General features: G+C 36.1%; 116 protein-coding genes, 5 long non-coding RNA genes and 1 pseudogene across 218 annotated transcripts; 58 read left to right on the top strand and 64 right to left on the bottom strand.

Annotated features, from left to right (window-relative positions):
- Window positions 1-243: 243 nt before the first annotated feature.
- On the bottom strand, window positions 244-7,122 carry LOC149735798 (uncharacterized). The gene is made up of 3 exons (XM_089878258.1): window positions 4,827-7,122; window positions 4,476-4,757; window positions 244-1,725 (listed from the first exon to the last, which is right to left on the bottom strand). The coding sequence occupies exons 2-3, from the start codon at window positions 4,668-4,670 to the stop codon at window positions 682-684; spliced, it is 1,239 nt and encodes a 412-aa protein (XP_089734384.1). The 5' UTR covers window positions 4,671-4,757; window positions 4,827-7,122; the 3' UTR covers window positions 244-681.
- Window positions 7,123-7,259: 137 nt separating this feature from the next.
- LOC149735799 (uncharacterized) lies at window positions 7,260-18,574 on the top strand. Of its 3 annotated transcripts, none has more exons than XM_089878236.1 (18): window positions 7,260-7,948; window positions 8,653-8,827; window positions 9,147-9,273; window positions 9,705-9,862; window positions 11,252-11,418; window positions 12,038-12,194; window positions 12,774-12,919; window positions 13,574-13,709; window positions 13,868-13,985; window positions 14,282-14,478; window positions 14,693-14,898; window positions 15,120-15,288; window positions 15,435-15,746; window positions 16,018-16,264; window positions 16,689-16,861; window positions 17,009-17,306; window positions 17,474-18,131; window positions 18,297-18,574. In XM_089878236.1, exons 1-18 carry the CDS (start codon window positions 7,745-7,747, stop codon window positions 18,471-18,473), a joined length of 3,825 nt encoding a protein of 1,274 aa, XP_089734362.1. In that variant the 5' UTR covers window positions 7,260-7,744; the 3' UTR covers window positions 18,474-18,574. The 3 variants fall into 3 exon arrangements, with proteins under 3 accessions (XP_089734362.1, XP_089734361.1, XP_089734363.1); XM_089878235.1 differs by lacking the exon at window positions 9,705-9,862 and adding an exon at window positions 10,606-10,871; XM_089878237.1 differs by lacking the exons at window positions 7,260-7,948; window positions 8,653-8,827; window positions 9,705-9,862.
- Window positions 18,575-18,700: 126 nt separating this feature from the next.
- On the bottom strand, window positions 18,701-23,225 carry LOC149735800 (CAP-Gly domain-containing linker protein 4-like). The gene is made up of 13 exons (XM_089878250.1): window positions 23,084-23,225; window positions 22,594-22,749; window positions 22,151-22,241; window positions 21,788-22,041; window positions 21,369-21,484; window positions 20,992-21,119; window positions 20,554-20,668; window positions 20,351-20,451; window positions 19,990-20,100; window positions 19,785-19,919; window positions 19,667-19,715; window positions 19,341-19,418; window positions 18,701-19,268 (listed from the first exon to the last, which is right to left on the bottom strand). The coding sequence occupies exons 1-13, from the start codon at window positions 23,219-23,221 to the stop codon at window positions 19,082-19,084; spliced, it is 1,659 nt and encodes a 552-aa protein (XP_089734376.1). The 5' UTR covers window positions 23,222-23,225; the 3' UTR covers window positions 18,701-19,081.
- A 108-nt stretch (window positions 23,226-23,333) lies between these two features.
- Window positions 23,334-26,128, top strand: LOC149735801 (S-phase kinase-associated protein 2-like). Its single transcript, XM_089878255.1, has 8 exons — window positions 23,334-23,470; window positions 23,834-24,195; window positions 24,268-24,382; window positions 24,503-24,646; window positions 24,722-24,886; window positions 24,954-25,107; window positions 25,222-25,457; window positions 25,533-26,128. Exons 2-8 carry the CDS (start codon window positions 23,844-23,846, stop codon window positions 25,726-25,728), a joined length of 1,362 nt encoding a protein of 453 aa, XP_089734381.1. The 5' UTR covers window positions 23,334-23,470; window positions 23,834-23,843; the 3' UTR covers window positions 25,729-26,128.
- A 425-nt stretch (window positions 26,129-26,553) lies between these two features.
- Window positions 26,554-28,572, bottom strand: LOC149735802 (uncharacterized). The gene is made up of 5 exons (XM_089878257.1): window positions 28,273-28,572; window positions 27,674-27,972; window positions 27,522-27,608; window positions 27,233-27,436; window positions 26,554-27,147 (listed from the first exon to the last, which is right to left on the bottom strand). The coding sequence occupies exons 1-5, from the start codon at window positions 28,400-28,402 to the stop codon at window positions 26,605-26,607; spliced, it is 1,263 nt and encodes a 420-aa protein (XP_089734383.1). The 5' UTR covers window positions 28,403-28,572; the 3' UTR covers window positions 26,554-26,604.
- A 183-nt stretch (window positions 28,573-28,755) lies between these two features.
- On the bottom strand, window positions 28,756-32,625 carry LOC149735803 (protein FAM151A-like). Its single transcript, XM_089878243.1, has 11 exons — window positions 32,412-32,625; window positions 31,917-32,108; window positions 31,360-31,567; window positions 31,048-31,209; window positions 30,740-30,898; window positions 30,323-30,462; window positions 30,112-30,249; window positions 29,797-29,936; window positions 29,431-29,668; window positions 29,216-29,378; window positions 28,756-29,045 (listed from the first exon to the last, which is right to left on the bottom strand). Exons 1-11 carry the CDS (start codon window positions 32,623-32,625, stop codon window positions 28,880-28,882), a joined length of 1,920 nt encoding a protein of 639 aa, XP_089734369.1. The 3' UTR covers window positions 28,756-28,879.
- LOC149735804 (uncharacterized) lies at window positions 29,174-32,404 on the top strand. Its single transcript, XR_016385044.1, has 2 exons — window positions 29,174-29,315; window positions 32,006-32,404. It is a non-coding gene; the product is annotated as an uncharacterized LOC149735804 (long non-coding RNA).
- A 270-nt stretch (window positions 32,626-32,895) lies between the features above and the next one.
- Window positions 32,896-41,987, bottom strand: LOC149735805 (G protein-coupled receptor-associated protein LMBRD2-like). 4 transcript variants are annotated; one of them, XM_089878238.1, is made up of 17 exons: window positions 41,865-41,987; window positions 41,130-41,323; window positions 40,926-41,004; window positions 40,520-40,672; window positions 40,006-40,123; window positions 39,418-39,585; window positions 38,958-39,168; window positions 38,473-38,547; window positions 38,004-38,122; window positions 37,588-37,701; window positions 37,235-37,308; window positions 36,738-36,919; window positions 36,113-36,246; window positions 35,630-35,735; window positions 35,096-35,300; window positions 34,542-34,673; window positions 32,896-34,050 (listed from the first exon to the last, which is right to left on the bottom strand). In XM_089878238.1, exons 2-17 carry the CDS (start codon window positions 41,301-41,303, stop codon window positions 33,845-33,847), a joined length of 2,250 nt encoding a protein of 749 aa, XP_089734364.1. In that variant the 5' UTR covers window positions 41,304-41,323; window positions 41,865-41,987; the 3' UTR covers window positions 32,896-33,844. The 4 variants fall into 4 exon arrangements, with proteins under 4 accessions (XP_089734364.1, XP_089734366.1, XP_089734365.1 ...); XM_089878240.1 differs by lacking the exon at window positions 40,520-40,672 and having other exon boundaries at window positions 41,865-41,985; XM_089878239.1 differs by lacking the exon at window positions 41,865-41,987 and having other exon boundaries at window positions 41,130-41,376.
- LOC149735806 (phagosome assembly factor 1-like) lies at window positions 41,754-44,833 on the top strand. 2 transcript variants are annotated; one of them, XM_089878259.1, is made up of 12 exons: window positions 41,754-41,821; window positions 41,883-41,950; window positions 42,254-42,429; window positions 42,513-42,701; window positions 42,888-42,985; window positions 43,096-43,208; window positions 43,361-43,431; window positions 43,528-43,668; window positions 43,816-43,898; window positions 43,960-43,997; window positions 44,117-44,289; window positions 44,483-44,833. In XM_089878259.1, the coding sequence occupies exons 2-12, from the start codon at window positions 41,887-41,889 to the stop codon at window positions 44,540-44,542; spliced, it is 1,206 nt and encodes a 401-aa protein (XP_089734385.1). In that variant the 5' UTR covers window positions 41,754-41,821; window positions 41,883-41,886; the 3' UTR covers window positions 44,543-44,833. The 2 variants fall into 2 exon arrangements, with proteins under 2 accessions (XP_089734385.1, XP_089734386.1); XM_089878260.1 differs by lacking the exon at window positions 44,483-44,833 and adding an exon at window positions 44,365-44,385.
- A 1,079-nt stretch (window positions 44,834-45,912) lies between these two features.
- Window positions 45,913-48,324, bottom strand: LOC149735807 (uncharacterized). 2 transcript variants are annotated; one of them, XM_089878266.1, is made up of 2 exons: window positions 47,838-48,324; window positions 45,913-46,123 (listed from the first exon to the last, which is right to left on the bottom strand). In XM_089878266.1, the coding sequence occupies exons 1-2, from the start codon at window positions 48,322-48,324 to the stop codon at window positions 46,098-46,100; spliced, it is 513 nt and encodes a 170-aa protein (XP_089734392.1). In that variant the 3' UTR covers window positions 45,913-46,097. The 2 variants fall into 2 exon arrangements, with proteins under 2 accessions (XP_089734392.1, XP_089734391.1); XM_089878265.1 differs by lacking the exon at window positions 45,913-46,123 and adding an exon at window positions 46,949-47,766.
- Window positions 45,938-46,954, top strand: LOC149735808 (uncharacterized). 3 transcript variants are annotated; one of them, XM_089878272.1, is made up of 3 exons: window positions 45,938-46,137; window positions 46,259-46,382; window positions 46,468-46,954. In XM_089878272.1, exons 1-3 carry the CDS (start codon window positions 45,938-45,940, stop codon window positions 46,660-46,662), a joined length of 519 nt encoding a protein of 172 aa, XP_089734398.1. In that variant the 3' UTR covers window positions 46,663-46,954. The 3 variants fall into 3 exon arrangements, with proteins under 3 accessions (XP_089734398.1, XP_089734400.1, XP_089734399.1); XM_089878274.1 differs by having other exon boundaries at window positions 46,739-46,954; XM_089878273.1 differs by having other exon boundaries at window positions 46,749-46,954.
- A 471-nt stretch (window positions 48,325-48,795) lies between the features above and the next one.
- Window positions 48,796-51,375, top strand: LOC149735809 (cytoplasmic dynein 1 light intermediate chain 1-like). Its single transcript, XM_089878256.1, has one exon. The coding sequence runs from the start codon at window positions 48,972-48,974 to the stop codon at window positions 50,331-50,333; it is 1,362 nt and encodes a 453-aa protein (XP_089734382.1). The 5' UTR covers window positions 48,796-48,971; the 3' UTR covers window positions 50,334-51,375.
- Window positions 51,376-51,401: 26 nt separating this feature from the next.
- Window positions 51,402-53,459, top strand: LOC149735810 (putative lipid scramblase CLPTM1). Its single transcript, XM_089878244.1, has one exon. It carries the CDS (start codon window positions 51,402-51,404, stop codon window positions 53,244-53,246), a length of 1,845 nt encoding a protein of 614 aa, XP_089734370.1. The 3' UTR covers window positions 53,247-53,459.
- Window positions 53,460-53,509: 50 nt separating this feature from the next.
- LOC149735811 (phosphoglycerate mutase 1-like) lies at window positions 53,510-55,314 on the bottom strand. Its single transcript, XM_089878269.1, has 4 exons — window positions 55,093-55,314; window positions 54,668-54,900; window positions 54,017-54,278; window positions 53,510-53,851 (listed from the first exon to the last, which is right to left on the bottom strand). The coding sequence occupies exons 1-4, from the start codon at window positions 55,190-55,192 to the stop codon at window positions 53,685-53,687; spliced, it is 762 nt and encodes a 253-aa protein (XP_089734395.1). The 5' UTR covers window positions 55,193-55,314; the 3' UTR covers window positions 53,510-53,684.
- A 630-nt stretch (window positions 55,315-55,944) lies between these two features.
- LOC149735812 (CD209 antigen-like protein D) lies at window positions 55,945-57,396 on the bottom strand. The gene is made up of 4 exons (XM_089878270.1): window positions 57,035-57,396; window positions 56,912-56,947; window positions 56,698-56,845; window positions 55,945-56,423 (listed from the first exon to the last, which is right to left on the bottom strand). The coding sequence occupies exons 1-4, from the start codon at window positions 57,330-57,332 to the stop codon at window positions 56,162-56,164; spliced, it is 744 nt and encodes a 247-aa protein (XP_089734396.1). The 5' UTR covers window positions 57,333-57,396; the 3' UTR covers window positions 55,945-56,161.
- A 581-nt stretch (window positions 57,397-57,977) lies between these two features.
- On the top strand, window positions 57,978-62,478 carry LOC149735813 (kelch-like protein 23). 4 transcript variants are annotated; one of them, XM_089878249.1, is made up of 10 exons: window positions 57,980-58,216; window positions 59,017-59,209; window positions 59,424-59,618; window positions 60,047-60,135; window positions 60,184-60,367; window positions 60,443-60,579; window positions 60,974-61,126; window positions 61,265-61,385; window positions 61,551-61,642; window positions 61,928-62,478. In XM_089878249.1, exons 1-10 carry the CDS (start codon window positions 58,138-58,140, stop codon window positions 62,053-62,055), a joined length of 1,371 nt encoding a protein of 456 aa, XP_089734375.1. In that variant the 5' UTR covers window positions 57,980-58,137; the 3' UTR covers window positions 62,056-62,478. The 4 variants fall into 4 exon arrangements, with proteins under 4 accessions (XP_089734374.1, XP_089734372.1, XP_089734375.1 ...); XM_089878247.1 differs by having other exon boundaries at window positions 57,981-58,216; window positions 59,792-60,135; XM_089878248.1 differs by having other exon boundaries at window positions 57,978-58,216; window positions 60,047-60,367.
- Window positions 62,463-63,724, bottom strand: LOC149735814 (pulmonary surfactant-associated protein D-like). Its single transcript, XM_089878268.1, has 3 exons — window positions 63,273-63,724; window positions 63,070-63,217; window positions 62,463-62,948 (listed from the first exon to the last, which is right to left on the bottom strand). The coding sequence occupies exons 1-3, from the start codon at window positions 63,685-63,687 to the stop codon at window positions 62,687-62,689; spliced, it is 825 nt and encodes a 274-aa protein (XP_089734394.1). The 5' UTR covers window positions 63,688-63,724; the 3' UTR covers window positions 62,463-62,686.
- Window positions 63,725-64,230: 506 nt separating this feature from the next.
- On the bottom strand, window positions 64,231-66,328 carry LOC149735815 (C-type lectin domain family 4 member M-like). Its single transcript, XM_089878276.1, has 4 exons — window positions 65,822-66,328; window positions 65,508-65,678; window positions 65,302-65,449; window positions 64,231-64,963 (listed from the first exon to the last, which is right to left on the bottom strand). Exons 1-4 carry the CDS (start codon window positions 65,940-65,942, stop codon window positions 64,708-64,710), a joined length of 696 nt encoding a protein of 231 aa, XP_089734402.1. The 5' UTR covers window positions 65,943-66,328; the 3' UTR covers window positions 64,231-64,707.
- Window positions 66,329-66,448: 120 nt separating this feature from the next.
- Window positions 66,449-68,186, bottom strand: LOC149735816 (uncharacterized). The gene is made up of 3 exons (XM_089878275.1): window positions 67,694-68,186; window positions 67,492-67,639; window positions 66,449-67,022 (listed from the first exon to the last, which is right to left on the bottom strand). The coding sequence occupies exons 1-2, from the start codon at window positions 68,106-68,108 to the stop codon at window positions 67,590-67,592; spliced, it is 465 nt and encodes a 154-aa protein (XP_089734401.1). The 5' UTR covers window positions 68,109-68,186; the 3' UTR covers window positions 66,449-67,022; window positions 67,492-67,589.
- A 460-nt stretch (window positions 68,187-68,646) lies between these two features.
- LOC149735817 (uncharacterized) lies at window positions 68,647-81,077 on the bottom strand. Of its 2 annotated transcripts, none has more exons than XM_089878261.1 (8): window positions 79,671-81,077; window positions 76,152-76,276; window positions 73,475-73,598; window positions 72,802-72,929; window positions 72,283-72,660; window positions 71,755-71,907; window positions 71,059-71,207; window positions 68,647-69,475 (listed from the first exon to the last, which is right to left on the bottom strand). In XM_089878261.1, the coding sequence occupies exons 1-8, from the start codon at window positions 79,682-79,684 to the stop codon at window positions 69,353-69,355; spliced, it is 1,194 nt and encodes a 397-aa protein (XP_089734387.1). In that variant the 5' UTR covers window positions 79,685-81,077; the 3' UTR covers window positions 68,647-69,352. The 2 variants fall into 2 exon arrangements, with proteins under 2 accessions (XP_089734387.1, XP_089734388.1); XM_089878262.1 differs by having other exon boundaries at window positions 72,283-72,402; window positions 79,671-81,073.
- Window positions 81,078-84,028: 2,951 nt separating this feature from the next.
- Window positions 84,029-96,717, bottom strand: LOC149735818 (zinc finger protein GLIS3-like). Of its 3 annotated transcripts, none has more exons than XM_089878314.1 (13): window positions 96,322-96,717; window positions 95,938-96,021; window positions 95,479-95,566; window positions 89,701-91,040; window positions 89,284-89,457; window positions 88,439-88,600; window positions 87,979-88,092; window positions 87,499-87,607; window positions 86,653-87,252; window positions 86,275-86,326; window positions 85,906-86,030; window positions 85,055-85,074; window positions 84,662-84,800 (listed from the first exon to the last, which is right to left on the bottom strand). In XM_089878314.1, exons 1-13 carry the CDS (start codon window positions 96,565-96,567, stop codon window positions 84,795-84,797), a joined length of 3,120 nt encoding a protein of 1,039 aa, XP_089734440.1. In that variant the 5' UTR covers window positions 96,568-96,717; the 3' UTR covers window positions 84,662-84,794. The 3 variants fall into 3 exon arrangements, with proteins under 3 accessions (XP_089734439.1, XP_089734440.1, XP_089734441.1); XM_089878315.1 differs by having other exon boundaries at window positions 85,055-85,078; XM_089878313.1 differs by lacking the exon at window positions 85,055-85,074 and having other exon boundaries at window positions 84,029-84,800.
- A 640-nt stretch (window positions 96,718-97,357) lies between these two features.
- LOC149735819 (oxaloacetate tautomerase fahd2, mitochondrial-like) lies at window positions 97,358-99,791 on the bottom strand. 2 transcript variants are annotated; one of them, XM_089878333.1, is made up of 9 exons: window positions 99,663-99,791; window positions 99,547-99,601; window positions 99,372-99,491; window positions 99,075-99,153; window positions 98,900-99,002; window positions 98,535-98,632; window positions 98,128-98,290; window positions 97,823-98,019; window positions 97,358-97,580 (listed from the first exon to the last, which is right to left on the bottom strand). In XM_089878333.1, the coding sequence occupies exons 2-9, from the start codon at window positions 99,582-99,584 to the stop codon at window positions 97,512-97,514; spliced, it is 867 nt and encodes a 288-aa protein (XP_089734459.1). In that variant the 5' UTR covers window positions 99,585-99,601; window positions 99,663-99,791; the 3' UTR covers window positions 97,358-97,511. The 2 variants fall into 2 exon arrangements, with proteins under 2 accessions (XP_089734459.1, XP_089734458.1); XM_089878332.1 differs by having other exon boundaries at window positions 99,547-99,687.
- LOC149735820 (oxaloacetate tautomerase fahd2, mitochondrial-like) lies at window positions 99,749-103,957 on the bottom strand. Its single transcript, XM_089878331.1, has 8 exons — window positions 102,720-103,957; window positions 102,420-102,539; window positions 102,060-102,138; window positions 101,845-101,947; window positions 101,465-101,562; window positions 101,069-101,231; window positions 100,546-100,742; window positions 99,749-100,173 (listed from the first exon to the last, which is right to left on the bottom strand). Exons 1-8 carry the CDS (start codon window positions 102,836-102,838, stop codon window positions 100,105-100,107), a joined length of 948 nt encoding a protein of 315 aa, XP_089734457.1. The 5' UTR covers window positions 102,839-103,957; the 3' UTR covers window positions 99,749-100,104.
- On the bottom strand, window positions 103,178-106,873 carry LOC149735821 (chloride channel protein 2-like). The gene has a single exon (XM_089878319.1). The coding sequence runs from the start codon at window positions 106,535-106,537 to the stop codon at window positions 104,003-104,005; it is 2,535 nt and encodes an 844-aa protein (XP_089734445.1). The 5' UTR covers window positions 106,538-106,873; the 3' UTR covers window positions 103,178-104,002.
- Window positions 106,874-110,192: 3,319 nt separating this feature from the next.
- LOC149735822 (microprocessor complex subunit DGCR8-like) lies at window positions 110,193-115,773 on the bottom strand. 2 transcript variants are annotated; one of them, XM_089878324.1, is made up of 15 exons: window positions 115,446-115,773; window positions 115,189-115,274; window positions 114,863-114,943; window positions 114,530-114,676; window positions 114,226-114,313; window positions 113,740-113,895; window positions 113,348-113,490; window positions 113,023-113,086; window positions 112,787-112,888; window positions 112,548-112,684; window positions 112,123-112,262; window positions 111,745-111,844; window positions 111,289-111,360; window positions 110,873-111,020; window positions 110,193-110,509 (listed from the first exon to the last, which is right to left on the bottom strand). In XM_089878324.1, the coding sequence occupies exons 1-15, from the start codon at window positions 115,531-115,533 to the stop codon at window positions 110,331-110,333; spliced, it is 1,731 nt and encodes a 576-aa protein (XP_089734450.1). In that variant the 5' UTR covers window positions 115,534-115,773; the 3' UTR covers window positions 110,193-110,330. The 2 variants fall into 2 exon arrangements, with proteins under 2 accessions (XP_089734450.1, XP_089734449.1); XM_089878323.1 differs by having other exon boundaries at window positions 110,193-110,512.
- A 135-nt stretch (window positions 115,774-115,908) lies between these two features.
- LOC149735823 (U5 small nuclear ribonucleoprotein TSSC4-like) lies at window positions 115,909-116,876 on the bottom strand. The gene has a single exon (XM_089878336.1). It carries the CDS (start codon window positions 116,870-116,872, stop codon window positions 116,219-116,221), a length of 654 nt encoding a protein of 217 aa, XP_089734462.1. The 5' UTR covers window positions 116,873-116,876; the 3' UTR covers window positions 115,909-116,218.
- Window positions 116,877-116,939: 63 nt separating this feature from the next.
- On the bottom strand, window positions 116,940-118,277 carry LOC149735824 (MIF4G domain-containing protein-like). 2 transcript variants are annotated; one of them, XM_089878335.1, is made up of 2 exons: window positions 118,190-118,277; window positions 116,940-118,099 (listed from the first exon to the last, which is right to left on the bottom strand). In XM_089878335.1, the coding sequence occupies exon 2, from the start codon at window positions 118,035-118,037 to the stop codon at window positions 117,399-117,401; it is 639 nt and encodes a 212-aa protein (XP_089734461.1). In that variant the 5' UTR covers window positions 118,038-118,099; window positions 118,190-118,277; the 3' UTR covers window positions 116,940-117,398. The 2 variants fall into 2 exon arrangements, with proteins under 2 accessions (XP_089734461.1, XP_089734460.1); XM_089878334.1 differs by having other exon boundaries at window positions 116,940-118,135.
- A 2,150-nt stretch (window positions 118,278-120,427) lies between these two features.
- On the top strand, window positions 120,428-121,362 carry LOC149735825 (uncharacterized). Its single transcript, XM_089878337.1, has 6 exons — window positions 120,428-120,654; window positions 120,731-120,766; window positions 120,882-120,908; window positions 120,967-120,985; window positions 121,042-121,068; window positions 121,128-121,362. The coding sequence occupies exons 1-6, from the start codon at window positions 120,584-120,586 to the stop codon at window positions 121,344-121,346; spliced, it is 399 nt and encodes a 132-aa protein (XP_089734463.1). The 5' UTR covers window positions 120,428-120,583; the 3' UTR covers window positions 121,347-121,362.
- LOC149735826 (uncharacterized) lies at window positions 121,004-127,190 on the bottom strand. Its single transcript, XM_089878312.1, has 6 exons — window positions 127,083-127,190; window positions 126,521-126,667; window positions 125,641-126,331; window positions 125,087-125,328; window positions 124,501-124,676; window positions 121,004-124,297 (listed from the first exon to the last, which is right to left on the bottom strand). Exons 1-6 carry the CDS (start codon window positions 127,182-127,184, stop codon window positions 122,410-122,412), a joined length of 3,246 nt encoding a protein of 1,081 aa, XP_089734438.1. The 5' UTR covers window positions 127,185-127,190; the 3' UTR covers window positions 121,004-122,409.
- Window positions 127,191-131,731: 4,541 nt separating this feature from the next.
- Window positions 131,732-135,067, bottom strand: LOC149735827 (UDP-glucose 4-epimerase-like). The gene is made up of 7 exons (XM_089878330.1): window positions 134,926-135,067; window positions 134,595-134,786; window positions 134,087-134,261; window positions 133,584-133,734; window positions 132,987-133,152; window positions 132,707-132,832; window positions 131,732-132,385 (listed from the first exon to the last, which is right to left on the bottom strand). Exons 2-7 carry the CDS (start codon window positions 134,763-134,765, stop codon window positions 132,095-132,097), a joined length of 1,080 nt encoding a protein of 359 aa, XP_089734456.1. The 5' UTR covers window positions 134,766-134,786; window positions 134,926-135,067; the 3' UTR covers window positions 131,732-132,094.
- Window positions 135,068-135,309: 242 nt separating this feature from the next.
- Window positions 135,310-154,844, top strand: LOC149735828 (terminal uridylyltransferase 4-like). 4 transcript variants are annotated; one of them, XM_089878309.1, is made up of 32 exons: window positions 135,310-135,559; window positions 136,062-136,156; window positions 136,596-136,757; window positions 136,998-137,052; window positions 137,717-137,769; window positions 138,220-138,300; window positions 138,728-138,847; window positions 139,112-139,230; window positions 139,508-139,636; window positions 140,005-140,170; window positions 140,694-140,834; window positions 141,019-141,185; window positions 141,586-141,723; window positions 142,089-142,254; window positions 142,549-142,784; window positions 143,165-143,287; window positions 143,464-143,608; window positions 144,198-144,288; window positions 144,505-144,692; window positions 145,109-145,299; window positions 145,661-145,822; window positions 146,192-146,395; window positions 146,913-146,990; window positions 147,370-147,516; window positions 147,795-147,962; window positions 148,122-148,257; window positions 148,623-148,736; window positions 149,093-149,188; window positions 149,548-149,671; window positions 149,949-150,125; window positions 150,509-150,681; window positions 154,338-154,844. In XM_089878309.1, the coding sequence occupies exons 1-32, from the start codon at window positions 135,465-135,467 to the stop codon at window positions 154,550-154,552; spliced, it is 4,455 nt and encodes a 1,484-aa protein (XP_089734435.1). In that variant the 5' UTR covers window positions 135,310-135,464; the 3' UTR covers window positions 154,553-154,844. The 4 variants fall into 4 exon arrangements, with proteins under 4 accessions (XP_089734435.1, XP_089734434.1, XP_089734433.1 ...); XM_089878308.1 differs by having other exon boundaries at window positions 136,065-136,156; window positions 150,509-150,687; XM_089878307.1 differs by having other exon boundaries at window positions 135,312-135,559; window positions 150,509-150,687.
- Window positions 151,070-153,310, bottom strand: LOC149735829 (uncharacterized). Its single transcript, XM_089878329.1, has 4 exons — window positions 152,420-153,310; window positions 152,127-152,209; window positions 151,693-151,854; window positions 151,070-151,370 (listed from the first exon to the last, which is right to left on the bottom strand). The coding sequence occupies exons 1-4, from the start codon at window positions 153,246-153,248 to the stop codon at window positions 151,236-151,238; spliced, it is 1,209 nt and encodes a 402-aa protein (XP_089734455.1). The 5' UTR covers window positions 153,249-153,310; the 3' UTR covers window positions 151,070-151,235.
- Window positions 154,845-155,607: 763 nt separating the features above from the next.
- Window positions 155,608-165,796, top strand: LOC149735830 (histone-arginine methyltransferase CARM1-like). Its single transcript, XM_089878322.1, has 14 exons — window positions 155,608-155,811; window positions 156,173-156,289; window positions 157,027-157,124; window positions 157,872-157,910; window positions 158,363-158,428; window positions 159,505-159,643; window positions 159,994-160,146; window positions 162,021-162,163; window positions 162,839-163,044; window positions 163,419-163,556; window positions 164,050-164,171; window positions 164,679-164,854; window positions 164,945-165,011; window positions 165,374-165,796. The coding sequence occupies exons 1-14, from the start codon at window positions 155,628-155,630 to the stop codon at window positions 165,496-165,498; spliced, it is 1,773 nt and encodes a 590-aa protein (XP_089734448.1). The 5' UTR covers window positions 155,608-155,627; the 3' UTR covers window positions 165,499-165,796.
- Window positions 165,797-166,363: 567 nt separating this feature from the next.
- Window positions 166,364-200,666, top strand: LOC149735831 (uncharacterized). Of its 3 annotated transcripts, XR_016385054.1 has the most exons (7): window positions 166,364-166,498; window positions 183,273-183,403; window positions 186,044-186,189; window positions 189,986-190,071; window positions 198,236-199,670; window positions 200,163-200,209; window positions 200,539-200,666. It is a non-coding gene; the product is annotated as an uncharacterized LOC149735831 (long non-coding RNA). The 3 variants fall into 3 exon arrangements; XR_016385053.1 differs by lacking the exon at window positions 166,364-166,498 and adding an exon at window positions 181,491-181,630 and having other exon boundaries at window positions 189,986-199,670; XR_016385052.1 differs by lacking the exons at window positions 166,364-166,498; window positions 183,273-183,403; window positions 186,044-186,189; window positions 189,986-190,071 and having other exon boundaries at window positions 199,447-199,670.
- On the bottom strand, window positions 166,859-169,166 carry LOC149735832 (uncharacterized). The gene is made up of 3 exons (XM_089878327.1): window positions 168,044-169,166; window positions 167,762-167,972; window positions 166,859-167,391 (listed from the first exon to the last, which is right to left on the bottom strand). The coding sequence occupies exons 1-3, from the start codon at window positions 169,100-169,102 to the stop codon at window positions 167,216-167,218; spliced, it is 1,446 nt and encodes a 481-aa protein (XP_089734453.1). The 5' UTR covers window positions 169,103-169,166; the 3' UTR covers window positions 166,859-167,215.
- On the bottom strand, window positions 181,604-198,681 carry LOC149735833 (putative ATP-dependent RNA helicase TDRD12). Its single transcript, XM_089878305.1, has 35 exons — window positions 198,550-198,681; window positions 198,222-198,365; window positions 197,884-198,014; window positions 197,545-197,664; window positions 197,149-197,213; window positions 196,870-196,955; window positions 196,425-196,525; window positions 196,016-196,109; window positions 195,645-195,757; window positions 195,267-195,380; window positions 194,773-194,854; window positions 194,191-194,422; window positions 193,754-193,901; window positions 193,344-193,548; window positions 192,842-193,096; window positions 192,405-192,604; window positions 191,708-191,843; window positions 191,306-191,422; window positions 190,606-190,780; window positions 190,016-190,140; window positions 189,447-189,562; window positions 189,016-189,136; window positions 188,533-188,673; window positions 188,015-188,175; window positions 187,615-187,723; window positions 186,940-187,068; window positions 186,534-186,632; window positions 186,016-186,182; window positions 185,108-185,685; window positions 184,631-184,860; window positions 184,169-184,336; window positions 183,230-183,432; window positions 182,737-182,881; window positions 182,471-182,564; window positions 181,604-182,141 (listed from the first exon to the last, which is right to left on the bottom strand). The coding sequence occupies exons 1-35, from the start codon at window positions 198,604-198,606 to the stop codon at window positions 182,080-182,082; spliced, it is 5,223 nt and encodes a 1,740-aa protein (XP_089734431.1). The 5' UTR covers window positions 198,607-198,681; the 3' UTR covers window positions 181,604-182,079.
- Window positions 200,667-202,188: 1,522 nt separating the features above from the next.
- On the top strand, window positions 202,189-214,917 carry LOC149735834 (glycine dehydrogenase (decarboxylating), mitochondrial-like). Its single transcript, XM_089878318.1, has 21 exons — window positions 202,189-202,489; window positions 203,104-203,182; window positions 203,639-203,777; window positions 204,225-204,316; window positions 204,632-204,782; window positions 205,722-205,869; window positions 206,331-206,527; window positions 207,335-207,537; window positions 208,005-208,144; window positions 208,782-208,862; window positions 209,200-209,300; window positions 209,526-209,714; window positions 210,024-210,104; window positions 210,865-211,066; window positions 211,438-211,587; window positions 212,095-212,355; window positions 212,695-212,784; window positions 213,121-213,231; window positions 213,554-213,668; window positions 214,117-214,262; window positions 214,492-214,917. Exons 1-21 carry the CDS (start codon window positions 202,292-202,294, stop codon window positions 214,612-214,614), a joined length of 2,997 nt encoding a protein of 998 aa, XP_089734444.1. The 5' UTR covers window positions 202,189-202,291; the 3' UTR covers window positions 214,615-214,917.
- A 146-nt stretch (window positions 214,918-215,063) lies between these two features.
- LOC149735835 (alpha-mannosidase 2C1-like) lies at window positions 215,064-227,267 on the top strand. 2 transcript variants are annotated; one of them, XM_089878316.1, is made up of 23 exons: window positions 215,064-215,646; window positions 215,948-216,079; window positions 216,710-216,907; window positions 217,240-217,417; window positions 217,682-217,877; window positions 218,371-218,477; window positions 218,909-219,019; window positions 219,394-219,603; window positions 219,876-219,913; window positions 220,316-220,373; window positions 220,644-220,735; window positions 221,024-221,201; window positions 221,682-221,870; window positions 222,245-222,416; window positions 222,771-222,850; window positions 223,208-223,422; window positions 223,741-223,897; window positions 224,407-224,543; window positions 224,941-225,057; window positions 225,451-225,530; window positions 225,825-225,981; window positions 226,318-226,413; window positions 226,768-227,267. In XM_089878316.1, exons 1-23 carry the CDS (start codon window positions 215,537-215,539, stop codon window positions 226,871-226,873), a joined length of 3,114 nt encoding a protein of 1,037 aa, XP_089734442.1. In that variant the 5' UTR covers window positions 215,064-215,536; the 3' UTR covers window positions 226,874-227,267. The 2 variants fall into 2 exon arrangements, with proteins under 2 accessions (XP_089734442.1, XP_089734443.1); XM_089878317.1 differs by having other exon boundaries at window positions 215,064-215,642.
- Window positions 227,268-227,543: 276 nt separating this feature from the next.
- LOC149735836 (creatine kinase, testis isozyme pseudogene) lies at window positions 227,544-229,656 on the top strand (annotated as a pseudogene). The gene has a single exon (XR_016385049.1). The product of XR_016385049.1 is annotated as a creatine kinase, testis isozyme pseudogene (transcript).
- A 39-nt stretch (window positions 229,657-229,695) lies between these two features.
- LOC149735837 (DNA repair and recombination protein RAD54-like) lies at window positions 229,696-238,352 on the top strand. Its single transcript, XM_089878321.1, has 13 exons — window positions 229,696-230,205; window positions 230,653-230,808; window positions 231,005-231,153; window positions 231,558-231,698; window positions 232,116-232,283; window positions 232,569-232,706; window positions 232,971-233,157; window positions 233,667-233,774; window positions 234,178-234,314; window positions 234,795-234,914; window positions 235,125-235,253; window positions 235,700-235,894; window positions 237,846-238,352. Exons 1-13 carry the CDS (start codon window positions 229,696-229,698, stop codon window positions 238,033-238,035), a joined length of 2,328 nt encoding a protein of 775 aa, XP_089734447.1. The 3' UTR covers window positions 238,036-238,352.
- A 152-nt stretch (window positions 238,353-238,504) lies between these two features.
- On the top strand, window positions 238,505-246,050 carry LOC149735838 (cytochrome P450 7A1-like). Its single transcript, XM_089878326.1, has 8 exons — window positions 238,505-240,426; window positions 240,529-240,658; window positions 240,941-241,081; window positions 241,374-241,656; window positions 242,097-242,379; window positions 243,564-243,830; window positions 244,086-244,264; window positions 244,605-246,050. The coding sequence occupies exons 2-8, from the start codon at window positions 240,588-240,590 to the stop codon at window positions 244,929-244,931; spliced, it is 1,551 nt and encodes a 516-aa protein (XP_089734452.1). The 5' UTR covers window positions 238,505-240,426; window positions 240,529-240,587; the 3' UTR covers window positions 244,932-246,050.
- On the bottom strand, window positions 245,261-253,811 carry LOC149735839 (uncharacterized). Its single transcript, XM_089878328.1, has 10 exons — window positions 253,601-253,811; window positions 253,177-253,289; window positions 252,031-252,228; window positions 251,495-251,642; window positions 251,035-251,183; window positions 250,506-250,687; window positions 249,912-250,061; window positions 249,425-249,607; window positions 248,932-249,022; window positions 245,261-246,795 (listed from the first exon to the last, which is right to left on the bottom strand). The coding sequence occupies exons 1-10, from the start codon at window positions 253,632-253,634 to the stop codon at window positions 246,730-246,732; spliced, it is 1,314 nt and encodes a 437-aa protein (XP_089734454.1). The 5' UTR covers window positions 253,635-253,811; the 3' UTR covers window positions 245,261-246,729.
- An 11,619-nt stretch (window positions 253,812-265,430) lies between these two features.
- On the bottom strand, window positions 265,431-272,233 carry LOC149735840 (uncharacterized). The gene is made up of 7 exons (XM_089878325.1): window positions 271,987-272,233; window positions 270,505-271,412; window positions 268,644-268,848; window positions 267,368-267,698; window positions 266,937-267,042; window positions 266,485-266,632; window positions 265,431-266,376 (listed from the first exon to the last, which is right to left on the bottom strand). The coding sequence occupies exons 2-7, from the start codon at window positions 270,820-270,822 to the stop codon at window positions 265,763-265,765; spliced, it is 1,722 nt and encodes a 573-aa protein (XP_089734451.1). The 5' UTR covers window positions 270,823-271,412; window positions 271,987-272,233; the 3' UTR covers window positions 265,431-265,762.
- A 6,693-nt stretch (window positions 272,234-278,926) lies between these two features.
- LOC149735841 (sushi, von Willebrand factor type A, EGF and pentraxin domain-containing protein 1-like) lies at window positions 278,927-291,864 on the bottom strand. The gene is made up of 25 exons (XM_089878431.1): window positions 291,668-291,864; window positions 290,648-290,766; window positions 290,009-290,097; window positions 289,657-289,790; window positions 289,327-289,374; window positions 288,849-289,014; window positions 288,407-288,576; window positions 287,987-288,119; window positions 287,753-287,827; window positions 287,477-287,514; window positions 287,025-287,181; window positions 286,659-286,729; window positions 286,087-286,143; window positions 285,704-285,817; window positions 285,097-285,282; window positions 284,745-284,921; window positions 284,155-284,343; window positions 283,696-283,896; window positions 282,890-283,081; window positions 282,501-282,683; window positions 281,961-282,149; window positions 281,543-281,728; window positions 281,007-281,195; window positions 280,285-280,473; window positions 278,927-280,047 (listed from the first exon to the last, which is right to left on the bottom strand). The coding sequence occupies exons 1-25, from the start codon at window positions 291,726-291,728 to the stop codon at window positions 279,854-279,856; spliced, it is 3,507 nt and encodes a 1,168-aa protein (XP_089734557.1). The 5' UTR covers window positions 291,729-291,864; the 3' UTR covers window positions 278,927-279,853.
- A 1,455-nt stretch (window positions 291,865-293,319) lies between these two features.
- Window positions 293,320-299,192, bottom strand: LOC149735842 (uncharacterized). 2 transcript variants are annotated; one of them, XM_089878437.1, is made up of 9 exons: window positions 298,494-299,192; window positions 297,959-298,056; window positions 296,526-296,837; window positions 295,892-295,998; window positions 295,485-295,555; window positions 294,872-294,979; window positions 294,376-294,721; window positions 293,883-293,977; window positions 293,320-293,436 (listed from the first exon to the last, which is right to left on the bottom strand). In XM_089878437.1, exons 1-9 carry the CDS (start codon window positions 298,519-298,521, stop codon window positions 293,393-293,395), a joined length of 1,209 nt encoding a protein of 402 aa, XP_089734563.1. In that variant the 5' UTR covers window positions 298,522-299,192; the 3' UTR covers window positions 293,320-293,392. The 2 variants fall into 2 exon arrangements, with proteins under 2 accessions (XP_089734563.1, XP_089734564.1); XM_089878438.1 differs by lacking the exon at window positions 297,959-298,056 and having other exon boundaries at window positions 298,494-299,186.
- A 1,057-nt stretch (window positions 299,193-300,249) lies between these two features.
- Window positions 300,250-306,129, top strand: LOC149735843 (N-acetylglucosamine-1-phosphodiester alpha-N-acetylglucosaminidase-like). Of its 3 annotated transcripts, XM_089878433.1 has the most exons (13): window positions 300,256-300,460; window positions 300,803-300,961; window positions 301,226-301,399; window positions 301,806-301,955; window positions 302,024-302,100; window positions 302,361-302,427; window positions 302,792-302,914; window positions 303,219-303,434; window positions 303,729-303,820; window positions 304,102-304,278; window positions 304,651-304,779; window positions 305,007-305,088; window positions 305,271-306,129. In XM_089878433.1, exons 1-13 carry the CDS (start codon window positions 300,387-300,389, stop codon window positions 305,614-305,616), a joined length of 1,866 nt encoding a protein of 621 aa, XP_089734559.1. In that variant the 5' UTR covers window positions 300,256-300,386; the 3' UTR covers window positions 305,617-306,129. The 3 variants fall into 3 exon arrangements, with proteins under 3 accessions (XP_089734560.1, XP_089734561.1, XP_089734559.1); XM_089878434.1 differs by lacking the exon at window positions 301,226-301,399 and having other exon boundaries at window positions 300,250-300,460; XM_089878435.1 differs by lacking the exon at window positions 305,007-305,088 and having other exon boundaries at window positions 300,251-300,460; window positions 305,271-305,490.
- Window positions 306,130-306,626: 497 nt separating this feature from the next.
- Window positions 306,627-309,853, top strand: LOC149735844 (uncharacterized). Of its 3 annotated transcripts, none has more exons than XM_089878443.1 (7): window positions 306,627-306,775; window positions 306,861-307,016; window positions 307,315-307,537; window positions 308,343-308,490; window positions 308,744-308,873; window positions 309,247-309,369; window positions 309,610-309,853. In XM_089878443.1, exons 2-7 carry the CDS (start codon window positions 306,914-306,916, stop codon window positions 309,684-309,686), a joined length of 804 nt encoding a protein of 267 aa, XP_089734569.1. In that variant the 5' UTR covers window positions 306,627-306,775; window positions 306,861-306,913; the 3' UTR covers window positions 309,687-309,853. The 3 variants fall into 3 exon arrangements, with proteins under 3 accessions (XP_089734569.1, XP_089734570.1, XP_089734571.1); XM_089878444.1 differs by having other exon boundaries at window positions 308,343-308,475; XM_089878445.1 differs by having other exon boundaries at window positions 306,628-306,775; window positions 309,247-309,351.
- Window positions 309,854-310,248: 395 nt separating this feature from the next.
- LOC149735845 (regulation of nuclear pre-mRNA domain-containing protein 1B-like) lies at window positions 310,249-311,727 on the top strand. The gene has a single exon (XM_089878441.1). It carries the CDS (start codon window positions 310,439-310,441, stop codon window positions 311,459-311,461), a length of 1,023 nt encoding a protein of 340 aa, XP_089734567.1. The 5' UTR covers window positions 310,249-310,438; the 3' UTR covers window positions 311,462-311,727.
- A 79-nt stretch (window positions 311,728-311,806) lies between these two features.
- Window positions 311,807-338,935, top strand: LOC149735846 (CCR4-NOT transcription complex subunit 1-like). The gene is made up of 54 exons (XM_089878419.1): window positions 311,807-311,943; window positions 312,190-312,297; window positions 312,658-312,880; window positions 313,112-313,188; window positions 313,404-313,521; window positions 314,237-314,414; window positions 315,017-315,146; window positions 315,385-315,486; window positions 316,395-316,574; window positions 317,397-317,524; window positions 317,775-317,901; window positions 318,164-318,277; window positions 318,690-318,809; window positions 319,008-319,188; window positions 319,343-319,436; window positions 319,763-319,937; window positions 320,537-320,816; window positions 322,204-322,377; window positions 322,683-322,850; window positions 323,153-323,302; window positions 323,607-323,734; window positions 324,253-324,360; window positions 324,619-324,694; window positions 324,946-325,127; window positions 325,584-325,796; window positions 326,095-326,238; window positions 326,596-326,775; window positions 327,136-327,252; window positions 327,486-327,674; window positions 328,118-328,234; window positions 328,486-328,574; window positions 328,733-328,943; window positions 329,331-329,525; window positions 329,777-329,881; window positions 330,180-330,329; window positions 330,696-330,800; window positions 331,243-331,362; window positions 331,601-331,672; window positions 332,073-332,240; window positions 332,555-332,761; window positions 333,055-333,224; window positions 333,329-333,428; window positions 333,804-333,935; window positions 334,121-334,219; window positions 334,581-334,733; window positions 334,977-335,140; window positions 335,450-335,567; window positions 335,833-335,934; window positions 336,318-336,491; window positions 336,934-337,083; window positions 337,327-337,507; window positions 337,777-337,909; window positions 338,279-338,413; window positions 338,766-338,935. The coding sequence occupies exons 1-54, from the start codon at window positions 311,842-311,844 to the stop codon at window positions 338,875-338,877; spliced, it is 7,728 nt and encodes a 2,575-aa protein (XP_089734545.1). The 5' UTR covers window positions 311,807-311,841; the 3' UTR covers window positions 338,878-338,935.
- Window positions 338,936-339,247: 312 nt separating this feature from the next.
- Window positions 339,248-352,905, top strand: LOC149735847 (putative phospholipid-transporting ATPase IIA). The gene is made up of 26 exons (XM_089878432.1): window positions 339,248-339,408; window positions 339,925-340,074; window positions 340,395-340,521; window positions 340,867-340,980; window positions 341,235-341,378; window positions 341,845-341,923; window positions 342,168-342,343; window positions 342,764-342,922; window positions 343,317-343,406; window positions 343,649-343,803; window positions 344,119-344,257; window positions 344,809-344,956; window positions 345,293-345,393; window positions 345,703-345,816; window positions 346,250-346,390; window positions 346,877-346,960; window positions 347,344-347,514; window positions 347,894-347,992; window positions 348,180-348,417; window positions 349,221-349,285; window positions 349,977-350,132; window positions 350,407-350,471; window positions 350,661-350,769; window positions 351,077-351,134; window positions 351,731-351,934; window positions 352,326-352,905. Exons 1-26 carry the CDS (start codon window positions 339,347-339,349, stop codon window positions 352,460-352,462), a joined length of 3,285 nt encoding a protein of 1,094 aa, XP_089734558.1. The 5' UTR covers window positions 339,248-339,346; the 3' UTR covers window positions 352,463-352,905.
- A 1,271-nt stretch (window positions 352,906-354,176) lies between these two features.
- On the top strand, window positions 354,177-362,307 carry LOC149735848 (uncharacterized). Its single transcript, XM_089878439.1, has 7 exons — window positions 354,177-354,405; window positions 354,868-354,986; window positions 355,816-355,918; window positions 357,051-357,119; window positions 358,642-358,764; window positions 359,100-359,151; window positions 359,530-362,307. The coding sequence occupies exons 1-7, from the start codon at window positions 354,232-354,234 to the stop codon at window positions 359,925-359,927; spliced, it is 1,038 nt and encodes a 345-aa protein (XP_089734565.1). The 5' UTR covers window positions 354,177-354,231; the 3' UTR covers window positions 359,928-362,307.
- A 2,363-nt stretch (window positions 362,308-364,670) lies between these two features.
- Window positions 364,671-369,494, bottom strand: LOC149735849 (bifunctional peptidase and arginyl-hydroxylase JMJD5-like). Its single transcript, XM_089878436.1, has 8 exons — window positions 369,311-369,494; window positions 368,662-368,866; window positions 367,954-368,108; window positions 367,486-367,655; window positions 366,865-367,016; window positions 366,366-366,521; window positions 365,990-366,231; window positions 364,671-365,286 (listed from the first exon to the last, which is right to left on the bottom strand). The coding sequence occupies exons 1-8, from the start codon at window positions 369,381-369,383 to the stop codon at window positions 365,123-365,125; spliced, it is 1,317 nt and encodes a 438-aa protein (XP_089734562.1). The 5' UTR covers window positions 369,384-369,494; the 3' UTR covers window positions 364,671-365,122.
- A 4,290-nt stretch (window positions 369,495-373,784) lies between these two features.
- On the top strand, window positions 373,785-400,668 carry LOC149735850 (CD109 antigen-like). 9 transcript variants are annotated; one of them, XM_089878420.1, is made up of 36 exons: window positions 373,785-374,435; window positions 375,001-375,158; window positions 375,353-375,381; window positions 375,534-375,705; window positions 376,066-376,262; window positions 376,390-376,514; window positions 376,968-377,106; window positions 377,577-377,807; window positions 378,321-378,403; window positions 378,962-379,121; window positions 379,574-379,750; window positions 380,062-380,262; window positions 380,984-381,136; window positions 382,386-382,499; window positions 383,146-383,197; window positions 385,816-386,020; window positions 389,893-390,007; window positions 390,333-390,446; window positions 390,575-390,793; window positions 391,080-391,224; window positions 391,545-391,740; window positions 392,088-392,313; window positions 392,846-392,926; window positions 393,169-393,337; window positions 393,867-394,081; window positions 394,301-394,456; window positions 394,723-394,898; window positions 395,239-395,392; window positions 395,830-395,935; window positions 396,162-396,275; window positions 397,432-397,602; window positions 398,052-398,174; window positions 398,582-398,762; window positions 398,937-399,005; window positions 399,678-399,868; window positions 400,278-400,668. In XM_089878420.1, the coding sequence occupies exons 1-36, from the start codon at window positions 374,353-374,355 to the stop codon at window positions 400,547-400,549; spliced, it is 5,472 nt and encodes a 1,823-aa protein (XP_089734546.1). In that variant the 5' UTR covers window positions 373,785-374,352; the 3' UTR covers window positions 400,550-400,668. The 9 variants fall into 9 exon arrangements, with proteins under 9 accessions (XP_089734546.1, XP_089734553.1, XP_089734555.1 ...); XM_089878427.1 differs by lacking the exon at window positions 385,816-386,020 and adding an exon at window positions 385,349-385,484 and having other exon boundaries at window positions 373,786-374,435; XM_089878429.1 differs by lacking the exon at window positions 385,816-386,020 and adding an exon at window positions 386,455-386,569 and having other exon boundaries at window positions 373,786-374,435.
- A 298-nt stretch (window positions 400,669-400,966) lies between these two features.
- LOC149735851 (hydroxylysine kinase-like) lies at window positions 400,967-405,676 on the bottom strand. Its single transcript, XM_089878440.1, has 6 exons — window positions 405,165-405,676; window positions 403,686-403,787; window positions 403,180-403,322; window positions 402,645-402,822; window positions 402,295-402,384; window positions 400,967-401,951 (listed from the first exon to the last, which is right to left on the bottom strand). The coding sequence occupies exons 1-6, from the start codon at window positions 405,340-405,342 to the stop codon at window positions 401,620-401,622; spliced, it is 1,023 nt and encodes a 340-aa protein (XP_089734566.1). The 5' UTR covers window positions 405,343-405,676; the 3' UTR covers window positions 400,967-401,619.
- A 1,618-nt stretch (window positions 405,677-407,294) lies between these two features.
- On the top strand, window positions 407,295-433,431 carry LOC149735852 (uncharacterized). Of its 3 annotated transcripts, none has more exons than XM_089878674.1 (50): window positions 407,295-408,087; window positions 409,260-409,559; window positions 409,835-410,031; window positions 410,591-410,738; window positions 411,579-411,617; window positions 411,675-411,974; window positions 412,176-412,384; window positions 412,592-412,733; window positions 412,895-413,146; window positions 413,358-413,396; window positions 413,454-413,753; window positions 414,100-414,308; window positions 414,516-414,657; window positions 414,818-414,904; window positions 415,354-415,407; window positions 415,765-415,977; window positions 416,244-416,513; window positions 416,898-417,110; window positions 417,465-417,690; window positions 418,194-418,407; window positions 418,851-419,021; window positions 419,399-419,603; window positions 419,829-420,152; window positions 420,429-420,671; window positions 421,092-421,211; window positions 421,625-421,836; window positions 422,216-422,300; window positions 422,556-422,651; window positions 423,021-423,089; window positions 423,341-423,484; window positions 423,856-424,134; window positions 424,312-424,491; window positions 424,869-425,062; window positions 425,367-425,526; window positions 425,878-426,094; window positions 426,475-426,627; window positions 427,046-427,171; window positions 427,413-427,566; window positions 427,902-428,016; window positions 428,513-428,607; window positions 429,072-429,249; window positions 429,758-429,944; window positions 430,452-430,570; window positions 430,717-430,827; window positions 431,076-431,243; window positions 431,533-431,808; window positions 432,277-432,346; window positions 432,612-432,652; window positions 432,781-432,909; window positions 433,197-433,431. In XM_089878674.1, the coding sequence occupies exons 1-50, from the start codon at window positions 407,988-407,990 to the stop codon at window positions 433,217-433,219; spliced, it is 8,298 nt and encodes a 2,765-aa protein (XP_089734800.1). In that variant the 5' UTR covers window positions 407,295-407,987; the 3' UTR covers window positions 433,220-433,431. The 3 variants fall into 3 exon arrangements, with proteins under 3 accessions (XP_089734800.1, XP_089734803.1, XP_089734801.1); XM_089878677.1 differs by having other exon boundaries at window positions 412,895-413,053; XM_089878675.1 differs by lacking the exon at window positions 413,358-413,396.
- Window positions 433,432-436,043: 2,612 nt separating this feature from the next.
- LOC149735853 (cytochrome P450 2U1-like) lies at window positions 436,044-442,329 on the top strand. The gene is made up of 9 exons (XM_089878696.1): window positions 436,044-436,894; window positions 437,726-437,871; window positions 438,644-438,746; window positions 438,962-439,065; window positions 439,397-439,518; window positions 439,775-439,890; window positions 440,637-440,781; window positions 441,116-441,279; window positions 441,716-442,329. The coding sequence occupies exons 1-9, from the start codon at window positions 436,628-436,630 to the stop codon at window positions 442,031-442,033; spliced, it is 1,485 nt and encodes a 494-aa protein (XP_089734822.1). The 5' UTR covers window positions 436,044-436,627; the 3' UTR covers window positions 442,034-442,329.
- Window positions 442,330-442,509: 180 nt separating this feature from the next.
- On the bottom strand, window positions 442,510-447,158 carry LOC149735854 (cytochrome P450 2U1-like). Its single transcript, XM_089878695.1, has 9 exons — window positions 446,288-447,158; window positions 445,920-446,065; window positions 445,647-445,749; window positions 445,325-445,434; window positions 444,880-445,001; window positions 444,391-444,506; window positions 444,035-444,179; window positions 443,599-443,759; window positions 442,510-443,294 (listed from the first exon to the last, which is right to left on the bottom strand). Exons 1-9 carry the CDS (start codon window positions 446,549-446,551, stop codon window positions 442,977-442,979), a joined length of 1,485 nt encoding a protein of 494 aa, XP_089734821.1. The 5' UTR covers window positions 446,552-447,158; the 3' UTR covers window positions 442,510-442,976.
- A 231-nt stretch (window positions 447,159-447,389) lies between these two features.
- LOC149735855 (uncharacterized) lies at window positions 447,390-474,901 on the bottom strand. Of its 2 annotated transcripts, none has more exons than XM_089878699.1 (4): window positions 474,669-474,901; window positions 473,546-474,032; window positions 447,973-448,090; window positions 447,390-447,903 (listed from the first exon to the last, which is right to left on the bottom strand). In XM_089878699.1, exons 1-3 carry the CDS (start codon window positions 474,724-474,726, stop codon window positions 447,976-447,978), a joined length of 660 nt encoding a protein of 219 aa, XP_089734825.1. In that variant the 5' UTR covers window positions 474,727-474,901; the 3' UTR covers window positions 447,390-447,903; window positions 447,973-447,975. The 2 variants fall into 2 exon arrangements, with proteins under 2 accessions (XP_089734825.1, XP_089734824.1); XM_089878698.1 differs by lacking the exons at window positions 447,390-447,903; window positions 447,973-448,090 and adding exons at window positions 472,472-472,985; window positions 473,055-473,172 and having other exon boundaries at window positions 474,669-474,887.
- On the top strand, window positions 452,135-471,952 carry LOC149735856 (uncharacterized). Of its 9 annotated transcripts, XM_089878681.1 has the most exons (13): window positions 453,073-454,143; window positions 454,301-454,355; window positions 454,737-454,766; window positions 457,011-457,043; window positions 457,574-457,606; window positions 457,895-457,960; window positions 458,354-458,407; window positions 466,303-466,356; window positions 466,557-466,604; window positions 466,783-466,833; window positions 468,344-468,829; window positions 469,009-469,209; window positions 469,553-471,952. In XM_089878681.1, the coding sequence occupies exons 9-13, from the start codon at window positions 466,577-466,579 to the stop codon at window positions 469,678-469,680; spliced, it is 894 nt and encodes a 297-aa protein (XP_089734807.1). In that variant the 5' UTR covers window positions 453,073-454,143; window positions 454,301-454,355; window positions 454,737-454,766; window positions 457,011-457,043; window positions 457,574-457,606; window positions 457,895-457,960; window positions 458,354-458,407; window positions 466,303-466,356; window positions 466,557-466,576; the 3' UTR covers window positions 469,681-471,952. The 9 variants fall into 9 exon arrangements, with proteins under 9 accessions (XP_089734813.1, XP_089734812.1, XP_089734811.1 ...); XM_089878682.1 differs by lacking the exon at window positions 454,737-454,766; XM_089878683.1 differs by lacking the exon at window positions 466,783-466,833 and having other exon boundaries at window positions 453,074-454,143.
- A 166-nt stretch (window positions 474,902-475,067) lies between the features above and the next one.
- LOC149735857 (uncharacterized) lies at window positions 475,068-484,904 on the bottom strand. 2 transcript variants are annotated; one of them, XM_089878679.1, is made up of 15 exons: window positions 484,773-484,904; window positions 482,718-482,830; window positions 482,247-482,363; window positions 481,758-481,942; window positions 481,253-481,354; window positions 480,568-480,699; window positions 479,844-480,196; window positions 479,346-479,556; window positions 478,626-478,879; window positions 478,152-478,248; window positions 477,829-477,943; window positions 477,223-477,365; window positions 476,877-476,988; window positions 476,458-476,593; window positions 475,068-476,088 (listed from the first exon to the last, which is right to left on the bottom strand). In XM_089878679.1, the coding sequence occupies exons 3-15, from the start codon at window positions 482,341-482,343 to the stop codon at window positions 475,863-475,865; spliced, it is 2,163 nt and encodes a 720-aa protein (XP_089734805.1). In that variant the 5' UTR covers window positions 482,344-482,363; window positions 482,718-482,830; window positions 484,773-484,904; the 3' UTR covers window positions 475,068-475,862. The 2 variants fall into 2 exon arrangements, with proteins under 2 accessions (XP_089734805.1, XP_089734804.1); XM_089878678.1 differs by having other exon boundaries at window positions 482,247-482,378.
- On the top strand, window positions 483,899-486,559 carry LOC149735858 (uncharacterized). Its single transcript, XM_089878697.1, has 7 exons — window positions 483,899-484,325; window positions 484,399-484,448; window positions 484,784-484,885; window positions 485,097-485,288; window positions 485,412-485,549; window positions 485,863-485,963; window positions 486,207-486,559. Exons 1-7 carry the CDS (start codon window positions 484,271-484,273, stop codon window positions 486,343-486,345), a joined length of 777 nt encoding a protein of 258 aa, XP_089734823.1. The 5' UTR covers window positions 483,899-484,270; the 3' UTR covers window positions 486,346-486,559.
- LOC149735859 (uncharacterized) lies at window positions 486,547-493,952 on the bottom strand. 3 transcript variants are annotated; one of them, XM_089878692.1, is made up of 14 exons: window positions 493,344-493,952; window positions 491,869-492,053; window positions 491,413-491,517; window positions 490,880-491,011; window positions 490,475-490,671; window positions 490,164-490,307; window positions 489,729-489,933; window positions 488,999-489,249; window positions 488,699-488,795; window positions 488,351-488,462; window positions 487,939-488,087; window positions 487,571-487,676; window positions 487,049-487,136; window positions 486,547-486,675 (listed from the first exon to the last, which is right to left on the bottom strand). In XM_089878692.1, the coding sequence occupies exons 1-14, from the start codon at window positions 493,450-493,452 to the stop codon at window positions 486,624-486,626; spliced, it is 1,932 nt and encodes a 643-aa protein (XP_089734818.1). In that variant the 5' UTR covers window positions 493,453-493,952; the 3' UTR covers window positions 486,547-486,623. The 3 variants fall into 3 exon arrangements, with proteins under 3 accessions (XP_089734818.1, XP_089734820.1, XP_089734819.1); XM_089878694.1 differs by lacking the exon at window positions 493,344-493,952 and having other exon boundaries at window positions 491,782-491,878; XM_089878693.1 differs by lacking the exons at window positions 491,869-492,053; window positions 493,344-493,952 and adding an exon at window positions 491,729-491,868.
- Window positions 493,953-494,155: 203 nt separating this feature from the next.
- LOC149735860 (uncharacterized) lies at window positions 494,156-502,071 on the bottom strand. 2 transcript variants are annotated; one of them, XM_089878689.1, is made up of 14 exons: window positions 501,868-502,071; window positions 501,347-501,531; window positions 500,677-500,781; window positions 500,108-500,239; window positions 499,575-499,771; window positions 498,774-498,917; window positions 497,728-497,932; window positions 497,144-497,397; window positions 496,791-496,887; window positions 496,158-496,272; window positions 495,751-495,899; window positions 495,345-495,450; window positions 494,893-495,004; window positions 494,156-494,337 (listed from the first exon to the last, which is right to left on the bottom strand). In XM_089878689.1, exons 1-14 carry the CDS (start codon window positions 501,959-501,961, stop codon window positions 494,289-494,291), a joined length of 1,944 nt encoding a protein of 647 aa, XP_089734815.1. In that variant the 5' UTR covers window positions 501,962-502,071; the 3' UTR covers window positions 494,156-494,288. The 2 variants fall into 2 exon arrangements, with proteins under 2 accessions (XP_089734815.1, XP_089734816.1); XM_089878690.1 differs by having other exon boundaries at window positions 494,156-494,416.
- A 1,625-nt stretch (window positions 502,072-503,696) lies between these two features.
- On the bottom strand, window positions 503,697-511,127 carry LOC149735861 (uncharacterized). 2 transcript variants are annotated; one of them, XM_089879224.1, is made up of 13 exons: window positions 510,233-511,127; window positions 509,550-509,734; window positions 509,132-509,236; window positions 508,649-508,780; window positions 508,181-508,377; window positions 507,690-507,830; window positions 507,099-507,303; window positions 506,442-506,692; window positions 506,147-506,243; window positions 505,646-505,760; window positions 505,111-505,259; window positions 504,621-504,726; window positions 503,697-504,379 (listed from the first exon to the last, which is right to left on the bottom strand). In XM_089879224.1, the coding sequence occupies exons 1-13, from the start codon at window positions 510,324-510,326 to the stop codon at window positions 504,264-504,266; spliced, it is 1,893 nt and encodes a 630-aa protein (XP_089735350.1). In that variant the 5' UTR covers window positions 510,327-511,127; the 3' UTR covers window positions 503,697-504,263. The 2 variants fall into 2 exon arrangements, with proteins under 2 accessions (XP_089735350.1, XP_089735351.1); XM_089879225.1 differs by lacking the exon at window positions 504,621-504,726.
- On the top strand, window positions 504,253-508,380 carry LOC149735862 (uncharacterized). Its single transcript, XR_016385111.1, has 5 exons — window positions 504,253-504,391; window positions 504,599-504,702; window positions 505,128-506,245; window positions 506,527-507,158; window positions 507,230-508,380. It is a non-coding gene; the product is annotated as an uncharacterized LOC149735862 (long non-coding RNA).
- A 564-nt stretch (window positions 511,128-511,691) lies between the features above and the next one.
- On the bottom strand, window positions 511,692-522,100 carry LOC149735863 (uncharacterized). 4 transcript variants are annotated; one of them, XM_089879220.1, is made up of 11 exons: window positions 521,188-522,100; window positions 521,020-521,127; window positions 520,825-520,955; window positions 515,328-515,467; window positions 514,407-515,105; window positions 513,958-514,248; window positions 513,626-513,855; window positions 513,362-513,509; window positions 513,070-513,203; window positions 512,566-512,791; window positions 511,692-512,417 (listed from the first exon to the last, which is right to left on the bottom strand). In XM_089879220.1, the coding sequence occupies exons 1-11, from the start codon at window positions 521,391-521,393 to the stop codon at window positions 512,277-512,279; spliced, it is 2,454 nt and encodes an 817-aa protein (XP_089735346.1). In that variant the 5' UTR covers window positions 521,394-522,100; the 3' UTR covers window positions 511,692-512,276. The 4 variants fall into 4 exon arrangements, with proteins under 4 accessions (XP_089735346.1, XP_089735345.1, XP_089735347.1 ...); XM_089879219.1 differs by having other exon boundaries at window positions 515,328-515,470; XM_089879221.1 differs by lacking the exons at window positions 520,825-520,955; window positions 521,020-521,127; window positions 521,188-522,100 and adding an exon at window positions 515,943-516,568 and having other exon boundaries at window positions 515,328-515,470.
- Window positions 522,096-530,452, top strand: LOC149735864 (uncharacterized). Its single transcript, XR_016385110.1, has 2 exons — window positions 522,096-527,712; window positions 528,092-530,452. It is a non-coding gene; the product is annotated as an uncharacterized LOC149735864 (long non-coding RNA).
- Window positions 530,281-538,092, bottom strand: LOC149735865 (nucleolar protein 14-like). Its single transcript, XM_089879205.1, has 17 exons — window positions 537,736-538,092; window positions 537,298-537,461; window positions 536,915-537,027; window positions 536,429-536,562; window positions 535,979-536,087; window positions 535,715-535,808; window positions 535,373-535,522; window positions 534,973-535,066; window positions 534,411-534,648; window positions 533,927-534,137; window positions 533,499-533,622; window positions 533,081-533,202; window positions 532,690-532,826; window positions 532,230-532,383; window positions 531,584-531,856; window positions 530,744-530,905; window positions 530,281-530,460 (listed from the first exon to the last, which is right to left on the bottom strand). The coding sequence occupies exons 1-17, from the start codon at window positions 537,931-537,933 to the stop codon at window positions 530,355-530,357; spliced, it is 2,583 nt and encodes an 860-aa protein (XP_089735331.1). The 5' UTR covers window positions 537,934-538,092; the 3' UTR covers window positions 530,281-530,354.
- A 342-nt stretch (window positions 538,093-538,434) lies between these two features.
- LOC149735866 (spindle assembly abnormal protein 6 homolog) lies at window positions 538,435-546,559 on the top strand. The gene is made up of 15 exons (XM_089879223.1): window positions 538,435-538,646; window positions 538,949-539,089; window positions 539,355-539,472; window positions 539,832-540,002; window positions 540,320-540,517; window positions 540,921-541,037; window positions 541,333-541,485; window positions 543,324-543,440; window positions 543,618-543,707; window positions 543,841-544,005; window positions 544,265-544,361; window positions 544,594-544,769; window positions 545,179-545,393; window positions 545,640-545,775; window positions 546,163-546,559. The coding sequence occupies exons 1-15, from the start codon at window positions 538,582-538,584 to the stop codon at window positions 546,271-546,273; spliced, it is 2,070 nt and encodes a 689-aa protein (XP_089735349.1). The 5' UTR covers window positions 538,435-538,581; the 3' UTR covers window positions 546,274-546,559.
- A 348-nt stretch (window positions 546,560-546,907) lies between these two features.
- Window positions 546,908-557,133, bottom strand: LOC149735867 (uncharacterized). Its single transcript, XR_016385112.1, has 3 exons — window positions 555,346-557,133; window positions 555,164-555,270; window positions 546,908-553,296 (listed from the first exon to the last, which is right to left on the bottom strand). It is a non-coding gene; the product is annotated as an uncharacterized LOC149735867 (long non-coding RNA).
- Window positions 557,134-557,334: 201 nt separating this feature from the next.
- LOC149735868 (protein patched homolog 1-like) lies at window positions 557,335-587,135 on the top strand. Its single transcript, XM_089879197.1, has 28 exons — window positions 557,335-558,733; window positions 563,217-563,409; window positions 568,819-569,005; window positions 569,666-569,744; window positions 570,301-570,401; window positions 571,274-571,397; window positions 571,735-571,827; window positions 572,197-572,318; window positions 573,980-574,121; window positions 574,505-574,636; window positions 575,018-575,173; window positions 575,626-575,724; window positions 576,715-576,840; window positions 578,974-579,092; window positions 579,413-579,584; window positions 579,714-579,968; window positions 580,170-580,454; window positions 580,780-580,954; window positions 581,326-581,460; window positions 581,792-581,973; window positions 582,494-582,713; window positions 582,980-583,212; window positions 583,634-583,797; window positions 584,088-584,204; window positions 584,478-584,717; window positions 585,021-585,351; window positions 585,730-585,909; window positions 586,230-587,135. The coding sequence occupies exons 1-28, from the start codon at window positions 557,477-557,479 to the stop codon at window positions 586,419-586,421; spliced, it is 5,811 nt and encodes a 1,936-aa protein (XP_089735323.1). The 5' UTR covers window positions 557,335-557,476; the 3' UTR covers window positions 586,422-587,135.
- Window positions 587,136-589,313: 2,178 nt separating this feature from the next.
- Window positions 589,314-594,794, top strand: LOC149735869 (ras-related protein Rab-27B-like). The gene is made up of 6 exons (XM_089879259.1): window positions 589,314-589,474; window positions 591,689-591,855; window positions 592,651-592,733; window positions 593,099-593,202; window positions 593,430-593,550; window positions 593,745-594,794. Exons 1-6 carry the CDS (start codon window positions 589,438-589,440, stop codon window positions 593,944-593,946), a joined length of 714 nt encoding a protein of 237 aa, XP_089735385.1. The 5' UTR covers window positions 589,314-589,437; the 3' UTR covers window positions 593,947-594,794.
- Window positions 594,795-595,387: 593 nt separating this feature from the next.
- Window positions 595,388-601,172, top strand: LOC149735870 (uncharacterized). 2 transcript variants are annotated; one of them, XM_089879235.1, is made up of 11 exons: window positions 595,388-595,613; window positions 595,938-596,221; window positions 596,574-596,671; window positions 597,193-597,328; window positions 597,948-598,118; window positions 598,448-598,592; window positions 598,873-598,964; window positions 599,211-599,379; window positions 599,580-599,730; window positions 600,204-600,317; window positions 600,613-601,172. In XM_089879235.1, the coding sequence occupies exons 1-11, from the start codon at window positions 595,536-595,538 to the stop codon at window positions 600,660-600,662; spliced, it is 1,488 nt and encodes a 495-aa protein (XP_089735361.1). In that variant the 5' UTR covers window positions 595,388-595,535; the 3' UTR covers window positions 600,663-601,172. The 2 variants fall into 2 exon arrangements, with proteins under 2 accessions (XP_089735361.1, XP_089735360.1); XM_089879234.1 differs by having other exon boundaries at window positions 595,389-595,613; window positions 597,190-597,328.
- A 146-nt stretch (window positions 601,173-601,318) lies between these two features.
- Window positions 601,319-675,753, top strand: LOC149735871 (sushi, von Willebrand factor type A, EGF and pentraxin domain-containing protein 1-like). 2 transcript variants are annotated; one of them, XM_089879191.1, is made up of 115 exons: window positions 601,319-601,787; window positions 602,032-602,142; window positions 602,385-602,560; window positions 603,202-603,244; window positions 603,973-604,084; window positions 604,474-604,617; window positions 616,685-616,861; window positions 617,962-618,101; window positions 618,409-618,625; window positions 619,406-619,585; window positions 619,974-620,171; window positions 621,145-621,260; window positions 621,530-621,659; window positions 622,040-622,156; window positions 622,497-622,622; window positions 622,963-623,065; window positions 623,426-623,523; window positions 623,918-624,048; window positions 624,529-624,694; window positions 625,009-625,072; window positions 625,405-625,619; window positions 625,899-626,013; window positions 626,370-626,497; window positions 627,013-627,174; window positions 627,550-627,711; window positions 628,050-628,211; window positions 636,059-636,121; window positions 636,409-636,483; window positions 636,797-636,884; window positions 637,268-637,407; window positions 637,675-637,876; window positions 638,211-638,374; window positions 638,665-638,878; window positions 639,120-639,361; window positions 639,450-639,664; window positions 639,862-640,056; window positions 640,298-640,414; window positions 641,019-641,145; window positions 641,311-641,379; window positions 641,517-641,693; window positions 642,018-642,134; window positions 642,603-642,720; window positions 643,030-643,186; window positions 643,390-643,586; window positions 643,886-644,016; window positions 644,340-644,491; window positions 644,792-645,041; window positions 645,287-645,411; window positions 645,686-645,770; window positions 646,039-646,266; window positions 646,552-646,816; window positions 647,095-647,207; window positions 647,388-647,561; window positions 647,894-648,067; window positions 648,295-648,381; window positions 648,609-648,776; window positions 648,930-649,201; window positions 649,472-649,549; window positions 649,824-649,954; window positions 650,237-650,353; window positions 650,623-650,807; window positions 651,090-651,364; window positions 651,492-651,639; window positions 651,919-652,089; window positions 652,345-652,481; window positions 652,927-653,075; window positions 653,404-653,540; window positions 653,763-653,910; window positions 654,318-654,564; window positions 654,794-655,016; window positions 655,227-655,466; window positions 655,805-656,015; window positions 656,201-656,379; window positions 656,663-656,794; window positions 656,988-657,053; window positions 657,108-657,179; window positions 657,286-657,435; window positions 657,733-657,861; window positions 658,300-658,585; window positions 658,880-659,213; window positions 659,434-659,611; window positions 659,804-659,998; window positions 660,183-660,347; window positions 660,568-660,715; window positions 660,914-661,441; window positions 661,838-662,010; window positions 662,319-662,727; window positions 662,939-663,188; window positions 663,466-663,613; window positions 663,823-663,990; window positions 664,308-664,535; window positions 664,807-664,981; window positions 665,260-665,384; window positions 665,819-666,056; window positions 666,253-666,374; window positions 666,582-666,755; window positions 667,042-667,148; window positions 667,493-667,717; window positions 668,153-668,267; window positions 668,574-668,799; window positions 669,028-669,140; window positions 669,410-669,516; window positions 669,914-670,065; window positions 670,325-670,449; window positions 670,749-670,919; window positions 671,305-671,414; window positions 671,815-672,009; window positions 672,374-672,495; window positions 672,700-672,824; window positions 672,998-673,124; window positions 673,475-673,641; window positions 673,974-674,128; window positions 674,461-674,602; window positions 674,962-675,153; window positions 675,534-675,753. In XM_089879191.1, exons 1-115 carry the CDS (start codon window positions 601,608-601,610, stop codon window positions 675,656-675,658), a joined length of 18,744 nt encoding a protein of 6,247 aa, XP_089735317.1. In that variant the 5' UTR covers window positions 601,319-601,607; the 3' UTR covers window positions 675,659-675,753. The 2 variants fall into 2 exon arrangements, with proteins under 2 accessions (XP_089735317.1, XP_089735318.1); XM_089879192.1 differs by having other exon boundaries at window positions 625,414-625,619.
- Window positions 605,606-607,486, bottom strand: LOC149735872 (uncharacterized). Its single transcript, XM_089879255.1, has 3 exons — window positions 607,352-607,486; window positions 606,896-607,284; window positions 605,606-606,339 (listed from the first exon to the last, which is right to left on the bottom strand). The coding sequence occupies exons 1-3, from the start codon at window positions 607,386-607,388 to the stop codon at window positions 605,713-605,715; spliced, it is 1,053 nt and encodes a 350-aa protein (XP_089735381.1). The 5' UTR covers window positions 607,389-607,486; the 3' UTR covers window positions 605,606-605,712.
- Window positions 611,164-613,835, bottom strand: LOC149735873 (uncharacterized). The gene is made up of 4 exons (XM_089879229.1): window positions 613,542-613,835; window positions 612,955-613,154; window positions 612,361-612,630; window positions 611,164-612,097 (listed from the first exon to the last, which is right to left on the bottom strand). Exons 1-4 carry the CDS (start codon window positions 613,798-613,800, stop codon window positions 611,291-611,293), a joined length of 1,536 nt encoding a protein of 511 aa, XP_089735355.1. The 5' UTR covers window positions 613,801-613,835; the 3' UTR covers window positions 611,164-611,290.
- Window positions 628,309-635,780, bottom strand: LOC149735874 (uncharacterized). 2 transcript variants are annotated; one of them, XM_089879201.1, is made up of 11 exons: window positions 635,370-635,780; window positions 635,078-635,282; window positions 633,450-633,657; window positions 632,997-633,120; window positions 632,588-632,763; window positions 632,317-632,515; window positions 631,832-632,244; window positions 631,551-631,606; window positions 631,017-631,161; window positions 630,742-630,795; window positions 628,309-630,677 (listed from the first exon to the last, which is right to left on the bottom strand). In XM_089879201.1, the coding sequence occupies exons 1-11, from the start codon at window positions 635,562-635,564 to the stop codon at window positions 628,517-628,519; spliced, it is 3,936 nt and encodes a 1,311-aa protein (XP_089735327.1). In that variant the 5' UTR covers window positions 635,565-635,780; the 3' UTR covers window positions 628,309-628,516. The 2 variants fall into 2 exon arrangements, with proteins under 2 accessions (XP_089735327.1, XP_089735324.1); XM_089879198.1 differs by having other exon boundaries at window positions 631,017-631,164.
- A 2,256-nt stretch (window positions 675,754-678,009) lies between the features above and the next one.
- On the bottom strand, window positions 678,010-682,474 carry LOC149735875 (large ribosomal subunit protein mL37-like). The gene is made up of 10 exons (XM_089879238.1): window positions 682,169-682,474; window positions 681,771-681,880; window positions 681,194-681,413; window positions 680,726-680,835; window positions 680,261-680,385; window positions 679,734-679,828; window positions 679,280-679,412; window positions 678,948-679,090; window positions 678,573-678,701; window positions 678,010-678,209 (listed from the first exon to the last, which is right to left on the bottom strand). Exons 1-10 carry the CDS (start codon window positions 682,340-682,342, stop codon window positions 678,027-678,029), a joined length of 1,422 nt encoding a protein of 473 aa, XP_089735364.1. The 5' UTR covers window positions 682,343-682,474; the 3' UTR covers window positions 678,010-678,026.
- A 313-nt stretch (window positions 682,475-682,787) lies between these two features.
- LOC149735876 (cyclin-dependent kinase 17-like) lies at window positions 682,788-694,748 on the bottom strand. 2 transcript variants are annotated; one of them, XM_089879240.1, is made up of 12 exons: window positions 694,422-694,747; window positions 693,907-694,151; window positions 692,308-692,364; window positions 690,778-690,892; window positions 689,074-689,168; window positions 687,675-687,737; window positions 687,083-687,144; window positions 686,159-686,341; window positions 685,275-685,424; window positions 684,761-684,857; window positions 684,260-684,350; window positions 682,788-684,029 (listed from the first exon to the last, which is right to left on the bottom strand). In XM_089879240.1, the coding sequence occupies exons 1-12, from the start codon at window positions 694,537-694,539 to the stop codon at window positions 683,923-683,925; spliced, it is 1,383 nt and encodes a 460-aa protein (XP_089735366.1). In that variant the 5' UTR covers window positions 694,540-694,747; the 3' UTR covers window positions 682,788-683,922. The 2 variants fall into 2 exon arrangements, with proteins under 2 accessions (XP_089735366.1, XP_089735367.1); XM_089879241.1 differs by lacking the exon at window positions 686,159-686,341 and having other exon boundaries at window positions 694,422-694,748.
- A 773-nt stretch (window positions 694,749-695,521) lies between these two features.
- LOC149735877 (WD repeat-containing and planar cell polarity effector protein fritz homolog) lies at window positions 695,522-702,883 on the bottom strand. The gene is made up of 14 exons (XM_089879226.1): window positions 702,743-702,883; window positions 702,147-702,370; window positions 701,789-701,903; window positions 701,317-701,421; window positions 700,774-700,918; window positions 700,438-700,513; window positions 700,116-700,261; window positions 699,453-699,687; window positions 698,964-699,125; window positions 698,118-698,241; window positions 697,307-697,397; window positions 696,786-696,982; window positions 696,410-696,505; window positions 695,522-695,881 (listed from the first exon to the last, which is right to left on the bottom strand). Exons 1-14 carry the CDS (start codon window positions 702,798-702,800, stop codon window positions 695,823-695,825), a joined length of 1,833 nt encoding a protein of 610 aa, XP_089735352.1. The 5' UTR covers window positions 702,801-702,883; the 3' UTR covers window positions 695,522-695,822.
- Window positions 702,884-703,275: 392 nt separating this feature from the next.
- LOC149735878 (uncharacterized) lies at window positions 703,276-705,443 on the top strand. The gene is made up of 5 exons (XM_089879261.1): window positions 703,276-703,562; window positions 703,795-703,849; window positions 704,268-704,354; window positions 704,718-704,843; window positions 705,160-705,443. The coding sequence occupies exons 1-5, from the start codon at window positions 703,276-703,278 to the stop codon at window positions 705,244-705,246; spliced, it is 642 nt and encodes a 213-aa protein (XP_089735387.1). The 3' UTR covers window positions 705,247-705,443.
- Window positions 705,444-705,585: 142 nt separating this feature from the next.
- Window positions 705,586-728,173, bottom strand: LOC149735879 (uncharacterized). 2 transcript variants are annotated; one of them, XM_089879196.1, is made up of 49 exons: window positions 727,858-728,173; window positions 726,822-727,003; window positions 726,488-726,606; window positions 726,189-726,301; window positions 725,591-725,679; window positions 725,128-725,351; window positions 724,783-724,906; window positions 724,406-724,482; window positions 723,921-724,176; window positions 723,317-723,488; window positions 722,757-722,864; window positions 722,189-722,347; window positions 721,772-721,914; window positions 721,265-721,376; window positions 720,850-721,145; window positions 720,467-720,540; window positions 719,938-720,132; window positions 719,442-719,626; window positions 719,024-719,137; window positions 718,722-718,782; window positions 718,479-718,569; window positions 717,949-718,086; window positions 717,445-717,571; window positions 716,954-717,107; window positions 716,368-716,546; window positions 715,804-715,989; window positions 715,364-715,601; window positions 714,917-715,076; window positions 714,541-714,669; window positions 714,346-714,430; window positions 713,955-714,065; window positions 713,609-713,773; window positions 713,138-713,278; window positions 712,712-712,876; window positions 712,250-712,412; window positions 711,740-711,897; window positions 711,048-711,268; window positions 710,627-710,781; window positions 710,321-710,442; window positions 709,984-710,167; window positions 709,458-709,591; window positions 709,112-709,220; window positions 708,777-708,914; window positions 708,558-708,631; window positions 708,232-708,417; window positions 707,626-707,862; window positions 707,178-707,368; window positions 706,766-706,874; window positions 705,586-706,392 (listed from the first exon to the last, which is right to left on the bottom strand). In XM_089879196.1, exons 1-49 carry the CDS (start codon window positions 727,981-727,983, stop codon window positions 706,168-706,170), a joined length of 7,404 nt encoding a protein of 2,467 aa, XP_089735322.1. In that variant the 5' UTR covers window positions 727,984-728,173; the 3' UTR covers window positions 705,586-706,167. The 2 variants fall into 2 exon arrangements, with proteins under 2 accessions (XP_089735322.1, XP_089735321.1); XM_089879195.1 differs by having other exon boundaries at window positions 719,938-720,135; window positions 727,858-728,171.
- A 298-nt stretch (window positions 728,174-728,471) lies between these two features.
- LOC149735880 (enolase 4-like) lies at window positions 728,472-733,939 on the top strand. The gene is made up of 12 exons (XM_089879227.1): window positions 728,472-728,684; window positions 729,044-729,172; window positions 729,309-729,381; window positions 729,616-729,736; window positions 729,891-730,083; window positions 730,643-730,835; window positions 731,150-731,271; window positions 731,558-731,722; window positions 732,068-732,237; window positions 732,490-732,709; window positions 733,074-733,192; window positions 733,503-733,939. The coding sequence occupies exons 1-12, from the start codon at window positions 728,553-728,555 to the stop codon at window positions 733,624-733,626; spliced, it is 1,761 nt and encodes a 586-aa protein (XP_089735353.1). The 5' UTR covers window positions 728,472-728,552; the 3' UTR covers window positions 733,627-733,939.
- Window positions 733,940-734,251: 312 nt separating this feature from the next.
- Window positions 734,252-761,628, bottom strand: LOC149735881 (calsenilin-like). Of its 10 annotated transcripts, none has more exons than XM_089879247.1 (7): window positions 761,335-761,628; window positions 740,581-740,705; window positions 739,435-739,504; window positions 738,636-738,706; window positions 737,900-738,007; window positions 737,172-737,339; window positions 734,252-734,799 (listed from the first exon to the last, which is right to left on the bottom strand). In XM_089879247.1, exons 1-7 carry the CDS (start codon window positions 761,546-761,548, stop codon window positions 734,752-734,754), a joined length of 804 nt encoding a protein of 267 aa, XP_089735373.1. In that variant the 5' UTR covers window positions 761,549-761,628; the 3' UTR covers window positions 734,252-734,751. The 10 variants fall into 10 exon arrangements, with proteins under 10 accessions (XP_089735373.1, XP_089735372.1, XP_089735370.1 ...); XM_089879246.1 differs by having other exon boundaries at window positions 740,581-740,708; XM_089879244.1 differs by lacking the exon at window positions 761,335-761,628 and adding an exon at window positions 757,184-757,956 and having other exon boundaries at window positions 740,581-740,708.
- Window positions 761,629-763,801: 2,173 nt separating this feature from the next.
- LOC149735882 (uncharacterized) lies at window positions 763,802-767,560 on the bottom strand. 2 transcript variants are annotated; one of them, XM_089879242.1, is made up of 7 exons: window positions 767,456-767,560; window positions 767,183-767,249; window positions 766,606-766,721; window positions 766,210-766,352; window positions 765,602-765,697; window positions 765,011-765,139; window positions 763,802-764,715 (listed from the first exon to the last, which is right to left on the bottom strand). In XM_089879242.1, the coding sequence occupies exons 2-7, from the start codon at window positions 767,243-767,245 to the stop codon at window positions 764,006-764,008; spliced, it is 1,257 nt and encodes a 418-aa protein (XP_089735368.1). In that variant the 5' UTR covers window positions 767,246-767,249; window positions 767,456-767,560; the 3' UTR covers window positions 763,802-764,005. The 2 variants fall into 2 exon arrangements, with proteins under 2 accessions (XP_089735368.1, XP_089735369.1); XM_089879243.1 differs by lacking the exon at window positions 767,456-767,560 and having other exon boundaries at window positions 763,802-764,712; window positions 767,183-767,324.
- Window positions 767,561-767,645: 85 nt separating this feature from the next.
- On the top strand, window positions 767,646-768,529 carry LOC149735883 (small ribosomal subunit protein uS7m-like). Its single transcript, XM_089879260.1, has one exon. It carries the CDS (start codon window positions 767,646-767,648, stop codon window positions 768,354-768,356), a length of 711 nt encoding a protein of 236 aa, XP_089735386.1. The 3' UTR covers window positions 768,357-768,529.
- On the top strand, window positions 768,530-770,353 carry LOC149735884 (diphthine methyl ester synthase-like). Of its 2 annotated transcripts, none has more exons than XM_089879257.1 (6): window positions 768,530-768,668; window positions 768,920-769,044; window positions 769,141-769,249; window positions 769,418-769,578; window positions 769,844-769,947; window positions 770,146-770,353. In XM_089879257.1, exons 1-6 carry the CDS (start codon window positions 768,531-768,533, stop codon window positions 770,334-770,336), a joined length of 828 nt encoding a protein of 275 aa, XP_089735383.1. In that variant the 5' UTR covers window position 768,530; the 3' UTR covers window positions 770,337-770,353. The 2 variants fall into 2 exon arrangements, with proteins under 2 accessions (XP_089735383.1, XP_089735384.1); XM_089879258.1 differs by having other exon boundaries at window positions 769,844-769,944.
- A 115-nt stretch (window positions 770,354-770,468) lies between these two features.
- On the bottom strand, window positions 770,469-771,568 carry LOC149735885 (cilia- and flagella-associated protein 119-like). The gene has a single exon (XM_089879256.1). The coding sequence runs from the start codon at window positions 771,424-771,426 to the stop codon at window positions 770,569-770,571; it is 858 nt and encodes a 285-aa protein (XP_089735382.1). The 5' UTR covers window positions 771,427-771,568; the 3' UTR covers window positions 770,469-770,568.
- Window positions 771,569-772,000: 432 nt separating this feature from the next.
- LOC149735886 (transcription factor RFX3-like) lies at window positions 772,001-787,538 on the top strand. Of its 12 annotated transcripts, none has more exons than XM_089879206.1 (20): window positions 772,001-772,139; window positions 774,821-774,987; window positions 776,629-776,687; window positions 779,248-779,370; window positions 779,770-779,835; window positions 780,256-780,345; window positions 780,569-780,639; window positions 780,974-781,121; window positions 781,410-781,598; window positions 782,107-782,288; window positions 782,685-782,804; window positions 783,410-783,608; window positions 783,810-783,943; window positions 784,143-784,294; window positions 784,538-784,641; window positions 784,897-785,046; window positions 785,415-785,623; window positions 785,880-786,070; window positions 786,338-786,442; window positions 786,759-787,538. In XM_089879206.1, exons 2-20 carry the CDS (start codon window positions 774,882-774,884, stop codon window positions 786,890-786,892), a joined length of 2,532 nt encoding a protein of 843 aa, XP_089735332.1. In that variant the 5' UTR covers window positions 772,001-772,139; window positions 774,821-774,881; the 3' UTR covers window positions 786,893-787,538. The 12 variants fall into 12 exon arrangements, with proteins under 12 accessions (XP_089735332.1, XP_089735334.1, XP_089735335.1 ...); XM_089879208.1 differs by having other exon boundaries at window positions 781,410-781,568; XM_089879209.1 differs by lacking the exon at window positions 779,248-779,370 and adding an exon at window positions 778,757-778,816 and having other exon boundaries at window positions 772,002-772,139.
- A 4,755-nt stretch (window positions 787,539-792,293) lies between these two features.
- On the top strand, window positions 792,294-813,341 carry LOC149735887 (uncharacterized). Of its 2 annotated transcripts, none has more exons than XM_089879194.1 (18): window positions 792,294-792,502; window positions 797,584-798,921; window positions 799,083-799,240; window positions 800,043-800,160; window positions 800,455-800,533; window positions 802,361-802,571; window positions 802,987-803,206; window positions 803,553-803,700; window positions 804,324-804,494; window positions 805,627-805,787; window positions 806,237-806,471; window positions 807,165-807,238; window positions 807,360-810,553; window positions 810,759-811,012; window positions 811,276-811,731; window positions 811,901-812,164; window positions 812,349-812,571; window positions 812,825-813,341. In XM_089879194.1, the coding sequence occupies exons 1-18, from the start codon at window positions 792,466-792,468 to the stop codon at window positions 812,936-812,938; spliced, it is 7,455 nt and encodes a 2,484-aa protein (XP_089735320.1). In that variant the 5' UTR covers window positions 792,294-792,465; the 3' UTR covers window positions 812,939-813,341. The 2 variants fall into 2 exon arrangements, with proteins under 2 accessions (XP_089735320.1, XP_089735319.1); XM_089879193.1 differs by lacking the exon at window positions 792,294-792,502 and adding an exon at window positions 794,179-796,189.
- Window positions 813,342-813,483: 142 nt separating this feature from the next.
- Window positions 813,484-818,265, bottom strand: LOC149735888 (dimethylaniline monooxygenase [N-oxide-forming] 2-like). Its single transcript, XM_089879231.1, has 10 exons — window positions 817,904-818,265; window positions 817,732-817,850; window positions 817,214-817,352; window positions 816,801-816,986; window positions 816,430-816,557; window positions 816,222-816,364; window positions 815,233-815,447; window positions 814,881-815,011; window positions 814,458-814,580; window positions 813,484-814,009 (listed from the first exon to the last, which is right to left on the bottom strand). Exons 1-10 carry the CDS (start codon window positions 818,016-818,018, stop codon window positions 813,791-813,793), a joined length of 1,518 nt encoding a protein of 505 aa, XP_089735357.1. The 5' UTR covers window positions 818,019-818,265; the 3' UTR covers window positions 813,484-813,790.
- Window positions 818,266-818,700: 435 nt separating this feature from the next.
- Window positions 818,701-823,386, bottom strand: LOC149735889 (flavin-containing monooxygenase 5-like). Of its 2 annotated transcripts, none has more exons than XM_089879233.1 (10): window positions 823,180-823,386; window positions 822,756-822,874; window positions 822,281-822,419; window positions 821,879-822,064; window positions 821,351-821,478; window positions 820,936-821,078; window positions 820,421-820,635; window positions 819,965-820,095; window positions 819,528-819,653; window positions 818,701-819,416 (listed from the first exon to the last, which is right to left on the bottom strand). In XM_089879233.1, the coding sequence occupies exons 2-10, from the start codon at window positions 822,762-822,764 to the stop codon at window positions 819,201-819,203; spliced, it is 1,293 nt and encodes a 430-aa protein (XP_089735359.1). In that variant the 5' UTR covers window positions 822,765-822,874; window positions 823,180-823,386; the 3' UTR covers window positions 818,701-819,200. The 2 variants fall into 2 exon arrangements, with proteins under 2 accessions (XP_089735359.1, XP_089735358.1); XM_089879232.1 differs by lacking the exon at window positions 823,180-823,386 and adding an exon at window positions 822,961-823,169.
- A 155-nt stretch (window positions 823,387-823,541) lies between these two features.
- LOC149735890 (flavin-containing monooxygenase 3-like) lies at window positions 823,542-828,750 on the top strand. Its single transcript, XM_089879230.1, has 10 exons — window positions 823,542-823,726; window positions 824,208-824,326; window positions 824,704-824,842; window positions 825,074-825,259; window positions 826,173-826,300; window positions 826,756-826,901; window positions 827,150-827,364; window positions 827,682-827,809; window positions 828,130-828,255; window positions 828,495-828,750. Exons 1-10 carry the CDS (start codon window positions 823,615-823,617, stop codon window positions 828,711-828,713), a joined length of 1,518 nt encoding a protein of 505 aa, XP_089735356.1. The 5' UTR covers window positions 823,542-823,614; the 3' UTR covers window positions 828,714-828,750.
- Window positions 828,751-828,995: 245 nt separating this feature from the next.
- LOC149735891 (SH3 domain-binding protein 4-like) lies at window positions 828,996-837,792 on the bottom strand. Of its 3 annotated transcripts, none has more exons than XM_089879202.1 (13): window positions 835,953-837,792; window positions 834,626-834,819; window positions 834,428-834,540; window positions 833,512-834,162; window positions 832,530-833,259; window positions 832,296-832,455; window positions 831,826-832,021; window positions 831,198-831,743; window positions 830,812-830,948; window positions 830,454-830,561; window positions 829,808-829,989; window positions 829,480-829,737; window positions 828,996-829,290 (listed from the first exon to the last, which is right to left on the bottom strand). In XM_089879202.1, exons 1-13 carry the CDS (start codon window positions 836,080-836,082, stop codon window positions 829,087-829,089), a joined length of 3,609 nt encoding a protein of 1,202 aa, XP_089735328.1. In that variant the 5' UTR covers window positions 836,083-837,792; the 3' UTR covers window positions 828,996-829,086. The 3 variants fall into 3 exon arrangements, with proteins under 3 accessions (XP_089735328.1, XP_089735329.1, XP_089735330.1); XM_089879203.1 differs by having other exon boundaries at window positions 834,428-834,537; window positions 835,953-837,790; XM_089879204.1 differs by lacking the exons at window positions 834,626-834,819; window positions 835,953-837,792 and having other exon boundaries at window positions 834,331-834,452.
- Window positions 837,793-838,037: 245 nt separating this feature from the next.
- LOC149735892 (phospholipase B1, membrane-associated-like) lies at window positions 838,038-843,328 on the bottom strand. The gene is made up of 12 exons (XM_089879263.1): window positions 843,256-843,328; window positions 842,759-842,896; window positions 842,212-842,270; window positions 841,895-842,006; window positions 841,462-841,567; window positions 840,896-840,947; window positions 840,620-840,766; window positions 839,982-840,161; window positions 839,525-839,629; window positions 839,117-839,212; window positions 838,828-838,890; window positions 838,038-838,764 (listed from the first exon to the last, which is right to left on the bottom strand). Exons 1-12 carry the CDS (start codon window positions 843,326-843,328, stop codon window positions 838,474-838,476), a joined length of 1,422 nt encoding a protein of 473 aa, XP_089735389.1. The 3' UTR covers window positions 838,038-838,473.
- A 221-nt stretch (window positions 843,329-843,549) lies between these two features.
- On the bottom strand, window positions 843,550-849,674 carry LOC149735893 (phospholipase B1, membrane-associated-like). The gene is made up of 12 exons (XM_089879237.1): window positions 849,305-849,674; window positions 848,963-849,100; window positions 848,724-848,782; window positions 848,059-848,170; window positions 847,414-847,519; window positions 847,172-847,223; window positions 846,476-846,622; window positions 845,970-846,149; window positions 845,693-845,797; window positions 845,192-845,287; window positions 844,930-844,992; window positions 843,550-844,682 (listed from the first exon to the last, which is right to left on the bottom strand). The coding sequence occupies exons 1-12, from the start codon at window positions 849,375-849,377 to the stop codon at window positions 844,371-844,373; spliced, it is 1,443 nt and encodes a 480-aa protein (XP_089735363.1). The 5' UTR covers window positions 849,378-849,674; the 3' UTR covers window positions 843,550-844,370.
- Window positions 849,675-849,799: 125 nt separating this feature from the next.
- LOC149735894 (phospholipase B1, membrane-associated-like) lies at window positions 849,800-853,812 on the bottom strand. The gene is made up of 13 exons (XM_089879239.1): window positions 853,626-853,812; window positions 853,495-853,565; window positions 853,373-853,448; window positions 853,262-853,320; window positions 852,963-853,074; window positions 852,582-852,687; window positions 852,311-852,362; window positions 852,110-852,253; window positions 851,505-851,684; window positions 851,179-851,283; window positions 850,718-850,813; window positions 850,448-850,510; window positions 849,800-850,207 (listed from the first exon to the last, which is right to left on the bottom strand). The coding sequence occupies exons 1-13, from the start codon at window positions 853,687-853,689 to the stop codon at window positions 849,920-849,922; spliced, it is 1,416 nt and encodes a 471-aa protein (XP_089735365.1). The 5' UTR covers window positions 853,690-853,812; the 3' UTR covers window positions 849,800-849,919.
- Window positions 853,813-857,398: 3,586 nt separating this feature from the next.
- Window positions 857,399-863,426, top strand: LOC149735895 (C-terminal-binding protein 1-like). Its single transcript, XM_089878030.1, has 7 exons — window positions 857,399-857,600; window positions 857,857-858,001; window positions 859,178-859,384; window positions 859,825-859,949; window positions 860,913-861,116; window positions 861,595-861,739; window positions 862,184-863,426. The coding sequence occupies exons 1-7, from the start codon at window positions 857,472-857,474 to the stop codon at window positions 862,570-862,572; spliced, it is 1,344 nt and encodes a 447-aa protein (XP_089734156.1). The 5' UTR covers window positions 857,399-857,471; the 3' UTR covers window positions 862,573-863,426.
- A 363-nt stretch (window positions 863,427-863,789) lies between these two features.
- LOC149735896 (condensin complex subunit 3-like) lies at window positions 863,790-873,362 on the top strand. 2 transcript variants are annotated; one of them, XM_089878004.1, is made up of 21 exons: window positions 863,790-864,002; window positions 864,113-864,237; window positions 864,508-864,619; window positions 864,726-864,835; window positions 864,923-865,041; window positions 865,341-865,486; window positions 865,703-865,846; window positions 866,046-866,182; window positions 866,543-866,704; window positions 866,839-866,981; window positions 867,371-867,497; window positions 867,779-867,896; window positions 868,316-868,504; window positions 868,788-869,057; window positions 869,380-869,490; window positions 869,801-869,869; window positions 870,038-870,219; window positions 870,555-870,741; window positions 871,080-871,256; window positions 871,526-871,673; window positions 872,270-873,362. In XM_089878004.1, the coding sequence occupies exons 1-21, from the start codon at window positions 863,898-863,900 to the stop codon at window positions 872,455-872,457; spliced, it is 3,069 nt and encodes a 1,022-aa protein (XP_089734130.1). In that variant the 5' UTR covers window positions 863,790-863,897; the 3' UTR covers window positions 872,458-873,362. The 2 variants fall into 2 exon arrangements, with proteins under 2 accessions (XP_089734130.1, XP_089734131.1); XM_089878005.1 differs by having other exon boundaries at window positions 863,791-864,002; window positions 872,279-873,362.
- LOC149735897 (E3 ubiquitin-protein ligase RNF113A-like) lies at window positions 873,024-875,665 on the bottom strand. Its single transcript, XM_089878039.1, has 8 exons — window positions 875,468-875,665; window positions 875,259-875,390; window positions 874,976-875,080; window positions 874,442-874,624; window positions 873,992-874,136; window positions 873,558-873,741; window positions 873,316-873,422; window positions 873,024-873,229 (listed from the first exon to the last, which is right to left on the bottom strand). The coding sequence occupies exons 1-8, from the start codon at window positions 875,525-875,527 to the stop codon at window positions 873,168-873,170; spliced, it is 978 nt and encodes a 325-aa protein (XP_089734165.1). The 5' UTR covers window positions 875,528-875,665; the 3' UTR covers window positions 873,024-873,167.
- Window positions 875,666-875,894: 229 nt separating this feature from the next.
- LOC149735898 (protein SDA1 homolog) lies at window positions 875,895-884,077 on the top strand. The gene is made up of 16 exons (XM_089878011.1): window positions 875,895-876,107; window positions 877,498-877,602; window positions 877,831-877,929; window positions 878,188-878,298; window positions 878,665-878,736; window positions 879,122-879,280; window positions 879,593-879,699; window positions 880,074-880,210; window positions 880,453-880,614; window positions 880,928-881,063; window positions 881,371-881,545; window positions 881,916-882,045; window positions 882,321-882,394; window positions 882,606-882,799; window positions 883,146-883,305; window positions 883,776-884,077. The coding sequence occupies exons 1-16, from the start codon at window positions 876,024-876,026 to the stop codon at window positions 883,905-883,907; spliced, it is 2,037 nt and encodes a 678-aa protein (XP_089734137.1). The 5' UTR covers window positions 875,895-876,023; the 3' UTR covers window positions 883,908-884,077.
- A 4,578-nt stretch (window positions 884,078-888,655) lies between these two features.
- On the top strand, window positions 888,656-894,790 carry LOC149735899 (protein rolling stone-like). The gene is made up of 4 exons (XM_089878042.1): window positions 888,656-888,798; window positions 889,292-889,505; window positions 889,912-891,402; window positions 894,645-894,790. The coding sequence occupies exons 1-3, from the start codon at window positions 888,715-888,717 to the stop codon at window positions 890,472-890,474; spliced, it is 861 nt and encodes a 286-aa protein (XP_089734168.1). The 5' UTR covers window positions 888,656-888,714; the 3' UTR covers window positions 890,475-891,402; window positions 894,645-894,790.
- A 199-nt stretch (window positions 894,791-894,989) lies between these two features.
- On the top strand, window positions 894,990-903,090 carry LOC149735900 (carboxypeptidase Z-like). Its single transcript, XM_089878009.1, has 15 exons — window positions 894,990-895,279; window positions 895,655-895,772; window positions 896,611-896,716; window positions 896,911-897,020; window positions 897,334-897,446; window positions 897,688-897,797; window positions 898,646-898,813; window positions 899,069-899,221; window positions 899,483-899,647; window positions 899,942-900,157; window positions 900,490-900,592; window positions 900,821-900,960; window positions 901,185-901,284; window positions 901,604-901,719; window positions 902,158-903,090. The coding sequence occupies exons 1-15, from the start codon at window positions 895,174-895,176 to the stop codon at window positions 902,878-902,880; spliced, it is 2,547 nt and encodes an 848-aa protein (XP_089734135.1). The 5' UTR covers window positions 894,990-895,173; the 3' UTR covers window positions 902,881-903,090.
- A 152-nt stretch (window positions 903,091-903,242) lies between these two features.
- On the top strand, window positions 903,243-906,098 carry LOC149735901 (uncharacterized). Of its 3 annotated transcripts, none has more exons than XM_089878016.1 (2): window positions 903,243-904,008; window positions 904,066-906,098. In XM_089878016.1, the coding sequence occupies exons 1-2, from the start codon at window positions 903,864-903,866 to the stop codon at window positions 905,643-905,645; spliced, it is 1,725 nt and encodes a 574-aa protein (XP_089734142.1). In that variant the 5' UTR covers window positions 903,243-903,863; the 3' UTR covers window positions 905,646-906,098. The 3 variants fall into 3 exon arrangements, with proteins under 3 accessions (XP_089734142.1, XP_089734143.1, XP_089734140.1); XM_089878017.1 differs by having other exon boundaries at window positions 904,069-906,098; XM_089878014.1 differs by having other exon boundaries at window positions 903,243-906,098.
- LOC149735902 (TBC1 domain family member 24-like) lies at window positions 903,875-908,119 on the top strand. Its single transcript, XM_089878019.1, has 2 exons — window positions 903,875-904,008; window positions 906,100-908,119. Exon 2 carries the CDS (start codon window positions 906,126-906,128, stop codon window positions 907,878-907,880), a length of 1,755 nt encoding a protein of 584 aa, XP_089734145.1. The 5' UTR covers window positions 903,875-904,008; window positions 906,100-906,125; the 3' UTR covers window positions 907,881-908,119.
- LOC149735903 (GPI alpha-1,6-mannosyltransferase 2-like) lies at window positions 907,962-910,762 on the bottom strand. The gene is made up of 5 exons (XM_089878029.1): window positions 910,631-910,762; window positions 910,148-910,299; window positions 909,558-909,709; window positions 909,199-909,342; window positions 907,962-908,953 (listed from the first exon to the last, which is right to left on the bottom strand). The coding sequence occupies exons 1-5, from the start codon at window positions 910,706-910,708 to the stop codon at window positions 908,121-908,123; spliced, it is 1,359 nt and encodes a 452-aa protein (XP_089734155.1). The 5' UTR covers window positions 910,709-910,762; the 3' UTR covers window positions 907,962-908,120.
- On the bottom strand, window positions 910,758-918,401 carry LOC149735904 (cytoplasmic dynein 2 light intermediate chain 1-like). 2 transcript variants are annotated; one of them, XM_089878034.1, is made up of 8 exons: window positions 918,156-918,401; window positions 917,858-917,956; window positions 917,298-917,408; window positions 913,831-914,001; window positions 913,473-913,565; window positions 912,353-912,486; window positions 911,884-912,000; window positions 910,758-911,417 (listed from the first exon to the last, which is right to left on the bottom strand). In XM_089878034.1, the coding sequence occupies exons 1-8, from the start codon at window positions 918,261-918,263 to the stop codon at window positions 911,207-911,209; spliced, it is 1,044 nt and encodes a 347-aa protein (XP_089734160.1). In that variant the 5' UTR covers window positions 918,264-918,401; the 3' UTR covers window positions 910,758-911,206. The 2 variants fall into 2 exon arrangements, with proteins under 2 accessions (XP_089734160.1, XP_089734161.1); XM_089878035.1 differs by lacking the exon at window positions 917,298-917,408.
- LOC149735905 (flavin reductase (NADPH)-like) lies at window positions 914,247-916,904 on the top strand. The gene is made up of 5 exons (XM_089878044.1): window positions 914,247-914,575; window positions 914,671-914,835; window positions 914,997-915,086; window positions 915,959-916,119; window positions 916,457-916,904. The coding sequence occupies exons 1-5, from the start codon at window positions 914,500-914,502 to the stop codon at window positions 916,682-916,684; spliced, it is 720 nt and encodes a 239-aa protein (XP_089734170.1). The 5' UTR covers window positions 914,247-914,499; the 3' UTR covers window positions 916,685-916,904.
- A 248-nt stretch (window positions 918,402-918,649) lies between the features above and the next one.
- On the top strand, window positions 918,650-921,016 carry LOC149735906 (intelectin-1-like). The gene is made up of 4 exons (XM_089878031.1): window positions 918,650-919,129; window positions 919,322-919,603; window positions 919,821-920,407; window positions 920,479-921,016. Exons 1-4 carry the CDS (start codon window positions 919,075-919,077, stop codon window positions 920,707-920,709), a joined length of 1,155 nt encoding a protein of 384 aa, XP_089734157.1. The 5' UTR covers window positions 918,650-919,074; the 3' UTR covers window positions 920,710-921,016.
- A 297-nt stretch (window positions 921,017-921,313) lies between these two features.
- On the top strand, window positions 921,314-925,314 carry LOC149735907 (cytochrome P450 2J4-like). Its single transcript, XM_089878025.1, has 9 exons — window positions 921,314-922,182; window positions 922,458-922,603; window positions 922,823-922,925; window positions 923,181-923,290; window positions 923,465-923,583; window positions 923,655-923,773; window positions 924,017-924,161; window positions 924,500-924,663; window positions 924,860-925,314. The coding sequence occupies exons 1-9, from the start codon at window positions 921,895-921,897 to the stop codon at window positions 925,178-925,180; spliced, it is 1,515 nt and encodes a 504-aa protein (XP_089734151.1). The 5' UTR covers window positions 921,314-921,894; the 3' UTR covers window positions 925,181-925,314.
- Window positions 925,315-925,659: 345 nt separating this feature from the next.
- Window positions 925,660-929,472, bottom strand: LOC149735908 (uridine 5'-monophosphate synthase-like). Its single transcript, XM_089878026.1, has 9 exons — window positions 929,241-929,472; window positions 928,782-929,004; window positions 928,389-928,517; window positions 928,128-928,240; window positions 927,622-927,904; window positions 927,271-927,432; window positions 926,739-926,881; window positions 926,246-926,375; window positions 925,660-925,951 (listed from the first exon to the last, which is right to left on the bottom strand). Exons 1-9 carry the CDS (start codon window positions 929,358-929,360, stop codon window positions 925,758-925,760), a joined length of 1,497 nt encoding a protein of 498 aa, XP_089734152.1. The 5' UTR covers window positions 929,361-929,472; the 3' UTR covers window positions 925,660-925,757.
- A 4,546-nt stretch (window positions 929,473-934,018) lies between these two features.
- LOC149735909 (uncharacterized) lies at window positions 934,019-944,497 on the top strand. Of its 4 annotated transcripts, none has more exons than XM_089877992.1 (22): window positions 934,019-934,206; window positions 935,691-935,832; window positions 936,108-936,193; window positions 936,301-936,517; window positions 936,941-937,177; window positions 937,328-937,468; window positions 937,525-937,648; window positions 937,711-937,882; window positions 937,963-938,091; window positions 938,159-938,275; window positions 938,357-938,494; window positions 938,698-938,863; window positions 939,075-939,208; window positions 939,395-939,551; window positions 939,634-939,803; window positions 940,135-940,278; window positions 940,764-940,874; window positions 941,257-941,391; window positions 941,724-941,966; window positions 942,117-942,500; window positions 942,706-942,811; window positions 943,078-944,497. In XM_089877992.1, exons 1-22 carry the CDS (start codon window positions 934,089-934,091, stop codon window positions 943,196-943,198), a joined length of 3,492 nt encoding a protein of 1,163 aa, XP_089734118.1. In that variant the 5' UTR covers window positions 934,019-934,088; the 3' UTR covers window positions 943,199-944,497. The 4 variants fall into 4 exon arrangements, with proteins under 4 accessions (XP_089734118.1, XP_089734117.1, XP_089734120.1 ...); XM_089877991.1 differs by having other exon boundaries at window positions 934,020-934,206; window positions 943,797-944,497; XM_089877994.1 differs by having other exon boundaries at window positions 934,022-934,206; window positions 942,444-942,500.
- A 183-nt stretch (window positions 944,498-944,680) lies between these two features.
- Window positions 944,681-953,946, top strand: LOC149735910 (low-density lipoprotein receptor-related protein 2-like). Its single transcript, XM_089877997.1, has 22 exons — window positions 944,681-945,782; window positions 945,859-945,988; window positions 946,274-946,359; window positions 946,540-946,756; window positions 946,835-947,068; window positions 947,143-947,283; window positions 947,344-947,476; window positions 947,899-948,076; window positions 948,205-948,333; window positions 948,465-948,575; window positions 948,957-949,097; window positions 949,201-949,375; window positions 949,610-949,743; window positions 949,807-949,948; window positions 950,177-950,343; window positions 950,623-950,769; window positions 951,025-951,141; window positions 951,516-951,653; window positions 951,962-952,171; window positions 952,390-952,527; window positions 952,782-952,914; window positions 952,978-953,946. Exons 1-22 carry the CDS (start codon window positions 945,707-945,709, stop codon window positions 953,069-953,071), a joined length of 3,171 nt encoding a protein of 1,056 aa, XP_089734123.1. The 5' UTR covers window positions 944,681-945,706; the 3' UTR covers window positions 953,072-953,946.
- A 166-nt stretch (window positions 953,947-954,112) lies between these two features.
- On the top strand, window positions 954,113-962,298 carry LOC149735911 (uncharacterized). Its single transcript, XM_089877998.1, has 22 exons — window positions 954,113-954,339; window positions 954,415-954,556; window positions 955,023-955,114; window positions 955,336-955,552; window positions 955,627-955,869; window positions 955,928-956,068; window positions 956,135-956,246; window positions 956,426-956,615; window positions 956,909-957,037; window positions 957,098-957,199; window positions 957,309-957,452; window positions 957,531-957,699; window positions 957,756-957,886; window positions 957,961-958,105; window positions 958,761-958,933; window positions 959,002-959,148; window positions 959,212-959,328; window positions 959,473-959,616; window positions 959,737-959,949; window positions 960,079-960,186; window positions 960,349-960,475; window positions 960,542-962,298. Exons 1-22 carry the CDS (start codon window positions 954,261-954,263, stop codon window positions 960,642-960,644), a joined length of 3,168 nt encoding a protein of 1,055 aa, XP_089734124.1. The 5' UTR covers window positions 954,113-954,260; the 3' UTR covers window positions 960,645-962,298.
- Window positions 962,299-962,402: 104 nt separating this feature from the next.
- LOC149735912 (low-density lipoprotein receptor-related protein 2-like) lies at window positions 962,403-971,945 on the top strand. Its single transcript, XM_089877995.1, has 22 exons — window positions 962,403-962,557; window positions 962,803-962,944; window positions 963,484-963,575; window positions 964,148-964,361; window positions 964,711-964,947; window positions 965,263-965,403; window positions 965,641-965,764; window positions 965,873-966,056; window positions 966,325-966,456; window positions 966,748-966,858; window positions 967,102-967,242; window positions 967,303-967,477; window positions 967,743-967,876; window positions 968,059-968,200; window positions 968,589-968,758; window positions 968,818-968,961; window positions 969,252-969,368; window positions 969,654-969,791; window positions 969,989-970,201; window positions 970,312-970,560; window positions 970,854-970,983; window positions 971,371-971,945. The coding sequence occupies exons 1-22, from the start codon at window positions 962,476-962,478 to the stop codon at window positions 971,486-971,488; spliced, it is 3,330 nt and encodes a 1,109-aa protein (XP_089734121.1). The 5' UTR covers window positions 962,403-962,475; the 3' UTR covers window positions 971,489-971,945.
- Window positions 971,946-973,135: 1,190 nt separating this feature from the next.
- On the top strand, window positions 973,136-979,499 carry LOC149735913 (uncharacterized). The gene is made up of 12 exons (XM_089878023.1): window positions 973,136-973,308; window positions 973,416-973,487; window positions 973,879-973,981; window positions 974,067-974,163; window positions 974,227-974,299; window positions 974,435-974,555; window positions 974,747-974,791; window positions 974,861-974,907; window positions 976,618-976,720; window positions 977,026-977,104; window positions 978,155-978,248; window positions 978,497-979,499. The coding sequence occupies exons 1-12, from the start codon at window positions 973,137-973,139 to the stop codon at window positions 978,994-978,996; spliced, it is 1,506 nt and encodes a 501-aa protein (XP_089734149.1). The 5' UTR covers window position 973,136; the 3' UTR covers window positions 978,997-979,499.
- A 130-nt stretch (window positions 979,500-979,629) lies between these two features.
- On the bottom strand, window positions 979,630-985,037 carry LOC149735914 (uncharacterized). 2 transcript variants are annotated; one of them, XM_089878020.1, is made up of 13 exons: window positions 984,637-985,037; window positions 984,229-984,297; window positions 983,800-983,899; window positions 983,587-983,683; window positions 983,444-983,519; window positions 983,106-983,207; window positions 982,740-982,908; window positions 982,309-982,407; window positions 981,695-981,912; window positions 981,258-981,402; window positions 980,852-980,936; window positions 980,671-980,737; window positions 979,630-980,495 (listed from the first exon to the last, which is right to left on the bottom strand). In XM_089878020.1, exons 1-13 carry the CDS (start codon window positions 984,689-984,691, stop codon window positions 980,113-980,115), a joined length of 1,665 nt encoding a protein of 554 aa, XP_089734146.1. In that variant the 5' UTR covers window positions 984,692-985,037; the 3' UTR covers window positions 979,630-980,112. The 2 variants fall into 2 exon arrangements, with proteins under 2 accessions (XP_089734146.1, XP_089734147.1); XM_089878021.1 differs by lacking the exon at window positions 984,637-985,037 and adding an exon at window positions 984,507-984,594.
- Window positions 985,038-985,134: 97 nt separating this feature from the next.
- Window positions 985,135-990,329, bottom strand: LOC149735915 (uncharacterized). Its single transcript, XM_089878006.1, has 3 exons — window positions 988,398-990,329; window positions 985,922-988,171; window positions 985,135-985,842 (listed from the first exon to the last, which is right to left on the bottom strand). Exons 1-3 carry the CDS (start codon window positions 988,513-988,515, stop codon window positions 985,460-985,462), a joined length of 2,751 nt encoding a protein of 916 aa, XP_089734132.1. The 5' UTR covers window positions 988,516-990,329; the 3' UTR covers window positions 985,135-985,459.
- Window positions 990,330-990,470: 141 nt separating this feature from the next.
- LOC149735916 (uncharacterized) lies at window positions 990,471-995,272 on the bottom strand. Its single transcript, XM_089878007.1, has 4 exons — window positions 994,964-995,272; window positions 994,648-994,737; window positions 991,903-994,146; window positions 990,471-991,610 (listed from the first exon to the last, which is right to left on the bottom strand). Exons 2-4 carry the CDS (start codon window positions 994,733-994,735, stop codon window positions 991,207-991,209), a joined length of 2,736 nt encoding a protein of 911 aa, XP_089734133.1. The 5' UTR covers window positions 994,736-994,737; window positions 994,964-995,272; the 3' UTR covers window positions 990,471-991,206.
- Window positions 995,273-995,422: 150 nt separating this feature from the next.
- LOC149735917 (uncharacterized) lies at window positions 995,423-1,001,013 on the bottom strand. The gene is made up of 12 exons (XM_089878018.1): window positions 1,000,759-1,001,013; window positions 1,000,435-1,000,537; window positions 1,000,007-1,000,086; window positions 999,620-999,722; window positions 999,091-999,263; window positions 998,716-998,823; window positions 998,384-998,444; window positions 997,991-998,118; window positions 997,440-997,542; window positions 996,820-997,010; window positions 996,388-996,520; window positions 995,423-996,263 (listed from the first exon to the last, which is right to left on the bottom strand). The coding sequence occupies exons 1-12, from the start codon at window positions 1,000,874-1,000,876 to the stop codon at window positions 995,795-995,797; spliced, it is 1,770 nt and encodes a 589-aa protein (XP_089734144.1). The 5' UTR covers window positions 1,000,877-1,001,013; the 3' UTR covers window positions 995,423-995,794.
- Window positions 1,001,014-1,001,686: 673 nt separating this feature from the next.
- Window positions 1,001,687-1,008,585, bottom strand: LOC149735918 (uncharacterized). The gene is made up of 14 exons (XM_089878010.1): window positions 1,008,422-1,008,585; window positions 1,007,797-1,007,916; window positions 1,007,298-1,007,373; window positions 1,006,768-1,006,960; window positions 1,006,089-1,006,292; window positions 1,005,645-1,005,815; window positions 1,004,945-1,005,098; window positions 1,004,544-1,004,667; window positions 1,004,155-1,004,267; window positions 1,003,603-1,003,768; window positions 1,003,039-1,003,211; window positions 1,002,629-1,002,795; window positions 1,002,267-1,002,467; window positions 1,001,687-1,001,929 (listed from the first exon to the last, which is right to left on the bottom strand). Exons 1-14 carry the CDS (start codon window positions 1,008,501-1,008,503, stop codon window positions 1,001,795-1,001,797), a joined length of 2,079 nt encoding a protein of 692 aa, XP_089734136.1. The 5' UTR covers window positions 1,008,504-1,008,585; the 3' UTR covers window positions 1,001,687-1,001,794.
- Window positions 1,008,586-1,009,427: 842 nt separating this feature from the next.
- LOC149735919 (uncharacterized) lies at window positions 1,009,428-1,014,420 on the top strand. Of its 2 annotated transcripts, none has more exons than XM_089878052.1 (4): window positions 1,009,428-1,009,574; window positions 1,011,456-1,011,635; window positions 1,013,142-1,013,232; window positions 1,014,231-1,014,420. In XM_089878052.1, the coding sequence occupies exons 2-4, from the start codon at window positions 1,011,557-1,011,559 to the stop codon at window positions 1,014,307-1,014,309; spliced, it is 249 nt and encodes an 82-aa protein (XP_089734178.1). In that variant the 5' UTR covers window positions 1,009,428-1,009,574; window positions 1,011,456-1,011,556; the 3' UTR covers window positions 1,014,310-1,014,420. The 2 variants fall into 2 exon arrangements, with proteins under 2 accessions (XP_089734178.1, XP_089734177.1); XM_089878051.1 differs by lacking the exon at window positions 1,009,428-1,009,574 and adding an exon at window positions 1,009,794-1,010,971.
- The last annotated feature ends 1,092 nt before the right edge of the window (window positions 1,014,421-1,015,512 follow it).

The following is a 1,015,512-nucleotide window of genomic DNA, read 5'->3' on the forward strand; positions in this document are numbered from 1 at the left end:
GCTCCGATTTCGAAATGCAGAAGATAAAGCGGCAAAAATGAGCCTGTTAGGTGCTTCCAAGTCACGACATGTTGAGGTTTTTTAGCACACGTACACCGGTGGTTGCGATACAATATTTTTGGAACAAGGTACAAGATGAGTAATGTTAACACTCCTTCAGAAATCCCACAATGTAATGACATACGGGTATTCTTATTTTAGAGCACAAAGTCGCAGCTGTTACAGGAGAGCACACGTAGACTGTCACAATTCTTTTTAGTTTATTTCGTGTAATATATAAATAATAAGAAAAGATAATTTACAAAAACACGCGTTATAGACGACATACTTGGAACTTTTAATGAAATCACAGCTTCCGTTAGGAACTCATGCGTTATGTGCGCTAAAACTGCAATCGTGGTAATATACGCATATAACATCAAACATGTTATATTTAGGCATTCCACAAAACGACCGGAACCGTGGCAATGAACGCATATAGAGATTAAACATGGTATATTTAGGTGTTTCATGCCTATGGCGTAAAGTTTTTCAGTTTGAGTTATTTTGATAACCTCCAATTTTTGATCCGCGAGGCCGGAATACGCTTGCTTACAAAAGAAATCTCAAAGATTGTAGCATAACATTTTCAAACCACCATATAGAGGCCATTTTCGAATGCACACATGAGAAGGGTAGGGCCTAGATGTCATCGCTTTTTGAAAAGTGACGTTTCATATGGGTTTTCATGTTACACTGTTGGCCGAAACTTCTACTGCAGATCGGGCAGTTGTATTTCTTCTCGCCAAGGTGTATTGTACGAACGTGGACGTTAAGGTTGCCGCCGGTTGAGAGGTATTTGCCACAGAGTCGGCACTGATGTGTTTTTCGTCCCATATGCACGGTTTCAATGTGGACCTTTAAGTAGTTGCGATGACCAAAGCCCTTGCCGCATTGAGTGCAACGGTGAGGGCGAACGTGGCTTACTTTTACATGCCGGTTTAGCTCAAACTTATGCGGATAGGAGGCGGTACATATGGTGCAGTGGTACATCTCGGCATTGCTGCTACTAGCTCGAACTCGGCTTTTCTCTTTCTTGCGCTTCTTCTTATCCAAAGGCATCTCTGGCAGAGAAATCGTTGGAGAGACAGAGCTGTCGAAAGGAGGGGTGTCGAAGTTTTCTTTTATCAAACTTGGAGGAGAATCGCAAATAACTTTCGGGTAACGGTCGCTTATAAGGTTGATTTTAGCCGCTGGTTTTGTGTCAAACTCTTTGCTGGGGGAGTTAGGCGGAGAGGGAATAGTTACGGAGGAGCTTGGGTGCATTGGGTTCGTGAAAACTCTAGGAGAACTGGAACCTCTTAGCGCTAAGTGTGAGGCGTAATTAAGCATGTTGTACGGCAAATAATTAAACTGGTGATTCATGAGATGTTTTACTGCGAAAGGAACAGATTTTGATTTTTCTTCGACTTGTTGTTGGAAAGCTTTTAGTGCCATTTCTTCTTCCCATTTGCGTTTCAAAATCGCTCGGATAAAATCGCTGGACGCCATCATCTGGGCTCGGTACAATAAAACTGCTCTTTCCGCCTCTTCCTGCTGTGCTGAACGTGCAAATAAAGGAGCTGGGTCAGATGCTTGTTTCTTCTCACAATGCGTCCCTGTTGTCCAATCATTGAATGCGAAATCTTTATGGTCCGAGTCAAACTTGATTCGTTTGTTTCTGCAGCTGAGGTTCAGGGGGTGGTCCTATAAAACAAAAGATGGATTTAGAGGCATTGCAAAACAGATTGACATTGTGCATGAGAAATGTTTGGCTTCTGCGTATTGATACAGCTTATCTGTACATGAGATGTGTTTGCACGACAGGCGTATTACTTTTCGTTGCTTATCAACGAAGCGGAGCACGTCGGAATTTAAATGGCGGATTTAAAAGCGGAAAGGTACCAACGAAATGAGAAAAAGTATCAACGCGGAGCAAATCACGAAGCTATGCGCTTGGTGGCCACGAATAGCCTTGAATCGTGTGTGAACGTGACACCCACGCCCAGCACGACGCGTATTGGCCCTGGACGAGCCATGCGGTAATCATTGATAGCTTAAGTTTTGCTCCGTCATTCCGGAGGATACTGGTGGTTTGTTTTGCCCATTGCTTTAAAACCGTAAGCGTGCGATGTTGAATGACATGAAAGTTTCCCTTGAAATAACGCACTGTTTGAAAAATACGTGAATGTGCGTATAAGAAAGTCTTTTCGAGTCGCATGCAACGTCATGCATTGCAGCCGATGTGCGTGCGGATGCTACTTCCGCTCTGGTCGGTTCAATTAGGTTCATGCTCTTGATTAACCAAGTTAATCACTCTTTTTGTTGAGTGAATGTTTTAATTTGCTATGTCACGCAACACGACAGCAGTCTAACATGCATACACCGTGTTTGGTTCATCTCGGTTCAAATCATGCAATAAGAAAGTGATTATTTTTGTTTGGAGATTACAATGCTCTGTTTAAAGATAAAGTTTGCGTCTAACACCATAGGAATTCCCTCTATGCAAAATCTTGGCTATCTGTAAATAAACTTTCGTTCGACGAAAACCGATATAACCACCGTGGATGATGAAACCAGAGATGCGGAAAAATCGCCGAGGAAACTAAATTGGCGCCACCGGATTTTGTTTATCCAGAACTCAAGACGCACAAAGCGAGCTTTTGTTTTAATTAGGAACCGCAGCGCCCGGGGCTTCCAATAAACGTGACTGTGTCATTGCGGCAGGTTGTTATCGTTGAGCGAATAAATGCCAACTGTGGCCGTAATACCTTGCTTTCGTATCAACTCGTGCTTGCAGAAAATCGGCTCGCGAAAGTGATTGCGGGATAAATGTTCGGTTTAATTAGAACCATCGGTGAACGAAGTCAGTGGGAATGGTTTCGAAGATCGCTCCCGCACTTAACACAAACAAAGGCGCTCGTATCTGCCGACCGCGATTTAATGGCGAAATTACTCGGCCGAGAGAAACTTCGCGTCGAAAACGATCACATCGAAACATCAAGGGCAGAGAGAGGTACACGGTAAAATTAAAGTAACTGATTAACGGAGCCACTTAAAGTTACGAAGTCATGACTCGAGTATTAAAATCAATTGGGTTCGGATTTTCTCAGAAGCCAAACGGGTGCGACTATACTCGATAATTCCAGCGTCAAATAAACTTTCGGTATCAGGGTAAACTCAAAGCGGAACTTGACCTTGTACTTTGGGCTTCAGAAACACGAAATTCCCCGGCTAAAAATGGAGCCAAAATAAACGGGCGGCATGACTGAGTAAATCGTGCGTATTTTTTTGTCGTAAAAATAAACAACCCACGCGCCGTCACTTGTTTGCGGTCGCTACCTCTGGAACTTCAACTTCTTCGGTGATTTTTATTTTTTATGGCAGCCGTAGCAGAGCTGTTCAATTTGGGGTTTCAGTGGTTAGTACGCTTTATTGACGAAAAGTTTGGTTTTTAAGAAATTTCGATTTTGACTTTTCAAACGCAAAAGCCAAAATTAAGACTCTTAAATGTCGCCGAAAATTTAATAAATTATGTAGTATAAGCATAACAGAGTAAACGACCATTATTTCCCTTTGGGTTGCAATAAAGGGATTAATATCAGTTTTATAACAGCGAACTTTTGAAAATTATTTGTTTCGTCCATGTATATACGTCGTGTGACGGCGCATATATACATTTTTAAAGAAAATGTAAAAACAAAATCGAATTTTACTTTTTAGGTCTGTGGTTATCGAAAGCCAAAAGCAAAACCATAGCGCTGAATTTTGAGCTTTAATTGTTACCTCATAGGCTGTTTTACATATTTGAGAAATTTAAATAGAAATTGCGTTTATGAGATTGCTCATATAGGACAGTGCCGGTTAATTTATATTTTTCTCACAAGCAAAATATAGAAAAAAACAAAATAGAGTAAAACACATGAAGTATAGTAGGGTGGGGGAAGATGGGACACCTTTAGCACATAATATACAAATATCCTGATCGTGTTTTAAACAATTAACAACGGTCTATGAGAGTCATGATGAGGACATAGTTTCATATTTCTTTGAATGTTCTTATTTACTAATGAATGGGACGAGAAAATGGAGTTAAAAAGTGTTCTATCTACCCCCATCTTACTGTATATTTTGTATCAGTAATTAGCTTTAACCGCACTTTAACTGACGCGAAAACAACAGCTCGATCATATATAACGTTGGGTTATAAGGTGGTGCTGGTTATTATTCTCCTTTATCGCCCGATTTGGTAATAAACAAATAATATTTACAGAATTATATAACCGCTTCATCGCGACTCAATAGAGCATTGTTAATTGTTAAAAACACTTAGAAAAGGTCGGATATTATGTAATAGCGCTATTCATATTTTACCGACACATCAACTTATATGGAGCTTTTATACGTTTTTTTATATTTAAGTTAGTTTTTAAATATATATATTTGAACGTTTTTACCTGGCTCTCCAGTTTTGGTGATTCGTAACCACTGCGGTGATCTTGTTGTTGATCTTCATCATCTCTTGGAGGACTTGATGCAGTCAGTCCTTTCTGGAAGAAGTAATCGTCTCCAGACTCACTGGGAGTTATGCTTCCCCGGAGGTGGAACAGGTCTGCAGCATGGATGAGAGGTGGAGGATGGGATCGCAACATCTTCCAAAGATTTTTCTAGTCGTTGTGAAATCTGGTCGACGCTTGATAAAATGCGCCAGCCGGCGCCGCTCTCTAGGTTTTCTTGGGCTACAAGAAAAAGAAAAAAGGGACGAAATCAGTTCTCTCGCTTTGTTAGAATGAACATGTGACGCTCACCATCGCTCTTCCGTGAAGCTGCCGCTGTTTTGGTTATGGAGATCGGTGGTTCTCTTTAACAGGGTCAAGGCCGGCTGAACGTGACATGAACGGATCATACCCATGACGTCGTAGCTTGTCGTTTCAAATAAACTAGTCATGCTCAAACCGCGAACACTGAATTCTAATATCATCTCGTTAACCGCGATCCGATTAAAAGCTCACCGATTTTGTTTAACAGCAGAAAATACGAACCAATATTTTTAATTTCATTTCCTCTGACGTTGCGGAGTTTGTTTATGTTGTTATTTCGAGCAATTCTAATAAATTCGCGAATAAGTGCCTCAGAAAACTGATGATTAATTTGAAACTTTCCACTGTGAACATAAACACACCCTGCAGAAATAACAATAACAGATAAAACACCTCGCCCGCGGCGTCAAAACACGTACTTGTCAATCATTTTCGTAAGATAGCCACGGACAATTTTCGTCGAGTAGTTTTTATGCTTCGCTTACACTGTCGCCGATGAGGTGTAATTAATAAGCTATTTTGGGCTGTGCTTGGTCACAGTTTGGCATTTTCTCGGGGTTAAAAGCAAAGCTGCGTAAGTGCGTAACGGGAGCACATTCACGTAAGTTGTGTGTGTCGCATTTACATGTACATGGTAAGAAGACGCTTTTAAATTAAGTGTAAAGAGAAAACGACAACTACGGAACCTGTACAACTATAAACAGCTGCTGGACGCTTTGGTTTCAATGCAAATTCAACGCGAGCAATTTAATGCCAAAAAAAGCCAATATAAAATAATCAGCAACTTTATTTATCATATTTTCAGAGTATATACGGAGTTTTACCGAAATCGGCCAAGCGTTTAACAGCTAAATCATAATTCCGAGCGGCCTACGCCCGCCCGTTCGCGTCTAAATATAAACCAATGTATTCGAAATATGGTAGTTAAAATTAATAGCTCTCGCAGTAATAAAGATAATTCCAACAGCACAGTTGCCGCTCCCGAAAATCGGGGTACGCGGTCGCAACATGACTAATTTGCGGCGTCCGTACGCCCAGAAACTTATTAACTTAATTTGTACGAGGCAAAAGTATTACGCCTAACAGGAGGCTTTGGGTATTTTTTACATAATGAACGGATGCGAGATAACGAAAACAATAACTAGTTGTTTAGAAGAGATAAGCAGCGACACGACCGCACTAAATCGCAGAGGACTTGTAACATTTTTTGCATATTCGATGGACTTATTTCAATACCTCCAAACCGACTCAACATATTTCTAAGTCTAGTTACAGGTATTGTTGACAGATTGAAGTGGGACTATTGGGCTTATGGCGGATAACACTCCGGTAAAACTGATACCAAAGCCGACCTCACAATCACGAATTATTCGCTCATTCTTTCGCGAACAATACAGGCTCAATTCTCTGTGCCGACGTCATGACACCAAAGAGCCGATTCCGCGAAACTTAAAAACAGTCTCGCAAAGAATTGCATAAAAGGCCAAAATAAACAAGTCGTAAAAGAAACTAAAATTAAATTTAGAACCTCAAAGCACCTGTATAAAGCAAATTAAACTTATTTTTAAAGTATTTTTTTTTTAAATCTTGAAAGTAAATTGTACTTGTATTAGCACAATGCAAAGTATATTGATAATAACTGTCAATCAAAAATCGTTCGCGCCTGATTTTACACTGTTTTAGAAAATTGAAATAACCTGGGTGCAAACGGGCTAATAAATTTAATTAAAATTAAAAACAAACGAAGGTGTACCATGTCACATGCCATGTTAAAAGTTATTTCTCCAAAGCGAACCCCATTGTTATTTTTACGTAATTTACGCACAAGTGTCACGCTTGTATCGTGCACGCCCTAGCGGCGACATTTTAAACGTGACCCATCCGCACCCATGTTTTAAAATATGATGTAATTTTTCTAAAAGCGTAGTTTTGTACCGGATGGGCCTAACTTCTAAAACCGCGAAAGGAAGTGAATATGCATATTCATAAATTATGTATTTCTCCTTGTTTTTAGAGAACCGGCGTTACCAGGTTCAAATCCACGCAAATGCAAATCTTGGTTAAAAAAGACAACAGCTAATATTACATTAGGGTATATTTTTTGCTTAGTTCACCCCATTTTGGTCATTGCGATGTACTTAATCAAAAAAAGGAAAAAAGCCATCGTCGATCTTTGTTTAAACTAGGGTAGTAATATCACTTGCAATAAAAAAATAAAATAAAATGTTTGTATGGTTCTGTTATTGAATAAGTGGCGTTTATTGTAAAATTAATCGTTTACAGTTTATTGGCACGAAAGGTTATGTAATCGTAGTTCTGGTAAAAACCCGTTTTGAGAACCAGGTTAAATATTAACTCAAGCACTGGCTCATGTATAAGGCTATTAAACCTACGTAGGCACTTGATAGACATAGTTGTACTTATAGTTATGTGGGTTGAAGTTAGATATACCGTTAGCATCTAATACCTATATTTAACAATCGTGATTTTCAACCCCTTTTTAAACGTGAGGGTATACAGTTACATAATTCAGTAAATAGTTTTTGTTTACTATTAAATAGGGCGATAAAATAGAATAAAAACATGTCCCATCTTACTCTAATTCATATTATACAACCGTGCCACTATGGTAAACTTTGAAATATATATCTGTGACAAGTGGGAGACGTTGTGGTGACTGTTCGGAGTAATCAGTGAATTTGACGCGCATGAGCACGCAAGAATTGCCCCTGGCAGAAAGTGCTTACAACTGAACTGACTTATGTAAGCCAAAAGAACAGCAACGTACAAAATACGGGGCAGCATGATTAGCATTTTAAATGTATTCAACTGGTTAAAATGAACACGTTTAACAGTACAGTCGTCTGTAAAGTTACAGGCATATTAGGTTTGATGAGTTTTATGAAATGACGCGACGTACACGTGACGGGAGATTTTTGGTTGTTGTTGTTGCTGTTGTCTTAATATGCGTACTGTTCACCATTGCGAGTTGTGAGGGGGGAAATATAACGATAGAAATGGGAGGCAATGCCGTGTTTACCTGCGTGGTGCAGTTCAATGAAACCACGACACCAGTAGAAGGTCAGATTAAATGGAAATGGAAACCAGAGGTAAGAAACCTTAGTAAAGTAAACTGTGTATTTTAAATTGTTACAGTATTTTAAAACTATAACACTTATAGTGTGTTGTCGCTTTGAACTTGTATTATGATAGATTATATTGGTAGCAGTACCTGGTATGCTATGGTATATGGGACACATTTTGAATCCATTTTATCTTCCCATTTAGTAGTAAACAAAGAACGTTCAAAGAATTACAAAACCGAATCCTTACGATTTCCATAGACCGTTTTTTAATTGTTTAATACACGATCCGGATACTAGGATATTACGTTTTAAAGGTGTCCCATCTTACCCCACGGTACTATACTAGTCACACATTTAAAGAAGACATATTAGTTTTTATAAAACGGTAGGAGTTGAAATCATAGGCGATATAACTTTTAGTACGCATAACTCTAGCAATATTTTAATGCACAAACACTTAGTTATATAGTTTAATAATATACGGGAACATTTAAGACTTTCATATAGATCGGCGAAACAATTGTACCAGCATAGTATAGTGAAGTCACTTTAGGAGTCATGCTGAGGATACGGTTTTGTAATTTCTTGAATGTTCGTTTTTTTACTACCAAATGGGATGAGAAAATAGAATAAAAACCTGTCCCATCTTCCCCCGCCCAACTTTGTATAGACTGAAAATAAATACAGACTCTTTCAAGGAATGTCATTTATAAACATTTTCAATATAGTCGGAAGCAGCGTGGCGAGAAATCGAAGATGGAAAAGGTTCTGTTCAAACTACAAACTCGACCGAGTACATGAGTTCACAACTAACTATACACAATGTAAGCTTAACAGACAGAGGAACATACGGATGCTATTCACAGGAGAATAAAATCAATGAAACAAATTTATTAGTCGGATGTAAGTTTCTTCTGTTGTTTTCTTTTTGTTTTGTTTTACGACAGTATTATAACACGAGATGTAACTTTGTGGCGATTATTTTTATGTATGGCTGACACTTTGGACAGTCGATAAGGGACCACTGGGTTGGAATAATTATCATTAAATTTCCCTTACTCAAGAACACAACGCTCACAATATTAGCAGAGACAAGCCTCGAACCCGTAATCTCTGGATTAGTGGCAGGCGCACCGATAAATTGAAATCATATTTAAATTCCCACATATTTTATATCATGCTTTAAAACCGTGAATAATTAATACTCTAAAACAAATTATAGATCCTCCGGACACGCCACGAGAAATACATTGCGAAACCAACGGAATGCTGTCTATCATGACGTGTTGTTGGGATATAGGAAGAGAGACTTATCTGAACGCAACATACACTGTAACATACACTATTCAGTAAGTGGTAAAAAAACGTCAAGGTTATGAAGCTGTGACCCTGATGATGTCTCGCGTATGGCTGATCAAACGTAGGTAAAACAAAGTTTACGTCATTCACCAGAAGGGCAATTTGGTATTATACATTGTGTATGGTAACTACGGGAGCAAATTTAAAAATACTGTTTCGTAAGGTTGCTTTACATGCGAATATAACTGGTATTTATAAGAGAGTTGACTTTATGTTTATTTTTATATGATTTGACGGGCGTGTGTCATTTGATTCGGTAACATGAGGTTTGTAATTATAACAGGCGACTCTGATAAAATAAAGACCAAGCGTTCTACTTCATAACTTAAAGGCCAGCATGCATTGCTGGATTTGCACGAAAGTAATAATAGATAAATTTAACGTTTCTGGTAAAATGTTTAAAGCAAGTTTGTCCCAGTAGTTACGAAGAAGGAATCGAAAACATTAGCTCAATGTCAAACTGCATCGGTTTGGACGTAACTAGCTATTATAATCGTGAATATGCTATGGACGTCACAGCTGCAAATGATCTTGGTGAATCTGTCTCTGATTTGGTGACATACACACCATGTAAAGCTGGTACGCTGTTTATAGAAGTTACTATTAATCGTTGGAATTCAATTGAAAAATAATTCACTAGCCAACAACGGTTAATTTGTTTAGGCCAATCAGAATGTGGTAATTTGCTGAAATTGTCGTTATCTTTTCTGCTGTGTAATAGGTTGGGGAAAGATGGGACATGTTTTCACTTTCCTTTTTTGGCCCATTTGGTGTTAACCAAAGAATATTTACAGAATTAAATAATGGCATCCTCACGACTCTAAAGCATTGTTAATTGTTAAAAACACAATCAGGAAATACGGGATTTAGGTGCTAACGGTATCCCATCTTACCCCACAGAGCCAAGAAATATGTTTTATTTAAACGATTGCCGAAGCGCTCGGACTTTGTAAATTGAAATGATCTCAAAACGTTTGGGTAAATAGCGGAAGGTACCTCTTTTTAAGTGATTAGCCTACGCAACCGACGTCATCTATACTGTTTTTCAATTTTAAATATTATAAAGCATTTTTAGGCTATGTTATGTGGCAACACTCGTGGGGATCTACCGCTGTAGAAATTCCCGTAACCGAACACTCGTTGCATTGACTCTAAAAAACAACGGTATTTTGCGTTTTCGAAGGACAGCAACTAAAATAGTCCTAAATCTAAATTAATAGAGTAGCAAAAGTTTGCGAAATTGCCTTCCAGAATATAGAAAATAGCACATTACACGGTTTATATATTACTGCAAAGTTATTGCACGTTTCCTTAACTCACAGATCATTAGGATATTGGGATGATAAAACATCTACAGTAATACAAAGTCCCGAATCAGACCCCCGAACCATCGTTTGCAATACGAAGCAAGTCATAACTAAGTACGGCACCACAGCGCGAGTAGGGTGCTGCCCCGTCATCGTAAAAACTCCGCAAAAAGAATCAGACGTTTTTATACATTCAAAGAAATACATTCTGTCGGCTGTTGGTACTAACCAACTTGGAAGTGTGCGTACTAGGAAATACAATGAGCATCCTTTTATGTGGGGTAATTATTTTGGTAGACAAATACACATTGGTGAAATACTAACAACAGTAACAAGTAAATGGGCCTGAAATATAACACGTTTTGAAACGACATAAAAATATATCACAACTTCATTTAACAATATAAAGCTGTTTTAGTTCAAGTATGCTTTAAATGAAAGCCCCAACTTTCTGAACTCTCTTTATAATGAAAAACACTGTTTCTATTGCATGCATCTTTAAAATAAGGCACAACTTTTAAATCAAGCTTCAAATTGTTTTAAAAAGCATCTAATTACACAGGTTTTAACATTTTTTTGCATGTTGTGGCTATTTTGCATGAATAAAAATGCATGCTTACCTTATTTTAAGTCCCGATAACTATGTGTTTTATATCGACAGTGAAAACAGGCCCCCCTTCCAATGTCACAGTCATCTACTGTGAAGGTTCTGGCACTCAATCCTCTAGCCTGTTAGTAAAATGGGCAAAGCCAACAGACACCAGGGGTTATTTGAATCTTGAATATAAAACTCGACACCGCATCGCAAACAGTGAGGACATCTGGCATGTAAATATTATTTTTCTTGGTACAAAATATATGTTATAGAAAATTGGATTGAGTGAGTTTCTATTGATTATTATTCCGACGATGTGTCTATTTGTAGTTAGCCAGTCTGCCTCTAACCCAGTGGTCACTATTGGGTTGTCCAAATCATCAGCCATACATAAATCAAAAATTACCACCCACAAGTAACATTCATGGTATCTCGTAAGTGGGCACGAGGTGTATGAAACAAAACACCTGTGTTATAACAAATTTCATTTTCCCGCCATACAAAGATAAAGCAAGTTACATCATTCATTCAGTAAAAAACAAAAATTCATTCATTAAAAATAAAAACAGAAGCATCCGTGTGAATCATAGCAGTAATTTAAAAACTGTACTGTGTTTAAATTGTATTTCCTAAACACCCAAGTTTTTTTACTAAATATAACTTTTATACAATCTTTGGGCAAGGCACTCAAGAAAAAAAATTGCTCCATTCCTATTACCGGTCATTAACAAATAAAAAAAAAAAACATTAAAAAAGTTTTACATACATATATGACAACTTGTAATGTGCTATATTTCCAATTCTTGTCCCTCTATGCAAGAAGAAATAAATTTTGATTTTATTTCAATACAGAATGACGAAAGAATTCCAGACCTAACAACTCGTATCATAAACCTGCACCCTAACACACAGTATGAGGTACAAGTGGCAGCTAAACCAGCTGATTCATGGTATGGTGGGTTCTGGAGTGACTGGAGTGAAGAAGTGTTACAAACTACAGCGAATACTGGTGTGTACTAATGAAATATAACTTTTTGGTAAAAAGAAGACAAGACGTGTTTTGCTTTTTATGAAATGATAGTGTTTTGCTAAAATTTTATAAAAAATGCACGAATATTATAATTTAAAGATAATTTTTTACCAACATTCAATCAGATTTTAAACTAATGTTATAGAATTTACACTAATACATGTATTGTATATGCTGTTGCTGCTAGGTATAATATACATAGAAAAGAAAAAAACAAACAATTGCCACAAAGTATCTTTCAGACTATCAACAATATTTTACAAACTGATATACTGACTCTTATTTTCAAACATTAAAACACTTTTTCACATGCATTATTATCTTATGAGACAATTTTAATCCAATGTAATCAACCTGATAATCAATATTACAAGACATATTTATACTTTACTAAAATTTATAATATAATTCTCATATTACAATATAAAACTCAAAAAGTGTTGAAACACTATTATTATTACAAGAGGACTAAACAATGCACAAGCAATCTCTTTCTTAATAAAGAAAATACCATTAACATTCAAGTTCAAAACAAGCAAAAGTGAACATTTTTTCCAGCTCCAAGCACTGAATTTGAGTTTCTACACATAGTAGCTACAAATGATGTGACTCAAAATTTGATTGAGTTAAAACTGGATTGGCAACAATATGGTCGCCCTGATGATGCCACATTTTACTACAAGATCAATTGTAACCACGAAGTGGTAATTATTTAAATAATGTTGTATATTAAATACTAGATGTTTGGTATATTAATATATTGTTGGTTTCATTCATATGCGCATAAGTTTTAAAGGATAAAAGTTTGTTATCTTTACTGTATAGTGTTTATTTTAAGACATGTTTGTAAGATATTAAATTGTTTATGCATTTAGACTGGGTACTCTAATATATTTTCATGATTTATACGCATACCCATGTTAGGCGCCTATGGTTTCATTTCATTTTCCCGTTTGGACCCTTTTTTTTCTTTCTACTGTTTAAGTATAATATAATTTAAAACTTGCATTATGTATAGTGGGGTGGGGGAAGATGGGACACCTTTAGCACAAAATATATAAATATCCTGATCGTGTTTTAAGCAATTAACAACGGTCTATGAAAGTCGCGAGGACAAGGTTTTATAATTCTTTGAATGTCCTTTGTTTACTACCAAAATGTACGAGAAAATAGAATGAAAAAGTGTCCCATCTTCCCCCATCCTACTATATATTTACCAGCTTCCATAAAATAACTGTAAGAGTTTAAATAGCTAATTTTTTTTATTTAATAGTTTAACTAGCTTAATATATTTTCTGGGCATATAAATGAACAAACCATGTATTATATAACCAACAAATGCTTCAATTGGCTTTTAGTTAAACTTCCCATCTCATACAACACACTATACCTATGAGTTGACCAACCCAGGATACAACTTCTTCGTCAGTGGGACATATTGCAACTCAATTGGCTGTTCTGGGACTGTAACTGAAACTGTCAATCTAAGTGCTGGTAGGTTAAAATCATTTTAATGTTTATCATATGCGTTTTATAATTCTCATCGACTTGTACTGGTTTCTAATAAGTTAAATTTTAGTTCCATTATCTCACACATACATGTTTACAGAATTCTCCATTACTGTTTTCTCATTCTTTTTTTACCATTTCAGCTCCTTCACCTGTGCAGAAGGTTAACTTATCCTTTCATGCTAATACTGCAGAAACAACCTGGGCGTTTACTGAATCATCCTCTAGCATATGTAATGTGGGAATTTACTCAAATTTAAGGTATTATGTGTTACTTGTGTAACTTTCTTGACGGATTTTTGAAATAAAATACCTTATTTTATAAGAACTGTTATTTATACCCCTTTCACAATAAATAAAATATAGCAAATATAAGACTACCTTTCAAATTAAAACCGCGCTTAACAAGAATAGCGGAGAAAATATTGTAAATCATAATAGATACCATTTACTAATAATTAACTAATATTATACACAGTTTAAAAGGTATAGACATTACTAGTATAAACTAATACTTATGCCCATTGTAAAAGGTGATAATTATCTTGTAAATACAGATCTAATGATGGTGAAAGTAACTTTTTTGAAACTGCGATACAAGAACAAGTACAGGTTCAATGTTCAACTGAAACAGTTACCTTCAATTTTTCCAATCCTTCTCCATGTTATGGATATTTTGGTTTCGTTTCACGAAATATGGTGGATGGAATTCAAGAAATAATTACTATGTCTCTTTCCAGCAATGCAACTCTGTGTAAGTGTTTTGTGTATTGGATTGTTGATACATTATGTAGTATATTATGCAAAAAATATAAATATCATACTAAAATATGGTTTTCGCTAATAAAAAGAAAACAAAGAGATTCTAGATCCCCAAATTTAAACTAAAATTTGTTAAAAAATTAAATTGTTTTTTATTTAAATTAATTTGCATAGTTATTCAAAACATAATTTGCTGTCATTTTCAGATGAACCTACTCTGGAAAAAGTTACAACATTTTCTGCCATCACATCTCAAAACAAATATGAAGTTCAAGTTAATTGGCAACTGGCCGAAAAATTTTGTGAAAATTTGCATTATGGCCTAAGTTTATATGTTTTATACAAACCATTTGCTGGTGCTGAATGCACTAGTAATTACCCCTGTCCACCTGAAACATCTTTTCATCAACAGGTATTAAAAAGAAAGAATAAAACTGATACCACATACCGTTTAGTAGTATTACACTATATATGAGCTATAATACATTTTCAAGTTTATATTTTCTAAGGATCTATTTTAGCTTGTTCAATAGTGCATATTTACAGTAACGTGAAAATATTACAATTTTTCTATACTTACACTGGCATTTATTTGTAGTTTTCACATATGGTTACCTTTAATACATTGTGTAGATAGGAAACTGCACACAAGGCTCAATTTCTTTACAAATTACGGATAATTTGTATGGGTCAACCAGTTATGAGTTTGGCCTGCATGCTTGTTGTAGTTCATCCGCTGGAACACCAACAACTTGTTATCAGCTTTCTGAAGATGTCATTTCTGGTGAAACTATTGCTGGAGGTAAAATTATAAGCGTTGATTTTGTTTAAAATAATTACTGTATAATAAATCTATTCATCAGCAATATAGAAAGATTGTTTTCAGACAGTAGGGCAGGGTGTATGGTGCCAGATATGCACATCTAACAGTTTATTATTAATTTTTAGCACCAAGTAAGCCAGAGAGATTTCAATGGGTAAATCCTCTAACATTGACATGGTCCCAACCAAGACACAAAAATGGAAACATTGGAGGTTACTTTGTTCAATATGGCATCAAAAATGAAGATACAACCAAGACACCACCCCAAGTTCAAACTACCAAAACTTCTATTGACACAGACATTACTTGTTCCGATTCAAATAACCAATCAATTTATTGGGCAGAAGTATCTGCATATAATATAAATGATGACCAAACAAAGCTCTATGGCAATTCAAGCTACATTGAAGGAATGCCATGTGCAATGTATGTTGCAGGTTAGTAAATTGTTTTTCCTTGTACATACAGTATACCAAATACACTAAAAAACTTGGTGTTTTGCACGGTGACACTTCCTAATTCACCAATAATAGTGTATTTTGATATTACATATTTTATCTGTATGCTACATCAAGTGTATTGGTTATATGTGTTTTGCACGGTGACACTTCCTAATTCACCAATAAGTGTATTTTGATATTACAAATTTTATCTGTATGCTATATCAAGTGTATTGGTTATATAATTTGACATTGTACGTAATTTTAGTGCAAGGCCCTATCACACCAATTGATGTTGGCTTGATGATTGGTCTTGCTTTTGGGATTGCAGCTCTGGTTGCAACGTTTGCATTGGCACACTATCACCGGAAGAAAATTAAAAAAGCATTAAGGGAGAAAATATGGCCCCCAGTACCAGAACCAAACATATACATTGGCTTCACCACAGATGTGGCAAGCATTGATTGCGTCAATCCTGCTATTTCAAATCTCAGTTTGCAATCATTTAGTTCAAGGTGAAGGAATGGTATACTATTCAAACTTTGAAGGGACATCTTATTTGGTCCTAATTTGCTTAAAAAAGGACGTCAAATAAAATACATTCTTTTTATTTAAAAAAAAATAAACGTCACTCTGTTCATAGAATAACTGTAATGTCTCTGTATATTACAAAAACATTGGAACTATCTATATGCATGGGTGTTTATAACTGAATGAATAAACCTTGCGGCAGTTTACGAGTTACCAAGTATGTTACTTTGTAGGTGATTATTTTTTTTGTGCTTATAATTTGGACAACCCATTAGTGACCACTGGGTTGAGCAATTGCCTTGCACAAGGACACATACACCCACAGTGGTGGCAGCGACGAGTCTTGAATCCATTACCTCTGGGTTCGAGGCAGGCGATCATCATTTTAACTCCATCTTTTTTTCTCAGAGACAACGATTTAGTTGATGAAGTTGCTGCAGACATTCGTGACATAACATATGTGAATCCATGCCCTGAAAATAAAGCAAATTCTACCAACGCAAACAACAGAACGTCTGTAACTAGTGATCACAATCATAACAACAACAACAACAGCAGCATAACCTCAGATACAAATCAAGGTAAGTTTGTTTTTTTTTATGTGAAAATTAGCGTTTTTTGTCCACAGTGCTTTATCGTGAATTTCTAACTGAAGCATTTCATTAAACACATTTTTTTTTCGAATCTTAATCATTTTTAAGATTTTGATATAAATAAATCATTTTCAGATCCTATTGAAGATCTTGGCCTACAGTCCAATGACAGTGAATCTGGTGGGACTAATGTAGACTCAACCTATACTTACTCCACATTCATGGCATACAGTGTTGTGTCTCCTTTGTTGACGGACAGTAGGGATGTGAGTGGGCAAATATCATCAGGTACAAGCTCTTGGAGATCACTTTTGTATCCACGGGCAACAGCCCAGTTAAACTTGGGGGGTTTGGAACGACCAACAAGAAGGAGAGCTTCTAGTTATTGTGAAAGCGTGACCAGCAGAAGCACAGGACTAGAATCATATGTCAGGTAATAACTTTTGGTAGTTTTATTATGAAAATTTAAAATGTATCACATTAGAGCATTAGTTTTGACTTAGTTTCAGTTTTTACATGATTTTGTAAAATTTTTCTGCTTGTTTTGTTGAATTTTAACATTATAGTCAATTAGAAATACAACTGATGGTGCATTTGTAGATATTGCAGACAACCCAACAGAGTACAAAACAGTGATCACCACACAAATACTTCTGCAAGGGATTCTGATTCTTCTCCAATGATTACGTACACAAGGATAGCGGTTGGAATGGATGGCAGCCCAACATTTGTGCCAGAAGCCAATAGTGATGATGCCACTGCCAATATATTTGTGTTTCCAGACAGCAATACCAGTCAATGTAGATTCACCCATCACAGATTACGAGGGGAGTCGTGGTACGGAAAATACTCAACTGAAGGTGATTCGCTGTTTCAGTCATCAGATTTAAACTACAAGGGGTCTTTGGCTTCATATGTAGCTGAGGTTGACCAGCCTAGTCATCCTGCTGATAGTGGACCAGACTGCAACGAGCATGCCAGAGATAATGGTGAAAATTTGGAACCTATCTTAGAATTTGGTTCAATGGATTCTGTGGATCAATTATACCCTGGAAGAGCGAGAGAAAACAACATTAATCGATCATCTGATGATAATGAAGAGCAGTCGAAATCCACATTTTCTTACGACAGTGAAATGCCACAAACAGATTATGTTACTGTGGGTGAAGCTATGAGCTTGGGCGCCAATGGATCAGAACTTGCAACCACTCTGTCAACAAGTGACTACAGTTTTCACAGAGACATGTTGATTTCTCAGGTATGATATTTATTAATAAAGCCACTTTTGACCAACAGCTGATTTCCAACTTTAAAAACAATGCTTGTACTTAAAAAATTCATTAGCCAAATTTAACACATTTTGTTTAAAAGTGTCTATACATTCAAAATAGCTCAAAACTTAGCTCAAGGTTTTCTCATGCAGTCCTCGTCCATGAAAGATGATCATAATGACTCCCATGACACAACAGATGATTTTTTGCATCAAGACAACGATATGAACCAGGACGAAGAGAATGGAGTATGGACTCTTACATCACAGCAAAACGCAGTCGAAAATGATTACATAACCGCAGTTAGCCCTAACGGCGATTTAAACTGACTTTTATATTTTCTAATATTACAGTTCATTAATTTTTATGTTTTTATTTTATTTTCGCTGAGATATATTGTGAAAATAAAGAAAAGAGTAAGTTAAAGGTACCTCAAAGACTACAGTGTATCAGCAACAACACAGTAAGTGCATAAACATTCTACAGATAGAGTTTGTGACTTAACTTAATTCATATGCATACTTTGTAATCTAAATAAAACTAGAACAAACTACAGTATAATGACTTCTAATGTTTAATGCTGCACCATGTACTACATTGGCCTACTTTGCACAAAGGAGTCTGGTCATATATATATATATATATATATATACATTTATATAAGGTGTTGGTCACTGTGCACTTACATGTTTGACAGACATGTTTCAGTATAGAATCCGGGGAGTTATATGAATGAAAATTATAAATAATGTTGAAAGTGACCTCTTTATCATAAATGCAGGTTTGGACCCTTCCTATTTTGTTTCTTAACACCTCCATCAGTAAATGCATTTCTAATTCCACGAAATTCAAAAACAAATATTAAAGCAGTGCACAGTGACTGTCCATACACCCTTATATATACTAGCACCCCCTCTAACAACTATAGTCATATTTATTACGGCAATAAATGATCTCCGTTTACACCCCTGTACCACACCCTTGATGGTCGCAACATGATACCATGGTTAGGTTGGCACGAAAAGTAACGAGTTCCCTTCACAGAGCCATCGTTACGACCAGTAGCAGCAGAAAGTTCAAGCCCAACCCAAACTCCCGCAGCAAATTTTGTTTCTCCTACAAATCTATGACAAAAAGTTTATTTGGATACAAAAAATATAGAAACAAAAAGTGTTTTTATTAATGCGAATCGTTACCTTATGACAGCTGTTTGTTGCTTTTTATTTCCTTGAATATCGACTGTCAAACCAGGTTGAAGCAACTCTCTCTGCTTACTGTTGGTGAATAATGATAATAAATATAAGGGTAATGGATTGTAGCACACTGGGTGTGAGGTTAATAGAACGAAATCTCAGATTTGAAGTATAGCCTAAATATTAGAGCCCCTGGCATAGCACAGTGTAGGACCTCATTAGCTTAGAATTAAACAGATTATAAACACAGAAAGCATTACGCAGTGTTTTAAAAGATATTATTGCGGTTTGATCCAGGTTTTAGTACAATGAGACTGCTGGTTACAAACCTTGGATGGGAAGAGAGAACATCAGTAGGTCCTGACTCAGTTGGGGTTACTGTAATTAAAAACAGTGTTAAACATAAAAATTGAATTATTCTACTAACAATTTTTTTTCTTCACTTACAATCAAGATTTGTTAACATGGAAGGGAGAGCAAAGATTCCTTTTGATTCTGGACACTTGAAGTATCGGACACCATCGATGCTTCCATCACTTTTACCAGTGTTACCATCATCTAATTCAATTCCACACCATGTACCTGGAAACACTGCTGGTTACATTGGGGAATTTACGAACTCCAGTGTTGCATGAATATTTTTGTAAGAAACCTGAAGCGAATTGGGTTTTCCCAATGAAACGAACGGTTCCTGTTTTCGAATTGGCAACACTGACCCGATCCCCAACACTAAACTCTGGAGATTCAGATTTTTTTCGTCTCCCTATGAACACAAATGATCTTGAAAGGCCATGAACAAAGCATTAAATAAAAGTATGTTGTTCAATTCTTTGGAACATTTTATAAAAATATCTTTATGATTTTATATAGTTGGAATTATCATATAGTAAACTGAGAATACAGCTTATATCAAGCCTCAAAAACTGTTGGTTTTGATTTTTTGGAAAAAGTGTCCAATTTTTAGTGCCTTTGGAATACCAAGTGTTTTTTAAAATTCCTATATAAAACCATACCTTTGCTAGTAGATTTTCGAGAACTACTCTGTCTTACAGTTTCTTTTCCTTGGACGGCTATGTTTGATAATGGAACAAATATTCCATAATCAGGCTTACACCTAATAAGATAAATAAATAATTAGTCCAGAAATTCAAACTTAAAAACAAAATGTGTTAATGTATCTAGACAAAAATAAAAAAATAAAATATTTTGTGATTACCTGAAATAAGTACGTCCTGCAAGAGTTCCATTGTTTTTTCCTTTTGGGGAGTCAAGTTCAATTCCTGCCCATTCTACACTGGACGATGGTAAACTTCCTACATATCTTAGTATTCCTGCATTAGTGAAAAAACAAATTTAAAAAATATGTAGATACAGCTGGTAAATAAATAAATGTCCTCGTGCCGCGGGAAAACGACACTGTTGTTCTGTTTCATACATCCTATGTGCGCTTAAAGCTACCACGTATCTGCTGTATGTAACTTTAAAGGCAATTATTATTTTTTTATATGGCTGACAAATTAGATAACCTATCAGTGACCATAGGGTTATATAACACTACCATGATAATAATTCAAAATAAAGAAATAGTTTAATATTTTGTGAAACTAGTTCCGAAAAATTTAAAAGTTGCAATTAAGTACACCTAGTCGCTTACCAGTCATTTTGTCAAATGAAACAGTCACTCCACCTTCCTTTTTAGGAACGCTAAAACCAACCATTGAACCCAACAAAGCTTTGTACTTTGTCACTTGTTTGGAATACGAAGCAGGAACATAGTTTTCTCTGAAATGTATGTTGTAGTGGTAGTGGAGTAGTTACTAGTTGTAGGATTAAGTTGGCAAAAATCACATGTTCATTAGCTTTCTTTGCAGTGTAACTTCATGTCGTAGAAAAAAAAATTGGACAAAAATGAATATATATCTTCACATGTAAAACCAAATCCTAAAATATTGCTGGTTCAATCAATATATGCACTATGTTCATATTAAACACCACTACACAATATGTCCTACTAAGTATTAAAATATTTACATCAAAGTTTGTATTTTCTCTGCTTTTGTTGCATCCTCTTCATTGGAAGACTGAAGAGGGATGGAAAGAAGAGGAGTAAGTCCTGCATCATTTTGAGCTGTAACTGATGCCCCATTCTAAAAATAAAATTTATTATATCTTAAATTATTTTTTTACCATGTTTAAGATTGGACTCGATGATTTGGTTGAGGCCAAGTTTGAAAACTTTGGGCTGTAACTGATGAATTATTTAAAAAACAAAAATTACTTTTATTTAGTTTCTTTACAATTTGTGTCATGTTTACAATTACTTATGAACATTTTGGTATATAAAATCTTATGTGCATTTCTATTTTATATGTAAATAATGCATATTGCTATTAAATTGTGATTTAAAAACAACATATAAGAAGTAATATAAGACAGGTCTTCTACCTTACCTGTAATAAGACTTGAACCGTTGAGTAACTTAAACAGGATGCAGCAATGTGCAGAGATGTGCCGTAATCAAATGTGTGGCACAAACTTTCAATTTGAACTACTGAATATTTATTATCAAGCAATACAGTAGCAACAGAAGGTAAATCAAAATAAGCAGCAAGATGCAAAGAATTCATTCCAGAGTAAATACCACGTTGATTACTGTCTGCTCCATCTCTTAACAGGCGTTTAACAACACTGAGCGCATGTTTTCCTGGATCAAAACAAAGTCGAAATTTGTAACCTTTTTTTATATTTATACTTTTTTGCAAATAAATTGCGCATTATATAAGCTAAAATTAATATTAATTAATAAAGATTACCAGATAAAGCACATGCTTGGATTGCATAATGAAGCATGGACATGCCGGTAGTTGAGTCAATGCTGTTGATTCCGACACCACGGCGTAACATCTACAGAATGTAACTGTTTATTTGATATAACTCTTCCCCCCCCAAAAAAAGTTTGTACATATGAAAATCTGAACAGGTTTTTGCATGTTTTAATGTTTACTAGAGAATTAGTATAGATTGTTTTTGTACAAAAAAGCACCCAAAAACTGTAATGTACCTTTAATTGCTTAGGTAGAACCAAATATAGTTTAAGTCGATTAAATTAAAATGATCTTTAATCCCAATCAAAGTATAAATGTTCAGGAAAAATGTAAATTTCCCCCTCAAGTACCATTAAGTTACATAGGTAAAAATGTTATAACAACTCGCGCCATCCGAGGATAAAATAAGTTACATCCACTCAAAGCATTACTTCATCAACTATGAGTCCAATATTCTCACAAACTGGTGAAACAAATTGCCTCATCAGAGCAAATAGTTGTGGGATTGTGGTCAATTTATCAGCCAGTAATCTTTTCCCTTCCCCGATGCCTGGTTCAAGAAAAATAACTTCATTCTCTTTTTCTTCCTACACAGAATTGAATTTGTTAGGTAGATCTTGTACCTATAATGATCAACTATGTGCCAAGTACTATGGTTTTAACATTTTTTGGAACCGATAGAGAAGATCATGTCATTGAAACAACAAAGAGAAGTTTTCTTCCTACACAGAATAGAATTTATTAAGTAGATCCGATACCTATAATGTTCAACTACGTACTATGGTTTTTTTTTGTTTAAATTTTTTTTGGAAACGATAGCGAAAATCATATTATTGAAACAACGAAGAGAGTCAAAAGCAAAACGACAGTCATTAAAACATTTACAATAAAATATTCAACATTATGTTGTAATCAACTTACAATGCCATATGGAAGTGCAAGTTCACCAACAGCATACACGTCGAGGTCCTGACTTTCAACCGAATTTACATTCGTTTCTGGACTTTGATTTCCGGACATTTCGTCTTCATTATCTCGCTCCACACGATAGGTTTCCATTCCATAAACAAGATATGTATAAGTTCCTGTAATTTACGATTTGTGTTTATGTTTTACTTTATACAATCTGTAGTCACATTGTATACAAAACACCGACAGATACTTAACGGTTCGCGAGTTTATACGATTTCCGTAGCGTTTATAATACCTCTATGTTGTTTTACCGGTAGCATTTAAATTTTAAAATGCCAATCTCCGTAAAGAATTTAAGATAGTTTCAGTTGAACCAGGTGGGAACGAAGGTGTTTGGTAAGTAGTTTGATATAGTATATCTAAATATTACGATTTAAGTTGCAAGGATATTACCCATCGCTGTCACAATAATGCATATCATATATTAAACTGGTAACCAGTGTAGCTCATGCCCGCGTAGCTGAATTGTAATGCGATTGGCTGGTGACCAAGGGGTACATTATTCAGGGCCCTGAGTGTTCAATAAAAGTTACAGTCAAAATTATACCTCTTCTGCATGTATTTAATTTTGTTGATACACCTATATTACCATGTACAGTGGTTTATTTTAGGCCAAGTAATACAATATTACCAATACTAATTATGCAGCTGATTTTATATGAAATTATATTGAATTTAAAAATCGTAACTTTTTTACAGCTGCAGCATCATGGATACTCGGGTGGCTGCTTACAAACCAAGAACGTCCAAGACAAAAATACACTGGGTAATGGACAAAGATGAGGAAAGGGAATTATTTGACGATTTGGGAATCATAGGAGAAATTCACTCGCCCCAGCAAGAAAAATCAGAAATTCTTTCAAAAAATAAATATTTAAAGTTACAAAGTACGCCGATAATGAGCCATTCAGCAAGCATGGTCAAACATCAAAGGCTAGTTGCTCAAAGAAAACGATCTTTGCTGCAAACTAATGACGGTTCAAAATTTCCGAAAGTTAGATGCTTGACAGATTCATTTAACGGTAGCTGGTGCAGTAACAGCAGTGAGTCATCAAAATTAGGTTGGTAAACAGCATTTTGCATGAATAGTGTTAACAGTGTTGCCTGGGTGTTTAAAATCACCATTTTTTCAGATTTCTCTTTGATTAACCGGATGCCAGATGAGATCTTCATTAAAATCTTTAAATACTGCAATTCAGAAACCAAAGTGATCTGTTCACGTGTGTGTTGGAGATGGTACAAGATAGCGTAAGTAATTTCCAAGCAGCATATGTGTGTGTATCAATAGTATATGTAACAGGCAACCCTGTACCCGAAAGAAAACAATACTTCAACCTAAAGGTTACTAATTACTTTTCTTATTTTCAGGAAAGATGAGACTTTATGGAGACAAGTATCTTTGGCAAAGAGAATTATTTCACTTGTTCAATTACAGAATTTATTAAAACGTGATGTCCAAGCATTATGTTTGAACTCAGCTGAAGTAATACAAAACACTGGAGATGATGCAGGGTAAAAAGCATATTTAAATTTTAAATTTAATTAAATTTAATGTTGTGATGCTATATGTTAACACTGTTTTTATAGCCCACAGGTTAACCCATTCTCACGGGTGTACTACTACACAATTCATTCGCTGGATTTGACCAATGCAAATATATCCAATAACTCACTTTGTATTATTCTTATGAGATGTAACCAACTGCGTAACATTAGCCTTGAGGGGTTAACCATATCACATAATGTACTAAGGTAGGTGCACTGCATGTACAGTAGCATTTTACAAAGTATTTACTAATAACACGTTTTCTATTCACAGTTCATTACAGAGTTGTATACTCCTACAAAAATTAAACCTATGCCTGTGCAAGGGTATGACAGAGAGTGGTATGATACATCTACTTGAAACCTGCTCTCAATTGAGACATTTGAACATGGCATGGACCAACTTGTGCCAGTCAGATCCAACTCAGGTGAGTCATATTGACATCAGGAAATAAAAATGTACCTAATTTTGTTGCAAGCCAAAATTTAAACTCATTTGAAAAGGGTAAGTCAACTAAACAAAATTATCTTTAAATTTACAGATAATCTCGAGCCTTCCACGCAATATCAGACGTTTGAATATGTCAGGTTTTCTTAACACTCTAAAAGATGGACACGTGGCTAGTATTGTTAGACAATGTCCTGAACTACAAGAGCTTGACATCAGCGATTCAAACAAAACAACAGAAGAAAGCATTAACCATATTATGAATGTACAGAACACTCTTGATTCTGTTAATTTAAGTCGCTGCTATGCAATCAGTCCAAACTGTTACCTGTAAGTCTTAATTACTTTTTCCGATGAAGCTGTCTGTTATCCCATACTATGTTTCTTATAATCCTATATTTGCAGCCACTTTTCAAAGTTGAAACAGCTTCGACACCTTGATGTGTTTGGGGTTTTTGACGATGTCTCAACAAATGTACTCGCTTCAGTGTTAACCAATGTGCGTGTTTGTCTCCGGCCATTTAGTGCTATTGCACGCCCATCTCCTAGTTCATTGTACGGCACTCGGAGACGTACCATATGGGGATATTTGGTAGTTTGAAACTTTACACTACTCTATGCTTGCTGCTATCACGTTGTTTGGTGTTTAGCTTTGTTCTGGCTTTTTTATTATAGTATGTAATTTATACTTAATTTTTGAAAATGCTGTTTATTTATTTACCATCACCATAAAGTAAACACCACTGTGTTGCAGTTATTTATTTTTAAATTCTTTTTGTTTGTTTTGGTGTTTCTATTTTTTTATTGAAAATTCAATAGATATATATATATATTTTATTATTTGAACTTAATTGCTTTGTTGTAATATTTTATACAGTTTTTGTTATATCAATTTAAAACCAATGTTTTACTTGGAAAATTAAAAACTGATTTTGACCAACTTGTTCTGAGACCCATTTATCGCTAAAGTCAATAAACATTTACAGATTCTTTTTAAAAAACAGGCGATATTTCTTAACCTTTACCTGGGATGGCATTTTCGGCTACTGACTAACTTCTATGATAGCCCATAAGTCAGCCGACTAAATGTAAAAATACACCAACTAAAATTCGGTTGACTAAAAAACGTGATAATCATACTTAAGTCAGCCGACTAAATGTAAAAATATACACCAACTTAAAGTCGGTTGACTAAAAAACGCGATAATCATTCCTGCTAAGAAACTGCAAGCAATATCTTAAATTTTCAATACTTTAGGCCTAATTCAATCCCGGAAACAAATTAATGTTCTTTGTTCTTGAAGTTTTTCTCCCGGCTATCAGGAAAAGACTCCTAGCAGAAAACTATTCTTAATGCCCTATATACAACCTAGGAATACCCTGAGCAAATAGTAAAATTTTAACAAGCAATAAAATGAAAATAAAATTCATTTAAACATGTTAAATTTTATTTAAATAACAAAAACATAAAATACAATCAACTATTTAAAACATGAAATAGCTGATCATAAACATCATCCCCACATTGGGGAAAACTGGAGAAAAAACTAGCTGGTACGGGCTTGGTAGGAGCAATCAGTCGAAAGCCACTTTTTCTGCTATGTACCATTTGTTTTGAAATGTAGTTATTAGGAGAGTCGCTTTGTCTTGGTAACTGGAGCAAATCTAAGATAATCCCACTGCGTTTGGTCCGCAGTCCTGTTTGGAATTCCCTTTTACAAGGTCGATGTTTATCTTCTTTGACTATGTCACGCAGGTACTTAAGACAGTCTTTATCATCTTTGGAAATATCATTCCTAACCTTTCCTTTTTTGGTTGGAGGATTCAATAGATTCAAATCTTTGTCTGGACAGGATCTTACAGAAACATCAAAATCCCGCGTGGTTTCAATAGTTTTTTTGCTCGAGGTAGTTCTGTTTTTGTTTTTACGATGGATGTTGGATTTCGGAGTTGAACCGGATAAGTTTTCTTTTTTTCTTGCCTTTTTTTCACTATCCTTTGTTACGGCTTTATTTCTTTCCTGTAGTAGGAAAATATGTAAAATTGAGCCATGCAAATATATATATATACATTTCTCATTAACAAGTGGTGACTGAAAGACTAACCGGTTGGTTTGATGATGATGGAGATTGAAATAAATTTAATAGACTTGGTACTTTGCTGGCCTGGACTTCAGATATTACGCTTTTCAATGAATTTTGACAGTTGTTACACTGCCTCCGCTCATCTGTTTTTGTGTTTGAATCAGACAATTTCGTCCTTTTTCTTGGTTGTTCATTACATTCTTCTGTGTTGACATGATTTCGTTTCTGCAAGTTTAAACTTTGTGTAAAATAAACAAAAGAAAATGACTTCTAGTATTAACAATCAAATAAACATGTTTAAAAGATTTACCTGAGGGCAAGTGGTTGAGGTTGGTGACTGAAATAAAGTTAAAAGGCTTGAAACACCGTTCGTTGGGCTTTCATTTCCATGGACCAACTGAAAACAACACCAAGAATTAAACACTGAAGGCATAAATAAACCATTAAGAGTTTTATACATACCTTTGGTGGAGTTTGTTGAAATGTGGGTATGGTGATTTCAGAACTTTCAGTATCATAACTACCATTTAAAGTACCCCTAACCACTTTAGTTTCAGTATTTTCATGACAGTTATTATGCTTAGACCGTCCAAAGTAAAGGTCTAGACATTTTTTAGTGTTCTTTAACTTTGTCTTTGAAACGTCAAGGCTGGAGAGTGCAGACAATGCTTTGGCTTTTCGTACAGAATTTTGACATCTTTTTGTGGAGGAATCAAGATGCTGATGGTGCCCATTTCGCTTGAAGACGTTTGACACAGTTTCTATAAAAGGAAAAACAAGAAAAACACATTGAGTCCTCTTTTTGGAAATGTAAAATTATTAGTTACAACTGTGCACATAATAACTGAAACGCAGATATATTAAAACAAGTGAAACAACAATTTTGTGCATCTATACTGTAACTAATAACATTAAGAAAATAACAGATTGATTAAACATAATTTATTTCCTGTTTCTAACCAAAAGTTCTAATCAAATTTTACCACAACTAACATAGTTATCATAAACACGTTTTTAGTCTATTTCAAAAGGGAAAAACTGTTGTTTCCAAAATAAGTTACCATGTAAATGATTTACATCAACGTCTGAATCGCTTTCGAGTAAAGCGTAACTTTTACTGGGACTATTCTCCAGTATAAAATCTACACCTGAGTAGCTCATTGGCGCAAGCGAATTACTTAGCGGGCCCATATAACTTCTTAGTAATACAATCGAAAACGAGCTAAAGAACTGCGACCGGTACGTAAAAAACTGAAATAACGCAACCGGACTATACAAAGTACGATCTATCTTCCCAGGTACGACAAAATAGCACCCGCAACTTTCTTCTACGTCCTAATATTGAAACGTCCAAACGGAACAACACTTTTAAATTTGTGAAGAAAAAATGGCGCCAGGCCGTTTAGAGACTAAAATTAACATCACGTGATGTCTGATCTGTCATCACGTGATCCAAAACAGCTTGACGTCATTTTATTTTCACGCTTATTGGTAAATCTAGAATCTAGCAATCGGGGAGCAGTTAGAAAAATTCACACAATAAACGCTTACGGACGTGCCATTTATTACAGACACAAAGATGGAATGAATTTGGCATTAAGCACGCGTAAAAGGGTATAAATGATTTAAAAAAATAGAATTAATTCAACAACATATAAAATGTATTAATCATGAATATAAGTTTTTCTGATTTTCAATTGCTTTAATTAACTCGTCCAAAATTTCCTCTGGAAGATCAAAATATACTTTGTCAGTACCAAAGCTGTTGTATATTTCTAATAACTCTTCTGTTGTCACTTTTTCTGAAGTGCTATGCCACACAGTTAAGGAATACCTAAATCCGATTCAACATAAAAGAATGTTAAATTACTTAAAATTTGAAATCCAACAAGTTCGCACATATAATGCTAAACATATGAGTACATTAACTTTCTAAACTTTAAAAATAAAAATAAAATCACACTATAGTGTTTTTAAGCCAAGTAAAAATGAATGCTATTCAACCTGTTTGATTTGGCTAGGAGCCACTGTAAATTTGGTATTGAAGGTCTTGTCAGTGAAGCTCGTACTGGGAAAGTGATAGGAGATCGCACAGATGAACAATGTGAGTACATTTCTTCCACCATAGCTCTAGTATATATCTCATTCTCTCCTATTTGCCTATACGCTGCAAACATGTGAAGGTCAATGAAAAACCAAACCAAAAACAATGTGCTTACTAGTTGTCCATCCTGGTGAGAGCGTAGATTCTGGAAACACACTCTGAGTGAGTCGGAAAAATTCAGTGGCATTGACAGGTCTTGTAATACTATTGGGCCCCATTAGTATATCGGAGTTGAGCCAGATTGGTACAGTCAATTCACTTTTCATTTTGCCTAAGACATCTAGAGAAGCTTTCAGGGCTCCAAGACTTTTAAAATCCAGCTTTAAGCCTTTGGAAACGTTTCTGCTCAAAATCTACAATAATTTTAATAGAATTTAATCACATTTTAACAGAATTACGGAAAGATATTTTAAGTTTATTGAAGGCGTAGTAATGAAATTGTTTTCTGTTACTTCTAAGCACTAAAATATGGTAAAACTACCTCTTGTAGCCAAGCTTCAAGTGTGTAGTCATAGTTAAGCGCGGGAGGGTCATGTGACATTACTGGCAGAGATTCATTAATTTGTGATGTTCCTTCTCCATATAATCGAACATCTGCCTCCAACATCATCAGGTTACTATCTAAAAAACGATAAATTGGCAAATGGGATTTTAACTTGTGGGACTGATAGTTTAATGAATCAGATGAAGTAGCAATATGACTTGTGTTTGAAACAGTTTGATGGTTAAATGACCAATGGTGAATGAACCAGCTAGCAGCAAAAAATGTTTGGAGTTTTATACCGCAGGCGCTTACCATTTAGAGCAGGTTGTAGTATGTCAATTGTATTAGCTCTATGCTCCCAGGTTACTTTTAAAGCTTCTCTGTTAGGAATCTTAAAACAGTCCAACACATTTCCACCAGTGTAAAAATTTTTTGGATAAATATTTGCATCTGTAGGAAAGGAGGTACAGTTGTAAAACAAATCTTTTACTTAACAATGAACTTGTTTACAAATGAGATCTACTTATTGCTTCAATTAAAGGATCTGTCAAGGCATCTTCGGCATCATAGAATATTCTAGAAATGTCAAAATTATCTCGAACAAACACCATGTCTTCCACAGATACAACATCTGTAGTGCTTGACCATATTGTCAGCGTGTAGCTGTAATTAAGTTTAAAGAAAGTGTTTACACATTATTAAACTAACTGGCAAAAAACTAGTGTGACATTACAATTGTCCAATTGTATCTACATTAACAACCTCTGGATAATAAATTATTTCCTCAAAAATTCACATGTTTAATTCATTTAATCATTCACTATATAATTTACCTGTTTAAGTCATCAACACATTCCATCAAACATTCACCAGTTTAAGTCACTGACACATGTCCTCAAAAATTTACCAGTTATAGTCATTGACTTCACTCATTATTCACCTGTTTGATTGCTCCAGTAGCCAAAGGAAGCGATCCCATGACTGACGCAGCAGAGCTGCTCTTGCAGGATATGTTATAAGTTGGTTAAGGGGGCGTGACAAACTTAACATTTTTTCCATTGCATCCCAAGAATATTTTTCATTCGGAGGTCCAACATTTCTAGTAGTAGTTAAGTCAGAATCATTATGAAACTTTAGTTTTGCTGTTAATTCCACTTTCTTACATTTTTTAAACAGTACGATTTTCTCTATTGTTTTTAAAAGTTCAAATAAAAAAATATGTTATTTTACCTATTGACTTATACACACCTGTATCCAGTAGTCCAGCCAAGAGAAAGAGTGACATTAGGGAACTTTGAATTTACTTCTGGAAGAAAAATGTTTGAATCAATTGGATCAGAGTTTGTGTTGGGACCCTTTACCACATCGGCATTAATCCACACTGGTTGGTGCAGCGTTGGCCCATGTAGCCTAAAGATATTGACAATAAAGAAATGAAGTGACACCTGTTTCCATTAGCCAGATAGCTATGGATAAAATAGAAAAACAAAAATCTGAAAGCTCCTGTTTCCGTTAGCTAGATAACTACAGATAAAATAAGAAAAACAAAAATGTATTTACCTCAAAATTTCCAGTGCATAAGGAATAACTTCTGTTATCTTGATATCCAATTTTATGGCTTTGTCAGAAGCAATTGTAACATCAAGCCACTCATCTAATGTGTAGTCGCTTCTCACTGCTGGTGGGTGGGCCATGATAGGGATTTCAGTTTGTTGATGGTTCTCGTCAATTTGTAGAGTAATGTCAGCTTCCAACGCATTTTTGTTGGCTTTAAAACAATTTGCATGTTGTCTTTAAAAGATTAAATAAGATGGTAATTAATGTATTAGTTAGAGTTGCTTAGAAATTGTTTACAGTGCATAAAGATGTGGTTGAAATAGTAAATGAACAAACAGCTAAAGTAAGATCAAGAAAATATATAATACTGTAAGATTTGTTACTTGTGTTATGGAGTAAGATGGGATATCTTTATCACCTAGATGCCCATGTTCCCTGATCTTGTTATTAACAATTAACAAGAGGCCCATGACTATGGTTTTATAGTGTCCCATTTTACCCCACCCTACCATAACATACAAATAACAAAACATGTAATAAATCAATTAAACAATCAGTACCTGCAAAGGCTTCATCTACTTCAGTGTATCCATTAGTTGCATGCGAAAATTTGATGTTTAACCCATCGTTGTTTTTATCTTTAAAATAGTCGAACATTCCTCCACCCGTGATGAGATAGATGCTCTCCATGTCTATACTTGTTGTGGCCGCTGGTGTTGTAGCGTTCGTGAAGGGCACATCGGTGGTGAATCCTGAATTAAAAATACATTAACGATCCTAAGTTGCAATACTGTAATTAATTTGTCAAGTACGCAATTCGTTGGCCATACTTGATTAATTGTTGTTTCTTCCTGGTAATTGTAAATGTCATACCAGACGTAAGCGTGTTTAAACGGTTGTCTTTGACTATCGTCTCTTTGTTGTTTCAAAACTTTGATCCTCGTTTTTGTTTTCAAGAGATATGTGTGTTATGTTTTACGCGCGCTACAATTTTAATCATCAAGATGCACGCAGTATTTTAAAAGCCTAATAAACAACAATAACGTAAGACTTACCTTCAGTCGGCAGCACCTGCGTGGTCGCTACATCTATCATAGTAGTGCTTTCCACTTGCCGGACAGAATTCGGAGTAACGTAGTAATCTATTACGGCATAGAGAATACCGATAACAAATCCGAGCGTTATAAGTAAGCATGCCGCTGCCAACGCGTACCTAATGAGTTTAAAATAGCGTTGCTGTTTCGTATCCGCCGCAATGATGGAGTCCATATCCTATTACACATTTGACAATACAGCAATGATCACAGGTAAAGGATAATGTTTCCTTGGTTAATGCTGTGTACATAATAATGCACGTTGGTTACTCATTTACGTTTCAACTGAATGGTAAACATAGCGATTAAACATTAAAAATCTTTATATTCTAACCTGTATTATCATTGAATGTAGAATATTTTACACATTTTTTAAAGTTGATATTTTGTATACGAACTTTTTAGTTTGTATGCCAAAAAAAGTACAGCCTATAAGAACAGCATATGCGACACAGTAGATAAAGTTTATTACAATAGGAATAGCAAGCACAACATATTAACCACCATTGCACTACACACATATGTACTATGCCACTATGGTATATCTGTAACATTATATCTGCATAAGCATAACGTAATGGTAAATGGACTTACACTTTTGCATTGGAATGGTGTAAATGTTAAGAGAAAGTTTGGGTTTTTTAACACAGGTTTAGGTACCCTATTTCTATATTATACATGTAAACTCAAAAAAAGCAATTTTTAATTAAATTGCACTGGCCAATGGAAACAAATGATATTTAGATAAATACTTGTTGTTTTTAAATTATCAATACAATTTAAAGCGGGGAATGTACATTATACAACAAGAACAAATTGAAGTGCAATGAGCCTATATTCCATACTGTGCAAAATATGGATGAAAAAAATCTGTCCAAAAGATAGCTTCGAATTGCACAACACAGAGGCAGGATTCTTTTCTCTTCTGGTATACTTATACACCAGCTATAACATTAAAATTATCAGACATATATTTTACAAGGCCAGGGACAGCTTTTTAAATGTATATCAAATATCATACTAAAGTTTAAAACGCTTTTGTGTGTGTTTTTTCGAAGCAATGACATAGGCAATAAACGCATACTACTGTATGAGTTAGCTATATATATATAGAGAGAGAGAGAATAAATAATAAATAAATAACAGAAAACCAACTAAAAACAAGACAATTAAATATATATTCTAGGTTAAAACACATGACCCGGAAATTTTCTGTTGGGGTCCAAATAAAATAAATTTATGCATGGTAAAGCAGACCATTTAAAACATAAAAAAAGATAAAACAATAATAACAACATAGGACTTCACATAAATTTGTTACAGTTCAGATATGTACTAACATGTATGCTACATTTTCCCATAAGTTTTATACCAATTACTTCAGTACACAAGTTTCATACATCATCGAATATATTCTTTGGGGGTTGTTTGGCAACATAGTTTGGTTGACTAGATGATCCCCATCTAGATTCAGACATGGGTGGACTTGCCCTAACTCTACTGTTGGAAGTAGAACTATAGTCAATTGGTTCAACATCATTCAGAAGTTCAAGTTTGTCGTTTTTGCGCTTGTTATTACGACCAATAGCAGATGCATCATCTGTGAAAAAAAAAAGTTTAATACTTTAATATGGTAGGTTTAACAACTAAAGAATTAAACATTCACCATTTTGGAGAGTTTTAACTGAATTTTCATGCATTTTTCTCCATAGTCACATTTTAACTAGTATTTGAACTATTTTGGACGTTTTTTTTTTCTAAAGTGTATTTAAAACAGCCATATTGCTGTTAATTTAAGAATCATTGTTTCAATAAAATTATCATTGTTATTGTGACCATCAGGATTAATATTTAAACTGATGATACAAGAACGCAATACATAGATAGAGTTAAATGAGATTTACAAAAGACCCCAAATCAAACAAATTTTTATAATTATTATTTCATTTTTATAAAATATAATGCTCGGATTCTGGTATAGCAGAACCTGTTTACTCCTCCCAACTACTTAAACACTTTATCTAACTATTAAACATCAACAATATATAGAAGACACCTCACAACAGGAGAAAAGTCCGATTATGTTCTTACCACTTTCATTCTCCACATTCTGCATACGTTTTCCATGCCACTGCCTTGTGTTCATGTCCGTATCGTGACCATAAGCACGACTTCTTTCCGATCTTTCCAATGATTTAAACTTGAGTTTCATTTTCCTTTTTTCTGGGAATAAAAGTTGGTAAATGCTGGTGTCTGTCAATATATCAAGGTTAGGTTAAGGCAGAACAGGTTTAAAAAATAATACAATATTTATCTTTATTCAAAAATACCAAATTCCTCGGTTTCAGTTTAAATTTGGAAAAATAAACCAAAACAGTTGCTCTTGGTTTAAGTTAACATGTGAATTAATGAATCAAATGAGTCATTCTTGGACCAGAGGCAGAATTAAGTCTATAATATGCGTAACAGACAAAAATTCAATTGCAATCTGTGGCCTATGGGACATATATAATGTTTAAAATGGCATAATCGGTTTCTAGAAATAACAATAAAATGCTGCAAGCCACACACTGTATTTAAAAACAAAAGTCTTTCTTTACCTCTATTTACAAGCTTGTAAAAAACAAACAAAAGTCTTTCTGTACCTCTATTAACAAGCTGCCTTCCTTCTTCAATAAGATCAGAAGTCAAATCATCATTTCCACCAACAAACCTCTGAAATCCAAGGACTGAGAGACATCTTTGTCCGATATTAAAGTAAGTCCCCACACACAGAACACACACCAGGATTGGAAAGTAAATGTTAAAGCCATCAGATATGAACGAAATAACATCCAAGTGACCCATGATCTGTAAATGCAACAGTTACACAAATTTTAATACAAGTCCATTTCAACAAAATGAAAAAAAGTCAAGTGGGTGGTAAAACATTTTTCATTCCCTTTTTTTAGTTCTATTTGGTAATAAACAAGGTGCATTCGAAGAATTATATAAACATATCTTAATGACTTTAAAAGAATGCTGTTAAATGTTAAACACCTGATGAGGAAATATGGGATAATACGTGCAAACAACGACCCATATTTCCCCACAGTACTATATAGTCATTTTCTAAATATGAAAAAAAAAATTGTTTTTTTAATAAAAAAAAAAATGTTTAGTTTTATGAATGGCTTTACCTGTGTGTATGCTGTTTCTACACCTGTGTCTGCAGTTATATGAGTGTCAAGGTGAATCATACCAAGAAAGTTAAGACAAAGAGGAGCTGTAAGTCGACACAGGGATCTATTAAGTAACAATGCATTGATTATATCTACACGCACAACGTACCTAATTATTGTACAGTAGGATGGAGGAAGATGGGACACCTTATCTTTCTATTTTCTTATTTCATTTGGTAGTAAACAAAGAACAATTAAAGGTATATATTATGTAACCGTATCGTCACGACTCACATAAAAAGTTGTTTATTGTTTAAAACACGATTAAGATATTTGTATATTATGTGCTAAAGGTGTCCCTTCCCCCACCCTACTATACTTAATATTTACACTGTTATTCATAAACAGTATAGACGTATATAGGGTCCACTCTTTATGGATTAGATCCTTTAGGTTAAAGAATATTATCATTGTTTTGTTGATATGTTTGTATATACTCACATTCCTACAAATAGCAAGCTAGTTTCATCAGTCTGGTGATGGCCAGCTATGTAGTAAAAGTTGAAAACCTTAAGCCTGAACACAGTGTAGTACGCACATACACATAAGTAGGAGATGGTTAAACAAGAAGCCAGCTGCAAAAGAAATAAAAATAACGTTTTATTTATATTATAGCAAAAAACAGAACGTCGAAAAAATAGTCATTACAGCAGAGGTACCAAACCTGGGGTGGCAGGAAATGCAAGCCGACAGTGAAATTTTCAACACTGCATTAATCAGTAAAAAAAAATAAGTTAGATTTGTTCTACAGAAAGAGGTGCTTGACCCTTGAATTGTTAGGCTGCCTATATATTACTGTATCTAGTAGACGTTCTGTTACTTCTGCTACCAGGCATAATGTAAATAATCTTTTAACTGCTCATCTGGTATGAAAAACGTAGCATTTTTCCGACATTTAGTCTGCTATCTCAGTCTTGCCAGATGAGCCATTGAAAGATTAGTACATAGTTGTTCTGATGTTTACTGATTAATGCAGTGAAGAAAATTGCAGTTTGTCGCGTGTATATTATTACAGTATACGGTATTAGAACTTTACTTTACAGAACTTTTTTATACCAATACTTGCCTCAATATAATAGTAGTCGTAATTCTTTTTCGCAAGGTTTATAAAAATTGCAAAAAGTGAAAGAACAGGTTTCTCGTTGAAGAACGTACATTCTGACCACACGACCATGATAGAGAGCAAGATTAGACAAACGGCAAGAATTCTTCGAGCTAAAGGTTGTATTTTGCAATACCACCACCACTCTGTATAAATATTAGGGTAAATCTTGTATAGTGGTATGTAGACTACAAGAAATAAAAAAATCTAAAATTGAAGGGGTTTAGATTCAGTAAAGCTTTTTTTTATAATTTACAGAAAAATATTCAACTTTTTATATCTGGTTCTAATTTACAGAAAATGGAATTTACATATTTTCAAGCAATTTATATGTTCTGAAAGGCAGATACAAGGTCTACAATGTTTTTTGATATAACCAACTTTAAAACCCCTATAATCAAATGGCTGGTAAAACAAATTGTATTAAATGGTTAAACACTAATTTATGTTATAATATTTACTTGTGCCAGGTGTGCACATGAACTTTGAAACTGCATTCCTGGGTTCTGTGGTTGGGAATTCCTCTCTCCAATACCTTTATTGTAATTTCAATATAATGTGAATATACTATGCATTTATAAAGCAGCTTGGCCTAAAATAGGTGTAATAAAATGTTTCAATGACTCTACCCCATACCAGGTTTGGAAATAAACTGTATTTTTGCTATATTTCTTTTAAATCCATTTTTTGCTAAATTTCCTCCAGAATTGCAAGCACTTACAAACCTATAAATTTTGTCAAATTTCCAGATAAATTCGAACTTTTTTATTTAAAAATATTCTGCAAATAATATGACAAATGCCAGTTACCCCACCTGTCAATGCTTATTTCATTTTTGGCGATATTTTCCAGATGCAAACCCCGTTCCATTAAAATTCTCCACTGAACTGCTGTACGTTTTTTGGTATGGACCGCACGGATAAGTTTCCTTTAGTAACAGAATAAAATATAAATTGAACTATACTAAAAAAGCAAAGTTTATGGTTTAAATTAAAATAAATATTTTGGAAATTTTATGGGGAATTTTTTATGCGGGGTTAACAATTTAGATAGACATTTAAATAAGGGACTACTGAGTTGGAGCAATTGCAAGTAAGCATCCTGTGAAAGGACACACACCCACAAATAATGGTAGCAGTGTAAAACTTATATCCTTTTGAACAGAGATGGGCGTATTAACCACTGTTGCATGGTGGCATACACATAGAAGCTGAAATATAAGATAGGAACCTGTGTAACTTGACAAGTGAGTTTTCACTTGGTACTTCGTTCCTTGATCTTCCACTGTTCTCATAATCCTCATAATCATCCATTCCTTGGCTCATTTGGGATCGTAAGTCCTCCGGACACTGATTTGGGAGAAAAAGATATTTTTTTGTAGAAAAAAAAGATAATTTTTTAAACAAAAGTTTGAAAATTGTGAACCAAGTTAACATAACAATGCAGTTCTATTCTATTGTACGTGGGTAAGGTCCAGAATATATCATAACACATAATACACCATGAGACTTGAAATTTAGGCCAGAGTTAGCCCATTACCAGATGTTAAAGCATATCAATAAAAAACTACCCATATAAAACTAAAATGGTAAACCTAATATTTTTTATTACAGACGGACTCTTATGCTTAACAATAATATGTAAAAACAAGAACAAAAGATGCGCAGTTAAAGAATTTAAATAATAACATCGACCTTACTTTTAAGATGATCTCACTAACATATTTTCTCACTGGATGATTGTAACGGACAATGCTTGAAACCTTTTTCACTTCCTAAAACACAAATTATTTGCACCATAAAAGTTTAAAATTGAAAGGTATTAAATACCTGGCCAACATTCTAATAGTAGGGCGAAAATAACGATAGAGCCAGAATGAGGTAAACAACATTAAAATTATAAAAAAGCAGCTTTCGAATGGTAAGTGTTTTTAGGGCAAAGTTTGCCAATTTTATTACTCCAAATATATTTATTAGCAGTAATGTTTAATTACAAACTGCTAGTTTGAAATAATAAAAAATAAAAGCAAAAAAGTACAAAATCCAAAAAAGTTTATTAAAAATAAAGATATTTTACAGAAGAAACTGCTTAATATGATTGAATTTCAATCTGATATAGTTACTTAATATGATTGTATTTCAATTTGATATAGTTAAGAACATTTATAAAGTCATGAACTATCACCTCTAAAACATCTTCCAGGTCTTCTAGTGCCTCCTGTTTCTCCGTGCTCAACTTTGAAAGTTTGAAATAGGTCTGTGCCATGGATATGGCATTATCTGCGGCATGCCACAAGCCGCGTGGCACCTCCACCAAGCCATAGCCAAGCAGAAGCACAAGAAGGAACAACCCCCAAGTATTTGACGCCGTGATAAGAATAACTTTTAATTGCTTCCTGAAAATTTAGGAAGTGGTAAGCAGATGTTCCAATAAAATAAATAAGAAAACACTGTTAAAATCAACATTCAAGTTACATAAGAAAGCATATGTATAGTCACATACCTGTGAGGAATTCTATGTAATTTCTATAATGAATTAATTAGTAAACAATAAACATTTCACTATATTAAATGCAATTAGCCTATAACAGATAGCTGCTTAACACACTCATTTCTTAAGTAAGACAATAAATTGTTTTACTTACAAGTCCAAACTTAAATCTGGAGCAGCAGCAACGTAGATAAGCAAGCAACCAAATATGAATAAATAGGATCCATAATAAACAGCATTTTCTATCACAGCTCTCTTCATCTTACCCAGTGTAGAGAAATCTCCAGCACAAACATAGGATTGCATGAATGGCAAAACCAACCTAGATATTTAATAATACAATATATATATATATATACTACAGTAAATAGGCTATAGCATATCAATGAACAATTGTGGGAAGTTATGACAAGTTTACAACTGTACACTATACAGTACTATTACAGTGTACCTGATAAGCAAATTCTATTCTACGTTTAGGAGGTCCTGCTGGTTGACCTGCCATGGGACCTCAGATTTATACTAGAACAGGCCCATTACCCCAACACCAAATGTGCTACCCTATGGGCCTTATCAGATTTTAAAGCCTACCGCGTCCCGAAGGTATATGCTTTATTGGTAATGGATAGAAGATCTATAATGATAAATATAACTTATTTGTATGTTATAACCAAAAAGCATACTGTCCAACAAACAGCTTATAAATGAACATTTTTTAAAACATAAAGTAATATGAACTCACCATGTCAAAAATTGGGAAGTCCAGTAAACAATATGCCACATAGCAGGCAGAGTGTCTTTTTTCACATAACTCCAAGGCTTTTCGCAAGTGTTTGCAACATAGATGATTTTGTTTGAATCTAAGAAAGAAATTTAACGTATAAATAAATAAAACATACGCAGATGGAATGGTATTAAACAACCGCAGACAAAAAGCGATATAAATAGATGCAAGCAAAAAATGTACAGGCAAAAACTGCAAAAACCTAATTAGTAAATCTAAGTTGGTCAGCAAATCTAACATATTGATTTGAGGCTGTTAGGGCCATGGGTATACAAAACATTGGGATATTACAGACTACAGTCAAATATGATTCGCAAATTGCGAATCTCAATTTAAAAATAAGTGACAGTGGCACATGTGGATAAGAAAAAATGATAATAAACTAAAACAGAAATGTTGAGAATGAATACACTGTGGTCAATAAGTGATGTAAAACTCAACAAACATGCAAAAGTTTTGTGAAACACGGTACCATTATTTAAGCTGTGCCGTTGTCTAAACTCGCTGTTGTTTAGGTTTTGGTAAGTGGTGGAGTTGGGTAATAGGGTGGAGGTATTGTCAGTTGTTGTGTGTTGGTAAGCAGACGTTGTTATGGTGGTAACCGCTGCCACAGTCCATGTTGTAACTGCAACAGGGGGGAAAGATTTCAGATTTTAATAAACTGAAAATTGGACAAAATAAAGAAAGGGAAGAAACAACACTGTTTTTGAGGTAGTTAAAACAAAAACACCCATGTTATCATTGTTGTTACACAAATAATGTTCAAAGCACCTTTTTTCCACAAGTACCACTTTCACTATGAAAATATTCAGTTATGAAATGAAAACACCAACGGCCATCATCACCCCACCACAAAACAAGCATAGCATGCTACTCACCATTGTCAGCTATCACGTCAGAGGAATCTGTGACATTTTCGATAACTCTGGATGACTGTAAACATTCTCTGTAGAATGTCTAAAAAATTGACAAATTTTAGTAAAAAGAAAATTAGTTTCATTGGAGAAATGACCAACATTTAACAGTGTATGTAAAAATGGAAGCGTGTGTTTAGTGAAACTGCTTTAATTGTTCTAACTTACCGATGAAACATCAAGGGGTAAAATGAACACAATAATCATGCTGAAATACCATGCCACAAGTGTTGCAACAGTCACTGCTGGATGTTGCTTTGTAATTCGACCATAGTGGTGAAGCAGAAAGACGGCAACGCAGAAAACGACTATTAGTTCAAACACCAAAGGTCCAGCGCTCATTTTAATCGACTATAAGCTACCTATTTTTGAATAAACCTGTTAAAGTATATTGGAAAGCACTGTTGTAAAAAAACTGGCTACAAATGGCACGCAGATAAGCAGAAAATTTGCCGGATCTAACCAACGTCTATACTAACTTTGGATCTAACCATACGTAACATCGTCACGTTACTAATAAGGCAAACAACTGTTTCATATTTTTGATGACGTCACCAGATTATATTTGGCAAATTCACGACTGATTTTGATGACGTCACCAGATTATATTTGGCAAATTCACACGACCGATAAATACGAATTTATGCACTTAATTTAGAAATTTTAAAGACGCCAGTCACATAAAGAAAGCTTTTTGTGTAAAATAATTAGAGACGCCAAATTTTTATAGGATTTTTATTTGATCAGCTGATTAATTCCGAAAGTAATTCAAGCGCGACCTTATTGTTTTTGTTTACAACAAACGAAGTGTATCAAAACATTGAATACTGCACACCCACAGAATCATACCGTATATATATGTAAGTAATATCATGTAATATATATAGGAGAACTTTTCGTTACCTTGAACTATCTTCTTAGAGCGATGTTGGACCTCCAGGTTGTTCCTGAGCGTGCATTAGGAAACGAACAATGGGAATTTACTTTAGGTAAAGCTATTTAAGTCAGTTTAGAACCAGTATAAAACATAATGACTAAATAATAAAGTGGTGCTAGTGAAGAGTCTTCCCCCCACATTATTTGCTAACCACTAACCCCTAACTACTAACCCCTAACTACTAACCCCTAACCCTCTAACTATCAACGCCTAACCCCCTAACCTAGGGGTTAGTGGTTAGCAAATAAGGTGAGGGGGAGGTTCTTCACTAGCACCAATAAAGTTTTTAAATATAACTCATAAATATTTTCCCAATTTGTAAACTTTACAAGCTAACATTACATATTAATTCTAGGCATGCCCATTTACCAAGCTGTACAAATCATACAAAGACAATGTCGAATTATTAAAGAGGTGCATGTTGTGTACAATGAGAAACGACCATTTGACAGCGACATTATTTTGAATCTAATCAATGATGGTATCAGACTTTTGTTTGATTCAGAAAACCAAAGGTTAAAAGTTATTGAGGTAAAAGTTTCATTTAATGAAAAGTCTAAGAAACACGAATCTTTTGCATTAATCGAATAATTCGTTCTTATTTTTTGATCCAGGTGTACGATATGAACAAAATGAAGTTAAAGTATTGTGGTGCATACTTCAGTTCCCCTCAAGTTCATCCCACAGTACAACAGATTGACCAATCGTTTGGTGCCACACACCCAGCCCAATATGATGAGAAACATCACATGTTTGTCCTCTCTTTCAGAGGAATCACTTTTCTCTTCCCAGTAGAACACGAGGTGAAATAAACATCTTACTGCATATGTGTTTTAGTGGATATTAATCAAATGCAGCATTTTTCTGCTGGGTTTATGGGTCCAATCTGGTCCAAATCCTTGGTACTCAAAGACCTCTTCCATATAGAAAAGAAGCATTTTTTAATTAAAGCTATTTCCAATTTTAAAGTGAGATGCACTTGATTACAGGCATTTAATGGACATTCCCTCAGAAGTTTACCAAACACCTCTACACCTGTAGTTGCGAAGATGAGCATTTACACTGGAAACAACTTGAGTGAAACTAGGTATTTTTAAATTTATCTTAAAGGTTATTAACCTTTATAAAACATGGGCTAACCCAGCTAAATATATCTTTGCAATAATTATTTTTTTTAACTGGTGTAAACTATACCAGAGCCCCATCAATGCCACCTTCTTGTTACCATGGCAACTTGTATTCAAAATGCACGGAAATCTTACTTGACAATGGTAAATGCAGTGGGTTACAAATGCAGCTTGTTTCAGGAGGTTGGTTAATGTTTATGTTATCCTACACAGTATATAGAACTACACAACAATATAACTAGAGCTCTGATAAAATTTGTATAAACAACCCAGAACAATATAAAACTTTATGAACAGCCTCGCTGTTTTTATTTATTATTATACTTGTTTCCCAGGAGCAGGGCATGCTATGGAGCTAAACTGTTCAACATTGATTCGACGCGTCAGGTTTGGTGACACAGTTCAGGTAATTTCAAAAGTATATGCAACAAAGACTTACCTACATAGCAAAACGAGTGTTTTATATTTAATTTGTTGTTTACTTGTTTTTTTTGCATTACAGGATGTATTAACTGAAATTGGAAGTCCATGTCAGACGTTCTACAAACTTGAGGATAAAATGCGAATTCACTCAGCAAGTCCACACAAGCTCTCACCTACCCAGCACTCTGATTACTTTTACAATTACTTCACTCTTGGCTTAGTAAGACCGAGCTACATTTGCGTTTTTGCAACTTTTTTTGTATTTTAAACTATCCTAAAATCCAAATGATGAAAGATATACCATCTTTTATAACAGCATAATTTAAAACTTACAATACATTACTTTTATGCAAATTATTCATACTAGGATATCCTTTTTGATGGGAATTCACACCGAGTGAAAAAGTTTGTTTTGCATTCAAACCATCCTGGACACTACAATTTCAACATGTAAGAATCTGTAACTTAACTTTTAAAATTTATAAATTTTTACTCTTTTTATATTTTACAGCTACTACAGATGCGAATTTAAGATTGATCTCTTTAGCGGTGAGTCTAAATAGTATAATAATGTGCTTCTGTGACATATGTAAATTGCCATAAAGATTACTATGTTTATATGTACTATGTATGCTTACACTATATTGAACTTATAATTGTTTTAACAGAAAATGATTCTTTTGCTATTGTGCCATCTACGCGATGGCAGAGTGTAATGAATGCATTGGAGGATCATTTTGTCATAGGTGAACCTGTTGTATTAAATCGTGCCTCATCTACAAACACAACTAATCCATTTGGATCTACATTTTGCTATGGAGTACAAAACCTAATATTTGAGGTAAGTCTGCTTATGTGTATACCTTTTGAATTTGAAAACAAATTTACAAACATGATAATGGTAACTCATAAGCAGGTATGAGGTGTATAAAACAGAACACCTGTGTTATAATGAAAGTCGTTGTCCTACTCCTACACTCCTGCTACATGAGGATAAATAGGTTTCATTCATTCAAATGAATTTCATTCCACAGATAATGGGAAATGATTACATTGCATCTGTAACTATCTACCAACCTAAAAGCGAAACTTAGCTCCTAGAAGTATTATTAGCGCAACTCACACAGCACTTTAGAATGTACACTGGTGTTCTTGTACCTGTTTTCCTCAGCGTTTTAAATGGATTTTGTCTGGCTGAATTGATTGTGTTGTTTCGCTAAAGTGCAATGTTTGTTTTTCTTAAATTTGTTTTAACCATATACCCTACGTTATTGTATCTACTCTTGCTGCAGAAAATTGGAAGTTTCAGAGTGTAAAATATTTTTTTTTGTATGCAGCTCAGTGTTGCCTTTGAGGGAATACATGTTGTGAATTTTTGTTATTAATGCATTGTGGTCTTGTGTGTGACATACATTACTAAATATCTTAAGATTACCAGCTGTATTGAGGTGTCTCTAAGCACATCAGATCATTTACAGTGCAAATATCATACGCCCGATTTCCTAACATCCTTTGTTTGCTGTAACTGGGAACAGAATTAGTGGCGGACGATTAATTAAACGCGGTAACTAGATGCGCAAGTAACATCGATCACGAAAGAATATCGTGTTCCGTAAACGTAACGCTAAATGCGATATTAACGTAATTGTAAAGCTAAGCTAACCTAATGTAAAAGTGATACAGTATATGGTACAGAGACGAGAGTACAGTAGTATAAACGGCAACTCGTTTAATTACGCATAGACACGTAAGTTTCTGAATATATAGACACGGATGAAAAAGAACTCAGGCTTACAGACAAACAATGCGAATCGCAGCCTGCGTCCTGCGGTTTGAATCAAATTAAATGTATACGTAACGTCACCGCTCCCGAGGCTTGATGGTCCCATGTCAATAATAGGAACATATTTACATGTATTGAGTGATATTTGAATGACCATGTTTTACCTGAAAGGAGATCGATAGTATGATACTGTGATTTAAGTATCACCACCAATGGTTATGTATAAAGTACACTGCGGCCCAATTCGTGAGTGTGTATGGGATCATTTGAAACTGTACTGCATTGAAATCTTTGGCGTGCGCCGTGTGAAACTTTACTCATAGATATCTAAACATATAGATAGGAAACTAGCGAAATCGTTCAGACGCGTCACGCTTCGATGGGTCTGGTAAAAAGTTGATTCGCGGCAATCACGTGAATCGAAGTCAACGATGTTAAAACGCGGATAGTAAGTTTAATGTATCTTCTGAAACCGCATTGCAGTTGTGAGGCAGGTAAATGTTTAATTGTTTTAAGATTGTGTTTGGTACCTTATACGTAAAATGTTTTGGCTGCTTAAAACTTCTGTACACTGTATAACTAACACGCACGTGCATACGCCCATTTCGTTAATCGATATTTATTGTAATACCGATATACCTAATCCTACTAATTTACTCTATCAGTGCACCAATATTGAAGTAATAATATTAATATATATATTACAATGAGTCATTGCTGCATTCCTGGCTGTACATATGTGTACAAAAATGCAATTATAAAACGGTCTCTTTTTAAAATATTACGTCCGGAGTTTGCAAAGTCCGAAGAAGAACGGAATCATCGGGAAAGTTTGGTGCAGAGCATCTTGTCTATCCGTGATCCAACTAAGGGTGACAAGATAAAAGACATGCTGCATAGAGAAATGTAGGTTTTAATATAGTTTACGTAATGTTTCTTCTAATTGATAATGAAGAACTCACACATTTTTATATAATACTTACTTTGCTGGTTATGAATTGTTTATTTATATTTATTATTTCTATAGGGCATCTATCTGTGAAGCACATTTTACGGAAAATGATTTCACAGTGCACTCAAAATCTAAAACATTAAAATTAGGATCAATTCCAACACTACACATGCCTGAGAAAAGCTGCACAGTTCCCAAGGTATGAACATGACGCTAAACTTTCGTTTGATTTTTAGCACTTAGCATTGATATTATGAGTCATATTTAGTATTATGATATTTTAGAATATCAGAAAGAAACCAGTTGAGCGACAGCTACCGCCTCCAACAATCAGGCACAGCTCAGTTAGCCAATTAGAAAAGGAGTCAGAAAAATTAGCAAGAAGTTTTTTGGTGAGAAAAAAAGTTGCAGCTTGTAGCATTGTAATACCCAAACATTTGTTTGGGGGGGACTGGGACACCACTTTTTATATTAGATAAAAACCAATTCTAATTCTAGACTTTCCTGTTATAAAAGTATTACTTACTTACATAAAACTTAACAGGATCAATTAAGTATGTTGCAGATCTCTTACTGTAAGGATTCTCATCTAATAATACTTAGCGGTTACCATGTGAAGTGCCCATAAAGAATGAAAAGACAGATGTGGGGGTTCTTTCCTACACTAATCCCTTCTATTGTTTACACTGTTTTCCTACACTTTGAATTTCTTTTTTTCTGGTGCCTTAAGTTTCAATTAGGTTTCTTAAATAAAAATGTCAAAACTTAAAATGAACTGGTGTACAAATTATATTTGCAAAGTTTACAACAAACACATACACAGTGAATATTAACAAGCAACAGCCTTTTAGCTCGGGGTGCTTGAGATACCCGATCTGACCTGCTGCTCTACCCAAATTTATCACTTCTCGAGTTTTTTTTTGTTAAAGCAGGACAGAGGCGCTTTCCCGAGATCCAAATTTAGGTCAAAGAGCACACAAGTATTTATAGAAACAACAGTACATAACAGCAATAAATATAACACATTAACAAAATTTTAGAAACAAAATCTACATGGAGGCACCTTCTGGGACACTATGTATATAAACACACAAAACAGAATTAGGTATTTTTGCACATCTGTTTCAGATCACTCCTAATCCCCTTTGATATACAAGAACGTACAGAGCGCTTGTTTCTAAACATGCATTTAGCCAAGTTGTGACCTAAAAGTTTTAAGAATAAGTGGAGCATGAAGTTTATGACCTGAATAAGGGCATCATAGTCTTGTTCCCATTTATTAAATAAAGAATCCACAAAAGCATGATATTCCTGATCCCTTTTTACAAAATCTATAACACGTGACAAATTGATATTATCTGGTTGCTTGGATGTCTCTACCTCATACAACATAAAAACTTTATTCATGAATGTTTTAAAAATAGAATTAGGACAGTGTAATGCATTTTCCGATTTTCTCATTGCAGAAACAAATTTATAACTTGGCTCATCTTGACAGAATGTTGAAAGAATGATTTGGTGATGGGTTTTGTAATGTTGTATGGCCTTTTTAATTAAGAATCCACTAATATATTCAAGTATTTCTGAAATATAATTATTTATTAAACTCACAGCTCCGAAAACAAATGAAAATTTTAGAGTTTTATATACATACCTAGATCACGTTCGCCTATGTTCTCGATATTGTAACCAGCAGCATTGGTATGTTGTGCATTTTTGTTTTTTTGGTTTGCAATTGCATCCAGAATTTTTATTAAAATTTGAGCAGCCAAGTGTTGTGGCATTCCTAGATTTTCATCTGCATTCATACAAAGCTTGTTATACTCCATGTACAATTTTTCACAATTCTGATGCTGTTTGTAGTTTCCAACTAAATCTTTGATGGTTTTGTATGACTGCTGTGGCATTGAATAATACTTTTCTGGAATTACAATACCTATAGAAGTGGATGCTGTAAGGGCTGCCTGGTATATCAATCCTATTTCGTCGTCTGTAGTATCAACTTTGTTGTGACTCTCTTTGTGAATGGTTAAATCGTATGGATCATAAAATGAAGCACTACAATTTTCACAGGTGAATGTGACACGAACTTGCTCAAGCTCAAGCAACGCTTCTCTGACTTCCTTTAAATTGCTGCACATTATGAAATTTAAATTTCCTGTTATATTCTATGTATCTGTTTGAGAATATTTGCTTAATATTTAATGTAAGCCATTTGACACATTGAAGCAACGTAAATAAATTCCAGTCTGCAATAAATTCCAGGACTGATTTAATGCGTTCGATCTGTTTATACCAGATCCAGTCAAGCGTGAAGCGTCTGAAACTGGTTTTTCGTTGATAATTCAAAGAAAGTACTATATTATAACGTGAAACTTTCAAATATAAAGAAAAATATTGATATTAACGTAAATTGTTTCTTTTTAAATAGTAATATTTCGGAAATTAGCAGTTAAAGTGCAAAAATCACTTGTCACGTGACCTTAGTTTCCTATCTATATGTTTAGATATCTATGCTTTACTATATACGAGTCACGGGAATGCAATTCTAATACAAAGGAGTACAGCAAGGGGTAAGGTATTCTAGGTCTGTACTGCGTATATACATGCTGACTACAGCATGGTAATAATGCTTCCTAACTTGGTATATTTTGCGACATATTAAAACAGACAATGATTGAGAAACGTGGTATATATAACAACTTAATTAAAATTGTTGTTTTTTTAAATAAAGGAAAACAAATATTACTAAAGTAGGTTGGTGTAAGTGTATGTTAAAATAAGTTAAATGGCCCGTGGCTCTGGAAAGATCATTGTTCAATCAAAAATGGACAATCAAAAGGGTGCTGGGAGTGGAAATAATGTTTGGTCTATGTTACTGGATGATGTTTCTTCCAGTTCTTCCCAAAGTGCTCTTTCTGAAAATAAGAGTGCAATTATTCTTGGAGATGATTTGAGTGGCAAATCCACTCTTACTGCAAAGCTGCAGGGATTGGAAGAGACTCATAGAGGTTCCGCCCTTGATTTCCAAGCTATGGAGGTTCAAGAAGATGAAGCAGAAGAAAGTGGAATCTGCAGAATTTGGATTGTTGATGGACATTTAGCATACCGAAGTTTGCTACAGTTTGCACTTCCAAAAACCAGTCTCTCCGATACTATTGCTGTTATTACTTGCGATATGTCACACCCATGGGAAATTCCTGAATCACTTGCAAAATGGACAAAGGTTATTCATGAGCATATTGACAGCCTAAAGTGTAAGCCGGACTTCTTAGAAGACTTGAAACAAAACATTGTGAAAGATTTTCAAAGATATGTTGATCCCACTGAAGCAGATGAGGTAAAAGATACATCCCTGGATGTTTCCAATGATTCGTCAGTCATTAAGCCCCTGGGTGAAATCACGCTTATTGAAAACCTTTGCATACCACTGATAGTAGTTTGCACAAAGTGTGACAGTCTCGAAACACTTGAAACCGAGTTCGGATACAGCGAAGAGCAATTTGATTTCTTGCAGCATTACTTGCGTCTATTCTGTTTGAAGCATGGTGCGTCACTTGTGTATACATCAATGAAAGAAAATAAAAACATCGAGGTTTTGAAGAAATACTTATTACACAGGATGTATGGATTCCCATTTTCCGACTGTGCAAATGTTGTTGATCGGGATGCGGTCTTTGTTCCAGCCGGATGGGACAGTGAGAAAAAACTTTCCATCATCAGCGACAATTTACAGAAGTTCACAGTTAATGACCCATTTGAATCCGTAATACCACGCCCCCCTCTCACCAGGAAACATGTGCAAGATATGAAAGAAGTTGTTGTGGATGATGAGCAAACATTTTTAATGAAAGCTCAAGCAGTGTTAAGCAAAGCTCCAACCGTGACAAAACCATCCAGTGATGCTCCTGCTAAGCGCACATCCTACAGCCCATTAGCTCCAGCTGCTGCTGCAGGCAAAGGTGGCAAGCCAGATGTATCTAAAACTGGAGCAAGCAATGAAAGGATGCTTGCTAACTTCTTCAACTCTTTGCTAAATAAAAAGCCTGGCTCTCAGATAGTTAATGCCGGCGCAAAAGGAGCCAAACCAAACCAGCAAGCAGCTAAACCACGCTCAAGTTTAGGTGGAGGCTCAAGTACCAATGAGTGAAAATCGTGTAAATGACTTTAAACATGCATGATGCTGGTATGATGCAAGTGATAATATGCAGGATACCAAACTCACATTTCCCATAACAGTGTTTCATATATGTGTTAAATGTTTTCAATTGTTAAACTTGTTTTGAAAATGGGATTCGTTCAAAAAGTAACAAGTTTTTTAGTAGCGCAAATTTGCATGTACTGTATTGTACACTGCTTGTTATTACCACCTTTAGTTCAAACAAGTTAATTTCTGTACCCATGTTACCAAGGCCTGTGTGTTTCAGTCCATCGCATAAGCATAGTATACGTTAAAACAAAAAATATTAGCATAATATATGTTTAAACATAAAATATTGGCTACGATAGGAGAAACACTAACAAAGCCTATAATTTCTATTACTAGAGCAATGTAAGAGTTATTATTAAGATATGTTATTATTAAAAAAATATCTTTTGTACTTCAGTAAAAGTTGGTAGAATGAGTTGTGTAATTGACTAATCCTACACAGTAATTTAGTGCCTGTGGAATCATATTTATGTATATTACCTTAGAAACAAATATATATATTTTGTAAGTTCCAATATAGCTAAATCATGCCTTTTAGTTGAAGGTAAATTAACAACTAAATTTTTCGTAAACTACATCTGTGCTTTACCTACAGTTTGTTGTAACCCCTTTTTACTCCAACGCTGGCCTCCTTTCAAAATACTTTATTTTCAAATTGGTTTTAATCCATAAAATATAATATATTAAACTTGTATGGGGTTCATAATAGTGCAGTCTTTAATTGAAACGGTAGTTTAATTTCAATGTTTCTTACTTTCTTTGCTTGGTCAATTATTATAACCTGCTCTTTTAACATTGAATCAACTTTAATTGTTTCAGTGTGCATGCTGTAACTACATATTACTGTAGACATTGATGTAAATGCCCTGTGTAGCTTTTGCCCTTTATTTGTATGTCTGCTATAGGATATAAAATGTGTTATTTTTGTAGCCAGTAACCATCAGCTACTCTAATTGTGTCTTGTATGCACCGTAACGTTCAGGTTTAAGGTTTTAAAGAAAATTTAAAATGGCGGAAACTGCTGCAGTAGCAAACGGAGGAGCTGGGGAAAATACAGGGGCTGCTGAGAATCCACAGCAAGCAGCTCCACAAAGTACATGGAATGTTGTAACTGGTGTCCTCTTCAGGATGCTCATGATGTGGATGTTCATGTCCTGGCTTAGAGGAGGAGGAAATAAAACAGAAACCCCAGCAACTGATAGCACCGGGACTCCAGTTCCCGTTGCCGCTCCATCAGCTAACTTGTTTGGACAAGGTGAAATGTTGTCTCTATGGATGTTTGTTAACGAGAAGGAACGAATGCAACGAGACAAATTATCGCTAAACGAACTGTTCTGGCATTTAGATGAAATAACATATGGGTCGTTCACTGATGGTCCCTTTGGAGATGGAACTTACACTTACAATGGTACAATTGATTTGTCACATAATGTTCAAAATAACAAGTCTCTTTACATTCATACATATTTGACCTTGGCTGGCCATGTCCCGAATTATAAATTTGATGGCGCATATTCAGCACAGCATGTTGTATATGTAAACAAGCAATTAAACAAATACAAAAAACGAACAATTAAACGAACCCAGAATCTTCTGACTGGTAAAACAGAAACTGACCCAGAGTTATTAAAGCATGCTGAAAAGCAAGGTAATGTTGAACTGCTGTCACATTGGCACCCAAATTTAACAATCAATTTGGTTGATGATCATACTCCATGGACCAAAGGAAAAATTCCATCGCCATTAGATAAGATGATACATTTTGATGCAGCAGGCATGACTTACGAACCAATTGTTTACTTGAATGATTACTGGAATCTCCTACGAGACTTCACTCCTATCAATGACACTGTGAAACAAGTGAGCCTGTATGTAACAGTGCAGCCAATGTCTTTATTTAAACTGCAAATGTACATTTCACAAAACATGAGAAGCCAATGGTCCAGTATGCTTGGGGATGACTATATGCAGGACTCGGAGCAAGACCAAGATGCACTAAAAGAAGCAATTCTTGAGACCAACCCGTATATGCTGGGCCTTACTGTTGTGGTCTCTATAGTCCACAGCGTGTTCGAATTTCTTGCATTCAAGAATGACATTCAGTTTTGGAAATCACGAAAATCCCTTGAAGGTCTTTCAGTTCGTTCAGTTCTGGTGTCCGTGGTCCAATCTGTAATTGTTTTTCTTTATGTAATGGACAATGATACCAACTTTGTGATCAAGGTGAGCATCTTTATTGGGTGTCTGATAGATGCCTGGAAAATCACAAAAGTTATGTCCGTGGGCATTAGCATGGAAAGGAAATGGTTGGGTTTTATTCCCAGAATTACTATACATGATAAATCAACCTATGTTGAATCAGAGACCAAAAAGTACGATCAGCTTGCTTTTAAATACCTAGGCATGATCCTTTTTCCCTTTTTAATCGCATATGCTGTTTACTCCCTAATATATGACGAACACAAAGGAGTTTATTCGTATATTCTTAGCATGCTTTATGGCTTTCTCCTCACCTTTGGGTTCATTATGATGACCCCTCAGCTTTTTATAAATTACAAAATGAAGTCTGTAGCACACCTTCCATGGCGAATGTTAACGTACAAAGCACTGAACACTTTTATTGACGATATTTTTGCCTTTGTCATAAAAATGCCAACCCTTTATCGCATTGGCTGTTTCCGTGACGATGTGGTGTTCTTTATTTATCTTTACCAACGCTACACCTATCGCATTGATCCAAAACGAGTCAATGAATTTGGCACTTCAGGGGAAAATCCTGATGCACCTGCCGTCTCTGAACTTCCCACAACCCCCAAAGCACTACCCAGCACAGGGGACAAAAAGAATGACTAGAGTTTTGCAACGTAACTCCTTAATTTTAAAATGTGTCGTCAGTAATTTACATTATACCCCAGAGAGCGTTTAAAAGGATTTTTTGTTGTTATTGTTTTTCTCATTGCTTTGTGTTAAATTTGCGAAACTCTGGTCAAAAACGTGCATTTGTGAACATATTTATTACCAATCACAACCAATCTGTGTGCAAATAAAATTTGAATTTCTATCCAACTGGTGTGATTTTTCTAAAAAAGTAAACACTGCTTAGTCTACCCTCTTGATAACAGAACCTGTTTATTTATTTGAGAAATTGGCAGACACAGCTTTGACACATGCAACATCACAGTACATATTTTAACACTTAAAACTTTTGTGGAACTAGCTAAATAAAAAAACAACAAAACTTTAAAAGATAAAAAGCGCCATCAAAGAGAGAATTTCAATCCAAACGTGCAACTATTTTGATTTTCCTTGTGCAGCTACTGCTGCCATAGCTTTTGCAACGGTTTCTGCATCTCCAAGAAACTGCATAGACACAATGGGTTTCATGTTTTCATCCAGCTTATAATAAAATGGAATTCCAGTTGGCAAATTCAGTTCCATGATATCTTTGTCTGATATTTCTAAAACAGACATAATGTGGGAATTATCTATGGATTTGGAATCCCAGCATATAACTTTAATTGATGCTAAACAATTTCACTCTAATTTAGCTGCATATAAGGTAGTGATACCTGTATTTATTAAAATGATATTTTAAAGTAGTCATAAATTATTACACAAATTACCATCTAAATATTTAACAATCCCTCGAAGACTATTTCCATGAGCTGCGATAATAATCTTCTTTCCTGCTTTGATATTTGGTACAATTTCCTCACTCCAGTATGGCAATGCTCTTTTTATAGTAAGTTCCAAACTTTCACAACTTGGCATATCTTCTGAACTGACATCTTTGTACCTCTCATCTTTGTTTATGATGTCATAATACTCATGGTCACTCCCCATTTGAGGAGGGGGAACGTCAAAACTTCTGCGCCAAGTCAGAACCTGTTTTGAAGCCATTTTTTGGTAAGAAATAATACAAACCCATTATCAATATCCTTTAATTGTGTTGAAAAACAGTTCTACAAAAATCGACCAATTAATTAGAACTGGAGTTGATTTATAAACAAAGTTATTCCACCACCATAGAAACCTTAAAAGGCAACACATAGGGGCTAACTTAACTGATCAATTACCTTAGCATTGGGTACAAATTTTTCTCGGAGTTTAATTGTCGAAGTGAAAAAGTTGTATAGTTTTATATTATGTCTATGATCAAATTAGCCTCATGTGCTTTGTGGTATACTGCTATGTGATTTGTATAAGCAACATAAAATAGCTCTTTGTTTATTTACAAACTCTGATTAGAATTACAAAAATATAATTGCTGTTACCTGAGCGTCTCCATACTTTTTAGCCGTTTCAGCTTTGTTCAACCCAGTTAAACCACCATAATGTCTTTCATTTAACCTCCAGCTTTTCTTAATCGGAATGCTCTTCTGGCCCAATTCGCCCAAAATAGCATCAAGTGTCTCATTGGCTCGAGTTAGTACAGAGGTATAAGCAAGATCAAATGAATACCCACTGTCCTTCAAAGCTTTACCAGCAGCATTGGCCTCTTCTTTTCCTGAAAGAATGCATGTACATTAAATAGTCTAAAATACAATTGCATTTTTGTGTATATTTATTTTCAGTTACAGTTAATGCAAGAGTAAAGAAATATGAAAAAGTAAATATAAAGTTAATTTAAAACTAACAAAAAAGCCTGCTAAATGTATTTAAAATTACGAAAAAACATGCTATATGTATCCCTGCTTACCCTTTGGACTTAAATCAGCGTTGAACCAACCGCAGAACTTATTTGCCTTGTTCCATTCGCTTTCTCCATGACGAACCATTACTACAGTATATTCAGTCATTTTGATTTAAAACTGCTACCAAACGTACAACCTACGGAGCTGAAATGCCTTATGCAACACGCAAACGCTATTACTTGTTGAGTAAGTATCATTTGCACATTACGAGATAATAAGTCCATACTTATATGTAGCGATATCGCGCCGGTAATCTGCGGTGACAGTTCAAGGACGTTGCTGAACAGGTCATTCGAGTTTAACACCGGTGGTTTTCGCTCACGCGAGATGCTACACGCCATGTTTGTGAACTTACAGGCGCATGTTTAGGATCTAAGGAACTTCAAAATGTTAGTTAACTTATTCTACGTTTTTTAGCATTCGGCCACTCTGATTCGACTCGTCTTAGCAGGTAATCCAGTATACTCCCGTTCTTTGCTCACAGAGGCATTTTGCAGCCGAACAACCATCGCATACTTATAACTGCTTCTCCAGCAGGCCACAACACAGATCTCCATTCACCCTTACAATATACCTAAACGTAATACTCGGTTTGTTTTTAGGCCCGAGTACTATGCTCGGATATATCAGTTTGTGGAACTGTCATGGCAACCCAAATTACGAAGAAAGGAATCCTACAAAATATATCCAACAACCAAAGAGGGTAAAACAACTATGGTAAACTTTAGTGCTGTTTAGTGTTCAGAGGAGCCTGTGCTATGCAGAAACACGCGGAAACAATATGCAATTAGCTGCACTCTCGCCCGGTGTTTAATTAATTACTTTCCCAAACTTCCTGACGATCAAAAGGAGTCGAGTTGATTATTGCATGATTTATATCACGGGGTGCGCAATAATAGACGACAGCTACCAGAAGAGGAGAATTTTACTTTTACCTGGTTTTATAAAGCATGCTATTATACTGGTGTCGTCATAACGGTGATCAAGCTACAACCAGTATCAATATCTTACAAGTCGGTTTTGGGGCGATTTAAAATGATTTATACTTTCCCAAATTCATATACTTTTCCAAATTTACGTATCAAAAATTGACATTTCGCAAAGCGGTGTTGCATTGATATCACAAGGTACGTCATTCCATCCGCCTGTGCTAAATGCCACCACACAGTCTTCGCGGCCTTCAGAATTTGTTGGTTCTCCGGAATTCCAGTGTGCATCGCGGCTTAAAAGTCGCTCCCCGTTTTCCCAAACCCAAGTATTCTCCTGTTCAATATCATTAAGACCGATCCAGTTGTGCGATGATACTGTTCTTATGAGTGGATGAGTTGTGATGGTTCTGAAAATTTTGTATATATACGGTTTATGTAAACGGCATATAGTGTAGCAGGGTGGGGAAGATGGGCCACTTTTCTCGTCACATTCGGTAGTAAACAAAGAACATTCAAAAAAATATAAAACCATCTCCTTACGACTTCCAAGTTCCACAGACCTAATTGTTCAATGGTAGCAACGTCGAGCCTTGAACCCATAACCCCTGGGTTACAGGCAGGCGCGCTAACCACTAAACCATGGCGCCGGACCATACCATGGCGCCAAAATGGTATTGCTACCTCATTGTGTGTTCATTTCTTGGTGCAACAACAGCCAGTCTTCCTCCAATTGCCCGACAGGTCGTATTAGCAGCATGATAGTTTCTTGCTGGTATTGTTCGATACAAATAACCATTGCCGACTGACAGCCACGGTCTGCCATTTATCTCTGAAAAACATCATGGCTTTAGTCTTAGTGAGTATAGTTAATTATAAGTTCAAACTTTTAACTTACCTTTAATGCCAGTTTGCGCCATAGTTTCGATCTGACCTGAAACAGTATGAAATCATTTAGTATATATGTTACATTCTACAATATTGGCTGCAAAACATTTAAAACCTCAATAGCCTAACCTACCCCTTAACTTTATCAGTTTGTTGTCAAACTTGTTTTCCAAAGCACGTATGACATCTTCTATATTTGCGCTGTTTTTATCTCCTTTTTGTCCCTTTAAACCGGGATGGCCGCCTACCCCTGGCGAACCTTTTACGCCTTTCAATCCAGGTGGTCCTCTTCTACCTGGAGGACCCGATGGACCTTGCGCTCCCTTCTCAGAATTTCCAACCGAGCTCAAAGTTAACAAAATCTGTCGAGTATCTTGCGCCTCAGCACAAAACACAAGTAACAATGCTAATAATACTTGGATCGCTAACATACTGAAATCTATATTTTAAGACCAAGAAATAAAAGGTAAAAATAATTGGAACTTTTATATTACTAAAGTTCATTGCTTTCTTGTTTCTCGGATAACAGTACGTGCGATCAAAATGTTTCTCTTACACTGTCATAAACTGAACAGCAGCATATATTGTCGTCGGCAATTATGAAGAATGCGTTATATATAGTTATATAATTCGTCCGTTCCACAAGGGAATATACTCCACCGAAAACACTGCGCGTTCTCTGCGACAGCTGTAACATGTTGTGATCTGGGTGTTGGTGTAATAGGCTGACTCTAGCCTAAATACCAGGTCGCATCGTGTGTCGCTGTGTAAAATTCCCATCGCTAGATTTGGGCAACATATTTTACACATTTCTAGCATATCATTCGCATATAAAGTAGTGGGTTAAGTATTTCGACAAGCAGAGTAGGGTTGGGGAAGACAGACACCTTTAGCACATGATATCCAAATATCCTGATCGTGTTTTCAATAACTAACAACGGTCTAAATTGTACTTTACCTATTCTAGCGGAGGTCCATTATTATAATTCTCTTCTTGGAGTGTTCGGTATGCGGCTGTCGATCGTCACGTGACAATATATGCAGAAACCAGATGAATGACGTCAGTAGGGTAAGTACTTTCTTGATGTGTCGTATGATAAAGCTGGTGATAATTAGGATAGAATTGTTATAGTAACGCTTTGGCAGTATCTATAACAGCAGGACAGAATAAAACTGCAGCTTATTGCAGTTTTATAACGTGGGAAATCGTATACCTGCAGTGGTGTATTAAAAACAATGTGCACGAATCAGCTTGCAGTGCATTTGAATTACCTTGGGGATAATGTGTATGACAGCCAGAATAATAATGTCACAGGTATTGTATAAGATATTTGTTGAGACATTTGTGCAATATCTTATAACGCCGCACCAAACGTATAGCTTCATTTTCCGTAAAAATATGCTTCCTTCAATTATGTTATATAGTGTCATGCATTTATATTGCCCCCTTTTAGCATTTATTAGTTTCCTCTATGAGTGGTATACAATATGAACCATGTAGTGCAGCATGGAATAACATAAAGATGCCGTTAGCACATTATATCGCATATTTCCTATAATCGTGTTTTTAATAATTACTACCAAATTTTGGAGTCGTGAGAATACGGTTACATAATTCAGCACCTATATAGATTAGCAAATGGTAATACAAAAGAAAATGAAAACAAGAACCATCCTACATCAACCTATCGTATAGTAGGGTTGGGGAGGATGGGACACCTTTTAACTCCATTTTTTCTTCTTTAGTAGTAAACAAAGAACATTTAAAGAATCCTAAAACTATATTCTCACGACTCCCATAGGTTGTTGTTAATTATTAAAAACACGATCGGGATATTTGTATATTATGTGCTAAAGGTGTCCCATCTTCCACCACCCTATACTATATAGTAGGGTTGGGGAAGACAAGACACCTTTAGCACATAATTCCCAAATATCCTGATCGTGGTTTAAATAAATAAGAACGCTACATAGGTGTCACGGAGGTACGGTTTAAAATTCTTTGAGTGTTTTGTTTACTACTAAATGTGAAAATAACATAAAAAGGTATCCCATCTTCCCCCACGGTACTATATGTTCAATTGTCTGGATTTAAACATAAACTTATTTTTTTAGTCAGGTTTGCAGACGGAAAAACCCTTTCCTGCAACAAATCTGCACTTGCAGACGTGAGTGAATATTTTCGTGCGCTTTTCTTTGGCAATTTTCAAGAGAATGGCAACTCTAATGTTAAACTGCCCGACGTTGACTATGATGTTTTCAACAAAGTATTGGTGGCATGCACAAATGGCGAATCTTCAATAGTCAGGTGAATATATAACATATTTTTCTGCCTTGAACTGTTAAAACGCGCCATTATATTTTAGTATGTCATAAACTTATACTATATAATCACGTCCAACGTAAGGAGAAGCACATAATGCGGATCAGAAAGCGATAAATAAAAATAATGTAAAATTTTCAAAAAAAATGTTTTCTGGTCACAATTATCATTATTTCTAACAGATCTGTTTGTTGTACAGATTAAGTTGCGAAGAAATTTGGGAAGTTATTGAACTTTCGGACATGCTCGCGTTTAAAACTTCGGCGGAGGCTTGTGACAAAATTCTTTCTGCACGTTTAAACGCAGACAACTGTGTTGCAATGTGTGGTCTTGCAGATTCATTCCATCGACTTGATTTGATTAAAGATGCCGTACATTTCATGCTTGATACGTGGTAAGTAACGTAGTATACAAAGTTCACACAGTCGTATTAATAGCATGCGGTTTTCAATTCATTTAAATAAACGCAATAAAATTCACTCTTACAAACACAGACACACTCTATAAAATTCTACATATATTACTATGATTGCTAGATTTAGTAAAAACATTTCATTATTTCATCAGGTTTGGAGAACATATAACCAATCTCAAAAACTTTAAAACATTGAAAACCGACAGCATCTATACTTGTTCTAATTGTGACAAAAACACTGAACACTCACTGCTCATCAAAAGAATTTTTAACACAAATATTTCAAACAAATTTACGAACAACGAAACTTTGGGCCCTGTATTTGAACAATCAGGATCGCTTGAAAACCTTTTAGACTGCTACAAAATTGAGCATCGCTTTTACTTCATCGGTGGGTTTCGGTACAGGACACATTATAAATGTTACAAGATGGAATCAGATCTATTTGTAGGTCAAAAACAAACTGTTGAACGGGAGGAAGAAGATCTTAATTCAGGTGATTGTTTAAGGCATAAATATATTGTTTTGACAATTGTCTTGGCAGGATACTCGAACCTTCCGGAATTTCCTGATAGAAACCTAGAGGACTACCGCACCGTTGCTGTCGGTAGATTTATATACGTTATTGGTGGCTTTAACTACGAGAAAATGCAGTCCACGCGCGCCACCTGGCGGTTATGTACACGAGAAAATAGGTGGTCGCAAGTTGCACCGATGAAGCATGGCCGGTTGGTGATTATTTTATCCGTTATGTAACTATCTGTTGAATTTTTTATTACACTGCGATGCTTTCCACTTAACAGGCTCATGCACTGCGCTACTACTGTTGGCGGGAGGGTTTACGTGTGTGGTGGGTACGATGGGGAAACGGTACACAGCACCGCTGAATGCTACGACACGAGAATCAACAAATGGATTGCTTTACCGAACATGCCTATTGGTACATCAACTAAGCAGTTTCAAAACGATACAGCGTTATGACATTTTTAGCGTAAAATACCCCTATTTCAGCACCATCTATCCAGTAAAACACGGTTACGCTCTATTATTACAATATAAAACTAAAACAATTTCACTATACTGTGGGGTAATATCGGTATTGTTAGCAACCAAAGTCCCTTATTTCAAAATCGTGTTTTAAACATTTAAAACAATTAACAACGCTCGTTTATAGAGTCACGAGGATATACGGTTATATATAATTCTGTAAATATTATTTGTCTAGCATTAAATGAAACTAGAAACAATAATGAAAGTATGCCCCATCTTATCCCAAGCTACTTTTTACTATAATTTATATATCATTAATCCATACTAAACAATTATACACCCAGGCGTTGGGAATGCTGCATGTACATCTCATGACGTCAGTATATACGTCATATGTGGCCAATTCGGGGTAAAGTCGATCCAAACGACAAGTAAGGTCCAACAATTTAATACAACAAGCCGGCAATGGAGTTTACCCACTATATATGATTCGCCAGGTAGATTACATATGAATTATAACAATATTATTCACACTAATTGTCCATCAACATAATGGATTACATAGGAATTATAACACTATTATTCACACTAATTGTCCATCAACATAATGGTTTGTTCTAATTACCTTATGACAGTTTTCTCTCCTTTGAGCGAATATGGAATGTCTGCTGTGGGATTTGAAGATGATATTATTGTCCTTGGTGGGCAAACTACAAGAGTGGATGCTTTTAATACTAAGACACTAAAATGGAAACGGTCAGTAGTTATAGTAACAACACATAATGTACAACAGTTATAGCTAACTTTCAATTCATGGCGTTGATGTACAGTTTTATATTTAACTTTAAACAATTAGTTCGTGTATTTAACAATAGTCCTGAGCAAAACACCCGCCTTGGTAATATTGTTTATCAATTACAGACTAGCTGACATGAACAGCAGGCGAATGGATGTAACTTGCATGAAATACAGAGGTCAAGTTCTTGCCGCTGGTGGCTGGGACTATAGCTCAGGTAAGCTATGTTAGTATCATCTTTATCTAACAATAAAAGCAATAACACTTATGAAAACAACAGTAAAACTGACGCTAATTCCTGTCCTACAAAAACGCCTCACAGTCACAAATACAGTATAGCAGCACACAATACACACTACGAATGGCGTGCTATCACGCTTAAAGTAAGAAATGCGCCAAGTAATGTAGTGGTAATCAAGGAGCTGCAAGCGGCAGCGGGCAATCATTTTTCGTGATGTTTTGACACGGTTGACTCGACATTCGTTGTGTCATGTTTTTTCAGGAGAGTACTTTGGAAGTGTTGAGGTCTACAACTCTGTCCTAAATACATGGAAGGTGCTGCCACATAGTTTACCTGTCGCTGCTAAAAACATAGGATTCTGTTACGTTTATGATGTTGAACGAAAATAGTTTTTATCTTGAATTCATATCTGACGATCTTCCTATTGCTGTAAATTGGTGTTTGATAAATGCGTGTGTGATTGCTTACACTGTGATTACTGCATAAGTAATTTAATAAATATAGTAGGGTGGGGGAAGATGGGACACCTTTTTATTCTATTTTCTCGTCAAAATTTACTAGTAAACAAAGGACAATTAAAGAATTATAAAACTGTATTCTCACGACTTCCATAGAGCTATAAGCAAAATCAGGATATTTGGATATTATGTGCTAAACGTGTCCCGTCTTCGCCCACCCTACTATATTTATTTTATTCTACAAGATTTTACGACATTTATGTTTAATTACTTCCCACCATTAGTGGCTTTTTAAATCTAATCACCATCTTTCACAAAATATCTTGAATAAAAAAGTGTTTTCTTATGTAGAAATTTATTTCATACAAACCATGATTTACGGCTATGATCTATTTTCGCGCAGAAAGTTAGTTGAAAAGAAAATGAAAAAAAAAGAAGCATATCGTAATACGCAAGGTTACAAGCATTGTATTGTGAAAGGTCAAGCAAAGCTAAGAGTATAATATAACTGCTGCTGGTGTACTATTTTCTATGGAGTTGTAATTCAAAGTTCGCGTCCCATTTACGCGTCGAAAACTGACATTTCACAAAGCGTTACTGGGCCAGTGTAACCACAAGATATATCATTCCAACCTTGTGCGTTGTGCATCTCCACACAATCTTCGACACCCGCAGAATTGTCTGGTTGCGAAGGTAACCAATGTGCATCGCTGCTTAAAAGTCGCTCCCCGTTTTCCCAAACCCAAGTGTTCTCCTGCGCAATATCAGTAAGACCGATCCAGTTGCGTTGGGATGAGGTGATACCGAAATGATTTCTAATCATTCTGAAATATTACAAACGTCTTTAAATGTGTACCAAGGCCAAGGCAAGTTTAAAAACACAAGACTATAGTAGACAAAATATATATCCAAAGCAAATATTTCCATAGATAAATGTTATTGCACCTCGTTATGTTCATATTTCTTGGAGCAATAATAGCCAATGTTGCACCGATTGCTGCACACGAACGTTTAGCAGCTTGATAGTTTGATGCTGGTAGGGTTCGATAAATATAACCATTTCCAGCAGAAAACCATTCTCTTCCATTTATCTCTGTAAACATGCTTTTAGTGAAAAAACAATAATGCTTATTAACAGATAACCTTACGTTTAACGCCTGTTTGAAACCTGCTGAACCGGTTTTTCATTTCTTGTATGTTCGAAGTACATTCTCCTTTCTGTCCCTTCGGACCGAGTCTGCCGACATTTCCAGCCGAGCCTTTCAATCCAGGTGGTCCTCTTTCACCTGGGCGTCCCGTAGTACCGAGTCCGCCGACAGGGCCAACCGAGCCTTTTAATCCAGGTGGTCCTCTATCACCTTGACGACCCGTAGTACCGGGTCCGCCGACAGGTCCAGCTGAGCCTCGTAATCCAGGTGGTCCTCTTTTACCTGGAAGACCCGGTGGACCTTGCGCTCCCTTCTCAGAATTTCCAACCGAGCTCAAAGTTAATAAAATCTGTCGAGTATCTTGCGCCTCAGCACAAAACACAAGTAACAATGCTAATACCAACTTAAAAAACATTTTGAAATTCTCTGTATGACAAAACTAAAATTATTAAAAAAATTCTTGTTTTAGGACTTTTTCAATTATAGTAAAACACCTTGCCAATTTCCAACGAGCTAGAAAACAAAAAAATATTTCCATACAGCGTTTAATCAGTGAACTAAAATAATCTGTACAGAACACCTTACTAACTTATAAATGCTGATGAAACTGCCGCCAGTGAATACAACAAATATACGTGTCCGGATCTGGCACTTAATTTCCTTGAAAAATTCTTTGTGGGAATTAATTTCCCTGAAAAATTTCTTAGCCAGAGGTGATTTTATTAGAAAAATTTCACGGATATACCTGCTGTCGTCAACACTGTATAAGCTCATCGACTTATAAATGCTGATGAAACTGCTGCAAGTGTATACAACCAATATACATGTCAGAATTTGGCACCTAATTTCCGTGAAAAATTCTTAGCCAAAGGTGATTTCAGTAGAAAAACTTCACAAACAACCCTGACGTAAACACTGCTGTATGAGTATGACGTACATGGAACAAAAATGGCCAAAATAACTTACAAATACAATTTTTACTTCAAACTAATCTGGTTCAGGTGGCGAGGTTAATGAAAAAATGTTAATTTACAACGCATAAGGTACCGAAAGCAGAATCAAAACAACCAAGGATATACGGAAGGCACAAAATACACGAGTTGGTAAAAGGTTCGATTCTGCAAAGAAATTTACAAGAACAATGAAAAAATGTACCCAGTGACTCGGCAGCAATAAGTCGCTTTGATAGCATTTATTCAAAACGCTGAACTGCTCGTTTTGCAAACTAAACAACACAAGACTGCTCACTACATTATCTATGCTAATAAAGAAGACCGCCGTAGGCGTACCATTGCGGAATCTAGCAGGCAGGGAATCTTTATTTATTTGGTGGGTCGTATCGAGAGAGATCACCAATACCAGTGGTAAACATGGCATGCAGCATATATGTTTGGCTTATTAAAATGGTGTGCCCAATTCAGAATCCATTACGACATTATGCGTCAAAAATTGACATTTCGCAGAGTGGTATCAACCCTCTATTGCAAGGGAAATCATTCCATTTTCCTAATTGATTCAACATCCCACAGTCTTCGATGCCTCCAGAATTTGTTGGTTCCCCAGTGTTCCAATCGGCATCGCTGCTTAAAAGTCGCTCCCCGTTTTCCCAAACCCAAGTATTCTCCCGTTCAATATCATTAAGACCGATCCAGTTGTGTTGTGATGCAATACCGAAACGCTGTCTTATCATTCTGAAATATTGCAAACGTCTTAAATGTGTGCCAACCATAGAAATCATATATATAACCAAGGATATCATATATGTATATTTTTTATAGATTTTTTTATACCAAATTAAAGCCATATGTAGCCCTACTTATTTTTTTCCTCATGTTCGTATCTAAGTTTTTTCAACAAAACTAAAACTAGTTTTATGAGACAAAAACAAACTTAACAAAATATTCAAGTTTTTATTATTTTATTACTGTTTATCATTAAATAGGGGTCCGTATAAGAAAAGTTTGTCCCATCTTTCCCCACCCTAATATATACCCAAAGCCAATATTTCAATAGAAAAATGTTATTGCACCTCATTATGTTTATATTTCTTGGAGCAATAACAGCCAATGTTGCACCGATTGCTGCACACGAACGTACAGCAGCTTGATAGTTTGATGCTGGCAGAGTTCGATAAATATAACCATTTCCAGCAGAAAACCAAGCTGTTCCATTTATCTCTGTAAATATGCTTTTAGTGAAGAAACAATTATGCAAATTAACATATTATATTCTTACGTTTAAAACCAGCATGAAACTCTCTGAGTCGGTTTTTCATCTCCTGTATAGCATTATCAACGTATGCACTGTTCGAAGTACATTCTCCCTTTTGCCCCTTAGGACCGAGTCCGCCGACAGGTCCGGCTGAGCCTCTCAATCCAGGTGGTCCTCTTTCACCTGGACGACCCGTTGTACCGGATCCGCCGACAGGGCCAGCCGAGCCTTTCAATCCAGGCGGTCCTCTATCACCTGGACGTCCCTTCGGACCTAGTCCGCCTACAGGTCCAGCCGAGCCTTTCAATCCAGGTGGTCCTCTTTCACCCGGAGGACCCGTGGACCTTGCGCTCCCTTCTCAGAATTTCCAACCGAGCTCAAAGTTAATAAAATCTGTCGAGTATCTTGCGCCTCAGCACAAAACACAAGTAACAATGCTAATACCAACTTAAACAACATTTTGAAATTCTCTGTATGACAAAACTCAAATTAATAATACAGCGTATACTTAGTGAACTAAAATAATCTGTACAGAACAGCTTACTAACTTATAAATGCTGATGAAACTGCCGCCAGTGAATACAACAAATATACGTGTCCGGATCTGGCACTTAATTTCCTTGAAAAATTCTTTGTGGGAATTAATTTCCCTGAAAAAATTCTTAGCCGGAGGTGGTTTTATTAAAAAATTACGGATATACCTGCTGTCGTCAACACTGTATGAGCTCATCGAATTATAAATGCTGATGAAACTGCTGCAAGTGTATACAACCAATATACATGTCGGGATCTGGCACTTAATTTCCGTGGAAATTTCTTAGCTAGAAGTGGTTTTAATAGAAAAACTTCACGAATATACCTGTCGTCAACACTGCATGAGCTCTTCCCCCACTCTACTATATATGCGAGGAGCACAAAATACACAATAGTAAAAGGTTCGCTTCTGCAAAGAAATTTACAAGATCGAGACTTCATTTTTAACCGGTATATTTCACAAAATTAAAATGGAAAATTGTGTTCCCATAAAGCAATATTACCAGCCAATCTTATTGGCAGCATAGTTTATTCGGCGCAAAGGGGTACATAAGTAAAAAGAAGGAGACACCAGAACTATATACGTATTATAAAGTGTGTAAAGCTAAGTTTTATATTATATAGCAAGAGGAAAAATCTAGCGTGAAAGCACAAGCAAAGCAAACTTTTATTGTTTTAATAATCCTGTTTTATGGTCTATATGTTTGGCTTATTAAAATGGTGTGCGCGATTCAGAATCCATTACGACATTATGCGTCAAAAAGTGACATTTCGCAGAGTGGTATAAACAGCAGTTGGCAACCGACATCATTCCATTTTCCTGTAGAATAAATCATCCCACAATCCTCCTCTGCAATTGAGTTGGGTTCTCCAGGTGTCCAGTGTGCATGGCTGCTTAGAACTCGCTCACCATTTTCCCAAACCCAAGTATTCTCTCGTTCAATATCATTCATACCGATCCAGGTGTGTTGGGATGATGTAATCCCGAAGTGATGTATAATCATTCTGAAATATTACCAACGTCTTTAAACGTGTACCAACGCAAGTTTTACAAAAAAACTATTAGGCACTAAAATCAGCATATATAGTAGAGTGGGGAAGACGGGAAACTTAGGCACATATTGTCACAATATTTCCAAAATCAAAACATATATGACGTTTTTGGGTGATAACACGGATTACTACTACTCTACCTTTGTTAACTGACATCTATTAAAACAATATAGTAGGGTGGGGGGAGATGGGGCACCTTTAGCAAGTAATATTTAAATATCCGAATCGTGTTTTAAACAATTAACAATGATTATGGGAGTCGTGAGAATACGGTTTACAATTCTTTAAATGATCTTTGTTTACCATTAAATGGGATGAAAAAAATAGAATGATAAAACGTCCCATCTTCCCCACCCTACTATATATATTTTAATAAATGTATATCCAAAGCAAATAATTCTATAGAAAAATATTATTGCACCTCGTTATGTTTATATTTCTTGGAGCAATAATAGCCAATGTTGCACCGATTGCTGCACACGAACGTTTAGCAGCATGATAGTTTGATGCTGGCAGAGTTCAATATAAATAACCATTTCCAGCAGAAAACCAAGCTGTTCCATTTATCTCTGTAAACGTGCTTTTAGTGAAAAACAATTATGCAAATAAACAGATAATCTTACGTTTAACGCCTGTTTGAAACCTGCTAAACCGGTTTTTCATTTCTTGTATGTTCGAAGTACATTCTCCTTTCTGTCCCTTCGGACCGAGTCCGCCGACAGTTCCAGCCGAGCCTTTCAATCCAGGTGGTCCTCTTTCACCTGGGCGTCCCGTAGTACCGAGTCCGCCGACAGGGCCAACCGAGCCGTTTAATCCAGGTGGTCCTCTTTCACCTTGACGACCCGTAGTACCGGGTCCGCCGACAGGTCCAGCCGAGCCTCGTAATCCAGATGGTCCTCTTTTACCTGGGCGACCCCGTGGACCTTGTGCTCCCTTCTCAGAATTTCCAACCGAGCTCAAAGTTAACAAAATCTGTCGAGTATCTTGCGCCTCAGCACAAAACACAAGTAACAATGCTAATACCAACTTAAACAACATTTTGAAATTCTCTGTATGACAAAACTAAAATTATTAAAACACTTTCTTGTTTTAGGATTTTTTCAATTATAGTAAAACACCTTGCCAATTTCCAACGAGCCAGAAAACAAAAAAATATTCCTATACAGCGTATACTCAGTGAACTAAAATAATCTGTACAGAACACCTTACTAACTTATAAATGCTGATGAAACTACCGCCACAACAAATATACGTGTCCGGATCTGGCACTTAATTTCCTTGAAAAATTCTTTGTGGGAATTAATTTCCCTGAAAAAATTCTTAGCCAGAGGTGGTTTTATTAGACAAATTTCACGGATATACCTGATGTCGTCAACACTGTATGAGCTCATCGAATTATAAATGCTGACGAAACTGCCGCAAGACTATACAACCAATAAACATGTCAGAATTTGGCACCTAATTTCCGTGGAAAATTCTTAGCCAAAGGTGATTTCAGTAGAAAAACTTCACAAACAACCCTGACGTAAACACTGCTGTATGAGTATGACGTACATAGAGAAAAAAATTGCCAAAATAACTTACAAATACAGTTTTTACTTCAAACTAAACTGGTTCAGGTGGCGAGGTTAATGAAAAAATGTTAATTTACAACGCATAAGGTACCGAAAGCAGAATCAAAACAACCAAGGATATACGGAAGGCACAAAATACACGAGTTGGTAAAAGGTTCGATTCTGCAAAGAAATTTACAAGGACGATGAAAAAATGTACCCAGTGACATTAGATGTTTAAATCTAATCTTCTTTTGTGTCTAATTAGGGGCGCATGTCGTAAGTGTAAACACTGTAATGCGTTGATGATTTTAAGCGAAACCTTTAAAGTATGCGGTATTTCGCAAACTGGAATATATAACGAACTTCATTTCAAATGCAGTATGATCACAGTGATAACGAAGGGCAAAATACGGCAAAAGAAACTGGAAAGTGTGTGTGCTCTAGCGACAACACTTTCCAATTGGAATGCTTAAATGTGCGTGGAAACATATAATACAAAGAGTACGCGCTAGTAGTTGAAAATCGCTATACAGAAGATAAACAATTGATCTCGTATATGTACAAGCCCAAAAACGTGTCAGAATATGAGGGGCAATACATTGAAATAGTGGCATCTTCAGTTTGTTGTGTTCAAACAGTATTGAGATAAAAGTTATTTGTTCCCCACGGGCATTTCCATGGCAGGAACTTGATGCGATCATCAGGATTAAACCGGTTTTAACTAGATTACGAGGAAGTGGTCGTGGATCGAGTAGCTGTCGAGTTTACCGAGCCAGGAACGCTCAGCTCACTTCCACCCGGCGATCTTCTTGCTAAGGAGTTAAAACTCTGGGCTCTTCTTGCGTCTGACTGAAAAATAATTTACACTTTTAAAAACTGGCAATGATAAGGTCGAAATTAACAAGTTGGGACATAACAAAAGTTATAGTAGGATGGGAAAGATGGGACACTTTTGTTTCTATTTTCTCGTCCCATTTGGTAGTAAACAAGAAACAATCAACGGATCATAAAACTGAACATCCTTACGACTCCGATAGACCGTTGTTAATTGTATAGAACACGATCATGATGTTTGAATATTACGTACCCAAGGTGACCCATCTTCTCCCACTCTACTATTTCGTTTATCTCTTCGAAAACGATAGCGAAGATTGTATTATTTAAGAAGGAAGAAGATGTTATAACAGCTAAACGACAGTCAGTAAAACACGCTGTTGATGGAAGGTGGGAAAAGAATGTCAGCATAGCCAACATTGTAGCATTATGTTGAAAGCACTAACTATATTATTATATTGAAAAAATGTAAGGTCTCTAAAGACATGCAAAGTAAAACACGTTTATAATATTGTGGCATATATGGAATGGCGACTTTACAGTGTAACTCTATTTAGCTGATGTCTTACGACGAGGCACGCTAGGGGAGCTAGAGGCACGCTAGCAGACCTGTAGAATTTAGGCTGCTGGGGGTCACAGTAGGTTCATTACACTAACATCCATAGTGTGTAAATGCATTGTCAAATTTTTTTATAGCAAACTGTTCATAGTTCGACTATAAAGCGTTGTGTTAATTGTTTAAAAACGGGCGTATAGGTTCACATAATTGTCCAGATATATTATTTTCAGCGCATGCGCAGTTTGTGTTGAAAAATTGTAGTAGGCTTTAATAGGAGTAATTACACTACTAACAAACAAGCAATTTAGGTATTTTTATTGGGCAGAGGTTAAGTGGATACGCCGATATGCGTAAGAAAGCTAAAGTTCGATTATAATTGGGTAATTTCCGAAGTAAATCAAGTAATCACGACTCTCCTACTCTTAATGGTTGGACATGGAATGTTGAAAGCAACAAGTTACGTAATGAAGTTAATTCAGGAAGAAAAGCTAGGTATTTATTCAGCATTGTACGGGACATATAGTACTGTGGGGTATAAGATGGAATACCGTTAGCATCTGAATCTCATGATATCGTGTTTTTAACAATTAACATCGCACTTTTGAGTCGCCAGGCACCGGTCATATAATTCTGTAAATATTTCTTGTTTACTAACAAATATAGTGCGAGAAAATCGAATGAAAGCATGTCCCATCTTGCACCAACCCTATATGCAGTAGGATGGGGAAAGATGGGACACTCTTTCAATATATTTTCTTGTCCAATTTGGTAGGAAACAAAGAACGTTTAAAGAATTATAAATTACGACTCCCACAGACCGTTGGTCATTGTTTAAACGATCAGAATATTTGGCTGTTATATCATAGTATACTGAAGTGTCACTTCAGTATACTATGGTTATATGCTAAAATTGTCCCGTCCTCCCCCACCCTACTATATACCAAAATATTTAGTATAAAATTTCGTCATTTAAATCCTGACAGGTGTCAATCGTTTCACCGTTTTATTACAGGTAAAAGTAATAAGCCTGTTGAATTACCTTCTTATCCCATCTCTGCCTTTGTTCCCGAACCCTGTACTTCCCTGTGCGTTTTCTATACAGAACATACGTCACCAAAACGGCGGCAAACAGAATCAGGATGATTGAGCCAAGTACTGCGACCACGATCACGTAGACTGGGACTCCAGCTAAATAAATACAACATTAGAAGTAAAAAAAAGATTTTAGTAATGTGGGGTAGGAAGGGATACCGTTAACGCATACATCCCATTTTTTCCTGATGGGGTTTAACAGCGCTCGTTTTTATTAGAGACGCGGGGCTACGGTTATATAGTTCTATTTATATTTTTTCTTTACTGCAAAATGGACCAAGAACAGAGCATGAAAGCATGTTCCATCTTACCCTACTATACAAATTTAAATAAATAAATTTCATAATAATTTTAGCAGTGTTATAAAGTCATGGTTTAATTAAAGTATTGAAAAAAATATAAGTACTTTATTGCTATATTTCATTTAAGGTGCTTACATCGTTCTTGTTCTGGCTGATTTTATTGCTTGAGTAATATACTTAATTAAATATGAGAAATTTGGAAACTATAAAAGTGTTAATGCTATTGTTCTTTTGTGGGGTTATATATTACATTGTACAAGTTCTGTTTTTTTTTTTATTGCTTGAGTAATCGACTTAATTAAATAAGCCGCTTTTTCAATTTAATATTCTGCCACACTTACCAGCTTGCGCCGCTTGCTCACAAAATAGCCCCGAGAAACCTGGTTGACACTGACACCTAGCGACCACCGGTTCGAGCTCGTTATTCTCTTCGTTTTCAGCAACTTCAAACAGTCTGCATTCACCACCGTTTTTGCATGTACGCGGGCAGATGGCTGAAATAGAACATTTTATGTCAGGGTAGAACCAAGTATAAGTTGTTAAGGGTAAATATGTGTTAATTCTGATTAAACAAAATAAACCTTCTACGACTACGAGAACTTAACACACAAAGCACATTGGGTTTCTATTAACTAACGTGTTTGATTAATGTTCTGTGGTTAAGGTTTTTGCAAGTGGGATGTTTGCTCTGTTTAATCAAAAATGGCATTAATGTAATTGTAGTATGCTTATATACAAGTATACTTTAGTTTTTAAAAACCCAATGTAATTTGTTTGATAAGAAAATCACGAAAATGCATGCTAACGGTCTATAACACAAAACAACATCCATACAATATAGTTTACATATTTTCAACAATAATATTTACTTCGAACAGTTTCCGTCGACGGAATATATGAATTCCTCATGGTTCGTGGGCCATGAAACGAGCTGGTTGTTACGACATTGGTAGTCTCTGTAGCTCCGAACGTTGTGGGCTCATCGGTACCTGGCAACAGTGGAACTGTTTGAGACGCACTTATGCTTCTCGGTGCCTCATTCCGCCGCGTAGACGACCGTAGCAGCCTAGGCGAGGTACTAGCCATGCCCCGAGTCGTCTCTAGCGCTTCAATGGCCAGCCCTGCGGAAGTGACGTCTATCTCCGCTGTCGTGACGTCTTCCTCTGTCGACATCGGTGTCGTAGGGGTCATCCGGGGTGAAGTCTCTTCAGAGTCGGTTGTTGTCTCGGGTGCAAACGTCGTCACATCTGTTCACCCACAACACAGTGTTTCGCAACAAGTCACCACATACAGTGGAGACTTCTAATTCTAAAGACTCGCCTACTGCGTCTTATCATATAGTCATGTCTACAATCACCACCATAAAGCGTATACTTGCATGTACTCACCGATTTTTCTTTGGTAGTGAACATAGTGAACAGAAAACTTCAAAGTTGCACGTTCATCGTACTGCGTTATGTTGAGAACAAAACACATGTCTAACTCGACTAGGAAGCTAAAAGACTTGCATTCGAACCTAAAATAAAAATATGCTTATTTATAAACCATTAATAGCATTATATCAGTATCCTAAAGAAATAAAAAAAAAACTGTTTTGAAATGTATGCAAATGTATATATATATATAAATATATATATCTATATAGCAGAGTGGGGGAAGATGGAATACCTTTTCATTCTCTTTTCTCGTCCGATTTAGTGGTAAACAAAGAACAAGAAATATAAAACCGTATCCTCACTACTCCCATATACCGTTATAAATTGTTTAAAAAACAATCAGGTTATTTGGATATTATAAGCTAAAGGTGTCCCATCTTACCGCCCACAGTATATATTCAGGTTAAACGTGGTCAAACAGCCTAACAATATCAAGAATTCATGAAGTCATTAGTGTCAACCAAAACAGCTTCAACAATCAAGCTTATGTTATGGTTCAAAGCGCATCATTGGTGTATATGTTATGCAAAATACAAAGAGTTCGCTATCAAAATGCTGCATCACACAAACTTTTAAGCTTCATCGGCATGCGCCAGTCATGTATTATGCAACTTGCAACTAATACCTTTCTTCTGTGCAACACTTCATCATGCATTGATCAAAAGTGGTTGTATTGTAAGCAATGTAACTGTCCTCTTTTGCTCCTTGTAAGTAATATTTGTCGTAACCTTCAAAAGTCGTGATGCATTCTGAAAAACCAAAAAGGCCTTTAAATATAAGATAACATTACTTTTAGGCCCTTACGGTACTGTTTGTTTGGATTATTAGGAAATCACGCTGATTTATCAGCGCAGTGTATGCCAGGTACCCTTTCTTTAGTTTACGTCATATGTATATGTATAACCCATGTTTTATCATCAGCCGATATGATCTTCGCTTTATTACATAATTGTTTCTACAAAGGGAAAATGTTTACTGACAAATAGTAACTTTAAAACTTGTCAAAAGACAACGGTATCGACCATCGTGACCACGCGAGTTTGGGTGTTTTGAACTTTTTAACCAAGAAGAATTTCTGCTATGTTCGTTTCGACAGGCGTGTCAGATTGCAGTGCAGATTAAAGTTAAAGTTATGAACAATACGGCCATTTAAACTTTCATTAGCGGAGCGCTTATTCGGTGTTTAATATACGGAATTAAACTTAGGTTCATGTTAATTCAGATTAAGTACGCTGATACAGCGTTTTCCATTGGATAGTTCGGTATATGCAAAACATTGGATAAGCTATATCACATAAGATTTAAATTGGGATTTAGACGCAATCTCTCTGCTTAAAAGATATTATGAACCTAAACTACTGGAATGGAATATCAGAAGATAATTGAACGGAATTATAGTCTTGTACCGACACGAACTACGGATTTAGGATAGGGAAAGAAGCAGAAATATTAATTTACATCTGCTTACTTAGAATTTAATACAAAAACAAATTCGTAAAAACCGTTTAAATCTATAGGTTTTTAAGGCATTAAACATATATAAACTTAAAGACTTTATTATATAAAAAAATACGAAAAACCGTCCCAACTTTGGTCTTTAGGGCATTATATATAAACTTGTATTAAAACCTAATCTAAGAGCACCTAAAAAATTTAAGTATATTCTGCATCAATTGAATATCAGATTTGAACCCCTTAAATTTACATTATAAATTCCAAGAAAAAGAAAAAATTAAAAATATTATCGGAGAAATCAAATTTAGTGACAGCTTAAAATGCTTCGGGGTCAAATTTAGTGACAGCTTGAAATTTAAGGTCAGGCTTAAGCCTTATAGCACCGTATTTTATAAAATAGGAAGTGATCGAACTCAGGTGACCATCGCTTTGTTGTTAGGGTGCCCAAAACTGCCTACGTCACGGCTAACATCATTGGCTGCTATTCAAACACAGTTCTAAGAAAATTTAAATTGTTTAAAATTTGTCAAGGTAAATTTAAGTTTTTTTTTGGTGTGGCTTCAAAATGTGGCCGATTTAAGCATTGGGGTCGGCTACTGCACACCTTACTAAGAAAAAAAAGAACATGTTATATGAACCAATAAAATCTAATGAAAACATTTGTGGGTTACGAAAATATAGATAAATTGTTGGTTTATGCCCCTTTAGACACCGGCTAATTTACTATTATAATATTATTAATAATATAATATTAAACCAAGAAACTGATATACACTGCTGTGGGGTAAGATCGGACACCTTTAGCACATAATATCCAAATATCCTGACTCTGTTTTAAACAATTAACAACAGTCTATGGGAGTCGTGAGGATACGGTTTTATAATTTTTTTAAATGTTCTTAGTGTACTACCAAATGAAACGGGAAAATCGAATAAAAAGGTGTCCCATCTTTCTTCACCTAACTATGCCAGATTTATTTTTATTCGTCCTGCTCTTCATAGAAAACGAACATTAGTACAAATTTTGCTTATATAAAAATTGCCGAAAACATGGTACAAAAATAGAACTCGGTCACCCTATTACGTTCGTTGTATGGTGGCAATTACACGGTGGCTTAATTGTGGCGGTTATATGGTTTGTGAACAATTTACAAGATAGTGACACCGCTTTAGGTGGAGCATATAGGTTCAAATGCTAATGGTTCTGTTTTGTATTAACCAATGGCCTCTGTTATGTTATAAATATATAAGCGATATAGACGCGCGCGCTTTACGGAACACGTAGAGGTATTTAAGAGAGCACCTGTGTTTCAAATGTCAAGGTTTTAAAAGTTACAAAACACAAATTGCAATACAACGCTTGTAGCATAATAAAAGGATTGAACATTAAGTTCAAACAGTTTAACACTTCCATATTTATAATGGCAAATGGTTACCACCCTTTCGAAATAAAAAATATATATATAAACTTTTTGAAACCTCATAGAATTTTGTAAAATATATTTGCGCTATGGTTTCTAATGTTTAAAAGATTTTCTAATTTTCGCACATGAAAAAAGCAGTTGCTGTTCGTCATTAAATTTTCGTTTTGGCACGAAACTGTATGAACAACTAGTGTTTCTTTAATAGTTATTCAATTCCCGATGTTGTATTTTTCTAACAGACTCTGGGCCAATATAATACAAACGAGCTTGGTGTAAAATAATATATTTAAATATATATATAGCCTATACTCTAAATACCTTAATTAATATTGTATACAGAAGTACCTATAAGAGCTCGGTGCTAAAATCACCATTGTGCAGAAGTACCTTCGTTTATTCAGATAACTTAACTACAATATTTACCTTGAATTGGATCCACTGTCGTACCGCTTCCTTCATGAGCAGTGAGCAGGTTTAAAGATATGACGTTTCCGTTGACGTGTGGCATAGCCAGTACCAAGCAGAGTATTGAAATAACGGTTGGACAACTGTAAAATAATAGTTTAAAATAGTGCATAGTATTTTAAATTAGGTAGTGATACAGTAGGGTGGGGTAAGATAAGACGTATTTTTACTCTTTTTATTATCATTTGGTTGTAAACAAAGAATATTTACATAATTATATATAACCGCATATATAACCCGGCGACTCTAAATTAGCATTTTAAATTGTTCTAAACAGGAAATTGAATTTTAGTTTGCATCAGCATCCTATCTTACCCCACAGTACTATATCTAGATTTCAAAAAATAGTTATGTGAATATGTAAATATTCCTAAAAATGGTATAACAGAAAAAATGGTATAGGACTTATCAGATGAAGAAGTATGGCAGCAGCAAAGGAAACGGTTAAAAAGGTAAGACTAAAATTGTATTTTTTCGGAAATAAGCCTTCCCCTAACACAAACACACTCAAAGTAGATGAATCACTTATCTTTCGAGGGCGTGAAAAAATCCATTGATATAAACGATAAGACTTAAAAACGAAAAATATCTCCGAAGCCAACGGCCCTTGCGAAAACAATCACGACAATTGGGCGCGAGCAATTTAAAGCTATACAAGTTTAAAATGGTAGATCGTTGGTCAAATAAGTGTGGGCAATTAGGGTGAGAGGTGGACGTCAACGAAAATCACGGAAAAGTTTCCCGGTCAGCGCTCCTGGACACGAACGTTCTGTTTTTAAAGCAATTAGATAACCTTTATATAAGTAGACTTGCGTCAGAGTCATTTTGAACGCGTGGTATAAAGTTGATTGTACTAAATATTCTATAATATTTACATGTTCGTCAAAATAATAGTAAGTGGGCCAGGTATTATTATTGCGTGTGGCAATTGCCGCCAATGGACTTATAGTTAGGTATTGAGAAATTGCGGTGTGTGTGTTTTTCGAAAAAGAATGATGTTTAGAACATGCCAAGTAAAGATGCATCAAACTTACTGAATTATTCTCATGGGAAATTGCAGGGCCAATGAACGTCGCCCGACGACGCGACTTAATAATTTATGAAGTTTGTTGGCCCGCCTTATCAGTTTAATATGATGGGAAATGGCAAAGGGGCGTATTTCTAGAATTACGCTAAGAGGGCACTACGTGTTGTGATCAGAAAATAATGTTCCAAGAAGGAAAATATTCGTATAGCCAAACAAATTAAACAACTTGAGTTTTCGCCACTTAAAATACCAAACGTTGAAACTTTCATTAGCAGCAAAACAGAATGATGGATGTATACATATGGTAGGGCGGGGGGAGATGGGACACCTTTGTATTCTATTTTATTGTCCTATTTAGTAGTAAAAAAAAACATTCAAAGAATTATAAAACCTTATCCTCACGACTTTCATACAGATCGATATTAATTGTTTAAAACACGATTAGAATATTTGGATATTGTGTGCTAAATGTGTCTCGTTTTCCCCACCATACTATGTGAATACTAAAGACCATGGGTTTGTTTTGAAGGGACGTTTGCTCGGTAAGCTACATGACCTTTTTGGCTACGTCAGTCACGGGTGTATTCCGCCATATATCAAGCCACGACTGCAGTAAATTCTCCAAAAGTTCAAAGCAATTGATGAACTTTCCGCCCAGCGTTTCACAACATGGATGCAGCCGCAAGATGACTTACACGACCCGAGTCGGGTGTCAATACATCGGTGCGGGCAATTTTGTTTATTTTGATAAATCTACCATTAGAAGCGGCGAAGCGGGCCAGGGGCGTGGGCGAATTATATTTTATCTTTCAATGCATTAAGCTGTAGAAGTACCTATAGAGGTTTATAATGCGACAAAATTAATATAATAGCGCAAAAATGCCCACGCATGATTAATCCAACATTATATCATCTTTAACGTTTTTATTTTGAGTTTTCAAGAAATTAACATTCTAAAAAACAACAATGGGACCAAATAAAACAAAACAATAATAGGGGAAACTATTCTTGACTAGAAAACAAAATAAATTGTTGCATTTGACTTTAGCCAGAGTTAAACACCTTACAACCCAAAGTGCATTTGAAGATCTAATACTCGAGAAACGCGTCGAAAACCGAAAACCGATTTTAGGCTGATTGGGCTATTAAAATAGTTGTCGAAGTATGGGCCATTTTCAAAGTTTTATTTCAGCTTTGAGTGGATGCGTGCGACCCGATTACTGCCATTAACAACGCGTTCTAAAATTAGACAGAGAACAGCATGACACTGAAATTAGACTGGTGTTTTGTATTTTGGTATCCGTTTTGTGGATAGCCAAAATCACACCAAAATGGCCTATGTGTATAGAACTATGCATAGTAGGGTGGGGGAAGACGGGACACCTTTGTCACATAGTATCCAAACATGTTGATCGTTTTTTTTTAAACAATTAACAACGGTGCATATGGGAGTCGTGAAGATACGGTTTTATAATTCTTTGAATTCTGTTCTTCGTTCGCTATCAAACGGGACGAGAAAATATAATAAAAAGGTGTCCCATTTTCCCACCCTATATGCGGCAACCGCAAAAAATGCAAAACTGCTTACTAAATATGTATGACGTAACACACAACACTCCTATTTACAAAAATAAATCAATTTTAGTTCAGTTTTGACAGAACAACGCGACGAGCGTTCCTTTTGACATCGTATTTACAAAACCGTTGCATTTCTAAGTGGCGAAAACCCACTACAAAACATTTACCAAACAAACGGCGTGATAGCAACATCACGTTCTCGAAAAAACAACCGTTCCAGTGCATGCTCTAACAAAGGGTCAGTATTCCGACGTTTGTAAACAGGCCCCTCATACAAGCGAACTCTCCCGGCGTGAGAATTTTCAGTCAAGTGACGTGGAATCAAGACAGTCAAGGGAACTGCAGCGAGGCATTAATTTTAGAACAGATCCCATTTAAGTGCGGCTGTCATAGTCCGCTAGACATAATTACACGGGTTTTGACAGACGCTATGAACATTCTAATTCTCATTCATATTCCATTGGAATAGGTTCTTATATAATACATGCTGCCCGACAACGTGGAAAACAAAAATATCTCGTTTAATTGTGTCATTAAACCCTGCTATACAATTTGTGTATGAAAGAAACTGTGTTTGGTATAACGGTGAAATTACAATATGATATAACGTATACTTTCAAAGCACAACCAAATAAACACCAAAGCTTAGCAATAATTGTGTAATAATATTCAAATAAATATGCCTAAGTGATCTAATAAATGAAACATATGGTTCAAAGAATTATAAAACAGTCTCCTTACGACTCCCATAGACCGTTGTTAATTGTTTAAAACACTATCAAAATATGTGGATATCACGTGCTATGTTCTATCTTCCCCCACCCTACTATAACATTATAATACTTCAAACTATAATGCATAAGTTAGCTAACCTGTGCATATTCATCGTTGATTTTTGTGTCGACCGTTTGCTGCGTTGAGTTTTGCGAATGATTCCGCTATCCAAAAAATAAAGAAGTGCGCCTTCTGACAAGTTTTACTCTGGTCTTGTACTTGTACGTAGTAGCCCAAAAATGCGCAGAATTCCGGCGTGCCTTTTAACAACTAGACAGCTCCGTACCAGGCCCGCAGTGAATTTCTGAGCTCTTTTAATCACAGGTTCCCAAGTTCGCTTCCAGCCTCGGGGGGATCTTTCGTTTCCTTCGTGAGTTTAGCGGAACTTGTTGCTTCCAATTCCGTGATCGTGGCACAAAGTATCTAAAACACACAGTTGCACTGACTGGTAATTATACACCTCACCCTGCACGAACCAAAACAAAGTTTACGAAAAGATCAAACACTGCAAAGGCGCGCGCATGTAATTAACATATCCAAATCCGAAACAGCGAGAAAAGCAGCTTTTATAATGATAGCTTCCCACGATAATCTGCTGACCTGCACCATTCACCGGACCAACTTACAAAATAATGCACGTTTTCGTTATCCAAATATTTCCCGCGTATTGAAAAGGTCAAAAAATGTCCCACTGTATACAGTACATCGGAACAATATACAAAATTCCAGACTTTCGTTTATTCGGTAAAGTTATATACCCAAGTTGAAGTGCGAAAGGCCTTACACAGGATCATGTATTATTCAAAGCATTTATACCAGAGGCGCATAATGCGCTTAAACTAACGCAACGTGCATATAAGTGTGTATAGTATCGGCCCCTTGAAAATATCCGTTTAGTATAGAACAATGTACGTTTTACGGACACACGTTTCGTCGAACTGCGCCGTTAAAATGGCTTCTATGTGCTTGTAAACGTCAGTGTAGCTCTATATTACCGACGTGGACACGCACGCACGTGGTAATTAAACTACGAACATAGCGAATTGGTGTAACAGTTCACGCCTTTCTGTTTGATTCCATCGCCTACAGTATGTAACTATAGTCTGTAACTCATGTAGTATACATTCCATAGTTTCCTTTAATTTTCTTGTTCCTGCGTGCAGTTTCTTTCTCTTTCTGCTCTATACTCGTGGTAAACAATGCTCCACAACATTCTCCGTTGCACAAGACACGAGGCAAAGATACGCGTACCGTATAATTCGCCAGTAATTGCTTTGCAATTAAACAGCACAACATCGTCCCGTATCATTAAGTGCTGGGCGTTGATGGCGACCTATGCTCGTCAAGAGGTCGAAACCACGAGCTGCCGATTAAATTTATAGCTTATCACCTCTGCTACATCTCTCATATTAAACTATTCTGCTACATGTCATGCAGAGTTAATTATCTTAACTATATGAACAGGCGCTCGAGTCAAAAGCTTACTACAACTGATAAACAACCACCCAAACAAGCAAACCACCGCTCTAAAGCTAGTGCGCTTCTAATGTACTTCAATTTGCGTTTCGGTAGTCATCTCGGTAGCGTACAAGCGCTTGACTTGGACTTTTTCGCGCGGGATGACGTCACACGCCTTTAGGCTGTAGCGTGCAGACACACAGGGAGTCAACATGATTTAAACTTTTAAAGCAAACCCAGGTGTCGGATTAACGAAAACCCCTCGGAAACGACACAGAGAGTATCGAAAACAATTCGATCCATCAAGTCTCCCCAGACAGCCACAGATCGAATTTGTAAATTAAGTTAAATTTCTAAGAACACGTCATTCGGTGCAGCGTTTCAGATCTCACTTTCCACTGACTGACAAGATGTAATTAATCCTGACACGTGCTCATACTGCATTTGATGGCCAGTAGTCGACTTGCCTATAACAAACCACTATAACCAATACCATTACCAAGCCTAACCACCAACCAAATTCCGTACACGAAAAAAATACCGGATTAAACATTCAAGAAATCGCAGCCCTGATTTATATCTACGGTAATACAAAAATTTCTCACACATAAATACTTAACGCTAAGCCGTTTCATAGGAGATTACATGCAGTGTGCCGTACGACGGGTAGTCCATTTAAAAGTGGGCGTTCTGAATTGTCAACTGTTTTATAACGTGTATGGGTGGGCATGTTCGTCATACATATGATACCACTTCAATTCGGCGCCATTGCGGTATTCCATCTCAATTTGAATATGTTGTCTTACAGACAAATTGAGTCAAATTACACCAGCAGCATGTGTGTGGGTGTCAACGCTAAAAACCCGACCGTGCTTTAGCATGTCGTGCTTAGGCTATTAAAACATAAGTGGTGTTATCCGCCAGAGCAATATATCGAAAACGGAACCCGGGAACACGGAACAACTTTAACGAAAAACTTTAACAGCCTTATTTACATATCACCTATCGGTGCGGACGCAGCAATTCTGGTGTATGGTTTTGCCACACAAGAAACGCGGTTTAAAATTTCCAATACGCATATATAGAAACTTGGCAATGAATGCTTTATAAGGTAGCATCTAAACAAACCCAACTGCTCTAAGTACGACACCTACAATTCACTGTATAAGTCCGTAATTACTGTCATTATCCATATACGTCATTACGGAAATCGTGTTGACCAGTACCGCAACTGACGTCATGAGTAGCTAAAATGACCACAAAAGGCTTCTAATCATTCAAGCACACTTTCACCTGTCATCTGCTCTTAGGAATATATTGTAGCGAAATTTAACCAAAAATTGCGTAACTCCTATATAGTACAGTGGGCGTATACGAAGATTTAACTTACATAAAAAAAAACAGGTTTTAACAGAAATACGATAAAAGGGTAGCTTTTTAATCATATATTCATAACAAAATTATACTTTTCAATGTGGGTGAAGGCCCAACAACCGGTTTAATAACACATAACTTTTAAAATGTGTTTTGGGCAAATTCGTGCGTATAAAACACTGATTAGCAACGACACAAAATCGATGTGAATAACCGCAAAACTACGTCCAATCTAATTTAATCTAATTAAATCTTGTTAAAAAAGAATTAAATTAATGCACAAATAGGATTTTAAGAGATAGATCTCATTATTTAGCTGTTGCTGTGTCTGTAGCTTTTTCTGATCACATTAAATTTTGTATTTCAACTAATTTTCAAACTAACAATAACTACCCTATATGAGTAATAAATCTGAAATACATTACTGTATAATCATGACTGTCAGGCACACCTACATGTAGTGTGCTCTCCCTCTTTCAGGGTGTATATGTTTACAAATGAATCTGGTTTGTCTTCTTAGTTTGTTATGGTTAGAAGTTGCCAGGGCGAGTAAGTTAGAGAGCTGTTTGTTTAAAATTCAAAGCAAAACTGATTAAAGTTGAAAAGTAAGAAACATAGGCCTAAAAATAAAAAAAAATAACCGCATATTTTCAGAACTTATATTGTTATAATATATATTGTAATTGGGGGGGGGGGGGGGGGGCGAGATGGGACACTCTTTCATTTTATTTTCTCGTTCCATCTGGTAGCAAACAAAGAATATTTAAGGAATTATACAATCGTATCCTCACGACTTCCATGGACCGTTCTTAATTGTTTAATACACCATCAGCATATTATGTGCTAAAGTTGTCCCGTATTTCCCCACCCTACTATACATATTGACATAAACGGCGTTTTGAAGTTTACGCGTTTTGACTTCGGCGGCGTTTTCAAGGTACATACTATAGAAATGATTCCCAAAAGCAGGATCTTGCGTGGGCAATATTTTGTGTTTAACCGAATTAAAAGACTTGTTAGCAACATCTAGCGGTCTTTAAAATGACATACTGTCTGCGGCTTTCATTGATGAGTCACATCCGCCTGTTCAGTACTGCGGTGATAAACTTGAGTTTTTCCAGGTATATCAATACAATAAATCGAACTATAAAATTAGAAAGCATTGTCGGTGGTTAAATTAAAATCCAAATGAAGTAGCTACGTGCCAAGGTCACGAACAAGAACCATAAATAACTCGAAACGTCAGCGTAATTGGCTTGGCCAAATTCCAAGACACATCTGGTTGAGACACACGTTTCCATTACCGGAACAAACATTGGGATGCCAAAAAAACACATTGGAAAATAAAGGGAATATGTGGAAGATATACGATTTCCAAACAGATATTCGGTTTTAGCACATAAGTTTACGTATTTAGAGATAATTCGTTAAAACTATCTTCATTGAAGCACTCTCGCTGAAGTGGATTGGGGATTCTACACAAAGTCCACTTGTCGACTTGTCCCGACAGAGCCGAGCGAATACAGTGTTACTCATTACAGCTAGGGGGTCCCACTTTTGGTTTCCGGGCACGAAATGAGCGATGTAAATGATTAACTAAAAGTAAGGCGAACTGAAAGTTGACAGTGAAGTTTATTAAAGTGCACAATGATGTAGTGAAACAAAAGCAAATGAGCCAAGAGCTTAGCACATGGAACAGGGTGACCACCCGAACACAATACAATGTCACATTTACTTAAACAAAGGAACATGGTCCAGCAACCAGTGCCAGAAATGAAGAGAAAATTTGTAACATATAGATTCACAATGTAGAATGCGCGAAAACAGAAGAATGTATCTCTATGTACAGAATAATCAATAGAATTGTACAGTATGAAAATGGAACTTGGCACAGGCTATCACAATTAATACGAGTGACATGTAGGCTTATGTCGAAATATATTCCGTCATAATTTGTATGCTGGCAGTGTCGTGCATATCCAGGGTAAGAGACATATGGTTGAGAAACCGGCATACCACGCTTGAAGAATTAGCACTTTAGAATTGAACTTAAAACACTATGTATGATTTGGAAACTATGGGAGAACTCAGAACAGATTTAAATATATAAAAATTTAAAGGAGGCATAAAACATAGTGCCTAAATAAATTACCGTATAATGATGTCTAGTTAAATCTCATGAAAAAAACGAAGCTTTTTCTTCTTCTTCTTAAAAGGTGTTTAATTTATATCGATCGTTTAGTCAAATCACACTGGTCCATCAGCGTAAACCATTGACAGCTGGCTGGGACACCTGTCCACTGCGTTCAATTGTAAGTAGGTTCCCGATTCGTGGCTTCTCATGGACTCGTTGTTGGTTCGCATACTGAACGGTGAACTTGGTGGCACGTCTAAACCTTTGAAATGGAGTTTCTAGTCAGTTGCGAAACAACAAGGAGTCCGAATTTGTATAGTAGGTAAACATTATGTTGAATATTAAATTAAACAATAAGTTCAGGGTCAATTTTTGCTATACCACTATTCAAACTATAGGCAAGATATTTTATGTACATACATGTACGTATACAAACGGCACATAAGCATGAAACTATGCATTGCAATTTGCACATAAATAGTTAAAAATTTAAAGGTGAAATTGAGTATTACAAACCGATTTATTCGTCCAAAAAGCTTGCTTGCAAAAGAAAAAAGGTAACGGTTAATAAAGTTTTTAAACACGCATAACTTTATTATATATAGTGGGGTGGAGGAAGATGAACACCTTTTCATTATATTTTCTTGTCCCATTTGGTATAGTAAGCAAAGACCATTCAAACAATTATAAAACCGCGACTATAGATTGTGTTGTCAACTGTTTAAAACACAATCAGCATATTTGAATATTATGTGTTAAAGATGTCCCATTTTCCCACCCTACTATATATTGTAATTAAGCAAAACAAAGACATTAAACCGCGAAAAGCAATCAATAACAAACCACACTTGCGGCACTTAACTCTTTGCCATATATAATAGGGTGGGGGAAGATGGGACACCTTTTACCTATATTTTCTTGTCCCATTTAGTAGTATAGTAGGGTAGGGGAAGATGGGACACCTTTTCATTCTATTCTCTCGTCCAATTTGGTGGGAAGCATATAAAATTTAAAGAATTATGAAACCTTATCCCTACGACTCCCATATACCGATGCTAAGTATATAAAACACGATCAGGATGTTTGGATATCATGTGCTAAAGGTGTCCCATCTTTCCCCACCCTACTGTATACAAAGGACAATCAAAGAATTACAAAACTATACCCTCACTACTCCCATAGACCGTGGTTAATTGTTTAAAACACGATCAGGATATTTAAATATTATGCGCTAAAGGTGTCCCATCTTCCCCACACTACCATACAAAGTTATACGTTTTTTCCTTCGAGCAGCATATAAATATATATACCAGGTTCATACCATAAGATGACAATGTAATATTCCATAACTGACATAGTGGTCTTACCTCCTCTATCAACGGACATATTACTGCGTGCCGAGATGGCGCGTTGAACAGCGTCGTAAGACATGCCAACTCCTTCCACTAATTGCCTGGGCGATAAGTGATGCGGAGACGCCCCAGCATACACCCTGAGAACAGAGAATATTTTAAAGACACCGCTGAAACCTAACATTGGCAGCCATTGTGGGGTTATAGGCTGGCAAACAGGTTATTATTACATTCCCAAATATCCAAGACTACATGCGCCGAAATACCATTACACATTTTGGAATATTACAAATAGCATTCGAATAATCAATACATTACAGAATATATAACATCTCACAGTATTATGGAAAACGTTATACAGTGAAGGTATAAGTTATTAAAAACCTTAGCTTTTCCATGACAGAATGTTGCTCCTGTTCAGTATCGTCCAAAAAACCTTCATAAAATGGCGGGTATTACAAGATTGCATTACTAACAGACCACATACGCTATATGAAAGATATTTGGTTAAGCTCTGCAGCAATAGCTTATGTACAGTCCCTTACAGTGGTTAGTTGCATACGTGGTAATCGCAAACGGGTTCGAAGTGTGTAAAAGGACATCCGTGTTATAACGACTGTCATTGCCCCACCATACGAATATAATAAGTTGCATTCATTTGTTTAGGCGTCGGTGTATTAGTACATCGTGTATTACCATTCAGATCTATACACATAAAAGGCCTTGTTATTTATCTCTATATCTACCAATACATTTTTATACCTCGTGTCGGTGTTCCATCTAACATGGATCTTCGGGAATGTGGCCTTGACGTTGTAGGTGGGTGAGGTGTCAGGTAGTTATGGCCATTCTGCACAGCATTTCTGCTGTGGCTTCGCTCTCTTGTTTGCGACGCCGCGTAAGAGTTTTGACCGTGTACGTCGGAGTGGCGAGTCTTTAACGGGGGCGCCGGGGGAGGGGGCATTAACTGTGGGTCGCACAGCTGCATTGATTCTGCATGGTGGAAATCAGAGTTCTGCTGATGCTCATGGTCGGCGTATGCGGATCTAGTGTGAGGGTTTCGCTGCTGGTGGGTTGTGACAACAGCCTGCTGCACAAAGTTGGTGAAGTGAGCGCCGTTTTGTGAGCTGGGATGCTGGTTCAGCAGCGGGGGTAAGGCGTGTGGGTGGGGGGAGGCTGGGGCGAAAGGCGGGTGTGGGGTCCTTCGTACATGGGTATGAAGGTGATTTCCTAGATTGTGTTTTATCGGGGTAGAAGCTCCATTCATGGAAGAGACGACGTCGTTTCTCTGGTTTACTTGGAAAGGATGCGAGGAGCTCATAGGAGGATGCATAGATCTTCTGCTACCGTGTCCGTTGATACCTTAGATATAAATATATGTTTTGGTATAGTAGGGTATGGAAAGATGAATAAAGTTAGTTTACTATTTTTTAGTATTTTTAATCGTGTGTTTAACAACCAACAACCCTACTTTGAAGTCGTTAGAATGCGGTTATTTAATTCTGTAAATACTGGTTTACTACCAAATAGGACGAAAGTAAAAATGAAAACAAAGTTCATCTTACCCCACCATTAAATATAATGTCATATTTAATTTAAGAAATATACCCGATTCGTTGCTATAGTTGTCTTCATGTGGCAGTAGATGCAACGGTTGAATCGTAAGGCAACTTCCAAGTTTGTTGTCTCCAGCGCCAGACATCTCCAGGCTTCGCATCTAAATTGTGGGACATATTCTTTATAAAAAGTTAAATATATAGTACTGTGGGGTAAGATGGGACATCTTTAGCACAATATACCCAAACAACCCAATCGTGTTTTAAACAATTAACAACGATCTATAGGAGTTGTGAGGATACAGTTTTATAATTCTTTGAATGTTCTTTGTTTACTATCAAATGGGACAAGAAAATTGAATGAAAAGGTGTCATATCTTCCCCCACCCTATACTGTATAAGCTTTACAAAAAGACTGCCGTTACTGAAAATACTGATCACCTTTATAAAAAAAAGTACTTAATTTCTGTACTGTGCACATATTTATAACAGTGTATACTATGATATATAAATACTTTATGTGTGCAAGTACCTTCTTTCTTTGCTGACTCTCCTTTGCAGCGTGGCCACCTTTCACGTGTTTTCTTAACGAAGATGGGTCAGTATAACGTTTGTTACATCCAGGCACTTGGCACGCATATGGTTTCTGTAAGTCAATAAAAAACGCGTGTTATAAAAGAATATGGTATTGCGGGGTAAGATCGTTAATACATAAAATGCAATATTTCCTAATCGTGTTTTTCCTAATTAACAAATCTGTTTTAGAGCTGTAAAAATAAACAGTCGTTTATTATGTAGATATTTGTTTTTCTACTGAACAGAACGACAAAAAAGAACTAAAACATGGACCATCTTATTCCAAGCCACAACAAACGCGTATTTAAAACTCTAAAGAAAATACAATAGTTTCTTATACTGGGAATATATTGTAACCTATACATTACAAACATGCGTTTAACAATGATCAGTTGGACTTGCCAAACTGTACATACCGTATCTTGGTGGGTACGTTGATGTTTAGCTCTGTCAGACGAATTACTGAACGCTTTGTTGCATCCATCATGTTGACAGACGTACGGTCTTTCACCGGTGTGCGAACGTAAGTGAATTTTAAGATTTTCCAATCGTGAAAACGCCTTGTTGCAACCTTCAAACTGTTAAAATGAAAAGTAAACGTTATTCTTTTGCTTCTACTAAATGGTATACTGTTAAACCGAGCTTTTTCGACTTATCTGATGTATAAAACGATGTATAAAACATAGGTTTTTATTTTAAATTGTGTCGTAAAACGCAAAACGTGCAGGTTATCAATGTGATTTACTCCGCAAACATATTATCAGTTACTGCAATTTACAGCAATGCAAATATTGCAAAGCTTCAAAGGTCAACAGAACACACTTGACAGATAAACAAATTAGTTACTCCACAAAAAGTTAAACTAATTCCCTTATAGAAGTATAAGGTACAAGAATTTGTGGTCAATGGACATGACAAATGTTTCGACATGTTGTTTGTATGTGACCGTATGTGAAAAAGACCCTCACGAGATAATATCACGCACATATACAATCACACTTGGCGAATTTATAGCTATTTCGTTTTGAATTGGGAGACTTTTAAATAAACCTTTTCTTATGTATATATCAGACTGTTGGGCAACTGTTGATTTTTCGTTTTGAATGCTAATTAGAACGCGTAGGTATAATCAATACGCGTGCTCTTTTCAGCAAAAGCTATACATGTCCCCACTCTTAAAATAACACAATGACCCTGCCGTAAAACAAAATACTCCTAAACATTCAAAACAAAATATGGTGGGCTACAATATTTAGTTTACCGTGCATTTGTTAGGCCTTTCACCGGAGTGGACTCTCATATGAATAAGCAGCTTGTATCTTGCATTGAATGGTTTGTACTGACGTGGGCAGTTCATCCAATAACAAGTGAACTCTTCTCCTTTTCTTTGATCAATATGAACTTTCTCGATGTGCTTGACCAGGTCTTCTTGGTCCTGTAAACACAAAAATTGACATTTAATGGCGAACAACTTTTCTTTGATGCGAAGTACATTGGATTTTGTTCTGATAAACCCCAAAGTAAATCGTAATTACCGTACCAATATTTGTTTTAACTGCTTTGAACTTTTGGAAAACCTTTAAACGTTTGGATTATTTTAACTCTTGAACTTTGGTAATGGGTGTTTTAATGTAAGAATATTCACAGATAACAGTTTTCAAAGACAATTTCTAATTACTTGGAAAAACAGGTTACATTCCGCCCACATGCAGGTCCAAGTGCCGGACTCCTTAGCAAGCTTCGCGGCGTCGGTTGTCTTCGTGGGTGAAGGTGTACAAGCTGTGGATCTAGTAGCGCTGTGCAAGTAAGCGTCCATTGTATGTTCCTCCTCCGAGACGTTGAGTTTGATGTGCGAGGTGTACGGTGTGGAGTGGTTGGTGTAATGGTGGGGATTGTGTTGGGAAGTTTGGGTGTTCGGGTCAAAGGTGTGTGGGGCTGTATGCGGGTACGGCGGAGGCCTTGGTTGCTGATGGTCGTTCAGTAAGTTGTCTTGATGTCTTGCTACCATCAGTTGCTGCGTGGGAGGACCGAAGTGGTTGGAACTCACAAAAGAGTTGGGGTGAAAAGTGGTCGCGTGCATTGAGTGAGGGTTCGTGTTTTCGCTCGGGAAAATGTTCGAATATGCGCCGGACATGTATTCTCCCGATGCCGGGGCGTTAATCATGCTTCCCGGGGTGGCTACTAGCAGTTGGCGAGATATTGTTCCGTCCGGCGGAGTGACACTGGCCCGTGCGATCAAGTGTCCATAAGTACCGTTAAATTCAGCTCCGCTTACGTTCGGCCCTATGTTCGGTAACGGAGTATCGCCATACGGCGAAATATGGTTCGTAAATAAAAGCGAGCTCGGGGAGACTCGAATCAAGTTGTTCAGGTCAAATCCGTCCATCGACATTGGAGATAGGGAGTGTGTTCGTTTTCTGTTGTTAGCAGATAATAATCTGTTACCAGATCGCGCGGAATGTCTTGGGCTATGGAAGGTCGATCCAGCTGGAGATAACTGGAACGGGGAGAGTCCACTGAGTCCGCTGATCGTAGACAAGGCACTGCCTGGGGGCATTAGAAAGTCTTCATGAAATAAAGTGTGTGTTGCCCCGACAGTACTGTTAGGGGTGACCGGGGGTAAGACCTTGTAAGGGTTCAAGGAGTTTGGGGTCGAAGGCTTTATTTGTTGATTTCCTTGATGGACTTGTAGAAACGAGTTTTGCAACGGCTTTGATGCTACTACCCGGGGAGCACCATGCAGCACATTTGGCTGGTTAGTATGCAGCCCTTGCCACTCTTTGTAACTGGTCTGGTGCGGAATTTTTGGTTTCTCTTCAACTTTTGGTACAAAGTTAAAGTTTTCTGCCGTGTCCACGTATTCGACCTTTACCGAGACATGATCATTTACGTTCCCGCCCGACTCCATCATGTTCTGTCTACCAAAGTTATCAGGAATGCTGTGAACATGCTGCGGTTCGAACCCATCTATGTACGACTGAGGTGAATGGAAGGCTAGATTGCTCCCCGTTTCAGTTCCTGGTAATGTTTACAGATTAGGAGTTAGAAAAAAATGAAAGTAAAATTAGATGTTTAGACATTTTTTAAAGTTTATGCAGAAAAAAAAATGTAAGCTGAATAAGGGCAAGTTCGAGACTACATTTTCACAATTTTTGAGTTTATGCTAAAGTACAGACGGGTAACAAGTAATTTTGCTAATATTATGAGCGTACGTGTGCCCTTGGAGAGGTAACTTAACGGCAATTGCTCCAACCCGGTGGTCCCGTATAAGTTGTCTATGTTTTTTGCCATTCAATTTTTTAATAAAAAATTATAATAATAAATCAAAAAATTCTAAAGAAAAGAAAAGCACACAAAGTTACATAGTCGATTCTGTAAAAATTAGAAAAAGTGTTTTGTTTTAATTTGCACAACTATATTCAATATGCCCTTGTGGAAAATTCCAATCACATTCTTGTGGAACAGTAAAACAAATATAATGCCTTTAAATTATACAAGCAGTATTGGAACGTCGTTAAAATTCTTAGGAAGTTGTAAAATGCATAAAAGAAAACAGTGTGTACACTGCAATATTTTTCCCCAGGCATAACCTTGCACTTTTTACGACATACCAATCTTCATTCGTGCTTATTACAAACACGAAAGCGCTTTACGACCCTTTACCTTATATGAACGATTAATAAAGATATAGGCTTGCATACAAGAGCAGTGGTGCCACGGGTTCGTCGTGACACTGTGTACAATCTTACATTGAAGTCCGATTTCATTACAACACTTTCGATAACGCGGCAATGTTCCAAAATGGATTGGAGCTATATAGGTGCGTCGAAATCAATCTCAATATTTATCTAGTCAACATTCTTCGCTTAGGGAACACGACAGGGCCGGGAACAAACAAAAAATCGGAGTGCTAGTTGTCGTCGGTAATTTATTTAAAGTGGTGTTAGATTATTCCGATCGAGTTAACGCTTTCAAATGCCGGGCCGGGCTCGATCGCTCATGAAGCAGTCATGAGCAAACAGATAAATAGAAACCCAAATAAAAGGTTTCATTCAAATACGAAGTTTTGACGTATTCAGAGAGAACGTTGATCCCGAACTCGATTGCTCCACAGTACACAATATTTGGTCGCTAGACAAGCCCAGCTGTGCCAGGAATTTCATGTTTTAAGTCCCCACATAGTTTGCCATGTCTTTGCACGCAATCCTACAACGCTTGCAGCATGCAGATTTAGGTCTTTTAATAAGTCAGCCTGTACACACAAACCGATTGATTTTTTATCCAAACAACACTTCGCCTTTTAAGGTGGAATTTCGTATAAAGTTGTTAAAATTTTATTTGAAATTGCCTATTAAAATTCTAAGCGGGTAAAGCGCAACGAGTTAATTGTGGTTTCGTTTTCGCTACACGCGGCAAGCAACATTTGATAACCACTGACGAAATCAATCAGTCTTTCTCATCGTAAATGTCAAAGGAAGAGGAAAAGCGGCAAGTCATGTCCGGCGCATAACGAGAACTACGCCACGGCACTGAAGTGCTGTAATAACTTAGCTCGGAAATTTTATTTTCTAAGCTTGTTTGCCGCTAAGTCTCCTCTCTATTGTGCAGCAACATTGGGGGCTTAAGACAACGTCACATGAGTAAAATCCCAGCCATTTAACGAGGGATTTGGGAGAAAGTGCCCGACGTGCCAACGACATCGCTAAGCGCTTTCAAGAAGTAGATTTATCTATTATTTATCCCCAAATCTCCTTGGTTCTTTGTGCCGAGCGCGGTGGGATCTCATAGACGTACAATGTAAATACATAACCACTGAAAACAGCGCGTTTCGACGAAGAAAGAACGACCAAACACAACTTTTGGAGGACTTTCGTGTTTGGTTAGTGTTTCGTCGCCTTGGAGACAGAACGTTGTTAAAAATCGGCTATTTTGAGAAAACTACGCACGAAAACTGCCTTTATAACAGAAAAATCCAGCTGGTACTTGCTTGGGTTAACGCTCATAAAGATTTAAAGCCACAATAAGCAATTCAAGCTAACTCAATGAAAGAGAAATACTTGTATTGCTTTTGAAGTGGCACTTAAAAACGTCAAAGGGATAAGCGTCGCGTGGCAACCCAGATGATAAATGAAAAGTCAGAAACATGTCACCGAACTTTGATTTATTAATTTTCACTGAACTTAACATTGGACTTATACTATAACTGTGGATTTGTTCCTGTGTGACCTAAGGCCTATATAGGCACTACACCAAAATGTAGGAAAATCCACATGGCGAAGCTATTTAGCACAACATATTAAAAGCTATGAAACATGCTAAACAGAACTATAGCGCCCTGGAAGCAACGTTTATATTAACATAGTTGTTATAATTACCTTTATGGCATGGTTATTGGAAATGTGAGACCAGAAATGTCCCCAATATCTCATACAGAATATCAAATTAAACATAACAAGTTTGAATAGGCGATGTACAACACTTTAACAACTACAACAGGAACTGTGTTTTAGATTCATCTTCAAGAAACATGACCTTCTATGAGAAGAGGTTATAGTGCGTAACCATAACACTACGACATTACATAAATTATAACATGGCTTAATACGGGACAAGCAGGCGTAATCATGTATCTGGTAATCAGTTCCTAAATTACAAGCGAACGTTCCTTATCTGTTATCAGGTAGCGAGCGAGGGTAAGGGAAAGGAAGTGTAAAATGACATATATCGTTGCTATTAAAGGACTCTCGCGTATCAGGTAACATGGTATACATTGGGAACGACACAGCGCACGTGTAAGAGCTAAGGCTACCTTTCTTCAATGAGATCATCCGTTGTAAGATTCCATTGAGTGAAAGGGAGTGTCAATCAAACACAAAGAACGAAAAGTGTGTTACATTGGCCTGGAATAGTGGAAACAGCAATGAATACAGTTGTCTCTCTGCGTCCGAACAACATTTACCTTCGCTAATTGACACCCGGGTTCTTTATACTCAACCAGGGGTTACACTCCATCATAATGGTAATCATATTTAGCAAAGTTTTATATTGGTATCAGTTTACATTGCGCTATGTGTTAAGTTTCCAGTGTTGTGTAAAGCTAAACCCACTTCCATGGCTGTGTAAAGTACATTTTACCACTGTCTGAATGAACTCTTGGTTTTGAACTTCATTATTTTGAGTCGGGGCCAGCGCACTAATGTACCAACAGAGCTACATTAATTACTCTAACATTCCCGACTGTACTTAAATAGAAATACCTTATTAACTGAGGTCCGAAACAGTTACCCGCATATCACGTAACGTATTTGCACTCTCAGTATGGGGTACAACGAATAACTTGTTGTACATACATATGTATGAATCTGTGGCATTCCGCACGCATCTATATGCTGAGAATGCTGTTGGTTCTATATTTTGAGAGTGAAACGTCACTACTAACTTTTATATATATAGTAGGGTGGGGGAAGATGGGACATATTTTCAATCTATTTTCTCGTCCCATTTAGTGGCAAACAAACAAGTACGTTTGAAGATTCCTAAAACCGTATCTTCACGTCGTTAATTGTTTAATACACGATCAGGATACTTAGGTATTACTTGATAAAAGTGTCTTGTCTTTCCTCACCCTACTATAACATCTAAATATTCCATTTTTTTTAATAATATTACATTTTTGGTTAAAGTGAAAAAATAGTATTGATTCTAATTAGGAGAAACAGAACAAGTGCTACTACGACTGTAAATTTTAGGTGTGTGGCCTTAATATGCAGCATGTGACTTATTATAATGTATCTGACATACGACGGATACGTATAAACACAAAGCGTGAGTTCACAACTCACAAAAACACAACTCACTCAAAAATAATAACAATGGTATTTACATCGAAAGGCCGACAACTCTATTTGCACGGGCAGCTGCATTTACACGAATGGCATGTGCAATAGTACCATTCAATAAACAAAATCTGCCTTTACTAATTACATAGCTCAAATCCGCAGCCGCTGCAGCATGCACAATCTTGAATAATTACACACTGTAGATAAATTTAGGTCGATAGTTCATTTTAAAAATATCTCTATAGTTCAAGTTGGAATTAAATTATATTGTGTGACTTCAATGAAAAGGAATGATTTGCCTTTTTATTTGAACTTTTTGAACTTGTGTGTTGGTTCAAACAACTAAACGTGCTAAGTGGATTTTTCCGGTTTTCAGAACTTGCAGTAAAATCGTGATCATGAGATGTCGTTATACTCTTTAATATCGGATATAATGGCGAAAGTAGCTAGTAAAGACGGCGGACAAAGGCTGTTTAGTTTGGAAAAGTAATTCACACAAAACCGTCTCACAAAAGGAACGTATCACAGCGCAGTTTAAACAAAGGCCGAGCAAATAAGCGTCTCATATGCTGGTATGGCCTCGCTTATGAAATACACTCGAGCATCATGGCTCTTACCTTGAAGGTTATGTTGCAAACTGTTGTGATACTCCTGCCCATAGTGGTGCACCGTATCCACCGCTGCTGTTGTCGTGGTTGGGAAATCCTAAAACGAAACAGATTATTGAACACATTCCATTCCAAAGCCGTGTATGAACTCGAAGGCCGATAAGAATGTATTTTCAAAGTTGTTTTATGTTATAATCTACACAATGTAATCGGTCGTATATACACAAAAGACGGCGGCGGACGAGGCAGCGAACGGAAAACGAAATTTATTCCGCGAAAGATTGTTTTGTTAGGAAGCGATGGAAACTGAAGCTCTTGGATAAATCAACAGTTATTACTGCACGACCACGAAACTATTTCGATCGCGCAGAAGTTTCGCAGTGCCTTAAATTCATGCTGTAAAACTCTTTCATTCCTGTGCGACGTTTTTTTTTATGTTTTTGCATCGGTGTAGGAAACACCACTTACTTGAAACGTCAGTGGTGTCCCATTTTGATCCATTCGGAGCTCGGAAAACTTCTCTGGGAGCTGGGTTCTCGGCGACATAACGCCCTGTGATAAGAAAGACATGACGATGACAGCGTGACAGGTTTATAGTCTACCAATCATTATAGCTCTACGTACATAACCAGCCATGAGTTCGCGCCACATGTAAAACTATAGATATTGAACTTCAATAAACACAACATTTTTTATAGAAGTTGAGTGCACATTTGTTAACACGTACATTTAAAAGCATGTTAAGTTACATAATTTGTTAATACACACATATTTATAAACATAAACATTACAAACATACACTTCGAGATATGTAGGGTAGATATAACATGCATAAAGTAAAGGTATACATACATATCCAGGCGGTCCTGGCATTGGAGCTGGAGTTCCCCGATTTGATGGACAAGGAGTTTCCGGGAGGACTTCGATTCTCGGGCAGATCATTTGTCCATTGGGTGAAAGGCTGGAGTCCAAGCCCATAGTACTAAGACTGCTGTCACATAGGGACTGATCAGGACTTCGTTCATTGGAATGCGGCGTCGAGGTGGTGTAAGCGGTTGAATTACCCGCGGCGTGCTGTTGGACAACACGCTGCGCCATGATGTAATCTCAAAGTCTTAACTACCAAAACGTAAGGCGAAAATGCCAACTAGGATTTGTACAAATGGAAAAGTTACAAAATAAATACAAAGAAACATTGCGTAATCAAAATCTTTTACTCTTACTAAACTTGCAGTTATCTTACACCACTTGTCGTAATACACAATTCCTTATAACGTTTCTGTCGGCTGAACCAGCTAATAAAGCTGCAAACTCAACTTTGTCGATGTGGTATAGCTACTTCCGCTAAACGCATGTTTGCGTTACGTTTAATCGGTCGTAACCTGCCATCTTAGTAACGTCATTCATGTAAAAAACTTTCAATTTACGAGTTCGTCTTTCCTCGTATAGTTACATGTTAACTAGAAACTGGGATCTAAAACCTACGCTGCACCAGTAAAGCATTTATGAGGGAGGAATGGTATGTTTCCTATGCCCCTGTACTCTAATACACTTCGACTGTAAAGCAGAAAACGAACGGTGTAACTGCACTGTAAAGGACTGAGACGTCCCTTGGTCACTACCTTTCAACTGCTGACTACACAAAGCGAGAGAGAAGATTTATTGACGTGTTAGCAAATGTGTCTCGCTATTACAACAGCCTCTGTGTTTACTTTTCATATCGGGAACTTAATATCTTACCTTTGTCACTACTGCCACCTCGCGGCCAGGTAAATTTAGACTAAGATCAAACAATACCCATACAAAGCAACCGAACTACTTTTCCAAATTTGAGCAGCCTTTTAGAATTGTGAGCTTTTCAATATTTATTATAATAGTGACTGCCACGCTTTTACCAACTTGTATAGACGTATCGTTTTCAGATTTCATTTTCATTTCTTTTAACAAGCGCAGGATATATACAAGCAAGTTATACGATTCTGCGGACCAGTACGCGATTGAAGCTAACGATAACCAAAATTTTCGACCACTAGCTGATTTCATCATTCCTCGACAACCGGATTTGTGATTTTTCCAATTCCTTCGATCGCACTAACTACAGTATCACCGTCCTGGGAAATAGTTAAACTTATCAATACATTATTTTCCGTATCGTTATGCAGTAAAATAAGACACGTTTTCATTCTCTTTTTTGTCCCATTTGGTAGTAAATACAGAATATTTACAGAATTATACAACCGTTGCCCGCCACTCTAAAATGGCGTTGTTAATTGTTCAAAACACGATCATGATATTTGGATATCATGTGCTAAAGGTGTCCCATCTTACCCTACAGTACTTTATCCCACTTTACCTTTAAAAACACCGGAGGAGACCGCGTTGCCCCTACACCTGGAGGAGTACCTGTCAACAACACATCACCAGGTTTTAAAGTAAAGACTCTTGATATCCAAGCAATGCAAGTCTCAATACTGAACACCAGTTGGTTTGTGTTACTGCTCTGCATAACCTGTCCGTCCACCGTACACGCCAATGGTAAGTCGTGCGGATCTGAAATGATTTGCATTACACACATTAGGGTTGTATATTAGGTAAGAATGATAAGGTACATGTTTTTATTCTATTTTATTGCACAACATAGCCCCAACTGTATTTTACCTGCTATTTCATCTTTTGTAACCAATGTTGGACCCAGGGGACAAAATGTGTCAAAAGTTTTTCCAAGCAGCCACTGCCCAGAGTTTTTCTCCCCAAACCAGTCTCTAGCACTGACATCCAGGGCAACTGTATAACCAGCAACATGTTCCATTGCCTTAGATTCCTAATAAAATAAAAAGTCTTATGTGACTACGTTGTTAATTGCCGTCTGCAGGTGTATTTATAAGTGTATACGAGATCTTTTGGTGTCTGTTTCGTGATTATAAACGACAGACATTTCGGAAACTGCTGCGAAACGTCGCTTTTAAGTTCACAAAACACACGCCAGAACATACATTTCATATTAATAAGATGTCTTGTTATCTTGTATATTATGAAAATAAAAAACAGAACGTTGGCTAATGTACTTCGATGTGTTTTCCTTCTTTCCCCACAACAACGACCAACTCCACCTCCCAATCTACTGAGGAAGACGCCTTAGGAATAACTACGTTCTCTTTATCACCTGAAAAATTACAAAATACTTAGATGTATAAAAAACTTTTTTTTTCAAATACAGTAGGGTGGGGTAAGATAGAACAGACTTTTCATTCTATTTTCTCGTCCAATTCGGTAGTAAACAAATAACATACAAAAGTATAAAAAAAACGCATCCACACGACTCCCATAGACCGTTGTTATGTTTTCAAAACACGATCAGAGTTTTTGGGATTTTGGTGCTAACATGATCCTATATTACCCCATAGTACTATACATTTAGCAATATACAAACCTATTATGGAGGAAGGAAACTTGTTGAAAATAACAGGTTCTGTTGGAATTGGAATATTCAGTTCAGCGCAATGGTCTTTATAGTTCATACCCACACATATTACCTACAAAAGAAAAATGTAGGGCCTACAGGGTTTATATACATATAGTGACAATACGCCGACAGAAAAACTCACCTTTTCGCAATTTGTGACGGGTGACAACACACTTACATCATCATAACTAATAAGAGATTCGCTATTGGTTTCTGTTAACCTGCGTGATAAAATGATGTGATAAATTAGTAACAATATAGTATGGCGGGGAATGACGGGATACATATTCATTTCATTTTCTTGTTTCATCTGGTAGTAAACAAACAACATTCAAAGAATTAATTGTTTGAAACACGACCAGGGAGTTTGGATATTACATGGGAAAGGTGTCTCATCTTACCCCATACAGTACTATAACACTACTGAACGTGGAATTACCTTTTTGCCAAGTTCAATGCGTTTTCACCACGAGCGAGAAAGTCAACAACATTGTTTGGAATTTTCGAACTCGCAGAAGTTAAATCTAAAATACTATTTCCACGTACTTGTGCACCAATACTGTAAACATAACTTTTGAGTTTCACAACAAATCAGATAACTTGCTAAAACTCACCACTGCTTTCCGTGTCGCAGAAATTGCAAAAGCTTCATTTGGAATCCTCAGGGCACTATACATACAACATTGATAGTGGTAATGTGTTTTGCACTGCGCCTAACTTTACTGTTTACCTCTGGTACTTTGTTTGAACAATCATGTCGAGTATATGCTCTATGTACACTGTTGTAGTTCAGCAAAGGATAATATACATTACAGATGTTTGCACATTTCGTTTTAGTAATCAAGTGATCGAAAATAACAACTCGTAGAAAAAACTAATATGCAATGCTAACTCGCCAACAGGCTTTTTGTGTAACAATGCTAATTGCAATTATTACATTGTGTTTAATTTCAATGATAGACGGATTTAGAATTTTAAAGCAAAAGAGAATACATTTTCAAAAAAATGACTTGATAAAAATGCTTTTAGGGTTATTTTTTTGTATGAGAAAAACACTTTCAAAAAAACGGCACACACAGCAAACATCTTTTTAATAACATTTCTGCCATAATTAAATGGCCGTGTAGCTAGCTAGTAATTATTGCACAATTTAGATTGAATTTGATCCTCTTTTACTCAGCCACCATCTTGTTGGTTATTTTCCCAATTCCTTCTATATCACATACTACAGTATCCCCAGCCTGTAGAACAGAAAAGTCAAAAATTTGTAGTATAGCTACTGTAATGTATAATAAAGTTAAGATACACTGTGCTATTTGATATGCAAAGAAAAGGGATAACAATTTTGAAACACTGTAATAAAAATGGATGTAATAAATATATTGATATTTTTTTCAATAACACCAAACTGTGTTATTTTTTTGGCATAGATATATAGACCAAATGCCCCAAAACATATTTTTGAGACAAAGGTGAACAGCCATACAAAAACGGTACTTCTATACAATTCACTCCCAAATAATAAAAAGACCAAATTTTAAAAAAAGTTTGAACCAGGAAAAGTCATGTAAAATTATTTAGTTAGGAAATTAGTTAGAATGTCCTAAACTCACTTTTAAAAAGACTGGAGGATTCCTGAACACCCCTACACCTGGAGGGGTACCTGTCAACACCACATCACCAGGTCTTAAAGTAAAGACTCTTGATATCCAAGCAATGCAAGTCTCAATACTGAACACCAGTTGGTTTGTGTTACTGCTCTGCATGACTTCTCCATTCACCAAACATTTCAGAGATAAATTATGGGGATCTGTGACACAAATTAGGAATTTTAAATAACTTCTGTACAATTTTAAAGAAAATGTTTTGTTACGAGTAAAAAAAGCTAAAGGTGTTTGCTAGTTGTTCTTTTTATTTTACAAACAAAAGCGAGGTAAAATGACCAAATATGCGTTTTTTAAATTGATTATAAAAATGATTTCTTTCAGTTTTAACATTATTAAAAAAATGCATTTCTATAAATTAGGTATAAAAATGTTTATTTTAGTTCAACACTAAAATGAGTACCTCCAAACATTTTATTAAATCCAACTGTTTTATAACAGCCAGTGCATTTAAATATATATTATATTTAACCCTTTATTTCATCCTTTGTGACCATCACTGGTCCAAGCGGACAAAATGTATCAAATGTTTTTCCAAGCAGCCATTGTTTTGAGTTTCTCTTCATTTGCCAATCCCTTGCACTGACATCATGGGCAACTGTGTAACCTGCCACATAATCCAAAGCATTGGATTCCTGTTTAAATGATAAATGCAGAGTAAAAACATTGGATGTACTCTAAATCAAATCAGTGTTTTTCCATATTCATATGATGCTAAACTGTATGTTTTTAACAGTTTTCTGATTACTATATATAGGTTTTTATTAGTCATAATCCAAAGCATCGGATTCCTGTTTAAACAATAAATGCAGAGTAAAATATTGGATTTACTCTAAATCTAATCATTATTTTCCATATATTAATATACCTTTATATGTTTTCCTTCTTTGCCAATAATTACAGCCAATTCTACTTCCCAGTCAACAGAATCTGATATTTTTGGAATTATGATGTCATCACCATCACCTATGTTAAAACTATGGTTTTATATTAAAGTAACCTAAAACATGTTAATGTAAATCACAAAGTAAACTGTTCTAGATGTGTGAGGTCCTATGGTGAGGCACATCAGGGAATCTATAATTTAGACCAAAGTTGGTCTATTATGCTAAAATGTAATTTATAAGGAATTGTTTAACCGTATTGTTTTAAAGGTTATGGAACAAATTCTGTGTAAACAATTATGGACAAATTATAAAAGCTTAAGTGATGAAATTATTAAATAAATAGTGCTATAAGTGTACTAACCGATAATGGAACTTGGAAACTTGCTAAATATAACCGGTTCTGTTGGAATAGGCATGTTTTGTTCTTCGCAGTGGTCTTTGTAGTTCATTCCAACACATATAACCTTAACAAATATATGTTAAGTTGTACAAATACAATAAGACAAATTTCTATGCAATAGCTTTGTTTTCATTGTATAATGTTCAAACTGGCAAAAACTTAAACAAATTGTTCACCTTTTCACAATTGGTAATAGGGGATAAGATCTTTATGTCACTGCGCTGAACAAACTGCTTTGTACTACTTTCTAGTGCTCTGGAAAAATGAACACAAGCGTATTTATTAAGCATTGTAATAACATAGTTACACTAAAAAATAGTATTAAAAAAGAGACTTATAGTAGGGTGGGGAAGATGACACATACTTTTATTCTTTTTTTAGTCTTGCCATTTGGTAGTAAACAAAGAAATATTAACAGAACTAGATATCCACTTTCTCATAACTGTAACCCTATCCATTTTACCCCACAGTATTATATTTGTTTTTACCATATAAATATTTTATACCAAATGATTTAGGTGTGGTGCTGCACTTACTTCTTAGCAAGATTAAAATTGGATTCTCCACTTTCAAGAAATTTGACCAAACTGTTTGGAATCTGAGGATTGGAACTACTCAAGTTCACTATAGATGTATCCTGCAATTCTGCACCAACACTGAAATGCAAACAGATTTACCTTGTTTCATTACAAAAGTTAAATGTAGTTAGTATATAAATATATACTATTAAATGCAAAACAAAAGTTATATATATACATATCATGAAATGCAAAAATAACAGTTGCATTACAATTAAGCCTTTGTTTTTATTTAGAATAATTTATTTAAATTCAAACCTTTGTTTTTCATCTTGCAAGAACTGTAGCAGTCGCATATTTCTTTGCAAAGATAAACTAAAAGCTCTTGTACATGAAGTTGCTGCAATTAAAGGTCGTAGCAAATGCAGTGGAAGCATCTACAACACTTTGTCTGTAATTTCTTGTTTGCACCAGATAAATATTTACTTGATCTCAAACATAAATTAACCAAGTTAAGCCAAATGTAACATTAGACTACACAGTATCTATTCAACTGTTAAAAGTATAAATAATAAAGCAGACTTTACCAAAAACCAAAGAAACATGTCACAGTGTTTTGTTGTTTGACTAGTTTACAGATTAAAAAAATTAAAGGGTTTTATGGAGTCATTAACAACTTCCTTTAATAGGAAAACCTGTCATACCTAACTAGTTTTTTCGAATAGTAACACAGTTTTGCATTTGCATATCTTGCAGCCTCAAACCTTAACTGAAACTTTTACAACTCTTTTTGTGCTTTTATTACATATTTTCATGCACTGCAGAATATACCAGGTTACTACTTAATGCCTATTTATCTAAAAGTGAGAGAAATTAAAAGATTGAGCAAGGTGGAGAAATTAAAAGTGGTGAGCAAAAAAATCAAATCAAAGCTTTAATGTGCGCGGGTGGTATGACTGAGAATGTAACAACCTACATGATAAAATACATAACGCTGAATAAAACTATTTAAAGGGTGGATAGGTGGAAACTTCATGCAAAAATAGACTATAAAATATTATAAATAACTGTACAGTATTACGTAGCATACAATTAGGGGAAATTTTAATCCAACTGAAACACAGTGTTGTTATATTCAAGGCACAACGTTACCCAAACAAATTGGCAGAAGAAAGGAAATAAAACACTGATTTAAATCATTGTTCCATTAATAATAAAAGGCCTGGTTCATGAAAACAATATTGCAGTTCCACTTTTTGTAATAATTATGGGGTGAAATTAGAAAATACATGAAAGCACTAGGTAAAAAAGCAGTGGTTAAATAATTATTTAAAATTATATTTGACGCTGAATAGATCAACTGCTGAATATATAGTAAGTACTTACTACAGAATGACATGAACTGAGTGGTAATGAACAGAGTACTAACAAACTATTGCACTACTTATTTTAAAGAGGCTTTTTTGTTCAATTGATTATAACATTTGGTTCAATTTACAGATACTTTTTAAAAAGATAAACCAAAATATTTTCCCAAAATTTTGAAAAATAAAGAAATATATTTAAGCAGTGTTTAGTTAACAAGGGTTAGGAAAATGTTCCTAATTGTGGTTTTTGTTGCTGTATACTTCATCCTCTTCACTTTCTTCTTCATTATTTTCTTCTAAGTTTAAAGAACTTAATTCCTGTGTGTCGTGGTTGTAACGAATTTGTAAGTGAGCGTTACGCTGTGGTCTTGTGTTGCCTTTATCCTCAGTAACTCCTTGCACTGCCATTCTGAGCTCTTTAAGTGAAACCACACCTACTAGTTTACCAATGCTAGTTACATAAGCATGGCTGAGGCCTAAAAGCGAGAAAAGCGAATGAACTTTATGCAGGGAGGCGCGCTCAACTAGCTGGAAGGGTGAAGGGTCAATTTGACAGTCATCAAAATTGACTTGTTCACTGTAGAAGTTTGTGACTTGCTCTGAAGTAGTTGGGGTGTTTAAAGGGTCAGAGTCTTCAGCAATAACATGTTTTAAATCTGCCCCAGCAGAGTGATTTCTTTCGTGGTTCCGTACGTTTGATTTTGCTGCATCTTCTGTAGCAGCTGCCTCAGCTACAGAAAACCTATGACTTGTTTGTTTTGTTTCAAGGATCTTTTCAAGTGAAGATCTACTTACAGATCCAAGTAAAACCATAGAAGCAGGTGAGTCAACTAATGGTAGGGACTTATGCTTACACCGTTTCAGCAGCTGGTCTAATTCTTTATAAGTAGATGTGTATGATATATACTTCATATTTTTTACCATGAAATCTTGGACAAATATGCTGTACAGCCTACGCTGGCCAGTTCTGAGGTCAGGAAGGTATGGAAGGCCTTTGATTTGTATAATGCTCTCATATATAGAAGGCTGCAGCCACTGAGCTATAGCATTTGATATAAGCACTGATATCATAACAGGTAATATATGGGAGATTTGACCTGTAAGTTCAAATACAATAACTGAGGTGGATATGGTGTGTGTTACTGCACCGGATAAACTAGCTGCACCAACTACTGCATACCCACCAGGCACAATGCGAAATATTTGCGCCCCACTGTAAAATCCATCAGGATATAATGCAGCCATACTTTCTCCAACTAAACGTCCAAATGCAGCTCCAGTTAAAAACACAGGCATGAATACACCAGAGGGCACGGCTATTGTGATCGCAATTGCTGTTGTGAAGAAATGCACAACAACAAATAAGACAAGAGTGACATAAATATTCACTGTTGGATGTTTCCAGCCAGCTTGAGTGTCATTCAGAACACCAGATTCGTCAATATAACCCAACTTTGCCCAAGTTTTGTTGTCAAATAATGTATCTAATGCCTCTTTCAGGGTAAGTTCTCCTGCCATAAATTGGCCAAATCCTCTTGGGTAGGTAAGGGAGCTGATAACAAATGAGACAATCAGAGGGTAAATAAACCGGTTTCGCTGCAAAAATTCTTTAACTTTTTGATGGTTGCGATTTAGGTTTACAATTTGCCTGTGAATGTAAACAAATAACGCCCCTGCCAAACCGCACACGATCCCAATGCCACAGAAAGCGAGGAGTTCTTGCAAATCGTATGGAAACTCAACACGGAAGTTGGTTTTAAATAATGCTGTGATCGTTTCCTCTTCGGAGTTCCAAACTGCAAGTAATCGAAATGCAAGTGCACCGCATACAGCACTGAAGAATCCTCTCCAGTAATTACGGACTGCAAAATATGTGGTAGTGACTTCTATACTAAACAGTACACCTCCTATAGGAGCTGCAAAATTGCATGCAACACCAACTGCACAGGCAGCAGCTAGCATTTCACTTGTCCGTGATTCATTCTCAAATGGAGTTGAGAAATTGATGCCGAATTTATTTAACAGCGTTGCTACAATGCTAGCAATGTGAACAAATGGACCTTCTTTACCAATTGGTAGCCTGCTGCCTAATGAAGTGGTTAAACCTATCATTTTAGCAACCAGAACCCGGAATGTTAGGTACTCATGCAGCACAACTCCTCTCATGATTGTTTTCATTTCAGGAATACCCGACCCAACAGCCTGAGGGGACACTATGTGCACAAAACCGACGGAAAACGTTATAAAAACAATCGGAAAAAGAACCCATGCAAAATACTGCAGTACAATGTAGTCTTTAAGTTCAGTGTAAAGCCAGTAATGTGCCCTCTGACATTTTTGTATTGTGTAATCCATGAGAAAACTCAAAAGGGCCATGATAATGCCAAGAAGAAGTAGAAATATCCACTCTGCTCTTATCTTTTTCAAGCACCACTTTTTGCAAACAACAAAATGCTGTTTCATTTTTCCACATCTCGTATTCGAGTAGGGGGTCAGAGGGGTAGTTTCAAGTTTTTTTAAACTCTTTTCTCGCTTTATTCTGGCAGCTTCATTTCTTGCAAATTCTGATAGTTCCTTACTATATTTTCCATACATAAGAGTTGGTTCATAATCCAGGTGTGTTTCACATTCTCCAGTGCTTTGGGAACGAGTCATTGCTTTCGCAGCAGCAGAAGCCGCCATGATTGTGGGTTCAGCCAAAACTAGCAAAAAATTAACAGTGTTAGCCTTGCATAAAAAGGTAAACATGTTAGAATCATATATATACATCTTCAATTACAATTATACATAATTATGTTTGGTGCTAGTAAAGAATCCTCCCCTCACCTTATTTACTAACCACTAACCCCTAACTGTACTAACCCCTAACTGTACTAACCCCTATAACCACCAACCCTTAACCACCAACACTTTCCACCAGCCTATTCTACTATATGTACCGGAGAATTCTTCACTAAGTGCCATATTTTTAACTAATAATATATTACAACATTAAAACATTGAAGCAATCACGTTTATGTCAAATACTGTCAAATTATAGACCGTTGGTCTAGCCTTTTAAGTACTGTCAAAAGCCACTACAACTATGCCCTAACAAAATGTACACGTACTGTCCTAATGACCTGCGAGCTATTTTGCTCAGTAATCAATGACGTCATTACAGTGTGCGTCATGGAACTTACTACCGCCCACGTGCGGAGAGCTACAAGTAGACTGATTCGCAAAGTTTTATTGCAGAGAATACCAGCGCGTTGTGTAAATGACATTTCAGATTATTTTTGATTAAAAATGAGTAAATTCAACATCAAATACGCAAGAACGTTTTAAAATGGAGAAACTCAAAAACAGGGCAACTATTTTGAACATCATTTGTCAAGTCTTTACGTAGCCTAGCAATTGCCTTCTGCAAAAGAGAAATCGATTAAAATACCTTCATAAAGAGTATGGCTGGCGTTGGTGGAAAGCCACTACGGCACGACAAGCCCCCAGCCAATGGTAGTGGGTTTCTACTTCGGTGAGAAACCCTTGCGGGATATTACTGTCCACGCAGGTTAAAGAAACCGTATAGACAAAAATAGTACAACGACGCACATAATACACCGACAAAAAGACAAAAAGAATACAATAACACTGTACAGAAATAAACAAAATGTGCAAAACAAACGATAACACAACAGCTCAGTCGTACAAAAAATGGGACAGTTACAAAAAAAGTAATTAACGCGGACATAAACATTGAAATATCTACTAAGAAAATATGGTCAAATCCTGAAGGATAAGCATCTGCAGTGTACACCATATTGAATGTCCGACCACAAGGAGTCGAATCCGACAACAGCTCTGTATGTCCCAATCACTCAGTAAAAACGACATGTTGGTACCGCGATACTCTCGTATATTTAGCATATTATAATAACGTCCGGATGTTACGCACCGCATCGACCGTCACGAAAGACTACATTGGTTGTTACGTACCGCGCTATCAGTGGCCTAAATATCCAGGCGTAGCACCACTGCAGCACAATGCGGTGACGTCCACGTAACAAACCCGCAGCTGTATAACGTAACTTTGCCAAACGGTCGTAACCGCACCGGACGCAAGGTCCTAACGACCCATCGATGTAGCGTAATTGCAACGTGGCCAGCGTCACAATCAGGCTTTGGGGGGGGGGAGGGCTAACAGTTTTAACACGGAGGGGGTTATTACTACGTTAAGGTAAAAATAAATACATGGGAAATGTTCGAATTGTATGGGTGTATATTATAATGCGCGTTGATAGTACTGGAGTATTTGTGTACCAACACAGCGTTCTCACCCGGTAAATTGAGACAATACGGAATCGCTGAACGATTCGATCTTGGCAGGCGAAATACTCAATAGAGTGTACAACAACAAATCTGATCCAGCAAGATGTTCGCCATAGTTTCATTGTATATATTACAGTGATATGCAAAATGCACTAAGTAGTGACTGACTAAAAAAGCTGGCAACGCTAGGTCCAGCGAAAATTGAGAGCTCACCAACAAATACACACACACGTGCCAACCCACAATTTTTACTCTATAGTGAAACCTCAAACCATTATCCTTATTGGCGTCTTCGTCTTTGTTCTTCGTCTGTAAATCAAAAGTGATAGTAACGTTATACATACCTTAAGTATTTAGTTGGTTGGGGTAAGACGGGCTAAATTTTCAGTTTATTTTATCGTCCCATTTGGTAGTAAACAAAGAATGTTTACAGAATTATATAACCCTATCCTCACGACCTTGATAATTGTTAAAAAAACGTTTAGAAACTATGGGATATTATGTGTAAACGGTATCAGTCTTTATTTTCATTAGTTATTGTGTAATAATTGCAAAAATATCGTACACTACCTTGTGCTTTTCTTCTGCAGCCTAATTCGCTGACTTTTCTGCAACAACGTAGTCGTTAAAATTTAGTTTATATAATGTTACGTCACAGTTACCTTCATTCCAGTTTCAAGCTTGACGGTTCGCTGGATCCTGTGACGTCACATACCATTTTCTAATAATATGGAAAATTTTAAAACTCCCATTTCACTGGATTAGGTTTTTGATATTCAATAACTTACGAAGTGGGTTCTTCTGTTGCGTCATCACCACTTCGTGACGTCACATCGAGATGTTTCACCTAGAAAATATCAAGTTTACGTAACATTGCCAAATGTGATTTAACTTACCAGTTCTTTGATCTTCTTGCTTCATTCGCGCTTTAGCGCAAATCAAGATTAATTAAAGTTAGATTAAGCAATGTGCCTTGCGTTCACGCAAAACACGCATGGGGCCCCATAATAAAAAAACACGCCGCGGGACGTCCGCATTTTTAAAATCGCAGAGGAGCGTACGCGTATTGTGTCGCAAATGGGCGTTGACGAACTAACTATGACGTAATAATCGCGAGCGGTAGCGAATGCGACGCTTATATGACACGTTGTCATTCAAAATTACGGTTACGTAACCTACGCTGCGATTGTGACGTAACGAACGCGTAAATTGTGTAACCAATAAAACGGCGCGAGTGACGTGTATAATAACGTAATAAAAACGCAGCGTAATTTCTGAAATAAAATGGGTTAAAGTATTAATTACTTCTAAATTAAAATAAGTTTTAAACACAAGGCACATTGCTAGTAAAATATTAGTAGTGCATTAGTATTATTATAACAATATAAACGATAATTTAATGTTCTGTAACTAAATATTAACTAAACAGTACTATTATATATATAACAATATAATTACAGAATACAAAATATCAATCTAGTTATAGTTGTTAAAAGTAACACTCAACTTCAATCTTGTAGCAAATATAATCCCATTCTGTTGCAGAGCCAATCCCATTCAAGCTCACTGCTGCGAAGGCGGCGTGTTGTAAGGACGATGTTTGAGAACGGCGGGTTAACACAAGAGGCGGGGAAGGCAATAAACGCTGATTGCAACTGCATTGGAATTTAACGTGTTTCCGGTGCATTTTTTGCTCTACGGAGTTTTATCCTCCCCAAAAATTCTCCACCGAAAACCTCTCGAAGACACTATTTCAATGACCGCCTTTATTTGGGCATCGGGTACGATGCTATTTGTTGCAGGTTGGGGTAAGATGAGACATGATCCCATTTGGTAGTAAACAAAGACTATTTATTGAGCAGCTGCGTCATACTTCTGTCAGATACCCATCGTGATAATAATAATTCAGTCGTAAACGTTGCCAGCGATTTTCGCACTTATACACGTAACTGATTATATCCAGTGCTTACGGTTCTTGCACACAATAGTACCTTGGCAGCAATAAAAGCTGCATAAAGCCACTACACATGGTGCGGAGTACAACACCTATCATATACCTCTTGAGTGGTCCAGTTAATCATGGTTCCCAAAAAAACGAAAATAAACATGCGACACGTTGCATTTTGAGTTGTTTATTGCAATTTGATTGTTTAAACGATACGGAACACTCAGACACGATTACAAAAATAATGCACGCATCTAAAACGACATTTCATCCATACGAACATTGCTGGCGTATTTTGCAAGTTTCCTATTAGACATCAATCAATAGAAGTTTGTTTCTTTTTTTACTTGGTTGGTCAGTATCTGGCTCTCCAGGCCGTTTTTTTGAGCTCGACTCTTGCTCCAATGCCATCATCATATCTCGAAGTTTATTGAGCAGTTCGGGATTTGGTGCGAGCGCGTTTTTCTTTTCCTGAGAATCGCCGTCTGCTTCTGGGGAAATAGGAACGTGCCAGCTATGTTACATGTCTTTATAACCAAAAAAACATGTATCAAATATTTACAATTTTCCTAAACTTTACTAATATAGTAGGGTGAGAGAAGATACCTTTTCATTCTATTTTCTTGTCCAATTTGGTAGTAAACAAAGAACATTTAAAAAAGTATAAAACCATATCCTCACGACTTTCATATAGAGTTATAGACCATTGCTAATTGTTTAAAACACGATCAGGTAGTTTGGATATTATGTGCTAAATGTGTCCCGTCGCACTCCACAATTGAATTGGCAATTACTCGCAATAATTTATTCATTTTCATAAATAAAAAAGCCAATATAAAATATCTTTCTACCTTCATCTTTATTTGAAGATTTCTGGCTAGAATCTAAATTCCGTCTTTGTTTGAGTTCAAATATTTCTTGTTCAATATTTTTCTTCCGTGCCCGTTTCTCTGCTACTGATGTTCCATAAGCGTGGATTAATTCACCCCAAGTTTGCATCTGGAAATTAGATATTAGAATTTGTAACATGCCAAATTATGGGTATGTGCAAAAGCCTGTAAGCATAGGTCATTTAATGGCAAAGCCTGGACTTTGACTTAGATCCATAGCATGCCATAGTGAAAGACATAACCATTGTAAAATAGAAAACATACACCATCTATCGCATCTAACTAACTTTCTATACTTTTTATTTCAAGATTTAGAATGGTTTATATAAAAACCCAATAATTTTAGGATTTTATTTTGAAATGTTGGCCATACTTACATTTGGATGCAGAAGTTTCAATATCTGCTGTGAGGCCAGTTGTTTTCCGACCTTTTTATTCTTTGCTGTACCCTGTAATAATGCTTTATATTTATTATGAGTAAACTACAATAGGCTACCAACCTTACGGAAAAACACACTGGTTGGTTGATTTTTCTTCTAAAACAAATTTATACAGATAAATATATAACACTAACAGACCCATAAATGGATTTTCTAAACAGTTTTAAAATAAACATTACAGCCCATATGTATAATAGGATTGCCTTTATTTTAAATGTTTCGCTTTAATTTTTTTTTTTTCGGTGATGTAAAAAGTCAAATACAGCAGATTTTAAAATAGAACAAATCTAAAAAAATTGGACATACATATATAAAATCCACTTTAACACAAAATAATTGAAATATATTCAATATTATTTGTTATATAGTTTCTAGTTTGCTTACAACACTTACTGTAACAACATGCTTGCCACAAGTCATCTTGTATTCAATCATTTTCGATTTGCCAACTTGAACATCAAACTGAACAGCAGTGTCAGCTATACCTTGATTCCTGAAAGCAATATTATTGAATGAAATAAAATAAACAAATGAAGCACAACTAACTAACCACAATTACAAGAATGATAGAATAAAATATTGTATGGTTACACTGAGAAAGACAAAAACCTCGTGTCACCTTACGAGTTACTCCGTATATAACTTTGAGATTGATTTTTTTTGTATGGCTGACAATTTGTACAACTCATTTGCGGCCACTGGGTTGGAGCAAATGCCGTTATGCTCGTAATAATAACATTAGCCTAATGTTGCAGATGTTAAAACACGAACCGTTTCAAACACTCAGTAAGAAGTTGATGTGGAAGAAAGTTACCAGCGTGGACACAAAGTTCATGAACTCGTGGGTCGGTGATGGAAACTTCATCAAAATATTCCAAGGACTGCTCGTTTGATAAAGACTCAACTTGTTCCTGAAGATAGAGAAAGTTTTATAGTGGTACTTTTAACTTTACTATTTCAGGACAAGTTTAAAGAATTTGTTTGACTTAAGACACTGGGTTTAATACTCAGAACACTTGACACTAATGTGGTCAATGACGTGACCTTAATTTAGGTTTAATTTTCAAATTGAAAGGAGTCAAAAGAGTTTACAAGGCGCAGTGGTCCGGTGGGTAGTAGCACAACATAGAACATAAACAACTTAGAAATGACCAAAGATGTGATGTATTTTATTATAAGCAACATGAACAACTTACTTTAAACCCAGGCACTAGCATTTCCATTGTAAGTAGAGCTGCTTTGTTTTTAGCACTTTTCTTATTAATTCCTGAGGCAGTTCCGTAGTTTTTTTCATTCAGAACGATCGTAGCTTGGAATGGGTCACTTGCATCCTCTGTGAAATAAAATTTATATTATAACCTCCCTTACGTAGACCCAGTATATTGTGAAAATTTAAATTTTTTTTCCTAAAACAGTAAGTAATGAGTATACTTACCATTAGTTGCAAATATATAATGTGGTTTGGTACGCAATACACTTTGTGCATATTCATGTAGAATGCATATCATTGGCTTCACGCTTGTAGAAAATGTAAGTTCTGTATAAAATATACATAATTCTTATTTTTCATAAATAAAACTATGTAACAGGATAAAAGCTATGTAAACTACATTAAACCAGTGGAAAACATTCTGGTATGTATTTATAATTTACAACAATAGTTGAACTTACTGTGTGGTTTATCTGAATCTCCATCCCTTGGTATGCTTAGTGTTATAACCTTAGCTGGCCCCAACTGTAGAATAATATACATATATTAAGTTATCTCTTTTCTACATATCAATTGTGATGCCTTTACATGATGACATAAATGTACACCAGATTCTATGTTTCTAAACATTTTAAGTTTAAAATTAGATGTTGTTTTAGGATAATAACAGGTTTTGGGTAATCATAATTGTAAGATAATAACTTGTTTTTTTTTTAAGATAATAACTTTTAATATAACTTTAAAATTTTAACCCATGAAGGTTAAATAATTATTTGAAGAGTTTACCTTTTTAGGAGCTCCTTCATTCTCTATTGCTTCTTTTTGTTTTTTCACAAACTTCCTCTTATCTGCCCACTTCTCAAAATGAGGGATTTGTGTTGTTTCAAACATAAAACGCTTGTTTAGATATTCTTCCAATTCTGTGTCATCTAAAGAAGTGTATGAATGAATGAATGAAGTTTCGAGTTACCACAAATTAACTTTGTGAGTGATTGTTTTTTTGACGTCTTTATATTTTTTTATGTATGCCTGATAATGTAGATAAATTGCATAAGCTACTTTTAAAACATAATGGGTATTTGTAATTTATATATTCACCAAACATAATGATTTACAGGACCAGCACTTTTATGTTCTAAATTTATACCTAAAGAGTAAAAAAGAGATTTTTTTCAAACCTATGTGTTCTGTTGTTGGTGTTTTAATTAAAACTGGAGCAGTGTTTCCAACTTCAATATTTGGTGCAGGGACAGCACTGGCATTTTGAGCTGTGTTGTTTTCAGTGCAAGCCTGATCTTCATTAATTTGACCAATTTTGATTTCAGATGAGGTGCCTATAATAGCTTTACTGTAAATGTCAGCAGTACTATAAAATCTATAATTGTAATATTGCTATGTGGCTGGACAAATGAATGTAAGTTATCTATTCTCGCTTGGTTTGGCAACGACAGTCCCTATGACACTTGTGGTCTATTTCACACACCACGTGTCTTCTTACAAGGTCACAAACACACACGGATACAGCATTAACAAGCCCCAAACCTGAAAATTCTGGGCTAGCAGGTGTGTTAACCACTTTTCCACGGCAGTGACAGCACGTAGAGTATTTTTATACCAAATATTTCATTTTGCATAAATAATATATATTCAAATAAATACCCTACTTTCATTGGATGTCTTTACTTGGTTGAATCTATCCACAGTTTTCAAATAATCAAGACATGGAATACTACTGATGGGAATATTGTGTTTCTGTCAAAATAAATGGTAAAATCATATTGCACAGTATAATGTCTTTAAAAACAAAACAGTATTAAAGTTTGAACAAAAATATATCACACATATATGAATTATAGTTTGTAAATACATATACTACACATACATAAACTATAGTTTGCATAAACATATCTGTAAAAAAGCCAAAAATAACTACCTATTGATGCAGTTAATATATACGTTTCCACATACCTTCACATTGCCAGCAGCGACTACGTAAGGACGGGACAGCGTTACAACTTTGGTTTTCTTATTAAGGTACACAGGAATACCACTTTTATGTGAAACCATCATCCAATCTTCGGGTAAAGGTTCCAAAGACGAAATGGGACATTGGTACTTTAAAAAACACAATTTTTTTATAAAATAATAAAAGTAACAGTATTAATAAATGCCTCTTATTTTTCCTCTTATGGTGAGGCAAGGACAGTCGTATAAAAGGTATGTTCTCTTTTTTACCTCTGTGCCCACTAATGAGTTACCACATATTAGGTAATAATTCTTTTATTCTTAAATAGAACTCACTTTCAATGTTCTTTTCGTGATGTATCTTACCGGACTCACTGTTGTTTCAGAGGTGGAATTGACAACTAAATGCTCATCTTTCTAAAAATTAACCAGAAGCAACTTTATAACTAGATTTTATGCACGAAAGAATAGATCAAGTTAAAATCATCAAATTGTTAACGCACCTTGTATATATTAGAGGCTAGACCTAAATTCCTATATCCAAAACAGCTTTTCTTGTAATGTATTATGGTACCCAATTTTACCTCATATTCAAATACCCGTATAAGCTGCCAAAAGAGACGTTTACAAATTACCAAATGATTGGCATACTTTTAACTTACCTGATCTGGTTCTGCAGGTAAAGAATTTGCATCTTCAAGTACAATAGAATCTCCATTAACTTCATCATTTGGCAACAATGTCGAAACTTAACATTTTAAATTTATGTAAGAAGAAGAATAGTTAACTGGCATAAATTATTAACATTTTCTAAATATTCATATTGTCACTATTTAATGACTTTAAATAACATGCATTATTTTTAAATTAAATTAACTTTTAGCATGCATAATCTTTTAAATGTATTAATACTACCAACCAAAATCATTGTCAACATTTATCTTGTCTGTTCCCTCATCATCTGAAGGAGGAAAGTTTCCCATATCTAGCATTTCAAGGATGTCCATGTTTTGTAAACTTATGCCAGATAAGTGGGGAGAATAAAAGCTATGCAAATTAAAGATAAAATAAAGCCAATTTGGTGTAAGAAAAGCTTCTGCTTAGGTAAATTTATTATTTTGAGATATATATTTCCGTCAGTTGCTTTGTGTAATTTCTGGTATAATGGTAAATTGCATACACTATTTCAAAAATTCCACAAAGGGTGTGAAATATATCGTTCTGCTCTATAAGCTTTCTTGAATGCAGAATAAAACACTTGAATATGAACTGATATTACAAATGATTAGAATTATTATTTTTTTTGTCAGAATGTGGATTAACCATGCTATCAAGTCCACATCCACGTTATGCTTTTGCAATACATAATTGGTGAGGAAATGAGCATGTCAACCCTGTTGGTTAAACAGAATTCACAGTGATACAATACAATCAAAGGTTTCAAACGAGAAAGAGAATTAAAAAATCAAATTATTATCATTACGCAATTGAACAAAACTTGCAGCAAAAGAATTTTCACTGATAGAATACCTTAAGTATTAAAATTTTAGGCAATACTACTTTACAGTTTATACAAACCAAAAATGAAACAGCATGGAAGCAATTTTCACAATTTACCGCTATTAATTCGAGTTAGCACCAACTGTTATTAAGTGCTAAATTAACACAGAAATAGTGTTAATACTTTTAAATTCAGTCGCTATCAGAAGCACGTCTCACCCTGGCTCTAATATTTTTCCCTTTACGATTCGATTTTTGCGGATTTTTAAAAACTGCAGACCCAGATTCTAAAATTGTGGAGTCAGTTTTATTTTTATCTTCCCATTTTGCTAGAATAGCTGCTTGGTATTCCTCCGCCGAAACATTTTCTTCTAAATGATCCAGCTCCACTTTGCTGCTTTCAGCACAGTCCGTTTTCATGGCTTCACCATGTCTTCTTCCTTTGGGCTGCATTGGCTTTTTAAACTTTATCCCATTGTCCTCAACAGTTTCGATGCTCATTGGCTCTGCTGAGTTATCAACTGTGGAATTGTCCTCAGTTTTGGCTCGCTTCTTTAAATCATGCAGAAACGAAAACGCCGCCAAAGTATTTTGCCGGTCGCTGGATACATTTGTTTCTTTTAAATCGTACTTGGTCCATTTCTCTGGTTGTTTTTTGTAATTCGGTAATGTATTTGCTGCCACAGTGCCCACAGATGCAGCAGAAGGTTTCTTTCGTTTTACAGCTTTTTCAATATCAAGATTGGACGATAAATTATTCTTAATTTTATCCAGTTGTGCAAAAACAGAATTTTTCCTTTCTGCAAATTCTTCTTCTTCCTTCCCAGTTTCCATAGTGATCCCCATAGATTAAAATAGAAAACCTATTTTAGTTAAACTTGATATATATATAGGGTATGTGTAATGTTTCCCACTGTAATGCACCAACCCAGTAGATTGAACACATATACCAAGTTATATAGTAAATAACAAAGAAAAACAACTTTAAAAACAAATTCAGAGACCCATACTTACATAATGGATAAGAAACATAAACCATAAGTAAGTATCAAAGGCAAACATCTTTAAGGAAAAATGCAGCGACACATACTCACATAATGGACAAGAAGAGTAGAAACCCATAAAGTATGTATCAGCATGTGACAATTTAGTATTAACACTTTAAACATTTCATTCGGACAAAAACTTTTGTTTATTTATTTAAAAAATTTGACGGAAAATAAAAGTGTGTGTAGAAAGTAGAAGTCAATAAGCCATTAATATTTGTTGTTAAATTTATCATGCTCAACAAAAGCATCAAAATGAAAACAAATTAGAAACGGTTATTGCAGTTGCAGATATATATATATAAATATATATACTTTTAATGTAGTTAAGTCTTTACCACCTCTTCATAATAATAAGCATAAGCATCACGTGATAGCTTCCATCCACCACATTGTAATTCAATGATTTCAAGCAGCATAAGACGGGACAACTGTGAAGTTTTATCGCTTAAAAACATTTTGTTAAGTTGTTTTACAAGGTCCTTCATTTTTGCTTTGTTGTGTTTTTCTATTTCTTCCCCTATGAACTGTAGCTGAGTTACAAGACACTGTATTGCAATTTCCTTTTCAATAAAACGGTCTTCAGTTAAGATATTCAGCACCTCATACACTGGTGATATTAAAACCATTAGCGGCATATTGTTGATTTGTAAAACATCAAACACAGAGCAGAGAAAATTGACAAAACCCACCCAAGTGTCAACATTCCTATACTGGTTTTCCTTATGTCGAGTGTACACGCTTTGAAGTTGGTTTAACAAAGTTTTTCGAAATACCTTTTCCTTTCCAGTAGTTTCAGCCAATCGCTGTTCAGTTTGAGCAATGTCATTACATATTTTGGCAGCTGCACGGCCATGACTCAAGTTTTGGGTTGCTTTTATTGTTACAGATTCAACCAATTTTACCCAGGCATGTTCATTTAATTTGTTTGGATTTAGAACAGCATCATATATTAAGGTTTGCATTTCCGGAGTGCATTCGATCTTGTTGATGTTTTGTTTTAGAGAATCCGTGAGCACACGTGTATCTGGCATTTTTGTATACGTTTATTTAAAAAGTTCACCTTAAAAGATACAGTAATTTTAGTACGACATTATTTCCCCAAACTAATACTTGCCGTGATCGCGTGATGTTTTCTCAACTCTTCGCTATACATACTGCAGGTAATCTACTAAGTCCAAACAAAATCACATACTACTTCCCGCGGTTAATGCTTTAACGCTCAGGCTGGAAGCTTTCCGAAAATCCCCTTAGTATGACGTAGTTAGATATTTCTATGAGGTCGACGAGCGTGTCAATGTTATTGCGCAATTTTAAAGCAGCATGTGGTTTAGCAATATTTAGTTTTTTGAGCATATTTGTTGTTTAGTGTTGTTTTAAGTGAAATTCGACATAGCCCTGGAGCATATATTTTTAAAATTTGACACAGCCCTGGAGCATATTTGTTGTTTAGTGTTATTTTAAGTAAAATTCGACATAGCCCTGGAGCATATATTTTTAAAATTTGACACAGCCCTGGAGCATATTTGTTGTTTGGTGTTATTTTGAGTAAAATTTGACTTAGCCCTGGAGCATATTTGTTGTTTAGTGTTATTTTGAGTAAAATTTGACTTAGCCCTGGAGCATATATTTTTAAAATTTGACATAGCCCTGGAGTATATTTGTTGTTTAGTGTTATTTTAAGTAAAATTTGACATAGCCCTGGAGCATATATTTTTAAAATTTGACACAGCCCTGGAGCATATTTGTTGTTAAGTGTTATTTTAAGTAAAATTCGACATAGCCCTGGAGCATATATTTTTAAAATTTGACACAGCCCTGGAGCATATTTGTTGTTTGGTGTTATTTTAAATAAAATTCGACATAGCCCTGGAGGATATATTTTTAAAATTTGACACAGCCCTGGAGCATATTTGTTGTTTGGTGTTATTTTGAGTAAAATTTGACTTAGCCCTGGAGCATATTTGTTGTTTAGTGTTATTTTGAGTAAAATTTGACTTAGCCCTGGAGCATATATTTTTAAAATTTGACATAGCCCTGGAGCATATTTGTTGTTTAGTGTTATTTTAAGTAAAATTTGACATAGCCCTGGAGCATATATTTTTAAAATTTGACACAGCCCTGGAGCATATTTGTTGTTTAGTGTTATTTTAAGTAAAATTCGACATAGCCCTGGAGCATATATTTTTAAAATTTGACACAGCCCTGGAGCATATTTGTTGTTTAGTGTTTTTTTGAGTAAAATTTGACTTAGCCCTGGAGCATATTTGTTGTTTAGTGTTATTTTGAGTAAAATTTGACTTAGCCCTGGAGCATATTTGTTGTTTAGTGTTATTTTAAGTAAGATTCGACATAGCCCTGGAGCATATATTTTTAAAATTTGACACAGCCCTGGAGCATATTTGTTGTTTAGTGTTTTTTTGAGTAAAATTTGACTTAGCCCTGGAGCATATTTGTTGTTTAGTGTTATTTTGAGTAAAATTTGACATAGCCCTGGAGCATATTTGTTGTTTAGTGTTATTTTGAGTAAAATTTGACATAGCCCTGGAGCATATTTGTTGTTTAGTATTATTTTAAGTAAGATTCGCCATAGCCCTAGAGCATATATTTTTAACATTTGACATAGCCCTGGAGCATATTTGTTGTTTAGTATTATTTTAAGTAAAATTCGACATAACCCTGGAGCATATTTGTTGTTTAATGTTATTTTAATAGAACTAAAGTTTTGGTTGTCTGCTTTTATATTGTTTTGTGTAATAGGCTAACTGATTAAGATGAATAAAGATACATGAAATTTTTAAAAACAATTAATATTTTAAAAGCTGGTAATGTTACTGCTAATTTCAAATATTTATATATATATATTACTTAATTATTTCACAATCAAAATTGTTGTCCTTTGTTGACACAGCAAGTACGGTTAACTGGTATAAGTTTACAATTCATCACTCATTGCTGGAGTTATATACAAAGCGTGTTATTCTTTAACAATCATTCAACCCTCACATTTTAAATCCTTTACCTCTAACATTAAATCCTAATTTTTATTTATGGTATATAGGGAAAAAATTAACAATAAATGGGTAAAATTAACATAAGCCTGCACAACGGTGCAACTATGTATGTTGTCAGGCAAGTACCAAGTTTATTATTAGATTGGAATAATTTTTATTCACATATTTCTTTATAATCACAGTGAAGAGATGACCCAGCGGGGCGTTGGCAGAGGGGGTAGAGGAAGAGGGGTTAGAGGAAGAGGGGGTAGAGGAAGAGGGGGTAGAGGAAGAGGGGGTGGCAGATGGAGGGGCGGTGAAGGAGCAAGTGGCGGAAGAGGGGGTGATGGGGAAAGTATGTTTTCACTAGATTATAGTTTTAAAGCTATGAAAGATTTAGAAAAGATATTTATTATGTATTTGTCCCATAAACATGAAGCTAGGGATAAAAGATTAGTGACTAATTTTGCAAATGGAATGTTTTATCCAAGGCACATTTTTTGTGTATAAGCAGATGCATGTATATACATAAAAAGGTACTAATAATGATCATTTTGTTTTTAGATGAAGAAACAGGCGGTGAAAGGGGGTAAGCTTGACTCTTGACTTTTATTGTTAGTTTAACTCAATAAATAAAAACCATAAAAAAAATATTTTTTTTACAGATTTATCCCCTTTCACCGGTTTAAATTTTTGCAAAGGTGAGAGATAATTTATTATAACCAGTTCAATTTAAAAACTAAAGCAAGAATGTAAAAGTAAATTCTAATCGAAGTAAGTGTTTTAGGTTTGTTACAATACCTTTATGTTTTACAGAAAAAAGAGGATAGCCCCCTACAGAAGGTGTGTTGTGATAGGCTATATTTTATTTACCATGACTTATTATCACTTTACTTTGCAGATGGCTGCCATTTGAAGATGTAGGTTCCATACATTCATTATCCAGATTCATTTTTTATTTGTACATTTTTTTCAGTTTATAAAGCGCAGGAGGGCAGCAGAGGTATGTATTTATTAGTATTTATATATTGTTCCAGTTTTACTCCTTTTTCACACATTTAGGGAAGAGGAGAGGAGGCGATCGTTCCGGCGGCCGAGGTCGTCGCGGTGGCCGAGGTTGTTCCGGCGGCCGAGGTCGTCGCGGTGGCCGAGGTTGTTCCGGCGGCCGAGGTCGTCGCGGTGGCCGAGGTTGTTCCGGCGGCCGAGGTTGTCGCGGCGGCCGAGGTTGTTCCGGCGGCCGAGGTTGTCGCGGCGGCCGAAGTTGTTCCGGCGGCCGAATAATAAATTTTATATAACATTTTTGCATTCATTTTTATGTTGTAGAAAACTAGAACAGTATATTTAAATGTTAGTTTAAAAATCAAATTGTCAGCTGTTCCACCACGCACCCATGAGGTCGCTTTGTATGCGTGATCGTTAGGTTTTCACCGGAGAACCTTCGCAATGCCATGGTGTGAAAACAATGGAGATGTTAACCAACCTCGGCAATGCCATATTGTACCGATATGTAATATATTGAGAATTGGCAGGGTCTTACAAGACACACAGTGTATGTTGCTGTTATAGCATATGCTTGAATAATAAGCATTGGCCGGGTCATACACGAAACAGTGTATGTTGCTGTTATAGCATATGCTTGAATAATAAGCATTGGCCGGGTCACACACGAAACAGTGTATGTTGCTGTTATAGCATATGCTTGAATAATAAGCATTGGCCGGGTCATACACGAAACAGTGTATGTTGCTGTTATAGCATATGCTTGAATAATAAGCATTGGCCGGGTCATACACGAAACAGTGTATGTTGCTGTTATAGCATATGCTTGAATAATAAGCATTGGCCGGGTCATACACGAAACAGTGTATGTTGCTGTTATAGCATATGCTTGAATAATAAGCATTGGCCGGGTCATACACGAAACAGTGTATGTTGCTGTTATAGCATATGCTTGAATAATAAGCATTGGCCGGGTCATACACGAAACAGTGTATGTTGCTGTTATAGCATATGCTTGAATAATAAGCATTGGCCGGGTCATACACGAAACAGTGTATGTTGCTGTTATAGCATATGCTTGAATAATAAGCATTGGCCGGGTCATACACGAAACATAGTGTATGTTGCTGTTATAGCATATGCTTGAATAATAAGCATTGGCCGGGTCATACACGAAACATAGTGTATGTTGCTGTTATAGCATATGCTTGAATAATAAGCATTGGCCGGGTCATACACGAAACATAGTGTAAGTTGCTGTAAGCATTGTATCAAATAAGGTTTCTCTAACAGAAGTAATGTTAAGGTGATTTTGATACCACATTTTCAGGTATAGATACTTTATTTATGGGCAACAGAATGTTGTATCCATTTTTGCTTGCATCATGTTCATTCCAACACATTTGGTATGAAACCACTGTGGGCATTTCGTACATTGAACCCAACTATTGGTTCTGTCATTGTCTCTTCTGCATGAACCACATATATTAATACAAAGTGGTGTGTTTTTGGTAATTATACGAAGAATGAGTTCTCTGGATCCCTTTGATCCAGTAATTGGCTTCAGCAATGATTTTCCTTCGCAAAGCCACTTTGCATACATGCAGATCAGTGGTCCACAGCTCATGTAGTCACTCTGATACTTCCGCTTTGTTGTCATTGTGTCGACTGATGTGATTTGGATACCAAATTTATCATTCAGTACGTTATTTAGAAACAGCTTTGCTTTGTCGATATTTACTGTCAGTTGTGATGAATCTTTTTCCAGTGGATCTAAGTACAACAATTGTCTGTTTTTGATGTCTACTGCCAGCAACACCCAATGACACCCACTTGGGTTCCACGGAATAAAGATAAATTTCTTCTTGCTTAGATTTACATTTGTCCACAAACGTCTTAATGACGAGTTCCCACGTTCCATCATTTGTGCCACCGCAGAGTCAGCATACATGACATGCTCATTATCTCTGCACAAGCAACTGAGAAAACTGTTGATTATTTCATCATACAGCCAACCAACCCGAAATTGTTTGTCATAGACATGTATTTTTTGTATTTGTTCAGGCATTAATTCCAATTCTAGGGATAACAGTTGAAGATATGTTACAGAATACGGGCCATGTTGTAATGCTTTGTCTGTGATGGATTTTTGAACAACTTTGCATGGCAGAATTTTTTCGTTTGTGATGGATTTTTGAACAACTTTGCATGGCAGACTTTTTTCGTTTGTGATGGATTTTTTAATAACTTTGCATGGCAGACTTTTTTCGTTTGTGATGGATTTTTTAATAACTTTGCATGGCAGACTTTTTTCAGCATGACTATTTCCTGCTGCAACCCGCTTTGTTTTTTTACGAAATACACCAACGTCACTTGGAGGTTCCAACTGGGTAACTGCATGCAAAGCTGACATGACCTCAGCCACAGTACCATGCCTGGATTTAAACTTGTTCGTTTTTGGAAATTTTCTTGGTAGTTCATCATACACAAATGTTGAAGGCATATTTCTCTTTTTTTTTAACTTAATAGGAATTTGAGGTTTTAGTACTCTTACACCTTCTTCATGTTTACAAAACTTGTCCAAATTTTGATGAACAGCATTAAGGGCTTCTTTTGCATGAACCAATGCTTCATGGGAGTGCACGTCGTACAGTTTATCTTTTAGAGTATTTATGCTGTCCAATATTTCAATAATAATTTTTTTGGAAGGTTCGTCACATTTGGATTGTTCTTTTTCCGCATTACTTTTAACTTCAGTAACCGCTGTGATAGGTTCATTTGGTATCCTCTCTTGGTTATCTTGATAATCAATATCCGATTGTTTCAGTGAGTTATAATCACTCGTTTTTATAACATAATTGTCAAGAGTGATATAAACAGAGTCTGAATACCATTTTGGAAGTGAATTCCAAGAAACATCGTCATATTTATTGAATACAGCAAACATATGTTTGCATGGTAAAAACCACTTCTTAAAGTCAGGGCAAGAACATTTTGGAAATTCTGATTCAGATCCAAAATAAACCTCATATTCTAGCGAACTCTCACTGCTGCGCACTTTGAACACAGTACAACCAACTCGAGTGACATCATCAGTGGGAATTGAGGAAGCATTATTTAATCTTTTCATACAATGCTTTACAACTTTAGGTGGGCGATTGTGTAGATATGGTGGAACATAATTGAGATAAGATCTGTAAGAGTCCGATGCGAGTGCGTTTTCATCAATGTATCTGTAAAGATATGGGAATAGCGTAAATAATACATACGTTTTTCAACGACGACAAGGTGTAAGTTCACAAGTCAACACATGGTGCAGGAGTTGTACAAAGTCCATTTACACATATTCTCGCTGTACTACAAACCATATTCTTTAAAAATGATTCTAATTTTCAAAACAAGTTTAATTTAAAAAAAATAATCACATGGTATTTACTTTTTATAACCCGCAGGTAAAAAGTCTTTGTGTAAAACTTTGATGAGCCCGGACAAGGATTTGTCGACCTGAAACTTTATGTGACATTCTTTCAACATGCGGTTCTGTCGCTCAACCCCATTATTTGTCCCAACCGGCACACGCATTTTTCCCACTCGATACATCGAAACCCATCTCTGTAAAATAAATATTTAGTTATTAAGACATTTATGTGAGCATAGTGTCCAGGACCAAGGCTTAGGCGCCTGCATCGTAACCAAAATGTCCCCGGTACGATGCTCAACGGCGATGCTTGGGCAAGACACCTAACGAACATTGTTCCAACCCAGTGGTCACTAATGGGTTGTCCAAATCATAAGCCGTATTAAAGCAAAAATCACACATAAAGTTAAAAAGTGTGGTAACTCGTAAGCAAACAAGGATAAGAAATGGTGCCAAAAATACGTGTCTGACTGAGATGTCGCGGCACCGGTCGCATGAAAGACTTAATGGGCTTTCCGGGTGTTTGGGTAACGGGCCAAATCTGGCCTTGACCAGGACCTCACCCACAAAGAATAAAAACAAATATGTGTGCATAATCATTGACCTCTTTTTCTTTCAACCAGACATTTTTAAAGTACTTCTGAAGCTTTGGATTTTCCATGTATGCTTCACTCTGCTCAAGTGTGTCTACTGCACTTAACATTTCTTCATTGGTTTCAGCTTTTGCCACTGACCGTAAATTATACAAAACTGCATCTTTTTTCTGTCCAACACCATTGTCTGACTTTCTGAGCCAACGTAGCCATGCCTGCTCCCGGTGAAAATCACAAAGGAGCACTTTACATCCTGTGAAAAAGTTAAAACTAAGCAAACATTATGCCTAAATAAAAATAAAGAATAAATCAAATTGAAACTAAAGATAAAACTCATTATAAAACAAGTTTGTTTTTTTCCCCAAATCAGCATACACGATTAATTTCCTTTTTACTTTTAATTCAATAATTTATATCTCATGGGTTATTTAAATATAAGATACTGATATAATACCAAGATAATATATGAAAAATATATTCGAAATTTAGTCATTTGTGCTTGGAGATAATTTATGAGAAGGGGCTTGTTTTTCTGGCTGCGCCACTGTCCCCGACACTACTATACCTTTAAAGGTGGCTTCAATGCTGAGAATTTCGGCTTCACAGTTGTCAGTCATAAAAAATGTGGGATTCCATCCGGGTGTCCAAGTCTTTATCATTTCAAGAGCTTCTGTGATGTCAGATTGACGCTCATTTTGTGTCACAAAACATGCAACAACTTGATAATTGACATTGGTCTTTATGCACAGGAAGAACAATGGCAATGCGTACTTTGATGTCTTATAAGTTGCATCCAGAAGACAGATATCTTGGCCATACCGTACTAAGAGTCTTCGTTGCCAAGCTGTTTGATATACAAATAGCATTGTTTGTTTTGAATAAATGACAGGAATGCTATCATCATTATCATCACAGATAATTTTTTTCTCAACGTTTGCAACATATGAACGAAAGAACATATTGTCTTCCAGAGAATTGTTACTCCATTCATTAATCAGTAAATGTACGTTTTCTTGATCAATATGTGATAACTTTCGTTTTGCAAATGCCGCATTGTAGTGATTTCTTAGGTCCTTTTTAGTAGGAAAGAATCTTCTGTTTGTCAGTGATGGAGGTGTTTCATTCTTAAATAGCTCGAGCATGACATACAATTTTAAATGGCGTTTTATTTCCATGATAGAGCTTACACCTTCATCCAGTAGCTGTCCGGTTTTAGTTATCAGACGTTTGTCAACTCGCTGCAGTATACCTGCAGCCTAAGCATAGAAATATTTTTATGTATGATGGAACATAAGTAAGGGTCAGGTACAACTTAGGCATACTGCTTTTGATTAATCAGTAAAGTAATCAGAAATTACCTGTTAATTAGGCTGTTTTAAATGTGACCATTTATTTTTAAAATAATGGATATAATGATTTGGTTTTAGTCTAGATATACAACTTACTTCACCAATAGGATGTCCAGAGTGATCAGTGTCCAACGGAAATTGCACAGTGAAACGCCTATTTTTTTCACATATTACATTAGACAAACCAGCTGATCGCAACTTCCTTGATACTTTGTCTTTTTCACTTTTTTTTCCAGTGGTCAACTTTAAAATCGATATAAGACGTTATCAACCTTATATATATATATATATATAAATAACAAACAGAAGCATTCATTATACCAAATTCATGTTTCTTAATTTTTGTTTAGTATTCTACAAAGAGTCAAAGTTGAGTGAGACTTTTTCTTATGGAAAATCCTATGCATTGTTACATGAGTCATGACCGTTAAATTTTCTGTTTCGACACACATTTGTTTCAGAATTTGTTTCTTTGTTTGAAACCTTTTGTGGTACGCTAGAACCTTTTTTAGATAACACTTTAATATTTCCATCAATAACAACATTTTTTCTTTGGTATGATTATTTTACTTACTTAATTTTTTTAAGTTATTGTATACACAATACACATAAGTACATAACACAGTAGGCCTTATCATTACTAAATCACACAGATTACCTTATGCTTTGGAAATTCAATGATTTCTCGAAGGCCTATGTGAGCTGGGCAATTTCTTTTTTTGGAACCCTGGACACACATATATCTTTTTTCTTCATACATATGATCGCCAATCTAATGAAAAACAGGTAATAGTTACTATAATAGACACTCAAAAGTCAAAATGATTTTGAAGAACACTAAATATTATATATCATTTAGATTATTTATGCAGCCCTGGAGACTCGTATAAAACTACAGTTGCCGACGGTTTTCAAAATACGTCGGCAATATGCCATTTGCACGTCTCGAATTACAGTCGGTATCGTATAACACGAGCGCCCAATGTTTCGTATCTGATTAGACTGATTTTTAATAAAAAAACATAAATTCCTAAACTTTTTTATATTAAAATAACTGCAAATTTTTTTTTTGAGTTTTTTCTACATCGTTGGCAATAAACTGCAGACGGTTTGTCCAAATGCGTCGGCAAAACCGTCAGCAATTGCCGATTGCCGACATGAGTCTCCAGGGCTGTTCATGTAAGGATCTTCTTTTTTACTATAGTCTGAAATATTATTTTCTGTTACTTTTCCTGCCAAACGGTTCAGTCTTTTCTTTTCGTTTCTAACTTTATTTCTGTCCCTCCCATGCTGACACTCTAGCCTGGTATACGCAGCCACAAGATAAGGTGTGTTGTCTTGTGCATTAAAATGTACACAGCTTTTACTAGGATCTGTAAAACAGATTATTCCTGTATTGTTTATTAATATATTCTATAAAAAGGTAAAATAAAATAACAGTACATATCTGCTTATACTACTGGGTACTAACACTCCAACCTGGCATAGGGGGCCACAACGTAAGGTGCGTAAGGTGTGCATTAAAATGTATAAAGCCTGTGATACAGAATAATTTTGTCTTTTTATAACTTTATTTTACAAATTACAATTAAAACCCAATCAGCCTTATGATTACCATGTTTTTTCTTGTTAAAATGAATAAACTTTGTCAGCGTTTTGCACTCAAATGCCTGTATGGCTTGTTGAGCATTTTCTAAAGTTTCAAACTTTATCTGTTCTCCAGTTGCATTTGACTCTGTTTTTTTTTCAGGTGGTTGAAGCTTGGAGAAGTTATCACAACTGTTTAAAACTGGAACTTCTGGTTTTAACTGGGCTGAACTGGCAGAATTTGAAAATACTTTGACTTCTTGCCTGCAATAAAGAGACCCAGACATTTTCATTTTTAACTCATTATGTTATGAAGTAGTAGAAACACCATTAGTGAAAGTAAAGATTTATGTGTTCGTATATCACAGTAAGTAAATAAACACTTCTTGATAATTATCCTGAATCATAAAAACTTTTTACCAATCCCATTTAATACAGAAAGCATACACTATGAGTCTAGTCTAGATTTTAAACGTAAGGAGTTTAAAATAAAACACCATGGCCAGTATGCAGAAAGTATATCTAAGTTTCTGCTTGATCATTGATTCCCAAGCAGGAAAGAGAATTTCTCTCATAAATTATTTCCAAAAAGGAAAGGTAAAATAGCATAAAATGTTGAGTACAAAGCCAAATCCGTATTGTTTAGGCAAGTTGGTGTTTTTATACGTTCACAGTTCAATAGAATAATAATCAATATGAACAGTATAAATAGTAAGGAAAGTGTAGCCCAATTTGCAGAAATCGATATCGCCTTACCAACTATGAAAAATACCAATTTGCCACGCCGCCAGACACTTAAACAGCCGATATCGCTGTTTAAGTTTTTGAGGATAATCAAAAATCGATAATCAACTTTGATTATACTTTCTGCATACCGTTTAAATCGTTGCTATGCAGACAAAAAAAAATCATCAACATCAACGCTGATTATACTTTATGCAAACCACCCTATAAATACTAAACAAATATCAAGTGAAACTTTTTACTTACATTGTCTTGAACTTGATCAACAATTTCAGATTCGATTGTGAAACAAGTAAAATATATTTATTTAAATTAGCAGTAACATTAACAGCTTTTAAAATATTAATTGTTAATGCTCCAGGGCTATGTCGAATTTTACTTAAAATAACACTAAACAACAAATATTCTTCAGGGCTAAGTCAAATTTTAAAAATATATGCTCCAGGGCTATGTCGAATCTTACTTAAAATAACACTAAACAACAAATATGCTCCAGGGCTAAGTCAAATTTTACTTAAAATAATACTAAACAACAAATATGCTCCAGGGCTATTTCAAATTTTAAAAATATATGCTCCAGGGCTAAGTCAAATTTTAAAAATATATGCTCTAGGGCTATGTCGAATTTTACTTAAAATAATACTAAACAACAAATATGCTCCAGGGCTAAGTCAAATTTTACTCAAAATAACACTAAACAACAAATATGCTCCAGGGCTATGTCAAATTTTAAAAATATATGCTCCAGGGCTAAGTCAAATTTTACTCAAAATAACACTAAACAACAAATATGCTCCAGGGCTATGTCACTTTTTAAAAATATATGCTCCAGGGCTAAGTCAAATTTTACTTAAAATAACACTAAACAACAAATATGCTCCAGGGCTATGTCAAATTTTAAAAATATATGCTCCAGGGCTAAGTCAAATTTTACTCAAAATAACACTAAACAACAAATATGCTCCAGGGCTATGTCACTTTTTAAAAATATATGCTCCAGGGCTAAGTCAAATTTTACTCAAAATAACACTAAACAACAAATATGCTCCAGGGCTAAGTCAAATTTTACTCAAAATAACACTAAACAACAAATATGCTCCAGGGCTATGTCACTTTTTAAAAATATATGCTCCAGGGCTAAGTCAAATTTTACTTAAAATAACACTAAACAACAAATATGCTCCAGGGCTAAGTCAAATTTTACTCAAAATAACATAACAAATATGCTCCAGGGCTGTGTCAAATTTTAAAAATATATGCTCCAGGGCTATGTCAAATTTCACTTAAAATAACACTAAACAACAAATATGCTCCAGGGCTAAGTCAAATTTTACTCAAAATAACACTAAACAACAAATATGCTCCAGGGCTAAGTCAAATTTTACTCAAAATAACACCAAACAACAAATATGCTCCAGGGCTGTGTCAAATTTTAAAAATATATGCTCCAGGGCTATGTCGAATTTTACTTAAAATAACACTAAACAACAAATATACTCCAGGGCTGTGTCAAATTTTAAAAATATATGCTCCAGGGCTATGTCGAATTTCACTTAAAACAACACTAAACAACAAATATGCTCAAAAAACTAAATATTGCTAAACCACATGCTGCTTTAAAATTGCGCAATAACATTGACACGCTCGTCGACCTCATAGAAATATCTAACTACGTCATACTAAGGGGATTTTCGGAAAGCTTCCAGCCTGAGCGTTAAAGCATTAACCACTTCCCGCACGCGCCTAACCATATATACAAAAACGTCATTAAACTCGCTCTCGATGTTTTTGTCCCCGCTGTGTTTTTTGCTCGGTGAAGCTGACATTGTAAATCTAAAGACAAATGTTCCAACTCTGTGTTAAAGCTGCCAAAAAACTTAATGATAATCTGGGAATTGAGTAAAATTACTGATGTTGCTGTTTCTTCCTCATGTAACAGAGCATGGCATTACCACGTTAGGAGAAAGGTTTTGTAGTTGATTTTAGAATGTAGCGTATACTTTTTTAAATGTTGTTTGAAGCAGTAAACAAAGAATATTTACAGAGTTATATACCCGTTGGCGCGCTACTCTAAAAAAAACGTTGTTAATTGTTTAAAACACAATCAAGACACACGGGATATAGGTGCTAACGATATCCCATCTTACCCCGGCGTCGTGGCTCAGTGGTTTAGGGTTAGGCGTCTGCATCGAGAACCGAAGGGCCCCGGTTCGATGCTCGACGGCGGTACTAATACTGATCGGCGTATGTGTCCTTGGGCAAGACACTTAACGGACATTGCTCCAACCCAGCGGTCACTTATGGGTTGTCCAAATTACAGTCATACACAGGAAAAAAACAAACAATTACCCACAAAGTTGCATATATATGGTGACTCGCTGCCCAGACGAGGATAAACCTTCTGTGGAAGTGCGTCCGGTTGTGACGTTGTGAGTACGAGTGTGGTTCTCGAATGATGTTCGCGAATCGTGTGAGAACGAGTTCGCAGAAATAGTCCGCAGATGGAGTCCTATATATACGGGTCAAGAATCGGGACAAAAAACGGAACTTGGTCGGACCGGAGAACGAGTTCGCAGAAATAGTCTGCAGATGGAGTCCTACGGGTCAAGAATCGGGACAAAAAACGGGACTTGGTCGGAACGGAGAACGAGTTCGCAGAAATAGTCTGCAGGTGGAGTCCTATATATACGGGTCAAGAATCGGGACAAAAAACGGGACTTGATCGGAACACTGGAGTCGGAACATGATAACAAGAACTTCACTACCGCGAGCACGTCACTTCCGGACGTACAAGGGTGTTGGGGTAATGGGCCAAGTCTGGCCTAAATCCCAGGTCCTCACAGACCTCACCCATACAGAATAGAATAAATAGAAAAATCCCATCTTACCCCACAACACTATGCAATAAAAGAACAAGAACAACAGTTCAAAAACGTTCTATTAGGCCACTAACCTGTCCAATAAGTACATCAGTAATCAAATGAAAATACTTAGTTTATTAATACAAGTGCATTTATTAATATAAAGAATTAAATGGCATACTACAACTATCTTGATGATATTGCAATGTGCTTATGTTCCATTAACTAAAGAGTGAGAAAAAGCATATTTTAAGAGTACGTTACTACTATAAGTTTATCAGGTACATAGGTTTAATAAAAACTGCTTGAAGAACGTAAATATTGACTAAAAGGTACTAATAACATTGGCATATATTGTAGATTTTTTGTCAACTTCTCTTACTTTTAGATTTGAGGCAAAGGATTAGAAATTTCACAGATGATGTAGAATTGCTGAAGAATTAGTTACGCATGTTGACACATAGGATATTCTTTACTTCTAATTAGATTCACCAGAGGGATGTAAACCGTTTGGATTTTGATTTTGAAACCTCCACAGATCTTCACACATTTCATCCACAGTCTTTTCAGTTTTCCAGCCAAGTTCTTCAAACGCAAGTGTTGGCTGGCAATACATCGAAGCCACATCGCCTGGCCTTCTATCTTGCATTACTGTCTTGATAACAACACCTGATGCCCTTTCAAAAGCTTGAACCATTTCCAACACTGAAGTTCCAACCCCTGAGCCTAAGTTTATTGGTTGGAAACCTTGTTTCATATTTGGTAATGCCTAAAACAACATGGAAGAAATACAGTGTATTAAGCAACAAAGTTTATTTCCGACAAAGGCTATTAGCTTTAGCAATGTATGTAATACAATCATATATATTACCCATTACATGTGTGTTTTTATGATTGTGGGATCAAACTTCTTTACCTAATATATGTATTAGCCTACTGCTTTTGTTTAAATAATAGTGGTGATACAAATATTAGGCAAAGTTATCAAACCTTCAAACCGGAAAATACTGTGAGCATAAACTTGTCATCTTATCTGAATGATGCGAACTTCAGTTACGCTCTTGTAAAAATAACAAGGTAAAAAACTAACCTTAAGAGCAGCAACATGACCCTTAGCTATGTCAACAACATGAACATAATCTCTTACTCCTGTTCCATCAGGAGTAGGATAGTCGGAACCAAACACATTAAGAGCTTTCCTGCGGCCCACTGCAACCTATATGTATATAATACAAAAGGTATATATAACATACATATTTGATATTTTAATATATACATTCGAAATTTAAAATAAAAAACTTTTAGACTGGAGGCTATGCCCCTGTTAGTAGCAAAGGCAGCAAAACACATCCTATAATTAAAGTTGATACCTGTGCAATGAAAGGCATTAGGTTGTTAGGAATTCCTTTAGGATCTTCTCCTATCATTCCAGAGTGGTGTGCTCCAACTGGGTTGAAATACCTCAGTGACATCACCTTCCATTGGCCATCAGATACCGTCACATCACGCAAGATGTTTTCAATGAAAAGTTTTGTGCTAAAGGATAAAGCTCAATAAGTAAACTCTTATCAGTTAATTATATGAAAGATTACTTATATATTGCTTAATGTAGTATTTGTATCATTTATACACAGTAGATGACCTGAGAAACCCGGCATTTTTTTATACACAGTATCATATTGCCTGGTGCTCTAACCTGAAGGTTAGGGGTACAAGCCTTCATTGTGGGCGTATATGTCCCTGGACCTGGATAAGACACTTATCAAAAGTTGCTTCAACCTAGTGCATTAATGGGTTGTCTAATTTGGGTTGTCTAATTTGTCAGCCATTGTGAAAAAACTTACGTGGTAACTTGCTGTGGGCGGGTATTAGGTGCATAAAACAGAACACCTGTGTTAAAATGACTGCCGCTTCCCCAACGCACAAAGATAAAGCTGTTACACTCATTCATAGTATTACCTACGTACCTAGCATATGGGCAGCTACAGTTACCAACAGGGCTTTCCTCTGTTAGTGGAAGTTTCTCAGGTGGTACTTCAGCATACACAGTTGCTGAGCTACTGAATATAATGTTCTTCACATCGTGGTCATTCATTGCTTTCACAAGCGTTAAAGCCTCTGTTTGGTGGTAAAACAATGTATAGTAAGTGGGGAGAAATGAAACATGTTTTTATTCTATAATCCTAGCCCTGCGACCTAATGAGATGAAGGTGCTATCAGTATCCCATCTTACCCCACAGACCACAGTACTATAATTTAAACCTGATTTTAAAAAAAGAGAAAACATCGCTTACATGAATGAAACAATAAGTGCCCGGCCCAAAGACACACACCCATAATGGTACTGCAACTCATAACCTCTGGGTTAGACGCAGATGTCCCACCACTGTGTCACTGCGACCGATTTTACATAAGATAATTCTCACTATATTTTAATAAACTAGTTATTATAACGCAAAACTAAATTCACCTTTAACATTGTTCTTGTAATATTTCATTGGCAGCTCTTTGGATTCTCCAACAGCTTTAAATCCCCCTGCATGGATCACAGCTTTGATTTTAAACTCATTGAAAATTGAATCCATTATATTTCTATCGCCATAACTCCCTTTCCTGAAGTAAAGCCTCTTTCTTTGAGAAGCATTCTAAAATAATATTGTTCACAAGTTAGAAAAATGATTAGTATATTGTGAGCCACTTTAGATTTTCTCATTGGTTTATTAAGGGAAATGAAAGTTTCTTATTTATTGGTTATTGTTTTATGTTCATGTGGCTTTTTATATGTTACAGTTTTACATATTTATATACTTGTTTATGTACAACTACATATTATTGTTTTCACTTCACCTACTACTACACACACACATATATATATATACAGTATGTACTTATTTTTACTATTGTAGTTGCTTCTTTATCTTTGGTATTTATTTAAATGCATGTCCCACTTAATTAAGATTTATCTATGAAAAACATACCACAATATTTTGAATTCTTTTTATCGCAGGTGGTAGATTGTCTTTATCCGATGCTGCATTTGAAAGATTATCTATCACCACAACACTCTCCCCTGCTTCAAGTAGTTCCACCACAACATGGCTTCCAACAAAACCAGCCCCACCAGTTATCAAAACACACGTTTCAGTCATACTACTACCTTAACTCTTAACCTTTAAACAAATGAGGAAATTTGAGTGTTTGAAATGAAAAATGCAAGTGAATAATCAGAACTAGTGAAGAATCCTCCGGTTTTTTACAGAGGAGGTTTCGGCACACATTTATAACAAGTAAATATACAGACACACTTACACGTTTTCAGCGAGAGTTGTCCCGAAATCCAATACGGCGGCATCAGCTGCAAACTAACCTACTACGTTACATCTCTTTTCTCCTAACGAACCCATATGTTAGCCGAACAAGAGATACAACTTAAAACCAGCAGAGTTCATGCAAGGTTAAATATTTGGTAAATGACTTTTAAACAAAATGAAAAAACAACATCATTTTTTATTTTATTGTAGACAAACTTTCACTTTGCATCTGTTTTAATTTACGGATTTTAATGCTAATACAAAACTTTGAATTTGTCATATCTTGGCAGCTTGTCACGTAACTGCAACAATCCTTATTACGAAATTTGGCAAAGTTTTTAGTTCAATTTCATACAGGTTTTCGCTGTTTGCGGTTTTTGGTAAATATGTATGTGGAAGAATAGACATGAATGTTGTTTTATCGTTATTGTTAAACAGGACTTAATACTGTGTAGTCTGCTAAATACTATTGTATGCATGTGGAAATTATAGTAGTATAATTTGCACTAAACATGCTACGGGAAGGACGCGGTAAAAATGCAACCATCACAAGTCAACAGTGAACACAGTTCTCTAAATTCGGGTGCTCCTCGTGGGAAACTAACCCAAGCAGCAAAATTCCAAACCAAAAGGTGAGCCAAACCACTGTGTTCCTTGTACTGTTTCCTGCAATGTTTTAGAAAATTATTGAGCTATGCTAAATTACAATTATGGGTGCTAGTGAAGAGCCTTCCCCCCACCTTATAGGCTGGTGGAAAGTGTTAGTGGTTGGTGCGGTTAGGGGGTTAGTGGTTATAGGTGTTAGTAGTTAGTAGTTAGTGGTTATAGGGCTTAGGGGTTAGCAAATAAGGTAGGGTGGAAGACTCTTCACTAGCACCCAATTGTGTACTTTAGTAGTTTTGTGCAATATGTACCAAACATGTCATTTCAATCATTTTGCAAATATTCATTCACGGAACATAAAAAATGTCCTCATGGCACACATTTACAAACGTGGCAACTCTTAAGCACCCGTGAGGTGTATGAAATAGAACACCCGTGTTATGACGACTGTCAGTGCCCCATCATGCAAGGATGAATAAGGTATATTCATTCCCTTATTTGGATTAACTAATTCATCCATGTTTACTACAGTAGTTCACCATCTTCTACCAAGCAAACTACTCCGAAATGCTCAAACGGGGGAAAAAACAAATCAATGGAGACTTCTGGTAGTGGAAAGAAAGCGGGTATATATGTATATATATTTATATGTTTGGTTAAATAATAATAACTGGTTATATTTGTAAAATGATCTGTAGGATGTTTGTCTAGATAATTCGACTTTGTTTTGTGCTATGGCTCAGGTGTAAACACATTACATTTTTTGTGTCTTAACATCTAAATACTAAAGTGGTGCCTCTACTGCCTAAAAAAAGTGGTACATATCTCATAAACACAGTTTCATTTCATGAAATTTATCTTGCATCACCATGACAGCAGAATTGTCATGGGAGCTCAACCTACGATAGTATTAAACATTTTTGAATACAATTTTTCTGCAAATAACACTTCGACAATTGCTTATTGCTGTGGTAAATTTAATAGTCTTTAGTTTGTGATGTATACTATATTACTATTAGTTGTGAAATTAATGCTTGATTACTAATAAACTGTCGATGCTTTTAGATAGTATGAATGGTAAATGGCATGTCCCTAAACCTGGGGTTGGCAGTGTGACTTGTAACTTGGAAGAACATCTAGAAGCAACGAGTAATGGCAGGGTATATGATAAACCTAATGTGGCTCATGAAGAAGCTAATAGAAATGGAAAGATGAATGCAGCATATGGTGAATGATATTTAATACTCCTCTGAATGATTTATGTCTAAAAAACTTATAAAAAAGCATAGACATTCATCTCTTGGATAAGCATTGTTCTCTTTGGGCCATATTTCATTGTTATTACCCTTAATTGTTGCATTATCACCAAATAACCTGCTACTATGGTTTCATAATCGAATTTTCTGTTCAAGTTTTCCATAGTTGTAAATGGAATATTAAGTTTTTAAGTGTCCTGTTTTTCCGCAGACAATGTTAAAATGAATCAACAAAATCAAAATCCAGTAAATGGGAAAAACAAAATGTAAGTAAAAACATGTTTACAAATATTGGTTTAACTTTCTAAATGTCCGGCTTTATAATATAACCCTGTATTGCGCAATAATATATATCTCTCTTATTTCTGTTTTGTTGATTTGATTCAGTTGCATTAAGCCTTTGCTTTTGAACTGATCAGTTGAGGTTATGCAAACATAAAGTTTGTATGCTTATGGGAATAACTACATTGTGCAATTATATTGACTCACTATGTAAACAAAAGGTCCAATATCACCTGATGTGTTATGTTTTAGAAATAGAACTTGTACCTTGATGACATGTTTAAACAGAATTTTAACATTTGTTTTACAACCGTTTTGTAGAATCAATACATCAAGAGTTAAGACCAATTATTATAGTCAACAGTTTATAACTCTTTATACTGCACTAGTTTCGAAGAAACTATTATTGTAGGCACCTTATTTAAATTTCAACCAATAAAAGTAGTTGTAAAAGTGCAGCCTAGAGTGGTATAAACTTTTTATTTGTACATTTTAGAAGCCAATAGCTTTATAAACTAAGCAAAGATATATTATATATATATATATAATATATTTATTGCAGTGTTTCACTAAACACTTAAGATTTAAAGATATATTTTAAATCAATGATATTTGCCTATCTACATTAGTTGTATATTTTATTGTTAGGATTCAGCATAATGAAACTACTAAGACAGTGAACACAGTACACAAAGAAGCAGGTATTTCATGAGATTACTTACAAAGCTTTATGTAAACGAAACTTTTCTCTCACTTTCAATAACAACTCTCTGTTCTCTGTCTGGGCATTCAATTCTATGTAAGTGAGTTCTTATGGCATTCAATGTCATGGGAATTACGGTAGAGTTAGCCCAATTCCTTAACACCCGATTGTCATATATGAAAACAAAAGTCCCACTACCTTGCCAAAATCCAATGTCATACAATCAACCATAGTCTAATTTTAATGTGTACAATATTAATTAAATTTATTCTTTATGTACTAAGAAAAGAAAAGATTTGTATAAGATTTGGCAATTTGTTAAATACTGTTTATTTATACAAACTTTTACTTTCTTTTGTTTTAAAAACTACTGTAATGTAAAATAAATGATTGACACAATGTTTATTAAAGATATTTGCTATATGTTGTGCGTATTCAAATATTTCAGATGATGCTAAACCAACAGAACTGGGTATCAGTGCCAAAATCAAGAAAAAAAGAAATAAGAAAAAGCGTGACAAGCTACCAGGTAAGGCTTAACTAATTATTGCTGTTTAACACCATTTAAATACGTGTTAGACTCTTTGGTTTATGTTACATTACAATGTCTGAAGGTGGCCTTTGCCGTAGAAAAGGTCACATAAGTGGCATGCAAAATTAAATAAATGAATCAATGTAACTTATTTATTCTCGCTTGGTCGGGCAACGACAGTCTTACAACACGGTGTCCTGTTTCATACACCTTGTGCCTGCTCACGAGTTACCAAGTATGTAACTTTGTGTGTTATTTTATTGATTTGAATTTAATGTTTTATACAATTTAATGTTCTATTTGGCTTTACCAACACCTAAAATCCACACAGAATAAAATTAACTGCTTCACATAACCTGAGATTTAATAAAGGTAACCACAGTTATAAAACATACTCGGTATTGATCATAAATTGTTTCCCTAGCTACAAGTCCAGACCCGCTAATTCAAGCAGGTAATGAGATTCTGAAACTAGTGAACAGTGGTGTAAATAAGAACCAAAACACTCCACCAACTCCAAGTGTGGATTGCTCTGAAACACCAAGTAGGCTATTTACATAGTTGCTGTGTCTTTATATTGCTTCTAGTTCTGTATATGTAAATTTAGAGTGTCTAGTTCTCTGTATGTAATAGTGATATATAATATTATATATATATATTAAAGTTTTATTTGTTAAGTTTGAGAGTATCATTACAGTTGATCAGTGTACTACAATAAAGCTTGTGAAACCCTGTTTTAAATCCTGAATCATCTTAACACATATTTCCATGTATATCAGAACACTTCAGATATGTTTTTGCCTTACAGAAATCCATCAGAAGAAAGTGGTTCCATCTACACCCACCATTTCCCCTGGTATGGAAAAACTTGGTTTGAAACAAGCAGAAGCTCGGCTTAGTAGAGATTATATATTTACACTGGAAAAGGTTTGTACTTTTGAACTATTATTAAACTTGACTTTTCAGGTTTTCTAATAAGAATTTTATTGGTTGTGTTGCAGTAAAAACAACCCTTTCCCATTTTATGGCAGTGAGCACTAATATAATAATTAAACAATAATATCCCAGACCCAGTACACTTCTAAACTTGTAGCTGTCATAAAATAAGTTTTTTTAGATACAACTGTTATAGAATTTTTAGATACAAAGTAAACACCATTAAATACCTTGATTTATTATAGGCAAAATTGTTTATTATCTGTAGAAATCTGAAGACTTTCCCCATGCAAAGTTTGTATGTAAACTGTGCAACTATCACCTTGATAATGTACCTCTTGCACACAAGCACATTAAGGAGAAAAGGCATCAGAAGGCACTGAAGGAAAGACAGCAGGTGGGTTGTAAGCTATTCTATTCTATACTATGAGAATGAGGTGCCATGACTTGGAATTTAGGCCAGACTGGCCATTACCCCAACACCCAGTGAGCCAGTTGTAGGCTATATAAAGATGTGGTAAAGCTGAGGTACAAGTAACCTGAAGTAGGCCCACTGTTGTTATGTGAACTGGGTAATAGGCCGCAATTTTTATCATGTGTCTTACTACTTCTCCAGCCACCAGGTAATGGGCCAACTGTGGCCTAAATTTAAAGTCCTAGAACATGCCTCACTTTAAGATCTCACCCACATAAAAAAGCACCTCATCTAAACAAAAGAACGTCATCCACATAAAAAAAATCCAAATTCAAAATTTATTTCTCTAGGACAACATATTACGTGAGCTCTCCCTTCCTTCCCCCCCTGCCATCAACAACCTACAGAAGGTCTTACTTACTGAGGTAGTAGCTGAAGTAATGAGTGAAAGTGACGTACAACTACGCACTAACACAGTGCAAGACCTTGAACAACTTATCAGCACTCATATACCAAGTATGTGGAAATTTTCAATATGTTAATTGCAATATGTTAGTTTTAATATATAATATATATATATATATGTTACTTTCAGAATAAATTTTTAATATACTTTTTTCAATAGCAATGTTACTATGTTATTTTCAATACAAGATTTTAATATGCTGTTTTAAAGAACATTAGAGTCTATATATACATGATGCGATTTTCAAAGAAGTGACACAAGGTTATTGTTCTATCATGCACAAGCACGATAACATATAACAAGAGCAATAACAATTTGTCACTGCATATTCTTAGTAACAGCACTGAATCAATTATTCTGTTATGTCTTTCTAGTTAAAGCAACATTCTTATACCTACAGTGTATAATTTGCATAAATGCAAGACTTACCATAATAACATTTTTACAGCGTAAGTATAAGAAATAAACGTTTCATCAAGTAGGCTATACAATGTTAAAAGTTTACTTTTTTACAGTTTCGTAATGGAATATTTTTCAAAAATTTAAATCAAATGGTTATTAATTTTCACACAGAGTCACGTGTTGTGTTATATGGTTCATCATGCAGTGGGTTTGGTTTTACATCAAGTGATGTGAATGTTGATCTACAATACCCATCCACCATGCGTGCTCCTGCTGCCTTGCTTAAAGTTCTTTCACTTCTTCAAGATTCAGGTAAAAAAATCACATAAAAACAGTTTAGGTAAAACAGAAAAAAACAGCAATTAATGCATTCTATACTATAGGTAAGGTCCTGTAGTATAAAACTCTGACATACCATGGGACCTGAGATTAGGCAATAGCCCCATTATGCACGAGCCTATATATGTGTTAATTTATTCTTCATTTTCCACCATAGAGACTTACCAAGATGTGAATGCGGATTTTCTCGGAAAGAATCCTCGGATTAATTTCACGGATCAAAAATCATCACTTAACATCTCTTTAAGCACGGGGAACGAATCGAGCATCCTGACAAGTCGTCTGCTACGTTTCTACTCCCTGCTTGACCCCAGAGTAATTCAGGTGAATTTACCAGTAATTTTCCGTCATATATGACTTCATCAATTAGACATGATATTGATGAGAATATGGATGAATGTAACTTATTTTATCCTTCTGGAAAGCAACAGTCGTTATAACACAGGTATTTCGTTTCATACAACTCCTGCCAGCTTACGAGTTACCTCCTATATATACTTTGTGGGTGTTTTTTTCTGTATAGCTGGAAATTTAGAAAGCCCAATAGGGACCACTTGGTAAGAGCAATTGTCTAAAAGTTTTTTTTTTAAACAGGTATGCTCACAGACTACAGTGGTAGTAGCGACAAGCTTTGAACCCCAAACCTTCGGGTTAGAGGAAGAAACATATTCACCATGTATATAGCTGTTCCCACATGTCTAATACTTGTTCTTACCCCCCACAGTTAAGCATGGTGTTTCGTAAATGGGCAAAAATGTGTCGACTTGATCTACAAAGTGAGGGTTCCCTACCATCCCATGCATTCATCATTATGACCATCTTCTTCATGCAAAGGCACAAATATATACCAGCTCTACATGAGGTATGGCTAAATCTGTATACTATGTTGTATATATTTGAGGTAGTGGGGTTTAGAGTCTAAGCAAAATCGAGTTGAATGACAAAAAAAGGCATTACAAACCTTATAAAAGTAACATGTAACCAAGCTTTTAAAATACGGGTGACATCCTTTGTTTTAGCACTCCAGTTTTAGGCTTAAAATAGCTTTTATTTTGCTGATACAAGTACATAATAGAGGAAGAGGCAAAAGTATAATTGTGTTACTTTTAACCAACAAGGCACCGCAGGTTTGACGACCATGAGTGTGTGACTGCATTTTACCAATGTCACTCCTGAATTTGCGAAAACAAAAAAAAACCTATATGTAAATATTAAATCCTGTCCCAGATAATTGCTGACCACGACATGACATCCATATTGAACCATTCTTCCATTTCTAAATGTGAGTTGCTGGACTTTACAAGTGGTTCATGTCATTACACGGCAACTTTACCACCTAAACAACCAAGCAGTCCTGTAAAGAAGCCAACCCCTACTGAAGAGGATGAAACTGGTATGTCATTTGTTGTTATTATTATAAACCATATGCCTTGATAGGTTTGTAAACATTGAATGAATAAATGAATGTGTGTAACTTATTTATTTCTATATGGCTGGGTAACAACTGTCGTTATAACTTGATAGTTTTTTTCAAAAAGGTTTTTAAATTTTTACAACGACTGTTGTTATAACACTGATGTTCTTTTTCCTAAAAAAATGGTTTTCAATTGTGGCAAAGTCTGCCTTTTAACATTGGTGTTCATTTCGTACTAAAATAGGAAAACAATTATTTCAAAATTTCAAACAGACTCGGACGCTGAAACAAACACGACACTCGAGAATTGCATATCTGAATCTCCAGATAGCAATATTGAGCTTGATTCGCCACTATCAGGCGCTCAAGAGCCCGTCAAGCCGTCCCCCATACAACCCAACAACCCTGTTAACCTTATGGGAGGGTTAGAGGGAAAACAATTGCTTGTTGCTGATTTGTGGTTGGCCATGATAAAGTTCTTTGCATTGGAGTATCCTATGGAAGACCAGGTTAGTTGAGATCGGGGCTGAATTCGAGGTTTAAAGGGGCATACCAATGAAAAGTTAAATTTGTTTAGGCCTGTTGATGGAAAAATAAACAACAGTTTGTTAGTTTATACATAGGTGTCAGCTGTTTCAATATTTAGTTAAATATTTAATTCTGGTAAAAATTTTAGACTCAGATTTGTCCATAGAAATATAGGGAATTTTATTAATAAATGTGGTGAGTGCAATATACTTCAGCTATGTATTAACAACACCCTGGGGCCTTAACATTACGCCCAAAATGTAATTTTATAACGGACATAACCCCATACCTGCACACTCAAAATCATTTCTTTGTTATAAGACCACCTGTATAATGTGTATATAAGCATATCAATTTTCAGATCATATGCATCTGCACAAGTCGAACCCTGCTTAGATCAGATAAGAATTGGAGCAGAAAAAGGGTTGCAATTGTTGATCCTTTCTCTTCCAAGAGAAATCTATGTCGTTCTATGACTCAACAGGTAACATTATGTCGATTATGACATCATAACTCAATGTAATAAATCCCTGAATTTTACCCTGATATGGTGCTCATATAATCTGTTTTTGTTCAAGCCACACAGCAGTTAGCCGTTAACCCTACCACCCCAGGTTTGCTGCCTATTTTTATAGTATATAAAATGTAAAAAACTTGCAGGCAGTGTTTGGGTACATGATGTCCCGGTTAAAAGCAGCCGTGACTTACTTCTATGCTTCACGTGCACAAAATGATACACCGCAAGTATCATGTGGCAATCATGATGTGAATGATAACACTCCATCTACTAGTAATGGTGGTACAGGTTTGTCTCAGTTGTATACGTTTGTTTATATATATAGTAGGGTGGGGGAGGATGAGACACCTTTCGCATATAATATCTAAATATTCTGATCGTGTCTTAAACAATTAACAACGCTCCATGCTAGTTGTAAGGATAAGGTTTTATATTTATATGAATGTTCTTGGTTTACTACCAAATGACCAGAAAATAGAATGAAAGGTGTCCCATCTTTCCCCACCCAATAAATATGTTATGCTGATTCTATATGGCTGTGAACCTATGGCAAGGCAGCGGAATTTAAGCCAGAGTTGGCCTATTAATATTACCCCAAATTCCAGATTCTGGACTCTTTACTGTTTTTTTTAAAATATGTTCTAAAACTATTGGTAGTTATTACTGGGTTTCATTAGCGGCAACACAGAGTCTTAACATGTGTTTGAAAATAGAATCCAAATTAAAGTCATACGAATAACACATGCAGTTTAACGTGATCATGCGTTAAAACAACTAGAGATAGCATCACCAATTCAATGGTAATAATACACAACAACATTAGCCTATAACAATAATGTTATTATTATATCTTAACCAAACTTCCCACCATCGGCAGGTATAGAGGAACAACTGGATGAAGTTGTTCCAAAAATTTGTGACATGGCAATCCACTCTGTGCTTGACGAAGTTGCTGAGGATACTACAAGGTTGTTACTTGTAATATATATATATTAGTTAAGTAGTATATAATATAAAGTATTCTCTACAAAGTTACATATGTAGTAACTTGTGAGACACGAGGTGTATGAAACAGACCACCTGTGATTTAATGACTATCGTTTCCCATGCCCGCTAGAATAAAGTAAGTTATATTCATTATCATTCACCTTCCATGTTAACTATATATATATTACTTATTGCAGGTATGAGTTTACTAATAAAGTGATAACTGGTGGACACTACCCCGTCAAAGTTTGTGTCCTGTGCAAGAATGAGGGGCATGTTCGCAAGGATTGTCCCGATGAAGCTAAAGTTATGGACCTTGTGGAACTACCACCTATAACCAAGTCTCTACTAAATGCACTGGATCGTGTATGCAACTATATGTATGGTAAGTTAATTGAATGTTATTTAAATATATGGTATGTTATCTGCCAATGCAGTCTATTTTGGGGCGGTTAGGTGTTTTGGTATTTTTATTGTTGTATAAAATTTATCTGCAAATGGGGCGTTATCTTCTATATGGGTTAGGTCCTATAGTAAGTTCATTGTTATTTGTATCTTATAAGTAATATTATCTACTAATGCTGTTTTAAGGAATGTTATGAGACCTAAAATTTATACCAGAATTTTCCCATTACTTTTTAGCTGATTGTGCGATAAACAGTTTATTAAACCAGTAAAACTTGCAAAACAGTCAAAGGGTCATATTAATGACGATTCAAATTAATGTCTGCTCATTTTTGGATTGCAACCAAACGGTTGATAAGCACTGATATAAATTCTGTGATAATACAATTTACACAGAAAACTTCGCATTGAGGCAGAAGGAAGTCCAGGAAAGAAACAAAATATGTGAAGCACTTATGAATTACATACAACGCAAATACAACTTCAAATGTCAGATGAATTTATTCGGTTCTTCAAGAAATGGTTTTGGTTTTCGTCGTAGTGACCTTGATATTTGTATGACTTTCTATGGGAATGCTACAGGAGAGGTAGGGCTGTTCATTTATATATAATCTTTTATAAATAAAAGCGGCACATATGGTATAAAATGTAGTGTATTTTGGAAAATCGGAGGCAAAGCACAGTTGGTTAGCGTGTCTGCCTCTGACCCAGAGGTTATGGGTTCAAGGTTTGTCGCTGCTACCATTGTAACCTATGTGTTGATCCAACCCAATGGTCACTAATGGATTGTCAAAGTTGTCAGCCAAACTGAAAGAAAAAACAGTCACCCACAAAGTTACATACCTAGTAACTCAAAAGCTGCTACAGGGGGTATAAAACAGAACACCCGTGTTGTAACTACTGACGTTTTTTACATTCATATACATTCATTACTTTTTGTTTCTCCAGGATTTAGACTTCGTGTCCATCATCACTGATGTTGCGAAGTGTCTTCGTAGGAATTCCGATCTTTGCAACATCCTCCCAATCACCACAGCTAAAGTCCCGATCGTAAAGTTCGAGCACAAGATGAGTGGCTTGGAGGGAGACATAAGTTTATACAACTTACTGGTAATTTGGTATTATTTGGGGTAATGGCAAAATCTGGCCTAAATCCCAGCGTCTTAAGGACTCTCCCATACAGAATAGAATAACGATCTATTTGTCGTAACCAAGCTGGTATAATATAGGCAAGAAAAAAAATAAAAGAAATCATATTTGTAAAGTATGAATGAGTGAATGAATATAACTTATTTATCCTCGCGTGGCAGTGTAAGAACAGTCCTATTAACACGGGTGTTTTGTTTCATACAGCCCACTTACAAGTTAGTAAATAACTTTGTAGGTGGTTATTTATGGCTTTTTGCCCATATCCTTATGCTTATATTTCATTGTACAAACATAACTGTACAATGTAGCTTAAACTGCACATAACATCAGGCACAAAAGAACACAGCCATGTTATCCTGTTATTCTTCCATTGATTGTCGATGCAAGGTGCTCGGGTATGCCATGAAAGTTTTCGTGAAGCGGTGTCAGATTGGTGATGCTTCACGAGGCTCATTATCATCATATGCATACACACTCATGGTCATATTCTATCTGCAACAGAGGAAACCTCCAGTGCTGCCAGTTTTACAACAGGTTGGTTGAATGCATTTAAACGTTTAATTGATTGGTCAACACTGGAACACTAGTTCTAGAATATTTTGATGCAGAACCCACTTCTTGTCTTTCTGTTCTATGTGAGTGAGGTCCCACAGTGTGGCACGCCATGGGCCCTAGGATTTGGGCCAGAATTGGCTCATTATCCCCCTTTTTGGCCTATGTAATTTCAGCTATCAAAACCAGTACTACAAGTCGGAAGTATTTGGTAACTGAACGATACCAGGTTCAATGCTCAATACTGGTAGATATATGTGTATTCTAGCAGTTGTTATTTTACTAATGAGTAGTAGCACCCTGGTTGGTGGGGTAATGGGCCAACTCTGCCATAGATTTGAGATCCCATGTCATTTCAGGCCCAAGGACACAAACACAGTCAATGATATCAGTATTTAGCATTAAACACTGTATCCTTGGATTACAATGCAATTACCTAACCACTAAGCCAAGGCATCAAACAAAAAAGTCACATATATTCACTTCTAAATATCCACAGTTATACGAAGGTAGTGAACAACCTGTAGATACAATAGATGGTTGGAATGCCTGGTTCAACAGTGATGTCAAAGCTTTGGTAAGTATTCATATTATGTACATACATCAGGCTTATGAAATATATATGTTGTTTATGTCAGGCATATTAATCCTTTTTAAATTACTATGTTTTTTATTTTTATTTTTCTGTAAAAGGACCTGAATTATATGTGGAAAATATTGCATGGAGAATTGTTTTAGATTTATTGGGGCTTGATTTTTGTCTATTTCGTAGGGTTTTTGTATCACCATATTCTTACTGTATTTCTTTACACAAGAATCGTTGAACTCTATGAGCACCAGATCTGGGTCAGATTCGCGGAATTTATCACAATCAAACACACATACCTTTAATAGCCTCTACAGCTATGGTGTGTGAACTTTACATGTGTATTGCAAAGTATTGTAAATATTCACAGAAAGATATCTGGCCCGAGTTTGGCAAGAACAAGGAATCCATCGGCGAGCTGTGGCACAATATGCTTCGCTTCTATACAGAGGAGTTTGACTTCAGACACCATGTTGTGTGTATAAGAAAGCATGAACCATTGACTGTGTTTGAAAAGGTAAGTTATACAATACAGTGATATGGGGTAAGACACCTTTAGCACATAATATCTAAATATCGTGTTTTAAACAATTAACGCTGGTCTATGGAAGTCTTAAGAATATGGTTTTATAATTCTTTGTGTGTTCTTTGTTTACTACCAAATGGGACGAGAAAATCAAATGGGATATCAATGGGCCAAATCTGGCCTAAACCCCTGGGTGTTGGGCTAAGTCCAGCCTAAATCTCAGTTCCTCGAGAAAGTCTTCCACCCATATAAAATACTTTCTAATATAGGAATGGACTTCCAAGTTTATTTCAATTGAAGATCCGTTTGATTTGAACCATAACCTTGGTGCTGGTGTATCGCGCAAGATGAGCAACTTTATCATGCGTGTGTTTGTGAAAGCAAGGCAACACTTTGCCAACTTACCACCGAAAAATATGGATCCTATTCATGAACCTGTAAGTTGTGTTAAACATGATTATGTTAAAAAGTTATAGTTAAAATGATTACAGTAAAAAGATTGTTAAAAGTTATGTTAAAATAATTATGTTTGGAAATAAAAATTAGGATAATTTTTATCGATACCACACCGTTTCACATAGACATCATATATTCAGGAATATTTCTTCGATGCCAACATCCTCATGGATGGAGAGGAAGCTCCCAATGACCGATGTTGCAGAGTTTGTGGGAAGATCGGACACTTTGTACGAGACTGTCCCAGGAAGAAAAGAAGAAGAGGACAAGATAATGGTGATTGTGAATGTTTAATTATCATTGTGTGGTTGACAGGGATATTAAAAAATTTTGACAGATAAGTTTTTGACAGACAGTTTTTACAAAGAGATTTTACGGACAAGTTATTGACAAGACAGTTTTACTGTATAACAGACATTCTTAAGGTTTATGTGAAAATATTCGAAAAAATAGCCAATGATTTATAATGGTATATAACAGTGGTTCCCAAACTTTTCTTCACCCGGCGTCACTTGAGCTGTTAAAAATGTTTGCAGTGCACTGCGCACTTATAGCCAACTACGTTAAGCGTAACATTCATGTTATATTCGCTATCGCAGTGGTATAAAACTACAATTTATATGGAAATAAAATATTAATAGAAATCAATTTTCTCGACCATGCTGGATTGAGAGCGCTTCTGCAAACTTTAAAGTCGCACTCGACAAGTTGCGGCAGCGCACCAGTGTGCGCGGCGCCCACTTTGGAAACCAAGGGTATATAATATAAAACTGCTGGAAGAAGAAATTACAAAACTGTTATGATCTATTTATTTAATCAGTGAATAAATCTAATTATACCTGTAATCATGAATGAATGTCACTAATTTTCCTAATAACAGTCCTTATAACATGGGTGTTCTGTTTCATACACCTCGTGCCCGCTTATGAGTTACCAATTATGTAACTTTGTTGGTAAATAATTCACTTGATTTAAATTGAACTTTATATTATTTAATGTTCTATTTGCCTTTGCTAACATGCAAAAAGCCTCAGAATACAATTACCTGTTTTACATACTTGGAGATAATAAACCACGCACACAAAACTAACGTAAGCTTATATTTAAACAGGGCAACAAGAAGTAAAGGATATGAATGAATACAGATGTTTCTTATGTGGAGAATTTGGACATATTAAGAAAGATTGCCCAGAGTATAACAATGATAGTACGTATTGTATAATTCAACTACATAATGTATGATATTTTTCATTAAAATAAAAAACAGTTTTTACGTTCATTTTTTTGTTTTTAACTCTGGCCTAAGTCCAACTGTGGCCTAAATCTCAGGTTCCATGGTGTGCCATGCCATAGGACCTCACCAACATAGAATAGAATAGAATACAATCTAATAGTTTGGCTTACTTTAAAAATAGTGCGTATATGTGAAATTAAATGTGTAAAATATGACTATTTTATGAGTACAACATAGGTCCTAGGATTTAATGCAGGATTCTCCCACCATCCCCAAAAATGAATACATATACATAATATATAGCTTATACTAACCATGTACAAACCACGCAGGTAACTTCACAGGACAAAACAAATTTTTCCGTGGTTCTTCACCAAGAAACTCTGACTTTCAACAAAGGAACTTTCAATCTCCCAAATACAAGATGTCTCCTCACCAGAATAATAAGAGGAACAAGTATGTAGCTTCTTTTTGTTTATAAAGTGTTTTTATGATGGTAGGGTATCTGGGTATGGTTTTAAACACATGTGGTATATTTATTAATTCTTTTTATTTTATTTTTTATATATTTTTATATGATGTTTTTTATAGCCCCACACCCAGATACATAGTATATCCATAAACCTCATGCTCACTGTCGAGTTATAACATAAATGTCTTCCTATGCACAAAGCACATTATATTATTACAGTAACACTCATTACGCCTAATATATAATCCATTAACATCACAGTTCCCATACACCTGGTAGCAGAGACACAAGAAGAAGTAGCCCCCCACCCCACCCCAGCCATCGATCAAATGAAACTCGTGCAAAGATGAATCTATTTCCACCTCCTGCTCAGGAAAGATCGATCGAGAGCAGTCCACGTTTCGTGCAATCATCACCAAAGCAAATTCCTGATAAGAGGTATTTATTCTAACACATTGAAGGTAATCGGCCAATCCTGGCATAAATCCTAGGAGCCATGGCCACGCTGCGAGATCTCACCAACATAGAATAGGTGTTTCTCTAGAGAAATACTATACACAAGTTGTAACACCGAATTCTGACTGTTGTTTTACCAAGTCAACCAGATTGGTTCAAGGCTCTTTGCTCTTACTATTGCAGGCGTACGTGTCTTTGAGCAAGACACTTAGTGGCTTTCCCCCTAGAAAAACTTTTACCACCAAAGTTGCATACAATCGCAATTTGGCAGGAAGTGCATGAACAGAATACCCATGTAATACAGACTGTCGTTTACCGGCCACGCGAGTATTAAGCAAGCTAGGTTCATTCATCTCTAATTCCAGGCGGACACCAAACAAACAGTGGCCTTCCTCCCCCCACACCCAGCAATCTCCTGTATACCACCAACCACCATCTGCATCTACACAAGGTTACCATGGATCTCCATACAATGTGATTCCTTATAATAATGGAGTGTATGGTGGATCGCCATACAATACTGGGATGCCTGATCATGGTAAAGGTAGGACTGTATGGAGTGTTTGGACTGTAGAATTCAGGTCTTAGGATATTTAGAGATCTTAAGATTTGTAAAGATTTATTGTGTTACTGTATAGGAAACATTCCCTGATAAAGTCTTGTATGACAGACATAACTTTAGAAATACACAATGTTTTTTTATACTAGATAAGCTGTTAAAATATTATTTAGTGAATATGGTTTTACTTTTTAAACCAAGTCTATAAAATGCAGTTGTGTCATATATAGGCTGGAGTGTTTGTATTAAATAAGATACTTAAACAGCAAACGCTATGGCAGACGAAACATCGGTTCTTTAACATCACAAAACAAAGGTCAGGAAATATCTTTCACACTTACAATATATACTCCTGACAACAACAATATATATAATAAAGAAGTTTATTAAAACAATATTCATAATAATACACATATAATTATAAAATCCACCTATAACCAGCACTGTACATAAACTGGGTATTCCTTTTACTAAAAAAGCAAGACTAATTTTTTGAAATGCAGAGATAATTTCAGACCATATTTCTTTTCCTATTACTCCACAAAACTCGGGTCAAATGAAGTCATTCTAATTTCATCTCCAGCTACTAACTTCAACACCCCGTAGCATCTTTCTTCCGACGTTATGTCCATTAGTTTGTTTTGTACGTCACGTTTCTTTGGATGAAACTGCATAAAAATATCAACTCTAAATGAGTCACATGCTACTAATTTATTTTTTTTACTCTATGGTTTTTATAGCAAAAAAACACGAACCATTTTTTAAACATATTTAATTATACAAAAATGTCCCACAGTTACACAAACTAAAATAAAATTACCCCTATAATTCTCAGACATAAAAACTCAATTGGTAAATATAGCAAACACAGTCTACTGTGGCTCTGCTCGTTTGTACGAACCCCTAACATCAAGTTAAACACATTTCAGGGTCAAAAGTGTTAAAACATAACGTCACCTATATTCCAAAAATTAAACCTTGAAAACTCACCTGTATAAGATAGCCAGGTCTTTTCATGACTTTGTCATCATAAAACATTGCCACTACATCTTGTGTGTCAATTAAACCAGATCCAAACGTTAATTTCTTTAGTTCTTCAAATGAAATGCGGAATTTTGAAGCTCGTATTATGATTATGTCTTGTGCATTACTCTGGAACAAAAAAACATTTGTTTGTATCGCCACCATGGCATAGTTAGTTAGCGTACATGCCCCTAATCAAGAGTTTATGGGTTCAAGGCTCTTTACTGCTACTATTGTGGGAGTATGTGTCTTTAGGCAAGATACTCAACGACAATTCTTCATACCCAACATTGTATATGTACATTCTATTCTACATGGGTGAGGTCCTATAGCTTTACACACCAACTGACCTAGGATTCGGACCCCAGTTACCCCATTACCCACACTTTGAAAGCAACTACCTTGTATAGTTCCATAAGTTGTCCTTCATTTACTTCAGTAAGATTTACAGAGGTTTGTCCAGTATTCCCATTTCCCATAAAACCTGAAAAATATAATGTGTCAAAATACTTGCAATGTAACTCAATGTATAATAGGGTGGGGTCGGTGGGGCAAGATGGACACCGTTAAAACACTATGTCCCTAATCGTGTTTTTAACAATTATCCACGCTTTTCGGGAGGATACGCACATATATTTTTTGTAAATATTTTTCAATTACTACCAAATGTTATGGTAATGTGAATTCTCTTCACCTTGACTTGGTAAATCGCATTCATTGTAAGATTCAAATGTCTCCATACACTCCTGGTCGTCGTTGGTTTGGTCTGCGTGTCTTTGATCATCACACCCTTCGTGTATAGGACTCAATGTTCGCTTGTTAAGGGTATAGCTTGTGTGTTCTGTTGTATCCGTTACACCTTCCGTATCATTCGATGTCGAAGCATTTTCCGTCGTTCCTGTCTCATTTTGTAACCTGTTTGATTCTTTATGTGTATTGGTGACATTTTTGTTGCTTAATTTCTCGCAGTAATTATCATCGGTAGCAACACTGTCCAGCGACGACACAGAAAACACTGATTCCCAGTCACTGTCCGCTTCAATAGTGCTACAATCGTCCTGACTCATGATTCTCGCGTGCTCTATGGTCACGTGATGCTGTGTCATGCGTTCGTCATCTTCCACGCTTGCCCTTGATAACTTGACCACACCTCCACACCATTGACCACTGTTTATAGCAGTCGCTCTATCCAACTTCGTATGCAACCCTACACGCTTAGCAAGCACCACAGTATGTGTCGATTGAAAGGACTTGGGTTGCGCTGCTTCATTTCTATTTTTATTTAGAGCATTTTCAGAATCCTTCCTTTTTGCACAATCGTTCTCCTGAACTCTGTGACTTGTATTGAAGTGTCCATCCGCTACGTTCAAAGCTTGTACTTCTCTGGAGAACTGATCCTCGTATATCCATTCTAAAGTTAATTTTAACCGACCTGGCTTAACATCAACGTTATATTCCAAACTTTTCTCTTTAAATTTAAAACTTGAAAGAAATTGAAGCAAATTTTCCGGCAGATTCAGCATCTCGACTTTTACCAGCAACCAAATCTAAACCTACAATACAAAACACGTATCAAAATTTCACAATTTTTCTGAATCTTATATTAATTCTTAAAACCAGAATCTATAAAACTGGTGCTTAGAAAAATCGGATCTAACTATTCTTGTCACCACTTTTCTGGTATATAACATTAACAACAAATATAGTACTGTGGGGAAGATGGGACACCTTTTCACGTCCCATTTGGCAGTAAAAAAAACATTTAAAGAATTATAAATCTATATCTTCACGACTCCCGTAGATCGTTGTTAAATGTTTGAAACGCAATCAGGATATTTGGATATTATGTTCCAAAGATGACCCATCTCCCCTCCACCCTACAATACGATGCGCAATTTACCATATCCCAATAAAGACTCGTCGTGTGGCGTACTGAAGGTTTACAACAAATCTCTCTTTGCTACACAATACGTAATACAACATAATAACATGCCCGTTAAAAACACTAGCAAATTTAACCATTCTAAAATTAGAGAAAAATTAACATACGTTACATAAAGTACCCTACACGATACGTTACAACATAAAACTACATACACGCAAACCAAACATAACACTCTCACACGTCCTACTAACGCAGCTGCTTCACCACTTTTACTGCAGACCCGATACTGCAACTGTCGTTTTACTGATAAGGCCACTCAAAACGATAGCTTAACTTCTAAAGAATTTTATATTTGCCTTCATTCATTAGAAATTTAATAGTCGCTTTATTTAAATGCAATTACGTAACCTAAATGTAAAATTGGTTACTAGAAGCGGACACTAGGTGTAGGAAACGGAACATTTGTATTTTAACGACTGTCGTTGCCCCGCCATGCGAAGATAAAACAAGTTACATTTTTACGAATATAAAAATAATTGACTAAATGAATGTAACTTCAACTTGTTTTATTCTTGCGTGACGGAGCAACATCATTTGTTACAACACGTGTGTTCTGTTTCATACACCTTATGTCCGCTTACGAGTTACCACGTATGTGACTTTGTGAGTGATAATTTAAGGTGATTTTTGAAGTATGTAATGAGTAATGTATCCATATATTTTACAGATCCTCACCGTGACCAGATGGGCAATGGAACACAATATCTCAACAACCCGGCAATGGTGCAGGGCAGAAACCGTAACATGGCATACAGTCCTATGCACCCTCTACTATCGCCGATGATGAACGACGGTCAGCAGATGTCGCCCGGCAGCCGTACCCCAATGGGGAGCTCTCCCCACAAGCAGCAAAGGCACCATAACCGTCGCAACCAGAAATAAGACCCACGACAAGCGTCCTTTATCGTCTCGTAAAGTTTTATCCCCGCTTACATTAGTGTTGTTTGGTGATTATTTTTTCATCACTTTTTAGGATGCAATTTAGCGCGCAACATTTTCTTCGAACACCTTTGGTTTTATGTTTTCTTGTGGTTCTAGCTATCGTCTGCCACTTGTTTTGCTTCCAAGACGTTTTATTCTTTTAAACTTTTAGCGCCGCACCCTGAGACGGGTAAGCTTGAAATCTGAAAACAGATTTCTGTATTTTGTTTTAAAATAAATTGATTTAGACCAATGTGGTTGCTGTTTATCAGCTGCAATAGGTTTCCATCCGGTTTTGTAAGCCAATATGATTTTTTTGCAATATAAAACTGTGGTTGGCAAATTTGTAGGTGTATCAATTTGTTGGTCGGTATATGTTTGCCTATCTTAGAAAGAAATACACTAGGTTGGCTTTTTTCAATGGGCCATCTCACACTTTTATTAAGAAGGATTTAAACATGGTAAATGCTCCTAAGAATTAAGTGTATTTTTTAATATTGACTTTGCTCTTTGCCGATGGAAGTGCAAAAATGTCGGTTATTTAAAGTTATATACTATCTCTATGGCGAGCGAACAGACAATGTTTTTTATCACGTGGGTGTTTTTTTGCATATCAGAAAAATTGACAAGTTCAATACAAAAGGAATGTTTTGCCAAGTTTTAGTTATGTTTGGGCTGTAGCAGTGCAGCATGGATGTTTTCATTTTATAATATCATAAGAAAAGTATGTCCGGTTTTAGTTATATACATGCTTTTTATTTTTACCTGCATTGCGAAATGGCGCGAATTTAGTTTTGCACCTTTTTCGTTAATGAATTCCTTTTTGCGTTTTATATTCCAAATAAACTGTGGCATAAATAGGTATAAAAATTTGGTAATAGTAAAGAATATACTTTTGGTAACCAATTAAACCGAAATATAAATGATGTTTCTTTTAACATAATAACGTATTACCTAATCTATAACGTTTTTTCTTCACTATAGTACCTGTTAACTGTTTATGTCGTTTTAATTAACCCTACTTATCTATATTCTCATGCTAGGCAGTGCCAGTGTTTTCCTTTATATTAGTATGGCATGCACAATTGTTTTATTTGATGAAGTAAAAGTGAAATATTTGAAACAAAAAGAAGAAAATAAAGATGGACAGATTTGTAAAGTTGAAGTTCGAAGAGTTTCGGAAGAAGCACAATTAACAATTCTACAGCAGAATTGCATAGGTTGGTTATTTGCTATGCCTTTTGTAGTTTTCAAATATGTATTTGACTCACTACGAATTATCATGTCTGCCGTTTTTGGGTGTAAAATGTTTTTTTAGTTTGTTATTCAATTGAATGAGGTCAAAACTGCTGTTGTAGCAGTAAATTGTTTGTGCTACAGAAAAAAAGCACATCCACAAAGTTACATAGATGGTATAACTCCTAAGCTGGCATGAGGTGTATGAAACAGAAATGAAGTTATAGGTTCAAGGCTCATCGCTCCTACCATTGTGGGCGTATGTGTCCTTTGCCAAGACATATAACATAAATTCTGCTTCACAATTCACATGTATGGTATTTAACGCAAGGTTTTGTTTTCCAGTGTTCTGTAAATGTACCATTAGTTCGGAGAGCGAACATTGTAGAGCTGGCGAATGCATCTACCTCATTAATGTACATGGAGATAACAGTGTTCTTTTAACATTTTCAGCCATAGATGGTAAGTCAACATAGACAAGTTAAAAACAAATATATTTCCACTTGTTTTATTATATTCCTATAATTTAATGGTAAGATGAGGCAAAATACCTATGTGCTATGTCCTATATTTATACATATTTATACATGTCCTGTTTAGACTGGTTATATTGTTTCTCTGTTATTTATCCAAAGTACATTTACCACATTAAATCAGTGAGGTTCCATATGTTTGACAATTTTTTCTAAGTTAGTAGCTTTTAAAGTTGAACGATTTTACAGACTGTTGTTTTGCTGCTAATATCTCCATTTGTTGTTTTAATTAATTTGATAGCCTATTCTCCACTATATTCAATTAGGTAAATAAAATTTATATTATGTTATGTGGCATACAAAATGGTTAAACATTTTATAAACTTTAATTTATCTGTATTTACTTTTTTTTGATGTTCGATATTTTATGAGAAACTGAATAGAACAGATGTTGTTGTTTATACAATGTATTTAAACAAGGTTTGCTACATTGCTATAACATGTATATATCTGTGAATGATATACACATACAACATTGACAGTTTTGGCATCACATATTTTAACACCCATTTCAGTTTTAATTCAATACAATATACAAACAAGTCAAATAACCTAGTTTTTAACTGAAGCATTTTAGATGAAAATCATATCATATGCGCTGCCATGTTTGTATTGAAACTGACCAAAAATGCAGATGTGTTTGGTTAATAGAAGTTGTTTTAACAGAACTGAAAAGGTTTCAAAGCACCATCAACTTTAGGCCAAATGTTAAATCAGTTTTTGACAAACGAACTGAAGAATCTTCTGCAGCTCAATATTTCCAGGTGAAAATATTTTAAAATATATATTTTTTCATTAGGCGATTGGAAAGTTTTTATTTTTTTTTAATGATTGTTTTATGTTTTAATGATTATGTTGTCTGGCAATATACAGGGCACGCGCATTGTAACTGAAGTGTACTGAGTTTGATACTCAACCTGGTTCTAACTTCTAATATATATACTAACGTTCATTTTAAAAAATGGTTAATAAGAATTCCAAGTAAAATAGAGTAAAAAGATAAGTTAAAATTTTCAGTAAAATGTATATTCCAGGTAAAATAAAAGTACATTGTTAGACATTATTTAACTAACACATACATATGTACACACCTAGTTTGAAAAGCGCAATGTGGCATGTATAATTGTTTGAGTGATGGTCTAGCTGAGGTACTTTATGTATTGATGCACTATCCAAACTCAGACTATTATGTCTTGTGTTACCTTATGAAAATTTAATCACTTAACTGTTTAAGCTTTTATTTATTTATAATCCAACAGAACTAAATGAATAAAATAGTGTACAAATTTTTATATTTAGGTCGATGTATTCATAATTGTGTTGATGTAAAATTGAACATCTGTTTCTTAAAATCTTACTACTTTGCGCCAATTAAATCTCTTTTTGTTGCCATTCGAAATAAGTTAATCACATTATAATTATGTATACAAAAATAAACATTCCTTAACAATTTTTAAAATACTCCTTTTTTTAATCAAACCTTCAAATGTAATTTTTAATTTCTGTTTCAGTTTTATGGATATTTATCACAGCAACAAAATATGATGCAGGTGAATTATTGCTTTTGTAAAATCTATATCTTCTGTACATCATAACGCACCTAATTAACTGTTGTGCTGTTTAATTGATGTTTGAACGGTAGTTTCTAACTTGATTTTAAATTGAACCCCTGCGATGTGGCTTGCTGTATTAAAGGTTTGGCCGAAATATAAATTATAAAAGCAATTGTGAGACAGCGCACATAGGCGTAACATTAACTTTTGAAATAAGGGTGACATCATCATATGTTTTATAAACCTAGTTTTACCCAAAATAGCATTTACTCCGATGTTAGGTGAGCTGAGTCAAGTATATTACATTCACCACAATAACCAATCAGTTTGCTCATGTTTGACGACTATGAGTCAGAGGGTAACTGTACTGAGAAAGAATTGTTGAAGTCTATATATATATATATGTAATATATGAACAATATTTAGTTAAACTTTTGTTTTGTTTACAGGATTACATACGAACTGGTACCTACCAGAAAGCAATGCTTCAAAACTATATCAACTTTCGTGATAAGGTAATGTATACAACAGAATATAATGTATACCCAAACGTATATACCAATTATGTTATATATATATTTACGGTATCGGTATGTATAATATTCTATTTTCTCATTAAAATTGCTCTTGGAATTTCAATTTGCTTTAAACTATTGATTTTAGTTTAGCTTAACAATAACACAGTCCGGCCTTCAATTTTCAGTCCATTTTATTTATGCATTTTCAGTCTTAAATTTGTTATCGCACATAATTTGTGGCCTACATGGAAGCCTGTATTCAGTGACGGAGCCAAATAAATAAAGTGTTTCAAACTAACAAGAAAATATTTGGATGATTAAAAATTAGGGGTTAGTTTTCAAAAAAAAAAAAAATTTAAAGGGGTAAGTTGGGATTCCTAAAATCCCCCTGATTGCGCCACTGCCTGTATTAAATATTGATAAACACGTCAATACACTGTTTACAATGCATATGCAAAACTGTAAAGCCCCATGATCTGTGGCATTTATCCATATTATAAAACCACAATCATTATCTGCATGGTGCATGCACTCTGTAATTTAAGTTAAGTACATCGTACTGCACTGTAATTTTAGACCAATTTATCAGGCATGATATAAGTGCATAAGTATGGGCATATTTAAATTCTTTTAATGTTAGTTTTAAATCTCACAGCATTTTGCATTGAATGATTGGCTTGAAAAAGAAACTTCTTATTTTGAATTTTTATATTATTTTTATTTGAAAGCATGACATTACAAACATACATATATATATATACATTTTAGGAATAACATGAAAAGGTTTTATTTTTTAAAGTCATTTTTATTTTGACTTTTTTCCCGCTCATCTGGTATAAAAAAGTAACAGACAGTATTGTTGTGTACATTGCCTGATGAAGTCTTGTGAGATGGCAGATGAAACATTGGAAATAAACTTTGTTTGTATACCAGATAAGCCACTAAACGATTATATGCATTATGCCTGTTGGCCAAAGTAACAGAATTGTTAATTTTGCCCTTGTTATAAAAAAATATGGGTTACAACTTACATGTTTTCTGTTGCCTATTTTAAACGTTAACCTACCACGCAGGTTGTACTGGATGTAGGAGCAGGTTCTGGTATCTTGTCCTTCTTCGCCATGCAGGCAGGTGCTAGGAAGGTATATGCTGTAGAAGCAAGTACCATGGCTGAGCACACAAAGAAATTAGTTTCATGCAGTCAGTATGCCGGTACGTTGCTTATATTTTATTGTATTTGGGCAAGGACTGAGGTCCTACACCATGGCTTGCTATGTGACCTTAAATTTTGGCCATGGTTGGCCCATTCCCTTACACACATAGTGCTACAATTCATTAGTGACTGCTGGGTTGAAACAAGTGTCCTGTGAATAGTATCATTATCAAACATTGAACGTTGCATCCTTTGATTACAATTACAATGCTTTTAACATTATGTCATGCTCTGTTTTAACCAAGTTTAAAATCACCAAACTTTACGTATGTGTGGTAGTAGCTGCAAAATAACTGTTGTTATTATTTTTGCCTTTAACTAACATTATATTATACACTGAACGCTGCAGGTCGAATTGTTGTAATTCCTGGTAAAATAGAAGAGATTACTCTGCCGGAAAAAGTTGACGTTATAATATCAGAACCCATGGGTTACATGCTGTTTAATGAAAGAATGTTGGAAACTTTTCTGCACGCTAAGAAGTTTCTTAACCAACCTAATGGTAAGTAACTGAAGGTGTTCATATTTTTTTTGATCGTGATTCGTGAACCAACTCTGGCCTAATTCTTAATAGAGGCAATGGCCAACTCAGACCTAGTTCCCATGAAGTGTCATGCTGTAGGACCTAAACCTTGTAGAATAGAATACTTAAGTTAAATATGCACCCCCCCTTCCCCCCATATCGATCCACAGTCAAGTTGCCAAAGGTATGGCTGTGCGAAAACTGATAAGCAGACATGACTTTTGGTTGGTTTGGTCATTTATATCCTCGTGGGTGGAAATCTGAGTGACTCTTCCTAATTGCCACTCCCATGTCCCCAGTTGAGTTGCTAAATCTGTTTAAGTGTGTGGATAAGCAGACATGACTTTTGGTTGGTTTGGTCATTTATATTCTCATGGGTGGGAACTGGAGTGCCTCTTCAATGATTGCCACTCCCATGCCCACAGTCGAGTTGCTGAAGCTATTTTAGTGTGTGGTTAAACAGATGACTTTTGGTTTATTTGGTTATTTATATCCTAGTGAGAACATAAGGTATAGCCTACCTTACTAAGTGTGTGGTTACCCCAATAGCTGTAATATACAACATTTTAAATTTAAATATATAGTAAATACTATATATATTGTAAATAATTTAGGTTTGAGCTACTTACTTATATAATTAATAATAACCATCATGCCCGTAGTCGAGTTGCCAAAGTTATTACAATATTTTTAAAATGGTCTTGACTTAATGCTAAGAACCAATTAGTGACCACAGTACAGGCTTAAGTGTCCATTCTCCACTGAGTAACTTGCCAAGCACTCTTATACTTCTTATAGTTACTTCAACAATACTTAGCAAGTGGTTTCTTAAACCATAAAGTAAAACACCAGTCTTTTAGGGAAACTCTTTAATAGCTACAACTGTAAGAACATTAATTTAGGATTTGTTTTGCAAAAATTTTTCCTGGCAAATATTTTCGTATGAACCTTTCAGCGTCCTGTAAAGTAGGCACATAAATATCAAAAGAGCTGTTTTTTAAAACAAGTATAACATGTACAAATATTTATTTATGATTTTCCCAAAACATTGTTTCTGTACTACTGAAAACCCATGCAAATTTGATTAAAGGTTTTGTCAAATAAATTATTTATATTTCCCCAACATGGAGTGCCTAAACCTATAATCTTTAATCTATCTGTTCTATGCGTCAGTTACTTGTATTCCATGTTTTAAGTTTTAAATATAAATAATAAACCAACATTATTGTCTTTGAGAATTAAACAGCTTCTTACATTTAAATGAATGCGGTTTATTTATCCTGGATTTGTGGGGCAATGAATGATTTAACAAGCAGTTACCCTTATAAAGTTAATTGGTTGTTAAGGCTTCAGTGTTATGTTTTTTTATGAGATTCCGTTTTGAAAGTGTTTTATAAGATTTAAATTAAAGTTCCTGGTGTTGTGCTTGGTCCTGAGCGGCAGTTTTTATTCCTTTTTTTATAGTTTTACTCTGAAAAGAATAAAGTATTTTAAAATGGGTACCCATTATCCCATACGTTTTAATATTATAAATTAAAAGTTTACACAGGTTATGACTAAATTCTATTAAATTATATATAGTATGGTGGGGAAATATGCAACACCTTTTTATTCTATTTTCTCGTCCAATTTAGTTGTGAACACAAAACATTCAATGAATTATAAAACCATATTCTCACGACTCCCATAGACTGTTGTTAATTGTTTAAAACACTATCAGGATATCTGGATATTATGTGCTAAAGGTGTCCCGTCCCCCCCCCCCCACCCTACTATATATATATATAAATGTGTTATGAGTGTCCAAATATGGTGTACATTTTTCCAATTCTGATTGACTGATTTACCCCCAGGTTTAATGTTCCCCACCATGGGAGATTTGCACGTCGCTCCTTTCTCAGATGAACTACTTTATATGGAGCAGTTTACAAAAGCTAACTTCTGGTACCAACAGTCGTTTCATGGGGTTGATTTAAGTCCATTACGAGATGATGCTGTAAGTACTTTTTTGCGTCGTTCTATTTTCTCCTCCCATTTGGTAGTAAACAAAGAACATTCAAAGAGATATAAAACTGTTGTTAATCCATAGACTGATTGCAATACGTTTGATCATTGTTAATCCATAGACTGATTGCAATACGTTTGTAAACACTATCATTATATTTAGATATTTTGTCTCGTCTTCCCCACCCTACTATACTTTACAATATAACAAAGCAATAAATTTTATTGCAATCTGGGTTAAAATGTTTCGCAAAACCGCTGTTTAGATGACTTGTATTTATCAAGCTTCTGGAACTTCGTTCCGGCTGAAATCCAGCGGTGATTTGTCATGAATCTATTACACATTACTTACAATACACATATAATGTTTTGTTTTGGTCACTGATGTTATATAAATGTTTGAGCTTGTTGTATAAACATTAAGTCAAGCAAAGTCATTTTTTAAGACTTTATTTAAGTTCTGGTATAAAGTTGACATTCCTTTTTATTCAATGCTAACCAAACAGAACAAAATAAACGAAAAATAAAAAAACACGTTTACAGAAATAACGCTTTATAAAATACGACGCTTCATTTTTGCAGTTTATATTACTTTTTTAATAAAGGTTTTAATGCCAATGCCTGCTACATTTAACATTATACTCATTAAATAAGTTTTATTTACCAGGTTGAAGAATATTTCAAACAGCCAATAGTTGACACATTTGACGTTCGTATCTTGATGGCGAAGAGCGTGAAACACACGGTTAACTTCCTATCGGCTCATGAAGAGGATTTACATAGGATTGAGATACCACTAAGATATACAGCACACACATCAGGAACTGTGCATGGATTGGCTTTCTGGTTCGACATTGCATTCATTGGAACAATGTAAGTACTTTTTTTGAAGATCTATTCTTCTGACTGAAAATTTTAAAATAGTAACATTTCTGGCGCTGTAGGTTTTGGGTTTAAGGCTTGTCGCTGTTACCATTGTGGGTGTATGTGTTTTTGGACAAGACAATTATTGGCAATTGGTCCAACCCAGTGGTCACTAATGGGTAGTCTAAATTGTCAGCCATAAAATACACTAATTTAAGCCTTAAAAAAATAAAAACACACTCACAAATTTACATATGCGGTAAATCGTAAGCTGGCACGAGGTCTATGAAACAAAACACTTGTGTTATAACAGCTTACATATTTAATTATAGCACTTAAAAAATGGCTTGCCCCCACCTTTAATGTAACTGTTTTTATCACAGCAACACTGTGTGGCTGTCCACCTCACCAACAGAATCCTTAACACACTGGTACCAGGTCCGATGTTTATTTAGATCTCCTCTCTTTATTAAAGCTGGGGAGGTTTTGTTGGGAAAAGTTGTGCTAAGGTCAAATAAAAGGTGAGGGCTCATATAAAGAATATAAAATAGTAATATACAAATAAATGTGTTACAATCTGGGTTTAAAGTGTCTCACAACTTAAAAATACTTTTTGGAACAGTTTTTTGCTTGGTTTCTAGCTAAAATGCTGCTCCTTTTCTGGGACCTGGGATACAGACTGGATTTGTCCCATCACCCCAACACCCAGGCTGCATATACATGTCATTCATGTTCCCAGTTTGAATCCGCCCAAGAGTTTGAATTCGTCTCACCACATATGTGGGAAAATGACCCAAATCTGAACTAAATCTTAGATCCCTAAAGACCTCACTCACCAATATAAAATAATCTCACCACTTTTAAGGCTATTTTTTAACATTGTTTTCAGGAAACTTTTTTTAATATTTATTTTTAAAAAAAAACACTTTTTTAATCCCTATCCGTATTTTTTAAAACTCTTTTTTAATATTTTTCCTGAAAACCTTCTTTTTTAATCATTATCTCCAACCGTAGACAAAGTTACGACGTGGATATTGAAGCCATGGTGGAATCAACTGGTTGTAAAGCAGAGAACAGTTTAGATTTAAAGAATCCATTTTTCCATTACACTGGACAACCCCCTGCACCCCCAGCGGGTAAGATTACATTCAAATTTAAGATTTAAATATTTTTTTAACCCAGCTAGGGTTTCATCAGGGGTTGAAAAGCGCTGCTATGGTTCTTTCTTTATTGGTAGGAGTCATAGGCACGAAAATGGGGCCACACTTGGCCTATTAGCTCATGTTATAGTACTTTCTATGTGGGTAAGGTCCTATGGCAAAGCCTGCTGAAGGACCCTAGATTTATACCAGAGTTGACCCAATACCCTAATCACTGCCAGAGTGTTTTACAATATGACTGAGGTTCTGCGGCAAGCCATAGCATGCGACCTTGGATTTAGCTGGCCCATTACCTCATTTAGTGCCATCGTGCTTTTTAAGTGTTGGGGTCAAGCGTCAAGAGATTTATGCGACCTTGGATTTAGACACAATTTTCCAGTTAGTGCAATCACCACACTATTATTAAACCTTCCCTGCAAACTAGAAACTTGGTGCCTATGTCCTTATGCAATAATTATAATATAAACCCTTTATACACCACAGGTGCACAGAATACTTCACCATCTGACCCGTATTGTGCTGGTGTAGGAACCCATGAAGCCAACCAACAAAATGCAGGTTTCATGTCGAACACAAACAGCATGTACCCATCATCTGTGGCTCCTTATAATGAGTCAACACAAGCTCATGCACAGAACACACCGTCCAATCACTACCAGGTAACCTAGGGACGCAGCGAAATAATAAATAAAATGGGTTTCGAAAAAAGACTTTTAATTTTTAATTTAAATTTTTTTTTTACTGTACAGAATCGTGAAGGAGGAAGGGCAAACATGCAGAACGGTCTGAACGCACATTGCAACACTGTTCCTCTGTGTAAGTTGTGTTTTTCATAAAAAATTTGATAAGCTTGATAAAAATGAAGTGACACAATAGTGACTACGGTAAGCCCTAAATATACGGGTTCAAGGCTCCACACTGCTACCATTGTGGTTATATTTTATGAGCAAGACATTTACGAACAATTTCTTCAATCTAGTGGTTTCCTATGGGTTGTTTGAATTGTAAGCCATAGAGATAGACGAAAACAAAATTTACCCACAAAATTACATAGGTGGTAACTCACAAGCAGCAAAAGGTGTATGAAATAGTGTTATAACAACTGTCATTACCTACCCACAAGAAAATAAACAAGTTACATTCATTCACTCAAACTTAAAATAAACATTTCTTTTCAGTGTCAGGTGGAATACCGTACCCGGGAACCGTCAGCAATTCTAAATCTTCGCTTCCCCACAACGATTGTCACGTGCAACAAGACCATCCAACACCCGCACAAAACGGGCCAAACCTTTACTACTAAACCTACTTAACAATTAACTCTCTCGCCCCATTCAGCGACGTCGTTCTCGCATATTGCGCGGACGCTATTCGGCGCTAATGTGCTCTGTACATCACTACTAACTTCTAACGTATACCGCTAACTTTTTTTTACTTTCTGTTCATCCAAGTTCTTTTCTTACAATTAACAGTTTCACGATTTCTGTCACCACATTATGACGTAATACTGCCATTGTTTACAAGATATGACGTCATTTTCCGAAAAGTCCTTCAATTTTTTCTCTATGTCTCACAATGCTAATTACAAGAGAATCACAACATGTGTGCTTGTGTGTGCCAGCTTATAAGCAAAACTTAAAATGTGTAGTTTTAATATAGCTATCATTTGGGTGTAGGTCAGGGCTACAATATGAGACATGAAATTTAGGTTGACAAGTAGCCTTTTAAAATTCATCAAATACAGCAACGAATACCAAATTAATTAAGACAGCGAGAAGAGAGAAAAGCGCAAGAAAACGACAGTCGTTAAAATGCTGTATAGGGGTAAAAATTACTAGGAAAAGTGCCAGGTAAAGCGTGGCTCGCCATATCCGCGATATAGTACCCTCCGTAACCCGGCATACTTAAAAATGTTACCGCTTTAATTCCGATTGACCGAACACTTTCCCGACAACTGGATTGGACAAATTGTCGCCATTGTGGGGGCTCGCACCCGGAATCTCTGGGCTATAAGCAGGCACGCTGGCCAGTATTCCACTACGACGTATGCATCGTATTATGCACATAATACTTTGCTGGTTGCATAGCCTTGCGTAACCGTCGCCCAATTACTCGAGGCGTACACGCTAATTGCCTTAATCCTACGCCGCCTGTGCTCCAGCAGTGTTCCAAGCAGTACCAGTACAACTAGTATACAACTGTGTAGCTTTGCGTAGCTAAGACGGTTTTAGTGGATTTAAAAAATCGAAATCGATGGAACAGAGTTGAAGAAATGACCAAGTATATGTTGCGCACATTAAAAGGTATGTAGAATATGCTCATTTGATCTAATTTATTGTGAATATATATGAAAGTTTTGTTTAATAGCTTTTTAATGACTGCGTCCTTTTTCGGCTAACTTTTCTTCGGAGTTTCAATTAATCAAATCTTTGCTATTGTATTCGAAGAAATTTATTTTATAGTAGAGTGGGGGAAGATGGGACACCTTTTTACTGTTTTCTCGTCCCATTTGGTGGTAAAAAATAGAGAACTCTATCAGGGTATTTAAATACTATGTGCTAAATGTGTCCCGTTTTCCCCTATTTTACTATATGTTATACAACTAACTAAGCGATGTAACGAGGTCCTATACATACCTATGACCATAGATTATTACATAGCGATTTAACATTGTGTTTCAAATATATTTTGTACTTCATTTGGTGTCGAAAACGGCAGTGCTCGGCCAGAAACGCGTACACGACAAAAAAGCGATAAATTTGTGACGATAATCACCTCACAATTGAAACTTATTACATCACAATGACTTTCAAATATCGGGCACGAAATGTGGATTGTGCAATTTCGAAATGTCACAAGTACGTCTTAATAATAAGGCTGTTTAGTTTATAATGTACCATCATATCACAGCGCATATAAAAGTTGTGTGAACTCGATGATCCTTAACGATAAGAAACGAAATTTGTCCGCCCGGGACTTCTCCTTTAAAGTACGGCTCGCTTACGCCGTCTAGCAGGTTCTTACATGTGTCTTTTCATGTGCAACGCTAAATGGTCGGATCGACTAAACGCTCGCTCACACATGTTGCATTTGAACGGTCGGTGCCCAGTGTGTTTCCGATAATGTCTTGTCAGTTCATCAGAACGAGCGAATCTCCAACCGCAGCCCGCCCATGTGCAGTGATATGGCTTCTCACCTATGTAAAGTAATGTCTTGATTATGACTCGTAGATTTAATCAGAAAAAAAAATACTTTATATATTTTGACACATTGTAGACTGTATATTTTTGGACACGTTAGTGTTACGCCTATACGTGCAGTAATAATTTGATTACTTTATGCTCCCGGGTTTAATCAGAAAAAAAAAACACTTTAATTATATCTTGACACAATGTGGACTATATATATTTTGGACTCTTTTGTGGCGTTAATGTTTTCGTCTACGTGCAGTTATGATTTGGTTGCTTTGCTCGCCGGTTCAATTAGTTGAGTCACTTTATATATATCTAGACACATTGTAGACTTTGCATTGAATCAGGCAAACATAGAAACCGCAAAGTTCATACCTGTATGCGTTCGCATGTGAGCTTTGAGGTGTGAGCTCTTGGTGTAAGTTTTTCCACATCCAATATACTCGCAAGTGTGTAAGGTGGCTTTCCTTCTGGTCCAGTATCGTCGACCGCGTTTCGTCTTTTCTACAGCGGTATTATCGTCTACGACGGCTTGTTTGACTGGGTAGTGCGGGAGAATCGAAAAAGCCGCGTCTTCTGGCTTAAACTGCAGGAATAAGATTAGTTAACCACACGATCACACTGGTGTTGTACAAAGTATAAAAGTCGTAAGCTTACCGAAGGATGGGTAAACATTGTTGCGCTGTGTGGGTTAAAGACAAGTTCGCAATTGCCGTTGGGTTGCTGGTGTGGCCAACTATTACTGCGTGCGGTGTGCGCAAACGGTGGTTTATTCGTTTGCTGCAGAGTCTGTATGTCTTCCGAATACATCGGTTTCGGATATTTTGGTAAATGCTGTTGGACCCCTACACCACCTATACCGGTTGTGGTGGAATTTAAAGAGTTGTATGCCCCTGTCGTATACTGCGCGCATGAGGTTTGGTAATTCGTCTCACACAAGCGCTCACAACCATTGTATATATTCGGGTGTTCGGTTTTAATGCAGTGTTCCGGTAAAGGAGTAAAACTGCTATGTGTGTGTTGGGGTGGTGTCGATCTTCGTCTTTCTTCTTCAGGGCTTACCGGTGGAGTAACTAAACCATTGGGCAACGATATCGAATGTTCAAGTTGTTGATGGTAAAATTCTGTAGCGGGGTGCCATTGACCGTTGTTAATAGTTTGAGTTGACTTGTATGCAGCGCTGGAGTGAAGTTTTTCGTGCAAAGTTTCGAAGCTTCTGCATTTTTGTTCAAAATTTTGGTAAGATTCAATCTCTTGGCTTGTGGAACCTAACCTTTCGTACATGAACGGCGAAGTGTGCTGCTCTCTCTTCATTCCAGAATCGGTAGAATTTGAATAGTTAGTAAAAAACTCCGATCCCAACCCAGAGGTAGCTGGTTCAGTTAGCGAGTTGCATGTCGTGAACCCACTGCAGTAGTAACCATTATCGGCAATTTCACAGCCTTGGTTTTGCCTACTAAAGGTCTCTCCTATTGAGGCCAATTTCTCTGTCGACCCTACACCTCCTAACCCTACAATATCACTCCCGCATTCGCTGTTCGAAGTGTTCAGTATTGATTCCAAGCAGTCCGGGTTTTCCTCCCAAAGATTCTCAAGGTCCGTCAGTAACACATCTCCCGTGGAAGCTTGAGACAATATACCTTCACGACCGCTCGGCATCCCTATTTGCGGGAAACCTGGCAATTCGTCTGAGTTTCCCATATCAATTTTAATCATTTCAAACCAATTACCATTCGTCTAACATACAACTGGTATCTGAAATAAACTAAACAGTTTAGAATTTCGCTCGTAACATAACATGTTTCAAGCACCTTAGAATTTTGCTTGTCACATAAGTTTCAAGCACCTGTAGACTAACTGTCTTCAAGACAGTCGTTGCTATATATCCTAATGGTGGCTGCTAATAGCGCTGCAAAAAAACTTCGTCTTTCCTTTTTTCTTTAGTCGCTGATTACTCTGCGCACACACGGAGAGAATGCCCGCACACCTGTAGAGAGAATATAACCTGAATGCGTAACTACGTTTTATGCGCATATTTCTCTCGCTTGTGTAAGAGTGGGCAAGTTATATAAAAAGCAAATTGCTGACACTTTACCGTAATTTCTGCCCATTTTCACACCGCGATGTGTTTTGTTTTTAAAGTTAAATTTACCTTATTCACGCATTTGATTTTAGGCATTTTAAAACAGGTTTTAAATGTATTTTGTGAATTTAAAAGCGCATTGCGGCACGTCTTATGAAAATTTGTTAAAGCCGATTTCCTAATTTAGCCGTGTTTGTACTTTGTTGTACAAGATAAAATCAAACCGTCTTCTGTTTGCAAGTATTCTTGCTCGGGCGAATCTGCCTTACAAGACACCGCCGTTTCAAGCGAAGCTTCTTGTGTGCTCTGTCAATATTAGCAGAATCCAGAAAATAAACTTTAACTCATAAACGTATCTTGGCGGGTAGCAAAGTATTGGAAGATAGATTACGGAACGGCTTTGTCAGGTCGCTGGTACGACGTTTGCACGCTCTGGGGTTACCTGGCGAAGAGAAGCCACCTTTGATTAACGCTGTTTCGCTTATGCGCAAATGTTTGGGGAGAGACGGCGGAATACTATTATTTTACGATAGCGGAACAGCTCTGTCATTTACCAAGCCCCATGCGATGTATGTTTATGCCATATTACTTCTATACGAACATAATAGACCTTGGTCGCTTAAGGAACGGCTTTGCTCTAAACTTCATGGAGGTTTTAGAACATCCATAGCACCGGTATAGCGTCGGAATTCTTTTGTCATAAGAATGACAACAGCACGTTCGGTTATCAATTTTCAACCTTAAAATGGTAGCACATCACACAAAGAGAGAAAATTCTTATTTTTTATCGCCGTGGCATATTTATCATGCCTTGAAAACGTCGGAACCACTTACTAGTTTACTCACAAATTACCGCAAAACACTTTCTGGTTTTTGTCCCACGGCGTGTGCGAAATATATGACATGATATATATTGTAGCAATATCACACACCACTTAAATCCTATTCCAAGCGCCACTTTGGCGGGCGGGTGGCTCGCTTTGTTTATTGCTACGTTCGTCGCTACGTCGTGTTTCTTCGATTTGCTACATAGCTGGCCAAATAAACAGCCACGAACGTTGCGATTCGTTACATTCGCGTCGATTAAGACAAAGGACCGAAGGGACGCGTGCGTATTTTCGCCGACAGCGAAAAAATCGCGTTCTCTGTTACGTCACAGCTGGTCGACATGTTGCAGTCTGAGCGGAGTCACGCGTATTGTTTGTTTACGTCATAACCGCAACGCCAGGATTGTTTATGGTAATATTCGAGAGTAATATATGCAATTGCCGCGCGCCGCCAAGGGTCCCTTGGAACACGTGGACGCACAGAACCTGTTTACGGTCAGATTAATCAATCTAAAAAAAGGAAAGGAATTTCATAACGTTCTCATAACATGCCCGCTATCTGGCCTAGATCGGCGCAATGTTTCCGTAAAAAGTTAATCCATTTATAAATCAGCAAGCGTATACAGCCTATAGAGATACGGCGCCTCAAAACCATTAGGTCGAGTTTTTAATGCATTTTCTTGATGCCGGATACCGCACTTTTGAGAAACTTCGTAGCAATGAGCGCTCTTTCACCAATTTCGGCGACGCCTGGGTTTCTGAGGCCATGTCAGTTCACTATCTTGGTTCAAGTTTCTGAGAATTGCTAAGCTCCCAAGAGTTTGCAGCGGTTTGACCATAACCCGGTTTTGCTAAACATTTGAAACACAATAAAGAGCGATTGTTTAAACCTTCAAACCAGAATCTTCTCTTGGCCGCCGAGATATGTATAATCAAAGACGTCACCTTTTAATAACTTGCATTTAAAATGGAATTAATGTTATTTTTTGGTATTACTTTTTGGCATTTTTTAATTTTTTCAGTCATAAGTTTTTGGAAAATGTTTTTTTTTGCAATATTTTGCCGAAAAATACACAGTATTTTTATTGATAACTGCTTAATTACAAGTTTTTAATGTACATGTTTGAACTTTATTTGAAATTAAAATTCAACATTAAAAATCTCAGAAATATTTTTTACTACAAAATGTTTGAAAAAAATTTCACCTTTCACGGAAACATTTCCTTGCCTTCTAATTCGCTGCTCGTTATAAACAATAGAAATCAAGAAGACGCGTGGCTATTTGGTAATAAAGACCCTAATTAAGCGACTTACGCGATTCGCAGCTGGTAATAAAGTAACGAAAACGCAAAACACGCTTCGTTCCAAAAAGATAATCGGTAGTTTTATTGTCGGCGCGAAACGGTTTAGTTTCCAAGTCCACACAAATAATGAATTTCTCCTTCAGTTGAAACGTAAATACTGTTGCGTTAATTGACCGATGTACCACCAGGTACAATACACACGAGGCGTATATGCTTATATGTTTATTGCTAGAAGATTATTATTAAGGCTTTATTACTGGTGCTATGTCTTCGTATACAGCAGATGCATTGTGTATTGGTATGTAGTGTATTTATATATTTCTAGTTGAATTTGGAATTTTTGATTAGAGTTCTCGATCTTGAGTAGAATGCCCATCCATGTTGTATCCCTTGTCCACTGTCGTTTATAACGTACATTTTTACCGTAAAACTATAACGTGGGTGTTTTCTTATACACCAGACACACATGATGTATCATATGCCCACTGTCAAGTTATAACATGGGGTCTTTTTAAAGGGAATATAACATACGACACACAAAACATTTTATCATTTAAAACCCAAAGGGACTCGATAACAATAAAATTACGACATCGTTCATAACACATACTTTTTGAAATATATTTTGTGGCGAAATTCCCCTTCCTAAAACTAGTTATCGCTATGAACCCTCGGTAAACAAATTAAGTCAAATCAAAGACGAGTATTATTAGAAACCTACACCTTACGCTAGTTATCGTTAAACCGGTTTGTGGTATTAGACTGTGTATTGGCAAACGAACGGAGTTGTTTAGTGTTCCGGCTTTTTACAAGAAGTTGTTTTAACATAAATTTAAATTTTGTAGAGTATTTTTTACCCCAAGCCTGTTTTTAACGCCTGTCGCTTTTCTGCTTTAATTTCATTCTCTTCGCTGTTTTGATAAATTTGATCTTCTATTGTATTCGAAGAGATAAAAAAATGTTTACCAAATATAGTTTGGTTTTGTTAATTATTTTGTGTAACTGTTGTAAAAATATTTGTTCTCCCATACACCGTACAGTAACGCGTCTGCCATTATATAATATGGGCTCTTCTTCTAACTCGGGTTCGTTTAATTAATATCGATTACACGTGTTGTATATTTTGTAATCCGTTTTCTGGGAACAGTAGAGATTATATCATTAGGAACTCGACAGTGGATATGCACTCTGTTACACTTTCTACTCGATATGGGTGAGGTCCTACAGTGAGACACGCCATTGAACTTGGTACTTAGAGTTCATACACAACCCTACGTAATTATACCACTACCCTAACACTGTGTATGCACATTCTATTCTATATGGGTGAGGTCTTACGCACGTCAAAGAATTTGGAATTTAGCCCAGATTTGACCCTTTCTTTTCCCATGACCTTTTTATTTTCAATATTGACAAAGTTCTTAAGATTTTTTTCTCAAATGCCGTTGTAGGTAATTACATTTAGGAGAATTACGTAGGAAGGCATTAATAATCAACCATTGTCTGCGTAACGACGTCGCGCTCAATTCCCCTTTATCTTGTCCCGGCGCCGTTTGTGTGCAAGTTGTAGCAACGTGAGGAAAACTAATCTCAATTTAATACGACAGAGTAAGCGACGGTAGTTTACATTGCCCGATGGAGATTAAGCAGCGCTGATGGATCGTTATGTGAAGACTTGACCTTTACATAAGCAATAGCGGCTTGGAAATCAAATGCAGCTCCCGCCGCGGTTGCTACGAATAAACTTGCGTTGTACCTCGGGTACTGCGTTAACAAGCCTGTTATCTCGGGTTGACTGGAATCATAGCGACCACACGCTTGCGGTGAATAGAATAAGTGATTAATGTCCATATAACGGTGTAGAGACATGCAAGATCGCAGCTTTTTAGGTTAAAGTTAGAAAAGAACTTTGAACTTCGACTAAGAAAGCTGTTTTCAGATTCCATTGTCGGCGCAAACATTTATTATAGTATATAGACATATAGTAGGGTGGGGGAAGAAGAGATACTCTTTCATTCGATTTTCTTGTCGCATTTGGTAGTCAACAAAGGACATCCGAAGAATTATAAAACTGTATCCTCACGACTCCCGTCGACCGATGTTAACTGTTTACAAAAGGAGAATATTTGAATAATATATGCTAAAGGTGTCCCATCTTACCCCATCCTACTACACAGGGTCATTCCTACAAATATAAAACTTGGAATACTGAACTGTGTTCTACACATTTTTTTCGCAAACGTTTTTTTTATAAAAAAATTACGACATTTTTTTTAAGTAATCAGACTTTGTTAAGTATAGTAGGTTGGGGTAAGATGGTTCCCTAGTTAGTGGTAAATAAAGAATATCTACAGAATTATATAACCGCATGGTCCCGCGACTCAAAAAATCGTTGTTAATTGTTTAAAACCCCATTAGAAAAATATTGGGATATTATGTGAAAACGGTATATATGTTGTACTCCACAGTAGGCTACTATATATATATATATATATAAGTCTACTGCAAGCGACGTAAAATCAGGCATACCAACATAATGCATAGCAAGACACGCGCCCCTAATTGCTCACGCGTCGGCCTTTTTCTCGAGCACGATAATATAAACATACGGGTCTCAGTTAAGAGAAACGAAAACAGAGCTTTTGTCTAAACTCTACTATATTTGTGGACACGCGTATCGCCTAAACATAAAACAAGCATCAGGTATTCTAAATACTTGCGCCCGTTATGCTGTGTTGTAATGCTTTATGTTTTCGATCATGTTTTCTAATCATATATAGTGGGGTGGGGGGAGACGGGACACTTTTTCGTTATATTTTCTCGTCCAATTTGGTAGTAAACAAAGAACATTCAAAGAAATATAAACCGTATCCTCGTGACTCCTATATCGACCGTTGTTAATTGTGTATATAGTAGGATGGGGGAAGACGGGACAAATTTGGCACATAATATCCAAATATCCTGATCGTGTTTTAAACAACTATAACTAATGAATTTTTATTTCGCTTTTAAAGAGTGTTAAACTGTTTGCATAGCAGCGTATTGCGCGGTGTATAATATTCTAATCAGCAATATTGTACACCAACTCAGCTAAACCGTTAAAATCTTGTATGTTGTAAAGATTAACCTTTCGTTCTTGAGTTTTTGATTTACCAGCCCAGCAGAAAATCTGATGACTCTCGTAAAACGTTCCAAGGTACATAGCTACGTCGGAAGTTATAAAATGTAGCGCAAGTGTTGTAGCCTACGTCGTGTACACACATGATCCTATATAGTTAACCTATGATAATGGCGGTACTGGTAAACCAAGTGTGTTTTGTACGCATGTTAATATGCACTAATGATATACCGATACACATGGAAAATGTTTCAATTTAGCAGCTAAAATATTGCAGACGAAAACAAATGTATTAACCTAAAATGGCGGCACACTTATTAAACTTAAAAATAATGTGAGTTTCTGTACGAAAAAGTGTGTAATTTTTATTATTTAAAACCCGGCATTTATACTTTTTAAATAAACATTAAAATTAAAAATTACATAATTGGGTTTAAACACTGTCCAATTTCTATATCCGACTTAGTCCAACTTTGGCCAATATTAAGTAGAGCATCAACAGCTTGCAATATAAGGCAATTACTGCCAAACTTGCATTCTTAGATTACGTTGATACCGCCCTTCAATGTTTTGATGTTTAAACCTAGAAATCCATTGCCCGAAATGTTTTGACCACTGTTTACCTAGAAACTGAGAATTTTCGAAATACGTTGGCGACCGCAGCAGCCCAGAGATATCGCACAGTATTGAGCAATTACGTTGGGATTAGATAAATTGTTTGTTGCGTAACAGAAAATACATCAATCAAGGACCGACACCCGAATCCGCATAGCGGGTTTTCTGTGTTATTATTTCTTCTTCTTTAATCCGGTTGCATTTTCTAATCGCGTCGCTCTGGATTTAAAAGCAATCAAACGACGCTTTACTGAGAATTCGTAAATTAGTAGCCTGGCACTTTGAGTCGAGAATAAACCACTGAAAAGCGACTTACGGCTACGATAGCCACCGCATCGGGTAAACTCTTTGCTAAGAAGGAATTAGAAACCTCAACATATGTATCTTGTGTTTAGTTCACCCAAGTTCGTCTTGCATTCCGTACGTAATCTGCTCTGTTTGCTAGGGGGTATACGGGTGTTTAAATCGACGCGAGATACCGTTCTCTTATCGCTTAACTATCTGCATAATGACGTCATAATCGTCTGATAATGAAACGGACTTATCGCGGGAATCGAAGACGATAAATAGGAATTCCACAGAAGTTTCTAGAAAACAAACACAATATTGATCGCTCCTTATCAATATATGAACTTGCGACTAAACAACATGTTTATTCATTGACCCCGCGTCAGGGAAGTAACCCAAAAATATTTTACGTTGGGGTTAATATGGTCCATTTTCATTGTATTACCCCATTTGGTGGTAAGCAAAGGATATTTACGGAATTATATAACAGTATCTCTATAAGAAAAAAGTTTTTGTTTGTTAAAACACGCTTACTTTTGATTTAGGTGCCAACGGTACCCCATCTTTACCCACAGTACTATTACCCCAGAAGCTTTAAACCTAACAAAATAACCCATTAACTAAACTACATAACTAAACACGTTACGGTACCCCTAAATTTACTTTTTACCAAAAATGACAAAAAACATACCCTTTTATTATTTTTGTAAAAAAATTATTATGGTGTTTTCGGATTTGAAGTATTTTTTATTTTGAATTGTTTTTCAAAGAAGTTAAACCGGTGTCGCATGATTTGGATTTTCTTTTGTGCAACTGTGTGTGTGACGGATTAACATTAAAGACCGCATGAACCACATGTGGACTGTATGAAAGAGAATTCCATAAAGTTTCTATACACTGTAAGTTTAAGGTGCTTCCGTTGACTTTATAGACGAAACGTCAAATTAGACTTTGTACCTGCCCATTAAACTAAACATTATTCTCCCCATTTACCCCTTGATTGAAGAGCAAAGTCTCAATGCTACGCAAACGGTTGACGTATTCGACGCATTGTCCTAATCACGTACGTTCAAATTTAGAATAAGCGGCATTGTTACGAAATATATGCTCACCTGCGTCAGAGATTCGAGATTTAATAAAAAGTTTCAGAACACCGATTGAACGTTTGCGTCGCGTTGTCATGGCAAACGTGAAGAGAAAGTCCCCGCTCGCCAAAAAAACTTTAAGCCAGATTTCATTACATGTCGTAACGTGTATGCGACAGGGTGCAAGTATACGAAGTGTAAATACCACCAACAGCGTCAACCGTTTATGATGTTTTGCCGAGCAAACAAGAGCTAACTGCGTCAGGCGCCTTTTGTCATCTTCTTAGATCGTATGAAGCAAAATCTCTGACGTAGCTCCGTGATAAATCGCAATTTAAATTTCGTTTTCATTTCTCCCTTTTTAAAGAGTAAAACATTTCTCCTCGTCTCCAAATATACCATATTTGTTTCTTTCTTTCTCCTAAGTTTGCACACTCTTTCTCTGCCGCATACCGTTCATTCTTATTGTCCCCAAATAACTATTAACGGCATATGCAACGTCACAGTTGTAAAGATTTCATAATTTCCGCACCTTAACTTTAAACTTCTTTTCACCCCGGCTATAATTCTATACACCTCCATTGTTGCAACATGCCCACGCATATGGGCACGCCGTCATTCAAAAATTTGAGAATCGTTTCTTCCGTTATAAATTCCAATACTTTGACAAAATATGTCGAAATATAGAACTGTGGAGTGTTATGGATTTCATCAATAATATCCAATATTTTAATCGTGTTTTTAACATCTAACAACGCTCGTTTTGAATGGCGAGGTCATGGTTATTTAATTTTGTAAATATTGTTAAATGGGACGATAAAAGAGCGTAAAAACATTGGCCATCTTACCCCAACCTAATTATACACCATTTAAAAATTCAACAATTTTTTAAAGGTGTGAAAATAGCAAACGCTTGAAGGAAATTCTTTACTTCTGCTCTACTAAGCCCTTGAGGGTTAAAACAAGACATCTCACGACCTTTCGTTTATATAAAAATTCCCGATTTTACAGATAATGTTGAAAATAGCAAGTGCCAGTAAGGGACTTTTATTTTTACTGTATAGCAAGCGCTAATACATTATGGTCGTAATAACCTTCTGTAAAGCGTTTAATCATAGTATACTGAAGTCACTTTAGTATATAGTATGGTTTAACCCTATTAAAGTTTAAAATTATATACACTTGAAGAGGCAACAAAAATGGTTCATTAAATGTTCAGATTCGATGCTATACACTTATATTTAGCATGCTTATACCCGATAAATTACAAAAATTTTTTATATAAAAGTCACCTTAAAAAAGAACCTAAGAAACGAACTTTTTTATTTCTTTAAATACAGTAACGAAAATTAGATAAAAAAAACAACGAAAAGAAGGGAATTATAAGTAAAATGACAGACGTTAAAAACAGGCTACGGGTAAAAACTACTTGAGTAAAAAAAGTCCTAATATTTACAGTTCAAACATTCTTTGTTTTGGTTTAATTGCGACAATAATTAATTGCGACAATAATTGTTTATTGTCAAATATAGGAAAAATGTGTCAGTTGATTAAAATATTGTATTCATATTTAAATTCAGGATGACATATTTTCAGGGATTACGGATTTTGTTTTTCCGGATTTTAAATAGAGAGATTCTGTCAGTTTAATTATAAAATCTTAATCACCGAATCGTCTTGATTACGCTTTGCTGGAATTTAAGTGACGTAAGAAAATAGAAACCGCATACTTAATCCGATTTCATACGATTTCTATAGCCCGGAACGCGATTTTATGATTTGGACGTTTTTATGGCAAATCGCGTTAACGGCGGATGCGAGTGTGACGTCATAGTAGAGAATGTTACGTCACACTGAATGTACAAAGCCGCGAGTTCGCTCCCGCGTACACGTACCCGCGGCACGCAGTAAAAGCGCAATTAAGCGACGATCGCGGCTCATTAGAGTTACGTATGATTCTAATACACGAAGCAACAATGGACAAGGCGTGCCCACAAATGCATCGCAAATCGCCGCTGCTTCCCACGCGCTCTACGCGCTATAAATCCGACATAATTACAGCGAAATAAGCGCGTGTCAATGCAAGTCTTTGTTCAATGCATATTTACAGCTACAAGATACAGGACAAAGATTCCAAGCGTAGCATCGTAAAGTCGCGGTATGAGGGGTCACACTAAGTAGGCTTTATGTAAATTTAGTATATAGTAGAATGGGGTAAGATGGGACACCTTTACCACATAATATTCAAATATCCTGATCGTGTTTTAAACAATTAACAACGGTCTATGGAAGTCGTGAGGATACTATTTTATAATTCCCTTAATGTTATTTGTTTACTACCAAATGGGGTGAGAAATAGATTTAAAAGATGTCCCACCTTCTTCCACCCTACTGTATATATATTTTTTATAATACTATGGGATAAGATGAGTTAAATCATAATATCCCAAATTTGTTATTCGTGCATTAACAATTACCAACAGGTATACAATTCTGTAAAAAATGTTTTATTACTAACGGTTACATAATTATGTTAATGTTCTTGTTTAATTCCAGTAGTAAAAATATCCCGTATCTGTAAAGTGTGGAAAACGAAGTAGCAACGTAAAGTGTAAAACTTGTTTACCAGACAAAACAGTTTAATTTATTCTCTGGTTTCCACCCCCGAATTTGACATTAGCTTTGTAGGTGGACATTAGCTGTTGTTTACCAGAAGTTTGCCGCTCGTATCTGTAGCGTGGGTGGTAGGTCGTATAAGATTCATCAGAATAACTAGTGACGGCAAACAAGCCTTCCGCGTGGCATTTGCATGGCGGGCCGGGTTGTCTCGTTAGCTGAGGCGTCAGGACGCTTATGTTCCTGCAGGTGACATGACTCGCGTAAATTACTTGTTCATTTTTTGCCGAATCTTCCAAGGCGTTGAAAAGGCGAATCCACCTGGTCAAATAACGCTGATGATTTCCGAAACACGCCGCAGCGATATCCATCAAGTTTCGACGCTGATAATCACGTCCTTGTATTTGTCAAAAGCACAACCGCAGAACTGGCATTTTAAACAAGCACGGCTAACCTTTCGGTCTCCGATAGCGCTTTTTGTTTATTCCGAGAGATAAAATTTACCACACTTATGAGCCTCCAAGTAACCCCGTAGATAACACGCATACGTAAATTGTTGAATCTTACAGAGATGTCGCGGCAATGGAAGCATTTCTGTCACTTTTCGACTTGATGACATTAAATTGGCTTCGCAATTGTGTAGGCCCTATACATCTGGCAACACTCTGGCCCAATTTGCGTCGGTTAAAATCAAAGCGAAGTTTTGACTCTGATAAATATGATTGGTTCGATTGCTAAGTTGTATGACAGCACGCTATAATAACAAGCAACTCTAACGGTCGCTTAACCTAGCTAAACCTAACCACGCGCATCTCATATATTTTCCCCTACAAGCAGTCTCAGGTTTCGTGTAATTGAAACGTAAACATCAATTTTCAATTACTGGCAGTTAGTACGGCCTATCATAGCTTCCGTAATCGCCACTTCCACATACTGTGTCATTACTTTACAGTAAGCACAAATATATTACGAACATCGTCATTTCTTCAAAGGTTCTTGAAAAACAAGCTTACGTTTTATTCAAACAACCGTTTGTCGCACATAGTAAATAGTATTTTAATCTTATTTTTGCCCTATGTTTAGATACAGCAGCAATAATGTTAAAGTTAGGCTGGTGTAAGATGGTCTTTGGGTTCCAAGTTGTTATGTCTCTCGACTCTAAAAAGCGTTGTTAAATGTTAAAACACGATCAGACAATTTGGTATATTTCGAATAAATGTAACTTGCTTTATCCTCGCGTGGCCGGACAACAGTCGTTATAAAACACGAATGTTCTGCTATATATATACACCTTGTGCCAGCTTACGAGTTACCACTTATGTAACTTTGTGAGTGATTTTTTATATCAAAGGTACCCCATCTTACCGAACTCAGCAATACCAGTTAAAATGTTTTGCTACTGTGCAGGTTATAGGTCAAGCCAAGCTATATGGACCAGTCGCGTGCTATCAGATCATGTTGCAGCCGAAAATTGCGTGTAATATTTCATAAATAATAAAGCTATTATATGACTATCAAATTTAACCGCGGTTGTTAGTATAACATTACGTTTGCCATGCCTTTATATGATTATGATGAGGGAGAATTTAAATTTTAGGATTACCAATTGCTTGGAATTTCCGCATTGAACTTAAAGCTTGTGTGTCGTTAAGGTTAAAACGGGAGCATTTCTGTTTAAAGTCTATTGGTTAACCTATATTGTGTTTAAAACTATTATAAATGAACATTAGGCCAGTAAGAAAAACACTCACAAAGTAACATAGGTGGTAACTCCGAAGCTGGCACAAGGTGTATGAAACAGAACACACATATTACAACGAATGTCGTTTTCGGCCTTGCGAGGATAAAGTTACATTCATCCCAACGTAAAATGTTCGTCTGGGTATTTAGCGTGAGAGAGGTACCCTCTCTAATTCTACATGTAGGCTATTAACATAGCATTACATATTATAAGCATTCTGCATGGAAATGTAGTTATAAATATGAAATCCTACAAACGCGGACCTCGCTAATCTAGAATCAACTCTTGATCCGTAAAAGTAATAACAGCTCTACAGTGTCGTCTAGCGGTAACATAAACTAAGAACACGTAACTCTTAAAGCGCTTTACAAACGTTTACGATAGTAGCAGGGTCACACTATGGAAAATCACGTTTATTACTTTGTGGGTGGTTATCTTTTATGTTTTAAAGTATGGCTGAAAATTTAGACGACCCATAGGTGACAAATGGGTTGGAGCAACTGCCGTTGTGTTTTTTCCGCTATTAAAAACAACACGAAATTGGAAAAGAAGTTGTATTTAAATAAGGTGTGTTAAAATAAAAAAAAATAAAACTTAGAACTGTTGTACTTAAACGGAACTATGGCAATAGTAAGAAAAGAATGTGAATATTAACATAATTGTTCTGTTTTTAACATAGGTTGGGATAAGATGGGACAATTTTTCATTCTCTTTTATCGTCTTATTTGGTAGTAAACAAAGAACATTTATAGAATTATATAACAGTATACTCACGACTCTAAATGAGCTTTGGTAATTGTTGGAAACATGATTAGGAAACATTGGATTTGGGTGCTACCTTGATAAATATCTAAAGTAACATGGTTGTGTAACTTTTGACACCAGGGATAAATAAGTGATCATCATTCTATTATTGCAAAAAATTTGATTGTTTTGCCTGGATTCGAACCCGGTACATTTGAATGACCAATTACAAACTAGATCCCATGCTAATTTATAACCATCTTGATCAGTTACTAACATCCAGGTAACACTTCAACTGTGTCGGTTTCGCTGTCTGTTGATTCATTGTCTGTATCTAAAATAAATGGTTTTGTTAGTTTGATTAATAGAACTAACAGTATTCATACTTAATGTCAAGTTATAAGTTAATCATGGGTGTCTTCTTATACACCAGACACTGGATGTCTTCTTATACACCAGACACTGGATGTCTTCTTATACACCAGACACACATGTTGCATTATACACCTTATGCTCACTGTCGTGTTATAACATTAGGATCTTCTTATACACCAGACATACATGTTTTATTCATACTCACGCCTACTGTCAAGTTATAACATATGTGTCTTACTTTATTAAGATAAACACGAGATTAATACATCCCTATATCATTATTCTCACCAAACTTTGCGTAGACAGGTGTGTAAGGTCTGCATGTTGTGACTGAATCAGTGTCAATGCTGTTGAATCGATCGTAATTTAAACAATCATACGCCTAAAAAAATTGTTAAACTCATTAAGAAATCAAATATTTAAACAACAAAATGAGTCTCTAAAACTTGGTACAGGTAAAAAACTTTTAGGAAAGTGTTAAAAAACGTGACTGCTAGACCAAAGTATTCTATATATATATATATAATATATGTATAGACGTTATAGTCTGGGACCTGTTTCTGATTTGTTGTAACCAAATCTGGTAACTCTGGTTCTTGTGGTGTTGCGTGTATATCATCATCTGTGTTGTCGTATTCACATGTAAACAACTTCATAAACAGCTTTTTTCGAACTTCAGTTGTGTCAGTTGATTTAATTCTAAAAGATATATGAACATAGCCTACATGAATGTAACTTGCTTTATCCTCGTGTGGCGGGAAAACGACAGTCGTTAGGACTCGTTATAAAACATATGTTCTGTTTCATACACCTCGTGCCCGCTTACATGTAACTTTGTGAATGGTTGTTTTTCTCCAAAACTAACACTTTAGACAACCCATTAGTAGCCACTAGGGAGGATCAGTTGCTGTTAAGTGTCTTGACCAAGAACACATATGGTTGCAGCAACAACCCTTGAACCCATAATCTTTGGGTGAGAGGCAGGGAAACTACTTAAAGAAGCTACGGCGCCGGCTTAATAAGTTCTAACAGTTTAATTACACAAACCTTATGAGAATCTCAATAAGTCCCATATTTTTCACTTCAACAGTTGCAACATTGGAGATAGAACACACCATGTTAATAACATGGACAAGTTTTGATGTTAATTTGGATGAACCAGTTGTTTCTGTTGATGTTGTAACAAGATCCAAATACTTTACCAACAAACAAGCAACTTGGGTGAGGTTTTCTTGCTGTTTTTCTGGCAACTGTCAATTTAAATTGATAATGTTATAATGCTATAATGAGAAGATTTTAACAACCAATACTATGTGCAAGGTTAATCTGTATCAGCATAATCTGAGATGATTATTTTATTTTTATTTTTTTGTCTTTATGTATGGCTGACAATTTAGACAACCCATTAGTGACCACTGGGTTGGAGCAATTTTTGTTAAGTGTCTTGCCCAAGACACATATGCCCACAATGGTAGCAGCGACAAGCCTTGAACCCGTAACCTCTAAATTAGAGGCAGGAGAGCTAACCACTTTGCCACGGCACTACAAATACTTATAATATACATAAGTAACATAACTTAGGTGTAATAAAATGCCTAATATATAGATGCACCAAAAACAATGGGAAAAATGTAATAGATAAATATGTATTTTTGAAATTAAATAAAGCCTTTAACACATCACACATGCAAAATATTCGAAACAACTTCATGAAAAAACACTACACATTAAATTAAAATATGAAAAGCAGTTATATATCTGTATTTGAATATATAGTAGGTTTAAGGTAGACAGGACACCTTTCCACATGATATCCAAATATTCTGATCGTGTTTCAAACAATTAAGAACGATCTACGAGAGTCGTGAGGATACAGTTTTTATAATTCTTTGAATGTTCTTTGTTTACAATCAAATGGGACGAGAAAATAGAATGAAAAGGTGTCCCATCTTTCCTCACCCTACTGTATGGATAAAAATAAGTTACCTTTTTATGCTCAACAAGTAGCAAGCTTAGAAGTGTAAGAACAATTATTTGAAGTTCATTTTTCCCATTTAATGATTCGTCACACACAATTGTTGTTAGCAACTTTATATCAATGAATTCTTCAATAGGAACAAATGAATGGGCCAGTGACAACAGGGAACCACAGATCTAAATATGGGAATGTGAAATTTTAAGAAATGATTAGTAAATAAATTTTCTATGTGGGTGAGGTCCTACCGCATGGCATAAGACCTGAAAATTTGGTTGGCCATTTAGGAATATAGTGTTACTACACAAATTATATAAATACTAAATAGTGATAAAATAGTACTCAAGAGTTCACAAAGTTACATACATGGTAAGTGGTAGGTAGGTGTATGGAAACAGAAAACTTATGTTATAACAATTGTCAATACCCCGCCATGCAAGGATAAATAAGTTACATTCAATCAAACAACTTACATGCATTTTCTCTTCACGAGATTTTGTAGCTCCCAAACATCTCATAAGGTAAACCAAATCACGTTCAGTAATTTCCTCAGGTAGTTCGGAACATATAATGTAAATATGTTCACCAAGTTGATTTCGTTTTTTTGCACAACTTTGGTCCAAATACTCCACACAGAGAGGGTACACGATCCCACTACAATCCTCTAATGATGTTTTTGGTGGATTTTGAAGTGTTTCTTTTACTATGAATATGAATTGATGAATGAATAAATGTAATTTGTTTTATCCCAGCATGGTAGTAAAACGATAGTTGTTATAACATTGGTGTTCTGCTTCATACACCTCTAGCCCGCTCACAAGTTACTCTGTATGTAACTTTGTGCAATATACAAGAAATTTGCTATGTCATAACAACAAACAAACAAACTGTACTTCTATAAACTACATATACATGATTTTTATATCTTTATATGGTTATAACCAACTTACCAGTTTTACTTCCGTGAAGTCTTTTTTCACGATCACTTTCATGACCTTCAACATTCACGGGAGTTACGGTCACATTTTCCCCTTTTTTCATATGAGAATTAATCCCATTCACAAAACGGGGCATCTCTTGCTTAGCAACTCTCAAAGTATTTCCCATATCTCTATTGTGTTGGTTTGGTGATTTATTTTGCTCTAATGCCGACCGTACTTCCATTTTATCAACCTTTTTAAACTTTTCTGAATCGGCCTTTTCTTCTTTCTTTCCCATTTCAATTTCTTTATGAGGAGAACCACCACATTTCACAGCAGAATCTGGTACTTGTGCCCTTAATTGTGAAACAACATCTCTGGAAACAGATTTATCTTCTAATTCTGCATGGCTTGGACTTGGACTCGCATATTTTATTTCTTCGGGTTTTGACGCATTTTCTTTTCGACCATCAAGATTTTTTTTCAAATTTTCATTTTCAAAAACTTCTAATTCCTCAAAATTGGTTTCATTTTCAGTTTTCAAACCAGCCGTGTTGGAAGCATTTTCTGTTATTTCTATGATTTTGTTCGAGCTAGCCTCCAGTAAACTGTAACAAAAACATACTAGTGATGAATGTAACTTATTTATCTCTGTATGGCAAGGCAACCACAGTTGTTATACCAGGGGTGTTCTGTTGCATACACCTTGTGCCTGCTTACCAGTTACCACATAGGTAACTTTGTAACCGTTTCCTTTATTTTTGTTTTTTTTTATATATGGTTGACTATTTCGACAACTCATAAGTGACCAATGGGTTGGAGTAACTTCTGTTAAGAGTCGTTCCCAATGGTAGCAGCATCGAGCTTCAAACCTGTATCCCAGGGCTCATGGCAGACACGCTAACTTTAGTAATAAAATAATTAAAAATCAAACTTACCATTTAACATGATCTGTATTCTTCACAGCCAATCCTGATGAAACAAGCTCCTCTATGATGTCACAGTCAGTAACAACAACACCAGTTTTGGGCAGTTTAGACCGGATCACAACCGGTTTCAACCAAATAGTATGGCCAAGTGCAAGCACAATGTTGCCTTCAATCTCCTATAAGGTGAATTATTAAAACATTGATTTTTAGCTTTAAAACAAACTATTTAATGATCTGCTGCTGTTGCTACAAGGCATGATGTGCTTTTAGGGGACTTGGTTTTGTTTTGCAACTTATTTTAAGTAGGTTTATTAAAAAATTAGAAGTTGGAAATTACGAAACATAAAATGGCTCTTTTATTTGTCAGCTATTTCTCTTCCAATTAAATGTAAATATGTTTTTAACCATAAGTCTGTTTAACAATTGTTGTTTTTTCGCTATATATCCTATCTTTTCGTTGAATATTTCTAAATTTTTGCTACCATAATCGAAGAGACAAATACAGCAGCGTGTTGGCCAAAACTCACCTTTTCAAATATAAGATTATGCACAAGTTCATTTGCTTGCATCAGCCATTCAATATCATTGTCAAGTGGTTTAACACAACATGCACGAACTTCTATTGCCTGCATAGGGTTGGTTATAAATTAAATTCACTTCTATGACAAATTATACTAATAAGGTGACTGCATTGGGAAAAGTATAACTCTCAAAAAAATCACCAACAAAGTTACATAAGCGGGCATAAGGTGTATGAAACGCAAACTGCTGTTATAACAACTGTAGTTGCTCTGCAACGCGAGAATAAATACCTTATGACAATTTCTATGTTTAAAAAATATACCACCAGACACAAAACAAAGCGCCTTTCTTTAAAAAATATACCTATATATTTTATACAAATCCAGAAAAGTCTAATTATAATAAACATACCTGATATGGGATGTCAACCAAATGTTGAGGTAATTCAAACAGATTCTCCACATTAACTACAGCTTGTGTTCCAACATCAACAAGTCGTACGCGAGCCTTATACACTCCAATCACTGTTTGCCATTTAACCTGTTGATATATATGGGAATATATACAAGTATATATATATATATATATATATATATATATATGTTATAAAACTTATAAATGTAGTCAGTGGCGCCCCCAGGAGGGTCTTAGGTGCAGCAGTCAGATTTAAAAAGTAAAAAAAAAAACAATTTTTAATTAAAAAAAATTTTTTTTAAACTCTTTCTTATTTCTTCTGGGGCTTTTGCATGTTAGGAGTAGCATGGGTGTTCTTTGGACATGTTACCCGAAATTTTAAAACAGGGGTGACATTATACTTTAGCACCCCCACTTTTAGACCTAAAACAGGTTTTCCTCTGCTGTTGGGTGTTTATACAAACAAGCAGAGCCAAAGAATATTACATTCAACACAGCAGGTTTCCTATATTTGACAACTATGAATGTAACTGCATTTTACCAATGTCACCCCAGGTTTCCTAAAATATTATAAAAGAAAAGCAGTGAAAAGTTGCTAAACTCTTTGTGCTAGATACTATATGACATTGTTAAAATGCAGATACTATATGACCATGATAATATAATACTGACATCATCACAGCTTTCTTGTTGCAATGGAACAACCCTGTAAAACATGTTGTCCAACTTAACACAAATAAGTTTTCCTCTTTTGATTTCCAAGCATGGTGCACGTGGTGTGCTGTGACATAAAATGAAATATTAATATTAAATTTGTTTGTCTCTTTAATTATGGTAGCGAAGATTGAAAAATATGTTAAACGAAAAGATAAGATATAGCGACAAAACAATACTTGTTAAAACACACTTACAATTAAAAACTATATTTTTCAAAAACTATATATATTTTTTTTCTACTGTACAGCTGATAATTTAGACATCACATAACGATACATAGGCTTACAATAGTAGCAGTCCCTAGCCTTGAAACGGTATGTGGCATTAAAAAAATGAAAGAATAACTAAACCTTACCTGAAGTGTTGGATCAAATCTTTTGATATTTCTTGAAACGATCCTTCTATGTTACGTACAACGCCTGATATGGTGTCTCTATGTTTCATGAGACGAGCATAATATCGTGTAGCATTTACTATACATGTCACTTTAACACGCACGTGGCCAGAGGTGGGAACCTAAGATGGAAATATATGTAACTTGTATTTATCTTCACACGGGGGGCAAGACAGCCATTATAACACGAGTGTTCTAATTCTTCACCTCGCACCAGTTTACCGAATTATCATACATGTTACTTTAGAATTTTGTACTTTTATTATGTATGGCTGACCATTTGGAAAAATTCATTAGTGACCACTAGGTTGGAGCAATTGCTCCTAAGTGTCTTGCCCAAGGACACATACGCCCACAATAGTAGCAGCGAAAAGTCTTGAACCCGTAACCTCTAGATTAGAGGCAGGTGCCTAAACATTGTGCTCCAACACAAGACACATATATCCATACAAACAAACCTATAAATAAAGTTTAACAACCTGGCTGTATTTGGTTCCAACATTAGGCTTGTCCAATGATGAAATAACATGTCTGTACCCGCATACATTTATATCTCTGCATGCCCCATAAGCTTGAAAGAAGGGGCATAATAACAGATCCTGTTTTGAGCTTTCATGAACCTGTAATACAAAGTTATGGTGTATTTTTATGTAAGGAAAAATATTTTCAACCTCAAAGTTAAATATTTGGTAACTTTTAAGCGGGCACAAGGTGTATGAAACAGAGCACCCGTGTTATAATGACTGTTGTAGCCCCATCAAGCAAGGATAAATAAGTTACAATCAGTAGTTCGTACATACCATGTTAACATATTGTAAGGGCAAGCCTGTCACCCAACTTTTAAAACAGAGGTAATCTTATATGTTTAAGCATCTCAGCTTTAAAAAACAGCTAACCCCTTGCTGTTGGTAATGCAAGATGTTTTAACACAATAAAAATAGAAACATTAAACATCATACAACCTCAATAGATTGAACAGCAAGTTTCTTTAGTATAACGGGTATAGGTTGTTTGATTCTGTTAAGAAATTTAACAAAACCAACAGAACGCGCCGCATTATCCTCAGAGAAGAACATGTAGGAGCTAGAATATTAAATATACGCAGTATTAGTTAACCATGCATACATGCTTTTGTTTCCATTAGAAGTTTAACTTGTAAATGATGATTGACATAAATGGCTTGTTTGTCTGCTAGGTGTAGAGACCACGCTTGTTTTCTTCCAATTAAATGTTAATGTTTTTACTGTGATCTTGTTTAAATTACTGTTGTTTTGTCGCTATATCCTGTATTTCCGTTTTAAATACTTTTCAATCTTCGCTTCTACAATAAAAAGACCACAAAGTTTCATTCCAGTATTATTATTATAGAAAATAAAAGGTCCACAAAACATACCAACATTCAGCATTCTTCTTATCCTTGTCTACAGTAGAATGGTAGAATGAAGACATAAGTGACAAACGTAACCCAAAGTCATGTTTATTTGGTGGAAAGTTGTAATGAATTGTGATCTAAGAATAAAAAAGAATTTAATATTTTTTATTAAATTAAACAATGTTCCTAAACAAACATAAACTTATAAATAACAACTTTATCAGTATTCAGGTTTTGCATTAAATTTTTGTTTTTAAACCCTTTAATAATAGGTTAACAAATAAGTAAAAAGGGATTCTATTTTGATAAGAGACTGATGATGCCATTTTAGGCGAAATATTTATTTTTTAAACAAAGTACTCTATGCGCTGGACTTGATTTTTGTTTGTTACATATTTTGAAGCACTTGATCCAGACTTTTATTTGTTACAAGAATTGTCCAACTGCATTAAATCCAATCCACAGAATCCATCACAGTTAATTTGGTTAAATGACATAAAGTCTACTTTCTATAGAGAATAATTAATTTTGGTAATGGCATAAAATTCATTTTTTTACAGAGATGAAAAGCAAGTTAAAAGTGGAATCACCTGAATTGAGTCAATGTCCAAATAAGGAATGACATCGTCAGTTAGCACGAGGACAGGTGAGTTAGAAGCGTCCGTAAAAAGTTCATGTATTTGTTGTATTTCCGCATCTTCCATACAGGCATGTGCTGTAGTAAGATATATAGGAGTATTGTAAAGGGTGTCTAATCTATTTAATATGGGCGAGGTCCTTGAGGACTTAGGCCAATTTTACTAGGTTGGTGTAATGTTAGTGAAGCCTATACTGACATTTTTAAAACAGAGCAGAGCCAAATATACTCAAGCGCTGTGACCAATGGTTAGCATGTCTGCCTCAATCTAGAGGGTTCAAGGATTGATGCTCCTACCATTGTGGGAGTATGTATCCTTGTGCAGGATATACTTAAAGGACAATTGCTCCAACCTTGCAGTCGTGTTATCAATGCGGTTTACTATGTTTAAAAAATATGGGTGTAAATACACTAAATTATAGCAATATTATTCCATATTTGATAAAAACCATAGCCCTATAACCAGATCCATGGTAAAACAATGAAAACTCCTTCTAAATTGTTGTATTATGATTATTTTGAAATGTAAGTGAATAGTCATACCTGTAATACAATGTATACTGGATGCAGTTAATGCTTGAGCAAGTGATGTTAAAGTGCTGATGTCTTTAACATAAACAGCTACCCCTCCAGCTCTGACATCCTCATAGTGTTGTATGAGTGATAGTAGGCTGTTATAACTTGATGTGTTGGAAGTTATAATGGTATGATGCTGTACCTGTGGGTTGATTTACTGTTATATATCTGACCCATGCATGGCAATCCTGGGTATGAGGCATACCAAGTTTCTGACGCTTAGGCCTAAGCCATTTAGCCCCTCATTCTTATTGCCAAATCAAAAGCGTTTCTACGCGTACCAAGTATTGATTGCAAACGTATCAATACTTTATTTATCGCATTCGTAAAAAGGCAAACATTAAACATGTTTTTAAAAACCTGTAGGCTAAATAATCAACAAGTCAATCGCTATTATGACGCAAGCAATCGGCATGTGAATTTCTATTATGTCGTAATTAGTTACAAGGTCCAACAGTCGCTATTATGATGCAATGAATTCATAGGTGATTCCCTATTATTTTGTAACAAACATTTTGCTTGGTTGAGGAAAACATCTTAAATATAAAGTTATATGCATATTATTGCAAGTACACCTTCCAGAAATGAATACATAAGTTACATTCATCCATTTATTCATTCAAGAAGATATAAGTTTTAGTTTCAACAAGTCTATGATCATCCTTACCTTTCCAAAAACAGATGCTTCCAATGGATGGCTTATATAAAGCAATGATTGATTATTCATGAACGTTTTCATGAAAGATTTCACACCAGTAGTCCACTGTATTCCAAATCCCAGCACCTAAGCAGAATGTATTACTTTCATATTTTAAAAGCATGTCTTATGCTCAATATACTGTACAAAAAGCATGTTATAGTAGAAGCATTTTTACTTAACTTGAGGGCCACGACCCTACCCCCCTTAAAAATACATTTGTTGGGGGAAAAACAAAAAAATCCCATTCGGTTCTGGCCACTATCCAAGACTATGCTTCATATGCGCTCCAGAAGAGCTTTCACTTTCACAACTTATCTTCTTTACCAGCTCATACATATTCACGTATAGACCACACAAACCAATAAATACCTGTGGTTTGAATCCTTGTATGTTCGGTCTATCAGGGTCACGTAAAACTTCCATCCACATTCTCATGATGGTTCCTACTTGCTCAGTAAATGCTTCAACCAGTGTGTGAATATCATCAATCACTAATTGCTCAAGTCTGATGACAATCAAATCATAAAGAAAGAAATTTGGGATAGTGGTGTTGGATTTAGGTCAGGATTACTATAGACACATCATTAGGCCTAAATCCAAGAATCTATGGCATGGCACGCTGCGAGACCTTTCCCACATAGAATATAAAAAGAGTGGTTAGGCGTTTGCAAGCATAAGTAAAGAATCCAAAGTTTGATGCTCGATACTGACAGATGTATGTGTCATTTAGCAAGACAATTGGCAGACATTGCTCCTACCCAGTGGTATAATGGGTGCCAGAGTAATAAGCAATCTCTACCCCATATCTCAAGTCCCATGGAGTGCCACATTGTAGGACCTTAGCCATGTAGAATAAAATTATGGGAAACTTTTTAGAATGCAGGAGAGGCAAAGATAGTTATACCAACATTCTTATAGAACTAATTTGGTTCCAATGTGTAATATTTAATATAGCTCAGAAAATGTCGGGTTAGGCCTGTCTACCTTTCCACCCCAGGTTAGACGCCTATGAATAGAATAAATATATAAGATACCACCTACATTCATTGTTTATATGCTGTTCTACCTGGTCAAGTCCACTGACTTGTTTCTACAAATCCTGATCAAAGTATAAGGGGAGCAAACTAGGACGCTACATCCAAGGATCAGATCAACAGATCTCTCATTTTCCACTTCTGGTCCTCCTGTTATCCCTATCACACGATGGGGCTGTTGACCCTCCTTGTCACGATCGGACATAAACATGTCAAACATGTCAGTCACGCTCTGTTGGTTTTACAATTGGGTTTAGGTTATTTGATAATATACATTATGTGTGTCTGGTGTATGAGAAGACATTTATATGTATTGACACTAAGAAGACACCTGTATTTTAAAAGGTATTTTTGCATTTTTCTTATTGGGCTACAAAATATCGAAATAATTTAAATGATCCACCAGGCAAATTTTTAAGAAAAGTTTGGTAACCGCTGATATAAAGCAATATATCAGAAGTTCCCTTACTTGTACTTTCCTCCATGTAGAACATAGGACCACAACACTAGGACTTCTCTGTGTTATGAATGTTGCTTGGATTGGGTTCAATTTACAACTCTTGGGAGCTACGCTGCGCCGTTGTAACATGGTAACGATTGGTGCCACGTAAGCGAGGGTTTTCCCACCACTAGTGGGGGACAGAGCAACCAAACTACGTTTATCCAGTATAGCGGGCCATGCATAGGATTGGATGGATCTGGGACCACGGTATCTTAAACTTGACTGAATAGAAGTAAAGGGGTTACATATGTTTAAAGTTCTATACAAATAAGTGGTCTGGTGTTTGGGTTGTTGGGGTAATCAGTTGTGGGTTTTCTAAATTGTCAGCCATACATTAAAAAAGAAAAGTTAATCAATTTAAAACTTACATACGTGGTAATTCATAAGTAAGCACGAGGTGTATGAAACAGAACGCCCGCGTTATATTTTCCCACTATGCAAGGTTAAATAAGTTAAATTCCTTCATTACCTCCAACTTTGTGACCATACTTTCTGGAAATGGGGCTCTACAGAATAGTGGGATAGGGTTTGGTGGTTCCACACCATGTACTAACATGGCGTTGTTCTTTTCTCTTTGGTTTTTCAGCAACTTTTTAACAAATAATTCCTTTGGTTTGTTTTTCAAGTTTATTTTCTGAGGTTTAACAGGAGGGCCTTTTTCTTGCGTTGGTGGGCTGAATATAAAGAAATAAAAATTAAAAAAAAAAAACGGAATTAAAAACAGGTGATTTAGAAAGAATATACCAGTACCTAGAAAAACATAAAAAATAATTTTTGCTAAATTAAACTCTTGCCCAAATTGGGGGTTAGGGTAATGGGCCAGCATCTTTACAGGACCTCGCCAACATAAAAAAGAACATTACTTTGCGATTGGCATACCTTTGAGTTATAACTTCAGATTCCTCCTCACACAATGTTACTGGTCGCAATTTGGCGACTAATTTTGGCTCGCCTCGTAACTCTGCCTTTTCTTCCTCCAGAAATTTCTCGAGCTTTAAAAGTCTTAACTCAGAAAGCGACATTCCACCTATGTTGGTGTACATGAATGCGCCAATGGAACTTATTTATCATTGCATGGTGGAAAACAGCAGTCGTTATAAGTTATAACACAGGTGTTCTGTTTCAACCATCATGTGCTTGTTTACAAGTTACCAAATGTAAATAAATGTAAGTTATTTATCCTTGCTTGGTGGGGCAAACATCAGAAATACACTACGTTTTTATACCAGATGAGTCATTAAAAATTATTTACATGTCTGGTAGCAGAAAAAAAGGAAAATATATTTTACAGAAAAAACAAGTTACACGTCACCTACCTGGGAGTTTGTTTTTTGAAACAGTATTTGTCGCTTGAATAACTCTAACCAACCGCTCAGTAAACCGTGCATCACCCGTTAAGTCTTCGGTTAATTTGCTAAGATCAGACTTTACATTTATGGTTAACGGCTTGGGTGTTTTTATATGAGACAATAAAGGTTCGACTCCATTCATACAACGCTGAACTTGAGGAGGGCTGAGATTTAACTGCTGTTTTGGCGACAGTGAAAGCTGGCAGATAAAAAATGTATATAGAAAAGGATATATAATAGTAATTAGTAAAGCACAAAAAGAGACATAAACTATCTGAAACGACAACACGGATATTCTGTTTCATACACCCCTGTGAGTGAAGTTTTTCTGTATTGCAGACACATTTTTGGACAACCTATTAGTGACTACTAGGTTGAAGCAATTGCCGATAAGTGTCTTGTCCTGGGACACGTATGCCTACAAAACTTAGCAGCAGCGGAACTTGAACTCATAACCTCTGGCTTAGAGGCAAGTCCACTAACCACTGAGCTCCAGCCTTAGGCATTACTAATGGTAAAGTCTTCAATTTATTTACACACGCAACTTACACGAAGCAAGGATTTTCCTCTTCCAATAGAAACCACACTGTTTGGTGATGTAGATGATGACGGGGTAGCAACTGGTGAACTACTGTAAATATTAACAGAGTTTACTGGTTTACATTTCAAAGCTGAAAAGCTAACAAATCATTAATGCTAACTTCTAACTCACGAACAGTACCTAGACCCTATACTTTCTAACCCTAAATTAATGATTTAATGTAACTTATTTATTCTCCTGTGGCGAAGAAATAGCAGTTGTTAAAATTTTGTTTAAAAATTTCCATTTTACTCTTTTAGAGAGAAAAAAAAGGCAGTTGTTCGAATGCGCCAACGCGGTGTTCTGTTTTATACACCTCATGCCCACTTACCAGTTACCGTGTATGTAACTAACTTTGTGGGTCGTTATTTTTAGGGAAAAACTTCCAATTTAATTGTGACGTAATATTCAGAAATTCCAACTGCTTTAATGACATAAACATAAAATGTATAAAGAAGCTTACTTTACACAAGATTGTGGCGCTTGTGGGTGTGGAATAGTTGACAAATCAACATTTTTTTCATAATTAAGATCTTCAGGTATATCCAGTCTTTGTCCAATTAAAGTTGAATTTTCTCTATGAAAAATTTATACAAATATTAAAATTTTGTTGTTGTTTTGTTGATACGGTACATTTTTTTTATTTATCTCTTAAATTTCAAAAAACAAAGGTAATATTTAATTAACACAGCTAAGAGATGGGAAACACAGAAAACAACAGTTGTTAAAACATGATAAAAATAAAATTAATAAAAAGGGCACTGTTGAAAAGGGGTGGCTGTTAAACCCTATAAGGAGCAGCTCACAGTGTTATATAGTATGTAAATAAATCATACCACACCTTTTTGGAATGTGATTTACACCATTTATTGAGTTCAACATAGGCAGTTCATTGATATGATTTACTGTTGGTTTGTTAACCTGACCTTTATTGCTCAATGTTGGTGTTCTTTCCTGTTTTGCAAGAAACATTTGTATAGTGTATTGATTGAATAAATGAATGGAACTTATCTATCTTTGTGTGGCCGGGCAACAAAATATTGTTATAAACTTATAACATGGGTATTCTCCTTTTCATACCTCATGTCCGTCCACAAATTATATTTTTAACCTATAATTACTTTGGGAGGAGAGGGTTTGTTTTATTATTTTATGCTATTTACAAACATACTTAACTTTTATTAACGTTGTGTTCTTTGTGTATAAACTTACTTTCAACACATTTTGATTCTTAACTTCCTCAGAATGTATGATGGCTTTGTTCAAGTGACCGTTCTGTGTCACACACTTGGTTTTCATTGTATTTCTGAATAATAAATTTAAATTATAAGTGCTGAAGGCTTAAAAAACTAAGACACAGTGCATATTAGAAGAGCTGTTGTTTTAATGTGAATATTTCTGTGGTCATAGACGCTAAACCTGGAAGGGTAGGCTGCCATGAAATTTCCCATACTATATTAAATAGTAAACATTACAACCGATAAGTTTGTTTTATATTAGGAACGTGTGTCTAGTCTAGCTATTCCTGCCTTTTTTTCTTGGTGTATTTAGCAATTTTGACCCATGTGCCATGTTTTATTCTATTTTTCCAAGTCTACAGAGCATACATGAACTTTTTTACCTTGTTTGTGTTTCTCCTTGTACATTCTTTACCAAACAGTCTATCGTATTAACAGCAAATTTGTTTTTAACCAAAATCTCATTAAGACAAATTTGTGATCCCTGAAAAAATATAAAACTTAGACAAATATCACCACGCCACAGTGGAAGGAGAAGGCCTTTAGCCCAGAGGTTATGAGTTCAAGGCTTCTCTCTGGTACCAGTGTGAGCATACGTGTTCTTGGGAAACACACTTAACAGCAATTGCTTCAGCCTATTGGTCACAAATGGGCTGTCTAAATTGTCGACCATACAGAAAAGAAAAATAATCACCCTCAAAGTTACATATATACTAACTAGTCAGCAGGCACAATGCGTAAGAAGTCAAACAACCACATTAAAGGAACTGTCGTTTTCCTGCCACGCAAGGATCAAGCAAGTTACATTCACATTAGTAAGAAACTTACTGTTATATTGTCCACCATGAAAAGTTTAACAAAGTGAATATTCTCTTCATTTATTTCCATCACTTTAACTTCAACTTTTCCTTGTGCTTTCAATTAAAACAGTTGTTAAAAAATAAAGCGTATGGACTGTAAACCTTATTGTGTAAATGTATATACAGTTTATATTTTAGAGTTAACAGTGTTTGGTGTAATTACTATTAACCATATTAATACCTACATGCATGAAGACTACTACACACATTAATACATACACAGTAGCCTATCATAAAAAACACTTACATTTTGCAACATAATTTTTAAACCATTTAATTGCTGAAGCACTCCAGCACATTGTGTTTTCACTCCTATACAAAAAAACTACATTTATTACTTCCAAACAACTCTTTTATAAAATTCCAGAGGTTGCGACAATAAAAGGTGTTAACTGTAACAGGCTGTAAGAGAAGGTTAGTATTTTGAAGAACAATTAAATGACCAATTCCAAATTTATATTACAATTGGAAAATCAAAGGTTGCGTACCCCACAATATAAAATGACGCCATTGCCAAAAGTGCTATGTCTATGTTTTCTTTAGCTAACATACCTATCACAGTGATTCTCATTCGTTAGTTTAATACAATAAATAAGCTTTACACTGATGTTGAAATAGGTTTACACCTTATTATCTTGCTTACCCAAATAACACTTCATCTTTTACATAATCAGTTACAAGTCTCATAGGACGAACTCCATGCAATGCAAAGTGAATTACCTGGGCAGGTACCTCCCACACCCATTCTGGAGTAACAAAAACTCTGTGGAAGTGTTAAGCAAGATAGTAGGCTAATGAGAATAAAGAATGTAATTTGCTTTATCCCTATGTGACCGGGAAATGACAGTCGTTATATTATGGGTGTTCAGTTTCATACACCTCATTGTCAGTTACCAGTTACCACATATGTAACTTCACCTTTAAGAGGTAAAGTTAACTTCTTCTAAAAAAGAACCTCATTTTTTAATATTTTCCAACTAACCTGTTAGCTGAGACCACAACTGTGGACATTTCATCCACCAGCGAACATCGAACTTGGAATCCATTGGTTGAAACTAAAACTGTGTCAACTTTTGCTCGATGCCATAGTGGTGGGATGGACACAATACATCGCTGTTAATGTATTTGTTAAGATGTATTGATTCGCATGATTTTGTTTACAACATTTTAGTGATAACATAACAGAATTTTTATTTATCACTTTGAAAATGATAGCAAAGATCATGTTATTTAACGAACGAAGTGAAGAAATGCTTTCCATAATTTGTCACTTCTATAATCTGTAAACTAGAGCATGTGCATACCCATTCAAAATCTTACCATTCCTTCTTTAGGGTTTGAGACAATTGCTTTAAACATCTGGGAATCATTGTAATAGTCGTTCACTTCTTTCAATAAAGCTACAAATGATACGTCAGCTGATGCATTGACTTTAACACCAACAAAAGAAGAAGGGTCTTTGATCTAGAGAAATTGGGTAAATAGGTAAATTAATTTGCAATGTGACTATGTACCTTAGCTGTCTTAGCCTGTACATAAACATATACAATGCTTAAGTTATGTTAATATGTATATTGGCGCATTCGGCATTCAAACAACATGTTAACGAAATTGAACAAACATCATACCAAAATTTTAACGTACGTACCGTTTTGATAAGTACGTCCATAGACATTTTTCCTGGAACAGGAGCACCAGATTTCATACATCAACAAACAATAACGAACAGTTTTTTTTTAAATCGCACAAACGCATGCAAACTTGCAAACGTAAAGACAACTTTTGCGGGAAAATACAATGAGCATAAAAAGCACAATGTACTTCTAATCAATGGGGAGTATGCGTGAATAAACTCTTAAAATTGCTATATAGTTGATAAAGTAAATATTAAAAGGGTACAGTAGGGTGAGGAAAGATGGGACACGTTTTCATTGTATTTTCTCCTCCAATTTGGTAGTAAACCAAAAACCCCCGACTCCTATAGACCGTTGTTAATTGTTCAAAACACGATCAGGTAGTTTAAATATTATGTGCGGAAGGTGTTTCGTTATCATATTTAAAGATATACAAAGTGTTATTATTCTGGTGTTGTTCCACAGTGACTGGAGCGCTCGCATCCTACACAAAAAAAAACGGATTCGAGGGTTAATTCTACAAATGTCATCATTCCGACTGTTGTGGTCGTCTGTATCTCCCATTGCGCTTTTTTGGTAAAGTTCTATAAGAGTTGCATGTAACAGAACACCTTTCTAATAACGACTGTCGCTGCCCCGCCATGCAAGAATAAACCGGTTAGATTCATTCCAATCTGTTTAGTTTAAACAAAAGAATTATTCGTCCATATGCCAACTTAATAAACCTAAAGTGGTATGCTTACAATTTTAGTGGTATTCGAAACATTTTTGGCATATGGTACGACCGCGTAGCGCAATTAGTTTTTGTCTTTCGCATGCTTATATTCGAGTTCCGCTCGAGGCCGATGAGGCATTCTCCGATGTACAGTATGGAGCATTGGCAAGTCACGATCGGATGTTAGATTATTTCCTCTTGCCTATCTATCCCTGTTGGCAATTATTACAGACACTTTATAAAAGAGCTCCACCAGAACGTTTAATTATTTCGTAGTTGCATAAAACTGATATCGAAGAAAATGAACTGCAAACTTGTACTTTTCATCTGTCTAGTTCTCTCTGCAGTGAATCTATCTGAATGTGGCCGAAGACGAAGACGCTGGACTTTTGATTGGGACCAGAAGCTATCTGATAACGAGTAAATATTAAATGCTATCTATATATGGTAGGGTGGGGGAAAACGGGACGTCTTAATATCCAAATATTCCGATCGTGTTTTAAACAATTAACAACGGTCTATCGGAGTCGTGAGGATACGGTTTTATTATTCTATAAACGTTCTTTCTTTACCACCACATTGGACAATAAAACGAAAAGGTGTCCTATCTTCTTCTACCATTTCTTTAAAACAGGTAATTTTAACACGTAACCTAAGTAATTTTAACACGTAACAAAACTACGAATGAAACATTACGAAGAATGTATTCACAAAAATCAAATTCGATAATACGCAGTTTGTGGCACCTTTTTCTGAATGTTATTTCGTTATGAAAAGTTTTATCTTCATAAGCACTATAAAACCAGCGTCAGGTTCACGAAATTTCCACAGTTATATGGGCAACATCGCGTTTACGAATTTGCAACCATCAAACCTAAGCTTTCAAATAGTTTAAATGCCGTTGTATTTCAGGAAGTCCCTTGAACAAGCTGATGATTTTTCCAACAAAGACGGAGCTGGTATGCGATAATTGTAATTTGCTTTATCCTCGCGTGGCCGGAAAATGTGGCACATATAGATGCGCCGTGCCGCAGTTGGTTAGGGCGCATGCCTCCAATCCAGAGGTGATGAATTGAAGGCTTGTTGCTGCTACCATTGTGGACGTATGTGTTGCTGGGCAAGACACACAACGGCAATTGCTCTAACTCAGTGATCATTAATGGGTTGTCTAAATTGTCAGCCACATATACACAGAACACCCGCCTTTTGCCTGCTAGCTGTCGTTTTCCGGCGCGAGATAAATGTTCCTTTGCGTTTAACATCATTATTACTACATTTATGTTTACAGAGTTGTTGCAGCACTTGAACATGCAGAACTAGATTTCTACAGAAATACAACACAGCAAATTCTTGAAAGAAAAAATTGCTGCGAAAAGGCAAATGGCATTGCCAGGAAATAAAGTGCAAAAAAATAAATTTTATTATCTTTTTACATACGATAATGAAGATCAAAAGAAATAAAATAACTAAAAGAATTTACAAAACGACAATATTTAAATATAAATCAGCTTTCGGTAAAAAACAACGTTAATTATATTAACTATGATTAAAACTAATTTGGAAAAGTGTTTAAAGTTGGTTGATTAAACACACTTTTAATAAAATGTTTGTAAAAGGGCACCGGTTAAAATCTGAGCTGCTGTTGAACCCATTTTACCTTGAACTCAAATTAAATTGTAAATATTTAATTAAGAATTACTCTATAAGTGGAGTACTGCGATCACGCCACAAACACGCTGCAGCAGACACATATTTCAAATGTTCTGGTGTAATCGCGACAGTGCGTCACCTATGTCGACTACCGTGTACCTATGTCGACTCCAAGAGTCATAAAGTAGGTTAAACTACTCGGCATTTTTGTGTTTCTGGATTAAGGCAGTGGCCTCAGCAAGTAGTCATATGAGGGTAGCCAACATGTTGGTTTTGCGTGATATGTCGGTTACAAGACAGAGTGTATACTAAACACGTACACAATTTAAATGTTAACTAAATACCCATTTAAATATGCCACTATTGAAGTATGGTTCCTATAAGCTGAATGTGGAAAAACTGTGTTATTGCTGACTCCCCAAATAAGTTTATCTATACGTATTTTGAAATTCGAACAAATTGTATTCAATCTGGGAATTTACCCATAATTACGTCATAAACAAAAAGAGGAAAATTCAAAGATTATGCATGAATAGACTCCAGGTTAGAAATGTAGTTTATAGAAGTTAAATTACTGATTGAACTATAATTTAGGATTTAAACTTTGCCTAGATATGTATAAAAGCGTATTTTTTATCGCGACCAAAGAATATACATAGCACAGCCTATTTTTCGCTGCGAACAGCGAAAAACACCCGCAGGGTATCATCGCCCATCGGCAAAATGATAAACATTTTCGAGAAATTTGAACCGATTTAGGAGTTTAATGCATACCAAAGGTATCAGTATATTAACTCGATATGTGGTAAACACTTAACTGTTATTGAAGTTTCCCTTTATTGACGTCATCGTTGATGTACGTCACGCCGCTCACGAACAACAAAAATCGTGTGTGCGGCAGACGTATGTAAACACAAACATTAAAAGTTGTTTGTCGCGAGAGCGCGGTAACACAAAGCAAATTTCAAAACAGGATATAGTTGTTATGGTTGATTGAAAGATGTTTGGTAGAAATTAATTGTGATTTTTCTGCATTTCTTGTTGTGTTATTCAGTCAATGTAAAACTTAACATTTTGTTTATTGCATAGCCTATATATAAGTTATAAAGGTTTTCCAAATGGGGCAAAAGTTTATGGTCAATATTTAATATAACTTGGTAGTCGGTTAAGTCAGATAAATGCCTATAAAACTACCAACCAATGCTTTAACAGATCATCAGTGTTATAACAACTGTCATTGCTATGCCATGCGAGGATAAAAAAGTTACATTCATTAATTTAGGTTTTTAATTTACAAACCACTGTTTTACAGATCTTTTATAATGTTCATCTGTGCTGTATAAAATGTTCTAACACCAAAGTCGCAGAACTTATTATCTCAAGTCCTAAACATGCATGGTTTAAAACATGGAAAGATTTTACTTGGCTACCAGAAGCTAATTCGGTCAAGTATTGGTCGTAATATCTTATGCTCGAGGTGCATTTCAACTCTTCATTCTATTTTCCCAAAGCACGAAAACTTTGCTATAAGACACAATGGACCTAGCAAAGAGCAGCAAGAACAAATGCTTAAAGCCATTGGTGTCAAGGTATTTATATAGTTCACCAAATGTTGGGTGCAACAACCACGCTTTATATTTTGCATTCTTTCCCACACTTTTCATCCATAGCGTGTTTTAACAACTGTTGTTTTGCTATTGAGTACCATTTCCCAAAGAGATAAATAAAAATTATGTTATATAATGATAATAACTTCTAATTGTCTCTTTAATTAAGGTAGCGATGATTAAAGAGAAACTTAAACAGGCACTGAAATACAGAATTTACTTTTATAGACTAGGCCAGTGCTCTTCAACCGCATCAAAATATGCCAGGGGTGCACCAGTACAAAAGTGTATACAAGGGTGCATCACAAACTTCAACAATTTTCAGCAATAATACTCAGTTTTGAACATTTTTAACAAATTTAGCCTTTTTTTACAGTTTTTTTTATATGAATTCTATATCTTGCATCACAGGGAATTGCGAAACGTTATTAGTTTTACGTTAAAGCAATCAGGGGTGCATGAGTTTGTTGCAACAACTTTAGGGGTCCACCAACCCAAAAAAGGTTGAAGAGCACTGGACTAGGCTATAAAAATTACCTTCTACTTGTCTCTTCGTATGGCCTAGCTTTTAAAATTTAAACAAATGTTTTACACAGGACACCGAAGACATGATAAATCAAACCATACCAAAACAAATAAGATTAGGGAAGGATCTGGATCTAGAGGACACTGTTTGTAAGTCATTAAATTATGTTTTATAATGTATCTAGTGTAAAGGCGAAAATTTTAATGACATGACACATATAATAATAATGATGTCTGTAATTCGTAGCCAATATGAAAACATGTGATTTATTTGTAAAACTTGTATCAAAGTTTAAGTTGGCTTTATGTATATGTATGTGTTTTGTACTAACAGTAAGTTTTATAACCATAATGATTGTGTAAACTTACTAGATATGAAAATGAAATTATACACAGTGATTATATATTTCAATTGGTGGCTATATTATATGTTTTTTAGTTTGTTGTGTAATGCCGAAACAGGTTATAAGAAATGATTCTTATCTATGTCACAGGAAATACATATAACAACAAACAATCATCACAACATGACTGCGTTTGTTTTGTTTCTACTACTTTTGTAAAATGCGTAACTTTTATTCACGTTATTTTGATTTTTTTTCTTAGGTGAAAATGAAATTCTTGATCGTTTGAATTTGATAGCAAAGCAAAACAGATGTGATTGGAGATCCTTTATTGGAATGGGTTATTATAATTGCTCTGTTCCACGAACTATTGTTCGAAACATGCTGGAAAACCCTGGATGGTAAAATGTTAGATGATAGATATTCCATTTTTACCATGGTTGGTTTTAATGGCATCACTTAACAACTGATCCAACCCAGTGGTCACTATTGGGTTGTCCAAATTGCCAGCCATACATAAAATCATTCTTCTAAAAAATAATCTACCACAAAGTTACTTTTTCAGACATTTTAAAGATTATTGAAATTTATTTATATGTACATTACTTTCTGACAGTAATACAACAAGTTGTGTGGTGTATAGCACAGTAACAACTAACAACATTCCATGGCCTTACTTCTGTGCCATACACTCTAGTTAACAGTCGTGGCACAGAGGTACTGTCAGACCGAATGTAAAATGCCACTGGCCTCTGTTGTTTTATAGACAAGATCCTGTGGCTATGCAAGTGTATTTTACTTTAATATTCCCCATGTGTTATATATAGTGCTTATAACATACATTTCAGGTCCACACCTTACACACCTTACCAACCTGAATTAGCCCAAGGAAGACTTGAAAGTTTAATTAACTATCAGACAATGGTTGTGGATATGACAGGTAAAGAACTTATTATAACACCATGCAATTTACCAAAAAAAGCTGATATTACTTTTATTTAGGGTGGCATTACCTATGTCCCCTATAGGTCCCCTGTTGTTGCTATTTCTGTGTTTTTTACAATTATAAGTATATACTTAGAAATTAAAAAACACTTGAGAAAATCTCTTCACTTTTTTAATTTACACAAAAAAAAATTACATAGGTGAGGTCCTAGTCCCATCCAAACACTTCTACTGCGTAAATTTTTACAAAAAAAATCTTTTTGCAATATATTTGTATTACTTTAAATTTTTCAACACATTTTTTCACAAGGGCTTGACATTGCCAATGCGTCTTTACTTGATGAAGCAACTGCGGCAGCCGAAGCAGTTTCGCTTTGTTTCCGTCACAACAACAGACGAAAGTTTTATGTGGACGAGAAAATTAATCCTCAGGCTTTAGAAGTAGTTCGAACTCGCGCACAGTAAGAATTCAATAGGCCCATTGTATGTATTCTATATTGTAATTTGCCACCAAGGCATGCTTGTGGGTAGTCTGGTGCACATGCTCTAATCCAAAAGTGAATCTTAATCACATATTAAGTTATAATTTTGAAATACATTTTTAATGTCAAATATTTTTTAACTTTTATAAAATGTGAAACTCTTGCCGAAATTTAATGTTAAATCTTATGTAAATTATTATTTTACTATCTTTTTAATGTAAGATTTTTGACAACTCTATGTAATGTGTATATAAATAATGTGTGCTAAAATTCTAGTTTACAAACCTTATCTAAAATACAATGTATGACTCATTTAAGTAATTACCATAAAACTTCCTGCATATGTGAAAGTGTCCATACTGTATTTCAGACCTCTGTATGGTATGTTTTCTAACAGGCTTGCTCTTTTTGTTACATTATTCATGTCCCACAGCCCCCTAAATTCACATACTACAGTATTATTGGCCCTAACCAATCTCTTCCAGAGTATTTTGGCCCAAGTATCTTAAATAATAACTTCCCATAATAATATACACCTCTCTTTCTACAGCAGCTTAAATTATTAATCCTACCAAATATTTTTCCCACTCTCCCCACTATTTTACCCTGTTACCTTTATATTCCATAGGTGCATATTTTTTAGGTGTTAAAACACATTATGTCACCCTTATTTTAGACATTAAGGTTACACCCCCCCAGGCACTCATTATTATTTATCAGTTGTTCCCTGTGGTATCATATATCTACAGATTCTATAACATAGATTTCGTATACTTTGACTGCCAACAATAGTTACTTTGAAAAGCACCGTTTTTCGTTTAGCGCTATGTAATAAAATAATGTATAAATTTTCTGTTCTAACACCAAACCCTGCCTCAAAATCCGCCACTGCTTTAACATAGCACACTATCTTAATAGGTTAATTGGGGTTGAGATCTTTGTTGAGAACATTGAGAGGATGGATTTCAGTTGTCGTGACTTCAGTGGTGTGCTGATACAATACCCCAACACTGAGGGAAGAGTGTTTGACTTCTCCCATGTGATTGAAGATGCACATACACATGGGGTGAGTCAGATTATTATGGTATTGATGAATTTTATGCATAGGTGCTTCGTGCTTGCATATGAAGATTGTGGTATTAAGGATTGGCATTTCACGCATAGGTGCTTATTTGCTTGCTATTTATGCATAGGCTTTGTTCTGTTTGTTGTGTAGTCCTGTTATATATGATGTCATGTTGTATGGCAGACATTGTGTCAGCTCTTTAAGATCGAAAAAAATAACAATTTCCAGAAGATTTAATTTTTTCCTACTCATAGGCGGATTTATAATATTTCAGCGAGTCATCTAGTATGGCAAACTTGGTCTATTTTCAACAAAGTGTCAGAAACACACTATGTTTTTCATATTAGATGAGCAGTTCAAATATTTCTTACAATATGCATGGTTGCAGAAGTGATATAAAAATAAACGAAGAAAGACCGAACATAAGCAAGTTACTTACACCATGTTTCAAACCTTTCCAGTCTCTGGTGGCTTGTTCCACGGACCTGCTTGCACTTGCACTTCTAAAATCACCTGGTGAATTAGGTTGTGATGTGGCATTGGGAAGCAGCCAGAGGTTCGGTGTCCCACTTAACTATGGTGGACCTCACGCTGCTTTCTTTGCTGTAAGAAATGACCTCAAAAGACTAATGCCCGGCCGCGTGGTAGGGGTCACAAGGTAAGCTGCTAAGTTTCTAAGTAATATAACATCTTGTAATTTATTTAACTAGATTCCGCCTGACAGTAGGCATTATACATCATCATACTCATAGATAGTGATTACAATAATACATCGTAGAGTAGACCATAATGCAATCCTCTATTAAATTAACTAGAATCTATTTTTATTAACTAAAATAAAAAATAACTGGAATCTACAGGGAACTGATGACTATATTATATAACATATTTATGGCGCAATGCGTTTCAATCTTTTTAAGCAATTTTAAACACTGTACTACAGTATACAGATAGTTTCATGAATGATTTAAAACACAATAAAGGAAAGCGACTTGGTTGTTTTGTTTATAATTAAATGCATGCAATAAAGAAGCAACATTTTTATATATAGTAGAGTGGGGGAAGATGGGACATATTTAACGCATTATATCCAAATAGCCTGATTATGTTTTAAACAATGAACAACGGTCTGTGAAAGTCGTGAAGATACGGTTTTATAATTCATTGAATGTTCTTTGTTTACAACCAAATGAAAAGGGAAAACTAAACGAAAAAATGTCCCATCTTCCCCCACCCTACTATACATATTGGTAAAGTTTACATATATTACTAACGCCATGGTAAAGTAGTTGCTTATGGGTTGTCTAAATTGTTCACCATATGTTATAAAAATTATAAAAGTAAGTACAAACAAGTTACATACATGGTAACTCATAGGCAGGCTTGAGGTTTATGAAACAATCCATCTGTGTTATAGTAATCATTGCTCCGCCACACAAGGGTAAAAAATAAATCTTTCCTACAGAGATGCCCATGGTAAAAAAGTGTATCGCCTCGCATTACAAACAAGAGAGCAGCACATTCGTCGAGCAAAAGCGACATCTAACATATGCACAGCTCAAGCACTACTTGCTAATATGTCCGCCATGTTTGCTGTGTATCATGGACCTAAAGGAATCAAACATCTGGCAAACAGAGTCCATAACGCTGCATTACTACTTGCACATGGTGGGTATTAGTTATTGAAATAATCAGTAAAATAGTATTTTTTGTGAAATTCAATTTTTTATAAATACTTTTTTGTTGACACTGTAGTTAGCGTTTTGTTATTTCTTTTTTTTATTAAAGGAAACAGAATTATTTTTGTGGCAGTTTCTTTTCATTTAGGAGGTTGTACTCATGTTTAAAGTTATTTGTTTGGAAAGTAAAACCTCATTCATACTAGTCACTAGTCAGCATTACTTTTACACACTGGTTACGACTTACCGCATATGTGACTTAGTGGGTCATTTTTTTAAACCCAAGATTTGGACAACCCATTACGCCATTAGTTGTCAATTAATGTCTTGCCTATAGACACATGCACCGACAATGGTAGCAGGAACGAGCTTTGAACCTGTAACCTCTAGGTTAGAAGCAGGCATGCTAACCATTGTGCTACACATATATTTACCTGCTACCCACCATTACACCAGGTATACACAAAGCTGGCCACTACCTTGTGCATTCTGACTTCTTTGATACAATCATGGTACACATGACATCAGGGGTGCATGATATTTACCGAAGGTCTGGAGAGAAGAAAATTAACCTTAGAATTTACAATGGTGGTAAGGTAAGTGACAAGGGTGGGAGTTGAACCTTGTATTGTGATATCGCATTGAATTTAAATCACAAAAATTTTGATTGAGTGTAGTAGAGTTTATGTATAGTTTACCATGCAGTATATTCATTGAATTTTTATCTTGTTCAAATTACATTGTTTTACATTACAGTGTAGCAAAAACAGAGTTTATGTATACTTTTGTACACTGCAGTTTATGTTTACAAAATATGCTTTGAATTCAAATTACATTGTTTACATTACAATGTAGGGAGAGAATATATGTATAGTTTACACTGCAGTATTGTATATATTAAATTTATGTTGGTGTCAAATTACTTTAATTTACATAATATTGCAGCATAATCAAGATATTGTTGTTTGCATTATGCATACAACATTTATTTAAATTTTTTAACTTTACTGTAAATACTTTTAGTTGCTTAATCGGAAAATGAAATAAACTATATATAGATATATTTCTAGTTGTTTAAACTCATAGCATTAAGCTGGTGTTTTAATTAATAATTAAAAATTACCACATATATTGTGTATTACTGTAACATTGCTAAATAGTCTAACAACACTTGTCAATCAAATTCTTACCCATCAGCATTAGAATTCCACATAACATCTACTTTACCTTTAGATTGGTGTAGCGTTGGATGAGACCGTAGTGGAACATGATTTGGACGATTTACTTTATGTGTTTGGTTGTGAACAAACTGCAGTAAGTTGATATTTTGTTTATGAAAGTGTTTTGTTATGATACTTGTGAATTGAGTTGGCTCAATCTTGTTTATGTTTTTCAGCATTCTTATGCATAATCAATGCTAGTATCATACAAACCAGTGTTATATATACTTTACATTTTACTGGTAAATGTAAAATCAGAAATTTACCAGAAAAAATATATTGTTATTCCATATACGACAGTAGTTATTGCTACCCAATGAAATATTGATTAAAAGTAATAAAGTATGGAAATTTTCCAAATTCTCAATATTTTATTACAGGGGAAACCCATGTTAATAAATATGTAAAAAACTTGTAACATTTTGATGTAGGCTGAATTAGCTGCAGAACTTGGTGGGAAACTTGAAGGCCATCTCAGTGAATCTCCACTTAGAAGGAAAACCGACTTTTTGACGCACCCCATATTTCATAAGTAAGTCTAATGGGCCAGATTTGGCCTATTACCCTTGACTTCTAATGTACTGAATTAGTTCTTATGCTGCCAGGCCTAATATAAATGAAAAACAAAAGCTGCCATGCCTAATAAATGTAACATTATTTTAAATATAAAAAATGAAAAATCAAATATTGAATTTTGAATATTATGTTTATAACTTTTCCTACCAGGCCTTTTAAAAATATCATTGTTTTAAACCAGATATCGCTCTGAGACAAACATTGTTCGATATATGAAGAAATTGGAGAACAAAGATGTCTCTCTTGTTCATTCTATGATACCACTTGGTTCATGCACCATGAAACTGAATGCTACAGCAGAGATGGAACCAATATCTTGGAGGGAGTTTGCTAATATTCATCCTTTTGTTCCTATTGACCAAGCAAGGGGGTAAGATGTGCACATATATGTATATATAGTAAGGTGGAAGAAGATGGGACAACTGTGGTACATAATATTTAAATGTTCTGTGTGTTAAATGATTAACAACGGTCTATGGGGGTCGTGAGGATACAGTTTAAAAATTCTTTTAATGGTTTACTATCAAATGGGACGAGAAATAGAATGAAGTAGTGTCCCATCTACCACGCTCTACTTAATCTTATATAACTTACAAATAACAAAAAATAGAAAAATTATAATGCAGAAAAATATACGAAAACCCAGGATCTCACATTGATAGTCACATATATTACACAGATACCAGGAGCTATTTAAGGAGCTTGAACGAGACTTATGTGAAATCACTGGGTACGATAGTATCTGCTTCCAACCGAACAGGTAATTAAATGAATTCTTGTGATAATAATTTACAGTTAGTTTCCTTAAATTACAAGTGAGGTATTTTTGACTTTTTGAATTTTTTTTGTAAATTTCATATTTATTTTTTTAAGTTTTAACACAAACGCTATTTAAAACTAGTTCTATTAAACAAAAAGTCAAATGAAGTAAATTTTTTTAACTTCTTGACAATTACACAAAATTAAGTTACAGTTTTTAGGTAAAAATTTTACTATATTTAAAAAGTGTAACACAATACAAGTTTAATTACTTGTCATACAAATTAACACTAAAATTGAATTAATAATAATCTTAAATGATAGCCTACAAAACCATTTTAATAGCTTTAAAATGTTAGTCTGATCACTGTGACATTTCCCTTTACCCCCAAAGGGCATCTATATGTGTATTTTTTCCTATGTACAGATTAAACCATAAAATGATTATGTAATCTTTGACCTTAATTAAGTCAATACTTGCAGTTTAAACTAAATACCATGTACCTTGTTGAAGTGCTACACAGGTTAATAGCTGGTTGTAAATGTATTACCGGTCAATTGCATTATATTGCTGAGGTTTATGCTATGATGTAATAATGAGTGTATTGTTTTGGTTCATGACAACAAACATCTATTTGTTTGGTAACAATGCTATTTTCATATGAATCATGAAAACATTAGATTTCGCAGAATTGGCCCATAACCCCAAAGCCATGGCTTATAAGAAGATTAATAATAATACTTAAATCTTTTGTTTACAGTGGAGCACAGGGTGAATTCACTGGACTTGCAGCAATTAGGGCTTACCACAAATCTATTGGAGAAAACCAGAGGTCAGTTTGTCTCATCCCTACCTCTGCACACGGCACCAACCCAGCCTCCGCACAGATGTGTGGCATGAAAGTGGTGCCAGTGAAAGTGGACAAGTCCGGTTCAGTGGATTTATTGGACCTACAAAAGCTGGTGAGATTAAATTGTCTTTATTAGTATTATGAATAAATATAACTTGCTTTATCCTCGCGTGGTCAGAAAAGTGTTATAATACACCTTATGCCAGCTTATGCGAGGATAAAGCAAGTTACATTCATTTATTATGATACACAAGCAAAATACCAATACATCGAAAGATGACTAAATTTTTTAATTAAAAAAAAAGATGACTTAAATTAAAAAAAAGAATTATGATAAACAAATATGGAAGTTATGTTAAAGATTAGTTTCAAACGCCATAATTGTAACCTCCAGGCTTATAAGTACACTATAAATTATGATATCAGTATCTTATTGATGACCATAAATTGAAAAATGAAGTTAAATTTCAATTTAACCTCCAGGCACACAAGTATGCTGCTAACCTGTCAGCCATCATGCTAACCTACCCCTCCACTAATGGTGTATTTGAAGAAGGGATTCGAGAAACATGTGATATGATTCATGAACTTGGCGGGCAGGTGTATGTGGATGGAGCTAATATGAATGCACAGGTATGTAACTGCATACTTTTGCTGCCAAGCATATTATACTGATACTTGTATTTTGACTCTTCTGGCACAGGTTTTGGGTTTTACTGACTATTGTATTCTATGTGGGTGGGGTTCTACAGCAAACATATCATTGGACCTGAACTTTAGGACAGAGTTGGCTTTTAGTGTTAAATACTCTTTCTATTACTTTAATGTTTTTTCACTGATAAAAACATGCACATTTACTGGCAATTGCTTTTACTGGCAACCCAGTGGTCACAAAATCATCCATAAAGTTATTTACATAGTAACTTGTAAGTGGCACGAGGTGTTAGAAACAGAACACTTGTGTTATAACGACTGTCGTTTAGGGCCACGCGATGATCAGACAAGTTACATTTATTTACATTGGTAACTTGTAGGCAAGTAGGAGGTGTATAAAACAACACCCGCGTTGTCACAAACTGTTTTTTTCCAGCCATGCAAGGATAAAGCAAGTTACATTTCATTTACATTCTATCTTTATAGGTTGGTCTATGCAGACCTGGTGACTATGGTAGTGATGTATCCCATCTCAACTTACACAAGACCTTCTGTATACCCCATGGGGGTGGGGGGCCTGGTATGGGACCTATAGGGGTCAAAAAGCACCTGGTACCCTTCCTACCCACTCACCCTGTGGTGCCACCACCTGGATCCTTAGTTTCAGATGCTCGGCCACTAGGTGTAGTAAGCGCTGCACCGTGGGGCTCTGCTTGTATTCTTCCTATCTCGTGGACTTATATTAAGGTATAATGTGTTAGTATGCAAATTTCCTCAGCCAATAATTTAAAAAAATTAATAATAAAAATTTGTCTTGGAAAATAAGTAGCTATTATAAAAAAGTTTTATAAAATAAGATTTATAACAGGAAAAAGTCTTAAATCAGAAAAAAAATCTTATAAAGTAACAAAAAATGGTATTTGTTTGGCAGTGCTGCTGTCTGTATTACTGTTTGCGCTAAGTTATGTGGTAAACTGGTATAGTATTGTGGCATTTTTATAATAAAAACTTTCTTAAAGCATTTTTCATATTGTGAAATAGTGTATTTTCGAGGCCTGACTTATGTAATACATGTTTCCTTCTTAGTTAATGGGAGCTAAAGGATTACGAGAAGCATCGGAGATCGCGATATTAAACGCAAACTACATGGCCAAGAGGCTGGAAGGACATTACAACGTGAGTTTGTACTTTGTAATATAGTTTTTTATAATTCTAGTTTTACTGTCATATAGCATTACCATTTCTAAGTATGACGGCGTTATTCAGTGGATCCTCTTGTATAAAAAAACGTAATGTACAGTTATTGAGTCATGCCAGGTAGCAACAGTAACAAAATATTTTTTTTCATTCAAATTGCTTTAAAATGTTAAACAGTAAACTATAATCTATTTTTTGCATCCTTACCACATTTCTGTACTACTATAATCTAATCTCAATGTGTGTAGTTTTTAAATGATATTGAAATGTGATATAAGTTTTAAAGATCGTTTGTAAATACCGCATTTATTGCAGATTCTATACACTGGTACAAATGGTTTTGTAGCTCATGAGTTCATTATTGATGTTCGTGGATTCAAAGCAACAAGTAATGTAGAAGCTGTTGATATCGCTAAGAGGTTGCAGGTGAGTTTTGTCAACTATTTGATCAGAATTTATGTTCCGAACAATTTGTTTGATCATGAGCATGAGGTGTATAAGTTGGTGTATAAGGAGCCACCTCTATTATAACTGAACAGTGAGCATAAGATGTGGAAATACATTATGTATGTTCCTTAAATGAGAATACTCTTAACACAAACATTGCATTAGCATACTTTAGTTTTTTTTTTAATTTAAAAAGAAAAAAAGACAAAGCGTAACCTAAGCATTCTCTATTTATAAAATTACATCTCTATTTTTGCCACCATTTAAACATAGTGATGATGTGTAATATTTCTCCACACAGGATTATGGGTTCCACGCCCCTACAATGTCATGGCCAGTCACCAACACACTAATGATTGAACCAACTGAAAGTGAAGATAAAGAGGAGTTAGATAGATTCTGTGACGCCCTAATTTGTAAGTTGTCACTTGTATATTATGTTATGTGCTTTTGGACTAATGGACTTTCATTGATTTTTATTTTTCACATAAACAAAAAATACTTTATTTTATAACTGTATCCTCATGACTCTTAAATAGAGTTGTTAATGGATAAAAACTTTAAGGATATATGGGATGATTTAATTGTATCCATGTTAGTTTTATCTCTTTTTTACTGGATACTCTGACAAAATGGCTAGCGCGCATGCCTCTAACCTATAGGTTACTGGTTTAATTTTTGCTGCTGTTACCATTGTGGGCATATGTGTCCTTGGGCAAGATACTTAACGACAATTGCTCCAACCGAGTAGTCACTGATGGGTTGTCTAAATCGTCAGCCATACAACCTGTGTTATAATTGCAGTGACTGTTTTTGCCGGGCCATGCAAGGGCAAATAAGTTACATTAATTCTTTAATTTTTAGCAATAAGAAAAGAAATCAAAGACATCGAAGATGGAAAGGTAGATAAAGAAATCAACATGTTAAAGATGGCACCTCATACGTTGGAAAGTGTATCCGCAGATAACTGGCAACAACCATATACTCGTAAACAAGCTGCTTTCCCATTGGTAGGCATGGATGGGGTGTTTGTATTTAGAATTAGTTTTTTTTTTAGAAATATTACATGTTTTTTGAAAATGATCGTATTTTTTACAAAATGGGAAAAAATATATAGGTGTTTTTGATAGAATTTTGGTCAAACAGAAGATAAAGAAAACTGAAATTCTATAATACTAAAAATGATTTTTACTTTAAAAGCTAAATTACCAAAATAGCATTAACTTGACTTTTGTTTAGCCGTATCTCAAACCTGATGACAAAATGTGGCCATCTACTGGTAGAATTGATGATATTTATGGCGACAAAAACTTATTTTGCACCTGTCCTCCCATGGAGGCCTATGAAGAGGAAGAAGAATAAATCCTTCAAGATTTGGATTTACGTATCCTGACGTCTGCGTTAGATTGTTGCACAGTCAGCGTTGTACAAAGCATTGGTTTATTTATTGTTTGAGTTTGTTATTTTTTCATTCTCAGCTCTACATAAGGAATTGTCTGAGTGGTTACTGTGCCTTGTTATTTACACCACTACAATTTTACCTTGTATGTACCAAGTCATCACCTTTGGTGACCTTTATACAAAGCATGCACTAATCCTAGTTATTTTGCGCTGCCTCGAGTTCGGTGTTTCAAGTTAACTGAAAACAAAATAACACAGTAAGAAGTCTCGTCCTTATTTATTACAAAGTAAAAAAATAAATAGGGACAGGTGTATTCATTTATTATTAAATGAGAAATATATTTTCTCACATAGTTCGTTGGAGTGGATTTTTTCGATTAGGTATTTTGTAGCACTTGACCTATAATGTTATTCGGTATTGTAAAGCTTATGCGCATTAGATCGGACCCAGATTCAAGGAATTTATCACAGTTTAAAGCGGCCGGGGTTTTGTATGTCATTTTGCTTACGTTGTATGTGTTGATAATTAGGAAACTAGTTCAAGTTTGATTCCGCGAAAAAACAGGCTGCGTCATATTAGGATTCCCCTAAAGCGAAAAACATACAAATTGTTGTTTTCGGTCAGGACGTTTTACTGAAAATACGTAACCAAATATCATGCGTATGTATGGTATGACATCTTTATATTACTTAAATATAAGGGTCGGTGGTACGTAAACTTAGGCTAAGAAACGGTAAACGTATAATGTTTAAAGAAGGGATAAATTTGCGACGCTTTTTGTCAGCAGTCAGCACGAGTAAATTGTCCAAGTTATTTATGTAAATTTAACGCATTGACTGTTTGCTTAAGAGAGCACTTGTTCACTAATTTTTGTATAAAAGTATGGCTGACATTTCGTCAACCGTTGTGCCAAAAAATCGAAGATGTACGTTAGAGAGAATAGAAAAGTTCATTTCAAATCATTATTTTACCGATGTCAATATATTTGGTAGGTAAGAAAACTATATAAATGGGTTTGGTAAAGTAAAACATATCTGCTCTTTGGTAATAATTGGCTGTTACTGACTTTTCACCTTTATTTTAATATGTTCATTTATGAAGCAGTTTATTTTGAACTATTGGTAGACTTTTTTGGGGCTTTTTTCAACCATGATAGTACATAATTTTTATCCATAGTTAATGTGCTTTCTTCATTCTTTAAATAACATAATCCTCGCTATTGCTAAGAAGAGATAAATTAAAAGTTATGTTTCGTCAACCCAAATTTGAACTATTTTGTTGTTGTCTTTTTAGGTTAAATCGCTCAAGTGAAAACGTTGAAAACATTCTACATTATGGACCAACTGACAGAATACCAATATCAGCAGCTATTCAAGATTTATCAGCTTTCAAACCTGTTAAAACTGGAGATTCTTTTGGACCTACGTAATATGTTTATTGTTATATTTGCTGTATGGATATTGAATAAACATTGTTAAAATACAGTTTAACCCCAAAGACCACTTTGTTTAATGCATCAAATATTGTATAGTTTGGCTCTGCTTGTTTGCATAGACACCTGATACCCAGGATAAACTTGGTTTAAAGTATAGACACATAGCAAAAATGACATGCCAACTCAAATACTCAATCATTACGCATTTTATCCTGCACCACACAAGTCACCAAGCATGCAACAGTGTTTATCTTTTAATATTATTATTGTAAATAAAAAAGTTACATATGTGGTAGTTGGTAAGCCGACATGAGGTGTATGAAACAGAACGTCTGTGTTATAATGACTGTCATTGTCCTTGCCATGCAAGGATGAAACGTATTACATTTATTTATCTAGATTAATATATGAATCTTTATCGAATTATCCTGCTACAGAAAGAGGAATAGGTTCCATTTATTTGGTCCCTTTAAATAGTGCATGCCCGCTATGTCCACTATGTCCGCTATATCCACTATAACCACTCTGTCTACTATGTCCACTATGGACATAGTGGACATAGCGGACATGCACTAATTTTAGGGACCCCCATTTAGCCATTCATTCATATCCTTTTCCAGTTTCAGCACCCATTGGTTCATCCTTTCTTTTGAGGTCCTGTCATCCTGGAAAGATGAAGATGTTGAGCTGGAGTGGGACTCTGGATGCGAGGCAATGCTGTGGAGAGATGAGGTCCCTGTCTTCAGTTTCACTCCTCGGGAGGATGAAGGATGTAGGAAGAGTTATAGATTATCAAAAGAAGAGAAAGAACAAAAAAGGTAAGTCATTTTGTAAAATCATTGTGAAAATGATATGCAACTACAGAGGTTATGGGTTCAAGACTCATCATGTAAAACCATTGTAAATGACTGTGTCCCTGGGTAAGCCACTTATCTGCAATTGTTCCAACCCAGTGGTTACTTCTGGGTTGTCGTAATTGTCAGTCCTGCTTCTGCATTGAACAACCCTTAAAATTACCAACAAAGTTACATATGTGGTAACTTGTAAGCGAGCACAATGTGTATAAATCACAACACGCGTATAGTCGTATTATAACCACTGTCATTGCCCTGCCACGCGTGAATAAAGCAAGTAACATTTATTCACACAGGTTACAATATGTGGTGGAAATGGCTTGCAATCGTGAACTTGGGGAAGGCAGTCCCACCATGATAAGCCCCCCTGATATGAACAAGAAGTTTTCTCTCAATAAAGTGAGAATCAACGTGAAAAATAAAGACTTAGAAGCAATTTTTCTTGACCTGCAAGTACTCTATGATATTACTAAGGTATGGGGTTTGTATATGTGCCTAACCTTAGTACGCCTGCTTCTAACCAAGTGGTAATGGGTTCAAGGCTTGTTGCTGCTATGATTTTTGGCAATTGTGTCCTTCGGCAATACACTTAACGACAATTACTCCAACCCAGTGGACACTAATGAGTGATTGAAAATAAAATCCCCCTCCCAAAAATGTATTTACATATGCTTGGTAGCAGAAGTTACAGAATATTTGGTGATATTGATATACATGTGACAACCTATTCAATTTTAGACACTTGGTGAGAACAACCAGCGAGGTATTGAAGCGATGTTTGTTGGAAACCAAATCATAAACACCCTAGTGACGCAGGATTGGTCAGATCATGCTGTGAAGGAATCACATGATTTATCAAAATCATATTTTAGTGAAAGGAATCATAAACTTCAACATCACGTGCACGCCATGGGACATTGCCATATTGACTGTGGTATGTGGGTAGTTGGCAGTGGTTTAAAGTTTATGTTATTGTTTCACTATTGTATTCTATGTGGGTGAGATCCTGCAGTGCGGCCGACTATGGGTCATAGGATATACCCCATTACCCCAACACCCATGGCTCTAGACCAGGAATGGCCCATTACCTCAACACCCCTATGTTAATGAAATGGCAAGCTTCACGATGCTGCATAAAATGCATTCTTTTCTATATATAAAATGCAATTAAAAAGAGTTAAAATACTACACACTGGAATTGTGGCTTTGAGAAAGACCCTCCTCCTGGCTGTTACTCCAACCCTGTGGTCACCAATGGGTTGTCTAAATTGTCAGCAATACATAAATCACCACAAAGTTACATGCGTGATAGGTTGTAAGATGGCACGAGGTGTATGAAACAAAACATCTGTGTCATTACTGTCATTTTCCACACGCGGATAAAGTAAATTACTTTCATTTATTCATTCATAAATGAATATTTTTAGCATGGTTATGGCCATACAGTGAAACAAGAAGAAAATGTGCCAGAAGTTGGGTGTCTGTGTTGAATATAATGAAGAGATATCCTGATTTTACCTTTGTGTGTTCCCAGGTTAGTCTTTTTTGTTTATACATGTTTTTCTAATACATAAAAACAAATAATACACCTAAAAAATAATCATTCAAAAAGTTACGTATGTGGTAACTCATAAGCGGGCACGAGGTGTATTAAACAGAACATCTGTGTTATAAGAACTGTTCTTGCCCTGCCATGTGAGGGTAAAAAGTTTTATTTAATCTGTGTGAGTGGCCAAACAGATATGACAATGAATGCAACTTCTATATCTTAATGTGACGGGCAATGTGTGCCTGGTATATAATTGGAAAGTGAATTTTCTGCCTTGCATTAATGTTAGTAAATGTTAGAACTAGTAAATTAGATTTGTTTTATAGGAATGTGTGTCTAGTTATCCCTGCCTCCCCTGTGGTTTAATAAGTTTGGTGCCCATGATTGCAGTTATGATTATGTATTTGTGATAACAGGCACAGCAATTTGCTTGGGTTAAATCAGATTACCCACAACTGTTTGAAGAAATTAAGTCCCAAGTTAAGAATGGGAGGTTTATTCCTGTTGGCGGAACGTGGGTGGAAATGGTGAGTTGTTTAAATAAACATAATTTATGTATATTGTTGCTACCAAGCATCCGGTATGTTATGCTTAGTCAGGGAAGAATTTTAAAAGAAAACTCCAAGAGCTTGCAACAATTGGCTAGAAGAGTAGAAAACTAAAAATCAACAAAAAGTCAAGATTGCCAGTCAAAGGGCCAGTAACAATTACAGATATAAAATATATGGTAAATGTTCATTTTTTTAGAATAATAAAAGCCCATACCGAATCCAGTGATTCCATTTATTGCGATTTTTACAGACGCTGTTTATTTTAACTTTCGTGTCACCATTAGATCAATTTTCATTTTTTGTTCAATACGAAAACACCAAAACCCACTACTTTAATTATCACCACACAGGATGGTAACCTTCCAAGTGGTGAGTCAATGATGATGCAGTTCTTCTACGGACAAAAGTTTTTCCGAGAAGAATTTGGGATAACGTGTGACGAGTTTTGGTTGCCCGACACTTTTGGTTATTCCGGAAATTTTCCGCAAATCATGAAAGAAAGTGGAATCGATTGTTTCTTAACGCAAAAGTTGTCGTGGAATTTGGTTAACAAGTTCCCTGTGAGTGGCTGTTCGGATTATTTCTGCTTTTGCTATTTGTTGCATATTTTATTCTATGTGGGTGAGGTCCTTGTCAAGGACCTGAGATTTGGGCCAGATTTGGCCCGTTAGCGCAAAAATTTGTTACATGTTACAAAACATTTTTTTGTTACAAAACATTTCAACTCCATATAAAACAAGTTTCCTGAGAGTAGCTGTTCTGTTTGTATCTACTTTTGTAATTAAATGTATTATATATTTTAACTTTTTATGACAAATGTTTTTTTTTCCAGCATCACACTTTCTATTGGCAAGGAATTGATGGAAGCAGGTAAGATGTCAGGAGTCAGTATGTTAAAATATGGCATAACTGCAACAAATCTATACTATGTTACTTCTGCTATCAGGCATAATGCAAATAATCTTTCAAGGATGGTATGAAAAACGTAGTGTATTTCCGACGTTGGTCTGCTATCTGGCAAAACTTAGGTCTTTTATTTAAATCTATACATGTGTTATATGGTAAAAGGGCATGCTTGTCATTATAATGTTCTGCATCCAAATAGCAAAATATAAAAACTATAATAATATAATAACTTTTATTTGTCTCTTTGATTACTGTAGCGATGATTTAAAAATAAAATGAGAGATAACGATAAAACATCATATCTGTTACATATAAATTATTTGATATAATAATGTGACTTGTTACATAGTGTTAATATATTTGCAGACAACTGACCCATTTTCCACCCGGGGAATCATATGGGATGTCTATGAAAGCTGAAGAGGTGACATATTTTATAAATTTAGTGTTTTATAAATCAAAACTAAAAAAAATTAAAAAGCACACAAAAGTAATTACCCGCAAAGTTATATGTTGTAACTCGTAAATAGCTAAAAAACTCACAAAAAAATAATTACCCACAAAGTTACATATGTGGTAACTCGGAGCACTAGTTACCACACATCTAACTTTGTATGAAACAGAACACCTGTGGTATAACGGCAAATCGATTCAATTAAGATATATCTTTCTGCTAAACACAACTTGTTTGCAGTTAATGAAAACATTAACCAACCATAAAGACAAGGGGAGATCAAATTCATCAATATTTCTGTTTGGGTTTGGTGATGGTGGTGGTGGACCAAAGTATGTTAAGTGAATTGTAGTGGGACCATTATGCACAAAAGTGGGACCGTGCTAATCAGTGGAATTACTTTTTGTAGAAACATTGGATTTTAGTTCATATCGGTTTTGTGAAAAATTTTTTGCATGAATCTTGCTATCTATTTGATTTTTATAGCAGTTTATGATGATTTTTATAGCAGTTTAAGCAGTTTATATTTACCTTTTAAATATCAATAATATTCTTTGAAAATACATTTTTGTCGCTGTGATTTCTTGTTATATAATATCTATTAAAACTCTATGCAACAGTGACTTCATGCTTGAACGATTTGAACGAATGAGAGACACAGCTGGTTTGCCTCGAGTTGAAATGTCAACCCCGAAGAAATTCTTTCAAGAAGTTAAGACAAAAAGCTCTAATCTTTGCTCATGGGTTGGAGAATTATTTCTGGAGCTTCATAATGGAAGTTACACAAGTCAAGCTATGGTAAGGTTTGAATGAATGTAACTTACTCGTGTGGCGGGCAAGGACAGTTCTTATAACATAGGGGTTCTGTATACACCTCAGGCGCGCTTACAGGTTACCATGTATGTAACTTTGTGACTGACTATTTTTGAGATTTTTTTATACTTTTGTATACAAGCCAGACTTGTTTTGATTACTTCACCATTAGATCAGTTATTGGCAAGCTCTTTTGGTGTCTGGTTCCATATTAGGTGTTAAGATACTGGGTTTGATGCTTGATACTGATACCATGTGGTATTGGGCCTTGGGTAAGACATCTAACATACTTCACTTATGAGTTGTACCACCCTGTGTGTTCGGCCAACTTTTACCTTCGTCTGAGGCCTTATGATGTGCCACACTAAACGGTCTCACCTACATAGAATAGACAAGGTTGTATTCTGTAACAGAAATACTCTGTGATTTTTTCTCTTATTTATGATGCATTTTAATTTTTTCCAGATAAAGAAACAGAATCGCAAGTGTGAGGTGTTGCTTCATGATTTACAACTATTGTGTACAATGGCTTGGTGCTGTAGTAGGTACAATGGAAATAAATACGATTACCCACACAAAGAAATTGATGAAATTTGGAAAAAGTTTCTTCTAAACCAGTTTCATGATGTGCTGCCCGGAACGTCCATAGAAATGGTATAATATTTGTAAAAAAGATTTCATTCTTTTTAGTAGCGTTAAAAATGATAAAGCTGATAAAGATAAGCTCTGTCATGGCTGTTTCCTAAAGGCATGTAAAGTTAAAGGGGCAAATTTCTGTTATATTATTGAATCTAACTTATTTATCCTTCCCTGGCGGGGCAACGACAATCGTTATGTTACAGGTATTCTGTTTTATATACCTCATGCTCGCTTAAACTAAAACCTTCTGTAATTTAAGAATTTTAACTTTGATTTTAACTTTTTTAAATTTCTGATGTTTTTTTTTTTTGTCATCCAGCAAGACTTGCATTTTTATACCAGATAAACCACAAAAAGATTACTTTTGATCGATTAATTTTTATATTTAGGTAACTACAGATGCTTTGAAGTTGTATGATGAAGTAATTGCAACTGCGGCAATGCTAATGAAAAAAGCTAAGGGTAGTTTAGGATTTGGAGATCCTGGTGGTGTGTGCCCTGTGGTCATCAACACATTGCCATGGAAACGAAAGGAGGTCATAAGTGTTAAGGGAGAACTTGGTAAATTTGTGTAGATTTGGTTAATTTTTATAAAAGTACTTTAAAATGTAGATTTTTATTATTTTTATGTTTTTTGGCATTTTTTGCATTTATCATTGTGCCTTTCTGCTTGTTTAAAAAGAAACTTTGTAAATTGTTGTGGATTTAGTCAATGTTGTTAAGGTACTCCAAATATTGGACTTTTCATTATTTTTATGTCTTTTATTTGAATGTTTTTCAAACATTTAATAATATTTGTCATTGGGCTATTTAAAGACATGCCTGTTTATTCATTAGCTTAACATCAGTTTCATTTTTTATTAAATTGCGTGTGTTTTGGTCTTTTCTTAATACTTTTCTTTGTATTTTCCGCAGCTTATATTGAGTGTCAAGCTACTGGGTATCAGGAGATCACTAATTGTAATTATACATCACCTGTGGTTGCACTGGAAATGGTAACTAAAAATAAATCCGAACATGCATACTATAATGAGTAAAAAAGCATGATGCTTAGTTATTGAAATAGTTTTATCACAAGAAAAACTAAAAATACCCGAGATTTAGATACTTGTATGTTTTTTTTGATGGGGAAAAGGCTTTTCTAAAAGTGTGTTGGTAATTGTTAAAAATAAGATTAGGAAATATGGGATATTATTTGCTAACAATATCCATCTTACCCCACACTATGATATAACAATTTATCATAATCACTCAAAAAATGTTTTAAATTTTTTTTGTTTTTAAATGTTTAAAAAGTTTTTTTATTTGTGTAAAGCACATACACATAACACATGCACTAAATAATTTTACAGGAAAATGGTGATATGGTGTTGAGCAATGGTTTGATTGAATGTAGGTTTGATAAGTGTGGAAGGATGGCCAGTTTATGCATTATGACATCACAAAATGGTGTTATATGTAAACAATGTGTGGCTAAGGATAAATATGCAAATCAGTTTGTTATTTTTGACGATGTCCCGCTATACTGGGATGCATGGGATGTTATGGATTATCATTTACAAACAGGGTAAGTTGGGATATTTTGTTCTAGGTTTGGTATTGTGGCTTAGTGGTTTAGGCGCTATCAGCGTAACTGAAAAGTAGCAGGTTTATGCGATGCTGATAAGCAAATGTGTGGTGTAAAAAAAATAAATTGGAATTTACCAAAAAAAACACAAAATTAATTATAATTTACAAAAACTGCAAACACATGATTGAATCTTAAGACAATTAACAAACATTCCTCTAAGAGTCATTATTCTAATAAAATTATAAATTACCTGTCACAGAAAAACATTCACAAAATGCATTACTATTTTTTACACAACTTTTCTGTGTTATTTAGGAAATATGTTACAAAACTGGTTGAACCTCTATGTATAAGTGGACAGTCCCAGTTACAAGCTTCATGCAAGTTTTCTTTGTTGGTTGGAAAGAAAAGTAAAATAACTCAAACCATTTCACTTGATGTTGGGTCACCACTGATTAAGTTTAAAACTGAGGTTGGAAATTTTATTTTATAAAGCTTTCATTTTCAAATTAAATGAATGAATGAAACTTGTCTATCCTCGCATGTCGGAGCAACGACAGTCATTATAACGTTAGTGTTCTCTTTTGCACACCTTGTGCCAGCTTACCAGTTACCACATATGTAACTTTGTGGGTGATTATTGTAAGTTGTTTTTATTCCTTAAATGTATAGCTAACGATTACTCATAAAAATGTGTAGCGATTACTTATAAAGACTACTGGGTTAAGGCAATAGCTAGCAGTTTTTTTAACAAGTTAGTTTCAATACCAAACGGCGATTGCTTAAACCCTGTGGTCACTAATGGGTTGGCTAAATTGTTAGCCATACAGATAAGAACCCACTCACAAAGTTACATACATGGTATAAGCTGGCACAAGCTGTATGAAACATCCAGGTTATAAGGTTGTTTTTCGGCCACATGCGGGGATAGAGCTAGTTGCATTCATTCATTTCACCTTGTATAATTTTTTATTTGCATAGGTATCATGGCACGAAGATCACAAATTCTTGAAGGTTGAATTTCCATTGAATATCCACACTAATCGTGCAACTTATGAAATACAATATGGCCATATTGAACGACCAAACCATCAAAACACATCATGGGACTCTGCCAAGTATTAGCTATTCGATACCTATCAAAATACCTAGTTTTACACACAGCGTGTGTATACAGACTGTTTTTTTGTTGCCAATTCCTTTCTTTCCGTTGTGTTAATTAACCTGATTTAATGTATTCGATAAAAAGATAAATAATGTATTATTTAGATAAATACTGTATTCGTTACTGTATTCGAAAAGATATTTAAAATTATGTTATTGTATAGCACTATAACATATATTTTACAAAAAAGCAGAGCTCCAGTAAATGGGCACATTCTATTCTGTATGGGTGAGGTCCGTGAGAACCTAGGATTGAGGCCAGACTTGGCCCATTACCCCCCAAAAATGGGCACATACATTGATGTGTTAAACATACCAAGCAAGGGTAAAATACAAATATTTTTATCACAGGTTTGAGGTATGGGCGCACAAGTGGGCTGATCTATCTCAACATAATCTTGGAGTTTCTATTCTAAATGATTCAAAATATGGATATTCATGTTTTGGGAATATGATGCGATTATCATTGTAAGTTATTTTGCATACTATATTTTGCAGATTCTACTTGAAGAACTTGGTTAATAAAAAGTTCATTTTTTGTTCATAAAAAAGCCAAATTTTTTAACTTCATATTTTTTTTGTTTATGAATTTTTCTGGTTTATGGACTTTTTTGTTTATTTGCTTCTCAACCTTTACGCCATGATTCCAAAGTAAGTCTGGATTAGTATTGATTGGGTTGTCTACCACTGAGGTTTACATACTCTATATAAAACTTTGTAATGGCTTACTTTTTACCACCAAGTAAATATTTTAATTGAGTACTTTGAATTTAATGTAACTTGATTTAGGTATCTTGATTTAAGACACAAATGCCCACAATGATAGCAGCGAAAAAAATTAACATGGGTCATTGTTTTTAGACTTCGTTCACCAAAATCTCCAGATGCGAATACAGATATGGGCGATCATGTGTTCACATATGCAGTCATGCCACATAAAGGTACAATTTGATTGAGCAGAAACTTTTTCTCATGTGAAATGTATAACTAGTGTGAAAAAGATCTTTTGAGAATTTTTTAATCTGTTATATTAAATGTTAGTTTAAGCTGAATAAATGTAACTTGTTTTATCTTTGCATAGCGGGGCAATTAAAGTCATTATTACACAGGTGTTCTGTTTCATACACCTCATTTTAACTTATTTGATGTTGTTAAACAGATGTATGAAATTTAGGCAATCCATAAGGTACCATTGGGTTGGAGCAACTTTGTATTTACCTTAATATAATTGACAGGTACATTCCAAGAAAGTGAAGTTATTCAGCAAGCATATCAGCTTAACTACCCCATGCTTGTTGATTATACCAGCAGTGGAACACTTGGTTATAGTTTTGCTAAAGTCTCAAGGAAGGAAATCATATTAGAAAGTTGCATGAAAAGTCAAATACATTCGTATGTTGTTTTTAAGTTTTAAAATAAGGCATTTGCTTATTCTTACATGACAAGGAAATGACAGTCATTATAACACGTTTGTTCATATTTTATACACCTCCTGCCACTTACAAGTTAATAATTATGTAACTTGTTGGGTGATTGTTTTTGTTTGTTTTTTTGTATGTCTGACAATTTGGACAACCTATTAGTGACTACTGGGTTTAGGGGAAATACTGTTTATTTGTCTTGCCCAAAATCACGCACACACTCACAATAGTAGCATCGAACTGTGCATTTATTGTATTAGTAGCTGTATGTTTACAATCCTATTTATCTACTTTTGTTTTTTTGCAGGAATGCTATTCTTGTAAGGTTGTATGAAAGTTATGGAAGTTCAGTTGAAGATGTTACAATATCCTTCCCAAGTCTTAAAATTGAAAAAGTTCATAGGTTTGTATGTTGGGTGCAAACATTTAACCTAAAATAATTTTACAATGTCAGTTAATTGGAATTAATATAAATGTAAAAGAGAACTTCTGGCAGTTGTTTGTTGTATAATCTTAAAAAGGCATACCACTAAAAAATTAAAAGATTTGTATATGAATAGATAAAATGCTCAAATGTGATCCAAATGTATGTATGGCAGACAAAATGTCAGTCCTTCAAGATCACAAATCAAACAATTGCCAGAAGATCTCTTTTACACTTACAATGAACCTGTCGGCAAAACTATATAGCTATATATTGAATGTTTGCTAAAGTTAAATACAGATATGTAACTCTTCTCTTATTATTTTACTACAGGTGCAATACTTTAGAAGATCTTAAGGGGGGGGTTAAAGTTAAAGGAAATTCATTCACTGCTAATTTTACTCCTTTCCAAATAAAATCCTTTATTGTGCATGTTTAATTATATCTGTAATTGAAAAAATGCTTTTTTTTTAATATTAATTTATCTGCCCAAGTGCTACGGCATTTAAACTAAATTCTGTATTGAATGAATGAATAAATGTGACTTACTTTATCCTCGCGTAACCGGTTTTGTGTATATTTTTACCTTTAGGCATAATTGGTCCTCTTGGCGCGAGTGCGCCTTTTTCTTCTGTTTCACTTGCATTGCATAAGATCAGCAGTTCTCGTTGGGTGTATGGTGTAGTAGCGTTGCGTTGGTGTATTGGATTACCGTGGTTAGAACGTTGTTGTATTTGGTTACTGTGGTCAAGACTTTATAGTGTGTTCGAGCGTTATTCTTACCGTTTTATTATAGTAGTTTTTATATGCCATTAAACTGTTTAGAAATCCTACACCAGTCTGGTCAATCGTGGTAGGCCATTTGAGCAGCGTCCCGGACCACACTTTACGTAACAACTTTTGGCGATTCTGCCAGGACGCTGTTACCGTTTGACTGATGTAGGTGTTTCAGCACGACGATGAGCACGATGATAAGCACAATGACGAGCACGTTGATAAGCACAATGACGAGCACAATGATAAGCACAATGACGAGCACGATGATGAGCACAATGACAATGTAGACGCCGGGGGAGCTATCCTTCGTGCTGATGGGACCTGTTCCGAAAGCACAGCGGTACGCGTGAAACGCAAATCAACACGCTACCCGGATGATGTTTTTTTATTTATAATTATTTGTTGTTGTTGTATTGCTTAAAAATCCTCCAGGAGTAGGATCATTATGAGCGAGGGAGTGTGACGTATTGTGTCTTTTAGCGTTAAACGGTTTGGGCTTTTGTGTGTAGTTTGCTGTGGCGTTCTTCGTATTGTTTCCTAGTTTATCTTCCGTTTTATATTTGGCTTTTGTGTTGGGTTGATACGTCTCGCGATTGTTTCACCTTTAAGCATATAGGTGCTTTCGGAACAGGTGACGTATTTGCTGATACCTTTCGGTACAATGAATTTCGAACGCGACAGTTAATGGTAGCTGTAGCTTAGTCAAATGTCCCACGTAAAGGCAGTAGAGATTTCAACACAGCTGGCGGTAAACAAAACGCGGTAAAATGATTCTAATTGAATAAGGTCTGTCATTTCTAGCAAGCGCTGACAGGCCTGTCGTTCATTCAACAAGGTTCAACAACGTCGACAGCCGGTCGGGTATATAAGCCACACTCCAACACTGATTCTCTACCAGTAGATCGACTACCTTCCAGCAGCAAGAGCATCTCTAGCAGCAAGCTTCTTCCTCGCATAGCAAGTCAGCTTTTCCAGTGTTTATTATCTCTACGAGCAAGTACAACGACAAGGAACAGCATGCCGAACACCAACACTGCCCGCTACACCGCTAGTGAAGAATTCCCTGACCTATCCAAGCACAACAACCACATGTCCAGATGTCTCACCGAAGAAATCTACAAGAAAATGCGAGCAGTCCAGACTCCCAATGGTTACACCATTGACTCTGCAATCCAAACTGGCGTTGACAATCCAGGGCATCCTTTCATCATGACTGTTGGTTGCGTCGCCGGAGATGAAGAATCATACGAAGTCTTCGCCGACCTGTTTGACCCAGTTATCGAGGCTCGACACAACGGTTACAAGAAAACCGACATGCACAAGACCGATATCGATCCAACCCACTTGAAAGGAGGCACCAACATGGACCCAAAATACGTGCTTTCATCTCGAGTCCGCACTGGACGCAGCATCCGTGGCTTGTGTCTTCCACCTCACTGCAGCCGTGCTGAGCGCCGCAAGGTCGAGCAGATTTCGTGCGAGGCCCTGGCTAAGTTGGATGGCGACCTTAAAGGCAAGTATTACCCACTAAAGGGAATGAGTGAGGAACACCAGGATCAACTCATCAATGATCATTTCCTCTTCGACAAGCCCGTCTCTCCTCTTCTGCTCGCATCCAACATGGCACGTGACTGGCCCGACGCACGGGGAATCTGGCACAATGACAAAAAGAACTTCTTGGTTTGGGTGAATGAAGAAGATCATCTTCGAGTCATCTCCATGGAAAAGGGTGGCAACATCAACGAAGTATTCAAGAGATGGTGCACCGGTCTTCAACTTGTTGAGAAGTACATGAAGGAGAGTGGTTACGAATACATGTGGAACTCACATCTTGGATACGTCCTTACTTGCCCAAGCAACCTCGGCACAGGTGTGCGAGCTGGTGTGCACTTGAAGATCCCATTGATGTCCAAGTGTCCGCAGTTTGACGAAGTGCTTGGTAAACTTCGCCTGCAAAAGCGTGGAACTGGTGGAGTAGACACTGCTTCAGAGGGCGGTACATTTGACATCTCTAACGCTGATCGTATCGGTTTCTCCGAAGTTGAGCTTGTGCAGATGGTCATCGATGGTGTTGAGTTTCTCATCGAATGCGAGAAGAAACTTGAGAAGGGCGAGAGCCTCGAAAGCGACATTAAGGGCCTTAAGCAAAAATAGACCAGTGTCGGATACCCTATACGTGTATTTGGTTGTTGTGACATATATTTTGTGTGTGTAAAAAACATTATTTGTCTAGTAATGAGCTGTAACTTCATTTTAACATATTTGTTTAACCAATGTATATAACTAGTTATATATAACTAGTAGTTATATATACATTGGTTTAACTGTTAAAATCGAAGTCCATAGAAATCACATGGTGTTTCGTTTACTACTTCAATAAATTTCATGGTTGTTAAAAAGAACGCGGTAAATATGAAATTCCTCAATACAATAAATTAAGGTGTAGTGCTTTATTTATACCAGTTTTATAAGGATTGCTTTATTATGAGGAGAAGTCTTGCCCCAAGCCAGTTGTGTAAGTCGCAAAAACCAAGCGATACAAACGAAATCAACGATGACGACGACGAATTTAAGTTCAAAACTACAAGCAAGACCAAAAATGAAAACCATTCGCCTCAAATGTACATTTCGCCCTACAGAAAACCGTTACAACTTTTAAATAGGAAAAAGAAAGACGAAAAGGGCTTTCCAAAGAAATTAAACAGACCTAAAAAGCCACAGCGGCCGCAAAATCAAAGCCACTCTGAACATGAAAGTTTCATCAAATCTATTTTATCTAAACCTTTTAAAATCCCCATTGTAAACTATAAGGGGTCATGTTTATCCCGTGGGTTAGGGGTAAGACGGCAGTTACTACGACAGCCACTTCATGATCCATTTGAAGAAGATGCTCTTGTCTTATACCATCCTCCAGAGCTGTCGACCCATGAAGTAATGAAAATGGATAAATCAAAGATACCAGTTCATGTTGTTGTTGACCCAAGGCTATCGAAAGTAAGTGTTTTTTTGTAAAACTTATATATGTTGCTTATAAAAGAGTGAATATTAATGATAACCCAATGAAATAATTACCTATGTGATAACCCAAGCAGGCAAAAGGTGTTTTGTACGGCGCCGTAGCACAGTTGCTAACTGAGAGGTAATGGGTCGAAGGGTCGTCGATGCTACCATTGTAGGTGTACAAGGCTTTGGACAAGACACTTAATAACAATTGCTCAAACCCAGTGATCACTAATGGGTTGTCCTAATTATCAGCCATACAATGTATATAAAAAATGTTACCCAAAATGTTAAATGCATTGGAACTCCTAAGCTGGCACGAGGTATTTGAAACAGCTATAATGAAAGTGTTATAACAACTGTCATTTCAAGTTACATTCATTTAAACAGACCACCTGTGTATTGCGATGATAAATAGGTTACATTCATTCATTCAAATAGGTCTTACGCCCCCATCAAAGAGAAGGAGTTAAGTTTTTATTTGATTGTGTCACTGGTGTAAGGGTGAAGGAACAACATGGATGTATTATGGCTGATGAGATGGGACTTGGTAAAACACTGCAGTGTATAACTCTAATGTGGACACTGCTTAAACAGGTTAGTGGCTTCATTTTATTTCAACTGTATAGTGTTTATTTTAAGATGGGCTCGTAGGATAGGCTTTTAAATTGTTTATGCATTTATACTAGGTACTCGTGGGTGCTCTGATTTATTTCAGAGTATATACACATACCTTGCATACCCATCTTAGGCGCCTATGCCTCTTTAATGTTGTAAATACCACCATTTTCAGGGACCTGACATGACCCCAATAATAGAGAAAGCAGTTGTTGTTTCACCTTCTAGTTTGGTTAAGAATTGGGAGAAGGAGGTTAACAAGTGGTTGGGTGGTCAGGTACAAACCCTTGCCATTGATTCAGGATCTAAACAAGAAATTGATCGGTATGTAACGGGCTTGTTTTATATTCTATAATAATATGGTCTTATATTTTGGCTCTTTCCACATTAATTTTTACTTTTTTCAACTTCGGTGCAATTCAGGTTGTCTTCATCAGGGTAAAATGACACTTAACTTTTGAATGTATAAATATGTTGCCAGCAACTGTTATTAATACTGTCTTATCTGTTATTTCAAATGATAAATGAAATGTTTTTGATGAAAAATAAAAAGTCTACAAGTTTGAATATGAAATATGTACAACGCATAGATTATAGACTTTGTATATAAGCATATAATCCCTATGCTGATAGGCAGATATAAATTGTAAATTCCTACACAGCAACATAATCATTTTTCTCCAACTTGTCCCCGGTAAACCATGCAAACTTTGTGTCAATTAAACCAGGAACCTGGATCAATTTATGAGCCAGCATGGGCGGCGTGTTGGTCTACCCATCTTGCTCATTTCCTATGAAACTTTTCGACTCCATGCGAAGGTTCTGCATAAAGGAAAGATTGGATTAGTCATCTGTGATGAAGGACACAGGTATTCAATATTGTGAAAATTTTGGTTCTTGTTCTTGGTTGGTTGCTTGCTCATGTGTTGTGTATATATGAAAATTAAAACAACACTTTTTTGAGATTCCATGTCATTTCTGATAAGAATTTAGACAACCCTTAACGGAACATTAGATTGGAGCAATGTCCGTTAAGCATCTTGGCCAAGGGCACATACACCTATCACTCTATCAGTATCAGTATTGTGCATTAAACTCGTAACTCAGTATCCTTTAATTGCGATTTAAGTGCCGAACCACTGAGCCATGGCAGTAGTTTACTAATTATATTCTTATTTATTTTAAATGGCATATTATATCAGTGCTGAATGTTAGGATAATGTTATGAAAAAGGACCTTAACCATATAGGCTAGAAATAAAAGTTGTCTCCCCATTTTTATTTCAGACTAAAGAATTGTGAGAATCAGACATACAGCGCACTTGCTAAAGTCAACTGTAAAAGGAGAGTGCTTTTATCAGGGACTCCTATACAGAATGATCTTCTTGAATATTTCAGTCTTGTGCATTTTGTTAATGAAGGATTACTTGGTACTGCAAATGAATTCAAGAAAAAGTGAGTTATGTTGATTGTGTATGTTGGACTACTTTGTTCTTTTGTTTTTGTATTTTTGTTTAATTTTTATTTTGTAAAAGTGCCAAAATTTTGTAAAAGGTTGTTTTGTAAAATTCTCTAAATTTTTGTATTAGGTTTATTTTGTAAAAACAATGAAAAAAGATTTGGTAGACTTTTGGTAAAACCATCCTAAATTGAAAAAAATGTCTGAGTTTTACAGGGGAGTTATTCTGGTAAAATGGCCAAAATTTGGTAAAATGCTCAATTTTTTTTGTTATTTATCAGATTTGAATTCCCCATACTCCGGGGTCGCGATTCTTCTGCATGTGATGATCATAAAAAACTTGGTGAAACAAAATTAAAGGAACTTGTTGATCTTGTTAACTTGTGTATTATAAGAAGGACTTCTGATATACTTTCAAAGTAAGAGGTTTGAATGAATGAACTTGCTTTATCCTCGTGTGGCCGGAAAGACATTCGTTATAACACAGGTGTTCTGTTTCATACATCTCGTGCCAGCTTATGAGTTACTACGAATGTAACTTTGTGGGTGGTTTAAATTATCTTTTATTTTTGTCTGTTACATGTTTTGTAGCATATTTGCACCAGATCAGGATTAGATTCGCAGAATTTATTTTAGTTGAAGAAATGTTTCAAAACTTTTAACGATTGCGTTTCAAATTCCAGGTACCTGCCTGTAAAAATCGAGCTCATTATATGCTGCCCACTTACAACTCTACAGTTTGAGTTATATAATAGCTTTGCTAATAAACAAGAGTTTATATGCGACTCAAATCAACCTACAAAGAAACGAAAGAAAAACTCGGAAGGTGTTACAAGTGGAGGGCTTACAGCTATCACACAACTTAAAAAGGTAATTTCTAATTTGTTTTAAAACCACTGTGTTTTATAATCATAGGCAACTTTCTTTTGGAAAACCAGGGTGGTCTTTAAGACTTTAACCATATGTTATTATTACCTGTGGTTGCAAATATAACCTGTTTATGTTACTGTGTGTACAACTGTATGCAACATACATCTTCAAATTATACCCTATTTCAAGGCATACAAGCATAACACATTGGCAATGTTAGGCACCTATGTTGTTATAATTCTGCAGGCTTGACCCTGCACTATAGAGCAATTTTCAACCAACGTCAAAATATACCATAATTAATAAATCAAAGCAATTGTATTCTATTCTATGTAGATGAGTTCCTTGTCAAGGGCTTTTTAGGTGGACTTACATCACATTTGGCCCATTACCCCAACACCCAGGGATTTAGGCGAGATTTGCCCAATTACTGGAAACCCAATAACATGCTGGAACACCTAAGAATGCAGCTTCTAAAGACACCTAGTTAACATATCTTGTATTTACAGCTTTGCAACCATCCTGCACTTATATATGAAAAATGTTTGCAACAAGAATCAGGTTGCGAAGACATGAGAAAAATCTTTCCATCAAATTTTAATCCGAAACTTGTTCAGGTATATCTGTGTTTCATGTCATTGTTGTCTTAAATTATATTGAAGGGCTTTTAAGTATATATGTGTAAGGGCTAATGGGTTCAAGGCTCAATTCTGCTATCATTGTGTGGCAAGACAATCTGCAGATATTGCTCCAATACATTGGTGTCTTGATATGTGGTAACTCACAAGCGGAGGTGTATGAAACAGGACATCTGTGTTATAACGACTGTCATTTCCCCACCACGCGAGGATCATAAAGTTGCATTAGTTCTGTTACAACTACAAAAATAAGGCCACTGCGACAAAATACAGGTCTAGACAAATGCTACCTTAAGACATATAACTGTAAGTCCAAATAAATGATCACTATTTCTATTTATACTATGAACTAGTTTATGGTATCAATACTTTCTCATTGCAGCCTGAATTATCTGGCAAGATGAAGTTAGTTGATTATCTGTTAGCCGTCACACGTACATCTACGTCAGATAAGTTTGTTCTTGTATCGAACTATACGCAAACCTTGGATTTGTGTGAACAACTGTGTAGATCGAGAAGGTAGGGAACTATATAGATTTTCTTATTTTATAAATATATTATGCTTTTGTGAATATATTTTGTAACGTATAGAAATTTTTGTAAAATGTAAAATATGTTTGTGGATGGCGTTTACTTTGCTTTAAAAGAAGTTTATTAGTGTTTTGCTAAAATACTATTTTTTTAAACAATTTTTTGATGTAATATTTGGCTTAAAGCCTAAGAATGTCCATTAATTCCAAACTATCCATGTTTTACCAACCTGTAATAAAAGTTATTTCTAAATGTCTATTTGGTTTTTGTATAGGAAGTAATTGGCGTTGGCATAGGACCTCACTAATATAGAATAAAATATAGATACCATACGTAAAACACCTTATGGAATGTATGGACATATTACTCCTTGTATGGACACAATGTATACGTATAGAAGAAAAGTTATGACCTACTAGAAATACCGTAATATTACACATGAAGCATCTTACATAATGTAGTACACAGATACATGTTTGTACGCTTGGATGGGAGCATGACGATCAAGAAACGAGCAAAAGTAGTTGAGAAGTTTAACAATCCATCGTCACCGGAGTTTGTGTTTATGTTGAGCAGTAAAGCTGGAGGGTGGGTTGTTGTTTTATAACTGTAGATTTTTGAATGTATATTATTTATATATAGTATGTAACTTGCTTTATCCTCTTGTGGCCTGAAGACAACAGTGATTATAACACGGGTGTTCTGTTTTATACAATCTCATGCCCGCTTACAAGTTACCACGAATGTAACTTTGTGGGTGATAATATTTTATTTAAACAACCCATATGTTACTTGCAGTTGTGGCTTGAACCTGATTGGTGCAAACAGACTTGTGATGTTTGATCCAGATTGGAATCCAGCCAATGACGAACAAGCGATGGCTCGTGTGTGGAGGGATGGGCAGAAGAAACCTTGTTTTATTTACAGGTAATGTGGAGATCATTTCTTCTCTTAGTTTTAATTAATTTTGTTTTTTCGAATATATACAAGTTAAAGTACACTCATTCTCCTCGGTAAGTCTAGAACCGTGGCACTTAGGTTAGCCAGCCTGCCTCTAACCCGAGGTTACAAGTTCAAGGCTGGCCACTGCTACCATTATAGACATATGTGACCTTGTCAAGTCACTTAACAGCAATGACTCAAACCCAGTGTTCACTGATGGGTTGTTCAAATTATCAGCAATGCACAAAAACAAAAAATGAAAAATTTCCAGAAAACAATCAGCCGCAAAGTTACATACGTGGTATTTCATAAGCAGGCATGAGGTGTGTTAACAGAACAGCTGTGTTATAACGACTGCCGTTGCTCCTCCTCACGAGGGCAAAACAGTTACATTTACTCATTTTTAAAACCAATTAATTGTGTTATTTCAGGTTATTAGGCACTGGAACAATAGAAGAGAAGATTTTTCAACGGCAAGCTCACAAGAAAGCTCTCTCGTCATGCGTGGTTGACCAAGAGGAAGATGTAGCACGTCACTTCTCACGTGACCAACTACGTGACCTTTTCTCCCCACTGCGTCAGGATGGGACACAAAGCGATACACACGACAGTTTACGTTGCACAAGGTAAAATGAATGAAATAATGAATGTAACCTATTTATCCTCGCGTCGAGGGGCAACGGCGGTAGTAATAACACGGATGGTCATTCACCTTGTGCCAGCTTACGAGTTAAGTATGTAACTTTGTGGGTGAATGATTTTTGGGATTTTTTGTGTGGCTGATATTTTGGACAACCCAATAGTTACCGCTGGGTTGAAGCAATTGTCGGTAAGTGTCTTGTCCAAGCACAAATACGCCCACAACGAGCCTAGGTTAGAGTCGGGCCTACCAACTATCGTGCCACAGCGCCAGACATAGTGAAGGGAATGAGTAAACATGATGCATGTTGTATTGCTGTACATTCATTTATTTGTCATAGAAATGTCATATGTCTCCTGGCCTTGACTTGACAGAGGACCTCACTCATAATCAAAATAAATACCTTTGTATGTCTGTCTAGTCTGAAAAAAAATATTATTTTAAGATGTCTGCATTTGACAGGGCATTTGCGTCTGTGCTATCGGTGTGTATTATTAGACACGCGTGTTGCAAACCACCGACGTAAGAAGTCACGTTTTCAAGTTGACTCCGGTTGTGAATGATTAGTTCATACTATGACGTAACAACGTCGGTACTTAACAGACAAACCAAATTCTCAAAATAGAAAAAAAATGCACGTCATGCTAAATCGCTTAATTATAAGCATTTTAACGACACTAATGCATGTTAACTTTGTAGTTAGTTTAAATATATCCAAAATGACGGTACTTAAATACCAATATGCACGTAAATAATGTTATATTTGGGACTTTTTCCTAACGGTCGGCGTCAAATAGAATATACGAACGTGGTGTACAGGAATATTTCCTTAGCCGAATATGTGCGTACAGTAGGGCGGGGGAAGACCACTTTTGGCGCATAATATCTAAATATCCTGACCGTGTTTCTAAGGATACGGTTTTATAATCCTTTGAATTTTCTTTGTTTATAACCAAATGGGACAAGAAAATAGAATGAAAAGGTGTCCCATCTTCCTCACCATATCATAAGCTTAGCGTTATATAACAAGCGATTTTGTGACATTTTGGAAATATATAACACGTGTTTGCACGTGGTATTACATGCCAACATGAGATGACTTGACATTATTAAATATCACATGACTAAGCAAAAACATCATGCCTATATAGTGCAAGTGTAATATCACGCTGTTTTCAAACAATTAAATCTAAATATGTCTTTACCCGCTAGCGCGTTTAACGACTGTCGTTTTATACTAAAGTTGAATCGGTTACTGCACAGTGGGTGGTGGCTAACATGGGTTTCGTGGTTACTTTTTACGTGGTGAAACAAATGCTATAAAATGACGAAATATTTGCAAACAAAAAAACCCTATCTGCTTACATATGTAGCAGAGTTCCTAAAATTCCTAAATTAATCTTACAAAAAAATCCAAAATTATTATTTCTATTATTTCGTTAAGTGTCTTACCCAAGCATAAATACGCCTACGTTCGGTAGCAACGGCGAGCCTTGAATCCGTAACCTCTAGGTTAGAGTCGGGCGTACCAACTATCGTGCCACAGCGCCAGACATAGTGAAGGGAATGAGTAAACATGATGCATGTTGTATTGCTGTACATTCATTTATTTGTCATAGAAATGTCATATGTATCCTGGCCTTGACTTGACGGAGCACCTCACTCATAACGAGTAACGACTGTCGTTTTATACTAAAGTTAAATCGGTTACTACACAGATGGTAAAGTGAATAAATCTGGGATATTCGTGGTCACATTTTACGCGGTGAAACTAATGCTGAAATGACGAAATATTGCAAACAACAAAAACCACACCATCTCCTCACATATGTATCAGAGTTCGTAAAATTCCTAAATTAATCTTACAAAAATGCGAATGAAATTAGTTTTTCCACCCCTATTAAAATCCGACTATTAAAATACCCCTCGTACCCCAGGTGTGTTAACCGAATCCAAGTACGCCCCCCGCCCCCCGATGCAGATTGCAACTCCGATTTAACGAACTGGAAACACTGCTACCAATCCAAGGATATATCGGATCTTGTGTTGCGGCAAATATGGAAGCAAACCGGAGCTACTTTCGCCTTCACGCAAGTGTCGCATGAAGAACAAAGAATTACGGTTTGATGACGTCATTCTTGACGTCATACTAGCCGACGACGTCATCCTCGACGCTATATTGTCTCGGTACAATATTCAAACAGTTATTTCATAATACCTCAGTGACGCCATCAAACAGTGACGTCATATCGTAGAATAAATAAGCAAGAAATAGGACAAGAGTAATTTTTATCAAGGTCAGTTTGTTATTGCATTTTTTCCCACTTAGCACTGAAAAAATTGGTTATTTTACGTTTATTTCACTTTATATTCCTGCACATTCAATTTATTTTCCCTGTTTTACTCTGCGTGCATTATTATTAAATACTAAACGCTTTTGTGTATTTGAAATGCTTCTGTCTTATAAGAAACTTTAGGGACAAAAAACGGTTTGACTTTTAACTTTTACCGGTCACTGTGATTCGTCGTTTAAATTCTACGTAACTTACAATCGCGACGAACACACGCGCCCCTTTTTGAACTTTTTTAACCGAAACCGTTTCTGTCTTTTGCACGTCAAAGCAGAAAATCAAAAGCGGTCACACATTCGACACACGAATAGTAATCGTTCGATCTTGCAATTCGTTCCGTCCGCAAAATACGTGTCTATTACTAATTCGCTCGTGTAGTGATATGGCATTAGATCATGCATATATTAACTCGTGGTGGTGTGATCGCTTACTTCTGTTTACCATCTCGGTTTTCTAAGAAGTGGTAGAGATACCTAGTAAAAATGAATGTTGCAATTATGGGATGCAAGACATTTGTACTTTGATCTTTTTGATGCCTTTCCATTTAATCTGTCGCACATAATTAAGCAGTTGCTGGTTGGAGTAAAACGGTCTATGTTTTATACTCTTTTATCGGCCCATTTGGTACTTAACCAAGAATATATCGTTGGTTGCGTGCAATAACTGTCTATGTCCAATTTTGACGAATATGAAATTTTTGCATATTCGGAATCAGAACATCATTCTACGTACTCTCATAAAATTTAATTAAAAAATAACTTTTAATTATTAATTTATTTAATATTTCCATAAATGTGTATGTCCGTTCGAACAATTTTTTTGCCAATTGTTGCCTATGTCCATTGTTATCTATAACTGCCGCGCATAGTATCTGTGCATTGAAAAGGTATACTATAATCACATTTTTAGTTCAGAGTGTGTATTAGACATGGAAGAAGCTGTTCGATGCTTGGTTTAATGGTAAATTCAGTCAAAGTTTTTATGGTACATTTGATTGTGACATGATATTCAACTAGAGTTTATGCTAGAGAGTTTAAAGATAACAGTTTGGTGTAAAAAAAACAATACCAAACTAACGAATGACTAGAATCACTACTAAAGGAATTTTATATATAAGCAACGATTTACACGACGACACAACAGCAAAGCTTGACTAAATAAGTATCGAGGTTGCAACGTACTGGTTGAACAGTGTACAGCATGTAACATTGAATGTTAATTACGGCGTATGGGTTGTAATAGTAAGAACGTATATTCCGTATTGCGAAACCAGATTTTGCCCAAATTGAACTTTGCCCCTTAGGCGTGCTGGTCAGGTTACTTATAGATTTTACGTGAAAACCTTTTGCGTCAACGTAGCACTTACGTCACGGTGCGTTTCTCCACACACGTGGTAGCGCGTCATCCAATACGTGCTGAGTTATAATTCGTGCGGAAGTTTCTTTTCTGTTCTTAGAAAAACGCTGACTAATGCAGAACGACAGGCTTCCGTTAAAAACGTTTCTTTCATTAAATATCCACTCTCACGCAAGTTTTAAATTTACATGTTCATGTTTGCACCGAATATTTTCGTTTTTTTCTCATTTCTTTGTTTCTTTATTATCTTGCATTCCTCCGGTGAAAGGAAGTGTTACGAAATCTTGCCAAAGCTTCGTCTTACAAACCTGCGTGCCCTAATTAACTTCCAAGTACAACAACAACAACGCTAGCCATCGTTCGTATAGTAAATTTTATTCATTGTTTGCTGAAATACTGAGGGCTACATTTAAATAGGTACCGATTGTACTTTATTTCACGCAATACTGAGGTAAATAAAACGTTTATTCTATAGTTATTGCAACTTAACCGGTTTGTATAGTATGTTGGGGTAAGGCGTGTGTTAATTGTTAAAAATATGAAATATTGGATAATGTGTGCTAACGGTATCCATCTTACCCCACATTATTATTGTAATATGTGATAAATTGAAAAATAGCGCAAAAACGAGCTAATATTTTAAGCTGCTTCATTGCATTCATTTTACTGTTTATTCCAGTTCAAATTACAGGTCAAAATCTTGGTTAATGTGGTTACTCTTGGTTGCCAGTGTTGAGCAATATCTTTCAAAACATACATCCTGTCGAGTAAGAAATACTTCCGTTGCCGTAACCCCCACTTGCGTCAAAGCGTGAGTTAATCTATCTTTGTAACTTGCCTTCATGTTTTGCTCTTCCGTCATTTATAGTATTGCGTAGGATCATTCGTCACGTTTAGTCCTCTATTTAAGCAGACACCGGTATTCGAATTTCAACTATTTACTTTGATCTGATTCGACACACGAGCTGAAAGATGTTCTGGACCCTGGCACTCGTTATTTTAAATGTGGTCTGTTACTCAATTTACAGAAACCGCCGTCGGAGGTTAGTTGTTTAAACAAATTTTAGTGTTCTTACTCTTTAAACTATTTTATCCATACGCAAGTTTTAGTAGAACCCTCGATTTTGGCGAATTTGTTGATAGATTTTTTTACTTTATGAATGAACGTAACTCATTTATCCTCGCGTGGCGGGGTAACGGGAATCGTTATAACACGAGTGTTTTGGTTCATAAACACCTCGTGCTCCCTTATGAGTTACCGCGTTTGTAAGTTTTTGCATTTTCTATTTATTTTTTTAATCTAATTTCGACCTTGTAAAATACAGACGTGCAGGAGAACCTCCTTTGGTTTCACATTGGATTCCATTTATTGGATCTGCTCTTGATTTTGGAAAAGCACCTTTGGAATACCTGCAATCGTTACAGAAGCGTTTGGGAGATGTATTTACCATAAAGCTGGCTGGATGGTAAGTAATAAAGATTGCTGTGTAGTTCAAATGTTGTTAGATGTTTGCATGCAAAAATATTTTTACTGAAAATAATCGTTTTCTTTTTGATTTTTTATTTCAAGAGAGACTAGTTTTTGGTTTCCAAAAAATAACGAGATTTTATCTTAATGAAAAAGTTAATTATGCTCTAAAAAAATATTTTTATATTTTTGGTGGGTAAATCTGGAAAGTTCAAAATTGCTATTATCATTACCACAGACCACAGTTAATTTATTTCAGCCATTTCTAATTTAACCATATTTTTTCCCAGGAACGTCCACGTATTTATGAACCCGCATGACGTGCCCAACCTTGAGAGAGCAAAAAACATCGACCATAAAAACGTGATTGGTGATTTCGTGTCGCGTATGGTAGGAGACGAGCATATGATTCATAACCCTGCTCGGCATTCTGATGCAGTTCCTAAAATATTGGAATCGACGCTACGTAGCACCATGCACCTCATGACACTTTGTGATTCGTGCACCAATGTTTTGCCCAAGACGATTAAAAGAGCTTTAAAAAGCGAGTTTAATTGTAAACGTGAAACGAAGGTATGTATAGGACAGACGTTTTGTATATATATTTATATATTTATGTTTATAAGTATATATTTATAATGGTAGTTTTTATACGTGGTAACTCGTATAAAGCGGGTACGAGGTGTATATGTATAAAACAGAACACCCGTATTATAACAATTATACATGCAATCATGGTCTACTTAATTCCGATGCCATGTATTGAGTATAGGTCATGATACAACTCATGTCCGCCTTCGGATACATTTCAAAATGCAACAAACAAAAAACTACTTACGAACAACATAAATTGTAGAACTTATAAAATAATTCTAAAATAGCTTCGGTAACTTTTCAAAACATTATCTTTTTGAAAAACATTGGGCAATATGATATTTGCCTACCGTCGATTATTTTGATTTTGAGTAATTATTAATTTGAGTTATATACCTAAATTTTCTCTCGTTATGCAGATCGGACTTTACGAATTGTGCAAGAAATTGGTGTCTGACATGACACTTAACCTTTTCTTTGGATCCCTCGCTTCGGACGAGAAATGCAACGAAGAAACCAAACAAATTTGCGAAGAATTCTTCGTTTACTTTAAATCGTCAGCACTTCTAGTTGATCGAATACCCATCCACTTATTGCCAGCAACTAAAAAGTCAAGGGGTCGCCTGTTTGAGTTACTTTCACGTTTCGATTTTGAGAACCGAGATAACGTGTCGGAACTTATAAAGAAAGTCGCCGCTGTCGGTACGTATACTTTTATTTATTCATTTATTGATTATAATCAACCGTAAAGTTACATACGTGGAAACTTGTACAAGGCGGGGACAAAAGGTTTATGTATGAAACAGAACACATGTTTGACCTGTTTCATCCATGCCGAGTAACATTTTACGAGCTAGTATGCGTAATTTGGAGTTACCACGTATATAGTAGGGTGGGGGAGATGGGACACCTTTTTATTCTATTAAATTGTCACATTATGAAACCGTATTCTCACTTCCATAGAACAGTGTTAATTGTTTAAAACACGATCAGGATATTTAGGTTTTATATGATAAAGGTGTTCCATCTCCCCCCATCATATACAACTTTGTGCTATTTATTTTTTATGTATGTTTTTTGTGTATGGTTGACGAATCACACAAACCTATATAATGGACACGGTATGCAATATACCAAGCAAAGGAATTGTCGGGTAGTTTCCTGGAAATAGCAGGCAACGTTAAAGATGTAACTTACGTTATTAATTACTGTAACGTGCACACGTGATACCCAATGTCCATGCTAACAACTGTTAACACGTTTTATCACCATGTTTCAAACCGCCGACTCTTTCACGAATTAAAGCCTTGTCTAAACTTTTAAGAGAAAGGATAATTAATTTTCAGTAATACTTAGGGATACACAACGCTCGCATGCGACGTACACAACGTTTTTTAATTTTTGACATTTTTGCGACCTATTATATGCGGCGATTTTTTTAAATTTTATTACATTTTTTTACTGAGTTCAAGTTTGGTACTATTTGCTTTCGCGGTTTGCTTACAATAAGGCCTATGTTTTTCTAAAATGTAAGCCGCAGACTCTTTTGGATTTGAAAACATTTGCATGTGCAGGCAGTCATTCGGCATTTAGTACGTGCACAAAATAAACTAATTTCGTGCACCTGGTAATATTACATATAATGGGGTGAGGTAAGATGGAACACCTTTTCATTCTTTATTCCCGTCCCATTTGGTAGTAAGCAAAGAACATTCAAAGAATTATGAAACCGTACCTCGCAACTCCCATATAAGATCGCTGTTAAATGTATAAAACACGATCAGGATATTGGATATAACGTGCTCAAGATGTCCCATCTTCCCCCACAGTGCTATATTAGGAAGTAGTTTACAATTAGAATTGACGTTGTATTTTTTACGTTGCAGGCTCAAGTGAAGAAAAAGTTCGCCATCTTTTAATCATTCTATGGTCTGCACAAGCAAACACCCTCCCCGCTCTATTCTGGACTTTATTTTACATCCTTAACGATAAAACGGCGAGGATTGACGTTTTGGAAGAATTCGAAAAACATTTAAGAAAAACAGTTCCCGCTTGTGACGTCATAGGAACGGTGACTGACGACCTGAAGTGGCCGAACTTGAGCGACATCCAGCGGATGAGAAAAGGCGACGTTGATAAATTGGTCTTGTTAGGTGAGATATTGTAATATAGTAAATAGACTTAAGTTTTACAACGTTGTTAGCAATGAATATTTTCTACCGCATATCACATAGAAAAAAATTATCATGGAGATAAATTTCCAAATAGAAACAAAAAACCTCAACCCTGATTTCAAGTTCAACAGAATCCCCGTGTTATACTGACTGTCATTTTCCGGCCACGCAAGGATAAACTTAAATATATTCATTAATTCATTCACGATAACAAACTTCTCATCATTTTTTTAGACTCTTGCACAAAAGAAACCATGCGAATGACTGGATCTAGCTTAGCGGCTCGCAGAGCACATGCCGACACTACGGTAACATTAGCCAGTGGTCAGGAATACAAGATACGTAAAGGCGACTACACGTCATATTTTGCACCCGTCACTCACCAGGATGCTGATATATACGATAAGCCAGAGGTAAGAACACGCAGGGTGTATTCTATTTCTTGGCATAGTGGAATGCAGTATACGTGTATATTATTGTTAAGATGGGAAACCGTTGGCATGTAACATCCCATATTTCCTGGTCGTGGTTTTAACAATAACCAACGCACTTTTAATGCCGCCGGGATACAGTTTTATAGTTTTATAAATGTTCCTTGTTTACTACCAAATAGGACGTTAAGAGAAAATGAAAACATTGATCATCTCCCCCAACCTACTATATATATATAAAGGTGTTCTATTTCACACCTCGTGCCCGCTTACGAGATTTTATTTTTTACTTACGACAAGTAAAATCAATTTCGTATCACAGGAATACAGACATAAACGATTTTTACAACACGATGATAAAGACCCGTCCATGTTAAAATCTCGAACCCAATTCTCGAAGAACGGGAAAAGAATCAGTCCCTCGACGTCAATTATGACGTTTGGCTACGGCGCCGTTAGATGCCCAGGTCGTCATATTGCTTTGATGGAAATTAAATTTCTGACCTTGGTTCTATTGAGACATTTCGACATCAAACTGGTTAAAAACTACTCGAGGAAAAGTGAAGATTATCCACAATTTGATCTCACTCATTTGGGGTTTGGTGTCATGCCGCCCAGCCGTGACGTGGACGTCACATTGTCCATATAAGGAGATCCGAAAAGCGGCGATCGTAAGGAGAAATGCTTGGAAGTGTTACAACTGTAACTACATGTTCCGCTCAAGCGTTAAATGGCAGAGCGGGGAATGTTTCTCTGCCGTGCATAATGTTGCGAGCACGGGTTAAGCCATGTATTAGCACGTCACGCTGAAAGGATGCAGTGAGCTACAAACGAGAAATGCCAAATTAAAATGTCGCCTGCATCGAACGTTACTTACATTATGCTGTGGGATGATCTAGCAGGGCCAATTCTGGCCTGCAAATGACTGGCACTTGAATTGAAATGCGTGCTATATACCTGCAACTTAATAAACTGATACTCTGTACAACGTTTTTTATTCAAAAAATCAAAAACTTACGATTGTAAAAAAACAAAACTTTTTACATTAAAAATATATCCACCGATTAAAAATTGTTCTTGCTTTAAAAAAACGCGATTTTGGTAACATTAAAATAATAAAATGCGATTGGGTAAATTATATGACAAACAAATGCGATACATACGCTGTACCTTAAATTGCCATGCACCTTAGGCTTCTGTTTAGAAAAGGTAAAATGAAAAATTATTGTTTGCAAACTTACAATGATAGTGATTAACGAGAGAAAATATAAAATTAGGCAATGATAGTCAGACATATGTCGCAGTTTAAACGTTGTGCAATATACAGGATTGTAAAAATATTGATCATGTAATGTAGTAGGGTGGGGGGAAGACGGGACACTTTTGGCACATAATATCCGAGTATCCTGATCGCGTTTTAAACAATTAACAATGGTCTATAGAATTCGTGATGATACGGTTTTATAATTCTTTGAATATTCTTTGTTTACTACCAACTGGGTTGATAAAATAGAATGAAAAGGTTTCCCATCTTCCCCACCCTACTATATACAACCATATTGATAACACACACAATGAAAAATGTGTTTACATTACAGCGCATAGTTCGGTGCAGTATTTATGTAAAAAGAACAAACAAAGAAATAATTTGGAATATTTCTCGTTTTTAAATATTTCCGATACAGTCTAAACACTGTAGTGAAAACAAAAAAATTACATAAAAAAAAACAGTTTTATATGAACTGAAATATACAAACGTAATTTTATATAAATTATTGTTAAAATTATCTGTTAATACTAATCTGAAAATAGTTAAATTTTGTATTTTTGACCATGACCAAAATACTTTGTTCTATATGTGTAATATATAAACCCAAAATTGTAATGTTAAAGTCAAAACTAAAGGTACATGTTACCCACCAGAAAAATGGAAAAATATGAACTGCATTCTGACAAAAAATAGGAGTGATTTGTTTGTAGCAGTGTTTCCAGATAATGAAACGTGAAACAGCAAAAAACAGCAACGTAATAGGCACAGAAAAAAGCGCGGCAACACAATAGAGCTGATATACAGTATAAGATGCATATCTAATAAAAAGGCACCATTTAGTTGGAAAAATAGTAAAAATAGACTTAAAAATACAGCTTTCACTAATGTTCCATAACTGACGTAAAAAAGAAATAAAAACAGAACCGAAAAAATTGGCAAATATTTTTTATATGTTGTATGACATCACAAACTGATATTGATATTGTTTTATAAAGCCATAAAACATATTTTTGTTCTACAATACATCAATACACAGACGAGGTGAAAAAAATAATGAATATCGCAAACCAAACCAAAAATACAAGTTCATGATTTCTTTATAGATTTGAGTGGTGGATCTGAACATGTGATTTGATATCATATCATGAGAGATTTATTCATATCATGAGAGGTATGATCACACCATTAGAGAAGCAACAGGGGGTAATGGGTCCTTGTTGTCACCAGTTGGTATTTCCACCATCTAAGATTATATAAAAAGCATTTATATGGATGTAAACAGCGACATAGCCCCCCCCCCTCTCCAAAAAAATGGGTGAGTTATAATTTTATTTGTTTTAACAAGGGGGGAAGGTTACGACTGTATGAGTGCCTAAAGTGCTGACAGTTTTCATACAAAGTTGAAGTACTGTACATGAATTAGGCAAAAATTTAAATACATATATATATATATGTTAAAAATGTAAGCTGTTTTTCAGAGTTTTGACAGAATAATGCTTGTTAAGGCAGTTTTTGAAAATTTCAGGTAAACAGGTGTTTTGTGCAAACTTTACAAAAACGTTGGATATTTTTAGAAATTCTGGCTTGTTTTGCGCTAAATGTTGTTTTCTTAACATTTGTTATTCTGTAACTAAATATTGCAAGTTTGCAGGATAGGGTTGGTTAAATGACTAATGACACGTGTCAAGGTTGAATAGGAATTATGACGACAACATGGACAGCAAACAAAGTGAACTTTCTAACCAACAACACCCCTTTTCATGTAAGTCGAATGTTCCTTTAACATAAATTCCTAATATACATAGTTTATGAATGATACAACATGTTTAATATGTTTAGTATTGGCCTACAAGAGAAAGAAATTTTACAGTTGACGTAATACACATGATTTTAACGCATGATTGTATGATGTAACCTACAGTTTGTGTGTCACGTAAATTTAATACGACGGGTGATATTAAGATAATGCGTGTTGTGTACTTCATATTAAAGCATTAATCTTTAGGGCCGTACTATACACGATTCATAAGTTTTCCAATAACGCATGGTGAAATGATATCGCACAGTACTAATCGTAAGCGGAAATTTGTCGGATAACCATAATATGTCAGCAGACATCATTCGCTGAAAGAAACGACATTTAATCAAAGATTGGTCGTGCAGAACAAGTAACGTGTTTCTGTCGTTATCTGACAGGAATTAGGCATGAGTAATTAGCGACAGGGTGATCAAAGGGCAGACCAGGCGCTGCGGCAAACACACTTAACGGCAGTTGTTCCAACCCAGTGGTCTTTTATGGGTTGTTCAAAATTTATCAATACATTACAAAAAAGTTATTCTCAAGCTGACACAGGGTGCATGAAACCAAACACCCGTGTTATAACGACGGTTGTTGCCTCGCCACTAAAGAATAAATAAGTTACATTCATTTAAGAAACTTAGGTTATAACGCGTGTTGTGCGATTGAAATTCGAGACTTTAAAATGTGGGTCGCGTCTTGTGATTATGATGTCATATAGGGAACATTTAACGTAACAATGGCCTCTGTTACGACTTGTGTTGTCACAAACACTTGAAGTGATTGGAGAAATTTACATTGCTTGTTCTAATGGGTTTAACCAGACAAACCTAGCCAGTTAAAACCAGTTTATTCTGGATTGTTACAAATTTGCGCAAGCAAGATAATATTGGTTTAAGCGCCCACTCTGTAACCTAATCTTGGTTTACTTTTATAATTTAGATCACCCCTTTTTAACAATTAATTATTTCTTCAAAAAAATAAAACTTTTTATATTGCACCCTTTTAAACTATTAATTATTTCTATTGAAAAAAAACCTAATTGAAGAATTATAATTGGAAGTAGAAGAAGCTAAAGTAACCACTTGAATAGGTGCCTATTAATCTATGCCCCAAGGCTCTATTATGATAAAGTATGTATAAATATAAACCACTACATGCATGGAGTCTACCATAGTATGCAGTATTACTTCACAATTGACATTCACAAATAAACAACGAGATTTTGATGATGCAAGTTGGGAGAAAATGAATAAACCGTGACCATTGAAAACACATTAATCTTTTGAATAGATAAACATGCTATTATGCTAAGTTAAATACTGCAATGGATAAATCTTAATTTAAACTTAATGTGGTTGCAATTAATGAGTAACACTCATTATATAGACTGTATATTTAAAATTTAACTACATTTTAACAGTGAATTATATGGATTTACATTTTGAGATATCTATTACCTATACCCATAGGGTAATAATTGGTAAAAATGATTAGATTTTTTTAAACATTTAAACCTACAAACTTGTAAAGGTATTTACTAAATAAAAATTCTGCAAAAAAACAAAACAGCTAACATACCAGACTTCCTTCTTCTGCGATATCACTATGTTTCTTATTTCTTTCACTTCTGCGTTTTCCCGACCTTGATTCGGATCCAGATCGATGAGATCTGTTGTTTTAATGCTTATGTAAGAGGCAACAAGTGTATTCTATATGGGTGAGGACTGAGGTACTATGGTAACTTTCCAGAGAAGGTATAGTCGAAGTCATTACCCCGAAAACAACAATTACTGATAGTGGCACAGCCAGAAAAAAATAAGAGTGAGTTTTAATAGCTCATGCCTGTGTAGTGTAAGATTGTAAGGAGACAAGTCAACAGTCAGGTTTAATTTACTTCATTTCTAATGTAAAGCTTTTGTCAATTTGTCATACATTAGTTGTTCTATGTGGTTGAGGTTTTTTAGTTGGGAACAGATTCATAGAACACCTTATTGTTATTGTGTAATACCATACTCTACTGTCTGTCCCTGGACCTTTTATTGAAAACACCTCGAATCATATATTATATTACCTCTCATCTGAATGCCTCTCACTTCTTCTATCACTTGTTGATCCATGATGACTTGATCCTCCTGTTCGACTACTCCTCCCATCTTTATGGCTCCGAGGATTAGAAGAGGAGCGAGATCTTCTTTCACTACTCGACCCTCTGTGATGGGAGGACCTGGATTTGTGTCCGCTGCTCCTTGACGAGCTGTAAATATGATTAGTATAGACTTCACTTTTTTAAATTCTTGGGTAACAGCTTTGGAGTAATTGTTCAAATCTGGCATAAATCATAAGGGACCTCACCCATATGGAATAGAATTATATTTATAGGCATAATTTTCTTGAATTTTGCATAGAATGTGGCGCGGCATTGAAACAATGCAGTTACACTGATGGTTGTAAAAGAAAGAAAATGAAAATATTTTCGACTTAAAATTTTTGTTATTAAATTTTTTTTTAAAGGATATAAAAACATCTAATTTAAGTTAATACAAACTAAAGATATTCACCTTGCATATTCTGACTTCTTTACCACACTACTTCTATCAGACATTGGAGCATCAAATGTTTTCTCTGAAACTGGATATTCATCAAACTCAATGTTGTTGCCCTCATTGTTGTCTTCTGTGGCCTCGTTACGATTGAAAAGCTTCGAAACTCTTGGTCAAAAAAGTTAATTTAGACGGGTGCCTAAAATGGTTAGTGTGTTTGGCTCTAGCCTACGGTTTACATGTTCCAGGCTTATAGCAATTTCTCAAACTAAGTGGTTCTCTCTAGGTTGTCTAAATTGTCAGTTATACAATATCAAAATTTCTATTGCATGTTATGTTTACAGATTAAAGTAAATTGAATGGTAGGACTGTCCACCCTGCCACCTCGTGTTTGGTGCCTAATGCCTTGCTATATTATATAGCAGTGGGGAAAAATAGAACAACTATTTTATCGTTCCATTTGGTAGTAAAAAAAAAATTCAAAGAATTATAAAATGTATCCTCAAGACTTCCCTAGGCAGTTATTAATTGTTTAAAATGAGGATATTTGGATATTATGTGCTAAAGATGTCCTGTCTTACCCCACAGTACCATAAAGAAAACATCTCCTACCTCTCCGTAATCTGTGATGACTTTGGCATCTTGATTTCAGAAATCCGAAACTTAAATCTGTCCCACGATGTAGGTTTAGGAAGTTCACCTTCCCGTACCATGTCGCGTACAAACACCCTCCATGTGCGGAAGGCAAAGTAGGTGGAAACAAGGTAACAAATCAGCAACATGAACAGGAGAACCTGGTACAAACGTATGGGTCATGACTCATGAATATATGGCCCAAACCTGGGGTGACAGGCCGTGGCACAGCAAGAGGAGGGTTTTCAGGGGCAGCAAACCCCCTTTTAAAAACTTTTTTACAACAATTTTTAAAAACTAAAACCCTATCTTGTTTTGTATACAAACGACACAGACAACCACTTGCGTATATATTGAACATTTTTGACAAGGAAAACTATAAGAATTTTCTGAAAAATATCTTTTTTTGGTAGATTTTGTATGACAGGGTAACTATCCTTAAATGCCCTTCTTAGTTCGGACAATGTATGTGATCTACTGCTTAGTTAAAAAACAACCAAGTACTTACTGTAGCAAAGATATGGTTGCCCAAATATGAGTTATGTCCAGTTAAGAGTCCAAAATAATCCGTACAATCTCGAGGGTACCTCACACAGTAAGAGTTGAAGTTTATGGATTGAGTCATTGACATTCCTTGTCGGTAGCCATATCCACTTACTGGTAATATATATAATAAGATGTTGGGGTAAGATGGTCCATGTTTTTTTAGGTTAGGATAAGAATAAGGTCCATGTTTTGGGTTTGAGGTAAGATAGTGCATGTTTTTTAAGTTAATAACATATATGTTTGGGTAGGATGGTCCCTGTTTCTTTTAGGTTGGGGTAAGATGGTTCATGTTTTTTCAAGTTCATTGGTGCTGGGTTATTTACAAGCCTAAAAATTACTGAGTTTCAGCATAAAGAGAAATGAAAATGACATGTGTCTTAAATGAAAATGTTACATAAACAATTTATATATACATCACATACATTGACTGTTTAAACCACCAGTCCCTCCAAAACCACCAGCCATCCCTCCAACAATCCCCTGTGACATATCCCATCTCCATACATTGGCTGCTTCCAATATAGCAGTGAATAAAATGACAGCGGCCATCCCAAGGTTGAATAGGAATTCCTAATGTAAATATTGTCGTCAAATATTTGCTTTAACTTAAATTTACACAGTCGTTATATGTGAGTTTAGAAAATGATAATAAAACAACTGAACAAACTAGTATTAGGACAATACATACATATTATATTACATACTATAGATAATGATGGGCAAAGGTTCAGAAATTGTTTAATATGAAAAACAAGGGGATAAAAACAGATAATTCAAGGGAACAAACTTAATCTCTAATCTAACCTAACCTGTTATGCCAAAAAAACTTTTATGTAAAATTCAACAATTTTTAATCCACAAAAACTTTAAACCTAAAGGCTACTTTTAAATTAAAAACACAGAGATATACCTAAATACATAAGAATTAAATTAAGGTATATCTTGCAAGACATCTTACCACTTTGGGCCATGCAACATGGGGATAACTGAGATGATGTCCACTCATAAACAAGCCATACACGAATGCAGTTGCCATCCACACAGCAATAGTGAACAACATAACAACATGGAATGGCCAGGTCACGCCACCCATTACAAAGATGGTGCGGAAATATGGGGATGCTCCAATGATAATAAAAGTCAAGGCACCCAAGATCTAAAATGATGATGATATATATGTTTGTTATTGTTTTTGTCCATTGCTTTCGTTTGTTATGCATTTTGTAGCACTTGTCAGTGACATTGTTTGTGGTTTACGAGTGGTGTTGGTCATAGGTCATAAGACTTATTTTTAACATAGTGACAATGATAGCATGACCAAATAAAAAGGCCCAAAATAACACATTATGACAAAAACAAAGCAGTGTCAGTAAATAACAAATTTACTAACCAACAAAGCATTAAAACAGTGTTTTCATAAACTGCATGCACATTGTGAATAAATTTTTTTATCTTGTTTTATCTTATAAAACCTGTGTATAACATAGGTTTTATTTTATATACCAGTCACATATGATGTATTCATGCACTTAAAGCCCAGTAGGTAGGAAATCTTAGCATTCCCTCTGCCTCTATATATCCACAAATACGACAATGTTGGCAAAATTAGTTCTGGGTAGGGATGCACATTACAGAATAATTAGGTATTCTAGGATATCCTAGAATACTTTAATTCGAATCTAGAATTCCGAATCTAGAATTTCGAATCTTTTTATATTTATAGGAAAAAAAAATTTTACCCACAAAAGTCAGTTTATTGACCCTTTCATAACAGCCTTGTTGGATCTTGAGTTGTAAAATGATAAAAAATTATACTATTGAGTAGTTTTTGCGTCATGAAACGTATAGCAGGCTATGAAAAGACGTTACGAAACGTTTACTTTCGAAAGTCCCACAAACACAAAAATATTTTTTTTCAAAATTAATAAGTTTCAAAAATTGTTAATATAGTATATGAGATGACGTGTAACGACGTCATTAAACAGAATACCGAATCCCGTAATTAGATTCAAATACAAAAGGATTCGAATCTCATGGATTCGAAATTCTGTAATGTGCATCCCTAGTTCTGGGGTTTGAGATGTTTGAGTTAAAGAAAACTTACAAGAGCAATAACTTTACAGATTCCTTGCAATGATTTGGCATAATTAGTGTCACAGTCTCCACAACACGCTGATCCTTTCTTTCTTCGTCTACGATACTGTACAGGGTAAGACCCTATAATATAAAACAACAATAAAATGAATGAATGTAACTTGCTTATTCTAACGTAGTGGGGTAACGACAGAGGTGTTCTGTTGTACACACCTCGTGCCACTTACAATTTACCACCTATGTAACTTAACTTTGTGGGTAATAGCTTTTTTGGATTTTTTAAATTGACAAACCATTTGTACTTTAAGGGATAAAACTAACATAAAACATGCGTTTGTGTAAATATTTAACCGAAACGTGACTTTTCTTGATTTTTGTCTTGTTTGTCATAATACTTTCAATAAAAAAAAAAAAAAACTATTAATTTTTCTTACCGTTTCTAGGGTAATCTACGGTAGGCTTGCTCATATTTCTCTGTTATATCTCGTTATAACCTTCCCATTAGTAACAACAGTGCGCTAGGTAAACGTTTCTTGTGCAAAATACCCTTGAAAACACGTTTTCGACTAAAACACGACGAAAGTTATAACCTCTAAAATTTAGACTTCAGCATTTAAATCGTCTGCTTAGTTTCTATGACGTAATGTCTAAACAATAAAGATCAAATTTCGGATGATTTCGGATTCATAGAAAGAGTATTAAATAAACCAAACATTGGGGTACGTATTGAACTCACAGACAGTTTATAAGAAATATAGTAGTGTGGGGAAGGATGCGACACCTGTAGCACTCAATATCCAATTATTCCGAACAATTAAAATAGGTCTATGGATTTTCAGTGTACGGTTTTATAATTCTTTTTTTCTTTGTTTACTACCAAATGGGCCGGGAAAACAGAACGAAAAGGTGTTCTTTAACTTATTTTATATAAAAATGAACTTTAACGGTATAGAATAGATGGCCTATGTATCTTTGTCTCAATCGATAAAAAAAAATTATTTTTGAAATTGACTCATGTATAAAGTTGTTTCCCATTATATGTTAGCCTACATGTAAGACGTATATGATAAAGTTAGACGTATTAAAACCAGAGTCGTATAAACACCGAGTAGTCCAACTGCCGTCTATGTGTGTCCAAAATAGAGCAAAAGTGGTGACTTTGACAAAGGGTTTAAACGAACTTGTTAAGTTTTGTTTGTGTTTTCCTATTGTGGGAAGGTATAAAACAGCTTCTATTTACCTTACCAAACATTTTTTAGAAAAAATGTATAAATTTAGCCGCATTAAATGACTAAAATGTCGCAAATCAACCGCTTCTAATTCTAATTTTTGACTTTTTTTGAAACAAAAAACAAATAACACATGTTTTTTACATTTTTCAACCTTTAAATTTGTTTTTAGGCCCAAGTTTTTCTGTAATTTACCGAAAAACATACATTTTCCCTATACCTACTGTGTTATTTTGGACCCAAATTGCCGTTCAATTTGTGTTTTACGTAACAATGGGTTGGACTACTCGGTATTTCTATGGCTCTGATTAAAACCATAGTAAGCTTTCCTTGTTTTTAATAGTACTATGATTAAAACTTTGAAGGTTCTCCCGGAGTAAAAAAAAAGTTTCGTTTATTATCCCGCAGCTAAACCGCCGTTGAGTCAGAGAAAAAACTGAAATCAAATTCCGGTATTCCATAAATCAAATTTTTGTTAAGTGACTACAATAGTCAACTCCGCTTAGCATGGCACGTTATCCACTTTACGGTCAAATTGACTTGAATGATGTACAAGACGAAGCGGTCCTGATTTATTCCACTTTCGTTTCAGCACTCGTCTTGTTTTTGAAAACGTACAAGATTCTGTTTACTGAACTATATAACCAAGCTTTGGTTCCTATGTTAGGTCCTTAAGACGCCTTTCATAGTTCATTACGTCTGTCTCAATACATCAGTTAGCGGATACTTATAACTGTGACGGTTAAAGCATAAATGTCATCACTTTAGACCATACACCGTTACTAAAGGAAACAGTGCATTAGTTAAGTCTAGTTTTTGTTGTGAATTTTGAGACTTTATTGTCAAGTTTGTCGATTTATCATTCAGGAACATAATACTCCCGGGAATGAGACCATGTATTAGTACCCTCGATAGGCAGATTTTTATAAAATCGTGAAAATTAAACCGTTAGATGGCGCAAAAGACTAACAAAAAATGCTGCAGGGAATAGCAAAGTAGTAAACTGGTGGATTATATTTATTAGAAAATTTAAAATTTCTCGGTCTTAAAAAGCAATATTTACAAAGCGTTTGTAATCTTTAAATATAAAAACATCATTAAGTCATTTTGTAATGAGAACAAATTACCGGACAAACCAGTGTGTATCTTGCTATACCTGTCAGGTCGTCTTATGTTTATTTTCTCAGTGTAATTGGTACAGCATGTATGCTTTGGTGCCGACATGATGTCTGCATTAGAGTGCACGGTTTGAATAGTTAATCGCTTCAACTAAAGGTATATAGTAGGTTGTAGTGTTAATCTAGGTCGAAGCAGCATCGAAAGTGAGCCATGCTGGTAACAAATGTAACAACAATACTTTGCCGTGACAACACAATCCCATGGATTGTTTCGCTTAAAGCTACATACAACTTAATGGACTAATTTTGGCGTCTCTTTTATGCAAACACCACTTTTCGGTGATTCCCTAAAAAGGTGTTTTGGAAATGTACAGTTTAATTATTCTTTTTTTTTCATTTATTTTGAATATAGAGGTTTAATGTATATAAATATCTGTAAAATTTATACGAGTTAGGAATTTTTTGTTTTGTTTTGAATGATAAACCTTGAAAATATTATCTTGAGACTATTATACAAAACTGATTTATAAATAGGCCCGTTTTATTTTTTTGTATACTATTTTGATAAAATGTGTTCAGTGCAGAATAATATTATACGATTGTCGTACAAAGATCATGTTTATGAGACCGTTCAAATTAAATGTACACACTAAAACGTTAAAAGCATATATATTTTTTTATTTTTTTATTTTAACCACATGTAAGGAATCGAAATGAACGTCAGCCAGCAGTGGAAAGAGAAAATGGGGTTATCGTAATCTGAACCAATGTCGCCCGAGGTGACTTTTTATGTCATTTTATTGGTATTGAAATGTTAGACACCCATTTTATAATATCCCAAGGCTCTAGCGATTACAATATACAATTTTGGGTGCAATTATAATTATTGACGATTTTGTTACTTTTTGAACATAACTGTTCGTTTCGAATACGATAATGAATATAAATTAATTCAGGTAAAAGAAATTATAGTAACAAAACGGCAGTTGTCAAAATCACGCTACTAATAATAATATTTCGGATAAGTTAAATTTTAGACGCATATTTTACCGTTTGAAACATTCGCGAACATGAGTTTCGAATTTGCCAAAGTTGTCCCATTAAGCACGCACGAAGGTTTATATTTACTTGTGGAAGGGTGTTGACATTTTGACCTAGTGAAGCGCAATGGGGGAGTCTTGCCTTGATCCGGAACACTTCAGTGTCTGACGACAGCTCAGCGTATGATCCAAGGTTGTTTATCAAGGGTCTGCAACACTAACTTAAAACCCCGTGGTCAGTGGTCTACCCGTGTCGGGCGAAATCTCAAAAAAAGATCTCCGCCCAAAAAAACTCTAAGTCGGGTAACAGGCTCTTGCTCATGTGTTGTTCGTCTTCGTATTCTCCAAGTTCAAAGTTCGGGAACCAGAGCGTCGAGATGTCAAATAAGATAGGCGGGCTCTCCATTTTTCTCCATTTGTCTCGCAAAGACATCAATTTTAATAGAAACTCGGAGCTGTGAAGCTGCATTAACGGGTCTGGTTTACCGCTAATAGCACTGGGCAAACTTAACATAATGTTACTTTGCTGTTACTGTCAGCAAATTATTCGGTCGACCAGAACAGCGTTGTAATATCGAATCCTTGCCGAGTTTATAATGGGTGCATAAGTATTTTAAAATTGTTTTAACGTGTCAGTTATACTCCTATGATGTATGACCATATTCATAAATCCGAATATTATTGAATCACGGTTTAGAAAAATGTATACGATATCTCTTGGTGTGCGTAAAAGCGCTGAGAATTCTCGTTAAAATGATAAATTTAAATCTAACTGAAATTTCCCAAAAGTCGCAACATACTGTACCTAAAACAGCAGCGTTGGATAAATTTCTTTTATTGCAAAATAAACTTTGTCAAGCAACAGTAATTGTGTGGGGTTGTAACAATAGCAGCCAATAAATAGAACTGACCAGGAGGTCCTAGTAAACAATGTTGTTATTTTCTTGTCTATCGACCGTTGACACATTTCGGTTGGACTGATGCCTCTTATAATAACAAGGCAAGATTATCGATTATGTTATTAACCGTGTTATACAAGTGTCGTGGAGGACAGATTGATTTAAGACAGATTTTGTTGTCCGCCATTTTTCACAATGTCATAATATAACATATTTTCTATTTAACTCTTCAAAAACAATACAGCAATCATTTTATTAGAATATCGACTAAAAGGGAATTAACATAAAAAATGACAGTTGTTAAAACACACTATATGGAAAAAAAGTGTGGCCAAAAGGGCCAGTTAAAAGGCGTGGCTGTTGAAACCCAAAAATATCCTTAACTTTTATGTTGATTACCTAATATAAATATTAAGAAACGCCCCGAAGAATGGGCGCCATGTAAAACCATACAAATACAGTCACACTTGGTTGGCTAGGCGCTATTCCCATTAAAACCCTGTTTTGGATGTTGTGGGTTATAATGGTCCAAGTGAGACACTGTAAAACTGATCCTTTCTTTGTGTGGAGGGAAGCTGGGGCATCCGGAGGATAAAACAAACAATTTTACATTGACGGTTCGAATCATTTGAATCAATCTTGTCTCGCTTCGCCACACATGACTATGGCTGCTGTTTTGCGCAGATGCTTATGCCCACACTGATTCATACTGTTTCTACAGTGTCATACAACACCCTTACATCAGTGGGTGTGGGGTTATTAACCGCGGATAAACGGTTTTGGTTTGCGGACGTAAGGAATATCCGAAACGTGATATTTTAAATACCGGCCACGCCCTATTGTTTACGCTTTGATTTATGTATTGCAGCGTATAACCCAATAATCGCTAAGAATATGCCGGTTCGGAATAAACATAAATATACAATTCAAGATTATGGGCATAACACTCGTAGAAATAATATTAAAATATAAATAACATTCGTACACCAGAACATAGGATTTAAGTTTCGTTTTAAATGCGGCTGCCAAGTGTACGTCCAATTGCTGATTATAAGTTTATCCTTGCGGTTCCCAGCCCACGTTTTAAGCGGCGTGTTGGTAATTATTACAACTCGTCTCCCGTGTTTTCTGATAATGTATAACTTGGACAACCATTACAGATGTGTAGCTTGTACAGTAAAGGAGTTTCGAAGTTGCAATCGTTTATATTTATATTTATTGTTGTTGTTGTACCAGCAAAGTTATGTACACAGGTTTACGGACACAGCATCTGGTAAGTGTATACACTTGTTATATTTGCCTACCGCATATAAGACCTACCATTAAGATAATGTCGTTTATCTGTCTCGAGCACATGACAACTTATCATTAAATCGGCATGAAAGTGTAGCTTTGCAGAAAATGGTGTGTCTATGTTTGCTTATACTATCTCTATATCACGACGTCACATCGGCGCTTTCATGTGGCTTTCCTAATGTCATTTCTCCTCGAAACCTTTTAAACAGGACACTGATAATGGTAGCTAACTTAGCACTGGCTAGTTTTAACGCAAATCATATTACGAATCTACGTACATTATTTCAATTGTATACCAACCGATACATGTTTACCCAGATAGCCCAGTTTACACGAGTGTGTGTAATTATTGCGCACGGTTTAAACTTAATGTGTTACTTTTTAAGAGCAATATTCACGACTGCGGGTACCATCAGTAGCTAAAGTTGTAAAAGATTAGGAAAACACGTCAATTTGTTGCGCCCGTACGTGGTACACATATTTGTGAATGAAGATATAGCACTACTTCGATTGTGCGCGTGTTTGAATTCGGCCGGGCTTCGTTTTTAGAAACCTCTTTGTTTTGCTTCTGCAAAATGGAGCTTCCCATTTATTTATGCTTGTCGAAAATATGCGTACGGTTGGTGTATACGCGCATTTCAGTGATGAGATTTTTTCGCTGTGTTGTATGATAGGCGTATTTATACCTGTTTTTACTTAGTTATTTAATCTGTATAAATATTTCGTATCCTTAAGTTTAAATAAAGCTATCCGTATACGGTAAGCGATTACGTCATTTTACCGACGATCTTTCTCGCATTTTTGTTTTTCTAGCTAGGATTCGAACCTATATGTTCTTAACCACGCTTATAGTATACGTATTTGTTGCCACGTGGTGTATCTGGTTTGTTATATATCGTTCCCACGCAGTCTGTTATATTTTTAGTTTTCTAATATTTTTTTTTTTCGTGAGACACAAACTTGTGGTACGCTTTAGCGGCGTAAGTCCAGTATACGAGTCGTATATAGAAAGATATGTTACATTTAAACAGGCTTCGAATATGTACATTTTTTCGGGTAAAAATTATTTTAGGATCTCTTTCTCAATAAACCGGTTTCCACCCTTTGATATTCGCAACTCAAGCACACCCCTCCGCTTCCAACGCCCTTGACACTGACCCCTTGAAAGCGTAACAATTAATTGTTCAGAAAAATACACGTCGATCTTTACTTTGTTGCCAAGCGTGGAGCAACTATTTTAATCACAGCCGAAGCCGCGAGAGGGCAATAACTGGAAGGAGTGTCTTGTCCTCAAAGCCTGAAGATTACACGAGACTAGATGGAGCTTGTTGTATGGTAGAAGGACCCTCCACTTGAGAATAAACTTATCTTGTCTTACCCAGAACAAAGCGTCGCGCCGACTTCCCTTTGTAAGGGTCAAACATTGTATCGATGACGTGTGAAACGAGGCGTCATCACTTTATAACGTCATAGAGTAGACGGATAATTACGCGATGTTACTCTTTTTGCGGGAGGGGGAAAATAATTCGAAAAGATGCAAAAAAAAAAACGTCAAAAAAATTTCGAAAAGTAATATAAATATTTCCATTAAACAATAAATGTACAGCAGCTGGGGGGGAAGATGGTTCATGTTTTTATTCGTTTATCGTACCACCATTCGGTAAAATTAAGCCAAAAAAATATTTTGGTATATTATTAATGAAAAAGCGATTGGGAAATATGGGATGGGCTATTATATGTGCTAACGGGGTAACCATCTTACTCCACCGCTACAATAGAAATGGTTTACATATATACCGTATACGCCCCATGTCCAATATATATGTCTAATACAAAGGAAAATAACGCATGATATTTAGAGATATTCAGATCGTAAATGAACATTCAATTTTACCCATCTTGACATTTTATTAAAGTGACTTTTAATCTATTTTTCTGCCCCGGCACGTCATGTATAGGTTATTAACTTTCTATAACGAGCTCTTTATATTTCAAAGGCGTTAGGCCTAAATAAATCAGCAATATGGGCAAGTTTTAACTTGTTCTTTCGGCTGAGTATTAAACAGACGATGTCCTCAAAACGCAGAAGTATATAAGAAGCAAATGAGTAAACAAGAGACGTTAATAACAACCCACTCTAAGCATTCGAGGGCGTCTAACTATCATATTAAGATGACATAATATGTACATTTGATGTAGCTGGTATTATAAAGCTTCAAGACTTTTAGCTGAAAAGGCATGGGGACGCACTTATGGGGCAAAAAAAAGAAAAAAAGTACAAAAAATAATACGTGCTGCTAACGGTATCCATCTTACCCCACAGTACTATTTTGTGGTCCTTTATAATTACATACAATAAACAAGGTGCAATACGTTGATTTTTTAAAAATATTGAATTAACACGTGTTTATTTGTTCTATTCTGACGATTTACAATATTGCAGTGTGACGTAACAGACCGAATTCGCGTGTTTTGGCAAGCCTATATTTCCGCTCTTTACGCTGAGCTTACGGAATTCGTGTCACGACTCAGGTCTGTTGTTTATTTGGGATTATTCCGTGATACAAATTAGTACCGTTTATGTCCGCCATCTTGGATTACGTCACGAAGTTTAAAGTATCGAAATAGGCAAGGTCACGTGGGCTGGTATATGGGTGGTCATAGGCATGGCTAATTGGATTAAATACGAGCTATGTTCTCTGCATTTGCATAAGCGGATGAGAAAGCAGGCGAAAACAAATGATGTTTTTTTCTGCGTAAATCCGATAAAAATATTAGCGGTTGACAAAATAGCGATTAACTTTCGCCGACGAGGTGTTAAGATTTTAGGGCAACAGGGGTGTTTGTAAATTGTATGGCTTGTGTAACGCGATTTCAACTGTTGCAACGGCGGGTACTTCTACGTGAAAACGTCGCAGCGTCACCAGTCCAAATACGCACGTTGCCCTGACGTGTAAAAAGTACAAGGTTTTGAGAACAGATTATATCGCTATGGAATTTATACCGTTATTGAATCGGGTCTTTAATCCCGATTATTTAACGTTTAATTAGTGAGTGCGTGCTTTAAGCCAGGCAATCGGTGGATTAACCGCCTTGCCACAGCTCACCTCTGCTGTCCTAAACATTAGCCAACTTATTGAGAATGTTTATACGAATTTGTCAGCTTTTCATAGCTTCGTCCTAACCGAGTTTTAATCCGATACAAAATCGACAGTTAAGCTAATCCGACAGCTCCTGGGATTAAATTAAATGTTCCATCTTAAAGCGGATCGTTAATATTACAAATACCGGTGGCCAAATACAGTGCGTGTGGTCATCTCTCCTTGAGAATCGATATATTATTAACCACAGCGTTGCTTTTCTCGGGCCCCGGGTATAGTTTCATGGTAATTTAATATCACCGATTCTGTAGCGGATTTTATGAGATCTTTGGCGGAATTTAAACGATTAATGATCGAATTTCATCTTTGTGTAAATTCGTTTTAATATTCTATTTGTTTTTGTTTCGTTAAATGTGGCTATCCAGTGCTGTGTTCCTTTAAAATAGCGTACACTACACAGTAGTGCTGCTTATTCGTATATAAATTATATGATAAATCTACATATGACCAGCACAGTTTAAATCACAAACATATACACAAAAACAGATTTTTACATGCTCACTCACACAGTTACATATATACGTGGTAACTTGTAAGCGGAAACGAGGTGTATAAAACCCTGTTGTAACTGTCATTGCTCAGCCACGCGAACTAAGTTACATTCCTTTATTCATTATATTCAGGATAGATCTCACCAATAGATAAAATGTGACGCTTCATGATATACACTGTATCTGTATAAATATGTGGCCCAGTCGCTTGTTTATGCTTACGCAGGTGCAACTGTTGTTCATATATATCCCGTAGCTTTAGTTAATAACATTACAATAATTCCTTTGACCTGTTTTTTGAGTGTACAACGTTTGCAATGAACATTAAATCGCGTTTGTGGCGAGCTCTGATTATTTTGGGTTTAGAATAAATCAACCGTGAAAATAAATCCAACTGTAGGGGCATTGGGCAGCACGTGTGTTGGCACTCTCGTGTTAATATTAATTGAGCGCCAATGACTTGTAATATACGGTGCCGATATTAATGGGTTGTTGGTGGAGTGATGTTTAATGGTAAAGCGTGTGTGGTCGAATTGTTATGTTATTTGGACTATATCCGCGTGTTACGAAAACAACAAACTTTGGCTGTGTTTTTCGTAATACAAAACCAGCTACAGTAAACATATAAGGTTTAGTAGTTGGGTTAAGGTAAAAAGTCATTTATTTTCGTAAACACGCTTATATTGGCATTTGTAATGCGCCTAAGATGTCTATAACGCTTTACCCTATTGTCAAACACCGTTGGCCGCAGTAAGAGGGCATAAACAGGTTAGTTATTGTGTAAGACAGAGGACCACACGCACGCTTTATAATCCTTGACTTAGGTGGCACAATTGTGGATGATAAGAGCCAAGATGGCGGACATGTCACTGAAAAATAGGAAAAGAAATAATCGAAAAGAAATGTCACTTTAAAAAAAAAAAATAGAAAAGACATGTCACTGATGATCTTATACATCTTACTAATTTCGGATGAGTTAACGCAGTGACGCAACCCTCTGAGCGAGCTCGACTAAATAGCGAGCTGAGTGACATGCGGTTTAAAAAACAACACAGCGGTGAAACTTATTCCGATGAATTTACGAGCCAACTGGTTACAGGTGCGCGGACCTTTCGCCCTGTCAACGCTTCCACGATACATGGCCACGCTCGGCTGTTTAAATTTATAGTTTAGGGAAATCAAGCGAAATATTTCCGCAATGTTTTAGAGATGTGACGATTTTTGTAATTTTTTAAAAAATTTTTAAGGCATAATGAAATTCGTAAAGGTTTTCGTTAGTTACATGTAAATCTTTAAAATCCTACCACAAAGTTAAAGAGTTAAACGTTTTACTGTATCTTTCTAAAGACACGTGTCTAAATCTTGATTTTATTTTGAGGTATTTGCTGGAGGAGCGTTATATGCGTGTAATCGCATTTTAAGCTTAAAAAATAGAAAAAAGATAAAAATAGTTATGTCAATTATCGTCCATATGAATTCCACCCCGTGACAAATTCTTCCGCATACGTCACAGTAATCACACGTCAGCACGTCACGCTTGAGTGCGGATGGAAAGTGACATTCGGCTGAGACATCATTGTGCTTCCGCCCTTAAACCAACCCATGGTTTTTATCTGTTTCAAGCAACCCCTCCCCCCACTGACCACATTGAGCCCCTAGTCCAAACAACGTAACCCCCTCTGAGTTCCATTAGCGCGAAACGACGAAAGAAAACACACCAACTCAGTCATCTTTATAAGCGCAGTTTGTCATTACCACAAATGTTCCAGTTTCGACAGCGCTCAGAATACGCCCGGGTTAAATTAACTAAATTCTCGCCAAAATTTATGCCCAATGGTCGAGCTACCACCCAGAATGGCAAATCATGATTTTCGGCGACAAAAAGAGATGAATCAGTTCCAGTCGTCCGTCTCTCTGTCTTTATTGCTTCATTCGTGTTCGTTACCGTAACGGGCAGTTGATTTAGTAACAGAGGGAATGCAAACGCTTTCACTATAACACGCCTTTGCTTGTACAACTGAACGACATATCCCGCTTGTTTCAACATCGCTGCCGCATCAAGCCATTATAGTGGGATGTGTTGGGATTAAAACAGTGTGGAAAAATCACATCCACAATTCCTATTCAATCGATCACAGTCGTCATTAAATGACTGAACTGTAAAGCAGATAAGACACTTTCACCCGCAATATCGGAACATAAATAGCGTTCACAGATTACCAGTGCCCAAGGCAACAAGCTGTAACACTGATACCAAAGTTTAGGTGTCAATTTTGAGATTCCTATCTCGGTAATGGCGAAATTATTCGTATATTCTATCCCAGAGTGACTGTCTGTCGTACATCAGACGGTAAGATGAGGCGAAGAACACAAAATTGCCAATTCGCTTAATCTCAAAAATCTTAGACGCGTAAAAGCGTTTAGTGTCGATTATTTTATCTCCAAAGCCTTGTATTTTACCTCCGAGTGCAGTAAGAGATTGTAGCCCGCCAGTAATAATAATAATTAAATAAACATCATCGTATTTTTAAAAGAAACAAGAGTGATGTGCAGGCAAGATGCCTTGATGGCGAGGCCACGATCAAAGCCAACTTTGCCCTGAATTTTCATATTTTCACTGCGGTTAATGCGGTCAACTTCCGCGAAATACAGTTAGTTTTAACAAAGTCTTCAATTTTCTTATCCGAAATTCCCTTATCGAGTAGGGAGAGCGATCTTTGAAGAAGCATTGTCATGTAATCCATGTTTTGCGCGGCGTCGTTACGGCGGGCAAGCCTCGCACCAATATTATGTTATGTACTGTCTAATATACAGATTGCTAATTAGCCGCACACGATACGCACAACGGCGATCGTTTTCCACCGATGCAGATTACTGATAACGCTGACTTTGCCAAGCTTGTAAAACGTAGCACGTTATGTAAACATAATAGATCTCTATCTTTTAATGTCCGTTTTACAAATCTTGTAAAATCCTAATTTGCTAGATTAATTTACTGCCTATGTTTAGAAGCAGAACATCAGCAACAAATTTTGAAGTGTTTTGTTTATTTTAGTACATATATACTAAGAAAAAACTCACGGCGTGCAAAATGAATGTAATGACAGTTATACATAAATAAAATGAAAAAATGTGGTTGGTACAAATCAACGTTATGTTTAACCTACAAATTCGTCATGTTAAAACGTCAGGTTCTACTATAGTAGGCAGTTTGAATGCATTGGCTCTGTTAAAAAATAATCAATTTGTAAAAGCAGCTTCGCCATTCAAATGAGATGTATACAATTCAAACTAAATACAGGAGCTCCAATTGGCAAACAGTTTTTTTAGCAAACAGTTTGTTAGTTTATGTTTAAAACTTTCTACTTGTCACTTGAGCATGATGAGGCCTCTGAAGCGGACGAATCGAATCTATAACTGCTCGGGACTCCATTGCTGTAACGTAGCTTATCTTTGTTGTAAGCCATGGCACTCATGCCACGCATAAAGCCACTGAATGTGTAGTCCTTTGCAAGGCCTTGTACGACGGGATGGCTTCGAAACCCGGCCGCGGCGGCGGCCGCAAGGCTTGGCATAAAACTAGACGCCACGTAGGGCGACATCCCAAATGCAGCCATGCCACGAGTTGCAGGATGCTGGCTCTGCGTATTGTACGCTGCGAATGGGTTAAGGTTGAAGTTGTTAACAGGGAAATGCCCAGCAGGCGAGGGCTGAGCAGCGGACATGTTGTGTACGTTTCGGGGTCTTGAAGCGACGTTGAAGGCGCCGGTAAAGTTAGCGGCAGCTAGAGCGCTTTGGGTGCTTGTAGCGTGTACGACTTCGCTTGACATCGGATGGAAGGCCGATTTAAAAGGGTGGCTCGGGGTGGACGATTGAAAGTGGAAAGGGGCAGGTCCGGTTTGGGATGTAGTTCCTGGTGTAGGGGGTGTTGAGCTGTCGCAACCAACGCTTGATGATGGGCTGTCCGACCTATTGCCTGGAGAATAAAGGGAAAAGTTGAAACATTGGTCAGAACACTCGTGTTATAATGACCGCCGTTGGTTTGTCAGGCTACGATATAAATTACATTTATTCATTTATTTACCTGGTGGAGTGTATTGAAGAAGTCGTGAAACTGGGAGACTCGGTGGACTTGCAGAAGATACGGAAGTGTAGACTTCGATCGGGGACGAACTCATGCGAGATCTCTTGCGTTGTCTAGGTTTTGTTTGATTCTCTTCGTTGTTGAGAGTCTGTAAAAAATTTAAATGTTAAAGTCTCGAATCTAATGATGTCTATATAATAGTGTTTATGTATAGCTTTCACAGCATTTCCTGGTTTATAATTGTTTTCATGCACCGGAAAGGTCTAGTGTAATCCATTATTTGTATATCTCATTTCCACCGTCGAGGATTAACATGATTTTCTTCTAAATATTATATGCAATCTGTATACTGCTGCCCTGTCTTATATCCTATGGTAGATACGTCAGACACACCAGATGCTTCATACACCTGCTCCTGCCATATTACATCAAGCTTATATTTAAATTCTCACCTTTTCAATTGCTTTTACAACATCTCCATTACAAAGGCGGAGAATCGTTTCCAGCTCGGATGGATTCTTTTGCGGGAACACTCGGCACAACATTACTAAGTTGGATCTGGAAAATAAGAACATGTTTAATATTAGACAAGGACAATTCTATTCTGTATAAATGAAGTATTTTGGTACGGACTTAACACCATAACTACAGCAATTATCAAAGATACATGGAATATATTTTATTGTATTCTATGTAGGTGAGGTGATACCGCGTGGCACACCATTGGGTTAAGATTTTGGCCAGAATTGTCCCATTACCAAACACCCAGGGTGCTACCGCATGGAACCCATCATATACGTTGAAACCTGTTGCTTTCTCGAGGGCTTTACTGGTAATGGATAAGCCGCCCTGCTATATTATTTTGATATGATAGAGCATTTACCTTGTTAAATGGCCTTCTGGTTTCATCGGTTCTGTTGTTGCTTGGTTTAACAAGTTCTCATCAGACGAATCTGGTTTTGTTTGCGGAATTTCAGCATTCCGGGTTTCGGCTTTTGGCGAATCGCTGCCGGAAACGGTTTCGGAGCGATTTTCCAACGAAGCAGGCGAGATTAACTTTCCGTCATTGGATTCTGTAATTTGTGCGGTGCATTCTAACGGAGATGAACTGTTGGATGGCCGAAACTCAACTGGAGAAGACGCCATGTCCTGAGCAGGGGAGTGCTGCTCGCCGGTGTTCGGATTATACAACTCTAGCCGCGCGCGTTTTGCACCTGCAACATTATGACGCATGAATTTAAACATATACGTAAAATAAAGCAATCGATTGTATTATCTTGTAGACTGATTGAACATAACAATCGATACAACTAACATAACAATATATGATGTATGGTACAGTGCATTGGTAATTAGTTGATCGTCATTTTCATTGACGTCATACCTGCAGATTTTAAATACGAATTTACGTCAGCAAAAAATGACCAGCTGCATTCAAACATCCTGTTACGGTTTAAACTGTAGCCTACATTTTGTAAATCTAGTGACAAAAATGCGAAGCTACGTGTGGGGATCCTGGTTATAAGGATAATCCCTACAACGGTGCCAAAAGCTGGCGTTTAACGATTCTATCGTAATCGGCGATAATCCTCACAGAAAGCAGTTTAAGTCGCCATAAAATTACCGAGGCCACACACGCGACATTATAACAATGATCAACCGTTCTTCGTTTTATCTCACGACCCAGCATTGTTCAACAGTGGTAATAGTAAGCCTAAGTGACACCCATCGTACACTTTACATATCAAATGCTTGAAACTAGAACAATTTCGTTCTTTAATTGAGCGGTTCCTATAAGCTGACGACACGCGTGTTACCGACACTTTTTGCTCTAAGTTGGGTCGTGGGGCAATGGTCAGAACGGAATGTTAATGTGCAAGTTAAAAGAGCGGGTTTGCTTGCGTACGAAGCCCATTGATCAGCCGGTAACGTACTTAAGTGACCAAAGCAAGATTTTTGCTAAAACAACTCAAAGTTTAAAGGCTTTTCTTATACATAAAATCAGTCAAAAAAGATTTTTGGTTACCCACATTTTAAACAGTAAATAAATAAAAAAAATGAACATTTGCAAATTGTATGCAAACTAACGTCTTAACCCGCTAAGGTTAAAAAAGACACAACATACTGGGTTCAAATCCCAGGTGTGTAACTCAATTTACCTGTCGGCGATGTCTTTTCGTTGCTAATGTATGTTGTCGATGGTGGCGACTGTCGGTTATTTGGCGAATTATCTCTCGAGTTAGAAACCACCATCTGAGACATATGTTGTTGCTCCATCTGTGCAAGACCTTGTGTAGCACCGTACAACAGCCTTAATTCACGGGTTTCGTTTTCCTCTTGTGCTTGTTGTCGTCGAAGGGCAACCTGTTAATATGGATATCCTTTAATACGAGTAATTTTACTGAATACAATTCAATGAATGTATGTACTTCGCGTAGCCGGAAAACGACAGTCGTTTTTAACACGGGTGCTGTCCATACCTTTTACGCGGGTTGAATGTAAATTAATTTAACTTCTAAAATCAGCAAACGTTTTATTTTTTAAACCGAAACGTTTAAGGTAAAAATCGTATCATGCATGTATGCTGTCGCGTTTGTATTAAAACATTAATCGTAATTCTTACATTTACGAACACGGCGCATTTTACAAGTTGCAAAAAAAATCTAAACTATACGACAATATTTAAAATATGTTTATCTATACTTGTATACTGCGTTTAAAACGGTTTGCATAGTTTTCAGATAAGCAACCGAGTTTAATTCTTCAAGTTACTTACTATACTACTACGACTCTAAGGGCTCTGCACTCATAACGGCCATTTTGTTTTTCCGACCCAAATAGATACAGAGACGATCCGTAGTTATTGGTCAACATTTCCGTAATGCGCAACACTAATGTACTGTATTTATATCGAAACTTTAAAAGGGTAAAATAGGTGTTTCGTTTGGGTGATGTCTTTTAGTTAGTTCTTGTGCAATGTAGTTGGGCATTTTGTTTTTGCATTTTAAGATTAACAGTTAAGACAGTCATAACCAGCAACATAGTGTTAAACGTTTTAAATTTCTCCTGAAACGAAAAACCGTCTTATAAGATTTAAACAAACACCCCCAGTCCGTCTAATAAACCACAGTAAGAAATTACACCGTAATTTTACGATCACTTTTCTCACGCCGGTGACAAAAGACGGCACTATGTATTATAAACTGTCGACCAGCAAAGCCTGCGGGGGTGACGCGTGTGTAGGGAGACGTGCATGTTAACATTTCCTTTGCACCTCGACATTGTTTTCAAGCCGTGGATTCCTCGCTCGAAACGCAAATAACGATTATCGGTAAACAAAGAGGGCCCTCGTGAATACAAATTGACCTGATGCGTTAATACGGATAATCTTTATCGTGTTTGACGCCTTTTTAAACGTATTCAATGCGACGAAAATCGCGACCGTGACAAAGGGTTTTATTGACCAATTAATTTGTCTTTTGAACTTGAAAATTACATTATATTTTGTTAAAAATTACGTTAATAATTTGTTTATTTATTTGATTTAATATTTAATTTATGTAAAACATATTTTATAAATTTTGTTCTATGGAAAATCTGAAAGAGTTATATAAGACAATGTATATACGCTTTTTTACACATTAGCTTGACGTTTGCCGCAGTTTTAACGCCTTTATTGACTTTATTTTACATCAGCATGTTTTCACTAGTTTTTTATATTTTAACTTAATGATAATAAATGTTTTAAAAGGAAAAAAGGCTATTTTTCATCGATTCTGTTTGAATAAGAGACTGATTATGCCATTTTAGACGAATTATAGTAGGGTGGGGGAAGACGGGACACCAACATTAGCACATAAAGTCCAAATATCCTGATCATGTTTTAAGCAATTACCAACGGTCTATAGGAGTCGTGATGATACGGTTATATAGTTGTTTTTTTTATAATTCGTTAACTTTTTTGTCGATTTCGTAGCGCTTAACCATAATATTTCGTATTAACCAAATTCATATTCTCACCTGGGCTGCCATGACTCGTTGTCGTTCAGCGATCAGAGTACATTTCGGGCACAAGCAATCTTTCCATCGGCAGTATCTCTTATGTCCTTTCAACGCACTCACAACTCCATGGTTGCGGCATCTTGCGCACTTAGGCGTTCTTGGGTATTTGTCGGAGGCCCGAAGAAATAAAGCCGCCGCTGCGGGGTTTGAGACCGCCTGGGCCAGGCCGGGGTAATTATTATGCCCGGTCGAGTTTGCCATCATAGCTGTACTGTAAGCAGGTCCTCTCATGTGTCGAGCTGTTTCATTCATTTCAATTCCTCTGTCGGTTGCCATGCCAGTTAAACGAACTGTTTGCTATAATTTCTGTAACTCTTTGGTTTAACACTCTAAAGCTTTTAATACGATTTATATGTATTCACTGTTCTAAGCAAGGTATCAAGGCAATATGATTGTACCTAATAAAGACGCGAGGTATTTAAACCGCTCGATTTCGTAAGAAAAAATGCCTCGAATTTACGTCACAATCGTGTACAATTAATATCCCGTTCTCGTTTTCGCTTTTTTTTCTTTCCTCGCTTTTGTGTTGGTCAATTAGTCAGCGCTGTGTGTCTTCGATCGCGCGGTGCACAGGCGATGTTTTTGTTTACATTCTGGCGTGCGACAATTCCCTGTGATCGCTTCGTATTGTCCGCTTATCAGTGACTTCCCGAAGTACTTGGCAAAGTCAGTTTGCTTAATGTGTTTGCCCTCTGAGAGGTTTGTGGAAGTTACAATGTACATTACCACAACAACCAACGTAAACATTATTGTTATTCATTAAGCAACATAACAGCTTATCTAAAACAAGTATTATTAAGCAAAACAACTTCCTGTGACTCTGCGGCGGAAATCCGATAATTGTCGACGGGTTTTAAATTGAGATTCTGTAAAACAATGTGTCATGAAGGTGTATGTGTTTTGGCGGCATTTTAAAGTGCTTCAGTGGCAATTTCTAATCACATGCTCGCTTAAGTAACTTCCCTAGTTCTGTTGCAGTTCTCGCATTATTTATTTATGAAGAATATCGTTAATTACTGATCGTCGGGTTAACGCCAAGAAATGAAACGGAATAACTTTATAACTATGCCACAAGTCGTATAGTAGGGTAGGGGAAGATTAGACACCTTTTGACTACATTTTGTCGTCCAATTTAGTAGCAAACAAAGAACATGCAAATAATTATAAAACGGAATTCCTACGACTCCCATATACCGCAGTTAATTGTGTAAAACGCGGTCAGGATATTCGGATATTATGTGCCAAAGGTGTCCCATCTTCCTCCACCCTACTATAATGATGATTTTAACTCTCCGGCGAAGCATAACCGAAGTTAGATTTTTAGATTAGCTTTTACTGTGGCGGTATATGGGTTTCTATAATGCTTGGTGCTGGTGACGGTTACTGTATCCACTCTCGGGTTGGTTTGTCAACAAAATAGTAAAAGAATCCAAGGGTCACCTGTTAACACCTGCTATGATGAAAGAGCCGACTTTTCTGACCCCTTGACCCCTAGACACCCCTCCGTTTGAGAATGGTAACAATATAGGTCGGCCACGATTTCCTTTTCACTTTTGACTCGAATCAAAGCCGGCGATAATTTCGTTCTAATTTCTCTCACTTTGTTGCTAGCGACCGTCGTCTCAGCTTTGATCATGTAGCGCCTCGTTCTGACATAAACGAAAACACCTTTGCACAGAAACACCTAACTAGATCGTTTTAAACGATAACGCATTGCTGCAAAACACATACAGTAGGTTGGGGGAGGATGGGACATCTTTTCATTCTATTTTCTCCTCTCATTTGGTAGTAAACAATATTCAAAGAATTGAAAAACCGTATCACGACTTTCAAAGACCGTTGGTAGTTGTTTAAAACACAATCAGGATATTTGGATATCATGGGCTAAAGGTCTCCCATCTCCGAGCAATGATACATTTGCTACCGAAATACTAAACAGTTCAAATGTTTATATAAGTTCATTTAGGTTGATACATATGACAGACTAATACCAGACCTGACTATCGCATAATCCCTTTTCAAATATATGTTTATCTCCTCGTTTTGCTGATAATTTCCACCTTTTCGCCATATGTTAATTAAACATGACCTTTCGTACTGTAACCGATGGCATAAATAATTAATAACATTAAACTTATGTCTTTACTTTATAATAAAAGTAAAGCAAATCTGATATATTAAGCCCCTACCCTTCTAATGTATCGAGTTACTAAGTTTGACACAGACCACCCAGCAACCGCATGATGAGTATTCTCGTGTAAAACCCCTGTGACTCAAAAGTGGGTGACCAGTGACCACACACATATGGGTTTTCGTATTCATAGCCCAATGACTGGGCATCACTATTTCAAAATCTGTGTAAATCCGAATCAGCTGTAAATGAAGCATTTCTCTTATACAGTAAACGTTATATTTGGGCTTGGCACTTTCAATAAATATTGTCGCTCAATTAGGTTTCATCCATAGCATGTTATGAGAGCTGGCTTTGCTGTTATTTTATTTCCCTTCGTTGCTTTAGTTTGAATAATTAGATTTTCGTTACCTCTCCAGCATTTTCCTTACGCGAAATACCATTGAGCTTAATAGCCAAGTTTTAATTAAAATAGTATACGTTAGAATACGATGGTACACGTTTTCATTCTCGTTTTTTGTCCCATTTGGTCGTAAACAAAGAATATTCACAGGATTATATACCCGTATCGCCGTGACACTAAAAGGGCGCTGATGTAAAAAGCACGATCAGAGAATATGATATATTATGTGTTAAACGTGTCCATTTTCCCCCACAGTACTATATAACGATTGTCGTTTTGCTACTTCTTTGTTAGTTTGATTAATTGGGATCTTCGGTACTGTGTTTGAAGACATAAATAAAACATAAATTTATAGGTATAAAATAAATAAAGTATAAGTGTTATTCATATCTATATGTATTGTACCAACAAAGCAGTTTTAAAATATTCTTTGTTTACAATTTTATTACGTGTTGGTCGTGTCTTGTTGTATAAACTAACAAACGCTTTGTAATATTTTGTGTACAGTGTTTGGTACCCTAATCTGACGTAGCGGTCTTATAATAAGCGGTTTGAAAACCACTACAGACGGACGGTGGTACTTAATAACAGTAAAACCTATGACGTTATTTCTACTATGCCTGATTCGACACGCGGCGCGTGGCATTGTTACGAAGGTAGTTTCTAATTGTCCAATTTGCGAAGAATTAACGGCCAAGTACGACAGTGGGCGATTGACGTCACATACTTTGTCTCTAACTGACGCGTCTGCATCTGCCGTTCCACCAACGCAAGTTCTATTTAAACGTTTACTATACGAAGAATTCAAGTAGAGGAAACTATTTTCAGACTTCTTATGCTACGTATTACATATAATGAGGTCACGACCTTAAGATTGAGCTTGAATTAATACTTCGTGGTTACTGTATCGCACTGATTACATTGTAAGAAACAGGTTTATTCAATGAAACATCAGGTTCAATTTTATTTTATTTCATTTTTGTAACAATTGTGGGTCATAGTTTATAACTATAATCAAAACGCTTTGTTAGTAGATCTAAGTTGTTTAGTCATATTATCAACTAAAAGTATAAATCCGCCTTTTTCAACACCTTATGTCGCTCTAACCTAACAACCTATGAATGTTGGTTGTATATGATATAGTAGGGTGGGGGAAGATGGGACACCTTTAACACATAATATCCAAATAGCCGGATCGTGTTTAAACAATTAACAACGGTCTTTGGAAGTCGTAAAGATATGATTTTATAATTTATTGAATGTTTTTTGTTTAACCAAATAGAAAGGGAAAACTAAACGAAAAGGTGCCCCATCTCCCCCCACCCCACTATATGTTACATATATTTGTGCTAAAGCAGTGGCTCTAAAATGTTGTAAGTGGCAAACTTGGCATTGAAGATTACAACTCAACGCTTGTACTTATTTTACCGCATTTAAAAAAAGGAATTAAAATTAATCAATTTTACAATCAGCACATCGCGCCACCAGCATAACGATATCTTTATTCCAACTCGAGTTGACATCGTTTTACTAGGAATTCGTAAATAGGAAGGTTTCCCACCTTCTCATATTAAGTTTACCGTAGACAGTATGTATACAGTGGGATTGGGAAGATGGGACACCTTATTATTCCATTTTCTCGTCCCGTTTGGTAGTAAACGCAAAGAAAAATTAAAGAATTTTATAACTGTATCCTCACAACTCCCATAGACCGTTGTTAATTGTTTAAAACACGATCAGGATATTTGAATATTATGTGCTAAAGGTGTCCCATCTTACCCTACAATACTATATATACGTTTTGTCTACCATACATCTATAGACAATATAGGCTAGAGCACGTTTATTTTATGTAATTTTGGTGACTCCAAGCACAAGGTTAGAAGGTTATGGGTTCAAATCCGGAAGCGGGGATTTGTTTATTTGAATATGTCGGTTGAGTTAATACCCTTGAACCTCGGTCAGCTAATATATCACACACAATAGAAGTGTCGCTATTTCATAACATTGCTATATATAGAACAGTTTTCATTTTTTTTAGTTTTGGTATTTAAATGATAAATGTGTTTTGTACATGGGCTGTATTAACTTCGGCTGTATTTGTCGCGCTTTGTTTCTGATTAATTTTGCTTAAATAAGGTATCTTCCCGTTTTGTAGTAAAGAACATGTTCGAAAATAATCGTATCATCACGACTATAAAAAGGGTGTTATTTGTTACTTTTTAAAACACGATTACGAAATCTTGGATAATATGTGCTAACGGTATCCATCTCACCCCATACTACTATAAGTTCTCCATTATCGTACTATAGAAGAGAAAATACATGTTGTGTTTTTGTGAAGTAACATCGGTCACGGCTCAGTGAATGAAAAGCGCTTTCGGAAACTCGGATTTTGATGAATGGGCGAAATCTCGTGGACTTGATTCGTTTGTATCCCCATACTGCACACCTGGGGCGTGTTTGTCTCCCTTGTCACGTGACTGGCATTCCTAACGCGTCAAATCGAGCGTGACGGGGTGAAAAGTTGAATTGGTGAAACTGACACGACGATTTATAATACGCGAGACATAACGTCGAGGGGTCGCTCGAAATAAATGGATTGAGGCGCCAATGCATCATGCTCCTATAAAGATGAAACGGTTACCACATTGTCGCGTTTTCCCTCGAAAATGGTGAACAAATATAGTAGTGTGGGGTAAGATGGGATATCTTTAGCACCTAAATCCGATATTTCCTGGCCGTGATTTAGACAATTAAAGACGCTATTTTAGAGTTGTGAGAATATTGTTTTATAGTTGTACAAATACTCTACAAATATGTTTGCTAGCAAATGGGATGATAAAAGAGCATGAAAACAGGGAATAAAAACACTCATCTCAACTCAAACTACTGCATATGACATTGCATAAACAAATGATGAATATACAAGTAAATATGCCCTTGTAAAAAAGGAATTAATTCGCTTTGTATTTACACAGCCGGAACCGCTGCGATAAAATTCCCGGTCCGATGTATTCATTTCGCTTATCCACACATTGGGTGTCCGTGTGGGTTATTTAGAGCTTTTAGCGGTGATAGGACAACGGTGCAAGGACAATTATCTAGATTTGACGCGCGAAAAGTGGATAGGGGTCGGAGAGAAGTAGAATAAACGTGAATCCGCATGTCACTCCTGGCCTTATTCATCGCAGGCACTTGGCATATGATCATTAATTATTGACCGGTCTCTCTATGGGCGCCGTGTTGTAAGGGCTAACAAAATATATTTTCAAAACAGGTCTCTTACATTGTGGGGGCAACGGGTCTCGGAAAGATTTTATCTTATCTCGCTCGAATGAAAATTTTAATTGAACCGGCGCGAGCGGCTAGGCACACGCAAAATGATAGCATACAATTAATATTAAGCCTTGAATAGCCAGATCAATTATGCAAGAGCTATTTAATATTTCGTGTAGTCGGGAAACTGTATAGAGCTTGTTATAATGCGGTACCTTCCAGGTTTATTTAAAATTCAGATGTAAAATAGCGAATCCAATCGATAATTTTTAATCATTCAGAATTTGCTGTGACCTCACGTATAATTATATAACCTAATATAGTGTGTATCTAATTTTTCAAAAACTCTTTTATTATCGGTGTAATAGATAACAGTACTGCTTTGACTGTCTAACTTTCAAAGTGTTTCTTATGATAGTATACATGTGAAATACTGTTTTAATAGGAAGGGGAAATATGGGACACCTTTTTTATTCTATTTTCTTGTCCAATTTGATAGTAAACAAATAACATTTAAAGAATTATAAACCGTACGCTTACAACTCCCATAGACCGTTTTTATTTGTTTAAAACGCGATCAGGATATTTGGACGTTTATTATATTTTGGACCTACTATACATATATCTCTCTCATTTTTGCAATGCAGTGCGCCTATGTAGTGGCTTTTAGTTTTAGATGCGTTAATTATTTGTTACCGTGCTGGTCGCACATGAAACTTGACTTTAAAATACGTATTTTGACTTACCAGTCGCAAAATGTTCCACACGCCGAGTGCCCGTTTACAAGTTAACACTTTTATCGTCGCGTGGCGGGCAAAAACAGTCGTTATTACACGAGTGTTTCATTTTTATACACCTCGTTCCCGATAACGAGTGATCGCATATGTAACTTTGTGGGTATATAGATTTTCCTATGGTTGACAATTTGAACAACCCATTAGTATTTTCGAACAATATAAGTCGTTTTCTCGGTAATGCAAAGTATATGACAGCGCCTGCTATTTCACGCTCAAGTACAAAGACGCCCGACGTTGCGTTTAGGCAAAAACAACAAACTAAAAAACGATATCTGGACATCGGTGAAATTTCCAAGTGATTGATTAAACAGTTAGGGCCTCGGTTCAAATATAGCTGCCTATATACAGCCGCCTTTTGCACGAAGCACGTGCCAGATGCCATAGTGATATCACATAGAAATACGATATGTTATAGGCATGTAATATTATTTTTATGGCCGTAAATAATTAATGTGCATAGGAAGAAAAAATGATATACCGAATGCAACATATTCCAAGGTGTATTCCAAAAACAACTTTGATCTGTTTATGACGGCAAGCCACGACACACGGATATACCACACGAAAGTTTCACAATATCATTAAATAGAGTCAGGTGGCCGAAGATACGAGAATTTTTTATTAAATTTTCTTGTTCCATTTGGTAGTAAACAAAGAACATTTAAGATTTTATTTTTTTTTAAATGTTCTTTGTTTACTACCCAACGGAACGATAAAGTAGAATAAAAAGTTTTCCTATCTTCTCCTACCCTACTCTATGGAAATTTAATACTCTATGGAAATTTAATTTTAGTTTATACGCTACAAAACCTGGGCTGCATAAATATATACAGTTTAAATAGGGCTCTGAGCAAACAATATTGACAAAGGAATTTTAGGAAAAATAATTTTATTTGTTTCTTAAACACCATTTATTTTGGAGATAAAAATTCTGTATTGCATTATTACTTGCATACTAATGTTCAAGTATTTCTAAAAAAAAAATATGCCAAGCCAGTGATTTAATCTCTAACGACGTCTGTAACCAGTTTCATACAGTAGGTAATGCGTGGCAACTGTTACATTAGCGTTCAATGTCGTATCTGTAAACATGAAAACTCCGTTTGCCCATAAACAGAACGAATCAAGTGAATCCGTGATAAGAATCTAAACGATTAAACCAAATTACTCGACTGCCACATGCCTGTTGTGTCAGACATCTAATGCAATACATACACGCCACATTATCAAATTTATTTATTACTGTTTAGGGTTCAATTGGTAAAGATTGCATAGCAGAAATGTGTAATAAAATCTTCATTAATCAGTCATGAGGGAACACCGTATAACAGACTGCATGCTCAATCATTTAAACGTAAATTCACTGAACGACAGTTGATTTTGGCGCTTGCAAACCGGCGATCTACACAATTACCTTGTGTAGTAAGTGCTAGTTACGAAATCGCTCTAGAACCTAATTGTTTCAACCATTGCGGTTATAAAATTAACACGAACCCCTACATTTATATGACACATCATTTACTATTCAAGAAAAAAACTAATAAACTGGTAAAGCTGGATAAAAAAAAGGCGCTTATGTGAATTCAGAAATTGAATTTACGCGTATGTAAACTGTCGGTTATTTTGTGCTCCGTCGCACCACCTAACGACAAAATTTTCCCGTAATACCCCATTTAGGTGGCGGTACAATACCTAAAAAGAACATAAGAGGTCTTTGGCTTATATTACTTCTTAACCTACGACTGAATTGCAGCTGTAACCTAAAACAAATTTACACTTTTAATTTATTTATTGACATTTTTTAAGAAAAACAAAAATGTTAAAAATCAGAAAATAAAGCATTGGAATGGTTTATAATGCATAAACAAGCATTTACTCAAGTTAGATTTGAAACCAGGCTTCCAGTTTCTCTTTCATGGCTGACAATTTAGACAACCCATGGGTGAACATTAGGTTGTACCAATTGCCTTTAAGCGGAAGAACACATACACCCACAACCTTGCATTATACACAGGCTATCTTACTTACACAATTAAATTGTTAGACATTAAAAGTATGAGCATTAAATTATGAATGAAAATATATATACCGTATAAATTTGCTAAAAATAACAATAAATGTAAAAGTTAACGCACTGTTAAACTAATTGCAACTTAACAATAAAAATAGGTTAGCTTAAATATAATGTTTAGGTAAACATGTACATTACTTGGGAGCTTAAACAAACAATTTTAAATCGGTTTTATTTAAATTTAGACACTACAAAAAGAATTAATTCTTGGTTTACAACTATTGTTATGTGTGCCTTCAATATGAATTTCGCAACATTTACAAATTTTGAATTGGTTTAATAATGGTTTGTGCCTTCCCATGTGCTGTGATGTACATTATGTTAAAAAAAACTTTATACACTACTGAGCCTGTCAATAGTATTGTGGGGTAAGATGGGATTTAATATTTCATAATCTTGCTTTAAACAATTAACCACACCCTTTTAGAATCGCAAAGCCACGGTTATATGAGTCTGTAAATATTGTTTGTTTTCTAGTAAACGGGACGAAAAAAAAGAAAATGGGTATACTACTAAATGGGACAATAAAAGTGAATGAGAAGATGTCTCATCTTACTATACTCGAGAGTAGACCCATGCATCATGTTCCTTACTATATAACTTAAACAATAAATGGAATATATGTATTACATGGGCACTATACACGAAGGAGAGGGGTTTTGCCAATTTCCATTACTTTGGCAGCTGTTAGTTGCTGAGAATGTTGAAAGCACAGCTGTAGGTGCTGTACAACTGTATGTAACTGTATCTCCAGCCAGATATAATGCTTTCATAACAGTAAATGTAACTCCACTATTTGTTGGAGGTTGCGCGCTGCACCCTGTGGAAACAATCATTTTATTTTGTATGGTTGTTTTAAATCATAAATGTTTTTCTCTCAAAGAAAAGAACTTTTATTTTTAAATTACCATACTATGTACTGGCATTTAAAGTTACTTTTTTTGTACGCAAGGTGTTTAAAACAGAATTTTCGTGTTACAATGACTGTCATTGCCCAGCCACGCAAAAATAAACAAATTACACTCTATCATTCAAATAATAAAAAAGTCCAACCTACCCGCAACACATGTAGGTGCAGCAGGCCATCTCCATAGACCAGTACTGTCACATATATTTATTGTTGTGCCCTGGATCACATAACCTGCGTTACAAACGTAGTTAACTAGGTGTCCAGTGTTGTATAATGCTGGTGTCAGAAGATTGTTCGTTTGTCCATTGCTTGCTATTCGTGGCGGGTCGCTACATTCTGTATAGAAAATTTTGTTAAACATATTTTAACTAATACATTTTGTTTGTAGAAAAAAATAGTATTTATACAGTGTTGGGGTATGAGTGTGGCCGATCAACACTTTTATGTTTGCTTTTTGTTTTGTAAAGTTCAATTGTTTAACTATGATGTGACTAAGATAAAGAATTGTATTTATTACATCATACACCAACGTTATAGAACATTGGTATTTTTTTTCAATCTTGAAAAAAATCCTTTGATATGTAGCCAGTTTAATATCTGTTTTGTAGCTACCTCTTTAATAACCTATTTTAAAGTTAAGTGACTACCTGCCCTTATTATTTTAATTAATTTTATCTTCGCTACCATATCCGAAGAATTAAATATCATGTTTGTGTTACAATATTTAAATACACTTCGGTTTTGAAAAAGACATTTTTTTGCATTTTTTGTTTGCGAAGTACTAGCTTTTATTAGCAACAAAAAATGCCAAATTATTCTTTACAGACCTTTAATAATATACCTGGCAGCAACAGAATATTTAAACTTACGTTTGTTGCAGACTGGGGCCCCAAAGTTCCAAGTAAGAGAGGAAACACATCGAACAACTGATTCCGCGCCATCAGCAAACACATATCCAGTGCTGCATGTATAAGTGACCTGCTCATTTAGATCATAGGCTACTTTGACAGGAGTGAATGTGCCCACACCATTTGTAATGCTGGCTGGAGCATTACAACCTAAAAAGGTAAGGTTCTGTTTTATAATCTTGTTTGTGTTAATGATCAGGTATTGGGGATTTAGTTAAGCAGATTTAGAAGTCTGTGCTTTTAATATGGGTGAAAATTAAATTCAAAACTAATCTATTCCTCATGTGTTTTTTGCACAACTCGTCAGAGTATATACGCCGTTCAGGCAAACCATGTGACTAGTGACTAGTGTGACTTTCCCCTTTTTCATATGCTAAAGTAAAGCCACAACTTTGGCACCAAAAACCAAGGTTCAGGACAAGTGTAAACACAATTAAGCGTATAGGACCACTAAAGCAATAAAACTAAAAAAACAAAAAAAAAACTTCAAAACAAACCATTATTACAACTTGGTGATAAGTTTTGCCACAATCCTGTGTTTAAGCATGTGTTTATGGAGTTGCCAAACAGAACGAATGGTGTAGCACAAGTATACATCACTGTTTCACCAATAGTAAAAGAGGTTTTAGGTGTTGCTGGTCCAGACAGAATAGCACTTGAACTGACAGGTGGTGGCCCACAACCTTAAACGCAAATGGAAAAAATTAAAAATAGGCTGGGGAAATTTTAGGAAATTTGGCGCAGAAAAGATAAGGTTTACTAAATGAAATTGCTTCTAAAACTAAAAATGATTTTGTTGTATATTGAACATGAACACAACTTCTGGTACTCCACTTGGTATACTACAGTAATTATATCATGGAAACTTTGTCTATATAATAGTATAGCATTCTTGAGTATAGTCAAATTACGTACCTGTTGCTGTACATGTAGCTGCTGCATTAGCCCATGCTCCAGTAGATAAGCATCTGTTAGTAGTTGGCCCGGATATGGCAAAGTTGGCATTGCATGCGTATGTTACTGTGTAACCAATGGCATACCTTCCTGATGCAACAGGAACGAAGAAGTCACCATTAGTTGGTCGGGGTGGTAAACTGCAGGTGACTAGAGAATGTAGTTTATTAATAATATCACGCCAAGGTGATGTGGTTAGTGCAAGACACATATTGGTAATTGCTACATCCCAAAGGTTAAAGTAACTAAATTGTGAGCAACATAGAAAAACGATGTACAAAGTTTTATGCGCGGTAACTCGTGAGCGGGCACATGGTGTTTAAAACAGAACACCTGTGTTATAATGACTCCCATTGTCTGCCACGCAATTTAGTGTCAGAAAATAAGGCTGTGGTGTTAAAAGGTTGAGAATTACTGTTTATTTTATAAACTTAATCGGGATATTACATCATTATATTCGACATAAATCATTTTATTAATCAAACTATTATTACAACATACCTGCAAAACAAGTAGGGGTGTTACTACCCCATCCTGCTGAACCACACATAAGCATGGTGGTAGCTCCAAGTTCAAATGTGAAGCCAGTATTGCAAGTATAGGTTACCACACTCATTAACATGTAATTGGTTTGTACTGGTGAGTAAGATCCAGTTGAAATAGAAGGAGGGGCTGTACAACCACCTGAAACATGAATAGAAACAGATTTGTGATAGATATTATTCTATTCTATGTGGGTAAGGTTCTGTAGCGTGGCACGTCATGGGTCCTAGGATTTAGGCCAGGATTGGCTCATTACTTTAACACCCTGGGTGCTACCGCATGAACCTCACCATTTTTTCAGAGTTGGCCCATCACATTACATCTGGTTCTATATTTTCTGTACTTACTTCCACAAGTTGGAGAGGCGTTTACCCATGCACCAGCATTACATAAATTTGAAGAAAAACCAAACAGCAAGAGTGGGGAAGAGCATGTGTACGCTACAACTGAACCAGATGGAAATATTGTTGGATTTATGCCGCTGCTGGGAACTAGAGCATAGGTGAGACCAACGCTGGTGGCAGGTGGTTGGCCACATGCTGAAAATGAACAAAATTAAATGAATGAATGTAACTTATTTATCCTTGCGTGGCAGGGCAACATTAGTCGTTATAACAAAATTCATTTAGTTAAAATCTTGACCGGACATGGAGACTCAATCATGTTCTGTAGTTTCTTTTGTAAAATATTTGTGAAGTAATATTACTGTAAAAAAATTACATTGCATATAAATCATGCTTGGTTATTGTTATAACAACTTGAACCCATTACTGACCACTGTTGTAGCAATTACTATTATGTTTTGCCCCAGCACATGCTGAATTTGGTGGCAGTGTCAAATCTTGAACCCATATCGCTGGGCTAGAGACAAGAGTGCTTACCACTTATGTCACGAAGCCAACATATTCCCAAGCCAGACGAAACACTGACCACTGTGTTGTAGCAATTACTATCTTGCCCGACATTTTAAAAAAGTTTCAAACCTTTTAACTTATATCCCCTGGACTATAGACAGACGTGCTAGCCAATGTTCCACAGTGCCGGTAAACCTTTTAACCGCAGTGCCAGACACATCTCTAAATAATGGGCCATGGTGCCGAGGAAATCTCTTAGAAATCTTTAACAAAGTGCCACGGTGCTGGACTTCCCCTACCTGCAATACAAGCAGGTGCTCCACCTGACCAAACCCCACAAGCACCACATACGATTGTGCTGCTAGTGCCACTTGTAAATGTAAAGCCAGGGAGGCACGAATATGTGATTACTTGTCCTATAGGGTTCAATCCACCAGGAATTGAAGGGATGCCTGGTCGTCCATTAGCAGAGGTGGGCTGAGGTGCCGCTAGACAGAACTCTAAAAAAAGGAAATTAAATAGCAATTATAGAGATCTAGAAGTATAAGAAAAAGTAGATAATATCAGAAATTGCCCCAGTTTAAAAAAAAGAGTATGCACTGATCACTGATCAGCATAGGTTATTATGTAAAACTGTACCTCTGGTTTATGTTTAATATCCTGTATTTATTTAAAAACAAAACGTATGAAAGGTTGGAGCGCGTTTTATGTTGGAAAAAGTTATAATATTCATTCGTCAACTAGAAGAAAAAACTTACGCGGGCAGTTATGGTTGGTTGGGCAAGTTGCAGCTGTTTTTAACCAAGCATTATTTATACAAAGGTTGTCTTCTGATCCAACAATTCCAACACCATTGGTGCAAATGTATGAAATGGTCTCCATGTTAGTGTAAGATGTTTTTACTGGAGTGTAACCAACATTTGCTGTAACAGGTGGAACACCACACCCTAAGTAAAAAAATAAAATAACATTAATTACATATGATGTCCAGTGCTATCTTACAGTGGTTAATGTGTTTATCTTTAGCTCAGTGGTAATGGGTTCCAGGCTCGACGCTGCTACCTCCTTGGACATGTGTTGGAGCATACTGGATAGTGATTGCTACAAACAGTGGTCAGTAATGAGTTTAAACTGGCAGTCATATAGAAAACATTATCTGGCATGTCTTAACCAAAGGCAAGACGTTTACATGCAACGGTTCACTAAAAATAAAAAATCTTACAGGTGCTGCATATGTCCTGGCAAAGGGGCACAAGGGTAATGCGCCAAACCTGGCTTAATCCAAAGACCTCAGTCACATAGCATTCTACATTAAATTGATATTGATAAAAAGTGCTTGTGAAATTACCTGTACAAGTGGGGGATTGGTTTACCCAAACAGCTCCTAAACAACGGTTTGTTTGTGACCCAGATAGTGGGGAAGCATTTGAACAACTGTACGTTATGGTGGTGGTGACTGGGTATGTAGTTTGTATTGGTGTGTATGTAACATTAAGGGAAGTTGGGGGAATCCCGCAAAATGATACTGTAAATAGAAATAAGATACAAATAAATAGCTCCTATGATAAAAAACATCAAGGAAAAATATCAATTTTGAACATGTTATGGCTAAATAATTTCTTTCAAAATAATGACATCTTATCCCTTTGCCACACTGCCATATTTATGTAGGTTGGTTAGTTTAGTTTTAAATAACCGACTCGTTGGGGCGCAAGATGGGGCAGGTTGGCTCCATGTACCACCGACACAGGTGTTGATAGTTGCCCCAATCAAACTGTTAGGAGGAAAACAACTATACATGACATCTTCTCCAACACTGTACAAAGTCTTCACTGGTAAATGGATTCCATTTCCAGTAATAATTGGTGGGGTTCCACAAACTAAATCTGGAATTAAAAAGAGTAACTTGTTGAGTTGAAAAGGGAAAATGTAACTTTTTTGTGGAAATAATTTATGAAACAGAGTTAGAAAGTGGGAATCTACTTTACTTTTATTCCATCTGACATAAAATATTTGTATTTATTTTTTTGATAACTGATATTGTGTAGCAAGACTTTATCAGGGTTATGAATAAATTGTTGGTTTTTATTTGTAAATATATCATGTAAAGAAATAACAGCTTAATTTAAATAGTACTCATAAGCAGGCGCCAGGTGTATAAACAAAATATTCGTGTTATAAATAACTACTGCCAATGCCTTGTCACACAAAAATAAAACCAGTTATATTTATTCACACGTTGGTGTTACTGCAGTTATCTTGATTGGCATTTTTAAAAACATATTTTCAATTCCAAAATGAACTCACTTGTTTGGCAGTTAGATCCAACTGTATTTGGTGGACATTGGCATCTGTAACTGTTTACTCCATTTATGCAGGTAGCTCCATTTTTGCAAGGGTTAGAGAGGCATTCGTTAATATCTGTGTCAAATTGTTATTAACTGAAACAGGAAGTTATTTCTATACAACAAAACAGTTCAGAGCACACACACAAATATTCACTTTAGCTGTGAAACGAAGCATAAGGTGTATGAAATTAAGTACTTTAAATATGAAGTAAAACACTTGTGTATAAAGTATCAAATAAGACATCAGTACTTATAAAACAGGACATTAGTATTTTAAGTATGATATAGGATTATTAAAGTTGCCCTGCCACACAGGGATAAATGTTTAACATTTACCCATACCTCTGCATGTGGGCGGGTTTGTAGATCCTGCTGGGCAATCATCTCGTACTCGGATAACTAGAAAAAGAGACATTGTTGAATGTAACTTACTTTATCTTCGCATGGCCGGAAAACGACAGTCGTTATAACACGGGTGATCATACACCTTGCGCCAACTTACGAGTTACCAAGTATGTTACCTTGTGAGTGATTATTTTTTTCACACGGCACCGCCAACGTTATTTACTAAATATTGACTGTCAATGTTTGTATGAAAATATCTAGAAAAGCATTTATCGCAAAGACAGCATTGTGATTAAATAAGGTAATACTGCAAGTAAGCCATGGAACCTCGGATTTAAGCCAAGTCTTTTAACAGCCAGTGCATGTGTTATTTCATATACAGATTGTGTTAGAATTTATAATCAACAACAAAGTTACATACATGGTAACTTGTGAGCAGCAGGAGGTGTGTGAAACAGACCACTTACGTTATAACAACTGCTGTTGACCCGACACACGAGGATAAAAAAGATACATTTATCTATTCACCTAGGTCTAAGATGTATATTATATACTCTAACTGTTCTTACTTTGAAATCGAGCCCGATAACAAACTCTAAGAGAAGGCTCCCAACAGCAAGCAAGCATCTGGCAAACACCACTGCATAGATATATTTAAGGTTTAAAATAATTTGCTAATGAGTCAGGTTTTGTAGTTTGTTAAAACATATAATGGTACACTCTTGAAGCGTGAAAACATTGCGAATTTTAATAATCCGATAAAAATGTTACAGGTTTTATCAATGTTTTAAAACATAGTGAGAATTTTTTTGCCAATGGGCCAGATTTTATGTAAGTTAAACCATAGTGCGCATGTATCAATATATACTCATAGAAAATCAGACAGTAAAGGTAACATTTTATTATAGGACAGACCATTAAGTTTTATTTTTTACCCATTTGTAACAATGTTCTTTGTGCATGGCAATGCAGAGAATCGTGAATCGCATATCAGATTAAAGTTTGAGCCAGGTGAGCCAGTTTCACCCCCAACATTGTGGTTTGGGCGTACAGTGGGTTGAAAGGTGCCGTCAAATATGTTCGTTGTTGATGCTGGTTTGAAAATAGAGTTATTTCTGTTATGTTGGAAATATACTATAGTTACCCAGAGATATTAGGTACAGAAGTTGTAAAGTACAAGTAAAAATGTAACCAAAGATATTAGATGCAGAGGTTCTAAGCAATTTAGTTTTAAAGAAAAGGAAATAGGTTGTGTATGGAATTTAAAACACATTGCAGGGCAAATGTGTTCATATTTATGTTAATTGTTGTTGGTGAAAAAAAAAGAGTTTAGAAAAACAGTAGCACAAAGTTAAGTATTAGAAGCCTAATAGATAAATCTTTAAACCTGCTCTGTAGCATGAGTTTCTGTCAAAGCAGCAACCCCTGTAAGATTAAACAGTTAATATTGTGCAGTGTATTATTGTGGCTACAGTTGTGGGACATAGTCAAATCTATATTTGTATCTACCCATAGCAGTTGCTACAGTAAGACTTCAACCAGGGGTCTTCTTATTGTAAAATATTGGGATTATTAATACTACACCATAAGGATAATAAACCTACGGCCTTATACAAATGTGATAGTGCAGTTGTATTGGAAATTAGCTTAACATTTAACTTACAAAGCAACGCATGCGCTTCTTCCGATTCCAATCGCCCCACATCGTGACCGGGAGGCCGTGGATAAGCTGCAACCCCTGGAATTAACTATTTGTTACATATGCGTCACCAATAAAGGTAGATGAGTGGTAACTCATAAGCAGGTACGAGGTGTAAAACAGAAAAGTCGTGTTATAACAACTGTGGTTGCCCCGCCTCGAGAGGAAAAATAAGTTACATTCATTCGCACAACTCACGGGCATGGCTTAGTGTTACAATTTCGTGTTTCTTCGCTTATACAGTCTGTTACAGTACTCGGGCATTCCCGACTCCTTGTGCTTGTACCACCGCCGCAGGTCACGCCGCAATCTGTCCACGAAGTCCATGCCGCTAAATAAAGTAAGTTCGGTTAAACGCTGAAGCTATATGTAGCGAAAATTCATAATATAAGCACTTTCTCCGGCCTAAATCACACGACCATGACGTAGAATAGAACAGAACATAGCGCAAGTTTCAGCTACATTACCGAGTACAAAAGGGCATTTAACGGAAATCAACATTCACTTAAGAACTAAAGACAAGCTCTAATCGTTACTGGCGACGGTGTAGGTCCCTTGTAAAGCAGTCGCGAATAGGTTCTGTAGCAGACCAAAAACTACGACAGAATTCCGTCTTACCCGCTGTGTCTGCTAAAGGAAAAACTATTTTGTTGCAAGAAACAACCGAGTCTAGCGGGGAAGTATCTGGTTTTAGTAAAGCTTCCATTCTATATGGCCACCTTGATACTGTAGGATCGCCCAATGATAAAGTTTCTGTCTGTTGATTGCTGCAGTGAACGAATTCGACCCTGGGAATTCAGACAAGTTATGTCAGTGCAATACTAAGTCATAGGAATTCAATTTGTGAAGATTTGCAGGAATTAATTACTCGACAAGGAGCATAAGGTGTATGAATATAAGATGTCGCGCCTATTATAACTCGACAATAAGCATGTTTTTTATTAATACACCAGGTTGTGTGTGGTGTGTAAAAATTCACAAATATTATAACTTGTGTGTCCGGGAGACTTGGTAGTTCTACAGTTAGGTAACGATTAGAAAAAAAAGTTTTCATACGAACCCGCAAGTTGTGTGTGCTTCAAAGAATTGAAACACCGAAGGATAATGCAGGGGGATGCGACCCCGGGGTGTTGTGGTTCTTTGAGTGTTGCACGATGTGTATTGTCTTATGGTGGCCGAGTTGGGGAAATATTGAGCTTGGCTTGGATTTACATTTGAGCAAATTCCTGAAGCGGAAACACTGTTTATTTAAATACTTGTTGCGTGAAAGAGCTTGTATGGCAGATCTACCAAAATAATAATAATCAGCCACAACATCAGCCAGTTTTTATACGCAATGCGGTGCCGTGCCACAGCAGCTAGACCGCCCACCTTATAGTAAGCGTCGTTTTTCTTGAAATGAAATATAATCATCCTATATTTAAAACAACAACAACATATTCACCCACAAGTTACGTATACAGTGGCTGGCATTGTCCCGCTACGCGAGGTTAAACTCGCAAGAGAAAGGAGCCGTATAGCTTATCATTAAATCTTACCGTTTTCAGCAATGCTGTTGGAGCTTGTAGCAGGAAATAAATAAAATCCTGAAAAATATTTAAATAAACTTTAGTTTAAATATTATTTTAACAATGTAAAACTGATAACAGATTATATAAGATGGTGGAAGATGGGACACCTTTTCATTCTATTTTCCCGTCCCAGTTGGTAGTTAACAAAGAACATTAAAAAAATAAAAAACCGTATCCTCACGACTTACATATAGACTGGCCATTGTTAAAAATTTAAAACCGATCAGGATACTTGAATATTTTGTGCTCAAAGTGTCCCGTCTCGCCCCACCTTACTATAATTTAACTTGATCTTACTTCGTCCATTACTGGTGTCAGTAGTAAACATATCAATACATTCTTCTATAGGTGGAATTAAGTTGGAACTATTACGAAGATAAACGTTCACTCTTGCTTTCCAACATGGTGCAGTGTCTCGATCAGCGGCGCGGCTGGGAATCAAAAAAAGGTTAGTAAAATATGACATATGACATATAGTTCTGAGGGGTAAGTTGGGACACCGTTTTTTTTAACCATAAAAAATGTCTTTTGGAGTGGTAAAATGCAATTGTATAATTATGTTAATACAGAATATACGTAAAAACATACATAAACAAAATCTTTAGTTAATTCCTGACCACAAGACCGATATCTATCATCGTATATTTACCTGCAGTTTGACTGATCAGAGTTTTCGTACCACTGCGTATCAAGTATTGACACGTCCACAACGCTGTTCCAATCCCATACATCTCCTACCTAGTATAACATGTTTTATCACACAACCTCTGACAAACTATATATAGTACTGTGGGGTAAAGTGAGACACTTTTAGCACATGGTATCCAATTATCCTGATCGTGTTTTAAACAATTAACAACTGTCTTTCGTAAGGATTCGGTTTTATGATTCTCTAAACTTTTTTTGTTTACTACCAAATAGGACGAGTAATAGAATTTATAATACGCCTAACTAAAGAATAGTTACAATATAACTTTATTTATTATTATAAATTTTATAATTTTAGGAAACGCATTATCGAAAAATTGTAAGAGTTAATTATTATTTATCTAGGGCCTTATACGCATTTATTATACGCATATACTATAGTGAGAATAGATAATGTAAATTTAAACGTTTTATTTCGCTATGTAATTATAGCAGTTACAGTCTGTATCAAGTTGTTTAGTACAGTACAGGTGTTTAAGTGTCTTTCCTTGTACGAGTAATGTAAATTATGAGTGTGTGTGATATTAGAACGCCACTTTCGGATATTGCTAATTATTATTAACTGGAATTATCTGACCACCTTGTCTCGTAAGCATCTTGAGAAGTAAGCTCGAACATCTCTTGTTATTTCGATCTGACTATCAGAACTGCTGATAATTTGACGTCTTTTCCTTGTGTTGTGTTCAGCTACGTGACACGCTGCAATATAAATGCATAAATTAGTTAATCAAAAATTTTATAGCGCTGTGGGGTAATATGGGACACTATTATCCAAGTAGTCTGATCGTGTTTTAAACAATTAACAACGGCCTATGGCAGCTGTGAAGATACGGTTTTATTATTCTTTGAATGTTCTTTGTTTACTACCAAAGAGAACAATAAAATTGAATATAAAGATGTCTCATCTGCTCCGACCCTACTATATTTCATTTCCCCATGCACTTTCTGTTGCTTATACAGTTCGGCCTTTTAACCTTTTTTTATATCAGAGTAATACGTTTTATTATGTCTATGGAAATAAAATATTAAGTTTACATAATCGAATAAAATATTTTTATCTTGGTTGTCAGACTTTTGCGTTATTAAAATAAACATCATTTTTAAAAATCTGCCTTCAAATCCCAAGCGTTCAGAAACTTAAATAAGGAACAAACTATTTCAGTTTAATGATCTATTTTAAGCTTTTAGATTGTAGGTTTATGTTCTCTCTAGTCCAAATCTGGTCTTACCGACGCTTATAGTTTGCAGTTTACACAACATTGTCGGTATGTTTATATTATGGAGCGTGGTATTTAACCTTCAAGGCATGTGACGTAACCACACCTTCCGTTTGAGAAAATTCGACCGTTTATATCCCGTAACACTAAACACACAAAAGTATGCTTTAACAGAGCTACATAAACATGAAAAACTAGCAATGTAAATTATATCACCCACAAAGTAACATATATATGGTAACTCGTAAGCTGCTGGCACGAGATGTATCACCCCCCTGTTATAACTACTGTCATTTTTCGGCCACGCGGGGATAAAGCAAGTTATATTCATAGCTATATAAACTGTACAATACTCATATATACAATATACAACGTTTTCTTACCTTCGTATATTTCAATACATCCCAATATACAGCATATGATGTGTAGAAACTTACGCCTCATATCCACGCTGTACAACCTCACTCTGATACTTTCTACTGTGGTTACGGAAAACAGCGTGCATGATACGATCGGTGCCAGTATCGGGTTTTCCCGCGCGAGGACCTATAGGCCCCCAAGGCGAGTCGGTTTGAAATATTGCGAAGAACCTTTCAGTCTTCTTGCACTTGTTGGTATCAGTCACAACAACAACACGTATAGTGTTTATTTATAAAGTACATTATTTAAATTTCTTTCTTCTTATTCAAAACAAAGTATACTCATATTACTTTTATATAGTAGGGTGGGGAAGATGAGACAGCTTTTTATTCAATTTTCTAGTCCCACTTTGTAGTAAACAAAGAACTTTTAGGGGAATTATAAAACCATCTCCCCACAATCACCAATGGACCGTTGTTAATTCTTAAAAACATGATCATAGCTTTTGGATATGTGCTAAAGGTGTCCCATCTTACCCCACAGTACTTTATGACTCTATAAAGAGAGTCCATAGTAATGTAATAGAGTAACATATTATAGAATTTATATTGTAACTTCTATAACAGTTGCAGCTGTATGCATCCCGAGAATATATAGACATGAACACGTTATAGCACATGCTATTTTGTATAGCGTGTTCTGGTAATGAATTAATCCTATTAGTGCTTATGTATAACCAAACATTGCAACAAGCGCTACCTTACACCTCAAAACTAAATGCTTAGCCCATAAAATCACAGAAAAATAACCTTACAGAAACAAAAAAATTGCAGTCGTTTTTTAATACCCAAACTTGTTATATTTATGGCTAAAAATCTTTGTATGCTAATCCTGCATATCTAAATATACAGCGAGAGTATGGATACGCCTGAATTCACCGAATCTCAGCAACCCAATTTTTCTAGCGAGATAAGTAACTATAGCGCCTAAGGGTGTGTTATGCTTTACGAATGTAAATTTTAGGGTATATTATGAAATTGTGTATAAATTGTTTATGCAAATACCTGGCTGTATATATACGGTTTGAATGCAAACAAATGCGGATGGTCATAGCCCCTATAATATTACACAGGCTCGATTATTTAAACTATAAAATCGCCAAATTTTCAAAAATATTTCCAAGAGTGCAGTATATGTAAATAATTTGTATTTTTTTACTTTTTAGGTCGTACACTGAACTAGTAATTGTTGATACACTAATCTATAGTAAAATACTTTTGTGTTTTGTTTTTTTTTTATTTAAACAGTGGCAAAGCATCGGTGAAGTACAATGTAATTCACAAATATAGTTAAACAGCGCATTTAAATCAATGAACATGTGGTAAGCAGTTAGCTTAGAATGTGCAGCGATTTTTAGTTACTTGGCAAAAATAAGATACGGCAATATAAGCCACTATAAAAGTTGTGTTTCATATTGCCTAAAATTTCCCTTTCAAATAAAAGTTAATATTTTGTAAATGGTACTATATGAAGTTAGATATAGATACCGTAAGAATAATATCTCCTATATTTACCAATCGTGTTTTCGAAAAAAAATAAAAACGCTCTTAGGTTAATCGTGGAGATACAGTTATATAATTCTGTAAAATTGTGTGTTTATTACCAGATGGGACGATAAAAATGAATGAAATTTTATTCTGATATAGTGTAATTAGAAACGCGCTTGTAGTAGTAGTACAAAAACTCATTCACTGTTGGTTGGTTGGTGTCGAAATATTCGATTCTTCTTCAGCTGTAGTATATAATGAATGAATTAATGCAACTTGCCTTTTCCTGGCGTGGCCGTAAAACGACAGTCGCTATAACATGGATGTTCTGTTTCATACACCTCATGCCAGCTTTCAAGTTAGCACAAATGTAGCTTTGTGAGTGATTGTTTTCATGTTGGTTTTAAATGCTTAAGTTACGTGAGTGTTTTTACCGCCGAGTATTAATATTAATCAAAATATCTTATAGCAAATAATGTTGCAATGACAGCTCTTTTAGTGACATAGCGAACTACTGAATTACGTTTTAAGAACTACTGAATTACGTTTTAGTGTGGTATTTTGTTTTGTAAAACATTATTTGTACTTTTATGTAGCCAAAGCGACAGGGGAAAATGGGCCTCACGATTATTAATGTAAATCTGCTGTTACAGATATGGGCTAAAAGTTTATTGTGTTAGAGAAAACAAACCATATTCAAATGTGTTTTCTCTTCCCATCATAGTTTCATCTCTTGTTGATAGACTTTCTAATGAAGTTGTCATTTTTTTAAGATCAATACGAGACCTATATGGTGGTATGTAAAAATTTTAATCAATGTTTGTTTAGAAGTAATTTGAATGAATGAACGAATGTAACCTATTTATCCTCGCGTGGCGGGGCAACGACAGTTGTTATAACACGGGTGTTATGTTTCATTCACCTCGTGTCCGCTTACGAGTTACCCTATGACCCTATGTGATAGCTTTGTGGGTCATTGTTTTTTGTATGGCTGACAATATAAACAACCTGTAGTCCAAAATAGTTAACTCGGTTGGGGCAAATGGGGTGTCTCATCTAGACACATACATACGCACATAATGGTAACAGCGTCGAACCTTTTGAACCCATATAAACTGTGATGGGGTACAGATAAATAGGGGCGCTATAACCGCGGCCCTGGTTATCGTAAAGTCTAAACATACCTGAAAGAAATTGTTCTAGCCGCTCGTTGCTCCAACTTTTGTATTTTTCTCCTCACTTCCCATTCTCTGTTTCTTAAAACTTTTCGATGTTTCGTCGTTAATATCGAATCCTTTGACATAACTTCATTTCCCCGATGTTTCTTTTTGCGCTGATTTCTATTCGCGTTAAGCTCTGGAACCAGTTCTGTTCTAGAACTATTGTTATTGTTACTGTTACTGTTTAAGTTTGGTGACGTAGAAGAGGTAGACATTTCATCTCCTGCGTCTTCTTGTGTGTCTATGGATTTAGTTTGTAATTCTGGGCTTCCGACCTCAGTGTGCGTTTCGTCGTATGTTGTTTGCGGTTCTGTGAATAATATAATTACCCACATTGTAACTCGTAAGCGGGCACGATATGTAAATGAAATAGAACACGCGAATTATAACGACTGTCGTTTACCGCCAGGAGGTTGCATTCATTCGAAAGATATTTAGTTGGAATAAAGCCATAACTTACCCACGAATACGTCTGGCTCATGGTTCTTTGCATTTAATTCTGGCGTCGTTTCGCTTTGTTCCTTACTGCTGTGTGGAATATCTCCGTAGGTTTGCGGGGGGAGCCTATCTGCATCATGATCACATATTAATGATGATAATATGATATAGTGTAATACTCATTATAGTAGGGTGGGGGAAGATGGGATACCTTTATCACATAATGTCCAAGTATATACTAACAGTATTATAAACAATTATAACAACGGTTTGAAGGAGTCGTGAGGATACAGTTTTATAATACTTTGAATGTTCTTTGTTTACTACCAAATGGGACGAGAAAATAAAATTAAAATGTGTCCCATCTACCCCTACCCTACTATACATTTGAATGTGTCTCAAAATCTGCAATGCGACTAACTATAGAGTTTCTACCGTAAAACCAGCTCAGGTCCTATATTTCACCGACAGGAACTTTTAACCCTTTGTCTGTAATACGAAAAGAATTCTTCAGAAAGTCTATATGGTCGTTTATGAAATTCATTTTGAATTAGCACAAGCTTAGTTTTTTTTAATTTGATAGGCCATAATCGGTACAATTAAACGCTAAAGCAAATCCACATTATCAAACTAACCATAGTTATGATGGTGGTGTTGTTCATCATATGTTGAAAATGATGAAATTGCTTCTTCATGCCTTAACCACCTAACGCATAGATCACACGTATTATGTTCACATTAACAAATATATAATTTATATATGAATGAGGCCTAACGACGGGTTAGCCCTGGATCCTATAACTGAGATTGAGGCGAGAGATGGCTCATTGCTCTAAAAGTGAGGTGCTGCAGTGAAGGTATACCATGGTATCAGAGATGTACAGGTCAAAGTCGGCACATTACCCCAACATTGTATGTGCCCTTTACTTTAACATTGTATATATATATGCAAGTTTTTTTTTATAAATTTGAAGCACGCCGTGTGGCTTTTGATTTAGCCTATTACCCTTTTAATACATTATCGTTTACTGCATATACATACCTGCATATATCGCAATCAGATTGTCCGTGATAAACAAGTTCAGTTATTCCCCGTTGTAATACGGGGTCGGTTGGAAAATCTCTTATGTCGGTATGATAAAATTTCATCTGAAAAAAATATTAAATTCAGAACATTTTAGTTAAACATACCAGCTTTGTAAATGCGCTGCCATGTCCACAGTCGAGCAGCAGTTTTTATGACGTTACGTTACGTTAACGAAGTGTAGATAATTGCTAGAGGATATATATAGTACGGTGGGGTAAAGTGGGACACTTTTTCATTCTATTTGGTAGTAAACAAAGAACATTTAAAGAATTATAAAACTGTATCTTCACGACTTCTATAGACCGCCGTTGTTAATTGTTTAAAACACGATCAGAATATTTGGATACTATAAATGTGTCCTGTCTTTCCTGAACCGATTATATAGTAGGTTAGAGGTGGAATTGTTCATATTTTCTTTCTATTTTAACGTCCTATTTAGTAATATATAAAGAAAGAATATTTAACGAATCGCGTTACAAAACAAGATTGGATATTGTGTGCTAACAGAAAATAAGTTGTTAAATAGAATATTTTAACTTTACAAAGTTAGTAATATTGTTCTTATGTTAAATGAGAATACTTAACTAACTTGGAAAGCATCGTCACGCAAAGCTGAACTTGAGCTTTTTTTTCTTTGAAACTTAACATAACGCGAAAGAACCAACCCCAGAATTGCGAAGAAAAAACCAACCCCGACCAAAGACCATCCCACTACTGTTGACTGTGTTAAAGCAACTGCCAAGCCAGCAGTTAGGATTACTAGAACTAGAATAGCCCAAAACACCGGCAAGAGGCGTCGGCATGTTTCACTATTGTCGGAGTTGGTTTGTTTGAAGCTGTTTTTCTTTTTTCTTGAGTAAGCGGTTCTAGTTCTTTGTTGGGGTTGGTGGTCAGTCTTTTTCTGTGACAAAAAAAAGCAAACAAGAAAATAGTTTAAATTGTATGTAGAAAATACGGTCCCATGGCGAGGCATACGCCGGGGGACTTGGGATTTAAGCCAGAGTTTGGGGCCTTATATAAGAAGCCAACGTTGTAGTCGACTTTTATAAAAAGTACTTTGGCAATTTGAATACTAGCACACTTTTAATTGCTACAGTCAGTGTGTGTAAATGACATTGAAATAAAAAAAAACTTATATAGTGCACAACTAAAGCTAAAATGAACATCAAAAAAAAATTAACTAAAATACCATGTTTAAACCATGTACAATAAAACAGCAATAAGGCAAGTTGGCAAAAATATTAGGAAAAACTCAAACTTAACCACATAACCTTTTTGTATTTTATCCAGTTATTATACAACTAAAACAACATGCAGTCGACATACGTGTGGTCTAGCTATATGACATAAGCGAAACAGAAACATATTGTTGTTGTCTAAAAACCTATCATGTGGGTTTATGTTTATTCGGATCATTTTAGGCACTTTACTCATATTTTTTATAATTGATAAATGTAACTTGCTTTAGCCTATTTATGCGTGCGCGGGAAAACGACAACAGTCGTCATAACACATGTGTTTCATACGCCTCGTGTTTATACCAGCATGCGATCATCTGCATGCTATATAGATTTACAAACCTAACACTGAACAAATAAAGATACACTGCTTTAATTGCGTGTTTTCAACAAAACTGGCTTCTGCTAATATGTTTCACAATACGGATACCACATACCGTTGCTGTATATACAGTATAGGGTGGGGGAAGATGGGACCCCTATTATAACTCTATTTTCTCGCCCCATTTAGCATTAAACAAAGAACATATACAGAGAAATATAAAACTATATGCCCACGACTTCGATTGGTCGTTGTTAATTGTTTAAAACACGGTCAGGATATTCGGACATTATGTGCTAAAGGTGTCCCATCTTCCCCCACCCCACTCTACGTTTTAAATTACGTCATCGCCAAAAATAAATAAATAACTAAAATTAAACATATTAAAATTAAAGGAATAAAATAATGAACCAAAATTGAAATCAAAATAAAATCACTCGCATTTGTCGTGCCTGTATATACCTTAACACTCAACTGAGCTATCATTCCAATTTTTCGTGGCATGCTAGGATAAGTATTTGTAACATCTTCTTCAATCGTATCTATCCTATCACGACGCCCTGTCATCCAGTTTAATTAGTTGGCAATAAGCCATTTTATCAAACGCTGCTGACTGTGATCAAATAGTCAATTACCTAACGTTCATTATTAGATGCAACACAGTCAATAAAACTGCACCCAAGTTGAAATGTAATTAAACGAGCCTATTTAAACGAAGTCAGTCTGCTATAACGCTCATTTAAAACACCCTTATATGCATAGTATGCTGTTTCCGTTGCATGTGCATTTCGCTGACGTGACGCAGAAACGTATACGTCATTATGCCTGCAATTTATCATAGAGTGGGAAAAGCATTAGGAAGTAAAATTTACGACGCACGATACGTTGTTGCATATGTATACCTGCACTACCTTCGATATTACATACATGTATGTGATCATTTGTATTTAACTTATAATGCATTTTTGCAATACATCATATCTAACATTGTACTCACGTTTTTGTCCTGATATGTCATGTTCCATGGCACAAACTTGTTAGTGATCCGCATCCACACAAAGCAACTAAATGCTGCTGAATCTTTTCGTGCACTTTATTTATATCTCTACGAAAACATGCGCAGAGTAGTTACCATCCGGTACACCGGTACACGTAATCAAAACAACTATACAGCGCAATAAAAAAAAAAAAAAACACTACGCCAAGTTATAGTGCTGTTTTTCGCTCCTGCAAACCGAATACAGTATCCAGACAGCACTTAGCGACCGAAACGAACTCCATAGAGAAAGTTGACGCAATTAGCTTTACCTTTACGCTCACTTAAACTTGAAATGCGCAACAAATTCCACCACGACGCAGAAACTTATTGTGTGTGGTAGCTACAGGTACAACATACACACACGTTCGTAATTGCGTGACTAGTTACCTCGTTACTAATTTTACAAGAATTATACGAACGTATATAATGACGTCGGCGAATAAATTTAGTGTATATCTGACTGTGGTGTAAATTTAAAATGCCACACCTGTCATACACATTACTAATTCAAGTTAATTTGTTAAATCTTTTTACTTCTACACATATTTATACTGTTCTGTTTCTTCGCTAAGTTTTAACGCATAAAGTCCAACATGAACTTGACCATTTGGTAACTCTGTGACAAACCCAGCTCATTTTATACGGGCTCAATCCAAGAGATAAAGTCAGCGTCTGCAACGAAAGTCGATAAAATGATTAATTCTTTAACGACCCCGGGCAAGTGGGTCGGGAGAAGGCAATTACAACCGAGATTCTATTTTCCTAATGCTGTGAGTGCTATGTGATACCGGATTAGATTTAAAACGGCTACCGTGTGTAATTAGCATACCTGTGACCGTTTGTTTGCTATTATTTTTTCCTATTTTGAAGTCGCTTTTGGATATTAACAATTTAATATTGACGTAGGCCGTGGTAAGATTTTCATGTTTTCATTCTCCGTCATTGTCCCTGTAGGTAGTTACATTAAGAAAAAAATAAAATAGTATATAACCGTATCATCACGCCTCTAAAATAACGTTGTTGATTATTATTATCCAATTAGGAAATAAACGATGTTCTGTGTTAATGGTATATCCTATCTTATCCACATTGGTGTGATACGCCTGGTGTAATAAAACGAAATAAATTGTTTTTTTTGGAATCAGGTACGCATCGTGTGACGTACAGCAGGCCCTCATACGTCAATGTAACCAATAGTTACGCAGAACAAAAGCAATGTGCGTAACATAAACCAATAACTCGCGTTTTCGATCTTTGTGAACAATAGTGAAATATAAAATCATGCCTATCCTGGGTATCAGTTAAATTTTGCGGAAATCCTTTTTTCGTATGGTTTATTACGCCGCTTCACGGCCAACAAAAAGTTTTCCAGTCTCGATGAAAACGTTGATAATATAAGTAAAGGGCAATTTTTATATTTATTTTTGTATGGTTCGGCATTGCGGTCAAGATGACGGATTGACTGATATGAACTATTTGTTCATGGCTTAGTCATAGTGGATGTATACGTCTGCTTTTATAGATTGTAAGTTCAGAAGCACAGTTTTAACGATCGACTGGCTCCAGTTAAAAGTCAAGCAAATTATTACGGAAGTTTATATATTTATTGCCTAGATAGTTCCGTTATATTTACACATCAATCCTTATTTTTCTTTTTTTTTATTTGGATGCACATTTTTTAAATAAGCAATCCCCGTTTAATTTAATCTGTATGACATTTCTATGCTTCATTTCCATGATGTTTTTGCTCATGATATCGTTCGGGTATTCCCCTTTGCAAAAATGGAAAAATTAAAACTGTAAAAAAATAATTGAAAAGTGAGATTATAAAATAGAACTGGTGTATAATGTATGATGAGAGCCTTTTTAATTTGTCTTCTACCTTACATTCTGGCTAATGGTTTAGCTTCAGCAATGGAATACGAGTAAGTGTTGGAATTTTGTTGGAAACATTGTAAAATTTGAAAATACATTTACATTACATTTACTCTTGCCATTTTTTTAAAAGATTATAAAAATTGAAAAATTTACCTACAAAGTAACATACACGGTAACTTGTAAGCTGACACAAGGTGTATGAACACCCGTGTTATAACGACTGTCGTTTTTCGGCCACGCGAAAATACAGCAAGTTACATTTATTCATTACATTTAAAATTATGTTAACAGTTGTTTTGCTGTCTATCCCCTCTTGTCTTTCTTTAAATAACATCATCTCCGTTATCGTTTTCGAAAAGTCAAATGAAAATTATGTTATGTTAATCCAGATCATTGAACGATGATCTCCTTTCTCCTTACCCTGCTCACCATTCACCCGTTCAATCATCACGAACCACCCGAGATATACACCCATTGTTACATAACAATACATACCTCACATACAATGCTCATTCTTCAGAAAATTTATTTCCAGTTACTAATACCAGGTATCTATATGTATGTTGTTTGTTTGCAATTGTAATTTAGGTTAGTGTATTTTCCAACTCTGATTTAAAGTTGGTTTATTTTTATAATCTCTTGACTTAAAATTAGTGTATTTCTTTAACTTCTAATCATTGAAATTGGTTTTATTTTTAAACAAAAACGTTTAAAAAAATTGTAACATACATTTAGACTTTTATATTTGTGTTGAAACTGACCAGAAAATTCATACATAAACTTATCACTATATTTCAATTCCTTGTGTTTAGATACTTTGTATCAGACATTGCTTTAAACCAATGGAGTACATACAACAAAAACCATGTGTATGGCCATGTCACCACAATATACAATCCATCTAAGACCTTTAGTGTGTTGGAAGCCACTTATGGTGGTTGTCAGGATAATCAACTTGATACTTCAGTGAACGCAGCAAGGAGGGGGTAGGTCAAGACTCAAGGGTACTTGTGTTGGTCAAGGGTACTTGTGTTGGCAATGGCACAGCCATGGGGGTTTTGGGCTAAATACCCCCTTTTTTTAAAAAAAAGTAAAAATAATACCTTCTCTTTAAAATTTTTTTCTGGCTGCGCCACTGAGTGTAATAGAAAATTTTTGTTTTCTGGTTGTACATATTCCAAAGAAATTTAGGTAAATTTTCTAATTGAATTAATGAATATGCTGATCAAAGGTTACTAGGAACAATAATAAATGTCAATAATGATTCTAGACACCAGATATTAAAACTAGATTATATAGTATACTGTATAAATATTCAAACATTTGTTATCCAAGTATAAGATGCAAAAAGCAACTTTAAAACTTTAAAACAAAATCATATCTACATTGCAGGCAGTGCTTTGTCGCTCAAAACGGTGGTTATTTTAACACAAAAACACAATCCTGTCTTGGTAATGTTATATCTAGAGGTAGAACGTTGCACACCACAGATGCTACTAATGCACATTTCGGTATTTTATCCAATGGTTCTATAGTAGTGGGGTAAGGAAATTCTGATTTTGAAATTTTGTTTTTAGGTATGTATTTTAATGAAAGAATTTGTTCTTTAGGTATATATCTGATGCTGATTTGAGACGATTGAATTTTACAAATTTGGTTGGTGGGGTGATATGGCTTGTTAGAAATGGTAAGTATATAGATGTACTCTAGCGTGTAGTGACCACGCTCATTTTCTTCCAGTTAAATATAAATATGTTTTTAACTGTAAGCCTGTTTTAACAACTGTTGTTTTGTCGCTATAGTCTCTTTTTTTTCATTTAAATATTTCTAGATGTTCACTAATGTTATCGAAGAGAGTAAGAGACAATTTAATAAAGTTATTATTATATTATTATATATACTATAGTATGTATTCTCTATTTGTGCCAATCAAGTTGCGATTTTCAGGAACTTCATTTGTTGAAGAATCAGTTTCAATGGAGAGTTCTGATACAGAAGAAACTGGAACTTTGAGGTTGGAAGTTATTTAGGTTTTTAACCTAGTTTTTTTATAATAGTTCTGGAGCTGTGGTAGTGGTTAGCGTGTCTGCCTCTATCCCAGGAGTTATAGGTTCAAAGCTCGCTGCTCCTATTGTGGCTCTCCTTGGGCAAGATCTTTACTAGCATGGGATGTCTAAATTGTCAAAAAGTATGAAATGCCAAGAAAAATGATCATCTACGCATCTGGCACATGTTACATACATGGTAACTTGTAGGCAGGCACTAGGTGTATAAAACTAGACACCCATGTTATAATGACTATCCCTGCCCTGCCACTCGATAAACAAATTACATTCATTCATTAATAACCTGGCATACATGAAAACATATTACCACAGATACTTCAGTGATGTTCAGTCAGCACGTACAGCTATTGGTCACGATAAACATGGACGGGTTGTTCTTGTGCAAGTAGATGGACAAACTGGAGCAAGAGGAGTTAACTTAAATTCATTCTCAAAGTGGGTGTTTGTGTTTTATAAATGGTTGTTTTTGTTAGAAAGTTTTATTTGTGTTTGCATAAGAAACATCGTAATAAACAAAAAGTCATTTTCAATTTTGCTTAAAATTTTGGATTAAAACAAATAAGATGTTTATACACACAATTTGAATCCTTGTAAAGTGTGATAATTTAACTCTTGAACATAAAACTGAAAAGGATGCTTTGGTATATAAAATTTAGAAAGTAAATGCCTTATTTTTTTCAAGTTTAAGGTTTCTACACTTTCTAGACTAAAGATTTATGTACCCAGTGTTTCCCATCAGGTTTTTGATAGAAGATCTTCACCTTGTCAATGCGATCAATCTTGATGGTGGAGGGTCGGCAACACTGGTGATAAATGGCACTTTAGCTAACACACCATCTGACCATTGTAAGGGAAATCCGCAATGGAGATGTGCGAGAGCAATATCAACCATTGTGTGCGCACATTCACCTATATGTGACCAACACTGTGAGAATGGAGAGTGTATTCATGGAAGGTATAAGACAATTTGTTACCATTTTGTATTTATTTAATAACTGGCACTACCACGCTTCACTGGCACTTTTTTCAATATCTTTTAGCTATTACATTAACGCTCGTCATTTGGCTGTTATTCCCTTTTTTTTGATTTTTACATATTAGGATGTTTACTATTGTTTGAAGAGTTTCAAACTAGAGATTTAATGTAAGTTGCTTATCCTCGCATGGCTGGAAATGACTGTCATAAAAACAGCTTTTTGCAAATAGAGTAAGTGTTATAATTATATATAATTATAATTTCTATATTCAGATGTCAGTGTCATGAAAATTATGTTGGATCATCATGTAATGAGTTATCATGTGGAAAACATAACTGCTCTGATCATGGACACTGCACTGCAAGTATGAGATATCGCACAATTTTATAATTTTTCAGTGCTAGTTTTTAGATCAAGGGATTTGAGTGTTGGGTTGTAATATTTTTTTGTCATAGAACATCATGTTTACGTTTGTATTACTGCTTATTATTTACATTTGTTTAACTTTATGTAAATATAAGCATTAGTATATTTTTATTATAGTGGTATAATTCTAATTTCTTATATATATGAGATCTATTATGCTACATATAATATAACATATAGTATAATTGATAGTATATATAAGCAGTTTTCATTATATAGGTGGTTGTGTGTGTAATGCTGGGTGGAGTTCCACAGCTTGTGACATCCCATGTAATGGCACAATGTATGGAAGAAATTGCACTCAGGAATGTAAATGTTCTGAACATGGGGTTTGTGATCCAGTGAATGGAGATTGTGAGTGTGAAGCTGGTTTTCATGGAGATAGGTGTAGTACAGGTTGGTAGAATGACAAAGTATGCTGTATAGGCATTTTGGCAACATTGAATGAATCAATAAATATAACTTAATTTATTTCTCGTGGCCAGAAAACGAGAGTCAATATAACATGGGCACTTCGTGCCAGCTTAAGAGACATCAAATATGTAATGTACTATACCATTCATTAGTATACATATACTTTAACATGCAATAGTATTCTTAGCGATGTATGTTTGCGTTTAACTCATTTTGTGTTATATTTTACATAACCGTTATATTTACAGTTTTATACCATAAAAAACAAAAGTGTCTGCTTTTTAATTGTGGATAGTTACTTAATTTAATTCATTATATGTGTTTTATCTTTAAATATTTTTACAAAATTAACAGTTTGTCTACCTTGGAAATATGGTAAGAATTGTCAATTTCAATGTCATTGTGGGGAATCCTGTTTTTGTGATGCAGTCACTGGTAAATGTGGAAATTACAATAATAGTAGAACCCAAGAGATTGCAGAAGGTTTGTAATGTAGTTTAAGATTGCTATTATTGGTGCATAAACTTAAAGAAATGAATGTAACATAGTTTTTCTGGAGTGACGGTGCAAAGGACACACACTCACAATTGTAATACCATCAAGCACCGAATCGGTAAAGCTAAAGACAGATGACTAACCAGTTTGCCATGGCTCCAGAAGCAGCATACTAGATACTTTAGTAATTAATACATTCAGTGTGTAATTTTCAGTTTCTTCATGTATTGAGTCAATGGGTAACAGGAACAAGCAACAAGTTGTATATGAGGGTTTATCTAATGAAGAACTTTACGCGTAAGTTTAATGTCAGTCATCCTATTATTTTGTTTAAAACCTTAGTATTTATTCAGATTGTAATACATCTTAAGTTTTATAAAAAAATAGCAAAAAAATGACTAAATGTACATAAGAAAAAAAGCCATATCTTGTATATGTTATAGCTTGTCTTTACTAAAAACATAACTTTGTTGTTGCAGCCGCCTTCTTAGTTTGATTTGCACAATATCGTTGTTGCTTGTAATAAGCATGTGTGTCAACTTTATACTTCTATGGCAACGACATATCTCTAACAAAGTAGAGCAAGAGGTTGAAGAATACGAGATTGTAACGGATGATACTGAACATACAGCTTCATCTACAAGTCTACCTTCCCCACAACGTGTTGCTTCTTTAAAGTCCAGAAGCGAAGAAGTAAAAGCTAAGTTTCGTGAAATGGTGAAACTAAAAATGAAGCACTTCTGGTCGAACGGATATGAAAGGGTTGCTGCTGATAACTCTGATAGTGGAGAATATCATGAATTAAGTTTGCTGTCTCCTACTTAATGATAAGCCTTGCTCGTTTTAATATATTGATCATACAAACATATTAGTTTTACTTTACATTACACCTTATGCCCTTGTATTCATTTTAATAAGCGGATTCCATTTGTTGCCTTTTCTTTGGTTTTTATTTAGAATTAAGCTAGCTGCGAATATAAATAATGTCAAATGTATTGTTTGTAACCTTATGCAAAAATGACAATAATTTACCGCAACACACATGCAGTGCTGCGCTATGACAATCTTTCCTTAGCCCAAGTTTCACTGAGTGTACAGTATGCATTTTTTGATGTACTTGAGTTTCAGATACAAAAATATTTTATGTATTATATTTTTGTTAACATGGTAGTGATACTGTTTTCCAATGTACTTCCTTTTGGTGCAATAGATTTTGGTGACTTTATTTTGATGTATTTTCATGCCTTAACACCTGTTTAACTTTTCTTATATTGTACCTTGCTCTAACTGTAATTGCAAACTTCAACAACACTATAACAAACTTGTAAAATTCTTTAATTGCATTTCATTGCCTCCAGCAGTAGTTCAGTATTATTATAGCCATCAAGGGAATAGTTTATTGTTTTTCTTTAATAGCTACTTAACAAATTAATGTTTTCTCACCAGTAAAACGAACACCAATACCATAGCTTCCAACTATGGATTGTCTAATTAATCCAAAAATGGTTTGGAGAATTTGGTACTGGTGAGCAGATGGTGATACTTTGATAAGTGTTATGGTAGTGACATTTTGTAATATACATAATGGATTGTGTCAGTTAAACACTTTAAATAATCCAATTAAGTAACAAACTGAAATTTTAAATGTCCTGATATTGTATGTAAAAGTTCATAACTTAAATTAGCAGATAAGTTAGATTAAGCAGTTTTTTTTAAGATAAGTTAGTTTGGCCAATTGTTTTATTGTGTAAATCTACTTGGATCTCATTTAAAATTTTGAAGGTAAGTAGTTTTTTGCTGCTTAATTTGTACTTTGAAATCAAAAGGAAACACTGCAAACAGATTTGTAATAGAGATCATCTATAATGTAATGTCTTGATCGGGGAGACGGTCAAGAAACGGAAACTGGGAAGTACCGCTGTGAAAAACTTTGTGTTCTGTTATGAGACACAACACAAACAGAAAACTACGCAACTAATTTAAGGTATTGGTTAGTTGTAGTTTGATTTTGACACGAACTTGTTTGAAGTCGATGCGTTATTGGTTATTACTCAACGTTGTTTTTTTAGAGGCTTAAGTCTGAGTTTCTGACAACTATCAATCATAAATTGTGTCTGACAAGATGGATTCAAATTTAATGTTTTCTAACGATGGGACAGTTCATACAATTGAAATGGGAAATACATTTCGTAAAAAGAAGAGAACTGCCTTTCATACTGTTAGATGTAAGTTGTTTTGTCAGGAAGTATCAACATAAACCTATTTTGGTCTTTACGAAACAATGTATAAATAATATGAAACATGTTTCTTCTTTCGGAAAGTGACCACTGGACTATTGTAGCGTAACTTCTGTTATACTGGCCCAGTTTTCTGTTTACGCATTACAGTTTTTTAAGCAAATATTGTACAGGCCAGGCCTAATGGTCCACTTGTCCTTTTTTATGTTTCTCTAAAAGTCTATATATTAATCTCAATCTGTATTTAACTACAGGTTATGTTTAATTTATTAATATTGTTACACAGATGACTTTAAACCTGCCTCTGTTGATTTAAACCAAGAAGGTCAAATGGATGTTGGCGAAAATAATGATGTTACAGTTACTTTGCCTCATTCACAAGGATCACAAAGTGTTTATAAAGGTTCAAAGAAACCAGTCCAAAAGGAATGTGTTTTAATATATGATCCTACAAGTGGGAGTTTTACTTTAGAAAGAATAACATCACAAATACAAGTGAAAAAGACAAGGTTAGTATATTTGATAATCTATAAAAGAACTGTTTGTGCATAGTTGTTTACATTTGTGGGCGTCAAGTGATAAGACGTTAGCCCACAGTCCGACTCCATAACATGTCCAGGTTCAAAACTCAGTTTATTCAACAAAACAGTTCGGGTTACAACGACAAAACAACAACGACGTCACGATACTCTCCGGCCTCCAACTGGCTGGTCCAGGCTCACACTGCCTAGCTGTACAGTACAGGTCCAGGCTCACACTGCCTAGCTGTACAGTACAGGGCAGGGCTTATAAAGGAGATAACTCAAAGGCGAGAACTCCCAAGGCGAGAGGAAGCGTTATACACGAGAAAACATTATACACATTATACAGCAAGGCAAAGTCTCTCAGCACTGTCACAGGGCAAAGTCTCCCAGCATTGTATATAAAGAAGCATTGTTATACATGGGTTACAGGAAACAATCCAGGCGCATACACATTATGCCAGCTGGCCAGCTGTTAAAGTTACACAACGCAAAATTCAATCTTTATGCATTAAGTTAAATTTAGATAATTATATATATTAAATATTTGTGCTCGGAGCACCCTCAACCGCTACACATTCAATCAAATATTTTTTTAACATTTAAAAATATGTTTTTCTTTACAAATTTAAAATGTTGCACATTGTAAAATACTAATGTTGATCTTTTAGAAGAATAACTGTGACCTATAAAATATACAAAACTACTATATAGATTCAATGCATCCATGATGCCTATAAGTATGAAAATCATTTAATCAGTCAAACCAACTATACATACACTTTTATTACAGACAAGCTGGAAACATTAAGCCACAACAAACCAGCACTTTACCTCCAGCAAATCCTTTGAAAATGCCCAAGAAAAAGGCCACGAAAAAGAGTGCGATTCAAAAACTGGTGAAACAAGCCCATGTTCTTCCTGAAGTTAAGAAATGCGATGTAAGGATTACATTTTATGCAGTTTATAAAATTTGTTACAAATTGCTGTGATAAGTTGAGCTGCCATGGCAGTTATGTTGCTGTGGTAAAGCAAGAGGAATTTTAAAGACTGGTAATCTGATATTGTGTTTTTTTTATACCAGATGCTTGAACAGCCTAATCTAAACAGACAAATTTAAATGAAGTAACCTATAAATTTTAAGTAACATATATATATATATATTAGTAACTTATATATAATGCCATGCTATAGGATAATGATGATGAAGCTTATGGAATACCAAGAGTGATAAACAATCAACCATCAGAATATGACATACGGAACCCACCACCTCAAGAGGTACACGAACCTGTTGTCCAGAAACATGAAACAACCGGTAATGGTAAGTTCGCATGGTGTGTTTAAAGTGTTGTTATCTCTATACTAACTGTAATGCATTTGATTAGTCAGTGTCTTTTTATTAAAATCATTACACTCTTTACTCACGGTGTCAAACTGTGGCCCAAACAAGCTATCTTATGAATTGCTGGGAAAAAGCATCTGTGTCTTTTCAATAAACTTACCAACAGTTTTACAAATCTTGTCTAGAAACACAGTATTGTGGTAAACAAGTTTAAAAAATGAAAAAAATCAACTTTCAGGCGTAAAAAATATTTTGTCTGTTTGAGAGTTTGTAGTTGATGATGATTTGAAAATTTTAATATGGTAATAAAACTCTTCAAAGGATTTGAAATGTTTTTTTATATATATTGTAGCAGGAACACTGAGTAGTTCGGATGATGATGATTCGAGCAGTTCGGGAAGTTCAAGTTCAGATGATTCAACCAGTAGTTTGGAATGCTCAAAAAAGCTTGATGATGGTAAAATATACATAAAAGGTTATTCAATGCTTTTAATTTAAAGGAGTATGATGAATTATTTGCATCATAAAACAACATGCTGTATTCCTTATAATTCAAATATAATACTAACCAATGAAGCTTGGGTTAAAATAATATTCTTGCTTTCTCAATAAAATTAAACTGTTTGTAAAAAGAATTTAGACAAGAGGTGAAAACTGTGTGTACTGTGTAGGGTATTCATTAGTAAGTTACAACTTGTTTTTTTGTTTTATTTAGCATTAAATTCTGACTTCAAAAGTCTTCATGACGATCTACGACTTAGTGACTCAGATTCGGAATCGGACTCAGATTGAAGGATTGTGTTTTAGTTGCATCTAATTGCAAGCTGTGGTAAAATGTATGCGCCAAGAGTGAAGGTTCAAGATGTTGGCAATGGTTCGCTATCTTGTTGGTTATTCTGGTGTGTTGTTCAAGGAGATATAACGTTTGTCGTTGTGTAAAATAAATTATTTGTTCCTTGTTTTTGTTGTTGTTGTGTTAGAGAAAAGAAGCCAGCAATAACATTAAGTTTTAAAAAGGGTACCAAATGGCTAGCATATGGTATTAATACACTTTTAGGCAAAGAATTTAAAACCAAAAAGTTGGTTTTATTTACTTTGCTTATAATGAAATGAAAATATTCAGCAGGAATTGTAATTTTTTTAGCATAATATTATTTTATTTTAGTTCTAATTTGTTTAGGAATTTGTCTAATTTGTTTAAGAATTCTAATTTGTTTAAGAAAGTTTATTGTGAGTGGTATTTTATTAAAAATAGAAACTTTTGTAAAAATGCTCGATGGTGTCAAGTGGCATTAACCACCTGTCACGAATGGCCAGTAATGTTACAACTCCTAGCTGTTTTTCTTTATCTTTTCCAAACCTCGTTTTCCAATTCAGCTGCAGGAACGTCGCTTGTTCGCGTGTCGTGTCATGTTTGTTTATGTTATTGTTTAAAATATTTTACACTATTTATCTTAGCTACTTATTAACTAGTCGTGCTCTTTTAGCAGCGTTACTGTATATTTCGTGTAATGCGGGGAATTGAAGCGTAAAGAAAAGCGGAGATGTCTAGTTTTTCTGAAAGTGCCCTAACCAAGAAATTGGGAGAACTCAATAATTCCCAACAAAGCATACAGACATTGTCTTTGTGGGTGATTCACCATCGAAAGCACGCAAGAACAATTGTACAAGTATGGCAGACAGAGTTAATTAAAGCGAAAATTGATAAAAAGCTTACGTTCCTGTATTTAGCAAACGATGTCATACAAAATAGTCGCAAAAAGAGCACAGAGTTTACAAAAGCATTTGGAGGAGTTTTAATAACGGCCTTCACACATGTTGCAAAGCATGCTGATGGTAAAACTAAGTCAGCAATTGAAAGAATGCTCAGTATATGGGTTGAAAGAAGTGTATATGAAGCTGATTACATAAAACAAATCAGTCAATCTGTGAATAAAGTATTGAGAACAAAAAATTCAAAAGACTTGGTGGTAGTTGGTGAAAAAGCAAAAGAAAACGCAAAAATAAAACAGGAAGAAAAAGATTTTGAACCCTTGTTAAAAAAAAGTCGGTTAGATGAACTGATACATCAAACAGAAGATGATGATTATCTTACATTGTCTCCTCGCGATCCTCCTGATGCAGATGAGCTTGCTAAAGTCCTCATGGAGCTGGAAAACTCCGCATCCAGTGATGCAGTTGTAAGAGAGAAGATAGCTAGCCTTCCTCCTGAGGTGCAGGATGTTTCTCGCCTTGAAAGAATCACGGATCGAGAAACTGCTGACCGCCTTTCTACCACTGTAGATGAGGCTTGCTTGCTGCTAGCAGAGTACAACGGACGTTTAGTTGCCGAGATTGATGACCGTAGACAAGTTGCAAGAATGCTGGCTGATTTTGTTCGACAACAGAAAAGTCTTCTGCAAGAATCTGAACAAAAACTCGCTAATTATCGAGAAAAACTGGCAAAGGTGTCTGAAGTCCGAAAAGAGCTAAAATCTCACATTCAAAACTTACCAGATTTGACAATGCTACCGAGTGTCACTGGTGGACTTGCCCCTCTTCCTTCTGCTGGTGACTTGTTTAATTAAACAAGTTTTTAAGATTTTATGCTTCCTAACATACCTGTCTCTGCCATTTTGTATATCATGTCAACCAAACTCAACTACCGCAATTTACAGTGCTGCTTTTTCCAAGCAGTGTAAAAGTAAAAAAAAATGAATTTCATTCCAAATTAGAAATTCCGCAGACCATTTGTAGAATACTTTCATTTTTTTAAAAACCAATGTTTAATTTCTTTTTCCTCCAACATGAACATGGTTTTCAATTAAACTTAATTGTACCATATTGTTTCAGATTGTATATACGTTAATAATTGTTACCATATATCCTGTGTATCAAGTTCCATCATACAGAGGCCTCTTAATTTGCATCACACACTGGTTTGGGGATATGTTGCCCCTTGGTTGCGATGAATTTTGACTCACTGTCTCTAGCCTTGTCTCAAATAAGCTACCTTGTGGCTAATTTGACTAAGAAAAACTATAAGCAAAGTTCAATTGAAATATCTAATGTAAGTATAACATTTTAGCTTTAACCACAAAGCTTACTAGTTTTTATAGCCTACTTAACCATAATCAGTTATAGTAAAACAGTAATATCTGACTCCACACTAGAACAACCACACGAAGAGTATAAAACAAAAAAACTTCCTCCAGCATTGAAAAATATGTTTCATATCTGCATAACTATTGCAACGAGACATAACTTTTCAATGTCACTGAAACTATTTCTGTTAACTTTAACTTTGTTTCTTTAGCTTGTTGATCGACACTACAGTGAAGCAGAACAACATTTATTCCGCTGTCTGTTTTCTTGGATTGATTTCAGTGGTGATGGTAAATCTAGTGGAAAAGATAATTACCAGGTTAACATTCATTTTATTTGTGAACTGGCTGTATTCATGTCATACAGAACTCTTTAAACATGTCATAAACCTATAAAGCTGGTTCTAAATAAGTTGTTCAACAAGAATGTCTTAAATTTTTACTTGTTTTTCTCCAATGTCATGTTTATAATTGTTAATCCTATATATCTTCATACATTAATAATATAGCAGTGCCTTAAAGGTTACATGCTGTACTTCTGTTCAGTGTTTGATAATTGGACTAGTCTAGCAATAAAAAAGTGAATTATTACTATTATTAGTGAATAGGAATTGTGTAACAACTTTGTCAATAAACTACTGCATATACCATAGTTTATATTTGAAGTTTTTTCTTTACAGATACAACTGCTGACGCAAGAGTTCAACTCTCTCATATCTCGTCCAAGTTTTTTCACTGCGGTAATAAACGCAGTAGAGAACCCTCTGTCTCACCAGAAGACATTATATCCTTCTGCAACGCTCATTCCAGATGTAAGCAGGGTCTTACACTTCACCAAACTCAAAGAAGTTATATTAGCCATCGCATTACAACATTCAACCAACCCAGAATTACGAAAACAAGGTAATTATCTTGAAGTTGCCTATTCTAAACTGATCCATGCTACAACCAACTGTTCCCATACAAGTTGTCTTAGCCACAATGAGCCACTAAGTTACATTAGTAAGCCAAGTAATTATGGGCACAAGGTGTGTGAAACAGAACACTTGCATTTTAATGACTGTCCTTGTTCTTCCATGCTAGGATAAATAAATCAGATTCATCTGTTCATTTCTTATTGAATTGTTTTTCTAGCTTCCAAATTCTTGTCAACAAAAGTACCTGAGCTCGTAAGATATCGCATTGAAAGCAACGATCGGAAATTATCAGCAGTAAGTTGACCTTGTCATTTAATTATAGGTATCCAATATCCATAAATATTTTTTTTTATTAACTGGCATAAAGTAAGTATATTTATATATATATATTTTCCTTTCTCTTTGGGTTTGAAAATAAGACTAACTCAACATGACAATGAAACTAGTCCCAGTTTGGTTGAGTGTTATTAGGTTCCAAATTCTTATTAAGTTTTTTTTGTGTGTTGCAGGAATTAGGAATAGAAGATACAAGCGTAGAAGTATTGCATCTACTTCTAGCTCATATCTCAGAATCCGAAGCTGTTTCAAACGAAGAAAAGGAAAATTTCTTTACTGTCACCCGTAAAGGTAGATCTACATCTATTATATATATATAATATTTATTCTGTTAAGAATGTTAGTGCTTTTTGGCATGTTTGAATAGGCTCTTCTTAAATACTGCAATTGTAACTACACTTAAAACTGCATCGGTTTTACAGTTATTTTAACAGAAATATGTTCTTATAGATATGCAGAAGCAGCATTTATTATACATTGTGTTGCATATGGCTATTGAAATGTTTGCTTCTGGATGAACAATTGCATTCATACCAGGAACTTATTAAACTAACAGTAAAATATTGAAACTGGGTCATGAATGTGTATTGTGTGTTAAATAATGATAGACCCATATGCCAGAAATACTGTTGCAGTAATTGTGTTTCTGTTGCAGATTAGGTTATCATACTATTTGGCAATCCAGTTTTAGTCTTTAAGTTGGGGTTTACCCTGACTAACTGCATTGTAGAAATCCCCCAGATTTCACTAAAAATTAAAAAAATATGACATTTGTGTGTAACACTGTATTATTCAACAAAACTTTCTCTCTCTCTGTAAAGATCTGGTGCTACGAAAACGTAACAGACAAATTCAAGTCCAGCAAACTGTATAATATTATACAATTGGTTGGACTTAAAAGAATCGTCTAACTCTGAGCACCAGATCAGGGTCAGATTTCCTGAATTTCCTAAAGTTTAACACGCTATATATATATATATTATTTAACAAGTACATCCCCCCACAGAGTTCTCAGAAGAGCAGTGTCCAGTTATCCTTCTTCCCTTATTATATTGCAAGGAAGAGGATTATCACATGGAACGTCTACTTAGTGACACATCAACAGACATTGGTCAACGCGCAACCAGTAAACCCAGTTATCTTGCTGAAACTTTACACGATCTTGGCTGTGCATCATGCTCAAGGTGATTGCATACAAAGTTCATTGGTATCTGGTTAATATGCATTCTCATTTTTAAATTTTTTTAGAATGGAAAATTTTAAATAGTGAATTTGGAAATTTTTTGGGTTTAATTTTTCATGCCCTGTCAAAATTGCTTGTTATCTTTTTTTATCATTTTACATAAAGGATGGTATAAATAAAGCCCTACAATTATTGTGTTATGTGGGGTCTTTACATACAATAGCGATTTATTGGTTAACAGCTGAAGGCAGATTAAGCAGGTTTGGACCCCAAACTGTATAATGACTGTTGATATTATATAGTTCCTAATGTCAGTAGCTTTTTTAAGAAAATAAATCTTAATAAATAAATAATGAAAGAAATCCACCCCATTCTTACTCATAGTTTAAAATAATCGAATTTTCCCACTCATTTGTTTTCAAATTTTCACAATGTAAGCCTAAATATAAATTTACGACTGACTCTATTCTCTACATTCAAATGTGATTTATAAATTCAAGCAGTTTTTATTATTTTTTACTGTTGGAAAATTCCTTTATAATTAATAATGTATGGAGCCTTCAAGTTACACCATTACTTTTCCTATCATGGTTGTCATTACAGCAAGGAGCAATGTTTGAAAACATTAGAAATGTTGAAAGTTTTCAACCTGCCTGCTTCACAAGTGGCAAGGGTGGTGAACATGATGGCACAGTCGGCTTCAGATCTGATTGAAAATATAACACCAATACAGGTGGGTGACATAAGAGAAGTTTTTAGGATTCTGGCCTTATGGGGGTCATAAGTTTATTAAGTTTCTAAGAAACTTTTTAACTGGTTTTATTAACAAAAAAATGAAATTTAAAATTTGGCCAAAAAGTATATGTGCCAACGAAACTGTATTTAAAGCCAACAAAATTAAAAATTCTGCTGCTAATACCACCAATATGTGTTGCTTATAAATATATATATATATTACTTTTTATTTGCAGTCTCTGAGTGGTGGTAGTTACTGGTCAGACCAGAAAGATAAATCTGAAGAAGTTTCCTCCTCATGGAATGTTGATGCCTTTCTACAAGTTGCTAAGGAAAAGGTGTGAAATATAGAAATAAATGTTTTTATATTTTTGCACACAAGTATTCCTAATGTATTTCAGTTGAGTTTAGATTTATTGTTTTGTGCTGTTAGCAAGTGTTTGGCACTCTAGTATTTGGTCCAGCAGTGTGCATTTAAAAGAAACTAAATAGTCTCCAAATGTTAACAAGTGTATACTGTAGTATTCATGCAATGTTTTTTCAGTTAAGTTTAGAACCTATGTTTAGTTTGTGAAGTTAGGTTTCTAAACTACAAACATGCTTTCTGTGGTGTATGGAATTCCCACTTAATTATGTACTGTGTCAGAAATGTCAGAAAAGTTGATGTTTTTTTTACAAACTACCTAGGTGATTTTATCAGAATATAAATTTAATTAAAAAAGTATGAAGCAGTTTCAAAGCATATAAATGCCATATTTTTTCTGTCTTTTTCTAATTGGGAGTTCTGAAATTGAGATATAACTTTTGTATAAATACACTACCTTGTGCATTTGTGCTCTGCCATTCTAGAGCACTAGGTTAAACTTCTTGAACCTAAACATGGTTAATCAATAATAATATTGCACACAGGCAAAATAATGGCCTATATACCCCTTACCCATAAAGAATAAAATAGTTCTCGTAATTGGCGTGGCATTAAACCTGATTTTCTTGCTATGTAAGTATATAGGTAAACATAATAACACGACTCATGTATGTAGAATTGCGCTTAAATAGGGGTTCACATTTAGTAATAAAAAGGAACATGCGATTTCACATGTGAAGTGTTTACACATGTGATGTTTAGGAGTTTCCTTCTATTTACCATAAAATGTCATCTTAATCCAATTTCACAATTCTATATTACTCATATATGTATAATTGGTTTTCCACTAACAAGTCTAACACTGAAGGACATTTTTAACAGAACTCCTCATTGAATGCACGAGACGTTTGCAGCGAGTTTGACTTCCCAGGTTTCCTTGTGAAAGACACTCCAGGCTTCCATCTTCTGACACGAGCCATTATCATCCTTTTGAACGGGAATTCACAGGAAAAATTCCCGATTTCTGTTTTTTACAGAACTTGGAAAAACACCCATGGACAGGTCAGTCAGTCAAGCTATTACTATTCTTATTTGCCAGTAATAAAGACAAGATTGGTGTCTAATTATTCCTGCTTTGCCTGTAATTTAAAAGTTTGATGGTTATCGGCCAATCATGGCCCAATCCCCAGGACTAATGAAAATCCTAGGCCCGTAATATGTTTTGCTATAAGACCCCACTCATATAGAATAGATTTAAAAAAATTATATTGATTTTGTAATCTTTTAACATCTTGCCTTGACAGTTGCCACATAGGAAAGTTGCTTATGTTTGCTTGGCAATAATATTGGCTTTGCCCTGAAACTGTTTACTCGTCATATATGAACTGTTGATATGTCAATTTATTGACTTGTACTGTCAAGGGGTATTGTTCAATAAGGATATAAGGCCCTTGGACACCAATGCAGTTTGTAGCAACCTTAATCCATAGTCATGTCAATGCAATAAACCAATGGCCGTCAATACAGATTCAAGGATAAGAACTTGCGCAGATTATAAAATACCACACAGACACAGCCATGCATTTTGCTGTTGATTTTCCTTCCTTCCTTGTTTTAATAATACGATTTGCGCTATCGTTTTTAAACAGCTATATATAAAATTTTGTATATATATAATATATTTATATATATAACTTATATTATTGGTAATCGGCCCACAAAAAGGTCACAAAACAATTGCCAGAAGGTTGCTTTTACACTTAAAATACGTACAATAAAAAAATACAAAACACACATAGATAAATGCACTAGACACCTTGCTGCAACAATATGTACATGCTGTATTAAATTATATATAAAATAAGAACCCATATTTTTCTCCAGTTATCATGGATCCAGCATGCGTTGGCCAAACCCTCCATATTATGTTTAGCTGACTACATAACAAGACCTACTAATGTAGAAATGCTTAAACAACCAATTGATGAAGAAAATAAAGAAGTTATGACCTGGTATGAACTATGAAGTAATTTAATATGAACACCGTCTTTACTGAATGATAATTTGTTAATGTAGTTTAAAAACTCCCAATTACCATTTCTACTTTAAAAATCTTTTTTTTATGACCAAAACAAAACTCAAAAGTAACTTAATAAATAAATCGTCAATGTTTTATCCTCAATTGGTTTAGTTTGTTTTCAATATTTAAATGTTTAATAACTTTTTAGCATTGTGTGTTTGTGACATCATAATTATTCCTAGGAAATCTTTGGATTTAGTTGAAGCTTTATTTTCATTGTCCGACTACGGCCATCATGATGAAATAAAATCAATTTTCCAAAACCCTGCAAAGTTATGCCCTGACCTTCTTACACTGTCCATTCTACAAGTAAGTAAATCTTATGCAATACTTAGATTATGTAATGGTTGTACTGAATAGTGTGTATGACACTGTGGCATAAGACATTGTCTCTAGACTAGAGGTTATTCCTTTAAAACATTTTGTTATTTACTATTTTTACAGCTATTTCCTGCTATTTAATCGGTGTGAATCTACCAAAAAAATGTTTACAATACTAAAAAATGATGTTCCTGTAATAATGTTGTGCTTTAGCTGTATGATATGCTAATATGTTTGTTTCACAATACAGTCTGGTAATACATGGCCACCATTGAGACAAGAGATGCTTCTGATTATGATTCCCATCTTCCTCGGCAGCCATCCTAACTCAGCTATGGTTCTTAACTTTGTGTGGAATGGACAGGTAAGCTTTGAAGTACAAGCATAGGCGCCAAACCAGGGGTGGCTGGGTGGGTAGGCCTACCCTGGATTTACATTAATTACTAAATATTACAACCGATAGGTTAGAAAAACCGACCGTTGCCTGTATTGTATATATGGCTAGCTTATCATGCCTAAATATACTGGTATGTTCATTATAGCACTTTTATTTAAAACTGAGATCATTTTATTTAAAACTGAGATCATTTAACAACTGAGATCCCCAATAAGCGGAGTTTTGGGGCGAAAACAAGAAATATGAAAAATGGTTAAAGGCCCAAAAAGTTTAGGATATCCTGATTTAGGAGTTTGTAAAAAAGATTTTTTTTTTGTAAAAATTGCCTGCCTCCTCCATTTTTTCTAGACGTGACACTGGTTATGATTTCATTATACAGGGACAGTCTCCCATGTCCAAGCAAATGTTGATGCATTGCATGGCTGAATGGTATATGAGGAATGAACAATATGACCAACAGAAACTATCCAGGATATTGGATGTAGCTCAAGATTTAAAGGTAATATTAACAAAATTGTTTTGTTTCTTTTTTTAGTAGCTTATCTGGTATAAAAAATATAGTATGTTTCCGATGTTTAATCCCTGATAAAGTCTAGTCAGATGGCAGATGAAACGATAAAAATACGCTATGCTTAATTTTTACCAAATGAGACGGTAAAAAGTTGTTTACCTTAATAACCATCCTATTCAATTCCAGGCGCTGTCAATGCTCCTGAATCACAAACCGTTCACGTTCGTGATAGACCTTGCAGCACTTGCATCACGACGTGAATATCTTAAGTTGGATAAATGGTTAAGTGACAAGATCAAGGAACATAAGGAAGAATTTATTGAAGCTTGTATCAGCTTTCTTAAGAGGAGATGCCCGGCAATTGCAGGTCAGTTTTATGATTATCATCAATATAGATTCAAAACAAATTTAATTCATTTAGCAAGTCGTTTTTTCATTAAATTGTTTTTTGTTTTTTTCACTTAGCCTACACAAGTATTTGTAAACTGATAAACAAGATTTTAATGATAAATTCTCATCAGGTGGTCCTCAGTATAAAGAAGATCACTCCAGCACCTCCAACCTTCCACCTGAAACACTCACCACTATGCTTGCATGTTTACAATCATTTGTTGGGTAAGTATTGTATATATGATGCAAATTCACTGTAAATTCAATGCAGAGAATTCAAATTTGACAATTTGTAACATCTAACTCTTTTTTATCAGCTTCGAATTTCAATTTTGAATTCCCGTTTAAATGCTTAATTTCCCCTACAAAAAACAAGTTATAAATCTTATTAATATTTTAAATGTCTTATACCACAGTATCCTATCACATGAATTCATACAACTGTTATAGAGCATCCAATTATTATTTACGTATCAACATACAGTCTGTAATAAATACATTTTTGATTATACATAAATCAGTACCTTATTTTACCGTGTCTTTTATCACAGCAATGTATCTCAAGATCTATCTGAGAGCATACTAACAATGGTAGCCACCTCAAGTAATCTACTCAATAAATCTCGTCACCCCCCACCTGGGGTAATGGTGAAGCCACGCCCACAAACCACCCCCCAACCACCATCCAGTCTCCCCCCACCAGCATCTACAGCACCTAATATAAAGGTAATTAGCATTTGTAATACATGTGATATATTTTGTAATACATTCATACATAAATGTACTATATTTTTCAATATTAAGGTTTGTAACCGGCATTTTTATACAGTGTATTGGTACTATATTTTTTATGTGTACTATATTATGTACATGTACCATGGTTTTTATGTGTACCATATAGTGTACCAAATAACTATTTGGATGTCATTTTGCTAAACTTAAATAATAACTGAGCAACATTGTACTAGATTTTTGTTATCACTGTATTTAGATACAGTATGTAGAACTAGGTTTGCTGCCTTCTACTTACTAAGTATACATTCATATGATTCAAAGTATTCCTAAATGACAGCTGGATTTTAGTCCAAATAAAATCCAGCTAAATAATCTGTATCTAAATACAGATTATACATACTGTACCTGTTATATTTAGATACAATATGTACAGTGGCGCAGCTAGAAAAAAAATAAGGAGGGGGTTTTAATCAACAAATTTTCAAAATTTTTATTTTTTTTAAATCTTCGGTTTAAAAGGGGGGTGTCGTGACCCCTAACCCCCCTAGCTGTGCCACTGAGTATGTATATCTATATTTGCCCTTTTCCAGATGGACCAAGTATCTAGCATTGGTGGGTTCAGTAGCACACTCATGCCTGCACCAAACCAACATGGCCACACAGCATTTGGGTCATCTACTGAATACCCAAGCAACAGCGCCCCTGGCAGCAATCGCATGACTGGTGCCATAGGTGGTGGTGCCGCGGCACCTGGCAACATGCCAAGCCCTGGAGCCGGAGGATTGCTTGCCACCAATACAGGGTTACCTGAAGTTGGAGGTTTCAACTCTGGTCTTGGTTCAAACTCAGTAGGAGGGTCAGGAACATCAGGTACACAGTTTTTAGGTGTTTTGTTTTATGTGAGTAAGGTCCTTGTCGAGAACCTCTGATTTGGGCCAGTTTTGGCTTATTATCCCATAAGGGTAAACAGTTTTTCAGTGTATTTTTTTAATTTAGCAAAATCTAGGATGATCTTGTTAAAAAGCAGTTAAATTGCTTAGTGAAACACAAAACAAAGCGACCTTTTGTAATTAATGTGTTGAACATTGAATAATTTGACCCTGCTTGTTTGCATAACAGCAATGTAAACATAACAGCTTAACAGCAAGGTAAAAGCTGTATTATGACTTAAAACTAGGATGCTAAAGCCCATTATATACAAAAATTGGGGAGACATGCATAGGCGTAAAGTTTTACTAAACGTTAGGGTTGCAAAAACCAGAAAAAAAGGAAGTCCTCGCGCCGGTAGGCGCGAAAAAAAAAACGGTTTGCAACCCTTTGTTTTCGGTTTGCAACCCTTTAAATATGTGCTTTGTAAAAGCTCATACAAACGTAAACGTATTCAGAATTACGTAGGGATGAGACAAATTAAAATTACGCGCGTTCGGCGAGTCCGTGTAATGAGAAACGGTCGAATCCGATTGCCTGGCGAGTGACGTCACAGTAGCGATGTCGCATGCGCCTTTCGTCAAGCCCGCACGAGTGTGTGGTTATCTTACAAACGAAGACCCGTCTGTCGGAAATAGTAGGTTTCCAGAACGAAATACCGCTGAAATAAACTGCCTAAATCGTTTCCAACACTGCTTTATATTTATATGCAATGTTTTCCTCAGGCAAGCAGCATATTTATTACGAAATAGTAGGGATTCACACGTGGATTCATTGCATCATAATAGCGGTTGTTTGAACCTGGCAATTGATTACGACATAATAGCGATTCACACGTTGATTACTGACGTCACAATAGCGATTCACACGTGAATTATTTAGCAAACAGGAGTTTAAATACCAGTTGAATGCATTTGTGTCGTGAATGACGCATCGGTATTGACATATTTTAACGAACGTAAACGAAGTTTGTTCGCAGTAATAATGGCGTCTTCGTTTGGTCGAACGTAATTCCTTACGCATTATTAGTATTGAGAAAATCAAAGGGTTGCCAGGCAACCCTGCAACCCCGTAACTTTACGCCAGTGGAGACATGTTTTCCAAGGTTCATATAACATTACAACTATGGTAAACCTCATCATTTTGTGCAGTTGCTTATTATTTAATACTGTTATTAATACAATACTGCCTTTATCATGTAAGCACATTAGTACAGTAAGAACTAGTTTAGAGATAGATTTCTAGCAGTTTTAGACGGTATTGAAACTTAATTAATAGTTCGCGTGTGTTGAACATCACGTCTGTGCCCTAATGTGACGTCTATACCTAGGAATCCAACCTGGAGGTAGTTTTTCGACCAGCATCGGCCAAAGACTTGGCTCTCAACTTGGTGGAAGCACTTCTAACAGCTTGGGTTTGTCAGTTGCCCAACCATCAGTTACAAGCAGTTTTTCATCATCGCAGTTTGGTCTTGGTGGAGGCTCCCAGTCCCAGTTTATGCAAGGTAAGTAATGAGTATTAAACCTGTTTTAAAATAATGCATAAAATAATCCTATCATAAAATAATTTGAAATTAAATTTTTTCCTACAAATTTTTTTTTTATTACGAAAGATGATGCAAAAATGCAATGGCTTGTTTAAATGTGTTCTTCTGAAAATGCAGTGGCTAGTTTAATAAAAATGAAATGGCTAGATAAAAATGCACTAGCTAGTTTAAATGTGTATCTCTGTATTGCTTATGTAATATGTATAAAAAACAACACTAGATACTTTTATAAAAACCATACTAGATACTTTACTTTATTACAGGGTTTTCAAATCAACTGCTTGGTAACTTGGGTGGCGTGGGTAGTAGTATGGGATCTACTGATCATTTCAGTGGAAATAAGTTTGACTCTTACGCTAACCAGAAAGATATCTTCAAAAATAAGATGCCTGATATATTCTCGCAGAATAAACCAGGTTTAGGAGCACCAGGTATGGCGGTATATTGCTTGCTTTATTTTATATTATTATTCTTAAACACTGACAACAGATGCTCGAACCCAGTTGGCCCTTTTGGGTTGTTCAAATTGACAGTTCTACATTAATACATTAAATAAAATCAAACTTACTAATCATCTACAAAGTTACACATTTTGTAACTCCTAAGTGGGCAAGAGGTGTATGGAATCGAACACCCGTGTTATAACCACTGTCATTGTCCCGCCATGCAAGGATAAATAGGATAAAATATTTACATTCATTTTTCATTTAAACTTCTCCAACTATCTTCCCAGGAGGAGGCATCGGACTTGGATCTTCCCTAAACAGCGGGATTGGATCGGGACTAGATGTATTTGGGAGCAAAAAACCTGCAGTTGGAGGGTTGGGGTCAGCCGCCCAACAAGCTTTTCAACAAGCTGCTGCTAAAACAACTAAACAACCAAGTAATGTCATATATTGTTGTTACCAAACTTAGAGCTCCAGCCATAGGCAAAAAATCTAGGGTAACATTCTGCAGCTGGAAAATTTCCTTTCCAAAAAAATTTTCGACCAAAAAAGAACTGCGTCACTGGTAACATTGCTAAAAAGCAGGCGTAACATTATACTTGGTAAAGCGTAAGCTGGTTTGAGGTGTATGATATAAACACCCGTGTTATAACAACTTACATTTTCCGACCACACTAGGAAAAAGAAAGCTATATTCATTCCAGCATATTGTAAACTATAACGATACGCTTTATCCCACAGTGTCGGACCAATCCCAAGTATGGCCTGAAATGAACCAACAATTCAACAAAGAAATTGAAGATGAAGCAAACGGATATTTCCAACGTATTTACAACCAACCACCACACCCAACATTATCTGTAGATGATGTAAGTCTATTATGTATGCATATTACATAATGCTTTTGTTCACTAACACTTTTTTTACACTTTCTTGCAAAAAGGGCAACTACCCACAAATAACTGGGTATTCAACCCATTAGACCCTTACTAATAGGTTGTCCAAATTTGCAGCTATGCAAAAGAGACAATTACCATTTACCCACAAAGGTTCTTATCTTTGTTTACTCACAATATATATTTTAAAACTACAGTTGAAATAGCATTAAACCAAAGGATCATTTGCAGTTTGTGAGCCTTAGATGTATAAAACCATTTTCTTTAACCTAATTTACCAATTGGCTGTTAAAATTGGTACCCATACAAAAAAAAAATCCATAATCAGCCAAAATTTAACTTAGTGGTAACTCTTAAGCAGCCATGGCGTGTATGAAACAGAATGTTCATGTTAAACTTACCAACCTTGCCCCACTTAACGAGCACTGCACGATGCATATACTTATTAAGTTATTAATCATTACCAAGTTTTTCAACCATCACTTCCATAGATTTTGGATCTTCTGCAAAACTTCAAAGATTCAAACAACAAGAAAGAAAGAGAAGTGTTTAACTGTATGATGAGGAACTTGTTTGAGGAATATCGATTTTTCCCTCAGGTTTGTGCTTCTAATGTTACAATTATAATATATGTAATGTTTATAAAAGTATATGTTATATTTATTCAAGTACAAAATTTATTGTCTGGTATGTATATATTTTCTCTATAGTTTAAAAATAGTTTTCCAAAAGATATTAAATTGTCATTGTGAAATCAGAAAATAATAAAATATAAAATTACTGTAACAGTATTTATTTCATGTTTTTTTTTTTGCTTTGATTTTTAAATAATTTGAAACTTTGTTTTTTTATACCAGTATCCAGACAAGGAGCTTCACATAACAGCTTGTCTGTTTGGTGGAATCATTGAAAAGAACTTGGTTACTTATATGGGTATGTTTATTGTATTGTTTACTACATGGTGTAATACAGTAAATTGGTGCTTAAATTGTAACCAAAGGATACTGGGTTCAAAGCTCAATGCTGGTAGCATTATTGGTGAATGTGTCTTTGAAAATTAGCATAAATGAACAAAAATTAGGTTCAATGTGTACTCTATGATATATATATATATTACCCCTGAAATATACCTTTTTCAACTATAATTAATGTAAAGTTAATAGTAATATACCACCTATTTACAGCTCTAGGCATTGCATTACGATACGTACTTGAAGCCTTGCGAAAACCCCACAACAGTAAGATGTATTACTTTGGCATTGCTGCGTTGGACAGATTCAAAGGAAAACTAAAGGATTATCCTCAGTATTGCTGCCATATATCTGCTATCGCTCATTTCAATGACTTTCCAAACCATTTAGTTGAAGTAAGTGTAGTATACTTATATGTTACTTGTTTATTACTTGTATTTTAGGCACTTGACAGTAAAATAGGTTGCAATATATTATGCATTGGCAAGGAGTAAATCTTTTCATAGTTTTATTTTATCTTTGCATTGTTTGACACTTTGTTTTTCTGTTTGTAAAATGTCAGTCATGAAAATGCTATTCTGTTAAAAAAATAGAGTATGGGACTATGTTTTGGATTTCATTTCAACCAAATAAGTATTCGCCTATAAGACATTCATGTACCTTGAGTTGTATCTTGTTGTTTGTGAGTTACATTGATTTTTAGTACTGCTCCTTACTGTATTTCTTTACACAAGAATCGTTCAACTGTATGTGCATCAGATCAGGGAATTTATTACACTTAAATGCAACCATGTTTTTTTTTAATAGACTAATATTATAGTTTGTAAATACATGATTTCAACCTCTTTTAGTATGTGGAATATGGGAAGAGATCCGAGGAGCCCCCTGTTAAAGTCCAATGCAGTGTTACCACCCCTGGAAGTATTGCATTTGCTGCTCAACAACAAACTACAGGGGAAGGATTGTCTGATGCTACTATGTCACAATCAACCACTGTGACATCACAAACTATAACAGCACCTACTAGAATCAACTTGCCAGTTTCAATTGGAAAAGATATGCAGGTGTTTTTATGTTTTTCACTCTTTCATTTTATAAATATATGCTACTTGGCTAAACTAAAATATCTCCTAAATTTAAACAAGCCTTTCTAAATGATTTTAATTCCCGATATAAATTAAAATTAATATAAAGTCCTGTTATTTTTTTCTGCTCTTTGAACCTAAAAATGACCCAAATACTAAAGTTTTGCTGCATAAATTATCTTCAAACATATTTATGATATTTTCTTCACCTTTTATAAAAATGTTATTTTCAAAATTTCTCCAAAAAATCTCAAGTTTTTTACTCCTAATTTACCAGCCATCCATCGCCAAGGCAACCAACATCGACACGCTCCTTGGAGCACAAGTTCCTGAAGAGAAGATACCTGAACCTCCTGAAAGTCTTCAGGATAAGATTGCCTTCATATTTAACAACTTATCAGTGTCAAACATGGGCCCTAAGGTGAATTACTTGATTTGATTGGTTATATACAAGAGTTACTTGATTTTGGTTATTTATATAAAAATATATTGGTAAGGGATGCAATTGCTTTAACTTCCACGTGAGAATGTACAAAATGCTTTAACTTCCACGTGAGAATGTAACTTCCACGTGAGAATGTACAAGCTTTATGCATTTATTTAACATTAAATGACCACCAGGCTGATGAAAATCAATTACCCACAAAGTTAAGTTTTGAAAACAGGAATGAGGTGTATGAAATGAAACACCTGTGTTTTGCGACTTTAATTGCCCCTCCATGCGGGAATAAACAAACTTTAATTATTCATTTATTTAACATTCATTGTTGACCACCAGGCTGATGAGATGCGGGATGCGATAAAGGAGGAACATACACCATGGTTATCCCAATACCTTGTAATGAAGAGAGTTAGCATCGAACCAAACTTCCATCTACTTTATTCGAACTTTCTTGATTGCTTGAAGATACCTGTTCTCAATAATCTTGTAAAAGAGGAAGTTTTTAGGAACATTACTGTAAGTTTTTTCCCAAAATATTTTTTTTACTTAAAAACTGAAAGATTTTCATTTTATATCTTAGGTTTTTAGTAAACATGTAAAAAATGTTTGGTTAAAAAGTTTTTTTTTGAATATTAGTTTCGGTATAAGATCCTTGACCTTAAATTATGTTTGTGTGATATTATAGGTGTCTGACATCTATTTCTTAAGATTACGTCTTAGATCTGTGTTTAAAATTATGCTATTGCTTTACTTCCATGCCTCATTTCCATTGCAAGTATGTGTACAGTATCTACCCAAGTGTAGATATTTATATATTGCATGTATTGTAGATGGGTATTTATATATCTAATATTATATTAAAATATTTTTTTCCAGGTTCTCCTGAAATCAGACAAAACAGTTGCGAATTTCTCTGATAGATCTCTGCTTAAAAATCTTGGACACTTTCTTGGTATTATCACTCTTTCAAAGAATGTACCTATTTTATTTGAGGTATATATAAGCTTTCTATAAGTTGTTTTAGTTAGTTCAATATAATGTATTGATGTATAAATGTAAATTTTTTTAAGTATAGTATGTAGTTGTCAATGTAATATGTCTAAAAAAACAGTGTTTTTGAATAAAAATTTTTTAAATAAAAAATGGAACTAACAATATAGATATAGCATAGTTTTAGTTTTTTAGTTAAAATGATTCCCATTTAAAATTTATCTATTTCTTTTCAGGACATTGATTTAAAATCGCTTCTGTATGAAGCTTACACTAAGGGTGCACAAGAACTTCTCTATGTCGTTCCGTTTGTTGCCAAAGTATTAGAATCTGTTGGGAAAAGTAAAGTGTTTAAACTTCCCAACCCTTGGACTGAAGCCATTATGAGTGTGTTGGTTGAACTTCATATGGAACCTGATCTAAAGGTTTGTTCTTATAATTGTGGGGGTGAATGCATTAATTTTTGGCTAGTGGGTTAAAACTATGCCATGTACAATGTGTAATATGTGTGTTTTTATACACCAGACCCACATTGTGCAATCATGCCCTTATTTTCAAAGTTATATTTTGGCAATGAGTAAAAGGTATATAAATACATCAGGTGTGTCTGGTGTGAAAAAATACATCGATGTTATAACTAAACAGTGAGCAGGAGGTGTATGAATACACTCATGTTTTTTTTTGTATAAAAAGGCACACAAGGTATAACTCGACATTGAACATAAGGTGTAGGTAAACCTAAATAAAGTCTATAATTTTGCACTGTATACCTCCATACTTACTTACACATCATTTTCTATATAGACCTAAGCATACAGATACAGCCTTATATAACATGCAAGTATTTATATACCCAATGTCATTACAGTTGAACCTGAAATTTGAAGTTGAAGTTCTTTGCAAGAACCTCAACATAGACATCAATGATATTAAAGCTGTCAACTATCTCAGGGATCCTGAGATCAAATTTACCATTGATTGTCAGGTAATATTTCTTAATGTATGTGTTATTTGCACAAGGTGCAGGCATTATAAGTTTGGCAGTGCATTTCTGGTTTTAGCATCCTATTAGTGTATTATAAGTGATATATTAGGATATAAATAGGAGTTTTTAACTGTAAGTGTGTTTTAACAACTGTTGTTTTGTCGCTACATGTTTACTTTTGGTTTTAAATATTTTTTAATCTTCGCTACTATAATCAAAAACTTATACTCCAACCTTTATTACCCATCCAGCTTTCCACATCTAAGAAAGAGCCCGGTACATCAAGTAAGCCTTCCACACCTTCAGAACAACCTCAGTCAGAATTTAAAGTACTACCAAGGTATGTAGAAAAAAAACAAATTGGACCCCAACATTACGCCTATTACGTTTGGCATTCTTATATGATACAAAAAAATTAGCATTGTAATTTAAAACAGCAATCAGTGTTGTTATATAATACAAATAATACCTATCCCCCAATTTCCCACTTTTACCCAGGTCCACCAGCAGTGCAGTGATGGGTCTCGGAGCACCCTCCATATCTAGTGGGTTCCCACCCCCATCTATAGCCCCACCTCCCTCATTATCGCAACCCCCCCAACTACCCACCCACCAACCCCTACCAGCGATGACCCCTCGTTTCTCATTCCATGATATCAATGTTTACTCGATTGCAACCCTACAATCCCACCTTACTATTAAGATGGAGGTATGTGGTGTGAATTTAAGACTATAAATCACCATTTTTTTTGTATTTTTTTATCTTACTCTATTAAAACAAAGTTTAAGACGCCCTTAGGATAAGAAAGTCTTATACATACATGATCTATCTATACAAGTGTGGTTCTTGGATTTACGCCAGATTAGGTCCATCACCCTTACACTCAAACTGTTTTAGTATGTACAAAACAAATGTTTTCCACAGCATTAATGCAATGTCTCTAATGAATGATAGATAATTATATATCCTCTTACAGCGGGGCAGCAAACATGCCCCCTTTATGAGTTACAACTTTGTGTGTGATTGTACTACATACAGAAGTAGCACATACTAACTATCAAACAGCATGTAATAAATTGAACACCAACCTCTCAGCTTCCACTCCTGCAAGCCCAACCACAGTTGAAAGCTTGCGTACGACCCGCTGTAGAACGAGGCGTGCAGGATCTACTGCAGCCTATTGTGGAGAGAGCTATCAAAATTGCTCTTACTACGTGTGAACAAATTGTGAGGAAAGATTTTGCTCTCGATCCTGAAGAGTTTCGAATGAGGACAGCAGCTCATCATATGGTAGGTTTTGTTTGAATACGTTTGTTATGGATTTTGGGGTCTGTCTATTGTATATAGGTGTGGTCTATGTCCCTGCTTTTGGTATAGGATCTGGTCATCTGGAGCTCATTTCTCATTGATTAATATGTATATATACTTTAGCTATGCTTATTTTTATAGACACCGAAAACAACAATGTTTGAAAAAGTAAATCTGTTACCTTGTGTTTAATTTACTCCAACATTCACAATGCTATGTTCTCCTTTCAACAGGTTCGCAACTTAACAGCAGGTATGGCACTAATCACATGTCGCGAACAATTGTTGCAAAGTATTGCTAATCATCTAAAGCAGAACTTTGGACAAGCTCTGACCAGGGTGAGATGATTTGATGTGGTAGTTTGTCTGTTTTATAGGAGGGAGATGTTAAATCACGAGTTCATCATGTGTTTGGTTTATAAGAAGACACACGTGTTATAACTTGACAATGGTGTTAACTCAACATTTGGTGTATTAATGTACAGTTTATGTCTGATGTATAAGACAACACCCATGTTATAACTTTGCATTGAGCATGAGGTTTATGAATACGCCATGTTTGTGTTGGTCCATAAGAATACACCCATGTTGTATCATATACAGTAACCACGGAACTAATTTACCTTATATTGGCCAGCATCCGCAGTCAGTTCCACCACAACAGAAAGAGATGATTGAACAAACAGCGAACATGATCGCTGCAGATAATGTAGAGTTGGCTTGCTGCTTCATACAGAAGACAGCAGTGGAAAAAGCAATCATGGATATGGATAAACGGATGGCAACGGTAAGCTTTGGATTCTAACTACTTTATATAATAATACACAGATAGGTGTAATAAATTTCTGTATGTCACTTCAATTTAAAAGACCAAGACATTTTGGCGGTGTATTAATCTTTACAAGTAAATATGAATATAGGTGAAATTTTATACAATTTTAAATTATTCCTTTGCACTTTTAGCTGCGGTAGAATGGTATTGTTTAATTTAATTGTTCATTATCACATAATTCTAAATCAGCTTGAATGTTAATTATCAACAAACTTTAAAGTATTTTAATTATGTTAAAACATCATGCACCACTAAATCAGCTTTTTACATATAATAACTTCCGTTAAATAAAAAAATACATATCCATATTGTTGAACACAGGAGTTTGAATTGAGAAAACACGCAAGGCAGGAAGGAAGAAGGTATTGTGATCCTGGTGTGCTTACTTATCAAGCTGAGAGGATGCCAGAACAAATAAGATTGAAGGTAATTTAAAACCTAACGCAACCCTATCCCCTAAATATGCATATTCTGCCATTCTATATCTCAAATATACCTTTAATATAAGTGTGAAAAAGATCTTTCTTTGTTCTGTAAACTGTTTCTGCTATTTGGAGAGACATTGTCAGGGTTTGCACTTTGCTTTTAAATGTCTGGTACAAAGTGTACGCCAACAATTTTACAACATAAAGCCTAAAACTTTTTCACTTTCTGCCTATAATACATGAACCTGGCTGCAACCAGCCAGAGGAGGGTTTGTAAAACAAGAATTTTATATGTATTATATAAACAAAAAAAATATTTTTTTTAACCTTTTATTCATGTTTTTTTTCTCATAGCCTCACTGACCCTATAATTTTCTTTTTTAAATGTATTTTTAAAACCCCATTCTTTTTCTGGCCGCAAAAATCATGCATATCTTGTATAGGTTGGAGGAGTAACTCCACAACAAACAGCTGTCTATGAGGAGTTTGCAAGGTGTGTGCCTGGCTTCCTACCAAGCAATGATTCATCCCAACCATCGGGCTTCCTTGCTAAACCCATGCAGGTAAGTTTGTCTATAGTACTGTAAACTTAATTCCGAAAACCTAAAGGTATACACTTTCACTTTCCATGCTTAAGAATTTACTTTAAACAAATGCAACATAGAAAATATTTACTCTTTGGAAACTTTGTAGCAGATTTAGCTTTAAACTTTAGTTAGAAAGCTTAGTGATATCAATTTCATTTCTAAAATTGACATTAATAATATAAGTTGATATTTATTTCCCTTTTTTCCCCCACAGGCTTGGGGGGCAGTTGATGACATCACACAAGTATATGATCGTTGCATTGCAGAGTTAGAACAACATTTACAGGTTGGTAAAGTCACTATATTGTATTTTACCCTCATACAAATAGTGGCCATCCTGGTAAGCTAATAACATAACAAAAATTGAATATGGTTTTTCTGTTCTATATGGGTGAGGTTATATTTTAGGGATAATTCAGGCTATAGGATTAAAGCCAGGTTTAGCCCATTACCCGAACAACCAATCTGGTTAGGTTTAGGTGTACGTTGGGATGAACTATGGATTATTTTACTGATTAATGCGATGCAAAAATTTTCTGGCAGGCCTTCCCTGCCAGGCCAGGTTTGACGCCCATGGGCAATATATGACTATACACAGTGGGCAAAATACATTTTACTACCAGCACAAGTTATTTTATATTTCATATTTATATGCATGCAAAACAATAACAATTGTTACATCACAGTTATTCGGAGTATCTCCCACCAGTGTCCAGTTCTCTCAACTACAAACACTGCATGAAGCCATCATGTTAGCTAGGAATTCAAGGGAGATTGTCACAGCTCTTGCTTTGCTACAGAAAGCAGTTGAAGGTTTACTTGATGCTTCAACACACACAACTACTGATCAAGAGGTGGGGGATTTGTTGCTAATGTTTCTATTCTTACATGAATTCGTGTGAAAATGGTTTACATATTGTATGGGTGAGGTTTTGGCACACACAGTAAAGCAGTATAGAAAACCTGGAACTTAGGCTTGATTCACCTTCATTTCCTATGTAAATGGCTGTTACAGCACTATGAAAAAATGATTTTTTTCATTCAGATTTTTTGTAATTTAAAAAAAATGAGACTGTTTTAAATATATAAAAAAACAGTTGTAAATTAACCCCCCACCCCTAATTTTTCCCTGCCGGTGCCGTTTATCATAACATATTTTATCACACAGACATTGGCAAGGTACCGTGAATGCCACGTGCTTGTTTTAAAAGCCCTTCAAGACCAAAGAGCTTACGGACCACAATGGACAAATAAACAAGTCACTCAATGCCTCATTAACCATAGAGATGAATATAAATATAATGTGGAAGCTGTGGAGTTGTTAATACGAGCACACCTGGTTAATATGCAGCAGTATGACCAACACCTTGCGCAGGTTAGTGGGAAGTTACCATTTTATTCTGTATGGTATTAGGCCCTTGTCGAAAACCTGGGATTTAAGCCACATTTGGCACATTTTCAATTGAGTGCTGTACTTTTGTACTGGTACATCGTACATGTAACCAGGATTTGGAAAAGCTCAAAAGTTTTTGGTTTATAAAACATAGATTTGCCCTGACACACAGGGTGCTACAACCCGATGTTAGCGTCTTTGCTACAGCACCAGGCAATATATGTTTCTATGCTTATTACTGTAACATATCCAGTTACAATAATCTATTCTTACAGTCCATGGAGAATGGCTTGAACTACATGGCTGTTGTGTTTGCGATGCAACTTGTTAAGTTGTTCCTCGTGGACGAGAAACAGAATTCACTTGTTGTGGAATCGGATATTTACAACACTGTGGATGTGCTGAATAAGATCAACACTATTTCAAGGGGGGCTGCTCCAGAGGGGTAGGTTAAAGTGTTTGTTGTACCACCAGAGTGGTAGGTTACACATTGCATACTTTATATTTATATCATATGGAATTATACTAATCACTTTTAAACACACCCAGACTCTCCCAACTAATGGAAATGGTGAGATCCAACTATGATTCAATCCTTGATAAAGTACCAGGAGGTCCAACACACATGATGCATTCGGGCATTTCCCAGGTTAGTATTGAACAATAATATATTGGTTTTAATTTTATTGTCTGTGCGATTATGGTAGTGAGGATAAAAAAACTAATGAAAGCAAAAAGACAGGATATAGCGACAAAACACGTTTACGCTTATACATTTAATTGAAGAAGCGTGGTCGCTACAAAGTATTTTATAATTTACATGCAGAATAACCAAGTATTTAGGGAGGTTATTCCATTACAAGAATATATATTTTTTTTTTACTTAGTAAAACATTTCTCATTATTATGTTATCATATAGGCTGTATCGTAACAGTTCATACTTGAAATAATGCACTAACGATGCACCAGTGAAATATGTTTTAAGTTAAAATACTTGTTTTACTATATAACCAACCACCCCAGGCAAGGGAATATGATGATCCACCGGGTCTACATGAGAAGACGGAATATTTATTGAGGGAATGGGTCAATATCTATCATAGTCCAACATCTGGACGCGATTCTACTCGTGGTTTCTCTGCATTTGTACAACAGGTGTGTGTCTTAATGTGCATGTGTTTGTGTGTATGTCAGTGTAATATGTGGAAATCTAAATTACCTTTTTATACAGTAGGTATGTATAATTTCTACACCTTTATGTGTGTTTGGTTTTTATGTATGTGACTTAATAATCTACATATTGCACACAATTTTCCATATTATAAACCCCTTATATTTAGATGCACCACCAAGGCATATTACGCACAGATGATTTGATCACTCGATTCTTCAGACTTTGCACTGAGATGTGCGTGGACCTCACTTACAGGCTGCTACAGGTAAGACTTGGAATCCTTGTTATGATACATAGTTGATTGCCTGGAGTAGCTAGTTGCCTGGATTACCTGATTAACCTGAATTTTTAGTGAAAACACAGATTTTTGATCAGTTTCAATATTTCTGTTGTATTTACATAGCCGATTGTTTAAGTATTGGAAAAACTCTGGCTTAGTTTTTTGGGTGTTGCGGTAATGAGCCAACTCTGGTTGAATCCCTTGGTGTTGGGGAAATGGACAAGCTCTTACTTAAATTTTTGGGTGTTGGGGTAATAGGCCAAGTGTGGTCCAAGTCCTAGATCCCCCGGACCTCACCAATGTATAATAGAAAAATCCCCTATTAAATAAACCCACTAAACCACAGGAATCCAATGTGAGTCCATCCCTATTGAACCCAACTCTGGTCCGAGCTAAATGCTTCCACACACTTGATGCGTTTGTAAGGTTGATTACATTGCTAGTGAAGCATTCAGGGGATGCTGTAAACTCGGTTACCAAGATAAACCTGCTAAACAAGGTATGTTTTTGGTGGAAATTGTAACAAATTTTACAAATTATTACAATTATAGCTATTATATTTTTAGCTAAAAATGTATTAAAGTTTATATATTTAAGTGAAAATGTAGAAAAAATTTTTTTTTTTAAAAGGAAAAAAATACTGTTTATTTTTAGATTTTTACATAGAATAAATGTAAATATTGCATGTTGTTTTTTTTCTATTATGACATCACAATTTTCCTTCTTACCCCACAACCCCCAGGTTCTTGGTATAGTGGTTGGTGTACTACTTCAAGACCATGATACAAGGCAAACAGAATACCATCAAATGCCCTACCATAGAATATTCATTATGTTGTTCTATGAGCTTAATGCACCAGAACATGTACTGGAGTCGATCAACTTCCAAACACTGACTGCATTTACGTGAGTTGCCAATACCAACTGTAGTATTAAAGTAATGAATGGTTTGTTTTTGTCGTTATATTGTATTTGGGTAAGGTTTTTCACAGGGCCTTGGAATTCAGGCCAGATTTGACCCATCACTCCAACACTCAGGGATTTAGGCCAGATTTTGCCCATTACCCCAACATGATTTTTTGTTACTTATCTCTTAAAAAACGTTAGCAAAGGTCCTGTTATTTAAAAATCAAAAATACTAGAATAGAAGTGTTCTTTTATTTTTCCATGCATTAGATTCAAACCACCACATTACCCATATATTAATCTTCACAGGAACACATACCATATTCTGCGTCCAAGTAAAGCTCCAGGGTTTGCATTTGCGTGGCTTGAAGTTATATCATACAGGTCTTTCATATCACGAATGTTGCTTCATACGCCTCAGCAAAAGGTAAAATACAGGAAATGAATAAATGTAACTTTTTTACGACAGTCACTATAACACTGGTGTTTTATTTCATACACCTTGTGCCCACTTACGAGTTACCACGTATGTAACATTATTAGGAATTTACCAAAAACTAATTTTTTTCATTTTTCTTCCGAAAATTTATACAGTGCTTTATGGTATTATTTTTTCGTAATTTATTTAACCCATGTCTATATATATCCAATGCACCAATACATATATTAATCTTAACCATCTTCTACCACAGGGGTGGCCAATGTATGCTCAACTTCTAATTGATCTGTTCAAGTTCTTGGCTCCGTTTTTACGAAACGTGGAACTCACCAAGTCAATCCAGATATTATACAGGGTAAGTTGCATGCAACTTCACGTATAATAGCAGAATGTATTCTATGGTTACTGATTTTATACCCATAGCTGTAAAAGTTAATTTTGAAATAAACTTTATTCAAAACAAGTGACTCTATACCTATAGCTGTAAAAAGGTAATTTTTAGCTTAATATTTAAATTGACAAGCTTTATACTTATAGCTGTAAAAGTTTTTTTTGAAACTTATTATTTAAAACAACTGGCTCTGTACTTTTAGCTGTAAAAACATAATTTTAAAACATTTAAAACAACTGGCATTGTAGTTGTAACTGTAAAAGGTTTATTATTAATCTAATGTTTATAACAACTGGCTTTATGCTTACATCTGTAAAAATGTAATTTTAAAAAATTTAAAACAACAGGGCACCCTGCGGTTACTTCTCGTACTTCTCCATGATTTCCCCGAGTTCCTATGTGATTATCACTATGGCTTCTGTGATGTCATACCTGCAAACTGCATTCAGTTGCGAAACTTGATCCTGAGTGCTTTCCCTCGTAATATGAGGTTACCCGATCCATTTACACCAAACCTTAAGGTAAAATTTTGTTTATATATTTTGTTTTTATTTATATATTTTATAAAGATTTATTTATAACTTGAATAGGCGACTGATGATGTCATTTTAAGCGCAATGTTTATTACATATACAGTAAAAGTGATGTCCCGACCCAATCTATCTAATTATTAAGACCTATATTTTAAAAGTAAATTTTCAGGAGTGGTGCAACCCCTGCAAAAAATATAAATGAATTTTGACAAAAAACTGCAAAACATGATTGAACCTCAAATTATAAAGAAACATTTTAACTACATGCCTAAATTCAGAGCGTTTTTTTTTTATCTAAATCCGGAACGTTTTAACTAAAAAAAGAAATGTGTCTAAACTTACATTAATTTTGTTAAAGATTAACTTTCCTACCCTTCATCATATAAACCCTATTTATTTATATTCACACATCATGTATATGCTCCCACAGGTTGACATGCTGCAGGAGATCAACGTAGCACCTCGTATACTAACAAACTTCATTGCTGTCATGCCAGCACAGTTCCAGAAGGATCTGGATAGTTATTTGAAGACAAGAGCTCCCGTTACCTTCTTATCTGACCTGCGTACCAATCTACAGGTAACATGAATGAAGATATCTTATTTATCGTCACCTAACGGTGCAACGACAGTCGATATAATACAGCTCTGTTTCAAACACCTCGTGCCTGCTTACGAGTTACCGTGTATGTGTTTTTTTTTTGAAATTTTTTCTGTATTTTTAATGTATTTTTTTATGTATTTTTAATGTATGGCTGACAACTCATCAGCGACGCTGTATAACATTTCATTGATCACCTTATTTGTTATTAAATTACTTTAGATAAGCAATGAGCGTGGCATCAAGTACAACGTACCTCTTATTAATTCACTCGTTCTCCACGTTGGTACTCAAGCCATTGCTTACATTCATAACAAGGGAGGTTCTCCATCCATGGCAACAATCACACACTCCTCGCACATGGATATCTTCCAAAACCTGGCTGTGGACTTGGATACTGAAGGTATGATGTCATGAATAGGAATGTAACTTGCTTTATCCTCACGTAGGTGGAAAACGATGTCATTATTACACAGGTGTTCAGTTTTATACACCTTGTGCCAGCTTACGAGTTACCACGAATGTAACTTTGTGGATGATTATGTATGAGTGATAATTTAGACAACTCTTTAGTGACCGCTGGGTTGGAGCAGTTGCCGTTGGAATGGTTGAACTATTATGTCCATTTTTCCATGCAAAAATGATTCAGTCCTATTTTAACTTTGTTTTCAGGTCGCTACTTGTTTTTGAATGCTATCGCAAACCAGCTGCGTTATCCAAACAGCCACACTCACTACTTTAGTTGCACCTTGCTATATCTGTTTGCTGAGACAAATCAAGAGTCAATTCAAGAACAGATCACAAGGTGAGTTAATCTTTATATAAAAGGAAACATTAATTTAATTTCCTAAAAAAAAAAATTTATTATAATTTAAATAATGGGCCAACTCCAGTCTAAATTCCAAGTCACACCAAAGGACTTTACTGTACCCACATAGAATGGAACGTTTTGAAATGACTAGGTCCTGATATCTATTTTCAATGACAGTCAACTTTTTCTTATAAAAAAATATATTATGTGTTATCATACATTAAAGTATGGTTTTCCTTTAGATTATACCTTAAAGAAAAACTTGTAATACATGATGCTGCTGTACTTTCAGCAACTTACAGTGTTACCAAATCTAAACAATAAACCTACACAGTGTTGCCAAACCTTTTAACTTTTTAACAGAGTTTTGCTTGAGAGGTTGATTGTAAATCGTCCCCACCCATGGGGATTGCTCATCACTTTTATCGAGCTCATTAAGAATCCAAACTTTAAGTTTTGGAATCATGAGTTTGTGCATTGTGCACCAGAGATATCTAAGTGAGTATTATATATATGTATTTTATTTTATTAATACTTTATTTTATAAACAGTTGTTCGCTTATTAAACCTTTCCTATTGAAGTTCATATTTTTACTAGGTTTTAGTGCTTTAATGTCTCTATTTTAGAAACATTTATTGTTGTGGCATTGTCCTATACACTCTGCCAAATTGTAATCAATTTAGGTGTATAACTTTAACCTAAGCTGATATATTGATTATGACCAATAGGTTAAAGCAAAATTTAAAAAATTTGGTAAAAGAGCAGAACGTTAGTTGTCTGCCAAATTTAGACCGTGAGAAGTACTTTTTGTTTTACCCTAAATTCACAAATTCCAAATTATTTTTACAGACTGTTTGAGTCAGTAGCCCGTAGTTGTATGGGAAAACAGTTCACTCAGCAGGGAGTGACAGACACTGCTACTACAGTGATTAGTACACCTGCCACTGCTGTGCAAGCTTGATTTACGGACTGTTTTGTTGTGCTGCTTTTTAATTGTGTAAATAAATTTGGAGATGCAATTGTGATGTTTTTCTTTATTATATAATTGTTCATCAATAGGTGTTTAAATCCTTTTGAGAGCAATGTTAGTATATAATGTCCATAGACTGGTAACGAGGCAAAAACTAATTACTGAAGCTGAAAAACGTTTATATACAGACTCTCGGTTATAGTAGATTTGTTAATAATGTGTGATAATCATGGAATTGACGATCTGACTTCCACTTTAGCGGGTAAAATTTGCATTATACCTTTACATATACATTTTAAGTAGTTTTATTTTGCCTGGGGACGAAGAATAGTCGAAGATCTCTTGGCGGGAAAACAGTTATATAACATTTTTATGTTAAATGTGACGCGAATTTGTTTTGAAGCAAAAATCAACCTAAACTGTGTAAGGAATGTAAGTGTAAATTTTATCGTTCCATTGAATGGCGTCTGCTCGAAACCCTTTACTTGGGTCTCCCCACGTTAAATATTCCAAGCTTAGCAGGTAAATATGTGTTTAAGTTATAATATCGTATGTTTTTGTATACAAGGGATTTTTAAAAAGCCAAATATTTAATAAAGTGGTTCAATTTTATAAAAAACTATCATGTTTTACAGACTAAAACCACTGTCTTATTTGAATACCAGTATATTTTATAGGGTGCTAGTGAAGAGTCTCCCCCCCCCCTTATTTGCTGACCACTAACTAGTAACTACTAACCCCTATAACCACTAACCCCATAACCATCAACACTTAACCCCCTGACCTAGGGGTTAGTGGTTAGCAAATAAGCTGGGGGGGGGGGAGATTCTTCACTCCCCCCTTTTATTGAACCACCTCACTAAAATTGCTTGTACCATAATAACTGTATTCATACTATGGTTGTCTGATTGCCAGTCATTTTGTAAAAACAGAACACCTGTGTTATAAATACTGTCGTTGCCTCGTCACGCTAAAACATACAATTTAAATCCATTCATTTATATGCAAGTTTAACCTACATATGTAAATTGTTGATAGAAGTCCAAATCTTCAAGAAGACTCCATCCCATTAATGTCAATGGGCACGTCAGTGAGTGTATCGGAGTACAGTGAGTTTGAAGTGTCTGTTCCACCTTCTAGAAAAGGTTTCTGTTCATGTTGTTCAGCATTTTGGAAATGTTTTAAAAGGTAAAGTTGTGTGAATGTAAAGTTTATTTGTTTGTGCTTTTTAATACAATTGCTCCAATCCACTGGTCACTACTGGGTTGTCCAAATTATCAGCCAGACAAAACAATTCAAAAAATGAATCACTCACAAAGTAACATACTTGGTAACTCGTGAGCTGGCATAAAGTGTATGAAACAGAACACTTGTGTTATAACGACTGTTGTTTCGGGGGATGCGAAGATATAGGTAGTAACATTCAATCATTCAATCCAGTAACTGTAAACATACATACATATACAATGTAAAAAGATAAATATTTATATACAATCGAATTATTCCAGTTGTTTTGTACGAAAAGTTGTTCTAAAATCACGGACCATTCTGATTGGCCGTATTGACCTTGAAGAGAAATATCCGGCCAACAAAATATGCAATCAGAAATACAATATTCTAACTTTCATACCAGGGGTGAGTCGTAAGTGGGATTGGTTTTAAAAACCAAAAAATAGAAATATAGTTCTCTTAAGTAAAATGGAGTCTAACTTATCCCTGCCTCTATTGAATTTTAAAAAGTTTGATCATGTTTAAACCCATACACTGTGCCCACAATATATAAATGTCCTAACTTTCCCACACCACACTAACAGCTTTCATTTTGTAAACATGTTTTATCTTGTACTTAAAACATTTTGTATATTCTTTAAATATTCTTAATGAAACTATTACCAATTACCAATTGACTTTTTATCTCTAAAGTTGCTTACTGTTGAATAATGACATTTAACTTTAAATTATGTTCATGTTTTATTACAGGTCTTATACAACCAGTTCAAATTCTTTCTAAATTTATATTTCCTTATAATGGCATGTTCACAATTTATTCCATCATTGAAGATAGGATTCCTATACACGTATTGGGCTCCATTGGTATGTACGACGTGCTTTATTTAACTTTGTAATCTATAACATTTAAAATATTAAAAGAAAAACTCTGTACATAATAATATTTTATAGGCTATTGAAGTTATATAAATATACTGTTTTGATGCTAATGTAAAAATGTATACTGTCTGTTATTTTGATCATTATCCATAAATATATGTCTCCCAAAAGTATTATAATATAAAAACCTAAATTTTGTTACTGAAACAATACCCTATCGTTTCTGTTTGTATTTTCAGGGTTTTGTATTAAGCGTAACTTTAATACGTGAAGCATTTGATGAACTGAAGCGATACTACAGAGATAAAGAGATTAATTCGACTCAGTATAAAAAAGTACTACCTGATGGTAGCACAACTTTTGTTGCAAGCTCCCATATTAAAGTAAGTAATAATTTGAATAAATGAATGTAACTATCCTAGTCGGCTGGAAAACGAAAGTTGTTCGCCCACAATAGCAGCAGGTTACCAGCGATGAGCCTTGAACCCATTACCTCTAATTTCCTACACCTACCATCCTATAGTTCCAAACCTGGCATGGTAGGTTAGGTAGGAAGACTTTAGTTTTCTACATTGCATTAATCAGTATTACTACTTTCTATTATCAACCACTGAGTTGGGGATATGTCCATTTCTAGCATGGGGCCATGGAGAATTTTAAAAATCCAATTTTATTATATTAATGTAATGTAGAAAATCAAGTATGTATATACAGACACTTTTTATATGGTGTCAAGTATCCTTAGACATATAGAATAAAATCATGGTTCTAAAGCAGTATAATACTTTAATCCTACAGTTTACATTGGTATAAATTTCCATAATTAGTAATAGTAAGTCTGTACTGCAGGTATCTGATGTGTTAATCTTAGAGAAAGATCAAAGGGTTCCTGCTGATCTTATTTTACTCAAATCCTCGGAAAAAAATGGTGAGCTTTGTTATAAAGCCAAATTTTTCATTTTTTATGAATGTTGTTTTGATTTTTATTTCTGTTTTTTCATTGTTTTAATTATCATTAAACTTGTAGATACACATAAATAGGTTGATATATAGTTTGCATGTTTTGATAACCTGTCATTTTTGTGTTAATTTTGTTATGGTATTCAGCTGCGTTGATAAAACCCGTATTTTTTAAACCTTTGTGTTTTTATTTATTTTATCTGTTTATCCAGGCACTTGTTTTATCCGTACGGACCAACTTGATGGGGAAACTGATTGGAAACTTAAACTTGCGATACCCAGCACACAAGCCATGGATAATTACGCCTCTGTGATCAACTGTGGTGCTCATGTGTATGCAGATAAACCACACAACGATATACACAGCTTTATTGGTTCTTTTACCATGGTAGGTTGCTCCAACCCAGTGGTCACTAATGGGTTGTTTAAACTGTCAGCCATACACAAAAAATGAAAAAAAACAAAAAAAACAATTACCCACAATGTTCCATTCGTGGTAACTTGTAAGCTGGCACAAGTTGTTTGATACAGAACACTCGTGTTATAACAAGGTTGCTCTTGAAAACATTTTTTATTGCTCTGCAAATGGTATTTTTGCCCCAAAGTCAGGGATATAAAAAACAGTACAAAATTTTGAATAAAAAAATAATCATAGAAAACCTATACTCACTCATTTCTAGGCGTCAATGCATGCAAAATATTGTTCCTCCAGACTAAAAATAATTAATGAATTACTTTGATAGAAAATTGAAAGTTTTTATTTTCCGTTTTCATTACTCCACTTGTTTATACTTCATTATATTTGTAGAATGACCCAACCAAATCAGGTCTCGTGGAAGAGTCACTGAGTATTGAAAATGCACTGTGGGCCAACACTGTGGTAGCATCTGGTACAGCACTTGGTTTGGTTGTTTACACTGGGAAACATACAAGAAGTGTAATGAATACCTCTAACCCATCCACTAAAGTAAGATATTCTGTTACTTCTGCTACCAGTACCATGCAAAATAGTTGACTTTTTGCTTCTCTGTAAATATAAAACCTTTATTTTATTCTGGCGCCGGGGCAAAGTGGTTAGCGCGCCTGCCTCTAACCAAGAAGTAATGGGTTCAATGCTCGTTGCTGTTGTCACTGTGGGCAAGACACTTAACGGCCAAATTATTAGCCATACATATTAAAAATCCCTCAAAAATAACCCACAAAGTAACATACTTGGTAACTCGTAAGCTGGCATGTTGTGTATGAAACAGAACGCACGACTGTCGTTTTCCATCTATGCCAGTATAAAGCAATTTGCATTCATTTAAAATGATACTGCAGCAACCCTCCTACTCATTTCTCATTACTTTACTTCATTACAGATAGGCTTGGTGGACAAGGAAATCAACTTTCTCACTAAGATATTATTTGCTGCTGTGATTATTCTTTCATTTGCACTTATTGCAGTTAAGGTAAACCATAGGTTAACTTATATTTAATAAAGTTGTATTAAAGCTGTTATGGGCGCCAAGCTCTTTAAAATCATCTCTGAAATTTTAAAATATGTTTGTTGAAATAACAGTTTGGGGTATTGATCCAAATCTGGCCTAATTTTTTTAAGTTTCTGACAAGGACCACACCCACATAAAATAGAACTAACAGCCTAACACCTATGTTTCTGTATATAATTAATACTTTAACTTGTTTTTCTAAGGGTTTCAATGGTCCATGGTACCGCTACATGTTCAGGTTCATCATACTTTTCTCATATATCATTCCTATAAGTTTACGTGTCAACTTAGACATGGGAAAGGCCGTGTATAGTTGGTTTATACAGAGGGATTCATCTATACCAGGCACCACTGTGAGGTAATTACAATGTTGGATTAGTTTGTTAATGTATTCTGCATTATGTGTTTAAAAGTGTTTTTAATACAAAGGACTGAACAGACTTTTTTTACTGAAAAATGTTGTATGATTGTATAATCAGTTAATCACTATTCTGTTACTTCTGCTACCATGCATAATGTAAACAAAATATAACCACTGTTTTACATTGCATTCGGTTTTCTATAATGACCATTTTCCTGTTACCCTTGAGGTATATAACTCGAGGTGTATGAACACACCATGTAAAATATGTACTACAAAAGTCTAATCCTTTAACCCAACTACACACAACAGGTGTAGCACTATACCAGAGGAACTGGGGCGGATAGATTATGTGTTGAGTGATAAGACCGGAACACTCACACAGAATGAAATGATATTTAAAAGACTTCACATTGGAACAGTTGCTTATGGCAGTGACTCCATGGATGAGGTAAGACATAAAAATCCTAATTCTGTCCCGCATTCCATCTACCCTGGCTTGGCCCCCATAGGGCGAAATCCTCATTTTTAGAAGTTTTCTAGAAATTATAGAAGCATTAGCTAGTTTATTTTTATTAATATACCCACTGGCATTACCTTTCAAAACAATAAAAATTACATAAATGTGGGTTAATAAATCATAGAGGCAGATGTCAGCAATTCTCTTCAATGTAATGAAAGAAAAAAAATAACACTGTAAATTTGACCTACATTATATCATATGTACCCTGGCATCAGTGGCATGGCCCTCATAGAACCGAACCCTTATATTCAAAAGTTATAAAAAAATAAAGATGCATTGGAAAATGAAAATGGATTAGGTAGTTTATTATATTTATTTAATATAACCGCTGGCATTACCTTTCAAAGCAATAACAGTTAAAGAAATATGGGTTAATTAATCATAAAGGCAGAGCTAATCTTTATTTAAGACTTTAAATGCCTGTTAAACAAAACCAGGGATTGGCAAATGAGTATAACAGTGGATATAAATAAATGCAGGTGAAAAAACATTTGCGACAATTTTATTCGGAACCGAAAGATGATTTAATTGACGTTGGTTCAACTCCAAACCATAAGATGAAGAAGTTAACGACAACTCCAAAGATAAGGAAAAGTTCCCACACTAAAACTGTAGAGGCTGTTAAAGGTATGTGTGTGTTAACTGTAATAAATTCCATGAATCTGACCCTGACCTGGTGCGATTCTTGTGTAAAGATATACAGTAAGGCTATAGTGCTTTGAAATAGCAACAGACACAAACAAGTCCAACCAATTGTTTAACGAAAGAGATATATATGTCGCCCAAAACGCATCACTCAACAGTGAGCATGAGGTGTATAAATACACCACGTGTGTCTGGTGAATAAAAAGAAATCCGTGTTATAACTCTACATTCAGAATTTACTAAGTATGCTTTGTGTGTGGTGTGTAAAACATGCTTATAATAATAGTCATACTGTATATAACATTATATTCCCTCAAGCATTAGCAATATGCCATAATGTGACACCTGTGTATGAGAATGAAAGTGATGAAATACCACAACTTGAAAGTAAAGTCTACCAAGCTTCAAGTCCTGATGAGGTAAAGTTGGTTGATACAAACAGATTCTTAAATTCACCTTGGCTTTAGTATAAACAAACTCTAAGTCTAAGTAATATTAACAACCTTTGAAGTTCACATTATGACAAGTTCATGAATGGATAGTAGGGTGGGGTAGGATGGTCCATCTCATGTTTCATTTTCTTTTATCATCCCATTTCGTAGTAAACAAAGAATATATGCAGAAACCTTATCCTCACGACTCTAAAGGAGCTGTTGACTGTTTACTTAAAAACATTAATAAAATTCGTAAAGTTCAATGATTACTGGTTTAATTTTTTACCATCTCAGATTGCTCTTGTCAAATGGACAGAACTAGTTGGCCTCACACTTTACAAGCGAGATTTGAATTCCATGCATTTAATGCAACCCAACCACGAAGTTGCCATCTATAAAATACTACAGGTATAAAATACTACCTTTATATTGTAATGTGTTTAGCAATAATAATTAAAAAATTAAAATTTTTGGGCTTGATGACCACATTGGTATCTAAAATGTTAAATTTTTTCCAAATGTTTGTCTGCCATTCAGCAAGATTTCATCAGGATTTTACATATATAGTAGGGTGGGGGAAGATGGGACACCTTTAGCACATAATATCCAGATATCCTGATCGTGTTTTAAACAATTAACAACGGTCTATAAGAGTCATGAGGACATAGTTTCATATTTCTTTAAATGTTCTTTGTTTACTACTAAATGGGACCAGAAAATAGAGTTTAAAAGTGTCCCATCTTTCCCCATCCTACTGTATATATATATATATATATATATATGATATAACAGTATCTATATGTTTTAAAAACAACAAAATATCACATTTATTTGCAAACAGATCTTCCCATTCACCTCTGAAAGCAAAAGGATGGGGATTATTGTACAAGATGATAGGACGGGTGAAATAATATTTTATATGAAGGGGGCTGACGCTGTTATGGCAGGAATTGTTGAGTTTAATGATTGGCTTAATGAAGAGGTATGTTTATGGATACTTGATTAGTTGTACACATATATATATATACATTGGATTTTTTTTCAAAAGTTATAAATTTAAATATTGCACTGCTTTGAAAATGGCTACTGTTCATGTCTGTTGTATTGCATTAATGCTCAATTTTTTTTAGTATTTTTTTATTGATAAACTTTATCCCTCTTATAATACCAAGCAGATGACCCAACAAAAACATTTTTCCATCTGTTTTTACTAATTTTATAAATATATAATAAGAGCTCTTCAATTTCTGGTTTATTTTAACCATTCTACCATAATTCTGTTACTTCTGTTACCAGGTATATTTGTAAATATTCTTTTAACGTATAAAATGTCTAGTGTAAAACTTAGTATTAAAGTAGTGTATTTCTGACGCTGTATTTAACATTCAGCAACACTTTATAAGGAAATGTGTGTCATTTTTTTACCACCAGTTTGATGTTTGACCAACATTTATAAATTATAATACAGTGTGACAACATGGCGCGTGAGGGTTTACGAACTTTAGTGGTTGGGAAACGAACGCTCACACAAGATGTTTATTATGATTTTGAGGTAATTGCTGTTATATTCACTATTTATAAATTTTTTAAATAAAACTGAATTTAGGGAACAAGTATTTAGGCCAGACTTTTTAATTTTACCTACTGAAAGAGATTTTCTAACTGATACTATGTGATAATTTACCTTTTAAATAAAGCTGAATTTAAGGCCCTAGGCCTATGATTTAGGCCAGATTTGGGCCATTACCCCAACAGCCAGGCTACTAAAGTGTATCGTTCAAGCAAACAGGGTTACTTTGAATCTCTTTATTTTTAGTAAACTAAAATTAAAATTAGCTTTTTTTTATTAAACTTTAGACGTAAAATTAAAAGGTTTTTTTTTTCTTGATTTCTTTTTTCTTAAATAAACTTTGAACTTGAATTTTTATTCCACAGAGAAGATACCAACAAGCTAAACTTAGCGTGACGGATCGAGCTTTGAAAGTAACTGCTGTTATCGAGACACTAGAGCGCGATATGGAGCTGTTGTGTGTAACAGGGGTGGAAGATCAACTACAAGTGGATGTGAGACCAACATTAGAAATGTTGGGAAACGCAGGGATTCGTGTGAGTTGGTTATCTGTATCATGAATATAATTGTTTTTTCTCACGTGGCAGAAAACAACAGTCCGTGTGTTCTGTTTTAATACACCTCGTGCCCGCTTAAGAGTTACCATGTATGTTACTTTGTGGGTGACATTTTTTCTTTTTTATGTATGGCTGATAATTTAGACGTTCCATTAGTGACCACTGGGTTGGGGCAAGTGTCTTGCACATATGCCCACAATGATAGCAGCAAGGACACATTTGCCCATAATAATAGCAGGGACGAGCCTTGAACCCATTACCTCTGTGTTAAAGGCAGGCACGTTAACCACTCGGCCACGGCCAGACCATATAACTTCCCAATCTCCTATACATGATACTCCATGGTCCATACACCCAGGTTTGGATGTTGACTGGAGATAAACTTGAAACAGCAATTTGCATCGCTAAAAGTTCATGTTTGGTGTCCAGAGATCAAGACATCCATGTTTTTCAACAGGTTTGGTGTTTTTACCGCTTTTTCTAAAAATAGCAGACAAGTTTTTTAATCAAATGAAAATTACAAAATTAATTTTTCACAATATTTTTTTCCTAAAAAACTTCTTAAATTATGTAATACCTTAGCAGTGTAAGAATTCAGAAAAAAAAAAAATTCTTTAGGATTTTTGACTTTTTTCTCCCAACAGGTTTTCTCCCGTACAGAAACTCACCTTGAGTTAAATGCCTTCCGTAGACGAGCACCCGACACAGCGCTTGTTATACGAGGATCATCACTTGATATTTGTCTCAGATATTACGCCATTGAGTTTGTGGAGTTAGCTTGTCAATGTCCAGCAGTAGTTGTATGCAGGTGCTCACCTACCCAAAAGGCACAGATTGTAACACTGCTGAGAAACCATACCGCAAAACGAATTTGTTCAGTTGGTAAGTCAATTTTAACCTTCCATAAGTGATTAACAGGAAAAATAACAATACAATATATATTTAAAAAAAATATTTTATTTGGGTGAGGCCCCGCAGCATAACATGCCCATGGGACCTCACTCACATAAAATATTTTTTTATATGTTTCATATAACTCTCTGGTATGTTTAATTTAAATATTATGAGATAACATGACATCAAACTGTAACACTTTACAATCAAATTACTTGTGTAAATAATTTAACACTTTGTCAATTTAATCTAATTTTATTTCACTGACTTCAATCGTAAAAAAATACAGTTTTTTTATTGTAGTCTAACTCCCGTTATAATTGAAAAGAATTTTAGAAAATAAATCTGTGCTAGTGATTTTTAGCCTTTAATAATATCACCGCTTCAGTTTCACCACTCCTTTTTGTTTGCCATATTACATATTTTCCGTCATATAGTATGTATATGATATCATTTTTGATTTTTGAACATACATTTCATTATGTATTACCACATAAATGTAATTAATTTTTTGACATATCTCCTATCATGCATTAACACACATATGTCATATGTGTATCATATTTTTTGCTCATATTTTCTAATTTCTACCATCATTTTTTTTGGCTCTTTTTTTTTGCTCTTTTATTTTGGATCTTTGGAATTTGCATTTTGACGTCCTATTCAGGTCGCCAGGGTAGAAAATGACACTCATTAATTTATACAATTATAATATGATTAGCAGCAACAGTAAATATATATATTATATACCTTCTGGTTTTGATCATATATTAACCACCATACATACACAGGTGATGGTGGAAATGATGTTAGCATGATACAAGCTTCTGATTGTGGTTTAGGAATTGTTGGAAAAGTAAGTTTTTTATTAAACTAGACCATGGGTGCCAAACCTGGGGTGGCAGGGTGACAATTTTTGTTCTGTGGCATTTTTGTTTTATTATAAAGTATGCAAACTATCAGAAATCAGAGTAGAGCGGTAAAACAAATTAAATAAGATCTCCCGTTCTTTACATATTTGCTTCCCAATTATTCAATCTTATTATTGTAACCAAATGCCATAATAAGCTATAAATGTAAAGTACTTGTTTCCTTACGTAGGTTATCTGCGTCACTTCAGTAATTTGTCTCATTTGTTTGGTATAAATATTTATTAGCAATTTAACTGTTCGGACTTAAAAAAATTCCCACCCGTGTAGAGTAGAATTCGAATTACATTGGAACGCTGTTAAAGATAATTACAGCATCTCAGAAATTCCATATTAGACCACTTATCTGGTCTTGCATTGAAAGCGGGAGTTAAATTAAAACTGCATTCATTGTATTTTAGCTGTATGACTAATTGGATTATACAAGCTTATGTATTCTGTCATAAAAACCTGTAACTACTGCCCAAAACTTGTGTATATTTTAGTTAAATATAGGAAGTGCTTTTTTTCCACATGTTTTTTTGCGTTTTAAGGAAATTTTAAAAATGGGATAATTTTATCCATATTAATTCTTAAGAATATTTTTTTTAATATAAAATTTGAATCCAATTTTTTTAGGAAGGCAAGCAGGCTTCACTGGCAGCTGACTTTTCTGTCACTCAGTTTTGCCATATTGGTCCCTTGCTTATGGTGCATGGTAGGAACAGTTACAAGCGTTCTTCTTCACTCAGTCAGTTCATTATACATCGAGGTCTGATTATATCAGTTATGCAGGTATACCAATTGCTTTTATTCTTTATGGATGAGGTCTTTGTCAAGGACCTGGGATTTAGGCAAGCTTTGACCCCGTAACCCCAACACCCATGTCTGGTTGAGTTTAGCATAAAAATAGCCAAAGTTCAAAGCCTACAGTTTCGAGTACTAATTTAGGAGATGAGATAACAATATACTAACAGTTTAAAAATTTGACTTTATTGTTTAGCTTTGAATCATCTTGATAACATTTAACATTCTGTGTTGTGTTTCTAAACACTATTTTTAATTCCAGGCTGTTTTTTCATCTATATTTTACTTCTCGTCTGTTCCTCTTTACCAAGGATACCTTATGGTTGGGTAAGTTTTTATTATTTTATTGTTTAATTAATCAACACACACAAGCAATGGTGCAGCCTGAAAAAAACATAGCATTTTTTTTAGTTTAGTTTTTATTAAAAAAGGGAGTGTCGCGTCTCCAGAAACTCCGCTTAGCTACGCCACTGCACACAAGTTATCTAAGAGTAACCCTTGTATAACTACATGCAGCTACACCACAGTGTTCACCATGTTCCCTGTATTTTCGCTCGTTCTTGACCAAGATGTCAACTCCAGTGTTGCTTTAAGATTTCCAGAGCTGTACCATGAACTACATAAGGTAAAATATTGTAATTACTCACAAACCTACATATATCGCAACTCATAAGCGGGCATGTGGTGTATGAAACAAGGATCCCCATGTTATAACGACTGTCATTGCCCTGTCATGCGAGGAAAAATAAGTTACATTCATTCAGAATTATTATTTTATGTATTCAGCTCTTTGCTATTGCCTGGTTTTTTATGCTATAAACCAGGTTAGTATGTTAATTTTTTTGCTTTTTAATAAATTATAATACTTTTATTCCTTTTAATACATTAAAATACATAAGGTACATGGTATGTAAGTTGTACTTTATATTCAGGGGAGATCATTATCTTTGAAGACCTTCCTGTTATGGGTTCTAATAAGTGTTTATCAAGGTAATAATAAGTTTTATATTTATCCAATTGTGTTGTGTGGATAAATTACTGGTTCATATACAATGAGATGTAATCGTAGCATGTATTTATTTATATTAAAGTGCGTCACTACTTCCCACCCCACCCTAACAGAAATAAATGTTAAATATAATCAATGGTTGGATTTTATTTGAATATGTCACTGACAATGTCTGTCTACCTATCCGACTGGAGTTGTTAAAAAATGTTTTTATAGTAGGGTGTGGGAAGACATTTTTATTCATTTTCACGTTCCATTTTGTAATAAACAAAGAGTATTCAAAGAATCATTAATCCGTATCCTCACAACTCCCATAGACCAATATTAAATGTTTAAAACATGTTCAGGATGTTGGGATATTATGTGCCAAAGTTGTCCCGTCTTACCCCACCTTACTATACAACTGAACTAGATATCACAAACAAAGTAACATACATGTTAACTCGTAAGCAGGCATGAGGAGTAAGAAACAGTACACCCGTCTTATAACGACTGTCATTTTCCAGCCGCGCGAGAACAAATAAGTTACATTCATTTAATGTTTCTAACAAACTGAAACAAAAACATACTTTTACAGGAGGTGCAATAATGTACGGTGCATTGTTGCTTTTTGATACCGAGTTTATTCACGCTGTTAGCATTTCATTTACTTCACTCATATTTACGGAACTCTTAATGGTTGCTCTTACCATAAGAACTTGGCATTGGCTCATGTTTGTATGTGAAGGAATCAGCTTGGCAATCTACTTTGCTGCCCTCGCTGTGCTTAAGGAATACTTTGGTGAGTTTAGTATTCCTACTTTTTATTCTACAGTATTTGTTTACTTGGAAAAAAGATACCCCCACCCAAAAAAAACTGTAGATTGCATTTGTAGCCTTTGTATAAAAATGCTCGTATCTTTTATTTTAATATATTGCCTTTTCATAGACATATTAGTATTTCACACAAAGTATTATTCAAGAAATACTTGACACATGTATATATTATATATTTTTATTAGTACATATGCATAATCCAACAGGTATTTTAATATTATTTTTTATGAGTAAGACACCAAATCGAGGCTTAGTAGGATTTTGACCATAGTTTGCCTATTGCCCCAGAACCATAGCATTAAACAATTATATATACTAGTTTACAGGACCATTTATACCAATTATTGTATTACTAGATCCAGAATTCCTGATGTCTCTTGATTTTGTATGGAGAGTTGTCGTCATAACCAGCATTAGTTGTCTACCACTGGCTATTATTAAATATTTAAAGAAACGTTTGTCTCCACCAATGTACTCAAAGCTGGATGAATAACACATTTTCCGTTTTAAAAGCTTTCAACTACGCTGCATTTAAAGCACACATAGAAATAGTATATGTTTTTGTAGAAGTAGTCCCTTTTTTAAGTGGGTGAGGTCCTTGTCGAGGACCTGGAATTCAGACCAGATTTGGCTCAAGAAATCAGTAGTTAGGTAAATTTTTCTAAACCAAAATTTAGCATTTCTACTCTAGTACAAAAATTACAAAATATTCCAGTTCTTTTATGCGTGTTAATACTGGAAATATTTAAAGCATTTATGTCCAGTTATGGTTGTGTATTGTAACTGTTAAGTGAGAAGTTAAAATTTAAACAATATAATCCGAATCATTGCACAATATATTTTATACATTTGTTTTCTTATTGTTTGTTTATATGTATGCAAAAAGTTTTAATAGTTTAACTGGCTTCAATTTGTCAAATAAAACAATATACTCAAGTTTGTAATTAGTTTCTTAAATCTTTTGGCCTCCATCTAGTACTTACAAAGTTAAACGAATCTTATAACAAAATACCGGTTGTTAGTTACGTATTCTGTAGGACTTGAATGCTTTACTGAGGTGTCCATTTTGGTTTGCCTGCAGTACAGTTTATTTGTTTGCCACAGTTTATGCTTTACAGCACTCATCTTCAAATAGTTGTAAAAACTTAAACAACAATCCGAATGAATGTGTTTTTTGGTGCATCTTTTTAACGGGGGTTATTTTTCGCTCGTTTTGAGGCGCAGGGGGTTCCCTCCTTAACAGACCTCAATTGCATAATGTATGTCTGTCTATTTGTGTTAGACACTACTAATACGAAAATTGAATACGAGATTTTAGTTACGTATATTGCAAAAAATCTTTCTGGTCTATGCGTTTATATATACTGTGTAATTTACCTTCCGTGGTCGGATTGCTATGTTGTTTTAAATTGCATGGGTACTCTGGCTTGCGGTATTCCTTGTTACAGCGACTCAAAACTAATCGTGAAAATTATCTGATATTTCAACAGCACGTACGCATGAAAAATTCATGAGAAAAAAGGAGAATTCGTGTCAGACGGAGTTGAAATATGGACAGCTATTTCTTATAACACACGTTTGTTTATGTTCGTATAGAAAACAGCGTCTGTATAGTGTTATTATGGCAGTTTATTAATGTTGCAGGTTTAGATTCAGAGTTGGCCCAGCCGCCCAGGTTCTCTCTCTTTTTTAATACTGATCTTTTATGTTATACTTTTTCCTAGATGTATTATGTTAGAATTAGATTTTACATAAATTACAATAGTTTTTTTTCAGATAAGACAAATGAGAAGACATAATAGTTATTGCCTGTTAAGGAATTGAAAAACAGACTTATATAATTTTGTCTTAGATAATACAACAACGTTGAAGATAGCGATTTTTAGACATAAACATAATATGATTTTTGTTATTAAAAGAATTTACTGAAATAATTCATTTAAATAGGATGCAGTTAATGCGTTGAACTAAATATTGTTATTATGATAATAGAGATAATATGCCAGCTCTAATTTTGTCTCAGTTTCAGGCTAAATAACAGTTCTCAATGTAGGACCTGACCCTTATAGAATAGAACAGAAACATCTAAAGTATGCAATATAAATATATAAGTTTCTTTCCAAATAATTGTTGTTAAATAATAAGAATAAAAACAACTTAAATAATAATAACTATCCATTTGTAAATGATAATCTAAAACAGGAATAACTACAAAACGCAATATCAATAACTTTCCTTTCTAGATAATTGTTGTTAAATAATATGAATAATAACAACTTAAATAATGATGACTTTCCTTTCGTAAATAACAATCGCAGAAGTGTTGGCCCACCCAAGCTTATACCAATTGGATATCTTCCTAATCCAACGTCATTTGGTTCTTTTCCACGATTTCCAAATCCATTAGCCACAAATGAACGACAAAACCATAGACAAGTAGGTATCGCATGCAAAAAAATACTGAAAAGTGTTTTTAAAGCATATGTTTCTTTTTTTACGGAATTTTTTATACAAAATAACATTTGTGCCAAATTTCTCATAGTTTAGATGATATTATATTTTGAGTACAAATGGGTGCTGCACACATATTATTTTAATTGGGTATTTTCCCAGTCGGCATGTGGGTAATATAATGTCTGGGTTAGAACATCATATTAAATTAGCATCAATGTGTGGTTTCGTTTTTTTGATGTGTCTAAATAACAAGTTGCTGATCTGATATACATATATTTTTACTTTTTCTTTTCCTAACCTCAACAATTTTCCAACTCAAAGGTATTGTTGTGACCTCATTATTTTATTGGTATTCATGAACATAAAAATTGTAACAAAATAATTTTAACACCTTATCATTACATGGGTGTGTATAATGCATTAACAAGCAAATAATATTTGTAGATGCAATTGCCAGTACGGGCAAGCACGGGGAGTCGCAGAAGTCGACATTTTGTTCCAAACGAATGCAAAGATGAATATTACTGGAGGAAACGAAAGAAGAATAACGAAGCAGCAAGAAAGTAAGTTGAAATTTTATCAATATGTGAATGTTGTTGCTGCTAGGTGATTTATAATTGTGAAAGTGATCTTCTGGCAATAGGCAGATGAAATGTCGGTCCAACAAAAAATTAAAACAAAACAAAATATCTCTTTCACACTATTAAATCCTGATTTAATTTTGGGGATTTGACTAACAATCATTATAACAGCCATATATACATATATAATTTTTCTATAGGGCCTATATATGGACAGACTAACAACAATCGGGGCGAATCGGCCCATTACCCCTAAACTCACTTTTCATATTACCAATGCTTTAAACAAAATATTTGTTGTTGAGAACCCATTAGTTTCAAACTCAATGTTGTAGATTAGATGTGGTTATGTTTTGTTGTCAAGGGGTTAAATACATCATCATATACAGATAGTTTGGGAGATTTAACAATTCTCCACACACCTTTTTAGGCACAGGTCGTAAAATTCAGGATTTGCTAGGATAATGTCTGTGGTTTCAATTTATCTATGAAAATATCTATAAGCCTTAATTTTGCATAATCTTGCATTGAACGTGACATTTGGGTTGTAAGTTAAACACATTACGCTGTGATAATAGTCTTATAAATTATTCTTTGTATTTATACCGAATACATGCATATATTCTAAACTAAACAGTACTGCCACAATAGTTGTAGATTTAATTTAGGGATGTATTTTTTGTCCCTTATCTTTAAATACGAAAGTGACCATTGTTATCTCCAAATAATTTTTTGTTAGTTTGTAATTTTACTAAAAAATAGTGCGAGAAAAAATATCACTAATTTGTTAAAATACTAATTTTGGTTGCAGGTCCCGAGAAAAGAGAAAAACAATTGATTCTGTGTTAGAAGACAAGGTCCTATTTCTAAGCCAAGAAAACTTATGTTTAAGAAATGAATTGTACGCTTTGAAGGTAAATTTTACTGTTTCAAAAATTTGTGATCAAACAGATCTGCTATGTGGAGTTGCTGACAGACAGTTTTTTTCAATGCCTTTAACTTTATCGTTAAGCATATTATTACTGTGATAGTTGTTTTATCATTTCCAAAAAATTGTAAAAGCGTAATTTAATAACCCATTTGCTAAGTTGCTGAAAGACAGTTTTTTTCATTGCTTAAAACTTCAACTTTATAAGAAGAAAAAATTGCCCACGGGTCCTGGCATATAGTATGGTAGTTGCTTTTTATTCCAACAATTTTTTGATCAAATGTAATTTAATGAACCACAAGTTGCTGAAGGACATTTTTTATTGCTTTAATATTTACCTTTCAGAAAAGAAAAATGTGCATTGGTCTCGACATATTAGTGTAGTAGTGGTTTTTATTTTACTAGGGCCTACTTCATTTTCTACGTTGGATCACGCAATTGCCTCTGGCTATTAATATTGCTTTTTAGACACAGACTAAACCTCACTTATATTATGTTAAGGGCTGAATAACAAACATAGTAGATTGAGGATGCTTATCAGTTATCACACATGATATTTTAGCGGGACAATGACAATGCACTTATTATTTCAATAAACAGAACTGTAAACAATAACATTTTTTCATTGATAAAAATTAAAATATTTAATTAATTTGCTGGTGTATATGAATAAAAGTGTTTTAATTCTTTACCACATATAATATATTATATAAATAACATTAACTTTATTCTTCTCTTTAAATTTAAATGGTAAATCAAATTAACCAAGGGAATTTGCAGCATAACTACACCGGTTAAAACTTGTTTTGCACAGGAATGTAAATATGTAGTTCAACAAAAAAGTTGTTAATTAAGTCAGCCCACCAAAATTATTTAATCCGATTTGGTTTAATTACAGCTTAGTTCGTAGAAGTTCCGATACATTCAAAAAGCTTGAATAGGCAACCATCATGATTGACATTTATTTCTCTTTTGTTCAAAAACTAATTTCCAGACACACTGGCATAAACAAAGTTGTTGTGTTTAATATCCATAGCTGAAAAACACAATAACTTTTACAAGTTCTTTATTTGCTCATTAAATTTCTACACAGATAATTGTTTTTGTTTTCGTTCCAGGTTAAATATGGAGAAATTGATGGAACAGAGGCAGGTGCAAATAATCTTTTGTCAGACAAAGACCACACAGTATGTATTAACCTAGAAACACTCTATTCATTAACACCTGCCCTTTTGCATGCAATCCTATTTCTGATTAAAAATTATAGAAAAATGAGAAAATCTCCAGCAGGTGCAATGATTTTGTTGCTTTTCATTCCCTTGTTTAGACTTGTTTTGCCGCAGCCCACAAATCTTATTCCAAAAACAATGATTTTCCCTTTACCTAAAGTTTGGTTTGGCAGCTACAATTTTTATATATTCTTTTCTTCAAGTAGTTTTATGACTGTTTTTTTGTTTTTCTGACTGCTCTCTTATCTTCACTGATTTTTTGGGAAATTTGATCTTCGCAATGAGCAAGCTATTACAATTTATGTTTATCAGTAGCCTATCACACATAGCCCCTTAACTTTTAAAAAGTAAAGGTAACCAATAACCATAAGTTTTAAAAGAAAAAAAATTATGCTAGCAAAATCATGAACATTTTTTCATGTCACATTATTAGGTTTTATTTAGGAAATAGACTAATCATTGCACTATCACCGCTGTATAGTGTTTATTTTAGGACATGTTTGTAAGATAGGCTATTAAATTGATAATGCATGTATACTAGGTACTCAGAAGTACAAGTAGTCTGGTTTATTTTGAAGGTATATGCGCATACATTGCATACCCATGTTAGGCGCCTCCACTATCACATATCAATTAGCCTATCTGTTTTTATTTTTAAAATTATAAGTATGTAAATTCCCCCCCAAATTAATGCTGTCTATTTAAATACATTAAATGAGGTAATAATGTATTGGGATTCTGCAAGAGCAATTGTAATTGTGGTGAATATTTCCTGCCACAGCAGGATGTTTAATTCGCTTCTACAACATCTGGTATTACATTGTACTATTGCTCAGTAATGTATATTAAATTAGATTGTTTCATACATCTCTGTTTAATTGTATTATACAACTATACACTGGTAATTTAAAATGACATAACTTTTTTTATATCACATTCCAAATTATCGAGATATATATAAATATATATATATTAAAAATATTTTTTTTTTAACTCCCTAGAAAATTTTTGTCATTTTTTTCTCCATTCTTTAATATGAAGCTGTGCATTTTCTTCTGTGCACATAATATGATTGTTATGAAACAATAGGTATTCCTATGTCATTTTAAACAATAGAAATGATTTATTCATCCTTAATTGCAGATTGTGTAGCAATGATATCATGTGTTTGCCAGCTTTGCAGCTTGTATAATATTATATTATAAACAAAGTGTATAAGAATTTACTTTCTGTGCAATAACATAAAATGAATAAATAAAGAAATATCAATATCTACATTATAAAAAAATTGAAATGAATAAAATAAACATATTCACTGCACAAAATGGATAAACCAAACGTATATTATATCAAATAAATATAAATGCCCCCTTATATAAAACAAAATCAATAAACCAAACCTATTTTTTATCAAATGAATAAATATGCCCACTTGAATAAAACAAAGTTGATAAACTAAAATATTACTTTTTATCACCAGGATGATCTATCTATGTATTCCATGCTCCCATCCCCATCTAACAGCCTCAGTGAAGTAGAATGCAAAAGTTCTTCAAACATGTGTCAACGAGAATCCACAACACCACCAGTCATTTACCCAGAGGTATGTGTCTTTTATTGCATAGTTATGTTCTTTATGGGTGAGGTAACACATGTCACATTGTAGGAGTTCACCCAAGTAAAATAGAAGATTAAATTCTCAGCCATACAGTGTATATATAAAAGGGAAAATCACCCACAAAGTTTAAGCTGGCATGGGGTGTATGAAACCTGTGCTATAATAACTATGTCTTTTTCCAGCCACGCGAGGATTCAGCAAGTTACATTTATTTATTCATTTGCACTGGATTTTTGCAATAAAGTTGTGTATTAAGTTTCCTTGCACTTGACAATAATTTCACTGCACTAAAATTATCATTAATAAAGAACATTTTACAGGGGCCCAACGAAAAGGATGAATTAGCGATGCATAATTTGCACAAAATCTCAGGTAACTTAATATTTATTTTATATATATTTTCTATTTAATGTAGGGTTTTTATATATATATTTATATAATATTTCATTTTTTCCGAGGTACTAATGTGTTAAAAATAAAATTAATTCAAACAGAACATTTATAGGAATCTTTCTTTTAAATATACACCAGATATACATTCTTAATGTTGACTTAAGGTATTTCATGTAATGTCAAATGCTACATGTATCCAATACCCTAACAATCTTTTGAATTCTCCTATGTAAAAACAGTGTTGGAGCTACAGCAAAAATAAGCAAAAGCAAACACAGTAAAAGGCAGTAAAAATGTACCTTTGTAGCTACCACAAGTCATAAAACCTGTTTACAATTTAAATATTGATTATTATAGAGCTTCACACCAAAACAGCAGATGGCAAATTTAAAGATGATGATTTTGAACCCACGCGTGAAGTAATCTGCCAAACAAGGGAACCTCATTCTATTCTATCAAACTTAGCTGCTGGCAAGTTTGTCCTCACGTCAATTGATTTACCTGAAAAAAGTCCAACTCAAGGGGTTGATTTGACAATAAAATCTGCTGCAAGAGACTCTCAAGCTATAGCTCAAAACTCTGTTCCAGGCTCAGACTGTGTGACTTATGAAGCTGCGAGCGTTCTGGTTGACCTGTTAAAAATGTCGCAGAATCCACAAACGCCAGAGAAAAAACTAGAGGATGAAAGTGGCAGCAAATATAATTCTAGTCTTCCCCACAAGTTGCGATTTAAGGGAAGAAACTTAGATGTTTAGGATTTGGTGGCTATAAGGAATTACACGCACACTATACACAGTAATCTTCACATGGCTGTAATAGCCACAGCTTACATGGGAAATTAAACCATATGTTATAAGCAAAACTGCAGATACAATATTGCATAAGTTCCTTTGCTGTTGTTTAATTTTAAGCGAGTGTTTTTAGTGATTTTAAACACCCTGTCACAAATGAGTAAATGTACATTAGTTTTACGGGTTGAAACCTTTTATTACTTTACCCTTAAGACCACTATAATCGATGTTTCATCTGCCCTAATTTTGTTTCATAGTCTTAGCCAGAGACATAACGGTAACATCGCGTACATGAATTGACCCGTACATGATCACACTTGTACATGGAATATGTTGTGAGCATTTGTGCATGAGCCTCTGTTACAGAACCCTCTGTGGCAGAGAACGCAATTTGTAAATTCTATCTTTTAGTATCCATCCTTTTGTAACTTTGCCTCCATTTAGAAGTGCTACATGTTCCAGGATCCATCGTATTAGTTCATTCAGTTTGTTATAAAATGCATTTCTGTAAATTTTTCAAAGTTTTCATGGCAAATGTCACACTTGCTCCTTGGGTTTCTGACTGGGGTAATGGGTCCAACCTGCCTAAATCCCAGTTTTCCGACAAGGACCTTACCCATATAAAATAAAATACTAAAATCCAAGGAAAAACTTATTAAACATGGTGCTTTTATTTTGAAGCTACCAGAAATTAATAAACAGTTGGAAAAGTTAACTTATAGTACTGTGGGGAAAGATGGGACACCTCTAGCACATAATATTCAAATATCCTGATCGTGTTTTAAACGATTAACAACGGTCTATTGTAGTGGCGAGGTTGCGGTTTTAAAATTATTTGAATTTTCTTTGTTTACTACCAAATGCAACAAGAAAATAGAATGGAAAGGTGTCCCATCTTTCCCCATCCCACTATACCTTCGTGCAGTAATTGTTGATTCTGTTTAGTTTCGCCGCCATTTACCTATGACCAGCTACATGTTAGAACTAGCTTGCATACAATGCACCTTTATTTCATTTTGTGTTACTTTGTACAGATATCCACAACCGTTGGTGTATTGTGTATTTTCACTCGTTTTTTGCTTTGCCACCTCTTTTTAAGTCACTTTAAATTCATTAATAGTAGGCTGGAGCTTAAACGCAGTATAACTTTTTTTCGTAATGTCTCTCAAACAGATATACTTTTAACTATATGATAAAATGTGCAAATTCACTAATTACCTTTAGCTTTTTGGTGGCCATTTTACAGGGATTCTGTTTAACAAAACACTCATGTTAGTTACTGCTCTATTTGGCATAAAAATGGTCTTACAATAATGAGTTATTTTATAATTTACACACTTTTAAAAATCTAAATACACTCCATTTTTTTGCCATACAATCTACTTTAATTCTCAATGTGGTGCATTTGTCTTTGAATTCCCGCATTTAATGTTCCACAATTGTGTGTTTATTTCGCAGTTATCATTTTTTGCTCATTTCTTGTTTTTTTGCTGTTAACTTTTTTGCTTAATTAGTTTGTCATATCTAGACCAACGACTCATGTACAACATAATTTTAACTCTCACACAGACTAACCTACTGTAACCTGTTTCTAGTTACTCCACATAAATCTTTCATTTTTTGGATCTAAAACATTATTTTCTTCTGTGAACACGTTTTTTCAAACTTTGTTTTTTTTCCAAGAAAAATACAGTTTTGCTCATTTTTTTCATTCAGAAATTAAAACTTCGCTTCCTTTTTTCCAGAACTTTGAATCTTGCTAATTTTTTTTTCCCAGAAATTAAAACTTTTCTTGTTTATTACACAAATAAAAACCTGGCTTTTTTCAGAAAATAAAAACTAGCTCATTTTTTTCTGAAAAATAAAACTTTGCCGTTTCCGGATTTTTTTGTTACTTTGTTGATGCTTGTATAGTTCTTATACATCAACCTTGTCTTTCCCAGCCACACAAACCTTAATTCCTCCATCCACTGAATTGTCACCACCGCCAGCACCAACTTGCCGCTCAATTTCTGCCTCTCGAGATTTATCCCATGCTTGATTTTCATATTTTTTTGTTTTAATCAAATTTTAATCATTGAGAAGGAAAGGATGCCACTTTCATTCGCTTATTTTGCTTTTATGTTCACCTCTGTCTTGTTGCTTTAACAAAGTTTATTAAAATGGCGATGTCTTGAACAATATCGGAAAAAAACTTGTGTCTTTTAAATGATATTTTTTTTTTTTTTATAACAGTGAGGTCCTGCAGCATAAACTAAAAACAAAAACAACCTGGGTGATGAGGTAATGGACCAAATCTGGCCTAAATCCCAGGTCCTTGACAAGGACCTCACCCATGCAGAATGTAATGTGAATAGAGGTCCTGCTACAAATATTTCTTAGGGTACCAATGTAGTTTTAATTGTGTTATTAGTTCATTTTAATAACCACCAGCAGTCGGATTATTACAGTGTGTTAACAAGAATTGATTTTTGTGTTGTTAAATTTGGAGCCAGGTTGTTAAATTTACGCCGACTGGCTAAGCTACCGAGCTAGAGATGTAAATTTACAAAAGCGGAAGTCTTGCATTTAAATTAAATACACAAATAGCATACAGTTGATGTAATTGGAAAAATTGTTACGCTGCAGTGAAAGTAGTACGATTAATTTACAACCTTGAAAATTAGAGTTTTACCAAACTCGATTTCTCTGTTATGCAGCAGTTACCCGAAAAATCCTAGATTTAATGCTTAATACTGATAGACGTATACCTCCTTGGACAGGACACTTAACAGACATTGTCCCAACCCAGCAGTTGCTATTAAATGTAGCACCCTCGTTGTTGGGATATTGAGCCAAATTGGGCCTAAATCTAAGGTGTAAACTGGCCAGTCTCGTCCTCTATTTGCGAAAAGACATGCCACCAGTGAAGCATAAAGTAATTTGAAATCGAAACCGTAATGATATAGCAGGGAGGGGTAAGATGGGACACCTTTTCCTTTTGTTTTCTCTTCCCATTTGGTAGTAAACAAAGAACATTCAGAGAATTATGAAACCGTATCCTTTAAAGAATTTTAATGTTATGCTTGCTAGATCGTGGTGATTTTTAAAAATATTTTAACTTTAACTTATTTCAGCAAATGCGTTGTAAATAAACATGTCAAAGAAATTCCAGAGCCCACAGCGCGTCTCATCGTAGTACCAGTATCTTAGAATATTCTACAAACAAAGACTGGATGTTAAGGACAAAATGACACGCGTTAATGGATGGAACGGTTCATCAAAGTATATCGTTTATAAAACGAGTTATTAAGACACGCTATGAATAAAATGCCTATTTGTTAGCGTATTAGTTAAATAGCATGGTACTATAGTATATATAGTACTGTGGGGAAAGATAGGACACCTTTAGGACATGATATCGAAATATCCTGATCCGGTTTTAAAAAAATACGAACGGTCTATGGAAGTCGTGGGTAGGTTTAATATTTCTTTGAATGTCCTCGGTTTATTATCAAGTTGGACGAGAGAATATAGTACAAATTGTTATAAGACCTCACACTCATACCGAATAAAAATATTCGCGTTTCCTGCAAAGTGGAAAATAAATAAATTACAGGCAAGGAAGCGTCGAACAAACGCAGTGTAATCAACATCACACTCCGTCTTTGCGCTGATAACCAATTAAAAGATTCTCGCTTTTGCCTTTAGTAACACGGGTTGGCTGATTAGCTAATAGCTCGAAACTGTTTCAAACACTGTGCTACACTAGAGTTAAAGGACGTACTGTAGTTAGAGTTATATCTGTACTGATACAAAAAGCAATTTGTAATGGCCGTTTAAAGGTTATAGAATACTAAACAGTGTGTTTCAGTACAGGTATAACAGGTGCCATATAGTTATACTAGTCTGTAATGATGAGAGCGTTTTTGATATCTCATTTAAATGTTATGGTAGTGTGGGGTAAGATGGGATACCTTTATCACGAAATGTCCCAATACCCGAAAAGTGTTTTAAACAATTAACAACAGTCTATATGAGAGTCCTGAGGATACGGTTTATATTTCTTTAAATGTACTTCTAAATGGAAAGAGATAAAATAAAAAGATGTTGATATTTCCCACCCTACTATACATCTTACTATAAAAGACGATAGTAATGTCATGTCAGAATATATAGTGTAGAAGTTAAACAATATCATGGCAACACGAAGTTAAATTGGAATCTTCATTCGGTGAGTCTTAACCTTACTAACCAACGTAATATATATAGCCTACATCTGGCAGCAAAAATCGATACTTTATTGTGTCAGCTGGTCACGCTGGTGTATTACGTTATAATGCAACGGTTCGTCTAAAAATACCAAGGCTATTTCATGACTAGATGTGCCAATGGTGTAACAATTATATAGGCCCATATATGTTATTTAATCATGAAAATCAATATAAACATTTTGCTCGAGTTAGTTATATTGTACAGCTGTTATATTAAGAATGATAATCTACTGATCTATGTCCTATAACATTCGAGTGTTATTGAAGCTTATTTTAAAGATTTGGTTTTGTTTAACTGGTATAAATTATATATACTGTAGGCTGTACCAGCGTGCACATCGCCTTAAACCGAAACAGTCATGGTTACCTAACAAGCTTACATATGTGTATAAAGTCTTGTACCATGTACTTACTGTAGAAAAGTCAAGTCTACAATGTGATGTACAATAAACAGTTTTGTAATTTAAGATTCAGAAAATATCATTTTATTTATTTAGCGAAACCACGTAAAGGAATGCCATTTAAGGGTAAAGTACTTCTAAAAATATAAGCAAACACATATATGTGTATATTTCTAACCGCATCTCTTTAATATATATATACATACATTGTACAGTTTACAGCTTTTTGCATTATTTTGTCACAGATTGCACAAAAAAGTCTTTCCGCGTTTCCAAAGTAAATACAAATACATATAAAGTACTGTGGGGTAAAGTGGGATATCGTTAGCACCTAAATCCCATATTTTCCAATCGTGTTGTGAAAATAAACAACGCCCAAAAAGTCGCAGGGCTACAGTTAATTCTGTAAATATTTTTTTACTTCCAAATGGGACAAAAAAAGAATGAAACAAGTTCCATATTACCCCACTTAACCAACTGATATCTATGCTTTGTACATTTCAATTTAAAGTTCGTTCCGCAAATACTTGAGTTTCTTGGCCGATAATATATCTTTCCCCGCATTCCAACCGCCACCATAATTACCACCCCCATTGCCACCACCGTCTTGGAGTGTCTCGTACTTAAAATAATGATCTCCCAGTGATCCAATCAAACGAATGAATAAATCTGTAACAAATCAATTTAGGTTATTAATTAGAAAATAGGTAACAATAGACTGTAGATTTCGCTCAAAGTAGAACCACATGATCTTATACAGCATACATACGTTTTTGTATATGGGTACCCCAAACGTGTATTTTCAAAGCGTTCGCTGATTAAAACGTGTTTAATTCACTAAATACTTGTGTGCCTAAAGTGCGACTCTATAAGTAAACCCCGAGATTGGAGTTGCGTGTACATAAATATAGATGGTGTTTTTGTATGTTATGTATGTATATTTATATATATATAGCTTGTATATTTCTTCATAAACGCCTTTGTCCAGGATAAATATTAATAAATGAAACATATTTGTCTTCGCGTGGCAGGAAAAATGTCAGTCGTCATACCACTGGTTTTTTGTTTCATTCACATCGTGCCCGCTGACAGTAGTTAACACAACTTTGTGTTTGCAGTTGTAATTAAACAGTTACGGCTTCTCTATTAAGACTTATAGTAGGGTGGGGAAGATGGAACACCTTTTCATTCTACTTCTCGTCCCATTTGGTAGTAAACAAAGTATACATTCAAAGAAATACAAAACTGTATTCTTACGACTTCCATGGACCTTTGTTGTTTAAAGCACAATCAGGATATTTAGATATTATTATATGCTAAAGATCCATCTTCCCCCACCCTACTACATACACCACGAGCACTGTTTACTTACTAAGATCAGCTTCGTAAACTTCATCAATAGACAAATATTTGTCTTGGTTTGTGTCTATCTTCTCGAATATTTTATCAAGAGCGTTCGCCTTATGATCTTTTAGCCAAGTTTTGGTGATCTGTCCCCTTCGTCCCAATGTCAGCTCCGAATTTTCTTCTGCCGTGTCGTTTAAAGCAAAGAATTTACGAAAAGTTTCTAAAGACATTTTTTCATCTTGGAAAAATAATTCCAGAACCTCAACCCTGTGACGTCACAGAGGTTAATTTTTTCTTCGTTTACTATAGGCGTTTCAGAAAAGTTACATATTTTAAGCAGCTGTGGAATGGGTCTCAGCAGGTCCCATGGCGTACCACACTGTTTCACATAGCCAGCTTACCTTGAACTTTCTTGGTTGTTCGATGTTTTAACATCAAAAAGCGTTGTCTTTCTTTTCTCGGGGTATTGGCAATCATCTGTATATCTAAACTGATGGGTTAGCCAGAAACTGACCGCCATGTTTCGTGTGTTTGATGAGTTAGCGAAGTGGTACCACCTGTGTTAAATGAAGGTAATTTATGTAACGTGGCGGGGTAAAAACAACAGTCGTTATAACACGGGTGTTCTGTTCACCTCGAGACCACTTACGAGTTACCACGTAATTTACCTTGTGTGTAGTTGTATTTTTATCGAACTGACCATCTGTACAACCCAATATTAACTGCTAGTGTATACAAAAAATCGTTAGGTCACCCACAATGGTAGCCTCACCAATACAAACACACTTTCTTTAACTTTAACACCATGTGCTAACGGTATCCATTTTACCGGCAGTGACATTTGTATAATTATGGCAAGTTTTTGAAATATCTCATATAGTTTCAATAGTTTATGCTTACTTGTAAGGAATAAAGAAACAGTCTCCAGGTTCAACGTGTAGTTTGTGCCATGTGATATTTTGTAAGGCTGGAAACTTGTACATATCAACCCTGTCAACGTCTAACTCCGAATATTCGTACTGGTTGTCCATAAACGACGTTTGTCCTGTAACCTAAAAGAAAAAAGTGACTCAAATTTAAAATATCAAATTAAAATATCCAAGTTTTATCTAAAAAATGACCTTTGTCAAAAGATTTAACCGGGTACCTAAAGACCTATACGGTATTTTAACAATTAGAACTATAAAAAACAGCTGGTGTGCCGAAATTCCTGTTTATTACGGCACGCCTGCTTTTTAAAGTATCATACAGTATATATACCACGCGTGGCGCAGTGATGTGTCACTGAAAGAGGTACCAGTATAATAAAAACGTTGCTTGATTGCTAAAGTGTTACAAACATGAACCGTTTTAATATTTTCAGCAAAAGCATAAAGCTAAATGTTGTTATAGTTATGCCGGAAATATGCATATAGTGCTAAAAGTGTCCCATCGTACCCCACAGAACTGTATTCAAATATGTATGCGATATCCATTTCTAGACTATATCACTAATAATACACTAGCCGTACATAACCCCACCTTGTCGATTAGAATATATTCCTTCCACCCTGAAAACATGCATTCAAAGTTATCGACTTGCTCAGGGTGAAATCTTGACTTTGTACCACCGGATGAGAACCACATGATAGCTGTCTCTATACTGTTTTGAAAACCTCCGCATTGCAGACATCTAGGTATCGGTATTTCCTCTGTTTATAAGAATTGAGAGATTAATATTATTATGATGATGTTGTTTATACATAGGGTGGGGGTGGAACGCCTTTTCACTCTATTTTCTCCGTTATGTAGTAAACCAAGAACATTCAAAAAAAAATACTCTATGGTCATGAAACTGTAGCTTCATGACCATGGAATAATAGACGGTTGTTAATTGTTTAAAACACAATCAGGATATTTAGAGACTATGTGCTAAAGGTGTCCCATCGTACCCCTTACATTATGTACCTAACACCCGGTAGAAAGTTCTAATGTATAAGTTAGACGTACTTGTCATAGGGTTAGGAGGTACGATATCTTGTACAAGATATGTGTCGTTTCCAATATATCCGTTCAGCCAAGTGTTTAACGACATCTGGTATGTAGGTCGACTCATGTCTTCCTTTTTCCCGTCTTCAACGACCACTTTCCAATCTCCATATTTTCTGTATTTTTTAGCAGTTACATACTTTTGTTATTTAAACCAGTGGTTCCCTAAACCATGTTTGCGTGGTGTTGAGTAATTGTCCTTTCTGGCTTAAATGTCAGGTCCGCTAGCGTGACACTGTGACGTATTTTTACGCGAACTACGAATATACCAACCACAAGTGGGTGCTATGGGTTCGACATTGATCGCCAGACTGTGTATCTTATATTTCTAATCAACGCTTTAGTAATATCCTGTATAACACCATTGTCCATTACCTATCGTTGTAGACTAAGCACGTAAGAGTATGTGTACTCCCATATTAATATATCTTTAAGTGTTGTATACTTTTCACATCCAGTGGTGAACTATATATTGTCCAGATTGGCAGACATACATTAACAAAAAAATGACCTCAAAATAATTACACATGGTCACATACGTGGTAACACGAGTTGTATGAAACATAACACCCGTGTTATAACGACTGTGGTTGCCCCGCCACACGATGATAAATAATTTACATCTATATTCAAATACATACTCCTTGCTTGATGTAAATTCAAAACTACCTTAAATAATCGTCCGTCCATTTCTGAAACGCTGGGAACGTAACAGCTGCTCCCTTAAACACAACCGGGACGCTTTTAGATGTATAGCGTGTATAAAACTCTTCAGGTGAAGGGACATGTAGTCGGGTTTCTACATGTATTGGGTGTGTGTGCCAACCCAGGGGCATAAGGTGGCCAGGCGGAGGATTGAGTGAATCGAATCGTCCTGGTAACGCAAATGACATCAGTTGTTGTTTCTGATGACATTATATAGTAGGGTAGGGGGAGATCGGTCACTTTTAGGATATATAATACCTAAATATAACGATCCTGTTTTAAACAAAACGTCTATGGAAGTTGTGGAGATCCTTCTATAAAACTCTTTGACAGTTTTCTTTTTACTACAAAATGGGACTATAAAACAGAATGAAAAGGTGTCCCATACCCCCCACTCTACTATACGAACCTAATAATAGGCTATACCTACTCAGTAGTCTATATAGGGGCATAGCGATGCGTTGCAATTTTGTAATACTGTCAGAAAACAGGTTGCCAAGCCCATTAGGCTTGTACGCTGCGTCAATATGTATGACGAGTATTAACACCGTCAGCTATTAACTTTTAACACCGTCAGATAAAAGCGCTATTTTTTATAAAAGTTAAGTCTTACCTTCGTATTCATAACCGTAAACTGCACACCCATACAGTGCCACAAGTAATACTAAAACTGTAACCCAACTCATTTCTAAACTGTATTCTTGCTTACTGAGTTTGGGTTCCTACGGCTAAGGTTGAAGATTTCCCTCTGCAAAGAGTTGTAAAACTTTATAGCTGCTGATCTGCGTTGCAAAGGGAAGTGCCCCGTATGGAACATAATCCTTTAGTCGTGTGTGCCTAACAGGAAATAAGACTGTTTCCTTTTCGCTTGAAGAGCCGTATTATATTGTTGTATAGCACTGGTTAATTCTAAAGACACGAGACAAGCTTGAAATTTAAGCGGGTAACTACTTAAGCTAATAAAAACTGATAAAAATGTTTACTGAGTATGTAAAGTAAAGTATACTGTTCGAAACAAAGTGTATTTATTCACTCACAAAACGGAAAAGATCGAAAAGTTTAAAAAAGAACTTAATTTAATAAAAACACATTACATACATGTGCCTATAAAGTTACAAGGCAGATTTATGTATTTTTAAATTCGACGAAATCTATGTTGGCATTTGGTTCAATTAGAGGTCATATTACAAACGGTTCAAACAGGTTGTACAACCAAACATATTTGGCCAATTTTTCATGTTTAATTAATAAATATCGACACCTGTTGTAAAACATAAACCATATACACAATGAAGGTATGGTTTTAGTCTGCACCATTGCAGTTTCTATTCCAGTAAGTCAACTATTAAAAGATCTATAGTATGCGTATAGTCACGATATATGCATGAAGCATTATGTTTATCGTTGAGCAATATGCGACGTATAAAATAGAGAGGTGTAAGATGGGATACCGTTAGCACTTATACCTCATATTTTCTAATCGTGCTTCAAACAATTTACAGCACTTCAGAGTCGTGAGCGATATGGTTCTGTAAATATTCAATGTTTGCTGTACCAAATAAAAGAGAATATAAAATCATGTCTGGAACGGGAAAAGCAATTTTGAAAAATACATTTCTCATCTTCCCCACCCTACCATATTATTATAAATTAAGTTGTGTATTGGTGCATGCAGTAGCTTTTTGTTTCATTTGATTTCCGTAAATGTAATCATACGTTTACATTTTATTAAATAAAAGAAACGCAGTCGACTGTCGTTAAAGTTTAGGAAAAAACTTCTTCTAAAGTAAAAAGAGATTAAAAGCGTGTAGGGCGAGATCACGTACGCAGCGCACGACTCTAGTCCTGATTAGCCTGTTTCCTTGTTGTGGCTACAATGACCATCTCTTACAGTTTGAAATGCTTCGTTTGGCTGGGATTATTTTGTTACATATTTTGTTGATACGATAAAAACACTACATCGTCGTTTTCTTAACAACAATGGCGATCAACAATTGCGGTTGTGAATTGTTAAAAACACAATTTGGAAATATGTAATACTATACCTGCTAACGGTGTTCATCTTTCCCCGCACCCTTTTTACCAGTTACATGCCATCATGCTCTAAACCTGTTCGCTGAGCTACGCGGTTAAAACCTTGATGAAAAGGAATAAAATAAACAGTATACTCCTTCTCGAGAAAATCAATCAGTTATAATAAATATATTTTCCCATTTGTCAAAATCTATTAGGTGAACACACAAAACTACTCATAGCACGAATAAACTTTCCAGAAGGTGAATCAATTATAGGCTTACTTAGAATTAGTCATATGAGTTCACGGCTGTTTCACTGAACATTGGGTTGTGTAAACCTTCTTTATGGGCGGTGTTTGGAATAAATACAGATTTTATAATTACTCTAGAAACGCTTACGAGCGAAAAATTATATAAAAAAATGATTCAGCAAGTTTACAAGAGCATAAGAGTTACATATAAATCATCCTTACACAGGTGTTTAAATAAAGCTTACGGAAAACACACTATTACCAACTCCGCAATTCTCAATTGGAATTTCCGTATCGTATTGTTTTGATCGTTGAAAAAAAATTCGGAGCGAGATAATAACAATACCTGTTAATTAAAAGGCGTTAGTAATCAATTTTATCGAGTGTAATAAATGCTTTGTCATTACTTAGCAGTTTATACGCCGGTGAAGTTTAATTATGTTAAATTATCGCAATCAACGCGTAAGCTGGCGGAGATCACGCCGGCAGGAGTTCGAAATGCTTCTGGCTATATTCCGTCAAGCTGTACTTACAAATGTCAAACCAAAACACGCCGCATTATTCTCGTGCCGCAAAACCTATGGGAATTTACAATTAGTGGATAAGCACGCCTATTCTACCTCCCGGTAAAGTTTAGCTAATATAAATTATATTCAGGCGGTAAAACCCGGTTTTAGTTCTTGCTCCTGTTATACGTTTTATTGAAACCGCACAAATGTACAATATCAAGGCTAATCAGTCCTTGGAACCGACAATTGATTCTTGCTGCTGGGAAATCTCCAGTGGGCAATGGCTGCCAAAGGCCATGCCCTGTATGTTAAATCTCAATTGGCTTTATTTTCCCTTAAGACGAACATAGAAACAATAGAACTTGATTCGTAATGTTTGTAAGTAGAAAAATGATGAACTCACGTCATCACTTTGCAAAAACACTTTTCATGCCTTTTTATAAATATCTTCTGATTGGCTACAACACACTTAAAACTATAAACCTGAAAAGTGAGGTAGGTGAAGACGGGACACCCTCAGCACATAATATCCAAACATCCTGTTCGTATTTTAAACAATTAAAAGCGGTTCATGGAAGTCGTGAGTACATCGTTTTTAATTCTTGAAATACTCTTTGTTTACTACCAAATGGGACGAAAAAATAGAATGAAACGATGTGTCCTATCTTCCCCCACCCTAATGAGCGTATTGCATAACTGAAAACAACACAATGCGGCCTTATGTGTGCAAGTTATTTTTAGATTTCTAAATTGATTCCTTCACCCTTCCCTCCTTTTAAAAGTATTTAGGAAGTTTTTGTTTAGCTAACCTCAATTTAGTGTTAATAATATCGTTTCCTTGTTTTAATTTTCTTTAATTTCCAACACGTTTCGTTGCTTCGTGAGTGCGACGTCCTATACAGTAGATTTAGAAGGCTTGGTAAAGTGTATGTTCAGACTTGTTAGTATATGCCTACCATACGATTTATTGCCGTGTTAATTACCTCTTTAGTCCTTATCTGTGTGTTCCTGTGAGAACTCTCATGCGAATGGGAACTTGACGGATGTCATTGGTTTATTACGTCACTTCCCACTTACGTGTGGAAAATATATTTGGTCCGACTGTTTATAAAGCTTGCTGGCTTGTAGGAATGCCAATTGTGTTGCTAAGGAAAAATAAGCCGTTTTAAATTGACAGCGGTTTATTGGTGCTTAATTTTGCCTGTTGTTCGTGATAGGCGTTTTGGTATGTTGTGTATTTCTGTGGACGTTTTTGTAATCAGTGTCATTTTCATGTAATTCGCCATTATGAGTACGTCATTGCTTGTATATTAGCTAATAATAACCAATAAGGTAAAACGTGATGAAACTGATCACTGTCTGTGAATCTGTGACGTAAACATTACCGGCATACGAACACAATTATACCCATCGCGCTGTAGCTTAGATTTTAAAGATATAATTTGGTTCTATAGTTTATGTTATGGGTAGATTTTTAAATGGTGTAGAATGTTTTTGCAGATAATTTGGAAGACAATACTTTTTGTGCAGAAATGCACAGTGCTGCAATGGTACCATATAGTCTATTGGCATGTGTTGTCGCTGTAACCAAAGAGAGCTTTATGATAATAGGATTAAAACAATACTGCCTATTATTTTGTTCCGTAATTTAATTCATAGCGTATAAGTTGCTAATTTTGCGATTTGCAATGGCGTGCCTTCAGGTCAGATCGGCGGTAAAAAAGTGTTTGATCAAGCTTGTTAAACTTGAGAGTAATATTTAACTGTTTCAAACTCGACTGTGCACGCAAATGTGGGTCGTTATTTTTGCAGCAGGCTTACTAAATATTGCTGCATTTGTAAGGTGCTTGTTATTCTTGCAATGATTATGAAAATATAGTGAGATTTGATTTTAAATTTCAAGAGGTCTGTTAAAATATTATGATCACTTCAACTTAAAGGCGATGAGGTTATGTGTTTACAACGTGGTTTTATCTTACGTGCCACTTATACTTAAAAGCCTCAATTATAAAGAAAAGTTAAATAACCTTGGAAAGAGATATTTACCGGCTCGGTGTTTCTACCGCCTGACCACTTAAGTTCCAGCTCCTCGACCTCTTGAGGATTTTTCGTTCCCTTGGGCATTCTACCTTTTTCATTATCGCGTATTAGAAGTACTTGCCAGTTTCGAGTGTTGACGACTGAGGAGAAAGGAAATCCCACTTTTATTTGGCAGATTGTTTACGGCCGGCGTCCGCAGACCCTCTTCGTATCTATATAAGCGCCGACAGTTCTTGATCAGTTAGATACAGATGTAACTGCTCGACTGTAGAGTAGTACTGGCGCAGTTACGATATTTTTTCGCTTAGCGAGGAAATTTAAAGTGTTTTACAGAGCCGAAACTATATAGTGGTATTTATTTAAAAGCAATAGTTTTAGTTATGAACATTTAGCAATAAATGTATCGGCAATCGGCGTTTTATCTGCATTTCATAACGCTTTATTATATAGTAGGGTGGGGAAGACGGGACACCTTTAGCACATAATATCCGAATATCCTGATAGCATGGCTTTAAACAATTAACAACGGTCTACAGGAGTCGTTAGGATACGCTTTCATAATTATTTGATGGTTCTTTGTTTACTACTAAATGGGACGAGAACATAGATTGAAACGGTGTCCCATCTCCCCCACCCCTCTATAAATTTGTGGAATAGAATTTTTACACTATATCTGTGCTATACTGTAAATCAGACCATCCGGTACTTCCCCTTTTTATTTTAACTCTCAAAATAAAATAAAATGCGTCGCCCGTTTATGTGAGCCAATTGCTTCGATTAAATTAGTTTTTTTACAGTCTGATTGCAGTGTAAAACTTGCAAATAAAAGTTATAACAAGTATGAACCTACGTTGGGGGCCAGCGTGCTCGCTGGGAACAATTCACCTTCTTGCTACGTTGTCGTCTCTTGCAACAGCCAGCAAGTAAGTTTACCATTTTGCGCTGATAAAAATTATAACAAAAATGCAATATTATTTTTTTGTGCGGCAAGATATTGTAAATTAATGGAAAAATATTTTATTTCTTTGTCCTACTATGGCCTGTTATGGGACCTGAGATTTAGCCCAGAGCTGCCTGATTACCTCACAATTTTCAAAAACCTATTTACATTAACCTTCTTGACAAAAAATAAAGAAACAAATGATTTTACTTTCTGGCCTAGTAGGCCCCTGGGGTAATATAACCTCAAATTTGATTCAATCCAATAAAAATTCTTCGATCCCCAATGTATATAAACACAATTCTGGCCTTAATCCCAGGTCCTTGACAAAGACCTTACCCACATAAATTAAAAAAGACTCTGCCTGCTTACAATATATAATATGGTTGCTGTCAGGCATATTATGCTTGTATTTTTGCTGTTCGGACATACACACATGGCCTGGGTGTTGGGTAATCGGTCAAATCTTTTCTAAATCGCAGGTCCTTGAAAAAGACCTCATCCACACGGAATAGAACTGTTAAATAAATTTATCCTTTTTTTTCCAGTGTCTACAACATTTACTTTCCCAAACACATCAGACCTGGATTCAACATCTCATTTACGGCTGCAATCATTGATAATCCAAATACCGTCCAAATCTACACTGCGTTTAGATCTATGGACAATTCTTTCAATGTTGATTCCACTGATAACGTCAACAGTGGTGAGTTCTGTTCACTGCAAGCATTTAAGTTGTTTTCCTGTGACTAAAAATTGAAAAAAAAGCTAAAAACAAATCAAAAACTTTTTTATTTAAAAAAAAAACAAAAACAATTTTTTTGTTGTTTTATTGACAAAACCCTATTAACTAATAACTTTTATTCCATGAATGTAATATTTTCATCTGTTTATTTGCAGGTTCTAGCGCAAGAATTTCAATGAATGGGGTAAGTTTCGTTTAAAAATGTTTTTTAAATAACTTTTTACATATAACTTTTGTTACTTTGTAATTTTTAGAATTTACTTTGTTCGATATATAATTTGTGTTACTTTGTTACATTTCGAATTTACTTTGTTCTAAATATAACTTTTGTTCCAGTTGCCAATACAATACAGTGGAAGTCACAGGTTTGAGTTGAACATAACTGGCACAGACCTGGTTACAGGAGCCCAGTTGTTTTTCAACTCATCAACAGACTTCCAGTTTGAAGCTAAATCAATCTCAATTCTAATTCAAACTGATAAAGCTATATACCAACCAGGACACACAGGTAATAAAGCATTTTTTTTAAATGCATTGGAAATAAATAAAACTATGCATTTTTTTGGATTTTTATGGCTCATGCCATTCATTTTAGTGATGCCTACAAAATTACAAAACCAACTTTTTTCTAAAAAAAGTTTACACAGTAAAAAGCCATTAAAAAGTTTTATTTCTTGTTTTTTAGTCCTACACCTTTCCAAAAGAGATGCAACGTAGTAGAACATCTGCTTAAATAAAAGCATTTGTTGCAAATTTTGCCGTATTTTTTTTGATTATTGCCATATTTTTTGATAACCCTATACCTTTACTTTTTAGTGAGTAAAATAAGAAAAGAGACTTTTTTAATGCTGAAAAATTTATTTTCCAGTTAAATTCCGTGCCATTGCATTGAAACCGGACCTCAAGCCACTTCAGGGAAATGTCTCGTATACATTTAAAGATCCAAGAAATAATGTTGTGATGCTTGAACCAGAGGTTCCACTTAATCATGGTGTGGCTGGTGGACAGTTCTCACTCACTAAGGACGCAGTTGCTGGGATGTGGAAAGTGGAATTCATAGCAGAGGTGACACTTTATAAACAAATAATACTCTTTTCTATATTTTTATCCATAGCCTGTTTGAACAGCTGCCATGGCATAATTCTAGATTTGTTAAAAAAAAATTGTGATTTAAACAAATGTTAACACTCAGGGTTTCAAAGAAAGTTTATCAGTTGAAGTAAAGCGTTACAAGCTACCCAAGTTTAAAGTTGAAGTCAAAGTACCTTCATACATCCACTCACGATCTACAGGTCTCACTATCAAACTTGATGCAAAGTAAGTTTACCATTAGTATGAATATGTGGACTTAACATCACACCAGCGAAAAAATAAAAGATGCTAAAATGTGATCAAATCCCCCCAACAAATTTTTTTTTAGAAACTAAAAACTGTCTAAGTTGACTTTTTATATGTGAAATTTTTTGCATTGAAGCACAACCAATTTTTATTTATATATATACTTCTTTTTTTAAAAGCTGTTACTTTTTGCAAATTTTGCTGGTGCTGTTCGATCATTTTATGCATCTGTATTTTGTATCTATATAAAATTGTCATTTTTTTTATAGACTTACCTATGTAGAAAAATCCTATAGGCTATCCATCAGAGCCCTGAATACTAACACTCATTCAGTTAATTTAAATGTATGTTCATTTGTTAACTAATTTATATAGATACACAGTAACACAGGTAGACATTTTGTACATTCATTATTTCATTAATGTATGCAGATATACATTCGGCAAAGGTGTTCAAGGCACAGGGCTTCTTGAAGTAGTAGGAGGATACCAATTCCCTGTGTATTATGGCTTTGGTGGTAGATTTGCACCACAACAACCAACACGGAATAAAATGATAAGGCGTTACCCAGTATGTATTCATATAATTATCTTTTGTCTTTGTTTTAATGTAATCAGCCTAAAAATAAGTATTTTTTATTTTGATTAAGTATGTTTTATATTGTATAGGACTAGGCTATATATGTGTTGTACACAGTTGGAAAAAAGTAGGTGTTTGAAAAAATAATTTAACTCTTTTATTGTAATAAGGCCTTATGTAAAAGCCTAGGTTTTTTCACGTTTATATTTAATGTGTTATGATCAATAAAGCATAAGTTTTGGGCATTTAAATAAAAATATTTGTAACTGTAACTCATAAAAATGTGTTCGTATTCTCTCATTTACCAAGAAAAAACTAAAAGAATTTAAATTTGTGTGAATTTGCAATATTACTATAATGTTATTGTAGGGGTAGTCGAACTGAACAGAAGTTTTTAGAAAACTTTCTACAATATTTTGAAGTAAATTTTCTCAGAATTCTAACCAGTAAATTTTTCACAGAACTTTGATGGATCTGTTGAATTGTTCATCAGTACTGATGAGATAAATGAAGAACTTGGGTGGAATGGTGCAAGTGAATCTATTATCACAGTAACTGGGTCTGTTACTGAGGCCCTAACCCGAGAAACATTCAACGACACACAGAGAATTGATGCAAAAACAACAAACATTAAAGTTGAAACACTCGTGAAGCCATTAACCATTAAACCTGGACTTAAATACTCTGCCTATGTAAGTTATATTTCAAATATTGTAAATATCCTAACTTTTAAGTGCATAAACACAGATTTTCTGGTCAGTTCAGTACAAACATTGCAGCCTGTATTCGTGATACGATTTTCACTTCAAGTGTTTTGGTTTATAAACTGAAAACCATATTTATTGATGTCAGAAGTTAAACTTGACCTAACTTTTTATTGGTTTAAATCTAAAACATGTATTTAGCATGTCCCATTTTTGTTATAACATTTTTATTTTATGTTTTTATCAGGGTAGCATCTCACCTGTTTTAGGCTTATAATATGCTCGAGTGTGGTGCAATACTGTTTATTGATTGTACTTATTTTTCGCATTGGATTTTTTATCTATTTTTGTTTCTTAAACATAGTTTTTACTTATTTTTTGCATTGGATTTGTATATATTTTTGTTTCTTAAACATAGTTTTTACTTTTTTTTGCATTGGATTTTTATCTATTTTTGTTTGTTAAACTAAATAGCACTAAATAGCATATGCCAATTTATAGATCCAAGTTACTGAAGTGGATGGGAAACCATTGCCAGAAGATGATCGTTTGGCAAATAATCTGCTACTTAATATAGAATACAGGTGTTTATATATTATTACAGTGTTAAAGTTATAGCAGATATTTATATTAGTACAGGTATTTATATTGCTAATATATATTTGTGGCGGTCTTAATATAAAAATAGCAGATGAAATGTTGGTTTGATAATTAATTGTATATTACATTTGAAATGAGTAATTTTCACTTTTATATGCTAAATTTAAAAAAAAAATAATTTTCAAAAATAATCGCCCACAAAGAAACAGAACACTCAGGTTATAACGACTTTCGTTTCCCGGCCACGCGAGGATAATGTAGTTACATTCATTTAAATTGTGCTCACATCTTATGTATTTTGGACAGCAGCATTGTATGAATTAATTCATGTAAAATTAAACAGTTAATGTTAAAGTGTCCCGTGTACTTAATTGTACTGTTGTTATATAAACATTTAGGTAATTACCAATTACTAAATCTGCATGAAGTAGAAAGTACCTGTATGCTCTACTGTAATATGAAAGTTGTATGGAGATTTGAGTAATTATAAAATTATATAAATAATTACTTTGGCAGTTTGTATAAACTACTTTGACCTGCAGATACCCACGTGGAGTGCCAGCGCCAGGTACTAATACGACAGTATCTGCATGGTATGCGTACAGAAGGGAAGAAACACGAGTATTTGTCATCCCACCTTCGGGGATTGTTAAAGTGACGATCGATGCTCCTTCTGATAACTTTGTTTCAATTAGTTTCAGAGTAAGTTTGAGTTTGTTTTTAAATTTCTTGTCTAAATTTGTTGCCTACATGGTCACTAAGCATTTGGTGGTAAGGCAAGTAGGCCTACTCTTGAATCAAATTTAGAGAGGTTTATGGTTATAATCAAATTTTCTGCTTATCACATATACTTGGCTGACAATTCAGTAGGCTAGTTTAAATATAAGAGTCAAATTGGGATAATTGGAAAAATCTGGGGTAAATCTCAGGTCTTGACAAGGACCTTACCAACATAGAGTAGAAATAGTCCAATGTGATATAGTTTCTATAATACATAGGAACCAAAGCCTGGGGTGGCATGCCTACTATGGAATTTTCTACAGTGCATTAATCAGTAAACATTAGACATAATTAAATGAATGAGTGTCTAAATATCCATGCCTCCCCTGCATTTAAAAACGTATGTAGTTAAATATATGCATTTTATGTTTCAGCCTTACACAAATTCAACGATGTCACAGCGTTGGGCACAACAATGGACGGCAGAGAGAGCAGATTCACCCTCAAACTCATATTTACAAATCACCACTGATGAGAACAGTGTTGTGCCAGGCAATATGGCCACTGTGACCATTAGAACAACTGAAGCTGTTTCTGAATTCACTATACTGGTAAGAAATATTTTTCATCACATTTTTTTTATTTATTTTTGCTTTATTCTTGCGTGGCTGGAAAACGACAGTCGTTATAATACAGGTGTTATACACATCGTGCCAGCCTACGAGTTACCATGTATGTTACTTAGTGGGTGATTATTTTTCTTCTGTTTGCTGCATAATTTTTCAAGACAAGATTTTCTGCCATTTAAATATTATGTCCCAAAACTGACTCCAAAAGCACTTTCATAAATAATAGAATTCATATGTATATAGAATATGCTGAAATATCAGTTCTTAAAATACAAACAACCTTTTTACACCAGATTATATCTCGAGGAGAAATTCTTTCCGAGCGAAAATACCAAACTCTCTCCGGTCTACCAGAGAATTCCCATTTCTTTGAGTTCAGTGTGGAATATGACATGATTCCTGGGGTTCAGGTGCTTGCTTCTTATGTAAGGGATGATGGGGAAATTGTGGCCGATTATTTAAAGTTGACAGTTACGGCTGAACTGGAAAATCAGGTTTGTGAACTTTGAAATGTGATATGAATCATGTGATATTGTGATGTAAATATGACTCATGTGATATGACTCATGTAGATTGGATTCATGTGAATATGGGCTAAAGTTCATGCAAATATATTATTGATAGTTTATATTAAAATTGGGTCGCATTTGATTTTGATTGTTGAAATGACCTATTATTATTATTATTATGTGTTGTGATATTGCAATCTATATGGATGAGATCCTACGCCAAACACATGGAAATTAGGCTGTAGTTTTTATCTCTTACCTCAAAACAAATGACATTTTAAATGATTGTAAATTTTTACTAGTAAGGTCCCATGGCTTGTCATGTTACAGGACCTCATCCATTTAAAATAAGATAAAATAGGAATGTGACTTGTTTAGGAAAGCCCTACTCAGCATAGTCTTGCAGTTTAACACTGGTTTAATTCTTTGGTTAAATTTTGTAAATAAGTTGGTTGTATTACTTCAAAAATATTATAATTTTTAATTACCAATGCATTGGATTAGGCTAAGAAAGTAGTAGAAAAGTCTAGTTTTGAGGTTAAATACTTCATTAATTATTTGGCTAAATTTGGACCAGAGCTGGTCCTATTACCTTAAAATAAATTTAAACGGATTTTTAAACTTTTTTGCATCTAACCAGTCTAATAGAATCCTAGACCAGTTTTTGCAAATGAACACTTGGGTTAATTTCTTTGTTATATTTCAGGTCTCCATTACAAGTTCCAGCACCAGTGTTGATGCAGGAGAAGACGTGAGCATTCGTGTACAGACTTCATCATCTGGTGCTTATGTTGGAGCACGTGCCATTGATCAGAGTGTCTTGCTGCTTAAATCTGGCAATGATATTTCACAAGAAAGGGTGAGTCAGAGCAGTATGTGTCCATTTGGTTAGGAATATTTTATAGGGCGATCGGCGATGTCCTATAGTATTATTTGTCTGAAAGCTACCCATTTTTTCATAAGTTATGGCTAGACCCACTGAATCAAGTATACTTATTCGCATGGTATAGGTTATTTTTTCAATGGTTCTATTCTATATGGGTGAGGCCCTATAGTATTATTTGTCAGAGAAACATGCCAGAATTGGCTTAATATCCCATATTTTTGATATATTAATCAGTTTTACTGAATTAAGTATATTTATATTTATGTACTTTTTATTTCTTGTAATAAGATTTACGCATAGAATCTAGTTAGAAATAAATGTTCAAAATTAGAATTAGGCGTAGCAATTTAATCCTGTCGTAATACAAAATTTTGGTTTAAATATATTTTGTCGGCTATTCATGTCCTATCAATCGTGAAATGTGACGTCAGTTGCTTTTGTTAATAACTCATTCATATCGCCCACAGAATGGATCCTTACGTTAATAGATTGTGATTGTGACATCATAAATCTATTTTTGTAATTGAATTGTTTTCGTAAATTTGAAAATATCGATTTTCTGTATTTGCGTTTTAGTTTGATATTTACATTAGCTTAATCAGTTTATTAAATCGATTGTTTTCTTGTCCATTTTCACTTTTGTTTGTGAAAATTGTGATTCATATTCAATAAATTCTTTTATTTAGTAAACATTGATGGTTAAAACTGACAATATACATAAAATAGCCTTCGGCATTTTGCGAACCTGGATCACTGTGGTAAAACTCTATAACTTCAATTAATAAGCTAGACCATTCAATAATATACAACAATATTTGGAAAGCTGGCTTTGGTTTTTAAATTCTAATTTATAAGTGCTGTTTTGTGTGTTGACGAATATTCAAACTCAACATTGTCCTATAAAAATATGAATTATTAAATACACTAAGAAATGTGTGTTTGAACATATCATGTTATGTCACTCTGTCTGTTTTATACATTACAAAAAGCATTACCTACCAAAATGTTTGTATATTGTTTAAATTGGTGGGAAAAACAAGTGTTAAAATTTCGTCTTATTATTATTTTTAATTTCTAATGTTTTTTTTATGCCCATTATTAAACTTTTAGCTTTATTATTTATTTTCAACTTTTAATATCAATGCCCTATTATCATTTTTTATGATATTTATTTATTTTCTATTCTTAATATCAATATTAACATTGTCCCTTACTGTTTCAGATTGTCACTGACCTGAATCAATACAGTGTTGGCCAACAATTCAACTACATGTGGAGGTGGTGGTGGTGGTACCCGACCCCATCTGGTGCCAGTGATGCCAGTGATGTTTTCAAGGTATGTATTACTGTTATCTTTGTGTTATGAACAAAAATGTTAAATAATATATGGAAATGTTAAATTTATCTGTGTATTTTATTGTAGTGTGAATGAATTTAGTTTCATTAAAAAAAAATTAAAAAAACTAAATAACTTTATTTAATAAAAACGTTTTTTTTTTGCTGTAACCCCACATCCTAATACTTATATTAAAGTATATAAATCTGGGACATTTGCTTCTGCAAGTGTCAAAAGTACTCCAGTATAGAATAAACCTAGAAGCCTTTGATTTCCCCACAGTATATTTATATCATCGGCCAACATATAATTAAGCCAATTTGCATATATATATATATTTATATATATATATATAACATTTGCCAATATATATGCCAATATGTATTTTTTCAGCATAGCCCCATACAATTTATGTTATGTACTAGGTTGAGGTAAGATGGGACAGCGTTTTATTATATTTTCTCGTCCAATTTGTTAGTAAACAAAGAATATTAAAAAAAAATTATAAAACTGTATCCTGACTTAAGCGATAGTTGTTTAAAACACGATCAGGATATTTTTGAATATTGTGTGCTAAGAGTGTCCCATCTTACCCCACACGCCCACAGTACTGTATAATATATACTAAATTCATTTTGTTTTGCAGAAAGCTGGAATTCTAGTATTCACTGATGCTCTTGTTTATCAGAAGCCAGACGGTGAGTTGCGTTTAATTTAATTAGCTTCTAATATATTCTAATTATACAGTACAGCTCAGGGTATTTATAGTTGCTGTTTTGAGGTTATAGGTCTTTAGGGAATTTTGTTTCAAGTTTAAATAGATGAGCAGACGTTGCGGTAATGTCAATGCTGTGGCAAAATTTAGAACAGGGGAATTTATTTTGTAATTTTAAACTGTTTACATGCGGAATTATCTGTTCATCACGCACTTAAAATCGCGCTTAGTTTAAACACATAGTTATAAATCATGATGAATAAACAGTTAAAACTTTCCGCTCATTCATAACGATTACTGTTTTGACGCACTTAACCACAAGACTTGAGGTAAAACATATCACCTTAATCTGTTTAAACTAGTTTTAATACTGCGTTTGGATTTCCCAGGTTGACAGTTTAAATTTGTAATATATCGAAAATCGCCACCTAATTCCTAAACGTATGTGGTGTGGTTACTTCACTATTTCCAACAATGTCTAGCTCAGTGGTTGGCGCGCCTGCCTGTTACCCATGAGTTATGGGTTCAAGGCTGGTCACTGCTACCATTGTGGGTGTATGTGTCCTTGGGCAAGACACTTATCGGCATATTAAACAGTTGTTATAGTGTATTCAATATGAATTTGATGGGATTTTATTTAAATAAGAGACTGATGATGCTCTTTTAGGTAAAAAATATATATCTTATAGTACACCTTACGTTTGGCTTTATTTTTGTCTGATGTTATGTGTTTTGTAGCACTTGTTCCTAAATCTTAATAAAGTAACATAATATGACATATTTACAGCTACTACGAATCTATTTAAATGAGAGATTGGTTATGCCATTTCGGGCGAAATATATGTATCTTATAATGCACTAGTCAGTGTACCATATTATAACATGCTTACAGCTAATAAGATTTATTTAAAAAAGGAGACTGATGATGCCTTATAGGTGAAGCATATATATATATATATATTCGATATCTTTTAAAACTATTCGTTGTAACGTATGGGTTGCTTACAGCTAATATTTCCCCTTATCGGCCTATTGCGTTGGCCCGGCCATTTGGGGGGTTTGCTGAGCGTAATATAGCAACTGCCGCAGTGGATACCTCAACCCCTGCCACCCCTACTCGCACAAGGACATTATTCCCTGAAACTTGGTTATGGGATGAACGAATTTCTGGGTTTGTTAAATATATGGTTTAATCGCATGCGGTGATTTGGTTGGGTGGCAGTTTAAGTCTTCTCATTTGGAAAGTGATTTTTAAGAAATCAGGTTACTCATTTGCTACAAATGGCAAATTGATTTAATATTAACCATGTAAGAATTCTTTTAGGGTAAACTAAACTTTCTTTGTTAAACTAATAGCAAAACAATGACTACCAATATGTGTATGTCTTGTCTGCAGCGGAATATCTGTCTTCAAATTGTTTCTGTTTTTGTGGTTGTTATACTTTATATTGTAGTAAGGTATATTCAGAAGTCTTTTGTTGGTATGGGTTTATTTTAATTTGAATTGCAAATATTTTAAACCAGTATTGTTATATGATTTTAAAGATTAGTCTTTGAATTGTGTTCAGTTTTCTTTCTTTAATTTAGAAATGTTTCGTGTTAAAGTTTGTTCCGGGTTAAACACAATTTAGTTTAAAATATGTGTGTGTGTGTGTGTGTTAGCAAACATAACTTGGCTTATATAAAGGTGATTTTTAATGTTTAACTTAAAAAGAAATAGATTAAAATTCGTTTGAGAAACTTTCGACAGGGTTAGAAGTAAGAACACATTTTCTACTATTTTCTACTTTGTAGATTGACTGTTAGATGTTTTTTTAATGTTTACTTTTTTATAACTTGATTAGAAAAGCTATTAGTTTAGTGTGTTGTTGTTCAGAGTCAGGTTTTTTGAAATTTTATGATAAATTTATGGTAAAATAGCAAGAAAGTAATAAGAATAACTTTATTTGTCTTTTCAATTACGGTAGCAAAGATTAAAATAAGCTTAAACCAAAAAACAGGATATATAGACAAAATAACAGTAGTAAAACATGCTCATGGTTAAAACATATTTACATTTAATTGAAAGAAAAATGGCATGGTCACTACACCTAATGTTAAAGTGTGTATCCAATTTCTTGTTGTAATTGATTAGATTTTCCAATATACTACTCCTTGCAAAGAATGCTCGGGGCTCCTGACGACCCTCAAATGTTTGCATCAGTCTCCCACGTCACACAAACCAGGACTTTCTTTCCTGAAACTTGGTTATGGGATGAACAGATAACTGGGTTCGTGTAGCACATAATGTGCGCGGTGGGCTTACGCGGTGCACTAACAAATGCTGCTCTGTGTAGTTTGTTAGGCATCTGAAGTTAGACATGTTTTTTTTTTGGTATTTGCCTAAAAAACAGCAAACTCCTTTTTAATCATACCATCCAAATGGGTAACTTTGAATTATAATACATAAAATTTAATCAAACCAGTAATGCAGTTCTATTCTGTTAGGAACTAATGGCTAATGCATGTATTAATCAGTTTAATATGGAAACATACAACCCAGACCCCAGTAGTATAGTTAATCTAACGAAACTTTAAAAATATCTAACGAAAAAATTGCAGAGGTTTATCTTGCCTATCGGAAGTCTGTTTTTGACCCTCGGTTCGGAAGTAGTCAAGCTTTCGGTAAAATGCGGCCCCTGCCTCCAGACTTTGGTCGAAGTGCTTATGGTTATAACCCTTCTGTCACAATGAATGATGGCCCGCCTAAACCAACCGTTCGCGATTATTTCCCCGAAACTTTGCTATGGGATCATACAATAACAGGGTATTGCTTTTTATCACTCCATTTCATCAGGGTGGTGTTTCATCATCAAAACATAAGACAGCAATTTAAGTTCTATCGTTGAAAGTAAAGCAGAGACAAGACTAGCTTAGCAGTTTTTATTTTCTTACTTTATTTTCAGCTCTCAAATTTATGTTGCAAATACTTTTTGACATCCTATTCAGCTTAGACATTAAAATGTCTCTTTGCAAAATAATTAAAGCTGTATTCTCATGCAACCTCATGGTCCTTCCGCATGAATTACATTCATAAGCAAAATGGGTGTTGGGGTAATGAGCTAACTTAGGCTTAACCCCAGGTCCTCAACAAGGACCTCACCCATATGGTTACATGAATAGAATTGCGCCTGTAAACAAAAGCTTGTACGTTTTTCAAGCTTAGTTTTATTTTATTACCGTTACTATTTTTGTTCAAAGAAATTGCTGACATCTATTATTCTGATTTCAATGAGGTGTCCATGGTTGCCCCTGCGGAACCTACGACTCGTATTTACTTTCCTGAAACTTGGCTGTGGGATCATACAATAACAGGGTATTAATTTGCATCACTCCATTTCATTTGGGTGGTGTACCCTAAAAAGGAAAGTCATTTTAACAAAACAGTTAGGTTGGTCAGGACAGTACAATGAATGAGTGAGCATTTTTTTTTTCTTTCATGATAGGGCAGTGACAGTTAATACACAGTTAACCATGTATATAAGTTTTTGGGTTGGTAATTTTTAGCGATTGTGTTTTTTAATGTATGGTTGTTTGGCAGAACAGTATGTTCATTTCATGGGATATTATTAATTTATACTGTTCGCAAAGACCTATAGAAGCAGCCTGGGTATTAGAGTAATGGGCTAGATCTGCATATAAAATTCCAGATCCTCACCCACATAGAACATTGGTCATTTATCCCATCATAATTATTACAAATTACTACAGATACTTGGATATACAGAACCTATGAACCACAAGATGATTTTGTTGAGGGTTATGTTTATGGTGCGCCTAGTGTACGCACTTATTTTCCTGAAACTTGGTTATGGGATCATACAATAACGGGGTATGACTTTATCATCACTTCATTTCATTTGGGTGGTGTTTCTTTTACAAAACAACCGGGTTTGGTAAAATTGAAGAGTTGATTACTGCGTCGCAAAAGTTAATTTTATAACATAGATAACTTTTTATTACTTTGAATACAGTAACGAAGATCAGATTTGTAAAGAACTTAATTAAAACATTTAGGAAAAGAAAATTAGCAGCAAAGTGATTGTTGGTTTTGCATTGAAACTCTTTTAAGGTTTTGTTCATTGGTTGACTTTTTGCAAACAAAGTGGAAATTTGGTAAATTATTTACCTTTTTTCCTAAGTTTTTGACTCTTTGGACGATTTGACCCACTCTGATTGGGCTGTTGATTCATCTGTCTTTGCTATGGAGACACAGACTGAACTTTGCTCAGTAAGCACAAACAACCCACCTTCCCCCAGTGTTCGTAGTTATTTCCCAGAAACATGGTTATGGGCAGACTTCATTACTGGGTAATGAATGCACATGCTCTTGGTAGAGGAATTTAACTGCATGAATATGAATTTTTAGTTAATGAGGTTTACCCCTGTTATTACTATGCAGACACCTGATTAGTTTAGAAACACTTTCAGAATACTGCACTACACATCACAGATGTAATATCAAGATTAACTTAGTCGCCAAGAACAGCTTTTCAATTTAGGTTTTTTTTCCCTTTGCATCTAAAACAAGATTTTTTTAAAGTGGTTAAGACTTTTCATTGGATTTAAAATTAGTGGATTTTTTTAGTTGTATTTACTTCACCGAGTTTTTCCACCACCGCTAACCTGTTTTAATGAGAGCTGACATAACTTTATTTGCAATTAAGAGAAAGAAATAGGCACCAAAGAAACAGTCTTTTTATTGCATTGAATCTCTTTCATTGTTTTGTCCATTGGTTGACTTTTTGCAAACAAAGTTGAAAATTTTTTAAAACTGTTTGCCTTTTTTCTAAAGTTTTTGACTACTATGAGTACGCTGATGAATCACCTGTCTTTGCTATGGAGGCTGACCTTAGCGCAGTGAGCACAAACAACCCACCCTCCCCCAGTGTTCGTAGTTATTTCCCCGAAACATGGTTATGGGCAGACTTAATTACTGGGTAATAAATGCACATGCTCTTGGTAGAGTAATTTAACTGCATGAGTTTAATTTTCTTAGTTGATGAGATTTACCCTTTCCTGATTACTTTTCTTTAGAAACACTTTCACAATACTGCATTACACAGCACTTAAACACATTATAACTCAGTAACATAGAAAAAGACAGAAACTTAGTCGCCAAGAACAGCTTTTCAATTTAGGTTTTTTTTCCCTTTGCATCTAAAACAAGATTTTTTAAAGTAGTTTGGATTTTTCATTGAATTTAAAAATTAGTGTTTTTTTAGTTGTATTTACTTCACAGAGTTTTTCTACCATCGCTGACCTTTTTTAATGAGAGTTGACATAACTTTATTTATAATTAGGAGAAAGAAATAAGCATCAAAGAAACTGTCAGTTCTTATTACAGTCAAACTCTTATCGTTGTCTATTTGTTAAGGTTTTGCAATCAAAAAAATTTAAAAATTATTTCCATTTTTTCTTAAGTTCTTGATTACTACCAACCTGAGAGAGTTGATTCACCTGTCTTTGCTATGGAGAGTGATATTAGGTTCAAAGAGACTAGCGCAGTGAGCACAAACAACCCACCTGGCCCCAGTGTTCGTAGTTATTTCCCCGAAACATGGTTATGGGCAGATTTAATTACTGGGTAATGAATAAACTCTCTCTCGGTTGAGTAATTTAACTGCATGAATTGAATTTTTGGCTTCTGTTTTTTTGGTTGATGAGGTTTACCCTTACCTAACTACTTGCTTTACGGCACTTTTACAATACTGCATCACACAGACAATTTCACAATTCTGCCCAAAACAGCTTTTCATTACAATTTTTTATCTTTGTATCAAAAACAGATTTTTTAAGTATTTTGGACTTTTTGTTAAATTTTAAAACATATTGGATTTTTTAGTTGTTTTTACTTCACAGTGTTTTTCTATCGCCGCCGACCTGTTTTAATGAGCGCCGACATAAGATTATTTTCGGCAAAAGGAGGGGCTGTTGCCCAGGCTCCCCCTACAACAGTTCGTTCCTTTTTCCCTGAAACATGGTTATGGGATGCAGCAGTTACAGGGTACCCCTCACAAATAGCTCTCAAAATGTCAAAAACGTAGAAATAAATCCCATATACTAATACAGTAATATATCTATGTGCCATGTAGGGTAAAAATGGGCCAATTCAGGCCTGAATCTCAGGTCCCACACCATGTCTCGCTGTAGGACTTCACCCACATAGAATAGAATTCAGTAATATCTTCTTTACCTGGGGCTTGAACTTTGGGTCCTTTGTTTTAGCAGCAAAAACTATGTTTCAAGCACTTACTACTCAGTAGATCTGTAGAAAACTACAGAATATAATAAACACACACTTAGAAATCACCCATACACTTTCCATATAGATACACCACCCTTTCCCATCACCACACACTCATTGCATGTGCATGCTTATGTTGCTGTTGATTTTATATTTAACAGTTATACTAGTTTTCAATACATTGTGTTTTTTAATAAAAAACCTTTTTTTTATTTCAATTTTTCATTAACTTTTTATAATCAATAGAGTTTTCATTCTACTTTATATAATTTTAGATAGAGTTTGTCCTATTTTCCCCTTAATTAAGTGAACCTAAATTAATATTTCATTAATTTCCACCAAAAACTTCCCATCCATCAAAGTTGATATTTTAACAAAGTTTATACAAACAGTGCTGATGGATCAGCCACGTTCAACACAACTGCACCAGACACAATCACTTCTTGGATCTTCAGTGCTTTCTCTGTATCTGACCAACATGGACTTGGTGTCAGTGAGCAACACAAGGTTGGACAAAATTTGTCTTTTATACTTGAAACTTTTTGTACAACATCACATAACATACTTTAATTTTTAAAGTTTTGCTGAAACCTTTTTTACAATCATACAAAATTAAGACAAAGCGTCCTAAAATAATCACTAAGCAGGTTAAATATGTAATAACTCATAAGTGGGCACGAGGTGTATGAAAGAGAACTCCTATGTTGTAGTTACTGTCTTTGCCATGCCACACAAGGATAAATAAGTTACATTCATTCAGACTCCCTATTGTAATTTTTTTATATTGAAACTTTTTTCTATATTACATCATAGTTCAACTATTACATCACAGGTCACAGTATTCCGGAACTTCTTCATCACATTGAACCTTCCAGTTAAAGTAATTCGAGGTGAACTGATCATTGTACAAGCAATCGTGTTCAACTATCTCAGTACTGAAGTTGAGGTGAGTGGAAACTTTGTCCTTCGTATCTTGACCAAGGAAACAAAATAAATTTCATTCATTCATTGATTCATTTGCCTTCTGGTATATTTCAAGTAAAATTCATTCAATTAACCAATATTTTTCTTCAGGCTGTGCTCACTTTGACCGAATCAAACAAGTTCGTCCTTCTCCGTCCTGGCAACAACAGTGCTGCCGTTGGTTTTTCACGTCGCATCACTGTCCCTGCATCTGGATCAGTGTCTGTTAAATTTCCCGTCCGAATGGAAACACTGGGTGAAATCCCAATCACTATGACTGCAATATCGGAAATTGCATCTGACGCTCTGACACGAAAAGTCTTTGTTCAGGTATTGCTTTGTTCTTAAATGCATAGCTAGTTCTAACTAAGTAATTGTAATGTTAAATTCATTCATTCATTCGTTCATCCATACATATAAATATATATTAGAGTCGGGGTAATGGGCCAATTCTGTCCCAAAACTGTTTAAACATGTTATAATATAATAAATTTGCAACTTCCAAAAACTATATTTTATAAGGATAATGTCTAATGGCATGGCAGGGGCCAAATTCCAAGGCCAAAATTTGTCTATCTTTTTAAAGACATTAATTATAAATATTTTTTCCACCTAGCCTGAAGGTATCGCCCAGTGTACATCTGGCTCGGTTTTATTCCAACGCATGGACGCTTCTGTCCCCCCTGATATGGAAAGCTTAAACATTCAAATTCCAACTGGAATCGTACCGGGTTCAGAAAAAGTGAAACTCTTTGTATACGGTGGGTTTACTTATCGATAAAGTGATTTTGGGTTATAGAAATGTTGCTGAAAAGTAATATCTTAAAATTTCCCAAAATTAATTTAAAACTGCTTGTTTTAAACAGCAGTTTTTTCAGCATTTTTTACATTTAAACTTTTTTTCTCAATATGGCCAAGACCACATAGGCTTTTTACCTCTATATATTTCTTTATATTTTTTATGTCATTCTGACTTTACCTAAATACAGTGTAAATTTCTATAAATTTCCTTTTGTATGCCATTTAATCCTTTTAAACTGTTTTTGTTTACCTTTTATAAGTTTCCCATCCTTAACCACAGGCGATATCCTTGGAAGTACTATGAACAACCTTGGTAGCTTACTGAGGACCCCTAGTGGGTGCGGGGAGCAGAATATGCTCGGATTTGCGCCAGATGTGTTTGTGACTCTCTACCTCCACTCAGCGGGCAAGCTCGACGCCACAGTAAGAGCAAAAGCTTTCAAACATTTCCAGACTGGTTACTCCAATGAGCTAAAGTAAGTGTTGAAAGTACAGTTGTTTAATATTTTTTAATATTTGCCAAAAAGTAAATAACCTTGATAAGGTACATAGTTTGGTTTCTCTTTGATTAAGTGGAAATGGACGATAATACTGTTGAATGTGAATTTATAACTACAAATGGTACATTTTCTCCAATATTTAAATAGAAAAATGGTACAGATAGAGATAATTATATACATAGTTATGTTTTATGGCTTTTTGGGTTAAAACAACCCACTGAAAAAACAACTGCTTAAAAGTAGGACTTCACTCTAAGTCTATATCCCTGCCATTCCTAAACAACTTCAAAATAAAATTAACACACATATTTCTCTTTACTTAGCTACAAGCACAGTGATGGATCATTCAGTGCGTTCGGTGAACGTGACGCCTCAGGCAGCACGTGGCTCACTGCGTTTGTTGCCAAATGTTTCATGTTCGCTCGTGAATTACGACCCACCCTTGTCAGTACAAGTGTTATTGACCAAGCTCTCACTTTCCTGATCAACCAACAAAACACAAGCGGAACTTTCAGAGAACCGGGTCGTGTTTCCCACAAAGCTATGCAGGTGAGTTTTTAGGTGGTTGGCGCGGCTGCCTATAGAGTTTGATGGGACTTGGCGTTGCATTGTGGGCACATGTGTCCTTATAGAAGATAATTGTCGGCCATGTAAGAGATTTTGTTCAGCGCCTAACCACAGTTGGTTAGCACGCCTGCCTCTAACCCAGAGGTTATGGGTTCAAGGCTCGTCGTTGCCACCATTATGGGTGTATGTGTCCTTGGGCAAGTCACTTAACAGCAATTGCTTCAACCCGATACAGAACATATAAAACTATAGATAAATGTTTAAATGATGATGACATGATATTTCAAAACTACACCCAGCAGTTGAATAATTGAACAAATGAATGTAACTTATATAACCTGCATGGCAGGACTATGACAGTTGTTATACCATGACTTTTTGTTTCATAAAAGTTCCGCTTTTGTTTTGAGTTACTAGAATGTAACTTTGTGGGTAAGGGTTAACGAAATTTTTCATTTTAGGTATTTTTAGATTTCTGCTATTTAAAAAAAAATTTACTTTGCTTTATTTGTAGGGTGGAGTGGACAGCCCTATCACAATGACTGCGTATGTTCTTATTACTTTGAAGGAGACAAACTATGCTGTGAAGAACAGGGTATGTTATTTATATATATAAGCATTTAAAAAGTAACCATTAGCATTAAAATTAAAATAATTAAATACTGTATTTGCACAATTTATTTTTGGTAATTTAAAAATTGAACTTGAAAAATATTGAAATATTTTTATTAAATGTTGTGTTATATCACATACTCTATGTATGTATATACACAATTTTTCATTACTGTCAAAAATTCTTTTTTTTTCCCTATCATATATACACATATACTTAACCAGGCTGTGCAAGAAGCTGCAGAAAATGCACGAATTTATCTTGAGAATCACCTATCATCAATTAGTGAGAACAAATACGCGCTTGCTATCGTTACTTACGCTCTGCATGTCGCTGGTAGTTCCAGGGCCAATGAAGCTTTACAGGCTCTTGAGGCACTTGCAACTGTACAAGGTTTGTGGGAATGCATATTTGTTTATTTCAATTTGGTTTGATTAGCACACTGGGGTAAATCTGGACTAAGTTCTAGAACCTTTAATAGGTCCTCACCCATAGAGAATAAGATGAAATGGTTATAACCTATTTTCACTTAGATAATTAAGGAGCTAATTGTGCAAGAACTTGAGTTCTGGGTTGTTTATTACCGGTCTTATAACTTGTAAGGAAGCATGAGGTGTGAATACATCATGTGTAAAAAAAACACTTGTGTGATAATTGAACAGTTAGCATATGGTGTATGAATGAATCATGTATGTCTGGTGTATAAGAAGATACTCCTGTTATAACTGTAAGAATATGCCTGTATGGTCTTATAGAATCTTTTTTGGGGGCCTAATGGACCTATTCTGGCCTTTTTGGGGGTAATGGACCTAATCTGGCCAAAATCCCAAGTTCTCAAGGACCTCACCTATATAGCATGAGATATTTTGGCAGCATATATAGGAATATAATTTCTCTCACTATACCACAAACTTAACTTCAGGTGGATTCAAGTTCTGGCACGATGACTCAGAATTACCCGACTCTTACTCTTCAAGATGGCGCCCGTATTATTACAACCCACCCACTAATGATATAGAGATGTCAGCTTATGCGTTGCTTACATATGTGAGGAGAAATGATCTGAATGCTGGGATACCTGTTATGAAGTGGTTGGCATCTAAGAGAAGCAGTCTTGGTGGATACTCTGGTACACAGGTTAGTGTTATGTGTATCGTGTATGTACTAAAAGTAAATATCTTAGAGAAAAACATACACACAAGTTGATATTATGTGTACGTTCTAACAGTGAATAAGTTATAAAACATACACATAAGTCAGTGACTCAGTATTATGTGTATGTGTTATCTCACTGGAAACCTCGTTTTAATTATAACCCCATTTTACCTATTGTCTCTAAGTTTTATTGCATTGCAGGACACAGTTATTGCCATCCAGGCTTTATCAAAGGTTGCTGGGTTACTTGTGGGAAATACACAGAACCTTCAAATCAGTGCCAGCCATTCAAATAATCCGTTTACTGCAAGTTATAACATTAACAGGGAAAATTCAATCGTGTTTAACTCTGTTAACGTAAGTTGGTAAAATGAATAAGTGTAACTTATTTATCCTCGTGTGGCAATAGTAGTCGCTATAAAACTGTGAAAAAATCCATATATTATACATAGTTTTGTTTCCTAATCTTTTAAACTTTAATTGTCTTTGAAAAATCAGCTTAAAAAATCTTTTTTTATATAAAGTGAAATATAAATTTATTTTACATGTATTTCCTTTACTACAAAGATAAAAAAAATTGTCTTTGTGTTTCTGAATAATAACTGGACAGTGTATATGCACAGGTGCCTGCTGTAGACGGTACTGTACAAGTCACAGCAACAGGTGTAGGAGTTGCAGTAGCACAGATATCTGTATGTTACAACACACCTAGCCAACCTTATGCAATCGAGCCATTCCAATGCACTAACACTGTTGTTTCCACTGCTTCAAAGAAAGCCAAAGTCAACTGGTGTTGCAGGTGAACTATATATAAAAAACAATATGTTATTAAGTCAACGGCAATATTTTTAAAATTATAAGCCTTAACCAGTAGACTGAAGACTGTAATTTCTGTAACTTTAGTATCAATTTCTTTAATTTGCTTTTTCGTGTCATACCTTATTTGTCAGTAACGTATATTCCTCTGCTGTACATTGAATGAATTAATTTAATTATTAAATATATGTAACTTGTTTATTTTCGCATGGCACGGAACCACATGCATTATAACCAACCTGTTCTGCTTGACACTCCTTAATCCCATTTTCAAGTTACCATGCATATATCCACTGTAATCAAAATGTGAATATATTCTACAGTTTGAGGCCCGGGGACAACGCAACAGGCATGTTCTTAATGGAAGTTAACCTACCAAGTGGATATACTGTGGATATTGATAACGAACGTACGAGAAACCCATCAGCTAAGCTTGTGGAGATTGATGGAAATGGAGTAAATGTTTATTATGATGAGGTGAGGTTTTTTTTCGTGTGGAAAATCTGGTTAGCGCGCCCGCATTTATTTCACTGGTTACCTGTTCAAGGCTCAAAGCTACTAACATTGTGGTATGTGTCTTGCTGTTGCTTCTACATGAATAATGTATTCATGTATCTCATGCTTACTGTCAATATACAGCAGGAGTGTGTCCTGGTCGCAAAAGAAGAATGGTTACCAGTTATTAACATTAAATAGCCATGCAGTCCTACTAACCAAGAGTTTACAGGTTCTAGATTTGCCGGTGCTACCATTGTTGGCATGTGTATCCATGAGATACACACTCAACAAGACATTTAACAACAGTTGCTTCAACCTAACAGTTCCTTATGGGCTGTTTAAATTGTCAGCAACGCAGTAAAAAAAAAAAAGTTTTTTTAAATGACTAAATTTAAATAATTTATTTCCCCACACAGCTTGCACCTGGAAGAGGTGTATGTGCTGATATTGAGTTGCTTAGTCTTGGAAATGTTGGTGGGAGTAAAGCAAGAAAAGTAGCTGCATCAGATTACTACCGACCAAGTTAGTACCTAGTAATAGTAACACAAGAAGGTAACTCAACACAAGGTGTGTGAAACAGAACACTTGTGTTAATTATAAGGATTGTCGTTTCCCCGCCATGCGAAGATGAATAAGTTTCATTCAATCATTCATACTTAACTGTCTAATGAATCTGATTTTCGATACTGTATGGTAATAAACTTTATTACCATTCATTCATTCAAGAACTGACATGTATTATTTACAGAGGAAAGAGTTGAGGCGTTGTACCAAGTAGATGAAGCACCAGTTGTTTGCGATTCTTGTTCCACCGACGATATTGCTGTCTGTTCAGTCTGCGCTGATTGCGCTGGTTGCCCAGGTAGAAGGGGTGATGCTGCAAAGACAGTTGCCTTGATCACTCATGTGTTCCTGGCATGCATGCTTGCTATGTGGGCTTTTAACTTATAAATGGTGGAAACATGAACTTTCGAGTTTTGATCAAACTACAATTTTAAGCAAAACGCTAGAATTGACACAACATACATACATTCTCTGCATGCATGAAAGCACTTAACAAACTTTAAACCATATTTTGGTCACTTTCATTACAAGCATAACAACATATATGTATTAAACAACTTGGACTTTTGGTACGTTTTGAACTTTCCAGAAAATCCATGTTTTATGCATCTAAAACATATTTTTTACAACAAACAAATTTTGTATCTTTAACCTGCTGGTATAAAGTCCTGTTATAACACTTAAGCTGCACAATTTCTGTAAGCAGTATCAGTATATTTGTTATTCTTTTTTTACTTTTTTTTTAATGATATTACGCAACGCTCTAGCAAGCAAAATAAGTCCTGGAGATATTTTCGATGTTCTTGTTTTAATATCCCCATTCTGTCCTCTGTTTATACAAAATTTTAAGATTCATTTATTTATAATATTGTTGCTACTTTACAAATCTGACGCCATTTTTGTGCTTTGACAATCAACCAGTTTGTATATTTTGTTCATTACCTCAGCGCGATAAATGTTTGTATAGAATTTGCTTGTGATTTGCTCGTTTCAACAACGCACATTTCAAGCTTGTTTCGCAACAGACTATTTGACCATGCATGGTGTTTCGGTGACTTCATTACTATTGACAAATGCATGACTGGTGCAGTGCGTTCTGCACTGACAGTCGATGACCAAAACCATCTGATTTGGTATCGCCGTGGCAAAATTGTTGGCCCTACTACCTCTACCTCTAGCCTCTAGCCTAGAGTTGAAGGTTCGAGGCTTGACGCTGCTACCGTTGTGGGCGCGTGTGTCATTGGGCAAGACACTTGATAGCAATTGCTCACCCATGGTTTCTTATGGGTTCTTTATATTGCTAGCCGTACATTACACAAAAAATTCCCACGAAGTTACATACATGTGGTAAATCATAAGCGGGCACGAAGTGTGTAAAACAGATCACCCTTGTTATAACGACTGTCATTACCCCGCCATGACAGGGTTAAAAAATTCTTTATTCAATCATTTAGGTCCAGCCTTCACCCAGTGGTCTGAATGGTCCGACTGTGCCTTCTGCGGTCATTCCACCTCGTCCAGAACCAGAGACTGCCGAAGTCCGTTCTCAGACAATCTAGCCAGCCATGTATGTGGAGGTGTTGGCTATGAATCAAGGGTTTGTGCCTCAGTGTTTCCATGTCCAGGTTGGTTATTTCTTTATAACGTATATATTATAGTAGAGTGGGGAAAGATAAGATACCTTTTTGTTTAATTTTCTTGTCGCATTTGGTAGTAACAATGAACTTTCAAAGAATTATAAAACCTTATTCTTTCGACTCCCATAGACCGTTGTTGATTGTTTAAATCACGATTTGGAAATTCTGCGCTAAAGGTGTCGCATCTTATCCCACTGTTATATTTTATGTTTAACTTTTGGGCACAGACGGTCGCGGTCGCATTTTGTATTATTTTTATCAAATGTTATTGATCGTGTCGCAGTGTTGTGACGACTGTTCCTGACAACCGCATCGAGGATAAATACGTTTTGTTCCATTCCATATGACACTGAAACAAAGGATTTAATTTATTTCCAACTGTTCCAAACGTTCAAGTGTCGGCATGCACGCAACTTACTATAAGACTTTATTTACAGATACCTTTGATGGTCTGTGGTTCAATATGCCGAGAAATTTTCCATCCTCTATCAGCGTCCCTTTTTACGCACACCGGTGTAGGGTGGTAAGAGGTTCGAGGCAGATCACAGAACAGATTCCAGGTATAGCCAAAGATAAGCGAAACCATATAAACTCATATCCAATATTGTGTAATGTCTATTTACCGTTCCAAGAGACCAAAACTGTTGAGTGTTTGTCGTGGCATTCAGAACAAGTTGCATTCATTCAATATGTATGTTATATAGTAAGGTGGGAAAGATGGGACACCTTTGTGTCCTATTTTCTCTTCCTATTTGGTAGTAAACACATAATGTTCAAAGAATTATAAAAACGTATCCTCACGACTCGCATAGACCATTGCTATTTGTTTAAAACACGATCAGAATATTGTGATATTATGTGCTAAAGGTGTCCCATCTTTCCCAACGCTACTATATAACTCTTATTGTCTGATGAATCATAATTCAGGGTCAGATTCACGGATTTTTTTACAGTTACATTAACGCAGGCATCGCACTATCTGGCACGCAACACCTGACCTGCAATAACTACGACATCAATCCAAATAATAACTACACTTTCTCAATTCTGGTGAAGCCGAATGCATTCCGTTCATCTGGACCAACCACTATATTTTCTTATGGAATGGAACACAATTACGCAAGAGCACATTTGGAAAAAGTTTGGTGGTGAGCACACTCATGTTTTTCAATTTATAAATACGCCCATAGTTTATACAGTGTCTTGAATGTTTGAATCGAAATGCTTTAACTTAATATTCGTAACAAATTTAAAATCGGTTTTACTATTTTTTTTCGGTGTTTTAAAATGCATTGTATAGAGTTCATACTTTATATCCTCAGGCGCAGTGAACTTCGCTTTAAAGTAAGATCGGATACTGGAATGAGAGAAGTTCGTGGAGTAAGCTCGAAGTGAGTTAATTAGTTGGTTGTTTTATTTATAATTTACTTATGCTGGTATCTCGTGCACGGCTGTGTTGGTCGCATGTAGCCTAAAGGGCACAGGCTATTCGTCGTTATTTATTCAATATAGATCTGCGCACTACAATTTGTAACTTAATTATCTTCGCGTGGCGGGCAACGGGTGTTTTTCTTTTTCAAAACTGACGTAATCCTTATATGTGACAACACTGTCCAATTCTCAGGTCTTCAGTTGTCATGATTTAGTTATATGAGCTCACCCATACAGGTTAAGAAACCCTTTCTAATTTATTGTATAAGAGTAGTTCCTAACCTGACACGCCATTATTAATCAAGTTACATACGTGGTAGCTCATAAGCGAAAATAAGAGATGTGTGAAACAGAATAGCCGTGTTATAACGTCTGTGGTTGCCCCGCCTCGCAAGGATAGAACATTTACATATATTCACTCATATTAAAAAATACCACAAAGTAATTACCCACGAATTACTAATATGGTAACTCATAATCGGGCACGAGATAAGTGAAACAGAACACTCGTGTTATAACGTCTGCCTTTGGCCGTCACGCGAGGATAAAACAGGTTTCATTCATTCACTTATTTATACACGTGTGTATCACTAAAACGTAAGCTACTAACATAAACAAAATCTCTTCCACAGTCTCTTAATAACAGACCAATGGAACCATATAGTAGTGGCCGTGCCTTCCGGAGATAAAGAGAACATTCGTATGTTTGTTAATGGCAACGCAGTCGGAAGCACCCGATCTTTTACGACCCGGTTTTTCGGTAAACGCGGAAGAAACCAGTTCTTCTTAGGACAGAACACACGAGGAAATGCTTGGGCTAGAGGTAAGTGCATTTTATTTGACAATAATCGTTTAGAATCGGTACAGCGGAAAGTTATAGTATAGGGTAGGGAGAGAAAATGTTAAAATCATATAAAAATATTCTGATCGTGTTTAAACAATTAACAACAGTATATGGGAGTCGTGAGTTACGGTTTTAAAACTCTTTGAATGTTCTTTACTTACTACCAAATGGGACGGGAGAATAGAATGTAAACGTGTCTCATCTTCTTCACTATACTATAATATAATATGGGAAAAGATAGATACCTCAGTACATAACATGTTTCCTAGAGTTGTGAATTCCGTTATATAATTCATTGAATACTCTTTGTGTGCTACCAAATTGGAAGATAAAAGAAAATCTAATAAGGCTTACAAATAGAGAGTAAAACAAAACTGTTTTCCGCCAGGTTACTTCCAAGGTGGTTTGGCTGCTGTTGGGACTTGGCGTTCATTGTTAACTGACCAACAAATCACTGCTTTGTACGAAGCCTACCGGCCCGCCATTGAATCCAGTGATCCACTTTCTGTGAAACTTCTCCGCCATTTTGCGACCCAGCAGTTCAAGCAATGCTTTCAATCGCCGGCCACCATTGAAGCTCTTTACAGGAGATCAGCTGCGCCTGTTTCATGCCCAACAGCTACCATTACCCCACTGATGCCTTTCCTGCCGACTTTATGAGGCTAAAGCAACATAATAAAATAACGGTGCTACTGATATACTCTTTTTGCGCCCTATACGCTTGCTATTACAAACCGCATGAACTTGTAAAATTTGATTTAAATACATGATGCAATTGATATTATTCGTGATGGGAATGGCTAGATAGCTTTATAACGATAGAAACATGGCTTTTAGACTCTGAGTGTCGTTGATTTGGAGGTCTTGTAGGTGTGACCAGCTACACAAGCGGTACGCAGAACTTATGTAAAACAAGCCAGTAGAAAAGTAAATAAGTATAATTTATTTTTCCGCGCGTGATCGGGCAAGGGGGTCTGCAAAACTTTAATCAAAATAAGAAGCTTCTTTTTGAACAGCAGCGTTTGAAATGCTTCAAATGCGTGTGTTGTGCTAGACAGTTACAAGAACTGCACCAAGTGAAGCAGAAGACAGTTTATTTATACAGCAAATATTTTTTATACCACTGAGGAATGCATAGAACAAAACACAAAGATATTATTAGGCTGAATAATATACATAACGATTTGCTAGATTGTTGAGATATATTCACAACAGGTATTTAAATTAACAAAGTAAGCACATAAGATAGTTTTGCAAGAGTAGCAGCTATATGGAATGTCACGTACAATTAAAATAATACATTTTCACTACATGTTTTGTCATTATACAAATGTTTCCATTAGAACAGCAAGTATAATACATTTTTTCTAATGTACAAAACAACTGAAGATACGATGTGGTAAAGAATTGTGTGATACAAAAAAAGGTAGTTTTGGTAAGATGTAAATCTTATGGGATTTGGCATACTTTTGAAATATAGGTTGCTGAACATCAGGTAGTATGTAAGGTTAATGTTTGTGGTTTACAATAAAATACTATGGGACTCCCAATCCCTTAGCATAAAAGCAATCTTAGCATGCATATCCGTAAGTGTATTCTATACATGACTGTTGTTTTAATATTTAACACAAGTGTACCACATATACTTATGTCATTTAATACAAGTGAATGCATATATATATTTATATGTGCTTTAGATTAATTGAATACATGAAATAGCAAGGTACAATTTAAATCAGTTTGATCCTGTCTTTCACATTTAACAAAACAGTTTTTACAGCAGAGAAATCCATCATTATGTAGTCAGTGTTTTCTGGTTGGTCACATATTTCTTTTGAAGCACCGCTTAAAGATTGAACACATCTTTGTGCAATTACAATGTATAAAATATCTTTTTCTATGTCACCTAAAGGTAAAACTGTTTGGTAACCTTTCAGCCCATAGTCAGCAACAGTGAACATATCACAGTTACATTTGACAGCTTTTGCCATTAGGTATGTAAGCATAATTGCAACTTCAAACACACAGTAACTGCAATGCGAATCCCCAAAGTCAATGACCCCTGTAAATAAAGCAATTTTAAGTCCAGATAGTTGTAGGTATAATGGTAGCAGCAATATAACAGATCTTAGATTTTCAGTTTTATTTATAAATTTTCTTATTAAGCACAGACCACAGTAATGTTTATTTCATTTATAATATACCATAACTCTTTTTTGATATTTTGGAAAACAGTACAAGGATCAGATTAATTAAACAAAGAAAAGAAGGAAAATGGCAACAAAAGCCATCATTAAAACACTTTAGGGTACCAATTACTTAAATTAAACTTATATAAACACAGGTCTGCTAAACCCATTTATATGTTTGAAAATGGTATGTAATTGAGCTGTTCCACCACTTACCACATACTCCCCAACATTGGTCCATTCCATCCCCACCTAACAGCTGTTGCATTATAATGTTACTTGTATTTGCATCACCATGTATCAAACCTATGCATTAGCATTATATTAGTATGTATTTAAATAACAAATGTATTTGACTGGTTCATGTTTACAGTTAAAACCCAAAAAGTTTAAACAGTTTAGGTATATTTTTACACACACATTTAGCAAAATTTGACATTTGGGATAAATTTGCAATTATAACGTGCTTGCAGCATAAACACAAAGAAAATAACAGTGTAAAAAAAAATCACTAAAAACATATATCCTATTTAATGTATATAAATTATAAGTATTAAAAACAACACCTTTCCGTAGCGAAGACAGTTTAGTTAAAACTTCTTCTTCAAATTTTGCCATCACATCTTTGCAAAGTTTCTGTAGGTCTTTATCCTCAATAAATGGGATATTTTTGTGAGTAGCTGAAGTGTTTAACAAATTCCATGACAACTCTAGTCTGGTGTGACTGTCATTAACAGGGTAGGTCTAAAAGTAGTATCAATATTTATTTGTCTACATGATAACGGTAGCGAATATTCAAAAATTGTTGTATTTCTCCAAGTCTTACCCATTTTATGGCTTGGTGTTATATCCGTTAACAAATCTGGCCGATTTTGGAACACACATCAATGTAGATTATATGCATGTATATTTTATACATAACATAAGTGAATGAATAAATATAACTTGAATTATCCTAGCCTGGCCAGAAAAGGTCAATCGTTACAACACAGGTATTCTGTTTCATGCACCTTGTGCCAGCCTATGAATTACCACATATGTAACTTTGTGGGTAGCTGTCTTTTATATACATTTATTTTAGCAAAAACTTATAATAATTACGATCAGTATTTGATTAATTTGGCCAAACAGCTTTCCACATTCAAATGCGATATCATTCAGTTGGTTTTGTTTGACTGGAATGTTTTCAAGCAGTTTGCCAGAAAGATATTTTAATAAAATAACGTTGATGTTTTCCTGTTCATCTGAAAAGTAAAAGAAATGGATGAAAAGAAAAACAAAGGTGAACTTCTACGTGCCTATATATCTAACAGTTTAATGGTATACTAGAATCACAAGGTTATCTATACACCTCATGCTCACTGCTGAGTTATAACATGGATTCCTTCTTACAAACTAGATAAACGTGGTGTATACATATACCTCATGGTTATTGTATTATTATGCAGTACACTCACTGTGTACATTTTCATGAAATATTATTGGGCACATGCTGTCTTTTTACATACCCAATTACAATTACCATTTCCACAGCAAATACATTTAGCTCAAATAAATCAAATTATGTTCAAAAGCCATTTATGCATTATGCACCATTCGTAGCTTACCAGTTTGAATTATATTTCCTGTCTTTGTTGGGACAGGTTCAGAAACTTTTATTCCATTCTTTACCAACAAATTTAAAACGTCGATTATTGTCGTTAAACTTTCTGCGTAAAAATATTAAAAAGTTTTACCAAAAGCAATATAATGTGTTTACAGGTTTTAGGCGCACGTGGTTTTGTCTGTTTTGATTTGAAGCCGCTGATGCGTAGCGAACATTCGGTTATGTTTGGGGAGATTTTCGAAAAAGAAAAAAAGGGTCGTATCAAATGAAGGCCGTAATAGTAAGTATTCTGTTGCAATATATTGTTAACTTTCTCGGCAAAAATTGTTTACAGCAAAGACACAATTTAGGAAACACGACGAAACATGACATATAGAAGGGTGGGGGAAGATGGGACACCTTTTCAATCTATTTTCTTCTCCACTTTGGTAGTAAACAAACATTCAACGATTTTTTATAAAACTTTATTCTCACGACTCCCATAGATCGTTGTTAATTATTTAAAACACGATCAGGATATTTGGGTATTATGTGTAAAAAGTGTCCAATCTTCCCTCACCCCACTATATTATAGTACGGTGGGGGAAGACGGGACATCTTTAGCACACACTATCCAAATACCATGATCGCATTTTAAACAAATAATAATGGTCTTTATTAGTTCGGAGGATACAGTTTTAGAATTCTTTGAATGTTTTTTTGTTTACTACCAAATAGAACAAGAAAATAAAATGAAAAAGTGTCCCATCCGGCATCCCCCACAATTTACATATACATGGTAACTTGTAAGCTGGTACGGGGTGTATAAAATAGAATACTCGTGTTATAACGACTGTCGTTTTCCGGTCATGCGAGGATATAGCAAATTACATTCAATGTTAAAGAATCCAAGCTGCGTAGGCTATCTATGACATATTGCTCGGTCGTTGCATCTGCCTATAAGCACGACCAAGATACAATTAGTCGAAGTATTTCCTTTCCACGAACTGACTGAACTTTGTCCTTTTATAAGCATTTGTTCATCTTGTATTGTACAGTAGGATGGGGAGAAATTTGTTCATTCTGATTTCTCGTCGCTTTTTGGTATTAAACAAAGAACATTTAAACAGAAACTGTATCCTCATGACAGAAAATATAAAACTGTATCCTCATGACTTCCATAGACTGTTGTTAATTGTTTAAAACACGATCAGTATTTTTAAATATTATGTATGCTTCCCCATAACTACTATATAATTATTCTCCGCCACCGATGAGACAAATGAAAGTTACAATATGCAACAAAAAAAGAAAATTTTAAAGAATACAGTTTGTGTCACGAACATCTATTTAAAGCTCAATTAAATGTAGATGCCAAAACGCCTGGTGTTTACGTGAATCGTGTAGGCAACTCGTGATATCAAAATAGTGAACAGACAATGATCGAGAAATTTCAAGGCTTTGCCTTACATTTCGTAGTAACATAGCGACAACGACCTACCTAGTTGTCCTGCAGAATTACTTGTAACTTTTAAAGTAAACTTATTTCCATCTTCAGTTGAAATTAGAAAGTTAAGATCATTGTAACTGTTGAGTTTACTAACGCTTGCTACCTTAAATCCGTATAGTGTCTCAACAGTTTCCCGAGCCCTCTCTGATGTCATTTTCGGGTATTCCATAATGATAACTTGCAATCAGGTCTATTCAGTCTATCGCTTTCTTTCTATAGTGTATACAAACTGTATTGTATGGTGTCTTGTTGATGTTTCACTCCGTTATCATCATTTCCGATATTTCCGTTATCATCATTTCCGATAAAAGCGTACTGTTACTACGCGCACCCTTACGCAATGTGTTTAGTAGGTCGCGGATTTTAAGCGCTGTCCCAACTTACCCCACGATAATATATTTCTATATAAATTAACCTATTAAGATTATCCCCATATACAAATTAACCTATTATAACGACAACTGACTTTTGCTACAAAAATAACTTACACAGAATTAGTGCACGCGAGCTGAAGAGAACATAATAAACTAAACAGTCAATCATGCGTTGCAAGACGCATCCTGTTGATTCAAGCCTCAAAAGAGCGTCAGTTTTAAGCAATAAATTACTGGGCTGTGATAAGCGGACATACGAGCTTAAAACATTGCACCTCGGGGCTATTTATTTAATGGCTGCAGGCTGAATATATTATGCGTTCTAACCTAAATGACATGAAATGAATGCGACATTTTTTATCCTCTCGTGGCTGGGTAGTAATTTTAATTCGGACATTTTGTTTCATACAGCTTCAGTCCGCTTGCGAGTTACGAAGTGTAATATTTTGAATGATTTTTTTTAAGTGTATGGTTGACAATTTAAATAGACAATAACACTAATTCATAAGGGACTATTGGGGCCGCTCATGTTATACCGACTGTTGTTGCTTCGTCATGAGAGGATAAATAAGGTGTATTTATTTGTTCATCCATGTGAGACATTCCAAATGTAATGGGGCTCACCGTGCTCGCTCATGTGGCAAAATACGCATTACACGAACGTGGTATTTCATTGCAATATACAAACCTTGGGGTAAAATGGATGTCGTTGGCACATGTTATCCCATATTTCCTAATCTTATTTTTAACAATTAACAACGCTCTTTTAGAGTCGTGAGGCTACGGTTATGTATTTTTATAAATATAGGACGACAAAAGAAACGACCATCTTTCTTCAACTTCAATTGCTCCAATCTAGTAGTCACTAATGGGTTGCCCAAATTATAAGCCATCCATAAAAATGAAAAAAAAATCAAAAAATTAATCACCCACAAAAGTAACATACATCCTAACTCGTAAGCTGGCACGAGGTGTATGAACAGCCGTGTTATAACGACTGTAGCCACGCGAGGATAAATAAGTTGAATTAAATGTAACTTACTTTATCCTCGCGTGGCCGAAAAACGATAGTTGTTATAACACGGGTGTTTAGTTTCATGTACACCTCGTACCAGCTTACGAGTTACCAAGTATGTTACTTGAACGTGGGTGATTATTTTGCGATTTATATTTATTTATTTTTATGTGTGGCTGATAATTAGGACAACCCATTAGTAACCACTGGGTTGAAGCAATTATGGTTAAGTGTCTTGCCCAAGAACATATACGCCCACAATGGTAGCAGCCTTCAACCCATTACTTCTGGGTAAGAGGCAGGCGCGCTAACCAACTGTGCTACGGCGCCGAAAGTTACTTTTATTGGTTTTTTTATTCATTCATTTAACGTCTGGTAGCGATAGTTTTGTAACAGGTATAACAATTAAATGGTTTGTGTATGGTATGTAACTTATAACATACAACGAGGATACGGTTATTTTTTGTACAAATAAATTGCTTTTTTAGGATTTTATTTAGGATTTTAAATAAATGAAGAATTCAATGTAGAATCTTTAGCCTATTCATGCGAACATAGCATCTTAAAAAGAAAATACTAAAACATTCTTGTTAAAGTAATACGATATATTCCGTTGCCCCTTTTGTGTCAAAATTGTATTGTTCTGAGACATAAGAGAACTGGACTATATAACAATACGTCAGTTTTAATCAAACACACACAGGTCGTTAAACAATACTGTTTACCGCTCATTCCATATTAAGTGTCGCAAGTGTGAAATCCCCTATCGCCGAATGAAAGCCTCATACCTACTGGTTTCCATAAACAACTATATGTTAACGTTCCAACATGGCAACGAGGTTATTGGGGCAGGTTATGTTACAAACGTTTATATATCTGAAAGCGAATACACAGAAGGAATGCCGTGCAAATGAATTCATATTGGACAGCAGACTCGTAACAGAAGCAGAAAGCCTAAACCTGTTTGTATGCGCACATGTTAATGAATGTGAGCCTATACGCTTATAAATACTTTGTAGCTTTTTCAAACCGTTTACAGTAACTTATATAGGTTTGAATTTTGTTTTGTGAAAATTGTTTTATGGTAACGTGAAGCTGTGCCCTAATTGCAAAGATTATAAAATTGCGATTTTTAGGTACTAACGCAGCAACAGCATACAATTTTACTCACGAATAGAGTAAATTTATAAGTTTTAGTTTAGAAAATTTCCAGAATGGGTATTTTATGTGGTGACATTTAAAATCATTCATTTTTTTATATATAAGCTTATATGCTGTTGCAAATATATATTGAAAAACAAACAATTGCCTGAAGTTTTCTTTTATACTTGTATTCTTTATTTATTGTAAATCACTGCTCTTTTCCAAGTTTCTTTTTTAGGAGATTTGTTAAACCTTTATCTAATTGAAGTCCATTCAGCAAACATGGCGATTAACCTTGCTGTGTGGATGATTCTGCTTGGTTTAGCAGCTTCACCATCGGTTTCTGGAAACGACCAAGGTTCGCAGACTATCAGCGTTCCAGGTGAGAATACTTGTTTAAATTTATGGATAAAATAAATGCAATTTATTTTTTCTCGCGTGGCGGGGCAACGACAGTGGTTATAACACGGTTGTTCCATTGATTAAATGTGTTTTATACTACCCGCTTACGAGTTACTACGTATATCCATAAGTTAGCACGTTAAGATTAGTTATTCTATATGTCTTTAATGTGTAGGAAGGTAACCTGGTAGCATGCGCGACATTCGTATAGTTTTAAAACCAAATGCCGTTCACGGCAAAAGTTTATGATAAATTGTATTTATCTCTACGGAAGCAGTAAAAACCAAGATCAAATAAATTAAACAACCAAGAGAATGGAATAGCAGTAAACGACAGTCACCCAAAAAATGAGTAAAAATGCCCTATAGTAGGCTACTGTAGGGGTAGATGGGTCACCTTTAGCACATAATATTAAAATATCCTGATGGTGTTTTAAATAATTAACAACGGTCTATATGTACGTTCTAAGGTTACGGTTTAATAATTCTTGGAATGTTTTTGTTTACTATCAAATGAGACGAAAAAATACAACGAAAAGTGTCATCTTCCCCCACACTATATATATATAAAAGCGTGGTTGCTACTAAAAAGGCCTGGGGTGACAAATCATAAAAAGAATGACGCAAATAAAACCAGAAAGTGTTGAACTACCTCATTATACCTGGCTCCATGGTTCGCTTCTAATATTTCACCCACGTGATGTACGGTCACGTGATATCGATATCACATGATTGTGGGGTGGCGTGATTTCGCAATCACGTAAAGAATGTACGACACAATCCCTTGAATGTGATTCAATTTATGTTCGCTAAAGGCAGGCACGCGAACAAACGTGTTACTTATCAATTTAGCATGATTCCGTTTGCGCAACTATATTTTATAAGTCCTTAGAGTAAATGTTGCCCTTGAAAATCTAATACGATTCTGTTATATACGAGACACTTTTACCACATAACATCCGAATACCCCGATTGTGTTTTAAACAATTAACAACGGTCTATGGTAGTCGAGGATATGGTTTTATATACTTCTTTCAATGTTCTTTGTTTATTAACCCATCAGACGAGAAAGTAGAATAAAAAAGTGTCCCATCTTCCCCACCCTACTATATTTCAATTTTTGAATGTTCATTTTACTACTTTGTTATTATAGGTTACGGAAATTATGAGTTTCAAACCACTACATGGATTAACACCAATACTGCCGAGCATCGGCCGGCCATCAGCGTAACCGTTTATCCTTCGTATGACAACAACAATAGTAGTGGCAATAACTTCACTTTTTCCGGAAACATAACTAGCGGCGGAGTCGTTTGGGCAATCTATTCGGAGAACGTCTACAGTCTGTATTACTACTCACCAAAGGCAGAATTCAATACATCGTATAATGTGATTGTTGAAGTGATGGTTTCTAGTGCCAGCATTGTCACATACACGGCGAACATAACAACATGTATGTATGTATGAATGAATGTAACTTGTTAATCCCCGCGTGGCGGGGCAATGAGAGTTGTTATAACTCGGGTGTAATGTTTCATACTCATGTTTGCTTGCGCGTTTCTACATATGTGTAACTTTGTGAGTGTTTTTTCATTTTTTAATGTATGGCTTACAATTTAGACCCCCCCTGTTAGCACCACTGGGTCGGAGCAATTATCATTAAGTGTCTTGTCCACAATAAGCATTAGGAATTTATTCATTCTTTTATCACTTAAATTTTTCCTGTAGTTGGCTTGTGCAAGTTTTCCGATAATAATCTTACCGACACCCCAAAAGAAGTAACTACCCCAGGGTGGCCTGACAGTTACCCCACCAACATATATTGTATCTGGAATTTGACTGCCGATGCTGGAAAAGTGGTCGAAGTCACTGTAGAGGAGGGTCAAAGTGACTATTCAGATTACCTAATGGCATTGAGCTACCAGGTTATTATAAACTTATATATAAGTATATACTGTACTCCACATAGAAGTACTTTAGTCAGTATAAACACAATTTTGCCCTTTTTCCATATTGTAAAGTAGGTTGGGGTAAGATGGTCCATGTTCTCATTCTTTTTTATCGATCCATTTGGTAGTAAACAAACAATATTTATAGATTTATATAACTGTATTCCGCCGCTCTAAAAGTGTGCCCTTAATTGTTAAAAACACAATCGGCAAATAAGGGACATTATGTAATAATAGTACCATGCATATCTTACCCCACAGTACCATATTTCAGTCTTTTAAATGTTCTTTAAAAGCATTATCCATCTTACCCACAGTACTATAATACATTTGTCTTAACATACATAGTAACTCGAAAGTCGGCATGAGGTGTATGGAACAAAACACTCGTGTTATAATGATTAACATTTTCCGGCCAGGATAAAGCAAGTTACATTCATTCATTCTTTTAAAAATCTTTTTAGAAACCGTATTAATCTTGTCCCGGACTACTGTATACCTGTTTTAATTTTAACACATTTATGTTTCTATGCAGACTTACTCTCTTCTAACCCTGTTTTCGTCAAGTGGCAACATAACATCATCACAACCACACACCTCTGTGACTCCTAACGTTATTGTGGGGTTTTATTCTGACCAGTCCATTACGGGGAAAGGGTTCAGGTTCTCCTACAGGCAAATAGGTATGTTCGTTGGGTACCAGTCAAAAATACTTCTAATGTCACCGCACCGTAGCACAGTTGTTAGCACACCTGCCTCTAACTCAGAGGTAATGAGTTCAAGGCTCTTAGCTGCTACTATTGCGGGTGTATGTGTCCTTGGGCAAGACTGCTCCAACCTAGTGGTTACTAATGGATTGTCTAAGTTATAAGCCACACATAAAAGAATTCCCCCTACTCCACAAAAAATAATTATCCACAAAGTAACAAACTTAAAACTCGTAAGCTGGCACAAGGTTTATAAAACAGAATGGGTGAGTTATAACCAATGTCGTATTGAGGCCATGAGAGTATAAAGTATTTTACATTCATTCTTTCATTCATTCAGTGTTACAGATTGGACAAATTAATCAAAAAAAATTATAATACTGAACAGTTGCAACAACATGGTATGGATAGGGTTTGAGTTAAGAAGTTAGGTTTTAGGGGTTAAAAGAGGATTTTTCAACAGCATGTTTATTTTCTCATATTTCACAATGTAATTCTAAGCTTATGCACTTACCACCTACTGTAATGGTAATCATATAGAAGTAAAGGACACAAATTCATAGTTTAGCTAGCATGTGCTTTTAAACACCCTTTATAGCCTGTTTTAACAGCAGCCTTATTGCTGCGAGTTTTTACTTTTTAGTTCCTTAAATAATGCAAGAAATTTTTCTTTGTTGCAATAGATAAAAATTTATGTTAGGATATAAACCTTAAAACATTAAGTTTTTAGTTCAATATTATAAATTTTCTAATAGTTACACCAATGCAAATAAAAAAACTTAGTAAGTTCTTTAACCTATTTTTCATTTGTTCCAGATGCACCAAACGACACTTTAATTACCTACCCAGTATATAGTAAGTAATGATGTTAAAATACGATTCAACAAATTAATTTTATGTTTCTATTCACAGCTTCCAGTGGTTTCTCATTTTGGGCATATACACATATAGACGTTTTTTATAACTTTGGAGTTAGCATTAGCCTGAATGTATATCCGAACTTTATGTACGAATACAACTCAACTGGGAATTACTCATTTTCTGGAAACATATCATCAGATAGTGAAGTTCGACATATATCAGCAGACAACGCCAATTATTTTTACTACCATGCCACAAACTTTACCCAAAACACAACATATACTTTGTATATTGCAGTTTCAGATAGTACAAACACTACTATTGCAAATTATACGACAACTTTGGTAACAGGTAATTAATCTTGTACCTACAGTGCTGCTTATATGCTTTTAATATCCAGTGCCATGGCACAGTGGTTAGCAGGCCTGCATCTAACCCAGGCTATGGGTTCAAGGCTTCTCGCTGCTACCATTGTGGGCAATAAAAACTCCTGCGTTCCGGCCACCCAAGCATATAGCAAGTCACATTCATCATAATACTCCATTTCCACAGCTACTGTGCACATGTTTGATGATGCTGACTTATCTGGGACCCCAAAAGAAGTAACTACTCTTGGTTGGCCAGGAAATTACCCGGAAAATACAGCCAGTGTTTGGATTTTAAATGCAGACCCTGGAATGGTGGTTCAGATCACTGTACATGAGGGTGGTGATTATACTTATTTTGATACCTTGATTGGACAAGACCATGCTCCAAATAGTGTAAGTAAACAATTTTTGTAGTCCGTTTTTGTATCAATGCTTTTGGCTTTGCTCTACTTAAATGAGTGTGACTCATTTATTAACACAGGTGTTCTGTTTCATACATTTCGTAACCTTTGACGATTTATCACATATGTAACTTTATATGTTTTTTTTAAATAAATTTTTATAAGTAATTGCATTATTTGTATTCTTATTTTCTTTTAGACCTTCTCCATGGGTTTCATGTACGTTTATGGAAACGTAACAACAGATCAAATTTACACTTCTAAAACCGCAACGGTTTATATTAGTTTTATATCGCACGTATTCTCACCAAAAGGATTTAGATTTTCTTACATCCAAACAGGTTTGTGAGGTCACAGAGGTAACTATGTGGCAATAACCCACCTTATGTAGCCTTTATCCTAATGTTTTCCATTCAAAATGTACTACTGTTAAACAATATCTAGTAAATTGTATGATATTTGTGCAATTTCAGGCAGAAATAAACTTTTTAATATCTTACAGAACCTTCAAATGACACTTATTCAACCATGCCAACATATGGTAACTCAACCATGCCAACTTATGGTAACTCAACCATGCCAACTTATGGTAACCCAACCATGCCAACTTATGGTAACTCAACCATGCCAACTTATGGTAATTCAACCATGCCAACTTATGGTAACTCAACCATGCCAACTTATGGTGACTCAACTATGCCAACTTATGGTAATTCAACCATGCCAACTTATAATTCAACAATGCCAACTTATGGTAAGTTCCTTAAATAATACAAGAAATACTTCTTTGTTGCAATAGATAAAAATTTATGTTAGGATAAAAACCTTAAAACATTAAGTTTTTAGTTCAATCTTATAAATTTTCTAGTAGTTACACCAATGCAAATAACCCTAGTTGTGTACTGTGTAATTGGTTTTAAAAAAAAACATAATAAGTTCTTAAACTTATTTTTCATTTGTTCCAGATGCAACAAACGACACTTTAATTACCTACCCAGTATATTGTAAGTAATGATGTTAAAATACGATTCAACAAATTAATTTTATGTTTCTATTCACAGCTTCCAGTGGTTTCTCATTTTGGGCATATACACATATAGACGTTTTTTATAACTTTGGAGTTAGCATTAGCCTGAATGTATATCCGAACTTTATGTACGAATACAACTCAACTGGAAATTACTCATTTTCTGGAAACATATCATCAGATAGTGAAGTTCGACATATATCAGCAGACAACGCCAATTATTTTTACTACCATGCCACAAACTTTACCCAAAACACAACATATACTTTGTATATTGCAGTTTCAGATAGTACAAACACTACTATTGCAAATTATACGACAACTTTGGTAACAGGTAATTAATCTTGTACCTACAGTGCTGCTTATATGCTTTTAATATCCAGTGCCATGGCACAGTGGTTAGCAGGCCTGCATCTAACCCAGGCTATGGGTTCAAGGCTTCTCGCTGCTACCATTGTGGGCATAAATGTCCTTGGGCAAGATACTTAATGGCAGTTGCTCCAACCCAGTGGTCAATAATGGGTTGTATAAATTGTCAACTGTACAATATAAAAAAACAAACAAAATCTCATATGTGGTAACTCACACAAGGTGTATGAAACAGAGTTATAACGACTGTTGCGTTCCGGCCACCCAAGCATATAGCAAGTCACATTCATCATAATATTCCATTTCCACAGCTACTGTGCACATGTTTGATGATGCTGACTTATCTGGGACCCCAAAAGAAGTAACTACTCTTGGTTGGCCAGGAAATTACCCGGAAAATACAGCCAGTGTTTGGATTTTAAATGCAGACCCTGGAATGGTGGTTCAGATCACTGTACATGAGGGTGGTGATTATGCTTCTTTTGCTACCTTGATTGGACAAGACCATGCTCCAAATAGTGTAAGTAAACAATTTTTGTAGTCCGTTTTTGTATCAATACTTTTGGCTTTGCTCTACTTAAATGAGTGTGACTCATTTATTAACACAGGTGTTCTGTTTCATACATTTCGTAACCTTTGACGATTTACCACATATGTAACTTTGTATGTTTTTTTCAAATAAATTTTTATAAGTAATTGCATTATTTGTATTCTTATTTTCTTTTAGACCTTCTCCATTGGTTTCATGTACGTTTATGGAAACGTAACAACAGATCAAATTTACACTTCTAAAACCGCAACGGTTTATATTAGTTTTACATCGCACGCATTCTCACCAAAAGGATTTAGATTTTCTTACATTCAAACAGGTTTGTGAGGTCACAGAGGTAACTATGTGGCAATACCCCCCTCATGTAGCTTTTATCCTAATGTTTTCCATTCAAAATGTACTACTCTTAAACAATATCTAGTAGCTTGTATGATATTTGTGCAATTTCAGGCAGAAATAAACTTTTTAATATCTTACAGAACCTTCAAATGACACATATTCAACCATGCCAACTTATGGTAACTCAACCATGCCAACGTATGGTAACTCAACCATGCCAACACACGGTATGTATTTATAATTCTAGTAAATCTAGTGCATTGTTTCAATATTTATTTTTGAAAGTAACTGTCATTAGGCCGTTATACTAACGGGTTTAAACGTCATACTCTGTAAACTGATTAAGAAATTCATTAAGGCTATAGTTAGTTGCTGGACTCTCCCTTACTTATATAATCTAGTATTTTTTAAACTGTTATCGTCACTTTATAAAATTCCAGATGTTAGTGCAACCCCTGCAAAATTATCAGGATAGGCTTACATACCCTGCGCTATAAAAATTGATTCCATACCCGACTCTATTCTTTTACAAAGTTACTATATGTAGCTCTCTGCTCAATCAATAGAATTACTTTGTTTTTAGGTGAACATATTTTAATTTTATTTGAACATAGGCAGAGTTCCACTTTTAAATGCCCGTTGGTACCCTGACTAACTCTATTATTTTTTTTATCAGCAATCACCACTACAGCTTCTGCTCCAACTGTTCCTGTGTTGCCACCAGTGCAAGGTAAACTCCAAAACTTTGTTACAAAAACTACCCACAAATTTAAATAACTCATGGCAAGGTCCACAAAACATTACTCCCATTTTATAAGACTGTCATTTCACAGCCATCCAAGGACTTTGATTCCTTCACCCACAAAGTTATGTATGTAGTAACTCATAAGCAGCACAAATTCTATGAAACAAAACCGCAATGTTATGACAACTGTCATTCTCTTCTACACGTGGTTAAATAAGTTACATTCATTGATTCAAATGTCCAAAACAATGACATATGTTGTAAGCCATAAGCAGCAGAAGGTGTATGAAACTGAACACCTATGTTATACCTTTCACCATTTTACACAACTATTTCCGACAGTTACAGCAACAGGAGGTAATGGGATCATCTACGTGGACCTTGGTTCATCTCGATACAACTACACCATTACTTTTGATGCCCAGAACATTCAAGTCTCAAATGTGGATTCTTACATTATTGAAGGCCTTGGTGCAGATCTAGAATTTGAGTTTGAAGTTGAAGCATATTTTGATGGTGAACTTCTCTCCACTTTGACACTTACTGCTGAAACAAGTGAGAGAGTTTATTATCTTTTGCGTTAGTTTGCTTCTTTTGCAGAGACTGATGATGCCATGTTAGAAATATATAACTCATATAATACAATTTGTTGGACTTGATTTTTGTCACTTACATTTTTCATAGCACTTGATTCTAAGGATTTATTTTCTTTATAGCTTTATAGATTTTCAATCTGGAAAAGGATTTGTTATACCTTTATGAAATAGATCGTTAAAGCTATAAACCAACCTTTCATATAATTTTGTAAATGTTTTCCGCAGAATCTTGCACTGAAACTTGTACCAACGCTGTCTGTGTTGTGGCAACTGGTAACGTGCAAACCTGTAAATGTAGGCCAGGATATACTGAAGAAGAAACAAATACAGTTGCTCTCAATATACAGAACTTGCAGCAACCAAGCTGTGTAGATGTTAATGAATGTGGAATGCCATGGATCACTTGCCCAGCAAACTCTGTCTGTTCCAACACTGTTGGATCTTTTGTATGTCGCTGTGGATCTGGATTTACAATGCAGAATGGAGTGTGTACACGTAAGAAATCATTATATTTTGTATGGTTATTTAATGCGAATATGTCCTTTATCTTGTGCAAAAGAAAAAATTAGGCGTAATTTTAAGAGACATGCTTCAAAGGCTAATAGATCAGTTTAATTTTTGTGATGAAAACAGAAACAAACATTTGTGTAATTGGTAACTATCTTTTGTGCCAATTTATTTAAAACGATATAATATTAAACAGTTAAACACACAAACACACTGATCCTCATTAGGCCAACATTTATATACATCGCAGAAGATGGTTTTTGTTCTGAAACCAAAATGTTTCAGATTAAGATATTTTCATAGAATATCATATTCAAATGACAGTTGTGAGTGTAAATGTGAAGCATGAACAAAAGGCTCTTTGTATTTCAGTTATCAACTTGTGTGAAAAGAGCACACTTTGTGAAAATGGTGGAACCTGCACTCCATTGCCTGGAGACTTTAGGTGCGAGTGTCCACAATATTATAGTGGGAAGTCATGCAAAGATTACACATCACCATGTATAGGTGGACCCTGTGCAAACCTTGGTACTTGTAATGATCTCGGTGGTTCATACTCCTGCTCTTGCACTCAAGCATATTCAGGTAATATGGCATCAAAGCTGAGAAACTAATAATGTTTGTATTTAGTGAATACATCTTAGTCTTATTGGATTTTCTTAAATTGGGCCAAAATGGATATTACTTGCATACTGTGTGTTTTTCCATTTTTTGTGCAGTGATATAATTTAGACCATAATGCAAGGAATGAAAACACACCTGTAACAGAAGATCAGAGCCAGAAAAGCATACACTGTGTTTAACAGTGTGAATTTATTTGAAAGTCAAGTTATACAAATTTTTAACTCAAACATTTTGCTTAAATTAAAACAGGGGCCACAAACTAGTGTTCACAATCAATGAATAAACTATGGTTTAAACATTTATTTTTATGTGTAGGTCCAACATGCCAAACAGATGTAAATGAATGTACAGCTGGCATTAGTACTTGTGTTGCGAATGCATTCTGTACCAACACAGTAGGAAGTTATAGATGTACATGCAATGAAGGCTACTCAGGTGATGGGTTTGTCAAATGTAATGTTGATGTATTGTTGCCATATGGAGAAAATGCAATGGATGAATTGTTGACTATTGGTGATGATGTAGCTTCACCAAAACTAATGTAAGTCGGATTTATCATTACTTATTTATGTAGTAGGTTTAGCAGACTCACTTTTATTTGAAACTTTTACAAAAAAAGTTTTTACTTGTGCCTTGTTTTCAACGACTGTTGTTTTTTTTCTGTTATTTTTCTTCTTTTCTCTGTTTTAAATATCTGACTATTGTTAGTGCATTCAAAAAGATAAATACCATTCGTGTTTATGTTGTATAGTGGGAACTATCATTTTGTCCACTAATCATAGTGGGTTCAATGTTTATTACTTTGTGCATGCTTGGAAGTTGCTATGTATGAAACATTGCGGGAAACTGGGAGATTTATGTGTACTGCTAACTTAACATCCTTTAAAGATCATTCAGTTGTCAATTGGATGGGTTTATAAAAAGTAATTGCTTATTTGGCGATTTTGACAACCTTGGTTAAAGCAACTAACTCCAACCAATAGTCTACAACATTGCATACATCAATATATTTTCCGATTACTTAGATAATGATTACCATTCCAGCATTCCATTTCCAATGGCATTTGGACAGAGAACATTCACCACTTGCCGTGTAACTTCTAATGGTATAATTACCTTTGGTCCTGAGTCTTGGCATGTGCGATACTTGTACCAACCTCGCCAGAACGGGTTCGGTTCTTATAGAGTAGCAATGCTGGCTCCATTCTGGGATGATTTCCATCCAAGCAGGTTCAATGACGGCCGTGTTTATTATCAGGTATATTACGCATTTAATAGTTGTTTATGCTGGCTTATAATTAGCATTGGATAATCAGGCTTCTAATTAGGTATCATGAAGATCTTTTGGTAACATTTAACTTTGCTGGTAATAAATATGAAGTGACTTTAATAGGAGGTCAAAACAATGGTAAACAAAGTAATATGCCACCAGAAGAGCTCTATCAAACCTAACTCTGTATTATTATATGGTTGCTATTTAGCTCTACCAGAAAATGGTACCAATGCTTTAAAAATATAGTTTTCACGTATGTATGTATAAAAACAAGTTTAAACGAAGGAAAGTGAATACAGTGCTGTGGTATCTTTTCTTCTTTTTCTATTTGCCATATATTACCAAGATTTCAATGCCTGTATTACAGTTGTATTTTTTTATCTGGACATAATGATCTTATAAAATAAAATTAAAATTACTTTAATCAGGTTTACAACAAACAATCCACAACTCTGTCTGTCTCTGCCTCTGCCGTGGTTGCAGAAGTGGACAAAAGGATCGGAGAATTTGTAGGAAACACAAATTTCAAGTCAAGTTATGTTTTGAAAGCAACCTGGCATAATGTGGTCATGTATTATGAGTATTACAACAGAGATTATGTGAGTTTAAGCTATACTTTGATTGAATAATTTTATCAAAATGAAAATTAATCAACTGTAGCAATCTACCTACTGTACCACTTAAATGTCTTACTAGATAGCATTACATGATATAATGTTTATTTGTTCTTGAAAATTTTGAAAACACACTGATCATCATTTGGCCAGTCATAAAACACATTAACAATTTGAAAACTAGGCTTGTCTACAATTGTAATAGGTCTGTGTAGGATTGAATAGATAAATGTAATTTATTCGTACTAGTTTTGTCAGGCTATTACAGTTGCTATACCCTGGGTGTGGACTGTTGTCCACTTGCAGTATGTCATACAGTGAACATTTTAAGTTTTAATTTCTTACTCTATATATCGGAACAGCCCAGCACCTTCCAAGCCATTTTAGCCTCAAATGGAGAGGAGACATACGTAATATACAACTACAAGGAGGATGCAATGTTATGGAATGTAGACAAGAGATACTATGATAACAACAGAGCTTTGATTGGATATACAAATGCACAAGACCTTGAGTTTATTGAAGTACAAGGAGAATACAGGCCTGACAAACGACCGCAAACCGGTGGTAATTATTAAAGCCTGAAAAATGAATGTAACTTGCTTTATAATTACGAGAAGGGGCAACAACAGGCCTAATAGGTTTTAATGGTGTGTTCTGTTAGGCAACTATTTATATTTTTTGGTCAAACAACATTTAGTTAAAGATAATTAAATTTAATTTTTACTTAGTCTTCATATGCTATTTAGATAATCTTAATGACAAAATAAAACTACTGCTCATCTGTTACAGGAACTAGAAACGGGCAGTATTTCTACCATTTGACACCAAGCTCCTCTAAAACTTCCAAGTCAAGTGCAAAGGCTGCATGTATGGCTTGGTACAATGAAGATAAGGATGATAAAACAGATGGATGGCTGGAGTCAAATACAACACAGCCATGTCCGTGCACTGCTGCACAAGCCATACTTGATCCACGCTTTGCACTTAGTGTTGAGGTTCATCTGAACTGGATTAAGTTATTTACCGACTGGTACTCGCAATACTCATGGTGGTCAGATTATAATTACGTCAATGGAAGCAGCATTGAAACTGATGAATGGAATTATGAAGAAAGTAAGTTCTATGTCAAGTTATGTTTGATTTTTAATTTTTAAAGATGCAAGTTATAGTTTATAACATTTTACAGCTTATATAAACATATGTTGTATTAGGTTTTATTACAGGATTCGCATAATTTAGTTTCCTTTCCATAACACATAATGTAGTATTGGGTTATTTGTGTATCATAGTTGTCTAATAACACAATTCTCGGTCCATGCGCCTGACCTTTGCTTATCTGGCCATGAACCCTTACCATTTTTAATGTCATAAACTTGATATTATGTTTAGCTCTTTACCACCGGTGTTACCAACTACGTAGCAACACTGGGCCACGTTGTTGCTATGGTAGCAGAGAAACCGAATTCAATATCTTTTGGGGTTGGTGGATTGGTGGACCCCTTCTACAAGGCCCAATGAGTAGCAGATATGAGAGATACCAGATTCCATTGGTGGAAGACAGTACTGATTGGTGGGATTGGATTTATTACAGAGACCAAGCAAGATTTAATGAGCAACTCAGGCTTGCTTTAGGTTTGTAAAAACTGGTTGAAAAGTAGTGTCATAATCAAGTTACATTTTTCCACACCTTGGAATTGATTATCATTTAGGCATGTGGTTTAAATTTCACTAATTTTCAATTAAAAATTGCAATGGTACTTTTTTTTAAGTCTAGATAACAGCAGAAGTTAAAGGTACCCTTAAACATGGTGACTTTGAATTGATTACCAATTCAAAGTTTCGGACATGATCTTTAAGTAAGCACCTGAATGCATCGCATTTTTTCAACCTTTAGCAAAATACGGGAAGCCCCAGCCCCCAACACCAAAACTGCTTGCATACACCTGTATGAAATATTATCCACATTGGACTAGTGTGATCTGGTGTGATCCATGCGCCCGATAGCATTGCAGTAAGGTGTATTTCAGCATGCTTGTAATATCATTTCTGCAGAAAAAGATCTGATTCCACGAAGGCAATGTTGTATTGAGAGTGAATCTGACTACTACTGTGATTTGTACAAGCAGAGAAGACCAGCAGCCACATGCGATGGATATGAACAAGTCTTTCCTAGTAATTATTTTTAAAATTCAAACAAAATGGCAGTAGTGCAAGAGCTTAAAAACTTGTGGGTTACTTTAAATACTCTTACATTGTTTGGATCTGTTTGCATTATTTCAAATATTTTTTTGTATTTATTACTTAATCATTTTGAATCAAGTGCTACAAAATACTGAATGATAAAAATCCAGTTTAACGGGTATGTATTGTGCCTGAAACAGCATCATCAGTCTCTTATTTAAATAGAATTCTGTTTGTTACTGTATTCATAGGGGAAAATAAAATTTATGCTATGTTGAATAAAAATTTAAACTATTTTAGAATGGACAGTTGGTGACCATCAAATAAAAGTTAAAATAAAAAACTATTTTAGGTTGAAAAATTTGGTGGCCCTATATAAAAAACTAAATAAAAAACTTTTCCAGGCTGGACATTTGGTGACCCCCATATTACCACTATTGATAGCAACCAATATACTTTCAATGGAGTAGGAGAATTCCATTACTTGTATGCACCCGGTGTTTTTAGTATTCAAGCTCGTATTAAAAAAGCAACTACAGCCGATGGTGGTGAAGCTGGTGGAACCATCTTTGTTGCTTTTGCTGTGAAGGATCATGAATACAGTAACTCAGGCACTGTGAGTAGATTTATTTAGTTAATTTATATAAAAGGAATATAGTATGCAGATATTAGGAGTAAAGTAAACTAGAGTACCAACCTAGAAATAGGATATCTTTAAACGACTGCATTAGAAATGTCAGAAAATTTGTTTTCTTGTGCTGGTTTATCCCTTTGTTCCAGTTTTAAATTAAACAGTTATGTCTTGAATGGATGATTGTAACCTATTTATCATGATGTGTTGTTGGGCAACCACAGTAGTTATAACAGAAGTGTTCTGTTTCTTACACCTCATAACAACTGTGCATAAAACCATTGCTCTAACGACTACAACTGTCTGGCCCCTAAATTCTCAACACAATGATATTTTCAAACCTACTCTAGTGTTTTTTATTCAGGTTCAATTTGACATTGACTCCTCTCATGTTAATGGCACAGGAGTCCTTGTATCGGTCAACGGTGTTTCACAAACACTAACAACAGGTAAAATATAACATTTTGGACTAGATTTGTTTTAATTTATGACTCTCATGTTTTTACGGAATTGTGTTTTCTATTGTTAGTATTTTTTTGTTGTTGTTAAACTCTTGTTGCTGTTTCTATGTTATTTTACTTGTAGCATAATTTAATAACTAGTTTCTTTCCCTTTTTTTCCTTTTTTGACTGCGTTTAAAGGAAAAAAATGCGTTATGTAATTGCTGCTACCATCATGTTAACCTCTAAACTTTTGTATTTCAGTTGAGACATCTATTAACCAAGTAAGTTTATCAATAAAAGATGGATCCTACCAAGCTAAATTTCCTTCTGGTTCATCAGTTGTTGTGTCTGCTGCAGGTAAGAAAATAAAAGCAAGCGCTTAAACTCGCTTCATTAACATTCATGTGTTATCTCGTATAATTATTCCCACTGGTTTAGGTCTTACTGTTGTGTGTTACTCTTCTCTATGTGATCTACTGATACGTTCATTTTAAGTTGAATAAAGTCTATGATTAGTTTTACTCGTCAAGTAGGCTTTCGACAAACTTCTTTTTTTATTATGACCCAAACTTTTAATGAAACTTGTTTATAGCCGAATCTCTATTGAACGAATTGTTTTCTGCATATTTAGGTTCCATTTAGTCTTACTTGGTTCTAATTAAATATAAATGGCTTTGGTGTATTAACCGCACTTTTTCAACCAAGTAAATGTAAATATGATTTCAGAATACATGCTAAGTATGCAGTTTACTGGAGATACTGGAAGTTTAAGGAATGTGTCAAAGGGATTACTTGGTGAGGTGTATTGAACACAAACTTGTTATATATAAATAATTGTCTTCATATGTTTAGCTTTGAAAATTATGAAACCATCTTTGGCCAACGTTCTGCTGTGGCAGTAAACATTAATTGACAACTTGGAGCTTAAGATTTTTAAATATAACAGTTTTTATGTAACAGTTATTTTTTAAGAATTTAAAGGCAAAACATAGGCTTTGGTAAAAAATGGAGGTTTAATATAATTTAATTTGTTTGTGTTTACACAGGGAAATGGAATGGAGTGAAAGAAGATGATTTTGAGTTAAGGAATGGAACTATTCTTACTTGGGAAGACTTACAACCAACAGATAACTTGGATATTTTGAATGGAACTTTGCTGGAGCAGAAACTTTACACCTTCGGTCTTTCTTGTAAGTTTTTACATATCTGTTTACATATACTCTTTTTAGGGCAATGTGCCAACCGTGGCCTAAATCCTCTGATGTGGATTGGATGGGTAATTGGTAAATGTCATTTTTTTTATTATGCTCATGCCAAATACAAATGTAAGAGTACTTTGTTGAAGACGCATTGTAATTTTGTATCTGTGTATGTATTCGCCAGTTAAGGAATGCACATTGTTGTATTATTACTACTTATAATAAACAACTGAGATTACCCTCGCATACCATATTGTTGCCTCGTACAACTCATGCTCAACCCAAGCTCTGGCAAGTTAAAATGATGGAAATGTTAAATTAAAACTTTCAAAAACAACTTTTTGAAATGTTAACTGTTCCAGGGCAAATAACAGAGAGTGAGAGTGTTTTCAACTACAGTGGGGGTGGTGACACCTTTGCCTTGCATAATCCGACACCAACATCTGAGCCTCCATTCCTGGAGGTGCTTGTTGCCCAGCAGGCCACAGAAAGCCATTTCCAATCTGTTAAGGAGAACTGCACAACAAATGGGGTTGTATCAACCACTTGTTTATATGATGTGCTGGTCACGAACAGGACTGCCATAGGGCAGGCAACTTTAACAAATTCTGATTCTTCAACAGCTGCTGCTGCGGCTAACTGTAAGTTTTTGGTAAATTCCTGATAAGTATATTATAAAAATGTTCTTCCGAAATGGCCATGTTTCTAAAATTGAGTGTGCAATGTCCAACCTGTTTTAAAACAATGTTGCATACTAGTTTTTAACTGAATAATTGAATATTTTGTATACATTGTTTAAAAACTCTCATTTTTTCCAGCAAACAACCCACCTAATATAACAGTGGTAGATGGAGCTAATATTGAAAATGGAAACACTTTCTTGGCCCAACTGACCATACTTTCAACATTCAGTGTTTCCGCTGTTGATCCAGATGGTGACAGTGTTACCTTTTCAATTTTTGCCAACAATTCTGTATCTGGCATCACTATTGACTCAAGTAAGTTGGAACATCAATTATTTTACTATAGAATGTTAGGTATTTATATTTTAGTTTTTGGAAACATATGTCTTTAATACACCTACTTTAATTTGACCAACTTTTAACACTCAGTTAAGTAACTGATAATTAAAATGCTATATTGCTTTGTTCTACAGTATAACGTCTGCGTATGTTTTGTGGCATACCATAAAATAATATACATATATATAATATAAGTTTCGTAGTGTATTTCAAATTGAAAGTCTTTTAATTAAAGCATTAGTGTTGTGTTGCTATTTGAAATTGATTTATAAAGAATTAGTCTTGATGTTTTAATTTAAAAATCTTCTATAAAGCATTATTGTAAAAAGTTTAACACACCACAATTTTTCTAGGCACTGGAGTTGTATCATGGACACCAAATGATGCAAACAAGATTACAGGAAATACGAACCAAACCCTTGTCATACAAGCCTTGGATGGGAAGGGTGGTGAAGCTGTGTTGAACATCAATATTAAACTGTGTGTTTGTGCTAATGGTGGAAGTTGTCTAAATGATGAAATAGTAATCGGAAGAGAAAATTATGCTGTAAGTTCAGTTTAAAAGAATGATTGTAACTTATATATTCTTGTGTGGTTGGGAAGGCAGTCACTATAACATGAGTGCATACTTACCAAGTTACAATGTATGTAACTTTGGGTCATTATTTTTGGTGGAGATTTTAAATTTTAATATTGTTTGGCTGACTTTTTAGATAGCCCATAAGGAACTTTTGGTAATTGCTGATAAGTAACTTGCTTGAGGACACACCTGCAATGGTAGCAAGATTGAACCTCAAACTTATATCTTCTGCTCCACCAGGTTTATATTTCATAAAAAATAATTATTTCAGATTGTTGGTTGTAATTGTACTGATGCTTACTCTGGTGATGATTGTTCAGAAGATAGGAATGGATGTCTCTTGTCAGCTTGTTTTGCTGGTGTAACATGCACTGATAACCCTGCACCTGCTACAGGGGAAACTTGTGGAGATTGTCCAGCAGGAACCACAGGTATGTGGCTATCTTTCTTTGTTACATTGTTGACCTTTTTTATGGGTCTGAGATTCAGGCCAGATTTAGCTTTAAGTGCGTTAATCTTGTAACAATCATCTATTTCGCAATGGTTTCTGAGGTAATAGGTGGACTCTAGCTTCCATTCTATAGAACAAAATACAGAATGAAAGCGTGTCAATGAAATAGCAAATGAAGTTTGTTTTTTTAATACTACACACTGCCCAGACGTTCTAACATGATATTTCATATGACACTTTTATTGAATTAGTTTCAAAGCCTTATTCTTCTCTTCTCTGTTTTAATAATTCTTCACCACTGTATTCAAAGAAATATTTTTCAATATACCAGGTGATGGTAGAAACTGCACCAACATCAACCATTGTGAATCGAACCCATGTGCTCACCTTTGTGAACCACTTTATAATGCTTACCAATGCACTTGTAATGATGGATATCAATTAAATGCAAACAATCGCACTTGTGATGACATAAATGAATGCACAGAAGGCACACCTTGTAATGTGAAGCCTAACTCACTTTGCAACAACACAATTGGAAATTACACGTATGTAAATATAACATGAATTACCTTTGGAGACAATGTTTTGGCATCTTTTGTGAGTAGGATCGAAAGAAAAAAATATTGGTTAATTTGATAAGTCTATATGCGCCTTTTTCTATTTTGTTCCATCCTAGTAAGGTCATGCGGTGTGACACGCCATGGAACTTGAGATTTTGACCATCTGCGCATTTATCCTTGGCTTGTAAATTTACAGCATCCATAATTTTACGTCAGCACGCTTCTAATAGTGTACTTATAAAACATTTAAATTTTTAATAAGTAGTTAAATATACTTTGAACATTATTTTTGTTACCAAATGAAAATTATATTATTGGTAATACGTTGATATAACATCTTCTTTGATAAAATCAAATTATTTTAGTTGCTATTGTCCTTCTGGATTCAGTGAAGGCAACAACAGATGTGATGATGTAAATGAATGTACAGCAAATACATTCACCTGCCCATCCACTGCTACCAGTTGCTTCAATAAACTGGGGACATATGGATGTTCCTGCAACTCTGGATACTCCAGGTGAATTAAAAATAAATGTAACTTATTTATCCTTATGTAATGGGCAATGACAGTTACTGTAACATGAGTCATGGATATTCTATTTTCAGCACCTTATGCCTGCTTACGAGTTACCACTTATTTAAACTTGTGGGTCAATTTTTGGGGGATATTTTTTGTAATGTTTGGCTAACAATTTAGACAACTGATAAGGGACAGTGAGCATCAGTTGTATGAATGCACATTCTTTCTGGTTGGTGTATAACAAGACACCTATGTTATAACTCGACAATGAGCATAAGTTTATAAACCTACATAACCCCACTCACATTTAATGCCAGATTTCAGTCTCAAAATACAGTTTGCACTTTTTCTAATACAGTTAGCCATTACTACAAAATACAAACATGGTATAAATTTATATACATTATGTTTGCAGAGCTGCAGGTGCAGATGAGCAATCAGCTTGTACTGACACTGATGAATGTGCATTGAACCAACACACATGTGATAGTGTAACGCAAGTGTGTAGGAACATTGAACCTGGTTTTCAATGTGATTGCAAGTAAGTGTTTTATTCTTTGTGGTGTTTAAATAATATGATCTTTGGCTTATTGTTTGTTATAAAAACGATACCCATCATGCCATTTTAACATGTGAATAATGTGGTGTAATGGGCCAATCCTGGCTAATCCTAGGACCCATGGCATGCTATGCTGAGGGACCTTACTCACATACAATAAAATGTAAACAATTATTTGGTTAAGTAGGTTACATTAATTATATCAGATCCTTTTATAAAACAGGACAGGATTCCAACTTGTGAATGGTGTATGTGATGACATAAGAGAATGTCAAAACTCCCTACTAAACAACTGTACATCACCAAACATGCAATGTGTTGAACAAGAACCAGGCTTCTCATGTGCTTGTTTGCCAGGATACCAACTTAATGGGCAGGTGAGTGTCATCATATTGGAATATTTAGTGTGCGCTGATTTACAAGTTTTTGGGCCTAAAAAAGATCTAAATGATACAATTTTCGGTATGCAGGTTTTTGTCTATGACACTTAACAGTAGTTGTTCTGACCTAGTGGTTACTTATAAGTTGTCATACATTAAAAAGTATAAATACTAATTTAATCAGTCACACTAAGTTAGCTATGTGGCAATTCGTAAACAGGCACAAGCTGTATAGAACACCCAATTTATAGATACTGCCATTGTTCTGTCATGTGAGAATGAATAAGTAAGTTACATTCATGACATAAAAATTTATTTATTTATTCATTAAGTTATGTGAGGACATCAATGAATGCTTGACAAGTGGAATCTGTCCAGTGAATAGCAACTGTGTGAATAGAGATGGGGGATACACATGCATATGCGACCCTAACTATGTCTGCCCTGGTAAGTACGATCTTAGTCTGTTATTTATACTGTTTTACCAAGTAGGGCATAAAGCTCATTAAAAAAATCCTTTGTCTTTTTGTGGTATGACTTTTTGGTAAAGTATTTTGAGCTATTTTTTGTCCATTGAAATGTGTTTTCTTAAAGCTCTTGTAAAATGGGATGAGATATTGTTACTTAAATGTTAGGCATGCATTATTTTTGCCTGGAAAAGGAATTTTAGGCTTCTGATTTTATGATTTCTTGTTGGTGATATATTTATTGGACCATTTTTATAGTTATTTAATTTTCTTGCTCTTAGTTCAAACCCAGTGGTCACTAATGGGTTGTCTAAATTAACATGCATACAAAATATATATGTAAAAAAAATACCAGTCACATATGTGGAAACTTGTAAGCTGGCATGAGGTGTATGAAACAGAACACCTGTGTATCATGATTATCGTTTTCCGGCCGCGCAAGGATAAAGCAAAGTACATTAATTCATTCATTTTAGTGAATCCATTTGTCAACCCTGTCACTGTACTGAGTAAATCCAAGAGTTGTATGACAATTATAATTGATGATGGTTCACTTTATGGTCTCTATGAGGTAGGTTGTAGTGTGTAAATAAGGAATGAGGATACATATGTTAAACCTGGGCAGTGAGCATAAGGTGTAAAAACACACCGTAATATGTATAAATAGCACCTATGTTGTAACTGGACAGTAAGTATGAAGTGTAAGAATACACCATGTGTGACTGGTTTATAGGAAAACACCTATGACACCTATGTTATAACTCATTAGAAGTTAGAATATGTGTTTGCCCCAAGGATTAATGTTTAGTTGCCAGTAGCAATAATATATATAGGCCTAAAGGAGATCTTTTAAAAAAAATTTTTTGATACGCCTTTGGACAAAAGAACGACAAACCCTAATGATGTCTTGGAAATAAAACACAAAACCATCATTTGTCACATGATTTCTTTTATTATACATCTGGCCGCAAGACCACAATATTATATATGTATATATATATATATCATACAATAAGTTTTTAATCTTAACTCCAGGTTAAAGCTGTTTCTGACCAAAACAACTTCTTGATCAACTCCACATCAATTAAAACAAGATTATGTGGTTTGTCTCCAAACACCAATTACAATATCAGTGTGAGGGTTCTTGCATTGAAGGATTCAAATGAATTTTACACAACCACTGAATTCAGTCAAGTCACTGTCGCTACAACAGGTTAACTTATATATACTGTTCGTGCTAGGCATGTTTTTACTTGTATCTGCTCTTCCAGCAAAAAATAATTGACACATTTTTTATTTTTTATTTATTTTTTATGTAAGCCAGTAAGTAGTAACTATAGCATATTTATGCTGATTAATTGGTTTCCATGCTAATGTTTTACCAAGTTCATTCTGCTATAACAGCATAATGCCTACTGCCTTACTAGTATCATGACAATAACACAATTTTTAATTTCCATGCACTAAAATATCTTAAAATCAGTAAACTATAAAATTTGTCCAAACTTAATGGACCACTGGTCAGGTTTTATTACTTACAGGATTGCGGGTTGGTGTATTTTTAGTGCAAGTTTTAAGCAATATCATTTTGCTGTTGATTCGCTTCCACTCGTTTTTAAAATAATAAGATAAACTGATGTTATAGTATTTACAATACCTATGGAGGCTTTTAAAATGAATGCATAAAAATTAGATTATCTTAACCTTCCCTATTTACACAGATGCTACAAAGATCCGTTTCTCCTTACGCATCACATCTGAAACATACACAGCAGAGATGGCAGATATTAATTCCGCTGCATCACTTGCGCTGAGGAGTCGTCATGAGAGCACACTGAACTCTGGATTGACCTTCAACGTTGGAGGAAATTCTGTGACATCATCGGCTGTTCTCTTCATCAGATTAACGTGAGTTAAACTTAACATAGAAGTGCTTTTAATAACGTAACCGATATTTTGTAGAATATATATTTTGCATAAAATGGTGTTTTATTTAATTTAATGGATTTTTATGGGTGTTGTCTTCATCAGATTAACAGGAGTAAAACTTGATTTGGGATAAGTCTTATGAAATAGGTGCCTGACAAAAATCAAGTCCAACGAGTCTGGAGGAAATATATTTCCCATAAAATAGAAAAATCAGTCTCTGCCAAAGAGACAAGAAAGAACAAGATTGAAAAAAATGCCTTGGATAAATCAAATGTTCAAAATTATAGAGTTTCCAAAATCTGCTAAAGTTTTACTAATTAGAAAGACCACTTAAACACAGGTCATTTGTAACTAATACTGCCATACTAAACTTTAATAACTTAGCAAAAAAATCAGGGGGAATCAATATTTTTCGAAAATCTGTGTGAAAAAAAAAAGATAAATCTTGATGCATTGATTTATGTCCAACTTTAAACCCACCCGCAGATCAGGAAGTGTTCGTGCAGATTCTGAGGCTTCTCTTACTTCTCGTAGTCTTGCTGACTCAACAGCAACTGCAGATGGTTCAAATCTTAACTCAGCAAACTATGCGAGTCTTGAAACAAGTATGTTATTATAACATTTGATGATATGTAAAACTTTATGTTATTAAAAAACTGGTAAAATTTGCTTTTTAACCTGAAACCTGAAATATTTGTGATACTAAAAATCATGAAAAATTACTTATATATATGTTTAAATGTTTTTTCAGTCACGAATGTTCCCAACCCACCTGCCAATCTCATAATTAGTGAAGTTACTGATTCTATGATTACTTTAAGATATGATGCTGTTGCTGGAGCTATTCAGTATGAAGTGCAGTGTAAGTTTTACTTGTTTGAGAACACACTGTGCAAGTTTTATCCCTCGCACGTTTTAATAACTGTCGTTATGTTGAATTTTTTTTTCCTGTCTTGATTAATTGGATCCATGCTAGTATATTAAATTATTCATTTTACTATATTACTAAAAAAATTAAAGTTTGTGTTGTTTTGTGTTTTATAATTTTTTTTTTGACTTGTATTATTTTTTCATCAATATCCTTTTTTTCTAAAATCATTTTTTTTACAGTAACACATGGACAAAACATTAGCAGCTACATGACCACAGCCACAACGTACACCATAAGCAATGTTCCATCTAACACCATATGTTCAATTCAAGTCCGTGTCATTGCGACTGTTGGAACAACTGCAGCTGCACGATCTGACTTTTCCGACTCAATTGAAACAACCACTCGTAAGTATTTGGGTTTCTTCTGTAGCATATTTTTTCATGGCCTGGACTAAGTCTTCGCCACATATGTCCAAAACTCTTGCCACAGATTTTTTGTCCTTATCATTTTACCCGAATATATTCTGCCAAATGTTTTGTTCCGAAACTTTTTCCCAGCTGTTTTTGTTTCGTCTAGGCATTTGTTGTCAAATAATAATTATTGCCTCTTTGTATATTTATGACATATTGTAACATAATAATTTTTCTATATATAGATACCGGCCATATTGTAACATGTTATTTATCCCTATAGGCCCTGTTGTTCTTGGTCTCCTAGTTTCCTCTATCACTGAGACAAGTGCAGTGATCACCTTCAGCTCAGTAACAAGGGGCGTGTACTACACAGTTCAATTAGATTCCAGCTCCAACAACCTCACCCAATCAAGTGTCGTTTCTGGAAGTTTAAGTTTGAGTGTAGGGGGGTTGGTCAAAAGTAACACTTATACATACACTGTGGTAGCAGTTGCTTTAGATGTAGATGGTAATCATCATTCAAGCGCACCAGCAACTGTTACTTTTACTACAAGTGGTAGGTTATCCAAGCTTTTGTTTTGTCCATGAATTCATAACAATTTAAAATCAAATAAAAACAAAAGATTTGGGAAGTTTTGTAAAGAAGTTCTGTTTGAAAGTATTGGCTGTTGCAAAATTGTAGGTGATTTGTTAGTGTTAAGACATAACAAATCGTATATTTATTTGAACTGGGTTGTTGTTTTATTTGTGAAAATTATTAAGTACTTCAATATCTAGCATTAACGTTATGTATTGGCACAGTTAACCAAAAAAACAACAAAAAAATGGTAGAAACTTTTTTACCTTTATTGATTGTTTAAATTATTTGAAGTTACTGTTTTATCTATCTTTAATAAATGTTTGTCATAAACATTGCTATTTTCATAAATTTTTATTTGCAGTATTATAATTTTTCTCAAATTGTAAAAATCAAAATTGTATAACCTGCTAGAAAAGTTAATAGTTTTTTTTTTCCACTTAAAAGGTTTGTGTGGAAACAATCCTTGTTATAATGGAGGTCTGTGCTCGGAGATTGGAACTATTGTTGGTTGCACGTAAGTTTAGTGTTCTTACAAAAGCTATATAAAAGTCACACAACAGTTTTTATGGAAAAGATTCAGATTCTTTGTATTTTTTCTGATTTTTGTCAAAGTTTTGCATATTTCCTATACATCAATACTGCCCTGTGATAACAACTGCATCCAAATTCAAACATTTTACCGCAATTTCTAATATTGCAAACCTCCGAAAGTTGTCTGTATAAATGAGTTCAGAAATGAGACTGTTTAGAAAATAATGGCCTACATTATTTATTTACAGATGCCCATCAGGCTTTACAGGACTGCTTTGTGAAAGCCAGGGTACGTATAAGTTATTTATAAAAATAAATCTCATCAAAATTTGTCAATAAACAGTTACTTAAATTTATAACAAAAGTGCATTGATACACACTGCTTAATTAAAACCTATAATATAAATTTTCTTTTAGACAATTCTGATGCATTGAAGATTGGACTTGGAGTTACCGGTGGTCTTATTGGTGGAGCTCTGATTGTTCTTTTCTTGTTTTGGTTTGTTAAGAAGAGACCAGCAGCATATACACTTCATCCAGAAGAAAGTAAATGAAAAGAATATTTTTTAAAGATATATATTTTTAAATTCCACAATATAACATTTAGTTAAAAACTCTGATAACTGCAAAACAAAATTTTCTGTTTTGTCTGGATTTGTTATATGTACTTCATTGTTGAATAACTACTCTGCTATTTTTACTTTCTTTTTTTAGAAAATTACCTATAATTATGATGGTGTTTTATAGTTATACTAATAATTTTTGAAGGTGCGCAAGAAAAATTGAAAGTATTTTTGCTTTTCAAAATAAATTTAATGCATTTTCTTTCGCAGAACCAACAAGATTTGAAGAATAAGAATAAAAAAACGAATTTCTGTGTTAGTTTTGTAAAAATTGTGTCAAAAAGACTTTAATAAGAAGATTAAATATGGTCAAGCACCAGAATGTCAGTCTTATTTCAAATCGTGAATTGGTTTCTAAACTGTTGTATCTTACCTACATTAAGTATTTAAAATGTTATACGTATACAATTGTTGGTTGTAAATAAAGTATTTTTGTATAATTGTGTTTAATGCGTATGGTGTATAAGAAGTTTAGGCTTGTTCGAAGGTAAAAGTTATTCACAGGACATTAATGTCTAAAAATTTTGTAAATATATGCTCAATTGAAAAAAATCCTAACGAAAAAATATTTTGGACAAAATAGGGGTGAAATCTCACATTTTAAAATTTAAAAAATAATCAATATTTTTTTATAACAATTTTTATATTTTTTTTATAAGTTTTATTATAAACACATGATATCGGTTATAAACACATGACCGATATCATGTGTTGGGGTAGAATCATACATTTTTGACCTTAGCAAAAAATGAGATTGTTTCGATTTATGGTACAAACACGTGATACAGGTTATGCGTTTGGGTAGAATCTCACATTTTCGACTTTAGGAAAAAATTAATTTTTTTATTTTTCGTACAAACACATGATACTGGTATCATGCGTTGGGGTAGAATCTCACATTTTCAATTTTGGCAAAAATCAGATTTTTTTAGTTTTGGTACAAACACATGATACCAGTATCATGCGTTGGGGTGGAATTTTACATTTTTGACTTTGGCAAAAAATTAAGTTTTTTAGTTTTGGTACAAACACATGATACTGGTAATCATACGTTGGAGTAGAATCACAGATTTTCAACTTTAGCAAAAAGTCTGATATTTTAAGTTTTGGTCCAAACACATGATACCGGTATTATGCGTAAATTTTCCACTTTGGCAAAAAATTAGATTTTTTCGAGTTTTGGTACAAACACATGATACTGATATCATATGCGTTGGGGTAGAATCTCACATTTTCGACTTTAGCAAAATATTGGATATTTTTTCGAGTTTTGGTACAAACACATGTTTTTGGTACAAACACTTTTGCAAAAAAATTGATTTTTTTTAGTTTTGGTACAAACACATGATATTGGTATCATGCGTTGGGGTAGAATCTCACATTTTCGACTTTGGCAAAAAATTGGATTCTTTTAGTTTTGATACAAACACATGATACCGGTATTATGCGTTGGGGTAGAATCCAACATTTTCAACTTTAAAAAAAAAAAAATTGTTTTTAAATTGTGGTACAAACGCATGATACTGATATCATGCATTGGGGGAGAATCTTACATTTTCAACATAGGCAAAAAATCGTTTTTTTTTAGTTTTGGTATAAACACATGATACCGGATTATGCGTTGGGGTAGAATTTCACATTTTCGACTTTCAAAAAAAAATCTGATTGTTTTAAGCTTTGGTACAAAAACACATGATACAGGTATCATATGATGGGGTAGAATCCTCCATTTTTTCTTTGACAAAAAATTAAGTTTCTGAGTTTTGGTACAAACACTCTGATAGTTTTGGTACAAACACATCATACGTTGGGGCAAAATATATTTTTAAAAAATATGCAAAATAATTTAAAAATTGGTCAAAACAGGGACAAAACACAGACAAAGCATAGACAAACATGGCTAAGAAACTTACAACTTATAAACACACAAAACATGGACAATATGTAGATAAAAAAAATTGGCCAACATATATAAAAAATGGACAAATCATGGCCAAAACTTACAAAACGTGGGCAAAACATGGCCAACATATATAAAAAATGGACAAATCATGGCCAAAACTTACAAAACGTGGGCAAAACATGGCCAACATATATAAAAAATGGACAAATCATGGCCAAAACTTACAAAACTTGGGCAAAACTTGGCCAACATATATAAAAAAATGGACGAATCATGGCCAAAACTTACAAAACGTGGGCAAAACATGGCCAACATATATAACAAAATGGACAAATCATGGCCAAAACTTACAAAAGGTGGGCAAAACATGGCCAACATATATAAAAAATGGACCAATCATGGCCAAAACTTACAAAAGGTGGGGAAAACATGGCCAACAGATATAAAAAAATGGACAAATCATGGCCAAAACTTACAAAACGTGGGCAAAACCTGGCCAACATATATAAAAAATGGACAAATCATGACCAAAATCTACAAAAGGTGGGCAAAACCTGGCCAACATATATAAAAAATGGACAAATCATGGCCAAAACTTACAAAACGTGGGCAAAACATGGCCAACATATATAAAAAATGGACAAATCATGGCCAAAACTTACAAAACGTGGGCAAAACATGGCCAACATATATAAAAAATGAACAAATCATGGCCAAAACTTACAAAACGTGGGCAAAACTTGGCCAACATATATAAAAAATGGACAAATCATGGCCAAAACTTACAAAAGGTGGGCAAAACATGGCCAACATATATAAAAATGGACAAATCATGGCCAAAACTTACAAAAGGTGGGCAAAACATGGCCAACATATATAAAAATTAGACGAATCATGGCCAAAACTTACAAAAGGTGGGCAAAACATGGCCAACATATAAAAAAATAGACGAATCATGGCCAAAACTTACAAAACGTGGGCAAAACATAGCCAAAATCCTTAGAAATGAAACGCCTTTAGTTACCGAGTTACGTGATATGAGCCAGTAAGCGTTGAGGCGTGAAGAAAATATAAAAGAAACATGAAGCGCGGCAGCGGATGGCGTCTTTCACAACATTATGACGTTTTCAGTGTTTGTATCACAGGCCGCGCTGTGTTTTAACCGTTACAAGAAGCGTGCAATCTCTTAACAAGCAGTATGTTCACGATACGAAGTTACTACAGGGTTGTGGTTTATTTAGATTTAGCAGCCAAAACATTTTATGTACTGTTTAGATAATATTTCACTGGTACGTTTTGCGCGTATAGTATGACGTTACCACAAGCATATAATTTAACCGCGAGCAGTCATGCAGCAATCGTGCGCGCTGTAAGATGATATTATATCGTGGGAGGTGGCGTTTACCATTAAGGGATTTGTTATTTTGAAAGGATTCATTGAATGGATACAGGTTAGGCTACAGTAACAACGAAATTTCGTGCTAGTTTGCCGTTTAAGCAACTGTATTTAATTCCGCAAATGTGACTCGTCTGGTCTATTTCTCATGTCGTATAGGACGATTCTCATAACGAAATACCATTCAGGATCAACCGCTAATAATTCGAATCAAACAGTATATCAATAAGAGGTTAAAGGTGTCGGTTTAGGAAAAGAATATTTCGGAATACAAATCATAGGACTTGATTTTTGTCGGTTCTGCATTTTCTAGCAAGTCGTGAATTGGGTATTTGTATCAGAATGATAGAAAAGTTTTTACCGGAATGGAGTAACACGGGTGCAGTTTTAGTGTTGGTATGCACATTGTTATTTTACTACTGGCACCAAAGACCCATTCATTTTCCGCCTGGACCAAGGGGTTTTCCTCTCATCGGGGTTTTACCCTACCTGGGAAAGTACCCGGAACGCACTATGCAAATTTGGAGTCGAAAATATGGTCCGGTAATGTCGGTACGGGTTGGTAGTGAAGACTGGGTGGTAATGGGGAATCAAGAATCCATTTACCAGGTGACTGAATGGGTGTATGGAACTTATTTAACCTCGCGTGGCGGGTGAATGGTAGAATGTAATTTGTTTTATCTTTGCCAGAGGGGCAACGACAGTCGTTATTTAACACGGGTGTTCTGTTTCATAAACCTCATGCCCGCTTACTAGTTTCCACGTATGTGACTTTTTAGGTCGTTATATTTTTATCAAAAGACTTTTTTCATTGTTTTATATTAAGAGCCTAACAATTTAGACAGACTATATAGCATTTGCTAACCATTTCGCCGCGGCACTGAACAAATTTGTAACTATATTGAGTGAAAGAACAGGAATACATTGAATATATATACTGGATACAGTCATTTGTCGTTATTATTAGTCAATATACAACTCATGGTGTGACTAACATTTAAACTATAAGTCCGTGCATAACATTTAGGCGACCAAAACTGGTAAAGGTGAGCTGTCTTTTGGTGTATGTATTGTAAACAGATCCGAAGCTACAAATATAAATCTTCGTGTTTAAACATGAGACAGGGGTAATGGCCTAGAACCGCGTGACTTACGTGGCTATTAGACCATTTTTATGTACTCAATATTATTTTTAGTATTTGTGGGTTAGGTTCTACAGCGTGGTACGGTGGGATACCTTTAGCACATATTATCTAAATATCCGGATCGTGTTTTAAACAATTAACAACGGTCTATGGGAGTCGTGAGGAAAGGGTTTTTATAATTATTTGAATGTTTTTGTTAACTACCAAATGGGACGCGAAAATTAAATAAAAACGTGTCCCATTTTGCTCCACACCCTACAATAGTACGTTTTTAATGAATGAAACGCCTTAACAGAGCTTTGTCAAAGGAGGCAATGTATTTTCTGGTCGTCCTTTTGTGAAAGTAGCAAACGAAGTTACTGAAAGTAAAGGACTGGCTATGATTGATTTTAACCCAACGTGGAAAACACAGAGAAAATTTGGTAACGTCACTCTCAGAGGGTAAGCTTGTACTATATAATATTGCTATGGTATACTAATGGTATACCACGATAGTTATTATATACGTTTATTTTTGTGTTGTATTTATCATTGTGATATAGTAGAGTGGGGGAAATTTGGACACCTTTTTATTGTGTTTTCTCGTCCCACTTGGTAGTAAACAAATATCACTCAAGAAATTATAAAAACCGTATCCTTACGACTTCCATAGACCGTTGTTATTTCCTTAAAATCATCAGGATATTTGGATATGATATGCTTAAGGTGTCCCACCCCCCCGTAGCATACATCAATACATCAAAAAATGTAAATATACATTTTGAAGAAAACATATGTTATGTGAGTTATAGGTAAATCATGGTAGTTATTAGGCACGAAACTTGGCTTAATAATAACATTCACTGAACGGTCATTCTTTTCTTGTACTTACATTTCTAGCGTCTTTTTTAATTAAGTTACATTTAACGTGCACATTCATAACGTTGTTTTATTTTTATTATTTCGTGATGTGGCGCGCATGAGAATAATTCACCCGAAATAAATGGATATTTCGTTATATTCAATATTAGTGCACGCAACCTCGATTTGAACCTATTTCGTGACAACAAAAACACTTAAACAATTAAAACAATTCAAAAAATATTCACCCACAAAATGATATACGTAGTAACTCATAGGCAGGCGTAAAGTGTATGAAACAGAACACCCGCGTTGTAAGGACTGTCGTTGCCCAGCCACACGAAAATAGACAAGTGTTATTCATTTTGTTCAGATTCGGGGTTGGTAAGAAAAGTTTAGAAGAACGAATTATTGAAGAGGTTGAAGCTGTTAAAATGAATATTCTTTCCAAAGAAGGGAAACCATTTGATATTACGGTATATTTTATGGTGTATTTATACTGTATCTAAACAGCATAATGTGTCGCGTTTAGCTTATTCTCGGCTTATCAAAGGCACGCGTGGTAAGGTGGTACAAAATACACACACCTTTCAATACCTAATATCACACGTTTACAAACGGTTAAACGCATAAATGTTACGATGCCCTACTTTATGTACGTGTGTATGAAGTTTTTTACCGCTTTTAACAGGATATTTTGAGCAATGCCATAATGAACGTTATCTGCAACATTACGGCTGGACAACGGTTTGAATACGACGATCAATTCTTTATACAAATTCGACGACATTTATGGTTAGCATTGCCGTTACATTTAAAGAATTACCCATTAATACATATTGTATAGTATATGATTACGCACATAGAGGTAACTCGTGAGCGGGCACCATGTGTGAAAAAAAAACTTTTGATGTGCATTGTAACGACTGTCGTTGCCCCGCCACGCGAGGATATATAAGACATATACATCTATTTATTTTTATCATTCATATTTAATTCATATTTCTATTTATCTAATCTTATAACGAATGATTTCAAAATTGTTTTACAGTTTGGTATGGTGTTCGCGTACCAGCTATGTCATAAAATAATGTGTATATATAAAACTAGCCGAATTCGTATATAGGTTTATGGATCCGGACCGAACCGCTGCGTTTTCTGCTATGGTGTTTGTCCCGTTACTGTGTCACATTTCACCTTACCGTAAAAAGTACGAGCAGATAAAGCAAGATACGAAAGAAATAATGGGTATATATACTATTCATTATAAGTATAGTACTGTGCGGTAAGATGAGACACCTTTAGCACATTACCCAAATATCCCGATCGGTTTTAAACAATTACCAACGGTATATGGAAGTTGTGAGAATATGGTTTTATCATTCTTTGAATGTTCTTTGTTTACCACCAAATGATACGATAAATAGAATGAAAAGTTGTCCCATCTTCCCCACCCTACTATAGTAGCTAAAAACATATCGATTATTTGGTTGTTATTATTCAGGCCTGTTTCAGCAACTGGTCGACCAGCATAGGAAAACCTTCGACAAAAATAATCTACGGGATTTCATCGACGCTTTTATTCTGGAGAATGAAAATGGGAATGACGAAGGTTTTACGGTAGTTTAAATTTTTTTATTATTTTTATTAGTGCAATTCGGATTCTAATCTATATAGGCGGTTTTCTACAGCGCGACGTGTCAAGAAGATACGTTGGTTGGGGTGGGGGGCAACGATATTTATTACGTGGTTGATCTGTATTTTGCATTTCCGGAAAGTTACAGTCGTTATTACACGGTTACATGGGTGTTCTGTTCCATACACCTCGTGCCCGCTTTACAGTTACCACGTATGTAACTTTGTAGGTTTCAATACGAGCGGTAGTTACTTAGCCACGGTGCTGGACAAATGCTCCTTGCGCCTGGATACTTCATTACGTTTATATAGTACTGCGAGATAAGATGGAACACCTGTAGGCTGTGGGGTATAATATCACTGATCGTGTTTTGAACAATTAACAATGGTCTATATTGGAGTCGTGAGGACACGGTTTTATAACTCTTTAAATGTTCTTTGTTTACTACCAATTGAGACGAGAAAATAGAATGAAAAGATGGCCCATTTCTCTCACCATACTATATATAGTAGGATGGGGAAGATGGGACACCTTTTCATTCTATTTTCTCGTCCCAATAGGCAGTAAACAAGAAATAAAATATTATAAAATCGTATCTTCACGATTCCCATAGACCGTTGTTAATTGTTTAAAACACGATCAGTACATTTGGATATTACGTGCTAACGGTGTCCCATCTTCCCCACCCTACTATATAGCCTAAAGAAACTAAAATTCACTTATCTTTAAGGACCGACAGCTTGTACATTACGTACGTGAACTCTTCAAAGCTGGTACTGAAACTTCTACGGGAACTCTTAGATGGGCGATGTTGTGTCTCATCCACTATCCTGGAGAACAGGAGAAAATGAGAAAGGAAATATTTGACGTCTTAGGTAAGTGTAGTTGCAGAACGTAGTTTTGTAGTTGCAGCTAAAAACAATAAAAAGTAGAATAAAATAATAATACTGCTTGAAAAAGAATGTATTAAAAAAGTGAAAATCGTAAACCCTAAATATACTTGACATAGCAAATATTGTGCATTAATAGATAAAAATATTACACTCTGTTTTTTAATATTTTTAGTAATATGTTCAGAGTGAATTAGCTAGATTAAATAAAAAAAAATTATTTAGCGAAGTATTTAATTTACGTATTCTAAAAATGATGCAACGTGTTTTTATCTTCAGCGTGTTTTAACCACTGACGACTTTATGTATTTGTTCACAGGCAATAGCACTTTTCCCAGCATGAGTGATCGTAACGCGATGCCATACACTTCCGCGTTCATACAAGAAGTGTTTCGGTTTCGAACGTTAGCTCCGTTAGGGGTTCCACACAAGACAACAGACACTGTCAACTTTGCTAACTATATTATTCCAAAAGGAACCACGGTAAATTATAAGCAACGACGGTTTGGTTCGTTTTTTTTACGAACAGGAATATTTAGACAGCGTTTTGTTTATAAGTTTTTCCCTTACATGGCGTGTTTTAACGACTTAAACGGTATGTTTTAACGATTATCGTTTTGCTAATTTCTACTCTTCCCCCCAAAAGGAGGAAATGTAAATAAGACAGGGCGTCGAAATATATCGAGTATGCACGTCTATCTTTAGAATTTTCCTGTAGTTGCAGCAGCCCACTTAGTTTATAAAATCAACTTATCAATAAAATTGTCTTAAAAATACATATTCACGGTTACAGTTAACATGTTTTATTATCGCAACCTATTTTTATAAAATCGATGCAACTTAAATAAAAGGAAACAACTTTTTTATCCCTATCTATAATATACCGATCAGTTGACTAACGCATTTCTTTTTCTCATAGATTTTATCAAACTTATGGGCAGTGCACAACGATCCTACTGTATGGAACAACCCACGTCAATTTAAACCTGAGCGCCACATTGACGATAAAGGAAAATATATTCAATCGAATCACGTAATACCTTTCTCGGTGGGTCCACGTCATTGCTTGGGAGAACAACTAGCTAGAATGGAAATTTTCATCTTTCTGGTTTCAATGGTTCAGAAGTTTGAGTTTCTTCCCGATCCGAACAAAACAGATCTTCCAGAATTGGATGATGGGGTTAATGGTGTAGCGTTTGTGCCTTATCCGTTTAAATTGGTCGCTAAAGAAATTTAGCGAAATTTCTTGTTCTTCAAATGGCATAGCAACGAAAAATCAAAATTTTTATCTTTTTGAAGTATTTTGTTTTTTGAAACTTAGGTGGTAGTTTTTACCACATTTGAGCATCTCTACACATTTACAAATTTTGGATTTTCGTTGGTATACCCCTTTAAGTCGCATATTTCTAAATGCAATACGTTCTATTCTATATAAGTGTTACTGTCTTTTTCTATTACCGTGTTTCGCTGTGAATCTAATAAATATATACAAGTCGCATGTTTTTAAATACAACACATTAGAATTCTGAAAGAGATCTTCTGGTTCGATTTGTGACAAATTTTGTTCTTAGCCAGACATGAAGTCTAATGTAATCCTTCCACTCTTAAACATGCTGTTGCTCGTTCTGCAGTTTGACTGGACTGGTGTCAAAAGTGCAAAACAACTTTGGGCAAAAGACGAGGAAAAAATGTTTTTTATCTTTCTATTTAGACCTAAACCACACAGCGGGCAAAATTTCTAAACACATTTATATGGTAAACACAAATATTTTGATTCATAACTTTATTGCAGAATTCGCAAAACTTTATACACTGCTATACTATAAGAACAAAATACTTAATTTTGATTTAAACATAACATATAGTAGGATGGGAAAATATGGGACACCTTTAACACGTAATATTCAAATACCCTGATCGTTTTTTAAACAATTAACAACGGTCTATGGAAGTCGTGAGAATACGGTTTTATAATTCTTTGAATCTTCTTTGTTTACTACCAAATACGACGAGGAAATATAATGAAAAAGTGTCCCATCTTTCCCCACCCTACTATACATTTTATTTATCTCTTTGAAAATAGTAACGAAGGTTAATTAAAAAAGAAGGAAATTAAAATCAAAACAACAGGAAGAAATTTAATCGTTTTTTTTTGCAAAAAGAAATCGTAAACATCATTATCAAATTACTTTAGCAACAATATCAAACATCTGGGGTACGAATGCTGGTCCATTTGAACCTTTTTCAATATCAGGTAACTCATTAGCATTTCGGTCGGGAAGAAACTCAAACTTTTGTACCATCGAAACTAGGTAAATAAACACTTCCATTCGAGCTAGTTGTTCTCCAACGCAGTGTCTAGGCCCCACGGAAAACGGGATGACGTGTTTCGATTGAACAAAATGCCCGCTTTCGTCCAGATGACGCTCAGGTTTAAACATGCTCGGTTCTTCCCATGTATTAGGATCGTTATGCACAGCCCATAGGTTAACAGAAACCTAAACAGAGAAAAAAATTGAAAATTTTGATTTCATTTAGTTTAATAGTTTCTTTTTTGTTTTTATATAGTGATGTGTGGAGAAAAAGATACCTCTAGCACACAGTATCCCATATTTCCTTTATCGCCCTTTAAACAATTACAACGCACTTTTAGAGTCACGAGAATACGGTTATACAATTCTGTGGTTATTCTTTTTTTACTATTGAATGTGACGAGAAGAAAAAAAAAAAAACAAAACAAAAGCGGCAAAATAAAGTTATTTAATGCTATAATAAGTCTACCTATAATACAGTTAGACTTACTATAGTTGACTTGGGTATTGTGTATTCTCCCAGCATTGCTTTCTCGTTTGTCTTATGGGTAAGACTCAACGGCAGTAATGTTCTGTATCTGTAAAGTTCTTGTATGAAAGCACATGTGTATGGCATGTCAACCTTGCAACTGTAACTAACTTTTCCGTCGCCTGCGAACAAAACATGAATGAATGAATGAATGAATGAATGAATCTAACTTATCGCATGGCGTGGCTTATTTATTGTCGCAAAGACAATCGTTATAACACGATGTTCTGTTTTAAACACATCGTGTTCGTATGCAACTTTGAGTTTTTTTATGTATAGCCGACAACTTAGATTAGACAATTCATAACCACATGATGGTTGGAGTGATTGCAGTTAAATATATTTCCTAAGAAAACGCTTATAATGACAACAGTACCCTTAACTATAAGATGCTTACCTATGACTTCATTTATTTCCTCTCTTAGTTTTGTTTGAGTTTGTGGATAATGCAGAAGAAACAGAAGAGCCCATCTTAACGTACTTGTTGTTGTTTCAGTTCCACCAAGAAACAGATCGTGTAGGTAATGGAGAAGCTGTGTGTCCTATAACGTATGTATTATAATTGTTGGAGCTTAAAACAAAGGCTGGGTAAGATGGTCTGTGTATTGATTGATTTTTTTCGTCTTATCATTAGAAACAAAAAAAACTATTTTTTCAGTTAAAAAAAAGCAAAAAACACACCAACTATTAAAATGGAAAACTGAATGGCAAATAAGTTTGTCATGGTATAACCTATAGAGTTTCACAGCTTACGTTAAATGAAGGCTTTTTGCTAAGTTCTTCCTCTTTCAAGAAAGCATCAATAAAGTCCCTTACGTCTTCTCGATCAAATGTCGCTTTATGTTCCTTCACATATTTCAGCAGCATTTCTAAATAAGATGGTTATAAGTTATGCAAGGTTACACTGTTTCATGTAGCAAAGACCGACAGCAAAACCTAATGTATATTCGCAGAATATGTGACTATAATCTAACATTATAGCAGCGTGTATGCCACAAGCTATAGAGTGTTGGAGTAAGATGAAATAAGTTTCATTATTTTTTATTGTTCCATTTAGTAGTAAACAAAGAATATTTACAGAATTATAAAACTGTATCAGCACGACTCTAAAAGAGCGTTGTTAGTTGTTATAAACAAGATTAAGAAATATGTTATTTACTGACCGTATCGAACCTGCCCCACAGCATTATATCATTAAAACACGTGTTGTATTCGACATATCTATATAAAAATATCACTTACCTCTTACTACCATCGCGTCGTTGACTCGCTGATTAGTGTTTTGTGCAAACGGTGGGAAATTGTCCAACACAGGAGCAAACACGGATGCGTTGGTGAGTGCTGTTGATTTTGGGTCGGTGAAACTGTGACATATAGTAGGGTGGGGTAAGATGGATAGGGCCTACCGATAGAACATATTATTTTATAATTTCATAGCCTGTTTTTTGAACAATTACCAACGCTTTTTTAGAGACGTGGAAATACGGTTAGAATATTCTGTAAAAATATTTTGCTACCTGATAGGACGAGAAAAGAGAATGAAAACATGGACCGTTCTATCCCTATCCCAACTTGGTATATGTAATAAAGATTTAAATATCCCAGTTTGAACAACTTAAAGCAACATTGGAACTTTACCCCAAGTTAGGCCTACTACATGATAATTGTTAAGATATGTAAAACTTACTCTCTCGTCATTTTGTGCACGATATCTTGAAAATCTTTATCATTGTAATCGAATCTTCTGCCAAGGATGACGCTGGATATGTTGTTGGAAACAGCATTCGATAAAATGGCCTACAAAAGAGATGTCTACAGTAAGAATCAGGAGTGACAGATATACATAAGACTAAAGATTGAGAATGTAATGAATGCAACTTATTTTTATAAAGGTGACGACAGTTGTTATAACGACAGTTGTTATAACACTGTTGTTGTTTTATACACCCCGTGCCCTACGCATTACCAAATACATATATACATATAGCCTATGTAACATTTGCGTTTACCAAAATATTGAAAGGTTTCCCTTCATGTTGACGGATAGCATCATTCAAGTAATGCACTTCTTCAACAATCTTATCTTCAATGTCTTTTTTACCGACACCAAAGCTGTGGAAAAAAAAAATTAACTGAAGACCGCCAAAACGTTTTGTTAAAAAAATAAAGTTTAATAATCGTCGGGGTATTTCAAAATTTGCATCAAAAGTTTCTTTTAAAAATAAGTCAGGGTAAAAAAGGCAGAGAACATTTTTAAGTTGTAGATTGCCAAAACTTCTCACCCTCGCAAAGTAACTGCCCCGAATTTGCGCTGTGCTTTCCAAGCGGGTCCATGATCTACGAATGCTAATCCACGACCTTGTGTTATTCGGTGCAGGGTGGGCACGTGTGGACGACCTGAAAACGTGTGACTTTGCTTCACAAGTGCCTGAAACAGAAAAACAGTTTTTCGCAGACAAAAACTAGGATGTATACGAAGCACTAATTCGTTAAAATACACTAAGAATATCGAATAAATGAATACAACTTATTGATCATCGCTCGGCGGGCAACGACAGTCGTTATAACTCAGGTGCCCTGTTCCGTGCACCCTTGCCCGCTTATGAGTTACATACTTCTGAAACTTTGTGGATAATAGCACAATATATACCTGGTGTATCGTATCTTGGTCGCCAAGAACCAACCAGTCTTGCCTCCCCATTCTCACAGACATAACTGGACCATATTTCTTGCTCCATTCATGCAAAGTCCTCTCTGGGTATCTTCCCAATAAAGGCAGAACCCCTAACAGCGGGATACCTCGCGGGCCCGGGGGCGAGTTTTTGGGCCTACGATACCAGTAAAACAGACAAACCAAAACCAACACTGTGGCCACGATAGGGAACTCAAAGAATATAAGGTAACTAGGTATCATTTTTATCTCCTTCGGTTCGACTTTTATACAATATCCACTTTTTCTATGTAGTTCCACTCACTGTTAATGGTAAAGTATATATATAATGTATCTACAAATCATTACCACTTATATAGCAACCAAAATGTAAGTTTTTTTCCTAAAACCGTTCCACGTGGCCAAAAATGATCAGGCCGTGAGACTAAAATGAGAATAGTGACGTAATAAGCGCGTCAAAACCGCCACCACCGCTACATATATTGTGACGTGACAAGACAACATTCGTTTAACTGACCGCGTGAGTAAATTATGTTATGACTCATAAGGGCAAAGTCCGGGTCGTTTTGAAAATTATGTGTTCTGTTCAGCTGATGCAATCTTGCAGGGGTTTAGCTATCACCCACAAAGTAACATACACGAACTCGTAAGCTGGATCGAGGTGTATGAAACAGAACGCCTGTGTTATAACGTCTGCTGCTGGCGTTTTCCGATAACGCGGGGATAAAGAAAGTTACATTCATTCAACATTAGTATAGTGTATTGGTATTAAGAAGTTAGCATAGAAATTTGATCAGCAGTAATATAATAACGAGTGGATACAACTTTTTTGTTGATATAACACGAACGTTTCGTTTCACTTCAGTATACTATGGTTTCACACACCTCGTGTTCCATCAGTTACCACATATACGTAAACTTATGGGTATTGGCTTTTAAAACATGGCTACTACCAGACTGATTGGTTTGATGTTTACGCTAGTAACTACAAAATGTGCCGTTTGACTGGCTCAATGTGTCGAAATGTAATTTTTCCAGAAACTGTTATATTCTGTATTACCAAGGTTTCCTAAAAAATATGTTTTCATTATATGGAAACTTAGTTGGTATTTATTTTCTTTGCGAACATCGAATGTTTACAATGTTTAATGAAAAAAATGTATATATATCACAGACCATGTTTATAGTAGATGGACATTTTTAACTGAATGGATCATTTCAACTAATCGTGTGTTTAACGATTAACAACGCGCTTTTCAAGCCGTAAGGATACATCTTTGTGACTGTTTTTTTTGTTTACTACCAAATGGAGGCCTACTATATGTTATTTATGTAAAATCGGGATGACTGAAAAACGTATAAAAAAACAAGAGAATTAAAAACAACAATAGTTACTAAAATAGAACGGAAATGGTTCTTTTTATACACCAGTCAATAGGCTGTTCAGTTTGGAAAATTTTAAAAATTACAGAAGGTGTAAATGAAAAAATACGAAGATAATAGGTTAGTATGTTTGAGGAAAGAAACATATAATGACAATCACTTTGTACACAATGCTGTTTTGCAACAAAACTGAAGAACATTTGTCCAGTAGCCTAAAAAACACATAAAAATATGAGTTTTTCTAAACGCATTTTTGTGTTAAAAATTGCCTAGCTTCTTACCGTTTACATGTAGTTGTCCAACGATCTGTATCTATTCCTTCGTCTCCGCAATAAATAAATCCCTATTCCACCTCCGATCACTAAAACACCTGCGATTACAGCGATAGCTATTCCAGCGCTGCAAAGGAAATATTTTGTTACTTCTGCCATAATAGGCACGATGCGAAGAGGTTTTTATAGCCCTCCAGTTCTTGCAGGGGTTTAGCTATCACCCACAAAGTAACATACACGAACTCGTAAGCTGGATCGAGGTGTATGAAACAGAACGCCTGTGTTATAACGTCTGCTGCTGGCGTTTTCCGATAACGCGGGGATAAAGAAAGTTACATTCATTCAACATTAGTATAGTGTATTGGTATTAAGAAGTTAGCATAGAAATTTGATCAGCAGTAATATAATAACGAGTGGATACAACTTTTTTGTTGATATAACACGAACGTTTCGTTTCACTTCAGTATACTATGGGTATGGTATAGCCTATCTAAGTCAATGCATTTCTGAAATTTTGTTTCTAAATTTGTTTCTCCGAAACGAAATATGTTTCTAATTGCACTATTTTGTTTCCAGAAACAAAATTTTAGAAACGTTTTTTTTCAAAAGAAACAAACAACTTTGTTTATGTTGTAAAAATTAAAATTTGTTTCTGAACAATTTATTTCGTTTCGCACACTGGATGGCAACAAAGAGTAGTATTTACTGTAAATCCGCACTGGTCTTCCTAATATGATATTATTATTACCAGAAACATAAAAAAGTGTTTCTGAAACAAAATAATATGTTTCTATGGAAACAAAATAACCTGTTTCTATGGAAACAAACTAACGTGTTTCTGAAACAAAATAAACTGTTTCTACGGAAACAAAATAAACTGTTTCTACGAAACAAAATAAACTGTTTCTACGGAAACAAAATAAACTGTTTCTACGGAAACAAAATAAACTGTTTCTACGGAAACAAAATAAACTGTTTCTACGAAAACAAAATAAACTGTTTCTACGAAAAAAAAATAAACTGTTTCTACGGAAACAAAATAAAGTGTTTCTACGGAAACAAAATAAACTGTTTCTACGGAAACAAAATAAACTGTTTCTACGAAAAAAAATAAACTGTTTCTACGGAAACAAAATAACAGGTTTCTAAGGAAACAAAATAAACTGTTTCTACGGAAACAAAATAACATGTTTCTACGGAAACAAAATAAACTGATTCTACGGAAACAAAATAAACTGTTTCTACGAAAAAAAATAAACTGTTTCTAAGGAAACAAAATAAAGTGTTTCTACGGAAACAAAATAAACTGTTTCTACGGAAACAAAATAACATGTTTCTACGAAAAAAAATAAACTGTTTCTACGGAAACAAAATAACAGGTTTCTAAGGAAACAAAATAAACTGTTTCTACGGAAACAAAATAACATGTTTCTACGGAAACAAAATAACATGTTTCTACGAAAAAAAATAAACTGTTTCTACGGAAACAAAATAAAGTGTTTCTACGGAAACAAAATAAACTGTTTCTACGGAAACAAAATAACATGTTTCTACGAAAAAAAAAACTGTTTCTACGGGCACAAAAAATAACATGTTTCTACGAAAAAAAAAACTGTTTCTACGGAAACAAAATAAATTGTTTCTAGGAACAAATAAATTGTTTCTAGAAACAGTATAATGCGTCTTTACAAACTGAAACCAAGTTTTTTGTTTCTGTGTATATCAATATGCTTCTTCAGAAACGGATTATTTTGATTTAGAATATAGTACATCTCTAATTCACTCAATTAATCCGCGATATATAGTACAATGGGGGGAGATGGGACACTTATAAGCACTCTGTATATACCTTTTAGGTTGAAATGTAAACATGAATTATGAAATTAACGTCCGTGTTTTTGTAAACATGGACCATTTTCATGTGTATTATATGGGTAAAAATAGCCATATATGGAAACACGAAATTTAACATCGTATACTTCCTTTAAGCAACTCTATGTCGATTATATATAATATTGTTTTGCGTCTATTGCAATTTTTTGTTTTCGTTTCTACAGAAACAAAATGTTTCGTTTTGAGAAACAAAAATGTTGCTAAATTCGTTTCTGTGACAATAATTCGTTTCTACAGAAACGTAATATTTTGTTTGTAGAAACGAAAATACCGATTTAGTCTAATGTTTATTAAATGAATTGTAGTATTAAACAAAATATTTATATAGCATGAAATTTAAGGTGCTACCGTCTTGATTTATAATAAACCTGCTGTGGTGTAAAAGTGGTAAAATTTATGATTAGCCTAAGTTATCACGTGTCACCCACTTTTAATATTTAAACCTCTATCAGTAAATGAAAAACCTCAATTTAATTTACATTTCAAGATTTAAACATTTTATAAGAAATGTATGCAGTTTGCTAAATGAAATATTTGCAAGAAGTATATAGGTCATTTAAATATTTCAATTATATCACGATTACAAGTTTTAAAAAAGAAATGATATTATTAGTTATTAAAACGCTGGCATCCACGATGGTATGTTCATTCTTTATCGGTATAATTACTATAGCGTAGTTAATGAACATGTTAAAACGTCATAAATAGGTTTCCATAATCACGCTTAATTATTGTTTAAGATTTAATAATCGTATTGATTTGTTGCCAACTTGTGAAACGTGCTGCTACGTCGCTTACGCCACAATTTTGAATTGTCGCATCTATTTATATTATTAGAACTTTCATCGTGTAAAAAAATAATTCTGTATATACCATTTAATTTAAAATGTAAATATGAATTATAAAATTAACGTTCGTGTTTTTGTAAACATGGACCATTTTCATGTGTATTATATGGGTAAAAATAGCCATATATGGAAACACGAAAGTTAACATCGTATACTTCTTTTAAGTAAATTTATGTCGATTATATTGTAGCGGTTGAGTGTGCTTCAAGCACAGATTTTTAATATTTTAATTTATCCAAAATTTAATTAATGCTTAAAGATAGAATATAAAACAGTTGTGTTGCGTAACTATTACATCTGGGGTAACTGTGTTTATGATTAAGCGGCACATCTTGCGTTTTTAGAAACTGTATGCCCAGTCCGCTCGTTTGTCGAACTGACGCCACTTTTCAGTGTAAAACGTTCTTTCCTGTTACTGCTTTCGCACACATGTTTTATGCTATAAAAGCCCTCGTATATTCTGTGTTGACAGGGCAGTGGGAGCTTTCTTATACTCTTGCTGTCCCCACGTTTGTCTCTAGCCTAATGCCGCTCGTTTGTCACCTAATAAACTGAGTTGTCGACCTTGTGTTATACAGTCGTTACGTTAAGATGGACGCGACAATTGGACTTGTTCCTGCACCGTCAACAATATGTAATACTGTTTTGCGTCTATTGCATTTTGTTGTTGTTTTCGTTTCTACAGAAACAAAATATTTCGTTTTGAGAAACAAAACTGTTGCTAAATTCGTTTCTGTGACAATAATTCGTTTCTACAGAAGCGTAATATTTTGTTTGTAGAAACGAAAATACCGATTTAGTCTAATGTTTATTAAATGAATTGTAGCATTAAACAAAATATTTATATAGCATGAAATTTCAGGTGCTACCGTCTTGATTATAATAAACCTGCTGTGGTGTAAAAATGGTAAAATTTATGATTAGCCTAAGTTATCACGTGTCACCCACTTTTAATATTTAAACCTCTATCAGTAAATGAAAAACCTCAATTTAATTTACATTTCAAGATTTAAACATTTTATAAGAAATGTATGCAGTTTGCTAAATGAAATATTTTCAAGAAGTATATAGGTCATTTAAATATTTCAATTACATCACGATTACAAGTTTTAAAAAATAATCGATATTTTTAATTATTAAAACGCTGGCATCCACGATGATATGTTAATTCTTTATCGGTATAATTACTATAGCGTAGTTAATGAACATGTTAAAACGTCATAAATAGGTTTCCATAATCACGCTTAATTATTGTTTAAGATTTAATAATCGTATTGATTTGTTGCCAACTTGTGAAACGTGCTGCTACGTCGCTTACGCCACAATTTTGAATTGTCGCATCTATTTATATTATTCAAACTTTCATCGTGAAAAAAATAATTCTGTATATACCATTTAATTTAAAATGTAAACATGAATTATAAAATTAACGTTCGTGTTTTTGTAAACATGGACCATTTTCATGTGTATTATATGGGTAAAAATAGCCATATATGGAAACACGAAATTTAACATCGTATGCTTCCTTTAAGCAACTTTATGTCGATTATATATAATATTGTTTTGCGTCTATTGCAATTTTTTGTTTTCGTTTCTACAGAAACAAAATATTTCGTTTTGAGAAACAAAAATGTTGCTAAATTCGTTTCTGTGACAATAATTCGTTTCTACAGAAACGTAATATTTTGTTTGTAGAAACAAAAATACCGATTTAGTCTAATGTTTATTAAATGAATTGTAGTATTACACAAAATATTTATATAGCATGAAATTTCAGGTGTTACCGTCTTGATTTATAATAAACCTGCTGTGGTGTAAAAGTGGTAAAATTTATGATTAGCCTAAGTTATCACGTGTCACCCACTTTTAATATTTAAACCTCTATCAGTAAATGAAAAACCTCAATTTAATTTACATTTCAAGATTTAAACATTTTATATAAGAAATGTATGCAGTTTGCTAAATGAAATATTTGCAAGAAGTATATAGGTCATTTAAATATTTCAATTACATCACGATTACAAGTTTTAAAAAATAATCGATATTTTTAATTATTAAAACGCTGGCATCCACGATGATATGTTAATTCTTTATCGGTATAATTACTAATAGCATAGTTAATGAAGAATGAACATATAAAAACGTCATAAATAGGTTTACGTAATCACGCTTAATTATTGTTTAAGATTTAATAATCGTATTGATTTGTCGCCAACTTGTGAAACGTGCTGCTACGTCGCTTACGCCACAATTTTGAATTGTCGCATCTATTTATATTATTAGAACTTTCATCGTGTAAAAAAATAATTCTGTATATACCATTTAATTTAAAATGTAAATATGAATTATAAAATTAACGTTCGTGTTTTTGTAAACATGGACCATTTTCATGTGTATTATATGGGTAAAAATAGCCATATATGGAAACACGAAATTTAACATCGTATACTTTGTAACTTTATGTCGATTATATATAATATTGTTTTGTCAGACGAATCGACGTGATAAATGGCGATAACGAGGTTATAATGAATGAGGTTACAATTGGGAGCATCGGCGCTAACTCGGTTAACCGCAGGGTGCATCCGCCGCGTTAACGGAAAGTTAGCGCGCGACGTCAAACATTGAGGTCAATATTGGGGACAACAGAATTTGTGTGACGTAATACTACGACGGGCCGCTACATTTCCATGCTAATAATGTATTTTTGTTTAAAACAACGTGTGATATAAAAATATTACAACCTATTCAGTAAATGCATTTTATTCGTGTTGTATTTTCTCCAGGTTAGACTGCCACAAAATCTCGCTTAAGAAAAAATTTCAAACAATGAACCAAGTTGTGTTGTTCAAATATTTCTTCGATTAAATCGAAACATGGTTTCAATTTAAAAAGAATTACATTGAATATCAATTGCGCTTACTAGAGGCGATCATATATGTGTCAATTAATTGTTACTGCTGCAGTTTTAGTTGTGTTTTAATAACCAAAATCTCTTATCAGACTGGATCGTGGTGGTAGTCATTAAAAAACACTATACAACTTGTATCCTGTTCCCACTTCTCTTTTGCTCTTTTTCTCAAAGAGCAAAAGAGAAATCTTTCCCGTATCTTTCATTTTATCGGTCACGCTTTATCGATCTTGTTCGTGGCTTTAATTAAGTCCCATAAAAAGAAAAGAATAGAAGAGAAACGTAACTGTCAGGTTCCTTCTGCCTTCTTCTCTAATTGGTTGAGCTTTTTGCCCGCCATTTTACTGTAAACATTTAACCAATCATACCGCACGTTCACAGTCACGTGATATTTTCTCTGAGCTGTTAATGTTAAAAATTAATTAGTTCTTACAGACCACGTTTTAGAATTTTAAAAACAAGAATTAATTTTTCAGCATATCTGAAGTGATCGTATTTTAGTGGAAAAATTACAATACTTGGCGGAAGGTAAATTCAGTATATATATATATATATATATGTGTTATTCACGTGTGCGTGTTTTGAAATTATATATTTAACAGTGCTTGTATATAGGGACGAGGCTTGAATTATTACATTAGTTTACGTTTTTCCTGTTCTTAACCACTAAATTTCTACTTTACAGTGCAGATATAATTCAATTTAGGATCATTGATAGACCATCTTCATCAGAATATTATGTAAGTTTAATACATTTACAATGCTTTTTAAAATTTGGGGAATTATGTTAGTCGTGTGGACCAATCTGTTCCTATAGCAAACTTGTGATGGCAAGCATGATTTTTCCAGTTCAAACGGCTTTTTCAACATGAAATATAGAATCGATTTGTTAAAATTTTTACTGTGTTTATAAAACAGCCTCCTTAATGTAAAGGAAAAAAAACACTTAAAATAGTTTATATATTTATATGTTTTTAATATTCTTATCCGATATTAATATTATAAACATGACACTAAATCATAAACAACTATGCTACAGATACAATAAACTATGTACATATATATAATTGCTAATTAATATCCAGTACAACGATGCATATAATGACATTATTTAATATTAGGGAGATTGTCAGCAGTGAGAGTAGTGATAGGTGAGTTTTTTATGTTAATCTATATAATAAAAAAGAAACATTGATTCTTCTCTATTGGTATTTGATGGGGATGTGCCGAGCTGAGCCCAAACTAAAAAGCTCGTGCCCGAGCGTATCATTTTTTGGCACTATGTTGAAAATTGGGCCGAGTGCCGAGCCTTATGCTGTTGATATAATGTTGCATGCGAGAGCGGAAAATAACAATCGTGTAAATTGTAATTATGTTGAAAACAATTGATTTATAATTGAACTGCTATTGTGTTGCAAATAATCGGCATGTCATTCCCTTCTATGTAGAAATAAACTAAACTTGATAAAAACCATTGCGACAGATGGGCGGGCATATTTTTGGATCGATACTCTGTGCCACAAAAGATTTTTTTCTGCGTACACTTTTAGAAATTTCAACGTCAAAATAATACGTATCGCTAGCAGACACTGGCACATTTTAAGAAGAAACAGAGTGTTTCTTTTTTGACAATCGGGCGCGGACTGGGTAGTGAATAAGAGGTAACATTGACATTGTAAAAAAATTATAAAATTGAACATTCACTGTGTATGTGGTATGCTCGCTCGCGGTCAACGAGACGCGGTAAGCGGTAATTACCTTTTTAGCTTACGTATACATATAATAAGTATTTTCAAGTGTAATAAAAACAGAAAACATTCGATTCTCTCCCCAAGTAATAAACAAAAGTAATGTTTAGTCTGGAGGAACAATATTTATCATACCTTGATCAATGATGTCCAGAAAAGATTGTAGGATTTCTATGATTATTTAAAAAAACATTTGCGGGGCAATAAAAAACAATGGTTTCAAAGGCAACTTAACTTAATTAAAAGAAAAAATATTTACAGTGGAAGTACAGGGCAATAATACAAATAGAAGTCTTACAACTTATGCATTATGTAGTCTATATTTTCTCAAAAACATCAACTTTTCCTCTTTTTTCCACAAAAGCAAAATATCTCCTACACACATTTAACAGCCTTGTTTTAATGCTTTTCTTTTATAATTTATAACTACTTCCTTTAATCATAAGCTTACCCACAAATACCATTTTTTTTAGACTGAAAACAAAGTTCATAATTTAACTAAGATTTATTTATTTAAGATTTAAGTGAAAAAGTTTGATTTAACTAAGTGAAAAAGTTTTTGGGAGAATCTGAATGACTTCTCGACATAATCTCAACTAAATCCTGCAACACAATCATAAAAATTACCTGAAACTGTAACTGAACAGTCTCAATCTAAAACGTAAACTACATCATCAGAAAATGTAGACAAAGCTGTAAAATATTTGTTTTTTGATACTTAATTATCTTTAATTAAATGAAAACAATCTGCATACATAACTTTAAAATCAATTTTATCACAAAGTTAATATTGGTTGGGGTAAAAAAAAACAAAAAAAAAAACAGTTTTTTCCCCTTTCCATAAGACAATTTTGAGGTAAAAAAAAACAAGAAAAAAAGTATAAAAAGTTCGAAAAATTTAAAATTAAAATATACCAGCAGCAAGGTACTTAAATATGTTACAAATAACTGCATTCATAATATAAGGTTTATCACGAAAGGCCTTCTCACAAAAAAAGTTTAGCAAACCCCATAAAAAGTTTTTATCAAATTTCTCGTCTAATCTGCTTGCCGGTGTCAAAATACCCAATAAAATATCAAATTAATGTATGCCCGTTTGTAAATTTTGTCGCATTTCCTTTGTCGATTTACCGTTCCTGTGACTAGGGAGACGAGTGATCTTTTCGTCAGCATGTATATATGATAATATAGATAACGATTGAAATAACTTGCGCAATCTGTCACATATATTAAAAGCAGTCGTATTGTAGTTGATTTTAAGTCACAGAATTTTAAATCAACTTCAAACGATCGTTACTTTGACGCACGCAGTTATTCGTTTAGAGCTGCGTAAACGAAAATATGTATAATATTTCTGAGGCGGGTGTTCAAACACCAAACAGCCCCTCTAAATCCGGCACTGATGTGACGTATTATGACGTCAGAATGATTAAGTGTCTCGCCAGAATTTGGATGTCGAAATTTGCGCCCGGCGACACCTGGCAACGAATCGCAGCACTGTATATATATATTTAATTAGTTTGTTGGAGTGCTGGACTATATCAAACATTATTGGCTGTTCATGATTTGAACATTAAGCTAATTGTAGGATTAATAAAATGTTTACCATTATACACCTCTTCTATTTTTAATTTGTTTTATTTTTAGTGATACGGACTCGTTTTTATCACCTTTTGATTGGTAAGAACTTAAATTGTTTTAAATATTTTCATTCATTGAGTACCATTTACTACATTAATCAATAAATAATTAGTTTGTCTATTTGATATTGGGTGCTATTTAAAGTTCTGGGCTTTTGTTAACTGTTAATGTAGTATTGTTTTCTTTCTATGGAGGAAAAACAAACTAAACATTGATAGGATGTATGTTTAGATTCATTCGTTTAGAGCTGCGTAAACGAAAATATGTATAATATTTCTGAGGCGGGTGTTCAAACACCAAACAGCCCCTCTAAATCCGGCACTGATGTGACGTATTATGACGTCAGAATGATTAAGTGTCTCGCCAGAATTTGGATGTCGAAATTTGCGCCCGGCGACACCTGGCAACGAATCGCAGCACTGTATATATATATTTAATTAGTTTGTTGGAGTGCTGGACTATATTAAACATTATTGGCTGTTCATGATTTGAACATTAAGCTAATTGTAGGATTAATAAAATGTTTACCATTATACACCTCTTCTATTTTTAATTTGTTTTATTTTTAGTGATACGGACTCGTTTTTATCACCTTTTGATTGGTAAGAACTTAAATTGTTTTAAATATTTTCATTCATTGAGTACCATTTACTACATTAATCAATAAATAATTAGTTTGTCTATTTGATATTGGGTGCTATTTAAAGTTCTGGGCTTTTGTTAACTGTTAATGTAGTATTGTTTTCTTTCTATGGAGGAAAAACAAACTAAACATTGATAGGATGTATGTTTAGATTCATTCTAATAATATATATATATATATATATATATATATATATATATATATATATATACTATAACTGTATTATACATATACCTTTTTATTGCAGTGAGGAGGATCTTTTTCTTTGCACTGATTATAACAATGCAGATACTAGTGCTTCTTCAGACTCAAGGTTTGTATTTATGTATAACCAAATTTGCAAATAATTCATTATACACCTCATATCCTGGTTAATGACGATAGAGAGCATTTGTACTGTAAAATGAACACACACAGCAAATTCATGATCTAAAATATTAATTAATACAACATTTATAGGCCTATACAATTAAGTTAATCGGTATCGGTGGAAAAAGTTGATATCGGTCGGTCTCTCATTTAAACATATTTTCTTTGCTAAAAATCCAAATAACCTTAAGCAAATATTTAAGCTGCATGAAAATCTGATTAATGTGATATCTGATATGCATTATTCGACTTCCCACTTCATTTGGATAACTTAGAGGTTAAGCCCCAATAAACTTTAGTGTAAGTACAAGATTCATTTTTACATTTGTGATTTCAGAAGCTTTAAAGAAGTTAAAGATCAATTGGACGGGCTTACAAGACGCTTGGACAAGTATTATATATATTTTTTTATGTTCTAAATCTAATATATAGTCAAGTGGGGTAATAAAAAACAGAAAATATAAACTTTCGATTTTCCCCCAAAGTAATAAATAAAAATAAAATATTTTTAGTCTGGAGGAACAGTATCCATCATACCTTGATGTCCAAAAAAGATTGTAGGATTTCTATGATTACTTGAAATTTTATTCGAAATTTTGTGCTGTTTTTTTATTCCCCTGGCTTTGGGGTAAAAAAAACATTTGCGGGGCAATAAAAACAATGGTTTTAAAGGCAACTTAACTTAATCAAAAAAAAAAATAATAATAATTGAAGTACAGGGCAATAATTAGGGATGGGACGAAATTAAAATTACCCGGATTCGGCGAATCCGGGTAATGAGAAACGTTACCCGGTCGAATCCGAGTGCCCGGCGAGTGACGTCACAATAGGCGAGTGACGTCAAAAAGGCATTTTTATTTATGTATTACGCGGCTGTCGTCGTGTCCGCACGAGTATGCGGTTGTCATATAAAGCGAAAATGCGCCTTGTGTAGCCTTACATCGCATGCATGCAAGCAAGTATAGACACGTCCGTCGGCGAATTAGTAGGTATCAAAACGAAATAACCATAATCTAGTCGATCCATCAGACATGTATACATTGATTAGCGCATCAATTCAACTGAATATGTGGAACGAATTTTTATTTACATACGGAACGAATTTTTATCCATAAAAAAAACATTTATTTACATGAGAGGCACAAATTCCTAGACACCATTTAATACAAAAAATTAAGTTTTCGGAGATTGTAGTGCAAAAATGTTAGCACTTCCACATTCTTTGGCTTGAGACGATTACGCAGGGGAGATACAATCACGCCCGATGAACTGAAAAGACGTTCCGACGATACACTTGTTGGTGGACAAGAAAGAAGTGATACAGCTAAGGAAAACAATGCGGGACAGTCCGCGCGGTGATCCATCCAAAAATCCAACGGCGACTTTGAAGACTTTATTCGTTGGCTTCCAATGTAACGCATAACTGTTGTTTTTATTTTATTTTTTTGTTGTTCGGCGTTCTGTTCCAATCCTGGCGTTGTTTCAGTGTCAACAATTTGATCGTCGGACAGAGGACACTCAAACAAAATGCTATCTTCGTTGCCGGAATCGTCTGTCGATGACAGGTGTTCACCAGCATCGACACCAGTGTTTTCACTACTAACATGCTGCAGAGCAAGTTGCTGTATGGCATTAGAAAGACGAGTAACTTCTTCCGTATCGGTGGAAGTGTGTAACAATACGACGAGCAACGGCGACTGTATCATTGACCGTTCGTTGGGAATTTTTTAAGGCGTGGTGTACAACTAGGTTGATGGTATGTGCCATGCACCGCACTCCCTTGATCTCACCATCACGCAGGGCTTTAACAACGTTGGCTGCATTATCGCTGACCATGTACCGTAACTGTATATCCCAGAGAGCTTCTTGATGTTTTATCTCTTCTAAGATATGCTGAGCAGTATGCGACCCTTCTAATTCGTTACACGACAACACGTAGGACAGAAGACGAAGATTGCCCTTATCACACGATACAAAATGAATCGTGAGGCTCATATACGCGATGTTTTGAATACTTGTCCATATATCTGTCGTTCCAGCAAAACAACCCATCGAATTATTTACCTGGTGTTTTATAAATTGTCTTACCTGGGTGTAGATTTCAGGCATGCACGTTTCAGTTATATATTTTCTTGACGGAATATTATAGCGTGGTTGGAGTTCAGTAATTAAACGCCTAAAGCCTTCGTTTTCGACCACAGAGAAAGGAAGAAAATCTGCTGCAACCATCTCACATATAAGTTTTGTAATTTTTTGGGCAACCGGGTGCGTTGTTGAAAAACATTGTTTTTTGGCAAACATCCCTTCGATTGTCTGTTGAGCGGTCGGTCTTTTACCGCAGTTGCTTTGAGACGACGCACCACTTTCTTGCTTCCTTACATCGATTTGATGTTTTAATAGTAAATGCTTTATCATGGAGCTTGTCGTATATGTAGCAACAGACTTTCCTCGACTTATCGATACATTGCACAGATTACATACTGTTGTAGAGGTGTCTTTTTCCATTACTTCAAAATACTTCCAAACAGAAGATGACTTTGAAGTAGAACTCATTCTTATTCTTAATTCTCTTGTACAGCAACAATTTCACGGAGTATAGTATACATAAATGCGTTTGGTTTATTTTTACGCACAGTATTGCGCAACTCGAATGAAGGTATGTTTGTTACGTCATAGTACGAAATGTTACGTCGGACTTTGTTGCGCAAGAACATGGATTAACGGGCCATAAAAACGTTTGAATACCCGCCGTACAAACCATTTTTTCCGTGTTATTACATGACGAACAACTAAAATATTAATGAAATTACCCGGACAGAGTAATTGCGATACCCGGCCGGGTCCGAATACCACGAAAACGTCGATACTCGACCGGGTAATTGGACCCGGATTCGACCCGGTGCATCCCTAGCAATAATACAAATATAATTCTTACAACTTAAGTATTATGCAGTCTATATTTTCTCAGAAACATCAACTTTTCCTCTTTTTTCCACAAAATCAAAATATCTCCTACACACTTTTAACAGCCTTTTTCTAAAGCTTTTCTTTTACAATTTATCATTTTTACTGAACTACTTCCTTTTGAACATAGGCTTACCCACAAATAACATTTATTACTAAAAACAAAGCTCGTAAGTTTCATAACCTATATAAAGCACAAGAAGTAACTAGAGCACTACACTTGGTTTAACTAAATGGCTTTTGAAAATCTAAATGACATCTTGACTTTATCCGAACTAAATTTAAAATTCAGCCACATAATCATAAAAATGACCTGTAACTGAATAGGCTTAACGTAAAACATAAACTACACCATCAGAAAATGTAGGCAAAGCTGTAAAATATCTGTTTTTGATACTTGATTACCTTTAAAATCAATTAAACTATTAATTAAATTAAAATAATATACATACATAACATTAAAATTAATTTTATCACCAAGTTAATATTGGTTGGTGTAAAATAAACAAAAAACAGTTTTTTTACCCCTTCCCATAATTTTTACCCCACAATTTTGGGGTAAAATAAAAACAAGAGAAAAAAGTATGAAATGTTCGTAAAATTTGAAATTAAAATATACCAGCAGCAAGGTACTTAAATATGTAGCACATACCTGCATTCATAATAAGTTTATCATGAAAGGCTTTCTCACAAAAAAAAGTTTAGCAAACCCCATAAAAAGTTGTTTTTGTCAATTTATTGTTTGATTTATTAATTTGTGTTTTACCGAAAAAATAATTACCACCTAGAATGAATGTTAGGATAAAAAATAAGCCAAATAAATGTCCTTTTTACCCACAAAAGCCGTTTGCGATAAAATGATTTTTTTAGTGGGCTAGGGGGGTTGTCCTTTCTTACCCCAATTACCCCATTGTTTTTCATTACCCCACTTTACTAAAAAAAAACTACTTTTTTAAAGTGACTGAAAGTACTTCAACTTAATTTTTGCTTCTTAAATATTCGTTCAAACTGTGTGTTTATATAATTCTAAGTTTGTAGTGTGTTTTAACATATTATGTGTTGTAAATTTTTCTTCCTAATTACATTCGTTACAGGAAAATGTCTCATTTATGCAGAGGTAGTCCTCAATTCCCTAGACCTTACATGTAATAATAATTATTAATAAACCAACCAAAACAGTACCATTTTAAAAATCTTAATATCTGGCATACTTTAATGGTGTCGTAATAGAACATGACTTGCTAGTTTGTTATGATTATGTATTTGATAATTTTTTATTAGTTTTATAATTAAAGTCCTGCAGGATTGTAAAAGTTGTAAATCCGGACGGTGATCGTTTAATTTTATTTAAAATCCGGACGTGTTATGTTTTACGTGCGTCTGTCACCCAAGCAACCAAATCTTGTTATAAAGCGTATTACTAACCATCACCACAGTCTAGTTCGGGCGCCTGTGCGATAGAAACGGTTGTTAAAGCTGCGATCTAATATTTTATGTTCGTCGCGTGTTCGTAATTATCAGCTAACGAATTCGCTCGAGTAACAAACATTGCCGTGCTGCAATTTGGTCATTTTGCGCTTAATTTTTACGCCACATGTCTTATTGCAACATAACTATTAACTATGACGTTTCATTACGTAACAATCGGGACGAATGTGCCCACTGTCCAACCAACCACGAGATCGAAACATCGTGTATGAGCATGGCGCCCCCCTCTGTTATAGAGGGCGCCATGTGTATGAGCGTCACATTTTTACGCTCTGCGCCGGCGTAGGAAATAAAGGAAGACGCATGCGGTAGCATACATTTAACACTTATCAACCGAAGCAATCGTTGTGAATTTATTCTCGTGAAAAATGACGTAATGAAACTCTGGTTCTCGTGCGGTGCCAACAAACGATGTTTTTTGGCTTCTGTCCAAGCTCGGCCGGGAAGATACTTTGTAATAATGTATTACAATTTGCGTTGATTCCAATTTACTGATAGCGTCGCTCCTCGCTCTTATATTTGCACCAATTAAAAATCACATACACGCAATATACCTGCATTCAAAGTTTAAACTATTCTTGGTTGCTGGCTTAAAATATGTCGGGAATAAAACAATTATACGAAATATAGAAGCACATAAACCACAATTGTTTTCTTAAATTTTAATAGTTTATCAAAGGCATTATGACGTAATCATCGTTACATTTTTAATCCACGATGAACGTGCGTAAAACTTTTCATTTGTTTCTGCCGATTTGATACGTCGTTTTAATAAATGTAATATCATTTTAAATTCACCACAATCACTGTCCTATGCAATAAAAATGTTTTATTGGTTGTTCACATCAATATCTATTCTACTTTATGTGATAAATTATTGATACAGGATGTTTTGATTTCGCAGTTGGTTGAGCAGTGAGCACATACCTCCCGATTGTTATATTTTTAAACGTCATAATAAATAGTTACGCTGCAATAGGGCATGTGACGTAACAATTGATCGTATCGAAAACATGTTCCCAGGTTTTGACTAGTGATGTACCGAAGTTTCGGTTTGCCGAATTTATTCGGCCGAACCAGCGATTTTGACAAAGATTCGGTTTTGGCCGAATCGTGCGTAAAGATTCGGCAAAAACCGAACTTTTTCCCAGACAATATAGATACGATTAGCAAGAACTTGCGCAATTTGTGAGATAAGAATTAAAGACTATTTGCAACAAATAAGTTTAATTCAATTAATCGTCATGCTTTATAGCTATGCTAATCATTTCGGATATGGTTCTATGGGCTATGGCACACGCGCACTTTGATAAACTTCGTCACATTCGCGACCGAATCTGCTCCCGATCGTCGATAAAGAAACACTCGATTTTTCTCTCTTAATAGTGCACGCGTCTGCTCCCGATCGTCGATAAAGAAACACTCGCTTTTTCTCTCTAAATAGTGCACGCGTCTGCTCCCGGTCGTCGATAAAGAAACACTCGCTTTTTCTCTCTAAATAGGGAACGCGTCTGCGCACGATCCCCTGCACATTTTTAGCACAAAGCAGAATACAAAATGTAAAAGTAAAGTTTTCGAATAATTTTTTTACTCTCGGTATAGTTTTAAGCCAGTAACCGTGAGTAGTATAAATGCAGGTAAATCGCGATTATGTGAATTTTAATTGATGCAAATATAAGTGCGAGGAGCGAATCTATCAGGAAATTAGAACCAACACAAATTGTAATGTAATATTGCTAAGTATGGTCCCGGCCGAGCTTGGACAGAAGCCAAAAACGTCGTACTTGGGCACCGCGCGAAAATCAGACTTTCGTGAATCCCAGTTGCAAGATATTAATTTTACACCTAAAATATTAAATTTAAAATTTATATACACATGTTACGTTATGTAACATTCAAAATCCAAAAAACATTTCATATAAATCCGACAATTTATATACCACAGGGCACAGGCTGCTTGCAAATTAGACTGAGGTTAGCATTTCGTCGGTTTCTACAACAACAAATTCACAACGATTGCTTCCCTTACTAAGTGTTGAAAGTATGCTATCGCATGCGTCTTCCTTTATTTCCCAAGCCGACGCAGAGCGTAAAATGGGACGCTCATACACAATGTTTTTTTCGTCACAAAAGTAAATAATTTTTTTTGTTTGCGTAACACAGGTTTTGTCAATGGTTAACGCCGTTACAGTAAAGAATTTTTAAGTTCTCGAATTAACTGCTCGTCCGTGTTGCAATAAAATTAAATTTATCTAAACCACGCTCGTCCGTCACCGTTGTGCTTTTCTCCCAACGATTTACCTTCCCTGTAGTTTTGGTTCGTAAATACGCGCGTTATTAGGAGACGAATGTTTCCCACAACGCTTTATTGCCACATTAAAGACGTATATTGAAATTGTTAATACTTGTGTGTGACACGGTGCCTATGATAAAGTATTTTCCTTTATGTCGTTTTTACCGACCGCCCGTCGCCGTAGGTTCGGATGACGTCATAAACGATTCGGTTGATTCGGCCGAATTGATTCGGCACAAATGGCCGAATATTCGGTTTCGGCCGAATCGTTTTTTTAACGATTCGGTACATCACTAGTTTTGACAGCAGCCAGAGACTCTCGTCTGTTTTTGTATTGCTAAAAATATTTTTACTTGATCATATTTAAATCGAAGTAACATTTGTCAGCTCCTATTTAATAGGCTGGGGCAAAGTTAGTATTGACCAAGTTAGGAAACGGATTGTAAAACAACGAGTCTTGTTATCCATTGTCCCCGCGTCTGTGACGTCATAGTCGCAGCCATTACGGAGCCCACGGCATAGCATTTTATCATTGCTGGGTGCTGTTTTTCGTCTAAATATTGCGATTTTTAAGAACCAAGCTCTTCTGCGCGTAAAAATGGCTTTCTACTAATGTTATATCTTATCACAATAATAAACCTCACATAAAGAATCAAATTCTATTGAACACTCAATCGATTAAAGAGTAAAAAAACAGAAAATATCAAGTATACCAACCAAAAACATAAAAGAACATGTTTAAAATATAAAAATACAAACAAAAACGCATAACATTAACATATACTGGTGTATCTAGCTGCAGTTTTGCATGTAAATTGCCGTGATTTTACTTTTTGGCTCACAAACTTAACACGTATACCCGGCAACGAAACTTAAGGTATCTTTATAAAATTTGCCTAATATCGAAGTGACATTGAGGAAAACAATATTGAGTTACCATTTTTGGTCCTCTGCTTGAATTAATAAGCTACCTTTTCTGCGTTCCGGGTCTTTATGAAATCGGAAAACGCAAACACCTTATCTGCTAGTACTTAAAAGCAGTTTGGAGCTGCATGTCCACTCATGTTGGATTATAAATGTAGTATATAATGGTTCTGTAGATTCGTAGGTATGATCATATACTATTATGTAAACTAAGCTGATTGCTGCTAGTATTAATCGCCAACGTAAAGTATCCTGTTAAACCACACTGTACGCTGAAAACCAGTCAAAATACTAATTTACTCCACATTAATTCTTAGATTTAATATTATATAACAAGATTTATATTAGAAATTATATTTTAAATGTTAAAACAACCGCTATACGTGTTTTCTAGCGTTGTATCGCTTACAAGAACCAAATAAACACACGCCGACCATGCATTTGTATAGGCGATTCACGCTCTGTGGGCTCCGTAATGGCGGACACAAGCGCCGTTTCCTGACGTGACGTTGGGCTGGGTCGTATGTAAATTAACATTTAATCATACATTAGGTACATTTTTGGTTAAACAATTTTATTTAAGATAATAATGTAATTGTTTTTTTTTATGATTTCAGAAGCTTACAAGAGATTAAAAATCAGTTGGACTCGCTCACAGGCCGCTTGGAGAAGTATGGTTTTCTATACTTTAAGAATTTTGTTTATGAATTCAAATATATATATATATATATATTATGAACTAAAATAGTAAAATTAGCACTGCTTCGTTTATTTTGACATCATTTCAAAAACAGCCTAAAATTTAGAGTATTTTTTACAATTAATTTAGTGTCTCCACTAATGTAACTAGTAATGTTTCATTGTGTTTAAGAGTGATTTCTGGGAGGGACAATGGGAAAACCAAGACAAAGACTCCAAGGTTCGTCTGATTTCATTTCAAATTTAATATATTGTTTCTTATATATTATATATATTATTATTAAATATTTATTATCTATATATATTATTTTTTTGTATTTGACTATATGTATTATTTTGATGGTATCATGATAATGTATGTACATATATAACTAATGCTATATTTTGTTATTTTCTAGGTGCAAATTTAGTGCCAAAGGTAATCAAGAAAGAGTTTCTAAATCCGGAAGGTAAAGTGTAGTTTTGAAACTATTCATGTAATATTAGTAACAAATACTTAAATATAGAAAGTTTCGTCAGTGCCCCTATTGTTCCATGAAATTTGTGAATGTCACAACACACCACAGATTACACCATTCAAATCTTGATAAGACAGCCATGCTGTATGACAACAAGTTAAAGCAAGAAAGTTCTGGAGAATATAAAAACTATACAGGCTATTCATGCATTCTCTGTCACCGAGTAGTAAAGTCTATCAAACTACATTGTCTATACAATCATAAAGAAGTAGATGTAAGAGCTGACAGTTTTAGACTATTTGAAATTAAATGCAGTTTAAAAGAAGGGGGGGAGCTGTACAATTTGGAAACTGTCTTATCTCATTATCAACAAGAGTTGGTAGAATTGGGTGTTGCAAAAAGAAACCCAACCACGAAAGAATCAGCAAAAACCTATGTTAATCAATTGAGTAAAATAATCACGTGTGAAGCAGACTTAAAATCACCAGGAATAATTTACCATAATATACAAAGTACCCTAACCGGAGAAGGTGCGGATGGCACAAAATACTCTTATCTTTGTACATTGAAAAATTTCATACAGTTTGTAGAGACACAGCATGAGAATTTTCATTCCGCTGAATTTAAAAAATTATTGAAGTACACAGACCATTGGCTCTTGCGGCAACGAACAAAAAAAGAACAGAGAGAAAATTTTGTGAAACAAAAATCAAGAAGCCAATTAAAAGAAATTAAAGATCCATTTTTACAAATTTTAAAATATGAAAAGAAATTTAAAGAAGTCATGCAAAGTATTCGAGAAGATCCCAAACCAACGCCAGAAGGCGTCAAACACCTGTGCTCTGATATCTTTTTAAGAGTAGTGTGCAAATCTGGCTGCAGATCATCTGTACTGACTGGACTAACACTTGACGAACTAAATAATGCTCAAAAAACAGATATGGGAAATTTTAGTATTTACGTAAAAGACCAAAAGGAAAAGGCACAACATGGTTGCCTTGTCCTTTCTGAATTGGAGCTTAATGACTTAAAAGCTGCATCAGGACATTCATGGAAAGGAACGTCCTATTCAAATAAATTAAAAGCTTTTCCATCATTTATAAGTGACAGAGAAAAGATGTCCGCTTCCGAATTCAACAGTATCTGGAGAAAAAGATGCCAACTGGTGTTCGGGTCAGTCATCAGTGTGACTGCAGTTAGAAAGTTAATTACACGTGGTGTTAGCCAACTCCCGAAAGATGTTCAGGTGGCAGTAGCGAGGTCAAAAGGACATTCAATAGCTATCGCTGAAAAAGTTTATGATATATCAGATCCACACCAGTTAGTAGAAAAGGCAAGAATGACTTTGCAAACAATTGCTACAGGTTAGTTTTTCAGCAGTTCTCAGGTTTAGATTAATGTACATGTCTCTGTCAGTTTTTTAACTTATTCTTCTATAATAATAATAACCACTATGTTTTGATTAATTAATGACAAATGTAATAACTTCGTTTATCAACAGAAAAGTCTTCAATCGAAATTACAACTGGTCATAAGCCTTCATCTTCGGATGTAGAACCATGTGATGTGGGGTGCTCCTCTTCGGATGTAGCACCAGGTGATGTGGGGTGCTCCTCTTCGGATGTAGCACCAGGTGATGTGGGGTGCTCCTCTTCGGATGTAGCACCAGGTGATGTGGGGTGCTCCTCTTCGGATGTAGCACCAGGTGATGTGGAGTGCTCCTCTTCGGATGTAGCACCAAGTGATGTGGGGTGCTCCTCTTCGGATGTAGCACCAGGTGATGTGGGGTGCTCCTCTTCAGATGTAGCACCAGGTGATGTGGGGTGCTCCTCTTCAGATGTAGCACCAGGTGATGTGGGGTGCTCCTCTTCAGATGTAGCACCAGGTGATGTGGGGTGCTCCTCTTCGGATACCGAACCTATTGAAGCTGATATGCAATGTTCAAATGTTCCTGTTCAGTCTTTCTTCAACTCAATTACAGACCAAGGTAAGTGTTTACTTAATAACCAACTACACTTTTGAATTTGTGTACAGATAATCTTAAATTGCTTAGTGTATGTTTAAACATTTTTTCATTCAAAACCGTATTCTTTTTTAAGTTATTTTTGTATTATTTTGTGTTGTTGATGCTTTTCAGTTGATACCTTACAAAATTATTTTATTTAGACAATGTTACCATTCCTGCAAAGTTTATACGAGTGGTATTTTTGGACGATGCTGAACCTAAAGATGTATATCGTTTGAGAGATTTAAAAACTAAAGACAGAAAACGACTTAAATGTTTTGAGGACGTTTGTATGGAAGAAGAGTGCAAAGCAAGATGGGATGATAACTTGTTTTATCCTGCCAAAAGAGTTCCATTGTCTTGTAAGTTTTGTTCATATAATATTTTTTTGTATGGCACTGTTGTCACATACTCACTTTTTAACCATTAAATAAAGGATTCGAGGCTTTATTTTGCAGTTAACTGCCCTTAACGGGTCGTCTGAAGTTTTTTTGCATGTATAAAAGTTATATAAGGCTTGAGGTGTATGTTTTGTATGAAATATGACACTTGAAGAGGTCAGAGGATAAAGTAAATACCTATTTTCACATGTAAGAAATATTGTATAGCTATTTACAGAAGTATGTTTAACATGGTTTAAATATTTGTTTGGTTAGCATTTCATGTTCTTCTTAATTGTTGTCACAATGGTACTGTTTTTTAAAGGGTCACCTCAAAAACGCTGCATTGTGCATTCGGACACGGACACGATGAAAGAGTCACCAAGAAAAAAGAGGAAAAGTTGTTCAAAAAAAAGAATGGACTTTTTCTATGAAAATTCTAGAGAATTCTGAAGTTTTTTAATAATCATCAATTGGGGTAATATAAGACAAAATTCACAAATTTTCAGCATTAAAAAAATTTTTGTTAGTGTTTAGGAATAATATTTATCACACATGCCTATAAAAGATTGTGGGATTTCTATGATTGTTTAAAATTTTATTCGAAATCTTGTACTGTTTTTTTTATGTTCCTGACTTTTGGGATAAAAAAACATTTGCGGGCAATAAAAAACAATGTTTTAAAAAGCAACTAAACTTAATTAAAAGAACAAATTAACAATGCAAAAACAAGGTAATAATACAAATATTAATCAGACAACTTATTACTTATGCAATATGCATTATGCGGTCTATTTTGTCTCATAAATATCAAAACTAACGCATTTCTAACAGCCTTGAACTAATGCTTCTCTTACAATTTATCATTTTTACTGAACTACTTCCTTTTAAACATAAGCTTACCCACAAATAACATTTATTAGACTAAAAACAAAGCTCGTAAGTTTCATACCCTATATAAAGCACAAGAAGTAACCGAAGGATTACATTTAATTCAACTAAATGACGTTCTAAATGACATCTGACTTAATTTAAACTAAATTCAGCAATATAATCATAAAAATGACCTGTAACTAAACAGTCTTAACCTAAACTACATCCTTAGAAAATATAGGCCAAGCTGTAAAATATCTGTTTTTGATACTATTATTTAAAATTAAATGCAGTTTAAAAAAAAGGGGGGGAGCTGTATAATTTGGAAGTTGTCTTATCTCATTATCAACAAGAGTTGGTAGAATTGGGTGTTGCAAAAAGAAACCCAACCACGAAAGAATCAGCAAAAACCTATGTTAATCAATTGAGTAAAATAATCACGTGTGAAGCAGACTTAAAATCACCAGGAATAATTTACCATAATATACAAAGTACCCTAACCGGAGAAGGTGCGGATGGCACAAAATACTCTTATCTTTGTACATTGAAAAATTTCATACAGTTTGTAGAGACACAGCATGAGAATTTTCATTCCGCTGAATTTAAAAAATTATTGAAGTACACAGACCATTGGCTCTTGCGGCAACGAACAAAAAAAGAACAGAGAGAAAATTTTGTGAAACAAAAATCAAGAAGCCAATTAAAAGAAATTAAAGATCCATTTTTTACAAATTTTAAAATATGACCATTTAACTTATTCTAAACTAAATTTAGCAACATAATAAAACTGACCTGTTGGGTTAAAAAAAACTAAAACAGAAAAAAACATTTTTTTACCCTTCCAATACGGCAATTTTGGGCTAAAAAAATCAAGAGAAATAGTGCAAAAAATATAATATGAATAATGTGTATATATGTATGAAATGTTTGCAAAAATTAAAATATATCAGAAGCAAGGTACTTTAATACATAGCAAATAACTGCATTCATATAAGGTTTATCATGAACAGCCTTCAGACAAAAAAATGCTCTTAGCAAACCCCATAAAAAAAATTGTCAATTTTTTGTTTGATTTACTAATTTGTGTCATACTGAAAATATAATTACCACTTAGAATGAAAGTTAGGATAAAAAATACGCTAAATTAATATAGTTTTTACCCACAAAAGCTGTTTGCGATAAAACTATTTTTAGCGGGCTAGGGGGGTGGTTGTCCTTTTTTACCCCAAGTACCCCATTGTTTTTATTACCCCACTTGATATATAATTTATCAATTTCTTTCCGTATTGTGATTTGACTTAATGATTTGTTAGTGTTTCTAAAATAGATAATAGTTGAAAATTCCATTTTGATATTACCAATAAATTTCTATTTTGATATTACAAATTCTTTCTTCAAATTGTGATTTTTTATGTACATAGATTAATTTGGCAAAGTTTTCTTTTTTAAATTCAAATGTGGCGAATAATAATTTTTTTATTTCTTTCCGTATTGTGATTTGACTTGTGATTTGTTAGTGTTTCTAAATTAGATAATAGTTGAAAATTCTACTTTGATATTACCAATAAATTTCTATTTTGATATTACAAATTCTTTCTTTAAACTGTGATTTTTTATGTACATAGATTAGTTTGGCAAAATTTTATTTTTTAAATTCAAATGTGGCGAATAATAATTTTTTTATACATAGAAAAACAATTGGTTTTTATCAATTTCTTCTTTTATTGTAATTTGATTTGGTAGTTTCTGTATTAGATAAATACATGTTGAATATTCCGATTCGTTTTTACTGATTTCTTCTTTAAAATTGTGATTTTATTTATGTACATAAATTAAAATTGAAAAAAATCAATGTGGCGTGGGATAATTTGTCTGTACATAGAAATACAAATCCGAGAATTCTTTAAGGGAGGTGGAGGGTAGTTCAATTCATAAACTCAGTCGATTATGACGATTACTTTATATTACACATCGTATTATGGTCGATGCAGTTAAGGAGAAAAGTTCAAAAATTTATATCATTTTTTCATTTATAGCTCCATGCTGCCATGTAACGGTAAAAGAAAAAAAATCAAAAACCAAGTAAGAAACAATTTTTGTAAAACGTATTGTTTTGTTTCCGGAAAATTGTTTCCAGCAAAAAGTGTTTCTCACCAGTACATAGGTTTCACACACCTCGTGTTCCATCAGTTACCACATATACGTAAACTTATGGGTATTGGCTTTTAAAACATGGCTACTACCAGACTGATTGGTTTGATGTTTACGCTAGTAACTACAAAATGTGCCGTTTGACTGGCTCAATGTGTCGAAATGTAATTTTTCCAGAAACTGTTATATTCTGTATTACCAAGGTTTCCTAAAAAATATGTTTTCATTATATGGAAACTTAGTTGGTATTTATTTTCTTTGCGAACATCGAATGTTTACAATGTTTAATGAAAAAAATGTATATATATCACAGACCATGTTTATAGTAGATGGACATTTTTAACTGAATGGATCATTTCAACTAATCGTGTGTTTAACGATTAACAACGCGCTTTTCAAGCCGTAAGGATACATCTTTGTGACTGTTTTTTTTGTGTACTACCAAATGGAGGCCTACTATATGTTATTTATGTAAAATCGGGATGACTGAAAAACGTATAAAAAAACAAGAGAATTAAAAACAACAATAGTTACTAAAATAGAACGGAAATGGTTCTTTTTATACACCAGTCAATAGGCTGTTCAGTTTGGAAAATTTTAAAAATTACAGAAGGTGTAAATGAAAAAATACGAAGATAATAGGTTAGTATGTTTGAGGAAAGAAACATATAATGACAATCACTTTGTACACAATGCTGTTTTGCAACAAAACTGAAGAACATTTGTCCAGTAGCCTAAAAAACACATAAAAATATGAGTTTTTCTAAACGCATTTTTGTGTTAAAAATTGCCTAGCTTCTTACCGTTTACATGTAGTTGTCCAACGATCTGTATCTATTCCTTCGTCTCCGCAATAAATAAATCCCTATTCCACCTCCGATCACTAAAACACCTGCGATTACGGCGATAGCAATTCCAGCGCTGCAAAGGAAATATTTTGTTACTTCTGCTATAATAGGCACGATGCGAGGAGGTTTTTATAGCCCTCTAGTTAATAAAAGGTTATTGTTTCGGTTTTTGTCAAGACTTCAGGGTTTGATTTAATTAAATGTTTTAAATATATTATATATAGTATAGGGTGGGGGAAGATGGGAGACCTTTAGCACATAATATCCAAATATCCTGATTGTGTTTTAAACAATCAACAACGGTTTATGTGGGAGTCGTGAGCATGCGGTTTTATAAATCCTTGAATTTTCTTGGTTTACTATACCCGTTACAAATATTTTTAAATCTTAGCTATCGTAATCAAAGAGACAAATATGTAGTAAATGTTAATATCATTATAACTTACCCGCCACCACTGCTGTGTGAGGTGTGGTGACTAAAAGTGGAAACACAGATGTGTAGACCATGCTCGATTTTGCAAGTCGAATTAGCATCACATACAACACTACCACAGTTTACAAACTCGCATTTGTGCATGCAGAGATGAATACTGCCACCATACGGACAACACTTCTTCCCCTCACTCCTGCATCGGGTACAAAAATCTGCAGTTGTAGCTTCTGTGTTTGGTGGAATGGTAACTGTTGTCAGGTTTGTTTCGAATTCTTTGGCAGTTGGAGGAGTTATTGTTGCCAGGTCATCTGTTGAATTTGAATTCATGGTAGGAGTTGAAAGGTCGTTTGAGATGTTGGCTGATGGCGTGGTAGTGTTGGTTGTTACTGTTGTTGTTGTTGTTGTTACTGTTGTTGTTGCTGCTGTTGTTGTTGTTGTTGTTGGGATGCGTTCAGATTCTGTTGTAGTTTGGTTTTCAAAATTGTTGGAGGTAGTTGGCACTGAATACATAGGACTTTATTAAAATAGCAATAAAGCACTAAAAGTTCATATTTTAAGATACATTGCGTACAGAACAGTAAAGGACCAATTACAAAATATCATGACTTTTTTATTGATGTAAAGTAATGTGGGAAAGGAAGGAACACCTTTAGCACATAATATCCAAATATCCTGATCGTGTTTTAAACAATTAACAACGGCCTATGTGGGTCGTGAGGGTATACGGTTTTATAATTATTTTAATGTTTTTTGTTACCTAATGGAAAAAAGAAAATAAAATGTAAAGTTGTCCCACCTTCCGGCAGCCTTTCATACAAAGAAAGAACTAAAATAGTTATGTGGCGTTTTAAACCAAGTAAGACTTAGAAATTTGTTATCAAGACGACATCGTGCCTCAGGCAGACACTGAACTCAACGTAATTCCCCAAATTACGTTTAAATATTGCGCAACTACCAACTGGCCAAACGAGTTTGCCGATTTTGTCTTAGCGTGTTTCAAAAACAACACGTTGTTTTATAAATTCGGAATTTTGTTGGTTTAACTAAAACAGAATGTTTCTTTTTTTCAGTAAAACTAAAACAAGTATACGTAACGAAACCACAGTAATTTTAATACCAAGTTAAGAAAGTCCTACCGGAAGTACTTGTGACCAGAACAACTGCCGTCAGAATGAAAATCAGATTCGAAAACATTTTGAAAACCCTTAGTCGATGCTATAATGTGTATTTAATGTGAAACAATGAAACTATAAGTCGTAGGTATGCTGTATACACTTGTACTGCATATGTCTATATATCTGGTATAGTAAACAAAGTTTCTGCCTGTTCTATTAATCAAACATCTTTTACTACGCTTGAACATGCATGCTGTACAACCTTTCTGTCTTGGTAGTTTGAACTACTAGAGTGCTTTGACACTTCCTCTGTTGCCATTTGTGACCACGGGCAATCACTGGCAGTGGTCTGGTTTTTGTTTGGCCTCAAGGCTTTTGCGGCGTATCATTCTTAAACCACGTTTAAAGCGTTACGTAAGTTCCGGTTTGTGGTTTCTGCCAGTATTCTGCCAAGCGTTATTCACGAAGAGTCGAAGACAAATTAGGAGCATAAACATAAACAACTTACACTCGTAACAGTCACAGCAACATTTGAAACTACTTAATCTGGTACATTATCGGTCGATACTCGGCCTTGTTCAACGAAACTGTACTCAGTAACTCGCGTGACCGCAGGCACGAGGTGTATGGTAACTCGAATCTGCTGCTATTTCTGCGTTTGTTTCCCTGGGCAATACACTAATCAGGTGCCGAGTACAATTCATTAGGAAATATCAACTTTTGTAATCGTGTTGGCAAATAAAATACAAATATTGTCATTAGCACTTACAGGTACCATCAATATTTAAAGTATAGTAGGGTGGGGTAACATGGGACACCTTTTGATCTATTTTCTCTTCCCCTTTTGGTAGTAAAGAAAGAACATCCAAAGAAATATAAAACCATATCCTCGCGACTCCCATAGCGTTGCTAATTGTTTAAAACACGATCAGGATATTTGGACATTATATGTTCTAAAGGTGTCCCGTTTCCCCCCACCCTGGTATATATATATACAACTAAAACATATTGTAACATTCAAACTAACGTATAACAGTGTAATCTATAAATTAACGCAATATTTTTTCATTGGCAATAAAAAAACAGTGAAAAATTGACTTAAAACAAATTTTTGTTTGTTTATAACCTACAAATTAACGCAATGTGATTTTGTTTGTTAATGGTAATAAAAACAATGAGCAGTTTTGACTTGCCTAAAAAATGGTGCTGTATATCCTACTTTATCAATGTTTCTTGTAAATTGAAAGCTTCATTTAGAGCTCCGCTTGTGGTAGAGTCCACCGCAGCCTTAGCTGTTGTTGAAGATGCACTTACGCCAGCTGCAGCTGCAGCACCACCAGTTGCACCAACACTACTGGATGTAGATCCAGTACAAACCACAATGACAGCAATTATAATTGCAAGCGGTATAACGGCAAGAAATGCAAGGTAGACCAGATCACTAAAAAGGAAATGTACAAGTTAAAAAAAACGAAAAAACAAAAAAATATAATAAACTACAAAGTAACATACATGACAACTTGTAAGTAGGCACGAGGTATATTCAAAAAGCTTTCTATTTCCAATTGCACGCCCACAGGGATAAAGCAATTACCACAGTTAACATAAGTAAATGCATAAATGTAACTTGCTTTATCCTCGCGTGGCCTGAATAACACAGTCGTTAAACACGAGTGTTCTGTTTTATACCACTCCAGGAATTACCACGTATATAATTTTGTATGTTGATTTTCTATATGACCGACAATTAAGACAACACATTAGTGACCAATGGGTTGAAGCAATTCCCGTTAAGGTCTTATTGACATACCTGGTACCTTCAACGTTAATAACAGCGGCAGTACAGTTGTTTGCTGCTGGTTCAGCACTAAATGGATACGGATCACATATAGTACACGTTCCCGGATAAGCTGTACCAGATTGAATGTTCGCTGTCAAGTTGGCTTCTGTAAAATGCATAATACGGTAGTATAGTACTGTAGGGGGGACGGGACACAATTAGAACATATTATCAAAATATTTCGATCTTGTTTTTAACAATTAGCAACGGTATATGGGGGTCGTTAGGATACGGTTTATATTTCTTTGAATGTTCTTTGTTTACTACTAAATGGACTGAAAAAATAAATAAAGTGTCCCAACCTCCCCCAACCATACTATATATGTTGTGAATTTATGAATAAATAAGTATAGCAAAACTTACAGTGAGAAAAGTCATTATAATCGTACCTGAATCTGTATCCACGACTTCAACTGTCATCATCATACCTGCATCTTCATGTACAAGAATGTGACAATGTATTACAATCTCCCCTGTAAACTTATGAGCCTGGAACCGGATCTAAACACGAGAAAAAAATGCGAAATTGTTTAAATTTCGAAAAAAAAACAGCTACAATAACAGCATGAAATGAATGAATGTAGCTTGTTAAAATTCGTTTGAAGGGGCAACGGCAGACGTTATCACACATGTGTTCTGTTTTATACACCTCGTGCCCCTTATGAGTTACCGCTGATGTATCTTATTTGCGGATGATTGTGTAACACTAAAGTAATCCAGTAGATCAATACTTACTGTGATGTTTCCAAGCGGTGGTATGATAATCGCGTCACGAAAATCTCCAATCTCAGCATATGCAAGCGTCCCATCACCCCCTGCTGCTTGTCTAACGTCGTGGCCCAAGTGTCTTAATGGGTTGGCCGGCAGAGGTGTGTTTACTGTGTATATGTTAAAATATGTTGTATTAGTTTTCAATGTTTCTGTCAGTTACATTATAATTTGTTTTAATGAAAGATCAATATGAGTTTAGTTATACTGTATGTTTGGTTTGGCAGCCACCATTTTATTTGACACTATTACTAAAGTAGTTTCACACCAAGCGTGTTTTTAACGACTAATGTTGCTTCTGCTAATTCCTCCTCTATGCGGTGCCGGTGTTTAACTAATTTCATTTCGAAACTGTATTCCAAAGAATCAATATAATTTGTAATATATAGCAACAACATTTTCTAAAAAACTCAAATTACTATGACAACCATAGACCTGTTCAGATGTTAACAGTTCATCTCCTCTACCAAAACAGCCGGCTAAGGCTTTAATAAAATATGTTTTGACTGGGCCGGGTAGTAAAAAGATGGCAATAAAAAATAGACAGAAAACGGAGAATTGGATGGGTTTTACCTCCAGCATAAGTGGCATGTTGTTGTGTGCATACTTGTGAGGCCTGCGACCAGAACGTAAGGCCTCCACGGGCATTGCTTGATACTGGTCCGGTGTATGGGTTGTAACTGATCACCTAAAAATTAATTAATGATTTTTAAAAACTCGGAAAAAAGGTTGAAAGAAATTAGGAAAAGGGGGGAAAGTTCTGAAAAAAGTTGAAAAATGTTGGAAAAATGTTGGAAAAATGTTGGAACAATGTCGGAAAAAGTCTTAAAAATATCGGTAAAGAGTCGAGAAAAATTGACTATGAATCGTGATAATTAGTAATTGAGATTAATAACCTGGAAATGGTTGACGTGTATATGGATGGGATGGCCAACCCCCGGGTCTGTATTGATAATGAACCACTGTTGGTTGGATCCAAGCCGCATTTTGTATCTGGAATGTAAATGATATTGTTGAGCAATTACAGTCGTTATAACTTGTGTCTTATTTCATACACATCGGCTTTTGCGGTACCACGTGGAACTTTATGGATCATTGTATATTGTGTTCCTTGAATTTTATATGTCTGTAAGGCTGATTATTTGGACAACCTATCAGTGACCGCTGGGTTGGAGCATTGGCCGTTAAGTGCCTTGCCCAGATACAAACTCTCACACAGTTGTAGCATCCAGCATCGAACCCGGTATGCTTATATGATAGATGCGCGCGTAAAACGGATCACCCGTGTTGTAACGACGCTCGTTACCCCGCCAGACGAAGATAAATAAGTTACATTTATTCATTACTTCCCTATGTACTATATAGTCCACCTGTAATTCGTCGGGGAGGAAAACTTCTCCCTATTAAGTGTGCTGCCTGCTGCTGCTTCAATGACAAAGTTTCCTTCAACCTGGTTCTCGGTTAAGCTTCGAAAATCTTGAAGGAAGGATTCTCTTCCTGGCAAAGTTGTACCGAGGGTGGTCGAGGTTGCAGTTCCTGTTACTGTTATTTGTAGAAGCTTGTTGTTGTAGCGCTCGAAACCAGCGAATGAAAGATTGTCAATGTTTGCGGCAACTGAACGGACCTATTGGATGGGACCTTGCTATTATATTGTGAAACAACACTATTTCGAGTAAAAATGTTTTGGCATAAAATGGAAGGAAAAATTTATTGAAACTCGCGTTTCGTCTAGCCAGATAAAACACTAATTTTCAATAATAAAAAGAAAAAGTAAGCATACCCCCAACAAATTTGAAATATTATAAAATATAAAGACAAAAAGCTCGTGAAAATATTCCCTACAAAGTTGCATACGTGGTAACTGGTATATAAGTGGGCAGAGGGTGTATGAAACAGAACATGTTATAAAGACTGTCGTTCGGGGAAAATAAGTAACATTTATTCATTCGTTCATACCGTATCTGTCACATTGAATGAACGTAACTTGCGTTATCCTCGCATCGCCGGAAAACGACAGTCGTTATAACACCGGTGTTCTGTTTCATACATCTCATTCCAGCTTATACGAGTTACCAAGTTTGTCACATTACCTCGTAGTTTCCCGGTTGGTCGCACACCACAAGCCAATCTGCTTTGCCTGATGGAATAATCAGTGTTTTCCCGAGTCTGGGCGATCTAGCTTGATCAAGATACACACCGTCAATTGCAATCTCCATAAATGAACATCCAGTCGTTGCAGTTACACCACCAACGTCTGTTATTAGTAACTCTAAAGATGCGCTGCCACCAGCATTTACCATTCTGTATGAGTAAATAATTGAATGAATAAATGAATGTAATAAATAATGTAATAAATGTAGATGGATTTTAATGGACAACGGGTTATGTTATACCGCAGTTGTTTTGTTCCTTATACACAGTGCACGCCTAAGATTTAAAAAAATACTATAGTAACCAATATAAATATATAGTAAAGTTGGGTAAAACGAGACAATTTTCTTTTCTTTTTTTCTTGTTTCATCGACAGTATAAAAGAATGTTTATAAAGTGTTACCAGTCATTTAAGATACGTGTTATTTTTTACAAACCTGAATCTTTTTATTTGACCAGCTGGGATAGTAAGCGTTGGCCATAGTTGTCCATTGGTGGTGAAATAGTCAACACCGTTTGCTGCAGTTGTTAAATAAGTTTCCAAATCTTGGTTTGTGGCTGTAATGATATACTGGTTGTGTCTAAATAAAGGATTGTCCTCGATAGCTTGTTGTTGATTGGCGTACCCTCTTCCTGCGTTGTTAATGTACTGCATGGTCGGTTGGAACAGCAGTTGTACATCATGGGCGCAGTTGTTGGGGCATGACACAGCGGCAAGATGGGCGGGCATGGCCGCTGAACCTGTCGTAGGATCCTCTACTATTATCATGCCAGACAAACCTCCGTGTACCTGATCAATGAATGTAACTTATTTATTTTGATGTGGTGGGGCAAAGACAGTCGTTATAATATGAGTGTTCTGTTTCGTACACCTCGTGCTATCATACGAGATATACCTTGTATGTAATTTCATGGGTGATTATTTATTCAGATTTTTTTAATGAATAGCTGACAACAATAAAAATATAATATCCTCATCGTGTTTTAAACAATTAACAACGGTCTAAGGGAGTCGTGAGAATACGGTTTTATAATTCTCTGAATGTTCTTTGCTTACTACCAAATGGGAAGAGAAAATGGGATGAAAAGGTGTCCCATCTTCTCCACCCTTCTATACCAAGTGCTTATATAACTGTGTATCATATATAATATAACAAGTACCTGTAGCATAGTTGACCCATGCAAGTGTGGATGATACCAATACGTTCCAGCTGGTTGGTCAGGACATATTGTGTAAGTGTAGGTGTAAGATTGACCTGGACTTATATGAACGAATACGTTGTCCTGTGGCTCCTGAAAAACAACACTTATATTGTAAGTTAATTGTAAAGGAGTTGGGTGTGGTGTAATGAGACAATCCTGGCAAAAGTCCTAGAGCCCATGGCATAACACGCGGCGGGACCTCACCCACAGAATAAAACAGAGTGGGTTGAGCAAGATGGCAATTCTTTGCTTTCTCTCTATCATGCATCTAAATTGTGTTGCAAAGTGTAAACAAAAGTATTAATTTTAAAGTTATAATTGTTTGTGTGCTTACGGCTCTAAACACAATAATAAAAACCCAAATTCTATTTTAAAAAACCTATAATTATTTTGTCACTATATATATATTTTTGGACAGGGTTAAAGTATAGCATGGCCATAGATACTGGATATGAGTTAGAGTTGCTTGATACAGGATTAAATGACAAACAAAATCATATATAAATATAACACCATGCAATTATATCTATGTAATACACTTTTGAATAGATTGATCTGATATATTTTACAATAGAAAGAAAAAGAAAAAAGAGTATTGAATTATAGCATAAACTGAATCATAGATAACTGTATATAAGCATACCGCACTGCCGATATGTAGACCATGAGTATGAATGTTCGTGGTGTTTGGTAACTTTGGTTGGTTCGCAGGTCCAATTTTGTGGGGCAATGTGAGACGGTTGTTCTAAAAATAAAATATTTTTTTATTTTTATCTTGTTTTTATTATACTGTAGGTTGGGGTAAAATGGTTCATGTTTTTATTTTTATTGTGTCATTTTTTAGTAAATAAATAATATTCACAGAACTATATACCTATCTCCTTAGGACTCTAATAGAGCGTTGCTAATTGTGAAAAATACGATTACAAAATATAGAATATTATGTCGTGACAGCATTTAATAGTACTAACACCAATTGTTACCTACATTAATTACCCACAAAGTATACGGTAAATGGTAAAAAGCGGGCACGAAGTGTATATGAAACACTTTCGTATTATAATAACTGTCGTTGTTCTGCCAGGTGAGACTAAATAGGTTACATTCATTTATCCAATTATTCAATTTTTCATTATAACGTATCTTACAATAGTCAAGCTGACAGTATCCCCACGCCTCACGCGCCACGTTGGTCCACTCAAGCTTCCGTTATAAAGGCGACGATGAATGACCAGCCATTCCAACGTATAGTCATACACGTCAACATCAAGTGAAAATGAAAGACTTCCCGCCGTTGATTCTAGTTGCTGGGGCTGTGTGAATGCAGCACCACCTGTAAAATACGAATAAAAGAACGAATGAATGAATGTAACTTATTTACCCTCGCGTGGTGGGAAAACGACAGTCGTTATATTACGGGTGTTTTGTTTCGTACATCTCGTGCCAGCGTACGGGTTATTACTACTTTGTATGTGATTATTTTCGGGGCATTTTTACTTATTTGTACGATGTATATGGTCTTGCTGCAGAAGTTTACTTCTTTAGATATTTTATTGAATCAATATAGCAAAGTTACCAAAGCTCAACCAGATTCGTCCTATACAAACATTCTATTATCTCCTTTCAGCTCAACTTACCCACAAAGGCGCAAGGACTCGTATTGCTGCATTGTCCATGTACGATTGCTGGTAGTAGACACGCAATAAGAATCGAACCGATTCCCAAGCTCTTCATTTTTACAATGCCACTATATCCTATATATTTTTCAACTGTATATTTCAATACTTTTAAGTTTTTACTAAAGATTTTATGCTATGAGTTTATACACGGATTTAAGAAATAAAACGAGTTAAATACTTCGTTACAATGCAGTTACACTATTATATTTATTAACAGTGTATAGTTCTAGACCCCTAAGTTTTAAGCATAAATTTTACATCAAGAGTTTTAGCGACAATGCCTGAAAAACTGATTTATATACACCACACATTTGAAACTATATAGACCTATATATAAAAAATTCCAACTGTATATTTAAAAATATTTTCAGTTTTACATTTTTTTTATGTTAATTTTTTTAGCAGCAATGCTACAGAACTGACGTATACCTTAATGTCGCGCCTTTATACTGCTTGAAAATCTTCTAGAAATCTGACCTAACCCCGAGCACATGATTGTTTGAACATATCGTATGTCCGTTGTCTGTATGATGAATGGCCACCTGTGATAAAGGTTGTCACCCCTGGTTCCCACAACGCACAATCACAAATATTACATAAGTCGCAATCACAGCGCAAAATGGTATATAAAGTAGGGTGGGGAAGATGGGACACATATTCATTCTATTTTCTCGTTCCAATTGATAGTAAACAATCAACATTCAAAGAATTATAAAACCGTATCCTTACGTTTCTCATAAACTGTTGTTAATTGTTTAAAACACGATCAGTATATTTGGACATTATGTGCTAAAGGTGTCCTGTCTTCCCCCACCCTACTACGGTCATTTGGAATCAGATGGATACTGTAGCTGGCACATAATGCGACAAATATTACATAAGTCGCAATCATTGGGGAAAAGGTTATATAGAACTGTGGGGTAAGATGGATACTGTTAGAAGAGAATGAAAATATGGGCCATTTTCCCAAACCAGATGTACTAAAGCACAGAACGAGAAAATCTGTTTTGTAGAAACCGAATTCCGTGTAAATGTTTAAAATAAATTTTAAGAAATGCTTTTTAAAGCAACACATGTTTGTCAATTGTTGGATTAGGTAATATGAGTTTGGTGATTCAACAAAATCAATTGTTCGTTCATCGTCGAAAAGCGTTGTTATTGTTACGTATCTAGCGTTGCCACTCATTTGACCTTTGGCCGGTTTATTACGTCATATTGCAAAAACCGATGACGCAACTACTGTAAATCAGAGAAAAATAAATATTAACGTATTGTGTTCGTGTAACAAAATACATTATGTAACGAAAACTTGATTTTAGAATCGTTTCGTTCGTGAAATTATACTACACCATTTATTACCTTGGATAAACCCTTTATCCTAAATGGGAACCAAACTATACAAAACAAGTTTAAACTTAGCTTTAGGCAGTTAAAGTGCTCGTGTTTAACAAAAACAGATCACCTTATCTTTGTTTTGTTGTTCCAGCCAAGCACTTAATTATAAAGCCAACAGGACTGGCCGGATTTGACTAGGAAAACACCGGATCGACAAAATAGGTTTCTGTTTTGGAGGTAAACGAGTATACGCGTACCAAGTTTAATGTTTCACTGTTCCGTAGAGTGAGCTTGAATAAGAAGCGCATCGAATAATTCGGCTGTTTTCATAAAGTTTTAGAATTATGAAAATAAATGGCCCAGTGGTTTTATAGGTTTTGTGATTTCTAGTGTACAGTTTAATATTTGGCCATTATAAAACACAGATACAAAGATCGTTTAATTTGCAAATAATCAGATTTTTCTTTTAGTGGGTTTAATTTTGAGTTAATACTAAATTAAAGTGGTTAGTAAACAAATTGTAGCCGGATTATGTAACACTCTATAGAGTAGAGACCGAACGTTAGATTGGCGATACATATTTAGTTTTACAGCTCTTTTTTTAAAAACGTTAGTTAAAGTCTTAGCGGTAAATTCAGAAATTCGTTATGCTCATTGCACATGTATTAGCAATTTCTTTATCCGTGTTTGTTCCGTTTTCGGGTAAGTTGTAATTTAGTTGGTTTACGGTATAATTTGAACCATATAATTCTAACTTTAAAATTGTTATTTTTAGACGGTCAGTTCGCGTACCCTATAGACCCAAATCCACCGTCTATTAGTTCGGTAAGTTATTTATAACTGGAATATATCAGGTTGGAGTAAGACATTTTACAGAAATATATAACTGTAACCCCATGACTCTTAAAGAGCGTTGTTAATTTATAAATAAAATATATTCGGTTGGGGTAAAATGGTACATGTTTTATTCTCTTATGTCGTCATATTTTGTAATAAACAAAGAATGTTTACAGAATTATATAATTGTATCCTCGTCACTCTAAAAGAGCGTTGTTAAATTAAAAAAAAACATTACAAAATATGGGATTTTATGTACTAAATAAATTTCATCTTACCCAACTATATAATCCATTAAAATTAAATTCTTACTTTTTGTACAGACATTTTCTTGCTATGAATGCAGTGGAAATAGATGCGACGAACAGCAAGTACAAGGCACCCATGTTGAGAATAGTTGCACAGGATCACGAGTGGCTTGCTGGGTTCGTTTTGCATTGCTTAAAATATAGTTTGATTTCCATTTATTTTGCCTACGCTGTCTTTTCGTTAAAAATGTTTTTAATCTTCGCTACCGGAATCAAAAAGATGAATAAAGTTGTTATTTTTATATATTTTAGTTAAATGTTAATGGAATTCAACAATATATGTCAAGCACGTTTTTTCTGCTTTTAAAACACAAAAAATAACTTGCAGACAGTACGAAACATGCATACTTTATCATACACGCGTACCTGCGAGCAGCCGGCTTCAATTAGACAAGGTGTCTTCTGTAACCGACATATGGAAGGAAAAGAGTTCTGTTTTGCTTCTACCGTTGGTGGGCAGAGGATTCGAATATGCGCCAAGTGTTGCCTCTCAGATCGTTGCAATGCAGGATCGTTGACGGTAATTTATAAAGCGCACGCGTTTTAGTATATTCGCGCATATGTAATATTTTAGGCCTGTTATAATAGTTTCGCGTTTGGTGGGGAGTTTTAACCATAGTTTAAACATTATAATGCTCTACAGGGCGTTGCAGACCAGACACTTCAAACATGTGTTGCCTGCGATGGAACGACTGAAGGTATTTGTAACATGGAGGTCCCAATGAACTCTGGGAACTCGACATATGTTGAGCAATGTTTACTCCCTAACTCTGACTGCTGGGTAAGACAATGTTGCTTAATTACCAACGATAGTTATGAATGAATGACTGAATAAATGTAACCTATATTTATCCTCATTTGGCGGAGACGACAGTCGGTATAACATCTGTGTTCTGATTCGTAAATAGTAGGGAGGGGAGAGGAAAGAAAGAACTCTTAAAGGGAAAACAAAACACGATCAGGATATTTGGATATTATATGGTAAAGGTGTCCCGTCTTCCCCCGCTCTACTATATCCCTAATATTCGCCTTCAAGTTACGACTGTAACTTTATGGGTTCTGTTTAAAGCATAACTGTAACTACTACTTAACAGACCGAACGGAGGGTGAGTTCAACAGGCAATGTATATGTACGAGGTTGTCAACTACGTACGTGTGCTCAAAACGGACAAGCAGAAGAATGCGTTGCTAACAGGTGAAATATAGAACTACATCTACATAGTTCGCGTACAGCTTTTGTTTTGTCGGTATATTACCGCTGCCATAAGCGACATGATATGCATGTGTGTAACAGAACGTCCGTGGTATACCGACTGTCGTGGCCCCGCCACGTTAGTATAACAAAGTTACATTCACTGATATAATAATGAAATATAGTTTTTTCCCAAAATCCTACTATGCTCTTACATGCCATAGACCCAAACTGTATTCTTCTCAGTAACACTGGAATGACTACATGCTCGCAGTGCTGCCTTGGACAGTTATGTAACCGTTTCGCTAAAGCTGATGGAGCTAAAACATCTTTTAAATGGTCAACACTGGCAATATCTTTGACTGCTGTTTTTATGTATATTTAACAGTATGCTGTAGCAGTTTACCGTGTACAGTGTATCGTTAGTATATAGTGGATATAAGTACTAAATTACAATAAACTGAACGAAGAATCCAGTTTTTAACTTGCTAATGGCTAAATATAAACATATACAAAAATCATTGCCGCAAAACTGATAGAACGCAAACATTTATGTAGTTGAACTACTACTACAATAAACTGAACGACGAGTAACCCAATTTTGTACTTGCTATTGGCTAAATATAAACATATACAAAAATCACTAAAACTGAAGGCACACAGTTACCCATAATATGAACGTAGGACTGCCAGCAGTGGTAAGAGAATACAGAACCTACAAAAATACGGGGTACAAGGGTCAATTCCACGTATTTATATAAAAGTACTGTTGGGTAAGCTGGTTACGCTAGCACATATTATTCCTATTTGATTTTTAAAAGTTAACAACTCTTTTACAGTCTACATTTTAAAAGTTTTTTTAACTAATCTTTCTTTACTAATACTACAAATGGGACAAAAAGGAAAATAAAACATGCACCATCTTATCACACAGCAATACTATACAAATAAATCGGTTAATCTTGCGAAAGATATATAGATCAGAATATTATCTTTAAGTTGCACTGTTCAAAAGCTGTATTACAACAAAGCACCCTATGCTCTATATGCTTATGCTGGTATACATATAAGTGTATAACATTACTTACGGGTTTAAAGTGGTAATCATTGCGCTTCCTTCCATGCAAGATGATGGTTCAGCATTACCAGATGCGGTGTTGGCTTCTAAACTCTCACCTATTTTTTTATTGTATTGAATGTTACATTGTATGATATCCTTTACATCTTATAGTACCGATCGACATCTATAGTGCCTACATTACATCTCTAGTCCCGAAGTTGTAAGTAAATATGGTAGGGTGGGAGAAGATGCTGGGACGCCTTTAGCACATAATATCTAGATATCCTGATCGTGTTTTAAACAATCAACAACGGTCTATGAGAGTCACGAGGACATAGTTTCATATTTAATAAATGTTCTTTGTTTACTACTGAATGGAACGAGAAGATAGAGTTAAAAAGTGTCCCATCTTCCCCCATCCTACTGTATATGCGTGAATATATATACTTCATTATAAAAAGACTAAAACATCGCACAGAAAAACCAAATACGCCCGAACTGTCATTGGCATATAACATAATGGTATAAAATATGAATACAAACTATCTACCCTGGTCTACTATTTGAACGAACATGGCCATTCCTTGGTCTGCATCACCGTGTAGATGACAATGTATAATAACGTCTCCCTTGTACTTGTGGGTGCTAAAACGAACCTGTAAAAGTTGATACACATAAAATAAATAAATAAACGAAAAATAAAATTGATGAATGTTACCATCTTATCCTTGCTTTATTGGCGAAGCAACGACAGTCATTCTACCAAAGGTGTTTTATGTCCATACACCTTAATGGGTAATCATTCTTATGTAAATTTAATGCTGAGTTTTTCTAAGCTGCCTTTACTTTAAAGTAAGTATTGGTTAAACTTCTATTTAAAAAGCACATAATGCCCAATATATAGAATGTTATATTTACCGTAATATTTCCGAGCGGTGGTATCAGAATTGTATCTCTCCAGTCGCCTATCGCTGCATAACCAAGGGTGTTTGCACCTCCTTTTTCTTGACGTTCATTATGTCCCAAATATTTCAATGCATCAGATGGGGGGTCAATATCCGCACTTGCTACAGGAATAAAAACCGAATAAAGAAAATGTAACTTGTTTTTGCGAGCATGGCGGGGCAACCACACTCGATTAACGCTTTAGTAGTGAACAAAGAATATTCAAAGAAATATGAAACTATGTCCTCATGACTCTCATAGACCGTTGGTAATTGTTTAAAACACCATCAGAATATCTGGATATTATGCGCTAAAGGTGTCCCATCTTCCCCCACCCTACTATATACCAATACCGATAAAATCTACAAGTATAATAGTATCTTACCATCGTATCCTTTGTATTGATAAGTACAAGTTTCGCCAGCTTGGCTGAACAATCTCCATTTAGAATCTTCGTCGACGCCGTAAGGTCCAGTGTATGGGTTATAACTTATGACCTAAAAAAATTTATATGAATTATTCTACCAAAGTGCTAGGTTGACTACGACAGCCCTTATGTGACATAGAAATATTAAAACGACTCGCTTTTATTGGTGTAATGGCCCAAACCTGGCCTAAACTAAAGGTCCTCGACAAGCCCTTCGCACCCATGTATAAAATAGCATGATTTCTTATGTGGGTTTAAGAGATTCTGTACATACGAATTAGAAATGACTTAAATGCCTGGCCATACCTGCGCGTGATTTATATGCATGTGTATGGGATGGGACGTGAACATTTCTGTGTTGGTAAGGTACCACTCCTGTATTGTATTTGCCTCCATTTTAAACCTGTACAAGTACAAGACACGTTTTTAGAATCTCTAATGTTTTAAAGCATTTAAATCGCCTTTTTTGAAAATAGAACAATAAACTGTGATATTTTTTGTTTACGTTTAAAACTGCATTTTGGCCAAAAATGTACATTTAAGCATATAAAAATCTTAAATATTGCAACTCGCGATACTAGACTGGAGGTGTAAACCATAATATACCTGTAGTAAAGTTTGGAGTAATCTTCTCTGTTTAAAGTATCAGTCGGTGTGACTTCTACTACAAAATGTCCTTTCAGGCTCTCTTGCGCCACCTCCCGGAGGTCGGAAACAAAATCCTCTCGCTGTGGTAGTGTGGTTGGGAAAACGGAGGTTTGTTTGGCTCCTGTAACGTTCATTGTCATGAATGTCCCGCTGGCAGTTGGATGTTCTCCCATTGAATCCTCGTCAGCTTCGGTGAATGACGAACGAAGCTATGAACATCCTATGTTACTAAAACTTGATATAGTAGGATTAGGGTAGATGGGACATATTTTTCATTTCCCATTTAGCGAAAAATATTTTTAAAATATTATGGAGTGTTTCGTCTTGCCCAACTGTACTAAGATGAACATAATGTGTAAATTAATAAATCTAACTTCACGTAGCAGAAAAATAACAATCGTTATAATACGGGTGTCCTGTTCGATAAACCTCTGGCCCGCTTACCAGTTCCCGCGTATGGTACTTTTAGGGTGTTTGTTTTTTTTATTTACGGATGAAAATTTAGACAAAATAACCTAAACCAATTAGACAACCTATAGAAGACCACTGGGTTAAAGCTTTTTGTCTCAGAGACATACGCCTACGAATGGTAGCAGCATCAAGCCTCCATCTCACAAACAGTTGCCTGGAGGCAGGCGCGCAAACCACCGAACAGTATTTTATTCAAACACAGCAAAGAACACATTACTTCGTAAATTCCACTTTCCGGACAAATAACCAACCAATCCACCCTCCCTGCTGCTACAAGAAAACTTCGACCAAGCCAGGGATCTCTGGGTTGATCAAGGTAAATTCCATCCATTGCTATTTCTTTCACCGTGCATGATGCTCCGTTTGGATCAACGTTATCGATGTGGAGAGCGACCGCGTACAAGCCGCCCGTGTCCAGTAATCTGGAATACAGAAACGTATATTAGGGATAGAAATATCTCTGGTAGGTCGTGGGGTGATGAAAGACGGGACACCTTTAGCACATAATAACCAATGTTTGATACTTTATTGTTGGGGGGGGTTTACGATTTTTTTTATTCAACATGCATAGAAAAACAGTTACAAAGTTACATACGCGGGCACGAGCATATGAAACAGAGCATCCGTGTAAAACAATATATTCATTCATTACCTGAATCGTTTCATTTGTCCTGGCCTCATTTCCATTACAGGATTAAGCAGACCATTCACCAGTGTATATTTGATGTCATTATCCGGGTCTTCTAACCATTCCTCCAATGTTTCACTTGAATTATCAAGCTCGATGCTGTTAAGTCTGAAATGCATATAAATGTTACTTACCGAAAAAAGTTTTAAAATTAAACAAATCACCAACAGTCTTGCTCTAAGTAACTTGTAAGCGGGCGCGAGGTGTGTGAAACAGAATACGCGTGTTTTTAAGACTGTCATTGCCCAGCCACGTTAGGGCAAATATTAACTCACCTAAACGCTTCGTTGTCGTGAATTTCCCTCTGTTGTATAGAGTGGCCGCTTTCCTCATCTGGTGAATATTGAAACGTTTGCAACAATATCTGTTTATCATGCTGGCAGTTGTCGGGGCAAGATACAGCAGCTAGTTCGGCCGGCATACTAGCAGGGTCGTCTTCAATTACAATAAGACCGTCCATACCACCCATGCTCTGTAGAAACGAACAAAATCAATCCATCATATCGGATAATTTGCACGGGGTATATATATAATTGTATGAATTTAAATTATGTATCATCGCATGGCAGGGCAACGACAGTAGTTTTACATAGGTGCTGTATCATACACCTCGCGTGTGCGCTTACGAATTATCAAACTTTGTAAGTGATTATTTTTATTAGGATTGTTTTTAAAATTACCTGAAAATGAATGCTACCGTGATAATGCGGGTGGTACCAGTATGTTCCTACTGGTTGCTGGGGGTCGATCTTGTATTTGTATTGGAACGATTCCTCAGGTCCAATTTCGATTAGAACACTGTCTTGCGGTATCTAAATAATATAGTTTATTTTTATTTCTTTAAAAATATTTATAAAAGTTTGTATTATTAAACAATGAAGAAGAATCAGAAAAATGACAGTAATTAAAACACACTATGGTGTTGGAAAGAGCATCAGTTAAAAAGCGTAGCTGCATATTTTTAGGCTTAAAAGTGGACCAAATACATATGAGATTTATAATGTAACAAATTGCGATTAACGTTTTCGGCATCATTTCTAAATACCATGCTATGTTTAAGGTCTCGAGTAGGCTATATGGTTAAACAGTTCTATGAAAAATATAGTTACTACCAGACAAAACAAGGAGTGGAAAGAGAATAAAAACGTCAACCATTTCACGCCAACCTACTATTTGCAACTGCAATTCGTAAAAGTATTTTTTAATATTCTACCTCGCTGCTTATATGAAGACCATGTGTGTGCATATTAGTTGTATTCGGGTAACGGAAAGTGTTCTCAGATCCCCCCGTGTAGTCAGGCTGCTGCAGATTATTTATCTGAAACAAAATTAATCATATTATAAGTCGCGAATATAACTTAATTAACATAATTTTTATTCATGTCTTCGAAAACGATAGCGATAACAGAGAACGATAACGGAGATCATATTAATTGAAGAATAAAGAGAAGGGAATGAGCAGCAGAACAACAGTTGTTAAAACACGCTATGGAAAAGTGTGGGAAAGAGTGTCAGTTCAACCAACTCACCCTTTGACTACTAGATTCCCTTCTAAAATATTTAAAAATTGACCAGATCTTACTTAATTGGATTTTGCAAGCAAAGAAAATCAGCTAGGCCAAAATTTTGTTTAGAAAGTGTGTGCTGTGTGAATTTATGTTGAAATTACCAAATTCAAGGTAAACTGGTCTCCCGGTTTAAGATTGAAGGTTGGACCTGGGAATTCCCCGTCGTAGAGACGTCTAAGAACTGTTAACCAATCAATTGTGAACTCAGCAATGTCAACTGTCATGTTGTAAGTTAAGACTCCGTCTATAGATCTTACTTGCCGAGGTTCACGAAACGGCTGACCGCCTATATGATGCACATTGATAAATAAATGAATGAATGAATGAATGTATGTAACTAATTTAATTATTCTCACTTGGCGGGGCAACAGCAGTGGTTATAACACGGGTGTTCTGTTTGCCTTGTGCCCGCTTACGAGTTACCAGGTATGTGACTTTGATGTTATTTTTTAATTTTGAGGTAACACGGAAAGACGGCGTTAATTTATTGACATTATTTAAAGTTTAATCATTAAGTTTCGCGGAACTATGTCTGGTTTGCGGACATATACAAATAAGGAACCGAATATTATAATGAAAGTCCAGCAACTTGTTATTCAAATCAATATTTATATACATACAGGGTAGTGAGCATGACGAAGCAAATAAGTTATGGGACGTTTTCGCCATTAAATCAACATAGATGATGTAACAAGTGCTATCTTTGACGTAATGTTGACCGGTATTAGCTGCTGCTGGCTGGTCGGAAAACATTTTCAATTTGAACGTGACGCAACCCATGAGCGATACATATGTAAACAAGTTCCTGAATCTAGATAAGCATGTACAAAGGCTATGTCAAGTACTGTGGGCTTACGGGGAATTACGTTTGGAACAAATATTAAAATATATGTTACAGGCCGGGAAATAAACATGTTTTTGAATCCAGATAATCATGTACTCGGCTATAAAGTACAAGGTTGTGGAAAATTACACCTGGAACCAATGTTAAGAGACATAGTACTGTGGGGTAAGATGGGACACTTTTAGCACATAATATTCAAATATCCTGTTTTTGTTTTAAACAATTAACAACGGTCTATGGGAGTTGTGAGAATATGGTTTTATAATTCTTTGATTGTTCTTTGTTAACTATCAAATGGGACGAAAATGGAATGAAAGGTGCCCCATCTACCCCACTCTACTATATAGGTATAGTGGTATACCACAGATAGTTAATAGGTGGGAAAAACAACACACGGACAACAGTTACATTAAGAACGCTATAACACTCCGGCTATCCCATATACGCTCATTGAGTTAGTGTTGGGTAATATAGAACATATTTTTATTCTCCTTTCCCACCCATTTAAAAGTGAACAAAAGTCTGTTCAGGTAATTAAATAACCGCATCCACATAACTCTAAAAAAAGCACAACACGATCAGAAAACATCGGATTTAGGTGCTAACGGTGTCCCATCTTACCCTACAGTCTTATACGATCGAAACCTTAAAAATGTGAAATGAAAAACTAGAGTACTAAACGAACAAAAATTCTTAGTAAAGAATAAAACAACAGTGAAAAATGAGTCTTACCCTTGAGCGGCGTGCAAGGTGATGTCATAGAGCAAGTTTCCATGGCAACAAGCTTCATTGAACCGCCCAACACAAGTACCAACCACAGGAATTTGCTGTGGTATTCCATTTTTTCTTATTTTTTTTAAACAACTTTTAAAGTGAAGTTAGAAAGGCAGGAAAATGTAAGAAATACAAAATGGTGAGATAGCCGAATCAAAATTTTTTGTAAGACACGAAATATTTTGGGAAATAGACTAAAGCTTCCGACTGTACTGAATCGGCTTGAAGTTTGGACTCTTTTACAAACTTTATGGTTTATATTGGTAATAAACTTTTATTGAGAGTTTAGTAACCAGGCGTTTATTTGACACTTTTTGTTTGACAAGTAGTTTTTACTCGTATAGCGTGTTTTTAACGACTGTTGTTTTGCTGCTAATTCCTCTTTCATCTGTGTTTTATTTACCTTTCTTCTTCATTGTTCTACTCAAAGTTATAAAAAAATTGTGCAGTGTTATTACTTTAAAACTGAGCTAGCTCACAACTGAATAAGGGCAGATTTGCGGACTCCTTTCTGCTTTATAACTGGTGTCGTTTTTCTTTTATGCTGTACAAGTGTACAGTAGAATGGTTGCTACGCATAACGTCAGCAATTAAACTCAGTAACGCTCTACGCTGAGTTCTTATCAAAAGATAGGCCTTGCAGTGGACTCTGTCAACACCTAAAGTTTGGCCGCAAATACGATTAAGTCATCACCCACACGGCGTCGCAAAATACAGCTATCGATGCACTTTTTAAAGTCAACACTATTGTTATAGAAAATACTTCAAAATTCAACCAGAAAATACTTCGAAATTCCACCAAAAAAATAACGGCAGGCATTATTATTAAGCTGTTAAATACCATGAAAAGTTAACTGCGAAGCGTCTTTATCAGAAACAATTTGAAATCCATTAAGCGTCAGTTTACTGAACAAGCAGCAGTGTTAGTAACACCAGCAGGAGCATGTAGAATCTATTAACAAAAAAACATTTTAAATTTTACTGCAGAACGGGAGGTTCATGAGGTCCGGGTGCTTAATAGTCAATCCAATCTAAAAAAAAGTTAGTGATATATATGGTTGCCCTCTTTTTATACGTTATATGTTTGCAATGTGGAGATTAAAAACATTATACACGTAAAAGTATTTGCACAATATTTAATGCTCTGGTCACACAAAAGGTTTATATTATCTCTGCTGGTATACTTTTCAGCAGTGTATATAATACATCTAACAGCTATAGATCTATACAGCAGCAACGTTGTTTAATGGTAATTACATACCGCCGGGACGCTATGTCATAAACAAAGACGCTCCAACCCAGTGCTTTCCAATTGGTTTATCTAAATTGCCAGCCATATAAAAAACACAAAATAATTACCCACAATGTGACATACGTGATAACTCCTATGGACACGAGGTGTATATGAAACCAACCGTATTGAAACTACTGTCCCGCCATGCGAGGTTAAACAAGTTACATTATTCATTTATCACATAACGTTTTTTTAATTAGGTTAGACATTCACCTGTAAGGATTCATTGTTTTTCCATTTCCAGATGTCTGGCCTATTGGATTATTTGCCATGCACGCCCACGGGTAAGATCCATTCGATGGAATATTCGCTTCCAGACTTTGTCCTGACCGCAAGTTTATTAACATAACACGAAGTAATGTGCATAAATTCGTTGGTAAGAATTGTTTCAAACATTTACTAGGGACTTAGGACATATCAACATGTCTACGTGACAAATGTAACAAGCATGCGATTTACCAAGACGCCCAAACTGAATTGAATGATCAAAATATTTGTTTTAATAGTTTGCCAAGCCAAATTTACAGTCATCGCAAATTAAGTGGGCATATAAAAATATTACCACACACTAGGTCCAAAAAAATACCGCGGCGAGATATATTATTGGCGCCCGCAAAATTGTAAAATTGGCAAATGTAAAACTATATATAAAACAAAATGTGTACCTTGCTCCACTATCTCGAACACCATCACCATTCCCTGGTCCGCGTCCCCTTGCAAGTGACAATGAACCGTTACATCACCAGTGAAGCTGTCAGTCTTAAATCGAACCTTTACGAATTAAAAAAATAAGTTTATAGTACTGGGGTAGGGTGGGATAGATACCATTTACACATAATATCCAATATTTCCTAATCGTGTTTTAACATTAACAAAGCTCTTTTTAATGCGTGAGGAAACGGTTACATAATCTGTATAAACATTATTTGTTTAATACCAAATGATTTCATTTAGTTCGTGGCCTCTTACGAGTTACCACGTGCATAACGTTGTAAATTATTATTTTTTCCGGGCACCAATTTGCATTAAAATGTGTAAACTTTATTTATATAACCAAACACTAAACATTACCGTTATATTTCCAAGAGGCGGAATAAGAATGGTGTCTTTCCAATCCCCGATTTGAGTATAACCCAATGTATTTACACCACCGATAGCTTGTCGTGTGTCATGCCCAAGGTATTTCAGTGCGTCGTTAGGTGGCGATATTGCCACAGTTCCTGTTAAAATAAAACCTCAGATAAAATCATGTAAATGCATAGCGGAGTACCTTTTAAAATTATGACAAAAATTAGAACAGTCAATCGCAATAAATATAATGTAATTATCCTCACGTTGCGGAGCTTCTATATAGTGGGTTTTTCTGTTTCGCACACCTTGTTCCGGCTTACGAATTACAACGTATATAACTATGTGTAACTACTTTTCGAGAATTTGCTATTTTTGTAATACTATTTTGGAAATTATTTATATCTTACCATCGTAACCTTTAAACTGGTGGGTGCAAACGTTGCCTGATTGATTGAAAAACTTCCATTTCCCAGCTCCGTCGTCTACACCGTACGGTCCAGTATAAGGATTGTAACTTATCACCTAACATACAGAAATAGATATAGGTTGAGTGTCATTTACCCCGATGAAGACGACCTGTATACTGTGTATAGGACGTCGAAACGTCGGTACGCAAATATATGCTAGCAGGGCTATTTTACGAAAAAAGAATAATAGACGTGACAGGAACGGTTTATAGATATAGTATTATGGTCCCATTTGGTAGAAAGCAAAGAATATTTACTGCATTATACAACCATTTTCTTACCGCTCCGTAAGAACGGTATTATGGTATAGTAGGGTGGGGAAAGATGGGACACCTTTAACACATAATATCCAAATAGCCGTATCGTGTTTTAAACAATTAACAACGGTCTATGGAAGTCGTGAAGATACGATTTTATAATTCATTGAATGTTCTTTGTTTACTAAATGGAAAGAGAAAACTAAACGAAAAGGTGTCCCATCTTCCCCCACCCTACTATATAAGTAAAAAATTAGGATATCCACCTTCCCTTGCAGAACTACATTGTTACAATCTACAATACAAAAATGCTTACCTGTACATGGTTAACGTGCATATGTATGGGGTGGGATGTAAAGATTTCAGTATTTGTGAAATACCATTCCTGGACGGTGTCTACCTCTGCTCTGTACCTGTTAGCGGTGAATGGTAGAATGTAATCTGTTTTATCCTTGCCAGAGGGTCAACGACAGTCGTTATTTAATACGGATGTTCCGTTTTATACACTTAGTACATGCTTACGAGTTGCCACCTATGTAAAATTGTGGGTAATTGTATTTTAAGGATTTTTTTATACTGTATTGCTGATTATATGAAAAACCAATAATAAGACCACTGGGTTAAGGAAACTTCCGTTACGTATCTTTCCAAAGGAAGATAAATACATACCTGTAATAAACCCCGGAATAATCTTCTCTGTTCAGAGTGTCTGTTGGCGTCACCTCCACCACGTACTTGCTTTTCACACTCTCTTGCGCCACGTTGCGGAGGTCAGAAACAAAATCAGGACGTTGAGGAAGGGCGGTAGGGAGTGTCGAATTGCGTTGATTTGTCCCAGTGACGTTGAGGGTCATTAAAGTTCCATTAAAACTAGGGTGCTCACCCAGGGAGTCGTGGTCAACAGTGTGAAAAGTCGATCGCAGCTAGAGTACAAGAACATTTTTTATCATTTTCCTACTTATGATATAGTATGTGGGGTTAGATAATACCGTTAGAACATAATTTCTAAATTTTCGAATCGTGTTTTAACAATTTTAGAGCTGTAAGAATATGGGTATGTAATTCTGTAAATATTGGTATTTTTTACTATTATATAGAACGATAGGGAGAATGAAATGCATAAAGAGTCTCTAACTTAAACTTTACTAACAATATTCAGGCGTTTTTGAAATTAAACCTTACTTCTAATCTTTAATAAGCTATAAGGGAACACCTTGCTTTATAAATTCAATTTTATAGAGGAAACAAGTCACCTCATACGTTCCACTTTCCGGACAAATAACCAACCAATCCACCCTCCCTGCTGCTACAAGAAAACTTCGACCAAGCCAGGGATCTCTGGGTTGATCAAGGTAAACTCCATCCATTGCTATTTCTTTCACCGTGCATGATGCTCCGTTTGGATCAACGTTATCGATGTGGAGAGCAACCGCGTACAAGCCGCCCGTGTCGATTATTCTATAGTAATAATAATATACAATCAATAATAATGCGTGTATGCTCAACGCTAAATTAAACACAACATATTTATACACTGTATGTTTTAGGAATGTAACCTTTTTAAGTATTAAACGTTGTGGATACTTTTCAAAGTAATTGTATATATATGTCTGCCTTCTTAGATAGCGTGCAGTCTAATTACTTACCAGAAGCTGCCCCAATACCTTTTCCGGTATATTGTGCAACAAGAACGACTCACACTCTTAATAGTTTGTAAAACAACGCATTAGATCACCTTTATATAAAACAAACTACTGCAATAAACAACTGACCATGTAACAACACGACGCTGCAGCGAAACGCCAAACAGAAAACAAAGTTTGAGCCTCATTACCAGCGGCAACACACGCAACCGTTGTTACAAACCCTTGTTTTACAGACTTTACCTGATTCTACCCGCCCTGAGCGGGCAAAAGGCGTGTTGGCGTTTGCGCCGATTAAATAATTGTTGCAACGATTTGTGTGCTGGGCTTAAAATAAAAAAAATATAGAAGAGTTGTAGGGAACACAAATCACCCGCCAAATAGTTTTAGGCTATGCAGCTGATAAACAATTAAACAACACAATATATTACTATGTGATCAGTTGGTCACCGTTAGCTTCTAATATTCCATATTTTCCAATCATATTTTAACAATTAACAACGGTATTTTAAAGTCGTGAGGATTCGGTTATATAATTTTTTAATTGTTGTGTTTTCTACCGAATTAAATAATAAAAGAGAATAAAAGCATGGACCACCTTACCTCAAGGTAATAAATATATAATACGCAAATTGGGATTTTCTATTATAAATTACCTGAACCGTTTCATTTGACCTTGTGCCATTTCCATAGTAGGATTCAACATACCATTCACCAGCATATACTTGATGTTGCTGGAAGAATCCTCCAACCATTCTTCAAGGTTTTGGGACGAGTTTGTAACATTTATCTTGTTTAATCTAAAAACAAATATAAGTTAAACTTGTGCAAGTTTAAGTAGGCCGGCTTAACAAATTATTGCGAACCTCAAATTCTCCAAATACCACACATAAGTTGCATAAAGGTCATTTTTGTCCTTGGGGTATAGTTAAAAATCAGATCAGATATCAAATATGCAATGTGCTATGTAGGCCATACATTACCAACATATTTTCCAAGCTATACAAATGCACATACTCTGTTGTAGGGCACAATGCAATTTAAAGCGGCGATTCTGGTAAATTATTTTTAAAACTGTCCCAAACTTAGGTCTCATTTATCCAAGAGCTATAGTTCTAGCATGCGCATCAACCACAAATAAATGGTTTATCCTTATTACCGCCAGGGGCGAATAGCACCGCACCCTTAACGCTTCAAACACTGTCGCGCTTCGAGTTGTCACAAGAGTCTCAAAAAAGATAAAACTTTGTTATAAATCATTATAAGATAAAAGTACAGTGGGGTAACATGGGACACATTTAGCACATAATACCCAAATATTCTGATTACCAACGGTCTATGGCAGTTGTGATATTACTATTTTATAATTCTTTAAATGTTATTTGTTTATTACCAAATGAGTCGGGAAAATTAAATGAAATGGTGTCTCATCTTTCCCCACCCTACTAAATTTTTACCTGAACCCTTCATAGTCGTGAATTTCTCTCTGTAGGATTGAGTAACCGCTATCTTCGTCTGAATTGTATTGAAATGTTTGCAGGAGGATCTGTACGTCGTGTTCACAGTTATCCGGGCAGGACACAGATGCAAGTTCTGTTGACATTAATGATGGATCGTCTTCAACAATCAGCATACCCCCCAGACCACCGATGTTCTGTATAAACACCTTATTTAAATGAATGAATTATCATTTGACTAACTTTTTATTCTATTTTCTCGTCCCATTTGGTCATAAAAGAACATTATAACGATTATATTAAAACCGTATTCTCGCGACTCTCATAGACCGATGTTAACTGTTTAAAACACGATCAGGATATTTAGATATTATGTACATAAGGTGTCCCCTCCTCCCCCAGTACTACATGTCTGTCCCACTAATATTAAGGTATGTGTATCTATATATAGGCTTGTCAAGATATATTTGTCAAACCGTAAAACTAAGATACCTTTTACCTTGCAAAAATTCAATATTTAATGGTTCTATTACCTGAAAATGTATACTTCCATGTAAATGCGGATGATACCAGTATGTTCCAGCTGGATGGTCGGTTTTAATATCGAACACATAATCATAAGTCGAATTTGGAGGTACCTTGAGAAATGGGTTGTCTTGGGGCACCTGCAGAAATTATTGGGGTTTTACCCAATGCGTTAAAGTTGTTTTTTTACTAAGTGTAGCGACCACGATTTCTTCAACCAATAAAATGTAAATACGTTTAACTGTCCGTGCGTTTACCGATTGTCAATATTCTATATCCAGCTTTTTTCTCTATTTTCTGTCTTTTCGCTACTCTTTAATCTTCGCTACCGTAATCGAAGAAACAAATAAAAGTTATCATTATATAGTAGGGTGGGGGGAGACGGGACACCTTTAGCACATAATGTCAAAATATCTTGATGGTTACGGTTTTATAAATATATAAATCTTTGAATTTTCTTTGTTTACTACTAAATGGGAGAATAAGAAAATAGAATGGAAAGGTATCCGTCTTCTCCCACTCTACAATATTGTTATTGTTAATGTTAACATAAAGAAGTCAAATACAATATCCTTACCTTACTGCTAATGTGTAAGCCGTGTGTATGAATATTGGTTGAGTTTGGAAATCTGTAAACATTCTCTTCGTTAGTTCTGTAGTCTGGTTGTTGCAGCTTGTTGTTCTGTTTGGAAATATAAATAAACTGTGGGGTAAGATGGAGAGAGTTAGCCCATAATATCACATATTTCCTTTTCGAGATTGTTTTAATACGCAATGCTCTTTTAAAGTCATGAGGATATAGTTATGTAATTCTGTACAAGTTCTACTAAATTGGAACAATAAAAGAGAACCAATACAAGGACCTTCTTTCCTCACTGTACTATTTATAGGTTTAAAACCCCACCCACAATATGTTGAATATGGGAAACAAAGGTCATATTAACCGTTAGTTTCGTTCTCTGCAAGAAAAGATTCTGAACCCAACAACGTCACCCACGAAGAATTCAAAACGTATTATATTAAACTTGAAATCTTAAAACCAAACCGCGCAGTTACTGCAATGTAAACACATTACGCGTTTGCGGGTTCTAAGTTTAATCCAATGGCCACGCTTTTTAACTGAATCCTTTTATATACTTTTTATTCATAGCGTTTAATGGTTTTTGTTTTGCTGCCCATTTATTTTTCTTTCTTTTTTTGAATAATTTGATTTTCGGTAGTTTTCGAAAAAGAAAAAAATTACTTACCAATTTAAGATTGAAAATGTCGCCCTGCTTAACGGTGAAGGTGGGACCTGGGAATTCCCCGTTGTAGAGACGTCTTTGTACAGTCAGCCAATCCACGGTAAAGTTGTAAATGCCCACTATTAGCTCAGCGTCCAGTTGTCCATTTGTTGACCGAAACTGAGTCGGTTCTTTAAATACACCACCACCTGTTACAGAAAGAATGAATTTGTTGCTATTATAGACTAAAACCATATGTATGCACACACACACACACACATATATAGGGTGAGAGAAAAAGGAACACCTTTAGCACTTTAATATCTTGTTATTCTGATTGTGAAAACAATTAACAACGGTCTATGGAAGTAGTGAGGATACGGTTTTATAATTCTTTGAATGTATTTTGTTTACTACCAAACGCAACGAGAAAATCGAATGAATATAGTTAATCCATACTTGACACATTACCACTAGTTCACTCTATATGAGCAAAAGCAAGAAGTAGTTTAACAACAACAAAAGTAAGGAAATTCCTGACCTACCGCGAAGTGGTGTACATGGTGACGTATGCGAGCATTCCTTACAATTTACAGCGACCACCAGAAACAACAGAACCCAAAATACATCAATCTTCATTGCCGAATAAACAAAACTCTTTCACTTAAACTGAATACCAAGTCTAAACCTAACACTACCTAAAAATGGAAATTATTTTTGGCTTGAAAATAAACGGCAGTGTACGAGCTAGTATAGTGTGGAATGCCACTCTCCGTATTCCAGCCAATGGACTATATAAGTCTGACTCATATCCCATACGCTTGTATAGTTTCTGCATGTTGGCGTTTTTCAATAGGCTCATGTCTGCCGTCACGAACCGAAACTTGTCGATGGGTTACCCCGCTGATTTTTCATAGCAATTCGTGTTACAAACTACAGCTGTTGAACAGCATGGCAATATACAAATGCTTAAATCGTTAAAGCATCGGCTTAAGTTTTGTGTACATTTACCCAGACGAAAATTCCATTATAAAAAGGAGATGTGCATACTGTAATTTTGCTGCTAATTCCCCTGTCTTCGCTGTTTTAATTAATAACCTGATCTTGATTAGGCCTATATACCGTATTCGAAAATATGTATTAAAATAGAGCATGCAATACTCAATACAACGTGAATACCTCTAGTCCAGTTTAAATACACACTCGAAATTGCCTCTTTGCAACATAGCCTACACTACTGAATGCTCTCAACCATGAATGCCAAACAATCCTAAATTTGCGAGACAAATATGCGCTTTAGGTATCTTGTTAGCGTTCTACTACAAACGCATTGAAAGCATATACATTTAGAATTTACAAATTCTAAGTTTATATAGTTGTTTTATGACTCTATTCAAACTTCCACGTCTTTATCGAATAAATTTTGTATCACTTTTATCCACGTTATAACGCTGGTCGTTCTACCGTTATACCTACCCATATTTTCGCTTTTGTAAACTTTTCCAACCTTCGTTAACGAACCAAAGAGAAAAAATAAATCTATCATTTATTTCCATACTGATACGTTTATTCCGTGAAAGGTTGATTTAGCTTTTAGCAACACGTTTCCCTTTGACATTCATGCAACGGAACCCTGCAGACAGTTACATAACTAACTGGTTCTTGCCAAACAAATTTGGCGGCGCATTTGTCATTATATTTATATATTAATCACAAACTTACACAGTTTGATCAATCCTTGCTGATCAAGATTCGTGTATTATAGCAAAGCAATGCTAAGAATTATAAACCAAGGTTTTTTATTTTAGTTGATTTATAGTCCTGACGAAATATTACCTTTTATGTGAAATGATTTTTTTTAAGATTACAAAATTGTTTCCTTCTTTACAATAATTACTGAGATTACATTTTATACCACTGCCTTGAACAGAGTATATGTTTACTGCGTAGCCCATAGAATGCAACCTGCAAAAGCTCAAGACGATAAAGTCTCGCCTGCAACATTTTTAATGTAAAACTGTCGACCTAAATTTAATTTTGCTCCAGGGAACGTTTATCTGTGTTTGTTTTGAGGTTCGGAGCAAATGGCTTGTGGTTATCTAGGCATTGCTAAGGGTAGGCTACGTACCCCTAGAGGCAAGCTCCGCGTCTAAATTCGCTTCTGGTATAATGATAAAACAGCTTCGGGAAATTTACGTCTTAGTAGTGTATTACGTGGTCCATATAAAAAAGGTAATGTGTCGATATGTATATTGATAAGATAAATTATAATGCCCTGGGCAACAGTCTTTGGCATTACATGCAAGCCGTGTTATAACGACTGTCGTTGACCGCCACTACGGAAAGAAGAGTTATAACACGCCCATACACCATGACGTCTGTCATCTTTAACATTTATTTTCATACATGTAACACAAGTGCCAATACCATCGTTATTAAAACAAGACTGATTGAAACAGACGGTGCAAAGTTCAAACATGAGTTGTTTTTATACAGTTGGGTAGGGGAAGATGGGACATCTTTTCATCCTGTTTTCTCGTTCCATTTAATATAAACAAAGAACATTCAAAGAATTATGAAACTGTATTCTCACGACTCCCCATAAACCGTTTTAACTGTTCAAAACACGAGAATATTTAATTATTATGTGCTAAAGGTGTCCCATTTTCCCCACCATAAAATACATTGAGTAAACTAATTCCCACCCCAACAACCAACACTTAATAAAACCGACGCGTAACGATTAAAAAGAGAATGAAGGAAAGAAATGCAGTTCTAAAACGTAAACGACATGTCAAAGCAATTTACAAAATATTATTGTTATCGTTTTCAAAAAAAATAAACAAAAATTCAATTACGTTATAATGTGCCATGATAGTAAAACGCAAAGAAGCAACTAACATATGCTTTTATAAGGAACAGAACGCACATCTAATGCCACTTATGTTTCTATATCTGAAGACATAGCGAGTCCAGTCACACCCAGAGGTTCAGGATTTTCCATACAAGACCATGGATAGGCACCATCAGATGCAAGATTGGCATCCAAGCTTTCACCTTCACAAATAGGTTCATATATTGTATGGATTTTGTATTTAATAGGAACATTTTTTTCCACTTATATTTTAACTTGTTTTAGTGATTTAGTGACATGCAACTCAATTTAAGTATTGTTTTTTTAAAAAGTGTAGTTTTGCTGCTAATTCCTTTCTCTTCATTTTTAATTAATTTGTTATTGTATGCGAAGAAATTGAAGTCATTCTAAAAATTACTTAGAAACAACCAACAAGTATGGTACCTTGCCTTACTATATCAACTGCCAGCATCATACCCCAGTCCTCATGGTTAAGAATGTGACAATGTGCGACAACTAGACCCACGTATGTATCAGTAACAAATCGAATCTGAAAACAGTTCAGTTTCAACTGGGTCCTAAAATTATTGATTATCTGTTAAATTAATTTAACTGTTATTATTTTAATGATGTGTTACTGTAGGCGTGTTTTAACGACTGTCATTTTCTAGATATATCCTGTCCTTTTGTCTTAACTATTCAATTATTCTTCGGTATCGTAACCAAAAAGATAAAGAATACTTAACATTAGTTAGGTCCGGTTTCGTGGCAAAGTGGTTGATGCGGAACCTCTACTAACCCAGTGGTCCTTTATGAGTTGCATATATTGTCATGCATGTACTCCAAAACATAAAAATTCATGTTCTCCTTAATCTTAAGTATATATTACCCTTAAAAAATCGACAAACTATCATCGTATTGATTGTTTACTCACAGTTACATTACTCATAGGTGGTACAGTGAAAGTGTCCCTCCATTCACCAGGTTCCACATAAGCAATGGTTCCTTCCTGTGTCAGATCTTGTCGATGTTCATGTCCCAAGTACTTAAGTGGATCAGAAGGTTCTTCAATTTCAGCATCAGCTAAAATTTTATTTTTTTTACCTTAGTTCAATAATGACCCGTATTTAGCATAAGTACCTGATCTAAAACTATATATATTGGTTTCTTAATTATTGGTTTAGTTTTTGCAAATCGTAGATTTATTATTGACTATAGTTCATAATAGTTTAAAACAAATTCTTTTTACTGCATGTTAGGCCTTATTAGTTTCTATACCAATTAGGCAATAGCACAAGAATTTAAAAGCAGATGTGATTTCACTTTAAATTTTATCATTGGTCAGGATACAGATAAATGCTGGTTCCACTATATTGATACCGGGAGCTAAACTATATACATTGAAATTACAACAAGTTCAAAATCCTATACAAACTATACAAATACAGATACTGCACCAACAGACTTACGGTCATATCCAGAAAATTGATAATTACAAGTGTCCCCAGTTGCTTGGTCATATAAACGCCAAGCACCATCCTTACCAGCACTGTATGGTCCAGTGTATTGGTTATAGCTGATAATCTGCATGCAGCATATAATATTTATCATTCACAACCTATAAAGGTTAAAGCAACATGTTGTCTATTGGGACAACTAAAATAATATCACAGGTCTTATGGCGGGCCCTACTGTTGCACCTCACACTTGTAACTTCGTATTTTATATTGGGTGGGCAGAAAATGACAGCCCTTTAACACAGGTGTTTTGTTTCATACACCTCGTGCCAGTTTATGAGTTACCAAGTATGTTACTTTGTGGGTGACTATTTTTTAAGGGAGATGAAATACTGTGTATCAATAAAAGAAAAAGTAAGGATTTCATGCAAAATAATTTGTACCTGAACAATAGAAATAACATTACAAGGAAATATATGGGGTTCTATGCAAGACAACATGAATAACACTAACTTGAAATGAATTAACATGAATATGAAGTGGATGAGACACGGTGGTCTCAGTGTTGGTGATGTACCATTCCTGGACTGTATCTACTTCTGTTTTGTATCTGTAAGTAGAAGTTTTGTAATACTCTGGTACCAGGCATAACATAAATAATCATTTAACAGCTCATCTGGTATAAAAAGCACAGTGTATTTGAGATGTTTCATTTGCCAAGCTGCATCTTCTTGAAGTAATATAAATTAGGGCCATGCATCTCTGTTATTACAATAAAATTTGCAAAGAGATATAACAGCAAGGATACCTGTAATATGCTCCTGCAAATAACTCCCTCCCAGTTCTGAATTGAGAATTCATTTCTAATTGAAAACGACCTTTAATATCCTCAGATGGCACATCGCGCAAGTCTTGAAGGAAACTAGGTTTTGGTGGGAGAATATGTGGGAAGTCAGAATTCCTTGGGAATCCAGACACCTTAATTGTCATGATGGGTCCAGTAAAGTAGTGGGTCTCCCCCATTGATGCCTTGTCTTCATCATAGAATGTTGACCGCATCTGGTATTATGAAAAATTAATTATATTTACCTAATTAAATGAAGTACTATAGCAATTAACAAAAAATCAATAACAGTTGTCTGGTGCCATGGCATAGTGGTTAGCGCGCCTGTCATTAACCCAGAGGTAATCGATTCAAGGCTTGTCATTGCTACCATTGATGATTATGGTTTATGGGTCTTTGGGCCAGACACATAACAAAAATTGCCCAATTTCAGGGGTCATTAATAGGTCGTCTCAATTGTTGGCCATACAGAAAGAATGGTCACCCATAAAGTAACATATGTGGTAACTCATAGGTATAGGTTGGCAATAGAAAACCACCAGTGGTATAAGTTATAACAACTGTGGTTTCCGCGCCTGCGAGGATAAACCATGTTACAGGTAATAAACCATGCAAGCTTACCTCATACGTTCCTACTTCATTACAAACAACAAGCCAGTCAGCCCTTCCACCAGGAGGTAGGTAAGTACGTCCTAATCTTGGTTCCCTTGGTACATCAAGATAGATGCTGTCAATTGCAATTTCCTTTACAGAGCAAGATGGTTCCCCTGGTATAGTGTTCACCACTTCTATTGCAAGGGTGTTGTATTCGCCTGCGTTTATGAGCCTGGTGGGGAAAAAATAGGAGGTTAGTAGGACTAGTATAAAAATAAAAAAAGTTAAAATCACTCTATTCTGGATGTAACATGTTAAAATGTTTTTTGACTTCTTCAGTCGTGACAAACCTTTTTATCGTTTTTGCTTTTAATTTTTCAGTCTTGATAAAACCTTTTACCGCTTAAAAAAACATAATCTATCATATACAGATATAAGTATAATAAAAGTATAATACACCAGTCACCAAATAAATTAAATATTCTGAATTAAAATACGAAATGAATTTAAATAAAATGAATTTAAATATTAAATAACTTCGCATAACTTAGTTAATGGTATGTAACATGTATTATTACTACACACACCTATTGCATTAGTAACATTACAGTATGTTACCTGAATCGTTTCATTTGACCTGGATGTATCTGTAACACTGGATTGAGCAACCCATTGACCAACGTATACCTAATGTTGTTTGCTGGATCTTCCAACCATTCTTCTAAAGTTTGATCAGAATTGTCCAACGCTGTGTTTAATCTATTGGAGTTTAAATCAGTGATAAAATTAATTTTTATAGAACTTTACAAAAATTGGTTCAGAAATATTTTTGGTTTCAATAGAAATTCACCAAGAAATTTACTTATGTGCTGGTGAATTTCTAATCATGAATAGATGTTAGAAACTGAACATCCGTGCCATAAACGACTGTTGTTTTCTCGTCATGTGAGGAAAATTTAGTTACATTCTCCAAATAGCAAGTTATTTCAGGATAATACAGTCATTATTGCAATTTTCAATGCCCACTTATGAGTTGCATAAAAAGCCACCGATGTAAATTTAATTGTATTGTGTTGTTTGTATGTTTAAACTAAGACAACAGGACTTGCCTAAACCCTTCATAGTCACCAATATCTCTTTGTGCTTTGCTGAAGTCTCCACTATCTTGTGAAGAATACTGAAAGAGTGAGAACACCATCTGAAGATCATGTTCACAATTTAAAGGACAGGATACGGCTTCCAGACTTGGTAGAAGGAGGAAAGGATTATCTTCTACAATGAGAGCACCTTTTAAACCACTGAGTACCTGTTTATAAAATTTGATGGTATAGAATCAATAGATGAATTTTATTTATCTTTGTCTCGCTGCGATATAAGGTATAACACAAGTGTTCTTTTCCATACACCTTGTGCCTGCTTAAGAATTACCACAGATGTAACTTTGTGAGTAGTCAAAATGTTCTTAGCTGGATTTTTTTTGTAATTTATCACTGATTATTTACACCACACATAAGGAACATTTGTTAAGCTAGAGACAAGATTTGTACTAAAACAGACCCATTGCAATATTAGCCAACCTGAAAGAACACACTGCCATGGTAATGAGGATGGTACCAAAAAGTTCCAGCTTGTTGATCAGGGTGTACATGGTATATATAGTCATATTGCTGTCCAGGTTCAACTACAATTGTAGGGTTGTCTCTTGGAGACTGTACAGAAAGTTATTAAAAAAATGCGCGTCATTTTTTTTATAATTTTTTACCACAATCTAAGGGTGGAATTGTTAAAATAAAGTTACACGGTTACACCCACATTGTACATTATCGAATAATGTTTAAACTACTAAATCTAACAGGTAAAAGCTAGTTTCATTTAAAAAGATTCTAAAACAAATGAAATGACATGATGTGTTTTAAAAATTTTATTTCTTTTCATTCAAGCTTTCTTAACATTAAAATATTTCTGTCAATTCTTAGGTCTCTCAGTACTTGAAAAACACAAATTGTTTTCTTTTTTATACTGTAGTAGATTGTTCCATACATAAGTATTACAAAGCATACCTGGCTGCTAATATGCAGTCCATGCGTATGTAGGTTTGTGGTGTTTGGAAATCCGAATTTGTTCGCTTCTGGTTTAGGTGGGTTTGGTTCCTTAAGGTTATTGGCCTGAAAAAATGTTGGCACATGAAAATGTACTTGCATAATACATTCGTGCCATATTGCATACGATGCAGTTGCTATATCGCGACTTCGTACAGGCAGCTTATGGCTAATCAATTCGACAATTAATTAGAACAAACAGGTAATGCCAAAATTAGAACATCAGGTAATGCCAAATGACAAACAGACTTTATGATACTAAAATTTTTTCACTTTGTATTTATAAAATACGGTACTAATAAAAAAAGCATTCGTGTTACAGATTAAGTAATAAACAACTTTATTCGTATATGTAATGTAAACGCATTGCTAATAATACCAGAGTAACAATAATTCTTTCCCCAGCTCGAATCCAAATTGTCGGCGCGGTAAATTCCCCGTTAAACAGACGTCTTTTTACTGTCAGCCAATCAACAGTGACGTCATGGACGTCTACGTCAATTCTGACGTGTAGATTTTGAACCCAGGTGTGGATTTGGCTGGGATTTTTAAATGCAAGACCCCCTGAAATAATCAATGACGTATCACAGAGCTTTATATGGTTAAAATTCAGGTGTGATTACAAATAAAATAACCCGCAGATGTAATCTTTAGTATAGTAGGGTGGAGGAAGATGAGACATCTTTAGCACCTAATATCCAAATACCTTGATCATGTTTTAAACAATTAACAACGGTCTATAGTAGTTGTGAGAATACGGTAGTACAATTTATTAAATGTTCTTCGTTTTCTACCAAAGGGACGAAAAAAGAAAAAAAAAGCGTCCCATCTTTCCCCAACCTACTGTATAATTAACGAAGACATCAGCCTACATTCAAAATCACAGGCTCAAAATTTAATACACAAATTTAATACACAAATATAATCAGTTATTTTTGCAATCTGGATTTAAAATGGCTCCCATCCACCGGGACAGCGTTACGGCAAATTTAATTTATCTAACTTCTGGAACCGTATTCTGATTGGTTCCAGCTCATATTTAGACCTTTAGTTGTTGAGTACCTTTCAATGGGGTGCAAGGTGAAGTATGGCTGCATTCTTGCGAGAGAGTAAATTCAAGGCACACATATACTAAAATCACCGCTTTTTTCAACATTCTGATACACCTTTCGTAACATTAAATAATACACGGTTAAATATAATCTTTCAAGTAAACCCTAATAATTTGAGCTACACTGAATAATATGTACGAAAAAAAACTAGTACATACGGCGATTTTAATTGAGGTTCATCTTAGAATATACCGTTTACGTAATCATTTCAACAGCTGGTGCCGTTCCTACGCTTAGTAAAAGTTAGGAGTAAGGTTAAGATCACGTACGCAAGTATATTTGCGGCGCGTATACCTTGAGTTACCACGGGTGTATTGTGCTCTTAACTTATGTAATTAATTACTTTAAATTTCAAAGGGATACATGCAAGTCCATAGGTTAGATGGTTTTATATTGCAAACTCTACAGTGTTGAGCAAACCATTCTCATTTAAAATACAATCGACAAACCATAAAAGTTACTTATGACAAATTTATCCTTGACGTCGGGCCAAGGGCAGTTCTAAAAACTTGAGGTCTTGTTACACACTGACTATGCTGTTTACGAGTTACCAAATTTATGTAACTTTGCGGGTGATTGTTTTTTGCTTTTATATATAGCAGGGTGGGGGAGATGGGACACCTTTAACACATAATATCAGAATATCTTGATCGTGTTTTATTGAATAAACAAGGGTATATGAAGGTTGTGGGAATGCGGCTTTATAATTCTTTAAATATTCTTATCCCATCTACCTCCACCCTACTATACTTCATGACCTATACATACACCTATATATATTTCTCACTGTAAGCAAGAAAGTATGTAATATTTAATATGGTCTCATAAACCAACATTGTTTGTTTAAACTTTCTTTTATTAAAACACAAAGAAGTCGTTTTAAATTAACTCTCAACGGTGCGCGATTGGTATGTGACGTCATAGAAGCACGTCACAATACCGAGTCGCGGTTTTCGGGAATTTTTATAAATTAGAAAATTACAAAAGTTTACAAAATATGAAATCTCGAAAGGAATCTATATACCAACATACAGCCGAGGTTTGCAAAACGTCAATGGTCTATAGTAATAAAAATCAGAAAAGGGAAAATGTGAGAAAGATCAGTGCACTGTGTATTCAGACTGTTTATTTGCGAGTTATGTTCCTTGTAAGGCGAGTATACGACGTTCTATTATGCGGTAATGACGCGATTACGTTATTTTCACACGTTCACAGTGATTCCCACGTATTAAGCCATAAAATCAGTAATCTTTGACCCGTGCTATGTGACTGGCGCCTGCAGTGAAGTCTCAGACGTCCGCGTGCGACGCCAATTATTTGTCTATTAATCGAAGTGTATTGAGCGTCTCACCCGTGAGAATGAGAGTGCGCGACAGAACTGTGACGTCACAAGGTCTAAGAAAATCCCATAATGTTTCGGTGTATGTTTATTGAACTGGTAACGAAATAGTTGGGATGGGCAAAAATGCGACACGCCGCGGGAAAAATATGTACAACATGCGGCGGAGGTCGCGGCGAAGAGCCGGGCTCCAAGTGTGGCCTGCACACACGCGAATAAATAGAACGAGGTACGGTGGGTGGACGGCATGAACAGGAAAGCTCGCGGAATCTCCTTGAATAAGCGGGCGATGCGTCAGTGTTCGTATATGCGTGTGTGAGAGTAGGTACAAAGGAAGAATGGTAAAGATAGAGGAATAAAACACAACGGAAAAGATAAAATTGCTTAGATACGCAGTTGCTGCTGCTTGTGGGTCGTTTGACCACGAACATTGTTCCGTTCATTGGTTAACGTTTCACTTGTCTCTGCTTTGTTTTGTTTCCGTAGCGATGATGACGTAGCACCACGTCATACTGATGTCACCACGCCGTTGCGGCATTCTTGGGGTGACTTTTCCGGATTTTGAGCACAGCCTTCGGTTATGGGGCAATGCTTCTACGTCATAGTTGAATGACGTCATAGTTGAATTACGTCATTGGAATAATCGATGACGTCCTCATAGACGTTTGAGTCGGTTGTATAAACTACACTTGGTCTTTTCGCCAGCCCATGTCTTGCTCTTGATTCGGCACATTCGTAGCTCACGTGTGTAATCCTCGTGTGTCATTGGTCGGTAGGTGGGTGGGTCGCAATATTGCTGCGATGAAAAAATAAAGTTAATATGAGATGAAACAAATTGAACCAGTTTAAAATACTCTATTGTTTTCTCGTTTTAGATGAACATCGTATCATACAATGTCAGTTTTTTTATTGTAACTGAATGGAATATATATATATTTTCTTACCTTAGTTCCTTTGGTGCTGAAGAAATTCTTGTAGCCGTCTTTAAGCACATACACCTCGGGGTAATGTAGGTGAGGATAACGGTTAAGCTCCCTGTCTTTGCTACGGAGGGCTCGTGCCATACGTGGGCCACGTTCAGAGCTGAACTCGCAGTAGAAAATAAGGACTGGTGGTTTGTATTTATCATCGTTGTTGTCCGCCCACATAGGGTTTGAAGTGCTGAAATATCTGAGGAGAAACGGTGAGCGTTAAAATAGATTCTAAAATGGGGGGTGTTATTCGTTGTATTTAGATGTATATGTTAAATTGAAACTTGTTTTTGTTTATTAAGGTTGCCGTTTGCTTTTAAATAATAAGGGATTTTTTAATTACGAGTTTGGCTGGTTTTATGTATTTTGTTCTAATAACACAGAAGCCCGTTATGAAAAACAGTCATATTATTTAAGTGATCCTTTTATCTGAACACCTAAAGCACCACATATAAGTTATAATTTATACTTTCTCACCTTTTGTAAAGTTGTTCCTCTTCCCATATACTGTTGGCACCAAGCACATGACCTCCTTCATATTCGTATGGATATCTACAGTCAATCACCTCGAAACGACCAACGTCATACTTGTTGTTCACCAAATCGATAAGCTGTGACGTAATACATGATGACGTCAGTGAATGGTCATTAATTGGAAACATTTTAATTTATTGGGCTGTTTTATCAAGATTTTACGGTTCTATTATAAAATTTATGCTGCAGATTTGGCTACTTTCGTTTTAATGTAAGCTAATAATTTAATATTTACCGTTTTAGGAGTGATGTATTTAAGGTCTTGCTGCTTTCCAGACACAGTGGATAGAGTGCATACTCGGCTGAAATCTCCTACGAGGTTGGGGTCAGTGCAGCCCAAATCGACAGCGCGCATGATGTCGAGCTCATTGGCGGAGCGGGATCTAAAAATGAAGAATAATATGTTAAAACTTAATTTTATTTAGTAATAAAAATGGCAAATGTTGTTTAAACTGTACAGTAAAAACTAGATGGTTCAATATTTAGTTGTTTTATTTACCTGTTTAATGAGACATTATGTTCGTCAATGGATTTCGTGGATGGGGAGTTAGATGATCCAAGAAGAGCAGACATTGAGTCATCTGCTCCTGTGCTGGTGGGTCTCCGGATGCCAGAAGGGGTGGAGGACTCGTCGATTCGCTCCTGGGAGCGTTTGAGAGCATGGAGTGCTCTTCTGGATGGGACGACTGGAGGAGCAGACGGAGATCGGAAAAGTTCGCGCGGTTTCGGCTGAAATCGGAAACAAATGTTAAAAATGGGAAAAATATAAAATTTAAAATGTAAAAAAAATCTTAAAAAATACAAAAAAATGTATCAGGAAATAACACTTACAAGGCGTGTGACTATAGAGTTGTTCATTGAAGTATCTGGCTTGCTTGACAACAATAATGGAGCGGTGATAAGCCCGGCGATTCCTGAGGGTGCTTGCGGCGATTCGACTTCTAAGTTACCGCCGATCTTCTGAACTCGCACGTTCTCGCTCAGCATTTCTTCCAGCAGTTTCTCATCGGCGTCACTGCGGTCATACTCTGATGACATCATCATGACGTCATCTTCGGAGTCTGAGTCGTTGGTGCTGCATAGGCGCGAGTGGGTAAGAGGGGAGTCGTCCTCAAATGCGAGCTGTAGAAGAAAAAACAATGTTAGAAATAGGTACGTCCATTGTTAAGTGAAACTTAGAACAATACACGTTTATTTCGCAAGACTTAAAAATGCATTAATTTCTCACTGACACAGGATAGTGTTTGAAATACTATAAGACTTTGGGTATTTCAGCTTACCATTTGTGCGGGGGCGGATATAGGTCGGAATCCCTGCTTTATTGAAGCGATTGGAGAGGAATGCATAAACGCCGCTTCGGCAGATTTCGTTTTGCGTTGCATTGATGAAAATGCCATCCGTCTTCGGGATGAAGATCGAGCTTCCGTGAAAGAGGAGCCGCTGCATTTTGCTCTCTTGGAAGAAGCAGCAATGGAGCAGCTTGTCGCATCCAGAGATCGCTTGTTGGCTCGGATTGGGATCGGAGAGATGTTAGTAGAACAGCAGGGCGATGACTTAGCTCGGCCGAACGGGATAGCAGAGGCCGGACGCAAAGCTCGGCTCCCGCGGGAAGTAAGAGCCGCGATGCTGCCGGGGACAGCGCTTTTCTCCGGGGTCGATCCGCCAGCAGAAGAGCCGGTGGAGTCGCGCAGTCGTTGTTCTGCTTCCTTGTGTAACTGCTTATGGTCGACGGCGCTGAAAGCCGAGGTCGAGCTGGACGCGAAGTTGGTTGCCATGGGTGATGACGTCAGCATTGGTGACGTCACCATGGACGCGTGGCGGCGCAACGGAGTAGCAGGGCTGAACGTTGGCGAGGTGGGAAGGGCGAGAGGGCTTGTTACTTCAACAGCTTGGAGACGTTTTGAAAAGTTTCGCTTGGATAAACCCAAGTTATTCTCTTTGCCTGCGCTGTTTTCCGTTCCATAGAGTCTAAATCGAGCCTAAAGCGAAAATATAAATATTAGAATATAAAGTAGTACTTATATTTAATATGGAGTTATGGTCCTTGGGGAGTACTAAAATGTAACTTGCTAAATCCTTGCGAGCTAGGGAAGTCCGGTCGTAACACGTGTGTTCTGTTTCATACACCTCGTGCCAGCTTACGAGTTACCACGTGTGCATGCACTACTTAACGAGTGTGGATTATTGTGTGTGTTACTTACGTTAGGCACAGACTTGAATCTCCTGAAAGAAGACTTGCCATCCTGGAATGAGGAGCAGTTCTCTTTTCTCTCTTGTAGGACACCGTAGTGGGAATCGACACCACTTTGCTCGGCAGGGGTGGAGGGCTCGGTAAAGCAGCCTTCTGTGGCCAAAGTTAAAACATTTAGTTTAAGTGGTACATTGCATTACTAACGTAAACAGTTTAACTATTAATGCGGAGTTATATTTTTGTTGAGTATATGAAGTATGGTATACCGTTTTATTGTAACTTAAAAGTTATAGCACAAAACTAAAACATTATCTTTTATGTTGGTCCTTCTTGAAGGACCAGAGATTTAGGTATTGACTAAAAAATTAGGAAAATGGATAAAAGTAATTAAACCTGTCTTAATAGGAGCCTCTGACTCTGACATAACTTCTACAGTGTTTTCTGCTACGCTGACTAGATGGGGTGATACTGGCCTGAACATATGGCTCGACTTGTTGTAAAAAGGTCTGAACATTTGCTTGCTGGCGGCTGCTCGTCGGTAAACTCGTCTAGGTCTTTTTAAATCTGTGTTTTGTAAATGCTGGTCTGTTTAAAGAGCGGTGAGGGTTTGATCGCCCATACTTACCAAAAGATAGCTTGGCAAACCGGGCCGGCAGCTGTTGTATCATATACCGCTCCATCATGTAATATAAGACTCCTGTTGTATCTAGATGACCTAACCTAAACCTAACCCTAAGGACCTGGGTATCGAAGACATGATGGTCAGATTCATGGGTCAGATACATGCTACCTTATGACCCGTCCTATGCGTTCTATTTCTATCCCCTATCTCGCAACCGTGCGTTCTGTCCTACCTCCTACCCCCTTCTTGCAAATGCTAACTGAATCGGTTTCACGGAGTTCGCATAAGTTATAGAGCTACTTTCCGTCTACATACGGTGCTTGTTTAATTAAGAGAACTAATAAAATACAAAGCGAAGGTAGGCCAAGCCCGCTGTGAACGACCACAGGTAGTAACGATGACAAAACCTCGGCGACTAGAAGGAAATTGCCTACCTACGGTGCGACCTGGACTATATTATATTCGACCTCGATTCAAAGACACTGAAATTCACGAACAAGATGAAACTCAACCATGCTAATGTATATACCCGTTTGTACATGGATAAGATGCAAATGCAAACTGGTCGACCGACTGTTTGGTTCATGCACTGCGCTTGCAACGAACAGACTGATCGCTGCTGTCACTGTCTGCATGGTCAATGCGAGCGTCGAGAAAAAGGCCAGTAATGACGGCATTGTGACGTCATACACAGCCACCTGAGCGCGTGTCAGGTCCGCCGCTACCAGCTGAGATCTCACAAAATCCATCCGCTTTCGCACGTCGGGTAATTGCCGGCTCGGCTACGCGCAAAGGTAGAAGCAGGTAGCAGACCTAATTAACGGCAAGCGCACCGGTAGACTCATTACGGTACACCACTCTGTTCTGCTTCCACGAAGCGCTGGAGAGAATACACTCTGTACCAATGCTCTCAGCGTTCTAATGCGCGGCCGGAAAAGTTTTAACTCATAACGCATGTTCGTGCCGCTGATTTATTGCATAATTAATGGTGCGACGAGTTTATAAGGTCGCCCTGCAAGCGCCTCTAAATCGCCGCCGATCTGTTTTGATCGTCCGGCGTCGCTAAGTGTTGTGAACCATAAAGAGATAGTTCACCGAGCACGTAATAGTTTACAACATATACATGATTATAAGCAGGAATTATTTGTGGTTTGAAACTGGGCTAGTGGTTTGCGGTAGTACGCCGGAAATTATACCTGCAATTTCACGAATGGTTTCAAAAGAAGGCTTGATTCGCACGCTCGAAATGAACTGAGAATTCGACTCGGTATTTTGGGCCCAAACGATGACACGACCGTCACGCTTCATATGCTGCGGCGAGCGTAGGCAGTTGTTTACCCGAGGCGAGCGCTCATTGGTCGGGCGAAGGTAACAGGAAAGGCGAAGCAAATTTAAACCGCTGGACGGTTGGTCGGGGGACGCTACAAGTCATGGCAGGCTGGGTACGGGTCTTTGAAAAGCAAACGGCGTTTCCATAGGGATATGCTCCGGTTATGACGTGTTTTGTTACTACAATGGTTAGTAATGGAAAACATGCCCGTAAAGATAAACGTGGGTTTTGCAATCGAGTTCGGGGATGTTGATCGACCTGTTCACTGCGATAAAAGGGCCATTAAGTCGGTTTCCTGAATTAATAACGCACAAGTAAACAGCCAGCGCTTCAAAGCTGCCCGCCAGTGTACGAGGTGGAAAAGCACACTTAACGTAAAGGATAAAGGGCGCTATCTCTGTTTCTAGGTCGTCGAGATGGCAGTCGGACACTAAGGTACCATAAAGGGTTGTAAAAGGCGACGGGCCGTACAGAGTTAACTATTTCAAATCGAACAACCGAAAAGGCGCTGTGGTGATGGGCTTAATTAACACAATACAATCAGCGATGTGTGTAGTGACTTGATTTACGGCTTCGTTGTGGACGACTATTGGGGTGACAGCGAGAGTGAGATTACAATAAGGTCATATATACGGCCAAAAGATCCCTGCTGGGCAATGGTGGCTCGCCAAGCAGATTGTTTGCATTGAATTGAAAATAGCTTAAATATTACTCAAGCCATACCACGAAAAGTGCGGGCGAGCTTAAACCATGAGTCGCTTACGGGTGGTTTGAATTACGCGCCGACGTTGAGCAGTTACCCTCCATTGTTTAACGCAGGTACACACTAAGGTAGACACTACTGATTCGTTAAATACAAAGACCGTTAAATGTGGTTTAGGGTTAATGCTAAAGTTCTTGGTAGCGGTGAAGTTCGTATTGAAGTTAATTTGACGGCGGGATGCATGGTTTTGCTTCCGGTGTCCCATTGTGTGTGTAAACCAACACTCGCTGATTTTCACGCGCCGCGGAAGCGCACGGCGATCGAGGCCGATTTATGAATGAAACTTTCAAACTTCGAGCGCGAAAACCGCCTTTGTGACGTCACAAGCGTAGGCCAACTACCGGTCGCGATGAGACCCGAGAGAGATCGGCGCGAAATACAAAAGCTTCGGCGGAATTCGGGTGGAATTTCGTTGAGGTATCTGAGTAGGCGTAAGTGCTATTTGTGGCGAACGAAACCCGGTCGCTCCTTTCATTAAATTAACGATCCGGACTGCCTACGTATTGAATAGCAGATGTAAACTTTGTTCAACAAATCCGGCTTTAACGGGGAATTAACGGAAAGTTGACTCGTTTCGCTCCACCGGAGTTAATGAAAATGGGGAATTAATCTGTACGTTTAATTAGATGGCCGTTTAATCTGGTCAATAGCAACGTCTGTAATCCAAAACACAAACTGTAGCGCTGATACCATATGATAAAAAAGTAAAAAAAAAAATCGAACCGCTATGATTTATGAGATCGAGGCGAGATCCTGTGTTTAAAGATATCATTTGTTATAACTTTTGTGACGTCATTTTAGTCGTTACGTCATACAACGCTAACATGCCCAGGCGAGCTCTAGGCAAGATAGCGTTGTCCAATATTAAACTGCTTTCTTGGCAATGCCTGTAATAACACATGGAGAGTGGATTTTAGCAGATTTGCTCTATAACATAAGGCTCTCAAACCTGCACTTTCACATGCGCTATACAAATATAAGCGTGTGGGAAAAGACTGGAAACGGACCTGGACAACTTACATTTTACGAAACAATGAAATAATCAGATTATAAACGGTGGGAAGGGAAAGTAACAAACGCACTTGACGCTTTACATGCACGGATTTCCACAGTTAAGTTGGCTGTATAATTAAGTTTATAATCTGGGTCTTGTTGGTAAATGTGATCTATACGAGTGTCTGATCTGTGCCGGTTGGCGATCGGTTTAGCTGATTTAGGTCGAGTCGACCTGAACCAAAATTGTTGCTGATTTTACTCTTTTAAACTAAAGGTTAAATGTTAGTTGTGATTTGTCTGACTATACCGCCCGCGAGGCGTCATTTTGGATAAAACCGTTTTGTATGTCGCTTTTCGAACGTTTAAAATGAGCCGCTCGAGTTTGAAACGAAATGATGATGGATTAAGTTGATTAAAACGCAATTAATTGTTCGTTAGTAAGCTTCGTTGTCTCTTGCAAGGTCAAACCGATTGTAAGCTGGTGCGTTTCCGTCCCAGCACAAATTTTGCAAACAGCTGAAAACGGGGATTGGCATTTATATTAGGTCTCTGTAGATTTGTATTACCCTGGCTATTGAGATGATGACGTAGTTCGCGTCACAACGGGCGTTGTTACGTCACAATAGCACGGAGCTCGGTTCTGGAGCACGCAGCAAACCATGAAAAACAAATACAAACACGAATCTAGGCGTCCGCGGTGCCGAGAGACAGCAATTAGAGGATCCTAGTGATTCAACAATTGCTCGGGTTTCTAATACACGGCGTATTGGCGGTAACCGTGTTCTGACACGTCGTTGTTTACGTGTGCAATAAACAAATTGGGATTTCGACGTGGATTTTAAAACACACAGATCGGTTTGGGTCAATCTGAATGGCGACCAATACTGTACCATATGCTACAACTGCTTTCCATTAACCCTTGGCCGGGCGACACAACTGTTCTCATATTGCTGGCGCCCGCAGCTGTCGAAGGCATGTCAGTGTTGCCAGCTCGTTTTATGGCAGATGGGCCGCCGCTAAAGGCACAACTTGAGAAGTAAATCAGCATTTGGAAACACTGGGTGATTTCGCGGGATTTACAAACTGAAAATCGACCAAAACCGATCTGGCAGCAGACCGCGCATGGGAAATGCGATTATATGGCTTGAACACTGTAACCTCGCGTTCTTAACGCTAATATGCTTAGAACAATAACAGTAGTGACCACCCAGGCGTTAAGTATTACGGTGGTGAGCAAATTCCAACACGTTTGTTCACATTAACCTTACTTAATGCAGCGGAGCGTGAGTTCGCCAATTATGCAACAAATAAATAGGAATTGCTTCGTACAGGCGTTAATTCTGATTAAATTATCCTAAAAGATGACCGCTAATTACAACATGTCGACATTGCTGGACACTGCGCATGGGAGCCGAGGGACAATGGTTTTGAGCGATTAAGCAACTAACAGAGCACACCTGGTTATTACGTCTATTGTTACGCCAAGCTGCTGCAACCCACGAAGCAAAACAAATCTGCTGCAACTGCCATATGTTATTAGCGGCTGTTATGCAAAGATCACAAGAATGCTACGGGCGTTATGCGTGTCACAACAATCCTTTCAAATATCAACTATGCCTCATGGCCTTATTCTGGTAAAATTCAAGTCTAGTTTAACTATTTGCACCTAAATTGTAAAAGCTGAAACACTTTTGAAGTTTTCTAGATTGTCCTTTAAAATCAATAAAAGTATAACGTTTACCATAGCATATGTTAAAACAGTTATATATAAGAGTTTAACAAAAAAAATTTTTTACCGTCATCGACTTGAGATGGGGAGTTGAAGCTTGAGGCGAAAGATAAAGTACCGGGTCCCACCTGGGGCGAATCCGTGTTGGAGAGGCTCGATAAAGATAACCGTTTTCGTGGAGTGTCTGAGGCCTCTTGACTGCGCAATTTCGACTGTTAGTAAGTTTCGGGGTGACGGGTTAGACCTGGGTTGTATACTGTACCTTGTGTTAAGGTCCCTGAAGTCGAATGCCAAGCTGGACATGGGTGACATTTCTTTTGGCGAGTAGAGGCCAGGCGAGTAGCCACCATGGTTGCGGCCGTACAATAATCTGAATAAAATATCATGGTCATATATGTTTTAAGTTTAAGGGAAGCGTGGGTTAAAGTACCTGTTTGGTATTACTGGTCGCCCAGTGGAATTTTGTAAGCACGCCGGCTTTGGAAGGCCGCTGTACCGGCCGCCTGAAATAGATTGCCCGGTCTCTGATAAGTTGTTCTTTGGGTTTGAACCATCAAATGAGTTAAGGATGGCCGGGCGTATAATAGACGAGGAAGAGCGGTTGGAAGCCGCGGACGAAAACCCGGAGTCCGTCATATTAAAGACAGGTGCTGAAGATTGACCACAAGTGTATAACACCCGCTAGCTTACAACAGAGTAAGCTCTCAAGATACCGTATGTCTAAAACGCAATTAGCTACTTCGGATGTCAAATAACCTGAAATTCTGCAAAAGAAAACAGTTTGCTTACTCGATCGGCGAAGATACTCTGCTAATCCACGAGATATCGGCTTATGACAAACCCCTAAGTTACATCGCCGATATGACCCAATTCCATCGGCAATACGACCACTATGTTATTGCGGTCTTTACTAAGTCATAATCCAACTTTATAACGCTTGCGTCGCAGAACAACTGTTGCAATAAGCTCCAATGGCCACACCATATGTTACGCTCGAGGTATAGGAGGCCTTTTGAGTATATACCCGACATTCTAATACTACTCACTCAATATAATACACAATACAACGTATGTATGTATGCTGCATGGTACTCTCTTAATCAACACAATAAAATGACATATCCAAAACCCCAATAATACTATAGCCAGCTAACTAGTATACGACTCTTAGATTCTAGTTATTGTGCAATGAACCGTCTAGTATCGTCAGTTAAACAACCATGTAATAGCATAGTCTCTTTCTCTCAGTGCTCGAGGAGCATTCCACTTTAGTTTTAACGCACTACAAACTACTATACATACGCAATTTCTTTCAGTTACCAATACGCTATAGTCGCTATATAACGTGGTAGCCTCACGCTACAGTTATGTGCTTTAGATGTGAATACATCCGCCTGTCGATACTGGCCACTTGTCCTATATACATTGGATACGGCTTATCGGCACAAAGTAAACAATAACAATGCGTAGTATGTGGTCTGCAATGCGCTGCTCTGGGTATACTGGAACGGTACTACATTGTTGTACAGTAATGATAAAGTTTTACGTAGACCAGTAACTACCTAGAGGTAGCTGAATAGGTGAATACTGTTTGACTCTTATGCTTCTGTCTAGTAATATATAAGAGCCGAAGTCTGTCTCGCTGCTTAATACGCGCTCAAACTGAAATCCCAGGCAAGATGTCTACGATTAGGAAGTTGAGAAAAAAGGCCCAAGAGCTATGAGCTAATTCCCTTGCATTGTCCGGTTTGGACGCTAATTGATATTCTGAAGGCAGCTCATGTAAACTGGTTTACGAAGCATCTTACAATCCGGCCAAGCTGGGACACAGCGTGCGAGTGACTACCTTTACCTGTGACGCGATTACCAAGCGAGAGATTAACCTTTTTCCTTTGGCGGTGAGTCGAAAAGGAAACATACCGCTGGGCTCTCGCTCGGTAGCGAGTTTGCTGCTGGCAAGTAAATCCTACGACCAACAATACTAGCGCACCTTGGCCCGGCTGGATGCAGTCAGGATGTCTCGGTTGGCTGTTTGTACGCTATGCGGGCACTATGGATGCACGCAAGTGGATTAACGGGTGGGATTCTTGCTTAATATATCCGAAGTTGGGAACTAGTTACGGATTAGGCAGCGAGTCGGTTCTAATTTTTATAGAAAAGTTTGCTCCGCGGAGATATTTACGAGAAGCACCACATATATATTGACGACGTATTTTTGCTTACTACTACTGTCCTACTAACGTTGCACGAAAAACACACATCTAGTCTTCCTTTAACTATGCAGGCAGAACATGAGTGAATACTAGATTAGTTTTGATTAACGAATCGGTCACTATCCTGCACTGTTGCATATTCTCCAATTACATGGAATATTGCTAATAATGCATGTATACCGAATCGATCTACTAACAAATTGAACTCAGCTGGTTGTGCGCTGCATGTGCAGTTGAATGAATGGTGCCCTGCATCGAACCGCAGCTGCTATTTTAAGAGTGCTGGTGCAGTCGCCTTTTTCTCGCTTTACTACAGGTTCAGTGTGTTTTGGTCGTCCACTGATAAGTAGCGAAGGCCGAAGCGTCGCGGTTCGGGCCCCGAGGCACGCACTATTCTAGCGTCATAGATAAGAGCTGGATTCGTTCTGATAGGACCGTTCAACGAATTGCCTCTCCTTTCACCTGTCCACGGCTCAAAAGTCCATTGTTTTCTTCTGTGACGGCACAGGTGGGCCATTGTTATACAGGCATTGTATATGCTGAACAGTAAAATACAAGAGCAGAACCACGGCGACAGATTTCTGCCACTTAAAGAAAACTTGATATTTTTTTAAGACTCTCACTGCAGTAAAACATATGTCGCCCAACTGCCAACGCCACCTACTTAACATCAGCGCTAACCAAAGGGCGGTAAGACCGTTACAGCACGTCGGAATCTATACGCGTGGCTATAAGATATTTCAAATATAGCCAACTCGCATAAAAATATACTTGCGTATATCTCATGGAAAATATTTAAACCATGCGTTTCAAATAACCAAAGAAACAAACTCGACGTAGCTTTACAAAATCGTAGTACCGATAAATCGTATATAGGCCTATAAACCAATTATGATGTCCAAGCGGGTCGTTGTTTTCCGCTATATATTATACACGACTATATAATTATCAATATAAAATATTAGCATGCTTTTAAAATCAAACAAAACTTGACACTTTCAATTTGTAAGTGAAGGTGTTGCTAAAAGTTGGCACGGATTTAGAATAGCACACTTTGCAACTCGGCAACGAAAAGTACGAGTTTTAACAGCTATAGGTAGGAAACTCGCAATGTTTAGGTCTCTGTAAACATAGAATTGCAAACGTGACGGAAAGCGACGAAAACCGATAACTATTTCCTCCGAATGTGCGACCTGTTTGCCTCTTGTGGGCCAACGTGTTGTCGGAATGCAAATACACAGGTGTTTATTGGTTTACTAGCAAGGTTGCGCGATGTTTGGGCTTGGAGTGTTTATTTGAATGCGTATATCAGGCTACCGGTCAAGTGATAAAATTTGAGCGGTTTTTGGACCGCGGTTGTTGGTTGAATTATAGGGAATGCATTGAACGGATAGTGCGGTAATCGATTCGGGTCATGGTAATTTGTGTTTTGTGTGAGAACCTGCCACGATTTATAGGACCGACGCTTTTCGCAAGTGAACGACAACTTACCGGAAAATTGAAAATTGTTTCGCTTCGCGGACGGGTTAAAATACCATGGGAGTATAGATTGCTATAATTAGTGTTTCTGGGAATTTTAGGAATCTTATGGGGGCGGGCGTCGTGTTCATGGAACGCCGACGATGGTAATCCTAAGGTGTCGCGATGAGGAGCCGCAAAGGAGATCAGAAAGAACAAAGCCGCATCTAAGTGAATAGCTGGCGCTGGACAATGGACGACTGGGAGTCTAGGGCGACGGATAATCGCGAAGATGAGCGGATAGTTCAACCAAAGGGTTTTGGGGAGGCGGTGTAATTTGCGACGGCCACATTGTCTCCTGGATCGCACTGCGTGGCTGTAAACCAGCGATTAAGTGAACGCGCTCGGGATTACGAACCCAGCTCGATGATCATGTATGTGTTTTAACTTCGCCTGCTGTCATTGGGATCGTGAGTTTTTAACGTTCGGTGTTGGGATTAAGTTCGTGGCCTATTTGACAATAATACGCGATTCCCGTGCCATAATAGTAAAAGATCGGGCCAATCTCTTGAAAAGAAATTGAATCTAAGGCAAAAGGATTTTGCTTTTTTACGAACTTTGCGAAAAAAATAAATAACGCGAGTGTCGAACCCGAGAAAAGTCGTTACGAGAATTTGAGCATTTTGAAACATAATACAAAAATACCAATAACACATTGCTAACTCCAATATCCGCCAACCGGCTGGATTATAGTCATTATACCAACTTTTGTAAAGCCGGTAGTACCAATTGGTCATGCTCACGAGTGGATAATATCATTAAGAAGGATGACGTGGTTTTAAATTATGGCGGACCCAACGTGCTCTATAGCGACGACACGCGGAAAGACATTTTTACATAGACGAGGCATCAAAAATACCTCAAGTTAGTTTTTGAGCGTTTCTTAAATTCGTGATTGGTGAAATACATGCATATATTCTAGTATTATAGAAATCTAAAAAAAATTCGAATTGACAAAAAATAACATTCTCATTCATATAGAATAGAATATATGTCTAAAAATACAAAAAGCGTTTCAAACATGTGCAACACTGCTGTTCAGTTACCGTAGTTTTAGAAAAGTATTACTATGGATAACGTTCTGCGAATGGGCGGTAGAATCTTTTCTGATTCTTCGCAATATCTTACGTAAACAGGGCCGAACTATACAGATAATCTGTGGGTGTATGTTCGTTATCTGGGCTGTTGTTCCAACGAAACTACGGCGAACAATAGACGAGCTTCATTAACGAAACAAAACAGCGATTACGACTTATTAGCGTTGTGCGGCCGATAACGACAAAGGCGATCCGTGGTTGTTCAATCAAATGTTCATAACATCTGGGTAAATTAGAAGCGTCCCGACGAAGTACAAGTCCGCCTGCGGTCTGCTAACTTAATTGACCCGGTGCAAGGCGATGATTAAAAGTTGGATGGAACTGGTTCGGGTATTGTTAAATTTTTTGGAACGAGATCGGTTTTAAGGTGCGAGACGTTCGTGGAATTTAGAGTTACACCAGCACTATTGAGAACGACAGCTGGTCAAATGATCTAAAAGAACGACATCTTTAAAAGTGATTTTCAAATACAAAAGCAGCCAACTTTTTGGGTCTAACTCACACATATACATATTAACGTTCGCCAAAAAACTCGCCATTTACACGAAATTTTCCCGTTTTTACGAACAGCGATTTTGTTACATTGATCTTAAATAGGACTGAGACAACAACAAACACAAATTAGATCCTAACAGTTTTTGCCACATTAGTGCCGTCTTTCAACAGTCTTTTAGGCGCCTATGTTGTTTTTTGGGTTCAAACAGGTTTGTGGGAACAGTGGAAATGGGTCGTATATCAGACCCTTCAGAACACAGTCTTGTGGAGAATTCGTGCACACTTGCGCGGGAATTAAAGCAGAATGTACTGACGACGGATTAGGAGCGGAGTTTCAGTTAGGTTGTTTAAACGCTTCCCTCGGTGTGCAGATGTCGATGTGACGGACCATCAGTGTTTGAATATTCTCAACCTAATCTGAGACACACGGTAGGCAAATATAGTATAGCGAATAGCGATAATCGCATGGAAATTTATTCTGAAGACACACGTTATGTTGGTATATTATGGATTGAGGGTGCTTTAGATAAGATGTCACCTCCAATTTTGAAAAAGGAGCCACAATATGCGCCTTGGCGACTCAGTTTGTATTTTAAAATAAAAAATAGGGGTTCCGTCATGCCTCCATATATGTTTGTTAGTTAAAATCATTTAAGTTTAGGGACAATATCTCCAAAATATTTAAAATCCAAACACGCTCGGGCACACACGCGACACATCGTATGAAATGTTCGAAATAGAAAATAAAACGACTTCGACGTTTAATCGATCAATGTTGTTAGCATATGTTGCGCGAAGCTATGCAGCAGACTGAAGTTTGGGGCAAGCGCGATTAAATACACACAGCAAACAAACGGCAGCAAACTGCGAACAGCCTGTGCGCGACAAGGCAATTATACGGTGAAAGGACACGCACTCTACACCCCTTGTGTGCTTAACGGGGGGTAGCATGGTGACTAGGTAACATGTTAGCCATTTGAAGCGCAATAATTAAATCAATATTTTACAAAGAAAACTGCGAAACGGATTTAATATTAATGTACATGGTGTTTTAACTAAAAAGAAAAACTGTTATCTTTTTGGAAAAATTCTTCCGCGCCGTCAGTATTCTAATTGTGACTTATTTAACAAAACCCATTGAGGAAATATTTACTTTGTTTTTGTACAGAGGGGCAAGATTTATTGAGTTTGTCCCTGTAATAACAGACGGAAACCACATTGAGGACGGAGAGATGCATCAGAGATTATATTGATCAAATACATGTGCATAATGAATAGGAAATGGCGTCCGTATTTGTAGCATGAAGACAGGCATTCTTTGCCGGATTAGTATATATAGTCAGTAGAAATTACTGGCCGGTTCGGGAAACATACATATCCTACTTACTGGAAGCTATTTTATCCGGATAAGCTGAACAAGTTTCGCGCAAATTTGAACTCGTTGTGATGCCAACTAGTTTTGAGAGAATGCGAGAAAAAGGCACATGCATGACGTATGATTAATCTCTCGCTATGGAATGTTATGAGCAACCGCGGCAAATTTGAACTTCGCGATATCACCAAACGACACAAGATAACCTTCAAATGACGAAACGGCGATTTCCACGGATTATCAATGCAATTTTTAACTTGGTACTGTCCTATAACTATCAAATCAAGGCAAATTTTCACAAATATAAAAGAGGTCTAATAAAAAACTAAAAAACCTAAGAAAATAAATCCTACAGCAGATATATATATATAGGGTAAAAATCTAAACTACAGCAGTAGTTTAACATTTTAAACTTATTTTTCACCCTTCTTTTCTTAACCTAATTGGAAGCAATTGGTGTAATGACCTTAACCTATACAAGATTTTACTACCGGTAAACAATTTAGCACACAGTAAGTCAGGATATGTATTAGCATACAAGGTGCCACCCCCACTATGTAACATAACCCACCAAGCGATCATGCATGAAATGACAGATATACTTTGCTTCCTCATTTAAAATGAAACCCCTTCCTGTAGGCAAGGAGCGACTGGCACCACCAACTCAACTACAATGGGAGTTTCCCAGTACATCGTTACACACTGACAGCTTAAACTGGTCCACAATGAACCTTTGTTCTTCTTTTCGTTTAATAAATTTAAACAATATAAGTTTTCGTTTAATAAATTAAAACAATATAACCTTACAGTGTACAACAAGCCTTAGTGATTCTATGTTTAATACACTTACACACTTCAATATGTATGCGTCAAATCTCAAATGTATTAAAGTCTACATTTTTATAGAGTTTTCATTATTCAAACTAAAATATTAAAACAAAGGTAGACCAAATCAACTTTTGCAGGTTAAATAAGACATAGACCAATACACTGTACTATATTATAATTATTGTAAAATATGATCTACTTCTAATCTTTAACATATACAAATAAACAAGAACAGCATATATTGTTAATTGAAGAATGTTATTTGTTTACAAATGATAAACAAATGCAGACTAAAAGACTGCTTAAAAAACCTTTTAAAGCCCTTTTTTGGGCAAATTGTAAACATGTGTGTGTCATGTATATTTATAATACATACTGTTATGTCCTTCGGTCGTTTATTAAATGAGAAACAAGTTTATCAAACTAAACAGATTTTAAAAAGTAGTTCAAACGTCACGGTGTAATATGTAATAATGTAAAAAAACAAAAACCTTAGTCAATGTCATTCAATGTCGTAACGTCACACGTGACTCACAAATACCGCCTGGTGGCGCTATAACAAGAAAGTATTGGGGACCTAACGTAATATCATAACACATACATACATTAACAAGCTAATTAATACACCCACAACCAAAGTGACACATTCATAGCAAATAAAATAGAAAGAAATAAAACGTGTTTCTTCTCACCAGTTACCCACTAATTAGTGCAAATTTAATTAATTACAATCTAGCTCAGCCACAAACAAATTACTCTAACTGTGTGATTGGAGTAAATGGTTATGTTAAGGCTGCATACACCACTCGACATATATAATAATGTATATATGTATGATATGTATCAATGTATGAATATTAGACATATATATCTAAAACAAACCGAATGATTTAATTACTAAAATATAATTATTTGCAAATCGCATATGTAAACAACCCTATTAAATTAAGTAATAACCATAAAACAGTATACTAAAGCATGTGGAAGTCAAATAAACTAGAGTAAACAAGCTGTAATTAAAATGGTGCCCTACAACTGTTTATTTACACACAATAAAATGGTTTGTTTATTGTATTGTTAAATATTTGTATGTCACATTTTTGAATACTGTTATAAGAGTGTGAAATGGAATTTGTGTAAAGTTGTAAAAGTAATGTTTTAGTTAGATTACCAATTTTGAAAAAAATATTGTGGTAAAACAGCCTTAGTTAAGCCTGTAGGGTTAATTTATTAGGTACACGTAGAAAATAAACAAGTTTAGGTTTATCTTAAAATTAACATCCTCGGTTATTATACAAAGGGTTTTATCAAAATTCGATGAAAATATATTCTGCCAGATTACCAGTTACGTTTAATGTGCGACAACGTTAAAATTGCAGACTAAGTTTTTTTTTTATCACAGACTGAACTAATCCACGTTGCTAATGCCAATCCATTATCAAATATTCGTACGGGAAAACAATTTACGTTTTTCAATTGCTTAAACGACGGCAGAGAACACATACAAGTTCACAAATTGTACATTATTCACACGAAAAATGCCTACAGAACTTACGTCTCGCACCTGCTAATCCACAACTGTAGCCCCTTCGGTTGTAATATGATTTCTATAGGATGAGCAGACACACGTTTCCTGTTCAGTGCTTACCATTACAAACGCCTTCGCTGTCGGTAACTCTCGTTTCAGGGTGTTTTGTGTGCTCATAAGCTATACACGGAAAGTTTTAATAGCCAAACGCATCGTCATACTGCATTTAACCGATATGTAACTCTATTTGTTGCTTATTTCATTTTGGTTAATTAACATCAATAACCATTTCAACACTTGTTCCAACACTAGTACTAACATAGATATGCAAAATGTAAGTCCTTGCTTGCCCGGTCAACATAACTAACTGTGTACTACTATCAATATTACAAAAATTTGTCCTATATACACATCCCTAACAAATACACTTTATTGTCCAAGTTTAAAAGCGTTATGTAAAAACTGTAACACATTTCAAATCCATGATTTATTAATATTTATGGCTGAGCGATACACCAGTGTACTCGACAAAAGGTAACAAACATCTTAAATGTCAAGCTTATATTTCTTCCTTTGTATATTCTTAACTTCTCCTTCTTGATTAGAAAGTAAACCATACAGTCGTTTAACTTTAGCTTCTCTTTCAGCATCCCTGGAATAAATCAAAAGTATAAATAACACAATTAGGTGGTGGGTTTTGTGTATCAAAGACTTGCTAGGTTTCATATACAATGTTGTTCATTGGTAAGGTCCTGCGGCAAGGGACGCCAGAGAAAATGGGGTGTATGCCAGAGTTGGCACATGCCATTAACCAACTTAATTTAGTTAAGATAAGAGTTCCAAAAATTATGTTAATTTCGTTTAAATAGGTATATAAAAATACTAAAATGTGCTATATTAGCAACTAAACTTGGTACTTAAAACTGCATGCTTACATTGCTTCTTGTTCTTTTTGTTGATGTCTGGCAATGAATTTTGAATCCTTGCGCACTTCCCTGATCGCTCCTTTCATCTCTCTTTTACGTTTATGAAGAAGGCGGTCACGTTCACGTTTAAGAGCGTTTGTCTGTTTAGACTTCTTTCTCAAAGGGTCACCACTAAAACCAGAAAATAAAGTACTGTTATCAATGTATGAATAACTGTGTTTACACATAAATGGTAACTCGTAAGTGGGCACATGGTGTATAAAACGAATCAACCGCGCTGTAACAAGACAAGAGTCGATCCCTGCGATGTGAGGATAAATAACATTTATTTAGTCACACTAAAGCCTATGGCTTCCGGCGCCGTGGCCCAGTGGTTTAGGCGCTTGCATCGAAACCAAAGTGTCCCCGGTTCGGTGCTCGGCAGCGGTACTAACACTGATCGGCGTATGTGTCCTTGGGCAAGACACTTAACGGACATTGCTCCAACCCAGCGGTCACTAATGGGTTGTCTAAATTGTAAGCCATATCAAATAAAAATCATACACAAAGTTGAAAAGTATGGCAACTCGTAAGCACACGAGGATAAAAAATGGTGCCAACAATACGCGTCTGACTGCGATGCGGTGTCGCGGCACCGCACGCAAAAAAGACTTAAATGGGCTTTTCCGGGTGTTGGGGTAATGGGCCAAATCTGGCCTAAATCCCAGGTCCTTGACAAGGACCTCACCCATAAAGAATAAAAAAAAAAAAAAAAAAAAAAGCCTATGGCTAAATCAATTCTTGCTAATTATTTTTACCCTAGCACACTTAAACGGTAAGACTAAGAGTTAGTGGGTCAGAAAAACTTACGTGTCATCTATTTTAAGGTCAAACATTCGCAGAGGTTTAGGTTTTCTTTGACCAAAAGAAATAGGAGTCCTTGGTTTTTGGCAGTTAGATTCAATGGACTTCAACACACCATCAACCAGTTCTGCCAAGACTAGATTAGACCGGTCAAAACTGGTTTTTAATTTGTCACATACACTGTGAATTTTGGTGAACACTTCATCATAAGCAGGAACTTCAGAGTATAAAGTTGAGAATAGAGCAGTAAGACGTGTGGCAGTTGCAACAAGCTGGCATCTGTATTAAACTAGTTAAATAAGTGGAAAATTGATACTACATTCAGACATTGAGACTTAGATGGTATACCAAAGTAAAATAATTAGTTGCTGATTGATTATATACGGCTTAATGCAACAACACAGCTAGAAATTTACCTATAAAAAATAGTAAATAAAGAGTTGAAAGTAATTGAAGACAAACTAAATGCATTTGCTAACTCAACTACAAGACAGCTGGTAAGGTAACATAAAGAAATTGCATAACGTAGCAATAGAACAAAGTGGTAGAAATGCAGGAATGCAGTTTACCATTCAATGAGAAATTCATTTCACAAAGTCTTTGAAAATTCACCAAAGCTAAACCCAAACAAACATTAAAGTAAAGTAGTCACCTGACAAGAGCTGTATCATTTATGTCATTGTTCTCATCCATCATTACAGAAAGGTCAGGCTTAAGTTGATTTTCTTTGAACTTATTCTTTTTTTTAACTACCAGAATGTCAAAATTCTTGCCATTGATTCTTGTGCTGGTGATTGTAGGTATGTCTAGAAACACGCCAAATTAAATTATTTAGCAAAAGTAATTGTAACTCACAAAGTTACGCAAGTAGTAACTTGTAAGAGGGCATAAGGTGTATGAAACAAAATTCAATTATTTGTGGTTTCAGATAGCTCAAGAAAATTACCTATTACATTGTGCAATACAATAAAGTTTGGCCAAAGACTTTTGTCTATATTCTGATAAATCTCAGAAAGAAAAGGAAAGAGGTCATTAACTTGTGCAATACACTAAAGTATGCTGACAAATGTAACAAAAAAAAACTTTTTTTAAAATTTTGTGTTAGATTTTACCTGTTTTGTTTTGTTTATCAGGAACTGCCATGCAAAGTACAGTGGTGAGAAAGTTTAAACATTCGGGGATGTATCTCTTTGAAAATGACACATATTCGTATGCAACAGTACATAGATACAAGCCCTTTGAGACATCCCTGTAACCACAATTTTAAAAACTATAGCTGTGCAATTATTTAATGATATCAACTATACCTAAAATTAGTGGCCCTGTTTATAAAGGTCAGAAATTAGAAAATCTTGGTGCAGTCAAAGCCCCAGCAACATAAATCTTTCAAAATAACAGCGGAGAATAAAGACTACTTCACGATGAAATGAAAATTCGTCGCAAAAAGTCAGTACAGCGCAGGTACAATTTAGGAATTTTCCATCAATTGTTCTTCGTTCTTACCTCAATGTATGCACAGAACAGCAGTCAAGCAAATGTGAGATAAATAGAAGAGCTGGGGTGACCACAGGATGACAGAAGTCACTTGTTGAATACAACAACTTTATCAACTTGAACTGGATCAGCTAAACAAAGGATAAAACTTAAGAAGATAGTAGCAAAAAACTTTACTTTAGAGTTTTTAAAAGATAAGACTTCTATTTACAAAACAGGGTTATATTACAGAATTTGTTCAATAGGTGTAAACACATATTTCAATTTAAGATTTTAAGACAGTCACAGTGGTCACATGAATGACTACTATAAGCAGCTTTGGTGTTGGGGTAATTCTGGCCTAAATCCCAGGTCCTTGACAAGATCCTCCCCACAAAATAGAATATCATGTTTGGCAATAAAACAGAAGTTTAAACTGGAAGCTTACGATTTCGAATGATGGTAGTTGAATACGGGATGCTTGCACACAAGAAAGATAAGATCTTTTCAATCTTTCCTTCACACACTCACTGCAGTTCTCAGGGTTTAATGCACATAGTTCATAAGCATGGCTGTGTAGAGGGTTAGGGTTATGATAGAAAAATTTCTTAATTAAAGGTGCTCTGTTAATAGGAGTGGTTGGTATAAAATCTGTTGTATAATTCGTATAAAAATTACAATAGTTTTGTTATTTAGGCAATATGTTTATCAATAGCTGTTCTGGTAAAAAAACATTAATTTTATTATACTTTTGTCTGCGATATGGCAAGATATCATAAGGGTGAATGGGTATTTATAAGTATTCTAATATAGAAAATTGGGAAACATCTCACGCACTATCAAAAATACACCTATGATACCCTGATATCGATTTACCTAATAAGGCTGTTAATAATGTTGAAATCAGGTTTAGGGGCAGCCACCATGCAGCAGTGTTGCCAAATGTAAGCGAATAATTCAATCATCTTTGCTTTGTTGCCTTTACCAATGCTGGGAGCAAACCTCTTACGAAGATCGGACACGACTTCGGATGCAGAGAGAGCAGAGGAAGAAATGAGGAAGGAGAACTCGGAGTAGGATGCAGGAACTGGAAAGTGAGGAAGGTTTTGGCTAAAAACATACACTTAGAAAACAAATGGTTTTAAAGCAGCAATATAAAAAGCAAAATAAGTTACCCATTAATTTAAAATATAGACACCAAACAGTTCACTAAAAAAATTTTAAAAACTTTGTATTAAAATAAGTTATAACAATTTTATATGAAGTTTAATCTTAATTAAATTGCAAACCCCCAACCCCTATGTAAACTCAAGAGAAGAAATAAACTCAAAAACAAGAACTAAATCCCGAGATCACTTACATTTGTTCAACATTTTTCCAACATCTTCCTCTTCTTCCTCTTTATTGACAACATCTTTCACCACATCTGGCTGTTCCTCCAGGCTACTAACATCCTCCTCATTGCCAGAGTCGATGTCCGAGAATTCATCCGACTGATCTTCATCATTTTCATCATCTGAATCTCCCCCATCATCCACGATCCCGAGATCACCAAGCTCCGACTCTACTTGGTCCTCTGGAGCATCTTCTTCCTCTTCCTTCAAAACAATAATAACTCCATTTAAAAAAAAATCAATACAATCAAGAAAAATTGAATATATACATATATATATATCAAAAAATAACTGACAGTAAACATAATTTATGCAGATAAAGAAACATAAATCCTGCATATTTAAACAACAAGCAGAAAGGGTCAAGAACTGTGCTGCTGACAGAGTCAAACATTACACACACGACATACATAAGAACTCGCGGTGTCGGTCTAATGCACAATCAGGTTTAAACTCAGGCTCTGGATTGGGGACCACAGTCCTCACCCAAATGCAGTAGAACACATGGAAATAATCTACCCCACCCACCTCATTCTCACCAACATAATCTTCAGACTTCTCATCTTCATCATCAAAATTAAACGATAATGGTTCAGCTTGGTTTACTTTTTCAACCACATAACTAAAAAAATAGAACGGATATAACTATTTTATAACTATTTTTATGATATAGCCATAATCAAAATAGTAACTATACATTATAAAGCAGGTAAACAGTACAAAAATATCTGTGTCATAGACAAGGTTTTGGGTGTTGAGGTAATTGGCGAACTTTGGCCTACATCACTTTACCTTTGGATAACACATTTATGCACTACATATGGTCTTTTAAAAAGTCCCATTCGCTGATATGTATATTGGCTAATACATAAGACACTACAAGTGTATATGACACCGACAGTAACACACATGTTCATATATTACATACTCCTCTTCCAATGCATCAGCCGATTGATGCGTTCTCTTCCTGCTTGCATCTTCATTCCCACCATCCATTCGCATCCTAGCAATCCTTTCCTCTTCCTGTTTCCAGAGCAGAGCTGCTCTCTCCTCTTCTAACTCTGCTTCACTTTTCATCCTGTTTTTAAAAATTAAATTGAGACAACTATAACCAATACACAGATTAGTTGAATGGTATATATATATATTTAAAAGATAGAAAATGTACCATTCCTTATTAAAATATAGTTATTGCAATATTACCAATCAAAGTTGCACATTAGTTATTCATAAAAAAAATAAAAAAAATATTGAACATAAAAAGAGTTACTTTTCCGAAGGTGCAGCTTTCCTGTCAAAAAGCATTTGCTTGACCGCCATGTCATACTCATCTGGTTTGGATCTCTCTTTGGCAGTGTTTTTATCTGCATTAAGTACAATATAGTAAATCTTTATATCTAGTATATACAAACAATGGGCAAACAACAAAAGAGTGCATTAACCAAGACCAGAGTCAGCACCATACATACATAGGTGCAGAGTTGGTGCTGCTTAAGGTGACATAGAATAATAGACAGGTTTCATAAATATTCACCTTGAGAGGTTCTCACTGAAGGCTGGATTAGTTTTTGAAAGTCGCTCCATGCATCATCAAGTTTTTCTCTCAGCTCGTCCGATTTCTCTCTTGCTGCCTTTTTCTCAAACTAAATATAGGTTAAAAGATTAACATACAAATTTGAGATTGGGTTCATGGGTACCTAACATGGATATACAGGATCTGAGTGGATACCTTGGAATAAATCAAGTAAAATGCATGGTGAAACAGGTGAAGTAAAAAGAAATAAACCAGAAAGAAATAAAGTACTGATAGATGGTGTAATAATGAGACTATTATGCAATTGGAATGCGACAACTAGCAAATAACTTTAATAAAACCTAACAACTTCACTTAAAAGGTAAAATTAATTTGAATACAATTGAAAACTTATATCTTAAACTATCTGTTGACAAAACTAGAGCTGATGGAGCACAGTGTAGTGTTTACCTTTGCCAGTTTAGATTTAGCAATAATATCATCAATCACTTCTTTCCTTGTCTTGGTAAGCTCATTGTCGTTGCCTTCTGATGATTTTTTGGTGAAAAATCCACCTCCAAAGTGAGCATTCTCCACATATTCTCCTGTCATAAAATTAAGTTACTTAATCATAACTACTCATAAGTTATAACATAACACATGCGCTGAGCATTTTTTTAATTTAAATACTTAAAAACTAAATCAAATCCAAATACTAACATATAAAACCAACATTCATCCATGATCACTAACTGACATAAAGAATAAAAAAATGAAAACTAGGTGTAGCGACCGCGCTTATTTTCGCCCAATTAAATGTTAATATGTATTTAGCTGCAAGCGTGTTTGTTTTCTGTCTTTTCGTTTTAAATACTTGCTACCATAATGGAGGAGACAAAATAAAGGTATTAAATTATATTATTACTTGAATTGTACAGAGTGAAAGCATTAACAAACCTGACATAGTTCCTCCAGGTCCATCCTCTTCATCACTTCCATCAAAATCATCAAACTGCTTGATGGCTGACAATGATTGTCCAAGATGTGTTAGTTCTTCATCATCATTTAAACTTAACAGAGGAAAAATACTCTGTTACTTCTGCTATCAGGCAGAACAAAATATTCTTTTAACAGCTTATTGGTATGAAAAATCGTAGCGTATTTTTGACGTTTTATCTACCATTCGGTAAGAAAAGTTTGTATAAGTTCTTGACTTAAAAACCAAACAATATATATATATATATGCAACTATAGTAAGTGAGAAATTTTTATTAAACAATCAACATGGCAACTATAGAAGCCCACATTTAAACTTTATATGCCAAACATATTTTCCTTACTTAAACTGAGCCATCTTTTCATGTTTCTTCTTCCTCTCCATTGAAAATCTTTGCAACATCTTTTCTTCAATCGTCATCTGTTCATCATTAAGACCGAACCGAGCATCCCGGATCTGGTTTGTCTTGTTTCGATGTTTGTACTCATTTAACAGAGTGTCTTTTCTCTAAATACAGAATTTGGTTTAAAAAGTGCACTATAATTATAAATTCTATCCCAAAACAAAACATAAAAATATGTACTTGATTAACGTGAATTTCTTTGTTCCAAAATTATTGTAAACATCAAAGAGAAGGAAATTAGCAGAAAAACGACAGTAGTTTAAACAAACTGTGGATAAATAGTGAATACTATTTAAGAATAAGTGGCAAATAAAAACGTTGAAGTTAAACTCAGTAACCCACAATACGTTAAACAAAAGTTTCTACAAGTTACCTCACCTTTTTATTGGCCTTTGACCTTGATACCCCAGGTAATCCTCGGTCGTTTTTCGTTTTCCTTCCAAGTATATTATGTTTCTGTTTGTTTATTTTAATCTCGAATGGATTTTTCCGTACTTTGTCAAGCGTGTTCGATGATTTTTTTTGTTGCTTTGATTTTCTTACTTTATCCGACAACCCTTTTTTCTGCTTTGCCATACTATATTTTTTACTTTAAACTAGCGTGAAGTTTATGCAAATTCGCCAAAAATGATTAATTTTACACGTATTCGAACGTTAAAATAGGCAAAACGTTGAACATGCACAAACCTCGAAACATCACGTTGCGGTAATTTCCCTGAATAGCATCTTAAATGTAGCGGTGTCTTCGCTCCCCAAATAATGCAAAATGATAGTTTTAAATATTGTTTTTGAGTATTTCCGCTACAATAACTCTTATATTAACAATTTTAGTGCTAATTACACTCTCATAGATTAGTACGCGCTTTTTTATTCTGTACTCTTGTGTAATTGCAAGTTCAATAGTGCTAGAGATTTAATCAAAATTGAACCTATATAGTAAACATAAAACGTGTTCTTTCCTATAAATTAATACATGTTTTCAGATTAGTATCCAAATTTATAATTTTTGCAGAGTTGTAAGAAAGTTGACATTTTTCCTAAAGTACCTGGCTACTCAGCCGTGTTATTTCCGTTGCTGTAAATCAGTCAACCATTACGAAAAGTCTCGCGGCAAATCTGAAGTGTTAATATAGTTATGAAAAATTAACGTTATTTGTTTGTTTAAATATTGCAAAAGCACTATTTATATTAAATAATTAGAGTTGTCATAGAGTTGTTTAGAAAATGACCGAAACTCTGTATTCAGAATCACTAAAGGTTCAGTACAAATGCCAAGATGCAGAAGATAGGTATGTAAAAAAAAAAGTCAGTTTGTGTTAAATCGTTGTGTACTCGTGCATTCTAATATAAGCAAAAAACATACGTCTTAACTACTTGCTTTGTATATATTTAAAAATACCTATTGAATTTACCAATTCTATAACATCATTCTGCAACAATGTACTTTCCTTTGCAAAAGAGCCAAAATTTTGCTTTGGAGGCATGGTTAGTTAGACTTAGACACACACTCATATAAAACAGAAACTCATTTGTTAAACAAAAACTCATTTGTCCACTCATATAAAACAAAAACTCATTTGTTTCTCTTTAGATTCGTGGTAATCAAGGTAACAGTGGAGTTACAAACCACCACTTCTCCTCTGCATAGAAAAGATCTCCTTGTGCGATTAACTGACGACAAAGATCCTTTTTTCCTGTTTAACTTGTGCCTTGGAGAAGAAGACTTTCAAAGGTAGTTGGGTTAATCCTTTAGCCAGTGACCGGTAAAATTTTTAGCCTAAAAAAGGTTCGTTAAATCTCAGTGATACACTCGGTTTTTATATTTTTACAAAATTCTGGCGTTTATTATGTTGAAAAATAAAAAAATATTTTTTTTTTAAATGGGCAAAATGTGCTGCCTGGTCCTGGTGGCATTTTCCATTCCAGCCTTCTTGAAAGCAAAGGTTAGATTATTAAGAAGTTCAACATGTTTACTAATAACTTCACCATTATTTCAGCCTTAAAACCCAACAAGGATTATTAGTTGACTTCAGTGCCTTCCCTCAAAGATTCATCGCACTTCTGCAACAAAGCCACAGTGAGGAGTCAAGAGAAAGTCCAAAGTTTTTGCTTCAGGTAGGAATCGGAATCTTGAATACGTTCACCATACGTCATACCAGCCTACTTTGTTGGTATAATGACTGTTCCACATTGCCTTTCCTACACTGATCCACTCAGTGGGAGGAAGATAAGGGGCAACCATCCTACCGTTTTACATTTGTCCCCTCTTATTTTCTGTCTGGATGCCCACTGCTTTATAATTTGGTCATGTCACATACACATATTTTAACAAAATACATATATACCTTTTCAATGGCACTTTCCCACTAGTCTAATATGTAAGCCTTTAGCTTATTTTCATTTCCCCCCAATCTCTGCTTCATAATATAAGTTAATATAAAAAAAAAAAACGGTTTTTAACCTTTTTTTTCTAGTTTGTCCTAGAAGAGAGCAGCAGCTTCAGCACATCTAACAGTGGTTGTGGGATTCTGAAAGTAATTGAAACAAATCCATTCAAACACCTCACCCACCTGTCACTCAATTTTCTTCATGGTAACGATAGCGATGTGAAGAAATATCTTGCATCATGTCTCAAAACAACACTGGTAAGCAGGCCATTGTGTTGGCATCTATGACTCTGATCTCAGGTACCATACCATGTCATGCTGTAGATCTTACCACATAAAATATAGTTTTAAAATGCTTCTCGTTGTTAATATTAGTTTTTAATTTAAAAAGTCTGTCATACAACTTTGTTTCGAAACAATTAATTCATCAAGAGGAACTTTAAATGTTACTGCTCATAAGTTTCATCAAGATATGTAGGAGAAAAAGACCCTAAACAGTTTCAAAACAAAACTTAAATGTAAAAATTAAAAATTTATTGCTCAGTTCTCATAACTAGTTTTCTGTTAAAAACCAGGACCACAAAGCTTGGTTGGAGAACAAACTGAGTGAAACTGAACATGAGTTGGGACAGAAGTTGGAAAAGACGAGGCAACAGTTGTCGTGTAAGAGTCAGGAACTTGATCAACTTCGTTCAGAGGCGGGGGGGAAATCTGAGAGGTTGACCACTAAACATGCTCAGGAACTTAACATGGAAAGGGAGAAGGCACTCAAGGTAAAGATAGCAATATATCATATAGTGATGTAGCCTGACCATTGGTGCACATTGAAGTGGTGGTTTTGTACTTTCGAACAAACTGAAAAGGAAGTAGAGTGGTTTTTATAAAACCTTTTTTTTTTTCTAAAACAACCCCGTTTAGCATCTTTAATTTGTGTGCAGTGGTGATCACTGATGATACATAGAATAATAAAATACTGTGTTGGTATGCATAACAAAGTGTCATATTTTATATGAAATAAAAAACATTTGATTGTTTATATTTTTCTGTCAAGGTACAATTTCATATTTGTTCAATAACTTCAAAAATTTGATCGAATTTTAATGGCTCTAAAATCTGTGTACAATTTTAAACATGAATCTTATTTGCTTCTATTCTGATCCATTATTCCACCTTCAGTTGCAAGAAGACTTACAGAAACGATACGACCGTGAAAGAAAAGATCTTGACTCAACTTATCAAAAGAATCTTCGACAAAAAGAAGTTCGTTTATCAGAACTTGAGAATGTGAACAAGGTAAACCTTTCTTAGGTTTACATTAAAAGAGTAAACAAGCACATACGGGATATTCAAAGAATTACAACTAAAAAGGATTTAAATTGAAAGTCTGCTGTCTCATAGAATGTTTGGACAAGCCAAAAGCTGTGTATACATAATGTTGATGTAGTATTCAGTTAAAATAAATTAAACAAAATAGTAAATTGGATTTTTTATAAGATATTCGCTTTAACTCCCGATTAATAATATTTTAACTGACAGGATTTAACAGTTTTGAGAATTCCTTTTAAATTAATATTGATGCACTTCACAGGAGTTAACAGACCGTCGATACAGAGCAGAAGCAACCATACGTGAACAGAAGGCAAAGCTTGCATCGCTCGACGAGGAGCATAGGAGGTGCAGGAGTGATCTTCAGCAGTCGAGGAGGGAGAACAGTTCGTTAGAAGCAGAACGACATTCTCAGGTAAAAAATTTGTCATAAAACAAATGAACTTATTATATAAATAGCCTATATTTTGTGGTGAATTACTGTTTATATATTTTAGTGATGTACCGAATCGTTAAAAAAACGATTCGGCCGAAACCGAATATTCGGCCATTTGTGCCGAATCGATTCGGCCGAATCAACCGAATCGTTTATGACGTCATCCGAACCTACGGCGACGGGCGGTCGGTAAAAACGACATATAGGAAAATACTTTATCATGGCACCGTGTCACACACAAGTATCAACAATTTCAATATAAGTCTTTAATGTGGCAATAAAGCGTTGTGGGAAACATTAGTCTCCTAATAACGCGCGTATTTACGAACCAAAACTACAGGGAAGGTAAATCGTTGGGAGAAAAGCACAAAAGCACAACGGTGACGGACGAGCGTGGATTAGATAAATTTAATTTTATTGCAACACGGACGAGCAGTTAATTCGAGAACTTAAAAATTCTTTACTGTAACGGCGTAACCATTGACAAGACCTGTGTTACGCAAACAAAAAAATTATTTACTTTTGTGACGAAAAAAACATTGTGTATGAGCGTCCCATTTTACGCTCTGCGTCGGCTTGGGAAATAAAGGAAGACGCATGCGATAGCATACAACACTTAGTAAGCGAAGCAATCGTTGTGAATTTGTTCTTGTAGAAACCGACGAAATGCTAATCTCAGTCTATTTGCAAGCAGCCTGTTCCCTGTGGTATATAAATTGTCGGATTTGTATGAAATGTTTTTTGGATTTTGAATGTTACATAACGTAACATGTGTATATAAATTTTTAATTTAATATTTTAGGTGTAAAATTAATATCTTGCAACTGGGATTCACGAAACTCTGATTTTCGCGCGGTGCCTAAGAACGACGTTTTCGGCTTCTGTCCAAGCTCGGCCGGGACCATACTTAGCAATATTACATTACAATTTGTGTTGGTTCTAATTTCCTGATAGCTTCGCTCCTCGCACTTATATTTGCATCAATTAAAATTCACATAATCGCGATTCACCTGCATTTATACTACTCACGGTCACTGGCTTAAAACTATACCGAGAGTAAAAAAATTATTCGAAAACTTTACTTTTACATTTTGTATTCTGCTTTGTGCTAAAAATGTGCAGGGGATCGTGCGCAGACGCGTGCACTATTTAGAGAGAAAAAGCGAGTGTTTCTTTATCGACGACCGGGAGCAGACGCGTGCACTATTTAGAGAGAAAAAGCGAGTGTTTCTTTATCGACGACCGGGAGCAGACGCGTGCACTATTTAGAGAGAAAAAGCGAGTGTTTCTTTATCGACGATCGGGAGCAGATTCGGTCGCGAATGTGACGAAGTTTATCAAAGTGCGCGTGTGCCATAGCCCATAGAACCGTATCCGAAATGATTAGCATTGCTATAAAGCATGACGATTAATTGAATTAAACTTATTTGTTGCAAATAGTCTTTAATTCTTATCTCACAAATTGCGCAAGTTCTTGCTAATCGTATCTATATTGTCTGTGAAAAAGTTCGGTTTTTGCCGAATCTTTACGCACGATTCGGCCAAAACCGAATCTTTGTCAAAATCGCTGATTCGGCCGAATAAATTCGGCAAACCGAAACTTCGGTACATCACTAATATATTTATAGGACATTTCCTTAAAACGTAAGGGCCAAATGGAGATAGGGCATTGCAGTATTGACAGTTTTTGACGCAGTGCTCCATTTAAACATGCCCATGTAAGACTTTTTAAAAAGGTATTAGGCTTAAATACACATGAATTTAAAAGTATAGAAAGAAGTTATTCAGACTCGGTAATCAGTATATTGTATCTTCAGGAAAAAACAATCCAACAAATGAAGACAAGAGTGGCAGTTCTTGAACAAGAATTATTGGATAAAGAACAACTTGTGGCTCGCATTACTTCATCATTAGATGCTTCACAACAACAAAAGGTAGGTTTCTATATCTCTTTATTGTGTGTATATTGTTTTTATGTTACTCATATAAAGGGGAAAATTCTTTTTAGGATTTTAGTTTTTATCCTGTATATTTGAAAAAAAAATACAGAATTGTAGCTGCACCTATTTTTTTGATAATTTGATTTTTTTATCTTTACTTTTCTGATTCAGGAACAATTAGATGACAGAAGATCTGAACAACAAATTCAGATTCGAAAGATGGAAGCTACGATAAAAACTATGTCAGATGAGTTGATAAAGGTATTGTGACCAACCTGCCTGAATATAACATTATTTATCAGTTTATCTGAAAGGATTTTTAGAAATGCATTTTATACCCAAAGGCAAAATCTACAGTAGCAACATTTTTACCAGCAACACTTTTCCTTCCCAGGGAAATGAGATAATCAAGAAACTCCAAGATGAATTACGAGGTTATATGGGGAAGGTGAAGATAAAGAACGAAGTGACAACGAGACAAGAGAAACTTATCGGAGAAAAAGAACAAATGGCTGAAAAAACTAGAAAGGAATTAGAAGAAACAACAAACAAGCTAAAGGTATATCTTTGGTTAATGATGAAGTATTTTAATTTCCTAAATGTATATAATACTTATTTTTAAAGTTTTAAAAAGTATGTATTGAGTATACAACAGTTCTGGTTAAGTTTTAAATAATTTCTGATTTTTTTTTTTAAATCATGTAAAAAATTTGTAGTTTGTCTCGTATTTAATTGCTTCAAAGGTGCGAGAAAAGCCTGAAATATTGTTTTTTGCAATCTATGTTTTTCAATATATTATTTATTTATTTACCAAACAGAAAAGTGAAGATGAAACAACGAAACTAAAGGATCAATTAGAAACTGCGTTAAGTAAACTAGAAGAGAGCAAGAACTTGCTCAAAACTAATGAAAATGGTAACTACTAACTATACCTAATTTATTACATAAACCGCGGTTGTGTATTTAAACTATGGTTACCAGACATAAAATATAGTTTTCTTTTTACTTAATTCCATTAAATAAATCTTAAAGCTAGAACTCTATTAATTTTGCCAAGGTTGGTCCATTAACCCAAGATTCCATGCTTAAACTAACTACAATAGTGCACAAAAAAAAAACAAGAAAATAGTGAAAAAACTTTTTTCAGTAATCAACTGGTTGAACAAGCAAATCAACGAGCAGCATCTTGTGTCCAGGAGGAACCCCCCTCCTCAACCTCTCCCCTCCCACCCAGCTCCCCATCCGATCCCCTCCCAACATCTCCTACCTCACGAACATCATTCATCAGTTAATTCATTCAAACCTCCATTTAACCATTCTGCTGTGAGTTTCTACTTATTTTATGTTATATTTATAGTACTGTTGGGTATAGGGTAAGATAGGACCTCTTTAGCACATACTATCCAACTATCCTGATCTCGTTTTAAACAATTAACAACATCTATGGGAGTTGTGAGGATATTGTTTTATAATTCTTTGAATGTTTTTTGATTACTACCAAATGGGGCGAGAAAATCGAACAAAAAGGTGTCCCGTCTTTACTCCACCTACTAAATGTTGGTTTAAGATCATTTTAAACTTTAATTTAAATACAAGTATGAAATTGTTTTTATGAATCACATAATTTTTTTTTTTTTTTTTTTTTTTACATTATAGAAGAGACCAATATTCTTATGTACAATATATGTAATATTCATGTAGTTTTATTGTAAAATAAAATGTGTTTTCTCAGCCCAACTACAGCACCCCTATCAGTGTTGCTCCACAACCCCACCTATCAGCCAACCATTCAACCCCTATCTCGGCCATTGGGTCAAGCCCCCATATTAACCCCATGAAGCCCCAACCAAGTGAAGGTAGTCGTATACCCCGCCCTAATGTAGCAGGGGGTGCACAGGTGGTATACAACCCAAGCAAAAACAAGGAGAACCTTTCGCCAAAATCTGGGTAGGATATTTAATTTTTTTTTACCTGTATCATGTTCATTGTGTTGTCTAAATTGTTTTAATATACAATTGGATTTATATGTGGTAGGAATTGCATACGTGTTGTTAAATGGTCAGATGAGATAAATGTTTTCCAATTATTGTGTTTTTGTCTGGTATTCTTTTGTTTCTTTCATGAATGAATGAAAGTAACTTGCCTTATCCTCGGGTGATAACATGGATTATCTAACAAAATATACCATCACAGAGCTGACAACTCCATCGACCCGAAGTATCTAACTCGCTCCGCTGACGTTATTACCGTGCGCAGTCTATCGCCATCTTGCGACACTTCACCACCGAAATTGTCGGCTGCTAACCCGTCTACACGGCTCAGTCAACAGGTTGGAAATAGTTTGAAATACAACGCCGAAAAATTATCTAAATTGCGTTTAAGCTTAGCTCTACGGAAGTAACACCATTTAACACTTGGTTAGGCCTCTGTTGGGTCGTGAATGAATGTAACTTTTAAATCCTCGCGTGGCGGGGCATTCACAGTTGTTATAACACGGGTGTTATGTTTCATACACCTCGTGTCCGTTTACGAGTTTTCGTGTATATTACTTTTTAGGTATTTGAATTTTTATGATTTTATTTTTACCCCTTATGTAGGAGTAATGAGCCAACCTCGGGCTACCACATCTCAGGTCCCTGACAAACCTCTACGTATGACCTCACCCATATAGAATACATTTAATTTTACTCTTTAAAAAAACAATATTTTATAACAGGTAATGAACAAAGCTACCCTCGGTCGCCCAGGTCATGTCCGCTTTCAACCCCAGCAGCCAAACTCCGCAGTCTCCGCTTATTTTACCGGAGCCATGCCGAAGCCAAGTTAGACCCTCTCCTTCAGTCTTTTTGGCCAAGTTCGACGACCTAAGTTCCCACGGTGTGCGTAACGGCGGCAGCGGTCACAAGTTTTGTAATAGAAAGTCGTGTTTATATCTCCCTGGTCCTTGACGCTTGTATAGACTTACCGCCTCCGCCGTACCCTTTAACCTTCGCGTGTGACTTTTTGTAGCGATTTACTCTTTCCATATGTGTTCCCGCCGTTGGCTTACCGCACCCCCCGTATTTATGTGCGTTTCGACTTCGTAAACTACAATAAAAGCCACCAGAATCGCACGGCGCCAGTCGCCACAGTCATCTCCCCTTACCCGCCTACCACCGAACTCCCGTCTTTCGTCGGCCAAATAACCCAGAACCCTCTTGTCACATGACCGTGTCATCCATCTATGACGTCAGAATACCTGCTACGCTACCCGATGACGACAGAGTCGGTGAGTGTTTTCGGTATGCCGAATACGACACGAAAACAATACTATTGGATAGATATTTGAGTACTCTAGAAATTCTGTTAGAAATGAACTATAAATGTATTATTTTTTTCTAAATATGACAGATTTAGACAAAATAACGTTAGACAGAGCTAAATCATCCGCCTGTTGCCACGGCTTTACTATATGTGGTCGGTTGAGGTAATATGGTTCAGGTTTTTATTCTCTTTTATCGTCCTGTTTGGTAGTAAACAAAAAGTAGTTACAAAATTATGTAAACGTATCCCAACGACTCTAAAATGACATTAGTAAAAACTCGACTCGAAAATAAGGGATATTATGTGCTATCAGTATCCCTCTTTATCCACAATACTGGGTGTGACCAATAACCGAAATATTATACATTTTTGTAACCTTGGATTGTAGTAGCTGCCAGAAACCATAGACGTCAATCAAGCCTATAATGTAACTGCAGACGCTTTACAATGGCGAGAACTTTGTAACTGATACAGTTAAAGTTCCTGGCAAGGGTCGTGTACAGTAATCCAGTACACCAATGGTTACGACTGTGGGAAAATACTTGGGTTTAACAGACAGTGTTATATTTATGTAAAGTTGGAAATACATGTTACACATCGTTTTTGTTTGATGTTATTTTAATGCGAAACTATTCCATTCAAATTCATCGCGTTGAATGTGGGCGTCATTTGTGTTTCCGTTTTAAACTCTAAGACTACACATCCGCTTATATGGTTTGGAAATGGTTACTATAACAGCCCGGAATGTAGTACGGAGTCTAACCACAGAATCCGGATTGAAACGGGAGCTGCCCAAGCACGCGATGTATGCCAAGTTGTAGCGACAATGCCTTTGAAAGAGAAAATCCTCGTAACTACATTGCACGTCGTAGAGATTCGGTTTACTTCCGTATTTACATCACCGCCTTTCAACAGTAGCTCGTCCAGGTGCCGGGCCAGTTTCTGACGTGAAGATGCGAGGGAAATTTTCCCTTTACTTTCACGTTCAAGCAAAGGCAAAACAAACCGGCTGCCAAGTCCAACCGTAACGCGTTTTCGTATCTCCGTCACAGGAAACCGAGAAAAAGCAACATCATTTCGCCCGTCACCACATGTTGCGAACTATTCCGGGCCCGTGTTACACACCGGGTCACTTATGATGGAACCCCGGGTTCATTGCATAGCGTCGTCTTACACAACAGTTGCTTGTTTTAGGCGTGTGGTTCTAAACCTCTTTTGTCGATCACAACTTGGCGCCAAAACCCCTTTAAAGCTATGTTGTAACAAGTCATAATTACAACTCATACCCTGAACCCCGCTTAAACTTTAACATGGGTTAACCACATGATTTTTTTCCGTGTAGCTAGTAAAGGATTCCAAAAGACGCATTACAAGTGTTTGGATTCTGTAACACTCGTTTAGTTGGTAAGATATACGAGATGTCATAACAAACTCTCTAGATTTTTGTTTAAGTAATTATGCAACTTAAAATTTCGTACCGATAGTTACGTGTTGTATCATTGGTATACAAAAGCATTTGTTCCCGCATTTCCAGTCCCAAAACATATTTTCAAAAATGCAAATCACATACTTCGTATACGGATTTTCACCTTATATATTCAATCGCACGTAGATATGTAATCCGGGGTTAAGTTCGACATAGAAGAAAGATTAATGTGTTATTGGTCCATGTGCTGACAGCTATTGTTGTTTACTCGCCTGTGGGTGATTACATAATATATACTCTCACGGTGGTCTTCAGTTTCCAATTTTGGATCTATTCTATTATTGCTTGGACGAGTTTAATTTGAGCTAAAGTCACAATACCGTCTTTTTAAGACGCCGCGCACTTCGAATGTGATTAGATTATATACCCGTCTTTAGATATTGTACATTGACATATATTGATAAAGATAAAGCGTTTCTAACCCACAGCCGAACCCACGTTCCCTGATTACGTAACCGTTCGCTTCTGAAAATAGACTGCGGTTTCGGCAAACCACTTTCATGCTTTTTAGTGGCCGCCCATGTTCGTCCCCAAACAAGCCGGGTCGTCTTGCCGTTGTTGCTTCAGCAAACAAGCTACTTTCGGAGTTCGGTTTCGCACAGTCGTCGCCAATTTCACTGCCCTGTTTGGACGTCGTTTACCACACAAACACGGGAATCGGCGCGGCGGCCTGCCTAACGTAATCAGCATGCGCGAGAGTTGAGCCGACTCTGGTCGACGTTGGTGGCTCTTCTGATCGTGTGCGGTCGACCGACGACGGCTTTTGTCAGGGTATTTTCGTACTCCCTTCGCTTCCTGGGTGGCGAGTGCTGTGTGATTATACGCCGTGCTCTTGTAAGTGCGAATGACACACGGACTACATTCCGCACGCCAAGTTTATTACAACTTCCTAAACCTGCTTGCATCGTCCACAAGCGGCACACGCCACCCCACGCTGCTATAACTCCCGTTCGTCAATTCGAATTACAGCTAGTGACCAATTAGCCCTTTGCTATGCACTACTGCATTATTCATGGCCCGAAAGCTGTTGTTTTACTCAAAGTGGCAAACGGGTTCACGACTCTGGTCACCTCGTGCGCTAATTCGGCGTTCTTACCATCAAAACAAACGCATTGAGTCATGCCCAATCTTCCTCGATTGCCCAAAATGCTCCATGTTAAGCTAGGGTGATTTCTAGCGGGCGCCAATGCCCGTCTGATTGCCGTCGACCGATCAAGAAATACTTTCAGATTTACCCAGAACACAACCCTTAGCATTTTGTTTACGCTTTCATCCTATAGGTTTAAATTGCATCAGCAGCATTTTATGGCCGACCGTCTCGTCTCCTTGTTACAGTTTAGTGCGGGCGTTTAATAATTCATTGTTTTCGCGGTCGCAATCAGAACGAAGTGACCCTTTGTTGGAGGCGGGCAATTTCCTGCTAAACCACGGACGGGAATTTTGAAAAATTCCTCTTCAATCATCGATATACAGTTTATAGTTACAACCTATGTGTGAATGTTGATAAAGTTTGTTTAGCATAAGGTGAATGGCCGCGACCCTCAACCGGCAAAGGACCAAGGTTTGTCCCAACAAAAGTAGCGACATCTATTATTGCTCTAACCGGGACCACCCACGAGCATTTCAATGTCACCCTCAGAGAGACGTATTACCTTGTTGGCCGACACCGCAGAATTAGCCATCCTCAGTGGTGGACGATAATCTGCTTACCGTCAATCGAACCACACTGTTCCGCGTAAATGGGATTTCGGGTTGCGTCAGACCGGTATCTCTAATTTTCGCTTCACCAAAGCACCGCTCGATTCGTACAGCTTACTGGGCTAACACCTTACTTAGCTAGTCCAGCGGTCAAAGAACTGGCATTGTAGATTCTAGTTTTTTGCTGGCATCTTTCTCTATCGTGACCGAGTCTCAGACCCCGGCTTAAAACGTCCCAAGTAATGAAATTTTTCGTGTATCGCCAGCTCTGGCGGCTTGGCTAAGGCTTAGCACCGAGAGTCAGGGTATTCCTTTGCGGCGATGCGAGACGAGTCCACGCATTAGGCTCCTCGACACTTTCCTGTTGGTTCCCCCATCCACCCATTACGTTAGAAACGTGTCTTTTCGTGGGTGGGTTCTGTATAAACACCGTCACACACGTCCCAAGCACCCTTGGGCCCGTCACTATTGTTCTCTAGCGAGCCGATCAACGTGTGAGTTATCCGCGGCAGTCCTCGTCATATTATTGCCACTTTTACCGCACATTCGCTTAGAATTGGTACTGCGAGCGCATATCACTATATTGGTATTTGTCACTGCCGAGTTAACAGGTCCAGCTCCAAGGTTGCTGGTTTCAAGGAGTATTAGAACTCAGTAATGGTAGACCGAGTTGCGTTACGAACGCGTTTCAGATTATTACGCAATTAGGCGCATTCCTAAAAGCGTATGTATTTCAGGAAATAGCTTCTTCGTTTTCGCTTTATGTTGATTTATAGCTTTGTTTTAAACCGAGCCCACAGTTGTACAAGCATACCATTTGTCCTGACGCTTCAATCGGTTGTTTGCACGATGATACGGGCCCCAGCCGACGCGTTAATCCTGATTAATTAAGGTCCATCCCGACTTTTCTTTTCAGCAGTACCTCATGTCAAGTGTATTTGATCTGTAAGCCGTCGCTGAGATATTTGGATTTACTGCGACGTCGACATTGGTAGCAGCCGTGTTTGCCTTGCGTGATATTTTACCATATAAAAGAGCTACCGTTCCATTCAACACAGGTGTTCCCATAGACCGGTGTTCTACACATCCCACCCCAGCGGCGAACACGGAACAGGACAATTGTGATCGAGTACACAACCGCCCAACACCCGAACCCTACGACCCTTGTGGCGCGAGGAATGCGGCCCACCACCACTGCCTCCCAACCCCAACCATCAGCTTATTGTTAACACGGCGTAGATAGAAGGCGGCCACCGGAATCGTCAAGCACGCGTCATCGCCCGGACGAAGATGAATGAAGAGTCGGAATCTCGACGATAACCCGCTCTGGTAATTACCTGATGAAACTGGATAATGTACGAAACGAAACCTGGGATTAGTTCAACCACTTCGGAGACGGAGGTAAGCGTGTTGATGTGGAAATTTCGTTTCTCCTTTTCGATATTCGAAGCCTCCAACAAAAATGACCTCTAAAGATAAATGGATCGAGCGATTTCGGTATTTCCTATATACTTCCACTTGTCATAACGCTATTCTCTATTTCATTTGTAGTCGACTATAGTTTCCTATTAACGGCTTAACCGAGGCATAGAAACTGTCGGGTGAAGTATCGCCATTAATCAGAGCATAATTCAACGAAGCTATTACACTAGGGGTCGTTTAACAGGGCTCACATATACCCCATACTGTGTACGTAACGATATTGAATTATCAATGCGCCATTTCCCCTGCGACATAATATTTCCCACATTACTGAACACCCATTGTTAATTAAGTCGTATTTGGTATAAATCCAATGGTGTACTATAATGTATATCTGTGCTGTATATATCAGACAGTCGGAACGGTGTTTGAATGTTTTGGCGACTTGCGAAAGGACTGGAATGCATTACAGTTACCAGATCAATTTCAGAGTCAAGACACACCTAACCACGCCATAGACCTCTTAAACAGTCGGCGGCGCGGTAGTGTTATTTAAGTTTTGAAACGTTACACAATAGTAGCGAACGTTTCTTGTTATATGTGCGCACCGGTTCGAAAATCCGGGGGCCGACAAGCATAAGCTGTAAAAATTAAACATCCCTTCTTGTGGAACTGTTCAAACAGCGAACCGGTTTCCCGGGTCTTATTTGTGTTTACGTGGTATGTGCGGGTATTAGGTAATCCATGACTTACATCTGTCCACATATAACTCTTTGACGCGTTGCTTTTAGTTCTCAATGCATCTGAGAAAATATCAAAAGTCAGACGCGCAGTGGCCCCTGCGTTGTAATCCTAAAGCAAACCGCTGAACTATACGGTCCAAATTGTTAAGTCCCACTTGCAGAGCGAATGGCCATCTCAGCGCCAAGAAAAAGTGATTTGTTAAAATCGACCGAAAATAGGCGACGTTTTGGCATTTCGGGTCTTCTGTTTGGGTGGTCTGAACACCCCGGGAGGTTAAAGCATCGCGTAATAATTAGCAGCGATTACAGCAGATGCCCGTCGGTTTAATCGGGTTCGTATCGTTTACTTGCGGTGCAATCTTCGCCGCTTCTGTACGCCGCATTTTGTATTCACGTAATTGGGCGCGAGCATAAACATTTTACAGCGCTGGGTCACGTCTTGTTGTTGCAGTTATATTGTAGCAACTTCTAAAGTGCTCGCGCTACCGTAATACTAGTTTACATGAACGATATACAGTATACACGCACTGTAAAGCAATTGTCGCATTTCAAGGTCCTACACAAAGGCCACCATATATATGGGCTCATAAAGCTTTTGTTTATGTCTAGAGAGTAACGGGTTTCGCGGTCAGGCATATAGCTTTCGCGGCAAATGCATTTAACCGTGTAGTAAAGTGGTTCACCGTCGCTTAGCTTTCTAGTCGGCGTTGTTATTGTTCAGCCTATTTGCCCTTCGAATGTAATCTATAGCCAATCCCATATCCCGTCCTGTTTTCACGTTCCCTGGCGCGTAATGTCACTGTTTCCAGATGTTATTTACCTGGACTTACTGGCAACAGTCCAAAAACAACAGAACCATAGCACTTTAATGTAGAATGCCACTTTGTGTACACGCAAGTCAAACCCATACAAACCTAATACATTCGTCCAATAAACTTAGAAATACACGCCGCGTGTTCTATGACGCTATGATTATAGGAATATTTTTCTTATATGGAAACAATCCTGTAGATTTTGTGAGTATTATCTCCACGGAGGTCCAAAAGCAATTTCGAGGCATTTCGTCAATGCTGTACTTTATAGAAAATACCGTTCTGACAGTCTGTTGTATTTTCAAATAAGCGGCCTCACGCACCGGCTTTATATGGCGTGAATCCTCGCACGTGCCACAGTGTGCTTCGCCTTTGAACCCAAATCCCTGAAAAACCAGGCTTTTTAAAAATGAAAAAATAGTATCCTCAGCCGAGGTAATTAACCGAGATATGCCTATTTTCCGCGGCGTGCTTTGAGCCCGTGTACCACGTTAATTAGACTAACTAGCTTTGTAAGTGACAGCGCAGCTAATAGGTTATAAATGGTTATCTTCCACTTTGGGGGTCGGGATACAAAAAATGTTGTCACGCTATAAATAGATCTGTGTACAAGAGGTATTCACACGCAATATAAGGGTTGGTAGCTCTATAATATTTCATTCTATTTTTTTTATATAGTAGGGTGGGGAAAGATGGGATACCCTTTCATTCTATTTTCTCATCCTATTTTGTAGTCAACAAAGAAGATTTAAGAAATTACAAAACTATATATAGTGAAAACCTACAAATTACAAAAGTAATCCATATAGTGAAAACCTACAAGTTCAGGTAGAATTTAGAACACGATGCCGTATTAAAACTTGGTAAAGTATTTTTAGGATCTGACCTATAAAAAATGTGCTCCTATAAAAACATACCATCAGCAGTTTTTTGACAGCAAAGTAACTCTAATGATAAGATACCAAATTGAGTCATTTTTAAACGGATATTGCATGTCACGGACTCATTTACGACGGACAATCAAAAATCCACGTGCGTGCTGTATATATATAGACCCCTGATTCCGATTCTTATGTGCAATTTATTCTTATTTTGTCGTGCGGGGCTTGTATGTCATTTTTTTAAAGAGAGGAACTACCGAACCTATCACGATCTAATTAGCCACCTTTCAGACGATAATTTTATTATTTTCGGCAATTTCCGACTGTTATTATAGATATAGGCTACACGTATATAGTGTCCAATCATAGTTATATCCATTCTGTTACATGGGAAAGGTCCAGGCATAGGTGATGGAAAGTTTCTAAAATTACACAACAATATGATCGTTATTGGCAGCATCAATTAAGTATACTAAAAACTGGGTACTTTTATAACTACGTTTTTAACGAGTGTATAAACAATAAATAGTTAAATTATGGGAAAGACGCTTCAAAGCGTGCGCGTTTTACTGTGGCCTTAATCAAATAGTAATTCATACTTAAACAATCAGGCTTTGTCGTTACGAGAGTAATTATTCTGCTCCGTTTATGGTTGCCCCATTACATCACTTGCATAGTGAACCCGTTTTACCGGTCACAATAACAGGTATTTTAAAACCATTTTACACGTAGTGTCCTTAATTATAAAGTGGCCTGATCTTAACCGCTATGTTGTAACATGGTTGTTTTCCGGATGTTCATTCGTATTTAATCAAACTTGTAATTATGCAGTAGTCGTTTGGGGTCTAGAATATTGATACATAGAATGACGTTCATGTGTCTGGCTCAGTCGCTTGTACTAACATTTTGTTTTCGGATGGTATCGTTTATATGAAATTTATTTGTCACTAGATGACGCAGTAGGGGCAAGTTATAAAGAATTGTTTGTCGCTTTGTCAGTTTTTCAGAATCTTTTGAAACTCGCACAAATAATTTCGTTCATGTTGTTCAAGGTTTATTTTTGGCTAGAACTTATATATGCATTTTGGTTGATATAATTTTGTAATTTAACCAATACCGAAACCTGTACAGAAATAGTTTTAACATTTGATTGGAATTTGGTTATCTCCGCTGAAAACAGGTGTCGCTACTTCTTTTGCGGTCTGAAGTGCGCTGTTAAATGGAGCTACTACACTTGTTGTGGCAACACAAAAGCTACACCCTTGCAGTGGCCGAGAAATGGGCGTGCACCGCTTTTAGAAATTCGGTAATAGCTTCTGGTTTGTGGACAGCGACAAACGTAATGTTTTGGGGTTACCGTTTGAGCGCTCACCTGTCGCATAGTCGATTTTGCGGACCCTCGCCACCCTCGCGCGTATCTATAGTACGCAAATCGCTAATTGAATGAACGCATACAGAGCCCTTCTTTGGTACAGGTCCCTGTAAAAAAAGCGAGCGAAATTTTACCAAAATCGTTCTCTCTCTTTACCGAGAATGTCGAAAAAAGGCGCCTACCTGTGTGGTCCTCTCTCCTCTCTTCGGGAGGCGCGGAGAGCTCCGAGATAGCAGCAGTCCGGTAACACGAGACCGGAGCTCCTCGACCGTGTCCGAAAATGACGGAGTCTGTGGTTTAGGGTTTGCGTCGATCACCAGTGCTATGTATTGTTAAGATAGTGTTTAGGAAGTTACGAATTTGCTGTTAGCCAGGTGCGAGGTCCAGTAAGAGAAATAAAGTATCCACAAAAAAAAACAACTTTGTTCGCGACTTATAATAACAAGGTCAAACGCGCCTTTAATGACCACCTCGTAATTATCTATAGCGTATATAGAGTTTTCGACAAGAAAGGCGGGTAAACGTTCAGTTCCAAGCAAAACGCAGGACCACCGGGTCCGTTACGCTAAAATTCCGGCCGAGAATGATTGAATCCTGCTTGCCGCCAGACTCGTCGCCACCAAAACCGAGTATATCGAAGAGAAAGGTTAGAAACGCTTCGTCTGTTTACGCGACGCCGCTTTTTAGCGCTCAAAGCGTTTTGTGGTGCCAGCTTTGCGTGTGGGTGAGCAATGGCATTATTTTCGACCGAGACCGTATACACCGTCTACCGTACATAACAGATTTTTACGACCAGTCCGCGGGAAATTGGCTAAATCGAGTCGGTTAACTCTGAAAACCTCCCGAAATCGCTGTCATTGCTGGACGCTTGCCGCGCTCTCTCTGTCTTTATCCCTCGCGGGAGGCGGTCTCAGTAACGGTGGTCGGAGGCGAAAAAATAAAAACATGCCGCCAGTTACGGTGTCTTACTTCGCTCGGCTGACTCTATTCAAACGATCTCGCTTGAAGAAGACCAGATCTTACCAGCAGTCGGTCGAGGCCGTATGAACTGCCATAGTTTCGAGTCTGTATACCCGGATTAGCTGGGCCACTGAGGTCGAGCAGAACGAAACAGCACACAGGGACAGTAGGCTTACACCTTCGTCTTTTGGGCGCTTAGGGCTTTATGTCAGATTAGTTACATCAAGCGATAAAACGGATGTTTTCTTTGATGTTTCGCTAACGTTTTGATAGACAGTTCGACAGTGGCAAGTAGAAACAGATTATGAATAAGGGTATTCTAACGCAGACTGGCAGTGGCCTTGTTGATAGCTATTTGGCAACAGTCTAGTCCCCAAAGCTGTGGCCGCGAACTTAAAAACAGATTAATTCGTGATATGCGACATTGTTTTCTCAAAACCCATGACGTTCGAGCTACAAACACTTGCTATTTTTTACTGTAAGCTGTAAACACTAAGCAAGTTAAGCGAATGTAAAGATAAACCATGTGTAAGATCGACGCTTTTAAAATGTGTTTGGTATAGTAAGTCTGTCGCCTTGGGAATTGAATGTTTTATTCACGAAATAGCGGCGAACAATTGATGATACACCAGCATAGGATGACAATACTAAGCTTGCGGTATACACGTGTTGTACCAAGGCTTACGCGATGTATTGTATTGAGTATGCCATGGTTGCACGCGGTCTAGCTATTTCGTTATCGCCTCGTTTTCCAGCGGTAGGCGCGGGTAGATACGATTCGGCCTCGATAACGTTGACAAGAGGCATCTACAACGCTCGCGGCTTGAACAATGGGAAACCTGCGCGGCTGCTAGCCAAGTACTTATGTAAACACGGCTTATTAAGTCAGGGCAACGGTCACGACTGACCTCCTGTAATGAAGACCTGGCGACGGAGAATAGCAAGAGCGGAAGCGCGCTTGGTTTCGCAACAATACAACCGAGGGTGGTCCCGATCAAAATTGGTGACAGGATAAAAAATCTGCTCGAAAAATTTTGAACCGACGTCAAACCAACCGCCCGTGATGTAAGCACAGTCTTGTCATCTTAGGTGAGATCATGTTACGACCGAAAAGCACAATTTTGCAGTTGTACAGTACTCTGTGCTGTTGCGGAAGTCATACTTATGTCTCGCTTTGTCTATAGCAGTAATCGAGTACTTTGACTAATTAGGCAGTCTAAAGTGGTCAGGTCACGCGTTTTTGAATTGCAAAATTTTGTTTAACTTATATACCATTGACCCCACAGTGAGTTTCGCGTTGTATGATGGTAAAGTGTAGGTGCTCTGCCGAAATTTTTGCCTCGATTCTGTCGAATGAGTATGTCCGTACGCAACGGAGCACCGCCGGGCAAGGAACAATCGGACAGATCATTTATTGGGCCGTGCGTGCCCGATTCTAAAATGGATTCAAGAAATACTGAGCTCATTTCCGGAAGAGCCAGCACGAACACGATACACGAAGGCCTCACGCCACAATTTACAGACCAACCAGAAAAGAAAACAACAAATGTCGCGAGAAGAGAGAACTCGACGATTGATGGACTGCAAGAAACTTTTGATGATGTCATTGCTGACGTACACAGAGATAGAAACTCTCAGACCGATGCTGATGTCTTCCATTCAAGGGGAGACACTGAAGCGCCCACACGCGCGTATAAAGACACAACAACAAGGCCGTCAGTACCTGTTGTTATACCTAGTGCAGCCTCGCCAAGATTAGGCAACACAACTCAGGAAGAACACAGGGGTCCTACAGACAGCCGAGAAGAGCTAACAGTCACCAGTATCTCATCTTGCGGGTCTGACTGGAAGTTACTTAACAGTTCAGACCAGGACGCCGACTTCAATCCGCCGAGGCTAGCATCGGGAAGAATACGGCAAGATCCCGGCCGCAGGACTACCGCAAAGCGGCGGACGCTCGGCTCGTTTTCCCGTACTCGACACAGTAGTCAACAAAACACTCGAAACTCAGGAAGAGACTCTACCAGTTCGTCGGATAACGCGATCTTTCAGGACAGCAGGATGACGATAAGCGATGATGGCTCAGGAACGCAACGTGATGATGCGATAGAGGTGGTAGAAGACATCAAAATACCTGTTGTAGCGGATCCGGCTGTACGTATTGAAGATAACACGCAGGATTCTCCCGAGTACTCGGAAATTCCCGATGTTTCCCGAATACACGTACCTACAGAACCCGTGGCCACAGTTGATCCGTGGGTGAGGTCTAACAACGAAGTTGCAACTGGTGGCACCACAGTACGTTTTATAGACGCGAACCAACACCCTACAAGTGCATATCCCCCTGACCACATTACTGAACACCAGCGTGCACCCCATACGCCGCAAAACTATTCGGCAAACTATGCAGGGAATACTAGACCGGCCAGGAGATCGGATAGCCAGGAAGAACTTGATCAAATCGCTTCCAACCGTTCGCGCATGCGCACAACGTCGAGCGGACCAAACGCCGACGAGTCAGAGCTTCGAGAACGAATTAGAAACGACATGGAGTTACTGACACGCCCCAGTTGGTGCGATGCTAGATTTGCTTTGTCGCGTCTCGACCAGGTTTGTACAGTATTTTATTGCTGATTAAAAACTCCCTACCAAAAGAAATTTCTTGCCGCTAAGGATTTCTACGTATTTTAGAGCATCCACAGCACGCTAAAACAGATGGTGTCGTTATGACTTATAAGCTGAAAACAGGAAAAAACTGTCGAGATTCCAGTTTTAGATTTAGGATGATCGATTTGTATTTCTTAGTAATTTTTGGCGTGACAGCGCATCTAAGAATCTCAAAATGGCGCGCCGCCGCATAATTTGCTATTCAAACGGAATTAATTTGTTGTTGAACGCAGCTGGTGGTCCTTGGGTCGCATGTGTCATGTTTGAATGTGTGCACAAGGCGTCTCAAAGCAACTGTAATCTGTGGCTTCCTATAGTTTGTATAACTTGTATTCAAGTGTCAGGTTGAAGTCCACCTTATCAGTCATTTTAATCGAATTAAAATTCGTTCAACTATCAACGCCAAGTCACCCTGTTAGATGCCACGCACTATTCGCACTGTATAGTGGAGTAAATAGCACGCGATGTTGGTGGTACTTTGACAATTGTTTTAAAATGCGTCATGCGACTATGTTACGTTAATGAAATAACTGCCTTTGAACCAAAATATTTGTTCGCTTTCATGAATTATGAAGCTGTGTTTTCGCATTCCGTTTTGTTAAGTATTTTCCTGGACCGGCGCTTCGCCACGCGTTGAAACAATAGTGCTCTATGCTCCCTGTATCTCGGGGTTTATCCACCTTCCAACAGTGGGATATACCTACGTTATTGTGGCTTTGTTTTTCTCCGCCGTTTCCGTGCCTCAAATACGTAGCATAGCGCAAGCATGCGGGTAACGGAGGAGGGGCATACGAAGCGGAATTTCTGTTTGTGCTTCATATCGTGCGTGACGTACGCTTGAGATTTCGTAATCTTCCTGTACGTTTTTAGTTCCTTTTAATACCGTTCCTGCATACCCGAGTCAACCGCTTTAACAATACGATCACCAGCTGAGCACTTGCGTTATACCACCATCCAGGAATGTGAAGCTTCGTTGTTTCCAAGCCAAACATCGATTCGTCACAATTCAGCGGGCTCTCTAACGCGAGGAAGTTTGCTCAGACATAGATTACCCACGGTTGAAAGTGAATCACCGCGCACGAGAGAAAATAAACCCAACCACATCTCAAGCCGTGAAACTTTTACTAGCTCCATGCACGTATAGTGACGTTTTTCATAGCGCCAAACTTTAACTGGCTGCTATGTGCACGCTTAGTTACGTTTAACGTACGTTATACTGGGCATGTCAACAAGACGTGTCTCGCGTCGTGTAAGGATGTTCATGACGCAATTCAAATTTCAGTAGTTGCGTTTTCGAAGCTCTACGGTCGCTCTTCCAGCGGTGTTTGTCATACTTGTTGTAACCGAAGCTGTTATAGACGAATCAGCCGCTTAAAGTGATTGACTACTGGCGAATTGTGCGTCGTGTGGGTCCGTTTTTATAACCCAACCGATATCTAGTGCATTGGGTGCGTTTGGGTGCTCCCCGCTAATCTCTGACGTTGATTCATCGCTGGATTTTATTATTTCAGCGCGCGGTGTCCCGTTGACAGATGGAAGTTAGTAGCGCCGAGCGAAATGCCGCTTTCTGGAAACGTAATACCTAGGTCGGGCACGCGATGCTACCTATCGCGTAATTGGAATTTCAAGTTCGTATGACTACCTTGACCTTGTCCTATTTTATAGGGGTGAGGTCCTACATTGGGCAAAGCTGTAGGGAATTCTGAATTAGTTGTTTCATTGGCCCATTACGCCAGACCTTGACCTTAACGCTGCTTACAATACGTAGCATGACTTAAAGTCAGCAGCACCGCACGCCTTTCAGTTTTTTGATTAATCTGGTGACGCCAGGTCGGGTTTCGTTACCGTGGCGCGTAAGCCACGACTTCTAAGTTGGGTGTTTGTTTTCACGCTGTTTGTATCGTTTTCGTAATTTCGGAATTACACAAACTATAGCGTTTGGGTTTACATACCAACAGCGGGGAATCGATCCCCCATAAACCGTGTTAAAGGTTCTTGCGGTGCGATTTCTTCTTTTGCACCTGCCTCGGTCTCAATAAAAGGTTAATTGGTTGTTTGCTGGCAGCCATACGGTGCCAGGCTGCTGGATTCCTTTGCAGTTGAGTTTTAGCTTTGTTTGAACGGTCGTTCGAGCTGCACAGGCAGGTATCAGTGCAAGTGCTGACACTTTATCAACAACCGAACCGAATAATCCGTAGCCGTCACCTGGCTATCTCACGCCGCGATAAGGCAAGACTGCGCAACACCTGCGCGCGTAAACAAGCGAGTTTGGTCCGGCCGTGCTGCCAGCTCGACCGCGGCCGCAAGGCAAAAAGATCGCCCATGTCACCGCTAATGCCATCATTGCAAAGGCAACTATCGTCATAAAAAAATTCTCGCATTCGACATAAAGCGTCGCGATCGCCGCTGGCTATGACGGTCGGACCACCGGGTTCGTTAGAGCTGCTTAATGTATAGGTGTCCTTATCGTTCAAGATCTTCGCCGCCCGCCCACTGTCTTATAGCGCTGTACTAAGCAGTGACACTGAATTAGCGAAGCGTTGGTTTTATTCCGTTTAAGGAATTAAACAACACGAAACGTCCATATATATTAAGGTGTTAAGCTGCGGCGGCTTATCCGCCAAACGACAACTACAGCGTAAATAAGAGCTTGCTGATGGTTTAGCTGACACATCGTGCGGAATATAACCGGTCCTGACACCTTGTTTACCATCGGTGTCTCCCCCATCACATTCTTGGGCGCTCAGTGCTGTGTGCATCGTCAATATCTCGCGTAGGATTAATCTCATGTTGCGGGCAATAGCTGGCGACCTGGCCACCGGGATTTGACCGTAAATATTCCGGTTCGACGTAAATTTCAACAATCAGACGATGACACCTCGACGTGAGTAAGAACTCCTTATTAAAACGGGCTCAGGCTCGCGCTTTTCACATGCGCCGTGCCGGAAAGCCGCGAAATCTATTCCGGAGCTGTAGTTTACCTTTCGCCGCGGTTATTACCTATTGGCCAATTTCCTTTGCGAACTCGCTCGTTGCACTAGCAAGCCACGGCCGCTGACAGTCGGCGAGCAAATCCGTTTTAAATTGGCTCTCAGTGCTCGCAGGGATAATAATGAAACTTGGATCTCGCAACACAACGGATGATATCACGCCAAAGAAGCGCACTGACGTAATGACCACCAACGTGGCAGCCATGCAGTTGTAGGCTCGGAGGCGAAATTGAAAATTAATGATATCTTTCGCATCGGCGCAGGTGACAAGGCGGTTGATTTCACTTTCTTGTGGGTTCTTTTCATTGTCCAACATTGGTGTTTGTTGATTTGGCGCTTCCATGGCTGTCAATTGTAAAAACAACGAAGTTCTTTGAAATCACGCATTTAACCTGTCGGTGTCGAAATCTGTTTGTGATTTACGGAAATCCGAGTTTAGCTCTGCTACCTTATCAACCAACCGCAACGTGCGTATACACAAGCCCGCCCATACACAATGGCTACCTTACATGTACAATAACATATACAAAAAGAGACTGTGACGCATTTCTCTGCTATTTACCCCTTACGGGAAATCGGTTGTCGTCACATACCACTGTTACTTATTTTTTACCTGTTTTGAACTGTTACGTCGCTTGGTTACTGCCCAATCAAACACTAAAGATTCCTATAACAACCAGGAAGTTTCGTAAAACTGTCGCGTTTTCCACTCGGTTTAACGAAAGTAAATATACCACCCATTTACTACAATGTCCACCTGGTAATATTTTTTCGTACAGGACAATGACGTGTCTGTTCAAGTGTCCGGTATGCAGCGTATAACAATTTTAAAATCCCTATACTGATGTTTCTGTTCTTTAACTTAAAATATGGTTGACACTTGGTAACGTGAACCTTTTCGGTAATTTACTTTTCAAAACGTTTAACAGAGTATTCAATCTTGCTTATAGTTCAAAGGGTACAAAGGTTTATTTTTAAGTTAATATATCTTTGAAAATGGGATACAAGTATATTCTTAAGTTAATTTATCTTTGGAAAAAAACCTATACTGATAGGAGTCTTAGGACCTTCCTTTCAGAAATACTCATTTGTAAATTGCGTTTAATGTCTGCCTCCAACCCAGAAGGGACCGGTTCAAGGCTCGTCGTTGCTACCAGTAAACCCTTATGGGTTGTCTAGATTGTCAGCCACGTTTTAAAAATTTAAAATGGTAACTTATAAACAGGCACGAGGTTTGAATCAGAACACTTACCTTATGATATAACAACTGTCATTGCCCCTTATTCACGCGAGGATAAGTAAGTTACGTACGTGGTAACTCATAAGTTGGGCACGTGGTTTATAAAACAAAACACTCTACTATAGCAACTGTATCTTTTCCCGCAACGCGAGGATAAATACGTTTTATTCATTTATTTATTCGAACATTTTTTCAGGATAAAGCTACTGGGAACAGATACGCACTCAAGCTTCGGTCTTTCTTACACCGTGTCCTCTTCAAGTTTGGATGTTTCATTCAGCGCAACGCAGCATACGTGCTTATTATTGGTATCCTGGCTCTTGCTGGATGTTGTATCTGCCTCAAGTTCGCTCACATGGAAACCGACATCTCGAAACTTTGGGTGGAAAGTAAGTGAAGATTAAGATTCTGTTATATTTAAAGCATGGTGGGAAAAGTTTTATAGGCAATATTTTGCGGGAAGGGTTAGGTTGTCTAATGTAAAAATTAAACACCTACAAACCCGTTGTATCGCTGGTAAAGCTTGTAGGTATAATGTTTACAATGGTGGTGTTGGTTTTCTCGGTCTTTACATTTCCAAGTGCGGCTAAAGGTGTATCAGAATGTTGATTTATTATGTTATCCTCACATCACGTTGCACTATTTGTTGAAAGTGTTAGTATAAAGTCTATTTATAGCATTGCGGGTAAAGATGGGATACTGTTAGCATCTGAACAGCATGTTTTCTAAGAGTGATTTTTACAGTTAATATATCGGCCTTTTAGGGTTGCGGGTCAACGGTTATATTATTCTGTAAATATTCTTTGTTTACTATCAAATGGGACTAGAAAGTAGAATGAAAAGTACCATAGGCAAACGGAAAACATAATTTGATTATTTAAACCCCATGTAAATATGAGTTCATACAAAGGTTCATAACTTTACCCACTGTGGGGTTACTTTTATTTGAAAAGGGGGATAAATTATCTTAGACAGGCGCCATGAGAAGATGTAGTTTACCGTTTATTTGGAGCCTGCATGGTAATATTGCCGGCGTTACACTTACTTTACTCCAATCAGTGGCGCAGTGTATACCAGGTCGCAATTTAAAGATTTGGAATGGTCGCCATTGCGTAACAGTGATTGCCGCTTCGGATTTTGCGGCGGCACCCCTTAGGAATATTGACATGCGAGTAATCTGCTCCTAAACCGTAAAATTTATGGCGTAAATTTACTCGCCGGTCCTCGAAGATTCGACAACGATAAGCTGATCGAAATTATCCATTCAAATCGATGTTATCACTTGCTCATTTTTTGTTTGTAAAGATTATCAATCTTAAAAAGGCCACTTCAATTTGGTGGATATGACTCACACTATACAGTCTGTCGTACAATGGCAAAAGGAATGCGCATTACACAAAAATAAGATTATCCGCGGTCCTATCTAAAGTGACTGTCAACTGCTAAGTTGACTGCGGTGGGAAAATGAAAAACCGATACTTTACCTATGTTGCCTTATTTGTCTAAGGCTATGAAGTGTTACACATAGTGTCAATGGCTCCAACACAGTGGCCAGTTGTTGAGAACTAGGTATCGGGTTACGGAACCCGTAAGTGTCCGTCCCTATTTCACTCTGTATTTTATGAGTTCGCCTTTTCGTATGGGTGGTCTGGCCGGCCCAGATTAACAGGTGTTCGTTCCGTATTGGTCTAAGAGTTGGGTTGTGTTTTGGATCGTTATGAAACCAACCCTTTTACCCAAATTAGAAGTGCAGTGTGTGTATGATAAACATTCCGGTCATTTCCAGGCACCCGAGACCCAAATGGCCATTGCTTTGGCTATCCTATAACTGTCAAGCCGGGGCAGGCCAGTAAAAATACTTATAATTGATGATATTACCCCCCGTTTGGGGTCGCCGCTATACAGCCCCTCCCATATCCGTCCACGCATGCTCTAAATATTGCGTAATCGAATTCGAGCTGTTTATAGCTTCAGTTTTGTTCGGGTGGTACCGCTATAAAGGGTACGTAATCCCTAAATTGCTAGGCTCAGAAGAGACCGCCTGGTCCAAGCACCGTATCTCAATTACATTGATACGTAATCTCGTTTTCGTCTTCTGGTCAGCGGATTTTAACTGGTGTGTGGCCGTTCGTATTTTGAAGGCAATGAAACAACTTTGATAAAAAAGCACATTGTGATTTTTCGTTCACACTACTATACAGTTACTGCTTCTGTTAGGATAAATCAAGATTTAATAATCTCCATAAACTTTGAAAATAACTCGAACCCTTTTGCCGTCGACTGATGCCCTTTGAAGTAAAATATCTGGGCCGGGTAGTATTTGTCTTCGCAGCTGAAACTTTTAACTGCGGGTTCCTTGTACGTGCAATATGAGCAGGGCCCCCATTACCAAAGGTCTATGTCTTCATTCTGGCACTTAAAAGGATTTTTGGGTTATGTTCCGGTAACTGTGTTTTGCTACTTGACGAATGGACTTAAAAACCTGTAACGAATCAATCAGACCCGTGTGGTAGTTTTAATTTAAGTTTTTCTTTTAATATGTCGCATGTACGCAACCCAATGACCTCTGGTTTGCGCAAGCACATTATGAAAGCCATGGTTACCAAAGAAGCTTTTTAGGGCACCGTGTTCGGAGGTACTTTGTTGGACAGTTCAGGTGGGTCGCCACGTCAGGTGACCGTGAAAGGCGACCCCTGACTTACCTCACCTGCCTCGCGCTTCTTTGTTTACTTTCAAACGTCGCTATTGGCAACAACCGCAAAAGCCGCGCTGTTTAGAAAATAAAGCGCCCGCCCTGCCGCCAGCAGTCTCATGTTTAGACCTGCATAATTTCTGTCCAGCCATGCGGCGCTGTTGTGGGCCAAATATTTGACGAAGTAATTACCAGTGTGATTAAGGCGCCCTCATCATCTTTTGTTTATCTTGCCAAGCAAAATATATGCAACCTGATACACACTGTTCGCAGTTCAATTTGTTCAATTCGTACCACCCGGTAAATATCGCTCAGTTGCAAGTTAAACGACGTCTCGCTTTACAACGCTGTGTATTTTCTATCAGTCCACCAAAAGCTGACGGATGAGCGCAGTGCGAAAGGTCCCCAGCTCAGGCTTAAATATTTCTGGCTTATTATTTCCGGAGCCCGGCCGAGGCCCCTTCACAGGAAACCGCGAGACGATAGTTCAATGGCAAGTTGTGAGACGGAGAATCGGTAAACACGCGAGTGTAGCGCATCCAGGTTTGACGTATTTGTTTTACCTCTGCCGTTCTTCCGATAAAAATATCCGCCACGCTCGGGGTGGGCCCGATAAGCCGGTGACAGCTAAGCGAGGTTGTAATCTGGATGACGCCAACGCTTAACCTTCCGCCGTATTGAATGTCCGTTCACAAGAAAAGGTTCGCCTGGAGCGGATGCAGCGACTTAATCTTTCCCCAGCGCCAAGATTGGGATACAACGCAAACATACAAAATTCCCTGAATCACGGGAGGAACTGCCGGCCATATTTAATCACAGACCGCCATATTTGCCAAGTTTCGACAACAGCAGGGAACCTGCTTCGTAGACTTTCTCACCGCATATATTTACCATTCGCATATTAGTCGTAAGTTTTAAGTTAACAACGCTGATTGTGTTTGAAGATCTATATAGCTGAAAGTGTAAATTCCACATTTCGTACCCGCATGAACTGTTGGGTTACAGTGGCTGATAGCAGCCTTGATAAACCTCTATCCTTTTGTGTACTGAAAGTAAAGGGTGCTATGATCAATGAGTTATATAACAGAAATAGCTACGAAACCAAGCCCACTCCGCAGTGTAATTCTTTTTCCGTCACGCTAGACTCATTTTCAATATTCCCATGTTACGAAATGGGGAAAATATACGACAATACCAAATCTATATTTAGCCGTGCCAGGAATTTCACCTCACAACGGCAAGGCTGTAATTTGTAGCGTTTACCTCGCATGGCCGTACTGGTTGTACCCCAGGTGCGCGGGCACGGATACTATGGACAGTTGGTGACCCACAATGACCAGTAATGGAGGTTCAGACTGACCGCGTGGAAATAATCCGGTTCACGCCTGACCGCTATTCGCAAAGTAAAAATTCCTTGAATGCGAGAAATTGCGCAGAATTCTATATCGAGTTAAAAACTCGTTATATGATATTGGTGTCCTTTTAAGTGGCTAAAATCAAAACTGACATAGTTTTTCTAAATCACATAACGGTTTTAAATAATCTTTTTTTAGTAACTACTGTACTATAGTACTTTGGGGTAGGATAGAATACCTTTAGCTCATAATATCCATATTTCCTGTTCGTGTTTTTTGTACAATTACCAACGCTATTTTAGAGTCGTAATAAGGCTACAGGTATGTAGTGTTTGAATGCTCTTTGTTAACTACCGAACGGGAAGAGAAAATAAGACAAAAACATGTCCATTCACACTATAAGTTACCTGAAACGAAAACTGGCGAAAAATAGGTTAGAAAATGTCCAACTTAACATTATCCAAATCCCATATGATGTTTTTTGTTTTAATTATAATATTTTTGTTGCGTGGTGAAAATGGCCGTTTTAAGGCTTTAGAAATTCTTGTTGTGCTGGATTATAAACTCTGCCTTGACCTCTTTAATCTTCAAGTTAAACTGGACACCGTTTACTCTTACGCTTGTTGTGGTAGAAAAGTTTAAGCGGTTTTCGCAGCGTGCTGCCCAAATATTTATTTAATTCCACCGAAATCGGTTTTGCTTCCAGTGGAACTTTTTCTTATCGCATTAATTACTGCCGAGCTCCAGTTTCCTCCCAAGCTAGAGCTGTGAGCCGAAGTGACCCGTGCCGTTTCCCTTACTCGATACAAAAATCAATCTTTTCGAGCGAAATGGAGACGTCGTGCTGTCTGAAATAGCGTTTTCTGGCGATAGGTCGCAAACCACGCATCCCTTGCGCTTTGTGGTACCTCGCTTTGGTTTCCAGTGCTCTATATCCCATTTACGCTGAATACTGGTGATACATACAGCATATCACTTGCTACATGCCCATCGCTCTCACATTTCCGACAGGTCCAGGTACAAGTGATCGAAATTATTTTGTAAACTTCTTTCAAGGGCTCAGGATATCATGATTTCAAAACTATAAATGACCTCACACCCCTTGCCACCCAGTAGGACCTTTATATATTATAATTTCAACCCGGCGTCGGTGGGAAAATACAAAGCACCCGTGAAATAAATGTCGTGAGAATATCAAACAGGCTTATGTTTTGCCACGGGCATCCTAGCATTGTAGGTAGCCATGAAACATTGTTAACATGCTAAGTCACATGTTGCTTGTAAGGCCACCCAGCCCTTTAACCGACATTCGTATCCATTTACATGAGTGACACTTCTACATATCTACACCCTGTTGCTTGTGATGCATTATCTAAGACATCATATCTGATATACGGATGGTTATTTTTCTCGACAAAATGTAGCAAGCTATATATGGCAGTGCCACACAAAGTGTGTATAACAATAAGTCGCCAGTGAGTGTGAAATGCTTTGAAACCGAATATTTTAGTTGCTTTGGTGACACTGTGTATTTACTCATCTTGATATGTGTTCGGTTGGCTTTTTTTCACCTTGTAACTGAATATGTTTACAATAACATTGCGTCGTCATGTCTGTTTACCTCTTTGAAAAATAATTGTTTGTAATAGTTTGAAACAACTATAGTTTAAAAAGTTATAAACGTAATTGACAAAATAGACTAAATTAAATTATTTTCACTTCTTTATCAAAAACTGTGTTTTTTTTTTCAGCTGGCGGAAAACTTGAAGACGAACTGAAATATACAGCCAGCCAGTCGTCTTCTGGCTCCGAGTCCTCCGGCTTTACTCTCCAGATGATGATGCAAGCCGGAGAAGACATCACTGATCTAGACTCGTTAAAACTTCACCTTGATGCGGCGATCGCTGCCACCAAAGTTACGGTGGTTATGTACAACCAGTGAGTAATGTGGCTAAGCAGTTATTTTAAGGAATTGATGACGTCAAAGTGTGGTAGATTTTAAGAGGCGATAGCGAAAGAACGCATTTCGTTTGAGATCGCCACAAAATGAATTGACCGACGCTTGCTTGCAATTTGTAGCACTTGGAAAATCACTTGTGTTGGTTGTTACATGTAACTTGTGTTTGGTTGTTACAACTACGAATTACGACCGCTCGCGCCCACTGTATAAACGTAATTTAAACTACATCGTTTATCAGTCAACTGAATACAGTTTAAACCGAAAACTAGCGTAAACCACCGGTCCAATAATGTAGGGATTTTAGCCTTTTCCGGCTACAAGGTGCTGTATGGTACAGAGCACCCGTTTTTAAAAACTATATCCTATACGACGAGAGGGTGAAACAAGTGACATGCATTTAATCGTTATAATTAAAAAGCCGCTTATGTTTCAATAGTTTTGACTCTGTATTAAAAGATAGATAACATGAGTTGAATTAAGTTTCAACTCAGGAAGTTCACGACGGAGGACATATTTTAAGGTCCAGAACAACGGGAGGCCGGGAAAGGGCACCGAATTAGGCGCATTACTGTCTTCTATCTATTACTTGGCAGCCTTAATCTTGTCAAAGAGAATAAATTTTATAATTTGATTTTCAGGACGTGGTCCTTCAACGACGTATGCTACAAGCAGGCTATTCCAGGCGACGAAGACAGTAGCGGGAGTTTTATTTTGTCGGTGAGTGTATTCGTACATCAGGTGTTTTATCGAGGCGCTCTAGCCGCAGACCGCCATGATTGTGTTCTTGTTAATCATCGAGAGATTGTGCTCACGTCGGCGGGCTTCCTACGCCTTGAAAACCGCGAAGCAACCCCGTCGACCCCGGCCTTATTTTGTCAATACGACCGGCTGTATTATTCAAGGAATTCAATATTTTTATCTTTCGTTGTGGCTGGCACGCCAGGCCCTGTTCTTGGATGTGGGTAACTAATCGATTCGGGCACCAGTGGTTCGTTAAGCGCGTTTAAAAATAAAACTACAACCGTGGTATGGGTTATACTGACAGGCACGACTTGTGGGCAAAATACCGGAGTTTATTGCAACTACCCAGCAACGCATCGATGAAAGCATAGCAAAATACATATTTACGAGCATTTTTTTCATAAATTTATAGAAGAATGGGCGGAGATGAGACACCTTTTTCATGTTTCGCAAGGTGGTTCATGCTTCTTATGTTTTCCGCATATTGGAGAGATAGGTTAAATTTCTATGCAATAAATTTATTTTTCCCCAGACCCTGGAGCGTGTGTTCCCATGCTTTATCATTGGTCCACTGGATTGCTTCTGGGAAGGTTCGAAACTTCTTGGCCCAACACCCCCAATCTACTTAGGCCCGTAAGTATTTAAACCTTGTAATATAGGCTGGTAGATACGATGTACTAGTATATTAAAAAACGTACAGAACGGTTAAACAATCTAAAAACACCCAAACGATTAAGCGGGGGAAATAAAATGTAAACTAATACTTCAGTCATATTTACGCACGTTCATTTTATTATTTTTTTGAAACCCATGAATTATTCGTACAATAGATTCGTTGCTTTAAAGGTTTTTCTTTAAATTCAAACGTCATTTGTACGATTATCTACCTGATGGTCCCAAAGTACTTCTGCTAATGCGACAGCTTTTAATCTTGGCTGACGTTGAATGTCTTAGTCGTGCGACTTAATCTCACTTTAAATTTAATTAGTGCTTATGTGCTACGAAATACGTAACCGTCAAAAAGTTCAACGAATTATATTTTACGATAAATATGTTTCGCCTAAAATGGCATCATCAGTCTCTTATTCAAGTACAGTTTAAAAAGAATTTAAAAAGGGACTGCTTTAAAATAAAATACTGATAATACCATTTCAGGCGAAATATAGTAGAGTGGGGGAAGGTGGGACATCCCTAGCACATACTATTCAAATATACCGATTGTTTTAAACCATTTAACAGGGTTTATATGAGTCGTTAGTATACGGTTATATAATTTATTAAATGTTCTTTGTTTACTACCAAATGGGACGAGAACATAGAATAAAAAGGTGTTCCATCTTCCCCACCCTACTATATATATCGTAGAACAAAATTCGTTCGTTTGATTTTTGTGTGTAACGTAGTACTTGACCCTGAACGTGTTTTCCGTCTTCATTAGCATTAGATCAAGTCCAGATTAACGAAATCCATCAAAATTACTTTAAAGTAACTTTACTTCTTTACAGGACAATGTCAGATATTACATGGAAGTCCATGAACCCATTAGGACTTATCAACACGTTTAGAGAAGCCCTAAGTGAATCGAGCATCGCACCAGAACTCAACGAATATTACGAGCTTATGTTACAAGTAAGGTTTATCAAGTTGACCTGTGTTTATGTTAATTCTAAATCTTTGATTCCTATAAAGTTAATAATCTTTCAACGGCTTATCGGGTACAAAAGTTTGGTGTATTTTCTGTAGTATGAAAAAACGTAGTGTATTTCTACAGAGGTATAAAACGCCCTTTGCTAAAACATATTTTTTGTTACGCATTGCCAAAATAATATATGCCAAAATTATTGACTTCTATGTTCTTATTTAACAAAATAAACATCCAAAAATACAAAACTATCGCAAGTTTAACAACATTTAGTTACTCAAAAACCATTATCCACTTTCATTTATTCTAATATTAAATCTATAGGCTGGTATTACCAACGGTTACACTGATCGTTGGTGTTTGGACCCAATGGACGACGAATGCCCAGAAACAGCACCTAACTATCATTCTAAAGAGGTAGGTCTTGTTTTATAGTATAATATTCTATATGGGTGAGTCCTTGTCGAGTACTTGGAATTTAGACCAGATTTTTCCAAATACCCTCAAACCCTGGCCACTTTTGTATGTCGTTTATGCGGCCAGTGAGATTCTTTTTAGACTCCATTCGCATTTCAAAGAAAATAACGTGATTTAAATTACTTGTATGTTGTATTATAATCGTTAAATTTACTCTGAAATCGAGAGGTCTTATTCACAAACGGATCTGTCATATAAATCGGTTCAATTTGTGCTTATATCGATTAACATAATCTATCCCTGTTTTTTGGCTTCTTGTTATTTCTATAATATGTTGTTTGAATTTGAATCATTAAGTTTTCATTCCAGCTTCCTGACGTGAAATCAATTTTAAAAGCTGGCTGCAGTGGATTCGCAACCAAGGTGATGCAATGGCCTTTGGATTTAATTGTGGGTGGAATAAAATACAATGGTACTGGGGCAATTGATAGGTAAGAAATTGAAAATCCTTTAAGTTGGAACTGCACAGAACCGTCGCGTGAACGTATAGCTTATATCCTTGCATGGTATAGTGCAACGACAGTTATTTTAACATGAGTCTTCTGTCTCTTACACCTCGCCCGCTTTCAAGTTACCATGTATGTAACATTATGGATATTTTTTTTGTTTTGGATATTTCCCTTTTTTGGAATTAATGGCTGACAATTTAGACGACCCACAAGGAACCACTTTGGTTTTAAGCATCTCGCTGTAGCGTTTGACTTGGTACCGCGACAGAAGAAATCTTAGACTGCTTAAATAAAGCGTATATCAGCTAGTTGGGCTGTTATGGGTTCGTTGAAATACCGTATGAGGGTCTTAGTTATAAATCTGGGTCCCACAAACGCTCGCAATGCCGTGCAATAGTCGACGACGCGTGCCCGACCGAGACGAAGCATTTGGCGCAAAGCGAAACACACGTTCGCCGTTGACAGAATTCCTACCGTGGGCGTTTGATGCATTACCGACGCTGACAAAATGCAACGTATATTCTCTTGATAAGACTTTGTTTCCCCGAAACAGGTGGTCTAGGCGTGAGACCTCGTACCATAGAGGGCACCGACGCTCGATTTAATGATTCCGAAAAGTATTTTGAAACTTTTTTAGCACTGACCCGGCAAAAAAACGAAAAACTTAAAAGCGTGGTCGATGAAACGTTTTATCATCGCGTACGGCTTTGTTATACGAGATCTAAAGCGTGTGTGGCGGAAGGTGTAGGGGGTAAATGCATTAAGCTCCACCGGGGTCGTGCTTAAGCCATAATGGAGAACAACATTTCGGGTGTTCATGCACTTTTCGCCCGCTTCGTTCGTTCGTTCCAAATATTTTGTCACGGCGAATTTCCTCCAAATACCTGTAATCTGCTTAAGACCAATTACAAACATAAACTTTGACACTGTTTACCGACTCAGCTCATTCCTCGCGTGCCGAATGCAGGACAATGTAACAGGCGTACCTTCGCGGGTGTCGATCACCGACCACCCCCAGCCAAACCAATATAGCTGTCTTTCCCATATTTCCGTTTGCCGCCTTTACAAGCCATGTATGGAGAATAAAGCTGGCCCCTGCTCGTGTTTCAAATCGAGTCATATCAGCTTTGCACGAATACAGTAGCGTGCCTTCGCAGCTTCAAATAACGGAGGCCAACATGGTTCGTTTACCACACGCAACCACAGCGGTAGCAATGTCGCGAGAATTCAATATATCACAAGCTTTTGACATGCGTATTTGTTCTCATTTTCAAGTACAGTTCATAATGTTTTCTGTGTCCATAGCCAAATAAAACGGCGAAATTTTTACAAAACGTTTAGTATGGTGGGAAAGATGGGACACCTTTTCATTTTATTTTCTTATCCCATTTGGTTGTAAACTTTTTACAGAGACTTATTGCAGAGAACATTCAAAGAATTACGTTTCCCTATGACTTTTATTGTTAATTGTTTAAAATACGATCGGTTTCGATATTATGTGCTAAAGGTGTTCTTTCTTACCCCACAAAACTATATTCACTTTTTGTCCACCAATCGTCAATGAAAATTTTGCCCACCAAAATCCCAAAGAAAACTTAATAAATCATAATTTCGAATATATAAGTCCCCATATTTTCTGGCAGTGCTCAAGGTCTCCAAACTCTGTTCCAACTCATGGGTTCAACCAACATGTACAATTTCCACAACTCGATCAAAGGGGGTCCCACTTGGTCCTTACAAAAGGCAGAGGCTGTTTTGTTGGCTTGGCAAAGAAAATTTGCAGACGTGAGTTAACTTATTCAGTTTCAGGCACTTTGAGAATCATTAGTAAAATTGATGTATACGTTGGTACTAAATATATAATGTATAAAACTATGATGATTTCCGTGATTCGGACCCTGATCTGTAGTGTTAATAAAGTTGGACCGTTCTCGTAACAACATAATATTCAATATCTAGTGCTACAAAATAAGTAACAAACAGATTTCTAACGAATATTGTACCATAAAAGATATATATTTAGAAGTTTTATCTGTTACGTATTTTTTTACACTTTGTCTTAACCAAGAATGGTTTTCACTTTGGTAATGTGGCAAACCATTGCTTGTTTATTTCACCATTAAATACACTAGGAATTATATAATCACGGTATGCCCAAAATTTTACAGACTCTGTTCGCCATTAAATCAAAAAAAGTCGAAGATAAAATCTACGCATTCACGGGTGCGACAGCTACCGATATTTTGAACGAATTCTCGAATATGAGCACGATGCGAGTACTTGGTGGTTACTTGCTTATGGTAAGCCTATTTATAGGAAGGCGGGGGAAATGAAACACGTTTTTATTCTATTTTCTTCCTATTTGGTTAGTGAACATGAAACATTCACATAGAACACTGTTAATTGTTTAAAACATGAACGGGATACTTGGATATTATGTGCTAAAGGTGTCCATCTTACCCTACAGTACTATATGCTAATGGAAAAATCTGAAACTAAATATTTACTCACAAAGTTATATGTAGGTAACTTGTAAGCGAGCACATGGTGTATTAAACAAAACACTCGTGTTATAACGACTATCGTTGCGCGGCTACCCAACGATAAATTGTCATTCACATTATATTTTCAGTAACTTCTGAATTTTATTTTAAAATTTAATCTTTTTTTATTCTTTATAGATTGGTTATGCCTGCTTATCACTTATGAGAAGCAAAGCATCAAGGTCCCAAGGCTTGGTTGGAATATTAGGTGTGGTTCTCGTAGCGCTTTCTGTAGCTGGGGGTCTTGGTATTTGTTCAGCCATTGGAATTAGTTTTAATGCAGCTTCAACGCAGGTAAATGGGTTTCATGAAATCGAAATTTTGACATTTTCCAAAATGTCAAATATCTGTTCACACTCAAGCCGTTCCGAATGACGGACGAAATGTTAAAATAAAAGTTACTCAAAAAAAAATTTTAAATGTCATGTTGACAGTTAAGTATTGCTGAATGGGTGACAAAATTTTTAGAAAAAAATTAAAAGTTGAAAAAAATATGTTTTCATATGCCTGGTAACAGAAGGAACAGAATATGTTGACAGTTATTCAAAATAGCTCATCTTTCCAAACCGCATAGTCAATCAATTAAAACTAAAGAGATTTTAATTGCATTACATTATACTTTAAAAGGGTTAGAATAAAATGATATAACATGTATTAGTTTTGAAGGTTGTTATAAACAGGTCAAATAATAACCAAAAATAAATGCTATGCTATTATACAGTTTCCTAAGAAAACTTTTATTTCAGGTTTTACCCTTCCTTATGCTGGGCCTGGGTGTTGACGACATGTTTCTGATGGCACATCACTTCGGAGAGATTGCTGTGTTGAGCTACATCCCATTCAGCGTGAGTGTGTTATCATATATATGTTAAATTCAGGCGTATAGTACTGTGGGGTAGAAGAGGATATCGTTGGCACATAATATTCCATATTTTTTAATCCTGGTTTTAACAATAAACAGCGTTTTTTAACAATAAACAACGAGTTGGAGGTTACGGTTATATAATTATTTGAATGTTCTTTGTTTACTACCAAATGGGATAAGAAAATACAACGAAAACATGGTCCATCGTACTCTAACCTGCTATACATAGTAAAGTTAGACTGTTAACGATATTCTACAGATGTATATACAACGTTGTACACTTACAGTGTTCTTTTTATATTCTTATGTTGCATAAACATGTAATATAATCCCTGGGTGTTTGGTTCTAAACAAGTTCAAAGCCATTAATCAAGTTTACATATACTGCACACACCCAGTTACCACCTGTTTTAATAAATCATACGTGGCTCTTGTGTTTGTTACGCCCAGTCTACCTGAAGCGTAGCGCTATAACCTATTGCAGACACAACAGCCAATATTACTTGAAATGTTTTTAAAATATCGGTTTCTTAAGTCGAAAAGCTAATACCAATCGGGTTTGGGGTGAATGGTCTTATATCGTTAAGACTCGTCATATTTTTAGCTTACGTGGGCGTCGAACCAAGTGTGACGTCTATATTACGTGTTTTCATTAATCCGGCACAGTGGTTAGCACGACTACCTCTAACTTAAACAGACGGGGATTGATGCTGCTACCTTGGTGGGCGTATGTGCTTTGGCAAGACACTCAACGGCAATTTTAACAAAGTAGCCCTTTATGGGATGTGCAAGTTGTCAGTCAAAACACTAAAAAATGTCATCTCCAAAATTACATACATGATAACTCGTAAGCAGACATGAGATGTATGAAACAAACAGCCGTGTTATAACGACTGTGGTTGCGCCGCCTGCGAGTAAAAACACATTTCATATATTACATTCATTTATTCATATATCTATTTATTTGTAGGAACGAACCGGCGAATGTTTGAAGCGAGTTGGCGTGAGCGTTTGCTTGACCTCGGTTGCCATTCTATCAGGATTCCTGTTTTCTCTCATTATTCCCATGCCAGCACTACGGGCGTTCGGGTTACAGGTAAGCGCTCGATCCCATGTCGGTGGGCCATTATCATTATTTACCTACCACGGCCCACCACGTTTTACCATACAGTGTCCATATTCGAGGCACTTAAACCCAGCGCAGCTGCTGGACGGTCCGACCCGCATTAGTACAGCGTAGCAGGCGGCTCAGATTTCCAGATCCGGGGCCCGTATGAAGTGGCATGGAATAAACCCCTAGAAATCTGCGCCCCATTTGAACAAGCTATAACTTGCCAAAGAAAAGGTGCGAAGGTTAACTTAGGTGATGACAGTTGCTTTCGCAGAACAAACAATCTCTGTCTGATAATTTTAAACCTTTAGAAGTAGGAATGCCTAACTCATTACAGAGCTTTTAACCGCCGGGTTACATTCGCATGTGTTCAAACTGCGTATATAGCTTCAGTATCTTTCGCCTCTTATCTTAGGGATGAGTGTACAAACTTCAAAGGGCAAATTTTAGGTTCTTGGAAACTTTGCTCACAAACTATAGTGGCATTTCGGCGAGACAACCGAACCTGAAAATTGCCGGCCGTCCCACCGCCTCCATTAAAGCTGTGTCGGGGCCGTGGACTTAATTTCATTAGTCGTCGATATAACTACGATCCATAGCATTCGTGTTGTGATTTGGTGCCGGGCTGTGGGAAAATCGGGCCCCGCTCAGTTGGATGCGGACGTGGTCCTGCCGCAAGCGAGCCTAAGCGTTTCACCTGCAGCTGTTCTCAGAACCATATTCGGCCAACGTAAATTGCGATCTTTTTACGATAGAAATTCCACCTCTCTTCGATGATTGGCTAACGCGGTGGGCGGTACACGACGTCTGGTATGGCCACCTGAAAGCACTTTACATCAATCCGCAGATTTATCGACATTTCGTTATAGTTCCAGGCTACACCTTATAAAAGCATCGCTAATTCACATAACGCTACAAGAATTATGATTTACGAGATTTAAAAAAACAGAAGCTCTCAGCAACCAGCGTAGCGAATTACGTAAGCGAAACTTTGTTGGTGCATTCTCTACCGCGCCCGTTTCGCCTGACTCCCTGACTGTTTGATCAATTGTGTCATACATTATCCAGAGCTTTGCGAACTGTATGCACCACTGCGTTGTATCGCCCTCCAGTCGACCGTCATTACAGTTACGTATTTACAAACAAATGTTCCACCACCCGACTGTAATCATGTTTGGATACGGGGCTGTTGCAGGATTGTTTTCATTCTTGCTGCAAAAGCATCTGCAACGTCGCCTGTGTAAACCAGGCATTCCTTCGCTTTGGGGAAACTGACAGCCGACGATAATAGCACAGAACTCGCCATGTGTGGTCTCACTCTGCGATCGTTGCTCGCTGTTTATTCGCTCGCAGTTATTCTGCGCGGAGCAGTTTAAGCGGTAGAAAAAAAACGTTAAGGCTCGACGCATTCCTCCAGGCCCGTAGGCAGCCATCAAGGCGACAGCTGTTTATCAATACCTCGGCAGTTCGTTCACTCGTTCGGGCAGATCTGCTGAACACAGAGCCGCCTTTGGTGCGATTGGCGACCGATCGAAAGATGGACGGCCGTCTGAACGACAGACCTTTATGAATGCCTACATTGTTGGCAGTAGTGAGTTACCACCCCTCCAGTATATGTCACGTTGAGAGAGTGAAATTTATCGAAACGTGATTCGCACCCTTAACAAGGGGATCAGTACATACTTTCATTCGCCGCAAATGCCATTTCGTTCAAGTTCCAAATACCAAACGTAAAGTCGTATGCTAAAAAGGCCGCCACCGTGAGTGCCGATCCACAAGCTTGTTTCCTGCGCTTCCGCGGCGAGATAAAACGAAAGAGTGCGATTCTCCAATCTTTGAAACAGGACGTTTAACCGCTTGCTTGTTGTCGCTTGTCGAAGTCGACCAAAGGGTAAGTTGAAAAAGCTTAGTTTCAAAGCTCGCCGCCCGAAATAGAAACCACGGAGACGTATTGTAAATGCTTCCTATCCAACTAACTGTATTCGACAACCACTTCCGAGGATTCGATCTCCTGCGATATACATAATCGGCGATTTGTGCTATTTCGTAACAGTATTTTAAATTGCTAATAACTTTAAAGGAAAAAAATTGTGTTTTAACCGTTAGATTAAATCACAGGCAGCAGTCGTGACCGTATTCAACCTGTTCTCCGTTCTTGTCATTTTTCCATCAATTTTGAGCCTTGACCTGCAACGTAGAAGAAACAATAAACTCGACATTTTCTTCTGCTTTGACAGGTAAGTAAAAACTGTAACAAAACTCCTATATTATAATCTTTACTGTGGACTACATTTTTTTTTAATTGGATGAATAAATATAATTTATTTGTCCTCACGTGGCCGGGTAACGATAGTAGGTATAACACGGGCGTTTTCTTGCCCACTTACGAGATACCACGTATTTAACTTGATTATTTTTAGTTAATGTTTTTTAAGTATTGTTTAATTTTTGACAACTTAGACAACGCCCACAATACTAGCAGCGTCGGGCCTCGAACACGTAAACTTCTGCTTGAGGCCGTTGCTTACCTCTTTAATAAACGACACTTTGTTTACAGCAAAGGAGTAAACGACGTAGTTGACATAAGTGCACAAAGCAACGCTGCAAGGCACCAGCAACAATGTCCAGCACATCACCCACCAGTGTACAACTGCTCTCCCTTACCTGGTAGCACCCTACCCGTTGCAGAAGGCACAGAAGCTACCATTACCATGCACCACACTGTGCAGGTAAGATTTTTCCATTAAGCGATAGTTCTGTGCTTTAACATTTTTGTAAGGGGGCATATCTGACCTAAATATCAGGACAGGATCTAATCCATATAGAATAATACAATCTAATACTGTTTTTTTACAAAGGCTTACTCGAATCGGTCATTTGTTACCGTACTCGGACCAGTGACCGAAACCGCCGTTGCAACCGACCCACCAGCCACATCTACCGGCACTCCACCATATACTGAGACCCCGCGGACCCCGCCACCCCAATACACATCGAAAGTCGATGAGACCCTCTCGCAAAAAGTGACGCCTATATCAAACCGACCAAGAGTGGCATTTGTGAATACGAATGAGTCATCCGTACCCTACACCACACGGACACCAGTCGGGCAGGTAATATTCCACATTCCTACATTCCCGATATCGTGTATCGCTCGGTCACGCAATTAATGCGTGCATTATCTTAGCTGTAAAGAACCCCCAAAGGTTACTCTAAAATAGACTCCTAAAATAGCTCTTGCTCATTATCCTACCGCAGTGTTCGAAACTCTTGCGGGTGTTCTGCATTAACCAATCCCCTTTTGCGGTCCACAGAGAAGTGCGTATTCAGTCACCCCTGTGTCCGGACGTACAAGCCGAAGAAGTAACGGAAGTAACCCTCCAACCAACCTTACCACGCCCATGGAGAGCGTACGGAGCTCCACACACAGTCTGGTTCCTAATAGACGACGTCGCGCCAACAGTGGATTCTTATGCTGGCCAAACAGAGCCGTTCGTTCCGGGTCGGTGTACGCCTGCCTCGCTACGCTCCCGTCACTCACCCTCAGCCAGTTGGGGGAAAGATACTATGCACCATTCCTGCTGAGAAACCCGGTCCGGGTGAGTGCAATTGGCATTTTTTATTGCAAGCACCAAACTTGGTTTTAGAGATAGAATTTCCTGCTTTTTTATCTCATATGAATGAATGTTACTTTTTATTCTTGTGTGGCGGGCAACGACAGTCGTTAAAACACAAGAGTTTTGTTTAACACACCTCGTGCCTGCTTACAAGTTACCATATATGTAACTTGGTGGGTGATTACTTGATAGCAATTGTCGTTACATGCTATGCACAAAGACACATGCCAAAAATGATAGCAACGTCTAGCCTCGAATCCTTAACCACTGTGTCATAGCGCCGGACATAACTTAAATGTAATTTCAGATAACGGTCCTCGTGCTGTTCGCTGGTATTCTGGGTGTTTCTATATACGGCACGACAGTTGTGAAGGACGGTTTGGACTTGGGTGACGTTCTTCCTCGTGGCACCCGTGAACATGACGCTATTGTAGTCCAAACAACTTATTTTTCATTCTTCAATATGTATGTTGTCACCAAAAGTAGGTTCATATAAGTTGCATTGCATGTCTTGTGCTATGGATATGGTTTGTTGGCCGCTTATTAGTTATAAACAACATAAATTTTCAAACTGTATGCGACATATAATACTGTGGGGTAAGATGGGACACCTTTAGCACATAATATCCCAATATCCTGATTGTGTTTAAAACAATTAATGACGGTCTATGGGAGTCGTGAGGATGCGGTTTTATAATTATTTTAATGTCCTTTGTATACTACCGAATGGGACGAATAAAATGGAAATGGTACGAGTAAACGGAAATGGTGACGAATATGGTTGCATACACCTATACATAAAGCGCAGGTTTTTATATTTTACCAAAAATATGCAACAATCTTTGTTATACAGACTTCGACTACGCAAGCCAGCAGCAAAACTTGTTCGATTTGCACAGTAAAGTTGGGAACATTAGTTACGTGATGAGACAGACAGACGGAACTGTAACGAAGTTCTGGTTACAATACATGAGGGATTGGCTGTTAGGTAAGGATTAAGTGAACTAAATAGTACATTGTTGTAATGGTGTTCGGACTTTTAATAAACACATTTAACTGTGTACTTTTTGACGTCGATTTTTTCGCATTTTAGTTAAATCAATGAATGTATAAATTTAACTTATTTATTATCGTGTGGCGGGATAATGACAGTCGTTATAACATGTTTGGTTTGTTTCACACACCGCGTGCCCGTTTTTTTGTAAAGTATGGCTGACAGTTTAAACAACCAATAATGGACCACTGGGTTAAATCAATAACCGTTAAGCGTTTTATGCAAAATTTTAATTATATAAAGTTTAAATTTTCGTTTCTAACAGACCTGCAGGACAACTTTGACGAAGCTTGGCGACTCGGGCATGTCAACGCATCCACGTGGATGGCGCAAGCATCTGATAAAACGGTGCTCGCTTACAAACTGTTACTACAGACAGGTCGAGCTGAGGAACCCACCGACCCCGGACGTATAGGCTGTCCCAACAACATGGTTTCGTGTGATCGAGTGAGTATGGTTTGCATCACGTTTCTAGGATATCCGTTGTAGTGCTGTGGCTGTAGTGATTTATGTATGGAGGTGAATTGTATCATAATGCATCGTAGTCGAAGTGAAGCTGATGGTAACTTATGCGGCAACGTTCGATCTTACCATAACAAATATAGTGTAGCTGTAATAAATTCCTCGCGTCTGACCCTGATCTGGTGCTCATAGAGTTAAATGATTCTTGAGTAAAAAAATAGAGTAAGGATCTTGTGCTGCAAAAACGTAACTGATAAAACAAACAAGATTATACAATTGGTTGGACATGATTTTTGCACGTTATGTTTTCTAACACTAGATCCTTAAATAAAGTGTAAGTGACTTTAACTGCTCACATTTGGACAAAGGGCGGCAATCCAGGCTATAACCAAAGGCCTCTAACAAACCTCGCTTTAGGACCTCACCCTTGCAGAATAGAACAAGACGTTTTAGGATTTCCTGTTTCTGCTTGAACTTTTTAAAGTTTTTTCTTCGTATTTTACAGGTGGGCAGAATAAGACTCGTTTCAGACGATGGCCTCATCCCAGAAGACGCGTTTTATAACTACTTATCGGCGTGGGTGGGTAACGACCCACTATCATATGCTGCTGCCCAAGCGTCCATTACACCAGCACCAGTATCCTGGAAACACAAACGAGACTTGAACATGATAATCCCGAGGTCTCAAAGCCTTACATTCGCTCAGATGCCGTTTTATTTGAACGGTAAGTGAAGAGTGACATCTATAATATAGGAGGGCGGTTATAATTCTTTGAATGTTCTTTGTTTACTTATTGATCTTAATAATATCAACATGTGTGCTTCTCTATAGCTCAGTTATGTTTTTTATAGGGACTATTAGTGTAACTTTATTTGTAACTTGATCTTCTTTACTACGGAATCGATTTGGTAACCACTGCTCTTATAGTTCAATAGAACAGGCCATTTTACGTAAAGCTGGTCCCAGCTTAACTGTAATACTTAAAACTAGGTCTCCAAGAAAACGAGGATTTCGTCAGCGTTATTAAGTCCGTAAGATCGGTTTGTGAAACGATGGCTGCGACAACAGAAGTTTCTTCCTATCCCAGTGGTTACCCATTTACATTCTGGCAACAATACATCGATCTTCGCTACTGGTTGTTCGTATCACTTGGCTGTGTGATTGCTGCCGTGTTCGTCGTTCTTTCTATCGTCCTGTTTAACCCCTGGGCAGCGGCAATCATGGTAACATATATATAGTATAGTACATATATACAGTATATATAGTATATATAGTATATATAGTATATATAGTATATATAGTATATATAGTATATATAGTATATATAGTATATATAGTATAGTGAGTCTTAAACGTGACGGAATATATATCTTTTTTATACTTATTGCAATATGGGTTAAGATGGGACGCCATTAGCACATAACATACAATTATCTTGTTCGTGTTTTAAACAATTAAAAAACAGTCTCTCTGTAACACATACCAGAAGTCGTGGTGTTTTAATTAAAAATTCTCCTAAAACTATTAAAGTGTCCAAAACAGTTCTAAGTCCTATGCATATACGCTTTACGATGCTCTTTCCTGCATGATCTTAAGCACGAAATCGAGTCACTCGAGCTAAATTTAATTAAGTTTTCTCTTCAGGCTCTTTTCCTTGCAATGATAGCAACTGAACTGTTGGGTTTCATGGGAGCAGCTGGTGTGAAACTGAGCGCTGTACCTGCAGTAATACTGGTGGCATCTATCGGGCTTGGAGTGGAGTTTACTGTCCATATTACGTTCGCCTTTATCACTTCGTGTGGGTCTAGGTAAGAGCTTTTAAATCGCAAACAGTAAAACAAACATAGATTTATTAAATTGTTTGTATGTCTGTCAGTTTCCCTTACCCTACTTGTGTATTTTTATTGAAGTGTTTTTTTTTACGTCTAAATTGCATTAAATTCCAGGAGTCTGTCCATTTTCTCAAATTCACTCAAATTTCCTTTAAAAACGAGTCGTATAAAATGCTTAGAAGTGTCTTTTTCATTTTCCGTAATTTTACTTCTGTGGTTATTTATTTTCCCTAACCGCTTAAATTTATACGAGTCCAAAATAACAGGAAAGAGCGTGTCGTGCATAGCATCGGCCATATGACTGGGCCAGTGGTGGACGGAGCAGTTTCAACTCTCCTTGGTGTTGTGATGCTAGCTGGTTCAGAATTCGACTTCATAATAAAGTAGGTTATACTGCACAAAATGCAGCAAAGGTTGTTAATATAGTAGGATGGGGAATATGGGACACCTTTTCAACCTATTTTCTCGTCCGATTTGGTAGTAAACATAATGTCCCATATTTCCTAATCTTGTTTTACCAGTTAATATTCGTTTTACCACCGAATGGAGCGATAAAAGAGAATGAAAACATTGACAATCTTAGCTCAACCTACTACATATTACGTCGTTTATATTACTGTATTACAAAAGCTACAATATCAAATCCTTACTTTCAGATATTTTTTCCAAGTCCTTGGCATTCTAATTCTCCTTGGGGTGTTAAACGGTTTAGTGCTTCTACCTGTCGTCCTCTCGTTTATTGGACCTCCTCCAGAAGTCACCCCTATTGGTGGTGGGGGAAGATTAAAGACCCCAACGCCCCCACCGTCGCCGCCACCCGTCGAACCAGAATGCAGATGTCACTTTAGGTCAAGATATCGTAACAGCAACAATAGCAGCAATTATCGCTGTCACAGGTAGGTCTTGTGTTCTTAGAAACTTAAACTTACCCTTTCGATTTTTTTTTACATTTGCTTTTAGCCGGTCAGATGCCGTACCACAGTGAGGCCTCTGTATTATTGTCAGCTATACAAACTCAAAACATCAAAAAACAATAAAAAAATCCAACAAAACGTAGTCACCTTCAATGTTACATACGTGGCAACTCGTAAGCTGGCACCAGATGTATGAAACAAAACACCGGGGTTATAACTGTTGCCCCGCCAAGAGGGTCAAAAACATTCATTCATATATCATTAGCTCTTTTCTTTTCGTTTTAGTCATAGATGCTGCCAACACTACCAGCATTACAATCATGGGTTACAACGGACGTGTTCACATCGTAGCGGAGTGCAAGTCCGCCGGGAATGCGGCCCTGGATGCCGCCCAGCACCGTACCGTGGGGGTCCAACCCACGACCCACAATGGCACGGTTCCTGCCGCAGCACCACCATGCGGAGTTCAATACGACAGACCCACCCACACGCGGTGCCGCAATCGAGCCGCTATGAAGACCATGGGCGGACTTATGTTTATCCTAGAGGCGAATACGTCGTTTACTCCACTGGCAACACTCCGCCTAATGAGCAAGCACACGAGTATCACTGTGAGGTGAGAAGTTCTATCGATTCTATTGAGGAACTGCTTTATAACGACCAGCAAATAACGATCTAGGCAGCCTAGAATCAGATTATAATACGATCGTTATATTTGCCAACCTATTTGGCGTCGTTTGTGCGTCTATATAATCTGACAAAACCCCTTACAAATGAAATGATAAAAAACTCGGGACCATGAGGGGTTGCAAATAGAAATTTCTGCTGTTTTTTTATTTTTAGCATAGGACTTTTTTCTCTTGTCTATTTTTATTTTTATTTTTTTGCCCAAGTTTGTGCCTACAAACGTAAAACACTAACATGTTTTTTATTAGACCCGGCCTACACTGGTAAAAAACTTATATTATTTTCTTACAACTGTAATTTTCCACAGACTGAGCCGTCTACCAGGCTATCTTTTCAACCAATACACACCCCAAGTAATGAAGGCGCAACATTTAAGGGGAAAAGCAGCAACTCAGTTGGAGGGGTTCCTAATGTTGCTGAAGGACCGATCGCAACCGTATCTACTACGTCATCGGTTACAGTTAAATTCCCATCCACACGAAGACAGGTAACCATCATATTTATATTAGTGGTAATAATCATTTTTTCCATTATCTACTATACGGCTGATGTCCTGTAGATTTTTTAGAGGGGTTAAGAAATGGTTAGATAATTCTGTGAATATTATTTTGTTCTACCAAATGGTACGATAAAGTGTTGACTATCTTACCCTACCATGGACCATTTTACCCCAAGTATAATAAAACAGTTGCAACATATATTAACGAATAATCTTGCAATAGGTGATCGTCATTTTGTTCAAGATAGTCACGTTTTGAAGTAAACACATACAGTTTAAAGTAAAAAATGAACATTTTTTTTTCGCAGAGAGTCGTCGCTTTCGTAGAGCCTGCTCCCTCCTCGTCGTCTTCCTCATCTTACGACCAACCTCCGGACGATCTTCCGCATCCTGACTTAGACATGATGATGTCCTCCACTTCCGACAGAATCCAACCTCTCCGGACACATCGGAGAAGATTCGACATCTCTGCACTTGATGATGTTACTGCACCAAGATAAAAGATGAAACTTCCTTTAAAGAGTCGATACATAGAGACATCAGCCAACGATTGAAGTGTTCTTCAATATATACCCGTAGTGCGTCCGCCACACAAGGTGTATGTATTCCGCTGCCGCATAACTTATCGTTCACCCGCTAAATTGCCATTGATTTTAATGTACATTTGTACAGACACTCTGGCGTCCGACGCGAATTCCTACCGCTCGTTATTGAATCCCTCCCAACCCTTTTCATTCATTGTGTATCTTCGTATTGTTATTTTATTCCGAGTAAATACGAACACATTATGCCAGTGCTTTAGAAACTGCCACTAAATGCGTATCCCTTCCTGCCTTCACCGAATCCTAACAGCAAGCAATATAAGCTTTACCCAACGATCAATCATATTCAATGTACCAACCTTCCATATATATTATATACCAGCACAACTTTTAGCCATACACCATTTTAAGTCGTATCGACATTTTTTGCCGTTGTTCTTGTTTAAAAAGTTTTATTCTCTTGTTTTATTTATTAATCTTAAGTTGTGTCTTTGTTATTTTTGCTGTTTTTTTTCATCCGTCCTTCTTCACCGTTGCCATATATGTTGGGCCGCATTTGGAAATTGCGTACCCTATTACTCGCAGCTGGAACATTATAACGTTGTTGTTAAAGTCACAAAGTTTACATACCTCAGTTTATTCTCAGAATACATTCCACCAACGTGTGCAAAACTGACTCCAAAAGCTAAAAAAATACTTAGAAAAAATATTTACTCAGAAAAAAAATACGGGAAAAAAGGAATGATATTTCAGCAGGCGCGATCGCTTCCATATATTGTTAATTGTTGCCAGTTCGTGGTAGAAGGAAAGCGTTTAAGTAAAAACTAAATAGACTGATGCATTGTATACCATGCTATCATATTCCTATGTACTGACTGTTGCGCTAATGTATACGACAGTAAGCTATGGAAGTTCAGCTTAAACCTAGTTTAGAGTGTTTAGATACAAATATTCTGCAGCAAGTAAAAAATATGATTACCATGTTGCGAAATACGCGGCGTATAATGAATCGATGGTGTCTGATTGTTTTTCTCTGCTTCCTTCCTGTGTGACGTCACAGAGAGAGGCGCGCTCCTAGTCACCAGCTGCAGTTGGTCTAACTTCGCATACCAACCCAGAGGCAGTAGCGTAGTTTAGTCGGCGTACCGAACCGGTGACACAAATTAGCTTGACAAAGCGTAAAAGGTGTAGTAAGAGGAAAGTGCTAAAGGTTTCGATTAATAATTTATCAAGCACTATGTTTTGCCACAGATAAAGTGTTAAGCCGAATTTTGAGTAGAAATTCGCACACACAAGTGCCAGAACTAAACCATAGCTTTAGTTTTAACACTAATCAGCGCCGGTTGTATAATACAAAGCGGGCGGCAATCAGCCGGCTATTTTGACTGCGAGATTGTAATTACACGAATTAGCACAGCACAATGTACGTGTTTTGATTCGGACTGTATATATTATATTATACAGCGGGTATAGGTTATATGAGTATTCTGTATAACCACTAAGCGCTGTGGTGTCTGCGTAAGTTCTTATTTCCTTTTCATTTTATAGCGTTGGCACTGAAACATAATATAAATATTCCTTGAAAATGATAGTGAGATCAGGTTGTTTAAAGAACGAAAGAAGGGGTCCAGCCGCAAAACAACACTTGGAAGTTTAGTAAGCGTTGCCAGTAAGCGTTACAACATATGGGCGTAGACAGCACACACCGGAAAAGTGTTATATACGCTTGATTTCAACTGATACGATAATTTGAAATATACAGACGGGACTGACTTTGAAAATGCGCCAGAACACACTTAGCCAGAAGTCGTTTGTTAGCATTGTTTATTATATCTCCTGCATTAGAGAGGAAATACAGTTCTGCAGATTTGTTCTAGGAAATTGTTTAACACTTTTACCATTGTTTACGTATACAGTGAGGCAGCAGGCTGGACTTTTGTAGGAAGTTGTTGCTATCTAAATGCATTGGTAACTTTCTATGTAATGTATGTTTACACTTAATATAGTCTTACCATACTGGGCGATCATATTTGACTAAAATGTAGACCAAAGGTATATAAGTATGGGGTAACATGGGACATGTTTTTACTTTTATTTATTTTTTTATACCATTTGGTGGAAAACAAAGAATTTATAGTACCATGTAACCATAGCCCCGCGACTCAAAAGAAGCCGAAGGTATGAGATTGTTTTTAACTTCTTACTTTCTCCTCGCGTGGCCGGAAATCAACAGATTTAAGTGCTAACGGTATCCAACTTACCCACAGTACCATATAGTCGTACACAGGCTAAGAAAGATAGGCTTAGTCCACCAACTCCTTATGAATTAATTCACACGCACTTGATCGACCTGGGTGTCATGTATTATTCGTCAACACCTTTTCAGCACCGTGTAAATATACTAGAGGGACTCGTAGTGCGGTGATTATCGAACGCATTCAGGTACATAGGTTTCGACTGAATTCCCATTCGTTTTAGACAAACATGAGAACAGAGAAACGCTTTTAGACCCTTTAAGTACGAGCCTACATAACATGATTTTTATTTATCATCTCGAGTGCAGTAACCAAGGTTATTTAAAGCAGTGAAGAGAAGGACATAAGCAGCAAACGACAGAAGTAATAAAAAAACAACGTACGAGTAAATTCTTTGAGTGGCAGATAACTGCGTGGCTTCTAGACCCACAATACAGTATAACCTAATATTCATATTATATTACTGACTATATTGGTTGTGGCGTATACCCTAACTTATTTTATTTACGGTAAGCCGTAACGTGCGGCCCGCAGCAAGGATGAAGCAATATACAGGGATTACTCGTGACCGTTTATTGAATGAAGGCTTAGGTCAGATGTAGCGACGCTAATGTATTCAGTTTGTACCAAACAGAACATAGGAGCACCGGCTAAGGTTCTGAATTGCTGAAACCGTTTTATTTGACTTCAAAGGAAGAACGAATAAGACACCGAAAGAAATGTCTTACGAACAAAACCAGAACGCAAGCGGGGAAGGTTGGTATATTTTCAATGAATGTAAAAAACATATATTTATATATTTTGTAAGATATTTGTGGCATTGAATCTCTCTTACCCCGCATGAAAATCGAATGTAGCTATCATTACATTCGTGATAAATAAATTATGTAATGCCGTTTATAAGACTATCCTAAAGTTTGTTTATGAGTAAACTAAGGAGTTGAAATGGAAATTATTGTATAGTTCACTGGAGGAAGATGGGGCACATTTTTATTCTATTTCTTGTCCCATTTGGTAGTAAACGAAAATAACATGCATACTAAACCGTATATTCTCACGACTCCCATAGACCGTTGTTAATTGTTGAAAACACAATCACGATATTTGCACATTTTGTGCCAAAAGTGCACTATCTTTCCCCACTGTATACTATATCTTATGCCAGTTAGCAGCCCAACTTTATACAACAGTCAACGCTCTTGTGCGAGTTATTGTTTTTAACGCCTAATCGTGGGAAAAGGAAGTCATCTACAACGTTGGATGCGTTTCCACTTTTATTTATGTATATAGCCATGCTGACACAACACGTATACACTATGCGAGCACTGGTGTATAAAATATGTCTGTAATAGCGGGTGCTTCGTTATAGTAGGTTGGGGTAAGATGGTACGCCTTTTTCCTGAAGTACAAAACCGTTGTTATTTGTTTAAAACACTTCAGTATATTTAGATACTATATGATAAAGGTTTCCTCTCTTACCCCACAGTTCTATATAGTAAATGAATGTGGTTAGCGTGTGCTTTGTTATATAACACATGTATATATTGTGCCCGTCGTTAAGTGACAAAAATAAGTTGCGGTCCGGACATTTATGAAACCATTTTACCGAGGTACCCCACCTGTTCATGAATTATTTAAACAACCCGCCTGTGTTAACGGCCAAAGCTGACTAGCTGACCATTGTCGCATTGTAAAGCCGCTGTACCGATCAAAATCAATAACATTTTGTCACCCGAAACACTCCTGGGCCAGGTCCTGACATTAGTCCAACCTTGGTGCTTATCCATGCGTTATATATTTAATATTTTAAAGATATTGAAATTGCTTTAAACCCCACGGCGGTTATATCACAGTGTAGCTGATTGGAATTGATGTGAAACGGGAAAAAAAGAAAATTCTGTCTCAGATTGGCCTGTATTTAGCATTGATTTCATTTCACCAATATATATCAAACATTATGTTGAATGTAACCTATTTATCCCTAATTATTTAGCAGGTTAACGAAGGTCGTTACAATACACTTGTTCTGTTTTGTAAAGATACAAATAGTAATTCATAATGAATGAAAGTAATAATGAATGATTTTAACTTATTTATCTTCGCGTGACGGGGCAACGAAAGTCATTATAACACTGTTTGCTTTAATATGAAGATGTCTGCATTATAATCGTTCAGAAATCCCGAAAAGGAATTTATTTCAAGTGGTTTTTACTCTAGCGGGAATGACCCGTAGTTTGAGCAAAAGTAATGTCAGAATTCCGGAGTGCGTGCTCTTTTTCTTCAATCTTCCCATAAATAATTAATTGCAATGTCGAGAACTGTCGGACCGCACGCGCAGAACCATTCGTGTTCAACTCATTCTGTCGCTCGAACTGCAAAAGATTGCGCTGCGTCGCTGCCAAGGGCCATGAGGTGCCTGGGATTGTCATTTGTCCGATATTAATTTACGTAACTCGAATATGAGGCCGTACTGCGTGGGGATAATCAATATCGATGCGTGCCTTTACGCCAGACATGATTAAATCGTTCAGAATGATTTTATTGTTTTAAAATTGAAGCCTGCTTTGGGGAAGGTGTGTTATGTTGCATGTATATTGTTGTTTACTTAATTTAAACTATAAAATTGGGTTGTATTATTACTACATACTGTAAAATACATATAATGCCCTATGGGGTTTCCCGTATGGAACATCGTACACTAGCTATCTTTTAATTAATTTAACCGCCAGAAATATAGTTGTTATTAGAGTGTTGTGAGAGTAAACGTAAACAAGCGTGTTACATACAATTTACTTTAAAACACACATTGATAATTATAAAATGGGTTACCCAACAAAACGCATAATTATTTGCTTTTAAAATGCCTTACAGAATAAAACACATGAACCTTCTTAAACCTATATAGGTACTTGTATTACAGAATGGCTGCATCGTATAATCTTTGTTTTATAATCTTACCTTTTCTTTTAGTCTCGGGAGAAGACAACCTTGACACAAATTACGATTTTTTGATCAAGTTTTTGCTCCTGGGCGACTCTGGTGTTGGAAAGACATGTTTCCTACATCGGTATACCGACAAAGAGTTTAAACAGAAATTTATCGCCACAGTTGGCGTTGACTTTCGATTAAAAAAGCTGGTAAGTTGATGTTGTTTTTCTAGCAAATGGTGGCCCAACCGTTTAGGTACGTGCGAACAGATTATTATGTGCCGAGTTCGTTCCCGTCGGCGTATTCAATTTAAAAAAAGTGTGGTGTTTTATTTTGAGTGTAACCGGAAGAGACAAGTGAAGTTATATTTTGATTGGAGAAATTAAAATTGTTTATTTTCTGTTTCATACACATCATGTCTGCTTACAAGTTATCACATGTGTATTTAAATTTGTAGGTAGTTTTACGTATTTCATATCCAAAGATAGCAGTCCACATTAAACTTTTATGTGACTATTACTTATATGTCTAAATTTGCAACCACACATTGTGTATGCATAATATAAATCGATTTCATGCTTTGTACACAAAGGACGCACAGGTTTCGCTACTGTAATTTTCAAGTTTACCGAATCCGCGTTTAACTTTCGTATACACAACCTCTAATGACTTCTATATGGATGTCAACTATTTATTCTCGCGTGGCGGGCCTACCGCATTTTATACACGGGTGTTCCGTTTCATACACCCAGTGCCCACTTCTAGGTAATGATTTTTATACTTTTTAGTGTATTAATAAATAATTTTGACATCGCATAAGGGTCTACTGGGTTAGAAAAATTCTCGTAAAGTGTCCCATACCGAGTGCGCCCACACGCCCACAATGGTAGCAGCGTCAAAATCGTATTAGCTCCTTGGTGGCTAGATTCAGGTGCTAACCATTGCACCACACTTTAAAATGACTTCAACCTATTTATTTATTTTAATTTATGTTTTAATTTAAGGTATACGAGTTTCCAGAGGAAGACGACGAAGACTCAAAAAAGAAGATTCACCTTCAGTTATGGGACACTGCAGGCCAGGAAAGGTTAGAAAAACAAACCTTGTGTTTTCTGTTGATTTGGTGTTCACATGCACCGTCGGCGTGTGTGTCTTTAGACAAGCAAGTTAACGCAAATTACCCCAACCCAGTTGTTCTCTATGGGTTGTCTTAGTCGTAACCTGTACATTAAAAAAAGTAAAAGATATTCGCTTACAAAGTTGCATACTCGAAAGTCGTAAGCAGGCACCTAGGTTTATGAAACACAACACTCATGTTAATTAAAACCACTGGTTTCCCGCCATATTTTTGAGTCGAAAAACATTAACCAAACTTACAATTGATTCGTCATTTTGTTATGTAACACAATCTACAAAACAATATGAAAACTAATACTTTTTATTGTTCTCTAGATACCGAAGTTTGACGAAAGCTTTCTTCCGTGATGGGATGGGATTCCTTCTTCTGTTCGACCTTGCCAGTGAAAACAGTTTTCGTTCAGTGCGACAATGGCTGGGTGAGTACGAAGAGTAAATATCTCTTTTAGTAAAAACGTAAACAAGAAGACCTTTAAAACCCCTGAACCGTTTTGTAGCGCCTAAATTTATATGCCATTGGTACACAGTTCTTGGGCGAAATTTGGCCTTTAATGGGCCAAATTTGGCATAAATTCAAAAAAGGATCTTATTTACGTAGAATATAATGTGGTTCTTTATAGAATTTTCAGTTTTTGTTTTGTTACAGACGAGATAAAGGAGCAAGCTTACAGTGACGAACCTGACATCGTGTTGGTTGGAAACAAGAATGATCTGGATAGCCGGGAAGTAACGACAGCGGAAGCAAAGAAACTTGCAGATGAACTAAAGTAAGATCGATCCTTTGAATGAATGAACAAATGTTACTTGCTTTATCCTCGCGTGGGCGGAAACGACAGGCGTTATAATTAACGCGGATGTTCCGTTTTATAAACCTCGTGCCAGCTGACGAGTTACCACGCATTTAGCTCATGTTTTTAATATCTTTTATCGTCAATATTAAACTTGCCATCTTTGCATCCAGGATCGCGTACGTTGAAACAAGCGCAGCCACCGGTGAGAACGTAGAGTATGCTGTGAACCATCTTCTTGATCTTGTAATGAAGAGGATGCGGGATTATGTCTCCCATATGGAGCAGGAAGAGGGATCAGCGTCCGTATCACAACAGCAGCCATCTCAGAGGCTCTCCCCCGAAGCAAAGGAAAAGTCATCATGCCCGTGTTGATGCTTAAGTTTCGTAGTTTTTTTATTTTACTTGTGCAATATATTGTCTGACTATATAGAAAGGTGTTCCTTATACCTACTCGAAGCTGCACCGATTTTTAGGGGGTATTGGGACTTAAAATACTTGCTTTTCCCTTTCGGCTAAAATCAATTGTTTTACACTTTTTAAACTTAAATAGTTGCCTCACTTGTGGTGCATCTGTTTATATCACAATTAGCCAGGTTTTACAAGTTTTACATGATAGCATATGGGCTGATTCTTAAAACAAATTACCAAATACGGCTTTCCTTTTAACGAAGAACTATAGTAAACCGTTTTGAAGCATTGCGTCTCTTATATAATTACCGTTATACGCTTTTGTCCACAATTTGTTATGTGGTAATATGCATTAGTGTGTATGTTGGCAAAAGCAATATTTTAAGCGCATGGCCAGTTACTAAGTTTCTTAACTAATATTCCCAATATTGCTTATAGCTCCGTATGTATAGTAAAGTCGGGGAAGATGGGACACCTTTTTATTCTATTTCTCCCATTTGGTAACAAAAATACGCTTAAATGAATTATGGATCAGTATCCACACGACTACTGTAGACCGTTGTTAATTATTTTAAACAAAATCAGGATATTTGTATATTATGTGCTAAAGATGTCCCATATCACCCCGCAGTACTATAGGTCTACATAATGCTAAATTAGTAGTTGTTTGTTTTGGATATCGATCGTTGCCATATTACGACGCTATCTCAACCAACGTAAAAGTGATTTAATCTGTACCTGTTATTGTTGCTATTACTATTACTGGATATAAGTCCTATATGATATTTAATAAATATGTCCAACTACGGAGATCGGTGTAGATATTTTTATCTTGGCGTGGCGGGCATTGACATTCGTTATTGTAACACGGGTGTTCTTTTTCATACAGACGTATATGTAACTTTGTAGGTAACTATGATTTAAAATGTATTATTGACAATTTAGAAAACCCATAACATAAGCGAGCGGAGAGGCAAACGCGGTATCCACTTTGCCAAGACGCCGGTCGTGTCCGTAGTAAACTTTTAACGTGTTTTTGGCACCTTTTAAAAGCAAAGGTGAAATATAGCGGAGCTACTATAGTGACTAGACTATGATGATGTAAGATTATTTCCTTTCTCATAATGTTCCTTTAAAATGCAGTAAAACCGGTAATTAACTTCAGAGAGGTGATCACGCTACCGAGGCGTGCTAAAAGCATGCTCTGCGCGTGATCCAAAGCAATATTTACCTTGTTTACTTAACCAAAAAAAATGATTTATATTTTTAGTACCATTTTTGTTATTTTTTTAACATTACGCTGCCATAAAAGTTTGTAAGTTACCGCAACACCTCAAAGTACGACGCCGTTGCGGTTGTGTGATTAGGCACACGTGTTGCCTCCGGCACAATCACCTAAGAGCTCTGAAACACCAGTTCTTAATGACATACTACTGGCAGCAGTCGCAGGCAAAGTCTTCTCTTTTTAAGAATCCAGTAAGAAGTCACTGTAGTTGAACACTGGTAGATGCTTTTACTGTGAGTGAAGTTTTCTGTAGCTTATATTTTGTGATATGTTAAAGAAGTTTGCTGTGATTATATTCACACTAGCTTGCTTCACTACGTTCCTAACGATCCAACAGACATCTCGGGTAAGTGTAAGTTTTATTGCAGTGTTCTACAGATGATTGGTAATCAACTATATGCTGTTAGAAAGGCTGACCATGAGCTTTACTTGTAGTCTAGTAAAGTGTGAGAAGCTGGTACACACTTACATTCTTTTTTTCTTTCCCCATTTGGTAGTAAGTAAAGAACATTCAAAGAATTATATAATCGTATCCTTACGACTTTCATAGATCGTTGCTAATTTTTTTAAAACACGACCGAAAAATGAATATTATGTAGTAAAGGTTTTCTATCTCCCCCCACCATACTATATATTTATACTTGAATATTCACGTTTTTATGTATAACAGTACCACCTGTCTATGAAGATGACCGCCATTGACGCGCGTATACGACGCCAAAGGGCAATTCATACAGACACCAAACTAACCCACAAAAGTGGTATGGCAATGGAAAAGTCGTCCAGCAACTCAAACAACGCTCGTCAAATTGACAAACTGGTTCAGAAATATTATAACAACTTGTTCGCTACTGATGAGTATAAAGCTGTTGGACCCAAAAAACGAAAACCCGATATGAATAATTTGCTGATACCGTTTCTGTTTTACAACATGGGACCGAACAACTTGTTCAGGTACAAGTCGTTTGCAAAGTGTTTTATTTATTTACATAACCTATTGGTATAGTAATATTACACAATCTCCCATATTTTCTAATCGTGTTTTACAACTAACAAGCTATTTTAAAGCTACAAGGACACAATAGTATATAATACTGTGAGGGAAGATGGGACACATTTAGTACGTAATATTCCAATATCCTGGTCGTGTTAATAATGAAGTAAAAAGGTATCCATCTTCTCCCGCTGTACTATTATTCTAAAATTATTTTTTGTTATCTACCTAATTACTGATTAAATAGTGTGGTAATAGGATTAACTAACTCAAATCTATTACTATTTATACTTCTATTGCTTTGTATTACAGAATATTCAAAGAGTCGATCCCAATTATACATATGATGAACAGAACGTTGGTCGTCCCACCGTTTCACCATCACCCGCGAATGAAACGACTAAACGAAGGTATGTAACTTTTTATACGATTCATTTACTTTATAAAAAACTGCCGGCGCAAGAGAAGACTAGTTAGTGGGTTAGTCTATAGCCCAGAGGAAATGCGTTTGATTTATAGAATCTTATAGATGCTACTATTAGTGTGGGCGTATGTGTTCTTGGACAAGAAACCTAACAGCATAAATTGAATTTTGTGGTAACTCGTAAGCGGGAATGAGGTTTATCAGTTAGAACACCAGTGTTATAACGACTGTGGCTGCATTAATATACGCGAACATAAATATAGGTTGCATTCATTATAGTTTAGACAGCGTCCATTTTTCCTGGGCTTTGTCTTTGTATCGTGACTAAGTTAATAAGACATACTTTCCGTTCGCTCCATTTATAGGGTACACCCATATGATATGGCAATATACAGAATAAGTAGAAATTATTACAGGTTACTAAAGTCAGGTAACCACCGCATCAGTAGTTTAAAATGGTATATATTTAAAACATGACATACGTAACCATTAAACCTCACACAGAAGACCAAAGCGACAAAACGGTCAAAGTCGACGTTGATATTTTCGACCAAACTTACAGATCGTTTGTGGAGACGGATGCTAAAAAGACAGTGGATATGAAAACACTGCAATACATAATACCGGCCATTCCTATTAAACGGTGAGTACAACACGCTGTATTAATCTAAAATGAATGAATGAATGAATGAATAAATGAATAAATGAATGAATGAATGAATGAATGAATGAATGAATGAATGAATGAATAAATGAATGAATGAATGAATGAATGAATAAATGAATAAATGAATAAATGAATGAATGAATGAATGAATGAATGAATGAATAAATGAATAAATGAATAAATGAATGAATGAATGAATGAATGAATGAATGAATGAATGAATGAATGAATGAATGAATGAATGAATGAATGAATGAATGGAAACTTGCTTTATCCTCGCGTGGCCGGAAAACAACGACCGTCGTTATAACATGTTTTTTTATTCACCTCTTACCAGCTTACGAGTTGCCTAGTATGTTACTTTGTGAATATTTTATTTTTTTTATGTTGACTTATAATTGAGCAACCCATAAGTGATTGGGTTAAAGCAATTAAGAAACACGCACGAACAATGATGTAGCAGCGCCGAGCCTCGAACCCATGTAACAAATTTTGACACGTCTAAATTAGCATTGCTACTTTAAAATTTTGTTTTTTTTTCTGAAGCATGTTTATCAAACAGATTTCATAACCCATATTTAAATATTACGGACAGGTTTCACTCGACGTGTGGAAACAAAATCAACACATTGATCACATGCGGTATAGTGAGCGGAAAGCGGGCAAGCGGGTTGACGCATTTCAAGCAAGTCACAAATCTGACAGTTGGTCGAGTTTTTAAAGTTGAGCATTTGAAAGACGTGTCAAGTGATAAAGAATGGAAAATGTAAGTTTTTAAGAACAGGGTTAACTTTAAAAAAAGTTAACATACAGTAGGGTGGGGGAGGTCAAATATACGTGTATATACTTATAGAACACTATATCCCATAATAGTGTAAATATGTAAACACTTTTTGTTTATTATTTAAAAAAAACACTAATCCTTCGGGACTTTGCTACCCGACTTATTTAACCTTGTAACCAAATGTGTTGTTTATTTTTACTGGATTTTAGAATACGGACCAGCACGGATGTTTTGTTTAAAAAGAATTATAAAAAAATTAAAATAAATAAACGATTTTTAAAGGTAACTTATTAAAAGAGCTATTTATTTAGGAACGTTATGACTGCTGTACAAAACACTAAGGGACAAAAGTGTGTGGGGTTGGTCCTTGGCAGCAAGTGTCTGGGAAGCAGAGGTGCTTGGTTCAGACATTGGCGATCGTTCGCCCCCTTTGTACGCCACCCACCTAAGATACAGGTCAGAAACTAAATCTTTTTAATAGCTAAGAATACTCAATAATATTTGAATTAATTTGTTTAATGTTTTTAAAGATTTGTTTAAAAGCTGAAGAGGTTATTTTATAATGCCTGTGGGTAACAGCCATGCTTTTATTTGGTACTTTTATTCAAGTAGTTTTTATCACTAGCTGTTTTAAACGACCGCCGTTTTTTATGTTGCTAATTCTCTCTTCTTTCGTTATACAATGATTTGATTTTCTTGGTTTTCGTTTTAAAACGAAAATATTTTTACATTACAGGTATTAGCAAACTTGTTCACTGAAAATGTATTGAAAGGCGAACCGTTGCTTGCTGTGCATTGGCGATATGAAAACACAGACTGGCAAGATATGTAAGTGTTAAAACTGAAAATTAAACGCCTGGCCCATGTTTTAAATCGCATCAGGCTCATAGCATCTAATATCCAAATATCCTGATCGTGTTTCAAATTAACAATGTTGTTTTAAAATCGCGAAAATACGGTTTTCTACTTCTTTTTTTTCCTGTTTATTACCAAACTGGGACGAGAAAATAGTAAGAAACATTTCCCATCTTACCCCACCTACTAAACAGTGTTATTTTTAACTTTAATCCAAAGGTGCAAAGCTTCCAGACCTGACTCCGTGCGTAAAATCAACGCCCCAGTGTGTGAGTTAGCACGCCAACTAACGACCAACTCATCGTTTCTGACGTCACTAGCCAAGAAGTTGCATTCTTATGCGATGGAAAAGAATTTGAAACACGTTTTCTTCGCAGCTCCCCCGCAGGTAAAGTAAACGGGGAATGTGAAAACCCAATATAGATAACTCGTAAACTGACACAAGGTGTATGAAACAGAACACCTGTGTTATAACGATGTCCTTTTCTAGCCACGCTAAGATAAAAGCAAGTTACAGATTTCGGTTAATGTATTCTGATATAACTTACGGGTTATATAGTATATTAACATATAATACACCACCCCCAGTTAACTGACACGCTTGAAGCTCTCAAATCCCGAATGCCAGACCTTTACGTCACTTCTGACGTACAAGCCTTCGCTGAAAACAACAAGTTCGGTGCAGATATTTTCAACAACAACTTTGCCACGTCGTTCCTGGAACAAGAAATTTGCTGTCGTAAGCGATATTGATTGTTTTTTAATACTCGTTTCGTATTTATTATGTACCTGGTCATACACACGGAGACGAGTTCCGTTATAGAACAGTATACACCCGGAATCTATATAGTACTGTGGGGTAAAATAGGACACCTTTTATATAGCACGTAATATCAAAATATCCTGGTCATGTTTTAAGCAATTAACAACGGTCAATGGGAGTCCTGAGAATATGGTTTTATATTTCTTTAAATGTTCTTTGTTTAATACCAAATGCTGGGAAGAGAAAATAGAATGAAAAGGTGTCCCATCGCCCTCTTTACTATGTGACACGTAATCAAATATTTTACGATGTAAGTTTAAAAATGTTGCTTCTATATAGTTGCAGAAGGTTTTAATACTTCTTATACAGTTCTTGTAATAAGACCGTGTGTGTTAAATTTAAACACGTTCGTTATGACTTAACTCTTTTACACGATTTTTTCATTCCAGTGGCCAAAGTATTTCTTGGTAGTCCTCTGTCATCGTGGACACAAAGCGTGATGTTCGACCGAGTTGCTCGTGGTAATTCTCAACATTCAAGTCTGCTGGAAGTTCTTTTCAAAGGTGAGCTACGTCTCCTGTTAGCTACATTTCAATATTTCTCGTTAATTTAAACATTGTTCTTTTAAAATAAATATTAAAAACATCTACATTTATTCGAGAGCAAAACTAAAAAAAAACTTTTAAAATGTTAAAGCGGCCATATACACGCTAAACTTACAGTTTCTCGTATATTCTAACAGGTTATTTCATAATGCATAAATTGACAAAGCCTCTAAATTTCCAAAATGGTCGTTTTTGGCAAGTTTGCTAATATATGTTTAGCAATTGCACTTTTATCATCCATTTTACTTTATAGATTCGTCCACCCTTCCAAAGCTAACGTGGTACTTTCCTGAGGGCGTTTGATTGACAGGGCAGTAGGACCTACGTCAGTTGAGTGAGATCCACTAAACATAAGGGAGTTGGGTACGAGGCTCATCTCGTAAAGGGGATAACTTGTGGCTAGCATAAAAGAAAAGGACAGAAGGTCGTGTGTCGATTGAACTCACAAACTTTGAACGTGCACAGATTTGTGTTGGATTTTCACTTTGCACTGTGTGTTGTCTTGTAACGTTAGATATACTACTATGGGGGGAGACGGGACACCTTTAGTGTGTTTTAAACAATAAACAATGGGTCGTGAGGATACGGTTTTATGAATGTTTGCGAGTGCTTCATTTACTATCAAATGCGACGAGAAAATGGAATGAAAATGTGCCCTATCTTCCTCCACATTGATAATTAAACCGATGCAACCTCTTTTGTACTCCTACTCCTTAATATAAAATCCGTGTGTATAATAAAGTTTCGTGATATTTTAATGCTTTTTATCTCCCTCCAAATAAGCCCTTAATAAAGATTACACCGTTGACTAAATGTTTACGGGTTCTCTTGTTGTTAGGAAGCAGACTAACGACTCTGTTTATGGGGAATGACGGATCCAGGCCGTGCCTCTATCACTCTGTCATTAAAAGAATAAACAACGCGATAACTGGGCGGTAAACCGTTCCCCAATCTTTCGGCTGTGTTAAGTAATCGTATTAGAGAACACACCGCCGTAGAACGATAGACAGACCCCTCTTGCAAAGTTTAAAAACTGAGGTCAAAAAGTCTGCTGGACTGCACACCGTCTGTCGTCATTTTAGCATGCAGACGAGTTAGACTGATAGGTTGTAACCTCGGCGAAGATATAAAGCTGAAGGACCAGAGGAAACATCATTTCCCGTAATTTTAACACGGGGTCAGTTTGAACATTCGTATATAAATACCTGTGTTTGGAAAAAAATCTACTGACGAAATTGAGATTTAAAAATGGCTGGAAAACGGCTCCTAGGAGAACTGGTTCCATTTTTCTTGCTTATGCTAGCTTTTCAAGTGGCATTAGCTGGAAGAGATCGGAAATTTGGAGGTAGGCCCAATCAAGGGAGAGGTTCTTTCCATCCAAATCGACAAGGACGGAAGAAGTTGGACTCGTCTCATCTAGATAACATGGTATGAACTTTGGAATACAAAATTTCGACAATTTAATATACAATAATTTGACATCAATTTATTTTAAAAAATATTTGATTTTTTAAATCATCGTTATTCATTAAAATTCTAAAGATTCATCTTTATTATATCATTCTTAAAATGTTAATAAATACGGGTTATCGTCATTTTTAAATATTTGTAATCAAAAATGTTTTATTTTTAGTAAAAATTTATTTCCTGTAACTTATTTTTTACATTTTAGGTCGAAGTCTTTAGAAGGAACGTTCTGCGCTTGAGATCAAACAGAAAACTTGACTTGATTTTCGTGATCGATGCTTCTTACAGTGTGGAGCTGGAAAACTTTAAAGACGAGGTATCGTTTTTCAGTAAAACTTATGACTAAATGAATGTAATTGTTTATTCTCGCGTAGCCGGGAAGCGACAGTCGTTGTAACACATGCGTCCTGTTTTAGACGCGCGATACGCGATACCTTAGTTACCACGTATGTAACTCTGTGGGTAATTGTTTTTGTTATTCTTTATATTTTATATTGCATGACTGACAAACTATACAATCCGTTAAAAACTTTACAATGCTCTTATTACTTGGCGTAGATTCGTTTCGTCCAGCGATTTGTAAGTGGCATCCCCGTGTCCATGGATACGACCAGGGTTGCTGTGATCACGTTTGCCGACAGCGCACAGACATGGGTGGACCAAGTTACAGCTGACAATATCCACGACCACAAGTGTTCGCTGTTGGGCACAGCTCTGCCTTCTATCACATACGCGTAAGTCAGTGTCGTGTTTCTTGCAACGTGGACCATTTACTAAGCTATATAGGAGGTTGTGAAAAGATGGGAAACAACTTCAATCTTTTTTCTCGCTTCATTTGGTAGTAAACAAAAAATTAAAAAATATAAAACCGCATCCTTACGATCTCCATAGACCATTGTTAATTGTTTAAAACACGGTATTTGAATACTATGTGCTAAAGGTGCCCGATCTTAATACAACCGTACTATATATTTTATTCTCTAAGAGTAAGGTCCTTGTTGAGTACTTGAGATTTAGGCCAGATTTGGCTTATTTCCCCAACATCCAAGGCACTCATGTATGTCGTTTATGCGAAGAGTGTGACTGGCACGACTTTCCCTCTTTTCATAAGTTAAAGTAAAACCACATCTTAACACCATGTCTCTCACCAACAATCAATATTCAGTGCAGTGAGGGGTTGTAGCCAAATTTGATTGACAGCTAATCACCCTGCAACTAATGTTACCATTAAATATTTATTCTTGTTACAATCATATTATTTATTAGAAGAAAAAAAACTGAATAGAATATTTGTATTTTATGTGCTAAAGATGTCCCATCTTACCCCACAATACTATATGTCATTTAAAACATATTCCAATAATTTCATTTTCAGGAGTGGTTCGACATACACGTATGGTGGCTTGAAAAGAGCTCAGGTTAGTTAAAGCGTGATAAACAGCCCATATATAGATTGTACAATATGTGATACGCTGTAGGACCTGAGATTTAGGCCAGAGTTGGTTCATTACCCCAAAATGTATTATAGAGCGTACACAACGTCTGCATATATATTTAACTCTTCTATTGAACCACAGCGTTTGCTTTTTGATTGTTTGCTTATATACCTACACAGCGACGTTAAAACTTTGTTTTTTAAAGTAAAATCTTAATATGCAGAAATACAGGTCACCTGCGGACATTTGTGTATACGTGATGAACGATATGTTTAATTGTTTTATATTGTACCGGATGCTGGTGTAACGTAATGCAAGTACGCAGCCACCGCATAGTACATTGTGCAGCTGAAAGCGTGCAGCGAAAACATGCTTCTGCAATTACTAAAATCAATTTGTTCCTCTCGCTTTTTTAAACCAACGTTGGCTCGTTTGTTTCGAAACTGTGACGTCACAATGCTGACTCTTCGAATTAAGCGTGTTTTTACGCACCGTCTGTTAATTTAGGAATTTAATAGCTGTTATAGGTTATAAGGATGAATTGTGTACTCGCTGTTAATCGTGTTCTTGTAAATTTTAATCATATTGTATTCAAACGCTATTTTACTTGATCAATTACGCGCAGTTTAATACGGGTTTCTTCCGCTAAAATGGGTTTTGTTTGAAGTTTGAGTTTTTTTGGCACGATTGACAAGCTTTTCAAATTTCAGGCTATTATGGACAATGCCAGAGTCGACTCGAAAAAAGTAATAATTTTGATAACCGATGGGAGGTCGAACGGTGGAGACCCAAGCAACATTGCAAAGCGTCTCAGACGTGACGGTATATACACGTTTTTGATGTTTGGAGTACTGTTGGGGAAGATGGGACACCTTTAGCACATAATGTCCAAATATCTTGATCGCGTTTTAAATAATTAGTGTTTTATGATAGTCGTAAGGGTATGGTTTTATAATTCTTTGAATGTTTTTTGTTTACTATCAAATGACGTGAAAATAGAATAAAAAGGTGTTCCATCTTCCCCATCCTGCTATACATTTCATTAAAACGCATCGCGCTTTTACTGAATGAACAGACGTGTATAATTACCCTTCCTTGAAAATGCAGTGTATCCTATAAAACTAAGAGGAAACTGACATTGCTTTTTGAATCACGCAATACAATTCGCGGAAAAGTTGACCCATGACGATGAAATTTCTCTTGTTCAACAGGAACCGAAATCTTGACTTTCGGAGTAAACTCCGGTAATGTTGACGAGTTGAATGAAATGGCTTCGGATGAAAAGGAAGACCACGTTTATATTCTCAACAGTTTCGCAGACTTCGAGCTTCTAGCGAGGCGCGCTCTACACGCAGGTATGGGTTGTGTTTTGTACATATTAAGCGCGTAGCAATGTGACTTGCGCATCTGTTTCAAACCTGGACTTAAACTCTAAGCCATACATTATCACAAAACAACAACCCTCCGAAAATTGATGATCACAAAGTTAGATACGTGGTTACTCGTAAGCAGACATGTTCTGTTAAACGGAACAGCCGTGTTCTAACGACTGTCGTTGCCTGTCACGCGAGGGTAAACAAGTTACATACATAATTATCTATATTTCGGACATACTTTATGTTACAATTGAAGCCTATTTTGATCTTGTGGTCTTTGAATGTCAAGGTCTAGTGTTCCAACCTACAAAATGTTGCAACAAACGTACATAATGTACTGATAGCGCGAAATTGCCAGCCAAATACGATCTATATGCCCTTTACTGTCTCGTGCACTGTGCGATGTCTCCATTTTTGCGATTACACCGCAATTACGTATCAAACTACTACATAGCCGTTAGCAGTAGGGTGTGTTTTAGCATGTTTTACGTTTACAGCATATCACACTTGTAAACAAGACAAAGTGCTGCGGATATTTATATAGTAAGGTGGATGGGACCCCTTAAGCACACAATATCCAAATACCAATTAACAACGGTCATTTAAAATCGCGGGCTACAGTTATTATTTCTGTCAATATCCCTTGTTTACTTCAAAATAGCGGATTTTTGCCGAAGCGTAAAAACTCTTCGTGCAGATTATTGAATGTGTATATAGTGGCAAAGTCGATGCGCAACCTTAACCAAATTTCTTCGAAGTGTTTACATTGTTGTTGTTCAAATACTATTACGTATATAGCAATTGCTTCTGTTTTGGCTACGTAACGTTGTTTTTGATCTAAACTTAGATTCGTCCAAACTGCAGTCATGTGAGTGTAACTAAATATATGACTTTCAATCTACGATGTTTGTAATATAACAGCTGCATACATGTCCGGCAACCCTCGTCAACAAAGCGACGTAAACGATATTTTCCACTTCATGTTTTATTTAGACGCCTATGGTCATGATAATCAAAGCGTTATGCTTATGAACTATGAAAACAATCTTAAAAACAACTAAAAATCGCCACATGCTAAAATGAACTGGTACGCCGGTTTTCTGCCGCAGATACAGAGGTTTTAGATACGCCAACAGCAGCGGAGAACTTACGGAATTTTCGCGTTATTCGGGTGTTAATACGAGACGGTCCACTCACCGACTGTTTCGATCTGCCCGACCCGTTTTGGTCGTATTGCGTGTCATTAGTTTGTAATACGTTCCGTGCTGCTGTTATAGTCAGTGTAGATTCGTAAAGGTGCCCAAGCCTTCGCCGTTTCTCGACCGGTATCCAGCACCTTGGTAGTATAATTTCCCGCCACCTCCGATAGCTAGCGATGATACAAAACTGGTTAAAAAGTACGTTCACGCTGCTCAAGCTTGAGATAAGCACCAACGCGGTACCTGGACCCATATTTACTGATACCGCAACAAGAGCAGTGTCGCTGAGGATACAAAGCCCTGTCCAGATCACGGCTCTCTGAACGGACTCGATCACCCTCGGGTTGCGAGAGGGGGGACGTGGACGGTCACAGTCACTGGGTCTTGGCGTGTTCTCCCTTTTTATAAAGGTGCATAACTTGTGAAGGCATCTTCCCTTTGTTTGTTGTTGATTTGTAGTAGTTTCCCCAGTCTCCGCTTCCGTAGTCGTTACGTTGTTGTTCTGTATGCAGATTGTTCTATTTTAAACGATGTGGTATATTTGAATTGGCAAAACCGTTAACCGGGGTATGCACATCGGGTTTATATTGGTATGCGTTACAATACAAGACATTTGTATACTGAAAGACGCTATCCAAATTTAGCGATTGAAATCTATATTGATTGAAACAGGCCAATTGAATTTCTGGGAATTTTGCCCAAACTGAGTACTCATAAAACTAGGCAATTTACGTAACGATATAACATTCAGATTAAAGTGGTATGAAACGCGTAACCGATAAAAATTAAGTCCAACGAATTAATTAATGTGGGTTATTCATACCGTAGCACATAACATGCCAATGGATTATAAACTATGTATAGTATTGTAAGGGGAGATGGGATACCTTTAGCACATTATATCTAAATATCCTGATCGTGTTTTAAGCAATTAACTACGGTTTATGGAAGTCGTGGTGTTACGGTTTAATAATTCTTTAAATGTTCACTACCAAATTGCACGAGAAAGTAGAACAAAAATTGTCCCATCTTACCCCAATTCTACTATATGTACATACCTTTGGCAATTCGGCATTTGGATTTGGTTCTGAACTTGTATTTACCACTTCTGTTTGCATTGTGTAATGAGATGGGTGGGCGTGTGAGTTGCCCTGTGCATGGTGGGCACCGAAACTGCTGCTAATGGACGAGCTTAACCTCGTATGTCTGGTGGTCCTCAGATTCTTCCACATGTCGTATTTCCTTTGTATAAGAGGGTACAAGAAAAGGACAAGCAGGGATATTTGCACCACTGATGTAATAGCAATATACAGTAGAATTGGCCAAGCTTCATCCGGGTTCTTAATGCTGTAAACCGCCACGCAGCCTAAGTAGTTAGGCCCTGTGTTTTTGTCAGCGCGGTACCTCCACGGTAGGAAATGGAATATGAGCAACACTCCAGAGAGAACTAAAATTATCAACGGCATTAGACGGCTGAATCGGATCAGGTGTTTTGTGTAGAGTAGACTTCTTACCGCTGGGTTGTGATAAAACATCCATTGCCGTACCCATAGGAAGGCATACACAAATAGAGTTGACATACCGAACAACGCTACTTCTGTAACGTCGTTCGCCACCTCGCAAAGCACATCGGACCTCGCATCCCACGCTGCAAAGAACTTTATTTGGTCAGTTAGGAACTTTAAAAGCGCGACGACGACAGATGAGATAGCAAGACGAATCATCCAGATTCGGTATTTCCGTTCATTTGACTCACTTCGCCCCCCTACCCTGTCGCTACAGTTGCTGCCTCTGATCCATGCTCGCCCGCGGAAAAGAGTAGAGTGCGGCTTTTTGCAACACTTAAATACTTGACTGTTCCCCTTCCAGAACTGCACCAGGCATATTAAAATATAAAAGTCGATAACCGTACATGAGGTTACGATGATTTGCGACACCACCCATACGGTCGTGCCTTTGGCGGTACTGGGTGAAAAAGAAACGTTCGTCTCCGAAAAGTTCATCTTAGTTAAACAGTATTCATTAAATCCATTGTTAAATAATTCTTAGATATGAAAAACCTTCAACAGCCTAACTAAATAGCCTGTAGGTTAAAAAATAATTGAAGAGTTAAGCCAGGGTAGAAGTTTAGAAAAATGAATTGTATTTAGTTTTGCTCTTGTTTTGTGTAAGTTTTACTTTTCTTACCTATAAATACATTTCCAACCGGTGTAAACCAGAATTTAAACATTTAGTATTTAACATTTTCCAAGTGATAACATAGCACAGCTGTACCTACAACTGTCTGACAATTATAATTTCTAAAAAGCATGGTGTGGCATTTCTACCCTAAAGGCCACATTGTTTTTCCCTTGGCTTTGCACGCGGCATGCTGTATCTACCCGCAAATAATGAAAACAAACGCCGACGCTACCACTTATTAAAAGATTCAATCCACCACAATTGATAAGCATTTAAACCTTAACCATTATCTCCCACTGTTTTGTGTTCCTAGCCCGCAAATGCAAATACATCCATTAGCGCCGGCTCCATCACTAAAACAAATTAAATTTACATTCAAATGTACCCTCTGAATCACAGTTGCGTAAACTACGTATTAACGCATCAAATTAAATTATTGCGCACTGAATCACAACAGAACGTTTGACGCAATGAGTCATATTTACACGACCCCAAGCTAGCTGCATGCATAACGCTCATACAATAACTGTCATTACTTACAGTTGCAGCACCGCTTCTCTTCTATTCTAAGAAAGAACCATTCATATCACGCAAACAAACACAAAAGGCTACATGACGTCTCCCTATCTTGTATCGTCATATAGTTACGCATTTCTACACACACGATAAGGTTAACTGCTGCGCTGCTTACAGAATATGACGCGTATTAACTACGTACATCATCCGCTACAAGTAAACACATTTCGCTGCAACAGTTTACCTTTTTAAAAGTCACTGACCGCAAGCAACTATTCTACTTCAAAACTTTTTGATCGAAACCTAGGCGGTCCAATATAACCGCCATAATTCAATCTTCTCGCTGTCGGGCTTTGAAGCGACTGTAATCTGTATTCCCTGCTGGTCAATTATGCATGAACTATAGCCAGCTCTTGTTATCGCTAACGACCCCGGCTACAAAAACGCCGCATATTATAAATTGATGTATCCGATCGAAGATATCCCTTGGAGAAAAAGACATTTCCTTTTAGCGAAGCATCGACATTAGACGCTATTACATTTGAAAGGCTTCTTCATAATTTATCCTTAAGAGCGATGCATGCGCAACATCATATGCTGCTGACGTATATCACTTCCTAGGATTAACAAGTATAAAAGCAATCCTGGCCTATCGCACCCCTTCGCGTCAGAAACACACAAACTAGTATAGTAGAGTGGTGGAAGATGGGCCACCTTTTAATTCTATTCTCTCGTCCTATTTGATAGTAAACAAAGAACATTCAAAGAATTATAAAACCGCATCCTCACGACTGCCATATAGACCGTTGTGAATTGTTTAAAACACGATCAGCATATTTAAATACTATGTGCTAAAGGTGCTAAAGGTTCCCCACCCTGCTATATATACTTACCCATTAAGCGTTGTTACAGTTAACCTATAGAAACCGTTTTTTTGTTACTTTTCCAAATTTCGCTGAAATCGCGGCCTCTCTATACAGCTGTTTGCAAATCAGGAAAACAACAAATCCGAGTCGCCACGCATATACAATTACTTGACAGGTTTAAACCACTCTTGGATGCAAACATCAGATGTGGTGCCTTTTTAACTAGAAACTGTCAATCAGAAAAAAAACGAAATTCCCCTACACGTCACATAAAAAATCTACCGGAAACTGGCCGCTTACACCTGAGTATTTAACTACAGAGTTATAACAACATCTTAAAAATCTGTTGTTTACTTTTACTACTTAACAATGAACACATAATGCACGATTTACGTACTTGGACTGACATTACGTTTTATTATTTAAAGATATTGTAAAACCACCAATCCCCTCCGGTGAGCTAACACTTTACTTTGCAGTCGCCGCTGTAAACTGTAAACGTTAACTACTTGGTAAATAATATAGAGGGTAAAATCTTACATAATTTCCTCGTTGTTAGAGCCTATACTTCTTATATCGGGCATCGCCGTTTTCATAATAACAAAATAATAACAAAGAATACAGCGAACTCAATTTTAAAGAACTGAAGTAAATACCGCTACCGTATATAAAATCTATAGCAGGTTCTAGTTTTGGTCCATACGCCACATATCTGCACGTTTGTCTATAAAACGAATGCATTATTAGCAATTGCATTGGAATCAAGTTTGCAAGCCATGCTAAATACCTTTATAAGTTCACACTACGGAAAAAACGATTATGAAGTTAAAACCCCATGAGACATAACTGTGTTGAGTGATATATAAATTGTGAAAGTTCTTTTTGAATTTGCTTTGGCCCTTGATATTTTAATCGATGACGTAATGCTATAGCGATGCCTGTCAAGGCAGCATTTCTGTAATAGAGAGTTCACAGACGTGTGCGTGTTGTGGCATGATGTCTACACTGTATCGCACGGTTTAAATACCATAATCTGTTTGTCAACTTGGCATAACTTGAAATTGTACTTAAAAATCATTATTATTATAATATACTAGCCACCTGGCTGTCGAATTCAGTATATTATGTATACTTGACAAAAGTTTTTTTTACTGTTGGTATCTCGTTCATGTTCTTATAGCAAAACACTGCGTGTTACCGATTTATTTTAAAAAGGTAGCAAGTATTCTGAATTTATTTTCACAAATATTTTTGGCTGCTATAAATAACTAATACAAGTTTTCTAAATAATTGACTGCGCGCATTTTGGCAATGACTCTTAATTTGAATCTGACCGCTGTTGTTAACTAGAGAACATATCGTTATATTAGTCTGGGCTGCGTGAAATGATAAACGCGTTGCATCACCAGTTTCCGCATGTTCAGTTTCCGTGAAACATTGTAAGTGAAATGTTATTACACTACTTAAATGTTACAGTCAAAGTCTTTGCTTAATCAAGTTTCTAATAAATGCCTAGTCATTTTTCGTGTTTGAAACAGAACACCTGTTATAACGACTGTCATTGCCTCGCCACGCGATGATTAAACAAGTAAGATTCCTGTTCATTTACCTATATCTATGACCTGCGTTTTGCAGATTTGTTTTGTATTTATTTTAGTTTGGTACAATTGTCTGCTCTATTCTTACTTACTGGCTGTGTTTATACAAAACACTAACAAATACTATGTTAAGCTTAAACGATTAAGGCGTGGTACACATTCGTGTGTGTGAACATGATTTACAGTTTATTAATAGCAAGAAAAAATAGAACACGACGAAACGCTAACCGCACGAAAAATTCTCTCCCGAAAAAAAAGCAATAACCTGGAAAATGTTTAGGAATTATACAAATTATGTATTGTTTTGCTTGTTGTCTCTCATCCAACATTTGGATTTGGCGATAAGAGAAGCGGCGAGGGCAGTCTTTGACTTTTTGTCCGAACATTTGTTCTCTGGGCGGAGAACTAGGGACGTTGAACGTTGGCGCTCGAACTCAGGGTAGGAGAGCTGGAAAACTGTATCTGAATATTGCTGCAATTCGGACTCGATTTTGTGGTTCTGTAGAGAAAGAGATTGGCTCTTCCACTCTGCTTCTTTTTCTTCCGAAATCTCCCGCAGTACAGGAAGGCCAACATCGGGAACCGGCTCCCGGATCTCCGGGATTTGGAGCTTCTTTTCCCGGCGGCGACGAGAAGAAAAGTGGCTGGTGGAACGGTCCCAAGTTTGGGAACGAGACTCAACTGAAGCGAGGGGTGCTACCGGCGTTTTTTTGTTTACAATATATGTACGGGAAGACCCGGGCTGGAGCCTATGGTGGCAGGCGCTTGGGCAAGCGGCAAATGGGCATCGGGAGGTGTAGAACCATGGAAAGAGCATGACACGCCAGCGTCTGAATGTCATCACTATACATAACAGGTTGACGACCAAGTTAACATCATACATGGCCAGCGGGGCAAATATAGCACTTGGGTGGCTTGTGTAGACCACCTTGATTAACAGAGCTATTGCAACATCAGATAATATGCACAGACCAGCAAGGACGAATGATCTTCTTATGAGAGTTATCAATGCGACGCTTTTTCCTCGTGTGTGGTTGGCTCGTACCGCCCTCAACTTATTGTCCATGATCGGGTAGAGGAAAAGGGCGAGAAACGAAAGCTGAAAAAGACAACAAAAGTTACAACGTCGAAGTTTATGCCTCTTGAAATTGTTGCAACAAAACGTTGCTATAACCAAATTTAGGCCCTTTTGAGGGTAAAAAACGCATGAAAAAGAGGATTTTAGCCAGGTGTTGGCATGTATATAAAAGATTAATTTACCTTCCTTCATACATGACAAAAAGTTCTTACAAAACAGCGGCTAAAAGAAAATACCTATTTAACAGCTATATTGCTCTTGACAAGACACATATCCATACATACCTGTATGCAGCCGCCAAGTAGTCCTGTCATTATATTCACACGCACGCCTTGCTGGTGTGGAGGCCGAGAAGAGTTGGCCGGAACAGTGCTGCTATCGTTGGAATTTGTGTTGGCACATACCCGCCCACTGGCGCTATTGTCTCGGTCCACAATCAGAAGCACCATGCACACCATAGTCACACAGATAAAGCAAAGTAAAGCCACCCAGCTTAGAAATCGAACAGTTTTACTGTACAGGTGTTTTAATGCTCGGTTCGAGTAAAAGATCCGCTGCAAACAAAAATAATGTTAACCTTTCAGAAATACTTCTGTTTGACCGTTTATAAACTACGCTAAATTTCATAGACTGTATCATTATCCAGATATGTGAACTATTTATATTTGTTTTGGTGATTTAAGTTATAAATCCAATTTACTGTGAAAATAAAAGTGTCATTTTAAACAGTTAATTGTGGCCTAAGGTAGTCGTGTAAGTATACGGTTTCATAATTGTTTGGATAATGTTTATATACTAACAAATGGGATGAAAAAATAGAATAAAAAGGCGTCCCGTCTTCCCCACCCTAATCTGTATACTAAGACACCCATGCTTACCAACCGCACCCACAGAAAGGTGTATATCGGGTGAATGGTAACGTTGTACAGAGCAATGCTGACATTAAGCAGTGTAGAACATCTGGAGGTTGAATCCACGGTAAACAATAACGCCTGGTTATTCCCAAACCTCAGCAGAGCAGTTAACACGCCCATTATACAAAGATTTTCAAGCCATCTTCCGCCCTTTCTAAGACGCGCTATATAGGAAAAAATATTCATTTTGACTACAACATACTTTCTTGTGAAAAATACGTGATATTTCCCCAAAGAAGCTTTATAGTACTATGTGGTAACATAAATAACGCTAGCACATAATATCCCACATCTCTTAATCGAGCTTTTAACAATTTTTAAAGCCATGAAGGTACGGTTATATGATTCCATATACATATTCTTTGTTCACTACCAACTGTGACAATAAAAGAAAATATAAACTATGTCCCATTTAAATCAAACCAACGTTATGCAAAGTTTTGATCATTAAAAGTAACTGACAACCTTAATAAAAAGTACATTGAACTATTAAGTCAATTAAGTTTAGTTTAATGTAATCAAATAAACCACAAGTCTTATTAAAAAATTACCTGAAGTTTTTGCCACTTCTGCTTTTCTTAGTATTCTAAAATGCACCAGTGCGTAGAGAATGTAGAATGCGACCACTATGCATGTAATGTGTATCGCTTCGCATGTATACCACGCAACGTCTTTGTTTGGCGACCATGTTGCCTTTGACTCGGATGTCCAAACCTTTTGACCGAGAAGATTCCATTCTTGGTATTCCGTGTGGTTCAGTTTGGACAACACAGTCGTTGTCGGTGTTATTTCAAATTTAGTTGCATTCATATTTGATTTAATTCTGCGTGTATAACATAACACATAAGATAAGCTATAATTATCTCTTCAAATACAAAACAAAAAATCAAAAAAATACAAGAGAAGACAATTAGCAGTAAACGAAAAACTGTAAAATAAAAACGTCGTTGCTAAAGTCGTATATGGGTAACCACTTTAAAACAACGCAAAAAAAACAAAACAAATTTAAATAGACGATAACTTAATCTGCAACTAGATTTGTTAATCCTGGCTAAAAATGTCAAAAATCTGTTCGGAACAAAAAAAATACGAACTATTTGCCACTGTTTTAAATAGCATATGAGCGAATGAACAGACGCGACTCGATTCTAGCTCTACCCTTCCCCTTTTAGTCCTTGCAGATTTCCAGACACCAGAAACCACTGTCACTGCGGTTCATGCAATGACTTTTAAACTCTCCGGTTCGTTCTCTTTAAACCTCAATTCGTTTCCTGGCTCGTGGTGACTTGACCGGGGTGTCGCCCAATGATCATACTTCCCGACATGAAATTTTGCCATTCCACTCGCTTACACTTGTTCATGTTAATACTATACAAAAAACCCTTGCGTATATATGTCTGATTTGATACTGCGGGAAAACGAATTTATATGCTAACGAAAACGTATATGTTTAGTTTAGTTTTATACTACGGGAACCGTTTCAAACAAAACCATAATAAAGCATTCGTCGCACGCTACGTATATACTAGTTCCTTATCTCTAATCAACACTCGACCCCAAAACAAAAAAACGACAAAGAATTGTTTTTCCGTATTTACCAATCGATTTCATTTGCAAAAAGGGCAACCGAGCAATGAGAAATATTTTTCCGGTCAAATTGTGCGTCGCCATTCGATTTCGTGCTACAGTTGCTTAGCGCCAAAGGATGACGTGGTCCCAATCGTTCTGAAATTCCCATGCCGAATATCGGAAGTCATTCGACAAAATATGTAAGCAACTGGTACCGGATTTTGCTAACGTCGCTTCGAACGCAAAACATCAGTTTTCGCCGTTTTTCTGTGTGAACTAAAATCACTGGCATGCGAACTGTAATGGCTGGCGTCCAAATCGGCGTCACGAATGCTGTGCGAACGCCAGAAGTTGTATAATTTAAAAACATTTTATTCAATGCGCAGTTTACAGTTCCGATATTAAAACACGTCGGAAATCCGTTATTCACAATCTCACGATTTTAAAGTATTTCTAAATAAATTACGTTTAAACATTATAATGCAAGCCAGGCATCGTCTGGCGCCACTCTAATCCTTATACTGATTGAAGTAAAATTTCAATAAAAACAGCCTAACCCTGTCTAAACCCACTCCTGGTGTGAAAAGGCGCTTTAGTTACCCTACCCTCGACAAGTCTCACAAACATTGTAAGTTCCAGGCAAGAATCGGTCCCGCAGTTTCCTGTTATCGCAGCGCGAACCGCTACAGACTGGGGTCGGGAACGGACGATGCAGCAACAACCGTCGTCCCTCGTCGCTACCCCTGCTAATGGAAGCCCTTTATCGCCAATCTGTTGATTAGAAACAGAGCGATTCTTCAAGTCGCTGTTGCGGCAAGCCAATTTATCTTTCCCACGGCTGACGTGCAGCGTTTGCAGCCTTTGACGTTCGACAGACTCGTTTGGGTCTCACTGTCAGCAAGCGTGTTTCTTCTTTTAGTTAAAGACAAATCGATTTTTGTTTTCGAGCGAATCTAATCAGAAGATTCCTTTCCCTTTGTCAATTTAAAAGCAAAAACAACTCGACAAAGCGGCAAGCAGGTCCCGTTGAGGCGCCTAAACTAATTAACTCAAACATTCCCTGCAGTGGCTTTGAAGTTAAGGAAGCTGAAGTTTCATAATTGCGCATTTTCTCACGCGGGGAGAGCGAATTGGGCGACGAGAAAGTTTGACATTCCATAAAAGCGCACAGTGGGCCTGACGATTGCTTCCCAGACGAGGACCTTGACATTCGTACACTGCGCGACATTACCATAGGTCGGGGCTCATGTATATTTAGAATCGTTCGATTGATTGAAGATTTCTCGTTTCAATTAGTAACAGTCCAGAACGTCGATTTTCAGCTTAATTTGTCTCTTCGTCATCCGCATTTTGCCATTTAGTCTTTACCGTGCGTTCAAAATGCTTTGCCCTTTCACAAAATCTATAATGAAAGTAATTCAAAGCGACTTTCTTCATTCGTGTTAATTACTTTAAAATATTCATGAAATCCGTTGCCAAATTATGACGCTTGTGTTGTTATCACTTGTGCCTTGAACATTATCTTTCTATTTACATGTAACACAATACAGCCCTTGTAGCTGATACATAATGCATTACTTGAATAGGTTTTGCGAGCGCTGCAAATTTGCTTTAAAAACATGCATCTTGTTAACATTTTGCTGAGTGTATACTTTATCATAGGCGTCACTTATAGCTATACCTTCCTATAGAACCATAGACATTTCAAATATAATTCTTTTTAATTTCATAATCAAAAATCGAGTTTATACAGTATAGTGTGAGGGGAGATGGGACACCTTTTCAATCTAATTTCTCAACCCATTTGGCAATAAACAAAGAACATTCAAAGAGTTATAAATCGTAACCTTACGACTCTTAGACCGTTGTGAATTGATTAAAACACGATCATGATATTTGGATATTAGGATATTATGTGCTAAAGATGCCCCGTTTGACCCTATACAGTATTGTATATGCCCTTAACTCTTCTCGTTCATTCATTAGCAATGAATAATGTGATTTTACTTTCACTGTTTTGTTTTAATAATATGATCTTTGCTATCGTTTCAAATAGACAAATGAAGTCTACATTAAGCTATCCACATTCATTAGCAATGTATAATATGATTCTATATTTCCACAGACGCCGAGGGAGGCAACTATATTGTTGAAGATGACTCACATTGTCACAAATATTGCTCCGGAGGAGGATGCTGCCATCCTCTGGGTCAATGTAGATGCGGAACCACAACAGGAGTCTATGAGTGTGTGTGTGATCCTGGGTTCTGGGGATTCGGGTTACTTCCTCATGGGTGTACACGTATGTATTTATTTAGTTCTTTTATTAGCTGGAAATTTTAAATTTTTAAAACAAGTGTGAAAACCATATTGTGTAATAACGCTAAAAGATTTATAAACTTTTGGCCTTAAGATTGCAAGTGCAAAACAAATACCCTTGCGTGTATATTGTTGAAAACACCGTACAGCATTCTCTGATAAACCCAATTGAGTTCAAAACAACTGGCGTAAACATTGTTTGAACATATCGCTGTCCACGATAAAGCGGTTTGAAACGGTGTCGTTAACGTAAAAGGCAATACCACGGCTGGACTATGTTATCAGTCAAATCTTCAAGTTCCCTGTTTTCACCACCAAGTTCCCCTTACAATCGAAAACAAGTTAAGCAATGTCCAAACATAGTTCACAATATTCCCTCACGCGTTTAAATTTACAACTCTTCTCTTCGCGTGTCAGGAACAATAACATTGGTGTAAACCACACACGAAGCCAAATATGCCGTTACATGATCCTCGGGTACATAATATACCTACCCTAATTCAAAATGCAGCCAAACAAATGCCAGTGCCGAGAACACTATAGCCGTGAAAACAAATCTGATCACTCACTAGCTAATAAGAAAACAAATGCGCGACACAGCATATGCAGCATACTATACCCTATAATTTAAAGTCCCGCCAAACAAATACATAAGTTTGAGTAATATTGCTACAGTTATATTTGTTTTTACCAGGTATGGTTCGTATTCTGTAAAGAAATTTTTGGCCCAGAAATCAACTATCGCATCATCAGCATACATATTTTTTTGAAAGACCTATCAATATATTAAACTATAATTTACAGTATACATTCGACTGCTATAAGTAAATATATCTACTAAATCGTCCTTCTTAATAATCTGCTTAAACTGATTCTAATAAATGTTGTACGAGGGTGACGTCCGGCAGCATGGTGCGCCATGGGATCGCGGAGAAGTAAGCCAAACTTTTTTCAACATCCATGTTGCTACTGCAAGTAAAAGAACCTAACTAAATATTGAAGTTTGCTGTTTTCCGAAAACATCTGTATACCCTACTTATCGGTCTTATAAAATATAATGGAAAATACAAATTTTGTCCATAGCATGTCCTGTCGGAACATATAAGCCATTCCCGTCTCCCGGTGGCTTGGAATCGTGCACACCGTGTCCCGACCCTAACATGTTGTCACCCAACGGCAGCTCAGACGTAACACAATGTACCTGCAAACCTGGCTTCAGACAGGTGATATATTGTGTTGTAATTTAAATATGAAAATATTAAATGCACATTGACAAAATGTATAGGAATAACGCGGACAGGTTTTTTTTATGCTGGCACGAGGTCACCAGGCGAGGCTACATAAGTTACATACGTAACATTCATATTCAATTATGATAAGCTATACATGAGTATAGTCCATATTAGAGCACGACAACCCGAAATCCCTAAATATTCTTGTAATTTCTTTGTATTTCGAACGTGTAAACTTTGTATTTTTAAACGTGTAAAAACTATTTTATCAAATATGACCTTAAGAATTTTCGACAAGGTCGAGCAACGGTGTGAAGTTATTCGGTGCCCGGAGTTGAGGGCACCTTTGAACGGCCGTTTTACCGGAATGGTCTGCGACAACCGATACAAGTCTCGTTGTGGTTTCGCTTGCGATCAAGGGTTTGACCTCGTGGGCAGCTCTTCTATTAAATGCCGCATCGATGGGAACTGGGTTACCATGGATGGTGGAACGGTACAGGAATCTTTCTGCCAAGGTAAACACTATATATATTTTACCTTGTGTTGATTACAAATGGGGTACTTTATATTATTGTACGTGGTTGTGGCCTTCAGCACGACCCGTCATGGGATGGGATATTTAAGCCAGGGTTGGCCTATTACCCAAACACCAAGTGTCACTAGTATATCTCAACAGATATTGAAGCCTATCACCTCTGACAAGGGCAGTAATGGTAATGGATGTGATATATTTACTCTACAATTAAGTCACTACAAAATATAGATAAGTCACTATAAAACAAGACGATGAACACAGCATTTAGTTTATAGCAGTTACCGGTTCAACAACGTGCTTGCAGTTTTCTGATGATTTTAGTCACGAAGTCGTAAAGGTTTGTAGCAGCAGTTGCCTGGTGGTCTATTGAGGGTAATTACAGGCGTCGAAAATTAAGCACTTTACTTGATTTAGCTTATAGTGACGCATGTCGGTGCCTATCAAAGGAAGAAATTGCCACTTGGGGAAAATTCGGATGCAATAACGTAGTAGATCGGCTATGGCAACAATAAAAACCAAATGCATTTTAAACGATTAAATGAATGTAACTTATATATCCTCGCCTGGGGAGGGAATGACAGTCGTTATAACACATTTTACTATACCCACCAGCACCATCAGGCAAAACAGGACTAGTAGTGTTTATCTTGGTATTTGCATTTTAGCAGTTATCGCTCACAAACGACTTTTCTCTTTGGAAATTGTTTTTGTTTTCCACCGAATTGTTCAATTCGCTTTCATCGATTTCTTTTTACCGCAGTTCGATATTGCCCGGAACTACCACAAATTCCACATGGCAGACTTAATTGCAGCAAAACTGACAGCTCTTATCGTACCATCTGCTACCAGACCTGCAACGAGGGTTTCTTTCTTATGGGGTCGCCCAGTAGGTCTTGCTTGCACGACCAGCATTGGAATGGGGAAGATTCCAGCTGTCAAGGTTTGATTTAAATGTAACTTGCTTCATCCTCGCGTGGCTGGAAAACGACAGTCCTTGTAACACGGGTGTTCTGTTTCACACACCTCGCGCCAGCTTACAAGTTACCATATATACGTTTCTTAGTGGGTGATCGTTTTTTTAATTTTTGCATTTTTATTAATGGCTGATGTTTTTGACAACATATTAGGGACGACTGGGTTGGAACATATACTCACTAATACCTATAGTGGGCTGGGGTAGGATGGTACATTTATGATTCCCCCTTTCGTCATGTTGGTAGTAAGCAAAACAAAGAACATTTAAATAGTTGTATAGCCGTAGCATCACGACTCTAAAATGTCAAAAATTAAAATTCAATATTTAAAACAACTTTTCACTTTTAATATAGCAATACGATGCGATCCACCTATAGTACCTATGGGTGCAACTGTATCAGAAAATTGCAGACAAGGCGTTGGACCTCTGCACTATAGAGACATGTGTACCTTTACATGTCCAGATGGATATGCACTGAATATACCCAACTCGTTTTCCTGCATATTGCCCAATACATGGTCGACAGGATTAGATACAGCCAGATGCATAGGTAAGAATATGTATTAGTTAATTGTATTTTCTCCATGAATCAGGTTTGACACACTTTGTGACTGTTTACGAGTGCCCATGTATATATGACTTTGTGGAGGATAATTTTGGAAGTTTTCTGAAGTTTTTTTACCATTATTTTTAATGTGTGGCCGACAATTTAGCCGGCCAGTCACAAGGGCCCTGGGTCGGAGTAATTGCCGTTAAGTATTTTGACCCAGATCACAATGCTGCAAGGAGTCTCCGGCCTAAAATCTTATGACGTCAAACATCTTATAAATTTGAGAAAAAACTAGGAGCGTACTTTGTACCATAAACCTGCGATGTGATCGTGGGAACATGGTTTATGGGCCTTACGTCTTGCTCTGTGTTGAAAGCAACCCTGAATGCCGACAACTATACGCTGTCGCAATGATGCTGTCTAGTTACATCAGATTTTTTGCGAGAAACCGCATTCTGGCGTGTATCCACGCTTCGGCTTTTAGTCCAAACCACAAACCTACCGTACGTGACTTTGAACACTGCGCCACGCGATGAGAGCTGCGTGAACTTCATTTTTTGACTGGAAAGAGCTAAAAATATTGCCACGCAAGCAATAAAGAAATTACGCGGTGGCGCGCGCGTTGAATTATTATTTGCTCTATGCGTCATCTTGAGTATAATGCATTTAGAAAACTTGACCGGGGGTTTTCTTACTCATGATTTGCACATGAACGTATGTGTATTTATACGCCCTGTAATGCTTGTTGGACGCAAAGAATGTATTTTTATAAAAAGTTACGCAAACACTACGGTTATTAAGAGATTTTTTAAATTGCGTTCACCAAGTAAACACTTCAAAGTTCTTAAATTACCAATACACCAGTATATATGAACCCTCAATATTTTGCAAATTTTGCTTAGCATATCCCTTTTCAAAGCGTTTCCTCGTGTGTTGCATAATAAACTATCTGATAACCACGATTGTTTTGCAGATATTCAACCCCCAACCGTAGAGTGTCCACACAACATTGAAACCTTTACAAGTCCACAATTAGACTCGGCCATCGTGACCTGGGATGTCCCAGTACCTCAAGATAACTCAAACCAGGTACTAATATGCATGATACTTTCATAGCATGTTATAAAACCTGCCGTTTTGCTACACATACCTCCTCTTTGAGTTAAATGAAACTTGCGCTGATCGAATCTAATTTACCCTCGTGTGGCGTAGCAACGACAGTCGTTACAACATGGGTGTTCTGTTTCATACACTCCGTCTTCCGAGTTACAACATATGAAACATAGTGGGTAAAACATTGTCCACTTTACCTGCAAAAATTTATTGGTGATTAAACATTCCCTCCTTTATATTTGCAGACTACACTGACACCCCACCCTACCGTCCACCCACCAGCTACGTTCCACATTGGTGTTTCAACCATCACATATACAGTAGTTGATGGGGCAGGACTCACGGATGAATGCAGTTTCGAAGTTAATGTAATCGGTAGGGTGCAGAACTTGACATTGCTAAAAGTTAAATGGCTGCTACATATTCACCCGATATAACACGGGTGATCTCTTTTACACATATAGTGCCTACTTACGAGAATTCGTGGGCACTTTTAAACATTCTTTTGTAATTATTGCTGCCATTTATAAAACCCACAAGGGTCGCTTGGTTGGGGCAATTATTGCCTTAAAGTATCTTGTCCAAGGTCACGCATGACCTCGATAATGGTATCAGCTTCGAGCCTCGAACCCATAAACTCTTGGCTAGAGGCAGGCGCCCATACCTCATATAAAGATCCTGTAAGGTTTTGTGTTACTGCAATGACACACTCTCCTATTCCTATGCAAAGATGTTAAAATAAAAGCAACGTTTAGATAACCAGCCACCATTGATATCGGAATGCAACAACCCGCCGCCATTTGTGATCCCACGGGACCAGTTCATTGCACAAAACATATCTTGGAGGGAACCCACATTTTCAGACAATTCTGGTAGGTGATAACTTGGTTCACCGTCACAAGCATTAAACTAAATTGTATATACAGATTTTTGCTATACTGCGCTTATGCCATACACAACAGACACGTATCTTAATATATGGTGAAAAATGAACATAATTTATTTATCCTCTTATGGCGGGCCACGACAGTCGTTTGAACACGGGTGTTTGTTTCGTACAAAAAGCACCTGGTGTCCGCTTGCGAGTTATCATATATGTAACTTTATAGGTCATACTGTTGGTAAAATATGGTTAACAGTTTAGACAACGCTAATGGAAGCCATTGGTTTGGAGCAATAATATTGGGGTGTTACAAATTGTCTTTCACACAGGTACTGTGTTCATGAACAGAAGCCACGAGTTTGGAGATATGCCGTTTGGACAAACCAGGGTACAATACACAGCCAGTGATGCTACAGGCAACTCTCGTACTTGTGTTATAGTAGTTAGTGTTCAAGGTATGTATAAACCATGCACTTACACATAGTTGCGCTTATTTAATCGTATAATTTCTGCGGTTGGGTAATGGGAGATTGCTTAAGGTTATGTTGTAACTTATGCTTTTCAGTACACTGCATTTTACGTATTGCTTGTGTTGTCGGGCTGTTGTTGTACCTTCCTTTAGTATAGAGTTATGTAAATTTTTATTCATAATTTCTCTATAGATAATGCGTGATAACTCTTGTTGATAATAAGGAACTCTGGCCTAAATTCTTAGGACACTAGAGTGCCTTCCATAGAACTTTACCCATTTAGAGATCGACTGTTGTTTTTACTTTGTATACAATGTATCTACAGATAACTTCTGCCCTCAGCTGGACGAACCGAAGTACGGCTTCATAAACTGTGACATGAATCTAAACAACTTGAAAGAGTGTTACCACGAATGCAACAGCCAAAGGTATACATACATAAAAAAGCTGTAAAATGATGTACCAATATGAAAAATTGTTTACTTTTATAAAGTAAAAAGTGAAGTAAAAAGATTGCGGTTAGCACAATGGAAGATGGAACGTATTTTTATTTAATTTTCAAGTCCCATTTGGCGGTAAACATAAACAATTCATAATTTATGAAACCGTATCACCGCGACTCTTATAGACCGTTGTTAATTGCTTAAAACGCGACCTTAGTATTTGGGTATATGTGTTAAAGCTGTCCCGTCTTACCCCACAGTAATATATTTTAAAACACGTTCCTAGTCTTAAAAGATGTATCAAAATATACGGCTATTTTTGCAATCTTTACTTCTATATTACAGATACGGTATCGCGATGCATAGTTACATGGAATCTTACCACGTTTGTGAGGACGACGGGGTGTGGCATCCAGCTGTAAGACTTCCTATCGACTGTTCCCGTAAGTTTGGTTTAAAAATAATAATTATCATCCAACTTACATAAGTATATTTATGTGTTGTGTGCTATGTTCTGTTTTCTTGTATAGTTTAACATGTTAGAGGGTAGGAGAAGACGGGACACCTTTTCATTCTATTTTTTCGTTCCATTAGGTGGTAACCAAGAAACAATCGAACTAAAAAAACGTATTCTCATGACGCTTGTATGTCGTTGTTAATTGTTAAACACGATCAGGGTATTTGGATATTATGTACCAAAGGTGTCATGTCCTTCTTACCCTACTATATAAACTTGCAAAGTATTCGATAAAGACAAGTACTGAACATTATTATTCGCCATCTGCTGTAAAACATGTTACACATGATATATATCCACGTTCTAATGTTTATATTTAGATCAGAGATATTCCAACGAATTAATCAAGGGATACAGAATGAGCTACAGACTCACAACAGAGAACACATGCAATGACACAAGTTTTCTTGAGTCTGTTCGTTTGCATTTAGTTGCCCGACTTACACCAAGGGTGAGAAAATATCTAAGCTGTACCATATTCAATTTCGTGGGTTACATATTTAATGGCGCTTCCTCAATGTTATTTCGTTACGCGAATTGTCCAACTTCATGAGCACCAGATCAGGGCCGGGTTCAAACATTTAAAACAGTTATTATACGATAATGTAACATACAAAGACAGTACGACAAGCTCATCTTATATTGGCTTGTCCTATAGATCGCAAAACTTAGTAAATTACCATATGGAATATTAAACGCATCTACTTACATAGGTTTTGAATAATATACCCATATGCTCATGACTTTAAATGAGCATTGCTGACTGTTAAACAGGATTAGGAAAGGTGAGATATTATGTTCTAAAGCTGACCTCCATCTTGCCATATAATATTACATAAATTTATACATGTAGTATTATACATACTTCATACAGTATTACATAGTTTAAGAAATATCCGTGGTGTTTTTAATTATTCTTGGCGTTTTACAGGTACCACACTGGTGCAGACCACGCGAGACTGGCATCAATTGTACTCTTGTATCTGTTGAAGTAACATGCGTTACAGAAGAAGTTATAGAAGTAACGACTGCAAGCCCAAGTAATAACTACGACTACGATGCAGACGAATATTACGACTATGGTGGAGACGCTGAACGTAAGTTGATATGGCGAGCACCTTGGGGACGAGGAATGCAATTATTCATTCTTTAAAAATGCGTTTAAAAAAACATTCATAAGTTCAAATATATTTTTTGGATTTTAACCCACGTTTAGTTTTTCAGTCAATGCACGCTAGCTCGCAATGAGAGCAGTATCGAGGTTCGAGTAAGGTACCCTTTGGTTATGACGATTTTTTCAATTGTCTTTCGGAAAGGTTGCATGCACAGAATCATTGTCAAACATTATTTCAGCATTAGGAGTTTGAAGATCTTGTTTTTTCTAAATAGTAAAGAAACAACTTATTTTAAGGTGACAGAAGAAAAAGAAGCCTTCGTAGAAAATTAAGGCAAGCGAAACGGAAAAGACGTTCTCCGTGAGTAAAAAAAACATCAACTTGCATATAAATCAACTACATGTTACCGAAGTATGACGGTTACCTATAAACTAAGTGGTCTAATATGATTGTATCATAAAAAATGTCAGCCACATACAAAAAAATAATTTGGTACATCTGTAACCACAATGTTACATGTGTAGTAACACGAAAACGGGCACGAGGTGTATGAAACGGAACACCGGTGGTATAACAACTGTCGTCTTCCGCCCACGCGAGAATAAATAGGTTTCATTAATTCAAATTTTAGCATTAACATATAGGTAGGCAATGATATTTCAACATACTCTTTCTTTTCTCAATGTATACAGTCCTAACAGAGGCGACCAGAACTACGACTATGAACCTGAACCGGCCGATGCTTACGGCAGCTATGAGACCCAAACCGAGCCAGTTCCATCCAACTTTGAACCTAACCCTCCTACCGACCTTAGCAGCTTTTCATATACAGAAGAAGAAGCGATAGCTTTGACAAGGGAGTTCGGAAGAACACAGGATTCGTTAGAAATTACCATCACCATTAAAGGTTTGTGGAGTATGTACACTGAACGTTTTATCTTACCGTCTATGACCCGTTTAAAATTGGTAACAGCTATACCCAGGATATAAATAAATGCAACTCTATTCTATAATCCTTGCGTGGCGGGGCAACGACAATCGTTAAATAACGCGGATGTTCTGTTCCACACACCTTGTGCTCGCTTACGAGCTACCACGTATGTAACTTTTGTGGGTGATTCTCCCCCGATAGCTACTGTGCCAAACTAACATTTGGAAGTATAAGATTTAAAGTTTATTATTTTAGGTGAAATTGGTTTGAACGACGAGGACGTGGTAGGTAGCAGGAAGAAGCATGGACAAATGAGTGAGTTCTTTGGCAGACTGAACGTGGAACCAGAGTTTTCTGGACAACTAAAAAGGTATTTTATTAAATAAATATTTTTCTTTAATTTTGGTAATGTGCACACTTTTAAAGTATTATCTTAAGAAGTGCATAATATTTAAGACACACGCCCAGAATGGTAGCAGCATCGTGGTGGAACTCGAAAACTCTGGGTTTAAAGCAGGCACGCTAATTACCGTTGCCCCGAGCCCGAACTATTCGCCTACTGTTTCCAATTCATACATCTCTCAAAGTGCCTATACACGTATTATCTCACCTGTGTATGAAACATCGATAAAATACTGTATGTTTTAGACACATAAGGCCATTATTAGCTTCGTCAGTAGTTGTACACATACTTTTAACCGTACATAACAGCATTTCTGGTTATAGATTGGCAGTACGTCACATCAATACATCAGTCACAGCATTCGTCACTTATGCGCCGGGAAGTTACCTTCCTTCAGCTAACGAGCTTCAATGCCCCCTTGGTACAGTACTTCGGGACGCTGCAACGTGTGGTATGTATATACTTGTCCTTACACACACTTTTTCTATTTGCCTAGTATAGTACGGCGGGTGGGGTAAGATAGGACATGTATTCTTTCTCTGTTCTCGTCCGACTTGGTAGTATAACTAAAGAATAACTTCCGAATTATATAATGGTAGCCCCGCCAGTCTAATAGGTCGTTGTTAATTGTTTAATTGAGGAAATTTAGGATTGAGCTAACGGTGTCCCATCTTACCCTACAGTACTACATTCTGTTTTAATTAGATTTTAACAAATCGATGAAAGTTCACTATATGTATGCTGTGTTTAACAGACACGTTTTTAAACTGACATTCTTTCTCGTACTTTTTATCCACATAAAGCGTGTTTTAACCGCTGTATTTTTAATGGTGATTCCCTTCTGTATACGTTGTTTCAAATATTTTATCTTTGCTATTTAAAATAATCGGTATGGTATATTACTATATGCCAAGCATGCCAAGGTAGACAACATTAATTAATAGATCTTTTTCCTTTTGAAATTAGTCAACTGTCCTGTTGGAACCTACTACGACGTAGCGGTAATCGATTGCATTAGTTGTGATGTCGGTTTCTACCAAGACGACGAGGCCCAGCTATCTTGCAAAGCCTGCCCTCTGCATACATCGACGCCAACCAATCACACACGGTCGCTGGAGGAATGCAAAAGTAAGTATTTAGGGCGGGGGAAGATGTGACACTTTTCATTCTATTTTTTCGTCCCATTTTTGAAATAAACTAAGAACATTCAAGGAATTCTGAACCCGTTTTCTTGTGATTCCCATAGAATTGTTAAATGTTTAAAACACGATCAGGATATTTGGATATTATGTGCTAAAGGTGTCCCGCTTTCCCCCACCCTACTAGATTAATGCTTCATATACGTTGTTTGAATACTACATGTACATTATGCTCATTTCTCCCCCCAAAAAATCCATAGACTATAAAAGATACATTTTTTCCAAATAGCGAATATTTCGATTAAAGATAGTGCAACATAAAATAGACTTTTTCTAAACTTTAACAAAACACATCACTTTATAGACCTTTGCTCCCTTGGCACCTACTCTCCAAATGGTCTTGAGGTGTGTGTAGCATGCGATATCCACATGTATGCTGATGTGTACGGTGCAACAGAATGCACAACATGCCCGCCGGACACTGGCACCCCGAGTCGAGGAGCTACCAGCTTTAGGCAATGTGGAGGTATGTACGACTTTTTATAATTTGAACAACTGCTTCTGAAATTGCGGTAATGGCCGCAAGTCCTTCATAATTAACTCAATATAATTAAACCGGCGAGATGAATAAAAACTAGTAGACCAAGTTACGCTGTATTGCATGAACTAATTAGCCGCAAAGTTTTGTGTGTTTACTTACATGCGAGGTCTATGAAACCGTATATAATGGAACTACGGCATCGTGATAACTTTGTGCTGTCATACTATTATGTTTAATATGAACAAGTGCGTCAACCACATTTATCGGAATTAATAAATGATTTTTTACCCAAAATATTCTTATAATTTAAATTGTTACTTCAGATCTTTGCCGCCCTGGATTTGCCTCATTAACTGGTATAGAGACTTGTTATCCGTGTCCTGCTGACACCTATCAGCCTCAACAAGGAATGCAATACTGTTATAAATGCCCACCAGAGTGGTACACTGCTGGTACGGGATCTACTGAACTTACAGACTGCATTGGTAAGCCTATGTTTTCCCCGTTTTTCTAACTTTGGGCCTTAATTATGCATTATCACTTTGCGATTGCAGGGATATGTTATACACCACGTACACATAGGCAGATTTTTTTTTAGTTTTCTGTTACGTTTTATTTGCGGTTTATACCATACTACGTACGGTAAAAATAGGCATACGTGCAACATAGTTGCTAAAAATACTCTACACAGTAAACTATGCAAGAATTCAAAGTTTTGTCGCAATACTGAAATTAGTCGGTAAAATACTTTAAAACTTAAAATATAAATTCAAAAGTTCACCCAAATAGTTTACATAGTTCCTAAATCAAACATTTCTATGTCGGTTGATACGTCATCAGCCGACGACTCGACTACGTCAAAATAACATCGTTTTTTGCCGACCATTGCTTCGGTTATCATGGCTTCGACTTTTGAGTTGGAACTTGTCGTGTCTATACTTGAGTTCGACTCGCTGATGACGCTTTTGATATTATTTTCCTCTGTTTCTGGTAAATGACCGGAGTACATAAGATGGAGCGACTGGTACGTTGACTCTTCCTGTTCTTCATTCGTAGTTTCATTTTGAATGAAAGTTTCAGGTTTAAAGTCATGCATGGTTAGGCACATTTCAAAAGATGACGCACTCTCTGAACCGTCACTATCGGTTGTGCTCTGCTTCGTGACAACTTTGCCAGATACTTTTGCTTGCTGGGTATTGGTGCTGTTGTCTACTGTCGGTTTAATCGTAACAGTGGAGCCTACAGAGGAGGAACGACTGCGTACGATTTCTGAGGATCTGACGTCTGCAGCAACAGAGCATTCGGAACTTGATTCAGAAAGAGAAAGGTCAAGCCTTGATAGCCGGTTGCTACCAAGTAGAAAGTTATTCCCGGCGTACAAATAGTTTTTTTCATTAGCGGCACCGTCCGCAAACCGGTACTCATTGCCGGCAAGCGATTTTTCTACTCTGCAAACGCTTAGAGGTTCCCTGTTTTTCCTTGTGTCCTCATGAGTGTTTGCTGAAAACTGGGTACTTTCATTGTCACTGTCTGACAGACTGCGAGTTTCAGGAGCACTGTCAATGCCAACAAACATTGAGTCCGTACTGTCCTTCCTTCTGTACATAGAGTTGTGCTTAGAAGTGGATCTATATTGTTCCTCCAGGACTCTTGTACTTTCTTTCTTACACTCTTTCTCATGGGTGCTGTCTTTCTCTACGATTCCACTGGTGCACATTGACAACATAGAATAGTCGTTGTTGTAGCTACCATTTTCCGCAACATCACTCTCTTGATCAGAGGTCCCTGATGCCTCCATAGAACTAGCTTGAGCATCCTCAGTATGTCGTACCAACGCACAAGGTGGTGGTGGTGGGAACTCAAAGTCCACGTCCGATATATGTAAAGCAGACCGAGAACGAAAACTTCTGCTTCGGCAATGTCGACTACAATTACATCTTTCAGCAGGCCTGGAATTGGGACAGAAAGAATCAAGAGATTGTTTATGCTGTTTCTCTCTTGCGAAACGTGCGGATGCCCCACGAGACAGCCTACGAGACCCTGCCGAATTTAACATACCAATTTCTTTGCTGTTTATATCCTGGCTATGTATAATATTCTCTATACCAGGTCTAGTAAATTTTTGCTTGGCACATTTGTTTAAGTGCGGCCCACCATTCAGTTCTGTGGCGTTGCTGTTTCGTCTTGCTATTTCAATCTCTTGCAACGCTTCCAGCATTTGCTCAGCCACGCGGTCGCGTTTTCCTCGTTTTGAAACCCGGTAGGTGGCGGTAGATATGTTGCTGTTATGTCTACTAACTGGCGCGGATGCGCATGGAGCCTTTCTTTCAGAATTGTTCGACAAGCGTTTCGCAGGATTACTGCTCTCAGCGCAGATCATGCTTTCTGGACGATTTCGTCGTTTCCTTCTGCTAGATTTCTTCCTTGGTCCGGAGCGGATTTTCTCTGAATGAATTCTTTCCAGCCTCGCATCATCTTCATCATCGCATACATCAATAAAACCATTACCAAGGTTCAGACATTGTTCGCTGATTTTACACGGCGCGTCATCTACAGACAGAGTCTGTCTTAACTGCCGTTTCCCAGAGTCTGGATTCCAAATCGCATTACTAGGGTACGATGCCGAAAGTCGGTGGTTAGGTGTCCCAGCCGTCCTTCTATTTCGATCTGTAAACTTGTCATCCCAGCTCCGAGCATTCATTGGGTCGCGAGGCGGTATCATCGGTGGTGAACCGGACTCGGTGGCTGACTTGGACGTAAGTCGCCCCTTTACTCCATTAGAATCATAACCGAGACCAAATGAGCCGCCGTTCGTCCACCGAACATCTACTCGTCCACTATGGTCGTTCATCACAGCCCTTGCTTGCTCAGAAGTTGACATTATAGGTTGTCGTGGTAGAGGCCTTCGTGCAAGCGGGTTATCGTACAGCAATGGGTAGTTGCTTATTGACCTACATGAAAAAGTGTATGTTGATTTTCTTTACTTGAAATATTGTTGCTTTCAATACCGCTTACCTAATAGACTCTGATGTGTGTTGACGGCTTACATCTCGGTGACCAGTACAGCAACTGCAATAAAACAGCCATTTTATATGGTAACTCTACTAAAGCAGTTAAATTAATACTGCATTGATTGCCGTTCAAATTTAAACGTAGTAATTGCATGGGCCATTTAAAATTATTTTTTTAACGCGGTGAACCAGGTCGCAGGAGTAAAATAAATCACAGGCCCACGTATTATAAAAACAAGATTTCCTAAGACGTTCTACAAAATTTTTATATATGCGCACCTGCACTTTTCAGACTGTGGGTTAAACTGCCACTTGAGAACCATTGCCCCGCATATAGAAACTATAAACACAAGTGAGAACATTCCAGCCACAGGAAGCCACGACATTACGCCGTCTTGTCTTGTTCTATACACGGTTTCATCACCTGCTGGACAATAATTTATACATAAAGTCACCGTTCGTGTAGTGCGTAAGGGTTAAATGAATGTAACTTATTTATTCCCGCGTGTCGGAGCTACGACAACACGGATATTCTGTGTCAAACATCTTAATTGTGCCCGCTTACTAGTTACCAGGTATGTAACTTTAAGGGTAATTATTTTGGGCCGATTTTTGTGATGTATGGCTGAAAATTTAGACAACCCGTAAGGAGTTAATTGGTTGCAGCATTTGACGGTAATTGTTGCCCAAGAACACAGACGCCCCCAGTGGTTGGCACATTGAGGATAACACAAAAAAATTGATACGGAATTTGCATACATATTTCTCTTCTTGTTCCTAAATTGGTATATCTTCTTGTTAAATCATACGTACCATAGCTTGGGACGTTGAACGAATCCGTATCATCATTCATGTCTTGCTCTGAGAACCTGCAAGCAATGCAGTTGATTATGTGGTCTCTACAACGCTGCTGATGCTAAATATAGATGTGCGCGTGTAATTAGGAAATTAAAGCTGCCTTGGCCCGCACTGCAAAACCCGGTCGGCTCTTACAATTACTCTTGTATGCATGCAACATGTTTTGATATGTATCAATACGTCTAGAGTTGTATGTCACAGCATTTTAATGACGTAAGCAAAGTCGGTTATCTTACCGGGATTTCTGCGTTGGGCGCTCGTCATTCACTCTTACGTCACCTTCTATTTCTGTCTTGCTGCGTATTCCAGGGCGCTGATTGGACGCTTTGGTCACGTGTGTACCTGCGTGAGCGTCATCCAGTCTCGCCCCGACTGCTTGTTCAGTCGCAGGTTGCAGCGCCATGTCGAGAGGAAGTCTTTTCGCCGTTGGGCGCCACTCAGTCGACACGACGGCCAATTCGGCAACGCTGGCCAAGCCGGGCAGCATTGAAGAGGTCGTTGTAAGGTGAAGTTTGGATTTTCCTGCCAACTCTGAGCTTGGCGACGTGTTCACGGTTCTAGTGGGATTATTGGTTGCGTGACTGCGATAAATGTCTTCGATCGGCGTATGTCGTTGTTCTATTACCGTTCCCTGCCTTGTGGTCTCATTCTACAAAACGGAAACGTAAGATTGAGGCACTCAATGTTTATTATGTATTTAGTGTTTTGCGTTTCAACTCACCGAAACAACAAAAAGACTAGACTTGACGACTCTGGGTGGAGGTTGACCTGGCAATACGGCGAGGTCGTGCTCCGTAAACTGGTCGATCGGGACTCCATCCAAGCCCGCCGGTTCCCAGCATCTCATGGCGCCCATTGCCAATTTGTCGTAGTGTAAGCGTTGCAACTGCAGCAGCGACCAGACCAGGAAGCAATCACACCTAATCCATACCGTAGGTGTAAAGCAGACTTCCGAGTATGTTACGGAATCTCCTATGAACCAGACCAATTACCTCCACTGGTTGTTATCCAATGACAATTTACTTAGCATCCGGAGACTGGAAAATGTAAGAAGTCGAACGGTCGACAACGAATTGTTGCTAAGGTCAATATACTGAAGGTTCTTGTTGTAATAGAAGCATGGTCTTACGGTCCTGTCACGCGGGACCTCTTGAGACACGTTCGTCAACTGTCAAACATAAAAAAAGGAATTGATCTTTTTACCTTTAAAACGCGTCTCGGAATGTTTGCCAATCTGATTAGTGTTGGGTTCCTAAAACCGCAGATTGAGTATTCTCGTCGCAATTAGGGGAGTCGAACTTTACCAAATTAGCACCAAGCTAATTGTTCAACCGCCTAAACGCCAAAATCTTTCCCCAAAAAGCTGCTACGGGGCGGTACTTGCGCAACTGGCGTCCTTACCTTGGCGCAGTCTGTGTCCGGCGGGTTGATGTTGGAATCCAGGCTTTGAATCTGATTCCCGCTAAGCAACAACTTCTGCAAACTCGCCATCCCACGCATTGTGGCGGAAGTGATTCGGCGAAGGCTGGGGAAAGATTTGCTTCACGTTACATGATTCGTATTTCAGCGCACTCGGAAACGGCTTTAAAACTTAAAATTGCTGCTACGCTTTTGAATAGCGACCCAGTAGATTTGAATTGTGAATTAGCAGTCACGAATGGCCTATTATGGGCAAATGATTCATATCGATTTTAAATAGACCGAGGTCCATTTTAATCGTCTGACGGTTTAAGCAGCAACAGCTAAAATACAAGCACTAAACCCGCCCATTGCCGTAAATAGAAAAGAATGAAAAACTGTTTCTGTTCCGGAATATTGGTTTCTATTTATTTTTCGTACAACTTGTTTTCTTACTTGTTATTTGCAAGATTTAACGAAATCAAGAACGTTTGTCGAAGGAATGTGTCATCTGTCAATCTTACAATCCTGTTTTGGTCGAGTCGGAGCTGCTTTAGATTAACAAGGGACGTGAATAACCCTTGCGGGATGCTTGTAATGCGGTTGTTGTGCAGATACAAGTCACTGAGATGGGACAAGCCAGCAAACGCACCAGCGAAGATTCCTACATAAAAGAAATATAAAAAATAAGTGCAATTTGAAAAGACTGCTGATAGGCTATAGGCGTGCCGAGGAAAAATCTTTCTATATAGATGAAGATGGTCAAATGTGATCTATACCAACAAATTTCAAAAAAACGAAACATTTCTGATTTGTTTCGTTGGTATGCTCCTGTAAGTAGGATTTGTGCCAAGTTGGGTTGTTTATGGGTTATACTACATTCGGAAAGGGTTAGGTATTTTGTTCTTTAGTAAAATTTATATGTACAATAGGGTTAGAGTAGATTGCTAACCACGTACGTTCGTTTATGTTTGATTTTTCAAAAAAATGCTCTAATTATAGTTTGTTGGTTGTATAATAAGAAATAACTTTTCCATCAATTTTAGAAATACTATTACAATTAAATGTTGTAATAACTTGTAAAATAAAAGTCCTTTAAAATAGATCAGTTTAACCAAAACAGCAGGTGTTAGATTAAACTATGTTGCTTCGCATGATTACGAAATCGAAAAAACGTTTCTCCTAAACCTTCCGGTCACTACACTACCCTGAACCGAAATAGTTGGACTGGGTAAAACGCTTTAAATGATTCGTAAAATGTTGCGAGAACATTGGTATCGGCCAGCTTTGTACCAAGTTTTTAAAGATCATAACGGCTGCTTTGTGCTTTAAATAAACTCCAGCAGCTGCTCATTTCACAAATAAAGTATCCAAGGTTCATCTTGGTTTGTAAATAATCGGTTTACATGTAAAGCCTTAATGAATGCATGTCATGGGTATGCGCAAATACTTAAGGTTGAACCCGCTTAACGTTTTTATTTAATCTAAAAGTGTGATGTAGGCAGTATAAGAAATATAGTTAAATATATTTTGCAAATTTTATTTAGATTCGGCTACGACCCACTATCTGAGATAAAAAAAGTAGGATGGGTAAAGATGGGACACTTTTTCATTGTAGTTTCTTGTTTCATTAGGTAGAAAAAAAAACAATTAAATGAATTATAAAACCTTATCCTCACGACTTCCATAGACCGTTGTTAATTGTTTAAACCACTATGAGAATATTTGCTGAAAGTGTCCCATCTTTCCCCACCCTACTTATATATCTTATGAACTCAAACATCGCATAATGGCACGTTAAACAAAAATTAAAGACCATCTTTAACATTTAAGCCGTTGTTATATATGTAGTAGGTTGGATAAGACTCTTAATGTTTTTCATATTTTATCGTCTTATTTTGTAACAAACAAAGAATATTTACTGGAATATATATCCGTATCCTTATATGAAAGTAACGAAAGAGAGTTGGTAAATAAAATTACGACTATAGGGAATATGGAATAACATGTGTTAACGATATTCATCTTAACCCAACCGTATTATAGTCAACAAAATCTATAATGACATTGCAATATGCACTTACTTGTAATGTTGTTATGTCCCAAGTTGAGCAACGCCAACCCACTAAGTTGGGATAATACTCCATTGCGAATCACCCGAAGTCTGTTGTTTGCTAAGTTAAGAAAGTTAATGTTTCTTGCTGCACGGAAGACTTTCAGCTGCAGATTGTAAATCTTGTTGTTTTGTAAGATAACTGTATGCAGATGTGTGCTGTTCAGTGGCGGGAGCTGGGAAGAAATTTGAAATCGGTTTAGATTAAACAGTATTGAATGCTTAAGTGTATTTAAATTGTTAAAAATCAACATAAAACTCACCGAACTTATCCTGTTCTCTTCGATGAGCAAAGTTACTGCGTTCCTTGGTAAAGTACCTGGAAATCTACGTAAGCCTCGTGCATTACAATGTATAGTGGTGCTAACACATTGACATCTTCGCGGGCAATCGTTCAAGTTAATGCTAGCAGTAACAACCGATATAGTCGCAACCAGATACACCAGCGCTATCTCCATTTGCGTATCTCGCTGTAGGAAACAAGCTGCTCACTCGCCAAGCCTATGATCTATTTTGACAGTTTCAAAGTGTGACTCTGAGCAACTGACGTTCTTGGACTCAACAAAAAACTGCAGTTTTTGCGGATTCGAAGAAAAAGTCTCTGTCTCTACTCTCTCTCCTTCATGCCATGGTTTCCGACCTTCACTGTGGCTCACGCTTTCCCTCACTGAGCAATTACTTCCGCCCGCTCTGCTTACTTTCCGATTTCCAAGCCTCAAATGAAACCACCAAGAAACGTGGGAACCGGATACACTGTTAGCGACAACTCCAATGCACCACACGCTTATTCAGAGAATTGCGCCACAGGGAAGCAAATGAAATATCTTAAACCTTTCCGCTTACACCGGACCCAGGATCGTACTGTAACATATTTTTTAAAAGCCGAGAAACTCTCACGCAATAAAAACGAAAAACTTGTTGCAGAAAATGTAAATTTCCGTATTTTTAACAGGTACAGAAGAAATTCTTGGCAACTACACTGCCGAGCGTCTCGTTTACACCGACTGTTTTATGGGTAAGTATATTATATTTTATCTGCAACTGGACAAGCTTTGCTTATATCTATATATATATATAGCATGGGTGGGGGAAGACGGGACACCTTGTCATTATATTTTCTTCATTCTTTTTACCGAATCTTTACCACTCTAAAAGAGCGTTGTTAATTGATTATAACATGATCATATGTGCTAAAGATGTCCGGTCTCCCCCTCACAGAACTCCACAATACATTATATGTATATAAACACATGTGCTTGGCTTTAATGCGTTTATGTGTACCCCAACTTTGCTTACATACAGAACCATGCGAGAACGGTGGCACTTGTGAGCCAAGCGACGGTGGATTTGATTGCATATGCCAGCCTGGATTTATTGGTAAGTGCTATTTGCCGAACTAAATGAACGAAAAATTTCTTGAATGGAAGATTGATGATACCTTTTTAGACAAAATATTTATCTGTTGTTATATACTATTGTTGGATTTACGGTTTGTTTGATATGAATTCGTAACACTTATATTCCAAACTAAATATGTTTAAATTTAAAATTTACCACCTACATATTATTTAACACTGTAAAAAGTGGGGCCATAACATGTAGTTTTGTAACGTGGCCTAGAACATGCATACTTTAAAATAAATCACCATCGACAAAGTATTTCGATCTATTTTTTCTTTGTTTTGTGCAGGAACAAATTGTGAAATGAATTTTGATGAATGCGCCAGCCACCCTTGTCAGAATGGTGGAGTGTGTTTGGACTTGGTCAACGAATTCAGGTATTTTATGTTGACTAAAACGTAATAGGTTTCTGTGTGAAAATAAAGTAGGTTGAGGTAAAATGGTTCATGTTTTTATTCCTTTTTATCGTCTTATTTGATATACATTAAACAAATAATATTTATACTTACCAACTTGCTTTATATTTACCAACTTGCTGCTTCGCATTTACCAACCTGCTTAGGTGCTAACCGTATCTACACTACCCCACAGTACTATATATATATATGTTGCATTTTTATGCTGGACCGTCAATTTTAAATTTTACCAGTTAAAACAATTAAGTCAAAAAAAATGACGAAAAATATAGCTTGGCAATGCAACCGACCAGCATGTATGTATCCTAAAACACAACTGCTAAGTTGAAACCTGTTTTTTACAGCTGTACATGTCCTGTCGGTTACGAAGGCGTTACGTGTGCGTTTGAAACGAACGAATGTGCATCGAGTCCGTGTTTAAATGGGGCTATCTGTACAGATCTCTTGGCGAGCTTTACCTGTCAGTGCCTCCTGGGGTACAACGGTAATAAACATTTCAATTTGATTAGATTTCTAACATTTCCAAAACAGTTAATTGGAAAATGTGCTAAGATTAGAATTGAATTTCCAGGCGGCGGCGTTTTTGATGTTTAATAGTCAGTTTGACTTTTAAGTGACGTGAAATTGCGGGCTATTCCTGGAAACGGGCTAAATATAGTTACAATTTCGTAATTGTTCAAACGTAAAGTGATAGCGTACGTACTTGAGTCTTGGCTTACTTTATAAGCGTTAATTTTATATTTTCCTACAGGTGTTCTATGCGAATATGACGTGAACGAGTGCGAGAGCTCTCCTTGTGCGAATGGTGCCGTTTGCAGGGACCTGGTTGCTCGATTTGAATGCGTATGTACGCCAGGTTATGCAGGCGAACTCTGCGACGTGGATATCGACGAATGCTCGTCTAACCCTTGCCAAAATGGTGCTACATGCCACGATCAAGTAAACGAATTCAGGTAAGCTTGCCTTCGTTGTGAGTATAAATTCGTATACCTCTTGAGTGTAATTTGTTTACTACTAAATCGGACAATAAATATAAGGAAAAGGTGTCCCGTCTTCCCCCATCCTTCTATATCTTGTTAGTTACATGTCAATTAGCTTGCTTGTTTATCGTCAGACATATAAATAGCGACCTTATAAATTTCAGTGACAATGTGCGCACTTGCTATTTCAAAGTTATTGACATTTAACACATTCCAATCGTCTGGCTAGCGCGTGTGCACCCGACCTTTTAAACTTGATACCTACCTTATAATGGGTTCTAATTTGATTCTAAACTGCCTTTTATAGGTGCGACTGTACATTGGGGTTCGAAGGAACGTTTTGCGAAGTTAATCATGACGACTGCGCTGATGTTATTGATCCGTGTTTAAACGGTGGGACATGCGTGGATATGATAAATGCTTACCGCTGCTCTTGCGCACCGACCTTTGCTGGAGAGGCATGCGAGAATGGTAAGTAATTTTTGTCAAGAACAGGCGTAATCGCCGACTAGAATATATGCATACGTGGTAATCCGTAAACGGGTACAAAGTTTGTGAAACAGGACACACGTGTTATAACGACTGTAACCAGGCATGTGTAGGATAAATCAGTACCTGCATTCCCTATGTTGCGTTGTTAGTTGTTTAAAGCAGGAATAACATAAACGGGATAATATGTGCTAAATTATTCATCTTCCCCAAGAGTACTATACACAATTTTGAAGTTTAAAACCGAGTTATATAACTTTTATAACGTGCAGAATTGATGCCCGATTTTGACCTCTCATTTGAACGACCGAACACGTACCACCATGTCCACATGAAAGAGGGAATACACAACATGACTGAGGTCACTGTCGCTTTTTACGTCAAATCCAATCACACCGAAAGTGAGGGAACACCGTTCTCTTACGGCGTCGGAAAAGGACCACTTGCTGACGTGCTGACACTTACCAACCTTGCAGCATTAACATTGTGAGTTATCAACCGTTATTATGTTTAATATAACGGGTTTCCTACAGCCGAGGATTTTCTAAATAGTACATCATGCAAGGTTTGATGTTGATGCATTTGTGGGTGTGTATGAATTGTCCCAATGTCAGCTATACATTACAAAAAAAGAAAAAAAATCTTGAATCATATATGTTTAAATAAAACGCTTTTCAAAATAAATTATAGAAGTAAAAACGATTTTAATGACAAAATACTTTTAAAGATACGTCAATGGAGAATCAGTGGTAACAGATGCTCGAAAAATAAATGATGGTCAGTGGTACCATGTTGTTATAACATGGAAGAGTGAAGGTGGTGAATGGGCAATCTATCTTGACCACTTCAGAGAGGTAGGAGGTACTGGGCTGCAGGAGGGGACTGTAATTCCAGGTGGAGGGGTCCTCGTTATTGGTCAAGAGCAAGATTGCCTTGGAGGATGTTTTTCTGCATCTCAGGAGTTTATAGGTGAATATTTTTGCAATCAATATAAAACCAATACTAAAAGTGATTTTAACATTTTTTTTATTAAGATTGTTTCTTGTTTAATTTTCAGGACGTATCTCACAATTCAACCTGTACGACTATGCAATGACTCCCACACAAGTTGTTTTTCTACATCGTAACTGTGAGGGTAACAAAGGAACAGTTCGTGCATGGCCTGATGCACTTGGTGGTATTGTTGGCCAAGTTGAAGTTCTAAGGCCACCTTCCTTTTGTGCCAGTTGCACCCCTATTGCAAATGAGGATAATTTGGTCCCAACCACAGTGGTAAGCATGTGTGTATTGGTGAATAAAATGTTAACGTTTGAAATTAAACTAAAACATGTGTACTTTAAGGTTTCCTACTTCTCTAAAGCCTGAGGTAAATTTAAGTGCCACAGGTGTTAAGTTATTAAATTATACTTTAGAAAAGTTGCAATGAAAATTTGTAAAACTGATAATATTGTGCAATCAAAACTGTTTAGAATGACTTCACCACGAGGCTGTCCTGCCAGGAAGGTTACAATCTAAAAGTGAGACGAGGTGCCAACAGTCGTATAATACCAGGTGTATCGCTAAAGTGTGGAAATGAAGGAATATGGAGAGTAAACGGAAGAGACAAACCAAATCCTTCAGCACTTTTCTTCTGTTCCCGTATTCGGTGTGGGAATTATCCAGCGGTATGTTATGGAATTATATGCACACATTTGGTTACAGAATTTATTCCTAATTATGTTCTCATATAACTATTAACATATCTTCTACATATTAAATCTTTTCAATTTCGCAATGTGGCAGCACTTACGTGTTTAATTATTTGGATCTTTTTTAATCTAAAAAAATCACAAAATAGATAAAGTTTATGCAATGCAATGTTTTCATAAAGTTATGTTGTTATAAAGTTATGTTTTTACCATCCAGGTTGCCAATGCTGACATAGACGCAGTGGGTGTACGGTTCAATGACACAGTCACTTATACATGCAACACTGGATATCAACCAATTCAACCCCATGTTATAACATGCCAAGCAGATAAAGTGGGTTTTTTTTTATAGAATTGTACTAATTAATAAAAAATGTAACTTGTTTTTTACCGGCATGTCTGGAAAACAACAGTCGTTGTTACACGGGTGTCCTGTTTTATACACCTTGTGACAGCAAAAGAGTTGCCGTGTAGGCCTATGTTACTTTACCAAATAATTTTTTTATATTTCATTTTTTGATCTTGCATAAGTGAGTGCACCTGGCAATACTACTTAAAAAACCCTTAACTCTAGGTTAGGGGTGGTACTTAGCTAAATAGTAAAACTAGCAGCTCTAGTGAATTCCTTCGCTGAATTCCTTCTCTCTTATTATTGTTACGCGGCGCTTTAAGTGCGCCGCTCCTAATTAACATTCCTACGTTTCTACCGCATTTCTTAATTTGCCACGTTACTCAGTTTGCATGTGTTACTTGCCATTTGTACTGCAGTTAAGTTCGAGTGCGCGTTTAAGTTGTCTTTAACTTCCTTAACTCTTTTGTTTCTTTTAGGTTGCTATGAATCGTTTTAAGTTTGTTTAAACCTTATTTAATAAAGCTAATGAATCGTTTCAGCAGCATGAGAATGTAACATGAACTTTATGTATGAACATATTTCACAGCAATGGTCTAGCCATCCACCTGAATGCACAGATGTAAATGAATGCATCACCAATCCATGTGATAAAATGGCATCATGTGTTAACTCAGGAGGAAGCTTTACCTGCACTTGCTTGGTTGGATACTCGGGTAAACTCTTAGATTATGCCAGATAAAGTTTAAATAAAATAAAGGTTGTTGTATTAATGGAACAGACCATAGATTACACAAGTTGTACAAATACATATGGTGTTGCAAACAAGGACATTCAAAGTTTAGGCCTTAAATACGGCTTACAGTTTACATGTTCTTCAGGTGATGGATTTTCTTGTCATTTAATCGATTGTGGCTTTCCTGGGGATTTATTTCATGGAGAAATTATTGGTTTGTATATTAGTACATCTGTTTGTACTTGAATCATAATAACCACGGTTGTATGTCTTGTAAATTTTTAGTGGTACAAGGATAAAGCAAATTATATCTTTTATTTATTTATAACCTTTATTTTACAAACACTTCAGGGTCTAGCTACCTTTACCAAGACACTGTCCTGTACGTGTGTAACGAGGGTTATTATCTATCTGGTGATACGGATACATTAACTTGCTTGGCAGCTGGGTATTGGGACGGAGTGAGACCACTCTGTGAACCAGTTCAGTGTGAAGAACTTACCCCTGTCAACCATGGCTCAATGTTGGGTAAGTAACATAACATAATTTTTGTTTATTTTTTTGAAAAGGATAGTGAAGATCAAGTTTTTTAAAGAACGAAGAGAAGGAAGTCAACAGCAAAATGACAGTTAATAAAACATGCAATAGACAAAAAGTGTGGGAAAGTGTCAATTAAAATGATGGCTGTTGCACAAGATTTCCAAGACGCTTTATTCCTTTTTATCACTTGAAATTGGTGGCGTCAAAATAAAAATATGAACCACATAGAAGTATTTAAAGAGTTCAATACTTTTATACAACAGCATTTGTAAAATAAATTAACATACTATTCAATCTATATATGCTTTGCAGTTACCGGGATTGTTTATAAAAACAATGTTACATACACTTGTGATGAAGGATATTACATGGTTGGTTCAAACTTTGCTTTATGTCTTTCTGATGGATCTTGGGGTGACAGTATTCAAGGTAACACAGAAGCTGTGTGATTATAGCCTAACCCAGTTACATGATAAAATGCCTAACACCTCATGCTCATTAACCCTCAATTGCCAATTATGAAACTTCCTATCTCTTTTTACAGAGTCATTTTTACATTTTTTTTCCTTTTTTCCCTAAAGTTTTTGCCTGGGTGTGATGTTGCGTTAAATTATCTGATAAAGTCTTGCAGAATGTCGGAAATACACTACGTTTTTCATACCAGATAAGCCGTGTAAAAATTATTTACATTACAACTGGTAGCAGAAGTAACAGAATATATGAAACCCTTCTATTACTTGCTTTTATTGAGTGATATTTAGAAAATATCATTTAATGTATTGATTACTGCTACATACCACCCATACCAGTGGCTCAATGTTTTCTCTTGGTGTTATTTATTTAAAAAACATTTGCTTTCACTTCATTAAATAATAATAACAAATCTACAATTTTCAGGTGTTGCAACAGAACCCCCTTATTGCTTACCAGTACCTTGCTCCAAGCCTCCTGATATTGTTAACTCATTTTATGTGCTTAATGGTAAAGAAGATTTTGTTTATGGAAGTTACGTAAGGTAAGTTAAAAAACGTAAGGTAAGTTAAAAAAAAATTATTTCTTGATTTGTTTAATTGAATTACAACTCAAAATGATATAATTTGTACTGCATTGTGGGTTTATAAACCTTGCATTTATTTGACACTTTTAATCAAGTAGTTTTTACCAGTGGCATGTTTTTAACATTTGTCAATTGCTTGCTAGTTCTCCTATTCTTTGATTTAATTTATCTGATCTTCCCTACTGCATCCAAAGAAATAAATATAAATATATGTTATGTAATGCCAAATGTATGTTATTTAATGACATACACAATTGACCCTAACAGATATTTCTGCATTGCTGGCTACTCTCAAGTTGGTGACGATACAATCTACTGTCAGAGTAATAGAGAGTGGAGTTCATTCAATGAAACATTCAGATGTGATCCACTACCTTGTCCCCAACCTGTTGTCCCATTAAATGGAAGAATAGAAACTGTCCAAGTAAGTTTTAGTTTACTTTTAAGTTGTATTAAATTTATTAATAGGTAATTACACTGTTTTTTTCTAGTAAATTGTTGGCAAAAGTGTCTTTATAAGCTCAGGTTATCAGTGACAGTAACCATGACATAAAATTTAAAACTTAATACATATCAGCCTTGAAAAAGGTTTTATTCAACTACTTATTCTTTTTATTATATTTTCAGTCTGATGGTGAAACTGTCTCTCATCTAGCAACCTACACATACGGACATTCCATTGGTTTTGTCTGCAGTGCCGGTTTTAACTTGGTTGGTCATACCAAATCAAACTGCAGTGAAACTGGCACATGGACCACAGAGTCACCACTGTGCGATGCAGTTCACTGTGGTTTGCCACCTGAAGTGGACTTTGCAACAGTTAGGTGAGGATATTTTCTGATGAAATCCTATATGTAAGGATTTTTGTGATGTTAAAAGTACTGTTTTGCCTGCCATATGGCAACACATATTTATTTTGTTTTGCAGCATGAAAGTTAAAGTATCTTAAATCAATGTCACAGTACTTAACTCATATAACCACATGTTCATAGCACAAGTGTAAGCGTGAGGCACCTTAATGCCATGATGTTGTCACTGTGGTTCATTTAGCTGACTGTGGCATATCATCCATGAGTTTTCTGGAAATTATTTGATGTTTTCTTATAATTATTTTATACCTTAGAATGGATGATGGCCCTCATAAACCGGGCCCACATTTTCAAAGCACCCTCACCTACACCTGCCATGCTGGCTTCCAACTTACACAATCTAGTTCAGAAACACGTTTATGTGACACAGATGCAACATGGTCAGGTAATAGCTGTGATTTTGTTTCGATGATATTTTTCTTTTGCTTTAACAACTCTCATTTTTCTGCCAATTTCTTTTTTTCTGTTTTAATTAATCATTACTGTATTTAAATAAATGTTTGTGGTATGTTAATTGTTCCAAATCATTTCCAGCAGTTTTTAGTAGTTATTTGAATATAAATACTTGGTATAAGCTAAAGTGTTACATATTTTGACTTATAATTTGCTTTTCACCTTTGTCATTTTTTCAGCTGCAAGGTATTTATTCCCTACTCGTGGAAAAAATCAAAAATATATTTTGTAACCTGGTAATTTTTAAACTTTTAGGCACTGAACCTGTATGTGAAAGGTTAGTATGTGGAGTCCCACCCCCTATAACACATGGTTCACCTGAGTTAAACATGTCCATGGTCTTTGAAGATACTGTTCATTATGTGTGTGACTTGGGTTTCGAAATTACAGAATCTGCAAATGTTGAGGTATTTGCTCATTTAATGAATAATTTTGCGATTCTGAAGCATTGATTATAATTTGTAATGTGTCAAACTAAAGGAACACCCATTTCTTTGCTTAGACATATCTCCTAACTTGCAAAAATAAATATAAAATGTATTTTTATGAATATTTACTTATAGCTAACATTAGAAAAAGGTCAAGAGACATTTCTTTGTAAAATTTGCCTCCTATTTTGTATTTTCTGACTGTAATTAATAGGACAATAGAGATAACAACAATGCTGTTAAATGAAATCAGCTTATTCTACTTGTGTTTATTTCCAGTGCATGGTTAATGGGGAGCTCAGTCCATTACCACAATGTACGGCAGTCCCATGTGGAAGGCCACCAATAGTTGGTTACAGCTCTGTCGTCTTCACTCACCCCCATGCAAAGCATTCGTACCAAAGCCAGGTGGTCTACACTTGTGAACCAGATTTCAACATGCAAGGACCTTCCACTATTGAGTGCATGCATTCTGGGGCTTGGTCTCCAGAACCACCTGTATGTGAACCTATTCAATGTGAAAATCCAGGTGAGCGTGGCACTTCATTTACAATGTTTAACTGAGAAATTGAGAAAGTTTTTATAAGCATCTGTTTTTAAAAACCTGAAACAAAAAAGATGGGTCATGTTATAATACCGGCCGTTATCCAAACACACTAAAACATATAAGTAACACTAATTTATTCAAGAATTTAAGAATTCCTTCATACAATAGTTTGTAGTTCTACCACATTGCTTTAATAACCACTAACATCCTAACCATTTAACTTCCAGTGTCTCCCCTGAATGGCTTAACAATGGTCTCACCAATTGGTGAACTTGGTCATCCAGATTTATACAGCAGTGTTTCTCATCCACCAAGATCTGCAGCTCTAACTGTCTGTGATGATGGTTATGAGGTTACTGTTTAGTGTTTCCAACCAGTTTCCAGTGTTTACATTTTTTACCTTGCTGTTGCTGCTACCAGGCACAACATACTATATAAAAAATATCTCTTCTGATGAAAAAAATGTTTTTATGATAACAAGTTTTTCTGACATGCTGAAAAAAGTATTTATTTTTTAATATTTTGCATTTTTTAGCAACTTAACACTTTCTATACCATGCGTGAATGTTAATGGAATTTATAGCATTGATTACTGTCCCTCATTAACTGTCAATAAATCTGTTAAGGTTTACGAAAGTTTGGGGGCTTTCACGTCATCTGAATCTGTATCACCAGTCACACCAATCGAGCTGAACAAAATCCTCAAGAACAGTAAGAAAATATGTCATATTTTTTTAATATAAATTATTCCATTTGCTGCAAATGAGTGGTCCTTCATTGGTTGTCTTAATTGTCAGCCATAAAAGTCACACCAAAATTAAATACATGTTAACTCATGAACTGGAGCGAGGTGTCTGAAACGGAACACCTATTTTATAACTATTGTGGTTGCTCCGACACAGAAGGTTTAAAAGTTACATTTATCATAGTTGTTGTCTTTTTATTTTAGTATAAACAACCCAACCTTATTTTATTTCAGGTACGATGTCAGAGAAGACAAAAGCAAAATTCACTAAGGCAATTAAATCTTTCTACACACCTGCTCCAGGAGCATTAACTGCATCCTCTTCCAACATCCAGCCCTCTGCTCCTCCTCTTGTGATCAGTAGATGTTCTCCAACTGGTGACTGGCTTACTGCTGCTCCTGAGTGCCGAAAAATGCGATGTCAAGAACCTCCTATCTTAAACAATGGACACGTATCAACAGGTAACATATTAAATCCAAAAATACAGACAATCCGATATAAAGATGTTCTTATAACATTAAACATTTCGCAGAAAAGTTTATAATCTGCTGCAAATTTCTAATATAGTTTTCAACTGTTGTTCATAAACCATGTAATGTTGTTTTAAAACTAATATAAATCTCTAGGTACATAAGCTGCATACTTGTTATTAAAATGAACATGCCAAAAAAAAGTATTTGGAACCTAGTCTTATGTTATGCTGGTTAAATGATATGATTACATGTTATGCGAATATCTTCATGCAGACAATGCCGTTGGAGCACCTTACTTTTATCAAGATAGCCTTAACTATCAATGCGATATTGGCTACCAGTTCAACAGCACACAGCAACTCCTTGATCAACCAATAACGTGCATATATAACCAAGACACCTCATCAGTGGAATGGTCATCTTTATCATCTTGTGTGAGAAAAATCTGCAGCAATCCTGACTTTTTAGCTGAAAACCATGCGTTGTATTCTGTTCTCCATTTTCCAGAAGGATCAACTCCACTAGATGATATTACACAGTAGGAAAATCTGTTTAACTTAAGTATGGTATAAACTAATTTTATGATGAAAAAAGTTAGTTTTCTTATATTACACTATGTTTAAGAAATCGTACATCAGTAAAACTAAAAACATTAAAGCTAAAAACTGATATACACTGTTGAAAACTTTCATACTTTTAAGCATACGCGAGGTGTATGAAACCATTGCATAATATGCACTATGATACATTTATGCTTCAACGCTTTTGCCCTGCTATGTCAAGATAAATAAGTGACAATGACTATATTTGATGCAGGTCAACACATTACTATGAAACATTGATCCAATATCAATGTCAATCTGGTTATGAGACCAACTCAACAGAAGATATGCTGTTGGCAAACTGTAATGCAGATCAAACATGGTCAAGTAAGTGACCTTCTTTAGCATTATAAGTGGTCTGAAATAGTAATGTTAAGATCATATTCACTCATCAACCAATTGCACTCCACGCTGACTACTTAACTTTACCATTTTTGGTAAAATTTAGTTTAAAATACCGTATATATATCAAGTATTACTACAAATTATAAACATAAATATGCACAGATGCCCCACCACACTGTACAGCAAAAGACTGTGGTGTTCCGATTGCCCAAGATCCCAATGGATATATGATACCAGACTCGCATACAAAGTATGGAAGCCAGCATCTATATGGTTGCAATGAAGGATATTTCTCTTTATTTGAAGGACCTATAACCATCACCTGCACAGAAGAAGGTAAACTAAATAGCAATTGATATATATGGATATATCTTGGGTTAAGAAAATGATTTTTGTTAGTTTAAATACAAACATAACTGTGCTATATATATGGTATACCTGTCTATATTTTTATACTTTTTGCTTTAAAACATTAAACTAAAATGTATGTAAAAGAATTCAATTTTGTCATGTATACAGGCTATTGTGTTTGTATTTAGACCCTAAATACCCAACCCTAATTATAGTAATTGCATATGGCAGATATTAATACATTAAAATATGCTATATTGAAATAATAAGCTTGCTCACTAACAAAACAGCTAAATACATTTTTATTTTTATCCAAGGTGTCTGGTCATCTGATTTCGTACAGTGCATACCAGTTAATTGTGGGGCACCAGAAGAACCACTGCATGGTTATTACACTGAGAATGTCTTCACATTTCCCAACATTATCACATACTCTTGCTACCCAGGATATGAGCTATTTGGGTCGGAATCTGTAGACTGCCAACCCGATGGTATGGATTTATGAATGAAACTTATGTATCCTCGCATGGCCGGAGAATAACAGTTCTTATACAAGTGTTCTGTTTCATATACTCATGCCTGCTTACAAAGCTATCACCTATGTAACTGTGTATGATTATTTAGGATTGTATTTTTAATGTATTGGGGACAATTCAGACAATTCAACATAAGAAACAAATTAGTAACTATCAAAATGGAGAACTCCTTTTTTGTCCAGGTAATTGGAGCGACATTGCACCTCTCTGTGAACCAGTAGATTGTGGCAGAATTGCTGCAATAGCACATGGAAAATTTTATATGAATTGTGAGTAATATGATCAACATTCCAAGTTTTAAACATCTTCTTGCATGATATTATGTAGAGAAAATACATTTCTGGTAGTATTGTACTTTGATTTTTGTTTTCGTAAGTTGTTCTGAATATTATGAAAACATAATATGAAAAACATAAAGGGTTTAAAATAGATTTTTTTTTCTATTTATATATGCTAACCTTTATCATTCTTGAATCAAATCATTTCTTCTTCAAAGCAACTCTCTTTGGAAACATAGCAGCATTCCAGTGTGTCAGTGGTTATGAGTTGTTTGGCCCAAACACTCTTGAATGTCTATCTGATGGGTTTTGGAGTGACGAACCACCAGAATGCCTCCCTGTTGATTGTGGGCCATTGGAGAAGCCACAAAATGGAACTGTTTATGGTAAACACATCATTGAAATCGAGCATGAATGTTGTACAGTTTTACTAAATGTGACATTTAGAAACATACAAAAATCAGTACTTACAATTGTTTTACAATTTTATTTAGGGATTTTGTGTAAAAATAGTCTAATGCAGAAATCTATTTTTAAAGGTATGGGCCAACATTTCCAATCAACTGTTCACTTCTCATGTGATATTGGCCATCTTATGTTTGGTAGTTCCAACTCTACCTGTCTATTTGATGGCTTATGGTCAAGTGATGCCCCCGAGTGTTTTCCTGTTGACTGTGGCACCCCACCACTTGTACCAAATGCTGATTTTAACTGGGATGGCTTCTTATCCACCTACACAACTGTTGTGGTGTATGAATGTAATGCAGGATATGAGTTTTCAATTTTTAACCTACCCATGGTAGAATGCAAGGTAAATAATGATGAAATACACTCTATTAGTAAGTTTGTAATGAACAGTTTACCTTAAACTCATACCATACTTGTTCTCAAATAAAATTCTCAAATAAAAAAATGATTACTCACAAAGTTACATTGGTGGTAACTCGAAAGCTGGCCCGAGGTGTATGAAACAGAACACACGTGTTGTCTTTGCCCTGCCACGCAAGGGTGAATAAGTTTCGTTCATTTATTTACGTAGTTAGTAAACAAATTATATTACAGTAAACAAATTATATTACAGGAGAATGGATTGTGGACCCCCCCACCAACTTGTTCTAGAGTTAAATGTCAATTCCCTGATTCACCTGTAAATGGAGAGGTATGTGGTGTATGGTTTGCATGTGTGTATCCATATAATGTATAACTGATAAAAATTAAAACATAAATACAGCAGTGGTACCATCTAAATCTGCTCACTTATTTATACAGCATTACATAAACTAGACCAAATATTTGTCATTTGGAAATTTAATGAAATTTTTATGAGGATAATGCAGTTATAACATTATCACTCAAAACCACAGCTTTAAATGTTAATGTATATTTTTATTTTTGTGAGAAAACTAACAACAAACTGGTCTATTTTTCTACAGATATTAATGGAGTCATTACCACCAAGACCTTACCTTGAGTATGAAGACTTAATCACTTACACTTGCAACAGTGGTTACATACCGAGTGATCCAGTGGTAACTGAGTGTACAGCATTACAAAACTGGTCCAAGTAAGTTGGTTACGTCATTAATCCCACATAACTTTCTTTATAGAACAAATTTGGTATTGTTTTGTTTTTAACTTTAGAAAATAATATTTTATGCAAACTCATTTAGGTTTTCGGCTTTTAACACCCTAACAGGTTTTAAAAGTTGTAAAAATCATTCGGTAATTACATATGAGTGTTTAACTTTTTATACAGCTGCAATTTCTTTGCCAACTATTGTCGCTTAAGTTTAAGAAATACTGTTTACTGTAGCCTCTCTTTATTATTTTTTATTTACATGCTTAGTCCACCACCACTGTGCATGAGAAAAGACTGTGGAATGCTCCCAGGTGTTGCTCATTCAAGCACCAATGGAACCGGTCATCTCTTCATGGACATCATCATTTACATATGCGATAATGGGTGATTTATCATTAATGTTTTTTACATTAAACTCAGCCGTTTGGTATACCTCGCCTTTTATGTAACTTATAACTATTTAAAAAAAGTATTTTTTATTTGCATAAAACACAGCTGCTTTGGTCCATTTCAATACCAACAAATTAGCTTGTGTAGATGACACAATTGCCTGTTTAAAGTTTTTATAATCATCATTTATTCACAATTTTAAAACTTTAGTCTGTTTATACAACACATGATTTAAAACATTATAAAAAATTATGTTTTTAAAGGTATGAACCTGTCAGCAACACCGTACTTGAATGTATGGATAATGGCTTCTGGAGTCATGAGTTGCCAGTATGCAAGCCTGTATCATGTGGTCAACCACCTAACATTAGGCATGCAAGTCAGCTTGGTGGACATGATAATGAAAGTCAAGTTTTCGAAAGTATGGTCATGTATGAATGTGATCAAGGTAATGCTCTTGAATGATCGATTTTTTATCTTTGTATGCTAAGCCATTGTGTTTTTTATTACTCACTCATTTCAACATAACTGAATTTCAATGTGAGTGAGGTTTTACAGTGTGACTTGTCACGGGTCCTGAGATTTAGGCTCGGCTTGGCCCATTACCCCATAATTCTAATTTTTTCCCAGTAAAAGAACCTTTTGGCTGTTACCACTGGCACAATTTCTTTTTAGAGCCAAACTAGCAATGCTATATTTCACTAAAGATTCTTTTATTTGCCTTCAACAGGCTACCATCTCAGTGGTCACGTAACTGCCCGTTGTTCTGCTGATCGCACGTGGAGATTTTTTGGTGAAAATGGTCCCGGGGGACCTTCAGTTACTGGACGGGCACTTTGTCGAAAAACTCCTTGTCCTTTACCTCCAGTAGTTGAAAATGGCATTCATATAAATCGGAATTACACCCACGGGGTTACAGTTAGCTATGAGTGCCACGTGGGACATGAAATGACACAATTCTCAGAAGAGCTGTTAACTTGTACATCAAATAAAGGGGATGTAATGGTTGGTAGAAAATATACTTTATTGAATCTGTTGACCCGTGTTTTTTTTTAATATTATTGCCGGTTTTCCATTTGATATATTAGATGCTGAAGTCTTTGTTACCTGGTAAATAGTTATGTTTCTTCAGGGTTACTACTCTGGTCTACCACCTGCATGCTCTCCTGTGCAGTGTGGTAACCCTCCAACTATTACAAACGGATATTATGTAACAAATGGAGTGACTTTCCAAAAGACAGCAACATATTCATGCAAGAACAATGGATATATTCTCACAGGTAAATACATAATATAAAATGCCAATGTTTTAGGGAAATTGGTAACGCCGGCCTAAACCTTAGGACCTACGAGCCTTTCTGTGCGACTTCATCCACATAGAATAGAATAGCCAGAAGATACTCGGAATTTTTAAGGATTTTTAAGAACTCCATCTTTCTTTAAATTATTTTAATGTTTTTATTCCAGCAACTACAACATAAACCGAGTAAAAAAATTAAGTTGTATTTCTAAATTTACCAAAAAATGTGTTTTATTTCTAAAAAAAGTTTACTTTTTAGGACCAACGCAATCCATATGTCAGAGTGACAGAACATGGTCTCCACAACCAAGTTGCCAACCAAGAGATTGTGGTCCTCCCCCTGTAGTTGAACATGCTGTATTGAATATAACTTCTACTCTTTATCCATCTGTTGTGCAATATTCATGCAATACAGGATATGAAACAGAAGGTATGTTTTTCCCACTTTTAAATTGTTTAGTTCTAAACTTTTTATAACCTTTTTAACTTGTTTTTGATGCCTTAAACTACAGTAGACAGACATTTAACTGACCGTCCAAATTTCTTTTTTTAAACTGATTGCGCAGATTATTTTGTCCCTCGTTTGTTTTACTAACTAAATACACTCTTTTGATTGGTACATGAAATATCTGAAACTGTGTATGTCTATGAACACGATATACAAGTAATTGCAAATTCTCCACAGCACTTAGCACACTACAGTGTACAGAAGATGGGACATGGTCGGCAAGACAGTGGTCATGTGACCCTGTACCTTGTGGCTCACCACCTAACGTCAGTCACGCACAGTTTAGTGCAAGTGAAACAACTTTTCACAGTGAGGTAAGTGTATTGCATCTATTAAAGAGGAACCGGCATATATACTGTGACTTGCAACATAATAACACTATATTACCGTTACCAACAGAAATATTATATTACAATTTACACCAGCAGTTTAATGACTGAAGTGCTGATGTATTTTCCAAAATTTTTAGTTGTTTTAAGCAATTTATTTCTCGCTTCAAGTAAATAACAAAAAAATCATAATAAAGAAAATAGTAAAACAGGGAAATGAGTGAATAAAAATATTAGCTATTATAACAGCATTCCACATATTTAACTAATACGTCCACCTTAAGAAAACAAAGACTATACTAGCACACAAAGAACAGAACTTAACACTTTAAAATTTAAGAAAGTGCTTGCTATACCTTATAAGTAGTTAGCTTACATATTTATTGACGTTAGGTTACCAAATATTTTACCTGTTAATCTTCTTTCCCAGGCTGTATACAAATGCAATGAAGGATTCTATATGAACTTACATGGACGCCAGAGACCTACAGTTACCTGTTTGGCCACGAAATCGTGGTCAGAGCCACTATTTGATTGCTTACCAATGTCTTGTGGTGATGCACCACAACTTACATCTGGGTAAATAGAATTTATAGACAGTTTGTAATATTTTGACCTTATATTATGTTTTATTTTAAATTATTTAAAAAAAATGTTATATGTTTAAATAAAAATTAGTGAAAATTTTATAAATTAATTTAAGAAATAGTGTAGTTTTGGGAAATACCAAGCTCTAATTGGCCAACTCAAGTCCAAATCCCATGTCTCTGGCATGCCTGACAATGTGCACTTACCAAGTTAAAATACAATGTGCCAACTTTTTAGTTATTAAATTGCCATACCCAACTCTTTAGACAGTTCACGTTAACAGACATATTACATTAAACATAAATAATTGTTTTACCAGAGAATGGAGCATGATACAGAAAAGCTCCTGGCAGAATATGCCTGGAAGTGGAATGCTGTATGGAGACGCATCTGTTTATTCATGTGATATTGGTTATGAGTTAGAAGGCAATGCTACGATATCTTGTACAAGCACAGGTAAACATGCTAAACTCATAAAAAATGGATATGTGGAACTAATCATTCTGTCAAAAATGCTGTAAAGCTGTAAATAAAATTCCTACTTAGGAATTTAATTTTATGTTTTATTAAAAGTTACTGAAATAACTTTGTTTAGGTTACAACAAATATTTTTTTTCGGTTTTCCTATAGGGCTTTTATTCCAGCATCTGCATTGATATTTCAAACATTTCTTCTCAGCCACTTTTAGTTCACCACCGCCTGAGTGCAACCCAGTAATATGTGGCACACCATCCAACAGGGGGACTTCACATTTGGTCGTTCTGTATGATGACATTACATTTGGGCATTCTGCTACCTATGTCTGTGACTTCGGATTTGTTGTCAGGTAATTTTTCTTTTTTCCCTTTTTAGGTTGAAAGACGTGTGTGAACTCTTGTGATCACACAGTAATAATTCTGCCAATAATACTCTTGTCTCAAATATAAATTATTACTGCATACAACATAAGTTAGGATATATAAAAAATATTTGTTTAAGTTAATCTTTATTAATAAATCTTTGTTTAAGTTAATTTGTTTAAGTTAATCTTTACCTGTTAAATCATCTACCCTCTATGTAAGATGAAATAAGCAATCGCCACATTTTTTCCAGATACATCTACTAAAGTAGATTTAATGCTGTTTTTAACAGCTGTCATTTTGCTTCTTATTCCCTTTCTTTTCGCTGTTCCAATTAATCTGATATTTGCTACTGCATTTAAAAACATAAATAAAATATTGGTATGTTGACCAGATATGCAAATGGCAACGAAACTTTATCCCATACATCCCAATGCACTTCTGAAAGAACATGGAGCCCTGCTATTCCATCCAATGCTTGCCAACCTGTTGAATGTCCTATTCCACCCAGTGAGATAGAACATGGACAAATTGTACAAACTGTGCCACCAAAAAGCAAACATGTTTACAGGGATAGTGTCAGATACAATTGCTTGGAGGGGTATGAGGCAAATCCTGAGTCTTTAACCATCACATGTCAGGTAGGTAGAAAAGTTTTGTGTTTTTAAAATTTTGTTTTTTTTGAAATTTGGTTTATATTTTGTGTACACCATGTTGTGTTTAAGTTAAAATTGTGTTTTTTGGAAGTGCTCTGGGAATTTTCTAATTTTGTTAGTTGGATAATTTTTTACTTATTTGAAAAAAACTGTAGAAATTCCAACTAATTTGCTACTTTAAACAAGACGATTCCTAAACAGTTTTTATATACAGGGTTCTGGTCAGTGGTCTGCTGTGCCAAGTTGTACACCAGTAGTCTGCCCTGATCCATTGTGTGATCACCCTGCCTCCTGTGTGTTTGCTGGGAAAACTTTTAACCAGCAAGCTGTTATAACTTGTAATGCGGGATATGAGTTTGCTGACAATGTCAGATCAATTACAATTCTATGTGCAGCAAATAAGATGTGGCAATCTATGAATGTGGATATAATTACTGGTTAGTCAAATGTATTAATATTTTTTTTGTAAAACAGCAAATATGATTCGTATACGTTGTTGCTGTTTGGTTTAATATAAGTATGAAAGAAATCTTCTGGCAACTTATTACAATGTTGGGCCCTTTATGTCACAAAACATACAATTGTCAGAAGATCTTTGTCTTACTATAAAACATGATTTTTTTTAATAAAACATCCTATTTTTTTAGCTGACTCAACAGGCTGTAGAAGACACTCATGTGAAGAGCCAATCGAAATTGAGCATGGAAGTCACATGACTAACTCCCAGTTGTACCAGTCAACAGTGAACTACACTTGTGACCCAGGATATCAAATGACTGACACATCTGTTACAACTTTAACTTGTGATGAAGATAAAACATGGGGACCTTATCCGTTGCCAGTTTGTGAAGCAAAAGACTGTGGACCACTCCCATGTCCTGTACAGGGTAATTTTTTACAACACAAGCTCTTATACTGAGAATGCTACATACCATAGATTGACAACACAAATTTTAGCCATCCTCTGTAAAATTTTAAAGAAAATTTGTTATAATAGCATGAACTCTTATATAATGTTAATGACACATAATATGCATTGAAAATGAAGAAAAAGTATAGATAAGCTAGTTACAAATTATAAAACATTAGAATAGCTGAGCCTGACTCAATGTTTGTAGTTCAATATTTCCTGTTTAATTAAAAATATAGGATAACCATTTACCCTCCTATTTACTAAGAAAATCTTTCTTTGGCAGAAATATATTAAAACTATTTTTTCTAACAGCCAACTGCGAGTTTGGTGCCACAACATTTGGCTCAGATTTCCGCATCTCCTGTAGAGAGGGGTATGAACTTTCGCGTGATGTGTTTCATACAGTGTACCAATGTATGGAAACTGGAGCATGGTCAAACCCAAGTGATTTTGACTGTTTGCCCGTCAAATGCTCAAAACCAAACAAAATATTAAACGGGAAAATCTCAACTGGAAACGCAGGGTAAATTATACATTGGAAACTGAAATATAATTTTAAAATTAAGATTCAAAATATGTTTAACCTAAAATTACTTGTTTTAAATATTTTTTTAAACGTTCCCTTCAAAAATATTATTTTAAACAATTGAATTTTTATTAAAAAAAATGCATTCTATTTAAAACTAATCTATTGCAAACTAATTATAGAAGTCGTCCAGTCTATTTAAGTGTGGTTGGTTATGAGTGCGATCATGGCTATGAATTGGATGGTCCTGTTGAGATCACCTGTCAATCAAACAAAGAATTTTCCTCACAGCCACCTGTATGTAAACCTGTATCATGTGGAAAGCCTGCAGCCATATCTAATGGCATGGTTATGTATTCAGGTATTCAGAAAAACAGTTTGTGGAGATAAAATATGCTTGTGTGCAAAAAAATCAAGAAAACCAACATTTTTGTTAAAGATATCTAATACTTGGGTATTACTTGTTCCCTAGTGCAAACTATTCCTTGAAACTAATTCATAATAGATTAGTAGTTGTGTGAAATTATAAAAAATAATTGTTCGTAAATATTTTTCAGTGTAAGTGTTAGTCATTTACCTATTAGGTCTAGCCTTGTGTTTGTCATGTAATTAAATATCTAACTGTACTTCCTAATTATTGTCAGGTTCCACTTACAAGCATAATGCAAGTTATAGCTGTGATCAAGGCTACTATCGCGTGGGTGGTTTACAATGGACATGTGCAGCAGATAGGCAGTGGGTGCCTACATTGTCAAGCATAGAAACTGGCAATGAAGGTAATGTAATGTAATGTAACTTACTTTATGTGAAATACAACTTTTGGTCACAGATTTTTAACTTGACAAATTTATTAAAAACATTTATTTTTTACTTCAACTTTTAATTATTTTTTTTCGGTTTTAACAATATATAAAATAATAGGTACTATTTAAAAAAGCTTAAATGAATAACTTTAACAAAATAATACAGGAGTTATCACAAGAAATCGACGTTCAGCGGAAGTGCTTGAAGGCTCAGCAAACTTAGAAGGATCAGGTTTGTAAAATATATTGTAATATTTATTTATTTTACCCTGAACAATATTTACAGGCATTACCAAACCAGTGGAAAATGAACCAAATCCACCTCCACTTGCTGCAATAAGATCTTCAGTTTTTGCAGGTTTTTTAATATTTATTTTTCTAGCTAATCCATAGGCTTTTACAATTTACCCCACCATGCGAAGATAAATAAGTACCGTATACTTACTCATACTTTTCACTTTCAGCTGCACCATTAACAATATTGCCAACTTGCGAAAGAGTTCCATGTGGAAATGCTCCTTCAATTGAGAATGGAACACCTGTGAACAGTGACACCAGCTTTTTCTATCAAGATACTGTTGCATACATCTGTGACAATGGCTACAGATTTGTTGGTGAGTATATAAAATAAAAATAACCGTGTCCTCACCTAAAATATAAAGATTAGCCTTTTTATTTAGTTATGGACGTGTTGTATAAACAGTATGATTATTCATTTATCACTGTGTTTAACACCTTTTATTCAATAACTGATTGTTTCACAAGAAAAAATTTACTTTTTTATTTAAGATAAGTTTATGTAAGATAACTAAGTTTTTGAGTACATAAGTATTTGTGAGATATTTGAATTTTCCTTGTTTTTTATTCAAGAGTTTTTTACATTTTTCACAGCTATACATTTAAACCTGCAGGTAGAAGCGTTCTTACATGTTTGAAAGATGGTTCATTCGGTCCCACCCCACACCCATTCTGTGAGAGAGTACCATGTGGATCACCACCCTCCATACTACACTCTGTATACAGAATTACATCACCATCAGGTACATGCAGAGTTAGTTTTTCCAAGAATAGAGTTTACAAAACTATATGTTAAATTAGATTATGCAGTAATTTGTTTATTCTCGAATGGTTGGGGAATGAGGGTCATTATAACATAGGTGTTCTGTTTCATAGACCCGTGTATGAGTTGGCATGTATGTAACTTTGTGGATAAGAGTTATTTTATTTTTTCAGAACATTGCAATAAAGATTTAAAAATTCTCTAAAAAAACTACTAGAATATCATTAAAGGAAACTTTAATATATCTCTTGAATGCCGAACCTCTACCACTTAGTATTTTCAACTAAGTCTGTTTCAACTGTTTTATAGCCCCTTAATCAGTACTGTTTCAACATTCTGTTACTGAGTTGGTTTTGTGTGAATATTTATTTCATTTTGTGTCTAGATTTATGATCTAATCTAAATACCTGTTCCATAGGTGGTGTCGCCCACAACGTATACCAAGATACTGCTATATACAACTGTTCCAGTGGATTTGAGCACAAAGAACCCAACCCTTCTAAACTTCTAACATGCTCTGCAAGTGGTTCATGGCTTCCAGCACTCCCCGACCCATGTCTGCCTATTGTTTGCCCTGAACCTGTTGTACCACTACATTCTCAAGTATTGGGAACCAGTTACAATTTTAGAGACAACATTACCTACTTGTGTAATGAAGGATACGATCTTATTGGCCATGCCGTACTTGGCTGCAAAGCAAACCGGTAAACATATAAAAATAGTATTGGTCATAGGAACACATAAGCAATACCTGCTACTTTAAAGTGGATTATTGTGCTGACTAGTTTATAAACCATACCCAAAACTTACCTAAAACATTTTACTAGCAATTACAAGGTCCATAAAACCACATTGTATTTTGTGTGATAGGAACTTCACTAAATGATGAAATGGTAATTGACCAACATTATAATACTTAGGTCCCAATGCATGTCATGCTGTAGGACCCATCTAGAATAAAATATAAATGCTAAAACTTCTCTTTTGATGTCCACTAGAAAATGGTCATCTCCACCACCCACCTGCTCCCCTGTTTCATGTGGCTATCCCAGCAATATATACCATGGAACTTATGACCAGCAGTCTGGTAAGGCTTCCCGTTTCACATACTTGAAACAAGTGAACTACACTTGTGAAGAAGGTTATGAATTCGCCCCCAATTCAAACCCCATCCTCACCTGTCAATCAAATCGCAAATGGAATTTGGACCCACCTAAATGTGTGCCTGTGTCATGTGGTCATCCTGATTTAATAATCAATGGCAAATATAACGGGACTTTCACTTATGGAAGCACAGTACAGTATTCATGTGATCGTGGCTATGAATTACAGGTTAGGATAAAAATTATTGAAAAAATAATAAGTTCATTCCAAATTGATGTAATTCTATTTACTATTCTATATAGGGGAGTTCCGTGTTGAGAACTTTGAAAATAATGTACTAAAGAAAATGTAAAGTGTGTTTATTTGTTTATCCAAATAATAAAAGATAGAAATTCGGTGCAAACTATTGTCATACCACAAAATTAAGCATTCCTAACTAACTTTTCAGGGAGAGGCAATAATACACTGCTTGGCGAATCGGTTATGGAGTAATGGCGCCGCTATGTGCTCTCCCGTGAGCTGTGATCATGCACCACGAGTTGCTCACAGCAATGATCATGTCTTGATTGGAAAAAATGAGCATGAAGTTACTTTCACGGGCACTGTCACATACACATGCCTCCCAGGTGAAAACTTATTTATTTCTATTCAAGGCGGCATGCGTTTAGGAATCCCACAAAGTAGCATTGAAAGAAAAACAAATACTTCTCGCACGTTGTGATTTTAGTTTAGTTGCCTCTGAATGTACCATGGTTTATATTTATATTATGACTTGCAGCAACAGTTGCACACTATGTATTTATACCTTACATTTTCAGGTTATATTTTGACCGGGGCTAGCACTCTCACTTGTACACATGATGCTACATTTGATTTGCCTGCACCAGTATGTGCTCCTGTATCCTGCGGTGAACCTGTTATGCCACACAATGGTCGAATTAAAACACAAACCGGAATACTCTTCAATGATTCTGTTGTGTATGAATGTTACAATGGCTATGAGCGAACACCAGGTATGTAGAGTGAAGCGTTCAGTGTACAAATTAAACATTTATTCTGCTGTTGTTGGAAATCTCGAATTTAGGTGAAATGAGAAAATGCACTTTGCTGTATTTAGTTTTTCGTATTTTTATAATTTATTTTAATTAATTCTAAACCTTAAAAAAAGTAAAGTTTGACCTGCTTCATAAATACCAGGATCCTCATTTGCTGCCGAATGCACTGAAAATGGTACATGGAGTGCTGGAGCATTGGAATGCCAGCCAGTTCCTTGTGGAGAACCCACTCCTATTATTGAGAATGGTCATGTAAACTTCACAAATACTGTTTATCAGTCTGTAGCTGTTTATTCATGCATACCAGGTTTGTATAGTATAATGTTATCAATATCCTGTTACTTCTGCCACCAGACATAATGTAAATAATGTATTAATGGCTTATCTGGTATGAAAAACATATTGTATTTTCTGATATTTTTTGTTGGCAATATCAAGGCCAGACGTTTTGTCACCGTTATATGAAAATTTACAGTAAATTTTAATGTTTCTAAACCATGAACCTAAAACTGAATAATATGTTACAGGTTATGAAATCAGCATGTCAAACTGTGCTATTGGAAGGTATTGCATGGAGTGCAATGCTCATGGCATCTGGGAAAATGAGAACAGTGTTGAAATACCAGTTTGTACCGCTCTGAACTGCTCAGATCCAGAACATGTCGAGTTTTCTGTGTAAGTCCCATTTGAATGGCTTTAATTAATATTGCGAAGAACATATATGAACTGTATTAACAGTAATTTAAAAATTTATTGGACATGCTTCTGTGACACAAGAAAACAGGCCTTATTAAAGGAAGTTTTAGAAAACTTTTTGTAATCATGCGCCAAATGCTTTAGCATCAACCATCTTATTTTTTACTTCTTTAAAAGATCAAACATGTTTAACAATACATTTGGCTCAACACTGGAATACACCTGTGAACCTGGTTATGAACTTATTGGCAACCCTATAATGCAATGCCAAGCAGATTACAGTTGGGGCCCAGATCCTTTCCCTATCTGTGAACGAGTGTCTTGTATTGAGCCAGAAGTTGTGAATGCCACCACTGAAGTCATGGTAAAGGAACCTAATGATAGTTCAGCATTCAAGTTTGCAGATGCACTTAAAGTGACCTGTTACCCTGGACACAGTATGGAAGGAAATAAGTTAGTTTACAACCCATATAATCTCCTATACGTTTCTTCACAAATACACTGGTGCAACAGCAGTGGGTTATGGGATTATGAGTTCAGTCCATGTGTTCCAATAACTTGTTCACAACCTTCTTATGTGCCACATGGTGACGACTATTGGCCAAAAAAAGATGTTTATGACTTTGATGAAGCTATTGCACTTCACTGCATAGAAGGTTATGAGTCAAAACATACATCCCGCATTTCAAAATGTGTCTACAACAAGTAAGTATGACATTTTATCCACTCGAAACTATATACATTGTATTTTATGCATAAAAGTTTTGGTGTGCTGCTTTGTGAAGTTGGGCTCAAAAACACAGCTATTTAAAGGGTACTGTAGGTGCTTCCAATTTTTGAATGAATGAGTGATTTTACTGTATGTATCCTGGTATAGCAAGGCAATGGAAGTCGTTATAACTTGTGTGTTCTGTTTTATAGACTTTTATGGCGTTTCATTGTTTCTTTTATGGCGTTTTACTGTTACTTTTCAGGATTTTTTATAATGTATGCCTGACAATTTAACAAATAAGTGACCACCGTGTTCCAGCAAGTGTCCTACCAAATGACACATATGTCCACAATGGTAGCCGCAATAAGTGATTTTGTTTGTTTTTGAAGTGTTTGGTCTCATCATTATGAAACTCCGGGGACGTGTAGTCGTGTACAGTGTCCACTTGATCCCACAATAGAGAATGGATTTGTAGACAGTCACAAATACGAAAGACTTCCCTTTGAATTTGGATCTATAGTAACTTTTATGTGTATACAAGGTTACTTGATACAAGGAAATGGTACCTAGTAAATTGTTTTTTATGATAATGGTTTTTACCCAATGGAGTGTCTATCACAGTGTTTATTAATTCTAATTAGTAAATATTTTTTGCGTGGAAAAATTTTGAAAACAGGTTAATAACTGTAGCATTGGAGCAATTAGTTAAAAAGAATATAACAAATGAGAGTAGAATTTTTGATGTATTATTTTCCTTCTTTTTATAATTCATTTACCGAACCACTGCTAATTATATAAATATGTGTTGCTTTTTTTTTCTTTTTTCATTCAATGCTATTTTCTATTTTTATAAAACATTACTTCTCACAGCCAATGCTACTTGCACATCATCAAAAACCTGGTCACAGCTTCCTGTATGTGCGCCTGCCCCTTGTTCCCCACCTCCTGCAATAGAACATGCTTTTTACACAATAGAGCATATGCCAATCTTTGCACCACCAGTAGTATCAGATGAGCCACTTCCTCCTGGACCGTATAGTGATGTTGGGGGTTCAGAACCTCTACCTCCAGATGTACAGATTCATTCTATTTCTTCTCTTGAAGAAATGCCACCACCATCTCTTGGCTTCAAACTCGGTGACATAGTAATGTACAGCTGTGATCCTGGTTACCAGCTTCACAATCCATTTGATAACTACATGGAGTGTGAGGTGGATAACCAGTTTGAAGGTCCACTTATATCATGCGAAGCTGTTACTTGCCATTCAGCACCTACTATGTGAGTATAAACATAATGTTTGTAAGATTTAATCGACAACCATTTATTATTAACATTATGTGAGGTGCGAATGATAAACCACCATATTATTGATATGTAAGATTTAAGTGATAACCTTCGGTTTTTAACACTCTGCGTTGTTCAAATGTTTACCCACTGCTATTAACATAACGTGGGATTCTAATGTTAATAAAATCATGACATTTTTCAGACAAAATGGTCGCTTCAATGCTAACTCTACAACTTTTGGTCGCACTATAACTTACACTTGTGATGAGGGTTATGAAGCTACATCACTGGTTACTTTCATCTGCACAGCAAATAGAACATTCATGGCAGGTTCTACATTGCAAGAGGCAAACTCTCAACGTCCAGGTTGTGCTCGTGTCAGTTGTGGCCAGGCCCCTATTGTTAACAATGGTGTAGTTGTTGGTGCTAAAAGGTTGCTCTACCTCTACAATGTAAGTTCATAAATGGGGATTATACTTAAAGTTGTCACATATTTCTACCTTTTTGAATCAATGTATACACCAGTTTTGTATTAAGTGAGAATACATAGTTTAATTTTTGTTCTAGATTTATTTTAGCTCTGAAGGCTACATGTTTAGTTAGCATTTTTAGTAAATAAAAGGGGACTTTGTAAGATTTTGATCGTTTTCTTATAAAATTTTCTTTTTTGTGTTACGACCTATAATAATTTAATCTCAAAATTCTGATGGTTAAATAACTTTTATTCAGGATGAGGTCACCTATGCATGTAATAGTGGTTACTACATGGTTGGAGAAAGTACATCACGGTGTACATCTGACCGTTTGTTGATACCACCAATATGCTTACCTGTGTTTTGTGGTGTGCCAGCTCAACTGCCTAATTCTGTTCTTGTATGTAAGTAATTCCTACTTTCAATCTGTGATGAGTTACAGCACAAGTATTATGTTGATTGAAAAGGTGCTTTGCAAAATTGTTTTTGCAAAAAAATTAAGTTTTTCATACCACTGTTATTAAGTTTGCATTCTGTCTATTTGAAACTATATATATATTAATTTTAAATATTTTATTTATCACTTTAACATGCTTTATATATTTTCATACAGACAATACCACCTTTTTCCAAGACCTAGCAAGCTATCAGTGTGATGAAGGTTATGTAGATGATTCAGACACTATAAGTTGTCAAGCCAATGGTAATTGGTCTATGCCAACTTTACTTTGTAAAAAAGTTGATTGTGAATCACCACCTGATCTCGAATTTGGCTTAGTTGGTAAGTGTATCTACTAGACTAGCTACAATAATATAGGTTGTTTGTGTTTGATTCACTGTTTTTCTAACAGCTTGAGTATTTGTGTAAAGATTATATAACACCTTATGTGTCTGCCTGCCTATTGGGTGCATTTATGGTGGCTATACAATACAATTTTGACTACATTTTTTTTATAAAGTCACTGCTGATAATGAGAGTGCTTTTATTTAAGCTGCTTTATGATTATACAATTAATATTTTATCACCCATTTTTTTTAAATACCTTGTCAAATTTATTAATTTCTTTGTTTAAATTCATGTTGTTGATAAAATTATAGAAATCACTGGAACAAAATATGGTGACCATGCTAACTACACCTGTTTACCTGGATACACAATATCTGATCGTACACTGAGTACTTGTGAAGCAAGTGGAAATTGGTCAGAAATTTGCCCTCTTTGTTCTCCTGTTAAATGTAGACCACCTGCTGTAATTGATAATGGCCACCATACTGCACAAGGAAACTACACTTTTGGGGAGGCAGTGGTATTTTCGTGTAATAGAGGTATGCGGGCAGGTGTCATTACTTAACATAGTAAAACTTCTTTAAACTGAATATTATATATAGCTGTTTTGAATACAATACTTTGTAATAAAGTTGATATTCATTGTTTGCACAGTAGTAAAACTTCCAGTGCAGGCACAATGTTTTTAAAGCCACCATGTATAGTGAGCATAAAAACATCTGAGTTATAACTCATCAAATATTGCTATGCAAGGATAAAAATCATGACTAACACTTTTGTTTTACTAATTCTCACATAACAAATACATAGGTTATCGAATGGTTGGTGTAAGTTTTGCATTGTGCAATGCTGAAGGTCATTGGTCCACCCCACCTCCTTCCTGCCATAGAAAATCATGTGGACTTGCTCCTTTTGTTTCAAACTCTGTTTTCCAACCTGGGGAGTTGTTGTTTGGGGACGAGGTTGAGTACAGCTGTCTTTTCGGGTAAGTGTAGAGGGGTTTGTTGTGAGTTACAAACTGGGTATTAAACTACATTGGTATTTTATTTATAGGTACTAATATGCTATTAGTCTATAAAAAATATTGAACATAAAATGACAATACTTTATATATGTGATTATATTTCTGTTATTACTACCTACATTGATAAACTTATGTTGAATAAATTTTGAATAAAAAGGGAAATCAACTTTATAATTGGATCAGAAAGGACTCAACAATAAAATTTAATTTCCCAATATATAACTCTATTAATTTTTCAGATATGAAATGGCTGGTCATGACACAGTATCGTGTGGTCCTGGTGGGTTCTTATCTCCTCTACCAAGGTGTGATCCATTACCATGCCAAGAATTTCCTCGTGTCAAACACGCAACACTCGTGACAGGTAAGATAACCCCAAACAAAACATTGCCAGAAAATCTCTCTTTTAAAGATATGCCTGCAGAAACAGCACATATAAAGTTGCTTTTGTTGATCACTATTCTACATCATGTGCTTAGCACAGTAGTTTGCTAGTGCTAACCTGTTATTATCGAATAGACCACTGGGTTGCAAATATATTTCAATAACCATAGGTAATAAAAATAATAAAACTCAATCATTTTGTTCCTAAAAAATAACAACATTAAAATGGACATAAAGGTGGAATGTAAAATGACCACAGTAATGACTGATCTCCATTACTGCATTCAAAGAGATAAATAACCATTAATGGTATGATAATACAGACTGTAGATAAAATACACACAAATGTTTGAATGGACGAAAAAAGTTTTTTTTATGCAAAACGAACTAAATACCTTAAATATTTTTTGGCAGATCCTTCCAATGGTGTAGTATTTGGTGAACGAATTGTATTTAACTGCAATGAAGGGTATCGACTTGCTACCAGTTCAAACTGGATGGAGTGTACAGGTCATGGGAAGTTCAATTTCACATCAAATACTGTCCGATGCCAGCCAGTTGAATGCCCAATGCTTCATCCAATCGATCATGGTACTCTATCACGTGATCATGGTGTTTTTAATGATGAAGTAACTTACTCATGTAGTGAAGGGTGAGTTTATGAATGTTTAAATGTTATTAAATCTATTATATGTGAGAAGATTATTAAACGGTCAAAGTTAAGTTAACATATATTGTTTTAATCGTTTTAGATTCTTTTTCCGATTTATTTTTGGGCAAAAATATTCTGGTGTAAAACTTTATACCTGTATAAAAGTCAGAACTATTTTTTAAGCTTTACATTGTAGATACAATTTGGTGGGTCTATCAATAGTTGTATGTAATGCTAATGGAACGTGGACAGCTCAACCGGTTTGTCAACCAGTGGAATGTGGATCTGCCCCAATCATTGAAAATGGGAATGTGCTTGGTAAATCAGTTTTTAACCATAGTTTTTTTTTTCCATACTAAAAACAATGTTACTCTTTTTAACAAGTAATGTGTAATTTTGTTTTGAGAAAATGTTTAAGTTTATGGAATTCAGATTATTATTTAGTTTGCATGGTACAACTCTGCTTGGTGTAAAAATGCTCAAATTTCAAATTCATAAATGTTGCAAATTTTATTTTTCTTGCAGATGAGCAACGTACCTATACGTACAATATGCGTGTTAGCTATGCATGCGACATAGGATATGAAATGAGTCTTATCAATGGACATAGCAGATTGTGCCAAGCAGATGGAAGTTTTACATCACATCCTATAACATGTAGACCTGTAGAGTGCCCAGAGCTTCCACCTGTGTTCAATGGTAAAATAATAGTGAAGGATCTAAAATTTAACAATCACCAACAATGTCTTATAAGTTGTAACTTAAGCATACATAAGGTGTATGAAACAAAACACCAGTGTTAGAAAGGTTGACGTTGATGCAAGGGTAAATAAGATGCATTTAGTCATTTATTTAAGTTAGATTATTCCCATTACAATTATACCCAGACTGCCCATGCATGTCTACATGGGATCCTTGGTTTATGTAACGTATATGTGTAACTCACTTTTGACCTTTTTCTAATTTTATTTTATCAAATTTCTAGGTATTATTGATCTGTCTGGTACCACGTATCTGACAACAGGAATTTTAATTTGCAAAGATGGGTATGAACTTAACATAGGAGACAATAATGTTGAATTTACATGCCAGGTACATTGTATTTGTAGCTCACTTATATCATTTACAAGTAACGAAAAAAAATATACTCTTAAAATCTATAAAAATAATATATTTAAATTTAAATGTTTTTTACCTATAGCATGTGTTAATTTTTTAAACTTAAACATTATTTGTACAGAAGTAAAACAACTCTTTTACATAAGTTATGTATCAAAATATAGTAAGACCACAATCATCAACTTTCACTAGCATAAAAATAAAATCATTTACCAAAATGACACAGCGAAAATTATGGGTTCTGGCTGTGGTAGTCCCAACATAAACTTTCAATGTTTTATTTTATTCACCTTTCTGTGTAATGTGTTATATTACAGGCCAACCGCACTTGGTCCAATGATGTAACATCAGTCTCTTGCAACCCGGTACCATGTGATACACTGCAGCCTTTAGAGCATGGCTACATTAATGTAAAAGAGAGGCCTGATACAACTATGTTAAATGGAGCAAGGACAACTACTGTTGCTGGAGATGATGATGTTCTGAGTCTGCACTTTGGTTCTGCTGTGGAGTATCTTTGCAACCGTGGATACTATTTATCGGTAATTAAGTTAATTCAGGGGTTTGTGTGTTGAGGTACAAAGTCTGTCATTAAAACATAATGAAAAAACTAGAAAAATTACATTTTCCAATAAATGGAATTGGTTAAAATTTTGTGCAAGGTAATTTAAACTGAATAGTATTTATCAGTAATTAAGGTAATTTAGAAGTTTTCAAATGCTCGTTGAGGTTCAAATTCGGTCATTGAATAAAAAATGTTAGCGCATGGAAAGGTGAAAATTTGTGCCAGCAAGTAGTAAATAGCCTTTGATAGATAAAGATATGCCAACAGTCATTTGAGTGATTATAAGTGACCAATAATTTAGTAGGAGGGCCTATTTAACAGTTTTAGTGAAATCTTATCTCTGTTGCTCTAATAATAACAAAGTGAAAAAAACACCTTTTCGTATTAAATAGTTTTGGTTAATTTTGTGCAGGAGGGTTTAAATGAGCTGTCATGCATGGGTGATGGTAGTTGGAGCACGACACCCCCACTTTGTAACCCAGTAGAATGTGGGAATGCTCCTATTGTGGAAAATGCAAGAGTTCCAGGTAAGAGTGGTCTTGTATAAATAAGTATTTTTGAATTAAACCAGAGTTAACAATATATGTACAAACAGGACAATTTGTTTAGAAAGATTGTATTTTTGCAAAAATAAACATAAAGTTATATTTTTTTATTACAATTCTTTTTTCTCTTGTATTTCATTTAAAACTTCAAACGTACGCTTGCGAAATAACATTTAAAATATTTTGGTGTCTTTTTGAAAATGTTGGTACATCATCCTGTTTTTTTTCTTTGTATTTACGTTTAAATCAGATGACCAAGTGAGCTACTAAAAGATGTTTAATTTACAGTTATGACATACACATTCAACATGAGTGCGCAATACGAGTGTTTGACTGGGTACATCTTTAGAAGTGTTGAGACATTTCAAATGTGTTTGGAGAATGGGGAGTTTACTGATTACAATATAGCATGTGATCCAGTACCTTGTCCCTTACCGCCATTGGTCGAAAATGGTCACACATCAGTGACTTCGGCAGTGTATGGTGTTACTGTGTCCTACCATTGTGAGCATGGGTAAGTGAATGAATGCAACTTCTTTACTACTTTGTAGGGCTATGAGAGTAGTTGGGCAAAACACTGAAAAAGAACATTTGCAAAACCTGGACAAAACATGGACAACCCTATGAAAACATGGGAAGACACTCTACTTTAAATCCAACTACCTTTGCCTTCATACAACATATTTATTTTCTAACCCTCCATCAACAATAGTCCAACAATTTCAAGTTATATTGTATACAGGTATGAAATGATTGGCAGTGACACAACAACATGTACAAGCACAGGTCAATACTCAACACCGTACCCATTATGTCATCGCATTTCATGTGCTGAATTACCATCTTTACTTTTCTGTAAGTACACAGCAACAAAACTAAGGGGGCTTTAAAATACCGCATCGTTGTCTGTTACCAGATATAAAACCATGTAAAACTTTTTTGGGTGAGTTAGTTTGGAAAAATACTGTACATGTGTTAGGTACTACAACATGGTACCTTCGATCAGGTTTGGTACAACAGCCCATATTTTAAACAAATAGATTAAACTCTTTTTTTATAGTATTTTTATAGTTTTAGGGAACGGGTGATTTAATAGTTCTTTATTATTTCCATTGTTTTTACAGCCAATGTTGTTGTGGGTGGGACAAGGTTTGGAGATGTTTCAACCATTGAATGTATTACCGGGTTCATGTTTCCAGATGGTGGAACTACCATCACCATTTCTTGTGGGGTAAGTGGTTTAAGTATTTTATGTGGCAACACTGTTATGTTATCTATACCAATCTGTAAAATGTTATCTCTTAACACCATGCTACAATATTTAAGTAAACCAGCTGTTTACCAGTGGTTCTGAAACTATGTTATACGGTGTCTTTTGCCAAGGACAGCTTATTACAAACAATATACCTACCTGTAGCATATGTGTGTTGTTGAATAAGACTCTTAACAATTATTGCAGTGTTGACTAATCGTTTTTTTAAATCTTTATCGAGTACCAATAGTCTATAAGTGATTGCTGAAATTTTGATCAAAATTCTCTATTTTACTTTTTTGATAACAATTTATAACTTTTACCTGTGTTGCTGTTCAAAACATATTTTCAAAAGCCATTTCTTATGTTCATTCAGGCGAATCGAACCTGGTCACATGACATAGAGCACATCACATGTGACCCAGTACCTTGTCCACCTGCACCTGTGGTTAAACATGCTACCATCAAAACTTATGCAATTGGTCAACATGTGTTTGGTGATGTAGCTGATATACTGTGTGATGAAGGGTAGGAATGTGTTTTGGAATTTTTTTTTTAATAAATTTACACTTATTAATATAGCTGTACTTGACATACTTAATTTTGTATTAGGTTTACTATTTCGCACTAGTCTCTTAGCCATAAATGTATGGCACACTATCCATTTTTGGTGGATGTGGCCTTCATCTACATAACCCACAGAATTTTTTTTTGTTCTTAAAATATCATGATATTAGCAATTGTTTTCAAAGAGGTAAATAAAAACAATGTTATGTGATAATACCAGGTATGAGTTGAATGGTCCAGATTTCATGGAATGTTCAGAGCAAGGGCAATGGACAGCTGAATCAACATGTGAACCAAGAGCATGTGGTCAAGCTCCGGCAGTAGATAATGCTTATACACTTAGAGGTAAAACAACCTTAATCGGTTTGTAATAAATTCCGCGAAACTGACCTTGCTCTGGTGCTCATAAAGTTGAACGATTCTTAGTGAAGAAATATAACAAATAGTTGATTTTACTCATAAACGCAGTATTGGGTGCAGAGCTAGCTATTTAATTGACACTCTCCTTCACACTTTTTATCCATAGCATGTTTTAAAAAGTGTTGTTTTGCTGTTCATTTCCTTCTTTTCATTGTTTTAATAACATGATCTTTACCATTGTTTCAAAAAAGAAAATATGTTATTAAACCAGACATTTTTTACAGATGCATCTTATATATATGAATATGGGGATACAGTGACCTATGGTTGTTCTACTGGTCATTCCCTTGTGGGTGATGCAGCCACTGTTGACTGTGGACCCCATGGTGACTTCAGCTTGCCTACTTTCAGATGCACACCAGTAGTGTGTAGTGAAATACCACCAATTCCCCATGGTAAATATGACGGAATTTGTTATAGCTTAATTTGTTAATTTATAATTTGTACTTATTTATACTGGTATTTTAAGCCCTATTAATGCTTAGCGGTATGACAGACGAAACATCTGTCATTTAAGATTACAAAACAAAAAAATTGACACTAGAACTCTATCACACTTATACACTCGGGGGCAGCAAAATTTAAACTCTGTTATTTCTGCTACCAGGGATAATGTAGATAATCTTTCAACGACTCATCTGGTATGAAAAAAAGAAGTTATAAAAAGTCTTACGAATGGCAGAGGAAACGTTGAGAATGCATTCAATTTTTCATACCAGATGAGCCACTAAAAGATTATTAATAACTATATATACATGTAAATACACACTTTCAACACAGCAACCACTGATGGCAGTGGAGTGACGTTTGGAAGAGAGATCACAATAAGATGTGATCCTGGTTATCATTTCTCTTCAACAACTGAAGATCAGCTTGTTATTATTTGCCAGGTGAACTTTCTGGCACTTCATTTACTTTTTACCATCTTTTTTAAAGTTTAAATTGTTTTTAAAAAATTTACATTAAGTTTAAGGTGCTGTACATGAAACACAGATTGGTTTAAACTTTAAGATAAAAATGATATGTTTGTTGCATTAAAGAAGCAGGCTTGTAATGTAAGAATGACACGAAAAAATGAAAAACTTAATACTTAAAATTAGGATGATTGCAACTGTATGTTTTTCAGGAATGTTTAAATAATTTTTATTTAACCTTTTGTAGAAAATTTTATTTAGTTGTTAACAAAAGATGATACTGTGCCAAAAATCTAACGTATTTTCCACAATAGCATATTTAGAAACTATTATTGCATGCAAGTGTATATTTTGATCACAAAAATTCTACCTTTAGCAAAACGAAATATGGTCCAAATCTCCGACAAGTATACAATGCCTTCCAAACGCATGTGAACAACTTCTACCTCTTACATTTGGTAAGATTACAGAAGTAAGTGGGAATCATGAGCCTTTTCTGGGTCCTGAGATGGTAAACTTGAACTACCCTGCTTCCATCACTTACCTATGCAACCCTGGATACACTTTAGTGGTAAGAAAAAAATTTTTTTAAACAAATTTGGGTTGTAAAACTTATTGTATGTAATTGCTGAACTTATTTATTTTATGGTAATTTTGCAAGGGTTTCGATGCTATTCCTTTCATAGATATTGTATTTTAAGAAGTAGAACAAGTTGTAGGTAGCATAACAGAAGAAATGTTGATTTATAATAATAAACCACAAACTTTATTGTTGTACCTTGAAAAATCATTTTTTTATAAAGTTTAACCTTTTGTTTTTATTTTAATTTTTGGAAATATTTTAAACATTCATATTGTGCAATGTGCAGTAAACAATACATCTTTATTAAACAGCATATATTGTATGATCAGAAAAGTAAACCTGCTATCATTAGGGCCGATCTAAGAGGAAGTGTCAAACAAATGGAGCTTGGGACAGCCATGCAGCATTCTGTCAACCAGTTGACTGTGGATCTCTCCCTATGTTACTGCATGGTAGCATAGATTCTATGGATCGGTATTAACCTGTTTGTTTTTTAACCAAATTATTAAAAAAAGGAGTGGTGTTTGTAATAAAGCTTAAAGAAGTAAAAGGAATTTAGTCTAATGTTTTAATTTTAATGTTAGAAATATTACACAAGGTGTAAAAATGGCACACATTTTTTATGCTTAGTTATTTATTTACAAGCTGTACAAACTTTTCAACAATTTTTTTTTGCAGAACAACTTTTGGAAACCAGGCACGATACGAATGTGATGTGGGATACCAGCTCATACCGGCTGAATCCAGTGTTCGAACTTGTCTTGAAACTGCCTCATGGAGTGGCCTGCCTCCTTTTTGCCAGCGTAAGTATAAGATCTAAACTTTTTTTAGTATATGACTTAATTACAAGTTTTGCTATTTTTGCTTTTTGTATTGATTAGTTTTGAAATGTTAATAAAGCCTTTACCAATTGTTTGATTTACAATTCAAGCTTGTTTTGTAAGTTAATTTGTTTTTTGATAATCAATTTGTTCAGGTGTGTCATGTGGAAGACATCATCCACTAAGCAACGGGGTGCTCTCCAAGAGGGGAGTGATCAGATATGGATCCTCAGTTTACTTCAATTGCGATGAGGGGTACACACTTATAGGTGATAATGAAAGGTAAAATATTGTAAATTAGACAACATTTTGTGCAGCTGGCAATACATTCAAAAATAGAAAAAAATCATGTGGCAGAAAAGGTCAAAAATTGATTGCTGAAGATATTATTGGTGCCACACAAATTATTATTGGTGCCATTAGCATTTTCTTATAGAACAACTATGTAATGAAAATAACACACCAGTGAACTTCAGTAAATAAAAATCACCCACAAAATTACCTTTGTGGTAACTTCTAAGCTGGCTCGGAGTGTATGAAATGGAACACCCGTGTTATAACGACTGTCGTGTTCAGGCCACGCGAAGATAAAGAAAGCTACATTCATTCATTTATCATATTACTTTGCTTAGAACATGCGATGCAGATGGTAACTTCAATGGTGTGCAACCCATATGTGAACCTATAAGCTGTGGTAGCCATCCTGATGTTGTGAATGGTAGAGTGGAACCTGATGATGTGACTCACTTTGGTGAAACTGTCAACATAACTTGTGACCCAGGATTTTCGCTGTATAGTGGTACGCTAATTGAAAAAAGTCTTTACTGAAATTTGGGAACTAAAAGTATTTTAGTAGTTAGGTCAGCATTAGAGTATTAAGTAGTTGGGCATCCCTGTCATAAATCAAATGTGCTCTGGTTGATCATGTTATAGGACCTCTCCTATGTTAAATTGATTGAAAACAAGAACCTTTTAAAGTTGCAACTGTTACCAGGCATTGCACAATATGTTATTTAGTGTTAAGAAAGTCTGTTCAAAAACTGCTATCTTCTACTGTATAACCAAACTCTTAGCTAAAATTTCTAAACAGTTTTTTTTATTTTTTTTTATTAGTGAACTAATTTTTACCAGGTAATGAGACACGAACTTGCCAAAGTAATGGCAACTGGTCTGGTGATGATCCAGTCTGTGCTTCTCTTATGATTGGTAGATTTTCATTTGCATCGGACTTTTCAGCATTAACTGATGGATGTTATGCACCTGAGGTGGAGGGAAGAAATGTTAAAGTAAGTTTGTATTTAATTTACACTTAAATCTAATATAAACTCCTTTTGCCATTTAAACTTCTTGTGCCAGCTGTAATTCAAACTCCTTGTGCCAGTTTCTGAGTTAACACGTATGTAATTTTAGTTAATGATTATACTTTAGTCTAATACAACAAAATTATTGTAAGCAACGTAGCCAATGACAGTCGTTTTCACACCAATTTTCTGTTTTCATACGACCCAAATTTCTCAAAAAATGTTCTTTTAAAAAAAATCAAGTCAAACCAATTGTATAATGAAAGATATACCTCTACTTTTTTTATAAAACATTTACCATATTTTTTTATTTCTAGTTACTGCATGGGGATGAGATACTTCCCCACTACGAACTTGACAGTGAACTTCATTTCTGCTGCATGCCGGGGTACAGAGCTGTATCTCAACTTACTATTCAATGTGTAGATGGAAGATGGACAGATCAACCAGAATGTGCTTGTACGTGTTTTTTTTTATTCGGCATTAAGCCGTTTGCAATAGGAATTCAAAATATAAAACACATGTTTTATAAATGAATCAATGCAACTTGCTTTATCCATCCTGGCCGGTAAACAACAGTTGTTATAACACGGAACAAATAATATTTTGCTAAATTTATACTTCAACTAAAATGACTTTATCAGTCTCTACAGAAGAGGCAGTAAAATAAAAATAATAAAATAATCAAGCTTGGACAGTATATATCCAACAGAATACATTTTATTTTTATATTGGACTTTGTTTTATATTGGACTTTATTTTTGTAGATTACATATTTCGTAACAATTGATCCTGAATAATTAAAAGTATTGTTCCAGCTCTTTGTCGCCATCGGTGTCTGCATAGTGGGAGTTGCATCGGTCATGATAAATGCTCATGTGTGAATGGTTGGTCTGGTAACAGATGCCGACACCCTACATGTATCTTGCCATGCTTGAATGGGGGATACTGCTCTGCTCCATACACATGCACTTGTTCTCCTGGGTGGACTGGTGAAAGATGCCAAACACGTAAGTTATTAATCTTTTAATAGTTCAATTGGTATTGTAAAGGAAGTGTACAAATATTTGTACTTATTATAAAAAAATATTTTTTCACATATAATTTTTAAAAAATATTATTTTCTGTTCGAATACAACGAAGGACAGATTAATTGATTCAGCAGAGAGAAATAAATTAGCAGCAAAACAACAGTGGTTTAAAAAACTAAAATTAAAGTTAACAAAATTATTTTACAGTACTATAATGTAAGTTTGGAAAAAAATGATAAAAAAAAACAGTTTTAAACATGTTTTTTTTAGAAAAAGGAATAGAAAAATAATATTATATAATAAAGAGGTGGAAAATTCTGAATGAAACAGTTTTTTAATTTTCATTTCTGTATTAACAGCATTCTGCACAAAGAGCTGCCAGAATGGTGGACAGTGTGTGTCTCCAGAACAATGCAAATGTCCCTATGGATATTTTGGTGAAGATTGTAGTGAAGAGAGATCTTACTTTGGTCTCTATTGGTAGAAACGATACATTTTGCGCTCTATGGATTTGACCCCGGACTTGTCATGACCTGATTTTTCTTTGTTTTACTTTCAAATATATTCAACCTGCATTGACTTGAGTGTTTTTAAGATATTTTGTTAGTTCAGAATCCATATTTAAAAGTGCAGATTATTATCAGAGCAATATTTTGTCTCTTGGTGTCATTTTGTTAAACAATCATAGATAAAAAATCGGTAAAATTTAAACAAGACATGGGTAAAACATGAATAAAATATAATAAAAAATTTAGAGAAAACATGGACACAAGTTGGACAACACATATACAAAAGCATCATGCGTTGGGGTAGAATCTCACATTTTCAACTGTGGCAAAAATCAGATTTTTTTCGAGTTCTGGTACAAACACATGATACCAGTACCATGCGTTGGAGTAGAATCCTACATTTTCGACTTTTTTAAAAATCAGATTTTTTTTTGAGTTTTGGTACAAACACATGATACTGGTATTATGCGTTGGGTCCAATCTCACATTTTCAACTTTTTCAAAAATCAGATTTTTTTCGAGTTTTGGTACAAACACATAATACTGGTATCATGCGTTGATGTAGAATCTCACATTTCAACTTTTTCAAAACTCAGATTTTTTTTTAGTTTTGGTACAGCACATGATATCATGCGTTGGGGTTTAATCTTACATTTTCGACTTTAGCAAAAATTTGATTTTTCCAGTTTTGGTACCAACACATGATACCAGTATCATGCCATGGGGTAGGATCTCACATTTTCGACTTCTGCAAAAATTTGATTTTTCCAGTTTTGGTACAAACACATGATACCAGTATCATGCCTTGGGGTAGGATCTCACATTTTCGACTTTGGCAAAACTTGGACTTTTCTGAGTTTTGGTACAAACACATGACACCGGTACCATGTGTTGGTGTAGAATCTCACATTTTTTTAATTTGGCAAAAATTTAATTTTTTAAGTTTTGGTACCAACACATGATACAAGTATCATGCATTGGGCTAGAATCCCACATTTTTTACTTTGGCAAAAAATTAGATTTTTTAAGTTTTGGTACAAACACATGGTACTGGTATTATGCGTTGGGTCCAATCTCACATTTTCGACTTTTTCAAAAATCAGATTTTTTTTTAGTTTTGGTACCAACACATGATACTGGTATCATGGGTTGGGGTAGAATCTCACATTTTCGACTTTTTTAAAACTCAGATTTTTTTGAGTTTTGGTACAGCACATGATATCATGCGTTGGGGTTTAATCTTACATTTTCGACTTTAGCAAAAATTTGATTTTTCAAGTTTTGGTACCAACACATGATACCAGTATTATGCGTTGGGGTAGAATCTCACATTTTCGACTTCTGCAAAAATTTGATTTTTCCAGTTTTGGTACAAACACATGATACCAGTATCATGCCTTGGGGTAGGATCTCACATTTTCGACTTTAGCAAAAATTTGATTTTTCAAGTTTTGGTACCAACACATGATACCAGTATCATGCGTTGGGGTAGAATATCACATTTTCGACTTTAGCAAAAATTTGATTTTTCCAGTTTTGGTACAACACATAATACTGGTATCATGCGTTGGGGTAGGATCTCACATTTTAGACTTTGGCAAAAATTTAGATTTTTTAAGTTTTGGTACCAACACATGATACCTGTATCATGCGTTGGGGTTCAATCTCACATTTTCGACTTTTTCAAAAATCAGATTTTTTTCGAGTTTTGGTACAAACACATAATACTGGTATCATGCGTTGATGTAGAATCTCACATTTTTGACTTTTTCAAAACTCAGATTTTTTTTGAGTTTTGGTACCAACACATGATACTGGTATCATGCGTTGGGGTCCAATCTCACATCTTCCACTTTTTCAAAAATCAGATTTTTTTGAGTTTAGGTACAAACACATGATACCAGTATCATGGGTTGGGGTAGAATCTCACATTTTCGACTTTTTCAAAAATCAGATTTTTTTCGAGTATTGGTACAAACACATATTACTGGTATCATGAGTTGGGGTAGGATCTCACATTTTCGACTTTTTCAAAACTCAGATTTTTTTTTTTTCGGTACAGCACATGATATCATGCGTTGGGGGTTCAATCTTACATTTTCGACTTTAGCAAAAATTTAATTTTTGGAGTTTTGGTACCAACACATGATGCAGGTATCATGCAATGGGGTCCAATCTCACATTTTTGACTTCGGTAAAATTTTTTCCTCAAAACTTGACTAAATTAGGCTAAGTTGAGGTTAATCAGGCTTATTATTTAGCTCAATTTAATTTTTTAAAAAATCTAGAAAATTTCTTGTGTTTTCTACATAAACTACAATTACCATACCAATTCTTCAATTTTTATTTCGCAACATTATTCAACCAAATGGCTTTAAAAAGTTTGAAAACATTTTCATTATAAGCGGTGATGTATTCTGGTGACCACCATGTAGCATGGGAACATTCTTCATACATCATGGAAGATGCGGGAACTTCATCAACCGCATCGAGAAAATCATCGGGATTTTCATCATCAACCCAAACCTGGATAATTAATTTAGAAATTAATGAAACTTACTTTATTCTGTTACTTCTGCTACCAGGCATAATGTATATCTTCTTAATGGCTCATCTTGTATATAAAACTTAGTGTATTTCTGGTTTTTCGTCAGCTATTCGGCAAGACTTTAAGTCATATTGTATAAACGACAAACAAAAACAACTGGTTGATGGCCTAATGGGCCTGAGTGTTTGGGTAATGGACCAAATCTGCCCTAAACCCCAGGTTCTCGACAAAGAACCTCACCCACAAAATATTACTACTATAAAACAGACTTTGTGTTATGACTGTCATTGCCAAACGAGAAATACACACATTAGATTTATCCATAAGAAGTAAATACTAACCATGTTTTTGACACCATTATCATTGCTGAGATCCATTGTGTTAAGTTGCATGCACATAAACTGGAACGACTGACCATTAGATGCAATACACTGCCCTGTCAGTGGCTCAGATAGCACTTCTGCATCGGGCTAAAAATAAAAAAATTGTTAAAAAAAGTCATTGGTCAATGGTAAATAGGTAAAAAGTATAATTCCAATTAAATATAAATATTTTTTTTATTTTAAATGGGCTTTAGGTTTTAAACACTGTTATTTTTTTGATATATTCTGTTTTTTTGTTCCAACCATTTTTTAAATATTTGGTACCAGGATTAAAAAAAATGTTGTTATCATATTATTATTCACTATTTATAAACACAAATAGTTTATATTTACCCCATAAATGTCTTGTGCACGGGTAAACAAAGCAGTGAAAAGAGTTTGGTTCATCTTTGCGTACATTTCACTTGCACCAACACCGTTAATATTATACAGGACTACTGTGTGTAGGTATGGCCGTGGAAAGTTATCATAAAGACCTTAAAAAATATGAAAAATGTTATAATTGCAAAGTATTAGCCATGAAAATGTTACAAATCTGCAAAATCGGGGGTGCACGCTGAGACAAAATTTAAAAAAAAAACATAAAAAATGTTACCAATGTATAGTACTATAAAGTACATAAATAGCTATGAAAATATGAAATGTTATGGGTGCCTGACATTTACCTGTAGTTAATTCAGGGCTGTAGAGATGCGATTTCTTTAAGTTAATCACAGGTAGTATTGGGTAAAGGTTTGGTAGCAAAGTATTTGATGTTGATTTTACTTCATCTTGATTTGCGAACATTGGTAAAGGTTTCTGGGAAAAAAAATTCTTTACATTTTGAGGGTTGGGTTGGTGGTTCAACTTTGTCCCACATTCTCGGTAGTGCTACACTATAGTGCCTTAGCCAACATAATAAATACATATAAACTTAAAGTATCCATAACTATCACACCTACTGCTTAATTATTTAATAAATATTTGATAATTACACATAATTCATATTGACTTCATGTCTCCATGTCCACTGTCAGGTTTTATAGTGTGGGTACATTTTTATTATATATACAATATTATTATTCTACATTTTTATTACACAATACATATTACACATATCTAACATATGGTCTAACTTACCTTAGTCAAAACTTGAATGTCTGGTTTGGAATTGATAGAAACATTCCATTCAGTGTCAATTCCTGGAAGCAGTTTGTTCTCAAATGTGTCGCAAACTAAAAAATGGAACATTTTTAAGAATTTATCTTTGGGTAACTTTGTATTACAAGCATTCCAAAAACTGCCATTAAAATAAAAATACAATAAACTGTTTAATTAGGTTGGTCAAACTGTTTAGTGTTTACAACTATAAACAATAAATATGCTGCGTGAAAACCGTAAAATACAGTGCATTTCTTAAATAAAAAATTTAAGTACAGTAAGTGGAACAGAGACCAAAATAGTTCCCTTATCTGCCTTATATTATAAAAGATTTATTCACTGACCCCAAATATTATTCCACTGTTATCTATAAGAATCTGATGCTACAAAAACGTACCATACAAAAAGTCAAGTTTAATCAATTGTTAATAATATATATAAAACATCTAAATGGCATCGTCAGTATGTTATTCAAATCGAATCTAATCACTATTATACATCTTAACCTCTTTTGAAAGTAGCATTAGATGGTAGCTGTTCCACTGACATGCGGTCACCAAAGGAATCACTAACATGGGAAAGCTTAGCATCACACATTCGAATGAGGTTCTTCATAATTAATGGAACATATCTAAATAATATATAAATATATATAACATATATTTTACAGATCTAAGCTTTAATTTTAAAAAGTTCGGAATATTTTTGCTATCAATTAGTACCAACAGTCTATCAGCCATATTGAAAGAAGCTTAATGCTGCTAGTATTATCAAGACTCTGTGATTTAAACCAAGCACTTAATTGCTTAAACCTAGTGGGCTAGTGCCATCATAAGTTGCACAAACCATGGTTCAATAATTTAAATAGGTGGTGTATGAAACTATATCATTTTTTTTATAATATGCATAATATAGACACATATAATATATCATTATTCTTATATGATAACAAAAACTTAACTCTCTTTTACCTGTCAGGTTTGGAATATATTTGGTAAGATTCTTGTTTGTACATTTTCACTTTGTCCTCCTTGTCTAATGATCTTGGGTCAATATCAAACAGAAGTGCGTGTCGCAGAGTCTGAATGTAAAGTAGATTAATGCAGTGATTTGGCTGGCTCCATGCTAGATGCTACAGTGGGAACATACTTGGTAACTCCTAAGCTGGCACAAAGTGTATGGAACAGAACACCAGTACTATAACGAATATCATTTTCCACCACTCAAGGATAAAGTCTCATAAAATTTATTTAAAGCCCTGCAATCTTTGAACAAAATCCTTAACACTACTATTAAAATTTGCTCATACATTTTAATTCAAAATTTATCAAATTAAAAACTAAAACCTTTGTATTTAACACATACTACGCCCATTTTCTCTATTTTTAATCTGAAAATGTCAATTAAAAAAATAATAAATTTATTTTTTTTAGTTTTACCTGTTTAACCCTTTCATCCTGTGTGTACTCTTGTGTATCAATAGGATGTTCCTCCATACGTTCCATTACGTTACTTGGCAATCCAGGTCCAGCTAATATGGACTTGGTAATAAACAAGGATTGTTTAAGACCTCCAGACATCTCTGTTTGGTCATCGATCAAAAATGCTGGATTTTCTTGGTAGTTTTCTTGCATTTCAAGAGGTAATTTCTTCTTATACCTGCGCATTTTGAGTGTTGGAAAATTATCATTAGGTGTCTTTCACATTTAAAAATTATCTTTAAGTTACTTAAGTTATTATGGCACAAGTCAGGCATTTTGACCAGACCGCCACGGCATCTCATGGTGTAGGTGTTAAGGTGTAGCACCAATTTTTTTACATATATATATATATATATATATTTTATATAAATTCTCTTTTTGGGCAAAATCAAAATTAATTCCATATAACAAATAAAGATAAAGGGAAATAAATAAAACCTGTGGTGGAGACAAGAAAACTTTTTAGGTATTAAAAATCATCCACTGACTGCCAAACTAACCACAAGTATAACCTCGCACCAACAAAATAACCCACCCAGGAATATATTTTGCAAGTTCTTCCTCCCTTTCATAATCCACCATATTTTCCTTCATCCAATTATCAGGTTTCCAAGCTGAAGGAATGTTTGCTGGATTGTAGTTCACCTTGTAGAAAACAAAAAATATTTTATACTATTATTTTTAACATTTTTATAACGGCATATTTATCTCATACTGGCTACAAAGAAAAACATTAAGTATTAAATATATAAACGAATAATTGTACAAATAATCACCTTAAAGTTACATTAGTGGTTATATAATTGGGAATAAAATGGACTGAGAAAACTTTTTTTAATAATTCTAAATGTGTCTTTTTCCCAAAGACAATTCATTTTCATTTATTCACAGGACGTTATGTTATACAAGCATTAAGTGCCATGTTGTACTTACATCTCTCCAGTTCTTTGGGATACGAGCTCTCATTCGCTTCGAGTAGACCACTTTATAAACTTTCTTCTTTTGTGCTTTGCCACGACGCTGCTGTACTTGCACATTGTATATCGAAGGCACGCAAGAAAATTGTGGTTTTAAAGCCGATCGTAGCACACAGAGACCGTGTGACATTACGAGCTTTTTTGTAGTGTCACTTTGCAAAACTTTTGCAGTTTTCGCAGCGCTTAATCTAATATTAGTGAGAATAATAGGTTTAAAATATTTGGTAAATTAATACAACATGCTAAACTTTCATAAAACTTTACACGGGAAATACCCGGCGTAGCGAAACAGTCGGTTGCGAAATAGAAATAGAAAAAACAGATTATATTGGGGTGGGTTGAAGAATAATCAACAAAATCACCATTAAATCGTCTAATATTTATGTACTTAAAGCTGAAGAACAAATAAAGTGATACAGAGCCGCCACTTCATGCCAATTGCCTATTTTTGTATTTTTAACAATTATCGTCTTCCAACTACTTCCCTTCTCTTTGCTGTTCTACATAATCTGATCTTTGTTTCTATATTTCTAAAGAGATTCTTTTGACAAAGAGCTAAAAATTTGCAACGCCAATGTTGATTACGTTGTATTATTACGCCATAAAAGCATTATCGTTGCACCATGCATGTAACAATCATTACAGAAACACACGTCGTGGCCACAATAGTAAACAGTGTTTGAAAAAAAAAATGAAAAATTGCAACTAAAAAGATTTATTTACTACAGCACTTAAGGGAATCGAAATCTAAATATGCCAAGGGAGATGACCTGGACATTATAGGGTATAACATGGATAGAAAATAGAGTTAAGACCAATATCAGACTTTTAATGAACTATATTCTCTAATTTTCTAAGCACCATTATCAGTGCAAGTAATTCAGTTAGTAGTTATGTGATTTTGGGTAAAGAAAGATGAAAACTGGAAGTCAAGGGTGAAAAGAGAGTATCACCACTTTTTAATGACAAATATTTACAAGACTGATTTAATTTTTTTTAGGTGATTAGAAAACGATTGGAAAATTGGATAAAGAATAATTAATGGTTACCATGTTGTAGCCACCTTATTATGCTGTTTAAAAATGACCAATTTAAACACCTTATCCTTTGTTTTGTGATATACACATAAACGTCAAACTTTTAAAATACAGGGGAGGCAGGGAAAGACATGTATTACATGAATTAAATCTAATTTTTTATTGTAATGTTGTTAACCTTTTATCGAGGTGCAGAAAACCCCAGGTTAGGCCTGCCTACCCTGCCACCCCAGGTTTGGCGTCTTTTTGTATCGACTTATTTGTTTTAAAGTTGGAATGTGACGATGTGATTAAATTTCTATTTGATTATTATCAGTGCAACGGTGTTGGGTAAAGATCTCATAACGTGCAGTAACTTTTTTCTCGCGCAAAAATGAAGGCAGTTTAATGGGAATTCCTCACTATATAGGGTCCAGAGTGGGGTCTAGGAGCCCAGGAATGAGGGTGATAGTACAATTGACAAATACAAATAAAAAGTGAAGCGCGTGTCCTACACGTCACAGTACAGAAAGAGGGGTATATTTTGTGCGGCGACCCCGGGAGGCCGGCGGCAAATATAATTTAGAAAAAAAAGGGAAAAATAGAAATCTAACTCAACCTTAAGAGACCTAGAGTCAAATGGCATGCGCCAACACTAATTCACCGATAAAGTTTTTACGAATAACATTAGGGATCAAAACAGCATCGACTGTCGTCGACCGCTCCTGCTCACATGGTGGATGCTGCGACTTCCGGGATTCTTACTCAGCGTTACTCCAGGAAGAGTGAAAATAGAGGTGGCTGGAAGGATAAAAACATTGTAAAAAAATGTTTTTAAAAATAAATAAATTTTACACAAAATTTTTTTTTAATATTTATTAAAAACTTGGTTGCAAAATTTGATGGACATTAAATTAACCATGTTATTTTAATAAGCCAAATAATTTAAAATTTTTACTAAATATGCCTTTCTTCCCAAAATTATCATAAATTTCTTAAAAATAGGTTGAGACAATTTTGTGTTGACTTACTATCAGGGAGTTTATGAACATTCTCTCCTAGAGGTTTGAAGAAGGGGTGGTGAAGAGCGGTGCTGGCTGATATTCTTTTAGCTGGGTTGTACTGTATTCAAAATAGAAATATTTTACATTGCTGGTTTGGTAAAAATTTTAAATTCAGTTAAAACTGAAACAACATTTTGTCTGAGACAGTATAAGATATTACAGGGTATGACACAGCCAAAAAATATGGAAAAAAAATTTTAAATATAAGAAAAGTAAATTAACACAGTTTTAGGAGTCTGTAAATTAATTTGATTTAGTGGTGGGAAGTACAAAATTATTCTGCTATTGTAGTTACCAGACACATAAAGCAAAATGTATAAGTGAAATTAGTTGTTACGAGAAAACATGTAAATTTTACTTACCAACTTTACAGCACAATATGGCAAGTGAAAAATAAGTAGTGCAAATTTTACAGTGATACCAGTATAATTGGTTGTTTAAATTTTACAGTGTTGTTCAAATGTTTACCTCAAGAAGTTTTGAGAGAAGATCAAGACCTTCTTGTTCCAACCTTGGCGCGATGGATCGTAAAGATTCACCCGGGTGATACCTTCGCACGTGTTCCCTGGTAGGTGGGGTAAAGTTATCAGACTTTAGGTTAAATCTAAATATTGAAACAGGAGTGAAATTATATGCAATATGCATTGGAACCCAAGTTTTTTTTTAGTTTTGTCACTCACTCTTGGGACTTTTAGAACAGTGGTGCATTATTATTTGTATTAGCACACCACTTTATGAGTATACTTTATGTTTATATGAGGTAGAGGTACATGAGGGATAGAGAGTACCTGTGATTTAATGTAGAGTTGGAGTATTAGTTAAAGGTTAACATTGTATACTGTTACTCGCAGACATCCATTCAATTAAAGTCATTCTCATGACACTTAAAATCGCAAAATACTGGTATTAAAAGTAAAAAAAAAGCTCCAAATAATTAAGACAAAAATTACATAACATTTCGAGAAAATTTAGCCGAACTTACTTATAACCAGGAAGGTTACTGACTCCCTGCCATGTCTCCTCTGTTGGAGTGCTCAGTGTCCGGAAGATCAATTGAAGTTGATCGGAAACGGCGGATCCTGGGAAGAGAGGACGACCTGATGCCATCTCATAGAAAATACAACCAATTCCCCTATGTTGGATAACAAGATATAATTGATAAAGGAAAGGTTGGAATTGGGTAAGCTTGTTTCATTCTTTCAACCAAATTCAAATTATTGTTTTTGCGGTATATTTCATCAGATATATATTTATGAGTTTTCAGGTAACTGTCAAAATATATATATATGTTTTGTGTTAAATTTCAATATAAATATATAGGTTTGAGGTAAATGTCAATAAATATATAAGTCTTAGGGTAAATTTCATAAAATATATACAGGTTTTAAGGTAAATATCAAAGACAGTGCCACATCGACTATTAAATGGGATTGAAATTTGCATACACCATGCCGAGAAGAAGTTTTAGAAGTTGAATGTGATTTCAATTATAGATTAACATGGCAGATGTTATTGATCTTATGAAATAGAATATTCTGATTAAATTAGGAACACAATCTGGCAGCAACGTCACTTCAAGGCTTTAAATCGGATGGAAAATATTTAAATTGAAAAATCTTAAATATAGAGGACTTTAGAGTCAAAATACAAACTTTTAAATTGGGTTTTAAGCTTAAGAAAAAATTTTAAATCAAATGTTTTATATTTTTAAATAATTTTTTTAACACGAAAATTTTTTCTCTTTCTGTCCCGCATTTTTGTAAAATTTTTTCCCTATATTAACATAAACTATACAATACTTCTACTATAGCTTATAATGAAAATGCAACTAGCATATACACAAATAGTATATACACATAGACTTACCACATATCTATAGATGAATTATACTCAGTTGATCCAAGTAAGACATCTGGTGGTCGATACCATAATGTAACAACCTCATTGGAATATGTTTTAGTTGGAACTGACTTTGCGCGTGCCAGACCAAAATCTGCTAGTTTTAGTTCACCCTTGTCGTTAATTAAGAGATTCTGAGGCTTTAGGTCACTGCAAAACATGATTTATATATATATATATTTATTTTTTTAAAACAAACATTATTTTCTTCTAAAAAAAATGAGTGACTTTTTCTTAAAAAAAAAATTGGTGTCTTTTTTTTACGTTTATGGAAGAATTTCTTTTTTAGTGTTTTTAAGCAAGAAATTTTACAATTAATATAAAATATTTCTTTATTATTTGGGCATTTGACACATAATACGATCCACTTGACATTCCAAAAATCCCGAACTTTTGGCAAAAGTACAATACTTAGTGGCTTGTATTCATTTTTGGCATAGAATTAATATATTTCTTTATGTGCGGTTTTTAACAGATGCCAATAACAGTGTGTCGGAGCCTCAGTAATAATTCATGAAAACATTAAAATACTTTATCTTGACCATGGCTACATATATACAAAGAAAGCTATGTTTGAACATAGATATGAACAAAATAAACAAAAATCCTGTCAAAAACTAAGCATAGTATTGTAAGTGCATGATTTATAAACACAAAAATTGGCCAAAATTATAAACAAAAATCTTTCTGAACAAAAAATGTACAACATTTTTTAACATTTTTAAAATTTTTTTAAAAAATTTAAAAAATTTACCTCATTTTACCAAATTAATTTTAATAATATTTGAAAAAATAAAAAGTACTAATAGGGCTATAGTATATTTTGTAATCATTACTCTCAAGGTTTATGACTTCATAATAAAATGAATTATGGTGGCAGTTTACACATACCGGTGAAGAACTCTTCGGTTGTGGCAATATGCAATACCTCTAAGTAGTTGGAAGAGGAAAAGCTAAAATACATAAAAAAATATTTTTAGCATTTGTAACTTAGCATTGTTACTAGGTTTATATGAGTGCTAGTTTTTTTAGTTTTAAGTAAAACCTGGGGGACATTGGTAAAATGCAGTAAAACATAAATGTCAAACTTAAAAAATCGCAATGTTATTGTGGAGAATATGGTATAGACAACTAACAACAGGGTAAAACCCTTTTTTTTGGTGTAAAACTGGAGTACTAAAACTCATGATATGACCCCTGTTTTATAAATTGGGTTGAAATGTCACCTCAGGCACCCCTAGGGTTGATCCTATGGCATAGATCCTATGCCTGTAATATGTACAGTGATGTGTCATAAAAGTTTTACTTTATGTATAAAAAAAAAAAAAAATGAGTTTCTGAATTGCTATGTGGCAAAAATATACATGCATTGAGAAGATCTTACCTAAGCATAAAGGAAACAGTTGCCATGCATTTAATAAAACAAAGAACTAAATTTCTCATTATGATCAGAAACAATTAGAAAATGGAACCAAAGTCTTACCCGGACATTGTTGATACTTAGAATGTTGCTGCAGTTGTCCATGTACTGCTTGAGGTCTCGGTCCTATCAAAATCAATATACAAGGTTAGGTAATGTGGTAAAGCTATAGGATTGCTTTTAATTATTCGCAATTGCACATGTTTGTGTTCCTTGGTCACTCTTTAATATTATTCTGTATATTTGTGGCTTTTTTGCAAAAACTGACAATGCCATTTAGGGGAAATATATATATATATATATCTTTTATTAAACAATTGGTTGGACTTGATTTTTGTCTGTTACGTTTTCATAGCACCAGATCCTTTTCGATATAGTGTGTGTTAAAGCTATGGTGTGGCTTACTGTAAGTGCTTGTTAAGATCTGTAGACACGGTATACTCAAACATGGAATAAAACAAACATAAAATCGACAAAGCACACAACCAAACAGAATAAGCAAATCATATGGGTGGGGCAAGCTATGATCAAGAAACCTTTACAATGGGGAAATTTAGTGGTTAAATTAATATGAGATATTCCACACAAATCACACACTCTATCAAGCAAAGTCATAAAACTGGTCATAACTTGTGGATAAATTTTCTCATTACTTTAACAGCTTGGCCACGAAAGTGGCGCCTAATTTTACAAGGACACATTAAACTATCAAACATGGTTACTACGGAAAACCATTATCTCAGCAGAAAATTTTGAGCAAGTGTAAAGTCCAGCATGATTACTGCTAGTGTCTAGGTCTTAATATACATGTCGCCTTATTCATATATATATATATATATATATATATATATATAATATAAGTAATACTTAAATTCTAAAATAACCCTCCAACCAAACCATTTAGCATTGGTTCAGTAATACTAATACCAAAAACCCTACAATTTAAGGCTAACATAGGTAACTATACGCTTAGGGCAGACTGACTGGGTTGTTTACTTAAACTGAAATAGTTAAACAAGGGACCAGTCTAATTTTAGCTCGGTAACGAAAACTATTATGTTAGTGCATGCTTAGATTGTAGTGCGTAACAAAAAAAGAGAATTTTTGAATTTTAAATTAAAATTTGAAGGCCAATTTGATGCACATTAAAGTTTAAAATACGCAGCCGTTTAATTCCAAAAATTTACATTACAATTTGTACATTGTTTTTTTTACATATAAATCAAATAAATGTCCAATCTAAACGCTGTTATTTTCATATAAAACATATAAATGCCAAATCTTAGAATTGCTTTTGTATAAAATGTCCATCTGTATAATGCTTTATTTCATGCAGGTCTAAATCATTTTAATGTCCAATCTGTGTAGTGTTTTTTCCTATAAATGTCCACACAATATGGGAAACATGGGCCAGAATATTCGTGGAAGATTGCCCAATGCCTGTTTGTTAAGTGTCACTCACCAGGTATTCAAACACAAGTGTCAACGATTTATCTGTGTGCACAATGTCGTGGAGAGTAACAATATTCGCTTGCTTCAAATCCTTCAGTAATGAGACTGAAATAATATAAATGGTAATGTAATTGGATCTGGTGCTACTAAATATTTCTCTACACAAGAATTGTTCAAATCTATGGTCACCAAATCAGGGACAGATTTGCAGAATTTATTACATCGTAAATTAGTTCATATAAATGAATGATAACATAAAGTAATGTAAAAGAATGGCCTTGCATACAAAGAAAATTTTGTTTAAATATGCATACTTATATTTTCCCATTTTTTATTCAATTACAATAAATTTCTCCAGTAAAAGGGATTGGGGATATATATACATAATACAGACACATTGTACCAAACTTTTGGCATACGTGTTAAGGTTTATGAAACTGCACGGACATCTGGGTGTAAATATAATCATTCAATTACCAGGCTACATATGAGCATATATTACAACTTAATAAAAGGCTTTACATACAAATACAGTATTGTGTACAACTAACTCAGCTATTTTTTTAAAACAATATTTCAATTTATGGAGTTCTTTTTTTGAAAGAAAAGTGAAAGATAAAATAATTCCAAACTTAAAATGCTTAATGGGATATATTTATATATGGTTTCAGTTCTTGATATGCTGAACCATTGGATAAGATACAAATTGAGTAACACCGTTTTGGTTTCTGCACATGTAAACACTAATTCATTTTATTACTTCCTTTACAAGTTACAACACAGCAATTCTATACGACTGGTTGCTGGTAATGAAATGAATGCTTTTAGTTGGTTTGTTTACCTTTTAAATATTACTTTCATTATTAATGGAAGCATCAAGCACATAGAGAATAGCATTCAGTTTATATTAGCTTTGCTCCAGCATTATGAAACAATCTCATTATTAGGTTACCAATGTACTAGCTAAGAATAGCCTAGTAGTTACCTATACAGAAATAACTAATCCCTTTTTTTTAATTTGGAATATAAAACATATTATGACACTCATTGTGTAAAACAGTGTAATAGGTGACTACGGGGACATGATACAGTATGTTACTTAGTTTCTAATAAAAAAACTGCAGTTACTACTTACTAGCTAAGCCTACTCTAGTAGTTATGTATGATAAAATAACTAATCCTTCTTTTCCTTTGGATACGGGATATAATATGATAGTCATTGTGCAATGGGTGACTGAGGGGACGTATTATATATATATCATAGGTTACCTAGTATCTAGTTTAAAAAACTACAGTTACAACAATGTTGTGTGCAAAATGCTGTAACAGAATGATATATTAAATTATGCATTTTAAATTAATGTCATTTTGGTTACAAATAGAAGAGCCCATAAACATGACACAATTGTCTTAAAGGGGGTTTATGTAGGTCCACCTGAATTAATGCAGGCCAATAATAAAATAATTAGATTTCAGTTCCACATACAAAATAAATTTACTATTTCTAACAAGCAGGACTCTGGCATTTCTGGGAAATTTAAAAATAGCTTCTTATCAGCAGCGTATACATAGCCCACAGGCAAAAAGTCTGGACCCCTTTTCTTGTGAAAACTATTATTTCGCTACACATATGGTTTTGCACGATTCGAAAAAATGTTGTAAAATATAGTTGGACCTCATTTTGTGAATTCCTTAATACCACCCTGGTTTTTACCTTCACGGATAGCTGTACAGGGCGCCCCTTCTTCATGCTCTAGTCGGATTTCTTTCAATGCAACAAGATTGTCAGTTAGCTTGCTTTGACCTTTGTACACTGTGGCGTAGGTTCCCTGGAAAATTACATGGTAGCTTGTTAATATAAACCACAAGCTTATATACTGTTATACAATATGTGGAACTGATAATTTTTTGGGACAAGGGAAGTGTGTAATGTATATCTTAGCCTTACAATTTTTCCAGAAAATTGTGCAGTTTCAAAAACCTTTTTTTTCCAGATAATTGAGCAATTTCAAAAACTATTAAGTCTAAATAAAACTGTACAGTTATCTTATGTACAGTGGCCCTGATAACATTTTTGAGACATTATTTTATAAGGAATGTGTGGTATATCTCAGCCTTTCGAATGTGTTACAATTTTTTTCACTGAAAATTGTGGTAATTTCAAAAAATAAAAGCCAAAAAACTGTATTGTCTATAAAAAAAACCTTTTAGGAGTTATCTTATTAAACAAAGGATAACATTAAATCGAGTTTAAATATAGAGAGCCAACCTGCCTATTATTAGACCGTATTTCAAAGAGAGAGAGCTAAATCACTGACATCATAGAGGGGTTAATGCAGTTAGTTACTGAGAGACAGGATAAATATAATCTCATTGATATTCTAAGTGAATCAACTGCCAGCATAGGATATTGATAACAAGACTCAAAAAAGACTGCAAATTAATGGGCTTGGAATTTTTATATTTCAACACCTCTGTCAAAGAACTGAAATTTGCAACATAATATAAATTCATTTATTATTTCATGTCTTTTATAGCGGACGTCGCAAAAACTATAAAGTAGCAAAACATCAAAATGGCTGTGAAAATATAATATAATGTAAAGAGATTTAAATTAAGCTAGTACGTAATAAAAAGCCAAATTGGCTTTCCACCTTTTAATTTAAATTGAATAAAATCAAACAGAATAGATTTTGTTATTACAGTACAAAGGTTTAATAGCTAATGGGTCAATGCAAGAATTCTTAAACTGGGGAAAGGCCCTGGTCTAATGGTTTTTATCTTGTAATTAATTTTATAACAGTAACTCATTACATTGTAAAACCCTTAACTTTTATGTAGGTCAGTAGGTTAATCAGATAAGATAGAAATCCAGGTTAATACTAATTAAGGGAAATCAAAGAATGGCTAATGGAATCTTTACTAGAAAATAACTAATACTGAAACACATGTCAATTTACCACAAATTATGAACACCAACAAATCACACGAAACTTTTTTTTCAATCTTAAAACTCAATTTTTTAGAAAAATACTTCAAAAATATATTTAATTTGCAAATATTTCTAAATAAATAATATATACATAATTTTTAAAAGTGTGGATACATTATATTAAAAAATGATAACCTATTTGAACCCATTCTAGGGCTGAAGCAATTTAATTTGATCCCAATTTAAAGTGCAATAAATCACCTTTGGGCATAGAACAACTAACTAAGAAAATAAACATGGTAGTTTACTCACTTCTCCAAGCTTCTCCAATTTGATATACGACTCCAGTTTCCCGAAGCCAATCTCGGACTGTAATTAAACATTCATTAAGTTGGAGCTGGTCTTGTAAATCAATTCATTGATAAATAATTAAGAGCAAAAGTTATATAGAAATTACAAACCTATTTTAACATACATAGGGTATTTCTGTCACTGCTTCAAAAAAATCAAGCCTGAAACATTTGTTTCCACTGAACTAAAAGTTTATAGAAAAGTACATTTAATAGTAGGCCTACTAAATAAAAAAAATAGTTTTCTTGATTAAGATTAATAAACTGTAAGTTTTTTATATAACTCTTTATAATTGAAAGCTACTGGCAAATGAAGTTTACACATTTGGCATGTTGGTTATATATGGCTATCAATAATTAAACCACAATTCCCAATGGAATGAGTTCACCTTGACTTGTGCACTTAAGACAAAGAGTTAAAATGGCTGCAATGGCTGGGGTAATTACTGCCATTTAAACTTAAACCCACAGGTATGGCATTAGGGGTGCCTAGGCTGCCATGTCACCCCAACTTTTAAAAGAGGCGTGACATCATATGTTTTAGCACTCAATGAGCTTGAAACAGCCATTATTTAGTTGTTGGATGTCTATACAAACAAGCAGAGCTAGAGTATTTAGTTATTTAACACATTAACCAATGAGGTTTCTTAAAAATCAATTTTAGCAATGTCACCTTATGTTTTTTGGCAAACTTAAAAATTATACCTACGCTCTGAGTCATTACAGACCACAAAACATTTGTATTAAATCTATTTTTAGAACAGTGTCTTTTTTAACGTTTATAAAGTAAACACTCAACCAAGGTAGGACATATGATGCAACACCCTTGAAAAGCATAAACGTTCGCCCTAGTACCCCCATTCTTGTTAAGAGCCACTTATGTAGCTTAGATTCAATTAAAATAGGATCATATAGGAAAGGTCTATAAACATTTTGCTATTGATTCTTAATGCCCCCCACTACTGTAATGTGCTTTAAAAAATCTCCAAACTACCAATTAGAACAGCTGCTGAAAAATATCATTTTGAAAAACAAAAATAAGGTTTACAATTTTTTGTTGCACAAACATTTAAATTATAAATGTATATAGGCTATATTTTTATATAATATATATATCTGAAAAAATTGCATGACTGTTGTATTGTTGATAGTGGATAGAACATGTGTCATACCACGTGTTGTACAGACAGGATTAACACTGCTAATATTACTTACTACAGGATGAGTAATGTAATATTGATTAAATTTTGCTCTATATTTATTTTTCTCTAAATGAATCATAGCGGTACGGAAACTAGACTTAAAAATCTACTGTATTGAGCTTTGAATTATAAAAAAAGAGTGGTAACCCTAAATTTAGGTTTATATTAAATTTTGATTAAATAAATTAAAATTTGATAGTCCCAACAACCAAGAATTTAAAATATATATATATATATATATATATATACATTTTTTTTATATACTGGAATATTGTAGCCTGTAAGCTACTGGAAGTATCAATATATTTAACAGTAAAGACAGAAATAAAAAAGTGTGTAAAAAAAGACTATTAACTCACCAAAGAAGCTCTTCTTAGTCTTCTAGACATTGGTTGCTCAAAAGACGGAGAAAATCTTTGAAATAAAGGAGGACCGAACGGGACAGTGGCTGGAAGAGAGAGTCTCTTGCTCATCAGTTGATCGTTGAGTTTTTTATTATTCCGGAGGGTGACAGTGGGTGTAGGAAGACCGTCCGAAGATGTGTTGCCCCCCTCACCATCAGACCCTATACCGAAGATTGGAGTGTCTTTCTGTTCTATAACTCCTGCGGGTTTTAGAGGGTAAACAATTTGTATTTGATTGGGATTAAACAAGAGCTATGCCTGAATAGAAATGCAGCCATCATTTAAAAAATATTAACAATTTTGCTAATTCATAAGAAAATCTGGCACAGATCGTTTGTAACCAATACTGCCATATCAAATCTTAACAAGTTAGCTTAAGAGGTTTCCTCTTGCAAAAAAAAACTTTCCAATCTGGTAGGCTCATACACTTATGTCAGTTTTGGAGCAGCATATTCCCAATCTCAACTTACCATTCTCTTCCATAGTAAGGTGCTCGGTTATTTCAGAAATTGATTCGTCCACCAAGTTGCTGCGGCTTCTACGCATAGACAGCGAAAACCGTCTTTTCAGTTTTTTGATGGTGCTCATTTTGCCGCAGATAAGTTTCAGAGGGTGAATAAGAGTAAACCGCAATGTCTTTACCAGCTCTGCCGCATGTCTTGGACAGTGATAAGACTTTGATAGAGAATGTGTTCCAAGAACGCTTATCAAAGTTGAAAGTGACTTAAACTCTTAAATCGACAGAAACCTATCCAGAAATTCCTGAACATCATGAAAAATTAATCGGATGATATTCAGTTACTTCCGATTTTTAAATCAATAATCTTTAACTGATAAAACTTGCACTTTACGTCAATATGCTTTTTCTCTGATGTAGTTGTATGGGCTATAGTTGCTTATGGCAAAAGTTTGGACAGCTAAATCTATAATCCTATTTGTGTATGTAAATATACACAGAACACAGACCAATGTATTGACTCATACAAATAATTGTGCTGATTATATTTGCATATAAAATGACTCCATTTACTTTCAATAAACTTTGTATAAAATCTCGGGTTTTAAAACATAAACGACACACTAGGAACGTATAGTTCTGCTTTCGCTGCTAAAGTTGATTAGATCTGCACGACCTACGCTCTAATTTATTGAGACTAAGCCGGGAGTCGCGATTCTAATTTGATTGCAAGCAAAACCGCTGAAAATCTGGACAACGAGTTCCGATTTTAGCGCTTTTGGCATTTTGATAGTCCCACGAATATATCTTAAAATCGATTAATCAATACGGGGAGTAAGGGAGCACCGACGCCGTCCAAAATGGGTTGACTTCTTTCTTTTACTCGATAAAATTCTTTTTTACAGTTGTTCACTTATTCGCAATCCGGATACGAGGCAGACAAGCGGCGTCTCGACTTTACTTTTATCGGAATAATTCTGACAAAAAAACTTACCCAGACGTTTGTTGAACTGTTGGAAAGGATCGTGGTCTGGACTGACGTAAAGTGGGCCCAAAATCTCAGTATTTTTATACAATTTTTGTTGGAACGGACCAGTTCAAACATTCTTCAAATGCTTTTATTCGTTTATTAACAAGAAATTAATGCACCGTTTTTTTTATTAAAAAATAATAAATTTTATCACTAAAAATAAACACTTTAACTTTTTTGTGTTACAAATACAATGAGAGCAACAACAAGTACTAAAGTGTGTGAAAAAACTCAAAAAATGCAATAATACTATATCAAATGCATGCCAATAACACATGACACACTAATACGCTATAAAATACATGTCACTAACATATGACACTATTCAGCAGCAATAAGGGTGACCACATACAGCGGTTTGAGCTTGTAAAGTAAGTGATTTCGTTATACAAATCCAAGATTGGTAACTTTCAGGGTACTTGCACCAGCTTCAGCACTACGATCTGTAAAACACATATTTATAAATAGTTCATAGAAAAAACATTGCCCCATAAAGCCTGGAAAACGCCTACTATTACGTCAATAGTGTCATATTTCTAGAAAGGAATGTATTCAAGTATCACCCATTATCAAATTACATAACCTTTTAAATGTAAGCATGGCATATTTCTCGTGTAACACAATAACTGGAAATGAATGTAACGAAGAATAACCAACAAAGGAAAGTCTAGTTTTAAAGTAAACATTTCATAAATGGTAAATGGAATGTCATTTATTTATCTCTGGCAGTTATTACACAGGTCAGGTGTAATATGAACCTTAAAACTTACCATATATACAAGTTTATGGAAACCAATAGGGGACCACTGGGTCAAATAAATTTCACTAAAGTCACATATCCCCCCCAATGGTAATGTGTTATCATAATTATAAACATTCAATTATTTAATCATTTATACATCCATTCATACATTTAATTATAAGAATAAAGTAGCCACAAAACATAAGTTATCAAAATATGGTTCACTCACTCATCTCCTGCATTAACTCCATTGCAAGATAATCCTTGCTGTCTTGATTGTTGACTCCAGAAAGTGACAACATATTTAAATCAATTCCTTCCGAATCTTTTTGAAAAATGGGGTAAACATATATATAACAATATTTGATTTAATACCTAATAAATATAGTTCTACAAATGGCATATCTTTCAGTTTGCAATCATTTGATTTCATTTGCAAACAGTAGTAGAAGTGAATCTTTTTCCATTTTTTTATATTTTAAACATTTTAGGTGATCAAATTTTAATAAACAAATTACCGGTTTTAAATAAAATATATACAGCCTATTTCAGTCAATCTAGTATTTTCCATAAACACACAGTAACAACTAAAACCATTTACTGACCGCTTTCAGAGGATTCTGCAGCAATAATCTCATCAGCTTTCTGCTTTGCAAGTTTAGCAAGCTGTGTCTCTCCAACTTCTTTCGCTGCAAAGTAAATGTCCAGGAAGAGATCGGAAGATCCGATGTCCTTGGCAAGGAGGAAGGACTTTTCAAAGCGGGAGTACCTCAGGAGGTGGTGGAAGAAACGGCGAGCGTAACTGTGTATGGGAAATACTTTGGTACCATACTTCTATTACATGACAATATACAACACAATAACATAATATTTTTTTCAATACAGTATTGAAGACCTAATTAATTAAATATTGGGTGTTTATAGGTATAACACAAGTAGTATATTTCATACAACGTTAATGTCTCTAAAGTGTATACATCCATGGCTCTAAGTGGCTGCTAGAATTTATAAAAGTTTTGTCATGGATAGTAATTATAAACTAAACAAATTGACCCAGTTTCTAATCGGTATGTACTTGATTGACCTTGTTGTATTTTTATACAATATATAGAAGCCTATAACCTACCAACTTATAGCTGTCCGATACTTTAACACAACTGGTTCTGAGATTGGACGAGAAGAAGCATAGAACGAGGAAAATGAACCTTCCAGTTGATCTGCAATTAAATTTTCTTTCCATATCATTCCATGCAGAGTCCGTATATAAACATGAGTTATTTCATGTCGCCCATAGAAATCACATAGCACACAGCAAATGGGGCTAAATTGATCATAGACATAATATAAATATGAACGTATATAGCTAAGTCTAATATATTTTATGTTTTTAATACAAATACAGGATGCAGATTAAAGAAAATCAAATTTTCAAGTAGATGTGTAGATTTATTAAAGCCCAAAAGTGACTTGAAGTTTTTGAGTTTTATAAATAAACTGCGACTTAGCAGAAAAATCTGTTTAAAAATTCCCGTTGCTAGGGTAAACAATTGGCGAAATTAGCCCCATTTGGTTGCCCTGTAAGATTTCTATGGTGATGAAATAACTCATGTTTATATACGGACTCTGATTCCATGTAATTGTATGCTAAACTAAACTATTGCTAGTAAAGTTTAAAATCTCCAACCATTTGAGGTTTAACTGGTTATATGTTTCCATATAAATATTTTTCTTATTATATTTTCAAGATCTTAAATATAAACCTTGTAAACTTAAATATTAGTAACCACCCACAAAGTTTCATACAGTGGTTACCCATAATGTGGCATGGGTGTATGAACGAGAACACCCATGTTTTAATGACAGTGTTTTTTTTACATCTATTCATTCATTCCTTCAGCTTTTCCACATATAATATAACACATGAATAACAATCTTACTTTCTCGGAGATGATTTAGAGGTAACTGCAGCAAATGATCGACAATACGCATGAGGTTCTGGTAAGCCACCTCCCCATCAAGGTTCCAGTTGATTGAACATAACAATGACACTGCTTGTGTAATCTAAGTATTACAAATTAAATATTAGTTAAACTATGGTAGCGATTTTTGTTTTTAATTTTGCACAAAAGCTGGAATGATATTGGTAAATGCTGTTACAGCATATTTGTAAAACATAGATTGATTAATGTGTTGAATCTAGTACCTGTTGTAGACTTAAAACTAGTGTGCTAAAACTAGGGATGCACATTACAGAATAATTAGGTATTCTAGGATATCCTAGAATACTTTATTTCGAATCTAGAATTCCAAATCTAGAATTTCGAATCTTTTTATATTTATAGGAAAAAGAAATTTTACCCACAAAAGTCAGTTTATTGACCCTTTCATAGCAGCCTTGTTGGGTCATGAGCTGTAAAATGATCAAGAATTGTACTATTGGGTAGTTTTTGCGTCATGAAACGTATAGCAGGCTATGAAAAGACGTTACGAAACGTTTACTCTCGAAAGTCCCACAAACACAAAAATATTTTTTTTCAAAATTAATAAGTTTCAAAAATTGTTACTATAGTATATGAGATGACGTGTAATGACGTCATTAAACAGAATACCGAATCCCGTAATTAGATTCGAAATTCTGTAATGTGCATCCCTAGCTAAAACATATAACGTCCCCCTTTTTTAAATAATTTGTTTTTATAATTGTTTATTATAATGTTTGCAATTTACAACATGGTAAGTTGCAGGTTTTAAAGACCCTCTGAAAGTTAAAGTGTAAAGCTTACATTATCATTAGCTAACAGAAGTTTTGTGATGCCAGTAGTAGTGAAACAACCATCTAAACTCAGCACTGCCAGTGGTCCTCCATTAAACAACAGCATCATGTCACCATTGTTGTTGTGCCGGATTTTTAAAAGACCACTGCCCGATGAAATGTATTGGGAAAGCTGGGATGAATAAATGTAACTTGTTCATTCTTATGGTTGAGCAACCACAGTTGTTATAACACAGGTGTTCTGTTTCATACACCTCGGGCCTACTTACGCGTTACCTCGTTAAAAACTTTGTTTATGTACGATTTTTCATTCACATTTATGTACGGTGGCTGACAAATTAGACATTACATAAAGGTAAAATGAGTTGAAAGCTGTTAAGTATCTTTACCAAGGATACATACAATCAAAAATGACAATCCAATTTTAACTTAAAGTTACAATGGGTACAACCTTACTAAAAAAACGATTTTAATACGAAAATATTCCCATTTAAAGTACCTCTAATTTCTTAGACGCATTTTCTTCAAGATTAACAAAAGAAATAGAGTTAAGGGCGTTGTCGAACAACGTGACTTCCCCCTGCGCGCTGCCGACCACAATTACATCACTCATCCATGACAACAGGGTGGGTACAGTGCCGGTACGAGTTACCGTGGCAACAGTTTGTTGTATTGTGAGGTCATAAACAGTGAGAGAACCATCGCTACAACCAACAACTACTTTGTCTTCAGCACTGTAGGAAAGTTGGGAAAAAATAAGCATACAAGAAAGTAGAAAACAATACAGATGCTTACTCTGCTTTTAGATGTATATACAAACAATCAGATCTAGAGTATATGGTAGCCTAACATAAATAAAAAAAGGCTTAAAAACAGTGAGCATGACAGCATTTTAGTAAGGGCATATATTAATTTTTTTTTTTCTATTTTGTATGGGTGAGGTCCGTGCGGACCTGGGATTTAGGCCAGACTTGGCCTATTACCCCAATATTAAATAAATACGTTGAATTTTACTTTTTTTTAAATAAACCGTATTTTGGAAACATATTGTATAGTTTTAGTGTCATAATAACTATAAGCACAAGCGTTTGAGTCATTTTCATTGTTAACTAAGACCAGCTTTGTACTGAAATGTAAAAGTAAAGAGTTTTAACTAAGTTACCTGCTTCGTGCAGATGAAAGAACGCCAGTTTTTACGGGAAATGAAATAACGCTAAGTCTTTGCATTTTGTTCTGGGAGCATTCGTACGTCACAAAATCAAGATGGCGTTCTTTTCTATGGTTTACTGACTTTTCCAGGGTAAGAATCTGTACAAAAATGTACATGGATAGTAGGGTGGTGGAAGATGGGATATCTTTAGCACATAATAACCAAATATCCTAATTGCCTTTTAAACAATTAACAACAGTCGATGGGAGTCGTCAGCATACAATTTTATGGCTCAGCAATACACCTTAGAATCAACACCTGTCCACATATTTACCTGGTTCGAATTATTGTGGCTAAATTCAAGGCTAATTGGATTATTTTCACTGAGAATTGTGCTCAAAACTTCTAACCTGTGTACAAGTACAAGTAAGTTGTTATTTTCAATCAAAAATAGGATTAAAAAGCATTTTTTTGGGAAAAATAGTGTAACAAAACAAGAGTGTTTTTTTTAACCAAAGGATACTGTGTTTATAAACTTGTAAATAAATGTCAGTATACTTGCAGTGTTTACCCCACGATTAAATGAGAGTGAAGCAGTGATGCAATCAAAAATTCAAATTATATATTATAAGTAAACTGTCCACACGAGTTTGTATTCAACAATACTGACCTGCCAAATGAACAACCAAGTAAAACCATATTATGATGTTCGTTCTCGTGAGCCGTTTGAAACCAAGGCCCATGATGCCACCAACATACCATCATATCTTCACTATCGTTCACGCTTAAATAACGGGCAATTTTTGAATGTGTACCTTCAAGTTAAAACAGGTTTAATTTTGATTAAGAGCATCATTCGTAAAAATATTTTAAATCAAAATTAAAACTTTTTTTTCTATTTTGTTTTTCTATTTTGGTGAGGTCATTTCTCATGGACCTAGGACTTGGCCAGATTTGGTGCATCACCAAGTACATATTGGAACAGTCTTTAATCTAGTCTTTAATAACATATAAGTGTGTGTCTAATTTTTCATAAGAATGTGTGTCTAACTTTTTTTGCCTTTCCTGCATTTTAAAAAGTTTGGCGCACATGACTTATACTATTATACAGTTTACAAACACAAGATATTATACAGTAAGATTATATAGTTTAGTCTCACTTACAATAAGATTAAAATGAACCAATATTTGGAAACACATAGAGTAATATCACCTGGTAATTCAATATAGGAAACTTTGACTTCATTTTTAAGAGACAGGAACGCAAGTTTCGTTTGGCTGTCAAATGAAAAGCACACAAATTGTTCTGCATAGATTGCTGGAAAAAATAATATGTAAAACCTGTATTGCATTTATTGAATGATAATTTCCAGAACTTTTTCAGATATTAGAATAATTGGCACAATCACTACTATTTTAATATGTAGTTGCGTTAAATGTGGCCAATTGTTTGTACAACAATTTGAATTTAAAAAATGGGGGAAATAAACTACAGAAAGCATAAATAATATGACAGCTTAAATAACAGTCAGGAGATATATATATATAGATATATTTATATATCTACATATATATATATACACATATTACATATTTATATTGCTTAAATGCCCTCTTCAGTCTCTTATTTCAATAAAAAATTAAATTAACATAAATGATTGAATAAAAATCTTATATATATATACCAGAACATGCAGGTGTAGATAGTTTTCCTTGTAGAGATTTTTCAAAGTTTATTCTCTTTATATCGAGTTGTTTTGTCACTTCAATGTCAACAATCAAACCAGTAGAAAACACAAGCTAAATTTTGTATGAATGTGTTTATTTCACAGTGTAAAACTACCTTTGCAAAAGAAAAAGACCCTTGACTTGATATTAATACCATTAATGGTGTCTGTGTCCTTGAGTAAGACATTTAACAGACATTGCTTTACTCAGTGGTCACTAAATGGGTTGTAGCACCATGGATGTTGGGGTAATGTGTGGCATAGGTCCTAGATCCAAACAAATCTACAAAAAAAACTTATTTTGCAAAAAAACTACCTGAACTGTATCAAAGTGTTTCCAAATCACACACACAACTTCAGTACTTCTTAATGTATCTTCAACTAACTTTATTTGTTCTCGCAATTTAACGGGTCGTTTATTCCTGGGACACCACAATCCATCACGACTGGTGACATAAGCTTTTTTGATGTCATAATACTCTGAAGTTGGAGTGGCATTGGTTTCTTTTTCTTGGTAACGAACAGCAGCTCCATCTTTATCTAGAAAGCAGTATAATAGTTGTTATAGGCCTTCTTATAGGCAATAGCTGTTATAGATTAAAAAATGGCAGTAATGAAGAATCCGGCGGTACATTATAAACTAGGCCTGGTGGAAAGTGTTACAGGTTGGTAATAGGTGTTTTTAAGAGGCAAGGGCTAATTATATGTAAGTATGTTAGTGGTTGGTTGTTACATTGGCAGTTAGCAGATAACAGAAGATTCTTTACCAGCACCAAAAATGTTACTAATTAAAATACTGAGGTTGTTATAAATTGTTGCTTGTCTGTTACAAGTCAAATTAGGAAAGTATTCATAGGTTCTTGTTCTCTACTAGGTTCTTCTATTTATTATATTTCAATAAATGTATAATACCTGATACACTGTGTTGTTGAAGACTCCATAGCTTTAGATTATAAGTCACAGATGCCATACCATATACAGGTGTCAATGATGACAACTTTCTTATTTGGTATTACTGTTTATTACACCGCAATGTATATTGATAAGAAACCTAAACAGATTAGTGCAAGAAAAAACACAAAGTATATATGGTAATTATTTGTGTTACTGATATATTTCGCATAAATGGCATCGTCAGTCTCTTAAGATCGGTATGTATCAATTCTTTCAATGCAAAATCAAAGCAGTAGCGTCACTTTGCCGGGCAACAAATAAAATCAAAATAATAGTTCAGTGTTAACCAGTAAATAATTTTTATCCTACGTCAGGGGAATTCCAAACGTTTATTTCACCCCAAATTTCGCATATTTTGTAATTGTTATTTAATAATTCGAATTGTTAAGACACAGGTACCCTTTGTAAATAATTACAACAATTGGATATGCAATTCGTGTTTTAATATATTACATACACGGTTGGCAAAGTACGGAGCACAAATTTTAACAATGTCGTGGTCTTGGGCGGACTTTATTCCGTTTTATGAACTATTCTTCGGCGAGGAATTGGTAGAAGCGATACCGGAGAAAGAAAGTGGTTATTTCGGCAGCCTATTCCCAGATTGCGTTACCTTGCATGAGACATACGAGCAGGCTGTGGAGCAGATTCGTCTCTTCCAAGGCCCAGATGAAGCTGAAGAAACGATTAATCGTCTCCACCTTGATCTCTGCACGACCGTGTTCTTTGCGACCACCAGTTTCTTATTGATTATGTACGCCGCCAAGACTGCTTTCAGGTATGGTTTTGATGATACCTATGTCTGGTAAAGGGTTTTACGCTATCCGCAATAGCGAATTTTTTACAAAAAGTTACAAACGACTCGCAATCGGACTTATCCTTAAAACGTGGCCAGCAAAAACTATTGCTTTGCAAACATAACCTTCGCTATCGTTTTCGATTAGATAAATACAAATTATAATATGTAGCCTAACTCTTTCGTATTACATGGGCATTTTTGTGTCTTGCAGATACGGCAAGCCTTGCTTGTTGGCGTTGTCTGAAACACTGGCCAAACTATCATCGGTAAGTTAACAGTATGGACACTTTATGAACCTCTAATGCCCAATTTACCTGGCACCTGTAGGATCTTACCAATTATTATTTATTATCAGAATAGAAGGACTTACTATTGGCCCATGCCTTTACTATGGAACCGCAAAGACTAGAATATGTGTGTGTGTATGGGTAACTAGGCGATGTGAGTAACTAAGTAATATAGAGCGCCGAGTTGACCGGCCACGTTCGGATAAAACGATAAATGGTCTAAAATTAAAGTTACTACTACAAAAGCAAACTCCCAACAACCCAATAGATTTAACCCTTTACATTAAAATAGGATGTAAAAACCCAGCACGATTTTTACAGTAACTGTTATACGACACATTATTTTACCTTTCATTTAACAATATACGAACAACGAAGGTATGTTTTCTTATTGCAGAGAAACGTTGAAACCAAGGTGAAAAAGTTGGACACCAGAATGAACTTCATGGAGAATATTCTAACTGAAACCTTCAAGCATTTGTCGGTAAGTCGATGGTTATACTGTGTGAACAACCACGGTATGGGTTAATTTGGCAACCAAGCAACTAAATAACATGGTGCCGGCGTGTTAAGCTATATATAGAATGCACACTCTTGCTGTAACTGGACGAGGCCTATTCTATTATGGTCTTATTATGAACGTTATTGTCAAGGTCTTGGTTTTAAGCCAAACTTAGCCCTTTACCCCAGGACCCAGACCGCTTATTTACGTCGTTCATGTGAACTGTACGACACTTCGTTCATATTCGTTTCCGACGCGATGAGGTTTAAGATACGCAAGAAAATTGAATAAGCTATAATCATAATGTCGAACCAAAACTGCACATTGCGCACTGTTTAATTGCAGGTTACCAACGTAGCTGCTGCAAGTCGTAAGGAGTTGGGTGGTTTGATTGATAAACAGGTTAATATGCTCACTTCAACTAAAGAAAAGCTGGATAATATTAGTGGAACTATCCGAAGCATGTTAGAGGTAGGTGCAGCGTCGCGTATATCTATATATAGCATCCCTGGGTTGGACCGAAATTAGGTATGGAAAGGTGGGGGGGAAAGGGAAACATTTTTATTATTCTTATATCCCGTCCCGTTTGCTAGAAAACAAAGAATTTTTATGCCAACATATAACCATATCTTCGCGACTCTAAAACTTATTATTAATGGTTAAAACACGATTAGGAAATATTGAATTTTGGTGCTAACGGTGTCCCGTCTTACCCCACAGTGCTATATTACAGTGGTTAAAGATGATAGTGATTTTCCGAACTCGCTTTAATTAGAAAAAATTTCAGACACCAAAACATACCGGAGGAGATCAGCTGTCAGCCAACACTGATGACTTGCCAAGCGAGGGGAATACGGGAGTGGGCTCCAAATAAGATGAAATAACTTAAATAAATAAAGATTACGAACGGCTGCGATTAAAATCGTCGTTTTACTTGTACTGGTCCCACAATGGCCCAAATCTTAAGTACATAGCGTGCGACGTTGTAGGGTCTAACCTTACAGAATGGATGTAACGTTTTTATCCTTGCGTGGCGGGGCAACAAAAGTTATAACACTGGCGTTCTGTTTCACACACCTGGTGCTCGCTTACGAGTTACTAGTTATGTTACCCACAATGGTAAAAAGATGGAGTATCGCGCTAACTTTGCCACGGCGCCGGCTTTCACTGGAAAATACTTATATAAAAAAAATTTTCAAAGACAAATCCAAAGTGTGTGTGATTGTGAATATTTTTGAAACGTGCAAATCAAACATTGCGAAAATTCAAGTGCAAATCTACGTGAGCATATATACTGCAAAGATTAAAATGACAGTGAATTCAATAAAAACAAAACCAATGGCTGGAAAACTGTGGACAGACTTTTATATCACTGAATTAATACCTGATTTGAAATAAGTTGCCCAATTTCCCCAGAGATAATTGGACATGAAAATAATACAATCTGCTAAAACACATGGTTTTACGTTTGTAACCTATGAAAATATTATAGATTTTACAATGGAATGCTAAAAGTGAAAATTAGTTGGTCTAATAAATGGGAAAATGATATTTGTAGTCGTCTGGGGTAAGATGGTCCATGTTTTCATTCTATTTTATCGCCCCATTTGGTTATAAACATAAAATATTTACAAAATTATATAAACGCATCTTCACGGCTCTAAAAGAGTGTGGTTAATTGTTAAAAACACAATTAGAAAAATATGGAATATTACGAGCTAACTGTATCCATCTTACCCCACACTATAATACATTGATAAACCTAACTTACTAATGTACATATCAGATTATATTTTTAAGCATCTACATCTTTGTCTACATCCGGATCATTCTCTTCCTTTCCTCCCTCCTCCTGCATCCTCTGTTTCTTCCTCTTCAACATCCTCTCCTTCATAATCTGATCCCGATCCACCTTTCCCAGCCTCCGGGACCCAGAACGAGATCTAAATCCTTCTTCCTCTTCTTCCTGCTTCGGAGCAGGCTCCTCTTTTTCAGGAGCAGGAACAGGAGTAGATTCCTCCTTCAATTTTTAACAAATTTTTTTTAAAGTTTTTAACAAAATATTTAAAACTTATCAAAAAAATTTATAGGGTATAGTGGGATAAGATGGTCCATGATTTTATTTTTTATCATCATTTGGTAGTAAACAAAGAATATTTAAAGAATTATATAATCGTATTCTTGTGACTCTAAAATAGTTTTGTTGGCGATTAAACAATATGTGATATTATGTGCTTCCATGTTAACAGTATCCATGTTACCTTACAGTACTATAGATTAAACCAAAGACCAAAATTTAAAAAAAAAAACACGTAAGATAAATAATACGGTTGTTTTGAAAACAAAAGGAATTCTTATTTAACGTAAAATAACTTAAAAAACATTTGTATTACCTGTTTTTCCTCCAGGAGTTTTTTCTGGAGGTTGCGAGCTAGTTCCTCCATCTTGTTTTGATCCTTGTCTCTAACTTCTTCCGCCATCTTGGAAAACTCACTAACTTTTCTGTGGATGAATATAACTTTATTGTTGCATGGTTAGGGCAACGGCAGTTATAACCTGGTTGTTTTGTTTTATACACCTCATGCCCGCTATTGTTTATTCTTCGCTACTTAAATCAATGAGGCAAATACAATTTATGATCTGTTACTTCTGCTACCAAGCATAACGTAAATATTTTGAAGTCTTGCCAGATGGCAGACAAAACATCGGAAAAAGACTTTGGTTTTGATGAGCCATTAAAAAGTAATAAATTAGATGAGCCTTTAAAAGATCATCAAAATTTATGTTGTTATAAATTAAACCCACTTTTTCTCGTGCACCGTCATTGTTTTCTCTGTTTTGATTCTTTCAATTCTCTCGCCAAGTATGGTCTTCTGCCTCGTCAGTTGAAGACTCTTCCTCTCCTGTACCATGGTCTTCTCCCGCTCCAGTTTAGTCATTATCTTATCCACCTCCGCTACTTTCATCTCTTTCTTCTTTGAGATGCGTTCTCGAACCTAAGATGATATTTATCATTTATAATTATACCTCATATCACTGGTTAGTTGCGCTAAGCCAGTGATCCATAGGGGTTGTCCAAATGTCAGCCAAACCTAGAAATAAACCTAACATAACAATTACCAACGTTGTAAAACGTAGTTGACGAAAACTGAAAAAAATATTTTACATAAAAACTGCAAAATTTGGTATGTAAGGGGGAACGAGGTGTGTGAAACAAAATACTTTGTGGTGTTGAAAAAAAAACGATAATTACCTTAATCCTGTTACGTTCTTGCTCATTCTTAATTGTGTCCACATAGATTTGTGAGCGTCTTGTGAGTTCTTTGAGCATATCATCTTTTTCACGCTCGCTCACGTGAATATCAAGCACTGTCTTTTCACGTTGCATAGGTTGGATGGGTGGTTTGGTTTGTAAGTTATCATGGACCTCAGATTTCTCTTCTTTTGCCTTCTTTCTTTGTTCTCTTCTGGCAGCAAGCCGTTGTTGCATCTGTAAAAGTAATATGAGTGTTACATTTTAAACTGTTGTAAATCGCACAAATTTTTTCTTTTTGCATGCCAATAGCTGTAACATGTGATGACCTAACTTAGCGGTTTCCAAACTGGTCCCAACTCAGGCCATTTAGCAGTTTCAGAGAGTTAACGTACAGCAAAGATTATGATTCAAATATAAAGTTTTTGCATTTTCTTTTATTGGTTCGGTTTTTGCATTTCTTCTATGGCTTAATCTAAATTTTATAGGGCCGCAAAACATCAAAATAATTGGAAGGGATTTACCATGCAAAGTTTTTAGAAAAGTTTGGAAACCACTGACCCAACTAGTGCTATATTTTCATTCATTCACTCAAACTCTTATTACCAAATTTTGTTGACGTGAAGATTCGTCCGTCGCTCTTTTCTCTCGAGCCTTGATCCTCTGCTCAGCAAGAAGAACCATCCCCGCTGCTGCATGAGCCTCAAACTCAGTTTCATCTCTCCTCTGTCGGATTTGTTTCAACCGTTCTCTCATCTTTTCTCTCTGCCGCTCTAGATCGCTATTGAGTGCCTGGTATTTTTTACAAAATTGAAAAAAATATTAATTTAATAATTAAAAAAAAAATTAGTATAAAACGAAAATAGATAGTGAAAAAATATTAAATTTCATGCACCCTATAGATGGCTAAAACATAAGTATAACTATCACACCTCTTTCTGGAGTTTAAATTCTTTATCAAGTTGAGCAAGAGCAGCGTCAGCATCGATTTCTTCTCCTTCAATTTCTATAATTTATTATAAGATCAGTATTTAAATACCACCCACATTATTGATGGTTTATAAACAACCATAATTTTAAAACGGTTTTCGAATTATTATAAAAAACAACTTTTTAAAAATATTATTTTTTGTAAAAATATTTTTGTTTACTTTTCCGAGCAATGTTTTGTTTCTTTTCTTCCAATTCCTGATCCAGCTTCTTCATCTTAACTTCTGTTTCATCTTCCAGAGCATGTTGCTCCCTCTCCATGCTCTCCATGCTCCCTGTTGACTCTGGTCGTCTCAGTTCTAGAAGAAGACAAACCTCTTAAATTTAAAAAAAAAAACACATCTTTTAAACAAAAGTTATATAGGAAAGCCTAAATTATTTTTTTTTTTTTTAATATAAAAGTTTACCTAAAATTAGTTAAAAATTTACTTTTTCCAAAGTTTTTTTTACTTTTTTTGTAGATTCACATTTAATAATATAACACATAAATTATCACCTTGTCCTGGTAGTGGAAGACCAAAGAGGACTTTGACGAGATTATCATTCCACCTCTCCCTTCTTGCTCTTACCTGATCCTCAGATAACATACCAAGAACATCATCTGTCTAGAAACAAAACAATGATTTTTAGAAAAATGGAAATAAAAGACAGAAGTTTATTCATAAGGTACAAGGTACTCATTTTTGAGAGGGTGGTCTAAAAATGTATTTTAAAAATTATTCTATTCAAGAACATGAACTTGAACCTTAAAAAATCTGACTTTGGGTTTTGTTATAAATTTTTTTTTGAAATTGTTCATAAAAAAGTGTCTACCTTATGGGAGGTTACAGCATAAAACTAACCTTATCAAAAGTGAGATTGGTAGTTGTCATGGTTTCATTATCTTGGGTATGTTGCAACTCTGTCATCCAATGTTCCACTTGACCGCTCAACCACGAAGCTTGGTCGACTTCGCTCGATAGAGCACGGCGAGTAACTGAAACACAGATATGTGATTTCTATTTTCTCAAACATGATTTTTTTGACAGTGAGCATGGGGAATAGGAGAGATGCAATTGTGACAATAGTTCCTTGACAATGGGCATGACAACATATATATATATATAACATATTAATGGCCAGGATTTTTACTAGTAATTTGATAGTGAGAATAAGGTATAAAAATGGGTGCGATCATGAATCATTCAAGTAACTCGACAGTAAGCATGGGGTTCATCCCTAAATGCACTCCAACCTACACAATTCATACTTTTAACAATCTGGTGGTACTAATACATAACAGACAAAATCAAGTTTAACCAATTGTGTAATAAAATATATATTTCACCTAAATGGTATCGTCAGTCTATTACTTGAATATAAACTTACTTTCAAGTTGTGCCTTCATTCCATCAATGAGAAGTTTGTTCTGTGTAGCAACATATCTTGAAAGTCTGATCCTCTTCGCATCATCCAACCCTTCATCTCCTCCCTCGTTGATCGCAAGCATCATCCGGGACTCTCTCCACTTCCTACGACTTCCCATGAACTTCTTAAGGTCTTCCTGGAGCTCCTAAAGAAGAAGATGATGTTAACATCTCTGAGCCTTTAACACTAAATTCAATAAAAAAAATACTTTAAAAAAATTAATGAAATACTTTTTTTTTAAATTTAAAGAATGATTAAAAAATGTATGTATATCTATTATAATACAAGTAATATTTACCAAGTTAGATCGACTACTGAGTTCGGTAAAATCATCAGCAACAAGATGAAGTTGTAGCAGAGCGTTTCTTTCACCAAGATGTTTCTGTTCAACTTCATTGAGCAGAATATCCAAACAGCTTCCTACATATAAATGTAATTTAGTTGACTGTTCAAGTTTTTAAAAAAAAAATGAAAAAAAACTGGCACTCTGGCAGGGAAAAGTAATGGTGCATAATATAAAGTTTCACAAATTGTAACTGCCATAAAACTTTTTAAATTTTCTCTTATCATATTTTTATGATTAAAGGTCAGCTTAAGTGCTTACCTTTTCTTTTTTCATCCATGATTTCATTTATCCTCTCGAGGATGACCTCCGGATCAGTGAGAGCAGAAAGAGCTTGTTTCCTTCTCTTCTTGGTCTTCCTAACTGATAACCTCTCCTTTGCAAGAGCCAGTTGCTTTGCCCGGCCAGCTTCAAGACTGAAATATGATGAATTGTATTATTGAAAAGCTGTTACCATTGTGACACTGCTACAACTGTATATGTCTTTGGTCAAGACATCTAGCAGCAGCAATTACTCTGGCCCAGTGTTCCCGCATGATTTGGTAAATTGTCAGCAATTCATTCCAAAAAAATTAAAACAAATGCAAATATAAATTACCCACGTGGTAACTCGTAAGCGGAAACAAGATGTGCGAAACGGAACACCCTTGTTTTTCTTATTAAAAAAATTATTAGTTTTTACTTGGAAGTCAGAGCAGCTTTGTCTTCATTTGCCGATTGAAACAGAAGCATGATCGCGCTGTAATTCTGCTCCGATTGAAGTTGTCTCCTCTCCCGACGAAGATGAGCTGCTGCCAGTTGTCTCTTCCGCTCCTCACTGATCATATCATCATGTCGACGAAGATCAGCGAGAAGAGATTTCTTCTCGTTTTCGAAGTTCGCCTCCAAGTCAAGAAGAACGTTCTAAAAAAAATTAAACAATTTAAAGAGATTTAAACAAATGAAGGAAGAATGTTACTAATCCTGGTAGAGCAATGACAATCGTTAAAACACAGATGTTTTGTTCATCTGGTGCCTGTTTTCGAGGAAGCATGTATTTAACTTGTTAGGTGATTAGTTTTTGCGGGGAACTTTCCTAATATATGGATGAAATTATAGACAACCTGAAACCTGTAACCTCCATATTTAATATTTCTAACAGGGCAATTTGTAGGCATGTTGTAGCAGGTGATTTTTTTTAAGATGATTTGAAATTTAAAGGAATTTGTAACAACAAACAAACTAAACATTGTCTTTGTTTTTTACATGTTTTAACATGCATGGCAATAGCTTTAAAGTGATTTCTAACAAACAAGCTAATCAGTGTCTGTTGTTTAATTGATTACCCCTTGAGACATAACATCATTCAAGTTTAAACACAAAGAACATCTTTACCTTTCTCTTCACTTTCTCAAGAGATTCCTCTGCATCTAGTTCCCTCTCTAAAGTTGCATCATCATTGGAGAGGCCTTGAGATGCTCTTTCCTCTCTCAACTTCTTCTTCCTTTCCAACCTTTGCTTCAATTTCTCTTCTTGCGAGAGGCGTTCTGAACCTTAAAATGGTAAAAAAAAATTAAACAGATCAAATCAATTGCACATACTTGTAATTTTAAACGAGTTGTTCTACATACTAAAACGTACGTTTAGTAAATATTGCCTGCTATTGTGTATTCGCTATGTAATCAAATGTTTTAGCATTGCAATCATGTTATAGCGTTCCAAGGATTGCATTCGAATGTTATATCGTACACTGTCTGTACAGTGAGAAATCTACTAAACATGTTTTAGTAGCCCTTGCCAAATGCCACCGTTAAATTTAAGGACTTCAATATGCCAAGCATAATTTAGTGGCTTTTACCAAATGCCATCGTCAATTTCTACATCCATCATCTCTACCACACTCACCACTCTCAGAGATGGCAAGAGCGCTGAACAATCGTTGAAGTTCATCCGTCTTCCCCTCTCTTCTCAACCTCATCTCGTGTCTCTTTACATCCATGATCCTCTTCTGTCGCTCCCGTTCGCTCATCGCCTCCCACTCAGCTGATCCTAACCTCTTCATCAGGACCTAAAGATGGTGGAAAATGATGTAGATCAGTACATGGGGTAATTTAGATGCATTGCCACAGATATAGAACAGTTTAAAACAGACTAATCTATTCCACAAGGGTGAGGTCCCACTTTATTAAAAATTAAAGATGGCAAAACAAAAGTTAGCAACAAACTTAGCCAATCCTCCTTTACGACATTTGACAATTACAGTTTTTCCAATTACAGAGCAAAACCAGAAAAAACTCTGTAAGACTTTACAGTTTTATATAGTGGTAATAATAAACAAAAAAGTGTAAAACCAGGAATAGTCATTACCTCAGCAAGGTATTTATCCTTGATAGCATCGTATTTATCCTCCAGAGCTTGGATCACTTCCTCCTCATCATTTGTTCCCAGAAGTGAGCTCGCTACGTTGTCGTGGTAACCTTGGATGCGGGCCTTCTCCTGCTCCTTGCCAAGCTCTCGGAGTTTGGATGTATCCTTGAGAAAATAGGGATTATAAAATGAAGAAAAAAAGTTTTTAAAATAATTTAACTGAATTTAAAAATTTTAACTGAAAAAGATAAAAATATTTATACAAAATTAAAACACTTAGAGCAAAAAGCTTTTTTCATTTGCTACATCGGCAGAATGTAAAGTAGTTATACTAGTTATACCTGAAAAAATACTATTTCACAGAAATATTAAGTCAGATTGGGAACCTTTACTATTTTACAGAAACATTAAGATTAGGAACCTCACTTTTTCAGGTATGCTAGAGATAAGTTGGCTTGTTTCTTTATCTTGAGCAACTTGGAGGTCCATGAGGACGACCGCTTGTGCGTCTTCTTCAGAAGAAGAGTTGCTCTTCGTTATCGATTCAAGTTGTAATGCTGACGCTTCCTGTGCCATAAAAATCATATTTTAATAACATAGATATAGTTAAAAAATAAACATAAATTCTTTACAGAATAAACTGCTAAACTTGTTTAAATTTCAATGTACATGAAGAAGTATTTTAACTAAATGTTTTTTTTAACATAGAGACGTAATCATATTCGTATAGGGATTTGGCCCTGATGCAGTCTCATGAACTGGGATTGCTTCTTCATTACTTTTTTTACAAAGACTAATTATGCCATTTTTTTTACAAAGAAAGACTGATTATGCCAGTTTTTTTTACAAAGATTAATTATGCCAATCACTATAGCTTGTGTTTTATTTATCTTTTACTTGGAAAATCTTGGATTGCTCTCCTTTTTGTTCCATCAACGCGGGATCGTTTCTCCACTGCCTCCGGAGCTGTCGAAGAGCACGAATTCGATCCCGTCGATCTTCCTTCTTCTTCTCACTTGCTTTGCTCCGAGAGTCGCTCCCAGGACCTGACATCTGCATCACCTGGAGGTAAAAGAGTAAGTGAAGACACTTATTAGTTTGAATTCAATATTTGTTTTTATATTCATTCATCAAGTAATATCTTAAGCCTGTAGGTCTGTATGACTAAATAATTTTCGGCCGATTTATTCCAAAAAATCCTAGTAAATTTATGCAAAAAAAGAGTTGTTATTTTTGTGTTTACCTGCAGCAGTGCTGCACGTTCTGCTGCATGTTTTGCTTCAATCTCATTTGTAACTGCTTCCACCAAAACATCCCGGTCATCACTGCTCCAATCTGATTCGGTCAGAATTTCCTGTGGGCAACACTGAATTTAAAATTTTGTAAATTTTTTTCATTTTTTAGATTTAAAGTAACAAATTCTTAGCAAAATTCTTAGCCTTCAGCCTGTACTCAATCCTGCTACATGATATTTATAATTACACTTAAATTATGCAGTTTGTGTAAAACTATCTGAGACTGTCTCTATGTCAGGTTTTGAGGTGACAATAATCAACAAACACTTTTAAGACGCTGGAAACAAAAAACTATAACACAAAAAATGACACAATTCTAGAAAGTAAACTGTAACAAACCACTTTAGAAGATTGTTTCTTGTTCTTTAATGCTTGTACTCTGGCGCGTGCAAGTGCCAACTGTCTCTTTCTTTCATCTTGCAACCTAAAACAAAATAACATCGCATATTTTTAATTCCGATCAAAAAAACATGCTTTTAATCATTTTTTGCGAAACAGACAATATTTTTTGTTAAAATTTTAATAATTACTCACATTTCATCACGTGATCGCGACATGTTCATGAGTTTCATGATCATGGAGAGCTCAGATTCACGCTGCAGGAGTTTATTTTGGTGGCGCAGTTTTGCCAGCATTAGTTGCCTCTGTCTCTCTGCCTCCATTCTGCATAAAAGTTAATTTAAACAAAATAAAAAGCTGTGCCACTAAGGTCAACACGCCTGTCTGTAACTCAGATTCAGACTCAATTCTTGATGCTGCTACCATTGTGGGCATATATGTCCTCCGGCAATACTTGATGGCATATCCCGATAAGAGCTAGTCATACGGCAGACAAAAAAAATTGGTCCTTTAAAATCACATAACAAACGCGAGAAGATCTCTTTTAGACTTATTTTTTTCTGACACTCACTTATCGTTAGCTTCTTGCAACATCCGAAGAAGAGCGTTCTTCTCTGCCTCCGCATCCAGGAAGAGTCCTTCAAGTACGTTCTTCCTTCTTTTTTTCTCGATGCTCTCAAACTCTTCTCCTTCCTCTTGGAACAAACGATTTGCCTCCTCTTCTGACATTCCTAAAAATAAAAAAAAGATGTTTAAAATTGCCAACAGCGACTATTAAAACACATTACTATAAAAACTTGTAGTAATAAAATGCACTTGTTGCAGTACCTGTTGGTTATTAATTTTAATTATTTGTCATAAAATGCGCTGTATTCAATACAAATAGAAACCATATTAAATTACAACTAAAAGGTAAAACATTGTATTTACATCTTTTATCAATAAAATCATATAAACATTATTATATCCTTAAAATATTCTTTCCAATAAAAAAAATGTATAACATTTTTTTTTTTACCATTTTTGATCCTTATCTTTCTTCTCTGCTCCCTCATCATTAGATCTCTCTTCCTTCTCTCATCTTCATCTCCCATCAACATCCGGATGATCTCCTCTCTCTGTGCCTTCTCCAGACCCTCAGTGATGAGGTTAAGAGCATCTTCATGATGTCCGGACATCATCAACTCCTTGGATGTTCTCATCACTTCTTGGACTCCTCGACGAAATTCTTCAGTGTCTTGCTTCTCCGGTCCGAGCTGGGATAGAAACATTATAAAGATATAACTCTGTTTCCTAAGACCTTTATCTTGTAAACTTTAAAAAAAAATTATAAAAAAAGTTTTAATACAGACAGATATTTATTTTTTGATTTGAATTTTTTTGTAATATTTTAATTACAATTTTACACCAGAAAAAAAAAACAAATAAAAATTAAACTTTGGTGAAGACTGAAGACACCTTGTATTGGAAAGCTTTGGTCACAGCTGCCTTTAGAAGAATATCAAGTTTATCCTGGATAGCTTCCACCAAGTCATCATCATCTGATGCAGAGGACCATAGGAGGACTTGTGGAAGATTAGATGAAGTCTTCATCTTCAACATGCTGGATAACTTCTCTTGCTCAGTGATCAGATCTGAATCACTCTGAAGAAGATGGGAGGATTTAATTGGGAAAAAGTAAAAACCCTCGAAATTCGGCATATTGGCAAAAATCTGTGGCGTTTTTGACTTTCTGTATGTATCTAAAATAATATGCGGCGTTTTCTGTTTGCCACAGGTGGTTAGTTCATTGGCAAGTCAATCCCAGGCTTTTATTTAAGCAATACAACACCCTTGATACACCAGTTTCATGAAGCTGTTTAATTTTTAGGAATTGCCACTTTACTAACAATAACATTGTTTCTTCACCTTTATAAAGCATGGCACAAATAAATGCGGTAAGGTTATAGTGGTGTTTTGCCATGCCAAAATTGGTCTTGAAAAAACTTTGAAAAAGGGCATTTATACAAAATTTCAACTCACCATTGAATTAAACTTCTCGCTAACTTCAATTTCACCATCTTCCTGCATCTTCTGCAGCATCATCATCAATCTTACTTCTGATTCGTTGATTGGTTGCCCCGGTAACTCATGGCCAATCACACGCAGCCGTAGAGCAACAGATTTATTCAAAACCTCTGAATGCTCTTCCAAAGAAATTGCTGAAAATAATCATTTATGTAAAATTTTACATTATTTTAGAAAATGGCCATGAACTAGTCTTTTCCAATGCTAAAACAGTTTCCTATAGAACATATTTTGCTAAAAATAATTATTTTAAAATATATTTTACTGCTGTTTTGAATTGAAAAATGACCTAGAGATACATTGAATGTGGGATTTTTGTGATTTTTTATTTTTTTTATTTGTGGCTGATACTTTAGATGACCCATAGAGCAATTATTGTTCACTGTCTTGCCCAAAGAAACATACACCCAAAATGGTAGCAACGCCGAGCCTTGGACTAATAGGTTAGAGGCAGGCGAGCTAACTATTATGACACAGCGCCCGACACTCCTTATTATTTTTCTGGTAATTGTTGGTATATCAATACATTCTTATTTCTTACCAACTCCTTTCTTTACTCTTCCCCTGCATGATATAAGTTGATTGACAGCTTCATTTAAATCCAAATCCACATTTGGTTTGTTGTCAGCACACGAAACAACCAACCAGTGTTGCTCCCATTTATGCAGTGCAGCCATTTTTCTCATTACAGACTCCTATTATGGAAAGAATAACTTTTAAACTGGCACCACTAGATTATACTGTAATATTTACATTTGTATATATATATATAAGTAGTCTGGGTGTTGGAGTAATGCAACAACTCTTGCCTAAATTCTAGATCTTCTGACAAAGACCCATATAGAATATAAAAGTGTAATATGCCTGCGTATGTTTTATGCAAGAATTGGCCCAAAAAAACTATACACAAAGTTAAAGTACCAAAACTGCAACACCTTAAAACCAGTTTACATATCATGTTTCTACATTTTAGATAAAATAGATTTAAAATATAGCTGGATTATGATGCAATATAAGGCATTGTGACATTACCTGCATTGCATCTCTATCCTCAGTAACAATAACATCATCACCAACCACAGATGATAACTTTCTTTTCTTCAACTCAGCCAACCTAAGAAGGGCCAACTCTCGCTGTTGGTCTTGTTCACTTTTTAACCTAAAACATAAAATTTATCGTTTTATTTAGCAAGATGTTTTACTTAAAAAAAAATGTGTGTTTAAAAACATTTACCATGTCATTTTTTGCATTCTATCAGGAAAATAAGTGTCATATTTTGTAATTTATTTTTAACATAACCAGAAGTTAGTAAATGAACAAATCCGGCCTAAATCTCAGGTCCTTGATAAAGGCCTCACCACTAGCATATAACATCAACATATAAATGCAATATAATGCCATACTATTAACAAACAGAGCACCTATATATGGCTAAAATAAAATAATTTACCTCTTAAATCACGTTACTAAAACGTAGATAAATGTAAAAGGGTCGAACAAATGCAAATAAATAGTGGATCATGTATAATACTCACCGCTTTTCAGCAGATGCCTGTTGCATGATCAAACCACCAGCCAGCATTGCAGCATCAAGTTTACTTTCTTGTTCAGCTTTCAACACGGAACGACGTAACTTCATGAGCATGGCTTGTCTCTTTTTCTCATTTAAATAACTATAAAAAAAATGGCATTTTGTTCTTGCACCAAATTGAATTAAGGGTAACTTGTTTTATCTTCGTGGGGAGTGCAATTTAAGAATTACCTTTGTGGGTGATTATTTTGTTTTTTTATTTCTTATAATATAGACTATTTGAACAATCTATAAAAGACAACTAAGTTGGAGTAATTGCCTACAATGGTAGCAGTGACAAGCCTTAAACCAGAACCTCTAACCACTTTGTCACAACGGCAGTTTACGGTTACACATATCAGTTAAATTGAAAACAATAATAAAATCATATTAATTAAAACAACAAAAACACGAAAATTAACATCATAATTTTTATAAAATCATAATTTTTAAATTCTTCCAACTAATTGATATGTCATGCATAAGTGAACTTACCCTGAATCCTGGTCACCCAGCATTTTCATCAACCAATCACGTTCTGCGTCTAATTGAGCGTTCAATTCTTTCATTGCTTTGTTCCGTTCACCTGGTGATTGAAAACAATATAAAGATTAGAAACAAATGGAAAACAATTAAACCTGAATATCTAGTTTTATTTTAGGGCCTTAATATATTTAAAAACAACAACTAAAATGGACTGATTTAAACAGCAAAAAAGTTATCTGTAAAAATACTTACTTTCTTCTGTGATAGAGCTAAGAAGTTTCTTTCTTAACAAAGCATGTCTGTTGTATAAAGCCTATATGAAAAACAAACACAAATATTTCAGTAAAATAACAATGCTATTTTAATGAGATTATGTTAAACATAAAATGTAAAAAAAAAATACAAAATTTATTTGATAAAAGGCATGATTTTTTTCACCATATAAACAATATAATAAAATAAACCATTTAGATAACCAACATTTATGTTTAAACAAAAAAAATGTGATTTTTGATGTAGAAATTTTTTGTAATAAACAAATAAAAGCCTTATACCTCCAGCAGATCCTGGTCCCCTGTTTTTCCTTCGTATTTGCACAAAATATTGAAGACATTCTCACACAGACTCATGTGGAAGGTAAATTTCTCAATAATATTGCGTGGTGAAATCTGAAACGTATTATGAGAAACAGTTTAAATGTTTTTGTACAAAATAATAATTTGAACTAAAAAAAGTATATTTTAAAACAAAATGAAAAAAATATAACTATATACATTATTCCCATATATCTCCCATACATAGGCGCCAAACTTTTATAAATGCAGGGGAGTCAGTGTTAGTTAAACTCAAAATTGTGTAAAAAAAATCACATTTTGATTTTAATGCTTATGGTGAATGCAGTGTAGACAATTCTAGGGTTGGCTCGGCTACCCTGCCACCCCAGGTGCGGTGCCTATGATCTCAGATACGTACCTGCTCCTCACTGAACCAATTCACCGCATCCTTGATCTGCTCCTGATGAAGATCAGCAAGGATGGTGATGGCAACATCATCATCTACATCTGATGCTCCAAGAAGATCAAGGAGGATCTTCTTCCTGGACACAACTTTAAGAGCAAGAGCTTCCTCCAGAAGACTCAGCAAGTCTTCCCGATCATCTGAAGAAGTTTACACAAAGATTTTCAGTTGAATGAATGAATGTGACTTATTTATCCTAACTGTCATTATTACAGTGACAGTCATATTATGAGCGAGTATTCTTGGGAGATTTTTACATTTTTGTAATGTATTGCTAACATTTAGAGGGCCAATAGGACACCACTGAGTCTTGAACCTGGAAACTCTGGGCAATAGGCAAGTACTAACCATTAAAACACGGTTAAATACACAAGTGTTAATTATTAACATTATTAAAAAAATAAACACATTTTTGATAAGTAAAAATAAAAAGTTTTTCCCAAAAACTGACCATCAGACGCCATCTTTAATCTTTTCCTCTTTGAGTTGATCTGTGAAAGTCGCTTCATCCTATCATCATGGGACATCGTCAATGCAGCCTCACACAGCTCCTGCATCCCAGGATCGGCCAACATCCCTTTGAGCTTCATCCACTCCTGAATGTGAAGTTGGAGGACTCTTCCTCTCAGTGATTCATCATTTGATTCTTCTAGAAAAATGTAAATTTTTGGGAGAAAAATAACATTACTAAATAATGCGACAAAAAAACTATATAAAATGAGTTTTCACTAAAGAGAGACTTCCCAGAAAAAAGAAGTGAGTTTTATATGAGTTGACTTTCACAAAAATAAAGTCGGTTTTTACAACAACATTTAAAAAAAAGAAAATGGTAGAAACACACTGGATACTGGATACAAGACTTTAATGCCCTAATTTCATGAAAATATATAGTCTTTAAATTTTCCTAAATAGTTTCTCAGTACATTTACAATTTACATCAAACATTTACATCAAACAATCAGTCAATTGTTATATTTTACCTTCAATAAAAGGTTGAGTTGATGTGAATAGATCTTGTGAACATTGAATAAACCTCTGTGTGTCTTCTTTTAAACTGCAATATAAATATAAGAAGCCTTAATATTAATCTTTATATTTACTGAATAAGTGAAATAAATAGCACATGTTACGCGAGATAAAATGCATGATAATATACACCAAAAGTTTTCAGGCTTGAGACTCGATGCTGCCACCATTTTAGCCATGTGTGCCCAAAAGTAAATACCCACAAATGACATGCATGGTAACAGATAAGCAGGCACCAAGTGTATGAAACTGAACACCTGTGCTATAACGAGTGTCGTTGCCCTGCCACATGAAGATAGACAACTTACATTCATTTATTCAATCGAATTGTTATTACCTTGTATTTTTCCTGTACCAGATTCTGGTTTGCAGTCCTAAAGAAATGGCTGCAGCTCTCACGTTGTTATGCGACTTCAAGCTTCCTATCTGCCATATCTGTTTCCATGATTCGTGATCGATTTTCATATCATGAACTCCACTCATAACCACGTGAATCTCATCCCAACACATATTGCACAGTGTTCTGATGGTCCCAGTTTCAACAGGTTGGGACCGTTCACCAAACTTTTTCTTTTCAAAATTTTGGGCAACAATGGAGAGTTTGGGACCAAAAATAGAGAATGGAGAGGAAGACTAAAAAAAATTTAAATTTTGAATTCTACTAAGACTATTTAAAAACAAACAAGATATATATTTAAAATAAATCAATTTTTAGTAAAAAAAATTAGAAAAAAATAAACGTTTGTATTTACTTCCACTACATCTTGTGATTGCTTCTCCATCTTCTCAGTGATCTTGTTCCTCCAAACTTCATCAACATCTTCATCAGAAGATCCGATCAACCTCCGGATGATGATGTTGTACCTGTGTTGTGAGATGTATGATAAATGTATGACATTTATAATATAAAAAGACTATATTTTTTCATATTAGTAATGTAAAGTGACATACGTGATAACTCGGTAGCTGGCACGAGGTGATTGAACACCCGTGTTATAACGACGGTCGTTTGTCGGCCAAATGTAAATAAAGCTTTACATTCATTCAAATCATGGGGATTTGACCAAGAACAGTTATCTTTTTGTAAGATGAGTGAAGACCATATTAATGAAACAACAAAAACAATCAAAAGCAAAACAACAGTCGTTAAAATACTGTACAAGTAAAAAAAATGAAAAAACGTCAGTTAAAAAGCGTGGCTATTGATCCCAGGTCACATAACACTATTCTAATCACATATTAATTATTCCTTTACTTACTTTTCTTTTATAGCAGCAGCCAGTAGCAGTTTATTAGTCAGTGGGTTTGGTGCGAAAAGCAACGAAGCAATGTTTTCTAATGTTTCATCATTTACTGCATTGAGTTGATCTTGTAAAAGTTTTTCCACTGGTTCTTCACTTGCCTGGATAGAACATTGTATATGTTTTACTTGTAATATTTTTTAATACAGAACAGATACAACAGCAAATAAGTGTTGAATTTTAATAAAACATACAACTAACATATATATTTTTACTTATATATGTATATTGGTTAAAACAAATTTTTTAAAGTTAAATTAGTGTTATAGTATAAGGTTGGCTAAATTTTAAGAAATAAGTTTGGTTTAAATTTAACTTTGTTTAATTAGAGATATGGTATAAGTTTGGATACAGGGCCACAAAAATCAGTGTTACCATGTTAATTTTAGAGTCTTCATCCTGATGCACTTGTAGTTGTGCAAGCATCATAATTTCATGGTCAACACTGGATGGATTGGAGGAATGTGACTTGAGGAGTTGGGAGTAAACTGAAACTGCTTGTTGAAGGATTTGTATTCGTTCCTTGGCTGAACCCTGTATAGGAACAGATTAGCCATGACCCAATTCAATGCATTTTCTCAATGCGTTTTCTCAATGCAAAAATTCAAAATTTTATATATAACTCTATTTGCTTAACGCAAAAAAGTTTTGGTCAATGCATAAATGCAAAATTACATCTATAACTTTTTTTGAGATGTTAACAGTTGTTTCTTGGCAATAAAATAATTATCAATATTTATTTTAATACCAAACAATACAGAATACACCCACAATGGTAACAGTAACGAGCCTTGAATCCATAAACTCTGTATTGGAAGAAGGCAAATTAATTACTCTGCCTCGATGCCAAACTAAGTATGCACATTTATAACTAGAGTAAAGGACTAGTGCAATCAGTCTAAAGTCAAACTAGGAATAAAACAGATCACTACATGAGTATTACCTCATTTTTAATACCGTTCCATGAGTTACTGAGGTTAAAAAGTTTAGATTCCAAACTTGAACCGTCATTTTCAATGTTGTTCAAATCCTTGAGACAACTGACCAGAAACTAAAATATAAATTATCATAAATATAAGTCAAACATATGACGAATGCAACATAAAATTCAAATACTTTATTTACTGTTTTTTTTATTCTATATGGACATAGGTAATCTAGGATTTAGGCCAGATTAGGCCTACTACTCTAAAACCTTAGCTACTAATATATACAAAGATATAAGTATATATGTATGGATGTAACTAATTTATCCATGCGTGGCAGGACAATAATATTCGTTTACAAATTACAACATGTATAACTTTATGAGTGATTTTTTTATATGGCTGACAATACAAACAACCCATCAGGAATGAATTGGTCGGGGCAATGTCTGTTAAGTGTCTTGTCCAAAGACACACTTGCCTATTAATATCTGTATCAGTGTCAAGCATGAAACTGCTTTTGTTATGATGCAGGTGTCTAATCACTAAGCCATGGTGCCAGACTTATATTTTTTACCTTTCTTTCATTTTCAAATTTTTGTTCAATTAAATTGACCAATCCAATCCATCCTTGCTGCTGATTGGATGGATTTGTTGAAGCGGAACCAGCTTGGTACGGTTGAGTGAGTTTTAGTAACTGTAGTCTCTCACCAGCCAGCAACATCATTCGGTGCATGTCATTGGTCGATCTAAGTCACATGATTCACAATTTAATATAATAATAACTTTATTTGTCTCTTCGATTACGATAGAGAAGATTTTGAAATATTTAAAACAGTTGTTAAAACACGCTTACAGTTAAAAACCTTTTTTAATTTAATTGGAAGACAAAAGACATGATCGCTACACCAAGGATATAAAAAAGTTTTTTTGCAATATTCATTTAGTTAGAGTAATTGAAAGGGTTGTGTCTTTATGCACATTTTCTTACAATTACACCTTAAATTAAATATTCAAAAATTAGGACGAATAAATTTTTTCATAAGTTCATTTATCCTTTGATATTTTACTCTTGGCATATTCTTAAAAACCTATCGTTTTGTTGCTTTTTTTTGTTGGGATGTTAATTTTACCCAGTATAGTTATTCTAATCTAAAAAAACCTTTCAATAACAAACAAACCTGTTCATTGACTGAACATTGCGTTCACACAAGCCAACGGCTGCACAGGTCGCTTCAAATTTCAAAATAAATTTATTTTGCACTGTCATGTCTGACTCAGCACCTTCTGCTGCTCTATGGCACTGTTGGTAGACAGCAGCAAGCAACTGTGCTTGTTTCAAATCATCCAATTGAACAAAACGATCATTTAAAAAGTTTAATTCATCATTTTGGCGATCAGTAAGCTGCTGTAGGAGACTGGAGGCAGATACAGGTTCTAAGAACAATGTTTTTTGATCAGGAATAGTAAAAAGTCGTTTACAAAAATTAAAATACAAGTTTAATGAGTGTAACTGATAAATCCTCGCATACGGAGCAACAACAGTTAGTATAACATGGTTGTTCTGTTTCACACAATCCCACACTGTGTGTCCACTTATGCGAGGTTAATTACTATAGCATTACAGTAACTCTTAAAGATTTCTTGATCCATTAATATTATTCACCTGCAAATGATAAAGACTGAACTTCAGATGTGTTGTTCATGTCTGAGATTTTTCCCATGTTATGCTCAAGCATATTGCTGTAAATGTGAAATTTAAAAAAGTTAATATTAACAAAGATTAATAACCAGTATTGTAATTTAAACAGCACACAAGTCCCAAATAAAGCACAGTGACCAATTAAACTAATACAGTAACTTAAACCAGGAAGATCTCCCATCCATTACCATTAAAGCCACTATCGCCTACCTGGGGGGAGTGACAGGCTACAACATCTGGTGAGGTTCATGTGGTAGCAAGCCTATGTTGTGCCATGCTGCATAACCTCACCCACGTAGAATAGAATAGAACATAAATCATACTAAAAAACGTTGTTTTACCCAAATTGAGAGTTGAATTGTTTTACTTGATCCAATTTTCCATCTTCCCTGTGAGTTTCATCTTTCTTTAGAAGTTTTGTAAATTGTCGTTTCAATTCTTCTGCTGAAAGCTTCCCAGTGTTGCCTGATATGCAAAATAAAAATATTTGGCAGAACTTCTTTTATATTGAAATTGATAACAACAAACTGCTATACCCACAGACAGTATAATATAGTAAACTATTAATTTAAACAAAATTAAAGTTTTCATCGAAGAAAGTGTGCGTAAAACCTGTGCCTTTTTTTAGTAAGGTAATAAAACTCACTTTATTTACAAATAGGAAAAACAAAACACTGCCTTCCTACCTAACATAGTAACCTCCCAAATCAACTTCTTTCTCAACATTTCGTATTTTTCCACAACGAGAGATTTTAATTCTTCCAATAAAGTTGGAACTGGTGAAACTTCTACTGGAGTGGTTCCTGCATTAAGTGCCGAATCATCAATTAATTGTAAAGCGGTATGACTCGGTACTTCCCATTCTGCACCGTCATCGTGAATTACAGCTTCCACCCCACCAACATTCCACCTTAAGTGTTAATAAATATTAATATAAAAAAGAATTGATACATAAAAGTTTTGGATTATATTTAGGATTTGGCTGTCAAATTATACCACCTAAAATGAGTAAATTTGGTGGTTACCCAGCAGTCACAGCCTCAAAGTTATACCGAATGCAATGACTATCATAGTAAGCTAATGGCATAAAATAAAATGCTATGATAAATTTTGGCTAAAACAAGCATTGAGGTTGTAAGATTGGATTACCTGTTCACAAGTCGATTGGATTCACTGAATACAGAAGTCTGGTAGAGTTTCTTCTCCTGTGCAACAAGTGCCTTGTATTCTTCATCATTCTGTGAATGAATGCAAATATGAATCAGAATGTAGCTTTTTTATTATGAATATATGTATGAATGAATGAATGTAACTTACTTTATCCTCGCGTGGCCGGGAAACGACAGTCGTTATAACACGGGTTTAACACCTTGTGCCAGCTTACGAGTTACCATGTATGTTACTTTGTGGGTGATTATTTTTTTTTGGGGATTTATTCATTTTTTATGTATGGCTGATAATTTGGACACCCCATTAGTGACCATTGGATTGAAGCAATTGTCGTTAAGTGTCTTGCCCAAGGACACATACGCCCATAATGGTAGCAGCGACGAGCCTTGAACCTATTACCTAATGGTTACAGGTAGGCGCGCTAACCACTACGCCAGGGCGCCGGACAGTATGTAACTTATTTAATCTGTATTTACGAATGACAATTTAGAAAACTCAGAAAGGATCACTGGGTTAGAGCAATAATTCTATCGTAATATCTTTTTTTGTTACTATTTTAATTGCATTTATATTATACCTCATAATTAGCTTGGTAGAATTTATGATCATTTAAGTTTTGATTCATTTGTTGAGTGGACAAAGCCTTGTATTCTGCCTCGTAACGATTTTCATCAATTGAGTGTTTACTACCTGGAGCACAATTACAAATATTATTATGAAAAAACACCTTTTAGACTTAATTATGAAAAAGACGAAAATTTAATAACAAAAAAAACTTTTTTTAAAAATTATTGACAAAATTCACTCTTTAGGCATTGGAATCAATAAACATAAATATATTTCGCCCTCTATTACATTAATGTTTGTTTCTGCTACCTGGCTGATAATACAGAAAGGTTTTGAAATCACTCCAGGCAACCATGTTGTCGTTGTTGTTTCTCGTTGCTTCCCATTTTTTCCAGGAGTCTAAATCGAACTCAGGTCCTTTCAGCGCACTAAAAACAAATAATACATCAATGGCAGATATTATATACCAATTGGAAAATGGCCATGAATTTTGAATGACCAACTTCATAATGAAGTCTTGGCAGAGGAGACATCGAAAGAACACTACGTTATTTTTATATCAAATGAGCTGTTGAAACATTAAGCTATTTACGATTTTTGATTGCCAATTTTTTTGCAAACCAACTTTAAAGATAAAACATACCGAGCAAGGTAAAGAGCATCTTTTCTTGATATGGTGTGCGTGCCAAGATGATCTAACGACATGAAGTCCCAGAAAGCATCATCCTCTTCCGTCTTCCATGCATGGATCAAGGAAAGAACATCTGGAAGTTGTTCCAGAGGACACTTTGATGATTTGCACACATCTTTCATGGCTGCCTCGACCTTAAAAGGTACAAATTATAAAAAAAATATTTGTTTAACTACATTATACATATGTTGTGTTTTATTTTACTAATATGAATGAATAAATATAACTTGTTTATTCTAGTATGGTCTGGCAATAATGGTTGTCATAATACAGCTTTAAAAAGATTTTCTTTGTTGCAAAGTGTGTCAATGACAATAATAAGATATATATACAATAAAGATTCGTTTGAACTGCTTTTAGGAAAAGTTTGGTATTTTAAAAATATTTAAGTGATATTTTTCTATTGAATGTAAAGTTATGCTAAAAGAGAAAATTTATTTATGAGTTCAAGAGCAGGTATCTTAGTAAATATGTACTTTCATAAATCATACGCGGTTTTCAGCGTTCTTTAGTTTTAGCAACGGCAAATATTTATTGACTGAACAAACAAATGACGTCAAAGACAATTGAACACACAATGGAACCAAAAAATTTATTCAGCATTGTATGAATAAACTGGTGCTATGTATTGCTTTATATTAGCTATACACAACTTCTACCAATAATTTACCAAGTTTATTACTACAATCTATATTACTGTGGGATTAGACACCTTTAGCACATAGTATCCAAATATCCTGATAATATTTTAAACAATTAACAACGGTCTATGGATATTGTGAAGACAGTTTTATAATTTTTTGAATATTCTTTGTTTACTACCAAATGAAAAAAAATGGGATAAAAAGCATCTTCCCCCACCTTACTATACGTTTAACTGATGTCAACTTTCACATTAGAAATACTGCACTTTTATGCAGGAAATAGTAAAATACAGCTACCTTATAACTAGAACAACCATCGGTTAAAAATTGCAGAGTTAACTTACCATTTCCATATCGACTTGCTTGTAGAAGAAACCCACATACCGTGTTTCGACTTCAGATGGGGTTAATGGGTTTGAACATACAGGGTTCAACCTTGCATGATGAGTAAAAAAATCCGAACTAAGCATAATTCATAATATCCGCAAAAACTATCCTAAAATTTCTTCTAACCAACGACTGTAGAATACCTGTTCAGATGGTATGTAAGTTGGGCACTTGCTGAGACACAATTACTACTCGACACGCACATTAGTTTCACACAAAAGGCAACTCATCCACAGCGCGCAAAGCAAACATCAACGAGACAAAATACAGTTACGTTGCTACAGAAGCTTTAAATAGACAATCAATTACTCTGTACTGCCAACTCGCGGTCAGTGTAAAAAACTTGTGTCATTTTTTTGGTACCAATAAATAAAACAGCAAATATAATAATGTTTTACCATATTGCTCTAAAACAGTTTAGAGTACTATGGTTTTACATTTGATATGTAAATGCTGTTGCATTTCGAATTAAAATCGTAAATGTTTGTTTGTGTTGCTTTCAAATATTATTCTTCCGGCAGAGGGCGCAATGTAACGACTGAAGTTGCTATGGACCTAACGCTTGTTAAATATTGTTATAAAAATGCATTTTAGATATATTTAAACGCAGTTTTAAACCTTTCTTTTTCGTTAGACTACATCACATAAATAAATGTCAGAATCTTACCAAGAACTGCGACAAAAAGCCGCAAACTACTATGCAGAGAATGCAGTTGCTCCAAAATTGGAAGAAATTCTTAACAAAATGTTCTATGAGCAACCAAACGATGTTTATGGTCGCTTGGTAAGTAAAATAAAAGCACATTTATTCACTTAATGTTATTCGTTTACTCAAAGGCCTTCATTTACATTTTATTTTAAACCTGTTTCTCAAATAAGTAATCGATTTTTTTGCTTTTACAATTTTACAATACCTTATAAATGAATAAATGTAATTCATTTAAACTGATGCTTGGACCAACGACGGTCTGAAAAAACAGATGTTCTGTTTCATACATCTCATGCCTGCTTTTGAGTTACCACATCTGTAACCTTATAGATGAAAACGTTATGGAATTGTCATTTTGCCACTCTTAAAAAAATTGGTTACCACTCTTGTGTTGTTTGTTGTCTTAGAATATTATTTGTCATTGTTTCCTATAGTCCGAATACTTTGAAGAGTTCGCTTTGACGCCAAACATTGTCAAAATCTCAGCTAATAAAGTGATGGATGGAGTTGGTGCAGGTGGTTTGCAATGCAGTGTGTTTGCAGAAGTCAAAAATCAGCCAAAGGTAATACATCATTTTCTGTAGGTTTACTATTTTATGCAGCACTGAAAGGTTGCAAAAAGAGTGTTTAAAATAAGCTAACCAAAGACATTGTGTTGAAAAAACAATTTAAAAAATATTTTTAATTGAATATTTTCAGGTGCTATCATCATTATCAATGTCATTGGAAAAAGAAATTTCAATGTTGCCCCTGCAGCAGCAACACACTACAGGTACATACCCATGCAATACTTTGTTTAAAAATGTATCTACACATTGAGTGAACAAACTGAACTCAAGTTTTTTTCTTTTTTGGTACAAATGAATGACAATTTATACAACCCATATTGGACCACTGGGTTAAATTACTTTTGAGTGTCTTCTCGAAAGACCTAACTCTCATTACGACGAAAAGAATTGCTTATTTACAAAGTGCATCACTGTTTGATCATACTTTTATATTTCAGATTCACAAATAAGCAAAGATGAGGTATTAGAAAGAGGTTGTATGCATATCTCCGAATCAATTTCTTCCAAACTTAACAATGTTTCATTGCTACAACAAACTGAAGTGGATTTGATGTTAAGGTAACCAAAACAATTCTAATTCATAGAAAAAGAAATATCATTTATATAAAATGTGTTACACCTTACAGACAATACAATGTAAATTAAAGTAAACAACATTTAATTAAACAATATCAAAGTTCTAACTATAATAAATTATTCCCAATACCTACAGAGATTGGATTGATGATGCTGAATACGATAAATTCATTGGTGCCAATCAACCTACAGAAGAAGATGACGGACACTCCAGGACTCCTACCCCATCAAGTGGGAGGAAAAAGAAGACTTCATCTGGTAAAGCAAAGGTAGGGAAGGCACCAGAGAAACCAGTTCCACCTAAAGAACCTATGGAGGATAGATTGAAGGTGATTTGTACAAATAAATTGGCTTTTTTAATTTAAAGGTTATCAATAAAAAACAGACAAAAATCCAACCATTTCTATAACAAATTTTGTTTCGACTCGATTTTTGTCTGTTCTGTATTCATAGCACCAGATCCTTTCTGTATGTCTTTACACAGAAATCGTCTAACTCTATGAGCACCGTGGCGCAGTGGTTAGCGTGCCTGCCTGTAACCATTAGGTAATGGGTTCAAGGCTCGTCGCTGCTACCATTGTGGGCGTATGTGTCCTTGGGCAAGACACTTAACGGCAATTGCTCCAACCCAGTGGCCACTAATGGGTTGTCCAAATTATCAGCCATACATAAAAAAATGAAAAAATCCAAAAAAAATAATCACTCACAAAGTAACATACATGGTAACTCGTAAGCTGGCACGAGGTGTTAAACCCGCGTTATAACGACTGTCGTTTTCCAGCCACGCGAGGATAAAGTAAGTTACATTCATTCATTCATTCACCAGATCAGGGTCAGATTCCCAGAATTTATTACAGTATTTCATCCTAATTTATTTTTATTTGCCAGGGTTGCACTGCTGCCAGTGCAGTCTCAGTAGCTGTACTTAAAGCTGCAGCAAATTTCCTACAGAAGCCAGTGTTTGAACACCTTCGTGATGCAACGGCTGTCACATCTGGTATTGCTCAACAAAATGCAGACAATACTGTTACCATGCCGACCCCAGCTATGGTGGTTTTAAGTGGTGGAAAGTCAGCACCAGGTAAGAAATTGCAAGTCAATTTTTTTGTGTGGGTGTGTTTGTCCTTGGGGAATTTTATACTTGTCGAAAGAAATACAGTAAGGATCGGATGCTACAAAAACATAACAGAAAAAAATCAAGTCCAACCAATTGTTTTATAAAAGAAATAGAATCTACTTGAAGAAGAACCTGACGATGCCATTTAGGCAAAATATATCTTTTATTACGGTTGGAGTACTAGACTTTGGTCTATTTCGTTTTCTTGGCATCATATTCTTTTCTTACAGTTTAAAGTGGCAGACTTATTCATTTTTCTACACTCCTTTTTCATGTAGGCAAACTCCACATGCTAAAGAATGTATTTGCGATTGCTAAACCAGGATTACCTATAAGCGAAAGTATCAGTAACTTGATAAAAGTTTACCAGAATGTTGGTAAAGGTCTTTCAGCAAAATCGGTAAATTTATTTATTACAAATAATTGTAAACATGTTTTTAACTGTGAACTTGTTTTAACTGTGAACCAACTGTCGCTTTCTCACTCTATCCTTCATTGACAAAATCAAACAGATAAATAAAATATATTATTATATTTTTTATAAGAGTAATTATTATAATATTTATACCTTAGTGATTATGCAATCATATTTTATCCCAGGTTTAAATTTTAAATGTTTTAAATTTTGTACATTTTTGTTGTTTTTGTACTTCATTAATTTAAAATATTTGAACCTTCAAATTCAGAGCTCTGGGTTGCTCACTGGTGCCTCTGGTGGATATGAACCAAGCTATGACAAACCTGAACAACCACTAGATGCGATTTTGGAAGCAATAAACACCTCAGGACTTGTTCCAGGACAAGATATCTTCCTTGGAATTGAATGCTCGGCCCATGAGATATTTGATTATGTAATGATAAAAATAATAGTAATAACATAACTTTTAATTATCTCTTTGAAAATGATATCAAAGATTGTGATGTTTAAAGAATGAAGAGAAAGGAATCAACAGCAAACAACAGTTGTTAAAACACACTATGTGTAGAAAATGTGGAAAAAGGGTCAGTTAAACAGCGTGGCTGCTGCACTTCAAAATGATGCTGTAATAGCGTCTGTATTGTTAATGGCGGTGTAAAACGGTTGCATTTGGTCAAATTTTGTTTAAAAAAATATGTGACGCCTATGGATTTAAAAAATACGCCAAAAAGCAAAAAAAACATTACCTTGTACAATCATTTTTTGTTTTTTATCCCAGGACAAAGGAAAGTATGAGATCTCGACAGGAACATTAAAAACTGCCGATGAATTTATAGATCTTCTCAAAGATCTAGTGATGCGGTATCCATCTCTCATCATGATCATTGATCCTCTGAGGAGGGAGGACAGGGAGCAGTGGACAAAACTTTGTGAAATGGTTTCGGAAAAGTGAGAAAATAGAGTATGATGATGCATCTTTAAAGAGATTTTTTTTACAGAACACTACTACTAAAATATATTATTTTTCTCTTTGATATTTTTCTCTTTGTTGTTTCAATAAATTGACCTTTGCTATCTTTTCGAAAAGATTACTAAAAAATTATGTTATGGTAAATAATAAAATTAACATCACACTTTTATATATGTTAATTACCAAAACTAACTCTGGAAAAACACAGTAAAAGCATTTTTTTTATATAGGTGTTTTATCATTGGAAGTGATGTTATATATGGTTCTATGCATTCGTTGAATGACAACATGCTGTCGGCGCGTAAATCAAGTGGTCTAGTCATCAGTACTGGGAGTAGAGTTACTTGCAGTGACTTGGCGCGAGTGGTTGGCGACATAAGAGCACGTGAATGCGTAACGATAATGACTTCACCTGTAGGGGATGTATGTGACGATATATTCTCAGACCTGGTAAGCTGGGTGGTTCCTATAAATATGTTTTTGTTGTTACCGTCATGCGTATTTATTATGAAGAAAATATCTTCTGGACTGTGTTTTTGAACATGTACCCACTTTGTTGTATGCTACATTGAATGTAACTTGTTTATCTTTGAGTGGCGGGCAACGACAGTCGATCAAGGACATAACACAGGTGTTCTGTGTCATATACTCTGTCAGTGTCTTGCCCAAAGACACATACGCCTATCTTCATTATTAATATTTATCCTAAAATCTGCTCACATTGGGTTAATGAAACAGTTTAAATGTTACAAAATAAATCGACTTTTTAAACCACCTTCATATCTAAAATGACATGAGGTATTTTTGGTTCCAGGCAGTTGGACTTCGTGCAACCTTTGTGAGGTTTGGAGCGCCATCTAGAGGCGAAAACACATCCAAGATAAATCGCTTCATAGAAATTGAACGGATAATTACAGAGAGCAAGACATCCAAGTATTAACCTCCTTCTACTCGGAATAACTTTATATTTTCCACTGCCCATAGGCTTAACGTTAGGGTGCCTGGGGTGATATGTCACCCCAGCTTTTGAGCAGGGGTGATATGATATGTTTTAGAAACCACAGTTTTAATCAAATAGGTTTAAACATACTGTTAGGTGGCTATATAAAAGGCACCGTCCTAATATATTGTATTCAAACACATTAACCTATATGATTCTTTACGTTTGGACACCCGTGTTTTAATGACTAATGTTGCCCTGCCACACAAAAAAACAAGTTACATTCATTGATTCATACTTCAGGATCAACTATTTATCCAAGTTTGAATTCCCTGTTATAAAACCACCACCACCGGCGCCAGTGAGCGACGAGGAAAATGAAATACCAGCGGAAAATTCTTCACCGGACCAAAAGAAGAAAAAATAAAACATTTTCACATAAAAAGTGTAACATTCTTTATTTTTTCTCTTATCTGTTTTTCAATGCTCTTCAATACATTATTGCTTACTGTTTAACTGCTGAGCTGGTGACTCATAGGCAATAGAGGTCCTGCAAACGTTTGAGGTAATCAGTATTGCTGTACCTCCTTTTGGTTTTCCTATAATATTGAGCCAGCATTTCACTATAACAAGCCCATTAACAGCAATTGCTTCCGAGTGGTCTAAAATAGGTGGTCTAAAATAATAGTCAGCCAAAACAACCACCCACAAAGTTACATATGTGTTAACTTGTAAGGTGTTTAGAACAGATCACCTGTGTTATAACGACTGTGGTTGCTTTGCTTGTCACGCGGAAATATATCAATTATATTGACTCCTACACGTTCGTCGAAAATGGTAGGATTATCCTGCGTCCCTAGTCACTTAAATACGGCGCCGCTGTTTTATACTGCGGTGTACCATGAATCCACAAGCTTACCTTTGTTATAAAGAACTTGGCTTCGATGAGTGTACCAGTATTAATCCATTCCAGGCAACTCTGGCTTAAATCTCAGGTTTCGTGGAATGTCACGCTGCGAGAATTTATTCACATAGAATAGAATCCAGGCCGCTCCTATTTTCTTATTTTGTTTATTCAACAGAATCTTTGCCGAATGTTGTACAAATTCGCGAAGGAGCAAAGAAACATAAAGTGCAAATACAAATCCGTTGCCATATTAAAAATAGCAACGACGGCGACTAAACGCAGTGTTTTGTAAACTGATCTTTGTCAGAAGCATTGTATACAAAAGTATGGAAAATTGGACTTTTTCCAATGCGTTTATAAGAGTGTGCTGCTTCAATCGCATCATTCCAAAACAATCACAAGTAAATATACGGCGGGGTAAAGATATTGCACATTGTAAAAATCACCAATTCTGGTAAAGCTTGGAGAGAAAATCACGGTGGCCAGGTATATACTGGGACCTAAATACCACAGAGGAAAAATCTCCGTGTGTTCATCCCGCTTTTGCAAGGAGAAATATTCTCCATGAGTTTCTCTGAGCTTTGGCGTATTCGCTCTTCTGCGCAATGTCTATGGAAGAACGCCAGAAACGCCGCCTTGATGGAGCTATAACGCGTGGTCGAATATGCTCATTGATCGTACAATAGATTCGTCCTGCAAATACAGCTTTGTTAGAATAAAAACCACATATATTAGGGTAGGGGAAGACGGTACACCTTTGGTATTACATTATACCAATATCCTGATCGTGTTTTTATTAATTAACAACGATCAATCGGAGTCGTAAGGATACGACCTATAGGCTACTATTATATCTTTTACACTACGTGAGGATTTCGAAAAAACGAAGCTATAAAACTGGCGTTGCTGAAAATAAGACAGTTTGTTGGCTTTAAGTGCGGGGTTAAGCCAGACAGCGGTTGAGTGTAGCCTTCATATACAAACAACTCGAGCATATATATATAATGTGTGATGATGGCGTTAGCGCAAATAGATTGTATACCCTTGTTGGATCTATATATAACGCCACCAAAACCACCGTATAATCATTTAATTCAATTCAAAAGCTGCATTTAGCCAGGATACAATTTAAATTTATCTTTCCATTATAAACATGTTGTGTTCAGTATAGGAGAAACGAATACCAACCCCTTAATTACATGCTTTGCTTATAAATAATGGAGCGCAAGCTAGCTTTGTTATGTCAGGAACGGAAATGTCGATATGACAGTTGCAGCACGACCACTGTGTCCGTGTTTAAACCTATAGTTTGTAATTAAAATTCGCTGCGTTGGTCCCAATTATTAATAATGAACATGTAGGCCTCTTATATTGGCTGTAATCTTCCATTGGCTTGCGTTGTTATTATAAGTTAAAACAGGTGGTCCTTTGTAAAAACAGGACTAATAAGTAGGTGTTGGCCGTTGGCAGTTTTAATCGAATCCAGAACTAGACAAGAAAATCCCCAAAATATATTTAGTAGGGTGGGAGAATATAAGACATGTTTTCATTCTACTTTCTTGTCTCATTTGGTAGTAAACAAAGATAAATAAAAAAAAAACGCATTCTCACGACCCCCATAAAACGCTGCTATTTATTTGAAATCAGGATATTTGGATATTATATGCTAAAGGGTAAACGAACGGGAATACAAACGTGTCTGTTGTAGCACGGTCGATCAACGCCGATGTTTTCCAGCTCATGAAATATTCATCCGCCACGCGGAGATATATTTGCTCAACGTGGTATACAGTAGGTTAGGGTAAGATGGTACACTCTGTTTTTCGTACCCTTCGATGGTGAAAATTTGATATAGTAGGGTGGGAAAGACGGGACACTTTTTATTGTATCGTCTATTCCATTTGGTTGTAAACAAGGAACGTTTAAAGAAATATAAAACCGCATCTTCACGACTCGTTGTTAGTCGTTTAACCACGAACAGGATATTTGGGTATTCTGAGCTAAAGGTATCCCATCTTCCCCAATCCTATTATATTCACACAATTGTATAACCGTATCCTTAGGACTCTAAACTAGCGTTGTTAATTGTTCACAACACGCTTAGGAAATATGGATATTGTGTGCTAACGGTATCCAGTACTTTATAGGAGCGTTACGTTAGACGAGATGGTCTGTTAAGTAATTTAATTGGGCATTTAGGTTTTGTTTTCGCCAATAAAATGGCTATGTGGGTTTTATGAGGGACTTAACAATGACGAAAGAGGCCAAAACGTAACATGACGTCGGTGCGCAGTTTTATGGAAAACAAGCCAAGTCCAAAAACATTGACTACGGACTCTAAATATAGCTATGGATTTTCTCCAGGCGTCTTTAACGATTTTGCTTACAGAGTCGTTTCAGGCAACTTCGACCCGTTTAGCATTTTGCCCTACGATTTTCATTAAAACAGTGGATTTTAAATTGAACGCCGTCGTGGCATCTTTTGTAGGCGCAGGGCTCTTGGAGCCGTCGTTAAATATATATATTTACGTATTTTGAATTTCTGTGGGCATAATGTTAAAATTTGCACTTTGAAAATAATTTGAAAATGCCGACATAGTATAGAGCCTTAAATAATGCTAAATATATAGGACGCACATGGACAACTATAAGAAGCTTTTATTCAATAAACAATAGGATAGATAACAAGCCGTGGTACTAAGACAGAATATGCTTTTTTCTATTTTATGTGGTGAGGTCCTTGTCGAAGCTATGAGGTTTAAGTCAGATTTTGCCCATCACCCCAAACCCAGGTCGCTTGTGGATTTATTTCATATGAACAGTGTAATTTTTTCCATGTTATATAGTAGAGTCGGAAAAGATGGGACACCTTTCATTCTATATTTTTCGTCCTACTTGGTAGTAAACAAATACCATTAAAAGAATTATAAAACTGTATCCTCACGACTCCCATAGACCGTTGTTAATTGTTTAAAACCCGAGCAGGATATTGGGAACATTGTGTTTTAAAGTGTCCCGTAGTACCCCATAGTAATATAATACAAAACACGCCTATATGCCCCTACCTTGGTGCACGTCTCACAGAACTCTTCCATCGTAACTAAACCATCTCCATTAAGATCTAGTTTGTTAAATATCCTGTCCGTATGTTCCATGTAGTTATCATCCGATAGCGACGGCTTAACATGCGATCCCAACAACTGGTATACTGACTTTATTATGCTGAGCATTTCCTGTGTATTATTGTGTTGTGTTAACAATCGCCCTTTACAGTTACATACGTGGTGATTTATAAGCGGACACCGGGTGTTTAAAACAGAACACCTGTGCTATAACTACTGTCGCTGTCCCGTCACGCGAGGATAAATAAATTACATTCAAAACACATTAGCCCATATTTTGTATAGGTTGGTGGATATTGTTAATCATTATTACAAGTTACATATTATGTGGTGAATCGAAAGCTGACACAAGGTGTATGAAACAAAACACCTGTGTTATAACGACTGTCTGTGCGTCGCGGCACACGAGGATAAAAAGATTCAAAACGCATTATCCCACATTAGTACATGTATTCTCAATTTCTTGGTAGTCTGTTACGTCCTATTTTTAAAACCCAAGATAAAAAAATTATATATTTTTTAAAATGTTAAATCATTAGGAAGTCGGCCCTTATCGGCATGCTGTTATATATAGAATGTTTTGCACTGGAAACTGGCAAGATATAGATTATAAGATGAATAGTGTCAAGACATATCTTAAGACAGATCAGATAATTAAAGGTTTTACTAACCTCCCGGGTTATATACCCGTCGTGGTTGATGTCATATAATCTGAACGTCCAATGCAACCTATCGATCAAACTTCCACGCAGTAGGGAAGATAAACCGATTGCAAACTCCTGAAACAAAACACACATAATACATAGTAGATGGGGGGAAGACGGATACCTTTAGCACATATTATCCTAATATCCTGATTGTGTTTAAAACAATTAACAGCGGTCTATGAGATTCTTGAGGATAAGATTTAAAATAAAATTCTTCGAATGCTTTTTGTTTACTACCAAATAGGACGAGCCTTGTACTCGCTTTCATATAATTGTTACTTACGAGTTGACTTCGCAAAATCAATATAATAACGCGTTTCTTTTATGTATAATATATAATGCGTATTGATGCGGTTTTCATATATGTCTTGTATTCTGCTGCTGCCCCATGCGCAAAACAGGGTCCGACAAGCAGGAAATAGATTTTCGCGCTCCCCGGGTGATCGAAGATCGATTGGAAGCTGAGAATAATTCTCGTGGAGACAGAATGACAGAAATGGTCAACCTTTCGTTCCTGATCAATTGGGGGCGGACCAGTACACCCCAAATAAAAGGTCCTGACACCTTTTGCGCTGTAAGTCAAGTTAAATGCTAAAAACAATTGATCGTGCCCAACTGCGCACCAATCGTTATTCTGACCTTGGTTGAATTAAATATAAACGCTGGAATGTAGGGCTGACTTTTTAAAAAGTATATTTACCTCGAAATTGACATGACCTTCTTCCGAGTGATCAAATGCACGAAACACATAATGAGCATACATGTCCGCATCTGTGAAATATAGAAAACGTTCAGAACCCGACAGAAAACACATGTAAAGGTTATGTACAGTTTTAAAGGGGAAAGAGGGAATTTTGTTAGAACATAATTTTCCATATATCCGGATTGTACGGTTTTATAATTCTTTAAATATTCTTTATTTACCACAAAATGAGACGATGAAACGTAGAATTAATATTCTTACCCGAGCCTATATACTATATATGTTAAGTTCAGTGTTTTTGTTTAAAGTTCAGATAGGTTTAGGTGCATGCTGCATTGTCGTGAAAGATCTTATGTTTAATTAAACGCCAGACACTTGATCATTTAAAATTAAAAACATTATATACCCTATCAGCTTTAAATGATCCGATTTCCCGCAGCTTTATGGGGCGATGGGTTATAAATAATAAAGCAGGCGATTTACAATGTCCTTGGCTTTGTAAGTTAAGGTGAAACGGAGAATCGCATACTCTTCAGAAGTACGGTTCGTCTTTAAGTTACAATCAATATCTATTTGAAGGGAACGCGGTTCGACTGGAGTTGTAATTTGATTATGACACGCTGTAATAGCCACACCATCTAATTGTACGCCTCCTCTAGCCAGCTTTTATTCTGATGACGCAAGAAATTGGATTTTGATCACGTTTTTAAATTACATTGGTACGTTTAGTTCGTATAATGGTTTGTAAGCGTACACGCCTCTTGTGTAAGAGTGAAAATGTGAACACTGGTCTTACCTCCGTTGGGAAAGAATTGACAGTAGATTGATTTGAAGGTTTCTTCGTTCACAACGCCGTTCGGGCACTCCTGTAAAAATGAAGGAAAACAATATAAACGTTTTTATTTTTATTTAGTATATAAAACACACAAGTTTGATCACGACATAGAAATTTCAAGAGGATATATTTTTAACCGAAACGTTGAAGATATAAATCGTGTCGCATGTTAGTATTAAATCCTACAGGAAAATCAGTGTTTTATGCGCCTACAATTTATTTACTATCGTCAATAATAAGTCACCACTGCACTGGTTTAATATATTCAACATCTCAAAGGTCTTAAATATACACTGGACAGTTCTACATCAAGTAGAATAGGCCAATTCTTGCCTAAATCTCAGTTCCCATGGCGTGTTGCGCCACAGGACTTCATGCACGTAGAATTGCCATACTTTGATACTTAAATCCCGGATTTGAGGTAAATAAACAAACCAAGAGACTATTCCGCCGATTTTCCCCTGTAGACGCCTATGTTTTGAATTTTCCAGCATGTTAGTTCTACTGTTCTGCTGCATTTACAGATACCAACTTAAGTTACAACTCAACATATCTAATCATATATACCGAACAATTATGACAACCATGCTAGTGCAAAGAGTTTTTTTGTAAAAATATATAGGCGTTTATTTCCAAACAAATGTTAACTTATATATTTTTTAAAAACCTAAAAAAAAAAACCTTTAAAAAAGAATTGACCAGTTTTTGGTAAATCAAAAAAATCAGATTTCAAGGCAAGATTGGAATGGACAAGTGTGCGTTCGGTCACTTCGAGGATTTAATTATAGTAAGATTCATTCGATAGAAACCATATTAGACGTGATTTTATCAAATTTTCCATTTGGCCATTCTTGTAACACTCTGTGTCGAATCTAAACAAGAACATCAGCACTGACAGGTAATGTACGACACGCGACAGTGTTTACGAGGAAATCTGGCAGCGTGAACATCAATTCTAAAACATTCATGAATTATAAAGCGAGCTCGGGTTCGGTAATTGCCTGTTTCTTTTGGCTTAAGTGGCCTTACATGTAGCGCGTGCTTTGTTGCCAACAATGTACATGGAGGTCTTATGTACACATTGAAAATATAACATGAGTTTCTTACGTTTTTGAAGTTTCTGTACAGCGTCTTAAGCTCTCTTCTATCGAAATTTGTGAGGGCCATTAATCTTTCAATGCTTTCCGGCATATATCGCAGTGTTTGCCGCTCGATTTCTGCTCCATCAGCATCTGCTATGATGTATTGGTTTAGACAATTTTACGAGAAACACTGTCTTGAAATGTAGGTGGTTAGTATTTTTAATTAGGTTTTGGGTTAAAAAATGGAAGTCATCATCCTCTGTTATAAGATTTTGGGTTTGGGATAGAATTTTACGGAAACACTGGTCTTGAAATATTAGTCATTAATCTGTACAATAATTAATATGTTGTGTTAAAAAAATCGGAAACACTGGTTTAAAATTCACGTCATTAATCTGTATCACACACCACGCCACACTTCTTAGGTTAAGATTAAAGGCGACTTGGAAAACCGCTGTGACGGAACCACCGGAATAAAGCGAATTATTCGATCCATATCTATGACAGTGACAAACGAATTCTTCCTGTTATCTGCCCCTAACATCCGGCCAAAGATCATTTCCCCGCAGACTAAGCTTATAAATAGATCCTGCTACTAAAGCATCATATGTCTATATGTATTTATTGGCATGCTCCAACAGTACAATTCTTCTACATTTTTGTAAAATAAGTAAAATAAATACAGAAACCAAACATAACTGAAATATACTGGGTAACATGGCTTTTTAGAAGACTAAAACATCACCTTTCGTCCAGCATTTGAGAAAGGGCAGATACTTGTGAATTCTATTAAACACAACCATGACCACACCAGCGCACATAATCGCTATTCCGATCTTCTCTGTCTCCCAAACATTCTCTCTCTCTGTCACCATGGTTAAGATAGCGAGAGACATTTACCTCCGCCAAGCGCCAAACCGTTACGTAATGACGCCGCAAAACGCTGAAAGCTGCTCTACGTGTGCGGCGACGTCTCGTAAATCTAAACAGCACCGTACAAATGAAACTGCGAACTGATGCCAACCAGAAAGCATAGAGATATAGATAACTCCACTACATTGAATAAAGCTGCTGCTGGCTACAGTTTGCTAGCGATCAAAACCCTAAGCCACCTGGGACCATTCATAATGATTCAGCGCAAGCGTAATTGAACCTTGTTAAGTCTGGATAGGCGGCTTTGTGCTCTACTGCTGGTTGCGTAATAGCTGTCTCCCTACGCCAGATAATCCGCACGCGTCATTAAAGCGTCGTAACCCCACATTAAGAGTGACAATTTAAAGTGAGGGGTAATTGCCTGATAAACCCGCGTCACTTTTAACTGCTTACAAAACAACTAAACTCGTTCTAGTTTACTTTTCCGTCCCCGACTGCTTTCCTCTCTCCGTGCAGCATACAGTAAGCCACGCAAACAAACAAGAAGGGCAATCGACTTTCTGTCGAAATCCGGGTATTCCGGCCTATTTTTATTTTCCCTCCCGCAAACTTGAAGGCGAGCTTGCGGTCAATGTAACGCCAGGCTCCCTGCCAATCTACCAAATTCATAAACCCCACTACCGCCCTGGATAAGCGAAAAAGGACCGGTGTAGAAATTTGGAGTGCTTTGCGCCGTAAACAAAATATAAACTGGGCAAAAGAGAGTAATTCGATTTCCATTGAAAATTGGCTACGAACTGCTCAAGAATAAGAATTTAAAACGGCAAGCGAATAATAAAATATTTATACACCCCGGCATGTTTAGACCGATCAAATAAAAGTCAATTATATCCCTTATTCTTCCCGACAACTTTTTGAAATTTCTCCTTTATCAAAATATTGGAGTAAGCGTGGAGTTAAATAAAAACCAATTGTTTGTTTTTCGTCACCGTAGACGATTAGACTGACCCAACCAAAACCGCGTATCCTGTTTCACCTGCGCCCTGCTGAAACTGACTCGGTCCCTCAGCGCACCTCACCCTACATAACTCAATTATGGAATGATTTAATATAGGTAGCAGTATGGTGAAAATTGGCTCGAGTCGAAGTCGCCCAAAAAAAGGCCGGCGCTTTTTTCCCAGATGACCTGGATTTGACGTAATGTTACGTTGATGCTTCTTTCGTGTTTTGCACGCCGCGTGGCGCAAAGTGACATAATCATCACAGCCTTCAATACGATCGTTAGCGTGCCCCTGGGATCGAATAAGCTTGGCGTAATACGATAAAAATTAGATTAAAGCTCTGCCTATGATGTTGCTTCATCGCGAGCCCACTTTCGCTTATCTATAATCTGCAGCAACTTAATAATTTATGGTCTTATCGCGTGATACGATGTAAATTTCTGACAGGGCAGGATTTAAGACACAGTCGGTATTTTGCAATTCCCAGATTTCGGAATACACCTATCCAGTATAGGCAGAATGAAATAGCAAGGTGATGGGGAAGACGAGACACCTTTAGCACATATTATCCAAATGTACTGATCGTGCTTTAAACATTTAAACAACGGTATATGCCATGGAGTCATGCGAATACGGTTTTACAACCATTTAAATGTTCTTTGTTTACTGCAAAAAAAAGAACAAGAAAATAGAAGGCGTGCTGTCTTACCCCACCATATACTATTTACACATTTCTATTGTCTTACGAGCTTCCCTATAGCAGTTACATCAGCCAATGCAATAATATACTATATGCGTATTTCAAAACATGTTTTGGCGCTTGACAAAAAGATGAATCACACAACGTCGACGTTTCGTAATAAGCGCTACGGAAGTCACGCCAACTTTCCATATAAAATTCATGAAGCTAATTCATAAGTCTGAGTATCTTCAGTCGTCAGTCACGCCTGGAGCGTTAATGACATAAGATTTTTGGGTGCAACAAGCTTTTTAATTCACACTCTTTTCCACACTTTTTATCTATAGCATGTTTAACAACTGTTGGTTTACTATTGATTCCCTTCTCTTCGTTCTTTAAATAACATAATCTTCGCTACGACTTTTAAAGGGATAAACAAAAAGCATTGTGTTTTTGGTGCTATTGGGAGTACACAACAGAAAGTACAAAAAAATGTTGTTTTTTCGGAAAATCAATACTTAGGATTAATCATTAAAATCACAGCGTAAGCTCTTGAATTGCTACAAGCAGCTTGTTTGTGCTATTAATTAATAGCCTTCACCCACGCGAGAGTGTGGTTATAGCATTAGTGGCCGCACTGCAGTAATGCACGAAATAAATGAACTCCCAGTTGAGTCCAAACCACGAATATTTGGCAACGGTATGTAGCTCTGATGACAGATCTATGTAAAACACGCATGCAGTCTTTACCACGACAATGTAGTGTAAATGAAAAATTCATAAATTTCGAATCCAAATTCGGGGCGTCGCAGTTAATGTGCTTTCGTTGTCTGTTTGCATCGACCGTTGCTGCTCAGACTTCATTTGATTCATCCCATAGTTCACCAAACATTCGTGTTTCGCTTTTTAGGTTTTAACTTTGACAACTGATCCCTATGTAATGGTAATCCATTTCCATACGCGATCAATCTTGAGCCTACATTACAACCAATACCAGTGATATGAGTTGACCACCAGAATGTATTAACGGTTTAAAAACTGCCCGACTTATAAGAAACGTATTGGGAAAATGTCGTACATGACTGATAAAGTACTTAAAAATCCTGCATAAAAAGGGTTTATTTTACACACACTGTTCAAGGAACCTATACTTGGATTATATAAATGTGTAAGTAATTGTATATATAACAATTTAAGAATGTAGGTCAAAATTGCAACTCTATAAAATTGCATTAAAATTATATATTTTTTATACAAAACTTTTAGGTTTAATAAAACTATAACTTATTCGAAAGAAAGTGTCTGTATTATTGCACAAGGAAGGTATGTATGTATAATACGTTGCTTGTAACATGATATTCAGTAACCAGCTAAACTTTTCTTTTGGCAACCGCATTGCGTTACAGCATTGCTTAACACCGCCCCCTACCGCAACGTAACATTGTAAACTGTTGCCGTTAGTGGTCGCTAAAGTACCAAGGTTCAACAAACCACAAGAGTTTTAATAGTTGTGTACAGTTCTTAACAAGAGTTTTAACGTAAAATGACATTCACTCTTTTAACAACGTTGAACAGTAAAGTATTTGACTTAAAGTAATTTAAAGTTATGAGCCATTTAAATAGCGTCAAAACATAAAAATTACTTTTTACTTCCAATTTAACGGTAAGCACGTTAAGGAGAGTTGTCGGAAACGCCAAAAGCCACAAACGCGCGAAACATACGCACATACAAAGTTACCCATTATAAAAACGTTAGGAAATACCGAACTAACTTTATAGTACTGTGGGTTGGGACGATGGAATACCGTTAGCACCTAAATCCCATATTTTCTGATCATTTAAACAATTTACAAGTCTATTTAAGAGTCGTGAGGATATCAGTATAAAATTGTGCAAACTGTTTACTACCAAATGGTACGAGAAATGAGAATAAAAACATGTCCCATCTTACCCCATCGTACAATATATGGTAGAACCATAGGGAACCAATCGTAATTTAACCTGCCACAAATTCACATAAAAAAAAACAAACAAATAAACTCCAAAGAAATTTTGGTGTTAAAGTCGCTAGAACAGAAGAGTTATACGTCCATGCCGCGAGTCGCAATTTGGCTATTGTTGACAAATAACATAAAAAGAACAAACTAGCGTTTTAATGTACAATCAACACCGCGCCTAAATGACCACTAACCAAGGAATAATAAATTAATTTTGAATTCGTGTTTGGATTTAGATGATAAATTGAACATTTTTCGTATGAGTATAGCTTGTTCGATTCTTCGCAAAAAAAACAATCCGCCCTATCTAACTGTACGTTTTGTGATAATGTTTTAATAGTTTTGGAAACCATCACCTAAGCAAGGAAAATGCAGCACTTTTAGTGTTGGGATCATTAAATGACCAATGCACTCGTTTGAACCGCAATATCTTGGATGCTGTCTCAAAAACATATTAAATCTCAAATGGCGATCACTATTAACTCCCTGGCGGGTAATCAAATTACGAAGTGGCTTTCTGCTATTCGCCGTTAGATGTACCGGTGATGTAGAACGGCGACCAGGGAATTCCACAACCATCCATTTAGTATGACCGCATGACAAGGCCCAAGGAAACTAAATTAAATATATAGTAGGGTGGGGAGGAAGATAGACACCTGTGGAACATAATATGCAAATATCCTGATCGTGTTTTAAACAATTACTAACGGTCTATGGGAGTCGTGTACGTGTACAACGGAAATTTTCCAGTAAGAATGTTTAAACTGGCATATATATAGATAGGACGAGTCTAATAAAAAAAACACAAAGAAATCCAACAAAAATACACTCTTCCATAATACAATGGTTCCATATCTTTCTGCATTTTGTATAAACAAAATAAAACGCGTTTTCGTCAAAGTAACGTATACGCCCAATATAACGACTGTAATTTTTCGACATCTCTTAGATAAAGTAGGTTACATTTATTCATATACATAACATAAGAATAGATCATAAATGTACGAATGAGTGTGTATGTACAGATACAATATTTGTACAGGTTTCTACAATTATAAAAACGAGGCTTACCTTTTTCAGAGTCCTCAGATTCAAGTTTAGATAATATGATCGGGGTATTTTTACGAAACCTGGCCCCAAAACGTTGCCTTAGTCTTGTAAACAATACGAACGCCATAGCGAATCGATGAACAAAAAACAAAACAAAACAGAAAAACCCTATATATCAGGGATTTTCGAGGCTTAGCAAAATCTGAACACGACAAAGACAAAACCTGAGATCGGTAAACTACAAAAGCCACAGGAATTTTAGTGTGGGTTAAAGGGAGTTCTTAATCTGTTGTTTTTTCGGTCGATAAACTCGTTTCTCGCATAAACAACCTAACCAATAGATCTAATTATCTAATCTAATTTAAGAATACAGGTTTAACATTTTACCTGTTTAAGTAAATATCTATATATATAGTGGGGTGGGGAAGATGGGACACCTTTAACACATAATTTCCAAATAACCTGATCGTGTTTTAAAGAATCAACAACGGTCCGTGAAAGTCGTAAGGATATACGGTTTTATAATTCTTTAAATGTTCTTCGTTTACTACCTAAATGTACGAGAAAATAGAATGAAAAGGTGTCCCATCTTCCCCCACCCTACTATATACTATAAGTGTTGCGGCACGAAACAAACTTCAACTTGTAATGTCTTTGCTTCTAAATGAATTCTTCTATTTTTTTCTAAATGAATCTTTTACTGGACTACCTTATATTTTAACGAATAAATAATTTGCCTTTTTAGCAGGTCCTAATCAATAAACTTTTCTAAACATAGATTTACTATTAATGTTTAATAAATGCTGCAGCTGTATCTATATATATCTGCTAATATATATTATACATCTGCCTTCGACTAATTTTATACTGTAGTATAAACCGCTAAAACAACTGCCAAAACAGTAAAATAATGAACACCAAAAATACTTTTATAGGCACTATACTTAAACTAAATATTGTTCTACATTGTACTTGCGTTACTGGCGCACATATCCACTCGTGCACGAAGTAATTTAAAATCTACAATAATAGGAGGTACCGCTGATACACTGTGGCTGCGACTTCTAATTAACCTCCTATTGAAACCAATGGGAAACATAGAAAAATAAACGAGGAGTGATGAAGCTACGTTTGACAATCCTGTTCGGAGATCAATAACTGTTTCTATCCACTGCGCATGGCTGAACGACTTTATTTGAGTAGTTTGCCTTTTATATTCATAAACCTTACTGGTGGCGTGCCTTTTAATCCGCCTATATTTTTCAGCATGGCTTACTCTACCGTGCTGTACTAGAGAGCATAGTAAGCCATGTTATCAACCATCTGAGCAAATAAGGGATTTGTAAGTGACTGTTGGGCAAATGGACGGTCGATCCCAAATCCCAGATTCTGTCCGTAATGTTCTATTTCCAAAATCATTCGCACTTAAGCCTAATTCTTCTGACATTAATACAAATGCCCTATACAGTAAAAATAGGGGTAGATGTACCATATACCCAGTTTTAACTCTTCACTGACATAAACCAATACATGCGGTTCCTCTGCATGGCTATACATATTTGAGTAACGGCTAACGCAAACGTTACATGCTGATGCTGTGAGACGTAAATTGTTGTTGGGTGTTCTGGACTCAAGAACCAACGGTCACCACACAAGAAAAACTGCGCTAAGAGAATCGATGAACATTTAAATAACGGGTATGCTTGACTTCTCTTGTAAAATGGAACTGTTACCGTTCAGGGAATAGAAATTAACGTTTGCTATTGGTCTCGTGGGTATGCGCAGTGGTACTTTACTAATTGCTTTGTGTGGCAATAAAGGGGTCGGGAGTCAAAACGATCGTTACTTTAAAGTTTGCTTTTGATTTGCATATGGGAATTTCTAATGACGAATTTCCAGAAAGGTCAAGAAATTGCTGGAAAGTTTTCTTAATCGATATTCTAATATTTTTGTTATTTCGAGACCATAATTTTTCAATATATGGGGCTATTTCCGTAATGAGATTACTATTTTAAGTACATTTAAAGTTAATAGGCTAATAAAACTACGCACACATCGTACGCCCGTATATATATATACGTCTGCATGGAGATATAGCTTACATATTAAAATCATAAACACAGAAACTGTGGGTCGATCGTGAGTATACGGTTTTAAAATTCTTTGAATGTTTTTAGTTTACTACCAAATATGACGAGAAAATGAGATAAAAGGTGTCCCATTATCTCTCCCTAGCCTATTACACAGTAAAACTGCTTTGAAAACTTATACTGAAACATTTTAACTCAATCAGCGCAAGGGCAAAAGTTGAAACAAGTCTGCGGGAATTAACCGCAACGGAATAAATTTAAACATTTTATTAGTCACAACTTCGTAAAGTAACCGGTGCGGCCACCAGTAATTAAGCCCCATTACCCTTAAGGTATCGATCAGCAGTTGGAAGCCTTCCCTACGCTCAACGTCGGTTCCGTTTTCTTTTAATTCAGTGTCACTAAATAAATAATACATGTCCGGTGTCTCGGTGCATTAACAAGAATGAATATTTTAAACTTTAAATCGGCCGCTACGACCGCTAAAGAGAAAAAAGAATTAAAAGACCTCGACCCCGCGTGACGTTAAACTAGATCAAGTGGTAGTTCATTTACCGAACAAAACAATGCGAGAGAATAAATTTCATTCATTCATTCATTCATGCGCATGAAATGTTTTCGCATATACAGTGCAGTACTATGTTGATCGCGAATTTAAATAATCTAATTGTATATAGTGGGATGGGAAAGATGGGATACCTTTAGCACATAATATCCAAGCATCCTGATCGTGTTTTTAACATTCAACTACGGTTTAGTTTTATAATTCTTTAAATGGTTTTTGTTTACTACTAAATGGAACGAGAAAATAGAATGAAAATGTGTCCCATCTTCCCCCAGCCTACTATGGAACTCGTTTAAAATAAAAAAAATGCATGGAAGTTTACAAAATGATAACTACATTTTTCCAATATATAAAAAAAACTCAGTAGAAAATATTTTAAATAATTGGCTCATTCAGTTAGCAGTATATTCGTCAGCAGGTAACTCCTTCGCGCAAATTTGACCCTAAATAACCCAAAACACACTTGCTTAATTAACTCTGCTAATGGAAGCATGTACGTATGTATGTTTGTTTGCATGCATGTATGCGTGTGGTACTACTGTTCTAAACCTGCTACGGTTTTTCGCTGTGAAAGTAATCTTTCAACAGCGAATTCTGCCGGTAAAGAGAATGCAATACTACCACCGAGCGAGGGCGCTGTTAAACTGCATATAAGTTTTTTAAAAAAACATACATAGATTCTATGAAACCGGCATTGGAACTGTATTTAGGAAATGACACTGAAATACACATGTTTAATGCTTTCTCACAGGGCAATGTTATAACCAAGGAGCGCCAAACTGGTAAAAACTAAAAACAATTTTACATTTTGAACTTTTCGTTCAAATTCAATTTAAATTTATTGCGAACAACTCATTTTGAAGTAGGTCAAAACGGGGGTGCATTTATTCAATTAGAATGTCCGGTTATCGGCGCTTGGCATAATTCGGCAACTTGGAAAACATAGTTCGATCGCCTCGTAGCATAAATATTTTAGTGGCCGAATCGACCAAAATTAAGCGAGAGCTACATACTTTCTTGGTCAAAAAGATAACTTACGTTTTGCGGTTGATTGGGTTATAATCTGTCATACATGTGACAATTATAAATTTATAAGCAATTTAATCTAAACACGTTAAAGAGACATATATAGACCATCGGAAAATCAAAATTTGTACATAAATTCTCAAATGTAAACTCAAAGTACTACCATAGTTTTAAAAAACAAAACTTAAAAATATCGCGCAAATTGCGTAAAATATCGTTTAAACTCCCGTTAAAAAATTGGCCATGCGAAAATAAATGTTATGTTGTATAATAGTAATTGAAATAGACAAAGAAAGCGTTAAATTCACAGAGAAATCGACAGTTTTTGTTTTTTATACTTAAGAAAGGGCGACTCGAAGTTCCAACTGTATATACAGTAGGATGGGGGAAGATGGGACATTTTTTAACTCTATTTTCTCGTTCCATTTAGTAGTGAACAAAGAACATTCAAAGAAATAGGAAACTATGTCCTCATGACTCTCATGGACCGTTGTTCATTGTTTACACGATCAGGATATCTGGATATTATGTGCTAAATTTGTCCCATCTTCCCCCACCCTACTATATATGAATGTGCCGGTCGGAGTAATCGTTTTCGGCAAGACACTTAAAGATTATCGATTCAACTTAATTATAACTTTACTAATGGTTTGCTAGAAAATTAACAGCCACTAAAAGTGCTTCACAAAGTGATAAATTACCTATTCTAAAGTAGTCAAATGCTTGAAACTGATGTGACTTATTCTACTATTAATCTAATAAAGACAGCACACAAACCAAAACGCATAAATAGATTTTCTGGTTTCGGATGCGGCAATATTTTGTGGGAATCGACACACTAAATGGACAGGCTTATAGATACATTTATCGATTGGCATTGACATTTCTTCCGTATAAGTGAATTACAGACAGCTAGAAGCCATGTATTGTTGTATATAATATCAATACGTTTGATACTCTATAAGGTGGGGGGAGTTGGGACATCGTTTGTTCTATTTTCTCGTCCCATTTGGTAGTAAACAAAGAGCATTCAAAGAATTATAAAACCGCATTCTCACGACTTCCCTAGACCGTTGTTAATTATTTAAAACACGATTGGATTATTGGAATATTATGTGCTAAATAGTAAAGATATCTCATCTTCCCCCACAGTACTGCATCTTATATTATAGACTATTATGGGTAAAACACATTAATCGGTTTTTCGCAGTACTCCGTAAACCAGGTCCCCCGACATTAATATTTAAGGAGGGCTCAAATTTGTTGAACGTTTGTGTATAAGACTCCAGGCCGTCCGGCATAATCTCCTGTAATATCTAATCCTTATTCTGGTGAACCGGTGGCAAAAAAGGAAATAAGCGGAACTGTATGGCCTCCGTTGCACAAATAACAAAATTTTAATCCGTAATTCGTTGTCTTTCAATATAAAAATAGATAAAAGTAAACTGAAACAGGCAACCAGCATAGACTCTTGCAATTTTGTCATAAATATGACAACAGTTTAAAATATCGTACCCTAAGTTTTCATGCAACTTATGACAAAACAAGGACGAAAATATAGTCGTGATACACACGACATACCTATATACGGTAGCTTGTAAACTACGATAGAAAACCATTGACACGAATCGAAAGGCGCGAACTCGCAAATATACCGAACATGGCAATAGGTTAAAACGCCTTGTTTTCCAAATAACGTCACTTTATTTCAAAACAAACTGAAGTTGTGCTTGAAAATGCGTTAAACCTTCACACCCTTTGTACTGTACATCAAATAAAAGTCACTGACACGCAGCACCATGCTGAGTTTGTGGTGTTTGTGTTCCGCTAAACCTTTCAAATATACTGACAGAGAGGTACAGGAATGCAAAGCAAATATTACTGCTGGTATCGCATTACAACAACCAAACGTGACGAACTTGAACAAAGAGCATAATATAGCTTAAGTAATGTATTAAATTACCTGTCGGGAAAACCCAGTCGTTCGACTTAAAATGCTGTCATAAGTTAAACGTAAAAACTGTATAGCAGCCTTGGGAATAATACAGAAAAGCTTTATAGTATTTAGGGTGAAAGAAGATGGGAAACCTTTAGCACATAATATCTAAATATACCAATCGTATTTTAAACAATTAACAACGGTCTTTTAGAGTCGTGAGGAGATGGTTTTATAACACAGAGTTAGACATTGAAATGCTTATTTGATTTATTTTTATTAAAAGTAAACTAAAATATCTCAAGAGTTATGCATATAACGAGGGTATATAGAACGCAGATATTACAGGACAGTATGAATATGTGGTCAGAACAATATACCACAAGGAAAAAGAGGTGCTGGTTTAAAATTGGCAAAACTATCCGTTATTCCGTTATATATATATATATATATATATATATGTACATATATATATATGATTAGTTACATGTACAATTTTGAGTTTCTTAAAACATAATATTTCAACTCAAAGTTAATTTTTTTGATAGCGCTGATTTTTTTCAATGCACCATACAAATGAAATCACTCATTTGATGTCGCCAAACAAGTACATATGTGAATACACGTACTTCTGAACCGTGTCTATCAGGACGAGTTGTGAGTAACAGGTAAGCCTATAAGCTGTACATTCGTCATATCGGATTTTGTCTCGCTTTCCAAAGCCAAACAAGTATAAGGTACCGTGAGGTAAGATGGGATACCTTTTATTAGCACCTAAATCCTATATGCGTGGTCGTGTTCTAACCGCAATTAACAACGGTCTTTTAGCGTCGCGAGGCTATGGTTACATAATTCTATAAATATTCTCTGTTTACGACCAAATTTGACGAAAAAAAGAATAAAAGCATGTTCCATCTTACCCTACTTTATGTGTTAATATCGTATTTCTGAACCGTGTCGACCCGAGGGAATGGCGTGTAACAGGTAAGCATATAAGCCATACATAAATTCATCTTAATGGTATTTTGATAATTAAATTCGTTCGGCAGAATCATGTTACGTGGAACGCTCAATTGGATAGACGGGCTATGAGGTCGCGTATAATCAGCTTGTGGTAAATACACGCAGAAAACACGTCTCAGAAGAGCATGGGTTGGCCAATGAACTATATGTGAAGCTTTTGCGTTTAAAAGATGACCACACGTTTTGATAGGAGGAACGCAAAGGCAAAACTGCGTTTGAATTCGATTGCTGACTGAGCATGTTATTAATTTAAATTTGTACTCCTTGAAAACAACACGAAAAAGTAAAATTGGGATGCGTTTTATGGAAAAACAAATCAAACCTTTTGATCTCGCAATCCCGTATCTGCCGAAGAGTCTGAACAACAGCAGAAGGCCAAGAAACGTCACCACCATTTCAAAGCCTTGCAGATCCCCAGTAAACTTCATAGCTTTGTTGTTTTAGCTTCTTTCACGAAATTCTATTCGCACAAGATCCCTGTGTATACTTTCTATGGCTAGCCCTTTTGTTTGTCGCTTGTTTAATAGAGTCTAAATATCCTTAAGGCTTAGTTCAGCAGATGTAATTCGTTTAAGCAATGTTCGTAGGAAGTTCTATATATCTTGCTGCAAAAGTTCAAACGTCTGCACTGTCCAAGGCACAACTACACAAAGTGGAAATTTTGGGTCCAAACTGCTATGCTGCGATAATCGTGCTACACAGAAAGACTTTCAAAATTCCCCGGCGTTGCTTTTGCTCGTATTTCACCTTCGGCTCATACACGTCTTGGGTTGGTCGTTGCCAAATACTCGAATCTGCGTTTTTTCCCTCCAGCCGCGAATGTGCCGAGCTAGGACAGCGCTCGCTAGTTCTGTAGTGACGTTTTCCCAACAGCATGTTTAGAATGCACGCTTCATTGGTCACCACGTTGAAAACTTGGTCCAAAAATTAAACCCAACAAATGATGTCTCAGTCGTTCGTTGAACCGTACAGAAACGTGGTTTTAACATTTCCACGCGACAGACACCTGTTTGGCATATCTATGACTCACTGACTGTAAATTAATGATCCACGACAAAGAAAATTTCGAAAATGGATAACTTCATTTTCCCCCAAATTCCAGAAGAGAGATTTTCAATCCAACCAAACGATCCGACGAAATCGCATGCGCTTGACTTGTCCCAGTGTATATTAGACCCAACTGCATCATCGAAATACGCTTTGAAGAAAATCAATACCATTGTTGAAACTTGCCCGTCCTGACACTTAACCGTTATTGCAGCGACAGAAGTTATTTTCCGCCGTGAAAAACGTCAACTCGTTTTAATCAAATCTCCAGTGCAGTGTTACGCAAGCCTCTACTTTATTGACAACGGCACAGCAGAAAATTACAGGAGAAGACAATAAGCACGATACGGTTTCATATTATATACTACAGAGTGTTGCAAACGATATCACATTCCACCCACGAAAGATACAGGCATTAATTGTGAGTATAATACTGTCCAGTAAGATGGATACGGTTAACACATAATTTCCCATTTCCTAATCGTGTTTTAAGAATTAACAACGTAGTATTCATTGTTTACTACCAAATTGGACAATAAAAGACAACGAAAACCTGAACCATCTTACCCCATTCTACCACAAACTACGTACCGTTATACCCATTCTCCTCTATGCGTGCATATATAAGTGTTTGTGGTAACTCGCATACGTGCAGTTGTAATCTATCTTGTGCATTTTCCCAATTACACGCCTTATCTATCTACACGTTTATTTGCACATAACGATACCCTTGACCCGATGACATTTGATACGCCCTTATGACGTGTGGTTCACCGCGATGACGTCATTACGCCCTGAACATAAACTTTTCACTAAGTGCACGATTTTTAACTTGATATTCGGCCAAACATTCGAATTAACTTTACAAAGGCATATATGTGGACGAGGCGCGTGTATCTACGCTACCTCGCGAGCTAATTCAAATTAATTATTAAATAGAAGTCTTTGTATATATGCAAAGTCTAAAGACGCTGACGCAATGAACCCGCAATCCTATACAGTGTGTTGCTTTATGATGTCTATGTTCGGGTAAATGATAGAAGAAGTATGCCACCATGGAATTTATACTTTAATGTGCCGTGCAACAATATTCTGTAGGGTAGGAAAATAACGGCTATAGGTGTTAACCGTAAAAACGACGCACTTCATTCTACTTATAAATGCATACCACTTTATAACGAACAAGGGTATACCGTTGCCCATATGGACGCAATAGAAAATGTTATGTTTTATTGTCAAAATGAAATGCATGAATTGTGACTTTGGACAAAGCGTTTAAAATGTATAAAAGTATTAACCTATGCTCAATTAGAATCATGTCAAAACGCTAGAATGACAACTTGGTAAATCACACTTAGGAAATAGGGTATATTGTGCTTAACGCTACCAATCCTACCCCACGTTACTGTAATTAAGTACATAAATCTTCATATGCCATGATGTGATATACTGACAAACCTACAACTAACGGGAAAAGTTTACAAATACAGTAACACACATATTTGGTATAGAAGCGATAGTACATAAGCAAATATAGCATCTTTAAGTTTAACTTTTCGCGAACATCGGATTCTGTTGATTTGTTTAAGCGCGCCACCACGTGCATACGCAATCTAAATTTAAATCCGCTTAACGGCGTGGTGTACTGAGCCGACGAGCACATGCACTGCTCAAAGTTCACATGTTTTATTTTTGTCATATATACATTATTAAACAAACACCAAACTTAAGTTTAGTAAAAGCAAAATCAACGCAAAAAAGTATGTTCGCGCTTAAAGTTTCCGAGTACGCTATGGCACAGTGGTTACTCACGTAACGGCAATTGCTCCAACCCAATGGTCGTTAATGGGTTGTCTAAATTATCAGCAATAAAAACAATCATCCACAAAGTTACACACGTGGTTACTCGTAAACAGACACGAGGTGCATAAAGAGAACACTTGTGTTTTTACGACTGTCATTACTCCGTCCGGTTATATAACTCAGTTATACATTCATACATGCATTTCATACTAACAAACTATAAGACAATGTAGCTTAAAAACGCAGTATGCAGAAAAATAAACACTGTGTATAGGCCTCACACGGTTGCGACATTAGACCAACTGTTTTTTATCAATCGACCTTAACAAACAAGCCGCTACACACGACAGAGCTTTCTATTCAGCCGTAATCAAAATACATCTGCCTTCACAAACGAACAGTTGAAACAACGAAATGTCGTCATGACGTCACAAATGTACGCCACAGTGGAACCGTGTTTAGCCTGCCTATGCCTCTAGCCCAGAAGGTATGGGTTTGAGTCTCGGTTGTGCTACTATTGTGCGCACTTGTGTCCTTGGAAAAGATAGTTAACGGCAATTGTTGTGTGGTCCGTTACTTTACAAAAAATACTGTCAAATTAAAATAACAATATTACAGATATGTTTTCATCACTGTCGTTGTCCCGTCGCTCGATATAATTAAATTACGTTCATTTATTCACAAATACTGTATTTCTGGTTATACGGCAAAGCCAACAAGAACGTTCCGGCGACGTGTATTCAATATTGATTACCAAGAGTCCAAATTAACCTTGGCTTTAAAATATGCAGAGTATTGGTAATTCCAAGATGATTCTATGCCATTATTGACAATTGTAATTACTACTTGCAGCTAAATTCCAATTTGATAGTTTTTGGATTAAATTTTCGGAGACTAACTTTTCTAATTCTGCAGACTAGTTAATTAGCGACGCTTAGCAGTGCCATGTAATTGGATTCGTTAGGCTGGTGAATTAGCTTAGAAAATTAGAGTGTTTCAGGCAGATTGATTGCATGGGAGCTGCACTACTGTCCCTGGGGTATCGCACGTCGCACTTGATGTAACATTACACAACTGATTCTAGTTACCCTTATGCCCAACGGGTAGATAAAATACAATTAAACGGCCAGGTATGGGAAAGAGAGTTTGGAATCTAGATTATTTGTCGGACTTTTGTATGGTATACCTATATATTTGTAAGGAATTGAGTATGCGCTGAATTGTATTGTTTATACAGCTTTAAAGTTCACTTTTCGGGGAACGCGGAACCGCACTTTTAAGACTGATAGTTAAGTTTTTACGGCGACTAATAAATTTAAATTGCTTTTTGAACAATATATAGCAGACCTCTTAAGCTTAGAGTATCACGATGCCTTGTACTACCTGACACGTGTTTCAAGTGAAATAGTGTACGAACACAAATCATATGACGACTGTCGTTTTCGGGCCACGCGAGCATATAGTGCAAGTTACATTCATTCAAATGATTATTGCAGGATTGTGGTTTGACAAAGCAACATGAAACACAGCACACTTACCCTCTTTCTTTCCTTCCAAGTACGACAGCACACCACCAGATAAACGGCCTAGAAATTGCACTAAACGCTGTTTCCACGCATTCCGTGCTTTTCCGCAACCTTCCGGTTTCGATTCCGCCACGGATTGCATGTCCTCGGACATCGTTTCGGGATCGGGGGAAATTGAGACGAATCCTTGCTTCTTCTCGTCGCTACTTTTTCTGAGAAGCTTCCCGGATGGGATTTTGCTATTCCCGTTCGGAGGTTGCGGAGGACTCCAGATTTCAACTTCCATGCCTTCTGGTTGAAGACTGACGCTCCTCCGCGCCGGAGAAAGTGTATTTGAGACCAACTTTTCATAATCTCCATTTCCCTTCACCAACAAAGCTGATGATTCGTTGCTATCATGTCTTACAGCTTTTCCCCTCACATCAAGTTCGTTAAACAGATTCTCAGCATCTGTGGTCGAAGTCCCACTGTTCGGCAGGGAAACAGCTTTCCGATAATCAAGCGCGTACAGCTGATATCTGTTGGTCATTTTAACAAAACTAGCTTTCCAAACTACGCAATGCAATCTTATGAACAGTTTACAGTCCCACTCTAAGGCGGTGGGAAACCCTTTACAAATATAACATAATAACATTCGTTAGTAAGGGAAGCAACAATAAACTACTCATAACATAAGGTCACAAACCTTACAAGCAATTTCCTCTACCCAATATTGCAACTCAGTACATTAAGCTCACAAAACAACGTAAACCGCTGTATCTAATATGTTACATGCCTCAAAACCTAATATCTACCAACGTTATAGCTAAGCCTCGCTTGTGGCTGAGTAATTTCGGCAGAACGCAATTGGCGATGCTAATCTGGTCCTGGAGGCTAAACCGGCAAGACACGAAAAGCCTTTTTTTGCGAGGTCTAACATTGTTATGTACAGTTGATAAGGTAGCACTTCCTCAACCGCGCATACTTATGGCCTGTTTCTTCGTTATTGCGGCTTTTAGAATAACTTCCCACGCTTCATATATACAGCGTATGTTTTAATGTCACTTTATATAGTAGGATGAGGGAAGATGGGAAAGCTTTAGCACATAAGATCATGTTTAACTATTAACATCGGTCTATAGGAGTCGTGAGAATACGGTTTTATATTTTTTCAATTAAATGTTTTTTGTTTACTACTAAATGGAACGAGAAAATCGAATGAAAATGTGTCCAATCTTTCCCCAACCGCCAAAGTCTAAAATAGATCAGTATTCAGACTAAGGAATAAACCGAGAATTTATTTATTTAAAAGTATAACCAAACTATTTTTGTTAAACAACTAGGTAATCCAAAATACCTTCGGTCTTTGTTATCCTACAACCTAAAACTAAGATATCCATATTCTGTTTACATTGACTTTATTAAACGGTACTCGCAATTCATTATTTTAGTACAGGTGTTCCTGTACTGTCTGTCGCCAGCTCTGTTATTCATCTGTTCTAAAAAGAATGCAGTAATAATGCGTCGAATAAAATACGCCGATTATATTGATTGCTTTGACGTGTGGACGGCGACGAGGGGGCCACGAACTATTTTTTCTAGATTAACGCGAACCTAATAACACCATATATACCTCATACGACGCGTGAGATCTCGCCCGCGCTTTCATTAAGCCGTGTAAACACGCCAATCTGCCATCGCTCATTAAAAATACATTAGTCTACATTGTTTTTCACTGTAAGAGACCAGAACGGTATAACTGTTGCATTCGACAATAGGCATAAACAATAGTGGCAACGTGGATCAATGCCAACGCTTTCTGTGACTGGCTGTCTCTTATGTAGATCGATGAAGCTGGCAGTTCCCTATCTTGTATTCCTGTATACAGTTGAACTATATTTAAATATTCCATCTGGAGGTAGCGTGCGTTCAAATAAGGTTCAGCGCTATCAGGCAAAGAAGTAGGTACGGGTTCTATTCAGTATTGATTAGATATATCCCAACTAATGCCGGCTTTGCCTTGGCGGGTTTAAATGAAATTGACGCTTAGAGTTAATACATATATATATAACCAACCAAGATCTAATACACAAAGTCATCGCCCTCCATTTGACCCCGTAATGTTTAAATTCATCGCGAGAATTTAATATCGCCGATTGGTGTAATCACACCGACACTGGTGGTTTCGCAGCCGAAAGTTACCCCGTGAGAATTATCAAGGTTCCAGAGGTCGCTCTCCTACTATTCGACCTTACTAAACTCCCAAAGGACTTTCACGGTGATTACATTCTGTGGTAAACAGATACGAAATAGCGTAACACCCAAACGAAGCCTGACCCCCGGGCGTGCGTCATACACAGGTAACATAACAACTGAACGACGAAATATTTTTCGAGCATCCCAATACACAACACAAGTACAGCAGAATGCGTATATGTCAATTAACATTGACGAACGCGTGTCTAGATACCCATATTGGTATAGTTCTGTGGAGTATGATGGAATACCTTTAGTATCTAAAACCCTTATTTCCTGATCGTGTTTTGAGTAAATAACAACGCTCTTTTACAGTCACGAGGCTACGGTTATATAATTCTGTAAATATTTTTTGCTTCCCATTAAATGGGACGAGAAAAATATGAAAACATGTCCCATTTTACCCCACCCTACTATATGAACATCATTACGCCACCAAACGGTAAATAATTTAAATAACTGCCCCTACACCGATATTGATTGCTTTGAAGTGCATTAGCAAAACGGCCGAGATTCATTACCGTTAAAACACCGTGCCACCTTTCATCAAACCACGAGGAATGTTTTACCAATGTTCAATTTATATCTCGGCGCCATGCGTCCATTATAGGAACAGTAAAAGATGAAACGGTAGCCTGCGCGTTGAAAGCCGTTTGCTGTTCACTGTCAGAACCATTAGTGGCTTTTTTTTAGCTCAAGGCTCACGCATTGAAACTCGCATGTTCGTGCCACTGCCATCAATAATTCACGTCGTATCTATTTTAATTAATTGTCAGCAGAGGAAGACGGCGAACTTGAGAACGGAAGTCAACCTTCGCTAGCTTTACTGGTGACTGACTCTACTAGTAAGATGTACTCTTACTATTGCTGTCTATTATACAATTTTACACGAACAATTTTAGGTCTATTTTGGGTAACAATTACAAATACGAAATTCCACGTTTGTCACAGTTCTTGTTCTGGGAAATAGCTGTATATTCTCACACTCTACAACTGTATATTCTTGGCTACTTACTCACTGCAAAGCATTGTTACTTACACAGTACCGGTATCAGAAAAGTTCTACAGAAACATTTTTTTCTCTGAAAAAAGTTTTTGTCTCTCTTTCTGTTCATTCACGCGCACCCGTCAAAAATCGGGTGTTCTGTTACCGGGCATAAAAGTTTAATGCTAGTTACAGTTGGCGCCCGGTCGATACTGCGGCTTGCACACTGTCACAGAATATCTGAAACTAGGCTTTACGTAGCTTCCCGAACATGTTATAATATTAAACATTAATGCGCAAAGTGCAACTGGAATTTCCTTTCAGTAACTGAAGCTGGTGCACACAATATTGCACAGCGCATCAGTTCGGGTAAGGGGTGTAAACGTGTATACACCATAACCACTATTTGGGGTCATTAGCACGGTTTACCTCATGAAAGATGCAAGACTTTGTGCTATAACCTTGTCCAAGCGCCATTTGCAATCGATGCTATCCTTCAAGGAGCGGTAAATGATTTAAATCGGACACGAAAACGGATTTCGTACACGCTTTCGATTTTTGGGGGTCTCTGATAAACTGATAGGCAACTGTAGACTACATGATTTTACATACGCACGACCTCTCCTAATATAAATCTATCTATGACATGCATCTAACGATAGGTAAATAAAAAGGAAAAAGATAAATCAGTTTAACGAAAACTTAATCAGTACCTGCGTCCTATAGGACATTGACATTTAGAATGTAATTGTCACCCAGTTCATGCTTGTACATATTCTAATTACGTGATCCTTAATGTTTTGTTCAATCATATTTATGCTGTCAAAATTCCGTATGTTCAATTTATCCGGTGTCTGCTGTGGCCGTAATTGGCATACTATAAACACTACGCCTTCTAGATCGGGATGAATATTTAATAAGCAAGTTACAGAAACCGACTCACCTATCATCGCTTGCATAGTGTACGCATCCTGGGTGTAAGACGGGCTTGGAGTGCAGCAGAAATCGAAGCATCGAATCACGAAACATTGGTCAAGGAAGGCGTTTAGCGACCTCATGCAGTTTTCAGACTTGGAAGCTTGAGAAGTGTGTCGGCCCCTAGGTGACGCACTATCCCTCTTTGAGGTGGATGATTTTGTGACGAGGTGACGGTTCATTTTGAACAAAGTTTTTGAGTTTTATAGTTAATTTTCCAAAAAATAATAAGATTCCCAAATACAATTTTTTTCTGAAAACAAGATCTTTTTGTAATTAAAGTCAAAATTAAAATAATAAAACTACTAAACACAGTATACAGCGTTGCTTTAAAACACAATGTTTTTTAATACACTTAAATAAGTTATAAAAAATACTGAGACGCTCTGACATGCATATAGTCTCTTAAAGCAATAATTATGCGTATATAGTCTCCTTACATTATACGTAGGCCTATAGTCTTTTAACAGTGCGTATATACCGTTTATATAGGCAACTCAAGTAAATCATATAAGCGGAAAAACCATCATGGAAATTTCGATTAACTAAATTAAAACATAAGTGGACACAATCTTTTACAATAGAACCGCCTTAAAAGCCGTGCCGCAAATCGCTGTACATTTTTCGAAAAGTCGCGGCACAGAATCGATTCCGATCCAACGAGAGTTTCCATAGCATAATTAACTTAATAACGAAAGATTCTGTTTCACGTAAGCATTGAATTGGTCAATTAATTAACAGTTTCGACCTAAAGCGCTTTACGAGTTTATAATATACAAGAAAAAATAATGCAGCTGTTTAAATGCAATTTATTGCATATGAGGCGTTTTTTTTTAATTCGAACCACGTATTTAAAAAACATATATACAATAGTTTAACGATCTTTCTCAATAAATGTCCAAACCCAACCAATTTTAAAATCTTTATCTAAACTACATCGTATTCTGTAATAACAAATTCAATAGTGAATGGATTACACGATATACAAAAGACCTAATCCCTATAATCGGTATTTGATCTACTGATTCTGGTACAGTTCCTAATTAATAAACATAGATTCAGTTACCAACATTTTATAATTTATATCCTTTCTGTACTCGATTTTGTTCTGCTTAATTTTACTAAGTTAAGCAAACGACCTCTGCTTTTGACCGATGTTCAGTCTCATTCAAATTTCTTTCTTGCTGCTGTCGGCAACCGATTACGCGCTAGCAGATACTATTAGATTTATGATTAATTAATGCCCGATAAAATAGCGATTGTAAAATGCTAATGGCTTCCTATAGTATAAACGGATTGACCATGTACCCTACTCTTGCACTACGAGGTTAAATCCAATTCGATAACCGCTCATTTATTCGCTCTTCGCTATGCTATCAACGGTTGGTATAAATTACTTTTACTCTTTGAGTCTTTACTACGGCTTTATAGTCTCCTTGAATTTGGATAGCCAATCTACCAAATTAAAATAAAAATCTCTTGCAGTGGTAACGCAGTCTTCACTGTCGTTAAGGTCGATTACACGCCAAACTTGCGCCGTACAGGGAAGTACATATGTATCCGCAGACGCCACAATAAATCATCTCTATATATACGCAACAGACCGTACGCACATAATACAAAACGTCAAGGCCCAACCTGGCTGAGTAAATAAACCAGAATATCAGTTACAAGTCGAGACACGCCTCCACGAAACTAAAACTGCATTACGACACCCGGGAAGATTGATTTGTGCTCAACTCGGTTGCGGTTTCAAACAACCAGTATACATATTACAATACATGTTGGTCAACTCTGCTATACTTTTAGCCTAAACCATCAAGCTTTAGCTTGAACTTTACTACGAACTTACCCTGTCATACCATTAGGCGTTCTGCGTCCTAAACAGCTCGTCAAAGCGCAAAGTTTCTGTGGTAATCGCTCAAATTGTATACCTGTGCCCAACCAGGCATGTACGAAGTGCTCTCGTTGCACACTTGCGTTTAAATGTGCGTCAGTGAATGCCAGTAGAAGCCTATACGGCCGACCGACCGTTTACGTCCGATTATTATTACTGCTTTCGCGTGTTGCCGTTTCACGTGTTGCTCAGAGAGTAGCATATTCTCCCATCCACTCAACCAACAGCGCAAGCAGCTGTGGAAACTTTTGGCTTATGGGAACCTTGGGCGCACTATACATTCCACGCCAATTAACACTCGACCACACTTATGTACCTTTCATTCCAATGCCGTTAACGACTTGTAGGCGATGATGGCAGAGCTCTTACATCAAACGTAATAAACACCATGGGCTTAGGATTTCCTCTAAACTCGGTAATAGAACAGTGACAACTCGCCATTGGTTTTATGCAAACTATCTCGTTGCTAAAGCGTGTAATAACGATATTTACCCGTATGTATTTATTTGTAGTCTATTCCCAGAAAGTTAGACACATATTTTTAATGTTTTAAAAATATATTTAATTTTCTGTAAAACCAAATAAAACGGACGATTGTAAACTTATATTTTCTTGTGCTCTGATTCCTGATAAAAAAAATTGTACAAACGAGCAGCGGCATGCTGAAGGTAAAATGGAAAAAAATAGAGAATAAGTGGCATTTAAAAGATCACTTAACCGTGTATGAGCGAACAATTGGATGCTACCGCGAATTGTTCTTGCTTGGGGCACTCTTACGACCTGTTCGCTTTGACCGAATCACTTTGTCTGGCTCGTATTGCCCCGCCAGGTGAGTCTTATACGAGGTCGGTATAACATGCGCGAATGTTGTTACAAACTCTTTTGTGCTGCTGGTGCTTTGAAACATGTTCAACAAGTTTGTTTCTTTCACAGAACTAGCTGCAGGGGAGACAGCATGCGGTCGGGTGGATTTACGTGCACCCTTCCGCTTGCTGTCGCCCTTGAGACCGGAATCAGGCTCCATGATTGGCCGAGGAAGCTTAGACGGTGGCAGTTGAGTGAGACCGTCACTTGAGGCATGGCGTTTATGCGCTTGTTCAATTACCTGCCATGATACAGGTTCTTGTTGGGTTAGTTTGGGTGATTGAACTACTGTTGGTGTTGAATCAACGATAACAGATTTTTCTTTATTTTCCTCTTTTTCTTTAATATTTAAAAGAAGAGTCTTTTCAGAGTTATTGCACTTTTCTTCATTTGTTACATCACTATCAGGTAAAGGAGGACTTGGTTTAATTAGTGTTGGTTTTTCAGGAACTGCAGTTGGAGCAGTTGTAGTTGTTTTTAGACACTTATCAGAATTTACACTTGTAGTTGATTTGCATGTACCGCTACTAATTCGCTTTCGTGCAGTTTGCTTTGGCATGGGCTTGGGTGGAGTTGGTAACACTTCTTCTAGTTCCACAAAATCAAAAAAGATATGAATGTAATATGAAAATTTTTTGAAGTGTAAAGTACAACAAAATTTATATATACATACTTCTCTTTGTATATTAATGTAAATAAAAATGAGTTAAGAGAAAATACAAATAAGTTGTCTAAACTGTCAGATGCATTTTAAAACAAATACCCCAAAGTTACACATGTGGTAACTTGTGTGTTATAATGACTGTCATTGCCCTGCCATGCGGCAATAAATAAGTTACATTCATTTATTCATACTGTACAGTATGGCTCAATCCATACTAACCTGTACATTGTGGGTTTCCCTTCAATATAATACCATGATGCTTGATTAGATGGAGAACACAAACTTTTATGTTTTTCCTAGGTTGCTCACAAAGTTTGCAAATATAAGGGTGAGTGGGGTGTTCTCTTCCTATCAAGAAACATATTTTTGGGGTTGGAACACTTAAATGGCATAGTTTAAATTCTTATGCACTTTAAATGGTGGCTTGACAGACGTTTTTTTGTGTAACTGTTTATTATTTAAAACACGTTATTAATTACTGTTGCAATAGAGGCTACATTTATAGAGGGAAAGTGCAAGAAAGGTACTCTTGTTAGGAAAACGCAAAACTAAGACACCGTATCTTGTGATAAAAAAGGTTATACATATTTTTTTATGCATAGTTTTGCTGTCCATATAACCAGTTCCACTGCCTTTAAGCTATCTTACAGACAATTCTAGACAAACTAAAGATGGGACTAATAACAGTCATTATAGGATAAGTTTCGCACAAACTTGATGAAAACAGATATCTTAAATGTTTGCAAAATAATCAGTCCTAGGAGAATCTATACTCAAATAAAATAGTATTTTTAAATATATTTCACTTACTGGAATAGCCAATGTATCTCTGCATACGTTCTGGTATTGGCACAACTTTCTTTGTTCGTTTTTCCACAGTAGATGCGGGTTGAATCCGAACTGAGACTGTAAATATATAAATTTGTATGCATTGCAGTTGTAATTATTTATTGGAACTCATTAATCCGTATAGTGTAGCATGTTGTATAATAATTTCCAATTATTTGTCACAAAAAAAACATTTCAATTCTGCCACATAAAAGAAAAACTTCCATACAAAGAAAACGTGGCAAGGAGGTGACACATAACATTAACCGGATAGCAAACTCAGCAACAATAAAAATACCAAGTACTAACAATGAACATACGTAACAGGCTCACATCACTGAATTGAACTGGAGCTTAACTCGAGTAGGCATGCTGAACACAACAACTTAGAGCACTACAATATCAAAATGCAGCAGTGTTATTCGTATTTAACATCTTTTATATTTTGTAATTTATCCTAACTTAAATTAATAACATTTTTTTATTTTACAGCATCTCCTTTTCCTATACCTTTAAAATAAGCATGATTTGACACATTCAATAAAGTTCTTTTTTATTTATTTAAAACCCCCAACATTGTTATTAAATACCTGGCGTTTCCACTTTAGTTTTAACAGTTTCTGGTCCTTGATTTGGTAAATTAGAAACTACACATTCATGAATGGGCGTCATGACAGGCGAATCATCAGTCTGAATTGTAGTTTCTTTGACTGTTTTGTTGCTCTTTAAAATACTAAAAACAAATGAATAGTAAGTACTGCTGTTGATTTTTTTTCAGTAGTAGATTACACACAGCAACTATAACTCTTCTATACTTTGATGCAGTTTACTCGTTGTACATTATTAAATAAAATTTCATTTGGTAGAAAAATACTCATTCTTGCACATTAATATGTTACATAATATATATTATGACGAAAGAAGTTAAATTACAATGAAAACAGTTTCTGTTATCAATATAATATTACTTAAACCTAGGCTCTTACTCTATGTGTTTATTCTCCATATGAAGCAAAGATTCCAAGAATGAATCTGAACCAGAAAAAGTCTTTTGGCACTTCAAACACTGAATATTCTTGTCAGCACATACCAGTTCTTGGTTCTGTAAACGGTTTTACATTTTCGTTATGTACTAAATATCAAGCAAAGGGGATAGAGTTTCACACAAGTAGTAGTTTTTTCCCACTGGTATGTTTTACGACTGTCGTTTTGCTTCTAATTGCCTTTTCTTATTTTAACTATCAGATTTATGACTGTATTCGAAAAAATAATAGCCTATAGACTATGGGGAAAAATCTTGGGTATGTTACAAATTTGGCTGATGAAAAGTGTTAGAAGTTGATAGTTGTGGGTCAGTATTTGGGCGTCTTATAGGGAGTTAGGGTTAGTTGGTGGTTATTGGTTAGTAGATAGCATAGGGTACGGATTCTCCACCAGCACCCAGCACATTTACAGTAGAGGAAGGCATAGGCCTAACTGTAGATTATAAAACATAGCACTATATAATATATTATATATATATGTTAATAAAAATAGCTTTATATTGTATACTTGAACTTGTACCTTTTCAAATGTTGCTTTTAAATGTTGCACCAAATCTTTTTGCTCATCGCTAAACATCTGCATCCCGCTGCAAAGAATAACAAATGGAAATAGAGAACAATGATGTCACGCCAAAAGAACATAGTATATCTATTTACTTTGGTCACGCCCTCTGGCAAAGAACTGTTTTCCAGAGGAACCCAGAAGAAGATAAAACGCACTTTAATGCAAAAAAACACCAGAAGTATAAATATAAAACAGAATATATTTTAATTTTAACTGTAAAAAACCTACAAAGTTTAGTGTTTATGTCGAAATCGTCATTTAGTTTTTGTGCGCTGGAATCTTAAATAGTGTTTGCCAAAACCAGACAGGCAATCTCTACTTACGCGCACGTGTGTTTGTGTGTTGTTCGCTTCTTTAAATTAAAGTTTTAGCAGTTCTGATTCGAAATTAACCCTATCAACATTATATACTCTGTAAAATGTTGAGAAAAGCAGTATGTAATTTGTCAAGACGACGTGAGTTTTTGGTTGCTTTAAATACTGCTGGTAAATCTTCATGTAAATGTATTTCTACTACAAACGCTGTCAAGGCAATTTACCCAGACACCTATGCCGATCCAAGACCTGACAGGAAAAGCTATTTTGACGAGTCGGACACAGAGCAAGACAACTTAGCCACTAAAATGGTTAAAGCTGCACCTAACACCTTTACATACTCTGTTTTTTATGACCCTGTTCTGTACAAATTTGAGAAAATGATACTCAAAAAAGGGAAAGGCGCCTTGGCTAAGAAAATTCTACAAGACGCTTTAACAAACATTAAAATTGCTCAACTAAAAAAGTACCATGCAGCAAGTCCAGAAGAGAAAGAATCTATAGAAGTTGACCCTTTGGTCGTCTTTCATACTGCAATAGAAAATGCTTCACCAATTCTAGGACTTACTCGTGTGAAAAAAGGTTCAATGACATACCAGATACCACACGTACTGTCAGATGAAAAGCGACTTTTTCTTGTCAGCACTTGGATGCTAAAGTACATTCGTTCAAACCGCCCAAAAAATGAGGCTGGTATAAGAATTGGAAACGAACTGTTGGCTGCTTATAATAATCAAGGCACCACTGTGAAACGGAAACAAGCCCTTCACAAAAGTGCTGAGGCAAACAGAGCATATATAAATATAAGGGCCTAGATGGCAAACTTACTCTATAATCCATGCAACTAATAAATTCCATTTTTTCTAAATTTTACTCAGTTTTTATGTCACTTCTCTTCTGGTATCACAACTTATGTATTGGTATGTGTCATAAATGCTCACTTACTATCATATTTTGAAACACTAGTTGATTATTTAACAGGTGAAAACATGGTCTTTTACCTGATTGGTCTTGGGTTAGGAAACCCTGAAGATGTAACTGTAAAAGGTTTAAAAGCGATCAAATCTGCAGATCGTGTTTATTTAGAAGCATATACTTCAATATTAACATGTGGAAAAAGTGCATTGGTATAATATCTTTTTTGCCCTTTTTATATTTAAAATTTTCCTTATCCTCAATTTTGATAGAAAGCTAAAATAATTAGTCATCGGAAATAAGTATATACAAATATCAATTTTATGAGTGTAACCATACTATTAATATCTTAATGTGTGTTTTAGATACAATTGTGTTAAACACCATTGCTGCTTAATACAGACTGGTAGTGGTAATAATAGTGGTCTATATTTATATAACAACAAGATACCTTAATCTACAGGAGGAATTTTATGGACGATCAATTATTCTTGCCGATCGTGACATGGTGGAACAAAACTCCAATGAATTGTTAAGAGATGCTAAGAAACAGAATGTTGTTTTCTTGGTTGTGGGGGACCCATTTGGGTAAGAATGGGTTGAAGATATGGAACATGTTTTACGGATGTTTTTAGGTTCAAAGATATTTTATTGATATATTAATACCCTTTGTATTGTTTTAAGAGCAACTACACATAGCGATCTAGTTCTAAGAGCAGTTGAACAAGAAATTCCTTACAAGGTTATACACAATGCATCAATAATGAACGCAGTTGGTTGCTGTGGCCTTCAGGTGAGTTTCTGAAAATTCTGACTTTATAAAAATAAAAGCAATTTCTTTGAGTAATTAGAAGCCACTATGTACTTTTACAGTCTGGTAGATATTTAGACATTTTGTGATCATCTAGTATAAGTGTACTATTTATTTAAGCAGTTTAAATGTTATTGCATTTTTAAATAGCTGTACAACTTTGGAGAAACAGTTTCAATAGTTTTCTGGACTGACACTTGGAAACCATCTAGCTTCTGTGACAAAATCAATGAGAATTTAAAACGTGGAATGCACACGCTGTGTCTGCTTGATATTAAGGTGAAAGAACAATCTATTGAAAACTTAATGAGGTTAGTTTACTATAATAGATGTCACTTCATGCCGTGTCAAAAGTGTAATGATTATTAATTGTATCACATTAAAAATCAGCATGTAGTTTGTATATAACATGTTACCAAATAGTCAAAACATTTTAGTCCTAGACCCCCAATCAATACCAAATGGTTTTAATTAAATGTGTGAATTCTTCTATAATAATCTGTTAATACAATTTAAGACCTGATCACAGTCTTTCTTAATTGCTGTTTATTATTTCGTTGCTGATGTTTTAAACAGAGGGAAAAAGGTTTATGAACCACCACGATATATGACCAGTAACCTTGCATGCCAACAGTTGCTGGAAGTTGTAGAAGATAAACAAAGTGAATCCGAAAACAGTGGTAGGATTAATCAATAATAACTAGTGTAGTAGTGTGCTAAGACTGTAGGATAGTGTGTAGCTTTGAATGTCTGTGATATTGGATTAAAATTGCTGACTGTCTAAATGCCAGGGATAACATAATTAGGCTCGTATGGTACTTCAATACTGTAAAGAGACCCTTTTTACCAAACATCTAATTTCGACTTTCACTTGACAGTTTTGACCAAAGAAACCATGTGTGTGTCTTTGGCATGTGTTGGATCCGATGAACAAAAGATAGTTGCAGCACCACTTAATCAACTTGTAAACTGTGAGCTGGGGCCAGTTCTCCATTCTCTTATCATTACTGGGACATTACATCCATTAGAATATGATTTTTTAAAGCAATTTTTCCCCAAACTGAAATGAAGGAAAATTTTGTATAATCTGTACTGTTCTATACAATGAAAGCCATAGTGACACAGCATAGGCTAGGGTTGCCAAATGGCAATTGGTGTGGCAGCTATTATGCTACCATTTTGAACATCTTTTTTTACCATGATTGTTTTTATCCAATGAAATTTAATATATTGACCCATGCGCTCACAGAAAATACTATAAAAATAAGTTAAAAAATCATTTAATTATAAAATTAAAACATTTATGCTTTTCTTTTTCCTTTTGGACTTCCTTTGGGAGATTTTGATTTGCGACCTTTTGGAGTGCCATGCCCGCCTTCTAAGCTTTGAATTTTTTCATTAATTGCTTTGTCTGTGTCTTCCAGTTGTCGCTCAACAGTAGCGTGCATTTGTTTTAACTGTAAGCTCACAGCTTTCCGTACGATACTTTCCAACTCGCTTAAATTCTCATCTTTTTTAACTGGCTCTTCTGGTTCAATTTCTTCCTTTGCTCCTTGGATCGCTTCTAGAGATGCAGAGACATTAATCTCTGGAGTTTGTTCCTCTAAATCACCTTGAATAGGAGTCTCCTCTTCTGGTGGAGGGGTAGGAGGTAAACCATCATACTGTAAAGTCAAATCTAGACGCACTTTGGGCGTAAACGTGTATTTGTACATTTTAAAATGTCTGAAATAAGTGTCCACGATTTGACTTGTGACTGCCGAAATCTGCGCCGTGTTAAAAATTTCCAAACTCCACGGCGGTCGATGTACTCCGTGGGTAAGAACCAGCTCCCGAAAAAATGCAAAACAACTTTCAAGATTGCCGAACGGAGTCGACACGCAGACCTCGTGTGTCTTTTTCACGATAGAAAAATACGCGGAAGATTGTTCTTTGCTGAAGTTCTGTGTTTTTGCAAATTTCAAAGAGTTCATGTACAAGTCCAATAGGATGTTACCTCGTGCGTTATTGCCGAGATTAAATATGTTCGCTAGCAGCTTCCTAGTTTCGGTCGTGCTCGAGCATTTCGCTAGTTCGTCCATGTTGTGAACACTTAAATCCGACCAAACGCATAGCGATGGTTTTGGAACAGTAGGTAAGTTAACAGCAGTCGTTTCCATGTTTTATAATATATCAAGTTATGAAATTTTTATTTTCCTATACCGTCCGATACTATTTGCCATCTTGATAAAACAGGGCGTATTTACTCCATATATGCAGAACAATCTATCGTTGACAAGTTATTACACAATCCACAATAAGCAGTTTACATCATTTTACTGTAGTATTGTTATTATTATTACTATTGCGAGGCATGCAGACACGACTGGAACTGCAGCGTTTCTCTACCGTTCGTAGAAAGCCCTGCGACTAACTTGCACTATGTGGCTTCTTTTTGCTCGAAAAATACAAATCTAAAACATTAAAAATCTTCTTCCTCAAACATTTGATACGCTAACTGCGTGGCCTACCATTTACCGAAGCATTTAATGTCGATGAGCGACAGCACATCGAAATGTCAACGCACGTTCGCTCTGTTCCTGGCTTTCCTGGGTTGGTATGGAAACAGCCGCCATCTTTACTTTCTAGCGGAGAAGCACCGAAACTTTTAGAATAACGCAGCATCGTTTATGACTTTACTTTACACTTAAATTGAATTAATAAAACCTTTTAACAAAAAATATAATTTTCAGTCCGAATTCACCGCTGTTTTGTTTGTAAATGGCAAATTAAATTCAAATTTTACCGCGTATGAATATCTCTGTTACGTCGGGCAACAGTTGCCTCGAAACAGAAACGCCATAGACACGGTATCCTTGGAGACTGTATCAAGGTAACGATTTTTTCTTGCATTTGATTAACCTTATGTATATTGTTGCATGCTATCTATTATTCTTTTCACACTATCATTTGTTGTATACTATACTAGCGCTTTTATTTACTTTTTGTTTTAGTTTACTACTGTTTTAGCTAAACTTGTTAATGTTACAATTCGTTACCCTTGCGACGACATCTTGCCCAACATAATAAAATGCTGGAGCACCGTTTTGCTTTTTAAGTCACCTAATCTGAATATTTTAAACAATAAAATATTAATAAATGTGGCTGTTTATACACTAGTAAAATATATGTTATCATTGTTTAAAACTAAGTGCACTATCTAAAAGATAAATCATTGAATGAAAGATGTTGAACCATACAAAAAGCACATACAAATTAATTTATATGTTTTTTACAAAGTTAAAAATGAAATATGATTGGGCTTTTAATGTTTGTAGATTATTAATAAAGTTTTCAGTTATTTAAATTTCTCATGCTCCCATGTCTGATTCATGTTTCCTGTTTATGTTGTTAAATGGTGGCATTAGTTGATGGGGAAAAGTGTGAATACAGTATATCTACATCAAGTGTTTTTGACTACTTGAGTTTGATTGTTTCAGTTTTTTAAATGTATCTTGGACTACTTGCTTTTTTCTCAATGCTTGTTTAAAGTATAACTTTTTGAGGTGTTACCTCTGTAACGATTGCAAATAAAACAGATCCAGATGTACTGTTTCTCTTAATGTTAAAATTCTGATTTAAATCCTACTGACCTAACTGTAGAGTTAGATTTTAAGTGTGTATGACCATTCGTTTAATAACTAGCACTACAGACTGTACACAGGAATACTGATGTACTATACTGTGGTCATGATAGAATATGATTATTTTGCAGTCAAATTATGTTTGTTAAGGTGGTTCCATTGACTGATTCTAAGTTGTAAAGTAATTTCTGTGACACCAAAACTTGAGACTAATGTTTTGGCCTTCTTTAACATAAATTTAAGTGAAGTGGAAAAATTGGCTACATACATATTTTGTATTTTTCATTGACTATTTTGTGTTATCACCACTCACCAGTACATGATTAAACTATTAGTGCTCATGTTTTCTAAATGATTTAATTACTAATATTATGTTAGCTGTCCACTTTGTATATGTAATATCATATGGTGTTGGTGTTGTATATGAAGCCTTATGGGTAGATTGTAGATGTAACCAATTCTTGAGCGAATCCTGATATTAACATAAATAATATATATGGGCCAATTCCTTCAATAAAAACCCAACTCTTATTTGAGCCAATGCAATCAATCTATTATAATTGACAATTCTTTGTTAGATTAAGAATTCTTTGTTAGAAGTAATACAAATCAATCCGGCTTCTGTGTGTATCTACATATCTTTTGTGTAGATATTTCTACAGGCATAGATTTCTAATTTGTAAATTTTCTGTCATGTGTTGTATAGTTTGTGGCAAAAACTTGTGTCAGTAAAATTGTTGTCGCAAATATTACCCACTCGTGTTGTTAAACAAAAGCTATTGACCGTTTTTAACATGCTGAAGTCCACATTTTTTCATTAAAACTCCATCTTTTCTAATATGTTTATATAAATTTCCAATTGCAAAACCATAAATCTTATTTATGACCATATTAAAGCTAAGCAGTTAAACTCACGCTTCGTTGTCCTTTTTCGTAGTCAATAACGTGTGTACAAGTTGGTTATAAGACGCTTAAAATAGCCAATAGAGTCTTCGTACTTCGTACCAGTCTTTTGTGGCCTGTGCAGGCTTCTCAACATGGTAAATATGACGTCGTGTGGCATAGGAAGCACGATCAATAGAGAGGGCACAGCCGTTAACTGCCATTAAAGCGGCACGCCATTCTAAACACACAAAGAGTCGGGCATTCCGTTCAGTTTCATAATTAACTCTTTAATTAGAGCTGGTTTTACTTGAACCAACAACATTTTAACCATAAACGCTTTGTCTGCCATATATTCCCACAGCCAACCTTAGCGACCGATCACCTACCGTATCTGTTAATTGTATTAACCGAAGCTTTTTCCGATTTCGTATACTTAAATAATTAGTAATCAGCCGACTATACGTAATCCAATTAACAGCGCATGCGTCTATAGTGTGTCCTCCGGTAAACTGTAGTTTCTCACGATTTGTGTATAACTTAACCGTATCGGATTGTGTTTTAATTTAGATATACCAAGTGATTAGCAAAATGATTGACAGATGCGTGTTGTAATATTTCGTCCAACTTTTTTGTCTGCTTGTACTCATTGCGCAGATTCCAAGAAACTTCAATATTGTTAATTGCCTCTAAACGTTATGTGTATCACGAAAATAACCGTGTCTTTCACCAGACTGGCACCTGTGCTTATATTATTTATTCTACATTCATGTAGAAGGGTGGGGGAATGGGACACTTTTCCCTTTAACTTTTTTTGTCCCATGTGGTATTAAAAAAGAACATTCAAAGAAATATAAAACTGTATCCTCACGACTTCTGTAGACTGTTGTTCATTGTTTAAAACACGATCAGGATATTTGTTCTTACTCCATCCTGTATAAATCCCCCAGGAACAAGATGTGTAGCAGATCAAAACAGGTTAAACGGCAAACGCATAACCATCAACCTATATAAACCACACAACCTTCTTATTCTTAATTTTTTTCAGATCCCGATCTTTTGTCATCGCATCTTCGAATTCTGTTTTCCCATCCCACCAAACAGCCGCCATGCACCAAAGTACCGCTGCTCAACAGCAGGTCCACCAAGTGGTAACGGCAAGCCACAGCCAGATACCGGTGGCCCACTACGTCAGCGTGGTGGCTTCTAAGCAAGGTAGGTTATCTAGGTTATTTGATAGGTTTTACTGTCTAAACAAGTTTGACTGCTGAAAAGTCAATAATATTGGAAACTGCAAACAAATATTTTGTGATCATATTTTTACATGTATACTCGTATCCCTATACTGTTCAAAACATATTGCAAATCTCACCATTTTCGGCGCAAATAATCACCTATTCGCCTATATTAATACCTTTATAAAAAGGCATATAAAGTTACGTAATCTTTCAGCAGACCCTTTTCACCAAAAACGTACCACCCACATTTTAATCGGGCTTGATAATTAAGTTAATTCAAGTTAAAACCGTCCCAACGTTTCCCAAATGTTAACAAATCTTTTTTCCGGAAAAGGAAACTTTCTTGACCAGGTGCGATACTAGTTACACGTTAAAGCAACCATCCGAACATTACTTCCCTCATTAATTGATTTTCTTGGCACCGCTTCTCCCTTGAAACTACCGACCGCAGCATTCCACAATCGTTCTCGCCCACTCACAAAACATTTGTTTATTTTCACGCGAAATTACCAAGCAATCTTGTCGGGCGATCCAACCACGAGCGGCATCCTCAAATCAATCACAAGTTCCGCGTCGCCTTGATGGTCGTTTCGTTTATTTCCAACTGCTTTGAAATCTATAAAACTAAAGCCATTATTGCCAAATGGCCCGTGCTGCTATACTTTATCGGTGGTCGCAACTTGCGATTTTACACCAAAAAGTTTAAACTTATAACGCAAGAAAAACTTTAAACTTGGTAGGGTCAGTAGTCACTAGTGCGTATTTACTAATACGAGGTTTCATTGGAAAGTTTTGTTTTGAAAATTGTCAGGTATTGAGGTATTATATAGCAATGTTTTCGTAGTACACGATATATTTTCGTATGTGAAGTCTGTCAAAAGGCTAAAACAAACGACCTTGTTCTACGAGTTGGACTTTAATATTATTATGCAAACATTTAATTTTCCTATAAATTTGTCATATATTATGTTGTTACACAACGCTGTAGCATATTATTTTCGCATCGAAAGTATCATGCTCCCATTTCCGCCCCTTTCCAAATCTGGATTCCACTTTAGCAGGTGCGGTGTCGTAATTGCCATTCATGTTCATAACCTGACTTCTTTTGTCGCGCCCTTGTTAACCCATCCAGCTAATATTCATCGTCGGTGATAATTTCATTACCGAGTTAGAACACGTATAAAGCAGCCGGTTACGTCTCATCGTCGTTCAGTGTAACATGATCCGAAGCAAGCCAATGCAAGGAATGCATATCAAGTCAGAGTACTTAGCACCTGGCTATTACAGCGACCAAAGCCGTTACGAGTATCCGCAATATTGGGGCTACAGCCAGGAGCAAAAATGTCAAAATTATGACAGGCAGTGTTCAGGAGGGTCAGGAAACGTCCACCAAAACGGTCATTACCCGACGCACGACACAGCGTCGTTTACGTACTGTAGCGAGGGTACGAGTTACGCGCAGAATAATTACTGCAGTTACGCTACGGGTAATCAGTATAACCAAAACCAGTGGCACAATTCAACCACTTACACATATACTCAAGCAGGTATTAACTAAACACAATTTAAACATACTATTAACTTTTATTGCCATTGTACATTCAACTTTTTATTGCAGATGCAGCTAAAACTGCAGACGCTATTAAAACGATCGTCCAGACCCAAGCTAGCCAGCAGGTATGTATATTTAGTGATAAATCTTACTATATTAAAGCAATGACTTTTCATATCGTCCGATCTTAAAAAGATCTCTTGTGGCGCAAAGTACCTCGATACGTCGCGCAGGCTATCCGTTAGAGTGCGCCTTTCAGTCGCTTTAATGTCCTAGGTCCGTTTGCCAATCGTCATTTCGGTATATCCCTTTCAACAAAGATGTACGTAGTTGGGTCAAGTGTGCGTAGTCATTATACCGCTCTTCCTCTCACTCAATATATATTTGCCTTGTACGCCACACCCAAGTCAAGTTAGTTCACCTGTGTTAAATTAATGGGAGTTCGAATTGCTCGCCGTTTCTATGCATTTAATAACCGCATTAAAATCCACGTTGCCAGTTACATGAGTATGTTTAAAAACTTAAGTCACGCGTATGTAACCACTGTACTGGCGATTAAACTTGTTAAAACAGCTGTATAAACCTATTGTCACAAATTAACGCTCATATGCGTTAGTGTTGTCGTTTTTAATACATATATTTTGTGCATGTTAATTTGTGGGTCGTTCTACTGGCTTATCTACAACGATAGTTGTGTGTCGCGGAAGTCGCGTATAACTGAAAGGTATTTACAGAGTACGAACAAAATATTCCAGCTGATGCGTCCTTAGACGCTGCAGTTATATCACGCTGCTTTAACGCTGCAGTTTATCATGTTCTTTTCGTCCACGAACTGTAGCAACAGTGCTAGCTTTAGTATCTTGATTACTAACCACTGCAGTTTGCTCTACACCTTGTCAAGTTATTTATATTTGATGGTATGTAAAACTACATCGTAGGTTTTTTACACGTTAGGTAAACCGTCTTGAATAAAACAGATTTGATTAGTTTGTACATATCACACTAGTTAAAGTTTTACTAGCTAATTCAACACCGCAAATCAAAGAAAACTTAAGCCTATATGTTCCAGAGCCCAAGCACAAACCTTTGGTTGAATTTACCTACATTTTACAAAAAATTGTTTTCCTAATGGCTTTGGTATACTTCTAACTGGCTTTGGTATACTTTTAAAGAGCGGTAGTAAAATCTACATAGTCAGTCCATTTGCCTATATAAACACCGACCGATTTGTTTGGGTTGCCATGGCGAACAGTCGTTTTTGATAACAAGTCTTAAAGGCGGCGAAAGCCCGGTCCCCCCACTTCGTTCTATTTGTCGAGTACCGGGTCGTCAGCGCGACATTCCTTGGTTACAGTTGGTTGCCTAGCGACCATCAGGCTGCCATGTCAACTGATAAACCGTCGCCTGGCAACGCGAGGTTTTTTATTGGCTTACTTTGTAACGGCACTTTGGCGGTCGTGGCCGACTCTTTGTAGTGACAAAGAGAGTCAGAGAATAAGTCTTCAGACTGCCGGACAAATATCTTTACCTTCTCGCCCCGTTGTCTCTTTTTCGGCACCCTTAGCTGTATTCTAAGGTATATTGAGCGCAGGTAGGATCCAGTTACACGGCCGTTTGGTCACAGTGGAGTCAAATAGTCGTAAACAGGCAGTTTAAATCAGGAATTCAGATGCCTCAGCGGATAGTCATTGTGTGTTTTAGAAAGGCTGTGTGTTGTATTAAGGTATTGCAGTCAAGTGCTTCATGCAGAGATCATCTCATACAGTGATAACAGCAGACTATACAGACGTTAATAGGAAAGATAGTCTGTTTTATTTGGGCTAAAGCGTCTCGCTTATGTGAAAGCATATTTATTAGGTTTTACAAGTTTGCAATCGCGTACAAGTAGTCGAAGTATAAGAACAGAACATACTTAACTCCTTTACAGTTACATTTTAAAATCAACGTTAATTACAAAACTGTGGAACAATATGTACATAGCTGCTAACATAGATTTTCGCAGCCGTTGTAGGTGTAGGATTTTTCCGTCTTTTGTTTTTGAATATTTCGCAATTATACCCTTGCACGGGGCTTCGAATCGATGCCTTGCGTAACCGATCGTTCGCCGAATGCGACACCGACTGCACCCAAGGCAATGGACCTTTCCGTGAGCGGCAAGTCAGCGAAAACTAACCGTGTCTCCCCCTCCCCCCAGAACCACCATGGCTCGCGTGTGCTTTCAGCCGTCAATGCCATCAATCTCAACCTCAAACGTGTAAGAGTTTTAGCGAGTGTGGCGTTGACCGAGTTTTAGATGTGTTTTTCGAGTGATTAGTTAATTCGATCATACATTGTAGTTTTAGTCGTTAATTCAAATTCACAATAGAAAAAAAATGTTTGAAAATTTAAAATTCACTAGTTTTTGTAGCGTTTTATTGCATGTGTTAACACACCGTTTTTCTGTGCATATAACATTTTTAATTTTATGAAAAAAGGCATAGTTTTAATGCTTTAACTGCAACCCACAATGTAAGTAATAAGAACAAATACTGTACAGAAGAATTCAGTGTTGTCGTAAAATAAGAGAAGTTATTAACACATTTTAATTTCAAAAGATAAGTTTTAGTGGCTGCGATGACAGCAGTACGGTACCATTTCCACTTTACTAGTATAGGTCTACAAACAGTACAGGCGTCTTGTTTACAGGTTGATGGACTGACAGCAACCATACGCAGTGAGCCAGCAGTTATCACCTTATACCTGCAGAAAGTTACAGAAAGTCCCTCTAATACAAAGAGTGCGGCGGACACCAAAACACAGATAAGAACGGTATATGGTTCTGTATTAGCCAGTGAAGTGGAACTAAGTTATATTAGGCAGGACTGGAGCAACTCTTATACAGAATAAAAACAAATGACCGCATATACCATATATATTATTCCTATCTCCAGATAAACCACAAGCAATGAAATGTGAAAGAGTATACTCGTGTGTTTGTTAAGATTATAAGCTTAACGTTCAGTTATATTCAGAATTACACAGACAGTCGTTTTTGTAGCCAGGTCATCGACACTAAACGTAGTTATTCACAATAGTACATAATCACTTTAGAACCATAATTAGCTAAACTACATATAAATTTCACCATGTCAAAATCACATCACCAATATATAGTGTATAGTTGTAATACGCCATTTTTCATATTTCTCTAATATCACGTGTTTTTAGGTAACCAATCAGCAACAACAGCAGCGACAATCGCAAGTTCATGTTGTTTCGCCAAACCAACCACAGGTAAAGTTAGCGTAATCTCTTTTTTATATAAATTGCCAGCATCTAACGATAAACTATAGTGCTATAAATGGTGTTGTATTATTGCTAGAGTTTTTGTGTCGTTTTTTTACACCATACCCGACTATAAGATTAGTCCAGTAGCAGATATATAGTAAATAGCTTTAAAAAGAGTTGGTCAGGTTCAACCCATCGTCTTTTATATTCATAGACTGTAGCAGTGTAAGATTGGTTAGGTGGAAAACATTTTTTTTCAATTGAATTCAAAAAAATAACATTTTATTGTTTAAATGCCAAAAAATATATTTTTTGATGAAATGCAGAAAAATATAATATTTTTTGGTCAAATGAAAGAAAAAACGATTTTTTTTCGATCACCCCTCCCTTTTTTCAACCCACCACTCACCCCAGCATCCCACACAGGCCTCTGATTCGTCCGTATTATCCAACACCCATCACGTGCTTACCCTTACCGAGGTCGAGCTCGACCAATCAGAGCACGAGTCGCACCAGGTCTAACCGTGTTGTGTGAACTTTTCCAAAATAAAAATAAAAACGTAGAATTTTAGAAAGCTTTACCCAAAATTTTGCAGTGATTTTTGCTTTGTAGATATCTAACGCTTTATCTATACCCGTTTTATGCATGCTGAAATCGTAATCGTTCTTTTAAGTGTGTTGATTAGTAGCCTCATATTTTTTCATGTAACAAATTCTAACACAAGTCTATTACATACAGATGTACTCCACCAACCAACTACAATACGTTGATTCTAGTGGTGACCATGGCGTATACGTCAACGGTTCCTCGTAAGTATAAACGCTTTTTTAAAGTCTGTTATGCATTTAAAATGTTTAAAATTTTTAATATAAACGTACCAAAAAAGGTAAAAAAAGTCTATTTACAAACTACAACGAGGTAAATAAAACAGAACATTTGTCTTATATGACGACTGTCGTTTTACGGCTACGCGAAGATAAAAAAGTTTATTTAATTTTTTTAAATGCTATAACAAACAAACAATAAAATACCTAACACCCGGGAGCTTTTCATTTATACCATAGCTGGCTTACCTGGCTATTACCCTAACTTACCAAACACCCAAGCCATTACCCAAAACCTAACATATACCCCAACAACCAGGTCCAGCAATTTTCAATACAACGACACCAACCAATTGTTCACCAGCACTCAGCAGCCAAACAACAACAGTAGTGGTCTCTACTTTGATTCCACCTCTGGATCTCACGTTGGTAGCCAACCTACTGTTGTATCATCGCAACATCAAATGGTAAGTAAAGTATAAACGTTAAAGGGCATACCAACGAAAATCATAATTTGTGTATGAATAGAAATACTTAAACGTGATCTAAAGATACTACCAATGTTTTAAAAAATGGTGATTACTATACTGTTAACAACAGAAAAATGCAAATATGTTAAAATAATTTAAAATTAAAAAAAACAACGTATGCAAACTTTTTTTAAATCGTGTAAAATTAAAAAAAAAATCGTTTAAAAACCAACTATAAAAAAAACGTACAAAAATCCACTTCATCCAACCACCTACTTTTTACAGAACTCTCTGCAGTCAATGCAGGGCAGCGGAGGACAAAACCTCAACCAGTTCATCGCTTCGCCCGGTGGTAGCACCTACCTTATTCAAGGCTCTGGTTCTGAAGCGGGGAACTTGGTAGCGATGCCTATTGGTCACACAACGCGTGCTTCCCCCGCCACCGTAAGTCACTTCCGGCGGGAGCCGAAAACAGTAAGCATATACGACGAGTAAGCTGCATGCATGTCGCCCCTCTATATCCCGACCCTGTATATGTATATATCCCGTAACGGTCGAGTGGCGCGGCTAAGGGATTACGGCGGTCGTGGCCCCTTTTCCTTTGTTTCAAAAAAATAAAAAAAATAGTTTGTTAAACAGTCCCACTTTAATTTTTTTCTGGTTGCGCCACCGACCCCGGTTATATATCCTGACCCTGTCTGTATATTCGTAGGACAAGTCCGATTCTTAACAACAGATATTCAGTTGCCCTCACTGTTACACGATGCATGCACTTTCTTCGTTTTTCTTATAAACACCATTACTTTAGTGTAACAACACGACATGTGTATACGCTCTTAATTTTTTTCTTTAAAATTTTAACACCAAATTTATAGTTTATTTCTAAAAAAACATATATCCCCCCCCCCCTCAAAAAAGATTTCGTTTTGAGTTCATATCTATTTACTAATGGCAAGCATCCATTTTAAATCCTTTCCCCCAGGTGCACTGGCTAATGGACCATTTTGAGAATTCTGAAGGTGTTTCTCTACCTCGTGCGTTAATGTACAACCACTACTTGTTGCACTGCCAGGAGCAACAGTTAGATCCTGTAAACGCTGCTTCCTTTGGAAAACTCGTACGATCTGTCTTTATCGGGCTACGCACCCGACGTCTTGGCACAAGGTACGTATTGCTTGTTTTATCTATTTTGAAGTTACCAAATTATATAGTAGGGTGGGAGAAGTTGGGATACCTTTTCATTCTACTTTTTGTCCCATTGTTAGTAAACAAAGAGCATTTAAAAAATTATAAAACCGTATTCTCACAACTCCCATAGACCGTTGTTATATGGTTAAACACAATCAAGATTTTAAATGTTATGTGCTATAGGTGTTCCGTCTTACCCCACTCTACTATGTGTATGTACAAGTTCTTTAATCCAGTGTTCCTAAAAACACCCGGTTTCTGGCCAAACACGTTTAAATACATCTAAAAGCACCGCTCCAACTTAATGGCGCTTGCAACGCTACTTTGTTATTATACTATGCACTATTATCACTAATCATATATCCCCCACAGAGGCAATTCGAAATACCATTACTACGGGATTCGTATCAAAGGAAATTCTCCACTAAATAGTTTGCAGGAGGAGATAAGTTATATAGCGATGCGCCAACAGCCATCAAGCCACACAAAAAGGTTCGTCGCAAATTGTTTCATATCATTTTCATGCATTTTCTATTAAAACCAATAATGAAAAAAACGTCGTTAAACTATGTTCTTTGTGGTACTTTTTGTCATACGTATCTTATACTAATGAAAGGAAGGCCCAATTCATAATACATTTTGTGTCTTAAGTGGTCAAACGGTTAATATTGTAAGAATGTAAAGTATATACTTGTAATAGGCTATACCTACACGGTAACGTTAATACAGTATAGTCTATACTATGATGGGTTGTCTCAAGTGTGCTTTGTTACACAAACACGTCCTAAAAGCACCGTCTAGCTACTTTGTTTAAGCTAATTTAACAACATTAACTTAACTGTACAGACAAAGTGTACAACATACCCTTTTCTGTATGATTTAAGGCGCTATAGCAAAGCGGTTGGCGCGTTTGCATCTGGCATGTAAGTGTATCGCGTATATGTCTTTGGGCAAAACACTTTACGGCAATTAACAAAAAAAATAACAACTCCAAAAATAGTTACCTACAAAGTCATATACGTGATAACTCGTAATTTACTCTCATTCATATATTAAATTACTTGAATTGAATAAACAACTTACATTCATTTGTTCAGATTTAAGGCGCTACCGCCAGCACAGGGCGACCATAAGCCGAACATCGATAACCACGCAACGCAGTCAGCCACCGAGCAAGTACAACAGCAAGCCCAGCAGCACCAACAGTTCTTGGGCGATGCTACACAAGCTTTACCGGATCTAGACCCAATCCAAGCAATGGAAGGCGACCCTCCGATGCCAAGTGGTATAACGTCGGTAAGTAAACACATTGATAAGCATCTTAAGTCTTAAGACAGTGGTTCCTGGGAATTTAAAAATGAAATAGAAATAAAAAAAAATCAAAAAAAGTAATATAAAAAATACAAAAAACAAAACGTATTTATTATCTGTTGGCGAAAGCAATATTACGCGCTTTAACAAGTCGCATATTTTACTTAATTTTATTTTGTGCCACAGGACGATTTATTGATACTAGAGGATCTGTATAGAGACCATTGTGCCAATGTATTGGACATTATCGTAAGCCTGCAATTTGCTATGGTGGAAAATCTCTGGCAATCTTTCTGGCGCGCAGATTCTGAGAATATGATGTAAGTCTCCTGCATGGTGTATGTATATTATATCTTTTTTTTAACCTAAACCTGTGGTTATATTTAATACTGTGTAAAAACTATTGTAAAGTTTCATGTGCCTGTGTATTTCTACGTTTTCGCAAGATTTACTACACTTATATAGTTGTTTAGCAATTTAAAACATTTTTACGATTTTTTTCTATTTTTTTGGTTTTAGGAAAAGCGAGTTAGAGGCTAAACTTCCCCGACACAAATTAATGATCATGTGTAACTGGATTCCCGTGCAACGCTGGATAAAAGACAGCGACCACATGATGTACCAGAGTTTGGTTGAGGTTCTAATTCCAGACGTACTTCGTCCCATACCAAGTAAGTAAAAAAATAAAATAACTCACTAAATAGAACCCGTATGCTTACATGTGTTACAAAACCGGTAAATTGGTGGTCGGTTCGCCTATTTATGCGTTTAATATGACTGTTTTCGGCTTTAAGCCATATTGATTTTACCTCAAAATTTTTCCACTTTTGTATACCTTATCATACTATGGCGTCATCTTATCATATGACGTCATCTTATCGTGACGTCGTTGTAAACCGATTTCTTTCTCCCAGGCGCCCTCACACAAGCTATACGTAACTTCGCTAAAGGATTGGAAGCAGGTTTAAACAACGCATTGAAGAAAGCAGATATTCCGCCAGATCTTACAAAGCTGAAGGTAAAAAATATTAGCACGATATTTTCAATGTGCCTGCTGAAAATAACACTTTTTTACTTTATTTACAGATCCCTTTTTGTAGTATAATTTACACTTTACGTGATACGGTGGGGATAAATGGGATACCGTTAGCACCTAAATCCCATATTACCTGTGGCCGTGTTTTCTTTACTACCAAATGGGACGAGAGAGAGAACAAAAAATATCTCATCTTACCCCACTTTATTTTAACTCTAAATTGCCTTTTTTCGCCAGATCGCGGCGGTTTCAGCATTTTCTCAAACCCTACGACGTTATACTTCACTCAACCACCTGGCACAAGCTGCTAGAGCCGTGTTGAATAATGTGGCGCAGATCAACCAAATGTTGGCCGACCTCAACCGTGTGGACTTTACGAATGTACAGGTAAGGTGTGGCAATTAAAAAAATGTTTATTATGCCACGGCCTACTAGAGATATATCTCTAGTAGGCCGTGATTGTGTCAATATACTCGATGGCGCAGCCAGGGAGGTTTTGGCGTCGCAAACCCCGTTCCTTCAAAAAAATAAAAATAATGTTATAAAAACAATAATTAATTAAAAAATAGAGATAAATTTTCCATCTAAAATGGCACCATTAAAAAGGAAACTGTCGATTTAGGCGAAATATATATCTGTTTTGTTATACGTGGTCGGGCTTGGTTGTTGTTCGTTACGCTTGTGTAGCACCAGATCTTAAATAAATTTTGGTCGTTAAATTAATCGTTAACGATTTGCTTGAATACTTAATACAGGAGCAAGCTTCATGGGTGTGCCAGTGCCCCGACAGCGTCGTACACGAGCTAGAGACCGATTTCAAAACTGCTTTGTCGGAACAACGGACTTTGGAACAGTGGGCCGACTGGCTTGAAACTGTCGTTGGCAAAATGCTCTTGCCGCACGAGGGCACTCCGGGGTTTACAAAAGCAGCAAGGCAGTTTTTGCTCAAGTGGTGTTTCTACAGGTACTTATATAGTTAGCTACTTCATTACCTCTCATTTTCGCAACTGTTGCTACAACGAATGGCGACCTTTTCAAGTTCGTTGTTTGTGCATAATATAAGGACATTAATACGCTCATAATGGTAACAACGTTAAGCCTCGGACTAGAGGCAAGCGCGCTCACCATTATGCCATTACTTTAACATTATTTTTAAAAAAAAATCTAAAAAAAATGTGTTTTTTTTCTAAATATATGTTAAAAATCTACTTTTAATACAGCTCAATGGTGATACGAGACCTGACACTCCGTTCAGCTGCCAGCTTCGGTAGTTTTCACCTTATCCGTCTGCTGTACGACGAATACATGTTTTACCTGGTAGAACATAGAGTGGCGCAAGCTACTGGTGAAACGGCCATTGCTGTTATGGGAGAGTTCGCTAATATATCGGTCGGTCAATTCGGCATGCCAGGTATTTTAACTTGATTGTACTCGTTATTTTTAAGCAGAATTGGAGTTGTCTTAACTGTATAAAGATAATAACACGTTTATCCTAAATGTTAGTTTTTAAATGCGATTATAGCTGCTCTGTATTTTTTTAAAGGAATAATGTAAAAAATAAACTGATTTTTTTTACAGTTATCAGTGTTTTAACCAACTAATGTATTTACTATCATACACTAATTCTAACATAGAATACCACTACATACCGTTTACTTTCACATCCTGTTGTAAACAGATTCTCCATCGTCTTCCATGGGCACAGATTCGTCTGCCACTCCCTCTCCAGCATTTATAGCTTCGGCTCCAATATCCATCATCACTTCTTCTATCAAGCAAATCGGTAAATTAAAGAAAAAATCTCTAATTTAGAACAAAACTATTTTAACATTACAACTAGAACTTTGTATATAGGGGTGAGGTTCTTTTTTTTTCTTTCTTGTTCTATTTTCCTAATCTATTAGCAAAGGCTATCCATGTATAAATCTGTGTATTACTTAATTTGTTACTAAAAATGACTATATAAGTGGACAACCACATGAACAATCTAACCCAACCTTTTATTCTATATGGGTAAGGTTCTGTCGAAGACTTGAAATTTATACCAGTTTTGGCCGAACGCACGCACTAATTTCTAATACATAGACTTCACCCAACAGAAAAAGGCGTAAAGCGACCAGCAGAAGCTATGAACGAAACCGACAACCCATTGGGTTCTGTTTCCATCGGTGGCATCAAGGCGACAGCAGTGACAGATATGATGACGGTTAAGACACAGGACGGGTCATCCTGAATATCATCCTAAACCACAAATATTACACCATATTCTCAGCACGGGACGAAGTCGAATCACCGGCGCTATCTTATCTGACATTCGTGCAAAGCCCGTGCAATTTCTTGGACCGAAAACACAGAACATTATTGTAATTTGTGGCCTGAAACATTACCGATTCAATGAAATACGAAAATGCTTCAGCTGCCTATATGTTACACCAGGGACTTATACAAAAATAGCGTAAATTTTAACCACCTACAAAAAGCATCCGTGTAGCATTGCTTTTACCACGATTGTTATATACCTTTAATTCTTCAACACAGCTTTTCAAACTATTACCAACTCTCCGGGCAAATGCAATATCTTGCCGCACCGTCACCAGCCCAGAGCGGCCACCAACCAACTGCCACGTCTGCTTCTACGTCTAGCCTCCAATCCTACCAGCTTCTACGTTCCAAAATCCCGGGCCCTAATTCTGCAGTTTAAATAATAAAAAATTCTGCGCCACATTCACTGGTTGCAAGTTCTTAGCCTGCACTATATAAATATCTATATAACCGGACTTTTATGTTGTTTTCTGTGTCCACTTCTTGAATTTTCGTGCCTTCACCCAAGCGTAATGTAACCGCTTCTGTGTTTTACAATACAAATATGTTAGGCGTTATTGGACTCTTATATGCTCACAGGCGCCGCTATTTTGGTATTTTGTTAATAGCATAAAGCGAGCGACAGGCAATATTAAGTTTCCGTTAATCCCGTATATAACATGCACTTCTTATATACGTAGCAGTATAGTGGCGAAGATACAAATACCCTATACTTCTAATGTAGTGATATATATACACGTATCTGTAGTAAGAGGGTTTCAGAAGTAGGAGGATTTTCAAGCAAAGAAACTGGATATTAGTTTTTAGCTTTTTGTTTCTGGGTATATTTTACGACCTGTTGCTCAATCAGCAACTTATAATCCCTTTATGTTAGTATCGAACGCATCGTATTTCAAGAATAGTACTTTCGTCACCAAAACGCCGACAAAGGAGATCTGCATGGTTGGTTTAAATACGCTAGTTCTTAGTGTCTTCTATCATCGTTTTTAACTGACATATTTATTTCTAAAATACGTCAATCCAGCGGCCTATTAACCAATTGTGTCTGTTGAAGGCGCTCAATTTGCCCGTGTTGCGAAAAACGAAGGTAATCTGTAGTTACTAAAGATATTATGAGTGCTTCTATAATCCCAAAACGTGCAGAGAAACCGACACCCATGCCTTGAACCGCTTCGGTATTTAATAATGAGCGTAACGATGGCCCGAGGCGCTAATTTAATCTTGTTCCATTCGAATGTGGGAACAGAACTACCATAGTTGCGAGCAAGGTGGAAAGCGTCACAGTTATTTATGTTTTAGGAAGTTACTTGCTGCCACTGCATGTTTTACATCGAGTGTAACATATTTAAAAGGTTAAAAATAAATGTAGTAGGGTGGGGAAAGATGGGACATCTTTTCGTTCTGTTTTATCGTTCCATTTAATATATAGTAAACAAAGAACATTTCCCTCCCACCTATATATAGCTACTATATATAGCTAAATTAAGAAATCGTTTTGAAATTTGATTCCTAAAGTTGAAGGTTTTGTTCTGCAGAAGTGAATGTTCCGTGTAATGTACAGTGTGAGAACAGCAACGTGGACTCGCATTATCCAAAGTTCATTGACCCTTGGTGTAAACAAGAGCCACGTAATTTGCCCTCGAAGCGGAAAGTCCGTGCGAGCAAATCACCTTTTCATTGTTTAAGTGACGAGCAATTCACATTGCTTTGACGAAGTTTATTGGAACGATAAAACCGCCAATGCGTGGGCTAATGTAAAGGGAGTGTATAGATCGCACAAGTGCCACCCGCCGAGTTTCTCCTGAAAGTATTTGCCACAGACAGTATACTTGGTTCAGTTAGTTATAGCTTCGAGCGTTACAGGTTTGATCTATCCGCCTTTCAGTAAGCGATAAAACCAGGCCTTGAATTAAATACTTTATCCGACGATCAAACTGCACTTGAAACGAGGATCCGTCCGGGATCAAACCCGCAATTAGGTCAAGAACGAAATCTATTTTTAATTATGTTTGGTAAAGGTTTCTGGCAGTCTCATACATTCTAATCTGGAATAGCGAGTTCTGAATATTGTATTGTGTATTCTACAGCAGTGGTGGTGAGATTTAAAGAGATTTTTAAGCAGTTCTATAATGTTTAAATGAGAATACTTTGTAAGCTAACCATTCATAACAACTTCTATTATATTGAGTTAAATTGCCAGGTATGTCTAAATTCAACATGCTTCGGTAATGGCGCATTCTTTGTCATAATTATACGGAGGCAGGCTGGTGTACGAAGAAATTCCATTTCGACACGACATGTTGCGCTGTAGTGACTCAAGTTTCAAAGTTATGATAAGCTTTAAGAAAAGTGTAGACAGGCGTACTGCTTAACAAAACATTTGCAGACTATTAAAAATTATTTAAAGTATTAATAAGCGTTACTTTAATATTTTTGTATGTTTACCAGTAATAAGTTTCGTACAGAATACGTTGCGCCGTGAATTGAAATGTGTGTTAGATTGAATGCATTCCGTCTCGAGTACAAATGCCTTTCTGATTTGTTGTCTTGTTTGTTTTGCGTCTCTCTCGCTCTTGTTCAATATTTAGAAAGCCGTTGTGACTATGCTGTGTAATGAAACCACAGGGATATTGGTTTACCGCGTATAGTAATTTCGATGTCATAAACTTGTATTTGGAACTCTCGAAGCGTTAAAACCCCATGGTATGCCCTTTAAATAGGTGCAGTATTACCCAGTAAGTCAGGTAGGCTACACACGCTCATATATAGCGACCCAGCTGCCCAATCGAGTCCGAATCTGTTAATTTTTATTCAAACCCTGAAGTGTACTTGTGTAATTCAAGTGGTTTACTAAACTTGATAGCGAGTATCCGCCAACAGGATACGACGATTTCGCCCTGTCTGAAAGCGTAGCATACCGGCTTGGCAAAGCGTTAGTTTTTGAGCTTTGATACGCAGTGTGAGTATAGAACACGTTAATTTGGGCGCTTATAGTGTGGTTTGGTCTATTTTAAAGCTACAGGTAAACTGTGTTTAGGTACAGATACAATTTTGTTGCTTAGTCAGAATCAAACGACTCCGAGGGTAGTCATATATTTAGAAACGACTTTTGTTCTGATTCTTATTTATTGACTATCTATACTGATCCGAGGTTTTTGAAATATACATTCGTGATGAAAATAAATGTCCTTATATCGCCGTAGGCTCTATTTGTTATGACTCTTCGTAAATATTTGCTCTGGGCGTGCGTTTTGAAATCGAGTCAGCTTTGTATTGGTATCTTCCTATACGAACAGGTAGTTTATTTTTACTGTTAAGTAAGTCCATATCCAGCTATGGGCTTTACCACAGAGAGAGTTGCTTACTTTCAAGTGTTAAAAGGCTGATTTTGAATAATGCAATAGCTTCGCTGTGTGTAACCAAACCACTCGTTCAAAAGATCTAGTTTTGTTTTGTTTGTACACGGGTCATTTACTGTAATCGGTTTGAATCTTATTTAGGTTTCCTGCATACAGTAGCTTGAAGAAAAACAAATTGGTAAAAAATGCCAAAGGCAAGATGAACTATAACCGTACAAGTTATTATAAGCCGGTGACACAGATTAATAGATATGGCATATGGGTTTTTAGCTTGCACTGTTAGAATTTGATGTTATTTTATAAACAGTAAGGCCCTCCGCTGTGTTAAAATGGTATTACTTTTTTGCTGTCAAACAATTTTACGTTTATTGCTTGTTAAATGAAAATACGGGGTTTCCAACAGTTCATATAACTTTGTATTGGTACAATTATAAAGTGTGTTATTGTAGTCTTTTGATCTATACTGTTTTTTCTAGTCAGCCAGCCAGGCAGATGTGTAACCAATGCGACCAAAATGAAACCCGAAGTCAGTTCCTATACTTCAAGTTCGCAACTATCTTTCTATTCCGTCGCAGTAATAGCGTTGAAAGCTGCTAGAACTATCGATTTACCCAATACAGTTTTCAGTCGAGTGGTCAGGTGATAGGCCAGACAGTTAAGAGTATAGGCATTTGTTAGGTCTTTTGTGTCGCAACAATTGCTCCTCGGCTATTTCAAGCCTATACTCGATTTTATTGTTTTGAAACTTCGAGCCGGTTATTAGTTTAGCCAAGACTTGAGCCTTCAGGCATACGACGTTTTTGTGGATTACTTTTCGCATACTTATTACTTATCACTCCTTGCCAAATAGTCGAGGTAATGCTTCGTTTTTAGCTGGCTGCGTGAGTGCTAGGAGACTGATAATCAAGCAGAATGTCTGTGTTTGGGTTTACAGTTAAGCTTTTGAGTCAGAATGCATTTTCATTTTGGTTTTCAATTCATCAGTCAGGTTGTTCTGTTCTTGATCAATAAATATAAAATGATGCGGTGTATCCCGCACAGCATTGGCTGTGAGATTGCAGTCAGATTTCATTCCACAAAAGCTTAGCTGACAGTACATTTTCATTTGTTATTGATGTTTGACTGGTACAGTATTATCTTTGTTCGTATATAATCACCTACAGAACGTAGACCGACTATCAGTTTAGAGGGCGTTGTGCAAGGGCATTTTCAAAGCTGCCTTTCGCTGTACACAGTCCGCAGTGTTCTGTTTCAAGATACGACTTACTTTGTAGGCAAGACGGTGCTTTAATTCCAGCAAACAGAACGTTATAGCATGAATGGGTGACGTAACTGTACTATTGTATTATCCGTTTCGGATCGGTGTGCCTCACCATTGTACCAACCGATAGACTATAGGGAAGAAAAATAGTGTTTTTCACGTGAGTGACGAGTGTATAAAATCGTAGCCAGACGCGCGGGATGTCAAAATAAGTCATTAGGTACTTTTAGGTCGTCTAGTTTCTTATTTAATGTTTGCTTGGGTAGTGAAGTTCCAGACCACTAATAATGATTAATATAAAATAAACTATGAGTTCATGACGCCTTATCAGAGTACATTTTGCGGCGATGACGTTCTTGTTTAGCCAGACGCTTTAATCTTTGAGTAAGGGCTCACAGTTGTGCGGCTGTTTCGCTTCATATAGTTTGAAGTCAAGCGACGGATTTGTGAGATAGCTTTTCGCAGGTTACGTTTACGTTTTGCCTGTTTCATACGTTTACAAGACATTCTACCCCTTTTAACGTTACGCCTCAGTGAAGTCATGCATACCATTCCCAGTCAAAATGCAACTGTAGCTCACCTTTATAAAGGCTATACGGATATGCTCTTTTAACTTTAGCCTATGCTCTATTTATAGCACTACCTCAAGAGTTTTGAATACGGATCCAATTGATTGTAATTACAGAACTAATTTAACTTGTTTTGTGTATATTTAGAAACTTAGGCTCAGTTACTTGAGGATTCTGTACGTATTGAAGAAACTGCGCCTATGGCTTTTTGAGTCTATTGAATAACAATACTTAAATCGGACTTTTGTTAGTTGACTTGGATTTAACGAAAATTGGATTACATCAACATATAAAGATGGAAATACTTACTGTGACAACGAATTCAACAAATGGTAAGGAAATAAAGATATTATAGTTCTGTGGGGTAAGATGAGATACCTTTAGGCTTTAGCGCATAATATCCAAATACACTGATCATGTTTTAAACAATTAATAACGGTCTATGGGAGTCGTGAGCATACGGTTTCATATTTTCATACATGTTCTTTGTTAAATATAAAATGGGACGAAAAAAGGAATGAAAAGATGTCCCATCTTCTCCCACGCTAATATATATATTTACACATACTTAAATCGGTACTGTGTTTGCTATACTATATTGATTGTAAATTGAAGTATATGGCTTATGTAGAAACGAAAACCACATAACTGTTATAATCCGTTCCAGGTGCTCTAATACTTTAATTGATTTTAATCGCAGTCGCTTTCACGTATTTAAAAAAAATATATGCGAAGCGTTTATTTCATGTTTTTTAGTCAATTTTATTACAAACTTTAAAACTTGGCAGCGCGTCTAATACGTTTTGGTTTAAAAACTAAAACCATTTATATGGATGTCAAAAGGTATTTTTTCCGAAAAAATAGTTTCGGGTAAAAAATCGAGCTTTGCATATGGACTGCCATGTTTGTATTGAAAATGGTTTAAAAATATCCGTTTTTTTAAACGAGTCTGCTTCGTGATTTAAAAGTCGCCGTAGCCGTTGGACCGTGTCGTTCACTCGTCGACCCATTTCCCCGTCTGGTGAACATGAATTCAGCTTCGCCGCAGTTGTGCTCTTTCTCAAAATGCCATAATCCTGTCACCCGTCCATACGATTCAGTACGACACGCCGAAGATCCCACGACTGTAATCGAAAAGCTGCGCAACCGACCGTGAACTCGCGTCCGCGCGGCGATTCCCTTTGAATTTCTATAGTTCTAGACCCTCCACAGCAAATAAAAACGCTGCTTGACGGCGAAGGGCCTCTACTCAAAAGCTCATCGGTCGCAATAAGCCTCAACGAGACAGCACTGTGGGGTGTCTGCCGTTGTGAGTGTTGTTTCTGGGCCATGAACTTGTTCAAAGGTTCTAAAACTGGTTCCTCCTATTGAGTAGTACGACTATTAAAGTCCGTGTTTCGAGTTGATTAAAGGGAACAGGCAATATTGGCAAGAGTGGCTGTTTAATTACTCTGTATTTCAAATACACATTTTACTACACTGCTACACGACTGTTTCTCATTGCAATTCTCGTAAACTTAGAAATATTGTTTTGCAAATCGAAAAATAATTAACCCACCGCGTTTTACAACGTACCCTACTGTTTGAATGTTTGATTTAAAAAGAATTTTAAAAATGTGTTCTCTGACGCTTTAACGCGTAAACCACGTCCACAGTGATGATATACGTTGAACGGCTAATGTAACTTAACCATTAACTTTCTATCGTCGACTTGTAGTGTGTTTACAAGTTAATGCAACTTTCCAAGCAAAGAAAGGGTAGTACCAGAAAGTAGGACCGACGCAATTGGTGAGCCAGCACATTGTTTATGGGCAGCCGAGCGCAAAGACGGAGCTGACAGATTCTACAAACGTTCTTGTTTTAAAACATCACATGAAAGCTATTGTCAGGAGCAAAAGAGGTCTAGTTCATATACGAGTGCTTTTTAAAAATTGTTTAAAATATATATATATATAAAAGATTTATTTATTTTCGAATGCAGTAAAAAAAAACAACAGATTGATTAAAACAGCGAGGAGAATGGAATTGGCAGCAAAACGACAGACCAAGCTAAAATTAGTTCAGTTTTAAAAGTTGGAAAATATGCTTTGAAATAACGCGTTTGTGTAGTATCCTAATAACTCTCTTATGTGTGGCCGATTATTGGCTGGGAAATCTGAGCAGTTGGGTATAACATTATGTTAGCCCTTATGCGCAACGGGATCCTTTAATTAGCAAACAGATTAGAACTGTGAGGCAATTAGGCCCGTGCCGAAATCTGATGTGATTTGCTCCCTCGCTCTAATCACTTCATTATCTCAGCGGCGTAACTTGTATTACTAGCGCTCAGCAAAGCGCACAGCCATTAGCCTCGCAGCGTATCGTTTCCTTGCTTGGGCTTCCCACACGCGAGATTCTCGAGCGCTCGAAGCGATGGCGCACGTAAGTCAAAATGCCCCGAGGGAAGCGCCTTGCACTTTTCGAAAGGTGCGGTTTTGGAGTGAGATACGTGCTAACGTTGCGGCATAGGGGAACTTCTAAGCACCCTGTATTGAGTAATGGGACTTGACAACCTAGTTAAGAATTCAGAGCCAGGCTCCGGTATAATGTTAAGTTACGGCTTGTTTAGGATTAGCCGACCGTAAAGTGGATCAGGCCACGTTTGTTCAGTTAAAGCTTTGTTGCTGTTTTCGGGATTAAATTTTGCCAAGCGGGTTTGATCGGCAGCCAGGCAGACAAATTCAGTTGCGGTTAACTTGGATTATAGCTTTCAGTCTGTTTTCGGATGAGAATTAGTTTGACAGCTAAGCTGGTCCATTCAACAACCTAGTTGGCTGGTCTAGCAAGATACAGGCTTCATATTTCTGTGTACTTATTTGCTTTGTTAGATTTAGTCTTTCTTTCATCGTGTTGACTGTAAAGGTATCTATATTGCCGTCACCGAAAACAGACAAGTGATAACGTTGTGTATGTATGCCTCCTATTTTGTGGTCGGTTTCTAAGCGCGCGCAGCCACAGCAGAGAAATCAAGGGAAAACGTCTTAATAAGCAAGACGCGTCAAATATACACCAAGACGAGAGTGCGAGTCACTGAATTCTACACGCAGAGAAAAGAACGAAATCCCTTTGTTGACATAGCGTCGCTTAGAGTGCGGTGCTCGATCTCGCGTTTATGAATTCGTTCGTTCTACGAGTCGCGTTTTAAAGTTGTGCCGGCGCGCACAAGTGGTTGGGATAACGACTGCTTTCGTACTGTATAACGACCAGCTTCGTACACTGGCGAACGTCAAAGCAGCAGTGCGTAACGAGCGAGGTTTCGCTTCATGTAAAGTAGTACAGTACCGCGTAGAAAACAGGGCGCATACCGAAATCTAGTCCTGCATATTTTACGCCTTTCCGCGACTTGCCTGGACAGGAAATGAGGCTCGTAGCTTAGATTTGTCTGTAGGAAAAACGATAAGAAACGAAATGGAAATGTGGCAGACAGTGACAAGTTAGTTAGATGAAAGGGCGTAGTATTAGCCACATGTGTATGTTTGAGTAGGCGTGCTGTGTTAATGGCTTGAGTTTGTAAGCTTGAGATACATCATCATTAGCACTATATCAGTGTTACACTATATTAGCGAAAATAATATTTAAACAAAAGATGGGGAAATCAAGTTATAGGCTTATCTAGTAGGATTTTGCAGTGTATGTTATGTATTTTATATATTAGCTTTACTTTTACACCAATCTAGTACTAGTAGTTGAGTGCTGTATAATTAACATAAGTCTTCAAACAACTAATAAGCCATCCATCTTTCACCATAGAGCACTTTACCATTTTATGAATAATGTTTTAAATCGTTGTTGTACGTTATGAGTCTTAATACTGGACTTGGGCCAATAGGAAACCATAGCGTTGTAGTCAACTAAAGATCTGGCCATTGAAGAATGCTTTAACCACGATTTAAATTGAATACACCCCCACACAAGGATTACCATGCCGCGTTCTTGGAATTTGCGGCGTCTGCTTCGACTGGATTCGAAATCCAATACCGGTTCGTTCCCTCTTAAACGTTAATAGTACCAGGCTGTTTTGTAACTGTATTGAGAGAGTACTGGCTGTTTATTTACTACACAAGAACTGTTTATCGTTCACTTAGGCCGTTTCGACTCGGCGTTTAATTATTTGAGATGTATAATTTCCTCAGGAAACAGCCAAATCTTGCCTGTTTCCCGTTCGTCAAGTGCCTAGCCTTACGCCTCCATTTAATGTTAATTTAACCTCTGTTCGATTAAGCGGAAACGGTTTGTTCGTGTTTTAAATCTCACCTGTGTCCGTGACCGCCATTAAAGTTTAATTCGGAACGTGTTAAGTCGTTGGACACGTTTTAAACAATGAGTAATAAATGACCTTAAACACAAGCACGGTTAAACTTGTTCACGAGTTTATTTTTCATGGCTGTTTATTGGTAAGATAAATCATTACATTCTAAGTACACAGAGTAAATTTTAAATGTCTCTTGAGGTATGTACTGTTATATGATGGTGTATTAATTTAACTAAGACGCTTATGTACAAAACACGATTCAATATAGTTGAACCTAAATGTCTTGTAATGACAGCTACTGTTGCACACCATACAAACACGTGACAAATCATGTGCAGAGCTTTATAAGCCCCGTGTTTGGAATGTTATTGTATACGTAGTTAAGATGCTGTTTCGGTGTAAGTAAACAAACTTCATGTTATAACATAGCGTCCCCTAGAGCGTCGACATAACTCGCTGTTGGATAAACAAGTAACATACGTCAATACCTCCATGCAAACATTTCGAATGCTTAATAAACTCAAAAGCCAATAAATATGGGATCAAATCTTAAACATTTCTCCATAACCGACTACTGTGATCTGTTACTTGCCTCGCCTTATTTCCGCCTTTGTATGCCACCCGAGCGCGAAAACGTGGCTAGTAAATCGTAAATTTAATGAACCCGCCTCCGCGGTATGCCCATGGGTCAAATTAATAGCGTCCCGTCGTGATTCCCTGACTGTTATTCTATTCGTCACCCGAATTGCGATCGATGCCACGTTTGCGCAGGAAAACGACAGAAGCAAGTGAAGCTAGCAGCGCAATTGACTCTTTGCGAATCGATATTAAGCCTTAGTAGACTGGGACTGGCAAAGGGGCGCAGGGCACGGACGCTTTTGCTGCCAGATCAATTTAAACGAGTCCGACAGTGACTACGGTGCAAAGTAACGAGCTAATGTCATCGACTTTTAAGCATTAGCTCGTCTAGGGCTGTCTGAGAATGACTTTCTTTTTAATACGATTTGCGCCGTTCGATCGTAAGCGCGTTAAGGCTGAGTCGGTTCAGCCATTGTGTGCTCAGCAGTCGCAAAGGTTTAGTTCTTCTGTGTAACACGGTGGCTAAGTTTGTTATTTTATCAGGTACAGCCGACGAGAAGACATCGAGTAAGAGCGCTGCGAACAAAAGCAGTTCTGGCGGAAAACAGAAAAGAAAGGCACCGCCCAAGCCGACGGAGTTACCACCCAAACCGAACTCAAAAAACTCGCCGCAAAAGTACAGAAGCGTTGCTAGCACCAGCAGCAGCAGTTGGTCGAGCAGCAGCGCGACCGGTTACAGTCCCAGCAGCGTCAGCACTTTGTCGCTACCGGATTCGAATCTTTCCTCACCCGCTTCTAAAGGCCTACAAGTGAGTTCTGTATCTCTGAGGTCGGGTGTACAGCAGGACGACCTAACCCGAGACAAGACCCCTGCTCAAACTGACTCGAGTGCTCTCAGTAACCACACGAAAGTCCTCAACGCCGAGCACGAGGATTCGGTAATCAGGGAGTCTCAAACCCCTCAAACATCAAGTCCGGCGCTCGATCATTTAACCAATGGTTCAATTTCAAACGTTTCCGACCAAGTTTTCGCGAAACGAACTCGACTTGAAACGGAAAACCCTAATTTTGACACCGAGGAGCCGAAATCTGGACGTACGAGCGTCTCTAACCTAAGTGGATACGTTGAGAGTGCTATACTTTCACCAGCCACCACCAACCTACTGTCCTCCAGCCCTGGGAAGTTAGACCCGCTTCAAGTTCCCCGCTTACAGTCCTTTGAATCGTCGTCTACTCTTGACAAGGAAAGTGTTTCTTCCCCAAGCGCTACAGATTCCGTCTCCGCGGTCCGCTTAGACTACGTGAGCCTCGATTACGTGCGCTCTGCGGCTGCGGAACGGCGCAACCGTCGAAAAGAAGACGATGAGAGTACGGTGAGAAGCACAAGCAGTCTAAGCAGCAGCTTTATATCTTCTATAGACAGTGAGGACGGCAGCACTATAGGCAGTGACGTGGTGGAAAACCTCTATAATAAAATAACCGAAGCAACAGCTCGCCATTCTGCGAAAAATCCCTCATTCCGTACCGTTTCAGAGAGCGGCACAGGTGACATTGAAAGAGACTTGTTTCCTCTAATTTTTCCAGGCCGCTTACGGGAAAACAAAAGCGAGGATAAATTACACCCAAAAGCAACACACGTTGATTTAATACGTCCTCCTAGCAAACCAGACTCATTGCAGCAGCTAAACGACAATAACAGCAACAACACATTATCGTGTGATACCCGTAAGGAGGCCACCAGCTCTAACGACGTATCCCATACCAGCAACAAGGAGCTACCCAATAATAACCCTGGATTTACGAAATGTGATATATGTTCCGGTATAATTGAAGACAGCAATTTGGATAGCCCTGCCATGAACAGAGCAAAGGATTTTTTCGGTAAGTTTTAAACCATGAATCATTTAACTCCGTAATCGTACTTAAAGATGAATCACTTTTCACAATTGTATTTCTGTGCGTAATCGCCAAAAAACGATCTCGGTATTGAATAACACTGTGGTCGTATTTACCAAGACCACACACTCACTGTACCGTTACAGGCCAATGCCTTTGCCATTCCGAAGATTCTGCCGACCAGGTAACCGAACTGGATTACTGCAGTACTAATCTTAAAGAGGTCCCTGCGGAAATTTGGTCGTATTCCGCAACATTAACCAAACTCTTACTGGAATCGAACACAATTACAGAGCTGCCAAAGGTAAGAATTCACTGGACTTGTTTACTTGTATCAATTACCAGCCATGCAATAAGAAAAAAACCTTCAAAACTTCACCAACAAAGTTACAAACGTAGTAACTTGTAAGCGGGCACGAGGTGTATGAAACAGAACACCCTTGTAACTTTGTTATAACTTATAATGACTGTCATGGCCTGCCACACGTGGATAAAACAAGTTTCATTCATTCACACTTCCCATATTTTGTCTGTCTTTGGTTTAGTAACCCGGAATTTCTCTTGAACTTAGAGGAGAGCAATGTTATAAATAAGCGAAAAGAAAACAAATAAAACCTGAAAATTGCTACCACAGCGTCGGCAGTAATAAATCTATTAAAAAATTCTCAGACACCCGCCTGCAAACCAGTCTGCCTAGTGCCTGCAATAACAAACGCTTTATTATTACTTTTGTGTTTTATATTAACATAATTTTAGTCCTTGAAATTGTACATATTTTTATTATCTGTTAAAGGTATTTGAAATACTTGCTGTTTTTACATTGTTAATGTTCGTACATATACGCAGACATATATAAAACGCTTATAGCGTCATAGCACATGTAGTTTAACAAACTGTATGTTTTCAAAACTAAGACAGGAAACGTTCTTATATATCTCAACAATTTTACAATAACAATAATAATTTTATTTGTTACTTCTACTACGGTAGCGAAGAATTAGAAATATTTGAAACAAAAATACAGGATATAGCGACAAAATAGCAGTTGTTGTGTAAAAGATTTTTCATTTTTTGACTTGTCTAATTCAAGCTGCGTTTTCCAACAGGAGTTATTCACTTGCCAGAACTTGCGCTACTTATCAGTGAGCGACAACGACATTAGTGTTCTACCCGCTTCACTTGCAAGCTTGGTGAATCTTAACCACTTGGACATAAGCAAGAATGGTAAGTAGCGTTCGTCCCCTTATCTACGTAAGTGGCCAGTTTAAAGACACCGCCGATTTGAGCTGCCGTGTTGGTATTATCTACGACAACAGGTCTAAGCAGCCATTGCTAAATTGGCAGTAGATAGTAAGGGTGGAGAAGACGGGAGACCTTTAGCACATATTATCCAAATATTCTGATCGTACCTTAAACAATTAACAACGGTCTATACGAGTCACATCCGTTTGCAAATGTCATTCTTTATAACCTTTTTTTGCAATAAATCAAACTAATTTCTCCAGTTTTATTTTCTAGTAATTGAAGACGTTCCAGAATGTATACGATGCTGCAAAAACCTGCATGTGTTAGACGCCAGTGTTAACCCAGTGGAACGGTAAGTTGCTATTATAAAAACGTTATCAAACACTGAACATACTACAGTGGAATAGTTTATATTTTTTCTCCTACAATTTGGTAGTAAACAAAGAACATTTATAGAATTTAACAACTGTAGCCTCGCAGCTCATTCAAAGCGCTGTGAATTGATTAAAACACCTTCAGGAAATGTGGGATTTTAGTGCTAACCGTGTTCCATTTTACCCCGCAGTACTATATGGGTTTAAAGATAATATCATACTGCACTAACCCTCCAAAGAAAATTTTTGTCTAGCTGCTTTCAAAATTCAATTAAGTCCTGCTCAAAAGTTAAAAGGGTTGAAAAAAGTGAACTATGTAGTTATTCTTACTTTGATAACGAAAGAGTCACATTTCTAATCTTGTAGTTTTAGTACAAACAGTCACAAGACATCCATTTCTAACCTCGTATTTTCAGTTTCAATTTAAATTTTTAAACAAGTCAACTTGGCAGTTAGCTTGTTAAGCGTAGTTAGTGGTGTATGAAATGACAGGGCGAGGTAACTGTACCTTATAATGGTACCACCCTTGGTATACACATAATAACCCATATCAAACATATACATCAATATACTGTTTGCTCGCTATATTTATACGTGTGTCGTCATAAGCCTCTACACGCTTATACAACATGTTATTTAATATGCAACATAATACAGACTAAAGTGTCAATCAAGTGTGGACTATGACCGTATTTGCGCCCTAAATCCGCTTACAGATATTAAAGCGCTGTCTTTTTAATATCGACGCCGCTGTATGACACACACAGTCTTAAGGACGTGATTTAAATTCACTCAAGGGTACCTCATACCTGTCATTGCCATTTCGGTTTTATAAGTTGACTTTTGTCTTTCCACATACGAAACTAAATGAATGCCTTAATCGATCGCCTTTTTCTTGACTAAAACCATTGCGTACAGTTATTTAACGTATAGTAATGTGGGGAAAGATGGGATATCTTTAACATTTAATATTGAAAATTCCTGATCGTGTTTTAAACTTTTATCAACACTGTATTGGAGTTGTGAGGATACGGTTTTATAATTGTTTGAATGTACTTCGTTTACAACTACATGGAACGAGAAAATAAAATGAAAAGGTGTCCCATATTCCCCCACCCGCCTCCCTGCTATATGTCTAGCAGTCCATGCACAAAACTAAATAAATGTTTCAATCGGTCGCTTTATTCCTTGACTAAAACATCTCGTACAGTTATTTAACAAACAGTTTATACACCAACAAAATTCCGAATTTCCTATATTCTGGTAAAACATAGACATCGTTAGTCGTTACAAACGCATGCATTATTTAGGGTTTCATTCGGACAGTGTCTTACTGCAGATCGAATTTATGTCGATCTAAATAAGCAACGGCCGTTTCTTATATATTACATTACATCTGCGGTCTCGTTTACCATTGTACTTAATTCAAATTTCGATTAAATGTAACAGTTAAAATACACTTGAAATATTTGTGCATCCAGCTCAAAGTCGAAATAATGTTTTCTATAAAAAATGGTTTTAGACTCTAAAATAAATTATTTAAGCACATGTATTGATTACACTATAGTTATTATTTATAATTGTTTTAAAAGTTCTTACTTATAAGCTAGAAACAGATCTTCTGGCAATAACATCTCGTTTTTGCTACCCGACATCATGTAAAATACAGTATTTTTTGTCTCATCTGCTATAAAAAACATCCCAGCGTTTCGTCTGCCATTTGGCAAGACTTCATCATGGTATTACTTATTTTTATAATTAGACTAGAAGTAAAATTCAATCTATTAAACCGAATTGCTTCACAGGTTGTCAGAAGGCTTCACGCAGCTCATGAGTCTCCGTGAACTCTACATGAACGATTGCTTCTTTGACTTTCTGCCCGCTAATTTCGGCCGCATGTCGCAACTCCGGGTACTAGAGCTACGGGACAACCAGCTTCAAATACTTCCAAAGTCAATGCGACGACTCACTTTGCTTTCACGGCTCGATCTTGGTGGAAATGTTTTCCAGGAATGGGTGAGTTTTATTCTTACACGGTGTTATTTTTTCATGATCGCCTCTTAACCTGGACCCAGTGGCAAAGTGGTTAGCGCATGCCTGTAGCCCGGAGTTAAGGGTTCGAGGCTTAACGTTGCTACCATTGTGGGCTTGTGTGCACTCGGGAAAGACTTACTTGTTAACTTCTCCAAACCAGTTCAAATTGCCAACATACATTACACAAAAAGTAAATAAATCCCTTCCCGCAACAAATCAATTATTCACAACGTTACATACATGGTAACTCTAAGGCTGACACGAGGTGTATGAAACATAACGCCCGTATTATAACGACTGGCTTTGTCCCGCCACGCAAGAGACAAAAAGATACACCGATTCATTTTTCTTACCTTGCCACCTATTCTTTACCTTTTTTATTCATTATTCAATGCAGCCAGACGTTATATGCGAGTTGACGAACTTAACCGAGCTATGGTTGGATTGTAACGAACTGAACAGAGTCCCCACTTCCATCGGCGACCTCACCAAACTCACATACCTCGATCTTAGTCGGAACTTTCTTGAATCCATTCCCAGCCAGATTGGCAACCTAGAATGCTTGAAAGATCTTTTGCTTTCTGAGAATAGCTTGGGTTACTTGCCCGACACGATCGGTAAGTCAGTTTTAAACGACAACAGTTTTATTTCATAAACCAGTGCCATGGTATAGTAGGGCGGAGGTAACATGGTAAATATTTTCATTCTCCCTTCACGTTCTTTTGGTAATATATGGGAGATCATGTACTAAAGATATTCCATCTTACCCTTCCCAACAACATGCTGTTTTTCGGGGAATCTCGATCGGAATTCATAAAAAAAATCCTTTCGAATTGTACATGGGTTACTCCATATAACCGAATACTTTTTTGGAGCAAATTTGTAAATATATACTTTATAATATACTGAGTACAAAAATGTCCGAATTTGTTTTCCCTTTAACACCATACCGTTACACCACAGGCTTTCTTCGGCAATTGAACATTCTTAACCTTGAAATGAACCAGCTCACCACACTACCCGAAAGCATGGGAAAGCTTACAATGTTAGAGGAACTGGATATAACACATAACAAGTTGGACATCCTACCCACGTCCATTGGAAATCTGAGGTATGCCAAATTTGCGACCATTTTGGTTTGTATAAGTATTTTTTTATATATATAGTACTGTGGGGCAAGATGAGTACCGTTATAACATAATTTCTTGATTGTTTTTAACAATTAACAGCGCTATTTTTAAATACGCTTTTATCATTTTGTAAATATTGTGTTTTACTACAAAAAATAGGTTGATAAAAGTGATTGAAACATGTACCATCTTACCCCAACCTACTATTTGCACAAAGAGTTTTGTTTTACTACGTTGCTTTACATCCTAATCAATCCTAAAGACAGTAAATCGATTTTTAACGAATCGAAAATCGAAATAAATAATCCTCTGTCTTTCCCCATAAGAGAAAACGGACAATGACCATTTAGTTTGTAATGCGAAGTTATTTTGTGGCCATTAAACTTCATTTCATTGTCCAAATTATTACTTATAAATGTTATAATTTGTTGAAAAAAACGAATATGAAATATGAGATATTTTGTGCTGACAGTATCCACTATCCATCTTACCACACAATACTTCATAATCTAGATCAACAGTGAGCACAACATGCCGTGTTACACGCGCCCAAACATGCATAGAAATTCTATCAAAATTAATCACCCCTTCAATTACTTTATAGATCGTTAAAAACTTTATTATTGGACGACAACAACATATACGAGGTACCAGCCGAACTTGGTTCATGCACACAACTCAATATATTACAGTTGAGTAGAAACAACATTGAACAGTTGCCAGATTCACTCGGTGACTTGGTCAACCTATGCGTGTTGAACCTGTGTCAAAATAGGTGAGTCAGTTGTATAGTACATTATCTACATTACAAAAATTAAAAAAAAACTTTACTACCAAATGGGACGATAAAAGAGAATAAAAACAGCGTCTATTTTACGCTAACCTGCTGTACTTAAACTGCATAGAAGTTTCAGTATTGTATGTTATTGTTTTTATTGCTTCTACGTTCGTTACTTGTATTGACTATCGATTATCCTTTACGGAAAATTAGTTGTATTTTTCGTATTTTGTCATGTTATTTTCTCGCCTATTTTTGGTTTTCCGGTGGCCTATAATTGAAGATCTGTTGTTTTCGTCTTCGATTTTCATTTGCACATCGGTGGGGCAATTATAGAATCGACCGCACGTACGCTTAATTGAAGAGATTCTATTTCGATCGTAGAGAATTGACTACTTTTCTCTTTGTTCCACGAAACTTAATCCCTTTCTTCCCTCCCCCACATTTTTAAGTATTTTTGAAAAAACAAAACAAATAAATTTAGATAACAAATAGTTAAAAGTAACGAAAAAATTAAAACGTATACATGTCGAAAATTCGTTGCTTCGCTTTTAGTTCAAAACAGACCCGCAATATTTCTCACGAAACTTCATTTAAAAGTCACCCACAAATTATGGTTTACGCAACCAAGAATATACTGTGAATAGCCTACATACGTGTTTAGGTCTCAGCTCAAAACAAAACCGCAGAAAATCCAATTGGGACTTCACGCCTGTAGTTCAAACCATTACCTGTGTATTGGTTGCCAGACTTTCGTTTTCCGGTTTTATTTTCGCTCATTGTTGAAGCGGAACATTTGTGTATACCATCAATTGTCAGTTTCCATTTCACCGATTTTTGACTTTTTTTTCTGATTTTGTTTGAATGAATCGTTCACCGATTTTTGGCTGAAGTTTCCTTTACTGAGGGGACCCAAAGTATTCTGTTAAAATTAAAACGATAGCTGTAATATTCGCAAATGCCGTGCAACGACAGTTCTTATTATACTTGTGTTCTGTTGCACAAACCCGCTTACAAGTTACTACATAATGTAACTCTATAGGTGATAATTTTTTTGGCTTTTTAAAATGTATGGCTGACAATTTTAACAACCTAAAAGCCAAACCATACACATCCAAATATATTACAGGCTCCCGTATCTTCCAATTACGATGATCAAACTAACGAAGCTTCACGCTCTATGGGTAAGCTCTAACCAATCGAAACCTAACGTTCCCCTCCACGCTGAACTATGCCCTGATAATGGACGGCGGATTCTTACCAACGTCCTATTCCCACAGCAAGATAAAGGTAAGCTACTGATCTACAAAAGTTGCTGTTTTTTAAAAACAGATCTAAAATAATCTGAAATAATTTTAACAAAAAAATCATGAAAGTCGGCTAAAGTTAGATTCCGCATCCTGTGTTTTGTGTGAGTGAATAAATGTAGGTAACTTGATTCGAGGCAACGATAGTCGTGGTAAATGAATCAATTGATGTAATTGATTTGGTAAAAGGACAGTTATACCAGTGCTCTGCTTCTTACACTTATGTCCGCTTAAGAATCCAAAAAATCACCATCACTCGTTAATTTCTTGCAAAGTTCATTTGAATAACAGTAACTTGCTTTATTCTTGTGTGGCTGGAAAACGACGGTCGTTAAAACACATGTGTTCTGTTTCATACACCCCGTGCCAGTTTACGAGTTACCATGTATGTTACTTTGAGGTTAATGATTTACTTTATACATATTACTCTAGAAACGAGTCGGGCAAAGACGATTCTCTTTGACGAGAGCGGTGAAGGTTACGCAAATGACGCAGCTGATGACGACGACCTTGAGGCTTACGCACGACGTGAACGTGGCAACACACACGTAGTATTTAACATGGACGCAATCACGTATAGCACCGATGTCCAGATGCTAGAAGACGAGGTGGAAGAAATGGAAGAGCAAAAAGACGAGGAACAGATTGAAAATAAAGAACGGAGCAGGTATGGGTGTCAATTATGGGCGTGTGTGTGGGCGTTCTTACGGAAACTTATTCCCTTTTCTAAAACCCCGTCTTTTATAGGATTATTTTATATTTTTAAAATTGTTTTGCAGGGCAACGATAGTTGTTATAATATTATACGGGTGTTCTGTTTCACTTACCTCTTGCCCGTTTACGAGTAACTTCGCGTGTAACTTTGTGGGTCATTTTATTTATTTTTTGTACTTCTCACACTTATAGCTATAACTAGATCATTAATGTTGCAATAAAATGTTTTTTTTTATTAAAAGTCGGTGACAGATTCGTGCGTATAAACCGTCCGTCTATTCGTCATTGAATTCCACAGCACCGCGTCATAAACCATTGACGTAATAGTGACTATAATCTATTATTCCCAGCTGTAACATCACTATATTAGCTTCACAGAAAGCTAATATGTATTATTTACCGAAATTGTGGCCTGCTTTTAAATCTGGGCAATTTTTGCCCGTTTGTGGGTGCCCACATACCGGTAGTAACTTAGAACAACTATATTTAGTATTTACTTTATGTGCTAAAGAAATCTTCTTTGCAATCGTTTATTTTCTGATCTTAAAATACCGACGAAAATACATTTGCTGGAAGTTTATTTCGCACTTATAGCACATCTGTAAACTAACAATGTACATCATAATATATATATATTGTTATACAGGGCTGTGGACCTGGTTATAAAGTATGGTGACATGCAGAAGAACGAAGAAACGGATAACGAACTCTCAACCACAAGTAAATAGATAACTTTGTTTTTTAAAACCAGTTCATTTTTTCATGTGTGTTTTAAAACCAGGATGTTGTTTTTTTATGTTTAACCAATTTTTTTAATTTTAAAACGAAATAATTGTTTCAGATGAGAGCATGGAAGTAGACGACCCTTTTTCAGTCCTCATTCCATCTGGTCATTCACACACCAACCTATCTGTGGTCCCGGATGGTAAAGACCGATTTCCGGAGTTTGGGGACACGAGGCCCATGCTGAAGACTGCTAACATCCTTCGTGTGACCACTGACAAGTCCGGAGGACCCGGGAAGAGCTTCCTGGAGTCCGAGAGCGATCCCCAGCTCTCTCACTCAGATCAGGACAGCGAGTTCTCCAGTACTCCGTCTTCAGTTGTCCTCCGGGAAGAGGCAGGGAACATGAGGCTCACTACAAAGAAGATTACTGAACTTCTCACCTCTGATGCAGGGAAGTTAGACGTTCAGTCTTCCCAATCCATCCGGACCTGGACCTCCCACTCCAACCTCCCGTTGGTGACGGATCCTCCGGAACAGTTTGTCGACAGCAAGTCAACAACATCATCCCGCCTTCCTCTTCCCTCCCGACTCCTTAAAAAAGGTGGATCAACCTCTTCCTCCTTGACGACCTTAGACTCCACATCCACGGTCGGAGGACCCACTCAAGATGATCGCAACATCCACATACACAGTCCTGTGAAGATCGAACCCACTATAAATACAGAGTCAAATACCGATCACAGCAAAGACGTTGACCCGTCAGAAAACGCCTTCACAAGCGCCCGGAATCTTTTAAATCGACTGGAACAGCTTGCCAAGCGTAACCACGCCGTGTCACAAAACGAACCAAGCCCGGCTGAGCTAATGCAATTACATGCGGACCGTACGCAGGAATTACACGCAACGACGACCGCAGTTGCTTCTGAGCTCGACCGAGCGCATAAGGCGGAACCTGAGCCGCAGAGCGCAGCAACAGACACAGCAGTTAGTGTACCGGACGTCCAAACCAACTTGGTCAGTTTTAGCAGTATCCCGTATATGGATAGCGAAGGCGAGTCTGATGTTTTAAAACCCATGGAAAACCAGGATACTACACAGACTTTAGAAGAGATCACACAGCATAACAGGGATCTTTCTATTAACGGTCTAACAGACGCCGGACTTAGATGTAGGAAAGATTTAGAAAACCTACCTGTTTCTGAGATTTCAAAACTGGAAACAAACGACCAAAGTCCTGTCGAGAATGAAACTTACACTCTATCTCCTGCCTTTGCCGTGGAAGGAAAGTCTTCTTCTGTTACTTCTGGCGAGACGACCACAGACCACGATTCAGGTGTTGGAAACGACGTAGAGAGCCAAGAGTCGATCCCTGATGTACAAGACGACCATCTGGATTTTGGGAATAACTTACAGACCTCTAAAACTACGCGCGCCGAATCGACTACTGTAAAGACGATAAAACTTGCCGAATCGACCGCTGTGAGGCGAAACAACCGAGGATGGTTAGCGCTGGTAAGGACTGATAACCCTACGAACACCACTGCACCCGCAGAGCACGATTTCAGCGCTAAAAGCCCTCGTGAGCTGCCAGAACCTGTGTCCATACAGCCATTCTTCCCACCCCATACTAAACCTTTGGTCGCGCCAACCACTGTTACTTACAGCAACGAATACAACGCGCGACAAAACGACGATTCTAAAAACAAAGTTTCAGACAACATTAAAAAATTTGAAAAATTCTTTGAGTCCGGTTTTCCTGTCCCTGCTAGACCCGTACCTCCAGAACCAGCCCCGAAAAACAATCGTCAGATAAAAAGTGGTTCTTTATCGTCGTTATCCCAACCAAGCTCTATTACAACTGTCCCTGTTGTCCCATCAGTCCCTGATCACAATTTAAGTCCCCAGTCGTCTCGCCATGATTCTGAATTCCCTTTGTCACCCTCGGAAGAAAGAAGCCCTAAACCCCGCGAAGAGCCTCCACTCGCTTCGCCAAAAACCCGCCGAAGCTCCGGGCAACGGAAGTCGAAATTCGAGGAGGCGCTAGCAGCAACAAAACATAAACATTTCCGCGATCGCTTAGAGAAAATGATGCAGGACCGTTCGCCTACCCTGAGCTACACCAAACGAGCTTCACAATCTAGCGTGACTTCCTTGGCCAGCATACCACGTATAACGTCCCCTGTACCACGAGCGTTATCCCCACACGGTAAGCAAACACCTTTCGAGCATCTAACTGCAGAAGACACGTTTGCTCCTGAAACCAACCAACAAGAACAGCAAGGAACAAACCGTACTTCAAGGTCTGGTTCAATCCATGCTAGGCTGAAGGAAAAACTCGTAGTTCCGACGCCGGTTTCCGCGGGCCGACAAGTCGACCCAGTCCCGCAGAGACCACATTCTTCTGCCGGTTCTAATCACTCGCGTTCTCAGAACGCAAATACCTCCAGGCCTAATCTTGGGCGGCGGGGATCGACCCAAAGGAGCTCCGTACGAAGCCAGAGCATCACGGACACGGAGGAAAAAGCAGAAGCGAGTGAGACAGACGGAAAGAAGTCCTTAGAGGAACAATTGGGTCAACTTATCATAGGAGTATCGACCGCTTCACCACCCCCAAGAGACGAGCATGGTTTCGTTCCATACAGATCTACAGGCTCTGCTCAACAACAGTTGTCCATGACCAAACAGCAAGCCAGGGACCTCCAAGGAAATCTGAACTTTCCTGTTGCAACAACACAAGGTTATCGTAAACCGCCAATGCCAGTTGATTGGCGGCATCAACTGTTGCGGCATATCGAGCGTAAACGTCTGGAGAAGAACGAACTTAGCGCCATACACTCACTGCCTGTACGTGGGAGCATAGAAAATCAGTTTCCGGGCCCAGCGGGTTTAAAAGACCGTGAGATGACGAGAAACTCTGAAGTCCGTCGCTCGTTTGCCCGCGAAGCTCCCCGCGTGAACCAGCGAAAGCCTGAACCTCAGCAAATCATATCAAGGTCCACCACAGCCCCTGAAATCGGGCAGCGCACGGACAGAAAGATGCGGCGCGACAGCTCGTTGCAGGAAAACGTGTTCGTGCGTTCAGTTGCCAACACCCAGCAGTCCAAACAACCAGGCCGCCGTTCTTCAGGTCGTTTCTTACGAACCCGAACTCCGGGCCCAGAAATGGCGGGGTCTATAAAACAAAACGATGTTGCAATCCGGCCAAAAAGCGCTATGGATATTCCGTATAATGCACCTGGCACTTACGCCCCTGTGCTAAGCGGGCATTCTGATTGGAATGTAGCTGCTGTGTCAAAAGAACAAATGCAGGTATTGAAATTTAAAGTTTCAAATTTTATATATATTTAATTTACAAATTATATCTTATTTTATAAATTTATTCATTTTACCCTTTTTCAAATTTTTAAATTTTACCTTATTTTTTCAATACACTTGTTTTATTGTTTTATTCTTAACTTACCCATTTCATCTAAATCTTAAACAATTCTTTACCTTAAACATACCCTATGCGCAGCTGCCGAGCCACAGCACGTTCCAGACAGTAGCACCACCCAGCTACGAAGACCATTTACTACGACGTGCCTATCCTGGTGTAGCCCAGCAACAAAACCACGATTATGTGAACGTTGAATACGTGGATCAAATGAGAGCATCTTCAAGGAGGAAAAAAAAGGACGAGGGAGAATACTTAGATGATCTGATCCATGATCCACAAGCAGCATACCCGTTACGTTCCACTGGCTCTCATGAATCGGTGTTGAACGCCAAGTAAGTTATTTCTCTAAATATCTCAAATAAATGAGCCTTTTATAAGTTGTGACCATAAATTACAAAAAAATGAAACATCACCAAAAATTACCGCCTATAAAATTCCGCACGCGGTAACTCGTAGATGGGCACAAGGTGTATGAAACAGAACACCCGTGTTACAACTACCAGCGTTAGCCTGCCTCGCAAGATAAATCAGTTGCATTCATTTCATTGTTAAAGTATTTCATTTATATATTTGTAAACAATGTTCAATATTACAGAATGGACAAGATGTACACATACGACGTACCCCCTCCTATACCTTCGAAAATCAGAAGCTCGAACTCTCACGACTCCATCCTGGACAATCCGCACAATCCTAAACAGACGCAACGCTACGTTGAGCCGAGTTACAACACGCAGAACTACGTCTACCTTCCCAGCAGAAACCAGCCATACCCCGAATACGCCCAACATTACCCAAATACATACCGTGCCCCGCCGGCTCCTAAAGACAGGAACTCTCAATACGGAGTTATCCCGGCTCCGACGAAGACCCAGCGTCCTCAGCGGAGCAAAAAACATCCGACATACGTTGTTCCATCGAGGTGGAAGGAGCAGGAGGACCCGATGTACCCTCCGCCCCCTCACGGGTTCCACGATGATTACGCTGAGCATGTACCACCGTTATCGCCTTCCCTGCAAAGAGCTTACAGCGGGGAAAAGGAAGACGAAAGGTAAAAATTGTGTTTTGATTTTAATACAGGTTATGGCACATGTTTACCAAATAAAGCCTTTTTACATTGTCAGTTATATGTTAAAAACAGAAAACGATTCAAAAAACACTCCGCCACGCAAGGATTTCTAACTATATTGCACTATAATTTGACCACCTCCTTTTTTCAGTGTTGCATCAGCCTTCCGACCTTACCATCAAAACCGACAACCACAACAGAGCAGTAAAGCTAACACCAACCATTACTACCAACCCCCACCTACACACCAGTATGATGACCGTCTTACATACAACCATAGACCGACCATAATAGACCACCATCGATACCACCACCACTTAGAACGGGGGAACCGCACACAGCATAACAGGGCTTTCACCAGACAACAAGAACGCCCGCATTATATGGACGAATATAATGACGAAAGTGACCCGAGGTGATTTGACCATTTTATTCCATTCTATGTGGGTGAGGTCCTTGTAGAGGGCATAGGATTTAAGCATATTCCCTCAGCACCCTGTTAAACGCTCCGGACTGAACATTTTAAAATTAAATCATGTTTTGCATTTTAAAGATATTTATTTAGTTTTTTGTAAAATATTTTTATTTGCTTTTTTTAGCTTATCCGGTGAAATTGGTCGGCACTGGCATGAGGAGCCCACAGGCGTCGACATAGTAACCGTCACAGTTCGTAAAAATCCAACGTTTGGGTTCCACATCATGGGAGGTATAGATGCAGGTGGTAACCCATACCGCCCCGACGACGATGGTGTATTTATCACATACGTTGCGCCAGGTGGTTCAGCCGACAGCCATGTTCAACCAGGAGATAAACTTTTACTGGTAAGATATATTAACTTATTGTTAAATTGTTTTGGGATAAATGTTTGCTAGCAAGATGTGGATGTGTGGGTAAGATGGGACACCTTTTGCACATAATGTCTAAATTTGATCGTGTTTTAAACAGTTAACAACGGTCTATGTCTATATAGCGACATATATTGCTAAATTAAGCGACCCAAAAAACGTTACATTAATTTTAACATTTATTCTTACCTATTTTAAAATAAAGTTTTACTTTAATTCTATCATTCAGGTCAACGGGTCGGACTTTGTTGGAATCACCCACAAGCGCGCTGTCGACCTCCTGCGCAATGCCGGGCACGTAGCTGTACTGGTAGTGGAGCGGCTGGTCGGTAGACCGGTTTAGGTGCAATCCGCTCCCGCGCCACTTTGGATTTAAAGCGACCAGTTCCATATTGAAACATTCGTCTCATAGGTGCAATCCGACCGTGCGACACAGTTACAGATTTTTACTGACCATCATAAGAGTTCAAGCTGCTTTTTTATTACAATCGGCATCCAGTCATATCGAACGCTGTCGATTTGTTATTTAATCCGAACTATGTTCATTATTTTCGTATTTTTATTGCCGCGGATCAAACAGACATTCCTATTGTACAGAAATCGCGAAATATTCTTTTATCCGCTCGCTGATATTTTTAAGTCCGAAATATTTGTTGCTTTTTTAGCCGTTGTCGCCCCGGCTCATGTTCGCAAATTTGAACAGTATTATTTCTCGTCTATTTTAATACATTGTCAAAGTACGATCAGCCGCCGCGTCGGCATTTTTTCAGCAGAAAAGTCATTCTATAAGGATGAAGGTGTTTGTCAGAATGCATTCATAAGTCGATTTTTATCTGCTTACGAAAAAAGTTTTATTTGTATGCAAAGCAAATATGCGAACTCACACGTACGAATGTGGAATAAGGGGCCACTGGGTTGGAACAACTGCCGTTAAGTGTCTTGCTAGCACAGATTCTTTAGTTGCAAGCAAATGAAACTCTTCAAACAGACCTCTACATACTGTATAAATGTAACACAAAGGACCACCCGGCTGAAACAGTTTTAGTTTAGTGTAGGCTATTATCTAAGAACACATGCGTCCACAATGGCATCGACGACGAGACTTAACCGTGACTTCTGAGTCCGAGGCATCAGGCGTGCTGATCACCGTACGGCGGATAAAACGCTTATATTTTCTGTGACTGTAAAGGTATTATTATAAATGAAAAAACGCCCATGTCTTCTGCATTGCTTCTAGTGCATACTGTCGGCATTCTGGTTTAGAATTCTTGCCTACTAGTCTATAATGATATGGTAGCAAAGGACCAAAGTAAAAATTAAACGCCAGCCGAGGATCGGTGAAAAGAAGGCGGAGGAATGAAGGCAACACCCCAATCTCATTTGCTATTTCTTCCTGGTATTTGAACAAAGGAACCTATAGTAGAATTAAAAGGAAATGAAATCTCCAAGTGCTGAGAACACAGTTATGTTTCGTTGTATAGAGATAATCTGAACCACTATTTGTTTGTACCAGATATAGTAGGGTGGGGGGAGATGGGACAGCTTTAAACACAAAATATCTAGATATCCTGATCGTATTTTAAACAATTAACAGCGGTCTATGAAAGTCATGAGGACATAGTTTCATATTTCTTTGAATGTTCTTTGTTTACTACCAAATGGGACGAGAAAATAGAGCTAAAAAGTGTCCCATCTTCTCACACACTACTGTATATCAGATTCTCTCTACATTGAGCTATGGAAAAAAACAAACTTAACTAGGAAAAAAACAAATTATGTTTATGAGATTTATAAATTTGCACGGCAGCTTATTTTTACCTAATGTCATACAAACCAGTTTGTTTTTTTTAAACGTCACTTACTCTGAATCGGAAACACCCAAGCTGTTTGAACATCGCCTCCCTACGTGTCGTCCATTCTTCCCTCATGTCTTCAACAGATGGAAGCTTATGTTTTCCACTAAGTACTTGGGTGACGTAGCGTGCCTGGTGAAAAGAAACAATAATCCATGATTCTATGTGGTTGAGGTCTTTTTCGAAGACATTGGGTTTGGCCCATTAGTCAGTAATACTCCGTCCTAAAAGGCGTGTTCGTTTACATTTTTATGCATGCAAAATAGGAATGTGGAAAACTGTTTAAGTCGCCCAAAAGAAGGAATAAATCTAACTTATTAATCCTCGCGTGGCAACGAGAAATTGATATACCACGAATGTTCTGTTTTACACACGTGCTGCCCACTTACGAGTATGTAACTTTGCGGATGTTAGCATGAAAAATGTTTCTACCTGTAACTCCACTATGACATTAGAAGCACCACCGCCCGATGGCAGGCAAGAGCCCACGAAAGTTAAAGTAGAAGGATGCTCAAGATTGAAGGGGAAAATCCATTTATGAAGTCGCATGTCTTCTGGGTTGTCTGCAATATAAGTAGTAACATTATAATAGCCACAATGACTAAACGTAACAAAACTTGTTATCTCTTCGGATACAGTTTACGACGGTAAGATTAATTAAAACAACGAAGAAAAGGGAAGTAGCAGCAAAATGATAGTCGGTAAAGACACTCTGCGTGTAAAAAAACGAGTAATTGTGTCGAAAACTGGTCCTATACAGCTTTAATAGAATCCATAGGCTTACTTGAAAGAATATCTTCGGACAGGAATTCAAGTTTCGGTGTAAACCCAGTTGCTATGACAACCGCATCAACTGTTTCCACTCTTCCGTCAACGAATGTCACGTGATCCTCGCCGAAGCTTTTAACTTCGGGTCGAATCTTTACTTGGCCCGAGTAAGTCTTCAAAGTCAGTTCGTCGTTTATGGTAAACGTGGATCTCGTGTCGGTAGGGCTGTATCTAGAACACATAACACGTAATAGGTTAGAGTAAGTTTTTGTTTATCGTTCTATTTGAAAGTAAACAAAAGGTGTTTACAAAATTTTATAAGACTGTAGTCCTGCGGTTCTATAAAAGAGCGTCGAAACACGATCAAGAAATATGGGATACCATGTTCTAATGGGATTCGAATCTGAAACACTGAACTTTCTCTCTTCAACGAGGACACTAAAGATTATATTATTGAAACAACCATCACCGGATGCGCATGTAGGAAACTACGCCTTAGGCTCACGTATATGCAAATCGTTTACTGGTACTTTGTATACATTTCACCATGCGAGTTTTAATTGTAATGTATACATAGCAGGTTGTGGGAGATAGGACATCGTTTTTTATTCTATTTTATCGTCTAATTTGGTAGTAAACAAAGAACATTTAAGAAATTTTAAAGCCGTATCCTCACGACTTTCGTAGACCGTTGTTAATTGTTTAAAACACTATCAGGATATTTGAATAATATGTGCTAAAGTTGTCCTAACTTCCCCCACTCGCCACTCTACTATACATACCACAATGCTAACATAATAGGTTGTGTGCTAATACCCGCATTAAAGTTGTGATTCACTAAAAAACTAGTTGTGAATTCACTAAAAAAAAAGGTCGTAAATTACAAAGGCATAAAGCTGAGCAAACACAACTGCACATATTTAGCCCATAGGCATGTAAGTTTTTTGGGTTGCCGCGTTATATATTTTACTGTACCAGTTTGCTTAATCACAAACTTTAACCCACTTTGATTTGATGCCAAGGGTTTTGTGATTAAGTCTCGCTTCGACCAAAGATGTAACGAGTTTTTTGACAATCCACGACGGTAAAAAGCTTCGAACTATTATTGAGAAACGACTAGCAAGCCCAAAAGATAGAGGGTTTCCGTTCTAAAGTGAAACACAAATGCCAGTTTAATGCACATCAGTTCAGTACAATATTACTGCATACATACCGTAAAGACGCGAGGTACCACCCAAAACCCACTTCTAGTGCTTAACAGAACATTGCTGGCAACGCTTGAGCAATTTACTGCAATGTCGCATCCAGAATTCCCGGCACCACAAATCAAAACCGCTTTACCTATATATTGTAACCAATTAAATTATAGCAAAGATAAGTACAGTATTGTAGGGTAAGATGGCACACCTTTAGCACATAATATCCAAGTATTGTGTTTTAAACAATTGCCAACGCTCTATGGAAGTTGTATAGAAACGGTTTTATAATGTTTTGAATGTTCTTTGTTTATTACCAAAACGTATAAAAAATGAAATGAAAAGGCATTTCTTCCCGACTTTACTATATAACACAACAGTATTCCACCTTTAAATTCTTCTGCCGACTCGTAGTTACCGCTGTGTAAAACTTTTCCTCGAAACCTGTCCTTCAATCCTGAATATTCTGGCCATTTCTGCTTTGTTTTTCCTCCGGATGCGACGATAACTGCATCAAACTCGATTTCTTTTTCATTGCCGTTGATCAAACTTTTAATTCGCACTATCCAGGACCCTGGAGAAGATTTTAATTTATTATGGTATATTATTGTTAGAATATATCAACTGGTGTATTTATTGGCAGTCATTTGGATGGAACATAATGCACGAATAATGTTATTTCTGCTGAAACGCATTTCTGTTTGAGTAAGAGAATGGTGGCGCCATATTAAAAAAACACAAACCTTTTCTTTGGACTTGATTTTCTATATTTCTTAACGAACGATGATGCTTAAGTTTTACCTGTTTGGGAATAACTGAGCGACTTGTGAACCTCTAAAACCGCCACGTCGAACTCGATGTATCGCTTCAGGTCGAACTTATCAGCGTATAGTTCGAAGTAACGCAAATATTGACGCCATTCTTGGTAAGGCGGCCATTCCTGTATTAAAAAAACGAAGTAAAACTTTTATTGCAATATATCGGCGTCGTGTCACAGTGGTTAGATCACCGCCACTAACTCTAGAAGAACACAGGCTCGAGGGACGACGTTGCTACCATTGTGGGTGTAAGTCCTTGGGCAAGAAACTTAACGAAATTGCTTCAACCTGGCGTTCCTGTATGGGTTGTTTAAATTGGTAGCCATACATAAGCGGACACGATGTGTGCTGTGATAGAGAACATCGGGTGTTATAACGACTATCATTTCCCTGCCAGACGAGGATAAATAAGTTACATCCATCCCTTCAAGTATTTAATACGACAGGCAAATCATATTCACGCTTGACCAATATAGCGAGTGCAAACGTAAATCAAAATACCTTCGGCATCGGGAAGTCTGAAAACGCGGATGCTTCTTTCGATAAATTAGTGATTAACGACTCGTACACTTTGGGAGACAACTTCATTCGAATTCTTTCTTCATTGTTCCAAGTACCGCCTGTTTCAAATGGCGTTAAACTTCTATTATTTGACTTTATTTTGTTTATTTACCCAATCCTGAACACAGCTCGTAACATACTGGAACCAATTGATTATCAAGGCAAGATTTTGTAGCTGCTAAGCCTGCAGGACCGGCACCAATAACACAAATTCGTTTAGGCAACATGCTGCAGCATATAAACAAAGAACTTCTAATGCAACCCGGCTTTGCTAATGACGCTGCGATGCGGTAATATTTTGTTTTGGTCTCAATGCTTATGGTGCGGAACTGTTTCTAAGATTTCTATGGTATCCAATTGCTCTGTTGATGGTCTGGTTCTGATCTATTGTTGCTTGCCCCTTTAGCGGAGACTCAATATGCCATTTTAGGTATAACATGTATCTCACAGAATACAGTAGGCCTGCGTGTAATAAATCCCGACAATCTGAAATTCAGTCTAGTGCCACGAAAACGTAACAAACAAAAATCAAGTCCAACCAACTGGTAAATAAAGAAATATATTTAGCCTTAATAGCATTGTCAGTCTCTTATTTAAATTAAAGATTATATTTATACATGGAAAACAAAACGTTGGTCATCATAGGCTACACTGGTACCGGTAGTTGCAAAACACTTTAATCTAAGATGTAATAGATTTAATTGCTCTGTAATATTATTTAGTCAGTTCATAGATCAGAACCTTGGATATTAAAAATCTAGCCCTACCGTACATATGCGCAATATATTATTTTAAATTTCAAACTATTATACGTCTTTCGGTTCATTTTTCAGCTGACATTATATACATTAAAACAACAGAAAATTAAAACGCGCTGACCATTACAGTATAAAAAGCGTTTATATAACAGAATGCTTGCCGATTTTTTTGCATAGGTTTATTAAATTTACATACACTGTATTGATGATAACTCGCCGTCGATATGCATAAAAACAACGTTTTAAGTTAAAGGTAATCAGGTAAAATAGTGAAAAAACGTTTGCAAAATCTCTGTAAATTATATAAGCCCGAGAAAAATTATAAGCGCTTGCATATTACAATTGGTAAAGATGCAGTTCTTAGAAATGTTTAGTAGGATTGGGAAAGATGAGACACCCTATCGTTCCATTTTCATTTCCCATTTGGTAGTAAACAAAGAACATTCAAAGAATTATAAAACCGTAGCTTCACGACTTCTATAGATTGTTGAAAACATGCTCTGATCCGGATATTCGGATATTATGTGCTAAAGGTGTACTGTTGTCTTACCGCACAGGCTACCATTGAACTTGGTAATATAGTATAGTAAACGATTTGAAATGTATTAGAATTACCACGAACGTGGTATTTGAGAAGAAACAATAATACAGTTATCTAAAGGCAGCCCATGTTCTCGCACTAGCGTTAAGTGCATATTCCCGACATTCTGGTTTAGAATTCTCGCCTACAATCCTGTAATGGTAAGGTAGCAAAGGACCGAAGTAAAAATTGAACGCCAGCCGAGGATCGGTGAAAAGAAGGCGGAAGAATGATGGCAACACCCCGATCTCACCAGCTATTTCTTCCTGGTACTCGAATATAGGGACCTGAGATTAATGCAGTTTAGTAATTTTAATGTCCGGCAAAGTGATTAGTGCGCCTACCCTTAAAGCAGAGGTAATAAGGTAAACAAAAAACTAGAATTTTTTATTTCTTACCTTGAATTTAAAAACTCCCCCAGTTTTCTTGAGCATCTCTTTCCGTTGATCCGACCACATATTCTGCATTCTATCAGCAGAAGGGAGCTTCGTTTTGCCACTCAATACTTGAGTGACGTAGCGTGCCTGGTCAGTAAATAGTAGGGTAGGTGGGGTAAGATGAGACACGTTTACGTTCTTTGTTTTTATTCGATTTTGTGGGGAATAAGAATATTAGAGATTTATCATTGAATCTGAAATAGCGCTGTTATTCGTTAAAAACACGATTAGGAAATATTGGTTTTAGCTAGGTATGCCAATTATACCATTTTACCCCATACAGCACCATACGTATAGAGTCTTATGTTATGTCATCTATTCCTAATTTGATCAAAAACAAAAAAAACTATATATTACAGAAAGCATCAGTCTGTGGTAATATTTAAGTAAAGGCTGACCTGTAATTCGTGTGTGTTGTTAAGAGGGCCACTACCCACTGGCATACAAGAACCCACGAAAGTTAAAGTAGAAGGATGCTCAAGATTGAAGGGGAAAATCCATTTATGAAGTCGGATGTCTTCTGGCTGTTCTGTTAAAGTACAATCTTGTTTAATAGACCTTTATAACCTTTTAAGCCAAACCAGGCCACTTTTGAAAAACATTGACGTATACGAATCTCTTCCCAAATGCCTTTAAAATACTAAAAAAATATTTAAAAAAATCACCAACAGAAAAATGTATATACGGAGCTTTATGTTCAAAAACATCTCCATTAGATACGTTTTTATACAATCAAGTTCGGTGTCAGTTTAAGCGCCATTATTTTAGTCACACAAAGCATGAGAAACTTAGTGCAGCCATAAAAAAAACGATGGAGAAAAAGAAAAATTAAATAAATCAAAAGCAAACTAAACCTGGGATAATATCTTTCGAAAGAAATTCAAATTTTGGCGCGAATCCTGTCGCCATGACAATAAGATCAATCGCCTCCGTTTTTCCATCTACAAATGTCACGTGATCCTCTCCGAAACTTTTAACTTCTGGTCTTACTTTCACCAGACCTGAGTAAATTTTCAGCGGCAATTCGTCGCTGACAGTTACTGTAGCTCTTGGGTTCATGGGACCGAACCTGCAAATTAAAAAGATGTTTTTTAGATTAAAGTATGTTTTTAAATTATATCACTGGAAATAAAGCAACTTATTTTTTATAGTAGGGTGAAGGAAGATGGCACATGTTTTCGTTTTATTTTCTCGTCTCATTTGGTAGTAAACAAATAACATTCAAATATTTATAAAACCGTGTCCTCACAACTCTTATAGACCGTTGTTGATTGTTTAAAACAGGATCAGGGTATTTGGATATTGGGTGTCGTATCTTACTTCACAATACGTACTGGTATTTTCTGTCTACAGAACAAACTATACATACTTGGAACGAATACCAAGAGCCTCATGGTTCATTCTGACTTCAGCCATTCCAATAAACACTTTGTTTATTATCCAACCTGGTACAAAGCTTTGTAGGCCTCTCTTGAACCGATTTGATAACGCCATTAATAGAGGCTTGCCATGCTATATAGAAAAAAAAAACAATTCAGTTAATAGATATAATATAGTTCTGTTGGGTAAGATGGGATATTGTTAGCACCTAAATTCAATATTTTCTGATCGTCCTTAAACGATTAACAGCCTTTTTTAAGAAAAATGGAGGATATACGGTTATATAAACCTGTATTTGTTTATTACTAAACAGGACGAGAAAAGAAAATGAAAAGGTTCTACAGCGAGGCACGTCAAGGGACCTTAGGATTTAGGTCACAGTTGGTTCAATACCCACGACTTACAGTAAATATTCGGGGCACAAGCCAGAATCCATTACGAGTGCTGATGAATACATCCTTGCAGTAAGAGGACGAATCAACTGCCACGTCACAACCCGAGTTACTTGCGCCGATAACGAGAACTGACTTGTCTATAAACAATAAATGACGCATTTTAATTAACCTAAGGATTCAAAGGTATTTGTACTGATCGTATGTATTAGGTTGTGGTAAGATGATCCATGTTTTCATTCCCTTTTATCATCCCATTTGGTATGAAACAAAGAATATTTACATAATTATAAAACCTAAGCCTCGCGACTATAAAAGATCATTGTCAATTGTTGAAATTAGGATTAAAAAATTAAGATATTATCGGCTAAAGGTATTTGATATTACCCCACAATCCTATGCCCGCCACTCTAAAAGGAAGATGTTGGTTGTTAAAAAACGTTTAGAAAACATGGCACATTATGCGCTAAAGGTATAGGAATACACCAAGGGCATATAGAAACTGTGTCCTATCGTGCATCTAACACCACATTATTCTACCTTTAAATTCTTCTGCCGACTCGTAGTTACCGCTGTGTAAAACTTTTCCCCGAAATTTGTCTTCCAATCCTGGATAAGTGACCCAGATCTGTTTCCCTGTTCTTCCGGATGCAACGATCACTGCATCGAATTCTTCTTTTTTCTCTTTTCCAGTCGTCACATCTCTTGTTTGCACAACCCAAGATCCTGTTTAAAAATCGTTTTGTTTTAAACGGACCAAACCAGGACTAATATAAAAAAATACAGAAAATACAGAAAAAATACATTTTTGGTCTCATAACAAAGTGTTATAGAATGACGTGGTCATCAAAGCGTAACAGAGCGATTTCATTGTTTAAAAAAGAAATAGCTGCATATAGCAGTCTGTCTGCGAAATATACTTCCTGGTTAACATGTGCTTACCTGTTTCAATGTAATTTTCTGATTTAACAACTTCCTCAACTGATACATTGAAATGTATGTATCGACGAAGATCGAACTTATCAGCATACAAGTGGAAATACTGGTAATATTGTTGCCACGTTTGGTAAGCGGGCCATTCCTGATATAAAGCAAATTATGTTGCAGTAAACGAAACATACAGCTTAACCCCAAACTGCAGATTTTTTTCGGAAATTCAATTTTTTGACCAGAACTCATTTTTTGCAACCAAATTATAGTAGATAGAACAAAACATGCTTTTAGAAGTTTGTCCAGTATGAAACTGTCTTTCATATTTTTAAATTATTAATGACGTCTCTAAAATCGTGATGATGTCAAATTGTTTTTTATTGTTGAAAAAGTCGAGCTGCCGGCAGCCTTAAGTACGTAGACTGCTTACAATATGCCTGCGGTGATACAATACTTTATTTCTGTGTTAGTTTAGACTAGGTCTTACCTCGGGCATTGGTAAATCGGAAAATGCAGAAGTTTCTTTGGAAACATTCGTAATCAACGTTGAATAAGCTTTTGGACTCAAATTGTTTCGTTTTCTTTCGTTGTTGTTCCAAAGACCGCCTGAATAATACATGACGTAACAGGATATGACGTATCATTCAGTCAGTAACATGTTGACGCGAATATTTTAAGAACATTTAGTTTACCTATTTCGGAAGAAAACTCGTAACAAACTGGTTCCAGACCGTCATCTAAACAAGACTTAACAGAAACTAAGCCAGCAGCACCGGCTCCAATTACACAAACACGTTTTACCATTCTGTATTTAACTACCTACTAGGCAAACACTCTTTATTTGACTCGACAGTATATACACAATATCTGCTCTAAACACAAGCGGTCTGTTTAGCTGCAATTAGTTATACCTCTTGTCTGTTTGAATTGTTTTCAGTTACTGACGTATAGACTTCAGTATTATTTTTGAATGATCAAGCGCTTGTACAGTTTCTGCGTTGTGATCCGAATCACGTACAGTATTTTCTCTCTGTCACTGCTTTTTTCGCTCAGTTTTACAGAACCGCATCACTGAATACGTAAACGTGTACCATCTGCACGATTTTATGCATATCACGGATAAATTCTAAGGTATTTAAACTAGCATATACAATTTATAACTAATTCTTGTTGATACAAATAAAAACGCTACAGTTTTGCCCGATTGAATGCAGCATATTTCAAATACTGTACATACTTCAAAGGTCGCCAGGGGACGTATTGCCTTTTTTCTGCTATTTACACTCTTTGCCTCGTACTTTACTCAGTCTTGAGTTGACTGTGTTGTGGTAAAGAGTTACTTCATCATGGTTAAAAGAGTTTGTGTTGTAGGTGCTGGTCCATCTGGGCTAGTCTCAATTAAATCGTGTCTTGAAAATGGCTTACAACCAGTTTGTTATGAGATGACCAGTAATATAGGTACGTATTTGTAATGCAACTGTGTCTAACCATGAGATTCGCAGTATTTTAAACTCAGCTGTATACAAACTTTTGCTTGGCCAAATCGCTTAGACATAACATATTATAAAGTACGTATGTCTAATTGCCAGATTTACAGTATTTTGTAGTCACTCGTATAGTCGTATACAATGTTGTGTTTAGCCAAATCGCTTAGAAATAACATATGGTTATTCTGGGGAAGTAATATTTATTTCTTAGTAAACGCGTTTGTAACAGTAGCATTAGTAACATATACAGTAGCATGGTACAGGATTTTATTTTTTTACTATCCCATTTGGTAGGAAACAAAGAATATTTAAATAATTCTAAAACCGTAGCCTTGCGACCTAAAAGAGTGAGGTAGTTGTTTAAAACACGACCAGGAAATATTGCATTTAAGACTTAGGTGCTAACGCTATTCCATCATACACTGCTGTACTATATTCAACTTTGTATATAGGTGGATTATGGAACAACGATGAACGCGTCGAAAAGGGTCTATGTCCCAAGGCGTACAAACGATTAACTACAAACATTTGCAAAGAAGTTTCTGCATACACTGATTTCCCCATGCCCAAGGTAACAGTTTAATGCGTGAATGAATAATTGTAACTTGTTTTTGTTCACGCGGCGGGGCAACGATTGTCGTTATGGGTGGTATGTTTCATGCACTTTGTGCCTGTTTACTACATATGTAATAGGGTGGGGACGAGGCCCTTTAGCACATAATATCAAAATATCCTGATCGTGTTTTAAACTATTAACATCGGTCTATAGGAGTCGTACGGATACGGTTTTATAATTCTTTGAATGTTCTTTGTTTACTGCTAAATAGGTTGCGAAAATAGAATCAAAATGTGTCCCATCCCGCCACCCTACTATATGTCACTTGATTAAATCTTACGATATATAGCACTTAGTGCAAATAATAATTATGGAGTTGTATATTTGTGCAGAACTGGCCGCCTTTCTTTAACTGGAAACAATACCTCGAATACTTTCATTCGTACACCTCGCATTTTAAGCTACGTGAATACATTCAGTTTAACGTTAAAGTCAACTCTATTACTGAATCACCAAGTTATGATGAGACAGGTAATGTCTTTAAAATTGTTTGGGTATTTTGTAGCAGCTCTAAAACATTGAATTTAATTCATGTGTTACAACAGCTAAAGGCAAAATAGGTGATTATTACTTGTTTTCTGAAACAAATTCCCAAATAAACGTATGTGTATGTCAGTATGTATTTGCATTTGGATAATATGTGCTAAAAGTGTCCCATCTTGCTCCACGGCACTATATATTAACTTGCATTTTTACAATAAGGGAGCTGGATGGTCCACATTGAGAATCTGGTCACCGGGCAAACCTCAGTTACTGAGTTTGACGCAGTAATGGTGGCCACTGGATCTCAACGAAAGCCAAACTACCCCAGTTATCCCGGAATGAACGATGTTTTTCAAGGACAAACAATTCACGCTGGACATTACGAATCGGCAGAAGATTTTAGAGGTAACATGTTTATTTCTGATTGAATTTGATTGGCGTTGATTTACTGTAAGATTTTTTTATTCCGCTGTGTTATTGAACTAACATAATTACAACGTATACACGCAAAGAACAGTCGTTGTTGAACAATTAGAGCCTAACATTTTCGAGTTAAATTTAAAAATAGTAAACCTACCATTACAGGGATGCACATTACAGAATTTCGAATCCGTGAGATTCGAATCCTATTTTGTTTAATAACGTAATTACACGTCATCTCATATACTATATTAACAATTTTTGAAACTTATTAATTTTGAAAAAAAATATTTTTGTGTTTGTGGGACTTTCAAGAGTAAACGTTTCGTAACGTCTTTTCATAACCTGCTATACGTTTCATGACGCAAAAACTACCCAATAGTACAATTTTTGATCATTTTACAGCTCATGTTCCAACAAGGCGGGTATGAAAGAGTCAATAAACTGACTTATGTGGGTAAAATTATTTTTTCCTATATATATAAAAAGATTCGAAATTCTAGATTCGGAATTCTAGATTCGAAATAAAGTATTCTAGGATATCCTAGAATACCTAATTATTCTGTAATGTGCATCCCTACCTACCAACACCGTAGCAAAGTGTTTAGCGCGCCCAGAGGTATAGTAAATTCAAGTCTCTTTATATAGCTCTGGGCTGAAGCAACCAAGAGGTAATGAATTCAAGTCTCGTCGCTGCTACCATTGTGTTCGTATATGTGTCCTTGGACAAACATTTGGCGGCAATTGCTTCAGTCCAGAGCTGTATAAAACACCCATGTTATAACGACTGTCGTTTTTTGGCCACTCAGGCAAGTAACAATCATTATATACATTACCCGAAAAATAATCAACTGTTTTACAACAGCGACGAATCATTACAATTTTAAATATCTTGTAGGAAAATCTGTCGTGGTCGTAGGGGGTGGCCCTTCTGGGTGTGACTTGGCTGTAGATTGCTCGACTTTTAGTGAAAATGTGTTTCTCAGCTCACGCTCTGGCTTTTACATTATACCACGGGTTTTAACTGTAAGTCATATGAGATGGCGTACAACCTTTATAGAGGTTTTCATATGCATGGGTTTACCATTTTATATGGTTCGTATTTGTTTTTAGGTAAAGAGACTATAAGTCTGTCGTTTTTTACTTAAAAACTTTTATTTTATAGCAGATATATAGTTCACGTAAACCATAGACAACAGTTTCTATAGCGTCTACCTACAAACCTTATAATCCATGTATAATAAAGTGTATGAAACAAAACGCACGTGTTATAACGACTGTCATTTTTCGGTCATACCATAGGATAAAGCAAGTTACATTCATTCATTTATTCATTCATTCAATCCATACATTTAATGCATACCAAGTCCGGTGGAACGGGACGTCATGGGATCTCAAATTTAAGCTAGAGTCGGTGTATTATCTAGTTCTCTCATGAATAGATGTTTCAAAGTTTAGAATTCTTCTTCATTTTTTCGCAGGGTGGGCTACCCCTGCTGATGTCTTCACTCACCTCAAGGTTCCAAATGATGATACAACGTTGGATGCCGTCATGGCTTGTTGGAAAAATGTTTCTAAACATGATCGAAGAAAGAATTAATCATACTGAACTTGGGGTCAAACCAAAGTATATTATATGTTTTTTTTTGTTACACAATAGTATAGGGTGGGGAAGACGGGACACCTTTAGCACATAACGTCCAAATATTTTGAATAAGTTTCAAACAACTCACAAAGGTCTATGGGAATCGTGAGGATACGGTTTTATAATACTTAACGGCGATTTTTCCAACCCAGTTGTCACTAATGGGTCGTCCAAATTGTCAATCATTTTATACAGAACAGCTTGCTAAACTTAATGAACATTTATTACAGACACAACGTAGAAAGTCTCCTACGTCGCATTACAATAACTGACGAGCTACCTCTGCTGATATACTCGGGACGAGTAAAGACCAGACCTGATATAGAAAAGTTTGGGAAAAACTCCGTTACTTTTGTTGATGGTAGAACGTCTAAAGCGGACGTCGTTGTCTTAGGAACAGGCTACCGACCGAGTTACGATTTCCTCTCGCCATGTATCATACCAGGTAAATCAGTTTGGTAAAAACGTAATCGTTTTATTTATTTTCAACGTCATTTTTTCTCTTTTGTTTTGCAAACATATTAGTTCACAAAATGTTTGTACTTTTCTTATAAACCCCTTCTATTCGCTGTTTTAATTAGGTTGGTCTTCGTTACTGCATAAGCAAAGCTAAATAAATTTGATATAGGTTATGTAAACGCTTTGCCTATATATGTTTTTTAACTATCTCATGTACTTTGTTTGGCACTGCATAACAATACCTTTTACTATCGTTAGGTCCAACCATTTTAATAATACACAATACTTATTTTTGCATCTCAGAAAAACTTGAAGACGTGAGGTTATATGAGTGGATTTTTCCGTTTAATCTCAAACACCCATCCACGTTAAGTTTTATTGGATTAGTCTTAGAAGATACGGGCGCTGCTAACTCTTCTGCTGACTTACAGGTTGTAAAATTATAGACCATGTGTTAACATTGAAATATTTTCGTTATATAGGTTGGGGTAAGATGCATGGTCCTTTTGATTTATCGTCTTATTTAAAAGAAAACAAAGTATATATACAGAACTATTTACCCGTATCCCCACGACTCTAAAAGAACGTTGTTGATTGCTGAATACTCGAATAGGAAATATAAAGCAGTATTTGTTAATAGAGCGCTTTTTAACCCAGAGTCCTAAAGCTACCAAGGGCTCTTATTGGCACTGCTCTGTTCAATGTTTTCTAAAACTATTATTCAACGTAAATCTGTAATTTTTACTTCCAGAGTCGCTTTGTGGCTAAGGTACTTTCTGGTAAGATGAAGTTAGACTCGGTAGATCAAATGAAAAGAGATTGGAACAACGAACGTCAAGCAATGCTTAGTGCTACTGGTGGTATATTTGTGCCTCGGGTTAGTATTATATATGTTAGTTATAAACTACAACATTTTAAATTATTTTACCGTTTTTGCTTAATTGGTCTATTACCTTGTCACCCATACATTACAAAAATGATAAGCCGAAAAATAATTACATATAAAATGTAAAGGGCCTGAGGTTTATGAAACAGCACACCATTATTATATATAACAATTGTCGATTGTCGTTTCCCGCGTGGATAAATAAGTTTTATTTCATTCATTTATTATAGGGACCTCTCAACGTTTACCAGGAGCAGTTAGCACGAAAGATGGGGGTGTTGCCTTCATTCCTCCGCCTTCTTTTCACCGATCCTCGGCTGGCGTTCAATTTTTACTTCGGTCCCATTCTACCTTATCATTACAGGATTGTAGGCGACAATTCTAAACCAGAATGTCGGGAATATGCACTGAATGCAGTAAGCAACATCTGGAACGGTTTAAGACAGTAACAAAACCGACCTCAAATAAATAGTAAAATCATAAAAATCGACTTTTGAACGGTATGCCATTCATTCGACTTGTTATTGTGACGAAAAGTTTACAAGCACGTTTTTAAAAAAAGCGGGATTGTGACGTCACAGATCCGCTTGGACAAAATTGCGCGCTGATTTAGATTACAACACGTGCTTGTACTGTTTAGAGTAGTTTTACCTCACAACTGTATAGTTTGGCAGTGTTTTCAGTTAGAACCGGTCGCTGCACATTATGCATTAGATTAGACACACTAGAAGTTTGATTTACGATTTATTGGCAAAATAGCTGGACTGAATTGCACTTGAATAGAAAAGAAAATAAAGAAACATATTTAAAACAAGGTTTCTGCTATAACCGCGTGTCATAATTGCGGAGACTATCAACAGCTAGCACAAGTATAACGCAACTGGTTAAATACGGCCAATTTCTGTTAGGTGAGTCTTTTAAAGTTTCAGTAGCTTGAAATAAAGTGAGCAGAGCTGCTCTGTGGTCGTCGCCGAATCTGTCATGCCAACGACTGAGAAAACTCAACGCAGGTTTCCAAGTCGCTTGCTGCAAAACAAGTCATTTAACATCTATACAGCACATTTATTAATAATGTTAGAAATATTAAATAATAAAACATCTGGAGCAATTTGCGTATAATAAAGGTAGCCTATGATTTTGATTGCAGAATATAGTCGTTATAACACGGGTTAAGACTTTGGTTATGTAATATAAAGGAACTAAATAGGAACCTACCTGTTTAATAGTGATGCCGTTAGCTTCATGTGAACTAATTTCCCTGGATTCGCTGAACAATACAACGTCTTCATCCTGCAAGTCACCGACTAATAATGCCGCTAGCTCTTGCCATCTTGGTGACATTTCAACTGCACAAGACAGAACGCAGAACCGAGTCACAAGTTCCACAGCCAAGTCGTAATGCTCCATGTACAAAAGAGCTCGAACCAATTCCTGATTAAAGCTTCGTTTCTTTGGACATTTATCACAGTATTTCTGCAAAGGTAAGTTTGTCAGTTTTCTGTTTGATTATAGTTTAAAACTTTGTATAAAAATAGCTACATACCCTGAATTTTCCGAGGTAGAACAGCGCATTTGAATGTCTTACGGGTGAAACCCGCTTGTTCTGTATTTCGTTCAACGCATAGCGCTCGCCGAACCGCAGTAGTGTTGCTAGGGACAACCAGTCAGTCACGTGACGTGCTAACTTATCCACCAAGACAGAATATGTTGCCGTGAGATGAGGTACTAGAAAAGTAATGTTATACTTTAAAAAATCATGGTTCTCTTTAGGTTATATGCCCAAGGTGTTACCTTTAATTGGTGCTTTAGCCTGTTACTTTGTATAGCCTACTCAGATTATGCACTTTGGGTATCACAATTGATTTCAAAACATACATGCATACCCATGTTAGGCGCTTATAGCTGTATAAATTTGTTTTGGGCAGTATGTAGTTACACCACCAGTTGAATTATTACTCACTTCTAGTTTATTGTTGGTTACAGCGATGACTAATTCGCGGTCATATGTGGTATAGATACATGACTCATAGTAACACGCTAAAAAGCAACCCTGTTTTGCATAAACTAGTTTATACTTCTACGTGTATATTTACACCAGCAAAAAGACAAGAACTTAATATTACAGAAACCATTTTGACTGCTGAGTGCTGTACTTCTTTAATTAAAACCGAAATCGTTTCGTAACTTACTTGGTTCAATGATTGCTTCAATTATATTTCCACACGTTACTCTAACTTCTGGCCAGTGGCAGTAGTCGTCAAATTCCAACATAGTAGCGTTACTTTTCTGAAGTAAACCTGATCAAATTTTTGGTTATTTAATACGTGAAAAACTGTTGAAAGCATACAGCCCAACTAAACCAAGCCTTTGCTTATTATTTATTTCATCGCCCAATTCGATAGCCAACGTTGCATATATCATAAACTTTCCGTATCACAATACCCGCTGCACAATTTATACACAATTCACTTTCTTTGTTGTGTATGACTGTGGAGCGGGCACAGGGGCCCTGGTAAATTTGAATACAGAGATAAAAGAACCACTTACCGACTTTGTGGCATGAGTAAGCCACCCACCAGTCCTTGTAATGAACGCTACCGTGACTCCAAATAGCTTGGGAACTCAAAACTGGCATGTAGTCTCCAATACTGTACTGTAATATGTGCGATGGTACGGTTGGGTGCCTGTGTCAAGGACATGCATGTATTAGTATAGTGCTGTGGGTTAGAGGGGTGCCGTTAGCACCTAAACCCATATTTTCTGATTGTGTTTTAACAATCAACAACATTCCTTGATCGACGAGCTATACGGTAATATGGTTTTGAATTTTTTTTTGCTGCCAAATAGAACGAGAACAGGGCATGTAAAGATACCCCTATATATCAATTACTACTGTAGTACAATGGGACTGTATTTGGTGAACATAATCTTACCTTTTTCGGTACCTGGACCGCAAAGCAACCGCTAGTTTGACTCCACAGACCGTTCTGTCACTTCCGGGAATATGGGCCGACCTGTTGAATAATATGTCCGCTTCCTGTAGCGCCATTGCCCATTGGTGTGTCTGTTCGACGTTAGACGAGGCCACACGTAATTCGGGTAACGTTTCCGAACGCGATATTTGCCTTGTTATTATAGGCGATGTAATTCTCGGAGAAGCGAACTTCTTTTCGGTCGGGACCTTCATCTTGATTCGGCGGACTGTTCCGTCTTCTTCTCCGGTCAAAGTGACAGCAAGAACTCGATCTGTTTTGCTGTTGTTTCGGGGACGAAGGGTCTCGTTTTTCACGCTTTGCAATAGCACAAATACTTTGTTCACTCTTGAATTTGTTCGCAGTTCTTTTAGGCTAATAATATCATCATCTTGATTTGTGTCCACTTTTAGCAACGAGGAATTGCTGAGTTTGAACCTTAAACGAAATCCTTGCGCTTTTCGTATTTGCATGGTGTAAGAAGCCCACAGTCTTAGCGTAAAGTCTCTGTAGATTATACATATTCTGTTAACACAGGTACTGCGCCCTACTACACCGCCTTTAATGTGGTTAAATATAAAAAACTTACGTTTCGTGCCAGACTCTTAATGTAGGTGGGCAGAAACCTGAACAAGACACCGACACGCAACAAGTACTCTTCATATAAGTCTGTTTTGGCCCGTATATTCCAATGTGATATGTTTGGCCTAGACGGTCCCATGAAAAAGGCGCCGCGGTTATTCCTTGCTCGACTTTTACAACAGGAACGGCGTATATTTGACAACCTAGGGAATTGAAACGTTTTATTGGTTTTGCTCGTACACTATATAGTAGGGTGAGAGAAGACGGGACATCTTTTCACCCCATTTTCTCGTCCCATTACGTATAGTAAACAAAGAACATTCAACGAATTATAAAACCGTATCCTCATGACTTCTATAGATTGTTGTTAGTTGTTTAAAACGCGATCAGGATATTTGGATATCATGTGCTAAAGGTACACTGTATTCCCCAACCTTACTTTATGTCTATCTAAAGTAGAGGTATGTAATTGTTTACCGGTTGGGGTGTTTTTCAATGCGGATGTGTCAAGTGTGGCCTGGAGTGTGTTGCCGTAATAATAACAGCTCTCAGCTTCATGGAACGGTCCGTTGCGCATTTCACCTTGCAAGCATGTAAACCCAACTTTGCTTGTTGGTGTTTCAGACAACTCGTACATCTAAAAATACAATAAGTTAGATTATAACTCGAATTAAAGTAGTCACAGAATGTATGGCGTTGTTAGTTACTTACATCGGATTGTGGTAGCGCTGTACTGACCCCCATTTGCAAAACTACTCCGTTTTTAAGAGACTCTTTATCAGCAAGGTTGATTCTGACGGCTGGACCAGCGACCTCATATCTTATAGGAACGTGTATAGCATGTTGATCTTCCCGCTTAGGATTTAGGACGGTCATGTGCGGTGCGTCTTCCAACGTAATAGCTATCCTCCCATCTGTTCTGTTACTCTCAGGACATTTACTATCTCGTAGTCTGGGTGTTGGGGGTGTCGCAACGCTGGTCGATTTTGAAAATCGCCGCCTCATAACGGACTTGTCTTTCATTGGATTTTTTGGGCTTCTCATACTTTCAGATTTTCTTTTATCGAAGCAGAATTTGCAGTCAGTTTGAGCTGGTTTGGTGGCGCTTATATGAAGAGATATGTCCGTGCCTGGAACTAAAACCACACCCCCTGCCGAGCCGACCTCGCTGAACACCGGGCCTTCATAGCTGTTTGCCGATTTCACGCATTTCTCAACGACTTGTTGTCGCACAGGAGATTTCGGAATCACTTTAATGGGTGGTTCGTCGCATGTTAGGTCCTCGAACGACTTGTAAAAGCTTTCGTTAATTGGCTTAGTCCTATCAGGGCTACCCGGTGTGGCCAAGGAGATAAAACTTTGACCGTTGATTGAAATTAAGTCGAACCCATCTTTGGACGGTGTTGTAGGTGTGGTGGGTTTGCTGGTTGATCCTCGCTTACTGTAAAGTACAACTTTTAAACTTATGCTAAAGAAATACTCATATTATAATAATAGTGTGAGTGTGAAAGAGATCTTGCGTTTTATTTTTGTGTTCTCGGTCCTTTAAGAGTAAAAAACGAACGCTAAAATGTCTACTTAACACTTATAACACATGCACCCCGCGACAGCAACATAAACATACTTTAGTGTTAATTCATTTACGGGGAGAATAAAATCTATATAGTCTTATGATAAACGGTAATGTACTCACATATGTTTGAATATCCTTGTTGTGCTATTCAATGCTTTCTTTAGTGAGCCTCTGCTACCTGTTGAACGTTGCGAAGAAAGTGTCGCGTTTCTGGATCGCATGTCGTTTACGTTTTGCTCCGAAAACGACCTTGACAGCCTCCCTCGGTTTGACAGTATTGACGGTCGGGGACGGTGTGTGCATGAAGCCGGGTAAATGACATCGTTTTCTTCACTATAACTCGAAGAAGAGATCGAAGCGTCCGACTTAACGGAAATTGCCGAAACGTCTGAACCGTCGAACAAGGATGGAGCCGAAGAAGGAATGAAATTGTCGTCGAAACCGGACGTGGAGGTGGACGTTGATAATGCGTCTCCTGACTTAAAAAGTAAAAGGTTCGGTGGTATTGGTTTTCTTTCTCTCCAAGACAATCTCATTTCTTCACAATGAGTTTGTTTAACTTTGTATTCGACTAATTCTTTTGCTGCAATAGCACAGTCTTCACTTTCTACGCCTGGATAAATAGGCTGTGTCATCTCTCCAAAACTCTTACACGTCGGGCTGGGAAAGGAGTGCGTCTCTTCATTCGAATACTGCCGGCAACGGTTGCTCAATTCAAACACGAGCCTCGCAGGAATAAATCCAATATTTTGACCGTCGTGGGCGTACCACCTATGAAATATATACAAATCATACACACATCCAATGTTCTGCTATGTCGAACGCACACACAAATCAAAATACATATATTCCGATTACTAATTTCCGGTACCAGCAGCGTCGACCGCGCGTAACAACAAAGAGTTAGAATTCTACAGACAAACGTAACATCTTTATCACCTCGACTGTCGATTTGTACAGTCAGTGCCAGCCGATTCGTACAGCAAACAACATGTGTTTGATCACCATAAGTGTCAGTCCATATAAAAGTACCTACCACTCGCCACTTTCTTGGTCAAGCAGATGAAGTCTGTCGCCCTTGGTAAACGATAAACAGGCAAAGTCGTAAGCCGTGAAGCTTTCTTTTGCGACGACCACGTTTCTGTTCTGCTTGAAAAACAACGTTTAGTTACACCTGGCTGCTTTTGGGGCTCATATGCTAAACCCAGTATTTTCTATCTACAAGCGTATTTACCTCCAATTTCTGTTGGATGCTTGTCGCTAACACAGTAAAACACGAACTACCATCCAAACAATTCGATTGGTAAAAGTTTACAACACAGGAGAGCCAGTCTAAGTCTGTGACGTCATTTGCAGCGCAGTTCGAACCGATGACGTAATGAGCTACTGTGCCATCGTTTTCTTTTACAGTCAGCATGTATGTGTCATCTGTAAATGCGGGGGAAGAAGTTTAAAATATATATATACAATAACACTCACAAAGTATAACGATCGAAAGCTGTAGGTACTTTCATATAATGTATTTTAGCTGCACCAAACTCTATAGCACCATAGCTTTATTAATAACTGAGTACTTCAGCGTACTCCGCAGTCCAAACACGATATTCTGTTGTTATAAGTCGGTCGCTGCACCAGCGAAGCCAAGTTATCGATCGATCGGAAATAGAAACCATCACCAGTGTAAACACAACAATACACACAGCTTTACACGACTCCCCGGCACGTCTATTCGGACCAAGTTAATTTGTTTTACATACACTGACTTGACATGTAAATTTCAGAAGCTACAGTTGTTAAATGACTTGTGTCGACTGACGCTACCTCTCAAGATGTTTAATTTGGTTCTTAAAACTCCTACGAGCTTACAGGCTGAGAGCTTCGAACTCAACACGGCGTAATTAGTTTCTTTACGGAGCCGGATTATGTTATTTGTACGAACACAACTAATAAGGCGACCACTTGGTGCGAGCATGGGATTTAAAAGGCACGGCTACAGGTCGTTTTTTCAAATGTCCGTGTTTAACCTGCGCCTGAAAACAAACAAGTCCGTTTTCCTATCCTTCATATTTTAGCTTGGCAGCTATAAATAGGAAATTAATCATATTCAGAAGCGGCGACTGTTGTATATGCAGGTGATGGGATATCCCTGACCTTAAAACAATTAAATTTGACTTACTACCAGAACTAGTGTAACTTTAAGCGTCAACAAGCCAAAACTGCGACTTAATCCCGCCTTTAGGTATCATTAACACATCTGCCGTTAATGCTAACCGTTATAAACATTCAATAATCATCGCATTTTTGAAAATAGATTTAACGACTGTCGTTTTATACTTATATATAGACACAAAGTAAATAAAGTACATTAAACAAATTATATAACCGTATACCCTTACGACTCCAATAGACTATTGGTAATTGTTTAAAACACGGTTAGGATATTTGGATATTATGTGCTACGGTTAGGATATTTGGATATTAAGGTGTTCCATCTTCACCCAGGGTACTATATATGTGCTGTTGTTATCAGGCATATTGTAGATTGTACACATACTACTAACCTGTATTGTTTAATGTCCATACCAAGAAACCTCCAATAGCAGCGTCCTTACATAAGTATTCTGATGCCTCCTTTTCTAAACAGCCATGGTACCAGTTGGCAACCAAAGTACATTTCTCGTACAGTTTCATTTTGTCCAGGCACAGAACAGCATAAATGTTTAACAAGCCGGCGAAGTAATATCTTCAATAATTTATTCTCTCAACAACTCTATGAGCAGGATAATATATTAATTTTAGCGCACAAATAAAACGCCTGTGGAAATACCCTTTGTGTTACATCATTTTCACTTCAAACTCGACTCCTTTCTGGTTATTTAAGACTGGAAATATTTCTACGTTTAGGTGGAAATACCCGCAGTTTTTTTCATGGCTCTCTGACGCGTTTAATGTATCCTCACGCATCACTAATTGCTCTGAAACATTATACCTCTCTATCCATCATTTGCAGCTATCCAGCACTTCTAATTTAAGCCGGCCACTTGCACGCACATGCTAACATTTGACAGATGGATAATGCGACCATCCAGCTGTAACGAATAGCCATTCTACGTTATTTATTTATATGTTATAAGTACCGGTATCTCGTTCTCTCGACTGGCAGTACAATATGTAGTAGTAACGTGGTTTCGACCGTTATATAACCCAATTCTTATCTGAGAACAAGATTCACCTTTAAAATGCATGTTATCACGCTTAGGATAACATTGTTCGATCTTGAGTGACCTTTTTATGTCTTAGATAAGCAAGCACCTTACACACACCTCACTTGACTCACAGAACCAGTTTAGAGCATCAGTCATTGTTTTTCCATTGCGCTACCACGGCCAACGACAACGACACAATTAGAAAAGGAAAACTGAGAGATAAGCTTACTTGTAATATCAACTACAGTGTTAGGTGACACCTAAACACGCCACTAATTTTACTCTTCAATCGCTCTCATATTACTTGACATTCTAAACTTGAGCTACTCGAAAAGTAAAACAGGAAATCTCAGTTACAATGACTTAACGCGACGTGGGAGAGAAAATTAAGCAATTACAAGACATCTCTTGAGATCTAAGAGCCCTCTCTTCTCTAGCTTTTACCAAACATTATTTCGTTGCCAGGTGTGCCGCTCAAGGCCCACACCGCGTGATATATGGTACGCAGTGGTCACGGTTCTGCTGCAAAAGTTCGAGATATGTTGTTGCAGTGTGGTTTTGCTCGGCTGCAGTTTCGAACCCAATCAACTGTGTCTAGGTTCAACATGATATAGTCTGCGTTATGTATTATTCATGTGTTTTAGCCCGTGGCGATTGATACCATAAACACGGCACCGCAGGACAGCCCAACATTTCGGGTAACTCAAGGATTAATTAAAATCTAGTTTTTCGATCTATGATTATGCAAAAAAACAAACAACGAAAAGTGATAGACATATTTCTAAAATAGTTCACTCTTTAAGACAACGTTTTAGCGCACAGTTAATTTCCCATTGCATTGTTTTATAGCATGACATAATAAAATTGCAATACCTGTCTTTTAATATCTAGTTAATTGCTGCATTAATCTCCTTGTTTTACATACTTGGCCTTTTTCGGGCGACACCTAATTTCGCTATAAACGAAATCTACATTTAAGCGAGAATTCTGCACGGTCATACGTAATGACCATACCGTTTAGTCACGTAAACCAGGTTGCAGCTAAAAAAGCAAATTTGCTGAGACGCTGTTTTCGCCTTGGCATCGTTTTTCATTGACTCGAACCATACTCGCTGTCTTTTTGCGGCTTTAACGAGGCTCATACCCGCTGAGCATAACCGTTTCTACCTTTAGGGCAGTCTATAGCGTACTTTCGCAAACCAACCGACGCTGGTTTAGTTTCGTACCCGTAAGTAAAACCTGTCGCCCCGACAAAGGATTTACAGATTAGTGTTAAACGACCAGCCATTCGCTTGCAGCTATTTTCTTTGCAACTTGTTACAGTTCTTTGTTAGCGTGTCCGCCCGCTTAACAAAGCAACAAAAACAACCTATGGTCTAATTGCACGTCCTCTGCGCGATAATTGTTTGAATTAGAAGTCACTTTTACTGTTCCATTCAATCGGCTGGTGGATTTATATTCATTGGACATGAAAAACTTTTAATTTGGACACGGCTTTGTTACTGTAAACACAGCAACGAATAGTGTATACAACGCATGGCAGAATTGATATATAGTCATCATTTTCTAATTAAAAACATTCGGCAATACTTTATCTGATGACATACGATACGTTGGAATAAAACTAACGTTTTTATATCAGCTGTCCCAAAAAGTCCGTATTGTAGTACAAGGTGGGGTAAGATATGACATGTTTTCATTCTTTAGAATATTTACAGAATTATACAACCGCAGCCTTTATTTAAATAGTTAGTTGTTAAAAACACCACCAGGAAATGTTATGTACTTTGGGTGCTAACAGTATCCCATCTTACCCCACAGTGACATACACTATTCCTGGTAGTAAGAGACTAAATGTTGAAAAATATTGACTCCGCTACAATGCGATTTCATAAACAACTTCGGCTGCTTTCGGTTTCGAGTGCTTTCTCGACGTAATGCAAATAACCACTAACATCTGAAGCAGCAATGCTACGCCGGTGACCACGAGCAAAGCGATGCCCCAGTCCGGAACGACTTGAGAGCAAGTTTCATTGCAAACTACTGTAGGATCGGTTTGTGCTGGTGATGTGACTGCCGGCTTTTTAGTTGTTGTTGCTTTTCTATTTATTATGGCATTGGAACTTTGTTGGTTGCTATTTCTGTTCGTGTAAATGTAAGGATTGTCCTGGTGAAATATAATTTCTAGTTAGGATGCTATGAATCTGTTATATATAGGATTATTATATACCTTCGTTGGACATTTTAAATCTTTAATTCCCCAAACGGTCGTTTTCGATCCGACGGGTTCCAGCTGTAAATGCATATTTGTTAAAGGTTACCTCACAATAATTTAAATACATCAGGTTTTATACTTCCCCCCAAGAATATTGATACCCCTAAAAATAGCTCACTGGGTGAGCAGTTATTTTAAAGTCACTACTATAGTGCATTTTACATGTCTCTAAAATGTACAAATTATATAGTTGTGACTGACAAAATAGCTGACAGCCCAGCAGAAATTATACAACAGGATTTACCATGTTGTTCCACAAGTTCATTCCTGCCAGAGCCTGAGCTTTAGTGCTAAAATGAAAACAATCCACTGCAAAATAGGTTGAATCCACCTCGCCGTTCTAGTAAAATCAAACATTTAAAAATTTTAAAACTTGACTGAACTATCTGTATATCTAGTTTGTTAGATTGGTTTTTGTCATGCCATAAACTAAAGCAAAGTTTCGAATATTTTATATATAGTTCTGTGGGATAAGAAAGGACACTTTTAGTTCATAATATCTGAATAACCTGATCGTGTATTGAACAATTAACAGCGCCCATGTGAGTTGTCAGGATACTGTTTTATAAGTCCCATCTTACCCCACCCTACTATACTGCGTTTTTTACAAAAAATCAGTACTGTTCACTGATCGAATTCATGTACGTTTTACCTCTGTACACGGTAGCACAGTGTCTTTTATAAACGGTTGTATAACGACAGTGAAATCATTCTCAGTGTCATATTTTCCAGTTGCGATCAATTCCTCAGTCAACCTCTGCATAAAAAACATCGTTAACTTAACTGCCTATAGGTAACTATCTGGTGCCACTATACTTGTGTTGTCCTACCTTTACCAAAGCGTTTATATGTTCCCATAGCCAGGTTTGTTTTGTAACGACTAAACGTTGCATATCTCTTGTTAACAGCGACATTTTTTGTTGTTTATATCTTTATATTAAAATCACCATACTGTATTATCAATATACCTGTGTACGTATACAGAGCATCAATCATTAATTACGACGACCCAGTCACTTATTTCTTATACAATGGCAAAAGCTGCCGTGTTAAAGTTTAACAACAAATTGAATGAAAGTTTCATACATGACTGCATATTGTTTTCAAACCTGGTATTCATCATTGACGGCTTTAATAACTTCTATCTCAGTATCGTTCGCTGTCGAGACATAGTTACATTCTGCGGCCTGTGCCAATCTACATGCACGAGTAGACCCGTAGCCATGCGCCACTTGCTGTAATAAATGAATGTCCCAAATTTCCACGAGGTTCACTAGCGTTCTTGGCAACTGTGGATATAAAATACTAGACTGAAACTAACTGTATAGTAGAATGGGGGGAGATGGGACACTGTTCTATTCTATTGTCTCGTCCTATTTGGTAGAAAACAAAGAACAATCAAAGAAATATAAAACTTATCCTCACGACTCCCATATACCGTTGTTAAATGTTTAAAACTCAATTAGGATATTTGAATATTGTGTTTTTTAGGATATTTGAATATTGTGTTTTAAAAGTTTTCCCGTCTTTCCCCACCCTACTATATAATCCATAGTTTAACAAGATGCATGATTTTTTATTTGAAAGAGAAAAAATAAATATACAGATTGGGGGTAAAATACTGTCCTGCCTACGGTCTATAGTCTTTATAGAAGAGCGTTTTTAATTGCTATGAACACGACTTGGGAATATAGGTTTTATATGCTTACCTAACTATATATTTATCTCACACCACTATATAGCTTACCTCTGCGTGTAAAATGTCTAGCCCTTCCTCCAGCGTTTTAGTATAACTTTCCGGCGAAGCACCGACAGGGTCTCTATCCAGCGCACACAAGTCATTAATGCCGATAAAAATCGTCACCACTTTCCAATCGTTTTCAAAGTTTGTTTTCTGCCACAAAAAAAGTGAAAGTTTTTTTTTTCTTTTTCATGTCAATATCATGAAAAAATCTCTAATTCAATATATTTCAAGTCGTAATTAATAAATCGATTCGTTTTTTTGCACTAATGTATTGCATACCGAGTCGTTCTTCATTCGACCGATGAGTTCCCATGCTTGACCTGGTATTTCACTTAATAAAATAGTCAAAGGTTAATTTATGTTACGTGATACATATAGTACTGTAGAGGAAGATGGGACACCTTAAACACATAATAACCAAATATTCTGATCGAGTTTCAAACAATCACCAACGGTCAACGGAAGTCGTAAGGATACGATTTTATAATTTAATAAATGTTCTTCGTTTAGTACTAAATGGGACGAGAAAATAGAATGAAAAGGTGTCCCATCTTCCCCCACCCTACTGTATTAATATTAGCAAACACGTTAATGAATAAATGAATGTAACTTATTTATCCTCGTTTTTTTGTTGGATTTATATTTTTCGTAGCATTACCTGACAATTTAAACAACCCATATGGTACCACTACGTTGAAGCAATTGTCATTAACTATCTTGCGTAAGTAAACACTTGCCCGTAATGGTATAGCTTTGTCGAGCCTCGAGCTTATAAACTCTGTTACATAAAAGCATGCGCGGTGACCATTTGTCCTCTGCCCGATTTTATGGCAAACATACGTTACCTTGATCTTGCACCAGCTATTGCAGCGTTGAACCAAAGATCTCGTGTCTTGAGATCGGTACCAGTGGAATAACCCTTCACTTGTGGGTTAAACTTTTTCAAAATATCTAGAAATCGCATATTGAATTTAAGTAGGTTGGGTAAGATGGTTTATGCTTTTATTTTCTTTCCAGTCACAACGGCAGTCGCTATAACATGGGTGTTCTGGTTCATAAACCTTATGCCCGCTTACAAGTAACCACATATGTAACTTAGTGTTCATATTTTTCGTTATACCACGGGCATTTTGTTTTATACACCATGTGCCCGCTTACAAGTAACCACATATGTAACTTAGTGTTCATATTTTTCGTTATAACACGGGCATTCTGTTTTATACAGCATGTACCCGCTTACGAGTTACCACGAATGTGACTTTGTGGTTATGTTTTTACTTGGTAATGTGATAGAGGTCTCCAGTGTATTATCTCCACCTGCCGACCACGACAGACCTCGAAATTCTCTTAAAATTCCAATCATGTGGGTCGCCTCTGCACCGTTCCCAGCCTGAACAAAATAAATAGTTAAATGTGTAATGTTACTTGCTTCATCATTTTGTGGCCGTTATAACACGGGTGTTTTGTTTCATAACTTCGTGCCAGCAGCTTACAAGTTACCAAGTATATGTAACTTTGTGTGAGATAGTTAGAGCAAGTTCACACACTTTACGGAACAACAGCAGAGATTAAACATCATCTTCAAAATAACTTACAGTAATAGAATCGCCCATAGCTCCGACGACGTCGACATCTTGTGGTCGTAATTCATGAACTGGATACAAAAACAAGTCATTAAGTTTTTGGTGGCGTCGAGCTTGGTAGTGAGCTAAGATGGGACACTTTAGCACATAATATCCAAATATCCTGATCGTGTTTTGAACGAATAACAACGGTCTATGTGAGTCCTGAAGATATGGTTTCATAATTCTTTAAATGTTCTTCGTTTACTACCAAATGAGACGGGAAAATAGAAAAGATGTCCGATCTTTCCCCACCTTATAGAGTATCAAACGTATTGATATTATATACAACAATACATGGCTTCTAGCTGTCTGTAATTCACTTATACGGAAGAAATGTCAATGCCAATCGATAAATATACTACTAAATAGGACGGAAAAATAGAATGAAACAGTGTCCCATCTTCCCCACCGTACCATATTTACACGGCTATACAGTATTTCTAATTTACCAACTGTTGCTGCTTGGTTTTGGTGTAATTATTTTTTTAAGTTAAACATATACAGATGTTTTGATTACCCGATGTTGGTTTTGGTTCACATTGTAATTGAATTCCGAAATCGTTCGTTCCAGTCATTCTAGCATCTCCCGCTGACATTTCGTCCTTCATTATTGAATCTAACTTTTCCATCTTTTTAATCCAATTCAATTCATCGTCTTTAAAAATAAAACATTTCGTTGGTATAATAACGTAAAACATATTTATCAACCACGCATTTATTATTTGGCATTTTTACTTAGCAGTTTTTTGCTCGTACAGCGTGTTTTAGCGACTGTTGTGTTTCTGCAAATTTCCACTCGTTCTTAAAATTAATTTGATACTTGCAAAACTTACTTGCAAAAAGTGTTTTATACCTACTGCAACCGTTTAACCAGAATTACTTTAATGCAAAACAACACTCTATATAGTCTAGAGTAGACTTATGTAACAGTCTTACCTGTTTTGCACTATAGTCGGCCTATATAGATTTGTTTTACTCACCGCTTTTATAAAGTTAAAAATGACATTCACTTACCCAAAGTAGCTGATGTTATGGTCAAAAGAGACAATATACAGTAAAGCACAAACAGGAAGAATCGCCTATGCATGGTTCAGCTGCAGTGTACTCGTATTAAACACAATGTTTAACTGTTGTTGAAATGGCGCCTGCCTTCAAGTGTTGTGCAACAATTACCAAGTCAAGGTAACAATCTCCAAACAAACTAATCATTACTTTTTATGTTAATGTTTTATAAGCACATAACGTTGTAAGTACATAAACAGTAAATTTTGTTTGGCACGGCAATACGCGTCAATACGAGTTCACGCATATTTCAAATGACGAGTTGCAGGCTGCAGCTTTTATTTTGAAATAGCGTTTTTTGCTGATTTTCTACTGTTATAGACATTTTGTCAAATAGTTTGTTTCAGTAAAGTTCTTACTACGAGCGCAAGGTATTTGAAACAGAAAACGACCTTGGTTGCTCCGCCACGTGAGCATAAACATTTTGCATTAATTTATGGAGTTGAGTTTTCGGTTTCTGATTTACAGTAGGATGGGGCAATATGGGACACTTTTTAACTATATTTCCCCGTCCCATTTAGTAGTAAACAAAAACATTCAAAGAAATATGAAACTACGTTCTCATGACTGTCATAGACCGTTGTTATTTGTTTAAAACACGATCAGGATATCTGGATAATATGTGCTAAAAGTGTCCCATCTTCCCCCACCCTACTATATGTTTAGTTTAGAGAAACTAAACATACAAGAATTATAACAGCAAGTCGTAACTACAAGACATGTAATATCATATAAGTTAGTATTCTATGGTAATACCTTATTGGTCCTATTTTAAGTCAATATATTTGCTGCCAACTCAAACAATACAAAAGAATCACTTTAAATTAAAAGTCTGTTATTTATTATCAGCTGTATCAAACTCGGTAAAACTTGATTTTTGTCGGTTCCGTTTTATAGCACCAGATCCTTACCGTATTTCTTTACACAAGATTTCTTTACACAAGAATCGTTCAACTCTAAAAGCACCAAATCAGAGTCGTTTTGGGATTTATTACAGCTATAACAAACACGCTATGCTATTACGTCTTGTTTATATACATAATTGTTGACCGACATAATAGGCCCCGCTACAACGCGATTCCATTTTTGTAAACTTCGGCTGTTTTCGGTTTCGAGTGCTTTCTTGACGCAATGCAGATAACCACTAACAACTGAAGCAGCAATGCTACGCCGGTGACCACAAGCAAAGCGATGCCCCAGTCCGGAACGACTTGAGAGCAAGTTTCATTGCAAACTACTGTAGGATCGGTTTGTGCTGGTGATGCGGCTGCCGGCTTTTTAGTTGTTGTTGGTTTTGTTGTTGTCGTTGTTGTTGTTGGTCCGTCGGTAGGAACTATGGCTGGTTTGCTGTTTTGGCTTGTGAATATGTAAGGATTCTCCTGGAAAATATTCATTTAGTATGGTGGATTAGTGATGTTTTTATTTATTTTGATTTTCCCATTTGGTAGTGAAAAAGAATATTTACAGAGTTACATATAACCGTATCACCGCCACTGTATAAGAGCGTTGTTAAAAGTTAAAGGAAAACGATCAGGATATATAAGATTTAGGTGCTAACGGTAACCAGCTTATTCCAGCACAGTACTATGAGTTTGATATGTAAGTTATAACTTGGTTAAATCTTACCTGTGTTGGACATTTCAAGTCTGTTATTCCCCAAACTGTTGTTTTCGATCCGACTGGTTCCATCTGTAGGTTCAAATTAATAATAATTAATATATTGTATAAATGTAAATTATTTATCATCAATTAACAACGGTCTATGGAAGTCGTGAGAATATGGTTTTCTAAATCTTTGAATTTTCTTGGTTTATTACCAAATGGGACAAGAAAATACAATAAAAGGTGTCCCATCTTAACCCGCACTACTATATATCCTATGACGTACCATATTGTTCCATAAGTTTACCGCGGCCATGGCGTGCCCTTTAGTGCTGAAGTGAAAGCAATCGGGCGCAAAATATGTCGAATCCACCTGACCGTCCTAATAACAAATTTTTAATTAAAAAGTTAAAATGAAATCCTAACTAACTTCTCAATTATGTTGTATGAATTTTCTGGAGACGAATTTTCTTGTTTTCGTAACAGTTGTAGTTAAATGTCATAGTGGCCGCACAACAACTTATAGGTAAATATAACCTTGATTTCCATGGGAGTCAATACAAACATGACAGTTGCTATATAGGATACTTTCGTCTCAAACAATTCGGTTTAACTGAATTTATTTTTTAAGTGGCCATAGTATTTCTACTAGACAACTACGGATAAGATTTCCCATTTCCCTTTCATTTTTAAGAGTTGCAATGCTTATTTTTTGCCTTCGTATTAACCACATAGTCTCACTGTTCTGGACATTTTATTACAACTGGTTGGAAATATGTACGTTTACCTCGGTGTACGGCAGCACAGTGTCTTTTATAAACGGTTGTATAACGACAGTGAAATCATCCTTCGTGTCATATTTTCCAGTTGCGATTAATTCCTCTGTTTGTCTCTAAATAAAAAAGACAACATTACACGACAACGTTTTTTTGTCTGGTCCCAAAGACTCACACGCCCACAATGGTAGCAGCATCGAGCCTCGAAACCGTAAAGGCAGACGCGCTAACCACCTATTTGACACTGATATATATTTCAAACATACTGCATATACAGTAATTTCAAACCTGGTATTCATCGTTGATCACTTTTATAACTTCCAACTCAGTGTCGTTCGCTGTCGAGACATAGTTACATTCTGTCGCTTGTGCAGCTCTACATGCAGCTGTAGATCCAAAACCATGCGCTACTTGTGGTAGTAAGTAAATGTCTAAAATCTCCACGAGGTTCACAAGCGTTCTTGGCATCTGCAAGAAAAAAAAACGTTTTGAACCACCAACGCTGGACTAACACAATTATGTAAACAAGAAAACCTTATTCGCCACGACTCGGGCGGATATGCAGGGGTGTTTCGTTTTTTGTTTTTGTGTTCTTAAAAGGCCGACGTTTCGTTTGCTACGTAACGGCAAACCCTAATAATGTCTTGGCGCATGGCAGACAAAAGTCGGTCTTTTAAAATCACAAAAATAAAACCGCCGAGAGATGTTTTTTTCACACTTAAAATACATATACCTGCATGGGGAAACAACATATATACACGACTTAAGTTATCATAATCTTTCACTCTATATACTTCTGCGTGTAAAATGTCAAGTCCTTCTTCCAGCGTTTTAATATAACTTTCAGGTGAAGCACCGACAGGGTCTCTATCTAGCGCACACAAGTCGTTTCCACCGATGAAAATTGTGACCACTTTCCAATCGTTTTCAAAATTTGTTCTCTGGGAAAAGAACAGAATTCTCCGTGTTAAAATACACTTTTCGTACGGTTTTTAGTAGGATTCGCAGTAAAACGTCGCAGCACCTAAATAAGGACAGCATGATTTTAATTTAGACGAAGTCGTCTTATGAAAATGGCAACGTGTGTATTCGTGAAACTGACGAAACATTACTATAACTGTGATACTAATCTGAGGTATAGTACTGCGGGGTAAGATCATATCTCGTTATAGCACTAAAACGCTATTTTTCCTGTTCGTGTTTTAAACAATTACCAACGCTCTTTTATAGGGTAACGGGAATACTGCTAAATGATTTTATAAATATTGTTTGGTTGCTACCAAATAGGCCAATAAAAGAAAACCATGTCCCGTTTTACCCCACCCTACTATATGGCATTATTAAAATGTTTAAAAAATCCTGAGTCACGAATGATTTACGACCCTAAGTAACTTATTAATTGTCCTTCAACGCATATTGCTGTGTTTGTTTTTCCTTGAATTAACCTTATACGGACGCCATGATAACCAGAGCCGTCACATGATGTTTACCGAGTCGTTCTGCATGCGGCCGATCAGTTCTCGCGCTTGGTCCGGTATGCCTCTATAAACGAAAAAAACAAAACCTAATTAAAAAAAATAAAAAAAAATAAAAAGAAATAATAATCAAGAAAAATTAAAAACCTTATTAAAAAAAATAAAAATAAAATTAGGAAAAATTAAAAACATAATTTTCGTAACGTGGGTTAAGGCGTTAAGCAATACGTTAAACAATTTGCAAACATATACGTTACCTCGATCTTGCACCAGCTATTGCAGCGTTGAACCAAAGATCTCGTGTCTTGAGATCGGTACCAGTGGAATAACCCTTCACTTGTGGGTTAAACTTTTTCAAAATATCTAAAATACATATCTAGTGAGGTAAAGGGAACAATGGAGTTAAAAATAAACATGCACTGTATCGTACACTCGTAACCACAGACGCCGTATATAAATCGTTCTATATTGAACGGGGGTGAAAACCAAATTAGAACATAGAATTAAAGTCAGAATTAGCCCCATTATCCTTAATGGCGTTTTAGAACTTTGTACTAGTAATTCAAATTTGAAAACAGCATACAAGCGATAAACTGCTTCAATTGAGCTTTTGAACTGCTTGCGCTATAGTAGGGTGGGGGGAGATGGGACACCTTTTCGTTTATTTTCTCTTTCCATTTGGTAGCAAACAAAGAACATTCAATGAATTATAAAACCGTATCCTCACGACTTCCACAGACCGTTGTTAATTCTTTAAAACACGATCAGGCTATTTGGATATTATGTATTAAAGGTGTCCCATCTTCCCCCACCCTATTATACGTTGTATACGTTTCTAATAGTAAATAGATGCAAAATGAAAAAAATACGATATAATGCACAAAACCACAATTCCTACTTACTTGGAAGTGTAATTGATGTTTCCAAAGTTTCTTCTCCGCCAACCGACCATGAAACCCCTCGATACTCCTTTACAATCCCAGGTACTTGCGTTGCTTCTGCACCATTACCAGCCTTTATAGAACAAAGGAATTCATTATGTCCTGTGTTAGCATCTAGTGGCTATACCGAATTTTGTATTGCAAAAATAATTTGGGGTGTAGCCGGATACATAGCATAGTTTTTAAAAGACGCACATCATAGCTTTTAGTTACACACGCGGCTAATATAGTAGCATATATGTTTAAACTTAGTGAATGGATCGATGAATATAGCCTGCTTTATCCTCGCGTGGCAAGAAAAAAACTCGTTTTAACACGAAGGTTCTGTTTCATACACCTCCCGCTTACGAGTTACCATGTATATAGTAGGATGGGGGAAGATGGGACACCTTTTCATTCTATTTTCTCATACATTTTGGTAGTAAACAAAGAACATTCAAAGAATTATAAAACCTTGTCCTCGCGACTTTCATAGACCATTGTTAATTGTTTAAAACACGACCAGGATATTTATATATTTTGTAATAAAGGTGTCCCATCTCCCCCCACCCCACTATATGTAACCTTTTGGGTGATTGTTTTTATGTATGGCTGACAAAGCAAACTAAAATATCTGATGAACTCACCGTAATGGAATCGCCAAGCGCTCCAACCACATCAATATCTTGAGGTCTTAATTCATGAACTGGGTAAAACGTTTTTTGTTTTTTTTCTGGGTTATATTTACATATATATATATATATATTTGAAACCTACCTATTAATTAGTAACTACTAAAAAAGCGAAAAAATATTTTAATGATTAAAATGATAGCTCAATCATACAGCTTTACTGAGTTTGTTAAACCGTAAAGCTTCTAAGTTACCTGACATAGGCTTTGGTTCACATTGTAATTGAACTCCAAAATCGTTTGTTCCAGTCATTCTAGCATCTCCCGTCAATTTTTCGTCTTCCATTATTGAATCTAACTTTTCCATCTTTTTAACCCAGTCCAATTCATCGTCTTTAAATAGAAATAAAAAATAATCGTGGTGTGGTGTATAAAACCATATAGGTCAACCAAAATGATGCGGTATAGTCTATAATCTATATAGTTTAAATTAAGAAAAATCGTATTCTTCCCTGAAATTGACGTTGCAATATATTTTAACCATTGATAGAGTTATTACTATTAACATTTAAATCTACATATTTGTCATTCACTTACCAACGTTTGCCGATGCGAGGCGTGAAAGAGTCGCTATTGAATAGATCACCAGCAGAAAGTTTAGTCGATCCATTTTAACGCAGATTTAGTTGCAGTTATTTCGTGTTATACGCAAAAACTTATTGTGGCTAATTTGTCGCCTCTCTTATACCCAATTAAGTCGCGTGATGTTCCAATAATCGCTGATGTATCTTAACCGGCAAACAATGCATAATCAGGACTTTCCATGTGTTTGCATAACTATCAATCTTAGAGGGTTGACAACTTCAGCGTTGTTGTAGCTGTCTCCCCACATATTTGTTTGGCATTGCCCCAATAAAAGGTTGAAAAGGTAACATTGTATCGCACGCTGTACCAGCAGGTCGGTGAGCTTGTTTAGCGCGACCATTGCAAACAAACTCGGTCTTGCTGAATCACGTTACTATGCATACTTGTCACTAGTAATCTATTAATTGCGTTTTTGTGTACGGATCAAAAGGGGCGATTTGTATGTTCAATGTATTAGCAAACAATTGAAGTATTTAATAGCACAAATAACACCAAATTACCCACAAACAAAATGAAAATATTACTTGAATTAGGAGCAATTTGAGTTCGAAACAAATTTTAAACCAATTACAAAGCTGAAACTCCATTTTTATAAATCTCTGCAGTTTTCCCTTCGTGTTTTGGTCCCTTCTTGCTCATAAAGATGCACATAAGTGCGAAAAATTGAAACAGAAGCGTGGTGGCTGCTATTGCTAGAACAGCAATTCCCCAATCCGGTACATCATTTAAACATGTGTTTGTTGGACAAGTTACTACAGTGGGTTCCCGTGTCGTAGTAGTCGGCATTTCTGTTGTTGTACTGCCTGGCCATTGTGTCCCAACGCTGTTCAATTTGGTAAAGATGTACGGAAACTCCTGAAGAGAAAATGTCACTTTAAAATCTAGAGCTGTATTGTGATAAATCTCTTAGTCGCAGAACAGAACTTGACACTTTAACTTTATTGTGCTCGTAAAAGAAACGTTTTAAGTTAAACACAACATAAAGGTAATAAGCAAACTCTGGCTTAAATTATAAGACCCATGGCTTCCCTTTTGTCGTAAAACCCCACCCATATAGATAAACAACATATAAATGCATGTTACTTAGTTATATACCTCTGATGGACAAAGGAGATCTGTGATTTTCCATTCGGTAGTCTTCGCACCAACAGGCTGCAACTGTAAACAAAATTAAGGTGTAAGCGTACAATTCAGACAAAAAACACTTTAATAAAAATTAAAAATACAAACTTAAACAAAAAAAATCAAGTTTAAAAAAATAAAAATACAAATATAAACAAAAATTTAAAAAACTACAAATTTAGACAAAAAAATTTAAGTTTTAACATAAAAATGTACTCATATACGAGCGTATAGTATGTATACCATGTTGTTCCATAAGTTCACTGCACCGAGTGCATGTCCTTTGCTGCTAAAATGGAAGCAGTCTGGGGCGAAATAAGTAGAATCGACTTGGCCATCCTAAAGGTAGAAAATATATTTGTTGATGGATGAAATGAACTTTTTTGTCGTTGCATGGCGAGGCAGCGATAGTCGTTATAACACGGGTGTTTTGTTGTGCACACCCCGTACCACACCCCGTGCTCGTACGGTGATAATATATTAGAGTAGAGGAAGTTGAGACGCATTTTCAATGAACTTTTTCTCGTTCCATTTGACAGTAAACGAAGAACATTCAAATAATTATAAAACCGTATCCTTACGACTTCCATAGACCGCTGTTAATTTTTTAAAACGAGATCAGTATATTTGCACACTATGTGCCAGAGATGTCCCACCCTACCCGTGTTTATCAAAATATATATATATTTTTTTTTGTTCGTTACCTCTGTGTATGGTAGAACTGTGTTGCGAAAGAATGGCTGTAGGACCACGGTGAAGTCGTTTCTTGTGTCGTACCTACCACTTGCGATTAAATCTTGAGTAAGAGTCTAGATAATAACGAATGAGTACAATTTTTTTACTTGCTTTAATACGTTGCTTCAATATACAGTGTTTGATATGCTAATCCTAATTTTAGTTGTACGTATATTGAGTTGAAGTGTATTCCCGACGTTTCGTTAAGAAAATCCAGGCGAGCCGCCAAAAAATTATTAACATTATATGCCCGGGTAGCAGAAGTAGCATAACAAATGTATCTCAAAAGTCCCACTTGGTACTGCTTATTCTTTTCAATGATAATCGGTAGTTCCTCATCAGTGGCAGCTACGATGTAATTGCAGAAAGTCAGTTGGGCAGCTCTACACTGAGGTGTCGAACCATATCCATGCCCAACATCAGGTAGAACATAGATCTCCATGATTTCAACAACGTTGATCATAGTTCTTGGTAACTGTAAACGTTTTATTGTAATACCTTGTAGATAGTAGGATAGGGGTGGATCCTGTTTTAAACAATTAACAACTGTCTATGGGAGTCGTCAGAATGCGGTTTTTGAAATTTCTTCAAAGTTCTTTGTTTACTATCAAATTAGACGAGAAAATAGAATGAACAGGTGTCCCATCTTCCCCCACCCTACTATATATATTCTTTACTCGGCATATTTCTAAATGCTCGGTATATAATATATTTGCCCATAGAATAATTCTACTTCGTTAGATATTTATCTGATAATGTATGGTTTTATTAATGCTTTAAAAATTTATGAGACCTTAAAGTTTTTTTAATGAAAAATATGGGTATTATAAGAACAGATTGCGAAAGCAAAGGCGTCTATGGATGAGTTTAATCATTTTTTTCAAAATTCAGTTTGTTTACCTCTGCGTGTAAAATATCAAGTGCTTCTTTCAAATATTTTACATAATTTTCGGGTGAAGAGTCGTTGTTACGGTTCATTGCGCACAGGTCGTTCCCACCAATGAAAATCGTTATCAACTTCCAATCATTCTCGTAGTTAGTTCTCTAAAAAAAAAACAGATGCTAAAGTATAAGTGGCTAATTTTTCCAGTATTTTTTTACCGAGTCGTTCTGAATCTTTTCGATAAGGTCTCTCGCTTGAGTTGGCATGTGTCTGAAAAGGGAAGTTAGACTACTCTTTACAATATCTTTATTTGTCATAGTAGTATGGGGTAAGACGGGACGCTTTTTCTTCTCTTTAAAAACAGGATCAGGAATTATGGGTTTAGGTGCTAACGGTATCTCATCTTACCCCACAGTACTATAAATGCGTGTATTAGTCTATTAGCCCATTCTTTCTGTTTTTGCGTTTAATTCAAAATGGCGCACTTACATAGAACGAGCACCGCCAACGGCAACGTTGAACCAGTAATCTCCACCGTCTCTGTTGGTACCGCTTGAGTAACCTTTCACCTCCGGATTAAATTTTCTCAAAACGTCTACAAATTGAATTAATAAATGGAACTAGTTTTTCCTTGCGCTGTCGTTAAGTTTCTTGCTCAATGACACAGACGCCAACAATCGTAGCAGCGTTGGGCCTCGAACCGTAAGTCCCTCTTGGCTGAAAGGCGTGCTATACTGTGCCACGACGACGTATAAATTAAATACGATTGCTACATAAAAAACACTAAAGTACAGCGTAAGGAAATATCTTTAAATCACTATAACTAAATACAAATAATGCGTTTACTCCCTTATCTAAAGCCTGACTTACTGGTTATAGTAACAGAACCACCGAGGTCCAAATCCCCGCCCACCGACCAAGACAGCCCTCGGTATTCGACACCGATACCAGGCAATGTCGTTGCCTCGATGCCGAATCCAGCCTGTGTTTAAAAAAATCCCCAAAGTTAGATACGTGGTGACTTCTAAACTTTCATTTAATATATCATAAATGACATCAATTGATTATTTTGCATCACTTTTAAACTGTTTTAACGTGAAAACTTAATTTGTGGCGGTGTCCGTTCGCGACACGATGGTGGTCTGAACACATATACGCAGATCACTTACCGTTATAGAGTCTCCCATCGCGCCCACAATATCAATATCTCTCGGTCGTAATTGATGCACTAAAAAGTATTTTAGCATTTCAATGTAAAAATATTAATTTAAAAACCTTACCAGATGTCGGTTTGGGTTCGCATTTCAGGGAAATATTGAAGTAAGAAGTTCCACTGGCTCTTGGTGACGGTGCTTTCTAAAAAGTTATTAATAAATTCGTATTTCGAGAAGCGTTTTTTTACCTGAGTTTGGTCATTTTCTTGTGCAATTTTTTCCAGTTGTTCAAGTTGATTTAACCAGTCGTTTTCTCCTTCTGAAATAAATTGTTTGACTAAACTGCTCAAACGAAACGTACTGATATTCTAACACTTACCGGAATTTGCCAGTGATGTGGCTACCAGCAGAAAGATTAACGAAAGGGAAATTTTCGATGGCATTGCGTTTATAGGTATATGTGTACCTTTTTCGCAACTGAAACAATGTAAAATTCTTTACACGAGGTGACTTTAGAAACACTCCAACTGCTAAGGCTGTTTCAAGAGATATGTTGTCGCTTTCATGGTATGCATTCAGTTCGTAAAAGTTTACGACCATGTTGGTCATCACTCTCTGGGTTCTGTCCTTTGTTGGAATAGTTGGATGTTAAACAAATGTCGTAAACCTAAACTATGTGGTTATTTTAATCGACCTCTAGTAAACATTTGCATTACTTTTTTAATCCTAATAGTATTTCGTGATTACTAGCAACAGTTTAGTATCATCTACTTTACGATTTGAAGGTCGTAACCGCTGTATGACACGGGGTTATGGGACATTTAAGGGGTGCAAATATTACTCCAGGGTAATCAACAGGAAATTCCACTTTACGAAAGGCACACTGTTTGTGATAAGGTTTTGGAATAAATGATTAGTCAAAGAAATTATACAGATTTTTAGGCGAAAGTTACGGTTGCAAAACGTAACTTTTGATACTTTTTCGTAAATAGAACAATTTTTAACAATTATTATTTGTTAAATATTAAACACAAATAAATACGAGACACACTGCTCTGCTGTTACCTTCAAGCTCCACATGGAGCATAAAACACCGATCGTAGTAAATGTCCAACGGAAGCAAACCCATGGAGTTATAAAAATATATGTTTCGCCACCTAACGGATGGATTTCAGAGAAAAAAGCGGCAGATTGATCAATCCATGCAAATCTTAAAATCCGAAATTCGGTGATAAAGTTTGTAGTTATTTATTCACGTACAATACTATAAATTTAGATACCACACCTTTGTTACAGATTTAAAATTATGTATAACACACGGAACACCTAATGTTCTGTAAAATTTGTATTGTACCGTTTACAAAATTGCTTATTTAATGCTTATGTCAAAAATGCGGTACAGCGTGAACAGTAGGTCACTTATTGTGATCAGGCGAGAGTATACAGTTGTGTAGACTTTTTATTATAGTGTACAGATTATTTATAACAGTTACTGTGTTTTCACGGCCATTTTACCGTATTATATTCGATGTGTATACATGATTCATGAATACATCCATACTTAAGAAAATACTCAAGGTTTTATATTTGGTATATATTCTTTACAACAGAGCCTATTCGTTTAAAACGTTATATTGCAAGGCGGCTATTTCTTGAATAATATACCTTAGTTCACTAGTGTCCTTGTCGGTTTATTTGTATATGTCAATGTTAAGACATTAATTGTAGCCTAGTACGTACAACTTGTTTGTTTGCAATATTTGAAATTGCATTGGTTTATTTTTTAGATTATTTGTTGTGTATAACTGTATATAGCCTTGTTGGCCATATCATTTGTTGGTCACATAATTTTTGTATATAATTAAAGTAGTTTTGTGGTTAAAATGGACACTCTTCCCCTTATTATTTTATAAAATTTATTAAACAAGATCCGATACAACAGTGGCTTTCAAGTAAAAAAAAAACCAACTTACATTATAATAGATTAAAAATTACTTGTATAATATATATAGATATTAATAAATTAGCCAATTACCTAAATTATGCATTTGTAATTAGGTTGTGTCGCATCTTGTTTTAACAAAGATGTGTTTAATTCAATTAATAAGCCCTTCCAGTTTATGGCACAACCTAACAGTAGCTCAATCATCAAAAGCAGTATAAAGCATGAGCCTACCCAATAATGTTATGTCAACATTAAAGTATAATCAACTGTTTGCTTTCAATTTTTGGTGTAATTGACTTTATATAATGTGTGAATGTATTGGCACTCCCTTTCCATGTTGTTAGTATAGGTCAACCTGGTTCATATAAGACTCACATAATATTTGTCTATCAACACCACACAACTATGTTTTGATTCTGTCATCTCAATCGTATGAGTAACCAGTGAGTCATAAATATTCCATCACACACACTTTTAGTAGCATATGATTTCTTACTACAGGAATGCCTCACACAGCTGAAGCTTCTTCAAAGAAATTTTAAAAACCAATCTATACATTTAATATACAGTATCTTTTATATATAAATGTATATATACATGTGATTTAAAATTGTATATAAAATAAAGTTTATTTAATTGTGTTGTTGCGTACTATACATTGGATTAGCCAAGTGTCTGAATCTTTGTATTGTTAGACCTGATAGGCAAACTTAAGCAAAGCTTCTTATTATTAATTATATTTCGAAGCTTAGTTTAGTGTGCTGGCTGCACTACTTGTGATGTATAAATGTATTTCACCCATATGTTTTGAAATATGAAGACAATAGAAAATCATTGTATGTAAATTTGTTCACCACCAATAAATTAGATGACACTTAATAGGATATGGGTGAAACATCTGTTTGGAATTATGTTGAATGTTAATATAATAAATGGTATATATATAATATGTTTTAAGTGTGGTCAAGTTATTTTACATGCTATGCTTGTAGTTGTATTGTTTAATTGAAACCATGATATACAGTAATGTAGCCTATTAAACCACTCTCTTAATTGCCTTAAATAAAGTCAATCAAGCGTTTGTACAAGAATGTATGTAGATTGTAGTTATGTAATAACTATTGTATTTGTATTATTGCTCTAATTTAACTTTTTGTGGTTTTACATTCATCGATTCAATAATCGATTTTATGCAATCTGGTACAGTCGTATTTTATGTAAAAAACTTATATATATATATATATATATATACATATTTTTTTTAAATTTGCCCTGTAACATTTTTGTTAAAACAAGACACTTGGCATAAAAGTTAATGATGTCGCTATATAAATACGTTACTAACCTCAATTGGGAAGTGGTTTTCCCAGGAGTTTTGTAGTGAGACGTGTTTGTTCGGAATTTTAAAAATTGCATGCTGTGGCTTTTAATTGTAGCATGGCAAGTTTGATAATGCTGCTATATAGATAGTAAATAGTTAAATACTTAATTGCCCCAAGCCCCCAGCATTCTTTTCCCCAGCAGTTTTGAAGTTTAATATTTTTGATAAATGATTATTTTCCAAATGCCTTTATCTTTGAAAAGGACATGAAGTTAAATGATGTCATTGTGTAGAAACTTCTGTTGCCTCAAATGTATTTTAGCAGCTGTGTAGTGAGACGATTTCTGGAAGTTTGAAAATTGCATAACGAGCCTCTTAATTGCAGCATGGTTGAGGTAGCATGCAACTGTCACAGGAAATGGTGTTCTCCTTGGTGTATAACATATTTCCTGTTCAATCTGCACACTTGTTAAGCTAGATGAATTACAGGCTAATTGTGTTGCGTAATATCTTAAGTAGGCCTATGGAACTGCAAAAAAATAGTTGAATTAAGTCACATTGTATTCATGAATTTAGCCTATAGTGTAACATAACCCGCCTATTACTCCATGCTGCTTGTGGATCTACACTTTAATTTTCTCTGAAAAGGACAGTAGGAACTGTACTGCTATCAAACAACAGTGCAGTATCTGCAGCCTTCCTTAACTAGTACCAGTATTAAACTGAATAGTATATGTTGATTGTTGAGCTCAGTTCATCTGCTTAATAAGAGTTATATGTGGTATACTTTATAGGCCCCTCCATTGCATTGTTTTAGTAGTAGAACTAATATTAAACTAAATAGTATATGCTGAGCTGAGTTATTCTGTCTATCAAGGGATAACTGTTTAGGTATTTTAATTGTAATGCTTTGTTCAGATATTAACCTTCAACAGTAGAAGCCTGATACAAGGTCTGTAATGGCTGGTGGTAGGCCTCTTGTGGCTCTGCTGGATGGCAGGGACTGCAGTGTAGAAATGCCAATACTGAAGGATATTGCAACTGTTGCATTTTGTGATGCCCAGTCTACACAAGAGATACATGAAAAGGTTTGAGACTTGGTTTGCTCTATTTACAACTTTACTATTTTGTTTTGTGTATAGGTCATTCATAAGTGCTTTGTAGTCTGTACTAGATAATTTCTTTTGTAAGATTAATATGTTTGATTCAAGTCTACTTTTGACAGAATGTAGTTAGAGGTACATTTCTATTGAATTTATTTGTTGGTATGATTTTACTGATTAATACAGTGTTTTTTTAGTAGTAGAACTGTCCACCCTTATAAACATTTAAATTTGTTTAAAGGTTTTAAATGAAGCTGTTGGGGCTCTTCTGTACAACACCATAACCCTTACTAGGGAAGACCTAGATAAATTTAAAGCCCTTAAAATTGTGGTTCGAATTGGTGCTGGGTTTGATAATGTGGATATAAAGGCAGCAGCTGAGATGGGTAAGTGCTCCCTGGGATATTCTATGGCTTGTTTTTCAAATTTTTTTGCTCTGAGTCGCTGTGTCTTAAACTTAGTACTGCAGTTAATGGTATGGTATAGAGTATGTAGTATTTTATATAAAACAGGTATACTCTCAGCGACCCCTATAGCTTGTTACCCCCATTTTGGGAAGCTTTGTTCTATGCAACCTTACTATAGAGGATGGCATAACAATTAAGCTTGTAAGGTAACAGTCACGTTAGTGGGCAAACAAAATAAGTTTTACAAGCAGTAGAAAGGCAGACACAGACAGCATATATTATGTAACCATTAGGTAAAGTCTAACCCAAGCCTTTCTCGTTGGCATATAATTTTGGATGGCTTATAAAACAGTTAAGTTTTCAAGTAGCCTATGCAGATGTTTACTACATAATATTGAAAATATTAGGCAATGTTCCAATTTTCCTCTGGTCACACCTGTAAACTGTGAACACGTAGAATGAGGTTTGAAAAAAAGAGTTGTGTAAACATAGTCTACTTAGGTATCAGAGATTTCTGATAAATTTAGTCTGCTGTATGACCACGTCCACAAATATGCACTGTGATTTTATTTTTTGTTGAGCTTCAGCAAAAACCACACACTGCAGTAGTTGTCCTTCAACCAAAACATTTAATAGCTTCAGGCACGCTACTTTAAATGTTATAAATACAATATTGCTATATTTTGTACTTGTGTGTGTAACGTGGTCATGGCCTCATGCTTATAATGAGATATTTTTAAACAATAATTTTTGTTCTCTTGTTGTATCTTGAATTTCAACACAAAAGTGACTTACAGACACAGTCGTGCTGTTAACGCAATATCACTGTCGATTTTTTTGCACTCAATCTGTGCTGCAAAGGCAATAATAATAAAAATTGTGGTATGCACTCACATGCAACCCTAGTTGTTAGATGTGTAAAATCTAAAATGTTACATATATGTATATACTTAAAATTTTTAGAAATATTTATAGAAATTTTAGTACCAAAATATAAATAAAAGTAAATATTGTCTTTTCACAAGTTTTAATAGAATTCATTTGATGTATTTGTTAAACCACCTAAAGTTATTCCAATGCATTGGATTATTTTTTCTCAGTAAATTATGTTTCATAAACTAAACTCCATCAAACCTATTGCCTTTCTCTTTGCAGGAGTTGCAGTTTGCAATGTACCGTCTGGTTCTGTAGAAGAAGTGGCAGATTCAACCCTGTGTCATATTCTTAACCTCTACAGACGTATAGTATGGCTTCACATGGCTGTAAAAGATGGCAGTCGACCACAATCAGCGGAAAATATTCGTGACCTTGCCACTGGTGCAACTCGCATGCGCGGAGATACGCTCGGCATAATTGGATTAGGTATTTCAAGTATTTGTATGATTAAATATTACTGGTAGTGGGTAGCCCAATGGGCAATAGTTATAGCATGATGCTTTGCTATATCTCATAAATAGGCATATTAATATCATGCCTGCTTATTGGGCTAGTCCAATAAGCAAAGGGGTAATGTATCATGTATTTACTTTTGAATAATTACATTATACCTAAAACCTTTTTAATAATAAGATTTTATATTTAAAACCTTTTTAATAAAATGAAACCTTTTAAGAAAAGGTTTTAAATAATTTTAATTACAAAAAATCCAGTACTTGTAGTCAGTGGCACAGCCAGAAAAAAAAACAAGGTTTTTTTTTGGTTTAAAAGGGGGGTCACGACCCCCGAAACCCCCCCCCCTGGCTGTGCCACTGCTTGTAGTCTTATGGTTTGCTGATTTTTTACTCATTCTTTTATTTTCATAGGAAGAATAGGCACTGCTGTTGCACAAAGGGCGAAGGCTTTTGGTTTCAACATTTTGTTTTACGATCCGTATTTATCTGATGGAATTGGAAAAGCGTTAGGGTTTTCAAGAGTTGCTACTTTGCAAGTAAGAAACGTGTTACTTTGTACAGCAATACTTCCTATAGTAAGGCATGCAGAAACATTACAATTGGTTTTGCAATGTATAAAATTTATACATCACACTCACAGCCTATATATATATATGTAAATTTTTGGATTTGAATTTCTGTGTCAGTTAGCAATAAATCCTGTTTGCCATCTTGTTAATTATTTATCGGCTTACTGTAAACTGTGCAATGCTATATTTGCTTAACCATGTCAATACATTGAAAGTAGTAAGTACGACTTCTACTTTGGGCTGTGGCTATTGTTTTTATATTGATAGGGAATAGGGATACTGTTGTACATTTTAATATTTTGACAAGGATACTTTTATGTAAATTAATGGTTATACTATAGGCTATTTATTGTTTTTATCTTTATTAAAATTTAAATGAATTTCCATGAATTGTTTGACTTCAAGCTGGTTAAACTTAGAGTTCTCTGTATTTCTCTCACACCAACAATTATTAACCTGAACCTCGTGTAGCCTGTCTGCCTGCGGGGGCTTTTTTCTATATTGTGTTACCAATATATAATATTATTAAAGACCACAGATCTGTTGGAGATCTGTGGTCTTTAATAATATTATATATTATTTAAATGTAATGTCTACTTGCTGGTATCTTAAAGCAAAAAAGTTACCAAGCACATGTCTGAAAAGTTCATAATAAATGTCAGCATAAAAAACTGCTGGTTTTAAACCACAATTAAAATTAAACAATCATGTTACTGCTTTTAAAAGAAAAAAACAATCTCAAAGAGAAACCAACTTTAATTTTGCTACTAAATTTCCATTATTGATTTTGTTGTGTATTTGTACTATTATTAAAATTAGACAGTACTTTTACTGCTTTTAGTAACAGAACAATGTAAAGAGAGAATAATTCTTGATTTTGTTACAAAATTCCCATTACCGTATATTTAAAGCCCACATTGTTATTCCCAGGATCTATTGTATCAGAGCGACTGTGTAACTCTTCACTGCAACCTTAATGAGCATAACCATCATCTCATCAATGACCACACCATCAAGCAGATGAGACAGGGGGCTTTCCTCGTAAATACAGCTCGAGGGGCACTTGTAGATGAACAAGCACTCGCAACTGCTTTGAAAGAAGGTCGTCTAAGAGGAGCAGCATTAGATGTTCAAGTAGGAAGTTACTTTGTTTAATGATACAGTACCTTGTAGTATTATGCATTTTCTTTACTGCCTCAACGATATGTTTCTGCTGTCATATTTTACTGATAGTAATGTGTTTTTTGGACTTTTGTAGTATAAATGGGTGATGGCATATTACCTTTTAGCAATGTGTCTCTTCTATACTGCATCTGGATGATGATGTGCTTCTGCTGTAATTTTAGTGCTTCTGCTGTTTCTTCTGTAATGTGCTTCTGCTGTAATTTAGTGCTTCTGCTGTAATTTTAATTGTGCAGCAAAGAATTTTTGGCCTTTTTACTATAAAGAGTATGACATTAAAAGGTAATTTAAAAAAAGGATTAATGATAATCGTGTTTTCTGCCAGTTCAACACATAGGTGTATACTGAATATTCTATATCATATTAAAGAGCAGCACATACTTGCTGCCAAAGTATGTCATAATAATTTAGTGTGTATAACTTGCTACAGAATAACGAGCCATTCTCATACGCGTCTTCACCACTCCGAGATGCCCCTAACCTTATTGTTACACCTCATGCTGCATGGTACAGTGAACAGAGCTGCACAGAACTAAGGGAGTCTGCTGCTGCTGAAATCAGAAGAGCAATTACAGGTAATATACACTAGTGAATATTATTTACACTTTACCACTTTTTCTTGCTATTAGGGATTTAGGGCACAGCCATTTAACAGGTACCTTTTAAATGATTTTTTACTGTCACTTTTTCTTGCTATTAGGGATTTAGGGCACAGCCATTGAACAGGGGCTATTTTTAAATGATTTTCAGTGTCAAATATGTATCTGTGTTTAACCTGTATTTAGTGAGATTACTTGGACCATTAAATCAAATAGCTTTTGCTATTACAAAGTTCCAAATGTAATGCTAGCCAGTATTGAATTATCAATTTTAAATATGTGTGAGATGGTGGAGTCAACTGCAATTTATTTTATTCAGATCGGCAGTAATGCTCAAACCTTTTTCTTCACCACTTATTCATTCCACCCTTGACAACATTCAGTTTTTTTCCCTAAACCATTTCCATTTTTATTTCCTAGGTCGGATACCTGATGGGTTAAGAAACTGTGTGAACAAGGAATATTTTCCAGCACATGGTGTCCCTGGTCTGGCCCACCCTGTCCACCCATGGGTTGTTGATTCTGGCATCAACCAACAGCCACAGGTGGCGTCACATGAGACAAACGGAAACTATCGATACGGAATGCCAATGGTAGGCATTTCTGGAGGTGGTGCTCCTGCTCCTGCTCTGGATGTTGCGCCTCCGGAGAGCGTTCCTTCGATCCGATCTTCAATTCCAAGCACCCTTGTTCTTCCCAATCCTGGTATTCCTGGAAGGGCATCTTCTGCTTCACCGGTCATCAATCGACAATCTCCAGTTCCTGGGATCATCGGAAAATCTGAAGGAGACATTCCGCATAAAGACTGAGATTTACCATCCCTATAACTGGCGGCAGTGGGACTGAGATATTTCTACAGCAATTTTCGCAAAAACTTGTTGGGAACTGTAGCAAAAACAGAACTCTTTACAGACAGACTTAATGACAACATATTTAGATAGGGTTTCAATTTTTAAAGTTACGTGCAGCAGATCAGGGACTTGGGGAAATCATCACTCGCAATGTTTTCTCATTATTTGAAAACCTCTTTGGTGCTCTATTAGGTATTTACTGCAATTTTATAGTAAATTGATTATAAAGTTCTGTTATTTGTATTCCCAAAAGTGAACTGAACTTTTAATGAAATTAACCACAGTGGAGTCCACCATGCATCTATAACTCTCCTTGAGTTCATTATTTGTTTCCATGCATATCTTTCACCTTCTGTTTGTTGCTAACTATCTGTTTATTTTAGAGCAATGTTCCGTCACTTGGAACACCATGTGTCTGATCATGTATTCCAATCCTGTAGAATTCTAGGACCACATATGTGTGTGTGTGCCAGCATGTATGGTTTCAAAGGTTATCTGTTTATGTCGGCTCCATTGCCATACTCTACCCCATTTATCATCAATTTTTGTGCAATTCTGTATCAACGGAATGGATTGATGCCTTCCCAATCATTTCACTTGTATCACACAGTCCAAAATGCCTCGTGTTGAGTAAATTTCTAAAACCCTGTATAGTCTGTACATAGCCCCCATTTTTGCTGATGATAATGTCTTAACAATGCACACACGTACATTTAAGCTAGTGCATGTTTTGCTGCGTTTATTACGGAAGTGTGATAATAATAAATTGCCGTGACCGACTTCACATGAATACACTTGACCAGGAGGAACTACTATTTGGTGGACATACAATTTATGTACTTCGTAGATAGATTCTACGGCTTCTATTAATTGGCATTTAGTTACAAGATTGACGCACGAGTCATTTTTCTCTTTTAATCATAAAGAAAGGAACTGAATATATATCTAGTTCTATATGGTACGACAAAGATATGAAATCGCCGCACTTAAGACCACGTTATTTGCCTTTCGTTTCGTTCTTTACAGACTATGGAGCATGTTTCCCACCCCGCCGTAGATTAAAAAGTTTCAACCACTAGCGGTGTATTTCGGCGGGAGAAAAGGGTTTGATTTTGAGCTTGTTTTGCTAACAAACTTTAAGAAGAGACGTTTTTATCTGCTCCTCTGTATGCATGTTCCCATATACTAATAGCGAAAATTTGGTCATTTCAGTTGATAGTGTGTTTTTTTATTCTGTTTTGCGCTGAACTGAGAACGCAACTCGAATTCTGCTCACCATTAGAATGGAAATCATTAAAAACAAGGTTCGCGAAGCATTTGAGAAAAGCGAAGAAAGGCGTTACAATTTTGACAAACTTGCAGAAGTTTTAAAGAAGTTTTACAATGAGGTATGGTATGACATTGGTTAAGTTTAAATAGCCTAGATGTTTGATAGTATCGGCAATAATAACATTGATATATAGTATACAAAGTACAATATGTATTATATATTTCACAGCAAACTGAGAATAATGAAGAAGCACGAAGATATTTCTTCACCACCTTCCGTGACCATTGTGAATATCTGCTTGTAATTTCAAGTCGTGACCTTCCAGTTGAACGATGTATGCAGTTTGCAGCAAAGTAAGGATTTGGTGATTTTGTGCTTCTGTCTGTTAATCTTTTTCAGGTAAAATTGAAAGTGCTCTATTAGGTCTAAGGCTGCTCATTTAATTCTTAAAAGTTTAATGTATATGCTATGTGTTGTGTTATTTCCATTTTTATCTTAATCATTGTGCTAATATGTATTCCAGAATTTTATCATTGTAATTTTTTGTAAATTCATTTTCTGAATACAGAAACAATAATCAACATTAGTAGTTGTCTATGTATTTAATCATGTATTTATCCCAGGTTTGCTTCTTTCTTTGCAAATGTCAATGAAGAAGAAGAAGAGTTGGAATATAATGATCCAATGGACCAGGATCTATACACCTACATATTTAGTTTTATGTTGGAACCAGAGGTGGGATTATACAATTTGTTGGTTAATTTAGACTTTTCTAAATCTGGTCTGAGTACAATGTGTTCCACTTCAAGGTAACATAACAAGACAAGATTATTTGTTTCAGTTCCACAGTAACCATGACAAGACGGTTCGATTTCGTATTTGTCAATTTGTCCAATATTTGCTGAGTGCAGTTCCATCTGATGCTACCATGGATGGTGATCTTATTGACAAGTATGTGATATTCCATTTTCATTATTGCTAATTTAGTCTCAATAAGATTTAAACCACATTCTTTGCTAAACGTTTATTCTGTTCCAGTGCAACAAAAGTCCTGTTAGACCGAATACAAGATAAGGTTCCATCAGTTCGAGCACAAGCAGCTAAATCATTAAGCCGACTGCAACAACCTGGGGATAAAAACTGTCCGGTTATTGAAGGTAGAATTACCTACAGTTTTTATTACTTTTTTAGCCAACTCTGGCCTAAATTCCAGGTGCTTGACAAGGACCTAACCCACATATATGGCCACAGAACAGAATGGAATAACCTTTTAGACTGTGAAACATTCATTTTGTTTATACAAAAAGCAGTTTAGGTGTTTGGGTAACTGGCAAATTTTAGCTAGATTCTCGGTCCAGAAACGTACTTTTTACCTAATTTTTTGTGGAAAAAATTTGTTTAAAATATGAGGTTTAAAAACATTATTTTCTTAGCTAATTTAATCCTATTTTTTCAGCCTATTTGTTCCACATGGCAGCAGATGATAACACAAGTGTACGAAGCGCTGCTTTGTCTGCTGTCTCACTTACTACCAAGACCTTACCGGAGGTTATTGATAGGATACGAGATATTTCGGAATCTGTAAGAAAAATTGCTTTTCAGGTAAAAATTGTTTAGTTTTACTTTTATACTAAATGTATTATATATATATATACATAATACACAATCAATGCAAATAGTTTTAGGAATTTTTCAAATATTTTATCTTTATAGTTTAGATAAACTACAGTATAAGTGTTTTATTAGAAAAAAACACTTTGTTCTTCTGGTTAGAATAAATGCAAACTTTTCTAAATATTTTTTTGCCTATATTTTTAGGTGCTTTCACAGAAAGTTGGCATCAAGGCTCTAACTAGCTCTCAGCGTTTACACCTCATCAAACAAGGTTTGCTTGATGGGTCAGAAGCTGTAAGAAATGTGGTGAAAAAACAACTTCTTCAAGCCTGGCTCTTGTCCTTCAAGGTAAGTTTACTATTTGATAGGTTTTGCCAGAATTTTTGGTGATGATTATGAAAAAAGGCGGAAGGAATAATTTATATTTACAACCACGTTTTTTTTCAAATGCCTATCTAATATAAAGTAAAATGATACAATATTATTATGCATATATAATGCATATTAAACACTATCATTGGAATCAAGAGTATCATTCTGTGTACAGGGTAATATTCTGCAATTATTCAAAAAGTTAGATGTTGTTGGAGCCTTTGAAACCTGCTCGGATGCCATAGTAGCAATATTTGAAAACTCTTCAATGGCGGATCTTGTGCAAGGGTTTCTACCTTTATTGAATGAAGAGTAAGTGTAACCATAAGTGTGTATGTTTTTTTTTAATATTTTTTAAACTATTCATTTATATTTCATTAATGGAAAACGTTTTTACTTGACATTACTAAACCTTGTATGGTAACTTTCTAAGTGAGCATAAGGACAGTGTTAATATCCTGTCATTGGCTCATTGCCTTACTAAACCAGGATAAATAAGTTATGTTTGTTCATTTATTAAAATAAAGAATAAATTTCTATACTTGCCCAATTGCTTTGTTTGTTGGCTTATTTATAAAATGCTAACTTGGCATATTTTTCCAATTTAAAAAAAATGTTTTTTTGTTAAGTTGTAAAACAATAATTAAAAGATCTCTATTTTTTCTAATATAGAAAGCTGGTCGTACACGATGTTCTTGTTCCCGAAGCCGTCTTCTACTGGAGCCAACTTTGTAACTTCCTTCGTTCCAAGGGTCAGGATGGTGAGAACCAAGTTGAAGATCTTCTCCCAACCACCTTCATATTCGCTTCTTACATTGAGAAATATATGACACAGTATGAAAACTTATATATAATATATTTATATTTATTTTTATAAAAACTATTTACAATAAATGGACACAGTTTAGTTTGAATAAAAGCAAGTTCAACTCTACCTATATCTGGATTTTATAAATAAATCTTTCTAGGTATCTTCTTCCATTTGTTGAGAGGATAGAGAGCTTAAGGGAGGACTTTCCACAAGAGGAGGAGGATGATAAGATCGAGAAGGAATTTGTGGCAGAGCAGTTGGTGAAGATGGCGGTTAAAATGGACCTATCCGATGATGCAGGTGACTATTGCATGTGTGGTAACAGTGTGCTGTTTATATTTTTCACAAATAAATGTGTGACATTTTTTACAAAAAAAGTTTGACTAGGAAAGAACTCAATTCCCTGCAGCCTAATGCCCAAAACTCTTAACTACAATAATCTTATATCACTCTCTATGGTCCCTTAACATTAATTTTTTGTGTCTTTGTAAGACCTTGGATGACATACATTTCCATAGTTTCTGCATAGGACAGTCATAGGCACAAAGTGGCGCAGCCAGACAAAATTAAAGGTGTTTTCACAAAAAATTTAAATGTTATAAAAAAGTAGGAGCGCGACTCCTGTAACCCCCTCACTGCGCCACTGGTCACATAGACATTGCTGCATTTAACTTGTTTTACTTTCATAGGGCGGCGAAAGCTGGTTGAAGTTTTAAAAACAGCATATGAACAAGTTGATGTTCTCTGCTTTCCATGCCTAACTTCACCACTTGCTGAATCACTTCTTAAAATAGATTACCACTCAGCTAATAAAACGTAAGATGTTAAATCTGTTACCCATTGCTTTGAACAAAAGTTTTTTAGCCTGCAATTAAGGTCTTGTTACCACTCATGTGAAAACAGTGTCTTTTCGTCAACAGCCTTCAGTTTTTTTAATTTACTAGTTAAAAATACAATTTGCTAAAGTCTTGTTAAAATACTAAATTCGTAGTTATTTTATGCCTTAATTTTCACCAAAGGGGTGATCAAGTGGTACACTCCCTTTTCCCCTTGTATTCGACCCTGTAGTCTCTAGTTTTATCGATTGTTTAACACAGAGAAGAGGAGCATATTGCCCTTGTAGCGAACATGATTTCCTCAGCAAGAGAAGGAACTTCACCGGCACCGACACAAGATTGTTTATCAGAGGAACAAATAGTGGATTGTAAACTCAAGGTGGGAAATTAATAATATTCATATAGCCCTGTAAAGATTACTTTGAATTGTTTTGAATACATAATATTGTATATAATTAAATTCTGTACCTGGGTGTAACATTTTTTTCATTTTGCCCAAATTCTGATCGCCTGGGCTCTGGGGTGACATCGTTTAAATGTAGTAGTTAGGCCCACAATTAAAACGTAGGGAACCTTATTTGATGAATGTGTTAAAAACTACTTTGGGTCTGCTTGTTTGTATAGAGATCCAACAGCAGAGTAAATGCTGTTTAGGCTAACTGGGGTGTTAAAACATTTGATGTCATTGTCACCTTGGTTTCATGAGATGTGGCCTTTTACCCTAGGGTATTGGCTAGCCTATATGTAGCAATTTTCAAAATCAGCATTTAAGGTTATTCATTCACTTTTATTCTTTAGATTGCTAAAGTTAGTGTGAAAATAAATGAGGCAAACGAACAATTGGAAGAATTCATTACCGACAAAAACTTTGAAGAGGCATCCAAGATGCAGAAGATTATTGATGATCTTAAAGAGGAGAAGAGAGAGCTGGAGGATGATCTGATCCCGAAGCAGAACGATGAAGTCCTCTCGCAAGTTCCTGAAAAGGTATTAGGAATCATAGGTGCCGAACCTGGGATGGCAAGGTCGGTAGACAGGCGTACTCATGAGTTTCCTGCACTGGATTAATCATGCCCACCAAGTTACCTTATATTTGGCCCTATGGGCATTTTTTAAAGGGAAGTTATTTTGCATACATAGATTTTTTTTTATTCCGACAATAAAAGCATCTGCTTTACCCACAAAAATCAAGTTTTATTCATTTTTTTCCAAAATGACATTATTCCAATAGGAACATTTTTATCTCTAACCAGCTCCTTTTTGCCCCCAGGATGATGCAGGAACGCTCATTAAATGCTTAAAATTAATGACTGAACTTCTCTCTTCCGTCTTCCTCTCAAGAATGAGCAGCAAGCAGCGAAGAAGGAGGAGCCAGGTTCATGGGATGAATCCCACCATCCTCCAGCTCCTAGAGACTCTGGTCCTCCCCTCAATCCTCATCCCTGCTCCCGAGGTGAGAGGGGAGGCGGTGAAATGTCTCGCAACGAGCTGCATGTTCTCTGTAAGACTCGCAGCTCAACATTTTCCTTTGTTCATGAAGGTAAGCATTATGTGATGTTTATTACAAGTCTTCACATTGAAACTATTCTTTTTTTACAATTTTGTAAATAGAAACATGTTCATATATTTTTACTATAATCACAGTGATGTACCTTGGCAAATCCCATTTCTGGCATATATTAAATTATCAAATCTCTGATGTGTGATTGTTATTTCTGACAGACCCACCGAAAATAATATTATCATAAATAAAACTTTTTTTTGATCTTGAATTTCTCAGATTTATAAAAATGAATATCCCAAGACCCAAATGCCATTTCATAAAATGTTGTATATGCATATTTATATCTTTTATTCAACAGATTGCACAAGCTGACGTGTATAACGTAAGAGTTGAAGCAATTAACGCTGCTAATGATTTTCTTCGAATATTTGGAATAAATAATCTTGTTACAGGACCAATGGAAGAAAATGTAATTTCATACAGTTAGAAAAACCTTTTTTTAAATTTTTGTTCATTGGATTAAAAAGGCACCTGCGATATCTTATTCTATGTTTTAGGAGAGTTCAGTGAGTGATTTTTATATTATACTAAGGTACATTACTTAGGATTTAAAAATATTTTTCGCACCATGCCAGCGAGTTTTAAACACCTATTTTTTCCCTTTTTTTTGCTACTTTATTTGTGATTCTGTATGAGTGAGGTCTTTGAGGACCTGGAATCTCGGCCATATTTAGCCCAATAAATGTAAACTTGGTGTAATTTGATGATAAATATTTCAGGAAGAATCTGGTGATGGTGGTGCAAGCACGGTTGTCTTGTCCAAGTTCATGAACATGCTTGAAGATGAGGTATGTGATGTAAGGGTTTGGTAAACCCTCATAAAAAAGTTTAACAAAAAATTTTGGACATAGACTTTAAACCTCAAAGACTATATTAAAAGCTGTCAAAAAAATAATCACTTTTTTGTTTCTTTTTTAGCAGATTTTTTTATTTTAATTTTTTTTATTTAAACGCAGGAATCGGAGGTTCGTGAAGCATCAGCATGTCTCCTGACTCGTGTCCTCATCTCACACAGGATCCTTTCATCTGTTGTTGTATCTCGTCTCATCCTCCTATGGTATAATCCATCCACATCTGAAGAAACGAAACTCCTCCAGCATGTCAATGCTTTCCTTGATGCTTTCCCTTACATGTCAAAGTAATTTAAAAAATTGAAATCGAATCTAAATTTTTCATCACATAAAACAACTTAGTGTAACAGTTAGTAAAACCTGGAAATTTATTGAATTAGTGAACAGTAAGTTAAAAAAACTCAAATTTATCAAATTATCAAAATTAGTCAGATTTAGTAAATAAAAGCTGGTAGTTTTTTGAGTTATTAAAACTACCTAAGTTTGTAAACCCTTGGTTTGTAAAAATTGCCACATTAATAATGGTTAAAGCTGGTAATTTATTAAGTTATTAATACTAACTATATCACAAACCCTTCGTAAAATGTACCACATTATCACAAGAATATCCACATTCTCCTAGAGCTGCCCATGATTGCATCGAGTTTGCCTTCCTTCCAACACTCCGTATCTTCTTCAATGCCCCTCCATCTTCCCCATACGCATCTGTTGATATAAACAATGTATCGGCTTTTCTTGTGTGCATCACCCGACCATCTATCATAGAGAAAGCTGATGTCAGCCATCTATGTGATCATGATAAGAAATGGGTGGGATATTCAATGTGTTAATCTTTACCTAGATGACAGTCAGTATAAAGATGGCTGTACGCAGTATTTAGAATTTGCAATATTTCTGTAATTCGTGTCACTTGCTGTTAAAGTGTTTTTCTAAGTTTACATATGTCCACAATGGTAGCCGTAAAAATCCTCAAATTTGTAACCTCTAGGCTAGACGCAGGCGTGTCCCACAATAGTGCTTGACTGGTCACGAAACAAACATGTGCTAGAAGACCTCTTTAACACGACACTCTTATAATACACATAGACAACAAGATATACTGAAATTGCTGAGTGTTCATTTATCAACTTTTAGCATTTTACCGCAGCTTGAAGAAGGATCGGCACATGACAACCTCGCTGTTATGATTTCCAATGAAGTTTTATCGGATCCCAAATCCCCACATGTTAATGTTCTATGTAGGATGCTGCCAATGTTGGAACTCAACATTAAGCTAACCGACAACCTTAAATCGCTAATGCCACTATGTGATAGCATGCTGGAGGTATGTAGGCATAGATGACTAACATGGGTATATGTCTTCTGTTACTTCTGCTACCAGTACCAGGCATAATGTAAATAATCTTTTAGTGGCTCATCTGGTATAAAAAAGGTAGTTTATTTCCGAAATTCCACTTCACATTCGGCAAGACTCAACTCCTATTTTTTGCCTAAATAATTTTAATTAAACAATTTAAAAACAAAAATTTCTGTCAAGCAAATAAAAAACTTTCCTTCTCTTGCTTAAACAATTTCTATTAAACATTCCCACAGGAAGTGACAGATAAAGCTGCAATTCGTCATTTAAAGAAGTTTTTAAGCCAAGTCCAACTTCTTATAAAGAATGCAAATATACCAACTATTCATGTGGAGGAAAATGTGACCAATGAGGGTGAAGCCACTGCTATGGAAGAACAAAGTGGTAAGTAACAAATGCAGTAAAACACACTTTCCACCTAATATTTATTTTTAATTTTTTAACTCTGCAAATTTTTTTGATTACTGATGTTTTGTGGTTAAATTATTTGTACGAAACAAGTCAAAAATTGTTTTTCCCTTTATGGAAACAGGTCTTTTTTATTATTTTTGGGGGGAATTCAAAATCTTAAGTTAGTTTTATGGTATGTTTCATTGTTCATTCACTTATTCCTGACCAATGATGACTATGTAAAAGGGCTGAGCCTAGGAATAGTGCTTTATACTGTACTAACTTGCCTGCAGCATTGTGGACATATTACTTGTACTTAAAAGTTCTGTACAGTAATCTCCACCTGCTGACATAACCCACCATGTAGATATAATTTTTTCAATATAAAGTTGTTATATTTGAAAAATGTACAAAACATGGAACATTCATTTAATAATCAGGCAAGTTATGTACAGTAAAGGGTGGCTGCCTATGGTATATGATAACAACAACAGTCTGAGGTCAAAAAAAGGTTTTTAAATAATTCTGCTATGTTCAGAACTATTAATTATTCTCTGTTTGACAAGGAAGGCAAATAAAATCTAAACTAGCTTTTTTAGTACCAGAAGTAAAGACACCACCACCTAGTGAGAACACAAAACCCTCCACTGATCTTCCTTCTTCCAAGAGGAAATCAAGAGCAAAGTTTATAGAAAGTCCTCCGCTGGGTGATTTTAACAGCATCATCTTAAATTCACCTCGTGTAAGTTTAACCAGGATCTCAACAGATGAAGTTTGAATTGGTTTCCTATCCTTATTCTTATGTACGAACATAGGCGCAAAACTTGGGGTGGCAAAGTAGTCAGGTCTACCCTTTAAAATATTCGCATTGCATTAAGCAGCATAAGCAACAATTTTATAAGATTTGTTTAACAGGAATGTCTGTATAACTATTTCTGCCTCCCCTGCATTTTTAAAAGTATGGCACCTGTGTATCACATATTTACCACCTCAGGCAAAATCGTTTCAAGAACTAGTAGTATAACTAAAACACACGGGCATAAAGTATTTTAATGTCAATTTGTGAGTTGTGTAAACAACCAATTTTTAATTCTTTATTAAAATAGTTTATATCAAGTTTTAATGCCAAAGCACGTATTGCTATGATAAAATATAAGAGTAATTTTACCGCTGCCAATTCTTGAGTTACAGTTATTTTCTAAAGTTTTCTATTTGTATATTATTTGTTTGAACATTTATACTGTAGTATAGTCCTTTGTTAAAGGAACAATATTGTCTAAACATTTTACAATGTGTTTTTCTTGCAATAAATATGTTGCTGTTGCACAACTGCCGAAAAAAACATCATTCTAATGTTTATTTTTTATTGAAGTTGTAACGAAACGGTTCGTATCTTTCTAGTAGAAAATGTAATATCGGATAGATATTAACAGAACGCATATTGCTGTTCTTCCATTTTTGCTGAAATATTCCGGAAACTTTAAATTTTCAATCCCCATCTTCAACAATTTGTGACTGTTTGCTTTCGTTTTCCATTTTGCTTACAATTTCTATAAAAAGTTTAAAAAAAAGATTATTGCACAGTTTTAGAAGTGCCAAAAAGGCAAGATACTGTGTAAATAATTTTGTTTCTTACCCTTTGCTGGATTAAATACACCATTTGTTTGTTCTCCGCATACAAAACATCTTCGTGATTTCCGATAGTGGTTGAGTGCGCACTGCTCACAGAAGTAATGTTTACACCTACAAAAGCAAAACAGTTAATAATTGTAGTTTTCGTTGCAAATCCCTAAATTTTTCTGTTTCTGGTAAATTCTAAATAGAAAAAACACTTTAGTTGGTAGCAGCTGTAAGTTAAGCTAGAATATTTCCAAATACCTTGTTGATATCGGGTCTACAAAACTTTTTCTGCAAATAAAACATTTGAAAGGTAGCTCATCATCACTGTCGGAAACTTCCCAGTTTTCCTCCTGATTTCTTCCATAAGTTCCTTCAGTTAATTCGCGTTCAATTTGCCAGCCATGTTTGTAATCACTTCGATCGTGGAGAAATTTACAGGAATCTGAAAAAGGTAACAGTTTTTTATCACATTGGTTTATATTTATATAAAATGTGAAGTTTTAATAACTTTCAATAGTAGTAGTCTGTCATAACTTGTAATTTTGTTTGGCATAACAGTATTTTTTTTTATATACCTGGTAACTATGAAGCATGAGGTGTAAAACAGGGCACTCATGTTATAACCACTATAGGTGCCCAACCACAAGAGGATGAATATGTTACACCAATTCGTAAAAGAAATGCGCAATTACCTCCAAATCCACAAAATCCTGTTTCTTTATAATCTTTACAGATGTCTGGTTGATAATCCCACCTGACAGTGGCTCTTAAATGCTCTGGGGCACGGATGGGGCCTTTTCTTACCATTCCTGATGATGCATTTCCCAATGCAGTATCCTGAACAAAGACATTTTACTCAGGTTTGGTAAAGCTGTATTTTACAACATCTATATAGCCTGCAATATTTAGTGTATAGGTTAGGTTTACACAAATACATCATATATGAATAATCACCCACAAAGTAACATAAGTAGTAATTCATAAGCATGCACAAGGTGTATGAAACTAAACACTCATGTTATTACGACTGTTGTTTTCCCACCACTCGAGGATTAAGCAAGTTACATACATTCATTTATGGTATAGCTGTCATTTACAGTACAAACTACATAAATTTTGTTGTATATATTTAGAACATTAACCTTAGGTTTGATGAACTTTCTGTAACCAGCAGCTCCCCTGTAAACTTTGTCATCAGCTTCTCCAGATTTTAATTCCTCCTGCAGCTTCTGTGCTCTTTCAAACACAGCTTGTGCATCTCTATCTTTAGAAGTATCAAGCTCAAAAATTTTGGTAGCTCCCATGTCATCTGGACCACTTGCTTTCTGAGAAAAAAAAAGAAGTTAAGAATTGGTGTCAGGTTCATTGCTGCTACCGCCTACCGGTGTGTACATACGTGTCCTTAGGCAAGACACTTAACAGCATTTGCTCCAACCCAGTGATTACTAATGAGCTGTCTAAATTGTCAGTCATACAGATAAAAATAATCACCCATAAAGTTACATTTACTTACATAAGTGGTAAGTTAGCACGAGGTGTATGAAACAGAACATTAATGACTCATGTTCTGGCTACTCAAAGATAAAGCCACTTACATTCATTCATTTATCAAAAGACATAAGTTTGAGACAGAAAATGCAATAAAAGATGTTTAAAACACACATAAATGTACTTACAGCAGATTGTGTAGATTTGTATAACACAGCGATTGCTTTTGCCTTTTGATCACTTTCAGATGAACTGCTACTGCTGTACTTTACTTTTTTCTTCATCTTATTTGTCTGTAAATTACACATAAATGTAAATATTCGAAATTATTAAGAAATGTTAAAAGTACTAACATGGCCTATTTTAAGAATTCATCATTTTGCTGTCAATTACCTAACCTATTCATTGTTTCAATGATTTGATCTTCGTTATCGTTTTCTAACACATAAAAAACTTATGTTATATTCTTACGCTCTGCTTCATATGATTTAGAATTTGTCTTTTTTCTTTTCGAACTACAGCCGATTCTTCCTCACTGCTTGAGCTTGAATTATTTTTCTCGACAACTCTTCTTTGTGGACGTTTCCTCCCACCTCCCCGTTTCTATAAAACATGGAAAAGTAACTAAAAATGTAAATTTTTAGTTCATATATGGTTGTTCTATTTTATTCAGCACTTACAAATCCAGCAGCTTTTTTGAAACCCACATTTTCTCCACCTGCCGATGGCTCTGTGGACATTTTATTTTACTTTTTGTAAAATTAAACAAAACTAAAGACCTGAAACAAATTGTCCCAATGCTTAATATTCTTTTTATCTCACTTTCCAGTGCTTATAGGTTTCTTTATCTCACCTAACACGAAACGGAATCAACAAATGTTCCAATCTGAAATTTTTCAAGAGGGGGAATTTACCGAGTTTTCATATGCTGCGTCTTGCTTATTTACAAAGTACCGTACAAAGTTTAAACAAAAAAATCATTCTCTGTATAAAACATATCCTATCTAAGCGATCATTTTAAAAACAAACTGAGATATATTAATGGTAAACGTTGTTACAAAAGTGGTCCCCAATAGGCGAAACTAAGATTTCTTTACCGATCATTGCACATTTATCGGGACATTCCCTCATAAGAGAACCACATGTTGTTTAGTAAATTTTTAAATTATTTTTGATATTACTCGCATAACAGCTGCACAAGGACGAAGTTATTGTTTTTCTCGTCTCGTAAGCGCGATGGGTCGTACGAGCCAGTTACCAGACAACTTACCCCAGCTGCAGAACTTAATAAAACGAGATCCGGAGTCGTACAGAGCAGAGGTAACTAATTAACTTTTAGATTGTTTCTCGTATTTCCGTTTACAAACTGTACATATTGATTTGTAGCTCGTGCCCGCGTTTACTATCCTTCGGTTACAGTCTTTACAGATGGGTCCTACTAAAACACGCCCGGCGGGGCCCGGTGGGGCCCGGTGGAAAAAAATATACTAAAACACGCCCGGTGCGGGGCCCGGTGGGGCCCGGTGGGACCCGGTGAGGACCCGGTGTTACGAGTCATACTAAAACACGCCCGGTGGGGGGCCCGGTGAGTATTTCTTGAAAGGGGAGCTTTCCCTATGCAAGAGCCACCAAAATGCGTGTGTGAAACAGAACTTGTGAAAAAATTGGAAGATATTGTCTGTCTTTAAGGCATAAAGATGGCAATTTTCGGTGATAGAAATTACATTCTTGCTTCGCACGTCATCGCTGAAACAAAAGGTGCATAGGAAATAAAACATGATGATGAAAATGGACACGTAATTCGCAAGTCCTTTAATTATCGTTCTGCTAAAACGGAAACAAACGTGGGATCGCGCTACTGAGGGCTTGTCCGAATACGTAAAAGCCTAACACTAACTAAAAGACACATCATGTCTAATATTTACATTTTTCGTTTTAAAAGTTACATTGTTCGTCTTTTAAAGTTTTTAATAATAAAACTTCGATCAAGTATAAGTGCATAGTACTGTGGCCTAAGGTAGGACACTTATAGCACATATAGTAGGGTGGGGTAAGATGGGACACCTTTTCATTCTGTTTTTTGTCCCATTTGGTAGTAAGCAAAGAACATTCAAAGAATTATAAAACTATATTCTTACGACTCCCATAGAACGTTGTTAATTGTTTAAAACACGAACAGAAAATTTGGATCTTATGTGATAAAGGTGTCCCGTCTCCCCCCGTCCTACTATAATATTTAAATATCTTGATCGTGTTTTAAACAATTAACAACAGTCTATGGGAGTCGTGAGGACATAGTTTTAGAAATTCTTTGAATGTTCTTTGCTTACTACCAAATGGGACGAGAAATAGAATAAAAAGGTGTCTCATCTTACCCCACCCCCTATTAACCAAATTTAACGAATAAACTTTTGCTAAAAATACAGTTCATTATGTAAGTGTACAACGAAACAAACTTCGTACATCTATAATCAAAGTTAATTTTCAAAAAACTCAACTCGGGGGTCTCATTAGGCTAAAGATCTGAATACACGCATCACATTTTGGTGGATCAGGCTAGTGAAAAGTGTTAGAGGTTGGTATATAGTTTAGGGTTACCGGTTATATGGGTTAATAATAATATTCAGGTTTCGGTCTTTATAGACCCCAACTAAAACAGTTCGGATCTTTTAAACAAATTCCATTCTCATCCCTGTACTTTGTTCCATAGTTTGAGCAACAATATCGGCGTTATGAATCCAATCTTCAAGTTTTTCTTCTCCAACCTTCAGAGGATGCGAAAAGTCTCTCAGAACTCACCATGTTTATTGGACAGGTACGTAGGCTTAACTATGCTAGTAGAATAATAATTTATGATAATTTCTGTTAAGTCTTGTTTTTTTTTGTGGAATGAATCGAGCTGTAAAAACTTTATAAGCGAGCACACATGTGTTGAGACATCGAAAACAATGTTAAGGCTTATTTTTTTGTGGGATGACCAGTGTTGTAACACTGGTGTCCTATTTCATGCATCTCAGCCCCGAGTAACCATTTTTTTGCATAGGTTGCACATTGTTACCCAGATGTAGTTGGAGAATTTCCTGAACAACTTAGAGAGATTTTGAAACGTCATGCAAGTGCTCTTCATCCAGAAATAAGAATGGTCCGTTATTTTTTTGCCCTTGTAGCATAGCCTAATCAATAGATGTTTTATTTTAATAGCTCATCTTGTATGATACTAAAGGTATGGTACCGACTGAGCCATTAAAAGAATATTTACATTATGCTTGGTAGCAGAAGTATAAGAATAGAAGTTTTTTATTCCTTTTTTTGCCAGAAACTTAATACCTATTATATTTAAATTAATAATTTATTGCTATTTTAAAACTGTTTTTAACATTTTTTGCTATTTTAAAAACAGATGTTTTGTCGAGCCCTTATGTTGTTAAGGAACAAGAAACTCATTTCTCCCGCATCTTTGTTCGAACTCTTCTTTGAGTTGTTTCGATGTTCAGACAAACTACTAAGGAAGGTGATCAAATAAGTATTTATATAATTCTACTTTCCGATTAAATAACAGACTGCACTGACATTGGGGGAAATATACATTTACATATTTTTTATTTCACAATTCTATTAACAAATTAATATTCGATTAGTAAATTTTTGTACCTAGTTCAAACTGTATGTTACTGGAATACTTGCACGTTGGACAATATTGCAGTTCATTTTCAACAGCTAACAGACACAGCTTTTCTACCATTTGATATCTTTTCCTTTAAACAGTGTGTCAAGTATTTTATTCTTTTGGATACTAGTCGCCTTTTAATGGCTTTTGTGTTTGTTTCCATTATTGGTTTATTCCAAGTTAAACTAAAATGAGCAGTTATTCCAACAGACGTTGTATAACTTTATCATACAAGACATTAAGAACCTGAACATTGGACATAAAGACAATAAACTGAATAAGGTTAGTAGGCTTTCAAATCTAAACAAAATATTAGCTGTCTCAATTCCGATGTTTAACTAAATTGTCTTTCATGTTTGGGTCAAGGAAAAATGAAAGACTGAAAAATGCAGGTAGCTCAAAATACTTGTATTAGTTCTAAGTTAAATCTTGTCCTTCTATGCGTCTATGGTCCGATGGACGTTTAGCATAAGAAAAGAGAATTCTAATCATTTTTAATGACTAAGTTGGGACAATGAGCCAACTCAAGCCTAAATTGTAATTACTCTGTCTCTGCCATGGGCCATGGCCTTACCAAAGTACTCCATACTGCACAAATATAAAAAATAATGAAACGAGAATATAATATTAGAAAATATATACATATGGAATTGTTACAAAATTGCAGACCCTTCAAAACTTCATGTACACAATGTTGTCTGATAGCAACTCAATGGCAGCTAAGATGTCGTTGAATGCGATGGCAGAGTTGTATAATAGGAAGGTTTGGAATGATGCGAAAACTGTTAATGTCATCAGCACTGCATGTTTCTCCAAGTTTACCAAGGTAAAATGACATTTCTGACTTTTGTATGGTTTTAACTCTTACATGCCTATCTCTGGCAAATTGGGGTGTTGTTTTTTGAACCATATGCCCCAGCAGCTATTACTTTATCCTGCAGAGTATTATCAAATAACGTATTACTATATATATGCTCTTAAATAGAGTAACTTTCAAACAAAAGTCATAACAAAAAATGGCATTGGATTAAAGTCATTAAAATTGATTTGCATGTCTGTATTGTATTTTTTTTATAATATAACGGCATGAATATTTTCGGTACTTAAAATAGAGTGTATTTTCCTGTTGTGCTTACAGGTATTATCGGCTAGTTTGCGTTTTTTCCTCGGCCAAGACAAACAAGTTGCAGATTCTGATTCAGAAGCAGAGGAAGAAGGACCAAGTGCTAGGGATATTATTTTAAGGTAACGTTAAATCAAATACCAGTATATGCTGAATTTTTTACTTTATATTTTTTTTATCTTTTATTTCAGTGTCATAGTGTCTCTACACTTTTTTTGTAAAATTGCTTTTCCATTTTTCTGAACAGGAATGGAATCTGTTTAAACGATTTCAGGCATAAATTTTTTGCTCCACCCATATTACAGATCTAAATGCATTTTAAAATGTAGCGTATACTGTAATATTTAATTAAGTGTTACTGAATCTATGGGCCTATGCGTTTTATAAAAACAATCTGGCTTAAAAAATAATTTAAAACTACAGATATATATAAATTTCTTCATTGAAATGTGAGTAAGTATATCTTATCACTCTATAACTCAATTGTTTAATTTAGGTTCGCAACAAAAAAGAAATCAACTCGTGCGAAAGCAAAACGTGACAAAGCATTAAAAGTGTTAAATAAACACAAAAGAAAAATGAAGAAACAAAACACAGATTTCTCTGCGATTCACCTCTTGCATGATCCACAAGGTAATATACTGGGACAAACTTTACAACTCTGTACAATTGATTTTTTATCTTAGCTGTAGTGACCATGCCTCTTTCGACCAATTAAATGTTAATCTGTTTTACCCGTAAATAAGCATGTTTTAAGGATTGTGGTTTTGTTGCTATAACCTTTCTTTTTGTTTTACTCTCAAAAGGACAAACAAAAATACTAACGACTGTCGTTTTGTTACTAAAAAATTGCTAATACCATCCCATATGCTCAGGGTTTGTTGAGAGACTTTTCAAACAGCTTCAAAAAACGAACGAAAGTTTTGAGATTCGTTTACTTTACATTGTTGTTATTTCAAGAATTGTTGGCGTGCATCAACTATTTTTATTTAATTTCTATCCTTTTATACAACGTTTCTTGCAACCCCATCAAAGAGGTAGGTACGGGTCTGTAGAAACTTGTATTTTTTTCTATTTTACCATTTTTCTAGGTGCTATAATTGCCTAATTTTTTTCATTTCTACCTTAAATAGGTTTCATTACTTGTTAAAATTGTTTTTGTTTTTTTTCCGATCCAAAAAATTCACTTTGTATAACTGAAAAAACTGTAAAACCAAGCAGACAACAAAAACATTTATAAATTCCCAGTTTATTTTCTCGATCCTTTAATAATTAATGTTTCTAAATTTCCGCAAACCAGTAATCTGAAAAAAAAATCTTTAACCAAAATATTGTTACATTTATTTTCAGATGTCACGAAACTTTTGTTGGCTGTAGCGCAAGCAAGTCACGAACTTGTTCCTCCGGAAATAATAAGAACCATCATAATGACTATCGCAAATAACTTTGTCAGTGAAAGGAATTCAAGTGAAGTCATGGGAGTTGGGTGGGTAGTTGTTAGGTACACTTTCCTACAAGATCAAAAAAGTCATAAACTAAAAGAATCACCCATGCAGTTGCATATATGGTAGCTTGTGAGCATGCACGAGTTATATAAAACATAAGTGTTATAATGACTACCGTTGACTTGCCATGTCACGCAAGGATAAATAAGTTACATTCATATCTCTTTTTTACCTACTATTGTATAATTCAACAGACTCGTGAGCGGGCGCAAGTAGTAATCACTGTTATTGTCACACCCGACAAGGATAAGTAAGTTGCATCCATTGATCCATACATTTATTTTACAGATTAAACGCTGTCCGGGAAATTTGTGCTCGATGCCCGTTGGCCATGACGGAAGACCTTCTGCGTGACTTAACGCAATATAAAACCCGTCACGATAAAGCTGTCACTTCAGCTGCTCGATCATTAATACAACTTTACAGAAGAATTAATCCAACTATGCTGTTTAAAAAAGATAGGGTACCGTCACTCTATTTTAAATTATTGTTTTAATTTTTTTTATTGTATGCTTGTACTGCAAGGGTCTTACCCTTTTTCCTTGCTGCACACTTTTAAAATCACCAGCCAATTCCCATACCTCCTTCTAGAATTGCTTATATAGAGTAAACCTAACCAACCTTAATGATTCAGCATCTCCGTAACCCGTAGGAACATTTCTTGCACCCCTGGTTAAGAGACCTTGGTGCAGTGCAATCGTTTAAATCATTGGTACTGATAAACATATGTGTCCTTGGGCAAGACACATATTTGCCCCAACCCCATGGTCACTAATTTGCTCTAGGCCCCCTGGATATAATTTGAATTAAAATCATTTTTTTCTTAATTTCAGGGCAAACCTACAGAAGCCAGTACTGAACTACAAACTACTGAATACGGAAAACTTGTAGTAAAGGATTATATACCTGGAGCTGAAGCTTTGCCAGAAACCCCAGAAGTTGATGAAGACAACACTGTCCAAGGTAAATTTCTAGGCTTATTCTATTATTATAAATGGTTTACCTCGATTGACATATCTTTTTTACTATATTAATGAATGAATGTAACTTGTTTTATCTTGGCATGGCCGGAAAATGATAGTTGTTATAACACGAGTGTTCTGTTTCATACACCTTGTGCCAGCCTACGAGTTACCTCGTATGTAACTTTGTGTGTGATTGTTATTTCTATATGGGTGACAATTTAGACAACCAATTAGTGACCTGTTTATATTGAAACACTGTTTTCTTGGTTCCAGATGGTTGGGAATCTTGTTCCAATGCAAGCGACAATGATGGAAGTTGGAAGAATGTTTCTTCCGATGAAGAAGAGGTATTATTGTGTCTTCTTATATTGACTACAATTCTACTAAATAAAAGTCATTAAAACCAACAACTTTATTCATAAAACTAGTTAAATTTTATTATCTAAGGTCTTGGCATTGTATCAAACAAATCTACAAATGTTGTAACTTTACTAAACTATTGCCAGAAAATCTCATTCAGACTTGTGTTATTAATATTTCCTTTTTCTTTTGTCTAAGATTCAACCAGCAGCGGAAGATGAAACAGCAGGCATGGATCCTGAAGAAAAAATACAAAAAGCGCAAATTGTGAGCCAGATGAGACTTCTTACTCAAGAAGAGTTTCAAAGAGTACGAGCACAACAAGCATCCAAGGAAGTTCTTCCTGCTGCACGGAAGAGGAAAGTGGTGTCACTGGATTCAAAAGAAGAAAGGTATAAGTTTAATCTTTTTATTTGATTGTAAAAAAAAGTTTTACCACTAAAGTTGCATAACCTGTGAGCTGTTATGTGTTGGAACAACTGTCCCCCTAAAAATTAATTATATCCATTATGCATGAGTGGTTTTGGATAAAAATACTTTATAACTGAATGAATAAATGTAACTTGTGTTATCCTTGAGTGGCAGAGCAACAGCTGTTTCAAAACAAGTGTTATGATTTCTCCACAACGTGCCCGCAACGAGTTCCACCCATGTAACTTTCTAAGAATTTTTTTTTTTTTAATGTATGGCTGACAATTTAGAGAGCAAAACATAAAAAAATGGTATTTTAATTCTCAGTGCTGAATTGGTTGCATTAAACGACATTGAACTTGTCCATAAAAAGCGACCACATGACCGGGAAAGTAGATTGGCCACTGTACTACGTGGGCGAGAGGACCGGGAAAAGTTTGGACGAAAAAAGGCGAAAATGGACCCGTTTGCTAGTACTACGAATAAGGTAACGTCACTTAAAGCTACCCGTTTCAAGACGTTACCTAGATCTGTCAAACCTCGTTTTATGATTCACTAATAAGTCCGACAGCCAACGCATAAACGGAATGACTGTCATATCATCGTTTGTTTATGTTTATTATATTGTCATTGCGTTTGTATGGATGACAGGCATAACTCGTGCGCATTGTTTGTATACTATGTGTAACGATACCACGAAGTTTTGTAAATGCAATCACGAAAATCTCTTTTAAATTTAATGCACAAAAGGTGACCGTAATCAAGAGGTTTTAAATTTAAAACTGCATATTAAATTACGAATACTATTTTCGTAATTTCAAAAAAAATGTCTTGCTTGTTTTTTGCAAAGTAATATTTTAACAAAAATATCAACAAAATTTAATTAAATCTAAAACCTAAATATTTTTACAAAAATATCGAACATTATTTTTTCATCAAAACTACATCTTTCCACAGGAAAAGCGTAAAAAGAAGCCTTTTATGATGGTTCGGGAAAAAATGAAGAAAAAGAAGTCCGGAAGATCTTTCCGCGAGAAACAAATGGCTCTTCGCGCTGCACTTGTAAAACGAGCGAAGCGTTATAAGTGATGTCATCGTCCTATTGGTGCCGCGGGCCATTCCTCTGGTCGCCGTCACGGCCGGTGTTATAACGCCCATACTGGCCTACAGTACGGTTGACCAGTTCCGGCGTTATCGTTTATTTTTGGGTGTTTCGGGTTCCGATAGTCAAGAGGAAGTAAAACCTAACGCCCGCTTCATAGGCATATAATTTTCCGGTTCATTGAGCGTAGTGGTAGCGATTTAAGCAGAAAAATTTAGACTACTATGTCAATATTTAAGAACGCAGGGCGCAGCGCAGTTTTTATTTTGTAGTCAGAATTTAACTACCTGTAGTGAGTCTCTATAGGAGTCGATTAGTGTTAGCTTGCCTTGTATTGCGTAGCACGTCTAGTGAGAAAGGAAGAGAGCGATCAAGGTCGACAGGCGTATTTATATGCACGTGTTACATAGAGATCATATATCACTACATCCCCCTTTTAAAACTTAGTAAGTAAAAGAAATGTAAACAGAATTAGTCACCTTCTATCAAGCATAATACACAATAAACACACGGCAAGGCAATATTAACATTTAAAGATTCATACGATTTGGGGGTACAATTCTCCTTCCACTACGAGTATGATAAAATGGACTGTGATTAGAATTAGATTCAGAAGTAATAGGATTAGAATTTGGCGGTGGAATTGGTTGAAGAAACCTACGATTTCTACGAAGCGAACCCCTTTCCGTATGAACAACATATGAACGACTATTGTGCTCTCGTTCAACCACACCCTCGCGTCGAGTGGGTTCCCTTTTATCATGTCCATTTATCCAGACATATGTCTCCGGTGACAATTTCGGCAATGTCCGAGTTCGATGTCGATCATCGTAGTTTCGTCGTTGTCTCTCCTTTATGCGATTTTCTCGTTCGCGAAAATCTTTTAGGTATGGCCATCTCGGTCGAAGTGATGTTGGCCACACTGGTAGAGGTGTTCGAAGAGATCTGCCCATGAGCAATTCCGCTGGAGAATATCCCGACTCCAGTGACGTATTTCTATAAGCCAACAAGGCTAAGTATGGATCGTTCGACTTTTTCAAGAGTTCTTTTACTGTCCTCACTGCCCGCTCAGCTTGCCCATTACTTTGAGGATAACGTGGGCTGCTCGTCGTATGCTTAAACCCATACTCTGTAGCGAAAGCTTTAAATTCATACGAAGCGTACTGTGGTCCATTGTCGGAGACGAATTCGACAGGCACCCCGTATCTAGCAAAAACAGATTTTAAGCTTTGAATTACATTACCAGAGGTGGTTCCCCTGTCTAGCAGAGCAATCTCGATGAATCGAGAAAAATAGTCGATAACCAACAAGTACGTCTTGTTTTGCCAATAGAATAAATCGGAAGCCACTTTCAGCCATGGACCATCCGGCAATATGCTCTTCATCATCGGTTCAGAATTGATAAATCTATAATGAGTACAAACGTAACAGTTAGAAACAAGGGCCTCGATATCCCTATTTAGTCCTGGCCACCAAACCGACGATTTTGCCCGGTTTCGGCACTTGGTTATTCCTTGGTGCCCATGGTGAATTCTATCTAAAATCTCTTTACGTAAGGCTTTAGGAATTACTATTCGACATCCGTTTAACAAGCACCCGTTTTCGACCGTTAGATCTGAACAGACAGTTTTGTATGCTTGCATGCGATAATCTAGTTTTGCGTTTTCCGGCCACGAAGATTTAATATACTTAATTACGGTTTGCAACATTTCGTCTCTCTCCGTCTGCTGCTTGATTTCTTCCAAACGTTTATCAGTCACCGGAAAGGATCTACAAACTTCTTGTACATAACTGCTAAGTACAGAACATAAATTTTCATCATCGTTTGTAGTTGTTTCTGGAGACCGAGATAGTGCATCTGCTGTGCTCAATAATTTACCTGGAACATACTTAATTTTATATGTAAACCACATTAGCCTCATTCGCATCCGTTGTATTCTTGGGGACAGTTCGTTTATACATTTTTTTCCCAACAACGCGACTAAGGGTCGGTGGTCTGTCTCAATCTCAAATTCGAGACCGATTAAATAGTCTTTGAATTTTTCGCAAGCCCAGGTAGTTGCAAGCGCTTCTTTTTCAATTTGCGCATATTTTTGTTCAGTGGTATTTAACGCTCTAGAAGCAAATGCAATTGGTTTGTTAAATCCATTTACCTTTTGTAGCAAAACGGCTCCAAGTCCATAAGAGGATGAGTCCGCGGAAATTGTGGTCTCTCGCTTTGGATCGTAATGTGCTAAAACTGGCAATTTGCACAAGTTCTCCTTAATCTTCAAAAACGCGTCCTGTTGCTCCTTCTCCCACGTCCATAGGTTACATTTCTGTAGTAACTTACGTATCGGTGCGGTCATGTCTGAAAATCCTGGAATAAATTTCGCTAGTTGATTTGCCATTCCGAGAAATCTTCGTACGCCCGACACATCCGTAGGTCTCTTCATTTCTTCAATGGCCGATATTCTCCTCGGGTCTGCGTGCACCCCCGATGCATCCACTATGTGGCCTAGAAATTTAATTGAGTTTTTAGAGAATTCACACTTATCATTTAATGTCACTCCTGCTTTGTTAAGTCGTTCAAGAACTTCGTTTAATGTTTGATCGTGCTTCGCTTGATCACTACCTATGATCAAAATATCATCCATTTTGCAGAGTACATTTGGTATTCCTTCTAGTATCTGCGACATCCTTCTTTGAAAATGTTCTGGTGCTGAACAGATGCCAAACGGCAACCTATTGAAGCAAAATCGCCCCCATGGTGTTATAAAGGTTGTTAATGGTTTGCTTTCATTTGCTAGAGGGATTTGCCAAAAACCCGAATTGGCATCAAGCTTGGTAAATACTTTAGCCGAGGAAAGTTTAGCCAGTGTTTCATCTACTGTCGGCAACATTAGGCGTTCTCTACATACGCCCTCGTTCAAAGACGTGAAGTCAACGCAAATTCTCACCTTTCCGTTTGGCTTCGGGACTACGACCATTCCTGAACACCAGTCCGTCGGTTGCGTGATCCTCGTGATGACCCCGGATGCTTCCATGTGTTGTAGTTCTATTTGCACTCGTTTTAATAGCGGATGGGCTATCCTTCTTGGCGTAGACAAACAAAATGGTTTTGCGTTATCTTTTAATTTAATGTTATAAGCCTCACCAAAATTGCCTAACCCGCTGAATAACTTGGGAAACCGTCTTCGGTATAGGTTTACTTCTAGCTCGCAAATCTTTGCCAGCGCCTTTAAGTTTTTAATTGCCTTCCACCCAAGTAATGCTTGCGATAGTCCAGGGATCACATGTATTTCTTCTTTACAAACTCTCTTACCGATTCTTAATTTAGCGACGAACATTCCATCGTGTGCTAACGATTCGTCTTTTGGTCCAGAAATTGCCAAAGCGGAACGTTCTAGTGGCGTCGTAAATAGTTCGTAAATGTCTTTTCCGATAACCGTAACATCCGCTCCCGTATCGATTTTAAATTCCACTGGTATCTCGTTTACGTGCACGATTATGAAACGTTCGTCCGTACCTGACGTAGAAATTGAGCCCAGAAAAGCAGTTTCGGTTTCTATAACCACATTGTGCACTCGGTGTGTTTTACACCTTGATTTAAAATGTCCTCTAGTGCCACACGCGTAACATGTCGCATTGCTCGCGGGGCAGAATTTCCTCGGATGCGCGTTTCTCCCGCACCATTCGCAACAAGCTGCCACTCTGGGACGTTGATTAGAACGCTGATTAAAAAACGGTTGCGGTGCACGGCGGTTTTCCACTTTAAAACCCCCGCCTCTCTTTGTACGCACCAAGTCGAGCGAGGAGCTATGCTGTTCTTTGAGCAACGGTTGTTGCTTTTTAACGACGTCCGTATTTCTAATCACGCTTATGGCTCTTTCCAACGTGAGGTCCGCCATTAATTGCAGCCTTTCTGATAGTGATCGGTCACCAATCCCTACAACTAACCGATCGCGAATCATTTCTTCCCGTAATTGACCATAGTTACAGCTAGAAGCTAACGTGTACAAAGACGTAATAAAGTCATCCACCGATTCTCCCGTATATTGATAACGTCGGTTAAACAATGACCTTTCATAAATTACGTTACGCCGGACATTAAAATAATTATCAAATCGTCCCTTAATTTCTGTGTAACTTCCCGCTTGTTGCTCGGTTAAATGAAATGAACTTAAAATGTCATCACCTTTAGATCCAAGTAGGTACATGAGAGTGTTAACCTGCTTGGATGCGCTCGCTTCTACCAACCCTGAAGCTTCCTTATACCTTTCAAACCTTCTTATCCACGATTCCCATTCTTGTGGTCTTTGAAAATTAAAGGATTCTGGCGGCGAGATCTGAAATGCCATTCTGACACCATGTAGTGAGTCTCTATAGGAGTCGATTAGTGTTAGCTTGCCTTGTATTGCGTAGCACGTCTAGTGAGAAAGGAAGAGAGCGATCAAGGTCGACAGGCGTATTTATATGCACGTGTTACATAGAGATCATATATCACTACACCTAAACCCTGATTCGCGCATTGGTAAAACTAGATGTAATTTTAAGTAGTCAAAACAGCTGATTATTGTTAATTCGGGAATCGAAATGTTAGTGTTCGTAGCTTGTAGCAAAAATAACTCGTCTCACTAATATCGTCACGCTGCATCGTCATATCAGTGACGCTTTTTCCTGTTCGGTCTGAGTAAGATACAACTGTCCGCGTGTCAAGAGAATTGTTAGTAACTGTGACAGTGCAAATCGTTACCTTATATGCAACTACTCAACTGAAAACTAATAGAAATAGTTTAGTGTTTAATTGTAAGCATGGCTACAAGCTGCGGGTTCGAATTCAAAGCAAAACACTTCTGGTATACAGACGTTGAAGCCGAAAAGTTTCAGAGAATTCAGGTTTGTTGATTTAACTTGCTTTGATCGAACTCACCTACAGCATATGTGTTTTGACAGTACAGGATTTATAACCGAGTATTTAGATAGTATTGTGGTAATATGTTAGTGAAATATAAAAAGTAACGTCACATTCTTTACCCGCTATATAGCGATAGGCATATCTGTTCTTTTTTTTTGTATAAAATACTTTTACCGTAGTGTTCCCACATATTTCCAACGTGTAACTTAGTGCATACACTCTTAATTATCTGCAAATATGATGTAGATAAAATTAAAGTATGGATTATGTAAAATATCATTTAAAGTTTTTGGCAAACGTAAAGCTATGGGTAATTGTTATTTTTGGACGTAACAATTACATAAATGGACGTAATAATTGCATAAGTTCGTAAACGTTATGTAAGGTTCAACGTAACCTTTAGTTACTGTCATTGAACCTAACTACCTTTTAACGTAATTACCACAGTCGAGTAACACGCTGCATAATTTACAGTGGACACCAAACAGATGGATTCACCTTGCTTACCGCGGCTTTATGTTCGCTTACACAATAGGCTGGCTTATCGGTGCGTATGTAGTTAACACAACAAGCACTGTATACCAGTTTATAAGCAATTGGACGGAAGTGGTGATGAACCTTTATTTTCTGATCGCATTTCTAGTGTCAATATACGGTGCTGCTACAAGAGGCAAAGCACCGTCTAAAGGTACTTTAGTAAAGTTGCATATAGTAGGGTGGGGTAAGATGGGACACGTTTTCATTCTTTTTTTTTTCACTTTAACCGTGTCCTTACGACTTCAAAAGAGCGTTGATAATTGGGCCAAACACGACCAGAAAATATGGGATTTATGAGCCAACTGCATCCCATCTTTTCCCACTCTATTAAAACATTTTAAACGCACACAAAAGAGTTTGTAAATTAAAGCTTAATTTACAATAAAACATGATCAGTATTATTTGTAATATTGGTTTATAGTCATATCCGATATTTCCTGTATGTTATACCTTCATAAACGTATAGCGTTTAGAAAACAATAACAAATGACTTCCTTTTGCCGAATTTACGTTTTGTTTATGTTTTTTAGTTTAAATTAAATGTAGCTTGTTTGTAGGCCCGCTGCGATGGTTCCATATCATAAACTGGTGGATGTTTAATGTAGCAACCGTGGCTGCATTTAATGTAACGATCTTCTATTGGGCTTTGATTGGACGAACACGGACAGCGGAACGAAATCTGCGACCTGTTACATTCCATTTACACGTCACTAACTCAATCCTCATGCTCATCGATATATTTATGGTTGCTTTCCCTGTCCGTCTCCTGCATTTCTTCTACGCCCCGTTATATGGAGTTGTGTATATTCTCTTCATGCTTATTCTGCATTGGACCAACGTTAACTCAGCAATATATGCAGCCGTTAACTGGAGTACCAGCCCTGCTACCTCAGCTGGCTACAGCATTGCAGCGGTCATAGTTCTGCCTATAGTACTACATGCTATAGTATTCGGACTTTACCACCTCAGAGCACTAATCGCGAGAAGGACTGTTCTAAAAGGAGAGCAGTCGGGAGATGGCGCCACAGCGCAGTTTGGTGAAGTGGAATTGGGAAAAACTAATGCTGCTTTTGAACCATCGGACACCCCGAAGCCCGAAACAGACAGCACTGCGATGTAGAAGCAGCCTTAACTTACCCTTCGTATATTTTAATACTTTAACCTATTACCGCGCTTAATATTATTCGTAATTTTACTCAATACCCGCACTCACAAAATCACCCTAACTGTGTTTTTAAATTAAAGACAACGTTTCATTTCCACCAAGAAACCCCACGTCCCATTTCGACTTGTAAATAATTTATTGTTCTATTCGGCGACCTTTACCTACAGCCGGTTATTGAATTGTTTTTACGGTTTCTTGATGCCCATTTTGGCGGCGTCTGTGGTGTAATTATACCACATTTTTTCCTTGGTTTTCCCAACAACAGTGCTCGATAGCTGACGGTGTTCTTAATGCAATATTGATTGCGGTTGAGTATAAGTTGACCTTCTAAACCGACACCGGTTGTTACAGTTTTATACAAACTGCATCCTTTTGTACCCTTGATTTTTATTTTTGCGCAAAATACGTTATAATACAAAATTTCCCATACTACTCTTAAAATGCATATATGGGTGTTTGTATGTACACCACTGTATACCTGCACGTTTAAATGAGTTTTAATGCAAGTTATCGTGGGAAGGCAACAGTACACTACATTATTAGCTCGGGGCGATAAAGCACTGGTGTTAATTGTTTCGGTGAGAAATCCTACTTGATTTACAAATTGAACAACGCTAGCTGCAGACTAATTACAGGGTTACATTCGGTTGTCCTACTTTTTGGCATAGAAACTTAGACAAAAGATAAGAATGTAAGGACTAGTTCAATTTAAACAAACGGTCAAGCCTGTACTTATGATACGAGGCAGTAACGTGTTTAAAAGTTAAATTTAATTCTGCAGTGAAGCAAGTTTTCAACATAGCTGTGTTACAAGATTACGACAAAATAAGCATTGTATAAGGTGAGGGGAGACGGGACACCTTTAGCATCCAAAAAAGTCAATGTGGGTCGTGGGGTGGATTGTACATGTTTTCAGTCTATTTTCTCGTCCTATTTGCTGGTAAAAAAAATAACTTCCACAGACCGTTGTTAATTGTTTAAATCACAGGGTATTCGGGTATTATGTTCTAAATGTGTCCCATATTACCCCACCCTGTAAACAACGAAACGCTTAGACCACAATCTGTAATGTATACGGTTATAAGGGTACAGGGCTCATATGAGCTTTAACGGAGGATGTATAACATTACCTGGTTAGCTATTGAAACATATATCGGTAGTTGGTATATTCATCAAACATTCATGCATTTTTGTGGTCGTGTATCATAGATTATAAAATACGGTATAACATAGAAAGGAGTCTTAGGTATATTATATGAATTACATGTACTAGATATATGCCTTATGGTAAATGTAGTTTTATAATTTACAATAACTTGTGATTTTGTGTTTGCGGTTACATCAGTTATGGTGATGCGGCATACTAGTTGAAGTTGTATAGCAATTTCATAAATACGGTGCGCGCTCTTCGCAAATAATCACCTCGGAGCGTTTTCTCGGTCTTAATTTTAGCCGCTTCTCCAAAATTCGTAGCGTTCACGCTTATAGGTGACGTGGTAATGAGAAGCCGATTTCGTTTTACTGTAAAGTCGCCTTCAGTTGTGGCAGCCTGGGGGCAATGCTTGTGCGCCCGCTTGCCTTATCATTTGCTTCTGTTGAATTGTATCGTGACTGCGGTCTATAGCCTGGTGTATAATGCTGTAGCATAGAGTTAGTGTACAGCAGTATTTTAAAGTAGAGCAGCTCTAGACTTTTATACTTTTTTTAATAAATGACTCATTCTATTTTAATGTGTAGGTACGCAGTTTGGCGGGTTACCGAAACGCTATTATGGTAAATCCAAGCATTTAATCTTTTACCGATCAAAAAATAGTTGTGGGGCGTCAAAAGGCAAAAGTGTGTTTTCTGGGCGTTTAGTTGTGCATCATACATTCGTGCACAATTGTAAGTATTGAAAACCTTATGGCAGCTGCGAGGCCGTTAATCTTTGTATGACGCGGCGTGATGCGAATGTTTGATTGATTGGTGTATGAAGGGTATCTCCTGCACGGATTTCCCGATCACAAGGAAAGATGAGCACGAAACTTAGTTATCGGCGTGTTGCACTGCTTGTCAATTCGACAGTCGTGTGTTTTGAGTTATGATACCAACTCTCGATTTTAACACGACATTGCGTGCAGGCGTATCGGTACGTTTTATTCGAACGAATTTGCCACAAACGCTTATAGCAATATAGAGATACAATAGCGCATTCGGATCTCCACATCACGCATATTATACAAAGCGAGCGGCGCCATAAAAGCAGAGGCCACCCGTCGGTCGTTGCAATCCAATGACGTAATACTGCATTCTAATCTTTGACCACGTTTGTGGTCGTCAGCCGCTGTATGTGTGTGCGTGCTCGTGTGTCTCGTGGCAATAGAACGTACAGTAGACAACCCGGCGAATTTGCCTGCGGTACAGTCGCTGCGTGGCAAGAGGGAGGGTTGAATAAGTTGTTAGAGCACGCATAATGACTTTAGATCGTCACCAGTATAGTCCAAGTCGTAATTAGACTAGCAACCACTGCGTCGAGTTGCTAATACGAAGAATAGTCATGTTTGTCTCCCGACAAGGCTGTAATTATCTTTCGCATCGTGACTTGGTTTGTCTGCAACCTTTTTTAGAGTTGATAGACGTGCTTTTATGACGTCGGTGCGTGTATGTGTGATTTGTTACCCATTCAAATTTGCGACGAGCCAATTTAAATGAATTGAGAGACCGCATTGGTGTTAAGTTGTACAGACTGATGAACCAAGGCGCAGGACTGATGTAACACCCCGGTGTCAATCTTAGGGAACGGCTACATGAGTTTATATTCAGGCGAACAGGACCTGCGCTGAAGACGCTAAAAGTTTGCGGTTTACGCTAGAGTAACCAGAGCCACAGCGGCTCTGCTTTTCGCGGATAGGACATCCCGTTCGCACTGAATGATTCTGTGTCCTAAATCGTTGCAGTGATTCACGACGGAATAGACAGCTACCTATGCGCTTCCAGGAAAGGCCGATTCATTAGCTTGCAGACTAGGTAAACGCCGCCTTTGTTTGTGCCAATGTGCTTAATTCAAATTGGGCCTGAAGCCGCGGCGTAATTGTGCATTTGGGGCGGTCGTGCCAAAGCCAAAGGGTGGGTGCTTGCAGAGATAACTCTTGCTTGCGCTCGGTACCAAAGCTGGCTGCGAAGGGATGTGCTGAATATTTGATGAATGCGTAAGCTGCAGGGATGGACGAGGGCGGGAAAAAGTAACGACTGCGCCTGACGACCCGAGCATGGTGATTGATAGAAACCGGCGCGCTCGTTGCCGAGGTATAAATGTTACACGGCACGGTGGCCTGATTTACTGTGAACCGTATCGGCAAAGCGGCTACTCGTATGCGCTTAGTGAGAACTTGCGTTTAAGAGCCGCGACCCTCTGGGTATACGAGTGTACAGTACGGTAATAGTCTCGTATAAATAAGTTATTGAAGGTAAACGGTTCGTCGCGTCCGCATTACCTGGTCGATCGGCCACTGAACGAACTGAACTGAACTTAAGTGACCTTGGTAAAGATAGCGGGTAGGGTGTTAAGCTTAGCGCTGAATAGGCAGCTTATTCTTCACAGTGGAGGTAAAGATTGTGGTGAATTTAATGAACACGATTTTTGCTTTCCACTGCACAAGAACATGTATGCAAAGTTCAACTCAGTGCTGGTAATAACACAGGTTAAAAATCTTTAAATAGATAGTCACGATTCGTATAGGGGCGTTGTCAAAAGTAGTGTTTCTCCTTTTAAGCGTAAGTTTTTTGCCTGCAGTAAAAGCGTGTTTTACTTGAGACCAATTTCAAGTTGGTCGTAACGCTTTGCTGGGATAGCAGCCATCAATAAGTCATGAAGTTTGACTTGGGGGTTTGCGCGTATGCGCTCATGTTTACTCCCATGACGTGGTGTTGATATATAACAGTGGGCCACTCGTCGCCTCTGGCGTTCAGACATGTTATCCACGTTGCTTATACGATTTTCTAACAGCAATTATGTGAGGTCAACTACGGCCAAGTTAATCTTCTTCCCGTAATAGGTCAATGCGGTTTCTTAGTTCCTGTACAGTATGTTGGTTTTACTCTTTGCTTACATTTTACGATTAACACGTGTTCATGGTGTATTTACAGATACAGAGAAGCAGCAGCATCGAAAAACCTGTCACGGTTCAGTGAACATCATACGTCATCCTTGAGACACCGACATGACGTGTGAGAAGCGCTCCTGAAAATACTGACGCCAGCGAAACGAGCAGTAAATACAAACTTCACCCAAACACCTTGTTCTGTTGTTTTGAGCACTTCACGGCTTTCATGCGTATTAGGTTTGCTCGCCTACACACATTCTGTAACGTCGTATACGTGATGATTTATCAGTGCGTATGCTGATTTAAGGTTGAAGTTCGCCCTACGCTGTGTGAACATACTGTGCTGTCGGTAGACATCTGTATGTTTTGTGCATGCATTGGTTCCTATTTGATGACTAGTGCAATCAGAACGCGCCGCATTTCGCGCCGAGTCAACAAAACTTCCTTTTAATCAGTGACTGGCGCTACGAAACACATAACAGTTCTCCCGTGTCCCAGGTGACTTGGCCAATGGTCGCACTGCCAGCTTAGAACGCTGATAAACTTCTCAGAACAGTGTACCGGCGACAGGGATGGCGATTTCACGGCAGCTCAATTTCAGGGCCATTTCGGTTCTTGGTTTATTGTTTTTCTGCGGAATTGCCGCAGTACATGACCCATTCGCTTTCGGCCTTAGAAGTAAGTAAAGAAGGGTATTAGTTAAGCTTTTAGACAGTGCGTATATGTGCAGTCTTAAAATCACCAACGACAATGTAAAAAATATCAACTCCAAAGGCATTTTACGCGATGAGAAAGTGTTAAGTATAATAAGACGGGGCAAGACGGGATACCTTTAGAAAACAATATCCCAATATACTGATCATGTTTTAAACAATTAATAACGGTCTATGGGATTCTCGAGGATAAGGTTTTATAGTTTTTTGGGTATTTTTTTACTACCTAATGCGGAACGAAAAAAAGATTGAAAAGGTGTCCCATCTTCCCCAACTCTACTGTATATATATCAGTCATACTTTACCCTGACTAATTTAGTGTTTACTTAACCTAATTAAGGTGAATGCGAGCTTATCAATCTACCTCGGTGTGGAAAACTACAGAGTGGATTTATCAGTTTACCAAATCCATTTGGTCATTGGACTCAATTGGAGATAGTCAACAGTTTGAACTACAAGTAAATGAAATAATGAATGAATGAGAGATATGGAACACTACTATATGGTTGTGCTGTATATAAATGTTTGCCAAGTTTGGATATTTACCGTTTTTAATATATAACTAATCGGGTGCGGGAGAAGAGAAACTTTTTACACATAGTATCTAAATATCTTAATCGTGTTTTAAACAAATTACCAACGATCTATGGAAGTCGTGAGGATAATGTTTTATAATTTGTTGATTGTTCTTTGTTTATTACCAAATGGGATGGGAAAATAGAATAAAAGTGTCCCATCTGCCCCCACCCTACTATATATTTGAGTGGGGTAAGATGGGACATGTTTTTCATTCTTCTTTCGCCCCATTTTGTAATAAATAAAAACTACTTACAGAATTATATAACCGTAGCCCCGCGACCATTGACATAGCGTTGTTAACTGTTAAAACAACGACCAGGAAATATGGGATTTATTGTTTAAAAGTAATTTATGCTAATGTCACATACTGGGTGCACACTTCTTAACCACTCGGTTGGTATTTTAAAAAGATTATAAACTACTGTTTTGAGAGATTGTGAATGCCATTTAGGATCTCCGTAAAGGGGCTTTGTATTACAATGGTCATAAAATAGCTATTTGCATTATATGTAATATGACCTATATATTTAATCGTGTATGTATATATCTATACTATATAGCGTTCTCATTAGCTATTTGCATCTCCGTATATACACGCATTTAACATATATACCATTTGCATTACATATTAAGTTCAAAATAGTGCACCTGCGTATTTAAACATTGTAAATTAAAAAATCGAAAACACTTAATTAGTTTAACTCTTTGTCAATTCAGATTCCTTGAACGAGCAAGTGAGGTACTTATGACACAAGCAGAGTCAGTACACAGTGAGGAAGCATCCAATGTAACGTTCGAAGATTTTCAACGTTGCGAACAACAGGTTTGTAGTTTAATAACAACACGGTTGCTTAGAAATAACAACCGTAACTAGATTTTGGCCAGAACCCGCAAAATGCTGCCCGGTTCTTTTAGGATTATGAGGTTACGATTATATAATTCTAACACGAAATGTGGACGAGAAAACAGAATATAATCATGTACCATCCCACCCCAACTTACTATACACATTTTCAGATACACCAGTTGACTTGCGCTGTGATCGCGCCGAAGTGTTTCTTCTTGAGTAGACTTAGCGTGAGCAGCGTACCTCCTTGCAAGAGAGTTTGCGTCGAGGTACGTGAGAGGTAGGAGACCGTGTATGACGCTTTTCCCTGTGGATTATAAAAGTGAAATTGCAAGTAAACTGAATTTGAGACACCCAATTTTAGGATGCGTTTGTCCGAACCTATATGGCCGTATGATGTCTATTTGGCTACCCTGACTTAATACGTGGTAACTTACACGCGGGGTGTATAAACAAAATCCCACGTTGTAACAAATGTAGTTTTCCGGACACGCAAGAGTAAAACAAGAACATTCGTCACCATTCTGTATATTTATATTTTTAACTTATAAATATTGAATTCGACTTTCTTAACTGTTAGTGTATTAATACAGATGCAGCGACCTGCTTATTTCAGGCGGATTGCAATGGCCCGTATTTCTCGACTGTCAAGAGTTCATAGAATGCGACATTGAAACTGTATGCAGAGGAAGGCGAAGTGTTTTGCGTGAGTTTGTTACTTATTAACCAGTGTTATTATGAATCATGCGAACATGCATGTGTTATGGGGCCAGCCATGCTTTTATTAAAAACTTTTTTTCCATAGCGTGTTTGTATTTCTTGTATAGGCGTGTTTTTAACTACTGCGGTCGTTTTGCTGCCAGTTTACTTCTCTTCGTTGTTCGAGTTAATCTGATCTTCGTTAATGTATTCGAGATTAATTAAAAACTATCTTTTCTTGTCCCCAGCTCCCGTGTCAAAGTCGGGCGAACGTAGACATCATTTCCACAGATTAAAAAGGCCAGCACGCCTCCCACCATTCCAGTTCAAACACCATTCTCAAATGCATCTAAAAAGGGTAATATTCGTTTTGGCTTCGTGAAATACTTTAAATTCTTTATAGTGAGAAAGAATATAGTGGGTTGGGGTAAATTGTTTCATGTTTTCATTTTTTATTGTACCATTTAGTAGTAAACAAAGGATATTTACAGAATTATATTTCTTCACGTAAATGGGTAAATTGTGCTAAAGGTGCCTCGTCTTACCCCACCCTACCATATTTTAAAATTAGTATTATCAAATTCGGTTCCATTACCACGAGCAATGTTGACACGACGACATTAAACTAAATAACGATCGTTCAACCATTCATTGATTGCTTTGATCCCTACCATCGATCGACAAGCAGACTTTAAACAAACTTGATTGAAAACGTAACAAATTCAAGTTCACATATGCTTACACGTACAACACACTATGTATGCAAATACACCTGACAAGTTTTAAAACATCCATTTTAGGGGCATTCCTGACGTTTTGGCATATGCTTATACTCCTCATGTTGGATAATATAGTTTAAAACGCCAATTTTTTTTGGTAGTGTAGTATTTTGGTAGTTTAAATAATATATATATATAAGATATATATAACTCTCAATAAAATATTAAATCAAATTATAGTCTTTACGACTCAGCGTTGCGAATTGTAGAAATTACCATTATGATATTATGTGCCAACGGTATATCCAGCTTATCCCACTGTACTATGATTTGTTTCCTATACATTATCCAAGAGGCCATAAAGTTACATTCAATCGGACTGCAAATTTATACCCGTACACTGCGAATCGTAGATGTAATGCGAGATGCACCCGTTTGTCGCCTATGAGTCTATGTACATGCATGAATCATCTCTATACATTCACAGATGTTAAGGAAGATAGTCCACGCCTGTCCGGACATTACTCGCTTTTATGAGATCGGAAAATCCGTGGAAAGGCGACCGCTGTGGGTGATTGAATTTTCAGACAACCCTGGTCAACACGACGAACTAGAACCTGAAGTGAAATGGGTCGGTGGTATCCATGGTAACGAGGTAAGTTAAGATTATAATCTGTTGCAGTCATTCATTTTATGCCCAGCGCTACTAATTGGAAATGCTAAATTTTCCACGTTTAGAAGCTCAACTAAAGCCAAACGGCATGATTGGGAAGAAGAAATCAACAGCAAAACAACAGTTGTTAAAACACGCTATAATTAAATGTGTGGAAAAGAGTGTCAGTTAAAAAGCGTGCTAGCTGTTGCAACCAACCAGGAACCGTATTGACATTTTTTTTATCATTATTATAAGGTGCTTGGAAGAGAAATGCTGATAGCGTTCGCTCATTATTTATGTCGGGAGTGGAAATCTGGCAACCAGAGAATCGTAAATATGATCAAAACCACTCGCATTCACCTCATGCCGACCATGAATCCAGATGGATATCATAAAGCTGGTCTTCAGGTAACATAACATTTGTTTTAGTATTGGTAATGAGCCAACTTCAGCCTACATATCAAGTTCCATCGCCGTAGGATCTCTAGAATTAAATTATGTTTTTTTAACATTTCATATTTTAACCATTTGATTTTGACTGTTGTTTTGTTACGCCAAACTATATGAGCACTATATTATAATGCCAGATTCACGTATTTTGTCACAGTTTTTTAAATTTAATCCTTTAATTACTGCCATGTTCAGTTCGTAACCGATATTCTCAAACAGCCAAAATATCGAAGGGATTGGTTAACCGGTCGTTATTCCAAGAAAGGATATGACCTAAACCGGAATTTTCCGGATTTGACCGCCGACATGTACCACAACGAGAAACACGGTGGACCAAACCATCACCTTGAGATTCCTATGGAATATTGGCGAAGTCACAGAGAGGCGAGTATTTCTATATAGTAGGATGGGGGAAGATGGGACACCTTTAGCACATGATATCCAAATAACCTGATCGTGTTTTAAACAATTAACAGCGGTTTGTAAGAGTCGTGGGGATTTAAATCTTTGAATGTTTTTTTGTTTACTATTAAATGGGATGAGAAAATAGAGTCAAAAGGTGTCCCATCTTCCTCCACCCTACTGTATAAACAGTATCTGCGAAAGTTTTTCAGCGAAAAAAAAATACTCTCTATATAGAAAGCGTCCATTTCTAATTCTGTTTCTTTAACTTTTCAGGACCATCTCCCGGAGATTCATGCTGTGATAAAATGGATAAAAAATTACCCTTTCCTACTATCGGCTCAGTTACACGGAGGGGAATTAGTGGCGAATTATCCTTACGACATACGGAGGATATCATCTGGCAAATGGCGTTGGTTAAGCGAAACTCCCGACTATGCCGCTTGCCCGGATGATGCCTTATTTCGAATGCTCGCATCTACATTTGCAGAGGTAATGTATGGTGTTTCAATAACCTTTGTTATAAAGTTTTGGGATTTTAATGTTAGATGTGGTGTATATGCTATATCGTTACTTTGTTTTTTGCTCTGCGTTTTTGTTATTTTTTTTTCAGTTAACCGATTATATATTGCTTTATAGTTGCACACACAAAACTCCTAACCCAACTCTCGCGAGCTGTACTCTAGAAATTAGTCATGGCAAATTAAAAATGTTAAACAACTCTTGTTTGGCTGCTAATTCTCTTCTCTTCGTTCCATAAATAACATGATATTCACTATCGTTTTTGAATGAATGAATAAAAATGATGTTATGTTATATTACAGAGCCATGGCACAATGGCTAACCCAATTCTAAACCGATGTGATGGGAATTTCGGTAGAAGGGGTGGCATTACTAACGGTGCTGACTGGTACACAGTACACGGAGGTAAACCCAGACATATGTTGCATTATGTTTACTAATATAAAACTTAATGCATCTTGTCCGGCGCGCTAGCAGACGTTTCTTTTTGGTTTGTCTAAGCAATACTAAAAAATCGAAACAAAAACAATTACTCCCAAAGTCACCTACATCGTAACTCGTAAGCGTGCACGAGGTGTGTGAAACAATACAGCCGTGCCTTACACTCATTCATTCAATTCTCTCATTTAACAGGCATGCAAGATTTCAATTACTTACACACCAACTGTTATGAGATATTGATTGAGATCGGGTGCCAAAAGTTCCCACCAGCTTACGTGTTGCCAGAGGAATGGATAAATAATAAGGAAGCGTTCATCGCTTATACCGAAAAGGTCAGTTTAGTTCGGTGTTGTAGTACACTGGTTGGCGCGCCCACCTCTGGCTTAAAGATTTTGGGTTCGAAGGGGAATACCTCTTTAAATGTTCCTTGTTCACTACCACATGGGACGAAAATAGAATGAGACATGTCCCATCTTCTTTCACCCTACTATATGTAATTCCCAGTGCTTCTAAATTCTGTTTAGTATATTTCTAATAAACCGGTTTTCCCGTACAGGCTCATGTAGGTATTAAAGGTTTGGTAACCGATGCTTACGGGGTTCGAATCCCAGATGCGGAAATCCAGGTTGAAGGAATTGAACATCATATTACAACAAGTATGTACGTCGCAGAACTGCTCATTAAAACTCAGTAGATTACATTCTGTCATTCTGGTTGCCGCAGTTTAAATTCAGTCGTAATTGAAGGTTTTATATAGCTTTAAATAGCTGCTTGCTACGGCTGTACATATAGACTGGAATTGGACGGGTGTAATTTCGATTAAAACATAGTATAATTTCAATCACCTTTAAAAGATGTACAATTTCCGTGATTAACATTTAGTAGTGTATGACTATAATATATGACTCATTGCGTTAAATTTAACGTCAAAAACATTCTGATACCAGCGTTTGTCACCTCACTTTTGTTTTACAGCTGAAAATGGGGAGTATTGGCGATTACTTACACCTGGAAGTTATTATGTTACTGCGGTTCATCCCCTATACAGAATACACGGTCAATTTGTGGAGGTTTTGAACAAACCCAACACGGTGAGTGTGACCGTACATTAAAACTGTGTATATGAGTATTTGGATAAAGTAATCAGTTTACAACGTAAATAAGATGGGGTTTCGCGCAGGGTTTCAGTGGAAACTCGCTTCGTAACCAACTTATATTATCTTGATTTCGATGCTCGTTACTGCTACCTAACGGCCTCTGCTTCTGTTCAGTGATTATTAATGGGTTGTCCAAATTGTGAGCCATACTAAAAAATCACCTACGTATTAAAGATGTAGAAACTCTTAGAGCGGGCACGTGGCGTAAAAAACATTGGTGCTAATAAATGCCTCACCGTGCGAGGATGAATAAGTTTCATTTATTCATTTACACTTTACAGTGCTGGTATGAGTAAATAACAATTAACTTGTAAATAAATTCTTAAACCATAAGCTCATATTAAATTGCCTTTGATTTTATCTTTTTGTTAGACGGAGGCAAAAAGAGTCGATTTTGTGCTTCATACTGAAGACGAATGGAATATAAAACTGCCGAAAATCGGACATCTGAAAATTCTTCCTGCACTGGTGACACCTCCGACACACGTGGAAAGCTACACAACTGTGGGAAACTACAACATAACAGAAGAAACACCTCTAAGTATTGCGCCTAATATTGCAGAGGGGATCTCTGTTTCACCAAACCAAAGTTCGTTTGAAACGCAAAAGTTTACTGAACCACCAACACTAAAGAGTACTGAACCAAAAAGGACAAAAATCATTAATTCAACGAAGGAATCTACTTCTACGTTTGTTGAAATAGTAATTAACACTTCTGGGAATCCACAAATTGAATCGACATCAAAAACTATAACGAATATAGCATCCGTTCTCGGCACGGGGAAATCAACAAACTTGTTTACAACGTCTTCAGATGGACTCTTGGAGGCTGAAAATACGACGGCGGTGAATTTGCCATTATCTATAACTGACCAAAGCAATGCAGTTACACGGTTTGTTAGGAATATGACAATTGTCGAATCTGAATTGGAGAAGTCCCAAAGCACTTCACCATTTTTCATCGAGAATAATTCTTCCTCCAGCAAGCCAACTGTAATGTTGAATGTATCGGACACTTCGTCTTCAGCTTTGTACACTTCAGTGAAGAATGAAGCTTCAACCCAAGGTAATGTAATAGATAACATAATAATATAGATAGAGCTTTCAACACATTACACGTCAAATGTAAAGACCAGATTGTCCGACATAAAATTTGACCAAAACCAACAAACTGCACCTACATTGGTTCAATCAACAAACAGTTCACTTTATAGTTCCAATGCGACGGAAACTTCCGTTCGTGATTTAGAAAACGACCTTATTGAAATAACAACAGGAAAACCTTTTCAAGTAAAAAATAAAAATCGGAACGAAACTTCCACCACTACGTATCGAACTCCAGAAGTTATACAAGCCGAGGAAAGTTCTTTGGCCCCGCAAAAAAAGTATGCAACTCTGCATTCCTCGAATCCTTTCCAAATTAATACCAGTGCCCACGGTTGGAAAGATATAACTGGTAAAACCATTTCAACAGCGAGACCCGAATTTTATGCGAGCAGTTCTGCTATGGGTACTGAACACTCAATCGAGTCGAGTGGTGATTCAGATTACAAAGATTCTCCATCTTTCCCAAACGGAGGAAAACCCACTAAAGACCATAGGGATTTGGAGGATCAGAAAACAGACCCTACCGAAGTCGATAGTTATAGGCTACAGACATAGCCACCATCACTCCAACGCCGCTTTATTTACGTATAGCCAGACAAAAGTCGAACCATATCAAACAGGTGTAACAACCAGCTTAGAAAATGGAGACTTTTAGTTACTATACAGTGGTGTTTTTGTAACGTCGGTTTAAAGTTGCAAATACGTTAAACATAATTATGTGGTTGTAACTGCTAAAAAAAAGAAAATTTGTAAATAAAACTTCTTTATTCCACCGAAAGTACTACAAAAATTACGCATCGTCAGAACCAGAATAAATTACAGGGAATGTATGAGCTGGTTGCCCAAAAGAACAATTGTGCAACAAAAAAGGATCCATACGCCCACTTACGTGCCTAATAAATAATACATAGGGGACTCCCATTTCTGACATTTAATAAGATGAAACCATAGTCTATAATGAAACAGCGTTAATGGCTAACACGCAAACATTTATAACGTTATTGGGAAGAAAATACAAAGTGATTGAGTGCAATTTACCTGTGGATTATGTAAGTACTCGACCATGTGAAGAACTAGAAGAAAACACTTCGGTATATGACTCCACCGGAAATCAAGGTGAGGACGTTTCACAACAAACAAATTTAGAGGTGATTAACGATAATATCCCGACAGTAGCTGATCCTATTGATGGAATTAATGAGGTGGAAGATGCAAAACTCACACCAAGTGAAAATGTAAATGAATTTTTGATATCTGAAAATTCTACTGAAACTAAAAATGAAAATGCGTCTAATGAAAATATGGCAAGTATGAATGTGGATAAAGAAAGTTCTGATGGGAATTTAGAGTCTACCGTTGCAGATGAATCTAAAGTACTCACAGAAGAGAAAACAATAGAATGTACATCAAATGAGCAGCCAGAAAATGAAGAAAATGTTCAGGTAGCTTCAATGGAAAATACAGTTGAAAATATAGCAGCAGAATCTGAAAATTCAAGTATGGAAGAAGAAAATACAGATGTTTTAGTGGATACGGATCAAATTGATGTTGAAGAAGATGTTGATTTGGATTTATTATTGGAAGAGGATGAAGTTGATCTTCCGAAGTTTGAGTACCAAGCATCCATTGATGCAGCTGAGGAGGTGGAAAAATCTTCAGATTCAGAAACGCAAGATCAAAATGAGGAGAGCGCATCAGAGGCTGTGGTAGTCGGAAATCAATTAGAACAAGTTGAATGCGCAGTTGAAGCTAACAATCAAGAGACGAGTGAAGTAAATGGAGGTGAGGAAACTGGTGATGGTGAGACTGTGGGAGCGACAACTGTGATTACTGACAGTTTTGCGAGGCCTGTTACCCGTAGTGGTTCACTTGGTGAGCCGCCTTCTTATTCTGAGTCGGAGTCTTCACAAACAGATGGGGATTCTATGATGAGAGTAAGCTTGTCTGATAAACTGCTTATTGTTGATTATGCAAAGTCAGAATGGAAAGGGACAACTTTCACAGCTGAGTGTGTGAGAAAGGGTTACTCAAAAATTATAAGTTCTGTGGGTTGTAGCTACATGAGACAAGTAAGGGGAGATAACTACTGTGCACTCAGAGCTGCTGTCTTTCAAATTTTAACTCAACGGTTGCCAGTCATTACATCCTGCCCTGACAGAGCTACTTTTTTAAACACATTGCCTGAAAGATTACAAGAGCAATATAATTGCGAGTGGTTAAAAGATTGGAGTTTCGCAAACAGACTTCCTTCTGACCAGAATAACAGATTTAATGTAATGCACGCTTGTCTGACCTTCTTTGAGGAGCAATTAAGTCTTTCTGAAGCTATGTCTAGCAAAGAGGACAGAGAAGCCCACTTTTTGGCTCTATTTAACTCTGGTTCCAATGCTGAAATTAGACTTTTTGAAGCAGTGAAATTGGTAATGCTGGAATGTGCAATGAGACTTTATGCGCTCTATTGTAAAGGGGAGGAGGTCCCAGTTTTTGTTTGGCTTCTTTTTGCGAGAGATACAAGTAGTGAGCCACAAAGTCTCATGCTTAACCATTTAAACAATGCTGGGAATTCTGGTGGCCTTGAGCAAGTTGAAATGTTCCTGCTTGGGCAAGCGCTTGAACTAACTGTGAGAGTTGTCAGACCTTCTAATGTTGACCAGGAGGACTTTATAACACATTATCCAGACCACATGGTGGATAAGTGGCACAAACTCAACCTGATTGCTGAAGATGACAGACATTATAATATATTAGTTTGATATATTGTTGTTGTATTTATTGTGAAAAACTGCTGCATAAAATCACTGAACTATTTTAATATGTAAAATGAACATGATATTGTATCAGTATGTATAGCAGGCTTAGGTGTAAAACAATTGTCATTTTAAAATATCATAGATTTGAACACACTAACTTGAATGTATTGTCACAATCTGCTTTGTTTTAAATTAATGTATTACAATTTTTATGAATTTGTTTTGGCAGACCACAGTGTAGCAACAGAATAAATTTACCCCAAATTTTGGTGTTTCAATATTACAAAGCAAACTTCTTGGTCATATTTCCTTGATTACATTACATTAAACGGTGGAGTTGTTTTTTTAATTATCTAAGTTGCTGCTAAAGCTAATATTGAATATGTTATGTATCATTTTCACATTATGATTATGTTTTCCCTATATATATGTTTAATATATATTTACCTTTCAACAGATTAAGTTTAAGTAGAATAGGTGGTGATGCAAATGAATGGAGCTGGTGAGGTGGTGACACCATTCTCTAAGTTTGTAGACCTCGAAGAAGTTGGAAAACATGTAAAACACAGCACACAACCTGCCTCTCAAACATTGGTGTCAACATTCATCAATTTAACAGAGACGTCAAACAAACGAAGCCTAAAAACACATTTGAGAGAAAATCTTCACCCTGCCAATCATGATATTCGGTCCGTTCTTTACAAACGCCTGGTGTGCAAAGTCGAGTGCAATGAAAGTATGTTTGGCGCACAGATGTACACAGACTTTGAGAATGAGCATTTGATTGGAGTATCAGGCATCCTCCCACCACCAAGCTTCTGTGAAACTGAAGATATTCCAAACTTTTGCCTCAATGGCAACGGCAAAGCAACTTTAATGAAAGTCTTAAACTGTATCAACTATCAGTTTCCACAAGTCACTTACAGCCCTCTTTTGCCGGTTGCAGTTGCTTTATTTCTACATTACGATGAAGACCCTGCCCAAGTATTTAGTCATGTTTGTCGATTGATTTTTTCCAATTCGAAATCCATACATTACCTTGATGCGAATAAAAAAGAGGTAGATGCATCCACACATCTGTTAAAAGAACTCACCCAAAAGTATTCCAACGCCTCGCATAAAAGCTTGTTAAGTCTTACCTCGAATCCAGACAACGTTTACAGCCAATGGATTCGATGCTTGTTCCATGGTCTACCGTTCACATACACTGCAATTCTCTTTGACATGTACCTATTAGAAGGATATAAAGCACTTTACAGGTTATCCCTGTCGGTTCTTAAGTTTTACAGGAAAATGGGTGTGGCTAATGCTTCAGATATTGTCAGCGCTGTTTTTAATTTCAACCAAAACATTGAATCCAAAGTGAGCATAAATATGTTGTTCCGTAAAGCATTTGGTTTTAAACTGCCACCCAGTAAAGAGATAAATCGCCGGCACAGAAAAATGTTGATGACGTCAAACAATCCAAACCTTCAAGATACAACGCGTTCCCCAATGAACCAATGGACACATGTAACCACCATAAAACAAGTAGAATCTGAAATAGCCAGCCAATCCTTGCTCACAACACTGTACAAGTGGCTGCCAGATTCAACTACAGTTCTAAGTCCAGTAGTGTTATTTTCCACAAATAAACACGGCTACAATCTAACTTCCTTCTTCTCATGCTGTGATCTTCATGAACCTACAGTTCTTCTTATTAAAACAGTAACAGATGCTGTAATTGGAGCTTATCTCTCTACAGCTTGGGAAGAGAGAATAAATTCCAAGGGGTACTTCGGAACTGGGGAGTCATTTGTCTTCAAGTTACTTCCAGAACCTGCAGTGTACAAATGGTCTGGGATTACTAAGAGCACGAATAAGATCCCGCAACTAAGTGATGCAACTCCCAGTAGATCAGGATCCTGTTCCCTGCCTCCTATCAATGTAGACACAACTCCGCCCCCTGTTCTTCCTAAAACAGCTGAACCTCTCATTCTTCCACCATTAGTTGGTGCAATGGGTGTGAACAGAACCCCCACTCCATACCCAAGCCCACAGCGTGATGACCTTTTCATGATGGCGGACAAAAACGGCATCAAAATCGGTGGGGGTGGTGGTATAAGTATCGCAATTGACACATCTCTTTTAAATGGAATATCCCAACCAAGTTCCACTTTTAATAATCCCTCACTTGTTGGGGAAAACGGGACTTTTGTTTGCTCTATGATAGAAGTTATAGGGTTCCATAATGCATAACAATTTTACAACATAAATGCAATCTATTTTTATATGACCTGCTTATTATTTATTACACTCCTATACAATGCTTGGTGAAACTACAGTGTTACGTACATGTCATGTTTATATATATTGCTTCATGTGAAAATATTTTGTGCCACTTCATGTTTGTTCGTGCAATATAATATATTCATTGTAGAAAGTTACTCACATTCATAAGATTCGTTAAAATAAAAATAAAGCCAATTCTGCTTTAATTCAAGTCCATGGTAGAAAATTAACATGTAGAACGATACCAGTTACAAAATAACTACAAAAATAAACAACTAAATACTTGGTGGGTTTGCTAAGCTTTGCCCTAGAATCCCATGTTACATTCATTTGATCCACACAAGAATATAAATAGCTAGCAACAAACCAGTAAGGCAAGGGTGAGCCAGACATTACCATACGAGTTGTTACCTCGACATGCATAAAACACAGAGAAAAAGTAACTAGAAAAACCAAGTGGCAAATATAACAGAAAATACTCTGGGAAGCAAAAAATGCACTTTTTGCTTGTATAACAGGATTTTTCAAGTTTCTAAATGGAAGACCAAGATATAATATTTCTCCTTTACGTCTTTCTAGATATTCATACACCCCTTTAACAGTAATAATTACGACAGGCAGAGCAAGAATAAAGTTTGGTATCTTGTTCCATTTATAATAAGCAAATAGACCAAGTCCCCAATGGTGTTGCTGTATATGATTATATATGGATGGTATAGGTTTGTTACACCATGCAGGTATTTCTGGAGAATTATTATTCAATAAATTCTCTTCCATCTTCCCATTACAGAATTTTACATAACCATAGTAATTGAACAAACAAAAAGGAATACAAATCATAACACAGTGCATAAAAGTCTTTAAAAAATATATAATTACATAAAATCCAGTATGCTTCATATTTAAGAAATGTTTCAAGGAGTAATAAGCTATAAAACCAGCGTTAACTGTGCCGTTGGATCGAGTACAAGAAGCAAAAACAAACCAGAGTGAAGATTGAAACATTTTCCTCTTTTCAGCTGCTACCAACCCTTTGAATACTGTAATACATAATAAATTGACCTAAATGTATATAAAATGTAGGTATATGTACAAGTTCCGTTTTTTATGAGTTGTCTAAATTGTCATGCATACGTAAAAAAATCCCAAAAAATAATCACACATAAAGATAAATATGTAAAAACTTATGGTTTTGAAGTGTGTGAAACAGAAAACCAATGATTTGACAACTGTGGTTGCCCTACTATGTAAGGGTATTTAGGTTACATTAATTTCATATACTTACAAAAGAATGCAAACATTGTCTCTGAGTAACAAGAGGAGAAAAATATGGATGAGGGATTGAATGAGAAACACATTGATGCCAAGAAAGCAAACGTCTTGTCTTTATAAATAAGCAAAGTTAAATCATAGACTGCAGCAGCTGCCTCTGTTAAAAAAACAAATTATAGCATAAGTTAATAAAAGACAAATATCATAAAAATGATAACTATACAAAATGGCTTAGAGTGAAAACAGATTGCATTTTTACATTTGTTGGGGAAAAGCTGAGTTAAATATGGGTTAAGGTTAAGTAATAGAAAATGACAAAAATATCCAAGACTGAAATTGCATTTTCCCAAAATAATGAAACCTGTTACCCACCAATAAATAAAAACGTATTCAGACAGAAAGCAGCTAATAGACAGCAGGTATGGAATGAGAAAATGTTTGTCACAGATGTAAGAACTGCACCGATTCCATGGCATGACATTGGTAGCATAGGAAAAAAGGCAAATGTGCTTTCTTCCACATACCTACACAGAATATATTATAGTAAATTAAAACCATATATTTTATCCTACATGGGTAAAGTGCTACAGCAAATTAAATCATGAACCTGGGATTTGGAAAGAGTTTGTCCATTACACCAGCAATTATAACTTGGTACCGTTCAGAAATTAATGTAGGCAAATACCAGACAGGCATACCCTACCAATTGGATAACAGTTTAACTACCAAAAAAGGTTGTATAAATTTACCACAGCATTATTTGATAAACTTTACTTCCCAATTCAATAATAGCTGTATAACACAAGTTTCTTATTCTTGACACTTAACAACAATTGCTCCAACCCAGTGGTCACTAATTGGATGTCCAAGTTGTTAATCATAAATGCAAACAAAAAAATCCTTGCCACGCAAGGGTGAATAAGTTCCATTAATTCAAATACAGTACAGAAACAGTTCATTACCCATGCTCTGCTATGTATGTAAAATACTGTGCATCCCATTTATGAAAGCCATCAAGTGCAGCACGAATCACAACATCAATCCAACCAACAGCGGGACTGACAACAGGTTGGAAAGCATCTCCTTGGTAGTCAGGAACAACATTAGCTAAGAGCTGGAATATAGTAATATTAATTATTTATCAGTGAGGGTCTGAGCAAGATGTATTATTGAATCTTTTATTTAAATTTTTAATAGAAACAAACCCAGTTTAAATTTTTAATAGAAACAAATATAATTAGGTTGGCCTAAACCTGCATTTACTTTACAAACTTACACTCAAGTAGTTTAAAATAATTTAGTAGTAAACAAAGAATATTTACAGTAATATATAACTGTATCTTCCCAGCTCTTCAAGAGCATTAGTAATCAAAGGAGATACATAACATTATGTGTGGTATTCATCTTACCCCATTGCTTTATTATATATTTAAGTACCAAGTTACCTGTATTAGAAAGACACCAATTCTTGACCACACAGCAACATTTTTAGCATCTTTTTTCGTTAAATACTTTAGTTGCATAATTTTTCCTTTCGACCTAGATACTTTAACAACCTAACAGTTTTTGACATCTAAACATAAAAATATTGGTTCAGTAATGAAATATATTTTCTTTAGTTCAAAACACAGTGTGCTGGAGAAATATATGAAGATAGAGGATTTTCATTCAACAACAGTTTGTATAAAGTATCAGAGAACAAGTTTCCCAATAAAGGATGAAATTAAAATTACCTAGTAAGCACAAACATAAGAAATGTGTGGTCAGATTAATAAAGTAAAAACCACTGTTGGTAAATCAATAAACATCGAAAACAAAATGTCAAATACAATTAATATATTGAATCTCTTTGATATTTTGACCGTTAATAATACCATCATAGCACAGATCCAATAAAATGTTTTCGGTAAAAACTACTAACATAAAATTTTGCAGCATATAGGCTAAAATGCTCTTCAACTAAGCACAACAATTGCAATTTTATGTACTACGTTTTATAAAGAATTTCAAGTAAATAGTCTTTAGCTAATTCTTGTTGTCCATTTCTGCCCCTCTTGTTTCTTGAATGCCTCCAACTCTCTGTCTTTTTGAGCTCGAAGTTCATCAATTCTTGGTTCCTTAAACTGCTTGTCTTTTGCCGGGTCATCTTGTAACGAAGCTTGTAGTTTTGAGCCTGTATTTTCCTGAGGGAAATGGCCACAAAATGCGGATTTCCACACTTCAGTCGGATTCCTGGTAGAGTATCAGTTTGGTTAATGTTAATGAAAATATGTGTGAATAAGTGTCTCACACAAAAGCTATTTTAAGAAATTTTTGCGTTTTATAAAAAATGTATCACACACACGAATTTTGCAACATAAGGCGTAGTTTAACTGTAACACTTAATGTACACAATATAAGACACAACTAGGGTTGTTGTAAGAAATAGAATTTCATATTGACCCTGCTACAATTGTGGGTTATCCTTGGGAAAGACACTAAACAAAAATTGTTTCAACCCAGTGGTCACTAATGGGTTGTCAAAGTTGTCAGCCTACATAAAACCAAAAAAATCCCACCAAAAATAATCACCCACAAAGTTACATGGTGGTAACTCCTAAGCAGGCACCAGGTGTATCAAACAAAACACCCGAGTTATAAAGACTGTCATTGCCTCGCCACATGAGGATGAATAAGTTCCATTCACCCATATAATTACCTGGAAGACACACGGCCAATATCCGAGCTCTTTAATGGAGGCGACCCAATGCCATCTAAGCTATCAATACCTGCTGGCACATAGAGGGGTCGCTTATTGTCAATCACTGGTGTCTTGCTGCAAAAAAAAAATTAATTAGTTTTACGGCATGAAATTTGGAATATAAAAGCAGCCACAAGTGTAATTTTTTTACTAAATTTCACACAAATTAGGCAAAATAAAGTATAAAGATAAATTTGGGCATAGCATTTTTCACATTATTAAATAAGATTTCTATATTTTGACAACCATGATGGTAATTTGTAATTATATTAGCAAAATCATATTTTCAAAATATTTTGTTAAAACACCATTAATATTAAATATAAAAATACGTTATGTATATATACTAAACTACAAAAACATTCGATGAAGTAAACCACAAAAAAAACGTGTCATGAATGAATTTATTCAGTATAAAGGTACATACTTTAGTGGCCCTCCAAATGCTGCTACATTCATTATGTGGCGAAGTCCTTTTACTGTGGCTTCAATTTTTGAGCTCATGAAGATGGCTGATGCACCATTGGATAAAGCAAGGTACCTGATGCATTGGGTGATCACCTGGGAATGAAAACATTTCAAATAAAACAGAATATAAAGGGTATTCAAATTTAAATGTTTTTTTTAAATGAGAAATTATGGTGTTTCAATGCTTAAAAACGTATAAGTTTTACACATAAATACCATAATCAAAGACATAATGTTTAAAGTGTCTAGCATAATTCGTTTTAGCATACTAGTTTTCCTCCTACTATAGATTTTACTCTGCTTGTAGATGACTATACCCATAATGTCATGTACTTTATTTTAATGTAAACAATAACAGTTAATTTATTTGTACATGGAATCTGTAATAGAGAAACTCCATGTGGTAATGTAATACCAGTAACTTCATTGTCTTCATTAGATATTAAATATTAACTGTTTATTGTTTGATGGTATACAGTGCGATACAAGTGACTTGTCAATGTGGTTTTATTCAATGTTTAACTTTATTGTTAAGCTGAATCAGGGATTAGGACCAGTACTCTATGTAAACACAATAAAGAAAATAAAGGTTAAAATCACATTGAAATTCGAATTAGCTTAGAACTTGAAGAACTCAAGTGAACCGGCTAATTTAAATTCCTCGAAAGGCCAATAATAATAAATGAACTACCACTTTAGATTTCATGGCGATAAAATTGGCATAAGTGTGTTTATTGCTTCAACACAGGGACTGCTAAAAGCTTCGCACAATTTGAACTGTGTTTGTTATGTTTAAACTACTAAATCAGGGGAAACGAACTGTAAAGTATTAAAGTTAATATAAATTTTAAAATTGAATTGTTCATGAAACATGGAATTAGCTAGCTTGGAAAAAAACTTTTTGCTACAAATGCAAAAAAAAGTCTTTATAAAAAGAAAAAACAAGTTATTCCTATAAAGTCACTTTTATAATTAAAATGGGCATTTTTTTATTTGTCTAAATTTAACAATATATTCTTACAACTCTAATACACCACCTGACCACCTTTATAATAATGTAGAATATTTTTCCAACCGACCTTTTTCTGTTCAGGTTCCATTTCTTGAAATTTATCAAATTTGCTTCCGATGATAACCAAGGGGACAAGGAAGGGATTGATAACGTGGGCATCCTGGAAATGATATTTTGAGCAAATATCTCGAATTTATTTATACTGTTTAAAATTTCAATTGATCAATAAATTCAAATTGGTGGTATATATATTAATATATATTTTGTTTTTTTCTTGACCAAAAATTAAGGTAATTTTTGATTTCTACACTTATTTATGATAACATTACTAAACTGGCAAAAGTTCATCATTTTGTTCAACTTATGTAGAAAATATGAGAAATTCAGAATGATTTCCACAGGGAACAAAATGAAGATAACATTACCGGCCTGTCTTTCCCACCAAGTCTTTCCCACGCTTCTTTTAAAAACTTTTGCTGCAAACCAGCTTTCTGTTTGCTCATTTGGCTCAGAGTTGCATCGATTCGAGCTCGAGCCGCTTTCAGAAGATTCTCTGCTGTGTACCAAAGCTCACTCGGGTTGGACAAGTCTAACACCTAGGAAATAAATGTTGTATATTAAAGTAAGCTCATTTTAAGAGATTTATGAAGGACTACTATAAAAAAAAGCATCTTTACTGTTTTATTGCTTGAAAATGTTGTGTAGGTATGTCAGTATATGAAGTACTGTGGTGTCTTGTTTTAGCTACCATGTAATAAAGATCTATCATGTAAATAAAGCCACTCATGCCCTCAAGCCTTACTTACAGTAAATGGAATGTAAGGTCATGTAAATAGCTTCACATAAACAACTGTGTAGATGGTGGCCTTATTCTGTAGAAAAGCTTATGTGCGTCACACTTGTTTTTGTCCAATGGTGAATAAGAGTGGTTTGTCCCACATTCTTTTCCACTTGGTTGCTCATTTTTTATAAGAGAGAGTGAGAGAGAATAGGCAGAGAGGTGAAAAAGACAACCTCAACACAAAGTCAACAAACCGTGGTTTGGCTTGAAAGCAAACGTTCTGTGAAAGCTGGTGCACGGTGTGTTTTACAAAATGAAGAATCTGATTGTGTTTGGAGGGACAGGCAGAAGCGGTCTCGCAGTTTTAGAGCAAGCGGCTGATGAATTAGGTAAGCAAGTTCATTGCAAAATGCATTTAATGGTTTCCTGTTAAAATGTGCACACTTTTGAATAGGTCAGGACGATATATGTTTTTGCATTACAGATATACAGGTCACTGCATTTGTAAGAACGCCAACAAAAATACCTGGCCATGTAAGAAGCAAGATTCTAGTTGTTCAAGGTGATGTTTTAAAGAAGGAGGAGGTGTCTGATGCAATCAAGGGAAAGGATGCTGTCATTTCTTGTCTTGGAAATGGATTCAGCTTAAGTAAGTAACTATAATTTTATTTTTTGTTTTTTACCAATGTTTATTTTTTTACAAATAAGCAATTTAATATTTTAGTTTTGTTCAAAGAAAGCCTCTGTTTTTGTTGCAAAATATACAGCAGACAGTAAGGGAAAGATTTTTTTAAACCTTTAACATTGCAGTGCCAACAACAGTGATATCTCATGGAATTGGAAACATCATAGAAGGAATGAGAGAGAATAATGTAAAGCAGATTGTGGTGGTTGGTGTGGGTAAGTTTAAAAACATATTTGCCCCAAAAATTTGCAAAAAATAAACCAATTTTCTGTCTTTTGTATCTTTAAATTAATTAGATAGATATTTACTGTGAGTTTTTTTTAATTTGGGTTTATTAGGCACTTAGGCAGTTGATTAAAATATATCGTTTGGTAATTTTTTATTTACAGTGTTATCACAATTGTTGTTTTGCTGTTAATTCCTATATTTTGATAATTTTAATTGATGATCTTTTTATCCTGATCTAATGAAACAAAAATGCAAACACAAAACACTGTCATAAAAGAGTTTCATTTAGTTCAAAAGTTCATGAAACAGTGATTTATCATTGAATCTTACAGAATAGCTTAAGGCTATGTAGATTATATACATGCGGGTAACAGAGGTCATTTACGTCTGTGACAAATTATAAGCAGCTTATTCATCGTAAATATAATTCATGACTTGAAATAGACCTAGTGCTAACAGCATTTAGAGGTTAAAATGTAACCATAAACTTTTTGAATCTAATGACTTTTGCTGACATGTTAACAATATTGTTAAAACGGGAGCACAGTATATTGAATTACATTAAATTATACATGCATTGCATGTATATGTATATATATTACTTGCATATATAAAAAACAAGCATGATGTTGTCTAAATAATAAATATATATATATTATATTGAATTTTACATTTTTTAAAAATAGGCTATATATTTTTGTTCTATAGACTCTTCTTATAAATTAGCAGATTAAAAACGGAACAGGTGAAATGCTAGTACATTAATGTTAAACAGGTGTAATAATAGAAAAATCTTGGTAGCTTTTAATTTAAATGCCATTACCACAATGCCAAAATATTATTGAATTATTTTTTACAGCCTTTTTACTGCCCAATGGATACTTCACACCATTCTTTATGAAAGGAATTGTTAACGATCATGCAAGAATGATAAATATATTAAAGAAAGCTAAGGACTTAGATTGGGTGATTGTAGCACCTCCAGAAATATCAGATCAACCATTTACAAATGAATACACGGTAAACATTCCACAATTTTTACATCGTAAACAACTTTTATTACCTATTTGGTAAAACAACTGGCGTAAAACGTTATTGAGCACTTTAGTGGCAGCATAAAATGTTTTCGGCAGACAGTTGTTCCTGTTATTTTTTGTGTTGTTAGTTTCTACTCATGTCATTATATTTAAATCTGAAGTATTATTATTCTAAACAGTTTTAAATCACAAAGGTTAAATTAGTTAGTGTAAATTTACAGTTCAACACGCTGCCCGAAATGGTCAAATACGTCTTTACAAGTATGTTTTACTCTTTATTTTTAGAAGAAAAAACAAATAAAATTATGTGAATTTTTCAGACAACACTAAACAAAAATGCACCAGAGTATGTTGTATCTACACAAGATCTTGCCCATTGGTTACTTAGATGTATAAAAGATGACAAACTGATGAATGAATCCTGCCATCAAATGGTGGGGATATCTTCAAAACTACCGCTCAAAAACTGGCTGAGTACCACCAGTGGTATATCCACACTGGTTATAGTTGCGTTATTAGTGATCAGTATCTATTACTTTACTGTGTAGGCTAGTCTAATGAGTTGGTAATTTGATATAACTGTGGCATTCTCACTATTTTATCCTTCACTTATTTTCAAAATCTTTATTTACTTTTTCCTGAACACGTAAACAGTTTTAATTTTAGCAAAAATTAGGTAAATGAATGGTCATTATAATTTTTTCATGAATATTAAATGATGCTGAATTTGAAAACTTCAATACATTACATTCAACTACAGAACGCTAAGCCACAGAGCTGGTTTAATATTTTGCGGAAATACAGGCATTGACAGGTTCTTTATCCAATTTTATAAATTAGGAATGCATGTGAGAGAAAGTGTAATACATGAGGATTAAGTGTTTAAAATTTTGTCAAAATAAAAAAAGCCTAACAAATTGTCCATTAAAAGAAATATAAATTTCGCCTAAATGGTATCACCTGTTTTTTAGCTCAATATAATGAATCTATCAGAACTCACCAGGTAGTGGTGTACTAAAAAATACATTATCTTACACTACTCTTTAAACTAGGGTAACATGTCAAAGGTTTTTCCAAGTGTAATATATTAGTGGCAAAGAAATAGACTACACATACAGTGATACACTGTGACATAGCATATGCAAATTCAACAGAACTTACCAGTATCACAGTCATAGAGTGGATTGTATCAACAGTCAAAGAAACATCCATTAGTTTAGTCAAGTTAACACCACCACCAAGTTCCCATATGTGACCGGTCATTTTATCTTGCTGGGAAGTAACAAAATAGTTTAATTTTAACCCGAACTAGCAGCATGTTCAGAGAAAAAGTTTGATGCTCGGAAACAACAAGTGCGGCCAAGTGGATGGATCATTAGCTGGCAATTGACACTTAAATTCACAGAAAATTGCAGACCAAACACTGAAATTCAACTTTAGTTAATAACGTCACATCTGTTTTTAACTGTAGCCGTGTTTGCACTTTTAAGCTATATTATGAAGTCTATAATAGGGTAGTATGCACCATACTTTAAAATGTGGTATCAGTCGTATCACAACATTTTTTTACCCCCTATCTGGTTATATGACCTAACTGAACAATAAATCTAACATTTTTTGGTGATTTAGCTTAAAAATTAATAAACATTGGTAAAAAAATGTTAAACAAAATTCTAGTCTTCTTAGTATTTATATAAAACAGAAGAAAATCTTTAACAAACCAAGTTATTTGCCCTCCTTGCAAAGGTATACTCAAGAGCAGTGGTCGGTCTGGGAGCTTCATCTCTTGAAAGAAATTTCAAAATTGCTGTTGTTTTCCCCTGTGAAATTTACTATTAAGGTATTTAATATAGAACAGACTGTTATTAATATAAATTTTATTCAACCTGATAAGTTAAATTTCATTGTAAAGTACAAAAATGTACATGAAAAGGATTAGCCTACCCTTTTGGTAATGTATCTGAGGTATTTTATACCATACTTTCAAACCCGTAACATGTTTGCTTGGTTGCGACTTACCGAAGATTTTCCTCCGACAAACAGAATAAACTTTTCCAAAGAATTGCCTCCACCACTTTGCATTAACTGGACTTCTGCAGCAGCAGCGTCCCAAACGTTTTTTGACATAATTATATCTTATTACGGTACTTACAGCAAACAAATACTCAAAATTATAACGCAGTAGTTAACTGTCCCCTACAGCACATCGTAGTATTATGACTATAGCACAAACAATATCGCATTTTGTCACATAAACTCACAGAAAAATGCAGACGAAAAGCTTTAATTTTAATCTTGGTAACTAATGACATATCTATATAAGCTTGGCTTTGATTACACGTGCTTTTAGGTAGAGGTGAGGCATTGTTTTTTTATAATAAGACAATAAAGAATAAACAATGCAGAAAGATTTAATATTTTTTAGAAAAAAAAACTATTTGTAACAGCTTGATTTACTTTAATGCCATTTTGTTCATAGAAATCTTTAACTACAATATAAGGATTTCATAAAATAAGAAACAAATATCACATGAAGTTGTAAAAATAATACCTGTTCAAAATTACCAACAATGCGCTTGTAATTTTTGAACATGCAACTTGCCAACAAGCATTCAAAGTACCCGACCACCAATCTGGGTTTGCAAATGACCCGAGGAAATCCAGTGCACACACGTACGTATTCCCGATCCGAGTCCGTATATTGATTTGTATCTTTTTAGGATAGTGGGTTGTGTAATGGGTTACATACGTATGCGAAGACACTTTTCTAGAAAACGTAACCAGCGCTGACCCTGTATCCTTTTTTATACCAGTTCAACTGGTGCTTTCATTAACGGTTCTGAGGAATACTTCCGCAAACTAATATATAGCTGCAGAGTGCGTTTTCATATACCGTTTAGCAAATTAGAAGCAGCAACCACACTAGGCAACCAGAAGAATGTTATGCACAGCAGTTGTGTTCTTCGCCTGCATCATTATTGTCTCCTCCGAAAGTAAGTATAGAGAATGTTTATAGAGCGTAATGTTGTATTATCCGGACACATACATACCCGTATTAATTTGCAAATATATTAGACTATGAAGACACATTTAGCTTTTGACAATGTTTGGTTAAATGACCAAATTTTTAAAGATTGTGCGGTTTTCTTAACCACTTGTCCAATAAATATGGAATGCCTGCTTAGTTACAGGTTTGCACAATGGAGGGTTTGAAGGAATGGTTGCATCAACAACAAACAAAGCAAGAGTTGAAGTTGGCTACAATTTGTGTTTAAATTCGATACCGTATCATGCGATTGCAACGGCTACAAACAAATGGGACAGCCAGCAGTACCTCGAATTCAACACTACGATACTAGAAATAAAACAGGATCGTCTTGTGGTCGAAGTGACAAGACTTGACCAAAATTCGGGGTGGGATGGAACATTAATTCGCTTCGAATGGACAATTTACATGAATCATCCGGGTATAAAACAACATAGCGTGATTATAAGTAATTGGCTATGCAAAATTTACTTACACGTATATCTACTTATAGTATGGTGATTGGGAAAGTCGGGCACCTTTAGAATATTTTAAACAATTAACAATGGTCCATGGGAATCGTGAAGACACATTTTTTTTAATTTTCTTTGTTTACTACTAAATAAGATTGGTTGTGCAAAAATAACTTATACGTACAGGCAGTTGCAATGACCTTCGCGGGATCGAGAACAAGGATAAAGTTTACATGATCACTGATTCTGACGGACTGGGGTATCCAGTATACTGTGACATGACAACAAATGGCGGCGGTTGGACATTGGTTGCAAGTATCCACGAAAACGACATCAATGGCAAATGTACAACAGGCGATAGATGGTCAAGCGAACACGAAAATTCTGCCGAGCACCCGCATGGGGATGGTAACTGGGAAAACAACAACACATTTGGTGACGTAACGCATGCAGCTAGTGACGACTACAAGAACGCCGCTTACTTTCAGCTTAATGGCAGTGATGTAATGATATGGCATGTACCGAACAACACATTGTTACAACGCTACAAATCATCGTCCTATTTTCGCTATCGTACAAACAACGGGTTCCTTTCTAAACAAGGCGGGAACTTGCAAACTTTATTTCAAAAGTTTCCTTTAAAAGATAACAAATACCTAAAAGGTGACAACGGACCATCCTCGAGCGTTGTCTTCGATAAAGGAAGCAAAAAAACACTTGTAACGGAATTTGGCACATTAACACAAGGAGAAGTAGAACCAGGTTACATTCAGGTCAGTAGGCCTATATGATATAGAATTTATCGCATATAGCGAAGTTGGTTAAAATGAATTTATTATTTCAGTTTCGAACTATCAATTATGAACGAAGCGCATTTGCCTTATGCCTTGGTGTTAAATACCGGACGGATAAATACAATACGGAACACGCCTGCGTTGGGGGGACAAGCTACCACGACGGGCCCTCTGATACGAACTTGTACTGTGGCGATTATTCAGCACTCGAATTTCCAATCTCTGGGTGGAATGCTACTCAACAACTAAAGACTTCTGTGTTCATGGTATTTTATCGTTAACAGTAAACGATGAATGTAAAAGTAGTAATTTATATCTATCTGGACAAATATCTTATTTTCCAACCGTTTTCGGCATATATTCTCCTAAAGAAATTATATTCCGATTTAAAAATGTCACAAGCTTTATTTTCATTGTTTTACACGTTTTTTTATTGTTGAGTCACATTTGTCGATGTAAATAATAAACGACTCAAAAATATAAACACACGTATATATATGTGTTCATGATAATTAATTTTACCCCCATATCATTTATGTCTTTTTTACGACAGGTCACAGTTGCATGAAATAAAACAACAATAATATATTGTGTTGTTCCCCCACCAAAGCATAAATAATTTACATTCGTTTCTTGATAAGGCGTTATTGCCCAAATATAAGACGTTGTAAATATATACGCGTAACTGGAAAGCGATTCCGCCAAACACCGCAGGTTTCAGGTTCCCCAACTATATTCCTTTAGCGATCGATGCTTAAAAAAAGTTTAAGAATCACACCGGTTCGGGTATTGCTGCAATTATGTCCCCGAAACTGTACGCCGTACATTTCCACGGTTCAAGTAACTTGCCCTTTACCATCTGGTTGCGGTTACTTGTATTCGAGGTGTTGGCATCCACCATTTTCGCCTCACATTTGCGACAAGCGGTTTCAGGAGTACACCAGGAGTACGCTGCGTGTAAGTGCTAAAATAATAGATTTCGTCAGCTTTTAATTATCTGCTTTCCTAAACATTTAAGGGCAAGTTACCGATTTTATATTAGATAATGATTAACTGGTGGTATGCAGACCTTTCATTCCGGTTAGGTGCAGACATATGTTTAGAAAGGCTGCAGGCGGTAAAGTAGGTCAACACTTCCAGTTAAGTGTTATAAGCTAAGTTTAAATTGCGATTTTGAAACAGGCATGAATTCGTTGAGATATGTGCGAGCACCTTCAACGATTCATGATCAATTTATCTCTAGTAAAACGTAAATATTTAGTCCAACAATTGTTTGATTTAGAACCACCATCTTTGTCGTATATTGTTTGTATTAAAGGTCACGAATTGCGTTGACGGCCCATTTTGGACAAAAGCCGGGTATAGTTTGAAATTCATTCGATCCTTTACTGTGTTTTATTTCATCTAACTTTTAATAGGCTTTATTGCAAATATTGGGTTAAATAGAAAAAAAAAACTGACAAGCAATGGAAATGGAGACCGTGTTAGGCTTAATTACAATTGGTAATGTTACCACAATATTGCTGGCGGTGGTGACTCTGTACATAACGCGATGTATTTCTAAAATGATATTTTTTCCGCCTGGCTTTCCACCTGGTGAACGGGGTCTGCCTTTTCTTGGGGTCCTGCCATATCTTGGCGAACACCCACATAGCGTATTGAAAGAATGGAGTTACAAACATGGCGACATTATGGCGATAAAATTGGGAACAACCAATGCGGTGATCGTTTCTTCTCAAAGTACTTTAAACGAGGTAAGATTATGCTAGAGTGCATGAGATGAAATGAGTGTAAGTAATCCTTGCGTGACGGAGTAATGACAGCTGTAATAACATATGCTTTCTGTCTCATATACCGCGTGCCCGCTTTTGAGTTACCACGTTTGTAATTTTAAGGGTTATTGTTTTTATGGGATTTTATGTACTTATGTATGACTGACAATTTAGTCAACCGCTGAAGTACCACTGGGTTGAAATGTGAAAAAAGTAGATTTATTGAACAATGAAGATATTCACAATACTTCATACAGGTGTTCGTCAAAAGAGCATCAGCGATTTCGGATAGGTTTACCAACGAGTTCTTTACCCAAATACTTCTGCATCGGGGTATATTTAACTCGGCATATACCGAAAGATTGAAAATACAGCGCAAGTTTGTGCACCAAGCTCTACATAGGTGAGAGACGAGTATATACACTTAACAGCGTGGATTAAAACACGACATGTGAATATTGATTTGAATAACTTGAACTAGCCACTGGGTTTGAGGGAAACCTAAATTTCAAGACTTCTGGCGAATATAGCTGCGCAGCAATGTTTCACTCCTAGAGAAAGAATATACAGCAAACAAACTAAGAATGGCATATAGAGAACTCTCTCTCCTAATGTTTTACAGAAATCTGATTAATAATAAAACACCAGAGGAAAGAATAAACGAAGAGATTCAATACTTTATACGGGAGATACATTCTCAGGATGGAAAACCTTTTCAGGCTCATGTAAGAAAGTGTGCAATGTTGAAAGATGCCTGTAAACCATTATGCAGGTTCAGATATAATAGGCGCGGTGTGTCCACACCTGACGTATATGGAGATAAACCTCTGCATGAAGCGCTTTATGTTTCACGATGAAATAGGTTGTGATTTTATGCAGTATAAGCGAAACTTACTTAGCGCGTGACCTTGTAAAAGGTGCTCGCCTAATTAACCGTTAAGATTTCGTCATGCTTATATATTTCTTTTTTTTGTGTTCAGCATATGCTCTTATCTTCGGTTACCAACGTAATCTGCAGCATTGTTCTTGGGAAAAGGTTCGAATACAACGACAAGTGGTTTACCAAGATTATGAGCTGTATAGTCGAGAGGTAAATAAACATTTCTACTCTACGTCTGTTTGTGTAAAGTTTAAGTAGCTCTGTTATGTTTTGACTGATGTATTCTGTAATCTGTTGAGGTTAGAACCCACAAAAAATTAGTCCGATTTTCGCCCGTGTAATGCCTCATAGAGACAGGATACTAATATCACATAATATTTTTAGTTTGGCGCATTCTGGGCCAAGTTTTCTTCTTCCGATATCCATATACCCATGGTTGATACATTTTCCACCCTTCCGTCGAATTAACGTCAGGTTCCGTAAGAGCTTCGCCACATTTGCCGGTAATACCAACTTTTCCTGGACTGTGTTAGTTTTTTCTCAATTTTTCCGTTTAATGATCTGTTTTCTTAAGAGTTAATTCAACAAGACATTGACGAACATAAATCCTCGTTCGATGAAAACAACCTCCGGGATCTGATCGATGCATTTCTCTTCGAAATGAAGAAAGAAGGTCATCACTCATCTTTTGATGTAAGGAATTGACACAAATTCTTTGATGACGTAATCAAAAATACAGTCTCGTAGCATATTTTTCCAAAAACAAATATAACGTAAACACCTGCGTCGCTTTAGTTTAAACCTAAAGCAAAGCTTAACAGTCGATTGAAAAACACAAAATTAAAAAAACACATAACTAAAACATAAAAAAATACATTTCGTCCCGTTTACAGATATATATAGTATTAGTTTTGTCAAAATTGTTAACGTTTGCAGGAACTACAGTTATGTGTGATAGTACGTGAACTTCTTCTAGCAGGGAATGAAACCACTGGTTCTCAATTAGCTTGGCTGCTACTTGCCCTAATGCACTTTCCTAAATGGCAAGATCGCATACACCGAGAAATTGTCGACAATATCGGTAAATATATGGGGGATGCGTTTTATACGACAGTAAGGGGCAAATACTTTCGTTACTCGTAAATTGCGTAAATGTTTCGAATCAAAAAAAGTTTCGTTATACTGTTTGTGAAATACTATACATTATAGAAAGCAAAGATAATTGTATTAACGGAATTGCATGTCTAACTCTTGTGTATTCGACACTGCTGTGTATACAGTATAAAAGCACCGTAGGCATATAAAAACAAGATTAACAAGCCAATGAAACACACAAAAATTTCGCTGACAACTTAATCCTGCCGCATATTTAGAATTGGTCGGGGCAATATACAACAATATAAAAGAAAGTTTTAACAGGTGATAGCGGAGTTTTAAAACTTGACGATCGTAAAAAGCTTCCTTGCACTTGCGCATTTATCCAAGAGACGTTGCGGCTTCACTCTATCGGTTCTCTGAATGCACCTCATAAAGTATCACGTGACACCGAGGTGAAGGGGTACAAAATACCAGCTGGCACAATGGTAACCTTCATACGTTTTTGTTCGCTCTTACTAACATAGCTTTAGCTTGTGTCTCCAGTGTTAACCAGTGAAAGCGGCATGCATTGGTTTAAAATAGATTGCGTATTTGCTGTGCTAAACTCTATAAAAGGCCAAATATTTAAAGACCGTAAAATTACCCCTTAAACTTTTACAGTTGTCGTCATATTATCAACAGGTCATGAGCAATGTCTTTGCTATTCACACGGACCCAAAAGTATGGACGGATCCTGAAACATTCGATCCATCAAGACACCTCAATGAAGTAGGAAGTTTTATCAATTCCAGCAAGATGTCTCCTTTTTCACTTGGACCACGACAATGTATTGGAAAAACAATTGCAGAAAACAAAATGTTTCTTTACTTTGGAAACATCTGCCAAAAGTTTCGAATTGTTTCCGAAACACCAACTCCAATTACTCTGCATGAGGGCCAGAGTGGATTTGTGTTTTCCCCGAAAGAACATAAAGTGATTGCAATAGCTTACTCGTCAAAGTAAATGCCACTGCTATACTCAATATATTTACAGCTTACAGAATATACTCTCTTACTCTGCATACATTTCTATCGTACCAATCGCCATACGCTGTGTCATATTCGCTTATACGCAATACAAAATGTGCTGTATATAAATTCGCGTCATGGTTGTTTTGTTGAAAGAAATTTTAATTTCCAGGGGTCAAGGTACAAAGTGCTGTGTTGTAAGAAACGCATTGTAATCCTAGAATTTGTAACAGGAGATAAGACTTCACTATAATACTCGGAAGTGCGTAATGACATGTATGCGATGTGAGGTCTTAACTCGGTAGTTTGAACATCGTTCCATGGAAACCATAAACATTTAGCGTCTGTGTTAAATTCAATAAGAATTGCTCAGAAATCAAACCAGCATTAAATAATGAATAAAAAAGTTATGCTCTAACTCCATTAAGTAAACACCTTGGAAATGTTTGGCTCCGCGGAATCATAAAGTTTGCATCAAGTTTGAATGGTATGTATTATTTGCACGTAATATTAACACGATACTCTGATATCAGAACAAATTCTGGCGGTTCAACAGCGCTTTGTACCTGTTTTTATTTTTTCTGTAATCTTTTAAGGTAGGCTTGCCATCCAGCGGCCCGATACGCGTTGGCTGTCTTCACTCGATTTTCGCTTTCCACGATCCCACGACCGACTATAATAACGTCAACGCCTCTTTTTCCTATCACCTCGTCGGGAGTAAGATACTGCTGGCCTAGTGAATCCCCACCGACTTGAAGTTTAACTCCTGCATGAATATTAATTGTTATTCTTATGCATGCTATACTATATAGGTGAGGTCGTGAGGCATATCAAAAGACATTAAATATACACCAGAGTTGGCTCTTTAGTTTACACCATACGTTTATGCAGTTCTTAATTGATTTGAAAAGCTATACTAGTATTGTATACCACACCATTGGCAAACATCCAAGGAGTAAGCATCAACTCTTTTTTTTCCAGGAACAACACATTTAGATCACATTCTATTTCCATATCGGCAAATTAACATTACTTAGACTTTTAACAACAGGAGTCTTACCTGGTGTAAAGTGAATGTGAGACGGATTATTTGAAACTTTCTTTGTGCAGATAAACCCAATGACATAATCAGAATTTTCTTCAGCCATCTGCACAGTAGCATCAGTATACGCTTGGTTGATTAAATTTCCCTGAAAATATAAAAAAAACGTTTAATCAATTTTCAGCATATAAACTGATGTGGCAACTGTAATGCATTAGTTGGCACTGTTTTTGCTATGTGGTCAGTGAAAATTCGGGCTCAAGTAACTGTACTTACATTTCTAGTTTAACTTTTTGAGCATTAAAATAAGTAAAAGTCAGCAACAAGACTAAATTTAGCTGGGACCCACCAAACAGCATTTCAAAAGCTCAATAGATACATATTTTTACCAGAATGCAGTTTCAGTTTCAAACACTTTAAACCCATAGTGCAAAATTAATTACTCAGTTATCAATTATTTTAGAGTTCTGGAAGCTATTGGCCTAAAAAACCAACCATGATGGTGATTTACCTTTGGGCTCATCCCAGCTATCAGTAAACAGGCCTTTTCTGGTTTATCCCTTACACAAGCTTTTAACCCTTGTACCACCCCAGGGCCGGATATTGTGTGTGCGTTGGTTAGGTCGGCCCATTCTGATATCTTGAACATACCACCTGTAAAATATAAACAAATTAGTGATTTAGAAAATGATAAGTTTGTCCACAGTAAACACCATTATGGTCTCTCCACCAAGAGAACAAGCAAACTTTTAGACCAAAGGCTGCAGGATTTAAACCTAAAATTTATATTTCAACATACAAACATTACTTGTACATATCGCTATATGTGCATAAGCTAAGCTGTATTTCATTTTTTTTTAAAAGAGCTCATCAGAACGGTATGAAACAGTTTATACTTTGGTTGTTAAGAATGTTATAAACACTTAAACCCAAAATGCAATACATTTACCTGCTCTGTTATTCGAATTAGCTTAGATAATATGTTTAGAAGCTCTAGTATTAGAAATATCATATAGTGTAGAGGTTGAATTAAATCAGCTTACCGCTGTATTGAGCTTTTACAGTGTTTCCAGTATCAGCAAACTTCCTGTCTTCAAATATGACAAAGTTAAGTCGTTTTGAAATTTCCACTAATCTCTGAACAACACTGTATGAAAAGTCGGCCAGTGTATCAACATGGGTTTTAATGGCGCATACAGCAGAACCTGTAAGTTTCAAAACATTATGTTAACTACAATCTACAAATAAGTGAAAATAAAGACACCTAAACACAGCTCATATGACTTGCAGTTGCAATTATAAAACACGAATAAAGTTAAGTAAAAAAGCAAATAATAAAAATATCAAAAGTTCTAAAAAACTTATATCTATATATGACATGAAACTGTATTTACCCAGTGTCTCTGCTAACTCCAGTAATTCTACAGAGCTTTCCACATCTGCTGACAAGCACAAATTGCTTTGTTTTTCTTCCATTATTTGAAATATCCTGGCTGCCATCTGATGTTGGCAATTACTTCCACGCTCCTTGTATGAGGAGCTGATATTGATGGCAGTGTTGTACACTCGCTCGTCTGTTTTCGGTTTGGTTGGGAATACTGTTTGGCTGTTTTCTTTGTTTTCATTTTGGTATTCAGGCTTCTTAGAAAGGTCATTAGCTGCTAAGAACTCCTTAACCTGCAATAAAGTAACAAAAACTGATAACAAATCAAGCAAAATGGCACAGAACAATAATAATTATCAATAAACTATGAACTTTAGGAAATCCACTTTTATTATAGGATGCAAAAAAGTAAAAAAATAACATCATATTGTGTTTCTATGGAAATAACTGGTAATAATAATTTATACAGTAAGCTATTGGAGTTGTAAACACAGTAACCCAGTTAACTATAAATACCTTTTCTAGGTCGCTTGCAGTTACTTTTCCATGTTGAAACAGAGTGGTCACTACTTCAGTTAAAGTAAGTACACTGACCAAGTTGATTCCCTTTCTCTGTAAATTGCTTTGACCTAAAAAACAATGTTTTAAACAAATAACCGAAAATTAAAATAACACCATACCTTTACTTAATAAAAATGGCATGGACCGTTTGGTCCTTTAAGTTAAAAATTTCAGAGTAGGGCCTGCCTACCCTGCCACCCAAGGTTTGGGGCTTACCTCCTTGTTCTCTATTGAGCAACACAACAGCATCTGTTACATTCAATCCATGTTCCTTCAATAAATCTGATGTTTCCTTCACACTTGAACCACTGGTTACTACATCTTCAACTATTAGACACCGATCACCTTTGTAAGATAAATATTGAGTTTATTTTTACCTATTACATACTAAAGACCATGCAGAATGAGTAATATAATTATTGCAAGTAAAACTTTTAACTTTAAATTATTTTTTGATTAAATAGGCCTAGCCTATATGGCAGGCAGTTATCCCATGTGTGCAATAAGCATGATCGAGCTGATTTTAGGCCAGAATATCAACAACAAAACAAACATAGAATCCTTATAGAATCCCTAACAAAACAAATATAGAATCCTTGCTGCAATTACCAGTTTTGTAAACTCCTTCCAACATTTTCTTTGTTCCATAATCTTTTGCTTCTTTCCTCCGAATAAGCATGGGTAGATTATGTTGTGCACATATACATGTTGCTAAAGGCAGGGCAGTGTATGGCACTCCGCATACAGTGTCGTAAATAATGCCAAGTTTATCACAGGTTTCCCATAAAAGTTCTGATACCTTGACCATAAGCGAAGGGTACGAGACCACAACCTGCATGAAAGAACAAATAACTAAAGATATTTCAAGGCTAAATGACAATATAACGTAAACATACCCTACTGTGGAAAATTGTGGACTTTTGGATATTTAAAAATGGACTGTATAATTCTCTTAATATATTAAACAAATGAGCACCAGAGAAGAATCCTCTGGTAAGTTACAGAATAGGTCAGTGGGAAACACCAGATTTATTAACAATAATAAAGTTTAAACAGTCAACAACTTACCCGCAAGTCGACGTAAACTGGTGACACGATTCCTGTTTTAAGTTTAAACTCTCCAAACTTTAGAGCTGAAACTTCAAACAGTTGCAGAATGAGAGATTCGTTCTTGCTCTTACAATCCATGGTTATGAATCTATTTCTATATTTTACAACGCAAACAAGAAAGTAGTCAAGGACCAAAACAATAATACTAAGACACGTGTGACGTACACATGGAGAGAAAATTTAATGGCGCCCTCTTTTAGAATATGCAACTCTATATTTAATTTTACTAGGTGACGCTGTTGTCACCGGCCTGAAATATTATGCAACTTTTATCAATGGAGAAAATGCCCACAAAACATAGAAAACCCGACTTAGATTTTTAAAATGATTCCCAATATGATTATAAAACAAAAGGTTACCTTTAGACTGTTGCTTGAGCATGTTTAGCTGTTTTGGATTAAGTTACAGAGCCTATTAGATGTTTACAAATAGAAGGTGCATCTTATAAGAATATGGCTAAATTATCATAACTACGTTGTTAAGCCTATCACCTATAGAACATATTAAAATGGCTTAAGAATTATTGTTTGTAGCCGTGGTCGATGATGCACCCACTGACTGTATGATATAGTGGCTATCACAACAACGCTATCCAATATCCTTTATCTGAAGTTAATGACAGCGTTGAGGGGTAACGGTTTCTAAGAATCTTCTAGAAGGTTTCGATCAGCATAAGGCGGCTTTTGTTCAAGCGGTAACAGATTTACGTTGGCCGTATACACTTGATAAAGATTGCCTGGGGTAGATACGTATTTTCGTTTTATAAATACCATGAACTACCAATTCGGTGCACGTTTGGCCCGATAAACGCGAAAAATGTTTATAACCGTCGCACCCTAATATACCTACAGGCAAACAAAGCCAGGTACACAAAGCAACATAACTGCCGTAATATGCAAACAAGTCGGGTGTGGTGTAGGTATTTGTTTCTTTTGATTTTGTTATTTCTGCCACGACGAGGTGACCAAAGAAATACCGCTAATGCTGTAATTATCGCATTATTTTATTGCCATCTCTGGGCACTAAACCAACAAATCGCCCTTTGAGGAAATTAGAAGCTTTCTTTAGTATATGCTTTGGTGGGTGGCGAGCACCCCGGGCTATACTGAGCTGGCAACTAAATATTAACGGTAAAGTGGCGACTAAAAAAAATACGTACCAAACAAATACTGTCTTAATTTAGTTTAACACGACACTTTAATTTGTACAAAAAATGTTTTTCGCTGATGTGCAAATTGGATAGCCCACGAACATTTTTTTTGGGGGGGGGAGGAAAGTTTGGAGCAAAAATACGCTATAATCCCATATAGATTTAAATTTTACCGAAGTACACTACTTCCATAACGTGCAGGTTTAAAAGACCCAAACGGAGAACCTTTTTGAAAAAAGTTCGCTCCGCCAAAGTTCAAGTTTACACCCACGTTATAATTCGTTTTGGTGAAAAGCGACTTCCGCGAAGCAATCAACGCCAATTGTGCGTCATAATGGACGAGTTCTTACGTCACGTAAAATCCCGCTAAGAAGGTTGTGATGTCAGGTCATAATATGACCTGTGACGTAGCAGTTATTGTTTACGTCAGTGAATCACGCAAATGTTTGCAGCAAGTTCTATGGGCCGCACTGACCAATTATATTTAGGGGAATTTTCCCCTTGTATGTATCATAAACAATACCAACGTTTTATGTACTAACAACACTGACTAATCTCATATATAAGGAACGTTTCTCTCATATACTATAGAAAACGTACTAACGTTTCAGGTATATACTAATATAACTTAAATGCAATATAATAGGTCAAACTAACACTTAGGATGATAACGCGTTTTTTATCAATAAGTTCTGTGTGAAAATATAAAGGGGTTGCAATGGGGATAAGAAGCCAAACCGATTAGACGCAGTAAAAATTACAAGAGCAAATCGAGCAATGTGTAGCGTTTAGCTGTTTAGTCGAGTTAATACACACAACATAAGATGGTATCTCCGTTAAGCTTCGGGGTATATTTTAGGTTTAACCGAGTTCGGAGTTCAATGAACGGTTAACTGTGCAAAAGCTCACGGCAGATTTTTGGACTTTTCAGTTTCAAACTAGCAGCAAGCATTCCGAAGCTGCTGCATTAATATTGCAAAGAGTTAGTGAGCGAGAGATAAAGTATGGTATATTGTATAAGAATGAAGTATGGCATATATTATGGTTTGACAGTTTTTCATGTGATACCCTAGTTTTTTGGCAGCAGTTAAATAATAATTTGTATTGTATATACTTTTCAGAACATTTTAGAAAACCAAGGTTGCATGGAATGTTTAAAAAGATATTTATAATTCTTCATATTTTTATCTCCTAAGGCATTGACAAAGCCTGCCGCTGACCTCATTCAACTGACGTCAGATTTCCGCGTCGTCAAAACTGTGTATATACCCGAGGCTTTTTATGCGTGGTTAAAATTAGTTCAGTATATTACGGAAATACGATTTATGTTGGGTCATTATATTTCGATTCATACCTGGTTCCCGGGGCTTGGCTTACGGGCATCGTATAAATAGATTCCGGCGACTTATTCTCCTTAAATTCAAAGGGCGCTCGGTTTGAGGCGTAACCTCAAAAGTAAGAATAATCAGCACGATAAAAAGACCGCCGTTTTAGAAAAAATATATTTGAAGTACCCATGACCAAGCGTATATCATAAGAAAATTCAGTAGCGTATTTTTTGTAAAATCTATTACCCGACATATTAAGTTGATATCTTTTTAACATATAGTAGGGGGGGGGGAACAAGGAACAGCTTTAACACATAATATCCAAATATCTTGATCGTGTTTTAAACAATTAACAACGGTCTATGTGAGTCGTGAGTATACGGTTTTATAATTCTTTGAATGTTGTTTGTTTACTACCAAATGAGACAAGAAACTAGAATGAAAAGGTGTCTCATTTTCCCCCACCCTACTATACGGCCATAACTGTGTTAACAGCAATGAGCATTTGAGGAAATTCAATAGCTTAAATTATTGATAACCAGTTTGGACTTGATGAGTTCTTCGACAAATTGTAATCGTCGTGTCAAGTTACAAGCACTTGTCTCGTGGAATGTCATGTAGCGTGTATGCCTTGAGCATACCAATTTGAAACGGTTATGTTTACGTAAAAACCCTCAAGAGTTACATATGTAAAACTGTTACAGCATGCATAGGGTACAAGAGTCGATAATATTATGATTCTTCTCACTATACCCATAGTCTATATTTATATATTACCATGGTCCATGAATGATGCACGAGCAGCTTAGTAATGGTCTCAAAACACATAACCATTTTATAGCCATAAAAGCGGCAGTGGCGTTTTAATAAAATGTGGAAAATGTGAGACAGTAAGGCGCATTTTTGATGTTTATGTATTACGCCCGATGGGTAACAGTTTCTTCAAAACTAAAATAGTTTTATCAAAGTGCTAAAGGTAATTAAATATACCATCCAGATGGTGCCATTAAAATAAATGCCAATGTAACGTTGTTGGTATAAATGACTGGTCAAATGTATTTACAGGCGATTAAAATCCAGTAGTCGAAATGGCGATTACATTCTATCCAGACAGGAAAAAATCCAAATTATGTATGCTTTGATATATGGTACTGTGGAATAGAATACCCTTAGCACCTAAGCCCCATATTTCCTTATCGTGTTTTCAACAATTACCAACGAGTGGCAGAGCTATACGGTTATATAGTTTTTAAATATATCTTGTTTACAACCAAACGGGACGAGAAAAAAAATGAAAACGTGCTATCCCACCCTGATACCTAGAAGGTTTATTTCTATTATTCAAACGTATTTTATTTGGTGTGCACGGATTCGCGCGGTGACGAAAACTGCGGGCGATCTTTATGTGAGAGGTGAGTGGAAGTTGTCGTTCGCATCTTCTAAAAACATGCAACAATGTAACAATTAACTGGCATCGTCACGCAGCGGTAAGGTAACAATGGGGTCACGGTGTGGAAGGCAGGAGCCTGGCGCGGAATGATAATCGATGTCGGATAACCCGGCAATTTATCTGATTGCCTCTTTTATCTCTAGCCTGTTTTAATCGCCCGTTATTTTTCTGCGCTGACTCTTCTTCAGCGCGTCCTCATGCCCGCGGGCAAGCGGTGTGGGAGATAACACTCTTTCATCGCTTTAACTTCCTGCAGTTTCGAGTTTGCGAATCCGCGTAACCCTGTAAACGGTGGAACCGCATGTAATCCTGTTATTTAGGAATACCTTAAGTTAGAAATAACATTTTGAGAATCCTGGACAGCCTGCAGTTCATAGGTTCCAAAATAATAGCCGACATTTAATCCGCCAAGTATGCGGATTAGAGATTTACACCAGTTGGAAGCCTGTTTGTGGCACGCTGTTGACAGCAAGTATTGACAAGTACTTGGTCGATGTATAGCAGAAGGGAGACAGCGATGAAATACTTGTTATTTAATTTAAATCAGAACGTCCTAGTTATCGCAAGATTTACACATACTGAAAGTGCAGTCCAATCTTCCTTCGAAGCGCAAATATGTTTGAGGAAGTGTTTAGAAGACGACAAGTAAACAGCGTACTATAGAAACGACTGGCCTTTTAATTAGTAAACACAAAAAGAAAGAACTAAAACGCTTATAAGCTTTACCACGTAACTGCCTTTGGCAACTTGGGCGTTACTACTGTACACATTTCAGCGCAATCTGTATTCGACGAATATCAATTGTATAAGATATATAATTTTATTTTTCTGCACTTTTTCCATGTGACAGACAAATAGCTTTTAGGTTGCGAGTTTTTATGTTTGCAAACTCGAAGATGAGGAAACATCTAAGTCTCAGTTTGCCACGTTTCGTTTTCCTCTGTGTGGTTTGCCTAGCAGTGACGTTGTTGGGAACAGAAGCAGAAAGAAGACAAGGTAAGATTCGAATTAATACACAAATCATTTAATATAAATATGCGTAGCTGCATTTTAGTAGGAGGTAGAAGGTCATCATAGAGTTTAACAAAACAGGGTTTATACGTAAAAAAAACGATAAAAAACTTGGTTTCAAAGTAACGGTTTAATCAATTGAGGCGATGCACACGTCTACCGCAAATGCCAATGTAACGTTGTTGTTAAGGACAATTGATGGCAGACATTGACCGGATGGGGCGAGCTGTTTAAATACTGTGTATTCGGTTATTTTGTTAGACATAAAGTTGTTATGAATGCTGTAAATATTTTTTATTAGCGCGTTTTTCATATTCATAGTTATGACAAAGTGTCGGGAAACAAATGGTTTCTCGCAGAGAGCGTAAACAACTTTTAAGATGTATAATCATCTCAATGCTACAAAGTTTTCAGCGGGCCTAGAGGCGGTTACGATACGGGCGGGTTTGTAAGCCTTTAATTGTCACTTAATGCCAAAAAACGACACCGCTTTGCGAGTGGCTACAGCTCGAAGCGGTGAGAGCAAAGTTGTTCGAAATGTTGCGATTCATTAAGACCAATTAATTCGAGCCTGGACCTGGACGACCTATGTGGTGTTGGCTTAGAAATAGGATTAAATTACAATTGCTTTAACCGAGCCGATAGGGTTATTAGGAACGACGCAGGAAAGACCACCGCTCGCTGATTCACACTATAATCCTTTGCGGGCATGTAAACATGAACGGAACTGCAAAGTATTTAGCCCGGTCAAATGAGACGGATAAGCTGCTGACTTACAAGCGTTGACAAACAAAAAAAGAACTTCACAACAAAAGTGCAGCATTACTGCAGCTAAAAATGAATCAACAGCTATCACATATAGAACATAGCATATAAAAACAAACCAATATCAACATACAGAAATACCGCAAAGTTGAACTCGCGTTTCGTATTCCGAGGATACAGTTTAATACAAATTAAGCCTTTATGGGAAATAAGTTCGCGATATTACATATTTAAAGACCCGAGGGCAAAACGCCAGTAGAGCAATGTTCGTGTTTTTGCTCTGTCGGTACATCAACAGCACTATATTGCGAATAATAATGTCAATGGTATAGCTGTAACCTCAAGCCCTTTACTGTCCTTCCGGGGAAAATCATAATATTTAGCGAGGATTCATAACATCAATGATTAAAGCAGAAACTTTAATAGCCGGCTCCTGATTAAACCGTTTCAGGAACATGTCGTACTGACGTCATCGGACTACCAGGCACGATCGGTCACGGATGTTGTAAAAATACGAGATTCTGAACTAGTTTTTATTATTCATAACGTTATGGTTAGGAGACGGTTAAAGCAATTTTTACAACTTTGATGGAAACTCAATTAAAATGAACAAATTAGCCAATGAAACTGGATCAACTAACAACTAACAGCCTAGTCATATTTTGTATATTTTAAAACCGTCCATTATTTGCCAATATATTCAGATTGCGTGGACGGACCGAGTACATGGTACAGAGGCACCCATAACACTACAGTCACCGGTACAGCTTGTCAACGGTGGACTGCTACAGTACCACATCGGCCCAAGTATATTCCTCAAGACGGAGGTGACCACAATTACTGCAGGTACAAATTGGTGAATTTCAAATTCAAGATAGCGTGTATCAAGTAGTAGTCTACAGTGTTGTATGTTTGGTATTAAAGGAAATCCAACAAAGTATGAAACTTTTTCACGTCGTGCTTGGTATTTTAACAATAAAAACAGGTCCTACAAATCTTTTTATGTAATTTAAAAATTGTTTGTTTATTATAAAACCTTGTAAAACATTACGAATGGAAAATATCTTAAAATTTATTCGGAAAGTGTTTACTATTTGGTTTGTTTTGTTTTTTTTTAACAGAAATCCTGACGGAGATTTGAAGGGTACATGGTGTTATACAATGAACGTATCGTCCCGTTGGGAGTATTGCAACATTCCAAAATGCTGTAAGTAGTACAGTTTTGTCTTCTTTAGCTTAATATGCTCCGGTTTATAGTCTTGGTTATTTTATAGGCTTAAATACGCATTGTAACTTTAAAACCTAATATTCCAGTTGATGATTCCCTTGTAATTTGGACGAACTACGACGCCCAAAGCCAGTCTACGCATTTACTGTCAGTCATGGCGGATCCAGAGGTTGTGAAAAACAAGACTGACACTTCAGGCGTCTTCAACGTGTCTGTCATGGTCGGTTCCAATAAAACACATACCGAGTTCTGGGCCCTTGCAGGACATTACGCAGAAAAGAAGCTTTTCTTTACAGACTACAGGTACAAAACGTCAAGGCCTACTAAATCTCCTTTACTTGTTTAAAACAATATAATATGTGTTATTCTTGTGAATCGTGGTACAATATATTTACTCCATGACTCATAAACATATAGTATGTTCTGTTATTACACGTGTTATTCTTACGTCGAACATCCCTGTAATAACACTCAAAGAGCTTGGTTTAATCTGGACTGTGAGTCAGCAATGTCCTACCGCTTGATCAGTATAATTACCCATCGCATTCTATGTGCTTAGAATAGACGCTGCCGTACCGGATTTCGCACTTGAAACGTGATTTATCAAATAAATACAACCGAATTCAATCATTTTGCCGCGGATTACAAATAGAAATTGGACGGCGCTAATAACGGCCATAAGTAATTGCTGGTTTTGGTCTTTATTAATTTCCAACATGTTTGTAGGTCAGAGTACGTTGGTGTGCGGTACATTCGACGAAATATAACGGCCAGGTACTACAAGGGCATGGCGCACGGTATTGAAAGCATGGCATATGACTGGAAAGCAAACAACCTGTACTGGACAGATTCCGAATTCAAATGGATCATGGCATCCGACAGAACGTTCCGTTATTACTCTCCAGTTTTCAGAACTGGCCACAGAGAACCACCTTATGGCTTGGCAATTCACTCTAAATTGAGGTATGTAGTTGCCCAGACTTAAGTAAACAAGACAATATAGAGATTTCATTAGGCTTTTGTAATAGTTTCTACTCTATCTGAAAACCGTTAGAATAGAAAACTTGTGTAATGCTTTGTCGTTGTTAATCATTTCCACTCTATTTAAAACAGAAAACTCTACTTCTCTACCTACAAAGCTTTTGGGTCCAAAATCATGGTTACTGACTTGGCAGGAAAGAATCCACAAACTTTATTCCAATTTCCTGACGTATTTGACGTTACTGGCCTCACTGTCGACTACACAGACGAAAGGTTGGTCTGCATGGCTTTTTAGTTTAAAATCGGGTAATAAACGAGCTTTCTTGTAGGTTGTACTGGACTGACTTTACCGGTTATGGAGCAATGGTCATGAGTAGTAGGATGGATGGAACAAACAAAACACAGATCTATTACCGTCAAGGATCAATCTTCTGGGGAGTAGCAGCGTATATGGTTGGTTAATTAAGAGCTCAAGGAAAGACCGGAAGTTTTTTAATTATAGGACTGTGTTGCAGGATTATCTTTACGTGACGGACGTACATGCCCGGTACACTAACACCGCAAACAAGTACTATTCCGTGTGGGTGGTTATTAAACAGTCTAAGCAGGTATTCCGCTACACACTACACGGAAAACCACGAGGTATTGCAGTGCTCAGCCACAACGAAGAACGCTCCATGGATGAAGGTAAATCTTACTTTTTAACTATTTATGAATTAACTGTAAGTATTTATTTGTGACGAACTTGTTTGTTTTTGGAATAAAAGTATCAACTAACGGAGAATGTGATGATCAGCCGACATGCGACCACATTTGCTTGCCAAGGATAAACGCTACGAGAGAATGTGTCTGCTCCCTGGGATACCATAAGAGAGGCGATACATCATGCATCACAGGTGAGATGATAGAACTCCTTCACCCCACTGTGTGCTGAACATAAACTTAATCTGAATATTTCCTTAGATGTTCAATCGGACGAGTCTATGTTCTTCGTGGACTCCGGCCAAGGAAAAATCTTTCAAATTCCTTTTAACGCCATGACAAGCACCCACCCCAACAACTACACAATAGTTCCAACAGGTACGTGGCTACGACAAGCTCTATAATACAAATAGCATCTGCATATCTACCATGTTGTATAACAACTTATAACCTTTTCAGGAACAAGGACCAACACAGAGACTGTAGCAGTGGACATCAAAACGAGACAGTTATTGTGGTCAGATAAAAGAAGGAAAAAAATTCTAAGAGGAAGCTTTGATGGTGCAAGAGGAGTTACTCTAGTTCAAAGCATACACGGTAAGCGTTATGTGTGTGAGGGTATATGACCCCTAAGTCAAATACGATGAAATGTGTACCACCAGCGTTAAATAGCACATGCTGTCCACTTATTCTTTATAAACTCTGCATTTGAGACAAATACTCGGCAAATGCGTTCTCGACATTTTAAAATATACAAAACTGTTTTTTGTAGCTTTTTAAATTGTTTTTTTTTCTTCCAGCAAGCAGTATGACCGTTGACCCACAGACTGGGAACATATTCTTTGTCGACGATGAGTTTAATTCAATCTACGTTGTGGACCATAGTGGTAACAAGATGACAAAACTTATGCGATCGAATTCCCCTGAAACCGACATTAAGATGATCGCACAAGATGTTAAAAGCAGGTTATTACTTTAAACTAGTTGTCAGGGCTTAACTTTGTCTTTGAAGGTTCCAAACTTTCATAAAGGCTCGGGGCTCGATGTTGCTACCATTGCGAGCATGTTTTTTTTTGAAACAGAACACGCGTGTTTTAACGACTGCTGTTGTTGCCTCCCAACGCAAGATAAAAAATAAGTTACATCTGTTCATATATAAAGATTGGAATATGTTTAGGTATTTGTACTGGACTGACACGAGAAGCGATGAGGGAGCAGGTCAAGTATGGCGAATCCGTTTAGATGGTTCAGAGAAAGAATTGGTCCTGGATAACTTGGACTGGCCTCACGCAATCACAGTTGATCATATAAGTAAGATAAAATAAGAGTACTAACTTTAATTTTGCTGTTGCTATACCTATAGAGTGTCCAGTGTATCACCAAACGCGAAATGAGTTACCACGCGTGCTTTTCGCGCCGAAGGCATTTCGTGGAACAGAAGTCCTGTGCTTAGCTTATGAAGAGTATACGTTCTAACACAGGTGTTGCCTATTTCAGGAGGCAGTCTGTTTGTGAGCGAAGCTAAGACTGCGATGATATTCGAAATTCCGCTGTCAACACTCGTAGGAACCATAAACTCAACATCTATTCAGAACATTCCTCTGCAGCACGACCTCGCAGGGCAGCTTCCACGACTTCGCTTTTACATTTTAGAGTGAGTGTTTTTATACAAAGTGACATAGGCTAAATTTTTGGTCGAAATAAGTTAGAATAACCATCACACGTTACATTTTCAGCATCAAGGTATACAACAACTATGTTTACTTTGTTGACGGGAAGTCAAACCGTATGGAGCGTTTCAATTTGACAAGAGGGGTGGCTTCGATTACCCAGTTTGGCCCATCAGAGTTTTTCCGTATCACTAATCTTGCCGTGTATAGTTCAACCTACCAGAAACAATTTTTCAGTAAGTAACTGAAACTTAACACTTTTACGAGTTATTTTTCTGTTTAAATTTCACGAATTATTTTTCTGTTTTCAAGTTGTATAGTACTGTGGGGTAAGATGGGATACCTTTTCATTCTATTTTCTCTTTCCAATTGGTAGTAATCAAAGAACCTTCAAAGAATTATAAAATCTGTCCCAATAACTCCCATAGGCCGTTGTTGATCTTTTAAAACACGATCAGGATAGTTAGATATTATGTTCTAAAGGTGCCCTATCTTCCCCCACCCTACAATATGACCGATTGTATAGAATATAGACGAAGGTTTTACAAAAAATTTGTTTCATTACAGATAGCTTGCCGTCACCCTGTACAGGTCGTCAAAGTAGATGTCGACACATATGTGTTGCCAAGTCAGACTTTGAGAGCGTTTGTCTGTGTCCGGAAGGATCCGCTCTTGTTACTGAAACGCTGTGTAGCGCCACTACATCCACAAGTAAGTGGAAAATTTTAACTACTTCATACTATATTTGAATAGGAGACTGACAATGCCATTTAGGCGAAATATATCTATTTTATTATACAATTAGTTGGATTTGATTTTGCCCGTTACATTCTCGTAGCGCCAGTTTCTTATTTTATTCCATACCAGATTGAATGTGGAATTACAGAAATTATTTTAAGTTCAGTGAGTTGAATGGCTGTTCGTCTAGAGATTATTAAATAATAAACCAGGGTAACTAAACATGTGTGTGTCATGAGGGCAACTCCGGCGTCCCGCGGAACTTGTTTCATTTTGCAATACCTTATAAACAAGCTTTGGTATGTGTTGCGTTAACTGTAGAATATGAGTTTTGTTTATGCTGTAGCGCACTGAAAACTTATCCACTGAATTCAAAATACACCGTGAACCTGAAATGGAGAACCCCTGACTAAAAACTCGGTGTTCGGTTATAAATACATTTATATTAATTTAACCAGATCGACCACCACGTTTGATTTCGTGCCAAGAACATTCAATTATTTGGCTACCCAGTTGTGCTTCAACAGCAATGTTTTCATGGACAGCACCCGTTTGGACGGACGAAGAACGTAAGGATTTTAATAGTTTATTTATATATAGTAGGGTGGAGGTAGACGAGACACCTTTTATGTATAGTAGGGTGGGGGAAGACGAGACAGCACAAAATTCCAAATATTCTGATCGTGTTTTAAACATTCTACAACGCTTTTAGGAAGTCGTGATGATACGGTTTTATAATTCTTTTAACGATCTTTATTTACTACCAAATGGGACGAGGAAATAAAATCTTTTATTACCCTAATGTATCTTTTGAATTTTGGCGTCCGCGTATACATTATGCCGCTTAAATATTCATACTGATGAATTGTTTAACGCGGGGTATCGCCTTCAATATATTGCGCAAAAAAGCAAAGTACACAATTGCTTACAAGAACCTTTATACTTTTACAGCTACGTCCAATTTAACTGTGGTGGGACCAACCCGAACCAGCGATAACTTGGGACCCGGCAATCATGTGTTTACTTATAGAGCAACCGATAGCGGTGGCCTTTCCTCTACTTGTAGAATCACTGTAGATGTACGAAGTAAGTATGCATGGATCATATTTCCTATAATATTTTACATTTTACTTAAACAGTCGCAAGGAAACAATAATCGTTTTGGTCCAAAACTTACATGGCATGTAGCATGTGTAGCCTCGAGTTATTAGGGTCCAATTATTTAAATAGAATGTTGTAATAAAAAGTTTTAAGCTGCTAAAAGGCCACCTAAAGACAAAGAGCAATCTTTACACAATTGCAGCCTTAAGAGTCAAACAATTTAAATATAAATTTCTACCAACTTCACAAAGCTACGTAAACACCACAACGCAGATAAAATAAACAGCAATAAATGTTTAAATTCCTGTTTTTTTTAGACAGATCCTGTGTCGCCCCACCTCCCTTACCCCCGCAGTTAAGTTCAACCACTCCCACATGCGGCAACCGTTATGGTTCTACGTTTGTGATTTCCTGCGTGGATCGAACTAAATCTATTCGACAAGGAGGCGCTAGTGAGGAACTTTTAGGGTTTACAGTGACGAACCTATGTCTTCCTGAAGGCTCATGGAATCTGGGTGACATGAACCAGTTAACATGTGTCCCAACACCAGGGCAACCGAGTAAGTTTAATGACACTATCATCCTTAGTTCGTTAAGTTACTACAAACTCCTATAGCGTTAAAGTCACAACATACAATTAAATTACCCCTACAAGCAAATAAATTTAAATGCTGTTCGCTTTATTGCACATAACGCAATTTATCCTACAGCCACCACCACCACAACATCAACAACAACTACAGCAACAATAAACACGAACACACCACCTCAGACAAGAACAACAACAACTACTAGAGCAACAATAAACACGAACACACCACCTCAGACAAGAACAACAACAACTACTAGAGCAACAATAAACACGAACACACTACCTCAGACAAGAACAACAACAACTACTAGAGCAACAATAAACACGAACACACTACCACCGACAACAACAACAACAACAACAAGCCGAAATATTGGTCCAGCTAGACGTCCAACCATTACAACTATTCCAATCCGTTTGATAACAACTACTTCGACCACTGCAGGTACACCAGCGAAATCAAGCACTACAAGTCCAAACAACGGCACTCGTCTTTTAGCAGGTCAGTCAGAAATGCCTTTAAACAGTATTTTGCTCATATTTCATAAACATACGCTGTAATGGTATTTTACAGTGTATTGCCAAATGCACTGAATATTGGACAGTGCTGTATTGCCCAACTCATTAGGTGACTTAAAAGTTTGGACCTTATCTTAATATCACACGGAACCAAGATTTAGTATTTGAATATGTTTATACGACTACAGGACCAAGATCGGCCAAGAAGGGGGGTCTGAAGAGTGGTCCGTTGGCTGCTATCATTGTGCTTGTAGTTCTACTGGTCATTGTAATCGCCGTCGTAGTCTTCGTCACGTAAGTACTCTATTCTTGTGCTGACCCTATTATAGGTGGTGTCTTAACGTAACGGTAGAACTAAAGTTTATTTCGCGATATTGTTTACACAACTAGTCTAAGTGCCTATAATTCAAAAGTGTTTCGAGGTGTGGTAATGGAAACGTCATGCCCCGGTTTATTATATGAAATATTAAAACATTCGGGTTAAAGCAAACTATTGTCCATACCATGTATCGCGTTTGGGATGTGTGGGATAGAATCTGTAACGTATTTTCACGACACAGAATTCGTCGTCGTGGTTCGCCCTGGCTTACGAAGATAAATTTTCCTTTGTTTTGGAAACGACAAGAAGACACGGTTGATTTGCAGTCTAGGGATTGTAATAACCATTACCAAGTCATGTAACCGGAGCACGCTCATCAACGCCACGGCTTTTAAGTGATTTTCAGCACTCTCGCTGTTGAACACTGCTCAAGTCGTCGGTTGAGCAGCGGTTGCTTATACATGACTGTTTCCTTTTACGTGCAACTGCTTGGCGTTCTTATCTGTACAAAACCTTGGACGACTCGCATGAACATTCTACTTCGCATATAAAGTGCTTTTCGTTTTCACCCAGATGCATCAGTTCTTCGCACGTTTTACCTCTCTCGTTCTCTTTAGTTTTATTTCTCCAGTTTAAACAACTTTGTTTCATGCATCTTACTTTGGATTGGTCAGTTTAAGCTTGCTCGGGTGCACGACTCCGTCCCAACAGTTGCGCGCGCGTTACAAGTGGTGTTGTGATGTTCTTTACTTCCCTTAGCCTCCCGATCTTTCTTAACACACATTTTAACCAAAACCTGGGAGTTTTTCTTCTGCCGGCGGCGTTTCCACTGCTACGAATTCGATATTTGGAGTTATTTAAGAAAATCAAATTACACCGATAATCGTAAAGCTTTTCAGAAATTTCTGTTTTTTTTACTAAATTCGGCGAAATTAAAACTCCATTCACTCTTTACTCCAGATTTCGAAATCGTCCAGTTTGGAAAGTCACTCGCTTCCAGTTCCCTGTATTCTGGAAAAACAAGGAAGACGACGTCGAAGTGAACCCAGTGTCGGACAACCCTTACTCAGTGATCTCTTAAAACAACCTCAAGTCTCGTACTGCAGTAACAATACTGCGAACGAACAAACCGATTGTATACCAAAAACTATAAACACTTTTCCGACACTCCTTGGTGATTCAAGCGACCGAGAAGAACAGTTCAATAAGTTTGCACGATCGGCATCATTGCCTTTATATTCAAACGGTTCACCGGACATTTCAAATCAAAGTATAGCTAACGGAACCGACCTTGATAGCATTAGAAAATCTCCCCCTTAATTAAAACCTGATTACTGAAAGATATGTCAAAATGCGCACAGTGCACCCCAGGCTGCCAAAACGCGCACGCTGCCCGAGCAAGTTCATACAGTACAACCGTTACACCCTCTGCAATTTTTTTTACGTTATTTCTTTGTATAGGTGGGTTATGTACTGTTATATACCGTGTGATGCCAACGTTTTCTATGCGACCAATCTAACTAATGTCTGTAAATTTGTTTGCTGGACGTTTCTTTCTTCTTTTACGATGTACTTTTTCCTTCATATTTTGTATAAGTGCCTTAAGATACTAACACAGCCCAAACTTGAACGAATATAAATAAACTGGTCGCTGTAATTTATACACATTATTTTGTTATTCTTTTACATTGACATATTTTTTCTCTAAGCTTAGTCCCCATATACAACGAAGTATAAAATGTTATCGACTGTTGCTTTTGGAAACAGAAACTTAAGTTACGTTTGACGCGAAAGATAAATCGTGCATATATTTAAATGAAGCAACAATAACTGGGACTGTGTTTGCAGTAGCAATGATATTTATTGCTGTAGTGATCGGTGGAATACTCGTGTAAGCATTTTCGTTTAATAGTGTTTAACAAAAAATACTTCGTCAAATGTACATATTGCGAAATCGAGGATATAAACTTACGCTTCCTGCAATCTTCTGGAGGTTGATGGGACACCTTTTCATTCTATTTTGTCGTCTTATTTGGTTGTAAACGAAGAACATTCAAAGAATTATAAAACCGTATCCTCACGACTTCTATAGACCGTTGTTAATTCTTGAAAACACGAGCGGGATACTTAGATAATATAGAATAAAGGTGACCCGTCTTCCCCCACCATACTTTACAAAAAAACTATACGAAAACTTTCAGTAAACGTTTACTGTATTTTAAACATTTTCTATAAAATACATTTAAACAGGACTTTAAATGGTCCGCTAAAACATAAGTAATAACAAACAATTACTTTATGTCGATTTCGACCCTAGCTATTTCATAAAAGCTAATAGAACTGTTTTTTTGTTAATTTTTGTTGGTTGCCTAATTAACATTTTGTTAATTAGGCAACCAACGTTTCACTTTTTTAGATTTCCCTTATCGGGGTAACAATTGCCAAAGAAGCACTAATATTGAACCCAATACCGCGATCGTATACTTTGATCTTAAATTGGTATACTGTTAAACACTCTTTTATACGAAACAGTCTACTACAGCGCAGTTGTTGCGATTTTAACTCTTTTGAATGCAGAAAAAGATTGAGTACATCTGTGGAAGTTACAATAGAAACATCGTGACCGGAAATAATTTGCAATGCCCAATGTATGGTCGGGATGAAAACCAGACATTACACATCGATGAATAACGTGTGCAGGACTTAAAAGCAGTCGACAAGCGTAATGTAGCGTAATTAAGCAATATAAAAAAGTGAATGGATTGAGTGTAGACAGTGTATAAATAAGGTCACAGATACGATTCATTACCAAAAACATTAATAAAATTACTGAGTATGCGCAATATCCTAATATAGGGTCTACGTGAAAAATGAGACAACTGTTTAGAATAACTGCATTTACATCATTGGCTGTTTTAGTTTTGGCTCAATCCAATCAAACTTCAGGTATTGTACGACATTAAAAGCTTAAAAGCACCTTAACACCTTTATTATATTTTAAACCGCACCCCATCCAACCCAGAATGCGTTAATGGGCCAAGCTTTTGGTACCGAGGACATCGGACTTACACCCACACAGGGAAGACATGCGTAAGGTGGGATGTGAATCAAAGATACATTCCCGGTGATGGAGCACACCACAACTATTGCAGGTTTAAAAGTGGAATTGCACTAATGACAAGTTCAACGTAATTAGTTGGGTTTTCTGGAAGTAGCTATCAATCGTATAGGTTTGCTAAGTCTACAAACGTTTGCAACAGACATGACGTTGGAGTTTCGATCCGTCGCAAAACTATTGTCACGTTTTAACGCACGAACGAACGTTCAGCCACATTAAAAACATCTGTGTCAAATAATTCTTCCCGATACATACATTGCTACAAGGCGGCATATGTTGTAAAATAAAACTTACTCAACTGGATGTACGTCTTCCGCAGAAATCCGACTTCCAATGTTTTCGGAACTTGGTGTTACGTCTCGACCAGATCTAGAACATGGGAGTTTTGCAACATTACTAAATGCCGTGAGTGTATTTAAGATATGTTTAACCTCCAGAATACTAAGTTTTTATTGCTGTATTGGTAACAGCTAGTAGACTAATAATCGCAGTCATATATGTTGGCAACAAAATAGTACGTTTTTTATTTGTTTTCCAATGGTACACGTATTCTGCAAGTAAAAGTTTCTAATATACATCTAACAGCGGATGATGCACTTGTTCTCTTAACAACCTATAACACCGTAACCAGAAGAAGTGAAATTTATCAGTTACCAGCAGACCCGGAAATACATGCTCAGCAATACCCAACACAAAAAAACTTTACTATAGAAGTGATGTACTCGTCCCCTCGACAAAACAGTGAATATACAGCACTGGCAACTGACCCGGTGGGACAGCGTGTGTTTATTGGTGATGAAAGGCAAGTCTTATGATTACGTTTAACAGAAAAACGATTATGCATAACGCTGTAAAGTAAAACCGCATTTCTAACGTATAGGTCTGATCTTGTGGAGGTTTATTATGTTCGTGAAAACCGTTCAAAGACGCACTATGAAGGCATGGGGCGAGGAATAGAACACATGGCGTATGACTGGCAGAATCAGAACCTGTACTGGACGGATTCGGTTATGAAGTGTATAATGGTTTCTGAAGTTACTAACTTCACACATTACTCGATAGTGTACCAATCAGCCAGCACCCCAGCTGGAATCGCTGTACATGTTTTAAAAAGGTCACTCAATCTGTACATATTGTTAAAAACAAAATATTAGCGAGACTACTGTTTACTTTATTTTTACAAAGCAGGCTGCTGTTCTTTTCCCTTTACAAAGCAAGAGTTACACACATCGTTAGTAGTGATATGGTTGGCAAAAATTCTAAAGTATTGTCACGATATACTGGACCGTGGCGCATTACAGGACTTACTGTCGACTATGCAAGCGAACGGTAACCAATTGGGTTTGTTCGAAATAGAATTACAAGTTTATGTGTTCTATGATCATGTAGGTTGTACTGGTGTATCATTCATAACAGTGATGATAGGAGTTACGTCTATAGTGGCAATTTAAATGGAACCAATATCTTATGGCGTTACCGGGTCAATGAAAGAGCGCGTTTCTGGGGAATTGCCATATACCTGGTTAGTAATGCAGCTAAAGACAGTCAAACTAGAGCGTAATATGACTGGTAATGCTGTAAGTAATCTTTTACATGCTATGAATATACAATGAATATTAGGTATGGGTTATTTAAACTTGAAGGTGAATTACTTTTGGGTTTAAAATCTCGATTTGGTAAGATTATTTTTTGTTTTTATATATATAGTAGGGGGCAGAGGACGCCTTTGCCACATAATATCCAAGTAACCCGATAGTGTTTTAAACAATTAACAACGATATAGGGAAGTCGTGAAAATACGGTTTTATAAGTCTTTAAATGTTCTTTGGAAATGAGACAAAAAAGAAAAAGAAAAGGTGTCTCATTTCCCCCCAGCCCTACTATACGTAGAAATGCATATCAAATTAAGAATTGTTTTTTCTCACTTTAACTACCATTGTTTAGAATTATATTTACACTACCGACACTTATACTCATCACATTCAAAACCGCGTCCGGCATCGTATGTGGTACGCAGCAAAAGTAGGAACCTATCTCGGGTCAAGAAGGTACAACTTCACACCAAAACCCAAAGGGATCGGAATATACGACACTCATGCGGAGTATTTAAATGCCACACCGAGTAAGTATATTTTAACATATAGTAACAAAAAAATATCTAATCAAAATGACGGCATGTACGAGGATATGAACAGAGGTGTAGGAAATAATTTATTTCGAATAACAATCTTTTTGTGTTTTTTTCCTCAGACACTACGTTTGGTTCTTGCGAAGGCATGCCAAAATGCCATCACATATGTCTACCAAAGATCAACGCCACACGAGAATGTGCGTGTTCTTTAGGCTTCCACCGAATCAATGACACATATTGTGTACAAAGTGAGTATCGCCGTATTAAACGTACACACAGATGGTAAACGTTGTTATCATTACGATCTTTAAACATATCACAAATAAATCAAAATGCTAATTGGCGTACGCTTTTATGATTGCAAATTTTCTGCTTACAGAACCACTTATTGGCACCGATGCGTTACTAATGGTGGACTACGGACAAGGAAAGATATTTCAATTACCAATCAACCAGTCTGGATCGTATAACTTCAGCATTGTTGATATAGGTATGGTTGTAATACTTCGTCAATATACGTATATTAATAGTTTTACGTTTTAGACATTTTACTTTGTTTTAAGTATAGTAGGATGGGAGAAGATAAAACACGTTTAGCACATAATATCCAAATATCCTCATCGTTTTGAAACAATTACCTACGGTCCATGGGAGCCGTGGAGATACGGTTTTATAATTCTTTAAATATTCTATGTTTACTACCAAATGGGCAAAAAAAATTAACAAAAAGGTGTTTCATCTTTGCCCACCCCACTATATAGTAAGAAAGTTGAATGTTTTAGACATTTTACTTTGTTTTATTACAAAAACGTAAGAGCTGCATTAAACCTAAAAACAGTGTGATGAAATATAATTAGAGCATGTACTGTAGGTACACAGACCAACGCATACGCAATGGACATCGATATGGAAACAGACACACTGTATTGGTTTGACCGAAAAAGATCAAGCATTTTCAAAACTTCATTGCAATCTACATCAAATTCTCAAACCATCGTGGCTAATGTTACAGGTAGAAATTCATAAGTACTTGACAAAGTTGACAGTATAGATTTTACTCATTGAGAGAGTATTTTAAGGCAAAAGGAGATATTTACATTTATTTTCGTTTTCAGCAAGCACTATGGCGGTGGACCAGTTGACTGGTAATTTGTACTTTGCCGATTCAAACACCGATTTTATTAAAGTTTACAATCCGTATAAGGAAATCACATTGACAGTTATGAAGGTTCCAAAATTGAGAGAAAACATTTCCGATATAAGTTCAATGGCCCACGATGCAAGAAACGGGTGAGGACGCTTTATTACAAACCAAATCAGATGTATAGTAGGGTGGGGGAAGACGAGATACCTTAAGCACATAATATCCAAATATCTTAATCATCTTTTAAACAATTTACAACTGTCTATGGAAGTTGTGAGAATACGGTTTTATAATTCGTTGAATGTTCTTGTGTTATAACGTTTAATGATGCCTCGCTACGCGAGAATAAATAAGCGACATTCATTTGTATAATATTCTAGATTCCTGTATTGGACGGACATAAATGGGGGTCATGGATATGGACAACTATGGCGAATGAGAAATGATGGTTCAGAAAAGCGAGCATTGTTAAATCAGTTGAATTGGCCGCATGGTGTAACCATTAGTTATGAACGTGGGTAAACTGAACATATGAAACTAATCTAGCCGTATTTATCTGAAATTCAAATTTTTGTAGGAAACAGTTTGTTCTATAGCGAATCCTGGTCAGGCCAAATCATAGAGTATTCCATGGCCTCGTTGGAATCTATGAATCCAAATCACCGTAGTGTTTATTCACACTTAGGACTGTCGGGTTGGAATGGTCACTATTTTAACAGGTGAGTGACGTTACATTTGAATTGTGTTACCGTATATTGCAAAAACATGTGTTTTCAGTAATCTGTTTTTTTAAACGCCCTTTTAAGTCGTTAGGATAAGGTTTTATAATAATGTGATTACTCTTTGTTTACTACCAAATTGGGCGAGAAAAGAGAACGAAAACATGTCCTATTTCTTAACTTATGCCATACTATATTAAAAGCTTGCCAATGTATTTGTTTATTTAGCATGACGGTATTGGGTGACTGGCTTTATTATTACGACCGCTGGTTACATTATATCCAGCGATACAATTTGAGAACAAGGAGACATGCCACGAGGTTTGGTCCGGCTAAGTTTTTCAAAGGACGAGACATGACCAAATATAGCAAGGTTTACTACAACCGTCATATAAGTAAGATGCTAAGATTGAATTTGTATATGCGGCTTCACTAGCAAGATGAAGTAACGTTTTGTTTTAATACTCCAACTCAGTGGTCACTAATCGGTTGTCTAAATTGTCAGTCATAGTCATACTAAAAATCCCCCAAAAAAAACAATCACCCACAAAGTTACATTTCGTGGTAACTGGTTAGCTGGTACTAGGTGTATTAAACAGAACACTCGTTTTATAATGACTGTCGTTTTCCGGCCACACAAGAATAAAGCAAGTTACATTCGTTCAATATTTAAGGTACTTTACCTAACCCATGTGGAAGAAATTCAACAAACGAATGTCCTGAGTTTTGCTTCAATGAAAATATCCGACGAGTTTGCAAATGTAAAGACGGTAGCAGATTTCTAACACCAACAGTGTGTGTTGACAATTTTAACCACACAAGTATGTAATACGAAAATAATAATAAACATAGTTAGGTGGGGGAAGATGGGACAGATTTTCATTCAATTTTCCCTCGCATTTGATAGTAAATATATACATAACATTCAAAGAAATACAAAACCGTATTCCACGGCTTCTATAGACCGTTGTTAATTGTTTAAAACACGATCAGAATATTTGGATATTATGTGCTAAAGGTGTCCCGTTTTCCTTCACCTTACTATATACTATATGTGTTTTATATGTTACTTTCAGGTAATCCGCCAGTACCGTTGCGAGGATGCCCATCAGACACTTACCGAAGGCTCGGACCTTGTCAAAACACTGTGTCGTTTAGCTGGACTTCTATTGAATGGGTGGATGACAATACACGTAAGAAGTATTTACTAATAACGTAAATGTAAAGTATCCTAGGGAAAACGACGGTCATATTAGATAAAAGAATAAAGCGACAGGCCTTAACAGGAGTTGGCACGCTATAGTACACATGTACAAAAAATAACATTAACAAGCGTGACTAAATGCAACATACGATGAACTCACAATTTGCGAGTTGTCATCATTTAAATAAAACAAACTCAAGTAATTGAAAGAAAATCTGCGCGTATACACGACCTATTGAAAGAATAAACCAACTTTAAAGTATTTTTTCAAGCGATACTTCTCATTTAATCCAACCCTTACTTTATTGCAAAACATTTATTTAGCTATCAGGATTTCGTTAAAGTATTTTTCGTCTTCCACAGCTACTTCCCGACTGCGCACAACTCAACCAAGCCAACCGTCACCCGTAAACCTGCCAAATGGAACCCACGAGTTCGTATTTACTGCTACAGATGAATCAAATAACACGGGAATTTGTCGTTTTACAGTAAACGTCTACAGTAAGCCAATGTCAGTTTGTTAATTACACTTATAGTAGGGTGGTGCAAGATGAGACCGGATTTCATTATATTTTGTTAACCCAATTGTTTGTAAACTAAGAATATTCACAAAACTATATAACCGTACGCCCTCGACTCTAAAAAGACGTTGTTAACTGTTTAAAACACAATGTTTAGAGTATTTGCGCATATCGTGTGCTAAAGGTGTCTCTTCTCACCACACAGTACTATATATTTATAAGTTTAAGACTCTTCTATTTAGTAATATATGAAATAATTAGCCCCAAATTTACAATTGTCTATTGCAGTTGCATGGTGTGACGTTTCACGGTTTGATAACATCGCACCCGCAAATCTGGTTCGGACCGATCTGAACTGCGATGGTAGACCCTATTTTAATGTCAGCTGTAGGTCGCCGGATCAAAACGTCACTATTGGTGGAAACTATGGTAGTCCGTCGATGATGGTTGCTTGTATGTTTAACATGTGGATCCCAGGCAATTTACGACTTATACAATGTGAGTTTATTCAATATGTCAAAAATGACACCTTTTTACTATCAGTTTTGAAGAGTTGCCTCAAAGTGTAAAACAGTGTCTTTTTTATAAGTATAATATTCTTTTACATACAGTACTAGTAGAGTTAATGAAATATTTTAAAACAATTTAAATTTTCTTTTATACTTAGTATATTATTGTTTTATATTAAGTACAATAGTCTTTTACATCGAATGCAGGTCATTCGTCACCTGAAGTTGTAACAGTCTCTCAGGAGTTGTATACACCACCTGTTTCGTCACCAACAACCCCATCACAAACAACAATAGCCACAACAAATACTTCAGACTCAAAGCAACGAGCGATTATGTCATCATGTAAGTATTTTGGAGTAGGTTATTAAATGTAGAGACTGGAACGATCAGTTGCTAATTTATTAAATAAAAAAGACTTAAAAACCTCAAAAAGCAATTAAATAGTTCAAATGTTTTTCAAAATGCAACTAGCCTATACATAGTTCGACAGTAAGCTACGTAAAAACAGTTAAAACTATTTTAAGAGAAGGAATGCCGGTATGATAGTCAATCGGCCTAAAAAAACGCGGAACTTTAATAGAATGTTACGTTTGCAGCAAACAACATACAGAAGCAAGGTAAGTTGTCAAGCCAATCTAAACCTACAGGTTTAGGCAGGGGCGCAATAGCTGGAATCATCATTGCGGCGGTCTTATTGTTCATTGCAATAATCATTGGGGTGATATTTTTGTGAGTATTTTCGTTAAAACGTTTTCAAGCTAAACAACCTAACTTCCGGTTTATAATCTGCAGAATGCGAAAACAAACACACGCGTCTCCAGTGGCTCAAATAGCCTGGAAGCAGTTGAATCCTGAAGCGGTTGATGTGCAGTCTAAACCATTATAAAAAATAACGGAATTGTATATTTGTAATGATTTTTTTAATAGTTTGCCGTTTGTGTGTTTGAGATATTTCAGTACAGCAAATCAATATTGCGTGTCAGGTGGGCACATTTAATGTGTATTGACAAACATTTCTGTATTGTAGCATATGCTAAAATCTTTATCTTAATAGAAGTTCGTATTGTATTGTTATAGATTCATATAAAGGGCTGATATACGAGATTCCTATAAAAAAACTATGTGGACTACATCCCTATGACATGCGTCGTGGTTGGTTGTTAATTCTAAAAAACTTGCTAGAACTGTTTGAAGTGAATAGAGAAAAAGCAGACTAATTTTTTGATTCAGTGTTTTAGTTGAATGGTACCACGTGAGGTGTGGGGTTCCCATAATCGTACAAATATAACAGTTCACATAAATTATAACACAAAAGTACATACCGAATAGTTTTTCCAGTAAGATACCAACGATCAGTACACAACATAGGGATATAGCTCGAAAACACAATACTTTCGAAAAAAATATGCAGAATGTACACAGATACAAAACAGCACCACTCACCGGACTGTCATAATAAAAAGTAAGGCAAAATTCCTTACCGGGAATATAAATTAGCTGTGATTATGACGTCATATCAAACATAAAAATATCTTTGAAGATTCGCATAAGTTAGGGGATTCAAAATGAAACATGAATAAAACATAAACAAATCGGGAGCAAAAATAAACAAAATGTGGGCAATGTAGACCTTACACGTACTAAAGAAGTTTTCAGTATTCCCTCTGCCATGCAAATTAAATATTCTTCTGCGTGAAATAGGCAGATAAACAAAAAAATATGTGTAAGTCGAGGACAATAATAATGAACATACTGAACGGGTAACATCATAGTGTTTTATTTTAACATAAATGTGGACGAGCAATTTTAACTTGTTAGTTATAGCATATTTCGAATATACGATATGACCAAAATTCGCTGGTTTACCTTTATGCCTTAGGCATGGATCGAGAAATGGCAACTCGTGACCAAAATTTACTGTACTATATTTAGATTAGCAGAGCACTGCAGCATATGGAAGAACAGAAACGAGTGAAGCTGTAGTTCAAGCAAAAACACGCAACGTCGTTTGAGAATCACAGGACATTAGATTTTTAAAACTTTATAAACAACAATTTAGGTTGGTAACCGTGAAAATGTCATATCTGCTAGTATTTGCATTGGCAGCAGTTTCTCTCAGCGTTACAACGTTCGCTAACTTGAATCACACATCAGGTTAGCATTGAGCAATAGTTTTAAATATAAACTAAAATACAGAATAAAGTTCGTGCGACTTCGCCGTTATAACAGAGTGCATAAGCGGACCGAGCGTGTTGTACAACGGACATCGGAACTACACTGAAACAGGTCAAACTTGTCAAAGATGGGACGTTACGACACCACACAGACCACAACACATTCCTGCGGATGGAGGACATCACAATTATTGCAGGTTTCTAATTTGACCCAATAAAACATATTTTTTATGTACTAGCTTGAACAATTTTTAGCATATGCATTTGGGTAAAGCGCGTTTTAAATTAAAACCAAAGACTAAAAAAGGTTTTAATCTCTTTGGTTCAAACCAAGATTAGGAAGCATAGCATATAGTATGTGCTAACGGTGTTCATTTTACCTATACACTATAACGTGATATGACACGTCATAATAAAAAGAGTCACGAGTTCTAAAAATCCTAACGTTATTTTCTTTTCTTTTTTTTATTTTGTATGTTATTATATATATATATAGTACTGTGGGGGAAGATAAGACACCTTTAGCACACATTATCCCAATATTCTGATCGTGTTTTAATCAATTAACAATGGTCTGTGGGGGTCGTGAGGATACAGATTAATAATTATTTGAACGTCAACTTGACAAATTATTTAACCGACATTTGTCATTTGTCTGTATAGGAACCCTGACAATGATGTTTATGGAACATGGTGTTACATCACCAATACAAGCGCATCTACTACGTGGGAATATTGCAACATCACTAAATGTCGTAAGTGACTTGATAATCATACATTGCAGCTATAAGTTACGTCGTGTCCGCGTCTATATTTCATAATCAATATATGGTATATATATACCTTGTAAAAGACAGGATAAATGAGCAATGAATATGGTTGCTCTCGGCACGTAGCCGGCTATACGTGCCCCAACTTTGGTTCGGTGAAGGCCACTGAAATGGGGCATTGTATAACTAACCGTCAAGTTTAACAGCTGAGGATGCTCGTGTTATGTTTACAATGTATAAATGGCGGTGGCTCTTATATGAATCGGCGATCTATGAGTTACCAGCTGACCCGGAAATAGTTGCGCAGAATGTTAGAAGTGGGAGGAATTTTTCAAACATGCTACACAATTTGGGCAATCAATATGGTAAATACTCGGCTATATCAACTGACGCTTTGGTGGACCGGGTGTTTTACACCAAAAGGTATATCTAATGTTGCTTAAGCATCGGAACTGAAAAGGTTCAAAAAATAACCTTAAAATTTGTTTAACATGAAGAATATTAGGGAAACATGTGGTAATGTTTTACGTCATCGAAAACCGCTTTGAAGTGATTTATAAAGAGACTCGTGGAGCAGTTGCAGAATCAATGGCATTTGATTGGCAGAATCAGAATCTATACTGGACCGAATCTATTCTAAAACGTATAATGGTTTGTGATGTGACTAACCTGCATTGCTCTGTAGCTTACCAGTCAAGCAGCAACGCTCCAAAAAACATCGCTATGCACGTGACAAAAAGGTTACAATTGGCTAAATAATTGTTACATTACGTTGTATATAATATTCACATGACACAGATTGCTGTTTTACTCCATCCACAAAAACAGGAAATCAAAAATTGTTGTTTCTGATATGGCAGGAAAAAATCCACGGGTGTTGCATAGGTATCCCGACATTTCTGTTGTTACTGGAATTACGGTTGACTACGATAACGACAGGTAAAGTAAACAATTCCAAAATACATTGCTAACTTTTTGCTGCAACGTGTTATTTTATATACGTAGATTGTACTGGTGTGAAACCAAAGATGTCAAGAGCAGCAATCTAGACGGCACAAATATTACTTTGCATTATCACAACATAACATCGGATCTAATGGGAATTGCTACGTATCGTGTAAGCACTAAGCATTCCATATTCGTCAAGTTAATGCAAGAAACATAAAACATTTTAAAACAAATCCATAGGTATAATCTACTTTGCAAAATCACACAACTAAATGCGCTCAGTATATTTTGGCATTTAGTGGCGCTACGGTTGGCATTGCTAATCTATGGTAAAAACTTCATACACAGAGTTTTATTTATGTAATCGACAATGGTCACTCTGCTTCTGCGCCTTACTACCTGAGAATGCTGCGATGGATGTCAAACACTACTACACCAAACAACACTGAAGGGATGGGGAATTATCGATTTCACGAAAACACGCCCAATACAATCACAATTTACCGAAAATATGCGGAGCACTCAGATACTGGATTAAGTTGGGTTATCTAACCATTTATAGTAACTGTGGGGCATATTTAATGTTAGCATCTGCCATATAGTCAATAAGGTCACGGCTTACCAGAAGATTTTTGTGCGACCTCTTTTTTAAAACAATTTTTGCGATTTTTTTTGCGACTATCATGTTTATTTTGTGCTCCAGTTATGTCAAGTTTTTCTAGCACAAGCTCTAAATCTAGACTAAACAACGTCAGTTTGGGAAGCTCTTGACTGGCTATAATACTAGCGCTTCGAATCGAGATCTCATATTCGTTTATTTTTTTATCACAGATACAACTCTCGGATCGTGCGAAAGTATGCCACAATGTGACCACATATGTTTGCCAAGAATTAACGCTACAAGAGAATGCGTGTGCGCTTTCGGCTTTCACAAATCAAATGATGTACACTGTGTTCTAAGTGAGTTATATATTTGAATACAAATAATCACTGTCTACATAACAAAAATTATAACTTTAGAACCGCTAATTGGCACCGAAGCATTGTTAATCGCAAACCATGGGAAGATATTTCAATTACCAATCAACCAATCCAGCTATAACATTAGCATGGTTGACATAGGTATGGAATTAAATAGAATTCAATAGAACTGATCTATCGGATGAAGTATATATACTATACTAAACAATGCAAAAAAATCAAGTTCAAAGAATTTTTCACTTAATAAAAGGTAACGAAACCGATGTATCCGCGATGGCAGTCGATATGGGATCAGACACTCTTTATTGGCATGACATAAAAAAGAAAATCATCTTTAGGTCTTCATTGCAAAACACTTCGGATGCTCAAAAAATCATCAACAGGTTTAATACTGGTAATAAAGTTGCTCTTTGAAAAACTTGATAATATAGACTGTAAGAAAGTACAAATGTGTTTAGTTTCTGTTTTTCAGTGAGCCATATGGCAGTGGATCAACTAACTGGGAATCTTTATTTCACCAATTCTATCCAAATTAATGTCTACAACCCATATAAGCAAATTACGAAGCAAATAATACACATAGGAACTATGCCAGAAGAAGTCTTTGGCATTTCGGAGTTTACAATTGACGACAGGAACGGGTGCGAGTTGGACTAAGCATCAAAGGTTTGGCATAATTGAAAAAAATATTTGCCAGGTATTTGTATTGGTTAGAAGGAGATTACGACTTCAAAGGCTGGAGGATGAAAACTGATGGTTCGAACCTAAGGAGAGTATTGCCAAATCTAAATATCACGGGTGTGAAAGGAATCGCTATAAGTTACAAAAGTAAGCATAGGATAATCGGTTGATGGGTATACTTATTTGCTGTTTTCTAATAAACTTACAAATATGTTTTCAAGGAAACAGTGTGGTTATATTCATAGAAGATTATTCTTCAGCTGATATTTTAGAATATTCTTTGGACTCACTGAATGAAACTAATCCGCAACCTATTTACATTCACAAAATAAAAAGTTTCACTGATTATGCCAATACGCCTTCGAGGTTAGTTTTAACCTAAATAGTTCTCGTATTAAAAAGCTGTTAAAATTACCCATTTTTGCCAACATCCTAACAAAAGTAGTTGTTATGCATATAATATTTTAAAATTATAAAAATATATAGTATAGGGTGGGAGAAGACGGAACCAGGGGGTCAATATGTATTGAAATGGGGTCAATATGTATTGAAATGGGGTCAGCATGTATTGAAATTAGGGGTGAAATCAGCAAAAAAAGCAGTAGGGCAAGAAACAGAATGTTTAAACTTGATTTTCAAAGCGTACCATGATATTTCATGGTATTTACGTGTATTTCTAATGATAAATTTACTTATTAATCAAAGGCAACAAGGATTTTAAACTATCCCTTCCTCCTATCAGGTCTGTTTTCAAATTTGTAGAATTACACCTGTGTACAAATCGATAAATAACTCCTAGTGTGTTCAATACATTTCTTTGAAGTATTGTCAATTAATAAATGTATGATAGTACTAATTCGTGGTATTACCCCAAAACCGTCGTGTATTTTGAATTTGGAAGTATTGGGCAATATATGCTTAAGTGTGCCGTCTTCCCCCACACTACTATAACACAAATGAAATGTAAATGTATGCACATTAACCTAACGAGTTTACCGGTCTTGAATTTGTCACGTTACAGCCGCATGGTTGTGTTGGGTGACATAGTTTATTTCTATGCAAACGAAAACTACGTACAACAATTCAACTTAACTATGGGGATAAACAATGAACGTCAATTTGGTCCAATATTGCTTAGCAGTTATGTGGGATCGCTAACCCTTTACAGCAAAGAATTCTACAACCAATACATCAGTAAGACAACAGTAAACTTAAACTTAAAATTAATGTGAAATCGCGTACAACCTTTGTTTCATGACAAGAACCTTTGAGTAATCCATGCGGAAGAAACTTAACGAACAAATGTTTTGAGTTTTGCTTTAACGTGAACAACCGAGCAGTTTGCAGATGTGAGGAGGTTTCTCGCAATGAACTGACTGACTCATGTATTGATAATACAAGACGAACAAGTAGGCAAGATATTTTAGTGATTTGCTTGATATTGGAATGTTTTATTCGCTCGTTCTATTAAGACAACCCCCCTATACCGGTGGGAGAGTGTCCATTAGATAGAGAAATACAGCTACAAACTTGTCAACATAACGCTTCGTACAGATGGACCTCGGTTACCTGGACAGATGACTATACACGTAAGAGTACATTATGTACATAGGCTTTAATTTGTTGCCGCCATCCAAGTGTTTATAGTCATGTTAAATACGTTTCCTGTCAAATTTAGTTTTATGAGCTGAGCGTGTGGTATGAAAATTTGGCTTTTGAATTTAAATTTTCAGCTACGGACCGTTTGCTGACAACACAGCCAAGTCCATTTTCGCCGGTTAATCTAATTCCTGGAATACACGAGTTCGAATTTACTGCAACAGACGAGGACAGAAACACAGGAGTCTGCAGCTACACCGTTACCGTCCTTAACAGCAGTAAGTCACAACTTATCATTTGTTAATAATACACTCAACACTTCCCACAAAAGTTTATTGAAAGAGTTTTTTACCCTTTTAGGAACCACATATTTAAGTAAACAAATTTATTTGTTGCAGACCCAGCAACATGTAATATTTCAACGTTTGACGAAATCGCATCTTCTGCACTAAAGCGAACTAGCATGTTGTGTGATAACGGCCGTGCTCATTTTAATGTCAGCTGTAAGTCACCTGAACTGAACGTGACTTTTGGGTCTTTTCACGAACGAGAACTAACAGTTGTGTGCATATTCGAGAGTTGGACCCCACCAAATTTCCAAGATATGGATTGTAAGTTATGCAACATAGATTCGTAGAAAAATTACTTGAACAATATGTAACCAAAACGTCTACAATTCAAAAGATTGCCTCATTCTATATATTTACTAGATATCTCATTACTATCCTGCTTTTGTGAAGGTCATTTTACACTTGTAACAACTAAGTCAGCACTATCTGCATCTGAACCAGCAACAACAGGAACTGCAACAACATCAGCACCAAAAACACTAACCTCATCAACGACAGGTAAATCCGTTCGAACAGAACACAAAAATATAGGAAATATTGATGTAGATATTAAAAAACAAAAAGGCTCGGGATAGATTTCCTTTAAAAAATATTAGAAAATCCTTTGCCGTTAAGCTATTTCACAAAGCGTAACTACATGTACGCTATATACGTTTGCAGCGCTCAACATAGTGGGGCCAATGAAATCGTCAAGTAAATCTGAAGGTTTAAGCGGAGGAGCAAAAGCAGGAATCGTTATTGGGGTGGTATTGCTTCTAATTGCACTAGTGATAGGCGTGATGTACCTGTAAGTATTCTCCTTTAATACCAGGTATGCTGGGAAGGAATATTTAAGTGATCATTAAAATTGCAGGTTGCAAAATCCGGAGTACAGACCTTCTTTAATTCGAATCTTCTGGAAGCAGCACGAGCCTGATGCTATCGATATGCAACCTCAACCGTTGCATGATAACTGATAAACTTAAACTAACCACAATATGGGACTTGAACGCCAAGAGTATTATGTAAATGTCACCAACAAGGCAATCAAATTCGTGCCTTTGATTTGTTCATTTTTTTTTTATTTTGTAATATGTATAGAAAGGTGGGGGGAAATGGGACACGTTTTCATTTTATTCTCCCGTCTCATTTAGTAGTAAACAAAAAACATTCAAAGAATTATGAAACGGTATCCTCGCCACTTCCATATACCGTTGTTAATTGTTTAAAACACGATCAGAATATTTGGATTGTTATGATACGTACTGTAAATATGAGTAGCTGTGATGAAATACACGAGTAAGGGATGTACATATAAGCTTTGTTAAAGCTTTATTTGTTTTTCAAAAAAAAAAAAAGTACCGCATTTGAGGTAATGTTTACTGTAAATGCGAATTGCTGCGTGAAATACACGAGTAAGCATTGTACATATAAGCACCGTTAAAGATGGGAGACCATGAAAGTAAATACCGGGACAACTCTCATAGGCCTGTGAGCAACAGCTTATAAAAACTAAACACGTTTATGTAAACTTATTTTTTGCAAGGAAATAATCCCCAAACTCGATGTTTTTTATATTAACCCAATTGCAAAGGCTAATTTTAGTTACATTAATCAAACTGCAAAAAAACATATCACAAAACATGACATGTATATGCTTCCGCGTGTGGTAGCTCATAAGTTAAAAATATTTTATTCAGATACCACAATATATTAAGTGGTGAATACGTGCATTGACAAAAAAACCTGCCGCAGAAATCAAAACTTGTTTGTACCGATATTTAATAATATAGTACTGTGGGTAAGATGTATAACACATAGTATCCTATGTTTCCTAATCACGTTCTTAAGAAATACTAACGCTCTTTAAGAGTGAGGATACGGTAATATAGTTATGTAAATATTTTTTGTTTCTGTCCAAATGGGACGATAAAGGAGAATGAAAACATAATAAACCATCTTACCCCGACCAACTATATACCGGTATTGGTACCTGATACGCCACGGGGAGGAAAATTTCGCTATCATCTCATATAAAATACTTCGAACACATAGGCGGGGATTTACATTTTATAGTTCTTAGCATTCAGGAGTAACGAAATTGATTCGTATATAGTACGATGGGGAAAAATAGGACGCCTTTAGCACAAAATACCCAAATATCCTAATTGTGTTTTAAACAATTATAAACGGTTTATGGGAGTCGCGAGGATACGGTTTTATAATTTCTTTAAATGTTTTTTGTTTGCAACCAAATGAGACAAAAAAGTATGAAAAGGTGTCCCATCTTCCCCACCCTACTATATATATAACAACAGTAGAACTATAATACAATCCGACCTTCTAACAAACACAATGCAACCATAGAGAACACTATATATTTTACACACATGCAGCCATACTACGCAATAAAATCATTCTCGCATATAAAATAGAAGTGTACGTAAGGGCACACTGTTACTCTATGCGGTGCCACGTTTGAGTGCCCGAAATATTTCTTTATTTCCGGCCGTCTGTGTAGATAACATCGGGCTAATGAAGAAAACTCGTGACCAAAAACAAATCGCAATGTTTAGTACACAAAAACTCAGACAGAGCGAGTTAAATTATATTAATTAGTATGCAACAGATATGGAAACTGTTATAATTAGGTTTTTGAGGAGAAAAGTACAAAATGTAGGTGTTTTATAAAACCAGAAAATTGCCTTTTTAAAACCAGAAAAATTGAGTCGATTTTAAAGACAGAGATACGCTAAAAATTAGAAGTAATACAAAGCTCTATACGTTCTAGGGCAGTGTCGATAGAAAATGGGTCAGTTCGTTATATTTACATCCGTTATTTTAACCTCCCTGACTTATCTAGTGTTGGCACAATCGAATCGAACTACAGGTAAAGTAAGAACAGGCATCTAACCGCGATAAATATAGTAGGAGGGGTAGGATGGGACACCTTTTCATTCTATTTACTCGTCTCATTTTGTATATAGTAAACAAAAAATTATAAAACCGGGTGCTTTAAAGAATTCCCATAGACCATTGGTAATTGCTTAAAACGCGATCAGAATATTTGGATATTAAGTGGTAAAGAGGTCCCGTCTCACCCCACCCTACTATATAATTAAAATAATCCCACAGAATGCATTAGCGGACCTAGCATTTGGTACAGTGGAAACCGAAGCTATACTCAGACAGGACAGACGTGTCAACGATGGGACGTTACAACACCACACAGACCAAGACACACCCCTCTGGACGGTGGACACCATAATTATTGCAGGTACGAAAATTGTGCCTAAAAAAACTACATGCTAATGTATAAATATAGCTTGTAATGAAGATTAAACCTTGCATTGTTGTTGGCACGTTTTGAACTCCGGATGCTACGTACATGGTACATTATAAACTCTTCGCGAACCTTCGTGCAAAAGTTTGTTTATACAGTTTAATTCGATTTATAGCAAAGCAGGTTTTGATTTATTTCTGTTCTATATGGGTGAGAGCCTGATCTAGGAAACCTGGGATTTGGGCAAAAATTGGCCTATTGCCCCAACTTTTTTGTAATACGCTTATTATAAAAAATATAGCACTGTGGGGTAAGATGGAACACCTTTGACACACTATATCCAAATATCTTGATTGTGTTTTAAACATTAAACAACGGTCTTATAAAGTCGAAAGTTTATGGTTGTATAATTTTTTAATTGTTTTGTGTACTACCAATGGGACAAAAAAAGGAGAATGAAACCATGTCCCATCTTACCCACACTACTTAATATGTCGTTTAACATTGATAACTACGTATATTGTGTGATATAGGAACCCTGACCATGATGTTTATGGAACATGGTGTTACATCACCAATACAAGCGCATCTACTACGTGGGAATATTGTAACATCACCAAATGTCGTAAGTGACTTGAAAGTATAGTGGTTCAGACGATATTGTTCGTGTCCCGGGCAGTCACGTTTTATTTTGTCACTAAATCAATTATGCACAGTGATCTGGCTGATACAATTATGTACATGTAGTATAACAACTATATAAACTCATTCAGTTACTATGTGGATTTCGATTGTATAGTAACGTAAGATGAGGCATGTTTTCATTTCTTATCATTTGGTAGTAAACGAAGAGTGTTTAAAGAATTATATGTTTCTGCACGACTCTAAAAGTGCGTTGGTAAAATAAATACTATTAAAAACATGAGTTAATATTTGGTATTTCCCACAATATGCTATATTATCATTCAATTCAATTCTTTGTTTATGCTGTATAATAGGATGGGGCATATTTTCATATTATTTCCCGTCCCATTTGGTAGTAAACAAAGAACATTCAAATAACTATAAAACCGTATCTTCAAGACTCTAATAAACCGTTTTTAAATGTTTAAAACACGATTATAGGATGTTTTGATACTGTGGACTAAAGGTGTCCCGTCTTCTCCTACCCTAATATATAATTGACAATTGTTGTAGCTGACGATTCTCTTGTTATTTGGACAATGTTTAACTCCGCTAATGGTACAACGGAAATACAGCAGTTTCCAGCTGACCCGGAAATCGTGAGTCAAAATAATCCGTCAAGAAGAATTTCAAAGAACGTACTACATACATCTACACGACAAAACAGCGAATATTGGGCTTTGGCGACCGACTCAGTGGGAGGCCGAGTGTTTTTTGCTGACTATAAGTAAGTAACATATCATAAATTTGTATCTATCTCTTCAAATTCCTAAAATTAGATCAGATTGTAAATAGTACAACGAGTGAAAGGGAATAAGCAGTTTTTACAGTATCAATCTATTTATACAGAAAATATTTTGCATGTAGAAGTACTCAATAAACCATAGTGTTTCCTACCCAATCTTTTAATCACCCACAAAGTCACATACGTCGTAATGTGTAAATGGGCACGAGGTTTATAAACTAGAAGACCTGCGGTGTTACACCGAAAGTTTTTGCCCGCCACACTAAATAAACAAGTCACATTGATTTTCTTAGTAAAAGGATATGGAATAACTTCAACATTTCAAACTTAGGTCTGAACTTCTTGGAGTTTATTATGTCAATCAAAACCGATCAGAAACACACTACGGAGGAATGGCACACGGAGTAGAAAGCATGACGTTTGACTGGCAAAATCAAAACCTTTACTGGAGCGATTCGGGAATGAAAGCAATTATGGTGTCTGAAGTTACTAACTTCACACGTTACACGATAATTCAGCAGTCAAGCAACAGTGTTCCATATGGAATTGCTTTGCATGCCACTAAAAGGTTAGTATTACTATGACATTTCTTAAATATTTATAATTCAAATATAGTAGGATGGGGAAAGATGGGGCCCTTTTTTATTCTATTTTCCTGTCCCATTTGGTAGAAGAATAAAGAACAGAAATTATAGGAATTATAAAACCGTATCTTCACGACGCCTATAGACCGTTGTTAATTGTTCAAAACACAACCAGGATATTTGGTTATTATGTGCTAAAGGTGTCCATCCTACCCCACACTACTAAATGATTTAGATTAAATGGGTTATTGTTAATTTAAATTTTCTTAGGTTTTACTAATTTTAACCATATAACTTAGATTGCTGTTTTACGCACTATACAAACGTCAAGGGGCTCGGCTTGTGGTCACTGACTTGGCAGGGAAGAATCCACGCGTATTGCAACGATACCCAGACGTTGCGGATATTACTGGTCTTACAGTAGACTACGAAGACGACAGGTAAAATAGGTTGGGGTAAGATGGGACAACATTGTTTCACTCTCTTTTATTGTCCTACTTGATACTTATCAAAAGTTAGTTGGTTGTAGAATTATATAAACGAGCTGAAATTGCCAAACCACGATCAGGAAATTTAGGATTTGGGCGCCAACTGTATCCTATCTTACCAACAGTATAAACTCAACAACTGCTAATAAATAAAAAAATTCAAACAAATTGAACTTTACGCACATATAGATTGTACTGGTGCGATTTTACTGGCTATGGGAGCATGATATCGAGCAGCAATCTTGACGGAACAAACACATCCGTCCAATATTTTACTGGCGGTTCAATTTTCTGGGGAATCGCTACGTACCAGGTTACCATATAAACAATTTGCAATTTAAAACTTTTTTACCAATTTCAAAAGTTGTATGATTTTTAATTTAAAACTTTTTTTACAAACTGTTAACATTTTGTTGGACAGAATTTCATCTACGTGACTGACACCCAAACGCGCTACTCTCCGGTACGAGCGCATTACTTATGGTGGGTGCCGAAATCTAAGGCAAGACACAGCACACATAATGTTGGGCGATACCGGTTTGCTTCAAAGCCAAGAGGAATTGGAATTTACAGCAAATTTGTTGAATATTCAAATACAGGACTAAGTAAGTCAGTATATAGTAAGCAGCATTATACGTTCGTAAGTTAAATCATAACTTTAGCTTACTAATGATTGAGTACGTATGACATATAAATGCGGAGCCAGTTATAAATTGTGACCATTTTTTTAAGTGTCTTGCCCAAGAACAAAAAAGTTCACAATGGTAGCAGTATCGAGCCTCGAACCTTGAGTGGAGGCAAGCCCGAAAACCACTTCACCATGACGCCGGACTAAACTTTTTGATGTTTAGTATAACTATATGTTTTACGCAGATACCACACTCGGTTCATGTGGAAACAGTATGCCACAATGTGATCACATATGTCTACCGAGGATCAACGCCACACGAGAATGTGCGTGTTCTTTGGGCTTCACCCGAATCAATGACGTAAATTGTGTTCAAAGTGAGTATAGAAGAGTTGTCGCATATTTTGTGTTTAGTACACAAAATACAAAACGTTTTACAGCTGTGACTTAATATCAAAATTTTGTAAACCAAATATAGTCTTTTCAAAACAATAATATAATAGGGTGGGGTAAGATTGACATGTTCTTTGTTTACTATCAAATGAGACGATTAAAGAGATCCAAAGCACGAACTATTGTACCCCAAACTGCTTTAGTTTTTATAAACGATAATAAAAAATGTGTTTTTGAGATGTCTTTAAATACCATTGATAAAATATACAATTTAGAACCACTTATTGGCACCGATGCGTTACTAATGGTGGACTACGGACAAGGAAAGATATTTCAATTACCAATCAATCAGTCTGGATCGTATAACTTCAGCATCGTTGATCTAGGTAAATGGTTGACCAAATTCTGAGCCATACATATAAATAATCCAAAAAACTAATCACCCACAAAGTAACATACATAACTTGTAAGCTGGCATGAGGTTTATGAAACAGAACACCCATGTTGTAACGACTATCGTTTACGGCCACACGAGGATAAAGCAAGTTACATTCATTTATTTATTCAGGTACAATTCTCTATCCATTAACATTACTCAAATAAATTGTGTTACATTACCCACTGTTTAGGTACACAGCCCAACGCATACGCAATGGATATCGATATGGGAACAGACACTCTGTATTGGTTCGATCGAAAAAACTCAACTATTTTTAAAACTTCATTGCGATCTACATCCAATTCTCAAGCAATCGTGACCAATGTTGCAGGTAACCGTATATAAGTTACGTAAAATTATTTTTAATCTAATTGCGATTAATTTTGTTTAGTTCGAACCATGGCAGTGGATCAACTGAGTGGGAAAGTATACTTTGCCGAGTCTGACACCGAGTTTATAAAAGTGTATGACCCGTATAAAGATCTAACTTTCACAGTGATGAGGGTGCCTATAGAGAGGGAGAATGTATCCCAAATAAACTCGATGGCATTTGACGCGAAAAATGGGTAAGCATGCGGAGATGGAGAGCTGTTTCATAAAGTGCCTTATTGATAACAAAATTCGTGGAGACGAGGTGTGTGAAACAGAACATTCGTGTTGTAACAGCCGTCGTTATACCCGCCACGCGAGGATGAATATTCACCCACAAAGTTTTATACGTGGTAACTCGTAAGTGTGCACGAGGTGTGTGAAACAGAAACTCCAGTGTAATAATGACTGCTACTCCGAGGATAAATAAATTACGTTCATTTGTTTAAACTTAATTACTAGGTACGTTTATTGGACGGATACAAACGGGGGTAGAACAAACGGAGAGTTGTGGAGAATGCGTGCGGATGGCTCAGAAAAGCGAGCAGTGTTAACTCGGCTTAATTGGCCGTACGGCGTATTCATAAGTTACGAACGTAAGTTTTTTTAACTTGTGATTTGTTTCAATTTTTAAACTTTATCATTTAAATATATTTTTCTCTTTATCATTTATTTACATTCTTCAACCTAAATATTTATTTAAATATTCGAACTTATTACTTATTTACATTTTTAAACCTAATCCCAATTTTGACTTTTTCTTTTATTTTTAATATAGGAAACAGCTTGTTTTTTACCGAAGCAAGAATGGGAGAAATCTTAGAATATTCGTTAGACTCAATGAATCAAAGCTCGCCACAACATGTTAATGTTTTCGCTGTTAACTCAAACTTAGCAAGGAGCAGACCTTTCTTTATCAGGTTCTAATCAATAGCTAACATTTAAGTTTTACAAGTCCTAATTTTTTTAAGTGTAATACAGTGGGGAGTGATGGGACACCTTTAGGACAAAATATCCAAATATCATGATCGTGTTTTAAACAATTAACAGCGATATATTGTAAAAATAAAAAGGTGTCCCATCATTTTCCATCCTACTATACATACACAAGTATACGTTCGAACATAAAATGAGTTGTTTTATAAACCTAAATTAAAACGTTCACAACGCTCTTTAGATTGTAATAAATGTTTATAGTTGTTTTGTATATAACCAAATACAACGATATAGCAGAATGGAAACACGGACCAACCTGCCCCAACATATATTATACTTTTACCGACCTTAAATTGCATGATTCTGTTTCAGCATGGTAGTACTTGGCGACATGGTTTATTTCTACGATCTAGCAAAGCATTACGTTGAGCAGTTCAACTTGACAACGGGAGTAACACCAACAACCCAGTTTGGACCCACAATATTTTTCAAAGGACGGGAGATGATGTTGTACAACAGAGATTATTACAACCGTTATATAGGTATTGGGCGATAATTTGAAGGTCTTATGTGTGAAATTTAACTTTTTATCGTTATTTAGGGCCGTTAAGTAACCCCTGCGGAAGAAACACATCAAACGCATGTTCTGAGTTTTGCTTCAACATAAATAACCAAACAGTTTGCAACTGTCAAGACGGTAGCAGTCTTCTAGGATCAGTGTGTGTAGACAATGTTGGACGTACAGGTATAAGCTTTACAACAACAATACCACAGTTTTTGCAGTACCAAAGTAAGTCTGGTACAGTAGTTAACGCGCCAGCCCCTGACCCAGTTACGGGCTCAGGGCTTGTCGGTGCTACCATTGTTCAAATCAGTGGTCACTAATGGATTGTCCAAACTCTCAGCCATATACAAAAACACACCCGCAAAATTACGTACGCGGCCACTCGTGTTAAAACGAACGTATGTTCCCGCCACGCAAGGATAAACCAAGTTACATATATTTAATCAATCATTATTATTACATTTTTTCAGATAATCCCCCAAGAACTGTGGAGCCATGTCCCGTAGATACAGAAATACAGTTACCATTATGTGAAAGCACTGTGCCGTTCAGTTGGAACCAGATACGCTGGGTGGATGATTATACGCGTATGTATCATACTGTTGCTATTGTCGGTGTATGTATCGTTGAGCAAGACACTTAATGACAATTGCAAAACCAAGTGGCCCCTTATGGGTTATCTAAATTGTCAATCGTACACTAAAAGAATCGTGTTCTCCCACATGGATTATCTAAATTGTTAACCATACACTAAAAGGAGGGGAAAATAGTGGTAACTCGTAAGCGAACGTGATATGTGGAAACCAAACACCTGTGTACCAACTGTCGTTGAGGATAAAATAATTTTATTCATTTATATATTAAATATCCAGCTGACTCAAGACTGAGAAAAGTACAACCTGCTGGCTCTTCACCGGTGGATCTCGGTCTTGGTTATCACATCTTCAGATTTACTGCAACCGACGACTCAAGCAACGTTGGAGTGTGTCAATACGCAGTAACCGTGACCGGTAATTTAACTTTATACTTTGTATGATATTAATCCCAAACTATTTGTACACACATTTCAAATTCCGTACAAACATTTCAAAAACTCCAAAGTGATAAAAGAGCTGATGTACAAGGAGAGAATGAATACTTGAAACACGTGCCTAATTATAATACTCTTACTAATTCTTGCCCACACATTTATTTTATATCATTACAGCTCCTTCGTGTAACGTTGATGCATTTGACAACAGCACCGTATCTCTAACTTTAAGGCGAACCAGTGTAGCGTGTAGCAGCAATTATGGTTATTTTAACGTGACGTGCAGAACACCTGGACAAAACGTAACTTTCGCATCTTCAAGTTCACCCCAACTAACCGTTGCATGTTTGTTTGGCGTTTGGAACCCACCAAACTTTCAAGATATGCAATGTAGGTTACACAATATGAGAATATGAAATGTTGTTAAGAAATATTTTGTTTTAAATTTGAAAAGATTTCTAACTTTACCATGACTATATTGCATATAACTCTTTATACAGGTTCTGCACCACCACCAACAACGACAACACTGCCACCACCACAACCAATACCAGCAACAACAGCACCAAGAACGACAGCACCTACAACAACGCCTTCACCTACAACAACGCCTTCACCTACAACAACGCCTTCACCTACAACAACGACACCACCACCAACAACAACAACACCAACAACGACGACATCAACCACTACTACAACAACAACAACAACAACAACTAATACACAAACTACAGATGGAACTAGTGGTAAAAATACTAATCTAAAATAAATGCACAAAAAAACACATTTTATATGTGACAGAATTGTAATCCAAATACAGAACTTGTAATTATGGCTTAAGTTAATGTTAACTAGGTTGTTTAATATCCATATCCGTCAATTACTCAATACGACTTACACGCTAAATGTATTGCACCAAATGTATTGGATTTTTAATATTTTACGAAACTTCCCCAGTTGCTTCTAATAAACCAACTTAGGGCTTTCTCAGACCTCACACATATATGATAAGTTTATTTAACGAAAGATTTTATTCCAGCAACCAACACTAAGCAACCTGTCAACTCTGCAAATAAGTCATCACAAGCGTTAACCGGTGGGGCAAAAGCTGGAATCGCTATAGCGGTGATATTTCTATTCATTGCTTTAGTGATAGGAATACTGTTGGTGTAAGTACTTTGTTTCATTAGATTTAATGTATTAAATGAATAAATATCCCTGGCGCCGAAGCACAGTTGGTGAGCGCACCTGCCTCAACCCAGAGGTATAGATTCAAGACTCGTCGCTGCTACCAATGTGGGCGTATGTGTCCTTGGGCAAACCGCTTAACGGTAATTGCTCAAACCCAGTGGTCACTAATGGGTTGTCCAAATTATCAGCTACGCATAACAAAAAATAAATAATAAAATAAACAACAAAATAATTACCTAGAATGTAACATATACTCGGTAACTCGTAAGTTGGCACGAGGTGTATGAACGTCTGTGTTATAACGACTGTGGTTTTCCGGGCACGCGAGAATAAAGTAAGTTTCATTCAAATTGATTTAATTACAGATTGCGCAATCAAGGCAATAGAAGTATTTTGCCACGAATGTTTTGGAAACAGAGAAGCCCCGATGCAATTTACTTAGAAGACAATCCTAATCATAATAGCTATAGCGTATTGCATTAGAGTGTATGTGATGCATAATACTACCAGAGATGTACTTCTAAGACCAGAGACTCCGGAACTATAAGTTAGATCAGATTCCATGCACTATGAATTCAATACAAGTTTTTAAACCTAACATATTGTAGGGTGGAGGAAGATGGGATATCTTTAGCGCATAATATCCAAATATCCTGATCGTGATTAAAACAATTAACAACGGTCTATGGGAGTCGTGAAAATACGGTTTTATAATTCTTCGAATGTTCATCGTTTACTACCAAACGGGACGATAAATAGAATGAAACGGTGTCCCATCTTCTCCCACCCTACTATATGGTTTGACAATTTCGTACGTTCTCTAAATTCGTATTTAATACTATCAGTATCCGTAATCCATACTACGACATACATTCATCAAAATTCTTTAAAAGCAATAACACTTTAATGCAAAAATACATATCTACGAAACGATCAAAGTTATTATGTTATTATATATTATAAACAGACACACATATACATATGTATATATATACTGGAATGTTCAGAAATACCCTGACTACAGGTAGTTTTTACTTTTGTTTATCAAAAACCACGATGTTTATTCTAGTTGTTTACGCAAATGTAAACAATTTTAATGAGGGCGTTCATTTGTTTCTTTTTCGTTGTTCGAAGAAATACATGCGTTCATAAGATTCGGAGCGAGAAAACAAAACGGTACACGTATACAAAATGGAAGGTATGTTTTTTTAAAATCAACATTGTGTGTTTTATATGCTATATATATATACCAACCTAAACGCCTGTAAACAAGTACTTTTTTTGTAAAATTAGAAAAGAAAAACTGTCAGCAGTCGAATCAAGTAAGGTTTGTGACAAATTACTAGTTTGAAGAATGTTTTGCAAAGGTTAGGTTACCGCATTTGCCGCCAATGACGCAAAAAGTAGTCGCTCACTTGAAAATTGCTTTTATCATTACTAAACGGTTAGAGATTCGTAGGACTCGTAGATTATGGGCATATATGTCATTTGCGGAGACCGAGAAAAGCGTGAGACAAAATAAAGATTAGCAACAGGTGTAAAACCTGATGCCGCGAGTCAGTAACAAATGACATTTAGACCTTCAATTTATGATATGATTGCACCCGTATGACACTGAACGGTTCGAATTCCGCGTACTCATGCATGCTTGGCAGTTGAATAGATTAATAGAAGATGTCCAGTTAGACTATGTTTGTGTACTCTCTAAAACTTAATGCTTGTTTAACTACATCTATTTGAATGGCAGCAATCATGTCGTAAAATAACAATATAAATTCATGCGTGATATATCAGATCTTTTTAAACCAGTATAACTCAACACTACACCATAGTCGTGTAGATATAGCTGCGGGCGATACTGCCAAGGACAGATCGTCGCTTCGTAACTAAATTGAGACTGTCAGTATCATTCATATAGAATAATACAGAGCAATCACAGGAACAGAAACACGGAGCATTTAAAGTCAGAATTAATAGGTTTTACAAAACAAAATAAAACTTATAACTGTATATGCTACTCTGTAACGAATCCCAGTGCTTTAAAACTAAGGTAGCAGATATAAGAATTAGAATTGTTGTATAATACCGGTTTTCATGCATCAATATGAACTTTACTTGTTTTGTTTTAAAAATGTATATAACTTATACATCTGCGTGTTTTGCGACGTATATTTCAGATGTAAAAGTTAGATATGCTGTAAAGCGTGAGTTTGAAAATATGAACTTAAACTATTTTGTTTTGTTATGTTTTGCTCTGGTACGTGGTGGATCTAATGAAAGACAGACTAGAAACGGAGAAAAAGGTTCGTAAATTTGTAAGATACCAGTATTTATCCCTACATAGCTTAAAGCCTAGCTTTTCATATATTTGTTTAAAAACAATTGGCTTACTATGTGTGCCTTCTTTCAGTTGATATCCGTAGAAGTATCCGTCCTCCTGCAATACTTCGAGCTGGTGAAAGCGTCGCTCCACAACCTGGATGTAAGTTAAACATGAATGAAATATGTATAGTAGGTTGGGGAAGGGAGGGATGGATAAACACTGGTGGGGGCCGAAGTATAGTGTATGCCTTTTAAAATAAGATTATATTTGTTATCGCTATGTGTTTGTTACTTTAAACGATCTGTGTAGTTGGTGCTGTGACAGATTTTAGGAACTTTAGGTACACTAGGTTGGAGTAAGATGAGTTGTGTTTTCAGTGATCGTCTCATTTGGTAATAAATAATAAAAAATTATGTAGATTTATGTAACCATAATCAACCGCCTTGAAATCAAAAACACGATTGAGAAACATGGGATAATATGTATTAACGGTTTAAATACTCATACAAAAAATCACTAGTATGCATTTAAAGTTTTCCAACTTTTTAAGGGTCACACTGTGTACACAACATACGAGCAGGAGCGTTTTGGGGGACTATATCTTCCAGGACGCTGAGAAATTTAAGAGAAACACAATTCCAATGTACTTGGATGTGAGTAGATATTTTTATCTTTTCAAACATGAAAGAAGTGTTCGTCCGTAAAGGTTAGTTTGTAACTACAATGTCATTTATACAGGATAACAGCAGAAGCCTCCAGAAAGGTTGTTGTTGCCGTTCAAAGACTCACATATGGAAGTTCAGCAAGCGCAAGATGCCGAACGCAATTTTTAGAGGTATGGGACATTGGTGAAAAAATGAGGGTTACCATCAGGGTTATTATTATGACTTTTCCCCAGATTATCGACTCTGGAAAAACACAAGGGAAATACTGCGTTAGAAGACACCCTACAGGAGACTATGTTGCAAGAGGTGGTAACTATATAAAATAAAACATTCGCCACAAAAGGCGTACAACCATTCAAAAGTGTTTTAGAATATTTAAATTTTTAGATTTATTATATTAATTTAAAATCCAATAACAAAAGAGTTCAATTAAATTGACAGGTTCAGTCGTTCGCATTGATATACAAGGGGAGAGTGAACTAGCAAGGCTTATAAGAGATAGACGGAACCCCTTTGTTTTTATTTATAAATCCGTTCCACGCACAATAGTATCTGGTTTCAGGTATGTAAAAAATATTATTGGTGATTTTGATTAATAAAAGTTAACATTATCGTATACTAATTTTTTTTATACCCTTTTTATAACATTCTATATCTTATCTTTTTTTTGTAATATATGCCTATATATATCAACAACATTATATAATATTCTACAATTATTTGTTTACGTTCTACATTATCATATATTTTCAGGAGTACCACTTCTCGAATAAGCGGGATCAATACCTACACTGAAACGTAAATATATATATTATTTTTTGAGAGTTAATCAAATAAGTACGAAATATTAACTGACTTCAATTACAGACCTCCAACCATTTCCTCAAACACACCGGGTGATAGGAATAAAAAAAGTAAGTAGAAAAAACGACTTGTTATGTTATTTAACATTAAAAAAAGGTTTAAGTTGTTGTATCCCCCACTCTGTACATGTTAAATCATGTCACTGTCGGTTAAGATGAATTCCGTAGCGACCCCTACTTCCTAATTGTGTTTTAAACAATTCACAACAGTTCATGGAAGTCGTAAGGTTACGGTTTAATAATTCTTTGAATGTTTTTTGTTTACTACCAAATGGGATGAGAAAATAGAATAAAAAGGTGTCCCATCTTACTCCACAATACTATATAGCAGCCATACCTTTAAAGGCGTATGATTCTGCCAACATACCTACGCATTTGTCGATCAGTTTCAAATGTTGCGATTATAATTATACGTTTAGCAAAGACCGCTCTCTTCGTACCTCCACTAAGTGAATAGTTAACTGGGTAATTCGAAACCACAAGCCTCGTAAATCAAGAAACTCGAAGGAAATCGTGTCAAATCTAAACCGATCAAAACAGCGAATCGTTACCATAAACTGTTTAGTAATTGGCGCAAAAACATATCGTGTTTCAGAGTAGGATAATCATAATATCGGATGTTATGATGAATCTAGTGGATAGCCCAATCTAGAGGTACTGCGTGTTGATAATGGTTTCAAGTGTTTTAAATTGATAGTATAGGCCTATACAGATTAATAGACTACCCCTTAAAATAAATGAATGTAACTTACGCGTGGCCAGAAAACGACAGTGGTTATAAGTAACATGTTTTTTTAACGATATGTCTGAAAAATTTGACAACCCATTAGTGACTGGGTTGGAGCAATTGCTGTTAAGTGTATGTTGCATCTATGATTTAAAAGCTAATTAGCCCAGAAATAGGAAACAGGTTACGCGAATATAATAATCTATTTTCATAAAAAGTATAATTTGAGGTTGAATTATACTCTTTATAGATTTTCAATTTACTGTAAAAGTAATGCAGTAGAAGTGCATATACAGTTCTAATTGGGAACGCATAATCCAATGGTCGTAATATTTAGTTTGGCGTTAAGTGACCAACTGGTAATCATTCGACCACATTACCCAGTGTTTAGTGATATATCCCTTGGGCCATCTGAGTGTTATTAAATAGTATGGTGCACCCCTAAAAAGAACCTAAAAACTGATAAGTTAGAAACTGTTATACGTCAAAAAACAAACCCTGGAGTCGCATATTTTGCTGTGTTGGATGAAGCACATTCTAAAAAGATGACGTTTCCCGCATGCGTATTTATAGCTGTTAGACGTATAAGCATCTAATCTGCATGTGCATCGAGTTTAAAGCGATTTGCAATTGGCGGATTACATGATCATTCTGACAATTACGTTTCAGCGGAAACAACAGTTATTCTAACAACGGAAAACGAAATTATACAGATACAGCGCCGGGTAGGACTAAATGCGTCATATAGCAGGATAAGACACGTTTTCGTTGTTTTTTTTCTTGTCCCATTTTGTAGTAAACAAAGAACATTCAAAGAATAAATACCGTTTTCTTACGACTTGTAAGGTTACGAGAGCGTTGTTAATTGTTGAAAACACAATCAGGATATTTAGATATTTTGTGCTAAAAGTGTCTCATCTTACCCCACCCTACTATACTCTAAACGCCGGACTGTTAATTTTATATTGGTATAGTAAAATGTATATATAACACAGCAATATATATATATATATAATCGAACCGTTATATTTTAGACAAGAACAAGAAATACGGTGCCTTGACATTAAGTGGACTAATAGCAGTCATAGTGTGTTCTGCACTTGTGGTCTTAATTATAATCATCCTACTAATTAAAAGGTAGGAAATAATTAACTACAAATTGACACTTTGGTTGTGAAAATACAGATTTTCCACCATTTAAATAAGGAGAGCACAAACTTTGTTACATATCACTATTGTGTATTTGGTTATAACAAAAAAAAACTATTTTAATATACTTATATCAATATTTTTTGATCTGGTATAAAAAATAATTTTTGCTTCTTTATTGTATATAGCTAAGTTTCTTTTGCAATGTAGCAATATTTAATCACACTCTATTGCGGCTGGTAGCAATTTTAGCAGGATATATTTTAATAATCAACTAAATGATAAACTTACAGGTTTTGCTTTAACAAAAAACAACAAGAGAAAAATGATCGCGAAGAATTAGGATCTGGTCTACCAACCAAGGATAAAGCGGTAATGGAGTTTTCTATTAAAATATTAACCTTACTCGTAATCTACTGGAGATAGACCTTTAAAGCCATTAAAACTTGCAACGGAAACTTATTATAAATGATTTGTAAAACTATGAGGCAAGCCAGGACACTTTTAGCACATTATCCAAATAACCTGATCATGTTTTAAACAATTAAGAACGGTCTATGGGAGTCGTGAGGATACGGTTTTATAACTTTTGCTATAATAAATGGATCGAGGAATTAGAATTAAAAGGCGTTCCATCTACCCCCACCCTTTATATAATATCCAACGTAAAACAAGATAGATATTACTTGTGATGGAGAACATATATGCAATTTAAAATAGCAAACAATATTTTCAGCCAAAACTTTAGTGTAATGATAAACATGTCATACGTTTATGTCCGCTAACAATACCGCTCATAGCAAACGCTGTACAAGTATATAAGTAATACACTTATTCGTTCTGCATTATCGTGACGTGACGCCCTGGGTTATATACGCTGGTGAACGCGATTAATGGCGAATGATAAATTCTCAATACGAACCACAGCAATACACGAAAAACATAATTTTAATCAGTTAAAATCTTGAGCCCGGTAGGCAGAACAAAGTAAGCCCTATGTTTTCCTTAAGTATTTTGGGTTTAAACCGTTTTAATAGAATAACGCCAAATATTTATTGTAACTCTATATATACTTATGCTTTTTATAAACAACTTATTTTGTTACACGATTTTTAACTTTTAAACTTGCGTTTAAAAAAACGCCATCTTGTTTTGATAAATCGTGCTCTGTGGCGATATCGTGACGTCATGTAAGGTGACGTCAGTGCTCGCATGTCGCATGTATCAAGTAAAATTTAATTGATTATTGTTCAAACCGTTTGTGAGTATCCCCCCCTCTCCCCCCCAAAAAATAAAATCAGTTGTAAAGGCAATAAGGGCCAAGCAGTGTCTGTATATGACAAATGTCTTTTTTTGTGCGGTCCTACACCAAAGATTGACTTAAGTTATTATTTTTTTGTTTAGTATAGAACTTTTTTTCAGAGTTATCAATATTCCCTGGGGGACAACGAGTTAATAATTACTTCCGAAACCGTGGTTCCACTACGATCAGCTAGAACACCCACAAATCATAACGGTAACGATTAAGTTATAAAATTTGCATGTATGTGTATGAATTATTTTAGTAACATGTTTCAGGTATGAATATTACTTGTATATACTTGTTTTTTACTGAGGTTCATGGGTTACACTTTATAGTACGCGTCTGAAATGTTCAAGTAACATTCCATTTACCTGGAAACTATTACTTTATTGGTTGGTGTCTTTGGGCTCCATTTATAATTGCATTTTACCAGTAACATTTTAATTTATAACACATTTCAGGTCACGCAGTAAACATAAAAGATGCTAAAAACAAGAAACACCGTGACCGATCCGAAAAATTAAAAGATCGCAGGGTGGAGGCGCCGTCTAGCGGTAGAAAAACAGGGGCAAACTCGACTTCCGCAAAAAAGAAAACTCTAAAAGCAAGAAACACACAAAGAGCAGACGCAAACAGAGAAAAAGAACGAAGGCGAAAAGTGGATAACAATAACGTTACCAGCAACAAAAACAATAACCGCAGAGTTGAGCAACGTTCTTCGGCAAATTCGCGCACTCAAATACGACCAAAGCAACGTCCAAGGGAGAGCAGCGACGATAGGCCGATTACTCGGGGCAGAAAGCCGAAAGCCGACCAACGTAGATCGAAAAACAAAAGCCGGGATGCAGCAAAATCTGCCAAGACCCCGCCCGGTGGGCATGGGACGGACAAGAAAAAAACAAATCGCAGAAAATCACTGAAAAAAGTAATCGCTACCCCTTATTCTCGTTACAGAGCTTGATTATATATTGATACAGACGTACACTGCATTATACTGCTATCTCGTTATATGTAATAGGTTTCAGAGTCGCTTACTTGTAGTTTCCAATTGTGAATCGTTGGTGAAACATCATTTATGTTACGAGTATTCATCACTATCTTCGTTCTACATTATAAACTGCTGATTAAATTTCTGAGAAAAAAAGAATGCACTTCGTTGAAGTTATACTCTTGCTTTTTAATCGTGTAATTTATAAATTTCACTTTTTTTACCTACTACGTCATATGGGGTTACTACAGGTCACCATATAAGTAGGAAAATGGTCGTAAACACATATTGTTAGTACCTACCAGTCGTTCTGATGATACTTGACTTGCTATTGCACATCCTCCTTATGTAGTATTGTCAGTTGATAATGGAAATCAAAGCTACAGCTAAGAAAATCTATAAAACTATGCTAAACTTTTATACAAACATTATTTACACTTTGGTTTATCAGAGTACAATAGCCAACGTTCAAAACAGCTCTGTGTATTGCATAAACAAATTCCCACGTTACTCTAAAATCTGAACTCCAAAAAGCATGTAGGCTTATAGGCTAAACAGCATTCAAGCAGTCAGTTTAAAACGTGTCGAGAGAAAAAAGGAGCAAAGTGCGCGCGCCGATCTTTTATTATGACTGCGCTATAAAGAGAAGGCGGGAAAAGAAACCCCAGGCATATTGACGTCAGATACACATCTGAGAACGACGAAGGTATTGCGATTTAATTACAATAGTACAATTGTGCATCAAGCTATAAATTTGGGCAGCTACAAAACATCCGTTGCATTTTTTTTCAATTGTGATATATTAAAATAACACAAACACTTGTTGTATAGAGTTATACACAAGTAATGTTTACCATGGTTGTCAAGTGCAATGCATATTAACGCAATGTCGCAACGTAAGGTATAGATAAACCAATGAGTTCAAAACAGACTATATTAAGATCTTTGTATAGATATACTCAAGTCCTAATTATACGAGAATATAAAGAGAACATAGTTCAAAAAGCAAAACGCTTAAGTGTATGGGGCTTCTACATTATCCGGAGTGAAGGCCTACAAATACGTTACCCACATAAAATAGAGGCTCCCTTATAAACGAGAAGTTTCCCTTTTGCCTTTCTGCTCTACCTCCCAAGTACTAAGCACTCGTTTCATGGTGCTGCCCTGTTCACCATCGCTGCCACTACAGTAGTCTTCATCAACTTCCAACTTTTTGACTCTCGGCTTCGGGATTGGGGGTAGCGGTCTGGTAAACCCGACAGTTTTTGGCATGGTCCGCACCCTCTTATTATTACTATGTGTGTGCTGTCTATGGTTACTGTGTCGATGACGATGGTGGTGGTGATGATGGTGCATGGTCATAGCGTGCTGGTTATGGTATATCATACTGGGGTGAGGGGCGGAGGGAACTTGTCTTGGCATGTTTCTTATGGAGTAAGATACCGAATTTCTTCTTGAACCCGGCTGCATATCTGTGTATTATGATGCGTTAATTTGACATAACCTACGTTTAAGTTAGCTTTTTGCATACAATAACGAAGATCAGAATAATGAAAACAACAAAAAGAGGAAAATCAGCAACAAAACGTTAAAAAACAAACTTCAAAAGCTATAAGACAACTATAAAGTTGATTAACTTGTACTTACTCGGATCTGTTGACAAAGAACGCATGGAAACTGTGCGAGCCATTCCTGGCAACGAATCATTTCGGTGCTGTTAAAAACATAGAGTAAGGTACGAATACTAATAGCATAATAAGTGTAAAATATAATTCAATACACTTAATGGTGAAATAGTGAATACAACATTATCAACCTAGCGTCCTACCAAAGGATTTCCTGTGACAGAACCGGCTGCTTCTCTCGCTTTATCTTCAGAAATCTTCTTTCTTAACTTTTTATCAAAGTAACATCTGCAGGTATAAACAGAAATATGTTTTGCATTCCAAACTTTATTATCGCAAACTTATTATTTGAATATATTTATGCGGATGAGGTCTCACGCCTTAGGACGCTATAGGATACATATGGCATAGGCCAGAGATGGCAAATTATTAAAACTCATCTGCATGTATACGGTATATGCTTTGTACGCGACCCCACAAACAATGTATTCCGAAATTTATTGGTTTAATATGTTCTATTCTATGTCCTATATATCTAAGGTCATCGAACCCCTATATTAGCCGTATGACTTGGGCCAAAGTTTGGCACATTATTTAAATCTAACTTACAGTTTTATCAAAAGGATGGCGAATGCAAGAAGAACTAGCGATGAAACAGCAGCAATGATGATAATGAGATGAGTTGTTGAAAGACCTCCTCTTTTACGTTTCAAAGTATCGTTCGTCGTAATAACAGAAGGTATTACTACGTTTACTGAAAAAGAAAAAGAGTTGGGTTAACACAGTTTAGTCTAGAAAGTAAATAAACGAAAACCGCATACATGTATATTGCCATTAGGTGGATAATGTAAACAAGGTTGGGTTTCTTACACAGCAGCCATAGAAAGTATAAGTTAAATAAGTTCACAGAGTAATGGAACTTGGTCATGACTTGGTGCATTCTCATATCATTTTTATAGAATTTCTGGAATGGCGTTCTGGTGATTTCTATCCGTAACCTAGCATTGCCACTGTTTAAATGGATAACATACTATCAAGTTGCAAACCTGGTTGACGATACTCTCCATATACTTGTGGATCATCATCAATATGAGGGTACTCAGTCTCAGAAGCATACAAGTTTTCAGTAGTGGTTCTTGGTCTAAAAAGAGCGCCTCTGTTCGACGAGAATGTGTTGCTACTCACGCTGCTTGGACTTCTTCTTGGAGTGCTTGTAGTTCGTCTTCGATTTGCAAGGACAAGGCCGCCCACCGTTGTCGTCGGTCTATGCAAAGTTTTGTGTTTAATTTGTATATGTGGGACGGACGAGACGAGAAAATAAGTGTCCCATCTTTTCATTCTATTTTCTCATCCCATTTGGTAGCAAACAAACAACATTCAAAAAACTATTTTCATAGCTCCCATATAGACCGTTGTTAATTATTTAAAACACGATCAGGATGTTTGGATATTATGTGCCAAATTTGTCCTGCTTCCCCCACTATACCATAGAAAAGCTGCAAAAATATTAAAATGACGCCAATGTTACAAACGACAATATCATTCCTCGATTGGGGCCTTGTTAGTGTCCCGAATAAGTAAAGAGTTTGGTATCTTATGTACAATATAGTTTGTCAGGTCGTAAGTTATCCAATATCGATAGTTAAAATGTGATGCCTACCTCCTCGGTCGAGCAGGTATCCGAGCTCCTCCAGTGTTGGTACGAGTGGGCTGAGTCGGTACAGGACTAGAATCAATCCATCCACCGACATCACTTGGACTGTATAATTTTTGTTAATTTAAGTTACGATAAATGTAACAAAGGCGAACTCTATTTATTAAACACAGAAAAAACGATAATGAAATATGGAATATTATGTGCGGTATCATGGAATATGATTACAAGGGCAAAAATATAATTTATATATGTTGTTGTCGCCAGGTGTATACGGGAAGTGTGAAAGATCTATTGGCGTTTGTTTTTTTCGGTGATCTTAAACCAAGATTATCCTAAAGAACCAAGGTTCGGGGGTTAAAGATCACAAAAACAAAAGCCAGAATGCCCTCTCCACACTTATAATAATATCATTACAAATAAAAGTGCATACATACTCGGTTGATGCAGTGGTGGTTGTTTGTCCTGCAGGAGTACTTTGAACATAGACGAGCCTCCCAGGGCGTCGTGGTAGACTTGCTTGAGACGGCATCGAGTTCACTTGTGAATTGAAGCTGTTGATGTTCACTTTACCGCTCGTGTTGTCAGTGGTCGTAACAGCACTTGCTGAAATTCATATTTTAAAATCATAAGTTGTAACATTAGTATTTCTATAAAAATAAAACGTAGAATTAAGCCAAATAAGAGTCAGCCTTTTTAAGTAGTCATTTATTTCTGCTAAGTTGTTTTATGATATTTAAAAATCGTAGAAACAGAGGCATAGCTTTGATCACAAATCACCATCATAAAGTAAGCAAACCTACGTCGAAATCCGGCCCTTTCTCTCGTCAATTTATATGCAATGGAGAAGCCGCGAAACCTCCCTCGTGTACGGTCTGTCTGCAGATCAAGACGGAGAAAGGTTCCTACAAACAAATGACATTTATATATACAGTGCAGTGGGGTTAAGGTGGAAGCTCCTGAACTCCATATTTCCTAATCGTGTTTTGAACAACGAGTCGTGAGGATGCAGTTTTCTGATTCTTCAAATATTCCTTCTTTACTACCAAACGGGAGGATAAAAAAAAACAAGCCCCATCTTACCCAAACTTACTTTATATACGTCCTGAATTGAAATCGGGATATATAACAAATGTCTTACCACTGGACACGTAATTTCCCGGTCGTTTCTTTCCACAAAATCGTCCCTGTGACTTCCCAATACTAGCATCGATAACCTTGAAATCAGATTTTTTGGTAAGTACAAATTCTTAAACTGTACCATTACACATTATGTTTACTTACATCGACGTACTGCTGTCGACAGGAATCCTCTCCAGCAGCTGCCATATTTAAGTCTCTGAATAAGATCATAACTCTCCAGCCGACAGCAGCTTGAATGCTTTATAGAAAACAAAATTATTATATCACCGCTAACTGAAACCATATGGATAGTAAAAGTATTTAGAAGGCCATGCTAAAATGGCTGCCCTTTACATATTGTATACAAGCACTTACATCCACGTGCATTGTGTCTGCGTTCCAGCAAGATGTGGATAGTTTGGACTTTTAAGATATTTCCAGCGTAATCCTGCCCTCATTCGTACGACGCAAGTCCCTAACGGTGTGAAAATACTCATTATGTCATATAGGATGGAGGAAAGACGGGACACATTTAGCACAGAATATTCAAATATCCTGATCGCATTTTGAATAATTAACAACGGTCTATAGAAATCGCAAAGATACGGTTTTATATTTCTTGGAAAGTACTTTGTTTATTAGACCAAGTGAGACGAAAATAATAGAATAAAAAGGTGTCCTATGTTTCTCCATTCTACTGTAGGTTTTCACAGTTAATTGTAACCAAGAATAGACTGTCAAACATATATGTGTTGTATAATGCGTTGGACTTGAATTTAGGTTCATTATAAACAGTTTACTTACACCCGGGATCTCTTATTGGTGTCTCTCCATTCGATAATCTTTTTGGTGGTATAATACGCGATGTTACACCTGGAGTGAATCACATTAAACATATAGACAACACACAAACGAGAACAACGCACTCAATTTTATTTAACATGAATAAACTATCTCGTGTATAAGTTTGCACGTTATTTTACTTTTCAAACAGCAGTCTCGGATATTAGATGTATGGGACGAGAAAATAGAATAGAAAAGTTTGCCTTCTTGTTCTTACCCCACCTTACTATGATACTTACACAAAGTCACACGAGATCAGTCCATACCATTTATAACGTATTATGTGTACTGCAAAATATATGTCACATTACTGCCAGTGACTGTCTTGCCTGTCTTAAACATTCATTGACAAAGCCAAACGTTACCCACCTTGAACGATGAACAACACAACAAGAAGAACACAAACTTTAGGAAATAAAAACATGACTTCAATAATCGTTTTTTAAGTCATATTTTTATTGAAGTTATTTTACCTAATAAATTTGAGCACTAAATAACTATACTTATACAGGGGCTATTTGTCTATTAAATAGAAGATTTAACTGTTGGTATACCTTTACTCGGGCATGTTTTACACTCTAAGCGGCAACCTAATCCTACATATATATATACCCTTAGGCGATCACATCGCTTTTGTCAGTAAATGTTTTTTCAATCCACACCCGTATTCTAGAAGTACTTTTACATTGTCTTAGAAAACGTATCATTTCCTAACTAAAAACCTATCAACCCTGCATTTTTGTCACACTTACGAAACTAACACAACCAGAGAGACTTTAGTGCTACCGACAACGAATCACATTTCTATTGGTCGAAAAGTAGACAGGCAGGCGAAATTAGGCCTCCGGGCATACAATGACTTCTACGTTGTACCAAATTCGACTCGTTCATTGAAACAAATTATACACATTCTTCTATTCGCAATTAGTAAACATTTTAAACATTTAACGCCAGACCCCGGTGGATTCTTAATCGAATTCTAAATCGAAAAAAAAAGGCACTTAGTTATGGTTAAGAGTTTTGATGAAACAACTTACTATGGTTATATATTGAAATATTACGCATTTTCAAAGACATATCACAGTACTCCATGTAAAAAAATCTTATGAAATATACACAGTGATAAAAAATTATAAAATAGCTCAAATGATTAAAAGATTTAAGTTGTAACTGCGGGTATACGCTGCAAGAATTATATAAGCTTTTCAGGAAGCTCGCGTAACTGATTGTGGACTTTCATGGTAATTCGTTCAGTTGAATCATTAACCTCCCGACAACGACGAACCACATTGTCATACAAGTCAAGTAGTCGTCCTTTGTGAACACTTTCACCGTAGTTGCTCACTGCCCATGCATGTATGTAATAAGGGGGGCGCACACTGCTTTCTTCTTCGGCATCAAAGAACTTTTGATAGCAGCGAATAGCTTCCTGGTGCTCCCCTATAGCAGTAAAGAACTTCCCACAGTGAACAAAGCACTTGAAAGCAACCATTTCATCCGTGTTACTACAAGCATCACGAAACAGTTCGTTGCAGACAGCCCTTCCTTCTTCAATAAACTCTGCGATCGAAACATCTGAAAAGTGGCTAATATGTTTAATTAAGTAAGAAAGCTTTTATTCGCCGTATACTAAGAACACGGAACAAAACCTCACCTCTAACTAGACTTGTGTGTATTCTGACCATTTGCCTTTGCATTCTCAGTTCGTTGTACACGCTCCCTTTTGTTTCTCTTGCTAATCCATGTTCGTACAATTGATAATCCAATGTTCTGTTTTTCTGTATAGCATTCTCGCAATCCAATTTGAGTTGCCTCAATTCCCTCTTTTTCATGTTTGAATCCGTTTGCAGCTTATTTGTAATCAGTTTGATCGGGACTACTCCTGCAAGTTGCGAAATATGCTCATGAAGGAGACCAGTGCCAAACTGATTGCGACATTTCCGAGAAATTGCAAACGTCATGTTAGACATCCACAATCTACGTTTATGTTCTTCGTAGGTTGCGTTATCTTGGTCAAATATTACTCGACTCGCGGAATGCAAAATAGAGGCTATTCTTTCTCCAAAAAATATATTAGCATAGTCATTTTCTTCCAAAAAGACTCGACAGTGCCTTAACTCTTGCAGAATTTGTAATGATGTCACTGGATTTGCTTCCAATGTTTCCTTAACTTGGGTTAACCTTGTGCTTACCTGGCCATCAGCACAAAGCTTTTGTAAAAATTGGAAGTCATGGCTATCTGGGCGAAGAATCAAAACTTTTTGTATGTAGTTGTCGATAAACCCAGGACCGAGTTTGTTGCCAGCATTTCGACATTCTTCTATCAACTTGTCCACATCACGAGTGTCTTGTCCTTCACGGTGGATGTTCTCAAATTCTGGAAAAGACATGCTTCGGTTGAATGCAACTTCGCATACGATTTCAAAAGCCTTCTGCAGATATTTGTTACATCTTTCCTTGTACTCGAGCGCTAGACGGCAACCGTGAGCTCCGAACACTTCGTATACGTGACCAATCAAAAGTTGAAACATAGGGTCGTCTCCATTGCCAATATTCATAGGTCCAATGTGGTCTAAAAGACTTAGTATGTGTGGCAAAAGTCTTAGCACCCTTTTCATGTACTTCTTTTGTCTCAGGTCCTTGCAGCTCACAGAAGCGATCACTTCAACGGCGCATACAATGGGGTTAACATCCCGAGATATCTCCTTGCAGGTGCGAAATGCGTGAAACACGACTTCGTGGAATGTCATGTCACCATTATTGTTCACGCTGCACAATTCGTGTCTTTTCAGTTTTTGGATAAGATAATCGGCGTCCCTTCTGTTGGCATCACGCGCATTTCGAGTTTCATCAAAGCTACGGAAATATTGGCAAAACCTTTTCACCAAAAAACGTGGTATGCATGTGTAATGAAGGTAGGATAAGCATTTCAGTACTTTCCAAACTTGCAAACTTCTCGATTCGTTTGGCTGACCTGGTTTAAATTGCATCGTAATTGCGTGGAAGATGTGGTGGACACTAGGACCGTACTCATCCTCAAGGAGTTCACTTTCAAGTTCACGGACTGATACTTCATCTTTCTTTAATCTCTCTATGTAAGTAACGTAAGATAATTTATACTCTTTGCAATAAGCTTTTGCTGTACGGATACCTAAGGGTGAACCACTAAATCGTTTCCAAATGTCAATAGCAGATTGTCTCTCTTGTCGCGAAGCACCAGTACAGTCTGGAAGAAGGTAGTTTATAGCTTCGTTTTGGATGAAACCTTCAACTTTGATATGTTTGTACACTCTATTTTGTTCGCGATAAAGACTTTCCCTTTCTTCTGTTTGAAGAGTATTGCCAAGCATTCTGGTAGTTTTGTAAACGTGAATAGGTGACTCTGACCGCGGTACGTTTTTACCTAGACAACATTCAAAATCAAGAAACAGTTCATAGTCGCCAGGATCAACATTTTTTTGGGAGACATCCTCCGCAATAATAAGTACAGGAATACTAAGAGAAATTAGGAGGTTGACGAATGACTCTGAACGATTGTTTTGTAAAGCGCCAAGGACGGAATCTTGTGGCGCCGAATCCTCGGGAGCTAGATTATTTCTGTATATCTCTGCAACTAGATCGGTGAATGAATGCTTTACACTCTGCTTTTTGTCTTTACATTCCATATGCCACCGTACACTCAGAGGCGCCTCACAATAGGGAAATTCTCGGGCTATCTTTCGCATGATCTGGGACTTTCCTGCTCCTGGGAATCCATAACAATGAATAATAACATCGCAGTGTCTGTGCTCTGAAGCAGCAGATCGGACAGATTTATAACTTTGTGTTTCTTTAAAATGCGCTATAAGTTGACCTACACTGCTAATCGACCGTTGAAGTCTGTGTTGTGAGCTTGAGGGTTCTCCTAAAAATCGCACATATATGTAACTGTGGTAAAGATGTTAAATAAACAATACATCTATATCTTCGCTCAAGCAGTCGGCTAAATTAACAGCTAAATTAAGTTTACTTTTACCATGAGACAGTACGCAATTTAGAAAAACATATCTTTACCTTTTGCATTACCGATGGGAAAAGACTACCTTAGACGTACAAACTTAGATTATAACAATCTATAAAAGCATATTTACCTGCAACTACGTTCAGCTGACCGCATTGTTCAATAACTACAGTACTGCTTGTATGGTCGTTGGCCATATTTGTTAAGTGAAACACTATACTTAACTCTGTAATTGCTTGTAGACACATAAACGAGAATATAGAGCAACAATAATGGTAGCAGAACTATAGAATTTTGTCAAATGTAACACTTCTTAGTCTTCTAAGGGATCTGATTTATTTATCTCGTATTTGACCTTCAAATCGCCTGACTAACAGTAACAACGACACATAAACACCAAATATATATGTTCCGGAAAACAAAGCACAAGTTTGTATAACGCGTGACACAAAGTCCAATCGTATCGAGTTTCGGTGTTTACATGAGAGACCTATTATTTGGTGAAATGTGAAATGTGTTTCACCAAATAATAGGTCTCTTAAAAATAAAAGAAACCCTATTTGGTGAATACGCAGTGGTTTATGCTGTAAGACCAAAGCCAATGAAGAATAATTTCTTTGAACTTTCTGTTAGACTAACCCATCGGCTGCTGGCTTATAGTGTTATTTTCTTTGTTTAATTATTACTATTATTAATTTTTTTTATTATTTTGATAGGCTACATTTAAAAAAAATATTAGTGTTCTTATTTTTTTTAGAAATTCTTCTATTTCTAAACAACATCCTTTTAGAAATGTTTGTTTTCGATTTATAAGATTAGCGATTCCGGGCCGAATTTTTGCCGTTCAAATCGAGTAGTATGCTTATGTTCTACTTTTGTCCGGATTTCGTGGTTTGTTGGGTGAAAATTGGGTTTTTGCAATTAGGCAAACGAAATACATAAAGTATCATATATTTTTTACCAGAATAATGTATATTTGATGTATTAAATACGTTTTGCATCAGCATGGTCTTGGTAAACCCGGAATTTAATTAAAATAGCTAATAAATGCAGGATTCGTAATTAAATTTCTTAAACTTTGTCACAAACACATGCGATACCTATTTGCTGAGAACTCCTTACAAACTTGGAAAAATGCGATAGTGTGTAAGTAGACATCGGACAAAATGTTTCGTCCTAATCGTATGCGAATTCGCACGCCCGATACTGCGTACAGCCATCATAACACGGCAAATTATACATCAAAATAGTGGTTTGGTAAAACGTACATAACTTTGTAAAGGATATTTGCCCAGAAACTATACACACACATTTTACATTTCCAGAGTTTCGTGATGTGGCAATATTTATCACAAAATACATCCAAGATACAGTGTGAAAAAGGTCGTTTGCAACACTCATTATACTTGCTCCAAAATACAATATAAAATACAAAAGTTTTGTTTAGCCCGGGATACAGTAGAACATATTGCGTATCAGCTTAATCAGCAACTAAAACTAGAATTGTTCCCAGTATAAACCATACGAATATTCGGGAACGAGCATTGGCCTAGCAGAAATTGACCGTCACTTTTACCCTTCTGAATAGGTTATTAGATTAAAATACACAAAACAACAGCTGTACACAGAAGTCGGCACACATTCAATAAGATATTAAATCAATTCGCCGCCAATTTTTAAATTTAAACAAACAAAGAAGTAATAGAATTGACATCACACTTGTCACTGTTACGTCACATATACAGCTTGAAGGTGGTAATAAAACGGAAGCCAACAGTAAAAGCTAATTATCTCGTGGCTAATAGAGGTGACAGATCCAATGTGTAAAGGAGAATTGAACGAAAGCAAACACAGTAGACCAATTGCGTATTTCATGACAGACACAGGTGACTAAAACTTATGTTTTTTAAGTAGTTATATTTATATTGCTAAATCAATAAACAAAGGTGTTGTCTGGTGACCAAAGGCCGGTGTTACATGGCTTCATATATAGTCTATATTGCATATCCTGCTGGGTTATTATTAAGCATATCAACTGTTTAATTTAGTAATTATAGCTTACACTTTACAATTACTATGTCATTAATTTGTCTTGGATAATTATTATGTTTACTTCGGACTAGTATTTATTTTACTAAGAGGCTACTGCAGTTAGCACCGGTTCTTACTTACTAATGTTGATACCTTACCCTTACATCACATATTTTATATTTGCACATTTGGTTGTTATTATATTTCTACTCACAAAAAATTAAAACATACACATGATTAAAAGAGTAAGCGTTGTATGTAAAAATGAAACTTTAAAAAAAATTAATCTGATTACATATTTTACGGTTAGAATGTTTACAAATAGAAAAATTAAAGTATACAAATGATATAAAAAGTAAATGCGGCATGAAAAAATGGACAATATTAAGAAGAGAAACCACCAGTTCAGATTATGTTGAAAAAAATCACATTACTACTTATTTTAAGGGTAGGAAAATTATGTTATACAAATGACTTAAAAAGTAAAGGTTGTTTCATACAGCTTGTTTGTAAAAATGAGACATTATAAAAATGAAAACCACCAATTTTAATTGTGTAAAAAAATAAGCAAGTTCCATATTTTTCAATTAGAAAATGAGCTTTTATTACATTTCTACATTACAGTTCTATGGAAAAAAGCATACAAATTATTCAAATCGGTAAATGTGGGAAAAATTGGCAATAAAAATTGAGAAAGTACAATTTTTAATTGTTATGAAAACATAGTTACAGGGTACAAATAGATATGTATACATATTATTTTACAAAAGAATAAAAAGGCACACAAATTCATATAACCAACCGAATTTATCATGTCAGGTTTATACAGAATAGTGTAGCAAGAAGGGACATATATATTCTATGTATGAAAAATTTAGAAAAGTGCACATTACAACAAAATGCAAAATTTACCTAAAGCAACGATTGCAAACTTTAAGCTCTGGCAGCAGATCGGTAAGCTGATTAGTAAGATCAAGAGGCATAGGATTATTTGAAGCTTTTACATGCTGACACAGTTTCAAAGCTTTGTCATACAAATTTTGTACCTTCCCCTTAAGTACGCTGCTGCTAAAATTACATACCGCCCATGCCCGCGTTGCAAATGGTATATCTATGTTGCAACCATTAATCACATTAAAAAACTTTTCATAGCAACGAATCGCTTGTGCATGATCTCCTATTGCTGCATAGAACTTCCCACAGTAGACTATACATTTGAAAGCAACCATCTGGTCTGTGTAAGTAATAGCCACTTGATAGAGCTCCTCGCACACTGACTTGCCCTCTTCAATGAAATCGTTGTTGGCAGTATCTGGAAACCAAAAACATTACTTTACTATGAAATCTTGCATAAAATTTCAAAATATAAGAGATATGGTTGGTTTTGTCTTTCCACACATTTTTCTGTAGGATGTAACACAAACTGCTTTTATTAAAAAGTTTTTGGCTTCTGTTTTTACCATAAGCATGTCGTTTTACCCTTACTTTACAGGTTTTGACAATTTTGTGTACGACTATTGATACCGTGACTGAAGAGACCAAATCATTTACTCAATATTTTTAACAATAACATTAGTAAAATGTACAAATCCACTGATAATTACCTCTAACCATCTTAGTATGTATTCTGGCAAGATGTCTTTTAATGTTCATCATGTTGTACGGACTTCCCTTTGTTTCCATGACCAAACCATGTTCGTAAAGTCGTTTTTCTACACCTACTGGAGGTTCTACAGCTTCCGAACACATCTCCTTTGCTCTTGTTAGATAAGCAGTCTTTTCATCTGACTCCAACAGTTGATAAAATAGTAAGATAATGGGAACTGCACCCCCCGTGCGCGAAATGTGCTCAAACAAGAGACTGATATTAGAAAGGTGATGACACTGCATTGATAGCGCATAGGCAAAATCTGACATCCACAGTTTCTGTTTATGCTTTTCTACTGGCATGTGGTCATGATAAATTCCCATTCTACTTAAACTGTGAAGAATGGAGGCCAACCGTTCCGTGAAAAATATCTTGGCATATTCCTTTTCTTCAAGGCAAACACCACAATCTCTCAGCATCTGAAGAATATCTACTGTGGTGGATGGTTTTTTTTTTAAAGCTTTTTCGACTTTTTCAAAAGTTTGTAACTGATCCGGGTGACAAATATCTTTCAAATATTTAAAGCCATCACTCTCAGGTCTGAACACAAAAACTTTGCACTCATATTTATCAATAAACCCTTGTGGCAGCTGCAAGCCCGCATTTGCACATTGTTGCACCAAATCACGAGCACAGGCATCAATGTCTTTGGTTTGAGATCTTTCCAGAAATTCACGAAATAAAACTGGTTGTCCAAGCGCAACTTCATAAACAATCTCAAACGCTTTTCCCAAATACTCCTCGCATTTATACTTGTATGCGTGTGACTTTGTGCATCCAACACCACCAAAAACCTCATATATGTGACTGAGGAGTAATTTAAACTCTTTATCAGATGGAATCTGCACCCCATCATTTTGTGTATGCTCCAGAAGCCGCAGAAGGTGTGGCAAAAGTTTGAGAGTCTGTTTTGCATACACCTGACCTCTCATGTCCTTAGAACTCACAGAGGCAATCACTTCTATAGCACATTTAACAGGATTAAAGTCCCCAATCCATTCTGGTTGTTTGGCGACACGAAATGCATGAAAAACCACCTCATGAAATGTCATGTCTTCACCATTTTCAAGAACACATAGTTCGTGGGTCTTGACTTTATTTATGATAATTCCAGCTTCAGTTTTGTTTTTGTCTCGAATATTTGGCACCTGTGAAGTTCTAAAATACTGACAAAACCTTTCAACCACAAACCGTGGAACACAAGTAAAGTGCAAGTAAGATAAACAAGTCATTACTTTCCAAGTTTGCAACTTTTTTGCATTATCCCGGGACTCGGGTCTAAATGGCATTATAATGGCCTGGAAGATATCCTTAGCACTAGAACCATACTCCTCAATTAATAGCTCTGATACATCTTCATAGGCTGAGACCTCATCATTTTCAACAATATTTATATATTCAGTGTAATTTATCATAGCAATATGGCAGTATGCCTTAGCAGTTCGCAAACCCAAAGGTGAGCCACTAAACCTTTCAAAAATTTTGTTGGCTGCAATTTCGTTCTTCTCATTTGTATCACTGAAAAGATACTTAATAGCTTCACCTTTAGTAAATCCGGTTATCACCAGGGTAAAGTAACCGCCAACCCTTGCATTGAACAACCGAGTAAGCTCTTCCTGTTGCATCGTTGTAGGTTGGACACGGGTGGCAATATAAACATGGATGGGTGGTTTTGGTGGATCAGAAGTGACAGAAATATTTGAAAGTGATCGCTGGAAATCCATAAATAATTCCATGTCATTTTCATTTAGATTTCTTCTAGTTACATCTTCAGCCACAATCAGAACTGGAACATTGCTTGATTGCAACAAGGCAACGAAAGACTGAGTGCATTGATTATCCAAATCACCCAGTATGCTATCCATAGGAACATCTAAGTGAGCTAGGCCATTCCTATATATTGTTTGCACCAATTCTTCGAATGATTCTTTTATACTTTGCCTTCTATCCTCACACTCGATGTGCCATTTAACACTAACTTCAACTTCTGAAAACGGGAACTTCTGGGCGAGCATGCGCATTATTTGGGACTTCCCTGTCCCTGGAAATCCGGAGCAATGTATAATAGCATTGTTAGTTACATTGTGTACAGCAAGTGCTTGCAATTCTTGAAACTTTTCTGTAGTTTGGAAATGAGATATAGGCTGGCCCAGTTGGCAAATGGAAGTGGGAGGTTGTACATTTGGCTGTTCCATACTACCTGGTATTAATGGAAAACCAATTAAACCTAACCTATGTATTACAGACACTGAAAACAGCCATTAGTAAAGGCAAATTAAAAAAAATAATAACTTAACAGGAACTAGCAAATAAGACTCAAATAAACTTTATTCTCAGTTTATCCTGCCACAAATAAAATAATCTTTCCAGCATTCCAAGCACTTTTACAGATTTTTGAATAACTAAGAGTTTAACTAGACCAGTGGTTCTTAAGCCCAGTATTTTTATTTTACCCATGACAGAAAAGCTTGAAGGCACAGTGATTTAGGCTTTACTGGTTTACTTCCTCTACCACACAGCTTAAGTATTAATGTATCATAGTGTAGAAACCACTGCACGAGATAAACACTAAACTGTTACATAAGCATATGGGTACTAGCTTTAACCATTGTAGTTCAGGGATATAAAACAAGCTTCTTCACATAGGGTAAACCAAATCTAGTTTAATTATTAAGCCACAAAAAAACGTATGCTTGTTTACCTTGGTTAACAATAATGCTGGAGATGTTAGAATCACTTAAATTGAAAACTTCAGTGTTGACTACAATACTGCTTGTAGTACTTTCCATTTCTACAAAGGAAAAATTAATAGCTAATTTTTCAGGGTAAAATATAATACACAAAGTCAATACAAATAAAAGCATACTAAAATTTAATATAGAACTACAGATACTGCATTTATAAGAATTAATCATCATACAGCTTATCCTTCAGCATTAAAACGAACTAAACCTTAACTTCTATACCACAACCACACATCCTATACTGAGCATACTGCTCCCACACAGGCCACTCACTTGTTTACACAGCACAATGCCACGGTAGAATTCCCCTCTTTGCCCCAGCGTCGATATATGTTCCGACTTTTCTTTGTATTCTGTATGCCCTATTGAGTTTCACGGAATTCAGTCTAGGGGCAGACAAAGGCACGAGCCTAGCCGCTAGACCAAACTATACGAACTGTTAATAACACACTGTTAATATACAAGCACTGTTCGTTTTTGTGATTGTATATATCATTAAGCATTTATATTGATTAAACAAGCTACCAGAAGTCCAGAAACAATTAGTCGGCAGTGCATGCCATACCAAGAAACAATTAGTCGGCAGTGCATGCCACACCTGAAACTGTTACGACGTAAACAAAGGTAAATCACTGGCTGTGCCCTGAGGTAAAACGGTTTATCGGTAAAACACGCATTTAGGTGTTCAGCAATGCAAACCAAACGATCAAACAAAGACCAACAGCCCAGATAATGATGCGAAATACTTTCTTAGTTAATTATTAATCGTCTTGAAACATTAGCTCGGCACGAAACTACGGCGTCGAAGGTAAAAAGAAAATTGCGCTTGAATAGTGTGACGTCATAGACATACGCGAAAGGAAGAAGGGGAAAGTTTTCCAGTCATGTGACGTCGTGAATCGATTGCACTGTGACGCATCTCCAATGAACGCGGCCACTGTTTTGCCGCTGTCAGTGTATATACATACGCAAGCCTGCATATACGCAAGCCTGCATCCTTCTCAATGATATTTCCAAATGTTTTTTTTTAAACAGGAAACAATAAATGTACATTTTATTATATTTTTGCATCACCTCAGAGTAACGTTACACTAGCAAAAAACTTTACAATCGAAAGCTCTGTCTCCGCTGGACGTGGCGTTTCAGAAATTCGCTCTCGACTGGCAGCTTAGCCATAGAAGCGGATCGTTTTAGCCCTTCTGATTGCTGCGTCGGTACTGGAGTCAAATCTCCCATGCTCTTTGCCGCGTTCATTCCCTGTAGCTCTTGCATCATGTATGCAGCCTGCTGCCGTTGCTGGCGCATCATCTCATCGTAGTTGGGCCTTGAATACTGCGCCACAGCCATGGGCGGGACATAGTACACAGATGACATTGGATCTATTTGTGTGCTGTATATTGGTTCAGGGTTATGGGCTGGAACTTCGCCATAAGGGTTTTCTCCACGATAGAAGCTGTAGTTGTTCATTTCTTCGATCTTTCGTATTTTAAAGCTTGCATGTTCTGGGTGGCGGTTTGTAGACCTAGCAGACTGGAACGACTGAACCGAAAGTGTATCATCCTCTGGGCACCGACTGAATAAGAAAATAATGTCATATGTTTTAATCACTCACATAAAACTTACATTTCGATCTTAAACTTGAATAACCTTCCTAAATCTACATTGTAAAATCCAATTCACAAAGCACCAATGTTTACCTTCTGTAAAAATCCCACTGCGGGTCATATCTTCCAGTTGAGTTGGTTTCTATAGCAACGGAATCGTAAGTGCAAGGCTGGCAGTATCGTTCATCATCCACAGAGTTGCCCTTCGCTTCTTCCTCTATTTCATCTGTAGCAATACACAAATGTCATAAACTGATATGGAAAACAGGGGCCTGAATAAAAAATAAGAAGGATAATAAAAATGATTATTAATGTGAAAAAAATACTCAATGTAGATTTACTAGTAAAAGCAACATTAACACCATATATTTACATAAATAATACTTTATTAACCGTTGTACCTTTGTTTCTATTCTAAGTAAGTAATTTCTACATTGTGCAATGAGACACAGCGGCCTGTACGTGGGCCACATTTGGCCTGGATTTGGGCCACGTATGGCCCATAATGTCCCAAAAGTTACTTACCTTCGAACGTTACACTTCTACTACAACCACATCCACTTTTACGTCGCTGGAATTTCGGTGAATAACCAGGAAGAGATAATTTATCTCCTGCCATGTAAGTTGATTCTGCAGGTTTATAAATGTCGTCATCGGGCTTCTTTTTTTCTTTTCCCTCTTTTCCTCGAAATTCATCGTATCTTTTTCGTAGCCGTCTAAAATGAAAATCCAATAACCAAAACTGTACGGTATATTGTAAAAAAAAACTTTAAAATAAATATTTTTTATGGAAACGCTTAGTAAACAAAGCAACCGCTAGAGAACCAATTATAGCCAAGCCAGGCAAGAGTTGACATTTTTATTTCCTCAGCTATTTCACCACTTGCCGCTGAAAAAACGCCGCTGTGTTGATTGTAATTGCTGTTCGCGAAATCAGTTGTAATGTGTAGCAGTTCGTATTAGTAGAACTGTGTTGTAGTCTGTATATATAAAGCATACTGTTGCCCAAGAAAGTTGTTTTAAAGACGTACTATAGGGGGGAATGAACTATTTCAAGGTATGTATACGTTCTATTCTTGGTTTGATACATTACATCCATTAATACGAGTATTTTGAAATTCTAAATATTAAATGTAAAGTTTTACTTTCTGAAAAGGAATGCAAGTCCCATGAGTACAATCATTACACATAATAAGCCGATCAGAACGTAGATTCCAACGCTAGGTGACGAGGGTGGGCTTGTATCGTCTGTAAATAATATATTTTATAAACCTGTATGTCGATACTCGTTAGTTACTTGTTTAAAGGTGTAGATACTCGTTTAAAGGTGGTAACTCCATATATATTTTTTATGATTCGTCGACGTAGGTCACCAAAATAGCTGTGGTTTATCTAATTTGAGTTTGTATTTAATTCGAGGTACTTGTCGCATGTAGAAACACAGTTTTTAATAAGGTGTAGAAAGTACAAGATCTCAATTTATAGTTCTGTGGGGTAATACAGGACACCTTTAGCATATAATATCCCAAATATACTGATCCTTTTTTAAACAATTAACAACGGTCTATAACAGTTGTGAGGATACGATCTTATATATTTTTTTTAATTCGTTGTTTACTTTAAAATGGGGTGAGAAAATAGAGTGAAAAGGTATCCCATCTTCCCCCACCCTACTATATAAGGTATAAAAGCTTACCAGTAATTTGCGGTTGACGATTAGGTCCATATATATTCTGGCCAGGTCTTTGATAAGTAGGTGGAGCTCTGGTTCGTATTGGTTGTCGAACCCTGTTGTTAGGTGTAGGCGTTCTTCGGATGATGGGCCTGTTATGTAGATGTTGGTTATTGCGATGTGACGACTTATGTATTGTTATGCTGTGCATGGAACATGCTATGTAATAAATAAGTATTCTGCCTCAGTATTATGACTTTCGTATGATAAATATAAAACCGTTGACGTATATTTCACAAGAGGGCTATAGGATTGACGATGTGCGTTTCTCTTTAACGATGTGCGTTTCTCTTTAAATGCGATACTCCAGTGTCAATGCCCGCTCATATAATTAGCTGGTACGTCACTAAAATATACCTTTGTGTGGTCGTCGGCCTTCGAGTTGTTGTGATTCGGCCATGAAATTTTAGACTTCTTTCTGCGAAATAAAAATGGATGAATGGATCGTATTTAATCTGACGTGGCGGGTCAACCACATAGTCGTTATAACAACCGGTGTTCTGTTTCACACACTTCTTGCCTGTTTACGAGTTACGACGTGTGTAACTTTGGAGGCAGGCGCACTAACCATTTTGCCTCGCCGCAGGTCGAATGATTTAGCTATATAATTTTAGTTTGAGATAGGAAGCAAGTTTGACCAGCCAATAAACTAAGAAGTACAAAAATGCGATTAGTTAGTATATACTTACGCCTCAAACCAGCTTGTACGGTCAACGGCTCGGAGCGAACGAAGGCCCGAAAACCTCTGTGACTGATTATTGTTGTGTCTCCTTGTATATCCAGTCTCAAACTGTTTGCTGTAAAGCATGATATTAAATAAACTTTCACGAATATAAAATCTTCATCCCTGGTACATATACGCTTTTACTGAGGAATTAACCAAATGATTTCAGTGTGTTTACCTCTGACCACACTAAATTGATTTCGCAGCCGAAACGCTTACTCTATTAAACATTTGCATTCAAACTACGCTATACACACAGTCTCATTTTAAATCCAAACGGAACTTATAAAATTCCTATAATAGCAATAGAGCAATTTAAACCTATAACCATAGTACTTACACATAGACACGTAATCCCCGGGTATTTGATCGCCACAAAATCGTCCCTGACTTTTCTGCAACTGCAAATCAATGACGTCAACAAACTGTGTCCCACATCGCCCCGCCTCCCCGGGTTGTAGATCAATATCGTAGAAAGAAATACGAATTCTTGTGTTTCTTGCGGAAAAGAATCTGAATCCAAAATATTTCTTAAAAATCGTGATTTCAACTTGTCTGGACAGACCCGAAAATAATAGAACAGATTTTATTACAAAATTAAACAAATAGTATATCTTAAATGATTTATAAGATGTTTTCAAACTCTTCGTACTTCTTAAAACGGGATAAATGTGTTATTAAGCCTACTGGACTCTAGGTCCCGTAGCGTGCCACTTTATAGAACCTCCATACCCCTCTTTAATAGACAGACATGTGTATGCCTCAAACTAAACTAATCAAATAATCAACACAACGTTTGATTCGTGCATTTCGACATCTGTCCCGTGGTATACGTATCTCATTGGCATTCAATGTTACTTTCAACTTACATCCATGAGCATTGCATCTGCCCAACGATCGCCTCCGGGTAACCTCGGTTACTTATCATTGCCCAGCTGTTTGTAATCTCCATGTTGTTCATGCAATGAACCCCTGGAATTAATAATAGATAATTACACTGTTGTAATATGAAACAAATATAATAATCTTCATAAAGGCCACACTGGTTTTCTATACATTGCAACGTCCTTCGCTTGAAGTAATGAGCTAATCCTGGAATGAATCCAAGGACCCATGGTCACGCTGCGGGACCTCACTCATATAGAATAGATGGACTAAATATGGTCTAATTCCTATGTCCTCATGGGATCTCACCCATATAGAATAAAACTACTTTCGCATTAGTTGTTGACATACACGGGAATATGAATATTTACATGATGGTTCCTGAAGAGGGGCTTCTCCTGGCAGTCTTCGTGAAGGAGGTGTTATCAACTCCGATGGTTCAAGAGGACGCCTGTTTATACAGAGATGAATTGAAGGCATTTTATACAAATCTTCTACTGTGTGTCAGTAATAAAAGGTTTTTCAAAGTTTCTCTACAAAATGACACTCAGAGACCCAGGATATGGATACAATTTCATGAAACTAAAACTATCATCTTCAACGATGTCAATTTTAGTTATTAACTCTCTTGCATCCCCTTTATACGTCTATGATTTATCCTACTTGTATTTCTCCATTTTCCTCTCTATATCCCCATGTTACCTGAAATGTAGATCTCGCTCGCTTGTTTTTTTCCATATATGTTTATTGGCCACCATTCCTACAGCCAGTTACAATTTGCTCACAGTTATATCGTTACCTCTGTACGGTGCTGGGTCTTCTATTGCCTGAACCACCCCGGTTATTTCCACTTGCAATTGGTCGTCTTCTTGTCACAACTGAAGGTCTCCATCTTCCCCCAACTACACAAAAATATTTTAATTAACTAAAAATGATTTTAACTCGACTATTTTAGATACTTTTTAAGTTCGATTTACTGTTAAGCCATTTCTGGTAAAGATGGAACACCTTTTCATATAGACCGTTGGTAATTGTTTAAAACAAAATCAGAATATTTGGATATAATGTGTTATAGGTATCCCATCTTACCCCACAGTACTTTAAATTACTGCTTACTATATACCTGTTGGTGCTGGAGTTACTCTGTTATTTCGATTCCTGTTGTTATTCCTTCTCTGCTGGGTATTAACTAAGACAACACAGAACACCAAGATGCAAAAGATCCGCAACGTTAACCTCATTCTATTCAATATTTATTTAAAAGAACTCCGTCTTTCAGTTTAATCAGCATTTTTTCCTAATTAATTTTTTATTAGTTCTGAGACGTAAATGATAAAAACGGCCTACTAGTTGTATAGTTATAAATAAAGCGCACCATGACAGCACACACTAGATACCGAATGTGGTATTTAGAGGACAACTCATATGATAGCCCAAGGCATCGTTTACTTCGTACTTCGCCGACCTACGATCACGTATACACAGCAGTTTATTATAGTACTTGAATTTACTTTATAATGTTAATCATTTTGTGTCTTGCCCTGACTATCTTCCGTTATAATTCATTTAAAAATCAAATACAACCGCATTATGTATATAGGGGAGCCTTTCTTTGGACCAAGTGTTCGTATATATACCTAATTTAGACTACAGTGTGTATACTTTTCTTTACGTTTTCGTGGTTACCTGTGCTTCACGGTTGCGTGGGGACCAATATTAATACAGCCACAAAATAGGTCTAAGATATATGGACCTAATTTTGCCTCTGTAAAATGTGAATACATATTGCTTTCAAAAACATTTTCGGATTCTGATTGTTTTCTACAGGTATTTAATTTGTCGCATCAAAAACTATAATATATTGTTAACAGATACTAACTATATATATAGTATGATTTAGTTGATTTAGTAAAGCCTGTGGCAGATAATTTTTAACCAGTTATCAACCGCCTATATACTGTATTGTCTCTAGAACATCATACATTCATTAGGCAACTATATTCTGCTGAGCTCCCCGTACAAGAAATTGCATTCCAAAAAATTCAAACAACTTTACAATTTTCTGTTTATTTATTTTGAAACAGTAAATTTTAAACACCGAGCTTCCACTACTGAAAATGTATATCATAGTCGCTTCGTCTTCTTCGCATCCATATAACTTAGAAAATGTCACATGTCACGTTACTGCGAACCTGGGCCATGTAAATACGTTCATTGCAACAACTTTGAGGCCCCCTGAAGTAGCATCGTCCACCACAGCACTCGGCTCGACTCCATGGGACGTTTCGCCCAATCTGTAGATGCAAAACATTCTCTTAAGCATACGGTAGATAAACAGGGCGTAAATTTGATCAACAAGTTTGAACGCTGCTTATCTGCCGTCCATGGCCGTAGTGTTCATTTTTAGATTTACATTGCATGTTGTATGTCTCTGACTATAACCTAATCTATATACACCACGGGTCAATATAACTCTGGTCTTTCAAGAAAAAGTTTCCGGGCGCTAAAGATCGCTTAAGACGGGCATATTTCATAGCTCTGCTGTCTCATAGATTGGCCCAAATTAAACCAGTTTTAAACTCCTGTCTTTTGCACATAAATATTTCTTACAAATCCTACTTTAACACCCACCGGTTGCAGTTCGTTTCGACAGCAAATATTTTCCTCTCTGTTGTAAATTCTTCCCGCACAACAATCACTCTGAGTGTATGTCTTCGGAGTAAGTCTTCCCTCGCAACAAAACTCAGCAGTGGTGTTAAATATGACGGCACCACAGCAAGCGCTGTTTAAACCAAATCTTGTCAACGGATACAGAATTGGTTCAGTTCCGTCCTAAAATTTAAAATAAATGGTAATTGTAACGTATTTGTCTTCACTTGACACGGTAAGGAAAGCCGTTAGAACGGGTATTGTGTTTCACATATGTAACGTTGTACAAATGTAGTGCGAAATTTAAGTCAACTGTTACTGGTTGTATATGAGGTTGTACCAACCTGAGGGTCGCAGCATATCTGTGACCTTGAACTGTACATTGCCGATCCGCAGCATTTGCTTGTATATCTGTTTATTTTGGTAAAGACATTGCCAAGGCAACACAACTGAGTGTCTGGATTGTACACACCATTGGATTCACAACATTGGGCTTTGTATTTCGGGATACCTAAAAGTAATTTCATTTTTAATTTGTGTATAAACTGTTACTTTTTCATTACATCAACGGGCCATCGCCTATGACACGATTCAGGAATAATGAGCTAAACCTGGCCTATATAGGTATACGTGCCGTGCCGTACTATACACAAAACATCTAAATGGCCGGGTTTACAGATTAAAACTAGGACTGTTTTACGTGCCTCTTAATGTATTGGAACAAGGCCTGCTACAAGCTGCATATTTTACTCACTGGCAGGTATCGTAACATTGGTTCCTTGACAGCAGAGTTCTGTCTTCCTATCATACGGGTAGGATCCGCAACACGATGCCTCAGTTGTACCATGAGGGTTGGGGAGGATTGATGAACCGCAACAAGTGTGTTTTGTGACGTCATAACCAACATCTACACAACACGATGGAGACCTGTTGTTGAATTGTGGGAAAGGATTAGTTGGTATGTTTATGTCGTATTTCCATGACGCAAAACTTAGTCTCATTCGTTACAAAACGTAATATGTGAGTGACACGACCTTGTCCATGATATGAGGAGTCCAGAGTCAAAAACTGTGTTGTGAATAAAGTCCAGAACGGAGTCACACTGGTCACATGGACGACATACATAAGCAGTCTGGGTGTTGGGTTAACGGGCAATCTGGCCTAAATCCCAGATCCTCGACAAGGACCTCACCCACTTAAAAAATATAATTTCGAAGTTGCTTAAATCATGCAATACATTGGTATCGGGAATCGTATCTTTATATGTGCAGTTGCTATCTAATTCCACAGGAAACTGTTACAGGTTCAACGGCTTCACCTGTACTTTCCATACACACGACCACCACAACACACAGTCCCTCCTTGAATATCGAACCCTTCGCCTCCGCAGCACCTTGGAGTGGCGAACGGTCCAAATGGTCCATTACCACAACATATGTGTCTGCTGCTCGGGAAATATGGACTCCCATTGCAGCAACTGCTACCTGCATTGGAAAGGTGGTTTAATGTAATACATTTTCGAGAGATAGGCAATACGTATTGCCTTTCTCTTATCTTGTGAATTTTGTAAACCCATATTGATTTGGAATTAGATTGGGCATACAAACTACATCCTCGACAAAAATCTCAGCCACGAAGTATAAAACATGATTTCCAAACCCAAAGCAATGTGCATATTCTTCTTCGTTTCTGAGTCGTTGTTGATAAATAATGTAAGCGTCTAAAGGTCGCCATTCCATAGGTAATACATCTTGTAATCCAAATAAAGCTACTGAAATTTTAGCAGCAATTTTGATTGCTTAACAAGCGATACGACCGCCTGAAAAACCGCTATGGTAACCTAAACCTTAGAAGTAAATTATTCATTTACCAAGAGCTTTGTCAAAGATCTGCCCGTCGCAGCAGATTGATGTAGAAGTGTCGTAAGCCCGAGTGCCGCAGCAGGAACTGGAAGTACTTGAAGGAGAGTCGTTTAGGACGTCACTGTGAGAGGAATATACTTGATAAATGTCTTGGTTTGGTTTACGAGATTTTCTTGGCAACTTGAACTATGACTTTGTTTGGACGCTTTCAAACACACATGACAGCATATATGCCCTCTGTGAGACATATAGTGGGCGGAATATTTCCAAAAGGAAAATCTATCAAGCTTTGAACGACGGACTTATTTTAAGGCTCTGAATTGTTGAAATTGGAACATTTTATTGTAAACTCTCTACCAAGATCGATTTGTTTTACAAATATGACATTTAAACTTACTTGCAACAAACGAACTCATTACTGTCACGATAATAATACTGCATACTGTCAACTTGAAGTCCACAACATGTGTCGCCACCAAATGCGTCCACGAGGAATACCCTTCCTTGGCAGCATGCCAGACCTGTGTAAAAAAAACGAGAAATGTATTTTATGAAACTTGTGTGATCTAACAATGTATTTGCGTTTATAAAAAGATCAACTTTTGCATAGCAGAAACGGAATGAGGGTCTTAGTGTTTAAACTATTATAAATAACTTCTTCGAATAAGAAAAGATTCTAGAACCACTATTCTACTCTACGTTGTTAAGGTCCTGCATCGCGACATGCCATGAAAGAAAGATTTAGGCCCGTTACCCCAACGATAATAAATATAAGTTTTACTAATGCTATGAACGTACCTTGGTCGGGAAAGTAAGCAGATCGACCACAACATTCAGTGCCTTCAGTCTCCCGACTCCAAAGTGAAAGATCACAACAAATGGACTTGGTCTCGCTGTAAGGGACAGCTCCACAACATTGGTTTGCCCCTTCCACAACTCCCATTAACCTGGACTGAAAATATAAAACTATAAAGACATATGTAAAACAAAATTAAACCGGCTCAATGCTTGACCGATACGTAGATGCTTGCAGGTGCTCGAAATTCGCTTTATTGAATGAGTAAATGAATGATTGAAGGTAACTGGTTCAGCCTCGCGTTCCGAGGTAAGGGCAACCGTTGCAGAAATGGTGTCCTGTTGCACACACCGCGTGTCCGCTTATGAATTACCACGTATATAACTTGTGCATATAGTGTGTAATCTTAACCAAAAGGATGTCAGTCGGTCATGTGTTGTTCCAATAAATCGTCATAAGAACACGTCTGTACCATATATTGTGGGGATATAATAAGTTAATTACATATATACAAAACCCCGCCTATTCCAATCAAATATAATTATTTGCTAGGCGTATTAATTGACTTACTTTATCCTCGCGTGGCCGAAAAACGACAGTCGTTATAACATGGGTGTTTTGTTTCATACACCTCGCTCTTGCTTACGGTTTACCAAGTATATTACTTGTAGGTGATTGTTTTTTTTTTCGTTTAATACTTACATTACAGCACACGTTAAACCGTGGGTCGTATGGACTTCCATTACAGCACTCCGTCAAGTTAGCATTAGGCGGGCTAATGGTAACCAAATTTCCACCGCAACAAACCGATTCGCCAACCACACCAACAGCTGATAAATTATCGCAGCAGAAATTGTTGGTCTTGTTGCCAACCTAAAAACATCGCGACTTAAATAGAAGATAGACGCTGTGTCTAATTAAAATGCATTTCAAAAGTATATTTTTTGTTTAAATGATTCTAAAAGTTTATTGCTACTTGCGAAATGAAACAAGTATGTAAAGTTTAGTCAATAAAACGACACAAAACATTTCTCAATATACACGTTTTCCATATAGGCAGCATATTACGCAACTTATAGACTATGTTCGAAAAACTATCCTTTGTTCCAATATATAGTAAACCATATAAATTCCATATATACTTACCACGCCGTTGCAGCATATCTGTGTGTCTGGTATATAAGGTGCAGTTCCTCCGTATGGCGACCTGCAGCACCCAGTTCTTGAGCTAGGAGCGTCAACTACCTGTCCATCATCGCATGGACATGACTGACGACGTTTATCATAAGTAGATGTTGTTCCGCAACAACCAGCGTCCCAGTGATTAGCAAGAGTACGAGAAATTGGGATCTTAATAAAAAAAAGAATTTTGAAGTGAACTAAAATGGGGATACTTGACTAAAAATAGCCGCATTAGTGCCTTTACTTAATTTGCTTTTTGTTTGGGTAATTCCTAATCTTTAAAAAATTCATTAGGGTCGCTTTACTTGTTTTGTACTTGCTAAGCCCGACACTGCAGCATACCCATATAATAAGAGCTCTGACACAAAACTTATTTCCCTTATATTTAATACAGGCAACCGGCTAAATGAACCGTACATCGTTAGAAATATTCAAAGTAGAATGGGGAAAGATGGGACACCTTGTCATTTTTTTGTTGCCATTTGGTAGTAAAGAAAGAACACTATGAAAGACTTTTGTTAATTATCTAAAAACATTTGGGAAATTGGATATAATATGCTTAAGGTGTCCCGTCTTCCCCCACCCTACTATAAAAGTTTTTGAAAATGGCAGTCAGAAACCTACGCGTGTATTTTTCCCTTACCACTCTTCCGCCACAACACTTTTGTCTTCTGTAGTAGAATACCGATGGAACGATTCGACTGTCACCATAACAGCACCTGTCCCTTCCCCAGTCTATAACGCTTGCTCCACAGCAACCAACACTGCCGTAATTGAATGATCGTTTCGAATGAGCACGTCCGTGCCCGGTCCACCATTCGCAACATCTTTCGTACCTAAATTGAAATCGATACAGTTAAAAACTATTATGATTTAATGTGTTTAATGCTGTTATAGTTGAAATAACAAATGGCACTATTATATTCTATATGGGTGAGGTCCTACAGCGGGGCGCACGCTTTGGGGCCTGGGTTTATTTTCGAGTTGGCCCATTATTTCCCAGTCTATCATAGATTTATTGATGGACTGCATTACAATCAGGTATCGCATGTTATTGAACATATACTGTAACTCCTTGCCTAATTCCTAGGACCAATGTCGTGTCACGCCGCAGGACCTCACCCACATAGAATACATCATGGCCTATCAATACCTACAGATACCATTACTCACCGTTTGGAATAAGGTGAACCGAAGTCCCTGCTACCACAGCAATCCAAATGCGTTGAATTCAAAATAACTTGCCCTCCTATACAGTATAGTTAACAAAATGTCAATAATTTACTTGCTGATATGTTCACGTAAAATAAGGATAATATACAAAATCGCAATACGTTATGTGGTATAGTGGTTCCCGTATATATAGTAGGGTGCGGGAAGATGAGACACCTTTTCTTCTATTTTCTCCTCCCATTAGGTATTAAACAAAGAACATTCGAACAATTGTAACACTTTATTCTCACTAAACTCATATAGACCGTTGTTAATTGTTTAAAACGATCAGGATATTTGAATATTATGCGCTAAAGCTGTCCCAATTTTACCCCACAGTACTATATATAATATTTGGAAAAAGTTTACTAGCTGTTGTCCATGATTTAGAAACCGCAACATTATGTTACATTATAACGATGCATCCTAAAACACAATACGTATATCGATTGAGACTTACCACAACAGAAGGAGTTACATTCGTCGTACATTACAGATGATGAAATACTCCCATCTGCTGCATGACTGTTGCAAACAGCAAAACCGACTTCATACCTCTCACCGTGCTCAAAAGGTAGGCCTGTGACGTAATCATTAATTACGTATGTCGATTTTATTTAAAAACGTAAAAATACAACAAGCTACATTCACCCATTTAGCTAAATTTTAGTTACTTTTTGCGACCATTAAGTATTATTTAACAAACTGTTATTCTGAGCAAACTAAGTAATATAGAAATTCGGGCAAGATGATTCAGTTTTTATCGTCGCCTTTAAAAGTAAACGAGAATATTTACAGATTTACATAACCGTAGCTTCACTACTCCAATAGATCTTTGTTAAAAATCAATAAAGGAACTATAGGATATTTCCTACTATCAATATCTTACCCCGCAGTAGTATAGGATAATAAAAAACTTTTATTTATTCGCTGTAGCGAAGAATAAAGAATGGTCAAAACGAAAAGACAGGAAATTGCGACAAAACGAATGACATTAAAGTTTCCACATGTTAACGTCTTAGAATGCAAAATAGGGGCATTAGGTATCTAAAATAGACGTTACAATCTGCCTGTATATATCTTACCTTCGCCGCTTTGACCGCAAACATTATGAAAGCATGAAACAAGAACCACAAAAAGTGAAACCCAAAATATTTTAATCTGCATGCTTATTTTGCCCTATATGCCTTATTATAGCTGTATAAAGTACAAAATATAATGTGAGACAAACCCCTAACTTCTGCAATGCGTCAAAAGAGGGTGTCCAACACATAGGAAAACGTTAATGAGACAAAGTGCGTCTAAAACGGTCTCATTATGTTCCACCAAATTGCCGGGAGGAATATTCCTGTCCAAGTCGGCCAATCAGGACGTCGTTTACAAAGCAAGCTGTCTGTAATCGCTTCGAAGATTTATAACATGGGATCGTATATACAGCTTTGTCAGCATATATTTGTTTCTACGAATGCGACAGCGAAAACAGCGCTCGATTAGAGTTGCCCAAAGAATAGAAATGCAAAATGACGACCACACGGAATGGGTCTGTACTAAAACATATGTGCAAAATCTCAAACATGACCGTGAAACCCTAAAACCCCCCAAAATTGTTCAATCGCTGATTAATTAAATATAAAAGAAACTGAATAAAATTTTACAAATTCTTGTCAGATTTTAGATATTACGTTCATAGACTGCTTAATAGCTAACGAAATGCAGTGTGTATCTACATGTGTATTCGCGCTGCGGATTTCAAATAAACTTTAATCCATTTCTAACTTCATCAACTAGTCCAATCTTGCTGCCTGGAAGAAATTTAGAAAATAATTTTCAATCTGTTGTACCCCTATTTAAACTCTTCTCCTCATCCGGCCCAATTTACAGAGCAGAACTTAATTTGTACCTAGAAGCGCAATTTACACGTCGTTAGGTTGCGTCAACACGCAATATAAACCGTTATGGGAAGCCAGAATATAAGGGCCCCAGGGTACAAGTAGATTAGGTGACATCGCAGCCAATTGAAGTTTGTAAACAATAAACACTTTGAAACCTGGCACGGATTCGTATAACTCATTAATTCACTGGCCAAAACGGGGCATTAGTAATGCAGAACAGAAGGATTTAGACAAAATGACCGATCGGTGCCGCGACTGGCATATAAGCCGCACAACGAGACATATATGTGATATCTTTGCTTCATACCAACAAAATTGTGCCAGAAAGTACCGTTTTCTGAATAAAGTGAGTTAGTATATATAAAAATATCTAATAAATCGACTTTTTTGTTTGAAACATATTACTTTTGAGCTTTAGGCCGTTATGTGCTAAGATATTTTATTATATATAACATAATCCCCACGTTATGCTGTTATCACTTCTCCGTGCGGTTTCGGGCGATTTTAGGTGTCTGAGAGCATATATTTTGCGGCCGAGTATAGTGAATATTGGCTGGGTCTCTATAAAGTCATTTCCATCGATTCGCTGAGGGGTATAAGGTCTCGCGAATGGTACGAAACTCGATAGGGCGCCTCATTCGATTAGATAGGCAGGAACCACGGCCTACTTGTTTTACGTGAACATACCAGCAAATCGGAGGTCGTTTACCGGCAATTTGAACGCTTCTTGGGTTCAAATCTGGGCATTGGTTTTGTAAGCTAATTAACGAACCGACAGGAAGCAGTTCAGGTTCCAAGTGAGACATTTCTTCGAGACGCCTTTTAATAAATTATGGATTGCTCGTAATGGATGGACTTTTTCCACATGTTACAGAGCTACTATCTCTAAAAACCAAGTCCGAGTCTTGGTATGAGTATTTAGGCTTAACTCGTATACACCGGAAGTGTGAAAATAGGAACGTGGATTTGATTAAAATGTAGATTTGGGGCCTAAAACAGTACAATGGGGGCTTCAGAACTAAATATATAGATATATGTAGTATGGTGAGGGAAGATGGGACACTAGCACATAATATCCAAATATCCCGATCGTGTTTTAAACAATTACACACCGCCCAAAATGGGAGTCGTGAGGATACAGTTTTATAATTCTTTAAATTTTATTTGTTTCCTACCAAATTGGACGAGAAAATAGAATGAACAGGTGTCCCATTCTTCCCCATCCTACTGTATAGCAAATGTGTAAGTAAGACGACATATTTCATGAACGTATAATCCCTTTTATAGTTCGTACTACAAGGCCAGCAAAGTCTACATTGTAGTTGCGTAATACCACAGTATACTGAAGTCACTTCAGCATATACTATTGCATTAATAATCTCAAAATAAGTCCCTGTCGATAACCCTCTGATTGATTGAAAGGCGGAGAAGTTACTTATCCTCGGCTGAGCAATTTAACCGCCCGAAATAATAGGAGAGTACAGAAAGTAAAAGTAAGGGACCAACCTGATCGATATTTCAATTCGTAGCACAACGACAAAGGGCTTTATGCCTTTGTCAGAAATTTAGTTCCCCAGTGGACAGAACTCCAAAATCTCTCTTCTTTTCCATGCTTGACTGTGTAAACATTGTGGCACGCGTTTGGGCTGCGCTGCTTAAATTTTGATTAGCCTATTTTCTCATACATTGTCGTTTGCAGTTAGTTCAGTGCAGAAAAAAGTTACAGTAAGAGACCACCTGCAGGTAAGAATGCGAAATAGGCTTAATAAGAGCATTTGTGGAGGTTTATTTATAGCTTTACATCGGTGGCTGAAAAAAGTTTTGTATACTATAGTTTTAACTATAACTATCGCCCTAAATGAGTTAGCTTTTTTGTTGGGTGTTGCTAGAGTAATAAACCAAATCTGGATTAAAACTTATAGTCCCCTAAATACCTCACCCAAATAGAATGGAATCGTTTTGTTGTTGTTTTTTTCAAAATCACAACTTTATTGTGTGAAAAAAATTGTTTAAATTGTGTGGTTTGTTTAAGATCACGTTAGCTTTTGTGGACGATTATCCCATATAAGCCACTGGGAAGTCAGACAGCAGAACTTGTGGTCTTGGAGAGGGCATCATTTATTCAGTGGTATTTACCTTACTCAAGTCTTTCTGTTGCTAGTAATAACTTAGTGCTTACAGTTCAACAGCGATGGCAATTGTGATTCGAATTGTTTTCGTTTTTCAGGGCGCGGTGCCAGTTTCTTGCAGCCACAGTGGTTTAGTTTGTGTGCAATTTGCTGCAGCACCACTCTTTTCGATCCCGAGCATGCAACGGACAGAAAAGCGATGAATTTAAACGAAAACACGACAGCCCACCACACGTTAGATGTTGGATTAACAAAACCAACAACTCAGAATGCCAAAGGTAAAAATAATTCTCAAGTTTAACAAAGAAACTGTCAAAGAATTTTCCAATAACAGGATTTTTATTTTTGTAATGTTTATTAGCTAAAAAAGAAAGAAATAAACGCCTAAAATTTATTTCAGTAAACATGTAAACGCCGTAATTTCTTCACGGCTTGTCACCCTCCTTCTAAAGCGTCGTATAATCAGCAGATCTTACTGATTTTCACGCGATTTTAGATCCCATTAGCGCCTGCGACAACGTGTATTTCTTATCGGCCGTTGCAGGGTATCTTTAGTCCTTAGAATCAATTTAGTTAATCAACGATGTAATTCTACGGCGCCATGCTGTCCTTTAATTATTAAAGCCGCGATCTTGGCAAAAACTCATTTCTTTTAACTTAAATAAAAAGACAATAAATTTAACTATATAGCTAAACTTAGCTAAACCTTGCCCTTTTTTATTGTAATTGTGCTAAAACATTTACCACCTCTTTAATCTCTCATAGGTTAAAATAATAACACAGAACAAAACTTTATTTTGTTGTTTTTCTTAGGATTTCCAGTAAATATAGTAGGGTGGGGGAAAAGATGGGACATATTATCATTTTATTCTATCGTCCCACTTGGTATTCAACATTTAACGAATTTTAAAACCTATTCTTAGCACTCCTAATGACCTTCGCTAATTGTTTAAAACATGATCAGAATATTTGGATATTATGTGCTAAAGTTTTCCCATCCTACCCCACAGAACTATATAAAAATGTATCACCTAAACCCAAATATAAATCTATGTCACAGGGCTAATCATTCAGAAATCGGGCATTAACGTTTTCAACTGTAGATTCCTTCAGTTGGTAATTTAAAGCACTTGGGACTACAATTGAACGTTTAACATTAGCCAATAATCTGATTGCATTAATCAGAATACAAATTAAATTAGTAGAAGCGGATTCTACGCTGATGTGTGTATTTATAGAACTGCTTATTAGAAAAATTCAATTTGGTAGTAAACAGAGTGTATTTAAAGAATTGTTTAACCGTATCCTCACGACTTTAAAACTTTACAATGTACCCTGCTGTCTCTCTTTGGAACTTGTTTTTTTATTCAAAACGTCGAGATTGCGTCAGATACGTTGATAACGTTACAGTAATAACACTGTCAACTTGTCGGGTCGGAGGCTTCAGAACTAAAATATGTAAAACTTTGCAAAGATAACGTACATGGTGCAATTATATTTAAATATAGGACCCTCGGTTTAGAACCATATACCCAGACTCCTGTTAAATTTAAGTATCTGATAAATAAATAATAATACCGTGGGATAAGATGGATACCGCGTTGGTACATAATATTGTATATCATGAGGTCCTGAGAATACGGTATTATAATTATTTGAATGTTCTTCGTTTACTACCAAATGGGTCGAGAAAATATAATGAAAATGTGTCTCATCTCTCCCAATCTACTATATATGTACAATTGATTGCGTGGTGTAATGGTGTACTAAATTTCTTGTTTTAGAAATTGATCAATCTACACTCACTCCTGCTTTAGTTGCCACACTCAGTATTCTTGGCGTCGTCTTTATTCTAGCTGTGTTGGTTCGTATGTGGTGAGTATATATCATTATACCATGGTAAACACAACCTAGTGCCAACTAACGAGTTGTCCAAATTATTAGCCATCTATAAAGAAAATTTACAAAAATATTCTTCAAAAAAGAATCACTCACAAAGTAACATAAACGGTAACTCTTGTCACGAGGTGTATGAAACAGAACACCTGTGTTATAACTACTGTCGTTTTCCGGCCACGCGAGGATAAAGCAAGTTACATTTATTCGTTTAAATTACCGATTTTTAAAACGAAAACTATAAATTAGATAAAATAGGTTTTAAATACTTCATTAAAAAATCTTCAACGCGTAGGCTTGGGTTTTCTCCATAACACGCGTGAAGTAAATCGCCTTCTCCACGTTAACATCAATCAATAGAAGACTAGAAATGCTGTGTAAAAATAGGTGTATCCCTACAGTAACGAGGCATTACTTTACTGATCGAATACCTACGTTGGTGATTATAAACCACCTCCCCAAAATCAATATTCTGAATCGAAAATTCCATGAATGAAATCTCAGCGGGAAAGTTCGTTAAAATAACAAGATTTTCAGTGACGTATGGGATTAACTGTGTGCCATAACGCCTTTTGTTTCTTTAGAGCACGAATTTCTGTGTATTCGTGTACAAACAGACATCTGTCTGAATAAATGCAACTTCTTTATCCTGGCGTGTCGGAGTAAATCATTAACTCACGGGTGTTGTGTTTCACACACCGCGTGCCGTAAAATACGAAGCAAATTTTCACGGTGTTGGCTAATTCTAGCCCTGCTGTGACCCAGAGGTCACTAATGGGTTTTCTATATTGCCAGCCATACAGAAGAAAACAATCACACATAAAAGTTACATGTGTGGCAACTTGTAAGCCAACAGCACCTGACAGCACCTATGTCATAGCGACTGCTGTTTTCCCAGCAAGGATAAAACAAGTTACATTTAAACCCTTAAACTATCTCACATATTCATTCTCAAACAAAACACCACTTTAACCCAGGAACAGATGGAGAAAACAAGAGTCGGACGACTCAATTCAAAACAGCAGTACCCGAAGTTACCTGTACGACTGGTACTGAAACAATAGCCAGATACCTTTCTTTGGTCCCGCATTCATTATCCTCAATTAAGTGCCTCCTATTAAACAATGCATGCCACTGATTTATGTCAAAATAAAGTCGCTCTCTGCATTTGTTCGAATTTTAACTTAGCTTTACTTAAAATAAAAATTAGTACCGCGAGACGGCGCTAACGATCAACGTTGTGACGCAACGGGTGCAGTTTTAACACGTTTTCGTTCTATTTCTTGAACAAAATTGCAATTTCTCTGCAGAAAAGGCAAATTTGAAGTCGTTGCTCTTTTCTAACGACTACCTGAATCTTATGGACACGTTTAAACGAATAATACATTTACAAAGGCTTACTTTCCTACACTGAATTCAAGTTTTACAACGCATTTTTTGCTTGGGAAAGCAGTTAGTACTGTTATGTATATACCGCGGTTACTGTAATACAGTATTCAAAAACGAACAACTCTAAATTTCCAAATAGAAGAAAGATGTATTCCCGAAACAGGGGAAATTATTACGGTGTTTTCCCGATCCAAAAACCCCATTTGTGCATTATGCGTAATTGTCAACACGATGCAAGGCAGATGTAGTTATATTTAAACCACAAAACAATCACAAAATACGCAGCCACCACGCCCTAAAAAGGGTTTCTACTCTAAGAAACAAAACGACAATTTTTAAAATCTCTGAAGAAACAACTAAAGTGCCCGAGGCAATTTTCCTCTATGCATAATTGATCTAACCGTGCAGGCATATGTCAGTGTTGTTTAGCACTTCTTCTTGACCACTCATATAGGAGCCATTAACACAACAGTACTTAGAAGTATATTTGCAGTAACAACCCAAAATAAAAGTGTATTTGCAATGGTAGACATTACACAGAGAATTGTTAGCATTATAGAGAAGAAGTTTCAATTTATTCAATAGGAATAGTCATGTGTAACTTTTCATATGCTGTGATTTACAACTTGATGTAGCTATTACGTCGGCCATGTAAAATTTATTGTCAAAATGTTTGTTTTGGCACAATTAATGTATTGAACAACATTGAATATTCAAAAAGTTAAAGGTTCATGTTAGTTAAATTAATCAAGTTTCAGTTTATGTATCATTATAACAACTATTGCAAATACTTAATTATTAATATGTGAAATCTTTATTGAATATTGCAGTAGGTCAAAATGCATGTTGACACAGCCAACACAAGACTTA

Source organism: Ciona robusta, chromosome 5, assembly GCF_009617815.1.
Source record: "Ciona robusta chromosome 5, ASM961781v2".
NCBI lineage: Eukaryota > Metazoa > Chordata > Ascidiacea > Phlebobranchia > Cionidae > Ciona > Ciona robusta.

Excerpts from the sequence above, each read along its gene's own strand:
- LOC149735910 (XM_089877997.1), top strand. The coding sequence starts at position 945,707 with ATGAGACAACTGTTTAGAATAACTGCATTTACATCATTGGCTGTTTTA. Across the intron at positions 948,334-948,464 it reads TGACACATATTGTGTACAAA|AACCACTTATTGGCACCGAT; the intron begins GTGAGTATCGCC and ends TTCTGCTTACAG. Across the intron at positions 949,949-950,176 it reads AATGGTCACTATTTTAACAG|CATGACGGTATTGGGTGACT; the intron begins GTGAGTGACGTT and ends TTGTTTATTTAG.
- LOC149735806 (XM_089878259.1), top strand. The coding sequence starts at position 41,887 with ATGTTGGACCTCCAGGTTGTTCCTGAGCGTGCATTAGGAAACGAACAA. Across the intron at positions 42,702-42,887 it reads TCTTCCCAGTAGAACACGAG|GCATTTAATGGACATTCCCT; the intron begins GTGAAATAAACA and ends ACTTGATTACAG. Across the intron at positions 43,669-43,815 it reads ATTACTTCACTCTTGGCTTA|GATATCCTTTTTGATGGGAA; the intron begins GTAAGACCGAGC and ends TATTCATACTAG.
- LOC149735889 (XM_089879232.1), bottom strand. The coding sequence starts at position 823,072 with ATGGTAAAACGTGTTTGTGTAATTGGAGCCGGTGCTGCTGGCTTAGTT. Across the intron at positions 821,479-821,878 it reads GTCGGCAGAAGAATTTAAAG|ACAAGTCAGTTCTCGTTATC; the intron begins GTAGAATAATGT and ends TATTGTTTATAG. Across the intron at positions 820,636-820,935 it reads GCTCTTGGTATTCGTTCCAA|GTTCGGTCCCATGAACCCAA; the intron begins GTATGTATAGTT and ends TTTAATTTGCAG.
- LOC149735860 (XM_089878689.1), bottom strand. The coding sequence starts at position 501,961 with ATGAAGATTGATGTATTTTGGGTTCTGTTGTTTCTGGTGGTCGCTGTA. Across the intron at positions 497,933-498,773 it reads GGTCAAATGAAACGGTTCAG|AATAATCGACACGGGCGGCT; the intron begins GTAATTTATAAT and ends TTATTACTATAG. Across the intron at positions 494,338-494,892 it reads AAAACAATGAATCCTTACAG|ATTCTACATGCTCCTGCTGG; the intron begins GTGAATGTCTAA and ends TTTTGTTAATAG.
- LOC149735833 (XM_089878305.1), bottom strand. The coding sequence starts at position 198,606 with ATGAAATCTGGTGCTCCTGTTCCAGGAAAAATGTCTATGGACGTACTT. Across the intron at positions 189,563-190,015 it reads TGGACATTGACTCAATTCAG|ATCACAATTCATTACAACTT; the intron begins GTGATTCCACTT and ends TTTTATTCTTAG. Across the intron at positions 184,861-185,107 it reads ACTTCACGGAAGTAAAACTG|TAAAAGAAACACTTCAAAAT; the intron begins GTAAGTTGGTTA and ends TCATATTCATAG.
- LOC149735850 (XM_089878420.1), top strand. The coding sequence starts at position 374,353 with ATGAACCTACGTTGGGGGCCAGCGTGCTCGCTGGGAACAATTCACCTT. Across the intron at positions 390,794-391,079 it reads CACGAAAAGTCTTTGTTCAG|CCTGAAGGTATCGCCCAGTG; the intron begins GTATTGCTTTGT and ends TTTTCCACCTAG. Across the intron at positions 392,314-392,845 it reads TTTCCCACAAAGCTATGCAG|GGTGGAGTGGACAGCCCTAT; the intron begins GTGAGTTTTTAG and ends CTTTATTTGTAG.
- LOC149735844 (XM_089878443.1), top strand. The coding sequence starts at position 306,914 with ATGGATTCAAATTTAATGTTTTCTAACGATGGGACAGTTCATACAATT. Across the intron at positions 307,017-307,314 it reads TGCCTTTCATACTGTTAGAT|ATGACTTTAAACCTGCCTCT; the intron begins GTAAGTTGTTTT and ends ATTGTTACACAG. Across the intron at positions 309,370-309,609 it reads TGGTAAAATATACATAAAAG|CATTAAATTCTGACTTCAAA; the intron begins GTTATTCAATGC and ends TGTTTTATTTAG.
- LOC149735834 (XM_089878318.1), top strand. The coding sequence starts at position 202,292 with ATGCATGGTTTAAAACATGGAAAGATTTTACTTGGCTACCAGAAGCTA. Across the intron at positions 207,538-208,004 it reads TGCATTACTACTTGCACATG|GTATACACAAAGCTGGCCAC; the intron begins GTGGGTATTAGT and ends CCATTACACCAG. Across the intron at positions 209,301-209,525 it reads ACGCACCCCATATTTCATAA|ATATCGCTCTGAGACAAACA; the intron begins GTAAGTCTAATG and ends GTTTTAAACCAG.
- LOC149735912 (XM_089877995.1), top strand. The coding sequence starts at position 962,476 with ATGGGTCAGTTCGTTATATTTACATCCGTTATTTTAACCTCCCTGACT. Across the intron at positions 967,478-967,742 it reads GCATTTGACGCGAAAAATGG|GTACGTTTATTGGACGGATA; the intron begins GTAAGCATGCGG and ends CTTAATTACTAG. Across the intron at positions 967,877-968,058 it reads CGTATTCATAAGTTACGAAC|GAAACAGCTTGTTTTTTACC; the intron begins GTAAGTTTTTTT and ends TTTTTAATATAG.
- LOC149735830 (XM_089878322.1), top strand. The coding sequence starts at position 155,628 with ATGCTAGGCAGTGCCAGTGTTTTCCTTTATATTAGTATGGCATGCACA. Across the intron at positions 155,812-156,172 it reads TCTACAGCAGAATTGCATAG|TGTTCTGTAAATGTACCATT; the intron begins GTTGGTTATTTG and ends TTTGTTTTCCAG. Across the intron at positions 159,644-159,993 it reads TTCATGCAGTCAGTATGCCG|GTCGAATTGTTGTAATTCCT; the intron begins GTACGTTGCTTA and ends TGAACGCTGCAG.
- LOC149735816 (XM_089878275.1), bottom strand. The coding sequence starts at position 68,108 with ATGTTGTTTAAGTTGGTATTAGCATTGTTACTTGTGTTTTGTGCTGAG. Across the intron at positions 67,640-67,693 it reads GTTTCAAACAGGCGTTAAAC|AGATAAATGGAACAGCTTGG; the intron begins GTAAGATTATCT and ends GCACGTTTACAG.
- LOC149735877 (XM_089879226.1), bottom strand. The coding sequence starts at position 702,800 with ATGGCATCTGTGACTTATAATCTAAAGCTATGGAGTCTTCAACAACAC. Across the intron at positions 699,688-700,115 it reads CTTTCATCTGCACGAAGCAG|TGCTGAAGACAAAGTAGTTG; the intron begins GTAACTTAGTTA and ends ACTTTCCTACAG. Across the intron at positions 699,126-699,452 it reads ATGCGTCTAAGAAATTAGAG|CTTTCCCAATACATTTCATC; the intron begins GTACTTTAAATG and ends TATTCATCCCAG.
- LOC149735853 (XM_089878696.1), top strand. The coding sequence starts at position 436,628 with ATGATAGAAAAGTTTTTACCGGAATGGAGTAACACGGGTGCAGTTTTA. Across the intron at positions 439,519-439,774 it reads AGATACGAAAGAAATAATGG|GCCTGTTTCAGCAACTGGTC; the intron begins GTATATATACTA and ends GTTATTATTCAG. Across the intron at positions 441,280-441,715 it reads TTATTCCAAAAGGAACCACG|ATTTTATCAAACTTATGGGC; the intron begins GTAAATTATAAG and ends TTTTTCTCATAG.
- LOC149735919 (XM_089878052.1), top strand. The coding sequence starts at position 1,011,557 with ATGAATTTAAACGAAAACACGACAGCCCACCACACGTTAGATGTTGGA. Across the intron at positions 1,011,636-1,013,141 it reads AACAACTCAGAATGCCAAAG|AAATTGATCAATCTACACTC; the intron begins GTAAAAATAATT and ends TTCTTGTTTTAG. Across the intron at positions 1,013,233-1,014,230 it reads GCTGTGTTGGTTCGTATGTG|GAACAGATGGAGAAAACAAG; the intron begins GTGAGTATATAT and ends ACTTTAACCCAG.
- LOC149735917 (XM_089878018.1), bottom strand. The coding sequence starts at position 1,000,876 with ATGAGGTTAACGTTGCGGATCTTTTGCATCTTGGTGTTCTGTGTTGTC. Across the intron at positions 999,264-999,619 it reads CAGATGCAATGCTCATGGAT|ATTCTTTTCCGCAAGAAACA; the intron begins GTAAGTTGAAAG and ends TTTTGGATTCAG. Across the intron at positions 996,521-996,819 it reads TAGAAGTGTAACGTTCGAAG|ATGAAATAGAGGAAGAAGCG; the intron begins GTAAGTAACTTT and ends GTATTGCTACAG.
- LOC149735866 (XM_089879223.1), top strand. The coding sequence starts at position 538,582 with ATGACCGAAACTCTGTATTCAGAATCACTAAAGGTTCAGTACAAATGC. Across the intron at positions 538,647-538,948 it reads TGCCAAGATGCAGAAGATAG|ATTCGTGGTAATCAAGGTAA; the intron begins GTATGTAAAAAA and ends GTTTCTCTTTAG. Across the intron at positions 544,770-545,178 it reads CTCCATTTAACCATTCTGCT|CCCAACTACAGCACCCCTAT; the intron begins GTGAGTTTCTAC and ends GTGTTTTCTCAG.
- LOC149735821 (XM_089878319.1), bottom strand. The coding sequence starts at position 106,537 with ATGTATATATATGATTCTAACATGTTTACCTTTTTATGCAAGGCTAAC.
- LOC149735842 (XM_089878437.1), bottom strand. The coding sequence starts at position 298,521 with ATGGAACATGACATATCAGGACAAAAAC. Across the intron at positions 294,980-295,484 it reads ACACCACCATCATAACTATG|ATAGGCTCCCCCCGCAAACC; the intron begins GTTAGTTTGATA and ends ATCATGATGCAG. Across the intron at positions 293,437-293,882 it reads AGAAAACACATTTGAATATG|CTGAAGAAGAATCGAATATT; the intron begins GTTTGTTTTCTC and ends TATATACTACAG.
- LOC149735810 (XM_089878244.1), top strand. The coding sequence starts at position 51,402 with ATGGCGGAAACTGCTGCAGTAGCAAACGGAGGAGCTGGGGAAAATACA.
- LOC149735817 (XM_089878261.1), bottom strand. Across the intron at positions 71,908-72,282 it reads GTCGACGGAAACTGTTCGAA|CCATCTGCCCGCGTACATGC; the intron begins GTAAATATTATT and ends GTTCTATTTCAG. Across the intron at positions 69,476-71,058 it reads GGCAGAGATGGGATAAGAAG|TCAGACGCAAGAAGAGCCCA; the intron begins GTAATTCAACAG and ends ATTATTTTTCAG.
- LOC149735888 (XM_089879231.1), bottom strand. The coding sequence starts at position 818,018 with ATGTTGCCTAAACGAATTTGTGTTATTGGTGCCGGTCCTGCAGGCTTA. Across the intron at positions 816,365-816,429 it reads TGGTACCTCGCGTCTTTACG|AACGGAAACCCTCTATCTTT; the intron begins GTATGTATGCAG and ends GTTTCACTTTAG. Across the intron at positions 814,581-814,880 it reads ATGTCATAGTGGAGTTACAG|GCACGCTACGTCACCCAAGT; the intron begins GTAGAAACATTT and ends TCTTTTCACCAG.
- LOC149735857 (XM_089878679.1), bottom strand. The coding sequence starts at position 482,343 with ATGAAGAGCTTGGGAATCGGTTCGATTCTTATTGCGTGTCTACTACCA. Across the intron at positions 477,944-478,151 it reads TACACGTCAACCATTTCCAG|GTGATCAGTTACAACCCATA; the intron begins GTTATTAATCTC and ends ATTAATTTTTAG. Across the intron at positions 477,366-477,828 it reads ACATGCCACTTATGCTGGAG|TAAACACACCTCTGCCGGCC; the intron begins GTAAAACCCATC and ends ACATATACACAG.
- LOC149735873 (XM_089879229.1), bottom strand. The coding sequence starts at position 613,800 with ATGAATGCAACTAAATTTGAAATAACACCGACAACGACTGTGTTGTCC. Across the intron at positions 613,155-613,541 it reads AGAAGTGGCAAAAACTTCAG|CGCGTCTTAGAAAGGGCGGA; the intron begins GTAATTTTTTAA and ends TTTCCTATATAG. Across the intron at positions 612,631-612,954 it reads CCTTTCTGTGGGTGCGGTTG|CGGATCTTTTACTCGAACCG; the intron begins GTAAGCATGGGT and ends TTTTGTTTGCAG.
- LOC149735861 (XM_089879224.1), bottom strand. The coding sequence starts at position 510,326 with ATGTTGAAAAAAGCGGTGATTTTAGTATATGTGTGCCTTGAATTTACT. Across the intron at positions 506,244-506,441 it reads TTTGCAGGAGCATATTACAG|ATACAAAACAGAAGTAGATA; the intron begins GTATCCTTGCTG and ends TTCTACTTACAG. Across the intron at positions 504,727-505,110 it reads CACCTATGAGTAATGTAACT|ATTCGATTTGTTACTGATAC; the intron begins GTGAGTAAACAA and ends AACTGTTTTCAG.
- LOC149735835 (XM_089878316.1), top strand. The coding sequence starts at position 215,537 with ATGGCTGACATTTCGTCAACCGTTGTGCCAAAAAATCGAAGATGTACG. Across the intron at positions 220,374-220,643 it reads TGTCTATGAAAGCTGAAGAG|TTAATGAAAACATTAACCAA; the intron begins GTGACATATTTT and ends ACTTGTTTGCAG. Across the intron at positions 220,736-221,023 it reads GATGGTGGTGGTGGACCAAA|TGACTTCATGCTTGAACGAT; the intron begins GTATGTTAAGTG and ends TCTATGCAACAG.
- LOC149735843 (XM_089878433.1), top strand. The coding sequence starts at position 300,387 with ATGATGAGAGCCTTTTTAATTTGTCTTCTACCTTACATTCTGGCTAAT. Across the intron at positions 303,435-303,728 it reads GGAGAGTGTATTCATGGAAG|ATGTCAGTGTCATGAAAATT; the intron begins GTATAAGACAAT and ends TTCTATATTCAG. Across the intron at positions 303,821-304,101 it reads TCATGGACACTGCACTGCAA|GTGGTTGTGTGTGTAATGCT; the intron begins GTATGAGATATC and ends TTCATTATATAG.
- LOC149735863 (XM_089879219.1), bottom strand. The coding sequence starts at position 521,393 with ATGACGGACTCCGGGTTTTCGTCCGCGGCTTCCAACCGCTCTTCCTCG. Across the intron at positions 521,128-521,187 it reads CGACCAGTAATACCAAACAG|ATTATTGTACGGCCGCAACC; the intron begins GTACTTTAACCC and ends TATTTTATTCAG. Across the intron at positions 513,856-513,957 it reads ACTCTATAGTCACACGCCTT|CCGAAACCGCGCGAACTTTT; the intron begins GTAAGTGTTATT and ends TTCCGATTTCAG.
- LOC149735911 (XM_089877998.1), top strand. The coding sequence starts at position 954,261 with ATGTCATATCTGCTAGTATTTGCATTGGCAGCAGTTTCTCTCAGCGTT. Across the intron at positions 954,340-954,414 it reads TAACTTGAATCACACATCAG|AGTGCATAAGCGGACCGAGC; the intron begins GTTAGCATTGAG and ends CCGTTATAACAG. Across the intron at positions 960,476-960,541 it reads GTGATAGGCGTGATGTACCT|GTTGCAAAATCCGGAGTACA; the intron begins GTAAGTATTCTC and ends TTAAAATTGCAG.
- LOC149735896 (XM_089878004.1), top strand. The coding sequence starts at position 863,898 with ATGGAAATCATTAAAAACAAGGTTCGCGAAGCATTTGAGAAAAGCGAA. Across the intron at positions 869,491-869,800 it reads CAGGACCAATGGAAGAAAAT|GAAGAATCTGGTGATGGTGG; the intron begins GTAATTTCATAC and ends TAAATATTTCAG. Across the intron at positions 870,220-870,554 it reads GCTTTCCCTTACATGTCAAA|AGCTGCCCATGATTGCATCG; the intron begins GTAATTTAAAAA and ends ACATTCTCCTAG.
- LOC149735812 (XM_089878270.1), bottom strand. The coding sequence starts at position 57,332 with ATGTTAGCGATCCAAGTATTATTAGCATTGTTACTTGTGTTTTGTGCT. Across the intron at positions 56,846-56,911 it reads GGCGCAAACTGGCATTAAAG|AGATAAATGGCAGACCGTGG; the intron begins GTAAGTTAAAAG and ends GATGTTTTTCAG. Across the intron at positions 56,424-56,697 it reads AGAAATGAACACACAATGAG|AACCATCACAACTCATCCAC; the intron begins GTAGCAATACCA and ends CAAAATTTTCAG.
- LOC149735802 (XM_089878257.1), bottom strand. The coding sequence starts at position 28,402 with ATGGGCCCGCTAAGTAATTCGCTTGCGCCAATGAGCTACTCAGGTGTA. Across the intron at positions 27,609-27,673 it reads TTCAACAAACTCCACCAAAG|TTGGTCCATGGAAATGAAAG; the intron begins GTATGTATAAAA and ends TGTTGTTTTCAG. Across the intron at positions 27,148-27,232 it reads CATCATCATCAAACCAACCG|GAAAGAAATAAAGCCGTAAC; the intron begins GTTAGTCTTTCA and ends TTCCTACTACAG.
- LOC149735899 (XM_089878042.1), top strand. The coding sequence starts at position 888,715 with ATGGCTACAAGCTGCGGGTTCGAATTCAAAGCAAAACACTTCTGGTAT. Across the intron at positions 888,799-889,291 it reads AAAAGTTTCAGAGAATTCAG|TGGACACCAAACAGATGGAT; the intron begins GTTTGTTGATTT and ends CATAATTTACAG. Across the intron at positions 889,506-889,911 it reads AGGCAAAGCACCGTCTAAAG|GCCCGCTGCGATGGTTCCAT; the intron begins GTACTTTAGTAA and ends GCTTGTTTGTAG.
- LOC149735859 (XM_089878692.1), bottom strand. The coding sequence starts at position 493,452 with ATGGAATACCACAGCAAATTCCTGTGGTTGGTACTTGTGTTGGGCGGT. Across the intron at positions 490,672-490,879 it reads ACGGTAGCATTCATTTTCAG|AGCATGGGTGGTATGGACGG; the intron begins GTAATTTTAAAA and ends TCGTTTCTACAG. Across the intron at positions 489,934-490,163 it reads GGACAAATGAAACGATTCAG|ATTACTGGACACGGGCGGCT; the intron begins GTAATGAATGAA and ends TCTGTATTCCAG.
- LOC149735897 (XM_089878039.1), bottom strand. The coding sequence starts at position 875,527 with ATGTCCACAGAGCCATCGGCAGGTGGAGAAAATGTGGGTTTCAAAAAA. Across the intron at positions 875,391-875,467 it reads TCAAAAAAGCTGCTGGATTT|AAACGGGGAGGTGGGAGGAA; the intron begins GTAAGTGCTGAA and ends CATGTTTTATAG. Across the intron at positions 874,625-874,975 it reads ACAAATCTACACAATCTGCT|AAAGCAAGTGGTCCAGATGA; the intron begins GTAAGTACATTT and ends TTTTTTTCTCAG.
- LOC149735905 (XM_089878044.1), top strand. The coding sequence starts at position 914,500 with ATGAAGAATCTGATTGTGTTTGGAGGGACAGGCAGAAGCGGTCTCGCA. Across the intron at positions 914,836-914,996 it reads TGGAAATGGATTCAGCTTAA|TGCCAACAACAGTGATATCT; the intron begins GTAAGTAACTAT and ends TTAACATTGCAG. Across the intron at positions 916,120-916,456 it reads CATTTACAAATGAATACACG|ACAACACTAAACAAAAATGC; the intron begins GTAAACATTCCA and ends TGAATTTTTCAG.
- LOC149735829 (XM_089878329.1), bottom strand. The coding sequence starts at position 153,248 with ATGCTGAATCTGCCGGAAAATTTGCTTCAATTTCTTTCAAGTTTTAAA. Across the intron at positions 152,210-152,419 it reads ATGCGATTTACCAAGTCAAG|GTTTTATGGGAAATGGGAAT; the intron begins GTGAAGAGAATT and ends TATATTTTTCAG. Across the intron at positions 151,855-152,126 it reads AACTTATGGAACTATACAAG|AGTAATGCACAAGACATAAT; the intron begins GTAGTTGCTTTC and ends TTTTTGTTCCAG.
- LOC149735906 (XM_089878031.1), top strand. The coding sequence starts at position 919,075 with ATGTTATGCACAGCAGTTGTGTTCTTCGCCTGCATCATTATTGTCTCC. Across the intron at positions 919,604-919,820 it reads AATTTACATGAATCATCCGG|GCAGTTGCAATGACCTTCGC; the intron begins GTATAAAACAAC and ends TTATACGTACAG. Across the intron at positions 920,408-920,478 it reads TAGAACCAGGTTACATTCAG|TTTCGAACTATCAATTATGA; the intron begins GTCAGTAGGCCT and ends TTATTATTTCAG.
- LOC149735886 (XM_089879206.1), top strand. The coding sequence starts at position 774,882 with ATGCACCAAAGTACCGCTGCTCAACAGCAGGTCCACCAAGTGGTAACG. Across the intron at positions 783,609-783,809 it reads TGCCAAGTGGTATAACGTCG|GACGATTTATTGATACTAGA; the intron begins GTAAGTAAACAC and ends TTTGTGCCACAG. Across the intron at positions 783,944-784,142 it reads GCAGATTCTGAGAATATGAT|GAAAAGCGAGTTAGAGGCTA; the intron begins GTAAGTCTCCTG and ends TTTTGGTTTTAG.
- LOC149735807 (XM_089878265.1), bottom strand. The coding sequence starts at position 48,324 with ATGTGCAGCAATTTAAAGGAAGTCAGAGAAGCGTTGCTTGAGCTTGAG. Across the intron at positions 47,767-47,837 it reads CATAGGCGAACGTGATCTAG|AAATACTTGAATATATTAGT; the intron begins GTATGTATATAA and ends ATTATATTTCAG.
- LOC149735894 (XM_089879239.1), bottom strand. The coding sequence starts at position 853,689 with ATGCCATCGAAAATTTCCCTTTCGTTAATCTTTCTGCTGGTAGCCACA. Across the intron at positions 852,688-852,962 it reads TGGTTCTGTTACTATAACCA|ACGTTTTGAGAAAATTTAAT; the intron begins GTAAGTCAGGCT and ends TTCAATTTGTAG. Across the intron at positions 850,511-850,717 it reads TGAACTTATGGAACAACATG|TTGCAGCCTGTTGGTGCGAA; the intron begins GTATACATACTA and ends TTTTGTTTACAG.
- LOC149735837 (XM_089878321.1), top strand. The coding sequence starts at position 229,696 with ATGAGGAGAAGTCTTGCCCCAAGCCAGTTGTGTAAGTCGCAAAAACCA. Across the intron at positions 230,809-231,004 it reads TGTGGACACTGCTTAAACAG|GGACCTGACATGACCCCAAT; the intron begins GTTAGTGGCTTC and ends CACCATTTTCAG. Across the intron at positions 233,775-234,177 it reads TTAATCCGAAACTTGTTCAG|CCTGAATTATCTGGCAAGAT; the intron begins GTATATCTGTGT and ends TTCTCATTGCAG.
- LOC149735900 (XM_089878009.1), top strand. The coding sequence starts at position 895,174 with ATGGCGATTTCACGGCAGCTCAATTTCAGGGCCATTTCGGTTCTTGGT. Across the intron at positions 899,222-899,482 it reads ATCATAAAGCTGGTCTTCAG|CCAAAATATCGAAGGGATTG; the intron begins GTAACATAACAT and ends ATTCTCAAACAG. Across the intron at positions 900,961-901,184 it reads TCATCGCTTATACCGAAAAG|GCTCATGTAGGTATTAAAGG; the intron begins GTCAGTTTAGTT and ends TTTCCCGTACAG.
- LOC149735827 (XM_089878330.1), bottom strand. The coding sequence starts at position 134,765 with ATGACTGAAACGTGTGTTTTGATAACTGGTGGGGCTGGTTTTGTTGGA. Across the intron at positions 133,735-134,086 it reads TTACAAGAACAATGTTAAAG|AGGCTTTAACGCTTGTGAAA; the intron begins GTGAATTTAGTT and ends ACCACCAAACAG. Across the intron at positions 133,153-133,583 it reads TGTAGCTGCCCATATGCTAG|CACAAAACTTTTCATTGAAA; the intron begins GTACGTAGGTAA and ends TTTATCCTTTAG.
- LOC149735898 (XM_089878011.1), top strand. The coding sequence starts at position 876,024 with ATGGGTCGTACGAGCCAGTTACCAGACAACTTACCCCAGCTGCAGAAC. Across the intron at positions 877,603-877,830 it reads TCACCATGTTTATTGGACAG|GTTGCACATTGTTACCCAGA; the intron begins GTACGTAGGCTT and ends TTTTTTGCATAG. Across the intron at positions 880,211-880,452 it reads CCTCTTGCATGATCCACAAG|GGTTTGTTGAGAGACTTTTC; the intron begins GTAATATACTGG and ends CCATATGCTCAG.
- LOC149735814 (XM_089878268.1), bottom strand. The coding sequence starts at position 63,687 with ATGTTTTTTAAGTTGGTATTAGCATTGTTACTTGTGTTTTGTGCTGAG. Across the intron at positions 63,218-63,272 it reads GTTTCAAACAGGCGTTAAAC|AGATAAATGGAAGAGAATGG; the intron begins GTAAGGTTATCT and ends GCATGTTTACAG. Across the intron at positions 62,949-63,069 it reads AGAAATATGAACATAACGAG|AATGATTAGAAATCATTTCG; the intron begins GTGCAATAACAT and ends GTAATATTTCAG.
- LOC149735855 (XM_089878699.1), bottom strand. The coding sequence starts at position 474,726 with ATGTTTTCGAATCTGATTTTCATTCTGACGGCAGTTGTTCTGGTCACA. Across the intron at positions 474,033-474,668 it reads TCTGGTCACAAGTACTTCCG|TGCCAACTACCTCCAACAAT; the intron begins GTAGGACTTTCT and ends CTATGTATTCAG. Across the intron at positions 448,091-473,545 it reads TCACACAGCAGTGGTGGCGG|CGCTGGAATAGCTATCGCTG; the intron begins GTAAGTTATAAT and ends TTTCCTTTGCAG.
- LOC149735852 (XM_089878674.1), top strand. The coding sequence starts at position 407,988 with ATGGCGATTAACCTTGCTGTGTGGATGATTCTGCTTGGTTTAGCAGCT. Across the intron at positions 426,095-426,474 it reads AACACAATTGGAAATTACAC|TTGCTATTGTCCTTCTGGAT; the intron begins GTATGTAAATAT and ends AAATTATTTTAG. Across the intron at positions 430,571-430,716 it reads CTATGCGAGTCTTGAAACAA|TCACGAATGTTCCCAACCCA; the intron begins GTATGTTATTAT and ends ATGTTTTTTCAG.
- LOC149735798 (XM_089878258.1), bottom strand. The coding sequence starts at position 4,670 with ATGTTGCGATCCCATCCTCCACCTCTCATCCATGCTGCAGACCTGTTC. Across the intron at positions 1,726-4,475 it reads CACCAAAACTGGAGAGCCAG|GACCACCCCCTGAACCTCAG; the intron begins GTAAAAACGTTC and ends TTTGTTTTATAG.
- LOC149735825 (XM_089878337.1), top strand. The coding sequence starts at position 120,584 with ATGTATATACATAAAAAGGTACTAATAATGATCATTTTGTTTTTAGAT. Across the intron at positions 120,767-120,881 it reads CGGTTTAAATTTTTGCAAAG|AAAAAAGAGGATAGCCCCCT; the intron begins GTGAGAGATAAT and ends TATGTTTTACAG. Across the intron at positions 121,069-121,127 it reads AGCGCAGGAGGGCAGCAGAG|GGAAGAGGAGAGGAGGCGAT; the intron begins GTATGTATTTAT and ends TCACACATTTAG.
- LOC149735846 (XM_089878419.1), top strand. The coding sequence starts at position 311,842 with ATGAATTTTGACTCACTGTCTCTAGCCTTGTCTCAAATAAGCTACCTT. Across the intron at positions 323,303-323,606 it reads TAAAACAACTAAACAACCAA|TGTCGGACCAATCCCAAGTA; the intron begins GTAATGTCATAT and ends TTTATCCCACAG. Across the intron at positions 337,084-337,326 it reads ACCTGCGTACCAATCTACAG|ATAAGCAATGAGCGTGGCAT; the intron begins GTAACATGAATG and ends AAATTACTTTAG.
- LOC149735811 (XM_089878269.1), bottom strand. The coding sequence starts at position 55,192 with ATGACTGAATATACTGTAGTAATGGTTCGTCATGGAGAAAGCGAATGG. Across the intron at positions 54,279-54,667 it reads AAAAGTATGGAGACGCTCAG|GTTCTGACTTGGCGCAGAAG; the intron begins GTAACAGCAATT and ends GCTTCAAAACAG. Across the intron at positions 53,852-54,016 it reads GATTGTTAAATATTTAGATG|AAATATCAGACAAAGATATC; the intron begins GTAATTTGTGTA and ends TGTCTGTTTTAG.
- LOC149735901 (XM_089878014.1), top strand. The coding sequence starts at position 903,864 with ATGGCTAACACGCAAACATTTATAACGTTATTGGGAAGAAAATACAAA.
- LOC149735800 (XM_089878250.1), bottom strand. The coding sequence starts at position 23,221 with ATGGAAACCTATCGTGTGGAGCGAGATAATGAAGACGAAATGTCCGGA. Across the intron at positions 21,485-21,787 it reads CGGTTCAAGTCTTATTACAG|AATGGGGCATCAGTTACAGC; the intron begins GTAAGGTAGAAG and ends TTTTATTTTTAG. Across the intron at positions 19,419-19,666 it reads GTTCTCTCTTCCCATCCAAG|TAAGCAGAGAGAGTTGCTTC; the intron begins GTTTGTAACCAG and ends ATTCACCAACAG.
- LOC149735875 (XM_089879238.1), bottom strand. The coding sequence starts at position 682,342 with ATGTCACACGGTCTCTGTGTGCTACGATCGGCTTTAAAACCACAATTT. Across the intron at positions 680,836-681,193 it reads AGGATGAAAGGGTTAAACAG|ACTCTGCGACACGCACTTCT; the intron begins GTAAAACTAAAA and ends CTTTACATTCAG. Across the intron at positions 679,091-679,279 it reads CAGCCCTGAATTAACTACAG|GTCTTTATGATAACTTTCCA; the intron begins GTAAATGTCAGG and ends ATATTTTTTAAG.
- LOC149735828 (XM_089878307.1), top strand. The coding sequence starts at position 135,465 with ATGCAACCATCACAAGTCAACAGTGAACACAGTTCTCTAAATTCGGGT. Across the intron at positions 137,770-138,219 it reads CACAGTACACAAAGAAGCAG|ATGATGCTAAACCAACAGAA; the intron begins GTATTTCATGAG and ends CAAATATTTCAG. Across the intron at positions 146,991-147,369 it reads ACAGTGATGTCAAAGCTTTG|AAAGATATCTGGCCCGAGTT; the intron begins GTAAGTATTCAT and ends AAATATTCACAG.
- LOC149735880 (XM_089879227.1), top strand. The coding sequence starts at position 728,553 with ATGTCAGAATCTTACCAAGAACTGCGACAAAAAGCCGCAAACTACTAT. Across the intron at positions 728,685-729,043 it reads ACGATGTTTATGGTCGCTTG|TCCGAATACTTTGAAGAGTT; the intron begins GTAAGTAAAATA and ends TGTTTCCTATAG. Across the intron at positions 729,173-729,308 it reads AAGTCAAAAATCAGCCAAAG|GTGCTATCATCATTATCAAT; the intron begins GTAATACATCAT and ends GAATATTTTCAG.
- LOC149735918 (XM_089878010.1), bottom strand. The coding sequence starts at position 1,008,503 with ATGCAGATTAAAATATTTTGGGTTTCACTTTTTGTGGTTCTTGTTTCA. Across the intron at positions 1,005,099-1,005,644 it reads GGTTTAACGTGTGCTGTAAT|TCCAGGTTAATGGGAGTTGT; the intron begins GTAAGTATTAAA and ends TTATATTTTCAG. Across the intron at positions 1,001,930-1,002,266 it reads GTCGAAACGAACTGCAACCG|ATTGGGCGAAACGTCCCATG; the intron begins GTGGGTGTTAAA and ends TTGCATCTACAG.
- LOC149735819 (XM_089878333.1), bottom strand. The coding sequence starts at position 99,584 with ATGAAGCTTTTGCAATTTCTGCGACACGGAAAGCAGTG. Across the intron at positions 99,003-99,074 it reads CCGTCACAAATTGCGAAAAG|GTAATATGTGTGGGTATGAA; the intron begins GTGAGTTTTTCT and ends TTTCTTTTGTAG. Across the intron at positions 98,291-98,534 it reads AAGAAGGAAAACACATCGAA|GAATCTAAGGCAATGGAACA; the intron begins GTACATTAGCCA and ends TTATTTTATTAG.
- LOC149735909 (XM_089877992.1), top strand. The coding sequence starts at position 934,089 with ATGTTTGCAAACTCGAAGATGAGGAAACATCTAAGTCTCAGTTTGCCA. Across the intron at positions 938,092-938,158 it reads CGATACATCATGCATCACAG|ATGTTCAATCGGACGAGTCT; the intron begins GTGAGATGATAG and ends ATATTTCCTTAG. Across the intron at positions 940,875-941,256 it reads CGTTTGGACGGACGAAGAAC|CTACGTCCAATTTAACTGTG; the intron begins GTAAGGATTTTA and ends ATACTTTTACAG.
- LOC149735826 (XM_089878312.1), bottom strand. The coding sequence starts at position 127,184 with ATGTATGAAGAAAAAAGATATATGTGTGTCCAGGGTTCCAAAAAAAGA. Across the intron at positions 126,668-127,082 it reads TTGAATTTCCAAAGCATAAG|TTGACCACTGGAAAAAAAAG; the intron begins GTAATCTGTGTG and ends TCGATTTTAAAG. Across the intron at positions 124,677-125,086 it reads TCTGGTTGAAAGAAAAAGAG|AGATGGGTTTCGATGTATCG; the intron begins GTCAATGATTAT and ends TTTATTTTACAG.
- LOC149735885 (XM_089879256.1), bottom strand. The coding sequence starts at position 771,426 with ATGGAAACGACTGCTGTTAACTTACCTACTGTTCCAAAACCATCGCTA.
- LOC149735887 (XM_089879193.1), top strand. The coding sequence starts at position 796,132 with ATGCCGCGTTCTTGGAATTTGCGGCGTCTGCTTCGACTGGATTCGAAA. Across the intron at positions 810,554-810,758 it reads TGTCAAAAGAACAAATGCAG|CTGCCGAGCCACAGCACGTT; the intron begins GTATTGAAATTT and ends CCCTATGCGCAG. Across the intron at positions 812,165-812,348 it reads AATGACGAAAGTGACCCGAG|CTTATCCGGTGAAATTGGTC; the intron begins GTGATTTGACCA and ends TGCTTTTTTTAG.
- LOC149735823 (XM_089878336.1), bottom strand. The coding sequence starts at position 116,872 with ATGGGGATCACTATGGAAACTGGGAAGGAAGAAGAAGAATTTGCAGAA.
- LOC149735872 (XM_089879255.1), bottom strand. The coding sequence starts at position 607,388 with ATGGGTACGGCAATGGATGTTTTATCACAACCCAGCG. Across the intron at positions 607,285-607,351 it reads TGTTTTATCACAACCCAGCG|TTCTCTCTGGAGTGTTGCTC; the intron begins GTAAGAAGTCTA and ends TGATAATTTTAG. Across the intron at positions 606,340-606,895 it reads CAAATGCCGAATTGCCAAAG|AACAACAACGTAACGACTAC; the intron begins GTATGTACATAT and ends ATCTGCATACAG.
- LOC149735870 (XM_089879234.1), top strand. The coding sequence starts at position 595,536 with ATGTTAAAGAAGTTTGCTGTGATTATATTCACACTAGCTTGCTTCACT. Across the intron at positions 598,593-598,872 it reads GCCACCCACCTAAGATACAG|GTATTAGCAAACTTGTTCAC; the intron begins GTCAGAAACTAA and ends TTTACATTACAG. Across the intron at positions 598,965-599,210 it reads AACACAGACTGGCAAGATAT|GTGCAAAGCTTCCAGACCTG; the intron begins GTAAGTGTTAAA and ends TTTAATCCAAAG.
- LOC149735838 (XM_089878326.1), top strand. The coding sequence starts at position 240,588 with ATGTTCTGGACCCTGGCACTCGTTATTTTAAATGTGGTCTGTTACTCA. Across the intron at positions 240,659-240,940 it reads TACAGAAACCGCCGTCGGAG|ACGTGCAGGAGAACCTCCTT; the intron begins GTTAGTTGTTTA and ends TGTAAAATACAG. Across the intron at positions 241,082-241,373 it reads ACCATAAAGCTGGCTGGATG|GAACGTCCACGTATTTATGA; the intron begins GTAAGTAATAAA and ends ATTTTTTCCCAG.
- LOC149735815 (XM_089878276.1), bottom strand. The coding sequence starts at position 65,942 with ATGTTGTTTAAGTTGGTATTAGCATTGTTACTTGTGTTTTGTGCTGAG. Across the intron at positions 65,679-65,821 it reads GAAGGGAGCGCAAGGTCCAC|CGGGTCGTCCAGGTGAAAGA; the intron begins GGGTCCTCCGGG and ends GATCCGGTACAA. Across the intron at positions 64,964-65,301 it reads AGAAATATAAACATAATGAG|AATGATAAGACAGCGTTTCG; the intron begins GTGCAATAACAT and ends GCAATATTTCAG.
- LOC149735908 (XM_089878026.1), bottom strand. The coding sequence starts at position 929,360 with ATGGATTGTAAGAGCAAGAACGAATCTCTCATTCTGCAACTGTTTGAA. Across the intron at positions 928,241-928,388 it reads GCTCAATAGAGAACAAGGAG|GTCAAAGCAATTTACAGAGA; the intron begins GTAAGCCCCAAA and ends ATTGTTTTTTAG. Across the intron at positions 926,376-926,738 it reads TAGCTGGGATGAGCCCAAAG|GGAAATTTAATCAACCAAGC; the intron begins GTAAATCACCAT and ends TTATATTTTCAG.
- LOC149735849 (XM_089878436.1), bottom strand. The coding sequence starts at position 369,383 with ATGAGTTGGGTTACAGTTTTAGTATTACTTGTGGCACTGTATGGGTGT. Across the intron at positions 368,867-369,310 it reads TTACGGTTATGAATACGAAG|GACGATTCGATTCACTCAAT; the intron begins GTAAGACTTAAC and ends TTGCGTTACCAG. Across the intron at positions 366,232-366,365 it reads AACAACCAAGAAAGTTCAAG|GGTTGAGGTTCTGGAATTAT; the intron begins GTAAGCTGGCTA and ends GTGACGTCACAG.
- LOC149735805 (XM_089878238.1), bottom strand. The coding sequence starts at position 41,303 with ATGAGCGCTGGACCTTTGGTGTTTGAACTAATAGTCGTTTTCTGCGTT. Across the intron at positions 40,673-40,925 it reads TGACGTGATAGCTGACAATG|TTACAACATGGACTGTGGCA; the intron begins GTGAGTAGCATG and ends CCCCTGTTGCAG. Across the intron at positions 35,301-35,629 it reads TAGAAACAGCATACACACAG|ATCATGGGTCACTTGGATGT; the intron begins GTAAAGCCATTC and ends TTGCATTTACAG.
- LOC149735883 (XM_089879260.1), top strand. The coding sequence starts at position 767,646 with ATGTTGAGAAAAGCAGTATGTAATTTGTCAAGACGACGTGAGTTTTTG.
- LOC149735868 (XM_089879197.1), top strand. The coding sequence starts at position 557,477 with ATGAGTATGTCCGTACGCAACGGAGCACCGCCGGGCAAGGAACAATCG. Across the intron at positions 572,319-573,979 it reads GGTACTGGGGCAATTGATAG|TGCTCAAGGTCTCCAAACTC; the intron begins GTAAGAAATTGA and ends ATTTTCTGGCAG. Across the intron at positions 575,174-575,625 it reads TTAATGCAGCTTCAACGCAG|GTTTTACCCTTCCTTATGCT; the intron begins GTAAATGGGTTT and ends CTTTTATTTCAG.
- LOC149735865 (XM_089879205.1), bottom strand. The coding sequence starts at position 537,933 with ATGGCAAAGCAGAAAAAAGGGTTGTCGGATAAAGTAAGAAAATCAAAG. Across the intron at positions 536,563-536,914 it reads ACCTGGAGGAACTATGTCAG|GAGAATATGTGGAGAATGCT; the intron begins GTTTGTTAATGC and ends ATTTTATGACAG. Across the intron at positions 533,623-533,926 it reads ATTATTAACAGCCTTATTAG|CCATGCTTATGAACTATGTG; the intron begins GTAAATCGATAT and ends CCCTCTACACAG.
- LOC149735874 (XM_089879198.1), bottom strand. The coding sequence starts at position 635,564 with ATGGAGATAGCGCTGGTGTATCTGGTTGCGACTATATCGGTTGTTACT. Across the intron at positions 632,764-632,996 it reads CGGACACAGACTGCGCCAAG|TTGACGAACGTGTCTCAAGA; the intron begins GTAAGGACGCCA and ends TATGTTTGACAG. Across the intron at positions 631,165-631,550 it reads GTTCAACGTCCCAAGCTATG|CAGGTGATGAAACCGTGTAT; the intron begins GTACGTATGATT and ends ATTATTGTCCAG.
- LOC149735799 (XM_089878235.1), top strand. The coding sequence starts at position 7,745 with ATGACGCGACGTACACGTGACGGGAGATTTTTGGTTGTTGTTGTTGCT. Across the intron at positions 11,419-12,037 it reads ACAGTGAGGACATCTGGCAT|AATGACGAAAGAATTCCAGA; the intron begins GTAAATATTATT and ends ATTTCAATACAG. Across the intron at positions 15,747-16,017 it reads ATGTGCAATGTATGTTGCAG|TGCAAGGCCCTATCACACCA; the intron begins GTTAGTAAATTG and ends ACGTAATTTTAG.
- LOC149735884 (XM_089879257.1), top strand. The coding sequence starts at position 768,531 with ATGGTCTTTTACCTGATTGGTCTTGGGTTAGGAAACCCTGAAGATGTA. Across the intron at positions 768,669-768,919 it reads CATGTGGAAAAAGTGCATTG|GAGGAATTTTATGGACGATC; the intron begins GTATAATATCTT and ends CTTAATCTACAG. Across the intron at positions 769,250-769,417 it reads TTGGTTGCTGTGGCCTTCAG|CTGTACAACTTTGGAGAAAC; the intron begins GTGAGTTTCTGA and ends ATTTTTAAATAG.
- LOC149735904 (XM_089878034.1), bottom strand. The coding sequence starts at position 918,263 with ATGTCAAAAAACGTTTGGGACGCTGCTGCTGCAGAAGTCCAGTTAATG. Across the intron at positions 914,002-917,297 it reads ACTCTATGACTGTGATACTG|GTGTTAGACTTGTCCAACCC; the intron begins GTAAGTTCTGTT and ends TTTATTTCCTAG. Across the intron at positions 912,001-912,352 it reads GCATTTGGAGGGCCACTAAA|CAAGACACCAGTGATTGACA; the intron begins GTATGTACCTTT and ends TTTTTTTTGCAG.
- LOC149735847 (XM_089878432.1), top strand. The coding sequence starts at position 339,347 with ATGGCGTCTGCTCGAAACCCTTTACTTGGGTCTCCCCACGTTAAATAT. Across the intron at positions 339,409-339,924 it reads AAATATTCCAAGCTTAGCAG|AAGTCCAAATCTTCAAGAAG; the intron begins GTAAATATGTGT and ends AATTGTTGATAG. Across the intron at positions 342,923-343,316 it reads CCTCTAACCCATCCACTAAA|ATAGGCTTGGTGGACAAGGA; the intron begins GTAAGATATTCT and ends ACTTCATTACAG.
- LOC149735845 (XM_089878441.1), top strand. The coding sequence starts at position 310,439 with ATGTCTAGTTTTTCTGAAAGTGCCCTAACCAAGAAATTGGGAGAACTC.
- LOC149735832 (XM_089878327.1), bottom strand. The coding sequence starts at position 169,102 with ATGATTAAAATTGATATGGGAAACTCAGACGAATTGCCAGGTTTCCCG. Across the intron at positions 167,973-168,043 it reads CAATGTTTACCCATCCTTCG|TTTAAGCCAGAAGACGCGGC; the intron begins GTAAGCTTACGA and ends TTATTCCTGCAG. Across the intron at positions 167,392-167,761 it reads TCACATGCGAACGCATACAG|GTGAGAAGCCATATCACTGC; the intron begins GTATGAACTTTG and ends TACTTTACATAG.
- LOC149735869 (XM_089879259.1), top strand. The coding sequence starts at position 589,438 with ATGTCTTACGAACAAAACCAGAACGCAAGCGGGGAAG. Across the intron at positions 589,475-591,688 it reads CCAGAACGCAAGCGGGGAAG|TCTCGGGAGAAGACAACCTT; the intron begins GTTGGTATATTT and ends CTTTTCTTTTAG. Across the intron at positions 593,203-593,429 it reads TTCAGTGCGACAATGGCTGG|ACGAGATAAAGGAGCAAGCT; the intron begins GTGAGTACGAAG and ends GTTTTGTTACAG.
- LOC149735893 (XM_089879237.1), bottom strand. The coding sequence starts at position 849,377 with ATGGATCGACTAAACTTTCTGCTGGTGATCTATTCAATAGCGACTCTT. Across the intron at positions 848,171-848,723 it reads CGCTTGGCGATTCCATTACG|GCTGGTAATGGTGCAGAAGC; the intron begins GTGAGTTCATCA and ends TGTTCTATAAAG. Across the intron at positions 844,993-845,191 it reads TAAACTTATGGAACAATATG|ATGGAACCAGTCGGATCGAA; the intron begins GTACGTCATAGG and ends TTGAACCTACAG.
- LOC149735881 (XM_089879244.1), bottom strand. The coding sequence starts at position 757,805 with ATGTTATTATGTTATATTTGTAAAGGGTTTCCCACCGCCTTAGAGTGG. Across the intron at positions 740,709-757,183 it reads CTTGGAAGGAAAGAAAGAGG|CAGATGCTGATGGAGCAGAA; the intron begins GTAAGTGTGCTG and ends AATACATCATAG. Across the intron at positions 738,008-738,635 it reads AAGGTCATGTCAATTTCGAG|GAGTTTGCAATCGGTTTATC; the intron begins GTAAATATACTT and ends GTTTTGTTTCAG.
- LOC149735818 (XM_089878313.1), bottom strand. The coding sequence starts at position 96,567 with ATGGCGCAGCGTGTTGTCCAACAGCACGCCGCGGGTAATTCAACCGCT. Across the intron at positions 87,608-87,978 it reads AGAGTCAGCAAAGAAAGAAG|ATGCGAAGCCTGGAGATGTC; the intron begins GTACTTGCACAC and ends CCCACAATTTAG. Across the intron at positions 87,253-87,498 it reads CAACTATAGCAACGAATCGG|GTATCAACGGACACGGTAGC; the intron begins GTATATTTCTTA and ends TTTATATCTAAG.
- LOC149735848 (XM_089878439.1), top strand. The coding sequence starts at position 354,232 with ATGAATAATAACAACTTAAATAATGATGACTTTCCTTTCGTAAATAAC. Across the intron at positions 354,406-354,867 it reads AACGACAAAACCATAGACAA|ATGCAATTGCCAGTACGGGC; the intron begins GTAGGTATCGCA and ends TAATATTTGTAG. Across the intron at positions 358,765-359,099 it reads CACCAGTCATTTACCCAGAG|GGGCCCAACGAAAAGGATGA; the intron begins GTATGTGTCTTT and ends AACATTTTACAG.
- LOC149735890 (XM_089879230.1), top strand. The coding sequence starts at position 823,615 with ATGGTTAAAAGAGTTTGTGTTGTAGGTGCTGGTCCATCTGGGCTAGTC. Across the intron at positions 826,902-827,149 it reads GAACTTGGGGTCAAACCAAA|ACACAACGTAGAAAGTCTCC; the intron begins GTATATTATATG and ends CATTTATTACAG. Across the intron at positions 827,810-828,129 it reads ACTCTTCTGCTGACTTACAG|AGTCGCTTTGTGGCTAAGGT; the intron begins GTTGTAAAATTA and ends TTTTACTTCCAG.
- LOC149735913 (XM_089878023.1), top strand. The coding sequence starts at position 973,137 with ATGTATATAACTTATACATCTGCGTGTTTTGCGACGTATATTTCAGAT. Across the intron at positions 974,556-974,746 it reads ACAATAGTATCTGGTTTCAG|GAGTACCACTTCTCGAATAA; the intron begins GTATGTAAAAAA and ends ATATATTTTCAG. Across the intron at positions 978,249-978,496 it reads AACACCCACAAATCATAACG|GTCACGCAGTAAACATAAAA; the intron begins GTAACGATTAAG and ends AACACATTTCAG.
- LOC149735914 (XM_089878020.1), bottom strand. The coding sequence starts at position 984,691 with ATGTTTTTATTTCCTAAAGTTTGTGTTCTTCTTGTTGTGTTGTTCATC. Across the intron at positions 983,684-983,799 it reads CAGACACAATGCACGTGGAT|CATTCAAGCTGCTGTCGGCT; the intron begins GTAAGTGCTTGT and ends TTTTCTATAAAG. Across the intron at positions 982,909-983,105 it reads AGAAAGGGCCGGATTTCGAC|CAAGTGCTGTTACGACCACT; the intron begins GTAGGTTTGCTT and ends TATGAATTTCAG.
- LOC149735876 (XM_089879240.1), bottom strand. The coding sequence starts at position 694,539 with ATGAGCACCATCAAAAAACTGAAAAGACGGTTTTCGCTGTCTATGCGT. Across the intron at positions 687,145-687,674 it reads TAAGTATCAACAATGTCCGG|CTTTTCCTCTTCCAACTACT; the intron begins GTAAGACTTTGG and ends TATGTATTTTAG. Across the intron at positions 684,858-685,274 it reads AGTAACCTTCCTGGTTATAA|GGAACACGTGCGAAGGTATC; the intron begins GTAAGTTCGGCT and ends CCCACCTACCAG.
- LOC149735801 (XM_089878255.1), top strand. The coding sequence starts at position 23,844 with ATGGATACTCGGGTGGCTGCTTACAAACCAAGAACGTCCAAGACAAAA. Across the intron at positions 24,196-24,267 it reads CAGTGAGTCATCAAAATTAG|ATTTCTCTTTGATTAACCGG; the intron begins GTTGGTAAACAG and ends CCATTTTTTCAG. Across the intron at positions 24,383-24,502 it reads TGGAGATGGTACAAGATAGC|GAAAGATGAGACTTTATGGA; the intron begins GTAAGTAATTTC and ends TCTTATTTTCAG.
- LOC149735907 (XM_089878025.1), top strand. The coding sequence starts at position 921,895 with ATGGAAATGGAGACCGTGTTAGGCTTAATTACAATTGGTAATGTTACC. Across the intron at positions 922,926-923,180 it reads GAAAACCTTTTCAGGCTCAT|CATATGCTCTTATCTTCGGT; the intron begins GTAAGAAAGTGT and ends TTTTGTGTTCAG. Across the intron at positions 923,291-923,464 it reads ATGAGCTGTATAGTCGAGAG|TTTGGCGCATTCTGGGCCAA; the intron begins GTAAATAAACAT and ends TAATATTTTTAG.
- LOC149735891 (XM_089879202.1), bottom strand. The coding sequence starts at position 836,082 with ATGAAACTGTACGAGAAATGTACTTTGGTTGCCAACTGGTACCATGGC. Across the intron at positions 831,744-831,825 it reads TTAAGAGTCTGGCACGAAAC|AGACTTTACGCTAAGACTGT; the intron begins GTAAGTTTTTTA and ends TATAATCTACAG. Across the intron at positions 830,949-831,197 it reads CGGTCCAGGTACCGAAAAAG|GCACCCAACCGTACCATCGC; the intron begins GTAAGATTATGT and ends TCCTTGACACAG.
- LOC149735840 (XM_089878325.1), bottom strand. The coding sequence starts at position 270,822 with ATGGCAACCGACAGAGGAATTGAAATGAATGAAACAGCTCGACACATG. Across the intron at positions 266,633-266,936 it reads TTGTAAAAGCAATTGAAAAG|ACTCTCAACAACGAAGAGAA; the intron begins GTGAGAATTTAA and ends AATTTTTTACAG. Across the intron at positions 266,377-266,484 it reads TCTTCAATACACTCCACCAG|GCAATAGGTCGGACAGCCCA; the intron begins GTAAATAAATGA and ends TTTATTCTCCAG.
- LOC149735916 (XM_089878007.1), bottom strand. The coding sequence starts at position 994,735 with ATGGAAAGTACTACAAGCAGTATTGTAGTCAACACTGAAGTTTTCAAT. Across the intron at positions 994,147-994,647 it reads CAGCATTATTGTTAACCAAG|GTAGTATGGAACAGCCAAAT; the intron begins GTAAACAAGCAT and ends CATTAATACCAG. Across the intron at positions 991,611-991,902 it reads ACATACTAAGATGGTTAGAG|ATACTGCCAACAACGATTTC; the intron begins GTAATTATCAGT and ends TTTGGTTTCCAG.
- LOC149735879 (XM_089879195.1), bottom strand. The coding sequence starts at position 727,983 with ATGCTTAGTTCGGATTTTTTTACTCATCATGCAAGGTTGAACCCTGTA. Across the intron at positions 722,865-723,316 it reads AATTTGAAAATGAAAGAAAG|TTTCTGGTCAGTTGTCTCAA; the intron begins GTAAAAAATATA and ends TTTATATTTTAG. Across the intron at positions 709,592-709,983 it reads AATGAAGGCACAACTTGAAA|TTACTCGCCGTGCTCTATCG; the intron begins GTAAGTTTATAT and ends TCTGTGTTTCAG.
- LOC149735839 (XM_089878328.1), bottom strand. The coding sequence starts at position 253,634 with ATGAGCAAGCCTACCGTAGATTACCCTAGAAACG. Across the intron at positions 251,643-252,030 it reads ATGTTGCATGGCCCAAAGTG|GAATTCCTATTCAACCTTGG; the intron begins GTAAGATGTCTT and ends TATTTACATTAG. Across the intron at positions 246,796-248,931 it reads TCGCAGAAGAAGGAAGTCTG|ATGGTGGAAATACCAACTGG; the intron begins GTATGTTAGCTG and ends ATATAATCTTAG.
- LOC149735858 (XM_089878697.1), top strand. The coding sequence starts at position 484,271 with ATGCTCATTGCACATGTATTAGCAATTTCTTTATCCGTGTTTGTTCCG. Across the intron at positions 485,289-485,411 it reads GCAATGCAGGATCGTTGACG|GGCGTTGCAGACCAGACACT; the intron begins GTAATTTATAAA and ends AATGCTCTACAG. Across the intron at positions 485,550-485,862 it reads TCCCTAACTCTGACTGCTGG|ACCGAACGGAGGGTGAGTTC; the intron begins GTAAGACAATGT and ends ACTACTTAACAG.
- LOC149735856 (XM_089878680.1), top strand. The coding sequence starts at position 466,919 with ATGAAATTTGTGAATGTCACAACACACCACAGATTACACCATTCAAAT. Across the intron at positions 468,207-468,343 it reads TTTGCAAACAATTGCTACAG|AAAAGTCTTCAATCGAAATT; the intron begins GTTAGTTTTTCA and ends GTTTATCAACAG. Across the intron at positions 468,830-469,008 it reads CAACTCAATTACAGACCAAG|ACAATGTTACCATTCCTGCA; the intron begins GTAAGTGTTTAC and ends TATTTTATTTAG.
- LOC149735882 (XM_089879242.1), bottom strand. The coding sequence starts at position 767,245 with ATGCAGATGTTTAGCGATGAGCAAAAAGATTTGGTGCAACATTTAAAA. Across the intron at positions 766,353-766,605 it reads ATGGAGAATAAACACATAGA|TATTTTAAAGAGCAACAAAA; the intron begins GTAAGAGCCTAG and ends ATTTGTTTTTAG. Across the intron at positions 765,140-765,601 it reads GAGATACATTGGCTATTCCA|GAAGAGAACACCCCACTCAC; the intron begins GTAAGTGAAATA and ends GTTTCTTGATAG.
- LOC149735813 (XM_089878246.1), top strand. The coding sequence starts at position 58,138 with ATGTGCACGAATCAGCTTGCAGTGCATTTGAATTACCTTGGGGATAAT. Across the intron at positions 61,386-61,550 it reads AAGACACTAAAATGGAAACG|ACTAGCTGACATGAACAGCA; the intron begins GTCAGTAGTTAT and ends TATCAATTACAG. Across the intron at positions 61,643-61,927 it reads TGGCTGGGACTATAGCTCAG|GAGAGTACTTTGGAAGTGTT; the intron begins GTAAGCTATGTT and ends ATGTTTTTTCAG.
- LOC149735809 (XM_089878256.1), top strand. The coding sequence starts at position 48,972 with ATGGCCCGTGGCTCTGGAAAGATCATTGTTCAATCAAAAATGGACAAT.
- LOC149735803 (XM_089878243.1), bottom strand. The coding sequence starts at position 32,625 with ATGGACTCCATCATTGCGGCGGATACGAAACAGCAACGCTATTTTAAA. Across the intron at positions 29,379-29,430 it reads CTCACCAGGATGGACAACTA|CGTATAGGCAAATAGGAGAG; the intron begins GTAAGCACATTG and ends ACATGTTTGCAG. Across the intron at positions 29,046-29,215 it reads CTCCTAGCCAAATCAAACAG|GTATTCCTTAACTGTGTGGC; the intron begins GTTGAATAGCAT and ends AATCGGATTTAG.
- LOC149735892 (XM_089879263.1), bottom strand. The coding sequence starts at position 843,328 with ATGCATAGGCGATTCTTCCTGTTTGTGCTTTACTGTATATTGTCTCTT. Across the intron at positions 841,568-841,894 it reads GACCTCTATCACATTACCAA|ATATTTTGAAAAAGTTTAAC; the intron begins GTAAAAACATAA and ends TGCGATTTCTAG. Across the intron at positions 838,891-839,116 it reads TGAACTTGTGGAACAACATG|CTGGAACCCGTCGGATCGAA; the intron begins GTAAATCCTGTT and ends ATGCATTTACAG.
- LOC149735808 (XM_089878272.1), top strand. The coding sequence starts at position 45,938 with ATGAGTCATTGCTGCATTCCTGGCTGTACATATGTGTACAAAAATGCA. Across the intron at positions 46,138-46,258 it reads GACATGCTGCATAGAGAAAT|GGCATCTATCTGTGAAGCAC; the intron begins GTAGGTTTTAAT and ends TTATTTCTATAG. Across the intron at positions 46,383-46,467 it reads AAAGCTGCACAGTTCCCAAG|AATATCAGAAAGAAACCAGT; the intron begins GTATGAACATGA and ends ATGATATTTTAG.
- LOC149735895 (XM_089878030.1), top strand. The coding sequence starts at position 857,472 with ATGGCTGGTGGTAGGCCTCTTGTGGCTCTGCTGGATGGCAGGGACTGC. Across the intron at positions 859,385-859,824 it reads GCTCGGCATAATTGGATTAG|GAAGAATAGGCACTGCTGTT; the intron begins GTATTTCAAGTA and ends TTATTTTCATAG. Across the intron at positions 861,117-861,594 it reads GAGCAGCATTAGATGTTCAA|AATAACGAGCCATTCTCATA; the intron begins GTAGGAAGTTAC and ends AACTTGCTACAG.
- LOC149735878 (XM_089879261.1), top strand. The coding sequence starts at position 703,276 with ATGTCGTGGTCTTGGGCGGACTTTATTCCGTTTTATGAACTATTCTTC. Across the intron at positions 703,563-703,794 it reads GCCGCCAAGACTGCTTTCAG|ATACGGCAAGCCTTGCTTGT; the intron begins GTATGGTTTTGA and ends TGTGTCTTGCAG. Across the intron at positions 704,844-705,159 it reads CTATCCGAAGCATGTTAGAG|ACACCAAAACATACCGGAGG; the intron begins GTAGGTGCAGCG and ends AAAAAATTTCAG.
- LOC149735824 (XM_089878334.1), bottom strand. The coding sequence starts at position 118,106 with ATGCCAGATACACGTGTGCTCACGGATTCTCTAAAACAAAACATCAAC.
- LOC149735854 (XM_089878695.1), bottom strand. The coding sequence starts at position 446,551 with ATGATACCTAGTTACCTTATATTCTTTGAGTTCCCTATCGTGGCCACA. Across the intron at positions 446,066-446,287 it reads ACCAAGATACGATACACCAG|GCACTTGTGAAGCAAAGTCA; the intron begins GTATATATTGTG and ends TTTCTGTTTCAG. Across the intron at positions 443,760-444,034 it reads GGAAATAAATGAAGTCATAG|GCGACGGAAAAGTTAGTTAC; the intron begins GTAAGCATCTTA and ends TTTTGTTCGCAG.
- LOC149735915 (XM_089878006.1), bottom strand. The coding sequence starts at position 988,515 with ATGTGTCTACAAGCAATTACAGAGTTAAGTATAGTGTTTCACTTAACA. Across the intron at positions 988,172-988,397 it reads TCAGCTGAACGTAGTTGCAG|GAGAACCCTCAAGCTCACAA; the intron begins GTAAATATGCTT and ends TGCGATTTTTAG. Across the intron at positions 985,843-985,921 it reads ACACACAAGTCTAGTTAGAG|ATGTTTCGATCGCAGAGTTT; the intron begins GTGAGGTTTTGT and ends GCCACTTTTCAG.
- LOC149735903 (XM_089878029.1), bottom strand. The coding sequence starts at position 910,708 with ATGCAACTAAAGTATTTAACGAAAAAAGATGCTAAAAATGTTGCTGTG. Across the intron at positions 910,300-910,630 it reads TTGGTGTCTTTCTAATACAG|CTCTTAGCTAATGTTGTTCC; the intron begins GTAACTTGGTAC and ends ACTATATTCCAG. Across the intron at positions 909,710-910,147 it reads ACATACATAGCAGAGCATGG|GTATGTGGAAGAAAGCACAT; the intron begins GTAATGAACTGT and ends TATTCTGTGTAG.
- LOC149735902 (XM_089878019.1), top strand. The coding sequence starts at position 906,126 with ATGCAAATGAATGGAGCTGGTGAGGTGGTGACACCATTCTCTAAGTTT.
- LOC149735851 (XM_089878440.1), bottom strand. The coding sequence starts at position 405,342 with ATGGAATACCCGAAAATGACATCAGAGAGGGCTCGGGAAACTGTTGAG. Across the intron at positions 403,788-405,164 it reads TAATTCTGCAGGACAACTAG|AAAGTTTAACGACAATAATC; the intron begins GTAGGTCGTTGT and ends ATTTTTACGCAG. Across the intron at positions 401,952-402,294 it reads CCAATGTTGGGGAGTATGTG|GGGTCATTGACTTTGGGGAT; the intron begins GTAAGTGGTGGA and ends CTTTATTTACAG.
- LOC149735841 (XM_089878431.1), bottom strand. The coding sequence starts at position 291,728 with ATGAGGCGTAAGTTTCTACACATCATATGCTGTATATTGGGATGTATT. Across the intron at positions 290,098-290,647 it reads CAAGATGCTTACGAGACAAG|GTAGGAGATGTATGGGATTG; the intron begins GTGGTCAGATAA and ends ATGTTATACTAG. Across the intron at positions 282,684-282,889 it reads CGCCTCTCCAACTTGTGGAA|GTGGTTGTACAGCCCCTCCT; the intron begins GTAAGTACAGAA and ends TTCATGTTTCAG.
- LOC149735822 (XM_089878323.1), bottom strand. The coding sequence starts at position 115,533 with ATGGACATCCTTGAAATGCTAGATATGGGAAACTTTCCTCCTTCAGAT. Across the intron at positions 115,275-115,445 it reads AAATGTTGACAATGATTTTG|TTTCGACATTGTTGCCAAAT; the intron begins GTTGGTAGTATT and ends TAAAATGTTAAG. Across the intron at positions 113,087-113,347 it reads ATGAAGGAGCTCCTAAAAAG|TTGGGGCCAGCTAAGGTTAT; the intron begins GTAAACTCTTCA and ends ATTATTCTACAG.
- LOC149735820 (XM_089878331.1), bottom strand. The coding sequence starts at position 102,838 with ATGCTTCCACTGCATTTGCTACGACCTTTAATTGCAGCAACTTCATGT. Across the intron at positions 102,139-102,419 it reads AATTTTAATCTTGCTAAGAA|AGCACTAGAAAGTAGTACAA; the intron begins GTAAGTGCAGCA and ends TCATTTTTCCAG. Across the intron at positions 101,948-102,059 it reads CTATTACCAATTGTGAAAAG|GTTATATGTGTTGGAATGAA; the intron begins GTGAACAATTTG and ends ATATTTGTTAAG.
- LOC149735871 (XM_089879191.1), top strand. The coding sequence starts at position 601,608 with ATGGCTGGAAAACGGCTCCTAGGAGAACTGGTTCCATTTTTCTTGCTT. Across the intron at positions 642,135-642,602 it reads TTGGGGTGACAGTATTCAAG|GTGTTGCAACAGAACCCCCT; the intron begins GTAACACAGAAG and ends TACAATTTTCAG. Across the intron at positions 672,010-672,373 it reads ACCCTGGATACACTTTAGTG|GGCCGATCTAAGAGGAAGTG; the intron begins GTAAGAAAAAAA and ends TGCTATCATTAG.